This window comes from Ambystoma mexicanum, chromosome 3q (assembly GCF_040938575.1).
Source record: "Ambystoma mexicanum isolate Mex_15411 chromosome 3q, UKY_AmexF1_1, whole genome shotgun sequence".
Lineage (NCBI taxonomy): Eukaryota > Metazoa > Chordata > Amphibia > Caudata > Ambystomatidae > Ambystoma > Ambystoma mexicanum.
In genome coordinates, this window is record NC_090926.1 from 480,700,385 (window position 1) to 481,853,817 (window position 1,153,433).

Here is a 1,153,433-nt window from a genome sequence, read left to right on the forward strand (position 1 = left end):
GCATACAATATATTTAATTACAGCATTCCCCTTTTGATGTTCATCAGTGCATCTAGGTAGGTCAGGCCGAGTTCTATACAAATAGCCTGGCTGGATGTTGCATGCCATAGACCAAGAATTCTATGCCAAACCAGTTTTTCCAGTTGAACAGCCCGCCTCACAAAATGTCTGAATGAACACTCCAAGGCAAACCTCACCACAATCATATTTAAACCAAGATTACTATTTTTTTCAGGTTTTTGTTCTTTATCAGCAAAATAAGCGTAATACTGAAGTAAAGAATTGTATGCATCCTTCAGGGCACTACCCTCTCGCTGTGGCTCTTCAACATCTACCTTCCTCATCTAGCCCATTTGATCTTTGCCTTCTCTCCACACTTCCAGTGTTATGTGGACAACACACAGCTCTTCTTCAAGCTTCCCATCGCTGCCTCCTCTTCTTCCAGTCATTCCTGACTGTCTGACTGCTATTCAGACATGGTGTGCTGCTCACAATCTCTACCTTAATACCAGTAAGACTGAGATCCTGCTCATGGGGACCCCAGCCCCCTGCTTCAATCCTACTCTCTGGCTGCCATCCATGGACCCTCTCCCCTTACCCTCCTATGAGGTAAAACACCTTGGTGCCATCTCTGATTCCTCTCTTCCCCTCTCTCCTCACATCGCGGACCTTGCCAAGAAGGCCCACTTCCAGCTGTACCTCCTCAGAGGCATTCTCCCTTTACTCATCTTTTCCGCAGAAACTCAATGTCTCCAGAACTCTGTTCCTCTCTAGGCTGGGTTACTGCAGCAGCCTCTACCTCCACATTTGGCCATTAGTTGGTGTTCTCTATCCCTTCATTTATCGTTGACCCAGTTTGTGGTGTCATGCCCAGGGTAATTTCAACTAATTCTGAGGAGCTGACGGTATCCACGTATGCCTTCTTTACAGAGTCGCAGCAACCCCCCCCCCTCCCCATTTCACCTAACCAAGCCTTCTGGGGTAGTTAAGGAAACCGTTTACCTGCCGTGCCAGTGTGTGCTTTAAACACCAGCTGCACCACCTCAATGAGGCTCTCATTTAAGCACTCAGTGCGGGCTATAGAAAAGTGAACTCCATAACTTACGATGTTGTAGACTCATGGTTTACCGAGTCATGCACATGTTTATTGTGTTATGTTAAAAATGTATAAAGCAGAGCATACACCCTAGGCCATCTGGGCGCTAATTTATAAAGGAATAAAACAGTCGCCTCGATTCTTCTGGGGCCGTCTGCCGAGGCGTCCACGTATCGTTTCGTCCACTACAGCCGTAAGACGTAATGTTCTGCCAGCACCATGGACAGCTCTCCCTCTTACAATGCTGCAGGGGCTCGGCTTGGAGCAGCCATTTTTCAACGTTATGGAGTCTTTTGCATGCACCTGCCTTTGGGGGCTCCCTGGTACCTCCCAGCGCACTCATCTGTTGCACGTGGTGGTCAAATCCAGGGTCAACTCAAGCCTGCATCTTTGGCAAGTCCTGAGCACGCCTGCCAGACACTGAACGTAATTTAGCCCGGTCAAGGCTCAGGCCAGCAGCAACACAGGTGCGCCGCGTTAAGATGACCCCGGCCCACGTGCTTCTCATATCGCGGGCAGTGGATGCATTCCTGCGCAGGGGGCGCTTGGATCCACTTGCGTGACAGAGACATCCAACAGCGGCCCGGATACCGCCTTGATACACAAATAACACGTGCCTTGATTACGGGACGTGCGTTCCTGGATGGGAGCTACTCGCTGAACGATCTAGAACGGCTTCCTATCTTGAAATATGCATCCTGTGGAGCAATGGACAGAGTGTCACATGTGCCTGGCTCGTACCGTCTTTCACCTTCTAAATCTTAAAAGCTCGTCTGCCTCCCTAATAATTAGGTAATTAACATGGGGGTACCCCGCCGCCCCCTAACACAAGACTGGAGAAGACTCGAAAAGCCACCATTGTCTTCCCTTTGGTAATGGGCGCGTACGTGTACACCATGCATTCACGTGTTTAAACCCCGTGCAGAGCATCCGTACTCAGAGAAGCATTTAATATTTAATTAAAAGGGTGGATCATTGATGCTGATCAGTTGGGTTTGTAATAGCAAGCCAAGGAGGCCGTCCTCCCCCCCCCCCCCACCCTAACCTGGCCCGGTCCCCCCTCCCAGCTCGCCCCCACCCTCTTCCCCAGAAAAATGAGCCCGTCTTTGCATCAGGCTAGAAGTGCACCCTTCACGCACACGCACGCACAGGGCAGGATCGCCGATTGTGCAGCAAAAAAGAGGACCGGATTATGGGCAGAGCAGCGCAAATCGAATAATGTGATGCATGTTAAAAAAAAAAGAAAAATGGGCGGATTGGTCTGAGGATGTGAGCTGCCGCGGTGCCACCTTCCTTTCTAAAATAAAATGTCCCTGGCATGAAGTCACGGTGTATTCCGCATCCGGTTTACCCCGGGACGTACGGCTTGCTGCCTCGGTGAAGAGGGGGCTCTGTTGTAGGGGATACTAGGGGGGGATATTTTGGGAAGGGCAGTCTGGAGGGTGGGGGCGGGGTGCTGAGATCTCCAGGAGAGAGGGAGGGGGAGAGAGAGAGAGAGAGAGAGAGCGCGCGCGAGAGAGAGAGAGAGATCCATGGTGGCTCCCAGCAGCAGCGGCAGCAGCATTGAGAGACTGGTCCAAGGAGCCTGCTGCACCCGAGCCGGCTGAACGCCCTGCGTCTTCCAGTCTCCCCGGGCTCCTCGCCTCGCTGAGGCGATCTAGGTAAGACGCGCGCCTTGCCGTGCCGCACCGCCGTCTACACCCGGCTGCATGCACGAGAAGACGGCTAGCTGCTGGTGGCGGAAAAACCATGTTTGATTCTGCTTGGAAACCCGCAGCGATCGATGCGCCTACCTGTCTGGGCTGTGTTTTTTTGCATTCCCGACCCTTCCCTTTTAAACAGGACACGGGCACCCGCTCAAACCTAGCCCTTTCTCCTCCATTCATCAGAAAGGCTCTCAAAGTTTTTTTTTTTTAATGTTTCTTCCATGGTATCGGAAATCTGCCAATCGTTACAGGCAGTTCTCTGTGCAGCCTAACAACAGAGGCAGTGCCCCAGCCGGGGATGCCAGGAATGAGGGGGAGGGGATTTGTGCATCCGAGATGGCACACGTATGAGTACTGTGTATGGTAGCGTGCACGGTCACCATTCCGTGCAACCGCTTGTCTGTGAATCCTATCACGCAGGTTCTATCGGCAATTTAGGGCAACTCTTCGCAAAGGGGCCAGAAACGCACTGATGAGGTCTCGGAGGTAACTTGCCAATGCACGATCACCTTCGGGTTTAAGCAACGAACACAATGGTGCGCGCGTGAGAGCGGGCGGGCGGGCGTATGTGAGTGCGTGCGGCCGTGTGTGTGAGTGTCTGACATTCCTATCTCTGTTGCATTTCAAACGCCCCTATTGTATCGTCTCTTCCACAGCCCTGCGTCCTGCGCCCGTGGTAGAGTAAAGTATTGCCACCCACCGAGCGGGTGGCATCGCTTGCCGAGCAGTCGGATCCAGGCGCTATGTTGGTTTTGATTAAGACAGCCAGTTAGCAGCATTTTTCTGGCACACACTACCGGGCCCTAGCGTCCGTTCGCACACGTGTTATGATCGTGAGGTGTCTTTGGTGAGCTTCACCCTCCTGCTGTGGTGAGCATTGGCCATTGAGGGTGAGGGACATGCGACAGCTAGCTCTCATGCATAACGGCTACACGTAAAACAAAGCGTGCGAATCGCGCGTTATGGCAAAGCGTCGCACGTATTTAACAGAGAGTTGCATATATTAGAAAACAAAACAGCCCGTTGCGTTTAAACGACTTGTTACCCAGGCTTGGTTTGTGTCGGAGGAATTGGGCGTGGTCTGTGTAGCTGAAACATTTCTAAGTGGTCTGCTGATAATACTTTCACGTGTGGAGAGGTTTCATAGCACCAGCCCCAACTTTGAGGGAGTGGGCATGGGGATGACACTCGTATAGTGCTGGGCAGTCTCTGGGGGGGGGTTAGGGGGGTTCGGGTAGGCGCACCTTAGGCACGCCGTGCCAAAACAGGCCGGAATGCACGACAACTCGCCGGTAAACAGAATATTGCGCATGCCCGCTGCACACTGGCACGCTGCTTGGCGCGTTCTTTTCTGCCCACCAGTGTTTGCAGAAGGAAGAGTCGGGCTTGTCAGTAAGAGGAACTGAGAGAATGGCAGAAAAGCAAGTCATGTTGTCCTGCAGGGCAAGTTCATGAGCGGAAATGCAGGATGCTTGCTTGGAAAACAATGCAGAGCACGATTTCACTGTAACCACCTCTTATGCAGGGACGTGCAGGGGCATGACACAGTGACACCAGGCCGCCCTCTGGATGTGCTGTTGTGGGTATCCTGCTATGTTTGCCACACGCTAATACGCAGAGGGGCAGGGGGTCACTTCTGAGACTACTGACCTCACACTGGGCCCAGGTGCGAAAGACTCTCCGTGAAGTAAAAGCAGCCTCGGCCTGTGCTGGCCCTGCACGGCCCGGGGTGTCGTGATGTGTGCCCCAGTGTCTATCCCCACCCCCCTGATTGCATGTCCTTTCTCTTTGCAGCATTCCGAGCCCACCATGAAGAGTCGGAGGTCGGATGTTTTCCACTGCTGTCTGCGGGCCTGGGCGCTGCTCCTCGGCGCCCTGGCTGCCTTCAGGTGAGCGTCCTCGCAATCTTGCCCCTCTGTCCTAAACCCCGCCCTCCACTGCCCCTTCACTGCCCCGGGGAGGAGTCACCCAGCCGATCATATTATCCTTTTAAAGAACGTGTTCGTGAATGTGTTCAAGTGAACGTCTATTTAGAGACTGGGATGCGATGATGGGACGTGTGCTTCTGCGACTCTAGGGTGTCTGCCGCCCGCGAGGCTCCCTGCGTGTTTCTGACACGTGCTCGCAAGCGCGAAATACACCGACGCTGAACAAACGTACCCAGGAAAGCACTGCGCCTGCGCTCCCATTTAGTTTAGATAACGCGCCCGTTGACCGCTTACTTAATAACATATATTTTGCAGCTGAATAACAACCACACACATAGAACAACTTGCTTTTGAACCCATAGACCCCACCCCCCCAGACCCTCTTCACCCGCGAGGGGGAATATTTACAGAATTCACGAAGGCACTTGGGCCTGCCAATGGGCTCTCGCCGAAGGTAACTGACCCCGTTTCACAGGTAGATGCATTGCATGTTTTGAAGCGTGGTTTTTTTACGACTGCCCAGGGGAACACCGTTATTCCGTAGGATTGAAAGGTGGCCGGCGAATAGGCTTTATCCGCCAACGTGCGGTGCTCTCTCCACATTGACTCATTGACTTAATCTTGGAAGTATTGGCTTTCTGGCGCCGTATGTGCTGCTAAAACTACAAGCGTTACATGCAGTACATGCAGTTTTATTATTTATTTGGGAAAAAAAGCACCATGTCACTATGATAATGACCTGTAGATGGAGTTGGTGTACAGTATATATATATATATATATATTGCTATCCTGCGTGCGCGACATCCGTTAATGCTACGTGACAGAGGTGGTGTATCTTAAACATATGTGCAAGGTCACTATATTAGCGTACGTTTGGATAACGAGGAGCAAACAGCAAGCCATCACCCGGCAGAGCAGGAAATATCGCATGTCGTGCACTGCTCAGAGAGGGGAGGTGGGGGTTATGCCCCTCAGAGGCCGCGCGGACGCCTCTCGATGGTTAGAGCCCCTGCTTTGCTAAGCAGCGCCATTGCTTTAATATCGCACTGTCTATTGGGCGGGGGGCTTGGGGGAGGGGCATAGCCTATTATTTTTGAAGGCAAGGCACTATCATTAGGCGGCAGTGACGTGCTTTCTTAAAATATCCCGCTGCAGATAATGGCTTCCCAGTCCTGCGCATTTCAACACATTGGGCCTGATCTTCAAATGCGTTTTAACATGGGACGGGGCCATTGAAGAACACTGGTTCACAGCGTGTTTTCCAATGGAATTGCGCCCTTATACAACGCTTCCATGAATCAGCCCAGATCTTCGCGCAGATAGTAATGACGGGTACTATGGTCAGTCCACGGGAGTTACACAAAAAGTTGTGCATGCAACACAAGGGACACTTTCCAGAACACAATATCCGGTCTTCTATGCCATAAATACCTTTTGCGATTTTCTTAACACATTATTTCCAGGTAAACATTTTTCGTCTGGCATCAGTGTGGTCGTATTTCAGGAAGGCAGTCACTTGATGATGGCGGGTAATTTGGCTTTAACTCTCTATAAAAGGCTGCAGAGATGCACAGAAGATAAACTTCTGCGCTTGGCGCGCGAACCACAAATTCCATTAGGGGCCTGATTATTGCTTATCCATAAGCTTAGCTCATGTTGCTTCTCATTAATCAAGTCGGATCTCGGCGTCCAGGCGGCACCCACCTCTCTGCGCTTCCCTGGAGGGTGTCCAGCGAGCCAACGTCCAGGTCCAGCGTGCTGACCACCGTGCTGAAATTGCTGCAACCTCGGGAGGTGTCTACATGCCCACCAGCACCCAGAGCACGCACGGTGGCCTTCCACAGATTAGAACCAATCGCTCGTGGAAGACACTCCCACTAAAAGGCCATGCGCGGAGAGACCACACGCGAGCCAATGTTATTGCTGACTCAGTGCCAGACCAAATGCAGGTCCTTCTTTTCTTAGGGTACAGCTTGTATGTGGATGCCTTGGTGATTAACCACTCTTGCTTCCATTCTAAAGAGAGGCACGCGTGCATGAAACCTCCCCTGGACCCCCGGAGTGCTCACAAGGGAACCATCTTATGCACTGACTCAGTGATAGTTAAAGTGCAGCCACTGCTTGCTCTTTTAGTGCCCTGCAGATCGAATGCTTATGGTTCCACCCACAATCCCATGCTTCTAAAGAGATAAGCATGTACAGCGTACCTCTGCTGGATCCCTGCAGCGTTAAAAAGGGAACCATCTTATGCACTGACTCAGTGAAAGTTAAAATGCAGACACTGCTTGTGCTTTTAGTGACATGCGTGTTGGATCCTTATGGATCCACCCACAACCCTGTGCTTCTAAAGAGAGGAGCATGTACAGCGTACCTCTGCTGGATCCCTGCAGCGTTAAAAAGGGAACCATCTTATGCACTGACTCAGTGAAAGTTAAAATGCAGACACTGCTTGTGCTTTTAGTGACATGCGTGTTGGATCCTTATGGATCCACCCACAACCCTGTGCTTCTAAAGAGAGGAGCATGAGCAGTATACCTCTGCTGGATCCCTAGAATGTGAACAAGGAAACCAGCTTATGGTCTGACTAAGTGATAGTTAAAGTGCAGCCCCTTCTTGCACTTTTAGTGCCATGCATATCAGATCTTTATAGTTCCACCCACAATTCCATGCTTCTAAAGAGAGGAGAATGTGCAGTGCACCTCTGCTAGATCCTTGGAGTGCTCACAAGATACTCATCTTATGCGCTGACTCAGTGCTAGTTAAAGTGCTGCCACTGCTTGCGCTTTTAGTGCCATGCATATTGGATCCTTGTGGTTCCACCCACAACCCCGTGCTTCTAAAGAGAGGAGCATGTACAGTATACCTCTGCTGGATCCATGGAGCGTTCACAAGGGAACCATCTTATGCGCTGACTCAGTGAAAGTTGAAGTGCAGCCACTGCTTGTGCTTTTAGTGACATGCATATTAGATCCTTATGGTTCCACCCACAACCATGTGCTTCTAAAGAGAGGAGCATGAGCAGTATACCTCTGCTGGATCCCTAGAATGTGTACAAGTAAACCAGTTTATGGTCTGACTAAGTGATAGTTAAAGTGCAGCCCCTGCTTGCGCTTTTAGTGCCATGCATATCAGATCCTTATAGTTCCACCCACAATACCATGCTTCTAAAGAGAGGAGAATGTGCACTATATCTCTGCTAGATCCCTGGAGGGCTCACAAGATACCCATCTTATGCGCTGACTCAGTGAAAGTTAAAGTGCAGCCACTGCTTGTGCTTTTAATGTCATGCATATTTGATCCTTATGGTTCCACACACAATCCCCTGCTTCTAAAGAGAGGAGGATTTGAAGTATACCTCTCTGGATCCCTAGAATTTTTACAAGAAAACCAGCTTATGCTCTGGCTAAGTGATAGTCAAAGTGCAGCCACTGCTTGCACTTTTAGTGCCATGTATGTTGGAACCTTATGGTTCCACCCACAACCCTATGCTTCTAAAGAGAGGAGCATGTGCAATATACCTCTGCTGGAGCTCTGGAGTGCTCACAAAGGAACCATCGTATGCGCTGACTCCCTGATAGTTGAAGTGCATCCTCCGTTTGCGCTTTTAGTACAATGCATATTTGATGCTTCTGAAGCGAGGAGCATGTGCATTATACCTCTGCTGGATCCCTGAAATGTGTGCAAGGAAACCAGCGTTTTTGCTGACTCAGTGTTAGGTAAAGTGTTGTATTATCTTGAGCTCCAGTTTAATTATCTTACAGAGTCATAGCTAGCAGGTTGGGCCCTTCTGTTTCCACCAAAAAGAATGTTCTCCTAAAGAAAGGAACACATGTAGGACACCTTTCCTGGATCTTTGGACTATTGACAAAAGAACCCGCAAAAGTGCTCCTCAGCAATTAGTGAAGTGCAGTTTCAGCTTGTCCTCCATTTTTGTTCAGCTTGCGTCCTCTGGCTTCCACTCACAAGGCAGTGATTCTAAATAGAGGAGCTGGTGCAGGAAAGCTCTTCCGGGTCCCAGGAAGGCTCACTAGGGAGTCAGAAGATATGCTGACACATTGGTCCTTAAAGCCCAGACAATGCTTGCGGGCCGTTTTACTGAGCTTGAAGAGCCATTGCTTTACACCCCTTGGCTTCCACCCAGAAGGATGTGCTTCTATGGAGAGAAACACATGCAGGTGGTATCTCATGGATCCTTCTAATGATCAGAAGTCAAAACAAACAAAATGGAAGGCCAATCCCCTACCTGTTTTGGCAACACCATAGTAGTAAACACTACAGTTCTACTGAGTGATATCCATTAATCTAGACAAATGTTCACGGCAATAAATATAACAATTAAATTCCAACAACACATTATGTAGCTTGTCATTTTAATGCTTCGCGTTAAGTGCTTCTGAGGCAGAGTGTGTGGCTAATGCATTTCAGACTAGTGACCATAGTCATGGCCATCTCTATAAACAATAATTCAGAATGTTGCATCAGTACAAATGGTGCTCTCTCCGGACACATGTTTCATATTATTTTCAATGTTATACCTAAGTACATACCTGTGTGTAATTGACACAACATCTAGACACGTGTAACCTTTCAAAAGAAAATCACATACACAGATGTTACAAAACAAAGTAATGTTGAGAGGACTAAAAAGTAAAACTCATATTTTGAAATCATGTTTCTACACAACAATTCTAAAAATAGATTCCTCCCTAACATACCAAGGTACATACCTGTGTTCACTTCAAGCTAACTCTAGAAAAGGGAAATCTATTGAGAAACACATACATGATCAAAGGTCACAAGACCACACTGAAGGCTCGCAATGTTGTAATATAAATATAGATGCGAAAAAGGGAATGTCCCTACCCTGTCTTGCAAGAAGAGAAATGTACTTCAGGACAAGTTTCTTGAACTTGGTAATGGCAACTACAAATACTTGTAGTAAGAATAAGACCACAGTGTCCCAGCAACGCATGCGTTTACTGTGTGCATATCAAAGTTCCCCGCATGAAAAATAGTTACCAATCTCCCACAAAAAAGAACTCTAGGCAACTATACAAAATGTGTGGCCGTGATTATCCCAGCGATTAAGACATTTCATTGTGTATGTAAGAAGTGCCCAGATCGGAGGTACACAAATAACCAGCATTTCACACTCACCACAAAAATAGAGTATCCACTTGTCACATAAGGAATTAGCAACTATGGGAAAGTACACTTGGAGTGCGTATTTATTTAACCCAAAATTGCGGGTAAAATGCCAATGTGTCGTTATCATTGTGATATCATCATGTCCAAACGTTTGTCAATCATCATTATGCAAATGTTGCAGCTTTGAGGTATGAGTAAGAAGTTATACTCGTAAACAGCATTTTGAAACTTACATTTATGCCTGTATGTGTGTAAAAGAATGTGCGCATACCTACCCGTAAAAGGAGATTGACGTGTATATCTCTGGGCTAGGCATCCAAATCATTTACACCACTAAATAAATGGTAGAGATTATTGCCTGTGATTTAGCCCAGCAGATGAAATTCAACAATGTAGACACAGTACAGCACGTGTAGACAGTAGCCAACCTGGAGAACCCGGTACTTCACACCCTAGTGAGATGTCATCTGGTTCAGCAGCCTCTGCACAAGGAGGTGTTTTTTTTTTTTAGGAGGAAGAGGAAGAGATCACAGAGGGGTTGGAGGAAGCACCCGCACCCATAAAGCACAGCCTCTTTTTCAAATGCAAACTACCTACATATAACACTAGCTTTTATAGCACAAAGGCTGAACTGTATAAGCTCATATGTAAACTTAAGATGAAAGCCTTCTTTTTGCAAACACTGTGATAACAGGGAAAGTGACCGCGTGGATTCAGGTTATATAGATTTTAGGAATAAGAACACTTTCTTGCCACCACTTGCCTATTCAAGCACTGATATTTCCCATGAAGCAGTGCTGAAAGGCATCAGTAAAATCTCATACAGAAAACTGAAGTTTCAGATTCTTCGTAAAGGAGAGATGGGCGTGATCAGATCTCTACATGAGGATGAAGAGATTGTAATTCACCCTGCAGACGAACGGGGTGCCCATGTGATTATGAACAAATCTGACTTTGAGGAAGAATGTGAACAATTCAGTGACAGGCCCACATTCATAGTTCTAGAAAAAGATCCTATTGAGGAGATTGAACAGAATCTGAAGACTATTCTTTATTGGGCAGACGAGATGGATTGGATAAACAACAACACTAAAGCCTTTCTCAGTAAACGTATGCCAACACATCTAACTTTGCATCTTTTACTCAAGATTCATAAATCCCCCAAAAAAACACCAGGCAGATCAACAGTGGGAGCAACACAGGGTGTGCTTCAATCACTAGCAATATACACTGACCACATATTACAACCCCTCATTTAGAAACAGAATGCATACATAAAGGATACGACTCACTTCCTAAAGATTCTAGAATCTATCAACATTAAACAAGGAGATACCTTGGCCACTATTGATGTGAAGAGCTTGTACACATCAATACCACATATGATGGGTATTGAAGCTGTGGGATGGTTGTTTCTTCAAGAGGAACATGTGGGTTCAGCTAAAGAATTTATTATGATTCTCCTTGAATACATCTCCCAAAACCCCTATTTTGACGACTATAATAACAAGTTCTATCTTAAAATAGCTGGCACCTCCATGGGAGCTTCAATGGCCCCGCCATATGTTAACAGTTTTATGTTTACATTTGAACATACTATGTTACCAACCATCCAGTTTGGCACGCATGCATTGGCTACTGGGGTTTTTACGTTTACAACATATTAATTTTCTGACCCGGTTCAGTTTCCACGTTTAACAACTTCTTTTTACTATTTAAACACAACTGATGAAGAAATCCAGTTCATAAAAGAAATTGGTATTCCTGAAATACACTTCTTGGATGTATTAGTAAAACCGATACCTCCATACTTTCAAACCATAATCTATCATAAGGAACAATTTATTGCACCCTCTTAGATTTCACCCACCCGCTACTCTAAGATATGTTCCTTATAGCCAGTTATTAAGGGTGAAGAGAATGTATAATAATGATTTCTAATTGTTTAATTTTTTAAATTTTTTAAATTAATTTGTTTAGTTGAATATACAACTTTTCAAATTATTTTTTCCCCGTTCCTTCATACAAAAAAGAAAAAATAATGCACAAGATAACAATATACAACCTAACATCAATAGAAACATTGATACAACCTTACATCAAAAGAAACCAAAAGACACACGCTGACATGAAAATGCAAAGGAAATCAAAATAATACACAAAGAAGTTTTCTCAGCACGTAAATAAAACGATCGTCAATAACCTTGATGCGATCTGGTGCATTCATAAAAAATGTACACTTAAGTAAAATGAGTACATTGCACCCAACCTATGGATAGCGATGTAACACAATATATAACAGCATAAAAATGATAAACTATCAGGTGTTTTCTGAATGAGATGGCCAGTTCTTAATTGTTCTCGAAAGCATTCATTGGTAGCACAATGTCAAGAAATTGGACTATCGCTATTTGTATTGTGACTCGCGGATTTGCAAATAAAAGATGCCATAATTGATCTCCATCCACATGTCGCTGTACAATTAACTTTTTGTCAAAATATCTGCGTCTTACATCATTCAATGCAATGCTATGAATTAACAGATGCCGCAAGGTTTCTTTTTGATGGATGTATAAACAGTAACGACAGAAGTTTAACTTTGGAGAGATTAGCTTCCTTCTGCACAATATATCTCTGGTGTTCCACTGATTCAATCTAAACCTCAGAAATTTGCTCTGAAAATGCTGAGAGGGACATTTTGCTAGATGGTTCGCCAGGGTACCAGATTTTTTAGTACAAAATAAGTGAATGTTAAAATCTTTATGATCAGAGCATTTTACTAGAGTCTCGGACCAATCATGCTGAAATATCTTGACCTTCGCCCTATCTGGATTGATTATTAGAAGGTCTATTGTTACCGCAGCATCAGCTGCTGCATTCAAAACATGAGACCGACACCTCATTGTAAAGGTTTTGTGGGAAGTCATTAAGTCCTTTGCTAATGCTGCCAAGATGGTTGATTTCTTTAAGCCAAGCCCTCCAACATTTTACGAAGGAGAGCACATTGCTTCCATGTCACCTGTGAGTAAAGCGATAGTACACCCAGCTCATATGGTAGAATCGCTGATGGAGTGCTACAAGGTAAATGTAGAAGAGATTTCCAATATTTGGACTCAATGCGATCCCAAAACAAGCGCCTCTGAGGAAGTGAGGCTTCCACTCCATACAGGATGATTTTTGTGACTTTCATCTTGTAAAACCTAAGGTGTGCCTTAGTGAAAACTTTCCAAACCTTGCTTGTATTATTTTTGATTGGGATATTAAGGATTGTAATTTATTTTTAATTTCACAAGTGAATTGTTTATCTGTTTTCTTGTGCTGAATGGTTACGTCAAGGTACTTATATTGCTCCACACTTAAGAGTTCACATTGCTGTAGTTGCCATTTGTGTATGGTTTTCCTCACTGAATTCCCATTACAAACCATGATTTGTGTCTTTTGTGTGTTGATGACTAATTGTTGTCCAATGCATAGGAGCCTGCCTGTTCGAGCATGTTTTGGAGACCCCTAGGAGCTTTAGACAGCAATATCAGGTCATCCGCGTAGCGTAAATACGGTATTCTTAGTCCCCCGAATAGCGGCGGATCACCCACACAGTTCTTAATCGACATCCCAATATCGAAGATGAAGAAGTTAAATAGGAAAGAGGCTAAGGCACAACCCTGCTTCAGTCCTCTTTGGGTTGCTATTGTTGGGAAAATTTTCCATTAAGATCCGTTCTTACCCGCATAGTTGTATGAGTATGTAACAGTAGTATCAAAGCTAGTAAAGAGCCAGGGCAATGATGTCTACGCAATTTTGCAAATAACAACATCCTGTCTACCGAATCAAATGCAGCTTTAAAATCAATGAAGGCTAAATATAACGATTGGCCACACGCTGCTTGGTGTGCTTGCATCATGTTAAGAACAAGAATATTTGGAGTTGTACCCAATCCTTTTACAAAGCCCAATTGCAAGGGGTCTTTCAGGTGGTTTGCATCAGCCCATATATTGAGTTCACTCAAAATTAGCCTTGCACATTTATTTCCAGGGGCATCTAACAACGAGATGGGCCAGTAACTTACAGGCAATACACAGTCACCTTTTTTATAATTTGGGACCGTGATCGATCGTGTCCATGTTTTCGGCAATTTTTGTTTTTGATTAATAGCCGAGAATATGTTGACAAGTATGGTCGCCCAAATCTCTGGAAGAGACTTCATAACATAATTTGAAATGCCATCGAGGCCTACAGCCCGCTAATTACTGGCTGATTATATTAACCCCAAGATAGCACTTTGATCAATCTCAAGGTGAAACTCAATTGCTTTTGTTAAAGACTCATAGACCCTGGGCCCAGGTGGAGGTGAATATAAACATTCAAAGTATGAAACCCACTGGTGGGTTTCAACTTGAGTGATTTGTAGATCTAATTGATGTGCACCAAGGGCTTGATTTAGTACGGTCCACATTTTAGCGATGTTTTTTTCTGCTAGTGTCTTCAACATATTAGCACCATCACTCTGATAAAGCATGGCCCTGTGCCACGCATCCAGTTCTTATGTGTTGTTTGAATTTTCCAAGAGAAAATCACTCTGAGGGGAGGAGAAAACCTTGCAAGCTTTCTTAGCTCTGCACAATAGAATATTTTTCTGAGTTGGACTAATTTGTCAAAAGTGTGAAGATGGCTCACGTGATTGCCCGCCGCTGTATTCCGACGGCTAAAAGATTGAATTGTAGCACTATAAATTAGCCCCATCTCAATACCTTTGTTGTCATCTTTAGCATTTGATTGTGTTAATAACTGGTTGAAATGGATCAAGGCATCCTCTATCCATCAGAGCCGATTTCTACCCGAGTTTACTACCAAACAGCCCTGCACATGCGAATGCTTGACAAGTTGTTCCTCACCATTGACGCGCCATTCGGCACAGAGCATGTTGTGATCGCTGACCTCATTAGTACAAATATGAAATGTTTGCATTATTGACCGCAAAGCCGCATTAACATAAGTGTAATCAATTGTCGAGGAAGACTTGCCTTTGTGCCAAGTTGGAGCCGGAGGAATGTCAGATGAAAAGGCACCATTCAACACAAAGAGGCTCCTATGTTTTACACGACAATTCCAACATTTGAGTCTCTCGCTGGGTCGCTTCTCTTTTTCCATAAAGCAATTTAAATTCAAATCACCCCCCAAGATTACATACGTGATGCCCTGGTCTCATGATATCATGCCCAGCAAACAATTCAAATCTCTAAAAAAGCACTCATCAGAGATCCCAACTGTGTTCCAATACACATTGAGAATTGCATAGATAGCATTTGGGTGCTGCACTCTGATCAGCAACATGAACTTATTGGGTGCTGCCCAGAAGCTGGAGGACAACCCATTTTTGATTTTAACAGCTATCAAAAGGCCAGAGGAGGGTCTTCCCAAGGTAGCTTTTGATGCAGGGTTTAAATGAAACTCATGTACGACCCAAAAGGGCGGGAGTGTCAACCAAGTCTCCTGTAAGAGGATAATGTCATATTGATTCAGATTGTATTGATCATTATTCAGAAGATGTTTAAAGCCTCTTGTGTTCCAGCTCAAGAGGGCTATTGTATACTGCGGGGCAAAGGAGACTAGTCAACTCGACTTTCTGCTGCACTCACAAACGCACGTTTTGACTGATGGTTGACACTTCTTTGACCCTCTGACCTCATTGGATGCGTTTTTTAAAGTTTCAGCTTGAGCCTTCACACCAGGTAGTGAAGTGGTTCCACTATCATCAGTACTTAGCGTGAAGCCTAGATCGTGTAAATAACCCTTAGACTGCCATATTACATTTTGAACCACCCTCGATTGCATCCACAACCTTACAGCATTGAGATTTCTTTTATCGATAAACTCAACTAGTGTTAGGTCAGAGGACACTATGTCGTCTACTGATTGGATGTCAGAGAAAATCGCCATTACAGCTCTGCGATTCAGAACAAATTGGGTGCTCGGGCTGGGTCTACACTTTAAAATTAAGGAACATAGAACAGGCCTCTTCCTTGCAATCAGGCTATCCCATTTTGTTTCATCATTTGTTTTCCGGAATAACCACCTTCAAAGCCATTTCTTCATGAGATTCTGCAGATTTTAAATTAGGCAAAGCTTCTTCAATAAGAGCTAAGATAGCATCAGAAAGCTGGGAAGGGATAAAAGGGGCAGTAAAAGACTTTGGGACGCTACTCAAATTAGATTGAGGGTCCGCTGGGGGCATGGGGTTTGAAAGAGTACCCGGATGGGAGGCAGCTGCTTGTTTATGGTCAGGAAGGCTTACACCCTGAGGCTGGTTTGCTGAAGTTTGCGCCAGCATTGAAGGGGCACGTTTCGCAGGTGTATCTAAGTTAGGAGGAATATGACCAGCCATATATACATCAACAGTCTCCGTATTTCAATTCTGTGTCTCGCCACTTCACTCATCGTGATCCCCTTAGGACCCTTGTCAATGCTGGGGCTTTTTTTTTCTTTTTGTTGCTAGTCTGAGCACTAGTCAATGGAATAAACTCCACAGACGTCGGGTGTGAGATCTCTCCTACTAAATCATCAAGAGGTTGATATGAAGAGGCATGCACTGGATTGAATTCAGAAAGATTGCATTTCAATTTTGCCTGATTCATTAACATGTATTTCCTCTTGATGGTTTTGGATACTGCAATTTTATTTTTACTAGGCATGAAATCGCCTTGAAAAATTGTTTGGTTACAGCCTTCCCAGTATTTTTGAGCGCAGGTTGATTTTTAGGAAGTTTGGGTGCATCATTAAGGCCATTGTACGAGTCGCCACAAGGCTTTCTAGAAGCAAGTGGTGTATCATGAGCCTTAGGTACACCCTTGGATTGGGTGAAGATTGAGAAAAGCTCTTTTGGATGATTATGCAACGTAGCCGACAATGGCACCTGGGAGGAGGGAGCAGGGTGCAAAGAGGCACACAGAGGTTGAGGGTCACTCGAGTGTTCATAGATGGTTGCTTCAAAACAAGGAAGGACACCCACCGGTGTGATGTTGAGACTTGCAGAGGAGGGGCATGGAAGGGGTTGGATAGCACAAACCTTGTTTATTTGACAGGCAATAGAAGAAACAAATGTTTTTGGGGGAGTAGGGTGAAGAGATGACATAAGCAATTGCTTATTTCTATTAGCCTCATCCATTTGCAAAGACAATTTTTATTTTTAGAGTTTCCTCTTGCACGAATAACAAGAACATTGTATAAATTACCCAAAGCATGCAAAGCTGAATTCATCGCTGATAATGTAGCTTCGGTCTGAAAGTCAGACTTGCGCAGCTGTACAGATGTATTATTGCTATGTGAGTGGGTACAGGCAATATTGGGCTGAGAATGCATCAACATACTGACCGACTTGACAGATATACGTGAAAACTCAGAGAACATCATGGGCGAACATGAAAGATTGTCAGACAAACACCTGTCTGAGAATACAGAATCCTCAGGATCGAGATCAATAATGGCAACATCCTCAGACGGTTGAGCGGAGCCGGACATGAAAACTGAAGCTCTAGGAGCTATTTCTAAGTCAGCAAAATCGCTGATAGATTGAACAACACCAGGGGCAATAACAGGTGCTTTGGGAGCCAATTCTAAAGACTTTAAAATGGCAATGTCTGTTAGGGACCTGTCATTTGGATGTGATTGTGTAGACTGTGCCAAGTCCAAACAATCCGCCATGAAAGACACTGGCCACAGACATTTGGAAGGTTCAAGAGCGGGAAAGGGGATGGTCTGCTTGTTGTTCCCACTCAATGAGGTAGTAGAAGCATTATTCACTACCAGTATATTTCTGGCTCTATGGCCGATAGTGAAACTTTGCAAAACAGAAGAATGTCAGCATTAACAAGGGCGGAGCCATTACTTTTTCCTCCAACAGGTGTAAAATTTTCATGGTTAGAGGACCGGGAGAGTCCAGCATGACTCATACCTGCCGAAAGAGGAGCAGGTTTTAGAGGCATGCCGGTTTTGAGTGTCGGAGACATCATTTATAAAGAGCTACCAGCCAGTTAACGGAAAGCGTCAAACCTCCCCAGCAAAAAGACCCCAGGCCACTGCACGCCACGCACCGTGAACAGTCAACAGTACTTGGCAGTACTTCATGGTGCGCGCGTGGGTGCGCTGTCTTGTGGGTATTAGTAGATCAGGTGGGAGGTGAATGGGAGTGACGGAATTCAAAAGGCAGAACCACCAGTCAAATGGAAACCTTTAGGACACAAAGATAAAGAAAGGACTTAGGAACTAATTTTTCAAATACAAAAACACTCGAGCGTTTAGTCCAATGCAGTTCAGAAATTTCACCTTCGTTATTAAAGGGCCAGGAGCCCTTGGGTGTCACAGCAAAAACACTCCTCCAAGGCTGCTGCCGACCACGCTGCTCAGCACAACGTTGGAAATGTCCAAAGTCCACAGAAGCACAAAATGCAAAAAGTCAGCACCCGTGAAGTGCCACGCCACAGTCAACAGTACTTGGCAGCACTTCAAGGTGCGCGCGCGGGTGCGTTGTCTTGTGGGTATTAGTAGATCAGGTTGGAGGTGAATGGGAGTGTCGGAATTCAAAAGGTGGAGCCACCAGTCAAATGGAAACCTTCGTTGTTAAAGGGCCAGGAGCCCTTGGGTGTCACAGCAAAAACACTCCTCCAAGGCTGCTGCCAACCGCGCTGCTCAGCACAAAATGCAAGAAGTCAGCACCCGCGAAGCGTCACACCACAGTCAACAGTACTTGGCAGTACTTCACGGTGCGCTTCATAAATGATGATTTATTGAAGGATGAATTCCAAAGATATCCAAAGAGTTTATTGACAGGGGTTACACACAAGAAGAAGTTAAAAAGGCAGACTTTAAAGCACAAAAGGTAACTAAAAATTATTTGCTACACAACCAGAGGGAGACGTCACAGCCTCCCATAGCTTTTGTAAGCAAGTATAGTACAGAAAAACATAAAGTGAAGAAAAGCATTTTGAGAATTGGAACATCCTACTGTGTGATAACAGGTTAAACAACCTTTTTGAAGATATTCCGGTATTTGAATATGAAAGGAGCAATACCTTGCAAGATATTTTAGTAAAGACCAAAAGTAGTCAGAAAACAGTGAAGAAAACCACCAGGTCAGGTACATATCCCTGTTTAAGTTGCTGTAATTGCAATCATATCTTTAAAAGAAACATAGTGACACAACAGACGAGGGGAGATACAAAATATTCTGAGAGATTTTGCCACATGTGACTCCAAGAATGTTGTTTATGCCATTTAAGTTCCCTGTGGCATGTCTTATTTGTGGCAAAGTACTAGAATAGCAAAGCCATGCTCGAAAGAACACCATTTCAACATCAGATTGAATAATCAAACATCTACAGTTGCTAGACATTTTAGGGCACATGGGCGCCAGATCTCACAAAAGAGATTTCAGAACCTGGAGGAAGTTGATAAAAGACATCTGTCTATGTATATTAGTAAGAGATTGTAAACAAAGGAAAACATACTGGATCAACAGATTACAAAGTGTAATGACCAATGGGATGAATGAGGATATACATTTTGCTCATTACTTCTAAATTGTTGTCCACTTTTTCTGATTTACTGCGCTAACGTGATATTTCTATAATTATGGGTACATATAGTCTCTATTGTGGCCTCATGTATTTCAATATGGGAGATGTCTTCCATTCCTGGATTGTGTATATTGAGTTATTTCTTTTCAACTATTTTTATTATTGATTGTTCCAATGAATGACAATAACACCATGCATTTACTAAACATATATAGAACTGCATGGAGCTGATTGTGTTAGAAGTAATGTAAAGCCATTACATTGTAATTATTATTTGATCTAAATCAGTATCTCATAACTACATTATGGAACTGCATATTGTCATGGTGGGTTGAACAAATGAATTCATGTAATAGATATATACTTTTGAACAGCTGTCTGTACCTCAGTATCAGAGTAATCTGACTGCATTCTTCATGTTCAGAACATTGTATTCCACCACAGCTGGTGAAGATGACATGAGAATTTTAGATTTTAGAAATTGAATTACCAGTAATTCACTTTCAGTTTGCTTGAACATCACCAAATTGGTGCACAGGCGTGTCGGATATGGCTAGGACTATACCGTTTGCTTGTTCTATATTTCAAAAGTGTAAGATGACATTTAAAATACAAATGCTCGTTATTTTTGTTTTCAGCTACAGTTTTATGAGAACATGTTTTAAATAACACATTACACTGGCATCAGTGCCACAATCCTATCAATTGAACTTGTGGACAGGTCAATGTTTTACGTGCTTACATGGTGGTCAAGGTGGTTCCAGGTTGTTGCGTGATGACCTCATCTGTTGGGCTTCGCCACACGCACACGACTATACTATTTATTTAGTAGTTTAAATTATTTACAATGTTATACCATACACAGAGATAAACAAGTACAATCTCCTCTTATGGGGAGGCCCGTTCACACATTTTTACACACATACAGGCATACATGTAAGTTTGAAGGTGTTGTTTACAAGTATACACTCTTACTTTTATGTCACTGAAGTAATGTTTGAGCAGTGATGATTGACATAAGTTTGGACGTGATTACCTCATCACAATGAGGATGTCAAACAAGGCGTTTTCCCTGCGATTTCAGGTTAAATAAATGCACACACCGAGAGTACTTTACCATAGTTATTAGTCACCTATATGATAGTGAATTACTGGTTATTTTTGAACCTCCTATCTGGGCACTTTTTACATAGACAATGAAATGTCTTAATCGCTGGGATATCTCGGCCTCATTTTTTGTATAGTAGTGTAGAGTTATCATTTTTCTGGACAGTGGCAAAACATTTTTCATTCAAACCTCTCAGCAGGGTACTTTGATATACACATAATTAAGGCTTGCATTGCTCTGACACTATGTTCTTATTCTTACTATATCTATTTGTAGTTTCCATTTTCAAGTTCACAAATCTTGTCCTGAGGTATTTTTCTCTTCTTGGAAGGCAAGGTAGGGACATTAAGCTTTTCACATCTATATTTATATAAGAATATTACGAGCCTTCAGTGAGGTCTTGTGACCTTCGAATATATATATATATATATATATATATATATATATATATATATATATATATATATATATATATATATATATATATATATATATATATACACACACATATGTATGTTTCTCAATAGGTTTCACTGGTCTAGAGTTAGCTTGAAGCAAACACAGGTATCTATCTTGTTATGTTAAGCACAGTCTATTATTTGAATTGTTATGTAGAAACATGATTTTAAAATATGAGCGGTACCTTTGAGTCCTCTCAACATTACTTTGTTTTGTGACCACTGTATAGGTGATTTGTCTGAAGAGGTTACACTTTTTGTAGATTTTACTTCGATTACACATAGTTATGTACTTAGGTATATCATTGGAAACAATTGGAAACAATAAGATACATGTGTCAGGAGAGAGCACCATTTGTACTGATGCAACATTCTGAATTATTGTTTATAGAGACGGCCATGACTATGGACACTACGTCTGAAATACATTGGCCACACACTCTGCCTCAGAAGCACTTAACATGAAGCATACGTATAAAAGACAAGATATATATCTGTTGATGGGATTACATTGTTTTATTTTTTGTCATGAACATTTGTCTAGATTGATTTATATCACTCAGTAGAACTGTTGTGTTTACTACTACTGTGCAGTCAAAAAAGGTTGAGGATTACCCTATTTGTTGCACGCATTGCCTGGAAAGGTGCAATTCAGTCTCTTTTTGGCTCGCATGAAATGCACATATTGACTAATTGTAACTGAATATATGCGTTCGAATTCTTGTTATACTATTTGTTGATGCCCACATCCCAGACTTAATGTTCATATTTGAAACAGTATAAGTACTGACACATCAATAGAAGTAGTGGGGACAATTATTGGGCTCCAGCCTTCTCAGATTGACGTATCATGCCTGGCTGATTGTGCCCTTCTGCTCCCACCAACAAGGCTGTGCTACAAAAAAGAGGAACATATGCAGGAAACCTCTAAGGGTGCTTGGAAAGTTTACAGAGGAGACAGTTCAAATCCTGATTCAGTAGTAGATAAAGTGCAGTCACTGCTTGACTGTCACCCATTCTTAACATACTGGCTTGCCTTGATGATTACACACACAGCTGTGTTTCTAAAGAGAAGAACCCATGCAGGGAACCCACCCTGCATCCTTGGAATGTTCACTAGGTCACCATCATAAGTGCTGACTCAGCAAGAGGTACAGTTTAATCACTGCGTGGTTCAGCTTTCCCTGCTTGGAATGGCTTGCCTGGTAGATTGGGCCCTCTTGTTTACACCCATAAGGATTTGCTTTATGAGAGGGGAATTCCGATCCTGGATGCTTTGAATGTGCACAAGAGAACCAACATAATTGCTGCCTCAGAAATAATGTGCAGTTACTGCTTGTGCATCAGTTTTCTGAGCTTGGTGTGTCATGCCTACTGGGTCCTCTTATTTCCACCCACAAGACGGTGATGTTAAAGAGGGGACTTCGTGCTGGAAACCCTCCTTGATCATTGGACTGTTCACAATGGGGTCAGCAGAATTACTGACTCAGGAATAGTTCACATGTAGTCACTTGCTTGCCTGGCTGCTTTGGCCCCAGTGCTCCCACACAGAAGACTGTGCTTCTAAAGAGAAGGACACGTACAGGAAATCTCAGCTAGATTCTTGGAATATTTAGAAGGGCACTCACTTAAGTGCCAACTCAGCAATTCTTTAAATTCTGTCGCTGGTTGGCTTTCAGCTTTCACAGCTTAGAGTGAATTTTCTAGCTGATTGATCCCACTTGCCTTTACCCATAAGACTGTGCTTCTAAATGGATGGCCGCAAGCAAATAACATTTCCTGGATGCTTGTCATATTCACTATGAGAAGAACAGATCCATCCCTGTAATTGTAGTTGTACTTGTTTATTTTGCAAAGTGCTTATACACAAGGGAAGTGCTTCAAAGCGCTTCAAAGTGGGAAGGGAAGAAGGGATTACAGGTGTCAGTCAGAGGCCTTGAAGATGCCGAATGATCAAAAGAACAATAACTATCATACTAGACAGGAGGCATATATACTAGTGTAAGTGCGTGACAAAGAGTGAGGAGAGAAGGGGGGAGGGGAATGAACATACAGTACAATAAACTACAGTACTAGGCCTGGCTAGGGAGGGGAGACAGAGGGAGGTCCGGACAGACAGACTTGCTAGGCCTAGTCATTTAAGGTCATGCAAGTATGCAGAGACAGGAAGTGTGAGGGAGGGGCAGGGGGACAAGTGTGCCCAGCCCAGCATGGGTAAGTGCAGAGTGGTTGCCCATCTCATGGAGTATATTGCAGTAATGCCAAGCATAAGTGCAGGGGCACAGAGGCAAGTGCAGGACTGGTGGAGGAGCCTGGGACCTATAGGGATCTGGAGGTGACCCAGGCCTCCAGTCAGCGAGCTGAGCAGGCTGGGAAAGAGAAAGAAGGAGGAAAAGAAGCGAGAAGACAGGAGGTTAGCAGGGGAGAGGGACAGAGAACGAGGAAGGAAAAAAAGGAAGGGCTCGAGGAGTTGCCGGAACTTAAGGAGGTCAGGTTCAAGATGGAGAGAGGCAGGGGGGCTGTTCTAGAGGGAGGCACCTGCAGAGATTAAGGATCTAGCCCCATATCTCTGTTTGGGAAAACAGCTCACCTGCAGAGAGTTGGAGGAGGCTGAGCGTAGGGGTCTAGAAAGAGAGTGTTTTGGAAGACAGCATTGTAGATAGTAGGGCCCCCAGCCCCAGAAAGCCTTGTGAACTATGCAGAGGGACTTGAATTTGATCCTTGCAGCCATGGGCAGCAACTGTAGTGATTTTAGTGCCTGAGAGATTAGGTCCCTTCGCTTAAGGCCAAGGATAAGTCCTGCGGTTCTGTTCTGGATAAGTTGAACAGGTCACAGCAAAAAGGTAGGAAGATTGACAAAGAGACTGTTGAAGTAGTCCAATCTGGAGAGGACCAGGCCTCTGGAGATAGTGAGCCTCTGGGAGAAGGTGAGAAAACGTAGAATATCTCTGAAGAGGTGCAGCTGGTATTCATATTTTTTGGATATTTCCGAGATGTGAGAGGAGAAGGCAGGAGTAGAGTTGAAGATAACCCTCAGATTTGTTGCCTCACCGGTGGGTGGGAGCGCAGGACCAAGGGAGGCCGGCCAGAGTGAGAGTGGGAAAGTGGGAACATGTGTCCCAATGAGGATGATCTATGTCTTCCTGGCATTGAGGCAGAGAACATTAGCAGCACACCCGGACTGAATTGCTGACAGATAGTCTGGAATGAGCGAGGAGGAAGAAGAGGCCGAGGGTAGCCTGAAGGAGAGCTGTGTGTCATCCGCAAAGTTGGAGGTGAAGGCAGAGATCATGTGGGCCAAAGGGACCATGTAGACATTGAACAACTAGGGGTATAGATTAGATCCTTGGGGTACACCACAAGTAGAGAGAGTGATAGCAGAGAGAAAGGACCCAAGTTCCACCTCTGAAGGATAGTCAGAGAGAAAGGACGCAAGCCGTGCCAGGAAATGATCTGTGATGGCCGGGGTATCACAGAGACAGGAGATCAGGATGTTGTGGTTTACAGTATCAAAAACAGAAAAGAGGTCAAGGAGAATGAGGACAGAGGCAGAGTTAGAGTCAAGGTTTGCAAGCAGGTCTTCACGGGTGTTCAGAAGAGCAGTTTCCATGCCTCTGTATGCTCAAAAGCCAGACTGATGGTCATGGAAACAAACAAACGATTTGGTGTGTAGGGTAAGCTGAGAGATAGCCAACTTCTCCAAGAGTTTGCCCAGGAAAGGAGTGATGGAGATGGGACGATAGTTTGCCGGGATAGAAGGGTCGGCAGAGGATTTTGTGAGCAGCAGGTGCCCAAGAGAATGCTTGAGAGAAGCGGGGAAAACTACAGTGGTGAAGGAGAGGTTGCAGATGTTTGCCAAGGCTGTAGCTAGAGTGACAATGTTGTCCTTGGTGGTGTTAGAGGGGCAAGAGCCAGTCTGTTTAGAAGAGGCTTTCATTGACCAGACTTGTTTAGAAGCCTCCTCAGGTGTGACAGGGGAGAAGGAGGGGAGAAGAGGGGGCATGATGGGGGTGGCCGAAGGTAGCCCAGGAGATGATGGTGCATGAGTGGGTGCAAAAGAGAGAGAGGACAGGGTGTCGGATGTTTTGGCGGTGAAGTGTGCTGCCAGGGCCCAGCAAAGGGCCTGGCAGGTGCAGTAGAGGATGAGCCTGCATTAGGGGTGACCAGCTCCTTACAGACTTTGAAAAGTTCAGCCGTGTTGTTGGATGCCGCGGAGATGCTTGCTTGGATATAGACTCTATTTTTGATCCAGATGCAGAGTTTATATTGCCTTTGCAGAAGGCAGCAGGCCAGCTTATCAGAGGTGCACTTGAAGATCCCCATTTCTGTTCCTTTGCCCTGCACTTGCGTTTAAGGTTAGCTAGATCAGAGTCGTACCAAGTTGCACTTTTTGGGGGGCTTCAGTCCGACCCTCATGACAGGGGCAAAGATGTCGTGATTATTGGAGGTGGAAAGGTGAAAGATTGAGGGGGCTGTGTCAGGGTGGGAGTCAGCCGCAGGAGTAGGAAGAAGTGAGTAGGTGGAGGCTAAGGCAGCCACTGACACTTCTTTCATGGGTCGGAAGACCTTGTAGGTGTGAGGCAGTGCAGGGTGTGCCAGTGTTAAAGTAGAAGTAAGCTTTGAGTGAGAGAAGAGAGTGATCAGTCCATGAGAGTGAAGAAGTGAGAGGGATAGAGAGTGAGATTTGTCTGTAGAGATGAGAGCAACAAACGTGTGGCCACCCATATCGGTCAGATCAGAGGGTAGAATGGAGAGAGAGAGAGCAAGTCGCACAGGTTGAGGAGTCAGGAGAGTCAATATGGGTGTTGAGATCCCCCAGCAGGAGGAGTTGGGGGGAGGAGGAAAGGAGAGAAGATGCTCGGTCAGCCCATTCTGAGAGGAAGAGGGTGGACTGGACCGGTGGCTGATAGAAGGTGGCCATAGTACGATAGGAGATAGCCGAGAGAGAGAAATCCTAGAGATCAGGCATTCAAAAGTGGAATAGGCCTGAGTGGGAATGGTAGAAACAGAGACCCACTCGGGAAAAACTCCCACTCCTGGCATGTTAAGTCTGGGTTCAGAGAGGATCTTGTAGCCTTCAGGGAGAAGTGTTTTAAAAACTCGTGACAGATTTGTCCTTAAGGCAGGTCTCAGTGAGAGCAAGAACATCAGAAGAGTGCTTGACTGCACAGCGAGAGTTGTGTGTGGCAATGTGCAGCAGATTGCCATTTTTGAAGGACCTACGGGGGGGGTGCAGTTGCTGAGGTCCCACCCGTAAGCAGCGTGGGCACCAAAGAGATAGAGGAAAGAGAAGACAGAGTGGCCGAAGGGAGTGCAGGCAAGGGGGCTGTGACAGTATTAGATGGCAAGGGAACTAGCATGAGACAGGCTGACACGGATGTCAGTGCTCAGTACGTGGGCTAGGGAGCCAGGATGGTAGAAGACATAAACCAAGACATAGTAAGAGCAGTGGTGTAACCAGGTGGAGGCAAGGAGGTCAAGGTGTGCCTTGCAGGTAATGAGCCAGGGAGGCCGTAAGTGCAGTTAGCAAGGGTGCCAGTGAGGAGGAAGCTGGAAAGTTGATATGGTGAGGGAAGAGCCTATCAAAAAGAAAGAGACAGTACCATTACGATTGACATTCATGATGACCCTGTAGGTCGAGGAGGAGGCAAGAAGGACCTCCCAATAATGGGTGCCACCATTGATGTGTGAGGAAGAGTAGGGAGAGAGCAGAGCAACCATGTGAAGAGTCCATAGGTCGGTGGAATGAATGACGAAGAGGATGTCAGTGAGACTCTCTCTAGCGGAAGCACTGACCTAGGTGTCAGCGATAGGAAGGCCTGGGTTGGAGCCAAGTGTGTCCTTGTTAAGTTTCTCCCTGCCTGACATGCTAAGCAGTGAATGGTAGAAGATAGAGAAACAGTTGGAGAAGATAGGAGAGATAGAGAGCGCCATAATGAGGGGGCACAGAGTGTGCTACACTTAACCAGGCTGGGCAGCTGAGGCACATGGGAAGGAGTTAACCGGAGGGCTCACGCAAACAAGGAAACACAATAGGAATGGGAAGAAACACTGGGTGCTAAAGGTGGGAAGGGGTACAAGTAAGCAAGGAACAGAAACAAAAATAGAGTGAGGAAGTAAGTAGGATTTTAACTAGTAGAACTAGACAAATGCAGGATGGGAGCACACCTAAATTCGAATTTATAACTAACAGTCACAAATGAAGCAAGAAGAAAGCACACCTAAATTCAATTTTTAAACTAACAGTCACAATCAATGCATGAAGAAAGCACACCTAAATTCGATTTTTAAGCTAAAATTGACAAACAAAGCAAGACATAACCACACCTAAATTCGATTTCTAAGCAAACAGTCACAAAGCAAGAAGAAAGCACACCGAAATTTGATTTTTACACTAAAGTCACAAGCAACGCAAGAAAAAAGCACACCTAAATACAGCACAGCAGTACAGAAGTGAGGGCAGCGTGGTAGGAGCTCCAGAAGGATGGAGCCAATTTAATAAGTAGATCATCCCTATAAAGGAACATAAGACAACAGAGATAGGGCAATGAAATGCCTGGAGGGAGGAGTCCAGGAGAGATTAAGCAGGTGACTGACCAACTTTCAACACCCACGTGATGGCAGGAGGGTTGCCACAGTCCAGCAGCGCTAGGATGTAGTGCCCAGCATAATTCATGTCTTTGCCAGCAGTAAAAGGGAGTGGGGCCCATGCCCAGCAAGGCCCTGAGAGGCACAGACAGGAGCCTTAGTGTCGGTTCTTGGGAGGCGGGCTGGCTTCGCCTGTCGGCTCGCCTGATTGGGCCTTAGGCGGCACAAGGGGCCCAATCACAGCGCGGTGTAATAGAACAAAGGCAAGCCCTCCTGGGGCTGCAGAGTAGCGGTAGCCTTGATGGCATGGATGTCCCTCAAAGGAAACAGTGTAATCCGGAGGCAAAGTGGCATGTAAAACAGTGTTGGGGCGCTGATGCCGGCATTACATTGAAATATGCATCATTGTGAAAATTGTAGTTTTAAAAAAAAAATGGCCAAAAATGTGCCCCATGCCCATGCTGTGCGGCGTAGGTATAATATGCACAGAAGCCCCACAGGGCTTACCTCGAGTCTGCTGGGTGGGGGGGTATTCCCCGCTGTCTTGGTGGGGTGGAGGAGAGATCCCTCGTGCTGGCAGGGCAGCTGCTGCTGGAGAAGGAGACAGAGCGAGCACACAGACAAAGCCTTAGGTTCGGGCCTTGGGAGGCAGGCCAGCTTTGTCTGTCAGCTCACCTGATTGGGCCTTAGAAGGCACACGGGGCCCAATTACAGCGCAGAGAAATAGAACATTGGCAAGCCCTCCTGGGCCTGCAGGGTAGCGGCAGCCATGATGACATGGATGTCCCTCATCAGGAAACAGTGTCATCAGGAGGCAAAGTGGCACATAAAACAGTGTTGGAGCGCTGATGCTGGCCTTACATTGACATATGCATCATTGTGAAAATTGTAGTTTTTAAGAATGGCCAAACAATCGCCACATACACAGGTTGTGCAGTGCAGATATAATATGCACAGAAGCCCCATAGTGCTTACCTCGAGTCTGCTGGGGGGTGGGGGGTTAGTCCCCCTGTCTTGGTGGGGTGGAGGAGAGATTCATCCTGCTGGCAGAACAGCTGTGTGGCGTTGCCCCTTTAAGGGTACGCACGCGACGGAGTGACGTCAACTCCGTCGCGTGCCAGTTTAAATAAACGGGGCGGCTCCTGGTGACGTCAGTTCACCGGGGAGCCCACACCGACAACATCTCCGTCTCTGTGTCTCATTACCACAGGGGGTGGGGGGCTCACGGAGGCGGCCCATCGGAGACAGCCAACAGTGGCGACGAGACCGGGATCGCTTCCTGGGACACGCGGGGGAGTTCCGCCGCAGCGCAGATGATCGTATGTGAGCGCGCGACGAACTCCGACCGCAGAGAAGGAAGCGACGCACGCGGCCGGCGGCCATTTTGATGAACAGGCCTCGGAGACTCACGGCTTCATAACGAAACGTCAGTGAGCCATCCGGGCTTAATTTTTGGAAACTTCAGCGGCGGATGGTCGCTGAACACAGCACATGTCAATTTCGTGAGGAAATTTTGACAATTTTTACTATTATTGTCGAGCAGAGGCAGGGAGACTCCATGGCGAGCCTGCTGTTGCAATAGGAGTCTGTCTCTTCCTCTACTCAATTTTTGGACACATCAATGTCTGCATGCTGGCTGGAGTGACACCTTCACGAAGATCACGGCTGGTGGTGAGTTGCGGCCCCTTTCTTGCCAATCTTGTGGGGTGCCTGTGCGCTTTCCACCATGAACCAGGATGCTGCTGCTGCTGCTGCTCCTGCTGTTGTGGGTCCGGTACCGCCTGTGCTTCCACCTGCCCCTCCGCCGAAACCAGCGGGGTCCCTACAGCCAATGCCTGAGTTTGATATCTCGGGTGCTCCATCGGGCCTGGGACAGAGGTGGAAGATGTGGATGGATAGGCTGGAGATGTATTTCAGGGCCACAATGGAAACAACGGACGACGGCAAGCTGGCCACCCTCCTGTACTCGGCTGGTCCGGCGGTGCATGAGGTATTTATGTCCCTGCAGCCGGTGGACGGATCGTTTGCTGCGGCAAAGGAGGCACTCCATAATCATTTTCTGCCAATGGCCAATGCGGACTATGAACGTTTTCTTATGGGAACGGCTCGCCAAAAAGATGATGAGACTCTGGATGTATTCTTTGGGCGGCTGCTGCGTCTGGCAGCACCGTGTGCCTGGAATGACCCCGAGGTCATGATTAGGAACCAACTCATTCAGGGGTGCAGCTCTGGGAAACTGAGACGCCAGATCCTGCGAGAGCCGGGCATCACCCTCCCTCGCATCCTAGAACTGGGGAGGTGCCACAAGGTCTCTGAACTGCGGGCAACCAGGATGGAAGCGGGTATTCGCCCAGCCAAGGTGGAAGAGATCTGTGCGGTCGGAAGAGGCCGCGGGTTAAGGCGCCCCATGAACAATCTGAGCCAGCGCGCGCAGGGGTCGAATGTCTCCTGCCCGAAGTGTGGCTATGATCTCCCGCACCCCGCGGAGTGCCCGGCAACGGGAGTTAAGTGTGGCAGATGCGGAGGCCCTGACCATTTCGCCAGAATGTGTAAGTCTGCCGCCCCCAAAATTGTGCCGAGGGGACCAGTTCGAGCCGGCTTCTTCCGGCCCCAGAGGGCCTCCAACGTTGCCCAGGTGGACCAAGGTGACGAAGGAGCCCCTCAGGAGGAGGAGGAGGAGGACGAGGATGAGGAGAACGTGTTTTTCGTGTCCAGTGTGAGCGTGCTCAAGTCCCGCTCCAAAAGACAACCCAGGTGTAACGTGCTGGTTAATGGAGACTCTGTGCCGATGCTAGTGGACACTGGCGCATCTGTAAATGTAATGGGCCGCCAGCATTACAAGACCATGCTGGCCCCGCCTGCGCTGGCTGCGCCGAGGGCACGCATATTCACCTTCGGCGGGGACCGGCCTTTGCCTCTAGACGGTGTATTCGTGGCCGGTGTGCAGTATGGGGACTCACACATACGGGCTCGATTCTACGTTACACCGGTGAGCGACAACACCCTGCTCTGCTGTGCCGCGGCGGAGGCACTGGGTATTGTCACGTTCGCATACGCAGTATACTTAGAGGACATCCAGGTCCTCCTGGCCAAACATGGATCCCTGTTTGAGGGCATTGGACAGCTGGTGGGTGAGCCGGTCCGGCTCCATATCGATGAATCCATACAACCAGTGGCGCTGAAGCACCGACGGGTCCCTTTCCATCTCAGGGATCTGGTGGATCGTGAACTTGACAACCTCGTGGGGTTGGACATAATCGAAAAGGTTGAAGGACCCACCCCCTGGGTGTCCCCCATTGTCATCGCCCGCAAGCCCAAGCAACCCGATGCTGTGAGAATTTGTGTGGACATGCGGCTGCCTAATAAGGCCATAAAGAGGGAGCGACACCTCACCTCCACCATCGATGACATTATTGCGGAGCTGCAGGGTGCAAGGTTTTTCTCTAAGCTCGACCTGAGATCGGGCTATCATCAGGTGGTCTTGCACCCCGAGTCCAGGTACATTACTACCTTTACCACACATCGGGGTCTCTATCGATATAAAAGACTAAGCTTTGGGGTGTCCTTGGCAGCGGAGGTCTTTCAAAACATAATAAGAGGTGCACTGGCGGATCTGGAGGGCGTCCTTAATATCAGCGATGATATCCTAGTGTACGCCAAATCGGAAACGGAGCATCTGTCACGCCTGTCCAGGACTTTTGAACGGCTACGTCTGCTGGGCCTCACTTTACACAAGGACAAGTGCGAATTTCTGAAGACGGAGATCGAATTCTTTGGGTTCGTATTCAAGGCGGATGGGGTGTCACCAGATCCCCGCAAAGTGAGAGACATCAAGGAGGCGCGCCCGCCCGAAAATGTCGCGGAAGTGAGGAGTTTTCTGGGGATGGTCACTTACTGCGGCCGTTTCATCAGAAATCTCGCATCCCGCTCTGAGCCCCTGAGGTCGCTCACCAAGAAGGACACCACCTGGCAGTGGGGCCCTCTGGACCAGGCGGCATTTGACGATATTCGAGGGGCGTTAGCGGCGCATGACACCATGGCATTCTTTGACCCGAGCCTGCAGACGGAGATCGTGGTGGACGCCAGCCCATATGGGCTAGGGGCAGTGCTCACGCAAGTGGGAAAAGACCAGGAGGTCCGGCCAATAGCATACGCCAGCAAGGCCCTGTCTGACACTGAGCAACGTTACTCTCAAATCGAGAGGGAGGCCCTGGCGGTGCTGTGGGGCTGTCGGCACTCCCGCCTCTACATTCTGGGGCGTCCCGTGACCGTGGTCACTGACCACAAGCCGCTGTTGCCGATCATGGCGGGCTCGTCATCTCGCCCGCCAGTGAGGATTGAGCGTTGGATGCTCGCCCTGCTGGAGTATGGGGTGTCATTGACCTATCGTCCCGGTGCCAACAATGCGGCGGACTACCTATCTCGACACCCCAGGAACGACTCGCAGGTGTCGGCGTCGGCGGAGGAAGCCGACGAACACGTCTGCCTGGTCATAGAGACTGCGACACCCAACTCCATGCAGGTGGAGGAACTTGAGGCGGCTTCGAAAGGCGACGAGTGTTTCGCCATCCTGAAGGAGGCCATGCAGAAGGGTGCCTGGAAGACAGTGCTGGAGGCGGTGGAGCGAAGAACATGTGAGGCCAGGGTCACTCTCGAGCAGTTGTGGAGAGTGAGAGAGGAACTAACATTCTCCGAGTCGGGGCTACTGCTAAGAGGGGAAAGGATCGTAGTGCCCCAGGCCAAAGTGGCACAGGTCATCGCGCTGGCGCACCAAGGTCATCAAGGGGCCCCCAAAACCAAAGCTCGCCTCCGTCAGAAGGTGTGGTTTCCTGAGTTGGAGCGGAAGGTGGAGGCGTTCGTGGCCTCTTGTGTGTGGTGTCAGGCGGCGGCCCCGGCCCAGAAGGAACCGTCCATTGAAGCAATGCCCCGCGGGACTCGACCATGGGAAGTGGTGCACGCCGACTCTGGGTCTACATCCAGAGGCACGCATTTTCTAGTGGTGGTAGACGAGTGGTCGAGGTACCCGGAAGTTGAGTTTATAGACTCAGTGGCGTTTGAGAACGTGGTGGTGGCGCTGGAGAAGATCTTTGCCACTCATGGCCTCCCCTCTGTGCTGTGCTCGGACAACGGAGCCCCATTCCAGGGGGAGAGTTTCGCAGAGCTCATGAAAGAGTATGGAATTCAACACCGGCGGGTCACCCCGCTGTGGCCCCGCGCCAACGGGGAGGCCGAGCGAATGATGCGCACCCTCAACAAGGTGTTCCGCATTGCCCATGGAAAAGGGGAGTGTTTGCAGAGGGCTCTGTACGTATTCCTACGAGGGTACCGCACCACCCCTCATTCGTCTACGGGGGTGGCTCCGGCAGAAGCACTATTCCAGCGGTGCCCGAGAGATGTCATACCGGAGGTGGGGGACAGAGACCCCGCCGTCATCGACAATGAGCAGGTAGAAGAGGACAGACAGGTCAGGACACAGATGGAGAACATCCGGAGGGGGCTCCGACCCCCACACATCGCGCTGGGGGATGAGGTGCTGGTAAGAAATCGTCACCCTCATGGAAAACTGTCTCTCATGTATGAACCCGCCCCCCTGGACGTGGTAGCCGTCAAGGGGTCAATGGTGACTGCATCGGATGGAACTTCATCGGTAACCAGGAATGCGTCGTTCTTCAGGAAGATTGGTGACCCCAGAGTGGACAACCCGGACAACCGAGAAAGTGAAGGCGCTCTGGATGAAGGTGGGGGAGAACGCGCCGTAGTGGAATCGCCGGCTCGAGGCGGACCCAGTCCAGGAACACCAGCCAGGGACGGTGGCAGGAGGTACCCCCTGAGATCAGGGCGTGGGAAACCTGCCCGTCTCAGTGACTATGTTACGGACTGAGCTGGGACGCTGACCGGGGACTAATGGTCAGGCCATGACAGGTACACACGGGGGATCCGGGGTGGCTGTCAATAAATGGGGGTTTTTGTTGAAACTTATAGAGTGATATGTGTCATAGATGTGTGCTAGTTAAGTACTCCTATTTCCAATTTGTTGTTATGGAAAAGGAGGAGTGTGGCGTTGCCCCTTTAAGGGTACGCACGCGACGGAGTGACGTCAACTCCGTCGCGTGCCAGTTTAAATAAACGGGGCGGCTCCTGGTGACGTCAGTTCACCGGGGAGCCCACACCGACAACATCTCCGTCTCTGTGTCTCATTACCACAGGGGGTGGGGGGCTCACGGAGGCGGCCCATCGGAGACCGCCAACAAGCTGTTGCCGGAGAAGGTCACTGTACACTGTACACTGCCTTCTTTGCGTTGTGCACTAATATGTCATGTGTTTGAGTTACACATTTATCTAGAGTTGATTTGGATTTGGAAATACTTGAAAAGTGCTCTAGAGTTGATTATGAGGGAGTGATGAATGTATTACTTAGCCTAGCACGTGTCGAGAGAGTGTGTCCTGTGTGACTTGTGCCTTTCAATTCTGGGGTGCATACTCACATTGGACTTTCAGCCATAACCATGGGTCTATGGCAGGGGTACCGATGAGGTTTCAGGAACTTCACAAATACTGCTTGCTGACACTCAAAGATAGAGCAAAGCACTCTCAATGCATAGCCACGCACCCATGGCCCAAGGGGGTGAAGCCAGGAGCCGTAAGCAACACAGTTCACCAAAAGCAAGGCCAGAACTTCGGTCTCCCGACTACAAATCAAAAATCTTAATTTTAGGTGGCACCGAATTTCTGTCCTCTGCACCAACAATCCATTGAGTTTCCATAGCAATAATAGGATGTCTGGATTTCTTCTGTATCCGCACTAGGTGACGATACACAATGGACAACTAGAACAGTGAAGGAACTCGAGAGATGAGGGTAACTATACTCTCATCAACATGGAGGAAACTTTCTTCTTTCTAAGACATGAGAATGATTTCACTGTTGAAGCAAAGTGTTGTCTTCATGCCACGCCTATTCCTACACCGCCAGAGATTCAGCAGACGTAGTCCCGGCTGAACAATACTGATTGCAAGTTCCACATCCCACCATGTGTTTGACAATAAACACTGGGATCTGATGTCACTTCCTGATAATGCTCATATTCAGATGACAGCATCCTGGAACAGAGTCGGGCCACGCTATTTATATTGCCTGATTAAGGATTATAAAACAGTCTTGCCAGTGTCCTTCCCTGATTTCTATCTCATGAGTGAAAAAGGTTGACAACCCGCCCCCGCCCCAATTCTGAGCACTGCTTTCATATTTGCGATCAGATGTTAGCTCAGCAAGTTAAGGGATATTGTGCAGTTTGAACCTAAAGTCTAACTCAGCCTGTCCTATCAGTCTTTGGTGGATGAGAAATTCATTATCATTTAAGTGGTTAATAATAGCTCCTACTCTTAGCAGCGATAACAACCTTCTATGAGGCGCTATCTGAAAACACAATAATCTTACTTAATGGCCCTCATCACAACACCGGCGCTAAACCATGGCGCTATTAGCACCATGGTTGGTGCCGGTGTTGTAACGGGTCGGCCATGGTTCAATGGGGAATTACCACCCCATTCCAAGGTTGGTGGGGCGGTAATTCCCTATTGAACCATGGCCCTTCCCCATTCCAATTTTCGCCCTATAGGGCTCTATGGGAATGGGGAAGGCGCTAAGTATGGCACTGCAAATTGCGCTACCGTACTTAGCACCAAGGTCCCTTTGCTGGTCCCTACTTTAACGGCTGGTGTAGACCAGCCGTTAAGGTCGGGTCCCGCAAAGGGACCTCGTAGTAAGGCGCTAAGTGTTTAACGGCGCCGCAGCCTTTTACGGCGCTGTTAAACACTTAGCGCCAGGGTCGTAATGAGGCCCAATGTATTTTAAAGATAACTAATGCCTTTCAGTGCACTCCCCTCCAACAACACTCCCAAAGAATATGTTACTAACACTATGATATGTGCTCTGGGACGTTTACCCAAAGGTAACATGAGAATGTTTGCTCTTAATTAATGACCAAAATATGTTAATGAACCCCTTAATTAATACCCATATTACAAAGGACATTGCTCGTCCCCTCTACAAGCGCAGGGTGACCTATGGTTTGCTTTATGAGAAGGAATGAAACATAACATGTAGCATGTCGACCCACACCCTGCACCATATGTTAAAACCGATAGAGCATAAGAAGCACCTACATGGATGTGCGTGCACTCCACATAGTCTAAATAATGCAGGATTATTCTCTGGATGCGTTTCTCTTTATTTAGTGTGACCACCTTCCAGATTGCATGTATGGCGGAACAAGCTTTCACAATCAGCTGCTTGACCCAAATAAGGATTGCTCATTGGGACACCGGGATGGAAGGAGGGGAATATGTGACACCAATCTTTGGCGACACACATGGATTGCAGTAAAAACCAGTGATTGATCATTATGTTATGCTACTATTAAGTTCACACATTACATAATTGCATGGCAAATTGTGCCCTAGTGATTACCTAGAGATACCAGTTCAATGTATAAAGATTTGCTATTCAAAGTAAAACATAAAATGTTGAAAAAAAAATACAGCTTTATCTCTAACTTGCTCACAATGAAGGGATACGCGTCTATAGCAAAAGCCACACAAGGTAAAAAAGCAAGAAATTCAATAATCTTAAGGTCCGTTCAAGTTCAAAAGCTATTCAAATATTGTCTTGCAAACATATTTGAATAACTGTCAAGCCATAGCAGATGTGGGGCTTGTCTCAAAATAAGATAATTTTAAAAGAATCTGTTCAATTCAAAAAACAGTTGCTTGAGTAACATCTCAGCTGTGTTAGGTCTGCCTGATTCCTCTCTGCCTCGCACTTGTTCCTTTCCCTGATGTTGCGTACATGGCATGGGGTCAGCCATTGCCTGGATCCCCATTAATAAGAATGGCAAGATATTTGTATTGGGTGCCAAAAGTAAAGGAGTATTAGAACATGGACATCGTGTCTGACCTTCTCATAGCCAATTAGAAAGTATAGAGTGCACTCAATAACTACTGGTATTGACTGCATTGTGACCATTTCGTCTACAGACACAGACTCCATCAGTGGAGTGTGGTATCAACTGTCTTTCATAGAGGCTCAGCTGCTGTCATTTGAAAGGGAGAAACACAATAAAGCAAACCATTTAGTTTTGGCCAAGTGGTACCAAAGAGACACTTGAGGGATTATTGTTTCACCTAACTCCCCATTCCTGAAGGCAGGCCTCTACTTCCTGTGCATCCCCAGACATTGAGTGCTATGACTCTGATGATTGCTCACCATTGCCAATGCCGGCTTGGACTGATGGTACTATTAATGCAAACATCTGGAGAGCCAACGTTTGCAGGCAGAGTCCCCCAGGGCTGTCCTCCTTCACCACTTCCATTTAACATCTATATAAAACATCATGTACACGTCCATCCTTACAGAGGAAGTATAAGAATATCTATTAGCAAGGCACTAGAAACGAGATTCCATTTCTCCGATTTGTATGGAGCTTGTCTGCCTTTGAAGAGCAGATGGCCCACCATTTTGACAAAAGTGAAATCCTTTTACTCAGAAGGAATCATCTTCTAAAGAAACAAAATGCTCCCACTGCCACGGTTTAACTTCCGTGGCCCTATATTCCCCATGTCACCACCAGCCCAGTGTTTTGTGGGATGCTAGACCTAACATGTACCCACCAAATCAGGTTATGGTGAAGTCCTGTTCCTTCCCACTCAAGACACTCAATACAATCATTCCTTTCCCCCTTCAACAAGAGAATCATATTGCAGCATTAGCTGGTGCCCTAATCGACTCTTGTCTGGACTATGCCACACCTCTCGGTGCTCATGTAACAGCCTATCAAACCAAAAGGCTGCAAATGGTACAGTACATAGCCAGTCAACCCCAATGGCACATGGACAAGACTTTCAATTGTTTATTTTATGAGACATCTCCATTGGCACCTTCTAAAATAAATGCATAAATGAATCGATATGCCTGGCCTAAAAACACCAACGCCACATCGTCCCCATAGGGCTCAATGGGAATGGGAATGGAGGTAACAACGGGCACATTACAAGTGTCCCATTGTTACCTCCCTCTTCCCCTCGCAGGACCCGGAAAAGATGTCTGGTTTTACCAGACGTCTGATCCGGGTCCTGCAAAGGGAACCTCGTAATGGGCCCTTACGGAATGAAGGGGGCCGGTCCCGTACCAGCCCCGTTCATTCCGTCAGCGCCAGGGTCGTAATGAGGCCCTATATCTGGAAAAACACAAGACATATTACAGACAATGGTCAAGAAATGTAGACTTTGCAGGAAACAAAGGTCAAATAGGGAGTCAAGTTTGATAACACTGCAGTTAAAGCGGGTGCAGACAAATGGCAACATGAGAGCATACGTTGAAGATTGAAGGGTTATTGGTTGTACTGAATGTTACTGTGAGAAGAAAAGTTGGTATTTATGTGTAGCAGTAAGTGAGAGACAGGGGGGAATTCTCAGTAGACCCAAATGGAAGGATAGCAGATAGATATGAATTTATAGTTTAGCAACATTGAACACTGGCTGCAAACTGACATTATAAACGAAAGGGACATTATAGATAAAAAAGGCACCACTTAGAGTCAAATATTCGCTTTCTGAAATATGTAAAATATTGAATCGGGAAAGGTACGAGATGAACACAAACCTTTGCGAAATTCAGTTTGAAAGCATGAAAGAGAATACAAATAAATTGAATTACAAACTGGAAAATGGCCTCGTTGTAGACAGGAAAGAAGTACAGGGAGATGAACTCATGCAAAAGTGGTGAGATAATGTTAGGAGAAAAATAAAGCAGAAGGACATTGTCTATACAAGAAGTAAATGAGTCCCCAAGATCGATGAAATAGCCATCACAGTCTGAGACAATTAGGCAACTAGGAATATTGGGGTCAGGTAGTTAGACATTAAGGGCCAGATTCATGGAATTCTTTGAATAGTTCAAAGTGACTTTCCACTGCTGAGAAGTGACTTTTCACTGCCGACACAAACCCTGATCCATGGAAGTGTGCAAACTGTATTTGTGCAGTGCAATGACAGTGTAAATTCAGTGCAATGTCATTTTTGCAGTAAAAAATGACTTTGCACTGCAACAATACACGTAGCACCGTTGCTTGAAACAGGGTTTGTGTTGGCAGTGCAAAGTTACTTTTCAGCAGTGCAAAGTCACTTTGAACAGTGCAATACATTCCATGAATCGGTCCCTAAGTGAGATCAGTGAATAGTCAGTTTAGGAGCAGAAGGGGTGATATAACTTTAAGAGTTTGATTGCTTATCTGAAACATTGAATGTGACGGACCTAAAGCAACATGACAAGTTAAATAAGGACAGATGCTAATTTAAATCTTTTCAAACACATGGGGCCTCATTACGAATTTGGCGGAATGAGTTTACCGGCACTGGTAATGGTACCGATGCCGGTAAACCTATTCTACCCGATTACGAGGTTCCCTTGCGCGACCCGCAGAGAATGTCTGGTCAGACCAGACGTCCTTTGCGGGTCCCGAAGGGGAACAATGAGCTAATAACGGGCCCGTTATTAAAAGGCCTGTTATTTGCTCCATTCCCATTCCCATTGAGCCCTATGAGGGCTCGAATGGGAATGGGAAATGGTTTTTTTGAATGGGGACTTACCGGGTCCTCCAAGTTTGGAATGACCCGGTGAGTCCCCATTCAGGGAACCCAGACCCGGACACGAATTTGGAGGCAGCCATGGTGCTAATAGCACCATGGCTACCTCCAAACTCGTAATGAGGCCCATTGTGTGTGTTTGTATGCATGCATATATGTATGTATGTATGTATGTATGTATGTATGTATGTATGTATGTATGTATGTATGTATTTATGTTGGTTTGCAATGCACAAACCTAGCTGGGAAACCAAGGAACACTGTACAGCAGATGTGATGCAATGCAATGGAAGTTTGGGAAGAATCGTAGTAAATGATATGACATCGAATGTGATCCAGTGATCAACAGCTGACAAAAGGTACATTGAAGAGAGGAATCTGTTTTTCCTGCCTTAATTGCAGGAGGGTGTGTAAAGATGTAAAGTCCAAATGTGTGCTGTTTCTTTCCGTATTGTTTGTGCCTAGTAGCGTCTAATTTTATCATTTGTTTTGTTTTTGTTACGTTTTCTTGTTTTGCAAAATGACGTGTTTATGCGTCTTGTGGCATGATGGCCCCTGAAGATGTTGGGTTTTCTGAGCTTGGGCCTTTGTTATCAAGTCCTTACATGCGATACAGGCTATCTTGAACGTTGTACAGGCCTGCCAAAGAATACAGTGCAGTGCAGGATGCTGGAGGGCTTGTTTGGTTCCCATATGTATGCGCTAATGTCTGATTGCTCGCTAGAAAGCAACCCATCAAAGAATGATTTCACAAATGCCCATGTGTGAATCCAAGACATTGACGACTGCTTTGCACCAGCGCATCTCAAAGGCAGTGGTGAGCTCAAATTGCACCAGAAGCCATGAACTCTTTTAAGATAGTTGTCAGTGATATAGACGGCAGCAGTCCTGGTGGTGACCCTAGTGTGGAAGGCAGAGAGGTATTCCTGATTCAGGCTGTGTTCAGGGCTACTTCCACAGAGCTCAAGGCGGAGAGTTCTCCAGACAACCTTGATGATGAAATATGATTGAGCCCTGGTTACCTGGCGTAGAGGGGTCTTCATTCACAGTGATAGAATGGAGGTAGCATTCAAGGTGTCAGGGAAGATGCCTTGAGAAAGAGAGGGTTTGATAATGTGCTAGAATGCGCTCTGTATTCTTCCCTTCTGATGACCTTTCTCATGGATGCAGGGAGGATATACTCATTCTGTGTTGTTGCTGCAAAGACATCAAGGGTGTTTGCCAGCTCATCCCGTTTTATGGTTGTGAACATGATCCATCTTGAAACAATGGGTGGGTGTTCCAAGATGCGATAGGCACTATTAATGTGACAACGAATATTCTTAAGTTTTTCTGTGAAGACTTAAGGAGATAGTTTCAAGTTCAGCTAATGATAGATGTTATGCATGCTTATGAAACATCGTAGGCATAGAGTAAAAGGACAGCCATGTAGATTGTCCCAAGCACATATTATTACAGAGCGGCCTGATCCTTCACAGGATATGACCAATGGCTTTTTCTCATGAAGTTGTGCTGCTTATACCCCATTCCTGCAGAATTCCCAAACAAGGACATTTCAAGTCACTGGATTTAACGTAAAATGTGGCTGCCGATGCAATCCTCTTCAATCTGTCCAATTGACAATTCCAATACTCTTATTTCCATTTAAGTAAACCGGATAAATGAGACATGTGACAAGTAACTTTACATCAGAAAGGCAGCGAAATATAGCACTCCATGGGCTACCTAAACTGGGCCAGACACACCCTGCACATTTAGGTGCAGATCAAAGCAATGGAAAATGGAGATAAAAAAAATAAGGAACATGTCTCATGTATATTTTGAAGGCCACGGCTGAAATGAGTGGAAGAGAGCGAGAAAACTATGGACATTTAAGATCTGAGAAATGGAAGGTTGGTGGAAAAAGCAGGTTAAAAAATGTTGACATGAAAAAAAAAAACACCTTTTATATTGACATAATCTGATATGATAGTCTTGACAAAGTTAACATACAAAATGTCTTCATGCAAGGTTGGCCAATGGGCACAAAATGGAAATGGCAGGCCCAATAGCAACCTGAAATCCATGTGTGTATCTCAAATTTATAGTAAGAAGTCCCTTTAATAAATTACACAAACATATGATATCAAATAAAAGAGGAATAGAACTTTGTTATCAAAAAAGTACCTACCGCCACCCAAGAGAGCCCTGGGAGGACCTTAGAAATTAGACTTTTGGAATGGGTGACTATGAAAACATGGCCAAGCATAGTAACACAACAGGATTTCATGTTGTTCTCTAAAAATTGAAATTTACCATAAACACTTTGACTAAAAAGGGATTCAAAAGAAAAATATATGACCTTAGAACAATGGTATCCAAACAGTGGGGCTGGCACACCCATGGGGCCACTAGAAATGCCCAGAGGGGGCTTGTCGGTCTTTACAACGTGAATACAGAGACTGTTTTTAATAGAAAATATAAGAATTTAGAAGAACAAACAAGCAATTATAGGTTGCCACAGGCCCCTGAAACTATATGTTGTCTAACGTATAGGCTTTGTATAAAAAGGTTTGAAAAGCACTGTGTATAAAATAGTTTTAATAGCACTGTGTAAGGAACAATGAGGCTCTGAATATTACCCAGGTCAGAATTTCATCAAAATAAAAACGGATCCATTTGACAACAAAAGGTGTGAAACTCAGGCGGGAGACTCTGGGCTGAATCTGTAGGAGTCAGTATTGTGCGTGCAGAGAAACATACAAGATAAAGGGGGGGGGGCGTTATTTGGCATTACATAAACAATTTATATAAAAACTGATGTTATCATTTGCATCACACTATGATTCACTATAGACTCATTTGCAATGAAGCATAAGACTAAACATGATTAATCCCCAACCTCAACTACTAAAGCTGTAGTACCCTGCTCATATTTACACCTCAGTCCATAGCTCTTTGGTGCAAAATGTTGGTGCAGACTATGGCACAACCCGGCTTGTTTTAGGAAATTGTATCAACACAGGCTGTGCAATGTGCTTGGAAAACACACATGGAACATTGCAATCATATTTGCAGTGAAGACGTGACAGGATATGAGCTGAAGAATATGAAGTTCATTTTGCTCAAAGCAAGATTATTGTTTACAACTTCCAGAGCAGGAACCAGCAGAGAAATGTAACTCCTTTGCACCTGTTTGCTGCAACCCTGAATCACGGTCAAAGGTGCAGGCTGAATACATGCTCTCTGTAACTTTCTAGAGGGTTGGCTCTTTAGGGTGAGATTTGATTGGCACATGACATCAGAGTCCGGGGCAGGAAATGTCTTACATTTTCTTTAGGCAAACATACATTTTATAGGCAGATCTCAGAGGCTGGTTTAAAAGGGATGTGTAGTGAAATGAACAGGGTTGTTTTTCTTCCTGGGCTCTCCCAGTGTGTTTCATTTGTTCAAAGGGTAGGCAAGCTGGCTCGGAAGACTCCACTGAGTTCATCCATGCCGAAAGGGGAGAAAAGCAGATAATGAAATGTTTCACGTGGGCTGTCCAGGCAGACACGGAAGAGAGAATTCTTGCTTTGCAGTTCGAGGACACACAGAACTGAGTGTGTTTTTGGTGAGTTCACAAATCCAAATGACGTGTGCGATCTGTGGTTTGTGAGGGCATTTTACAGGCAGTCACAGGTTGAAGAATCTTGTGCTACATTTACAAACATGTGTAATTAGTTTTCATGTGCTCTTCACCATCCAAGCAGCAAGTTTCAGATATATCAGAAGGTTTATAAGCTGCCAATACTAGTGATAAGCTTCAAGGTAAGTGTAGCAGTATTCTGGTCGTCTATCACAAATAAAGCGTGTTTGAAGCCCAGTGGGAGAAACAGCTGTTTACTGTGGGGGACGTTTTACAAATGAAATGCATTTGGGGCTATTTTCATTTTCATTTTGATTCACAGGGAATGTCATGTGAAAACTCAGTACATTGTACATGTTTGTATTTTTCATATGGTTTATGAAGTTTATACAAAATAAGTCAGCCTGGGTCTATTTGTTATTTATCCTAGTTAATTGTGATAGCATACAGACAAGTGTGAAGCTGGTAAAGTATTTTTGTTTTACCGTATGTGGTATTTTCATTTTACTGCGCTTGTTAAAATGTATGGCAAGACAGGTCACTGTGAATAGGCTCATATCCTGAGGGGCTGGTTACATAGATGACAGTTTTCTGGTGATCTGGTAAGTTTATGCAGGTTTATTTACCACAAATAGTTTACCACCTAAACTGAAAATGGTGTCCTAGTGTACACCAAATCTGTTTTTTTAGCTTACAGCTTATGATCCTGATATAAGAGACATTTCAGGTAGTCCTATGCATTTGGGGCTCTCCAAACAAACACAAAATACCCAGACAGGCTCACCAAAATACCCCACCAACTGCTTTATGATAATGAGCTTGGTCGTGAAGACATCACTATACCGAATAAGAGCCAAAGATCCTCATTGCAATTTTGAAAATGCAGTAAGAACTTGGTGTTTATTCCAACCATGTACCATCGTTTCTGAGTGTTGAATATGTGACTTGAGCATTGTGGAAAGCAAGAACTCAGAAAAAGACCAAAAATTGCTAATTTACGTAGGATAACTCGCATTCAATGGGCACAGATAGTTTGATTCGAACGAAATCAGTTAATGTATTTTTATGAAAAATATCTGTTCTTCCTACAAATGAAATTAAAATCAATGGGGGAATGGCATACAACAGTTTTGCAATAGTGACTGTCATTGCTGATCTTTGTCGTGTGGGTGAGTTTGCCCTGAGTGGACCATGGGTTTCTGCACCCTTGTCTACATGCATATGATGAATCACCTGTGTGGAGAAGGATCAGAATTGGTACAGAGTCCAACCATGCGGTAACACAATTGGTCAGGCCTATTTGAGCAAAATCACAATATTCATAGAATTTGATATTAGCACTGATTTCATTGTTTCGCATCATTGTTGAAATCTATGAGTAGTGCCTCATCATGGGACATTCCAATTATGTAAATATTATATTGTTTGTCAAATAGTTTTGCCTATTGGACTTTTCAGTTGTGGCTATTCAGTAGTGCTAAATTACCACCTACAGGCCCCAATTATTGCTACAGCGAGCAGGTAGACGGCATATGAGGAGGGACGCAAAACCTGTAGGAATTTACCCACCAATTGACTGCCCGTAGCCATGCTTATCCTCATGGCACTTCTCACCCAATTCCTGCCCCTTCTAAACCCTGAACACATCCCTCTTGCATCTCTTTGAGCTAGCTTTTTCAAGCAGTAACTTCAAACGTCGTGCTGCAAGTGCCGGTGCAGGTTATTCCAAAGCAGTGCTCTGAGAAGGAATGGCTTAATTGGACCTGTAAATATGCTAATGGTATAATATAAAAGTCTTAAACAAGAGTGCTTCCAGCCACTTGAAATATAAGTATACACGTCCTTCATCCTATATATGTTAACAACAAGCATTCGAAAAGCCACCAGTTTGAGCTTGTGCATAGGTAGCAGGCAGGCACTTGGCAGGCACTGCTGTTATGTGCCCAGGTACTCGCACCACTTTGCATTAGCTATGATTAAAATTAGTACCATTGCGTAAGAGCAAGGTAAATGCCTTCCCCATGCATACACAAAAGCCCAAACTGTTGAACATGTCAATGCATATTCATTGTGTTGTTTTTTCACGTTCACCCTTGTATTTTTTCACATTTATCCTTTTGCTGCAACCGCTCACAAATACAGTTTTGCAAGTGAAGTTTTGTTTCAGTCTTCTGGTTGCTTATGTGTATTTCATTGTTATAGTGGATCCAGGGAATATGCAAGGGTGCTCTGCCATATGTGCTTTCCTTTGAACCAATTACCAGCCTTGGAGCGCACCAGTTGCCGGGACCCGGGTGGTGTTGGCTCTGCTGATTGTCACATTTGCAAAATATCGCAAAATACTGAAATACTGAGAGATTTGGTTACAATGTGTCCTGGCTTAATTGTTGTAAGGAAGAGTCATTTCAAGGAATGTGCTTCTAGAGCTATTGATTTTACAAATGATTTCTTTTGGACCCGAATATCGTGGAGAGACAATGGGCCTCATTACGACCCAGGCGCTAAGTGGTTAACGGCGCCGTAAAAGGCTGCGGCGCCATTAACCACGTAGCGCGTTACTACGAGGTCCCTTTGCGGGACCCGACCTGAGCGGCTGGTCTGGACCAGCCGTTATAGTAGGGAACCGCAAAGGGACCTCGCAGGCAATTACGGTACCGCAATTTGTGGTACCATAATTGCCGCCTTCCCCATTCCCATTGAGCCCTATGGGGCAAAAACGGGAATGGGGAAGGGCCATGGGGAAATGGGGAAATACCGCCCCGCCAACCTTGGAATGGGGCGGTATTTCCCCATTTCATCATGGCGGACTTGTTACAACACCGGCACCAACCATGGTGCTAATGGCGCCATGGTTTAGCGCCGGTGTTGTAATGAGGGCCAATGTGTCACTGTTGGTAGCTCTATGCCATTTTCTTTTGGAGCTATTGGTGTTACTTACGACCTCATGAGCTTTCTTTTTTTTCTTTGATATTTCTTTGTTTCAATCTTCATTTTCTTACTTTATAGATTGCATACATATGAATTGTATTTTAGGTATTGTATTGATAGATATTGTATTTCAATTTATTTGTATGTTATATTGTAACGGTTTTGACAAACCAAATACAATACAAGGAAAATACAAATGTTGCTTAATCTTTGTTTCATGATGCATAACATGTCTCATTCCAGTTCCAAGATGCCAGTCCAGTCCCAGTTATAACTTTGCATTGTGGGACCTATAGTTCTGGGTTTATAATAGAGAAATCCAGCACCACGATTCCCATAATGCACAGATAACTGTTGGAGTAGACTTGCCTCTCCTGACTGTAATGGGACATGTTGGCAAATATGGAACGGTACGACATCCTTTCATCGCGGGATGTCTTTTGCAGAGTTTTGCCATAAATTCAAATTTTTTAGGGGGGTAAGTAAATTATATATATGGGGGGTGGTTGTTTGGGAATAAATACAAATGAAAGAAAATTGAGGGATTGGGGTGGGGAACCCCCCAAAAATAATTAAAATAAAATATTTGATGGGTTTTTTCGTAAACAAATTGCAGTAAAAAACCCTGCAAAAACACATCCCACAATGAAATGAGATGGAACAATATGGAACATGCCCCTCACAAAGACACTTTCTTTGGTAAGCCTAGCGTATTTCAAAAACACAGAACATCAATCTAAAAAAAATGATATATTAACTAGACAATTCATTTTCTTGTTATTATTGCGAAAATTGTCTCGGCCACCCTTTACCATCCTTCTGTTTCTACTTCATTTCTGTAACTCAATGACTTTAGTCCATTCCAACATTTCTTCTTTTAATGTGACTGGGAGAAACAGTGAAGTCATCCTACCCACTATCGACGGTGGTATGTGTGATGGAATCCAATCATTGCAACGTTTGTTGTGACATCAATGATGCTGCTAATGACTTTTACAACACCATTCAGGTCACTGTTTTGATGTCATAAATTACATTTGAATGCAGATCCGGTCTTCTCCCACTATACTTGCAAAACCTCATCCGTAAAAAGGTTAATAGCAGATCCCTTCGGTCAAGATCTGCTGGTCATGCCTGGATGTAAAACGAACAAGGTTGAAAATTGAGCCTTCTTCGCTGCAGCCCTGAAGGCTTGGAACTTGCTCCCTTGCGAGCTATGCGGTCTTTCCTCCCTGAGTCTTTTCAGAAAAAATTGGAAACGTGGATGTTTTTGTAACTTGATTGGACATGTCCCCTCCCTCCCACCTGACTAGTTCTGTACTCTGACCTCGCCTACTTCTTATTCCCCCTCTGTGTTTCTTGTTGTCCATCTTGTTACGCGCACTAATACCTAAGGGTCCATGGCTGCACTATATAAATATAATGAAGAAAATGTAATTTCATCAACTGCCCCTATGTTTGGATTGCCTCTTTGCACCCGTATTTCACAAATCTGGTCTAGGCTTCAATGTCCTACAAATAACATATTTCATTTCTTTCTCATTAGCATATCCCATATATATTCACAAACTGCTATTTTTACATAACCATGGTTTACTATTAACATGGACAACTGCATAAGAGAAGCCACAGCCAAATAACAAGCCATCCGCATGCTGTTTACCCTCTGCATTGTAATAGTGATAAGGTCTGATTCACAAAATAAATAATCAATCACACAATCGTATCCTTCCTTTCCATGATAAAAAAAAAAAAAAAAAAAAAGTGCCTGATCGTTAAAGGACCTCCATATGGTGTAATTAACATTATGTAATGGCTTTTTGACAAGCAACTCATCTGGCAAAGATTTTCTATATCACTGCTTTAGTGTGTTTAGGTTGCCAGTGGGGTCAAGTGGTTTCCTTTGGTCGCAGTGTATCCAATAGCTTCTCTATTTCTTGGGTTGAATATTTTGTTTTCTTCCACAAGGGTTTCTGGGCTTTGTAGTCCTCTAATGAAAAAGAGAGAACACTGGCCAGAATAGGTATGGCAGGAAATGGGTGATTGAGAGTGTCAGCTTTCACTTGAAACAATGCATATTGGGGGTGAGGGTGTTTGGGGGGTTGACCTGGGCCCTTCTAACTCCCTCACCCCAAGTTTGGGGCAAGTCTGGAATGGAAAAAAAACCCTGATAGGCCTCTTGCTCCACAGTGAGAGGGTCCCTATCCCCCTTGACAAGGTCAAGCCCTTGACCCTGTCACAGATATAAACACCTTTATTATTGGTAGAAAGCGCACATTGCATTATTTGTTCAATTTTAGTTTAAAGTGCAAGTCAGGTAAAACAAATACAATGCTTGCATCTCATTAGAGCTCATTTTCCATGTCCCCATAAGAAAAGTAAATGCGCCAAACACCGGTGTTAATGTCTTACTCCTGTTTTCACACCTTTGCTTACGGATATTTGTGTTTTTGATGGAAGAACGGGAATTACATGTTTTGCTCCCTCCTACCCTCCACTTGCAAAAAGCACTTGGCTTGATATCAGCATGACATTTTCATGCTGCTATAAAACAAATGGATGCCTATGGAGTCCACCTGCTGAATTACACCAGAAGAAAAGCAGGCGGATTTCACCAGAGGAATCCATTGTACATTCTGCCTGTCGTCCATTAATGGCATGCAGTGTTACTCAATTTGCACTGTAAAGTGCAAAAGCAAAGGCATACAAGTGATTACGCCTATATTTTCTCTGTTGTTCTGCACTTGCAATGCAAAGGATGACAATTGCCCGGAGGTGACCTGTTTGCACATCCAAACGTTCCTCTCTGGGCAATTTACACCTGAGAGTAAAAAGACCTCCATCATGTTAATGTTGATTCATTCGTTTATGAGATTAACAGAGGGGAGACTATTAGATATGATAACATCTCGTTTATGTATTGCACGTCATGCACCAATCACGACTGTAAACATTGTTTGATCTGTGGCCAGCTGAATGGTAATTTAACCTCATAAGGCTAAGTCTAATGTGTGAAGACCAGGCTGGCACCCCATCTGATGCGTGCGCCTAACTCACTGAGTTACCTTTCCAGCTTGTTCAGCACTCTCTGTCAAACTGGTCGTGACTATAGCATGAAATCGAATATGATGCTGGAATAATGTGTTCACATTTATTCCATGGAAATTCAACCACTCGGCAAATTATCTCAGCGATAGGCATGTTTTTTGCTGAAACCTGCATGATCGAATGAGAATGCCAAACATTTGATGTTCTGTCAAATTCATTAAACAGCCGAAGGCGTGTATATGTGTGTGTTGGAGGATTTGTGCAGTGGGAAAGAGAACACATTCATTGTGCAGTCATTTCTTTCCTAATTAAATTAATTGTAGTAAACCCTGCACTTAAAATGTGTGTGTAGGAGTCTTCTGAGCCTGCTTTGTGTGGCATCCCACAACGGAAGGCGTCTGCACTCAGGGATGAGGTAAACACCGCCCATTAGTGTGAGCAAACTCAAAGCACTTATTAAGATGGTCAAGACACATTGCCGGCAGTCTGTGATTTTCAGCCGTGAATTGTTAATATGTTTGCCTTTATTTCAGATTATGTGGATGTTAAAATATATAGAGCCTCATTACACGGAATGCGGTAAGGGTTTACCGTTACCGGTAAGGGTACTGGTACCGGTAAACCCTTACCGCCTTACTACGAGGTCCCTTTGCGGGACCCGAACTCAACGGCTGGTTTTACCAGCCGTTAAGGAATGGGCCCGCAAAGGGACCTTGGAGGCAATTACGGTACCTCAATTTGCGGTACCGTAATTGCCGCCTTCCCCATTCCCATTGAGCCCTATGGGGGCTCAAATGGGAATGGGGAAGTGCCATGGTGAATGGGGAATTACCGCCCCCGCACACCTTGGAATGTGGCGGTAATTCCGCCATTCACCATGGCGGACTCGGTACAGTACCGGCGGCAACCATGGCGCTAATAGCGCCATGGTTACCGCCTACCGTGTAATGAGAGCCATAGTCTACCCTCCAGCCAGACCGGCTATCAAGCACTGCATTGACAATACATTCAATCTGAACTTCATGTGTTCAAGTTGTTGAAGCATCCATCTGCCCTACTTTATAAATTCTTTTGATATTGCATGCATATGTGTGACACGAGACGGGCACACCTTACTTTAGGCAGAGATTTGCAAACCCTCACAGTTTGTTGTAAGGATGTCTCTGTAGCCACCCAGCTCTTTTGGTTGTTGGCACCTTACTGCGAAATGCACACTTTTAAATCTGTGAGGTTATCATTAGTTCTTATGTCTCCCAGTACCTATGATGCAGAGGAGGGATTCGTGTCTGTATCCTGGTGTATGGAGGCAGTGCGTGCAAGTGTGGTTTATGTCAGAGGTCTGCAACCTTTGACTTTGCAGATGTTCGTTTTGAACTTCAACTCCCAGCAGCTCTTGGCAGTATAGGTCACGGTGAGTGACCATGGGAGTCATATTCCAAAACACCTGGAAAGTCAATGTTGGCAGACACCAGGTATATAGGCATCAGACTCAGAACACATGCTTTAGTACATATGTTGTATCAAGGGAACCACTGTGACTTCACTCTTTGCCCCTTTGTCCCCAAGCTCTGTTTTTCAATGACCTAGTCATAGAATTAGCGTGCCTGGATCCCTGTGTCTTCTAGATAGGTCTTCCTTTGCAGAGTTCTCTTCTTTCTTTGCTGAAGCTCCCCATCCACTATGAAAGCTAGCTTACCGAAGGGCGAGACACAGCTTTCCCATTTCCCAGACAAGGTGGCACAGTCTTGGAAGTCTGTCCCTCGGTTAATCTATGACACAAACAAGTAACCCATAGCCCTTTTCAAGACTCTGACATCACCTCAGAAGTGCAACTCCGTAGGGAAGATTGCATCATTCCATGAACCTATCTGGACCTTACATCTGTCCCCCACTGCCTTTAGCAAAATTGGGGGCACCTTTCACAGTACGATGCTGCAAATGTGGGAATTTTCAAGATCACCCACTCTCCTCTGGAAATCCCTTCAAGTCGAGAAAGGCGGATAGCAATCTGTGTGCCTGGACAAGACAAGAAATGCGCCCCTTCCTGCAAGTTCCTGCGATCATGTGCCTAGTAGCAAGCATCACATCAGTGTATTGGATCGCTAAGCACATCAGATATTTTAGACTATATCTCCCATCATCAACAGTTAGCATAATCAATAATGAGGAATCATGGAAGTCATAGTGCAACACATCTCCAGAGACACAGGTTTCAAAACCCTGTGTTACATAATAGCTTTGGGACCATCCCTGAATGTGTCACCTGAAAGCGGGGGTTATGCCACAGTTGTATGAACAAACTGTTGTGTGTCTATCAGCATCTTATGTTGGTCCAGATGTCTGTAAGGAAAAAGATTCAAGCAAGGCTGGCGGTAGGTGGTCCAAGTGTTCATTAGAATATATTTGTCTGACACTTGTATTGAATGACAGGGACCACACAGATCGCACATGTCTCACAGTTGACGTACATTTGGAAGATGCTAAGCGTTTGTGTTGTGTTTTTTCATGTTCTTGCCCCCTCCTATTTGTTGGGACCTTGGCACCCAATCAGAAAATAGTATATTTTTTTTTTGTTTTCTCCTTCAAAATGCATGCCACCAAAACATGTTGTTCCAAGAAGGGGAGAAGACGATTGATAGGTTTAATCTCCTGATCCTTGTGTCATGGTGCTAGGATCTCTCATGAGAAGCAGAAGTAGATACCATTTATGTCAACCCCCGACTTACATTCCGGAGATGCTAGTCCAGTCCTGGTATTAACCTTGCATTTTGGGATGTGTAGTCCTGGATTTCCCCATTATATACCCAGGACTGCACATCCCAGAATGCAAATTCAAAAGCAGGACCGGACCAGCATCTCCCGAATGGAATTCGGGATGTTGGCGTTTAACTATTAGTGACTAGTTTGGACTATTTTCGAGCAGTCTCTCCCAAATGAGAGAATTTAGGAGCTTGTTTTTGTGCAAGCAAAAACAGAACCGCAGAGGTGCCATGAGAGAAATATGAAATTCACACTTCCTATATTCCTCATTAAAATTTCAGAATTGTGAGCAAGAGAATTTGATTTTCGAATATGATCTTGGCAAGTGAGATCAACCCAATATGAGGGAGCACCACAGAGCAGAATCACATGAAACCATTTCTGAAGGATTCCGACATTCCTCGGCAGGAAGGGGGATCAGTGCCCTCCGCCTCTGACTGTTCCCAGGTACCATTTCATGGGAGAGGGAGCACTTTGCTAATGAGAGGACGTGCCGCTGGATTTGCTTAGCTGGGAAGTTGGATATTGGAGACAGAAATGAAGAACAGCGCTTCTCTCGGTAGCGCAGCATTTTCAAGAATGTGTGTTTCCATGACAACTGTGGCTTACATCTTGGTTGCAAAGGGAACGATTTCAGCAATAGCTCTTATTCTCCCTCCTCTGTGTTCAATTGTTGAAATGACAACAATGTGGCAAATAAATAAATAGGCGATTGCAGAGAGGTCAGTTAAGCAAGGTACTAGTGTTAATGGTTTCCACAAAGACAGGCGTCGTGAACAATGTATGCATGTCAGTCTGGGATGCATTCTCTAATTCTTGCCCGACCTTTCTGCCCAGTATTGTCAACAGAATGAAGGCTTTTTTATAATGCATCTAGGAATAGCATGGATCTCAAAACGCCAAACTGCCTGGTGAATATCACCTATTCGATGTCATCACAGGAAGGGACGTCACAAGATATGTGGTCAGGATGGCATCACGGGGAGAGATGTTGCCGATGCAAAATACAAAACACTATTTTAATTAGCAACCGTAGTCTAATTAGGGTGCTGCCTTTTTGCCATAGCTGGGTGAGGCATATGACCATTGTGCCCCCAGCAAAATCAACAAACGCCAGAGTTAGTGATGCCATATGCCATTACAGCCAATTAATGACACGCTATTGAAACTGTTAAGGCAGTGACATACCCCGAATGCCAGGTATAGTCATTGCAATCAAGATACAACCCACTCTCTGCGGTGCTGACATCATATTCTAAGTACGGCCGTCAATGCCTCAGCTCAAGTTAGTGCCTCAGGTGCATTTTATAATAATCACATATTTGCCACGGCATCCTTTATCTGGTTGCTGACATATCCAGTGCAGCCTCAACTTTGTAACTAATGTCTTTCCAAGGGCAAATGGTTCTTCATATTAAAGGAAGAGCCACCCATGCAAGATGCAGCTCCACATGTGCAGTTCTTGCCACGGTATGTCGAATACAGCCTCACCTTCCCAGGCTATTCAACCCAGTCATGCCTCATGTTCATGTTGTAGTCACCTATGTAATGTGTAGCCTTGCTGCACATACCATAGGCTGCCATCATATGCTAAATGCAGCCTCACATGCTCCAGTATTGCTATGCGATGCCATTTAATGTGTCATCTGCATATTGTACAGTTGTCTACATGCGTAAGTTACAGCCCCATATGTGCAACTACTGCCAACATATGCCAATCCCAATGTTATCCAATGCTAATTAATTCCAAATGTGCATGAAATGTCCCATTGTACTGTGCAGCTTCATGTTTAGGAGCTGCTTTCTTATAACAAGCACAGTCTCAAATGTTTCAGAAATGCAATTGAATAGCAATGAATTTCTCTGGTATCGCCCAACCCGACACCCGTTGGCCAGCCTACCCACGTCCACCCGCATTTATAGCTAAAGAATCACCATTGATAAGGGGATCCTTTAGCGATCGGGAACCATATGTCCTTTGACCACCTTTTTCCTTTTCTCTTCCTGCATTCACCAGGTGTACAGTGCCCCACTGTTGAGCTCAGGCACACAGTCCCTTATCCGCCACTAGTAAACTACCCAGTGGCTGGGGAAGGAACAAAGCTTGGGACTGTTTATATTTGGATCACTTGTATCTCCTTGCAACACAAGAACCAGTGGTCACAAGGGCTGCACCAGGGGGACCAAGGGTGTCACCAGAAGTAGGTGGTGGAGTGAAATTGTTTTAGTTGTCATTATGTTTCTTGGACATTATGTGGCATTTTGCATGGGCCAACCTTTAAGAAACCAATTCCTAAAGATTACACATGACAGTACAATTCGTGTACACTTCAACACTTTGCACCCCCTATACATTTCAAACATATAGGGCCTCATTACGACCCAGGCGGTAAGTTACTGCCTGGGCCGTGACTTTACCACCATGGCGTAAACTATGTTTACGCCATGGTGGTTGGCGGACTTACCGCCCCATTCCGACCTTGGCGGGGCGGTAAGTCCCCAATCACCATTTACCCTTCCCCATTCCCATTTTTGCCCCATAGGGCATAATGGGAGTGGGGAAGGCGTTAATTACGCCACCGTAAATTACGGTGGCGTAATTAACTCCATGGTCCCTTAGCGCCATGGATTTTAACACCTGCTAAAAGCAGGTGTTAAATCCGCCATGGCGCTAAGGGACCTCGTACTCAGGCGGTAAGGGTCAGCGCTGTTTACGCCAGCGTAAACCCCTTACCGCCTGAGTCGTAATGAGGCCCATAGACTTATTTTATATATAACCTATAAATGTTTCTTACACATAGTTACTGGTATTCAGTATGATAATGTTTCTCCTTTTTCTGCCAGCTTGATTGTAACGCTTTGGTTGCTGTTCAGAGGAATTAGAGCCTTCCTTTCTCTAGCTGTCAGCTTGTAGGAGTGTTTACTGGCTTGGTAGGGTATGGTGGAGGTCACTCTATGTCTGATACATTCAATATATCAGTCCATTTTGGGTTGCATACAATAGTCCAGTTGCAGTTTTGCTTTCTGCCACTGTTTTTGTCCCATTTGTTGGAAATTTCATTGCTGGCCTGGCTGTCGTCCAGAGTGTGATCACAGAATTCCTCCAATCAGAGTACTCTGAAGGAAGATTCGAGCTCGCTGCACAGTCTTAATTTGTTAAAAGGGGTTATAAGAGCAGAATGGGAGGGCCCTGGACAGCTCTGATCTGTCTGCCTCTTTTGGAATGTAATCTGAGATGTTGTCAACACAGTCCTGCTGTTGGGGAATGTCTCCTTTCCCTGTCCCCACAGGGTCATGTTGTGCTGCAGTGTTTCCCAATGTCCATCCCAATGCTTCACACCTCTGTGTCTTGTTGTTTGGAAGGGATTCATCCTGTCTGTTTGTTTTGGACTACGTGTAGGCATTGCCTGTGCATCAAGGATAGTTGTGATCCGCTGTTCCGACACCCTTTTGTGATTGTAGCAGAAGCCAAGGCGTTTGTTTTGCAGTATTTATGATGTCCCGATGCATATTTATTGTGAGAATATTTTATTGTAGGTTGAAGCCAGAGGGGTTTTGATTATATGGACTTTTAGTAGCGCTTTTACCTTGTACATTTGCTCAGAAGGAAGAGGTCACTCTCAATATGTGCTTGTTCCTTAGCTTCATGGTAGTGGGCTACATGTTGGATCCTTTAAGTTGCTTGCTTGTTCTGTGTCAGCCCAGGTTAAAATAAAAAATAACAAGTTGCGAACGTAAGGAGACTAACAGACATTTATTTGTGAGCTTTCCTGGTTCTCCACTATTCTCAGACCACCCCTATTTTCCACCACTTACTTCACTCCTGCATTCCAGTCCATGTACTCACCAGCCGTACACTCTGTAAGCATAAGAAACGTGTATGTATGCCGGTGGTATTGTGGACGTTTTGGTTAGGATTGGGACGTGTGAAAGAGAAAGACCATTAAAACAAGTAATGGTGAGTTCTCCATGTTAATCAAGGGGCAGCGCAGCATCCATGTCAAGGGCCTGAGGGAAAGCCATCAATATCCTGCTACACCACCCTCCCACAGAGCCTTAACACTAATATCATGTTGGGAGATGACTTTAGTACACACCCATCCTAATCGTACAGCAACACACCGTATGCGCACTCCAGTGTATGCTATGTCGTTGGCACTCAATGTAGTGACTTCCTCTTGTCGCTTTAGGTTTCTTATGAAAAACATTGGGCTGGGTTGGTAAGAAAGATAGCAGGAGTAGAGTGAAGTTTCTTTTGGCAAAATACTGATATGAAGCCCATTGGAGGATCCATGCTCTATTGAGGTAACCAATTAAGTGGGGCATTATGAATAACAGGAATTCTAGCACCAAATGATATGATAGGATATGATATGACATTTATAATGCACCTATACACAAGTGTTACAAGGCGCAAGATGTCTAAACCACTAGATTCAGGGTTGGAGTTAAATATCTCCAGCGGTATTCTGGAGGTAATACTAGGAATATTTTCACTTGAAAATCTACTGATTTCATCTCCATATCAGAGGTAAAGGTGAATATGCCCCCATATTAATTTTCTGGAATTTTCTGGAATGTTTTTATTCCATAACAGGAAAGCACAACTGCTTCCCCGCACAGCAGAAAACAAATGTTCGTATGGCAACACTGAAAAGGAGTAAGGAAGGGGACATCCCATGTTGGTCCCGCTCACCAATGCAGAACAAGTCAGAAGTTACATTTTCCGTTACCTGCCTCTTCTGTCCCTACTCTCCTTTAGGTGAGCCACCTCTTTCTACAACACTTCAACAGGCTATCGCACCCACTGAGCACCCTCATGACAGTCTTGGCCCTGATCCACCGCTGCCCACTCACCCTCTTGAGTGAAGAACATCTCCTCCTCTATTCCCCAAACCCAGTCAGAACCCAATCTGACCATCTCCTCTAGGGTACTTGTATTGCCCATAACTGTCTCCTTCATGACATCCAAGTCTTCCTGATACCTCACTGCAGCAGCTGGGACTCCCACATAAGGACCCCCCCCTCCCCTGCCTCTCTACTTGTCTCTGCCATAGTCTTTCTTCCCACTCCTGAAATGTCTCTCAATGTGTCCATCTCCCGTACTGACTCAAAGAATCAGCGGAGCTCTGTAGCCCAGGTCCAGCACCCACAAAGAGCACAGGCATACACCCTTCTCATTAATCATGAGTGAATGATCCTCCTCTGAGCACCACCAAAGCAACCCCAAGTAGCCAAACAAGTATATAAACGAGGGAACAAACAAGGGAACAAACAAAACATTCCTCCAGCTACAAACTACAACTAAAATCTAAAATCACAATGTACAACTACAAACAAAATCAACTACAAATCAATACAATACAATGCAATACAAAACAGTAGAATGCATTACAATACAATACAATAAAGTATAACAATACAAGACAAACACACAGAGGGGAGAGTGTTTTTTCTGTTATTTGGGATCAAATATGGGAACATGTTTATTTTTTATTTTTTATGGTACACAAATGAGGAAAGACAGCAGAGGAAAAGGCATACATGTTTATTTTTTTACAAAGGGAAATTAACACAAGACAATAAAACACAACGAACAAACCTTATGAAACAAGGGAACAGAAATATATTCAAAATACACTAAATTAAAAGATAAAACAAAAAGGATCAACAAGAAACACCACACAAATCTCCAAAACTCCCCAAAACTCCCCCAACCTCTCAAATCAGTCCCCAGATTTAAGTCTGTCCAGTGGTAGTCCTTCTCTAAAAGGCAGATATACCAGAAAAACATTATTTTAGGTGATTGATGACTCTAAATGGCTGAACAAACCCAACAAATCACTTGAGAGACACCTTATTGGCAAGATGAACCAGATGAATAAACCCATTATTCCTCATCAGATATGCCACTTCGAATTAGATGACACATCATCATGCAAGACCCGGAAGCCAGCTGCAAAATAGCTTGGGATTTGTTATTTTTATTATTATTTTTAGTATGCTTTTCTTAGTTTATTGCAAACTTAAAATTACATTTCTTAATCACTTCCAACACTCGATCCACCCTCAAGTCTGTGAGTAGCATTCCGCAAACCACTTTATATCTTCAAAATGGTATCGAGGTAATCTATAACTGCACATGTTAAAAGGACATTTTTACCTGACAGAATAGCCTACCACGATGTCTCTAAATCATCATTATTTGGAGAAAATTTCAACAGAAACCTGCTTCGCTTTACTCTCAATTCTGGGCATTGGACCAGATGTTTTGATGATTCAGCAGCTTCTCCAAAAAATCGTCATCGATTATATAAGATCTCGGGCGAATGTCTGACAAACAGAATCTCCCTCGTATGGTACAAATTTAAGCGCAGGCATAGGAATTGGTCTCTGTGATACCTACTTGGGAACTTCTCCAGGTGTCTTGCGGTCTTGCTCACTCCTCTTGCTTCTGAACCCATATTTAATGACAAACGTATGGGATGCTTTTTTATTTACAGTTGTGATCCAATCGCAGAGGGCCAGTTTTTCTTTGCAGCACAAGGATTGTTTAAAAGAGTTTCAATGTTGGTATTCGCATTGGTCAGCTTGACAAACATACTTGATGACCATTCTCTCAACAATCCATTGGGGGATCTCCCTGCAGGAGAAACAAATATTGTGTATGTAGGGCTTGGTGTTAAAAGTGACATTTTCTCCACATCGAGATGGATTTCCACAGCACCGTCGCCGACATGGACTGCAGCCTCAGTTTATAACGTATGGACTCGATAGGCACACATCTCGGTAGATGTAAAACTCTGTGCCAAAATTGTCCTTCTAGTGCATCTCAAACAAGACTGTCAATAATTTGACCCTGCTTCGCTCCCAAACGTTTTTGTAGCCAGGACTTTCTGATGGTAGAACATTAAGACCGTTTGATGGTAAATTTCCCAAAGACAGCGTTCAATTTCATGCCTTGGTGTGATAGATCATTCATTCTGTTTTTCAGATCGAGGATCCAATTTGCCTCTCAAATAGATTTATTAAACATGATGCCAATGTATCAGATAGACGTTATTTTATCTAGTTGCTCCTCTGCAGCAAACTGTCTAAATCGGTTCCCGCTTTTCCGAGGTTGGTCCCAAAGCACATCATTTTTGACTTTTGAGCATTTAGCTGCAAATCGTTGTTCCTCAGATACACAATTAGGTGATTCAAGAGACGTTGAAGACCTATCTGAGTGGTGTCCATCAGAACTAGGTCATCCGCATAGATTGCCCTTGTTAGCTGTTGACAGTTTACTTTCGGTGGGAAGGCGTTACAGTTTACAAATGCCATTGGGAGACCTGCCAGATAGAGCTGAAAGAGTAGTTTGGAAAATGCTCACCCTTGCTTGACCCCTCGTTCTGTTGGAATTGTATCAGTGAGGTCTCTCTCCGCATTTAGTCTGATTCTTATTGATGTCTTAGAAGGTAGCATTTGTATTGGTTGTAGAATCTCGCAGGACAATTCCAGTTTTCAAGCATCATCCATAGAATGTCTCTGTTAATGCTATCAAAAGCCTGGCGGAGATCTATAAATGCCAGGAATAGATTTTCTTTTCTTTGATAGCTTCTAGCTTAAGCAGATTTAGCATCACTAGATTCACTTCAACGCCTACCCCTTTCGTAAATCCGGTTTGTCTGCAATCTAAAATGCCTACGTCTTCAGCCCACTTTGACAGTCTTTGTTGCAAGAAGGAGGCAAACATCTTGCTGATGAGATCAAGGAGGGCAATTGGACGGTAGATGTTTGGGTCAGTGCAGAATCCTTTTTTAAAAATTGGCACAACTACCACTGATTGCTACCACAATGGAATTCTTGTTGTTGTAGAAATATGAGGAAATAGAAGACTTACAAAGGATGCCCATTGCTCTGGGTACATTTTCAGCATGAAGTTAATGAGGCCATCAGGTCCCGCAGCACAATATAATTACAAGCATTATATCTTCTATGCTCACCAGGAACTTCCCCGAAACCAATCTCTTGCCCTCGTCAACAATGACTTTTGTCAAACTTGCTTTGCAGACTGTTGAGTAGTGATTCACTCATGCGCCTGCACTTACATTAGTAGTAAGTATTGCTCTCTGTGATAGTGGGCCTTCATTTCTAATCATCCAGGTATCTCTACTGTGGTAGGCGAAAATGGATTTGAGCATTTCCTCTGCTCTTTCTTGGTCTCTAATTTGCTTGAACAAAATGAGCCAATTCCGATATTTTTGTCGGTGCTGTCTAATGGTCAACCTACTGTCGTACGTGAAATTCTTTTTTATGGCTCTAATATCCTTTTACATTTTCTTTTTTTCCACAGCTAACTTCAAACTGAATGAATATTTAATATCAAGATGCTCAAATTTAAAACTGCTTTGTTGTGATTGGTATTGAGGCAGCAAAGGAGCATAGTCGTGACCAATGTTTTTGGAATCACATTGCAAGGTGAATTGTTGTCGAACCTCTATAACTACATTTTTATTCAATTTTAGTTGTGTTCATCCTTGGTTCACCAGCAACTTGCAACCATATCTTCAAAGAGGTGAGGAAAGATCAAAATCAGAAAGCCATGTCACAAGCATAGCATCGTGGTCACTCTGTTGGGTCTTCTGGACCTCTAGATTTTTAATCAAGTATGATAAATTCACTGAGACCCAAATATGGTGAAGTGGTTTTTGACAGCCTTCACTGGACCACGTTGGTATGGCCAGAATGTCCCCAGAAACCAGTCCGTTTAGCATTTCACAGTTTTTTTGCGAGCAATGCATCTTCCCAACCTTAGCACTTGAGTGCAGAGGATTTTCCTGCATCACATCTGGGTCTATCTTTTGACAGTGATGTTTAAACCATGATGAGTCAGGTCTCCACACACTAGAATATGGATGTTATTGAACTACAGAATACATTCATCAATTATTAGCAGGACCAATTTGATGAACTTCATGCTTGAGATCTTGGCCAGATTCCAGTAGACATTTATATTTTGGTGAAGGTTTGAACGAAGCACATTGGCTTGAACAAATAAGTTTGGGTTTAACGATTGTTCAACAGCCCAGCTTCTGTTGTTTTTTTTTCATCGTCATCAGACCCGAGAATGGATGGCTGGACTTGTTTTTGCCGGCAGCATTCAACAAAATCATGTATCCATCACTTAGTGGAGGCTCACGCAACCAAGTCTCTTACAGACAAATGAATTAGTAACAATCTTTACTGAAACCACATTCACAAAATAAGTGTTTGAAGCCTTGTGTAATCCATGATAGTAGTGAGTCGTGGTAGTGGGGATCTGAATTTATTTCCTAATGGTCGCTCAATCGACCGTGCCTTAGCAGGGCTGGTTGACACCAAGGAGAAACATCTCAGATGTCTTGCTCATTGCTGTGACAGGCATTCCCTTCGATCTTATTCAAAAGTGCGGAGAGTCTGTTCTCATGGCGGATTTGAAATCCTACATTTGGTAGCATCGAGTATTGTGCAGCTTGGAATTTTCCAGAAATTTCTTCAGAATGCATTGATAACTCATAACCAAAAGACAGCAAATCGTTGCCAGCCGAGATCAAGGTATTCTCAGTCAAGGTTGAGTTAACATGTAGGAATACACAGTCAGATCTACGTTCAGAGACATATTCGACTATTGAGATGTCGTCTGATGTTATTGTTCTTAATGTTGGCACGCAATGCATCAATTTCATTACATTATATCTATTTAAATGTGTTGCATTTTTTTCCCTAGCGATGTTTCCCAGTCAAAGTTTACATAGCGGATTTCTTTGTCTCGATCATGTTCCTTGAACCTTACTACTGCTAAATCCTCGCCTTTCGGCTTGTGCCGCAGTAAGTTTCGGATTCAGGTTCAGAAGATTAGCATTTTTGTCAGAGTCTGCGCTATTCCATTTATCCATCCATTTTAGGATAGGGAGGGTCGGCACATTACTGTCTACACTAGCAACTGACCTCATTGCCACCGTTTCCATGGTGGATGAGGAATCTACGCCATTATCCCCAACTTTCCTTCGTTTTACAGGAGACCTCTGGCCATTAAATATTGTCTTCACTGTAGGAGCTGCCATTTGTGGCAGTCTAAAACAAACCCCTTGAGGCCCATCAAGTTGCGTCTGAGATATTGCTTCTTGAGTATTTTGTAGCACAACATCTTGTAAATGTAGAACTTCTGGGCTCGTCCATTCGTCCTCTTGAATTGAATAAGTTGAAAGATTTAATAATTCATCATCAATATTAGACGAGTGGGCGCTGGCAGTATCACTTTCCTCAATTCTCAATCGTTTATTTGGATTGCCCCTTTCAGGAACTTGAATCGGCTTTGATATTTCAATATTATCAGTCTGTTTTGTTTTTTCCTGAGACTTCTTTCGCTCGAACACAGGGATACTGGCGGAGGGGTTGTCAAATTCCTTATAAAATGCCTTGAGCAATTGGATTTACTTTTTACAGCAATTTTTTTTTCAAGCAATAACTTACCGCTAGCATTATTTGACTTGCAGATCTTTAGTGCCACATTTCTCACTACAGGCTTGGTCAATATGGTGAATATATTGAACATTAAGGTTCGGTTGGGCCCATTGGTACCATTTGACTTTGATAGTAAATCGTGCGATAGGTGAGTTTGGCCTGGCATGACTGTTTTAGTGATGTCTTCAGTTTCAATAATCATAACATCAGGATTATAAGGACCGTTAGATTGTGTTGTTACAATGTCATTCGAGCTGGCCAGTCTGTTCGAGACACATATTTGAGGCATGGCCAGTTGCAGCACAAGACTGCTAAGGATGAACAGCAGCTCATTCTTACATTCGGAGGCTGATTATGGTAACGTTGTTTGTTTCGTCGCTTCGAGACTCATTTCTAGGGAGCCCCGGATATACACTTGCAGTTGTCGTGGTATTTCTCGTTGTATTCCTTTGCTTGATATTCATATCAGAGTTGCCTGCTCTGTTGGGAGTCATATTACAGAAATTATGCCACATCCATTTGGTACATTCTAGCATGGCCCCCATCAAACCAGTATTCTCTGCAGTCTTGTGCCTTGCATGGTCACTGAACCTGTTGTTCCATTTCAACGAAGTTTCAGCTTCTTAATCCAATCATTTTTGGATTTGTTCAGTGAATAATTCTAATGCGTTGAGCTTCAGATTTAGTGTTGCCAATAGAGATCCCTGGTCTTGTAGGGAATCATTTATTGATTTGTACAGTTTTACAAACGGTATCATTGCGATTGCAATTGCAGCAAGAACATTGTTATGAATTTGCAAGCCAGCTGCTACTGAAAGCTGATCTCTATTATTGACTGCTTGCTCCTCCGATTTCGACGCAGGTGAATTAGTCAGTCCATGTGAGTGACTCGTGCTTACATGTGTTGCAGACTTATCAGCCCTTGAATGCAATGGCTCTTTTTGGCCCTTCTGCTTCTGGCTATTGCCATTCATCACTATGCCCATTGTCGAGCGTTCTTTTATTGTCATTGGAGTACTTGTCTGGGCTATTGAGAGCCTGTTTTGCACAAGTCGCTGTTTGCGTAGCTAAAGGGACTCTTCATGGTTCCTTTGTGATTGAACTTGTTGGTAGCTCGAGATGTTAGTATCGAGCAGACGAACTTCCCCAGTACCACTGCTGGCATTTAACCTGTCTCGCAAATTCAAAAAGTCGCCGCTATCTAGCTTATTGTGGTTCGACGTGGCACTATTAGATTCAGTCACAGGATTCAGCAGGAGCATGCATCCTGCTGTCTCCACTTCTCACTTTTAACCTTGTTCTAAGCTTGATGTCATAGCGTTGCTGATGGAATCATTAGAAGAACTTGAATTTATTTGAATAGGAAATTTGAAGTCAGAAGTCGCTGCTGGAGCCAATAATGACTCGATTAGACTGGTTGCAACTTTGTTTATAGGGTCCCATGGACCATCAGCGGACCCATTGATTTTACAGTTGGAAAAGATGGTAGAAGAGTCAGACTCCAACATTTCCAACATTTCAGCGCTCGTAATATCCGTCTTCTCGTTCAGACACACATTCGCCAAGACAGCAGCAATTTCTGGGTTTGAGTGTCTTTGATGAAGAAACCTTAATTGGTACACTCATTGGTGTTTGACAGTACGTGTTGTTGCAGGTGGCCACGGCCCGTGGATCAATAAGAACCGAGAGGGCTCTATCACCAGAAGGCACTGCCTGCTGCCTGCTGGGGCACAGACTTCGTCTCGCACTTTCTCGCCACCACCGGCAGCACAAACCTCGGTTCAATGGGCAACTGTACATTCGCCTGTGGGTGCGCTTCACATTTATTCATGCCTGTTTCGGGTGTTGTACCGGATTGAGTACAATCACATAGCTTCTGCCGTGTTAAAAGGCCATTGACCAGTAGCTCTTTCATAGTTTGAGTTTGTATGTATGTATCGTCACTGGGAATAAAGTAAGTAATGTCGGCAAAAACGCTTATGTAACAGTCACTTCAGGAGCGTACGCTTACCTTACTCAACCAGCCTATCAATGAAAGGGTACAGCCGTGTCTTCCTGATGCTGACTGAGGCAGACTGGACTCGGTGCCGGACACTGCGCACCGGCTCTCCGCACCACTTTCCCCTTATGTAGGCAGTCCTTAAAAATTAAAGGGGCAGGAGCACCAGCCACAATCACAATCCAGTAGAATCCACGGAGAAAAGCAAGAAGAGCAGAGTAAGCGGCAAGTACTGAGGCAGACTGGACTCGGTGCCGGACTCTGCTCAGGATCCATCAACACCCAACATTTCATTCTATTATCATGATAGGGATGAATATTTTTCAACAAATTTAACAAATACCATGGACCACATTTAGGAAAGTTAGCCCATGTCCAGTCAGAGGCACTCCTAACCTTCTGCTGGCTTTGGTTAACTGTGCCTAGCCCTAGGTCTGTCTATGCCCATATGATCACAGACAGGCTGTGCTGACTTAAGAAAACCTGAATGTGTCTTGCATATGATATGATATGATATAGCATTTATAACACGCCTGTACACAAGTGTTTCTAGGCATGACAAGACAAGGAGGGAGAAATAAAGGGAGGACAACAGAACAATCTTACTAGGACTTGTGTCATTCATATAGTGCAAGTGCGGGGAGGGGAGATGTGCCAGAGGGTGAGGGGGAATGCATGTAACTCAGTAAGTGCAGCCAGCGGGTGGCTCTTAAGTGCAGAGAAAAGGGACTGTAGGGTTGCAGGTACATACCCTTAAGTGCTGGGAAAGCCTGGAGGCAGTGCAAGGGCAACTAGGCATGGGAGCCTGGGCCCGAGTTCAGCAGGTAGTCAGGTGACCAGTGCACAGAGCAGTCAGGGGCATCAGCATAGCTTGTGTATGGTGGGGAAGACACCCCCAAATATCCCATGTCCAGAAGAAGGCTGGCTGTTGGGTTTATGGAGTCTGGCTGATGTGATGCTGGCTTTTATAATAGCTTGGATTCTTCCCCGAGCTCTGTTGGCAGTCTCTCTAGGAGCTCGCCATCTCCCTGCCTCTGAGACCTTGCTCTCTGGACCTCCAGGACACTATTATTTTACTTCTCCATGACTTGACTGGACCTCATACATAGGGGACCATTTTCTAGTCCTCCTTTTCCTTCTCTCCGTATCTGTGCTTCACCTGCTCCTCCTTGATCCTCCATCGCATACACGTTCCTTGACCCTCACAGGCTTACCTCAGGGAACTTAGGGTTTGCCTATACACTTCTTTCCTACCCCCTACTGACACATTTCATCCTCTTCATTTCTTAAAATGATGTTATTCTCAACATCCTACTCTCGCTTATGATCTTCATCTCAACCACTTTCTGACAATGTTCACCCTCCTGCTTACTTTCTCCTCCTGATCACTTCCCCCCTTTCCTCTGCCAATTGCTCCACTCTTTCTTCTGCTCTTCTCCAAACTCTGTCCAATCAGCCACACCTGCCTCATTATGAGTTGGGCAGTGTGGGTAAAATGTGGTGGTAATACTGCCATTGCCACATTACCAGACTGCCCGACTGTGGGTTTGGCAGAAGTTGGAGGATTCATTTTCATCTATGAGCTGGAGCTAAATCTGCCACCTTTATTCCAGATTTCATTGGAATTATCTCTGCCGGAATTACTGCTGCTTTAATTCTGCTGAAATCCACCATGGAGTTCTATGGACTCCATTTCAATGGGGAGTAACACTGCCACTTCCACCGGAAATCCAGCGGTAATACTGCCAGACCAAGTGGCAGTAACGGTATCACAGTTTGTTGGTATCCCCGCAGATTTACATCTGAGTGACCACCAAACTTGTAATGAGCCCACTGTTCTAAATCAACTACTGCCCTTTAGAGGGGCACTATTAGGTCAGTTAATATGGATAATAGTTTCGCATTTGTGAAAAAATATGGGTGCAGTTGGATTGGCTGAGTGGGACTGCCAGTTTGCTCTTTCCAGCTTTGATTAATTCCATTAAATTTGTCAACGACTTGTGGCCTGAGGGATTAAGACTGGGAGAATCAATCTTGAATTTACTGTCAAAGTGGCAGAGGTCCTGTGCAAATAAATCCCACAGAGTTGCACATTTTCCTAAATCCGCTCGACTGACTCCAGGTGCTAGGGAGGTGGCAGTGTGGTTAGGAGAACACTCTCACACATTGCTTTCCATTTTTATATAAATTATGACTAAACTGTTTAACCAATACTGTGAATGTTTGGTAGGAGGGGCTATTGATGATTTTTGCCAAATCTATTCCCAACAAGGGAAAATTATTATTTCACTTTAGCCTCACATTTGTGTCCATTAAAGAGACAGTAGTTTTCTGCGGCAAAATATGGCAGCCCCTGCCTCTTTAAGAGGGTATGACTACGTTGTCTATATAATCCTCCTCCTTCCACCTCAGGTCTCATCACCATGCTATATGCAATACCACTCAGCCTCCTTGTCAACCCCACCATCCACTCCCTTAGATCAGACAAGTTACTTTTTCACAGGACACACAGTGAGTGACAGAGCCCTGTGTAGACCACCAGATCTTTCACCCATCACTTGTTACCTCCCACATAAGAGATATCAGACATGGTCCAATTAGATGCTTTAAGCTAAAATGCAAGGTTGAGTTGGAATGAGGACAAAAACACAGTCTTATATCCCCCAAAGTATAGGCATGTTCATTCCGATCTCGTGTTTTTGATATTCTTTAAGAGACATTGGCTAACAGAGGTGTTGATGTAGAGGTGGGGAGCTGAGAAGGAGAGAGTGCAGACGTTTAAAGCAGAGTGGGTCAAAATGTAGTGAAGGTGAGGTAGTTGTGGAGTCATAAAGTGGATTGGTTGTGTTGGAAAAGTAGAACTAGACCTGTATGTGGGGGTTGAAAAGGATAGTGGGTGTCATGGGGGAGCAGGGCAGCCATAGTTGATAGAGTTCTACAGTTACAGGATGAGACAGGTAGAGATAAAAAGGTAGATGTGTGTAGTGAGTTGAGTAATACTGAGAGAGGAGAGATAAGAGGTGGGAGCAAAGAGTGAATCTAGAGATATTGATAGAGGAGTAGAGGAAGATTCTGTAAAGTGGAGTGGCAGAGGTTGTAGAGGTGGGGGAAATCATTGGAAGAGTAATGGAGGAGAGTGAATATGACTTTAGAGGTAGAGTTAGCAGAGGGCCAGATATTATAGAGATGGAATGTTTCATGTTAAGGGCTAGATTTGTAGTAATGGTGAGCAGAGACTGAGCTGCAGCTGAGTGGTGAGTTGGCATAGTAAGGTTGAGTGATACCATGAAATGGCAATGTAAGAGCTAAGGGGAACGGTGGAGGTGTAAAGAAGGAAGCATGTGCTGATATAGTAGAGTTAGAGGTGAGAAGTGAGTAGGAAGTGATAGAGTTTTGTAGGAAGCTAAAGTGGGTATTGCAGCGGGAGGTGCAGCATGTGTAGATAAAAGAGGTAAAAGAAATGGCGAGAAAGTGGAGAAGGATTTTGAGTATGCAAATATGTTAGTGTTGGAAATAAGTTTGTAAAAGATGAGGTGGTCAAGGGGGGCACATCGAAGAGGAAAGGGGTAAGAGATTGAAGAAGATAGGAAGCTCAGAGATAGAAGGAGCTCATAAAGTAGGCAGTTGAGAGGTAAATACATGGCATAAGAAAAGGAAGGGAGGGGAAGACGGTTGAGAAGGTGCATCACAGTTTGGAAAGAGAAGGAGACAAGGGCAGAGTAGTACTGAGGTTAGACACAATTTTATGCATACCGGAGGAGGTCACAGAATGGCAGCATGAAAGAGAAGCAGTGGATAAAGTAGCATTTTGGAGAATGAGTGGTTACAAGACTAGAGGTGCAGCATAGGGATTATGATTGGAGGGAACAGTGGGAGGATATTAGGGGGTAGTAAAGCAATGTGAGAAAAAGAGAAACAAGCAACATGTGAGAGGCGAGCGAGGGCCCTTTTGTAGTAGATATCCCTCTCTCAAAATAGGGCAGTTTTAGGTGGGAGGGTAGAAGATGCTGACAGCGTAGGCAGGCGGACAGAGATGAGCAGGGAGAGAAACAATGACAAACCCTCTAGACTGACTGCAGTCTGGGTGTTTTGCGGGTTTCCACCCTACCATTTATTATTGTCTTCGGAGTACAGATGACAAGCCTTTACAGAAGAGTGAGCCAGGTCTCTGAGTTTTTGAGGCTTTTGTCTGTTACCATTTGTTTAGGGTAGGAGATGTTAATGGTTATGGTGATGGCTCTCAAGGGGAGAGAGCATCACGTTGGGAGTTACATTAGAGTAGGACAGTAAGGGTCACTTCAATCAGGAGAGACAATGAGGAAAGTACCCTGTAACCCCCTTTCACGTAGGAGGTGGGGAAATAATGCATCAACTGTCATGTTGAGGCTGGCGTTGGATTTGTAGCTAAAACCTTAGAAGGAATGTGCCGGATTCAGTGATTCCAGAGAATTTGATGGCTATTGATGTGCTGGGCACACAGCTACAACCTGGAAGGGAACTGCTATCTCGATTGTCTAAGATGGATGGTGCAAGAATCAAGGTTTCCATGTGAACAATAATATCAGAATAAATATGGGTGTTTCCTGTATTTTGGTTATCGGAAAAACAAGCTAATACAAAGGTGAAGCAAGTAAGCCCAGTTGTCCTGGAAGTAGTGATATCTCTTGATTGAGAATACCCATACCGGGAAGCCTGCTGCATGTGGCTGAGCAGTAGAGCAGCTCTCAGGAAAATCTACCGAACAAAGCACGTGACTTCATCAGTGAATCCCACTTCCATGCAACAGAGAGCCTACCCAAAAAACACACAGACTAATAAGGGCTCATTATGAGTTCCTGGGATCCTGCCGATAATTCCAGTGGGATATCAGGAATCTGCAGTACCATCCTCGCTGCCCGATATCCCAGTATTACCAGGATAATATGGGCGATGGAGATGCTAGTAACTCCCCATTCCATGAAGTCACATAGGACTCCATGGGATGGGATGGGCTGAGTTACCGGCACCATTAGTACCAGTGCCAGTGATTAAGGCATTTATCTGCCAGTAGTGGTCTGATATACCACCTGGTCAGGCCTGCTGGTAGACCAGAAACCCAACCAGCAGACTTGGAGTAGGACGGTCTGGAAAGGTGCTGGCATACATTGTTACTGGCACTTAATTTCTAGACCGGCCAACTCTTCATGAGAATGAACAACTCCTGTCACATCCAATACCAAGCCAGTAGCTGCAATCCTTATTCCACCATTTACAGCCAAGAGCCCAGCCACCACAGCAAATAGTAAACCACCCTTCAGATCACCTGAGTGAAACTACTGCATCAACAGGCGGAACTGCGACAGTAGTAGGAGGTAGAGTCCTTTTTGCTTAAATTAGCAACAAGGATGTACACAAGTGTTTCAGCCTACAAGAAGTGCAAAACCAAACCCCCTTCACAATGAAATGAGTGGAAACATGCCAGGCCAATCACCTCTCCCACCCCTGAACCAATCATTTTGCATCTCTGGAGCCCAAAATAACGAGGCTTCTCTCACCTCCATTAGAACCCATTCTCACACACTCCTCCACCCATTCCTAAACTCTGTATCCTGATATTAAACCCTCCATTCAGTCCCATGTACAATCCTCATTGGACAGAGTGGAAGAGGACAGGCTCCCGCAGCTAAGCTGATCGGATCTCCATGGATGATGAAAGCCATTGGGATCATGCGTGATGACCCTCAAGCACCACAACATGAACAGCAGACAAAAGGAGATGCATCTAGAAACAACTAGAGACAGGAGGGTACGCAGATCATTACATTAGGGTTTATGCTGTGAGAAGGCAACTGATATGAAAAGGTGATTGGGGCTGGCCAGTGGTGATGGGAGGGAATCAAGAGGTGGAAGAAAAAGGAAAGATATGCAAACAGATAAGGGACACATCAGTGAAGGGAACGTGGTCTGGGATGAAGGTAGCAGTGACACTGGTAGTGTACTGATAGAATGAGGAACATCACTGGAAGAAGTAACACTGTTAGTGGATCATGCATGTCTGCAAAAGGACCCCCATACTGAAACAAACAGCCACAGGAACCGTGTGAACACTGGTCAGGCAATATCCTCCCCATGAAAAATCTGCACTGAGCTAGCACACAGAATTAGAAAGGAGGTGACTCCTATGTTGGGCCGACGACAGCTGAAGTGATGAAGCAGTCAGGGGACACAAGCATCACTGGGTTTATGGAGGCAATGCACATCAGAGCCAAAGGGCCACAGGGGTCTAAAAGGTGTTAGGCTGTGTGAGGGAAAAAAGGGGTGTTGAAAATAAGGAGGAGATAGGATGAAGAGAGTCAGAAAATATCATCTGGCAGGAGCCCCGGGCAATACACCTGATAAGCAGAATGAATAGACTGCATAGAAAGAAACTGGCAGGGACAGAGACCAAGGGAGATCAAGCACTCTATTAGAGAACTTTGTGGATGAGTAAGCCTAGCTTCAACAACTTGCCATACACCAGAGCAGTGGAGAGGCATGGGGAATTATAGACACAGAGTGCTCTAAACTGTGCATTATCTGGAAAAAGCTGCCAGCTTTTCAACTTCAAGAGCAAGTGGGGAAGAATGGCTTCCTTTATGTATGGAAGGGTGCCAGCACCTGCTCAGGCAGAATTGATTGATTGATTCATTGATTGATTTGTTATTTATTATGCGCCTATACACAGGTATTTCAAGGCACAACAAGGCAAGGCAGGGGGAACAAAGGGAGGACAAAACAAAAGATCTTACTAGGCCTAGTGTCATTTAGATTGTGCAAGTGTGCAACAAGAAGTGCAGGGGAGAGGGTACAGGGGGAAGTGCAACCAGAGCTGCAGGGTCCTGAGTTAAGTGGAAGGAAGCCTGGGAATACAGGGAGCAATCCCAGCCAGGTAGTGCAAGGTAAACCCAGGCGGCAGTGCATCTTGGGCCAGGCTGCAAGTGCACAGGGACTGGGCAGGGAGTGGGGCCTGGCGCCCTGTAAGTCTCAGAGGACACACAGCAGCCAGTTAGCAGATGGAGATGGAGCAGGGGTAGGTTAGGAAGGGAGAGGAAGCAAGAAAGAAGAAGAGAAAAGAAAGGGCTTGAGGAACGTCCAGAACTTAAGGAGATTCGGCTCAAGGCAGAGAGAGGCAGGGGGGCCATTCCAGAAGGAGGCACCTGCAGAGGAGAGGGATTTACCCGCCCATTCTGTGCTTAGAGAAGAAAGTGACCTGCAGAGAATTAGAAGTAGATGAGCGGAGGGCTCTAGAAGGAAGGTATTTAGGAAGAGAGAGTTCAAAATAGTGAGGGCCACAGGCCGAGAAAGCCTTGTGGATGATGCAGAGGGTCTTAAACTTGATCCTTGCAGCTAACAGGAGCCAGTGGAGTGATTTCAGAGCTGGAGAGGTGCCGTCTCTGGGCATGAGTCTTGCAGTCCTGTTCTGGATGTGTTGGAGAGGGCGAAGAGTAGAGTTAGGCAGATTGAGAAATAGGCTGTTGCAGAAGTCCAGCCTAGTGAGTACCGGAGTTCTGGAGACAGTGAAAGGTGAGAAATCGGAGAATACCTTTGAGGTGGAGCAACTCGAAATGAGCCGTCTTGGCAAGGTCCATGATGTGTGGAGAGAAGGAGAGAGTGAAGTTGAAGATGACCCCAAGGTTTTTTGCCTCACAAGAGGGTAAGGGCAGAGTGACCAAGGAAGTCAGCCAGAGTGACAGAGGAAAAGCTGGAGCAGGTGTGCCAATGCGAAGGATCTCAGTTTTACCGGTATAAGGCAGAGATGGTTAGAGGCGCACCATGCCTGAATAGCAGATAGAGAGTCAGGGATGAGCATGGATGAGAAGGAGTAGGCCGAGGGTAGCCTGAAAGAGAGCTGTGTTTCATCCACATAACACTGAAAGTTAGAGGAAACGGTAGAGATCAGGAGAGACAAAGGGGCCAGATAGACATTGATGAGCCAGATTGAGAGGGCAGAGCCCTGGTGATCACCACAGGTGGAGAGAGAGAGGTGGTGGAGAGAAAGGACCCGTTTGATCGTAGAAGGGTCGGTCCAAGAGGAAGGAGGTCAGCCACACTGGGGCCTGCTCCATGATGCCGAGGGTCTCATGGAGACAATTAATCAGGATGATCAGGTTGACCATGTGAAATGCAGAGGAAAGTTTGAGGAGATTGAGGACAGAGGGAGAGCAGATCTTCACGGTTGTTTAGGATGGTCATGGAAACAACCAACAGATTCAGTGTGGAGGTTTAGCTGGGAGATAGCCAACTTCTCCAGGAGTTTTATCAGGAAAGGAGTGATAGAGGTGAGGTGATAGTTTGCAGGAATGAGGGGTCAGCATAAGGCTTTTTTAGTAGGGGTGCACAAGGGAGTGCTTGAGAAGAGAGGGGAAAATCCAGAGGCAAAGGACTTACTACAGAAATCGGCCAAGGCTGGAGGGAGAGCAACAACGTTGTCCTTAATGTTCTGGCAGAGAAGGGGGTCACCTGTTTGAATGAGACTTTCATAGAACTGACTTGTCTAGAAACATCATCAGGTGTTACAGAAGAGAAGGAGGAGAGGAGGAGAGAAGGGGGTGGACAAGGAGGGCCTGAGAGAGGTAGAGGGAGAGAGAGGAGAATAAGAGGAACGTGCAGACAGTATGTCCTGGGTTTTAGTGGTGAAATGCAAAGCCAGAGCTGTGCAGAGGGCCTGGGTGGTGTAGAAGAGGAAGATACTGCAGTAGGATATTGGCCAGCTCATTGCAGTTTTAGAAAAGTTCAGCTGTATTGTTAGATGCCACAGAGATACAGACTTGAATATGGACCCTCTTCTTAGAGAAGATGGACAGTCTGTATTGCCTTTGCAGAAGGTGGCCGGTCAGTTTGTCAGAGGGTGCGCCCGAAGCCCCCCACTTCCACTCAGCTACTCTGTACTTGCGTTTCAGAGCAGCCAGATTGGAGACGTATCAAGAGTTGCACATGGGGGCATGCTTCAGGCGGATCCTCATTACAGTGGTAAGGACATCCAGAATGTGAGAGATAGAAAGGTGAAGGTTGGAAATGTTAATAAATATGTGTTAGGTCCACAATAATCCAGTAATGCACCTAACGCCAAACTATCAACGTTTTGCTACACAGCCACCTCATGCTATTACACGGTTATATATTATATATATTTATATATATAATATATTTGATTTTTCAGGTAATTGTGTCACTATTCTCAATGGTTTAGCAAAACAGTACTCCCAATCTTCAGAAACACTTTGTCAATGATTTTCAATGTTAAACAATTAGTAAAAGAACAGTATTCATAGTTTCTAGCTTGAGTCAGAGGAAATTAACATTACTCCGTGGATTTTGCATTCCCAAGCCGAGGCTTCCATAATCTGATTGATTGTCACTAGAGATTGGTAATGCCTACTGTCTATTGTCTGCCTAGCTAGTAATGATGGCCTGAAGGCGAGTGCCCCATCTATTAGCTCACTCCCTCTGAGGTCCCCTACGTGGATCCTATCCAGGGGCACCACAATAATATGAATGATTTACACAAGTGGAGTAGGTGCCTTCTAACTGCATAGGGTCCATTTAAAATCCCCTCTCAAGCCCTTGTACTCCTTGTCCTGATCTTAATTTGCTCTCTCCTACCATCTCCTACTCCCACTGTCTCTTCCTTCTCCCTCTCTTTCTGCCCCCTCTCTCTCTCTCTCTCTCTCGCTCTCTCAAACCTCCCCTCTCTTGCTCTCTCTCCACTCCGTATTACTCCTCTACTATCCTCCATTCTAACCTCTGCTCCTCACTCCTCTCTCCAATCTCCATACTCCCACTCCTGCTATTCTCCACTCCCACTACTCTACACTATTCACTCCTCCTGCTACTCCCTCCTCCCACTATTCCCTACTCCCTCTAATCTCAGCTCCCACTTCTCATTCCTCCCATTACTCTATACACATTACTCTCTGCTGCTCCCTCCACCTCTCACTCTCTCAGCCTACTAATCTCCACTTTTCTCTCCAGCTGTATAAATCAGCAGGGATTTAATCTGTGTATTAGGGTTGACTTCTATCCATGTGCATATCCCCCCATTAGGGGTCCCTGTCTTACTTGTCAGTTTGTGAGGAACCTTTGGATGTGTATGACCTCTGCTAAGTACAACTTAATCCATATGATACACATAGTGCCTTTTAATGACCAGGTATTTCAGTAGAAACTCTCTTTCCTTATTTAAACCTCTGATGTTCTTCTGAGTTTTAAAAATAAATCTGTGGCCATGAGTGGAGAGATCCCATACATTCCACAGTGCTTGTTCAGCCGGAAAACACACTCCACTGCAGTCTTGTATCATTATGTCCTGCTTCCCTAGAGTGACTCCCGAAGTGTGCTTTGTGATGCTTTGTCCTGTTAGAAATTCTATGTTCTATGATTCTTGTTTTCATCACTGATCGTCCTGCCAATATTTTGTGTTACCATTTGGGCAATATATGACATTAATGATGTTGCAGTTGGTAAAATTGTCTTGCCGCCATTGTCTGATGTACCCAGTCCACTTCAAAGCAAGTGTATTTCGGGAATGAAACCCATAAAACGACATACATCACATATTGATTCAGTACATCTTAAAACAAATCCAGGTTCAAAATGAATAAAACTGTTTGAAATATCAATTCGTACAAAGGTCTGGCCACACAGAATGATGCGCTTGAAAGCATAAATAAAAGCTGAGAGTAGGCTCACTAATTTGCTAGTGGCATGCAATATCATCTAGACCTGCAAAGCCAAGTAATGTGAAACTGCAAAACACTATGGGACTGCCACTCCTGTTCTGTGGAGCGATACACACTTTATATGATCCTGGCCAGCTGGCTGAAAAGTAAGACAGGGAACCCTAGTGTGGGTCTATGCACATGGATACAAGTCAACCCTAATGTACATATTAAATCTCTGCTGACTTATACAGTTGACCTCCAAGGACTGCAAATTGTTCTACCAGGGGCCAGATTATCGAATATTTGCACCAGTGCAAAAAAGTGGGAAAATGTTTTGATTATACAAAATGGAGTAAACCGGTTTTGTCACAATCTAATCATAGATATGGATCCCATTTGGGCTATGATATGCGGGTGCAGTTCAAAATGTTTCCTTGGTGCTGCCACCCGGTAATTGCTTACCGGGTAGTTCTAGGTTCGGTAAGAATAATACTACTTGCTATTCTCGGGCAGAGGGGGTGAAACTCACCCCAATAGCTATTGACTTTCCCCAGAACTGGCTATGTGAGCCTTCTGGGGTTGCTAAAATGCAATCTGAAGCCTGTAGTCGATCTGATAATAAGGTATCCTCAGACTGGCTGCTGTCAGGTCTCTTGATTAATGCACTGTCTGCTGGAGCACATCGACAGGAGAACTATGAGCTCTCAATAGACCATCAACCAGCACTGTTCTGTCTTTCATAAACATGGTTCTCAGTCACTTCGGGTCCTGACATTGCTAAGCTGTTACCCCCATCATATTTAATTATTGGTGCTGACTGGCCTTATCGTCGAAAATGGGTGGGCCTTGCTCTTATTCATTTGGCATCCCTAAAGTGCTCCATCATACCTCTGGTTTTTGATATTTCCTGCAAATTAATGCTTATTAGGCTACAGCCTGCAAGTAATGCTACTCTACATATATTATTGGTCTATCAACCACCCTCCAGTGTGACTTTTTTAAAATTAATTATTTCTATCAAATCGCCATGGATCAGGCCCTTGTTTACACTAATGTGATTCTGATGGGCGATTTTAACATTCAGGACAATGAGGCTTCTGACCTACAGGCATCTCATTTGATCCCGCATTTGGTAGATTGTCATCTCCATTTGCAATTTGACCTATCAACACATTATAAAGGGAATATTTTAGATCCAGTGTTTTCTAAGTCTTGACTTATGACCATCTTCCACCCTTTACCAGTGATCTTCTCTGATCACGTTTTGTTGCCCTTCCTGATTGCCCTGCCTGAGCGCAAACAGGCTCTAAGAGATAAAGCTTATTGTCTATGTCGCAATTGGGCTAAAGTTTCTGCTAACCAATTGATGGTTGCTTTGAAGCAAAATGTACTGTCAGCCCGCTCAGGGTGTCAAGAGGATTAGTGTTGAGTGCTGTCTCTAATGGCCAATGCAAAGGCCCCCCTTAAGTAGGGCAGTTGTTGTCTTAAACCGTCTGCCCTCCGGTTTTCGCTGGACCTGACAGCTCTCAAGCAGAAGTGTCAGAGAGCTGAACGTAAGTAGCTCACGGCCTATTAGGCACCAGGTAAAGCTGAATATAAAGAGGTCTCTAATCAATATTAATTGGCAGTCACATTTGCTAAATCCCAACATTATGCCAATCGCATTACTACTTTATCTTGCACATCCTGCGAATTGTTCAGAGTGACCAAAGAGATACTGGTCCTGCCTCGGCTTATCTGTTCTGTCACGCTCTCAAGCAACCTGTGATACGATTAGTCTTTTCTTTGCAGAGAAAATTGAAAAAATCAGAATACTGATTAGGCCGGCAGGACTCTGGTTTGCCCAGCTTTGCACTCAACCCACTTTTAGCAACGTAAGCTTCTCATGCTTTGACTCTGTCTCTGATGAGGTTCTACTGTCGGCTCTGTACAAAGTTAAATCGTCCTCGCCTTCTGACTCTATCCCGCTGAGCCTGCTACAATTACTGCCTGTAGATGCTGTTTCACTTTTCACTGTGGTGCTCCAACACTCCTTTGAGATTGGGCTTATCCCGGCTGCACTGAAACATGCCATAGTTCTCCCACTTTTGAGGAAGCCATCTTTAGATCCTCTGGCCCCTGCAAGCTATCATCCAATCTCTTTGCTCCTCGCAATGATGAAGCTGATGGAAGCTATTGTGACCCCCCAGCTCTCTAGAATAATGAGAGGCTTCACCATTTCCAGTCTGCTTTTAGGCCTTTTATGGGTACAGAATTGATACTGGTCTCAATGCTGCACTATTTGGCTCTGGCCCAGGACCACAGGGAGGTTGGAGGTTCGATTCTCCTTGACATCTCTGCGGTGTTCGATACTATTGACCATACCATTCTTCTCCAACACTTGAAAAGGAGGGATTGTCATGCTCAGTATTGGCCTGGTTTTCTTCTTTTCTGAATTATGGTATGCAGACTGTGTTTCGTTCAGGTTTCTCTGCACAGCCAACACAAATTCGGTGCGGTTTGCCTCTGGGCTCTTCCTTGTCACCTCTGCTTTTTAATCTTTATCTCTGATCTCTTGCTTATTTAATTGAGCTGTGTGGCGTACGTTTCTATACCTACACCGATGATACTCAATTAATGTTCAAACTGAATGCTTTGGATTCTGATCCACCAACTAAGTTTAAACCTTGCCTTCTTGAGATCGACTGTTGGATGGCTCAGAACAAAACAGAGATCATGGTAGTCTTCCCCTTGAGTCGCACACTCTATGACACTGTGATATCCGGCTGGACTCTTTGGGTCCCTGTCTCTCTCCTAGTCTCTCTGTAAAGAGGCTAGGGGTGAGGCTGCTGTCCTCAGGCTCTAGAGAAGGGCAGATTGCTGCAGTCTGCAGGTCAGGTTCCATAAACCTAGAGTTCTCTGAAAATGACTCCCTTTTGTGCCTCTGAAGTTTCAGGCTTCGGTAGTCACTTCCTCCATTATGGGTACTTTAGACTACTGCAATGGGATTTATCTGGGTCCACCTGACTTTCTGATCCATCGTCTCCATGTCCTCCAAAATGCTGCTGTGTGGTTGGTGCTTAATGCACCATTTCAGTCCTTGACCTCGCACCTGCTGGTCAAGCTTCACTGCCTTCCGGTGAGGAGCAGGATTCCATTTAAGACACTGTGTGTTGTTCATTGTATTTTTTCTCATGTAGGACCCTCTTTTCTTCACACTAAATTGTCTCCTTAATGCCCGGGGTGTATCCTTCAATCCTCCTCTGCAAATATGTTGTTAGTTCCCTGATTCTGGAAAGCCCGAGATGGAGGATACTCCTTTTGAGTGAACACCCCTGCTCTGTGGAACTCCCTGCCAGGACCCCTAGGGGAGATGCCAGACCAACTTCAATTGTGCAGAGCACTTATGACTCTCTTGTTCTAAGCTCAGTAGGGCCTGTTTCTTTCTCAAGTTTGTATCTTTCCTTTCTTACTGGTTTTGCCAGCACCCAGATGCCTCCCGGCCGCGTTTTTTGTGCTTTACAAATTGCATTACATTACATACATTACATATATAAAAGCCAAAATGTGTTTGTAGCTTTGTGGCTTAGCGAAGCGTTGTTCCTTATAAAATTCCCCACTATTTCACCAATCTGCACCAAATTTGCCTCTTTGGACACTCCAGACATTGCTGGCTACATGACAGCCATAAACCATGTTCACTGGGAAGGAAGTCAACAAATGTATGAGAAGCGAATTGTCCTGAGCGGCAAAGGTGAAGGCATGTAGCATTCCAGAAATTTCCAGATTGTTGCCGTTTCAGGTAAAATTACTTTTCCAGAGGATTTTTGCGAGATGGTACCTGACGATGACGCCATAAACCATGTCCACCCAGAAGGGAAATAAAAACCTCACGAGAGAATTTTTGTGAGATGGTACCTGCCGACAATGTTCACCAGGAAGGGAATCAAAATGTGATGTTTCTCAACTGGTTCCAATGAAGGAAAAAAACTCAAGGTCCCATATGTTTAAAGGCCCTAGGATAGACTATTTCTGAGATATTTGCACCACAAAGTACTGCAATGAGCTGCACCACACCAGGGTGAGGCGGAACAGAAACCTACAGGATCTTTAATTTTCAGCAATCAATGAGAGTGTTAGCATGTCTGTATAAAGTATCCTTTTGGAGAACAGGTACCTTTGCTAGTATTATCCCAAAAACATTTGCACAAGGCCAAAAATTAAGGTGATCAATACATTTCTTTTCATGTTATGCAGCAAACATAGTTAATAAAACAACCTTCCTTTAATCTTACCCTGGTGACATTCTGCTAATACCTATTGGAACTAAACCTCTTTGCTCCATTCTATATTATCTAAACAGAAAACTTGGTGCTAAATTTGTTTGCTCCACATTTTTGCATAAGTGCAAAGCTTTGGTAATCTTTACCCAAGAGGTGATGCTTACTTGATATGTAACATTTATATTAGACCATATGGGGCCAGATTATCGAACATTTGCACCAAATGCTTTGATAATACAAAATGGAGCAAACCGGTTTTGTTGCAATCCATATTATCTAAAAACCTTTACACTAGGGCAAAAATGAATCAGACACTTTTTTTGTACTATGTGTTTGGAGAACATAAAACGCATGCTGTTTCTTTTCCTGTTATTCAGCAACTGTATTAAATAAAGCAGCCTGCTTCAATTTTGCCCTAGTGAAATTATTTTTTGATAATATTGATTGTAGCTAAACCTGTTTGGTCCATTTGTTTGTTCTGCTTTTGATAATCGGGCCTAAAATGTCAATGGAATGAGCACCCTAAATAACGTAGATGGGTTTGTAGATGAGTGGGAATACCCAGCAGGAAGGCATCCAACTACAATAATAGAAGGGGGTATAAACCTTCAATATGAACTCCAGATTGATATCACAGAATTAATGGAAGAAGAGGACACAATATGGAATACCCCTAATTACACGACCAGCCAACATAAAAGAAATATTATAGGTACACCTCACAGGTAGCAGAATAGTTTTTTTTAGAATGGGGTACCTGCATGCAATGATCATCTAAAATCAGACATTCCACTCTATCCAACCTTTTATAACAGCAGAAAAAGTAGCCACATTTAAGTGTGATGGTAAATGCAAGGGACATTGATTGGTGTAATATTTCCACAATGAAAACACCCCAACTCTTTGGCAGCAATATTCTCTACCCAATGTAAATCTCCAATGTATGGGGAAATAACATGTATGAGCTTCTGCTAAAGACTCTTGATACATATTTAGGCCTGAAGGTAATTCATCATGGGATCTATTTTGTGGAACTTATTTGTTATTAGGTGATTAATAATCCCTCACCTTATTCTCTTTAACATAACAGTGTTGGTTTATGACAATATGTGACCTTGGATTATCAGCTTTCTCTGAGCTCCATGAGTTTTCTGATTGCTCATACTTTGGTGTATCATAGTTGGGCAGAACATTTATTTAGACTTGGTTGGTTCTTCTTCTAAACAAGACATCATATTCCTTCTTTGATCCTCTTCTTTACCAAAAGACCTACAGCTATCATCATTTACCAAACAGGCAGGAATATTTTTTTCCGATACTCTGTTAAGGTTATTGATTTCAGATCTGCCCTTGTTCCAAATTTCCCAAGCAACATCATATATCAATCTCTCCACTCTATCTCCTCTATGTATTTCAGGAGGATTTATTGAAAGGGTCAGAAGCATACATTGTATGTCTTTGCCACAAGAAAGTAAGGTTTATATTTTCAATCTAGTCCCCTGCTCAGGCATAATGTAGACAGATATGTAAAAAGAGAAATACACTCTAACAACAGATAAATCAAAAGCTTTTCTTTCCCTGGATTCACGTATTTCTGGGGAAAGAACAGATTATAAATGTTACCTTCCACAGGTGGTCTTACAGGACTGATGGCTTGCCCTGAGAGATTGTAAAACTGCAAGCCTACATTCATCTGCAGGGACCACTATCCTGTGGCTGAAAGCTAATGACCACTAAATGTAGTAAGCAATCAGGATTAGTTGTAAGGAGCTACTACTACCCCGTCATTCTGCCCTTTCCACACTGACATACATTCACCTTACCATTGCCTACACCTGTATATATTGCTGCTGTAAATATGTTTTATGTATCATTTAGTTATCTACTATTCTAGCATCTGCCTAGATGAATGCTCTATTTGTATATAATACCTGTATGTATTTAAGTAATTATTAACTCTATTGTAAATAAGCTTCGCATAATCATGTAACTGCTGTGCCCTGTTACCTTAGGGTATGCTGCACATTATAAATAATAAAACAAACAAACAAACAAACAAACAAAGATTATTTGGGTTCTATCTAACTCTTTTTGCTCGCCTAATGGAAATGGGATCTAAATTAATTTCCTCCCAAGGGGAGGAGGTTATAGAGGCAAGTTCTGGTGATGTTACATATGATCTAAAAAGGGAGGTAGTATGTCCATACCAATCTTCTTCTGATTCAATGTGTGGTGGTTAGTATCTGCTACATTCATGTTGGATCCCCAGTTTGTATCAACTGATTCTAATCCCACTCATGACACAATATGTGAAGTGTCAGAAATGCAAGGAACACAACTTGGTAAAGTTTTCTCAAAAGTAGCCACGTTATTAACTCATACAGGTGTGACAAACACTGTGCTATTCCTAACCTAAAAAGGATGTCCCTACCTATCAAATAAATACTAAAGGAAAACACTCTAATGAAAAGAATCTGTCCCTTATACGTATACATACATCAAACTCATAAAAGTAGGATATGGCAATTCAGGTTTAACAGCATTAGCAGTCATACTCAACATAAACTTTGTAACTGTATATTCTTTTAACCTGGGTCAGATCCCCTTCCCCAGAGTCAAAGCAGGATTTCTAAAGAAAGGTTCAAATTAGAAAGCTCCCTTTTGTAGCCAAGTTCTGATCATGAAGTTGTCCTCACTCCAAATGTCTTCCACTTGGCTTTTAACAAAGGTTCAACCTAACAAAACAAGTCTTTATCTCTTCATTTGTAGTCAATAGTTCAAAACAACTTCTTTGTGAGAAAATAAATACTTTTACAATTCTGTGTCAACATGAATGTTTTGTCAGGATGATTTCACCACAATTCATAAAACACTAGTTCTGTAACATACTCGTCACAACAACCTCCAACCACAATGCTGTACTTCAATGATTTCTTCCATGGTCCACTTACCTGGCAAAACTACCACTAACAATCCCTTTCCTGGTATACTCGCCTGCCAGGACAAAAACCTGAAACCCTACTAAAAGTACACTGTGGTGAGGTTTGCTTTGGGCCTCAGTACAAGTGAGCAGGTATGGAATTAAGGAGCCGGTAACAACATTACCGGCACCTTTTCTAGGCCGGCTCACTCCAAGTTTGCCAGTGGGGGTTACAAAAAACCAATATGCCTGACCTGCCGGTAGTTCAGGCCCCTAACGGCAGTAATATCACGGAAGCACCGGCACCAAAAGCAACAGTGCCGGTGCTTAGGTGTTCCCATTCCCATGGAGTCTTATGGAACTCAATGGGAATGTGAACTTCCAATTTCATCAGTGCCTGTAATATTCCGGTATTACTGGGAAATCAATGTGGAAACAGTAAGCCATGTTTGCCAGTAGGCCACTAGTAATACCAGCGGCCTACTGGCAACCTCGTCACAAGGGTCCTTCACTTTCAACAACATCGAAATTCACAACTTCTTCTGGGAAGACATGATACACATTGGCGCTCAATGCACCACTGTTTTGTTTGTCACATACAATACAGGTTCTGCTCCTCTCCTCTTTGATGCTTTCTACCAGGAGGACTTTTCTTTTGCCTCTCTTGACTTCTCAATTTTACATCAAGTAACTTCTGACAATTTCTCTTTATAACACTTGCCCCTCTTTGGCTTATGCAATGTGTGTTGATATCTTGCTTAACTATTGCCTGCTCCTCACTCTGGGAATAATTGCGTACAATCTTTCTGCAATAGTGTTCTCTGGTTACTTTGCCAATGCGGATTATTTGCTTTCTAAAATATCGCCCCCGCTTTACTTTAAAAATGGTGGTTCTTCAATATTGCCGCCTTTTAACTTTGGCAATGCACGTTCTGCGTTTCCTTCAATATTGCCCCCTCTTTGTCTGTGCAATAATCTTGGCTTTGGCAACAGTGATTATAATCTTTATTTTCTTGTCCTCTTTCAAAGTTCTTATTACACCAAAATGACTTTCTTGTATTAGTTAGTATTCAAAATAATCATCAGCAGCCAGCGGTCGACTACAGAGCTTTCTTGGGTTGCCCAAGAAAGGTAAACTCACCGGCTTCTTTATACGCATCCGCTCGATTCACTGCCACTGCTAGTTCTGCTTCTACTGCTCCTTTCTGCATGGCTTACAGATTTGGATGTTTTTCTTTACAGCACACAATAAGGAGAGCCTCTCTCTCCAAGGAGAAAGCCTGCTAAAACACTGGTTCATGCTGTGCAACCTCTGCACTTCAGATTATTAATCTTGAAGACCCTATATGCTTCAAAGACAGGGTGGCTCTGGCGGCTCCATTTCTCTGCTTGTGCTGCAGCAACTGTGGCTGGAAACTCCTGCTACTGCTCCACCTTCTGGTTCTAATGGCTCACACCTGAGGGGGGCTTAAATATTCAAAGGTCCCACTCAAGTGTGGGTCATAAGCACCACTAGCCTGCATACTGCAGTTGTGTGCCTATGAGTCCCTCTTTCTCATCCCAGTACTTAAGGCATTGTGGGACTTGAAGTTCCCAATGTTTTGGTTCCTTTTTTCTTCACAAATACACCCCTTCATCTTCATTTGATTTACTATGTTTCTTGAACATATGCCTAGGGAAGGGTTTTAGAGGGGTCAATGGTTGTTTCAGATTTAAGGGACATTTATAATCATCAGAAGCCAGGTTAGTAAGGTCCTGAATCCCATATATCTTGTTCCCCTCTTGATCTTAAAAGTGTTCACTACCACAACCAGGTTGGGTAGCTTTGGACAGGGAAAGCTTACTCTGACAACAGGTCATTTAACTATTCTGGCACCTTGGAAATCTCCCCCTCCGAAGAGGATATATACTTTGTCTCTTCTAACAGAGTCCTTCTGTTCCCTTGGGGGCCTTTTCCTCCCAGGTGATCCACCCGGCTAATGCTACTCCCAGGGTTAGGATCAGGTTGGGGCTGCCTTCTCCTGGCCACCAACGGAGGAGACTTTAGGTATGGATTCTCTGAGAACTCCACATAATTCATCTCACTGGTTAATCCTTACAGAGAGAGCACCAGTTATACTGAGGAATATTACTACATAGCAAAATGTGATGGCCACAGCAGAATCAGACACATCACAAATACATCCCTTAAATAAGAATTCTACTTTATAAGGGTGCAGAAGTAAGGCTTGGATGGAATGGTAGAATGCTTTTGAGTAAAGAAAATGCCTTTCTATTACTAAAGGTCAGAGGCGTTTCTCTACCTCAAAGGAAACTAGTGAAATTGTCAGGAAGTACGCAATAAAGATGTCTGTCACAGTCATGTCCCCAAAACCTTCTCCTGTCCCTAACACTAATAATCTAAGTTAACTGTGCAAGGATGATCTCTTCTCAAAGTAATAAGTGTTCACTGTGTTTTCAAACACCAGAAAAGGTCACAGTTTCACTGGCAGTAAAAAGTGCTGCAAAATAATATTCTAAAAATGCAAGTATCCAATTGCTAGGATTATGTTCCTTTCTCCTAGCATTCCTCTTATATCAGATCACCATATAGTTCAAGAGGAACTGTAAGTTTTGCTGTTTGTGTATCCTATAGGCCTGGCATGTCTGCTACCAAGTGTACACCTCCCCCTCTCCTCTCACAATCTTTTAAACTTCTTAAAGTAGGCACGTTTGTGAGTGTGATTCTCTGCCTCACAACTTGTGTGTCCATTTTAATTTACTCTCTTGTCAACAAAATCATTGTTGGTAAATTGTCTCTTTGTTTCACTCATGGTTCCAACCCCTTCAACGTACTTGGATGCGAGCCCCAAACTTGCCATGTTGTGTGGTATCCACTTGGGTCACTCTTTTATCAAGTGCACCACTGTTTCCCTCATTTGACTTTGGATGCAGGATCCAGACTCACACAGTTGTGTGGTATTCATTTGGGTTACTCTCCTGCCAAGTATGCAATTGTCTTTTATTCATTTCGGGATTCCAGACTCTCTCTTTAGCTAGGGTCCCCGGCACCCTTACATTTGGGTATGAGTCCAAGACTTGCACTTTTGTACTATTTCTGCTTGGTTCACTTTCCTACCAAGTATTCAACTGTTTCTGATGTAATTTAGGGTCACAGACCCGCTCTTTAATTAGGGTCCCATACTCTCTGGCTATTGGCTGCGAGTCCCGGGATTGGGGCTGGAAGCCTGTGGCTGAAATGTTTGAGGAAGAAAAGACTGAAAGTAATTTTTCCCAAAAATAACTTTGGTCTTCTCTCCCCTGAACATTTAAGACTTTGCCCCACCACCGCCCACATCCGCATCCCCACGCCCACCCCACTACTTACCTTGTGGCAGCACACTTCGCTGTGTGCCGCCAACTTGTGCGTCCCTGCGACACATGTTCCCTTTCACCTCTGTGATTGGGAACTGGCGCTGCAGGGTCCTTTCCTTTTTGAAAACATGTTTTTACGTGATCAGCTGCTCACTTGGTGTTTCCCTCTGACTTTCAAATGATTCCCTCTGACTTTCAAAGGTAAGGGTCCCAGACCCTATTGTTTTCAGTTGCTCAATTGTTTCTCTTTGACTTTCAAATTGTAAGGTCCAAGACCCTCTTGCTCTCAGTTTCTTGAGTTCACCCTGTTGCTTCCCCGACCCTCTCACAGCTTCCAGACTACCCACGTATCTGTCTGCATTCTCCTTGGTGGTACTGGCATTTCCTGCGCAGCTGTGGTTTTCAAGGAGGCTCCAGTAGTGCCTGGGCATCCAGTGGGGTTTATAGTGTCTCTGCAGTCTAAGGCCTCCCTTTCGGCTGCACGCTCCATCTTCTGTGGACGGTTCTCACTCTCTCATGTCTCCTCGTTGCCTGAGCTTGAACTGCCATGGATCTCCCGTGTTGGCTTGTTGTATTCGTGTATCCAGTCACTGGCTGCTGGGAACTAGACCGCTTGCTTGACTCCTCACAAGTGATCCCTTTCCTCCTGATCATCTTCTTTGTCACAGTTCCAGTCTTAAAGTTATAGGCACAACCCTATGTATCCTCTGCGTTTTCATCACTATTATGTAGTTTGGGTTGGCAACAATATATATTGGGCATCTTCTTTATCACAGTATCAGCTTTCAAGCTACATATAAAATGCTCAGTATTATTTGACTTCTCCATGTTATTATCTAAGTTAGGGTGACTAGCTTTGTAACAAAATTATAAAGGAGCTTGTCTGATTTGGGAAGAATACATATTAGCTCCATCTAATAAGGAAGCAGGAGGATTTGCCAAATGGGCTGGATATGGCAAAGCATGTTGGCTAACTTGGCAACAATATATATTTGCTCTTTCCAAGGAAGGATCAGGGTTTGGGGGGTTATCACTTTGGTAAATTGGATGTGCACTGTGTTCTCTGGTAATGATAGTCCTTAGTCTTATAGGGAAACTCCCTCTCAATGTAATTCTCCTTCAGTATACGACCCTCCAGGTGAATTACTGTACTGGGCAGGTACCGTCCCAGCCTCAACATGGTGGTCCCCCCTCCCTTGGCATGAAGGGACGACATCCACAGATTTGTTGCAACTGCTTAAACAGCATACCACACCAGCAGACATCCTAAACAAGACCCCCGGTGACAACACCCAACTGGGCAGGGCCAAATAATAACATGCATACCACATGTAAGCCATTGTAGGAGACTGTTAAAATTGGAGACTACTCAAACCATACAGTGCCAATGCCTGATCCTCTGTTGCTTCAGCAATACATGGCAGAGAGACATGCAACAACCCACCAATGGAAGCCATGTACTGGTGTATGCTTTCATTTGATGACACCATGTCCTGGTGCATGCATCCCCTCAATGCCATCATTTCCTGGTACTTGTCCTCCCTCAATGCATGCATCTCCTAGAGAAGATCAGCAATGCCTGCAACCACTGCATTGCCCAGCTTGGTCCTATTTGAGATAACTCCTGCAGGACCTTCCCTGGTCTACTGGTTACATGCAGCAACTCACCCAGCCACATAGATAGCCAGGTATGATGAAAATGATTTGCCTTGTCAGAATGACCCAACAATCTGTGGCTGACGATCTGTATCAGATGTACTGGGCCCACCAAACACTGTAGACTCCACTAGTGTGGCTGGCAATGGTACAGACTCAAATGCAGGCCCAGCAAGTGCAAACATGCCAGCGAAAGCCCACATTTGAATCTGGACTCACATGTGCCCCACTGCTCCTGGAACCATTAACAAATGACAGCTGTTGCGCTATGGTCACACCAGATGAGTGCAAAGTGGCGTGGGTCTCTTCCTCTGTCTCAACCTCTGACATGAACCAAAGGAACTCCTCCTGATCCTGACTTCTGAGTTTGGGCCCATGAATGAGATTTTCAAATATGTCATCCACATCTGTAGGCACATCTCCATCGGCAGAAAGAGTCATTCTCACTATTGCCTGCAAAGATTGCATATGTTAACCAGGCACTGTTTGCTGACCTGTGACGGTAGATGGGCCTGTCTGATCTTTCTCTAGCAATCATCACTGAAAAAGAACAGAAAACTATTATCAAACACTGCATGTAAGCACATACACTACAACAACCCGGCATAACATGGATTCTAATAGGTTCCTGGTCTCTGACATCAATCCCATATGTCTTACTAATAGAGCGCATCATATGCTGCAAAACCAAGCAAGCATTCTTTGTGTAATGCTCCCTCAATGTCAATATCTGTGGTTTGCCATTGGAAATGCCTGAAATGCACATTGCACTTTCATTGCATCTAACACATGTAATTCATGTTCAAATTCAAAACATTGTTTCACTGTGTACACTATGCAAGCCCCATGTCAAGTATCCAGACCTTAAACATTCAGTGGGCATGTGGTTTGTGCACAATTTCCTGCCATGATACATCTAAAACACACATGCCAAGGACACACCATAATACCACTGACACAACGTAATCCCTCATTTTCAATTTATCACTCCACGTGTTCACACTCATAATCCCATTACCTGGTCATGCCTTAGTAGAGACCCTGCTCCCCATTTCACAGTCCAATAATGTTGCCCCCTTACAAATCCCACACTGTGCTAATCAACACAACCAGAAATTAGAAGAGTCACTGGCCTTAACTGCCTTTAACCTGACACTTCCTGATTGGCCCTTTGGAAGGCAATACCATGGGAAGCAGTTTATGACGATTGCCATGTAAGTCCTTGTCCCTCCAAATTCACCCAGGCTTGCTCATTTGACAAGACACATGTACCCCACACACCCATGTAAGATGTACACCTACTCAGTAGTCATTCTGGACTATGCCGGAATGCCGGACTGAGGATTGGTGAACAGACACCACTGGTGGATCTTTACCCACTGTGATTAGGTGGACATCTACAATAGCAGGCAAGTAGTTAGGGCTGTGGATGCATGTATTGGCCATCATGTGATACACTTCCAAATGAATGGATCAACTACACACTCACACATTGAACAGTACCCTAGACATCCTTTTTCACCTACTCTAGAGGTGCTCAATCAAGTCACTTAGAAAATGTGCTATCACCATAGATACATATATTTGAATGTCATTTCTAATGAGGACCTCTGGCAGTATCAGACTTCACTGTTGTGCCATGTTTGCATATGATTACTACCAACATACTACATCTGATAATCAGCAGTCATGCCTTACAACCAAAACATGCATGCTAAGACATGTGGTACTCACATCCTCATCACCACCTTCTGCTTCATACAGAACATAACTGCACGTATGGCTTGCCCATGCTCCTACGCAGCTGTAACATGTCTGCTGTGCATTAAAGGAAGACATGGGTACAGTGGGCATCACTAGGCAGTCTATGCTTGCCACTCACATTCTCATCAGGGCATTATGACAAACATTCTAGCACTGCTACCTCATTCTTGTGGGTGAGCTCAGGCTGCAGAATGACACCCTAACTGCTTAGTGGCTGCAATGAACACGCAAAACATGACTCCTACCTGGACAGCAGTAAAAGTGTAACCCAGAAAAAGGCCACTGGAGTGTTGACACATGCAAATCACCTGACCTGATGCAGGGATTGTCTGCTGCCACATTTGTGTTGTATTCAAAGGGCACATTATCAGGTACTATTCATCTCTTGTGTGAACCATAGAGTCAAAAGTGAAAGGACAACTATGTTACACTGTTGATGGGACTATGTGTTTATCAGGCTTGCATTACCCCATACCATGGGACAGGAGGTGTTCACATGACATGAAGAATGAGAGGATGAAGGGAAGAACCCAGAACAATGTCCTATATACATATGCTCACATTGAATGTATAGCCAACAATAAAAAACCCAGTTCAGTGCCATGCGGATGACACTCAGCTTGTTTTCAGTTTCCCTTTTGCCACCTCTTCTCCTTCTCTCACCTCTGTCTATCTGCTATCCAGGAGTGCAGTACCACCAATCAAGCACTGAAATCTCTGCACTGGCTCCCAGTGCCTGTGATGATTAAGTTCAAGACCCTCTACATTATACACAAGGCCTTCTGGAGCCTCAATACCTCTAACTCTCTCTTTGTAAATATCTTCCTATTTGAGCTCTTGGCTTCTATGCCTCCAACTCCCTCAGGGTCAGTCTCATCTCCAATCAACGAGTTGATGGTAGATCTCTTTCTTCAGCTGGGGCCTCCCTATGGAACAGCCTTCCTGCCTCTCTGAATCTTGAGGAGATCCATCTACGGTTCCGGAAGCACCTCAAGACTTTCCCCTTTGCTTCTGCCTTCTCTCTTCCTCTCCCCTGCTGAATTTCTGGCTGAAACTGAAACTGCACTGGTCAACTGGCTACCCTCTCATCTCGGGCCCAGGTCCCCTCGCCTCCAGTTGCACACCGGCACTGCCCCCACCGCCCCGGCAACCCTTGCACGTGGGTCTGTATCTGTAACCCTACAGTTCCCCTACCTGCACTTTTGACACCTGCTGTCTGCACCTGCCCTTGCACTTGCCACCTGCACTTGCGCGATCTCAATGTCACCTGGACTAGTAAGATTGTTGTTTCTGTCTTCCCTTTGTTCCCCCTCCCTTTCTCGTCGCGCCTTGAAACACTTGTGTATAGGTGCATTATAAATGCCATATCATATCAAAGACATAATACACATATATCATGGTGTTGCTTTATATGTGCCCATGCCTGCAATGGCCATGCCCTGCTCACTTGCTGTGAGGTGTGGTGAACCAGAAGAAAGGCTCAGACGATTGGAGTTAATTCTCAAGAGGTTCTATTAAAAATAAAAGTATCAGAACAACTAACTAGCCCTATCAATATGAGGGAAGTTCCCTACTTAACAAAACAAAAGCTAATGGTGTAGTTTATAATCCAAAATAAAGTTCTCATGTCCGAATTATTTCCAACTAAAAGGACACCACACTACAAAAAACATCTAACTTAAACGAAAGTGGAGGCTTTTTATAATAGCATCAACAGGACCTCTGCCTGGTGCAGCTTATATTTGGGTTGTTCTCAGCTTTCAAAAGTTCCTTTTTCACCACAAGATATTTCAGTCTTTACATCAAGTTATGGTTTCACTTTCTCCTGTTAACAATGAAAACGGTCTCTTGTTTTCCATTCCAAACAAACCAACAAAAAAATCCTCTTTTGAGGTGTTGGGTTTCTCCCAAAGTCCTGTGTTCCTCATACATCTTATTGTCCTTTTTACACATAGTTTCAGTTAAGACGGCTGTCCACCACGTTCCGATCAGCTTTCCTATCCATTATTCACAATATTTGGGCTTTCATAGGACATTTTCACACTCTGGTTTCTCAGACTCCCATACTCTTGATAACTTTCTCAGCTGCCATTCACAATGTTCGTATTTTTATCAATGCCCCTTTCATAGGGTATTTGCACATTTAGGTTTTTCAGGCTCCCGTAACCTGAATAGCTTTCCGAGCTCTGATTCGCAATGTTCATATTTTTATCAATAGCCCTTTCATAGAGTATTTACATACTCATATTTCTCAGGCTTTGTAACCTTGGTAGGTTTCCAAGCTCTAATTCACAATACTTATACTTTTATCAATCCTGCTCTTGCAGGGTATTTGCACAATCAGTTTCTCAGACTCCGTAACCTTGATAATTTTCACAGCCTTTAATCACAATGGTTAGATTTTTATCAGTCCCTCTCTAATAGAGTATTTGCACGCTCAGGTGTCTCAGGCTCCAAAAACCTTGATAGGTTCTACTGCAACCACTCAAAATATTCATACCTTTTAATGGTATGCTCTCCTTTGGGTTTCTCAGGCCCCTGTAACCTTGCTAGCTTTTCCCACGGCTAGGGCTCTCTGTAGCTACGGTCCAACATGTGTGCAGCTAGGGACTCGGGCTCCCTCATTCGATATGGTCTCAGTGCTTCTTAGAGGCCTACTGGTCCACCACCTCTCGTTCATGTTTGTGACGGCAGATGAGACTCGGCTATTACTGTCTCTGCTCTCACTCCAACCTAGGTTCCTTGGTCAGGTAGAATGCAAACACTTAGGCGTTTGGTTCGCCACTTGTTCGCTCTCTTCGCTACCACTGGCTCCACAGCTCAGCATGGCTGTGGCCCTCCAGGACGTCAATAATGCAGACACTCACATCTGTTTAGCAGTTCCCTTTCCTCCATAGTGGGATTCCTCTCTTATGCACATCACAGACATCAACACTACAATGGTCATGGTGTTCAGGCTGTGTTCAGCATGGCTTGTAGCCAATACATGAAAAGAAGAATCTTTGCAGACTATAGGTATTGTTTTCTTTGCTCCACATCCATATATGCAGACAACATGGTTTTGGACTTGGAGTTCTACTCTGGAATGGGAGTCCTTGTCCCCAATAGGGGAGACATTCCCATTGAGGTCTGACTTGCCCAGCATTCTAGGAAGGGACTTGTGTGGCAGGCTCACCTCCCTAGCATCAAAGGGGGTGGCTCTCCTCTGAAGAGAAGGGAAACATTGTCTAGAGTTGTCACTGACAACCACTTCATTTTTGTCAGCTCATCAATGTGGGAGGTTTCTCCACTTGCTGCCTGGGCTGAACTTCCATTTACGCTCAAATTTTCTTTTTCTCTCCAAGTCAGATCTTCCATGAGCTTAGACACCTCCTTGGCAGTGCAATGGTCCATCATAGAGGCATTTATTTTATCTGTCATCTCCTGCCACTGTTGCTTACGTTCTTTATGTGATAGGGCATTGCCTGCCCAAGTATATAGGTCCCCCAAATGCTCATCCACAAAGTCTGTGAGGATGACCAGCTCCTTATCCGTGAATCTTGTTTCCCTTGCTAACCCACTTGCTTTAGCTGGCCGCTTCTTTGGTATTTGCCCTTTCTCTTTACATGTGCCCTTGTCTTTAGTTGGCCCCTTCTCATTTGTTTGCCCATTCTCCTTTCATGTCTCCTTCTCTTTCCATGGCTGTTTCCTCTGACTCATGGTGCTGTGCTTAGTCCTAGTTGTGCATGTCATGGAGTCATGCAGAAATAATATGTGTATTCACACCCTGTAATTGTACAATGGTACCCCTGTGATAGGACAACTGAGATGCTGTCTGCTCCACATACGCAACCCTTGTGATTGTGCCACAGAATAGCAACCTACCCAAGCAAACCCATTTTCCTATTATTACCGAATTACACTGTGCATGCATAGCTCTTATAACATGCCTTACTGAACGTATGCACGTTCCCTGAGGGCCTTTTCTCCAGTTTTCTCTGACTGCTGCCATGCAGTGTTCCTCAGGCAAACATACCTTGCTTGTCCACCTGCCTTGCCTGATCTGTTGCCTCTTCTTGCCTTATTTGCCTTCTCTGAATAACAAATGTTCCTTCCTGGTAGTCTGTTATTGGTTGTTGGTCACTTTGCCTCTTCTGGAAGGATTGTTTGACCACCACAGCATGCCACCTCATTCTGGCAATCTCAGGACCCATTCGCAACCCCTACCAGCATCAACTCTGCAATGATTGCTCCATCATTTGACATTGCCAAGGTGGTGAGGTTGAGGGATGTCAACCTTTTGGCCAAAGAAGGTCCATCCTGGTTGACCAGGTGCTGAGCCATTACATGTTTCTCTTTAAAGCTGACAAGGAATTTGACGGCTTTGCCATTGAAGGATCTGAGATTACATCATGGCTGCCATCATCAGATAAGTAGTCGTAGTCCATACTGTTTTTAATGTCAAGATGCACTGGGATGACCTGAGCATCCTTAGCCAGAAAACGGCAAGTCCCATCATTATGAAAAGGCACTTTGCTTCGCACTCTGGGACCCTGCAAGCAAAACAAAATATATGTATATGTAAAACCAATTCTGCAAATAAACAAATTGGTTTATGTGAAGAGTAAATTCGACCCAAAAGTAAAATTAATAATTTCCAGGGACGTTACACTGGCCTATCAAAAATGTATCCGGTTGGATATTGTACCGACACAATATTTGGCGTACCCCGAAGTTGTCCTGGGGACTCAGCATATCTGCAGCTATTCAAGGAATCATACACTTCAATAGGATATCATCTACGGTTTGATCACTGTCAATTTAGTTCACAACTTGTAACTTAGGTACCATAGAAAGTCACCATCTCTTCATGAATTTCTATACAAATTGTTTTGTTTTCTGTGACCGCATTGACATCGTGAAATTTCACTTTCTTTGTGTTTTCATTAGCACTGTTTACTTATTTATTTGTTTCATGTCTGTTTTGCTGATTTTGTATCTATGTTTGTGATATGTATCAATTGCACATTGCATAAGAATGTATTTCAAAATAATGAAAAACAATAAAAGATTTGATATCCATTATCATAGACTAGTATGAGATATTAGTTACCACTAGCCCAATATTCGACCATTATTAATTGCATGATTTATTTATTTATTTATTCATATTTTTAAAGCGCACAACAGTCCGTGGGCATCATGGTGCTTTTACAGATAAAGACATCAAGCTGGTTACAGAGGAAGGCAAAAATGGTTACATAAAATGGTTAAAAAGCAATTTGTATTACCGGAGCATATTTGGTTACATTTACTGGCATTACAGACTGAAATCGTTATGGTACAGTTGAGGGTCAGGAATAAAGAGGGCAAGGGTAGGGGTTCTGTGAATAGTGTGGTTTTAAGAGATTTGCGAAAGGAGTACAAAGAGGGTTCTACTCTGAGAGAGTTGGGGAGAGCATTCCAGAGTTTAGGTGCTATGTGTGGGAAGCCAGCTTTGGCTCTTCTTATAGTAGGAACTTGGAGTTGGGTAGCATGGTGGCTTCTTTTAGGACGGAGGGAAGAATTCCTGGTTATGGTTTCAGATAAGTAGGGAGGTGCAGTGTGATTGATGCATTTGTGCATGAGGGTGAGTATTTTAAAATGGATTCTTTCCTTGACTGAGAGCCAGTGTGCATTTCTTCGGGCCTGTGATGCATGGTAAAATTTGGGAATGTGCAATGCAGCGCGGAGAACATTGTTTTGCACTATTTGGAGCCTGTTTAAGTTTTTGGTTGACGTACCAACTAAAAGGGTATTGCAGTAGTCCAGTCTGGCTCCTATGGATGAGTTTGGTGGTCAGTGCGGATCCGGAGGAGATGGCGCTGACGTGTCTTGTCATGGGGAGTGTGGCATCTAGGTAGACTCCTAGGGTCTTCATGGCAGTGGAGACTGGTATGTTAGTGTTGTCAATGGTCATGTGTGAGTATTCGTGGCTGAGCTTAGTTAGTGTTTCGCTGGGGGCTAGAATGATGATCTTGGTTTTATCTCTGTTTAAACAAAGACCATTAGTAGCCATCCAGGTTTGGATAGTGGTGTTAATGTTAAGGAGAGCTTCTGTGTCTTGGTCTTAGTGAGGGGGAGGAGTACTTGTGTGTTGTTGGCATAGTTTGTGTAACCTATGCCGAGGGTGTCCAGTAAGTAAAAGAGGGTTTTAGTGAAGAGGTTATAGATGGTCGATTCACTGCATGACCCTTGTGGGACTCCACAGCTGATGGTGGTGGGGGAGTGTTGGTCTGGTCAGAGTACACTTTCTTGGCCCTGCCTTCTAGAAATGAGGTTATCCATGCGGTTGCTTTGTGAGAGAAGTGTGCTGCATTGAATAGGTGAGAGGTGAGGATGCCATAGTCGACTAGGTCAAATGCTGCAGAGAGATCGAGTAGTAGGAGAGCAGGTTTAAGATACACACTTCAGACTGCTCATGATACGTAATGATGGGTTTTATTAAGTACAACAGTATAAACAAGAATCTCCAGCTGAAAGGCTGTTTCCGTATGAATGCCCTCTCACCAACGAACACACACAGAATGTTTAGTACACGTAGCAAGTACATCACAATCCCTAAGAACGTTGTTTCTTCAGGCAGCATGTATAACTTCCCCATCTAACTAAGTTACTGTGCACTACATCTATGACGTAACCTACATCAATGCAATATAACGTGGTTTCCATAGATGTACAATCTTAAGTAATACAACTATATAACACATCTCCCTCCTTTCTTTTCCATTTACTGTTCAAACCATTTCCATCATAGTAACATTTGCTATGTATGTGTAACTCAAGTAAGTAATACAACTATATAACACATCTCCCTCCTTTATTTCCCATCTACTGTTCAAACCATTTTCACCATAGCAACCTTTACCATGGCCACACGGTTAAGATTCCATACCTGGCCTCCAGATACCCGAATAACACCTGGTAAAACAGCCACAACTTTCACCGGATCAGAATAGAGAGATTCTCCCTTCTTTTTTAAGACACCTTTCTTTATTCTGACTAGGTCTCCACACTTTATACTCAACGGTTTCTTTCCACTCTTTGCATTCACTCTTTCCACCCATTTCCCTTTCTTTTCCTTAATTTTTTTTTTACATCATCTGTAACATGGTCACACTCTCTACTTCTGCCTAGCCATGGTGGACTAACCACTGTATTGGGTTTTCGACCTCTCATTAGTTCGAAAGGTGATATGCCTGTAACAGAATGGGGTGCCATGCAAAGACCAAATATCCTATCCTGGATGCAACTTTCTTATCACATCCTGTCTCATTCGCTATTCTGATGCTTTCCATAATACACCTATTCATCCTCTCCACACAACCATTCGTCTCTGGATGATATAGAGATGTTTTCTTCTGGTTGATTCCACATTCTCTCAAATATCTCTTGAAACAACCACCCGTAAATTGCAGTCCATTATCCGTCAACACACTTTCTGGAATACCTTCCCTTGAGAATATTTTCTGCAAGATTTTCACCATAGCTTCCCCCGATGTATCTCTAACCACATCAAATTCGCACCACCGTGAAAATAGGTCTATAATTACCACCACAAATTTTCCACGTCCATATCCTAACTCAACCGGACCCAGGATGTCCATGGCAACCACCTTCTATACTCCATTAGGTACCTTAACTTCCACCATCGGCTGTTGCTTGGCAACCTCACCTTTTCCAACTTTCCTGCACATGGCACATTCCAATAGCCTCCTCTCAATGTCTTTATCAAAGACAGGCCACCAATAATCATTTCTTAAAACACCCTTCGTTTTGGTAATGCCTATGTGTCCCATGTGTGCCAAATCAACCACCCTGTTGCGCAAAGACTCTGGTACAACAGCCCGTTCCCATCTAAACACAATGTTCTCCACCACGCTTAGTTCATTTCTAACTTCCCAAAATGGTTCTAAACCATTTTTCAACTCCGTTTTTCTGGGCCACACACCTGACTGTACATATGCTTTTACCAATGCTAATTTCTCATCCTTACACAGCTCATCTAGCCATTCCTCTTTGGATATCATGCCATCCATGTTGACGAATACCATTTCCATTTCTTTATCTTCACACTTCTCTTCAAGTCCTTCCTCACTCCTCAATCTAGATAAACAATCTGCCAACACATTTTCTTTCCCAGGTATCACCTTCACAGTAAATTTGTGCCCCTGCATTCAAGTAATCCAATCCGCAACTCTTCTGGATACTTTGTCCAATCCTTTATTTTCTAGGATTTCCTTTAACGGTTTCCTATCTGTGCACAACACAAAATGTGTGCCCCAAATGAAATTCCCGAATATTTCTATGGCCCAATGGCAGGCTAACGCCTCCTTTTCCAGTACAGAATAATGGTATTCTGTCCCTCTCAATCCTCTTGATGCATGAGTTATGATGTGCTCTTTCCCACTATCATCCACTTGGGACAATACTGCCCCAATCCCCATATCAGACGCATCCACAGTAAGATTACTCTTGCAACACATATTAAAATGGCCTAATGGGTTGGCTAAGTTTATTTCCTTCTTCAGATTCTCGAATTCTCTCTCACATTCAGAATTCCACACAAAATTCCTCGCCTTCTTCAACAATTTTCTTAATTCAATCACCTTGTCTGAATAGTTTCGTACAAATATTTGGTAGAATTCGGTCATTCCCAAAAATGACCTTAATTGAGCTTTATTTTCTGGTCTTTTAATTTTCCTTATGGCATCCACCAAACTTTCCTTTGGCCTTACCCCCTCTGCCGTTATTTCATGTCCCAAGTATTCCACTTTCTCAACACCAAACTTACATTTCTCTTCCTTAAGTACAATTCCATTCTTTTCAAATGTTTTAAGTACTCTATCCAAAATGCAATCATGCTCCTCGACACTCTTGGCACACACTAACACATCATCCTGGAAACAGTACACACCGTTAATATGACCCAACATCTTATCCATAATCTTTTGAAAAACAGCTGATGCTGATACTAAACCAAACGGCATGCGCCTGAATTGGAAAACACCTTCATGTGAAACAAAAGCTGTCATTTTGCGACATCGTTCCTCCAATTCCACCTGGTAATAGGCAGATGCCATGTCTAACTTAGAGAAGATTCTTCCTTGACCAATCCTTGATAAAATTTCAGCCATGTTAGGTAACGGATGACGATCCACCATCACACATTTATGTAATTGTCTTAGATCCACACACAACCGTAGATCCCCAGAACTCTTTTTCACCACCACTAAAGGTGATACCCAATCTACACCCCCTCCTTTTCAATCACGCCATCGATAATAATTTGGACAGCTCCCCTTCAACCTCATATCTTACAGCTAGTGGTACCGGCCTTAACTTTGCCACTGTGGGTATACTTCCTTTTCTTAATACAATTTGATGTGGAACACCTCTAATCTTCCGAATCCCTTTCTTGAAAACTTTGGGGTATTTGCTTACAATGGAATCAACAACTTGCAGAACTTGCTCCCTCGCATTTGGGTCAAGCTTGATTTTGAGCTTCTTCTGTTCCCTCCATCCCAACAAAGTGAGACCCTTCTTAGCCACATATATTTTTCCTTCACACATGCGGTTTTTAAATTCAAACTTATTCATGCTATAACCTAACAACTCAATGGGATCTTGATTGTACCCTCCTGGTGTAATGTCAGGTTTACACAGATTCCGTACGTCACCCTTCATCTCATTTTTGTATACCTCTTTTGACATCAAAGTGATCTTTGACCCCGAATCAGCCATCATGCGCACTTGCCTCCCATCCACTCTGATATCAGCATATGGGCGTTCACACTCATCATCAACATTCCTTTCATCACCCACAACATTTGTTATAGTGTTAACAATAAAATTCACTAAAGGAAATTAATTTTCATCATCCCATGATCTTCTTGCTTCATCTTCATTCACATACAGTACATTCTTTTGACTACTCTCATAGTTTTTGCAACAGTTCGCAAAAAATTACCACATCTTTTGCATTTGTTACAAGTCGCTCTCCTTCCTGGACAAACCATTGATGCAGCAAAATGCGTGTTGCTGGCACATCGGTAGCATAAACATTCCTCCTTCTCTCCTCTCTCTTTTTCTTCACTTTTCTGTTTCGATGACTTATTAACACTGCTGTAACCACGACCCATCTTCTCCTTCTCTTTATTTTTCTTCTTGCTCTTTTGCTCATTAACGTTCACTATATCAGCCTTGGATTCGGTACTCTCTTTCTTAGCCAATTTGGCAATGCATGCCAGAGAATGTTCCACCCTACGTGCGATGACCAACACCTCATCCAAACTAGGCTCATTCTTTAGTCACAGTTCCTCGCGTATGCGATCGGCACTGCAGTGTGTCATAAATTGATCACGTAGGTGTTCGTCATGTGAGCCCTGAAATTTGCATGTAGATGCCAATTGTCGAAGCGCTGTGATATATTCTTCCACCGACTCGCCCTGTTCCTGTATTCTCATACGGAAATTCTATCTCTCGAGCACAGTACTGGTTTTTGGATTAAAATGCAGGTCTAATCTGGCCAAAGCACTCTCCAATTCAGACATCTCATCCCCTTCACCCCCATTAGCCAGCTGCGGAAGAGTTTCAAAAATCCTCTGTTCCTCATAGCCCAAGTGATGCATCAATACTGCAAGCTTCCTGTCAGCAGAGAAAGAATTTCCTCCGTCTGCCTTCAAATAATGTAGAAAGCCTTTTCCATTGTGCCCACTTAATTTTAGCCGGGCCTGGGACCGCCATAAACATTGGTGGCCCACTGAGGTTTGACATGGCCATGTTCTGCACTTGCACAGTCCAGATATGACTTTAAAGCTTGGGACTGTGTCTATTCCTATTCCTTGATACGGTAGATTCCTCTCCCTTCAGTTTCTCACTTGAAAGACACAACGCTGGTTTGATTTGGAATACAATCCTCTTTGGTTTCTTTACTTCCACCTCTGTGTTTCCTCTGTCTTTGAGCTATTGTCCATGCGCTCCTGCCTCTGAAAGCATTTCAGTCGTTGCTCTGCAAGTTCCACATCTGCTCTGGAACGCTTCCCTTGCAGCCGTAATAACCAATAAATAACTGCTTGTTCCGTAACTCTTCACCCCTTCTCCTGCGGTTGGGAACCTCACTGCCGGTGCCACATGCTATCGAAGCAGCTTTTGATGTGCGCGATTATTCGTATGCCCACTGTGACATTCACGCATGCAGTAGCCATTTTCGAGATGCGCTGATACCAGTGTGCCTACGGTGGTGTCCCAATTGCAACGAGGCAGGGTGCCGCTCCGTGCCCCTTCCAACGGTTCACCGTGCCCCTTCCAACGGTTCACTGGACGCTAACGCAGGGAGGAAGAGGGGACTACAGCCACGCGCGTTCGCCGGCCAAGACTGTCCAACGTAGCTTTATAAAACGGAACGAGGTACGACACAAGCACTTTGCTTTTATAAGAGTTGTAGCGGCCACCTCAGTCGATACTGGCTGCTGGAGGTTCTCGGTCCTAGGCTGCTGTAAATCCTCTTTGCCTATGTTAAGATACACACTTCAGACTGCTCAGGATACGTAACGATGGGTTTTATTAAGTACAACAGTATAAACAAGAACCTCCAGCTGAGAGGCTGTTTCCGTATGAATGCCCTCTCACCAACAAACACACACAGAATGTTTAGTACACGTAGCAAGTACATCACAATCCCTAAGAACGTTGTTTCTTCAGGCACCATGTATAACTTCCCCATCTAACTAAGTTACTGTGCACTACATCTATGACATACCTACATCAATGCAATATAACATGGTTTCCATATATGTACAATCTTAAGTAATACAAATATATAACAATTTGATATTTTAAATCTAGGAGGGCAGTTTCAGTCCCATGGCCTTTGCGGAATCCTGCTTGTCATCTGCCTAAGATGGCATAGGTTTCCAGGTAGTGTTGGATTTGGTTATGCGTCGCTTTATCTAGGATTTTGAGGAGGAAGGGGACGGTGGTGATGGGGCGATAGTTATTGGGGGAGGTGGGATCAAGGGAAGGTTTTTTTACGAGCGGGTGAACCCAGGATTCTTTTAGACATTGTGGTACGGTTCCTGAGGAAAACAAAGCATTGATGAATGCTGAGATGATGCAGGTGAGTGATTCCGAGCACTCTTTGATGATGGTAGGTTGGCAGATATCCCCTTTGCAAGTGGACGGTTTGATGTTTTTGAGAAAATCGGAGACTTCCAGCTCTGTGACTTCTCTGAAGGCGAAAAGCGGTGTTTGCTGGTGAGGATTGTGAGTGGGTGCTGTGGGAGGACTGGAATGGGTATTGAAGGCTTTACGTTGGGGTGCTATCTTATCTTGGAGCGTTTTAACTTTGTTGAGGGGGGCAGTCTGGATGCCTGTGCACCATGCTTCGTCCTTGAAGATTTCATCAGGTCTGGATGCATGTGTGGTGAGTTCTTTGAATATAGATAATATTTCTGTTGATTTGGAGCTGGCATCAGTAATTCTCTGGTTATAGGATTCGGAATTAGCTTGGAATATGGCTTTTTTGCAGGTCAGTGAGATCTTTTTGAATTTGTTGAGAGAAGATTGGTTAGGCGCTGATAGCCACCTAGATAAGGCTTTTCGTTTCTTCGTGCGCAGGGCAGATAGTTCTTCTGTGAACCAGGAGTTGGAGTGCATAGATTTATTTTTCTTTTTTTTTTCTTCTAGAGGGGCCATTGTCTCAATGGTTTGGGTGAGAGAATTGGTATACATGTTGGTGAGAGAGGTGGGTTCTTGGTTAAATGGATGTTTGAGTTCAGGGATATCGAGAAGAGGAGCGAGGTTGGTAGCAGTGAGTTTGTTGGAGCGTCTCTCTTTGGCGTAAGGGCATGAGTAAGGGTTTTGTGGGTAGGAGTAGTGGGAATGGAGAATTGAATGTAGTAGTTGTCCGACCATGGGAGGGCTGAGATGGAGGTGATGGCATATGAGCAGTTATGATCTGCAATCCAGTCAATGGTCCGGCCTTTGCAATGTGTTGGTGTAGAGATTTTGTGTTTGAGTCCCATCTGTGAGAGTTCTTTAGCTAGGTGTGTGGCAGCCTTGTCCTTAGGGTCAGTTAAGCCAAGGTTAAAGTCACCGAATAGGATGGTTTTAGTAGAGCTTTTAAAGATACTACATATGATCTGGAGGAGTTGCTTTTGGTAGTCTGGGGGTGACCCTGGTGGTCTGTATTTGATTATGATGTTAATGGTAAAGTTAGGGGAGAGAGCTAGTTTGGCAGTGAGAAGATCAGCGTTGTTGTCCCACTGATGGTTACACATTCTGATGGTGAGGGTGTTTTTGAAGATGAGGGCGATGCCACCACCTTTAGAAGTTTTGTGGTCCTGTATAAGGATGGTATAACCTAGAGGGAGGGCAAGGTGGATGGATGGGCCGGATGCTTCATGGAGCCAGGTTTCTGATATGACTAGTATGCCTAATTTGTGGGAGGTAATGAGGTAATTGCTCTTAATAGCATGGTCATGGATAGAGCGCACATTTATGAGTGCGCATTTTAAGTCTAGGTTGGCTGGTGATGGAGTATGAGAGCAGGTGTTGGGGGTAAGAGAGGTGGTAGGTGCATGTGTGGGAGGGAGAGGTTGGAGTGTAATGGGAGTGGAGTGTTAGGGGATGTGTGCATGGACAGAGGGATGTGTTTGTGTAAGAATGGTATGTGGGTGCGAGAGCTAAGCCTGAGGTTCCTACGGTAAGTGGAGGGTGGGGTGCTTTGGAGTGAGAAAGGGGGCTTGGTGCGCGTTCTTAGTCTATATAGCCTAAGGTGGTGTCCAGACAGATCAGAGGTGCAGTGGCTCAGTGCAGAATGTAGTGCTTTGGATGATGCAGAGTTCATTGGGTCTGGTGGTGGTGTGAGGTCTGGGAGTGTAGATAGCATGTTGCAGGTAGCCCAGAGTGAGAGAGTAATGGGAAAGATGGAGGAGGAAGCAAGGAGAGGTGCAGGCGCTGTAGAATGAGTACCAGAGGAATGCATTTGTAGGGACAGATCCTGTAGAGTGCTAGTGCAGAACTAGTTAGGCAGATTCAATAGCATAGTATGCAGTGCAGTTGTTGCGCTGAACTGTATAGGCTAAGAAGCTGGCAGTGGCAAAAACAATCAGTGGCCGCGAGGGGCTGGCAGTGGCAAAAAAATCAGTGGCAACTAGGGGCTGGCAGTGGCAAAAAAAATCAGTGGCCGCCACGGGCTGGCAGAGGTAAAAACAATCAATGAGCACTAGGGGCTGGCAGTTGCAAAAACAATCAATGGCCGCTAGGGGCTGGCAGTGGCAAATACAATCAATGGCTGCTAGGGGCTGGCAGTGGCAAAAACAATCAAAGGCTGCTAGCGGCTGGCAGAGGTAAAAACAATCAATGGCAACTAGGGGCTGGCAGTGGCAAAAACAATCAGTGGCCGCTAGGGGCTGGCAATGGCAAAAACAATCAATGGCCGCCAGGGGCTGGTAGTGCCAAGAACAAATAATGGCCACTAGGGGCTGGCAGTGGCAAATACAGTCAATGTCCGCTAGGGTAAAAAGAGGTCGAGCAGGTATTCATTCAGATGATTGTGGGTGAAGCGGGAGAATTGGAGTCAGACACCTACGCAGGTAGTGCAAATGGGACTAAAGTACTTGCAGCCAACTTATGTGAAGCTATGCAGGGACAGTAGAGAGACATGGACTCTAGGAACATTGCAGGAGGATTATTCCTGGGTGCATGGGACTCTATGTGAAGAGTCGGCATAGTGTGGACTCATCTATATCTCTAGGTGTGTAGATAGGTGTGCGGGCAGGATGGTGGTTCCTAGCATGTGTAAATTAATAACAAGCATGTGTAAATCGGTAAAACACTAGTACAACGTAGTGGGGCAAATATAGTCAGAACAGGCTAGTCAGAACGTAGGCTAGGCATGTAAGACAAAACAGGCTGGTTCATTATGACAGAGCATGAATAGGGCAAGACAGGCTAGTACGGTATAAGCAGGGTAAATATAGTTTGAAAGAGGCTAGTTTAGCGTGGGCAATGTAGACATAAATCAAAGTGGGTAGGTCTAGTCAGTACATTCTAGTTTTTCTGTATGGGAATTTCAGGAGAAGCTTGGTTGATACAGTACATGCTAATTTTGCTTAGACAATATGGGCACATTTTAACAGCACATACATTGTAGCAGGACAATACACATGATTAATTTAGGGCAGGTGTTATGGCAGGTCGATTGTAGTTGTAGTTAATGCTATATTTCTTTGAATTAGCACAATACTGTTAGCAGCATTAGGAATGGGCTCGATCGGTTTGCAAAATTATGCGCACAGTGACTATCAAAGCTGTGGGAGACAATGCTAATAACGATTAGTAGGACCGTGCCGCTACGGGGTAGCTGGGATCATTATACTGTCATTAAACCGTCCGGATGCTGCAGGGTAGGTCGGCGGAGATCTATACAGCAGTTAGGAAGGGCCGTTTGTATAGCTGTACCACAGGGGTACACCCAGGTATATTGCATATTTGTCAGAGGCAGTGAAGCAACATACCTTTTGCAAGCAGACCTGGAAGTGCTTGCAGCGCCACTCTCTCATGTGCATAACAGGCGCAAAACAGGGCCTTAATCCTTAGGGCCTTCACTGGAAGGGCTTGATCTGGCTTCCGCCTGCCGACGCATGATTTTTAACATATGCTGCGATCAACAACAACAAACAACTATACACTTCAGAAAAAAGTAATTTCCAATGGGGGCAGCCCTCTGTTTGACATATAGCCATTGAGGCTGGACACGGTGTGGAGGTCTTTTGTCGTGGCCACCATCTTGTAACACCATGGCAGGTTTATATCCTGGGGATGATGAACTAAGCACTTCATGCCAAGGTTCTAGACCTACAAGCCCAGATCTAAGCTGCTGTTAGGTACTGTGACAATTTAGTAGTTATTGTCACTTCTCCCCAGGGAAGCCCTTTCCCAAGGGACTAGGGAGTTGCAGCCGCTACCATAATAGTCTCTTAAGGGTGGTTTAACATGGGAGGGCCTCATGGGGAGGCACTCCCTCTTTGGGGAAAAGGACGATCACCAAGGGTACAGCCCGTTGAACAACATCACACCCCAGCATTGCCTAGCCCATCCCTCCATTCCAAACCACTTCCTTCAAAGTAGACCAATGTATTACTGTAGTAGATTGGATACAGCCAAAACAGAAATGACTAGGACGAAGAAGAGCACAGAAGACATTAAGATTAGTCAATGTACTGTTACCAAGTGACTCCAAGGAGGCATAAAGATCATGGTGTCAAAAGAAACAAAGTACTTTGACAATCCACAAGGGAGGGACTGGGAACAATGTATAAGAAGAGACAATGGACTAAAGAAGTTGTCAAGCCCAGCCAATGGATGCAACATGTAAAAATCATCTAGAGCGGGAGTTTCAAATCCTGTTAGAAGAATGGAGGAATAGGAGAGCAGAGGACACCAGTGAATCACTGAGGGAGTTATCCTGGGGTCCATCTGGAGCAGACCTGAGCTCAATCCAGGAAAACCGAACCAAGCAGTACAGCAGACTTCAGAGCCACTGCAGTACTAAGGAATCAGGGAAGAGAAGCCTGGATAGCTGGAGAGTCAATCCACAGGCCCTGGAAGCCCCATGGTGTACCAAGTTCCCAAATAAGGTAACGGGAGGTACGAGAGACCCAGAGGGGACACAGGGGTGGATGGGAGGCAATCTCAAGTGGCTCTCCCTTGGCCCAGCAGTAACAATCAAACTGTTGGTAAGAGTGGAGTGAGCATCCAAGGAGAGCCTCCGCATTATAGTGGCAGAAATAGGCCCACTGACCACCAGAGATGGGTCGGAACCCTACCAATGTCGAATAAAGCATCCAGAGAGAAGTTTCTCATTCCAATGGCAGCAATAAGCCCAACGACCACCAGGAATGGGTCAGGGTGCGAGTAATATCAAATCAAGCATCCTAGGAGAACATCCTCACACCACTGGCAGTGATTAGCCCATTGACCACATAGAAGCTGAAAAGTGCAACAGAGGAAGGTTTCCTCACTACAGTGGCAGGCATAAGACCACTGACCCAAGTTTGAAGACAACCACAGAGAAGTGTTTCCTCACCACAGTGGCAATCCTAAATCCACTTACGAATATTTCAACCAAGAATATAAAGCACACATCATATGAGTATCTCCTCTTTGCCGTGGTAGTCAAAAGACCACTTACCAAATCTCAAGGGAACTGTTCATAGGGAATACAATCCCTTACCAAGAAGGCAATGGGAGAGGAGCTGGACCAAGGAAGTCTTTGTGGACCTAGTGAAGAAAGCTTTGAGTCATGGAGACAGCTCTCTGAAAAGAAGAGAAAATCCCAGAGAAGGGAGCATTCTCCTGGACCTTCGAGACAATAGACACCAGGAGAAAGGAGACATTCTCCTGATGAGAGACCTTTTCTTTTGCGTTGAACTTTTGGGGTTTACCAGGAGAAGGGAGGCATGCTATTTAGAACTTCTTAGGTTTAAGTTTAAGTGATAGAAGCCAGGTTTTGGACAAGGATGGTTAATCATTTTTCAGACATTCTGACATTTCCTTATTTCCCTAGTTTGAGGCAGGGAAACCTGTCATAGAGACTAGGATAGTTAGGTTTTGTGGTTTTAAAATAAAAGTCTATAAACCAAACATGGCATCTCATTGTCAGTCTCCTTCTTCGGCACCCTTACAGTGCACAAATGTTATCAACACCGGCATTTCTACAATGTTATCGATGAGATGGCATGAAGAGTGTGAGACAGTATGTCTACCACTAACTGGTACTGGCAAACATGTTTGATGCATTATGGCTCATTGACACACTGCAAATATGGTGAGGGACACATAGGCCTAGTGAGCACATAACGGGGTTGGACACATTTGGTTAAGTAGTCTAAGTAAACTCTAGTTGCTGTCCAAGTCATGTACATGTCATTTTTAAACATACCTGTTTCCATGTGCTGCTTTTCAGTGATATTTATTTGAGGTGGTTTGAAACTCTAAGCAGTTTAGTCCTGAAGGACATGATCTCTCATCATGCACTCACACTTCACCCATCTTTTGCAGCATGATGCATGCAAGTGTGGGATGGAGGGCTGTGAGAGGTGAATTTGAAAGGAGCGTAGTCTGGGCCACAGGTGAAATCATTGCACAGGTGGTTATCTTCTGATTTACAATCCCATGTAAGGTGGATCTTTCATTTTACATTATTGTGGCCATACTTTTTCCAACAAGCAGAAGTAGCTAGAATCATTTGCAGGGTGTCAGAGAACATGGTAACCTTTAGTGTATGTGCCATGGAGGGTCCACAAGTCTGCCATCTCCCAATGACTCTTTCCAAATACACATATATTGCATAAGGTTCTCCACGACTGCCTGGGATGTTCATAGCAAGATGGACAGACAGTACACTGTGAATTGGAGGTCAAGTGGCCATATGGCCATGTGACTTTTACATTGTGCAACCATTTGGGAAATTAATCTGTGCCCAGAAAATATTAGACATGCTGGTCTAATGGGTGCATGGCCACATATCACTGCTGACTGTTGGCATGTGCAGGGCTAAAGATTGACACTTGCCACTAGACATTAGCCAATGCCAATTGACTCTTTCTGAGTAAGCAATGATGTGATGTGTGTATGTGTTGAATTGAAGTGTCAAGTTACTTTGTATGGCTGGCTAGAAGCTTGCAACTTAATATATGTACCCCTGTTCATGTGTATACACATTCATATGATGATGTGTCTCTCTTATTCGTCTTTTCCAGAATCTCAAGCATCTGGATAGGGAACCACATCTGGGAAGGAGCTTCATGCCAGGGACAGGGTCTCCAGAGGGCACCATAGACACCAGGCACTCTCCAAGTCATCTAGCTTCATGGATGTGTATGCGCCTGTGTGTGTGGCTGGGGGGGCGGGGTTGTGTCCTCCGATGGCACAACTGCTGAGAAAAATGGTCTAGATGATGTTATTCTGGTGGACAACCCGGGAGCGGAGGGACCAAGAAGCTTTCTTTCCGAGGAGAGAGGGGTACACAGAGCCTAGAGACCTCAGTTATGGTATAAAGGTTGGGTGTGGTGGGGGAGGAGGAGGACAATGAAAGCCAGGCCTTAGTGTTAAGTGAGGGATCTGAGGAGGATATCTAGAACTAGGCATGAGTCAGGAGGATGTGCATGATACTGTTGAGGTGTCAGCACATCCTCCTGTTTCAGGCTCATCAACTGCAGCACTGTGTACATTCTCTGACAGCTTGCCCACGACAATGGCTGGTTCTTCAGTTGACAAGGTCATCCATGCCTCAGTGTTGCCACTGCTGGAGGGGGATTTGAATCAGACCAATGCTCTCCATGATGCTACGCTTCCTACTCATCAGCAGGCTGCACTGCTTTGCAGAGAGGGTTCCTGTGCTTTATTACCAGACAGGGTGGCTTCTTCAAAAAGCCCACTTCAATGGCTCACTCCTCCACTTCCACATGTGTGCGCCAGACAACCTGAAGAAGGGCCTGACATCTGCTGGCTCCTTCGTTGCTCTGCCGCCATTAGCATCTTCAAATGTCCTTTTGTCCATCTTGGAAGTGGAGGCCCATAACGAGGCAGATGAGGTGGCATGCATGGTTGGAATACAGGAGAAGGTGCAGGACTCTGGGCTTGTAATGGCTGGGATGAATTGCCAAACAGTGGGAGTTGTTGCATCAGAGAAGGCATGCGTAACATTGCTGTCAATGTAACAAAAGATGACGTAAATGCACAAAACAATTTAGGGCATGGACTCAGTAGAAATCAAAGAAGAAAACAAATACACAAGTCCAAGCCACACATACAAAATGTATATAAGAGAGACACAATGGGCCTAATTATAAGCCTGGTGCTCCCGTAATGAAGGGGGCCTGTACGGGACCGGCCCCCTTCATTCCGGGAGTGCAGATTACGAGCTTCCCATCGCGGGACACGGATTGCACACCTGGTAAAACCAGCCGTGCTTTCTGGGTCCTGCGAGGGGAAGAGGGAGGCAATAACGGGCCAGATGTAATCTGCCCGTTATTACCTCCCTCCCCATTCCCATTGAGCCCTAAGGGGGCTCAAATTGGAATGGGGATGGATTCCTGCAAGGAGGAATTACCGGGTCCTCCAATGTCGAAGGAACCCGGTAAGTCCACATTGCAGGAACCCGGTAATGGAGCCCGGAACGGAGGCAGCCATGGAGCTAACAGCTCCATGGCTACCTCCAATCTCGTAATGAGGCCCAATTAATTAATTATGCATACATGTTAAAGAGGCAAACAAAAGGAAACCTGCCTACAACACATGCTCACCGGACACCTAACCAACCAGAACACAACCAAATCAACACGCATCCACCTGCAATCAAAACATAATTAATTTGACAATAACCGCACCCAATCACACCACCTAGAAATCGTACCCCCACACATTTGAATAGAAAGATGTGGAAAAACAAATTTAGCACTCTGCACCAGCTTCTCTACTACCTTATACCCCTTCTCTGTAACACATGGTACACAATATTCTAACAGCTATGTGAGATTAACTAACTTAAGCAGAAAATAATTTCAATTGTAATTCTATGGCATATTATGCAATAAACATTTGGCCACTCAGGTTTTGGCGGTTTGGGTCAAGTGTTGTTTTTGAAAGACCCAGCCTTCTTCAGGACACAAGACCATCTTTGTGGTCAGGTGTATCAATTCTCTTCATCCTCCAGTATAGCACACAACCTGGGAGGTTCCAATACTGTCGAGAAATATATCAAACCAACTTAAGCACAGCCCGTCCTCTATCGGACAACGTTGTCGCTAGTTAATGTTTTACTTTTACATTTATCGGTGCTTGAGATGCGCACAAGGAGGGAGAGACATCACCAGCACCCAAACCAGTTCCCCCCAAACACTCTGAATTGTACCACATCAAAAAGCAGTTAATGATAATGTCACCCTGCCACGACACCACCATGTGCAGCATGCAGTGCGACGGCACATTCAACAGACTCCACCTGAAACCTAACAGCTCCCACCGTTCAGCCTGACGGAGAAGATGGTGTTCCAAGTGGATTATTTGTCAGGGGTGACTAGGAAATCTCCCATGTTGTGAGAGTCCTCATGCTTCTGATGTCTAAGATGTATTTCTCTCTTACCTGATTATAGTTGTTTAAACCACACAGTCAGCTAATAACAAAACTGGCTTCACGTTGCAAAAAGGCAATGACATACCGTATCTGTGTCATATGCAAATACATATGGATGTATGTATCATTTTCCGCCCTATGCTGACTGAAGAACTGGAAACAGCACAATCCGTCACATAAGGGTATAGACTTAAAGCAATCATATGCACTCACCATTCGGAATGTGCTGCTCACAGACAGAAAATATCCATATGTCCGTGTATCTCATGTTTTGTATGAAATCTCGGATCGCCGCTGTAGACTAGCACGTGACAGGCACTCAATGTATAGATCAAAGTCTAAATTAGCAACCTACAATTGGAAACAGCTTAATCCGTCACATATGGGTATAGACCTAAATTAATCATATGCACTCACCATTCGGAATGTGCTGCTCACAGACAGAAAATATCCAGATGTCCGTGTATCTCATGTTTTGTATGAAATCTCGGATCGCCGCTGTAGACTAGCATGTGCAGGCACTCAATGTATAGATCAAAGTCTAAATTAGCAACCTACAATTGGAAACAGCGTAATCCGTCACATATGGGCATAGACCTAAATTAATCATATGCACTCAACATTCGGAATGTGCTGCTCAGACAGAAAATATCCATATGTCCGTGTATCTCATGTTTTGTATGAAATCTCGGATTGCCGCTGTAGACTAGCACGTGACAGGCACTCAATGTAGGTAACCTGTATAGACCAAAGTCTAAATTAGCAACCTACAATATACTTAGACTGTCTCATCTAGTGGGCGCAGATGTTGCGAGGTGTGAGCTTAGCTATTGAGCCTCCTCAGTGAATGTTCTGGTATCGCTCACTCCCGTTGTCTGGCCCGTAGCCCATGCATCCCGTATATGAATGTGCACGCGCATGCGCAATAACAAGTAGTAAAGGAAAAGGCATTTGGAAAGTGGTAGCCCATCCTGGGCTCTGCGCGATATCAAGGTCTATTAAGCTAGGCCTACTGGTGCATAACTACTGGCCATTCATATACATTAGACTATACAGACCCCGCTTGTCACCTCATGAAGGAGCACATAGCCCAGGAATAACTAGGGCTAGAGCACATTAAAAAATTAAAGATACAAAGGAATATAGGGGGGACATACCAGCCCACTGCTAGAGGGGTGATGGTCTTGAATCCATGGACAGAGAATCCCTACCAAACACCATATAGTCTGATCTGTAAAGAATGATAGACCTCCAGCACCAGAGTCAGAACCAACAAGGGGAGAGGGGTCACATAGGCACATAGGGGGAGGCAACAGGACCAGAACATCACCTGTGCAAGTCAAGAGGCCAGGCTAAGGATTTACTAACAGATGGCAGTTCTGCTGGAAACAATGAGGCAGCAGGAGGAGAAAAGATGGAAACCCTGGGCTGCAGCAGATGAGGTTGCCATTTGCCAGGGCAAGGACAGAAGGGGTGGAAACCATAGCTGGTGCTTGGACTTCAATCATGGAGGAGTCTCTGAGGGCTACACAAGATATTTAGGTGAGGATGAGGAAGGCTCTGGAGACCCTACACATTGACCAGAGAGCACGACTTTGGTAGGCCAGTATGAAAGCAGAGTTGCCTTGGACCAGGCATTGGCCGCGCTAGAGAAGGACATGGACCTTTCTTTTTCTATTTTTAGTTGTGTTGTTTATTAAGTGGGACATCCCTACCTGTCCCTCACATTAATTAGGTTTTGTTGAACATTGTTCGTATCATTTTTACATATGTTCTTATTTTTAAAACCTTGTGTGCTTTTTAAAAATACAATCCATACTTTTCTATACAAATCCTGGGTTTTTCATTGTTATTGTATAACGTGGCAGATGTGTATGTTTGCTGCCATAAGTGTGTTTGAGTGGTTTAGTGTACATGTCCCGATCTGTTTGGCACATCATGTCTACATTACAAGGTCTGTGATATGAGCGTCACAAATTGAAATACAATAATCTGTGGGTCATTCATTCTGGCAATTGCCATGTTTTAGTACTTTTGCCCATGCTTCATGGCATTATGTAGGTATGTATCAGTATATAATGGCCACTGTATGTAGATGGTCACTGAGTATTGTTAGCATGTGAAGTGTCCACAGTTTTACATTTTTAAGTATCTGACCAACACATATCTTGCTTGGCAGCGTCCTGTTTTTCGGTAGATATGCAGGCTGTTAATTATTGTAAGTCGTTAGGGTGAGGAGGTGATGTGGGAGGTAAGAAGCTTTTCACTTCTCTTCCTATTGATTTCATTTGAGCATTTTTCATGGTGGAGCTTGATTCAGGAAGGTGTGGTAGACTTACTTGGTCATATGGGATTGTGCACATGGATGGGAGCAGTTGTCAAAGGATCATTGCAAGGGTGTGCGGAAATAACGATGGATGAGTGCAGGCAAATATGCACAAGGAATGTGCCCGCTACAGGGTGATCTGGCAGTGGCTTCACAAGGTTCAATATCACCTTTGGTGGGTAGTAGAAGGTGCCAGCAGCGCATTTTTGTCAATTAGCCATTTCTTGGGAATGATAGTTTTGGCCTCATTCCTGAGAGGTATAAGTGTGGTGGTGAGTCAGATATTGATGCTGAGGGCATTGCAGTGTCTGTGGTCATGAACACAGAAGACCTGTGTTCCTTTACTTCCTTCCCAGCCCAGCAGCGTGGAAGTAAGCACATGTTCTTGCTTCACATAGATTTTAGGGCTGAAGGGATGCATATGTTATACGGAAGGTGGTTTGGAGACTTGAGGGAAACATGGTTGTAGTTGGTGAATGCTATTTTGAAGGTGGTCTTTCTTTGAGGTGTGAGCCAATGCTGTTTGATGAGGGTTGCTTAGCTACGTTTTATTTAGCTGTCCTTTTATGGACAATGGTGCACCATGTAAGACATCTTTCAGGTGTGCAAGGATGGTGTCCAACAGGGTTTTGAGGCGGGCATCAAGGCCAACAATTAGGGAGGGGACCAAGATTTGTTGGGAAGTGCAATTTATTTTGCTGGAATGAGGGGATTGTATTTCATTATGGGTGCTCATTGCTAGCAATGTCATTACTGGTTTATATTGCTATGTGAATCTTGAATGAATGGTGTCTGTTGTTGTAGGAGACAAGTGGCATGTGTGATTAATCTAGTGAGATCATCACTGGAAATCTGGTATGGACCTCCTTTCACGAGGCCAAGGGAATGCAGCAACTATATGATCTTGACCCTGGGGGCAGTTTTATGTGGGAGGATCACATGGGAAGGGATTTATATCAGGGGGAATGAATGACCTCTTGAATCCAAGATTCCCCTATCCTTCCTAAAATATTGATGACACACTGTAACATAGTGCCAACTAATGTAACTGCTATGGAATCCATTATGGACTTCAAGATCCACAATGGTCTTGGTACCGGGATGAGGAAGAGGGGCCCAGAGTTAGTAAGGGTCAACAATGCCATAACCAGAATGTGTGGTCTAGTTGTTGTAGGGCAAAACATCCAAGTTGGAAATTTAAACTCAGGAATGAGTTGTAGGTGACCGGAGATGCCACCCAAGAAGGAGAGCCGGATGGAGTAGCTTAGGCAGATGCCAATCAGTTTGCTGAGTTTTCTGCAGAAGCTGACGGGAGAACGCCAGCTAAGGCTGACACCATATGTGAATAACTGCCACATTGCAGAGTTTGTGCAGTGGGAAACAGTGTCAGGAAGAAGTTCATTTAAGTGTGAGAGGTGCTCCAAACCCAACGCGCAGCAATTTTGTGTCCAGGAGGCAGCAGAGGGTCCACAGAGCTGGCAGAGCGCTGGGAAGCAACTTTGCAGACCGCTGGAGACATGTGAGTGGTGGTGGGAGACAGGAGACCCACTGCAGCACAAGCAAAGGGAACTGAGATGCCAAAGGAGACCAGTGAGTGTGCTTGATGCTAAAAGTGACCCCGGGGCACTCCAAACAGCAAATTTTTCCATACACCCATAATTTGGAATACCAACAAAAAAATAATATATATTATGACGACAAATGTGCAACCCTTTTTCATTTAATAATTGACATACCTTGGGAAAATGTTATCTTTGTGTCTCGGATTTCCGACCCTTCAAACGTTACACAGGAGGGCAGCTAAAGGGAGTTGTAGGTGATGTGAACTCTACCCCATACACCTGGGTTGCCATCTCTCTGCGACACATCCAAAAAGACATACTGACATACTGCAGTGCAGTTCCTGTGCGGACCACTTTGGACCATAAGGTACCACAACCAGATGCCCTGCTTCTCACACATCAGGTGTGCGCCCCATAATGACTTACATGCCACTTTCTCTCCTTGCAGCTCAAATACATAATTGCCACACATTGTTGATGTTGCTGCTCACAGACAAAATCATGTACATGGCATAGCAGTTACTTCACATCTCACCATTTGGCAAACATGTAATACAACTGCCCCCATTACATGAAGAGTGATGATTCACTGCATGCACTCAATAAATACAAATGCAACTTGTACTCCTTCATGACTGAAACCTGTATGTCACCCACCTACACACACAGGTCAAACATTCTCACCCACATTGGCTATCGCTTTCTATGCACAGTTCCTCCATGGAAGATGGCGAGAGGTGTCCTCCCCTTTCCCTATGGTTCATGCACCTACACCTGCATGGACTTCTACACCACTGGCTTGTTTGTATTATTTGGCAGCTTCCTGCTTTCAACAGCATACACAGTCAGCATCTTGAACCTTGTTCACCAAAGCACAAATGTTTAGAGGCTTCATAGACTTTCGCACCACAATGCCTCTCATTCAACCCAACACCTTCTTCCTCACTGTCACCAATGTTGATAACAATCCAGTAACAGTTGTCTGAAGGAAGGCATCCAGCGCATTCTCAACCCTCTCGAATAGACACAGTACATTCTACAGACAACACATTCAATGTTCCATGCCCTTCCCTTCAAGTAGACAGTAAACAGCCTCTGTCATTGGTGTGCCTCAATATTGTACTTGTTGATTAATGTGACAATTAACTTGCACATGTATTACACCACCTCAGTCAACCACACCCATGGTTAAGGCAGCAAACAGGCATTGTGATCATTCAGTCACTTCCCAGTGTTGTCTGACGACGTAGTTAACATACTCATCTCATGGGGCTATGTTTGTGAAAATGCCATGACTTCAAGTTGCTAATCCAATCAATGTGCAATGGTGTTGCTGATAACATTGACCACCATGCACCTGTGTGCCAACACACACCCTAGTATGGCACTTCCACAGTCTGGCACACTAAAGGCCACAACCTCTACAAAGGAGGCATCAGTAGAGAAGGAGTGACTTATCCTGCTTCCTGCATGGCTTGCATCGAAGTCCTTCTCAGGTTAGTGTGCTCTACACACAGTAAGCCGATATACAGTGGAATGTGCAAATAATGGTTAATGCCCTAAAATCTCGAATACCAAAATAACAAGGCTGAAAATGCTGAGTTTTTTGTTGTTGAATTCTTCGAACTTTGTGCTTTTTTTTTGCAAATATATAGATAATAGCAAATGTGATAACGGAGTATATTAGGATAGGGCGAATATTGGGGGACCACGGGTGTACCCCACCACCCCTCTCATTTTCTTTTTTTAAAAAGAGTGCAAACAAGTCAAACAATTCAGATTAAAAAAACTCTCCTTTTCAGACTCAGTATTTTGTATTCGAGATGTTCATGTAGATCCCAAAAAATGTACCAGCACCATAGGAACAGAAAGAAACAAAGGGGATATGTCTCTTGGGGCTCCATTGAACAAAGTGTCTTCACAACACGCACATACATACATGTGGTTCACTGAGTAGTCAAACATCGTTGGACCATTGGGTGTATCATCATGTAGTGGCTGTTCTGTGCTCACATGCCCATGAGTCAGCAACAGCACAACTGACTGCTTATGTTCAGTGATGTGGACATTGTCCATGGTGACCATGTCCCTGCATCTGTACTCCTTTGCCCTTCCACCTGTAGCAGTCATCACTTAGCTGGCAATCATCCACAGCTCCCTCAGTCACAGCAACTTAACCTCATCATTGGGGAAGTACTTGCAATTGTCAAATAACCAAGTGTGTACCCAGAATGGCTCATCAAGTAATGCAGAGGGACGTCATTTGGGAGTCGGTAGGGGTCGCAACTGTGAACACTGGCAACCTCTGTCCACACCCTTGCACTGTCTTTCCTACCGCTGGTTATGGGGGAGGGCTCGGATTTCAAAATTAAATAATTTCTTTTTGAAGTCCCTCTGACTTCAAAAAGAAATTAGCTCAGTTTTGGTTTTCCGTAACAAAAATAATTTCTTTTTTTAAATCAGTCAGTGACTGAAATACAAACCCTTGATCCCCCATACCTCTAGGACATAGAGCCCTCCAAATCCTATGCTCTGCACATGGCAGAAACCTGGGCTAGTTCTTTGTGTGCATGCTGGAGCAGAGGAGGATTTGAGGAAGGCAAGGAAATGTATTTTTTAAGTGTAAATGTGTGTGTCTCTGTATATATTATATAATGTACCTGTGTGTATGTATCATGTAATGTGTGTGAAAGAGGGCATGATAAATTGGGTGTGCATATGTGAGCGACTCGTTAATGGGTGCATGTTTAAATGAGCAAGTGAATGTGTGTTCTTGTGTTAAATGCCTGGATTAATTACGGTAATCTTCATTACTCTTAGCCCCATTCTTCCTTGTCCCAGCATGTTCCTATGAAGCACCCTGCCTCATAGTTAGTATGCATAGTATAGATAAGTACTGGAACACTACTTATGTATGAGGCAAGAGTGAGAGGGACGTGGGCTAAGGGGCTAATTGTGGGCGTTGGAGGAGACCAAGGGAGCTGAGGAGCAAATATTGGGGGTTGGAGGAGGGGGATGGGTGGCAGCAGGGACGTGTGACAAAGGTGGGTCAGGAGAGGTGTGAACACATACATAATAGGCATCAATGATAAAGTAGGCATGATATGTATAAGTGGCTAGACTGTTGGTGCAGCAAGTCTAGTAATGTCTTACTAGGGCATGACATTTGTCCTGGACATCTATAATACAGTAAGCATGATAAGTGCCATTGGCTGTCTAGACTGGCATTTGGGGGTAGCCAGTATAACCATTTCTGACTGTGACATGGAATATCTTCTGGGCAAATGTAATGAAGTAATCATCGTAAGTATTGGTGCATGACTAAACGAGCATTTTGTGCATCACGTTTCAACATTTCTTACTGTAGCTAGACATTTTGTACGGGGCATCTCTGATAAAGCAATCATGATAAGTGTAATTACATGACTAATCTTGCCTTTGGGTGCAGACAGTCTAGTGTTCCCTTACTGTGGAATGGTATATTTATCTGTGTATCTATGATAAAGTAAGCGTGATAAGTGTTATTACGTGGCTAGATTGGCATGTTGGTGCAGCCGATCTAGATATGTCTTACTGTGGCATGACATTTTTACTCTGTATCATCAAGGCTACTGCAAACATGATAAGTGTTATTACGTGTCTGGCCTGCATTTTGCAGCCAGTTTTGACATGTTTTCTTATTGTTGCATTGCATTTTTAATAGCAACATGGTAAGATAGCTCAGTGGTTTGAGCACTCAATGCTGCAATCTATGTGTGGTCTGCAGGTTCGAATCCCAGCAAGTCCAACCAAGCCTGTCATTCTTCTGAGGTTGATAAATGAGTAACAACTTCGGTTGGGATGATAATTGTATGAAAATATGTGTAGTGCTTTGGTGAAAGCACTATATAAATAACAAATTATCATGAATCAAAGCATTATTGCTGATGTGCACTGTTGGTGACTTGCACCAATTGGTTGTTTTGATACTGTAAAATCAATAAATAATAAATATAAATAATTATACATAATTAAATAAATTATACATATAGCCTGCATATGACATATCTTAATTGATCTTACCTCTGCTACCCTGTATATAACTGTATATAATGCAGGTATTGACTTATTATTCTATATGTACCTGTGACTAGCTTTTGTATATAATCATTTCCCTATGTATGGTATATTGTTCTGCGGGCTGTTTGTAAACTGCATGCATTGCCTGATATTGTACTGTATTACCTCCTTATGTAACTAAGATGTAAATTATCTTATGCTCTGCGCCCTGAGACCGACGGGTCTGGCACACAATACAAATAATAAAACAACCACATAAACAAACAAACAAAACAGCAGCAACTGGCAATGTAAGGGCTCTCTTTACCAATACCTGACATGCAGCTATGTTTGGCATAATATGGAAGTACCTGGCCATGGCAGAAGTGCCATATCTATGGCAGGGCCACTGCCTATGTAGATTCTATTGGCTCTAACCCTATCATATCATGACCCCATCCATAGCATATGAAGGCAGCACCCTTGTTAAAATGTGGTTGGTATCTAAATTATTCCAGTCTGCTTTAGTACCTATTTGGTATTTTAAATATTGCACATAGCCACTTCCATTAATGTCCTCAGGTTTGAAGAGGAACTAATGCCATCCGCGTCAAAAATCATTTCCTTTGATGCCATTAAGTGTTTGATGTCACTTCTGCTGGCATTTTGGTGAATCAACGCCCCTAGTAATGTTCCATCATCAATTTGCCATTGGTGGTTTCCTCTTTGATGATCCTATGGCCACATGTGTCCTCTATCAGTTGTGGGCCAACTATATCCTTCATTGTAAGCAAGGTTGCTGCAGAGGCAGGTGTTGCATAGACATTAGCACTGTTGTTTGACCTGTTTGTGGTGTCATTGGATTTCACAACACGATGCTGTATGTTGGGGTGACTCCCACTTGCTAGGCCATCTATCTAGTGTACTTGATGTTTCTATGGTGGACACTAGCATGATAGGGGCACTCATAAACTCATAGAGCTAAGTTCTTGCCCACTGTGCTTTTTTCTGTAAATTAGTCCCATTACCTAAGTATGAGTGTGCTCAGCTGTCTTGTATGTTTTTATTTTAAATTGTTTTCAGGCACTTGTTAATTTTTCAAGTGTGATCAATTTATGTTTGTTCACACAGATTAGTCTTTCCGACTGAAGGTTCTCAGGTCTCCATTAACAGCCATAAATCTCTAGAGAAATTAGCATACTTTGGGCACAGCTCATTGAGGATGGGGCACAGGGTCTTCGGGGACTGCAGGGAGGGCGTCCGAAGGTGAGACATGGTATCTCCATTTTCCTTGCCCCAATCCATCCTATCCACTCGTTGCTCACGGGATATTGTCACCCAAGTCACATCCTACCCCTCAACCTTCCCTCATGAAAAGGGAAGACAAAATATCCTGGACAGCTAGGGAGAACAAACCCTTTCACAATGTGTGACCCTAAAAGTATCTTTCCATCCTCAAGGCCCATTATTCATGAACCCAGAGCAAGAAGGAAAAAAGTTGATTACCCAAGAGGGAGAGGAGCAAGTAACAAAAGATCAGAACAAAGATAACAAGATCTATTCATCCTCTCCAAATCATAGGGAATACCACCCAGACCCTATACACATAAGCCATCCACAGACATAAAGAAAGAGACAACTTTCTCCTTAGGGGAAGAACGAAGTAGGAGATTTTCCTGTACTCCCTGTGAACACCCTCATATTATGATCATAACTCAATCTAAACCTTATTACAGCTCTAATTTATTTCCCTCAAACTCAAGGGGTATTTTCAAACTCATACCAGCACCCCATCCCCATTTCCAACAAATACTAAGACGACTAGGCAACTAAGATCAGTAAAGATTACCCACAGGAATAACATGGCGAAAATAAGGGAAACCTACCCTAGAAAAAACTCAGGTTGTCCCACTAAGTGAATCAGGCAGGGTAAGGCTTTTAATAGTAACCATTCACACCTGACTCCACTTGACTGTTCTTTTCACTGTAAAAAGGGTGGTCTTGTGCAGACGGTGGACGAGCTGGGGAAGCATACTGACCAGAGAAGCCATGAAGCTGGGAGCTGCAGGAAAAAGGATTCAGAGGAGAGTGGTGGGTCGTGATGCTGGCTCGATGTTGGAGAGGGACTGCAGTGTGGCTGGGGATTTGTGTTTCCTGAGAGCCAGTGCTAGGACGCTGGGACTCTGCTAGTGGTGTCCGTGCAATTGTTTGGTCCCTTGTGTCGTGTGTCGGGCCCAAGAGTGTCTGAGGGGCAGGTGGCAAGATCCTGACCTCGACCAAAAGCATCCCGGAGAGACCATTCGCCTGCGCTACGCTACCCGGTGAGTTTCAAATGAGAGAGAGAGAAACTCAGGAGTGTGCAGGTGGCTGGAGCAGGAAAGGGAGGAAAAAGCAAGATTTGTAAAGTGGCACGATGCAGAAAACAAAAAGAACAGTTTTAAGAAAGAGAAAGTAAAAAAGAAGGAGAAAGCGTGCTAGTGGCACGTAAGAAAGAAAAGATAATTAGCAGCGCAGAAGTAAAAGTTCGGAGAAAGAGGAAAAGGGTGGTGCGAGTGACCAGAAAGAAAACAAGTACGGGTGTGCACAAAAAAGTGAAAGAAGTGTGCAAGAGGCACAATAAGAAAAATACAGTGTAAAAAGTGTGGGAGCGACTGGAAAGAAGGAAACAAGTGCAGGAATGAACAGAAGAGTGAAAGAAGCATGCAAGGGACACCACAGAGAGAAGGAGTAAAACACAGTGCAAGTGTGCTCGACAAAGGAAAAGGAATACATGAAAGTGGTGCAGGAAGCATCTTAAGATAAAAAGTGCGAAGGAAAGCAAGAGTAAGAAACAAAGAGATGGGCAAATTATCAGAATGTTTGCGCTGAGGAAAAACAAAGAGCTTGGCATTCTGGAAAGCCTCTGATTCTCCCCCATGAGAGGATTGTATGTAAGAAAGACTGTGGGCCTCATTACAAGTGAGGCGGTAAGGGGTTAATGGTGCTGGTAAAGTTCCACTTGCAGGACCCGCTCTGGACATCTGGTCAGACCAGACGTCCTTTGCGGGTCCCGCGAGGGGACCAGCATGCTAACAACAGGCCCCTTGTTAGCATGCTCCCCATTCCCATTGAGCCCTATTGAGACTCAATGGGCTCATTGGAAATGGGGATGGTCCGGGTTTGGGTTCCCTGAATGGGGAAATACCGGGTCCTCCAAAGTCAGATTGGCCCAGTATTTCCCCATTCAGGGACCACGTACCCGGACCCGAGTTTGGAGGCAGCCATGCCCTTGCTAAAGGCACGGCTGCCTCCAAACTTGTAATGAGGCCCTATATATAAAAGGAAAAGGCACATCCTGACAAGCTGAACTTTTGTTTGTAACTAGAGGGGCCTAAGCTTGGGGAAGGGTGCCCTGTGAAACCAAAAATAAACTGTGATATGTTTTGTTTTGTGTTGAAAGCTGGATGAGGCCTGAGCTTGGGGTGGGGAACCCTGAGAGGCCTAGCAAAGAAATTGAAGTGGAAACTGATAACACTGACTTTGTGTAAAGGAATCAAAGTGTCACACTTGATCAAACTGACTTTGTGTTTGAAAGCTGGAAGGGTCCTGAGCTTAGGGAAGGGATCCCTATGGAGCCCAACCAAGTTGGAGACTTATTGTTTTTTTTTTACTATAGTGTTGAAAGGATTGAAGCGTGGGGAAAGGAACCCCATAGGGCTTCAAGAAAACTTGAATAAGTTGAAGCTTGAGGAAGGGAACCACAAAGAATTCAAAGACACTGAAGATATTTGAAATCAACTTAAGGGCCTGTGGAGAAGGTCTTACAAGCAGTCCTTTTTATTGAAGTCATATTTGTGACATTGAACAAATTGCTTTCCATCACATTTTTTTATCACATGTTTAGTAAAGAGTGAGAGCATGCATAGGTTTAGGCAAAGACAGGCAATTTGATGACAGTCATTTGGAACATCATTTAAGAGAACTATCCCTTTAGAGTTAGGGCCAGTCAGGCATTACACCAACCCAGGAACCTTAGTAAGTACAGATTTTCAAACGAAAACCTTTGAGTCTAAGTCTCTCCTGATACTATGCCTGTTTCACACTTGGTAATAAACTGCAGCATCATCACTTCAGTTTGGCCAGTGCTCCCGGTCATGAAGCTTCAATGTCATTGAATACTTTAGGTGTGCAGAACATCCTCAGAGATATGCTGAGACCTGGGGTGTTCAGTGATGATACTATATCCTCAACTCCATCCATGACATGCTTTTCAAAGGAATTCATTGGCAATGCTACCTACCTATGCACCTGCTGTGTGTCAAGTAGTTGGTCCCCGATTCTTACTAGAGCATTTGACTTCTCTATGTCCTCTGGTTGTAATCCCTCTGCATTGAATTGATCTAGGTTCACCTCTTTTTAAGAATCCCTCTCTGGACCCTGCTGTGGAAGCCCATTTTGGGCCCAACTGCCTTCTGGTATTTATTATGAAAGTGTTTAAAGCAATTGCAACTCCTCATTTGAGAGATTTTCAAGAACAGTCTGCTATTCTTAATATCTTTCAGTCCAGTTTCCACCCTCCCATGGGAACAGAGTCAGTGTTAGTTTCTGTTATCAATGACCTGTCTCTTATCCTTGACCAGGATGTTGTAGGACTGCTCATACTGTTATATCTCTCAGCAGCATTAAACACAATTGACCACGCTATATTGTGTCAGCGTGTGCAGGAGATTGGTATCGGTGGGCCAGTCCTTTGCTGGTTTAGTTTCTTTCTTGTTGACCGTAAACAGATGCTTTCCCTTCCTCCATTCCTTTCTGGCTCCACCTCTCTTCCTTGTGGAGTTCCACATGATTCGGACATTTCACAGATATTGTTCAATATCTATGTTCTCCCTTTGGCTGAACTCATTCTTGCTCAGGGCTTTTATTTTTATGCTGATGGCGCACAGCTGATCCTTCAAATAGATCATGAACTTAATCTGGTGTCCTCTTGGCTGAGGAATACTCTATCCGACATAGGCAGTTTGGATGAATGCCAACTGGCTCAATTTAAATTCTGAAAAGACGGAAGTAATGATCTTAGGGAGATCACCAGATGTTCATTCTATGTGGATGAGGGAATTTTGGCTTGTCTCCTGGGGCCCTTTGCCCACCCTGGTTTCTACAGTGATCAATTTGGGGGTGAAGATTACTGCATCACTCTCTATGCAACCAAAGATTAGTGTAAGATGCAATTCTGGTTATTTTTAAACTTAGAACTTTGAGCAAAATTATGTATTTTCCCAACCAAAATTCTTGACTCAATGTCTGCAAGTTTTACAAATCTCAGCAGACCTTCTGGCTGTAGGCCTACCTAAATCTGCTCATATCTCTCAGGTGTTACGGGACATTCATTGGCTGCCTGTGGGGGCTAGAGTTACATTTTAATAACCTTGCCTTGTCCACAGGGCCTATTATGAGTCTGAAGCTGTTTATCTTTGAGAGACATTTATTAAATATGCCCCTTCTCGCAATTTTCTCTCCACTGACCTTCTGCTACTCCGTGTCTCCTCTGTGTCTAGGAGCACAATCTGGGGACTGGCTTTTTTCAGTGGCAGCCACAATTCTCTGGATCTCTCTTCCATTTTTCTTGCACGCTATCCCAGTCAATGTGCCCTGCAGGACAAAATTTAAGATCTTTCTATTTGTCTAGCTTTTCTTGAGAGGTTTTTTGTCCCTTCTTTCTCGTTCTGTGGTTGTCTTTCTGGTTGACTTTGGAGTCTTAGCACCAAGATACCCACAGGTCTTAGCTGCGCTTAACAAATACATCATATGCGGTTCACATGATTTGTTTTTCAGTGAGGATGAGTTGCATGAAGCAGTCGACAAATAGTACTTGTTTTATTTCGTACAAAATCTCCTTTGGCTTCTGAAAGACACCATGATGGGATTACTGATTCTAATGCTTTGTGTGTATATGGTTCATGGGTATCGGCATGTGAGCTTTTACACAACCATCAGAAGTCAAAATGTGGAGGTGTTCCAGATGCAAGCATAGATATCATTAATGATGCCCTTTCATTTCTAGTAACTGCTTCAAACTGCTGGAATTAGAACTTCAAGAAGCTTTAGAAGGCTATCTAATTAATTCAAACATCTAAAGCTCATGCTGTTGGGTCGGATTGATATATGTTTTTAAGGAGAATGCATGGATTTAAGCCTGCTTTAGCATTGATCTTTGAGGATAGTGTTGACAGAAATCATATAGTAGTTGATGGTGTGCACTGGATTAACTACCAGGATGAACGAGTAGTGGTTGGGATTAACCCTGAAGCCTGATAAAAGGAAATGCTCAAAATTCCTCAAATGTAGATCTTTGAGATTCTTTGTGTTGGTTACATATGATTCTCTCAAATCTAAACTTACTAAGCCTACTATCTGCAAGGTCGGTATTATTGATAGAGCAGTCATTTACCACTGTTATTAATTACTCCATAGTGGTAAGCAGCATGAAGTAAACACAGGGCTGAATGATTCCAAAATATATGGCAGATATCAGATCCTCCAAAAAGCCCATCACTGCTAAATTCACAGACTCTCTTAATTATATTATGGGTATTTAGTCAATCAATGATTGACATACTAAATACATGCTCCCTCTGGCACCCAATTAGATGGCCCTTTTTGCACAATTGCACTGGCACACTCATGCAACCTTAAGGTCAAAGTCAAGTGTGCAATGTGTGAGAGGGTCAGGAACAGGGTAAGACAATACTAATGAGAAATACAATGCTATCAATCTCAATGGATCCCAGTGTGACTAGGGTGAGAAAGTGACTTGGACATGAGTGTCGGGGAGGACTGTATCAATCAACATTCATAATTTCCACGAATAAGAGTGAGATGCAGTGTAGTACAAATTAGACCAGCTACCTTGTTCCCAACACACCCGGCTTTCTAGTCTTATCCAAATGCAATTTATTTTGACACTGAATCTAATATGTACTTATAAATTATGCATTCTGACTTGCTAATATGATGGGGAACGTGAGCCTGTGTTCAATGCACTTGTTTTTAGGTTGTGTTTCTTTCTTGCTCAGACATGTGGTAAGACAAACAAATTAGCTCGAGAATGATTATGATGTGATTAGCCATATTTCCATGTTGCTTCCTGGTTACAATAGCCTTGGGGGACAGCGCGATGTGAAAAAGAAGCAGTAGAATATTGATGTTGCAACAACACAAAACATCATTACATTCAATTAATTGGCCACAGATGATCTACCTTTAGAATGAATAATACCCAATGACACTAATTTCCGTCAAATCCAAGCCACTACCAAATAACAGTAAAAGCATCATACATTCTTAGTCAAAAGAGAATTACAAAACTTGAAACAATGGTAAAATATTAATAAATTGTAAGGCTATTTTGCAGAACTATAGTCCACTAAAGGGGACTGAGATTATCCACAACGTGTTACTCCCATCTGCATGCTTCCCTCCATTTGTTTCTAGCATTTATTTTTGGCTTTCCCCATCTTCTTATCTCCACTGATAGGCCTAGCTGCTTTGAAACTATTAGGGTGGTGATTTGGCACTATATTAACACCAATTACCTTAACATAACATCCATAAACAGAACAGTTTGCAGTAGGTAAGGGCTGCAAAAAACCTTAGCATGACAATGCCATGCAACTAGTATATGGTTATTAGATGCATTTTAAAAAAAATGAGAGGAAGTATTTGTGTGAATGAAATCCTAGCCCCTGTGTTTTTTTCTTAAGGTACACTCATTTCTTCTAAATAGTATAGAGGCAAAAAAAGGACTATGGTATTGTTGAACAATAAGAGGGAAGACATTTTCATTGGATTTTTAGTTATCGTAACCTTCCTTGGTGTTTGCTCAAAACATATCAATGCACATCTATATTTATTTGAAACACATCAAATAATGCCAAGCAAGGTTTCACAGAAGACAAGAGAGCATAGAAGGAAACAAATAACGGACTGCTAAAATGGTGATGAGTCTGCACCATGCAGCCGTAGGTGGAGCCCTGGCGTCACCAATATGTGCACGCTGCGTGCCGCGTTAATAGGGTTTATTAGTAGCAATACAGGGTTCGTAAACTAACATCCAGAAGGGAGGCAAGACTCACAAAACCGACACATTGCTCACACTTTTCAACGCCTTAGCCCTCTTTGTTGGTTCTACCGCTTTTTGTTCAAATATTGGAGGTTGCTGTTTCACAAATATCACCTCCTACAGGGAGTTGTTCAGTGGCTTTCTAACTGACTCTTCTCCTGTGCAGCTCATTGACATTTGTCACAGAAATACAGGCACGGCCGTATTGCCTACGAAGGGAAATGGATAACAAAGGTACTCCAACATGTGGTATCCAGGATTTCTGTTGGGCAGTGCCCATGACATAACCACATGACTAGTGTGTGTCTTGTCTGCATCGCTCACTGTTCAGAGCATGTGCATGGCGGTGTGACCCATGCAAACACGCTAAATCTGCTGCTCTATTGACACCGTTAACAAAATCAGGATCACATGAAGAATGGGACCATGGAGAGACTCTTCTTAAAAGACATGTTAACATGGGTGATGCATTTTCAGACTGAACTGCGCTCTTGATCCTCCAAAACCGTTGTGGTTGGGAACACAACACTCCCCTCTGCTGAAGGTGCCTTAAAGGCCAGCTGTTGGCAGGGCACATGTGGAGCAATACAGATCTTATCTCGCCCATTCATAAAGGACACATGACAAGAAAATGTGTCTTTTCCTAATTTCAGCAAGAACATGTTCTGCCTGGCAAAGAAATACAGCCATCCATCCATCCATCCATCCACCCACCCACCCACCCACCCACCCATCCATCCATCCATCCATCCATCCATCCATCCATCCATCCATCCATCCATCCATCCATCCATCCAAGTGGGTTATTCTGTTATATGGCCCACGATTTATGTCAGAGCTCCAGCACTCTCTAAAATGTATTAAGCAAATACAGTTCCAATCATATGTATGCTGGAAATATATCAATAACAGCTCAATTCAAAAATGAAATGATCAATTTGTTATTATGATTGCCTCCTTGTCAATCCACCGAAGGATTGCCGGTTGGCTACGCTCGGACCTGTAACTATGGCCCCGGGGGCATTACCTGGGACAGTATTGGTCAGCCGTCTCGTGGCTTATTGCCACAATATGGCAATGTCTGGACCGATGCGTTGGCCAAAGTGGATCAGTTTGAACGGTAACTGCTTATTGTTAACCAATGTTACAAACCAAATATGCTTGATAATAGACCATATGCAATAAATGTTACCAAACACATCCCCTCGGGTAGTATTCAAACAGTCTGTGCCAAACATTATTGAATGTCAATATGGAATTTTGGACTACTTTTCGAGGCAGCGCAGGGGTGATTTTGTGTGCCAGGACCCTGGTTTTATCACTCTTGTGTTGGCTCCTTTTCACTGGATCCCAAGTGTTCTTGCACAGATGTGATGTTACAGTTGTGGCCAGACTCCCAGATGATACTGTCAAAACACAACTTTGTTAATTGTATTTCTGTTCTGACCAGGACAGGTTGTCTTCCAGATTGCTTTACAAAGATGTGTGTTTGTAATCAATATCTAGGGACACAACTAATAGCAGTATAGGGACAGATATTACCAACACGTAATCATAACCAAGATATAAGTCGTTAGCTCTGGATGCAGTCAGTTTCTGAGATAGATTGTGTCTAAAGTCCGCTGCCTTCTTCTCGCACATATAAAAGAAACACTCACTTTAACATTGGGCTTCAGGCAGTGGTCGGAGTGGGTGGGTGCGGTGGGGTTTGTGGGGAGCAGGGGCAGGCCAGGAGGGAGCACACTTTGCCCAGTGGCTTCAGGACATCGTTGCAACCTCGAGTTGCTCTAATTCCACTTTGAGAGGAAGACATCGTAATTTCCTTAATTACACATCATTTCTACAGCAGGTTCTTTATATTTGTGTAGTGATACATTGATAGATATTTGTAACTTTTATTTTTTAATATTACATGATTTAGTTGCTGTACAATTTTTACAAGACTGTTACTTTGGGATGTATCTCCCAATATCCATTTCCAGTTCAAGATGAGAAAATATAGACTCACAAAGAAAGTCTCATTCTTTCTCTAGATCCTGCTCCAGACCAATATTCTGAAAAAAGAATGCTACGGCGATCACCCAAGATGTCTTGTCACCACTCATTAGACGTGACCACCATACTTCCTCCTCGCACATCTGGAAATCAGTGAACAGGCGCCTGTTCACTGGAAATCAGTGAACAGACGCCCTCAATAGGTGGTGGCTCTTGCTTCCTGGTTCCCTATACACGATAGCAACAGGTGTCTGATTGATTCCACTTTCTCTTCTTTTTCGCAATAGCCGCACTTTTTCGAACTTGATTTACCTCTCAACTAATTGATAGCTATAAAGGCGCGGGGATACATTACTCCATGAAGAAGCCTCTTCATTAAAGTTAAAACAAAGACATGGGGGGTCATTACCCTTAACGCCTGATTACGAGGTCCCTTTGCTGCTCCCGACCTTAACGGCTGGTCTGGACCAGCCGTTAAAGTAGGGACCCGCAAAGGGACTTCCGAGGTAATAACAGTACCGCAATTTGCGGTACCGTAATTACCACCTTCCCCAGTACCATTGAGCCCTACGGGGCAACAATGGGAATGGGGAAAGGCCAATGATAAATGGGGAATTACTGCCCCGCCAACCTTGGAATGGGGCGGTATTCCCCATTTACCATTGGCGGACTCATTACAATACCGGCAGCAACCATGGTGCTAAAAGAGCCATTGGTTACTGCCGGTGTTGTAATGAGGGCCATGAACTCAGTAACGTGCATTGTGCACTAAAGAAAGGGCCGCACAGACGGCTGTAGCCTTTCTGCAATAGTTTGGGGGAGGGGACCAAGAGAGAAAATGTTTCATACGTTACACCTAATTGAGTAATGTTGGCCAAGGGACAGTGCCAGGGAGGACTCTGGTCATTCACACATATTTATTTTTGGGGCCAGAGCCTGCGGCACCAATTGCAGAAGGAGTCTTGCATGGACCTACATTTAGGAATGCACCATGGAAGACAAATCCCGTGTTCTGCCTCATTGACGCATCCCCGTGTTCACATTATGAAGCATGGGAATTAAGGTATTCCAAGGATCGGTGTGCACGGCTGGTGATGCCATCCCCGTGGTAACACAGCCAATGATGGTATAGCATGGGAGACAGCAAGATAGACTTTCAGGCCCTAGAATTTGATCACTGTATTCACAGTGGATTTCTTCAAAGGGGACATACATTTTCGATGTGTGATAAATTAAATGGCAATGTATTAGGAATTATTTAGGAATGACGCATCTATATTGTTAATGAAGTTGCATGAGCAACCAGGAAGCAGGTCTCATTGGAAAATCTGGCTCTGCTGCATGCAGGACAGCGGTTTTGTGGGATGCATCTCAAAACAACTTTATTTAAATATCAATGAAATGATGAATACACAGAAAAGCATTGAAATGAATATGCACAATAAACAACATGGTAGCATATACCATGTCATTCATCAAATGGGCAAATGCAATCTAGAGATATACAAAAATAAACTGATGGTACACAATGACACACTAGATATATACGTATACATATGTATAGACACCATTGTAACATCTTACAGAAATGGGAGATTGAAGGCATTACCTTCAATGTCTCCAGTTTCTCCCAATGTAACTTTCGCATGGCACCAAAGATCTTCAAAAAATAAGAATCCAGCCACAAACAGAGTCACTTGTAACATGGATCAGTTTTGCCTTATTGTCACTTGAATTATTGGCATGTTTTCAAAAGGGACAATTGGGCTTCATTACGAGGTTGGCGGTAGCCATGGCGCTATTAGTGCCATGGCTGCCTCCAAACTCGTTCCGATTCGGCCCTGGTGAATGGATCAATTACCGGTCCATTCCAAGGTTGGCGGGACCGGTAATTCCCCATTCACCAGGGCCCTTCCCATTCCCATTTGAGCCCCCATAGGGCTCAATGAGAATGCGGAAGGCGCTAATAACGGTACCGCAAATTGCGGTACCGTTATTAGCTCCAGAGTCCCTTTGCGGGTCTCGTCCTTAACGCCTGGAAAAACCAGGCGTTAAGTGAGAACCCGCAAAGGGAACTCGTAGCAGGGCGGTAAGGGTTTACCGGCACCGGTGCCGTTAATCCCTTACCACCCACCTCGTAATGAGGCCCATTGTCCTATTAGTATTAGAACATTGGCACCAAACAGATGTTTTGTGCCGAGAAGTAGTCTTCAACTTGTTTTTATAATCTCAGGGGATGGAGAAGCAAATAATACAGCACCCCTGAAACAGAGAAGAGTGATATTCCTACTTTATCCTCCTTTCACCCAAACAGTTATCCGCAGAAATATGACCAATATGAGGATAACAACTCACATCAAGAGCCAGCCTGTATGCTAATTCCCCCTAATAGGGCGAACTGCACATATTCAAGGAAGGCGTTAGTTACAGAAACCTGATGAAGAGGTGGACACAATTAGAGTGTCAACCGATCAATGGTAAAAACGATTCATGGGCTGGTTAATGCCACAGGAAAGTAAAGCTGTGGGCAATGGAAGAACATAAGTATACCCCATCGACTTGTGAGCGATCATTCATGGAACCTGGTTCGACTTTGAGCACTAGACGGTCACGGCATGCCTGCTATAATGGTGTGTCTATGAATATTTATATATTTCTTTTTTTAAGTTAATCTTTATTTTTGTATTTTTGTTCATTGATGAATTGCTGACAATAAACATCATTTTTGACCACACAGATTGTTAATTGTGCATTTTTACTTTGTCAAGAGCGACGAATTACATTACCTTCACTATGGGGCCGGGGGGGGGGGGTTCACTGCGTAGAATGCCTGCGTTGCCTAATTGTAGCTTTCACATTGTTGGTTTGCACTTCGAATACAGATGTTGAAATATACAGACGTTTAATGGAAAAAGTTTTCTCTTTTTAATTCACTGTCGTAATACATGGAATAGACCGCAGTGTGACATTGGTGCAAGACGATGTTTTCTTCCCTATTAGAAGAATTGGAAGGTCCTAACTGTATCTATGTTGCACATTTGGTTTCTGACCTGGGGTTCAGCGAACTTTTCTTCTACTGTGTTGCGTATGAAATACTCAGACAGTAGATAAAAGAAAGCTAAAATCCTTAATTCACTAACCCCACAATGTGGTAGATATTTTGTGAAATTCGCAGGCTGCATCCCCATAGCAACATCGGTCGTGCGTCTGTTAAAATAACTTCCTGTATCATCACAGAGGGGCACACATATTGGTAACGAGGCACTTTTGACAGAAAAATACGTTTCACACCATTCAGATTTGCTTTGCGTAATCAAGAGCAAGACAGGCGTTTCCGTCTGTTTCTCTGACACCTGCATTGAAACCCTCAAATGTGAACGTTGACATTTGCTTACAAACCTGGCGGATTTAATGCAGTACCGTTCATTGCTTTGGCCACTGGTCTGCGCAACATGCAATCCCCATTCTGGCAAAGCCGCCCCGTGCACGTGCAGCTAGGCAGGCTGTAAGCCTCTACAGTGCTGCAGTTAAACACCATTGACAATCTGGCCCCTGAAATGGGTTAAACAGCTGGACAAAAAAAAAAAAACGGTAAACCAAGATTAAGAAGATTTGAGAATTACCGCTGGCAGGATTGCTTCTGGAATTCGTGTTTTATAATTGTATTTTTTTTCTTTCTAATGCGGATGTTGTTCTGTCATTTTAGCTCTGGTCAAATCCCAGTACAAGAAGAGCCGAAAGACAACACGACTGTTTTCACCAGAATTCTAGACCGGCTTCTCGATGGCTATGATAACCGCCTGAGACCCGGACTTGGAGGTGCGTGGATATTACAGTTTCATGAAATGTGCCAGTGGCAACGCATGCCCAATATTGTGCTCGTCGTGTATTCAAGCAGGAGATGTCCACATTGAAAGGATAGGCACGGCCCACCTGTTTCTGCGCGCTTTTTTCAATCGCTGCATATTCTGCTCTCATTGTCATGGTCTCTCTCACCACTGTGTCTCTTCCAAAACTCCCATCCCTCCTCCAATCCCTACCCCCCCCTCTCCCTCTCTCTCTTTCCCTTTCACCCCCGCCTCTCTCTCTCTCTCTTCCTCTCTCTCTCTCTCTCTCACACTCTTTCTTTCTCTCTCTTGCTCCTAAATCGGTCTCATTAGACCTATTTTTGGTATCCAGGTCACACAGCGCGAAGAGAACCACTCATGGGGCACTGTTTGCACAATGATTCTTCTTCCAGTTGGAAGATCAACTAATCAGACACAAGAATCGCTGCCTTGATCTCATTCCCTCTTCACTAAGACGGCACATCAGTCTGGGAAGGAGGGAGTGCATCTCAAACACCGGCTGGTTTTGACACCCGCCTGCCCCCTCCTTCCCGTGCTTTTGATATGCAAGCATGCATTTCCGGGCACATTGCTACAGCAGCACCAAATGCCAGAGTGACTGGGCCTAGTGTCACGGTTGTCCATAGTCAGCAGGCTTCAGGGTATAGCACCAGGGAAGGTAATCAATCCTGCTCCCTAAACGGCCAGGGGGATACTCTGACTTGACTAGTGGGATGCCGGCGCCCACAGTTATGGGAGTGCATTTGGGTAGGAAGTTAGTGTATGGTGCACATTCGTTTTCATCTTAGAAACAATATGGTGTTGTATATGCATTTTCTATATTTGACAAAGGCAGCTGCAACCCACACCTACTTAGGCTCATCTAGAAATGTGAACAATTGAAAAACAAACATACACATAGGTTTCACTCCATTTGACAGCAATTATATTGGCAGTTCCCGACACAAGACGTCGAAAGTGGTCTGGAATAGTTTGAACGGTAATTGATTTCACTAAGGAAACTGCAATGATACATTATGTGCAGGGTTTTCACTCAAACATTGTTTAATGCGATGTGTGACTTATATATATCACCGACATATGCCATCTTGGAGAATTAATGTTAAGAATAGCAACCATGGATGGAGGTAGCTTGCGGTGTACCAAGGGAAGGGTAGTATGGTCTTGGCACAGATGGCTTTTAGAAGGGCATGAGTGTCCATCTGTTTCATAGCACAGTTTTTGAATAATTCTAGGAGGACCAGGGCATTCCAATGTGTCTGGCAAGTCTGCAAAGTGTGCTCATAGCTCAATGAACAGCAAAGTTCTGAATGAGTGACACTGAGTGAGGAAACATTTAGCCTGACATTCCAGGGCCATTGTCGAGTGGGTGATTGATAGTGTGAGGCCTCATGGTCAGAGCAGTCAAGTGAGATAGGGTCTGTGCAAGTGCTAAGGGGGTGTGGGGGGTTATGTAAACATTAGGCCTAGGGTGTTCCCTTTGTTGTGCATGGGGAAGAGTACAATTTGCTTAAGATCCATGGATCCCACCAGTGCAAATAGCATGTTTCAAGTATGGTTGTCAGCATGAGGAAGACATTATTAATGTGTGCTAATTTGGCTCAAAAGAATACATTGGAGCTGTCAATAAAAGAGTCACTCCTGTAATTTGGTCTGCAGATGACAATGGAAAGTGATCAGATCCTTGTGAGATAAAGGGAACAGATAGGCAAGTGATTTGAACATGCTTGTTATCAGAGAGGGGAACATGAAGCATGGCTAATCGCTCCTGTGGATGAATGCAATTCTTCTTCCTGCCCTTCCTTGCCGGTCGACATGTTGGTTGCAGATGTCGGGGGTTAGGACGATGTTGAGAACATGAGTAGAGAATGAGGTAAACCACATTTCAGGGATGAAGAGGGCATCAAGGTTGTTGTATGAGATGAGGTCAGTGACATCTATGGCATGAGTGACAGCTGAGCGAGCATTGACCAGCATGAGGAAGCTGTGTGGTCCGTGGGTGTTGGATGAGGGAAAGGGCAATATGTATGTGGTTCTCTATGGTGTCTTACCAGTGCTTCTGTGGGCACTTGGCTGTTCAAACCCCCATGAGAGCGGGGATGGTCTCCAGAGGGAGTAGATGCATGGGGATGTAGTTTGATGAGTGCTTCTGTAACAACTACATTGTAGGTGAAATGCAGGATCACAGGGTTGTCCCTTGGCCCTATAAGGCCTGAACAATAAAAAACAGGAGACATCTTTTCTTAGTCCGTGTTGTGTCGAGGATGCCAGTGATGAGGTTGCCTAAGGAGGATTTGTGAAACATGTTGTGGGTGGACCAGCAGCTTCCTCAGTGTTGTCTACCTGTAACACACCTGGAGTCCCTGTGTAGCTGCCTGCAAAATGGGACAATGGTGGTGGGAGGAACATCTGAGTTGAAGGGCCCAGCATCCTCCTTAATGCTATATGCCTGGAGTCCCTATATAGCCACCTTAAAGGTGGGAAAATGGTGGTGGGCAGAGAAGATGATGGGCCTGGTTCAGTGAATAGCAGCCTTTTCAATGCTGTATGGTTGGAGCTGTCCTGGGGTTCCTGTGCTACCACCAACATCTATAACCCCAATGCCAGCCAGGATACGAACACTTTGGAAATCCTCAAAACTGGCCTCATCACCGTTATCAGCAAGGGGATGCCATAGAACACCAACAAAAGCAATGTAACATTAGCTATGCCATGGCCTTCAGAGCCATCAGACAAGCTCACATCTTACAAAAGGTGAACATTCACATAGGTTATGGTGCCCATAGAGCAATATTTGCAAATGTTTGGGTTTTTTGATGTGCCAGCTATATTGGGCCCTGCACCCTGAAGAATAAAGTCCTGTTTTGTCCGGTGTCACAGGTGTGTGAGAGAAAGTGAAAGAGCGACAGACCCCTACCTCTTGTTCTTCGTTCCATGCCCATAATGCAAACCTCCCCCGTTCACTTCCAGTGGCCTTCTGGAGATCATTCTTAATTCAGCCACTACAGACCTCCTTGACTAACAAACATAAGATGAGGAAAATATGCATTAAGTCTCATGACATGATAACTCTTCCCTAACTACAAGGGATGCCAGTTTGTACCAACAGGGAATGACTACAAGAGAACAACGCTGTTGAAGGGAATCATACCATTCCATCAAAATGCTGCAATTTCATACTTGTGGCTCGTGAACATACTTCGACAATATACCCCTGGCCTGATGCATGTGTAATAAAATAACTGAGGAATGTCCCCTAGTCTTTATAAGATCTCTGTACAGACTCATCTATTGTATGAAAATGAAGTGGCAAAATGAATTTCAATAGTTATCTCAACTATGTCCTCATGAAGTTGCATTAACTGGTGAACTGGACATAATTATAATTATTTAATGTTGATCTGTATTCAGTGCATGGATTGCACTAAACATATTAAGTTCTTCTCTGGTATTTCTTTTGAAAAGAAAAGTGTTCACTTGTGAACGATGCAAGCAAGAACTTGTAAACACCACAAACACCAATACACACACCTCTTCAAAAGATTGCATTCAGTGTGTATTGTCTGCCGAGATCATGTGCGGACTGTATTTTTTACAGATTATTAACTAGATGACCGCATGAGATCATAACTCCATGTGATACACTCAGGGACGTCATTTGGGGATCTCTAGGGGTCGCAGCTGTGACCCTGAGGTCTCCTTTGCTACCCCTAAGAAAAATGTTGATTATGTAAGGAACTGGGCTGTGGCCAGCGCCGTGCGGCTCTTTGTTTCTGGAGTGGCTGGCTTTCTCATTCAGGCCTCTTAAAACAACAGGGGTTCCGCAAGTGTAACACTTTGAGCGGTGACCCTATATAAGAAACAATAGGAATAACAAATAATGTGTCTTTCTGGAATTCTATAAAATAATTGCCAGACTGATTAAAGGTTTATTTCAGGCACACTTCCAGGGGTGAGTGACTGATTTAGTCTGATCTTAAAAACACCTCAACTCTGCCTTTCATCCTTCTGAGGTTGATAAATGAGTACCAACAAATGTTGGGTGATATTGTGTGTATATTTGTTGTATATAAAGCGCACACCTGTAAGTGCTATAAAATAACACATTGTTGTTAGTTGGCCTTGGATGTCGTCTTGCATTCACAGTAATTGGGCAATATTGGCCTATACACACTGATACTACCAATACATATGCTGATCCATTCTTGTATGAAATGCATATCACATTATAGTGATATCGTCGCCATATTTCGTTTTCGTTGTGTACCATGTGAGCCCACTTCTTGTTTTGTCACTGGGTAAAAAAGGCTGTGTGCCATCACTTGTTGTGATGTCACTTTGGAATGGGGGCCAATGATATCAAGTTCTGTGATGTAATCAGAGGTCAAGGGTCATGTGATGTCACTTCTGCTAGCCCTGACATTTTGATGAAATACCGCCCCTGGATGCACTGAAACTTTCTGCGAGATTACAGATCTAACACTCTACCAGTGATAATGCATGCAGAATTGGAGAAATGTTCCAAGTGATATTCCCAATAATTTGGATTTTCTTTTCTTTTATATTACATTTCGTAAAATTAATTTCTATCAGCGTTTGAAGGATCAAGTGGAGTGGGAGCAGTTGCTAAACATGTAAACATAACTTTAGAATACCTTGTCAAATGGTAAACAGAAAACAAACTACTGACCCTTCTTCCCACTATATTGCAACGTTTCAAAAGTAGAAGATGCCCACTTTTTTACGACTTTTCTGAACCCTAGCACCTTTTTGTTCCACTAGTCACCTGAAGGACATGTTTTTTGTTTAATGATTGCAGGCTTTTATATTTGTTATTGCAAATGTTTTGCTGGAGATAAAAATAGCAGTACATACCATGCCGAATTCAGATTTATAATCATGCAGTATTTACGGAACGCTCTTTTCACAAGAATATTGCATGCAAAAAATGTCAGAACATAAAAGAATATGCCATTTTTATTTTATACCTTGCTCCCAAACTCCTAATGCGTGTCATGGAATCTACTTAGGTGACATCAACCTGTCAAATGTGACACCTGTCTGGGAAGTTGAGAGCCTCATTGAAGGCATTCCTTTGTAAGTGCGCATATAGGACACGAGAACATACCTACCATCAAGCATTACTTAAGGGGTTCCCCAGAAGGCAACTGGCCACCAAGCCCACATCGGGCCTGATTTACAACACACATTTGAGTAGGTGGATCTAATGAAGAAACCCTTTGTGAATCAGTCCTCTTATCTAACGTGGCTACTAACAGAAAACACGACAAGTATATTTAGTTTAAATAGATAGATTTCTTATCAGGATTTTGTAGAGTCTTACTAAGATCGAAACAATAATGAGAAGGCTCGAATTGTAGAAAACACATCTTTAATGCAAATGCAAGATAACGGACGGGCGGGTCAGTCAGTCTTGTGAGATCGAAAAGATGAGAACTTGCCTGCCCACAACACACAGTAGTATCTCAAGGTGAAAACCACAACATCAGAATACATTTGTATATGTTCTAAACATTAAGTGTAACAACAATCTAACCATCCTATTGGTTCCTGCCCCTGCCTATACAAACCTTAAGTCGGTATAACTTGCCCTATTCTAATTGGTTAGTACAACAACATGTACCATTTTTGATGTGCATCCCATCACAGGTGATCTAATCTGTACACAGTTAGTAAGAAGAGCAGAATCTACCCCAATGGCAACAAACTAGATACAGTGCTTTTCTCTCCCATGCGACCATACTTCCTGCCACCCCCTGTTATTCCCAAGCAACAAACAATATGCAATAAGCTCCCTACCCAGCACCCAGACATTGATCATTCATGATTAATTTCAACCAAACAAGTTATAAAATCCATGCAATACAAAAATAAAATAACATCAAATACAACAAATACAAACAGTGTTCAAATAAGATACAGCAATGTGCAGTTTGTACAAATTGTGCAAAAAGTGCGTTTAAGATTATTATGAAAAATAGACAATCAATTCCAATAAAAACATTCCGGATCCTACTACCCGTTAGCAGCTTCCTTTTCAATTAAAACGCAAAATGTGCAGAAGCTACAGTTATACAAAAAGGGGATAGGTAATATTTCACATGTGTCGGCATACCTGGCAATAAATACCTGTCTACATCACTTTCAATGGTGAAGAATAACACCAGCAATCATGGTCATAACCAGCACAGGAACCTGTAACACTTATTGTTCCCCGACTTGCCAAGCAAATAATATCTCCAGAGTCGCATGGATATGGAATTCATCACGGTGAAGGGACATCAATATAAACACCTAGATCTCCTTCTCCATGCTTTAAGAAACTAATTCCCCATACAATCGGTTGCAAGGTTATCTTTGGCATCACTACATAAGACAATGGCTTCTCCCATATTTCTAATGAAGCAAGCATCAATAAGTGGTCTAAGAAAACCCCTTGTAATGGAAATGTAAAGGAAATTTTAAATAATGTTTTAGGGTCCTCTATAAAGATGGTAGAAAACACCCTGCAGGTCTGCAGAAAGTGCCACTCAAAGGCAGAGATGCAGAAACATGACAGTATCCCACCTTGAAGATCCAGTGCTTGAAAGAAAAAAGGGAGAGGCATTAGTTGTTTTAATGTGCAAAATGACAGAAACTACCAGACACATCTGCACATACCAGCAACCTCTATGTGTTGCTGAATGACAGTCCTGCCAGAGGCACAAAGAGATATTCTTTATATTCTAAGAAGGCGTGACTCTTTTCTTGACAAGCCATTTAGTAAATGATGACAGAGTTGTAGTCTTCAGGCTGGCAGTCATAGGGCCTCATTACGACTTCGGCGGTAGCCATGCCGCTATTGGCGGCATGGCTGCTGCCGAAATCGGGTACGGGTCCCCAGAATGGGGAATTACTGGGCCATTCCGAGTTCGGAGGGCCCGGTAATTCCTCCCTCCAGGAACCCGGGCCCGGACCTTCCCCATTCCCATCTGAGCCCCCATAGGGCTCAATGAGAATGGGAGAGGGTGGAAACAATGGGCCGATTACGAGCGGCCCATTGTTTGCTCCCTCTTCCCCTCGCGGGACCCGGTAAGGACGCCTGGTTTGACCAGGCGTTACTTACCGGGTCCCGCAAGGGGAGCTTGTAATGAGGTGGAATGGGTTTAACGGGTCCGCCTCGTTTAGAGGATCCCGTTAACCCGTTCTGCCTCAGTCGTAATAAGGCCCATAGACTTCATTTGAAGTCAGGTTTTAGTGTTTTTGCAGACCGGAGAGTTGATAACCAGTAATTGATGTGATTTTCCTTCAATGGCAAAAAATAGCATTTTGTCAGCAGCAGTCAACCCATAAAGTGTTGGAGATAGGGGCAAATGCTCTTTTGTTGTAACAATATAGTCACAAGTTGCACTCACAGTCTCACTAGAAAGGGGAGCTGTAACTTCAATAGCATACTCAGACGATTCCAGGTGATCAGAAGCAGGAATTGATGGTGTTTCTTAGTCAATAGATTTCAGCAGTGCACTGAACCTTTCATCATCAGTAAACATAGACCTCTCAGATGTTGAGCTTGCTGTAGTTTGGACTGAATTAGCAGCAGCACTGGAGCTTTGCAGTTGATTCTTGGCATCAGCATGATTATTTGAACAGTCAAAAACTGTCTTCTGTTGGATTAGAAATTCTTGGAGCATCACGCTAATCACAGTGCTTATCATCAGATCTTCAAAAACTGGTCTAGAGCTCAAGTTTTCCTTCATGTTTGGAGGGATACATTAGGGTAAGGAGTGGGTTGCAGTTTTTTGTGGCTGGGATATGGGAGAAACAGAAGGTACAACTGGACTGGTGAGTTTCATTTCAGGTTCGAGAATTGGCATATCAAGGACAAGTACATCATTCACCTCTGGGCTTAAGACTGGAGCCACAGGTGAATACAGAGGATGTTGAGTCCAGGCAGTAGAGCAGTGGTGGTTTCTGACTCAAGGGAGGGACTGGAATCTCAAGCATGTTCTGTAGCAGAGATTAGGATATCAGTAGCAGAGCAATCATCAGAGAAAGCGATGGGCCTGGAGTCAGGAATAAGTTACCTGATCAGTGCTCGGAAAATGTGAAAATAGACCCTCATTAGAGGTAGCAGAGACAGCTTGGAATTACTTTTGGTGAGAGGCATGGCATTTCTTAAGTTGTAGCTGGTAATCAATCATATGCTTTGTTCAGGGCCTGCAACTACTCTGAATGGGTTTGCATCAATCTATTTATCTATAGACCAGGTCTCATTTCACTAAGGGTGATAAACACAATGTCAGGTTCTGGACACTGTGAATCTTTACCAGCTGACAAGTACCCAAGGGAAGGATTGTGTAAATACAAATGAACATTTTCACCATAAAGATCTTCTGTGTATCTTTTCACCTGCCAGAGATGCTCTTGACCTGAAGCAGCACAACTGAAAGTCATCTGCCTCCTCCCTCTCTGGACCTGGGAAAATAAAAGCAGCACTGATCTCTAGGGCTTCTGGGGATTGTGGTTCCAAAACTGATGCATAGGAATAACAAGTGAATTAGAACTGTCACATGGTGCATTATGGGAATTAAAATCCATGTTTTCGGTTAAAAAGATTGGTGAAAGGAAATTTTAAATGATGATTTAGGGTATTACGCAGTTCTGCAGACAACGCCACCCAGAGAAAGAAACATGATATTAGCATCCATCCGCTTCTTGACACTTTAAGTACTGCAGGTGAATGGTACATCCCCCACCCCCTAGGTTCTATGTGTTTAGCTAAAATGAGAAAGGGCATTTTCTCTAAACTAGATCAAATGTGTAGGGATGGGACACAATAGAATGGATTATGCTTTTCCTTTGCAATATGGGTACTGTTTCCTGTGGTTCTATTCTCTAAATGGAGGCTAAAGGATATTGAATCCTGCTTGTGTCTTAACTCCAAACCACATTTCCAGGGAAATTGTGCCCAGCCACTTCTTGATAATTAACAATTTCAGGATTATAGCATTAAGCCACATTTTACCCCTCCCAAAAAAATCTCAGTTTTATAGTGCCCAGCACCCTCTTCTGATTATGAAAATGGCCATAGTGTTATAATGCTGAGCATGCTTCATGCTACACCAAATACTGGCTTTGGGGCCCAGCATGCTCTGAGGCATATAAGGACTGGCCGATTCTTATGGTTATACTGTCACATACTCGCCTGCAGGATAAAGGTCCATCTCACTCTGTTTTAGTTTACATTTACAGGACTCACTGATATCTCGTGTCTTGTCCAGAACATGACAGGCTTTTCCTCCCAGCTTTCCTGGCTTTCTCATCTCTCTCAGTTCTGTAAGAGTGTTCTTTTTTCTGGGACCTGTAAAGACACTCTGCATTCCCAATGCTCAAACCTCTTTCATTGTATTCAGCTATCTGAACTCTCTTGGTTCACTCGGGGTTCGTAGCATTCTCATCAATCTCAGATCTTTCAGAATCAGTCTCAGCTTTTTCAGCCCCCCTGCACCTCTTTAGCAGCTCTCCTGCTCCCTTGTTCATATGTTCTCCCTCTCTGCTGGATGCTCACAAGCACCACACTTGGTCTGATTTATTCACACTTTTTAAATGCTGCTGCGTGCCTATCGCTTTTAACAATACTTGATACTGTCACCATCTGCCTACTGTTCAGCTGCAACTTTTCATCACATGACTCAGGCACAGAATGTTGAGTCAGAGCGATAACACTGCATTGAGTCTTTTCCTGCAGTTGATCAGTTTGGGTTGCCTCTGTGAATTCATCCATGAAGCACAATCAACTATTACTCTTGACCTTTTCCCTCTGATAGTGTTTTGTTCACTCTTCTCTCCAGTCTTATTGCTCCAATTTGATTTCTCACATGGTTCTCTATTTCTCTGGGATGGTCTGAGCATAGCTTCATTATCTCTCCAAACAAAGATTATTGATGGTGAGGTAGAACTATTTTGTAATAAATTGGGGCCTCTCAGTACCAGGTAGCCTTCAGTGATGGCCAGACCACTGGGTTAGGCTGGCCTTCAGGTGCATACCTTTGACTCACTTGTGGGTTTGGATTTTTGGCATACATTTTTTGAGTTCTGTTAGGAATGGTTTTCTTTCTTAACTTCCACACATTTGACCCCCTCAGCACATCTTCTTTCTGTCTGCATTGTGGTGAACATTGGGGTGAGTGCCCCTTCTAGATCACTCTCCTGCTTTTCCCATTTCATTTGAAGTGTACTGGCCCTTTGGCTATCAGTGCAGGAAATTAATCTTATTTTTTTCACCTTTAATTTTGCAGTTTAGCACTTGCAACCATTCATGGGGTTCTGCAGGGGCACTTGCAGTCCCTTTTATTTTCTTTAAGTAACATCACAGTAACCTATGTGATGTTCGCTGAACTGGCTGGTGACAAAGAACCATGTTTCAGCGCTTCCTTGTCCATAGTCATACACATTTATTTTGTACCATGATAATGTCTTTTCAAGTACTATACACTCATAATGGCTGGTCTGCTTTAGTGGCCTTTTTCTATCCTTTTTCTGGTCGGCAATTCTAAAATAAAGATATGCATATCACTAGCATTCCAAGCCTGTACTCCCGGTCAGTGATGTGTGAGAAGGAAATGGCTGAAACTGGGATTTGGGACTATCTGGTCCCAGTCCACACCACAGACTGGGAACATTGTGTTCTTAGGGAACGTTTGAGTTGGTGGCCAGAATGAATGCTGACATTCCTTTCCATACGTGGGGTGGACAGCCCCAGCTCAAAATCTGGGGAAAAGAAGAGAACCTAAGTCCATTTATGATCATTACCAAATGATCCCAGTATCTGCATCCAAGGACAACCCGGTTCCCATCAGATGCCTGCTGCAGCAACCAGCATTGTCCAAGTGAACCACACCCATTTCAGACTTCTTCTTCAAATCTAATGTGAGGACATGAACCTGGTGCCTTCCACCTCTGCACTACTGGCACCAGGAAGACGTAAGCGTCACTCTGCACCAATCACTGTTTTAAGGTCAGAGTCATCGCTAGATTCTGCATTTGGTCTGCACCTTTGCACAGGCACTTTCATGCGTCATAACTAGAAACTTTGCTCACACCCTCAGAGCTGTGTTGCATCCTCACCAGCCTGCATGGCCCATCTCTCACCACAAAGAAGGGCCTGCTGGTCTCCATGTCTGGCTGTGCTTCTACAGATGTCATTCTAACCCTGCTGTGCGTCACACCAGTGTTTACGCCCATCTGATTCTCCTCAGATTGTTCCTGTCCTTCTGGAACCAAAGTCAGGCTGCCATCACTCTGTCCTGCTGTTTCTGCCTGAGCCTGACCTAATTGTTGCTGTTGCCTTCAGCCTTTGAGAATCCTGAAGCAAAGCCTATGGGGAGTCTATTGTCCCCACAATTTCCAATTTCCATGGAGTCCAAGATCAGTATAACATATCTTTTTAAAGCACTGCTATGGTCATTGACTTTCATAGGGCGTGACACCTGTAAGTTAAAAGTAGCTACCTTACCAAGCAGGAGATAGAGGAGCATTGGTCAGGGGCCCTCTCTTCAGTTATCTAGGACCTTCATTCCTGATGACTAACATCTATGTAGCTGAAGGATCTTTTTAAATATTTGGACAGTCACCTACTAGAAGAACTTACTTAAAATTACACCTGCTTGAAATAAATTGAACTTTCCCAAATTAAGAGATGGACTTCTAAAGTGTTCCTCTTTTGCTCAAGTATCTCTGACCTATCTAAGGATCTGTTCTTACATATGACATTGCATAGCCATCTAACTTGGTAGGTAACCCATTTTGGTGTTACCAAATTGTGTTACATATATACATGTTTGTTAGTGACTTTAGTTACCAGCAGGGAGTTGTTCTTTAAAACCAAATATGAAAATGAGGAAGTGGGCACCTCACAATATATGTGTTACATACTATACATTGTAAATGTGTATGTGATGTACAGCAATTAACCACAGTTCACTAAGTGGAATCATATCACACCCCCAATTAGTACCAGAGAGAATCCACCCAATACTGAATTTTCTAAGGTAATAAACATACCATGATTGGTACACTAGTACATGCATTATTGTCCAATAATGTAATAAAAGAGCCTTCAAAGAATGATCATACTCTTCTTTACTATTGCAGAATTCTCCAGGGCTCTGGTTCTCTCCAGGCTGGACTCCTGCAACAGCCTCTTTCTCAATCTGCCCAAATCTACTCTTCGCCCCCTGCAACGAATCCAGAACAGGACTGCAAGACTTATCCTTGGCCTCAAGCCTACGGACTGCATCTCCCCATCCCTGACATCTCCCCACTGGTTCCCAAGGGCTGCAAGGAACAAGTTCAAGACACTCTGAATCGTCCACAAGGCTTTTTGCAGTCAGAGTACTCAATACATCCAACTCTTTCTGCCTAAATACCTTCCTTCTAGAGCCCTTCGCTCTGCTACCTCTAACTCCATTAGGGACAGACGATTCTCCAAGCAGAGAGTCAAGGTAGATCTCTATCCTCTGCAGGTGCCTCCCTCTAGAACGGCCTCCCTGCTGAACTTGAGCAGGACCACCTGAAATTCTGGAAGCTGCTAGAGACCTTCCTTTCTCCTCTGCCTTCTCTCTTTCCTTCTTTGCTAACCTACCTGTCTGCTGCTTTGACTGGAAGCTTAGTACCCTCAGAGCCTCACTGGGTACCGGGCTCCTCGAGGACCAGTCATTCTTGTCTCCTGGCCTATTGCGCACTTAGGAGTTGTAACTGCAACTCATACAGTCCCCTTTCGCCTTGGCTTCACTTACTCAGAGCCATGTTGCCCTTTCCACACTTCCCCCTCCCCTTGCCCTGCACTTCCCACTCTCCCTTCCGCCAGTACTTCTCATTGTCACACTTTGACGATCCGAATGCCACAAGGCCTAGTAGGATCGTTTATTTTTCTTGCCCTCTCTCTGTCTCCCCTCCCTTGTCTTGTGGCGCCTAGAACCACTTGTGTACAGGAGCGTTATAAATACCAAATCAAATCCAATCCGGATCTTATACGTGTAAGAGACAGAACATGTTATCCAATGGATTTTGGACATAGTATATCCGTTGTCCGGTGATGTCTGCTGCAGTTTGCGTGTAAGCGTGAAATCCTGGTCTCAGACAGTAGAAAATGAAACAGTGCTTGTAACAGGAAACCACTATCCAGACTGAAAAATAGTGTCCCAAGAGCAGAAACAACTGCAGCAGCAAGGTCCTTTTCACGAGCTGTATGATTTAACAGATTGCCTGCGTCCTAATAAATAGCATAGTTTTGCCAGTAATCTTTTGGACCCATTCTCACACATTCCAACGAAGTGAAGGCACATATAGTGAAACTCTATGACACTTGTTTACTAAAGTAGAATCACTCACTCAGAAAGTACCATCAAATGGAGTAAACGGTATTCCCCCACTAAACATTTCAAAGTAGGACACATCCCCTAGGGAGTCCGAATTTGCATTCTCTGCTCATTAAATGACAAAGATGAAGATGAATTATTAGAATGGACCACTCACGTGACAAATGGCTCAAATTAAATATTACAGATGGTTTCAAAAGAAGCAACACAAGCTCATCAGGCATTGAAGGCAGAATTGTACCTATTTAAAAAAATGAAATAAGTAATGTGCAACTTGAGTAAATATTAGACATATTGTAGGCACGATTACAGCAAACCATACCTTTCATTTTAAAAGTAAATACAAATTAAATCATTGCAAATTTCCAAAAAGCTGAACCTGATTGAAATAAAGCCTAATTTAGTTAAACAATGTATGTGTACCCTTATGAAAAACAGTTATCATCCGTATCATTCTGGAAAACAAAACCACAGGTATATCTTCAAAATTCTCTTCTAAAACAAACATTAGACCGTAGACAACTCAGACAAATCCAATGATCCCTTTTTAAGAGGTTGAAAATGCAGTTTTTGGCAATTGCCCAATGTCAACAAACAAGTAACATTTCAAAAATCCGATATTGAGAAGAACACAATGAAAGGAGAGTGGATCATGCAGAGGCGAAGATGTGTGAAAAGGAAGCGACATGTAAACAATCAGAAAACCCTGACATGATAAGCACATTGATGGAGAGAAGCTACAGAGAGCGTTGAATGGTGTTGAACATGTTATCACTTGGCAAGGGAATGCAGAACACTATGAAGAAAACATTGCACTTCTAAACGGTACTACCAGAAGCTTTAAAATCCCTCTGCAAGACAACAATGACCAGATATATCGAGTGAACGTACAATTATACATGATATGATATATGATATGATATGGCATTTGTAACGCGCCTATACACAAGTGTTTCAAGGGTAAACACAATTTCAATATGTAGCAACAAATGGATTCCCACGCCATATCGTTAAATGGACTGGACACCCTAAAAGAACCGATCACGAATGTTGCTTTAGGGCCACGTGAAATAACTCTCTTACATGATTACCTAGAACAAGTCAAGGATGCCCTACAAAAACAAAATCACAGTGTACCTAGGAAGAGGGCACACTCACATTTGAACAATAGCAATAACTAAGTAAATTAACAATAGCTAAGTTCTGGGATCTTTAAAATCGTGCGCAAAATGTGTGCAGATTCAGTGATGCTGATTTAATTGAAAACATTGGTGCTGTGGCATCTGTCACCTACCTAATAACCCAGGCCCTGAAGAGCATACCGTGCCAAAGATTCCCAAGACGGTGTACACCTGAACAAACCAGTTGCATGCCAGGTCCCAGATATGGCTTCTATAGACGTGGCAAATGCAAAGCCTGGGAGTATCCAACAAACAACAGATATGTTTTTCATAACGAAAGTTACATGAAATATGCAATTATTAATTTCATTTTAAGTGCACATAACAGTATGACATTAGTACAATCTACGTGGGGAGCAGTTTCAAACTCTTAAAAGTGACATTCTTTGAGCTTGTTCAACCACGAAGACAGACTGAGGACACATCACCCTTAGGGGTCCTTTGGGCTACTAAACCTAGTACATCAAACTCATGAGACTAGTACAAATACATGTCTTACTTAGAAAGAGGAGGCAATCACACCATCAAACAAAAACAAGCATGGAACAACCACAAAGCTTTAGGCGTTTGTGCAGGCATGGCAAACACATTTCCCAGACACGGCCATAACAGTATTAACTGTCCATTAGATGGCAAGCACTGGGGAATGGTGTGGTTCTCTGGGTATGGTGTAGAAGTGCTTGGAAAATGTTTATCTAAAATACAATAGTCAAAGTGTTACTTTGTCAATATTTGTTTTTAAAAGGACATTAGCAAAATAAAAACAGATATAAATCAAGTGGCTGAAGTCACATTTGGTTATTACACCATTAGGACATTTACAACTGCAATTAGGTAATGACCATTATGCAGACTGCTTAGAAATAACAGTGGCAGGCAGACATTTGACGTCACTGCTTGACAACGCTAGCTCTAAGAAACTCCTGGACGATGTGTCCCGGGTGCGCAGGAGCGGCAGCGTGTGGGAATGACCATAGGGATCAGTATGTCTATGCACAGTCGATGGGTGCATGTAAATAACCACCAGCATTTTTTTCAGATGCTTCAGTGAAGACACTTCACTTTCGTCAACACAGAGATTAAATAGTGTTCCTCATCTGAAAGGTGTGCTTAGTCTAAATAGCTGTCACATTTTGAATAAACCATGTAAACATGAACAGCTAATAAAGGTAATTTATTTGGAAAGACCAATACCCCTAATAGGACAGGTGTATTAGGGAAAATGGAAATACTTTATAGCGCTATACATATATACATGCTTGCTTGAGAGGATACATACTTATTCAACGCACAGTTCGATTTGTAAGCAGCATTATTGGATATGATATACGTGCACACGTGCATCAGTGGTACCGTTTCAGTCCTCTCAAATGAGTTGATTGCGCTATCCATGGCAGATGACACTGCTGCTGGTTAACTGCATGCTTATGAAGACAGGAATACTAGGACTGTTATGCTGAGATAGATAAGACTCCCAGAGAGCATTGGGGGATTGTGAGGGAATGAGCTAATGATCTGTGCGGTGAGTACTAAGCCAATCATAGAGGAAATGTAAGACACGCCAGATCCATGTAGCAGCTTGTTAAATTTGCCCTAGAATCCTGGAGAGGATTGTGAATACAAGACGTGAATGCAAATGTGCATTTCCAACTTGTGACATCATGCTTAATGCTTAGATTGGTCTGTTTCAAGGACTAATCTTATGGGCAGGTCATTTAACGAATGTGGGTGGAAGAAGATCGATTTGCCCAGGATCACAACACGCTGTCATGAGGAAAGGCCGAGAATGAAGCTCAGGTTCTGTTCATCTACTGTCTGTAATGCAGCCATTGGAGAATATCTCCTCTGGCAGTAGGCATTCCAAAGTATTGTTGCTGTGGAAATAGTTGATGCATTTCTTGATGTGCATTGATCGTTGTTGAGTTTGAGCTTTGAAGGTACCACACATCACTGTTCAGCCACTAAGCAGTGCTCTATTGTGCATACAGTGATCAATGCACAACAATTGCAGACAGTTTGAGTCTCAGTGGATGCAAAGGTGATTCACTTCCTTACATTCTTATATTCCAGAGTTAGAGCTTGTGGGCCTCAATGAAAGATCTGGGTGAATAGCGTTTTTTTAAAATATAGTTATATTTTTAGACCTGGGTGATCAGCACGCCAATCAAATCTCATCCACTTTTTAATTTTTTTTTTTTGGAAGAATAATTGGAGGATTAGGTCTGAGGTGGCTGTACAAATTTGCATAGCTGGTCTGTATTGCGGCAGATTGCATTCATTACAAATATGTAAAGCTCCAGCAGATGTTGAGTATTTCATTGTTTATTTTGTATTTGTAGTTTGCTGCCTGTGAGCCACCACCTTCATCTCAAACCAGGGACAGCAGGGCCTTCCACACTAAGTCACCCCCATACAACTGAGAATTGTGAAGGTGCGCTCCTGTGAAGAACATTGTGTTCTGCTGCATCATGGTTCACAATGTTGCTGTATCTCGGGGCAAATTTAAGCATGGGGCAAGCGGTGTTGTGCATGAAAATCCTCTTTTGAAGTACATTGTCACCACCTCCATGTACAAACCTTATGTATTCACTATTGATTTCAAGGACTAGCTGTGCATCATCATAGTGCGCCATTGGATCCTTCCACTTCATGCTACAAGGGAGGTGCCCAGCAGTGGAGACTACATGCTCCATACCTAAGTATGGATACTTAATTCACAATGCCAGAGAGCACTTTATTTACCATTGTGTTTTGATGAGGTGTGCAGCCTATTTTCCCTTGTACGTGGCATGCAATTATTTTGTCCTCATACCAGGGTAATACTTGCACATGTGTATAATGGGAGTATCTCCCATGATAGTACGCCACAGCCTAACTTACCAATATTTACCACATTTTATTTCAATTCTCGCTCTCACTCTTTTATCCCTCTTTCACACCCTTCCCCAACAATACTTCTATTTCACTTAATACTAGTGTGTCTCTCTCTGAGACTATGCCTTCTGGGTCACCCAATGCTTCAGAGCGGCACCACAACAATGCCAGTCACGCTCTGAACAGCCCCATCTCACTTCTCCCGCACTGGACCACCCTCTTCGGCCCACACCACAACTTCATGTCCTCCCCAATATATACAAATATACACACAAATCCACTTTTTACAAAGCCTAAGCTATCTTACAACATAAGGCTGGCACCAGCAATTACTACACAAATAAATACACTGTGCCGGTCTTTTTCAACTCCTGGTAAGGTGTCTGTATCTTCTTCTTACTACCTCGTAATCAGGTTTAGCGTGTGATGTGTCCTGACCCTTCCAAGAACCTATCTCCATTATCATTTATGTCTTCATTTCATCACAATCCCCCAATATATAAACAATCCCCTCCCCCATTTTGCCAGGCCTATGTCATACTTATATCTGAGGATCTGCTGAAGGACTTCGGTGTTGAGTCTTCACTAACAGCGAGCTGCCTTCCGCCCTATGCAGTCTTCTGGTTAAGACTCAATGATAATCCGACCACTCCTAGCAAACCATCACATCTGTTACCATCTGTTAAGAGGGCCTGGGAAGTCCCAAATTACAGAGGTCTTGGAGCCAATTTAAACCAGATTCAATAACGAAAATAGATGAAGTGCAAGTCAAAATCTGGCTTTATCATCATCAAAATAAAGCAGGGACAGCATACAAGCATTGAATTCTTGGTGCTCTCGATATGCTTATAAAAAAACAATGGTTTATATATTCAACATTTGTCATAGCTGGCATCATTCTGTAATGTTACTTACCAAAACCCACAGGGTAGGGGTATTGGTTAATAGTGCTGACTATATAAACACTTTATAGGGGTTAGATTTCTAATTGGGTAACACTTGTCTGATGGCTTTTCCTGCGACCACCTCTAAATTGATAACGGTAAAAAGACATCAACTCTGCAATATGTAATTGGTGGGAACCATGCTTCACGGGCCTCGTAACATTAGAGATTTTCATTGGTTGTCTTCAATTAAAGAAGGTACCAACACTCATGTCTAGGCCATGAGCCAGGGTGATCTCTTTGCATTTGTCCTTGTGTGGGGAAACGCTTAAGGTGTCAGGCAGATATCGTATTTTCGTTCTTTGGTAATGAATAGACAGTATTCTTCAATTACGTTATTGTTTGGAATTATTTCACCCTTCATTTGTTGGGAATTTAACTAATATTGATGCAAGTATTACGTTTTCGCTTGCCCTTGGGGACACTCTTGAGTTACTCTTCATGGAGTCTGTTGCCTTATAGTTGTCTTGCAGTTAGCTTAAAAAGGTTGGTTGTGCTCTCATAAAGTTTAAATTAATCTGGGAGTATCCTTATTGCATCATTGGAACTGTTATCTCGTGCTTTCACTGCAACATTCTCACCCTCCCTTAATTCACAGTAAACTTGGCTGTAATTGTCAACTACTTCCTGAGCTGTGCATGGTTCTGTACTTTTGTGATTTCAGCATTATGAGGCTTGATGAAGCCTTGAGGCCTATCATTTAATCAGAAGAATGTTGTGGCTTCCATTTTGGAAAATATGGCTGCCCATTACTGTTATGTTTCTAGGTTAGTGAGCTATATTTGCATGTAATTCATGTTGCTTTCAGATTATACACTTATGTTAGTATTTTTCATGTCTTATGTATGCTATGTTAATATTCTTCATGTATAAGTGCCTATGTTAACAAGTGTCTGCGTTCTTCATGTTGAGTGCACATTTGCTTGGTGTCAAATACATGCACATCTACTGTCACAACATTAGTTTGATCACTCGTGACATCTTCAGCTTAGAACGTGTCCATCCCCTGCTATACCTGCCTGGGATAAGGGTGGTACAGTTTTCTTAGTGAGTATGATTTCTTACCTGTGCTGTATTGAGCTGGGGGTGGGGCAGATGCTATGGATGATGTATTAATCTGCCTCTCAACAACAACCTCCATGAATCCCAAAATTGATTGAGGACAATGACAGAGGAGGCTCTCCAATTTTTTCAATCTCGGATATCCAGGAAAGCAGCATGAACAACACCTTATCTAGCAAACTCCTTCAACTAGGCATATCTGCAGCATTCTACACAATCAGTCACAACATGCAATTAAAAAGAACAGAGGATTCTGGGATCGAGACAACAACCTATGCTGGTTTGCATTCTTTCTGACCGAGAGAACAGAACCTCACATCCTGGCAAGCATAGTATACCAAGGCTCCAACATCTGACTCCTTCTGCTGAACATGTACATGGATACACTGGTGGGACTGATTAACAACGCAAGTGTTCATTACATTGGCTATGCAGATGATTCTCAGTTTTTCAACACAATCTCTACAAACGATGAACGAACAAAAGACACAACAACTTCAATGCCTGCCTTCCACTAGTGGAATATTTCATGATAACCAACCAATCTCACCCCACCTTCTAAAACAGAACATATGATGAGTGGAACTACACCATCACATTTGTTGCAGGATTTCTGGGTCCTTATCCACAACCAACACCTACTGTTCACAATCTGGGAGTCACAAAACAAAGGCATCTCTCAATAAATCCAGAGATCAAAACTATCTTAAGACAACTCCTGGAAAAGCTGGCCATCTCCCAACTGATCCAACATACTGAATCTGTTGGCTGTCTCCACGGCCACCAGTCTGGCTTCCGAGCAGCCAGAGGCATGTACACTGTTATACTGCACACCTGTGAAGACTTGTTCTCAAATCTTGATTCCAACTTCCCATCCATTCTTATCATTCTAGATATTTCCTCTGCCTTCAACACAGTCAATCATGCCACCCTGACAAATCGGCTCCAGTACACCCTTGGCATCACAGGCTTGGCACTGGACTGCAGGACCTCATTCTTCTTTGAATGACCTTCCCAGGTTCAACTGGGCCCTTTTCTCTCCCCTATCACACTCTCCACCTGTGGCATCCCTCAAGTCTCTATCCTCTTGCCGTGGCTTTTCAACATCTATCCACTTGATCTCTTCCTTCTCTACTCACTTCCAGTGTTATGCAGATGACACAGAGCTCTCCTTCAAGCTTCCCTCTACTGCCTCCTCTTCCTCCACTCTCAACCGACTGCTATTCAGTCTTGGTTTGCTGCCAATGACCTCTGCCTTAATTCCAGTAAGACATAGATCCTTCTATTTGGGGACCCCAGCTCCCTCCTTCCCCCTACCCTCTGGTCGCCCTATATGGCCCTGCTCCCCTCACCCTCTTGTGAGGCAAAACAACTTGGTGTCATCTTTGACTCTTCTCTCTCCTTCTCTGCTCACATCGCATACCTTACCAAGAAGGCCCACTATCAGCTGAACTTCCTCAGAGGCATGCTCCCTTTCCTCAACTTCACCCAGAAACCAAATGTCTCCAGAGCGGTCCTCTCTAGGCTGGACTATTGCAACAACCTCTTCCTCAACCTTTCTTTATCTTTCCTTCACCCCCTTCAACTAAGGCAGAATAAACTGCAAGACTTCTCCTTGACCTAAAGCCTAGGGACCACATCTCTCCAGCCCTAAAATCACACCACTGGCTCTGGGTTGCTGCTAGGATCATGTTCAAGACCCTTTGCATCATCCAAAGGCTTTCTGAGGCCTGGAACTCCGCTACATCCAACTCTCTCTCCCTAAATACCTGTCATGATGCCTACCCCCGGGGACCGAGACCAAGTCCAGCAACCCCGGAAGCAGGCATCAAGTTATCCTAAGCAAGCCCAACAACCCCTGCTAGGGGCTATTTGGGTCCAGTCCTGTCGCCTATGGTGCCAGGCTCATATGGAAAGTCAGTCCTGGCGCCATAGGCACCAGGCTCATAGATTAAAACTTACCTGATGCAGACCATGCTGCAAACTTACCTGATGCAGACCATACTGCATGAGCTCCAAGCCAAAAGAGGCTTGGAAGGGACTACTTTACTTAGGGACTATTTTTTACTCGGGTGGGGCTGGGGAGGAATACTTACCTGGGACTACTTTGGAGGCTATTTAAACCCCGCCCGAAGAGCAGCACACGCTTTGCGTTATTCTGCATCCAGCAGCGTAACGCTCACCGTGCCTGCAAGTCTGCATCCAGCCTTCTGCCACGCCCGCCTCGAGTTTGGAGCTCCTAGAGAAAGGGAGAAAGAAGGAGAAAAGGTTAGAACAAGAGCAATACCTTTGATCCTTACCTGAATTCCCGATCCATCGTGCCTTCGAGCTGGAAGAAAGAAGCTATTTATGCGCGTCGCCTCGCCTGCTGCAGCACCGCGCTGAACTCACCGGCCTTCGCAGCATCTTCAAATTCCACTGCATCCTCCTGCATGTTCCCGCCGCACTCCGGCACCTAAGGAGAAGACAAGAACAGCAAAGTGAGCCAAGGGAATACACAGAGGAATATTAGTTACCCCCCATAGACTTACCTGATTTTACCACCGGGGGTACTATTCCTCTTCAAAGGTCGGCGCAGCTTCCACTGCATCTTCGCAGAACCCCGGCCCTTAAGGGGAAACAAAAGGACAGCAAGGTGAAACAAAGGGAATAACAAGGGGAACCCACCTCACCACAATAGACTTACCTGATTTTACCGCCGGAGGTATTATTCCCCGAGACTTCATACTTTCTCTCAGCGCCTGAATAAGGGAGAAAGCAACAGGTTACATATTGACATTATTTTATCGAACTGTGTTGGAAAATACAAATCCTTACCAGAATACTACCGGTTGCCACGAGGAACTCTTCATTAGGGTCAAGCTGCAACCTGCAAGGAATCGTACAAGAGTGAAAGTCAGGCATTTGAACTCTTACAAACTTTATACTTACGGCGTCTTGCCGGGAATCTCGAAGTCAATATTGTTCTGGAACTCACCAATTCCTTCGAGCCAGTGAAGTAACTGGTTATCAACGCGCCCCTGTGCTCAATGCAGGATGGAGAGCTCATCTTTTCAAACCATCAGGTGAGACTATAAGAGGGGCATCAAAGGTGATCTGTGGGGAGAACAGCGGGGGTGGGGGGATTTACGCTCAACTCCACGGGTGGTTAATTCCCTTTCTCCATTTACAGAAGAATATTCCTACGGGCCAAGCAAACGAAGCTAGGTGGGCCAGTCCAGTCCGTCATCTCGGCCCTATGCGTCACATTGGTGGAGACCGCAGCTGTCCAGTTCCGATCGACGCCTCTGTGGGAGCCAGGTGAGCGTAACAGAACACAAAGCCTACCCACAAATTCCCACCCGGGCGTTATGGATACCTCAGAGACTGACCACTTGGCCCAATTACTAGGGGAACTGAGGGCTGAAGTGCATTCCGCCCGTCAAGAAACCAATGCTCTTAGGAGAGAACTGATTTTGTCAAAGGAGCAAACTGATGATCTTGCTAGGCAACTATTGCAAAGCCAGGCTGGACAAGCACCCCTACCTGGTTCCGGGGGAAATCCAGCTCCTGTGTTATCGAGTAACCCTGTGCAAATAAACCTACCAGGAAATATTCCATTAGCTCCACCCGAACGCTTTGCCGGAGATCCCAAAAGGTTCACCGTGTTTATGAACCAATGCCACTTGCACTTTTTATGCAGATCTGGAGCCTTCCCAAACGATCAAGCCAAGGCAGCCTTTGTATTGTCACATCTCAGCGGCAGTGCAGCTGATTGGTCAATTCCACTAGTTACTCAGGATGACCCAATTCTTCGGGATTTTCAGGGCTTTCAAACGAGCATGGAAAGACTATTTGCCCAGCACTCCCAAGGACAGGCCCTGGATAACGAACTTTTGTCCTTACGACAGGGTAACCAGGACCTTCTATCCTACATCGCAACCTTTAATAGGTTGATAGTGGAAACTGGATGGCCTGAGGTAAAACGAATCACGTTATTTCATCGAGGGCTTCGAGGAGAACTCAAGGATGTCTTGGCACAAGTCGTGAACCCACCTCAAGACTGCGCTGAATATATAAACTTAATGGTCCAGTTAGATCACAGCCTTCAGAACAGAAAGGCTGATCGAGCCAAGTTTGAGAATCGGGTGTTGGTCAAAACCCACGCTAATCCCAAAGGAGCAGATGCTTCAGAACCCATGCAAATCGAAGGGGTTAAGGGATCCTTAACCCAGAAAGAAAGAGAAAGGAGACGGCAAATGCAATTGTGTCTATATTGTGGAAGTTCTGGGCATTTTCTATGGGATTGCCCTGTAAAACCACCCAAGTAGGTGGTAGGAGCTGCTGATAAAAGCCATATGGAGTCAGACTCGGGAAACGACCACGCCCGACAAGCGTAGAGGTCTGCTTGCCGAGCTTGAAGAAGGATACTCAAACCTCGCATTTCATCATACCAATGGTCCTCGTAGATCCAGGGCAGCCATCACGTATGCATGCAGTAAGGGCATACATTGATAGCGGGGCCATAGGAAACTATGTGGACTATGAATTGGCTTCCAGGATGAATCTATCTCTCTGCCGAAAAACCACCTCAGATGTCATCACCACAGTCGATGGAACTGAAATTGCCTCTGGGCCTGTAACTCATTCCACCGCAGAGATGACAACTATTGGGTCAGGATGGGCATCGAGAGACTATTGTGTTTGATCTAATCAAAGCCCCACAGTTCCAAATAATACTGGGGATACCTTGGTTGGAAACACATAATCCTTGTATTGATTGGCGAGAGAAGGGAATAACCTTCCCGGATTGTGCACAAACCTGTTACCCAAAGAAAAGTCAGAACGCAGGCCTGGCCACAGTAACCACAGCAGTCATGCAACTACCTCCAGAGTGCCAAGAATTCCAGGATGTCTTCCAAAAAGAATAGGCAAACACCTTACCTCCTCACAGATCGTACGATTGTCAAATCAATCTCATACCCGGTGCACAACCCCCTTGTAGCAGGATCTATGCCCTTACCGAACCTGAGAACCTTCACCTACGACAATACTTAGACCAGTACCTTGCCAATGGCTTTATTCGCCCATCCAAATCCCCTGCATCTTCAGCTTTGTTCTTCATGCCCAAAAAGGAAGGTGGCCTCAGAACATGCATAGACTACCGCACATTGAACCAGATAACTGTTAAGAACCGATACCCATTCCCTCTGATCCCTGAACTACTAGACCAAGTGAAGGACGCTTGTATATACACTAAATTAATTCTGCGGGGGGCATACCATCTGGTACGTGTAAAAGAAGGAGACGAATGGAAGACTGCTTTCCGCACTAAGTATGGGTTATTCGAATACCAGGTGATGCCTTTCAGGTTGTGCAATGCACCAGCAGCCTTCCAATACTTCATGAACGATGTCCTTCGTGAACTCATTGACGTTTGTGTTGTCGTATATATCGATGATATTCTAGTATACTCCTCTTCAGAATCTGACCATGTGAAGCACGTCCGAGCAGTCCTTGAGAAATTGCGCCAGCACAAACTATATGTAAAACTGGAAAAATGCGTTTTTCATGCCACAGAAGTTGAATTTCTTGGGTTTATCCTGACCCCAAAGGGAGTCCGAATGGACTCACGAAAGGTGGATGCAATACTTAAGTGGCCATCACCAAGTTCAGTTAAAGGAGTACAAAGCATGCTCGGCTTTGCCAATTTCTACCGCAGATTCATCCCAGATTTTTCACATGTTGTACATACCATCACAGCACTCTTGCGAAAAAATAAACGCTTTATGTGGACTGAAGAAGCTGAAAATGCCTTCCAAGAGCTGAAACCAAAATTAACATCTGCACCTGTATTAAAGCACCCGCGCCCTGAACTTCCATACATAGTGGAAACTGATGCATCCAGTCTAGCCATGGGAGCTGTCCTGTCTCAAAAGGACCCTGAAACTGGCCAGCTTCATCCAGTAGCATTTTGGTCCAGAAAGTTCTCGGCACCCGAGTTGAACTATGCGGTTTACCGACAAGGAGTTATTAATCATTAAATCCGCCTTCAAGGCTTGGCGGCATTATGTTCTGGGTGCCAGGCATACCATTACTGTGATCACCGATCACTGGAACTTACAGTATTTAAAGACAGCCAAGGCCCAATCGTCACGTCAACTCCGATGGGCATTGTTCTTTGCCGAGTTCGATTTTGTAATAACCTATCGACCAGGTTGTAAGAATGGTAAAGCAGACGCCTTATCCCGAATAGGGATTTGAGAGGCAGAAGTGAACTCAGAACCAGTACTTATAATTTCCGAACGAAGAATTCTTGGCATGACTACTCTACAGACACTAGAGGACATTCAGGTAAAGATTCAGCAACTCTTTGATCCTACAGCCCTGCAGGACTGGGTAAAAAAAAGGCCCGGACTACTCTGTCACCAATGATCTGACTTATTACCAAGGGCGACTATTTCAGCCACACAAGGAACTACAAGAGCTAGTAAATTCCCGTTATCATGATACCCTAATGGAGGGGCACCCAGGTATTGCAAAAACTGATGCTAAAATTAAAAGACAATTATGGTGGCCCACCTGGCGAAAGGATATTAAATCATTTGCGCCCAAAACAAAAGTCAAAAGAAAAAAAAAGCTGGACTCTTACAACCTTTAGACATCCCGCCTACGCCATGGCACACCTTATTGTTAGACTTTATTACTGATCTACCCCCATGCAATGGATTTAACACCATTCTAGTTATTGTGGATCTTTTTTCCAAAATGGCCCACTTTATTCCTTTAAAGGGATTACCTTCAGCTTCAATCCTGGCCAAGGAGTTCCTCGAAAACATTGTTCGCATACACGGATTTCCATCCATATTGGTCTCTGACCGGGGCAGTCAATTCATTTCACATTTTTGGAAAAAATGCTGTCAATTGGCGCAAATCGATGTGAGGTTATCGACCAGTCACCACCCCTAGACCGATGGTCAAACGGAGGGGACCAACCAGACTCTCGAACAATACCTGCGTTGTATGTTACATCAGACTGAGTGTAATTGGAAAGACATTCTTTGGATCGCCGAATATCCGAATATGCATTCAATAATTCAGTTCACTCTGGAACTGGACAAAGCCCCTTTTATACCTTATATGGGCACCATCTTCGAACCTCAGACCTTGACTCACCCCAACACTTAGAAATGCCCGCAGTGGACCATCTGCACGCTACGATTACACAAGAATTTAAGGAAGCAACTACACATTTAAATCAGGCGAAAGAAAAATACAAGAAAGATGCTGATCGGCATAGAAGTGATACCAAACAATACCAGATAGGGGATCAAGTATGTTTAGCCACAAAACATATACCTCTAAAGGGAACACGGACCTTTAACCCCAGATATTTGGGACCTTACTCTATTAAGGCCATTATCAACCCGGTGGCTGTCAAGTTGGATTTACCTGCTAATATGCGAATTCACCCCGTCTTTCATGTGTCACATTTGAAGCCAGTGCAACCAGGGACAAGACTAACCAAGCCACCAGACCCTATCCTTGTAGACGGAGAACCCGAATTTGCAGTTAAGAACATCCTGGACTCCAAGCTGATAAAGTCAAAACTCTTTTATTTAATCGACTGGAAAGGTTATGGACCACAGGAAAGGTCATGGGAACCTAGTGACCATGTTCATGCACCCCGATTGGTGAAAAAATTCCACCAAAAATTCCCAGACAAACCGAAACCACAGGGAAGAACGACTTTAGGAGGGGTCTTGGGGGGAGTGCTGTCCTGATGCCTACCCCCGGGGACCCAGACCAAGTCCAGCAACCCCGGAAGCAGGCATCAAGTTATCCTAAGCAAGCCCAACAACCCCTGCTAGGGGCTATTTGGGTCCAGTCCTGGCGCCTATGGCGCCAGACACATATGGAAAGTCAGTCCTGGTGCCATAGCCGCCAGGCTCATAGATTAAAACTTACCTGATGCAGACCATGCTGCAAACTTACCTGATGCAGACCATGCTGCAAGATCTCCAAGCCAAAAGAGGCTTGGAAGGGACTACTTTACTTAGGGACTATTTTTTACTCGGGCAGGGCTGGGGAGGAATACTTACCTGGGACTACTTTGGAGGCTATTTAAACCACGCCCGAAGTCTGCATCCAGCCTTCTGCCACGCCCACCTCGAGTTTGGAGCTCCTAGAGAAAGGGAGAAAGAAGGAGAAAAGGTTAGCCAAAAGCAATACCTTTGATCCTTACCTGAATTCCCGATCCATCGCGCCTTTGAGCTGGAAGAAAGAAGCTATTTATGCGCATCGCCTCGCCTGCTGCAGCGCCGCGCTGAACTCACCGGCCTTCGCAGCATCTTCACATTCCACCGCATCCTCCTGCATGTTCCCGCCGCACTCCGGCACCTAAGGAGAAGACAAGAACAGCAAGGTGATCCAAGGGAATACACAGAGGAATACTAGTTACCCCCCATAGACTTACCTGATTTTACCACCAGGGGTACTATTCCTCTTCATGGGTCGGCGCAGCTTCCACTGCATCTTCGCCAAACCCCGACCCCCAAGTGGAAACAAAAGGACAGCAAGGTGAAACAAAGGGACTAACAAGGGGAACCCTCCTCACCACAATAGACTTACCTGATTTTACCGCGGGAGGTATTATTCCCCGAGACTTCATACTTTCTCTCAGCGCCTGAATAAGGGAGAAAGCAACAGGTTACATATTGACATTATTTTATTGAACTGTGTTGGAAAATACAAATTCTTACCAGAATACTACCGGTTGCCACGAGGAACTCTTCATTAGGGTCAAGCTGCAACCTGCAAGGAATCGGACAAGAGTGAAAGTCAGGCATTTGAACTCTTACGAACTTTATACTTACGGCGTCTTGCCGGGAATCTCGGAGTCAATATTGTTCTGGAACTCACCAATTACTTCGAGCCAGTGAAGCAACTGGTTATCAACGCGCCCCTGCGCTCAATGCAGGATGGAGGGCTCATCTTTTCAAACCATCAGATGAGACTATAAGAGGGGACATCAAAGGTGATCTGTTGGGAGAACAGCGGGGGTGGGGGAAATTAGGCTCAACTCCACAGGTGGTTAATTCCCTTTCTCCATTTACAGAAGAATATTCCTACGGGCCAAGCAAACGAAGCTAGGTGGGCCAGTCCAGTCCGTCATCTCGGCCCTATGCGTCACATTGGTGGAGACCGCAGCTGTCCAGTTCCGATCGACGCCTCTGTGGGAGCCAGGTGAGCGTAACAGAACACAAAGCCTACCCACAAATTCCCACCCGGGCGTTATGGATACCTCAGAGACTGACCACTTGGCCCAATTACTAGGGGAACTGAGGGCTGAAGTGCATTCCGCCCGTCAAGAAACCAATGCTCTTAGGAGAGAACTGATTTTGTCAAAGGAGCAAACTGATGATCTTGCTAGGCAACTATTGCAAAGCCAGGCTGGACAAGCACCCCTACCTGGTTCCGGGGGAAATCCAGCTCCTGTGTTATCGAGTAACCCTGTGCAAATAAACCTACCAGGAAATATTCCATTAGCTCCACCCGAACGCTTTGCCGGAGATCCCAAAAGGTTCACCGTGTTTATGAACCAATGCCACTTGCACTTTTTATGCAGATCTGGAGCCTTCCCAAACGATCAAGCCAAGGCAGCCTTTGTATTGTCACATCTCAGCGGCAGTGCAGCTGATTGGTCAATTCCACTAGTTACTCAGGATGACCCAATTCTTCGGGATTTTCAGGGCTTTCAAACGAGCATGGAAAGACTATTTGCCCAGCACTCCCAAGGACAGGCCCTGGATAACGAACTTTTGTCCTTACGACAGGGTAACCAGGACCTTCTATCCTACATCGCAACCTTTAATAGGTTGATAGTGGAAACTGGATGGCCTGAGGTAAAACGAATCACGTTATTTCATCGAGGGCTTCGAGGAGAACTCAAGGATGTCTTGGCACAAGTCGTGAACCCACCTCAAGACTGCGCTGAATATATAAACTTAATGGTCCAGTTAGATCACAGCCTTCAGAACAGAAAGGCTGATCGAGCCAAGTTTGAGAATCGGGTGTTGGTCAAAACCCACGCTAATCCCAAAGGAGCAGATGCTTCAGAACCCATGCAAATCGAAGGGGTTAAGGGATCCTTAACCCAGAAAGAAAGAGAAAGGAGAGGGCAAATGCAATTGTGTCTATATTGTGGAAGTTCTGGGCATTTTCTATGGGATTGCCCTGTAAAACCACCCAAGTAGGTGGTAGGAGCTGCTGATAAAAGCCATATGGAGTCAGACTCGGGAAACGACCACGCCCGACAAGCGTAGAGGTCTGCTTGCCGAGCTTGAAGAAGGATACTCAAACCTCGCATTTCATCATACCAATGGTCCTCGTAGATCCAGGGCAGCCATCACGTATGCATGCAGTAAGGGCATACATTGATAGCGGGGCCATAGGAAACTATGTGGACTATGAATTGGCTTCCAGGATGAATCTATCTCTCTGCCGAAAAACCACCTCAGATGTCATCACCACAGTCGATGGAACTGAAATTGCCTCTGGGCCTGTAACTCATTCCACCGCAGAGATGACAACTATTGGGTCAGGATGGGCATCGAGAGACTATTGTGTTTGATCTAATCAAAGCCCCACAGTTCCAAATAATACTGGGGATACCTTGGTTGGAAACACATAATCCTTGTATTGATTGGCGAGAGAAGGGAATAACCTTCCCGGATTGTGCACAAACCTGTTACCCAAAGAAAAGTCAGAACGCAGGCCTGGCCACAGTAACCACAGCAGTCATGCAACTACCTCCAGAGTGCCAAGAATTCCAGGATGTCTTCCAAAAAGAATAGGCAAACACCTTACCTCCTCACAGATCGTACGATTGTCAAATCAATCTCATACCCGGTGCACAACCCCCTTGTAGCAGGATCTATGCCCTTACCGAACCTGAGAACCTTCACCTACGACAATACTTAGACCAGTACCTTGCCAATGGCTTTATTCGCCCATCCAAATCCCCTGCATCTTCAGCATTGTTCTTCATGCCCAAAAAGGAAGGTGGCCTCAGAACATGCATAGACTACCGCACATTGAACCAGATAACTGTTAAGAACCGATACCCATTCCCTCTGATCCCTGAACTACTAGACCAAGTGAAGGATGCTTGTATATACACTAAATTAATTCTGCGGGGGGCATACCATCTGGTACGTGTAAAAGAAGGAGACGAATGGAAGACTGCTTTCCGCACTAAGTATGGGTTATTCGAATACCAGGTGATGCCTTTCAGGTTGTGCAATGCACCAGCAGCCTTCCAATACTTCATGAACGATGTCCTTCGTGAACTCATTGACGTTTGTGTTGTCGTATATATCGATGATATTCTAGTATACTCCTCTTCAGAATCTGACCATGTGAAGCACGTCCGAGCAGTCCTTGAGAAATTGCGCCAGCACAAACTATATGTAAAACTGGAAAAATGCGTTTTTCATGCCACAGAAGTTGAATTTCTTGGGTTTATCCTGACCCCAAAGGGAGTCCAAATGGACTCACGAAAGGTGGATGCAATACTTAAGTGGCCATCACCAAGTTCAGTTAAAGGAGTACAAAGCATGCTCGGCTTTGCCAATTTCTACCGCAGATTCATCCCAGATTTTTCACATGTTGTACATACCATCACAGCACTCTTGCGAAAAAATAAACGCTTTATGTGGACTGAAGAAGCTGAAAATGCCTTCCAAGAGCTGAAACCAAAATTAACGTCTGCACCTGTATTAAAGCACCCGCGCCCTGAACTTCCATACATAGTGGAAACTGATGCATCCAGTCTAGCCATGGGAGCCGTCCTGTCTCAAAAGGACCCTGAAACTGGCCAGCTTCATCCAGTAGCATTTTGGTCCAGAAAGTTCTCGGCACCCGAGTTGAACTATGCGGTTTACCGACAAGGAGTTATTAACCATTAAATCCGCCTTCAAGGCTTGGCGGCATTATGTTCTGGGTGCCAGGCATACCATTACTGTGATCACCGATCACTGGAACTTACAGTATTTAAAGACAGCCAAGGCCCAATCGTCACGTCAACTCCGATGGGCATTGTTCTTTGCCGAGTTCGATTTTGTAATAACCTATCGACCAGGTTGTAAGAATGGTAAAGCAGACGCCTTATCCCGAATAGGGATTTGAGAGGCAGAAGTGAACTCAGAACCAGTACTTATAATTTCCGAACGAAGAATTCTTGGCATGACTACTCTACAGACACTAGAGGACATTCAGGTAAAGATCCAGCAACTCTTTGATCCTACAGCCCTGCAGGACTGGGTAAAAAAAAGGCCCGGACTACTCTGTCACCAATGATCTGCCTTATTACCAAGGGCGACTATTTCAGCCACACAAGGAACTACAAGAGCTAGTAAATTCCCGTTATCATGATACCCTAATGGAGGGGCACCCAGGTACTGCAAAAACTGATGCTAAAATTAAAAGACAATTATGGTGGCCCACCTGGCGAAAGGATATTAAATCATTTGCGCCCAAAACAAAAGTCAAAAGAAAAAAACAGCTGGACTCTTACAACCTTTAGACATCCCGCCTACGCCATGGCACACCTTATTGTTAGACTTTATTACTGATCTACCCCCATGCAATGGATTTAACACCATTCTAGTTATTGTGGATCTTTTTTCCAAAATGGCCCACTTTATTCCTTTAAAGGGATTACCTTCAGCTTCAATCCTGGCCAAGGAGTTCCTCGAAAACATTGTTCGCATACACGGATTTCCATCCATATTGGTCTCTGACCGGGGCAGTCAATTCATTTCACATTTTTGGAAAAAATGCTGTCAATTGGCGCAAATCGATGTGAGGTTATCGACCAGTCACCACCCCTAGACCGATGGTCAAACGGAGGGGACCAACCAGACTCTCGAACAATACCTGCGTTGTATGTTACATCAGACTGAGTGTAATTGGAAAGACATTCTTTGGATCGCCGAATATCCGAATATGCATTCAATAATTCAGTTCACTCTGGAACTGGACAAAGCCCCTTTTATACCTTATATGGGCACCATCTTCGAACCTCAGACCTTGACTCACCCCAACACCCAGAAATGCCCGCAGTGGACCATCTGCACGCTACGATTACACAAGAATTTAAGGAAGCAACTACACATTTAAATCAGGCGAAAGAAAAATACAAGAAAGATGCTGATCGGCATAGAAGTGATACCAAACAATACCAGATAGGGGATCAAGTATGTTTAGCCACAAAACATATACCTCTAAAGGGAACACGGACCTTTAACCCCAGATATTTGGGACCTTACTCTATTAAGGCCATTATCAACCCGGTGGCTGTCAAGTTGGATTTACCTGCTAATATGCGAATTCACCCCGTCTTTCATGTGTCACATTTGAAGCCAGTGCAACCAGGGACAAGACTAACCAAGCCACCAGACCCTATCCTTGTAGACGGAGAACCCGAATTTGCAGTTAAGAACATCCTGGACTCCAAGCTGATAAAGTCAAAACTCTTTTATTTAATCGACTGGAAAGGTTATGGACCACAGGAAAGGTCATGGGAACCTAGTGACCATGTTCATGCACCCCGATTGGTGAAAAAATTCCACCAAAAATTCCCAGACAAACCGAAACCACAGGGAAGAACGACTTTAGGAGGGGTCTTGGGGGGAGTGCTGTCCTGATGCCTACCCCCGGGGACCCAGACCAAGTCCAGCAACCCCGGAAGCAGGCATCAAGTTATCCTAAGCAAGCCCAAAAACCCCTGCTAGGGGCTATTTGGGTCCAGTCCTGGCGCCTATGGCGCCAGACACATATGGAAAGTCAGTCCTGGTGCCATAGCCGCCAGGCTCATAGATTAAAACTTACCTGATGCAGACCATGCTGCAAACTTACCTGATGCAGACCATGCTGCAAGATCTCCAAGCCAAAAGAGGCTTGGAAGGGACTACTTTACTTAGGGACTATTTTTTACTCGGGCAGGGCTGGGGAGGAATACTTACCTGGGACTACTTTGGAGGCTATTTAAACCACGCCCGAAGTCTGCATCCAGCCTTCTGCCACGCCCACCTCGAGTTTGGAGCTCCTAGAGAAAGGGAGAAAGAAGGAGAAAAGGTTAGCCAAAAGCAATACCTTTGATCCTTACCTGAATTCCCGATCCATCGCGCCTTTGAGCTGGAAGAAAGAAGCTATTTATGCGCATCGCCTCGCCTGCTGCAGCGCCGCGCTGAACTCACCGGCCTTCGCAGCATCTTCACATTCCACCGCATCCTCCTGCATGTTCCCGCCGCACTCCGGCACCTAAGGAGAAGACAAGAACAGCAAGGTGATCCAAGGGAATACACAGAGGAATACTAGTTACCCCCCATAGACTTACCTGATTTTACCACCAGGGGTACTATTCCTCTTCATGGGTCGGGGCAGCTTCCACTGCATCTTCGCCAAACCCCGACCCCCAAGTGGAAACAAAAGGACAGCAAGGTGAAACAAAGGGACTAACAAGGGGAACCCTCCTCACCACAATAGACTTACCTGATTTTACCGCTGGAGGTATTATTCCCCGAGACTTCATACTTTCTCTCAGCGCCTGAATAAGGGAGAAAGCAACAGGTTACATATTGACATTATTTTATTGAACTGTGTTGGAAAATACAAATTCTTACCAGAATACTACCGGTTGCCACGAGGAACTCTTCATTAGGGTCAAGCTGCAACCTGCAAGGAATCGGACAAGAGTGAAAGTCAGGCATTTGAACTCTTACGAACTTTATACTTACGGCGTCTTGCCGGGAATCTCGGAGTCAATATTGTTCTGGAACTCACCAATTACTTCGAGCCAGTGAAGCAACTGGTTATCAACGCGCCCCTGCGCTCAATGCAGGATGGAGGGCTCATCTTTTCAAACCATCAGATGAGACTATAAGAGGGGACATCAAAGGTGATCTGTTGGGAGAACAGCGCGGGGGTGGGGGAAATTAGGCTCAACTCCACAGGTGGTTAATTCCCTTTCTCCATTTACAGAAGAATATTCCTACGGGGCAAGCAAACGAAGCTAGGTGGGCCAGTCCAGTCCGTCATCTCGGACCTACGCGTCACATTGGTGGAGACCGCAACGGTCCAGTTCCGATCAACGCCTCTGTGGGAGCCAGGTGAGCATAACAATACCTCCCTGCTAATGGTATGATATGATATTATAGGTTATTAATAACGCGCTTAATACCCAGCGGTTTCTAAGCACTGACCTGGTGTTTGAACCTGTGGTGCTGCGTGTCGTCTTGCTTCCAAGTAGAGCACCTTGCCCCTGAGCTATCCTCCCGAGAGACTACAGCCCTTCAGTCTTCTAGCTCCAACTCTCTGCAAATCAGACACTTCTCAAAGCAGAGATTGGGGGGGGGTAGATCTCACTCCTCCACAGGAGCTTCCCTCTGGAATGATCTCCCTGCCCATTGCAGGTTTGATCCGGATCTCCTTAAGTTCCAGAAGCTTCTCAAAACCCTCTTTTTCTCTTCTTCCTTCCCTCTCCCCTGCTAACACACCCATCTGCCACAGTGACTAGCTTCCTGGTTTCCTCTGAGTTCTATAGGGCGCTGTAAGTGACTCCGATCAAGCAATCCCACTAAGTCAGTGCCTTGTCTGGGATGCCCAAGGGAAGCCCTTATTTATGTATTTTTATGGCAAGTTATAATCTGGATGATGAACCCTTGTATAACACCCCTCTCTTAGAATCCCCCTTGACCCCACTGAGCCAAGAAGTAGGCTTGTTTTGCAAATTTAAAATGTTTATTTGAAAAATTAAACAATATATATATATATTTATATATATATATATATATATATATATATATATATATATATATATATATATATATATATATATATATATATCACACTTCTATAATTAAATTGATAATGGATAGTACACTTGTGAATATGAGCAGTAATCAGCAAGAGGTAATCCTACAGTAGCACAGTTCTTGGTTACTTATGAATAGGAACAGAAGAATAAGGTGGGAAAGAATGCCTTTATGGCTCAAGGAAACGCAATGATGAATGAAAGGCAGTACAGAAAATAGCTGGACATGGCTTCAACAAAAGACAATGTAATCACTTTTCCTTGACAATTCACTCCGCACACAGTTCTCAGGAATGCAATCAAATACAATACAAAATTCAGTTCCCCCCCAGCAAGCTTAGAGGAAAACAGGTAGAAATTTGAAACACAGGCCCAAAATGCTTTGAATGTGATGACAATGAAGTGAGAAATGTACTAAAAATGCTTTTAATTCCCTCTAGAGGTTCAGGGTGGGTGATATCTAGTTTATATTAGTTCAGGCTCACTTTAGCAATGCTCTATGAGTAACTAGCAGGTTAAAACGAATTCTAGCAAAGGAAAGCAAGGAGCTGCTGATTTTTACACGTGGCTGAAATTATGCAAAATGTCAAATCGCGGCAAATTTAATCGCGTGCGTCGAGCGTGATTGCGGAGGCACTATAAGGAGTAGGAAGTCGGTTCTAGGCTCGTTGGAAAGCTCAGAATCTTAGCTTTAAGATGACAGTTACTCGCTCCTAGCACAAACGGTTCCGGAGATGCGGCTGATTTTGTGAAGGTAGTTTTTCGGATTTGAAATTTAAAAGTTCAAATTGACAGGTGACAGTTTTCAGCTTTGAAAAGGACAGAATGACACACACGATTCCTATGAGGTAGTTCTAAATAGGTTAAATAGTTTTAATTAGATTATTTTATACTAAGAGATTAGTCTGGCACAGTCCTAGAGTACTCACACTAACTTTTGGACAGGAATGACTTCGTCACTGATCGGGTCAGGATTGGCTGGACTTCTGCTAGCGGTTCTTCACAGCGGTCTGGTCTCTGGTTCTGCTCTCAGCACTGCACAGTTCTGGTCTCTCTGGATCTCTGGTCTCTCTGGATCTCTGGTCTCTCTGGATCTCTGGTCTCTGGAGGTTGATGGATTTGAAGTCTGGAGTCTCCCGGCAAAGCGTCCCGCAAGAAAGTGGAAAGTGAATGTCCCCACCTGTCCTGCACTGTCTGCTTTTATGTTTTGAGAAAGTGGGTGTGTGCGTGGCATAACTGAGCCTGCCCCTCTCTACTTGTCATTGGCCCAATTCTCCCCTCTCCCATGATTGGAGAAGGAAATGGATTGTCATCATGATGAGGTCTGTCTATGGGTCAGAGGATCCTCCCCTGGTCAATTTGCCCACTAATCTATATTTGATTCAAATACATATTTCCCGGATACACAAAGTGGTTGACATTACATGTACATATTACAGATGAATTAAGACAGGTCTCTGTTCAAGCCCCATGTTCCTGCGAGCTGGGATTCAGAAATGACAACATTTTGCACTTTTTGGTCGGTTTCCCAATATCGGACATTTACCAAAAATTACACAAATGTGCGCAAGGAGTATGGACATTAATTGATGAAGTGTCAGATTTTTAACATGCAGACATTTGGAGTAAGACCCTATTTTCTGCTAGCAACCCCCCAGAATACACCACAGGGTCCTAACACCTCTTAAAACGTGCACATAAAAATCACAAGAATAATGATATTACCTATATAATTTTGACCAGTCCGCACTAGGAGTTATCTATCTTTTTAAAATTATGCCCTGTTCAAAAAGGGGTGTGGCTTCCCACATCACATGGTGGAATATCTGGTTCATCCACTTCCCCCAAGCTCAGTTTGCTCTCACAGGCACTGCCCCTCCCAGTTTCTCCCAAGAGGAAGCCACTTTACGGCCCCCCCGATATAACATTTGCCTGAGTCCAGGACAGGGCTTTGTTCAACTTCCTGCAGTCCCCAGGTGCTCCTCCCCTAACCTAATCAGAGAGGTGTCATCTCCTTTTGGCAGGGGCAGCAGGATGCAGCTAGGCCTGGGAAGAGTGGCGGAGGAGGTTTCTCCTGTTGGGGGTAGTTGTCAGGCAGAATTCAATTTCTTTAAGTAAAAGCTTCAGCTAAATGTCCTGTTTGTTCCCAGTTGAAATCAAACTTACAATTTTTACGCATGCAGCTAGAATGCTGATTCTAAATTCAAAACCATGACATTTAACAGTTGCAAACTATGTGACACTCAAAAGTAGGTCACTCATTTAATTTAAACATTTTGATTTTAGTAGTTTTAAATCCAATTTCAATTAAGCTGCTGACATCCAGAGCTCAGCCAGTTTTGTTATAAACATTGTTTTGGGCTCTTCATCTTCCCAGATTTTGTATGCACACAACACCTCATTCTGCCAGATGTCTGCTGGTGTTCAGTAATATTTTTGAATATCCTGCAATGTTCAAAATAGGCACTTTGAGCTTGCATTCAGGAAAACAAAGGTGATTTTAAGGCGCTTTTGGTCTAACAACACTGTTATTTTTCCTTTGACACCACCTTTCACCCCTGGCGCTTCCGGTCCATCATGCTGGCATTAGTGGGTGGCAGGTTAGACAACCATTTTGGTGTGCGCACAACCGCGCGGTTTTCCTGGTTCTGGGATGGAATGATGGGCGGTGACAGCTCATCCCCACATCCACCCAGTCTATTGATTTAGTTTTGTTCTGGGATAGAATGATGGGCAGCGACAGCTCATCCCCACATAAAACCCGTCTAATAATTCAACATGGGTCAAAACCCTTGACAAACCCCCCCTGCACTTTGAATTTAAGTCGAGGGGGAGTCGGGTGCAAAGAATGTTTTGATCCACACGCTGGTATGTCCGCATCATCTTCTCCCAATTCTGTAGATGGCACAATTCTGCATCTTTTCCTCCATCCGGTTGGATCGATCGGGTCTCCTCGCCGGTCCTGATGGGAATATAGGGCGGTACCCCAGGCCCCTCGGATCTTTGCTCCCAGTCCCTGGGTCGTTCTCCTTGGTCAGTCTCGATGGTTTCATCTCTCCTAGGATGATAAAGCAAAGCGGCAATACACATTCCTAGACATTTTTCCACCACTATTAATGGTGTAGCGAACATATACATTTTATAAATCAGAAGATATGAACATTTACATTTTTTTTTAAATTAGGGGACAAGAACATATATATTCAAGAATCACAGAATTTTATTTGCTATATGTGGAATATTTTAGGGTTGGAACTGAATTACTCTGGAGCGGCCCACCCTGGGATTCCAGTGGATTCCTCCAGTTGTTGCAGAGTGTGCCTGGGATGGCAACATTTTAGCTGATTTATATGTACCCACTTGTCTTCGCCTTCCGCCAGACTACCTTTGGGGATGCGGATCTTATAGGCTACAGGGGAGATTTTGTATATAATTTCAAATGGTCCCTTCCACGTAGGCAAACATTTTCGCTGTTTGGCTTGGTTTCTTTGGAAATTGTATAGATAGACCCGGTCCCCAACCTCGTATACTTTCCTGGTGGTTTTCAGGTCGTAGTGGGTTTTCATGCTCTCAGCTGATCTTTCTAGATTCCGCTGAGCATAGGCAAAAGCATGTTGGAGGTGTTTCCTTAAATTCTCCACATACTCATGAGTTGTGGAGGCATTTATCAACGTTTGCTCTTGGGTTCTGTAGAGCAAATGCTAGGGAAGCACCATCTTGCGTCCAGTCATCAACTCAAATGGTGACATTTTAGTTGCAGATGAAGGGGTAGATCTGATGGCCATTAGGACCAGAGGTAGTCGGATATCCCAACTTGGCCCAGAATCTGCCACAAACTTTTTTAATATGCTCACAATGGTTTGGTTGTATCTCTCCACTGCTCCAGAAGAAGCTGGCCTGTAAGCAATATGTAGCTTCCTTTTGACCCCCAGTATCTCCCACATCTTTGTCATTACTTCAATGGTGAAGTGGCTACCCCTGTCTGACTCAATCCTTTGAGGTAGACCAAAACGGGAAAAGATGTGGTTAATCATCAGGGCAGCTGCTGTTTCTGCCTTGCAGTTTGGGGCCGGGAGAAATTCCACCCACTTGGTAAACAAGCATGTAACAGTCAACATGTACTTGTTTCCTCTAGACGAGCGAATTACAGGGCCTACAAAGTCGATTTGCAAATCTGACCATGGCAGTGTCATACCCCTCTTTTGGAGAGGTGCACGGTGCGTGAGGGATGATGGCTGAAATTGTGCATACACAAGACACCCCTTCACATATTGGTCGAGGTCCTGCCCCAAATGTGGCCAGTATGCAACCTCTCTTAAGATTTCAAGTGTTGTATGAAACCCCCTATGACCGGCGGTGGCCGCATCATGGGCGTGACTTAACATCAGGCTTCGGAATGAGGTAGAAACCACCCACTGATCATGGCCAGTTTGGGATTTCTGTAACCAACAAACCGTCTTGGATTCGGAACCTTTTTGGACATTTCATCAACACTCTTAGGTCCTCTTTCCCAATGTAATCGGTATCCATCAGGGGAAAGTTCTCAGGGTCCTGAATGTGTTGGTAAAACTTACCAATTATTGGATCCCCCTTCTGAGCTGTAATCAAATCAGCATCAGGGGTCTCCTTACTCCATTGTGCAGTTGAAAGATCATTGTGAGCATTTGTCTTGGACCTAGTGATAGCAGTGATCTGGATTTCCCCCATCAGGGACTCTATTTCTATTAGATCTCCTTGGATGGCGCCGGTTTTGGCCAGCTGATCAGCTAAGTCATTTCCAGTTTTGTCTGGTCCCTCTACTTTGGAATGACCCTTGATCTTTTTCCAGTAGATGGTCATCCCATTCGATGTGACCAGATCATCAATATTTTGGATTAGCTTCCCATGTTTCAGGGGTTTGTTATTAGCACATAACATGCCTCTGGTTTTCCAATTTACCAGGTGGAGTTGATGTTGGGCAGCAGTGAGGATGGCCTGATGCACAGCCATCAATTCTGCCACCTGACTACTTCGGGGACCAATTTTGTATCCAGCGGAGGGTTCTGGAAACTCCTTCACCCATGCATTCCCTACGCCGGCCACCAGTTCTTTCTCCCCGTTGTTGTCAACATGGTAAGAGCATCCATCCACATAGACAGTGGGCATTCCCTCACACTTGTCTTCTTCAAAGACTTTGTGTGGGGAATTAAGGTATGCCTCCATGTTGTCCTTGATTTTTAGACTTTCGCCCTCGAGACAGTTTTCTCTGGCACAATCATGCAAGTCAGCCAGACCTTGCGCGAGGGGACTCTTCTTGTTTTGGCCATATCTGACCTCCACAGGAAAGCCTTGCATTGACAGAATCCAGGAAGTAATTCGGGAATTACTCACATTTCCGGCCCAGATTCTGTCACTTTGGAGATATTGCAGAGGCTGGTGTGGAGTCTCCACTATGATGTGTTCCCCCTGGATAAACGGGCGGTAATTCTTCAATGCCCACACCGTTGCCAGGAGTGCCTTCTCACAATCGTTGAATTTTTCCTCCACAGAGGATAAAGTTTTGCTTGCATAGGAGATTACTTTATTGACCTTGTCATGCTTTTGGTATAATACTGCCGTCAAGCACGTATTAGAGAACCCTGTCTCCAGGAAGAACTCCTTCTTTCTGACAGGGTAAGCTAGGCAAGGCGCTTGTGAGAGGCTTCTCTTGAGTTGTCTTACTGCCTCTGATTGGACCCCATTCCCACTTGACCCTCCCCCTTCAAGAGATGAATCAGGGGTCTAGTGATCTCTGCGTAGCCTTCAATGAACTTTCTGCTGTAATTAGTCTGTCCAAGGAGGCTCCTTAGTTCCCGCAGAGTTGTGGGATCCTTCAGTTTCTGAAGTGCTTCCACTTTCTTTTCTTGGGGACAGAGACCCTGAGGAGTAATCTCATGCCCCAAGAAATTAACACGGGTTCTACACCACTGTGCTTTCTGAAAGGAAAGTTTTGCTCCGGCGGCCCTCATCTGTGTCAGAACATAACGGATCTCTGCTATGTTGTCTTCCACAGATGAACTTTTGATGAGGACATCATCTACATAAGCCAGGTTACCCCTCGCACCCAGGTCGGGCATGGCCTTATGTAGGAAAATGTTGAATTCATTGCCGGAGTTGAGGTATCCGAAGGGAGTCCAGGTCCATGTGTACTGATGGCCCCCAAAGGTAAAAGCCATTTTTTATTGGTCCGCCCTACTGACAGGCACGGTCCAGTATCCATTGGTCAGGTCTATTGCTGTGAATACCTGTGACCCCTGGATCTGGGCCAGCCCTTGGTCAATGTAGGGCAGAGGCCATCGGGAAGTATGGACCTGTTTGTTGAGCTCCCTAAGGTCGGCGCAGAGTCTCCACTGGCCGTTTGGCTTCAATATTCCCCGCACCGGATTATTGAAGGTGCTGTGTACTGGACGGATTATTCCCCGGGAATCAAGGTTCTTAATTATTTCAGTAAGGGACTCCATGGATGCGAGAGGCAAAGGATATTGCTTCACAAACACTGGAGTCATGCCATGGTCCGTGGGAATTGTTGTTGTGTGGATGTCGGTGCGACCACAGTCATATGAGTCTACCGCAAAGAGATCTTGGAAATCCAAGAAAACTTGTTTCAACTTTTGCTTCTGTTCCAGAGTCACACAGGCATCAGCTAGGTTGACTCTCTCTTCCACCATCTGCCTGAAGCCTGGAAAGACTTCTGGTTTTGCTATCTCAGCGGCCTCCTCCAGCTGGGTGGAGAAGTCCCTGGTCAGAGTGCTGATTTGGACCGGATGCTTCAGGTGGGAAAGGCAGCCCTCATGGACCTGGAAAATCACATCATCCCTCCTGAAGTCACAAGACACATCTTCCTTACCATAAGGGCAAGAAGTGTACACCAGTAAGTTCCCCCCATGCCGGGTGAAAATCCTGTTTGGTGTTGTATTGTCATCACTGTCACTGTCAAAACAGTCCTTGGGGATTGGTCCTAATAGTTCATTTCCTAAATCAATGGAGAAATGTCGGTCATCAACCGCCATTCCAATGATGGTGCCTGCGGCTAGAGTAATACTCTGTAAGCCGCTGTTATCCACCTCTATTGGAATGGTGTCATGTTCTATGTTGACTTATGGTGTTGGGTTTACCCCTAACCCTTGTTGTTGGAGAGAAGCATTTAGATGAATATAAGCATCAGGGTTTTTCAATTCTTGTCCTCTTTTAACATTCACTTCCAGGGAGAATTGTCGGGTCCTTTCCGGGATGGTGACTTCCTCTTTAATCTGAATTTCAACTGCATAAGGTAGCAATTGAGCTGACCTAAATGCTTTTTCTGGATCATCAAAGCCCATGGGATTATCCGCTAATCGGGACCAAGCTTTGAAGTTTATTAGGTCCAAACTAATGGCAAAGCGATTGAGAATGTCACTGCCTAAGTAAAAGGCGGCAGTGACGTCTCGCACGACTTAACAATTATGGACTATGCTCTTGTTGCCAATGGAGATTTTGAGCGTACACCTGCTTGGCAGGAGATGTTTGGAATTAGGTGCTTCCAGGTCCATTTCCCATTTGTCTATCAGTTTGAATGTGGGAATGGCTGGATCTTTTGGGAGTTGGCGGAACATGGCTTCGCTGATGAAGCTCTTACCGTTGTTCACACACACACGATCGAGAACAGAGTCCTTCCCATCATTTAACTGAACAGGGATGAACAACTGCTCTCCAATTTGCTGAATATCAGCCAGGCTCTGAGCTGAGTTCACATCTTTCTGGACTATAGGAGTGGGAGTGTCTGATTGTGGATTTGTAAAGAATTTCAGAGTGTTTCCTTCCAGTGTGGAATACCACCTTAAACTGGAAGGAAGGTTGATTTTCAGAAATAGAGAGGACCCCCCATCACCAGTCTGTTGTCCTACTGCTATTACTGTCACGTCTGGAATTTGGTTGTTCTAGAAGTGAAATTCTACTTGGTCAGATTTGTGTTCAACCATGTATCAGGTGCCATTTAAACTAACATGGTTGACACTCTGTTTTAATTTTATTGGTCGGCTAGTCTGGGTCCAGAGGACCTTGTTTACGCAATCTATTAGGGGTGACAACCTTCTCAGGAGGTCATTCCCTAGTAAACAAGGGGTGCCCTCTGGAGTCACTACTATGACCGAGTGTTTCACCTTGTGTCGCCCAATTTTGATGTCCGAATCTGCAGTCCCCTCGACAGGAATTTCCTTCCCGTCAAAGTTCTGCAGTTGTCCAGGAAGAGAGGTGAGAGGAATACGGTAATTCTCCCCCCTTCCTGCATTTACTTCATCAAAGACCCTATAGGACAGAAGGGTAGCTTGGGATCCAGTGTCCACCAGTGCCAAAATTGTACCCTGCCCCTGTACTTGTACCGGGGCATAGTATCTTCCCTCCTTCTCCTCAAGGGGGCAAAGATAATGCACATTTTTGGACAACTGGTGGGCTAATTTTCTGGTTTTGGACATTCCTAGCGAAGAGATTTGGGCAGAATTCTGTGGAGAGCCTGGGGAATCTGAAAGAAAAAGTTGGCAACTGGAAATGGTTTCGGGTTCTGGGCAGCCTCTCTGCTTTTTGGAGGCAGTCATCAGGATGGGTTTGAGCCATGGGATTTTGGTATTGTTGGTTCTGGGATAGAATGATGGGCGGCGACAGCTCAATCCCCACATCTACCCAGTCTGTTGATTCGGTTTTAGGTTCCCCTGGTTCCGGTTCTGGGCCGCCCCTGCCTTTTGGGAGGCAGTCACCAGGATGGGTTTGAACCAGGGGTTTTTGGTTTTGTTGGTTCATGGGATAGGATGATGGGCGGCGACAGCTCAATCCCCACATCTACCCAGTCTGGATTGGAATCTCTTGGGACCCATTTTTCCTTGGCAGGAGTTCCCCCATCTCTGAAGGAGAAGATCCTTTCCCCAGGATCCTCTGAGGATCCCTCTCCCTCAAATTGGAAGACCTGTACCTCCTCCACAAAGTGGGTCTGTTTGGGTCATTTGTTTCTCCTACCTCCTCTCTGCTCCTTGGGTGGCAAACTTTCAGGGGCAGGAGATTTTGTTTCCGGTTCCTGGTTTTCCAGGAGCTGTTTAAAAGTTGGGAAGGAAGCTTCCTCCAAGGCTTTACACCCCTCTTCCCCTTGTGCCTCCTCCCTTGGAACCGGTGGGTTATCGGGCTGCTGCCCCCATCATTGTTCTGGAGCACCAGGCCCAGAGTTTGGGGCATTCTGCGTTGGCCTGCCCATCTGAGGGATCTGTTGCGCCCTCAGCATGTGACCCAGATCCCGTGCCATGTTTTGGACCTGACGCTCAATTTGTGAAACCCGCTCAGGCTGATACGGGGTTCTGTTTTCCCCCTTGGGCTGATCCCGGGAAGGGTAGCTATCCCTTCTCTGGTAATACCCCGGGTTGGGAAGATTTGGGTACCTCTCCACCCTTGGCCTCCCCTCTCCCGGATTAGGTTGTCTGGGCTCAGGGAATTGGGGAAGGAAGGATGGATGATTTTGGGGCTGGAAGTTGGGTGGATACCTGGGGAAAAAATTCTGCCCAGGGTTTGGTGAATTTCTGCCCTCCTGGGGGAAGTTAGGAGGGAAGTTCCCTGGGTCAGGTGCTTGGCTGGATCCCCCCCCTTGGGCTGGAGGAGTCCACACATAACCCAGGATGGGTCGGTTTCCCTTGTAGCGGGGACTTACATAATCAGGGGAGCGGAGGACCCCATTTGTGGGACTACCTCCTCGACTCCCTGTCTGTGACTGGCCCGAGGGCCTTCTGGGCTGTGAATTATTTGGTGCAGCCAGGTTTTTAGGCCCCCCCATCTCCAAATCTAAAACGGGGGCAACCTTTACCTCCGCCACCTTGGCAGCAGCAGGGGTGCTGTTGGTTTTTGGGTTTTTCTGCGCATTACTTTTATTTTCTATGGGCTTCTGCACCTTATAGATCCGGGTAGCCTGTTCAATGACCGAGTCTAGTGACCTCTTCTCGTGAAAATCTCTCACTAGCTGGGTCATGATGTATTTGGGCAAGTCATGGAAAAAAGTATTGACAAATTCTCTGCTGTCCGTGCGCACCCTTTTGGTGGTCTGCGCAAAGGCACGCTTCAATTCTTGCACAAATTCTTGTGGGGCCTGATCCTCCCCACATTGCAAATTGTAGGCTGCCTTGCGAGCCTCTTGAGGATTTCCATGAACAGAAAAATGTTTCAAGATGGCCGCCCTATATGCGGACCATCTTGAATGGTTTTGGTCCTCCAGCCCTGCAAAGAAACTGGAGTATTCTTGGGAGAATGTCCATTTGACGTACTGGATGCAGCTACTGCTGTCCTTCAAAAGGAAACTCTCCATCATTTGCTCATAGAGCTCCAAGTGTTCCCAAACAGAATACTTGGCGTTCTTATGATAAGGCGTGATGACACTCCTTATTGACTTTATTTGTTTCAAGGGGTCCTTAAGCAAGGCCCTTTTTGCCTTATTGGCCTTTTTGGTTCGGGTCACGCTGGTCCATTCATCCTCTGACTCCGAAGCACTGCTCCCAGAGGTGCCCGTCTGATCTTCCAGGTTTTCCCGGATTCTGCAAGCCTGGGAATGGCTGGCAGAATGTGGGGACCTGGTCTCCTGTGTCCTGTAACGCTCAGAGGAGTCTTCAGATGTCTCCTTGCTGCCATGATTTGATGGGTACCCTCCCACTGACCTAACTGGGCAGAGGTTTTCAGGATGCCCTTAATGGCCCTACTCTCCTGGGGTTCCCCACTAAATTGCACTGTGCTTGCGTGCCCATACCCGGATGCCCGCCCCTTCATTCCTGGGTGGTACTGGCCTATGAGCCCCATACTTTTGGCTGGATAGTAATCTGCCATCCCTGTGGCCCTGTGCTCATGTGCGTCAGGGGACATGGGGGTGGCAGAGTCCAGGGACTGAGAGAGATGAAGGCCTCCGGTACTAGGGCTCCTGAAGTTATGCTCAGGCATTTCCCTTTCCCAGCGAACTTCATCTCTGTCAGCCCCTGCTCCCTGTTGCAATGCAAGAGCCTGCGCCTTCAGTTCCTCAGTTAAGACCTTACTAGACTCTATCAGTCTCTCCTGCATCGCTACCTGCTGCTGGAGCCTATCATTGTGCTGGCAGAGAGCCTCATTCTCTCTCTGTGCCTCCTGATTGGTCCTGGAGTACTGGGCCAGCCTTTGCTGCAGGAGGGTTACCTCCTGAGTCCCATCCCTACTGGCCTTCTCCTTTCTTGCCAGAGCCTCTTCCACCCTCCTGGTGTGCTCTAACAAGTTCTGATGCTCTTTTTGGAGGTCACCCAGCCCCTGGAGGGCCACGTGATTTTCTGCAGTTTTTCTTTTTAAATGGCAGACTTCCTGGCCTAAGGTGTCCCTTTCCTGACTAAGAGTCCGCATATGTGCCACCAGGTCGTCCCTTTCCTTTGGAAGGCACCAGCTTTCTGGCGCTCCTGATCAAACTCTGCCTGGGTATCCAGGTCTTTCAGAATCAATTTATTGCTTTCCTCTTTCTCTCTGTCTAATCGAATTTGCAGGGTGGCTACCTGCTCTGTGCATGCCCTGTTGAAGTCCAGTTGTTGCTCCGGCTTTTTCTGGCTCTGCAGTAGGGAGTCCAAACCTTCTTGGTACTCCTTCTGCAAGGCCAGAAATCTGGTATCCTGGTCAGCCTTTTCCTGTTGCAGCATATCCATATCCTCCTTTATTTTAGTGATGTACTGTCTGCTGTCATTTTCTGACTCCTGGCTCCTGAGCAGCCTCTGCTCAGAAGAGTCCAGATCAGATTGGGCCTTCTCTAACGCAATCTGTCGCCTATTTGCCAGATCTTGGCATTCAGCACATTTATACTGCATGGCTCCCATATAGAGATACACATATGCCGCTATCCTAACAATCTTATTGTGTTCATCTTTGGCTTTAGGGGCCATATATAATTCACTCAGGGACACATGTAATGGACCCTGATCTCTCCATATATCTGACCCTGTTTCAGTGACCTGTTGCGCGATTGCCTGCAACCAGACCGTTTGGTCCTGATGAGTCCACTCACCTCTCACAAATAGCTAATGTAAGAAGTGCTCTCTGGCTATTTTGATGTCTACCAGTGTCGTCATTCTGGAGATTTGAGTTCCTTCCTGACTTACCGAAGTTTGTATTTTATTTTGCAAAACAGACCTTCTCCTTAGAGTGTTCCTTTAAGGAGTGCTTTACAGCGTACCACAGCGTGGTGATCCGACCGGATGTATGTATCCCGTCAGTTAGCACACTGTATTAAGCTGCACAAGTGGTAAATCTAACCCAGAATTTCCCGGCACGAGCCCCCACTCTGTAAGTGACTCCGATCAAGCAATCCCACTAAATCAGTGCCTTGTCTGGGATGCCCAAGGGGAGCCCTTATTTATGTATTTTTATGGCAAGTTATAATCTGGATGATGAACCCTTGTATAACACCCCTCTCTTAGAATCCCTCTTGACCCCACTGAGCCAAGAAGTAGGCTTGTTTTGCAAATTTAAAAGGTTTATTTGAAAAATTAAACAATACATATATATATATCACACTTCTATAATTAAATTGATAATGGATAGTACACTTGTGAATATGAGCAGTAATCAGCATGAGGTAATCCTACAGTAGCACAGTTCTTGGTTACTTATGAATAGGAACAGAAGAATAAGGTGAGAAAGAATGCCTTTATGGCTCAAGGAAACGCAATGATGAATGAAAGGCAGTACAGAAAATAGCTGGATATGGCTTCAACAAAAGACAATGTAATCACTTTTCCTTGACAATTCACTCCGCACACAGTTCTCAGGAATACAATCAAATACAATACGAAATTCAGTTCCCCCCCAGCAAGCTTAGAGGAAAACAGGTAGAAATTTGAAACACAGGCCCAAAATGCTTTGAATGTGATGACAATGAAGTGAGAAATGTGCTAAAAATGCTTTTAATTCCCTCTAGAGGTTCAGGGTGGGTGATATCTAGTTTATATTAGTTCAGGCTCACTTTAGCAATGCTCTATGAGTAACTAGCAGGTTAAAACGAATTCTAGCAAAGGAAAGCAAGGAGCTGCTGATTTTTACACGTGGCTGAAATTGTGCAAAATGTCAAATCGCGGGAAATTTAATCGCGTGTGTCGAGTGTGATTGCAGAGGCACTATAAGGAGAAGGTTCTAGGCTCGTTGGAAAGCTTCGAATCTTAGCTTTAAGATGACAGTTACAACTCGCTCCTAGCACAAACGGTTCCGGAGATACGGCCGATTTTGTGAAGGTCGTTTTTTGGATTTGAAATGTAAAAGTTCAAAATGACAGGTGACAGTTTTCAGCTTTAAAAAGGACAGAATGACACACACGATTCCTATGAGGTAGTTCTAAATAGATTAAAATAGTTTTAATTAGATTATTTTACACTAAGAGATTAGTCTGGCACAGTCCTAGAGTACTCACACTATCTTTTGGACAGGAATGACTTTGTCACCGATCGAGTCAGGATTGGCTGGACTTCTGCCAGCGGTCCTTCAAAGCGGTCTGGTCTCTAATTCTGCTCTCAGTACTGCACAGTTCGGGTCTCTCTGGATCTCTGGTCTCTCTGGATCTCTGGTCTCTCTGGATCTCTGGTCTCTGGAGGTTGATGGATTTGAAGTCTGGAGTCTCCCGGCAAAGCGTCCCGCAAGAAAGTGGAAAGTGAATGTCCCCACCTGTCCTGCACTGTCTGCTTTTATGTGTTGAGAAATGGGTGTGTGTGTGGCATAACTGAGCATGCCCCTCTCTACTTGTCATTGGCCCAAATCTCCATCTCCCATGATTGGGGGAAGGAAATGGATTGTCATCCTGATGAGGTCTGTTTATGGGTCAGAGGATCCTCCCCATGTCAATTTGCCCACAAATCTATATTTGATTCAAATACATATTTCCCAGATACACAAGTGGTTGACATTACATGTACATATTACAGATGAATTAAGACAGGTCTCTCTGTTCAAGCCCCATGTTCCTGCGAGCTGGGATTCAGAAATGACAACATTTTGCACTTTTTGGTCGGTTTACCAAAAATTACACAAATGTGCGCAAGGAGTATTATATATATATTAATTGATGAAGTCTCAGATCTTTAACATGCAGACATTTTGAGTAAGACCCTATTTTCTGCTAGCAACCCCCCAGAATACACCACAGGGTCCTAACACCTCTTAAAACGTGCACAGAAAAATCACAAGAATAATGATATTACCTATATCATTTTGACCAGTCCGCACTATGAGTTATCTATCTTTTTAAAATTATGCCCTGGTCAAAAAGGGGTGTGGCTTCCCACATCACATGGTGGAATAACTGGTTTATCCACTTCCCCCAAGCTTAGTTTGCTCTCACAGGCACTGCCCCTCCCAGTTTCTCCCAAGAGGAAGCCACTTTACGGCCCCCCCCAATATAACATTTGCCTGAGTCCAGGACAGGGCTTTGTTCAACTTCCTGCAGTCCCCAGGTGCTCCTCCCCTAACCCAATCAGAGAGGTGTCATCTCCATTTGGCAGCGGCAGCAGGATGCAGCTAGGCCTGGGAAGAGTGGCTGAGCAGGTTTCTCCTGTCGGGGGTAGTTTTCAGGCAGAATTCAATTTCTTTAAGCCAAGCTTCAGCTAAATGTCCTGTCCCCAGTTTAAATCAAACTTACAGGTTTTACGCATGCAGCTAGAATGCTGATTCTAAGTTCAAAACCATGACTTTTAACAGTTGCAAACTATGTGACACTTAAAAGTAGGTCACTCATTTAATTTAAACATTTCGATTTTAGTGGTTTTAAATCCAATTTCAATTAAGCTTCTGACATCCACAGCTCAGCCACTTTTGTTATAAACATTGTTTTGGGCTCTTCATCTTCCCAGATTTTGTATGCACACAACACTTCATTCTGCCAGATGTCTGCTGGTATTCAGTAAGATTGATGAATATCCTGCAATGTTCGAAATAGGCACTTTGAGCTTGCATTCAGGAAAACAAAGGTGATTTTAAGGCGCTTTTGGTCTAACAACACTGTTATTTTTCCTTTGACACCACCTTTCACCCCTGGAGCTTCCGGTCCATCATGATGGCACTGGTGGGTGGCAGGTTAGACAACCATTTTGGTGTGCGCACAACTGCGTGGTTTTCCTGGTTCTGGGATGGAATGATGGGCAGCGACAGCTCATCCCCACATCCACCCAGTCTATTGATTTAGTTTTGTTCTGGGATAGAATGATGGGCGGCGACAGCTCATCCCCACATCTACCCCGTCTAATAATTCAACATGGGTCAAAACCCTTGACAGCGCCATACCACTGACCCAGTCCACCCCTCCTTGCATTTAGCATGTGAACTCTCAATCCCTGGGCCCCATGCAATCCCTGGGACTTGCGCTCCTGACCTCCCCTTTGGCTTGTCTATCCCCTGTAGCCCTCCCCCCACCCTTTTTTTCACTTACACTCTCTCCTCTTTACCCTGTACTTCCCTTCACACCCTAGCATGCACATTTTGCCCCATCGGCGCTCTTCCCCCCTAATTCACACTTCTTGTTACTGCACTTGCATGATCCTGATGTTTCAAGGCCCAGTAGGACCGTTATTGTTTCTTTCTACCTTGCCCCCCTCCCATGTTTTTATCTTGTGGCTCCTTGAAACCCCATTTGTTGTATAGGCACCTTACACATATCCAATATTTAAATTAATAAATGCAGTATCTGACCTTCACACACATGACCATGACATTTATTTCTCTGGTACTATCAAGACTTTGTTATGGCAACAACTTATACCTTGCACTATCAGATATCTTCTAAGCTGAAATAAAATGTGGGATCCAATGGATACTTAGCATGAGATGACGATAATATCACCCCAGAACTCACTGCACTGGCCCCGAGTAAAACAAAAGGGATACAATTCACAACCCTATGCATTTCACTGCTCTTACTATGGCGAGGGCCAATAACCCATCGAAGGAATTTCATCCAATGCGTACCTTTGAGAGCACTAAGACCTAGCAGCAGCGCTCTACTAAAGGTTACAACATGAAGGCAAAAATTGCATGGATGCTCCACTTTCTCCTTCTAAGCATCCACATTATGGAATTCCTTACCCAAAAATGTCCATAGAGAGGGAGATCACCTAACATTCAAAAAGCTGCAAAAACCCGTCTCTTCAACAAAGTTCCCGACAAAATTGCAGCCCCATGATATATAGGCATATTCACATTAACAAATTCCAGATGAATGCACTGTCACAACAATGGAAATGTCCGGGATCCTGTGTTCATCCCACTGACCAACCTACCAAAATGAACCCTACAATGGTTCAACTATGCACAACAAAAAATGAGAGCACAGTAACTACCACTGAAACATCTAATAAACTGCCTGCCCACTTCACCAGCAGGTTCATACTTCTTCAGATACTACTCTACTTTTATGTTTAAGCTGACCTTTCCCGTCCTAGTGCCCGTAATGTCGTATTTCAACCCCCAACGAACAAACCACCTTCTACAACCTCACTCTTCCATCTTACTCCATACACTAACTTCCCCTACTGATAGCAACTACAAGCCTATTCAAGAACGTAGTAATTCTAACAAGCTGTGACTTTTGCTTCTTTCTTCCACCGTATCACACTGCACAGCATTTGTGGCTAACATCTCCTAAAAATACTCTTTACGGTATCCAATCCTTGGGATTTCACCTAGGGATAAAAAAAACTCACAAACAATGATGGCAATCCCTCAGAAGGATACCGCTACACAGGAACCAGGAACTTCTGACCTCCAACCATCAACACCGAAGTGTGTGCATCTGTCTCTCACACAGTTTCACTAACACACAAATAGTAGACATGCACTATACAAGGCAACTCTGTTATTATTGTTAGTGTTATTATTATTATTGTTTTGAAAATGGCTGCTGATATTCTGCCTACAGTTTGTGGTTTTTACAAATAATATTGTTATGACCTATCACTGTTTGGTGCCTTTCCTGAAAGATTATTATTTCTCTGTTGTCGCCATATATTTAGAGCAGAATGCCCTATACTGTGAGGAGTGTGGCTACCAGCTGCACATACAAATGAAAGAACTATAGCTAAAATGCTTGTTGTCAACAGTTCTGAATGAATAATGCAATCTTTTTTTGGTCTTACCTTCCACTGCTGATGTGTGGCAGAGTGAATATAGGAGTATGGTATGATTCATTATATGATTGGAGTCAGAAGGCGATTAGCACGCCTTGGTAGTAACCTGGTGCTTGCACTAGTGGTTGTTTTATGTAATTGTAGAGCATCTGTTTCCCTTGTCAGTCTGTATCCACATTGGTTGAAATAGAAAAGTTCTTGAATTTGCTCCTTAATATCAGGGAAACCAGTGGTGTTGTTCCAGAGTCCCTTTCAGGGTGTCTCATTTTTACAATTATAGACAGTCTAATTATGTTGTTTTTCTTGATTGTTAGTAGTGTATTTGGTGTGACATATGTAGAATCATTAATAATGTTATTATGGTATTTATTGAGAATGGACCAAGTTTCAAGAAGCAGTGCAGCGCTTTGCAGAGGTATACAACAAAACAGATACACAACAGAGCACTTTACAGAGGTATAAAACAGTACACATGCAAACAGAGGTCTTTTCAGAGATAACCACAGAACAGATGCACAGCTGGGGTAGGATACAGAGGGGCAGAGGCATGGTGTACAGCTGTACAGGGTGGCAGAGTGGGGCATATGGTGTCTAGCAATTCATATGGCATTAGGGTAGATCTTATGGCCTAAGTGTTAAGTAGGAAAGGCTCCTAGAAGAGCTGGGTCTTGAGTTCTTTTCTGAATTGTAGGAGCATGGCAGTGGGTCTGATGCTGACAAGCAGGAGGCTCCATAATCTTGGGGCATAGGCAAAGAAGGAATTGTTTTCTGGACCTTTCCTTTTTGTAGTAGTGGATTTCATGTCTGCACATGTCCTGGCTTCCGGTGGTGTACTGTACAATAGAGATGCTGAGATTCTCTGTAATGTAGCTGAGTGACTTGAGGACGACTGCCTTATAGATGTTGCAGCAAGATTTGAAGAAGATTTTTGTGTGGAGTGGGAGCTAGTGAATGTCAATGAAGGGTTTGGTGATGTGGTTGTATCTGCACAGACCCTTGATAAGGCATGCAGCCACGTGTAAGCCTCTTCTCAGGAACACAAGGGAAGAGACCTGGAGGCCTTTGAGGAGAGCCTCCAGTCCTGGTGGCACAGAATCAGTGCTTGAACACTGGATCTAAAACTTTTCGGAAGGAGGAAGGGCTTGACTTTCCACAGGAGGGAGAGCAGATACCAAGCTGTCCGAGTTTTCTTAGCTATGTGTGTCTTGAAGGAGAGGTGTTTGGAGATGTAGAACCTGAAGGACTCAGTGCAGGAGGTGAGTTTGGGTGTGAAGCCCTCAGAGTTCATGGTTTGTAGCCAGTTCTGTATGTCTGGGTGTTTGGTGTTATCGGTGAGGATCAGCGAGATGCAGTTTTTGAGCCTGTGGATATTCATGATGGAGTTGATCATGAGGTAAAGCTCTGTGTCATTGGCATATTGGTGGATCTGGATGTTGTGTGTGGCTAACAGGGCTCACAGCAGCTCCATGTATAAATTGAAGATCACCCGGGAGAGGATGGAACTCTGCAGGACTCCACAAATGATGGGTAGCATTGGAGATCTAGAGGAGTTCATCTGATCAATAGGCCAGCAGTTGGTGAGGTAGGACTTGAACAAGTGTAGGACAAGGTCGCTGATCCCTATGCACCAATTCAGGTTGTCCTTTTGCACCTGGTGGTCTACTCTGTTGAAAGCGGATGAGAGGTCGAGTAAGACCAGGAGGCAGGCATGACCTCTGTCAAGAATGTTGAGGGTATCGTCAACCACCTGTATGGTTGCCGTCTCCATGCTGCATCTTGGGTCTGAATCCAGACTGGTAGGTTTGGAGGAGATTGTTGAGTTGATGTGTTACAGCAGTTGCGCAGCTACGGCTTTCTTAATGATCTTACCTAGGATGGGCCAACATGTCCTATGTTGTCAGGATCCAGAGTGGGGTTCTTTAGTAAAGGGAGGATTTGTCCCATCTTTAGAGTCAATGGGAAGGTGCCTTGAGTTTCAGAGGTGTTGATGATCTTCAGGTAGGGAAGGAGAGCTTCTGTGGGGAGGGTTTTGAGGCTGGATACTGTGAGGATTTTGTTTATATGTGATGTGGCTGTAGAGAGTGTCTTGAATGTGTCCAGGATTTGGAGATTTTGCAAGGAGGGACGTGAGGTGGGTCTGTACATGCAGACTTAGTGTCTATGTGTTTGTGAATCTTGCTGATTTTGTCGATGAAGGAGTTATTGATGGCAGTGGATTTTTCAATGAAGTGTGGTATGGCAGGGTTGGGAAGCAGGTTGATGCAGTGTATGGCCTCTTTGAAGAGGGCTCTTCTTTTATTGTCAGCTTCTGCTATGGTGTTCTGATACTTGGATGCCTAGACTGTGTTAATTAGTTGTCAGCGGGTTGCTCAGAGTTCTGTGAGGAGTGCCAGGTCAGATGCAGTCCTGGAGCAGCACCAGGTTTTATCTTGTTTCCTGATGACCCTTTTGCTGAGGTTGAGTTCTTGCATAAATCAGAGTGAGTGCAGATCATTTCAGATTGCAGTTGTGTTGTTTGAGAGGCAGGTTTCAGTTGATGGAGGCTGAGAGAGTGGCGTTGAGTGCTTCCAGTAGAGAGTCTGATGGGTTTCTGCTGGGACTGCTTGACTGGGGTGATGGGCAGGATGTTGAATGGTACGGCCAGGTGGTTAGACCAGTCAAACGGGAGAGGAGAGCTGTAGTGGAGGGAAGGAAGTGCAGTGATGATTAGTTCAAAGATGTTATCTTTCTCGTGCGTTGGATCTTTCATGTGCTGTGTTAGGCTGAGTATGTTGAGAAGGCAGAGGAGAGCTTCCTTCGCCTGTTTGTTAGACTTGTTGCCTGGGAGGTTGAAGTCACCTAGGAAGATTTTGCTGGCATGCGTGAGGGACATGGTGGTAACCAGGTCGGTGAAGTATCAGATGAAGTTGGTGTTGGGCTTGGGTGGTCTGTAGATGAGATGAATAGTGACTCGGTCTGTCAGGGAGAGTGGGAAGTGGCAGGATTGTACTTTGAAGTGTGGTGGAGGGCCATGAGATCATGTGGATGACTGTGAGGCCTCCACCTTTCTTGTTCGGCCTGTCTCTGTGTTGGATACTCTAGCAGGTTGGAGACAAGGACATCAAGAATGTGGGTGGAGGTGGGTGTCAGACAGGTCTCAGTGATTAAGATGGTGTTAAGGTCATGTGTAGTGATGATGTTGGCGATGTCTGCTGCATGGGTGATAGCTAAGCAGACATTGGTGAGCATCAACTTCTGTGCAGTGGATGGTGTGTGGGTGCTGATGGATTTGAGGCAGATGTGGCTGAGGTTGCTGCATAGTGGAGTCCATGCCTTAAAGGAGGGCCGATGTCATTGACATTGGTGTTACATGGGGGTCGAGGGGATGGCCTGTGGGGACGGAGGGAGAAAACACACGTCGGCACATGCTTACCTGTGCCTGTTGTCTGAACAGGTGTTCAGGCTCTGGGAACTCTCAGTCCAGACTGGTCCATACAGGAATTGCCCTTTTCTTTGTCTGCCCTTCACTTTCATGCCCTCTGTGCTAACTGGCCATCGTTCAAGCTGTGCACTTTCTCTCTTTTCATTATTTCCACATCTTGCACCTCTCCAATGGAAAAAAAACATCTTTATGATGTAAAAAACACAAACAGCCACTCAATAGGCCTCATTACAACCCTGGCGGTAGCCGAGCCTGTAAAACAGCAAGCCCGTAATGACCCGGTAATTGCCCATTTCTGGGCGCCAGGAAAAATTCTTGGGCTCAATGGGAATGGGCAATGGGGAAGCCGGATGCACAGGCACCGTTATGAATGGTGCCTGTGCATCCAAATGCAGTGCTCATGTGTGCCTTTCATTCCGCCAGGTCAGACCTGGCGGAATGAAAGGCACCCGCAAGCACAACTCAGAGTTTGCCAGTCTGGATACAACGGTAACGGGAAGCTTACTGGTACCGTTGTATCCGGACCAGCAAACTTGTAATGAGGCCCAATGAAATACTCACTCAAGCTCCAAATCCTGCCTTCTCCTATACCTTAAATGATTGCACAGCATAGCCCATGATGATTTGTCCAAGCACAAAACCACCAGAAACCACCATTCACAAAGCAAGGGAAAATATTAGTCACGCATTATCCCACTCAGACGTGACCTCAGAACACCTGACAACACCTGACAAATTATGTCAAATTACAAGAAAATGATACATTTGTATTCTCTCCAGTTACAAATTAGGATATGAAAGCCATTTTGAACACCATGCGACCTACCTCATGCGGCAAAAATATTCTTCCCCCTAGGATCATTCTGGAACATTGAAAACTGTTCATCCTGTTTTTGACCCATATGGTTAACACCTCCTTTAGAGACAGTTATATTCCTGAAGCCATCAAAGTTGTGATGGTCACTCCCCTGCTAAAAAAACGATGCTTGGATCCCAAAGACCGAAGTAACCTTAGACCGATGACTAACTGCCACTTCCTGTTGACAATTCTTAATAAGTGTGCTACAGGGCAACTCCAACACTTTGTCGGGACTAATAACATCCTACACAAACAACAATCAGGTTTCAGGCAAGCTCATAGCACGGAAACAGCACTCGATGATCTGAAGACCGACATGCTGAAGATAAATGATGATGGGAAACCTGGAGTGCTGGTGTTACTTGACCTGTCGGCTGCGTTCGACTTATTGGACCATGACAAACAACTGCGATCCCTCGAACAGGCAAGACATTGCTCAAAGGTGGTGGTCGATTGGATCCACTCCTTTCTTGCTAATCGAATGTCTAAAATTCATTGGGGCGAAGTATTCTCATCACTGGCTCCCATTAGCTACGAAGTACCTTAGGGTGCTAGCCTATCACCCGTGTTCTTTAACTAGTACCTGCGACCCTTATGTACCCAGCTGGAAGATACTGGCACTTTTTTTACTAACTACTCTGATGAAACTCAGCTGGTCGTAGAGCTGAGTGGCAACTATATTGAGGACTCAGTTAAAATCTCAGGGGCCTACAATACCATTGAGCCATAGATGACCACGAACTGGATGTGCCTAAATGTCAGTAAGACCAAGCTTTTCATCTTTGGCAACTGGCAGGCCCGAACCAAGTTGTGCGCCGACTTCATAACCTTTGAAATCAAGAAATTCCAGTTCTAGGCAAAGTAAAGACCTTGGCCATCACTTTGGAATCTTCCCTGAAAGCTGAAGCCCATGTAAATCAAATGCACAAGAACTGTCAGTACCATCTACATTTGCTTAGTCACACCAAGCCCCTTGTCACTGAAGAGAACTACGCTACCTTTGCCCAAGCTACCATACTTTTAAGGCTGGACTATGGCAATGCGTTATTAATAGGGGCAAACACCACTTGTGTGACAAAATGTCAGACAATTCAGAATTCAGAATAATGCTGTGCGCATCATACAAAACATAACCAAGAGGCGAGCACATCTCAGCCAGTAGAAGGGATCTACAATGGCTGAATGTGAAGGATCAGATCGCTTTTCAATCTAGCTCCCTGGTACACCATTCCCTTTATTGAACAGCTCCTCCCTATTTGAAATCATTGGTCTCGTTTTACGTCCCTGCGCTCGATAAATCAGGGTCAGAACAATAGTGTAACCCACAAATGGGCCAATGCTCTAGGTAGGTCTTTCCACTTTAAAGCTGCCAAGACCTGGAACACTCCCCCTACTGCATTAAGACTGGTACCTACAGTTCTGTTGGGCTCTGAAGACTGCCCTATTTAAGTAATCAATAGTACAGACCTGTCTTCTCCTCTTTCTGTGTCTTGTCTAACCTTCCTGTTTACTCTTTTTTGTGTCGGCGCCCTGATGCCTGCAGGCTGCCGCGCTGTATAAATATATAAATAAATAAATACATAAAATAAAATAAATCAGACCCCAAAGCTTGAGTAAAGGACTTACTGCATATGTGTCCATGTTCTATCTGCTACTCTAATACTCTATTCAATAATTGTTAGTCCTTTTGAAAGCCGCACAGCTACAAGACTGTCCAACTTAATATTTGACAGTAGACACTACGTGACTGCCTCTGTTCAAGACAAATCTCCTCTTCAATACATTTGGTGCAAAAAGCAAGGGCCTGATACACAGAATTGTTTCATAATGGTACAATCCAATTGGAAACTCTGTGAATCAGGGCCCAAGTGTTTAAATGGATCAGATTTCTATTTTTTTCATAATGGGAATATCTAAAAAGTGCTGCATTTGACGAACGTTTTGATTTAAATGGGCAAAAAAATCAGATGGTCATTGTAATCTTCTTTGTTTCCAGTTTGATACGTTTGAGAGTGACTCAGTGTACTCAAGCTACACAGCACGTTGTGTGGATATCAATGCTGGCTTTACTCAAGCTCATATAGATCTATTTGATCAAAACATTTGGTGATGTTTGCTGGAATCGGCCTCATTTATTGATGTATCTGGATTTGGATGTCATCTGTGAACATTTGGAAGTGCTCGAGATTTAATTCTGAAAATTTGCCAGTAGGCACATTTAGTAATCCTACAGTTGTGGGGAAAATGAACCGCCCTGTATCACACCTAGTTACAATAATGTGTAAACAATTTGATTGACCTAATTTATACTTTCTTATTTTGAGTGAGGACCTCGCTGAAAGTAGTTTTACGCATGATGTAGACCCATATTATACTAATCGACAGATGACAAATTGTGAGTATTTTTTTTACATAAATCAATCAATATAACATACTAGAAAAAAGGACCTCTACACCACAAAGGATCTGTAGACAGACATGATAACACTCTCATCAATTGTTGAAAAGCAATGATCCTGTTGGTCACTGTTCCGTGTCGCTTATCACTTGATGTACTTAGCACTCTGAAGTAAACTACACTGAGAATGGGCGTTTGTCGCTGGCTGATATACCCCAGAGAAGACATGGAGGGTAGGTTAGAGTTCTGCAGCATTTTGAGACATTCTGTGCGCTCTGCTCACCTATTGCATCGCCCTGGTGGGATGCAGAGCGTTGCCGAGCATATATCTCAGAAACGGCGTGTCTTAGGACCTTAAAACATACATTTCCATGGGGGACCTTTGAATTTTGTTCCTTGCGTTGAGACACTTAAAATTAGCTTTATCCGATCCTTCTACTACCACATTGATGTTTTGCTGAATTCAGGCAATGGTCTCATGTGTGAACAGGCTGAAATCCGGGGAAAGAGGTGGAATGGCCCAATGTCATGTAGCCACTAATGTCCACAGGGTCTGAACAGGTAACTATGGAAATATGATGCAGATTGGTGGAAATGTATAAGGAACAAACAAACAGATGTTGTGCTTTACATTTATATATTGTGATGGCAATTACTAAGAACTATGAGTAGTAGATTGCTGCAATCGTAGCATTTCTTTTTTCCACAGTTCCTTGTTTGGCATAGTTAAAGACATATCATGTGTTGCAGGGAAATGGGTTGAAACATTGTTAGCCTTTAAGGATATAACAACTGTGCGTCAGAAGTGCTCTTATTCCCACTCAAAAAGAATTGAAGGTTTTCAAAATACATGGATGAGCAAATTTGTCTTTATTTATTATAGTGTGTTAACTACAGGAAGAAAGAATATGGGTAGTAAGGTGTCTGGCAGCCCATTAAGGTAAAAAGAGATAGATTGATGATTAATAGAACATATATTGGACCACATTGTAGTAACATATGGCATATGTAAAGTCCAAACCGACATTTTAAACGTATTGCTTCACCAACTATGTTTTAATTACTTGTGAATCACCTGGCACTGCACAGAACACATTGTAGGAGAACACGGCACTTTAGGTCAGTGTTTGTCTCTGTTGACTTTATTGCTGTTGTGATTCTTGGCATGTGTGCCAAGTGAGAAGTTCAACGCAGTGTGGGATGGGTGGCAGCGGTATGGCAGAGCTGATGTCGGGCACAGGGATAGAGGATCAGAGCGGAACAGCACACATTGTGAGCAAGATTATAGTGGTTGGCAGTGAGTGGCTGGGGAGAGGCTGGGAAGGAGTGGATGTGGGAGGGGGCTCCTTAGAGGCAAACACTAGTGGAAGAGTAATCCATCAGAATCAGCTCCTGCTGCCTGAACAAAAGGCAGCATGCGCTAGCCATTCATTGTCAAATGTAACGATTTGGCCAAAGATGGCATATGATGAAAAGGCCATCATTCGGAAAATGGGGATGCAAGAAAAAACAGTTTCCAATGGTGACAACGACAACGAATCAGAATTGGACTGAACACATTATCAAATTCATAGTGTCAAACTAAACAAATCAAAAGAATCTCCGCTTTGGCACTATTGCTGATACATTAGAAAGCACGATAATGACACATGCTGTATTTGCCCACGGAGGACGACACTTCATGCCAAATTTTCTTGGCATCAGCATTCCCGTATAATCATCTTTCAAAGTAAGTGATTCAGATGTTGATGCACTTCCTGCTGCACATGCTAACGCGCCTGATGAGGTAGGAGGACTGTGTCGCGGAGGTGGTAGGAAGTGGAAGAGTTGGAGAAGGTCGACACTGAAGTAATGAGTCATCAAATTGCGGCCTTCGAGTCATGCATGCCGATGAGGACACAGCAGACCATCCAGCATATGATTAGTGATGTGGTGAGGCAGGTAATAATGACACTTTCTGGAAGCTGCGCTCTGACCTTAACAGAGGTTAGCCGCTGTAAGGCTGTTGGCATTGCTTCTGATGCATTGCACAACATATCTCCAAATTCATGCCATAATTCAGATTAAATACGTAAAGTACTCCCCTCATGACCCTTACAGGAAAGTTAGATATCACTTTACAAATACGAACATTATAAAAACGTACTTCGAAAAGGAACCTAGGATAAAGATTGGTGTATTAGGACTAGTTCTAATGACAATGGAGCAATTTCACACGTTATTCTTCTAGCCCCAAGTAAAAACGATGGTCTGGAAGGTTGCCAGAGCTGTGCCCATGGTTATGATTTATTCAAAACCTTCCAGCCATCATCTTTTCATTTTGCTAAAATCACCCCGAGTGGGACGGTATGCCCAGAGACTCAAGTTACTCCTCACTGATGACGCCCAACAAGGCTGAAACATGTCTGTAGATGCTTGTAGTCTCGTGCAGAAGGGATGTGACCTAGCAGTTTGGGCTGGACTGCCCCTTTTGGGGTAGGACTAAGCCTGATTTGTATATGGGTTTTTCCCTTCTGTAATGGCTTAGCAGGCTGAAAAACGATGGTCTGGAGGGTTGTCCAGAGCTGTGCCCATGGTTATGATTTATTCAAAACCTTCCAGCCATCACGTTTTCATTTCGCTAAAGTCACCCCGAGTGAGACGGGTATGCCCAGACCTGGGTCCCGAATCTGCCGGGCCTAGAGACCCATGCTACTCCTCACTGGTAAAGCCAAACAAGGCTGAAACATGTCTGGATATCCTTGTGGTCTCGTGCAGAAGGGATGTGACCTAGCAGTTTGTGCTGCACTGCCCCTTTTGGGGTAGGACTAAGCCTGATTTGAATATGGTTTTTTCCCCTTCTGTAATGGCTTGGCAGGCTGAAAAACGATGGTCTGGAGGGTTGTCCAGAGCTGTGCCCGTGGTTATGATTTATTCAAAACCTTCCAGCCGTCACTTTTTAATTTTGCTAAAGTCGCCATGAGTGGGGCGGTAGGCCCAGACGTGGGTCCCGAGTATGCCAGGCCTAGAGACCCAGGATACTCCTCACTGCTGATGCCCAACATGGCTGAAACTGTCTGGGGATCCTTGTGGTCTCTTGCAGAAGGGATGTGACCTAGCAGTTTGGGCTGGACTGCCCATTTTGGGGTAGGACTAAGCCTGATTTGCATATGGTTTTTCCCCTTCTATAATAGCTTGGCAGGCTAAAAACTATGGTCTGGAGGGTTGCCCAGAGCTGTGCCCATGGTTATGATGTATTCAAAACCTTCCAGCCATCACCTTTTCGTTTGGCCCAAGTAAAAATGTTACATAAGAAGGAAAGCAAAATGTCAATGACGAGTGCCCAACACACAAATCAAAAAAGTATCAACATGTGTAGGCATACATATGAGAACAAATAACAATGATCATAAACTTAAAAAATAAAGTGAATGTTCCAAAAACATGAATCACATGAAAACCTATAAATGACAACATATTTTGTGCACTCAATTAATCCATAAAAATACGTGTCAAAACTGTTCTAGAGGGGAACCAGTGGAATTTCATAGGATTTTGTGTGTGTTAAAGTACCTTTACCTAACACCTAATGTATGAAATTAGAAGTACTAGTTGTACTAATGAACTCACCAACTGGGTTGCCTAAAACACATTAGAGCATGCACCCGACATATATCTGTCAAAAAAGCCTCAATACCAGACATTCTTATTTATTTGGAATTATTATAACACCACGCCACATGCCCATAGACCTTAGGGCGCGCACACATAATCAACAGACAAAACACAATTTACAGAGATTCTCTGAACAGTGCGAAAACAGAAGCCAAAGCAGAGACTCAGAGATCAAGGTGGGAAAAACTCCTTAACAGACAGGGACCCTAGCCAAGCTACAGGTCAAAGAGAAATGTTTTGAGTTTACTGTTGAATTGTGCGGGCGTCTCGGGAGCTCTAAGGCCTAGAGGCATCAGTTTACAGGCAGTAGGGCATTTGACATTGAAACTGCGCCCACCAGCCTTCACCAATTTGGATCTAGTTTGAACCAGTTTGATGAGATGTTGAGATCTCAAGGAATGGCCAGGGCATTAGATTGAAGATGCACCTTAAGGTACTCAGGTGTGAGGTTCACGATGCACTTATGCGTCAGGGTGAGCACTGTATGTCTGATTCTATGTATGACCGACAACCAGTGTAGACCCTTCCTGGCAGCGGTAATGTGGGTGCATCTAGCCAGACCCATAACTGTCCGCACTGACCCATTCTGCAAAACCTGTAAAGCAAAGATGGTAGATTGCGAATAGCCGCTAAGCAGACAGTTGCAATAATAGAGGCAAATGTTGATGAGGACTGAGGCCAAGATAGCTAACTTCTCTTGGGTCAGGAAAGGTTGCATATTGCACAGAAGTTTATTAATCAGGCCACAGGAAGATCTAATATGGGCCACATGGTGGGTCATAGAAAGTTCAGCGTCTAGAACTATGCCAAGGGTCGTAACATTCCCAGCCACCGGGATCAGCGTGCCCAAGATGAAGAAGTTCTTTTACTCCACAGGAAGCAACTTCCATGTTGACCGGAGTCAACAATCAGGAGCTCTGTTTTGCTTGCATTCAAAGCAAGCAAATTGGAAGCCATCCAGAGATGAATAGACTCACAAATCGTGTTGAGAATCACTCCATCCACAAGATATGAGCCTGAGTGTTGTCGGTATAGTTTGTGACCTGAACCCCAAGGCTGGCAAGAAGTTGCAAATTCTGGATCATATAAACGTTAAACAATGTTGGGGAGATACAAGACCCATGAGGGACACCACAGGTAACAGAAATTGGATTTGAGGTGGCCTCACCTAGACTCACCCTTGAATTCCTAGGGCCCAGAAAAGAAGAGATCCAATTTGCAGCTTTGGGGGAACAGCCCACAACCGACTGGAGTTTCTCCACTAATAGGGTATGATCAACAAGATTGAATGCTGAGGATAGATCCAACAGCATCATTCTGTAACAAATGAGCCTTCAGGTCTAGCATAGGGGTTTTGCTTCCAAAACCCTCCCTAAAAGCAGACTGGTGGGGCAAGACAGTGTTATTGCTCTCTACAAAATTTTGGAATTGCAGATGTGCAACCTTATCCAACATTTTAACAGAAATGGCACGTTGTTAATTGAACGGTAATTATTGGGTACAAATGGATCAAAGACTCCTTTTTTAGGAGGGGTGTGACCCTGGCCTCCTTGAGAAACAGCAGCACACTACCCTCAACCAATGATAGATTAATACATTTGGTAATCCAAGGGGAGAGAACCTCCAAACATTTTATAAAAAGACTGGATGGCAGAGGCGGCGCTAGTGGGGGGCTTAGAAGGCTATAGCCCCCAGGTCTTTTGGTTGAAGCCCCGGATAGAAGCTCAGTTGCTGCAACCAAAATGCTGGCTAGCCCAGAGTCCCACCAGTCCTGACATTAGCTTAGCCCCTGATCTTTTCCAAACCTAGCAACACCCCTGCTGGATGGGCAAACATCACCCTGACATGAGGTCAATTTCATGAAGGCGAAAGAAAAAGCAGTGGACACAGATGATATGGGATAAACCTTTTTAGCAACTGCCTGCCTCAAAGGCAAAGAAGGACAGGTATCCCTTGCCCATTGGGTGTTAGTTTGATGTAGCAGAACTTTGTTGATGAATGAGTCATGGATAGACTGAAGCCACTCCTTATCTTTCACTAGTGCTGGCAAAGAAAGGGGTTTGCTCTTGAAGTCACACAAAATAGAAAATAGTTCCTTGGAGCTCGATTTAGCATTAAAAATCCTATTATTACATACAACAGATATGGCCATCATAATGGCCTCCTTATATTTATGTACCACATGTTTTATAGTTGGCTAACGCTATGTCAGAAGGATCTTTACACCAACAGCGTTCCGCTGTGCGTTTCCTCTGCCCGATAAGAATCATGTTGTCATTAAACCATGATTTCGAGGGGATTGGGTCCTCCGACGTATTCCATATCTATGACAGGTAATGTCCACAGCTGTGCTGCTTCGGAAAATCTTTGGTGTCTGCGTCCTGCGTCGATGACGTCGATGCGCCGTCCCCAAGGACCTCTTCCGACAGCCGACGTCACCCGATGTGATAAGTAGGACGCACGACGCCCATAGCCTCAGTTCCGTTTTTTCCGCGAACGTGTTCGCTTCGTGAATCTCGGTACGCCTCGACTCGATGGAGTTGCTGTTTTCTTTCTCGTTTCGTTGAACCTGTTCGGTTGGTGTGAAGACCTGTTCGTGGCAATGTCTTTCTCATCTTCAACCCCGCGTCCGGGCTTCAAGAACTGCAGGGACTGTGGGTCCAAGAAGTCGGTCACGGACTCGCACGACGCCTGCCTCTGGTGCCTCGGGGAGGCCCACGATATGGACGACTGTGTCGACTGCCAGTCACTCACTGCGAAGGCCTTGCGAGAACGCAAGAAGAAACTGTCGGTAGGTCGGGTGTCTAAGCCCCGGAAGTCGAGGTCTGCGGGGCTTTCGACCGATGACTCGAGGGGTGACTCTCCGCGTTGTCGTCGGAAGTCCGGTGGGTCTCCTTCCAGGAGTCGTCTCGCCACTCCTCTGCCTCTTCTAGGCATTCCAGGAAGCGCCGGCATAGGTCGCCTTCCCCGTCCTCTTCCGAGGACTCCGCCCATCGGCGGGTCGCTTATCCCTCCATGCAAGCAACACCGGAGGAATGGGCTTCCTTCAGGAAGCAGATGCTAGCGATTCAGGAATCGCAGGGCACCGGTCCGTCTGCGCCTCCGAGTGGGGTCGGTCGGCACTGGTCGAGAGACACCGCCCGTATGCCTTCGGGCTCGGGTGGTCGGCACGGCTCGCGGGAGAGGTCCCGCTCGGACAAGGGTAGCCGTTCTCGCCATGCCGTTCCAGGTCCCGGTCCTCGATGCGCTCGAGACCGCGTGATTCTGTGCCGTCTTCAAAGAAGACGTCGACGCCTGTGGCGCCGAGGTTGTTGACGATTTCTCTCGAGGTTCCGTCTTCGAGGGGGTCGTCGACGCCGTTGGCGCCCAGGTTGTCGAGAGACACGCTCGGAGCTCCGGCTTCGAGGACTGTGTCGACGCCGCAGATGCTTTAGGCGTTGCAGCTGATGTCGACGCCGGTTCGCTCGACGTCGACGCCTTTTCTGTCGACGCCGGCGCCGACTCGCTCGGCGCCCTCGACGCCTTTCGAGGCGGTGGTGTTGGAGGGGCCCCGTGGCATGGGGTTTGCCCCTAAAAAGGCTATGGCTAAGGTCCGGCACTGCTTTGGTCTGCAGAGGTCTTCCTCTTCCCGCCTGGAGTACATTTCAGAGGGTGATGAAGACTCTGATGGCAGCCTGGTTCCGGTTACGGTTCCGGATGACCTTATCTCGGGCCATAGTCAGTTTGATGACCTGACGCAGTCACTGCATGATGCCAGTGGACTGGACACCTCTCCGGAGGTGGAGTTTTGTCGGCTGGACCCTGGCACTCATGCCGATTCATCATATCGGCGCCTTATATCTCGGGTTACCGAGTACTTGGGTTGGTCAGCTCCCCAGGGGAGTTCGTTCAGGATGATCTCACGGACATCCTTGATCTCGGTCCACCCACTGACCCGGTTATGCCTTTTCATATGGCTTTGCAGAGAAGGGTGGCGGCGGCTTGGACTGCTCCGGAGAGTCTCCCGGCAGTGGGCAAGTCTTTGTCGTGAAAATAGCATCCAGCCAGTAGCGACCCCTGCTACTTGTCTAGGCACCCCACCCCGGAGAGTTTGGTGGTGCAGGCGGCTACGGCCCCGGCAAAGCAGGCGTCGTATCCTACCATCCCTCTGGATAGGGACGACAAACGTTTTGACGGCTGGGCGAAGAAAGTGTTTTCTTCTGGGCGTATGGCGCTTCAGGCGGCCAACTCCATATGTGCCTTGTCTCGTTTCACACACACTCTGTGGAACTGTGTTGCATTAGCGGCTGATCATATTCCCGAAGGGGACGAACGGGATGGTTTCCTTGCTATGTTTCAGGATGGCAAGGATGCCATGTGTGAGGCTGTTCAGTCGGGATTGGACTTGGCGGTTTGTGTCAGCCGGTCCATGGCGGCGAGCACCGTAATGCGCAGGTTTGCGTGGTTGAGGAAGTCTGGGTTCGCTCGTGATGTGCAGTCCCGGCTCCTCAACATGCCCTTTGATGGTGAACACCTTTTTGGCAGCAAGGCTGACGAGAGCCTTGAGAGGTTGCAGACCTCCAAAGCTGCAGCAAAGTCGTTGGGCGCTGCAGTTCGCCAACCTCGGCCTTTTCGTCCTAGGGGACAGCAATGGAGGGGAGGTTCCTTTCGCTATTACTCGTCCTTCAGTAAGGCGAGAGGAGCTAGCAGTCAAAGAGGCCATCGTAGAAGTGCCAGAGGTGGAAACAAAGGTACTCGAGGTGCCAAGGCCGCTCGGGCAGTTCCCTCTTTGCCCTCAGGCAACGCCGCAGCCGCTACCACTCAGTCATGAGGCCAGGTCCCTTGGTTCGTCGGTTGGGGGAAGGCTGGCGCAGCATCTTGTAGAGTGGAAAGCCATTACTTCGGATGTGTGGGTTCTGGAGATCATAACCCACGGCTACTGTCTTCCTTTTCAGCAGAGGCCTCACGACAATCCACCAGGGAACCTCTCTTTGAAGAGTCCGGATCCGCTCCTTGCTCAGGAAATTCAAGCCCTGCTGGAGAAAGGCACCATAGAACTGGTGCCTGTAGCGGAGAGGAACAAGGGATGGTATTCCCCTTATTTTTTGATTTCAAAGAAAGACGGGGGATTGAGACCCATCATGGACTTGCGCGGTTTGAACAAACTCCTCAGGAAGGACAAGTTCAAGATGGTGACTCTTTCTCAAGTCCTCCAGGCCCTTCAACTTCAGGACTGGTTGGTGTCTCTCGACCTCAAGGATGCTTACTTCCATGTGCCGATCCATCCCAAGCACAAGAAGTACCTGAGGTTCGCGGTTGGCGACTTGCACTTTCAGTTTCGGGTCCTGCCGTTTGGATTGACCTCCGCCCAGAGGGTTTTCACCAAGCTCATGGTGGTGGTGGCAGCGCATCTCAGGAAAGGGGGATTCACGTCTACCCCTACCTGGACGATTTGTTGATCAGGGGGAGCTCTCCCGAGCAAGTCCTGGATCATTTGTCCGTCACCTGCCACTCCCTTCACAGGCTGGGCTTCTCCCTCAATTTAAAGAAGTCCCATTTGACACCAACGCAGCGGCTCCAGTACATCGGAGCAGTGCTCGACACGTCCCTAGGGCAGCGTTTTCCTCCTCAGGTGAGGGCTCTTCACATTCAGCAGATGGTGCACAAGTTTCAGTTTGCCCAGACTCTCCCAGCGTCCGAGTTCTTGAGTCTGCTTGGCCTCATGGCATCCTGAATTCTTCTGGTGACAGAGGCTCGTCTGCGGATGAGATCTTTGCAGTGGGCACTCAAGCTCCAGTGGTCTCAGTCCTCCGGCAGGCTGTCAGACCCTGTTCAGGTGCCGCCCTCGGTAGCCCGGGACCTTCTGTGGTGGGCCGTCGAGGGCAATCTAATGAAGGGTGCCCGATTTTGGCTGCCCTGGCCGGAGGTGACGATCGTGACGGACGCACCCCTCACGGGATGGGGAGCTCATGCCAACGAGCTGACAGTCAGCGGTCGTTGGTCTCCGTCGGAGTCCAGACTCCATATCAATCTGATGGAGCTGACGGCCGTCAGGCTTGCCCTGAAGGCCTTTCTGCCGACTGTGCGCGGGAAGAGTGTCCTGATTCTGACAGACAACACAGTGGCCATGTACTACCTCAACAAAAAGGGGGGGGCAGGGTCACTTCCGCTGTGCAGGGAGGCGATGCAGCTCGAGTTCTGGGCCATCCAGCAGGAAGTTTCAATCTCGGCAGTTCATCTGGCCGGAGACGACAACGAGACGGCGGACGCTCTGAGCAGGCAGAGCACGATCTCTCACGAGTGGGAGCTGGCTCAGGAGATTCTCCTGGAGATCTTCGCCCTTTGGGGGACCCCTCAAGTGAATCTCTTCGCCTCCAGTGTCAACCGGAAGTGCGAAAGGTTTTGCTCGTGGGAATTTCCTCCAAAAGGAGCCTTAGGAGACGCATTCGTGGTGAAGTGGTAATTCCCACTGCTGTACGCGTTTCCTCCAGTCCCCGTCATCTCGCAAGTGTTGCGTAGGTTATGGAGGTTGGGTTCCTGGATGATCCTCATTGCTCCGGCGTGGGCCCGGAGGACGTGGTACCCGGACCTTCTAGACTTGTCCATCTGCCCTCCACGTCGTCTTCCCTACCGAGACGATCTGCTCTCACGGGAGGGGGGTCAGGTTTTCCATCCAGAGGTCAGATCCCTCAATCTTCACGCTTGGCTTCTGAAAGGTTGAGGTATAAGGATTGGGACCTCCCTGAAGACGTGATGGAGGTGTTGCTCTCGGCCAGGCGGCCGGCAACAAAGTCTCTGTACCGTTGCCATTGGAGAAAGTTCTGCGACTGGTGCAGAGTTCAGAATGTGGATCCTTTTGAATGCGACATTCCCATGGTTTTGTCTTTTTTGCTTTCTTTGGCCCACAGGGGCTTGCAAGTGGGGACCATTAAAGGTTACCTGGCGGCACTGTCCATATTTAAGCGCTTGTCTGAAGAGTGTTCCTATTTTAAGATTCCTTTAATTTCGCAGTTTTTGAAAGGGCTCACTAATGTGTTCCCTCCGTCACCTTTTTTGGTGCCAGGTTGGGATTTGAACCTTGTTCTTAAGTTTCTTATGGGTGCTCCGTTTGAGCCTTTACATTCTTGCCCTTTGAGGCTGTTAGCTCTGAAAACTGTGTTTTTAGTTGCGGTTACTTCCGCTCGCAGAGTGAGTGAGTTACAGGCACTTTCAGTTAAGCCACCCCTCACTGTGTTTTACAAAGACAGGGTTGTCCTTAGAGTTCGTCCTTCTTTTCTTCCGAAGGTGGTTTCAGAATTTCATTTGAGCCAGAAGGTTGTTCTTCCGGCGTTCTATCCTCCTCCACATCCTGGTAAGGAAGAGGAGAGGCTCCATAGGCTTGATCTTAGGAGAGCGTTGAGCTTTTATATCTCGCGCATGTCCCGGGTCAGAGTGGATGATCAACTTTTCATTGGTTACGCTGGAAAGCATTTGGGACAAGCTGTGACGAAACAGACTTTGTCTCATTGGATTATTTTAGCTATCTCCGAGTGTTACCTCTTGGAAGGTAAGGACCCTCCGGCTGGCTTGCGGGTCCATTCTACCAGAGGAGTGGCTGCGTCTACTGCCCTGCAGAGGGGAGTTCCTATTCGTCACATCTGTGATGCAGCCACCTGGGCTTCAGTACAAACTTTTGTACGTCACTATTCCCTCGATTCCATCAGAGGGCAAGATCTGGCCTTTGGCAAGGCAGTTCTCTATTCCGCAATTTGATTGGGCATGCTAAATTTGTATTCTAAATTCTTTCCCACCTCCTTGCTTGGTACTGCTTTGGGAGTCTGTCATAGATATGGAATACGTCGGAGGACCCAATCCACTCGAAGAACAAGTTACTTTCTTACCTGGTAACGTTCTTTCAATGGGATGGTCCGACGACATATTCCATATCGCTCCCTCCCTGCCTTCACCGCTGCAGAGTTTCTTTTGCGATTGCAGCTTGCGTTCCGCAAGGCCTTGTGTGTCTGACTGGCAGAAAACTAGTGGCACACGTTCTGGGAAAAAACTATAACTGAGGCTATGGGCGTCGTGCGTCCTACTTATCACATCGGGTGACGTCGGCCATCGGAGGAGGTCCTCGGGGACGGCGCATCGACGTCATCGACGCAGGATGCAGACGCCAAAGATTTTCCAAAGCAGCACAGCTGTGGACATTACCTGTCATAGATATGGAATACGTCGTCGGACCATCCCATCGAAAGAACGTTACCAGGTAAGAAAGTAACTTGTTCTTCTGGGTGGCTTCACATTTAATGTGACAAGTTTTTAAGGGGGGGGCAACTGGTTGGTAGCGTCGGCGAGCGACTTTGTGCTATGTAACGCCATATGTAATTCATCACGGGTAAAACATAAACCATTACAGTCCTCTTAATCCTAAAACAACAACTCCAGCAGGGGTACAGTTTGTTTGTTTGTTTATTTGATATAGCGCAAAACCAAACCCGGAGGTAGCCGGGCGCAAACATTACAAGGATACTTGATAACTTCGTTACAGTGACATAGAGATAGACAGTAGGACAATTCAACAGCGTTACAGTCTGAGTTAGCTTGTGCAATTCTACGGGTGTCGGCCGCCTGGAGCTAAGTCACAGTCAGCCTCTGTTTTATTTATGGTAGGATCTAGTGAAGTTCCTAGATGCCGAGCAGTGGTGGTCTGAGGTTCCTATGGGCGACTAAGGGGTTGGGTTAGCAGTGGGCATAGTCGGGAAGTGTCGCTCAGGGCGAGTAGTTCTAGTAGAAGAGGGTGAACACTAAATGTGATTAGATCGAATCCATGACATGTAAAATTGAACATGATCTTCAATGATGGTGGTTACATATATTGGGGCAGGACACACAAACGTGCAGTGTACTAGAACACAGAACTGCTTTGGATCGTCACATGGCTGAAAGTACAGAGGAACACCATCAAAGACACAACCATACCTGTGGTTGAATAACAATTGAGGTTGGTCAAACACACATCAAATAAGGAGACACATCCAAGGTGTCGAATACACTGGATCCAATTCAATCTTACAAACCATCCATCTATATAACCCACACAGTAGGACACCACAAGGTGCAAGACATAATGGTGAGGAGCACAATTGCAAACCCAAGAAGAGGCACACCAAGTGGGAAAAATCACCAGCATCAAGTGCCCAATCAAGCCAGATAAAACACCAGGAAGTTCAAATGTGAACCAAAAAAGACACAGTAAGAAAGGGCCATCACCGGGATGTTGCAGTAAGGCCAATCACATATTCCGCGCTGCATGAAAAAATAATGACCACAACCTACGTTCAAATATTTCCAAACTGAAGCAGCCCAAATGGAACAACACTCAATTAGGTGAACGCATCTGTGACAATTAAACATAATGGGAGAGCATATGAGGAGTGAACATCCTGTATTAATGGTAGTTAATCATGTACTACTATGTAGGGTTGGTACCCGATTTTCTCAAATTCCCAAGTAAAAAGAACATCAATTAAAAGGCTCAGAAAGATCATTGACTAATCATGCAAAATGAATCAAACAGTGTTATCACGTATGTCATGAACAGAGCTATTAAAACATGAAGAGTGATTGGAGGAAGGTTTTGAATAAATCCTAAGTCCTGACATTGTCTGGCAAAACTTCCCATCCATTGTTGGGCTACCATGCCATTATAGAAAGGGAAAGATCAGGAGAAAATCAGGCTTAGCCTGACCTAAGAGGGGAAGTCGAGCACTGAATTCCATCAAAATTGCATGTCACGTGCCATGTGGATGAGACCAAATGCAACCTGAGATATTGTTCGACCTCATTAGTCATCAAGAGTTGTAGCTGGGGTATGTAGGCACATAACGGTACTCATCCAGGTCTGTGCATACCTGTTCACGTGCTGGGACATCGAAAACTGAGGAGTGATGGATGGAAGGTTTTCAAGGAACCATATGAACTGGCATTGCTCTGGCAAACCCTGTAACCATTTGGTTTAAGCCAGCAATATCATTACTGGAGGGGAAAGTACATAATACAAATCAGGTTTGGTCCCACCAAATGGATACTCCTTCACTGTTTGAGGCTTCGGCCTGCAATATTTTTCAGAATCATTGGAGTTAGTGACACCTCTGGGATAGAAGTTACCAGCAAATATGCAAATGAGAATGCTCTTCAGGGACTTATATACCAAAGGAAGCATGAAAGGACTCAGTGGCAAACAGGTCGTCTGCAGTAAAAATGTCAGCTCACCAATTACCATGAAGTGCTATCTGAACCACAGCAACCTGGCAAAAATTGTACTTATTTCTGCCCTTGCAGATTTTACTGTGGGATATTTATTGTTTGTGAAATTAATAGAACAGTAAATTGCTTTTAGCTATTGTGTGCTATTTTGGTTGCTCATGTGGTTGTTAATGATTTATCCTCAATAGGGTTGAATGATGTCACAGTTTTTCAAACGTGTGTGAATGTGTTAGTGACGTGTGTGGCAAAACAATTGCCATCATAACAGTGAAATCTTTCTGTCAGCGAGAATTGCCTTGCCTTTATATTCCTTCTGCAGAGTGAAGTAGAGGCTTCTTTCGAATGTCCCAGTTAGTTGAGGGCCAGCTGTTGGTTGGCTCCTTTGAAGCATTTGGACACTGCATAACTGTGTAATGTTTAATTCCTTTTAAAACTGCATCAATTTAAGGGGGGAGGAATTACTCTTTACCAATGACCAGTTCGATCACAAACATCCATGTTGGCTTCCCACACTTTATTGAATTCATTCACGTCACTAACTCCACTTCTCCAGTGTTAAGCTTCTTCAAGTGCTCCAAGTGCCATGTCGTAAATTAATTGACATACGTTCTACTGCTGCCCATTTCCTACAAATACCCATGTTGACAACTGCACATTCCTCTTTGCCCTGTTTCCAAATGGGGAAAGCAGGCACCGGTAAACGAGTGCAGGCTCAGCAGCAGTTGAAAGTGCTACTCTTTGCAAAGCAGGGATGCACTTTCAAAAACAGCAGTTCAATGACTGACATGGACTCTATACGCATTCTACTGGTGAACTGCTTTGCAACAGTGAATCTGCTATCACATAGCAGTTTATGCACAGATTCACACTTTGAATCAGTGCATAAACACAATGCATTTATTCTCTCCACTTGCATGAAAACCAGTCCCTCACAGCTGCAGAAACTCTTTCATGAGTACGACGGTATTACATCATAAGGCTTTTTGGCTGAAAAACTCATAAACAAATATGTGGGGTGGGTGGGTAAGGGGATAGAAGGGATAGGGGGTGTGAGGAGTAGGAATTAGATGAAAGGGAAGGGTGCGTGTGGGAAACACCCCACACCACATTTACTTTTTTAATTCAATGAGTTTTTTACAGCCAAACATTTTCGGCAAAATACTACGAAAAAAAAAAACGCCTGATCTAAGAACCTGGAACCCTTTTGTGGCCCATCCCATACTGTTCTGTTGAAGTATTGAATGTTATGTTTCGAATCAACAGTCTCATATCTGGAGAAAAAAAGTCAAAACCTCCACCTCGTAAATCTTTTAGTGGCTGTAGGTGCTATTGTAGTTAAATATTAGTAAAATCAAGCACCTCCTTCCTTTCAACAGTGCCAAGCATCTCTTAACCACTCTTGTCTTCTCTAATCTGGACTACTGTGCTAACACACTCTTTGGTCTCCACAACTATTCTTTCTGTTCTCCCAACAAGATCATTAACTTCACTACCAGGACTCTCCTTGAATTCCCTCACTTCACACCCACTTCCTTGTACAGTCTGGATGATTGACAAGGCCAGATTTTAATTTCTTCTCTTGGTTCATAAACCTATCCACACTAAGGCACTACTGTATCTATTCTCCTCTTTCCAACTCTACAATCCTTCCTGTAATCTCTGCTCTGCCTCCTCGACTACCCTTGAGGCACCTTGTCCACCCTGTGCTTCCTCTTGCTTTTGCTCTGGCTCGCTTGATCCACTTGCATGGAATTCTCTTCCCCCAGACATGTGAAACACAGTCACACAGATTTGCCCAAACCCAACTAAAAGACTCCTTGCCTCCGAGTTTGCTTCTTAACCTACCTCTCATCTGCCTTCTAGCTAACATATTTCCTTGCCTCAGAACTGCTTCTGTCCCTCACCTTCTCTACCTCCACTCCAGCACTTCATCCATCCTCGTCCTATCCCTAAAACAGATTGCGATAATGGCTATCTGCACCTACAAAATGTCTTGATTGTCCTTAATCTTTATAAATCCACTCTTGTATCATCCCCAGTGACTTTTCCATGTATTCACCTCCACAACCTGGTCAGAATGTCATGCAAATTCACCCCATTGGCAGAGCCTCACAGCTTCCCATCAAATGTGATAATCTATCAATTGTACGTGTGTGATCAAAAGAACATTGTTTCTTCTTGTGTATAAATAAATAAAGAAATATGCATGTTATCAGAGCACCATTCACTGATTTGGGCATACTGTAACAAGAAAACTTAGCAAAAACTGAAATGTTCTTGCTCTTAGCCTCCCACCCTCAATGCCTTTCCTAAAATCGGACCTTCCCTCGCCTATGCTGATCAATAAAGCATGGAAGCTGGTAATACTTTTTAACTAGAATCTATCCTTCACTTCCAAAATCTTGTCAGTGAACAAAAGATAGCCATCTACAGCTACAGATGCTCAACACACAGCACATTACAGCTACACATTATATGCAGGCACAACAAAGAAAGAAACTGCCAAAACACACAACTGAGCTGACAGTAATAACATGAGTGAGCAAATTAGGAATGCTCTTCAAACCCTGCATAGATTACTAATCATGCTATGTATTCACTGTAAACTCATATGCATCACCTGTGAATCAATTTGTTTCAAAGATCATAAATACCTAACCAATTTGAAAGCAAGATTAGCCATTTCAGGAAACTTTGCCCAACCTCTATTTAAATTAAAGCATTCAAAAGAGAAAATATTGGTAGTGAAGGGTGTTATAGAGACCTGACCAACTAAAAAGAAACTGAAATCACTCCTGTTCCTTCTAGCTTTCAGAAGTTTAACATTCTAAGTTACCTGATACTGGTTTAGCTCGCCTGGGTCTACCATGCATCTAACCCTGGTACCCTCTCTCTATTCCACATAGTCTGATATGTGGACTCTGCAATGTTTTTATTTTTATACTATTATGATGGATTGAATACTGCTAATCCCAAATTGTTCTCACTGTTTAGGGCATTCACCTACCTTATGCTCTACTCCCCCTCTAATTTTCCCCACTCACTCCCTAAGACATATTGTGCTAGTCCTTTCACCCCCTAGACTCCTTAATTTTCGGCACTGCATAACATTATGGCGCATTACACGGACCAAATAAATAAATGCATTGCAGGTGAGTGGGACCGTATTAATTACCCAATTGAATAACTAAGCCACGTCCACACTTTCTTTACTCACTGCTCAGAACGGTATTGTATTCTGGTTAAAAGTGGTAAAGGCCATACACACTAGTAAACATTATTTTAAAAGTACAATTTGAAGCAGAACAATGCTTATGACATTATAGCAAAAGAAAAATGCTTGCAGAAAAACATACCAAATGCCTTGCAAAGTGCAGAAATAACCTCCCAAAACACAACTGCATTTGTCCGAACATGCAAGTAAGGTAGAATTAATCGACTGATTATTAGATAACCTTTTTGAAGGTCAATGAGCCACAATGGAAGATTACAAGTCACACACAGGAAATCTGTTACTCAAAAGGTATTAAATTGGAACATAGGATGTAGAGAAAATCCCTGAAAACACATATTAAAAAATAATATTTTTGAGATTGACATGGGCATAGCATTCTGCAGTCCTGTCTGCAATAATCATTCACTGCATGTGTCTTTGTAATCAGTTAATGCTGCTGTACTTTGACATGAAGAGTGCAAGTTCCAATATAAATTCAAATATAAAGCTCCTATAAAACACTACTTAATTAACATGGAAAACCGTCCTGTCAGAAGAGCGGTGAGCATTAACAATTTCCACCACACAAGACAAAGTTACAAAAAGCAAACCCACAAAAAGTGTTATACTTTTTCAAGTCGTGCATAGCTGGGAGAAGAATGTTTGAAAGTGTTCTGTTTGAGAATGCACATTTGTACGAGAATGCTGCTGCTTTGTCACAAATTCATATTTATGAGACCCTAAATGAAGGCCAGGCCTCCAACGATGCCTCAACATCAAAAAGGCTAAAACACATATAAACATCCACTTCATGTTGCCACTTCATGTTGATGTTGGCCTAATCATTCATTCGAAAATGGGCAGCAAATTCTTGGTGCATTTTATGCTTAGCTTTAGTTCTTCAATCAATTATATTGAAAGAAATTCTCTTTTTGAGTCATCTACAGCTAATAATGTTCTATAATACGTGGAAGATAATGCTGGAATATGTGTACCTCTGGGACTTGTGAAAGGAAGATATATACACTGTGCTGCAGATAATCTGGACTGCCTTTAGGTTGCATCTCATGGAAACAGAACCCACCATGCAATTGTTATGATCGGTTGTGAAGATTGTCATGACAAATATGAATCACAGTCCATAACATTGTACTATACAAGCATCCTGAATCACTTACGACACAAAAAACTACCCTGACAGGCTTCATCTACATTGGTCCTGAGCTCTTAAATCCAAAGACTAGTGTTTTTAAGGAGTTTTTTGATAATAGACAAGTTAAACATTTCTAATACTTTCAAGAAAGTGAAGTTGGCCTGGTTTCTATCCAAAACTGGAAGTATAGCAAATGGTACCACTTTGAGTGCTGAGGGAACCGATTCTGCAAGGACAGATGATGATGAAACAGTAAGTGACTCCCAAAATGATCCCTTGAAAACCGTTGTTTACCCTACGTGTGTTCCTCCTGGAACATTGTCAATGCAACTTTGCAAGAAGTGCTTGTTTGTTTATAATTTTTTTTTTGTTTGTTTGTTTTATTATTTATATTGCACACCGAACCCGGAGGTATTCGGGTGTGAAAGCATAAAGAGGGTTGTTAGGCTTAAGTTACATAGTGGACATAAGAAATACAGCTAAGGTTACAGTGCTGTATGCATGGAACAACAGGCAGGAGATATATATAATAAGTAACAAGATAAGTGTGAGGCACATAAATATAACAGAAGCAGTGAAGTCTCATATATACAATAGAACCTAGGAAGGATTCAGATCGGGTAGGTTCAGACGTCATGATCCTTTAGCCAGTGAATGAGACTAGTTCTTAATTGTAGGTAAGGTAGATCTTCCCTTAAAGCAGGGGGAAGGGTGTTCCAATATTGTGCTGCTTTAACAGGGAAACTGCTCCCATTGGATTTAGTGAGCTTAAACCTAGGTACTAGTAGGAGGTTAGAGTTGGCTTTTCTTAGGGGGTGAGAGGCTGTTTGTCTGATGAATCTATCAGTGAGGTATTTTGGGGCTGCGTGGTTAAGGCATTTATAAGGAGGATTTTATCTTTTGTGGAGAGCCAATTGAGGGATCTCCTAAGATTGGATATATGGGCATTTTTGGGGAGACTTAGGGCAGATCTCAGGGCATTGTTTTGAAGAGTCTGAATTTTGGATGTAATGTATTTGTTGCTGCCTATATGTAAAGCATTACAATAATCCAATTTGGATACGATTAGGGCTCTCGCTAAAGTGCTCTTATTAGCTTGCAAATGTAGGATGTGGCTGAGGACATAGCATTTACTTGTTTACCAAAGGTGAGCGTGGAGTCTATGTAGAAGCCAAGAGTTTTAACTACCTTGGCCACAGTAATTTTATTGTTGTCGATTATAAGGGAGGCGTAGTTAGGACCTAGTTTTTTAATGTTGGATGGAGTACCTAGAATGAGCATTTCTGTTTTGTCATCATTCAAGCATAGACCGTGAGAGGACATCCATGCCTGGATGATGAGGTAAATCCTGTTCACAAAGGTCAAATCCTTGTCATAATCTCCCGTCAACAGGATGAGGATCTGTGTATCATCGGCATAGATAGTGTAGGTGATACCTAGACCATCTAGATCATCGAAAAGGGGGTTGTGAAAATGTTGTACAGAGTGGGCGATAAGCAGGAGAAACAAATAACGTGGCTATGTGTTTTGACAACCATACCAGCTACCCAAACAGATTATTCAATTCAGTTGACTTTTGGCTTAACTGGAAAGTTTAACAAATCATAATTGTAGTACAGATGCAAAATGTGTTGTGACTATAGATTCATATCTCTACCATCCAATGCACAGTTAATACATCATCAACGTTGTATTTGTGACCGGTTTGTCTTATGGCCCAGCGTACTACACATATGTTTGGAATTTCGTTGTGTCATTGGCTCTTTATTAAAGAATCATGTATTCCCGAAATGCAGATGGCTGATAATATTGAGCACTGAACACAAACAAATCATGGCCAAACATATTTGACATGATAAGAAGCACACACACATTCACTTGCTGCCTGACTGCTACCTGGAATTTTTCTTTAAGAAGCCTCCATTTTTTTTTTTTTTTTTTTTTTTGACGCCTCCATGCACCGACATTCTGAATAAGGTAGAACAATTACACACCAAATTTATCGGAGCTGCACTATGCAGGACCTGCAAGCAACCATGGAAACATGTGGACATTCCTGAAAATATAAAGGCGTTTATCAAAGTGAAAGGACAATCTTTCCCTGTATTTAAACTGATGCAGGAATACATGCCAAAGGAAGCATCATTGTTGCAAGACTAAAAGGTCTGTTTTTTGTTCAGTTGAAATGCACAACATTAACATGTCAGGAGTGGAAGCAATCAGTAGGGATTATTGGGCATTACACGTGAGCAATTATGGGGTGAATGCATACTTTCTTGGAGAAAGAGGGGTTTGAAAATCAGATCGCATAGTTGGGAACCTTATATTCCTTTCTGTGTTCTTTGAGCAAATGGATCACTTCAACATCAAAAAGAGCTCTGATGTTTACTGGAGGTTTTGTATGCATCACACAAAAACCCATGGCACAAGGAAGCTATTTTGTAATACCACTAGTACTTAGTCAAATATCTGAACAGGCATTAAGCATGGCAGTGATCCCAGTGCAAGCAGCATCACTCACAAATCGCTATTTCTGTAAAGAAGCAAATATGTAGCATACTGCAATAAGCAAATTGCTTATTGCATTTTCAAACTCATTTTCATATACCCTGGACCTGAACTTTCAACTTAAAACCAAGCCTGGTTGCAGTGACAGTATTTCAAAATATGAGGTGCAGCCGCCTGCTCTGTGTATTAGATTTTATTATGAGTTTGAAACACATTGACTAATCTCTGAAACTAGCATCATTAGTTCATGGTATCCTGTCAAGAAGAATGCACTAAATCTGTGTCCCAGTGCCAAGTAAAAGATACAATTAACAGTAGCTGGTACTGTTACAGAGTTAACAACCAACAGATCGCAATTTGCCAAGTAATTGTTGTATGCAGATCACAGTTTAATTAGGGCTCTATGTATTCTCTTCTGTACCGAGATTATTGTTTATGGAAATGTGCCATCAAATAAGTAAGCTGATCGAAATCTTGAAGTTGGGTCCATCTCAAGGCAACCATCGCCACAAAGCAGCAACATACAACGACAATGGAAAACTCCAATAATAGCAATTGCTGATACTCCACTTGAAACAATCGCATTTGTCTGTTGCATTTGTTGATATCATGACAGCTGTAAGCTCTGGATAAGTCAAAAGACATTCTGACATGAAAAGATCTGGTGGAAGTAGTCACACAAACATCAATAAAAGACATGTAAAGAATGAATGGGATTATAATGACACACACATAGTGATTGACACAGATAGAGAACACATTAAAACGTATCATAAGGCAAAAGAGGTTCACAATAATTGTGCAAATCAACTACACAATAATGGACAATGTATCTAATGTTACTATGAAGAACACACGTTCACACATTAACAGCAAAGATTTAGTAAATGTGTGGCTAGCTCACAAAAAGTTCCAGCATGCACCAATCGGAAAATTAAAAGACATTCTGTTTGGTGGGCAGAAGTGGTCACCTCACCTTGTTATGCGGACTTACTAGTACATAAAGAGAGAAAGACTAGAACATCATTTCTCATGCCATCATTGCGACACAAAGATGAGCTACAGAAATCTTTGCACAACATGGATATTTTGCGTATTGATACAAAGACGCTATAAACAACTTGCCAGTCAGAACACACTATTTAAATTGCAGAAATATTGTCTTTGTATACAGTGATCTGTCACTCTTTGCGATTTAATTCTCACTTAATAAAGCATATGTAATTTGAGCATATCAGTGTAATCAACAGACAATGCATGTATGCTGTGGCTCTGACATTCTTTGCACACAATGTTAGATCTTTGTCATAAAGAAGAAATGGTCAATACACCAATGGATCTTTCCATAAACCTCTTCTGTTATATATGTTCTTAAAATAGTGCAATTTAAACATAAATAATAAAACCGTAAACAATGAAAAACGATTGCAATGGTGGCATACATAATCTAGGCCTCTCAGAGATATTCAAAGTATTAAACGATTAATGCAAATGCACATTATTATAGGAAACTAGACATTTAGTAGTGCTCCAAGTAATTGGCAGGATTTGTGAACATGTTGTCCTGTCTTTGTTCTTCCACATAATATTCTCCAGGATACTATTATTGATCACTAAATTGGCATCATCCTTATATGTTCCAATTAAAATAAAAGTAATATTAATAACGATACAAATAACAACAACATCATGAGGTACAACTCCTACAATCTAATTCCAATAATACACAACAATGTTTATACAAGGCATACAATAAGTGAATTGTATAACCACAGTCCAGTTCATGTCATATTGCCCTTAGAAATAACAATCTGACCAGCTAAAAAGGCATTGTTATGTCATATCATAGCTGTATCTAAATAAAAATGTAGGTGCCAACAAATAGGACAGATCTACACCATGCGCACCAGCTTTCTCTGTCGCGATGCTGTATGATAGACACACCATGCATTACCCAAGCCACAGGAGTAAGTTAGCCAGGTTTTTAACAGCATGTATTATGCAGGTATAATGTTGGAATTGTGTGAGAAGCAATCCTATTCTAGATTGGCATTTTGATGAAAAAGATGTTTTTCTAACTCAGACAGCGTTTGGGAAGTTGTCTATATGCACACTTTAATTGACATTAAACAGTTCGAAATATTGGAGAAAATGATGCGATACGAGAGGGTTGTTTTACTGTGCTTGACAAGTTCATGCACAAGAATGTAGGGTGAAGAAGGTCACTTGAAAGAGAGAACTTGCTACGTTATGTTTTTCAAAAACGTAACAAACACACACTGCATTAAAAACCTAACTCACACACATAGAGTATTGACAAAAACGAGTGTCATCTATATGCTATCACCATTGCATTCTCCATGTTTTCTCTTTCTATTAACCAAGCCATTTGAAATGTGCTGGTTACTTTTTTTAAATAGTCTTCATTTTGCAAATGGAAGTTTGATTTGTACATTTAATGACGTGTGCTGTGGTCTCTATGACGATAAGCTCATATCTTGAAACATTGATGCATTTTTACAATAGACGGAAGTGAGCTTCACATGTTTCCTTGACAACACATGTTCCGCAGAGGAAGAACACTTTACAATAGATGAGTACCACCTGAAACTTTATCACTTCAGCAGATATAAGGAACGGAATGAGCAATGTGTGCACTTGTGTGTGGGCACTGCACTCTCCTTGGTCTCATTTGTGTACTTTGTTCTCCAAAATGCAATAACAGTGTGTTAAACATCGTGGCTCCAAGTCAACATACATTTGTTGCACTTTGTATTGCAAAGAAGTGTAAACAGGGCTGATGTCGAGGGTACCCGCGGGGGGACTGAGTCCACCCACTTTTTTCAGAGGGTGGACTCAGTCCCCCCCAGCTAAAATTAGGAACAACGATGTCCTATTTGAATTAATGAATTAAAGCCGATGTCGGATATACAAAAGGCAATTGTCAGGTTTGCAGGCCGGACACTTCACCAATGCACTATGTAACCTGATGAAAACTAACAAACAACTAAAGGTGAAATGTCACATTTTGGTACTGCAAGTTCCAGGGAAAACATTTGTATTGGTTATTGGAGTTTAAAACATGCACACCTTTTAACGTTTTCAAATACACTATTAGTTCCAGGGAAAACATTTGTATTGGTTATTGGAGTTTAAAACATGCACACCTTTTAACGTTTTCAAATACACTATTAGAAGAAAATATCCTCTCTTGGTTTTGTGTGTGTGTTGATTTTATGAAAGGCAAATGTCATTCTTCCTGTGTAATTTGGGTGGTTATGAAAAGTCAATTTAATGAAATGTGCATATTTCAGATTGGTATGCTAAATTCTGGTGACGTCACATCCCATTGCATTTGTTGACGAGTGCCACCCTTTAATATTTTGGACTTGTCACCTAATTTAAAAGCCCCCGCACATAGGGATGGTGGGAGCCATTTTTATTAGATCACTATAAAATCAGCTGGCTGGTGTTAACAACAGGTGGGCTCAATTACATTACAATGGTTTTTCAGAAGTAGCAGTTTGAGAGGGAATGGCAAGCAGAAATGGTTGAACCCGTTCCATGGCATGACAGTCTTCAACAACAACAAAATTCCCTAAGAGCACAAAAAGACGTTTGAAACTTTCCCTATCACTTTTTATAGCCGATTATAAAAACGTTTATTTGTATTCCAGGGAATTAAAAAATGCATCATTGTGTATAGCTCGACCTTAAGTGCTATGCTTTGAAATAGTTTACCATAATTGAGCTCAGTACAGCAGTATGGTTTGGATGAGAGTTGGCCATCAAATACAATTTTATATCGAATTATACCATTTTCAGTTTATTTTTATATTGCAGTGATCTTGTCCTAGACGTGCTCGTCCTCCATAATAATGATTGTTGTGTCTGCTCAGTTTATAACTTGAATGCTCTATTATAACATTGAGAAAAAACTTGCTGTATCACTGAAAACATCTTATACTACATTTGTAATCTAAAACTATAATGACAATTGAAAAACAAAGCAACAAAAGACTTGTTTTGTTTTCTTTTAATCGGAAGTTCTTAGTATTAGTATTCTCGTGTTGCCTTGTATAATGTCCTTAGTCAAAACATGTCATACTGCATAACGTGCTCAAATTAGTGTCCTCATTGTAATCTTTGATCTTAGTCCCATTATGTAATCATCATTTTTATCCTGTTTGTCATCAGGAAATCGTTTGACTAAGGACATTATCCAAAGCAACAAAGAATACTAATACCAAGAACTGCAGATGAAAGGAAAAAAACAAGCATTTTTGTTTCGTTATTTCTTTTTCAGTTACAGCTATAGATTGAGATTAAGAACATACTATATGTTCTTTTCATTGGCCCAATGAGTTATTTCAATTTTCTGTGTAAGCATCTCAAAGCAGTTCGAGTATTATGTCACTGCAGATAAAAAGTAGACCATAGCTATGGCAAATGTGAGATTCTTTTCAGTGGGGTCAGGAGCTTCAGAACCAGTAAAGACTGAATTGTTGTGTGTATTTTACATCTCTACACATGAGTGATTGCGGGCTAACAATCGCCTTGCCAAGTAAATATAAAGTAGACAAATGAAGTAGAGGAATGAGGCAGGCGCGAGGCAATGATATATCACAAACTCAGTGGAGCTGTTCCATCTTATCATTATTATTGGGATTTTCCAGGGCGTTTTTCTGTCACAAACATGACTATGCACATTAATGAACACTATGGCAGACTATTCATTAAACATTTATATGAACATCAGGGAAATTCAGGGAAGCTGTCCCTATTTGACATTGGTACTGGCAATTTAACAAAGAGGTCTTGATGCTATTATAGCCCCTCCAGTTTCTGTGTCATGCTAGTGCTTTTGATGGAGAAACTTGGTTCCACAGTAACCATTTATATTACACAGTTTTAAAACCCCCTTGACACACTATACACTGTCAAATGAACATTAGACAATGTACTGAAATGCTCTGCTGAAAGACACTCACTTAAATATCAAACACACTTCTTGTTACCTACACAGAGACAAATTGAGCGGTCTAACTTTGCTGCACAATAAGCCCTCCCTCTGCAACTTTGCCCGACCTGTTAGACAGTGATTCCATCTTTTGTATTATCATACATGGTTTTCATAATTTATGGGGATTTTGTTCTCTGCCATTAAATATTGGATGGTTTTCCACTCTCTGATGTTAAGTTCTACCAAAACAGATGTTTCTTTCCCTGCCAATAGATCCCTCACCCCTCTTCCTCTGCATATCTAGTTCCTACCCGACCCTCTCCCCTACTCTTCTTCAGCTAGAAACCTCAGCATCATCTATGACCCATCTCACACATTCTCTACTTTCATCTGCAAAACTGGAAGAGCAGCTCACAGCAACCTCCTAAACATTAGGGAAATCAGTCACCTCCTTCCTTTCAACACTGCCAAGCAACTCTTTACCACTCTCATCTTCTCTAAACTAGACTACTGTGCCAGCATCCTCATTGGTCTCCCCAACTATTCTTCTTTTCTCTCAACAAAAACATTAACTTCACTACCAGGACTCCCTTTGAACTCCCTCACTTCACACCTACTTTCTCGTACCATCACCAAGCTGGATGGTTGATGATACAAAACAGAGCTAGATTGAAATGTATTCTCCTGGTTCACACATCTATCCACAAAAAGGCACTACTGTATCTATCCCCCTCTATCCAACTCTACAGGCTTTCATGTAATCCCCCCCCAACCTCCTCAACTACCCTTGTGACTCCTTATGCTCACTGTGCTTCCTCTTGCTTCTCCTATCGCTTCTCCTCTTTCTCTCTTCTTGCTCCACTTGTATGTAATTCTCTTCCGCGTGACATCCAAGAAAGAAAACACACAGATTTGTTCAAAAACAAACAAAAAGCCTACCTTCACACCTCCGAGTTACCTTTGTGAGGTTGTCATCATGGAAGGAGACACAAACAACAGATTCAATGGATAAAACATATTTTATTAAAGAAAATGTCAGGACGGAGCAAGGCCTAACTTGCCCTATCCAAAGGCGGGATGTCCCTACGTAAAGAAACTAAGTAACGTCTGTGTCCTTAGGTTCAACTGAAAAATGTGTCTATTTTCAAAACCTATGCTTGCCCTCACAAGTAAGACATAAAAAAATGTTTAGGAATGCCAACCATAAACTAAGCAGTATTCCAAAAGTGAATTTCAGAGCTATTTCCAGCTCAGACTTATTCTTCAGCCTCCTTTCCATAAATGTCAACCAGTCTTTCACAATGTTCAATTTACCTTCTTTTGGACTTGAAATAATAAAGTTCCACACTTTTGTAAATCAGGATGCCCTTCTCCAAGTTCAATATAATTCCAAGGTAGCACATCTCAGGCTTCCCTTCCTCAAGTTCAAAGTCAAGAGCACAGTTGTTAGACCACAAGATCCAACTATATCAGGCCACGCAACCAGGAACCTAGCATTCGCTTTCCACAGTTCGTTATTCAACATTTAGGAGTTCTCTGGCTTGGGCACAGTTTTGGATCACATGATCCACCCATCACAGGTCACACAACGAGGAACTTCAAGCTCTCTTTGAGTAGTTCGATATTCGGCTAAACCAGTGATTTCTTAAATGCAGCTCCACAACTTCACTGAAGAAGTGGTTTCTCAAATGCAATTCTACAACAAGCACTTGCTCAACCTTGACTTCAACTCTGCAGTTATAGACCTTCGTTCAGCTTAGTTTCGTATTTTGTTTCAGTTCATAGTTAGATCTTAAGACCTTTGATATTTTCATTCAGTTTGATATTCAATGTAATAGTCTTTGCCTTATTCAATATATACAACTTAGGTTGCTTCATTCAATTCAGTATTCAATAAATGTATCTTTACTTGTTTCATTCAATGTGGTGTTCAATAGGTGCAGTTCATTCAATGTGGTGTTGAATAGGTGCAGTGTTGCCTGTTTCACTCAATTCGGAGTTCAAAAAAGGTAACTTTGCTCATTGTCATGGACTGCTATTGTATCTGCAGTCCCTTGGAGTGTGCAGGTGGTTCCAGTGTCCTTGACACTTACAAGGACCCAGCAGCTCCTATGGATGGCTCCTCTCCAAGGAAAGTCTGTTTTCTGGGTGCTTTGTTCAGCACACGCTGGCTCTCGTGAGCAGCTCCACCTCTGCTCTACAGTATTGCCTGCTGTCTGTATTCCCTTTTAAGGGTTCTTCATCCTGCAAAGTCCCAATAGCAGGACTCCCATGAGCTTGGTCGGCATTTCAGTTTCTCGGGCTCCCACATTGCTCAATCTGCTGTGTAGATATGATATGATAGGTTATTTATAACATGGTTAATACCCGGAGGTTTCTAAGTGCGGACCCAGGGATCGAACCTGTGGTGCTCTGTGTCGTCTTGCTTCCAAGGCGAGCACAGTGCTCCTGAGCTATCCTCCCAAGACGTCTCACTCTTCCCCAGCTGTTGCTCTTTTGTGCTTCTGCAGTCCACCTCTAATACACCTGTGGTCGGTTAATGGGCTGCAGGTGTATTCCATTAATTAAGCCTGCCTGACTCTGATTATAAGGACATGGCAGACCTTCATGCATCTTCTTCGTCGAGTACCAAAGTGGTGAGAGTAATTAGTGTCAATTACTCTCAGTTGCTTCTTCCTCATCTCAGTACTGTTAAGTGCCCCAAGAGGGGCATAAAAGGGAGGTACTTTATCATGTCCAATAAAGGTTGGAGGAGGGTTAAGCTAGTTGTCACATGGATAGACAGCATACCATGTCTTGCCCAAAGGTACCTAACTCCCAACCCCCAAAGACCCTCCACCAAGGTGATTCTCCCTCACTTGTCCACCCCAAGGGACAGGATCCAATAGTGATTGCCTTTCCCAGGCAACCTGCATGGAGGATCCAAGGGGAGTAGGAGTGAGAATACCCTCAGGTTTCTCACTCTTAACGTACCTCTCCTCTGCCTGCCAGCTAACATTTTTCCCTTGCATCTAACCTGCCTCTGTCCCTCATGTCCTCTGCCTCCACTCTAGCACTTCAACAATCATGGTCATATACCGAGTACAGCTGGCCCGTACCACTTAGTTGCACTTAAAAATGTTTGTTAGAAAGCTTAATATGGTTTGTCCCGCAACTGTGATTAAGAGCAAGAGCACCCACTGGCTTTAGGCTTGTGCACCACTATGTGGGAACGGTTTTTTGTTTTATATATAGCCGTTTCCTCTTCTTTTATGCACCGTTGTATGTGCCAATGTAAAATACTGAATGAATGAAGCATCACTATTGTGTCTATCTGCAAAGTGTACGAGGGGATAATTTGCATCTTTGTTTAAGATAGCTCTATAGTTTCGTAAAATGGGAATCTTAAGTTGACCTTGTGAACCCAATAAACATCTGTTCACATGGCCATACAACTGCATATACTACACATCTGGTCAAAAAGATGATCTTGTGTGTAATGTTTCAATATTTATGTTGGTTAATTCCATACATTATTTTATCTTTGGTTTCCACATACCTGATATCAGATCTTTCAGAGATTTGGCTTTGTAAAAGGTTGTAATTGTATTATGAGCCATCACTTAGTTTAGGCCTGTATCAGCTTTTAAGATGGACCAGTGGTTTAGGAAAATCTTTCTTATTTCTGCTGTTTGCAGACTATAAGTCGTGATAAATCTTATCTTGTTCTCCTCTTTATTGGTATTCTTTATGTTTAACAATTCTTGTCTTTCACAGTGAGCTGTATTCATTAGGTATACTTTGTCTGGTATAGCCTGTTTCTAACAATGGTAAATCCCATATTACAGGATCATATCTGGAAATCTTCATTGATAAATAGCTCTAAGTCAAGAAAAACTAGTTGGAATGGACTACTCTCAAATGTCAGTTTCAAATTCAAATCATTTGTATTTAATATTTTGTCATAGTCTGACAAGGACAAGTGAGATCCTCTCCACACTAAAAGAAAGTCCTCAAAATATCTATACCACCATATAATTTGATTCAGATATGTATCATTCACCTCTGACCATGCCATCTAGTGTTCCCTCCACCCCATATATAGATTTGCATATGTGGGGCTATCCAGGATCCATGGCCATCCCACATTTTTGTCGGTATAGACAATCTACAAACAAGAAACATTTATTATCCAAACAAAATCTTAAAAGTGTTAACATGAATTAATTTTGTTGTTTGTAACTAATGGATCTCAAATCAAGAAAATATTGACATGCTTGAAGCCCATTAATATGTAGTATCAATGTATACAATGACATTATATCCAGAGAAACAAGCACACAATCTGATTCCCATTCCCATTCTATATTCCATATTTCTGTCAACAGATCTGTAGTGTCCCTTATGTATGAATTGAGATCAATCAGAAAATTATGTAAGAAAACATAAAGGTGCTTGGATACATTTTCCAACAATGAGCCTCTAGACGAGACAATTGGTCTGCCAGGAGGCATCTGTGCTTTTATGTATTTTAGGTATACAATACATTATTGGATTTATTGGAAAGTCCTTTTTCATATACAAAATTGTATCTCCTTCCTTCACATTTTTATATTTAAACTCCTGTAATATATTTCCACGTTCTAATTTGATCTCATAAATGTATTCAGCATCCTTCAATTCATAACAGTTGACATCCGTAAAGTGTTTCTCTGCCTCCATAATATATTTGGTCTTACCCAGACAACGACTCCTTCACCTTTATCTGCTTGTCTAGTGGCAATGGTGTTGTCATTTTTTAGAGTGTCAATGGCGATCCTATGTGTATGTGTAAGATTGGAATTTCTAAAAGTGGTTGAATCAGTCAGATTTCTCAAATCCTGTATAACACACTCTTTGAATATTTCAATATTATTCAATAGTGTTGCTGGATTGAAGAAAGATTGTGTCCATTGTCAACTGTGAGATTTGTAGATCTACCATATCATTCCTTAATCTGTTATGAATTGAAGACTGTACTGTCACCAGTGATGTCACTCATGATGTCAGAAGTGCGCTTAGGGGCCACACAATGTGAGAATCGTAGGAGATGGCAAAGCTTCAACACCTGCTGAATTTCTGGAGTTTTGTGGCATTAAATCAGCACTTTAATGTCACTACCACTAATTTATTTTCACCAACATTCACTGGTTTTGTTGCAACAGCTGTTTCACCTTAACATCACTTCATCTAAAGTTGTTTCACTTGATCAGCAGCCAGGGGGCTGTGAAATACTTAACACCACTCCTTTGTTTAGTTTTCTACCTGATAATTGAAAAAGGTGTCCATGGTGCTTCCTCAGTGTTTCCATGGTTCTTCTTTGTACCGTTCAACAGTAACATATCATATATATATACAACTAAAATTGCATTTAGTCTAACACTTAAGTTCTGATAAGAATTATGCACAAGAAGGGGATTCAGAACTCTTTTTGGGATTGCCTTGGTGTGGTTCAGTAGACATGTACTCATTTTTTCTTGGCCAAAAACAACAACTTCTGAGTATTAAATGTTTAAAGACATTCCTTAAATAATCTGGGGTGTGGTGAATGAAGAAAGCCTTATCATGAGCGATTGATACAGAGCTGTATGTGTATATTTTTTCAGCGTTATCAAACTTTAATTCGAGGGCATGGGGCAACATGTCATTGTGTCTGAAGTTCCTTGTTATATGATTGTATAACCTTATGTCAATACATTGCTCAGATATGATTGCTGAACAATGACTGTGAACTGTTTTGCAATTGACCTTTTTAATGTGATCTGATACATTATGGTGCGATAGCTTTTTGAGGATCGCAAGATCAGAAAACATGATAATGGCACCGTCTACATGTCATTTTGGTCTAGGTTTTACAAATGGGGTGATTTCTGATCTTTTATGTGCAGGTGTTTTAACTTTTATAATCTCGTTTGAGTTGTTTATGATTGTTTTTTAACAGCTATTTTCTTCTAATAACATGCATTGATTTGTTTTGAATTAACGTGTACACGTTGCCCGGAGGGTTGACCATTGTCACATAATACTTTTTCTGGGCACAGATTCTAATTAAAGTGAATTCCTATTTACTTATGTATCGAGGAGAACCTTTCTGACTAGAACATGTTTGGATGCTTTGTTGAATTTCGAAGAAGTTATTATTCTCTCTTACATATGTTAAATGTTCTGCTTTAGGCCTGACCACTGTTTATCACTTGACGTCTATGATATCAACCTCATGTGCTGTTTCCAATTGTGTGCTTAATCAGTGGAGTACTGTGTTTTAAAAAGTTACTGTCATCCCTTTCACACAAAACAAGTTATAAATGTGTCTTCTTGAAAACACCCTATTTGCTCTATGGCTACCTCTACAGTCCCATGAAATAAATAAAAATACATGCCCAATATTCGCTGACTTTGAAGGCATCTTTCTGGCCTGAGGACGAGTAATGTGGTGAGTGGTAAAAAATGGGGCAACTGTGCTATTGCAATTTCTTTAGCACATATGCCCATTTACACATTTGTTGTACTACGCCACTGGGTGTTATTGCAATGAATTTGTGAAGAGCAAACATACACATTAAGACATGTGGGTGCTGTGCATACAATGCCTTGAGCAGCAGGAAACTATTCACATAACCTGGGTTTTGAGAAGAGACATGAATTCAAGTTCTTTCTAAAGATAACACGTTTTTCCTAATTCCTCACAGATGTGGATTGTACATTTCAGAGGTTAGTGGAAAGAGCCGTGGCCTATATAGTTAGACATTACCAGTGAATTGGTGTGCTAAGACTGCAGTTATTTGGTGGGCCTGCTGAGTCAAATACCCGTATGACCACCTATTTTGCTGGTATCAGTAAAACTTATGACAGAAAATTGGTGCATCATATGCCATGGAAGTTACAGCGATTCATGAAATGGCATGTGCCCGAGGATTGTTCAGGGAGTGTATGTTTTGACACAAAATGTACCAAGTCACAGAACATGGCAGAACATCCACCAACATAAATGAAGTGCAACTGATTGGAAATGGGTGTGTTCTTGATATTGTGGGGTGGCCAATTGGAAATTTGAAAAAGTGTAACTTTCATGGTATTTCCTAAAATGAAAACCAGCTGCCAAACCTGTCTTTTTCAGAATAATGTATACCTAGCAGATCATGATGTAAATGCGGATTGAGCAGTGTGGAAGAGTAAACAAGTGCATTTAAATGAGGGGTTTGGCGGGAGTAAGTGGGAATGTTTATGCGGGAAATGTTTGTGTGAATAAAAGCACTTTTCATGTTAAACTCTTATTTACTCCAATACATTTAATGGAGGAATATCCAGTGGTGGATCCCCGCCACCCCCCTGCCCCCACACAGTTCAAGGGCGTAAGTCTATTTCTTTGTAAATCCAACTGATTTTTTCTACTATGTCTAAGCTCCATCTGTATTCACTCGGCACTTAATTGAACCTTAGTTTAACCCAATTTCCAGTCAAGTGTCAAAGCTTTTGACAAATATAAACTGGGTATAAATCACGCTGTGAATGGTTGCCTTGCTGAATAGGTCAAAGTCTGCTATTGATGAGGTTTGAGACTGACAATAACCCTCAGGGACTGAGACAAGCACTTGAAACGGACTCAGTTGACAACCAGGTGGCAATGCGTAGAAGGGGAGGATCCACAACTTGAAATTTATTTCTTTCTATTGAATAGAGCACCTCTTGCCAAAGGCACTGAACCATAAACAATATCAAAAGCAGTACAATGCATCATGCTAGAGTATCATCACAGATAGAAGTGGAAACAGAATAGAAGCCAGGTATCTAAGAGGCAAGAGAAGATATGAGATATTATTTTGAGAGTTGAATGAAACATAGAAATATATGAGGTGGAGCAAAGTGAAAGGAGAATGTAGTGCCAGTGTTTGGGAGCCATGACAGTAAACAAATGGAAACAAGAAGAAGCACAGAGAGGTTTAGGAACAGTTAGAAGAAATACATTCTGTAACCTGAAGGGGCATAAAGGTACATAAAACGAGAGTAAAACGGAAAGATAGAGGGTGCCCAGACCATGAGTGCATTTGAAAACAATCGAGAGAAAGTGGTAACGAAGATGAGATTCGAAAGGTAGTAATAAAATTGGAAGTAGGGAGGGTGTAATGGAAGAAAGAGGGGTAAAGAGAATAGGAGATTATAAATGGAATAAAAAGGAAGAAGCTGGGAAGTAGGAAGATCAAGCAATAAAGATTAACAATATTCAATACAGGAAAAGACAAGAGAGAAAAGAAGAAGTTTAGTAGAATGAAAAGAAATATAAGCACAAGCTTGATGTATGTTAAGTGCATAGCGACAAGAGTGAGCAATAGAGGGCATATGAAGAGAACAAGAAAGTGAAGGATAAAAAAGAATGCCTAAGTTTGCGCACAGATAGTGAGAAAGGAAGACAAGATGGGGCAAAAGAGAACAGGTGAGATAAATAGTGGAGACAGGAAACAACAGGACCTCAGTTTTAGAGGATAGAAAATGAGAGGACATCCAGTTTTGAATGACAGAAAGACAGTTTGAAACAGTAGACAAAATGTGCAATGGACAAACCAGTCATTTGTTTTGTGGATTCTAGAATCTTTGAAACCATGAAAGACATTTCTTGATGAGCCCTAGAGAAATGCTATTCCGGAGGCAACACTTTTTTTTCATCTTACTCTATCAGTCATCATCTCTTGGGAAACGGAAAGCAGAGGGGAAAGTCTCCTAAGGTTTTGCAAAAGGAAAACATTTAATATGGTTATCAAATTGAGAAAATAAGGACAGATACATATCTAACACAACCATGAGGTTCTGATCAGTGGACATTGGAGAGGACAAAGACTAAATCTATCAAGCCAAAACACACAGTTTCAAGATTGTTGGGGGATTTGGTAGCCAGTACATCAGAACGTTATCGGAAAATACCGTAGTAAATGACAAAACACAAACTTTACATATTATTAGGGTAAAAGGCTCATAACCAGAGAGTGTTTCAAAAATACACACTTCATCAAAATAGTTCAAAAAATGAAAGTCACTTCAGAGAATGCATTTGCCTAGGGGAGAAAATAAGGATTGAAATGATTGTGGGAGATCCATATGGGATCCTTTCAGGGCAGAGAGCTGGAGGAGCTGGAGGAGGAATCAATTGTAAAACCTCAACTGGTTTCCCCCTCATCTTTGAGTTCAGATGCAATCCATGCCAGGGCCCTGCCTCCAATTTCAAGAGATTTCAGACATCTCTGAAAGAGAGGGCACATATGCCTCTAGGTCAATTATTTTTTGAGGTGCAGCACTGATTCCTCCACGTCTTCTCTTACTTGGTCAAACATAGCTGTGTTACAAGCTCAGTATTTTTGCCAGGACTAAGGGGCTGATTCATGGAATAACTGTGCACCAAAATCAGTGGCGCAAGTGAGAAAAATCCAGCACATGCGTGCGAATCACACACAAGTGATTCATGGAAGTCTGTGCCCATGTTTTTCCAGGGAGCTGCGCAGAAACCCCACGTGGCGCACATGGGCGCACACGTCACTGCGACATCCCGAACACCATGTGCAACGCACACAGGGAAACCACATAACGTGTAGCGCACACACCAAAAAGGGGGCGTAACACGCGGAATGGGGAACAATGCGTGAAAATGAGAGAGTAACTGGGGAAGTACTTCTGGGAAATACATGAAACTCCTACGCGTGCGCAAACAACACGTATTCATGGAATCGAATAGGGGAAACCCATGCACACCAAAAGACACGCACAGGCGTAAACACATCCACCACACGAAGGCAGGCAGAAGCGTCCCTGCACAGTATAACAGTGCGCGCAAACAACAAACACGCATATACAGCTACGATGAATGTCCCATTTCTCGCAGCAGTGATTGTGGAACACTGCAGTAGGAGGAGAATAGCCAGGCCCCATAGTATTTTGCCCAGGACCAACCTTTTGGGATGCCTGATGACGAGGTCTATGGCAGATATATGTTTCCACCTCATATCTTCCTAGACCTGGTCCCAGAGTGGAAGGATGAGCTCACATCACCCACCTTGTGCTCCCAAGCAATGAGCGCCTTGGAAAAGGTGCTCAATGTCCTCAATTATTTGGCCACTGGGTCATTTTAGCAGACAACTGCCATAGTTGGGGGTGTCTCACAGCCCACGCAGTCACGCTACCTACACCAGGTATTGGCAATCATGACTGTGGGCCCCTCAGTCCGCAGGCACATATACATTCCCAGAACACCTGCAGAAAGGCAGGCCGTGGTCCAGGACTTTTACAGGGTGGCACACTTCCCCATAGTGCTTGGTGCCATTGATTGCACCAATGTGGCCCTACGTCCACCTAGGGCCACTGAGAACATCTACCACAACTGCAAGCACTGGCATTCCATCAAAGTACAGGTTGTGTACTATGTCCATGGAATCATCACTTCTGTCTATGCAAACTATTCTGGGTCTACCCATGACAGTTTCATATACAGAATGTCCAACCTGACCTGGGACCTGAAAGCTGGGAAGCATGGCGACACATGGCTCATTGGTCAGTACAAATGTCTGTGCACATGCATGCATGTCACACACAGACAAATAAACAAACCCAACAAATTACAACCATCAGCACCTCCCTAGGGGACAATGCCTACCCTCTGAGCACCCACATGATGATGCCAATACGGAACCCCACTACACCACCCCAGGTAGGATACAATGCAGCCCATATTGCAACCAGGGGCATAGTGGAGCGCACATTTGGAGTGCTCAAGTCACGCTTCTGCTCCCTTGACCGCTCTGGCGGGCAGCTACTATATGCACCCCCATTAGTGTGCAGGATCATTGTGGCAGTATGTGTCCTGCACAATTTTGCAACACGGCAGTACGTACCGGTGGAGGTGGTGGTGCCCCCACATCCCCAACCACAGGCACAAGTGCTGATCATGGGAGGGGTAAGGGCATGTGGCAAGGCAGCCCGGACCCAGCTTGTGCCCACATTTTTCCCCTAAACTCCCACCCCTGCGGAGTGCACACAGGCTTGGCACTTACCAGGTGACAATCAATGATGCCAAAGAGACAGTCAACTGTCTCAACCTTACCACCCTGAGAATGTTTCCACGGAAGTGCTACATTGTGTGCATCCCTAGCTACTTAAACATAACCAATCCGGTGTGACCATAAGGAACACATGCAAGGTGCTTATCACACCACTGCCCTGCAAAACAGGCCATGAAAATCACTGGTATGTCACCCAAACCCTCCCAACTCCCATCACTCTCGTCAGCCACACCATGACATGGCATGCAACAGCAAAAGAGCAAACCAAGAACACAACACATGACAAATTAGAAACTAAGTGCCACGTGATAAATGGAAAAAGGCCTGAGACAATCACACCTGACATGGAATCAGATGAAATGACTGACCAACAACCTCCCACACATACTAGGTCATACACAATGTCATGCCACCAGCGGTACCATCAACAAAAGACAGAATGCTTGTTTGAATGCTCATTGGCCAATCCAAATCTGCTAATGCCAAAACCGTGTGCTGTGTGTGTCCCCTGCAACACACCGCTCAGCACACAGCACAGTGAGCAGCCATTGTGTTAGGGATACACCTTGAGCATCATATAAAAAAGGACCAGCAACTAAAATTACCCAGTACACAATCCAAAAATGGTAAGTGATCATGTGCTGCAGGGACACGGCATGGCAGAGAAGGCAATCTGTGTGCATGTGTGGGCATGCATGGGTGGTTGTATGTGCAGTGGTGCATTGTGTAAGTGTGTCTGTCAGATGGGACATGCACTCAATACATGAAGGTGAGATGAAGTGACCCGCAGTGTCCTGTACACATCATAGGTGAACATTGCCCATGTGGACACCCCCGGGTGTCAAAACACACCAATCCCCTGACACCTGAAAAGTAAACCCAACACAGGAGCAGTCATTGACCTGCATAACACATCATGTACATAGTACACCAGATTGACAATGTCAGAGAGTGCCCAATCACTGTAGCCCAAGCGTACTGTGCAACAACAAAAGCTCCTCCCTCATTTCCTCATCACCTTCCCGTTCGTTTCCTTGATCTTCCTTTCGTGTAAATACAGTCTAGCCCCCTCAGAGGCCACCTTGACCAGTACAAATACCAAATCGCCGAGAACTCCAAGGAGCCAAACCCCCAAACCAGGGAAAAAGCCACTAGGCACCAAAAAACCCTGCAAGAGCCTCCAGTAGATCACTTGTAGTCATAGAATATGGCCAACTACATGTCCAAGCTGAATGGTAGAATGACTTCCAAGGTTGCACAGTTGTACAATGGTTCAACAGGATGGGTAGGAATTTCAGTACACAATAATCAAACGAGTATGCTACAACTGATGGGTAGAGCTGAAACTTGAGTAGAAAATAACCAAGGAGGCTGGCACAACTAGATGGGTGAGCTGAAACCCAATCAATCCTTGATAGCGTGAATGAAGAAAGGCAGAGACACCTGTGGGGCCCAAGGATCCGTGGTCCCCGTTGGATTGGCACCGCCCATGGCTGCGGGACTACATCCCTCCGTTGACATGCTGCCCCAGGCACATCAGCAACTGGTGTGGAGTGTGACTGTGCGTCCCAATCTACCACAGGCAGAGGTTCCAACACTGTCTGGCCCCTCACTGCAGGTGTTGCGGATACAAGATTGTGCACATCAGGATCACTCACCGACAAATGGACATGACGTGCATCCAACTCAACATTGTGCTCAGAGTGATCATCAGAGATTGACTGATTGGCAACCCTGGACAAGATGGTCTGGAGCACAAGTGCGTTTACGTGGTCTACCACCCACCGACCCCCACTTGTGCCCGGTTGCTGATGTAATAACAACCCTGTGTCTGGAATGGCATCACCATCCTCTGCCTCCATTGCATCATCACCTGTAACGTGAAAAAAACAAACATGAGTACACATATCAGAAGCACATAACCCACACACACATAGGCATCACATCGACAGCCAACACATGAAGCAGACATGTCCCAAACAACTGAAATTCCGGCGTGCATCCAGTGGCATTGATATGCAATGGCATCCTGAAAGCAGAGATGGATGTGTTTAAATTGCGAAGCCTTCACATGTACTGAATGTAGTATATCACCTCCATCACACACCACCTCTGTCAGGCACATATCACATGCAGAAATGACAGATGGCAACAAAGAGATGGCACGTACCATAAGCATGTCAGAACAGACAAACAGCCACAGCTGCAAGTGAATCAAAACACACCATGACACACGTAATATGCATGTACACATGCATCACTAAATCATCATCACCAATATAGCTTCATCCATCTGCAGCTCAGCCCGTACGGGGCTTCATGGGCCATGTAGACATAGTGAATGTCCAGAGCAAAGTGAAGGCCTGCAAGGAGGCATGAGGGACCATAACACCCAGTACGGTCTGAGCTGCCAGTCCATGAAGGCTCCATAACACCCTTCAGGGCCTGATTGAGCACATTGTGCATTGAATGTGCCCAAAAACATTATTCAGTGTGTCAAATCATCACGCCCAGGCTCCACCAGATTTGCTAAATGTGCCTAGGTGTACACATACTGCACGACAGTAAACCTTCAGGATTGTGCCAGTTGAACATAAGGGGCGCAATGCTGAAATCTCATCAGCATTTACGTTAAATAACAACATATTAGTCATTCAACAAAAAAGCTGCATAGAACACATGTGTAATAAACAGTTTCACACATACATAAGTAAGTAGGTGCAATGTTGCACTACACAGCGTTGAAGCTGCTTGCATATGTATATTCGAAAGTGTTCAAATACACCTGTGTTCATATACACCCGTATGGTGAATATGAACAGCATCCTATACAGCAAAGCAAGCAGCTACAACGCTGCTTGCTTTGATGTATGTGAAAGTGTACACATACACATGTGCAGGCAGCTCCACATTCATTACAACCCGATTGGCAGGCTATAATCAATCTGCGGCCTATACAAGTTAGTATAGGCCACAAATTGATCAATTATCTTTGCTAAACACCTGCTAGGTTGTTCCAATACAGAGTACATGTGTCACATGCAGGCAGCTCCACAGTCATTACAACCCGATTGGCAGGCTATAATCAATCTGAGGCCTATACCAGTTAGTATAGGCCACAGATTGGCCAATCATGTTTGCTAAACACCCGCTAGGGTGTTCCAATAAAGAGTAAATGTGTCACAGGATGCACCTGTGCCTGTGCGTTTCATAAGAGTGAAGGGATGACAATCACTTGATGCCAGATCACTTTGATATTGCAGCAGTGAGTAGGCATGTAGAATGGTGTAACAAGGCTCAGAAGTGGGTGGGTGCAGTGCAGAACATGTGTACGTTACCAACTATCTAGATCAACAAGTACGTTATGATGTCAATCAATAAACATGAAGGCAGTGTAAGGACAAGTTCAGAGATGATGTACAATGTGCATGCAATGGATTGCATGGCTACAGGCAACATCCCCACCCCCTTGGTGAAAATGCAGGGAGGCATTACATGGAATTGAAACGTTGACCAGAGAAATGTGTATTGGCAGACAGTGTTTACTAGCATCAATTGCATCATTTCAGTCAACTGACACCACAGCAGATGAGAATGGGACAGTAAGCAGGACACATGATGAAGCCTCAGTAGTACACCCATTTGTGCAGAAGGCAGTACACCAGTTGAACAGAGTCAGGGAGCCTTCAACAGGGGGAGGCCTGTGCCCACACAGACAATGACACCCTAAACATGTGAGTGATGCAGGACTGAGTCAGAGTGAGCAAGGAATGGATGACCAAATGCCATGATACGTATGTCATCCTGGACACATACTACAATGATCATCCTGCCAAGGACACATATGGGCATGCATGGAATGCACATGGAGAATGAATGGGCACTCATGTCCCCGGGGAGCATATGCCATCTGCACAGTCTGAGTGAGACATCCTGCATCTAGGACAAAGGATGTACCCCAAAGTATGTCAGGCAGGTTGGCAGGGGGAAGTGTGCATGTAAACAGGAGTGTGGAACAGGTTATTAAAGTAGTCCAACATGCTAACAACAGTGCCATGGTGAAATTGAGGTGCAGGGGGTAGAGGGGCAAGGAAGCATGCCTGCATGGAGTACCTGCATGCAGGCTGAACACACATGGATGTCAGTCATGTAATGACATAGTCCGAGTGCTGAATGGAAAGACCCCAGGCTACATGCAGAAGGATCAGTGAGCTGGAACATGGACCGGAGGAGCAGCCGGGTGACTAGCATGTGAGTAGGGTGCACGTGTGGTGTTGAGGACAGTCTCTGTCTGCTCGACATGTCCACCATACATCACAACAGGCACGCAATAGTGAAGCATTGCATGACTCGCACATGAGAACCATGTACACATAGCATGTAGTGGCAGTCACGCACAACACATCACACAAGCAAACCATACATGGGCTGGACAAACACGCAACAACACTCACCGGACGGGGCATCATAATCCAGCATCTCTCCCACTCCTTTGACCAATTGTGCAGGGATGAATTCTGCAGCAATCATCTTGTGCGAAGTGAGGTCTTCCTCCTCTGGTGGTGGCCCACTGCCAGTCACCAGAGTCATGTTATAATTAGAGGCACGCTTTAGCTTAGCAGAGCGTCGGAGGTCATCCCACCGCTTTTTGCACTCCTGGGCTGTGCGCACCTCATGCCCAATTGCACTGACACCCTCTGCAACATGCTTCAAGTGGGTCAAACGCTGGGCAGCCGTAGTTTGACAATTCGGGCCTACTAGCATATCATGGTCGTGTTCTGACACGTAGCCAACAAGGAAGTCCAGTTCCTGCTTGCAGAAAGGCTTCTTCCTCGACGTGCCGGAGGCCAGAGCCGTGTCTGGGGTCCCAGCCTCTGCTGCAGGAGCAACCTTCCTCCTCTTGGGCAGTGGTCTGGACCCTGACTGGCAAATACCACCCTAATCAGTAGGAGCAGTGGCGCTGGTGGACTGGACCAAGGGAGTGGCAGGGGGAACTAGGACGGAAGCCCTGACTTGTGTCAGTGGCTGCTGGGTGCTCTTGACTGGACCCGGCGCAGCATAAGCCGCTGTGCCAATGTCTGTGACTGAGACTGTCCTGACTGGCAGACTCACAGCCAGGGTGGTGTTGACTGCATCCGCCCATGCAGTTGCCAACATCTGGCTGCTCGGGGCAGCAGATGACAAAACTGCCCCAGGGACATGTACCTCGGTCAGAGCAGCCCTGTGCGCACTTTGCTTGTGCTTCCTGACCACCTGGAATTCTGCTGGGAATCCTCAGGTGCCAACGCATCATGTGCTGGCCGACCCTGAGCCTGAGTGGTGGTCGCCACAGCTGCACCTGCAGCTACCACTACAGATGGGCCCATGGCAGTAGATGAAACTGACTGCCGGGTCACATGGGCGCCATTGTCAGAAGCAAGAGTTGCATCTCCCAGAGTCGCAGTGGGTGGTGGCATGACTGCACCAACACATGGCAGAACATCCTGCCGAAGTGGCGCACCACTGCCTCTTCCCCCTCTGCAGCTACCCTGGGCACCCTGGACTCGTCCGTGACCAGGGCCACCACGTGGAGGACGCCCAGCTGAAGCGCCCCTCATCTTTCGTGTCCTCCCAACCATGGCACAGATGTAGGTGTACACAACAATTGTCCTGCGCAATTGGGCTGAAGGGGGTGGGGTACTAGATGTAAACAGCACCCCTGTGCACCTGCAAGACTGTATGTGAGCCTGGTTAGAAAATGACGGGTCACGCAATGCTCAGCACCCCAAATCAGCAATAAAACCGTGCACGCAACCCCGGTAGCCCACGTGTGTGGAATTAACCTCCCACAGTATGCAGTGGCACCCAGGGACACAAAAAATGCATACACGTGCGACACAAAGGCTACTATGACCTCGAAAATGGGTAAGCGATACACAGGGGACCCGCAGTGGGAAAAATAGCATGCGCAACTCACCATCTGACTGGCGTGGGAAAGAAAAACATTCATAGAGAAGACCCCCGCCAAAAGAAGAGGTATGTCCTTGATCCGCTGTGAAGTGATGGCGCGTGAAACAACAAGAAGTAGAAACACATGCATCAGTCTCCACGAGAAACACGTACAGCGGAATGCTGGGCCGCGCTCACCTTTAACCCGTGCCGAGGGAAATGCCTGCGCAGATCATGTCACTTACGTGCTTAGGCCCTTTCCTCGAATTACACGCATTCACATGCAGATGTGCTGTTTTTGCACGTGCGGATTCACTGTGCTCCGCATGCGTCATTTATGCGCTTATGCGGTAAGGCCCTTTCCTCGAATTACACGCTGACGTGCTGTTTTTTCACGTGCGGATTCACTCTGCATCAAGCTGGCCACATGACAACACACAGAAGACTACGCTCCTGCCCAGAAGGCCATTTTCCTGCCCCCCAGAGCCCCGAGCTGCCTCCCATGAGCCATTTGCTGCTGCCTGCCTGCTGGCCAAGTGCCCTGCTATTTGGTGCCTGCACATCAGCCATCTGCAGGGGTCCAGCAGGGGTGCTGTGACTACCCCTGCTGGAACAGAAGACTCCTGAGTGGTGTTCCATCACTCCACAGTCCAGCCCCAGGACCCAGTTGCCCACCCACACCTGCTTCCGGGGTTGCCATGTCGGGGCAAACACCATCTGAGACCACTGGTAACCCCTAGCCAGAGAGGCAGAGGGCTGTCAGCTTCTCCGCCATAGAAGTTGGCATCCTGGTGGAGCAAGTCGTGGGGCATTATGATACCCTCTTCAGACGAGCATGCGCCGACAAGGAAGGACAGAAGAGGACCTGGTTGGACATCGTGGTTGCCATCAACACAGAGGGGGTGGCAAGAACCCAACTTCAAACACGTCCAGAAGCACTGGGAGGACTTTAGATCCAGGGCCCTCACGAAGGCCCAGCGCCTCTTGCATTTAGCGGATTCAGGGTGGCGCCCGGTCCAACTTTCCATCGACCAGATGAGGGTCCTGGGACACATCGATCCAGTGCTTCACCACCAAGTCTTGGAGAGGCAGACCCGTCTGGAGTCGAGCGGTGAGTGTCTGGGCTATCCCATTCCACACAGTGCATGTTGAGGTGTGGCAGGAATGTGCAGCTTGGACATATCTCTGACATGACCCATGTATGGATGTGTGTGTGTGTGTGCAGGGACATGCCCGTGCTGCATGTGAGTGCAGTCATGTGTGATGCACATCAATGATGTATGTGTTCCAATGCATGATGCCCAACTGCATGTGGAGATGCACACATGTTAGCATTTCTTTGTATGTATTATGCCATGGTTGGGGTGTGACACATGGATGCTGGTTCCACCTTCATGTACATGTATGGCGTATATGTGTGTGTGTGTTTGACATGTGTGCGACTGTGATACGCCATGGATGCATGTGATCTGGACATGTGGGTTCCTGATTGGCAGATGTGACCTAGGTGCCGATGATTGCACTGTGACAGGTGGTGGAGATGTACAGATGCATGTCTGTCTGGTGGTGTGTGTGCATGTGATTGGCACTCCCCATGTTGCTTGTGACGCCATGCCACCCTTTGGTTGTTCATGCAGTAACGTGTGTATGGATGCTGATGCATGTTGCACGATACCAGGTTATTGGTGCCTGTGTGTGGGTTCAAATGAAATGAGTGTTGGGGAGTGTGATTCCATCTGTGAAGTTTGACACTGCCACTCATGTGCAACTGTCATGTGTGTATCAGACCATTGTACAGTGCCCTGATGCCTGTGTTCTATCTCTCCCTGTCTGCAGCGTTGACTGATGAAGAGGGCGGAGATGGTGCTGTGGAGCACAGCGGCAGGGATCCCACCGCCAGCCAGAGATGCAAGGCCCAGCTTCCCTCCCAGGTACTGATATCTTCCGGGAGTGAGGAGTCTGGTACAGTGTCCATGGCTGCAGCTGCTGAGTGAAGTTCCAAGAGGCAGCGGTTGGAGGTGGACTCCTCAGCAGCAGTAGGGGCAGCTGTGCCCCCACAGGGGCCTATGGAGGAAGACAGCACGGAGTCATCCAGGTTGGTGGGGGGTGTGGTTGAGGAGGAGGCCGTATCAGCTCCACGCATGGGGCCTGGAAGGGGTAGTTCCACGAGTGGTGCAGTCCAGGTGTAGGGGCAGAAGGCAGCGCAGGCCACCGCAGAGGTGCCTGTGTGTAATCCTGTCCCTGATCCTGCAGGGATGCCTCAGTCCAGGCCCGTTCGCAGGTATTGCATGCGTCTACATCAACTGGCCGTCCTCTCCCTGCAGACGTGGCAATCAGTGACCAAGTGCAGCCTGTCCTAGTGGGCCTGGGATTGTGCATGCGTGGTATCGGGATGACGTGCATGGTTCTAGACAGGACAGTGCACATCATTTTGAATACCTGCGTGCCCGCCTCGACTTGCTAGGACAGGTCACTGGCACAGGGTTCCTCCATGTGCTGGATGCTCTTGCGACCCCCTCCTCAACTGCGAGCCCTATGCACCAGTGGTCCTCCATGCCATCTTCCCACCCATGTATCACCTGGGCCCCCTGTGGAGCTGCCCCTGAGCCAGCAGCAGGCTAGTGGAGGATACATCCCTGCCAGAGTTGGGAGTCGGAGGTCCAGCAGGGGTGGCCACCCCACCAATTGGACCCCAGCAAATAGAGGATGTGCAGGCATCAACAAGCAGGGCACATGCACAGTGGCACCAGAGGATTCCATCAGCCTGGATGCCGTTGTGGTGCCAGAGGTAGTTGCATTGGAGGAAGCAGCAGGATCAGCGTGGGTGGCATCAAGGCTCGGGGCCATCAACTTCCCAGTGTCAGACATCGGCCGGCAGGCAGGAGGACCCAGGATTGGGAGTGTCTTCCGTGTGGCAGCGGTTGGGCCAGCAAACAGATACCGAGCGACGGCGGGCAGAGAGGGCATGGCTCACAATGATCAGGATGGAGAACTCCATGCACCGGGCTTTGAGGAGGGCTGAGTGCCTCGACGCAACTTGCAGGGAGTTGGAGGATGGCATGGCTGTATCCCTGCGAGACCTCGAGGCCAGGGAACAGGCCCGCCTCCGGAACATTGACGTGGAGTTCGATTGACCTGGCGCGAGCAGGGTATGCGTATTCTGAGGAGTGCGCAGGTAGTTTTACAAGTGATTGGCCTGGCGTGAGCAGGGTACGCATATTCTGAGGAGTGCATGGGGAGCTTTACACGTGATTGGCCTGGCGCGAGCGGGGTACGTGTATTCCGAGGGGTGCATGAGGAGTTTTAAACGCAATTGGGTTGTCGCGTGAGGGCTGAGTGCCGTTTCTAGCACAATTTCATTGTTGGGGGGCTGTATGCTGGCCCGCTGGCCTTTGCGCCATGTAGGTGATTTGTGTGGATGTTTTTGTCACACAGGGTGGATTTGCTGCACCACGGCTGGTTATGGATGTTTAAATCCATGAATACGCTCTGCATCAAAATGGATTTTGGCGTATGCGGCTGGCGCAAGCTGGCACACGCTCCCTCTGTGCACCAACCGCGTGCAACACTTCTGCGCTTGATTCCATGAATTAACCTGAAAATCTTCTGAGTAGGATCCAGATGACTGCTCTCTTTGACAAAGCACTACATTTAATTCATGCACATGCTTTCACATTGTTAAATTGAGAGTTTGACCTAATAATTTAATGATCTCATGAGTACAGTGAAAGCTTCTTTAGAATAGATCCTATGACAGCTAGCTTCAAGACATCTGATACCTTGCCTGAAAAAAGACAAGAATTATGCAGTTGATTATATTCCTCCTTAAATACCAGCAGGACTGTTTTAAAGTCTTTAGGTGATTGGAACCAACGACTAAGGAGAGCAATTAAAAGAATAGTACAGCCATTCAAGCTTTGTGGAAGGCAGCTGATGGGAAGTGCTGAATTAACGTATGGATATCACGTTTACCATAGGTGCACTGCCCAGCAACAGTAAGTCAGATATTATAGTGATGGTTAGCTCAGATCGACTTGTTATTATGTTGTTAGAAAAGTAGCTTCCCACATGTTTAGCCAATGGTTCAGCTTAAACAGTGTTAGAAGCAAAAGCCAGAGGGTTGCCAATGTGATAAGTATGGTGAACAGCCATTCATTCACTTTTGATGCACAGGCTAGTGTGCCTTGACATAGTTAGTTTTGGATTGAAGGATAAGAGATATATACATATATAATGGCTCAGCAGAGATTTAGCTTCAGGCTTGGAGGATAAACTCAATTTTCGAATTTAATTTTTGTTAGTTTTATGTAGAGCAATCAACTCTTCCATAAACAAGCTTCTACATAAGGTCCCAGTTGTTTGTTTAAGAAACGTAACTAGGAAAATGTCATCAAATGTGCTTGTGTTGAGGTGGTTGAAACTGTTTTAATCTGAAACGAGTATATTGTAATTAAAATTTGAAATTCTACATGCTCAATTTTACAGCTACTGGTGTAATACGCTTCCAAGATCTAGATTAAATAATGATTCGGGGTTGATTCTTAATCCCCAAAGAAGATATTATAGTAGAGATTTGGAACATCTTTCTGAAATAAACACTATGGGCCCTATTCATAGAGCGTTTTCCAATGGGGCTTTGCCATTATAAAACTCTTCTGTGAATTAGGCCCTGTATTTTGGGCAACCTGCACTGGATGGTAGGTTGTAAGTATACAGGTGCAGCTTCAAGGGTTGCAAAATACAAACATGTGATCACTTGAATTCCTGAAAAATATTACATAAAATGTGGCACTCGAGACTTGTTCAACTTTGCACCATAAATGTAGGTCACCCATGATACAGAATAGGGCCTCAATTTTCTGGAATACCGCCCAAACTAATTACTGTTACCGCCACTTGTTATAACAGAATTGCTGCCGGATTACAAGTGGCGGTGCCAGTGTAATTCCCCATTTGTTTTGAGTCCATTGGACTCAATGGGGTTTATTTGGTGGAATTACTGCGTTAGAATTTCCGTTGTGGTAATTTTGCTGGTTTTTCGGCAATGAGTTAGAGGATTTACCTCCAGGATTTTCCTGGAGGCAAATCCTCCACTACAGGCCTGAACTCGTAATTTGGTATAGTGGTAAAGTTGGCAGTTACAGAGATACCGCCAACTTTACCACTTACCGCCAAACTCAAAATGAGGCCATATTGAAAGCACATTTCAGAGAAGTAGCAAGGCTGCTTCATTGGTACGGGATCTGGAAACCATAAGTTTGAATCAATGTGTTCCGTAGATCAGAAGAACAGTATTATCACGATTACTCGAAGGAACACATTTGAACAGAGGAAATGATGAGGCTGATAGACTGTGGGTAACCATTTTGTTAAAACATAAAGGCTACAATACTGTATAATCTACTTGAGCAACAGTGGAGCAGCATATATTTTGGAAGGGGTTGATATGCAAGATAAGGAAGATATTCAATAAATGTGGAGTAGAATGCAGATACTCACCGGATTCCTTGCACTCACAAGAACTCATTTATGATACATGTTTTGCTCATTCATAGCAGAGGCAATTGGATTATCAAGATGAATGGGGCCAAGAGGATCGCTCAGGGGCACACATTTGCCTTGGAAGCAAAACAATGCATAGCAACACAGGTTTGAATCCTGGTCTCCTGCTAAGAAACTGGTATCTGGTATTATGGGTGTTATAAAAGAACAATTACATTTATGAATGGATAATGGGGCTTTAAAACAAACTTCTCTACATAATTCTTCTGTTTAGTGAACAATCTTAGATTGTACTAGAAATTTGCCCACTATCGGCTCTATCTGAAGTTGGGCGGTATCCGCTCGGTAATTTCTCCAGGATACCGCCCAATGCTATTAGCGTTACTGCAACTCAGTCCGGTGCAATTTGCACTGGATCCCAAGTTGCAGTGGGGAGGTAAATCCCCATTGGGGGTTTCTTGCTGCTATTAGGGCCGGCACAATTATCGCTGCACTAATATCGCCGAACACGGGCAGAAAGGGGAGGTTTATCTCTAGCAAAATGTTGATGGTAAAACATCCACTTTCTGCCCAACTCGAGGTTGGGCAGAGCAGTAAATGTGGTGGTAATAGCATTGCTACCGCATTTTACCGCTCCGCCCAACTCGTGATGACCCCCTATGTCCACTATGTCCAATAGCCTGTGATTTGTCTGGTACTGTTGAACGAGGGCAGCAATCTAAATCAAGAGGGATTTCCAGGATTACAAATCCAGGGTTCCTCGTCTTGGGCAACAGTCTGGTGTGAACGGCTGCTAGTGGGTTTAGCATCCGCAGTGCTCATCCCCAGAGTAGAAGCACTCATGGCTTAGCACGTATGTCTTCTTGGTACCATGTCACCCACGTTACATGCTTCCGTTTCCCAGCAGCTTCTCAGAGCCAGAATGGAGCAGGCAGATATGGAATGAAGTAAGAGGGAGCAGTTCACTAGGAGACGATGCACACTCCATTATTCAACATACGGCAGTGAATATCACTTGTGATGAATGCACTGGGTCCCAATGACATGCGGAAGATACTGATATTTCTCGCAAATTTAACTCGCACAGAAGATACATGTAGAACAGATGGAGTACCAGGGTTTTCTTACATTCTGTTCTATATCTTTGGAGACTTTGCCATGTAAAACACGAATTGTGTCTTGCTGTCATGCACGGTGCATCCATGTCATTTTACTCCGTGATAATCCGAGAACATATACCAACGATTTGACCTCTTCCGGGGTGCTGGACTCGTAATCATGACTCCGTAAAAGCAATTTTACCAGAATGCATAGGGGTTACTTTATTATTATTATTATTATTATTATTATTATTATTATTATTATTATTATTATTATTACAATCTCCTGACCTCAGTCTGCCCATTTTTATATACAAAAAAACAAACACTTAACACCAGAAAAAAATGCTTTGTATTGCAAACAGTCTGATGGCCCAGTCACATTCCGCCGTTTTCTGTTCAATGATGTCAGAGAAAATATCACCCTCTCATATTTGAAAGTCCACACAAACAAATGGTTGGAGAGAGCGCGCGATTCCCTATGTGCATCCAACATCATTTGTAAAGAAACTGCATGCACTTATTTTTTAAAGCACATGCTTTTGGAAGTGCACAGCTAAATGCCGTCTTGTCTTGCGTGCCCTGCCACCAGTTTGCCACCAGATGGAACACTGGTTTGATTTCTTTGCTTGTCAGTGCTAATCTTACAAAAAATAAACTGCAGCAAATACTCTTTTCTTTTCTTTTTTTAATCAGAGGCAATTAAATGTTCAGTCTGTCAGTATAGTTCCAAAATGAACTTCCATTCCTGATTCTAATGGGTTTCTAGGAGATCCTAATGCAGAGTTAGAATAGAATTAACTAGTGATACACCTTCATTTTCTAACACTTTTACATATCATATGTCATGATCTGTCTCGATTTTGTAACTAAACAAAATAAAACACCGTTCACTATTAAAATACAATCCTTGAAGTTCCATATACCATGCCATGGAGGATGAAATCTACAATTAGTCAATCATTTGTCAGCCAAAAAGTAAACGATACCGCCACCGCATTATGCTCCTCTGAAGATAATTTGAAATGATTTCCTCTCTATGTTTGACTTTTATTTAATTATTATTAAGAACATATTTTTAACATTCTTGGGAACCACTTTTATATTCCATATTGACTCACAGCGCTGCCTTAAACGATGGATGTGCCACACTACTGCAAATGATGATATATTCAGAGCCAGCCTGTTCCTCACCTGCTTCCTACACGAACTTTCATCCTGACTTGTTTAGCTAGTAATGCTGGGATTCATTGCATGGTCGGACAGCACAGGCCAGAGACATTACTATAACAGGATTAGCTTTAGAAAAGGGATCCAGTGCAGGGATATCATGGGAATACTGCAACAGAGCGTTGGTCTGATGTTTCCTGCAGAGGATTCTAATGCCCACCAGCTGTAATCAGCAAAGTGTTAGGGAGATCGATGGGCCTGATTCACAAAACGTTTTCAATGGGTTTGCGCCATTTTATTTATTTTTTATTTATTTATATATTTATAACGCGCCGAAGCTCGCAAGCTTCAGGGTGTGGACAAAAACACGTAGACTGGTTGGAACACAGGACAACGAAAAAGGAGGACATGTGATTCCGAAGAAAAGAGGAAGAGAGTCAAAAGCTCAAGAACTACTTAAAGAGGGCTGTTTGAAGTTGTTTACTGAAGTTTAGGAAGTTGCTTTCAAGTCTGTGGTGGCGAGGTAGCTCATTCCATATTGAGATGGCTTTGGAGGAGAACGCTCTGCCTAGGCCCATAGCCTTGAAAAAGGCTTTTGTAAATCAGGACCCATGGTGTTCAAAGTCCATCAGGAATTGGTGTATACATTCAGCAGTCTCTCCAGGCAAAGGAAACGTTTTGATTAGGACGACCTGCATAGACTTTCATTTGCATACTTAGGGCCGGATCACAAGTTTGCGGTAGCCCTTAAATGCGATGGTAACAATGTTACCATCGCATTTAGGGGTCCACCCTTCTCGAGTATGACATGTTTTTGCCAAGCCAAAAATTCCCCATTGAGTAACAGTTAGACCCCACCCCTTGATCTGGCGGTAATACCGCTGGACGGATGGGCGCTAATGTTAATAAAGTTGGGCGATATCCCAGCCAGGATACTGCCCATCTCATGATGAATCCCTTAGTATGCAACATTGCTTGGGCAACAACATATTTACCACCATAACAAAAGTGGAACAAAGGGAATTAGCATCTGTCAACAAAGCATGTCCACGTCAGTGCTGTAATTTGAAGTCCTAGAGATAACTCCGGGTCAGGTGGTACTCCGAGGTTTCTTAGGTTTCTGAGTTGAAGTCACGTAGAAGGATGATTGCCTACCAATGTAAGCTACGATTTGGGATACCACATTGGCCCATTATGCTGGATCAAGTAGGTCCTCTGTTCTTGATGGTTTCACCTTAACCATGATGTAGGATATTTTATGTTGCAGCCCCACATTTCATGCCATGACTCAAATGCGTTGTATTTCTCTTCTTTGCTGCTTTTAGGAAATTATAGCATATATGACAGCGTAAGAATACCACAAAGTTCAGCAAAACACCATGTACAGTGCTGGTGGTGTACAGAACAACCTGTGGAGACATTCAACAGCCAAAAACTGAAAGCACCAGTCCATAGAACATATATTGCACTTCAAATCCAGAAAGTTTAGTTTTACTATGTTGCCCTTTTAATGATGTACTTAATTATATTCATTTTCATTAACCATTTCTAATTTGGCATAGTGTGCATAACTCAGAAAAATAAGAGACACAGAAAGTTATCAGCAAGCTCATTCACAAAAACAACCTGAATACTTCCTCATCTCCTATCTCCCACATCCAACCACCCTGCCCATAAAGCAAAAACACACTGGTTAGTTGCATCCCATACCGCAGGATATGAATATTAACAGCTGTGCATTTTAGCACTTGGCATCATGCAATTGTAGCAGACTGTGCCAGAGGAGAAATTCCACTGAACATTCACGAGTAACTTATCTCAACAAGACCATAGATTGTATTATTAATAAGTAACTGTCATCTTTATTTCCACGTTAGGCACAAAACATGCGTACTAATTAATGTACATGATTTGTAATCTAAAGGTAAGAGGGCCACCCAATTTGGTTCCCACAAAGGTTTAATGCAAACAAAATATTCTCAGTCTTGCAGACATGAGAGTTCATTAAATCATGTAATAAGGTCTACTATTGGTTTTCACATTTTTAGAGAAGTGGTATAGGGAGCAGAGAGAAAAGGTAACTTTTTCTAGTGTCATTATTTCTCAAAGGTGGCGCATCCAATGACTATGCGCGGAGGGGACTCTTTTTCATCTGCAGTTCAGCCGATGTTTTCATGTTATGGAAGATCTTACTCTCTATGGTGAATTGATCTGATCGGCTAGCGTTTGAATGCCCTAAATAACAGACGTTTTGGGCAAAATGTCAGTGAGTGGTTTAAGATCGCAGGTTGTGTGCTCAGCACCTCCACCCAGAGGAATTGCTCTGTTGGGCTTTAGCCATAGCACCGAACAGAGAACAGATGCTGCAGGTTATTACACAGCCACGTTAGTGGCTGTGTAGTTAGGGTTAAGTTGCTGTTTCCATAGGAAGAGCCCTTTTTGGGTGGCTTATAACTTCGCTCTCCCTGGATGAATCCTCACCAAACTTTTTTAAAAAAAAGTATATGGGTCACTGGATTTTTTTGCAAAGTTTGGTGAGGTTTGGTCTAGGGGGGGGGCAAAGTTATAAGGGGGGTCCCAAAACGTTGCTCACATCTACAGCCCAAACCGCTGGACAGATTTTCACCAAATTTGGACCAGCAGCAGCGGCGTGGTCCCGAAAGCGTGCTTTTGCAAATTTGGTAAAAATCTGTCCAGTAGTTTTTTATAAAATGAGCAAAAAATGGGTTAAAAAAAATTAGTGATATCTATGTTCGGTCCGCAGACACACTTCCCTGTTCGCTCCGCGGACAGTGTCCTGATTGGCCAACCGGCTAGCATCATGTCCACGGACATGCTGCATGTTTGCTGATTGGACGGTGTGAGCATGAAGTGCGTCAGTTTTTCGGTAACGCCCGCCATCTTGTATTCGCGGACATCCGCGGACAGCGTGGTGAAACTTTGTTGAAAAATAATATTTAGTAGAGTGTGTTGGTGTGTGAAAGTGTTTGGAGAGGGTGGGGGAGTACGAGATGGGTTAAATGTTTTATTTATTTAGGTGGTAGACCCCCCTGTTGTGTTTGCTTTGTCCATGGACAACGCAGATGTTCTAAAATGTTCTAAATTAACGAAATGAGGACACTACGCCTTTCCGTATTGTTCGCAAGCAAGCTGAAAGTGTTCTAAGAAAACTGGCGGTGTCCTGAAATGTTCGAAAATAAACAAAATGGGTGTGTTCTGAGGACGGTAAGACTGTTTGTTTTGTTCGCAGGCAAGTTAAATCTTTTCTAAGAACACATCATGTGTCCTGAGATGTTCGTCAATAAATAAAATGGGGGTGTCCTGAGGACGGTATGCTTGTCCGTTCTGTTCGTAAGCAATTTCATATTGTTCTAAGAACACATGTTCGCGAGCACGTTCAAAGTGTTTTTGAACATATTATGTGTCCTGGGATGTTTGTAAATAAACAAAATGGGTGGGTTCTGAGGACGGTAAACCTGTTCGTTTTGTTCACAGGCAAGTTGAATCTGTTCTTTGAACACATCATGTGTCCTGGGATGTTCATCAATAAATAAAATGGGGGTGTCCTGAGGACGGTATGCCTGTCCTTTCTGTTCACAAGCAATTTCAAATTGTTCTAAGAAGACATGTTCGCAAGCATGTTCAAAGTGTTCTTAGAACACGTTATGTGTCCTGGGATGTTCGTAAATAAACAAAATGAGGGTGTCCTGAGGACGCTATGTCTGTCCGTACTATTCGTAGGCAAGTTGAAACTGTTCTAAGGACACTCATGATGTCCAGGGACATTAAAAGTGTCCATATGGCATAGTTAAAATGTTTGACTCTATGGGTGTGATATGCTGCGATGGTTGTGGCTAGGGTATAGGGTCTTGGGAGCATGGCCATATGGCCATGCACCCAAGACTCTATGCCCTGACCACAACCACCGCAGCATATCACACCCATAGTGGCTTATAACTTTTGGATCCAAGAACAAATTTATAAGCAATGAAGTTATAAGCTACTATGGGTGTGATATGTTGTGGAGGTTGTGGGCAGGGACTATAGTCTTGGGTGCATGGACAAGATCACATTTATAGGCAGCAAAATTATAAGTCACTATGGGTGTGATTTGCTGTGATGGTTGTACTTAATATAATATACTTACTGTTTGGTTTAGTAACTGGAGTACATGCATTTCTTGTTTATTTCTGTGATAAAAGAAAAGATCATTTTAGTATTCGTATTTTGTGACAACTTATAACATTGGATAATCAACATTTATTTTTTTGACCCTCATATTTAGTACATTACAAACCAGTGTACTGTGCAATTTGCTCAGTTTCTGTGTTTATTGCTAAAATCATTGGGTCTGTGGGAGAAAAAAAAAATCCATGTTGGATTAAAAAAAGAAAAACCTTTTTTTGTTATGCTACAGTCTATTTGTTTGTTTTCAGTGTTCACTTGTTTCTGTCAAATGCTGTATATATTGGTTTGTTGCAGATTTTTGGAGCAGTTAGATACCTGTTGACATATTATAACAGTCTATTTTTTGTTATAATGAAGTGGTATTGATTTATCTGTTCGGATATTGTAAAAATTTGGGGTAGTTAGATGCCATTTGGCGTATTCTAACTGTCTATTTTTTGTTATAATGTAGTGGTATTGATTTATCTGTTTAGTTATTGAACATCTTGGGGTAGTTAGATACCAGTTGGCATATTCTAACTGTTTATTGTTTGATATAATTTATTGGTATTCATTTATCTGTTTAGTTGTTATAGAATCTTGGGGCAGTTATATAGCTGTTGGCATATTGTAACAGTTTATAGTTTTCTAATAGAAGTTTAGTTAATGTTTAAGTACAGTTTAGTTAATATATTTTGGTTTTAAGAAATTATAATGAAGTGGTATTGATTTATCTGTTCGGATATTGTAACATTTTGGGATAGTTAGATACCATTTGGCGTATTCTAACTGTCTATTTTTTGTTATAATGTAGTGGTATTGATTTATCTGTTTGGTTTTTGAAAATGTTGGGGTAGTTAGATGCCAGTTGGCGTATTCTAACTGTTTATTTTTTGATATAATAAAGTGGTATTCATTTATCTGTTTAGTTGTTGTAGAATCTTGGGGCAGTTATTTAGCTGTTGGCATATTGTAACAGTTTATAGTTTTCTAATAAAAGTTTAGTTAATGTTTAAGTACAGTTTAGTTAATGAATTTTGGTTTTAAGAAGATTAAAAAAGTGTTTGTAAGATTTGCAGGTAATCTCTGCTTTAGAGTAATGGTACTATCATTACATTCAAACCATCCACAATTCTTTTTTATATATGCAGTATAGTGACCTGCATTGGTTGTGGCTCCTGTGTGGTAGATTATGCCTATTGTTGTGAAGGTTTTCTTACCAAGTGATACTTGACCATGTGTGAATCCAGTCAGTTTGCAGTTGTTTTTGTTACCATCTGCATTGTAACGTAAGTATTAGTATTACGTATGTACTATGTGTTTGTATTAGTAAGGTGGAGTGATTATCCGAATTGCAGGTAGTACATAATCTACCATGGTTTGCATTTTGTACAAGTTGCTGAAATGGAACGGATTCACAATTAGGTATTGATACATACACAAAGTGCTCATTGGGGATGTGTTCTTGTGTCACATTGTTGCACAGAGTGCATGTATGTTTCCACATGTATGAAATCTGGAAGATTTCATTTATAGGTATGTTTTTGTTTTCCAGTACTTGTAGTAAGTACATTAGAAATTCTTGTGGCTCTTCCTGTGAGTTTATAGTGAATTTCACCATTGCAGCACAGTAGTCCAATTGTTGTCTTATTCCATAAACACTATACGTGTTGTCAGGATTGTTTCTTGCATTTCTATAAAGTACTAACATTTGCAAACACAATTGGTCTGTACTGTGTAAGTAAATGTTGTCAACTATTGGTGGTAATTGAAATAGAATATTCATTGCTACATTTGCGTAGCAACTTACACCATTTACATTTGAAAGTTTAAATGGACCAGGTAGTTCTGTATCTGAGTGCTTTTTTTGGAGCTTGTCTTCCTTCTTTGAAGAAGTACCTGGTTTACTTTCCCTAATAGGTTCTTTCTTGATTGTGGTACTTGATGAAGTATTAGTTTATTTTAATCTCTTTGGAGGATTTGCAGTGACATCCTGTTGCATTTTTGTTTGATTTAGTTTTCTTTTAGAACATTTTACTTTTTGTGGATAGGATATGTTTTTAGATGAGGGGTGTATAGTGAATGAAGTCTATTGTATTCTGAAATGCAAGGAATATCAGCGTTTACTTTACTTGCATCAAAGTTGATTAGAAATAGACCGTCAAGTGTACATAAGCGTGATAGTGCTACGTAGCTCATGCCTTCTTTAAAGACTGTGTTACCAATGTCTATCAATGCTTTGTCTAGGCTAAGAACTTTTGATTTATGAATAGTAACTGTGTATGCAAGAGTTAGAGAACATTGTTCTCTTCGTACATACATGTCTTTGAAGAGAAGGAATCGAGCTGTTGAGCGTCCTATCCTTTTCACTTCTGAAAGTTTGTCAAAGAGAATATTGGCAAACTGAATGTTGTTGTCACGTGGGTATGTTTGAAAGCTAACAACTGTATCCAGTGCTCCATTAACTAGTCCTTGATCCACGTCAAGGTTCTGTTTAAGCATTACTCTGCAATTTAAGGATAATTCTAATATTTTTTCCAATCCAGCTGTGTTGGATATTGAATTTTCTAAACTATTTAGTCTCGTTGTGGCTTGTTCACACATGGGTAGTGTCATACCAGGTATGTCTAGTTTGTCTGTAACGCTAATTTCAATTATTGGTTGCATTTCTTTTTTTCACATTGTTTCATTGCATTTCAAACAGCTTGCAAGAGTTGGCATTAAGGCCATACAATTGACATTTTTGTGGGCTAATTGTTCCATAACATCCGTAGCACATGCATTATCACCATAAAGTGCATGAATGTGCCTGGTTTTCAATATTGCTTGTGCTTCTTGAGATAATATACCAACTCTAATACTTTTTAAGATGTTGGCATACGTGAGATCTGCAGATTGCCACATGTTTTCTGTTAATTCTATGTATTGGAAATGTTCCCAAAGGTTGACATTTCCAATGCTGCCAACAGTTTTACGGCAGAGTTTGTGTCCTAATGTCTTAAAAATAGGCTCACCTTTTACTGCTGTCAAATGAAGAAGATCTTCGAAAACAATAATGTGTTTTCCTGCAAATAGCTCTTCATAGTTTGTTTTGAGTACTTCTTGTAATCTGAGGTGAATCAAAGCCAACATTATGTTGGACACCATGCTCACTTCATCTATTAGTAGCATTTTCATTTGTTTCAATACTCTGCGTAGTTTCATTGCAGCTTCTGCAGAAAGTTTGTAATAATCTAATTTGTTTTGGTGTTGTATTGGCAGGAGTAGTAATCGGTGAAAAGTGACACCACCTATGTTATAGGCAGCTAAACCTGTGGGGGCAGTGACAACAGCTGACAGCTTGTTGTTTGTCAATTGTTGAAGGAACTTACTAATGATTTTGATTAGGAATGTTTTGCCAGAACCAGCTTCACCACTGACGTACAGTAGTATAGGTTTATAATTATGGCAGGAACATTCTTTATTTTCATGTTGTACACCATGTGCAATTTCTTTTGTTACTTCTTCAAAAATGCTACGTTGTTCATTGTTTAGTTTTGATTGTAGTATATTTAAGTCTTATTTATCTTCATACTGACACATGGTGTTTTCTACTTCTGTCATAGCTAATTCTGCCTCATTTGTTTTTAGTGGCTCTCCCATTGGTTCTTGGCTTCCTGTTACAGAAGGTTGACTACTGTCAGGAGTGTCCTTATCTAGTTGGGCCTGCAGTTCTACTTCATGTTGCTGTTCATTGTGCAACATTGTTTTGTACTGTGTAAAGTTTACATCAGTTATAGTGCTTTCATTTGCTTTGAAAGTGTCTCCATAGGAGTCATAGTTATCTACTATTTCTTCTTCTTTTCTCCATGGTTTAAAGAGTTGTAGCAGGGACATGTTATATAGTTCTTTATGTTGAGGAGTCTTTAATGACAATTTGATATGATTAATTAAATTTGGTTTGGTGAGTTTTACTAAGCTGCCTTCACAATTTGTCACTCTGTATCTACCTTTTTTTTTCATTAGGTTTTATATTATTTTTGAATGTGAAGTTTTTGGCTATGTGGTATAAACACATGGTTTCGAAAGTGGTACTTCTGTTTGGGTAGTATGTGTCCAGCAAATTGTTTTTTTTAAATGTCTTGGCTGTTGGGATCATGTTTGGATATTGTTTCTATATCTTCGTATGATTTTAGAACTCTTTTTCTAGATTTAGCAGGACCAAGACTTAGGGCCTCATTACACGTTGTGTGGAAACCATTGCGCTACCAGAATGGTGCACAATCTCTATTTTTAGACACAGAAATAGCATGAATTAACCTTACAGTGTGTTTGAATAATAGTACAAATAATATGGTGGTATTCAACTTACTTTTTTTCTGAAATGAGCAGATTTCTTCTTACTTGTTCTTTGCACTTCAAATTCAGCTGCTTCTTTTCAGGAGAATGGTCTTTACTGCAATTGTTAAGGAAACACATAATGAATTTTGTTTGTATATAGCATTGTTTTTAATTTGGACATGGATTTTTTTTTCACATAAGATGCGTTGCACCAGTTTAATACATATCATATGTTCTTAATGCATAAACTGTATTGTAATGACTAACTGTACCAACCAAAACATAATTTGTATGCTTTGTGGAAATCATAATGTACCACTGAATACCACTATTTCTGTAACTAAGCTCTTGTAAGTAACAGCGCCTCAATGCCATGGACTGCTTGTGCAGTATATAAATATAAGTAAATAAATGTAAATATTTTTGTACAAGTATTGTTGTTTGATTTTTGAACATACTGTGTGCATGCAATTTTGTTTGAGTATGTTAACTATTCATATTGTACTTTAAATATGTTAGTTCAACATGCTTTGAAAATGTGTGTGTAAAAAGAAATTATGGGGGTAATTCCTGGATTATTTGCGCTGAAAAAAAAAGGGATTTGTGCGCCATTCTGTCTGCAAATCCCCATTTGTTAAACAGGGATTTGCAGGCAGAATGACACACAAATCCCATTTCTTCCACGCAAATAATCCATGAATTACCCCCTAAATAGCAGATAGGTTTGGAAGTGACAGTTGATTTTAGGAGATGGAAAAAATGACAGTAAATTCATTTTATAGATTATACAAGCTAAAAGTCAGTTAATCTGTTTATATGAATCTATACAAATTGTACATGTACTATATAGAAAATATGCATACCTGTAGTTTATGTTCATGCATATGGATATGCATGCAGCTGCAAGTAGAATTCTTGGAGAATTGTACAGTATTTCTGATAGAAGGTGCTTTCCAATGATATGACACTTGTACTCAGAGAGATTAACAGTACATTTAAAGTGCTGATCTATGATGATGCAGTTAGATGTAGAGGTCTTGGATGTGATTGGTGGATGTTCATGTGACTTCTTAGCTATATCCAATGAGGGAATGGCACAGAAAGTGAAAAGGAAATGGTAGAAGGACTGTTCATGTTACGATATGTCCGCGGACATGGCGATAGTCCGCGGACATCGGGTGTTACATCCAGGGATTTTTGGGTTGGGGAGTCATGCAAATGAGAATGAGCAGAGAAAGGGATTGGTCAGGAAAGTTTAGTGGGTGTGTTGTGCCAGGAGAGAGTATCTCAGATACTCTTTTTGCTAAGAGAAGAACAGATAGCTATGGCTGTGTGTTTGAAAAAACAGATTGTTTGGATTTTGGGAGACTCGTGGATACATTCGTTGACGGTGCATGCAGAAATCTGTTTAGTAGCTGTAGATCTTGGATTCCCACATGTGGAAGTGCACTGGCATGGAGTACGTGGAATGAAGTGGTTGGACTTGCTACCTCTCTGTGCAACTTTGGAGACAGAGCAACATCCAGACATAATTGTAATTCATTGTGGAAGGAACAGTTTAGGACATGTGTCTGGAATTTCTTTGCAATTTGCAATGAAAGAATGACTTGGGAAGGTCATGGACATGTTTCAAATTCTCAAGTAATTTTTTCACGGATTGTGCAGAGACAAATGTGGCTTTGTTCTTCTTCAGTTGGTCCACACATGGAGAAAGCAAGGTGCAGTGTCAATAAGGCTGTTTGTGCCTTTCTAAGAGATTTTGGCATGTCCTCTTTTCACAATGAAAATATTATGTTTCATAGTACATACATTTTTCACAGGGTTGGAGTCCATCTTACTTATGCTGGCAATCAGATTTTTTTGAGAATTGTACAAAATGCATTGCAACATTTTTTAGAATTACAGCATCCATTTTATAGTAGGTGTTGAGCATTTCAAACTTTTCAAACACAAATAAACACCACCAAAAGGCTCTTTTCAGAGCCACCACTTCCTCCCAGATAAAACTGCAATGGTTATGATAGGGTAGCACCCCAATATTTTAGATGTCTGCGGACTGTCCGCGGACTTCTAAAAAATACACAGTTTCCTGCTTCATTTATTTTCACTTCTATTTTTTAAATGTAAGATGCAGCTCTGAAAAGAGCCTTTTTTGTTGTTTTTTAAATTTATTTTCTTTTTTTATACAAGACACACTAGGAGAGGAGGGGAAAGGAGGGTAAGGGGGGATAAGAAAGGGCGAGCTGAGAGAGGAAGATGTAGAGTGGGTTTCACTTGGGTAGTGAGCAGACCTTCTCATGCTCTGAAACGACAGCCTCAAAAGTCACAGTACATACACACAACTGTGACCCTCGAAAGGTAAGGGTCATCAGCATTGCGTATGGCCTATGAGGCAGCTTGAGGAATACGCTGTCCCACAGGAGTGTTCCTTGCGGTGACAGGATCGGAAACAGAGGATGAAGTAGAGGAAGTCAACCTGCTACGCTCCTCGCAAGGTACAACTTTGCGAACGGCCCCTGAGTGGAATGACTTTAGGTGTCGCTTCATGGTAGTTGTCCCAAAGCTGTATGAACCATGCCTCCCGCGACTGAGTACCATTTTGCACTCATTGCAGGTGACTTGGTTCACACGCGCCTTAGGACCATTACCACAAATGGTAAATAACTGCCACACCCAAGACTCACGCCGAGTGCTGGTAGTAGGGACTTCCACTACCTCATTCTCATCATCCTCTTCTTCCTCCTGTGCATCCTCACTCCTGTTCCCCTCTTCAGGCCCTTAGGGAGGTGGTGGTGGTGGAGGGGGTGGGAGGGTGCTGAGGTAGATGCAGCACCAGGTGGCAGTAGTGGAGCCACGGATGCCATCAAATTTGCGATGGAAATCTGCAAATTGGCAGTAAAATTCGCTGTGCTCTGTAGGATAGCCAGAAACACAATGAGAATGAGCTCTAGGGCATGGTCTTTTATAGGTGTGCTTGTGCGCGGTTTGCGGACATGCGCGCTGTCTGCCGACAGATCGAACAGAAAAAAAGGGTTCAAAAATTCACAAAAAGTAAACTGTGTGGGACTTGTTCTATGGTGAGTTTTTGTTGGAAAATATTGTAGATTACTTGAAAATGTAGTTTTAAATTGTTCGGGGACACAAACAGTGTTCGCAATCAGAACATATGCTGATCGTGGGCGCGGTCACATGATAGCTTCGCGAACATGTCCGCGAAGGGAGCGGGTGTCCGCAGGACACTAAATGCACTGAAACTATTTTGCCCATGTGCGTTGGTGTTCTACGGATACTGTTCAGGTCCTGGAGTGATTAAAAGTGTGTCACAAGTGAAATGACAGTTACGGACAGGTGTTTGTTCTTAGAACAGTTTCAACCTGAGTACGAACAGTACGGACAGGCATAGCGTCCTCAGGACACCCCCATTTTCTTTATTTACGAACATCCCAGGACACATAATATGTTCTAAGAACACTTTCATCTTGCCAGCTAACAATACGGTCAGCGTCCTCAGGACACCCACATTTTGTCCATTGACGAACATTTCAGGACATCGCATGTGTTCTTAGAACAGTTTCAACTTGCCTGCGAACAATACGGACAGGCAGAGCGTCCTCAGGACACTCCCATTTTGTTTCTTTACGAACATTTTAGGACACATCCTGTGTTCTTAGAACAATTTCAACTTGCCTGCGAACAATACGGACAGGCATAGCGTCCTCAGGACAACCCCATTTTGTTTATTTACGAACATCCGAGGACACATAATATGTTCTAAGAACACTTTCATCTTGCCAGAGAACAATACGGACAGCGTTGTCAGGACACCCACATTTCGTCCATTGATGAACATTTCTGGACAGCGCGTGTGTTCTCAGAACAGTTTCAACTTGCCTGCGAACATTACGGACAGGCATAGCGTCCTAAGGACACTCCCATTTTGTTTCTTTACGAACACTTTAGGACACAGCCTGTGTTCTTAGAAAAGATTCAACTTGCCTGTGAACAATATGGACAGGCATAGCGTCCTCAGGACACTCCCATTTTGTTTCTTTACAAACATTTTAGGACATAGCCTGTGTTCTTAGAACAGTTTCAACTTGCCTGCGAACAATACGGACAGGCATTGCGTCCTCAGGACACTCCCATTTTGTTTCTTTACGAACATTTTAGGACACAGCCTGTGTTCTTAGAACAGTTTCAAGTTGCCTGCAAACAATACAGACAGGCATAGCGTCCTCAGGATACACCCATTTTGTTTATTTATGAACATCCCAGGGCACATAATATGTTCTAAGAACACTTTCATCTTGCCAGCGAACAATACGGACAGCGTCCTCAGGACACCCACATTTCATCCATTGACAAACATTTCCGGACACCACGTGTGTTCTTAGAACAGTTTCAACTTGCTAGTGAACAGTACGGACAAGTATAGTGTTCTTAGGACACCTCCATTTTCATTTCTTTACGGACATTCTGGACACCCGCGCTGTCCATGGACACCTCAATTGCTTTTTTTAAAAAAAACAAGAAATGAATTAGGACACAATATATTAAGTTTACTTTATTTTACATGTATGTTAAATTTATGACAGAGAAGGTGAGGCAGAAACTGAAACAAAAACAGGAGAATTAATGGTTTCAATAGGATTTATATGAGGTGAAGAAGGGATGTAATTCTCATCAAAACGTTTTGGTTCATGGAGAGGGTTTGGGGATGATTGACTGGGATATGATGAGGGGGGACAGGTACATGCGGGACAATGGTATGTAGTTGTTTGTTTGAAGTGATCCTCTACAAAGTTTTTTAAATTATTAAAATTTGCCAAGAGTAGGTCCATTTTTTCTTCTATGTGCTGAAGAGTCTTATCCAATACAGCTTTTTGATTAGTATTTTCAATTTTTGTATGGTCTGTACAAAAAGAAATATATATGTTAAATGTATATAAAATAATATTAATTAATTGGTTTATATAGTAAAGTGTCTATCATTAGATTCACTATCTTCTGACATTTCTTCATGTGGGAAATGCTCCTCTAGCCACTCCAGAGTCCTAGACATTTCTGTGAGAAAAAAAACATAATATCATTATTTTTTGTATCTAATTCAGAAAGTTTACAAATATATGAGTAAAATGCAGTACACTTACTATTTCAGGTAAGGTGTGTTCTGAGTGGTCTGTAGATCTGCTGTTGCTCTTAGTTGTGGAGTTTCTGTGAGGTAATCATGTTGGAAGCCTATCTTTCTTCTTTTGGTATATTCCATTTTAGAAAATATTGTATTTAAATGAATGGTTAGTGTGTTATATATATGGGTTACACTTCTTATTTATTACTACATTTAATGTGTATGTGTGCTGGTTTGTGAATTTGTAAAATGTCCTATCTTATGATATAACAATTAAACATACCCCCCAGACCTTTTGGGTAGTGGTGCTGTTGTCCGAAGATGTCCGCGGACATTAAAAGAGTTTGCAGACATCAAATTCAGTAGAGGGGGTTCTACTAAAAACCTATGAAATTCTGTGAAAAAAACTTTGTTAAAGGGACATTATGGTTCCAAGTAAAACCAAAAAACCCCTGAAATTCGCCAGTTATGGTAAGCTAAGCAACCATAACTCGCGCCACCACTGTGCACTGCTAAGACTAACACCCACAACATCAAAGCTGACATCACAAATGTCATTGATGACATCACTGATGACATCACATGTCTGCCTCCCTCTTTTTTCCTTTACTGACATATGTAGGCCACATGATTTTCTTCAGTAACAGTCATGAGCTGAAAATTGTAAACATACTATATTTGTAGACTTATCCTTCAAGTATGTTCTTACAGTAATTCCCTCAGGGTCCAGTCATATCATATGAAACATATACATATGGGAAGACACAAGCTTGAAAAACAGCAATTCTTTCTATGCATGAATATAATCAGTAGAGTTATCAGCACTTTCTGATAGTTCTGTTGTTTTTTTTTTTTTTTTTATTACTGTATTTTCCCTGCATATGCTCATATTTGTATACATTGTACTCACACTACTTTCCTTAGGGTCCAGTCACATCATGTAATAGATGTACATAGGGTAAAACTAATCAGTTAAGTTGTGAATTGTTTCTGCTACTACTTCTGCTTTTTTGCTTACTTCACTTTTCCTGTATATATCCATATTTGTATGTGTTATTGTGTTTTTGTGTTTTGTCTGTAATAATGCAATTATATTATATGTGGGTTTTATTAGCTTCTTATTACGTATTTCACAGTACACAAAATTCTAACAAGAAAACAGTTATCATTTCATTATTCAACATATCAACATTATGAATATTATACCTTCATCATGTATGCTGCACAGAATACCTATGTTTCTGCATGAGTACCTTAGTATATTGGATAGAACTTCATAATATAATGCTATTTATATCAATGCATCGCTTAATGCACTAATTAGCTCTTGATATTTATTCCAATAATCTTTGACACTTTTTTCTCAACATTATAATAAGAATCCATTGTACAGACATTTCATGAAAAATAAATGCACATGTGATGTCATCAGTGATGTCATCAATGACATTTGTGATGTCATCTTTGATGTTGTGGGTGTTAGTATTAGCAGTGCACAGTGGTGGCACGAGTTATGGTTGCTTAGCTTACCATAACTGGCGAATTTCAGGGGTTTTTCGGTTTAACTTGGAACCATAACGTCCCTTTAACAAAGTTTTTTTTACTGAATATATATATATATATATATATATATATATATATATATATATATATATATATATATATATATATATATATTTATATGTTTTATAAAAAACACATCCTGTGGTAGTGGGCATGTAGTTATGCTTAAGTTGCTCAACTCATAGAAACATAGAAAGAGCATTTTTTGGGTGGCTTATAACAGAAATTTTGCTCATGCCTACAGCCCAAATTGCTGGATGGATTTTCACCAGATTTTGAGTAAATCCGTCCAGTAGTTATTTCTTTTTAAATGGCAAAAAGTAGGTACTATACAGTTAGTGGTATCTGGGTCTGTTCCACGGAAATACATCCCTATTTGGCATGTGGACACTCCCCTGCACCAATCAGGGTGTGGCGTGATGTCTGCGGACATTGTACGTGCCCGCTGATAGGATGCTGAAAAGCTGTGTCATATTGTTTGAAACAGTCGCCATGTTGGATCTGTGGACGGCCCTGGTGTCCGCAGATAACGCGGTGGGGAACACATCTGGAAAACACATTTGGGGTTATTTGGTGGTTGAAAGAGGGGCTGGAAAGGTTGGAGAAGTGGAATAAAGATGATATGAGCAGTTTTTCTAGGTGAAAAAAGTGGGTGCGGGTGCCGCCTGCTCTGCGAACACTGTGGTAGTCCACAAACAGCTCCATAAATGAACAGTTTTGGAAACAAAGTTGGGTTATTTCTTGGCTGAAAGAGGGTGTGTAAAGGGTACGGAAGTGGAATAAAGATGATATGGAGTTGTTTTCATAGGTGAAAAAAGGGTTTGCAGATACCGCCCAATCCACTGTCAATGTTGGTGTCCACAGACATTATTTCAATTGCAGCAGGGACAGGGCGAGTTTTGTTATTTGAAATTGTATTGAACATTCTTGTTATATGGTTTAATTCTGTTCTGGTGGTTGTGGCCAGTGGCCAGATTCTTGGGGCATGGCCCACCATGAATCTGCCTACTGGCCACAACCACCACAGTAGTAATATATGTATAGTAATTATAGGTAATGTAGTGGATGTATGAAGTGTTTGTAATATGGTGGAATGATATAATTGAACTGTGTATGGTATTTTCTGTGGACAAAAAACAGTATAATGTGTTAAGCAGGTTAGTTTAAGAGATTTAATTGCATACAATTTTACATATACATTTACTTTTTGACCCTCATGAACAGTACATTCTATGTAATAGTTTGATACAACAGTAATGTACAATACTAGGTTGTTGTATTGACATTAAATAATCATTGGGAAAAAAATCCATACAGGATAAAAAAAAGAAAAATACTATTACAACAATGTGAGTGTGTCATATTATGTTTGTTTGCAGTGTGTTGTCATTAAGGGAATGTTTAAAGTAGGTAGATACATATTAGCATATTATAACTACATTAGCCTTTAGAAGAAGTTTTGTAGTAACAAGAATTATGATGGCATATTTGAAGTGTATTGTAATGAAGGGAATTTCTGAAATAGTAAGATATCTGTTGGCGTATTCTAACTAGATTTACTTTTAAACACACGTTTGTAGTATTAAGGATGTAGTTAGATACATGTTGGTGTATTCTAACTCTTCCTTGTGGTACAGTTTAGAAGTTAAATTTAGGTTGAAGGAATTGTAAGTAGGTAGTTGTTAGATTTGCTGGTAACCTATGTTTTGGAGTAACTGAGGTTTTGGTTACATTCAAACCAAGCACCTCTTAATTTGACAAATGCAGTATAGTGTCCTGAAGTGGTTGTGGCACCAGTGTGGTATATTATGCCTACTGTTGTGAAGGTTTTCTTACCAAGGGATACTTGGCCATGTGTAAAGCTAGTGAGTTTGCAGTTATTTTTAATACCATCTGTATTGTACATTAGAAGCGTTACTATGACATATTGGCTGTACACGTCTATTTTTATGCTGGAACGATTGTCTGAATTTCAAAAAGGGCATAATATGCCAAGATTTGCATTTTGCAGGATCTGGTGAAATGAAATGGATTCACAATTTGGTATGGATACATGCACACATCGTTGATTAGGGTTATGCTCTTATGAAACATGGTTGCAGAGAGTGCATGCATGTGTCCACGTGTATGAAATCTGCAAGATTTCAGTTATAGAGATTGTTTTGGTGTCCAGTACTTGTACTAAGTACATTTGGAATTTGTGAGGATCTTTTTGTGTGTTTATGGTACATTTTACCATTCCTGAATGGTATTCAAATTCTTGCCTTATACGTGCAACATTGTAAGTGCTTTCTGGATTATGTGTGCCATTTCTATGAAGGACGCGCATTTGCAAACACAACTGGTCTGAGCTGTTTAAGTAAATGTTGTGAACAATTGGTGGCAATTGGAAGAGAAGATTGATTGTTATATTTGCATAGCAATTTACTCAAGTTGTGTTGCTGAATTTAAATGGACCAGAGAGTTGTGTCTTTGCATTGTTTAATGGTCCTGCAGATTGTTTTGGAGAAGAGATATGTTTTTCTTTGTCTTCTGATGGATGTGCAGTTGAGTTTGTAGTAGATCATTTTGTGGTTGTAAAGGTTCCGGAGCCGTTAAGCCCTTACTATTACGATTCCACTCGCGGGACACGCTCTGGACACCTGGTTTTACCAAACGTCCTTTGCGGGTCCCGCGAGTGGCCCAGCATGCTAAAAACAGGCCCGTCATTAATGGGCCCATTGTTAGCATGCTCTCCATTCCCATTGAGACCTATGGGGGCTCAAATGGGAATGGGGATGGTCCGGATCTGGGTTGCCTGAATGGGGAAATACTGGGCCCTCCAAGGTCGGAATGGGCTGGTATTTCCCCATTCAGGGAACCCGGACCTGAGTTTGGAGGCAGCCATGCCCTTATTAAGGGCATGGCTGCCTCCACACTCATACTGAGGCCCAATCTTTCTAAAACAGAATGCACTGATCTTAAGAACCTGAAAGAGAACTCAATATTTCTGATCAAGCCTGCAGACAAAGGCGTTGGAATTGTGTTATGGAACACTCTGATGTACCATGCAGAGGTTCAGAAACAGCTACATGATACCAAGTTCTATAAAATCATTGAAAACATTCTGACTTCCAGAATCACAGAGGAAATCGATAGTTTGATGTGTAATGCTTTCATGGAAGGCTGGATCAATGATGACAAAAAGTCATTTTTGATCAAACGCAACCCAGTCACTCTGTCATGTTACTGCCTCCCTAAGGAAAACAGCTGCAACCCCCCCCCCCCCTTGGAAGACCAATTGTTTCTGCGATTGGTTCTTCACTCGAGCCCCTCTCCATTTATGTGGATGTTTTCCTGAGACCATTTGTGGGGAAGATGTCGTCTTTTGTACAGGACTCCACATCTATGATTTAGACCCTAGAGGATCTAACTATTAACACAGAAGATCTTCTGGTGACATTGGACGTGGAGTCATTGTATACAAATATTCCACAAATGAGATGTGTGGAGATTATGCATATGTATCTCAAAAGAAGAACAGACAAAAGTGTATCATCCACTTTTATTGCAGAATGTATAAGATTGGCCCTTAAAAAGATTTTTATTTTTTTCTTTGAAGGAACATATTATGAACAACTCCATGGCACTAGTATGGGGGCACATTTTGCCCTGGATCTGGCTAATCTCTATATGGACAACTTCAAATCAGAATCCATATGTGCTAATGATAACCCCTTTTGTAGACATAAAATTGTGGCATTGTTATATCAATGATGCCTTTATGCTCTGGAGTGGAGGTTTTGAAAAACTACATACTTTTCTTACATGGCTGAATGCATGTGAGCCATCGATCAAGTATACCATGCTGGTCGAGACCGAACAAATTGCATTTCTTGATGTAGACATTTTTAGGTCCATGGATAACACACTTGGTACCAGATTATTTAATAAACCCACTGATAAGAATACTCTATTGGCATTCAAGAATTTCCACCCGCAAAGTCCATGAGAAAAACCTTCCTTACGGGCAGTTTATTTGGATTCAAAGAAATTACAGTAGGAAGGAAGACTTTGAAACTAACAGTACCGGCCCGGAATGCAGATAAACAAACCTGCCTCACAAAACAGAATAAGACAACCATTGAGAAAATCACATGTGTAACCTCATTTTCCCCGATTAGCATTGATTTGAGGAGAAACATCTTAAGAAACTGGAAGCTGGTACATACAGATGATTTTCAAATCACTCCACACCATTTTTCATTCAAAGGAATGCCTAACCTAAGGGCTAGATTAGTACATCAATATACCCCACAAAAAGAGAAAACACAGGTGCAAACCACACTATAGCTCTTACCTCCAGTCAAGGGCCACTTTAGATATGTCAAATGCTCAGTCTGCCATCCAACGTAAAATATCAAGGAGATTGATCTTAATGGTCGCACATAGCATTTGAAAACGTTCACAAATTGTGTCATCAGTTGGGCCATATATGGGATTAAATGCCCATGTGGACTGATATAAATTGGGAAGACAAAGAGGCCGGTGCACCAAAGGATATGCAAACACCGATCATGCACCAAAAATCAGGTTCCAGATAAGCCCCTAGCAGAACATTTCACCAGGGCCAAACATAACCACAAGGACATCTACTGGTTTGTTTTGCAAACAATAAACCAACACCCCATGTGGGGGTGACAGAGACCTGAAACTATGCAAATTAGAACACAAAAGGATATTCACTCTGGATTCAGTAAACAATTGTTTAAACATCTCAATTGAGTGGATTTTATTCATACATAAGTAGACCACACAGAACGATATCGCGTAAGAATCAAATGTCTTGATAACAATCTATGATGATGCAACGACATTGCTCAACTTTAAGTGTTACATCAAAATATTGGTATAGTGATTAATGAGATTGATATCCAGTAAATATATCTGAACATCTATGTGGTCAAACACAATACGCAATTATTGGATGAAGTGGTATATATTAAGAAAGGGCCATCATTACATGTGCCTCGATGAAAGGAATTTAATCTAAAACAAGAAAAGAGACATGAAATTCAATTATGGACTCCTTTGGCATAAGTATTCTGTACGAGACACAAAGGAGTAGAAAAAGTGACAAAATGCACCCAAATTACATCCATAATGGCACCTGAAATTATCAGGGAAATTAAAGAGAAGTAGTAGCCCAGTTGGTTGATTGAGGCAATGAAAATAGAAGATGGCATTACAGGTTTTGCATGTGAATATAAGATGCCTATTACCAAAAGAACTGTGTTGATGATATTGCACTCCATTATGGATTCTGGTGCCATAGTTCATTGTAAATAATACAGGGATAGAAAAGAACAACATATAGAAAAACAAAAACAGTGGAAAATAATCCACATAAGGTACCCTGACCACATCCAAAATGGCGGCCTAGGTTGCCACAGAAATAGAAAAAGATAGCGATCTAGATGGTTTAGACCAAGGCTTCATATCGCCTCCATGAAAAACAAAACACACAACTGCGAGAGAACGCAGCGGGCAGTATGTTGAACTGAGGTTCACTCCACATCGGAAAACAAGTAAGCTATATAAATATATATAAAAAGGGTAATAATGTAGCACAAGTTGTTTGAGTGACTAGTGAGGCTAAAACTTATCTTTTTGAGCACTGCAGATATAAAATATTACGGGGTGGATAGCAGTTAAAAAAACACCTGCGATATCAAGAAAAAAATCATTACACTGCATTAACAACACAGAACACCGCCTTTTTTGAATTTACCGGCACATGCAGGGAAAAAAGGTAAATCCGACACAAAAACAGTGTTAAAAGATAAAGAGGGAGAAAACCCCTATACCTGAAATGTAAAAGAATGTAGCACACTGACAATACTGAAATAAGTAATACACGCGTGATCTGAAATTGTAGGTACAGTGTCTGAACTCAATACAGCCACAAAAAGTTGTCTCCAAAGAGAAAGAATAAACAGGCAACAAAAAACACTGAGTGGCCGATTCATGGAAGTCCCTGCACGTGTACAAACCGGGATGTGCGCCAAACCCGTGCATGGCGCACAAGTCACTGCAACATCCCGAAAGGCGTGCGCGACACGCACAGTGAAAGCGCACAACCTCGGCGCATACACCAGAAAGTGGGCGGGACACGGGGCGTAACGCGCGGAATGGGGAACAACGCGCGAAAATAAGGGCGTAACTGGGGATGTACTGCAGGGAAGCAGACGGAACGCCCACACGCACTCGAACCACACGTATTCATGGAATCGAATAGGGCAAAGCCACGCACAGCCAAAGACACGCACAAGCCAAAACACGTCCGCCACACGAAGGCAGGCGGTAGCGTCCCTGCGCATTACAAAAGTGGCAACATACAGCAATTGGGCCTGTGCGAGCGGGCTACATGTATTTCAGGGGTTCGCGTGAACTTTTTCACGAGATCGGGCCTGTGCGAGCGGGCTACGTGTATTTCAGGGGTTCGCGTGAACTTTTTCACGAGATCGGGCCTGGGGGAGCGGGCTATGTGTATTTCAGGGGTTCGCATGAACTTTTTCACGTGATCGGGCCTGGGGGAGCGGGCTACGTGTATTTCAGGGGTTCGTGTGAAGTTTTTCACGCGATCGGGCCTGGGGGAGCGGGCTACGTGTATTCCAGGGGTTCGCGTGAAGTTTTTCACGCGATCGGGCCTGGGGGAGCGGGCTACGTGTATTTCAGGGGTTCGCGTGAAGTTTTTCACGCGATCGAGCCTGGGGGAGCGGGCTACGTGTATTGCGGGGGTGCGCGGGAAGCAACACACGCGATCGAGCGGGGTACGTGTATTTCGGGGGCGTGCGGGAAGTGACACACGCGATTGAGCGGGGTACGTGTATTTCGGGGGTGCGTGGGAAGTTACACACGCGATTGAGCGGGGTACGTGTATATCGGGGGTGCGTGGGAAGTTAAATACGCGATTGAGCGGGGTACGTGTATTTCGGAGGTGCGCGGGAAGTCACACACGCGATTGAGCGAGGTACGTGTATTTTGGGGGTGCGCGGGAAGTTACACACGTGATTGAGCGGGATACGTGTATTTCGGGGGTGCGCGGGAAGTTACACACGCCATTGAGTGGGGTACGTGTATTTTGGGGGTGCGTGGGTAGTTACACACGCAATCTCATCAGGGTACGTGTATTTCGGGGTGCGGGGGAAGTATCCCACGCAACATCAGCAGGGTACGTGTATTCCAGGGGTGCGGCGGGAAGTTCCACACGCAATTCCATCAGGGTACGTGTATTACAGGGGTGCGCGGGAAGTTCCACACGCGATATCATCAGGGTACGTGTATTACAGGGGTGCGTGGGGAGCAGCACACGTGAATTGCACGTGTGGTTCCTCCCAGGTGTTCCCTCTACACCCTCCACGGCCCCTGCAGGTGGCTCACACCACAGGGGCCTACCCAGCACATGTCATGCAGGCACCCCATCCATCATGGCCATGCACACCAGCCAACCCACATGTCAACTTGCACTACTGCCCACCAACGCATGTCCCCCTGCACCCCCAGCCACCAGGGGCACCCTCCACCAGGCCCCCACCCATGACTCCCACCACCCCCACCCCCCAGCAGTGCAGGGGCAGCCTCCACCAGGCCCCCACCCATGTCTCACACCACCCCCACTCCCCAGCAGTGCAGGGGCAGCCTCCACCAGGCCCCCACCCATGTCTCACACCACCCCCACCCCCAAGCAGTGCAGGGGCACCCACCACCAGGCCCCCACCCATGTCTCCCACCACCCCCACCCCCCAGCAGTGCAGGGGCAGCCTCCACCAGGCCCCCACCCATGTCTCCCACCACCCCCACCCCCCACCCACCAGGCGCAGCCTCCACCAGGCCCCCACCCATGTCTCCCACCACCCCCACCCCCCAGCAGTGCAGGGACAGCCTCCACCAGGCCCCCACCCATGTCTCCCACCACCCCCACCCCCCCAGTCACCAGGGGCAGCCTCCACCAGGCCCCCACCCATGTCTCCCACCACCCCCACCCCCCAGCAGTGCAGGGGCAGCCTCCACCAGGCCCCCACCCATGTCTACCACCACCCCATCCCCCAGCCACCAGGGGCAGCCTCCACTAGGCCCCCACCCATGTCTCCCACCACCCCCACCCCCCAGTCACCAGGGGCACCTGCCAGCAGGCCCCCACCCATGTCCAACTCATGTTCCCCACCACTCCCACCCCCCAGCACTGTGGGGCACCTGCCAGCAGGCCCCCACCCATGTCCAACTCATGTTCCCCACCACCCCCACCCCCCAGCCACCAGGGGCAGCCTCCACCAGGCCCCCACCCATGTCTCCCACCACCCCCACCCCACCAGCAGTTCAGGGGAAGCCACCACCAGGCCCCCACCCATGTCTCCCACCACCCCCACCCCCCCAGCAGTGCAGGGGCAGCCTCCACCAGTCCCCCACCCATGTCTACCACCACCCCCATCCCCCAGCCACCAGGGGCAGCCTCCACCAGGCCCCCACTCATGTCTCCCACCACCCCCACCCCCCAGTCACCAGGGGCACCTGCCAGCAGGCCCCCACCCATGTCCAACTCATGTTCCCCACCACCCCCACCCCCCAGCACTGTGGGGCACCTGCCAGCAGGCCCCCACCCATGTCTCCCACCACCCCCACCCCCCCAGCAGTGCAGGGGCAGCCACCACCAGGCCCCCACCCATGTCTCCCACCACCCCCACCCCCCAGCAGTGCAGGGGCAGCCTCCACCAGGCCCCCACCCATGTCTCCCACCACCCCCACCCCCCAGCACTGTGGGGCACCTGCCAGCAGGCCCCCACCCATGTGCAACTCATGTTCCCCAGCCAACATGTCATCACAATCTAGATCCCTGGTCCCTATGGTCAGCCTCGAAAATGCAAAACACCCACCCGACTATTGCATCCACCCACTCATAATTTGCAATTACATCACAGAACACCAATTGCAAGTTCCGAAACAAACACATTTCCCTCACATACACCCAATGGGTGTCAGTGAATCTCAAAAGACATATCATGAAATGCATGAAACCAATGAGATACCACACATTGAAGTTCACCAAAAATAATATGTATTAAAGGAAAAATCAATAGAATAAAAAATGAAGAAACAGAAACGTGAATGTACAAAAATGAAAAGAAGCATGTCCGTCAAAAAAAGCAAAACCAAAAATAAAAATCCAAAGTAATGTCCAAAGTCAATGTCCACAAAACAAAATCCAATGGGAAATAAAAAAGAAAGCCATTGCTCCATGGTTAAAAATAGAAAAAAAAATACAATCCAACTGTCAACTATGTACATGGGAACAATCCAGGGTCCATTATCCCAACAAAATAAAGGAAACCTATCTAACTACACTAACTAATAAAATAAACTATATACAAAAATGTGGCGCATTGTCCAATCGCAACCAAATAAAAAAAAAACAAAGGAAACCTAACACTAACTATATAACTATATACAAAGGCGGCGGGCAAGTCCAGGTGCTCACTCCGTGGTGTTCTGGGCCAGGGCATCATCGAACTCCTGTTCGATGTCCCGGAGGCGGTCCTGTTCCATTGTCCCGAGGGTCCGCAGGGATGACGCCGTCTCCTCCTCCAACCCCCTGCGGATTGCCTCGAGGCACTCGGCCCGCCTCAGGGCCCTCCGCATGGAGTTCTCCGCCCTGACCATTGTGAGCCGCGCCTCTTCCGCCCGCCGCCGCTCCGCACCTATCTGCTGGCCCAACCGCTGCCACACAGAAGACACACCCCGTCCTGGGTCCACCTGCCCTCCGGCCGATGCCTGCCCCTCCGATGTTGAAGGCCCTGAGCCTTCATGGCTCCCACCACGTTGCTGCTGCTGCTGTGCCTCTGCCCGTGCACTGCCTCCTGCTGCCTGCACATCCTCCGCCGGCTGGGGTGCAGTTGTTGATGTGGCCATCCCTGCTGGACGTCCGACTCCCGACTGTGGCAGGGATGCCTCCTCCACCAGCCTGGCCGCACCGTCAGAGGCAGCTCCACAGGGCACCCAGGTGACTGATGGGTGGGAAAATGGCACAGAGGACGACTGGCGCGTAGGGGGTCTAGTTCAGGAGGGGGTCGGAGCATGCCCCATCAGACGGAGGAATCCGGCCTGGGTGACCTGTCCCAGCAGGCTGACGTGGTCAACGAGCCATTCGAGATGACGTGCAGTCTCTCCATGAAAAGACTGCAGGTCACCTCGCATGGCCCGTTGACGCAACGCCACACCAGCCAGGACAGGCTCAACCCGGACCTGGATAGCCACATCCGCAGGCAGAGGAAGGCCAGTTGACGTGAGCTCATCCCCTGCCTGAAAACGGGTCTGGACGTAGGCATCCCTGCTGGTGCAAGATGATGCAGGGACAGGATCGGGGACAGGATTGCACACAGGCACCTCCGCGGCGGCCTGTGCTGCCTCCTGTCCCTGGTCCTGCACTGCACCACTAGCACCAGTGGGATCCCAACCTCCAGACCCCGTCTCTGGTGCTTGCACGGCCTCCTGCTCCACCAAACCCCCCACCAACCTGGATGACTCTGTGCCATCTTCCTCTGTTGGGCCCTGTGGGGTCCCAGCTGCCCCTTCTGCTGCCGAGGAGTCCAACTCCAACATCCGCCTCTTGGACCTCCCCCCGGCAGCTGCGGCCTGGGACGCGGCACTGGACTCCTCACTCCCCGACGAGATGACAACCTGGGACGGGAGCCGGGCCTTGCGTCTCCGGCTGGCGGTGGGATCCCCGCCGCTGTGCTCCACAGCACCTTCTCCGCCCTCTTCATCAGTTGACGCTGCAGACAGGGAGAAACAAAACACAGGTATCAGGGCACTGTACAATCGACACATACACACATGACAGTTGTACATGAGTGGCATTGGCAAACCTCAGACATGTCATCACAATCCCCAACACACATGTCATTACAACTCGCACACATTAGCCATACCACAGCCATATCGCAACTGCCACCACCATCCATACACATACAACAGCATGAGCAGCCAAAGGTGAGCCAGACATCACATGCAACACAGGAAGTGCACCACACATGTACACACACCACCACACTTGCATGCATGTGTACACCTCTGCCAAGTGTCGCACTGTTCAGACGGGCATCCATGTCACATCTGCCAATCAGGCTTCCACATACCGCTGTCACATGCATCCATGTTGCATCACTGTTGCACCCTTGTCAAATACACACACATGCACATGTACACAGTGCTGATACATGCAGCCAAAACAACATACATGCGTGACATCACGGACATGTCTACTTACATACACATTCATCCAAACATGTGTGCCCACACAACTGCATTTGGCATGCAAGCCTACACACACAAGCACCATCCATGTCTCACACATTACAGCCCTCGCATGTGTCAGCCCCACGGCCCTGTACACCCCCACCCATACTCGACCCCATACAAACAGATGTGCAACCTGCACACTACTGAATAATCACCACACACACTGCTCACAATCAGGATGCATGTACACTCACCGCTCGACTCCAGAAGGGTCTGCTTCTCAAGGACCTGGACGTGGAGCGCTGGGGATATGCGTTTCAGGACCCTCATCTGTTCTTCCGACAAGTGGCCCTGGCGCCCCTTGGCATCCGCTGCCTTCAAGAGGCGCCGGGCCTTGTTCAGGGTCCTGGACCTGAAGTCCTCCCAGCGCTTCCTGACATGTTGTACTTCGCGGACTGCCACCCCCTCAGCATTGATGGCAGTCACGATGTCAGTCCAGATCCGAGTCCGTCCTTCCTTGTCGGCGCGGGAACTTCCGAAGAGGGCATCATACTGCCCCAGGACTTGCTCCACCAGGACACCAACTTCGGTGGCACTGAAGCTGGTGCCCCTCTGCCTCTCTGGCCGGGGGTTGTCAGTGGTCACAGATGGTGTTTGGCCCGACATGACAACCCCAGAGGCAGGAGTGGGTGGGCAACTGGGTCCTGGGGCTGGGCTGTGGAGCGATGGAATCCCAGTCGGGAGTCTTCGGTTCCAGCAGGGGTGGTCACAGCAACAGCACCCCTGGCTGATGTGCAGGCACCAAATGGCAGTGCACGTGGGCAGCAGGCAGTCAGGCAGCAGCAGATGGCTGGTGGGAGCGTGCTCGGGGCTCTGGGGGGCAGTAGTTCGGCCTTCTGGGCAGGAGCGTGGTCTTCCGTGTGCTTACGCGTGGCCAGCTTGATACGGAGTGATTTGGCACATGAAAAATCTGCACGTCAGCGTGTAATTCGAGGAAATGCCCTTAGCGCGTAAGTGCGTCTGCACGCATACGCATTTTCATTGGACAGAAGGCCCCTCAAGCACAAGCGCCCCTGTGACGTGATGCGTACAGACGTGCATGGGCATTTCAGCGCGCGTGAAAAACTGCACGTCTGCGTGTAATACGAGGAAAGGGCCCATGCGCGTAAGCACGCGTGGAAAACTGCACATCCGCGTGTAATACGAGGAAAGGCCCTTAGCGTGTATGCACGGCAGCACGCATATGCGATTTCATTGGACCAAAGGCCCTTAGCGCGTGAGCGCGTCTGTGACGTGACCCGCGCAGGTGTTTCCCTCATTGCACGTGATGACAGAACACACATGGATTTCCACCAATCGCGTGTGAAAGTTCCCGGCACCCCGGAACACACGTACCCAGGCTAATCGCGTGTGGAACTTCCCGCGCACCCCTGGAATACACGTACCCTGCTGATTTTGCATGTGTAACTTCCCCTGCACCCTGAAATACACGTACCCTGCTGATATCGCGTGTGGAACTTCACGCGCACCCCTGAAAAACACGTACCCTGCGGAAGTCACGTGTGTAACTTCCCCTGCATCCTGAAATACACGTTCTCTGCTGATATCGCGTGTGGAACTTCACGCGCACCCCTGAAAAACACGTACCCTGCGGAAGTCACGTGTGTAACTTCCCCTGCACCCTGAAATACACGTACCCTGATGGAATCGCGTGTGGAACTTCCCGCGCACCCCTGGAATACACTTACCCTGCTGATTTCGCATGTGAAACTTCCCCCGCACCCCGAAATACACGTACCCTGATGGAATTGCGTGTGGAACTTCCCACGCACCCCTGAGATACACGTATCCTGCTGATATCGCGTGTGGAACTTCATGCGCACCCCGAAATACACGTACCCTGATGGAATCGCGTGTGGAACTTCCCGCGCACCCCTGAGATACGCGTACCCTGATGGAATCGCGTGTGGAACTTCCCGCGCACCCCTGGAATACACGTACCCTGCTGATTTCGCATGTGAAACTTCCCCCGCACCCCGAAATACATGTACCCTGCGGAAATCGCGTGTGTAACTTCCCCTGCACCCTGAAATACACGTACCCTGCTGATATCGCGTGTGGAACTTCATGCGCACCCCGAAATACACGTACCCTGATGGAATCGCGTGTGAAACTTCCCGCCAACCCCTGAGATACGCGTACCCTGCTCGCACGGGCCCAATCGCATGTGGAAATTCCCACGCACCCCTGAAATACACGTACCATGATGAAATCGCGTGTGGAACTTCCCGCGCACCCCTGAGATACGCGTACCCTGCTCGCACTGGCCCAATCGCGTGTGGAAATTCCCGCGCACCCCTGAAATACACGTACCCTGCTGAAATCGCGTGTGTAACTTCCCCTGCACCCTGAAATACACGTACCCTGATAAATCGCGTGTGGAACTTCCCGCGCACCCCTGGAATACACGTACCCTGCTGATTTTGCGTGTGAAACTTCCCCCGCACCCCGAAATACACGTACCCTGATGGAATCGCATGTGGAACTTCCCGCGCACCCCTGAGATACGCGTACCCTGCTCGCACGGGGCCAATCGCGTGAGGTACTTCCCACGCACCCCAGTGATACACGTAGCCCGCTTGCTGTGCTGGTACGGGGTTATCGCAGCCCTTTGCGCTGGATTGGGTATATTGATGGCTTTTCCCTGCGCAAGAGCCGTTCTCGGGGGCGTAACTGGCGCTGCTGCAGGGTCGCTGCGCCACTGTGCGCCACGGCTGGTTTTGGTGGCTGGAATCCATGAATACGCTGTGCGCGGAAATGGATTTTAGCGCACGCGGCTGGCGCAGTGATTCGCACGCGCACACTGTGCGCCAGCCGCGTGCGCCACTTGTGCGCTGAATTCTATGAATTACCCCCTAAGTTGCAAGGTAAACAAAAATGAAGGAATGTTGATGAATAAAAGACCGTATAGATATTGTACAGTTATATCTGCATGAAGTATAATGCATGGTAGCTGAGCATACGGAAAGGAGGGGTGTCAGAAAACAGCGACTCACAAGATAATTGAACCTGACTTTGGGATCCCATCCGGTTCATTCTGCAATGCAGTGGGGAAATTATGTATTGCAGGTGAACAGCGGTGCACATAAGAATGCAGATAGCTAACTAAGATCGTGTATAGAATATGCATAGACTGTTGAAAGGGTAGGCCATAAAAATGAGTCACCAACACAAAAAAGGGTATAAACATGCATGTGGCTCACTAATAGAAAAGTACAAGTAGATGTTGATAGCCAATATCTAGTATATGAAATAACCGTGTGTCACCCCATCGGGACATTAAAGTATATGTTATTCACACAAAAAGAAATTTAGGGTCAATGGAGAAAAAAAAAACACCTATGTCAACAAAAAATTCAAATGGTCACTTTTTAATAGATTACTTTGTCATGTTTTAGATTCTCCATACACACAAGCATGTGTAGGTGAAGAGGCATGACAGAAGTGCACTGCTAGAGCTTATAAATTGTCCTGAAGACAGCTCCGAAAGAGCCCTGAACAGATTCGGCCATACTGGTGCTTAGTTCGGAACCAGAAACACACACTAGGTGTAGACACGCAAAACATGAGGGCATATGCCCATACGGGGATTCAGCATTACTTTTTCACTGATGTTACTAACCTCACATAAATTGGCTTGAAAGAAATGTATGTGTTATATTATTTTGAAAAGAAAATGTCTCAAATAATATTCTGATATCACCTGTTCAAATAAGGAACCAGGGCTCACCCACATGGAAAGAGTAGAGGAAAATAATGTGCTTCTACACTTTTCTCCCATTTGCTCATTGGGGATCCTTTGTCTTGTTGTATTTGATATGTTTCTAATGCATCTTCAATGGTGTCTTTGCAGTGTAGTGGGTGAATGTTTACTGGTCTGATATGTTGGCTGCAGTACCAGGATCTATATGCTCAACGTGGTCAGTTGCTGGTGATTCTTGTATTAATTGTGTGGTTTCTCTTCATTTTTCCTCTATGTTTATATCTTTATAATATTCATCGTTTTCTTTCAGATATTGTAGGGCTTGCTTAACTTTGCTTAAGTTGACTTGTTGTTGCCAAATTCTTTTTTCTTTTGTTGATAAACTATTAACTAGTACAATCAATGGTTGGTCTATTGATTGTTGTACTCCTAGAGTTTCTACATTTTCTTTAAGATCTAATGTCAAATATACTACTTTGCAACGGATGCCTTTTAGTAACTCAGATGCAGGTAATTTGGCTGTTTTCAGTTAAAGGTGTATTATAGCTTTAAACGGGTGTACTCTTTGGATTATAATGCTCTCATGCAAGTTAAATTGTTGGAGAGCCTTCGGAAATGGGAATATTTCTAAGTTATTAGTCATATCACATGACAACATTTGGTTATTGTCAAGCTTTGTGTTGCAGTATGTGCAAAGTATTGAGGAGTCAGTTATGTTATGTAGGCCACATAGACTATTTGTGTGCTCTTTTTATCAAATGTTCTTGCGATAATAGACACATAATTGGTCTGGTATTTCAGCAGATGTGTTTTGAAGCTTAGCTATTTCTTTTTTGTATGTGTTCTTTAGGAGTTTGGTGTTTGTGAGGTTTTCCGTAATGTTTTGAGGGGAGAATGTAATTTAAATTGTGCAGTTCTAGAGCAGGACTTTTTGAGTAGTATAGTCTATGCACAGGATTCCGTATAGCAGAATGGCATGTTACTAACATTTTGATGTGGCGGAAGGTGGTTTTGCAAGCTATTCCTGAAATACAGGCTACCAAATGTCCTTGAAGTATAGTGCGGCTGCACACTAGACAAAAGTTCATGGTTTGTAAAGTTTTCATTTTACATGTGTCTGTTAGTTTCACATAGTGATTGAGAAATTGTCATAAAGATTTAAAGGATTGTTGGCATACGTTACACTTTGATCTGCATGTCCATTTGTACACTTGATGGTTTTTTGGGTAAAAGGTTGAAAGTTTGTTGGGGACGTTTTATCTATAAGGGGTCATTTTGCCATAATGGTGTCTTCTTCAATTGCATACACTCGCCCATCACTATCTATGGCAATTGTTTTTCTTTGTTCTAATTTATAAGTCTATTCATTGAAATATGATTCTGTGCAGCTTGTATGAGTCCATTCACCTTCACAGAAGTTTGAAAATGAATCTATATTGATATTGTGCGTGTTGAGAAGTACTTTTTCTAATGTATTGATTCATTTAGTTAGTGGTTTCAGTCTGTTTACTATCAATATAAACAATGGACCCTTTAGTAGAAATGGTCTGTAAATTAGAACTTTTTTATTTTTATTTTTTTCATTATTATTCTTTTGTCACAGTCATCTTTTTGACTTTTCACATAATACAAAACATTCACCTATCAAAGATTTATAAAACATAATTAAAACACACAGTGACAGCAAGAGACAAAATTACAATTCAACCAACCAGTCCCAGGGCATTTTATCATATAGTTTGAGCTTCTTAATTTCTTTCACAAGTTCCATAGAAAGGACGACTTTGTGCCCTGAGAACAAACAATACCCTCAATCTCTTGTTTCCAGTCATCGAGGATTATAAACAAATCAGGAAAATGACTGGATTAGTTGGTCTCTTGTTCCTCCACACCCCATCAAGGTGCGGAATAGGGATTGTCGTACTTCCAGTTTATATGTCGGACAAAAGTCTTTCAACAGTCCGATCCTTTGTCTATTCAAAATAATTTCTCTAGTAGGTAACGGGTTTAAGCAGAATCTTAACAAGTCATCTCTTCCTCTGCTATCTGGGAACTGCCTGAGATGTTGTGGCGGGGCTCACAGGCTTTTATCTTGAATAGACGTGCTTGTATGGAGTTTTAGCTCCCTCATTGTATCTACAGTGTTATCCAGTCCATTTCATTTAATGTTTGTCTACACCCCTTCACACTGATCTTTAGCTCACTCTTAGTTTTATGAAGGCACAGCAGGATAGACAACACTTTTGCCATCAGTTTTCCCATAAAGACATTTGTGCCTTTTCATTCTTCCTGGTAGAGATCTGTGTACAATGAATTTTGTTTGGCACATTTAACAAGCCTAGATAGCTGCAGCAATTTCCACGCTAGTGGCACCCCCAATGATTTCAATCCCAAATCATAATGGAGTGAGATTATCGGGAGGTAGAGCTGGAGTGTCAAAGCTTTTTACTGAAGCCTTCCCTCCAGGTGGTCTTAGTAAAACTCCCACACTTAGGAATCAATAACTGTACCATGCAAGAGAGTTGAAATAGCTGTACCCTTGTAAAATTTAATCAAGGGTGCCAAAGAAAATTTGCAGTAATTGTTTTAACATTCTTGATTTGCAAAGCTAGTTGGTCAACTTTGGCTCATAATTTATCCTTTATTAAGGCTAAATTTGCGTGTGCTGCCAATCTGAAGCACAAATATAGGGTTTCCAAAATGGGCCTAATAGCCCTTGACTCCAAGGTCCATCTTTAAGACTGCTCCTTCTTTACCTGTGTTCCCATCCTCACTATATTGGTCTTATCAGGATTTATTCCAGCTTGTTTGCTGATGAATACTCACTCATGACACTCAACAATTGCTGGTGTCCCAGAGGGGTGATGTCCATGAGCAAGATTTAATAGGCATTTGCTAGGCAACTCACCCTCTGTTTACCAATCCTAGGGCTGGCAATGGTGTGCTTATTCAGAGTGTTTTTTTTTTTTAATCGGCTAAGTACAAGTTAAAGAGGTAGGGAGCAAATATGTATCCCTGCCTCATTCCTCTTTCTGTGTTATGGACCTATTCAAACATCCCTGTCCATATATTCAGACTAAGATGTTTGTGTCTTTATTTAGACATATCGGGATGGCCAGCAGTCCGGCGGGTATACCCCATTCTTTCAACTTTCCCACAGCCGGGTTTGTGTCAATTACAGCTGCAAGGATTAGTCTCCTGCTGTAGTCTTTAAGCGTACATCATGACTTTTCAGCTTTTTTTTATGAGATTGTGAGGAACGCTATGGTGGAAATATTTTTGTAACATTAATTTTTGGGATTGATTTACAGTGGCTATGTTAACACTGGTAGATGTAGTGGTATGTTGATTAGTAGGTCTGCTTTTCTTTGGTACATCTTTTTTTACTTTTAGTTTTTGCAAGAGGGACATTACCTTTTTTAGTTGTGGCTGGTTTACTTTTGTTGAGTGAGGTTATTAGCTCTTTTGTTTTTAATGTTTTCTGTAGATTGTTTTAGAGATGGATGTCTATATGGCTTGTTTTTATTCTTATGTACTCTGTTTTTTCTTTCATTTTTAGGGAGTTGTTTTTTTAAGGCATTTAGCTGTGTCTTTTGGGAAAAGAGAGCATTTGGGTTTGAAAGTGGAATGTAAATGCATGTATTGTGCATGGGTGTGTGTGGTGTGATTGTAGAGATTAATACAGTGCTGTTTGATTGTGAAGTGGCATAATAGGTGTGGTTGGGAAGGTTGTGAAAGTTATTTTCTGAAGAGGTATGATGGTGCTGAGTTAGTCAGAAAGGGAGCAGTGGTGTGATTGAATCAGTAGGTACATTATGATGTTTTCAGGAAAACAGTGGGTGATATAATGGTGGTGTTTAGATGGGAATAGAAAGAGTGTGAATGGTGCAGTAGAATGAGTAAGAGTGAAATAACTGTTGATTGGAAAATAATACTGTAGGCTAAAATATAGTGGAAATATATTGTTACAATTAGATACACAAACATGGTACATTAATGTTCTTTGTTGGATGTGAGGGTTTTCTTTTTTGGGTAGCTGTCTTCGGCAATGTTCATCTTTCCTGTAATTGTGAAAGAAAGTTAGTGGGGATATGTGGTAATGGTGAAGTACTTTTACTAAGTGAGGTTGTTTATTTATGAATGTAGGGGGAGTTGTTGGGAATAACAGTTGTGTAATGGGTGGGGTACTAAAGTGTGTTAAGAATTGGAATATAAGTAGATCTATTTCACACATTATAAGGAACAGGACAAACACAAGTGTGAGAAAAAGGTGCATATCTAGATTATTGTTTGTGATGCTGACTTCAGAAAAGAAGTGCTCTGTTTTTGGTGTAATTGTAAAGACTGGAGGGGGTAACTGTACTCTTGCTCTCTTTATGGCAGAGTAGAGGCACAGAGCACCCCACCCAAGATTCTCTATTTGGTAAACGTGGATGAGCAATCAAGGTTTAAGCTCTCAGGAGGTGATGCAGGCTGGTTATTAAGTAAAGTGTAGTGCCCATGCACCCACAAAGGAATGGCCACACACTATGTTAATGAAAACACAGTTCTTTATATAAATAAGGCTTTGATTGTGTACACATACAATAACACACTTTGCGCTCAGGCAATTCTAAAATGATAAATATATACAGTCTCTATGTGGTACCACAATTACTTCTTAGATTTCATTAAAATGCATCAACGGTAGCCAGTTTTAAATGGCATACAAATCAGTTAAGAATGTGAACCAACAATAGACTTGTGGAGGAAAACAAGTTGGTTAAACAATTGCCAGAAGACTGGGCCCCTACTGTCAGGCACAATTCATTGTCAGGATCCCACCACCTTGCCAACCTGCAAATTAAGATATAAAACAAGCCCAGTCCATATATTGTTCAGTATAGTCTTGGTTCCCTCTAAAAAGGCTCTACTACCCCAATGTACCTGGTTTAGCAGATTTTGACGTCAGGTCGCTGATGGATCCTTCTTGAGGGACTCCTTTTAAGGCAGGAGCCACGAATCGTTGAGATCCCTCAAAGAAAAGGTGAACAAAGGCATTGAGGCAGCAGCTTCGGTCCTGGTGGTGCTCGTTGATGTTCAGTCGTGGATATCCTGCGAAGATGAGGCATGTGGTGCACCTCAACGATGATAGTTTATTGCCGCAAAGAGACAACAAAGAACTTTGGCCCAGCAAGGGCATCAGGTCATCGGCGTCTGGCATCGGCAAACAGCATTCTACCACACTGGCTTCCGGATCTTTGTTGGCATCTTTGCGGTCTTCAGGTGCTAGAAAACCCACCGGTGGATTCTCCTTGGTCATCGGCGACCTTGACTTTCTCCGGCAGGATGAAAGTGGTCAACGGTGATGAACAAGGAAGTCCTTGATTCAAAGTGTCTTAGGCAATGGAGCATTGCGGCTCCGGTCGACGAGGTCACAGCATTGCCTCTGAATCTTGGTCAACGGTATGGACTTCCACGTCCCGGTGCTTCGCTTCATGATTCCGCAGCGGTCTCCGTCTCTGGTCGACAGTCCTTCAAAGGCTGACTTCCAGGGCGCTTCGGCGAAGGTTAGCTGGTGCACGATGGTCCCTTGTAGCTCGGGAAGAGGTCTCCAAGCCAGGTCCTCTCTTGGAACAGGTTCTTGAAGGCACAGCAGCTTTCAGATTGCGTCAAAGGGAACAGCGGTTCACCTTCTTCTTCCGGCTCGGCTTTGAGAGAAAGTATTACGTTTTGACTTCAGCCTCTGAATGATTTCCATCAGTGAGAGGTCCCCGGATATACTGTTTGGTCTCTTATTCGCTCTACTGGGTCACACTCAGGCAACCAATCATCCAGAAGGGAATTCATGCAGGCAGGGAGCCAATCACGCTCACAATGCATTCAGGCCATCCTCCTCCCTCCAGACACTCACAACAAGGAATGTCGATTGGGACACACACTCTGCCATTCAGCACTCCACACTGCATTCATACCCGTTTCGGGCAGGGCTGTCTCAGTCTTTGTGTCACATACCAAAAATCAGACACCCATAAAATGCAGTGTATATTGGTCACACACTCCATTCACCCAGGTCCCACCCCAAGGGCATACTCACAACATATAGTCACTGGGAATGCTCCAGCCAGTCTGGCCTGGACATCCCCACAATACCATATATAGAACTTCCACCCAACAGCCAGTCAGGGGAAGGGACAGAGTCAGGGCTTCCCACAGATTTGGGAAAACAAGGTAACAGGCAATAGAAAGCAAGAGGCCACAGGGGCCATCTTGTCTCCTATCAGGAATCAACTGATTCCAATGCCAGGGACTGCATATCCCAAAATGGTGGATACTCAGAGCATCTGTCAAATTCAGCATGGAGCGGCCACCAGCCCATACACTGCTCTCTGGGCTACAAACACGTGTCCAAAAAAAATACACTAGGGGTACAGGGTTGTACCCCCACCCATGTGTGCCATAAGGGTATCCCAAGGGTCTGTACACCAAAGCAAAAGAGGACAAGCTGCACTGCTAGGAGTCCCTCATGGACTCCTGTGCAGAGAATAAAACAGAACACACATGATAAAAGGACTACAGGACGGGGACATGGAGGCCCTGTCCCTCCAATGCATTTCCAGCATCAAAGCAATGTATTTGTATTGTGTTGCGGTGTTTTTAACAAACTATGGCCTAGTGGAAATGTAATGGCGGTTTGTTTTTGCAGCAGTGTTTGGTCTCTTATAGTAGAGCTTGGGAAATAAGAGTACTTTTATATGAAAGGTGAATTGTTGTATACATCTACTTTGGCAGTATACAGATATGTGTGAGCAGGTGGAGAATGCTGTCAGTGTAAGGGATGTAATGAGTGAGGTTGGAAAGTGTGCCAATTACATTGAATAAAAAATGGAAAATGCTGACCGTTTAGACATGTTTGTTTTTTAGAGCATTTTCATGAAAGTTAAGGAATGCATACCTGCATTTAAAGGTGCTCTGTTCCCCATTGAACCTTGGATGCCTGAGCCTTTGGTACACGCCCAATGATGGTGTAAAACCACCACACCGAGGACTCACTTTTGGCGTTGGAGAGATACACTTCCTCTACCTCATCTTCTTCTTCCTACTCATCATCTTCTACATCCTTATGCCTGTTCCTCTTTCCAGGCCCTCCAGATGGTGATGTTGGTGGGGGTGGCTGGGGAGGAGGGACGGCCATGATCGATGTCATTGATTAAAAAACAAGATCTGCAAATAAGGTTTGCAAATCAGGGCTTGCTCCTGGACTGCCAGATTGAGAATGAGGAAAATTAATGGGTGGGTCCCTTCTGAGGAGCCGTCCACGGACCGCGCAACTGCACTCAGTGAACCAAGTCGAAAGTTACCAGATCACTTTAGACTGAGTCTGTCACCTCTGTAAGCATAAACTTTCAACTTGAAACCCTAAATTGACACAAAATGCAGTTTTAAACTGCCACGGAGTGTGGATATCGTTCACGGTCAGGCCATCACGCAGCACAGGCATGGTCTCATGATGGGTGCAGAAGGCTGTCTGCGGACAACTTTCGGGAGGTAGCCACAATGGTGCATGCACGTAGCTGTCCGCAGACTAGGCGCTCTATCTGTGGACTAATTAAAAGTGCGTCATGCAAAAACGGACATATCTAGACACTGCACGCTGTCCGGGGGCACCTCAATTTTGAGTGCGGACACCCCGGACAGTTGCAGTGTTCACAGACTATTAATTGGGGTTTAAAAAAACATATTTGACAGAACAATGTACAAGATATTTGTAGTATAAAACATTCATGTATTTAAGAAAGGGGGGTGTATAGGAATGGGAAACATACATGGGAGGATTAGGAATTTCTTTACAATATTGATAAGGGTTGGAAGGGAGTGAGTTTTCATCAAAGCATCTTTCCTTTAAATTTTGGGAATTTGATGAGGATGATAGCTGCTGGGGACAAGGGTGACAGGTGCAAGAAGGACATTGATAATTAATCTTTTGACATAATTTAACAGTTCCTTAAAGTCATTACTGATTTGATCCAATTTTTCAGACAACATCTTGATTTCATTATGTACATTTGGGGTTAGGCCTTCTATTTGTGATTCTTGAGATTCTGAATAATTACATTGGGGTGTGGTTTCTTGGTGAAAACTATGTACTATAAGAAAAACATACATTTTTATTTCAGTGAGGCCTGTACACATTACATTATTTATTTGTGTTTAAAGATGTATTGAATACGGTATCATCACTCATGTCTTCCTTTGGGAAGTTTTCTTCCACCACTGAATTGTGTTTGCCATTTCTGTGAAAATAAAAAATAGTGCTTTTTGCTTATAAGAAATGCTTATAAGAAATGTTTATATAATGAATGGTAATAGTAGAGAAATAAATACAGTGCACTTACTATTTAGTAAGAGCTTGTTTTTGAATAAGCACCTGGTGTTTGTGAGTCTGTATGCAGAGTTGTGCTGAGGTGATAATATGAGATGTACAGTTATGGTTTTGCTTGGTGCATTCCATTATGTTGTGTGCTAAATATAATAATAATCTGTCAATTTTCAAATGATGATTTTGTACAAAAAGGTATACTTGGGTGTAGTAAATGTACGTAATGTTGTTTTATGTATATGTGTTTGTTGGTTGAAACATAGAAATGTTTTTGTTGTGTGCTTCTGGGCTTTGTGAATTCTATCTGATTTTCACGGATATTGGTAATGTCTGTGGACTTTAGAGCTGCTACTACATCGAAGTTGTAGCAAATTAAAAACCTATGAGTTGCACAGAAAACACTTTGTTAAAGGGACATTATGGTTAAGTTGCACTCATAAAAACCTCTGAAATTCAGTGAAAACATTTGTTAAAGGTAGATTACGGTTAAGTTGCACTCATTAAAAACTATGAAATTCAGTGAAAACAACTTTGTTAAAGGGATATTATGCTTACAAGTAAAGTAGAAAAAAAAACAGAAATTGGCCAGTTATGGTAAGCTAAGCAACCAGAACTCACACCACCACCGTGCAGTGCTAAGACTAACACCCAAGACATCAATGATGACATCACAAATGTCATTGATGAAATCACTGATGACATCACATATGAAATTAATTTTGATGAAAAGTCCATACAAGGGAGTATGTTTATAATGTTGGTGACAAAATGTCAGGGGTGATTGGGAGACTTATCATGAACTAATTCATTTATTAAAGAATGTACTCATCTAACGGAAATGTTATACTGGAATGGTGTTGTTAGTACAGGAACATAATCATACATACACGCAATGGTTGCAGCATGCACCAGAAAAGTGAAATATTTTTTATCTGGTAATTTTGGATAATAAAATAATGAATGCTACATTATCAATTCTTGAGTAATGTTTAACTTGGAATAAATATCTAACAATTCAAGATTTACTATATAATTGTGTTAGTAAAAGCAGTACATATAAAGACTTGCAATACATACAAATCAGAGGCAGATACAGGGAAGCTAAAGTAAGGAAGAAAGAAACAACATATCAGCTCTTCTGGCTCATTTAACTTTCACCAATTTCATAGAATTCAGTTCAGTTCCAAGGAATTGTTTGGAGCTTCTCCCTGCATTTTTAGTAACACCCTTTTTATTTGAGAGCTTTTTAAGAAGGACTTGGGGAGCATTAAGCGTAAGCTTCTTTTCTTTAGGTTTCACTCACTTGCTTCTCAGTTTCTTTGGTTACCTTTGTGCATGGGAAGTTAACGATTGAAAAAGCCCCGGCTGGTTCATTTCTTTCCTCAGTCTGTAAAAAAAAAAAAATACTCAGTGATTCACCCTTACCTCCTGCCATCAGCTCTTCAGCAGCACACCTCAGCCTTTAAGAGGGAGGTTGCCTAAATCATTACTCCCTCTGAATTGTCAAAAAAGCTAGTTGCTGCCTCACCCAATGGATGTAAAATATAACGTCTGATTTTAGGGGCAAGCTCAGTTAAGTCTTCCTCCAGCATTAATAGTACAAGTAGAGGTATGGGTAAGGTCCCTTCAGGTGGTCCTTGAGTTATAGGGCCCCAGGTTCATGGAATCAACCCAGCAGAGGGTCCAAAGAAGGTCTTCAACCAGGGACATTTTGCCCATCAAAAGTGCCAACGTTTGAGTATTGTCCCTAGTGACGACCAACACCAATTCCTGCTGGTCATAGAGGGCCTTCAGGTCTTTTGAAGTGCCCAGACATTGCCTTTGCTCATTACCCTGGAGACTATCGGTTTTGTTTTCTGTGATTGCGCCATGGGATTCCACCCTGCAGAAACTGTTAGGTTGCAAGATTTCAGCTGTGAGTGGCTCACACGGTGCAAGAGCTGGTATAGAGCAGGCTTGTGCCAGCGCGAGTGATAGAGATGGTGGGTCATTATCATTGCAGTTAGAGCCGATGGCTCTCAGAAGCCTCATTATGTATGCATGGGAGCCCTTGATTTGCTGCTTTCCAGGGGTGACAAATCTATGGGGAGCTGAAGTTTACCCACTTTGTCACATGAGCCCAGTTCCATGTTGTTGATTTCCCTTAGGATTTCTATTTTTTCGTTCATAAGAGCTAGAAATAAATCATCTGTGATCCCTAATAGGGGATCACTAGGGGCCTGGTCCAGGCCTATAGTTGAACTTTTCTCTGAGGCAGGGCCCAATGTAGATATCCATGATAGGTCAAGCTCTGTTCCATGTACTCCTTGTCGGCACTACATCGAACCGGGCTGCTACCACTGTGGATGTAAAAGGAGGAGTCTTGAGACCTGCCAAAGTGGAAGAACAGGGGCGCTGCAGGGTCTGACAACATGTTGGGAGGTTGTCGACTTTGGCAGGCTTGTTTTGCCAGAAATGGAAGTTCCAAAGAACAATTTAGGAGCAGAGAAGTTTCCAAAAGCGTGGACATTAACTAGAGACAACAATGAGAATGGAGATTCAATCAGTATGCACTTGAGTGGTTTAGGTGTCAGGAGACCAGTTGGCTCTTTAAGGCAAGAGTCTTTCTCCAGGAGGCTGTCAGTGAGAGAAGTGGCATTTGACATCCAAAATCTTAGTTCTGGTACTGAGAGACCAGGCGGGGGGGAGGGGCAGAGAAGAGAAGGAAAAGTGTGAGGTTGATCAAACAATTTTGTGCCACAGTGGTTAGCAGGCATTCACCCAGAAGAGGCGCATATGCAGGCAGGAACTGAGCGTGTGTGAAGCTTATAACTGTACATACCATGGATGTTAGCAGGTGGGTATTCATGTGAGAGACGTCTCCCTCTCCCTTGAGGTGCACTTGTAGACAATTAGAAACAAGGAAAAAGGAACAGAAACTCAAGGGAACTCCTCCAGCCACCTCCTCCAACCCCACAGAAAGCTCAGGAACATGGGAACGCATGGTTCCACACCGCTGCGCTCCACGCCTTCATAGAGTTTTTAATTGCTTGTGCTGATGCTGCCTCCTCATTCAGGCAGCAAGTGAGAACAGACTTGTTTGAGGGAATTGGGTCCTCCGACGTATTCCATATCTATGACAGGTAATGTCCACAGCTGTGCTGTTTCAGAAAATTTTCAGCGTCTGCGTCCTGTGTCGATGACGTCGATGCGCCGTCCCCGAGGACCTCCTCCGATGGCCGACGTCACCAGATGTGATAAGTAGGATGCACGATGCCCGTAGCCTCAGTTCTGTTTTTTCCACGAATGTGTTCGCTTCGTGAATCTCGGTACGCCTCGACTCTTTGGAATTTGTTGTATTCTTCTCGGTTCTTTGAACCTGTTTGGTTTTTGTGAAAACCTGTTCATGACGATGTCTACCTCGTCTTCAACCCCGCGTCTGGGCTTCAAGAAATGCGGGGATTTTGGGTCCCAGATGTCAGTCACAGACTCGCACGACGCCTTCCTCTGGTGCCTCGGGGAGGCCCATGATACGGACGACTCTGTCGACTGCCAGGAAGTTGTGGGTAGGTTGGGTGTCTAAGCCCCAGAAGTCGAGATCTGCGGGGCTTTCGACGGATGACTCGAGAGGTGACTCTCCGCGTCATCGTCGGAAGTCCAGTAGGTCTCCTTCCAGGAGTCGGTCTCCCCATTCCTCTGCCTCTTTGAGGCATCCCCTGGTAGCGCCGGCATCGGTCGCCTTCCCCGTCCTCTTCCGAGGACTCTGCCCATCGGTGGTTCGCTTATCACACCATGCAAGCGACACCGGAGGAATGGGCTTCCTTCGGGAAACAGATGTTAGCGATTCTTGAATCGCAGGGCACCGGTCCTCCAAGTGGGGTCAGTCGGCACCAGTTGAGAGACACTGCTCGTACGCCTTCGGGCTCGGGTGGTCGGCACGGCTCGCGGGAGAGGTCCCGCTCGGACAAGGGTAGCCATTCTCACCATGCCCATTCCAGGTGCCGGTCCTCGATGCGCTCGAGACCGCATGATCCTGTGCCGTCTTCGAGAAAGACGTCGATGCCTGTGGCGCCAAAGTCGTCGACGATCTCTCTTGAAGCTCTGCCTCCGAGGGGGTCGTCGGCACCTAGGTCGTCGAGAGACACGCTCGGAGCTCCGGCTACGAGGCCTGTGTCGACACCGTCGATGCTGGTGGCACTGCAGCTGACTTCGACGCCGATTCGCTTGACGTCGACGCTGATTGCCTCGACGCCGGCGCTGACTCGTTCGGCGCCTCGACGCCTTTCGAGAGTGGTGTTGTTGGAGGGGCCCCGTGGCACGGGGTTAGCCCCTAGAAAGGCTCTGGCTAAGGTCAGGCATAGCTTTGGTCCCCAGGTGTCTTCCTCTCACCACCTGGAGTACATTTCAGAGGGTGATGAAGGCTCTGATGAAGGCTTGGTTCCGGTTACAGTGCCAGATGAGCTTCTCTCGGGCCATAGCCAATTTGGTGACCTGAGGCAGTCACTGCATGATGCCAGTGGACTGGACACCTCTCCAGAGGTGGACTTTTGTAGGCCGGAGCCTGGCACTCATGCCGATTCTTCATATCGGCGCCTCATGTCTCGGGTCACTGAGTACTTGGGATGGTCGGCTCCTCCAGGGGAGTTTGTTCAGGATGATCTCACGGACATCCTTGATCTTGGTCCCCCCAATGATCCTGTACTGCCATTTCATATGGCTCTGCAGAGAAGGGAGGCGGTGGCTTGGACTGCTCCGGAGAGTCTCCCTGGAATGTGGGCAAGTCTTTGTCGCGAAAATACCGTCCAGCCAGTAGCGACCCCTGCTACTTGTCCAGGCACCCCACTCTGGAGAGTTTGGTGGTGCAGGTGGCTACGGCCCCGGCAAAGCAGGCGTGGCATCCTACCATCCCTCCGGATAGGGAAGACAAATGTTTTAACGGCTGGGCAAAGAAAGTGTTTTCTTCAGTGGGTATGGCGCTTCAGGCGGCCAACTCTGTATGTGGCTTGTCTCATTTCACACACACTCTGTGGAACTGTGTTGCATTAGTGGCTGAACATATTCCCAAAGGTGACGAACGGGATGGTTTCCTTGCTATGGTTCAGGATGGCAAGGATGCCATGTGTGAGGCCGTTCAGTCGGGTTTGGACATGGCAGATTGTGTCAGCCGGTCCATGGCGGCGAGCACCGTAATACGCAGGTTTGAGTGGTTGCGGAAGTCTGGGTTCGCTCCTGATGTGCAGTCCCGGCTCCTCAACATGCCCTTTGACGGTGAACATCTTTTTGGCAGCAAGGCTGATGAGAGCCTTGAGAGGTTGCAGACCTCCAAAGCTGCAGTGAAGTCGTTGGGCGCTGCAGTTCGACAACCTCCGCCTTTTCGTCCTAGGGGACAACAATGGAGGGGAGGTTCCTTTCGTTATTACTCGTCCTTCAGTAAAGCAAGAGGAGCTGTCAGTCAAAGAGGCCACCGTAACAGTGCCAGAGGTGGAAAACAGAGTACTCCAGGTGCCAAGGCCGCTTGGGCAGTTGCCTCTTTGCCCTCAGGCAATGCCGCAGCCGCTACCCCTCAGTCATGAGGCCAGGTCCCATGGTTCGCCGGTTGGGGGAAGGCTGGCGCAGCATCTTGTAGAGTGGCGTGCCATTACTTCGGATGTGTGGGTTCTGGAGATCATAACCAAAGGCTACTGTCTTCCTTTTCGGCAGAGGCCTCACGACAATCCACCTGGGAACCTCTCTTTGAAGACTACGGATCCGCTCCTTGCGCAGGATATTCAAGCCCTGCTGGAGAAAGGCGCCATAGAACTGGTGCCTGTAGCGGAGAGGAACAAGGGATGGTATTCCCCTTATTTTTTTATTTCGAAGAAAGACGGGGGATTGAGACCCATCATGGACCTGCGCGGTTTGAACAAACTCCTCAGGAAGGACATGTTCAAGATGGTTACTCTCTCTCAAGTCCTCCAGGCCCTTCAACTTCAGGACTGGTTGGTGTCTCTTGACCTCAAGGACGCTTACTTCCATGTGCCGATCCATCCCAAGCACAAGAAGCACCTGAGGTTCGCGGTTGGCGACTCGCACTTTCAGTTTCGGGTCCTGCGTTCGGATTGACCTCTGCCCGAGGGTTTTCACCAAGCTCATGGTGGTGGTGGCAGCGCCTCTCAGGAAAGGGGGGATTCTCATCTACCCCTACCTGGACGATTGGTTGATCAGGGGGATCTCTCCCGAGCAAATCCTGGATCATCTGTCCGTCACTTGCCACTCCCTTCACAAGCTGGGCTTCTCCCTCAATTTAAAGAAGTCCCATTTGACGCCAACACAGTAGCTCCAGTACATCGGAGCAGTGCTCGACACATCCCTGGGGCTGTGTTTTCCTTCCCAGGTGAGGGCTCTTCACATTCAGCAGATGGTGCACAAGTTTCAACTTGCCCAGACTCTCCCAGCATCTGAGTTCTTGAGACTGCTTGGCCTCATGGCATCCTGCATTCTTCTGGTGCCAGAGGTCAGGTTGCTGATGAGATCTTTGCAATGGGCACTCAAGCTCCTGTGGTCTCAGTCCTCCAGCAGGATGTCGGACCCTGTTCAGGTGCCGCCCTCGGTCGCCCAGGACCTTCTGTAGTGGGCTGTCGAAGGCAATCTGATGAATGGGGCCCCATTTTGGCTGCCCTGGCCGGTGGTGACAATCGTACGGACGCATCCCTCACAGGATGGGGAGCTCATGCCAACGAGTTGACAGTCAGCAGTCGTTGGTCTCCGTCGGAGTCCAGACTCCATATCAATCTGTTGGAGCTGAGGGCCGTCAGGCTTGCCCTGAAGACTTTTCTGCCGACTGTGCGAGGAAAGAGTGTCCTGGTTCTAACGGACAACACGGTGGCCATGCACTACCTCAACAAAAAGGGGGGGCAGGGTCACTTCCTCTGTGCAGGGAGGCGATGCAGCTCGAGTTCTGGGCCATCCAGCAAGAAGTTTCAGTCTCGGCTGTTCATCTAGCCGGAGACGACAACGAGACAGCGGACGGTCTGAGCAGGCAGAGCACGATCTCTCACGAGTGGGAGCTGGCTCAGGAGATTCTCCTGGAGATCTTCACCCTTTCGGGGACCCCTCAAGTTGATCTCTTCGCCTCCAGTGTCAACCGAAAGTGCGAGAGGTTCTGCTTGCAGGAATTTCCTCCAAAAGGAGCCTTAGGAGACGCGTTCGTGGTGGAGTGGTATTTCCCACTGTTGTACGCATTTCCTCCAGTCCCCATCATCCTGCAAGTACTGCGGAGGTTACGGAGGTTCGGTTCCCGGATGATCCTCATTGCTCCGGTGTGGGCCAGGAGGACGGGGTACCCGGACCTTCTCGACTTGTCCATCTGCCCTCCACGTCGTCTTCCCTACCGAGACGATCTGCTCTCACGGGAGGGGGGTCAGGTTCTCCATCCAGATGTCAGATCCCTCAACCTTCCCGCTTGGCTTCTGAAAGGTTGAGGTATAAGGATTGGGACCTCCCTGACGACGTGATGGAGGTGTTGCTCTCAGCCAGGCGGCCGGCAACAAAGTCTCTGTACCGTTGCCGTTGGAGAAAGTTCTGCGACTGGTGCAGAGTTAAGACTGTGGATCCTTTTGAGTGTGACATTCCCATGGTTCTGTCTTTTTTGCTTTCCTTGGCCCACAGGGGCTTGCAAGTGGGGACCATTAAAGGTTACCAGGCGGCGCTGTCCATATTTAAGCGCTTGTCTGAAGAATGTTCCTATTTTAAGATTCCTTCAATTTCTCAGTTTTTGAAAGGGCTCACTAATGTGTTCCCTCCGTCACCTTTTCTGGTGCCCGGTTGGGATTTGAACCTTGTTCTTAAGTTTCTTTTGGGTGCTCCGTTTGAGCCTTTGCATTCTTGCCCTTTCAGACTGTTAACTCTGAAAACTGTGTTTTTGGTTGCGGTTATTTCCGCTCGCAGAGTGAGTGAGTTACAGGCACTTTCAGTTAAGCCACCCTTCACTGTGTTTCATAAGGACAGGGTTGTCCTTAGAGTTCGTCCTTCCTTTCTTCCGAAGGTGGTTTTGGAATTTCATTTGAGCCAGAAGGTTGTTCTTCCGGCGTTCTATCCTCCTCCACATCCTGTTAAGGAAGAGGAGAGGCTCCATAGGCTTGATCCTAGGAGAGCGTTGAGCTTTTATATTTCGCGCATGTCCCGGGTCAGAGTGGACAATCAACTTTTCATTTGTTACGCTGGAAAGCGTTTGGGACAAGCTGTGACGAAACAGACTTTGTCTCGTTGGATTATTTTAGCTATCTTCGAGTGTTACCGCTTGGCGGGTAAGGACCCTCCGGCTGGCTTGCGGGCCCATTCTACCAAGGGAGTGGCTGCGTCTACTGCCCTGCAGAGGGGTGTTCCTATTCGTCACATCTGTGATGCAGCCACCTGGGCTTCGGTACATACTTTTGTACGTCACTACTCCCTCGATTCCATCCGAGGGCAGGATCTGGCCTTTGGCAAGGCAGTACTTTATTACGCAATTTGATTGGGCATGCTAAATTTGTGTTCTAAATTCTTTTCCCACCTCCTTGCTTGTTACTGCTTTGGGAGTCTGTCATAGATATGGAATACGTCGGAGGACCCAATCCCCTTGAAGAACAAGTTACTCTCTTACCTGGTAACGTTTAATGATGGGATGGTCCGATGACGTATTCCATATCGCTCCCTCCCTACCTTCCCCGCTGCAGAATTTCTTATGCGATTGCAGCTTGCGTTCCGCAAGGCCTTGTGTGTCTGACTGGCAGAAAACTGGTGTCACACATTCTGGGGGAAAAAACTACAACTGAGGCTACGGGCGTTGTGCGTCCTACTTATCACATCGGGTGACGTCGGCCGTCGGAGGAGGTCCTCGGGGACGGCGCATCGACGTCATCAACGCAGGACGCAGACGCCGAAAATTTTCCGAAGCAGCACAGCTGTGGACATTACCTGTCATAGATATGGAATACGTCGTCAGACCATCCCATCGAAAGAACGTTACCAGGTAAGAGAGTAACATGTTCATCTTTATGATAAGTTGTGCTTTTAATGTATTCATGATGCTATTGTTCCTGGCGTTTTTAACTCATTGTATTTGTGTTGTATGTTTTATAGCCTTTCATAATAGCAAACCAAAAGAAAGTTCAAAAACGTGAAGGACAAAAAAGATTCATACCCATGAATCTTCTTCCAATACAAATGGAACATGGCATGTTGTAAGACATAGGTAGACTTACAATGCAGTCAATGGCCCTCCTTATGAATTTGCCGGTCTGGGAGACATGCTGGTAATATGTCCGGTAATACCAGATCTGCCATTTTTTCCAGACCGTTACAATCCTAGTTTGCTGGTAGGGGCAATGAACTACCGGCAGGCCTGACCTGCCAGGAGTTCAAGCCCCTACCGGCAAAGAATTGCCCCTATCACCTGCAACATTACTAACAGTGCCGGTAATAGGGCCAAGCCCACTCTAATGGGAACTTACTGCTCTTGCTGGCCCGTAAAATCCTAGTAACACTGGGTTCTCACAAACTCATGAGTAGGGCCAATGACTTGAAGCTTTAGGGCTAATTCACAAAGAGGAATTCTCCACTGGCCAGCTTCTGTGAAAATGCATGGATGTGAAACAATGCACCTGCAGAATGCAGGGAAGGTGTTTTCTAGGCGAGTTATTGTCACAGATGAAAGCACACCCTTGACAGACAGATGAATCTGCTTTCATCTTTATATCACGTATGCCACCTCTGCCTGTGGGCAACCTTTCAGACCACTGGCTGCATTTTCATGCTCCAAACCTTCATAGTTTTCATGAACATGTATTTGTATTTATTTCATTTACACCTTCTAAACAATGCACACGTAAAAAAAGGTCACTTCAGGTGACGAGAACCACCAAGATGGGGTCAGTAAGTAAATGTAAACTTAAGTGTTGTTAACGTCGCAGACATCTAGGTGACCATGGAGCGGCTATATGCGGGTACACTGCATCTGTAGCTAGTAGCACAATTGAAAGTCCCTACTTGAATCAAATGTAAGCGCAAGGTTGCCCTTTAATTATGTGCCAGAGTTCATTTGACAACGGCCACATTGCTTTTTTTAGTGCCACGTACAATTATATGTTCAGATCAAAGAAAAAACTTAAATTAAAAAGAAACTGTCAAAACATACATAGATACCAGCTGACAGAATTTTAGAGGATCATTTCCAGTCTTTTAGTGAACAAAAGTTAGGGGGTCATTTTAAAAGCGCACAGCGATGTAAACTACGTGCAAATAACAGGTGTAAACATGGGTATGCTTGTTAGAAGACCTTCTTTACCACTTCGGAGAATTAAGTTGTTCTGACAGGGAGAACATGGACTTGGAACAAGAATACCATCCCTGCCTGCTGTGATGGGTGCACCCTTGCCTCGGGCCGCCCCGTACTTACACACACGCATGCACACAATCACTGAGCCGAATACATGTACGTCTGTGCTTTCCAGGGTCCCGGCGGCAACTGCTGCACGGACCGTCTTTATTGATCACCGCACATGCGCGGCCCAAAACGAGGCTTGCGCATGCGCGCCTTTAACTTAAAGACGTCACATCCCTCCTTTTCTATAACAGAAGGCAACTAATACCAAACACTTAAACATGACAACTGTAAACTGACCCAACGTGGGTTGCTGACCTGATTGAGACGCCGGATTAGTCTCCTGAGTCCAGGACATAGTCCTTTAGACGAACAGGCAGTCTGCGATCACGTTGCGTGGGATAACGGCCGGCACTCCGTGGGGTTTGCGGCGGGCTATCAACCCGTGGCATCATGTCCACTGGCACGTCCCCTGCCGGGTCCTCTGCCACTGCTCTGGGCGGGGTAACATCTTCTGGTTCGTCATTCAGACGTGGGACACCGATCTTTTTGAAGAAAGATTGGTTGCGGGTGACAGTCCCTCTCTCATTGGCTGTTGTGACCATGGTCCCTTTTACATGAGTAACCGTCCACGATTGGGGCTCATACGGGAGTGACAGCTTCCCTTCGGGTTGCCGATTTCGCACAAGCACAGAGTCTCCCACGGCTACCTCCTTATCTTGTAAACCTCTCCTTGCTCTCTCTTTCTCGTTGTGCAGCACTCGCTCTTCGTGCACTTTGTCGTTATCGATGACCCCAGGCTCACGGCCCTCTAATTCTGGGATGAGGCCTCTCAGACAGCGTCCAAATAGAGCCTCGGCCGGGGCAACTCCAGTCGATCGGTGGGGTGTTGTTCGGTACTCCCGCAAAATCTCTACCAGTTTCTTCTTCAAGTCCACTCCTCCATTGGCCGATATTCAAAATACCTTTTTCAGTGTCCTCATGAGCCTTTCGGGTTCCCCATTTGATCGAGGCCAGAGGGGTGACACCTTCCGGTGCTGGATTCCTTTCGCATTCATGTACTGTGCGAACTGGCTCCCTGTGAATGGAGGTCCATTATCAGAGCACAGGATTTCGAGAAAACCATGAGTCGCGAACATCTTGTCCAAGGCTGTGATGGTGTGCTCGCTTGCTGTTGATTCCACCACTTCCACCTCCGGATATCTTGACCATTGGTCGACCACGGCCAAAAAGTACATGCCCCTCCCTGTCTACCCAAAGTCACCGTGGACGGTGCCCCACGGACTCTCACTGCTTTCCATGGAGGTGATGGGTGGTGCTCTCTTTATTGGGCACGCCGCTTGGCATGGCAGGCACCTCCTCACGTGTGATTCCACGAGGCCTTCTAGATCTGGAAACCATACTTTGGGTCTCAGCCGCGCCTTCGTTTTTGCGACCCCCTGATGTCCGGTGTGAGCCAGTTCTAGGACACGAGCCCTCAGTGTCTGCAGAATAACAATCTGCCTTCCGCGCAGCAGCAGTCCATCATCTGATATCGAGAGTTCATCTTTTACTCCCCAGAGGGCTTGGAGATCCCTCTGGGCCCTAACATCCCACCTGGTGTTGTTCTGTAGTACAAATTCTTCTACTGGGGTAGGACCCCACACACAAGGTATTGTTCCCTCCTACTAAGTGGGGATATAATATTCTTGAATCTCAAAAAAAGGAAGGGTATACATATAATAACAAAATTCTGATATATACCAACAGAAAACAGTGGGTATCTTGACAAAAACACCTCTGAAAAAAATCTAGGGTGTATGTCTGGAACTCTCCTTCATATCAAGTTTAATTATTATATATTCAAAGCAACAATTACATGACACAAATCTAAAAAACATAAAAAAGCATATGCACATGTTACAATACAATATACAAAACGCATAAAAATGTTTCACTTAATAACCCATACACAATTATTCGAACAGGAGGGATACAGAACAAAATAAATTGTTGTTGTTAAACATTGATCCCATCATAGCCCGACTTATTTAAGTGTCTGTCCTAGATGTTATAAGATAAATGGACATTCCTCAGGGGCAGTCATGTATCTTGTGCTTAAAACGTGGCGGTTCTTTTCCACTTCTGATTCTAATTCTTAGTTCTGGTTTCAAAAAGGTACTCCAATATCTGTAGGCACACAAACATAAAGATACATATCACTATGCAGGCGTCAACGATTTGAAAACTTCACCTCGCCATAACCCTCAATACCAAAAAAGGGTAAACCAAGTAGGAAAAACAAATAGTCTCTACCTGTATCGGATAGCCAAAGGGTATGAATCTCTTAAGCCATATTACGATTGTAATTCTTGGTTGAATGAACACTGGTCATCATATCACACATATTCCATTAGGTCTATCTGTAAACACATGTAAACACCTGCACAGTAGTGGTTCTTCTGTAACAGCTCCGCGTTCCGTGGCCATTGCGCCCGGCAGGTCAGACAGAGTTGGAGCGTGGCTGTTCGGAAAGGGTGCCACTAAGGTCCGACAGGCACACTTATTTCCAGACCGCCACACATGGGCCATAGTTGTGATGTACATATTATTATTGACAGAACGCCATCAACCACACAGCTACTATTCAGCATTCACTGAATGCGTACTGGTTAATGAACATATATACAAAACCTTCACATAAGAAAACAAATAAATCAAGTGGGAAATTGAACATTATGGAACATATTGAATAATATTTCTATAGTAGTTCATGGTATTATCAAGTTGGTTTATTGTGATTTGTGCACTTTCTGAGTATCGTCTTTAATACAGAGCATTCTCAAAAGCCACACAATTCTACCAACAAGACCTGAGAAAATATCAATTCCCCAAGTAACTGAGTGGCCTCAAATAGCTTCATCATTCAACTAAATTGTGTGATCGTGGAAAAATCCATTAATTCTGTACATTATCATGCCTAAATGTGATTACTGTTCTTAGGTGAACCCCTTGCCTACTTGATTACTGTTCTTAGGTGAACCCCTTGCCTACTTGCATCTACCTGCACATGTCATTTTTAGCCTAAATGTGATTACTGTTCATAGGTGAACCCCTTGCGTACTTGCATCTACTTGCACATGCCTAAATGTGATTACTGTTCTTAGGTGAACCCCTTGCCTACTTGCATCTACCTGCACATGTCATTTTCAGCCTAAATGTGATTACTGTTCTTAGGTGAACCCCTTGCCTACTTGCATCTACTTGCACATGCCATTTTTAGCCTAAATGTGATTACTGTTCTTAGGTGAACCCCTTGCCTACTTGCATCTACTTGCACATGCCTAAATGTGATTACTGTTCTTAGGTGAACCCCTTACCTACTTGCATCTACTTGCACATGCCATTCTTAGCCTGAGTTGTGAATTCAGGTAAACCCCCTGTCTATCTACATATGCCAAACCGCACAATGTACCTCAGCAAGAGCCAAACAGCCACCCTACTGTATCTCCTCATACATATATTACACCTTACCATCGTCATTGCCACCACAACCATGTACCCTGCAGATAATGCACCCTGTCCAACCCTAGAAAGAAACACTAGACTACGAGCCAGACTACCCCGTCCCTACGAGCCCATCTACCACAACAAGAGACCCACCCTGCAACACACCAAAATCCACCCGAGCCACATCACACCCTGCTACAACCCCACCCAACCCAAACTCATCCCTATAACAATCCAGGATACACCCAACACTACCACTATATCCGGAGCTTTGATCAACGCCAGATCGATAATGGCCCACGCCACAGAAATAGCAGACACCTTATCCTCAAACAACCTCGACCTCCTAGCTATCACTGAATCATGGCTGCACGAAGCAGCAGGCCCAGCACTCTCAATAGCCATTCCAGAAAATTACCAAATAATCAGAATGGACAGGCCCAACAACAGAGGAGGCGGCCTAGCCATCATAGCTAAAACAAACCTCGAGCTAAGACCACTGCCCCAAACACCTCTCAAATCCTGCGAACTCCTAGTAGCCAAACTACCCATTTCCAACTGTCGCACCTTAACCATCCTTCTAATATATAGGCCACCCGGCCCCATTGGCTCATTCGAAGCAGACCTATCCAGCCTCCTAGCCAACAACACAAAAGACACCACCCAAATATTACTACTAGGCGACTTGAATCTAGGACTAAACGACCCTGACGACAAATCAGCACAAGCCATAGCTAACATGCTAGATGAACACGGCCTAATCCAAAGAGTGCTCACCCCCACCCATAATAAAGGTAGGACCTTGGACTGGATCGCCACTCTAAACTGCGACACCATCATTACCAAAACCACTCCCCAGCACTGGACAGACCATTACCTCATTGACTTCACCTTATCTCTTAATAGAGAAGTCAACAAAGGAAAAATCATGGCACCACCACTACCCACTAGAGCAAAAAAAAACATAACCCCAGACAACCTCCTACCACTACTACTGCCAACCCTCAATGCTCTCCCCGACAATCTAAAACCAGAACTCCTAGTAGAAAACTATAACAATACCATAAAAAAAGGACTAGACATCATTGCCCCTCTAAAACTGCAAAAAACTGCAAAAAAGCAAACAACAAGCCCACCTGAACACCTGGTTCACCCCACATCTGAAAGAACTTAGACTGCACAAAAGGAAACTTGAAAGCCAATGGCACAACTCCCCTACTGAAGAGAACAAATCACAACTCACAACTCAAACTTTGTGCAAACAACTACAAAAAAGAAATTCTACTCACAAAAAAGAAACTATTCAATGAAAGAATCGAAAAATCGAGCTCCAACACCAGAGAACTATTTGCTATACTAAGGGAATTAGAATCCCCTATACCCCCACCAGACAATATAATTAAGGATAAAGCATGGTGCACCAGCGTCCAAAACGCCCTAACTAATAAAATCAAAAGTCTCCAAACCAAAATCGCTCTGAAAAAAGACTCTCTCACCACCAATGAAGCATCTCCCAGCAACCACGACAAAACAGCCAACCGTCCAGGCCATAATCTCTTCAGATTTACCAAAATATCTATCCCAGAAACAGAAAAAATTATAGCCTCACTTAAACCATCTAACTGCAAAGGCGACAACTGCCCTCCCCAAATAATCAAGGATGCTGCTAGGGATCTAGCCCCCTTCATAACCAAGCTGATCAACGCATCCTTCTCCTCCAACACCATACCAAGCAACCTCAAAGAATCTTGGGTCCTGCCTCTCCTCAAGAAGCAAACCCTAGACCCCGCCATTCCCACCAATTACAGGCCCATCACCACGGTGCCATTCCTGTTAAAGATAATAGATAGAGTAGCATACCTGCAGATTCAGCAATATCTTGAAACTCACAAACTACTAGGCACCCACCAATCAGGCTTCAGACCGAAGCACGGCACCGAGACAGCCTTAATCGATCTTAAAACCCAGATCAATGAGATTAACGACAAAGGGAACACTGCCATGTTACTACTCCTCGACCTGTCGGCAGCATTTGACCTGGTGGATCACGGAGTCCTGTGCGAACACCTGGCCTCAGCAGCCCACTTCTCGAAAGAGGCCATAGCCTGGATCCAATCATTCCTGGACAACCGAACTATGAGGGTCTTCTCCACCCTAGCCTCAGCAGACCCCATTAAAATAACCTGTGGGGTGCCCCAAGGCTCCTGCGTCTCTCCCACCCTCTACAACATCTTTACCAAGCCCCTATTTGACAAGTTGGACAGACTGGGTGTCTCATATACCAATTATGCAGATGACACCCAGATCCTCATACCCCTCTCAGGCAACTACGCTTCAGATACGGCCTTGGTAAACAAAATATATCTCATCATTCAGGCATGGATGGCCACACACGGTCTATGTCTAAATGATGAGAAAACCGAAATCCTGCTCCTCGGATCCAATACCAATCTCAAAAAACTCAGCTCCAACTATAAGGCCTTCAACATTGATGGCAATACCATCACAGTGGCCAAAACAGTGAAAACACTAGGCTTTCACCTTGATGCAACCATGTCACTAAAAAAACAAGTCAACTCACTAGCATCCTCCACCGCCTACACATGCAAGCTAATTAGGGCATGTAGAGCCTTCCTCACCCAAACTAGCTGCATCATCATAGCCAACGCCCTAATACTATCCAGACTGGACTATTGCAACGCCATGTACCTAGGAGCCAACAAATGCATAACCAACAAACTACAGACACTACAAAACAACGCTCTCAGAACAGCCCTCAACCTACCCTCTAAGGAACACATCTCCAACAAAAGAAGAGAACACAAATGGCTTAAAATCCATGACCGCATCTCCCTCAAAACGGCATCACTCACCCACAAATGCTTAAACAACGCAGCCCCCCCCTATCTCGCATCCAGAATAAAGAAAAAAACGTCCACCCGCCCCACCAGATCGATCAATTCCTACTGCCTGCAGGTACCCAATTTCAGACAAAAGAAAACCGGCGGCAGCAGCTTCCCTGTCCTGGCAGCCCAACACTGGAACGCCCTCCCACTCCACATTAGGACAGACCAATCCTACTATAGCTTCAGGCGAAACACCCTCACTTGGCTGCGGGCCAATGATCCTCACGACTAACCCTGCCATCTAATCTGATCATGCCAATGCTATAACCTGACTACCACGCACAGCCTTAAATTTGTAAATATGTAAATGCAACCGAACTGCTCCTACGCACAGTATTAATATGTAAATTTGTAAACCTTCGCTCAATTATATGTATATATGCACATCCCACACAATGTAACTGTAAATGCAATGCACTTTTTCTCATGCCTATCTTATTCTGTAACCAAGTTTTTAAGTAATCCTATCTTCCTGACCTCTGTTGCGCCCTGTTACCTCTGGGTTTTGCGCGCTATACTAAATAAATAAACAAACAAACAAACAAACATTATGCATGGCACTTGGACTGTGACCTGCATAAGCCCCGTTTGCCTGATGAAGTGAATTAAATATGCTGGTGCGAAATATCAATTGTTTTATTCATGATAGTTGGAAATGTTGGCATATGTGTGTGTGTCTGTGTGTGTGTTTATATTAATATTGCATGCAATTTTGTATACCCTGAGATAAGGCAATAGCAGAATTTGAAACACCTAGAAGCGGTGTTAGGCGCTCCCTGTGAACAGCAGAAATCTTACGTTTTTTTGATTTTCAACTATAGACAGGTCTGGATTGACAATCGCTGTGTCCAATTTTGCACCACCATATCAACTTTTCATCATTCCAAGATCAGCATATGTTTGATATATAATTTAGTGAAATGTCATTTTCTGCCTTACATAATTTGTTTGTATTTCATAATGCTCAATACTTTTAAAAGAAAAATAGAAATATAGGTAGGTTAAAAAAAATACTTCAAACTTGATTTATCTATCTCCTCTTGTTATTGTACTAAATCTATGAAAGAGTTGTGTCAAGGGGGTGGGACTTCCAAAAATGTCTGTTTACTTCTAGTGTGATGTTTGCTTCTTACGAAAGTGGCAAACCAATCAGCAGGACACGCAAGTTCGAAACTTTTTCATCACCCTATGTGAGCTTCACTGGTTACCAGAAAATCTAGGTTTTTGTTAACAAAAATTCCTGTGTCACCTACATGGCTACCTCAGCTGGTACACCACCTTACCTGGTAGCTAGGTTTAACACCTGGTGACTAGGTTTAGCACCTGTGGCAGACAGACCTCAGAGTATCTACAGATTCCCATTGCCAGACTCAAGAATATTCAGGCCTGCAAGAAGAACATTAGGAAGCATTATTTCTCTTGCTGTGCTCTCGTCCTGTGGCTTTCCAAGACCATACCACTAGAAAGAGCTGAAAACATTTCTATTTCAGTCCCACCTTGACATTACCTAGACTCTGAGGCTACTCATCAGTCATGGGATGACTATCTGCAACTCAACACAATGCTACTATGAGGACTATTTTGTGTACACATACAGTACTGTGTTACTGTCTGTCACTCAACTCTCTCACCTGTAATGTTACCCTAACGTTGCTGAACAGCACCTCTCTGCATCAGAGCAATATTTGCTCTGTATAGATAGAATAATGATAATAATAACAATAATCTCTCTATATTTAAAATGGACATTGAAATGTTCAGCATATTTCCCAACATGCCACAAACCTGAAATTTGGCATGTGGGTAAGTTCCATTGAGTAGACAATGTTAGAAGTACAAAATATGCGGTCCGCAATGCTTGCCCCTGCCATATGGTTCTACGTGCCATACCTCTGCCATAGTTCTGCGTTTATTGTTCTTAAACTTTAGCAGTTTGTGAAAACTTCAGCAATGCATTGTTCCTAAACTTTCCACACTATCAGCATTCTAGCTGACATTAGCGGCACTCACTTTTGAAGTAATCTGGGTGACACAATACAGTTCTTTTGTAGTGATGTGGGTGACAGGAAATGATGCATGTCTCTTGAATATTGTCTGCAATGATATTGTCCACCACATCATGGCAAATCGCTCATGATAATTACACAAACTTAATTTCCCACAGAAGTTGATGAATGTATGTCATCTCAACAGTACAACGCTTTCATGCTTCAGGGTTACACATATAGGTAGAGCACTTTACACTTTTCAGCCCTATACGTACAGCACTTATGGTGAGGTTGCTGCTGCCTCGTCTGTTGATCGGGACATCAATAATGTTGCTGCACAATCTTAATGCTGCAACTCAAAGTAGTTGGAACCGATTTACAGGATTCATGCTTTTCTCAAGGCCAGCTTTATTTGGCTTGCTCCAGAGTTGGAAACAAATGTGTTCACACTAGCTCCTACAGGAAAAACTAGCAATATTCTCTCCAAAGAAGCATTGGTTTAGTTAATTAAATGAACCTCAAACTAGGACTAATGTAGGAATTACCATATGTAGCATGGGTATACCTTCTAGTACATAATAAATAGTTGTTCATGATGACACTTAGATTTTTATTGTCTTTTCAGTTTGAGAACTTTTTGCAGGAAATGCACCATCACTCAATTCACTCTATTTTCTGGGTGTATATATTGTGGATTTTCCGTGGCTTGTAGACTATTTCATTTGGATTAGAAAAAACCTGAAGAAGGATGCTAACATGACCTATATAAATGTTTTGCCTCAATCCACCAAATGGCATTCATTCGCATTAACAAGCCTCACTGCCCAGATACATTATTATTAATTGGCCCTCATTTTGAGCTTGGTAGTAACTGGAATTACTGTCAGACTAATTATTACCCTTTCCATTTCTCAGTCGGCAGAATTGATGCCAGAATACAGGCACAGTAAAGGTGGTGTTCTTACCTATTTTTGGAGACCATAGAACTTCATGTAGGCTTTGTAGGATGTTTTACTAGCCATAATCCTGTAGGATGTTTTACTAGCCATAATCCTGATTCCTCAAATCCACCGATATTTGTATGTAAAGCTGAGGAGTTAACTTCATCAACGGGGTATAGGTAATCCGCCCAGTTCAACAACAAAGGCAGAATTTGGCAGTGTGGCAAAGCTTGTTGCAATTTCTTTAGCACCCAAAAAGTGGCAATAACAGAACTACTGCCAACATGTTACAATGCCACCTAAATCATAAAGTTGCCAATTGTTCTTCTATTCCAATCATTACTCTGCAGGCCGTTATAAGATATCAAATGGACATTAAATTAACTGTGATTGAATTAACTCTGATTGAATACTGAGAATGTGGATTTTTTTAAATAAAGTAGGATATATTAGAAACAAAAAAAAAACGAAATTCTGTATTACTATATGTTTATATGCAAATTGTACAGCATATAATATCATTCCACTACATGTCTTTTTTTTTTCTTTTCCATCATGGTGTCCCAGAGGATGATCTGTAAAATATCTTACCTCAGATTGCACTGCAAAGTCGTACATTTTCTATCGTCCTGCGTGCATGTCATTTGACCATTACTACTGAAATGCAATACATTTTGCTTTTGGGGGTGAGATTGTGGGGCGGCATTTAATGCACACTCTGACGGTGTCAATTTCTTGCTTCAACAGAGCGTGTGACCGAAGTGAAGACTGACATCTTTGTCACCAGCTTCGGGCCCGTGTCTGACCATGATATGGTAAGTGTGTGAGCATCCCTTGCATATTTTGAAAGAGTGCTGCCAGCCACAACACCATGATGCATGCATGTGGTGGTTATACATCTGCATGTTTAAATACTGTTTGACACTAATGTACTGAATGGTAAACCCCTCATAAAATAGTAGTGCTACCTGGATGGTGAACAATTGTCAGTTAAAATCATTTGCATTCATTTCTTCTTAGATGATAGTCTGGGACCTCGGTCAAGATTTTTCAAAGCCTTTGTTTTGACCTCTACAAACTATAAATTGTTGTACGAGGAAAGAAATAAAATAATACTTAGGAGCAAAAGCTGCCTGATTACAAGGGGCAGAATGGTGATGTTGATCCATAGTGCAAAGGGGATTTGGGATGAAAACGCGCTGTTGGCAATTACGCTCTGTTGCACTCTTCTATTTCTGGTGCTAATGTTGAGTAAGTACCACCAGTCAAGTGCTGGTGATGCAGTTATCTTCTTCACATTATAAACTCGTAGGGTGGTGGTGTGGTGAGAATTATAGAAAATCCATTGCTGCCAATTTCTTACTACACTGCCATGCTTGTAAACAGCCCTATTAAATGTAAGTCTTTGTTCAATACCTATTGAGCATTTTGGCATAAGAGGAACACTCATCACCACAACATTGCAGAACTGGACAAAGTGTCAGAAAGAGAGGACCAGCTTCCATGCCTGAACAAGGGGCTGTCTCTGCCTGCTTCTCATCAATCTAATGGGAGCCAGAGTGAGCACGATATTCCCTGCCTCTCATTGCATCATGCAGTCAATCCCTCTTGACCATAAATGATGGTTGGACAGATAAACATGTGGGTGGTCAGTGAAATCAATTCAACTCAATTGTGCCAGTTTTCTGCTGTTGTCAAAGAATCGATCCCTGTCCGCAAGCATCCAGCAATTCTGATCCCATGGATAGATTTCAGCTTCCCCAAATACAGAGTGTAACCCGACAAGGAAACTCTGGTTTGGAGTCTACTTTTGGGGATCTGCTTCAATGTGGGGATTCATTCAAGAGTGAGTGGATGCAGAGAAGTTCATGGAGTGCCTTTTTCAGTTTATGATCTCTGTGGCTGACTCATTGTAACAAAATTACTTCTGCTCTGTTGGATTACAAGGATGAGTAGCGGCTAAACCTACTCAGAGCTCACACATATACAAACCAAAGCTGATGTCAATCATGCATATAGATCAGGCACAGATCTAATATAACTTCCATGACCTTTGTGGTAATGGGAGCAGGGAGAAAGCTATACTTTTAGAAGTGGTGTGAATACGAGACAATAGCAACCTGATCCGAAACAGAACAAAAGTTCAAAATAAAAGAATATTCAGTCAAACTTCTATAATAATATATTAATTAATTAAATTAATTAATTAATTTAACTAAGTTAATTAAACAAATACATTATACAACTAACTATTTACAACAACGAAAAAACCCATCCATGTAAAAGACCACAATGTAGAACAAATATGTGAAGGCATTCTGGATAATTTAGCAAGAATTGCAGTAACATCACTCAAAAGGATATGTTCTTTAGGACAAAGTTGTATCAAGGGTTTTAACCAGTCTCTAGGACCCCAAAAATGGATCAAAGGTAAAAGGGATCTGGATAGTACCTGATCTCAGTTCTTATGTGGTTTTGCAGGGTCAAACCAGGCTTCAAAATGTGACGCTTGTTCGGTTTGAAGGTGGTGAGTCACATTGATCCCAGGTGGTGAGTCAGCATCACTTTGGGTTCGAGAGGTTCTCCATGTGGTTCAAAGGCAGCATCACGTGATGCAGGTTGATGGATCATCTGGTATGATTTGACAAACACGCATGGACTGAAATGAGTACTGCTGGTTCAGATTGCTGAGTGATATCATGATCCAGCAGTTTATGTCAAGCTTCACGCAATATCCTGTTGGTTCAACACTTGGTTTGATGACACAGTACCAAGTTGTCTGTATGGTTCACTGCTGCATAAGCAGGACAAGTGATAAGGCTTTGCTGGGACGATTCGATATTGGGCTGGTTTGATGATGCAGCAACAGTGGTTCAAAGTTCAAAGGGGAATGTCACATACAGCACTGTGCATACTGGTGGTTTGAAAGCAGGAACACCCTTTAAATGTGGGGTTTGAGAGATGAAAACAGGAGACCCTGCTGCTTTGGCATTCTTGAGGATGTGAGCCCAACTTAGAGGTGGGTGAGCCAAGAATATCAGAAGTAGAGCCGGGCAAGGGGCACCCAATGGGCCCTTGCTTGGCTCTAGGAACCAACTGCAAGCCATGCTGGCAAATGATGCATTCCTTGTTGTCTGCCTCGCTGCACTCAAATGCACATGTTAGCCCAAATCCTCAACCCCTAAAATTAAAACACTATACACCCACAACACAAAGTCATGACAGATGTCCAGCTTCCCTGCCTCAATACAGGTAAACTATAGCTGGCATCACATTTTTGGAAGGTACAGTACAGTGCAAATAAAAGATTTGTTGAGGATCACACACTTTCAGTAAGAGAGTTTTTTGATCTCAATCTGCACTTTAGAAACGTTACCACAGTTCTTATCACCTCGAGTTGATATAGCCAACTCAATACATTAATTGAACCATATGTTGAGCAAAAATAGTGATTAGCTTTACTTTCACCCTCCTGAATGAAATTCAAAACATACCAGAATACAAAGTAAAGTTGGCCTAAACAATCCCCTATGTTATGCCTACTGGGCTTATCACCCAGGGGAGCTATCCCCAGTCTTTCTGCAGGCACAAACGAAAGAAACAGACAACATCAACATGTCTCATATGGTGGGAGATTTAGGACAACAACTAAAGGGATGTGTGCAGGTGGAACGTCTCACGTCTGGGCAAGACCAGTGTGACCCCCCCACCACCTCATTCTCAGTAATACATGGAGACCCTTTGTCCACTGCCCATAGCATGGGAGAGAATCCAAAAAGAAATCCTGGCAGGCTCCTTATACAGTAAAGGAAATGCTCCAAGCAAAATCTCTTGCACACCAAACTGTGTAGTACATTATCTGTTTTGCTTTTTCATTAGAAGAGAAACGTGCTCCATAGAACCAAACTGACAAGGAGCTTGTCTTATCTCAAGCCTATATACCTTATATAGCAGCAAAAATGCAAATTACACAGGTGTATGTTTGGTGGATTCTTGATAAGAATCCACAAATCATACACCTGTGTAATTTGTACATTTAGGACCATCACGTTATGTGCACACTCTTGATCTAGACACAAACAAAGTACCTTGGCAAGGCCAACCCAGCTTTTGATGAGACAAAAGGCTTCCTCATTAAACCAGACACCATGGCGCACAAAAGCTGCACCCAGATATTGTACTAGATTTATTAGCATCATCTCAGCTTCTCCTGTCGGTAATCACAAGTTGTTCCTGGCACCCTCCCCCCCTTATCTCTTCACAAACCCAGGTGCCCAGGAATGATGTGACCGGGGCACCACTTTTTAGTCTGAGTTATGAGGATTTGTTTGCTTAAATTGTGTGTCTAAGTCAGGCCTCAAGTGGAGGGTACACATGGGTGGACAGAGTCTGCCCACTTTTTTTCAGACGGTGGACGCCACCCCCCTGAGTATTTCACAGGCTGAGCAGTTCACGACTGCATCAGATGAGCTCACCAAAGCTGAATTGTCACATTTCAGGACTGGATGTTCCAGGGAAAACATTGTTATTGATTCTTGAAGTTTACAACATACACACCTTTTAACGTCTTCAAAACACTATTAGAAGAAAAGATCCTCTCTGTTTTTTTGTTCTTTTTTGTTCGTGCAGATTTTATGAAAGGCAAATGTCATTCGTCATGTGTAATTTGTATGGCTATGCAGAGCCAATTGAATGACATTTGCATATTTCATATGGTTATGCTAATTGCTGGTGACGTCACATCAGATTGCTTAATGTGTTGATGATTCCCCCCACTTTTTTCATTAGGACTTGACCCCTGGTCTAAGTGTCATTGATATGGGGTGTCCGCCCCATGGTGAGGGCAGTAGTGTTATAAATCTTTGTCTGGCTCATAGGCATTACAAAGTGGTATGCCCTATTCTCATGAATATGTCCTTAAAGGGTGCATCCTAACCTGCTCTTCTGCCAACTAACATTCGATCCATTCACATTCAGGCCCCTCAGCTGGATACAAGTAGTGCTTATGAGTGTACCATGGGTGCCTCTGACCATGGCTTCTCATGGGGAACAGGAAAATTGATTTGTTTTTTGAGCTCAACTAACAGAGCTGCAACTCCACACCAAGACCTGCATTTTTGTCTGTTCATCGTGCATTTTCATCTGTTCATCAAATGTCAGGCCTTAACATCTAAAATGGTGTTCCTTCTGTTAACTTAACACACCAACCTCACTGGTCCAACGTTGCCGACTCCATCTTCAGCTTATTTCAGTCCGTCCCACACTACAATACATCAACTAAACACTAGACATATAGTGCTGCCCTGTCTACGACCTCCGCAACCTCAACATTAATACACGTGTTTTTTTTTTTCTATGTTGCTATCGTAAGTATCTAATAGATGTCAGACCAAACTAATATAATATATGTGCTGGTCGAGTCACAACCTTCAGTCTGCTCTCATGAGGTTGTTCTCTAATAGGTTTTTCTCAACCTGAACCTTTTTTCCTGACTGGGAGCTGTATGTGCATCCCAACAGTGATCCCAATTGTGCAACAAGATAAAATAATGACCCATTTAAAATGTTTTGTCTAGGATTGTGTAAATAGATCAAGTGTGGAAGATATTTTTCTTTTCTGGTTGCACAGTTTGCAATTCTGTAGGTTGTACACCAAACATGTGCCAACTGCATCTTTAGTTTTACACCAACATGCAATTGCCGAAAGGTTAGAGATTAACAAAGAGACAGCATCACTGTTATATATCTCTTTCATCAAGCATTGTAATTAATGCATTAAATTGGTAATATCATCTTTATATACATGTTTACCTTATAAGGCATTTGGCTTCTGTTTATTTACGATGCATCTTTAGACTTGTGATTAGAACACTGTAAATAATAATCTTGCTATGATGCCATTTCCCTGAATTGGCATAAACATCCTGGGAAATTATATCAAATAAACATGTTGTGGATCTTGTATAAACTGTATGAATAAACATGTTATGATCGCATGCCCTGTTTGAATGTGCATTTTGCTGTTGTTGCTATTGCCGTACCAAATAACAGCAGTTTGATTTTCTCCCAGGAGACATGAAATCTTCATAGGGTTCCACAGTACTGCCTATATGTAAGCAACTCCCCTGGTTGCCAGAATCATCTGCAGCAGTAGGGCCTCTATTGTATATGAACATAAATACTTACCAAGAAAACTTACATTGACTCCTGGAAGTCCCTTACTTCAGAATGGTGACAAGCTTAAACCCTGGAGGCCCGCCTGCTCTTCATATCTCTTTGTGTTGTTTCCCTTGATCTGCACTGCCGGATTCATATCCTGTCTACGGTGTGTATCCTGTGGACTGTGGTTTTCTCCATTTCTTGTGATACTTTGCTGTGACCAGTATGAAAGAAATGTGTTCTGCCTCCTTTTCCTTCTGCGGGAAGTCAGACCTCGTTCCTCACAAGGTGGTGCCATCCGTTTCAACTTAGCAATTATGTAGTCTTTCGCTCCTTCAATACTCCCCAATTCGTGCCCCAGCACTCCGCTAGTCATGAACCCAGAAGGAAGTGCCATTGGCTGATTGCAAAACCATGATGCTGGTTGTATCCTTTGGAGAAGAGGAGTGTTATATTATTTGAATGACCCTCCACATCCTGCCTCCCCTGCATTTCAAACAACTCGACTGTGCATTGCCAACTATTCAATGGTGATTTGCCAAACAACTGACACTTTGCTGCCAACCACTATACGGTTTGCCATCAATTATTCTGGCTCATCGTGCTCCTTCCAGCCTTTGGGTACATCCTTCCTGCGCTTTTCATCATGCCGTGCACACAGCACCATACCTTCAGTAAGTTGACTATACTGCCACACTACCTGACCTCACTGGTGGCATCCTGCATTGACGGCTCATCCACCGTAGGTGACTTTTCACTTCCTGTGCCTATGGGACTACCAAATCCAGTGCAAGCTCCTCTACTGTTTAAAAGACATCTGGTAAGACTTCTCCAGCACTGTGGATATCTTGCTACAACACCAATTAGTCTATAGAACTTTCCACATTCATTACTGAAGTAATCACTCTTTATTACCAAACCCATTCCTTTCCAGCTTCGGCCTACACTGGTGCACATATTGTGTTATTAACTCAAGTAACGTAAACAATGTAATTCCAGCATGTTTATGTGCCAATAAGTAACAACCATTTCATCTACTTTACTGAGGTGTTGTTCTGGCATGAACTACATTTGTGTCTACTTAGTGGTGATTTAGTCATGGTGTCATCTTCGGCATCCCTTGTGTATGTTATAGCCACATCTTGTTCATGGTTGAACTGTCCTAGGTATCCACCAGATATGTCCTATCACTACTCAACCCAGTGAAGTTATCACTGTTTACTGACTGTGTGTTAGGGCTATCTCCTGAGTAACTCCATCATACAACCACCAAGGACAAATCTACTCCCTCATTTTCTACAAAACACAGGTGAACCTACAATCCCATGGGAGACATGGAGAGATGACTTCTTAGATTATGTTACTGCCATTCATGGACCAAACTTCAACATGGAGATTTGTGGAGCCCTCCTCATACATAGTCTGCTTTATGAGAGCAGACGAATACTCAAAAGGCTCCCTGAGCTGCCTCCATCTACCCAGACTGACATTCCAATGGTGTTCTTTTACCAAGATGATAAACTGGTCATGGGGTTATCCACTAAAGATCATGATGTCAAGCTCAAGGTGGTATTAGGCAAATAAGTAATTCTGTTCTCACCCTTTAAACATATAAATGTTGTTTTAGAACAAAAGATATTGACTACCTTGGTCAGCAATTATCAGAAAACGGTGCATCCCCCAGAGAGGGTGTAGTGGCATCCATTCTACATGCACCTCCACTAAAAGAAAAACATGAGGTCATGTCAGTTATAGGCTTAGTAGAATATCATTAAAAGTTCATAAGAAACCTTTCCGACAAATGTTTTAATATTAGGAACATATGCAAGAAAGGACAACGTTTTGAATATAACTCTACATGTGAGAATGAATTCTCTGAGATGAAGAAGTCCATTGTCAATGCCCCCATTCATTTACCTTCTTACACCAGCAAGGGCACTTACATGACTGATGCCAGCAGTAGAGTTCTGGAAGCTTTAATCATGCAATCTGCAAAGCATGTGACAAAGTCATAGCTTTTGCCTCAAAGGCTCTCAAAGAAGTTGAGCAAAGGTACTCTTTTACTGAAAAAAAGGCTCCATCAGTGACATGGCTATATACAATTTCAAAACAATCATATGGGACAGAAAATGTTCCATCATCACAGACCATAAACCGCATGTTGCATTATTTATGTCAAATGGGTTGGATGGTGTATCAAGAAGAAGAATGAACTGGGTGACATCCATATAAGGCCATGATGTTGTCATTACACATGTTCCAACTAAGGAACATGTTATATTAGATTATCTTTCACAATGTTCAGTTAACATGTGTGATGAAGACAAAGAGGAACGTGTATAAGATGTGTTTTTGGTGTGTGGAGAATCCATAACTCATGATGAATGGGAACAGTGTTGTGATAATGACACTGATCTTCAAAAAGTAAAATAATGGGTACTTAATGATTCGTCCGGGTGGACACCCGACATGGGATTGGGGGCATTTCATTAAATAAATTATGAACTTTGCATAGAAGACTAAATGTGGTGAGAGCAGGGAGAATTATTCCTCCAAATAGTGTAAGGGAAAAGCTTATTCAATTAGCTCATGAAAGTCACATGGTTATTTCCAGAACGAAAGGGATGCTTTGTGCAAACTATTGATGGCCGGGCCTTGATACTGGGGTAGAATACATGATAAGAAATTGCCCCACATGCGTTTAGTCAGACAAAGTACTCAAAATATATGTACAGCCATTTAAACCGATTGAGCTACCTAACATTCCCTGAGAGTACATTACCTTAGCTATTGTGGGTCCTTTCTCATCCAGGGAAGGCAGAAAAAAAGTATGTGATAGTATTAGTTCCTCTGTATTCCAAATGGGTAGAGGTACGCTCTGTATTTGAAGCTGATTCAAAAGCAGTGATTAAATTCATGGATGACATTTTTCAAAGAGAGGGCATACCAAGGAAATCTCCAATGGATAATGGTATCCAGCTCACATCTAGACTTATGAAAAAGTTTGCAGACCGTGGGAATTGAACACCATAAATCATCAATATTCATTCCCTCCACCAATGGAATTTTGGAAACGTTCAACAGAACATGATATCAAAACATTTGCATGTCAATTCAGGGAGGAGGAAACTGGGAGAGTGACATTGAGAACATTGCTTTAACAAATAGGTTATCACCACATGCCAATCTGGGATTAGTTCAATTTCAAATATTAAGGAAAAGAAAAGCTGCCACTCATGTTTGTTCACCGTAGTTAGGAGAATGTGATGTATTGAAAGGAATGACTTGGAACTTAGAAAAAATGTCCAGAAGAATAATGAGGCAGCAAAAGAATGGTACAATAAATGTTCAACACAAGATTATTAAGAGTAGGTTATGGTGATCAAGTATGGTTTCGTAGACCAGAGAGTATATCTACAGGTGACAGCATATTTAGTGGTCCATTTAGGGTAGACCAAATGTTGGATGATGCAGTTGTATTAAGTGATGGTCGACATGGAACAAAAGCAGGATAGCCACTAGCGAGTTAAAATAATATTATTGCTTAGGTAGGGGAAAGGAGGTGTGTTATGTATCTCTTTCCTCAATTATTTTAATTAATGCATGCAATTGGTGAAATCATCATTACATACATTTCTACCTTATAAGAACATTGACATCTGTTTATTAAAGATGCATGTTTAGACAATTAGCAAACTGTGAATAATAAACTTGCTAAAATGCCATTTCCATTTATGGGCATAAACATCCTGGGTAACTATAACAAATAAACATGCTGTGGTTCTTGAATACACTGTATCTATAAACATGTTTGATTGTCTCCCGGGAGACATTGAATCTTCATAGGGTTCCACAGTACTGTATATATGTGTTCATCTGCAACAGGAGGGCCTCTATTTTCATATGAAAATAAATAACTACCAAGAAAACTTACCTTGACTTCTGGAAGTCCTTTACTTCTGTCACTTTAATTGAATCTATGAATGTAACATAGGCTCAGGCGATGCTTGATTTAGTGCCCGTTGGGTTCTTCTTTCACAAGGGCACTCAAGCCAAGCCAGCACCAGCCATTTTGTTCTCAGAAAACTCAAGCTGGCTCTGGCTCCTTCAACTCTAGTTCCACTGCATGGAGCTCTGGAACAAAGGTGTATAGAGGCAGATGTGCATGCCATCTATAGTGATCCCCCCCCACATCTCCGTCATATTGGAAGAACAAGAAGACAATGTGCGTGACACCAGGTATCATCCCAATACTGCATCGATGAAATTAGAGACTGTAGGCGCTCAGACAAATGTATGGAATGTATCCTCAAACTGACGGGATAGAAGGATGTCTGCAGACACCATTGAACATAGAAGAGTTATAAGTGAAATCTGACAAGTGTAAAGTGACTACATAATTAAAAGACACAAGGATGCACTGAAAAGATATAGGAATACTTAAAGAATGAAGAGATGACTGAAGTAACAAAGTGAACATTTATGTGAATACAGAGAAATCATATACTCTGAGAAGATAAGTGAGAAGAGATGCAGTAGATGTATATACAGAGAAATGCATGGTAGATATGATATATAGACGCTTGCTTCAGAATATAACACGGGTAAAGCACTAAATAGAAGGGCCGGATGGGCAAAAACATGGTCTCCTCACACGTAGTGGAAGACCAGGAAACAAGGCCGATTCATAAAGCTCCAGACTATGATAGAAATGTACCTTCACTCGCTTTATAGTTCTGAGGAAGAGAACAGTCAGCAAGGACAACTACAAAGAAGACGTCTTGGTTTAAGGCCCAAATCATGAGCGATGGTAGGCTAATTGGCCGAGTGGGTAGTTGTCTGATGTTGTTTCCTGCACCTGGGTTTAATTTTGCTTACGTGCTGCTAACAAGCCGAATGTCCAAATTAGGAAGAGAATGCCAACCAATCATCAAGGCCTATGTAACGATGGACTAAACATTGTTGCAGAAGCCAGTCTGCTGCTGTTATTCTGGTATTACTTGTATTAAACATAGTTAGCAGTAGTTCAAGGCATTTTGTAACAGATAAGGGGCAGGCAATGATGATACTAACACCTATAAAACTATAGGTTCCCTTAACCAATCCCTCCTTTCAACTACTTGCCATGTAGTATGATGTCAGAGCTGACGTACATTGTGTTATAGAGTTGTTTGTGTAATTGAAAGGTGTCGAGAGAGAATGAGCTACAATCTGTTTGTTTCACCAGGTTTACAAACTTTATTAAGCTGATAATAAAGTAATATTTTGTCATAGTCCTTGAGACTGTCCAGTTATGTGGGCCTGAGATTATTTATTGGTAATCCCATCTTGCACATGGAACAGATGGTGTATATGCAGACCCTCAGATTCTTGACGTCTTCACCATCAGACGGAAGACCACAGAGTTTACTCTGGAGAATTGGAGAAAAACAGAGATGGTCGGAAGGTGCCTCGCTGAAGAAATTCCTGTCCGTTCCCACAGGCGGCCGGCGGACAAAAGGCAAAGGGGTCAATTTGGGAAGAGCTGATATCGAAGGGCTCAAATTGAAAAACTTACATAAGTAGAAACATCAAAAGTGAGAAATAAACAAGGAGGGATTGTATTTCATGTATATATTTCTCTTTTTTGTCATATCTCCAGGATTTCTGAAGGGTGGAATCTTCAGAATCTGACACATGCCCTGCTTTGGAGTGCCTCACTGTAGGCTACTACCCCCTTTTCCCAACTGTGGGATTGTGTGTGAGCTTGTTCCTTGCAAACGTGATGACTAATGCTACCAGAAGTCCTTTCAGGAGAAACATCATTGATTGTCAACACCTGCACGTGCTGTGAGCTGCAAGTTAAGACTGCCTCCCTGCGATGTGAAGAGCACAGCAACCAGAAGGAAGAGAACACCAGTGGCTGAGAAGGTTTACTGTGCAGGGAACTGGAGTGGCCCATCTCCGCTTCTTTTTTGTCATATACATATATACCAGGGAAAAAAACAGGATTTGATTAAGAAGAGATAGCTTGTTTCATATTGTCAAGGAAGATAGAAGGGGCCGCATCAAACTCAAAAAGAGTATTTTTTTAAGGGAATCCTGCAGGAAGGCCAAGGAAAGATGCGCAACACATTCCAAAATGGAGTAAAACAAAGGTAGGATACTTTTACTGAAGACTGTAAATAAGGCAATTGTAGAAATTTTGAGCACATTTATTTGGGGTTGTAAAAGATATTAGTTTAAAAAGTTGACGTGTTTGTATTAAATTGTGCTAATATAGGTTGTAGGCTAAAACCATAGAACAGTAGTAAATAATTCAACTGCTTATCAGACCCTGAACACAATGAGTTGTGGCAATCATAAGAGAGTCGCATTTAAAAAAAAATTGAATAGAATACAATTTTTAGATTGTCAATAATAAAAACAGGATAGTACGAACCATGAATGATGAAATAAAAAATATTATTGTGTATGATATGATATATTATGATATGATAAGTCATTAATAACGCACCTGTACACAAGTATTTCTAGGTGCGACAAGACAAGGAAGTGGAGGACAAAGGTGAACAAAACAATTGATCTTACTAGGCCTTGTGTCATTCAGATCATTCAAGTGCAAGGGGAAGAGAGAGGAGAAGTGATAGGGGAGGGAAGGGGAGAGTGCAATAAGCAAAGCTCATGTAAGTACAACCGGGTGGCCAGCTCTAAGTAAGTGCGAAGAGGCAGGGGACTTTAGGAATGCAGATATAGTCTCTAGTGTTCGGTAGGCCCAAAGGCAGTGCACGGGGCTACTGGTCGCAAAGGAGTTTGGTCCCCATAACGTTCTGAGGGAGGCCAGCCAGATAACCAGTTAGTGCAGTACACACAAACATCATCAGGGGGGAGAGAGAGAGAGAGAAAGAGAGAGAGAGGGAGAGAGAGCAAGATAGAGAAAGAGAGAGAGAGAGAGAGAGCGAGAGAGAGAGAGAGAGAGAGAGAGAGAGGGAGAGAGAGAAAAGCAGAAGCAAAAAGGAAGGTTATGAGTTGCTTCCGGAACCTGAGGTGGTCCTGCTCAAGTTTGAGAGGGGCAGGGAGGCTTTTCCAGAGGAAGGCACTAGCTGAAGAGAGAGATCTACCCCCACTCTCTGCCTGGAATTGCGGCTGAACCTAAAAGAGTTGGAGGTGGATGAGTGGAGGGGTTGAGAAGGAAAGTGCTAAGGAAGAGAGAGTTGGATGTAATGTGGTCCCCTGCCCCAGAAAGCCTTGTGGGCAATGCAGATGGTCTTGAACTTGATCCTTGCAGCCACAGTGAGCCAGTGTATAGATTTCAGCGTTGAATGGATAAGATCCCTGGGCTTGAGGCCAAGGACAATTCCCGCAGACCTGCTCTGGATTAGTTGTAAAGGTGAAGAGTAGAGTTAGAAAGATTTGGAAAGAGGCTATTGCAGTAGTCAAGCCTAGAAAGAACCAGGGTTCTGGAGGGCGCTGAGCTTCTGGGGAAAGTGAGAAAAGGAAGAATACCTATAAGGAGTTGTGGCTGGTGGTGGGACTTCTAAGCGAGGTCTGTGCTGTGAGGAGAGAAGGAGAGGGTGGAGTCAAATATGACACCATGGTTTTTTGCCTCTCAGGAAGGTGCAGATAGCAGGCCCAAGGAGGAAGAGGCCAGATTGAATGAGGGAAAGCGGGAGGAGGGGTCCCAATGAGAATGATCTCAGTCTTGTTGGCATTAAGGCAGGGATCATTCGAAGCACACCATTCCTGAATCACAGATAGACAGTCAGGAATGAGCGAGAGAGAAGAGGAGGAAGAGGGGAGCCCGAAGGAGAGCTAAGTGTCATCCACATAACACTGAACGTTAAGAGAAAATGTATAGATGAGGTAGGCCAGAGGTGCCAAGTAAAGGTTGAAGAGCCAGTGTGTGAGGGTAAGGCCCTTGGGAACACCACATACAGAGAGAGAGGTGGTGGAGAGAAAGGACCCCAGTTGGACCTGAGAGGGTCGATCAGAGCGTAAGGAGGTCAACAAGGCTAGGGCCTGATACATGATGCCCAGGTTGTCACAGAGATGATCGATCAGGGTGGCGGGGTTGACCATGTCAAAAGCAGAGGAGAGTTCAAGGTGGATAAGGAGAGAATGAAGGCTAGAGTCGAGATTAGAGAGCAGGTCTTCAAGGGTGTTCAGGAGAGCAGTTTGCATATTGCTGGCGGCTCCAAAAAGGCACCACGCAAGCAGATGGCCATAGAAGCTGCCCACAAGAGCGGAATAGGCTTGGAAATTGTTTTGGAAGATATTTTGCACTAATGGGCTGCGATTCATGGTGCTGTCCTGAATTCATTGTTCTGGTATAATTAATTAAAGTAATAACAAATTAAAATGACTGGTTGATATTGACAGTTCAAAATGACTTGTCATTAGGGTGACACTCCCCTACTGCACTTGTGCAAAATATTACCAAGAGTGATAGGAAATACCATGCTGAATGGGTAAAAGGCACGGTTGACAAAATGTTCATGCTTTGGCCTCAAGAAGGTTCTCTTTCAAGAACAGTATTGCAACACATGACAACATACTTACATGCTGCATACAAAGGGAAGACGTTACAGAACAGGTAAGCCATTTTAGAACTGTACAGGTAAGCCATTTTAGAACAACTATGGAAAATGTATCAGAGCCAGAAAGAAGACCTGCCTGAAAAGTAGTAAATGCTTAGTCAGCATAAAGAAGAGCACCTAACGCCCTCAGCTTCTCTTTCCCCTCCTAAAAATTATACGCCAACTGAGAACAAACATGGATTTTATCCTCTAAATAAGTTAAAAGCAGCAGTGATGTATGTTAGTCCGATATACATGCCGCCCGCTTATGGTAGTGAGGACAATATAGAAGAAAGCAAGATTATAGAATGTATATATATTTCAGCACTCAATGAACATAAAGATCGTGAGTAAAGAAGGAACAGCCAGATATAGAGAGAAGAAGAAGCCCAGTGAAAAATGAAGGGAAGGACAAAGCCAATGAAGTGACAATAGTACAGAATGATTGGATGGGCAGATAGATAGCACTCAAATGAGATGGAAAGGGTATTAAAGATGTTAAAGAAAGTGAAGAAAGAGAATAATGGGAAAAGAAGGAACATGAATGAGAAAGGGCATACAACGAGTAGAAGGAAAAAGACAGGAAGCAAAAGGAAGAACAAAGTAGGTATGAAGAATAGAAGAAAGAGAGAATAGAGTAGAATAAACGTGAAGAAATAGAAATACTGAGATTGAAAGAAGGTAAGTTGCAAACAAGGTGAGTGGAAAAAGAGTAAAGGGAGATGAGAAAAAGGGAAGAAGAAATTAGAAGGAGTAGGGAACAAAGAGATGACAAAATAGATCACTTTGTCAATATATCTTTAATACCAATTGAATCACTTGAATGATGGGAAGCATATAGAGGGTCACAACAGCCCTGCAGAGAGCTAAAAGGGATACTGAGAATACAGACATGGGATGATGAACATGAGGCAGGAGGCATAGAGAAAAGGATTGGGGATTTATATAGGCAAATGAGGGAGATAAATGGTTAGAAAACCAAAGAGAGCATCGAAGGATCTCCACCAAAAGAAACAGGAGGAAGTTTGGATGACATCATGATGGATGAGCATAGAACCCATTCCCTAAGCAGACTGGATTGTGATGATGAGGAAAGGGACTACAGCCATACTATCTGGTGTATAATGATGTCAGATGAAGCAAGGAAAGAAAACAAATGAGCGTGTAGAGAAAGCACATGCAGTTTATCAATAGATGCAGTTGTGGAAAGAGGGGTAAAGTCATCAGATTTAGAAGACCCAAAAGAAGAAACACCAGAACCAACACCATATTCTGAACGACCACAAGCACGGTTGCATAGTGTAGGAGATATATCCACACCTTATGTAAGTAGATTAAGTTCATTGACAGGACGAAGACAAATGGGAAAAACTAACACCACCTGGAAGACAAGAAGTGTAGGTGGGTATGATTGAAGACCAGGATTTAAACAATTCCTGTTATTAGAGAAAGGAGAAGGATGACCACAATTTATACCATGGCCACAAATATGAAAGATAATTTGAAAAGTAAATTACCTAGTTTGACTGCAGGTGCAGGAAAATGGGTTTATACGTAGGAAAGAATGACAGTGGCAATGACGTTAGCAATGGGTGGCATAAAAGTCCTAATAGAATCTATTCTAGGGGAGAGACCTGGCGACATTTGGAGACAAGCAGGATATGCGAGTGTGACAGTGCAAAGCGTGATACATGGTGGAGCGCCATTTAATAATTGTAGAGCAGACACATGGAGGGTGTTTAGAGTACTATATCCTGACACATCATACTTGGGTGTGATTAAATCAAGGAAAATGGGTGAGGATGAAGATCCTGCTGCTTTTATTTAGGCGATACAAGAATGTTGATGTCTTGAGATGAGGGAATTGTGTGATAAAACAGCAGCATTATTCTTTCATATTTTATGTCAGAGACTGCCCGATTCAACGGCAGATGAAGAAACAGATCAGGATGGAAGTGAAGCCATGGCCAGAAATGCAGTTGACTATCAAACATCATTGTCGATTATTACAAGAAAAGCATAAGAAAAAAGCTGAGAATAAAAAGCTGGAGGAAACACAATTAGTTAAAAAACAAATGTCACAATCTGCCATAGAAGGAGCAGTAGTGATGAGTGGTGGAGGTGTGGCCACACAGGAGTTACAGGCAGCACAGTCAAGCAATGGAGGGTACCGTATACATCAAGGTGGGTAACATTTTTGGCCACGAGGTAGAGGGAATGGACCCTCAAGGGGAGGGGGATTTTTTGGAAGCAGCCGCAACAATGCTGGCATTGTTGGAGGACAGGACATATGGCCCGAAGTAGAGGGCCCATGCAGCAGAACTGATAAGCTCCAATAAGGGGATGGGCTATTCTCCACAATATAATACAGAACCACAGGTGTATGTGTCCAAGATCACATGCAGAATCAGACACATGCGTTGCAGATACAGCAAACACAACTAGTTTTGTTGCAATCACAGTTTCCACAAGGGAAACCACAGCAAGCACCTATGAAAACACAACAAGTACAGAATCAGCAAGCACAGACACAACAAGCAATGGTGCCACAATGAAAAGCAAATACAGGAACCCCACAAACAACCACACCCAGAATAGGGAGTCTGACAGTAGTGGAAGGGAACCCTTTTACAGGTACAGGGATGCATGTATATTCACAATAGGAAATTCCACAGAGCAACTCGATGTGCTCAGTACTATCAGTGACACCAGACCCCCGAGAGGTATCGAGGGTCAGGGTACTGATAGGAGGCAAGACATTATAATTTCTTGTGGCCACTGTAGTGACTCATTCATGTGTTTGAGAGGGAAAGTACCCAATGTCTGACATCGCCATGAATGTGCAGGGATTCTCTGGGGCTATGAGTTTAGTTCCTTTTCCTCATGAATTACCAATTTCTATAGGAGAACATGACGTGTCTATGCCGCTATTGTATTCTTGGCAGGCACCAGTTAACATTTAGGATGTGCCTTAATGATAATGTTAACATGACAATATCTTTCACTGACAATTGGATAGTGTGTCCCACTCCAGGGATACATTATATGCATGTAAGAGAGTTCATATTATTTTGTTGACATTGCTTCCTGGATTGATAGGTAAACAGTTGAGAATACCAGACAATGTTATATTTAGGCCAGAAATACATGTGGATGACGATGAAGGACAGATTGTACCCATAGAACTGGATAAAATGATAATGAGAGAGGAAATGATTATTATTCATTCATGGGACAGATGATGAGGAAGGAGCATGTAGAACAGTAACAGCCATTGATGAAGGATAAAGACAAACATACTTGACAGGTGAGGAGCTGTTTAGAGATAATAATTCAGACAATGAGTTAGTATTTTTCATATGTCTCACTTATTGGATTAAAATCGAGAATAGACAAATATCACAGATAATGGCATTGGTAAAAAAGAAACCACCATTTTTCCAGGAAGATTTAGAAAAGGTACCATACATCTTATGGACCAACAGTCCATACGACGTAGGTTTATTGAGTGGAGCAGGAGCAGCTAAAATGAAGCTCAAGCCAGGAGCAATTTTGCCACAAACAAAATAGTACCCCATGTCAATAGAAGCAGATGAAGGTATATGTGATGCCATCAGAATCCCCATGTAATATGGCTATGTACCTGGTGAAGAAATCAACAAGGGGGTTGCAGAGATTTATTCAGGATGTTCTCCCTCTAAACAATATTGTGCTAAATATGTTACAGTTATAGACTTAAAAGATGACTTTCAAGATTTGACCTCATTTTTTTTATATAGAAATCAGCACTGGAAACATACAAGATTACCTCTGGGGTACTGTGAGTCCCCATCAATCTTTAATAGGGTCCTTCAGATGACCTAGGTAACATACAACTTGAGAGCACAATAATTCACTACGAAGATGTTATATTAGTGTGCAGAAAAACAAAAGAAAAGTGCAGAAAAGATTCAGTTCAACTAATGCCATACTAGCAGAAAAAGGATATAAAGACGACAAAGAGAAATTAAAATATTGCCAGGAAAAGGTCCTGTACATAGGACAGCTAATCTCTCACGAAGGGAGAAAAGTGACATCTGAGAGCTGCTCTCTCAGGTGTCACTTATCTCCTTTTTTGAAGACTTCAAAACCTGAGACAGTGAGGGCAATGCAACAATGTTTAGGCCTATATAATGATTGTAGGGCCTGGGTTTTTTGTTACTGTACATATATTCAATCACTTTTAAAAGGACTCAAGGAAGCACAAATAAGTAAAGGTGAGATAATATGGGCAGATGAGGTGACTGAAGGATTTGAAGAACTAAAAATGGTGTTTTGTACAGCACCCGTGTTAGGGATTCCAGACTATGATGTGGAGTTTTACTTATACTCACATTCAAATGGAGATGTAATGACAGCAGTCCTCAGGCAGAAGACTATTTTAGGACATGGGCATAAACCATTAGCCTACGATAGTGGTATTTTAGACCCAATAATGAAAGTACATTATCCTTGCAAACAAGTGGTAACTGCTGCTGCCTTTGTGATTGAAAAAGTTGTACGTATTACAATGGGGTGCTCAATGACGTTATTTGTTGAGAATTGCTTATTCACCATTTTAAAGAAACTCAAAAGTACATTGACTATACAAATTGTATCAGGATATGATGTAATTATTTCAAAATCAGCAATCAAAGTTGTTAGATGTAGAGTAGTGAATACAGCAACATTCATATCAGAAAGCGTAGGGAAGGAGGACTATGTACATGGCTGGACAACGTATACTGAAATAAATGCTCTTCGAGGGGGACATTACATTCATTGACGGTTCTTAAAAAGTTGACCAAACGACAAGAGCGAGTCATACAGATCCGCAGTAGCGATGCTGAAGAAGAATGGTGAATTTGAAGTAGTGACAAGTGCGGGTCTGCCTTCACATTGTTCAACATAGGCTGCAGAATTAGTGGCACTTATTGCCGCACTCCAGAGGTCTGAGGAAGTGACAGTGCACTCTGAATCCACCTATGTGACGTCAACTGTACACGCAGGATTGTCTCGTTGGAAAAAGAGGGGTTTCCTCTGTGTAGACAGCACACCAGTGCACCATGCATCTCTGTTGGATAAACTCATTAAGGTACTAAGGTTCCCATTGGCTAACGCCATGGTGAAGTGCACAGCCCATACTAAGAGGGAAGACATGATTTTTTGCAGTAATGAATCTGCAAATGATAAAGCAAAAAATGGAGCACTTTTTAAAAAATAAGTAGAAAGTGTTAAGCAAATGTCAGAGCAAAATATGATAGTGAAGGAAGGTTTTAATATGTTATCCATTGTACAGTCAACTGTGCTACAAGGTCTACAAGGTCGAGCAGCTCAAGAAGAGCAGGATTTATGGAAGAGACATGGTGTGCTTTATCCCCAGCAGGGGCTATGTGGAGACAAGATAGTACTGGGAAGCCAATTATGTCTCTAGCATTATTGAAGATGGCCTTGAAGCAGCTTCACATAGCTAGAGAGAGGCTTGCTACCATGATCGCAGAAGACTGTTTCTTGCTGTTAGAACACTTGGCAGAGTTTATTGTGAACAGCATTGTCTGCCAGAAGTTCATAGGTGGGCACAACATGCAAACAGTGGAAGGAGCAATCCCTTGATCCAATGGTCAATTTCAACATCAACATATAGATTATGTGAAAATGTTGCAAGTGGTGGTATGTCCCATTTCCAGATGGATTGAGGCCGGTCGATGTACGCACCACAATGCCACATGTGCTGGCAAGATTCTCATATGTTAGGTGTTTCCTAGATGGGGTGTGTGTGAAGTCCTGCAGTCTGATAATGGGCCGCAAATTGTAAATGAGATGTTTGAACAAATCACTCTTGTATTGGTCATAAAGCACATGTCTTCATCTGCATATAAACCACTGATGAATGGTACTTATGAGAGGCTAAAGAGACTCCTTAAAGAAAGGATAGATAAGATAAAGATGACTTTGACAAAGGGATGGTTTCATTGCCCGCCCCTTGAATTATTCACCCTGAGAAAACAGCCTGGCTCAGATCACCACCTGACTCCTGATTAGTTGGTGACTAGATTCTGCATGAGAGCACCCCTTGCTCCTCCCACTTGAATAGAAACTGATGCCCATAGTGTAGCAAACACATTAGGGGATGAGATGCGTGATTATTTGACAAACATGACCAATAGTGTGTCTTTTATTTCTCAACAGATCAAGAATTGGAGGGAAGGGTAAAAGAAGATTGAAGAAGACAGCTATATAGTTGATACCACTGACTTGCTGAAGCAACATAGTATGTACCCTGGTGACCAGGTGGTTGGCAAGAGTATTGTCTGCACTTGGAATAAGCCCTATTTTGAAGGAACCTACCTAGTAGAGGGGTTCATTCCCACCACAGTGAAGATCGACCAAACAAGAGCTTGGTTACACCTGAATGATGTAAAGCTTTACAAAGGAGAGGCCCTTATCCCTCAGGCACCCGCTGACAGTGAAGCAAGAGAAGTAGTTCCACAAATACAGACATGATGGCTACCAAGTGCCAAAACAAAGAACAGATGAAGTAAAAACAATTTAAACTATTGACTGTTCCCAAAGTTTAAAGGGAAACACATGAACTATGGATGTATCCACTGAACAAATCTAGTTAGGCTAAAGAGACAATACTTTGAAGGTAAAACACAAAGAGCACACATGGCACTTTATGTTGCATATAATGTTGCACACATGTCTGCATGCTGTTTTTGTATACTGTGAGAAACCAGAAGGTGTCTCACCCATTACTCTCCAGTGATCTTTCATCCAGGTGTCCAGGACACAGCCATCATTTTTTGATCCAGTTCCTGGCTGTGGACCAGTGTGTGAGGAACACCTGGGTGAGGGTTCTTCACTGAGCAGGAGTGAGACACCAGATGGTGAGACACGGTATCCCCTTCCCTGTAACACCAATACCCCTGCCAGGTAGGATATTTAGGATCTTAACCCCACCCTTTTACAAAATGAACACTTCTTCACGGACAGCCCGCTATGAGAGAAAATGCACTAACACCCGAGCCGTATACGTGATCTGTCCCAATACAATGGCAAGACAAGGTCAGGCAATTGCTGATCATCACACACAATTGACTTCCATTAAGCTTCCTCACATGGATAAAAGGCGAAGCACGAGAGCCCACTCTGAGTGAGGCAAAGCACACAGGGAAACAGCAGTTCCAACATGGACGTTTAACAAGAGGAGAAAGAAGGCAGAACAGAGGGGGATTGCAGGGAGGGAAGTTACCTTGAACTTTTTGACAAAGAACTGTTGCTTTCAAGAGCCCTTGTGATTCGAAAGCATAAGACCAGGAAAACAGGCTTAAGAATCCAGCATTGTGTGTTTGAGGTACGCATGGATAATCAAGGTTCTGGAGAATTGCCAGCTGCCGTGGTACTGTCCTTGGTTCCAACAACAAAGCAGCATCAGTGATATCAGCACAGCCAGCGAGTTGGGAAGACAGTACACGATTAGTCTGTTTTTAAGCCAAAGTTGCAAGCAACAACATTTTATGGTGAGTGCTGGAACACACATTGTTTGAAATGTGTGTGATAATCAACACAAATAAAGTTGAACTGCAGAAGAGTGATTGAACATTGAAACCAAGATACAATACCTTTGACAGAGTGGTCAGGCACTGCATGTGTGCTCAATCGAAGATCTCTGTAAGGTATCCAGCTGAGAGTTGAGAAAAGTGAAAGAGTGGCAAAGGATTGTGAATCAGTAAAGAAAATGGATGGTAAAGTAGATAAAGTTGGTCAGAGCCTGGCAGAGGGAGACTGATTGATGATTTTGTGCCAAAGTGCATATGAGCCAAGCAGAGGGGGTTCCGGGGTGAACAGTGAATCACCCGAGAAATTTGATATGTGAAAATCCGGAGAACATTGTGTTAAAGTTGATCTGAGCCCAGTGGAGGGGGATCAGAGGTGATTAGTAAATCACCTAAAACAATTGTGTATATGTGAAATACAAAAAAGAAAGGAACTTTATTGTTTGTTTGTTGCAACTGGCCCTCTGAAATAAGACATTTTGAATGGCAAATAGACTTTGGCACAGAAGGCCATGATGTTGAAGTTTTGAACTGCACCCTCATGCTAGTGAAGCCGGAGACTGTGCTAAGCTTGAGGGTACCACCTGTTCCCATGCTGAAAACATGGGGTGGGGAAGCCTATGGATTGAATATCCTGACATTTGATTTCTTGAACACATATCATTTGCATAACATTGTTTCCTACACTATTTGTATTTACAGGTAAGGAATGGCATTAGGTTTATTAGTATAGGACCTTTTATTTTGACAAGACACCACTAGGACTGCATTATTATTATTTGATGGTCGTAGCTTGCTCCCATCTTTAGATCTAGAAAATATTTTTTCAAACCCAATTGAAGTTCAATAAACAACCTTGAACTGCGGCCTCTTGTGTCTGTCTTGCTGTTGATACCATGCCTTCCTTACAATAAATACTTCAATCTTATCCACCTTTAATGAGATGACAAGTTGATATTGTCACATTTTCTGGAAACCCTAAAAACTGTCTTTTCATTTGTAGGATCATCAGTGCAATAATATTGCAATTATTATTATATAAAAGTGTGGTTGTTATAAAGAAGAACAAGAATTACATGTTAATAACAGAGAATGGGAATTTTTGAATTTGTAAGAGACACACTGCCAGCAAGAAGATCGATTCATTCTTTGCAATACTACTTGTGCCTTCATTTTGTATAATGTGTTGTCTTTTCTTCCTTAATATTATAGCATTACTTCAAATAATGTTCTATAATACAGATGAAGTATTTAACAATGAGACATCTATTTTTATTGCTAACAAAAGCATGAGTGATATTTTCCATGATTTTTCCAAGCAAATTATCAAAGTTGAAAGGGATGCTGATGAAGATCATGAAGAAATAAATATATATGTTGAGAATTCAGGCCATTTAAAGACTAACATGTGATATCAGCACATGAAGGAGGTGGGGATAAGAATGTCAGATGAGAACTGTTATTTGATTATTCTCATCCCTTATGGCATGGGCTCAGCCAGAACATTTACACAAGAGAAAAACCGATACATGATGCAAAGTGTCTCAGCTATCTGGCAGCCTGCACAACAAGAGGACAATTTGAAGGACGATGCCAACCCTAGGATGGCGGTCAAAAAAGACGTTCCCATATGAAGATGTATTCATAGAAATGTAGAAAATGGAAAAGGACTCAGATTGGATAAGCAGAATGCTCCTATACTCTTTGAGTGGTATGTCTGGAGAACAGATAAGGACTGCTGAACAAAAGAGACTGGGTTTTGAAGACACATGGGAAATGCCAGGATTGCCATGATGCTGGGAGCGACCTCAGCTATTGATATATGGATGAGTAGCCACCAGCAGAGGATGGGAAGAAGAAATGTTACCATACAGTGCACATTTATTGATGAGAGCACCAGTACAGATAGTGAATGATGAATGCCTGAAAGAATGGGCAGAGTATTCAAAATGATGTACATGAATTGAACATGAAGCAGGACCTGTATCCATACTACCAATAAAGAATACAACACTGTGTTTCAGAAACAGAGGTGTGGTCAAAGACCAGGAATTGTGTTGCAAATGGACCACTACTGGGCTTGTGGATCCAAAGATTATATGCAGCTACCTACAAATTGGGGAAACATATGTTCTATAATGATAATGCGTGTTCCTGCATGGGTGATTCCCAAAGTGATCTCCATTTTGACAACTTTCTGAAAATGGAGGCACACCATAGAAAGAAGTGGTTGCTCTACCTCATCCGACAGAAGAGAGAGAACTATTTTTCATAAAAATCAATAGAAGCCTACCGCAAAATTCCCGATGAGCATACATTGTTCAATAGCATGGCAGTAATAATTACAGCCATATTCATGCCAGGAAACCAAACTGCAGTGAATGCCAAGTGGTTACAAATGGCAGGTGTAAGTTGAAACAAACAATGTATACAACAATAAAAGGATTACATGTGATTAGAGAATAATTAAGGGTCATCCGCTCATGACACTCTATAATGGTATATGTCCTGGATTTAATTACTTCAGACAAATATGTGTGTGCACCAAGACCATGTCTTCTTGCTGTACATACTTACCTACTCATGATGGAGAAAATGAAACCCTGACAGACGCAATAACTATGCTGTAAACTCTGCATACGAAAATGGTGGAAGAAGTAGATGATACTGAAGATCAGGACTGGTTTTCATCCCTGTTCTCATGGGTTCCAACCTGGCTGGCATATGTCTTTAAGATGCTTGGAGCAATGCTAGTGTTAGTGTTGCTGTGATTCTGTTTTATAAGAATAATCATAGGACAGTACAAGAAGACAGCAAAGAAAGCTATTGTGATGAAGATAATGATTGATGTAAATGGTATGACTGACAAGCACACACAGACTGAAAGCAGCACCCATGAGTACCTGAAAGGAAGTATTCAGGCACACCCAGGAATTAAGGTGTATTACCCCAAGGATCATTAAAACTATGTGGGATGTTGGGTGTTCTGTCACCCAACTGGGGAGTTTTGCAATATGAACTGTAGTGTTTATGAGCACATAAAGAATGCAGGTGACCTGAGGGGGGTGACAAAGATATGGATTCCGAAGAAACCTCAGTGTGAACAAAAGGCAAAGAAAATTGAGGAGGCGGTCGGGTAGTCAACCAGAGGGGGGAATGCAGAGAGGCAGATGAACACGTCAACTATAGTTCTCGCTCCCTCACCTCCGTCAAATTGAAAGAACAACAAGAAGACACAGTGCATGACACCAACCCAGTAGTGCATTGAAGATGTGAGAGATGGTATGCGCTCAGACAACCGTATCAAATTAATTCTTGAACTGACATGGTAGAGGGATATCGTCAGACACCATTGAACATAGAAGAGTTGTAATGAAATCTGACACGTGTAAAGTGGCGTCACAAACAACATGTCAGATTTTCGGTAGCGCCCGCCATCTTGGATTCACGGACGTCCACGGACAGCGCAGTGAAACTTGGTTGAAAAATTGTATGGTGTTGGTGTCTAAGAGTGTTTGGGGAGGGTGGAAGAGTATGAGATGGGTTAAATCTTGTATTTTTTTATGTGGTAGACCCTCTTGTTGTGTTTGATTTGTCTGCGAACAACAGGGTTGTTCTGAAATGTTCTAAATAAACTAAATGGTGATGTTCTGAGGATGCAATATGTGTCCGTGTTGTTCGCAAGCAAGGTGAAACTGTTCTAAGAACACTTGCGGTGTCCTTAAATGTCCTTAAGTAAAGAAGTTGGCGGTGTCCTGAGTACACTGTCCGTATTGTTCGCTGGTAAGTTGAAATTGTTCTGAGAACACTTGCGGTGTTCTGAAATGTTGTTAAATAAATAAAATGGGGGTGTCCTGAGAACGCGGTGTCCTGAAATGTTCGTAAATAAATAAAATGAGGGTGTCCTTGGAACGGTATGTCTGTCTGTTTTGTTCGTAGATAATTTGATAGTGTTCTAAGAACACTTGCGGTGTCCTGAAATGTTTGTAAATAAACAAAATGGGGGTCTCCTGAGGCCGCTGCCTGTATTGTTCGCTGGCAACTTGAAAGTGTTTTAAGACCACTCGCGGTGTCCTGAAATGTTCGTAAATAAACAAAATGGGGGTGTCCTGAGGACGCTGTCCGTATTGTTCGCTGGCAAGTTGAAAGTGGTCTAAGAACACTCGCGGTGCCCTGAAATGTTCGTAAATAAACAACATGGGGGTGTCCTGAGGCCGCTGTCCGTATTGTTCGCTGAGAACTTGAAAGTGTTCTAAGAACACTCGCGGTGTCCTGAAATGTTTGTGAATAAATAAAATGGCGGTATCCTGAGGATGCTGTCCGTATTGTTCGCTGGAAAGTTGCAAGTGTTCTAAGAACTATCGCGGTGTCCTGAAATGTTGGTAAATAAACAAAATGGGAGTGTCCTGAGGACGCTGTCCGTATTGTTCGCTGGCAAGTGGATAGTGTTCTAAGAACACTCGCGGTCTCCTGAAATGTTCGTAAAAAAACAAAAAGGGTGTGTCCTGAGGATGCTGTCCGTGTTGTTCGCAAGCAAGCTGAAACTGTTCTAAGAACACTGGCGGTGTTCTGAAATGTTCGTAAATAAACAAAATAGGGGTGTCCTGAGGACGCTGTCCGTATTGTTCGCTGGTATGTTGAAAGTGTTCTAAGAACACTCATTATGTCTGCGGACATTAAAAGTTCCCATAAGGCATTGTTAAAATGTTTGACTTTATGGTTGTGATATGCTGCGGTGGTTGTGGCCAGGGCATAGAGTCTTGGGAGCATGGCCATGGCCATGCTCCCAAGACTCTATGCCCTGGCCACAACCACCGCAGCATATCACACGCATAGTGGCTTATAACTTTGGGATCCAAAAACAAATTTATAAGGAACAAAGTTATAAGCCACTATGGGTGTGATATGCTGCGATGGTTGTACTTATTATAATATACTTACTGTTTGGTTTAGTAACTGGAGTACATGTATTTCTTGTTCATTTCTGTGATAAAAGAAAAGATCATGTTAGTATTGGTATTTTGTAACGACTTATAACATTGAATAATCAACATTTTCTTTTTACCCTCATATTTAGTACATTAGAAACCAGGGTACTGTGCAATTTTCTCAGTTTCTGTGTTTGTTGCTAAAATCATTGGGTCTGTGGTAGAAAAAAAAAATCCATGTTGGATTAAAAAAAACCTTTTTTTGTTATGCTACATTCTATTTGTTTGTTTTCAGTGTTCACTTGTTGTTTCTGGCTAATACTCTATATATTGGCTTGTTGCAGATTTTTGGAGCAGTTACATATCATTTATTTGTTTTGATATTGTAACATTTTGTAGCAGTTAGATACCAGTTGGCGTATTCTAACTGTCTATGTTTTTAGATATTGTAGTGGTATTGATGTATCTGTTTGGATATTGTAAACTTTTGGGGCAGTTAGAAACCAATTGGCGTATTCTAACTGTCTATTTTCTTTATATAATTTAATGGTATTGATTCATTAGTTTGGATATTGTAAAATTTTGGGTTAGTTAGATACCAGTTGGTGTATTCTAACTATCTATTTTCTGCTCTAATTTAGTGGTATTAATTTATCTGATTACTTGTTGTAGAATCTTTGGGCTGCTAGATACCTGTTGGAATATTCTAACAGTTTATATTTGTTTACTACAAGTTTAGTTAAGGTTTAAGTACAGTTTAGTTAATAAATTTTGGTTTTAAGAACATTAAAAAAGCGTTTGAAAGATTTGCTGGTAATCTATGCTTTAGAGTAACATACTATCATTACATTCAAACCATCCACATTTCTTTTTTATATATGCAGTGTAGTGACCTGAATTGGTTGTGGCTCCTGAGTGGTAGATTATACCTATTGTTGTGAAGGTTCTCTTACCAAGTGATACTTGACCATGTGTGAATCCAGTCAGCGTGCAGTTGTTTTTGGTACCATCTTCATTGTAACGTAGAAGCATTAGTATTACGTATTTACTATGTGTTTGTATTAATAAGGTGGAGCGATTATCCGAATTGCAGGTAGTACATAATCTACCATGGTTTGCATTTTGTACAAGTTACTGAAATGGAATGGATTCACAATTAGGTATTGATATATATACAAAGCGTTCATTGGGGATTTGTTATTGTGTCACACTGTTGCAGTGAGTGCATGTATGTCTCCACATGTATGAAATCTGGAAGATTTCATTTATAGGTATGTTTTTATTTTCCAGTACTTGTAGTAAGTACATTAGAAATTCTTGTGGATCCTCCTGTGAGTTTATAGTGAATTTAACCATTCCAGCACAGTAGTCCAATTGTTGTCTTATTCCATAAACACTATATGTGTTGTCAGGATTATTTGTTGCGTTTCTATGAAGTGCTAACATTTGCAGACACAATTGGTCTGTACCGTGTAAGTAAATGATGTCAACAATTGGTGGCAATTGAAATAGAATATTCATTGCTACATTTGCGTAGCAACTTACTCCAACTATATTTGAGAGTTTAAATGGACCAGGTAGTTCTGTATCTGATTGATTTTTTTTAGTTTGTCTTCCTTCTTTGACAAAGTACCTGATTTATTTTCCCTAATTGGTTCTTTTATGCTTGTCGTACTTGATGAAGTTTTAATTTCTTTTACTCTCTTTGGAGGATTTGCAGTGACATCCTGTTGCATTTCTGTTTGATTTAGTTTTCTTTTACAACGTTTTACTTTTTGTGGAACAGAATATGTGTTTAGATGGGGGTGTATAGTGAGCGAAGTCTATTCTATTCTAAAATGCAAGGAATATCAGCGTTTACTTTACTTGTATCAAAGTTGATTAGAAATAGACAGTCAAGTGTACGAAAGCGTGATAGTGCTAGGTAGCTCATGCCTTCTTTAAAGACTGTGTTCTCTGCGTACATACATGTCTTTGAAGAGAAGGAATGGAGCTGTTGAGCGTCCTATCGTTTTTACTTCTGAAAGTTTGTCAAATAGAATATTGACAAACTGAATTTTGTTGTCACGTGGGTATGTTTGAAAGCCAACAACTGTACCCAGTGCTCCATTAACTAGTCCTTGGTCCACGTCAAGGTTGTGTTTAAGCATTACTCTGCAATTTAAGGATAATTTTAATATCTTTTCCAACCCAGCTGTGTTGGAGATTGAATTTTCTAAACTATTTAGTCTTGTTGTGGCTTGCTCACACATGGGTAGTGTCATACCATGTAAATCTATTTTGTCTGTGACGCTAATTTCTATTATTGGTTGCATTTCTTTATTCAACATTATTTCATTGAATTTGAAACAGCTTGCAAGAGTAGGCATTAAGGCCATACAATTGACATTTGTATGGGCTAATTGTTCCATAACATTTGCAGCACATGCATTATCACCATAAAGTGCATGAATGTTCCGAGTTTTCAATATTGCTTGTGCTTCTTTAGATAGTATACCAACTCTAATACTTTTTAAGATGTTGGCTTAAGTGAGTTCAGCAGATTGCCGTATGTTTTCTGTTAATTCTCTTTATTGGAAATGTTGCCAAAGGTTGACATTTCTAATGCTGCCAACAGTTTTACGGCAGAGTTTGTGTAATAATGTTTTAAAAATAGGATCACCTTTTACTGGTGTCAATTGAAGAAGATCTCCGAAAACAATAATGTGTTTTCCTGCAAAGAGCTCTTCGTAGTTTGTTTTGAGTACTTCTTGTAATGTGAGGTGAATCAAAGCCAACATTAGGTTGGACACCATGCTCACTTCATCTATTAGTAGAATTTTCATTTGTTTTAATACTCTGCGTAGTTCCATTGCAGCTTCTGTAGAACGTTTGTAATAGTCTAATTTGTTTTGGTGTTCTACTGGCAGGAGTAGTAATCGGTGTAAAGTGACACGGCCTATGTTGTAGGCAGCTAAACCTGTGGGGGCAGTGACAACAGCTGACAGTTTGTTGTTTGTCGATTGTTGAAGGAAGTTACTGATGATTTTGATTAGGAATGTTTTGCCAGAAACAGCTTCACCACTGACGTACAGTAGTATAGGTTTGTAATTTTGGCAGGTGCATTCTTTGTTTTCATGTTGTACACCATGTGCAATTTCTTTTGTTACTTCCTGAAAAATGTTATGTTGCTCATTGTTTAGTTTTGATTGTAGTATAGTTAAGTCTTCTTTATCTTCATACTGACACATGATGTTTTCTACTTCTGTCATAGCTAATTCTGCCTCATTTGTTATTAGTGGTTCTCCCAGTGGTTCTTGGCTTCCTGTTACAGACGGTTGACTGCTGTCAGGAATGTCCTTATCTAGTTGGGCCTGCAGTTCTTCTTCGTGTTGCTGTTCATTGTGCAACATTGTTTTGTACTGTGTAAAGTTTACATCAGTTATAGTGCTTTCATTTGCTTTGAAAGCGTCTTCATATGAGTCATAGTTATCCAGTGTTTCTTCTTCTTTTCTCCATGGTTTAAAGAGTTGTAGCAGGGACATGTAATATAGTTCTTTATGTTGAAGAGTCTTTAATGACAATTTGATATGATTAATTAAATTTGGTTTGGTGAGTTTTACTAAGCTGCCTTCACAGTTTGTCACTCTGTATTTACCTTTTTTTTCATCAGGTTTAATATTATTTGTGTATGTGAAGTTTTGGGCTATGTGGTATAGACACATGGTTTCCAAATTATTACTTCTGCTTGGGTAGTATTTGTCCAATAAATTGTTTTTTTTTTTAAATGTCTTGGCTGTTGGGATCATGTTTGGCTGTTGTTTCTATATCTTCGTATGATTTTAGAACTCTTTTTCTAGATTTAGCAGGACCAAGACTTAGCCATGCTATATTTTCAGATTTACCATACAATGCAGTACCAGTTAAACAGTCTGCTGCTTCATAGGATGCACATTCTCTATGGGAGAGAATTTTTATGCCCAAGCTGTATAATTTCTGAGACACTGTTTTATCTGATGACAGGTCATTCCTGAGGTCTTGGAGCGCTGTTTTTTTCTGCTTTGGTTAAATATGCTGTAACATATCGTGCAACTGCAGTGGAATTGTATGCAATGTACTGCACATCTATGTTTGCATTCCATAAGTGGGCAATGACTGCATTGTAATAATTGATATATTTTTCTTCTTCTTTTCTTTTTATGTAATATGTATTTTTAGGTCACTTACCTTTAACACTATGTCTAACTGAAGAGGTTGTTCACTTCACCTGTATTTGTAACTGGTCTAGGGAAACCAAAGCAGCATTTGGTGTAGTATTTCCCTTTGTTTTTGTATTTGTAATGACAATATTTGCCACATTTGTGTCTTTAAAATTGTAAAATGTGTTCATGAAGATCACTATTTGTGGCTTCTGATGGAATCTCACAAGTGGCATATTTTTCAATAAACTGTAAAAAAGTGGCATCACTGTCTTGACCAAATTTAGGAGCATCTTTAATCCATAAAAGCATGTGGATATGTGGTGCTCGTCTGGCTTGGTATTCTTTTCTCCAAAAGAAGTGTTCCACTTCTCCAAGGGGAGGAACAGTTTTATTACAAATAAAGTGTAGCATAGCAATGAAGCGATGGTGAAAATATCTTGAAACATTAACTGGATCCAGAGAACAAAGTTCTCCAGGTGTTAGTATATCTATGTTTGTTTTGTTTTTGTTTGATATGCGTAGGAAATCATGTAAATCTTCCCATACATATTCTGCACAACTTAATGTAACAAGTGGGTGGGCCAAGGTTTGTGATCATACAACGTACATCTCCATGACATTGAAACCAGTACTCTTTAGTACCACGCATATTTGCTAATAGATTTGTAATATTTGATTGTAAAACCTCATCTTTTTGTTGCACTTTTTGTAATAATTGTGTAGCTGACATATTTTGAAAGTGGGATCCTGATTTTAATGTGTGTGCAACTCTGTGACATAAAGTTGCTAGTTCACTTTCAAAGATTAGGTGGAATATGTATTCCACATTTTGTCTAAATCTGGGATCTTCAGAATACATCCGTAATGAGCGGTATTCTGATGATGATATTTGAATAGGTCTATCATCGTACCTTCCTCCTTTGCAAGTAGGAAAGAGAAGAGGAAAAGCATGTGCTTCTATACTTTTTTCCCATATGCTGATTGGTGATCCTTTTGTTTGACGCATTTGGTATGTTTCTAGTGCATCTTCTATGGTGTCATTAGAGTGCAATGGATGAATTGTAAAATGCTCTAAAGTATTTGATATTGTAGCAGGATCTAGGAGCTCAATTGACCAGCTTCTTGTGTCTCTTGAATTATTTCAGTGTATCCTTCAATTTTTCTTCAATATTAATTTCTTTATAGTATTCATTATTTTCTTTAAGATATTGCAAGGCTTGTCTAACTTTATGTAAATCTACCAGCTGTTGCCATATTTATTGTCTTTTGTATGTACTCCGTTTATTAAGATAATTAAAGATTGCTGCATTGGAGGTTGCACTCCTAGAGTGTGCACATTGGGCCTCATTACGACCCTGGCGGTAAGGGGTTAACGCCAGCGTTAGCTGCGCCGACCCCTTACCGCCAATTACGAGGTCCCTTAGCGCCATGGCGCTTTTAACACCTGCTTTTAGCAGGTGTTAAAATCCATGGCGCTAAGGGACCATGGAGTTAATTACGCCACCGTAATTTACGGTGGCGTAATTAACGCCTTCCCCACTCCCATTATGCCCTATGGGGCAAAAATGGGAATGGGGAAGGGTAAATGGGGATTGGGGACTTACCGCCCCGCCGACCTCGGAATGGGGCGGTAAGTCCGCCAACCACCATGGCGTAAACGTAGTTTACGCCATGGTGGTAAAGTCACGGCCCAGGCGGTAACTTACCGCCTGGGTTGTAATGAGGCCCATTGTCTTTTAGATCTAATGGTAAATTCACTACTTTTCCACGAATACCTTTCACTAATTCAGAGGGAGGTAATTTTGCTGTTTTTGGTTGAAGGTGTATTATTGCTTGAAATGGGTGTACGGTTTGAATTATGATGCTCTCATATAAATTAAGTTGTTGTAGGGGTTTTGGTAGTGGATATAATTCCAAATTATTTGTGATAGCACGTGAAGGAGTTTGGTTGTTGTCAAGTTTTGTAGTGCAGTAACTGCAAAGTATTAAGGGGTCAGTTATTTCGTATTTGTTTTCTGCTATAAGGTAGAGAGCTAATTCAAACCATTTAGAATCTTCATTGTCTTCTATTTTGTATGATAGGTCTAAAGTTATTGTGTTACTTTTATAAAAAAGTTCTGCGGTAACATACACACACAGGATTTGGTACTTCAGCAGATGTACTTTCAAATTTTAGTATTTCTTTTTTGTATGTGTGTAGTAAAAGGTTGCCATGCGTAGAATTGTTGCTAATTTGGTTTAAAGCTATTTCATTTAGTAAGTGGCTTTCACTTCCAAAATATTTTTTCTGTAAATAGTCGATTTCTTCAAGTAGGTCTTTTTCTGTACCATGTAGAAAATGTTATTTAAATTGGCTAGTGCTAAAGCAGAACTTTTGACATAGTACAGTTTATAGACTACATTTCTTATAGTTGAATGATGTGTTGATATCCTTTTGATATCATGGAAGGTGGTTTTGCAAATAGGTCCTGTAATGCATGCCAATGAATGTCCTTGTAGACCTGTGTACTTGCGCACTGGACAGGTATCCATATTTTGCAGTAGTTTAATTTTGATTTTGTCTTTGTCTTTCACATATTGATTGAGGAATTGGCGTAAAGACTTGAAACATTTTATGGGAATGGTACACATTGACGTGCATGGCCATTTGTACACGAGACATTCTGATTCAGTTGAATGGAGAGGTAATTCTAAGTTTTCAGGGCATATTTTTGTAAGCCGTACGTCTTGTTCCATTATGGTATTATTAACTTTTTCATAACCTCGACCACTGCTATGTATGCTAATTGTATTTGTTTGCTTTTGTTTGTATGCTTCTTCATTAAAGTATGGTTCTGTGCTTGTAGTGTAACTCCATTCACCTTCGCAGATATTTAAAAAGTTCTTTCTGTTGACATTTCGTTTATTGAGAAGTCTTTTTTGTAATTTAGTCATTAGTTTTGTAAGTGGTTTCATTTGGTTTAACACTAAAAAAAAAACTTTCTTTTGAGAATAATTGCACTCTCTATCAAAGCTTCTAAGATTAATTTCCTACGATAGGTTTTAAGGGTTGAACCTGGTTTCTCTCCTGTTTTTATAAGATTTTGTAGGACTCTGTGACAGAACATTTTGGCTAAAATACTTTTCTTGGTCTGCTTACTTTGCACTATATCAAGATTTATAGAAGCAGTTTTATCTGTAATGATAGCTGATTTTTTGTTAATTGTTTTGTGGTTTGTTTTACATTTTGATAGAGGAGGCAAAGTTTCTGTACTTGAAACTTCTTTTGCTTCACTAAATGACTGTATTAGCTGTTTTGTTTCAACTTTTCGTACAAATTCTGCTAGAGATGGATGCTTATGTTGGACACTTTTATTTTCATTTGCTCTACTTTTGCGTTGCTTTCTACGGATTTGACTTTTGGTAGGCATCCTTTAGGGTCTGTTGAAAAAAATCAAGAAGATACGGGTTGGGGTGTTCTGGAATGTATGTGTGCTGTGTGCATGAGTGTTTGAGTAAGATGATAAAGATTTATGTAATGGTGTGTGATTGTGCATTGGGAACTACAACTAGTAGGGATAGGTATTCTTGAATGTATGTGTTACTAAACTGGGGTTCAGATGACAGAAAAAAGTAAGCTAGTGGTGTGGAAAAGTACAAATAGTAAATCTAATGTATACAATTAAAACAGTTGTTTGTTCTATAATATGAACATTGTAGCGGTTCAGTTGGGTAATTTGTGCGTCCAAAAATAAGAATTTGTGGGCCATTATGGCTGTAAATCGCTGTTTAAGACATGGAGATTTTTGGACAAAATGGTACATAATCTCTATTTTTAGGCACAGAAATAGCTTGTATTAACTTTTTGAATGTGATTGGTGCATGGTCATGTGATTTCTTAGCTACATCCAATGAGGGAATGGCAGAGAGAGTGAAGTGGAAATGGTAGAAGGGCTGTTCATGTTACGATATGTCCGCGGACATGGCGGTAGTTCGCGGACATCGGGAGTTACATCCAGGGATTTTTGGGTTCAGAAGTCATGCAAATAAGAATGAGTACTAAAAGGGATTGGTCAGGAAAGTTTAGTGGGTGTGTTGTGCCAGAAGAGAGTTTCTCATATACTGCTTTTGCTGAGAGAACAACAGATAGCTATGTCTGTGTATTTTAGGAAAAGGATTGTATGGATTTTGGGAGATTCATGGATATATTGGTGGAAGGTGCATGCAGAAAGCTGTGGAGTAGCTGTAGATCTTGGATTCCCACATGTGGAAGTACACTGGCCTGGAGTACGTGGAATGAAGTGGTTGGACTTGCTACCTCTCTGTGCTACTTTGGAGACAGAGCAACATCCAGACATAACTGTAATTCATTGTGGAGGGAACAGTTTACGACATGTGACTGGAATTTCTTTGCAATTTGCTATGAAAGAAGGACTTGGGAAGGTTATGGACATGTTTCCTAATTCTCAAGTGATATTTTCACGGATTGCGCAGAGACAAATGTGGCTTTGTTCTTCTTCATTTGGTCCACAAATGGAAAAAGCAAGGCGCAATGTTAATAAAGCTGTTTGTGCCTTTCTAAAAGATTTTGGCATGTCTTCTTTTCACAATGAAAATATTCTGTTTCGTAGTACAAACATTTTTCGCAAAGATGGAGTCCATCTTACTTATTGTGGCAATCAGATTTTTCTGAGAAATGTACAAAATGCATTGCAACCTTTTTTGGAATTACAACATCCATTTTGAAGCAGGTGTTAAGCATTTATAATTTTTGATTTACAAACACCTCCCAAAAGCTCTTTTCAGAGCCACCACTTCCTCCCAGAGAAAATTGCAATGTTTGTGATGGGGTAGCAACCCAATTTTTTAAATGTTCGCAAAGTGTCCGCAGACTTCTAAAAAATACAAAGGGCCCTGCTTCATTTATTTTCACTTCTATTTTTTAACTGTGAAAGGCGGCTCTGAAAAGAGCATTATTTTTTTTTTGATTATTGATATTTTGTATTTTTTTGGTTTTTTATACACGACACACTAGGAGAGGAGTGGAAAGGAAGGTACAGTGGGGGACACCATCCACAGGGATAAGAAAGGGCGAGCAGAGAGAGGAAGATGTAGAGTGGGTTTTATTTGGGTAGTGAGCAGATCTTCTCGTGTCTGAGACGATAGTCTCAAAAGCACTACGAAGTCGCTACCCCCTGCAGAGTACTATGTCACAGTACATTCATACAACTGTGACCCTCGAAAGGTAAGGGTCATCAGCATTCTGTATGGCCTGTGAGGCAGCTTGAGGAAGATGCTATCCCCCAGAGGTGGTCCTTGTGGTGACACGATCAGAAACAGAGGAGGAAGTAGAGGAAATCAACCTGCTATGTTCTTTGCAATGTACAACCCTGCGAATAGCCCCAGAGTGAAATGACCTCAGGTGTCGCTTCATAGTAGTGGTCCCAAAGCTGTACTTACATTGCTTCCCGCGACTGAGTATCATTTTGCACTCATTGCAGGTAACACGGTTGCACAAGCCTTAGGAACATACCCATGAATGGTAAATAACCGCCACACCCAAGACTCACGCCTAGTGCAGGTAGTAGGGTTTTCCTCTACCTCATTCTCATCATCCTCTTCTTCCTCCTCTGCATCCTCACTCCTGTTCCCCTCTTCAGGCCCTTGGGGAGGTGGTGGTGGTGGGGGTGGTGCTGAAGCAGGTGCAGCACCAGGTGGCAGTTCAGCAGCCAGGGATGCCATCAAAGATGTGATGGAAATCTGCAGTTGGCAGAAAAATTCGCTGTGCTCTGTAGAAAAGCCAGAAACACAATAAGAATAAGCTGTAGGGCGTGGTCTTTTATAGGGGTGCTTCCGCGTACAGATCGAACACAAAAAAAAGTTTGAAAAGTTTCAAAAGGTATGTAGAAACTCAGGATTACTATGTGGGACTTGTGCCATGGTAAGATTTTATTGAAAAATATTATGGATAAATTGAAAATGTACTTTTAATTTGTCCGCATTCAGAAAACGCAATCAGAGTGGGCGCGGTCATATGATCCGTTCGCGAAGGAAGCGCATGTGCGCAGGACACCAAATGCACAGAGATTGGCTAGCGCATGCGCGTTGATGTTCTGCAGACACTGTTCGGGTCCTGAACTAATTAAAATTGCGTCACACGTGAAACAAACATTTCAGGACAAAGCGTGTGTTCTTAGAACAGTGACATTTCAATGATTCAATGACATTTGTGATGTCATCTTTGATGTCCTGGGTGTTAGTCTTAGCAGTGCACGGTGGTGGCGCGAGTCATGGCTGCTTATCTTACCATAACTGGCGAATTTCAAGGGTTTTTCGGTTTTACTTGGAACCATAACGTCCCTTTAACAAAGTTTTTTCACTGAATATATATATATATATACGCAGAAATGCAAGGTGGATGACATATATAGAAGCTGCAGTAGAAAATATAACGTTTTATTTTCTACTGCAGCTTCTATATATCTGAGCCATGATGATAAAATGGACGTTGACTGTATAAATAGTAATCAAGAAGCTGGAAGGAAAGAAACCAAGGCTGCACACCTGACAGGCACTGGAACACAGCTCTGTGCAAGAACAAAGAATATTTGCTTGGCTTGGGATCAAGGATGCTGCAGCAAGAATAAGCAAGGCACACAAGGAGTCGAAGAGGATAAACTGTGTACGCACAACACATTTCTCTTAGATGAAGCAAAGTAGTGAACATTTGCAAGTGCCAAGTAATGAACAATCAAAGATGTAGAATCAAATAGCACTAAATAGAAGGGCTGGATGGAGGTGGTGCAAGACCAGAAAACAAAGCCTATTCATATAGTCCCAGACAAAGACAGCCATTTACCTTCACTCCCTAAAGTTCAGAGGAAGAGAGGAAGAGAACAGTCAGCAAGGTCAACTACAAGGAAGAAGCCTTAGCATAGGGCCTAACTGATGAGGGATTGGTAGGCTAATTGGCCAAGAGGGCAGTTGTCTGAAGTTGTGAGATGATGGGTGGATCAGTGTCCTTTCTGAGTCCTCAGCTGTCTCTATTTATGTGTTTGATAAAGGGATGAGTAAGCTGAATTATCCTAGGCGCACCACCTAGGTAGTCTATTGGCTAAAGACTGTTCTCTCCCTTGATTGGAGGAGAAAACAGAGTGTCATCATGATGATGTTGTTCATGAGGCAGAACATCTACCCCTTTGCCTTTTGCACATAAAATCTATTTTTGATATAATACATCTTTACATGTGTACAATCTTTATACCAATAACATACATAGATCAAATATCTTGTGGAGCTCACCCTCTTCCAAGCCTCATAGCTGTGAGATCTTGGATCTGGATTTGACAGATTTTCACACTTTTTGTCCGGGAAACGATATCTAATTTGTCCAAAATGTTGTACATATGTGCGCATGATATCTGGGCACAATCGCTTCAAAAACAGAATCTTCACTGCGCCTTTTCAGAACATCGCACTGAGTTCTGGGTCCTCTTAAAATGTGCACAAAAAAATCACATTAATAATGCTGTTAATTCTATAATTTTTACAAATTTGCACAGTCTTTTATCAGTCTTTTTCAAAAATATGCTTTCTGTGCTTTGTGAATCAACAAACTTGTCTGTCCCCGCCGCCATCTCCATCATGCAGCTCCAGAGCAATCTCTGCCCTATACCTTCTGGCAGAGGCCACTTGACACTTTACAATCTGCATATCCTTTCAGCCAAGGAAGGTCCATTGTCCACTTCTGCTGCAGCAGCCCAAGATCCCCTCCCCTGATTTAATCAACACAAAGGTGTAAGTTCCTGGCTTTGGTGGGAAGCAGGAGAGATGCCATTCGTTGGGGGAAGCTGGGGCAACTCTTATTGACATTGAGTTCAGCTTAAATTCACTGTCAATTTATAAAACTTTACTTGGTTTAAAATAAAACTTGCAATTTTTACACAGGCAACTAGAACACTGATTCCAGTCTCTAAACCATGGAGATTAAATAGGTGCAACCTATATTACTTATGATAACAGGTCACTCAATTCCTAGACATTTGATTCCAACTGCACCACTTTAAACTTCTGATGCAACGAATGACAGCTGTCATACAGGCGGCCGCTGGTACTGTGCCCATATTTTGACAGATTTTCACATGCAAGCACACTTTTTACTGTGGATATTTTGATGATAGATTCAGCTTTCCATGACATTGTATGTTCATATTGATTCTTTAAATGAAGTGACGGGTAACACCCAACAAAGATATTGGATGTTTTGTGGTGTTTTGGACCAGTATTTTTTATTTTCAGGCACCAAGAAAAAGGGATTTAAGAGTAATTTCTGGGTTTCTTTCAAGAAAGCACTGCCTTTTATGCAGTTTCCATTTTTCCTTGGTAGGCAGCCCAGTGACAGGTTTCAGCAGTGAGGTCTCCTTTCCACTACTGACAACAGGCAAAGTAGATTTGGCAGCCATCTTTTCCGGTTTCAAAGCGCAATTTTCATAGGTTTTGGCACGCATAGGGCTTTTGTAGCCGTTTTGATGATTCTTGCACCATCAGCACACAGGGATGTTGCGGGGCAGAGCCTAGTGGGTTAAAACATCCCAAAAGACCCCACTCATGACTTGACTTTTGAACGCCCATCAAGGGGAAGTTAGAAGATTGGGATGTCCAGTTTTTTCTGTTTTGGTCCAAGTGGAAAAAATGTGTCTGCTTCTTTCATCGGTACTGGATCGACAGCTTCTCCTCGCCGGTTCCAGATTAGAGTATGGAGGGATACCCCGGGCCCCTTGGATCTTTCCTTCCGGTCCCTGGGTGGTCCTCCTTGGTGCTTAGGGTCCATGGTTTCAAATTCTAGGATGACAAAACAAAGCATATTTGTAGACATTTCCCCACCACTATTCATGTAGTGGGGCAGACACATACTTTTGACATATAATGACAATCTTTTCTGTTTGCAATTATTACTAATTTTAACAGATGGAATAGTTTTATAGTTGGAATTTCTAGGGATCTGGAATATCCCCCTCTGGGTTTCCAGATGAATCCTCTTGTTTCTGCAGAGTGTGCCTAGGATGGCAACACTTTAGTTGTTTGATGGGTCCCACTTATCTTCCCCTTCTGCCAAACTGCCTTAGGGGATACAGATTTTGTAGGCAACTGGTGAGATTTTGTCTACAATTTCAAAAGGGCCCCGCCAGCTAGGAAGACATTTGCGCTGTTTGGCCTGGTTCCTTTGGAAATTGTAGACCCAGTCTTCTACTTGGTATTCTTTTCTAGTAGTCTTGAGGTCATAGTGGGTCTTCATACTGTCTGCAGATCTTTCTAGATTTCGCTGAGCGTAGGAAAAAGCATGTTGAAGGTGTTGTCTCAGATTTTCAACATACTCATGAGTTGTGGAGGCATTTATCAAAGTCTGCTCTTGGGTTCTGTAGAGCAGATGCTGAGGAAGCACCATCCTCTGTCCAGTCATCAGCCAAGTATCTCCCACATCTTTGTCATCACTTCGCTAGTGAAGTGGCTACCTCGGTCTGACTCAATCCTTTGGGGTAGTCCAAAACGCGAGAAGAAATGGTTGATCATCAGGGCAGTTGCTGTTGCTGCCCTGCAATTTGGGGCAGGGAGACATTCCACCCATTTAGTGAACAAGCATGTCACTGTCAACATGTACTTGTTCCCCCTAGAGGAGCGAATCACGGGCCTGATAAAATCAATTTGTAAATCTGACCAAGGCAGTGTCATCCCCCTCTTTTGGAGAGGCGCACTGTGTGTGAGGGATGCTGGCTGAAATTGTGCACACACAAGACAACCCTTCAAGTATTGGTCGAAGTCCTGTCCCATGTCTGGCCAGTATGCAACCTTTCTTAAGATTTCCAGTGTCATATGAAACCCCCGATGATCGGCTGTGGCCGCATCATGGGCATGATTTAGCATCAGGCTTTGGAATGAGGTGGGGACCACCCACTGAGCATGGCCAGCTAGGGATCTCCTCACCAACAAACCATATTAGATTCAGAACATTTTTGGACATTTCATCATCACTCTGAGGTCCTCTTTCCCTATGTAATCGGTATCCTTCAGGGGAAAGTTCTCAGGGTCCTCAATAAAACGTATCAATTATTGAATCCTCTTTTTGAGCCGTAATCAAATCAGCATCTGGGGTCTCCTTACTCCCTGTGCAGTTGAGAGTTCATTTTGAGCATTTTTCTGGGACCTGGTGATAGCAGCGACCTGGATTTCCCCAACAGGGACTCAATCTCAAGTAGCTCCCTTTGGATGGCTCCCGTTTTGGTCAGCTGATCCGCTATGTCATTTCCAGTTTTGTCTGGTCCCTCTACTTTAGAATGACCCTTGATCTTTTTCCAGTAGATTGTCATCCCATTCGAGGTGACCAGATCATCAATATTTTGAATTCATTTTCCATGTTTCAATGGTTTATTATTAGCACATAGCATGCCTCTGGTTTTCCAGTTAACCAGGTGCTCCACGAACCCGTTCCGTACATAATCCGAATCTATGATTATGACTAGTTTGTGAAGTTGATGTTAGACAGCAGTGAGGATGGCTTGATGCACAGCCATCAACTCTGCCACTTGACTACTTCGGGGACTGATTTTGTACCCAGCGGAGGGTTCTGGGCATCATTCACCCATGCAGTCCCTACGCCAGCCACAAGTTCTTTTTCCCCATTGTTGTCAACATGGTAGGAGCATCCATCCACATAGACAGTGGCCATTCCCTCACACTGGTCGTCTTCACAGACTTTATGTGGGGAATTAAGCTATGCCTCCATGTTGTCCTTGATTTTAAGACTTTCGTCCTCGAGAGTTTTATCTGGCACAATCATTCAAGTCAGCCAGACCTTGCGCAAGGGGACTCTTCTTGTTTTGGCCATATCTGACGTCCACAGGAAATTGACAGTCATTCTGTCACTTGGAGATATTGCAGAGGCTGGTGTGGAGTCTCCACTATGATGTGTTCCCCCTGGATAAACGGGCGGTAATTCTTCAATTCTCACACCGTTGCCAGGAGTGCCTTCTCACAACCGTTGAATTTTTACTCCAAAGAGGATAAAGTTTTACTCGCATAGGAGTTTACTTATTGACCTTGTCATGCTTTTGATATAATACTGCAGTCAAGCATGTATTTGAAAACACTGTCTCCAAGAAGAACTCCTTGTTTTTGACAGGGTAAGCTAGGCAAGGTACTTGTGAGAGGCTTCTTTTGAGTTGTCTTACTGCCTCAGCTTGTTCTGGACCCCACTCCCACTTGACCCCCCTTCAAAAGATGGATCAGGGGTCTTGTGATATCTGCGTAGCCCTCAATGAACTTTCTACTGTAATTAGTTAGTCCAAAGAGGCTCCTTAGTTCCCACAGAGTTGTGGGGTCTTTTAATTTCTGGAGTGCTTCCACTTTCTTTTCCTGGGGACAGAGACCCTGAGGAGTAATCTCATGCCCCAAGAAATTTACACGGGTTCTGCACCACTGTGCCTTTTGAAAGGAGAGTTTTGCTCTGGCAGCCCTCAACTGGGTCAGAACATATTGGATCTCCGCTATGTGTTCCTCCACAGTCGAGCTTTTGACTGAAACATCATCTACATAGGCCAGGTTACCCCTTTCACCAAGGTCGGGCATGGCCTTGTGTAGAAAAATGTTAAATTAATTGCCGGAGTTAATGTATCTGAAGGGAGTCCAGGTCCATGTGTACTGCTGCCCCCTGAAGGTGAAAGCAAGTTTATATTTGTCCTCCCTGCTGACAGGTACAGTCCAGTACCCATTAGTCAGGTCCATTGCAGTGAATACCTGTGACCCCTGGATATGGGCCAGCCCTTGGTCAATGTAGGGAAGAGGCCATCGGGAAGTATGGGCCCGTTTGTTGAGCTCCCTAAGGTCGGCACAGAGTCTCCACTGGCCGTTTGGCTTCAAAATCCCCAGCACTGGATTATTGAAGGTGCTGTGGACTGGTTGAATTATCGCACGGGACTCAAGGTTCTTAATTATTTCAGTAAGGAACGCCATTGATGCGAGAGGCAAGTGATTTTGCTTCACAAACACTGGAGTCATGCCAGGGTCTGTGGGAATTGTTGTTGTGTGGATGTCGATGCTACCAAAGTCATATGAGTCCACCACAAAGAGATCTTGAAAATCTAAGAAAACTTGTTTCAATTTTTGGCTTTGCTCCAGAGTCTCACAGCCATCAGCTAGGTTGACCCTCTCTTCAACCATCTGCCTGAAGCCTGGAAAGACTTCCGGTTTTGCTATCTCAGCGGCCTCCTCCAGCTGGATGGAGAAGTCCCTGGTCAAAGTGCTGACCTTTGGACTGGTGGCTTCAGATGGGGAAGGCAGCCCTCATGGACCTGGAAAATCACCTCATCCCTGCTGAAGTCACAGGTCACATCTTCCTTGCCATAAGGGCACGAAGTGTACACCAGGAAATTCCTCCCTTGCCAGATGAAGATCCTGTCTGGTGTTGCATCATCGTCGCTATCACTGTCAAAACAGTCCTTGGGGATTGATTCTATCAGTTCATTACCTAAATCTATGGAAAAATGTCGGTCATCAATGGCCATTCCAATAATGGTGCCTGTGGCTAGAATGATACTCTTTAAGTCGCTGTTATCCACCTCTATTGGAATAGTGTCATGTTCTATGTTGACTAGTGGTGTTGGGTTTACCCCCAACCCTTGATGTTGAAAATAAGCATTAAGATGAATATAGACATCAGGGTTTTTCAATTTCTGTCCTCTTTTAACTTTCTCTTCCAGTGAGAATTGTCGGGTCCGTTCTGGGATGGTGACTTCCTCTCCAATCTGAATTTCAACTGCATAAGGCAGAAGTTGAGCTGACCTATATGCTTTCTCTGGGTCATCAAAGTCCATGGGATTACCCGCTAATCGGGACCAGGCTTTGAAGTTTATTAGGTCCAAACTAATGGCAAAGCGATTGAGAATGTCACTGCCTAAGTAAAATGCAGCAGTGGCATCTCGCACGACCCAACAATTATGGACTATGCTCTCGTTGCCTATGGACATTCTGAGCATACACCTGCTAGGCAGGAGTTGTTTGGAATTGGGTGTTTCCAGTTCCATTTCCCATTTGTCTATCAGTTTAAATGTGGGAATGGCTGGATCTTTTGGGAGTTTGAGTAACATGGCTTTGCTGATGAAGGTCTTACCGTTGTTCACACACACTCGGGTGAGAACAGAGTCCTTCCCTTCATTTAACTGAATAGGGATGAACAGCTGCTCTCCAATTTTCTGAATATCACCCAAGCTTTGAGCTGGTTTCTCATCTTTCTGGACTATAGGAGTTGGATTTTCTGATTGTGAATTTGTAAAGAATTTCAGAGTGTTTCCTTCCAGTGTGGAATGCCACCTCAGACAGGAAGGTTGATTTTCAGAAATAGAGAGGACCCCCCATCACCAGTTTGTGGTCCTACTGCAATTACTGTCACGTCTGGGATTTGGTAGTTCTGGAAGTGAAATTCTATTTGTTCAGGTTTTTGTTCAACCATGTGGCAAGTGCTGTTTAAACTAACATGGTTGACACTCTGTTTCAATTTTGTTGGTCGGCAAGTCTGGGTCCAGAGGACCTTGTTTACACAATCTATGAGGGGGTGACAATCTATGCAGGATGTCATTCCCTAGTAAATAAGCAGTGCCCTCTGGAATCACAGCTATGACCGGGTGCTTCACCTTGTGTCGCCCAATTTTAATGTCCAAATCCGCAGTCCCCTCAATGGGAATTTCCTTCCCGTTGAAGTTCTGAAGTTGTCCAGGAAGAGGGGTGAGAGGAATTTGGTATTTCTCCCCCCTTCCTGAATTCAGTTGGTCAAAGGCCCTTTTTGACAGAAGGGTAGCTTGGGATCCTGTGTCAACCAGTGCCAAAATTGTATATTGCCCCTGTATTTGAACCGGGACATAAAATCTTCCCTCCATCTCCTCGAGGGGGCAAAGATAATGTGCATTTTTAGAAAGCTGGTGGGTTAGTTTCTTGGTTTTGGACATTGACAGGAAGGTGATTTGGGCAGGGTTCTGGTTGGAGTCTTGGGAATCTGAAAGAAAAAGGTGACAGCTAGATATGGGGGGAGTTTAGGTTCCCCTGGTTCTGGGCTGCCCCCCTTTTTGGAGGCAGGCATCTGGATGGGTTTGAACCAGGGGATTTTCATGCTGATGATTCTGGGGATTGATGATGGGCAGTGCTAACTCAGTCCCCACATCTACCCAGTCTGGATTTGGATCCCTCGGGACCCATTTTTCTTTGGGAGGAGTCCCCCATCTCTGACAGAGAAGATCCTTTCCCCAGGATCCTCTGAGAATCCCTCTCCTTTAAACTGTAAGACTTGTACCTCCTCCTCAAAATGGGTCTTTTTGGGCTCTTTATTGCTCCTACCCCCCTCTGCTCCTTGGGTTGCAGACTTCAGGGGCAGGCGATTTTGGTTCCAGTTCCTGGCTTTCCAATGGCTTTCTACAAGTGGGGAAGGACGCTTCCTCCAAGGCTTTACATCCCCCTCCCCTTGTGCCCCCTCTCTGGGAACCTGTGGGTTGTCGGAGTTCTTCCCCCACATTTCTCTGGAGCACCAGGTCCTGGATTTGAGACATTCTGCACCGCCATGCTCATCTGAGGGTTCTGTTGAGCCCTCAGCATGCGAACCAGATCCTGTGCCATGTTTTGGACCTGGCGCTCTAGTTGTGACACCCGCTCTGACTGGTACGGGGTCCTCATGTCTCCCCTGGGCTGATCGCGGGAAGGGTAGCTATCCCTTCTCCCAAAATACACCGGGTTAGGAAAATGTGGGTACCCCTCCACCCTTGGCCTCCCCTCTCCCGGCTTGGGCTGTCTGGGCTCAGGAAAGTGGGGGAAAGAAGGATGGATCATTTTGGGGGTTGAAATTTTGCGGGTACCTTGGGTGAAAATTCTGTCCAGTATTTGGGGGATTACTGCCCTCCTGGGGGATGTGAGGAGGGAAGTTCCCTGGGTTAGCTGCTGTCTGGTTGGATCCGCCCCTTTGGGCAGGAGGAGTCCACACATAACGCAGGATGGGTCTATTCCCCTTGTAGCGAGGGCTGATGTAGTCAGGGGAGTTAGGGGTCCCATTTGTGAGGTTGCCTCCCTGGTCCCTGTTTTTGATTGGCCCGAGGGCCTTCTGGGTTTGGGGTTGTTTTGATTCTGTGTGGGCAGGTTATTAGGCCCCCCTATCTCTAAATCTAAAATGGGGGCAACCTTCCCCTCTGCCACCTTAGCAGCAGCAGGTGTGCTAGTTGTTTTGGGGCTTTTGGGATTATTTTCTGTTTTCCACTGGCTTTTGCACCTCATAAATGCATGTGGCTTGTTCGATGACCTAGTCTAGTGATCTTTTCTCGTGAAAGTCCCTCACTAGTTGGGTCATGATGTACTTAGGGAGAGCGTGGAAGAAAGTATTTACAAACTCTTTGCTGTCTTTGCGCACCCTTCTAGTGGTCTGCGCAAAGGCACGCCTCAACTCTTGAACAAATTCTTGTGGGGCCTGATCTTCCCCACATTGCTAGTTATAGGCTGCCTTGCGAGCCTCCTGAGGATTCCTGTGCACTGAAAAATGTTTCAAGATGGCCGCCCTATAGGTGGACCATCTGGAATGATTCTGATCCTCCAGCCCCATAAAGAAGCTGGAGTACTCGGGAGAGAAGGTCCACTTTACATATAGAATACAGCTTTGGCTTTCCTTCAAATGGAAAGTTTCCATCAAATTGTTCAGAGAGCTCAAGGTGCTCCCAAACTGAAGATTTTGCATTCTTATGATAGGCCGTGATGACACTCCTAAAGGCCTTTAATTGTTTTAGGGGATCCTTGAGCAAGGCCCTCTTGACCTTGTTGGCTTTTTTAGTTCGGGTGACCCTGGTCCACTCATTCTCTGACTCAGAGGCACTGCTACAAGAGGTGCCTGTCTGGTCTTCTAGGCTCTCCCGGATTCTGCGAGCTTGGGAATGGCTGGCAGAATGTGGGGGCCTAGTTTCTTGAGTCCTGTGGCACTCAGAGGAGTCTTCTGATTTCTCCTTGCTCCCATGATTGGCTGAGTACCTCCCCACTGTCCTAGCTGGGCAGAGGTTTTCAGGGTGCCCTTAGTGGGCCTACTCTCATGGAGTTCCCCACTAAATTCTACCATCTGGTCTCTGGGTAAATGTTATTTTTGCGGATCCATTTCTCTGACCCTCCCCTCATTGGAGTCTCCCTGATCAGAGAATATGGCCCTAGCACTTGGGAACCCATACCCAGATGCCCGTGCATCCATTCCTGGGAGGTGCAGAGCTATGAGCTCCATATTCCTCATTGGATTGAAGTCTGCCATCCCTGTGGCCCTTGGCTAATGTTCCAGTGGACATGAGGGTGGCAGAGTCCATGGGGTTGAAGAGATGAAAGCCTCTGGTACTAGGGTTCCTGAGGTTATGCTCAGGTGTTTCCCTTTCTCAGCGGAACTCATCTCTCTCAGCCCTGCTCCCTGTTGCCATGCAAGAACCTGACCTTTTTGTTCCTCTATCAATGCCTTGCTAGTCTCTATTAGTTGTTCCTGCATAGCTACCTGTCTGTGGAGCCTGTCATTTATCTCACAGAGAGCCTCATTGTTTCTCTGTGATTCATGTGTAACTTTGGAATATTGGGCCAGTTGTTGCTGCAGGAGGGTTATCTCCTGAGTCCTGTTCTTACTGGCCTGACCCTTCTTTGCTAGAACATTTCCACCCTCCTGGCGTGCTCTAACAGTTTTCTGTGGTCTTTTTGGAGTTCACCCAGTCCCTGAAGGGATAGGTGATTTTCTTCCATTTTGGCTTTTAGATAACTGACCTACTGGCCTAAGGTGTCCCTTTGCTGAATGAGAGTACCCCTCTGTGCAGCCAGGTCGTCCCTTTGTCTTTGAAGTGCACCAGCTTTCTGGCGCTCTCCATCAAATTCTGTCTGGGTGTCAAGGTCTTTGAGAATTAATTCATTATTTTCTTCTTTTTCTTGGTCTAGGCGGTTTTGCAGGGTGACTATCTGCTCTGCCCATACTCTATTGTAGCTCACTTGCTGCTCCAGCATTTGTTGGCTCCGTAGTAGGGAGTCCAAACTTTCTTGGCACTCTTTCTGCAGCACCAGTACTTTTGTATCCTGCTCTACCTTCTCCTGCTGCAGGATATCCATATCTTCTTTTACTCTGTCAGGTACTGCCTGGTTTCATTTTCTGATTCATGGCTCTTTTTTAGCCTTTGCTCTGCAGAGTCCAGATGCGTTTGGGCTTTTTCTAATGATTGTAGTTGCTTGTTTGCCAGATCTAGGTTTTTGGCATATTTGTCCTGTATTGCTCCAATGTGGAGGTACAGATATGCCGCTATTTTGGCAATCTTACTGTGCTCTTCTTTCACCTTTGTGGCCATATACAGTTCACGCAGTGCCATATGTAATGGACCCTAATTTTGCCATATATTTAATCCTGTTGCAGTGGCCTGTTCTTTGATTTCCTGCAACCAAACATTCTGATCCTGCTCTGCTCTGTACATTCACCCCTGACAAATAATGTGTGCAGTAGGTGTTCCTTTGCCATATTTATTTATACCATGGTCGCCATTCCGGAAATATTAATTTCCTTTCTGACTAACAGAAGTTATTTTATTTTTGCAAACAGACCAGATTCCTTAGAGCCTTCCTATTGAAGGGTGCTTTTCACAATGTAGGCCAGTGTGGTATCCCAACAGGGTTTATGCACCCCGTCAGTTAGCACGCTGTATTAAGCTGTCACAAGTGGTATGTCTAATTCAGAAATCCCGGCACGAGCCCCCAATCTTGTAAGTGATTTCAATCCGGCACTTCACCTACGTCAATGCCTAGCATGGAATGCACAACTGAAACCCTTATTTATTCATTTGTGTCTATAAGTTCTTTTATTTCTGAATGATGTACCACTTATATCACGCCCCTCTCTTTGAATCCCCCCCGGTCGCACTGAACCAGAAAGCAGGCTGGTTTGCAAAGTTAAAATATTTGTTTATGATTTTTACAATATATATCACACTGATTTTAATGGGTATACAATAATCACCAAAGGGGTGATGTCACACTAAACAATCTCTTTAATCATAAGGAGTAATGATGATCAAAAACAATGCAGCATTGAAATAATATTTTTGTGGGTTTGTTCAAATCAATAGCAATGTGGTAATTATTTCCCACTGCACACGCCTCAATTCCCCAATATGCAATTTGAAGAAATAGAAGAAGAGATAACAGGTTTGGGAAATGCAGAATTCAATACAATATACCAATCCCAATTTCCCCCCAGCAAACACCAGAGAAAAACATAATTGATTGGCAAACTTGTCAAAAATGGTTATAAGGTTGGCTTTGAATGAATGGGGTAAAACACTGAAAATGGATTAAATCACTGTAATTATTTAAATACTAATGGGAGCCACTTAATCTGGTTTCAGACACACACTAGCAATGATTTGAGAGTAATAAGCAAGTTGAAAACTGAATGTTGACATCGGGTGCAATGAAAAAGCTATTTTACACGTTATAGATTTTGCCAAAACGAAAAATTTGCGGCAAACCTTTCTGTGCGTGGTAAGCGCAATTGCAGAAGAACTATAAGGAGTTGAGATGTGGTTTCTGGTTCTTTAGAAAGCTTAGGATATTAGCTACAAGTAGACACTTAAGTTTATAGCATAAAGTATGAAGAAATTATGAACGTTTTCGTGGAGGTCGTTTATTTTCAGAAAGAGGCAACATGTAAAACACGGATGAGCTTTTAAAATACAAACAAGGTTTCTTTACACTAGGGATGGTCTATGAAGAAACAAACTACACGGATGCTCAGCCACTTGATCAAGGCAACTGCCAGCCAAGATGCTTGCCTTCTTCAGATGCAATATATCACCGCAAAGATGATTTTAACAATATTATTACAGAAGGACTATAGGATAAGAGAGAGAGTTCAGGCAAGAAAAAGGGAATTCTAGCAATGCAGTTTCTAGATATAAGATAGATGTGATTTGGATAGGGAGGACTATGGATAGTACACAGGCTAGTGACAATCCTATACTATGGATACCCATTACCAATGTTTTGAATGGAACCGTTAGGGATCTGGTTCTGGTCAGAGATTCTTTCTGGGACAGACGGCTGGGCACACCAGACTGGTCTGGTTCAGCGATCAGCAAGGCGCTCTGGACACTGCACGGCAGGACTAGACAGCAAGGCGCTCTGGTCTACACTGCACAGCACGACTGGACTGGATCTGCAATGGCTCTCTGGTCTGCATAGCACAGCACAGCACCAGACGGGGTTTAATCTGCCCTTCTCGTTATGAAGATGATTATTTGGCAGGCAAGCAGTTACAGCACAGCCTGGCTGCTTCTTTGGTTTCCCCTTTTCCCCTTTAAGTTGAGTGATGGGTTCTGGAAGTTAGGACCAGCTGAAAGTGGTTCAGCTATGCTCTGAGCCTTTCTGCTTGCAAAGTTTCTGTGGACTGGAATAAGGAGTATGAATGGATCTCCTTCAGAGTGCTTTGCCAAATTCGAGATGGTGGGTGGATCAGTTGTCTCTATTTATGTGATTGATAAAGGGGTGGGTAAGATGAACTGTCCTAGGCGCACCCCCTAGGTAGTCTATTGGCTAATGTCTGCTCTCTCCCTTGATTGGAGGAGAAAACAGAGTGTCATCATGATGATGTGGTTTATGAGGAAAAACATCCTCCCTTATGCCTTTTGCACATAAAATCTATTTTTGATATAATACATCTTTACATGTGTACAATCTTTATACCAATAACATACATAGATCACATATCTTGTGGATCACACCCTCTTCCAAGCCTCGCAGCTGTGAGATCTTGGATCTGGATTTAAAATATGTTCGCACTTTTTGTCCGGGTCACGATATCTAATTTGTCCAACATTTTGTACATATGTACGCATGATATCTGGGCATAATCGTATGAAGTTACATGCTTCTGACATAAATAGAATCACTTCAAAACCAGAATCTTCACTGCGCCTTCTCAGAACATTTTGGGTCCTCCTAAAATGTGCACAAACACATCACATTAACAATGTTGTAAATTCTATAATTTTTACAAATGTGTACAGTCTTTAATCACTCTTTTTCAAAAAGGTGCTTTCTGTGCTTTGTGAATCAGCAACAGTGTCTGTCCCTGCCTCCATCTCCATCTTGCAGCTCCAGAGCAATCTCCGCCCTCTACCTCCTGGCAGAGGCCACTTGACACTTTAAAATCTGCATATCCTTTCAGCCAAGGAAGGTCCATTCTCCACTTCTGCTGCAGCAGCCCAAGATCCTCTCCCTTGATTTAATCCAACACAAAGGTGTAAGTTCCTGGCTTTGGTGAGAAGCAGGAGAGATGCCTTTTGTTGGGGGGAAGCTGGAGGGAACTGGTTTGGTGACTTTGAGTTCAGCTTAAATTCACTGTCAATGTATTACATTTTACTTGGTTTAAAATGCAACTTGCAATTTTTACACAGGCAACTAGAGCACTGATTCCAGTCTCTAAACCATGGAGATTAAATAGTTGCAACCTATATTACTTTTGATAAAAGGTCACTTAATTCCCAGACATTTGATTTCAACTGCACAAGTTTAAGCTTCTGATGCAAATAATGACAGATGTCATATACAGGCGGCCGCTGGTACTGCGCCCATATTTTGACAGATTTTCACAGGCAAGCACACTTTTTACTGTGGATATTTTGATGATAGATTCTGCTTTCCATGACATTGTATTTTCATATTGATTCCTTAAATGAAGTGACGGGTAACACCCAACAAAGATATTGGATGTGTTGTGGTGTTTTGGACCTGTATTTTGTATTTACAGGAACCAAGAAAAATGGATTTAAGAGTAATTTCTGGGTTTCTTTCAAGAAAACACTGCCTTTCATGCAGTTTCCATTTTTCCTTGGTAGGCAGCCCAGTGACAGGTTTCAGCAGTGAGGTCTCCTTTCCACTACTGACAACAGGCAAAGTAGATTTGGCAGCCATCCTTTCCTGTTTCAAAGCACAATTATCATAGGTTTTGGCACACATAGGGCTTTTGAGGCCATTTTGATGAATCTTGCACCATCAGCACACAGGGATGTTGCAGGGCAGAGCCAAGTGGGTTAAAACATCCCACAGTATATATGTCCCCTTAACCAATCGCTATGTTCAGTAGGTTTTTATTGTTTGCCACCTAGGAAGATCTTGGAGCTAATGTACATTGGGCTATAAAGTATTTTGTGTAATTGAAATGAAGTGAGATTGTGTGAGCTACAATGTGTTCATTAACCAGTTTTCCCTACTTTATTGAGCTGATAATAAAGTAGTATGTTGTCATATTCTTTGAGTCTGTCCGGTTATTTGGGACTAAGATGATTTATTGGTAATCCCATCTGGCACTTGGAATGCTCCAGGTTCTATTACACAAGGTGAGTACTTTTCAGTCTCCCATGCCAGGGAGGTTTGCTAGCAGAATGGTAGGTCTTGCTCTTCCGCAAACTGACCCCTAATGTGCCTTGGAAATGGGAAAGGAGCAGAACTTTTCTCCACTTTGGAACACCTGACTTCACCTCTGGCACAGGGCTTTGGAAATTACGTTTATCCGTATAGGGTCATAAGGAGCTGTATTTGATCCAAATGTGATTCAGAGAAGGAGTAGAGACCACCTCTTTAAAAAGTAAAGACCCACAGTGGAATGGTTGAAAGCAAGCATGTGTCAAGGGGTCCAATCCATGTCCTTGTGAAGGAGACCCTTACCTCCTGATGTCATACAGAGTTCCTTGTTCCATAAGTGGAGGGTACAGCGAGAACGTAAATGGCTGTAGTAAAACAAGATGGAGGAACCCCAAGGTACCAATGCTCATCGAACTCCCCCAGACCCCCTCAGGCACATCTGGCACTCTCCACCTGGACACGAATAATATACAGGAGACCAGAAGTAGAGAGAAATTGGCTGTAATGCAAATACACACCAGTGCGTGGGAGGGTTCTCACTACTCTGCCCCTCCCAGGCATGGCTTATCCGTATAAACAAATAGAGTGACTAAATCCATTCTCCACCCATGAAACGGCAACGGCATATATAATGCACGTATGATAATAAAAGGTGCATTTCAGAGAATCCTAATGTTGCAAAAGTCGTTCAGTGCCATCTCGGCGAGGCAGCCTCGGGCAGCCTTGGGATCTGAGCCAGCAGCGATGTCGCTGTGTTCATTCACAGCCAAAGCCTGAACTGGCCTTATCAGCCTGAGGGATCAAACATTTCACAGCTTTGCTCTGCTCTGTGATCTCACCTGGCATGGGTGTTTCAGCTGTTAGGCCAGTCTCTTAGGCAAGTCTGTAGGCCAGTGCCATTTCATCTGATGTATCTCAAAGAAATCAAAAGAAAGTGCAGTATCAGAGATGGTACTTGTGCTCACTGACTGGTCTAGCTTTGACCCTCTCTCAGTCTGCAGCTTCACATGCTCTCTGTGGTTCCACCCCCTGCCGTGAGGCAGACTATGACATGGAAGTCTAGGAAGCCAGGTTCTCAGAATATCTGCTGTTGTGAGCTAATGGGCCTTGCAGAGAGGAATTAACCATCATCCTAGAGTCAAAATAGGCAGGCATCCTGCATGTTGTCTTGTTCACTGGAATGCAGACAGCCAGCCTGCCTGTAATCCGCAATGTATTTCATAGCTGGTCTGAGCTCACAGGTTTCACACTGGTTTGCATCAAACCAGATGTGGCTATAATAATCATGAGGACACTTAGCCACCATACCAAAACCTAGGAATTACTTATATGTATAGGTTATCGTGCAACCAGGCAATAATGTAGCATCATTATGATGGAGTTAGAACAGAAGTGCAGAGTTCAATGCAACCTCTGAACTGCAGTGACTTTGCTGTCACAGCCACTGTCAAGGTGGCACTTGTGACCTGTTACCCTGCCCTGTGCCACTGTAGATCAGGGGCTGCAGATAAGGAGTCTGATGCAGCAAGGCACAAGTGTCACTTTGCTTTTAGCATGGCGCTTTCTAAAAGGCTGTCTGATTAGAAGAGCACCTTTTCTGGTATTATCCGCATCAATTTACTATTTGATACACATCAAAAGGTAAGGGCTTTAGCACTCTTACCAGATGGCAATTCCTCCCAGTCATGCAACATGAGGCAGAAGGGCTTCCATGAAAGAGCACCAGGACGGGTCATTAGACTTCCCTAGGTATGTTTCTCATAGAGTCTAGCTCTTGCTCTATTGTTTGCTGCCTTTAACTTTTATGTTGTCTTATGCTGTGAGTCATGTTCCTGAACATGCTATGTTTCATAATGAAAACACTTGATTTGTGTAGCCTTCAATCTGTAATCCAGAATGCCTCTTGGTTGTAAGGCATGCTTGAATTCCAGCCTTGAATGCTAACATGTTGCAAGATGTGAGTGATGTGAAGTGATACAACTTGCAAAGAGTGCATCAACATATCACAATACATGAATGCATTCATGACTAGAACAGGATCATCAGAATCTTTGAAACACATATTTGCATAAAACAACAATCCCGAGATGACTGATTCCAACGGAAACTCACCTTCTTTGGAAGTCTCCTTTCTTAATATGTAAAGAAATATAATACTTAAAGAGTTTTCACCTAGAGCACACAATACAGTGTTTCACATTTCTTTAAGGTGCAAATTGCATGTATGCCAACAACTATGTTACCACTTCAGTGTTCCTTTGTTACCTGCATGCAAATTAAACTTTTGAAAACTGGAGTGCAGAAATATTAAGTAAAAACATGTAAAATCTCACATACTCATTGCTTTTTCTTCTCCGTTTTGTTAAAAACTGTAAATGCTTACTTTAAATGTTGTCTTCCAGATAGCATTTACAATGCATTCCTACTTGACCCACCTGCTTTAGCAAGTGCTAAATGCAAGCAGATTCCATTGGAATGCATTCATTTAAAAAATAGCAAGAACATGCATGCTGGTTACAAACCATATGCATTATTTGGAGTCAGAGAAGCAATGTTCAGATGTTTCCACTTTGAGTCCCTTCTTCCCCTACAAATGGAACGAGAATAACCCGTAGCAGTAAAGCGGAGCATAACACCCATTATCCCTTTGTCATACACATCTATCGGAGGAGAATAAAATTACCCCCATTATTTTTCACATGAATGTCACTAAAGGAATAATTGCCTGGTTCAAAGTGAATTTGCACTGCTGAAAAGTGACTTTGCACTGCCGACACAAACGGAACCGTGCAAAGTGTATTTTTGCCGGGCAAAGTCAGCACATAGTCATTTTTGTAGTGCAAAAGGACTGTGCCCGGCAAAAAATCCACTTTGCATGCAGCAAATATTCCATGAATCGGGCCCATTGTCTCTAATGTGGCACATGCAAGTAACACTATACAAGTGGCCTACAGAAATATAAAACAACTTTCACAAAAAAAGATTCGAAAGAATAATACATGTTTCAAGTGAAATGAAGAACAACTCAGAGAGGAAAACAGCGGGTCATTTCATTTGTTGCCCGTTACTTTTCACAAAAGGAAGCACTCTGCACCCCGCATAGTACCTACATGTGTGTTGGAGGAGGGATTTGGCCTGACAGGAAAAGGACAGGGAGCACCGAATGCCTATTCAGAGGCAGAGGTCACGGAAACAGGGGTCAACACACATAGCCAGGGATGATGGACTGTAGGAAGACGGAGGGAGTCATGCATTGATTTGGTTGCAGAAAGCAGTTTTGAAAAGTTACGAAAAAAGAGATAATAGCAAAAACGTTGTTCCAGTTTTGGCAATAGAAGGGGTGAAGCAGAAATGAACAAACTCAAACCAACCCAGTTGGATTCAACCCAAATCTAATATACTCAACAGTTTCCAAAGGAAACCAAAAAAGAATACTATGTAAGATATGATAATGCAAAAAAATGCAACACATCACAAATGAGACAACCATGTAAATATGAAGATTGGAAACAAAAAATAAATAATTGGAAACAGCAGCACATAATATTGCATTAGCAGATTCCCCATATCGAGGTTGCAAAGCGTTTTTCCCTTAAGACTCAACATTACTCAACCATATTATTTAGGAACTAGCATTGATCGATGGGAGGAGTGGCAATCTGGGTAACTGAAAACATTGTAGAAACCAAATATGGATGTTTGCCCTTAGACAAGAGCAATGTGGTCGAAACTGGGCTGAAGCTCTGTTAGCTCGAATTTCAATTTCTGGGAGGGCCAGGTCTCCCACTCAAGGGCCCAATATCACACCAGCAGGCAAAGATCAGCTTCTTAGCTGTTTCTGTTTATAGGTTTCTTCCCCACTTCACAGTGGAAATGCAACTCTCTCCAATTAAAGAATACCATTAAAAATCATGAATACTCAGATGTAGGGTGCACTGGCAATCGAGTTATGGATTTTCGCATTAGAATGATCCTTACATCTTTTGAAATCAAGGAAAGCATATTAATATTAATTGATTTCCAAAAAGAAATACATGCCTTATCCCACTTCATGCAAATTAAGACTGGTTTGCCCATTTTTTCCATAGTTGAAATCAGTCACTCTTGAAAATAACAAATAAATCGAAATGTTGTGACATAAATTAAATACACAATCAAGAAAATAATGCATGGACAAATTAACTTACTGATACATACTGGTAAACAGATGTTGCATAATTGTGTAGGGGATGAGAGAAGCTTCATGCAGGGCTCTTTAATTTAGACTCTCATCTATCGATCTGTCAATTTCCCCATACTCTGAGAAATCCTCCTAAAGATAATATGTATTAACCTCCTGGATGGTGATCTTCTAATGTTCTCAACCAGTTCAGGGACAGTGGAGTTGTTTTATTAATTTCACTTGCCACCTCTGGTCTAGGATGATGATTGAAATAAAGAAGAGATGCTTTGGAAATTTGTCAGCGTGGTATAAGGCTGAGATAGTATCTTCATCCAGACCATGTCCTGCTTCCTTCTCCTCTAGTCTTCTGAGGGAGAGCAAACCTTCACCTTAGCTTCTGATGTGTAAATGGGAATGGGTGTGCAGCAGATTCTGACATCAAACATGGACCTTAAATCTCATGAGCAACCATAGTCGCCAGTGCCCAGCAGCAAGACTACCTAGTCCACTGGGCAGTTAAGTACGCCTTTTTGCTGGGATGTCAGGTATTGATGATCAATGAATCATTCCCAGAATCATTTGTCACCAGGGATATTAGAAGAGGGACAATGCTAACCTGTGTGCTCTACTCATCACCATCTCCACCTCATGAGACCTTGAAATAGGTAAACAAGGACATTTTGCTTCTGCTTGGTGACCATGTTAAAATAGGCCATGACAGGGGGCAAGGGAGTGTGGTGGGACAGGTAGTGGAACACGTGGCCATGGTTGCAGAGGAGTTTGCGGTGGGCTAACATGTCTGAAAAAGGGGTTTAGCAGGGCTCTTAGGACCCCTTGACAATAAAGAACAGGGAGCCCAGTGATCTGTGGGCAGCAGTGGGTCAAATGGTGGAGGGCAGACAGTAAAGTGGAATGGAGTTGGAACAGGCAATATTGGGGGGATCCAGAAAGGAAAATGATGATGAGACCTGTTTGTGAATGAGTCAAATGGAGGTTAAAAGGGGAAAGTGGCAGGTGTGTGGAAAGTAGGAGTTTCTGTTTTAGTCTAGAAGTTACACAGGTTGACAAACTGATCATAGAAAATGCAGGGGGTCATACACCTTGAGGGAGGATCACTGATGGTCAAACAGAAGACCTTGCAATCATTATGGGTCGGCCATAAAACATACATCCCAGAGTAGTACTTATGTGCATGAATGCCTTGCAAATGAGTTCCCTTTGTTATCTGTTCCTGTGGCATTCAATGTGTTTATAATGTCTACATTGTTTTAACCAGGCATGTTTCAAAATTATGCTATGACTGCTCATTTTCCATTCTTCTTACCCCTACACTTCACTCATACTCCACTATCCTCTGCTGACTGACGAAAATAACACTCGAAGGTACTATTCAACACAAACTTTGATGTTACTTCGTTATAAGTAACTGAATAGATATTTCTCAAATAATGACATAATGGACCTCGCCATAACATGGCACCAGAGGCAAAATGGTGCAAGTGCCCAATTATATGATGGCAATGCCTTAGAAATGCTTATATAATACATATACAACAGCAACAACTTTTGCCTTTGCTAGTATTGATTTTGAACAGGATTCATATGCAAAGCACAGACACAAGAGCACACACCTGCCTCATTCTAATTACATAAGGAACTCATTTGCATGCACTGTCTCCCCCAGGCTTCCAATGTTCCACCCTCCCTTGTTAGCCCCCCAGTCCATTTGTATCTCCTTCCCTCACTGTGTTCTTGCCCCAATGATGGTAAATTACTCAGTTGCTTCCGAGAACTAGGAATGTACTCAATACATGCCCTCATAATAATAATGATAATAATAATAATAATAATAATAATAATAATAATAATAATAATAATAATAATAATGATAATAATAATAATAATAATAATAAAAAATGAAGCTATTAAATCTCATGAGACATTGATGTTAAAAAAACATACAATGTACAAGTAGCTACAGATCAAGCACTGCCATAATGGACATAACATGGCAATAGCTGATAATTAGTGTACGTACGTGAATCTGATGACACCATCACTTCTTTCTCAGAGATAGTCTTCCCCCATGTTGTCAGGGGACAGCAGTCGCTATCTGATTCTGACCCGTGGGGAGGCTATATGAGGGAGGACCAATTGGGGCGAGGCCTACCATCGGGGAAATAGCATGGCATCGTTGGATGAAAACACATATGCCCCTTTTCCTTTTAGGGATATCCTCTCCATGTCTCATGCTTTTATGGCTTATTGTGCTAGCTCCCATTCGTCACCTATGAATATACTGATAATACCTGTCAAAGTAATATGCCCAGAACTGTTTTTCAATCTCATATATTTGGGGGAACTGGGACAAGGAAGAGGACCGGAGCAATGAAGATGACTAAGATCAAGAAGTCAATGCCACCGTCTAGTTTCTGCAAGGTGCTCCATCTTGCCGGGAAGTTTAAATTCACCCCAGCTGACGGAGGTGAACGAGAAGGAGAACAGGAATGGGAAGAAAATGTGCCAGAGCTGGGTGACACCACAAGCCGGAGATACGCCGGCCAGCACGCTGCAGCCCAGAATGCCGGAGAGAGCGTTTTTTGAGAAAATCCTTCTGACGTGATGGGAAAGTGAATGAAACGTGGCCCACCACCAGAAAGCTCATGGCAGCGGGAGCCGTATACCACAGAAAGAGGCACGATGAAGGGACAGCAACTGACAGACTGCACACAGGGCCAGTAAACCAAAAGGAGAGAGAGCAGAGAACAGTGAGAGACCACTAGAGCATCCGGTAAGCCCAGGGAAGGAGAATGGGTTACCGGGTTGCTTGAGATTAAATGTCACTCCAGACTGATAACCAAAGTGACGCCAAGTGAAGACTGTAAAGAGTTTACAGCAATTTTAAAACAGACCACAAACAGGGCGCTGGTCCCATATGTAAGAAAAGGAAAAAAGTCATTGAAAGTACAGAAAGCAAAGCAAACTGTGTTAAACCAGAGTTTTCAAATCAATATTGGTCAAATATTACTTTTTGGACAAGGAAAAAGAAAGCTGCATATAAGTCCTAGCAGGAGAGAATCCCAGGCAAAATCAAATATTTGAAAGAGAATGCATGTCAAAAGCTTGTGGAAATAGATACCGGAGCTGTCAGGGAAATATACCTGGCAAAGGCAAGTTCACAAGTGTGAGAATGAAGTATACTGGGAAAAGTCCTGGCAATAGAATATACCAGGCAAGGTAAACTTTATTAAAGTGAAAGTTAACAACATAAAGAAAACCCCAAGGAAGGCTCATGCCCTTGGGACCGTGAAGTAAATATTTAGGACCAAAGGAGCCTGGCAGGGGAGTATACCAGGCATCCTGCGGTTCAGGGACTCATCTTTGAGTTACATCACTCTTTTTGGAAATGGTAATCAGAGGGAAGCCACATGCACTTAAGATTCTAATTTATTTGAACTGTTTCTGTTGTTGTGGAAAGAAAGCTGGGAAAGGGAGTAATTCCCAGGATGTGAACTGTGTTGTGTTGTGAAAAGAAACCTGGGGAAAGGAATAATTCCCAGGAAATTAAATGTTTGTGCTGTGGATGAAAACCAAGGGGAAGAAAGTTATCTCCCACATCTGTGACGTTTGTTCATTTGGAACCTTTTTTTTTGGAGTTTGGCATTTCTTTTGAACTTAAATGTGTGCACTTACCAGACCACAGAAAATACCCTTAGCACCTTATAGTTAGTTTTGAAGTGTGAGGGCTGGGATAGGATTTCTGACACAGGGCATTTAGATTTGTATATCTTGACACAGGACATACCCTTCGTTTTGGTTGAGGTAGGGAAATAACTCCCAGTGCACGGACAGTCAGACACTTTTTTAACCCTTTTTATTATTTCAATAAATGACTACAGCAATCAGTTTGAGTCGTATATGTCCATGTCTCATTCCTGGTTCATCCCACCACCCAAGCATAGGATGTCATTTCCTCACAAGTGTGTGTGTATGTGTTTATATGCAGGCCAGGGTAAACTAAAGGAACTCTTACAGTAGCATGTTGCAATCCTAGAAACAGCCTTACAAAGTTGCCTAAGCATTTACACGTGGCTTATCTTATCCACACAAATGTCATTGTGCTCAATGTTCAGAGCTAAGTGCAACAAGGCCAACAGTAGTAGTAGATGTGTGCAGTGAAGACCACTTACATTACGTCCTCCATGTACCCCTCTCTGTACTTTCCAGGTGCTCTAAAGAATGTGGAATCTTATAAATATCTACAAATTAATTAAGCTAAGCTGCTTTGTATCAAACGCTGAAAACAGTGTCACATGGTTATAGTTGAATGCATATTACGTTCAACTGGTTTTATATCTTGTGCGACAGAGATAATAACTTGATATCATTATTAGCATTACTTTCATTTGACTGCTTTGTAGAAGGCTCAGTATAAGTACGTTATTTTCCTGAAATGTATGCAGCGAGCTCACTCTATTTCCATTAAACCAATAATACATTTTGCTGGGGAATAATTACAATACAATTGTCTCAGTAAAGCAATATGTCGTTTTGCTTCTTGGTGAATGTCAACATTTCCAATTAGCTTACACACCACTCTTAATATGAGCAACCCTGGTGAATACTTCAGCAGTCTAGTTTGAGTGCTCGTTCTTTCTCTCTCTCTCTCTCTCTCTCTCTCTCTCTCTCTCTCTCTCTCTCTCTCTCTCTCTCTCTCTCTCTCTCTCTCTCCCTCTCCCTCTCTCTATTTCTTTCTTTCTCTCTATCTCTCTCTCTCTCTCTCACTCATGAAATAAAAGCATAAAAGTAAGATGCAATGCTTTTACACCTTAATTGTATGTTCCAACCCTTCCTGCCTAGACAAGGATGAGAAGGGGCATGGAGCAGAGATAACATCTCCCCTGCACTTTCCTCCTGCGGCTTCTCTGTGTCCTTTGTTTTAAACATGCAGGAGATTTTCATGCAGGTGTAAAACAAATCGATTCCTGTGGAATCTGTCTTGCATTAAAACCTGCCAATGCTCAGGCAAAGTCCATGGGAATCCATTAGCAAACACCACCTACAAAGTGTAATTTACTGGCAACATCTCATTGTTTCCACAGTGGAGAATACAACTGAATAGTAGTCTATTTCACCTTCTTTTATTCTTTAATTTGCTATCATTATTGTAAACGTTGAACATTGAATGCAGGGGACTCTGCAGCACATAACTGCTCATGTTGGTAGTTCCCTTACATGCAAATTGATTTTTCTCAAAATGACTCTGTAAGTCCCTTTCTATTTCTATGCTGGTGGGAGATACACACTTTAGACATCATTACAAGTTTGGTGGTGGCGCAGTAGAAATGTGGCTGTAATTCCATTTTTCAACACGTTTGTATGCAACCTCTTTTGCTGTAATTGAATTACTGCTGAATATACCACACCACCGAAATCCAAGTATGCTACAGCGGATTTACTGCTTCCAGTAATTTCACCAAAGTCCCCTTAGAGTTCCCATTGACTACAAAAAGGGGGATTAACAGCATCGTGCCACCACTCGTATTCCATGGGATGGCACTAACGTTCATCGATTTTGGCAGTAATTTGGTCAATTTACCGCCAAATTACTGCCAACCTCATAATGAAGTACAAAGGTGAGGTGCATGTTTGCTAGAACCACCCCAGCCATTAACAACAGCAACAATATTTGGGGTGTGTGCTTTTTTTTGTCAAAAATGCAAATGAATATGCACAACAATATATTTGACTGACATTGTAAATTGTTTTTTTTTAAAGTTATACATGTTTATTTCTAATTATAAATACCAGTACATAGTGTAATAATAACAGGAATGTGGCTTTTTGTCTTACAGTGTTAACCACGTTATTAAATTCTAGGTTGAACATGTACCTCATTTTCTGATGAAAGAATTATCATTATAAAATGGGAAATCCAACACACACTTTTTGTACTCTTTCAAAATACCCTTATGCAAAAGTGGAAGGGACAAAGTGCACCAATTAAGGTATCAGTCTGTTTTCCATGAAACGGAAGAGCATTTAGCGAACATGTTTGTTATCAAAGGTATGCATTAATTAGTAGGTACATAATAACATATTGGGCTTGGTGATCATTTCATTTGTCACAACACTCATACTGACATTAAACTAACATTTGTAATTTGTAACATTGAAGCATAGATATCAATTTAGATAGCCTCAGGGTTTGGATGTGATGATAAAATGCCTATCCAAAGATAACGGGCCTCATTCTGAGTTTGATGGTATCTCAGTGGTCAATCCGCTGAGATACACACAAATGTATTACGGTTACCGCCACTTGGTCCGGCGGTATTACCGCCAGATTTCAAGTGGTGGTAGGCAGTGTTAGTCCCCATTAATTGGAATCCATAGAACTACATGTGGGATTTTTGTGGTATTACCTCAGGCAGTAATTCCACCAGTGGTAATATTGCTGAATTAGCAGATTTTGGGTAGTAAGGTGGCGGTTTTTCATCCAGATTACCTCAAAACTCAGAGTTGGATGATGCAGTAATGCTGTGGTAAACAGTATTACTGCCGTATTTTACTGCACTGCCCAACTTATACAAATGCCCAATGTTCCTATTCCCTGCAGAAGACTGTGCACATGCTCAGTTCCCAATGCACAGACTTCATACGAGAACTTCCTTCCCTTGGAAGAACACATTTGGTTAGTGGGGCCTAAAAGCTAAAGAGAAAGCCTCAATCCTGTAGCATGGACAGCGTGTACAATCATGTCCAAATGCATGTATTTCTATACTTATGGGATTTATGAAGTGCAAACCTACTTTGGAAGCAATGGAACACTCCACGTGAGTCCCGAGAGGTCACAGTCGATCTGCTTCGAATCGGGGTCCAAGAATTTAGAATTGGTATAGATGTCATTGTTTTTAAATCTATTTAGTTTTACTGCCAATCCATTATGATTGCACATTCAGGCTACCATCGAATATAACTCATATTTTAATTTGAAAATGGAAGGAAACCCTTAAGAGAATTCAGACAAGAGAGAGGTCTTGGTAGTGGGTCTCCCTTCTTCTGCTTCTCTATGGATTTCCCACTTTTGGTCCGCCTCTCTTGGCTCACTTCCTCCCCCTGTTCTAGTGGTGGGGGACATTGGAGCTTCACTATGTGCTGCTCTCTCCATGGATGGATATGTGGCAGCTGTTAGACAGGCCGGGGCACTTTAAATTAAAGATTCTGCAGAAAGTCCTTCCATAAATGCCTTCCCACCTTCATGCTCCTGTGATTGCTCACTTGTTCTGAGTGGAGCTGATTATTGTAACTCGCTCTGCTTATCTCAGCCGCTATAGATCTTATGACGGCTTCAAGTTTGACTAAATTCTTTGGTGTGAGTGCTGTCCCATGTCCCGTTTTCTTAACACATTTCACCTGTTCCTCTCCAGGTTCACTGGCTTACTAGTGAGAAGAGAGTTCAGTTTAAATCTCTGTGCTTAGTACCAGGGCAATCTATGGACTGGTTACCGAGCATCTGCAATAGACATTTCGTCTATATGTTCCCAGCCATGTGCTTCGCTCCCTGGATGACACAGTTATGTTGGTTCCTAGGATCTGGCTCTCTCGTATTTGTGGCCATGCCATTTCTGTAGAGCCTGAAAAGCACGGTAAATCACTACATCGTGTGCTGTGAGTGCTGGAGAATTATCTTGCTTTTTTGCCGAGCCCTAAAGACCCTCCTCTTTTAGTTGAGGTCAGCTGATATGCTGTGCTGCTGTGCTCTGCTGGCCCTATAGCGTCAAGGTGCCTTCTCGTGTACGTGCGCTAAACAAATATTAAAATCAAACCGAACAAGAGAATGTTCCCAAAAAGTTTAATTAGCTCTGTGAAATAGTAATAGTCTTATTTGAGGAATTTAGCTGAATCTTCTGGGAGAAATCACACATTTCTAATTTATGAATGAGAGAGTTGCGGTATTGCAATAATATTGAAAGTTGTTTTTTTTGTTTGTTTAGTGTGATAACCTTTCTATGGCCAAATAATATTGTAGTATTCCTTTGAAGGGTGTTAGTGCACCATACCTATGTGGGCATAAGGCAGGGCCCCAGCTCACTGAAGGTGATATGTTGAGCTTCTTATTCTTCATTCTCCAATTAAACAAGCAGACATGTGAGACTTGATATGCTATTGGATATGTTTAACTAGAGTTAAACTCAATTCAACCAAAGGCCCCTTCCATTGTGCCAAATATCATCTGCTTTTTCAACAGTTCTTTCAAAGAACACAAAATAAAAATGTGACAAAGACACAGGCTTGTAGACATTGGTTGGCAAAGGTTGTGAGCTTGTTTTGTGCAGCATGTGATGTCAAAAACATATTTAAAATGCCACAAAAAGCAAGCAGTCATTATTTTTATTTATATTTTATTTAAATGAGTTAGTATATTACAGCATTTTTCATTATTAGATATCTCTTACAAGGATTGTCAGTTTAACTCTAGTTGAAAAAAAAGATGAAACATTGAAAATACAGGGCAAAAGAACAATCACTAAAAGTCTTTTGACATAGAAATTTCAGTCCAGAAGTGTAGCACTGAAGAAATCACAAATGTTTTCTTCCCCAAGTATAAGTGTAGTCCATCTTTCCTCTAAAGTTAATGGGATAACAGTCCGTGGTAGCGGCTCACAGTATTTTCCTCTTCTGGCTGTTAACACTTCGTAAAGCATCACAATATGGTATGAGGATTCCTGTTGAAGAATGTTTATTGCAAAAGCGGCAGGTGTTTAGCAGATCCTTAACCTAAAGCGCAAGAACATATCGCAGAATTTTGGGCAGGTGAACAGGTGAAGGTTGGCTGGTAGTTGAGTTAACGTACATGCCTCAATCGGACAGTTACTGGGATTTTAGGTACTGGGTCTCGATCATGTCTTTCCTCTGAATCTTCTTCTTCATTGCAAGAGGGTTGCACATCAGGGTTTCAAATGAGGCATCTAAGGCCTCTATCCAGTCAGTGCAGTTTTTCTTCCATTTATTCAAGAGGAAGGAATACTCATCATTCAGCCTTGCTCTCAAGATGTCAATAGGTGGCACACTGTCGTCCACTAGCGTTTTGAGGAACAAGTCCAGCGATTTCCACAACAAAATGGAATGCATAGACTGTAGAGCAGTTTCATATCTTATTCCTAAAACTGGGAATGAGTGTGGCAATGAAAGGAAGTTCCACCAAAAAAGGCCTTCAAGCTGGTCCTAAATGTGCCATGAGATATTTAAGGTGGATTCAGCCCCATAGCATAGAATAGGTACCTCTTTTTGATGTTAGAAAGTCAAAAGTGGGCACAATGAAAATGTGCCATACCTTTTATGGAGGAAAAGGCATTGGTGCACTAGGGAGTCTCCCAATCCTGCTCAATAATGTTCGAGTTGAGCCATACACCTAGATATTTATATGAGCTGACCTAGGTGAGTTTAGTTGAGTGTAAAAAAAGGGAGAGGGCTTGTAATCTAGGGCCTTGCTTGGCCGAAAAAATCATAGTTTGGTATGAGGCTGTGTTTATCGCCAAGTTATTAATTTACACATGATCAGCTAATTTATTTACTCTTCTCTGGAGTCCTATCTGGGTTTTATCCAACAGGACAAGATCGTCCACATAGATTAGCAATAGCACTGCTGTGCCATTCAAAATAGGAGGGTAAGCTCTAATTCCTTCCTGAGCTGATTCCAAGTCTGAAATATAGAGATAAAACAATGTTGTCACAAGGGGACAGCCTTGTTTCAAGCCCCTCCAGGTATCAATTTACTTTGTTATCACTCCGCTGGCAGATAATCTCACTTGTATTGAAGTGTTGATATACAAGGCTTGTATGGCATCTAGCATATCGGAAGGACAGTTCCACGTCTCCAGTTTTTTTTTTTCTCCAGAGAATATCTTGATGTACAGAGTCAATAGCCTGCTTTAGGTCTATGAACACTACGTAAAGCTTGGTCTTGGCCCTGATTGCCTCCAGCTTGAGTATGTTCAATATGAGCAAATTAACATTTGTACCAACACCTTTGACGAAACCTGTCTGTCGTGGGTCCCTTCTATTTGTAATTTTCATCTAACTGGTAAGATGCCGGTGGAGCATAGTTGCAAATAGTTTCCCTAAACGATCCAAAAGAGCTATTGGTCTGTAGTTCGTGGGGTTCGATCGATCACCTTGCTTATGAATTGGAATCAGAATTGTGTTTTTCCACGTATCGGGAATCTGTTTGGTTTTTAATATCACTTCAAAAAGGGACTGGCATAGGTCGGCCCAAGCCTCCGGATTGTTTTCAGGCTCATGTTGGAGAGACCATTGGGACCTGGTGCACGTGAGGTATTTAGTTGTTTAATTTTCAGCAGAATCTCATCTCAATCCCACTTTAGATCCCATACAGAACATACTGGCTTACGAGCATGAACCACACACTCTATTTGGATGTTACCAGACAAATGCGGCCGTATATCCTGCTAAGGAGGCTTTGCAAAGAGTGTTGTAAAGTGGGTTGTCCACCTTAATGCTGAGACATCTTCAATACGATGTGCAGCCTTGTTGTTATAGCCACTCAGTGACCATAAGGTTTGGGTGTTATGATTTGTCAATGCTCGCAGCGTACATTTGGCATTCCATTGAGTATGTGAAGGCTCTTGACAACAACTGGTTCTTGTATATTTGTTTGATTTTTTTCTGTTGCATTATACGTTCTTCCAGAGGGAGGCACTTCAAATTGCTTAGATCTCAACGTTTCTGTTGTCTTTTTTCCACCAACTCGCAGTGGTACGCATGATTGTAATTAGAGTCAGTTGGTTGAGATCTTGCGGCCACTGATTTGATGGGAGTGAGAAGTCAATCATAGTCAAGGCACTCAGTTCCTATTCGAGAACGATTTAGGAATTTTGTAGTAAAGTTTTAGACATGCTCTGGGCTAATCCTCAATTGGTTGTTTCCATTATTCAAGAGAAAGGCCAGCATGATGGCAGAGGGTCTTCTCTCTTGAGGAGTATTCCTTCTCAAGGACAGCATCCTATGATCACTCTTAGTAGTGCACAGAATCTGCAAGCGGACTAAGTCAGGGATCAAGGATGCCGAAATAAAGATATTGGCCCTCATTCTGAGTTAAGGACATCGGTGCTGGTAATCCCTTTGCGCCCTATTCCGAGGTCCCTTAGCGGGTCCCTTCCTTAATGCCTGGTTTTACCAGGCATTATGGACAGGGTCTTTTAAGGGGCCTCAGAGCTAATAATGGTACCGCAATTTGCGGTACCGTTATAAGTGCCTTCCCCCTTCCCATTGAGCCCCATGGTGGCTGAAATGGGAATGGGGAATGGCTTTTTCAATGGGGACTAAACCGGTCCCGCAAAGGTCGGAATAGACCGGTAAGTCCCCATTGAACCAGGGCGGACTCAGTACCAGTATTGGAGGAAGTCATGGCGCAAATAGCGACATGATTACCTCCAAACTCGGAATGAGGGCCATAGTCCCAATATGCTTGTGATTTCCCCTTTTTCCAGGTGGGAACCAGGAGGGATGTCATCTTTCAACAGGCCATTGATCAGCAGAATCGAGTGTGCCTTTAGTTTTTGTGTACACAATTTGGCCTTCAGTGGTAAATTTCCCTCAGATATCAGGTCTGCGACATATTGGATAAATGAATATTCAGGTCACCACACAAGACAAAATAGAGGGAGGCGTAATGAGACTGTAGCTCATCAATGGCTCTGAGTAGGGTATCAATAAAGATGTTATCATTCACCCCCTTTGGGTTCCAATACAAATTGCAAATAGTAAGGGCTTTCGTCGGTACCTCTTGATCCAATAATGCCGAAATGATAGTAATCTGGGGGAATGGATTATGGGTTAAATTCTCTTAAATTTTAAAATTGGCACCAGACTTTATTAGCGTTAAGAGCCCAGAAGAGGGTCGACCTGTAGATCATGTGATCGCAGGGTTCAAGAACATGAGGTCGCCATCACATAGTGGTTGGCGGCATAGCCACGTCTCCTGCAGGCAAATGATGTCAAAGCTGCACAATTCTAAATTTCCTTGAGCAAATAAGTGAAGGAATCCTCTTGGGTTCCATGAGCAAAGCTTCCACGATGATACATCGACATAATGTGTTTGCTAAAGATTTAGGATCACTCTTGAGGGCATCATATGGCATACTCTGGAATGTTGGGGCTTTGAATCCTCCTTGGTTCATCACTTTTCTTCTTGCTTTTACATCATTAATCATCATACATTGGCCAACAACTGCCTGCACCAGTTCTCCATTCGATTGTGGAGGTAGACAACATTTGTTCAAAGTGTTTGGAACATGGGGACTAGCGTTGTTATATTCAGAGGATCCGCACTTCCCAAAAGCCCTAGAGATGGTTCTTACTAAATCGAATCCTAAAGGCTGAAAAGTGTGGCTTTGGGCTAATATCTCAGAATAGATTATCTTTGATGGTAAGTGAAGTATAACCCAGCCTGTTCTGGCTTCTCCTACAAATTGAACAATCTTGATGTCATTTGAGTCAATGGAATGTAGTGTCAGTACAGGCTATAGAAGCCTCTTCACATTAGCCTGATTGAGTATGAGCCCATCTGATGTTTCCACAAGTCTCTATCATTAGTTTATATGACACAGGTTGACGTCTCGGATAGTCAAACTTGGGCAGGGTGGGCTGCATCCTCGATCATAGGAAGTGCAGCTCTTTGCTTGAGGTCTCATTGCTTTTTATCTTTTGTGAGAGCACTCACTTCTGATTCACTGTCATGAATAGTGTTCCACGAGAAGCCAACAGAATATCAAGGAGTAGATTCTGTGTGTCTGCGCTTGTGTTCTCTTCACATGAGATATTACCGTTTTGGTCGACATCAACATTCTACACGGATTCATATTCTGTCATATAGACTGAAAGCTCCAATAGGGCGTTTCTGGTATTAAGCTCTTCAACAGTCAATGTCTCAGAACGGTGGGTCATAGGATCCGGCTGGTCAGTAATAGTCTCATAAATTCCACTACTTACTAGAGTTTTGGGGACAGTACGTTGCTCTCCGATGGCTGGGAGTTTGATCTAGATTTAACAGAGCTGGATAGATTTTTAGATTTCTTCTGTCTAAGAATTTTGGTAAGGGGACCTTTTTCACTATTGAGGCTTTCCATTTCTCAAAGATTGCAAAGGAGTCGTTCGCTGTCGGTATCAGATAGGGCAAGGGCACCCCAGGGGTCTCTCTGATTTCTACATTCATTTCAGGCAGTGAAGCATCTATGACATGGTGCACTGGAACAGAATTCACCGTAGTTACATCCGTATCGCCTTGCCCTATGGCGTCATTGTAGGGATCCACATACTTCAATATTATTTGCCTATTACTCTCTCTCTCTCTCTCTCATTATTTGTGGATGGAACATGCACCAAATGTGTAAGCCATCTCTCTATCTGCAACTATTTGGCCGTTTCGAGGAGAGCAGTCAGTAATGCAGGCTTGTCTACTTGTACACCTCTTGCCAAATCAAACAATCTTGCTTGCCACAGGGTGGACTGTTCTGTTTCTGTGTCCAATCTTGCTTGAAGTTTAGTTGTAAAAGTTTCTAAGTAGATCTGCTTGGTGTGAATCAGAGCCAAAAGAGTGGCTTGGTCTTTCATCGCCTCACTATAATATTTGTACAACTTTAAAAATGGCACAAGTGATATTGTCAATGAGGCCATTAGGATGTTTTGAAGTTCCATCATCGAAGATGGCAGGGACGGCAGATTCCCCTTTCCAGGAGAAATATCAGCATTTGAGTTTGGTGACAATACTTTCTTTTTCTCAAGTTGAGGGACGATCAGTGGAATATCAAATTAAATGTTGGTTGAGGGCAACACTGGATCATCATATGGTGAACTGGCACCATTAGGGGTTGAGGTAATAAGCCCAGGTAGGGTGCAGTCCCTGTCCTGTTCAACGGTATCTGAATGCGTCAATGGCTGAGACCCCTTGTGGTCGGCAATGGTAGAAAAAGAAAAGCAGATTGGTGCCACATTGAGGGGGGCACGGTGCATGCCACAGGGAGTTCTATCATGCGTCTGCATCTTTGTGGAGCTGTGAATAGTTGGCGTACCAAAAACAGTCTTACATTTCTCTGGGTTATGTAACAGATTGGTAATCTCAAAATGTCTAGGGAGAGCCGAGCTGCGCGTTTTGCGGTTGATTTCAAGCCTTGTGGTGACAGTATGCTTGGTAACAGCGTATCTGCTTGGCTTCCAGCAAGAGATTTGTGAAAGAGATGGTCTGTCAAAAACAGGAAGCCATAAACACTGGTCGCGTTGACCTTTTGTAAGAAGCGTAAGAGATTTATTTACGTTGTAGACGTCGAAACACATGTCATCAATATAGGGCAATAAATCTCTCAACAATTGATATCGTGTGGAAGCAAATATTATTTCAGAAATACTTAGATTACTGGGCGCATGAGTACACCCGAAGGGTAACTTTTCTTTTCCACAAACTGCCCCTTCCTAATGGTCATCCTAATTGGAACCAAGGACTCCATTGTTGCCCGGGTCAATGCAACCTCATATACCAAGTGCCTAAATCAAGACAAAGGGCGCAGAGTTCTGTTTCACAAGTACCTCAAATAGATTCCTCACCGTTCTACAGACTCTAGACCCATGAACGCCTGCATGTACGCCAGAGGGAGATGTGCGCAACTCTAAGGAAGGGGCACATGTAATGGGGTGGCGCCAGTGAGGGTAGTGGGGGTGTGTGAGGGTAATGGAAGTGGATATGGGGTGGGTGGTAGTAGAGAAGCAGCCCTGGGAGAAACAGAGAAAGATTGCTGTTGAAAGGAGCGCAGCCCAGTAGTCCAAAATAGCTCAATAAGGCAAATCACGCCACAGCTGGGAAATGGAAGATCTGATACCTTCGTCTTACAAAGCTGCTGATGGCATCTTGTTAGGGAGCTCTTTGTTGGGTAGTACAGTGTCAGAGTTTGGAAAAATACATTTTAATGAGTTGGCCATTGCATGCAGTTGCATTGCTGGTTGTTATACCAACCGGATATTCTCTGTTCAGAATCCTATATTTCTCTCTCTCTCTCTCTCTCTCTCTCTCTATCTCACTCTCTCTCTCTTTGTCTCTCTCTCTCTCCCTTTTTCTTCTTCTCTCTCTCCCTTTCTCTGTCTCATAACAACGGCTTTGGCAAATATGTGGCTTGCGCCATACAAACTTCCCAAAACAAAAAAAGCAGGACTCTATGTACCATAATGCAAAATGATGTGGGCCTAAAAGCCAGGACTCCTTCACCATGAACTTGCAAAACGTGAGGGCTCTAAAAACGACTCCAGAGGTTGCACTAGTGTTAGACTTAACTGGATTTCTGTTGAATTGAATACCACAAAAGGGGAAAAATAGCGACACCGATTACATTGTTTCAAAATAGGATTAATCGTGTATGAAACATATTTGTGTTTTGGTTTGAGTAGCAGGGCCATTAGCAGCGGTTCCCAGTGTGCTCCCATATAGAAGAGTGCTATGTGTGTGAAAGAGCTCTTGAGGTGCAGCTCTTCTTTGCACTTATAACATCCAACATCTTTCAGTCAGAAAACTGAAATACTGCCGAACAAGGAGTATGTTGAATCATGTGACAAGACTCTAGTTCTGTCCACAAAGGCAAATTATACATGCGACCGGTAAATCCTTTCTAAAAAGAAAATAAGCTGCAAGCAGAGGCTGGTGGGCTGTGGGATTTACTGCCTTGCTGTTCACTTTAAGATTGTGCTACTTCATGTTACATGTACTATTTTATTCGTAGACTGTGAGCAGTATTTCAGATGTGAGCAGCAACGGCCCTACACCTTACTCCTTTCACTAGAATACCACATGGCAGGTTGGTCCCTAAGGAAAAGAGATTGGGTCTTGCCCCTCAGGCCCCAAGCTGTCTATGTGATGCAACATTCGCCATTTGCCTCTGTAGGGAAGAATGTGTAAAACGCCCCTGTGTATTTTTTCTTTGCATTTGCCAGTTCTCCTTGTTGCAGTAACACATCAGCTAGATCTGTATTATGAGTGTTCACGATAATTTTGCTGACAGCAGAATGTTTGTTATTGGTAGAACCCCATCCCTGGTGCAATCTAATACACGCATCATTTGGAACTCATTGCCAGCCTCACGAATGGGTGTTATAGAGGGTTGGTGTGTGCAGATGCTAAAGGGCGCAGGTGCATGTGGAGTTAATGCACATGTGCCTGGCCCCGGATCATTCCTTGGCATCACTCCTTGGGACCACTGCATCGGGGTGGTGAGTCCTAGTACAAATAAACAGAGAGCAGATATGGAGCTGAACCCCACTGGAATAGCAGGACCTGCAGAGTGGAAATGATCACACTCTTCCCGGGGAAGGCTCCTTCAGACTGGCACAATTCATTTCCCAAAGCAGAAGGTTATCAGGGTTTGTGCTTTGAAATGAAATGGTTGCAAGTTGGTGCTGGCATATCTGGACTTAAGAATACCAATACTCCAGAAGGTGATTGAAGGGGTTTTATTTTCAGAACTCAAATAAAGCAGCTGTCCCTCTCTCATGTCCTGTGGGCCTCCCACCACACACCCCAAGAGTTCTCATCCCCCTGATTGGCAACTAGGGATTAGTAACCCCTACTGCAGAAAGCACAGACTCGAGTGATGACCTAAATGGCTCAGCCTTCTCCATCTTGCCAAGTTCAGGAGTCTTCTTCAGGAGTGTCTGGTTTGCACAGTGGAATGTAGTGCCACACAGTTAAATGCACTCACCCGCTTTCATGCCCTTGTGTTGGTGCTCTTGATGTTCTTTCATCCACCTCCCCTTCTTCTTTGCCTTTCTTTCTTTCTTTCTTTCTTTCTTTCTTTCTTTCTTTCTTTCTTTCTTTCTTTCTTTCTTTCTTTCTTTCTTTCTTTCTTTCTTTCTTTCTTTCTTCTCTCCCACTGACAATCATATTACACTAACTTACTCGGCCTCCAGTCTTTCTCTATCTCTCCCTTTGGTTGTTTATATCTATCAATCACCTTTCTACTCTTTCCTCTCCCCTCTCTGCTCCCTTCTGCTCTCCGTTACCCACTACTCTCCACTCCCCTTTGCTCTCCACTACTCTCAACTCTCATCTATCCTATTCTCTGCTACTCTCTGCTCTCATCCACTACTCTCTTCCCACTTGCATTCATCCTCCTTCAACCTCTCTTACACACTTCTCACCCTCACGTACCCTCGTGCTCCTGCAATAAACCTCACATACACCTCTTAGTCATCATACACGCTCTGGCACTCAAGAAACACTTTATTTCCCTTTATGAAAACTCTCAGTCGCTTCTATGCTCTGGTCCACCATCCTTCCCTCAGCTGGTCTCTTGGTGTACCTACTCTCCACCTGTCCCCAATAAAACAACCCACACTCAGCCCCCCATAATCTCCCTTTTATAGGAGTCCTTTTTGGGCCAATCTCTACATGGTTATTCCGCACGGACCAGATCACACCAGTGCAGCGTTACAAAGTGCTAATTTAGCACCCCCCTTTCATCAACCAGATCTGCTGGTGATCCGTGATGGCCAAATGACATATGAAACACTAATTTCAGAAAACTGGTCTGCCGCTCTATTGCTTGTGCACAGTACGCTGTTTATTTTTTTTACATATTCTGGATTACTTTCTATGTCTCTCACCTGTAGTTTGGGTAATGTATTGGTCACCACAGGGGTTTCTGGTGATTGGAGTTCTGAAAAGGAAAAGAGAGATCAATGGTCACTATGAAATAGGGCAGTCATTGGGTGATGGACAGTGGTACTCAACATTTTAGCAAAGCATATGAAATAGGGCAGTCATTGGGTAATGGACAGTGGTACTCAACATTTTAGCATAGCAATAAAGGGGAGGGGCAGAGACCCTCACACCACTTGGAGGGCAGGACTTTCTCTGGTAAATACCCTGGTAGGCTTCCTACCCTAGGTTGAGGGAGGTCCCTATAACTAGAGGTGGGCACAATGTCATCCCACTGAGTGAAAAGTGTGAATGGTGTATGGGCGCGATAGATATAAAATATCATATTGTATCCACGAAATTAGAATTGGAATTCCGCTGCCACTGAAATTCCACCCGGTTTTGTGTCGTTTCGCACAATACAAGGTGTTTCGTTCCCTTGTTGGTTTTGTGTAGCAAGACAAGAAACTTTGCACAGGTTTTGTTTCGATCTGTGCTAGTTTTCATGCAGTGACACAGGAAACTTTGTGCGGTTCTTTCCGAACTGTGCTAGTTTTGTGCAATGCAATGAGAAATGTTGCACCTTTTTTTTGTTAAAGATAAATTTGCGCAGAGAAACGAGAAAATCTGTTAGCTCTGTGCTAGTTTTGATGAGAACCTCATGCAGTTCTTTCCGAATCATGTGAGTTTCACACAGCGTCTTGAGAAACTTAGCATCGTTTTTTCCTATCCGTGCTAGATTGGCACAGCAACATTAGACATTTTGTAAGGTTCTTTCCAAACCGTTTTAGTTTCGTGCTGCGACACGAGAAACTGTGTTTTCTTTTCGATCTGTGATAGTTTACCTCAGCGACACAGGGAACCTGGCGCGCTTTTTTGATCTGTGCTAGTTTTACCAGCAACACAAAATTTGTTTGATTTGTGCTAGTGTCGTGCAGCAACATGAAGAAATTTGCATGCTTTTTTTCCATCTGTGCTGTTTTTAAACAGCGACACGAGAAACTTCACACAGGTTTTATGATTTGTGCAGCAACATGACAAACTTTTGCTGTCTCTTTTCGATTCATGCTAGGTTTGCACAGCGACATGAGAATTATTGTGCAACTCTTATGGATAGGCGGAAGTGGAGGAAAGGCACATTAGGGTCAAGCGGATCAAAATCTGACAGATTTCCCTTTCGTGGCTGGCGGAACCGAATCTATCAATTTTGCGTAGCCCTTCCTATAATCCGCTAACTGTTGAGTTTCAGGTCTTACCCCATCCCATCACATTGCAATAAGAACACAAATACAAATGTTTTAAAACATGATAAATCATGTAAATAAAAGGCAGATATTTTACAATGTAAAAATTGAAAAAAAATAAGTTTAGGTTTTTAATAAGTGATCGCGAAAGCAGGGAGATATGAACAATCATTAAAAAAGAGAGCTTTCAAGGACATTACTTTCATCACTTTCTCCCTTCAAAAGCAAAATCAATACCTGGTGTCCGAGGATAACTATTGCAGTTAGAACGTGGAGGACACAAGGCCATTTAAATTAACAGCCTGAATGGCTCCGATAATGGATGGGAGCATTCTTTATATTTGCGCCGCCGCGCTGTAAAGAAGACTCTAGCTACTTCATAATTCCTAAACAAATCGATAACTTTCACACAAAAAAAAAAAACAAGACTTGGTTGAATGCCATTTCAAAGTCGTATGGAAGATAGTTCTATTAGGAAGAGAACAACACAGTAAAATATAACAAAACAGGTGTATTTAGTAGCCATTGTGTACGATCCGTCACATCCTTATGAAGTACCAATTACCAAGTACCCAACTCTCATAAAAAATGGGATGCCATTGTAGCATGTTTGTCACTCACCAAACAGTAACATTTTTATTCAACCTGGGCAACTAACAATTTGAACCGAATCCCTTACTCAGGAGTTGGCAGACTGGCAAGACTCCCATGTGCCCCCAAAATGCGCCCCTTCCTCGTCACAACAACATGGCTTATGTGTTGCAAACTCAGTCACAGCCACTAAGAATTGTTTTAGGTGTAGACACAATCAAGCTCATGTTAGTTGTGGCGTATTGTGAATGGAAGGTGTAAAATCCTTGAGTAAGGCTTTAACGCTTTCCATTCATGCCATGGCACATTTTCATTCATTTCTTTGGCGAAGACGAGGGGCGGAACGCAACTTGCTTTTCCACGACCTCCTTCCTCTATGCCATACAAATGCTCTAGCATTTACGCCGGCATGGGCTTTCATGCCGGCACAAATGCTGGCGATCCCTATGAGGTGCACCTGCTTCATACACCAGCATAAAGCAAGCAGACCCCATAGGGATCCATTGTTAATGCTTTCTTCTATGCTTGCATGGCAGGGAACATTTACAAATAAACCCTCCCCGACATGCTTGCCCCATTGGGGCTCCTTTTTGAGTTCCCCTTAAATCTGGTGCAAGAACCTGTATGTATTCACTTTGGCCTGCACATGTACCTGCTGCCAACATTTTGTCATTCGCACATCAGAGTGCAAAATAGCATGGCAAAAGGTGGCTTGCACATTTGTATGCCACCTTTTGCCCTGCACTTTTGAACTCTGACATGCCCGCATGTCAGGCAGTACCATAAGTGGCACTACAAAATGAGCCGGGGCTCATCAAGGGGGCGTGGCCTAACGGCAGGGGTCCTGGTGGCCCGTTAGGCCACGCCCTTCTGACGAGCCCCGCTCAATGGGCTACTGGCACCCCGCCAGGTAGCCTTTTGTAGACATCAGCACCGTCTCCTCATGGGGTAGAGGGTGCTGATCTCTGCATTTTTTTCTAAAGGCTTGCCTGGCAGGGGACAGCACCTCGCCTATTTAGCCTTAATGGTGGTGCTGCCCCTCGCCAGCTAGTTAGGGGCAGTGTCACCATTAAGGCTGAAAGGGTGAGGCTGCTGGAAGCAGAGACCGTTTTCCTGAAGACTGAAACTCCTGCGAATCCGTGGGAGCTTCAGGATTTAGAAAATAAGGCCTCTGCTTCCGGCGGCCTCACGTTTTCTCCATAATGGTGGCGCCGCCCACAGGCATCTCCTGCTTAAAGGGATACCTTGCAGGTGCGGTGCCACCATTATGGCTGAAAGGCTCTCGCTCGTGAGTGAAAGCTTCAGGCTTCAGAAAAAAATACTTTTCATGTAGTGGCTGGGGCTGGCAGGGGAGATTGAGCCCTGCCTCAAAACGAAGTTTTGGAGCCTGCCGGGGGCGAGCCCCAGCAGGCCCCGGTCCACTTAAAGCCCTGATGTCAGGCATGTTTATTTTTAATTGCGAGAGCTGCTTGCCATGCTGGCATGGCAAGTGACGCTCTCAAATACAATTAGACCAGGCCCAACATCCTTCCCCACATTGTAAGCAGTGTTCATAGTTAAAGTTCAACCCTGACCAACATGCATGTTGGGCGGCTTTTATTGTAATTGTAAATGCTCCAGTACACCTGATGATTGGTAGACAATCTTGATTAGAGGCTCTAAGATCTCACTAACATTAGCTTTACTTGCATTTTTAAAGGAAACGTGTTGTCATGGATCCAGAGAAAAGACCCAGACGAGACTGCCTACCTAAGTCGAACAACACTGGACTGGAAAGATTATGCCTTGACGGACACGGGTATCATTTTCAATCGGCATCCTTGGACAATTCTTGGACTGGATGAAAGCGTGTTCTGTAGTCGAAAGACACTGGGTCTCAATACAACCCTGGTGCTCCCGTAAGGAAGGGTGCCGGTACAGGATCGGCAACGTTCATTACGGGATGTCTTATTACAGGGTCCCTTAGCGGGACCAGCACAGTCCTTAGCAGGTCCCACAAGAGGACCAGGGAGCTAACAAAGGGCCGTTATTAACAGGCCCATTATTAGCTCCATCCCTATTCCCATTGAGCCCTATGGGGGCTCAAATGGGAATGGGGATTGGTTTTGGGAATGAGGAATTACCGGGTCCTCCAAGGTTGGAATGACCCGGTAATTCCTAATTCACAGAACCCGGAGCTGGAACCCCAATGGGCCTCATTACGAGGTTGGCGGAATGTGTTTACCAGCACCGGTAATGGTGCCGGTGCCAGTAAACCCATTCCATCCTATTACGAGGTTCCCTTGCGGAACCCGCACAAAACATCTCGCCAGACCAGACGTCCTTTGCGGGTCCCGCAAGGTGACCAAGAGCTAATAACGGGTCCGTTATTAACGGGCCGGTTATTAGCTCCATCCCCATTGAGCCCTATGGGGGTTCGAATGGGAATGGGCAATGGGTTTGTGAATGAGGAATTACGGGGTCCTCTAAGGTTGGAATGACCCAGTAATTCCTCATTCACAGACCCCGGACCTGGACACGATTTTGGAGGCAGCCATGGTGCTAATAGCACCATGGCTGCCTCCAAACTCTTAATGAGGCCCACTATCACGTAATTGTGTGGTCCTCTCTACACTGTTCTCTGCTGGTCGGGAAACAGGAAATTTTAGGTTACTTTGCCTTCGTATTGTATTTACTTAAGAAGTAATATTCTTGTTTTTGTTCCTTGTTAATTAGCTAAAGGGGTTCACTTGTTAACTAAATGCTTAGTACAATTTAAAAAAAAAAAAAAACTTCTTCAGCTATTTTATTCTATCTCAACCTAAACCCTTTCAATATCTACTTGCACCAGCCAAGTCACGGTCAAGCGCCTGCCTCTGCCTGAAAGACCGATCGTGAACGTCAACAGAAAGTGCCTCTTATATATATTCTCAAGTCGAACTCACACCAACCCCTTTCTACACGAACACTGAAGGAAGTTTGAGAACGCTTGGTATGACCAAATAGGTTGAAAAAACGTGTGATTTGTCATTTATTCAAATTACTTCGCTAACTCTTTATATTATTTATAAATAAAACATTCATTGTGATCTTCATGTTCAATATACCCTGATATCACTCTCTTACTGATTGATTTATCAGCCATCCTTCTGTGCAACAGTTTGGCCCATACAATCATTGTGTGGGAGTTCCGCTCATGCACTCTATTTTATTTCAATCTCTATCTCTCCTACCCTTTCTCTGTCTGTCTGTCTCTCACTCTCTCTCTCTCTCTCTCTCTCTCTGTCTCTATCTCTCTCTCTCGCGCACACTCATGAATAGATGCTCTGCAATAGATAGTGTTTTAATCCAAAATGTGGCCCTTCTCCAAATCCAATTTCCAAGGCCTTTAATCTAGGAGTAATGTTTTACTATGAATGGACAAGTCAGTTCGATTGCAAAATATTATTTTGTCACATGAAGGCACTGAGCCATAATCTTAAACTCTAGCCTTTTCATCAACATTTTGCCTTATTGAATGTTTTAATTTTAGAACGCCTGGATTATTGCAACTCTTTATTTCACTGTCAAATCAGGTGTCTCTAACACCTTCAAAATTCAGCAATTAATCTCATCACTTCTTTACAGAAACAGAACATACGTAATGATTCAAAGGACTTGCAATGGCTGCCAGTTGCTAGCCAAATTAAATTAATTGTCCTCGGCATTGTTCACAGGTCCGTCCATCAAGTATGTCTGCTGTCCATCCAAAGGAAGATTTTTGGATATATCTTCTCTGGCAAAGTAGTACCCAGATTTAATCGGCAGCATAAGCATCACCTCTGGTTTTCATATTTTTCCTCTATATTCTGGAACTCACTGCCATTCGATCTTTGACTTCTTGATGATTCTGTAAAAAACATAAAACATGTCTATTTTCTTAGGAGCAAAATGGAATTCATGTGGAGTTCCCAATGTTCCTTCCACTTTAGCACAAACATCCCCATAGGGCTATGGCATGCCTACAAATGCTCTAAACAGAAAGGTGAACTAAACAATGAAGGTATAAGTGTCATTTCAGTCATGATAATGACAATTTCCCCTAAATTAAAAATCCCTTCCTGAACTGTCATGCTTATATTCCTGCATCTTAAATGTAGTTCTTTCTGCATAACTATGCATCCTCGCGACACCCCAACATTACTCTTTGACACCTCCCTCAATTAACATATGCATGCATGGGATTAATTCAGCATAATCCCTTCGTGGAAGAAATGGAGCACTCTCCATAGGCAGCGGGGGTGGGGAGAACCAATCTGATTTCAGGAATGGTGCTTGGGTAGAAGAGGTAGGTGGAGTGAGTAGGTGTAACAGGAGAGGAACCTTGTGAAACAACACTATTAACATGTGTCATTTTGTGAAGAACACTATGTCGAGTTAGAATGCCAGACATGTTGCAGAGATTTAAAGGAATTGTATTCTTTTTTAATGTTCTTTTTTTTTTTGTGAAGAGGTATTGCTGCAATCCCGATATCTAGGTGTGTATCCCAGACACTCACCTGTAAAATTTGGATAAATAACCCACAAAATGAGTGTATTCAAGTTTTGTTTTCTGCTAGATTTACAGCAACATGCTAACACTAAGAGTACTGACCCCAGACCTGCCAATACAATGAACATGTAAAACGTGTTTCTCTCAAAGAACCCTGCTTTTGTTCGGCCTGGATAGAGAGAACTGTAGTGGTCGGAACGCGCTAATGATGATACATATTAGAAGGGCTGGTGTCAATCAGATACATTGTTATGCAGAACAAGTACAGCAAGTCAACGCTAGGTTATCTTGACAGTGATATTGCAGAAGAGAGTAGAACTATGGCTGCTGGATGTTGCTTTTAGGAGATTGCTGTGTTTCTCGTGTTGTCATTTTTGTATTCATGGTTATTATGCCTGTCACTGTGTGCGTGGTAAATAATGCAGCCAGGATGGATGATTAGCCCTGAATATACTTTACACTGATCTCAATCCATCATGGCCAAGATTTTAACACGCATTTGCAATTCCAATAGGTCCATGCTTGCCAATGTGAGTGTTGGGATTTTGTTTTGTAAATCCTTTTAGGGAAGTGCAGTGACTGACACTATACATTTGCAATGCAAGACCTGCTGACAGGTTTTTACTTCATCCTGCACTGCTCATAGATGTGTCCCCCTCGTTATGAAATGTAAAGGACTATTATAATGAGACAGATCCTGGCCAGAATATTATATCCAAAATGAGAATGTCTGTCAAGTGTAGTCAACTACTTAAAGATCCTATACTGAACTACAATGTACAGTTCCTGTACACCATGGCAACATGGAACCCTGAGCTCATGACATTTGCCAGACGTAATTTCCTCAGAGGTAATTATCAAATAGGCACCAAAGCAAGGGTTATGCAAATTTGTATTGGTATTGCAGTAATCTTTAATTAGGAAATCTGAACCAATTCCATTGGTGATTCAGACTTATGTCAATCAGACACAATTCATCTACCACGTCAGTTGCCAGATTATGCTTTAAGCGATGCAATATGCTTTAGTTGCCCCCCAACCCCAAAGTAACGTCTTCTATCACTAAAACTAACCAATAGGTTTGTCCTGATCTCGCCTTATAATATGATGGGACTTCAATATCTTGCCACAGGACCCCAGCAATGCAAAGGCTAAACATGTCATTTCCTTCCAGTATATTGGATTTAGGACGAATTCCAAGAACAAACGAATCAACGTTGATATACGATTTTGTGGTAAAACTGTGAACTCCTATCTTGCAGAAGAACGCACACCACATGTTGAAGACCAATGGAGCAGTATTAGGATGCTCCACTAGGCTTAAGAAACGCTCCTTTTGGGTCATTTTTAAGATCTGAGTTGAAATGTGTATTGCTTTGAGAACGTATTGGGTAGCATTATGGAGGATGGTCCAATTAATAGTGTATTTTTTTTTTCTGAATCTTTGTCCTACATAATACATACACAGAGCTGTGGACCGTCTGGTATTTCAGCAATGATTCTATAGAATTGTAAATCCTAATCTGGACTAACCCACATGCTCTAAAATCAAAAGCTATTATTTTATTCTGGGTATTTGAGTTCATAAAGTTGTCAGTTCCCATGGTCACAGCTGGTGCTTGACTCCTAGACCCCACACGCCAGGAGCCACAGCTGCATCCAGTTCATTATCCAAACAGGCCCTATTTCTTGGGCAATTCTTTATTTTCCTAGAACCTCTGCTATACGCTGGGTGTCCTGCAACCATGTTCAACAGGGCATGCTGCAAGCATCTGAGGCTGTGTTCCTGCCGTGTGCAAATGGGCCCAGTGGATTCAAGAGGATATAGCACAGTTGCAAATTGGAGTATTCCAGTTCGATGCCTGTGCTCTGATAGGAACACACTCACAGCCATTAGTCTCAATAGGAATCTCTCTAAAATTGGGTCCCAGTCACTGCTTTTTTGATACTCAATGGTATGTTGGGCCCATCATTCAAATTTCCTCTTTTGTGCCTTGTTGTGAGTCTACGGAGAATCTCCTAGTTCTTCCAATTTAAGGTCCCTGGATCAGCAGTCTCTTCCTCCTTTTTCCCAAGTCATCTGTCTTATCTCTTCACAATACCTTGCTGCATCTCTCCTGCCTTTTACTTCTCCTCTTGTAAAATGCTGTGAAGTCAAAATAACACACACACTGGTGGTGTCTGGAACCAGAGGGATTCAGCCACATGTCTGGACCAGTACTTAATAGCTTCAAATGACAAGTTGGATGCATTGAAGATGATCAACAATAGGTTTTGAGTGCTGCTCAATATCCTGCAAACACAGAACCAAGAGACTTTGGGCAGCATGGTTTCGAAAGTACCTCTTCTAGCACTGGATACTTGTGGTGGGGAACAGCATAAATTCTGTCTCATTGTAAATCATTGCCGGATTCATTTGCTTTTTAGAGCTGCAACCTTTCCTATCAAACATGTAACTGCCACATATTTTTGGGGTATATGATAAGAGATGCCTCTGTGTGGGCTACAGTAGCAAACCTCACATTTGCAATGTTTCAGTGAGTACTTGAAGCTCACTTTCCAGGAATGGTAAGTGGGCCAGACCACCATATACAAAATACTCTAATTACAACGTTAATACCGGGTCTGATTAAAAAGTCAGATATCAGGCATGCTGCTGTTGATGCACTTGTCTGTAAAAATCTCAAAGAAGAACCTAATGAGCTGTTAGTCAAAGTCACTCTAACAAGCAACCGATCAGAATTAATTGACTTCATGGTATAGATTGAGATTGATTGACCAGTAGCTGCAAGAAAGACAGGACAAGTAACATGAAGAACACACACCCCATACGTCCAACCTCTACCCAGCTGCTCAACCCAAGCTTTTCAACGATAATTCCCTGCCAAGAACTATGCAATTAGGCGGCAGTTTAAGGACTCCTTTTTCTTAAACTGAGCAAAAGTAAAATTCGATAAAAATGGGTATGACTTTACTGTTGACAATTTCTTTTCATAAATGTCCATCTTGTCCCTCCTTTGGGAATATAGACTGTTCAGTCAACTAAGGGAGAAATTCTACATTCCCTTGAATTTGACAAATATTCTCTTCCTTTAAACGCTTTAATATTTACAAGTGTGCTTATCTTTCTTAAAGAAACACATACAGACCACAAGTATCATTGACTCTGGCACACTGGGATTGTCATGGATCTTAGTTTTGCCGAACAACATTAAATACCATTAGAAGACATAATAAGATTACAAGTCCAGTGTTCATGGCTACATTTTGTCATCTGGAAGGATAAACCAACACACTGTGCCTCTGGTTGTCTCACTTTCTGATCATCAGGCTTGCATTAGGTTCAATCTAAAGAAACAATCTGCTTTTCAACTTCTTCTGGGATTCCTTTGGTTGCAGAAACACAGTGCATATATCGACCATTCTATTTCTAATTAAACTTTTGTCCAGAAAGTCTGCTTAAAATCACATGTTCCCCCATCTCTGCCACTTGCAGTTTCTCTCACGAGCATGTTTCTGAGATGGTCGATACTGGCCAGAGTTGGCATTCTAAGAAGAAAGCAGTGCAGGTGAATGGGCACTAATCCCTTCGCTTGTCAGCGTGCCCCGTAGTTTCAATTGCATAAAGCGTGTAGCGCAAGCACATGCAACAGCATTCCTATTTGCCCCTAGGCTTCAAAATGCACCAACCTGTAGCCACTAGCCTCATGTGATTGAATGCTTTGACTTTGCCAAATCTAATGAATTATTAAAAGTATGCACTTGAATAGGCACCTACATTTTAAGATCTGTGGCAATGTGTTAGTGGGCACTTACGAGTGCTGTGATGAGAACATTGCTCGCTAAGGTACACGAGGTCTCCTTGCATTCCTATTCTATACACTGCCACAAAGGAGCCATAGAATACACCGTACCAATAAGCCCAGACAAGCTTTACAACACAAATACAGAATCATCTGTTTTTTTAGGTGATTCGACCACTGTAAACTTCTGTAGAACATTTTAAAATGTTTGTCCAAAGTTCAACCATCTGCTACATGTCAGTGTTAGGCATCTTTCACAGAGGCAGGAGGTTATTCCTAAGGGAAGGTTTAGGAAATTAATAATAATCTGCTGTGCATTTAGAGTAGTTAAGTGGCGGTAGGAGGAGATCATCAGTGAGTGACTGGGGACCCAGTCAGAGAGTTACATCTACGGTATAATGTGTAAATGTGATTGACATTTCTAGCGCACACCATAATAAACTGCATCAAGGCATGAGTAAGGATCCTAGCAAATAAATCCAGTGTTAAATAGAAATACCTTGTGATAAACCTGAAAGAAGCTAACATAATAGCCAAGTTTTAATTGGCTTTCGTAATAGCAGAAGGTTATCATTTTCCCATGTCTTTTGTGGGTGAACGGGACATAATTTAGCGGCTTCTATTGAAAATCTTTGATCTCTCTGAGAGGAAGTTGATTGAGGGAGGATAAGCAACATCTTATCTTGTTTGCACAATGCCCACATAGTAGTATATATCTGTGAATTATCGAGGCCTTTAAATGTCAAGCATCATGTTTTGAATTCAATTCTTCGTCCTGCCAGCAACCACTGAAGAAACCAACACCAGGTTTCTACACTGACAACGCCTTGACAGGTGGAAAATCTGTCAGCGACAGGCCTTACCTTTGTTGCTTTAGTTGGCTTGGGTTCGAAGAGGTAAAGCCTGTCCCCTCAAGTAGCCAATGCGCGGACTGAATGGATAAACAGGAGGGCAGAGAAGGCTCGCCTGTGTGGCATGTCCAATAATGTGGAAAAACGCAAAGTATGGGAAAAAGACTTGCAGTGGTTCTGATGGTTCACATATGGAAGTCCATCGATGATGGGCACAAAGTTGATCTTGGATGTATACAAGTAGGCAGGAACAAGACAAATCCCCTGAAGTGTTAGGGAGAGGTCACTCAGGATCTCAGAACACTCGGAGGAGAAGCAGGGTTTCAGTGGAATTCAAATGCACGGAAAAATAGATTACTCTGCAATACTAGGGCAGGGGGAGAAATAGAGGGTATGAGAGCAGGAGAGAGCTGCCAGTAGAGGAAAAATGCACTGGAGTCAAGGAAAGCAGAAGAATGACTAAAAGTGGAGAAGGATAGAGGCACCAAGGCTGGAGGTGAAAACAGCGTTGGTGCAATATGGATGGAACCGATATTGTGACGCTTGGCTTACCGGGTCTTTCCGGGTTGTCGTGACGTCCGAGATCAATGCGTTTTGGCAGTGCAATTACGGGTGCCATCTTGGGTGAGGCAGACTACCCTTCCAGCATTGCCATAGGTATGTACACACTTGCAATTTCCAATTACGAGCCCAGCGACAGCGGTTCCTTACAAAATCAGAAAGACGGTTGCATTTTTTACTTTTTGCAGCTCAGAAAGCCGATGAGATAAAATAACAGAGTACAAATCATTAAAATACTCAAATCTTGAAGTGATGAAAAACCAATCACACTCGGTAGATGCTGCATTCCAATAATAGCGATAATTTTTCAGAGCAGCATACCTTAAAGAAGTTCTTTTTACAACTTCATTTATTTTAGCAATCACAGCTAGATCGGGTTTCCACAGAAAGCAGCGATCTTTTACTTTCATGTTACAATTAATAGGGATATCAAACACGACTGGAGTAGAAAGCAGACCATGTAAAGTGCAGCATTTATTTTTTTGGTCCAAATAAAATAACCTCTGTCATTCTAGGATTGAGTGGACTGTGTGGCACATTGAGTGATTTGATCTGAGAAAATAATGCAAGTGCAATCAGGAGAGCATCTTGAGGCCGTTGACAATGTACTGTCCGTACTGTCCATATCTTGAAGACACATGCCATCAGGAGACACCTCGCATGGGGTGCAGGAGGTCCTGTCAATCCATGAAAGCAGCGTGTGGGAGAGGCATGCTGTTCTCATTTTGCTGGGAGGGAGTAGCAGAGATTTGGGGAGGAAGTTCCTCTTATCCATTGTATGAAACCTGACGGGGGAGCTTGAGGTTCCAGGAACACTTGAGGGGAGCTTGTGGGAGAGGCACACTCATCTGATTTTGCTGGGAGGGAGCAGTCACTGCATCAATATAGAACTGTGTTTGTCTGGAAGTGGTACATTCCTGCAATTAACTCTGCAAATTGACGTATCCTACTACCCAAGAAGATGCACTTTAACAACCTCAGAAGGTATGTTTGTGTGCCAATGCTGACTTTGCCACAGCCTCGCAGACATTTGTATATGCAGGCCTTTCATCAACTACCTCCATATTGCTTTTAACTGTGCCAATGGTACTAACTTAAGAGACAGAAGAAGTGTTCACTTGTTGATAGTGCAAGCTTGCATGTCACTGCCTGGTCCCCATAGTGAGAGGTTATTTTCGCAGTACACAGCCTCCATTTTAAAATAAATGAACGCATGTCCCTTACAAGGAATGAACGGATGAACAATGTGAGCTGAAGTAACCTCAAGCGTCAAATGGTGTTTTATACTCAAGTGGTCACTGATAACTAAAACGAAGGAGAATGTGTAATATTTAAAGTGACAGGTGTGTTTTGGTGGTGCATTATCGAGGCATACTCTTTAGCATGAAATCTGGTGTGGTGTAAAAAACAAAGCTGCTATTTTACAAAGTTATGAACTCTCAATCCCAGCCATTTCAATGACATGAATATCCTTTCCTGATAGAAATGCATTGGACGTTATTACTAATGTCTTTGCACCACACATGAGATCCCCGAGTGATAATTGTCATGTAACTGGTATTTACACGATCATGCTGTTGCATTGTCAATCTATGTCATGAAGACAGTCCGCGCTGAAGAAAGTGTTGTAGCCCAGTTATTACTGTAACACTTGGGAATAGGGATGAGTCAGATGTGTGTGCAAAACAGATTCTTGCAAATTCTGTCTTTTTGTAATTGCATGCGTGTGAGTTTTTCCATTGTATAAAGGAATCCCACCACGCCTTTGCAAAAGTACGGGTTTTTAGCAGCATGGATGTGCTTAGGAAAACACTTAGGCATGGAAACATGTTTGATTCAATGCCAAGGACTGGTCATGTTTCCATCCGTGGATGCTTCATTCACACGTTAGTGGCTAATATGTCTACATCAGCTTGTAACATATATGACCATCAGATGATGCTTCAGTAGGTGGTATGTGCTTTAATCAATGGTTTAATCAACTTCTCTGAAGGCTTTGCAATATTGTGCTGAGCCTCAACTATCTGGAACCAAGAATGTCCACATCAGTGCTCTTACTGTGAATTATCTCACTACCGTTATGTAGCGTACACTGTCTGCGTATGAAATGCACTTAATGTAGAACTATTGCTAGCTCCTTTTACTATCGAATTGAACCCAGGCGCTTATGTGCGTTACTTTGATAAAGAGACCCCGTCTGGTGTGGAGTGAAAATCTCTATTTAAGACCAGTTTAGAAGGACTGCTCCGAGGCCACTCAGAGCTGTCTTTCTAAATCGAACTGTCAGCCCCTTGCCGCACACGAATATGCGCAGGCGGCTGACAGGCGCGTCTTGGCTGGAAGACAGAAGCCGCGGGTGATGACGGTGAGTGTGTGTGTGTGTGTGTCTATGTGTGTATAGGTTGATGGTGTATGTTTCTAGTGTGGAGGGGAAGGGTCGGGGGAGAAGTTTAGTGTGTATTTCTGTGGGTGGAGGAGTGCTTGTTGTGTGTAAGGGAGGGAGCTGGTGGGTGAGTAAATGTGTGTTTCAGTTTGTTTGTGTGTCTGTGGGGTGAAGGGGGTTTGTCTGGGAATGTTGATGATAGTGAGGGGTCAGGGGAGAGCTTTGGGGGGATCAGGGGGTGAACACCCCGATTTAAAGGGTGAGAGTGGGTGATATTTGTGCATATTGAGGAATCACTAGCCTTTCCTTAATCCATCTTTGGTGATGGTATTTCCGCTGGATCACCTGCAACTCCTTCACAGTTGCCCACTGCTGTGCACCAATGGTCTCCTAATCAACCTTAGGAACCCCTGCTTTCATTGTAATCAACAACTCTGCCATGTTGAATCAATGGCACATCAAAGGTGGGTTCTGCTGCCTGTCAGTGCTGGCACAGGCGACACTAATATATCTGGTGACCCCAGATCCCTAACATCTCTTCTTCTGTCCACCATGCCAGATCCACAAAAAGGCATCTCTCACTACCAGTGATGACACAACATGCTTAATACTCTAGTGCTAATGATGGATGTTCTGGTATGGGAAACCTATCAGTTTTGCACTTATCTCTGCCAGTGTGTATGTGTTCATATCCATTATGTGGGGCTTGATGCAAACATTGCTCTTTTATGCTATACGAGGCAGTGCAGAAATGAGGCCAGATTTCCATGAAACAGACTCTGGCAAACATGGTCTTCCTGCATCCCGGTGCATGCCCTGACCACTAAACAGCACTGCACCCAGAGTGAGACATGATGAGGTGCATGCCGACAGGACCACTCGTCATTCGGGCTCATTTCTTGGGGAGGGGAACGTGGAGAACTGCACTGTGCGCAGAATCAGATGAGTTACTCAAAGTTCTCCATCCTCTGACACTCATTTCCAAGCTCACACTGGTAGAGTGACACTCTTATTTATAAGTGTTTTCATTTTTGCATTTCGAGCTCAAGGAAAGAAAGAGTGCAGCATACAGTCTCTAACTCGGGTTGGAGAGACATCATTTAACAATTTTTACTCAGCCATGAAAACTGTTAGCTATTAAAGCAAGATGGCGGCAGAAACAGACACAGACAAGAGTGGGTGCTAGGAAGCGATTAGTATATTTGGAATGTCCCTTTAGGACATGGTCATTTTGATTTGGCTGGAAATTATGTGTGAGCATACCTCGCTCCACACTGTCACACTATCACTATACCCAGAGATGGTCATCTCCCTTTTTATGGGAGAGGCAGGATGGTTGCTCATAGGAGCGAGCCCCAGAGGGAGGAAGGAGCAGCACTTTCTACCAGAGGAAATGTTTAGCCTCCAACTCTATTTTGAGACCCTGGCTCCTGACATCTGAAAGGGACTACATAAACCCAGCATTCCAGCAGCTGGAACATCATAGGACATGGGGGGAATTTCTAAAGGGAAGAGACAGGTACAAAATGGCACTGTTTCGGTTTTTCAGAGCGGAATAAAAACACGCACTCACTGAGCAAACCTGAAAAATCACTAGTAGCTATGCCAGAAGACAGCTGGTGACTCTGTAGAAACCCAGACAAACGCAACAGAAATGAAAAGATGTCTGAAAGGACTGCACATGACTTTAAAACCTCACAAACAAGTAAAGCGGGAAAGCAAGATAATATAAACCCTGTTAATCCAAATGACCCGATCTATCTAATAATTGTCTAAAGGGAAGGATTATTGATCCCCTAATCATTGGCTAATCAGAAAAACGGGAACAGAGCCAATCAGGAGTAGGCATGCAAAAAGCTCACAGCCTCATAGACATAACAGCGACTGCACGTGGTTATGTGTTGCCCTGTCCCGGAACAGGTAGATGTGTCTACGGCTGGTCGCTGCTTGGAAGGAAGACTGCTGCCTGACATAAAGAAGTCATGAAGGTTAGTGACCCTGGGAAGTGGAGGCATCTCCCTCTGCAGCCTTGACAGAAGAGGGTGACAGTGGCTGGGAGTAGGTGGCCATTTTACTAGAGCTGGTCAGCAGAGACAGTAGCTCCTAAAGGCTGTGCACTGAGGCTTTACGAGTGATGCATTCTGGGACTTTTAGTTTGGAGTGCACCCATGGGGTGTAAGGGGAAGAAACTGCTGTAAATGACGTCATGAGAGTCCTAACATCTGTCAAATACATTCCTGGTAAAAGGATGCCAGGGTAATCGAGAGATTTATGACACCTGCCAGAAAGGGTGTGAGTAGAATCCTAATGGTTCTGAAAGAAGAAACCAGGAGAAAATGATGCCAGAAGGATCCTGGGATGTGCAAGAGTAAAATATGTTGGCGGAACATTAATTTTGCATGGTGTAGTTAATTCCTGGAAGACCGACTAGCGAGACAGAATAAGTTTAGACACTTTCGAGTTATTAGCACATTTTAAATAAGGAACCCCTCTATCCCATCACTTTGCATTGGCCCTTTCATGACACATGTTTGTAGTCATTTCATAGGTTTTAGTCACTTCCCTAGATTCTATTTTTCCAAACCCCATCCTGAAGTTATCATTGAATAAATATGAATTGACAATATCTTGAGCTGCCTTGCATTTATATTCCCAGGTAACACCGAAATACCGCATGCACATGAAAGTTGGAGTAGACATGTAAAACGAGACAATTGAACCCTGCTTAACATGATGTATTCATTGTGTGTGTATAAGAAACAACTTGGGGTGGGAAGAGAGTGCACAGACAAACATACCACAACACCACAACACTACCCCAAAGATGCAAAGATTACATTTTCTTCATAATTGCTCAGCTGGAACGTTCTTGTTGGAAACTTCTCTCTCTCTCAATTTTTCAGCAGAAGCCACATGGGCCCAGGTTTAGAAAGAACGTAGATGGGAGCATGTGAGGGGACTTTGCACTTCCTAAAATTGCCCTGCCAATTCTATGCTCGAAAATCCCCGATTCACAACGAGGAGGAGCGATAGGAGGGGGTGCAATGGAAGAGCAGCCACACACCGTGAATAATCAAGGCCAGGTGCCCTGCAGACAAACACTTGAACTTGCACCAGAAAAGTGAACCCAAGCTGCTGGCAACCTGGTGACATCCCTTCATCCATCTGACTTCCGTGGGGCCATTTGCATTGATGGCCCATGTATGGCCTGCCCTGTAAATGCAGTTTTAATAACTCTTAATCTGGTCATGGTGTGGAAATGTAAAACTAAAACAAGGAAAGGCTCATGGCAAGTAAACACAATTCTACGTGGGGCGCTGAGAGGCAGACATGGGTCCCGCCATACATTATGCTTTTCTTTCACTTGCTTTACAGTGTGAGGCACTGTGAAAAGTGCTGCGGCTCAGGCACCATCAGAGCACGTCACTTTTTGAATCAGGGACGCACTATGAGTTCCATCAGCCCCCGCCCCACATGTGCCTAATCCCCTATCTTCATTCTGGAGACAGACTGCTCCTAAGAGTGACTATTCATTCCTAGTGGCATTGTGCACACAGATCCACTTCCAGGAACCTGCCTACATCCTGCCCCACGACACGTGGGCAAAGAGGAAACATGTGTTCCATGAATTGGCATGAGTGAATCAATTCACTGATTTAGGAATTAACACCACACTTATGTACGTGTGTTTAATAAACGTGTTCACACGACTAGGCATGTTTTTACCCGTTTTTATGGCCAAATGTTTCATTGGCCACCCATTTTCACCCCACCCATGAACAACATTATAATTTTTTTAAAGGATATATTGCAGGTGGATTATTGCTGCTGAGAAATGTATGTGGTGAATGAAACCTGTGGGTACCAGGCAGTGGCAGATTTAAGGCAAAGGGCCTCGTGGGCAGCACCTGACACAGGGCCCTAGGTGGGCGGGTCATGGAGGTGGAGCTTTGGGTGGGCGGAGTTAATTGTGGTCAGAGTGCACAATGGCAAACTTTAGGGACAAAAGCAATTTTTTATTAGGTTGTCTTCATTACAGTTACCTAGGGGTCTGACTAACTGGAAACAGCTGGGCCTCCTCAGCAGGCTTTGCTATTAATGCTAAATATTGTAAACCTAGAGAACATATGCGTCCTTGTAGCAGAAAAGTGATGTCATTCTATTTGTCCGGGTGTTGCTGCAGCCATGCATTGCAAAATGGCAGAATTGCATAGTGTTAAGCTTTTGCTGCACGGGTTGGAGAGTGATAACCTCGGATCAGTATAAGGGTGTACTAGAATGGAATTACAGAGCCCTTTACAATATTTTGTATCTGCGTGTACTTTAGATGCAAAACAGATCAATGTGGACGGTGTTAAAAAACAAACAAGAAGATCATTGATGTTTGTGACAACAGTGTGACGAGTTGTTTGTGACCGCTGCAGGACCAGATAGTGTATCTATTAGTTTATTAATTTGATTGTTTTCCCCAAAAGATGATAGAATGCTGTGACACCCCCCCAACGATACCACACCCCTATGTGCCTGATTTACAAAACGTTTCCAATGGGATTTTTCCATTGAAAAGTGCTTTTGTAAATCAGGCCATTTGGCGCTTTCTAGGGTAGGGCTGTGCTCCGTAAACTTCCTAAATAAAGGAAAAGTAAAACAAAACAAAAAAAGCAATACAGAACAATGTGCTGATGTGGATTTTCGTAATATTTAAAAAAAAACTTTGCATTGCAGCATTTATTTTGAAGGAGATACTGACATTTGTATATAACAAAGCCCTAACCCTGTGACAACTAACATGCAAAACACGCCACTAGAACTGTTTTTTTATTTTCAGCAGTGACCAAGCCCCTCTTCATTTCGCACCAACCTTGTTTGGCTTGGTTTATGGTGTGAAAGCTGTCACATAAAAGCCTGCCATGTTCCCTCAGGGCTGACAAACGGTGTTAAGATCCACAATGAGCCACACGGCGATGGCACGTGTGCTCTCTGGCAGCAGTCGGGGAAAGCGAGCAGAGAACTCGCCGCCGCAAAGCAGGCCCACCACAGCAGAAAGGGCCCTGTGCTGTGTGGAAGTGGGGGGGGGAGTGGGCCCTAGCACAGGGGCCCGCTTGCCATTTGTCTCGCTGACGACCGTTAGATCCGCCTCTGGTACCATGCACACAGGGATTCCGGTAGCATAGCAGGGGAGTGGCGGGGTAGGGAAGGGAGGACACACTGCTTGTGTTTTTGAGTGTTGAGGCATAGAAGAAGGTCACACCCCCAGCATACGCTTGAAGGTATTATTTCCACACACCTGGAGGTTTAACCTATTGTGGTATTACTTTCCTTCCCTAATTCAGTTTGATGTGACTTCAGATGCTGAGTAACACATTCTCATACTCAGGTCCCGGGAGGATAGCTCAGTGGCAACGAAGCAACACAGGTTCGATCCCCGGGTCCGCGCTTAGAAACCTCTGGATGTTTAAGCGTGTTATAAATATGCAACTAAGACAAAAAAGAAAAACAATTATGCAACAAAAAAAACCAAAAAAAAAACAATTCCTGTAACAGCGCCTCGATGCCCGTGGGCTGTGTGAGCGCTTTAAAAATGTAAATAAAATAAATAAATAAAGGTGCAAAATCGTTACTTACTACTGGTGGTGACGCTCATTTTATTTGAAGGTTCGGTAGTGCTGATACCTCTAAGCTTGGAACAAGTGTGTAGTCACGTGATTTAAAACGCAACGTCGACTAGTCTGTTTATCTTCTTCTTCTCAATTATCGGAGGCGTGGGCGGACCCACGCAGGCGCTTCCCCATCCTAAAGGATGATGTGCACCAGACCCACCAATCAATACTTAGCACACATAAACTCACAACTCCTCCCACCGCCCCGTCTGCCTCACAAAATCCAACATCACACTGCTCCTCCTCCTGCCTCTCACCCCGTCACCTCCCAGCAAAGCCCTGCATCCTAACTGTTTGAACACAACCCATCCGTGCCCCCTTGTGACTGTCTTTTTTTAATATAATGGTTTTGTAGATGTGGTCATCTCAGCCACACCCAGCGCAGTCAACCGAATCCTCATCAATTCTCTCTCTTCAACATGTCTCGCACACCTAAGCAAAAGATGTCCCACAGTCTCAGCCACCCCACACACCGCAGAGTCCCTCGACTCACGCTTCCCCACTCGAAACAGACAGTCATTCAGCCCCACAGGCCCTATCTTCGTGAACGCGAGGCTCCATTGGTAGTGTACGGCCAAATGGAACCCCTTGGCGTGCGTAAGACCTGCACGTGCAGCGGTGCCGTTTGAAAGCTGATTGGAATAACAGGGAAGGCTACTGAAGTGCAGAACACCCTCCACCATCCTCCATTACCGGGGCACACACAGGCCGGAGCAGTGATTGCAGGTGATTGCTTAAGTGTATGCGCGTACTCCGAGTGCCAATCAGGCTGCCAATGCCGTGACCATTATTAATATTTAGTGCACGAAAGCCAAGGGCTTGCTGTGAAACCGAGAGGCCAGAATCCACGGGGTTGGTCAAGTCTGGAGAGGCCTGCTCAAAAGAAGTCAGGCGGGATAATGGAGGGTTTGGGAACACAAAAGCAGAAACAAATTGTTCTAGATAATTTCACTGGCGGGCGACATGGAATGAAAATCACACACTTCACATAACACGTTTTCTCAAAGCAATGAGGTTTAAAATTTTATTTTTAAATATTTTTTCTCCCGGAAACAATTTTCTGCATTGATGAAAAATAAAAAAAAATAAAAAAGAAGGGACAAAAAAACACCTGGTAAACATAGACCCAGATATAGAAGTCTGTTCTTCAGAAGTAAAATCAGGAAGTAAAATATCCTGCAATCTTTATTAACACTGATTTCATTGATGCGGTTATTATTCCTATTATAAACATGTTATGTGTACTGTACATTCATTACATTCATTTAATACCACGAGGAACTAAAAATGAAGATTAACTAGAATCACGCGTCTAACAAACGCTTTTCGAGACAGTCCTACTGTACACAATATACAGTCTATTTGGTGAGCTTGGATACTCTCAAGAAGATTTCCCTGTGAAAAGCTGTTCATTGTTCCTTGGGCAGCACATTGGGAAAAACAGACCATTACTTTGAGCTCACAACAGGTTGCGCATCCTCCCTCTAACCTGATGTTGTGGGGTCACCAGGTTGTCAAACTCTCTTATGTCTACATACATTAAATTTAATGTATGTGGACATAATAATACATTATTATTATTAAAGTGCCAGGGAGGTTATACCACCTGTTGTAAGAGGGTTGTCAAACCTTCTTATGTCCACATACATTAAAGTTAATGTATGTGGACATAATAATACATTATTGTTATTAAAGTGCCAGGGAGGTTATACCACCTGTTCCTGCCCTGGCGTTAAAGATTCACTGGTTTCCTGTACCTGCTTCTGTTGTTGACTCTGGGTACATGCTTTCTGGTATCATATGCCCTGGTCTACACCAGTTCTCAAATGTCCTGAGCAGCCAGGATGTTGGTCATCGCTGGCAGGGAGAGCTAGAGAGGAGTGTCTTCAGCAGGCTAACCAATCTTGGGGGTCTTACCCTTCCCCTGTCTTGGCTGACGATACTCTCCCTGACCATAACTTGTTCCTCCTCCCATTGTCTGGGATTGCCCTAGGCTAGCCTATCCTGCCAGAGCCACTCTATCCTGGCCGAGTAGGCTCTTAACTTCATCACAATCATTCTTGATTTTAGGTTGCCCTCAATTCAGCATTGCCTCCTCTGTACTAGGCTCCGCTGATGTAACTACTAATCTATCTCACTCTTAGACTCTGGTGGTTTCCCTTTTTCTTTTCCTTACACTCCTGTCACCTCTGCTTAATTCTCACGTTTCCAAATTTAACTTCCAGTCCTACTCCACCTGAATTGCCATGCTTCCTTATGCTTACTCTTCTCTGATCTTGCACATCTGCAAAGGTTATTGCATCTGTGAACCCTGCAGATGGGTTCACAAACTTTATGGACTGCACATATAGTGAGTGTGTAGTACTTGGGGCATTTATGGTCCTGTAAGTTGTGTCCTCAAGATTTATGGGGCCTGGTGTAGTTGGTTCAAGCAAGCAGCAGGGGAAGGGCATGATGTCTTCACTGTGATGGACCCCTGCCAAGTGACTTGGACATATTATTATTATTATTATTATTATTATTATTATTATTATTATTATTATTATTATTATTATTATTATCATTTTCATGATCATTTTAGTAATTATATTTATTGTTTGTGGACCTAGCTTCAGGAAGCATCAGAGCACTCTACAATCTTAGGGATGAAGAACAGAGTGAGGGAAGCAGTGAAAAGGAGAGCGGGGAGCTAACAACAGACAAGGGGAGTTTAATTGGCAGCAAGGGATCTACAAGCAAATCAGGAGAGGAATCAGTGAGGAGCAGGTCTCGGAGTCTCAGGTAGGTAGGGGAGTGGAGGGTCTGTGGACCCAACTGTTAGGGAGGAGCCATTCCTTGAATAGGAAGGTCTTGACCTCTTTCCTAGAGTCAGGGGAAGGTTACAGAGTCTTTGCACATAGACACAGAAGACCTGTCTTCTGGTTCTTTCCGTCCTGCACCGCCAGAGGCCAAGTCTGCACATGTCCACACTTCTGATGGATCGCAGGCCTGTAGATATCCTGAGTTTCTCAGTGAGGTAGCTTAGCGACTTCATGGCGACAACATTATAGACGATGCAACAGGATTATAAGATGATAAGGGCTTGCAGCAGGAGTCAATACAGTTTGATGAGGGTCTGGGTTATGTGGTCAGGGGCTCCAGGGTAGTCACCGAAAGACCTTCCAAAAGGGTATTGTCACCATTCAGATGGGAGAGGACCAAGGCTTGAACAGTGGATCTGAATATTCTTTCTCGGATTAGGCGTTTGATATTCCTCAGCAGAAAAAAAATGGATACCAATCCATTTGTGGCTTTCTTGCTATGTGCTGTTTGAAGGTGAGGTGCCTTTCAATGCCAACCCCAAGGGATTTTGTGCAGTTGGCCATCTGGGGTGTGATGCCCTTGAGGTACAATCAGACAGCCAACTGTGGATGTCAGGTTGTCAGGTTGTTGGTGTTGTTGGCCAGCAGAAGGAATTCGTTTGGGGGTTGGGGGGTTCAGCTTCAGTTAAACACTGGATATCCTCGGCTGAATCAATGGGAGGCAGGCCTTGAGCCTGTGGATGTCTTTGATGGAGGATATCTTGAGGTAGAGCTGCAAGTCATCTTTGTATTGGTGGATGTCGATGGTGTGTGGCACGAGAAGAGTTCTGAGTGGTTCCATGTAAAGATTAAATATGACAGTGGACAGGGTGGATCTTTGCGGGACTCCACAGGTGATTGAATGGGGAGAAGACAGAGGTGCTGGTGTTTGGCACCGTTAATCCTTCTCTGTTCTGGATCCTGAAGTTCTGCCCGCTATTTTGGGCCCTTTTCCCACACCTGGCTTATCGGTCAAAGACCTAGGCATCAAGATTATGTGCCCCATTACAAGTGAGGCGGAACGGGTTAACGGGCTCTGCTAAAGGAGGCGGACCCATTAAACCCGTTCTGCCTCATTACAAGCTCCCCTCGTGGGACCCGGTAAGTAATGCCTGGTCAAACCCGGCATGCTTACCGGGTCCGGCCAGGGGAAGAGGGAGCAAACAACAAGCCGCTCGTAATCGGCCCGTTGTTTGCTCGCTCCGCCAATCCCATTCAGCCCTATGGGGGCTGGAATGGGAATAGGGAAGGTCCGGGCCCGGGTTCCTGGAGGAAGCAATTACTGGGCCCTCCGAACTTGGAATGGTCCAGTAATTCCCCATTCTGGGAACCCGGACCCGATTTCGGCGGCAGCCATGCCGCCAATAGCGGCATGGCTACCGCTAAAATCGTAATGAGGCCCAAAGTCTTCTTTATCCATGTTGGAGCAGGAGTCAGCCACTTGTCAAAAGGGTAATTTCAAGCTGCGGATACTATGCAAGGTTTTGCCTTTTATTCTTGTTAAATGTCAGGCCCCTGTAGTCTACTTTCTGTCATGACTCCCCCAATACCCCAAGTATAAATATCAAATGTTCCTTAAAAACTTGATTTCCCAGAGTATCAATTTTAAATGAACAACATATTTCAATAGGAGCATAAAATGTCCATCAAAGTAAACCTGCTTAATGGCTTGATATTAATTGTCTTTTGCCATCATTCTCTGTGCCCCCTTCCTGCCATCCCCCTCCCCTATTACTTTCCAAACATGCAATGCCCTACATTTGGGTGTAGTCATAAGACTTAAACAGAACATGCAGGGGCATTGCATCTTGATAAAAACATTAAATAAAAAAAAGACTAGCCGACCAAGACGGAATCGGGTGGAACTACACTTCATGTTGTTGAAAGATGAAAATAAGCTCTATAAACAACTAAAACAGAAACTCTCAGCAGACATTGCATCCTAAAGATTGCCATTATTCTAAGGTACTTTGGTTTTAAATCAATTCTGCGCCCACTAAGCAAAGACAATTTCCAAGAAGAAGGACCATTTTGCTACAATTGGGAATCATACTCCCTTTCTCATATTTTGTTCATACTCTTTCCCCTTTTCTCCTTTTCTTTCTCTACTGGCGCCCAGGCGAGATTGCTAGCTTTAAGTGTGGTGCATTGCAAATCAAATAAAGTAACAAATAGCTCCTCTCTCTCTATTTATTTCTTTTTTCCTCTTCACACCAGTTTCTTCTCAGTTCCTCAAGCCAAATCTAAAAAGTGAGATGTAGTGAAATGTGCCTGGGTTTGTAAAAGTGATTTAAACTATAAGCATAGGTTTTGATGAAACGCTGAGAATGGCAATTTGGTCACTTTGAGATTTAGCAACAGGCCCATGAACCCACAGAGTTACTTTGCAATCTCACAAAAGTGAAACTGGTTTCAAAGGAGAGGAGAATAGATACTGATATGTATGGTCGGACTGGGCCATATAATTGTCTCTGGCACCAATGAAAAAGTGGTCAACAGTTGCAAATGGCTATTCTTTCCTTTTGTGACACTGTTTGAATAGTAACCAAGGGGGCGTTTTTGATAAATTGTGATGCAAATTGTGCATTTTATAGAATATTTATTCAGCAACACTGGTCGAAACTAGTAGCCTCAGAGTTAATTATCTCATCAAACTGTCCGAAATTGGGCAAAAAAGTAGCCCACTTTGACCAAACAAAATGGGCCAGACAAGCATTTTGTGTTTTTGGTTTGGCTCTGGACCTATTCCACTATAGGACAGTCCGAGCCTGCTGATATGCACTCAAAGGAAGAATAAAAACAGAAAAGTAGCATGGCTTTCAAATAAGTAAAGGTTTTTCATGTTGCTGTGGCTTTAACACCAATAAATCAATTCATAACAACTACATGTTTTTAATGAGTGCTCGCTGAGATTGAGACTGGTTTATTTCTGATGTGTGCTTCCACATCCCCTCCAGTACTCTACAAGGTGATGTCTGTGGAGAAAGAGTTTTGAGTGTACAGACTTTGTTTCCAACAGCCATCTAAATTCTCTGCGATTGAGACGGTGATGGATTTTAATCTGATGAGGGTGTAAAAGCCCTCGTTTTTGATTTGTTTTAAATAATAAAATGATGTGGTAAATTCTGTTCCAGAAAGGGAAGTCTGATAATCCACCCCCCCCCCCCATAATGCCCCATGGCATAAGAATAGTGCATACAGGTGCCCTCACTGCTCTTTACTACTGACAACTGCAGCACTTGCTCTTAAGTGGCACGTGGCACAGGACAAATTCGGAGGTCACATTTCTGACATATTGACTTCTGAAGGTCTGATTCCAAATGTAAAACTTGTGGCCTTATCTCTCTGGTGTCAGGTTATTTTACAAGAGTAAACCATGTCTGGTAATATCACCCAATTATTAAATCCACACCAATCTGCTATCATACCAAAGGTCAGATCTATGAGCCCAGATCAGCTCTGTTAAGGCATTGTGCATTCCTGACAGTCTCTTGACCATGGTGCGGTTTTCCTTTGAACAGAAGGAAAGGTAACATCTTCGTCACCAGGAGATTTCATGGGAGCCCTGCTTTAAAGGGGCACTTACATGAGAAAGTCCAGCATCACAGCTGGATCCTGCACACCAAATGGCCTTGAAGTGGAAAGCATGGAAAGGGGGCAAATTGGACCGCTTAGACCAGGCTTGCTTCAGTTCAATCCCCTGTGATCTTTTACCTTAATAAGGAAGGAGTCTCCCTCTTGATTCTTTTTTTGACCATCAACCTTACATGTTTGTACTGTTAGGAGTGCAGTCTATTCCAAGGTTCTATGCCATGGTAGTAAATCCAGAAAGCATCACATTGCCAACGCTGGGGAACAGTGGGGATGACAGTTGTTGTGCCAAGGCTGCACTGGAATCAGGACGCCGTTCACTGGTCATGAAGGATCCCATGTAGGTTCCAGCCAACCGCTCTGGAGGGGGAGGGGGAGAGGAAGAGCATGCAAGGACTTTACTTGTCCCTGGACTGGGCTTCCCATCAACCTACCAACCCATAAATCGAGGAACAACACTGGGCCCTGATTCCCTTGTAGAACTGGTTGTGAGCTCCCCACCCAGGATATCACCTCCTTTTCCCAAGCGTATTCATCTCACATGTGAGTGCCATTTGCCTGCACTAGGTATTGGAGCCAGTTGACCAGCTCTGCAACCCAATGCTGAATCACCACCTCAGGAACTTCCCAGAAGCTTGTCTCAAACTATTTAACCCCCAAAGACAAGAATAAGGTTGTAAAAAGAGACCCTGTTCATCTGTTCTATTTTGGGCACAAAAGTGACTTTTAAGCCCCCATCTTTGCCTTTTTTCTTGAAAAATTATCCTTTGGCCAAAGACATTGCTGCACATGCTTGCCTGATCCCCACTGATCAAGCAACCATAGTGATACTCCATATCAGTTCCTAATTTTCTGTGTTCTCACTACAGGAGTGGATTTTTGTTTGTGTTTACATTAGTTGTTTGCATTTTTGATTGTTTAACGTCTGTGTACATGTGAGGAATTGCCATCTGGCAAGGCGGCAAAGCCCTGATTTTTTTGATTTTATTGAACTAAACTGATGTTGGTGATTGTTTCTCCGTAGGGGTAATCTACTAACCAGATCACCCTTGTTGCATCTTCATGCCAAAAGCCTAGATGACTTGTGCCCTACTGCATCAGTAGCCTGATCTACAGCACCCGTTCTGCTTGTGGGGCAGAGCATGTTGAAAGATCACAAGATGCCCACTCAACCACCATATTGACAGCAAAGTCACTGCAGCAAAGGGGCAACATTTAAGATTTCCCCCCTGGAGCCAAATTACGATGATCATTAGTACCCCATACTGGTGGCAGGGTAATCTATTAAAATAAGCTATGCCCGAGTTTAGGCATAATGCATGGCAATACATATGATTGTGGCTGCCACAAACCATTTGAAATTGCACATATGTCAGCACCAGTGAGTGTGCTCTGCTGAGGAAGGGAGTGTGTATTGGGGTCAGACTGGCCGATACAGCCATCCGGCAGGACAGAAACCCAGAGGACCCAGCCTCTCTTTGATTCTCCTATTGAGGGCTGGTAACCCTCTCCCAGAGAGACTGCAACACAGCAGACTGCAGGCCTGGGCCCACGTATCAAAGGAGCATGCAATTTCAGGAGTAGTAGACTCACACCAGGGTGCTGCATGTCTAAAGGTCTTTTGTTGTCAGTAGGAAGTAACAGGGGCATGCATAGGATAGGCAGGAGTGCTCTGGACTATGGGAGAAGACATCTACCATCTAGTTTCTTTCTGCCCCTTTTTCCCTTCCTGTCTCCTTCGCTTCCCCTGGAGCAAAGCACCTAGGGTGCAAGATCAAGAGGGCAACGTCGACTCCTGCCGAAGCAGGGATTTCTCCCTTAAAGCAGGCTATCTTTTTATCAATCACCTGAGGACTTTTGCCCTTAAAAGAAGGTATCACGCAACCTTTCAAATGAAAACTTTCAGTTCTTTGAGGGCCTTTTAAGGCTGACAAAGTGTTCTGGGGACTCTCACCTGCACTGCTTTTGGTACAGTTGCACTGTCCAAAGCACTCCACCGGAGTTGAAGAATGAGCTGTTCAAGACTGAAGGAAGATCTTTCCTCTAACCAATCCCAGGGATTATCAGGAGTGACCAATACTGTGAACCAGGACCAATCAATCTACCAATCAATCTGCAATAGATCTATGCCAGTAGAGCAGATCCTGCAGTGAAGTATCCTGTCCTGGAACTCTTTTGCAAAGGCCTCACAGTAACCCAGAAGGACAGGCCAGTCAAAGCTCCCAGTTCACCCGCACCAAACTAGTTGTTCCGTGTTCCCTGCATCCTGAACGAGAGGCAAGGAGCTAGGCTAGTATCGTCGCCCCTCCAAGAAGCCGAAACAATTGCACTGCATCAGCCCAACACGGAATCGTGTCTTATCAGAAGCCGCCAACTGCCAGGCCCAAAGTGTCTGCACTATGTGGAATCTGAAATTATTCTCTGAAGGGTGACTCGCTGATCATACCCGGAGGTTACCACACGGCTCAACCTAGCCAGCCCTAGAATTGCCATCTCATTGCTTGCATCTCAACACCCCTTTGATCACCACTTGATGACTGCTGCCCGGTAACTCAACTTGCTGCCGCATCGCTTGCCAACCTCTGCCAGTGGCTAATGGCTGACTCAGCTGGGCCAACGTTGAAGCGCTCTTGGGACCGCCCCGAACTGAAACACTTAAACCATCACAGTTTGACCGCACTGAGTGCCCGCATTCGACCCTGCTCTATACTCGCTTGCTACCAGGGCCCCCGCAATGCTATGTGCCCGAATGAGCCTAATCAGCTTACATCAATGTTCAACCTGGGTATGATGCATCAGCCCACCAAGAACCAAATTCAGGTACTGTGACACTTAACTACACCCCTGTTTCATTTGGGCCATACGGACGGGTTAGGTCATGATTGTGCCTGTCTTCACCAAGATATCCTTTTTGGTAGTACCTTACCTACCATCCCTGGAACTAAACCTGAAGTGCTAGATTCTCTGTCTGTCATGTCTTTCCCATCTTTCCTCTGAGCTGGGGTTTTGTACAGTAATCTCTATTTGTTCTACTTGCAGATGGTGTCTTGTATCAAAGTGTTTGAATTTGCATAGAACCTGAATTGAACATTCCCTTTAGTTTTACTGTGTTGTTTGGATCATAACTGGTTCACCTTCAAACACATCTTAAGTGCATAGCCTGCACTCAGCCTGTGTTACCACAAAACGCGAAGGAGCTATAACCGTAGTGCTGTCTCTATTTTACCGTAATATGTGACTGAGTAAAGGGTTTAGCCACTACACATCCCTGTACTCCTGCAGATCAGTAGTCATTTTGTCACAGAGACCAGCTCAGGTCGGAAAGCAAAATTCAAACTTAAGCAATTCATATTAAGTGCCAGGGTGCTAAAACATGTTCTCTCAACCTGGCACACATCATGCACTGATGCCGCCCGCGCTCAATGTAATAACCTGATGTGGAAGAAGTTAATAGGAATGAAAGTAATTCAACATGTGTGTTATTATTCATAAAGTGACGTTTAAACTTTATTTTGGGATGTGTGCATACGGTGAGTTCTGCATGGGTAATATTCTTCCTCTGTATTACAGGGGGCTCTAGCAGAGGCTCTGCAAGACCTCACCCACTACAGACGGACTTTCTAATTATTTACATTATTCAAGACCATTACCCAAGACGATCTGTATATTATGAAGTGATTGTTCAATAGAATTTGGTGGCTTGAAGTAAGGATGTTTGGTTAGATTATGGGTGAATATGTCAATCCCAGCCTTTATCAATGTTTAATGAACAGCATATATTTTTCTGACGTCAGCATCAGTGGGGCATTTGATCCCATCACTGCCTAACTTAATGCTGTCTGTGCATCTAGGAGTACACCATTGACGTGTTCTTTCGTCAGAGCTGGAAGGACGAAAGGCTAAAGTTCAAAGGTCCGATGACTGTCCTGCGTCTGAATAACCTGATGGCCAGCAAGATTTGGACTCCAGACACTTTTTTTCACAACGGCAAGAAATCTGTTGCCCACAACATGACCATGCCTAACAAACTACTGCGCATCACAGAGGACGGGACACTTCTCTACACCATGAGGTAAGACTCGCAAGAGGCATCTGTAATAATCAACAGCTGCATGCATCATTCACAAATGTTGGCTTGCTGTGAAATGAAATCAATTGCTTAAAGCTCCCATCGAATATCATCCGCGTTTTTTATGTAAGCTATAGTTCCAGCTTGTTAATTCATCCAAAGAGTGGTGACTCTGCGGTGTAACATCAGTTCATGGAAATCCTCTCCTATCAATCAAGAGTAGGACAAAACGGATCAGTGTTACTTAATGAATGAGTCTGTTCACCGGCAATGCAGGAGTATATTGGATGCAATGGTAATTGCAGGACTTTTTAACCTTACAACACCACCCCAATTACAATACCTTTCCGTTGCTCAACATGTATGAAAAGTAGACTTTTTCAAAACGTTATTTTGGGGATACAGTACAGTGCAGCGCTTGCACAATTTAAGAATGGGGAGATGAAATGGTTCAAACTGTACAATCAATTTCACAATTGTTCTTGAATGTTTGTAGACAGGCAGAAGGCTGTATCTGATTATGACATCAGTGGTTAGTGTTTGGCTATAGTCTTCACTTATAATTAGATAACCTCTCACATTCAGAGGCACATGTACCTTCCATAACTCACATGTGCGTGTGTTAATTCAATTGTTTATGTATTTTTGATGTGTACATATATACTTGTATTTGCATTTGGTATGGGGTCAAAGAGCACCCAAAAGAATGCCTGCATAGCAAACTTCTAAAGGTGGATTGGTTTGGTGTATTAGATTTAATGCACAGGATGCCCATATGCCTCAGTGTGCATCATAAAATCATACATACACAAGTTAACCATATATAAAAGAACACACAAATAACAAAAAAAGCATCAGACAGAAATCAAACACGGAAACAATTGAAATTTCAGGCAACAGCTAACATTTCCAACGGGTACACCAAATATGTCAGTTCAGGATAATTCTCAAGTTAGTATATGATGACATATTGTCCAGGTTCTTACATACAAAAACAAAGGTAAATAACTTTGGCTGCACCCTATAATAATACAGTATGTGTTTCTCTTGGTGCACCAATTATCTCAGAACACAGAAATCTCAGGTTCTGTGTTCTGATACAGTTTTGCCCCCCTCTCTGATGCAGCCAGGCTAAGATGTTTTTCCTGAGTACCTCTCTTGGCTCAGGACCACGCGTTTTTTCCACATTAGTCATTATACTATTTTGTGGGTCAGTAGAAAAGCCCCTTAAGTTCGTGTCTGTAACCTTTGGCATTAGAGATTTTCAAATATAATATCCCTAGGTGGTGTAAAACCCAGTATGGAATTTGAAGCAGCCACTGACCCAGCAAATTTCAAGAATGGTGGACTACCACCATTAAGATTTTTCACCAATGGACTAAAGACTGGGCATACAGGACCTGATTGAAATTCAGCAGTGTCCACAGATTTTATGTTCGAGGTTCCCAGAACAGGGATTTCCATTAAATGTGTCTGGCAATGTTGATTAGCCCTGCAAGGTTCTGTTTAGATAAGATCATCTGGCAATAATGATTAACCCTAGCAGGGTTCTGACCAGTTTGACATGACTTATCAATTCTTTCAATATGTAAGCATGTTAACCTCGTATCCAATAAATCAACCCAGGAGCAACATTCGATGACAATTGTGCATACATTAAGGTAACGAATAATAAGCTCCTTAATACAGGGCCATTTTTCAACATTGGCTGATTCAGCATCCATCACAGTCATGTTCAAAGAAGATTGAACCAAGGCTTCTGATAAAACTTCATTCATTCTTTTTGTTGGGGACTGCATTGGCACAGCCAACCAGGAGTGTTCTGCTGCCAATTCAATTCTCCAAAGGTGTTTCCCAAAAATCATCCAGTTAGACCTTCACTCCCGGTGTATGTGTAGGAGGTGATCGGTCCTTCCCTGATTCAGTACGATCAGTAAAAATATCCCCAAATGGTCCCAATTCAAAAGTGTGATCAGGGGATTAGTGCTTCTTATCATGAAGTTGTTGTCTCCTACAATCACTCTGTGCCAAGACTTCGGCCAATCGACTCTAATTCACACAAGACACTGGGGACTTAGATGCAATCCCAGGCTGCACAAAAACATGTCCTTCTTGATGGAACCCATTGCTAGTCCCCAATTTAGGAGGTTTAGGCTTAAGGGAAACCTCAGTTACAGGGTTAGACATCATTTTGGTGACATGAGATTAGGCATGAGCTCTGGTGACAGACACTTTAGAGATCACAGTAAATCAGGTCAAGTCAGTAGCACAGTATCCCACCCTTTCAACAAATTGCAGAGCCTGCCCAGAGACAAAAGTCAACAACAGCCCCTTAAACCTTAATGTTAAGAAAATAAGACGTTTTGGATTATAGCAGAGCAGGAGGTACAGGGCAATCAATTTAGAGAAAATCTAAGGCCTATCTTTCAGACCTGCTCCATGCCTGATCCAGAAAGTGCCCTGTACGTGCCACACCAAAGCACATCCCAGATGGACTCACCAGGGGGGCAGCGCGGCAGCAGCACACCAGCCCGCAGCACCAGGCACATTAACCATGGTGGAGTTGCACGGATCACCACATTTAGGCCCTCCACATCGAGAAGCACCAGATCCTCCAGCAGTGCGGCACTGAGGACAAGATGCAAACCTCTAGCAGCCGGCAATCCACAACGGAGATGAGCATGCGACTTGCACAAACCGCCCGATTCCGTCAGCCTAACAAATCAATGGTGTGCGGTAAGGAGCAGAAGTTAGAGAGAGAGAAGCACAGAAAAAAAGAGAGACAGGATGAATGTGTAGCCTAATGTAAGTCCACATTTCCTTTCCTAGCTACAGAACATAATAGAGTGATGGCGGAATTGTGATAGGTGGGACAGGAATGTGATGTTATGGAGGAAAAGAAACATGTACATAGCAGAATGCTCTAGGCATTAGTGTGTTTACAATGGATAATGAACTAGTTGATGTTCAGGGTGAGGTTGGACATTTAAAGGTGAGAATGCTTCAAAACAGAGGACATAGTAGGAGCATCTCTGTATATATTCAATCAAAGAGGTCTACATTTGCTGGGATAGCCACTTGTCCCTTTCAATGGGAAGCGAGTGGAGTTTGAAAGCAACTTGAATGCATGAGTGCTCATAGATAGCATCCGACATTTAAGTCCTATTAATGGACTCCAGATGAATCCATACTGCTGGTTCATCTATGGGGAAGGTTTCCAGGTTATGTTTCAATCTGTTAATGGTTCACGTGGCTTAGCTGGAATAAAATAGGCCAAAGAAAAGGTCTGCAGATTTTTACGAGAATTATAAGTGCTCTAGGTCTAGTGTGAAGTCAGGGTTAGCACAGTTTCATTTTATAGGCCCTCCACGAGCGGCGTGATACAGAATTTTTGAGAAAGAACAGCAGCTAAACACTTTAATTTATCGCAGCTGCACCACGAGAGTCATTCCGTTCTTATATATTTAACACACATGAGACTATAGGCCACGCGGCCACAAAATCAGTGCTTTAGCCCTGAAGACGGACATAATGCATTGGCAATTACATGCGATGGCACTGTATTGATGGATGTACTTCTTGCCTTCCAAATACATTTTGGAGCATGAAAAAAAAACTATAAGAGCTCCTGGCTTTCAATGTGTAATGGAACTTTAGACATGAACTAATGTTAATACAATAAACTGCAGCTCCAGCGGAGAGCCAAACGTGAGCACACCTAGAATTGGATTAGTTTCTAATTCTTTCTTTCTTCAATTATTGGTAACCTTGTGCCCAGGTCTCAAGGTGCACTCCGATATAGACCATTTTGAAAAACAAAACCGAATTGTGAGGTAACGACTAGCAGTGCTCACCCTCAATCACCCTGATAGGCCATGCTGTGGTCACTGCATTGCACTGGATCTCTTTAGGTGAAAGCAAGAAAGCAGAGTACAATTTTCAGATAGTTAGGGCTGATATAATAATGGGTCATTTAAAGAACATAATCCTTTCCAGAAATGTAAGACAAATTGCGTCCTTTGAATAAGGACTATTATTGTGTCTCAAGAGGCGACCAACTAACATTGTTGCAGGACACCTTTGGTCAAGGACATGTCAAACAGTTTTGCAATAATCCCGTACATAAGCCGCTAGGGCATACATTAGCTCCACCTTTTGGTAATAGCTCAACACGGCTAGACCTTTGCTGAGAACATGCAAAGGGTGATGGGTACACACTGTAACAGCAAGCATTTGAGAGATGAAATATAATACCTGCCGATTTCACTGCCTTCAAGGAAAACAATTTCAGAAATATAACATCTCAAATGAGCTCCAACACACCTCAAGACCAACTCTCACCTCTAAGTTCTGATGGAAAAATGTATGTAAAATAAACCAGGGGGAAAAGAATGCATCAGGAACGTTGAATAAAATATGCAGAAGTAAACATTGAACAGTAAGAGCAAAAGGGCTTAAACAGAGAGGGAGTCATTTAGAAAACAAAGAGAAGAACCGTAGGAGAGATTGTGTGAAAGGGACGGTAAGGGAGAGACGTTGTAAACGGAGGTGGATGCGGCTTCCGCTTCTTGATAAGGAAGGGTTGAAAATAATGTAAATGAACACGAGATGGCATGAGGTGAAATGAGCAAAACATGTATTGACGTAGCTTGCAAGGAGATGGCTGCATCTGATTGGGGGCCAGGTGAGGTTGGTTGCAATGAGATGCTATAGGCCTTAAATATGATCCAGTGATTCCTATCATCTTCTTCTTAGAGTACGTCCAGAGATGGTGTGCAGCTACCTATCATTCAAGGATTGTTGGGTTGTCCATTGAGGCTCATATAGACACATGTTATAACCAAGGAGAAACGGTGGAGCCTTGTGAGATTCCAAATTTAATTTCCCATCTTTTGGAGAGTACATTGTCTACTGTGTCTTGGGAAAGGAACCTGTTCATGTTGCTGCTTTTGAAATCTATTCATGAACAAAACTGCATTTAGTGGAATTGGTCATGATTTCTGTGGGTTGCCGAAAAGTCACATAGTAGCAAGGCTGCTCATCTGTACTCTGGCAGCACTTGTCACACCTGCTCCAATAAGGGTGGATGTGTTCCTATGCATGCTCAAAACTATGGTTGGAAGTCATGAAAGAGGGGCATTTGTTGCTTGTAAATTACACTGGTAAATTACCTGTTATTTCATGCATTTTTTCTCCCTCCGGGGGCCCATACAATATTGGCCACAAATTGATCAGGGCCTTTGAATTTTAGATTGTGGCTAATAGCTATCACTTTTGCCACGCAAAGTCGACCAAACCTATTGATTTGGATAGTGGCAAATGGTAAATTGATATGCATCTCCTTAGTGATTATTCCTTCCAATGTGATGTTTTTTGCATTGTGATTAGTTGGAAAGTGAGCATTCTGTGCGTGGCCTACTGCAATTGGTAACCTTTGTGATCAAGTTAATGGGGTGAGTCTCAGAAGTCTATGCCTTGGCAGCAAAGTGTGTGTTTTGATTAACTTTTTTGCTTCAGGTCTGAATCTGTTTATGGTGTTTCTTTATGGTGGTGTTGCCTTATGATTGTGTGAAATGTATTGCTGTACTTTATTAAATGGATGACACAGTAGGCTGCCCTTGACACAATACAGCCACAGGCATATGTAGCAATTATCTGAGTTATGTTTTCTTTCAAGGTGTCCAACTACTGATCGCTGATATACCAATGAAATAAGGATCTCTGTCAGGGTCAGATAGGGCGTGGCTATTGTATTAAGACATTTAAACCCTTAAGTGCCAAGAACGAGTATGCTCGTCCTTTTTGCATAGACTTGCATAATAGCCTGGGGAGTTTTGCAGTTAGAACGTGATCCAGAAGAAAACATACGATATGATTCACAATGAAAGTGGTATTTAACAGAAAAACATTCTAAAGGTAGTTCAAACATTGAATTTAGTTTGCAGTGAGTTTGCATAATAAAGGACAACAATCGCTTTTAATAATGGTGTGCATCCACAAAGGACATTTATCTACACGTTCCATATAACTAGATAATCTTTTGCATCTAATGGCATGCATAAATCATTGGCATTGAAACATTTAACGTTTGTGCTCATAAAATGTTGCCAAGTTAATAGATGTTTTTAGAACTCAGCGAATCTGAATACAATATAGGCCTCACTACATGTTTAACAGTACAGTAAAAAAAAAGTTGTATTTCTGTTACTGGCAATTTTTGGTGATAATTCTATTACTGCCATTTTAACGGCACCCACAAATTACGACGCTGATTTTGATATTGAGGTTTTACTCCTAGCATCATGATGGAGGTAAATCCTCATCTTTGGAGCTAAAAATAGGTGGAATTACCACTCACAGTCATTTTGCCAAAATCCATTTGAAGCACTACGGACTCAAAAAAATGGGGATTAACAATACACTTCCACATCTTTTAATGCCGTGATAAACTCAAGGAACCAAGTGGAGGTAACAGTAAACTAGTTTGCCAGTAATTTTGTGGATTTACAGCCAAATTACCCACAAACTCATAACAAGACCCTATGTGCCAGATATGATATATGTTTACCTGCAATCTCATATTCAAGTCTAATGAGATCCATTTGACTTTCATCGAAAAGCCTGATGCATGTTTAGTTGCAGGACAAAACACCTCCTCATAGAAACTCTTTGAGCTCTCTTTATTCAAGACTTACCATCAAACATAACACTCAAAGGGCCTGTGAGTATTGTCTTTCAAAGCAGTCTTCTAAAAGTTAATGACTTAATAGGAGTTGTACACGTGCTACTGGTGTAATACAAGTGTCTTAACCAAGTCTGCCTTCAGCCACTCTACAAGCACTATGAGTGTCCTTCACTGAGTTCTGTTCAAAACAAGCATTGGCAAAGCCAACATGTTAGGTGTGTATATAAGTATTAGGCATTTGCCAGTCACTACTATTAGATGCCCATGTGCTCACACCGTTTTGGACATGTTACCATCAATATCCAATTAATATCACTATGGCAGTGACTGGCAAGTGCATTTCCCAAGCCTACATACAAGCCTAAACTACTGGCATTGTCAATGGTTGTCATATCAACAGTTAACAATAACTGGGGGAGTTGTTCAGTATACATTTCCTTCCCTCCCACACACACACACACACAATATGCGCTTCATCCATCATGAAATTAGAAACTAGATAATGCCAGACTCTAGCTTTCTGGCAAGGAGAGGGATGCTGTTGGACTCAAAGGCATGTGGATACAATGTAGGGCACCAGAGGGCAGATGGCACAAGACCAGGATGAAAAGAAGTACAGTTATCATATTTTCTAGGCACCGGGTGATGCAGAAAAGTCATGGCTCGTGGACCCCAAAAACACATATTGGTGCAACATGTCCAGTGGCCATGACTGAAGGCCATGGCTTGTGAGCCCCAAATAAAACTATTGGTGCAATATGTACAGTGGGAATGGCCGAAGACCGGGGCCACTGCCAATGGCCGAAGACCAGGGCAAGTGACCCCTAAAGAAACATATTGTTGCAGTGTGTACAGTGACCATGGCTGAAGGCCATTTCTAGTGTTCCCCTAAGAAACACATTGGCGCAACATGTACAGTGGACACAGCTGTGGCCAATGTTCATGGCTGACGGCTTTGGCTAGGGACCTAATGGCTTTGGTGCATAATAAAGGACAACACTCACTCTCAATCTCTCTTATTAATGGTGTGCATCCACAGAGGACATTGATCTACACTTTCCAGATAACCAGAGAATTTTTTGCATCTAATGGCATGCATAAACCATTGGCATTGAAACATTTAACCTTTGTGCTCATAAAATCTTGCCAAGTTAATACACGTTTTTAGAACTCAGCGAATCTGAATACAATATAGGCCTCACTACATGTTTAACAGCACAGTAAAAAAAGTTGTATTTCTGTTACTGAACATTTTTGGTGATAATTCAATTACTGCCTTTTAAACGGCCCCTACAAAATACAACGCTGATGTTGATATTGAGGTTTTACTCCTAGCATCATGATGGAGGTAAATCCTCATCTTTAGAGTCAAAAATAGGTGGAATTACCACTCACAGTAATTCTGCCAAAATCCATTCGGAGCACTATGGACTCCAAAAAATGGGGATTAACAATACACTTCCACCGCATGTAATGCTGTGATAAACTCAAGGAACCAAGCGGAGGTAACAGTAAATTAGTTTTCCAGTAATTTTGTGGATTTACAGCCAAATTACCCACAAAATCATAACAAGGCCCTATGTTATGTTATGTTATATTACTTTGCATTTGTATAGCGCCTTATGTACCATTGGTATGATCTCAAGGCACTGGTAGGTGGAACGCCCTCGGGAACCGTAGTTCAAGTGGGTAGAGAGAGAGAGAGCCATAAGGTGCGTGTGTGCACGGGATATGTGTGGCACTCGTATGATAGCTGCTGCTTGGCGGTAGGTGTGGTGGTTGGGATATCAGTGGTATGTGTTTGTTCTGGCAGGGTGATACCAGGCTAATTCTGCTGGCTTAGGCCTGAGGAGAACGCCTAGGCTGGCAGGTGTGCAGCTGGCTGTGTTTAGTTAGGATGATGGGGAAATATGTGGCAGCAGTTGGTATGAGAACTGCTATACTGAATGTGTCATAGTATCGCTGTGTTCTAGTTGAGTGGTGGTGTATAGAAGAGAGTAAGCATGGTGATGTGATATGGTTGTTTTCAGTAGGTGCTTGAGATCGAGCGCCTTCATGCTCCATGCATTGCATGCACTCCAACCATTCTGTGCACTCAAACTGTCCCGTGCACTCCAACCGTTCAGCGCACTCCTATCCATTCTTGCGCACTGTCCATTCCATGCACGCTGTTCCATGTACTCCTATCCATTCTGGCACAATGTCCATTCCGTGCCCTCTATCTGTTCAATGCATTCCATCTTTAGCATGTACTCCCTCAGTTCTATGCACTGCATCTGTTCAGTCAATTCTATGCATTCGTTCCGCCCCACGCACTCCATCCGCCCCATGCATTCCATCTGCCCCACGCACTCCATCTGTCCCATGCACTTGATTCATCTATTCCAAGTGTTCCTTTCATTCCATGCACTCTCTCATTCCATGCCATCTAATCGTTCCATGCACTCTATATATTCTGTGTGCTCCATCCATATCATGTACTCATGCTTTCCATCCTCTCGTCCACTTCATTCCCCTCGTCCACTTCATTCCTTGCTTCCATTTCATTGATTTCATCCATTTCCTTAATGTCATCCACTTCACTGCTTTTATCCAGTTTATACTTTTCATCCACTTCACTACTTTCATCCGCTTCATTCGTTCTATTCATTTTAATATACATTGGTGGTTATTCGGTTTTGATTTCTCGCTCGGATCATGATGCGGGAATGTTATTTATGATAAGGAAGCTCTGGGCTAAGGTCATTGATTGCTGTTAACCAGTTTGAGTTAAGAGTCGATTTTAGGGGAAGAGCAATGTTTTCAGCAATTTGCGGAAAGACAAGAGGTCTTCGGTGAATCGGATGTGGGGTGGAAATGCGTTCCACAGAGTGGGGGCCAGGGCTGAGAATAATGATCCGCCTAACCTGACTGAGTTGGTTTTTAGTATGACTAGGAGGCCGGCGGAGCTTGATTTTAGAGTACCTGGAGGATGGTAGGGTTTTAGTTTGTCTTGAAGATATTTAGGTCCGGTTTTAAGCATTGCTCGGTGAGAGATGCATAAGGTTTTGAAGGTCACCCTTCGGCATCCGGAAGCTAGTGCAGAGTTTTGAGGGTTGGGGAGATGTGATCTCTTGGGCCAAGTGCTAGTAGCAGTTTGGCTGTGGCATTTTGTGCTCTTTGTATTTTAGTCAGTTGGTACGCGTGGACACCGAGGTAGAGGGGGTTAGCATGACCAGTCTTGACATAACAATTGATTGGACTGCAGAGAGTCTGTTGGGAAGGAGAGGTATGGAAAAATGTGCCTAAGAGTTTTAAGGCGGTAGTGGAAGGACTATGTTAAAGCTGCTCTTTTGGTGTGGGAATGTTCTATGTGAATTTTGTGAAAGATGATACATGTTTCTAAATGTTGCTAACTGTTGGGAGAAATATGAAAAAAAGAAAATATTGATTTGAGTAATACTGGTCAGAACATGGTAAGCCTTTCAGATCACATCACAGGGCCATGGAGGTTACCTTCTAAGAATTATTTTGGGATGTAATAGCAAATAGCACATTTAAAAGCACCTGGGACCTGTTAACATTGGCAAAAAAAGTGGTTAGGCATAATAACATTTAAATGAATCATACGGGTGTGTTGGTGTTAATTAGGTATTCGGATCAATTATTTGGCCTGCAAATTTAAACTAATCAGTAACTTAACTTATATATGGGTGACACTAAAAAAGGTATTCCTTCTAATGAATGCATTGTGGAATTAAACACAAACCTCACAAAAAACAGTGCATTTAAATCTAACAGGAAGTTGGGTAAGCATACCACCTATTTGTCCGTTATGCACCCAGTAGATGTACAAAGGAAATTGAGATGACCATTTTCCCCAGGACACAAACATGGGCACACTGTTTAGTTATTTTGCTCATCTATACTTGGGCAAAGTATTGAAGATAACACGTTTAACAATGACACTGCAATACTAAATTAGGACATTTTCTGGAAACTAATTTTCATGGTGGCAACAGACTCAAATCTTGCACCTAACAAAATCAACCAAACTGGAAATGCAGCAGGATCATTCGCCGACATTGCTGCACAACCAAGGACGATCTCCCAACAACTCTGCTACCAGGTTCTCTTCCTTTTAACACCTCCTTGCAATCCTCCACACCATGGCCCAGAACAACTGGTGAGCAACAGTTTTGGGTGCAGCAAGCAACATGTTGCACCCAAGCTACACATTGGTGCACCAACGCTTTATATCTATTTTGTCCATTCATGAAGCTAACCTTTTTCATTTTACAGACACACTCAGGGATCTACTTATCTACTCACATAGTCGCGCAGATTTATTAAAGAGTAAGTACCAATTGGTGGGGGTTGGGGATTTTGGAACTTTTAGGCAAATTCTTTGTTTGCAATAAATGTCAGATAAAAAGTTTGTGTTTCTGGGTGGCAGCAGTGTGCCAAGCAGAAAGTGGGTTTGTGTTGACATGCACCATTTTACAGAACACATCTGTGGTGTCATCCGGTGCCATGGGTAAAGTGCATTTCTTTTAGGTCGAGTAGGTGAAATAAGTTGCATGACCTGCAGGTATAGCGGAATTTTAACGTGCAAGGCACTCCTCTCACTAATGTTATACTTCAGTGGTACACAAAAATGCTGTATTGATGCTTATTTTTGGATTGGGTACAAATAACTTGTGGCATTAAAAAAATAAGTACAATAACATGAAAGGATATTTGTACTGTGCACCATCACCACCGGAGTGGTCCTCTGTCGGATCTGTAACAAAGGAGGTAGGTTAGGCATGTTAGTAGGACAACGTTTGGAAAAGAGCAAGGGAGCTGTCAAGTACTGTTGGCAGCTCATTGTTCACCGAGCAAATTGGTGTGTTATTCGGTTCAGAGTATATGAGCCAGATATCACATATGTTTACCTGCAATCTCATATTCAAGTCTAATGAGATCCATTTGACTTCCATCGAAAAGTCTGATGCATGTTTAGTTGCAGGACAAAACACCTCCTCACAGGAACTCTTTGAGCTGTCTTTATTCAAGACTTACCATCAAACATAACACTCAAAGGGCCTGTCAGTATTGTCTTTCAAAGCAGTCTTTGGAGAGTTAATGACTTAATTGGAGTTGTAAATGCACTACTGGTGTAATACAAATGTATTAACCAGGTCTGCCTTCAGCCAATCTACAAGCACTATGAGTGTCCTTCACTGAGTCCTGTTCAAAACAAGCACTGGCAAAGCCAACATGTTAGGTGTGTATATAGGTATTAGGCATTTGCCAGTCACTACTATTAGATGTCCATGTGCTCTGTAAGAGATTTTGTCTTATTGGGGTAAATTCGGGATTTGGTGGTATTTGTTTTACCATAAAATATTGGTGGTAAATTGGCGGTGCCCTGGCCTTATATTTAGGGAGGGTTTGGTGTAACGCTCACCTGATTCCCGCAGAGGCGCCGGTCTTGACTGGGTGAATGCCGTATCTTCAAAGGTGATGTGTAACACACGGTTGGCTCTTTGGGCTGGACCTCTGTGCACTGTATGTCTGACTCGAAGAGTAAGATGTCTGCAGATAGAAAATATGGGATTAATGAACTGGGGTTATTGGGTGCCTCTCTCCTCTTCCCTTTCTCTTCTCCTGTAGAACCCCAAAGGTTAACGCCCTCACCTTAGGTAAGTGAACGCCGAGCTCTCCATCTGCCTCGGGGCAGGGTGCCGTAACCAGTTTCTTCACTGGATAAGGGTGCAGGCCTCTTGACCTCAGAGGACTGCTGTCCGTCGTTAACTGCATGAACGGTAAGTTCTGGGCACTTCAAATGTCTTAAAAGTCTTTTGTAATGATATCTCTTGTTTTGCAGGGTTCCGGCGATGGCGGATGGCGGGCTGATGAGAGTTGAGGATCGAACCCGCGTGAGGAATAGAAGCGCCTGGAAGCACGTAAGTAAGCGCTTGTAGCCTGCTTCACGATGCGCACTAACTGTCCCTTTTATCTTGCAGGTACAAGTTCGGAGCTTTAGAGAAGCTGAAGGGTGCTGGAATACCCACTGGATTCGGCGTGGGAAGGAGTAATGGCACGTGAGTAATAAAGTTGCCCAATGTCTTTAAACGCACCTTCTTTTGTCTTTCAGATGCGGGATGCAGCGCCGAAGGCCTCCGGAGCGTGCGAAGAGCTGGTAAGCTTTTGTCTTTCAGATGCCGGAATGCAGTGCGAAGACCTCCGGAGCATGCGAAGAGTAGGTAAGCCTTTGTCTTTCAGATGCCGGAATGCAGCGCGAGGCGTTGGTGACAGCCGATGGACCAGGTAAGAGATGCGCTGCCACTGAAGACCGTAGTGCTAACCTGTTCTTTCTTTGTCCTTACAGGTGCTGCTGAAGACTGGATTCCAGGATGGTAAGCCTTTGTTCCCTTAGGCTCAGGATCAGAAGCAGAAGACACGATGAGCGTTCTGCTGCAGAGAATGCAGAATAACGCATAGCAAGATTCATCCATCGGGTGTGGTTTAAATAGCCTCCTGTAGTGCTTAGGTGTCTCCTTCCACAGCCTCGCCTAGGTAAGAAAAGAGTTCCTGCTTTCCAGAAGAGTTCCAGTGTTCTGAACCTAGGGAGTGGCTCCTGCCCCACCCAACAGGAAAAGTAGTCCCAAACAGAAGAGGATCAGGGGCTCAACTGGCAGGTAAGTAAACAGCATGGTCTGCTGCAGGTAAGTCCACCCAAGCATTATGAGCCCGGCGCTTCCAGCGCTGGGACTGGGCATCTTTATGAGCCTGGTGCCACTGGCGCCAGGACAGGGTCCAAAAGGTCCCAATTGGGACTGGCTGGCACTCGGAACTGGGGTTATGGGTCTGCTTCCAAGGGAGTCGGGCAAGTCCTGATCTTTTGGAAGCAGAGATCATGACATTTGGTATTAGTCTGTTTTGATGATTATATATTGTTAGCTTGTATTGGTGGTAATTTTAGTGGTATCTCATTTTGTGGTATTTTCAGAATTACCCCATTTATATGGTATAGTGGTGAGCATGTTTTTTTTTCTTTATACTACAACCCCATCACAAACAAACCTTTCATTTCTATTAGAATGTCTTCTAGTCACCTGTAGAGAGCCCCAGACTTCAGAGAACCCAATGAGTTTATTCAAGGCGCCACCTATAGTTTGTGGCTGGTATTACTGGCTTATGTACATCCAGTAATCTAAGTGCCAGATCAGGCACCCCTTCCCTTCAACATGCAAGGTAGGAATCACTCATTATATTTTACACACACACATCTTCCTACCTTGTAGATATTTACTACTGACTTTCTCTTGTTTGCTATTTCAACTTTAATTTTAAATTGGTAAATGCACTACTGCACTGATATAAATATCCCCTCTGTGCTTCACTTACATAAATAACTCACAGATGCATGAATAACAATAAAGTCTCAGTTGTTTTTATATACACTTTTTATTACATGCCATTTACAAGCCGTAAAATCTTACCACATGATATTTACAGCATCAATTGCACGATATAAAGAACAACAGAAACAATCATGTGTTTTGCAAACACACATTTATGTCCCCACAAAAACAAACATAGAAAGAGAAATAAACATGCAATTTTTTTTCTAACCTCCCTGAACTGCAATAAATCCTAGCAACGCAAGTACAGCATATTATCTTTTCCTCACTTGGCACTTATCATACCAAGGCCAGTAATCTGAAGTTGAAGCACAACCTCACTGTCTTCGCAGACCCAGATTCAGTGCCAAATTCCCTTGTATGTGGGGGGGCTGCCAGCTCTCTATCTCAAAGCAGCACTCAATCCACATGGAATTCGGCAGATAAGGCACTGTCCGTCTCTTGGTCCCAGCACGAACTGCCAACTCCCCTCACTTTATTTTTTAGGAAAACTCTGATTCAGCCCTCTGTTGACATGGCTTATCCATCTACAATTTCTACCAATCAGAGTAAAAAGAATGTGCGCTGTGCCAGCCTTTGTTTTCAATACAATGAAGACTTAATTTCCAGAGCAACTGTTTCATTTTCCTTGCTGCATTTTACATATTTCTGTTCTCCACAAGCTGAAGAAAACGCTAGTGTGCACTTCCTCATGGAAAAATTAATTTCAAACAGTGCACCTAAAACATGGATTATATTTCATTGTGCACAAAAGACTGCATGACAATGTTAGAGAAGTTGGAATTAGTACTTTAGTAATGTTAGTGTAAGGTTAATCAGTTATGTATTCTAATGCAGTTTCAATACATGAAACATCCAATATGAATTGTGCACCTCCTTATTTTAACTGGCAGCACACCATGCTAAAATGTTTTTTTTTTTACTAAGTATTCTGAAAACTTGCTTGCTGGCTGTTACTGTCTGATACTGAAGTAATGCCTGTAGTTTGAAAAAACTGGGCCTGGCTGTATTTCTCTGCTGTCTATGGTATGCTGGCAAAAATGCTGTATATTGTATGCTGTCAAAAATGCTATATATCATATGCTGGCAATACAATGATGTACATGACCTTACATATTCCCTCCTTTTTCTGACAATTTTGGCTAACAAACCCATAATTGGAGGAAACTTTTTAAAATGCACATCTCTCTTTTTCCATCATATGAATCACAATTGAAATAATAGCAACTTAATAAAATGAACATTAAAACATGTCATAACAAACCACTGCTTAATCATAATAAAAATAAAACAGGTGCCAAATGAGCCCATGAGTGCTCATACACATGTGCACGTGCATGTATAACAAAATATTGTACATGTTTCTTTCCAACCGAAGTGTCCACGTATGTTTGAATGTCTTTTCAATCAAGTCTTTATATGTGTGTGAAATCAACATTTCAGATATGACAACAAAATAATAAAATAAAAGAAATAAATAACTAACATAACTAACCAAAACAATTAAATAAAATAACGCATTTGTGAGTCTCCATCAACCTCACTTTCAGTCACATAGGATGATACTATGCTCCACCCACAACGCTGCAGAATTAAGTTCAACTCACTACTGTTCCATTGATGGCATTCACCATCTTCATGACCGTGCCTCTAAGATTTCCTGATCACCAACTTTTCATCATATTGTTCGTTCAGTGAAATTCTTTCATCCTGGCGCTCTTGGGTGTTTTTCCACAGAAATCATCTCTTTAGGCATCCCAGTCCCTTTGCCTTCACCTCCATACTTTGTTCCGGAGGCTTTATTTGGGCTTCATCCCGTGAACTCCAGGACTCCAGGACATCCTCTTCCGTCCTCCAGTTCTGCGACCTCTGACCCCAACCAATGTTAGTTATTTTTTCTAAATCAAACAGAAAAGGGCCAGATTAAGTACATTGCATAATACCAATTTCACCCTTCTACAAAATGTGGTGCAAAACATTCTGATTAACTCTTTTAAATATCAACAACTAAGCACATGTTAAAGAGAAAACAAATATATATACATTTCGCATTATTATACATCAAAACAATTTCAGCACATTGTATCATAGTAAATTAACCTAATTCAGCACCTTCTACCAATATATATTACCGCACTCTTCCAAAATGTGGTACTTTCATTTGCATTTTTCTTCCCACTAAACATTATATCTATTTTTTTATGGCGTGTGACAATATGAAAATAGTCACTGCATCTTTCTTTTCCATGTAATCAGGCACTTAACATGTCCCTACCTGCTCAAGCCTCCTGACTTCGTGTTTAGGGTGAAAGGGCTTAATTTGGTTAACATGAACACGTTGTTCTGTCAGCATTGTACCCTCTGTCTTTAATATCTCATAAACTACTGGGGACATCTCATCCACTATCTGAAATGGCCCTGCCATGCCGCAAGAAATTTAGAATTTTTGTGTTTACCTTTTCCAAAATGAAACTCATATACCCGATCACCTACAGTATACTCTTTCACAGATGTATTTTTTTCATAATATGACTTTGCACTATCAGCAGCTCATTCCAGATTTCGCTGCACAAATGCAAATGCATGTTGTAAAGGCTTCCTCAGTTCTTCCACATATTTGTGAACTGAAGATGCACTCACACGTGTCTGCGCATGTGTCCTGTATAATTAATGTTGTGGCAGTACAATTTTCCTTCCTGTTAACATCTCATGAGGACTGATATCTGTTGCTTTAGCATGAGTCGATCTAATTGCCACCAATACCAGAGGTAATCATGAATCCCAACTGGAACCTGCCTCCGGTACAAACTTCTTTCATATCTACAAGACAGATCTGTTGCAACGTTCAACATTTCCAGAAGAGGCGGGCCGATATGCGATATGCAGGTTCCTTTTACCATTAATATCTGCCACACCTTGCTCATTAAGGTGCTCATGAAATGACTTCCTCTGTCTGACTCTATTCTTTGTGGTAATCCAAATCTTGAAAATATATGATTTACCAGCAACGTAGCTACTGTCTGTGCACTACAATCTGGTGCACGAATACACTCTACCCATTTCGACATCAAACAAACCACAGTAAAAAGATAATGGTTTCCCCTACTCAATCTCTTTACAGGCCCTACATAGACAATTTGTAAATCTGACCATGGAAGAGTTAAACATCTTTTCATCAGTGGGGCTCTATGCATTGGTGAAGCAGGTTTAAATTGTGCACACACGAGACACCCCCTGGTATATAACTCCACATCATGGGACATGTGTGGCCAGTAAGCATAATCTGTCAGTATCTCTAAAGTAGTTTGTGACCCTCTGTGTCCTACAGGTTTTGCATCATGTGCATGGTGTAAAATTAGCCCTCTAAATGAAAGAGGTACCACCCACTGTATCTTTCCTGTTATGAATTCCCTGATCATCAGTCCATCCTGTAACTAAATCTGTTTTTTATTCTTTAATAACACTCTCAACTCTTCTTTTCCTGTACAATCATTTTCCGTTAAAGGATTTTGTTCGGGGTCCATTAAATAATTATAATAGATCCCCAATTTTGGATCATCTTTTCACACCCTAATCAGATCTTGATCTGGTGTTTCATGACTCCATTGCACTACATGTTGTTCAACTTCTTTTGGAGCATTAGAGCGTGTAACTGCATCTATTTGTATTTCACCAATTAAGTGTTCAATGGGCAACAACTCCCCTATAACAGCCCGAATCTTGGCTAACTGATCTGCTTTAGCATTTCCCTCCTTATCCTCTCCTGCTGTTTTCAAATGTCCACAAATGTTCCTCCAATATACTGTTAAGTCATTCTCTGACACTAATTTGTCTATAGCTTGTATCATTGTCCCATGTTTGAGGGGCGTTTTGTTATATGTGATCATGCCTCTTGCTTTCCAGGCAGGCAGATATTCTACAAAGCTATTTCATGCATAATCAGAGTGAGTCACTAGAACAATGTCAGTGAATTTGTTCTCAACTGCAGTAGTGATTGCGTTATAAATGGCTGCTAACTCTGCCAATCCTCATTCCTATACTAGGAATATCCTCACATCTCAACCAAACATTTCCTTTCCCTGACACCAATTGTTTATGACTGTCATTTTCACTGTGAAAAGCACATCCATCAACATATACAGTTGGCAATTCCTTGCATGTATTTTCATCAAAAGCTTTGTGTGGTGACTGTTCAAACTCTTGCAAACTGGACTCCACCTCTCCTTCATCTGATACACATGCAGCTGCACAGTCATGTAAATCGGCTAACCCTTGAGCAATAGTGATGTTTTTATTCTGGCCATATCTCACTTCTACAGGAAAGCCTTGCACTGCCAATGTCCATGAAGTAATTCTGGACTGTGCTAGATTGCCTGATCTAATCCTTTTACTCTGTAAAAACTGCAATGGTTGATGATTTGTCTCGAAGATGAATGTCTCCCCTTGAACAATAGGACGAAAATGTTGCAACGCCCACACAGTGATCAGAAGAGCCTTTTCACATTCACTGAATTTAATTTCCACCTGAGAAAATGCCTTACTCGCATAAGCAATAGTTTTATGGTTCAAATTATGTTTTTGAGATAGCACTGCTGACACGCAATGCTCAGTGAATCCTATTTCTATAAAGAAATCTCTGTTCTTTATGGGATATGTCAAGCACGGTGCCTTTATGAGGCATTCTTTCAATTTAGCAACTGCCTCAGATTGTTCCTTTTCCCATTTCCAGGGTGTATTCAGCTTCAATAGTTTAGTCAATGGTTGAGTGATTTCAGCATAATTTTCAATACATTTCCTGTTATATCCCGTCATTCCTAATAAATATTTTAGACCTATCACATTTCTAGGATCTTTCAATTTCTGTATGGCCTCAACCTTTTTCTTCTGTGGATTAAACCCATGTTCATTTACTTCATGGCCTAGGAAGTTCACCTTTTTCTTAGACCATTGGGCTTTCTGTAAAGATACTTTAGCACCCGCCTTTTTCAATTGATTAAGTACATGTCTAATTTCATCAAAGTGATTTTTAAGTTTTCATTTTTTATCAGAACATCATCTACATAAACTATAGTCCCTCTTTCCACTGCATCTGGCATAGCTTTTCTCAAAAATATGCCAAATTCGCTCCCACTGTTAACAGACCCAAATGGTGTTCTAGACCAAGCGTATTGCGTTTTATCAAATGAAAATGCATTTGAAAATGTTTATTGCAATCATTACAATTCTCCTGGTGAGACCACACTGTCTCATTGGAATCATAAGGGTACACAGATTGAATTTTGAAGATCCCTTTGGGTTGAGAATCAAGATACTCTGGCAACACACCCTGTGTATCTACATATTGCATTTTATCATATGACAATGCAAATAAATTCTGAATGTCCTCTGCCATTAGCACACTCCAGTACCAAATGTGAGATCTAATATAGTAAAAACCTTTGACCCATGCACCTGAGAAAGACCTTGATCAATAAATGGCAGCGGCCATCTAGACACTGGCACTCTTTTATTTAGTTCCCTCAGGTCTGCACACAGACACCATTGACCATTTGACTTTAATACACCCAAAATAGGAGTGTTGGGGGTACTATGAATGTGTCTGATAATTCCCCTAGACTCCAGTTTTTTTTGTAATTATCTCTGCCAATGATTCTAAGCATGCCAGTACCAATCGATATTGGCACACGAATACTGGGTTTCTACCACACGCCTCTGGTAATGGGGCAACATGTAAATTAGTTAGGCCGCAATCATAAGCATCTTCAGCAAAAACCTCTTTAAATTCCATAAATATTTTTCTCAATTCATTCTTATCCTCTTCGCTATCTCATGCATCTGCTAACATAATCTGCTCCTCTACCATTTTTGAAAATTCTGGGAAATCCTCCAGTGGAGGAACCTCTGTGCTTTCTTCCAACTGTGTGGCTGTATCTCTCTGTAAAGCTGCCACTTTCAAATATATTGGCATATCAGCTTCCATTTCAATGTGTTAATTTCCTTCTTCATTTTCATTTAAGTCAAATACTATACAATTCTCCTGGTGAGACCACACTGTCTCATTGGAATCATAAGGGTACACAGATTGAATTTTGAAGATCCATTTGGGTTGAGAATCAAGATACTCTGGCAACACACCCTGTGCATCTACATATCTCTCAGGGATATTTCCAATCACCATGTTATTGAAATCTGCAGTATAATGTGATTTTTGTATGGCCATTCCTAGTAAGGAATTCTCTTCTAAATACATATCTTGACATCCTTTATTCTGCACCATAATTTTGACCGACCCCTACCTAACATCTATCAATGGGTTATATTCATAATCCAGGCCTTGCTGTTTCATGGACTCATTCAAGCACACATCCTGTGCATGATATCATTGCCCCAATTAAAAACATGTTGTGTTCCACACACTATCCACACATTGTGGTAGATGGTTTTTTGTCCAACATTAATCTTAAGCATGCACCTTCCTGCAATTCGATTTTCAAAATCTGGATTGTGCAAACCAGAGACATATTGGTTTTTCATTCGAAATATTGGGATCTTCTCCCTTTAAATTATTCGTAGCAATAGTTTCTCATTAATAAAACTCCTTTCCTGTTCAAGTGCCAAAGTGGCTTTTATCATTTTAGAATGGCCATTTATACCAATGTGAATCCATGGCTGCTCATCTTCCATGTGTATTTCAGCAAGGGTGGTGATGTGTTTTTCTGTGTCTGCTTTAGGAATGGTGTTCTGTTTGCACTTCTCTTATAAATAGAAGGGCAGTGTGTGTTCATCTATTTCAGTTTGCCATTTCTTCCTATGGTCCAAATAAATCTGCAGAAATTGTTTTTCCCTTCATTATGTGTTTTGTCCTGACACATCAAAATAACAGTGACACTAGGCACACAGCTATTCTGTAAGTACACCTCCACTGCATCATTCGATTTGGCAATAGTATGGCATTCATTTACACTGCTGTTTTGTGACTTTATTTTCTTAGACATTAATGGTTTTTTGGTTAAAGACCACAGGACCCCATTTACCCCATCAATGAGAGGAGACAATCTTTTCAGGCAATCTGTTCCCATCAGGAATGGAATTTCACAAATAGATGTGATCAATACTTCCTATTTCATTCTATGTTTTCCTACCTTTAGGTCAACCTCGGTGACACCCTCGATAGGCACCTCCTCATCGTTAAAGTTATGTACTGGCCCTTCACTCTGCCTCACTTTGATCTGATTCAGTGGAGACCTCCCTTCATTGATACTTTTTACCAATTCTTTGGACATAATTGTGGCTTGTGCACCTGTGTCAATCATGGCAAATGTATTGCACTTCTCTTCCACAGTAATGGGAGCACAGTATCTGTCTTCAACTTCTTCTAATGCACACAAAAGTGTGAATTCTTTACTGATTTTAGGATTCAACTTTCTCAGACCTTTCTCACTCTTGGCTAAGCACATCGGTAAATGAAAGTACATCTTTCCCTCCTTTCTGTCCATTTCCATTTGAGAAACCTTACTCAGCTCCCCATATTAAGAGGTCCTTTTGAGTGTGGCCACTGTTCTTCCTTCCATCCGGGGATCATCAGAGTCCACACTGCAATCCTCCAACTGAATATGCATATAAACATCACCTGATAAGTTGTCATTTTCTAATTTTGGGAATTTGTGGGTATTTGGCATGATACCAATCTTTTTAATTTCCTCAAAAATCTTTAACTCAAAGAACTCTTTAGGTGATTCATCTGTACCCTCCTTTTTAGTACTTATTCGTCCTGCTTGTATTTTATTAGCATCTTGATTTTCTAGGGAGGGCGTTTTAACATCCACACTTACTCCCTGATAAATTATGTTATCCATGCATGAGTTGCCTTTCTTAAATCTGTCTCTTTGTTCTTTTGGAATTTCATGTTTTTTCTCATTTTCCTTTTTCATTTGTGCAAATTTACAACATTTGATTTAACTCCAGGTTAAACCAATCCTCTTTTTTAGATGTATTTGCAATTTCTGCCTCATGTTCATTTACCAGTATTTTCATTTTTAAATCATTAAGCAGCTCAGAGTCATTATGCAAAACCAGATTAGGGAAATCTGTCTTTTTATCATTGCAGGTGTCATGAATATTTAGTCATGCATTATCGGAAGCCACCAGGTCGCTTTGATGACTGTTTTTGAGCCGTACAGAGCTTTCCTATTTGTTCAGCCAACATTTTTACTTGGGCCTCGAGACACTGGAATCTTTCCATCTCTCTAGAATCTTCTCTTTGCGGCCTTTGCCGATATTGGTTGTTTTCCCCCTGGTTAAATCTAGTCTGGTATCTCTCAGGAGATTGATTACTATTTGAGTTGTTTCTGAACTCTTGATTCTTGTGTGGCGGGGAGCACGGTGTACCTATTCTTTGGTTGTAATCCCCTGGTGGCGGTGACTGATTGTATTGACGTGGATCATAATTCATATTCTGCCTTATGACCTGTCTCTCATTTTGTGAGTATTGTCCCCTATGCTGATTCCCATTTTCAGTAAATCGATCCACATACCCGGGTCTATCCTGGTTGCCAGATATCGTGGTGTTGGGGTACATCTGCTCTGCGTCCCCAATGTCTGGTAGGGACCATCACTTCTTTGATCCTGATTTTGTCTCTGATTATTGTTCATACCTGACATATCAGGCAGATATCCTGCCCAGGGCCTGTCTCCTAAATACCTAGGGCTAATGTAACTCTCCCTATTACTAGGATCATGTGACTGAAACATTGGTGTGGAGGGTGGCAACCTCTGTGGAGTACCCCTCTGTTCAGTTGTCCCATTATTTTTGCCGAGACTTTTGGGTGGACTCAAGTGACATTTTAGCTGACCTGATCTCCATTACAGTTGCCGAGGATTCTTTAGATTTTGATCTTGTTTCTTTCATTTTATCACTCTCTCTACCCTGACAATAGAGCACTTCATATAGTTTTGTACCTTAGTGCACAATCCATTCAAGGGACTTCTCACGATCAAATTCGCAGACTAACTGTGATATAATGTCTTTCTGCAAACCATAAAAATAAGCAGTTTTAAACTAATTGGAATTGGGATCAAAAGATACATCAAAACGAGAAAAAGCTATTTTTAAGTCTTACAAAAATTGGTGGGGGGACGTATTTGGCCCAGCTGTAATCGTGTATGCAACTTTTTCTGCCTCCTGTAATGACTGGAATGGAGAAAAATGATGTCTAATCTCTTTTTCAAATTCTGCCCATGTCATGTTCTGCTGTTCATTTAAAAACTCTGATGATGCTCGCTCTGGGAGCATCCAGAGTTAAGTGAAAGTATTGTCTGTATTGCTCCTTAGGTATATGGAGGGCTTTAAATATATTGTGCACTGCTTCTAAGTGGTCCTCTATACAACACTCCCCTCCTTTTTTGAATGGTTTGATCAGATCCTTGATTGATTTCATTATCTTGATCGGACTACTTGGCGCTATGTTTGGGATTGTACTACTTTGTGATCCAACTCTTGTATCAGGTCACACTGCTCTCATAAAATGAGTTCTCTTTAATGCATGTATGGTAGTGTTAGACACACCTGCCATGCCGAATAGATGCTCTACAGTCTATTTTCCCGGCGAACGCACCATATCTGTAAGAGATTTTGTCTTATTGGGGTAAATTCAGGATTTGGCAGTATTTTTCTTACCGTGCAATCTTGGTGGTAAATTGATGGTACACTGGCCTTATATTTAGAGAGGGTTTGGTACTAGTCTATTGTGATGATTGTATATTGTTAGCTTGTATTGGCGGTAATTTTATTTAGTGGTATCTCATTTTGTGGTATTTTCAGAATTACATAATTTTTATGGTATAGTTGTGAGCATGTTTTTTTTTTCTTTATACAACAAACCCATCATAAACAAACCTTTACTTTCTATTAGAATGCCTTCTAGTCACCTGTAGAGAGCCCCGGACTTAGAACACTTCAGAGAACCCAATGAGTTTATTCAAGGCGCCACCTATAGTGTGTGGCTGGTATTACTGGTTTATGTACATCCAGTAATCTAAGTGCCAGATTAGGCACACCTTCCCTTCAACATGCAAGGAAGGAATCACTCATTATATTTTACACACACACATCTTCCTACCGTGTAGATATTTACTACTGACTTTCTCTTGTTTGCTATTTCAACTACAGTGGTAAATTGGTAAATGCACAACTGCACTGATATAATCATCCCCTCTGTGCTTCACTTACATACATAACTCACAGATGCATGAATAACACTAAAGGCTCAGTTGTTTTTATATACACTTTGTATTACATGCCTTTCACAAGCAGCTAAATCTTACCACATGATATTTACAGCATCACCTGCAAGATATAAAGAACAACAGAAACAAGCATCTATTCCGCAAACACAAATTTTTGTTAGCGATGGAAATAAACATGCACATTTTTTTTTATAACCTCCCTGAACTGCAATAAATCCTAGCAACACACGCACAGCATATTATCTTTTCCTCACTTGGCACTTATCTTACCAAGGCCACTAATCTGAAGTTCCTGCACAAACTCACTGTCTTTCCAGATCCATATTCAGTGCCATATTCCCTTGCATGTGGGGCCTGCCAGCTCTCTATCTCATAGCCAGTGCTCAACCCTCATGGAATTTGGCAGATAAGGCACTGTGTGTCTCTTGGTCCCAGCACGAACTACCAACTCCCCTCACTTTATTTCTTAGGAAAACTCTGATTCAGCCCTCTGTTGATGTGACTTATCCATCTACAATTTTTACCAATCAGAGTTAAAAGAATGTGCCCTGTGCCAGCCTTTGTTTTCAATACAATGAAGACTTCATTTTCCAGAGCAACTGTTTCATTTTCCTTCCTGCCTTTGACATATTTCTGTTCTCCACAAACTGAAGAAAATGCTAGTGTGCACTTCCTCATGGAACAAATAATTTCAAACAGTGCACCCAAAACATGGATTGTATTTCACTGTGCACAGAACACTGCATTATAATGTTAGAGAAGTTGAAATTAGTACTTTAGTAATGTTAGTGCAAGGTTAATCAGTTATGTATTCTAATGCAGTTTCCATACATGAAACATCCAATATGAATTGTGCACCTCCTTATTTTAACTGGCAGCACACAATGCTAAAATGTTTTTATTTTTTTCTAAGTATTCTAAAAACGTGCTTGCTGGCTGCTACTAGCTGTTACTGAAGTAATGCCTGTAGTTTGAAAAAACTGGGCCTGGCTGTATTTCTCTGCCGTCTATTGTATGCTGGCAACAATTCTGTATATTATATGCTGGCAATAAAATGTTGTACATGTCCTTACAGCTCACACCATTTTGCACCTGTTACCATCAATATCCAATTAATATCACTATGTCAGTGACTGGCAAGTGCATTTCCTAGATAAAAGCTTAAACTACTGGCATTGTCAATGGTTGTCATATCAACAGTTAACAATAACTGGGGGAGTTGTTCAGTATACATTTCCTTTCCTCCCACACACACACACACACACACACACACACACTATGCGCTTTACTCATTGTGAAATTAGAAACTAGATACTGCCAGACTCTAGCTTTCTGGCAAGGAGAGAGATGCTGTTGGACTCAAAGGCATGTGGATACAATGTAGGGCACCAGAGGGCAGATGGCACAAGACCAGGATGAAAAGCAGTGCAGTGATCATATTTTCTAGGCAGAAGGGTGATGCCGAAAGGTCATGGCGCATGGACCCCAAAAACACGTATTGGTGCAACATGTACAGTGGCCATGACTGAAGGCCATGGCTTGTGAGCCCCAAATAAAAGTATTGGTGCATTATGTACAGTGGGAATGGCCGAAGACCGGGGCCACTGCCAATGGCCAAAGGCCAGGGCAAGTGGCCCCAAAAGAAACCTATTGTTGCAGTATGTACAGTGACCATGGCTGAAGGCCATTTCTAGTGTTCCCCTAAGAAACACATTGGTGCAACATGTACAGTGGACACAGCTGTGGCCAATGTTCATGGCTGACGGCTTTGGCTAGTGGGCCCCAAAAAAACATATTGGTGCAAAATGTAAAGAGCATAGCTAGTGTGCCACCAAGAAACCTATTGGTGCAACATTTGCATTGGCTTTGGCTAGTGGGCCCCAAATAAACATATTGTTGAAAGAAATACTGTGGTCAAGACCAAATGCCATGGCTAGTGGTCCCCAAACAAACTAATATATGAAATTCCATGAAAATACTTTAGTTCAGAGAGAGTTAACCTAATCAGATTTTATGTGAAACAAGCATAGCAGCAAATCCTTTGAAATATCAGTGAAACACCTTTGTGAAGACAGAGTTAAGGCAATCAGATTTAATGCAACAAAACCTTGAAATTCACCACTCGCATTTGAAGCAAGTCCACCTTAACTTTCTGCCCCCTCAGCGTATGTCCACAATGATGGCACCACAGATGACATCACTGATGGCATTACTGACAAAGGCATTGGCTAGTGGGCCCCAAAGAAAGCTACTGGTGCAACATGTATAGTGGGCACAGACGATAACATTGCTAGTGGGCCCCAAAGAAATGCATTGGTGCAACATTTCCAGTGGCCATGACCATGGAATTCGGTTGTGCTCACTGTGGGCCCCAAAGAAACATATTGATGAAACATAGACACTGGCCACAGCCAAAGGCCATGGCGAGTAGGCCAAAGAAACTATAGTATTAAAAAAGAACTTGAGATTCTGCGATGCCATCATTGTGGTCAAACGCTGCACGACAGGGGGTCGCAAAGTTAAGGTGGACTGCTTCAAGGTGGACTGCCCCATGATTCCATATCCAATTCACTTTCCAACATAGGCTGGCTTCCCTTCCACTCCCAACTTAAATTCAACATACTTTGTCTCATTTTTCAATCTCTTCATGACCTTGCCCCTCCTTATATCTCCTCTCTTCTCTCCCTCTATGGCCCCACTCACTCCCTACGCTCTGCTGATCCCTTTTTACTGTCTGTTCCCCCACCTCAGTGTACCTCTTCTTGTTTCCGCTCCTTCCAGCTCCTTGCCCTCCTTCCTTTCTCTATCTGCTTCATGTCCACCTATCCTTCCTTCCGTTCCTCCTTAAAATCACTCCTTCTTCACCCCCCTCCCTGACTTATCTCACCTTCCTCCTCTTCTTTCTCCTCCCCACTCCATCTTCCTATTCGTTTATCTCTCCCTGTCTCCCCTATGATCTCCACCCTCCCTTCTACTCTCTCTACACCCTTTTCACTTTCCTGTTTCTCCTTCCCATACCTCTCTGCTTTTCGTCCTTTCTAAATGCAAATTGTCCCACATGCTGTTTTTCTGGATTGATTCATGTATATTTTATTGCTTCTATGTTCCTTGTTTGATGTTTTCTGGTTGTTACGCTGTAAAGCGCTTTGGAGTAAAGCGCTGTATAAACAATAAAATACAAATACAAATGCGAGTGTTGAATGTAATGTATTTTGTTTTTGTTCCACATGATTTGAAGGTTAGAATAGCTGATTGTGATAAGGACCTAAGGGGCACCCATGATTATCTATTACAAAACTTGCCTTTGAATGGAAAGGCTGAGGTGAACTATTGCAAAAATCTGAATGATAAGGTGTAGCTGATAACAAAGGGTACATCCATGTATAGGAACGGTTGAAGGGGCTGTTAAAGTGAGATAACAGTGGGAAAAATAACATTGTTCCTAGCCCTATTATTTTTGGCTGTTAAACTATTTACCGCAGAATTTTCAATTCACGCTTACGTTGCCCTTGCCTATTAGGTTTCTGGTAACCTATCCCCTTATTTCTTTGTATCGTACCTGAGCTTCCCTGTGCTTGTTTGAGTGAGACATATCTTCAGTTTGCTCACTGTATCTTTTCAATATATTTGGAAACGTTTGCTCTGCCAAAGACGATGAATATATAGGTCTGATTCACTGAATATTTGCCCAGTACAAAGCGAATTTGCACTGCTGAAAAGTGACTTTGCACTGCTGACACAAACCTTGATTCATGGAACTGTGCAAAGTGTATTTTTGCCGAGCAAAGTCAACACATAGTCATTTTTGCAGTACAAAATTACTTTGCGTGGCAAAAATACACTTTGCACAGTTCCATGAATCAGGGTTTGTGTCGGCAGTGTCAAACCCCTTTTCAGCAGTGCAAAGTCACATTGAGCTGGGCAAATATTCCATGAATAGGGCCCATTATATCTGTATCCCATGGTGCTTCGTCCATTGATGGGCATCCCGAGAAGTGGTCTGATATCGGCCAGTCTTACTCACTGGGCCCACTTTATCTTGCAGTCATTCCAGCACTTGCATCTCATGTCGATGTTGGTTAATGTCCTTTTGTTTGCAATGTCCTTCTGATTTTCACTGTCTTTTCTGGCACTGACTCATGGATCAATACGGGGAACTCTATTTTAGTCTGGGTTGTCATGGTCTATCACACTTGCTCAGCAGAAGGATGGACTCTCTGCAGGCGCCCGTCTGGTCACCATAGCTGGAGAGGTTCCCAAATGACCCCAGTATTGATACAGCTGCTTTGGGACACTCTGTCACCTGGACCGAACAATTACACGCAGAGTAACCTGCATTACTTACTAGGCAGTTTCCAATTCCACCCCCTCGTGCTAAACAACAGAAGTGGAGATGTCAGGTGGCACTTAAGCTCTGGGAAGCCAGGACAGGTTATTTTAATAAGGAGCTGCATTCTCAAGTGCATTCTATACGTTCCTTCTCTGGTTCCTTTTTGAGCTGTTGGAATTCCATTCATCTGGTCCTGTTGCCATTTTCGGATTCAATTTCTCTTTGTACGTTCCTAATGATTTTGCAGTGCAACCCAGTCCCAGTGAACAATATATCAATTGATTTAACTGAAATATGTTACATGTATTCATTTCTGGGAACATTTGTTTTCTGGATGGAAGGAAATGTTTAGTTTCTTTAAACTGTCATTGTTGTTAAAGCTTATATTATGCTATCAGCTGTATATATATTTATTGTACAGCCCTTCAACTCATGTTCGTCTAAGTGATTATAAATCTAAGGCATTGAATAATTGTAACAAGGATGTTCTATGTATTGTCCTTCCGTTGCTCTATGCCTGCTGCTCTTATGCTCTGTACTGTGGAGACTCTTTAGAACTGTAAACATAGTGCCATTTAGAAACACTCACCTGTGTGGGTATGGAAGAGGAGCTGGCTTGTCCAGTCTGCTTATACTGCATCCAATGGTTCCTACCTGCCTTTATACCCTCCAGGTCTGCGCTAGATTCAGTTAGAATGGTCTCTGTCCCATTTTCATGTTTCCAGTGTCGGCTAAGAATATATTTGTTTTCAAATTGGTGTTCGCCTCAACAATATCTTATCTTTTATATTTGGGGCATCCGGGTTTCAAGGGATGTGCTCTGTTGCATGTCACCCCTTCTGGGGGACATGGTACATTCCAGTGTTGGTGCCCTGGTCACATGGGGTAACCATGTGACCAGGTAAATAAAAGGAACAAGCCGCTTCCGGCTCGTTCGTTGATCCAGAACTGACTCCGGTGTTGTTTATTCTCCGCACCATGCTGGTGCAACACCGCATGCTGAAGGCCGAACGCCAGGGCCTTGGACGAGGACCGTGCCCCTTCTGGGCAACACCATCCACCTTGAGTGCTCTAGCCATGTGAGCATGGCAGAAGGCGCAACCCCGGCCTGTGTGCCCCCATGGCTGGGGCTGCGGTGAGCTCAGTGTCCCCAGCCTACGTGGCATGCTCTGGTGAACCAGTGTCCAATTGGTGTGCGGCTCCGGTGCTCCGGAGCCCAGGACACCGCAGGGAGCCCCCTGCGGTCTGCCTCAAGTGATCTGTATCATCGGGTTGCTGGAGGGTGCTCCTTCTGGTCCGCCTGCTTCCTTGGGGCAGAGCGGGTGGAGGCCTGGTGACACAGGTCCCCCACAACAATGGCAACAAGGCTGCTCTGGGCCCTTGAGCTGGGACTTGCAGGATGCAGAGAGCCCATGGGAGCGATGGGGGCGTCGGCCGCGTGCGGGTAGCCCTGAGCCCCATGCTGCTTGTGGGCACGGGCTGCTTGGTGCCCGCGGAATGGACGTAGCATCAGCTGCTGAGGAGGAAGCTCTGGGGGTGGCCCAGGGCCCTGTGTACATTACCACGGGCCGCCTGGTGCCCCTAGGGAGGAGGCTGTGTTGGCCGTGTGTCCGGCAGGGATGGCCACCCATAAAAGATCTGGTGGAGCCTCTGGCGACCCTGCAGGGGGCGGATTGAGGGGAGTCTGGGTGTGCGCTGCCCCGGCCGTGGCTCTCATCATTGGGGGTGCTTGTGCAGCCGAGTCGGTGCGTGTGTCCACCCCCCAGCCCCATCGTGTGAGCTGCAGAATTCGAAATGGCTGCTGCGCAGGAGATGTGCACCGCGATGAAAGTGGGCGTGGCTGCAACACCAGGACGCTGGCACCGCAAGGTGAGCCTGCTCCGGAGCGGGCAATGGAGGAAGGTGGGCCGCCAAACAGTGGAGGTTAGCCCCATAGGAGGCAGGCTCAGCACCACCTGGGCCTGCGGCCTAAGAGAAAAAAAATCTGTTGGAAAAGGGTGGGCCGCCAAACAGCGGAGGTGGCCCCCATAGGAGGTGGGACCAGCACCACCTGGGCCTGTGACCTAATAGAGAAAAAAAAGAAATCCGTTGGATGATCGAGGACAAAGGAAGAGGGCGGAGCTATCTCTCCATTGAGATCCTGCATGCAGGGGACGGCCCCATCAAGACCCAGGCCATGCAATGAAGTGTAGCGGCAATCCCAGTTTGCCTGGGCTGGTGGTGCGCCCGGACGAGGGGGCGCGCCCTACACATGGACGCTCGCCCACCTCAAGGCAAAGGAAAGTGATGGCCTGTGGCACCCGGCCGGGGCAGTGATAGGGGAAAGACAACTGACCCCACACAGGCCTGCATAGAAATGACCAGCAACACTGGGCCACAAAGAGATACGTGGACAAGTGAAGGGAGGCCCCCCAAACAAATTTAAAAAAAGGTGGCGGCTTGCCCTAATATCACTAGGCCCACGGCGGGGATACATCAAGCAGGTGCCCGCAACCACAAAAGGCCCACGGCGGTGCGTGGACAAAGGAAGAATGTCCTTGCCCCAACAACATGGGTGGAACCCACAGACAACCCAGGCCTACCAGTGTGAAAAGATCATCAAGAGAAGAGCGAATGGATGGAGCCATAATCCCCAGGCCACCCAGCAGACATGGCAGGTACCCACCGTCCTCAAAAACAGAAAGGGCCAAGTGACCGGCGCTGCCCATCAGCCCCTGAGCTCATTAGCTCACTCTTCGCAGCATCTCCATAGTTCACCAGAGGTAATCACCTCGAGGGTTGCAGCTCTTACGAGCGCTTGTGTGCCCTCCCATGCCACGGAATCTCCTGAACGGGTGAGTGGAAGAGGATAAGTGGCCCACGCACCGTGTCACTGGTGCCTCCCTGTTAGCAGCCCCAGGGAAAGGGGGGATGTGAAAGGAGCAGTCTGTCATGTGGCCTCCAGTGCACCACAGCAGGGAGCCCACCTCACCGATGAATGTGACCAGTGGGGCCCTGGGTGTGTTAAGAAGTGGGCGTACACGCCACAAACTGGGTGCCTGAGTGTTGGTCAATTGCCACTAGCTAGGGAACAGGCCAATGTGGCCCCTGGCGCTCCCAGGTGTGGCTTTGCCGGCCCTGAACCTTCATCGGACCAGGTCGATGTTGCCCCTGGTGCTCCCAGGTTCGGCTTTGCCGGCCCTGAACTTTCATCTGGCCGCCAACATCCAGCCCTGAGGGTGCTCAACGGTATGGAGACGGTGCAGAGGTGGTCCTGGATAAAGCCAGGGGTGGCCTTACCCATCAATGCACCCCAAACTGTCCTGAAGATATGTCAATGGAGATTGGACTGGTGACTCACCAACCTGGACCAGTCCAATCTCCATTGACATCTCTTCAGGACAGTTTGGGGTTCATTGATGGGTAAGGCCACCCCTGGGGGTTATCCATGACCACCTCTGCACCGTCTTGGGTGTGATATTGTATTATTGTGTGTGGAGCACGGGGCAGTTGTAAGTGATGGGGTTGTGTCAGGGATGCAAGATCCCCCACCCAGGTTATTAAAGGGCATGCCTGGATGTCAAATGTTAACATGTCACCCCCACCCCAGAACGTCAACCTGTAGGCCCCCAAGAATGTGAAGACTAAGGGGAGTTAGAACCCTAGTATCATTGTGTGCAGTGTGTTGTTGTTTTGCATTTAAGTCTGTTGTTATGAAAAAGGAGGAGTGTTGCATGTCACCCCTTCTGGGGGACATGGTGCATTCCAGTGTTGGTGCCCTGGTCACACGACGTAACAATGTGACCAGGTAAATAAAAGGAACGAGCCAGAACTGACTCCGGTGTAGTTTATTCTTTGCACCATGCTGGTGCAACACTGTGTGCTAAAGGCCCAAGGACGGGGCCTGGCACGAGGATGGTTCCCCTGCTGGGCAACATTGTCCGCCTTCAGTGCTCTAGCCACGTGAGCATGTCTGAAGGCCCCCTGTGGTCCACCTCAATTGAATTGGTTATCCAGATGCTGGAGGGTGCGCCCTCTGCTCTGCCCGCTGCCTGGAGGCAGAGCGGGTGGAAGCCTGGTGACACAGGTCCCCCACAACATGCTCTTTTCTGGAGTTGTTTGCCTCAATTGAAACATTAGTGTAGCTGAGGATAGTTGAGATTGTAGCTGCACGTTCACAGCATTGTCTACTAATAGCATAAACCACAAGAAGTTCAGAAGAGCTTTAATTGATGGACTTATAGCACTTGTTGTGATTGTTTGTCTGGGCACTTCATAAGAGGACATTATGTTGTGCTAAACAGTAAACCATTGTACATAAACTTTCTGGCCCTACCCTCTTCTCTTTCTACATTTTGTCTCTTTTTCCTTCTTGCAGCACTAGAATAGACTAGAGGTAGAAATGACTGAATGGGTTGGTTAAACGTTTTGCGTAGGTTAGCACTAATCACTATGTATGGTTAATAGGTTTTAAGCGTCATTATCATACGAGTGTCATCCTTGATCTCATCCTGGCTAATTATAATGCGTCGTGCAATGCAGTCAATAACTGCTGGTATTGACTGTATTCAAGCATTCTCATATTAAAAGCAGAGAGGGCAACAGAAAGCAATTATTTGCATTAAACAATATCAATGCATTTTTTCAGTCAATATCAAAGTGATCTAAGAAAATAACGGATTGGGCAATGAACACAGAGAATATGTTCACTGAGTAATCCAATAAAGTTGTTGATGCTCGCATATGAACACGGTAGATAGCATCGCAAATGTTCCTTGCATTGTTCACTTACTTGTTAAGAAAATATTCAAGTCTTCCCAATAAGATAAAATAGCAGACCCGTCCCTGCTTTTCACACCTTGCGTTTCACAGTGCTAAACCACCAGCACTATGAGCATTGTGGGCCTTAACTCACAAGTGGGAAGTGAAATTCCTCAGTTATTTTCCATACTTCTCAGTAAACGCAGCTGCCTGCCCTGATCCCATTCCTGCCACAAGCTCGGCTGTGAAGAATCGCTCAGACCTTCATGTTAAGGCCACAGTACATCTGTCTCCTTGATTTGATGAGAGTCAGGCACAGTTGAGTTGTCAGTAAGGGATGCTCCTTCGACATAATTGTGATGGATGGCACTATCCCCAGGCTTCTTCAAAGCCTGTCCTTGCTGTGGGCGATTTCACTCCCCAAATGCAAGTTGATTAGTATCTAAAGGGAGCCATCAATTGGCATTGAAATAATTATATGTGTTGAAGGGGTGGTATTAGGAATTGCTAAGTGTGGCATAAAACGCATCCTTGTATAGGGCGGTTCCTAGGTATTCAAGAGTGCAGCCTGGATGGTGTCTGCCTAATGTATGCCCTAAAAAACAATGGAAAGCACACTGCTCTGTTTCAAAAATGATGTTGGAAACGCTGGGGTACATATTAATGATGTTATTTATTTAAACACATAGTTTCTCCCCTATATCCCTTGGCATTCATGTAGTATTTGCCACACACATCTGGAAATCATTTGAGTAAGCTGCATACATCGTTATGCATGACTGTTGCAGTAAGTGTATTAAGCAACAGTGGTACCCACTGTCTCCTTAAGTTCCATAATGTTGCTTCATTTGAGGTGAAGTGTATTATGGACATCACATCCTCAAAGGCAGGCTCATGTATGCACTCTGGAACCGATACGCGCCCTGATGTTGTACAACCTGAGCGTGATTTACGTTAAATTAATTCAATTTCAGAAGAAAGAAACAGTTGTTGTGTTCAAGAAGATTTGGCACATGACTGCGCACAAACTGCTGATGTCTGTTTGTGCCAATAATATAATGGTCTTATGAAAAGTGCCATGATTTAAATTGTGCACTTCAAACAACACGGGCACATTAGCTGCAGTAAGAAAGTTGCATCTACATGTTAAGAGTGACTGTGCCAAACCTGAAGGTCCTTATTATAAATGATTCTGGTAATATGAAATGGACGGTACATGTCAATGTTGCTGGTTTATACTCCCTGCCCAATACAGTTAAAAAATGTGTCAAAGAAAGTAAATGGTCAAATTATACCGAACCACTGCTGGTGGTATCCCCACAATTCCATGAGCCAGCCATTTTACTTGAAATTCTACTAGCGTTAAATAATCGTCTATTACTGCTACAGAACAGCCTGAAAATCACAAACAACCCTCCCAAAGTACCCCATTCCCAATAGAGATATTGAGAGTGGTCTGTTTTAATGTGCCACATAGAAAAATCAAGCACAGTGCTCACATGGATCCCGTGTCACACTTCTGCATTAGGCCAGCTGGATTTAAATCAACACCACCTGATCAGCATGCACCCTACACAACCACAGGGGCATCTGATATCCTATACATTAGTATGAAATGCCTTTAGTGTGTAGAAGCACACCACAGTTAACCATGCGGGGCCTAAATTGTGTTGAACCAAAATCTGTGCAAGATCATTTTGCAATTTGAGGGAGAAAGGCAACTGGAGTTACAACAGGTGAGGAAAAAGGCCCCCCAGTAGGCGAGGAGGAGGTGTAGGAGGAGGAGGCTGTGACAACCTGACAAAGTGACAAAAAATGATAAAGTTGCCTTTTGAATACCACTTGTTCTTGCATTGCCCTTCATCGGGGCTGAAAATGTCAATGTCTATTCATAAACATTCACATTCAAATTTTGCATTTTCTTCTTGTGTTGACATAAATATATTGAACATAGATGTTTGTAAAGACAGATTTATTATATGAAGCAGTGCTGGTGTGTGAGTTTATAATGACCAATGCATTTCGGACAGGGTCTGTCGTCAGTGCTCAACCCTTTTGCAAACAATCATGATTTCATACAGTATTTTTAAATAAAACATTTAAAAAATAAAACACCAACATATGTAATTGGGAGATAGAAACAAAAATAAAATAAACACAACATAAAAAACCAAGACTGAAACACATGGAGTGCATTACCTAACACGTTTTATAATAAACATAATTACATATTTTGGCATATCATTAAGTTCTACTACCTCGTTATGACTCTTTTCCAGAATCAGCTGCACTTGGAGTGGAAGAAAAAGAAAAAAAAGACAAAGAGCAATTGTCAAATCTTTATTCAAACCACTTAAGTTGTGGATAAAGATATGGTTATTTGCATATTCCTTTGTTTCACCTGTGTCCACTATTAATGGCATAAGCCATTAAATTCCAACAACATTCGCATTTGGAGCCTAAAGCTAGCTGTTTTAACTGGAGCATCCAATCAGCCCAGTCATAGGCTCATGTGTCCTCTTACCTCGCAGGCTTTGAATAGTCTTTTAAGATGCGCGGGTTTGGTAAGCAGCAAGAGCAGGAGCCATTACCACTCTTCCCCCACACGTCTGTTTATCTTCATTATGACTGCGGCCTCCAAAGTGCGCCTGCGTCACAGAACTGCGATGTCAGCCACTAGATGGCGCTGCGATCGGTTTTTGTGAATGCGGCTGATCACATCATGCAATCTGTTTGGAAATTGTGGCAGAGCGTTTCTCGCAGATCGCACTCATCATAAGCTACAACATTTTAATCTCAATGGGCAAAACCAGAACAAAAGTTACCTAACCCTTTTTACGAATGGTACAATTTGTAGATGTTAATATCATAGCTGCATTATGTTGAGTGTATTGAGCTTCACATTTTCTTTCAAGAAGCGTAATCTTGTTTATAATTCACAACATGTAAACGGTTTAAGGGGCTCGTTGTTCCTAGCATTTATCGTAGTCATGTGGTGCATGCTAAACAGACATATTGTTAATTCCCAGCTCATTAGTGTCTAGACACGGTATCATCCATAGGCTAGACATGTAGTGCACATTCAACATACATAGTGTTATTAGTATCCGAGCATGGTACAATCCAAGCGGTTTGTTATCCCAAGCTTTTACCAATTGATAACGCACATGTTCACATTTTCTGGTGCTGGTAACCGCTGTAGCTTACAGTGGTTTCCATATGTACAGCAGAATCACACTGATTTCTAGGATTACAACCTCTAGTTCACATTAAGGAATTAATGTCAAAGTGGGTATCAATCATACTGGTGAATTAAAATCACATTGATCTTTTCATATTCCACTTGAGAACGAATAACACAGATCTTTTCATATTTCACTTGTGAATGAAAGTACCAATCGTATCAATGGATAAGAATCACACTGGTCTTCTCATATAACACAAGAAGGTAATCTCTTCATTCATCCCATTCTGGGTCATGGAGTCCAACCGTTGAAACGAGAATGTCTTTCTTTGGACTAATCTGAGTGCCAAATCATCATGGGGTGCTTTCTTGTTCACCCCTCCACCGCCTGGAATCATACCTGGGATATGGTTCTAATGTACGATCTGCGTTCGTTCCATCTGATCTTACATTGTCTCTTCAATTGGCCCACGTAATATATCCTGCATGGACATCTAATTGTGTAAATCACAATACTTGTGTCACATGTAGCAAAACAGTTTATCTTTATTTTTTCCCCTGATCTCAGGTCTTGATCCCCATTGCCTTTGGTGATAAACCCACAATTTGAACAGTGTAGGCAAGGGAACGCCCCAGTTCCTTTGGTATGTAAGGGTTTCTTGTTGAATAACACTGATATACACTGGCTCCTTGGCTAATATCTACTATCCAGGAACCCCGTAGGAAATTAATATTGAATGTTTACCAGCAACATCCATCCCCTTTCTGGACAAGAAACACACAGGGTTGTGCACAGTTTCTATGTAATAATACAATTGAAATAATGTTATCAATCTAAACATACACAAATGATACATCTATGAAATTACAAAGTTAATAGTGACTTCAATGAAGAATAATCAATGCATGGGATGCATCACTCTTCTATGCTACTTTTACATGAATGTCGAATTTTGAAATACACACATCAGCGTATATACATTTTATTTACCCTGAGCGCACATGAACCATGGATTGAAAAATGCATGAGGGTCCAGGATTAGGCTTTCATTTGCTGAAAGATTATTTAAATTAGAACATCCCAGACTATCTAAATCTATTTACTCCCCCTTTTTTGAAAATAGATACACCCCTTTGCTCAATGTTTATGTCAGAATTGCAAACAATATTCTATAAATCTCAATTAAAATACCAGCTACTTGACATTCCTGCATATAAATCGCTAGTAAACTGTAAGGTGTATGTTCAACGTGTATGTTTGATGAATATCCTTCAGTGTTGTTTCTATTACATTCATGTGAACAAAATGTACCTATCTCATTTTCAATTTACAACCTACAGGCAGGGAAATGGGTAGAACTTAATAACACTTTCCCCTGACTCTTAAATGTTTCAGCACCAGTAACAGAACTCTGCTTGGGGATGTAACCAGTTAACTACTTCAGTGACATTATTTGTCTAGGTATGGACACAGTGGGATGTCCTTTTAGTTCCCAAAATAATACTTCTGTGCTTTTACAGCAAAGAAGTCAAGGAATCTCCCAGTATACATGCACCACAGAATATTTTTAATCAAATCTGTAATTCCAGAAGCACACACACACCTGAAATATTTACAATTTCCCCAGGATGGACACCCACCCCTCAATACTTACACATGGCAGGGGCTAAGGTTAAATAAGTATCACTCCACTATGAAATATGTCCCCTTAATATTATACTTACATTTGAATTTCCTTTGGCAGTCTAAAAGACAGAGAAGGGTGGGCATCCCCTTAAGGACTGGTTTTAATTCTTCCCCACAGGAACAGGTGGGTATCAGTCAGCAAGATGGTGTCTGTTTCCCTCCACAGCCTGCCCGCTGTCTCTTCCATTGAAGAAGGCATGATTCTTTAACTCTGGGTAGGCCTCTTTTACTGTATACTGCTGGTAATCCAAAAATAGGTCTAAAACAACAGCAATGTGTTCCATCTCCTTTCTGTTGTTATCAGTTCTCCCGACACTTCTTCTTCCTCTCCATCAGTCAATGTGTGAGAAAGTGCCTCTGATAATCTATGGGTCTGAAATGTTATAAAGCAGAAACCACACCCCTTAAAGGTGTGTATCATTTATGTAATCTGATCTGTCAATGTATGTGATTGGACAGTATTCCAAAAGTAACTTCATGTTAAACCAACCCCTCTGCAGTCATTGGGCATGCTACTGATGAATGCAGCATGATGGAGTAACTTCAAACGCAGTTTTCCTCCCATGTCATGTGATTTCTTTGTGGATATTTCTGCATTTCAACAATTGCAACCTTCTAAAATATCATATTCCATACATGTAATCATGTTACTAATTGCTTCATCAGATGTCTCTCGCCTAAGGGAATACAATAATTTGATATTCATGTCGACACAACTTGTGGTAGATGAGTTATACCATTTGTCTTTTTATTCACTAATAATGTTACACAAAACATATTTTGCCATCTCAAAGTAGCAGGCTTGCCTGCGTGGACACTAGGATATATGAATCACCGGCGAGCATAGTTTCTGTGTGAAACTATTAATATTTTCCACAATTGCATAATTAGCATGTACCAAAAAAGTGTGCTTTATATCCATCTGATATAGCCTTTCAAGCGGAACAATACAAACAAAAAAACTTTCTCCGACATTTTGTGCAAACGGTATATGCGATAAAGTGATTCCCAATGTTATTTCAATGGAGCTGTATTTGATATAATGAGATGAATCCCAATCTGAAATGGCATACTAGCTACTGACTGTTACAGCCAAATGGTGTAATTTTCTCTTAGAGCTGAGGACTGGGGAATTTGTGACTACAAGAGTGCTGTTGTTATGGTGCGGGTTAATTGAATTTAGGATTGCAAAGCCATTTACTACAAAGCAACTCCTTGAGTAATTTTGTAGCAGAAACTAGGGCTTTCCATGTGCGAAGAGTTTCCTTCAGAAGAGGGCTGGCTGATGGTGATATTAGATTCTTTGAGGGGGGAACACGTCTGGCCGCTCCTCAGAATTAATTCAGTGTATGTATAAGACATTTCCCTAGTCGCTTTTGCAGCTGTAAGCTGTAAGGAGAAGGCCTTTGTTGTTATTGCTCAGGGTCTAGCTTCCTGAGAACCAGTTCTGGGCACAGTCATAATGTTTAATGTTGAGATTTAAAGCCCATGTTCACACTTTTTATCCTGGAAAGACAAGGTGCCCCTCTTCCTGAATCTTGTTGTAGTATGAATGCATTTGGCAGGTTAGGCCCAAAGCAGATTTAATTCACAAAATGTAGCTTTTACATCCATTTTATTTTCCCCTTGCTTTTACAATTCAACACCACAGGGCAACATTATATATGTTTTTGGAATCAAAAATCTAGTAAAGTTCTGCATTTTCTAATTTGTAGGTTTTATAATGTTGATTCTTAATCTGATAAAGGAAATAGAAACAAACACCAACAGAAGAATGCAGGCCCACATTCACCTTTGAATATCTTATGATAAGGCATTTTATTCATGCCTGATTGAGCAATTTTTCCATTTAAATAAAAGTTGTTGGATAATATCTGGTAACTGAAAGACCTATGTTCTTGCCTTTGTCAGTCACTTTGCAGATATACCTTTATTATAGTTGAGCTGCAAACATTGCACGTTTCCTTGCACTTGTCATTTTTCAGATGCTGTGCTCAGGCAACAGCTCACATGTTTATTTTTTTTTTAAGGGGTGATTTTATTTTGTTTCTTTGCATTCTTTTCTTATGTACATGTTCTCTACAACATAATGCCTAATAATCAGGATGAGAAAAAGGATGATGGTGGCTAACACAGACCTGTCCAGCCTAATGGCTGTGATGGATATATTTCCCACAAGGAGTTGGACAATTAATTTGTATGGCTATCAGCAGGAAAACATAGCACATACTATCCCCTCATTTCACATCCATATGCTGCACTTGTAGATCAAAAATGAACACAATAATGATCACACACCAGAGTATATGTATGCTAGACGAATGCATTGCTCTACATACTTTGTAACCTCTTTGTAACTCACCATACCTCAACTATCTATTGGTTCCCTGGATAGACTGACATATTCTACTCACACCCTTTATCAAGTACACCTAACCCATACACCACATTTGAACCCTATGTATTCCTTGTTGTTTTGCCATGCCCAGTAGGAGGGGATTTGTGAGATTTGCAGTAACGAGAAACCTACACCATGGGCTATTTTGAGAGAATATTCCGGGCTGAGGACAAAGTTGATCCAATGGAACGATCCATACTTGCAGTAGTCCCAATGTCCCCTTATGCTACAAACCTTTAATGATACCTAACCAGACAGCCTATGCTTTCCTCATGGCCTCCATTGCCTCCTGCTTCTGCTGTTCTAGCAGCTTTCCTTCACTAGTAACTTCAGTCTGCAGGCAGTAAAGGAAGCTTAAGTGTCATCCTGTATTTTCACTAGTGTGAACTGGGGTTTACTGTAAGCAGCACAGAGCCACCACCTGTCTTGCCATCACCTATGCATGGCTGCTTTTGGCCAGATGCATGTCCTGAAGCCTAGACGTCACAAGTTGGTGAGTGGCAGTTGGGTTAGATCCATAAATCTAGACAGATACTCTGTAGCTGTAGGGAGTATTTGTGGATTGGGAAGAGGGTCTGTGGAACAGAAACTACACATCAAAACTGCTACTGGTACTGGCTGACAAATTGTCCTTGTGATTTTGGGGTCCATGAACATATAGCTACACGTCACCTGTCAGTGTAATGCAGTCCAATTCCACGGATGCGGGCCAACCTGAAGGGGCCCCTGAGGGACCCTCAGATGTGGAAACAAGGCACAGTCACCACACACGAATAGATATGCCAGACACGAGGTTCTGTTCCCAAAATCTAGGGTTTATTGCAATACAAAATAGTCCTAGTTGGCCAAGTGGTCCCACGCCCCGCGACGTGTGTCTAACAGACCTCGGGGGACGCAAGAGAGCGTGAAACGTACATCAGTTACATGTATACGAACGGAGCATCTTACAATCAGTAATGACACATTTGATGCCGCCCCAATTCATTTCCCTTTGAATTAGAGGCGATGATTGACCATCGTGACAAATATGACACCTTAGACCACCATATTTAGTAACAGTTTGCAATCTCCAATTTTACAGACACCATTCTTTGTTTGCGAGAACACAGCGTTTCTGTTTTTCATGGGCAAGCTGCGCGTAGGAGACTGGCACATACCAGGCCTCACTATCTCTAAGTTCCGATTCTCGCTCTAGAAGTCAGCCCGCTCTCTGGGGCCTCACTGGGCTCAGAAAGGGGGGCCATAAAGAAGATCATAATTCAACTCTTTAAATGCTAGTTTCGTACATTGCTATTCTTTCAGGAGACTCGCTGTCATTCGTATACTGATTAAATGCCTTGCTCCCTGTCTTCAAGGATACGTGATGGAGGGAATCGGGCATTCCTGTCTGGCTCTCCAGTGTAATGTTTCAACATGTTTCTTAGCCTTGGACCACTGAAGCGAAATAATATCTACAGCAAAGCAGTTTTACATGAGGCAAAGTGGCAACGTTAGAGAGCAGAGAGAGAAAACAAAATGGTGATTCTGGTGATCTTAAAATGGCTTCACTCTAGTTAAACTAATAGCTACGTAATAACTAATGACTAATGAATATATATTATGAGGCGGTTGGTCTTCGGCCAACCAATTATCATTCATTTCTGGACCCTCAAGGGGTGCTTAGTTTTTCTGGACTGACAAACCCTCCTCTTGGCCGTAAGCCAAACGTCTCATCCATACATTGCATCTTCCTCCGACCAAGTATTTGGATTAGATTCGGAATCTGATTCAAATTCGAATTCATGTACACCTGTTGTCTCCTCGTTATTATTATTAATATCAATTGCCATGAATTCTTTAATGGTTTCAGACTCGTTACTATGGTGAGTACTTGATTTAGTAATGTTCTTTTGTTTCATCATTTGTACACACTCTTCGCTGATTTCAGTACATATTATGGGGGCACAATGTATGCAACAACAACATGTCACAAATATTCATAGGATTGCTACTAGGATTGCAAATAGTTTCCATCCCCAGGATCGCAACACTTCCCAGAACCAGGAGCTTATGTTCAATTGCCAACCGCCTTCAGGGGCATGAAGATCGGAACTTAACACATGCAATTTTCTTATCGCCTCAAAAATCGTGGGGGAGGAGTCACTTACAAATACGCAGCACGCTGATCCCACGATTTTGCAAACACCGCCGCGATCAATTAAGATTATATCAAGGGCCATTCTATTTTGTAGTGTCATTAATCTAATTCCTTTTTCTTCAAGAGTCATATTATATACTATATCATTGGTTCCATTTATTGTTTCTTCTAATATCCTAGACAGTCGTCTTATGTTATAAGAGTTTATCGCCTGGCCCCAGAATGGTATGAATGATTTTTTTATGTCCTCTACAATCAACCCTTCTTCAATATTATGGCGAGGTTGTGACCTAGTCAATTTGGTTATGTCTGATGTTTTTAAAAGAAAAACCACAGGGAACAGAAATCCCAAGTAACACGTACCTCCCCAGTTCCTAGGTAAACAAGGATATGCTTTTTCTCCACATATGAAATACACAGGATCTCCCACATATATTGGTTCCACTTCTTTATCAAGGAATGCTACATTCCTGCATCTGGTAAATGTTCCTACCTGGAAAGAACCCTTTTTCTTTAGACAGAATGGGACAGAATGAGGGTTATAATTCACTGTATATGAAGGGGGTTTTGCATTCTTATTCCCAAGTGGGTTCATGTGGAACATGATCACAGAAGTTTTATAAGGTACAGACAATCTATCCTGTTGCATTGTTGCTGGTGTAATTAATCGTCTTTTTTGGAACACGGAGCAACCCACCGGTTTCATAATCAATTCCTCGAATTCATTCATATTTGTTTTATCTAGTTGACCAGTTTCACTTTCGTTCCATTTCCCATAATATTGGGCACTCAGAGAAGCATAACATGCAGAAGTAAAGGGCAGGGGCTGTACATACCATCCTATTCCCTGACCACCGGCTGCGGCAGGTGGGCACAAACCCAACAATTATTTTTTCTTAGGATTGAGTGTGTCATATTCATTATTAACAGCAATGTGTTGTTCCCATATCCTTCCCTATGTTTCTCTTCCATTGGGGACAAGGTATAGGAAATCACATGGACTGGACTTTCCGTTGTGGAAATGTTCATCATGGGCAAAAGTACTTCAAGAGAGTGCATTTCCTCTAGGTACCATAACACTGTTATGATCAACACTGGGGCTAATATATTCATTATGCACATTACTATGGTGAGACCCAGCATACAATTCTTTTTGCCATGTCCTTTTTTCACCTTATTATGTACTACGTTTAACTCGCTATCAGCATTGGTGCAAGAGGAGGCATTTGCTGGTTCCGACATTCTTCTCTCGTCCTTCTTCTTCCGCTGTACTCGTCGTGAATATTGTTTTCTCTTGTGCTTCTCCGGATGTTGAAATAGTTCAATCAAGGTCTACAATCTTTTTATGCCAGTTTTCTGTCTGCCTGGATTGCCTATTCATCTGGCAAGGCCTCCGTGTATTTTGCACATCGCTCTACAATTTCAGAGCAGCTTCCTTTGTACCACGTGTGCCCCGCTTGTTCACTCGGGTTCCTGACACATGGATTTAGCACTGAGGAGTGGCGTTTCGTGAGCTATCTAATTTGCACAACTCTTACGCCACCCTCCTCTAGGCCTCCGGTTCCCACTTCATCCGAAAATAGGAAACAGAGGCAAGAAATTCACCAAGAGATGAAAAATGTGATCACTCCTTCTTTCTGCTCTGCAGGTTGTACCGATTTGCTCCTGGTACCGTGTGATCAACAAATAGTGCAGGTGCACTTCCGGTCTCGAGCTTGGAGTCAGCCTGGGGCACAATGGCAGATGATGATGGGTGCCCAGGCGACAATGCAGGCTGTGGCGCAACAGAAGATGGTGGGCGCCACAGAGGTATGCGCTTGATGTCAGCCAGCAGAGATGCAGAATCTGCTGGACAACGTTGAAGCACTCTTTGCTCTTCCGTTTTTATGGCAATCTCATCAGGCTTTGTTTCAGGATCAGGCAGTTTCTGTGGCAAGGGACTGGCAATGGCATTTTTCGTTTCTGGAACCGCTGCTATCTCTTTCTGGTCTTTGTCCCGATCAGTTGACGTATCAAATGGCGATGGGACTTTCTTGGCGTGCGTGGCATGAATCCACACCTTGCGTCCATCCACACGTAATGCTGTCTGCGTGGTTAAAAGTACCTGGTAGGGCCCACACCACCTGGGTGCCAGCCATGTTTTCTGCTTGCTCATAGTTTCTGATGAGCACCCAGGTTCCTGGCTCCAATGCATGTCCTGGGCCAGTATACCGCACCGGTAATGCCTCCTGCACCTGCTGATGAATGAAACACAGTTTTTTTACTAACAAATTACAATAAATGCTGAGTACAGGGTATTCTACCTCGCACATTTTCTTAGGCTGAGGTGCGCACCACACATTCGCCGGTCTCCCCATTATAATCTCATAGGGGGAGAGCCCAGTTCTGGTCTGCACTGACGTTCGAATGCACAGTGACGCTATTGGTAATGCATCTACCTAGCTTAATTCGCTACCTGCACAGATCTTACTGATTTTGGATTTCAAAATTCCATTATGGCGTTCTATAAGACCGGCCAAACTCAGATGTCTCGAACAATGGAATCACTTATCGATCTGCAATCCTGCACAAATCTGCATTATCACTGCACCTACAAAGTGTGGACCATTGTCCGACCATATGACACGGGGCAGACCGAAGCGAGAGAAATACTCTTTTAGCATTACCTTTGCCGTGCTCATGGCTGTGCAATCTTTCAAGGGATATGCTTCTACCCATTTGCTGAATGCACATATGATCACCAGAACGTATTTCAGATTTTGGCATCTCTCCATCTCTATGAGGTCAAAGTGAATCACTTCGAATGGAGTCACTGTTCCTTTTCCAACATTATGCTGTAGGCATGTGATGCAGTTTTGCACCAGCCTCTCGGCATTCTTTTTTATGTGTGGATTTTCCCAGACTGTGGCTAAATGTTGGACTATTTTCTTCGCACAGATGTGTGTGGGACTATGAGCCATTGTAACCATTGCGTTTACATACGCATTTGGCAACATCCAATTCCCATTTTTTTTGTCCACCCAGCAACCGTCCAAATCCAGTTCTGCAGAGCCCTTGGCCCATCCCTGTATTCCGTCGGCGGTAGCTTCCGCCTGCATTTCTTTAACAGTCAGAATTCCATTTTCTATCATGCAGGGCACTTCCTCCGATTGTACTGTCAACATTTTTGTACTCAAATCAGTAGCAGTCTGTTTTGCAATCTTGTCTGCAAATGCGTTTCCTTCTCCCACTTTACATGTTATTTTTTTATGCGCCTTGCATTTCACTATTGCCAGGTGCTTTGGACACGTAAGTGCAGACAGTAATCACACAATCAGAGGGCCATGTTGAATTCTAGCCCCATGGGATTTCAAGAAACCTCTCTCGGCCCATAATCGGCCAAAATTATGAACTACGCCAAAGGCATACTGGCTATCAGTATAGATATTTACGCTCAAGTTCTCTGAGATTTCACAAGCTTTTGTTAAAGCAATTATCTCTGCTGCTTGGGCGGAGTTATAAGGAATTCTTTTACTCTCCACAACACTTTTTAATGTCGTAACAGCATATGCGGCAGTTGATGTGCCGTCAGGTAGTTTAAAACAGGAGCCGTCACAAAACAGTTCCCCATCTGGTTCTTTTAGTGGTGTGTCACTCAAATCAATTCTCCCTTTTGTTTCTTCCTCAGTAACCATTAGGCAATCATGGGGAGGCAATTCAGTCCCACCACTATTTTCCCCGAGCATTGACATTAATTCTGCTGGATTCAAAGCGCTACACCTCATAATTTGGATGTTGGGCGCCAACAATACAATTTCATATCTAGTCAATCTAGCAGAGGTGAAGTGTTGCGTCTTTGTTCTATTGAGTAGAACATCTATGGCATGTGGCACCATCAAAATTAAAGTGTGCCCCAAAACCATCCCTTCTGTTTTTTTCACTGACGCAGCAGCCGCTGCAACAGCTCGCAAACATCGTGGTAGTGCGCACGCTACAGGGTCCAGCGCAGAAGAAAAATAGCTGCACGGCCTATTTCTTCCACCTTGTTCCTGTGTTAAGACAGACAACGCACATCCTTCGTCCTCATGCACAAATAGCCTAAAAACCTTTTCATAATTCGGTGTGCCCAAAACTGGAGCAGAACTCAAAATGGTTTTTAGTGAATCAAATGCTTTTTGACATTCTTCATTCCACTGCAAAGGCATCACAGCATCCTTCTTTGTTAATTCCACCATTGGTTTTACAATTAAAGCAAAGTTCATAACCCATTGACGACAATAAGAAGCCATCCCTATTCTCTCTCTCACACCTTTCTGTGTTGTTGGAATAGGCATACCAGAAATACTTTTTATTCCCTCTGGTGTTAATCTTCTCCCTTCCTTTGAGAGTAGGTAACCCAAATAAGCTACTTCTTTCTGACAGTACTGGAATTTCTTTAGGCTTGCTTTATGGCCATGCGTGGCTAGATGAGTCAATAATAGAACAGTACCTTCTTTACATATCTCCTCCGGGTCAGCAGCGATTAGTAAATCGTCAATGTATTGTAACAATACACAGTCTGCTGGTAATTCTAACATGTCCAACTGCTCTTTCAACGCTCTACTGTATATGCTCGAACTTTCAGTATAGCCTTGTGGAATGCGTGTGAATGTGAATGATCGTCCTCCTAAAGTGAAGGCAAATAAATACCTGCTTTCTTTGTGTACTGGAATGCTGAAGAAAGCATTTTTCAAATCAATAACACTAAAGAATTCTGCCGAAGCAGGGATCATTGTCAAGATCGTAGTGACGTCCCGAATGGGAATTGGGGATCTACCACTGTGTTCAGTGCACGGAGATCAATTATGAAACTGTGCGGTACCTCGTTACCCCCTTTCTTGTACACGGGAAGAATGGGGCTGTTACATACACTACCTGTAATCTCTTCAATCACTCCCAATTTCACCAAATCAGAAACAATACTTTTCAATCCTTTTTCTCCTTCTGCTGAAATTTTATACTGCGGAATGCGCGGTAGCGTTATTCCTTCTTTCAATGTAATTTATACTGGCTCTATTTTCAAACATCCCACATCATTGTCATTCACAGCCCAAATGAAAGTTGGCACTGTACTAAATTCCCCTGTTAAGGGTTGCGCCATAAATTCAGAAGTCGGCATAGTCTGGGGAGAAATTGTCAAAAATACCCCATCTGGTGTACAATGGATAACTGTGCTTAGTTTTTTCAATAGATTCAATCCTAAAAGATTCTCCCCACAATGCTCTGTTAAAAGAAAGAACAATGTTGAGTAAAAGGCCCTATTGTCACTGCCACTGATTTGGACTCAGGGTTTATTACTGGGGTACCTGCGAACCCTACTGAGATATTTTGTCGCCCTGACAGAGGTATGTCTGGAACCAAGTGATGATCTATCAAGCACTTTTGTGCCCCCACATCTACGAGGAATCTATGCTCTTCATTCCTGATTTTCATCTCTACATAGGGTCCTTTCTGGTTCACGGGAATTGACACTGGTTCCGAGCACTGTCCTGGGCTGTCCTATTGGGGTAACAACACATCATCCGATGTTAGTCACCACTGTTATTATAGTATGCACCTGTCTGGTTATCAAAAATGTTCCCCCCTCTCCTTCTATTTCCCATTTGTGCACCTTGCTGATTTTGACTCTGAATAGTTTGATTCGGAGCCTGGCCTTGATTCTGTGCACCATTCTCTTGATCATTCTGATGCTGCTGCATATGATTTCTGTTGTGACCATTTGTTCCTATGTGCCATCTGTGAGGCCTTCTCTGACTATATCCGCCTCTATTTTGCAAATGCGGACATTGTGCCCGCCAGTGACATTCCTCTCTGCAGTATGCACTTTGATTTAATCCCAAAGGCCCTCCATGCCTATTCGAATTTCCCCTACTCTGTGCATTTCCCCTTCTCCTCTGGTGTCCCGCTATCTGCTGGAGTAACACCCCTACTATCGTCCGCAGAGCTTCTATTCATATTTGCAAAGGATACTCATTACATATCTCATTTATCTCCCCTACCGAAGTCCTAGAGCTTGACATCCATCTCATCGTTTCCCGCACACACACCTGCAACTTTGTCTATCACCTATCTGTCCGGGTGGCGGCAAGGATTTCTGCATATACAGTCTTGACGCTCTCTTCCTGCCCCTCTCAATATTCCTTCTCCTATTCCTCGGTGTGGCGAGTACTTCAGAATACTCTTCATCCAATTCATTCTTTATTTCAAACAGTCGCTTCACATGCTCTTCTATTTATTCATCTCTCCCTCTACAACGGGCTAATGCATTTAAATCCAACAATCGTTGCGGTGGTAACTTCCCAATTAACTTTTTCCATTGTCCCGACAAATTTTCCCCCATGCATTCCAACAATACCTGTCTTTTGTTGTTTCTTCTGAAGTCCTATAAGGACGCTAGCGTGGATACCTCATCATTATCGTCTATATACATTTCTGCCTGTTCTTGCAGCTCACGCTTTCTCTCCTTACTGATCGCGCTGCGAGTTACTCTCGTACATTCATTCTGCTCAATTCCACTCATGGGAGGGGCAGTCGGGACAGTGGCACCCTCTTGATCAGGAGGTGCAGAGGGGGCTGTGAGAGTGGGATCCGTCTGCTGGGGCTGTGGTAATTGCAAAACACTCGGGGCTGGCTGGCTAATGGGCAGTGCAGTCTCTGATGTAGCCTGTGGCTGTGCTGGTGTTGGGAGGGGTTGAGCAACGGGAGGGTGTTGAGCGGCGGCTACTGCCATAGTCTTTTTAGTTTCACTCCTCGGGCCCTGTTTTGTTTCAGTTAAGATTCTGTTTATTAATTTGTCCGATGAGTGTAGCTCTCTTTGTGGATATATTTTTTCTATGTTTAATTCATCGCGCCGTCTCGCCTTTCTCAAGCTATTACTCCACTCCTCCTCCCCCTTCTTCTCAGCTTTCTCCGTCTTTGAGTTATGCCTGCGCGCATGTTTCTCTCGACTTCTAAATCGGAGCATTACTTCCCTCCTCTAGTGTCTAAGGATATCAAGTGCTCCAGGACGTGCTCTTTTACTTATGAACACCTTTTCCAGGTTATCTATACGTTCCATCTCAAAACTCCCATCCCTCGGCCGCTGAAGATTTTCCTGTTTTCTGGTTTGCTGATGCCAAGTTTCACAAAACATTATCGCTCCCATGCCATACTTTATGTACATATCATAAGCCGGCGTTCCTCCCGGAGGTGCTTCCTGGCCAGTTTCCAAAGATTCTTCACCGCAGCGGAAAAATCCCACTAAGGTGGACAATACCCAGGAATGTTTTAACCTTCCCCTTGCCTAATCAAACTTACTCTGGGTGTTTGATTTTGCTAAATCAACTCTCAACCAATATCAGGATCACTTAAGAATCAGCGCACGACTCACCTGATTAGTCAATTTGTCTTTTCAATACACAATTCATCTGTATACTGACGCAACCAATGATGTTGTGTCTGCGTATCTCGGCTATGCCTCGTTTCGGGACCCTCGCCTCCTTGTTCACTGGCCAAGGACGTCGATCAGGGATCAGCTGTGTGCAGATCTGCAGCAAGGAATCTCATCACTTACACAGGGCGCCCCGAACACCTCTTGATCCCAGCTCGATCGCTCCCGTTCTCGCAACGTACAAGATGGAACAAGTGGGGGAGGGTCCCTGTTCGGGCGCCATCTTGAAGGGGCCCCTGAGGGACCCTCGGATGTGGAAACAAGGCACAGTCACCAAACACGCATAGATATGCCAGACACGAGGTTCTGTTCCCAAAATCTAGGGTTTATTGCAATACAAAATAGTCCAGTTGGCCAAGTGGTCCCACACCCTGCGACGTGTGTCTAACAGACCTCGGGGGACGCAAGAGAGCGTGAAACGTACATCAGTTACATATATACGAACGGAGCATCTTACAATCAGTAATGACACATTTGATGCCGCCCCCAATTCATTTCCCTTTGAATTAGAGGCGATGATTGACCATCGTGACAAATATGACACCTTAGACCACCATATTTAGTAACAGTTTGCAATCTCCAATTTTACAGACACCATTCTTTGTTTGCGAGAACACAGCGTTTCTGTTTTTCATGGACAAGCTGCGCGTAGGAGACTGGCACATAACAGGCCTCACTATCTCTAAGTTTCGATTCTCGCTCTAGAAGTCAGCCCGCTCTCCGGGGCCTCACTGGGCTCAGAAAGGGGGGCCGTAAAGAAGATCATAATTCAACTCTTTAAATGCTAGTTTCGTACATTGCTATTCTTTCAGGAGACTCGCTGTCATTCGTATACTGATTAAATGCCTTGCTCCCTGTCTTCAAGGATACGTGAGGGAGGGAATCGGGCATTCCTGTCTGGCTCTCCAGTGTAATGTTTCAACATGTTTCTTAGCCTTGGACCATTGAAGCGAAATAATATCTACAGCAAAGCAGTTTTACATGAGGCAAAGTGGCAACGTTAGAGAGAGCAGAGAGAGAAAACAAAATGGCGATTCTGGTCATCTTAAAATGGCTTCACTCTAGTTAAACTAATAGCTACGTAATAACTAATGACTAATGAATATATATTCTTACACTGTAAATGAGGCGGTTGGTCTTCGGCCAACCAATTATCATTCAATTCCGGACCCTCAAGGGTGCTTAGTTTTTCTGGACTGACAAACCAACCGACTCTGTGAAGCCTAGAACTGATGCAGTAGTTTACTCATAATTCCACCCAAAACTGATAGGGTGTGGTTTCAGCTGCTATTGGGCCAATGGGCCTGAAGTAAAAGTAGCTGCCTTGCTCAAAGTCTTACTCGCGAGCAGCTAGATGTATTTTCATTTCTTCCCTGCAATGCGCCATCATCAAAGGGGCAGGGAGATGCTAGGGTAGGGGTTATGGCTGTAGGTGTGGGGGCCAATGTTTTGAAGTCGTGATTGTAATAGTTGTAATGTCAGATGGAGCACTATGGCATCCTGAACCACTGGCCCATTATCCTCATTCTCTGAGGTAGTGTCTCCTGTTCAGGAAGCAGAAGTCTGTAACTAGCTGGACTAAGTTGTTTAAGAGCGTCCTTGCCCCTCATGCAATGTGATGCCATTCAGGTTGTCCTTTCAATGGTATATGAGGCATTGCAATTTGTATGTGATTCCCCTCTATCCTGTCATGGGGAAATGAAACTCAGGATAATTTCATTTGGAACCTGCACCATGTGCTCCCATATATTTTTCCTTTAAGTGGCAAATTATATCATATAGTGGCATCAGGATATATCTATGTTGTTATACTTTGCACATGGACATTTTGTAGAAGGAATAAGAGGAGGAGTTTAGCATTTCAGATCAGTGAAACAGAGAACATACAGTTCTAATGTGGGTACATCTATTGTAGAAAGAAAATGTGCGCTGTCCACACCCTCTGTTATTTGTACAGCCTTTGGAGTAATGTCATACAGTGCCTTTGTGGAATGACCACACCTTTTCGGTGCCTGTCCTGACTCTAAATTAAGTGTGCCTGCTTTGCAAGTGGCATTGTGGGATTCATGGTCTCACTTCAATACATCACTATGGGAACACCAGTTATCCACGGACATGTGTGATGAAACCTGAGGTATCCTTATTGCATGAGATGGGGATGCCCCTTACCATGAGACCAGATAGCTGAGGCAGCAATCGTATAGTCCTGCTGGTGGTGGTATTCAGTGGGAGGATCTCAAGGGGAGTAGTGATGATTCTGGTAAAATGTGGTACTCCTTTGGCCTGCCCACCTTCCCCCAAAAACCCTCCAATTCCACACTACCCAATGCCCCCAAGTATTTTTGCAGTATCTCCCAAGGAAAAACTACTGGGACAAGGAAGAGGCCAGGAGTAATGAAGATCATTAACAAAAACAAACATACACACTCTAGTCTTTTGAACAATCCTATTGGTCAGATGTCATTTAAAAGCAGAGAGTGAAGAGAACAATGGTGTCTTTGTTTTAGGCTCAGCATGGGGCGAGAGCTTGTTAAGCTATGCACAGACAAGCAGAGCAGGGAAGTAGATGGTGTTTGGGAGAGAAGCACACTCACAGTAAAGCAGAAGGAAGACCAGAGAAGAGCATAGATACCCACCGGTGACTGAGAGTGCTGGAGTGCAGAGAAACCACTGTGGAAATGCAAAAAAGATGCACAGAGAACCCGGGGAAAGCCCTGGTAAGCCAGAGAAACCGCTGAATACAAAACAACCAGGTGGTGCTGACTAAGACCCTGCAGGTACTGGGGGTGGCTAACCCCAGAGTTTGGGACACCCAGAGACACCCAGAGGGTGCATGTTGACCAAAGCAAAGCACAGAAGGAATCTTCACCGGGATAGAGTGATCAAGTGAAGGGGGTCAGGGACACATATTGGGAAAGCATATCCCTAATATTAATACCTTGGAATACAAACTTTGCATATATAAGTAGTACTCACAGGCCGTGGCAGGGGAATAAGCCAAGGCTGTGGGCTGAAATGAAATCAGATTAAGAGAACTTTGAGAGTAACCAAGTGAAGGGGTTCAGGCACCCACACTGGGGAAACGCATCCATGACAGTAATAAAGAGGAATACGAGGCTTGTGTGTACAAGTGACACTCAGAGACCTTGGCCGGAGAGTAAACTAAGGCTGTGGGTGAAAGTGAAGTCAGAGAGAGAACTGTGAGAATGACAACGCTGAGTATCCTACTTGGCAGGAGAATGGACCAAGTGGGGGTACTGAGAACAGTGTCTGGGACCTGCAGAAATTGAGGGAAGATCAGCACTTATTCTTCCTCATTGTAGTAGCTGGGAACCGTGTCTGCTCAGAAATGTTTGGGGACCCTCAGCATAGCTTGGTATAGAGAACCAGGCTATTCTTCTTTGTCGCAGTTCCTGGGATCCGGGTAAACTCACGAAGGGTCTGAAACCCTCTAGACGGCTTAGAAAAGCTGTGCAGCCTATTCTCCATTGTTGCAGGACTTGGGAGATAGGTTTGCCAAGTAAAATTAAGGACATATCTTGACAACTAAATACACAGAGACAATTTGAATACAGCCTGGAAAGACTCAGTGGAAGACAATTAACACCTTGAGTCTTGTGGAACTTTTATTTGCTCGTCTTCACTTTTTGGAGCTTTAATTTGGAAATAATTAGCATGTGAGGGATAGATTAGGATTTGGACACAGGACAACATACTTTACTTTTAACATAATGACACAGTTTCATTAGCTAGTTTTGTTGAGGCAGGGAAACCCCTCTTAGAGGTAGGGTTAGTTAGGATTTCCTCCAACTCCCACCATGTTTGTTATTAATAAAGGTATTTGCCAATCACCATGCCACCATTGTGTCTGAGTTGTACTTCTACACTTTCACACACAATTTGATTATGTTTTAGGTAATAGGTATTCTGAATCATGTATGACTTAGCTTGAATTCAGCATGAATGCATGAAGTCTCTGAACATGGAATGTGTCCAGAGACACAGCAGGTACTATGGTGTTTAATATGTTTGTTTGTTTGTTTGTTTGTTTGTTTATTTGATAAAGGGCAACCAAACCCTCAGGTAGCTGGGCACAAACTTTTACAGTAAATTAGAAGCTTAGTTACAGGGTAGGTAAATACATACATACAGTGAGGACATAATACATACAGTAATAAACATAGCTACTACTACAAGGTTTAAGTTTCAGTTTACAGTAGTACCAGTAATCTCAAATGGATCTCCCAGAGGAGTACATACAAGATGTACAGCACAACATACATAGTTTTAGGTGGTAGGGCCTAGCAGTCCTTCTGAAGATTATGCAGTCACAGGAGTAGGTAGAGTAAGGATCAGGTGGGGAGTGGAGAAGTCAGGAGGATTAGGTGTCCTTGGTCCGTAGCCAAGTGAGGAATTTTCGTCTGAACCTGGGGTAGGGTTGGTCTGTTCTGAGATCTAACGGGAGTTTATTTCAGGATTGAGCAGCTAAAACCGGGAAGCTAGATCCACCAGCCGTGGGCTGTTTATATCTAGGAACCTTTAAAGTATATGCGTTGACTAATCTCATGGGACGGTCAGAAGTTCTCTTGTTTATTTTCTTTACAATGTATGGTGGCGCTATGTTATTTAGACATTTGGCCATAAGTGAATGTGTTTTGAGGAGGATCCTGTCCTTAATTTTGAGCCAGTGGACATCTCTTCTAGATGCAAATATATGATCTCTATTTGGGATGTTGAGATCTGCTCTAAGTGCATTGTTTTGGAGTATTTGCAATTTGTCCGTAATGTACTTATTGGATCCCGCGTATAATGCGTTGCAGTAATCCAGTCTAGATAATATAAGTACATTGGCTAAGGTGATACTGCTAGTTTTAGAGAGAAATGGTCTGCAGGCTCGGATCAATTTGCAACTATATGCTGTAGATGATGCTAGTGAGTTTACTTGCTTCTTAAGGGTGAGTGCAGAGTCGAGATAGAAGCCGAGGGTTTTAACTGCAGGCATCATTTTAATGACATTGTTGTCAATGTTGAAGGATGCATAGCTGGGATTAAGTTTTGTAATGGCTGTCTCTGAGCCTAAGATCAGTAGCTCTGTTTTATCGTCGTTCAGGCATAGGCTGTGGGAGGCCATCCATGCCTGAAAGAGGGGGTATATCTTGTTTACTAAGACCGAGTCTTCCAAGAAGTTGCCCAAAAGGGGAGTGAGGATCTGGGGGTGATCAGCGTAGTAAGTGTAGGTGACACCCAATCTGTCCAACTTATCAAACAGGGGTTTAGTAAAGATGTTATACATAGTGGGATATACACAGGATCCCTGGGGTACACTGCAGGAGATTTGTATGGGGTCGGCAGCTGCTAATGGGCAGAAGACTCCCATTGTACGGTTTGCTAGGAAGGATTGAACCCAGGTTATGGCATCACTTGAGAAATGGGCAGCTGACCTGAGGTGGTTACATAAGTCTGCATGATCCACCAAGTCAAAGGCTGCCGATAGGTCAAGGAGAAGTAGCATAGATGATTTCCCATTGTCCTTAAACTCGTCAATTTGGGTCTTAAGGTCAATAAAGGCTGTTTCAGTGCCATGGAGGGGGCGGAATCCAGATTGACGTGTGTGGTATGTTATGGGCAATTAGTCAGTGATGGCCATTGGAGCCAACACTGCTCCTTTTGGTGGCCATGGTCTCCCTGTGATGCTTTGCACTGAGAGTCCTCAGCCACAAATTGTCATCCACCAGCTGGGTGTGGTAGGATAATCTGAAATTGGGCCTGCAATGCTTTTCCTTCTCTATTGTTTCTTCCCTTTATTGGTCTGATGGCACCACAGAGGTGAGCATCATTTTTAACTACCTAATCTATGAGTAGGGTGTTCATCTGTGAGAAGCGCGTGTTCCTGCTAACTTAAATGAGGTTTTCTAAAATACATCTCTGCCTGAACCTCCTACACCTCTTTGTTCAGGAATATTGTTTTATGGTAAGAGAAAGGGGGGGATTTTTTTTATGCATTGTGATGTAAAAAATGGGCGATGAAGCAGGATCAGTAAACCTGGTAGTATAAACAGTCTTTTTCAAAGGTCCACTGGTGTTAATAGTTTTTTATGAATTCCACTGGCTCTGAAGAACTGTGTTGCATTTATTTTTACAACGGACCACTGTTATGAAGTTATTGTTACTACCATCATGACAACGACGGTCAGGTTACTAAGATTAGCAGATGGGATAATGTTAAAAACAACTAGAGGTTCTAAAATTCTAAAAACCAAAGCAGCTGTAGTGAAGCCTGAATTGCTTTACCTAATGGTACTCAGAGCATAGTACTTAATCAGTGGATTTGTTATGTGTCCTTAGCCTGCCAAATGTTTGTACGGCATATAGCCAAGTGTCCTCCTGATGAGTCCAAACTAAACCTCGGCCAACACAGAATTCACTTACAACAAAGAGACTCCTCTCCTAAGTCAAACCAAAACATATACTGCTAGAACAGTTTCTGCATAAAAATGTTCCAACACTTTTAGAATTGCCTTACAAGGTTCTGAAATGTTTGAGGTACCACCCAGTCACTCACCGTCTCTGGGGGTCAATTTCTGCATTTTCTCCTGCTTGTTTCCTGTCCATGGTGAGGTACAACCACCTCCGGTTCTCCCCGTAGTTACTGTAAGCAGCAGTTCCTGTAAGCACCACTGTGCCTCTTCCACAAGTTAAAGATACAATTAGATAGTGTCCATAACTTTATAGAGATCCATCTGAGTTTGCCTCCCCAAGATTCCAAGGTGAGATTAGAATGGCCCTATCACCTCCTTCCCTTTTTGCCGTGAAGTCTCGTCTTCCCACCACTGCTCTACTCCTCCTCTGGTCCTGCTTCAATTTGTTGTCATACAAAGTGTGTGTTACTCTTTTCACCTTGGGTGTAAACCTTCAGGTCAGGTTCTCACCCCTTCTCCACTCTTGGGCCGAGTGTGCCCTCTCATTCCTCCCTGTTCTTGCTAGCTTGCACCTTGCTAGCATCATTAACTCTCCCATGACTCTTCATTCCCACCATCCTCTTAAACTTTCTGTCAAACCTCCTCAAGATGTCATACTTCAAATTCCACCTGTAGACTTTATCCTAAACTAAGCTAATTGTCATAATCTACATCAAACTTCTCCTGATGACTCCCAACCCCCTCCTTCTCATTATTCTCCTATCTCCCATGACTGTGCTTTCCCCCCAGCCTTTTTATATGCTGTTGGCGCTCTTTGTGCTAGCCAACAGCTGTTGGCATTGCACATCTGTATGTTAATGATTGGCCCACTGGCATTAGTCCGACTTGACTTCTGTGCTGACAATTTACATTTCAATGAACCATGGTGCTACTGGACCATGACTTCATAAAGCTTGCCTGCCATATTAAATGTCCTGTTCAGATATGTCTGTGCATGCACAACAGCATCCACTAACCACAGAACAGTCATGTCTACGGCAGGCCCACTGCTGAGTTTACCAAATACTTCATAGTTATCACAGCAATTTCAGTTTTTCTCCAAGCCTTCATTGGTGAGGGTGTACACTTTACGGGGCAAGGACATGGATCCCTTTGCAATGCCTTTAAAGGACTGGTGACATTGCTCTGCATCATGACATTGTCCCATACTTGCACCGGGGCTAAGTGTGGTGACCAAGTGATGCTCCAGGACCAGCTCCTATAACTATGATTCACTATTTCCAGTAGGTTCCTCGACCCCTGCTTACCCAAGTAGAGGTCCCAAGACCTCTGCCAAGACGGGGCTCTTTGTCACAGTACCCATTGCAGCTTATAAACCATCCTCGCACATCTGATTGGTTGGCACATTTGGCTAGCTAAAATGAGGCGCCATGTCTGCATTTTGGCTTTTCTGTCAGCTTGGAGATCAAGTAAGTAAGTGGCTAAGTTTATGAAAACAAATATTTCTGGTTTGTTTTAAAACCATGTACTGAGCATGTACCTAACACACTTATGCAACTGTTCTTAACGCTCTTATAGAAACACATTTCACTCCATGAGCTATGCTTCTGGCGGGTATTGTATCTTTTTATTGATGTAGCTTTTATGACCCAAGAGAAACCTTTTAAAGACACTCAGGAGAATGTCTTAAAACTATATTGTAATGTTTTCACCTGTACGTCATGAACAGCCTGATGGGAGTACCCTTACAGGTACAGAGATGACTTTAATAGGCTTGGGAAATGTGTTCTTTATGCTATCAAGAACATGCACTGTGCGCCCAGATGCAATGGGACGTCTCTTTATTGTGCTGAAACTGTGGGAATGCTGTAAAGATTACATTTTTTTTTTTAATACAGTCCTTCTAAAAAAGCATCCTGTTCGCTCCCCATAAAACAATTGTTATCACCATGAGAATCGTTGTACACATTTTAAAATGTCCTTAATAAGGACATGACATATTTGTAATTCTGTAATGAGAATTCCCTTGTGCGATTGTCCTAAACTCTATGGGTCTCATTACGAGGTTGCAGGTAACCATGGAGCTTTTAGCTCCATGGCTGCCTCCAAAACCCTACCGACTCCGCCCTGGTGAATGGAGCAATTGCCGGTCCATTCCAAGGTTGGCGGGACCGGTAATTCCCCATTCACGAGGCCCTTCCCCATTCCCAATTGGGCCCCCATAGGGATCAATGGGAATGGGGAAGGCGCTAATAACGGTACCGCAAATTGCGGTAGCGTTATAAGCTCCAGAGTCCCTTTGCGGGTCCCGTCCATAACACCTGGAAAAAACAGGCATTAAGGGAGGACCCGCGAATGGAACTCGTAGTAGGGTGGTAAGGGATTACCGCACCGGTACCCTTACCGGTGCCAGTAATCCCTTACCGCCCACCTCGTAATGAGGCCCTATGTAATTTCCTGAATTGAGGTTTGTGCTGAATGTTGTAATCCTGTCAAGCAGTGGAGAATGAGGATGGAGTGGAGGTCTGCAAGGCAATGGATGATGAGGAGGGAATGGATGTATGCCAAGCAATGGAGGGTGAGGGTGTGGCAGTCTACCAAGCAATGGGGGATGATGAGGGAGTTAGGTATGCCAAGCAATAGAGGGTGAGCGACAGAAGGTGTGCCAGCTAATGGGGGATAAGGAAGGTTTAGAGGTATATACAGTTTGGGCAACAGGCTGAATATGGATCAGGATAATCACCACAAAAGCATGGCAGGGGTTCCCAGACGTTGATAATCTTCCCGCTCTGTGACAGCAGACTGAGCACAATGCTTCCGCAGAAGGAATTACTATGGGTTACACATTCAGAGTATCACTGGAAGAAATTATTAGCTGCAGTAAAATACCCAAGAACGTATTGGCTGCATTAAGTTCAGATCCAAGTTAAGTTCACTAACGTTATGATGACAAAGAGTGAGGGAATAAAAAAAGATAGTTTGGAGAATGTAGCAATAAAACACAGTAACTTCAACCTCCAACATTTGCTACAAACATGGCTGTGCAGATCCTGCATAGATTGCCTTACTCTATTTGACACTCGTTCGAAAAAGGGCCGCCCTAAGGAATAGGTATTTCTTCAATACATTCTCATCAATTACTGGCCGTCAAATGGCCCATTTTGATATTGCATTTGAACCTGAGACTGAACCGGGAGACCATTTTGCTTGATAGCAGTCTAAATGTAGATACATTTTAAATACATCACGTAATTTCCTGTACAAGAGAACCACAAAATGCATTGGCCCTGAAATTTTACCAAAGGCTTTAAATTTGCTTGGAAAATCTGTCTTGCTTTTAAATAAGCCATTCCAAAACTCCCAATTGTGGCAGAGGTGTTTTATGTCGTAATATGCACAGTTATCAGCTGTTGCCAAAGAACAGATTGGAGTGCACAAGACTACCTAAACCGAATTTAAATAGCACAACTTCTTGCCACATGTATTTTTTTGTGTTGGCTACAGCAAATTCCTTTCTATTGTATCCAATATAAAATATTGTATCCACCTTACTTGTTTTACAAGCCCGGTCTCCCTCATATTGCTGGTGCATGGAGTCTTTCATTTATAATTAGCACAGTAGTATTCTGGGGACAATGTGTTGGCCATCTACCTCGTGACCACAAAATTAACTTAGGCAAAAACAAGCTTTTGTGTTCCAAAGTCGGTTATGGAGGCTTCCACAGCTATGATATATACACTTTAGCAATTTCTCCATCCATAGGCAGGGTTCTGTTTTGAATGAAGCAATGAATCAAGGTCCATCACAACTCTGGACAATCTCACACTAGGACTGGACAGAGTTCTAGTGGGAGATCATATCCTTGTTGATTGTTGATGTGTTGGATAAGCTTACCTTAATAGGACGTTAAGCCTTCTTAGGCCTCCTGCCTCTGATTCTTACAGGAATTCAATCATTTCTGGAGATCTGCTTGTCAACCATTGCTAATTCAATTACAGCCTATGTTTTTCGCCTCCACAGCTGTATTCTCTTAATGCTCTGAGCTGTACGTCTTCTTACCTTGTGATACTTGAGTGATGCTGCATACAATTCAGTTTTACATTTTATATTTTTACTAGTGCAGCTAAAATAATTGCCAAGCTCTCCAGACATCTTTCCAGGCTTAAATCAAAACTTAATAATACATAATTTTCACCACGCCAACAACAGACTGAAACACTATGCAATATTATGAGTGTTTGCGTTGGATTCCTGGACAAATGGCGCTCTACACATTACTTAGGTGCTCCCTTTGTTTAAAACGATGAATGATTTAGTCCATTTAAAAGTTTATTCATCACCATGGGTGCCAACACGTGTTTCGACCATTACAAGTTCTCTGTCAAGGCTAGAATAGGTGTTCTTTCTGTATTGAGTGTTCATATCAGGTAGTCAATCGTCATTGTTATCACTGCATTAATGTATCTGTCAGGCTCTTCTGAAGGAACGGCAGCCAGTCTAGCCGTTTCTTACTGAGGAATGATATTTTCCATTGGGCATCTTTGATAAATCATGCAGGATCAGTGGTATTATTCTTACTGCGGCATGACATTTTGTATTAGGCATCTTTGGTAAAACAAGCAGAAGTGTTATTATGTAGCTAGACTGAAATTGCAATGCAGCCAGTGTGGAATGACATTTTGAATTGAACATCTTTGATAAAGCAAGCATGATACATGTCATTATGAAGCAAGACTGGCATTGTTTATGCTACCAGTCTAGCCATTTCTTATGAGGCACACTATTTTGTATTGGGCATCTTTGATAAAGCAAGCAGGATCTGTGGTATTATTCTTACTGTTGCATGACATTTTGTATTAGGCGCCTTTGGTAAAACAAGCATAAGTGTTATTATGTAGCTAGACTGGCGTTTCAATTCAGCCAGTTCAGTCATTTTGTATCGTGGAATTGCATTTTGTATTGGGCGTCGTTGGTAAAGCAAGCATAATAAGTGTTATTATGAAGCAAGACCGTCACTCATATACACTTAGTCTAGCCATTTCTTATTGCGGTATGACATTTTGTATTGGGCATCTTTAATAAAGCAAGCATGATACATGTTATTCTATAGCTCGACTGGCATTTAAGTACAGTGGGTTTGGATATGTTGTCATACTTTGGCATGCATTTTTAATGGTAAAGCCAACTGGAGTATGTTCTTATGTGAAGATACTGCTGTATATTGTCAGAACAAACATGGACATGTTTTCTTATAGTATCATTGCTGGCATTATGCACAAAGCAAACATGAGTATGTTCTTATTTGGGAATAATAAGGTATAATGTTGCAGTCAGCATGGAAATGTATGGGCACAGCCAGTGTAAAAATGTTTCATATTGAGAAATACTGAAAATGTGTTGGAGAAGTGCTTCTGTGCACTGATGGTGACGTGCATCTATTTTCATGAGTTACTCTACAAAACCCAATAGCAAACAGTTTGACTTTTTACCCAATTTTTCATCCATTATTTAAAGATATTTCTCGGGGGAGAACCACCCCAGAACCCACCTTGTGTGGTGTGGGCTCACTCGCTACGCTCGCAGCTCAGCCATATCAGGGACAAATATTTACACCCCTCAAGTTAAAAAATTCACCAGCCGCCACTGTTTAAACTTGCCCTTCCGTCCACTGCACTGAACATTTCCTTAAACAGCAGGTGTGTTTGTTTGAGAGTTTGGATTGTGCGTGGGAGAGGATGTGGTGATGGGGTTTGTGAGGAGCGGGGCAGGCCAGCAGGGAATATAGTTCCACTTCTTCTTTTCATACACTTCGACCACGGTTTCGCCATCACCTATAAGCTATCACAGTAACTCTCGCATGCACTGCACAGGCAACCTCTCAGGGTACTTCTTGGAATTCATATCATCTTTTCATTATTTGTTGGGAAAGAAGAAAAAACAAACAGCGACCTGCAATATCTCATATTTTTATCAAGGTCCAGCTCATTCAATACAGTCAGTGCGGGAGAAACAATTGAGCCAGGTCAACACTGATCGTGTTTACTTTAAGGAGACTTCCAAATGCATCGCATGCTGAAATAGCAAAGTCAGGAATCTGCTAATTCGCTATACGAGGAACGCTTTGGCAGCATTCCTTAATAGGAATTACTAATGGACAAGTGGAGCCATGGAGTTGAGCACTAATGCATGAACCTTGTATTGATTGGTCTCTTATGGTCATCATTCATAGACTTGTTTTAAAATAGACACTCGCCCCCACTTAAGGGTGATACTGTGCAATTTCAAAAAAACACATAGGTACGAGGGAACCCTACAGTACTTGACACAAAATTGATTATCTCTCACACACACTCGCATACATATGCAGGCACGCATTGCAGGCCTTAACAGATATGAAATTGTGCCACATGCAATATCAAATACGCATTTTGTTATGACATTTCTATCCAATAATCTCTCTGTACATTTGAGAACATCATATTGTTTCTGTAGCCCTACTTTGTCAAAATGTTTGCCCTCCTCTATCTCAATATGTAGCAGAGAAATAAAGCATCACCCGCTTGTCTTGGGAGGATAGCTCAGTAGCAACTTGCTCGCCTTGGAAGCAAGACGATACAGAGCACCACAGGTTCGAGCCCCGGGTGCGTGCTTAGAAACCTCTGGGTATTAAGAGGTTTATGAATAACCTATCAAATCATACCTTCACCTGATCCAAGTGATTAAGAGTACAGGATTTGATACCGAAGTCTGAGCCAAAAGGATTGAATGGTTGATGTCAAAATCATGACTTTAGAACAGCTATACATACGGATATTTGTTTGGGGATTAATATAATACATTGCGTATGCACCCAAGCGCTAAGAACGGGAGCTTATGTTTGCTACTCAGCTCCCTTAGTTGAGCTAACTCAAAATTGCAAGACATTGTCATCCAATTCTCAAGTAAAGTGATTTAATGCAACAAAATATGGGACTGTTTGGCAATATTTTTTAAGAGGGGGAGAGCAATTCAATGTTGAGGAAGGGGTAATGCCTGAGGTGTGGGTGAGTCCATGCTGGGGGTACCCTGTGTGCAACTGTGTTTCTGTGTGGTTGTGGTGGTGGTGCTTGGGTGTTTGTGTTATCCAGAAAGGAACATCTAAGGTCTATGTGCTGCCAGAGCTGTGATTACAATTGGAGCTGTTGCTATGTGGTTGAGTGGGGTATGTTATAGGGCTACATGATATAATATGACAGGTTATTTATAACACGCTTAATATCCAGAGGTTTCTAAGCGATGCCCCGGGGATTGAACCTGTGGTGCTCAGCGTTTTCTTGCTTCTAAACAAACACTTTGCCCCTGATCTATCCTTCAGAGACATTTGCTGCAAGCTATGTAGTGAGCTGTCACTGGCTCCAGGATTAATGATTTGGGGGCTGCCCTGATCAATGCCACTGGTTATAACCCACAACCTTCAATCCATCACTCTTCATGTGCACAAAGGTCACCCTGAGTGTGTTAGATATGCTCAGTCCCGTTTCCCAAGTGTGCTGTGCCGAGAGTCCCAGGAATTGGGTGTATTGCTCAACCCTCACCAGGTCCAATTAAATCAGCTTGAACTGCGTTACCATTTTCTTTACCACCAACTGGTAGATGGTGGGTTGGATTCAGGCAATACTAGTGGGGCGGGGTGGTGTGATAGGCAGGGTCCTTAGGGAGTCTGCAGGGCACCTACCCTCAAATTCTATGGAACATTATTCAGTAAAAAACATTTAAGAAAAACAAATCGATCAGTTAAACCCGATCAATAGACCTACATCCAAGGGCCAAGGTAGATATCACTGCTGATGCCGAAGGAGGACCCTTGAGGTCTCGTACATAAGAGATGTGAATTAGCAGTTCAAGCTGGACTAACCGTTTTGTGAGGGGAGGAAGACAGATTTAGATGTAATGCTTTCCCCTTTTGTAATGGCAGTGCAGGCTGAAACATGGTCGTTTGGAGTGTTGCACCAGTGGATTTGATTAATTAAAAACCTTTCATGCTTCACTCTTCAGTTTAGAATGCACATTCATCTCGATTTTAGGGATTACCATGAATTGCCCTTTTGTTCACTGAGTCACCTAGGATTGCCATTAAATGTTCTAATAACCCATGCATCACCAGTGCCTTGCGACACATGCCTGGGATCTCACACGATGCCCAGGGACGTTCATTCAATTGGCACATACTCATCCTATTCCCAAATAATGCCATCAAGTGCCCATGTACCCACTGTAACATACTGTCACATATGACACAGATACCATACTCTTGTTTCAGGGATCTTTATTTTGATACATTTCAAGGTGGACAATGCCACTTTAATTTTACTTTTCAGAGTGATTTCGCTATCTGGTATCCTGGTTGTTTTCTGATGAAGGCTTGGTGCATTTTGTGTTGGGCAATCAGCCCAGTAAGGTATCGAGCCCCCATTCTGCGACTTACTCTTACTTTACTTGCAAATTTGTTATTCTCTTTCACCCTCGGTCCCCCATTCCTCAAGGTCCACTCAGGGTTCTTCTCTCATTCCAATCTCTACTTGCACATTTGTTATTTTCATCTCTTTCCCCTCGGCCCTCCATTCGGCAAGGTCCGCTCAGGGTCCTTCTCTCATTCCGATCTCTACTTGCACATTTGTTATTTTTATCTCTTTCCCCCTCGGTCCTCCATTACTCAAGGTCCACTCAGGGTTCTTTTCACATTCCCATCTCCGAAATCTCCTTCTACTGGTCGATTACCTGGATTTGACATGTTCCCATTCTCTATTTTTTTTAGCTTGCCACTCTTCAGGGACATCTTGTTGCCCCACTCTCGGGCATTCCTCTTCTCACTGAGGGTTCATCTCTCATTCCCATGTCTACTTTATTTATTTATTTTTATGCTTATAAAGCGCTGAAAGCCAGCAGGCATCAGGGCACATAACATAACTCATACAGGTAACATTTCAAGCGACAAGCACAACACAAGAAACAAAAAAACTGAATACCAAAACACAGATAATTTTAACAGAAAAGCAGTGAAAGGATTAGATATAATCGGGTGCTCCAAAACGGGGCTAGAATACAGCGAAAGTAGGGTAAGAGCACAAATGTTGTGAGAAACTACTACAATGCACTAATTAATTCAATACAATACTTAGTTTAGTAGAAGAACACACACGTTGTAGGAATTAGACTTCTGTTTAAGTACATAGGTAGACTGCTGGGCCCACAGCCCACGACAATACAGTCGGTATTGACAGTAGGGCACCACTTATCAATTTTAGTTCTCCGGAGTACTTTTAAGTCGTGCATTCTCACACTATTGGGTCTGAATATGGAGCTAAGCCAAGCCAATATCTTGTTTTTTAGGGCTTCTCTGGATTTGAATTGGCAGGTCCTGGCAACATTAGACATTATAAAATTCCTGGAATCCAATGTGAAGCTCCTAAGGCTAGGGTCCGCAATTTTAGCCATTTTGGATTTTCTTTGTCAGATATCGCTTCATGGTGGCTGGGCCACAATAGAGAGTAGCTTACTGGGTGGCACAATAACTTCTCGAGGAACATTAGCCCCCCTACCTGGAATGGATACGACACTCTTCCCCTGAGAGGGCACACCAATAACACAAGACTCCAAGTAGACTGATTAACAGTCACCTAGATGAACATTCTGTGGAGGGGAAGTTTGTGAGGAAGTATACGTTCTCCCAGTATCGGGAGGATTAAGCATCTTCACTGTGGGCAGGGATGAGGTGAGCGTGTTGGAACCTACCACTAATGCCCATCTCTGAAAGTCCCTAATATTCATCCAAGCCTCAAGGTCCCACAGAAACTGCTCTTGGAGAAGTCACCACTGCTCTGAGGTCTTGGAATCCATTGTTGCCTTATCCATGTTGGCCCCTGCATTAAGTCCCAACTGTTCCCCCTTTGACTTTTGCTGAAGTAGCACAGGTAGGGCTCCTTTCGATGTGTCTCCCACAGAATGGTCCACTTCTTTATTCTTGTCCTCCACCCCATTTAACCCTCCTTTATTAGCTTGGGGGTTAACTGTCGTTGTCTGCGGAAGTATGACAGTTCCTGTCAGAGGGTCTGCAGCATTCTCCTTACACCAGGAGGCATTCTGATACTCCTTACTAATGAGCAAGAGTTTGGAACAGGCAAGTTGTTCTTGCTGTAACTTTAGTCTTCGTTTAGCACTAAGCACCAAAACGTCAGACAGACGGTTACTGTTCGTAAGGGGTGTCAATAATGATAGAGGTGGAAGGGATTCCTCCCTGCTCGTGGCAGCGATCAGGTCTGTACCCATATTGGTCCTCGTCACTGACATGAGCTAAGAGAGAAGGTGACAAAACCACTAGCCTGTCTCATCGCTGAAAAACCAGCTACAGTTATATTCCATTAAACACCTAAAAGAAAACACAGTCCAGCATTAGACACTTACCCGCAAGTATGACACAGTGCCAAGTAAGCGTTTAAGCGGGTGACTGGACTGCATTCAAAGATGTTCGTAAGTCTTTGCTTTGAGCCCAGTGTCAGAAAAGCCTGCAGCAGGCCACCTATGAGCGGACGAACAGCGGCCAGAGAAACTACGAAGCTGGAGGGAAAAAACGTGCAATGGGCCGAGAACTTGCATATTTGTTATTTTGATATCTTTCCACCTCGGTTCTCCATTCCTCAAGGTCCACTCAGGGTTCTTTTCTCATTCCCATTTCTACTTGCGTATTTGTTATTTTGATCTCTTTCATCCTCGGTCCTCCATTCATCAAGGTCCACTGAGGGTTCTTCTCTCATTCCCAGCTCTACTTGCACATTTATTATTTTGATCTCTTTCCACCCCGATCCTCCATTCATCAAGGTCCACTGAGGGTCCTTCTCTCATTCCCATCTCCAAAGTCTCCTTCTACTGGTCAATTACTTGGATTTGACATGTTCCCATTCTCTATTTTTTTTAGCTTGCCACTTTTCAGGGACATCTTGTTGCCCCACTCTTGGGCATTCCTCTTCTCACCACTCACCAAGGACTTTCCCCATTTCAATTCACCTCTTTGTGTTTGCTTCTTCTTTACCGTGTCAAGGAACTTTCTTTTCATTTGGTTTGCTCTCCCTGGGTCTCCTGCTCAACTCCCCATGGTATATAATCTATGGAGTTGGAGCTTCCTTATTTACTTCGAATTTCTTAATTCTTTTTTCATGGATTTTCGTAACATCTCTAGGATGTTGGCCCCTTTGCATGTTTCTTTGCTTTGCGTTCTTCTTTTCTACTCTTGGCTACGACCTCTGGGAGTTTACCTGAGTGGCAGTTTCCATACTCTTCCCTCCATCTTAAAATTGCCCTTCTTTCTTATATCTATATAGTTTGCTCCTTCTCCTCTTTACCCTCCAGTTTTGATTCTCCATCAATGGAATATGATGTCCTAACAGATGATGTTTGCACCCCTGATCCTCTGCCTTTGGCTTCACTAATCTTGCTGCTTCTTGTTCTGGTTTGTTTTACTGGCTTCTCTCACCAGCAGTCCGGCTGAAAATCCTATTCACTGGATTGACCAATCTTCTCTTCTCAGACTGGCTCTTCCGATCTGCTGCTCCTTTTACCATCTTGTGGCAACTTTTTCCCAAGTGTCTCCACCTTCCTCTAAGGCCAGATTTCTTCGGCTTGGTTCCTATGCTGATCTATAATGGAATGGAAAACTTGACCACAGCTTTCTTTCCAGTTTTGTTGTTCTTTTCCTCTGCTGCTCCGAGATTGGCTCATCGTTGCTTGTCTTGGGGACTTCCCTTGTCAGATAACGGTGCTGGTTCAATGTATGAGCTTTCTGGGATTGCTCAGACTGTATGCAGGTGTGGTTTCCCCTTCTAATTCCCTGAGTTGCTCTGTACTGTCGGACCTACCTCTCCCAGGATCAGATAAGGAGGCGCACCACCTGACCTTCAGGTTCCATGAAAGCCTGCTCCTCACACATGTATATGGCTGGGTCTATTCTTGCAAGAGCCACATCCTTCTCGGGGGCCCATGCCAGTTTACCATCTTTATGGCAGAGGTACGGGCGGGAATGAGCTGTTTTGTCCGAATTACCCCTGTTTCCACTGTATCGCAATAGGAACCTCTGGGAAACGTAGCCCTTTTCCCCTGCTCCTACCCAATGGTGTGGGACCACTGGCTCTTGGTAGAGTTTTAAACATATTTCACCTTGTTTAAAGAACCTAAACTACCACTCCCAGGCCCAGGTGACGATGTCCTCGGGATAACCTTGCCACACCAACCACTTCCAAGAGCATAACTGAAGGCACCATCATATCATTCATAATGAAAAGAGAGGAAAGGCAAAGAATAGCCACCAATATTTTTCTTTATGTCCTTGAAAACATCACAGAAGCGTTCATGTGCTTGACGCTAATTTCTAAAGTTCCCATCCCAATGTGGACTTTCCTTTGAGTTTTAATTAAAGAAGAATATGCGGGTGCATTAGGTCTCCTTTCCTATCGCCGCCCGTACCGCACCTGAGGAACAGGGGGTACGGCACACGACCCGGGCAGAGAGACGAGGAGCAGGAACGTGAGGACCAAAGTTAGAGCCCGCACACCCAAAACAACAGCCTGCTACGCCCCAACGGTTTCCGACGAGGCAGCCCCGGGAAGTGCGCCCCCCAGCCTGAGCCCACTACTGACAGGAGTGCCACGGGGATGCAGGGCTCTGGGAGAGGCCCAACGGAACCCCTGCCCATCGCAGCTGAGGAGTACAGTACCGGCAACAACCAGAGTGGAACCCGGGCACGGGAGGTGGGAGAACAGTCAGCACCCAACCCGCCCAACTCCGACAAGATCTATGCCGCCCCGACCCCGACCCCCACACAGTGGCCCACAGAGTCCCTCACAGCACCAGCAGACTCTGTAAGCGCCACGTGGGGGCAAACACCACGGGAGGCTAGGGGCACCCGGACCAACCTGCAAGACTGTTGAAGGAGTTGGAAGAGCCCTCAGACGCAGACACTGGAAAACAAAGTAAGCATGAGGGGAGAGGGACAGAGTAGCCTGCTGCGGATCGGGAGTCACCCCTGCACGGATCACACATGGGGCGGCAGCATACGGGGTGGTCGAGGGAGCTAAGACTGATCCACTGAACCCACTCTGGGAACTAGAGACCCAGAGGCGGGGAGGCGTAAACGGAGCCAACACCTAACAGGCTCTGACCTGTGTGCAATAGCCCCAGCACACACAGGCACAGTTAAGCGCACAAGCTTTGGGAACCTACTGAAAATGCGACGACCCCGTCACATCCATTTTAAAGTCCAACGGGAGCGTGCAGAGACCTAGAAAGAGAAAACGCACTGCTTAGGACACCATCCTGCAAATGACTTTGCTACCAGCACCACCTCAGGAGGTAGCACTCCGAACATTCTAAACGACCCACAAGCAACTCCCCACAGTCGATACACTGGGTGCAGCGCAGCCTTGGGGTGAAAGCTAAAGGAGCCAACACCTAACAGGCACTGACCTGTGTGCCATAGCCACAGCACACACAAACGCTGTTAAGCACACAGTCCCTGAGAACCTACTGAAAATGCAGGGACCCCGTCATATCCATTTTAAAGACCAACAGGAGCGTGCAGAGACCCAGAAAGAGCCAACCCGCTGCTTAGGACACCATCCCACGAATGACTTTGCCATTCAGCACTACCTTATGAGGCAACACCCCAAACATTCTAAACGACCCACGAGCTGCCACCCATAGTGTGATACACTGGGAGCACTGCAGCAGTTGGGTGGAAGCAAACGAAGCCCAGTGAACAGCCTGGGAAACAGGCAAAGCTAGCCTGCTTGATCACGAACAAGGCCCCGAAGTCCAAGAGACAGGCGCAACAACCAAGGAGAGGAGAAGGACACAGGGCCGTCTGAAGGGGCCACGAGGCAGAGGACAGAGAGAGGAAAAACGGAAAGGCAAAGCGCAGAAATAAGCCCAGCCTGCAACGGCAGATGAGAAATAAGCAATCAGTGTTGACCCGCAGAACGAACGAAGCAGCATCTCGCCCAGGTATTAGAGCTGTGCACCGCCAGCACCCCTCATACCCACCCCACCTCCTCTGTGGCCCATCCACCTCTGCCACACTGCTAAACCTCCTGGAAGAGCTCCACTGTGCCCCTCAGCACCGCCAACTTCCCCGTCCAAACACGAGGAGCCTCCAAAATAGTGGACATTTTTTCTGTTTATGCCAGTTGCTTAGCAGCAGTCAGGCCCTCCCAGTGATTGGCCCCCCGCTCCTGCAACCAGCACAGAGGTGTGCTGGAAGGCCCTTCCTGTGAAAGCACACGGTAAAGGCACAGGCCTGTCTGTGCGTGGCCATTGCCATTCATACCCCACCACCTTCGCCTCCCCCATCAGCTTGGATCATCTCTACCTACGCTCCAGCCGAGCAGCCCACAGGACAAGAAAGTAAGACAATGCACCACGTTGCTATGAACTACTGCATATTTTGTTAAATCCACACGACCGGCTAATGCAGATGCTCCCCGTTTCTAATACCTATTCCTGTCATATCTACTTATAAGCCGCCATACCCATACCATAGTACTACCCCATGCTCACACGCCTGGTCATGATTCACCTACTCATTGATTGCCCACGCCCTGTGTTCTGGCCCACCCCCACCACATTAGGCCTATTGCCTGATCACCCTACACCTGCCCACACCAGGCACCTCCCCAACATGGACCCAAACTTGTCCAATGGTATACTCATCCCACCAAGCTCACAAAGCATTCCTCCGACGTCATTCCTCCCTGCATTCATTATCGGACAGCCATACCATGACCCCACTAAGATCTCCCCAGCCCAGCCCCCTAACACAGCTGCACCGCTGTCTACACAAACAGCCCAGGCCCACTCTATCCCTCCTGCTGTTGACCTAAGGAACCAAAGACTCGGATCCCGCTCCCACAAGACCTCCACTGTAACGGAAAAATGCCTGCATGCTACTCCGCCAGGGTTCCCCCACACCACCTCCTCCACACCCAGCACTCCTAAACCTACCACTATACCTGTCACTATTACAACCAAACCCAAATCTAGCCACATTCCAACCCCACAACTTCAATTCGCTCTCATCAACGCTAGATCTATGCAAGCCCACGCCACAGAAATTCATGACCTCATCACTGACGTAGAGCTTGATGCCTTAGCCATCACAAAAACTTGGCTACATGAAGACTCCGGACCCACCATCTGCCAATCCCTACAACTGGGATACACCATCCTCTGCCAGGATAGACCTACTAACAAAGAAGGGGGGTAGCCCTTATTGTTAAATAATCACTCAAAGCTAGACAAATCAAGTCCGCCACCTCAGACCACGTTGATGCACTCTCTGTAAAAATCTCCCTCTCCCCAAACGACACCATCACATTACACCAGTCTACCGTCCTCCTGGCCCTCTGTTGGACTTCCAAGCTATTCTCCTACAACTGATTGGTAGCAACCTCAAAACCAGCTCCAGGTCCATCCTCATAGGAGATTTCAACCTTGGCTTCCAGGATCCCAAAGATAAAATAGGCAAAGCCTTTGCCAAATCTCTCCTTGACCTGGGCTTCATCCAAAAAGTTGACAGCCCAACCCACATCAAAGGTCACATACTAGACTGGCTAGCGGATCACAACTGTGGTGCGGACATCAGCTCCAACACCCCTCGCCCCTGGACTGACCAGCACCTTCTACACTTCCCCCTACCGGCCAAAATACCTATGCAACAAAACCCAATGCCTGCCACCTTAGCTAGATCCAAAAAAATGCTCACCAAAGATAGAATCCTCCCCCTTCTTGAAGCATCAGCCCTTGCATGACCTCTACCCAATAATCCCACAGAACTGGTTAATCTCTACAACTCAGCCATCAAAGAGGTAGTCGACATCATCGCCCCTCTAGAAAGTAAAAGAGCCAAAAATACCGAACACTCCAACTGTTGGTACAATCAAGACCTACTTGACTTAAATGCTCTAAAAAGACAAGCCTGGAAGAGCTGGCAATCCAGCCCCTCCACTCTCACAAGAGAGTCATATCTATCAATTGCTAAACAGTATAAAAATGCCATTGCCACAGCTAAAGCCACTGCCTACAACTCCAGAATTAACAATGCAAAATCACAATCCAAGGAATGATTCACCATTTTCATTGAACTAATTATTCCCCCCACGTCTACACATCAGACCGTAAAGGATGAAAAATGGTGTAACAACATCCAACATGCTATGTTAGACAAGATCAACCTACTCCAAGAGAAAATTAAAACCAACCTCAACAGCCTACCCAAAGCCCCACCCCCAACACAGACTGGCACCAAGCCTCAAACCCCCGCTACAGACTCAAATCATCCCACACCCTTTACCTTCAGAGAAGTAACCATCCCTGAAGTCATACGAATAGTAAAGAACCCTAAACCCTCGCTATGCAAAGGCGATATTTGCCCTGCTAACATCATCAAGGACTGTGCTGCATCCTTAGCACCTTTCTCTACAGCCATTATTAATGCTTCACTTACCTCAGGCACCGTACCCTCTTCCCTTAAGGAAGCATGGGTTCGTCCACTGCTAAAAAAGCCCACACTTGGCCCAGACTCCCCCAACAATTACAGACCGATCACCGCTGTGCCATTCCTTCTGAAAATTTGTGATAGAGTGGCTTACCTAAAGATACAAGCCTATCTGGAATCTCACAACATCCTGGGCAAGAGGCAATCTGGGTTTCGCCCATGGCACGGCACAGAATCAGCCTTGCTAGATTTAAAAAATCAGCTCCTAGAAAACATGGACAATGGTAAAGCTGCACTTCTCCTGCTCCTAGACCTATCAGCAGCGTTCGACTTGGTTGACCACAAAACGCTAGAAAACCGCCTCATTAACTCTGCCCACTTCTCCAACAAAGCCACCACATGGATGATTTCCTTCCTAGAGGGCCGTGCCATGAAGGCCTTCTCAGACCAGGCATCAGCGGCTCCCTCTCCCATCAGCTGTGGAGTGCCTCAAGGATCATGCACCTTGCCAACCCTCTACAAACTCTTCACCCTACCATTTGTATTTTTATTTGTTTATTTGTAACGCGCAAACCATCAGGCCCGGAGGCATCAGGGTGCAATTTATGCAAAGGTTACATACCGAGCATATAGACATACATAAAGATTACGCAGTTGTGCAGAGGTTACATACAGAGCATATATACATATATAAAAAAATAATACATAGGATAATGAACAAGCAATCCTATATACATAAATTACAATGCGGGTATGACATGACAAGTGTCTATATATATAATGGAGTGTGGAAGGCAGGTGTGTAGAACGTGTCTTAGTGCTGGTTGAAGAGCCAGGATTTGGTTTTGGACTTGAATGTGTTGAAAGAGTCTTCAGATCTTATTGTAACAGGGAGGGTGTTCCATAGCTTGAAAGCTAAGACAGGGAATCTTGTACCCCCGCTTTTTGGAGTTTGAACCTCGGGATCGATAGACAGTGGGTCTGGGCGGTTGTTAGAGGTCGGGATGTCGAGTGGTGGGACAGCCGACTGCAGAGGTAGTGGGGGGGGCTTAATGGCCAAGCATTTGTTTGTGAGGGCAAGTGTTTTCAGTGAGATTCTCTGTTTGACAGGTAGCCACTTTAGATTGGTTCTGGATTCCGAGATGTGATGGCTTCGAGGGATGTTTAGGGCAGCTCTAATAGTGTTGTTTTGGGTTGTTTGAAGTTTATTCAGGTTCTCTTGGCTGGTTCCTAAGTAGAGGGCACTGCAATAGTCAATTTTGGCCATAATGAGGGTTCTGGCTAGTGTGACACTGTTGGGAGTGATGAGAAACAGTCTGCAGGCTGCAATGAGTGTGCAGGTGTATGCAGAGGCTGATCTGACTGCATTTATTTGTCGAGATAAGGATAAGGTGGTGTCAAGGTAGAAACCTAAAGTTTTGGTGTCTTTCAAGACTTCAATGGTATTGCCGTCAATGGCAAATGACTTGTAGGCAGGCTCTAGTTTGATAAGGCGTTGCGAAGTGCCCAGGATGAGAAGCTCAGTTTTGTCGTCATTTAGGCATAACTGGTGTTGGGCCATCCAGGCTTGGATGACCAGGTAGACGTCGTTAAGGGCCTTGGAGTTAGCTAGATAGTCACCTGTAATGAGAATGAGTATCTGTGTGTCGTCTGCATAGTTTGTGTAGGAGACACCCAGATAGTCAAGCACATCGAAGAGTGGTTTTGTGAAAATGTTATAGAGTGTAGGTGACATGCAGGATCCCTGACGAATGCCGCAGCGAATAGGAGATGGATCCACGGATGCGGACGGAGCAAAGACCCTCATGGATCCGTTACTCAGAAAGGATTTGATTCAGGCCGTGGCTGAGGTGGAGATGTGGGCAGCAGAGTGGAGGTGCCTGCATAGGATCTGGTGGTTGACCAGATCGAATGTCGCAGAAAGGTCTAGAAGAAGTAGCAATGCTAATTTACCCTTGTCCTTCAATACCTCAATTTGGGTTTTTAAGTCTATCAAAGCCGTTTCGGTCCCATGTCTGGGCCCAAATCCAGATTGTTGTAGACCTAGTAGATTGTTAGATTCCACGTAGTCTTGGATCTGTAGGTATGCTGCGTGGTCTAAGATCTTGAGCAGAAACGGAACGGTAGTTATGGGTCTGAAGTTGGTGGGTATGTTGGGGTCTAGGGATGGTTTTTTAAGCAATGGGATCACCCATGTGTCCTTGAGGTTGTCAGGGACAATACCTGATTTAAAGGAAGAGTTTATGAAGGCCATGATGAATGGGGCTAGATCGTATGCAGAGTCCTTGATGATAGGAGCTGGGCAAGGGTCACCTTGGCAGTTAGATGGTTTCATTCTCAGGATGATGTTTTCTACCTCAGTGATAGTGAGTGGTGAGAATTCAAATGGTTTAATGTTAGCCGAGTTTAGAGGGGGGGGCCCTTGCAGGGGAAGGTGGTTGATTGTCAAGTTTCAGACTGTCTTGCTTGTCTTTAAATTTGGATTGTAGCATAGGGATTTTACTCAATAAGGCTGCCTGTATTTTGGCACACCGTTTACTATCTTTAGTGCAGGTGTCAGGGGGGTGGCTGGAGTTTCTAGCTCTTTTATGATCTTAACGAGTTCCTTTGTGTTCGAGTCAGCTTGCAGGATATGGTTATTAAGGGACTCTTTTTTTGCAGTGATAATGGCATCTTTGTAGGTGAGTGAGGCAAGGAAGAAGCCATCTTTATGCTCATCAGAGGGGTGGATTTTCCAGCGATTTTCAGCAGAGCGTTTAGCTTTGCGGGGCACTCTTAACTGTGGGTTGAACCAGGAGTTGAGATGTGCTCGTGGTTTAGACTTCCTAAGTTTGATGGGTGCGTTGGAATTTAATTATTTAATGACTTGGAATGTCTCGGCATAACGTTCACCAATTATGCCGATGACACACAAATCCTTTACCCTCTATCTGGTGACTACGAGAAAGACCTAAGAACACTACAACAGACCTATGCAATCATCCACGCTTGGATGGCAGCAAACGGCCTATGCCTTAACAGGGATAAAACGGAACTCCCGATTGTAGGCCCCAAGGAAACCTTAAAAAAACTTCTTCAGCATCAAAAACACTGTCATGCCAGTCTCGACTGCAGTAAAAACACTTGGTGGCTTTCTTGACTCCACCCTCTCCATGAATAGACAAGTTAGCTACATCTTCTCATCAGCAGCTCACACCTCTAATATCATCAATGCGGTAAAACCCTACCGCCAAGAACTGTCTCAACATTGCCAGAGCCACTATAGGAGCCAAACTGGACTACTGCAATGTCCTCCTGCTAGGTACGTCTGCCAAGAACATAAACAGGTTACGAATTGTGCAAAATAACGCTCTCCGTGCTGCTCTCAGTATCCCCAGGAGAGAGCATATCTCCCAGGCCAGACAAGATGCCCACTGGCTCCCTATCAAAGAACGCATACTGTTCAAGGAGCTCACAATCACACATAGATGTCTCTCCCAATCGGCGCCCCGGTACCTAGCGGATCAAATACACCCTGCACAATCACTCAAACCCAAGCGAGAACTCTACTCTGACCAACTAGCGGTCCCTGTCTTTAACAGAGCCAAAGCCGGCGGTACCAGCTTTGAAGTATTGGCACCAAAATCTTGGAACTTACTACCTCCCAAACTCAGGAACGAAACATCACTCCCAGCCTTTAGAAAGGCTCTGAAAACCGTACTATTCAAATAACTGTTTGTTCCACTGTAACCAAGGAACTTGACTATTGACTAATCTGTATGACCCTGTACTGAGAACTGTACACTGTTTTTGCCTGCACCCAAGTGAATATACTGTAACAGCGCCACGATGCCCTAGGGCAGCTGCGCGCTTTATAAATGGAAATAAATAAAATAAATCGAAATGCACTGAGTGCATTTTAAAGATGTCCAATGCTAAAAAAAAGATTTAAATTAAGAAAAAGCAAAGAGCAATATAAATAAAGTCTTCTCTGAGCAATTGTCTGGTGAAACTAACGCATTCTCCAAAGCATTATTGTCCCGGGAGGATAGCTCAGCGGCAGCGTGCGCGTCTTGACGACACGAAACAACAACAGAAACAACAACAGGTTCGATCCCCAGGTCCGCGCTTAGAAACCTCTGGGTGTTTAAGGTTTAAGCGCGTTATAAATACGTAACTAAGACAAAAAAAAACACAATTACGCAACTAAGAAAAACAAACAATTCCTGTAACAGCGCCTCGATGCCTGCGGGCTCTGTGAGCGCTTTGTAAATGTTAAATTAATTATTAACATTGTGCATTTGCATTCAAGAAGATGTTTCTTTAGCAGCCCTGGCTTCTATCATACAATTTGCCCACATGCTGTGCTCAATGAATCCAGGAGTCCGCTTGGAAGACCTAAGCGAGAGGTCTTTACCCTCAGGGATAAATGCATAGTATGGAATAAATGCGCGTGGGTTAGCATCCACCAAACAGATTTAGAGGGACAAGGCATATATGGGCAGCGATAGCAGGCATACAAGCACAACCTCACAGAACCTACTGGCAGCCCAACATTATGCCTGTACACCAACAATGGATTTGGCATTTGAGTTCTGCATTGTGCTTGTTTTGTGAAGTTCCTTACATTGTAACTCCTCCTTTAAAAAGCCAGCTCTTTGTGAGGCCTTTTGGTTGATTGTTTTTAACTCGTACCCTCACATTTCACCCTAAACACTCTTTGTGAAAATCATTTGTCAAGCGCTTTGTGGTTATTTATGTTTTAATGCGTTTCCTTTAACTTGGAGAGGGGGTGAGGTGGACAGAAAGAGTTGCAAATCAAGGGTGCGGATCCAGCACCTTGTGCTTCTGGAAATCCTGGGTTCAGTAGTGCTTCCTTCTGTCGGCTGAGAAGGTACACGCGGAGGATTTTGTAGTCGTGTGCAAAATCTGCAATAAGGACATGCACCAGGGTGATAAGAAAGACTATGTTGCAAGGTGTAACTGAAACGCATAAACACGTTGGTTGGTGGCATCACACAATGTTTTAAAAATGTGTGCCTGCCACTGCCCCCACCACCATGCTAACCTCCTGCAGTGTTACAGAAGGTGCGTCTACCAGCACATCTCTTAATACAGGTCATTACCCACCATAACATAAAGCATGGGGTGCGAGAAAGAGTACCAACCCTAGCTGGTGCCACCTGCCACTTTTATCAGACCTACGTTGCCTCCGATGGCCCCCCTCCTCTATGCAGGTGCCTAAATATCGCTGCAACATGCATGATCGCCTGATTAGGCATTCTAAACTGCGGTGCCTGCATTGCAGGTTGCTGGTCAGACAGACGGATTTGGAAGAAACTGCTACTGAGATGGGAAAATGTTCAGACAGATCTGCAAGTTTCTCGTCGGGCTCTAATAGTGTTGCGCTAGGTCATGATTTGGCACTGCCTATAGGCTCTCCATCCATTTAAAAGCAAGAGAAAGGAAAGGCCGAAATGTCATGCCTGCTTACTTCAAACACAATTCAAAAGAAAGAACAAATAAAGTACACGCCATTTTTTTAATTGAAATGCGTATGTAACAAAAACGATTCATGATTGCATGCATGTGCACTTTCAATGCACTATATGTCATTGTACCATAACAATGGTGCAGTGTGGGTATGGCCTAGCAACTGAATACACTAGTCTGTCATTTACTTTGAAGTAGATCACAATGCCACCTAACTAAATTGATATGATATTCATATCTCCGTGTAGAACAGGATACATCGAGTATATGTTGCAGGGTCCATGTAGTCCCAAGTAGCGATATGAAGAGGAACAGCACAATGGCCACATGGGCTAGCACCAGCAATCTGTTGAGAAGTTTTCCTGGATCAAATTCGGGCATTGTGCAGTGAGAAGTAATAGAATCTTTAGTTGCTTGCTGGTTCATTCCGGGAGCGTGGCAATCCAGACTTTTCAAAATCACACACAAAGATTGTGCATTGGTTATTGAGTTAGGGATGATTGCTAAATCCACACGTAGTTCCCGATCCCTTGGAAGCTGTGCATCACATTCTGGTGTTGGTTACGGACGTGAGGCATCTGTCTTGATGTCCTCAACCTTGGATCAGCCGAAAGCACCTTCAGGTGGAGCTTAATGCAACACCCGCATCTCGGGCATTAAATTGCATTTCTTGTGCAACAAATAGTACAAGACCTGTTGGAGGACACCCACAACTTGGTGAAGCAACCCTACTGTGTCAGAAGCACAGATCAGTAGGTCATCACCACCATTCCTCACAACCCCCATCAATGCCTGTCCAGATGCTTTACTTAGAATATTGATGCATTTGCAAAGTGGACGAAACACCAATGCAAGGATACATATATGTAGGTCATATATCCCGAACATATCCCGAATCAGGATACAGCAACAGTTAATGATATCCAACACTCAAACACGATTTGGAAAATCCACAGAATGGTTTGCTGCATCTGGAAGCAATGTGTGAATTCTTGTAAACGGGTTGACTCCATCAACCAGTATGTTCCAACGTGTTCTTTTATGAAGAGGATCAGGTTGGTGGTGCCAAGCTGGGTAATAGATGCCATAGGTTAAACAGCCTTTGCAGCTAAACCGAAGGCTTCAGCACTGAGTCCTTATGTATGTAAGCAGACTGGGGAGCAATAGCATGTTGTACATATTAGGGCAATAAAACATAGCTGCTGATGGAAAAGGTGAACATTTTTTAGGGGAACATCTACATGGGACAGTGCAAACAAAATGCTCTCCTTAGAGTCTACATGTCCTTCCTGAAACTCTGGGGAGCAGGGGAGACAATCATGTGGTCGGCTTTCTGTTAAAAACGTTTGGTGCACACCATGAACACGCTGGCTTTCTTGCCTACATGTCTGCTTTAGCACACTAGTACGATCCATACTCCCTGTGGTCAGTGCCTTAAGTGGCACTACAAATCGAGCCGGGGCCCATCGAGGGGGCGTGGCCTAACAACGGGGTCTTGCTGGGCCGTTAGGCCACGCCCCCTTGACGAGCCCCAGCTCAATGGGCTACTGGCACGCCTGCCAGGCAGCCTTTTGTAGAGATTAGCACCCTCTCCCCTATGGGGGAGAGGGTGCTGATCTCTGCATTTATTTTGTATAGGCTTGCCTGGCAGGGGACAGCGCCTCGCCTATTCAGCCTTAATGGTGGTGCTGCCCCTCGCCAGCTGGGGAGGGGCAGCGTCACCATTAAGGCTGAAAGGGTGAGGCCACTGGAAGCAGAGGCCTTTTTCCTAAAGACTGAAACTCCCGCGAATCCGTGGGAGCTTCAGTATTTAGAAAGCAAGGCCTCTGCTTCCAGCGGCCTCACGTTTCTCCATAATGGTGGCGCCGGCCCACGTGCATCCCTTGATTAAAGGGATGCCTCGCAGGTGCGGCGCCACCATTATAGCTGAAAGGAATTTTTTTCTGAAGCCTGAAGCTCTCGCACACGAGCGAGAGCTTCAGGCTGTAGAAAAAAATGCCCTTTCGTGTAGTGGCCGGGGCTGCCCGGGGAGATTAGTGGGCCCCGGCAGGGCCCTGCCTCAAAACGAAATTTTGGAGCCTGCCGGGGCCCAGCCCCGGCAGGCCCCGGCCCACTTAAAGCCCTGCCTGTGGTACTCTGGTGTGCACAAAATGAAAGCTGGGTGCGAGGGGTTTTAGATTCACCATCTTATATGTACGGCAGGCTATCCTGAGCATGGTACAAGCCTGCAGGCCGGCTCTACCGCTCTTCAGGAATGGATGCGCTGTGATACATTTTCTTTCTGCTCCTGGTGAGCTAGGCTGTGGCAGGCTGTATTGCTTTCAGATGCAGTAAGATGTTGGCTGAGTCATCTGCAAGGAGAAACGTACCACCATTCATTTGGGAGAAACTAAGGGATTGTAGATCATCTCTGAAGACAAATGATGAGATGGATGAAGCGAACTATCATGCGCAGAAGAAGGAGCTGGAACCACATGGTTTGAGTTTTCTTGGAGATTCGAGACTTATATGAGAAGTTTGCATCGATGGTCTATGCTTTGTTGCTGGAGCCGAGCTGGGGTGTGAATCCATCAAGCTTAATTTCCTTTAGCCAATTTCAATTTTGAGGTGCTTTGAAAAACGTCTGTGCAGGAGGAATATTGTCTCTGTGGGGTTCAGCTTCAGGGATGGGCTTGAACTGTAGATTTTGATGAGGTGGAAACAGGCGTTCAAGTGGTGGATAGTGTTGACCCTTGTGCAGCACTTGAGCATATTGCTGTACCTTAATGTTGCATTTCCGACAAAGTCTCCCTTTAGATATCAAAGCAGACTGGGGAGAAAGTAATTACCTGAGGGGATCTGCAGGGTGATGCCAGAGGAATATGTAGTTTGCCCTCTGGTTGAGATGGTTTTTACTTGAACAGATGAGATGCAAACCGTCATGGGATGGCTTTAGCAAAGCCCATGCAGTGCACAGAGTTGTCAGTTGTTGAGTGGTGCTTTGCGGTTGAGAGTATTGAAGGCAGGGGAATATGTCAATATTGTCTAACTGCCAGTGTATCCTGTGCCAAGGCTGTATGTTGGTCATAAATGGCCTCGATGGGGTGAGTCTCTTTGTTCTATATGGGTCAAAATATTGTTGTGAAGTTTGATGGAATTTTCGAGCTATTAATGTCTCGCCGGATCGTACTTATGTTAGATGTAAACCATATGACTTGTACCACTCTTTGGATTGTGGAATTATTGGTTCTGGTGGGGGATTGAAGCAACATTTGCAGAGGACTAACCTTTTGATGTTCTTACATTAGATCAGGTGGACAGATGAGCTGGAGGCTGAGGAGAGTTTGGGGTGGGTGGGTCTGGGTGTGTGTGTCTATTTGTAGGTGAGTGGGGTTCTCGGAGTGTGCACTTCCATTTCTTACTGTGGATCACCGATAAGCCTCCATAGACACTTTGACTCCAACCCAGGTGTCAAGGTGTGCAGTATAAATTAAGATATCTGAGATGCGGCTACTCAAAAACTGCAAAAGAACCCTAAAGGCAATGAGAGAGTTTGTAGATTTTCTGGGGAAAGCAAGGGATTTGACGTAGGGGGTTCTAGAATGGACACATACAATGAATAGGGGTTTGTGGCAGCCTGCACGAGACTTACAATCAGCTCATGTATCCTCCATTGATTTTTCAGAAATACCATAAAAGATTTACCACATGAAACTAAAGCAGAATATTTGGATGCAATAATGGTATATAAAATCGTTTCTTACCAACATGGCACTAGAACAGGCATGCAACGTCTGTGGGTAGATATAAAGGTGTTGGTGGCATCAAACCAGGTAACCAACAAGGGGAACACAGCATGGTGAACCCCAGGTCAAGGCCCTATCAAACAGAAATTCAATGCAAAACTGAGACTTGAAGTTTTAGCCCATACTGCTTCATCCTTCTGGAGGCCAATCAGGTAATGCCCTCCTTCATCCCTGGAGATGCCACATGATGCTTCCTGTTGATAACCAAACACGTTCTTTATTTTATTTATTTATTGAATATTTGTAATGGGCTTATACATCAAGTAAATTGTGTTTTGAAGCGCTCACAGGGCAACAGGGAGGGAACATGGGAAAAAACACATATATAAACAATGAAAGATAAACAAAAGACCTACTTAAGCAATAGACCCCAGGGTCCCATACTTCAGGTAATGCCCGAGTGGTCTTAGTTATAGGCCCGAGCAACGCCTGTAAGAGCGGAGTACTAATAGCATTTTCTTTCTGTTACGAAATGTTCTGGTTATTGAAAATGAATGTCAAAGAGTAAACAAACATAATGGCCACCATGGAAAGGGAGAAGGGACTACAAGTAGTCCTTCTCCCTTTCCATGTTGACAATGAAAAAAATAGAGAAAAATGTAAACAAAAAAATGGCTGCCATGGAAAGGAGAGAAGTCCCTTCTTCCTTTCCATGATGGCCTGTCACGGATCGGAAGCGGACACGCTGGGAACAGAGGTGTTCCCAGCGCGTCTGCTCCCGAAATGGACAGAAAAGAAGGTAAGTGGGGATGGGACGACGGGGATGGAATTCTTTGAATTGGGGGGAGGAGGGCTGGGGAAGGGGAACAACACTTACCTCTATCCCTGCCAGGGACAGAAAGGAAGGAACATTGTGGGGAGAGGGATTCCCGGTCAGGTATTGCCCCGGCAAAGGCCAATGAGATTGCATGTTACAATCTCATTGTCCCTTGCCGGGTACTAATAGGCCTTGTGAGCATTCACTACCTGCCAGTGCATGCAGAGAGAGAGAGAAGGGATGAGGGAGTGTGGGGTAAGTGCTAGGTGCACCAATGAGGAAAGTGCTAGGAAGTAAGCAGCTGTTAAGTGACTTGGTGAAAGTGGTCAGCTGCCAATAAATAAGTGCAGGCATGTGGAAGCATAGGCCAGTGGGTGCAAAGGCAATTGCTGCGAGTGGCCTAAGGCTGAAGGTGATTGGGTGTGACAGGTAACCAATCTCACCCACGTTCCCCTCAAATGTCAACATCCCACATTTATCAGTACAAAGAGAAACTACAGGTGGATTGGACAGATTATCAAGTTGCCATCATGGATTTTGTCATTTGTAACTCAACAACTCTACCTTTGTGTCCTTCTTCTCCAGCCATCAGCCCGTCAGGTCCCAACACCTCCAGCACTCCTCTACATAGGCCATTCTGATGCCTGAGAGTCACCTCAGCGCGTCCCATTTCCATCGAGATAAGTGAACTGGCATAGCTACAAGAATCTTTAATCAACATGGAAAATTGATCATTTTAGCACGTCTCATTATGTCTCGTAAACAGTTAATGCGCCAGTAAGAGCACGTCTGAGCAATTCTTCTATGTTTTTTTTAATGAAACTATATCAGTGCACCTTTCTTATTAGATTGCATCCTGTCTATTGATGTGCATTCTATTAGCAAGTGACACCAGACATGCTGTACTTTTAAAGGTGCAGTATGAGAGCTTCTTATTAAAGTTGCTATAATGTTACATCATTGTTACTGGCCCTCCACCACTACCATTAATCAATAGCTGTTTTGTAAACAGTGACACAGTGTTGTTCCAGGATTTACTTAATGGTGATAGAAAGTCATGGACATGTACGTTTTTTTTAATTTTTTTGGCACTACCCATATCCACAGATGCCGTCCCTAGCTAGAAAAGGCTGAGAGGTCCAGGCCATCTCAGTGCAGTGCTATTAGAAGCTGGTGCCGCTATGCATGGGGGTCTATTGGGGTCCCGATTCCCTTCAGCATGCCCTTAATGTTCAGTGCAAACCTGGCCTATAAGAGGTTGGGTGCAAATATGCCTTGCAAGGGACGTGGGCAGATGGCTGGAAAGTCTTCCTTTATTAAAGGGTGGGGATAGGAGTGTGAGGAGGATAGTAGTGTGGGGGAGGCGGTGAGTGATTGACACTTTTGCAGATGGTGCTACTGCCTACCATAACTGCCTATCACTGCCTTAATCAAGCAAGTCTTCCCTTCCAATGGCATGTGTCTCACAGTGTACTACAAGACTGACAATTGCAATTTTCCCAGAGGTCCTGTCGACCTGTTACTATCCCATTGTTCAGTTGTCTCTCTTCTGTAAAGAAAGTGGTCCGTACAACTGTAAAATGCATGATAAATGGAAGCCATTTCAGGATTACCTTTGAATCAAAGCAAGGGTTGCAAGTGATGGAAATGTAGAGAAGAGGCAAACCTCATCAACAACTCAACCAGCTTCAAACTGTCCAATGAGTCAAGTACGTGTTTTCCGGAGACGCAGCTTCCTCTAAAAAGCTTGTCGTGCCTGTGTGCAGATGATCATGTCACGTTTAAAGCTCACCTGACGTGTGAATGACTCTCTTTTAAGCTTGCAGGCATTCCTTTATAAGCACTAAGTGGTTGAAAAGTCTCATGCCTTTCCTGATGCCCAAGCCCTTCATGAGTTCCCACTGGAGGACATGTATGTGCTGTAGTAGGTTCTCTAGAATATGTATGCATTGCTTTTGGTGGCGTCTGCCCTGCATCTTTCATATGCAACACTTGCAGCAGAAATGTATTGCAGCAGAGATACGGCCCATCTGACGATGCTGGCAATCAAGCGTGACACCAGGCATTTCTGACACAAGAGCTCCCCAATCTCAGCAACCATGCAGTGACACAACTTCACACACCAGCACCAAGCAACAGATTGCTACACAGGCTTGCAATAGTCCGCCAAAATATGTCTCACCTCATGCCAATTCTCTTGCAATAACACACCTAGAGCAGGGCTGCTTACACACGTATTTTTTTTTCTATGCCAAACACTCTCTCCCAAAAATATTGGGAAGTCAAGCTAAATAATGAAATATGCATAATGTTAGTCCATGACGGTCCCCAATACTCGTGTGACTGCTTTACTGTTCACCAGCAGGTGTTTGAGAACAAAACACATACATATTTTGTATGTGCAATTTTGCATATGGATGTATTGCACATTATATGAAGGGCTCCTTAACGAGGTACATATGCATAATTGATACAATATTGTTTTAGAAATTTGTATTTGTATTTATTTTTATTTATATGGCACCTTACTCCAAGGCGCTTTACAGTTTAACAAAACATAGAACAGTAGAAGCAAACAATATACATGAATTAGACCAAAAAACAGTATGTAGAACAATTTACATGTGAGAAGGGGAGGGGGGTGGGGAAGGAAGGGTGAGCGAGAGAGATTAGGGAGTAAATTACATAGTAGGAAGAGAGATCATAGGGAGGCAGGGGCAGAGTGGATAGAGCTGAGATGGGGTAATAGAGGGAGAGAAAGAAAGAAAGAAAGAAAGAAAGAAAGAAAGAAAGAAAGAAAGAAAGAAAGAAAGGAAGAAAGAAAGAAAGAAAGAAAGAAAGAAAGAAAGAAAGAAAGAAAGAAAGAAAGAAAGAAAGAAAAAGTGAGAGAGAATAGGGTGTCAGGGGGGTGAAGAAGGAGTGATTTCAAGGAGGAACGGAATGAAGAATAGGTGGGGATGGAGCGGATGGAAAGAGGCAGGGAGTTCCAGTGTAAGGGGGCAAGGAGCTGAAAGGAGCGGAAAACAGAAGAAACACAAGGGGGAGGGGAAACAGAAAGTAAGAAGAGATCAGCAGAGCGAAGGGAGCGAGAGGGCATGTGGAATGAGAGGAGAGAGGGGAGATATGGAGGGGCAAGGCCATGGAGAGATTTAAAGACAAGACAAAGGAAGTGAAATTTAAGTTGGGAGTGGAAAGGAAGCCAGCCTAGGTTGGAAAGTGAGTAAGAGATAGAGTCAAAGAGAGAGAGAAGGTAAAGGGTGCGGATAGCAGAATGGTAGATGGATTTGAGGGGGGCAAGGTGGGAGGCAGGGAGACCAAGGAAGAGGGACAAACAATAGAAGAGGCGAGAGAAGGTGAGGGAAATCACTATTAAGTGCAAGATTAAACACATTGTGTTGTGATCTGTTCAAAGGATGTTCATTTTGAGCAGTCATAGGGTTCTGTGGATTATGTTTGACCATCATTCGCTAAAAAGGGGTACACCCTGCACCAAACCCACTCCACTGTAAATCTTGGCAACACTGATTCTACTCTTGAGCTTTTGGAACCAGTCACAGTATAACGAGGCACTGGTGCAGAGGCAACACAAGAAGAGTATGACTATGTAGAGCAGTTTTGGTTGTGCGCTATATACACAAGTAATACCACATACATAGTATCTCAGGACCTTTGTATAGCAGCAAGACACAGCTCAATTGCTTATTAACTTGTGTTCCTTATTAATGTCTTGCAGATTGACGGTGAGAGCAGAATGCCCCATGCATCTAGAAGACTTCCCCATGGATGCACATGCCTGCCCCTTGAAATTCGGAAGCTGTAAGTTCATAACCTGCCTCTTATTTTCTTTTGAATTTGTATTTATTTAGTTTTAATATAGCGCTTTACACCAAAGCACTATACATAAGAATGGTACATTTAAAATTGAGATACAAATAGAAAACGCTGCAGAGTTCTGTGTTTACATTAACCTTCTTAACCAGTGGAAAGAAGATAAGAGCTTACAGAGACCCTGGAAAGTAGGATAGAGAGAAATGGACCGAAGAGAGAATGGGAGAGCATTCCAGTGTAAAGGCACAAGAAGAGAAAAATAATGAGAACGAGACTGAACACAGGGAAGGCGAGGAACGATAAGAAGGGAATCGGAAGAAAAGTGGAGTGAGCGAGAAGAAGTATACAATGAGATAATAGAGGAGAGATATGGAGGTGCAAGGCCATGGAGCGATTTCAAAACTAAACACAGAAAATTCCATTTTATATGGTGATGAAAAGAAAGCCATTCCAGGCCAACCAGAGAGGACGCAATAGAGTCACGAGGAGCAAGGAAACAGGATAAGTCGAATCAACAGGAACGAGCAGAAAGAGAGATGTGATGACTAAAGGAGAAATCTAAGTCTAAATAAAGACCCAGATTGCAGGCCGTAGAAGAAATTGGGTAACTGCACTGGGTTAAAATGTATGAATGGTGGGGAAGTGGAGGTGTAATGGAGGTGGAAGGAAATAAAATAACCTCAATTTTAACAGCATTGAGTGTCAAGAAGTTGTCCGTCATCCAAGATTTAATAGCAAGGAGACAGGTGCTCAGCTTAAGTTGAATATCATCAGTGAAGTGCGAGAAAGATAGAAAGAGTTGAGTGTCATCAGCATAGAAATGGTGAGATAGCCCAAAAGAAGAAATAACACCAGCAAGTGAGGAGGTATAGAGAGAAAAGAGGAAAGGACCAAGGAATGAGCTTTGAGAAACACCATAGATAAGCAGAAACGTTTTGGAAGACGTCCGGGCCCAAGAGACTGAGAAAGTCCTCTGGGACAGCTATCACTTGAACCAAGATAGACTAGAGCCAGAAAAACCAAACAAAGACAGTGCAGGCAATAGAAGAGTGTGGTCAACAGTGTTGAAAGCTGCAGAACAATTCAGAAGAATGAGAAGAGAGGAGGGTTTAGAGTAACGTGCAGAGTGTAGGGAATCCAGAACAGAAAGGAGAGCAGTCTCTGTTCAATATCCAGGACGGAAACCAGACTGAAAATAAGGAAGAATGGAATTAAAAGAGACAAAAGTGGGAACCTGTGAATAGACGATGCATTGAAGAATATTAGAGCGATATGGTAGAAACAAAATGGGGCAGAAATTAGAAGCAGAGGATACATCGGCAGATGGTTTCTTCAGAATCAGAATGATAGTGGCCTGCTTAAATGAGGATGGAATGATATAGGAGGATAGACAGGATTTGAACAGAATTGAAAGCTAAGGGACGAGTAAACAGTAGACTTTTGAGATGAGTGTGGATGCAATAGAGTCAAATGGGGAGGAGGTGGTGTGAGCTCGAGCAAGGAGGAGAGAGGTCTCATTATTAGTAATAGGGGCAAACTCAGCAAAGATTTCCCTGTGAGGTATCAAAGAAGTAAAAGCAGCCAAAGGAGCCAATTGCATGATAGAAGATTCAATAGCGAAACAAAGAGTCCTTAGAGGTGAAATAAAAGGCAAGGTCAGAAGCAGAAAGGGTGGAGTTGATTGAGTGATCATAGGAAGGGGGAGAAAGGAGATGCAAAAGGGTTTGAAACAGCGGTCTAGGATTATAAGACTGTGAGTGTAAAAGGTCCAAAAAATAAGTTTGTTTGGGAGAATGGAAACAGTTGAGCATGGAAAGATGCATAGGAACTGTAGTTTCCTACATATTTTACCTTCAAAGAGCATCTTTCTAGTCACCCGAAACAGGTTGCATTGCATAGAGATGGGGAGAAAGCCATGGTTGAGTTTTTTTTTGTGTGGGACAAAAAGCTGAGGAGAGGTAGAGTGGGTCGAGAGACGAAGAGAGCAAGTAAGAAAGAACAGATGCAGCCTCATCAGCCCTCAGAATGGAAAAGGATGCATAGGAAACCAGATTAAGGGTGCAGGTAGGAATAAAGAGTGCACTATTGAAGTTGTGCACATAACGCCGAGAGTAAGAAGAAAAGAAAAAGTTGGGGGAGAAAAAGTGCGAGAAGGAGACGTTGGAGTGATAGAAACTGAAAGAAGATGGTGGTCTGACAAATAGACTGGGATAGAAGATACAGCAGATGTAACAAAAGAAGAAGTAAATATAAGATCTAAAGTATACAAACTTGGGGAGCTTTTTTGGCCACACTCTTAAACCTCCGCGACCTTACATTAAAATAACAGCTTGTCGTGTCGCAATGATGTGTGCAGGAAACGAATACCCAGAGTTCGCCTACTTCGTATGTCAAAAATGAAAAAAGGGGGTCCACACACATCTGTTTCTGCGCCACAGGAAGTATCACTCAAAACTTGTTTTTTGCATTTTCTTGCATTAAAGTGCATGCTTTTTTTATTTTTGGTTAAAGCCCATGTTGATAACACGTGTTTCGGCACTCTTAGTGTGCCTTTTTCAAATCTGGGCAAAAGATTCTCTACAGGTTGCTATTACAAGCCGAACAACAACACATACATGTAATTTGCGTGATTATTTACAGTGCGAAAGAAAGCATATTTATCAAACAATAATTTCCATCAGTTATCACAGTGCAAATTAAAGCATGTTTAACATCATAAATTTCCATCATGAAAATAAAAATTACCACATACCATCATGATGACCAGTTGTAGGGTTGATACATACGTAATGGTAAGTATTCCGAGGGAGATGGGAAAGGCAGAGAGAAAAAGGATAAGGCGTGGAGGGACATTGTGGTAGAAATGTATAAGGAAATAGAAGGAAAGAAACACAACAACATATAAGAAAAGAGTTAGCGCTACTTAGCTTTGAAAGTTCCATTTTGTCTAGTAATGTGATTAAATACAAATGTTCTCCAAATAGGGCTTACCTATCTCTTGGCGTTCAAAGTGTCTGTAGAGAATCTATTGCCCAGATTTGAAAAAGGCACACTAAGAGTGCCGAAACACGCATTATCAACATGGGCTTTAACCAAAAATAAAAAAGCATGCAAATTAATGCAAGAAAATGCAAAAAAACAAGTTTTGAGTGATACTTCCTGTGGCGCAGAAACAGATGTTTGTGGACCTCCTTTTTTTTCAAATATAATATCTAAGCAAGCACTAGAGATATGAGAAGGGGGATGGAAAGAAAGAAAAGAGGAAAGAGGAAAGGGGAAGTGAGAATCAAGAATAGAGAGAAATGTAAGAGCAGAGCGTGTCGTTAAGAGATGGAGGTTAAAATCACCAAGAACTATGAGAGGAATAATAGTAGTAAAAAAAACAGGGCATCAATGTCCTCAAACATGAGGCTACAGGTCCAGGTGGGTGGTAGTTCAGTAAAAATTACTGGAACTAGAAGATTGAGTGGTGAACATAGAGTATGGGAATTCAAAGAAAGAAAAGTAGGGTAAATTCAATGTGTGTGGAGTGAAAGTAAATGAAGAGTGATATAAAATGCCAGTGCCGCCCCCATGGGAAGAGACATACTTTGTATGGCAAAAAAGATGTAGAAGAGGTAGAGAATGATGCATGTGTAGTAGTATTAATAGTAGGGATCCAAGTTGCAGTAATACAAAGGAATTGGAGATTTAAACGTAGAAACATATCAAGTACAGCAGAAGATTTGTTACAAAGTGATCTAGCATTCCACATTCTAAGATTAAGTGGTTTAGCTTTAGAAGTACAAAGGGGATATGTAAGGTTAGCAAGGTTCCGGGTTGACGTGGGATGCCTGATATCTGCGGAGCATGGTGGCATTGTGTGCACTAGAATCAGGGTGCCCAACAATACTGCAAAGATGGATAATGAAGAAGCAAACACAGATATGGTGCCAAAGTAAACAAGAGATGAATGAGCAAAGTGTGTCAGCAATGTGGAGTCAAGCAAAATAGTCGGTACCTGTGGCGCAACAGATGAGCAGGCATATCGGGATGACGATGCACCCGGCATTGATATGATATGATATGGCATTTATAACGCGCCTATACACAAGTGTTTCAAGGCGTGACGAGGCAAGGGAGGGGAACAAGGGGAACATACAACAATCCTACTAGGCCAGGTGTCATTCAGATCATGCAAGTGCGTGGGAAGGGAGGAAGGAAAGTGCAGTACATGGGAATAGATAATAACAATAAGTATAATAGCGGCCAGCATGTGGCAAGTGCATGAGTAAGTGCGGACATCAGCTATCGAGGTCTGACGGGGGACTGTAAGGATACCTCTGCGGACAGCTGTAGACAGCGAGGTCTCGACTTGTCCTGACTTTGCCTGGGCTTCGTCCAGGGCGGAAGTGATGTAGTTCCTAGGTTGTGTAAATTGACTGAGGAAGAAGGTGGGTGTGAACCTACGTGTTGCTTGGCAACAGAGATTGTTGTTGCAGCGCTGGAGGAGTGAGCAGGCCAAGTGACACAGACACCGCGTACAAGCCTGCAGATGTCAGTATGCAAGCAGCACACGCCCTCACAACCAGACGGAATGTAGATGGACAGCAGACCAGACCAGTCCAACAGCTGAAGATGATGACCGCGGACCCCGCAGATAGCGAGGTCTCGACTTGCCCTGACTTTTCCTGGGCTTCGTCCAGGGTGGTAGTGATGTAGTTCCCAGGTCGCGTAGATTGGCTCAGGCAGAAGGTGGGCATTAACCCAGGTATTTAAAGCACTGTTTTACTAAACATTCAAGTGATTAAATATACCTGAATAACAAAGCATTTTTCAATTGGAATGTCGTGTATATATATATATATATATATATCAGTTTGATTTATTTCAAGGACAGCAGTAACTAGCGTTGGAAAGGTTTGATGCAATAGTGACAGAATGGTGTTTCAATTGGATAAAGACACATACATGGGTGTAATAAGTTTCAGAACACAATCACCAACTACAACATAACTCAGGCAAATACTTTCAGCAAAATTCAAAACTAGTAGAGCCTCACAGCCACATGACCACCAATGATGAAACATGTAATGTTTCTTTTGTTTATACTGCATATAACAACAATTATAAACCACTTTTCGGTGTTCTGATTTTGAAGCTAGGGAAAATAGCAAAGGAACATGTAATGATATGCCCAGGATCACACAATTTGGTCAACGTGGAAGAAAAGTCACTTTCCCATTAACGGGATGGCCATTGTATTCAAGTGATCAGTTCTTTCTAAACACTTTGGTTATGGTTTTGGAAAATAAGCTCACAAAATAAGAACTGAATTTGAAAATGACAAACATTTGCTGCTCAAGAGCAGAAGTTCAGAATAGATTTAGGCCTTGTTATTATATGAGGGATCCTATGCATGCAGCTATGTGCCTTCATTCCTAATATCTAGGAATGTGTTTGCCTTGTCGAGTGAATGGCACACTCTGGTTCCCATTTTATATCACCGACATGGTTTTGTTCTCCTCTTAATGTTTTCATGTCACTTTTACTCTTAAGGAAGGCAGTCTGGGTTTTAAATGCTTACCAACCTTGTATGCATGGAATGCTAGTCACTGTAGTCTTTATCAGGGACCCAGGAACCAACTATCCACCACATTTATTTAGTACAATCCCCTCAGCTGGGGTAGGGGTTGGCACCCTGAGTAGGGGGCTCCACAGTGGGGGGGGGGGGGTGGTGTCACCCAGTTGCAGTCCTGCTGTAGTCAGGAGTTGAAAAGTGTTCTGTTTGCCATAGGAGGGAAGTATCCCCTCTGGTTTACAATTCAACAAATCTAATTACATGTCCAGGATTTTCATCCACCTAACTCTTTTGTGCCTCTTGGAGAGAGACCAGGTTTAAAAGCACCCTTGCAGCATGGAATGCTGGTCACTGTAGTCTTCAATGGGGAACCTGGAACATGCCCCCTTCGCCACGCAAACAAACACATACAATCCAGATTGTTGTCATTGTTGATATCCTGCATGTTAGTCTTAGCAGTGAATGGCGGTCGCATTAGTTATGGTTCACTAACCTCCAAATCAACCCTCTCTGTTGATCTGAACATACCAGGACAATCCTACAGGTAAGGGGTGAGGGTGACCTACTGTTACCCTACCTCCCTATCAAAGAGCAATGATCAAGAATTACATGGACACTCAAAATCCACCTCAATAAATACATAGAAATTGGTGAGAGCCCACAATTTTCTGACCTCTTTGCCATTCTGGGGATACCTACCTCACCTGGCCCAGGTCATTGTATTCCATCACGTAGGAGTTGCAAAGAGCCTACAGGTACTTGCCCCCACTAATGGCAGTCATAACGGAATTACTCTGATGTAAATACACAAACTAATCAAGTCTTTACCTGCAGAAGATTCATAACAGCTACGCTTTCATAACACCACCCACGCTGCATCTACCTACTTTAAGAACCTAAACAAAGCTCTCTTTGAGAAAGGATCCCTCTGTTGTGCAGTACTGAACAGAAATCACAAAAAATGGATATAAACGCAACAAACCTGGAAAGGATGGAGCCAGTCCAGGATGAAGCCAGGGAGTAATTATAGGTACTCAATGCCCCTACCAAGTATGTTCACCTCACCGATCTTACAGAATTAATTCACTACATTATATGAGGGGGACACCTGTTTGAAGACCTTTCAAAATATGCCATTTTATTTTTAAAGGAAATATATCAAAATTCCTCACTTTCCCAACTCTGTTGAGGAATTCCCTGGCTATTCCAGAAGGTAAGGGAACACACTCTAACACTGGATAACTGGCCCTCACACTAAACAGAAAACACATAAATAAAAGGCATAGCAATTCAAAATGACATGAAAAATATGCAATTTCCTCAATGACCTTCTAATGTCCTGGGGGATTTCCCTTCCCCAGGATTTGAAGTCACTTCATGAAAAATGTTCAACCACAGAAAGAAAATGCCTTAACTAAGTTCTTGATGATTTTAAATCCAAAATTATAAGTTAATCAACAAAAGGTTACAATGGTAAAACATCTCCTCTTTGGGTAAAAGAGTAGTTCAAAGAGAATGTGATATCCACACTGTTAATGTTACAGAGTTCTTGGTTAACATTTAGGACTTCTTGTATTATAGATGTGACACTCAAAAGCGTATGTTTGTCAGGACTCATTCTTAATACTGCTACTTCTACTTCTATTTCAAAAATAATTCAACAGCTTCAATGAATTTTAGACAGGCTTCAACAAGATAGATTTTCTAATTCTTTCAAGCCCCTAAGGTAGTCAAGGCACTCTTCCTCTCAATACCTTTTTTAAAAGGACAGTCTCTTTGCCTCTCTTGTCTAACTGCCACAACAACAATTTGGGTTCGCTTGCAAGACTCACTTGTCTTTTGCTCTGACCGTCCTGGGCATTACAGGTTAAGTCCGCCTCAGGATAGTCTTTACAAGCCACCAAATCCCTTTTCCCAACTTCACCTTTGTGTTTCTCGCCGCTGTCAGAGCATACAATTACCCAGAAGCCTTGGTGCCACTCTCATAGTTTCAGGTAATACTTGTGCACTTGTATGGTAGGCCTTTTGATTGTTAGTAACTTCACAATGCACCAGGATTGCTCCAAACTTTGAGAAAGGGTCAGCTTCGCACTTAGCATAGTGTACTTCTTGGCTTAGGCAATGATTGTTCTCTTCTTCAGCCATGTATTCTCTTGTAAATGAGAGGTATGTCACTTTTATACAAGGTATAATGTTCTGTCTTTCCGGAGAAACCACACATGATCACTTGTTGATGTAATTTTCAAGCTTTAAAGGTGGGTGTATAATTGTATTCCTTTAGAAGCAAAGGATAGAGTTCAGGCCTCCTTGGGCAATCACAATAAGCCATATGCGACCATTCGTTAATGTACTTTTCCCAAAGTAAAGATTGTAACTTTGATATTTTCAGAGTTAGGTGTTATTCAGTGTTCTTCGCAGCATTCCCTTTCCTTAACTAGGGACATGCGACCACTCTCTGAACAATAATAGTCTTCGGTTAATGGAACAATGGGTTTTAACAGCGCTAGCTTCCTACACGAGCCAGAAGCCTTTTACTTGATACGCATGTGTTAAAATCCCATTGCTCAAAGGATTCTTAATACAGCAGTCCACTTGCACTCACTGAAAATCTTAGGCGAGTGGCGAAAGAGCTGGTTACTGTTACCGCCAAGGCTTGCACAATGCTTTAGCATGCCACATTTCACTCAACAGCTTCTGAAGCATTTGCTCTGTGGGCCACACTGCTTTCCCTACTTCTACTACAACTTCTACTGCTTTTGGCTCTATAGGGACCCACACCTTTCTCCTGACCGGGTGTCTCCAGTCTGGCAACATGTCACAGCAGTCTCCTCTACTCCCGAGACCCTCATATTGATAATTGCTTCATACTTCAGTGTTCAGCACACAAGCAGCTCAACAACCACAGCAATCAGTGGCACATGGGGAAAACTGTTTCTCCATTACATCCTCCACTGAGCAGCCTCTGCACTTTAGAGTTTGGGGGGACAGGACTCTCTCAGAACACGCAGGTGAAATCTGCAGTCGCAACGTTCCAACATCCCTCTTGTTCTCCCACTTCAGCTTGGTTTGCCACCCTCATGCCTTCTTTCTGCTTCTACTACTGCAGCTTACACTCCAGCCAATGTTCCAGCTCCTTCCTCCTTTCTCTCCCTGACAGGGACTATTATGCCTCCCAGGTTCAGTAATGGTCTTCAGGTGTTTGCTATTGGCCTCAATTGCCTTACTACTGCAATGGCTACTAGGTTTAATTGCCTGACTTTGACAACTGCATGCCTCTTCAGCCCTCTTCCTCATCTCAGTCCCTCTAGGATTCTGGGACTTGTAGTTTATTTCAACAACATTAGTTGTTAGCATATTTGAGTTACTTTTAAGGGTAGGTTTAATTCCCTTCAAGTTATTAGGAGATGACTATGAAGATTAGTCTTTACAGAGAAAGCTAGTTTACTGAAGACAACATTGCCATATTCCTTTATATTGCACCCTTGGGATTGAGGAAGGTGGTTAGCTTGGGTTGCCAAAAAGGATCTTTGTTTTCGTAAAGTTTGCTTAGCTTTTACAACATTAAGATCCACAATTGTAGATCTAACATGAGGGTTAGGGACATTAAAATGACAATAAGCCATTACCTCTTTAGGTACCCAGAGTAGATTTTTCCTTTCAGAGGACAGATACTGCGTCTCATCCCACAGAATTATCTCACCAGACAGGGCCCTGTCTTCTCCCAGGTGATCATCCCGCAGTACACCACCCCCAGGGTTGGGATCAAGAAGTGCCTGCCTTCCCTTGGACACCGGGGAGGAGACTTCAGGCAGGGTTTCAGTGAGGGATCTGCAGGACTCACAATTAATACAGGTAGGAAGGGGGAGGATTTGTTGGCACCCATTCCCTTGCTTTGCAGCAATGAGTAAGAAACACATGTTTATTCACCAGCTCTCCAAACCTTAACAACTAGGAAATTTGGAAGGTCTATACGTACCCCATTTCCTATCATGAGAGCAGGCGAGTACCTAACCAACACACAAGTGCTATACAAAAAAATGATGTCATGAGCAATCAATCAAAACATAACATATGTTACTATTATACATAGATTAAAATGGCGGTGTACTCCGTTTAATGTGCATATAAGTGCATATAAGTGAAATAATGGCATGCCTATACAACACCTGAAATTAATTAATTCAGCACGCCATTAGTGTGACATTTCATTATAAATGATGCTGCATTAAATGAGAGCATGTTTGGGGTGTGATTGACACATCTTGGACTGTGCTTATTTGGGAACATGGCAGAATGTTGTTTTTGCATTTAAAGATCAACCCTGCACTTGTATTCTGGTCATGTTGATATGCTTTTCATGATTCATAATTAGCTCATCGTCTTAAAAACAAGTATATGCATTGACTGGGTTGGGCGCCATCAAGTTACTGAAGTTCGAAATAATTAATTTAAAATTCAGCGTGTCGCCTTGAGGGGGAAACAATTGAAACACTGCCCTCGAAAATGCCACGGATTCCTTATATATAAGCAGAAAACGTGCATTTCCTCATTATAACGACCATGGAAAACTAACAAATGTGTTTCTGTTGATCTGGTTACTTCGATGGAATGCCATCACTATTTATATGACTGTCTATTAATGCTTAAAGAACCGGGAGGATGTTGTTCATCAGTAACTGGTTCAATGTTTGTGGTTTCATACATTGTGTTACACTGTTCCTTCTTCCTGCCGGTTCCTATGTGTGGTTAGTTAGATTGTATGCTTTTTGGCTGTTGCTGTGATTCAATGAACGTGATCCAACGTGTGATCGAGTGGGATGTTGATTTCAAAGCGTTTCTTCGTCCATCTTAGTCATGTTCATTCTGAAAGTGCTGTTGCAGCGTTTTTTATCAGCTCTCAACCAACAGTAACATCATCTCGTGGTCATTCACCTGATTGGCTTACAAAAGTGGCGGAGATAGAAAGTGATCAAACCCAGTAAACAAAAATGGAATTGCCAACAGCACAATCGTGCATGTCCAATTTTCTTACTATTATCTGCTTTGAGAACTGACCATGTGCATAGCCATTCATCCAGCCTAGACCTGGCTAAAACTCAACTGGGTTAATGGAAACATTACCATGTTTAGACATATTGTAAAAAATTAAACAAACACGTTTGAGATATAATTCTAATTATAATAGGTCATTTATAATGCGCTTAATACCTAGAGGTTTCTAAGCACGGACCCGGGGATCGAACCTGTGTTGCTCTGCAGCAAACGTGTTGCGCCTGAGCTATCCTTCCGAAACACCAACCATTTGTGCATTCGACATGCAACCCATTTGTTACTGACATGTTTTTCAATGTTAAAGATTTGTGGTCGTTCTTTTGTTTCCAAATCGTCCTTTGATTGTATGCATAGCAAGCTGGAACCCTCACTAGTGATTTGTGTCACCTTCCCATTTCTAATTGAGAAATTTTGAAAGAGCACATTGGAGTGAACCAGAATTTCCGTCATGGAATGGTAACCTTCTATAAGAAAATAATTTGTATGCTTTTTCTAGGTTTTGATTATGTGCTTTGGTGAGTAAGACAAGTCATATGGTCCTATAATACGATCACTAGAAATAAACATAATAACATTTTAAATAGAACACATTTTCAGTGTTGGAACAATAACATTATTTTGCTTTGGAAAGATCTGCTATTGCAAAACACAGCCACCCTCGCATCAAGATATCTGTATTTTTTTGTTTTTCCTCTTGTCACCGAACTGTCAAAAATGTCTGAAATGGCTGAGGCAAATGTGTAGCTGGCCGACAGCTCTCATATATATCCAGCCATGATTCCACTTTCCCCCATTTTTCAATATTAGCCCTCAGTCGGGAGAGGGGGGATTTACTATCAATATGGCACTCCAAAATCAGGGATGCATAGCCCTGGTGCAGCCCCTCTTTAGCCCCAGTCTCTAGTTAGATATATAAACAAAAAGGCAGGGTGGCAGGGGCGCTACTCTGGGTGCCAGCTGCAGTAAGCCCAAACAGTCCAAAGGTGTTCTCCTCCCAGTGCGCTTTCATGTATCAGAAATCTTCAGGGAGGCTGATTGGATTCAGGTGTCCAGGGTTGACTCCCTCTGGTAAATACCAGGATGTGGCAACAGGGAATTCTGGTAACTGTAGTGTAGAGCCAGCTAGGATCCAATTCTCCCCCATTTTTCAAACACATCCCCTTGTAGGGACTTTTCATCAACATTCATTTCATGTCATGTCATCTTTGATGTTCTGGCCATTATTCTTAACATTGCACGGTGGAGGTGCAAGTTATGGTTGCTTAGCTTACCATAAGTGGTGAATTTCTGGGTTTTTTGGCTTTACTTGTAACCATAACATCCCTTTAACAAAGTTGTTCACTGAATTTCATAGGTTTTGTTAGTGTAACTTAACCATAACATCCCTTTAACAAGATTTTTTCTGTGAATTTTCTATATTTTTATGAGTGAAAATATTTCATGTTGTTACTTCACCGTATATAAGTTATTAATAATTCCTCTTTTATTATCTATGAAAGAACTGTAAACTTCCTTTAACACACATATTTTTTGCCACGCATACTGATGTGTGTCGTCATATGCATTACATGCTGGGGATGCAAGTTATGGTTGAATTGCCTGGGGCATTAGGCTCAACCATAACCCCAGCCCTAACCAACCACCCCTGTTATCCACTGCACTTACCCTGCATCATAGTTCAGTGTCCACTATACCCTCATAATGTGACCAATGGCCAGTGATCATGGCTTACAGCCATTGTCAGTCTCCACAATCCATGGCACATGGGCTTCAGCCATGCCACATTCCCCAATAGGGAAATCAGAGTAGATATTTGTCCTTGCCAATGTCCAGTCCCACTACCCGGCAGCAAAGTGATATCCCTATTTTTTGTATTTATTTTTTGACACTTTGAAAAAAGTAAAACACAGCACAGAATTGCAAAATCATGCTTTCAGGTCCTTGCTGATGCTCATCGCAGGTTTGCAGCAATCCGTCCATCACTTCGGGCTCCAGCCACAAGCAGAATTTATTTTCCCATTTAAACCTAGGGCTTCGGGTGTCCCCCCGCAACCCATTAAATGGTATAATGGGTCCGTGGGTCGCAGGGGTGTCCCCAGCATCCATTACATGGATTGCATCATCAACACCACTGCCTTTTTGCCGCAATTATTGTACAAGTTTTTTCTGTGATTTTAACACACAGAACCGGGTTTAGGCCATGTGGCATGCCCCAATAAGTAAATCAGAGTAGGCATTTGTCCTTGCCGAGGGCCAGTCCCACTGTCCATGCACCAAAGTTGTATCTTTTTTTTTTGTTCTTACATTTTGATACTTGGAAAAAATAAAACACAAGACATATTTTCATAAACATGCTTTGAGGTCCTGCTGATGCTCCTCGCAAATGTTTGCTGCAATTCTGTCCAGCACTTCAGGCTGTAGCAACAAGAAGAAATCTTATTCCAATTCAAACCTATCTAGATTTCGAAAATCTTTACCATATAGTCGGCCCCTGGTGGCCATGCTGGTCCCTTGTCGTCATGGCCAGTAGCCAGATTGTCTGGGTATAATCTGGCCACTGCCCATGGCCACAGCCTATACGTCAGACACCAAAGGTATGTCACTATTTTTATACCTACATTATGACACTTTTCAGAAAATAAAACAAGGTCACATTTCCAAAACCATGCTTTCAGGTCCTTGCCAATGCTCCTTGCATGAGTTTGCTGGGAATCCGTCCAGGTTTTCTATTTTGAAAAGTGTCAATACGTACAAACAAAAAATAGTCATGAGATCACCAGGGGTTGCGGATGAAGATGGACATGTGAGGATATCCACTGCCAATGATAAGCTTCAGAGGGGTTCTTCCCATGCTTCCAAGGAGCACCCCGGTGGGAACAGTGCTCAGAGGTGGAGCAGAGAGGGGAGTTCCAGCTGTCCCCCTGCACCACCCCGCGGGGCAACTAGAGTCCCATTGTGTGCCCAGTCCCAGGCAACGAGGAGGAGCCGGCATACCCGAGATCCTGCAGAGGCCACAGAGCTTGAGAATCTGTGAAGCTGCAGAGGAAATATAGTGAGGCCACCCAGTGACTGACTGATGCCAGTGGGATATTGAGTTTGGCAGCCGCAGTGGGGGAAGTGTTAAAGAGTGATTAACACAGCCCTCCAGTCGCTGAGCTGGAAGATCCAGGATTAGGCCCCTGTGGCGGCAATAATAGGGCTGCCTCAGGAACACCTCCAGCCAACGGAGATCAGCGATAATTGAAATCAAAGGCTGAAGCCGTGAGAAGGAGCCACGTTCTTCTTGGACCTGATTGAGGGACAAACTTATATGGGGCGGGAGACCCTTGTTGCATTTGGTGCCCTGAGACCTCGAGGAGCAGCAGGTTGCAAGCATTGAAGGCGGTAAGGTCTGGGGTGGTCCCGGGGGCAGGCCCAACTGTCGCAGTGAGTGCAGGGGCCCCAGAGGCTTGACACAGCCCAGCAGGTCACCCACAAGGGCCAGGGAGAAGCAGGGATTCTGAGAAGGGAGGGTCCCACCTGGAGGCCTACATCAAACACCTGCAGAACAGTGGAGTCAGCCAAATAGACTTGGGACCATGGAGCCTGTATCACAGCCCCCTGGATATCAGGTGGGCCCTGGCTAGACCAAGTGATGGAGTAACAAGGCATCTTTGGGAGACACTGGTGAGTCCCCCCAAAACGTGCTTTGTGGAGTGGCTCTCCCAGGGCTCTAAGACATCCTACCACATTAGAACAATCTGGATGATGAACAGTTAATGGAGTGCAAAGCTGGAGGGGAGTGGTGAGCTGGCAGCAGGGCCACTGGGGTAGGGTTCAAGGAGGCCTAACACAATGACACACAGAGGGGGTAAAGACCTGGAAAGGGGACAGAGTGGGGATCAAGACATGGCTTTGGTCCCGGGCCAATGTGGAGAAGCGAGAGACCACAGGAATCTAATCCCTGCAGTGCTACCAGAGAGTCTCAGCGACAGACTGTGAAGGGGCACAGAGCGTGAAAGACACCATGTTGGAGGGGACAGCCACCTCATCTCTCACTAGGGATGATCTCAAGAAGATCTTTCAAGAAATGAAGGGCATCCAGAACTACATCCAGGCGTCGATCTCTGATCTGAGAAGTAAGGTTGACAAGCTTGAGGACAAAATGGCGGGGATGGAGAACAACCACTTGCAGGTAAACTTACGGGACATGAAATATGAAGCGCGATTCACGGATTCAGAGACCCGGGAGGGCTGGGGGTTGTTGGGGGAAACTTGGTTTCCAATTGAGTTTCTTTGCCTATTTTGCAATATAGGAGTCGGGCCATTGGTTGTGTTTTCTAAATGGTACACATTGACATAGGGGGCCGGGCTAATGCACTCAAAGTAGTGACCTTAAATGTCAAGGGCCTGAATTCACCCACCAAGAGGTCCCTGATGGGTAGAGAATTTCGCAATGGTTGTTCGGGAGATGAGGCTAGTATGAGGGGAGGAAAGTGCATCCCGGAGGGCCAAATTAGGTAGGTCTTCTAGGCTTCAGGGCCTACAGGAATGGTGGAGTGGGAATCCAACTTAATCAGAGAATACACCTAGGTGAAACACAGGTGTGGCGGAAGGCGGATGGTAAGGCCCTATTAGTTTCCGGCACCCTGGAAGAAGTACAGGTTACCCTGGCCACAGTATACTGCCCTGGGTCAGTTCCAATGTCTATGCAAAGTTATGGGGGAGATACTCCATCGAACAACAGGCCTACTTTTTCTAGGGGGGACTTCAATATGTGGGAAAACCGACACATGGACCACAGTGGGGGAGACAGTCAACTAAGAGGCAGGGAACCACAGGAGGGGGAAAGGAGGTTCTTCGGTTACATGACTGAGCAGGGCCTGGTGGATGTATGGAGGGAATGCCACTCGGCAGACAGGGGCTTTACCTTTTTCTCCCCAGCCCATGGGTCCAAAAATCGAATGGTTCACACAACAGCAACATGTGCAGAGGACCAGTGAACTTATCCCCATTAGTTGATCAGACAATGACATGGTGGACATGGGTATCTTGATGGCGGGCCTTAGAACGAAGAATTTACTATGGTGCTGTAATGACATACTACTTAAGGATGTGGTGTCACTGGGGAGATGAGAGTGGCGATAGAAGAGTACTTTAGCCTCAATGATACCGGGGAGGTGGAACTCATAACGGTCTGGAAGGCTCCCAAAGCCACATGGAGGGGCCTCCTAATAAGAGGATTAGGACCTAGGAAGAGGGTCAGGACCCTCCGGATATAGAGGCTGAGGAGCGATATAGGGGACTGTAGGCTGGGGCGATGGATCGAGGGGAAATGGATGGGTATAAACTGCGGCTCGCAAGGGACAAACAGCGGGAGCTGGAGGAATTGGAAGTATGGAAGGGGGTGCCTGGTCTATAGCTCCTCAGACAGTGATACTACAAGAAGGGGGACAAAGCGGACACCTTGCTGTCAACTAGGCTGTGAGGCCAGAGAGCAGACCATTGGGTAACTACAGTGGAGGAATCGGGGGCTCTTTATGTTCCACCATGGGGGAAGTCCTTCAGGAATTTGCCACGTTCTATGAGCAGTTATATGGGGAAGAAAGGGTTGTCGAGGAGGGAGTATTGGAGCAATACCTTAATGGGGCGCCCCTGCCTACCTTGCACGAGAGCGAGAGAGAAGACCTATAGATGCTGATCACTCAGTAGGAGGTATTGGTGGCAATTCGGAGTTTGAAGTTGGGGAAGGCCCCTGGGGATGATGGTTATACAGCAGGGTCTTACAAAACATTTTCGGGCTGTTTGGCCCAGCACATGGCAAAGCTTTTGAATTACATCTTAGCCAATGGGAAGCCACCTCTGTCATTTGGTGGAACACTAATAACGGTCATTCCTAAAGCAAGGATAGACCATTAGAGCTGTAAGTCATATCGCCCGATATCCCTCTTAAATGTGGATGCCAGGATCTTCACCAGGGTGCTTGCATCGAGAATGGAAAGGGTTATGCCAAGACTAGTGCACTCAGACCAGGTGATTTTTATCTGAAGCAGGCAGGGGGCTGACACACTGTATAAAACGCTACATCTGATGGAGGCCACATCAAAAAGGGAGGGCAACCCAGTGCTGGTCACTCTTGATGCTGAAATAGCATATGACTGGGTAGATTGGAGTTTTCTCTATGGGGTCCTGCACATATACGGGTCTGGGGAATGGGCCATGAAGGTGATACAGGCACTGTAGGCATCCCCGGTGGCAGCTAATGGGATACTGTAGTGGTCCTTCAGCCTGAGGAGGGGTTTGAGGCAAGGCTGCCCGTTATCAACAAAGTTATTCACACTATCGGTGGAGCCTCTAGCCGAGCAACCCAGAAGGGCGCCCCAGGTCATGGGCATTAAGGTTGGGGAGAGGGAATTTAAAGTGAGGCTAAACGCTGAATGACGTCCTACTGAATTTGATAGATCCACAGAGTTCTATTCCAGCAGCCCTGGAAATCATTGAAGAATACGGGACCTACTCAGGTTTCAAGGTGAATAAGGGAAAGTTGGTCATATTTCCATTTGCAAGGTATGGACAGAGGGATGTGGAGACTCTTCGGCCCCTGGGACTGGAAATCCATTTAGAAAGCATACAGTATCTGGGAGTCACCATTGTTAGACCTGTTAGACTTGAGTGGGGCCAACCATCCATCCTTGTTCACCAAAGTGAATAGTGATATGGCTGGCTGGGGTAAGGGTCACATCTCATGGATGGGGAGGCAGAATGCCCTAAAAATGAATTTCCACCAGAGGGTGCTGTATATGTTCCAGATGCTATCCATAAAGGCCCCAGAGAACCTCCTGCAGGAGGCCAAGGCCCAAGTGGTATGGTTCCAGCAACCAGAAACCAGCAACCGAGGGTGGGATATGATACTCTGACACTGCCCAAAGTCCGGGGGGAGTGGGGCTCCCAGACTTGATGTTATATTACAAGGCCAGGATAATACAATTAGAGTCAAGGGGCTATCACCTCCTGTCTGTACCCTCATATCTGTAACACAATCTAGACAGAAGAATATTTGTTAAAAAAGTTATTCCTAAATTTCTTATAGATAACTATTTCGCTGTGTGTTCCTTCTACCTTCTACATTGTCTAACGTTCCCTGGTGTTCGCTGGTGTGACGCCTACAAACGAGGTGTAGAGGTCCTCGCCCTTTCCTCTCTAACTACTTTCCTACACCTAAAAGATCAAGTGCACACTTATTGATGGTTGGTTATCGTCTTTAAAATCACCGCCCTCAATATGTGTGTCTTATCAATACTGGCTATCCGACCTATTGGACAGATAGTGGTTAAAATAAGTATCCTTCAAACAGTCAGTCCGTGTGTCTATTAGGTTGGATCACAATGATGCTTTCTTAGTCAAGCCCTTTCATCAAAGTATGGAGGGTATCAGAGTTTGCGTCATCAGCCCAAAACCACTCCAATAACAGTCAACCAGTTTCAGCGGTTCTAATCATTGGCCGCTTTCTTCAGGACAAGTAATGCTAATTCTGCATTCTGCATAAGATATGTGATTTCTTTTCAGGTCTTCCATTTTATGGGCACTTGGAGGATATCTTCGAGTTTCCAACAGGCATAATGGGTTGCTTCCCGGGCCCTATGGGGTAAAAAAATAGACAGATGGGGCATCATCAGTCTTTGAGTGCTTTCTATAAGTTTGCAAACAATACAGGCATAGATGGGGGATAGGAGTGTATTGACCTGTCATGGGTTTCTTGTGGATGTTGGATACTGATCTTGTGTATCCTCTATGCTTATTGCAGTTGAATCATTTTCTTTTAACAGGTATCTAGGGATAGATCAATTGTACATTACTCTCATACCTCTACACCTCGTTTGTAGGCGTCACACCAGCAAACACCAGGGCTGGTTAGACAATGTAGAAGGTAGAAGGAACACAGGGAGAAATAGTTATCTATAAGGACTTAGATTTAGGAATAACTTTTTTAACAGATATTACAAGGCCACACAGTTGAGAGCAATGGTAACACACCTGCGGGAGGACCCTGATAAGCAGTGGGTCTACTTGGAAAATGATCACAAGCCCCTGGCGACGGTTGGGGAATGGCTCTGGATCCCAAGGGGGCAGCTCCCTAGGAGAATTAGAGAACAGCTGTAGCTGGGGGTTTACTTGGACGTGTAGAAAAAGGGAGCCGGAATGCTGGGGAGTCACTATATGCCCCTCGCCAATGAGTCACATTTTTAGACCCCCAACCCCTGTGCGGGACAAGACACCTGAGCCAATGAGATATCAGAAATGGTTTGAGGCGGGGCTCTCCAGAATTGGCCAACTGTTAGTGCAAGGGAGATTTATAGGGACACATGAGCTGGAGGCCAGCCTGGACATAGGAAGATTGCCCGTACTTCTCTACCACATGTTGAAAGTTGTCTTCACCACAGAGAAATAGAGTGATATGATCCAAAGGGACCTCACCCCCATAGAGAAGGTGCTTGACAGACCCTAGAAAATAAAGGCTCTCCTCTTGTTGCTCTATGGGGCACTGCTAGAAACATCTGGGGGCACGGTCGAGGGACTCCGGCAAAGGTGGGAAAGGGACCTGGGTCTGGACTTGAATGAGCACCTCTGATAGCAAATGTGTCAGAGGGCCCTTGAAACATCGATAGCCTGTCAATACAAACTCCATGGCCTGACGTTGCTGCACCTGTGGCAATATGACCTGATGCGTCTCTCCAAGATGTGTTGTAGATGCCCTAAGGTTCAGATATATTGGGCTGAGTTTCTTGTGTGGATCAAAGATGTGGAAGGGAGGGAACATGTGTTGGAACCGATGTTGCTATAGTTCGGTTTGGACAATCAAGAGGGGCAAAGTCACACCATGCCTCATATGACTCACTTCTTGTTGTTGGCCTTGAGGGCATGCTTAGCGAGACACTGGAACAGAAGGGAACTCCCGAGCCTAAAAGAGTGGTCTAACACAACAAGGAACATTTGTCTAATGGAAAAGATAACAGCAGCAATACATGGAGGGAGTTCAGGGATAAAGGGGGAATGGCAGCAGTTCTGCACTAGATTCAGGTAGGGAAGGGGTGGGTTTAATTACTCATTATGGTCCCGATCGGTCCCCGCTGAAGCATGTCTAGGCTGAAGGTGTGCATTATATTTCAGTTATGTGTATTAGACCTCTCTATGCTGAAGTTGTTTAATGTGGGTCGGAAACCTCATATATACGGGATATGTTTGAAAGGTGTTGTGGGGAGGGTACACAGGGGGGAACAAGAACAGACAAAGAATCTTGTGTTTGAGACATGTGCCGGGGGTAACTACCATCCAGCTGGTCTCTACTTTTCCTTGTTATCATAAAATCAATAAAACTTAACTTACAAAAGAAATAGTCATATAACTTAGCCCCCACTTGACAAAATCCTTTCAGACTTTGCACACACCACATTGAATGTTGGGTCTATATCTTTCTGAAAACATTGCTCAGATTTTTCAAACAGCAACAAAGCTATAAGCCTTTCAAATATTTTGCGACCCCCCTCTAATTTTTCCCCCTTTACAGAAGCATTCAGAGCCGGGTCCAAAATGATATTGCAAAAATGTATGCTGTTTCTTTGAGTGGCTCCAAAGTTACAAGTCATCCAAAAACTGCTTTTCAACGACCCTGTAATGCAAAAATATGCATGGATGTCCTCAAAAATCTGAGATGTTCGCGGACATCACAGGACTGTTCCCGAACATCTGAGATGTTTGCGGATTTTGTAGAAGGAAACACACCTGATTTTTTGCTTTTTATGGCCATATTCCATCCCATCCTCATCACTCCCCCCCCAGAGATAGTTTAATTAGTTAGACAAGTGCAATGTTGTGTTTTTTAACATGTTTTACAGCAATGTCCATAGACTATGGGTGCTGTTTATGAATCCAACATGGAGTCTGTTTAAAAGGTTTTGGCTTATCTCATGTTTTTAATTACCGAATCAGCTGTGTTTGTCATTTTTTGAATGAACAATAACTGTGACACCAGCAAAAATAATTATGCTTGCACTTTTTAAATAAATATGTGATATTCATTATCAGTTGAATGTGATAATAACCTTTTTGATTGCCCTAATTAACACATTCATGTGAATATGATTTGCTAAGAAACTATTGTTTGAACCACTCCCAATGGGAACATCTTTTTATAGTATAGACAGCCTATTCCACAGTTCCCACATGAGTAGGGGGCTTTTCTTTTGTAACATACATTTTCGCAGCCAGACAGAATATTTTTACAGAGAAAAGAAAGTCTTCAATAATATAGCAAGCAGTAAGCTTGGGTGCCTCTCCTGAAATCCATCCTAAAATACCACTTGGCTCAACAGCTAGATTCAGGCACCGGAGTGTTTTGGCAAATCATTGCTTAATGGGAGCATACAGATATTCACATGGAATTTAGGCAATTTTATAGATGAAAATTTAGTTTAGATTCCAAAAAAGAAACTGCAAATTCCTGTTTCTTTAAAATGTTTCTGTGATAACATATTTTGTTCGAATCTCAGATATCCATGTATTTTCCTGTTGTGTAAAATCTGCTATTATTATAGAAAAAAAGGTTACTTTTTTCTTATTTCGAGAAGCCATTTTGTTTGTTTTAAAGCTGTTTGTGTTGGGATGGAAATCTGTTTTGGGAAGATCTCCCAAATCAAATCCTTACTTACACAATTTGATCTATGTATTTCAAACATCTAGAATCTGTTCCATAGAAACACACTTATTGCTGTTTCATCTCTTTAAAGTATTTTGGTAACATTAATTTATGAAAATACTGAACAGTCTTGTAAGTATTTTCAGTTGCATTGACCATACCTTCTACTGAGGAAGGCGTTTAAACTTAATATATGTGCTGAAACTGTATTTGTATATAAGCTCATTGTTCCAGCAGTTGACTCGCAATGCAGCATGTTGATAAAAACTGCTTTAGGATCTATGACATAATGTTTACTTCAGGAGCTGATAAATAACACACCACATATAAAGCCAACCCGAATTTCCATTGCTTCAAACAAGCAGGACGGCGCAAACGGACAGATGACTTGATTCAGATCCTTGTTTTACCCAAATTTGGGTTGGCTGTATTGGAACAGTCATATATATAACTGAACCACCACAAGCAAGAAAAAACACAACCTAACGTGAGAACAGTAAATACCACAATATATGGAGATCAGTTGTGAGCAGACCACGATAGTAGTGGGAAAATACATTGTGCGCATTAAATGACAAGCACCAAGAGGAACACTATACACCTTGAGGAAGACCTTCTTGAAAGGTCGAAACATGTGTCAGCTGTTAGCAGTTTATGTGAATACAAATATTGTGAAAAAAGGAGTGACATCTCTTCAAATCACTTAAGTTCAGTAAAATATTGTCTGCACTTCGAGTGAAGGAGATTGTTAAACAGCTTCTTAGGGAAGAAAGGGAATAGCACACAATAATAATTGTTCCTCTTCCTCCCTCTCATCATAACTTCTGCCATATTCTCTGATATTCTGTCTCTTCAGTTTATTATTTAACTGAATTAGATTATTCACATAAAGAACAAGAGGGAAATGACTTGCCCAGGGAAATGATGGCTGGGGTCATGGTATCGGTGTGGGTTGTATTAGTTTCAAGGCCATTAACGTCACAGGGCATTCTGAGGACACAAGAATACCTCAGTTTAAGCACGCATCCAAAACAGGTTAACCAAAAATCTCAGATATAGAAAGAAAGATCTTAAGGAATTTGGGAGATCCACAGAAGACTACCAAATGAAAAAATAAAAAACTGAATTGAAGTGACATTCTGAAGAAATTACTTTTAAGTTAATTACTTTAAAGTAATTACTGTCGTGGAAATGACATGGAACCCAAAATATCATAGTATTAAGTAGTTTAAATCTTAGAATCTTCCATCTTTTTGTAGGAACAGATTACAGAGGTCTGGTAATAAAACAAGACAACCACTTTCTAAGACTGTCCCCAGCAGAGAATCAGGGACCTGACAATTAGAGCAGTCCTGATTTAGACAGAGGAGGGGAATGGCATTAGTTCAATAGGTCTTCATGCTCCTCCTGAAGTGGACCCATAAGATTTAGTTTCTAAGTTTCCCAGCATCACTCCTCTGCCCAAGAAGGTAAAGAAGAGAAGAGCTATGAATCTGGGCAGAATGGAACCATTACAGAAGAAAGTCTCCATGCCAGTTCCAAAAGAAGAGCAGGGTGCATGATTCAACTCTATTGTTTTCTCGGTTCCTAAGCTCTTGGGAAAATGCAAGATATGATACTGGTTTTAAAATCCCTCAACAGGTTTGTAGAGAATGTAAGTGATTTCAATCCGGCATACACCCAAGTCACGCCCAGTGTGTAGTGCGCAATTGAAACACTTATTTATTTGTATCTATAAGTTCAATATTATGAACGATATACCACTCGTATCACACACTTCTCCTGGAACCCTCCCCCCCAGTCACACGGAACCAGGAATCAGGCTAGTTTGCAAAGGTAAATATTTATTTATGTATTTAAAATGTAATCACAATATATTTTAATATGTAAACAACAATCACCAATGGGGTGACAGAACACTGAATAGTATCTTTAAAACACTAGAAATCAAGAAATACACACATAAACAAATGCAGAACAGAACAGAATACTTTTGTGTTGGCTTGTACAGATGGCACTATGGTTAGAGGTTCCCCCTGCAACACCCCTCAACCCCCCAATAGACAATATAAACCGATGGGAGGAGAGAGCAGATATTCGGGAATAGCACAAATCAAACAGAATATCAGACCCACCTTCCCCCTTCAAACACAAGAGAAAAACGGAATTGACTTTTCAGCTATCAGGATGGCTTTGAAATTGTCTTTGGAAATGACTGAGCAAAACACCAAATGTGGTCAAAAATACTTACATTGTCATAAATTATTATGGGAGCCGCTTTGAACAGTTGCAAACAAGCACAATCATTGATTCAGTCAGAAGAAAACATTTGAATTTGTTGGGATTAAATAGAAGCTATTTCACAGGTGTAAAATTTCTCAGAATGTAAAATTGCGGCAAACTTTTCCTTATGCGATATTCGCTATAACAGGAGAATCACACTGTGGGTTTTATGGATAGCTAAGGATGTTAGGTACAAGTAGAAGTTGAAATTTTGTTTCTATCATAAAACCTGAAGGAGTTATAGAGGTTTTAGTAAAGGTCGTTTTTTGTAACATAAGCGCGAGAATGGAAAACAAAAATGCAATGCACTTTTGAAAATGACAGGTGGGTTGATTACAATAATTTATGACTATAAGAAAGCGAATGCCACAGATGGATTTTACAGTCACCTGATCAGCGTAACCCACCTGTTGTGGATACTCTACTTCTTCAGATGAGAAACAAGTCAGCGCAAAGATAGTTCTAGCAACACTATGGTTCTGAATTAAAAATGGGATGGGTTTGAGATTGGGATAAGACAATGCAAATATACTATGGGTCACAGTTCTTCCTATTAATACTCAGAGGATACGTTATTATATTGGACCGTCAGTTCTGGTCATGGATTGGATCTGGTCTAGGAAGAACAGCATATCAGGCACGGGATCGGGTCAGCTAGGCCGGTCACCGGATTTGCACAGGATCAGCCCTCTGAGTCTGTGGGTATTTCAATTGGCTGGATAGCGAGTTCCTCAGGCAAGCCTAGTGGTAGCAAGCTAGAGGATTTCAGGATACTGGTTCAAAGGCCTTCTCACACCACAGCGCTTCAATGGGTTGAATAGGTTTGAAGATTTAGGCCTTGTAGAAAGTCTCTACTGCTTGCAAGAGTCTTGGCATCTGGATCTGGTTGGATGTTAAAGCTGGATGTATAATGCTGGATCAGAGTGCTTCGCCGGAATCAGGAAAGTGAGTGGATCTGTGAGTCCCATGTGTTGTCCGTTGTCTCTATTTATCCTTTAAAATGACATCACAAAATGGGTGTATGGGCTGGCTTAGCTAAGCTTGCCCCTGTGAGCTGGGATTTGTAAAGACCGGAGGAGGGATCTGCACTTCCGCTCTCTATATGGTAGAGGGAAGGCACATAGACCCCTGCCAAGATTACGGTAGCAATGGACAAACAATCAAGGCCTAGCTTCTCGGGAGGTGATGCGAGCTGGTTCTTAAGTACAGTGTAGTCCCCAAGAACCCATGAAGGAATGTCCACACACTGTATCGGTTAAAACACAGTCTTTATATTTTACACGATCACGATAACTCACTTTGTACTCTGCAAATCAACAATGGTTATTATGTACAATTCTAAAGTGGTACCACTAACGTTATTAGATCTTATTAAAGTGCATACGGTCAAAATGACACACAGATCAAAATAAAGAGGAAACCAGCAGTAGAGAGAGGAAGGAAAGCAAGATGGTTGAACAATAGACAGAGTACTGGCCCCGTTACCTAGACACAGTTCTGTGTGGAGATCCCCCCACCTGGGCAACCTGTAGAAGAAAGATACAAGCCCAGTCCATATATTGTTCACCCTTAGACTTCCCAATAGTTCTGCACCCCAAAGTACCTTGGTGTTGTAGCGTTCCGCATGGGGGAAATCGACAGCCCTTCTTGAGTGTCCTCCCTTTCAGTCAGGAGTCATGGGTCGTCAAATGTCAGACGGAGAACAAGTCGAGCTACGATGGTGAAGTGGCCGCGTCGTTCCTAGCGGTGCGCATTGACGGGGAAGCATAAACGTCCTGCAAGGAAGAGGCGTGCGGAGCACCTCGGTGTCGATAGTTCTGGACCGCAAAGAGTTGAAGAACTGTGGCCCAGCAAGGGCGTGGAGTCGTCAGCATCTCTGTGGTCTTTGGGTGGCGGGAAACCCACCGGTGGATGCTCCTTGGCGCGTCCATGGTCAGGCCTTCTCCGGCAGGATCCAGCGGCGACGATGCGGACGAGAGCGTCCTTGGATCAATGAGGTTCTTAGGCAACGGGAGCACGGTGGCTCCAGTCGGCGACAGCAGTCGTCGACAGTGGCGGACAACAGTCCGGGTGCTATTCCTTGGAGTTCCGCAGCAGTCCCTGTATCGGGTCGGCAGCCTGTCTAAGGTCTGTATACCAGGGAGCTTAGGCAAAGATCCGCTGTGCACGATGGTCCCTCGTAGCTCAGGAAGAGGGCGCCTTACCAGGTCCTCTCTGGGTCAGTTCTTGAAGCACAGCAGCTTTCAGATTGCAACAGCAATGCTTCTCGTCTAGCAGGGCTCAAGGTTAAGCTTCACTCCAGTTACTCGTCGTAGTGGACGTCAGCTTCTGAACACGGTTCCTAGCAGTGAGAGGTCCCCAGATATACTGTTGATCTCCCATTCATTCCATTGGGTCACATTCAAGCATCCAATCATGACTACGGGCATTTATGCAGGCAGGCAGCCAATCAGGCACACGAGGTATTCAGGCCATTCACTTCTCTCCAGACACTCACAACAAGTTATGTGTATTGGGACAAGTACCGATCCATTCAACACTCCAAGCTGCATTCATACCGGTTTCGGGCATGGCTGTCTCAACCATTGTGTCAACCACCAGATACTAGACAGTCACATCATAGAATGTATATTCGTCACACACTCCATTCACCCAGGTCCCACCCACAGGCGTACCCACAACATACGGTCGTTGAGAAGGCTCCAGCCAGTCTGGTTGGCACTTCTCCACACTACCATATATGGAACTTCCACCCAACAGCCAGTCAGGGAGAATGGACAGAGGCAGGGCGTCCCGGGACTTCGGGAAGATCAAGGTAACAGGTGATGGAAGGCAAGAGGCCATGGGGGCCATTGTGTCTCCATCAGGAATCTACTGATTCCAATGACAGGACCTGGGCATCCCAAAATGGTGGACGCTCAGGGCACCAGTCATTTCAGCACGGAGCTGCCACCAGCCCGTAACCTGCTCTGTGGGTCACACACAGGTGCCCGAAAACATACACTAAGGGCACAGGGTTGTACCCCTACCCATGGGTGCCGTAAGGGTATCCCACGGGTCTGTTCACCAAACCAAAAGAGAGAGAGCTGCACTGCCAGGAGTCCCACATGAACTCCTGCGCGGAAAACGTCACAGAACACATGATAAAAAGCAGTAAAGGACAAGGATACAGAGGCCCTGTCCCTCTGATGCATTTCCAGCATCACAGGATTGGATCAAAAATTCATCTCCGCCTTGCATTTGAGGGATTGGATCAAGGCCGGATGATGTCACATTTTGTGGTCTGCTTTACAGTTCTCAGACACCTCCCTCTAGCTACTGGTTTTAAAATCAGATTTTATACTAAATACACATTTCTACATTGGTCACTTATACACAAATCACATGCAAAGATGACATATTTTATGTAGTAGCTGTTCATCAAAATCTCGCAGCTGTAGGATTTTGTTTCAACTTTCTACAGAATTGTGTCCTTTTTGCTATGAACACAATTTCCAAACTTTATGCAAATTTCCACAATTGTGTGTGTTTAACATAGGGATGTGCGTGTAACTTTTTACAATTCTAGGACTCATACATTTCACATAAAACCACATATATTGCCATTCCTGTCCAGAACATGTTACACGGTTCTGCCGCCTCTTAAATCGTGCAGCCAAAAATTAGACTAACAGATATGCCCTTGGTATATTTGTCAACATTTTGAATCACAAGTTATGAGTCTTTAAAAAATGTTCTTTGTTCATGCTTAACAGCAGATGGTCCACCCCTTTTTCTCTCCCTTTAGTCCAGGAGCATCCCCCTCCTGGTTTATTCCTTCTAGGAGCCATTTACAACCCTTGCACACCTCTGTTTCCTGGGTTGGAGGGCCTGCTATTGTTCATTCTCTTTCTGTAGACAAGAGTCTGGGTTAACCCACAATTAGCACCTCCCCGTGAGTTTCAGCTGAGAGGATATCCCTCCCCCTGGGAGAAACCCGTTTGTCCACTTCCAAAGGGTTGCTTCTCAGCCAAACTAATTTATTCTTAATTAAAAATTCAGGAAAAACCAAACTTGTTGCCTCGTTGCCAGGATACGAGCGCATTTGATCAGGCCTCATCTGCCGGCAGGTGGAAACGCCGGCGGCCGCCATACGAAGGCTCTTATAAAGGCCCCTGTTTGCCCCCTGTTTGTGCGCTGGAGCGCGCTACTCTGCCCGTGTTCATACTTGAAGTATGTTCTCTGTGCCAACGTCTCAACTGAAGTCCAGAGGAGCAGGAGATCCCGCCATCCACTGCAGGAGTAGCAGGCTTTAGGATCGATGGCTACGAGCCCTGCCAGATGCAAGGTAGGCTATATGCCTCCCCTAGTTGTACTCCAGATTTCGGCCGCATGCCTGTTTCTTCTCACTTCTATAGTGCTTGGGCACCCACATGGGCCCTCACTAGCATACGGCATCTAGCCTGTCTATTACTGCCACATGTAGAAACAGTAAATGTACCCCAACTTGCCAGCTCGTGCCCTACAGACTCGCTCTCTGACACACTACTACTGGTCTCACACATATCACCCTAGATCTATAGCTTTAGCATGACTCAGAACCCTTGAACGCTACCCCAGTACATTATGAACTCAAGTGTCCTACCCGAACCCAGGCATCCCAATTCCATCTCAGCTCATGTCTACTCTGAACCAGATGTTGCCTCACTGCACCTTGAATTGCACCTTAGGGTACTAATAGACTCCATTGATGTGCATTGTGTCCTATGGTCGCTAATAGACCACACCTGATTTGCATTGTGCCCTATGGTCGCTAATATACCACATTTGATTTGTATTGTGCCCTATGGTCGCTAATAGACCACATCGATTTGTATTGTGCCCTATGGTCCATAATAGACCACATTTGATTTGTATTGTGCCCTATGGTCGCTAATAGACCACACCTGATTTGTATGGTGCCCTATGGTCGCTAATAGACTACATCGATTTGTATTGTGCCCTATGGTCAAAATAGACCACACCTGATTTGTATTGTGCCCTATGGTCGCTAATAGACCACATCGATTTGTATTGTGCCCTATGGTCGCTAAGATACCACACTTGATCTGTATTGTGCCCTATGGTCGCTAAGATACCACATTGATTTGTGTTGTGCCCTATGGTCGCAACACATAGACCTAATAGACCACTCTGATTTGTGTTATGCCCTATGGTCACTAATAGACTACATGGATGGTGTTGTCACTCGCTCGCCTTTACTGTGACGTTTGCACATGCCAACTTTTAGCCTGAGTGTGATTTATGATTTTAAGTGAACCACTTGTCTAACTGCATCTGTTCGCACATACCACTTTTAGCCTGAGCGTGATTTCTAATTTAGGTGAACCCTTTCCACTGAGAACTCTCCAAGGTCTTAAGCCTCTGATACAAAACACTGCCGGCATTATACCAATTGTTGGGTCTTACCTGATATTGCCTTATACTAGCTTGCACCTAACTACTATTGCTGCTGCCATAATTTGTCCTGCATCTTTAGCCCTAGTGTGAATTCGGTATCTAGGTGTACCCGGTTGCATCTGCATATGCATTTTGCATTTTTGCCACTAACTAGCATGCCTCCCGTGTTCAGTAATTGCCTTGCCTGCCCCCTGCTCCTCTTAATCACCATAATACTATCCAACATGCCGCCTCAACATCCAACTACCATGTGTGCGACCTTACCTAACTCCAACTCATCCAACAGCTCACCGCTAATGACAACTGAGGCACCTCCAGTGCTACCGATTAGCCTCCCTTGCCCCACTATAGATAGGAATACAAGACTCAGAGCTAGATTAGCCAAAATCCATGAGCCACTCGCCCGTTCCATGCCCACCACTAAGAAATCCAGCTCCACTCTCACCAGCCCTAACAACTACAAACCTAAATTATCTCTGAACCACCATATTAAATATCGAACTCATCCCAACAACCAGAGAAGTACTAAACCCTCACAGAAATCGTCGGCCTCTATGACCACTGCACCCATAGTGAGCCACCAAATCAAGGGAGCTCTAATCAACGCTAGATCACTTGTAGCTCACGCAACTGAAATTGCAGATCTAATTATCAATGAAGACCTGGACCTCCTTGCTATCACAGAGACCTGGCTCCACCCGGCAGCAGGCCCTATGCTTATGCTAGCAGTCCCATGTAATTACACCATCCTGAGACAAGACCGACCTAACTCTAGAGGAGGCGGTGTTGCCATCATTCATAAATGTAGCCTTCCCATAAGAGCAGCTACCTCCATCAGTGTCCCTTCTTGCGAACTACTCTCAGCCAAAGTCCCTATTACTAATACCCAAACCCTCAACATCCATGTGATCTATCGCCCTCCAGGCCCATTAGGCCACACAGGTGCTCACCCTTGGAGACTTCAACATGGGCTTCAACGACCCCGAAGACCAAGCTGCCATCACCACGTTGATCACCCTCACCGAATTAGGATTTACTCAAAGAAGCCTAAAACCTACCCATGACAAGGGCAGAATACTTGACTGGGTAGCTGACTACAACTGCCAAGCTAACATTACTGACATCTCACCACTAGCCTGGACTGACCACCATCTGGTATCGTTCCTGCTGTCCACCACTAGACCTCCTCCTATGCAGCCTAGTAGGGCCCCACCCACTCTTATAAGAAACAAAAAGAGCTTCACGATGGAGAGACTTATCCCCAACCTACTCCCCACACTCAACTCACTCCCTGACAACTTGGACCCTGAGAGCCTGGTTGAGGAATACAATAAAATGATGTCCACTTCCCTGGACTTAATTGCCCCTCTCAAACTCAGGCCAAGCAAGCCCAAAACACACCTGAACAATTGGTACACACCTTTCCTCAAAAATTTAAGACAACAAAAAAGAAATTGTGAAACCATGTGGAAAGAGACCCATCAGTAGCCAATAAAATTAAATTCACCAAACTAGCGTCCCTGTACAAAAAAGAAATCCTCCTAGCAAAACGTACCTTCTTTGACTCCTGTATCTCCCAAGCCAGTTCAAACATGAAGGAACTATTTTCTATTCTAAAAGAGGTAGAAACCCCCATAGCTCCACCAGACACCTGCATTAAAGATAAGAATTGGTGCACCGACATCCAAAATGCCTTAGCCAACAAAATCGCTAGGTTACAAAATAAAATATCCTGTAAAAAAGCATCCTTGAACAACCCTGCCTTGTCCAAGCCACCCAAGAAGCAGACTACAAGTGAATATACACGATTCAACTTTACCATACTCGAAGTTGAAAAAATCATCTTGTCATTAAAGCTCTCTAACTGCCAGGGAGACCTATGTCCAGCACAGCTTATAAAAGACGCTGCCCGCGACCTCTCCCCATTTATCACAAAGCTAATCAATGCCTCCTTCTCCACTGGGTCCATCCCAACCAACCTAAAACAATCCTGGGTACTACCTCTACTAAAAAAACCTACTCTTGACCCAGCCACACCTACTAATTACAGACCCATAACAACGGTACCATTCCTCCTGAAAATCCTGGACAAGGTCGCCTATGTTCAAATACAGAAGCACTTGGAAGAACACCACTTGTTAGGAGCCAGACAATCAGGCTTCCGACCCCAACATGGGACTGAGACAGCTCTCATCGACCTTAATACACAGATCGATCTGCTCAAAGACAGTGGCCAAGCAGCATTACTCCTCCTCCTCGACCTCTCTGCAGCATTCGACCTGGTCGACCACTCGGTCCTTTGCACTCACCTACACATGGCTGCCCACTTCTCCCACGAGGCCATTACATGGATTAGATCTTTCCTCGATGGCAGAACCATGAGGTTTTTCTCGCCTACTGATGCTGCAGACCCCATACCCATCACTTGTGGCGTACCTCAGGGCTCCTGTGTCTCCCCTACACTGTATAACATATTTACCAAGCCCCTTTTCGATGATCTGGATCATCTCGGTATCACCTACACTAACTATGCAGATGAAACCCAGATCCTCCTTCCGCTTTCTGGAGATTATGGAAAGGATTTGGCGTTGTTGAATAGGGTTTACATCATCATCCAGGCATGGATGGCCACTCACGGTCTATGCCTGAATGATGATAAAACTGAACTCATCACCTTGGGCACCACTGCCAGCCTAAAGAAATTAAGCCCAGCCTACTCATCCTTCATAATTTATGGCAATACTATCAGAGTGGGACACAAAGTCAAAACATTGGGCTTCTACCTGGATTCCAATTTCACCTTTAACAGACAGGTGAACTCACTAGCCTCCTCCACGGCTTACACGTGTAAATTGATCTGTGCAGCCAGACCTTTTCTATCCGACACCAGCTGCCTGACCCCGGCCAGAGCCCTCATACTATCCTGCTTAGACTACGGCAACGCCCTTTAACTTGGGTCCTCCAAAGCCACTACTAGCAAGTTACAAACTCTCCAGAACAACGCACTCAGAGCGGCCTTGGACATCTCAAGAAGAGACCACATTACAGCACATAGTCAGCAGAACAATTGGACCCCCATTATAGACAAAATCTCCCTAAAAACTGCCTCACTTACCCACAAGTCCCTCAATAACGCGGCCCCCATTTACCTGATCAACAGATTTCACAGGCTGACATCCTTGAGACCGACAAGGACAGCATACAGAGACTGCCTCTCTATCCCTAACTACAAACGCTCTACCATAGGAGGTAATAGCTTCCCAGTGAAAGCGGCTAAACTGTGGAACTCCCTACCACCCACTCTTAGAATGGATTTACCCTACCAAAACTTCCGTTCCAAGATGATGTCTTGGCTGAAGACAGCCATTGTCTAAACATACTGTGCCAGGTTTCCACATCTCCCACTTGTCACTTGGACACACTGGATACACAACTGTTAACTGTATATATGTATATATTCCTGCTTACTCTCATTATTATTGTGTTCATGCCTTGTATATACTTTATTGTCTGTAACTAAGTTTCGCAAATTCCTGTATCTGCTGCGCCCTGTTACCCTAGGATATTTCGGCGCATTACAAATAATAAACAAACAAACAAACAAATACATTACTTTCTTAGCTTTAACTCTCTGGGATAAAAAGCAACTGAGATCTGTATTCCTTTTAGACACAATCCTTCATATGTTTGCTGATCTGGCAGACATTTTAGTTTAGATCACTTTAAAGTTTCATCAGTAACTCAACTGGCAGCTGTCATTCAGGTAGCTCAGGTTACTGCACCCAGATTCTGACAGGGGCTGTCAGTTTACAGACAATCCAGTTTTTCTGAAGAAATGTTTTGCTCTTCACATTGGGACTTTGTATGTTCGCAGTGCTTCCTTAGATTACATGAATTTTAGCGGCAAGCAAGGTTTTGGATGTTGAGAAGTGTTCTGTTATAGGCATTTTGGAGTTTTTAGCACCAAAGCAAATGTCATTTATAGTCACCTTTTGAAGTTTCATTTGCAAAGTGCTGCTTCTTTCTCTGCACTCTGTTTGCTGGTCATGGAGCCCACTGGCACATTTTCTGCAGGGTGTACTCTATTCCACCACACATGTACCCTGGGTGGTTGGTTGTGCATCCCTCTCTTTGTGTGCTGAAGCACACGGTTTTTGTAGGTTTCTGGTGGTTTTTGGCGCGCACAAGAGTTTTAAGGCCATTGTTGCAGTTTCTTGCACCATAAGTATTAGAGTGATACCGCATAGCACAGCAAAGTGGGTCAATACATCCCACAAGATCAAACATTTCAAGATAGACCACCTACAGGCTATTATCCCCAACATCTTGGGACAGGCATGGGAGGGGATTTTCTGGCATCACTACACATCCAAGATAACTACATTTACATATTGATTCATGCACACATGTTTGTGATTTGCAGTATAGAAATCCCATTACCAGTTTCGGGCACTTCCCTTCGGACAAAAAAAAAATCTTTGCTGTTTAATAAAGATTATGGCTCTGGGATATACACATTTGGAAATTAACTGATCAGTTCCTGAAGGAAGTTCATGGTCATACGTCAGATGGAGCAGCCATGCAATACGTCAACTCACCTAGAGTGGTTGATAAAGTGGAAAATGTCACAATTAGCGCCAACAGAAATGTTTCAGTACATCTGGGCTATTTTCAAGACAGACCTCGACATGGTCATGCTTGTTCCAGAAAGATCAAACTGACTGATATAATTACTGAGGGAGACTGTCAATTTCCAGCAAACATCTGCAAGGCATCTTTTTCAGTTGCAAAGGGACATGGCGGCTTGTGTACATACAATACCATAGGGCAGTATCCATGTACAGCAATTGTTGAATCAACTTCACAAACACGAGCTCATAGCTTCACAAGGTTTCAAAGCAGTCCTGCCAGTGGATGACAGGCTCAGGGAGAGTTTATATTGGTGGCAACACAGAAACAACCTAAGTAAGGAGCTTCAGCTAACATATCATTTCACTCCCACTTACTGCAGCAGCCAGCTCAGTAAGTTGGGAAGCTGCCATGGACTCCCACAGATATCAGAACATGGAAACAAAAGGTGAAACACCATTCCTTGAACTGGAAAGTGTGACAAATGTGTACAGAGCTCTTCATTGGGTGAGATGGTCCAATGTTCACATACATTACAAGGCTGTAATGGTCAGGGCACAGAATGCAACTACAATTGCTTACATTAACAGGAAAGCAGGCTCATATCCAGTCCACTGATACCTCTGGCTCACAAGATAGAATGATGCGAGGAAAGATTCTTGGCCATGATGAGAGTAGTACATATCAGGGAAGTAGATCTCTTGAGCAAGCATTTGCTGGACTCTCGGTAATAGACATTAAATCCTTGGGTGATAAAAAATGTGCTCAAAATATGGGAATGTCTAGATGGATCTATTCGCTGAACCAGGGAATGCCGTTCTCTTATCTTTTTGATCCATATTCCAAAGTAACCAGGCCTGCGGGTGGAAGCTGTGTCCCGGTCAAGGCCGGACAGACTGCTATATGCTTTACCCAGATCCCCCAATTCCCAAGGTGGTGCAAATATTCAGGGCGTGGAACCTTGATAATTTTGCTGTTCTCCTTATTCTGAGGAGACCTTGTTTACCTGTCTTCCACGAGACAGCAGTGGCACCCATGTGGCAGACTCCTCTTTCCTTCAACTAGTGTCAGGTGCAGATCTCTCACAGCAGGTGATGTTTGGGTGTGCGAGTTGAAAGTCATAACTTCCAAAAATGAGGCTTTTCAACACAGATAGTAGTTTCATTTAAAATATCCTGATGATTGGAAACCCTTATGTCATAAAAGAAGCATCAGGGGGAACATCTGCCTGGATTGATAGGAATGGAGTTACTCCTCTATCTTTTGGGATACTATTACCAAGCCATTTCTACAAGACTACTGCACAGGTGTTCTGTCAGTGTATACCTTACAAACAAATGAGAAGCTATCAACGTCTTCACAGAACTTTGAGATGAGGTATCACAAGGGGATGATTTTGTTAACCGGTTATTAATGTGTTTTCTATTGTACAGGCCTAAGGTTCCTGGTGGGGCTCCTGCTTGGAAATTTCCCTTTGTGTATATGGCCCTTCAATTGCACCTCTTTTGAAATAACAGAGAGCATTGAGAAAAACCTCCTTATATTTAGAACTGTGTTTTTATTGCCAATGAAAGCTGCTAGAAGGTTGGTGTAAATTGCGGCATTATTGATCACCACTCATTTTGTCAATTATCCCAGAGGTTATTGTCTTAAAGTGTGATCCTCTTTATCTACAGAAGATGAATTTTAAAATGTTAAAGGTCATAGAATTATTTTTTTTTCTCAAAGCCAACCTCAAGCATTTAAACAAACTTACATGCATGACTGTAGCCCCGCCTTCCTGAGCCCCACCCAGCGCATTGCCCTTCAGTCCTTTTCTATCGCCAAATATGAAGGTCAAATTAGCAAACAGAGGGAACTTTTTGTATTACATCACAGATAGTAAGTACATTTATCTAGGGGGAAACCTCTTTAATTGCTATTTTATTGAATGGGGGAATATAGTGCAATGCATATATGTTTTGTGATTTATATTGCAAATTTAAACACAAGATAGCATTCCTACAACAAGACTTTCCTCCAGCAATTCGACATCTAAAACTGAAATATAGAATGTGATGTCAATAATGAATAAAGTAATCAACAGTTATCCTTAATAAGCACATTGACCATGGGTGCCCTTGAGAATAGTGACAGATTGACCCTGCTGTCACAGCATTCCAAAGAAATTTAATTACAGGGAAAGTCAAGTCGTTACACTTATTTATAACCAAACCAACAGTGCATAGTACTGATGTCAAAGCTAGCAAACAATAGAGTCCAACATTTCAGACTGAAATCAGTTCAAGACTGGATGAACTGCATCAAGGCAACATACTTTTCGCATGTCAATACCTACTTGTCAGCACTAGTAGGATTCAACCCTCCTTCCTGATCCAGCCCTTCCACCCACTCCTCACCTGGTATCTCAGAGTCCGTGGGTTGTTGGAGTCTTTTCTTCCACAGGGCCTTTTTCTTCTGAGGCGGATAGGGTCTGCCTCGGTAGGAAGCCACCCTGACCTAAATTAAAAGAGGTCAAGGGGGGCCCCTCTACCGGAACAAACTATCGGGGGAAAAAGCCTTCCGGCATAAAAAAACCCCTCTGAGTGAAGTGCGTGGGAGCCTTGGTAATGCAGCCTGGAGGTGGGCCTGGAGATGCCGCCAGGAGGAGAGCCTGGAGATGCCGCCTGGAGGAGAGCCTTGAGATGCCGTCTGGAGGAGAGCCTTGCGACGTGGTAAGCACAGAGGGGAAGCCACAAATACAGGTAAGAAGCCCAGGGAAAGAGCCGGAAAGCTGGCAAGCCGAGGGGGAGAAGAGCGAGCGAGACAGGTAAGCAGAATAATAGCCGGCAGGGCCAGGGGAGAGAGAAGAAGAGAAGCTCGAGGGAAAAAACAGAACAGAGGAAAAAACTGAGGAGCGTTTCACCCGAAAGCCTAGCGCGAGGGGTTGCAACGCGCAGGCTTCCGGGTGGAAGCGAAGAAAAAAGGCGATTGGTGGCGGGGCAGCCAAGACTAGAGCGCTGCATAGCAGTGAAACGAAAAACGTGGCGGGGCGATTCAATGGCCGCTTAAGCGCCATTGAACCCACTTACGCCACGGACTTCGGAGTGTGACACTACTAATGATTTCAGAGTAAACCATTAAATTGTTTTCTTTCTAACTTTATTATGATAACTGATACACCTTCTAATATCAAAAGGAAGGTGGGCTGGACACTAATATAATTCCATACTGTTGATTGATAGTCTCATAAACATGTATTCAAACACTGTCAGGTGTTGTCTCAACATTGTGAAGTACTTGTGTTTATTGTCTATCATAGTCAATCATATGTATTTTTCTATGTTTGGATCTTTCTGTGAATTTGAATGAAAACATTGATCGGATAGCAGGAAGGTTGTGTTTTCCTTTCTGTAGACAAGCAGCCTCTATTCATTTGAAGTATTGTGGATGATAACTCCAGTGTTATCAATTAGGGCACCACAATTAATTCTATGATTATTTTAAATAAAATGAAAAATTCTGATGAAAACAGCCCGTTTCCTATCCCAGATTGTGGGATGTGATTCTTTCATGTGAGGTGGAATGGGGACACATTTAATTAGTTGCATCCCTCTTTTAATTGAGCCACTAAAAGAGTCAATAAATAAATGTATTCCATAGAAAGACCTCATTACAGGGCAGAGCCTCATACTATCAAAAGTAAAATATAGATCAATCTAGAGGAACACAAATCCATCTTGTGAGTTTGATGATGGGGTTCTGATTGTGTGCACCTGAAGAGAAATATCGGTTCTCGGGACTCATTTACACACAAATAATAGTGCTAGAGGTGTACAGCAAGTTCTGAGGTCTGTATGATTCTTTATAGACCCTCCAATTAGCAGACTTTGGTATTCCTCAAACGTAAGAACTAGAATGAAGAAGAGGAATGTGGAGAAAATGCTCTGATTACACACAGTTAATGTTCATTACACCAAGTGCTATATGTCTTCATCATGGTAAATGTGACCTGCCTCTCCCACCAGTGGTGGAATAGAAGCCTAGGAAACCTACCATATAAATAACTAAGGATTATGGGATTGTGGAAAGTATTTATACTGTTTGTAGGGTTTGGGCTACAGAAGAAAGAGCAGGAATTGGCTCCTGTTTTAAAAGGTAAACAGCAAAATTAGGTACTGTGACGAGGAAGAGTAAGACTAGGGCTACATAGGTTAACTGGTAATCAGCAATCAGAGCATCTGCATTCCAGCAACACATGTATCTACTTGCTCGATCTAGCAGTTAATCCAGCACTTCCAGCAGGTGCACAGATGCTCATGTTTTTTTTTGTTGTTGTTCTTCTATTAGGGAAGCCTTACACTGCTCCACTGTTGCAAGGCGCCAAGAGGTAGTCTCGATTGCAGTGTGTTTTACAAATAAAAATAAACAAACGTACATATTTTCACATATTCGCCATTTGGAAATAGATTTTCCTTTCTTTATATGAATCGGAATCCAATTGGAGTGAAAGCAAAAGGTAGACGCTGAGGGTGAATTTCCAAAAAGACATTATAATACATCATGTCAAATTCAGATTTTCCACACATTCGTTGCAGAAAGTCATAATTCTATTAAAGACACGGATGCAAAGGATTATGCTTACTCTACAACTTTACTGTTCAGCAGCAAAGAAAACAGTACCAAAGAATACGAATACAAATCTAATAAAAAACTACAATAACCATGTTTTTCTGAGAATTTGTAGTTCATTTCGATTGGTCCTCAACTGACCATGTGATAGTTCCATAAACCAATAAACAAGACATCAATGGAACAAAACTCCTGTCCTCTTTCCCTTCCTCCTCTTTCTTTGTCCTTGCGAGGATGAGTTCTGTACGTCTTTGATATCCTCTTCCATTCTCAAATTCCTGCTTGTTTGCTGTCTGTCGTCGTCCCTAAAGAAACATAAATTAGAAAGGTGACTATAAACCGACACAGGTGTAAATTCCACATCTAGTACTAACCTGTATACTCATTGATCATTAACAACATCTTCATAGTTATTATACATCCTGTATGATTCATTACATAAATAACAACAGAAACATGACATGTAAACATCTCATTCTTACGATTGATCGGGTGGGATAATCCTACGCCTCCGTGTCTTTAATAGAATTATGACTTTCTGTAACGAATGTGTGGAAAATCTGAATTCTATGTCAAGACCGGAGGCTCGGATTATGCTTGTTCAAAGCTTACTTACCACTAACGATGTTGCACTTTCCATGGGTTTAAAATAGAAAGTTTAAAAGTCGATTCATTCGACCAATCCGCAGACCTCATAATGTCTTCCACTCTAGCACCTATGTTATAAGCTTTGGTAGCCATCACTCCTCTAGCTGAGTGAGCGCCATACCTCTCAATATCTATGCCTGCTTCTGCCATCACCCACCTAAGCCATCTGGCTATGGTAGCCGGTCTAACCGCTTTAAAAGGTTTACAAATTGCTATCAATAATTGAGTTATCCCTTGAGGCCTTACTTCCCTCGTCATATCTTCGTATGCCTCTAGGCATCTGACTGGACATAATTTTGGTTGGTTTGGAAAAGATTCATATGAAATAGATCTCAATCCTGTTTTGGTTCTCTTTGAAATTAGAAAAGTCACTCTGTTAGGGGAAATACTTTTCCTGTTAACTTCCAGAGCTCTAACATCAGAAGATCTCTTACATGTAAAAAACACATAAGAGCATGGCTAACTTTCCTGAAATTGCTTTACGAGTCAACTCCTGATTATCTGGCCATGTCAAAAATAATCTCAAGACCTTGTCTACATCCCATAATTGACTATATTTTTCGCTAGGAGGTTTAATCATCTTTACTCCTCTTAGTAGTCTACAAATGTTCCCCAATCGCTAAGCCATCAACTCTAGGATGCCCAGCCGATATCGCAGACCTGGCCTTGTTAATGGCCCTATATGCCTTTTCTTGCGCTGCCATCTGCGCAAAACAATTTGCTACATGAACTACATCCGTTCTATCGGGATGTATGTTCCTCTCCAAACACCAGCTACTCCATCTAATCCATGCTGATCTATAAGCCTTATGTGTCCCTGGGGCCCAGGATTCATTAATGATGTTCTCAGCTTCATCCGATAGTCCTGGCCTAATCCAAGATACCCTGAAATCGCCCACGCTAAGAGATTGAGTCCTCCTGACTTCACCAAAGGGTGACTGAGGCCTCTGGGATCTCGAATGATTAATTCCCTGCTGGGTAAAGCCAGTGGGTTCTGGTAAGTCAATTCCAGTAGACTGGGAAACCACACCTGACCTCTCCAATCCGGTGTGACTAGGATTAGGGATGCACTCTGACGTCTCACCTGAGCAAGCGTCCTCATTATCATGGAGAACGGAGGAAACGCATAGTTCCTCTGATGGCCCCAGGATTGCAGAAAAGCATCCGTCGCTTCTGCTTCCGGGTCCGGTCTCCAGCTGAAGAACCGGGGTGATTGCCTGTTCAATCTCGATGCAAATAGGTCGATCTGGCATGGACCCCACCGAGGCATTAGTTCCTGGAACACCCCTATGTCCAGCTTCCAATCGCTGGCGTCTCTGAGGTATCTGGAGTTCCAGTCGGCCACTTCGTTCTGTTGGCCCGGCAGGTACTCTGCCCTCACTGAAACTCTCCTTTCCAGACAAAGATCCCAGAATTCCTTTGCCAGTTCTGCAAGAATTCTGGATCTTGTCCCTCCCAGTCTGTTGATATATCTGACTGCCGAGACATTGTCCATTTTCAGCAGAACGCAACATTGAACCTTCTCCTGGGTCCAGCATTTCACTGCAAAAGACTCTGCTAGTAATTCCAGGCAGTTGATGTGGAGACTCGTCTCTTGATCCGACCACCTGCCCCCTGTCGACAGGTTTCCACAACGGGCTCCCCAGCCCCATCTGCTGGCGTCGGATTCGATGATCAGGTCCGGGGATGAACCAAATATGGCTCTCCCGTTCCATGCATCCATATGAATGAGCCACCATTTCAACTCTTCCCTCACTTCTTGGGAAATATTCACCTTTGATTCGTATGATGCGCCCTTCCTGAGGTGATAAATCTTCAACCTCTGGAGTGCTCTGTAATGAAGCGGCCCTGGAAAAATCGCTTGTATTGATGCTGCTAGGCGCCCTACTAATCTCGCAATATCCCTTAGCGAGATTTCTCCCTTCGCTAGTGTGTGTCTCAGCTGTTTCTTGATCTTGTTCACCTTGTGAATGGGTAGGCTGAGGGTTCCCTGATTTGAGTCCACTATGAAGCCTAGGAATTCCATTGCCTGAATTGGTACTAAGCTGGATGTCTCCCAATTTATAATAAAGCCCAGGCTTTCTAATAAGTCTATAGTTAACTGTACTTGTTCTACCAATGTCTCCTTCTCTTGGCACATCAGACATATATCGTCTAGATATATTATGAGTCTTATCCCTTGAGCCCTGAGGTGTGATACAACTGGCATCATCATCTTGGTGAAACACCATGGTGCCAATGCTAGGCCGAAGGGTAGGCATCGAAACTCCCATGTCGCTTCCCCCCAGATGAATCTCAGAAATCTGCAGTGTTCCTCTGCTATGGGGATAGTCAGGTATGCATCTTTCAAATCTATCCTGGCTAGCCAGTCTCCTTGAATTAGAATATCTCTTAGTAGGTGTATCCCTTCCATTTTGAAGTGTCTGTACACTACGTAATCGTTTAGACCTCTTAGATTGATTATTGGTCTTGTCTTGTGTTTCCCTTTTACTAGGAACATATTGCTTATGTAACCTCCTGACTGATCTGATGCGGGGCGTATAGCTCTTTTGCTTTCCAGACCTCTCAACTCTCTTTCCAGTAAGATCTTGTCTTCCCTGTTCAATACTATCCCTCTTGGTGGTTTCTCCTGCTGAGGTGTATCTAGAAAATCTATATAGAAGCCTTGAGCGGTCTGAATCACCCAGGAATCCCCCAATATGTTTAACCAATTCTTTAAAAACTGAGCATTTCTCCCACCTACTTCTATGATATTTGGATGTGGGATTGGTATTCTCACCTGGGTTGTTTTGCTGACGTTCCCCTCGCCAGTTTCTTCCTCTTCCTCTACCTCTCGATGGGAAGAAAGGTGTTTGTTTGCGCTCCTCATAATCGCTCCATTGCGCTCTGTCTTGGTAGGATCGATTGTATTGGAACCGGCCAGCCGAACAACCCCTTCCTCTGCTGGCCCGTCCAAAAATCTGCCTTCCGAAAACTCTCTTAAGAGAGGCTTGAGCCTTATCCAAAGCTGCATAGGAATTTACAAATTTGGTGAGCTCCTTGATAAAGGAGTCCCCAAACAGCTTTCCCTTCGCCGATGTGGCGGATTCTGAGGAGGCTAACTCGCTCAATTTTGGGTCGATCTTTACTAGTAAATATCTCCTCCTTTCTGTGGTTATAGCATGATTAGCGTTCCCTAACCTGCATATCGCCCTTTGGGTCCATCCGATAAGGATTGCCGGGTCTATCGGCTCCCCTTTTACCTTCGCTTCTTCTCCCATCTGGAGAATCTTTGTGAGGGGTCCCATCATATCAAGCATCTTGTCCTGACACGATCGCCAGGATCTATCAAGGCCCTTCCTCATATCTTCAGTAAACTTGCTCATAAAAGTTATCATTTTATCATCTATTACCGGAGTGTCTGCCACCCCTTCAGGGAGGAGTGGTCTGGGGCATTCCGGCCTCATCTTGCTTCTAGCCTCTTTGGCTAATGGCGCCCTCAGGCGTTTCTTTAAGTATGCCGAAATTCTTCTGGGGGGTTCCCATTCTGATGATCTGGGATGGATCAGTGCTTCCGGATCAAAATCCCCCTCATCGGCAACATCCTCCTACTCCTTCTTCCTTTTCTTTAACGCTTCATGGCTCTCATCCCCTGATGAGGATATTGATAACACTTCCTCTTCCTCGGGGTATTCCTCCTCCCAATCATTCTCACCCTCATCCGAGGAATCGGAGGATGACTCTCGTCCCCTGCTAGGCACCGTCTTACCCTTTCTCTTCCTTTTACCACCTTTCTTCTTCGGTGGGGAGCCTGGGGTGTGTGGGCTTCTTCCGCCCTACGGGCTGATTTACTGCCCCCTTTTGATTTCATGCGTGCCTTAAGGCACTTGACCTCCTCCATGCCCTGAGAGAATCAGAGCCAGTCCTCCATCAGCGCTATCTGCTGAGGATTATGTCCCAGTGAAGCCCCCATGGCTTTCTGGAAGACATCAGTCATATCCGATTGGTTCCTCTTTTGGCTGACCCCAGCCTTCCCCTCATCACTGGAGGAACTCATGATTCTCAGGCCCTGGGGAGTGGTATATTTGGTATGAATATTATATATATAATATGTATATATATACACCAGGGTCCTCTCAGTACAGAGGGTCAGATTGTGTATTAAATTGCAAGATTATATATCTTCCCTGGTTCTGTTTATATCTTAGATATAAGATAATATTAAACTCACAGGTTTTACCTGAGTCTGTGCCCGTATCAGGTGCGGTATCAAGTGCTTGCCTGCAGGGGCGCTGTTGAGCCTGTAAAACTGGACGCTACGCTTGTGCGATGCGTGCTGTTGATAGCTCATATCGAGAAATAAACGTTCTTTCTTTCCGAGGCTTTTCACCCGTGACTCTCACAAACGCAATATTCTGAAATATAGAAACGAAGGAGAGAGCGCCGGAACTACGCAGTCCCGACGCGCTCTCCCTTCCGTTCTGTAGTGCCCTCTTTGACGGATCGGAGGAGCTGCGGCCGCCGGTGCACCAGCCCCGTCGCGGCCGCAACTAGAGCCACCTACACGTTGCGGAATGTTCCGCCTCCGACACCATAACACGCTTGTCACACTTTAAGTGAAAGTAATATCAATCTGTGCACACCAACACTCACAACATTATAATGAGGAAAAAAGTACTTAACTCGCTGCCGAGCAGCAAAGAAAGAGGAGGAAGGGAAAGAGGACAGCAGTTTTGTTCCATTGAGGTCTTGTTTAATGGTTTATGGAACTATCACATGGTCAGTTGAGGACCAATCGAAATGAACTACAAATTCTCAGAAAAAAATGGTTATTGTAGTTTTTTATTAGATTTGTATTCATATTCTTTGGTACTGTTTTCTTTGCTGCTGAACAGTAAAGTTGTAGAGTAAGCATAATCCGAGCCTCCGGTCTTGACATAGAATTGCATATTAAGCTTATCCGAGCAACTTTGTTGTTTATTGCACTGTATGTAAAGTTTGGCTACTTTTTTAATAGTCTTTTTGTTCAGTTGTGAGACACCGTCAGTGTTTCGTAACTGAAAAAAAAGAAAAAAAGAATGGCTGCAATGGAACGGAGAGAAGGGAGTACATGTAGACCCTTCTCCCTTTCCATCGAAAAATCGAAACAAAGAAAATGATGCCCGCCATGGAAAAGAGAGAAGGCGATACACGTAGTCCCTTTTCCATGTCCATGGCAGCCACTTGCAAAAGGAACCCCCAGGGCCACGGCTGTGAGCGGAGGAAGCCTTGTCAGCCGAGTAATACCCCGGCGAGGGCCAATGAGCTTGGTTGTTGCAAGCTCATTGACCCTCGCCGGGTACTAATAATCATTAATCACACGCCAAGGGCAGCCCCCACACAAAGATTTTTTTTTTTCAATTTGCTACGTAAACATACATGGCTTCTATTACAGAAACAATTAATCTGTATAGCATGGACAAAATGTGTTTTAATCCAAAAAAACACTTTTTTTTTTTTGCACACGGGCACATTTCACAAAAGTGCAAGGACTATGTGGCCGTCGCGTTAATAGTACGTGCGTCTGTAATGCAGCCCTAATGTCAATGCATGCCGCTAGCAGAAACAATGGTCCCTTGGATTCTCAAGGAAGGGGGCGCTTCACTGCAAAGTGGTACCTTGTCAAGAAGGCAACCACAGCGGAGCGTGCCATTTGCTTTTGTTTTTGAGAGCAAATGGCGAGGATGTTTATTTTCTAGCTTTAATGGCATATACATGTTTCGGGTCATGCCAGGTGTCTCCCCCCTATCACATTTGTAAACCAATATTTTCCTCTGTGCCCGTAAAGACTTCCTCAGACGCTTCTAATGTTGCTGCTGAATTCAAAATACCATCATATGTTATGATCTAAAAGTGGAACCTTTTTCTTTCACACCAATATCACAGCACACGAATGGCATTCTTTCGAACAGCCAGCAGGTGGCAGTCGGGAGTCTGCAACTGCTCATTAAAAAATCCTTTGTGCAAACCCTACCACTGAATATTATGTTTATGTCTCTTTCATGGAGACGCCATCTCCTACCCCACACCCTTTACCTGCAGTACCTGCTTACACCTGATGTTTGAACAGTCACCTCAAATGACAGACACGCCAGACTTTACTCCACGCCTATTCTATGAAGATAAGTATAAACGGCAATGTTCTAGATTAGACAACTGCAAGGAGACCCTAAACGATCTGGTATACAAACCGGTCTTGTTTTCCTTTACACTCAATGCAGCATGCTCTAACGTGCAAAAGCAATTTGCTTAAGAGCACTCGCCACAACCTGAAGCGTGCCAGCTATGACACAAATCTCGATGTTTCTTTGCATTCCACACTAATGTAAGAGACCACCATAATACGAGAAAAAAACAGTTGTATTCTATCCCGCAGAATTGTGTATGCTAACATACAAACGCCCTTGAAGTTCCAGAACGAGCAGCCCCTTTTGTCAAAAATAAAATAAACTGAAGGAAATGGCGTCTGCCAGTAGCTATGATTCTGGTTATAGCATTTCTTTATTTCCGAGTGTACAAAAAACAGTGCACGTAAACGAATGTACATTTCATATTGGGGCAATCTGTTATTGAGGCTGGTTGGAAACGTGCTTGACAGATAACTACATTCATGTCAGGCAGAATACCGTTTCCGTTCATGTGATGTATGTACCTGTGCATTCTTATAGCTGTAAGCTTTCTTCGCCCCAGGTAGATCCAATCGCGGTGACGCCCCTGAAAACAACCACCTTTACATGAAGGCATAGCTCTCAACCATTTGTGTCACAAAGGCGGGTGAAAACACCCGATTTTAATTTTGGCGGGTGAGAGGCCCATTGAAACGAATGGGCGTGCTGGAGGCTTGGCGGGTGAGTCAGCTGTTTACAAAGTGGGTGACACCCGCCAAAAGCATGTGAGTTGAGAGCTATGCATGAAGGACCAGGAGTGGAACTCTGATGGCACTCATTTTGACACCTAAATCCAAAGTCATTAGGAAAGGCAACTTTCATCTAAATTGTTGTGCCGGGTTGCTGTACTATCGCCCGTGGGCCGGTTATGACGGTTATCATGTTTTTTTTTTTTTAAATGAATAATGTTTGGAAAGACCGACACTTGATTGCTCTTAAAAAATGTTTTCAAAAGTGGCCGAAAATTGAAGGTGATCAAAATAAAACAAAAAGTCGCACCACGTTGGATACCGAAACGTTATTTATTCAGCTAAAAAAATTACTTTGCTAGATCAATGGCATTCTTTGAACGCATTAGGAAATCAAAATGAATGTTATTTTATCCCAAATGACATTAGTGCCCAGATTACTTACGGGTAATCTTCGTTACTCCTAGTCCAACTCTTCCTTGTCACAGTACTCATCTATGAGGTCCCGCCTCCTAAACAGGAACTTTTTTTCTTCTGCGGTATAAACCTCCTACTTATGCACAATACTCCAGTTCATAGCAAGCCTGGACAGATCCCGGGTCCTTCCACACCGCGGGAGGGTGTGGAGCATCGGCATTACTGTGACGAGGAAGAGTACGACTAGAAGTCATGTAATCTGAGCGTTACCTCTACGTCCCTTTTCCTAGTCCCAGTACTGAACTATGAAGCATACCCAAGCCAAAACAAGTGGAAGGGCCAAAAAGGAAGCAGGAATGCAAGAGGACACACAAGAATCCATGCAAAAACACCTAGTTTATTGTGCAATTGAGCAATAAAACATTGTAGCTGAGCCACGGACAGCACCCCAACTCCAAAAGAACCATCTGTAAAATTGCCCACAATTAGCCTGTAATGTGTAATAAAGGTATTGGGGTCTGACCAGATAGCGACGCTTCAAATCACATGCAATGGAACACCTTGAGCATCCGCACAGGAAGCAGGCACGCCCCTGGTTGAACACCACAGCACAACCAAAGGGACAGAAAGACCACAGGCTAAATATGCCTTAGAAATCACTGGGCCTCATCACAAGTCCGGCGGTAACCGTGCCATTAAAACTGGCAGGTTGCTGCCGGACATGCAACTTTTGCCTGCACCTGGCTTGCCGGAAACACAGAGGCATTACAGCCTTGGTTGTCCAGGAAGTCAGGCGCCGGTAATTGTAAATCCCCATTCCCATTTGATGGGAATGGGGACCACGGAAGCACTGGCACCGTTAATAATGGTGCCACTGCTTCCATGAAATTCTGCGGGCGGGTGCCGTTCCGCCCACCAGGTCTGACCCTGGCAGGCAGGATGGCACCCGCCCGCAGAATCATACTGTGCCGGTGTTATCAGACCAGCATACTCAGAATGAGGCCCACTGTCTTAATCCAGCGACTAGTGGAAACAACCAACGCCTTTCTCCCAGCCACCAGCCACACCAAAAGTCACCAGAAGACTATTGGGAACGCCAAACAGGTTCTGTCCTATCCAGATACTCCAGGTACCGCACGACGCACATCAAGAGAGTTCTGTGCCTCCTCCTCCTGAGACAAAGGGTCAGGAAAAAGGCAGGGAGGACCACTTCCTGTGACAAATGAAACATAGAGGCTACCTTAGGCAAGAAAAGGGGATCACACCGCAACATCACAGAGTCAGGTAAAATACAAAGAAAGGGAGGACGGCAAAGGAGAGGCCCAATATCCACTAGATGCCATCCAGAGGTGATGTCAACCAAGAAAGCCGCCTTGAGCTTAAGCTGCTTAACATCAACAAATTCAATCAGCTCAAACGGAGCTGATTAAAGAACTGCAAAATGGGGGAACCCGAACACATAGGCAGCCTAGAAGAAGCCAGTCTCCAAAGGAACCGGCCCACCAGACCTAAGTCCAACAGGGGAATTCTATGACCCTCCAACAGGGTCTTCAATGCAGCCCACTGAGCCCGCAAGGTGGCCATTGCCAACCCCTTATCGAAACCATTCTGCAAAAACTGTAACAACCCTGGGACACCACAACCCTGGGGGGAAAACCCAGCCCTCTCACACCAGCTGAAACAATTGGCCCATTGAATATCATAGGCCTTCAAGGTAGTAGTTTGCCTGCAATGGAGAATGGTTTCCATCCCCGGAGCTGAGAAACCCAAAGTCAACAACCTTGCCCTCTCAAGAGCCAAGCTGACCAGCGGATTACAGTCAACCCTGCCACTGGAACTCCCCAAAGAGGGCAAGGCTAGCTGGGAATTCTCCAGACTTCCCTTACCTGGAGATCCATGAGTGACAGAAATCACCCCCTGTGAGGCCAAAAGGGAACCAGTGAAGAACTTCGTCAGATTTTCGGTACCACCCGGGAAATGAAAAAAAGAGGAGGGAAGGCATACAAGAGACCCAAGGCCACTCGACATTCAAGGCGTCCACCCCCCACACCCTACTAAAGGGAACCATGAGAAAAACCTGGGAACACTGGCCGAGAAAGGGGAAGCAAACAGATCCAACACTGGTGTCCTGAACCGGTGACAAACCCCCACAAACCCCTGGTCAGACAACACCAACTCCGGACAGACTGGGAACACCTGACTTAGATGATCCACAACCACATTCCTCACCCCTCAAATGTGTACCTCCACCAGGGAAAGCAAATGCAGCTCAGCCCAAACCCTGATGCACCCTGCTTGAAAATTCAGGGCCATGGACCCCGAACCCCCTGTTTACATAGGCCAAATGCAGAGGAATTGTTGGTCCAAACCAATACAGCCCAGCCCTGCTAGAGGGGAGCAAACCACAGGAGAGCCTGATGAATAGCTGCCAACTCCCTCACATTTGAAGATCGACGGAGGCCCTGTATGTCCCACTGCTCCCGAGTAGACATAGACCCCAGGAAGCTTCCCCCCACCTGAAGCCACTGGCGTTGGTGGTCAGAACCACACAAGAGGTAGAATACAATGCCACCCCCCTAGATAGGAAGGAATTTATCAACCACCTACCCAGAGAAACCCACAGATCACTCGAAATCAGGACCCACTGCCTGAGAGACTGGGATGGAGAGGGACCAGTGAAGCAGAAGATATAACATCAGAGGTCAAAGATGGCAGAGGGCCCAGGGGACCAGAAAAATACAAGAAGCCATGTGCTCATGTACCACCAGGAGCTCCCGTGTTGATGCACAGGGAAGTCGAAGGATTTTGGAAAGTAGGGACTGGAGCCGGAGAGCACTTGCCCGGGGCAGAAGACCCTTTCCACTTCTGGTGCAGAACCGAGCCACTATGTACACCAGGTCCGAGGAAGGGGCCATACAAGACTTTTCCCAGTTGACAATGAAAAGGTGAGATTGAACAGTGCACCGGAGATCCACTTTGACCAACCTTTCGTCCAGGTATGGGAACAGCTGGATCCCCTGCAGATGAGAATGTGCCACCAATGGAGCTACCACCTTCGTAAAGACCCTCAAAGCTGATTTCAATCCAAAGGAAAGGACCCAGAACTGTTAATGGGCACCCCCAGCAAAGAACCTGAGGAGCTGTAGATGCAACGGATGAATGGGCACATGACAATAGGCATCCTGTAGATCCAAGGAGACCATCCAGTTCCCCACCTGACCAGAGGAATGATCTTCTGCAATGACTCCATCTCAAAACGAACACCCCTGACAAAATGATGCGTTGTTTTAAGTCCAAGACCAGACGGATCCTCCCCGGAGGCTTTTGGACCAAGAAGACTTGAGGGTAGATACCCAGTCCCCACTCGACCCTGGGCACAGGGACAATGGCGTCTCGGCAATGGCTGAGGACATGGCCTTTTCTTGGCAGGGTCCCTGGGCAGAGTAGTCATGATCCATGACAGTTGAAGAGGAGGAGACAGAATTTCTATCCAGTAACCTTCCCAGACAATCTAACTGGGCAGAAGCATCAGAGGTACACCACTCCCACTTGGGAAAAAACAGCTGGAGATGGCCCTCCATAGGCCCACAGTAATTGTCAGGGCTTCCGATGTCCCACCGTTGTCTTCGGACCCCAGGGCCTGGGACTGAAGACCCTGGAGTGATGAAATGTTGATACGGGTATGGGGTCTTGCCTGGATTTGACCTGGGTATCAGATTCTTTGGTCTCTAAGTTTGTGTTGAAATTGAGAATGGATGGGGAATGATCATGGGTCTATATCTGTAGATTTAGATGTCAGGCTGGTGAAGTTGACGAGTCCTGCCCCGATGGGTTGTAACTTCCGTAATTTGGAATGGGTGAAGTTTGGGGAGCATCCCCGCCCAGGGGGTGGGGATGCTGACTACTGTGGATTAGTTGGATTTGGCTCTGGTAGGCATAGTTCAGAGTGTTGTGGCGTACATGGGCCTTGCACAAGGTAAGCTGCTCCAGAAACCGGAGGTCTCATGGTGGTCATTGGACTGTACAGTGGCTGTTCAGGATAGTAAGAGGAAGCGGTGGAAGACAATATAGCATATAGAAATGCTAGGGCACTGGTGCAGAGGGTGATTCGATATCATAAGCGGGTGTATTGGAGGAATTTATGTGGTTTCTCTCTGGTAACACTTGTTTGTCAAGGGTGTTGTTGAGGTTTCGAAATATGTCCAGGCAGGTGAGGGGTGGATCTCATATTCCAGTGATTACTGTTATGGGGTGTGATGTGGTGGTTGATGGTGGTAAAGCGGAGGCACTGGGTGAGTATTTTGCTGGTATGCACAGCACAGAAAACTATTCTCTGGTGTCCTGATGGATGATGTCTGAGTTTGTGGGTGTTAATCAGGGTGTGTTGAATGCTTCAGACATTTGGCCGCCCTGCATGGATATGTTCTTCATTTAGAGTGAGTTTCTGGGTGCGCTGAGTGTGCAACAGGCTTCTAGTCCAGGTGAGGATGGGGTGCGTTATGATTATTTGCAGCATTTGCTGGATGTTTGTTTGCTGGAGGTGTTGCAGCTGTTTAATGTAGTGTGGGGGTAGCAGTACATTGCCTAGTGGGTGGAAGAGGGCTGTCATCCTGCCGATTCTGAAACTGTGAAAGCTGGCTGTCTTGTGTGGGTCCTATTGGCCTATTGCTTTGACTTCTGTTTTGTGTTAGGTGATGGAAAAAATGGTGTGTGGCCGATTGATGCACTTTTGGAGTCAGAGCAGCGATCGAGAGTGTTTCAGCTTGGGTTCCATAATTTAGATCAGTGATGGATGCTGTAGTTGTGTCCCTGTTGGGAGATGGTGGGTGCGATCTTTGTATTTGTGCTGCGAGAGAAAGGTGCTAAGTGGAAAATATATTCTTGGATTAAGGATTGTCTGGGGAATAGGGTGTTTCAGGTGCGCGTTGAGGATGTGTTGTCCCAGGAGTTTCTTATGGAAAATGGGACACTGCAGGATAGTGTTGTCAGCTCTATTTTGTTTATTGTGGTGGTGGATGGCCTTATAGAAAAGGTTTGCGAGTGTGGTTGTCAGGTGGGATTTTATGTAGATGATGGTGTGATTTGGGTTAGGGGTAAGATGGATGGAGTGATTCAAGGAAGGTTGCAGGAGGCTTTACGAAGTAATGGAAACTTGGTGTCAGAATTGGCGGTTTATGGTGTCCTACAAAACGGTGTGCAAGTGCTGTTTTAACAGGCGACGTAGTGAAACTTAGGTAAAGAGGGTCTGTGTTGGTACCGGTGTTGGAATTCTGGTATCCTGGTGTGCTCTTGGATTAACACCGGTCTTGGAAGTTACAAGTGGAGAGGACGGTGGTGAAGTGTAAAAGGTGAATTCATTTGTTGAAGGCGTTGTCGGGTAAGGAGTGGGGTGGAGGGCAGAGGAGTATGAGGATGTTGTATGTGGGGCTGGCCAGGAGTGTGCTGGAGCTTGGAGTTCAGCTGCAGAGTGGTTATAGTCAGGCTCAACTGGGTGTGTTGAATGGTGCTGAGGCAAGTGCGCAGAGGATTGTGACTGGGATGGTTTGCTCGTCCCCAACGGAGGCTGTGCATGTGTTGACAGCGATGTTGCCATTGTATTTGAGAAGGGAGGAGCTTAGTGCTAGATTTTGGTTGAGATGTATGTCCCTTAGTGTGTGGCATCCTGTGAAGAAGTGCCTGGTGGTTTATTGGCTGCATGCCTATAAGAGTGAAAGCTGGGAGAGGAAAGGGGGGTGGGGGGTTTGGGTTCCATGTGGAAAGGTTGGTGAAACATGAGAGGGTGGAGGAGTTGTGTCTGATGAAGATGTGGATAGGTTGGTGATGCCTTTTCGGAAGCTGCATGATCCAATTATCAGTTTGACTTGGCGAAGGTGGTGGTCAAGAAGAGTGGTGATCAGGGGGTGATTAAGAGTCTGGTGGTGCAATATGTGGGGAAGGGAGTTGATGCCCACGTGTATACGTATGGTTCCAGAGATCTGGAGAGGAACAGGGTTGGTATGGTCTGCTATTTCTGGGCAGAAAAGGAGTGTTGGATGGCTAGGTTGTCAGATGATGTATTTGTCTGCACTGCAGATTTGATGGCTGTTAATATGGCAGTGCTTTGGATTGTGGGGATGCAGTTGGCTGGGGTCGTGGTCTTTGTGGATTTGATGAGTGCGCTGTTGGCTATCAAGGAGGGGAATGGTGATAGGGTGAATTTTGTTATGCTCATTAGACAGCGGTGAGAGGAGTGTGTTGTGGGGGGTACTGTGGTGGGGTTGGATTGGGTCACCAGTTATTGTGGGGTTTGGGGTAACACATTGGTGTACAGGACTTCGTATGGGGCCACAATGAGGGGGGGGGTGGATGTAGAAGTCACCTTGAGTGTGGCCGAGGTACAGGTGTGGTACATTGCAGGATTAAGGCTATGTGGCAAGATCGGTGGGATTTGAGTTCAAAGGGGCAGAAGTTGTATGCAGTGTGCAGGGAGGTGCAGGTATGTGAGTTTGGGGGGGTGTAGATTTGGCACAAAGGGAGGAAACAATCTTGAATTGCCTTTGGGTGGGTCATGCAGGGTTGGCACTGTGAAAGTGTATGATGGGTGGAGTTGCCTCAGCCGTGTGTGAGGGTTGCAGTTGCCCAGAGACAGTGATTCACTATATGTTGGATTGTGTGAGGTTTCTTGTGCAGAGGGAATTGCTCACAGTTCGGATGGGTGGCATTGGGGTGGTTGTGCGTGGGTTAACTGATTTTTTTTGTTGGAAAAGAGGGGGGAGGATAAACAGAGTAGGTTGCATCTTCAGTTTGTGCAGGAGACTGGGAAGTGGGAAGAGATTTAGTGGTGATGGTTGGCTGATTGGTGCATATTTTGGTGAGCATCATCTAGTTAGATGAAAATCGCTGCCTCCGGGTTTCTGGAGTTACCCGAACAAGGAGAAGTATCATGTTGGCAACAATGTGTTGAAAACTCAGCAGGGCCTTGCTTCACACATGGGGAATGCTGTCAAGGCTCCTGTGGGGCATGGAGCCGGGGCGATGTACATCGTAGATGTGGGAGCAGGCTCCTCGATGCTACGAGAGCCAGTGAGCAAAACAGCACAGGACATAAAATTGTTACTTCTGGACAAATCAGGTAAGGAGAAGCAGGCTAGAAGGACAGAGTCCCTCGGTGGCCATTCTGGCTTGGCAAAACAATGTCCCAAGTACGTCATGCCTCTGCTGACAGGGGCTAAGTAAAACGTGCTGGGAATACAGAAATAATGTTGCATTCCCACCTCGCAACTCCTGGAAGCTATACTGGCTCCACTCACATTTTCAGCTAAACTATACACAATGGCCCTCATCACGATACCGGTGCTAAACCATGCAGCTATTAGCACCATGGTTGGTGCCGGTATCGTAACGTGCCCGCCCTGGTGAAATGGGGAAATACCGCCCCATTCCAAGGTTGGGGGGGCAGTATTTCCCCATTTCCCCATGGCCCTTCCCCATTCCCATTTTTGCCCCATAGGGCATAATGGGAATGGCGAAGGCGCTAAGTACGGTACCGCAAATTGCGGTACCATACTTACCGCGAAGTTCCCTTTGCGGGTCCCTTCTTTAACGGCTGGTCTAGACCAGCCGTTAAGGTCGGGCCCCAAAAAGGGACCTCGTAATTAGGCGCTAATGGGTTAACGGCGCAGCAGCCATTTACGGCGCCGTTAACCCATTAGCGCCAGAGTCATGAGGCACAATGAGTGCTAAAGGAAATGAGACGAGGCACGTGGAAACAGAGGTTTCCTTGTCTAGTTCTACTTCTCCTGAACAGAGAAGGCAGACAAAAGGAAAACATAAAGAGGTCATCTCAGAAAAGAAGCTGACACACATGTTTAAGAAAGCATATGAGAAGAAGGGGTGAAGAAAATGAGATAAAAAATTACTCTTTTCCCTCTTCAACATCCTCTTCCCCTTCTTTCTCATCAAACGACACAGATCCTGAAAAAGAAGACACCAAAGGAAAATACTTGCACTTAGAGGTAATGGCCAGGATGCATTTACAAGTATTCGAATATATGGGTTCCAGGAGAATTAATAGGTGGAACATGGGGAACAGCAAGGAACACCACACCTGCTACAGTTTAAGAATACCACTAAGACTGGTCTGCCTCTTCTTGAAGAGGTAAAATAAGAAGTGCTACATGAATGGAAAAACACAGAACGAGCATGTGTTCCAATTGTTATCCTCTGAGAGGGGAACAGCAGACTTTGCCTCCGTCAGTTCTAACCAATACCATTCTTCTATGACTCGCATCAGAGGAGGTAGTGTAATACATTGTATACAAGTAGGTGGATTAAAGCCCAAAGAAGGTTAACTCTAGTTCACTTTTGGCATACAGAGCAGTAACGTATGCCTCACGCACTGCAGAAATGACACTGGGGGTCAGTTGAGCTATTTTCACAGGCATTGCAGAATGGTGCAGATTATGCACCAAGGTTTCAGGATCTAAAGTGCTAGATAAAACCCCTGTCGGATCTGGTTTATGATGAAGTCGAAGTGTTGGCCATTTCCATGGGGGCAGCCATTGCTGGTCGATGGCAGATCATGGGGGGAGATTGGCACATATATTAAAACCAAAAGGTCACAGCTATGAAGATACACTTTGAAGGAACTTTCTCGTTGCAGAAGACCTGAAGGACAAAGTATATAGTGTGTTTAGGGTAGACAAATAATCAGGGAAATATTGAAAGAAGCAGCACCCTAAAATTCTAATCCAAGACCCCATTCAAATGTAACAGAAAGGTACCACAAATTTCAGCCGGTAACCAGAGGTGTCCAAAGAAGCTGGGGAAAAAGACCATCAAGGTAGCAGACACCAAGAAAAGGAAAAGCTCCTTCCCGTTGCAGTCAGACGTCCAAATGCCAAACTGGTGGGGCAAGGCTTTGATACTTCACAAAGTTTTGGGAAACCATATCCTCTCAAGCAGGGGTGAACTAAACAGTGGAAAAGGGATTCACGATTGAGTTTTCTATTGTCTAAGAGATCTGGTCTATTGTCACCCCACTGACCTGTAACAAGTACAAGTGGAAGGGTATGAAAATTACCACCCATGCTCTCATGAAGAAGAGGGTAATTGTGTGAGTTTCAAGAGAACATGTGGGAACCGGATTCGATTCCATTGTGTTTCTTGAGCCAAAGCCATCAGAGAATTTCAGGAAAATACTTGACATTAAACAATTCAACATACATATCTGCAATGTGGAGCTGAAAATGGAGAGTCTCCAGAAGGTGAAACCTATTATTGGGGGTGGATTGATTAGCCTTCCTCGACTTACATCGAGAACCACAATGATCAGTTTCGGGCCCTGCTATTTGCATCAAAATTGGCTCGGATTCTGGGGCAAGTGGTGGCATTCCTTTCATGTTATGGTTCAAACGACATAAAGAGTAAAAAAAAAGTGTCTATTTTTCACTTTTCCATTCATTTTCATAAAGGGAAAATGTCAATTTTTATGCCCAAGTGCTCAACCCAAACCGCTGCGCAGATATGTGCCAAATAAGAAACAAGTCGGGCACAAAGAAGTTGCAGGACATCCTCTGCTGCATTGGCGTAAAGCTGTCCAGTATTTTTTTTATTTTTATTTGGCATAGAGCGGATGCCCCTGTACTAAAAAATGTTGTTATATCTCCCATGATGCAAATCAATTTTCGAAAAGTGCCCTAAAATGATATAAGGGTGTAAGTAGGGCAGTTCTGAGGCCAGCAAGCATGTGGTCAGGCTAAGAAAGGTTGATTTGTGAAGGTTTAAAGATTGGGAATGGAGGTTTTTTCCAAGTTGGAGAATCGGCATGAATGGCAAATAAAGAGTAAATACTTCAAAACAACTATATATTGAGTTGTGCCAATCACTGTGATTGCTAGGTAGGGTAAGAGGAGTCATTTAAATACATTTAGGAAGCATGTTCCTATATAAAAAAGATTTAACGAGGGATTGCTTCCTAAATTAACCTAAAATGTGAGGCAGAGGTTCGGGGGCTGTTAGCATTTTTGGGGTGCTAAATGTGCTAAATGTGTTAATTAAGCTTATATTTGATTAATGGCCTCAAACAAGTTTGCCCACTGGCACCAATCCTGTTTAATCTTTGCATGTCGGATTTGGGTTCCAGCCAAAAGGAGGTGAGAGCACATCCACCGATTTTGAATGCGGTACCCATTCCATGGACGATCTACGCAGATGATCTTGTCTTCCTAGACAGAACCCCAATTTGTCTGCAAAGAAGATTGAATACTCTCAAAGCCTACCTTTTGGAAAATGGGCTCAAAATAAACGCTTCAAAAGTTATGCCTTTCTGCCAAAAACAAGGAAGAAAAAAATGGAAGTTCTCAATTTTCTTGGAGCCAAAAAATTGGAGCAAGTTCACACCATAAAATATCCAGGAGTATGGTTTAACTCTGGTATTAGAGAACACAATTGGGAAGCTGCTCTAAGAATCAAAATTCAGAGTTTGGCACAGCAAGCCTTCATTTTACACAAGAAATATGGGAAATTATCCATACAACTGGTATTCACCTTCTGTCTTCAGAAAGTGACGCCAATCATCACTTATGGAGCAGAAACTGCGCTCGACTTAATGTGGACGACCTGGGATTTCATAGAAGCCTCCTTTCGGAGGAAAGTCCTCTGCCTACCACCTTCCTTTCCATTAGCGCTCATTAGGTACAGACTGGCTCTCCAGTCCCTTCATTCAAAAGTGTTGTGGAAAATCCTGGATCAATATCATAAAACAATTCTAGACAAGGATCTCCTACCAGTGGACATTTTGAGACCAAATCACCTAGCTCTTCAAAATGGGCTGCTTAATTTATGGAAAAATAAATGCAGGGGATGGATCCAGTCTCTTGGTTCTTCACCCAAGATCTTGAAGACAAATCCTGTATGGATAATTAAAAGAATTCAGTGGAATGACGGGATAGAGAGCCCGGTACAAATTGTCCATCTATTGTCCTGTAGAAAGACGATTGATAAATCGACTACCTCAATATCTGATGATATTCCCCTGTCCGACAATTAGAGACATCTTCTTGGGATTGATACTCAATCTCCTGCTAACAAGGGAAGTTTTGGGCCAACATACACAGTTGAAGGGACAGCCGGTGATCTGTCGTGTCTGTGAAGATCCTGTGCAAATTGAAACCTTGTGACATCTTTTCACTGAATGTAGCAGCTTAAGTACCCAAAGAAATAAATAATGGGCAACTCTGACAGACGGTCCATCAACTTTAAATGCTGAAGAAATGTGGAATTTGTAACTTTTGGGAGAACATAAAAGGTACATTTTCAAAGTACTGCTGTTCAGGAAGGAAATTATTCCCAACCCAAACACCAGCATATAAATGAGGGGCATTCTGCTGTAGTCACTGGATCATCTTTGGGAAATGGGACAAGCGGGACCGTATCATTTGGACTACTTCTGGACATCCTGATTTGGTAAATGATTCAGTGATCAAAAGTGGAATTCGTGAATGTTTTGAGTTCATTTTAACTCTATTCTACTCTGGATTGTAATAAAAAGCGAAATGGTTTGCAATAAACCAAAACCACTAATAAAATAATTAAAACAAATAACAATATTTACTTAATTAGTTGAAAATGCTTGCTTACTTTAGCCTTTACTTTGATTGGACATCCTTTCATGTGACTTTACAGTGAAGGTCTACATTCACTGCTTACATTAGCAGGGAAGATGTATATGTTTTTGTACTTCCCTCTTCTCCATCACAGTAACAAATGAGTAATTCTACATGAACGCCTACATCCCTATGCCTCATCCCAGTACTGAATAGTAATAGTATCTATATTTCCCCACCTCTCGCTTCCTCATCACAGTCACCCATGAACGCAACCTCAATCTCCTTTGTCACAGTACCCAACTACCAGTGCACCACTTTTCTCATCGCAGTAACCCACTACTGCATCCCACTCTTTCTCATTAGATACCCACTACCACCATGTCAATCTTCCTCCTCACAGTACCCCATACCATCTACACGCTCTTACTCAGCACAGTACCACACTACCACCACCTCAATCTTCCTCATCACAGCCTTGCACTAGTCCCACCTCACTTTTCCTCATCACAATCCTGCACTAACACAACCTCACTCTTATGCATTACAGTACCCCACTAGCACCACATCACTCTTCCTTGACACAGTTCCACACTACCACAATGTCACTCTTTCTCATCACAGTACTGTCGGGGGGAAATTCTGCCGGGGTCGGCCGGGCCGTCCGCGGACCTCCAGGCAGGGAGGCCCCAACTCCTCCCGTATATCCCAGTTGAGACAGAGTATGAGACACACACAAGGAGCAAGGTGACTCTGCTGTTTATTAGACAAAAACGGCAGGGATGGGTCAAGGAGCGTACGCGTCCATCCTGACACACACACAATCGTGGGGCTCGCAGGCCCTTTTTACTGCATTATGACGCGCTATTTGCGTCATTTCAGAAAGTTAACAAAAAACCTATCGCCACTCTTAATTGGTTGCTCGAGTGGTAGGGTTAGTATAGCACACATATAGAGGACAATGTTAGTGGACAAAGGGTAGTCAGGTGATATATCTGGGTTGTCCCTACAATTAGATACATGAAAATTGTTACATGAAGACTCCTGAGGATTGGTTAATATTACTGATGTCTGAGATAAGAGCCCCATGTTCTGATTGGTGCACCCGTGAGCTTCCCAGCCTGGGACCACCGTTGTTCCCAGCTCTCGGTGTACCTGCGATTGCAACAATGTTTCAATATGGGTACGTGCAGACAATGTGAGGATTTATTCATATTTGGAAGGCTGACCGCTCCCACTGTCGCAGATGTCCATTGAGCCTTTCAAGTGTATCTGCCTGTGTCTCGTAGCGAGGGATCCAGACGCCTTTTCTCTCCTGGGTTTGGCATCTCGTCAGGTTCGGCTTGGTCACGTGGGGAGGGACCGTGTTTGAGGCAGAATTCTGCACAGTTAATATTGCTTTTCCACTGTGTGTCTGGTTTAATTTGCAGGTGTGACCTTAACGTTGGTGCGCGGAGTGCGAGGTTGCAACATCGTGCCTTTGATGCTTTGTTCTTGGAATGTGGGTTTGCAACATCGCGACCTTGGCTGGTTGTTTCACCGGGCCCCTTCTGCAGGATCAGCAACCAGACTCTTGCTTTGTTAATGTCCACGGGAGCTCTTGTTTGAGGCCTACTTGGGCCTGGTGCATAAGTGGTCCGGTTGGTGCATGGGTGCTTTAAGTTATAGTAGCATATAGTTCCATGACCAGTATCGTGTCTTCATTATAGTTCTTATGGTGGTAACTGGTTTCAAGAGAAGCGTGAGCAAGCTTTGTAGATGAGTTCATGACGCGTCTTGCGTTTCTGCATTCTGAAAGCCTATGTAAAAATAATAAAGATGCACGTCCGTGAATATGCCTGTCGCCTACGTCATAGCACTGAGTATATTCTTCGTGTAGATCGGTGTGGGAATGTCCAATGTGTATATTTGTACAGATGTGCTTCCCGTTGTCTAGGTCGTCATGGCATCTCTAACGACGTGTAGATTTTAGTCTAGTTGGTCCGTGCCGCAGGTGTCGGCATGGCCAGTGCGGGCTGTTGGGCAGGCAGATGGACACATCCGTATGTTCCTATACCAGGGTATTTGGTCATCTGGTAAATGGACAAACTCTTCTCGTGGTGGGTGTCTGGGTCGTGACCCTCTAGGCCAAGCGCGAGAGGTGAAGGACAGGAGCCTGGTCTTCCATTCTCCCACTTCAGTCCCCCCTCTGGTCGACTTGTCGACCACAAACATATCCTTCTCGTTGTCTCCTCTTACTCGCCATATCTTAGTTATTCCTCCCAGATGTCCATAATGGTTCACATGATCTTCAAATGACCAATACATATATTCACAGGTTCCTGCAGGAGTACAGTATACCCATTTCCCTATGTAACTCCTGGGGTTTCTTGGGTTCTCGATCTTCACTGATGGTGGGTCTAGATGGTTGGTGATGATTTGTGTGCGCAGCTTCTCCCTCTCCTGTATTATCACACCTGCATGTTGGCCGTCATCTGCTGGCATCAGGGGGTGCATTCCCACCATTTCGAGCAACTCGTCAGTGGTGCGTGCCTTCCGGGCCTTCCAAAATCTAATTATGATCAGCGTAGCTCCAGCCAAAATAGTACAACCCACTATTATTTTCAGTCCATCTGACAGCCAGGATGGCATCCATGACCATAATATTGAGAACCAGCTCTTATCCTTGTTTACACCGTTACTTTCATCCATCATTTTGGAGTGCATCTGGGCCAATTGTGAAACTGCTTCAGTCAGTGTACCATTATCAGCATCGTTGGCAGGTGTGAACGTGCAGCATGATTGTCCTATCTTTGCACAAACTCCTCCTTCCACTGCTGTGAGAAGGTCCAATACATATCTGTTCTGGAGTGCTACCATTCTTATAGCTCGCAGCTCCTCTTTTATTGCGTTAAACCCATTTACTGTAGAATTGATGGTCATCATTAGTTCCCATCTAGTTATTTGGAGCCATTTCGCATTTGCGTAAGCCTGCAGTCCCGGGTGTATTATTGAGGAGAAGAACATTGCTGCTCTGCTGAACAGTCTGTGTTCTGGCGGTATGGAGGTTAGTTCAGTTTCCGACCTTCCCCACAGGTAATTTCCTGTCAGTGGCTCTCCTTGTCTTTTCCTTCTATTTAGGACAGTATCATTGTTGTTGGTCCTGTTCCCTTGCTCCTCCTGAAGTGGTGCAGATCTCTTTTTTCTCTTGTCCCCTTCATCCATTTTGGGAAAGTTCGCCACATAAACATGCTTCTTAGGTACCACTATTGATGGTACATTGACGTGCACCATTGTGCACACACCATTCCACAGGGGGGGCAGTGTATGGTATGCCTTTTCTCCACAGGCCCAATAATGGTCCATTATTACTGCTGTTCCTGCTCCCCCCTCAGGTAACTCCGTCACACTTGCACAATTGGTGTTATATCCTACGTCCACCTCTCCTTTATGCTGGTAGCATACCTTGGGCGCAGTCAGCGGTAGTATTGTTATTGGGTCTTCATCTGTTTCTACCCACGTGAGCATTGGTACATACTTGATCCACGTCGTCCAACATCGGTGATTGTGGGCCTCGATAGTTGAGATAGTTTCTTTTGTTACCATGTTGCTGCCAATCACTCCTATCTCCCAGCTGTTGTCCAGATACACCTTTCCTGTTATCGTCACCAGCGGCCTCTCCCAACATCCTTGTTTACCCGGAACTTCGGTGGCGTACCAATCACATGGTAGATACTGCAGTGTTACTTTCTTTGTTTCTCCTTTTGCAGGGCCACTTGTTATGTATCTGAATGCTTCTGCATGTAAACTGGTCTTTTGGTAACTCAAATAGGTCTTGAGGAAGTTGTTTTCATATGGATATGAGTCTCGTGTTTTCCATGTCATGTGCACTACCGTCCCTTGAAATCTTCCTTTCGTTTGGAACAGTGCCAAGTATATTATGCATTGTGCTATCTTTTCATCAATTTCTGTGGCAACAAATGTTCGTGAAGCACTCATGGCGTATGGTATTAATGAGCAAACGTAGCAGCTGTCCTCAGTTGTCTGTTTACCAATGCGGGTCATGTGTTGGTACCATATGTTGTTTGTGACGTGTGCTGAATCTTGTATAAAATTAATCAATACCTTTATTGTCTGAGTATGTGCTGCGTTTAACTCTATTTTGCTTGGGTGCAAAGTTACTACTATCACCTGACGTAACACCTGTTGCAGCAGGGGACGGGGGTATATTAGGTTTAGGTGCAGCAATAAAATGAATAGCATAGCTGTACTGCCATACAGAAGCAGCCAAGAACCCGGTGATCATCAAAATCCCTATTACCTTTATTACATATGCTAGTCTCACCAGCATTTTGCTCTTACCTTGCTGCAGTCCTGGCAGCGTATTCTTGCGACGTTAAAGTTGCCCGCCTGAAAATTCTCAAAATGCTTGTTATTAAATGTTAGTGTTTTGTTTCCTTTAAGCTCTCCCTATCAAATAGTCATTCAGTGCCCAGGCGAAGAGCTGTTCCCACGCTACTCTAAGTGATCTGTCTCTTAGGATCGGCAAGTATGGGCGGAGGTGGGGCATGGAATATTCTATGCCAAGAGGAATGCTGTGTAGTAGACACGCACCCTTCTCCTTTTTAGGTACGTTGGCCTTTTTATTTCGTATACAAATTGGTGTGACAATTCTTCTGGGTAGTTATTGTCTGGGAGTACCATCTACACCTGGGCAGTGAACTTGTTAGTAAGCTATTTTCTTAACAATACAATACGCAGTTCCTGTATGTGCGAGAGAAAAAGAGAAGATTCACGTGTTTACAGGTGTATTTGTGAGGCGATGTCTTTCAGGTCAGTTATAACTATACTTGGGGGTCAATGGGCGGGGGGTTTGGGCTCAGGTGGCGGAAGTATTTTTACTCCTTGAGCGTGTGACCATGGGGTGGGCAGTATGGGGATCACCCCTTTCTTCGTCAGTTATTGTCTCCGGGGAAGTTGGGTAGTGACACGGTAAGGGAACAATTGGGTCATTGTCTGTGGTAGAACTTCCTTCCTCTGTCGGGGATGTTGTTGCTGCTCTTCCACTGGACCTGTCGTTGGCGCTGGGGCGGGTCTGCAGTTTGTAGATCTTTACATCATGTAAGTGGTTCCAGGCACGCTTGTCTTTTAGTTTTACTGCTCTTGTTGATACGTCCTCTACCAGATGGGGGCCAGTGAACCTCTTATCGTTCCACTTTCTATTGAAATTGCAAAGTAGCACGTGGTCACCTTTGGCAAGTTTGCACAAGTTCTCCTTTTCCAATTCGGTACTGGCGCCTTCTTCTTGATTGCTGGTAGACCCGCCCCGTGTGCGCTCGAGCTGTTGAGACACAAACACAACACTAGTAATCAAAGAAGACACATATTGATACATTTCATCACCTAACACACTTGCTGAACTTTCGTGGTCAGTGAATGCCCTTGACGTTGGCGTTAGGGGAAGGCGCATTTGACGTCCAGTAACCACCTCGTGAGGGGTGAGGTGGTGGTCGGACCCTGGCCTATTCCTCAATTCAAATAGGGCTAATGGAAGGCAATACAACCAGCTTTTCTTTGTTGTTTGTTGTATTTTTGCAATTGCCTCCTTCAGTAGGCCATTCAGGCGTTCACATACACCGTTAGCCTGTGGGTGGTATGCACATGCAAATTTATGTTTTATGCTCAGCAAGGATGTAATATGTTGGAACATTTCGTTTGCGAAATGTAGGCCGTTGTCTGACCTCAACACCTCGCACACTCCCCACCTGGGGAAGACCTCCCTTACTAGGAATTTGGCTGCTCTAAATGCATCTGGGTGTGAACAGGGCCCTGCTTCAATCCATCTAGAGAATGGACACACTACTACAATCATATACCTATTACCTTGACATATGTTGATCATATCAACATAGTCAATGTGAAGGTGCCGAAAAGGTCCCTCTGGCCGGGGTATGGTACCTCTTATCACCTTTAGGGTATGACCGGCCGTAAACTGCTGACATGTAAGACAATTGCTGATAAAATTTGACACATGAGAATTTAATTCAGGACAGAACCAATCTTCTCTAATTCGTGCTGCAATTATTTCCTTGCCTGTATGGGCTGGGTGATGTAATTGGCTCAGGGCAGTGTTTAAAAGTGCCAACGGTATTACAACTTTCCCAGTGCCACTCTGGCGCCATAATGCGTCGGTTGGTGACATTGTACATCCTCTTTTTACCCATATTTCTTTTTCGGCCATTGGTGCAGCCGCTTGTAGCTCCATAATCTGTGTGGCTGGAAGATGGGTGTACCCTTCTCTTATCAACATCTCCCTAGCCATTCCCCTCCCTCTCCCTCTCTGTGAGTCTGTGGGGTTCCATATCTCACCAAAGTATGCAGCATATTTCGCATGTGCGTCTGCTGCTGGATTCCCTTTTGAGACGTGATCTTCTCCATTGGTGTGTGCGGTGCACTTTACTAGGGCTAGTTCTTGGGGGTCGTTTATTACTTCAATTAATTCAGCCAATAAGAGGGCATGTTGCACTGGAGTGCCATCAGCTCTCCTAAACCCTCTTCTTCTCCATTTTGATAGCCCTGAGTGGACAGTGGATGTAACATATGCACTGTCGGAATATATGGTTACTCGTTTGTCAAAACTTTCCTTCAATGCCAATATTAGTGCAACCAGTTCCGCTGCTTGAGCAGAATAATGCTGTGGTAATTGTACACATTTCATAGCCACACACACCGGCGCCTCCATCATTTTAACCACTGCTGCCCCAGTCCTCCTTATCCCATCTCCTTGATCAATAGTTGATGACCCATCAATAAACAAAAGCTCACCTCCCTCTAGTGCGTTTTCTTCAACTTTTCTAGTACCCGAGTACATTTCAGTTATTTGGGTGCAGTCATGGGCATAATCTCCCTCCTCAATTACTTCTGCTAGGAACCTTGCAGGGTTAACCGTGCTACATCTAACAATTGCTAGTTCAGCTCTAGACAAGATGATCTCATAACCTGATGCCCTTTGCGTTGTTAGTGTGGACTTAGGTTTATTCAATATTGCAAATAGTGCATGTTCCACAAACAGTGTAGTCGGACACCCCATGGTTATTGCTGATGCTTTTTCCACTGCAAAAGTAGCTGCAGCGAGACCTTGTTCGCAAGGGAAGTGGCCTAACATCACAGGGTCTAAGTGACCGCTGTAAAATGCTACTGGTTTATAGCCCATGCTCGTTTTTTGGGCCAATACTGCCTTCATCACTGCTGAGTCGCAATGTGAAAATATAAAGAATCGTCGCTCATAGTCTGGGGATGCCAGTACCGGAGCAGTTGAAATTGCGTCTTTCAATTCATCAAAGGCCTCCCTCATTTCCATAGTCCACCTCAACTTTTTCTCCCCTTTATTTGCTTCTCTCAAACCCTCAAGCAGGGGTCCTATGTATGAACTGTAATCAAATACCCATGCTCTACAGTAGTTGCACAGCCCCAGAAATTGCTGCAGTTCACTCACAGTCTGTGGCATTGGAGTGCTTGAAATGGCCTGTGCTCTTTGTGGTGCAATCTTTCTTCCATGTTGGGATATCAGTTGGCCAATGTAAAGTACCTGTTCCTGACAGTATTGTATCTTATTCAGGTCTACCTTGTACCCTTTTTCAGCCAATATCGTAAAAATTTTTAAGGAGTCCTCTCTACATTTACTTTCGTTTGTACTGCAAATTATTATGTCATCCACATACTGTAACACTGTGCTTTCCATTTCAACGTTACTCAAATCCATCTGTATTACTCTATTGAAAATTGAGGGTGATTCACAATACCCCTGTGGCAATCTGGTATGTTTCCACTTTGTATTTCGGTAAGTGAAGCTTGTCAAATCTTGTGAGTCTGGGTGTAATGGTATTGAGAAAAAAGCGTTTTTAAGGTCAATCACTGTAAACCGTGATGCTTCTGCTGGAATGCCACACAATATTGTGGCCGGGTTTGCTGTTACTGGATACTCTGCTTCTACTATGTTATTCAAGGGCCTGAGGTCCTGTATGAAGCGCCAAGACCCCCCTTTAGCCTTGCGCACTGGGTACACAGCCGTGTTACAGGGCGACTCTGAGGGGACCAATATGCCATTGTTTATAAGGGCCGTTATAGTTTCATATATGCCCTCATCTGCCTCTTTTGACAGTGGGTACTGTTTCACTCTTGGTAGTATTGCACCTTTTTTCAATTTTATCCTTACACCCCCTATGCTTTTTATGCATCCCACGTCATAAGGGCTAGTAGTCCATAACGATTTGGGCACCTTTGACATATCCTCCTCAAAGAAGGGGACTGGGGTGCATGCGGGTGCCTCAAGTGCCATTGCAATTTTCTGTGCTACTTGTTTGTGAGCCACTCTTAGCCATATTCCTACACTCATCATGAACACCATTTCACCTTCCTCCTTTTCTTCTGAGAACAGCTCCTCATCTGACACCTGGGTCAGCCTACATCCTTCTGCTAGTGCTATCACTGCCCTCCATGCTCTCCCTTCTTTGTCCTGGGCATGTACAGCAATATAATCAGCTGTTGCAATAATGCTCTCAATGTCCATTACAAACACCTTTCCTTCTGGTTCATTAACAAGTGTTTCTGGTCGGAACAGATAGGCTGCTGGCCTCCTCCATATCTTCCCTTCTATCCCTGGCATCCATGCAAACGCCATGTCTGTTCCATACTGGAATAGCTCGCCATCTACTGGCTCCGCCCTAATCGCTGTCTGTCCACAGTATGCTTGCATAATCTGTCGTGCTGCAAGCATGTTAATCCCTGGAGTAGAGCAAATTATGCCATCCTCTGTAAAGGAGATCGTCATATTCAACCTGTTCATTATGTCTCTCCCCAGTATATTCACTGGTGAGGCACTATAATATAAAAGTGGAACTGACAGATCATAATCTCCAATAGATAAGGGAACGTTATCAGTAAAGGGAACCAACCCTTTAGCCCCAGAAAATCCTTGGGTGTTCATGGCTTCGCCTGACATCTTAAATTTACCTTCCCTTATGCAAGACCGGGTTGCCCCGGTGTCAACAAGGAATGATAATTTTTTGTCACCTATCGTTACCTCTATGCGTGGCTCCTCCGCACTATTAGGTGTTACTGACAGGATGGGACACACCAAGGCCGTCTGTGGGCTGTCCTATTGTGGGTACAATGATTGGCCATTCCCTGTGTAAGGGTTGTGTCCCAGGACCGTCACCCTACCCAATTGCGTTTGTTGAGTTTGGGGTTGCTGTGTTAACGTTACTTGTTGTTGTGGCAGTGGCGGTTGTTGTGGTATTTGTTGTTGTTGTGGGTCACTTCCCTGTTGTAACGTCTGCTGTTGTTGTATGCCCTGCTGTTCTTGTGAGGTCCTAGGTTGTGCTTGTTCATTCCATGCTGGTGTTCCTGGCCTGACCCTACACGTACGTGACATGTGTCCTAATAACCCACAACTCCAACACACGGGTGGTTCCCTGCTTTGCCATGGGAAGCTCCCTGTGTTGTCCTGGTATACTGGTTGCCCTGTGGGGTAGGAATTTCTAAGTCCTCCCACCTGCTGTTGGGCATTATATCCGTATCCTCTCCCTCTCATGAATCCTCCTCTCCCCCTATTATAACTATAATACCCAGCTCCTTGCATTGGGTACCCTCCTCCCATGTTTGGTGCGTGTAATTGCAGTGGCGGGACTGGGACTTGTTGTGTTATAGTCTGTGGAGGTGCTATTTGAGCAGGATCTTGTGCAGCCACTACTTGTATGGGGCTTTGGGCCATTGGTGTGGGCGTAGTTATTAGTGCCCCTTCCATTGTGTATTTAGTAAGTTTTTTCTGTACTAGTTTAGCCTCTTCTGTTTTCCTGTCCTCTTCTTTTTGTTTCATTTTTCCTTGCCATGTCCTGCAGTGATGTACTATAGTCAGTTGTATTTCTGGCCATGGTTTTGCTTCCATTCCCACTACTTTCTTTAGTTGTTTCTGAACTCCTTCTGGGAGCCCTTGTACTAGTATATGATAAAATATGGCTGGTGTTTTGTCCCATTGTTCCCTAGTTTCCATGCGCCACTTCTCTTGGATATCCTGGATATAATCAACAGGATCCTCATTCTCACGCATCTTACGGGAATTAATTGCTCCTATGTCTGATGTGTCTGGGTACTGTACTCTCAGTGCCTGCCATAGCGCATGTCTGCAGTTTGCAAATGGTGCCCCATCATGCGATGTGTTTGTTATTGTTACCCCATGGAATCCCGCTCTCTTCCAAATGTCATCCGCTCTATCCCCTAATATTGATATTAACAGGCCCTTTACATCTCCTACTGCTAGTTCCTGTCCTGCGGTGTGTTTTTCCATTTCATATATCCACTTACCCGCACCTCCACTTAGTGATGGGAGCCTACATTTTATATTTTCCTTATCCGTATGCTTCCAAGGGACGTACTGTGGTCTAACCCCTCCTCTCTCCAACAGTGGCATTAAGTTGTGTCTTGTGTCACCCTTTATGTTCCACAATATCGAGTCTTCACACCCCTCCTCTTCTTCCGGTTCCTTTACCTCTTCAATTCCGTCCTTATTACCCAGCTCCTAACTCCTTCTCCATCCTTTCCCCTTTCGTCATTTCCTGTAGTTAATGTGGGCGTGTTTATTTGTCTGTCTTGCCTGCGACTAGGGAGGTCTCTAAGCCGACATGCATAGGGTGTCAGTTCGTCCATGAAGGGCGCGAGCTTTATTCTGCGCAGCGAGCGTGCGGTGGTTGAGCATGTAGGGTGCGATGGGGGAGGGCGTGATGGAGATGGGGATGGTGTGTTTTCATGGGTTTGTCTTTCCACTAGTCCTTTCACTCCCTCCTCACTTCTCTCCAAGTCCTCCCTTCTCCTACTGATCCATGGCGAGTCTATGTTTGTTCGAGTGAGGTATAGCTTATCTAAGCTTTCCCTTTCACTCTTTCTTCCTTCTCTCTCCACTCCTTCTTCCTCCTCACTGCAAAAATCATTCATAAATGGCACCCCCCACTCTGCCTTTTTCCCTTTTATTGTTACTGTCTCTAAGTCTATTAGATCTATTTCTCCTTTTCCTTTGTTATCAACCGCTCCCCCTAGTGCTGATGTTGTTGCTACTTCTCTACTTTTATATACATCCCCCCATCTTTCACTCTCCCTACTCCTCCCTTCTCTTTCTCCTTCACTTTTCTCCTCCATCTCCCTACTATTTTCCTCCCTCTTCCTTTTCAATTCCTCCATCACTTCGTTGCTCATCTGTTCCAATATTCTTTCATCCTCTTTCTTCCTTTCCCATTTCACTCTTTCTCTCTCCACTATACTTTCTATTATTTTCCCCTCTTCATATTTCTTAGCTGTCTCTGATAGTACCCCCCTCTTCCATATTGCCATTTCCTTTTCTCTTTCTTCTTCTTCCTTCTTCTTCTCTCTCAACACTACTCTTGATACCCTGTCTGCTGCTGCTTTTACCCTTTCAGCTTCTCTCCTTTGCTCCTCATTTTGTTCCCTTAATTTTTCCAATTCGTTCTTACCTTCTTTTCTTTTCCTCACTCTCTCTTTTTCCTCCCTCTCAAGCTGTTTGATCAGTTCATTCTGCTCATCCCTTAGCTTTGCTAATCTTTCCTCTAAAATCTCTTCCTTTTGCCGTAATAGCTCCTCCCCCCTCATTTCACTCTCTCTTGCACTATCCTCGTCTGTTCTCTTTACTACCTCCCTCTCTTCTCCAGTTAGTGAACCTCGTAATTTTAATAATATCTGTGCAGCTACCCACTCATCATGTCATATCTCTACAGTCTGCTCTTCTCCAATCTTCCCCTCCCCCACTGCCATTTTCCTATGAGCCACATATGGTGGAGGGCTGTATGCCGGGTTCGAGTATCCTTCAGCCGCCCTTAACTGTCCTTCTATTTCTCCTAATTCTCTTAAAGGGTACAACCCTCCTCCCTCCGTTTTCATTCCCGGTGTTATGGGTATCTCGTTGTTCGGTTCCTTTTTTATGTCGTCTGATTTAACAATCTTTTCTCCTCCTTCTCCTCCTTTCCCCGTATTCTTTGTGCTTTCACGCCCCTGTTTCCCATCCTCTCCTTCTTTCTTAATCTCCTTTTCTTCCGGTGTTTCCCCCATAGTGAACATTCCATTTGGTCCCGGTCGGGACCCCTGGAACATCCTCCATAAGTTAAACACCTCCACATGGTTTGCCAACTTCTTCCCCTTGTATGTATTGTGCAGATGGTTTAGCAGTGAATGTTGGGCATATGGATCGAAACTCCCATTAGGCGGCCATGGTGTTAACATTTTGTTATCCGTCCCCTGGGTCCACTCTATACTGTACTTAATTAATTTCTCCCTATGGGGTGGCAGTGTGGTGCATATGTGTTGTAATGGTGTAGTGAGGGTGTTCCCCCACCCTCCCGACCCTGTCCCCTATGACATAGTGACGCTCCACTTGTTATCCTTCCCTTCACTAGTAGTTTACAATATACAACCTTATATTGTTTACCTGGCCCCGTAAGTATGGGGACTTACGACAATCCGTTATGTATGGTTTTACATTTGTCGATTCCCTTCTGTTACTACACCCTTACGGCCCCCTGCGGCCGAAGCGCACACAGCCCCCTGCGGCTGCGTACACTTTACGACGCTCTTATACAGTCGTCCTGTTTCCCCGTTCTCCTCCCCCTGTTACACTTGCGGTGGCCGGCGTTCTCCGTGCGCAGCCACGCCCCTTTCCCCTTCTCCTTTTCCCGATCCACTCGTTTATCGTTTATCTCCGCGCCCGCTCCCTTATCACATTTCTCTTCCCCACCACTCCCAAAACCAAACTTCCTTGTGTTCGCGCTATCCTATTAAATCCCTACTGGTGACGTCACCGATCTCTTCGAGCTACTGGTACATTATTATTATGTTCTTTTAAGTTCAAAATACACTTGCAACCTACCCCCGCTAACCCTACAGCTGTCTTCCTGTCACTCCTGGAACAAGGTAATCAAATCAATAATATAATCGGACTGCGCACAGTGCGTCGCCTCGCGTGTGATACGCCCCTCAACAGGAGGGCTTAACCAGCCAATTATCTTCCGTATTGGGCAACTTAGTTAACTAGCCACCGCCTACAGGGAATCATCATCTACCTATCGAGTTTCTTGCTCGAACAATAGGGATCCTCGTCTACTCATTGATCAATAAATGCCAAATCGTAGGAAACCACACACACCCCCACCCTTACACGTAGTCACGACTTAGGCCAATCAGTGCCTTACGAGCGGCCGCACGTGATGTTTTCGTGCTCCGCCCTCCCTCTTCCGCGTAACGTAGCCGACTGCTCTCGCACTCGTTTCGCTACCATTCATTCCATTGGCAACACTAAGTTGTTAGACCTTCGCCGCGCATCTGTACAACACCTCCCTCATTTACTTCCTCCCCCCTCCCTCACAATTTCGCATTGCTTGTTGTGCGTGTCATGCTCACCAAGTTCTCTCGATGCAGGGCCGCTCGACTGCGTGCACCCCTCCAAGCGGCTCGCCACCTCCCCTCGTCTGGACCACGTCTGGACACTCGCCAACCGCGGGCGGGATACTTCTCAACCGGCTCCCGAGGGCCAGTATCCGGATTGCGCTGTCCGGTCTTCTCGCAGCTCCGCGATGGTCCTGTAGTCCTCAGAAGGGGGCAACGGCAGAGGGGGCCGCGCCGCCGGTCCTCCTCGCAACGGGAGTGCCTGGAAAAATTAAAAATAGAAGGTCAAAGTAAAAAATAAAAAGTCGATCTTAAACAGATCTCAGCAGTGCCTCCAACTTGTCGGGGGGAAATTCTGCCGGGGTCGGCCGGGCCGTCCGCGGACCTCCAGGCAGGGAGGCCCCAACTCCTCCCGTATATCCCAGTTGAGACAGAGTATGAGACACACACAAGGAGCAAGGTGACTCTGCTGTTTATTAGACAAAAACGGCAGGGATGGGTCAAGGAGCGTACGCGTCCGTCCTGACACACACACAATCGTGGGGCTCGCAGGCCCTTTTTACTGCATTATGACGCGCTATTTGCGTCACTTCAGAAAGTTAACAAAAAACCTATCGCCACTCTTAATTGGTTGCTCGAGTGGTAGGGTTAGTATAGCACACATATAGAGGACAATGTTAGTGGACAAAGGGTAGTCAGGTGATATATCTGGTTTGTCCCTACAATTAGATACATGAAAATTGTTACATGAAGACTCCTGAGGATTGGTTAATATTACTGACGTCTGAGATAAGAGCCCCATGTTCTGATTGGTGCACCCGTGAGCTTCCCAGCCTGGGACCACCGTTGTTCCCAGCTCTCGGTGTACCTGCGATTGCAACAATGTTTCAATATGGGTACGTGCAGACAATGTGAGGATTTATTCATAGTTGGAAGGCTGACCGCTCCCACTGTCGCAGATGTCCATTGAGCCTTTCAAGTGTATCTGCCTGTGTCTCGTAGCGAGGGATCCAGACGCCTTTTCTCTCCTGGGTTTGGCATCTCGTCAGGTTCGGCTTGGTCACGTGGGGAGGGACCGTGTTTGAGGCAGAATTCTGCACAATTAATATTGCTTTTCCACTGTGTGTCTGGTTTAATTTGCAGGTGTGACCTTAACGTTGGTGCTCGGAGTGCGAGGTTGCAACATCGTGCCTTTGATGCTTTGTTCTTGGAATGTGGGTTTGCAACATCGCGACCTTGGCTGGTTGTTTCACCGGGCCCCTTCTGCAGGATCAGCAACCAGACTCTTGCTTTGTTAATGTCCACGGGAGCTCTTGTTTGAGGCCTACTTGGGCCTGGTGCATAAGTGGTCCGGTTGGTGCATGGGTGCTTTAAGTTATAGTAGCATATAGTTCCATGACCAGTATCGTGTCTTCATTATAGTTCTTATGGTGGTAACTGGTTTCAAGAGAAGCGTGAGCAAGCTTTGTAGATGAGTTCATGACGCGTCTTGCGTTTCTGCATTCTGAAAGCCTATGTAAAAATAATAAAGATGCACGTCCGTGAATATGCCTGTCGCCTACGTCATAGCACTGAGTATATTCTTCGTGTAGATCGGTGTGGGAATGTCCAATGTGTATATTTGTACAGATGTGCTTCCCGTTGTCTAGGTCGTCATGGCATCTCTAACGACGTGTAGATTTTAGTCTAGTTGGTCCGTGCCGCAGGTGTCGGCATGGCCAGTGCGGGCTGTTGGGCAGGCAGATGGACACATCCGTATGTTCCTATACCAGGGTATTTGGTCATCTGGTAAATGGACAAACTCTTCTCGTGGCGGGTGTCTGGGTCGTGACCCTCTAGGCCAAGCGCGAGAGGTGAAGGACGGGAGCCTGGTCTTCCATTCTCCCACTTCAGTACCACACTTTCACCAACGTGTTCTTCCTCTTCACAACCCTGATCTACCACCACATCATTATTGCTCATCAGGGTGCCCAACTTCCACCACCTCACTTTTCCTCATCACAGTCCCCCACTATGACCAACACACTCTTTCTCGTCAAAGTCTAGCACTGCTACCACCTCAGTCTTTCTCATCACAGTACCCCTCTGCTACACACTCACTCTTCCTTGTCACAGCCCCCCACTGCCACAATCTCATTCTTCCTTGTCACAGTCCCAATTGTCACCACATCACTCTTTCTCATTGCAGTACCCCACTGCCTCACCTCACTCTTCCGTGTTACAGTCCCTAACTACCCAACTTCAGTCTTCCTCATCCCAGTATTAACAACCACTAATTCACTCTTCCTTGTCACAATACCCGACTAGGACCCCCTCAATTTTCCTCATCACAGTACCCCACTAGCACCACATAACTCTTCCTTGTCAAAGTCCCCCACAACCTCACCTCACTCATCCCAAATCTATTTTTCCTTGTCAGAGTACCCCATTATCACCAAGTCACTCTTCCTCGTCACAGTACTGCACTACCACCAACTCACTCTTCCTCATTGCATCCCCCACTACCACCAAGACACTTTTCCTCACCACAGTCACCCACTACCCCACCTGACTCTTAAACGTCACAGTCCTCCAAAACCACCACCTCATTCTTGCTTGTCACATATAGCCAATTCCACTAACTACCAATTCCTCTTCGCAGTCCCCCTCTATGACAAAGTCACTCTTCCTCGTCACAATACTGCCACTACCATTACCCCCCTTTTCTTCACCACAGTCCCCCAATACCACCATCTCACTCTTCAATGTCACAGTCCCTCAATACCACCAACTCACTCCTCTTCATCACAGTCCCACACTTCACTCTTCCTCGTCAAGTTCCTCCACTACCCCAGTTCATTATTCCTTGTCACAGTACCCAACTACCACCAACTAACAATTTCTCTTCAGAGCACCCTACTCCCCAAACTCACTCTTCCTTGTCAAAGTCTTCCACTACCCCGCATCACTCTTCCTCTTGACAGTCCCCATTTACCCCACTTCTCTCCTCCTTATCACAGTACTGTACTACCACAAACTCAATATTCCTCTTCACAGCCTCCCAATACCACCACGTCTCTCTTCCTTAACACAGTACCCTAATACCAGCAAATCAATTTTCCTCAGTACCGTGCCCCATTACCACCACCTCACTCTTTCTGGCCATAGTACCCCACTACCACCAACTCACTATTCCTTGTCACAGTCCCCCACTACCACCACGTCACTCTTACTCATCACAGTGCCCCACTAGCACCACTTCTATCTTCCCCTTCACATCATCCCAATTTCACCAAATCACTCTTCCTCTTCACAGTGCCCCATTACCACCACATCACTCTTATGCATTAAAGTTCACCACTAGTCCTACCTCACTCTTCCTCATCAGACTACCCCACTACCAACCAACCCAGTCTCCTCTTCACAAACTCCAATTACCATGTCCCTCTTCCTCATCATAGTACCCTAATTCCACCATGGTACGCTTCTTCAGCACAATTTCCACAACCACCACCTCACTCTTCCTTGTCACAGTCCCCCATTTCTAGCACCTCACCCTTCTGCAACATAGTCCATAACTACCCCACCTCACTCTTCCTCATCACAGTACACCACTACCACCAACTCACCTTTCCTTGTCAAAGTCCCCCACTCTGCCACCTCACTCTTTCTTGTCACAGTCCTCAAAACCCCCACTTCAGTCTTCCTCATCACAGTCCTAAACTAACCCCATCTCACCCTTCCTCATCACAATACACCACCAGTAATCCATTCTTGGAGTGGACACAAAACAAGTGAAATACTTGATAAACCCAATTTTTCGTAGCTGAAAACAGATATAGATAACACATGAAATGACATCAGTTATGTTGTTAAAAAAAGGCAGAATTACAGGTGGTGGGAGGTATAGCATAACAGAACCCTTCACATTCCATGAAAACAATTTTAGTTAAGGAACATTTAAGCTGAATAATTTCAGTGCAACACAGCCCTTGGTTTTCAGTGAAACAACTTTAGTTGAAGCACCATTAAGATGAAACAATCTGATACAATGAAAACCTTGAAACTCAGTGAACACATCTTTACTAGAAATGATTTTAAGGTTCCGATTTAATGCCACTAAACCTCTGAAATTCGATAGGAGTTGGACGCTATGCCACATTAACTATGAGTGTCCCATTCCACAGCCCCTAAGCACACAGGTAGGCTTTGACACTGTCAAATGGTAAAGGTTTGGGCAGGCTTCATGTAAGGGTAAAAAAAAGACAAGGGGGGCACCAGGTGTATAATATCCCGGTCACACCTGGTCTATTAAATAAACATAACAAAACAGAGACCAGGTATAGAGTGCATCTACGTATGGTACCTAAGGGGGCCAAAATGACCACCAATTTTATAATATATGGACAGGAAAGGATTCAATTCCCATCCATTCAATGCTATTCTCAAATCTTATATGATTTTTAATATAACATCCATGTGTAAAGCAATTGCAATAAAAATGTGTAAAGCATCATGCAAAATATATTAATACATCAGTTCAATTTAAGAATGATAAACCAGAATATCTAATAATTGAACAACAGAAAAACTCAAAAAATGATAATTAGTAAGTGATAAATACACCAGACAAAATTACCCTCAACATAAAAAACAACACTATTAATATGTGTTGACACGTCCTACTGTGATGAGTAAACAATACAATAGCTAACCAACTAACCACACAGAGATGTGAAATAAACAAATAAATAAAACAAATCCAAATTTAAATAATGCAACAAAATATAACATCTAACAAAAAATATCTAACTGATATATAACCTGGTCATAATTAATAAGACCCATAAGGTCCAAACATGTTTCTTTCCATTAAACCAGAGTTTATTATTCATGGGAAATTCTTCAGGCATATAATTATGTTTGTAATCTTGCTGGTGTGTCTTTAATAAGGAGCATTCAGAGGTTGATTCATGCTCGTTAACTTCACCCGATTCATATTAAAATGATCAATCAAAGGTTTTGGAAGGAATTTCAATTTCCTCATCTAGATGGGGACCATGCACATCAAAGTTCGGTGAATGTCCATAGGATTGGGTCTCGTGAAAAAAAAGCAGGCTAGAGGCAATGTCTTCCTCTATAGTCACCAACCATTTGCGCTGTGTATCATAATTAATCCAAACTTTGACTTTTATTTTCTGGTGTTAATCCATGTTTGCAGAATCCACATCAATGGGTATGTGTGAGGTATCCTTATCCACACTTCTCGCACTGACATTTGCTGTTTAAGAGCTAACTAATTCCGTTCGTGAAGGAACCCTCAGCGTCTCCATTCGCCAAAGCCTCTAAGGGTCAACAATGTTAAAAAACAATTCCATGTTGTGAGGACACATGGTTGTCAGGACTAGAGTAGCTAATGTACTGGACAGACACAGGTTGTAATGGTTTTAGTGCTGGGGTTTAAAGCCAGAATTCAGCTACATGTTTTTGTCTATGACACCCATGATCCCTCACTATTGCCTATGCTTGGTAGGGCTCGGGGAAGTTATAATGTAAAACCTCTGCAGATCTGAAGGTTGCAGACTCTCACTGTATTGAATCTGAAATATATTGCTGCGTGCAAGACCAACTTTCTGTAGTTCCCCAAATTTTATTTCCAATGCTTGACACATGTTTTTGTACCTTCACAAAAGACAGAGGGCCTCATTCCGAGTATCGCGGTAGGGGGTTAATGGCACTGGTAAGGAAACCCCCCCGGTAACGTAACCCCCTAACACCACATTCCGAGGTCCCTTAGCAGGTCCCACCAGGAATGGCTGGTCTGACCAGCCGTTCTTAGCGGGACACGTTAAGGGACCAGGGAGCAAATAACGGGTCCGCTATTAGCAGGCCCGTTATTTGCTCCTTCCCCATTCCCATTGAGCCCTATGGGGGCTCGAATGGGAATGGGAATGGTTTTCTGAATGGGGACTTACCGGGTCCTCCAAGGTTGGAATGTTTTTGTACCTTCATAAAAGACAGAGGGCCTCATTCCGGGTATGGCGGTAGGGGGTTAATGGCACTGGTAAGGAAACCCCCCCGTAAGGTAACCTCCTACCACCACATTCCGAGGTCCCTTAGCAGGTCCCACCAGGAATGGCTGGTCTGACCAGCCGTTCTTAGCGGGACACGTTAAGAAACCAGGGAGCAAATAACGGGTCCGCTATTAGCAGGCCCGTTATTTGCTCCTTCCCCATTCCCATTGAGCCCTATGGGGGCTCGAAAGGGAATGGGAATGGTTTTCTGAATGGGGACTTACCGGGTCCTCCAAGGTTGGAATGATCCGGTAAGTCCCCAATTAGAGAACCCAGACCTGGGTTTCGAGGCAGCCATGGTGCTAATAGCCCCATGGCTACCTCTTAACTCGGAATGACCCCCCCCGAGTATATTGCATCTCTGCTATATTTTTAAATACAGTCTAAAATGTTTCCCAATGGCTGGTCTTACCAGTAAGGTCATTGAAGAGGTCATAGGTGGTGGCCTACCCAATTTTTCGTATCACGTCTTTGCTGATGGCATCTGACATGTCCTAAGTGATGTCATACGTGATGTCATTTTTTTCAATTTGTTTTATTCTTTAGCTTGACCTGGACATAGCATATTTCAGTATGACTCAATTTTTAAAGAATGTGAAAATGTCCTGGGACGCTTATTTGTCTCTTATTTACTGCACAAAGTGTTTCTCTTCTCTGCTGCAGGTGTCCCATACAGTTCAATATCCTCTTTCTCACAATTTAGCTGATTAGGGTCCTATATAATATATAATATAGATTTTTTCAATCTTTATTAAAGCGTTATGGATTTATTTTTCAAATGCCTTATTGAGTTTTCACTTCCATAGCTATATTATCATACAGCCCAACTAGAGATTCTAGAACGAGATTTAGTGCAGAAAATGGCCACATATATAACACATGGGGGTGGGGGGATCATGCATTGAACTCAGTTTGCCAGATCTTGGTGTTATATTAGAAGTCTTAGCCATGGGTCGGTCCTGCAGTCTGGACACAGGTGAATTAATGTTTGTATTAGATATAGCAAAAGAAGAGTAGAAGCTTCTCAAATCAGGAAACTGCTCTAGTGATGATAATTCATCACCTTCAGAGCTTTCTTCTCATATCTATTACATGGGTGCAAGATGGAAAGCTCTGTATCTGGTAAATTGTCCATTAGCGTTGACATCTGCTCTGCCAAAGGCTGGGAAACATGGCCACAAGGAATAGATAGTAAACTTAAAGTATGCGAGCCATGCACTGCATTTTCTTCATTTACTATTGCAGAAAAATAGTTCAATTTTAACATCTGTCTCTACTCCACAATCCCTGCACTCATGACTTCTTTCCAAGCCACTACTTGACAAAATCATTTAGCTATCCAGTTAACCTTGACCACTATATATGTTATAGCGAGAGGCCTTGATTATGACTCATAACCAACTCTAAATTTAAAAATGCACCATAATCAGGCTACTTCAAATCACTGAGCAGACGGAGACTGCTTGCCACCTCCACAATGGTGATTGGACCCATGCAAACTTTGAAAATGTAATACTCAAGTGCTATGTGCTCCAGGACGCCTTATCAGGTGATGCTGGCTCCAGTACCAGCCGGGCAGCATCCGTTCCTCTAGTGGAAACTGAACACTTGAGCACTTTTCTCATTCACTGTACTATATTTTGAGCTGTCAAATATAAAACATATATGAATAAAAAGGACATAATATCCTTCAACAAGAAATATGCACATACAATTAAGATAAATGTAAGGCATTGGAAATCTTACCAGAAAAATGGGGTCATTCAAGTTGAAGCCTGATTTTCTTCTGCGAATTCTGCGACTTGTAGTATTGTGAAGGGAAAACAATACTACAAGTGTCATCACACAGAACAAAATCCAGAACTGAATGACCTACTCACATGTGGGCAACTTGAGACCTCTTGTCAAGCAGCTCAAAATGTGAAAAACAGAACTTGGAATTGAACCTATAAAATGCACATAGATCATATACATGTGCCAAAATGACTTCTGATTTGCAGAAGTATAAAGGTGAGAATCGATTAAACCACCTACTCAACACTCACACCTCTATAAACCAACAGTGATCCCAATCAAAAAGCAAACATAGGTAAGAGATAGACCTTCTTCACCTTTTGTGTTAGTATGGACCAAGAGAAAGCTATACTCTCAAGAGGAATGTGAATGCGATTCAGTAGCAACCCAAACAGCAAGGTATAACTGTCCAAAATAAAGGTAATGTCCAATAAATGTTCTAGAACAACAGCTATACTTAAAACTGACAGGCTATTATGCAAGTCTATGCAAAAAGGACAAGCATACTCATCCTTGGCACTTAAGGGGTTAAACCCACCATCTGCAAAAAAACTAAATAGAAAAACTGGACACAACACACTGCTGTGAAAAGACCAGAGCACATGCAACAGACTGAAGGTGTGCATGTGGAAGCAGGGATGGAAAAGGCAATTAATAACCACAATGATGGTACAAAGGAAATGTTTTTGGTGAAAAGGGATGAATGGTGACCTAGCCAGTCTCTATTGCCTAAACAGGGCCAGGTACCAGTCAATTGTAGCTTTTTGTTTGTCTTACTGGTTCAGTAGTGCTGAACCAGGCTTCTCAGTTCAAAGTGGCTCAAATGCAGCGGTCTTATTGTTTGACACAAGGAGCGGTGTCAACCAGAGGTTCATCAAGAGCTCATTACGATTCAAAGGTGATGGTTGGAGAAGGGAGGATCATGAAGTCCACCAATGTCAGTTCAACTGCCAATTCAACTATGAAGATCGTGGTTACTGGATGTGCTGTTCTATGTGGTCGGTTCGATGAAACACTCGGAGGGGCTGGGCATTGTGAGGCCACCAGTGTTGATTTGATGGTTTAGTAGACAGTGAAAATGGTCGAGACTGGATGTGCAGTTCAGTTTGAACAGTTCGATGCAGCATCTGATGGTCAGGGCTTGATGATCCACCAAGGTCGGTTCAACTGGTGTTGAAGATTTGCAGCAAAGATGCTGGTGGCGCAAGAAGCTATTCAAAGGTGGCAGATCCTAAAAAGAGTGCGTAGTTTGAGCTGTGGCAAAGGCATGCTCAACTAGCGGAGTGCACCATTAAACATGTTAAAACATGCATTTTGAGTTTGAAGAACTTGGTGAGTGCCAAGGACAACTCTGGCAGGACTTGATAGTTTGATGCATTTGAACTGGCTCAAATCGAGGTTTTTTGTAGTTTGATGGTGGGAAATGTAGGAATCCTTGCTGTCTTGGTGCTCACGGGCTGTGAGTGCCTCTCATCGGTATCAGGGTCAAGTGTAGTTCTTGTTCCCGGGCTCCCATAGCAAGGTAGGCTGGTTCATATTTTCATGGGTCCTACACCACAATGCATTACTGGGCAGCAGTGTGACTGTCAGATATGCAGGTTGTATTCCTGCAGGATATTCCCACCCAATGCATGCTGGGAATGTGTAGGAAACATACCTCACCTCTGGCTTGGACACCCAGTCCTCATCTCGCTAGTGAAGGGCTTTGGAAAGTTAACTCTTCTAACAAAGGTATAAATAAATATTCCCTTATGTGATTGTGCAAAAGTTTATTTAAAGAAGGTGTGTGAGACCCCTTCTTTAAAAGTCACAAGTCTTCAGGTGATTGGTCAAAAGCAGGCCTGCTTTAAGGGTCCAATCCAGTCCAGGGAACAGGTGGACATTGCCTCCTGGCATCACATTCAAAATTGCTTTGTACAACAGGAGATGGGGGTGGGGCAGGAAGGAGACGTAGAGGCAGAGGAAAACAATATGGGGGCACATTCCCCCAGATTTAAGGAGCTCCCTATTTCTAGACTAACCATGCCAATTCCCAATAGAATCAACGTCCCTTTTGGTATGCAACACTGTGGTGTGAAGGTACTCATTTTGTGAATGGGTGTGCCCTTTGATTCCTGTTCTGAGGACAGATTATTGTGAGAGGCTATATCTGGGAAGAGTTTTACCTGCCCACACAAGGAGCACAAGGAGTCAACTGTCAGGGGTCAGAAATGAGAGGTGGACACAGAGAGGTATCATTCTCAACATTAGCAATTTTATTAGCAGAAAGGGACATAGAAAAAGGTTTAATTTTCCCTATTCTAACGTCAATGTCCCTTCCTATGAAACTAAAACTAAAGCAAGATGACCTTGTGTCCTAACTCATTCTGACCCTCACACTAATAAGTACAAGCAAAATGTGCAAAGCAAATGTTTCAAAATTCAACTCAACAGAAAAGTGCAATGACTCAAACATATAACTTCACCAAAAACATTTCTGGTATCCAAAGGTTAGCTCCCTTCCCCTGGGTTATTTTAGGTATGCTCTTCACACTGTTCTATGTCAAAACCACTCTGATAAAGGCTTTGCACATGTCTGTTAGCTAATACTTTCCGCAGGAATACAAAACACATTTTCCTTCCACAAGATTAATTGGAAAATTGAAAGTCTCTCCTAGTCTCTCAGATTGGCAACACAAAAATGCCTTTTCCACAGTGCTGGTTGGAACGAGGCAAAGGAAAGTCTTTTCAAGGTTTCTGGTTGACTAAATGTTCAAAGGAAGCAAGAACTTAATATAACCAAGTCTCTTTTCAACACACCAATTCAAGGTGAGCTTCCCAGTACACTTTGATGCCTGGAAACCCCTAAATTGAAAATTATTGATATCCTAGCTTACTCTCCTGCCAGGAATATCCCCTTCTTGGATCACTTAGATCTCCTTGTGTACTTTCCTACCAGGTATCTCTTTCCAAAAAGGTTTTTACCACCTGATACACGTATCAGGATTCTCCTCAACATTTACTTTCTCCTTAGGTATCACACAATCATGCTTTATCACTAGCACACTTTTGTTGACTTCAGTTGTTACATGTGACATTTTACCCCAACCTGACATCCCATATCTGAGGGCTTGTTAAAACTATGTCTGTCAACCTTCATTTCAATCTCATTTGACTCTTGGCAATGCTTGTTACAGGTTTCCTCCAAATTACATCTCATGCCAGGAGTAATGTACACATTGTTTCTCATTATTGCTCTCACAATCTCTTTTGGCTGTTGACAATGTTGGTTCCAGGTTTCTCCCTGTTGGCCTCTTATGTCAAGAGAATTGCACCATATTTGCCCCTGTTTTTCTTCTGGCAATGTCTTTTGGCTTAGGCAATGCTGGTCCCAGGTTTCCCGCAACTGACATCTCAAGTCATAAGAATTGCAGCACATTTGCCATTTCCTTTCAATTCTATTATGTCACTATTCAAAATTACTTTCACAATGCTTTTTAGCATAATCTTATGTCCTGAGGTCCCCTACGCAAATTAGGCCAACCCACCAGTTCACTGTGCGACTGCTGAAGAGTGCTTGCATGGGGCCAGCTTCCCCTTCTAGGCATAGCCTCATTGTGTCTCTTGCGTTGGCTCTTTGTCCTTCATCGCCAAGCCCCACGCACCTCTGCAGGACCGCGTCTACTTACTCAGCCACGCTGTGCAACGTCCGCTTTCTCTCTTCTTCTGAATCTCCTCCAGTCACGAACACTGCCAAACCGCTTCTGACAAGAGTCTCTCACCACCCCTCCTTGTGGGATAACCTCTGCCACCTGTAAGAGATTTTGTCTTATTGGGGTAAATTCGGGATTTGGCGAAATGTTTCTTACCGTAAAAATGTTGGTGGTAAATTGACAGTAAACTGATCTGGTGTATCATAACTCCATTGCACTACTGGTTGTTCTACTTCTTTTGGAGCATTAGAGCATGTAACTGCATCTATTTGTATTTCACCAATCAAGTGTTCAATGGGCAACAATTCTCCTGTAAACAGCCCCAATCTTGGCCAATTGATATGCTTTCCCTCCTTATCTTCTCCTGGAGTTTTCAAATGTCCACGAATGTTCTTCCAGCATACTGTTAAATAATTCCCTGACACTAATTTGTCTATAGCTTGTATCATTTTCCCATGCTTGAGGGGATTTTTGTTATATGTGAGCATGCCTCTTGCTTCCAGCCAGGCAAATATTCCACAAATCTATTTTGTGCATAATCAGTATCAATCACCAGGACAATTTCCCTGAATTTGTTATCAATTGAAGAAGTGATTGCTTTATAAATGGCTGCCAACTCTGCTACCTGCCTACTCCTAGCACCAATTCTCATCCCTATACTAGGAATGTCCTCACATCTCAACCAGACATTTCCTTTCCCTGACACCAACTGTTTATTGCTGTCATTTTCAATGTGAAAAGCACATCCATCGACATATACAATTGGCAATTCCTTGCATGTATTTTCATCAAAAGCTTTGTGTGGCGATTATTCAAACTCCTGCAAACTGCACTCCATCTTTACTTCATCTGATACACATTCAGCTGCTCAGTCATGTAAATCTGCTAACTCTTGAGCAATTGGGCTCTTTTTATTTTGGCCATATCTTACTTCCACAGGAAAGCCCTGCAATGCCAATGTCCATGAATTAATTCTGGACTGTGCTAGATTGCCTGATCTAATCATTTTACTGCAATGGTTGACGATTTGCCTCAATGATTACTTTCTCGCCTTGAACAATGGGGCGAAAATGTTGCAACACCCACACAGTGGTCAGATGAGCCTTTTCACATTCACTGAATTTTATTTCAAACAGAGAAAATGCCTTACTTGCATAAGCAATAGTTTTATGGTTCAAATCATGTTTTTGAGATAACACTGCTGACATACAATGCTGAGTGAATCTTATTTCTATAAAGAAATCTCTGTGCTTTATGGGATACGCCAAGCATGGTGCCTTTCTGAGGCATTCTTTCAATTTAGCAACTGCCTCAGATTGCTTCTTTTCCCATTTCCCAGGTGTATTCAGCTTCAATAGTTTAGTCAATGGTTGAGTGATTCCAGCATCATGTTCAATACATTTCCTGTTATATTCCCTCATTCCTTTTTAAACCTTTGATATTACTAGGACCTTTCAATTTCTATATGGCCTCGACCTTTTTCTTTTGTGGATTTAACCCATATTCAGTTATTTCATGGCCTAGGAAATTCACCTTTTTCTTACACCATTGGGCTTTCTGTAAAGATACTTTGGCACCTGCCTTTTGCAATTGGTTAAGTACATGTCTAATTTCATCAAAGTGAATTTTTAAGTTTTCATTTTTTATCAGGACATCATCTACATAAACTATAGTCCCTCTTTCCACTGCATCTGGCATAGCCAAAAAAATATGCCAAATTCGCTCCCACTATTGACATACCCAAATGGTGTTCTAGAACAAGCGTATTGCGTTTTATCGAATAAAAATGTAAATAAATTCTGAATGTCCTCTGCCAATGGCACACACCAGTCCCCAGATGTGACATATAATGTGGTAAATACCTTTGACCCATGCACTTGAGCAAGGCCTTGATCAGTGAATGGCAGTGGCCATCTAGACACTGGCACTCTTTTATTTAATTCCCTCAGGTCTGTACACAGACACCATTGACCATTTGGCTTTAGTACACCCAAAATAGGAGTGTCTGAGGTACTATGAATGGGTCTGATAATTCCCCTATACTCTCTCTGCCAATGACTCTAAACATGCCAGTGGCAATCGATACTGGCGCACAAATAGAGGGTTTCTACAACACCCCTCTGGTAATGTGGCAACATGTAAATCAGTTAGCCCGCAATCATATGAGTCTTTGGCAAAAACGTCCTTAAATTCCATACATATTTTTCTCAATTAATTCTTATCTTCTTCGCTATCACAGGCATCTGCTAACAGAATCTGCGCCTCTACCATTTTTGAAAATTCCGGGAAATCCTTCAATGGAGGAACCTCTGTGCTTTCTTCCAACTGTGTGGCTGTATCTCTCTGCAAAGCTCTCACTTTTATATATTTTGGCATATCAGCCTCCATTTCAATGTGCTGATTTCCTGTTTCATTTTCATTTAAGTCGAATACTATACAATTCTCCTGGTGACAACACGCTGCCTCATTGGAATCATAAGGGTATACAGATTGAATCTTGAACATCCATTTGGGTTGAGAAAACAAGTACTCTGGTAACACACCCTGTCCATCTACATATCTCTCAGGGATATTTCCAATCACCATATTGTTGAAAAAAGCAGTATAATGTTATTTTTGTAGTGCCATTCCTATCACAGAATCCTCTTCTAAATGAACATCTGATATCCTTTATTATACACCATAATTTTGATGGACCCTCCCAAAATTTACCAATGGGGTATATTCATAATCCAGCCCTTGCTGTTTCATGGATTCATTCAAGCACACCAATGCATCAGAATCCTTCATTTGCTATCCATTCATACACTTTAGTGTTATAGCAAACTGCTTGGTGAATGCAGGAATAGTAATATCCTTCTTCACCTGTAGTTCAATTGCATATGGCACTAATTGTGCCCAATGATAAGTCTTTCTTTTGTCTTCAAATTCAGGCGCAGGCCTGCCTAGCCGGGACAATTTTTTTTGGTTAAGGAAATCTAACACCATGCACATTCTGTGCATGATATCATTGCCCTAATAAAAATCACGTTGTATTCCTCTCACTATCCGACACATTGTGGTACATGGTTTTTTGTCCATTATTAATCTTTAGCATGCACCTTCCTGCAATTTGATTTTCAAAATCTGGACTGTCCAAACCAGCGATATATTGGTTTTTAATTCTAAATTTCGGGGTCTCCTCCCTTTCCATTATTCTCTGCAGTAGTTTCGTATTAATAAAACGTGTTTAGCAAGAGTGGTTGCTGAGTGGGCTGTCTTGCTGTCTCCCACGCTGTTCCTGTGTCCTGTGTCCTGTGCAAAGATCGATTTTGGATTGGACTTTGTTTGCTTCTGTGGAACTGGAACTTTGTACATTGCTTAACCAGTCCATGTCATTGACGATTTTTGGGTCATTTCTCGACTTCCTGCCTGCCCCTTTCCCAGCAACCTCTTCAAAACCATCAACGCTGCGCGTTTAGCGCGCGCGTTTAGCAAGAGTGGTTGCTGAGTGGGCTGTCTTGCTGTCTCCCACGCAGTTCCTGTGTCCTGTGCAAAGATCGATTTTGGATTGGACTTTGTTTGCTTCTGTGGAACTGGAACTTTGGTACAAATTGTTTTTAAAAGGGTCTACTAAGGAATTGATTGACTTTATTCAGTGAATAGTGGCTCATTTTTCTTATTTTCTCTGTTTTTTCATAGTACATTGCGTAACCAGTCCATGTCATTGACGATTTTTGGGTCATTTCTCGACTTCCTGCCTGCCCCTTTCCCAGCAACCTCTTCAAAACCATCAACGCTGCGCGTTTAGCGAGAGTGGTTGCTGAGTGGGCTGTCTTGCTGTCTCCCACGCTGTTCCTGTGTCCTGTGTCCTGTGCAAAGATCGATTTTGGATTGGACTTTGTTTGCTTCTGTGGAACTGGAACTTTGGTACAAATTGTTTTTAAAAGGGTCTACTAAGGAATTGATTGACTTTATTCAGTGAATAGTGGCTCATTTTTCTTATTTTCTCTGTTTTTTCATAGTACATTGCGTAACCAGTCCATGTCATTGACGATTTTTGGGTCATTTCTCGACTTCCTGCCTGCCCCTTTCCCAGCAATCTCTTCAAAACCATCAACGCTGCGCGTTTAGCGCGCGCGTTTAGCAAGAGTGGTTGCTGACTGGGCTGTCTTGCTGTCTCCCACGCTGTTCCTGTGTCCTGTGTCCTGTGCAAAGATCGATTTTGGATTGGACTTTGTTTGCTTCTGTGGAACTGGAACTTTGGTGCAAATTGTTTTTAAAAGGGTCTACTAAGGAATTGATTGACTTTATTCAGTGAATAGTGGCTCATTTTTCTTATTTTCTCTGTTTTTTCATAGTACATTGCGTAACCAGTCCATGTCATTGACGATTTTTGGGTCATTTCTCGACTTCCTGCCTGCCCCTTTCCCAGCAACCTCTTCAAAACCATCAACGCTGCGCGTTTAGCGCGCGCGTTTAGCAAGAGTGGTTGCTGAGTGGGCTGTCTTGCTGTCTCCCACGCTGTTCCTGTGTCCTGTGTCCTGTGCAAAGATCGATTTTGGATTGGACTTTGTTTGCTTCTGTGGAACTGGAACTTTGGTACAAATTGTTTTTAAAATGGTCTACTAAGGAATTGATTGACTTTATTCAGTGAATAGTGGCTCATTTTTCTTATTTTCTCTGTTTTTTCATAGTACATTGCGTAACCAGTCCATGTCATTGACGATTTTTGGGTAATTTCTCGACTTCCTGCCTGCCCCTTTCCCAGCAACCTCTTCAAAACCATCAACGCTGCGCGTTTAGCGCGCGCGTTTAGCAAGAGTGGTTGCTGAGTGGGCTGTCTTGCTGTCTCCCACGCTGTTCCTGTGTCCTGTGTCCTGTGCAAAGATCGATTTTGGATTGGACTTTGTTTGCTTCTGTGGAACTGGAACTTTGGTACAAATTGTTTTTAAAAGGGTCTACTAAGGAATTGATTGACTTTATTCAGTGAATAGTGGCTCATTTTTCTTATTTTCTCTGTTTTTTCATAGTACATTGCGTAACCAGTCCATGTCATTGACGATTTTTGGGTAATTTCTCGACTTCCTGCCTGCCCCTTTCCCAGCAACCTCTTCAAAACCATCAACGCTGCGCGTTTAGCGCGCGCGTTTAGCAAGAGTGGTTGCTGAGTGGGCTGTCTTGCTGTCTCGCGTGCAAGCGTGCTGCGGCTGTTCTCTCGCTCTGCCTAATTAGCTGATCACCAACATAATATGTCAACTACGGTCAGTAAAAAATTCAAATTAACATCAGGCATGCCTGCAATTAATCCTGGCCAATTATTTAACCTAGAAATGGCAGCGAACAAAATTACTACTAGACTAAACCGCAAAAAGCATAATCTCCAGCGCTCAATGTCACTCTCATCTGACATTCATTTGTATTATTCCCAAGACACCCTGTCCAGCCTAGAGAGTGGGTCTAATGTGTGTTTGTTTACCAGTCCTCCGACACCTTTGACCCCAATACAATCACTATGTTCGGAGACTGGGTTAGAGAGCGTGTTGGCTGAGGCCAGTGTGAGTGATAGTTCCGGACCTTTGCCCATTACTAACACACATGTAAAACCCATTGGTGTTGTTGAAGTCGAAAATATGAATGAAATCCCTAGTACATTGATTGTCGCTGATGTGCATGTAACTCCCAATCTCTCAAGCGAAGTGACAGATTTGACTCTTGTGACAGCCTGTACTCTGGATGATCCTCAGGGTGGTGGAGAGTCCCGGCCCCAGGTTGATGTGTGCACGCAGCCAATGTTGGAGCCCATTTGTTGTTCAGTGGCAGCCCAACATCGTTTGCGTGCTGCTCATGAGGAGCTTGTTCGAGCAGGGGAAATTGATGAGGAAGTCATGGAATTTGTGAACAGTTCGGGAGGACCGAGCTCTCCCTTAGCTGATGTTATGTATATTTGTTCAAATACTGGGGATTTAATTCAATTACAGCCAGATAATACAATGGGGCTAGAAAACCAGGTAAGAAACTCTGGAGGAGGGGTGAAGCCTACTGAAAATTGTCACCAAACCCCCCCAGACAATAATCAAATGTCTAACTCCAATTGTATTGATGAATCGCCCTCTTTCATTGCTCCGACTCCTCGAAGGACAAGGTTTGAGGAACCCCATCGAGAGTCTGACTTTTTCATTAATAAGAACTGCTCCAAGCGGTTTTCTTTTCCGGAAGCCCCGGCGCTTAATAATACTCTTAGCGCCATGAATACTGCATTGCTTGCATTAGCGAAACTTTACGAAGTACTAGATGGTAAGTTCAATCATCAAACCATCCTACTAGAGCAATGCAGTAACGGTATAGCGGTGCTTTCACAAAAACCGCCTGTCGAGCAAGTGACCTTGCGGTCCAATGTTGAGACTGTTCAAGGCTATCGGCCTGATTCATGTAGCATAATGAATGCTGATTGTATACAAGTGTGTGTGCTGTCTGAAACAGAAAATAACCAAAGTCTGTGTGAGGTAGATCCCAATGGTTGTAATCGACCAGCCTTGCAAATGGTTGCTGATCCATCTATATCCAATAGAGATACAGTACAAAACAATCCCAGCAAATGTATTGATAGCATAGTTACCCATGACCCTGATGGTCTGATCAAGGAGAAAGAGACCTTACCTACCAAAGTATTGTCAAACAATACATTCTTTTTATCTAAACCTATTATGATGAATCTAATTAAAACATCGGCGGTAGTTACTGACCCGCTGCCTACTGCCTCCAGAAAACTATTTACGAAAGGCAGAGGTGCCAGTTCCCAGATTGCAGGCCGTAAGTTCATCAAAGCCCTCTCTAGACGTGAAAAAACTGCAAAACTTGCAAAAGTCAATTTGGTAAAATCAGGCCCCAAAGAAGCTATTCAAACCTTTATGCCTTACCGGCCCCTGGACAATTTGGTCACTATTTCAGCTGGTATGGGTGCCCAAAACTCGGCACGGTGCATTAATTCTCCAAAAACATTAAATAATACTGACTCCAGTGATAATAACTCCGATGGTGTAGGATCATGTAATGTGGGACAAGTTGACACACAGACCAGGCCACCCACGGGTGGGAGTGATGGGCTTCTGAGTCAAGTGAATCTAGCGGCACTCAGAGAGGAAATTAGAACATCCATCAAATCATACATGTCAGACATACCCGGGGTTTCTACCGAACCTTTGAACAGTGTAAGTTCCATGTTAACCAAGGGTCTTAATGTGGAGAAGGTATCTGCTTTAGTGGAAAATCCAAAAACAGTAATAATTAGTCAAACCCACCCACAAAATGGTGTGAATACAAAATTAGGCCCTTTTCTCCCATTGCAAGTCGACTCTTCTGGCCGAACCGAGCGTTCAGCCCTGCCCCGTCAATCAGTAGATGTCTCGGGTGTTTCCTTGCCCCAACAACATGGCATCTCGCAAATACATGAACAGATGTCGTGGCCTGAAGCTGCCATTCAGACCCAGGACATTCGAGATATCATAAAATCTTCGATTGCAGCTTATATCGGCGAAGCCAGCCAAAGTTGCCAAGGGGCTGGAGGTACGCAATTATTGTGTTATCCTGATGTGAGCCAGTTATTAAAGGGTCCGGCACAGTTGGGCAATCGAGTAGCGCAAGGAAATGATATGCCATCAAGCCTTTGTTTCCAGACAAATGCTCAAGCCCACAATATGAATTTCAAGGATGGTAATAAATTACAAGTCAAGTCCAAGTCTAATTGCCTAGTGATTAGATGTCGCGAAGTCCCTTATCCCAAATATGTACTAAATCGGGCTAGCATTTTGAACATATGCAGTGAAATCCCGTCCCTGTCTGATATATCATCAACAGATATAACCTTGGTTGAATTTATTAATACAAATGACCCTTCTGAAGCAAGAATCCATCTTCAATCGACAATTGTAATGAATATATTGTGGCAATCTAGAACAGTCCTACATGAATTGGGTTTTAGTTTGTTTCAAGACCCTTATATAACAAATAATGTGATGGACAAAGCTCAAATCAGGACATACCAGTCTATGAAGAATAGAGAATCGAATCAGATTGTAAACTCTGCTCCACGAATGGTGGCATCCCAGGACTTCTTTGCTAGATCATAATATAATGCAGGTACAGGTAGCCTACTCTCGTGGAATACGAGAGGCCATAAGCATTTATTTGACCTTGCAAGTAGAGATTTGGCAACTTATGATCTGGTAGCCTTACAGGAAACCTGGCTTGTTGACTGCCCCATCTGGACGTCCTATGATGTAATTATAACTCCGGCCATACAACATCATAGAGGTCGACCCAGTGGTGGTCTATTGCTTGCAGTCAAGAAAGCCACAGGCTTTGCAAGTGAAAAATTAGTCTCTCCATCCTCATATTTCCAAATTGTTAGACTCCAGAGAGGTGGTGAGCTCTTGGTTATTGTCAACATTTATTGGAGCAGAGGTAATATGACCGCAGAATCTTTTTTTGGGTCACTAGATTCGATTCTCGATCGCCTGACTTTTGAAGGTAACATTTGTCAAACCATCATAGTAGGGGATTTAAATCTCCATTTGTTATCACAAACTTATACTGAACATACTGATGATGAATTAACGTGGACAAATATGATGCACGAGAGAGGATTTGTGATGCTGAATGGTGCCATCGTAGGGGATATCCCTGCTGAGTATACATGGAGTAGAGGGTCACAACGGGCAATACTTGACTATGTTTTTGTCCACAAGACATTTTTAAACTATGTACAATCTATGCAAGTGGTTGCAACCGACCATAGTGATCATAACAAGCTAACTATGCGATATTCAAGGTCATCATCTGTAATATCGCCTATGGTTGAGACTTATCCCTATCCAAATTTTGTAAATAACAGCGGTACGCGAGTGAGATGGAATAGAAATCGACTAAAACAGTTTCATGCGGCCCTGCTTGTGTCTTCTGGGTCAACGGACTGCTATGTTACAGTAATGCATTTGTTTAAGCAGGTAAAACTGCCAGACCTGAGTGTTCGTCATAAACATTGTCATCCCTTTGACCCAATAGTACAGTCTAAGAAAGCTGAATTGCGAAGAGATCTACGTAATTTAAAATTTGTCCCTATAACCTATTGTTTGCTTTTTAAAACAAAATTAAAAGCATCCTATAGAACATGGCTAAAGGGTCAGAGAGCTGTGCGCTATCAGCAAAATGGGGAAACCATGATGTCCCAGATTATTAGGAAATCCACTAGTGGTATATGGGCTTGCCTAAATGAGGCCACGCATAGAACACAGGACGCTGTTCAAATAAATGCTAATCCAAATGCAATTTGGAAAACTTACTGTGAAAAGCTTTATGCATCGTCCTTTTCGAACTTGATTCCAAAGACATACTCCCTAGGCTGGTCCCATTTTTTTACCATCACCATCAATGATATACTGATATGTATTAAAAACTTGAGTCACTCGAGGGCAATAGGCCTGGATGGTCTCCATAATAGCACACTTAAAGATCACCCACAAGAATGGGCAATGATCCTCCATCAGATCTTTAGCAAAGTCATCTCGACAGGGGTCATTCCTAAATCTTGGCAGAAGTCCATCATTCTGCCCATATTTAAGAAAGGGGAGCGTGATGACCCAGCTGCCTACCGCCCCATAGCACTCTTGGATTGTCCTGGGAAAATTTTCGCCCGACTAATCCTGAATAGATTTAACATTTGGTTGGAAGAAAATAACTATCGAGACATCTTCCAAACAGGATTTTTGCCTGGAAATGGGACGACTATAAATGTTATTACCCTTACAAGTATTATTCAGAAGGCTTCCCATCAACACCAGCCACTCTATACAGCTTTTATAGATTTTAAAATGGCGTTTGACGCTGTTCCTCGTGAACTCCTTTTCAAAAAACTTATGGATAAAAAATGTCCCTGGTCAATTGTCAAGTGGATAATTGACTTACATACAGATACCTCGATACAAATCAAACTTTCTAGTGAGGGACTACTGTCTGACCCAATTAAGACTGCATGTGGGTTGAAACAAGGTTGTTTGCTAGCTTCTGCTTTATTTACTTTTTTTTATCTCAGACATTGGTGTAGACCTTAGTCAAACTGTGGCAGATCCACCCAAAATTAATGGGGTTAATGTTACATACCTACTCTATGCTGATGACATGGTGTTATTCTCAAAGACTCCCAAAGGATTACGGGCACTTTTGTGTGCGTTGGATACCTATACTAAAAAGAACTGTATTGCCTTTAATTTAAGTAAAACAAAGGTTATGCAGTTTGGCACAAGCATGCAAAGGAAAGCCACCTACAGATGGCCTTTACAAAATGTCAACCTGTCTTCAGTTTCCTCTTACATCTATTTGGGGGTCTTTATAAGTAACTCACCAGATAAGAATGCGAATCATCAACATCTAAAACAGCGTCTAACGACGGCTATATCACAAAGTAGACTAATAAGGAGTAAATATTGCAAGTTTTCAATAGTACCATTATTGGTTTATTATAGACAAAAGTTTATTCCGGTAATTCTTTATGGTTCAGAGGCTGTCTTGGGAAAATCATATCAATACTGGGCCATTATGGAAGGATGCTATTGGAAGCGTGCTCTCAACCTCCCATTGTCAGAACCCATTTGCATCCTGCGACACGAGCTAGGACTCCTGTCTTTATATGCCATCTATAAGTGGAGGCTATGCTCGTTGTATCGCAAATGCATATTAAGTGTTAATCATCCTGGGTTGTTAGGAATGATTGCTATTTACCTTTTAAGATCTGATGATCCATTTGCAGTGTCTTGGAGAAATCACGCAGAAAAAATCATTATTAATATTGGATTTTCAATGGCACTATTGCTAGGCAATCCCACTAAGGCAAAAAAACGGATATGGGAGGATGACTGGATAAAAACAAGATCTGCATGTCTCCTATACAAAAAGTTTAAGACCAATCCATTTGCCTTAAAACGCTATGGGGAAACAGAAAGTTACTTAATGATGTTCCCACATTCCCGTCAGCGGGATGATTATTTAAGTTTTTGATTAAATATCTGGCCCATAAAAGAAATTCTGTGCCATCGCAGAATTACCGGAAAAGACGATGCTTTGTGTCGGTTTTGTCAATTAGCCATTGAAACAATGCAACACTTATGTGTTGAATGCCAAAGTTTGCAAGCAAAAAGAATTGTGCATTTTGAACATTTATTTACTGGGTACATGACCATGTCTCAAACACGTTGCTGGTCTCTCCTATTTAATAGTCAATTGAAAGTTGTTAGATATGCAATATTGAGTTTTTTGTATAGTCTGGGACTTAAAGGCAAAGTTAGTGTGCAAAGTCGCACTTAAGGAGTTCACTAATGAAGTTTTAGATACATGATTTATCTTATTACTTGTTTTTCGAATGATATTATTTTGTTTAAAGTGATTAGGTATAAATATGTATTTAATTAGTTTGTTGTCATTGACTATGCAAATCTGTACATGGACGTAATTCTTGTTAATATCAATTTCATTTTTCATAATATGTTCTCTTTTAATTTTAAATACGTTATGTAAATTTTGTATGTTGAAAAATCAAGATTTACTTGATTAAAACAACTTTTAAATAAAAAAAAAAATAATAATAATAATAAAACTCCTTTCCTATTCAAGTGCCAAAGTGGCTTTTATCATTTTAGAATGGCCATTTATACCAATGTGAATCCATGGCTGCTCATCTTCCATATGTATTTCAGCAAGAGTGGTGATGTGTTTTTCTGTGTCTGCTTTAGGGGTGGTGTTCTGTTTGCACTACTTCTCTTTTAAATAAAGCAATGTATGTTCATCTATCTCAGTTTTCCATTTCTTCCTAGGATCCAAATAAATCTGCACAAATTGTTTTTCTTTTTCACTTTGCATTTTGTACTGACACATCAGAATAACGGTGACACTAGGTACACAGCTATTCTGGAGGTACACCTCCACTGCATCATTCAATTTGGCAACAGTATGGCATTCCTTTATGCTGCTGTTTTGTGACTTTATTTTCTTAGACCGTAATGTTTTTTTGGTTAAAGACCACAGAACCCCATTCACCCCATCAATGAGAGGAGACAATCTTTTCAAGCAATCTGTTCCCATCAAGAATGGAAGTTCACAAATAGATGTGATCAATACTTCCTGTTTCATTCTGTGTTTTCCTATTTTTATGTCAACTTCAGTGATACCCTCGATAGGCACCTCTTCACTGTTAAAGTTATGTACTTGGCCTCCACTCTGTCTCACTTTGACCTGGTTCTGTGGTGATCTCCCTTCATTGATACTTTTTACCAATTCTTTGGACATACTTGTGGCCTGTGCGCCTGTGTCAATCACATTAAATGTATTGTACTTCTCTTCCACAGTAATGGGAGCATAATATCTGTCTTCAACTTCCTCTAATACACACAAAAAAGTGCAAATTCTTAATGATTTCAGGATTCACTTTTCTCATACCCTTCTCACTCTTGGTTAAGCACATCGGTAAATAAAAGGACATTTCTCCCTCCTTTCTGTCCATTTCCATTTGAGCCTTACCATCTCCCCATATTCAGAGGTCATTTGGAGTGTGGCCAGTGTTTGCCCTTCCATCCGGAGATCACCAGAGTTCACACTGCAATTCTACAACTGAATATGCATATAAACATGACCTGAAAAGTTGTCATTTTCTAATTCTGGGCATTTGTGGGTATTTGGCATGATACCAGTCTTTTTAATTTCTTCAAAAATCTGTGGCTCAAAGAACTCTTCAGGTGACTGATCTGTACCTCGCTTTTGAGTACTTACTCTTCCTGCCTGTATTTTATTAGCCTCTTGATTGTCTAGAGAGGGTGTTCTAACATCCACATCTACTCCCTTAACAATTATTTTATGGATGCATGAGTTGTCTTTCTTAAGTCTGTCTGTTTGTTCTTTTGGAATTTCATGTTCTCCTTGTTTTCCTTTTTCATTTGTACAAATTTCCAACGTTTGATTCAACTCCAGGTTAAAGAAAACCTCTTTTTTAGATGTATTTGCAATTTCTGCCTCATGTTCAAATTGCAGGTATTTTATTTTTTAATTCATTAAACAGCTCAGAGTCATTATGCAAAACCGGATCAGGGGAATCTGTCTTTTTATCATTGCACATGTCATGAATATTTAGTCACTTATTATCAGAAGCCACAAGGTCACTTCTATAACCTTCTGCCCCTTCATTTGATGACTGTTTTTGAGCTGTACAGAGTTTTCCTATTTGTTCAGCCAACATTTTTACTTGGGCCTAGAGACACTGGAATCTTTCCATCTCTCTAGAATCTTCTCTTTGTGGCCTATGCCGATATTGGTTATTTTCCCCATGGTTAAAACTATTCTGGTATCTCTCAGGAGAGTGATTCCTATCGGAATTGTTTCTGAACTCTTGACTCATGTGGGGCGGGGAGCGGGGTGTACCTATTCTTTGGATGTAATCCCCTGGTGGCGGTGATTGATTGTATTGACGTGGAGCATAATTCATATTCTGCCACATGTCCTGTCTCTCATTTTGTGAGTTTTGTCCCCTATGCTGATTCCAATTTTCAGTAAATCGATCCACATACCAGGGTCTGTCCTGGTTACCATATATCATGGTGTTGGGGTCAAATCTGCTCTGCATACCCAATGTCTGGTAGGGACTATTACTTCATTGGTCTTGATTTTGTCTCTGATTATTGTTCATGCCTGACATGTCAGATCGATATCCTGCCCGGGGCCTGTATCCTAAGTACATAGGGCTAATGCAGCTCTCTCTATTACTAGGATCCTGTGACTGAAACATTGGTGCAGAGGGCGGCAACCTCTGTGGAGTAGCCCTCTGTTCGGGTGTCACATTATTTTTACCTAGACTTTGAGCTGACTCAAGGGACATTTTAGCTGACCTGATCTCCTTTACTGTTGCCGAGGATTCTTTAGACTTTGAGCTGGTATCTTTCATTTTATCACTCTCTCTACCCTGACAGTAGAGCACTTCATATTGTTTTGTACTTTGGTGCACGATCCATTCAAGGGACTTCTCACGATCAAATTTGCGGACTAACTGTGATTTGCAGGCCGATTCATGGAATAAATGTGCGCCGAAAATCCCGGCGCAGAGGGGCCAATACGTGCGCTGCGCCTAAAATCAGCGCAAAGCGCAGGGAAACCAGCGCACGTCGATTCATGGAAGTCCCTGCGCAAGAAAAGCAGAGGACGTGCGCGGAAAAAACGCGCGGCGCAGGCCGGCGCACAGGTCAACCAACGTCGTGCGCCACGGCCACTGCGCCATCACTCCGAGCGCAGCGCACAGCTCTAAAGTAGGCGGGACACAGGGCGGGACACTCGGAATGGGGAATAAAATGGGGCACAACACTCGGAATGGGGAAGAATGTGGGCGGCACGGGGAAAGTTTAGGAGGCAAGTGCGCGGAACGCCCACACGCTCGCATACAACACGTATTCATGGAATAGAATAGGGCAAAAAAGCGCACGCTCAAAGCAGCGCACAGGCACAAACAGGCACAAACACGACCGCCACAAGAAAGCAGGCGGTAGCGTCTCTGCGCCTGCAAGAAATGTGCGCTAAAAGGTGCGCCAACAAATAGCACCTATATACAGACATGATCAATGTCCAATACTGTGGCCCTCCAGGACAAATGACGTACAAAGGGGTACCCACAAACACAGACACGCGCAGAGAGAAAAAATAAACGTGTGCGTGCATACCGGGGTGCGCGGTAAGTTGCACACGCGATATGGCCGGGTACGTGGATTTCAGGGGTGCGCGGGAAGTTCCACACGCGATATGGCAGGGTACGTGGATTACAGGGGTGCGCGGGAAGTTCCACACGCGATATGGCCGGCTACGTGGATCCCAGGGGTGCGCGGGAAGTTCCACACGCGATATGGCCCGGTACGTGGATTGCAGGGGTGCGCGGGAAGTTCCACACGCGATATGGCAGGGTACGTGGATTGCAGGGGTGCGCGGGAAGTTCCACACGCGAAATGGCAGGGAACGTGGATTTCAGGGGTGCGCGGGAAGTTCCACACGCGATATGGCCGGCTACGTGGATTGCAGGGGTGCGCGGGAAGTTCCACACGCGATATGGCAGGGTACGTGGATTCCAGGGGTGCGCGGGAAGTTCCACACGCGAAATGGCCGGCTACGTGGATTTCAGGGGTGCGCGGGAAGTCCCACACGCGATATGGCCCGGTACGTGGATTGCAGGGGTGCGCGGGAAGTACCACACGCGATATGGCCGGGTACGTGGATTGCAGGAGTGCGCGGGAAGTTCCACACGCGAATTGGCTGTGTGCTCCCAGGCATTACCTGTACACCCTCCACGGCCCCTGCAGGCAGCACACACAACAGGGAACTACCCTGCACACCTGCTCATGTCTCCCACCACCCCCACCCCCCATCCACCAGGGACACCCTCCACCAGGCCCCCACCCATGTCTCCCACCACCCCCACCCCCAGCACAGTGGGGAACCTGCCAGCAGGTCCCCACCCATGTCCAACCCATGTCTCCCACCACCCCCAACCCCCCATCCACCAGGGGCACCCTCCACCAGGCCCCCACCCATGTCTCCCACCACCCCCACCCCCAGCACTGTGGGGAACCTGCCAGCAGGACCCCACCCATGTCCAACCCATGTCTCCCACCACCCCCACCCCCCATCCACCAGGGACACCCTCCACCAGGCCCCCACCCATGTCTCCCACCACCCCCAACCCCCCATCCACCAGGGACACCCTCCACCAGGCCCCCACCCATGTCTCCCACCACCCCCACCCCCAGCACTGTGGGGAACCTGCCAGCAGGCCCCCACCCATGTCCAACCCATGTCTCCCACCACCCCCACCCCCCATCCACCAGGGACACCCTCCACCAGGCCCCCACCCATGTCTCCCACCACCCCCAACCCCCCATCCACCAGGGACACCCTCCACCAGGCCCCCACCCATGTCTCCCACCACCCCCACCACTGTGGGGAACCTGTCAGCAGGCCCCCACCCATGTCCAACCCATGTCTCCCACCACCCCCAACCCCCATCCACCAGGGACACCCTCCACCAGGCCCCCACCCATGTCCAACCCATGTCTCCCACCACCCCCAACCCCCATCCACCAGGGACACCCTCCACCAGGCCCCCACCCATGTCTCCCACCACCCCCAACCCCCCATCCACCAGGGACACCCTCCACCAGGCCCCCACCCATGTCTCCCACCACCCCCACCCCCAGCACTGTGGGGAACCTGCCAGCAGGCCCCCACCCATGTCCAACCCATGTCTCCCACCACCCCCAACCCCCCATCCACCAGGGGCACCCTCCACCAGGCCCCCACCCATGTCTCCCACCACCCCCACCCCCAGCACTGTGGGGAACCTGCCAGCAGGCCCCCACCCATGTCCAACCCATGTCTCCCACCACCCCCAACCCCCCATCCACCAGGGACACCCTCCACCAGGCCCCCACCCATGTCCCCCTGGCCCCTGGTCCTGACGATACACAATAATGGCAGTAATGGCCAGCATACCCAGCACAAACACCCAGGCAAGGATTGCATGCACCCACATAGTGAATGCAATCACATGACACAACCCCAAAGGCAAGTATGCAAAAGAACACATGTCCGCCACACACACATACACAATGGGTGCAAGTGAATGTCAAAACCCATATCATGACATGTAAGAAACCAAAGAAAAAATGACACAAGTGTAAGATAATATAAAAATGTATTAAATAAAAAAATAAGTAAACTAATACAACTATCTGGCAAAGCAAATAAAAGGTCCATGTCCGGGAACAAAAATGAGAAACCAAAAAACAAAGGATAGAAAAATCAATAGATTTTGTCCAAAGCAAACACATGTAGCATGAAATCAAAGAAAAACCATTACGACATGGTGTAAACAATATGAAATTAAAAAAATGTATCTCCCAAAAAATAACAATATATACAGGAATGTTCAAGGGTCCATGAGCCCAACACCACTAATGAAACCTAATACTAACTAAGTTAAAAAATATGTACAAAAAAGTGGCCATTGTCCAAGCGGTCCAAAATAATAAAAAGAAATAAAGGAAACCTAGCACTAACTAACTAAAAAACTATATACAAAGGCAGCGGGCTAGTCCTGCGGCTCACTTGGTGATGCTGGCCAGGGCATCCTCGAACTCCATGTCAATGTCCTGGAGGCGGGACTCAGTCCTGGCCCCGAGGTCTCGCAGGGACAACCCCATGTGCTCACCAAATTCCCTGCGAGCCTCCTCGAGGCACTCAGCCCGCCTCAATGCCTGATGCATGGAGATCTCCGCCCTGGCCATGGCGAGCCGCTCCTCTTCCGCCCGCTGCCGCTCCGCACCTATCCGCTGGCCAAACTCCTCCCACACGGAACACACCGCCATGCCAGGGTTGCCCTGCCCTCCGGCCGATGCCTGCCCCTCTGATCTTGATGGCCCTGAGCCATGATGCCTCCCACGTCGAGCCCGCTGCTGCCTCCGACGCCACTGCCTCTGCCAGCACGACGGCATCCAGGCTGATGGTAACCACCGACGCCGTCGTGCACGTGCCCTGCCCGATGATGCCGGCACATCTTCCATCTGCTGGGGTCCACTTGCTGTGTCGTCCACCCCTGCTGGACCTCCGACTCCCAACTGCGGCAGGGATGGGATCCCCACCGAGCTTGCTGCATTGGTCGGGGCAGGTCCACAGGGGGCCATGGTGGCATCTGGGCCGGAAGACGGCAAGGAGAACGACCGGTGGATAGCCTGCACAGAGGAGGAGAGGGCCGTCAGATTGGCCAACACATGCAGGAACCCCCCGAACATGGCCGATCCCAATTGGGCCACGTCGGCACGGTGCACTTCGTGATGACGTGGGTGCTCCTCCCGGGAAGCACGCACGGCATCACGAATCACAGCCGTGCGCATCGCGACCCCAATCAGGACCTGCTCCACGCGGCCAGGGGTTCCCACGGCCGCAGGTGGAGGGGAGTCAGTTGACATGGACATCCCCTCTACCTGCGGACGGGCCTGGGACGGGGCATCCCTGCTGGTGCATGGTGGTGCACTCACAGGGTCAGGGACAGCGACATGCACAGGCACCTCCACGGTGACCTGTGCTGCCTCCTGCCCCTGGCCCTGGACTGCACCACTTGCACCAGCAGGGATGCTCCCACCAGGCCCCATGTGTGCACCAGTGTCGGCCTCCTCCTCCTCTGTGCAAACCACCAACCTGGATGGCTCCTCACCGTCTCCCGCCGTAGCAGGCCCCTGTGGGGGCTCACCCACCCCTTCCGCTGCAGCCGTGGGGGCATCCCCGCCGCCTTGCTCCACAGCGCCGTCTCCGCCCTCTTCTTCACTAGCCGCTGCGTAGAGGGAGACAAAGGACACAAGCATCAGGCTACTGTACAATGGTCCCCTAGACAGGAAGCAATAGCAGATAAGCACCCCTGTCAAAGTACACTTCCATCATGTCCCTCCACAACACATGGGTCAGTCCAGGCAAAACACACACAGTAACAGGCATGGTGCATGCCATGCACATTTCCATGCATGTCCAATTGACTCTTGAAACATTCAATGATATGTAACTCACATGCATCATGGCTCATGCATATCACATGCACACACTTCACCTCAGTCACATCCATCTGGCCCCAATCACACCGAACACAGGCAAAACAAGGGGAAGTTGGGTGCGTCACTGAATCTGTGCATTGTCACACACAAGTGTCATGCATCCATGGCATGCACAAGTCACAGACATGCAGGTCAGGCACACAGACATGACTACCATATATGTACCTGGCATCAGCACCCATCCTTCACCCCCATCCATGTCCAGGTACAGAGACTGGCATGCTCTCATGTCCCAAATCTGCATAGTGCTCCCCATGCCGCATTTCAACACATGCAACAACCATGTGGGTCACACATCACTGGTCGCACATGCATTACCATGATGTCCCAGCACACATACATGCATACATGGCCCATGGCACACATACAGGCAAGTATCATAGAACCAGCACACCGCAACATGCACTGTCTCACACAGTGATGCTTGGACACTTACCGCTCAACTCCAGACGGGTCTCCCTCTCAAGGATCTGGGCGTGGAGCGCTGGGCGTACGCGTTCCAGGACCCTCTTCTGGATGGAACTCATGTGGCCCCGGCCCCCCTCCACGAGGCGCCGGGCCTTCACAAGGGTCCTGGACCTCAAGTCCTCCCAGCGCTTCTTGATCTTCAAGACGTTGCGGGTTGCCACCCCCTCCGCGTTGATGGCAACCACACAGTCGGCCCAGATCCTCTCCCGTCCTTCCTTGCTGGCGCGGGACGATCCAAAGAGGGCATCATACTGCCCCAGGACATGCTCCACCAGGACACCAACTTCGGTGGCAGTGAAGCTGGTGCCCCTCTGCCCCTCTGGCCTGGGGTTGCCACTGGTGCCAGATGTAGAAGTGCCCGACATGGCAACCCCAGAGGCAGGTGTGGGTGGGCAACTGGGTCCTGGGGCTGGGCTGTGGAGCGATGTAATCCCAGTTGGGAGTCTTCAGTTCCAGCAGGGGTGGACACAGCAACTGGACCCCTGCAGATGGCTGATGTGCAGGCACCAAATGGCAGGGCACGGTGGCAGCAGGCAGGCAGGCAGGCAGGCAGCAGCAGATAGCACGTGGGAGGCTGCTCAGGGCACTGGGGGGGCAGTAACTCGGCCTTCGGGGCAGGAGCGTGGTGTTCCGTGTGTTTTCGGGTGGCCAGCTTGATACGGAGTGATTTGGCACGTGAAATTCCTGCACATCAGCGTGAAATCCGAGGAAAGGCCCTTAGCGCGTAAGTGCGTCAGCACGCATACGCGATTCTATTGGACCAGAGTCCCTCATCGCGTAAGCGCGTCTGACGTGATCCGCACGGGCGTTCCCCACTCAGCACGTGAAGACGGAGCACACGCGGAAATACTGCACGTCAGAGTGTCATCGCGTGTAATTGGCCAAAAGTGCGCGTACACGCCATTGGCCTATGTACGTGTATTTCATCGCGTGTAATTGGCCAAAAGTGCGCGTACACGCCATTGGCCTATGTACGTGTATTTCATCGCGTGTAATTGGGCAAAAGTGCGCGTACACGCCATTGGCCTATGTACGTGTATTTCAGGGGTGCGCGGCCACTTACACAAGCAAGTACGTCAGCGCACCTGTATGCCTGCTGCGTGGGAATTTCCACACGCGATTGGAGTGGGAACTCGATTCCAGGGGTGCGAGGCTCACACGCTCGCCTACAACACGCGCAAGGCATTAATTTGCGCACTTTTCAATAAACAAGCCAGATGCCAGGATGAACATACCGTTCCTAGCAGCAGTGGCAGTGGGCTACCAAAGGAGGAGGAGGAGGAGAGTCAGGGCCAGAATATTCACACCCAGAACCAGCCTATTCGGGATGCCTGATGACCAGGTGTATGGGAGGTACAGGTTTCCAGCACACATCATACTAGACCTGGTCAGTGAGTGGGAGGATGACCTCACATCACCCACCCTGTGCTCCCAAGCACTCAGCCCCCTGCAGAAGGTCCTGAATGTACTGCACTTCTTGGCCACTGGATCCTTTCAGCGGACAAGTGCCATAGTGGGTGGTGTGTCACAGGCCACGCAGTCACGCTGCCTACACCAGGTCTTGAACATCATCACTGCACGGCCATCAGTCCGCAGGCACATATATCTCCCCAGGACTCATGCAGAAAGGCGGACGTGCATCCAGGAATTCTATGGTGTGGCTCAATTCCCCAAAGTGCTTGGTGCAATTGACTGCACACATGTGGCTCTACGTCCACCCAGGGCAACAGAGCACATCTATAGAAACCGCAAGCACTGGCATTCCATCAACGTGCAAGTTGTATGCAATGCCAAGGGAATAATCACATCAGTATATGCCAACTATCCAGGGTCCACCCACGACAGCTTCATCTACAGAATGTCTACCCTATGCCGGGACCTAGAGGCTGGACAGCATGGAGATACATGGCTGCTTGGTGAGCATGAATGCCACTGCACATGCATGCATGTCAGATACTGGGTCATGACACAACACCACTAATGATACCCATCACCACCTCCACAGGGGACAGTGCCTACCCTATCAGCCCCCACATGATGACCCCAATCCGGAACCCCACCACGCCACCCCAGGTAAGGTACAACACAGCCCACATTGCAACACGGGGCATAGTGGAGCGCACATTCGGAGTGCTCAAGTCACGCTTTCGCTCCCTTGACCGTTCTGGCGGGCAGCTGTTATATGCTCCCCGAATAGTGTGCAGGATCATAGTGGCAGCATGTGTCCTGCACAACGTTGCAACACGCCGGGGCCTGCCCGTGGACATGGTGGTGCCCCCACATCCACAACCACATGCACGCCCGCTGCGCATGGGAGGGGAAAGGGCACGGGGGGAGGCAGCCCGTACGCAACTGGTGGCCAACTTCTTCACCTAGGAATCACAGTGCTGGCTAGTGCACACTGCTCTGGCACATACCATCTGACAATCAATGATGACACTACCTGACAATGTCTGAAATTTACTTGACAATAAACTGTCAGATACACATCAGCCTGAGATTGTTAACATGGAAGTGTCAATATGTGTGCACCCCTAGCTACACATACACCAGCAATGCATCACAACGCAAAGACACAACTCCATCAATCTAATATGCATTGCCACAGGCGATTCACTACATGACAACATTGCCATGTCACCCATTCCCTTCACAGTCCCGCCACTGAGGACACCATGTCATGGTATGTGACAGCAAACAAACTGGCCATCACAACATGACACCAGTGTCACAAATAGCAGTGCCCCAAATGGAACATAGCCGCACTTGAGCAGCTAACGGACCTGGAGCCACTACTACACACCTGTGTAAGAGTAATTTCAATCAAATTACACACCAACCCACCCTGAAGCCCACCCAAACAAGACACAATGCATGTAATCAATGGTAGTCTCATTACCTGATTCTGCTGGTATGTCCTCACCGTCCAGATGTACAGTGATGGCGCCATGCAAAAGTGTCAGTGCACATCTACCGACATGTAGTCTGACTCCAGAGAGTATGCCCTTGTGAAGATCTGTGTGAAATACCTGCAAAACATGAGCAACATATGTAAGTAGAGGCACATATCAAACCATCATGCATAGTTAGGTGCAACAACAATGAACACTATGAATGTCTACACAGTATTGACTATGGACTGGCCAACAGCTCATGGGAGTCCAATGTCACCGTGTAATTTGATGTCACTTGGGCACACCCTTTGCAAGCCCATGGAAACGGAAGCAGGAGGGGTGTGGATGTCTGCTACCCAAGCATCGAAACCAAACTCAGGACAAGCCTGCATGTGCCCAGCCACAATACAGTGTATGCCCAGGTACCCACACAAGGCAACACTCTTGCAAAATAAAAATAAAATAGAGAAAAAATGGCCATGAAAGGGCCGGCGGGGGGGGGGGGGGACCTATGAGGTCCGAGGACAGGATGCACGCCACAATCCACCTGTGTGGATCATGGGAAACGAAAACACCCCATAGGCTCGTGGCCCACACGGCTACTCTGTTGTGGGAGATGAGTCGCTATGGCTCTGGCCAGACCCTGCAGCTGACTCTGGAGGTGGGGGAGCTGCCTCAGAAGATGGTGTGACAATGGGAGGCAGCCCACGCAAAGCACGAGTTTGCTCCTCCATGGCTGCAAGCAGGCGGGTCTGGTAGTTCTGGTTCTGGGTTATAATCATGCGGAGGTCCCCATGCAGTAACTCCCGGGATGACCTGACCTCCGCACAAGTTGCCTGCATCTCGGCCGAGAGCGTCCGTGTCAGACGCTCCAGCTGCTCCTCTGTCCTTCTATGGGATGAAGCCTCAAGCTCTAACAGGGTCGACCTGAGGTGACGGAGTTCTTCCCTCAGAACTTCCCTGTGGCGCTGGGACTCCATGGAAAGTGATTCCCGCAGAGTCGCCAGTGCCGCCCGCCTGTCCATGTTGGACGCCAACATATCCTCCCTGTGTGCCTGACAGATGGACTCTGTAGCCTGCTCCAGTCGCTCCATCAGCCTTTCTGGGGGGACAATGGAAGTGGCCACCCTATCCATGGCCTGTGCAATCATCTCGGATGATGCTGCCTGTTGGGTGGCCATACCGTAGATGGATTGCTCCCAAACGGTATTGCCAGGTGGCATACGGCCACCACGTTGACGGGCACCACACCTGCCTGGGGCAAGGCGGACTGCGCCTTGCTGTGCCGGCAAGGCCTCAGGCTGCAGGACTGCATTCCCTCTCTGATCTGCAGCCCCAGGAACAGGATCAGAGATTGGGTGGTGTGGCCCTGCATCCGTAACCACCGGAGGCTGATCTGCCGACACTGACATCCCCATTGAGGGCAATGGCCCGGCTGCAGGTGGGTCGGACAGAGGAGATTCTCTCCCAAGAACACTCACCTGCGACTGCACATAGGTGTCATCCTCCGAGTCTACACCTGAATACTGCTCGGGGGAGGAACCCCCAGAGACACCCCTCGACAGCACGACCTGCAGCACTTGTGGGTTTTCACCCACAAACACACCACGTCCCTCACTTGTGGTAGGTCGGCCCGGGTTGCCCTCCTGGGACGGCTCAACCACCACATCCCCAGCATCAACAAGTGCTTCGTCCCCTGCAAAGACATGAAAGAGAAAAATGGAAACAGGCATTAGCACCATGGCATGCAACAAGGGCTGATGAACAACAGAGGCTGTAGTTCTACGACACATGTCCCACATGACTGGGAGACCTCCTATGCATTCACCATCACTGGGTCTGTAGGGGAGGCTCAGGGCATACAATGTACAGATTGGAGAGCAACGCCTGCTCACCATGCTGCCTAGCACTGCCATCACACATTGGCCAGTGATTGCCATGTCAAAGGCACATGCCATCACACACATGGCATGTGACATAGCCACCAAGTGAAGAGGGAGAGGAGTGCGAGTTTTTTGGATTTCAACCACTCTGGTCCTGACATTGCATCGTCACTTCAATAAGTATACATGTTGTACATGGATCTGCTAGTCCAAATAGGCCACGATGCACAGTGCCTTGTCTACATCAACAAAATGCAGTAAACAATGTGATTCCACCTCCCCATCACCTGTAAAGGATTCATATTGCATTCGTGAAGCACCGGTCCAGAAATGTATGAAGGTACAGCGGAGCACTGAGGGGTGGTGGGGCAGAAGGGGATGCCAGTCAACAATCCTACTGGTGCTGGTGTCATTCATGTCACGCAAGTGCAGGGGTGGGTGGCACAATGAAGTGCAAGGGGAAGTGGCGGCTGGAAGTGCTGTACAAGGTAAGTAGGACTTGACGTCAAGGGCAGATGGTGTTAGGCGCAGACAAGTGCTGGGGGGGTGGCCTATAGGGGTACAGAGTCAATCATGCAGTGCTGTGGGCTCGGAGGGGACAGGGGAGGTACACACTGCATCTGGCTCGGCAAGGTCCTTGCAGATTTCTATGTGTCCTGCAGAGTTGTCACATGCCGCAGATATGTGCCCTTGGATTGGGGATCTCATCTGGGTGAAAAGGGTGAGGCGCTATTGCCTTTGGAGCATGTGGCAGGCCAGTTTGCCAGAGGATGGCCATGATGCAGGACATTCCCTCTCTGCCACCCGGCACCTGTGGTTTGGGTTCACAAGATCCGAGTCATGCCAGGACTCTGCATTGGCATGGGGCTTCAGACAGGTGGTCATGACCGTGGCAAAGACATCCAGTGTACCTGACATGGAGTGGAGCATGGAGTGGGCCCTGTCAGGATGGGAGTGAGCCTAAGGGGGAGCTGGATGGGGGGGAGATTTTGGCAGCATGAGCCTCGACTGACACACACTTCATGGGTCGGAATACCAAGAAGGTGTGTGACAGTGGTGAGGGTGGCTTTGCCTGTGGGGTGGTGAGGGTGAGCTGGGAGGAGAGGAGAATGTGATCACTCCAGGAGAGAGGAGTGCAGAGATGGACGGAGAGGGGAAAGTCAGATGAGATCAGAGCATCAAGAGTGTGCCCTGCAGAATGAGTAGGGACAGACGGGAGTCTAGAGGGTGAGAGGGAGTTGCTGAGGTCACAGAAAGGTCACGTGGGGGCGTCAACAAGCATGCAGGTGGATGCGTACAGCACCAAGGATGAGGATTTCTGTGTCTGGGGACATGAGTGAGGAGGAGAGGTGAGGACACTCAGAAAGGAAGTAGTACATTTGACCAGTTTTCCCAGACACAGTACGCACTGTTTGAGAATGTCAAGGTGTGGTGGAGAGAGACGTCACACAAGCCATTCCAGAGTGGAGTAGGTCTAAGTAGGAGTGACAGTGGCAGGAATACCCTCAGGGAAGCCAAGGGCACACCCCCCCTGCACAGTAGTGGCGGGCCAAGGAGAGGGTCTCCTGAACATCAGGTAGGAGTGTGTGAAGGATGCAGACAGAGCTGGCCGTCAGACATGTTTCCATGAGACCAAGGATGTCAAGGTGCATAACCTCATGTAAGTGACAGATATCGGAGGAATGCCTGATGCAGCCACAGTGAAAGGAGTGTAATTGTGGAGGAGGTTGACAGCCTTGTAGGACTTACGGGGAGTGCTAGAGATCAGGGGTGCAGCATGTGTAGGAGTTGGAGTGGGAGGCGGAGAAGGTTCATGGGAGGGTGCAGGGAGGCAGTGCAGGATTGATGAGGAGAGAGGAGGGGGGACAGCAGGAGAGGTAAGGAAGTTGATGAGATGTGGGTAGCATTTCTCAAGGAGATTGAGGTTGGCCTAAGGGCCTTGGACTGGGACGCTCCCATTACCATGCACATCAATAGTGGCCTCTGAGGATTGGAAGGAGGCCAGGAGTACACCCCAACGGGTCCCACCATTGATGGTGGAAGAGGAGCAAGGAGAGAGGACAGGGACCATGTGAAGGGTCTATGGGACAGGCAAAGGCATGTATGAGCAGATGTCAGTGAGAGTTAGCTTTGAGTAGGCTCAGATGCACTGGTCAGCAATAGGGTGGGTCGCATTGGAGGGCAGGGTGCCCTCATTTGACTTTTGGCAAGCAGGTGTCGTGAGTAGGGCACGATGGTCTGAACTGTAGAAGTCATGGAAGATAGACCATGAAGAGCAGCATGGAGTGTGAGGGAATGGGGCTCGAAACCAGACGGTACCAAAGCCCACAGGTAGGAGGTGGATGTCAAGGCAACATCCACAGTATGACAGCATGTTGGTTGGCATTTATATACAGAGGACGCATTAGCATGTGGTATCATTGCATGTCAGGCATGTGAAGATGAAACTTGAATGGCTGGGGGAAAGTATAGGAATGGTATGTAAGACATCAGATGAATAGACAGGGGAGTATGAGCAACAATGTAGTGACAAAATGACAATTCAAGGGCAACTTCCATGGTGTCGGGCCATATGTGCACTGTTGCCAGTAGGGATAGTGCTGTGGGCAGATGGTGTTGCACTGAACATACTGGATGGGGCACATGGGTGCCACTATCAACTCTGCCACACACCCCCTTGACAGGCACCCAACATGAATGCTTCACACACACACCATGCACATGGATAATACACACATGCATGTGCACTCACCGGATGATGCCTCGTAATCAGGGAGGTCTCCCACACCTTGGAGTTGTCCCTCGGTGACGTAGGATCCAGCTACGGACTCGTGTGGTGTGAGTTCTATTTCCTGTGCTGGGGACCCACCTCCAGTCACCAAGGTTGCGGCATGACTTGAGGCCAGCTTATCCTTTGCCCTGCGCTTAAGGTCATTCCAGCGCTTCTGGCAATCACTAGCTGTGCGCCTCACTACTCCAAGGGCACTTATTCTGTCAGCAATGGTCTGCCAGTGTGCCTGGCATCTGGCATGTGTGGTCTTGGACCCTGCAACGATGACCATTTCCCAATCATGATCTGACACATACTGAACAAGTGCATTCAGTTCGGCGTCTGTGAAGCTTGGCTTCCTTGATGGGCCGGACTGTGCAGCCGTGCCTGGTGCATCAGCCTGTGCCGGACGTGCACTCTTCCTCTTGCGCTTGGAAGGGGGTGGGGATCCAGAGTGTCCTACGCCGCTGTGGACACTAGGGGCAGGAGCCGTGGTGGACTCAGTACTGGGTGTGTGGGATTGCCCACTCAGCATGGGAGTAGGTGCAGGCATTGGGGGTAGTGGGATGGGGTCAGGCCTGATCTGAGGTGCATGAACTAGGACCGACACAGTCTTGGCAGGGTGTATGAGAGGTGGGGTGGATGGAGCCACACCCTGGCTACGGGGGCCAGCAGATGACCTATCTGGCATAGATGCGCGTGCCCTGATGACACCAATGTGCACCGGTGCACGTGCAGTGGACCTGCTGACCTGGATGTCAGCGATGGGATCACCCTCGGACAGGTCTGGTGCCACAATGGCCTGGTCCGACAAGGGCTGATCAGGGTTGGTATCAGCCACATGACTCTCAACTGGGGGGGGGGGGGCATGGGTGTCCCTGACTGGTCCTCCAGACTGGGGGGGACAGGGGCACCCTGCAAGTCACAACCACGTCCCCTGTTGGATCCTCCACGGCCACCACGTGTGGCTCGGCCACCTTTGCCACCCTTACGGCTTGCACGCCTCCCAACCATGGCACTGATGGTATTGTGCGTATGGGAGTCGGTGTGCACAATTGTCCTGGGCAATTGGGTGTCAAAGGGGTTGGGTACCAGATGGTATTCGTACCCTAGTGCAGTGGCAAGGCTATATGACACCCCTGGGGAAAGATGACGGGTCACGCAACGCACAGGCACCCCAAAAAAGTTAAGGAACGTGCACAATACCCCTCCTAGACCACGTGTGCTGATGGAAAACCCTGCACTACGCTGTGGCATCCAGTAACACAATGAACGTATGCGTGTCACACGCAGCCTAGAATGACCTCTGAAGGGGTAGGCTACACACGGGGCAAGCACAGAAGTTAGATACGTGCGTGACTCACCGTCTGCCAGGTAAAAGAGCGTGAAAAATGAGCGCGTTTGGTTGGCAACACCCCCGCCAAAAGAAGATGTGTACGCTGTCTGAGGAGACAGGACAACAGTAGAAGGGGACACTGTTTGAGGGAACAGGCCCAGGTAAACCAGTACTAGAGGAAAAAGAGAAAAAGCTGTCAGAGGTAACAGGGAGTACGAACTGGAAACGCCGTGAAGTCAATCGCGTGTGAAACGACAAGAAGTACAGAATTCACCCACTCGCTCTCCACGAAAAGCACGTACAAGGAAATGGTGTTCAACACTACCTTTTATACAGGCCCACACGTACAGCGTCACTTACGGCGTGTACGTGCTTGGCCCATGTTCACCAATCACACGCTTTGTCACTTCTGCGTGTGGATCCTTTTTCACCAAACACACGCTTTGACACTCCTGCGTGTAGCTCACTTTTCACCAATCACACGCTTTGTCACTCCTGCGTGTGGATCCTTTTTCACCAATCACACGCTTTGACACTCCTGCGTGTAGCTCACTTTTCACCAATCACACGCTTTGTCACTCCTGCGTGTAGATCCTTTTTCACCAATCACACGCTTTGACACTGCACGTGCAGGTAACTATTGACGCACATATGCTGGGGACGGCTTTTCGCGCGATTCGCTGAGTGTGGGGTTTTCACGTGCAAAATCACTCCCTATCAGGCTGTCCACGCGTTCAAACACGAAAGACCACGCTCCTGGCCAGGAGGCCAAATTAAAGTCCCCCAGAGCCCTGAGCACGCTCCCACCTGCCATCTGCTGCTGCCTGACTGCCTGCTGGCCACGTGCCCCACAGTGCTGGTGGGTGGGGGTGGTGGGAGACATGGGTGGGGGCCTGGTGAAGGGTGCCCCTGGTGGATGGGGGGTGGGGGTGGTGGGAGACATGGGTGGGGGCCTGATGGCAGGTGCCCCTGCACTGCTGGGGGGTGGGGGTGGTGGGAGACATGGGTGGGGGCCTGGTGGAGGGTGCCCCTGGTGGATGGGGGTGCAGGGGGACATGATCAGGTGTGCAGGGTAGTCCACTGTTTTGTGGGCTGCCTGCAGGGGCCGTGGAGGGTGTACAGGGTACACCTGTGAGGGCCCACCCAGCCTATTCGCGTGTGATAATTCCCGCGTACCCCTGTGATACACGTTCCCTGGCCTATCGCGTGTTCTACTTCACGCGTCCCCCTGTAATACACGTTCCCTGGCCAATCGCGTGTTGAACTTCCCGCTACCCCTGTAATACACGCACCCTGGCTGTTCGCGTGTGATAATTCCCGCGTACCCCTGTCATACACGTTCCCTGGCCTATCGCGTGTTCTACTTCACGCGTACCCCTGTAATACACGTACCCTGGCCAATCGCGTGTTGGACTTCCCGCTACCCCTGTGATACACGCACCCTGGCTGTTCGCGTGTGATAATTCCCGCGTACCCCTGTAATACACGTTCCCTGGCCTATCGCGTGTTCTACTTCACGCGTACCCCTGTAATACACGTACCCTGGCCAATCGCGTGTTGGACTTCCCGCTACCCCTGTAATACACGCACCCTGGCTGTTCGCGTGTGATGATTCCCGCGTACCCCTGTAATACACGTTCCCTGGCCTATCGCGTGTTCTACTTCACGCGTACCCCTGTAATACACGTACCCTGGCTGTTCGCGTGTGGTGATTCCCGCGTACCCCTGTAATACACGTTCCCTGGCCTATCGCATGTTCTACTTCACGCGTACCCCTGTAATACACGCACCCTGGCTGTTCGCGTGTGGTGATTCCCGCGTACCCCTGTAATTCACGTTCCCTGCCTAGTCGCGTGTAGTACTTCCCGCGTACTCATGATTTGAAGATTGCCCGCTTTGCTTTCCTTGTTTGCCTGCCCTGTGAAGTGGTCCAGGGTTAGCGCAGCCCTTAGCGATGATTTAGCGATTTTGATGGCTTTTCCTTGCGCGAGGGCGTTCTTGGGGGCGTTACTGGCGCTGCTGCAGGCTCGCTGCGATTCTCTGCGCCACGGCTGGTTTGGGAGCTTGAAATCAATGAATACGCTGTGCGCGGAAATCTGTTTTAGCGCACGTGCCTGGCGCAGACTATCGCAGGCGCACGCTGTGCGCCAGCCGCGTGCGCTACTTGTGCGCTGGATTCTATGAATTAGCCTGTTAATGTCTTTCTGCAAACCACCAAAATAGGCAGTTTTAAACTCATTGGAATTGGGATCAAAAGATACATCAAAATGGAAAAAGCTCTTTTAAGTCTTGAAGAAATTGGTGAGGTGACGTATTTGGCCCAGCTATAATCGTGTATGCAACTATTTTTGCCTCCTGTAATGACTGGAATGGAGAAAAATGATGCCTAATCTCTTTGTCAAATTCTGCCCATGACATGTTCTGCTGTTCATTTAAACCCCTGATGATGCTCGCTGTGGGAGCATCTAGAGGTAAGTGAAAGTATTGTCTGTATTGTTCCTTAGGTATGTTTAGGGCTTTACGTATATTGTGCACTGCTTCTAAGAGGTCCTCTATACAGCACTCCCCTCCTTTTTTGAACAGTTTGATCAGGCCTTGAATGATTTCATTATCGTGATAGGGCTACTTGGCGCTATATTTGGGATTGCACTACTCTGTGGTTCAACCCTTGTCTCAGGTGTATGGGATTGGCGGCAACCCCCAATGGGTGTGTCACACCCCCCAAAGGTGCTGAAACCAAGCTCAGACACCCGCACAGTCACTGTGGCACTATATTTCCGTGTAGAGATGGAATCCACCTCAATCCCATTGAATGTGGTGCCCTTTCGTTTGTCTTTGTCTCGCTTGTCCCTTTCTTGAAACATTTTAGCTATCTCTTGTTCAACAGTCTGAAGCTCACCTTCTTTCTCTAAATTCTGTTTTTGTAAAACTTGTATTTCCGAAATGGCCTCATCTCTATCTTGTCTAATGTGACCTACCAATGCTTTCAAGTGTTTTAATTCTTGCTCACTGTCCTCAAATAATTGTTTTCCTTTGAGACAATTGAGTGTCAAATCCTTTACACAATTCTTTACACTTGGACTGCATTTCCTTTTGACATACCTCCAGTTCTGCTCTTAACTTTTTCTCCTGTTCACTAGCTCCATCTTATTCAACTTTTAGTCTGCTAATTAACTTGGCATCATTTTCTTTCATTTTGCAGGGACCTATATAAAATGAACCATGTTTTGGCATATAGCCGTATCAGACAATCTTTCTCTGCAGGTTTATCAGTGGTATTTACTAATCTCAGAAGACAGACCTGAATTATGCTACCTTCTTCAAAAATATCATACAATGGTTCTTTCTGAACTTCCCCATTGATACGGTCATGACACTCTGTGGCATTATTTGATGACTATGTTACATGTGCATATCATTTTGCCTCCAGATATTGCACCAACTCTGGGAATGTGGCATTCATTTGAGACATTCTGATATTCACTTTCAGTGTCACACTGCTCTCACAAAATGATTTCCTTTTAATGCACGTATGGTAGTGTTAGACACACCTGGCACACCCAGTAGATGCTCTACAGTCTATTTTCCCAGCCAACGCACCATTTCTGTAAGAGATTTGTCTTATTGGTGTAAATTCGGGATTTGGCTGTATTTTTGTTACCGTAAAAATGTTGGTGGTAAATTGACGGTAAACCGGCCGTACATTTAGAGTGAGTTTGGTATCACTCTATTTTAGTGACTATATATTGTTAGCTTGTATTGGTTGTAATTTTAGTGGTATCTTACTTTGTGGTATTTTCAGAATTATGTTATTCTTGTGGTATAGTGGTGAGCATGTTATTTTTTTATACTACAACCCCATCATAAACAAACCTTTCCTTCCTATTTGAATGTCTCCTAGTCGCCTGTAGAGAGGACCCAGACTTATGACACTTCAGAGAACCCAATGAGTTTATTCAAGACGCCACCTATGGTTTGTGGCTGGTGTTACTGGCTTATGTACATCCAGTAATCTATGTGCCTAATCTGGCACTCCTTCCCCTCCGCATTCAAGGAAGGAATCATTCATTACACTTACACACACACCTTCCTACCTTGTAAATATTTAATTACTTGCTCTTGTTTGCTATTTTAACTAAAGTGGTAAATTGGTAAATGCAATACTGCACTGATATACACATCACCTCTGCGCTTCACATATTTAAATTATTCACAGATGCATGAATGACACCAAAGTCTCTGTTTTTTTCTGCACTATGTATTACATGACAGTTACAAACCGCAAAACATCATACCACATGATATTTACAGCATCAGTTGCAAGATATACAATAACAACAGAAACTAGCAGGTATTTTACAAACACAAATTTATGTTCTCACACCTTGAACATAGAGAGAAAAATAAACATATATTTTTTAACCTCCCTGCACTGCCAATAAATTCAAGCAACACATGTACATCATTCTATTTTTTCCTCACTTGATACTAACTCACCAAGGTCGGTGAAATCTAAAATCCACGCACGACCTTGCTGTCTTGACAGACGCAGACCTAGTTCCAAACTTCCTCATATGTATGTGGAGCTGCCAGTTGATTAGATTCATAGCCAGCGCTCAACACACTTGGAGTTCAACAGATATGGCACTGTCCGTCTCCTGGTCCCAGCACAAATTGCCACCTCCCTTCTCTTCATTCCTCAAGAAAACTCTAATTCAGCCCTCTGTTGACGTGGTTTATCCACCTACAATTCCTACCAATCAGAACAACAAGAATGTGCCTTGTGCCAGCCTTCGATTTTCAAGACAATGAAGACTTCATTTGCAAAGCAACTGTTTCTTCTCATTTCCTGCATTTTACATGTTTCTGTTCTCCACAAGATGAAAAAAATGCTAGTGGGCACTTCCTCATGGAAAAATGAATTTCAAACAGTGCACCCAAAACATGGACTGTATTTCATTGTGCACAGAAGAATGCATTATAATGTTAGAGAAGTTGAAATTAGTACTTTAGTAAGGCAGTTAGTACAGAGTTAATCATTTATGTATTCTAATGCAGTTTTCACACATGCAAGGCATAAATTAGTTTTCAAAAATGGATTAGCAGAGTTTGCTAATTAAAATGTTCTTGATTAGCAAACCCTTCCATTTGATTAGCAATGTTGTACTAATATTTGTTATGTCACCAGAAGTTATTTGCATCCAAAACATCAAATTAGGTTAATCCTGCATGTTTGTGTGAAGTAGGATATTAGTGAGGCGAATCAGGCCTGACAAATTCTTTAAAATTCCACTAGACCTGCAGGTTAGGTAATTTAGTTTGCCTACTCGACCTGAAAAAAATGCATTCTACCCATAGCAACGGGTGACAAAAAATGTAAATGCACTTTCTGTAAAATGGTGCATGTCACCACAAACCCACTTTGTTTGGTTTACTGCTGCCAGCTATGCATGGTGAAACGTATTTGACATTAACTGAAAACAAAGTAAATGTTACTTACATAGAAGTTTCACACATCCCCTACAAATGGTACTCGCCCTTCATAAAATCTACTTGAGTGGGCGAGCGAAGTTTGCAGTTTCTGGATGAGTGTCTGTAAAATGTACAGGGTTAGCTGCATGAATGGGTAAAAATAAATATATAAATATGATCAAAAGGCAGATGCTAATATATAATGCAATCATAATATCACAGAGCAAAGTGAGCTCGGGAGGCTAACTACAGTGTGTGGTATTGCAGTAGATTTATCAATCTACAGTCTGGATGGTGCTATTGATAATTCTTTCGCATAAACATCTAGTTAGCTTTGTGTATTCCTTATGTAAGAGGAAAGAAAGTGTAAGACTAAGCAGAGTAGATGGCAAAGCAGGCAGAGAACCAGTCAAGCTAGGTGGAATACTGTAGTTTGCTGCGATCTCACCCTCACGGTCATGTGTTAAACACTAGTTGCACAGATAAATGCAACCAGCATGTCACAACTAGATTTGACATTAAAAGCAGTAGGCCATGTGATCAGGGTCATTTTCAAAATGGTTCACTCATGAATGTGATGCATCTTCCACAACAACAACAAACGTGTAGTTGACACTGAGATTTAGAAACAATAACCTAAACATTACTGTAAACCATGGAGATAATGTAGTGCTTTACAGAAGCAATACTGTAGTTATGCATTATGCAACAACTTCAAATTGTTAGGTATGGAATTGCATGACTGTTTATTTATTTTTGTAGGCAGAGGTTCACAAGGAACATACCTCAGGGCAACAAACAATTAAATCAAGCATAGCATAACACATCGTAGTGGTTACAGAATATAGTTCGAAAAGTGGTTATAGAGCATCGACGGATACAGACGTACACAGCAGAGATCACGGTGCATGGATGGAGACTGGAGACAAGCCAGATCCGGGCGTGTTCTCACTTTGGTTGTTGAGATACGTATTAAATTCGCTCCAGATGTTCCTGTGTCGAGATTGGGCAGGTAGCATTGTCAGGTATTCCTCCTCACAGTTCCGCGACCATCTGAGCATACCCAGCCATTTCTGAGAGGCCGGTGGGGAGGAGCGCTTCCAGTTCTGAAGTATACATTTTTTGGCAATCCTGCAACTTATATTCAAAAACTTTTTCAAGCGCTTAGTTTTGTCAGACCTCCAGACCCCAAACAGAAATGCCAAAGGATTGGGATCAATTACCGTTTCAGTTACTGCACTTAGTGTATGAAGGACACTGTCCCAGTAATCGGACAATTTGTTACAGGTCCAGAACATATGTAAGTGATCAGTATCCACTGCCCTGCAGCGTGGGCAGAGGTGCACCTCAGAGCGAGCAAACCCCGATTTCCTGCGTGGTGTATAGTAAAGCCTATTGAGAAGCTTATATTGCATGGCACGAAAACGGAAATTGAGGGACACTTTTTGTGTGTGGCAGCACATGTCCTCCCACAATTCATCAGGTATTTCTAGACCCAGTTCAGCCGACTATCCATCGCGCGCCCCAAGAGCTGGAGTGGGGATGATGTCTTGTAGGATTTGATACAGTGAAGAGATGATGCCCCGTGCACCGCCCGAGTTGGCGATGTAGGCTATCGCCGGGTTATCTGGGGGCTCATCCGGAAAGGAGGGCCACATGGTGTGGAACGCGGCGCGAAGCCTGTAGTATTGAAAAGTCTCTAGGGGGATCTGGTGTGCCCCGGTCTCCAAGTTTGGGGACCTATGAATTTGCCTTCGGGATAGAAGTCGGACAGCGCCCGATACCCCAGTGCACCCCAGTGTCGGGCCAAAGCTGTATCAAGCGTGGGCTCCAGGCCAGGAAAGGCCCACACGGGAAGCCATTTGTAATATGGGGAGGGCCCACTTGTCGGGTGTAGCAGACGTGACCAGGCATACAGAGTCGCAGCAATGAGGTCGACGGAATCAGATGTGTAGCGTCGATGTAGTATCAAGGACATCAAGTTAATACCAAGGGAAGCAAGCCGATCCAGTTTGACATGTGGGCGCACTGGGGAACCCGGGTACCAATGAGTAGCATGCTGGGCCTGGGCCGCAATCAAGTATAGTTCTAGGTCCGGAGCAGCAATACCACCCCGTTTGTATGAAAGTGCCATGTCAGTCCACTTCTTGCGCACCGCACCGAAGTGCCAGAGAAATTGTGCACAAAGCATATGCAATTTAGTGAAGTAAGCCCTCCCAGGCCATATAGGAATGTTGCAAAAGGTGTATAAGAGCCTGGGGAGCAAGATCATTTTAATAAGGGATAGACGACCAGCGACGGACAACGGAAGAGTGCGCCATCGTGAAATTTTGGTCTCAACTGTTCGTTCTACAGCTGAGTAATTATCTGCAAGCAAGGTGGGCTTAGTGAGAGACATCTGCACCGCAAGGTATCTATCACCCACCTTAGGGGCCCAATGCAGGGGATACTCGGTGGTGGGCTGCAGGGTAGCTTTAGTGAGCTGGAAAATCTCCGATTTGGAATAGTTAATCGTAAATCCGGAGTGGGTGCCGATCCGGGTGATGTCTCTCAGTATGGGATCTAGATGGGTTGTGGGATCTCTGACGTATAGTAGGACATCGTCAGCATATAGAGATATTATTTCAGGATCGTCAACCAGTCGTACTCCTTTACGCAAGTGACATGCACGGATAAAGTCTGCCATCGGTTCTATCACCAGAAAAGGATCGGGGAGAAGGGACAACCGTGTCTGGTGCCTCTGAATAGCGTGAACATCTCGGATGTTAGTGAGTTGACTCGTACCTGCGCAACGGGGGAAGTGTATAATAGTTTAATGAACCCTATCATGTTAGGGCCAATGCCCATTGTTTCGAGGACCAGCCACATGTATTTCCAAGAGACCATATCGAAGGCCTTCTGAGCGTCCAGTGTAACCGCTACGGCCTGGACGTCTTGATCTCGATGGGACATGACATTGAATAATCTCCTGATGTTATGGGAGGTGGACCTGCCGGGGACAAAGCTTGCTTGGTCCTCTTGTACCAAGTGCGTCATAATGGGCAGAAAGCGGTTAGCAATGATCTTAGCAAAGATCTTTGTGTCTAGGTTCATGAGGGAGAGAGGTCTATAGGACCCGCACTCGTCCTCAGGTTTACCGGTTTGAGAAGTACTGTGATGGCCACTTCCCGCATGGAAGGGGGAAGGATAGCGGCTCGGAGTGCCTCATTCCAGACCTCCAACAGCCGGGGGGCCAGAATAGCTAAGTGCTCTCGGTAGAAGTCCACAGTGAGGCCGTCAGGTCTCGGGGCCTTGCCTTTAGGTAAGTCTGAGATAGCCGATACTATCTCGTCTAGCGTAAACGGGGCATCCAACTGGTCCCGGGTCTGTGGGGAAATTTCCGTGGTGGGGATCTGGTTGAGGAGTTCTCGCATATGTTGTTCAGTATGCTCTACGGGCTGGGAGTAAAGGGATCTATAGAACTCGGTAAATATATCCAGTATTCGATGGTCCGCCCATTGAACGTCACCATTCCGATCTTTGATGGAAGTGATCTGCGTACGGCCCAATTCCCCCCTCACAAGTGTCGCAAGCATTTTACCGGGCCTGTCCCCCTCCCCATATTTCCTAGCGGCCTGCGGGCGGCTGAAATAATGAACTTCGCTGGTAGCTAAAGTGTTAAACACCTGGAGCTCGTCAGAGATTTGGGCCAGAGTGGTGGGGTCAGTCCCGGAGGAGCAACATTGCTCCAACCTTTTCAGTTTGGCCTCAGATCGCCCAAGGGTGGCTCTAATAGCTTTCAACACCCCCGCCTCCCGGGAGATAGACATACCCCTAATGTAAGCCTTAAAGGCCTCCCATCTGACCGCAGCAGACGTGTCCTGAAGAGAGTTAAGCTCAAAGAAGGACTCAATGTCAGCTAGTATCTCCGATTTAAACACAATGTCTTTTAGAGCTTCAGACTTAAAGCGCCAGTGCAGAGTGTTGGGATGGGAATTCCCAGTCCTAAGGACAATGTGATTGGAGCGTGATCCGAGAATGTGCGGGGCAAAATGCGTGTATCTTCCACCCTACCCATGACCTCTCTGGAGACCAAAACAGATCTATCCTGGACGAACTATCGTGTACAGAAGAGTAATAGGTGTAATCCCGCTGCTGGGGGTGAAGTGTTCTCCAGGTGTCACAAATGTTGAGTGACTGCATGTGGCCATGCAGCCTGCGTGCTGCACCAGACAGAACTCTGGGTGCCGTGGCAGTTCTGTCCAGGGCAGTGTCCAGTATAAGGTTCAGATCCCCCCCCCATATGATCTGCACCCCCACGAAGCCCAGCAGTATGGTAGTTACAGTGTCAAAGAATTCCGGAGAATCTACGTTGGGACAGTAAGTGTTAACCAGCAAGTACTCTTTATTGACCAGTGTACAGTGTAATATAACATAACGACCCTCAGGATCGACATAGCTTTTATGCAGCACAAACTTCATTGATTTGTGGATCATTGTGAGAACGCCCCTAGATTGTGTGGAGTAAGAGGTAAAGAACCTGGCAGAACCCCATGATGGGGCAACAGCCCTCGGAATGAGTCCATCGGAGTGTGTCTCTTGTAGAAGCAATATCTTGCAATTGTATCTGTTGGCATATGCAACGATCTTACGGGCCTTAGTGTGGTTGCTCAGTAGCCATTTCAGAGGTAGGTATCTACAGATACAGTGCCCACAAATCAGTGAACATCCCAGCTTCCATGATGGTATGAGCTCCCAAAGTTGGAACAGCAAGTGGGCATGTGGCCCTTCAGCATGCGCACCGCGAAACCTTGTGTGCCTTTTTGTAAAACAACCCCTTTCCCACCCCCCACCCTCACCACTAACCATAGATCAGCAGTGTGAACATCACCCACCCTTAACAGCGCGCAGTTGGGCCGTCCCCGACCTGGCCCAATCTGCCCCGAGGCCCAACTGGGGCTAACACATACAAACAGAGCAGCCTTACCAGTACCACAGTGCAGATTAAGTAAACAAGTTCAATAAATGTCCACAGTCCGTGCCATTCACAATTGATTAGCGTTCACACAGCCGTCTCCAGAGCCCTGAAGCGGTATTTGCATCTCGATGAATTACACCGCCTCATCAGGGATGGTGAAAAAGTACCGTTTGCCCTAATGAGTGAGTTTAAGACGAGCCGGGAATAAGATGGCATGTGGTACATTTCGTTCCCTGAGCATTTTCTTGACGCCAAGGAATTGACGTCTCTCCTGCTGCACCGCCACCGAAAAGGCTGGGAAGATTCTGATGGTGTGAGACTCCAGTCGCAGCTCCCCTTTCTCCCGTGACAAGCGAAGCATGAGGTCCCTGTCACGATAATTAAGAATCTTGGCTATAATGGGTCTAGGGCTGTCGCCAGGTCTGGGTCGCGGGGCAAGGGCCCGGTGAGCGCGCTCCACCGTGAAATACAGGGAGAGGTCTGGATCCCCCAGCAAGTCCTTGATTAGTTGTTCGACTGCATCTTCCATGTGCCCCTTCAGGGCAGTTTCAGGGACCCCAATGATGCGAAGGTCGTTTCTGCGGGAGCGGGACTCCAAGTCATCGCATTTTGCTTTAACACTCTTCATGTCGCGCGATAAGGTGGCCACAGTGTCCTGAAGTACATGTATCACATCTTCATTAGTGGAGATCCGGTTTTCAGCCTTAGTAATTCTAGATCCAGCCTGCTCTACACGGGTCTTGAGCGAGGCGACATTCACATTGATATCGTCAAGCTTCTCATGAAAGGAGGCAAAGTTTTTAGCCATTGAATCCATCATGGCAGTGAGGTCCGGCGCCGCCACCCCCGGATTAGGGTCGTTGTCAAGTTCTTCCTGCGGAGGCGTCATATGGCCCACCTCCGATCGAGGGACCGTCTTAGTGAATTTGTCCATGGCACCCCCTTTAGCAGATCCTTTGGAGCAACTCGACATGGCCGGAAGGAGGAGGAGGTAGCAGGATGAAGGGAGTGGGCTCCGGCAGCGTAACGGGCTGCCGCAGGCACAGTAAAAGCTTGGTCAGTCCAGCCAGTGAGTCAGGTATTGAAGAGATCCCGTGAGTGCGCGACAGCCGTCCCCGCCGGCTCGCGCCAGGCAGCCCAGCCCAGGCCCCCCGCGGCTGAAGACGGGCCGCTGACGCACCTTGGTCGTCAGCGGCCTAGGCCCCCAGCGGAAAGGATTGTCTGGTGGGGCCGGGGCAGGAGCGAGCCGGCCCACGAGTGTAGTGTGTGCCCCAGGGTGCCAGGGGTAGAGCAGCCAGCAGCGAGTCCGACGGGAGGCACTCGGTCAGGCCACGATGAGAACAGGGCCCAGCGAAGGCCCAATGGCGGCGAGACACGGCGGGACAGAGATCTCCAGTTCCGAGGGTCCGATTTCTCCCAAAACTCGACGTGGGGATAGAGCTTGTTGGCCGCAGTGCAGGGAATGTAGCAGGGACACAGGATCTAAAGCAGAACCGCAGATATCAACGGGTAAAACGCGGCTAGGCATGGAGCTCTTGCACTAGGCAGCCATCTTGCAGGCTGCTCAACAGCGCCCCCCTTGCATGACTGTTTTAAATAAAGTTACAAATACTTTGCAAAGAGGATATAGTTAGCTTAATAAAAGTATCATCCAGATTACTTCTGGTTATCAATTGTTACAAAAAGAAAGGAAATATTGCCTAGGAATCCCGCACAGACCTTTGGCACTTAAGAGTGAAGGAGATGATTACTATTACACTGGCTTTCCATTGGCCCCTTTGAACTTGGGAGTGAACAGAGAAGAGTATGGCGAGAGCCTTGATAGCCAGAGGAATTCAGGGTGAGCAGTGCTTTTATTGAATGAGGCAACTTAAATAGCTAACTGCGCTACGCAAGTGTCAATTTAATTAGCAAGCCTACAGAATTGCATAGCAAATTGCTGTGCGACACTGCCTATTTTATGCCTTGCACATGAAATATCCAATATAAATTGTGCACCTCTTTCTTTTAACTGGCAGCCCACTGGCCCTCATTACAACCCAGGCGTTAAGGGGTTAACAGTGCCGTAAAAGGTGTCGGCGCCGTTAAACCTTTAACGCCTGATTACGAGGTCACTTTGCTGGTGGCACTTTAACGCCTGCTTTTAGCAGGCGTTAAAAAACCAACCCGCAAAGGGACCTATGAACTAATTACGGCACCATAATTTACGGTGCCGTAATTAGCGCCTTCCCAAGTCCCATTGAGCCCTATGGGGCAAAAATGGGAATGGGGAAGGGCCATGGCGGCATAGGGATTTACCGCCCAGCCAACCTTGGAATGGGGCGGTATTTCCCCATTCCACCATGGCGGACTCGTTACAACACCGGCACCAACCATGGTGCTAATAGCGCCATGGTTTAGCGCCGGGGTTGTAATGAGGGCCACTGTGTTTTTTATGTGTTCTGACAACTTTGCCTGCTGGTTGTTACTGAAATAATGCCTGCAATTTTAAAAACTGGGCCTGGCTGTTTTTCTCTGCTGTATGTTGTATGCTGGCAATAAAACCCCACATGTCCTTGCATATGGCTGCACCTCCATGCTGCATGTTGCATGGCAATAAAACCCCATATATATCCTTACACACCCATCACACTTCCCACTCTGTGCACTCTACAGCCTTCCTTCTCTCCCCTTCTGCATTCTTCTAGATATGTTTGCTGTGGGTGATTTGGAAATTTAAATGTGGCAACTATATTGCATAGTATTCTTGTGGTCACATGTTGTCCACATGAACAACTTGCTCCTCTTCCTCATCACAGTACTTGAGGATTTCTGAACCTTGGAGTCCAAGGAAGTTTCAAATGATTTTTGATCACATGGTTGAACAGTTGCAATACAATTACAATCACTATAAACATCATATGTTTCACATGTTCTAGGTATACATAAAGAAGGAATAGGGTTATGTTGAATTAGAGTGTTTCTCAGAGTTTTAAAATGGTATGGTTTTAAAAGCGAGCAGCAAACCCTCAGCAACTCTGGAATTAAAGGATCTTCTTCACAATAAAAAGAAGTACACTGCTTCGCTCCTTGTGGAGTCACCACTCTCCCCTGACAGTCATCTCCTCCCATGTGATCCAGCTTAGAATACCACCCCCATGGTCAGGATCAGGTAGTGGCTGCCTACCCTTGGCCACATGGAAGGAAACTTTAGGCTGGAGATCAGTGATGACTCTGCAGGATTGATCCCCCAACCCTCAAGGATACAGTCTTGCTAGCAGCAGCAAGGGCTTTCTGGCTGGTGGGAATACACATAGCACTTGCACAACTGAAGTGGGTTTACAGGGCTGACACATGTGTGATATTGATTGGTGTGGCTGTGATAATTATGAGAAATGCTATTCACAGACCGTCACTCATGTTTGCTTTTATTTAAATTCAAAAAGAGGGCAGGGAACCCCTCTGCAAGAACGAACATGGCATGATAACCTGTTCTGTGGGAATGTACCGACTCAGAGTTCACAGGCACATGTTTTAGCTCAATTTACCTTTCACAAAGGAGGAATATCTATTTTCATACCAGTCTTTTATCCCGCCCACGTGAGCAGTCCAGCACCAAAATACTAGGCAATCCTCTTTTGAACAAGAGTACCAACAGCAACCCCAGAGACGTGTTTCTGCCTAGTCGGGCCTCATCAGTGAGGTGGAGCTTTGCCTCTCTGAGCACAATGATCAAGGGGTCCACATCTGGATAACCCTAGGTAACCTAGGGTGACCAACTTTAAGTTTGTTTTTACATTCAAAAAGAAGTCAGGGCTCCCCTCTGCAAAAAACAACACAGCTTGATAACCTGTTGTGTGGGAATGTACCCACTCAGTGTCTGCAGCCACATGTTTTAACTCTCTGTACTTTTCACAAAGGAGGAATATCCATTTGCATATCAATGTTTGTCCAGCACCTAAATGCTAGGCAATCCGCTTTTGCACATGACTACCAACAGCCACCCCAGACACGTGTTTCGGCCTAGTCTGCTTAAATTTATATTTAAAGTTTCACGTGTCACAGGACAGTAACCACATAACTATGGGGTTTTGGAATAGACGTGCATATCTTAAATGCAGCCTATGTGCTGCAGTGAGTTGGGCTGTCACTGCAGCTGTCAAGAGGGTACCTATGCCTTCATCCTTCTCTGTGTCATGGGAGATCAAGGGCTGCAGATCAGGATACTGGTTCAGATGTGCCTGATATGGTTTTGGGCATGGAGTTTGTGGAGAGGGGGATCTGGTCAGCAAACCACCCTCTCTGAAAGAAAATTACCCACACCCTCTCATATTTAAATGAATTTAAACAGCCAGGGCTTCTCCATCCTTGCCAGATGGCAATCCTTCACAAGAGAACAGCAGAAAAAGCAGTGCAATATTTTCTTTCACATTCACAGAACAAGTATAGCATGCCCAGCCACTGTACAGGCACAAGGACAAAAAGGTAGCATGCACTGACACAGCAGTCCACACTCCACACCAAACCAGTGAATATTCATTCAACCAGCATCAGGGACACAACGAGACCAAAGCGTCAGTGGGCAGGGGAGGCTAACACATCAAATGGTAAGGGAGTGACTACCTTTAGAGACTGGTGCCACATTCCCATTGCCCTAAGGAATGTGTTTGGGAACCAGTGTCAAATTACTATCCAATAGTGCAATTGTATGCATATTGGGACAATGACATTTCCAAAAACATGACATTTTTAAATAAAAACATCACATTTTGATGGTACCCTTGAGCATGGTAATGAGTGGTTGTGGTATGTGAGTGGTTGGGTTTGTTAGTTGGTAGTTTGTGGTTGATAACCAGCTGCATATTACCATAATCCCTTTTACGATTTAGCAGTGCTATAGTTGCAGTTCCTTTGAAGTGTAAGTGGGTAGTTAGAATGGAGGCCCCAGGAAACTGATTCGATACTATGGGCCCATAATTTGTGCCATGGCACATTGTCACTCGACATATCCTACCCTAGCCCAAAACACATCATAACACAAAACTCGTTTGGCATACATTTCCCTAAACATCACACTAATCCACACAGATACACCAAAACAATTCCTCACGCCCCTTAAACACCACTATAAAAGACACCGGAGACAACCACACACACACAATTTAATTAGCAACTGTGGACTCGTTTTTAGAAACGTTGCACTTGTGCAAATGCACTCTTGCACTGTATTAGAACTAGCAGAAAAACCTTGGGCAAAAACCTATTCTTTCAATGCACATTTGCACCTGGGCAAAATTCTCTTTATTGTGTTACTCACTGTAATTGCCTTGGAGGCAGACGCAAGTTTGCTAGTAAATTGGAGATGTATGGGCATCTTTCAGTTAGAAGTGCCACATTGCAGTGTCCGTTGTAAAGCGATTCACGCATAAGAAAGGCATTGCTGATACCCAAAGACCCAGACTCACTTCCTTCATCATCTGCATTTTATCCTGCTCACTGCACATCTCAAGTATTGCAGGTTCCTTCCGAAATGGACCAGAATTTTGTAGAGGTAGGCCTTTAGCCCTTTTAGCCCAATGGTGCTGAGCCCCTGATCAGAATAACTGTGGCATCAGTGTGTGACAGGTACAAGAGCTCAGTTTGCCAAAAAGCAACACAGTGAGTGTCTGAAAACCATCAGTCTTAAGCGGTTACCCTCTCTGCACGAACACTAACACGCCAATTGAAATTGCATATATAATTTGCCTCCAAACAAGGACAACCACCACTAAGGCTATTTCTGATTGGATGCTTTCTTGGCTTTTCTATGGTAGTCATGTGCTGCTACTTATCTTTCAACAGCTTGAGCAACGCTTCTTGGTAGATGTAGTTGCTTGGTGCAAAATGCCAATTCTGATAGCAGGTATTCCCGTAGGTCAGCATGAAGTTATTTCGGAGATGTAATTGCTACACAGAATTAGGAATTATGAAAGTGCTGATTGCAGTATAACACAGTTTAGTGGCACTACACTATTCATTGAAAAATATGTTTGATGTTTTCTTGTGCATTTCAAATGACACTGGTTACAGATAGTGGCATGTGAGAAGCATTTGTCCCAGCTGCACATTTTTGAGAAGACACGCTGGTCACAGCGCTGGATGCCGATACATGGCTAATGAATATCAATGAGGAAGACCTGTTTTTTGCAGAGAAAATAGAGATGTGAACTGCTGCCAACAGCTGCATCCGGCTACCTCATTGAAAGGTTGCAGAACCATGCACTGCTGTTTCGAGTAGGCGGGTCACTGGGAATTTTTGATGTCTGGAAACAATATTAAGGATTCAGGGAGATTGTATTTGTTAACAACGATTACCCAGTACAAAACATTCAGTGATCTGAGTGGCCACTACCAGAGGTTACTTCTGTAAATAGGTGGAGGTGAGTTCATGGTTGCATTTCACAGATTTCCACCAAAAGGAATCATACAAGTTCAATGTTCTAGTTTAGAGACATCTAGCAACAGGATGTTAGAATATTGATAATGTCATTTTAGGTTTTCCCAGTGGTCGCCACAGTGCCATTTAGGAGGTACACCTACTGGCTGCTTGGTGTCCACCATTTGAATATCTGGAAGTTCCAAAACTCCAGGTTCTGGTTCCAGGTGTTTCAGTAACTTGGCAAGGTGTATTTTGGAGATGCAGTTTCTGATTGCACAGTATCAAGGCTTACATCACCAGGTAGACTGAAAAGTGGCAAGCCCTCATGGAGCAGCTCAGTAGATTGTGTAGCTCAGAAAATGTTATCTTGTTAGACGTGTTCTCTGGACTCATGGCATTTGGAGTGATTGTACCAGGAATGTTGGACATTGCATATGCTAATATCTTCTAGCAGAAGAGAACTGTGTATCTTGGTAGATGTAGTGTCTGACATATTGTTATATGGCATCACTGCACAAGGAAATATGAAAATACAGATTCTGGTTCCTGTTATCCCACTAGTTATCACAATGCATTCTGGGAAACATAGTGTTTTTATTTTGTGCAGCCTAAATGGAACTGACTACTGATACATAGAGCTACTCCCAATATAACTATACATGGCACACTGAACCTGTTGCAGGCGAAAGCATTTTGAAGCACAACCATTATATTCGGTTTGCCAACCCTCCACACTATTTTATTTTATTTTAAGCCTTTTAGTTTGGTCCCATTGTGACAATTAAATTCTGCCCCTGCAGGGGTACAGGCTAAAGTACCCACTCAGCCCCACACATCGACAAACCAAGAGCCAGCACAATCATAGAAGTAAAACAGGCAAAGTTAAGAGATACACCTCTTTCACCCTTTGTGGTACATGGGCCGAGGGAAGGCTATACTTTCAAGACAGGTATGGTTGTGGCTCACATCTCTGCTGTTCCTGGCAAAAGTCAATCTGATCTAGGACCCCTGGCTGAGGACAAGTCACTGAGTCCTGAAATACCCATCAGGATAGAAACAACCCTGCCCATGATCTTGGGTTATGTTTCTATGCCAACAGGAACCCTGAGATCACTGAACCTGGTGCTAACACAATAGTCACCTCAATGGACACTGGGCCCCCTCTCTCAAGAGTGGGCACCTCAAGGGACTTTTGGTTGTATGGGGAGCTACCATGAACACCCATTCCTTGTGCTCTATGATGGAGGATGAACCAGGGACACCACCCTCAAGCACTCCCTCCTTTCCTGCTCTTAGAGCTTCCACTCCTGTAACTGCTGTGACTATCTCTGGGACAGTGAGGCTATTACCCAAAAGACACCAAACTGGAATGTAGTTCATGACTGCAACACAGTGCAGGGAGGTTTCACTCCCCCAAATAAGCCCTACTGTTTATCATGGGACAATACTTCAAGCTAACAAGTTTACCTGCAGTTTTGTCCCTTGGGTGCACTGCTCTGCTTTCACTAGTCGCCCGATAGCTGTTACACTAGCAACAGTGCCACTGAAGTTGGGAGACTTTTCCCCATTTCCCGAGACATGGTCCAGAAATATCTGAGTCTTGGCAGTAACGAGGGCCCCCTGAAAGGACCTGGTACTGTTTCCATTCAGAGAAGGGAGCATTTGGCCACTCATTGGCCTAGTGGGACTTCATATAATAAGATGCCCACATTGACTGTTGTCTCCTCATCAAGGGGACAAACAATCACAATGAGCTGCTTGTGCTTCCCCTTGCAGGCTGGATTACCCTTCCTAGGTGTCGAATCACCATGCCATAACAAAACCTGGTTGTAGAGTTTGTGGGTGCCTCTGTTCTACAAGTGCTCACACTATGCTTTCCCGTGAGATGTGATGTACCGCAAGTCTGGGATCTGCCTTTGGGATTTTGGGGACCTTTCATGGATGAAGGGTCAGAACCTCTGTCCTTTCCCCCCTATGTGTATCATAATTAGTTGCCTCTGACTTCAGTGCATACATCTTAACCTTTTTGTGGACTTGAGTATTCATGAACCTGCCTGCAGCATTCTCAGGCTCCACAGTCTTGATGTCAGTCAAGTCCCCTAAGCGCTGACGTGTCTCCATCTCACAGCTTTCCAGGGTATTCTCACATGCATCCCAATTACCACTGCAAGAAGGGAATTGCATTGGTTACCGGTTGCATCCAGGATCCTTTTCAAGGTCATTACTGTAACACACAAATGTTTATTTGGATCAGCCCCATCATATCCTAAGGAAATTATAGTCTTTCAATCACACAGGAGAGATACTAGATCAAGTGACACTTTTTGGCTGATATGCCCAAAGGTCAAGAGAACAAGAGGGAGTGGTCGTTCCTTTCCTGTCCAAGCTGCAATGTCCTGCAATGGACTACCAGTGGACATACAAAGAGATAGTAATCCCCTTACGTTGCACAAACAATTGAAGACACTATTATTTAATTGAGATGGCCTCACCTGTGATTAGAATTCCAAACTAGAAATGTCTGTCTTTTTTGCTTGTGTCCTCAGTGTGCGCCCTGATGCCTGCAGGCCGCGGCGCGTAAGAAACAGATAAAAAAAATAAATTACATATGCCCTTAAATTTGTCGGTTCTATTACCTGTAGCCCATCCACCCTTTAGCTCATGTGTAAATGCCAGAAATGATTTACTTCCCACCCCAGATGGTTGGATTCCATTGTTGGGGATGTGGTGCCTAGGCTGTCTGTGGGTGCCAGCACCTTAGATACTTACTTCCACATTTGATGTTTTGTGGGTCTCCCATTGATTCAAAATCCCCTCATCACTGAGTAAGGTTTTGAGGTTTCTTGGTAGTGCTGTCTTCCTAACGTTACTGTCATGTGGGAGACCCAATCTGTGAGTTGGTGTACGCAACCAGTTTCCATGTTGTTCACTCTACTCCTTGTGAGCCACACTGTAGCAATTAAAAAATACCTTTGCAGTGAAACTAGCGTTAAATGCACACTTTTATTTTTGGCTGACTATGGTGCAGATACAGTCTGTTCCAAATACCAACCACTGCACACCAGTATGACATATTGATTTCTGCCCTGCAGCAGTACACAGATGAGTAAGGCTAAAACACACACTCAGCCCTCACACTTCCACAAACAAAGAGCCAACACAATCATAAAGGTAATGCTGACACAACTAAGAGATATACATCCTTCATCATTTATGGTAACATGGGCTGAGAGAAGGCTATACGTTCATGAGGAATGTGAATGTAGTAGCAGTTCAAACTGCGAAGTATAATAGTACAAAATAAAGGAATGTCCAATCAAGTTCCTCCAAAATATATATTTTAATTAAACACACCATGTACAATAACTAGCCTGAAAACACTAAAATCCACCCTTTTAGAAACGACAGAATATGCAAGACAGCAAGATGCAGCACACTAGGTAATGAGACGTGGAGACAAAAGAATAAAAGAAAACACAATATTTAAAGAATATGTTGCAAAAAAGGATTAATGTAGCCTACCCAGTCTCTAAGGCCCAAGGATGGACCAAGAGGGCAGTTAACTGTCAATATTACCTTACTTGGATTTTGGTGGTCTGGTAGATCAGAATCAGACTTCTTGGTGTTGTGCACACCATTTGAAGATCGAGAGAGAGCAAAAGGCAGCACCAGGGGGTCCTAGTGATTCAAATGTGGCAATTGGTTCTTGAAGCATGGCTCCTCCAAGTGAATCTAAGTTATTTGCCCGCGGCTGAAACTACCGCGGGCAACACGTTTGCATGAGAAATGTGCGAACTACCAAAAGTTTGCACCTTTCTCATGCGAACACATACATACTCATACCCACACACACAACACACCCATAACACCCCCCACCCACACCCTCAGCACACCCCCACCCACACCCCTAACATAAACAAACCCCACTTACCTTCATCTTCACACTGGGTTCCTGCAGCGCCAGTTCCCTTTCACTTCACCTCTGTGATCGAGAACCGGCACAACAGGGTCATTTTCTTTTCTTTTCTTTTTTTTTAAACGTAAGGCTGCAGGGGTGTTCCCCGCAACCCCCGCTCACTATACCATGAAGTGTAGTGCGCGGGGCGATGCGGAGGACACCCTCGCAGCCCCCGTTTTTTTTTTTTTTTTTACAATGCTACCACCAAAGGTTCAAATCTTTGGTTTTTGAACCTTTGGTGGTAGCATTTTTAGAACTTTTGGTCATTACAACCATTTGTTTTTGATAAAGTCGTCCTATACCCCTCCAAGCAGTTCAATGGCACAAATACTAGTATCCGAGGTGTCTTGGGACAAAATTAGTCCTTATTATCAGACTTCGAAACACAGGGGCAGTTGACACACACATTCCTGGTGTCCTTCAACATGATGTGGCTGAGCAGCAGTGTGGCTGCTAAAATTGCAGGCCTTGTTCCAGCAGTAGAGTTGCCCCCATGCTTTCTGTGGATGGTTAGGGAACAAAGCTTGCCTCTGCCATTAAACACCTGTCTTCATTTCACACCTGGAGGACTTTGGAAAGGAATGCTCTCCCAACAGGGTCCAACCAAATCTTCTTCACGGGTTGAAGTGCAAAAGATGATTCAACAAAGTGGTGGGAATCCCCTTTCTTTTAAAAACCATGAGGGGATTGGATTAAAGATAACCTGCTTTCAGGGCCCCTGCTCTTGAAACAAGTGGGCTTTACCATCTGACATCACACCCAAAGTGGTTTGTTCTACAGGCAGTGAAGGGGACAAGATGGAAAGATAGAGGCAGAGAGAAACAAGGTGGTGGACCTTCCTCCTTCTGTTAAGAGCTCCCTCTGTCTACACTAACGCTGGCTCCTTCCCTTCTCAATAGAATGAAAGGCCTTTAGATATGCAGGCCCCGAGCTTGAAGGTTGATGTCTCTCTAAGGATGGGTTGCCTGCCCTCACAAACGAACAAAGAGAGACAGTCCCTGAAGGCAGGTTCCAGACTGCCTGCGAGAATGCACACAATCCCTTCACAAGCTGTCACATGTGTGATATCACATTTATGTGGTTGTAATAAACATGAACATTCAATCCACCATACCACATCTCAGGTATGGCTTATATTTCAACATGTTTCTGCCATCAGCACATAATTACAGGGTTTTGGTACAAGGGTGTATGCTTTAAATGCAGTCCCTGTGCTGCAGAGACTCACCGTCACTGCAACTGACAAATGGGCACTTGTGACCTCTGAACCAGCTCTGTGCCACTGCTAGAGCAGGCACTACAGATCAGGATAATGATTCAGCAGGGCACAGGCATAACATATTCTCTTGGCATGGAGATTTGTGAAAGGGGAATCTGCCGATTTCCCTTTCAGAGATGGAAGTACGTCATCATTTTCATAATTGCTAAAAAATAAAAAAGCCAGAGCTTCGACATCCTAGCCAGATGGCAATTTCTCATGCCTGTGCAATGCTTTTTTTTTTTTTTTTGATTTGCAGAATTGCAGACATCTACCGTACCTGTGGATGACCTCTGTCACTTTACTACGTTTTCATGTTCTGTATTTCTCTATATTCCCCCATGCAATGCTGTTTCGTTCAAAAATTGAAATGCAGCCTTCCACTGTCACTTTACTTCGTTTTAATTTTCTGTCTCTATATACCCCCATCCAATGCTCTTTCGTTCAAGAATTGAAATGCAGCCTTCAGGCTTATCTGTAAAAGCTAAGCATGAAGCTCTTTCCCTCTGCCATGTACTCTGAACTCATGTTGTGATTGCAATGTCATGCGTTGCAAAACTCTAAATAAATGAGTACAACTCATTCAATACTTGCCCACTTGTATTTGGAATTTTAGGCAAGATGTTGATTTAAGATATTCTAGCCCTTGAATGTATCAGATTGGTTGAAGAGTTAAAGAGTTGCTTCAAAGCTCTAACCAAGTAGTCTCTAGAAAATTTGGTAAACGATATTAGAATAACGATAGTGTGTTTTCCCATTGAATTCCCTCCCTAAGTCAGAGATTCATAATTCTCTAACTGTGATAAATAAGTTCGTCCTTTTATATCCCTTTTTTGGATTTGCAAGATTAAACAATGGCTGCTTCTAATGTTGAAGTTTCGTCGATTGCACGTGTTTTTAATTATGTTCATGCTCTGGAACAAATAATATATTTCTTACAATTGATAATCGAACACTAGGCTGTGTGTTAGATATTCCATATTGTTGATTGTTAACTTGCTTAACACTGGGAAGCAATCTCTAAAAACAGAACCAGGATTCAAACTTGTGTTGTTCTGCTTTTTCTTGCTTACAAGACAAATGCATTGCCCCTGAGCTATCCTCCCAAGCTACTTAAGAAAAATGCTCTGTTAATATTGTATTTTAATGTTTTAGGTTTTGTTTTCAATGTTTGTTGCCTGCTCAGGTAAAACGATCTGGGGGGATATATTCACTTAAAAAACCTTAGTTAAGGTGCAGCTAAGTTGCACACTTTTAACACAACAAAACTCTTGAAATTCAGCGGATGTGGTAAGTCTTGACCAGTTTAGCTGAGCTTGCTCCCGTTGATGTCCCCCAAAGTTCTATGTTGCTCATAGTTCCATTTGGTATGTCATTGTGAAACCCTTCTCTTATAATATGTATGTGCTCATGGGCTTTACAACGCCCACTGTATATTTTAAAGCACTACTGGGCTGTGTCCACTGTACATGTTTTTTGACCCACTAGCCAGTTCTCTTGGGCACACTCGCCAGTGCTTTGAGCCCTGGCAAGTAAGCATGGATGAAGGCTGTGCCCACTGTATATTTGAAAACACTACCAAGCCACTAGCCATGGCCTTCGCCCATGGCCAGTGGCCACAGCCTATGGGACATGTCCACTGTGCATGTTCCCCCAATATATGTCTTTTGGACCCATTAGATGGGCACTGCTTTTGGCTGTGGTCAATGTACATGTCTTTCGGACCCACTAGCCAGGGCCAAAGGTGCTGCCAGTGAGCCAGTGAGCACAGCCTTCATTCTCACTGGCCAGAGCCATATTGCACCTCTTGACATGTCACCCCAATAGGTTTCCCCACACCTCAGTGTAGCTGTCAAATTCCACTTTAGTAGTATTCATCTAATTTCTTAACATTTGCTTTAAAAATAAATAAACTTTTCTCCCATACCCACGGTTATTTTAGCAGTGGACTACAAATAACCCTGAATATTTCCAAAATATTTGCGGCATATTATTATTGCTGCCATATCTGCAAATATGCAAAAATAACCCAGAATATGAAAAAAATAACCCAGAATATGCACAAATATTAGAGCTCTGAACTTGGTCAACAGAACCCCCATCCCCAAACTCCCCAATTTCCCATGGTGTCCTATTTGTCCCTCCCAACCTCTAGCCTGATGACATTTCATCCTTTTTCATCCTTCAAAAGGCATTTTTTCAAATGTTTGTTTTTAGATAACCGCGCATATAGCCCAGAATATTTGTGAATATCTCTTGCATAAAACAAGTTCAGTGGGCTAGTGGTCACAATGCCAAAGGCTTGGTCTTAAGCCTTGCCCCAGGCCCTGCAAGGACACACAAAATATCCTCTGAATGGGGACACAGTTATATTACATTTATGTTAGCAAGAACTACATATATACCTAAAAAATATGTTTGTCGTATGTCTTGAAAAAGAGCAAGAACATGTTTTAATCTGATAGGTTCCTGTGATATCCTTTGTGATGTTATCTGTAATGCCATCTTTGATTCATGGATTGCCCAAACTGGGGGCTCAGAGTTAAGTTGTCATGGCCCCCAACACTTGCAGAGTTTCAATAGTTTTGTTATGTTAAATGACTGTCACTTGAACATCACTACAACAAGACGTTTTCAATGAATTGCAATGTTTTCTATGCTATATCTTGTGACATCTGTAGTATTAAAGTAATTTTTTCATATCACCACGAATGTGTTATTCCATATTACCAGTATGTTTCTAAGCAATTCTCCACTTGGTTTTCCCTTCTTATTAGTGAGTGTCCCAGTGGCCATGTCATTGCCCACGTTGTGATAATTAGGGACCCTGATGAGAATGCACACTAAATCTGATTTGTTTTTAGAAGTATTTCTAATGTATTGCGCTTTGTTTACCTATCAGATCATATAATGAATTTGGCAGAGGAGCTGCAATCTTTGCATAGAGGGGTAGTATCCTCCATTGCACACATGCCCAAAGTGAAACAAAACCTAGTTCAAACCTAATGGCTGCTAAAGGAACAGCCTTAGGAATGCCAAGGATCACTCTCCAAATCCTGTCTGCTATTTTATTCAATGTATTTCCTATTGCACTAGGACACAATTCTAAACCATATATTAATTTAGGTACGATTTTTCCCTCAGAAAACATCAGTGCTGGTTTGAGCGAAAACCTACCAAATTTTTGGGCTATTTTTTGGATCTGAGATTCCAGGGCCTTTGCTTTGTACAATAGGTTAACCAGGAGAGTTTTATTTCCACCTTTAGCACCCATATGAAAGCCCAGGTATGTAAGACTGGTGGAGGTACTCACAGGAGCTCCTTCAATATACCACCAGGGATGTAGGCTCTTGTGTGCTCTTTTAGTAAATGAGGCAATTTTTGTTTTATTTGGGTTAATAATCAGCACATTTTCTTTGGCATATATAACAGAGATGTCTAGACTTCGCTGCTGGCCTACTCTTGTGCAATCAAATAATAAAAAATCATCTGCATACGCCAGCCATATGATTTTAGTTTGGCCCACTCTTAGCGCTAATAACCCTTCATTCCTCAAGCAAATAGCTACATCAGACAGATATTGGTTAAAAATCCAGGGCGCGAGGCACAGCCCTGTCTAACCCCTCGGTAGCATTGGATTCTTTCAGACATATCCCCTTGCTGACTAAGTCGCACCTGGATTCCACTGTTCCTGTACACTCCCTCAATAAGATTCAGGAGGCCCAAAGACAGACCCCAACTCGCCAATGTGGTCAATAGTTTATTGCGATTAACACATCTAAGTTAGACATCTAAGGGTATGCCCATTGATATTAGTTGAATGGCCTCTGCAAAAACCTGTCTGGAATGCACTGCGCAGATGGTATTGCCTTCCCCATTCTACTAGATGTGTGAATAGAAATGCCCAGGAGATTTTACAGTCAGCATCTATCAGGGAAATAGGCCTATAGTTATTTTGGGTCTAACCTGCTCCCACACTTATACATTGGTATAACATGTTCTGTACTCCATGTTAATGTTTTTCTTCTGTTTTAAGAATGTCCCTAAACTCGTAGAGCAGGAGGTTAGCCCAGAGATTAGGATCAGACTTAAGAGCATTATTTGTAAGGCCATTAGGACCGGCCGCATGTGACCTTTTATTTTATGAATGAGACCCACTACAATATCAATATCAAGTGGAGACTACCATCTAACACATTCAGGTTTATTCCAATAAGTTTCCTCCTCCTACACATCTATACTTATTTCATGCCCAAATCTATTTTTGAAAAAATCCAGCTAATCTTGCTCCGAGATGGAGTTCAATTGTGAGACCGCATGGCCAGGGCCCTGACCATTAACCAGGGTCCACAAAGAACTAACTTGGGCCCTGATTAAGGTCCCCAACATAGATTCAGCATCCTGTTGTAACAGCTGGTTGTTTATTGCATTGCAGAAATTTCTGTATTTTTTGTTTAACTAGCCAAATATTCATTTTTGGGAGGGCTCATCGAGCTCAGCTCTTCTAATACTTTTGACATCTCTCCTCAAAGTGGCTTTTGCCAGGGCTACTTCTTGATTGAAGCAATGAGTCAGTTGGGTACTAGGACCGCTTTTCTTTGATGTGAAACCCACATCGAGTATCGCAGACCCAACCAGATTCTGGATTTTGTGGTTATTGAAGTTACTCAACTTCCATTTCAGGGAAGTTTTATTTAAAGATACCCTGACATTGTGGTTTAATGCTTCAATATTTTGTATCATCTATCTCAATGCGTTACCCGACGTTGTTGCTACCATCTTAATTTGAGGTCTATATTCCCTAGTAATTACAACCATGTCAAAAGACGCAGTCAATATTGAATGATCACTCCAATCATTTGGTGTGACCATGAAAGATGTACATTTATTCCTCAGGTAATTATCTAGGAAGATATAATCAAGCATCAATGAGCTCCTCCCTCGTTGCCACGTATGCCAGGAAGTTACCTCAGTAGTTACATTCTGAGTCCCCACCAGTGGCACATACCAAATTGTACTAATGTTTCTTTTAAGTGACATTCCTCTTTGGTTCATATCCTCATCACAGATTTCCCATCCTTTCTCAAATCTGTATTAAGGTTGCTTACAGTACAAATCCAACCTTGTTCATGAGTCAACATCCATTCATTTCTCACACTACACACCTTTGCAACAAAAACCTCTGCAGGAGATATTCCATTATTCCAAAAGATATTTACCACCAACAACCTAATAGTTCCGTCCCTAGAACTAAGATCTACTCCTAGAGACCCAAAGAGAAAACCCTTTTTGATTAAACTACTGAGGCCTAACTTATTTTTTATAGCAACAATGAGGCCCCAGAGGGTCTCCGACCGATATTGATTTCTAACATATTGGTCATATATCCTATAACCATCCAATGTTGGTGAGGATGTTAACCACTTCTCCTGTAAACAAATAATGCTAGCCTCTCTTAGATTAACCGGGCAACTAGGGTTGCCAAATAGATGCTTTTGGTCTCTGGTATTCCATGGCTTCAGACATATTTTGATATTATTTTTACTCCCAAAGTCAGATTGAGTCTTTTTATGGGATCAGTTTCTTCCACAGGGTTGAAATTATTGTGGCCCAGTCAATCTCTTAATCCAGTCCCTTCCCAAACTTGGAGCTATCTTCAATCTTCCCCTTATCCATTTGGTTTCCCCTACTTGCCTCCTTATGTGTCTGTTCTCTTTGTAGGTCAAGATAATCCCTCTGCATCGTTAACCTTTTTTCAATTTTGAAACCCATGTTCCATGATGTCTCTTGTTGGGTAAGGATGAGTTCTTTGACCAGAGGGGAATCAAAAGTCATAAATCTTAAATCTAAGTGATTTCGATCCGACAAGGCCACTCTTCCAATGTCTTTAGATTTCACTAGTGCCAATGATGGAATTTCGGAAAATATAGTCAAAATGTTTGACCTATTTAGGCAAATAATTTCACCGGGGCCCAATAGACTTCTTATTCTTACCAAATTAGTCACGACCCCTGACCCATTCTTGCTCATCTTCGGGATGTTAATACCTTTCAATTTGGTTCCTCCCAACCATTCTTCTCTTCCCTGTTTCTCAATATCAGTGTCCGCACCACCTACCTTATTAGAGGGTCTGTGTAGCCTATTTAAAAGAGCTTGTATACCATAAGCAATTCCAGGGTAGAGGCTTACAGGGGGTAAAGTATGCAGCCTGGTTTTGCCTTGGCCATGGATCTTTTTGGGCATTTCTTTCACCACTTCAGAGAAAAGCGGTTGTCGAGCTAAGGTAGTAGCCCCCTCTATCGGGCCCCAAATGGATTAAGGGACAGCTGTATTCTGAAATCCCCAGTTAGATAACAGAACAGCTATTTTACTTATGTCCCCAGAGATCACAGAGGGAACTCGTTTATCTGCACCACATAAGGTTGCCAACACAGTTGGTCCCATATGGTTAAAGCATAAGTTTTATTTAATTGCGGCTTCTCTATCCATCACATCAAGGTTCTTAGATTTTCCTGACCCACATACCCAGCCCAATTTAAATTGGGGATTTCCAACTATCCCCTCTTCTTGTAGGGTGGATTGGATCTTCTGGAGTGGGCATCCTGGGACAATCATCTTTAATACCCCACCCCCACCAAGGGCCTGAAAATATCCACAGTGTTATCAGTGTTAATCATATCTGTTTGCACTGTCAAATCCACATACAAAGGTTTCATGACTATGGACCCCTCCCCTTTGGAGGTTTCCCCAGATGGTATTTGTTTGATTCTAAATAGCGTAGTATGGGCAGTGTTTACAGATGGAACACGCTGCCTTTTAGCCATTGTCCTACACCTAGTTTGTCTCCCTTTTATATGAGGGATGGGATTGGTGCACAAAGGCACATCACCATTAGCTCCTTGCACCCTTGCTGTCTCTGCAGGTGGGGGTTCAACAGCAGTATCACTTACCGTTTAATCACAGCTTGCGTTATCATGTGTTAATACATAGCCAATTGTTGGAAGCGGCCTAAGATTTACCACCTTCACATTAGGTAAAGCATGTTTATTCATAGCTACCAGTATTTCAGTATCAACAACATCAGAAATCTTGATTATCTCTCAACAGTTCACAACCATAATAGGATTTACTTGGTTGCCTACCCCCACCTCGCTGGCCATATATGGGGGTCTGTTCAAAAACCTGGATCTCAGTGCAGAGCCAATATAATCTAATTTACCATTGACTTCACGAATCAAAACTGAACCAATAAAATCAGCTTTAGTATTAATCTCAACTATCGCCATCTGCGTTGATTGTAGTCCTGGCCATATATTGTCATAAAGCTCTACAAATGAGTTCAGTACCGCATTTAGTGCAGACACAGTCAGATGAGATAATTGTATCCTTTCATCCACTTTTTGCAGCATATGATGCATTTTTGACGGATCACAAGTTGCCCTTGAATCTCCCAGAGTATCATTTCATACCATCCCCTCATCCTTCGAATTATTTTCCTTATCATTTTCCATTTCTTCCAAAATATTCGTGAGGGCAGTAGGTGTATAATGAGCATATGCATCACATGTCTGCTGCATCAAACCACCCTCAGTCTTATCATTGTCCAACACTTTATCAGCACATTCTATAATGCTGATATCCCTAATATCATTCTGCCCCCCAAAATAAATTGTGTGTAGTCATGACAGAATGGTCCAGCATAGCATTTCCTCTGATTACTTGTGGGACTTTGAGCTCTGTACTGGTTGTTGCCGACTTTACTATGTAATGGTCCATGAATCTTTATTCTGATATTGGTCTCAAGACCGTAGGTCCTCTTGGTGTTATAGGCATGTGTTTAGATAGGGTCGGAATGTCATTGGTTGGTACTAGGTTCTGTGGAGCGTGAACCATAACTTTACAAAGTAGTGCTAGGTTAAATTGGTCATCTAATTTAAGAGTTAATTTGGGGCACTTGTTGATTTTGATTGCCTAGTTCCCCCTGCCCCCTGTTCAGTGGATTAGGAGGAGTGGTAATTGTAGGAGATAATTTACATAGTGTGGTCAATACAGCTGGCTGGATACTCTGTTTTATAGCAGCCTTTACCAACCCCAGCTCTTCAGAATTCAACACCTCCTGGGTAGGAGTATTTCCTGGTTGAGCATTCATAGTCATTTGGCTTCATAATCCAGATCTCATAACTGTTATTGCGTCACAGGTATTCAATAGAGAGTATTTAGTATAGAATATTGATATTACTGTGGGTATTAGTGATATCCCACAATGGGTTGCGAGTTTAGCTCACCACAACTCAGATCAAAGGAATCGCCACCTACTGGTTATCCTGCAGTTTCTGAGTCATCAAAAGATAGAAAATAACTATACTAAGGTCTTTGTAGGTTTAATTAGGGGACACAAATCAGATCAAAGGATACGCCACCTGGAGGCTATCCCACAGTCTCTGAGTTGTCAGATAGTAAGGAGTAAGTAGGTGGGAGTCACAATGATATCCAGGGTAGTAGAATATCAGAAAGCAAGTGGCAATCAGGGAGGCACTGGGAGGGTACCAAACAATAAGTACCTTACATATGATTCGTGGTTATACTGAGGTCCAGCGGAGATCAATAATCGCGTGTACCTCAATCACCCAGTAGCACACTGCGCAGATCGCAAATCTGGGGGTGTATGTATCCCTCCTACAGATCGGGGTGTGCATAGTAGAGAGAGAAAAAGGGGAAGAAAAAAAAAAGATATAAAAATAGAAAGACTTGTTTTTTCTTGTTCCACTTGCAGCGTGCTCAGGTTCCAATAAAGCAAATCCAAGCAGCAGATGGTAACGTATTAGTGAGAAAAAGTCCCTGCTGGCTCAATACCTCGGCAGCTACTAGTCCTCTCGGTATTCAACGGGATCAAAGAGGATATCCCCCCCCCCCCGCAGTCTCCCGATTGCTCTATTCAGACAACTAATGTGTTTTCAGCTTACCCCTGTGACTTTATACGCCAGTCCTCCGTTATCACAGCAAAGGGCACAGGCTGTTGCTCATTGGATGTGACGGCTCCACCACTCCTGTCCCCGAGTGACCACGAAGGACCACTTATCCACCACTTCTCACCGTGGTCGCTCTGCACTGTAATGGTGATTTTGTACAGTTACTGGCAAACTCTGGATGCAGACTCCTCTGTAGCAAAAACAGTAGACAGACTCCAATCTCTAGACCACGAAGGACCATTTATCCACCACTTCTTACCGTGCGAGCTCCGCGCTGTAATGGTGATTTTATACAGTCACTGGCAAACTCTGCATGCAGGCTCCTCCTCTGTAGCAAAGACAGTAGACAGACTCCAGTCTCCAGACCACGAAGGACCAATTATTCACCACTTCTCACCACATTTATATTCCTGTGACACACTTCAAAAACTAAATAAAACTTAGCTAAGGTTTTGAAATTTCACAGGAAAATAGAAAAACAAATGGAAATAAATAATATCTCTAGCTCACTGCAAACTGTAAAACTTCTGAATTGCTACAGTTTTACAATCCACAAATCAACCCTGAAGGCAAACATTCCCTTCACCCCCTCATAATATCAGGCATATTTAGAGTCCCTGTTCTTTTTAGCATACCGGCAAGAACGCATCTTGTAGGCAAAACAAATTGCAACGTTTTATTTCTGAGAAGCCTCAAATTCAATATTGCAACATGGGGGATATTTAAATGGCCCCTTACTGACGACCATATTTTAAAAAACATACTGGATGGATTTCCATCAACCCAACAAACCAATACTTTGTGTCACTCCTGAAACGAATGTCCATTGGTTTAGGCTGTGTTCCTGTTCAATCTCTGCACATGTTCCCTACGAGAAAAAATCAAACCAAAAAGTAAAAAACACCCCTATTTATAATGATTTATAACTTTTAACAAATGTGCACCTAGTTTTACATTTTCTTGGCTCCCGGGCCCAGACCCATCTTTTGAAAAGGTTTTACAGTTATGTTAAAGGACCCAAATGTTTTTAGCAACAGAAGTTTCAGGAAGTGAGTAGATCATAGGTTTCACGTTAACTATAGGGTTCAGTCCCCTACAGAAAACACTGTGGCATCACTGTTCTGTTCAACTTTCTGAAATCTTTTAGAATGGAGGTGCTGTTGATGGTGAACATCCCTATAGAGAATTAGCAACTCCAGTGAGCCTCAACAGAAAAGTATACATGAACTTCTAAATGCAACCTTGACAAAATGTTCTCTTTTAATGCATTGTACTAAAAAAGTAATGTGCCTGCTTTGTTATTGTTCTAAATTAGATGCATACACCCGGGCTGAGGTAATTTATGAATGGACAAGAGATCCTGCACAGTCGGTGGTGGTGGCAGAGGATGGCTCACGCCTGAACCAATATGACCTCATGGGGCAGACAGTCGCATCCGGGATCGTCCAATCCAGTACAGGTCTGTAAAAAGCGATATGTGTTTTCTGAAGGCAAGTGTTATGATATGATGAATCAAGGACGGACAATGTGGTTTTTATGTTCAGTCAATGTGTGAATTAATAGAAGCTTGTGATCGTGTTTTGTATTGTGCATATAGTTTATACATGTTTACACAACTTGATTAAGCATCACAATACAATCAGTTCAAATGTAAAATTAATTTTTAAAATCCGGTTTAAAAATCCCTAAATTACTCACAGTTCATCATAAGCAATACAATCAGCTAAGAAAGAAAAAAAATATAATAATAGACCAGTCAGAAGAGAAAAAAACACAAGATAATTACATCGGAGAAAGTCCAGAATAGACAGGTCCAATGTACATTAACTTAAGCCTATAAACGCTGTAATTAAGAGGGAACTAAGAGGGATTACAAAGTATATACATTCCCTGACAAAGAAGAATGAATAATAAATAAGCAATGCATCAGTGCTATAGTCATGGGAGTTTGGTCATGTTGCTCAGAGAGTTTCACTAGAGATGGCATCCTTAGAATAGAGCAACCTCCTGAACACATTCACTGGCACTTTGGGTAATACAATTGCTCAGGGCATGTTCAACTGTTCCGCTGCCCACACGTCTTTGTATAGCCCAGACAACCCCTTTACAGGCGTGATGTTTCTAATGGGACCCCACCTCCCTAATGATCCTAACAAGTTGAACCCGAGTCTCATGAAAATCTTTCCAAAGAGAGGGTTTGGAAAAACATGTTCACATAACGAGGAAGGGAGTTGCAGGGTTTATGTAGCGTGCTGTTTTCAGAATGCAACTTGATTCGTGATTACACCAATCAAATAGTTTAACTTTGTTTTCAAGTACACCACGATCGGTAGGTAACATATATCGATCTATGTACCTAACAACGACAAATAGCCTGATAAGGGCAGGTAAGGTAATCTCTTCCAGAATGTTCCTTCGATAGTGCAAAGTTTATACCAATCTAAAACCTTCAGTTGTAGTCCATAAAGTATAGTTGGCAATACTTTTCTACTATAACGTATGTTGTTAATGGAATTAATGAGTATTTACAATATTTGAAATAAATCTTCTGCATCAGCGTGAACAGTGTGGCCAATTTAATTCCAATTCCGGAACCAATACTGGACCGTGATTCTTTCTGCAATAGAATAACTAAGATTGCTATTATTCCTGACTAATTTCAATTGAACTCCTCCTGTGGACCAGTGGGGTTTTTGTTTGATCTTAGTATTTGACGTTATAAAAACAGTGTACTTAAAAGTTTTAGATGCTAATTGTTTTCTGTAAAGTACCGGTTTAGACAGTTTAAAGTTTGTGATAGACCAAATTCAGCTTTATCTAGGAGAATAATGTCATCTGCAAAAAGAGATGTAAGGGACAAAAAAATGTCATTTTGTTAGTTGCAAGGCAGTTTGCTTAAAACAAGAACTTTGTTGCCACGTTTGCGTTACCCATGGACCCAAAGAGAGCAGAACATAAACATAAACCCGACGCTTGCACGGAGTGCAGCGCAGAAGTGGTGAGAAAGTGTCAGTATATCAGTTGCAGGGCAGTTTGCTTGAAGCAAATTACATGTTTTCATGTTCCTGTTGCATGTGGACCCGAGCAGAGCAGCACAACTACATAAACCCAGAGCCTGCATGCAGCGTGGCATGGACATGGTGAGAAAGTGTACATTTGTCCGTTCAGTGGTTCAGTGGCAGGGTGGAGTCCTTCTTGTTTGTGGTGAGTCGTACACCTTACCCCACTGTCTACTCTCAATTTTCTATAAATGCCAGCACCTACTTCACCTGGATACAATCTTTGGAGTTGTAAAGTTATTTATGTTGCATTTGGGCCTCTCATCTGACTCCACAATGATCTTGTCTGATAACACAGGGCAAATGGTAATCTTGAGTAAATTGCCTTTGGGGAAAATAACCAGTCATTTTCCAGTCAGGCCTATGAATGACATTCAAATGCCGACTGCTGACAAGGACAGTTTTTTTACTTTCATCCTCTATTTCTGGAACGTATTTGTTGAAGGCTGGCATTAAGCCTCCTGTTACTGTGCAGGACTGATCTTTGGAGAGCGTTGAAAATTATTTTGCTCACGTATATCAGAGTTTAGAAAACAAAGCATTGACATTAATTCCTGGTGTTAAACTTGACTCTATCTCAGTAATTCTCTGCTGGTTGACACCTCATTTGCCTGCTCTAATTCATCAGCAAATATCAATGCAAAAAAGAAGAGATCCAAAGAAGGATGGACGATCAGACCTATGCTGGAGATCTCTCCCTATCATCATGGCAAAACACTTCCCACTTCAATCCTCTAGACTCTGATTTATTTGAGCTTCCCTCCAATATATCCATCTTCATTAGCCTGTCATCACTGGTGAGGTTAAACGACTCCATGAACAAAGAACTAAAGGCAAATTCCTGACTACTAGCAATGATTTGTAAGACACTTGAGGAAAATAAAAGGGAGGCATTAAAGAAATCAGGTGGAGATATACACTTGACCTCAATGTTCCTACTGGTGGTTCATCCTTCAAACCTATCAATTAGTGCCCCCTCCTCGATCCAACTCTTTTGCACGTGGTCTTTGTCGCCAACTTCTTCTATTGTAAGAGAAATGTTCTTCTTGTGAATCTCAAAGTGAACATCACTAAAACTCAAACTTGTTGATGTATTAACACCCACAGGAGATATATTCCCTGTGCCCTTGCACCAAAAAGACTAGGGAAAAAGTCTAAAAAAAAGCAATTTCTACCCGTGTACATAATAGGAGACACTCAAGGAAGTTTCTGAAAGCTCTACATTTGGAGAATTTGGATATTATAATTCTTCCGGGAGATCCTGTCTCCCCTTCTTCATCTGTATCTTTGGTTAATACCTTGAAAAAGTCAAAAATCTAAGCAGTCCAAGACCTCTAAAGGGGGTCCAGCTCTGACTCCTGATGTTGGCTCAATGAGTATTTTTCCCTATTTACAGGCCGATTCATGGAATAATTAGCGCAGCGCAAGTGGGCAAAAATGTGCGGATCGCAGTGGAATAGCGAAAATCGCAGTGCAAGTGCGAAAATCGCACGAAAAGCAGCGCACATCGATTCATGGAAGGCCGTGCGCGAGAAAACCAGCGGATGTGCGATAAAAAAGTGCGCGGCGCACGTTGGCGCACAGGCCATCTAACTGCGTGCGCCAGGTCACAGCGAAAATCGCACAGGCCACAGCGAAAATCGCACATAGCGCGGCGCACGCAACAAAAGTAGGCGGAACACGGGCGTAACACTCGGAATGGGGAACAACTTGCCAAAACGTGGGCGTCACGGGGGAAGTACAGGGCAAAAGTGCGCGGAACGCCCACACGCTCGCCTACAACACGTATTCATGGAATAGAATAGGGCAAAAAAGCGCACGCTCAAACCAGCGCACAGGCACAAACACGACCGCCACAAGAAAGCAGGCGGTAGCGTCTCTGCGGCTGTAAGAAATGTGCGCCAAAAGGTGCGCCAACAAATAGCACCTATATACTGCCATGATGAATGTCCTATACTGTGGCCCTCCAGGACAAATGACGTGCAAAGGGGTACCCACAAACACGGACACCCGCTGACAAAAAATACGTGTGCGTGTATACCGGGGTGCGCGGGAAGTCTCAGACGCGATTTGGCCGGGTACGTGGATTTCAGGGGTGCGCGGGAAGTTCCACACGCGATTTCATCAGGGTACGTGTATTTCAGGGGTGCGCGGGAAGTTCTACACGCGATTTCAGCAAGGTATGTGTATTTCATGGTTGCGCGGGAACTTCCACACGCGATTTCATCAGGGTACGTGTATTGCAGGGGTGCCCGGGAAGTTCCACACGTGATTGGCCCAGTGCGAGCAGGGTACGTGTATTTCAGGGGTGCGCGGGAAGTTCCACACACGATTTCAGCAGGGTATGTGTATTTCAGGGGTTCTGGGGAGTACCACACGTGAATTGGCCGTGTGGGTCCTCCCAGGTGTACGCTCCACAACCTCCACGGCCCCTGCAGGCAGCCCACACCACGGGGGACTACCCTGCACCCCTGCTCATGTCCCGCAGGCAGCCCATCCACCATGGGCATGCCCCCCAGCCAACCCACATGTCACCTTGCACTACTGATCAACAATGCATGTCTCCCACCACCCCCACCACCCTGCCACCATGGGCAGCCCCCACCAGGCCCCCACCCATGTCTCCCACCACCCCCACCCCCCAGCCGTGCAGGGGCACCCTCCACCAGGCCCCCACTCATGTCTCCCACCACCCCCACCCCCAGCAGTGCAGGGGGGTGGGGGTGGTGGGAAACATGAGTTGGACATGAGTGGGGGCCTGCTGGCAGGTGCCCCACAGTGCTGGGGGGTGGGGGTGGTGGGAGACATGCATTGTTGATCAGTAGTGCAAGGTGACATGTGGGTTGGCTGGGGTACCTGAGATCAAAGCTATGGTTGCTATTTCAGCTAACAAAGACCCTACATCACATTCAGGTCCCTTGGAAGGGGTGAGGTGCACAAGTGCAATTACCCTGCCTTCATTTGAAGAGGTGGTGGTAACCCCAGAGGGGTTTGCTCCTTCCCCTCGGTAGGAAGGCTGCTGCATTAGATGGGGCTGAGCAGTATGATTGCTTCAACTTCACATAAGGGAGGCACTTGTCCCTGGATGTCCATCAGAAGTCCTTCTCATCAAAGCCTGTCCCTCTTACATTGAAAAAATCAACACACTCATTAACAAATTCTTCATCAATAGTTATGGAATTGATATTTAAAGACAGTGACCCTCATTATGGGTCCGGCAGTAACTGTGCTGGGAAAACCTTTAAACAGTTACCAAAGGCTGACTTACCGGTAACACTGGGGTATTAAAACACTGGTGACCGGTAAGTCAGGCGGCAGTAACATCTTGTTCCCCATTCCCATTTAAGTCCAACAGGACTCAATGGGAATGGGTAACACAGAAGTCTGTGTGCAGGTGTCGGTCCAGCACCATTGTTTCCGGACTGGCAACATTGTAATGAGGGCCAATGTCCCTACTATTCTTAAAAGATGTCCTGTCTTATCCATACTAAGTTCTGTTCCAACGCTAATTCTAGTTAGTTGATTAGCCTTTATTCAACAGGTGGAGATTCTTGAGGACAACAGATTGTACTTAGTGGTGCTACATTTAAAGTCCACAATTAATCTCAAACCTAATTTTAAGTGGAGGAGAAACATTACTAAGTATGATCTTTGATTTACACCCTTTCTCTAAATGGACAGCTAAGCATCACACAACCCTATACACTACCCTCCAGCTGCCCAACTCTAGCTGTGAACTTAAGTGAAAAATATCAGATGGTGATTTGAGTATGGTGTCTTAATCCTCTACAGTCACCACACAACTCTCACCTTCGCTCGTTAATAAGACAAGCTCAAAGCCCTCTATTAATCTTTCGCTCTATAGTGTGCAATTTAGCATCATGGAATACCAAAGGATACTCTAGTTTTCTAAATCTAAACCCAAATTAACGTGTACAAAAAAATATTTTTAGATTTGTAACAGTGCCTACCCTTGGAATGATAAGTATGCAGAGATCTATTGAGGTCTCTAAAGAGATTGTTTTTAAACAAAGTTTTGCATTGCAATGTAGGATGATGGTTAAACATTCAAATTGATGTCAAAAAAAGTTCTTAAGAATGTGCAACTGAATATTGAATGCCGTTTTTGTATTGAAATAGTTGAGCCTACACATGTTGCAAGCTATGTTCTTCTTTAGGCCTCTTATACAGTGATTTTAATCCTATTCGCTAATGAGCTGCATATTGTTATACACATGAATGTGACATGAAATCAAATCAACCAATGCATTAATTGAAAAATAAAGTCCAACATTCCTGTTAATGTAGTGTAAAATAAACAATAATAAACAGAATAATTGGATAAGGCCATCCATTGTAAGAAGAATTTGAAACACATTGCCCAATGTCAATGGCAAACAAACTAATGAAAGCAAAGGGATAATGAGAAAAGTGAACACAAAACACGAGGCAGACAGTGAAAACAAAAACAGAAAGAATAATTAGTAAATGAACAATTGTATATTCCATGATTATATGATACGTCTAATAGAGTTTGTAATACTATAAACCGTTAAATTAATGCAAAGAATTACAGGTGTTCGTATCCTTTTACAGATTTTTGGCTTAGTGTCCAGTGACCACTGCACCACTGCACCAAGCACCACTGAAAAAGCATCGCTCAGCACTCGCGAAAATTATATCACATGAAAATTGGGTTTACAATTTAGTGCCAAAATATTGAGTTGACCAGTTGGATGTGTTTTGTGGGGGGAAACACTGGTTCATGATATGTATCCTCTTATGCTTCATGTGCTTGTGATCTAGGACATAAAGCATGTGATGTGTTCTTAATTGTTACTTCTGTAGTTGTATTCGATGTGTTCCTTTGTTAGATTCAGAAAGATATGAATATCTAAAATAGACAATGGTATCTTAGTGGCATTTTAAGCATTTGAATGATGGACTCTAGGTATATGTGTCGAAATCATGAGGTGCACCATTTTTTAAGCTACTGGCCTTGTCATGTGTGAATCACCATCTTCAGTGATTTTTGTGACGTTGTGGCTGCAACTTTAGTTAAAGCGAGCAGATGAAACATATTAAGTTACTTCTTCACCATGCAGGATAAACAGATCATTGAAAGTTTCCTCTACAAAGTAAAAGACAATTCTGAATCAATATCTGTTATCACATTGGGGGTATATTGTTTTTATTCTGAGGCTAAAATATTTTAATATTATCGAAGATTCCCTTTCCTTATCTTAAATTGGCCCTTGGAGCCTATGCGACCACAAAAGAACAGCTGCTTTCCTCCAGCTCTCCTTGTTGGGGCGTACTTTGGGTGAGTGTTCACCATCCATTTCTGCAGGCCTTTAATATACATTTTTTTGTGTGTTATCTGCGCTCTCTACACTTCCCTTCCCTTACGTTATTTTCCCGGCCCATTTCCCCACTCCCGACCACCCCTTCCCTGATTGGGCCTTCATACTAGGAAGCACTACTGCCCGAGCACCACTCATGAGGCACTTCCTTTTAGCCTGTCTGCCCACGAGAGAACAGCTGCTTTCCTCCAGCTCTCCTGGTTGGGGTGTACTTTGGGTGAGTGTTTGCTATCCATTTCACAAACCATCCATTCTTTGTGTGCCATCCACAATCTCTACACGTCCCTTCTCTTCTGTTCTTTCCCCGGTCCATCTCCCTGCCCCACTCCCACCCACCCCTTCCCGGATTGGTCTCTCGTACTAGGAAGCAGCCATAGCGGTGAGTTCCATGGCAGCTCAGCCTTGCCCGGGCAGTCAGCTAAGGGCCAAACGCAAAGGGTGCCTCACTAGGGCATCTCCATTGCCTGTTTGCCTGTTCACTCTGAGTGTGCCTGCTAGGCCTCTAAAACTATGTTCAACAACTTCCAGATACAAGACGACAATTTGGTTGCCCAGCCAGTTATGTATTTGTCACAGGTTTTAACTATTGCTGCACTTTGAAGTTTGCCAATGTGCTTACATTTAGCCGGGCTTTGAACATTCAGTGCCTTTTTAAACTTAGCTACATTTTGAGTATAGCCACTGGTTGAATTTGGCTGCACTTTCAATTGACTCCAATTAATCTAGCTGCATTTTGAGTATAGCCACTGTATTGACTTTTAGCTGCATTTTGAATATAGCCACTGTGTTCAATTTGGCTGGGCTTGAATTTGCCCCTAATTTAAATCTTGTTGCATATTGCCACTGTGTTGAATTTAGCTGCACTTGAATTTGCCCCCATTTAAATCTAGCTGCATTTGACTATAGCCACTGTGTTGAATTTAGCTGTGCTAGAAATCAGCACATTTTAAATCTAGCTACATTTTGCATATAGCCACAGTGCTGATTTTAGCTGTGCTTTGACTTTCCCCCTATTTAAAGCTAGCTGCATTTCGAGTGTAGCCACTTTGATGATTTAGAAGGTTTCTTTGTATATTCAGTGTTAAACTTAGCTGCTTTCTGAGTACAACCATTGTGTTGAATTTACCTGCGCTTTGAATTCACCCCATTTAAACCAAGCTGCATTGTGAGTATAGGCACTGTGTTGAATTTAGCTTCATTTTAAATTGTCACCGCTTTAAACCGTGTTGCATTTCAAGTATAGTCACTGTGTTGAATTTAACTGCATTTTAAATTTGCCACCGCTTTAACCCTTGTTGCATTTCAAGTATAGCCATTGTGTTGAATTTAGCTGCATTTTGAATGTTGCCGCTGTTAAACTTAACTACATGTTGAGTTTCACCTCTGTGTTGAACTCATCTACGAATCAAGAAACCAGCCAGAACACTTGGGTATGTATCACACTCCATGCTAATGAAGATATTCAAAGGCATGGCCACCCACCTGCATGCATCTGATATAATACATTATTTTAAGACCCATCACACAGCACCTCTGCCATAATAATGCAGCTATCGCCACAACACAAATTCAGTCTGAGTCTCCTGCACTCGCATACTCTCCAGACTACATTGCAGCACCCATCCACATGCCAGCCCGACATGGATAGCTAACGGGGACTTAGCTACCCCTACCTACCTTTGTATTGGCTAAAAGGTACACACACACATTCTAAACTCCTCTGATGAATTTCCCATACTTTGGACTTGGGTGCCCAAGGCTGTTCAACCAACAGCGCTTAATGCCTTACCAATGGGAAAAGGTGCTATACAAATGACAATTACATTACATTATTTAACATTACATTAAATTGTGAGGAAACCATCCTTGTTGTGGACCACTGCTTGTTGTCAGCGTACTGAGTTACGAGTGCCTTCTTATGCTACTATATAGACCTGTGGTATGTAATTGGGGCACCGACATAATCAACAGACTCTCTCTCCATGCATACCATATAAGTGCTGGTGAACGTGGACACCATTTTTAAACTGCATCAGAACCAAATACGTCACTAGATGCATGTCAGTATATATTTAATAAATATATCCATGGATTTTCAATTTACATTAAATATGTACATACCCATATTTGGTCCATTTTGCTAATGGTATGTGTGTTGATCAGAATTCACATTTTGTACATGCATATAATTTGTGTATATATATAAATATAATTTTTAATACGCTAGTGTAGATTTCAGAATCAGATTTCAGAATCTAGATTTCAGAATGTAGATTTCAGAATCAGAATCTCAGACGTCTCTAAGACGTCACACTACCAGCTGCACCTCCTTAGAGTCATTCTTCCTTTCCTCATCTTCCCCCAGAAGCTCACTGTCTCCACAACTCTCCAGTTCTCTCCAGGCTGGACTATTGCAACAGACTCTTTCAAAATCTGCCTGCTTCTACTCTCCGCCCTCTGCAACTCATCCAGAACAGGACTGCAAGACTTGTCCTTGGCCTCAAGCCCAGTGATCGTATCTCTCCAGGACTGAAATCTCTGCACTGGCTCCCACTGGCTGCGAGGATTAGGTTCAAAACCCTCTGCATTGTCCTCAAGGCCTTATGGGACCTGGGTTCTCAATACCTTCAACTCTCTCGTCCTAAATATATTCCTTCTCGAGCTCTTCGCTCATCCGCCTCCAACTCGCCCAGGGTCAGTCGCTTCTGCAAGCACCAAGTTGGTGGTAGATCTCTTTCTTCGGCTGGGGTCTCCCTTTGGAACAGCCTCCCTGCCTCCCTGAAGATTGAGGAGAATCACCTCCGGTTCCGGAAGCACCTCAAAACCTTTCTCTTTGCTTCTGCTTTTTCTTTTCCTCTCCCCAGCTGACTTCCTGGCTGATACTGAAACTGCACTGGTTACCTGGTTACCTGGCCACCCTCTGATCTCGGGTCAAGGTCATCCTCCCCCACCAGTCACACACCTGCACTGCCTTCCTGGCAACCCCCGCACTTGCGGACTGTTTTCTGTATCCCTACAGTCCCACTACCAGCACTTGACACCTGTTGTCTGCCCTTACCCTTGCCACCTGCTGTCCGTACTTTTACTTATTGTTATTTATTCTTTTATCCCATGTACTGCACTTTCCTCTCCCCCTTCCCGTGCACTTGCGTGATCTGAATGACACCTGGCCAAGAAGGATCGTTGTCGGTCTTCCCTATGTTCCCCCTCCCTTGCCTCGGTGCGCCTTTTGTGTATAGGCGCGTTATAAATGCCATATCATATCATAGTTGGATGTGGAGGATAGTGATAGTTCCCATAAAGATGGATACCTCATAGTCCTTTGTGGATTTTAAAGTTGGATAGGATCCATAATACTTTATATAGCTCTTTGAATATTTTACAACCAGGGTCACGAGCTGGGCTAATCACTGGTGTGTAATTCAAAGTGATGCCTTCAGAAATGCAGATGCAGTGAACATGGCTCAATGCATTTCGATTGTCCCTTATTAGTACATTCAGATATAATCTAAATAGGTTCACCAGCATGAGGCGATACAATTTGAATATGAGTTTTGATTTCTTGTCTTCTCATTTCGGTTTCCCTGTTTGTCTATATTTGGTTCTCGAATAACTTTATTGATCCCCAAAAATCTGATCTGTTTGGTGTCCTCCTTTTGAATGTTCCAAAAACCAATGACGCGCCAATGGGTACTGCACATTTCCCCTTCGAATTGCATAGAGGTGTTCTCAAATACTCATTCGTAATGTTCTTTGTGTGCTCCCAATAGAAAGCGTATTGCATTCACTATTGATGAAATAAATCACATATGTTTATTTACAGTTGATAAACCCTTGTGATTTAATCTATTAGTATTAATTGTATATTGTGTGAGCTTGTTAAGTGCATAAGTACACATGCTGCAGGTGCCATGTTTGTAAAGTCCTTTAGGTCTATCTAACCCATGTTCTTGTGGTTGGGTAGCTGGAAGAGACAAGACACTGGGGCTAATTATTTGTCCAATTTATATTGCTTTTGTCATAACCACATCTGGGTTGTTTCTGATGTTTTTCTTTAGATCCTCATCTAAGAGTAGGATGTTCCCATGTGTTTGTAAGATTGTGTATACCCTATTGTTTCGCTAAGTATGTGGTGATTAACCTGTTTAAGCATCCTCTTATATTGCAATGCAAATCTTTGTTTATAAACGCTCTCTTTAGAGACTGCAATAGATGTGTGCATACTTATCATTTCCAGGGTTGGCACTATTAGAAACCTAAACAGCCTTTCTTGTACGTTATCAATGGTTGTGAGGCGTCGGGGAAGCATCTGCCATGTTTGGTTGCGCTGTGGCACCACAATCAGTAACACCAGCTGCTAGCGCATTGAGTGAGATCCTAGCCCCTACCCAGATTCATGTGATGTTACGCAACCTGATGTTTTTGCTCTTCAAGAAGTTGGGTTAAGGGGTATTCCTGTTCTTGATCGGTATTCAGTATTTTTGGGAACAAAAGGCCCACAAAGGTCCAGTAGGTCGTCCATCTGGTGGCCTATTCATAGGTGTCAAAACCTTCTTTTGTCCGATAATAACCCAATGGTGTCTAGATTCCGAAAGTGTTTTGGCAGCCAAATGATCATGTTGCTGCTACATGTTCCATGCATTGCTAGTTAACATACACTGGAACCCCAAAAGAACTGAGTTGATACACATCATTTCCACTTCAGAAGCTCTCCTTCATAATTGGCATTGCATATATGATCTGGCACCAATAATCTTGATGGGAGATTTGAACTGGCGTGCCATGCTAATGCACTTGCGCGTTCTCAATGTCATTGGGCCTAGTAAGATCGTTGTTTTTGTTCTCCCTTGTTCCCCTTCCTTGCCTTGTCACTCTCTGAAACACTTCTGTACCTGTACGAGCGCGATAAATATCAATGCTGGCTGATGATAGTAAGAACTGGCAAACCTCATTTGTGAAAGCTGGGTGTTAATCACAGAATGTGTGTACCCAACTGAAACACAGAAAGATTGTTTGCAGAATATAGAAGAAACTAAAATGTCTTAGGCAAAACAATGTCTGTTTCTAAAAGCTAAGATATGGAGCACATTGTCACATCTGTATCCTTCGTTCTTTAACAGTCCTCAATTGGTTTTCTCTTATAATATACAATTGAAGATTATTGTGAATCATTACCTATAAGTGACAGGTTAAAGCCACAAATTCAATGTATACTCGTTTTTGTAAACTGGCTTAAAAGACCGGGAGACAACTTCCTGATTTATTGTATCTTTTTCTTTTATGCAATTGTTACAAGTGTTATTATTAACTCACTTTAGTTATTTTTGTGTCGCATTGACTTCTCATACATACTCATTATCAAAGATGGCCCTGTGGTATGTCTATAGACCATGGTTCAGAAATGTTTGTATACAGTACACCAACTCGAGATATATATCAAATATCACATATTCTTACACAAGACCATTCAGTGAGAGCTGGATCCTGCAGGCCCACTACAGGACAAAGGTATGTATATACATTTGCAAAACAAAGGTAGTGTTGACTGGAATGTTTATAATTAATCATAACTTCAGGCATTGCTCTGAGGAACCCTCCAGACAATAGTTATTTGCCTGCCAAGCCATTACAGAAACAGGGAAGACCATATGCAAATTTCGCTTGTTCTCACACTAAAAGGGGCAGTCCAGCTAGAATTGCTTGGTGACATCCCTTCTGCACAAAACCACAAACCACCCCATACATGTTTCAGCCTCATTGGACATCACATACCTTCACCCCATCTCCTAAGTGCCCCTATGCTTCCTTCTTACTTTTTAATCACGGGTGAAGACTCTGGTGGTGGGGGGATCTGGTATCATCAATCTGGAGAGTCTTGAGATATCGGTTGAACAATGCTCAGTCTGTTCCCATAAGTACGTCCTCGGGCAGTGAGGACATGACTAACAGTGGACAATCAAGGTTTTTTCCCAGAAAACTGATCCTTAGTTTGGCCTTGGGGTGGAGGCACAAATCCCCATGTTTGCACACAATCTGCAAGAGGGGTCCAGGACCAAGCACATCCTGTGACACTAAGTCTATTTGGATTATGCCTGCCTGCTCTAGAGTACAATAAGGATTTTGCTGGCCTCACTTGGATTCCTACTGGTAAACAACACTTCCTATCTGTTTCTCACCATGTAGTATGTGGCCCATGAAGAGGGTTTGGGGCCTTCTTGCTTTTCTGAAAAGAGCTTGGGGAGACATTGCATGTCCCCATTCAGGTTCCGATGCTGTTTCCTGGGGATAATCTTACGGGAGCCTTTTGCTAGAACTCTCTTTTTCCTGTTCATAAAAGAACTGTGCTACATTTCCAGATTTTCATGGGTTTCACCTCATTGGGTTTCTTTGCTCTGACATGTGGTTCTTGAGAAAACATTGTTCTCTAGTGAGCAATTTCAATTTGGGCTGCTTCTTCAAGAGAGAGCTCATGATGTTGACACACAACTTTCTGGAGATAGGGAGGTAATGAATCATCAAATTGTTCTAGAATCAACTACTGCCTTGCCTCCTCATAGGTTTTCAGTTACAACCACTTAGAGCCTCATTACGATGTCAGTGGTAACATGCCGCTGACCCCGAAACACTGTTTTCGGTGCCTGACTTCCCGGTGCCACCGGAACATTACAAGTCCTGTTGGCATGGTCAGTCCGGTGTCACATTTGGCAAATCCCCATTCCTGTAGAGTCTCACAGGACTCCACTGGAATCGGCTAATGGTGCCGGGGCTTCCGTTCCGCTTTGGCGCCAGGCAGGTTCAGTACTGCCATGCGTGGCAGCCCTTGCAGGCCGCCTTGTAGTTTGGCGGCCTGGAAATAGGAGTGCCGGTAAGCTTACCGGCACCCTTATTTTCAGGCCGCCACACTCGTAATGAGGCCCGTATTCATGAGATGCCTCACTCAATTTGATAAATGTCTCAGGGTTTCACCATGTCGCAATTCAAGTTTTCACAATCTGAACCGGTAGTGTTATTGATCAAGTTGCATACTTTCAAGGATCTCTTATTTTGTCTCATCATGGGTTGTTCCATCTTTGTTTAATGCTTGGAACGCTTGGTAGTCCTCCACAGTATGTAAGGATCTTATGTAGTGGGCTTATCAATCTCATGCGCTCCCACTCCCTTTTGTCTCTACCATTCTTTCAAAATTGACAAAGAAGGCTGCAGGGTCTTCACCATTAATCAGTTTTTGTAAGAGAGCAGGTGGTATGGTCAGTTGCTCTTGCCTTTCCAAAATCACTCCCTGTGGCAAATTCATGGTTTCTTGTTTTGCCAATTCATGGCTATCTACCCCTCTGCAATGGCTCTCAATATGTCCATGCCCACATTTGTAGACTCAGAGGCTCTGAAGTGGGGTTCTTGCTCTCAATTTTCTCAATGTTTTGGTAGCGCTTTTCCTCCACACCACTTGATTGGGATCTTATCATCACCATTCACTCTCTACCACCTGGCCTTTTGGGCGGTTACCAGACATTTGGTCGAAAAAAATTGGTCGACCAGACAAATGATCAAACCAATTCGGTCGAAAACCAAATGGTCGAATTTTTTTTATTTTTTATTTTCACCCCTTTTTTTTTCTGGGGGGGTTCCCCCCCAACCCCCTTTTTTTAAAAATTAAAACCCAAAAAATAAATATGTAATTTAAAAAAAAATTCGACCATTTGGTTTTCGAACAAATTGCGTCAACCAAATGTCATTCGACCAGTTTTCAGTCGACCAAATGACTGGACACCCTTTTGGGCCACCTACTCCTTGGCCTGACCTGAATACCTTTCCTCTTCCTTTTGTCTGGCTGGACTTTTATAACCCAGCATGGCCTTGTTAAGTTCCTACCCAGGATCCCACTGGTTGCTGCAGTCAACTATCCCTGGGGGTCAAACTAATCCTTCCTTTTCCCCAGGGAATTGGATTTTCACAGTATTGGTTTGACTTTTCTTTTGAAGCCCCACCCTCATTCCTTGTTTCTTTCCCGACCATATACATTTCACAACGTTCTCTTTCCTTTGGCCTTTGGTGTGATACTGGACGGAAGCCTCTGTGTGCCTCGTTGATGATTGTAATTAGTGAGCGCTGTACTTAGATCTGTTTTCACAATGGTCTCCAGACCAAAATCTCTCTGCAGCAGCCCATGATCTTCTGGGACGAGGGCTTCTGAAAGGAACAGTGAAGAGGCCTTCGCCAGAAAGGAGATTGCAAGGCATTGTGGTATATTTGCTGTTACACCACAACATACTCCCAGGGGAGTCAGAGCCTGCCACCCTCAACTCCCTAACTCCACCAGTGTGGTTGGATTGGCTCTGGCAACTGACCTGGTAGGCAGCCTACCCGATGTTATGAGTGGTTCCTGCTCCCTCTTGACAGGGTCATGACCCTCACCATGTCACACCTGATAGACTGGCTGTTTAAGCCAACTGTATTAATTTGTAAACTAAATATGTGATGTAAGGATGACAGCAATAACACAAGCAGGAACATTTTCAACGTGCAATGTAAATACCTGAATTCGCTTAATGGGAAAACCAAACGTCCTCGTCATCTGCACAGAACCATTCGCTTGTATTCAACCCCGTACAACAGCAATGCAAACTACTTCATTGTGCTGCAGAAATACAGATGCCAGAGTTGAAATGAGGCACAGCGTCTAGACATTCGCTGCGTATGCATTTGGCATGTCAAACAGCATCTTCCCCTCATTCTGTAGTCTAGCAGAACACTTCATTCTAACGTCCTCTCCTAACAAACATCACGGAGGAGCAGTCACAAGCGCACAACGTGAGAGCACTCCCCAGCTGATTTGACAAGGTTGTCTTTCTCTGGCTTAAAGGTCATTCGTCTGTAAATCTGCAATGGAAATAGAAGTAATGTGACAATACAAAATGCCAAAGACCCAGAAACGGACATTTTGAAGAGACACTTCATGCCACGGCAAACACATTCCCTACGGTGTGCTGACAGGGACACCTCGCTTTGCACATGCTAAAACAAAGGCCTCATATAAACTCAAGAACACACATGGTGTTGCCACTGCGATGGTGCTAGTCTACGCTCCTTTATAGCGCCTAAAGAAATGCAATCGGCACATGGAAATTTAGTAGCAGATAATATTATTTCTGATTTCAGAGGTACCATGAAGGAGATGGACCTTTCAGATTAAATCCACAGTCATGACGATAGCCATGCATATCACTGCATTTGGTGCTAAACCCACTGATCTATCTTGGAATTTAAACATTTCAATATGGGGCATTACTCAACCCACTCTGTCAGGTAATGGTGTGCCGCGGAAAAGCAGGGGGTTAACGTGTCTATCACATCTACGCAGTCCTGTAGGCTGCATCACCATGCACAGACATGGGCAGAAGTCAGAAGCTCTGAGGAGCATCCCTCCCCCCCCATGCTCCCACCAGTCTACAGAAATTACCAGTGGCGGTGTTTGGGAGTGCGACGCACATTTCTATTCCCTCTGTCACTATGGCACATAGCTGTGATCCCAATAGTGTCAGTGCAAATTTATAGACGTATTATTTTAGCTCGGCCAAACAAGTAAACATTCCCATGACAGAAAGTGGCTGCTGGATGCTAACCTGTTCATCATATTGGCAATGCATCTCTTGCCCTACTCCTTTGTTGAACACCATTCATTCTTGTGCCTCACAGAAGAGTGCTGGTCAACACTGGGTGATGTGTTTGTTTTCTCTCTTGCAATGTAGTACCACAATTGCATAATAAGGTTATGCTTAAAGTAAGTTCGACACTAGAGGTCAATCATGCAAAAAGTCGACTTGACCATGGACTAAGGGTCAGATTATTGACTAAATGACTGTTGCAGCACACTGCGTGGCATTCACTTCCTCTATTAGAGTAAATAAAGGGGCCAGCAGGTGCAGTTTAACACCAGTCAAGGTTTTCAGTGTAGACGCCACAGGGAAGTTTACATCTGAATGATTGAGGGAGGGGAGCAGTGAGTGGCTAAGGCCAAGTGAATTTCACTTTGGCTTTGTTGCAGCAGGCAAGGGATCACATGTACCGGTTCTCTTAGGGCATGATGGGTCACATTCTCGAGCCTGTGAAAGAAATGGTCCCTTTTGGCCGAGAGGTCAGCTCCAATTTCAACTGGAATTACCATGCCAGCAATACACTATGCCATCTGCAGGTGTTTCACAATTTGCCCATACATAACTTGAAGACTTCCATGGCTGCCTGTGTAACTCTACTTCGCACATTTTGAGCAGACTATGCCATCACAGTTAACTGCAAAATTCAAATAAGAGCTCCAAATAGGGCCCTTTTAACACCTTGAAATTGTCACATGCAGGGTAATGGCTTCTCCATGCTACAACCTTTTAAGGGGACCACCAAGCGGGGTAACCCTCTGGTTTACCTACCTGTGCTCAATCGGACCAACATGGTGAGGATCTATACCTTGGTAAGCGATTAAGATGTGGCACAGCTGGTGAGGGACCATATGTGGTGATACATGTGTACTTGGAATTAATATTGATTCCTTCCTGGCTTTCATGGTTGGCCTGGGTTTCAAAGTAAAAATTGTGACTTTTCACACTCATGTCTTGGAGGATGAGGACACGTAGCGCGCATCACAAGGAGGAGACACTTTGTAAACATCCACAGGTGCATTGCTTCGGTGATACATGTTGAAAGATTTGCGAGCAGTGTGGGTGCAGCTTAAAATGAGAATACTCTGTGGGACACCCTCCTCTGTGACTCAGACATCTTGAATACAGAGATTAGTAATAATCAGGGAAAGGCAGCAGTTCATCAGCCACATAGACAGATACCTGATGCCTATCTACTGAATGTTTCACCCATGGAAGGGAATGATGACTCATTACCGTGTTGCTACAACAAGCAGTCCATCTAGCTAGCAGCACTTCTGTGAGTGCCGTAGAACTGTTAAGCTGCCCTTTACAAATGTGCAGGCCAAGATCGTTTTTAGTGTGGCTCTGGCTATTGTATACAACTTAAGGAGAAGCATGGCAAGGTCACATTTTGAGCAAGTTACATTTATAAAAATGAACAGTCACTTTTGTAATTCAAATTAAGCAATACTCCCGAGCTAGGGGAGCATTACCGAGTCAGGTAATGCCCCACTGCCCATAGTTACAGGCCCGAGCGAAGTGAGGGCCTTAACAAAGGCCCCGGGGCATTATCTGACTCGGTAATGCACCCGCCCCTGGCTCGGGGTGTTAGGGAGAATTCTCATTTCTGTGCTAATTCCCTTCAACCTTAGAGACCCCCAGCTCTGTGCTGGACTTTAGGACTTTTTAATTTTAACCCACTCTCTCATGTGTTTTGAGCTGATTTGGGTTATATGTTTTCTCTGTTTTTGGAGTCTGACAAACTCCATAGGTACTTTTTGTATGGTGACACAGAGCACCTTAAGTGCAGTGTCACCGAGAAATCCTTTAGATTTCTCAAAAGGTTTAAATACCTTTTCTTGTGAGAACTACTGTTCCTAAGAATAGTAAAGTGAAATTGACTTTACTTAACTTTTCCAGTTGTAGGTCCAGCACACACCATCTCATGTGGAGTGCTGGGGGGTTACCTAGTAGCCCCTTATCCTACATTCTCATGTAACATTTGTTATGTAACCCTCACGAAATTAAATGGCTGGTGGCAGTGTTTTTTACTTTTTCTACCACTGTGCATTTTTACCACAGGCTGAATCCTCAGTTGCAGTATAGCACCCATGGGTGACCATTTTGTCATAAGAGCCAGCTCTTCTTTTTTTTACCATTTTCTGATTGTTAGGTCTTTCTTCGGTTTTACTCAGTGCATTGAGCCAGGTTTGAGCCCCTTGTTCATTTTGTCTTTGGCAGGCTTCCGCCCTGAAGCCTGCCAATGGCTCCAGTGTGTCTGGAAAGGCAGGATGTGAGGGAGGTTCCCGAAACACCCCTATCCTTTGTCTCTAGGAATGCCTGAATGCATTATGTCCTGATTGGCTGGCTGGTTATCCTTGAAGGACAGCCACCCTGCTATGTGATTGACAGCCTAGGCTGTGTATGAATGAGAGAAACCTGCTTAAAAGGTGAGGGTTTTAGGACTAGAGGCAGAGTCGACCACTGGGAGAAACACCTGATGAGGAAACCATGAACAAAGCTTGCTGCATCCTCCTGGACCTTTGAATCACCGATGAAGCCCTGCTGCTGTGCTGAAACTCCTTTTTCAATTCGACAGAGAAGCTCCTCAAGGGATGACTTGTTCCCTTGGGTAAGTGGGACCAACTAATCCCAAGGCGAACTCCACTGGACCATCTTCCCAAACAGGCTGTACTTCTGTGCTGCAGCAGAAATTGCGTGCCAGGGGTCGAGAAATCCATAGTTGAATGCAACATCTGAAATATGGCCCAAAGTTGCAGGAGTCTCCTAAGGGCCCTCCAGAAGCAGGATGACCAGAGCTTGAGTCCCCTTACCAGAGTGCAGGACCCAAGGAGTGAAGTAAGCCCAACCGGTGTCTGAGATCCACAACAGTGCTGTTTATCGAGCGCAGAAACTGTGAAGTGCCGCTGAACTGAAAAGAGCCTGTAGCTGCTGACGATCTCCAAACTGCTAACGCAGGAGCCCTCCAGACGTCCTTCCTCTTGTCCCCACGACTGTGGCTCAAGAATCCAGGGTCTGCCTTGCTGCAACAGGACAGAATCCAGCTGGACCCCTCTTATTCAAACCAGAGGTACTGTTTAGACTTGGGGTACTTACCTCAGTGTTTGTTGAGCTGTCTTTTTCTTAGTTGAGACTTGCAGTGGCTTACCTTTAGAGTTGATTCCAACTCTGCTTTTCACAGGCTTAACAGCTTGTGATCCTACAAATGTTTCTACAAACTTTGTGCAAGACATTTTATCTAAGAAGTGCCTCAGCTACATAGACTGTGCTCCAATTGACTTTGAATTTGACTGTCCTGACCTGGCTCCCTGCAGACTCGTCTATCCCATTGACTTTGATATTCTTTGTCCCTAATAGGTGGTAACTTGTTTTAGACTACTATTGCTGGGAAAGGCTTGTCTAGATTTCAATGGCAGATTTAGTTGTCCTCACATATACTGAGAACCTTTTTAAAGGTGGGTTAACTTATACCAAGTAAATAAGTGTTGTGTAGTCTCACACTGTGTTACTAAATCAATTATTACCTAACACAGGAATGATTGCTTTTAGTACCCCCGCCTGTTGGACCGGTCTACTAAAAGTAATTATCTTGGCTGCGCATTTCGCAACAATGAAAGAAGAATGGCTGACAAGGACTGGGGAACATAGTCTGTTCTCCCTTTCCCTGGCGGCCATTGGAAATAGTTAAAAAAATAAACAAACAAAATGGATGCCATGTAAATGGAGAAGGTACTACACACAGTCCCTTCTCACTTTCAATGGAGGCCAGTCAAAAAATAGCAAACATTTTCTAAAAAAGGCCCACCATGGAAATGAAAAGGGACAACGTGTCCTTTGCATGGCGGCGTGTCGCGGTTCGGGATTGAATGGGCTGGAAACAATATTGTTTCCATTGTGTATGCTCCCAAGGGGCAGCCATAAAAATGGTAAGTGGAGGAATAGGGGTGGAGGGAAAGGGAAATCTGTGGAGGGGGAGGAGGGAAGGGGAGTGGGGAGCAGAACACTTATCTGATTCCCCGGTGAGGGGAGATGGGGGCCGCTAGCCCTAAGGAGGCTCAGGGCAGAGGGATTACCGTCGGGTAACACCTACGTTCTGAGCCTCCCCATTGACTGGGAGGCCGCCACCCCTCATCCCCTTGCCGGGTATTAATATGAAATAACATTTTCCTATAGGCAACATAGCTGAGATGATGGTGATGATGTAATGTTATGTTATGTTAATGTAATTTGTAGAGTGCAACATTCACCCAAAAGTACTTGGCGCTAGAGAAGAGAAGACTGCCGTTTTTGCCAGAAGAAAGGAAAACCTAAAACAGGCATGTTTTGAGTGCTCTCCTGAACTGCAAGTGATTTGACGGGTCCTTTACTGTCCCATGTAGGTTGTTCCACATTTCAGCGGCGACAAACGAAAAGGCAGGTCCTCCATTACGTGACCTGCGAAACGTCAGGACCAACAGAAGGCCGGCAGAGGCTAAGCGAAGCTGGCGGGTGGGGAGGTACCGAGTACATTTAGAATGGACGTTCTCTGCCACCTGCCCATGCAGCGCCCTATGTACAATACACAGCATCTTGAACATAATCTGCTGCATGACAGGAAGCCAATGGAGAGTATGTAGCACAGGGGAAATATGGGCCCCATTCGGAGAACCTGTGGCCACTTGGGCAGATACATTCTGTAGACGTTGTAGCCATTGGATTGTGCCCTTGGGCTGAGCCAGGTAAAGAGAATTACAATAATCAAGTCTATTCAACACCAAGGCAGCAACCACCGTCGGATGAAGAGTAGCTGGTAACAGAGGGAGAACCATTTTTAACATTTTTAGGTGCAAATGACAGGCTTTGCAAACCGTGGACACTTGGTCTTTCATTGAACGAGAGGATGAGAGAATAACTCCCAAATTCCTCACCTTAAACACAGGGACAGGGAGAATACCAAGTGAAGCGGGCCAGAAGGAAGACACCCAAACAGTGGGTTCAAGAGGGGCATCTACCACCATCACCTCTGTCTTGTCCCCATTCTATTTCAACAAGTTACAACTCATCCACTCACCAACAGCAGTCAGGTATTTATGAAGGCACAACACCTCAGTCCGATCAAGATCTATCCATATCAGGATCTGGGTGTCATCGGCATAGGAATAGCACCTCATGCCAATGGAGCGGATGAGACAGATGAAAGGCCTCATGCAAAGAAGCCCGGCAGAACACTGCAGGAGAGGTGGCAAGAGCCTGAGGGAAAAGAAGCAAGAGATAACACCTGAGTGTGATCATCCAAAAAATAAGAGAACCAGAACAATACCTGGCCAATATGCCAATTTGAGACAGGCGAGTAAGCAGGGTGGGGTGGTCTACGGTGTCAAACATCGCAGACAGATCCAAAAGAATCAGGGCACCCACCCACCTGCATCAACCAGTCTAGCCATGTCATCAAAAACTGAAACCAATACACTTTGGTGCCCCGACCAGGCCTAAAACCAGATTGGGCAGAATCAAGAAGTTTGGAAGATTCCAAGAAAGAAGACAGAAGAGGAGAAACCAAAGATTCCAACAGCTTCATAGAAAACAGAAGCAAAGAGATAGGGTGGAAATTAGCGAGAAGTGATGGATCCAAGGAGGGTTTTTTCAGGGGCAGAATGACAGTGGTGGTGCACATGATGGTTTGTTACCTGGTCCATGTACACCAAAGAAAATTGGACCATGTTTGCTTTGTGGTGTGTGGTTGGGAAACTGATAGTTTCAGTAACTGTGAATGAGATGCCTTGACCGGGTGCTATTTTACACATGCCATGGGTTCTACAACAGTTCAGAGCCACCTGCTAAGGATTATTGGGCACGTTCACAGAACACAGCCACCCTTTAAGGTACTTGGGCTCCCATACAGGGCACACACACCTGGCAAGTGTCATGAGCACTTTCACGTGGAAGACCCAACTACAAAAATGTTCACGATCTTTCACAGGGCACAGCCACCCGATTCTTGAGCCAGCAGTACCCCGTGCCCATCGTGACTAGGGCATTGCCCTAGACCCTTCTCCACTACCACTACTTTGCCTGTTTCCTACAGCCATTCCCCAAGCAGAAGACCTCACTGTTGGTATTTTCTGGTGGCATGCTAAAATAGTCCTGCACCAAGTAATACTATATGGTCTGAGTGGGGGGGTTGAGGTTGCCACTCTCTTGGTGTAATCCTGAGGTTGGCTTGCTACTTTCCCCACAGCAGGAGAAGGAATAAGCACTTTGTACTCCAAGTCCTCCTCTCTATGTGGCTACTGCTCCCCTTCAGGTAATTGCACTGCCTGCTGTACTACCTCCATAGCCTGGTTCTCCCTTATATGCTCTCCAAATGGATTTCTCACACAACAGCAGAATCCTTGCCTTGCTAGGTGGAGACCACTTCTACTGCCCATATGGACAGAAGCAATCCAAATGCCATCACCAGCTATTTATTATGGTTGGCCACTTCTCCCATATGAAGAACATGCCCTTGTACTCCTCCAATGGCCCTGCCTCTGTGAGTAAATACACAAGAGGCCGTGCTTTGATTTCCTCTGTGCCGGCATCCCTCTGGGCCACTGCATCTGTGCAACTTATCAATGCTGGGGTCTCCTCTGAGGCAATGTCTCCTTTCAGCCTCCAGAGGCTTCTCTCAATGCCTCACCCACCTCTGCTAAATTAGAGGAATGGTGATGTTGTGTTGCCTGGTCTTGCCCACTGGCCCACACAAGGAGCATGATGTTTCCCCCCTCCTCATCCATCATTTGAGAATCATCATACTCTTGCAAGCATATATACAGATTATCTTTCACTCCCACCTATCCCTCTTCCTCTTACAGAATCACAAGCACACTGTGCAAGTGCCACAAATAACAATAATGAGAACTGTGTGCACAACCTGAGAGATCCAAAGTGTGTATTAAAAGCAGCCATGAGAGTACAAATGAGAACTAGAGAACAAACCCAAATGAACCTACTACTCAAACTACTACTAAAATGCTTCTCTTCTACAAAACTAAAGTATGTCACCTGGCTGAGGTAACACACAACTATTGACACCAGAATAAGCTGAAAGGAGTTTATTTAACAGTAAAGAGTAAGAGTAAATCATAGGAATATTGTATGGAAATTGGTACAGCATGGTCTAAAATAAAGCTTCTTAGGAAGTGTTGTCTTTGAACTCAGGATTACAAATGTAGGACAGAAAAAAAAGGATGTCAGAAGGTTCCAGACAGAAAGATCTCCTGTTTAGGTCTCTCTAGCATTCAGTCGTATCCACTTCTGCTGGGAACCACAATGTCTCTCTGCCTCTTTTGGGATTTAAGTCTTCCTCCCTTTCTCAAGTATCCTAAATTCCTAAATGAATCCCCTTCACTGGGGCTCCCCTTATATCTATTATCTTTACCCTATTACAGGGCAAAGAGACCATCTGTTATTTTATTCAGGGAAATTGTGTCCTGATCAAGCTTCCACACCCAGCGATATAGTGCCCTGCTCAGTAATCTAGACCCAAGTGATATAGTGCTCAGCTCACACTCCCAGGGATATAATGTCCTGCTCACTATTCCAAACCCAGTGATGTAGTGCATCTCTCACTCTCCCACTGGTATAGTATTCTGTTTACTAATCCACACCCAACAATATAGTGCCCTGTTCAGTCCCCCAGGGATATAGAGCCCTGCTCACTTCGCACGCTCCCAGGGATACAGTGACCTGCTCACTATGTTTATCTCTCTCTCTTTCACTCTCTCTCACCTCTCTTTCTCTCCCTTATCCCCTCCCTATTGTTACCCCTCTCCCTCTGTCCCACACATCCTCACTTCTGGCACTCACTCTCTCTTACAATTTCTCATCCCTACCTTCTCTTGGCTAATGGGTATCTTTATTCTGGCTTCAAGGGGCTCCCCTCCACCTTACAGGAGTCCACCCCTCTTCTGGGGTCCTAGGTTCTCACCTCTTTCTTACAGGAGCAGACCCCTCTTATGGGGTTCAGGGGCTCTTCTCGACCTGACTGGAGCACACCTCTCTTCTGGTGTTCTGAATGGTTATTCTCCCCCTCCCTGGTGAGTACTCTGCAAATTGTCCCCTTAATTGAGCACACCCACATTCTTGGGATCATGGGGAATCTTCTGCCCCACACTCAAACATACTCCTCTTCTGCGTTCAGGGGGCATTTCTACCCATCAATGCATCAGAGCCCTCTTCTGCCCTCCAGGGGAATTGTCTCACCTCAATGAGGCAGACCCCATTTTTAGAAATCTGGGGGGCCCCCCTCCTCACTGCAGCAGACCCGTCTTCTGGAGTTTATGGGCTCTTCTTTTCCTCACTGGAGCAGACCCCTCTTCTATGTTTCAGGACCTCCTCTCTCCCTCGCAGGAGCACACCCCTCTTCTGGGGATCATGAGCCTCTTCTATTCCTCACTAGATCCCTAGCTTCCTAGCTTCCTCAGCAGATCCCTCTGCTCATTTCCTAGCCCCACACTGTCTGTGATTCATAGGGTCAGTTTTAAAGCCTTCAACGTCCGCCCAGTGGCTGAGGCAATTTTCTGAACTGATTTATTCATTGCCTTCTTATTACAAGTCTTATTACAAGCCAGGGGAAGGATGTCTCTAAAATGTCTGTCACCATCTTGGATTTCTTTCAGTTAGTTCCTAAGTGCAAGAGCTGGTGTTTGTCAAATGTTATGTACCTGCCTTCCAGCCTTTCCTCCTGGCTGTCCTCCTGCACAGCAATTTGTTGTGTGGGTTGCTGGCACTCAAAAAGCCATCCCATGGAACAGTCCAACGTCGAGTAAGTTCTCACCTGTGCAAAATTGTTTTCCATTTGCGAAAAGGAATACACACTTTTCTCTTCTTAACTGCTGCAGCTGCAGGGGAGGGAGTAAATCATTCTCCTTCATAGATGCTTTTGCAAGATGGGGGGTGGTATAAGTTAGGTTTTCCCTTCAAGGATCCATACCTGTTGACTAAGGTCTCTCTCTGAATGTGCTAGTGTTTCCCCATAGCATATCCTTGCCTGAATCCCTGAACGACTTTCAGGAATCCACTCCAGGTTATGGATATCTAAATCTGATGCATCTTGGGAGATGCAATCCAGAAGGACTGCTCCCTTTGCGACCTAGTCTTTTCTAACTATGTTTGGGATTTTCTTTTAGGTACTCTCTCTGGAGGTTTGGAAATCATTCAGGGCTGGTCCTTTCAATCCTATTCTCAGGTGAACAATGGACTGGATACAATGTTGCACTGTGACTTTGTCACATGACCCCATTTCTCTCTGAATACCCCTATCTATTACTACCTACAGGATTGAAACTGCATCATGTTAGTCAGGGATTTCTCCTTTTCCATGGCTTCTGCTGGTATGCATAACCAACTCACCAGTTACATTCAAGGAAGTAAGTTTCCCTGAGCAGACCTTCTTGTGACCCTGGGATTACTCTAGCCTCCATCTTCCATAATAATGTACCCTTCTCCACTAATACCTTGGACATATAATAATATTACCTACACACATCCATGAATGCAAATGGTTGTTACTTAGGTTTCCTCAGCCTAGTTTACAAAGTTAGTATTTCTGGGTGAACAGCCCACTCCTGGCTTCTGAGTCTAACCTGGTGATTATGTTCTGTCTCTTTAAGTTAACTGGTACATGGAATCTATTCCGGGTGCTGTCAGAGGGTCCATATATATCTACCTGGAAGTTTTCTTCTTAAAGCCCTTGTTTTTCTTATGAGTTTTCCTGGGAATGGTTTAGTTTTGTCAGGGTTATGGCTTCCACTTTGCTGACATCTTTGGTGGCTTTGACAGATTCCCAACTGTTCTATGGGTGGCATGCTTTCATAACTTCCCCCAGCTCTTTTTAGAGTTCATATCTATCGAATCTTCTATGCCTGAATCTCTTTAATAATCTGAATCAGTTTCCTCATTGATAGACCATCTTTTTGCATGTTCTTTAGAACTGTGGCTGGTTTGAATCTACATCTTAAGAAAAGGAAATTCATTGGGTAGGAGCTTCGAGCCATAAACTGATGTTATATATCCATCTCATCTCCAGCTTCGAGTAGCTTTCTGTCCAGCATCTCTCCAAGAGGCTGATCCTCTAAACTGGTAACTATAAAACGTCTTTCAGATGTTTTTTGTGCTGTTGGCCTGATAGTTAGGTGTTTTCTCTTCCTTATCATTCTTTATAAAAAGTAATCTGATCTGGGAAATCTAGTTGAGGTGCTGCTTCCACCAAGTGCAGGGACATTCTGAACATCTCTGGGATGTCTCACTAGCTAGAGAACTTCCTCTTATTGTGCAGGGATATTTTAGATGTTTGGGATTTTCTAGGATGTCTTCTCTAGTAATTTGCCTGAAAACGTCCCTTTTCTTTTCCATCAGTTAGGCATGGACAGCTCACTGGATCTCTTCTGATTTTAGATCTTCTGATGGGATGTGTCCTTTCTCTCAGTTCTTCTCTTGTCTACTCTTCCGTTGCTTCTTGGGAAAGTTTGGTATTCCTGATTCTGTCATAGTGGAATTGGGTGATATTATCTCCCTTCATCATCTTCTGTTGGGTGGAGGAATAATGTACAGCAGGAACACATAGGTTGCTCTAATGGTTTGTAGGCAAAGATATGGTTGATACCTTACAACTTCTAAGAAGTGGGGTGGCATTTGAAGGGATCGGGTACACACAGCAGTTGAGGGCACAATTCTACATTTAGTCAAGTTTCTAGTACAACTGTCTCTCTCCCTGGTATCAAGTATTCATAAACACTGGGTATGTCATCAAAGGTCACCCAGGGTGAGCTACAGTTTAGGATGTGGGCTTGCAGGTTCAGTAGGTGAAAGATGAATCCATGTACGCCAAGTTTCTTTCCAAATCCAGTAGTGTCAAGGTCTATGAAGAGTTGGGCCTGAATAAACTGTCAGAACTAGTACAATACTAACGCAATTCCATCCAAATCAGTTTATGACAAACAAAAAGGGGTGACATTGGGATAATGTAAACTTTGTTTGTGTTTTATGTGCCTTTTTTGGGAATACAAATTTGTGTAGGAAACTATTTTGGGGCTTTATTTGATTTCATAATGCAGCACAAAAGGTGAAATACATAAGAGGAAAAATCCTTTTCATATGGGGAAACTAACAAAACACACTATTTCAAAAAGAGTAAGAAAAAGGGACACATACATTGCTACAAAAACACATTAAACACAATTAAACTACACAAAAGACTGTAACCAAACAGATAACACTCTTACAAACTCCTCACAAGTTAGCTCGAAATCTTCAAAATCCCTCCTAACACACTGCATGTGTGAGCCAGCTCTGTGTACACCCATGCTCACAAAGAAAATCACAAAGGATAAACACTTGAGGTGGCCATTGTCTAGGAGCATACATTACTTTTAGGACATCTGTGAGCTCTGATTGTTTGAGCAAACTAAATGCATCACTCAAGATGGCTCTTATTGGATAGATAAGCAACAAAAGGAGAAGGCCTAAAGTATTAAATTCATGTTTCAAAGGAAAAGTCTCCAGTCAAACCATGGTTACCAGTGTTCACCATCCTTAATGTGTGTTAGAAAAATATTAAATCAGAAGAAAGATTTAAAATATCACAATCAATGTACAATTTTGAAAAAGTAAGTTAAACAATGATCTTAGAGAGACATGTGAATATGTGCAATTAAACATAGTTATTGAAAATTGCACAGTAATTATAAAAGAAACCATTGAGTCACAACGAATTTGAAGCTTGATAATAAAGTGCAAGAAAAATAAATGTTCTGAAAAAGTATACACAAATATACATTGACACTGGTACACAATAAAAATGATACATTAAACACAAGGACCTATTAGGCCAGGGCATGCATTTGCTGGATACAACACAGATATAACAAACATGGGTACACTCTGTGCTATTCCAAAAAATTGAAATTGGGCAGACAATCCTACTTTACCATAGTAGAATGATTTCCTCAAATCTTTGGATACAAAACAGATGTATACATGTCTGCACTAACCCCTACATGTTTCTGTCTTAACTTCTTTCAATGCTGGACATTCCTGGCATGACCCTTGCCCATGGCCCTCTCTGTCAAGTCAGCCTTCCAGTTAGGTCCAGGTCAAAGGCCTTAAAACCTCATCCAAGACTCTCTTGGAGTCAGTCCTGGCGCCTTTGGCGCCAGGCTCTTAACCATCATGAAGAGTAACATTAGAATGGGACTATTTGCTTGTGACTATTTAACTTGGGGGGTTCAGCTAACATGGAGGCACACACATAGCTCAGTTACAAGTAACTGAGCTATGCAGTCCAGTCTTTTGGGTGTGGCAGGCCTGGGACTAATTTACATGGACTACTTTGTGTGTGGTTGGCCCGGGACTATTTTACCTGGACTACTTTACCTGAGACTATTTAAACCGCAGCAGAACATGCTTTGCGTTATTCTGCTGGGGGCAGCGTGACTCTCACCGTGGCCAGTTCTTTGATGCCAGCTTACCTGAAACCAAGGACCTGCAGAGAGAGAAAGAACACTACCAAACTTATCTGGAACAGTATCCTGTCTTCATCCATCGCTGACTTCAGTTCCATTCACCTGAAGGTATGAACTCCATCATCCGGCACCGCATGCATCCTGGAATACCATAACCTGGAAAGAGGAGAAAGAAAGACAGCATTAGTAAGCGCTTACTCACGTTTCCTCCCGAATGAAGAAAGCCACACAATTCTTACCAGGGTAGTCATCTCCTGGTCAGTATCATTGCTGGAACATTACGGCGCTCGGCGAGGAACATTGCAACCTGCAAGGAGAGAAACGACACAGGTTAGCAATATAAATGCGAAACAGTGCCTTGCATCGTGCATTACTCACCGGACAGCATCACGCACACTGCGCTTTCGCCTACCGGCCCATGCTCATCTTAAAACTGCATGACAACACCAAAATACCTTTCCATACCTAAAAGGAAAGGAGCAAGACATTATTATTCGAACTAAGAGGAACAAAAGAACTGAATATAAAGACTGTAAAGCAGCAAACCTATGAAGTCGAAGCAGGCCTGGATTTCCACAGAGAGGCTTGCACCAGTGAAGTAACTTGGTCGCTGCTCTCCCCCACATCTACGTGCCCATGCCATGAGGAGCAGGACGGAGAATCCACCTTTTACAATATTAAGGTGAGGAGAAGGCCAAAGGGGGAGGAAGGAGTTGAGGCCAAGGGAGGTGGGAAAACATAAAGACAATCCGGTATTGAATCCAGCTCTCCTATATTGCAGACCCATCTTTAACCAGAGGCATTACCTAGGGACCGGGAGAGGGTTTGACAGTGCAAATCATCCAACTAGGCCTGGGTGGCGTCCCCGCGGATACCAGGTGAGCATAACAGAACGAAAAAGCCTCAATAATATTATCCACCTGGGCATCATGGAGACTTCAGAGACTGACCAGTTAGTTCAGTTGTTGGGACAATTACGCGCTGATGTACAGCGAGGCAAGAAACCAACGCTCTTAGGGGGGTTTTGATTGTTACTAAGGATCGTACCGACGAAATAAGTAGACAGTTGCTCCAATCACAGGCAGGAAAGACCCCCATTGCCTGGTAACATTCCGCCAGCACCTGTACCAACTTCTTCCACCAATCCAGTACAAATACCCCTTCCTGGTGCAGTTCCTCTAGCTCCACCAGAACGATTTACAGGGGACTCAAAGAAGTACAGAACGTTCATGAACCAGTGTCATCTTCATTTCCTTTGCAGACCTGGGGCTTTTCCTAACAACCAAGCGTGGGTTGCTTTTGTTTTGTCATATCTGAGTGGCAGTGCTGCGGATTGGTCGGTACCATTGGTAAGTCAGGATAACTTGTTGTTGCATGACTTTGGGGGTTTCCAGATGGAAATGGAAAAACTCTTTGCTCATCATGCCCAAGGCCAAGCATTAGACAACAAACTTTTGTCACTCCGTCAAGGAAGTCAAGACTTGCTTACATATACAGCAACATTTAACAGACTAGTCGTTGAAGCTGGGTGGCCTGAGGAAAAAAGGACCACACTATTTCATCAGGGTCTATGAGGGGAACTAAAGGATGTCCTTGCTCAAGTGTTAACCCACCTAAAGACTGTGGAGAATTCATCAACCTTGTGGTGCAATTAGATCACAGATTACAAGACCGAAAAATAGACCGGATAAGGTTAGACACTCGAGCTGTCTATGGCCGATCAAAGGATAATGTTCCACATACATTGGAAAACACAGTAGAACCCATGCAAATCAGAGGTGTATGGCCCCCTTTAATTAAAACTGAAAGAGACAAGACAAGGCAACAGCAATTATGCTTATATTGCGGATAATCAGGCCACTTCCTCAAAGAATGTCCAGTGAAACCACCAAGGAGAACTGTTGGAGCCATGGAGAAGGAAGATAATAACAAGGAGTCCGAAAACTACAAAGCGCGGCAAGCATAGAGGTCCGCTTGTTGAGCGAGAAGGATGAGCCACAGACCTCACACTTTGCATTACCAGTAATTTTAATCAATCACCAACAACCGTCTCGGATGCATGCTGTCGAAGCATACATAGACAGCGGAGCAGTTGGGAATTATGTAGACCAAGATCTGGCAGCAGAGATGGGGCTTCCCTTATGCTCTAAGTCAACTACTGAAAAAGTTACTACTGTTGATGGGACAGAAATAGCTTCCGGACCAGTAACCCAATGTACAGCAGCACTAACCCTATTGTGCCAGGATGGACACCGAGAATCTATTGCATTCGATCTCATCAGAGCTCCTCAGTGTCGACTAATCTTAGGGATGCCATGGTTTGTAGCTCACAACCATCTAATAGATTGGTGTGCCAAGAAGTTGGTTTTTCCAAAGATTGTGCTCGCACCTGTTATTACCAAGAAAAGGGGAAACAGACTTATGTACATCTGCTACTCCCAGTATGGCGGCGATTGTACTAGGTGTGACTAGTACTCTACCAAATGAATACCAAGATTTTCAAGATGTGTTCCAGAAAGAACAAGCCAATACTCTACCACCGCACAGGCCGTACGATTGTCAGATCGACCTGGTGCGCAAATTCCTTGTGGTCGTATCTATGCACTTACTGAACCAGAAAACCTCCATTTGAAATCTTATCTTGATCAGTACCTGGCAAATGGATTTATCCGCCCATCTAAATCACCAGCAGCCAGTCCCTTATTCTTCGTACCAAAGAAGGAAGGAGATTGGAGGACTTGCATCAACTATCGCGCATTAAACCAGATCACAATAAAAAACTGTTTCTACTACCCCTTATTCCCGAATTATTGACGCCCAAATGTATACCAAACTGGACCTTGGACCTGGTTCCATCTTGTTCGAGTGAAGAAAGGAGACGAATGGAAAACCGCCTTTAATACCAAACACGGCTTGTATGAATAACAGGTAATGCCTTTTGGACTTTGCAACGCTCCTGCTGCATTCCAGTACTTTATGAATGATGTTTTGCGGGTGTTAATCGACGTTTGTGCCCTGGTTTACATTGATGACATCTTAGTGTATTCTGCTACAAAAGAAGACCATGTCAGGCATGTCCGCTCCGTCCTTACTAAACTCCGCCAACATAAACTGTATGCTAAACTCGAAAAATGCTCTTTTCATGTCACCGAAGTGGAGTTCCTCAGTTTTATCCTCACACCAAAAGGTATCAGAATGGAAAGGCACAAGGTAATTGCCATTCTTAACTGGCCGTCACCAACTTCATTTAAAGGAATCCATAGTATGTTGGGCTTTGCAAACTTTTACCGCCGATTCATCCCAGATTTTTCCCAAATAGTGCATCCAATTACATCACTATTGAGAAAAAACAATAACAAGTTTCATTGGACCGAAGAAGCAGAGAAGGCCTTTCAAGTACTTAAGAAAAAAATCACTTCTGCTCCAGTTCTACGGCATCCTCGCCGAGACCTCCCTTATATAGTTGACACAGATGCTTTTAGCATGGCTCTGGTAGCTGTTCTCTCACAAAGGGACCCATGAACTGGTCAGTTACACCATGTGGCCTTCTGGTCACGACAATTCTCACCTCCCAAACACAACTATGCTATCACAGACAAAGAACTCTTGGCTATAAAATCAGCTTTCAAGGCATGGCAACACTATCTCCTTGGTGCTAGACATACTGTCACGGTCATAACTGATCATCTAAACCTGCAATACCTAAAAACAGCAAAGGCTCAATCATCCCGTCAACTGCGATAGGCTCTTTTCTTCGCTGAATATGACTATGTGATCACCTACCGGCCAGGAGTCCGAAACGGAAAGGCTGATGCCTTGTCCCGTATGTGTGTTGATGAAAAGGTATGCATAACTCCAGATCCAATAGCCATCATTCCAGACAACAAACTCCTGGTTCTTACCACAACATTGACACAGGGTGAACTCCAAAACAAGATCCAACTCTTAATGGATCCCACTTTCTCACAAGAGTGGTGTACTCAAGTAGAACATACACCATTAAAGGCCAGTTACCATATTTTAGGAACCGTCTATACTTGCCAAGTAAAGATTTACAAGAGCAGGTTATTTCAGTTATCACGACACCCTGTTTGAAGGTCATCCTGGAATTGACAAAACTCTAGCTAAAGTAAAACGAAACTATTGGTGGCCCACATGGCTTAAAGACATCATACAATTTATTCAATCTTGCGGTGTGTGTGCACAAAACAAGTCCTAAAAGCAGAAACCAGCTGGTCTACTACAACCATTGGAAATTCCTCCTGTACCATGGCACACACTGTCCCTTGATTTCATTATAGATCTACTTCCCAGTCAAGGATTCAACACCATCTTAGTAGTTGTAGACTTGTTCTCAAAACTGGCACACTTTATTCCTTTTGAGGGTCGAGGTAGTCAGTTTGTATCCAACTTCTGGAGGAAATGTTGTTCAATGGCCAAAATTGACATTTGACTATCCACAAGTCACCAATCCTAAAACAGATGGCCAAACAGAAAGAACAAACCAAACCCTCGAGCAATACTTACGTTGCATGTTACATCACGTGGAAAGAAATTGGATGGACTTGTTATGGATAGCTGAATATGCCTATAATAATTCATTACACACCAGCACGCACTGGACAAACCCCTTTACAAACTATATATGGTAGACATCCACATACTTCAGAATTGGATCTCCCAACCCCTTTGGAAATGCCAGCTGTTAAAACCCTACATACGACTATTTCCCAGGGCTTCAAAGAAGCAGCAGAACATTTACTCCAAGCCAAGAACAGAAAAAAGAAATGTGCTGACCAACATCGTAGTAAAGCCTCCGACTATCTAATTCGAGACAAGGTCTGATTTGCATCAAAATATGTGCCCATAAAAGGGACTCAGACCTTTCAGCCCCGATATCTGGGACCTTATTCTATTGAATCCATAATAAATCCAGTGGCAGTTAAATTATCCCTACCACCCACTATGCAGATTCATCCTGTGTTTCATCTATCACTCCTGAAACCAGTACAGCCCGGTACTCAGGTTACAACACCACCAAAACCAGTATTAGTTGACAGAGAACCAGAGTTTGAAGTAAAGGATATCCTAGACTGAAAATACACCAGATCCAAACTATACTACTTAGTTGATTGGAAGGGATACAGCCCTCAAGACAGATCATGGGAACCTAGTGAATACATCCCTGCACCTCGCCTAATTAAATATTTCCATCAGAATTACCCAGCCAAACCAGGACCAGGCAGAAGTGCCACCATGAGAGGGGCCTTGGGGGGGGGGAGTGCTGTCATGACCCTTGCCCCTGGCCCTCTCTGGCAAGTCAGCCTTCCAGTTAGGGCCAGGTCAAAGGCATTAAAACCTCATCCAAGACTCTCTTGGTGACAGGCTCATAACCATCTGTAGACCAACATTAGAATGGTACTATTTGCTTGGGGGGGTTCAGCCAACATGGAGGCACACACATAGCTCAGTTACAACGAACTGAGCTATGCAGTATAGTCTTTTGGGTGTGGCAGACCTGGGACTAATTTACCTGGACTACCTTGGATGTGGTTGGCCTGGGACTATTTTACCTGGACTACTTTACCTGAGACTAATTAAACCGCAACCAAACAGCAGAGCATGCTTTGCGTTATTCTGCTGTGGGCAGAATATTCCCAGGTATAAAAAGGTGGTGTACACCATTTCGCATTCTAACTGGTTTTGTGACTACGAAGAGCAATACAATTATACATCCATTATGAGAAAACAGAGAGCACTATTTTGACAGATGAAGGGATCATCAACCATTCCTGGGGAGGTGAGGCCATTGCTCAATAGTACCCCTGGGGGTGGTAATCAGCTAATGGTTCACAAGTGGAGGGAAGCCCTCAATTGAACCATTGACAATGACCTTTGGAGAATGCTGTATCCCCCCTATCCTTTACCATCCCCATTGTCCTCGTACCCCACTCAGTCCCCTCTGGTCCCTCACACATCTATGTGCTTTGGTAGAGTAGAGGACTTCTTTGGCTATAGTGGGACGAGGAAAAGTGAGGCTTAACAAGGCCAAATACAAAACATCACTGACATGAAGAAGATGATCCAAGGTGGCAAAAGCCTACCGCTGAAGTTTTCACAGGCAGCCTCAATGATAAAAGCAAGAAAGGACTGCATCAATTTTCAAGCCATCCCAGGAGGAGCAAGGAACCAGATGCTGGTTCTGTGGTGAGGGACCCGAAGGAAAGAGGCAGAGATGCTGCCAAGAATGGACGACTCTCTCCAGGATGTCCATGAAAGAGGATCCTTGCTGGTGGCGGTGAAACAGGAAATCCGACCAGCAAAACCAGAGCGAGAAGGGGAAGGCATGCAGCCGACAGCAAGAGAGGGAAACAAACACTGCGTAGACACCAGAGAGAGAATGCTGAACTTCACAAGTGCAAGTGTGCAGAAGGCAGCAGAAGTGAGAACCAAATGCTGTGGATCCACCGATGAGGGAACGCTGAACACGCTAACTGCAAGGAAGCCCCGCTCTGTTTCCAGGATAGACCAGTGTCCACAGCCACACTTTCCAAAAGTAGGTAAAGCACTGGGTCTGCTACTGGGATAATGAGGGCGCTGCGTAGACTGAAACTAGACACATTAGCATCCCAAGAGACGAAAAGGGATCACAAAGGAATTATTCAGACAACATTGGCAGTTACTCTATGTGGGACAATACCTGGCAGGGAAGTCCACCAGGATTGTTCAGTTGGACAGTGTGTGAAATAGTTCTCAAAGAAAGACAATATCAGGGTCTGGGACCCATTTGAAGACGTGGAAGCCACACCACTGCATATTTATTTATTTATTTAGTCTGTTTGTTTATTTGTAACATGCTGGAACAACGCCTGTGGGCAAGGAAGCACAAGGACAAAACAGACACCATTAAACAAGAACAGGGAGTTAGTCAGGACAGAGAATCATGTGGTTTCTTTACAGAAGTTCCTCAAATAGAAGGGTCCTGAGCTTACTCTTAAAGATTGATAATGCCCTGCATAGTCTTAGATCAGGGGGAAGGGAATTCTACAAACGAGGGGCTGCTACGGACAAGCAGCCATCTTATACATGGGATACCTTGGCTGCAGATACATCCAAAAGCCCTGTGTTCTTGGTTCATAGCGTACACCTGACTGGCAGCCACCTTAACTGTTTAGTCAAATATGCCGGGCTTTTCCTGTAAAGACATGCCTGCACAATGGATAGCATCCTAAAAAGGATACTCTTTTATACGGGCAGCCAATGGAGTGACCTTCGTACTGCAGACACATGCTCCATTCTACGAAGACCAGTGACTGCCCTGATTGCATTATTTTGAACTACCTGTAGCCGATTAAGCTCTGTCTTTCCAATACGCCAAAGAAGGCTGGCACATCAGTTCAGCCGAGATCCGATAATTGCACAAGCTATTGTGGCACTATCTGCTGTATCAAGCAATGGTCCAACCTGCACCAGCAGCTTAACATTATAGGAGGCAGGAGACACAAGACTGTGACATGTTCTTTCATTGTGAGCGCTGAGTCCAGCACCATACCCAGTGTATTAACTTCTGTAAGCGTTGTCAAATGACAATCAGCAATCTGGCATAGGCAGGATCCATTTTTCACAACTTGGAGGGCGGTCCTAGCAACATTAATTTCTGTTTTTCCATTGTTAAGTACCAACCCATTCAGAGTCATCCATTGATGAATTTGATTGTAGGTGTTATTAATAGTATGTGAGTCTAGCTCATAGTTACCGGTAAGAGGAAAGAGGCACTGGGTATCTCATCTGCAAAGTTTGCATACCTAATGCCTTTGGCATCAAGACAGTTGAAGAGAGGAAGAGTGAATACATTAAAAAGCTTCGGGGACACACAGGAGCCCTAGGGTACCCCACAATCCAATTCATAGCCCTCTGACATATGATCTTCATGAAAGACACTCAGAGTTCAATTTGAGAGAAAGGACAGAACCCTAGTGAACCAGACCTGATACTACATATTTTAGACGCTGTTTATTTGTGAAAGGAAACTATACAGTCAGGTCTGGAAGAATCGTGAACCAGACCTGATACCACTCTGCGTACCGTATTTAAGATAGAGCATGTAAGTTTATGATTCACTCGGATCTGCATGATTTTACCATTGCAGAATGGTCCGTGGTGGAAATGTGTGAATGGGAAATGTACGCAACACAGAAATGTTCGTACATTTCCCATGCGGACATCCATTAAAATCACAAAGATTCGAACTCACACCCACACACTCACACCCCCAACACACCCCACCACACCCCCACAACCCCAAAACATCCCCACCCCCCTGCTTCCCTTCCCTTCAGACACACTGTGCCCCTGCAGTACCGGTTCCCTTTCACTTCCGTGACCCGGCGGAACCGGCGCCACAGGGTCCTTTTTTGTTTTTTTCTTTTTCGTTTTCCCCAGCAACCCCAGCCCACTATACATACTGTATAGTATAGTGAGCGGGTTGTTGTGGTGGACACCCAAGCAGCCCTCAGCTTTTTTTTAAAAAAGTACACCCTCCAGGGCCCATACCGACCCCACCAAAACACCTAAACACATACCAAGAAAAGTTTGAACTTTTGGTAGTTAGAACTTTTCGTGGTGTGTGTTTTAGGTCTTTTGGTGGGGTCGGTGATTTTTATTCTGACTTTTTGCCCAAAACGGATTCACTCATATTAAGAATTGAACACTTTCGGGCTGTATCCAGAATGAGAGGGACCTCTTTCAGGGTCAAGAAGACACACAGTTTATCTGTAGTTAGTTTAGAATGTAAGGGACAGAAATAGGTTTGGACACAAGACTGTGGACACTTTACTTTACGGACATCCTGACAGAGTCCTTAGTATATTTGTTGAGGAACGGCAACCCCTCATAGTAATAGGGCAAGATATGGTTTTCCTTTTCTTTTACTGTTAAAAATAAAAGTATTTGTCAACAAACAAGCCGCCACTGTGTCAGAATTGTACTTCTGCACCGTTACAGAATGAACATTGTGACTATAGGCTGTGAAAGCTATCAAGGTTAAGGGAGCCCAAGAAACCTGAGTGTGCAAACAATCTCTGAAAGGGGCATTTAGAGGGATATGAACATTGTGAATAATGGCTTGTAAAGCTATCAAGGTTACTGGAGCCCGAGAAAGCTGAAGGAGCTGTTGTGGGCCACACAAGTTACAAATGTTACAAATGTCTGACAAACCAGGATGGACAGCCACCCTATGTGAAATTACTTGGGTGAAGGAAAAACAATCTGTCTGAGGATTACAGGACTTTGGGAGAGTTCCAACGCCTCGAAAGAAGGAAGTGTTTTTATTTCCAAGCAATCCTGGAGGAATGGAAATGTTCACACCAAGGGACAATTTTCTTTGTTGAAAGGAGAGAGTGAAACCCATAACTTGAAACAAAGACTGGGAAGAATATCCTGCTGTGAAAAAGGATCTTTGAAGACTGAGATCAAGTCAAATATAAGTTGAGTTAGGCAGAAGTCCTGCTGAGGCTATTGTACAAAGCCTTCCCTTTTCCTTTTTAGTTAGATGTTATTCTAAAGTAGTATGGGCCAGTTATTTGGATTGGATTAGGACCGAGGAACTTTATTTTGAACTTTGATGTGTTAATCATCTGAGTCCTTCTTTTCGTTCACCACATAGAGTTTTTGGGATTTCATGGTCAACTGTTAAACAAGGAAATAAATGTAGTTAACAATATAAAAGACAACACAATGCTGATTTTAAATCAAAGGCTACCTGGGGCTTTACAGTAAGTTTATTGTCCATAACCAAAGTTTTAAACCTGTTCATTTGCGAGTGGGCATTAGCCCAGAAACTATGGACAGATTTCTTGTGGCCAGTGAATATTTAGAACTCCAGGCATAATCTTGGTTGTTGTAGCATTAGGTTGTAATTCATTCCAATTGTTTATCTCCACCATAATGTGTTTAAAAGACTAAACTGAGTGTCATCAGAAATGGTAAATACTTAATTCTATAAGATTCCAACAGATTAATGTATGCATTCAACAACAAAAGCCAAACAGCCAATCCGTGTGCTACTCCACATGTACTCTTGTTTTAAGCTTCAACAGAATGGGTAAATGGACACATCCTGTACTCATTCTTACAGAAAAGAGGTTATCCATCTTCAGACAGAAACCTTTTCTCTGGTATTGTAGAATCTGCCCAAGAGGATAACATAAATCATAGTATTGAAATATGCAGAGATATCCAAAAGAATGACATGATCGTACCACCAGAGTATTCCACGTTCCTTAAATTGTCAGACTTGCATAACACCACTAGCTTAGTGCTATGTAAACATATAATATATTACAGTGCTGGAACAGACATTGAGTAAGAACTACGCTTACAATGAATTAGCCATATAGGCTATATTGGTGTTAGATCTAAAATTTGACAGTGTATCTGGATAGGTGAGAGGGGGTAGGGTTGATTGAAGGAGAACAAAAGGGTTGCCATTAGGAGGATGGTGGTTGGAAGGATACTTAGCGCTGGATACCTGTTGTAATCATGTCCCTCTTAAAAACTGGATATGATATAGGTGTGTCCTTGAAAACCCAAATCTTAATACATCTAGGAATTTGGTTCATGAAACTATTCACTAAAACAAGTTGATTTCAACCAAACAATAACAATGAATATGTATCAGAATACGTTTTTTGCATCAGTCCTGTTCACTTCAAGTCGTTAATGTTGCTAGTCCATTTCTTGATTAAGAGCTGTTCTTCTATACCTGCAATAATTGCCATTCTGAAGTTTGTTAACTTAATGTATCTGAAAAGAAAAAAAAAACACTTTGCAAAATAACTGTCATTTCTCAAATTTGAAAAGAGATGATTATTCCGTGACATTTTCCAGAATCCTTGCATATATACATATTTGCATTTGGAAATGATAGACACAACACAGACAAAAGGTTTGTGACAATCCATACGATATCATATTCTTACCAAGTGATATGGGTCAGCAGGATGGAAAGCATCAATTTGAACGATCAGAACAGTTGCAATAGGTCATTTATAACAGGCTTAATACCCAGAGGCTTCTAAGCGTGGTCCCGGGTATCGAATGTGTTGCTGTGCATCAACTTGCTTCCAAGTCGAGCACGTTGCCCAGAGCTATCCGCCCGAGTTGTGGGGAATGCACAGAATTGATAGAGCGGGACATTTAGTTCCTGATTCAGAGAAGGGTTTTAGAATGGTGCATTCCCATAGGAAAATGCTCATTGAATCAGGCCCTTAATTTTCAATTACTGAGGTTGTATTTCTTCTTAAACAAAAAATCATATCACTTATCTTAACTGACCACCAACTGAACATATAATACCTATATACTACAATCTTTAGGCCATTGAACTGGCAACCCTGTGACAGATCTATTAAAAAACAAAGTGTTAGTTTGAATAAAAACCTGACAACCGACTTCACACAATTAATTGACCCAGGAAATTTGGTGGATGCTACAAATAGCAGTTTCATGGTCCTCAGGACAGGGCAATTTCCCAGATTACTACAAATAGATTTGTATTGGTATGGAGTACAGTGTTTATAATGCAACGTGGTTGTTTATGCCTCCCTAATCAAATGTAAATAAACCATGAAATACAGAAAACACATCACTTATTCAAACACACTTACATCCATAAACTATGACACGTGAATGGGTATTCTGAACATTAGATTTCTTACATTGCTCACCCTTTAGTTAAAACTTTAATATTATGAATGCATTATATGAAATGTCATATTGTGAAACTTGAGTAGAACAATAATTTCACTTTAAAAAATCACGGCCATTACAAAGATAAAGACATTCAAATTATAAAATGCAGGCACATCAATGAGTTTTGGTTAAAAGAATATCTCTTTCTATACTGTACCTACTTTTTTTATAATGATTCAACATGCGAACACTTTAAAATTGGGCTAGAAGTTGTATGTGAGAAAACCTTTTCTAATCCGGCAATGAAAGCTTGTACTCAAAACCCTGATTGTATCTGTATTTGGACAATTAAAGGAACATTGTAAATTATGTATGTTTACTGACTGAAGGGGAAGTGAGAAGGGGAATCCATTTGAACCAATGGCCATTTGGATCCTGTTTCATTGTCAAAGACCACCCACCAATTTCTGGAACACTAGAACAGACAGTGTAATTTTCCTTTGTCAAATCTGTACCTTGTCAAAGCATAAAGAGGTTGCAATTTCTCAATGAATGGGATTTAGTATCTTTTAATGGGAGGACCCTCAGAGATAGCCCAGGTAAGCCAAAATGGTACCTAGGGACTAAACAGGTCTCCTTGGATTACCTATGTGGCAATGATGCACTGTTTGAAAGCGTGAAAGATCTAAAAGTCAGCCTGACTCCATTTAGTGATCAAGCTTTACTCTGTCTTCAGCTTCACCTGTCGATATTGAAGTCCAGGGAAAAGGGGCCAAGTACTTTCCATTCAAGCAGGCAACCATCTGTCTTGGCCCGAGGGTAACATACTTAAAGATTGCCGTACATTGTGGTTCAAGTTAGAAGATGTCCCTAAAACCTTGATTGGTTTAACAGCTAAAGAAATTGAGTCCTGGCTAGAGAATATTGCATACAGTACCGGAAAAGCTCGGGTTAAACCAGTAGAGACCTCAGACAATAGGGATACCAGCTCTGTTGATGTAGACATCCAAATTTGCCAAACGGTCACTCTGTAAAGATTTGAGGAAAATAAAATCAAATGCGGACTTTACCCTAATGAGACAGAAGGAGTCCAGAAGGGTAGAAAATCATTATCGAAACTGGCTGAAAAGGAGGTGACTTTTGGGTCTTAATGCTAATTGGCAATGCATGTTCTGGGCCCTAAATAGCAGGAATCTCAGTTCTGTGTGGCTGGTACTATGATTGGCCAGGTGACACACAGAAACTGGGGTTCTAAATCCCATTGCCGGACAGATTTGGACATCCTATAGGGAATCTAGAATGTTTGAGCATAAAATCAGCAGGCAGAGCAAAGGAATGGTGCCTTGAATTCAGTTTGGACAGTTTGACAGTTTGAGCCAAATTGAAGAATTCAAGGGGTGCCAGGGATAAATGGTCTTTCAGCAGCTGTGTTAAAGGGGCATTTTGGGTTATGTGCCAGAATATACATGCACTGTTGGGCAATTTTTCCGCAGCGTGTAAATTCCTGCAGTCTTGGAAAAGGACCATCTAGTTCCCCTTTTTTAAGTCCAGTGACTGCTTACTTCCCGAAAAAATTGCCAATTACCGTCCCTCCTTTATATCTTCGGGAAAGCATGTGTATTGAAACACTTACAGACTTGAGTCAGTAATAATAATATCCTGAACCCATTTCAGACAGGTTTCCGCCCAAGGTCTATCACGATCCACAATTTTCATTTACTTGACACCTTGATTACACAGGCAAATCAAATCACAGCCCCTCGTTAGACATTGCATTTGTGGATTTTGGTGCGGATTTGACCAGGTGAACCTCAACATATGGATGAAACTGAGGGGGATGGGATGTCCAAATTGGTTGCTGCATATCATTATGGGGTGCACTCCGATTCCTCTGCTCAGATCGATTCGGTAATGATGGATTGTTATCAAATACCATGAGAATACATAAATAAAGGGGTCAAGCAGGGTCAACCTATGTTGCATACTTTGCCCTTTACTTTTCAATTTGTATATTGAAGATTTGTTGGCACAATTGTCATGACTGGCACGAAGTGCAAACTGCCCCATTAAAATTGGTTCTTGTTCTATCCCCGTCATGCTTTACACTGATGACTTAGTCATGCCTGATCAGCTCCTGCATGTCTGAAATTGATGCTGGAGGAGCTGAGTCGTTACACGTGTGAACACGGGTTAACTGTGAACTTAAAAAAGACAAAAGGCATGCTAGTTTCTGCAAAGAAGTTAAAGAGACAAGTGATGAACACCACTATGGGGATTATTGATTATGCAGACACTTACAAGTACCTGGGTTTAGAGATTCGAATTGTACAGGCTACAGCAATATATTTGAGATCAAGTCTAGGAAAGCTAAACAAAAGATTGGACGCATTGGCACAAAGGGACTTGAAATGTCTGAGCACTCTTCAGGGTTTCTTGAATTGGGACTAGTTTCCCTTAAAGCCATGTTACTGAAGCGAAGAGGTGAACTTGTTCTTAAGGCTAACACTTCTCTTTTGTGTCCCTTACTAGCTAAACTTGGGGCCTGTTATAATTTGGTACTAAGTGCATTTGTGTGTGATACTGAACAACGATCTCTGTGCTGCGATAAATTGGTTCCCTGATTTTAAATGATGCTCATGTTGTTTCACGTTAAGGGGAGCGCTTAAAAGAAGGCTTACCAAATGGGATTGGATTAACAAATATGCACATTTAATGAAGTTACATGGTTACTCACAGGTAGCACAGGTTGTGCAGAACTATAAAACACTACAATTCTACCTGTTGAGATGTCCAGACTCTGCTGTCCATAAGCTTTGTCTCTAAATGCGCATAAATCAGCTCCCAGTATGGGCTATTTGAGGTGCACAATGGAACTTACCTCAGGAAGCAAGATTTTTCAGAATCTGTAAAAGCCAGACAAATACAGAGACCATTAAACATTTGTTTACTGAATGTCCCAAACTGGCTCCCTTTACATGACTACTCTGGGTAAATTGACACATACTTATGACTCAATTAGATCATCAGAGTTTTGGGCCTATTCTCTCACACAGAGTATGGTGCGACACACATAGCACTTTACAATGTATGGAAAACAGTACTGAAGCATATACATGGTAAATCTTAACATGTTTAATAATGTGTGCCTTGAAGTTTACTACGATCTTGATTTGTTCAATGTTTTAGACGGTGTGTGTATTTATGAATTTGTTTTTACCAGTTTGTTGGAATGATAGATGAACGAATTCTAGTATTTGTAATGACATTTTTATTGTTTTATGAGATAAAAAATAAAAATATAAATTGTAAAAGTTCTTGATAAAACTAAATACAATAAATAAATAAAAGAAGTAATAATAAAGAGGCTGCACATTGAAAGAAACCCTTACTTTTCAAACAGAACGGGGCATTCAATTATCTATTTAACTGGAGAATTCCACTCCTCCCTAATATTACATTCCCTAAAAATTGCAACATTTAATCACAAAAAAGAGGTGCTGGTTCACTTCCATTCTCTGTTGTTCAATAGAAACTTTTGAGCAAGAATCACCAGCAGGCATGCATCTCTCTGGACAGTCAAGATAGGGCATCAAGTTTTGTCTTAAATGGAGCAGCAGATCGCTTTAAAACAGGTGATCTGATCCCCGTTCTCTGCCCTTAGAATTAGGTAACAAGGTATCAAAAACTCTGTTTTCTGTGTTACTTTGTCGATAAATGGCTATGTGCTCAAAACCACATCAGTTCCCTGTATTTAAATTTGGCATGCATTCCATTTGTCAAAAAATCTTTCTTATTAGCTTTCAAAAATGCAATGATCAAAACTTTGCCCATAGGATTATGCCAGCAGATGCCTACTTTAATTCTCCCACATACGATTTACTCTGACACAGCCATCTTCTATTGCGTGAACACTCCAATTGGCTTACTGTCAATAATGCAAACCCACACATTTCATCTCTGAAATCCCATTGGTCTAAATGGATTGGTGTGTCATTCACTTAGGTGTGTCTAACTTCTATTTCACCCCACCCTGGAGAGTGGGTGGATGTTTCTATTAAAATATGTATTTCTTGAATAATTTCATGTTGTTCATCTATGATTCTGCTAAACAACATTCATATGTTTTGAACCATGTTCTTTTTCCAACACAATTCTGCTGACACCCATAATCTACAGTGCACTGATATTATAAATATGTGCTTAGCATATGGAGAAATATACATTGGCCCTCATTACGACCCTGGCGGAAAGTGACTGACCGGACCGCCACAGCGTAAATAGCGTTTCCGCCATTGCACGATGGAGCAAAGTGCGGCCCATTCCGACCCATCGGGCACGAGCACCACGCCATGGCGGAAGTGCAAAGTCCGCGATGGCGGAAATGACCCCAAAACGGCCCACACCGCCGCCGTACGGCGCCCTAGGTGCAATACCGCCACCCATCATAGCGGACACCGCAGTGAGCGCCAACCGTAAAGTACGGCGACCGTAAATATACGGAAACGGAAGTAAAAACATGGGCCCGGAACGGGAAACAACACCCCGTACACCTATAAAACCACAAAATACACACAACCACTAAAAACACCACCCTGAGACACATCCCAACCCGTCATCCACCCTAGTGAAACCAAGAAAAATGGGAAAAGTAGCGAAGAAAGCGTGCGACCGCAAGCGGCAGGTCCACTTCTCCCGTGAGGAACTCGCCGTGCTAACAGAGACCCTCCAGGAGAATGCCGCCGCCGTCTTCTCCACGCAAATGACCAGGACGGCACTTGCGAACAAGAAGGCCATATGGGCCCTGGTGGCACAGCGGGTAAGTGCGGTGGGGACCGCACCCCGCAACCCACAGCAATGCAGGAAGCGGTGGGACGACCTGCGGATACGCGTCCGTAGCATACTTTCTGCCAACCGCAACATTGCCACAGCCACCGGGGGAGGGTCGGAATCACCCATCAAGCTGACCCCCTGGGAAGAAATCTGTGCCTCCACCATTGGAATGGAGAGCATAGAGGGAGTCGGAGGGATGGAGAAAGGAGTGCAGACATCCGGAGAATCAGGTAGGTGGCCCAAATAAAACAATGCCAAAACCACAATGTACAATCATGTGAAGTACCACGTGCCCACATAGTGCAACAGAAACACATGGCCAGGAGAACGTCCACACACATTGGCCTGATAGCGCACTTTAAAACTACAATAAATACATAAATAATTAAAAACCCCAGTAACACCCACTACACGTGCAGCAGGCACACCCTAACTGCAGGCTGCCAAACAACTGCACCCTCACTCCACACACAAATGAAAGCACCTCCAAGGCCCCGACCCAAATAACCCTCAGGTACCACCCCAATGCATGTGATACATTGCCATTCCAATTCCCACAGACCCATTAATAACGCTCGCCCTCCTTTACTCCACCACAGGGTCCGATCCAAACGACGAGCTCCAGGACACCCCTACCAGCACACCTGCAAAGAGGGCCAAGACCGACGGCCAAAGACCCTCCACCTCAGCTGCACGCATCAAGACACGGCAGCAGCACCTATCAAGTGGCAGCACACAGGAAGGAACATCAACAGGCACCCCAGCAGCCAGCATGCCCACAACAGCACCACCACAGGTCCCCCCAATGGATGCCACAGAAGGTACTGCCTCTGGTGGCAGCAGCACCATAGGTGACACCCCATTAATGGCAGCATGCTCCGACACAGAAGACGGGGATGTCGAAGTCAGATCCATCCATGACCTGTCCCAATCCCCCTGTCTGTTCCATCCCGTACACCATGAGGATACCACGCAGGGGCACCCACAAGACGACGACTGGCCATCCCCCACAAGCCCTGTGGCAGGGCAACATGAGGCGAACAGCCCCTCTGTGACACCACCGCAAATGGCCATGGCCCAGCAGAGGCAACAGTCCCTCGACCAGTTAATCGTGCAACAGCAGCAACTGGCCACGCTCCTCAAGGACCATGCCGATGGATGTGGGGGCACTAAGGCAGACATAGAAACATCAACTGAGACACTTAGGGCACAAATCGAGAGTAGCACCGAGAGCCTGAGAGTCCAAATGGAGAGTAGCACCGAGAGCCTGAGAGTCCAAATGGAGAGAAGCACCGAGAGCCTCAGGGGGGAACTGCATGCGACGTCCAAAGACGTATGTGCCGAACTTGCCGCAGTGCGCCGTGTGCTCACTGAGCTCTCACAAACCCTTAGGGACATGCATGGACGTGAGCAGGCAGAGACATCATCCGTTGCAAGTTCCGTCCAGGGCAGCCCCCAACGTAGATCTGGGAGGAACCTGCGCTCCACAGGCAGGGGTGCCCCTGATACCCGCAGAGGGGGCTTGCAATAGCGACTGCCCACTGACAATGAGCATCTTTGGACACTGGTGTTCGGGGGGGAGGTAGGAGGGTGGAGGGGGTGTGTTGGGCTCACTTGGGTGGCGGGTCGATAGGGTGTTCAACATGATATCACATATGCCATAAACAATGCACGATCAAACAATGAGATGTGTGGACAATGATCTTTGTGTGCTAGGCCATCATAGGCGTACAGTCCATATTGTGCATGTACCAGACACACACAGTGCCACGAGTCCCGTGTCCATGTATCAGCCACCAGGCGTGAGTGCTAGAAGCATGCATCTATGAGATGCTGACGAATTTCACGGCCCTCCTGTGCCTCGCAGACTCCTTGAGGTGCTGCCACATCCCCACCCTCATCATGACCATCTTCAGGTGCTTGCAGTTCTGCGTCAGGGGGCATGGGCACATTTCTACGTACGCACATGTTGTGGAGCATGACACATGCCATCACCATCTTTGCAACCTTCTCATGGCGGTACAGGAGTGCCCCGCCAGACCTGCTGAGGCACCGGAAACGGGTCTTCAGTAGGCCGAATGCCTGTTCAATGACTACATGGGTACGTGAGTGGGCATAGTTGTAGTCCTCCTCATGCTGGTCCCGTGGGTTCCGGACTGGTGTGAGGAGCCATCTCTTCAGTGGATATCCGGCATCACCTGTATGTGGACGATAAACGAATTATGTGGAATGCCATTGCTACGTACGCACCCCCCCCCCTTCCTACCAGGTCATTGCCGCATCACATACCCCACATCATCATGCATGAAATGAGACTCACCGAGTAGCCAGGATCTGTTCCCTGCGTGTCGCTCCATGTAGCGTGGTATTGTAGAGTTCCTCAAGACCATAGAATCATGGGTTGATCCAGGGAATCGGGCACAACAATGTGTAATGATCCTGTTGGAGTCACACACCATTTGTACATTCAGTGAATGAAATTGTTTTCGGTTGCGGTACTGGGCCTCCATGGCATGTGGGACGACCAATTCCACATGGGTGCAGTCGATGGCACCAATGCAACCCGGTATGCCGGCAAGTGCATGGAATCCCACTTTTGTGTTGGTAATTTCCTGCTCCGAGCGTGGTAGAGAGATGTAGTCGTCTGCGTGCTGCAGGAGGGCATCGAGCACTTGCAATAGTGTCCGTGAGAACAGTTGCTGAGAAATGCCATGCAACTGTCCGACTGTGTGTTGGTAGGTGCCTGTGGCCAGGAAGTGGAGTACAGACACCACCTTCAGTAGGGGTGGGATGGCGGTTGGGCTATATATCATGCTGACAAGGTCAGCCTGTGTCATGTCCACAATGGCGGCTATGGTGTCCCGGTCCAAACGGTAGAGGGTGTGGATCTGCTCATCAGTGAGGTTGAACGGATGTGCTCGGAGACGTGGGATTGCGGGCTGCCTGCGTGGTGGTAGTGGCTGTGCTGGCGGCCCTTGCTGGCCATGCCTTGCCCTCCTCCTCCTCCTGCGTCTCCTCCGTGCGGCCGGTTGTAGTTGGTGTTCGTCTTCTTCTTGGAGTTGGAGTACTTGCAGTGCTATCAGGTCCCCCAGGGCCAACATCGCGAGTCCGGCCGGTAGCATTTCGGAGTGGTTGTGGGAGGAGACTGGGCGTGCAATTTATGTGTTTTCAGGCTGTATGGCCTCCACCTGTGGTGATTCATTCCACCTGTGCAAGCTGCTCTCCCCTTTGGGCGAGCACGTCCCGCACACAACGCTGCAATTCGAGGAATGGCATCTTGCTATTACAATCATGTATTAGTACCCGATGGCCGTGTAACATTGGTTGATATGCTCATTCGGCTATGGTCCCATTGTTTCACATGCATTCTTTGCAGTCGCGAACAGACTTGTGAAGGGTCAGTGGAACGTAGTACTCGAGTAACGGTGGGCCCCCATGCATCACTGTACCGAGTTGCACCGACGGGTGGGGCGTCCCATTTGTGGGTGAAGGCAGTTGCCATTTTCACACACAGCCGCACTAGATGGATTAATTTGTGATTTCAAGCGGCCACAGATGCCTTTTCGACGTGATGTTGCAAATGAGGAATTCGAAGGGCGGCGCTTTCGGTCTTCAGCTAGCGGCGGGGAGATGCCCACAGGTCTGACTGCAAATATAACGTTCTATTGTTCAGTGTCCTTGGGACAGGGGCCATGGCGAGGATGCAATGATTGATATGAATAGTTTGGGATGCGCAATAGCGAAGTGGATGATGAGGCCGGACGTTCCCAAATACATGTTACTTCACAACACTGGAATTACGGGCTGGGGCACAGTGGATTTTGCAGGCTGCATAACGCACAGACTCAATGGAATTCTCACATGTTATGTGAGTATGGAAACAGGCGTTATCATTACGGGATGAGGGAATGATGAATGGATGCATGGGCAGATGATTTGATACGGTGTTTGCCATGTACAGGGCTTCTTGGAATCTGTCCGCCTCCCCTGCGCTATGTGATGCAGGGCTGCCATAGTGGGACCATCGTCTATCTGGCCTTGTTGAGCCCTCCCTGTCTCGACGCGCCTTCAGACACTTGTGTCCATGCACGTTACCAATCCCATCTGATGGATTCTGTTTTCACAGACGCATGCACAGGTACACTCGTTTGTGATGGTGTTTTCACCTCGATATGGATAGTTATGAGTCGCAAGTGGTTTTGGGGTGGTGATGATCCTTTGGAGTGGGCTAGCATGCATATGGCTGTGGATCTAGTGTGATCATTGAAGTGAGTTGTTCGAATGTAGTTCTGATGGCCATTCTATTCTTTTTCTTTTCTTTTGGTTGACAGGTATCTCCTCCCCTTTTGCCACTGCCATCTGTATGCCACTCCTGCAGATGGGTTTTACTCCCGACACCTGCTGCTTCGTGTTAATCAGTGGAGCAGCATTACGATCTTATGGGACGATCGCCAATGGGCCACATGCCCTTACGCAGTACTAGTGGCTCGGAGCAACATTTCGGCCTTTCAGCTGGACTAGTGCCTCCCTATTGGGACGGCCCTGCGGTTCTAGGCGCTTCCATGTTGACTTTTCGTACGGAATGTAGCCCCTGTGTACCATGAGGGAACAGGGCGTCACACAGGAAGTAGCTGGTCATTTCTTGCGGATGCAGCCCACAATGGTGAAATGTGTTTTGGAGTTCATGGCCTAATGGCTGTATGGGCTTGGTGAATCTGTTGTGCATTAAATTTCTATTCTGATATGGGCCGTGTAGCGTTCTTCTTTGCAAGTGATGTGGCATATTCCTATTTGGGGAGCGATGTATTGTGAGGAGATCTGCATTGGGTTCCAGCTTCGGAGTATAGTTGCGTGGTACTGTGCTGGGCGCGTTTGCCTACGAAGCCCAGTGAGGTCAGGGGTGAGGGCTGCCAATATGACTGTTTGGATGATGTCATGCTCAGGGGCGGGGGGTAGGTTTTGTGTAACAGATGCCGGTCAGCCAGGTGGATTGGTGGAATGATGTGATTATCGGAATTATGCTGCCTGTGTTTGCGTGCGTTTCTTGGTGGGAGACTGGGGTCATGTCCATTGGTATAGCTTCTGTATTCGTGCCATCTGTGCCCTGCAGCTCCCATTGGCCCCTCTTGTGATTCTTTTGTTCGTTGGCATGCATGGGTGACTTGTACATTTCACTGGTTGCATTGTGACTTCGTTGCACCTACGGGGAGTTGTACTATGTGGCCAGGGAGCGGTGTACAGGCACTCAGTGGGGCCGTTTATGGTTGATTCGCGATGCCGTACTTCTCACCATGGCGGAATGGTACTTTCCGCCGTGCTTGATGGCGTTAGGTACATGTCCGCTAGGGTCGGAATTCGCGTACCCTTGCGCCATGGTGCTAATTACGGTTTGGCATGGCGCGCGCGCGCGTACTTGGTGCAGTTAGCGTTGGCGTTCACTACGGTGTCGCTAATGGCATCGTACTTTACGGTGACGGGTCATAGTCGCACCGAGCGCTATTCGATGGCGGTATTGCATTTCCGCCATCGTTTTTCGCTTTCCGCCAGGGTCGTAATGAGGGCCATTGTATTAGTTTTAGGAAAAATTTCATATTGTAGGTAATTTTCCTTCCATGTGGCAACCCCCAAACATTTTGCTGTTGATTTACACCCTGATCTAGACATTCCCAGACAAGCGCAGCCTTCCACCGCACTCCTCTGGGCTTTCGCTCCATTCTTACGGAGAAACTGACATGCCCTTAAGACAGTCAGTACCAGGAAACGTTGTTTTCCGTAGTTCTTTTCTCATGTTGCAGCTTTCACGCAACATGGCACAAGAGGGCACTGTAAGCTAAGTTACTGCACTCTTGGGTCTCTAGTTATTCTACAGGCCCTATTAACTCTCAATGGATTTATAACGAACTGTGGAAGTATGTCACGGGCGGGACTGGTGGCAGCGAACGTTTCTTTGTGTTTTTGTGTTTTGAACTCCCTTTTGCCCTGTTAACCGCGCTTCTCGCGTTTGGCAAAAATGGGTGGCCTGGCTTCCAAAATGGCCAGACCACGAGGTTCTTTGTCCTGTCCGCTGACTGTCTTGCCCCTTCACCTTCCCCAGGTCGATCCGACCCGGGGCCATCCTTATTTGGGCATGTACTTTCCTGCGAAACACAGATGCTTTCGCGGGCTTCTACAGGCCTGTTATGAGCCTCCAGGATGTGGGCTGGGATGTCTAGTCCCAATACACATCCTGGGTGCCAGAGAGTCTAGTGTGTCTTGAATGCCGGGGACCACCATGGTCCGTGATAGGTCCACGTATGGTGTGAGTGTTTTGTGAGCAGATCTCCCACTGGGCCCTCTCCATTTTGGCGTGAAGGGAACCCTGGATAAGAGGAGGCTGGAAACACCACTACCAGGTCGATCTCCTTAGTTCTCACGAACAAAGGATAAAGGAGCCAAGTATCCTGCAACTAAGAAGCTGAGTCGAGGAATCGCTAGTGACCCGCTGAAGGTTTGACACCCTGCACTGCTGTCATCCTGTGAGACCCCTCTGCCTCTGATCGAACGAGAAGGCCTGTACTGGCGCTTCGACCCTTTAGAATAGTGGGAACAACTATTCTCGGCATCTTCACCAACTCCTGTACGTAAGCCTTCGGAAGCGTCCCTGGGCCATCCAGCGGACTGACCAGCCTACACAGGAACCTTACTCTGTTACCGCCGTCTGGTTGCTGCTGAAATCCGAGCCCTCCACACTCTCACACCCCTCATAAACTTGGCATTCCCAGGTCTGAAGTGAGAAGTGTACATTGGGCCTGGAATACAAGCGGTTGCCGAGTTGCCCTGCTGAGGTAACCATCTGTGCGTGTTCGCTGTGTTTGGGACATCCTCGGCCCTGACTTCTGCTGCTGCGGAATCTACACGGCGCTGAGACGGCCCTCTGATCGCACCTGAACCTGCCAGCGAAAAAACTTACTCGGAGAAGCCTGGGTCTGCCTGCATCGGGGACCGGTGAGTAGTCAATACCCTGAACCGGTCTCCCTCCTGCAGAAGCCTGTGGCTTTCCCCGCCGTTGAAAAGCAGCACCCCTTTCTCTGTACTCGCGCCCTGCTTCTGCCCACAAGTGGAGGCTGCGCTTGAGTAGCAGAGGTCTGTTCTCCATCGTTTGTTCACCTCTCTGAACTGCCTGATTTCCCCGAAGAGACCCTCCTTGGCCCGTTGGCACCCGCGTTTGCAGGTACTTTTGAGCACAAGGCTCCACTCTTCGTAGGGCTCGGACTTCCTTTTAGTTAGGTGGTCTCTGATGTCGAACTGGTCCTAACGATTACTTGACTGCCTGTTTTCCTCCCCATCTAGGTGGTCTGCATATTTCGTGCTCCTAACTCGTTAGACCCCTCGGTCTTGTATATATATTGTATTGATTGTGATGTGTTGGTTTACTTGAGTTCTATCGTGATTCTTTACTGTGGTCGATGTTACAAAGGCCTTGTAATAAATGTGTCTATATTTTTAATATAGCACCTGCCTGGAGTAATTTGTAAGCGTCCTTGCTTTGTGTGCTCATTGCGGGCTTTCAGTCACCCTCACCCCTCTTGAGACCTAGTCTTGACCGCCGCCATCGCTACCCTGATTGGTCTGGCTTGTCCAGAGGTTACCCTGTTCCAAGAAACTAGGCTGGCCTTCTGAACCTCTGCCCCTCCAGGACAGAGTTCAGAAATCCATCTTAACAAATTGGTGTACAGTGGTGGGATACCACTGAAGGTATCCAGTGTTGCGTACGAGCGAAGGCATTTCAAGTTATTCCTACCAGGACACGTAGTGAATTGTCGTAGTATAACTCGTTAAAGGCCATCGTCCTATCAAACAGTATGGAACCAGGTACCTTGTTAACTTTAAATGCTTCTAAATCCGAAACATTGAAAAAGATGTGTGCTGAAAGAGGTGTCTCCTCACAAGGCACAACAATGGAAATGATCCAAAGAATCATGGCATGGCAAGAAGCTCAGCTTGAAGCTATAGCTTCCGAGGACAGTGCAGAAGGAGGTGAGGCTGCTCTCACTGGTAGAACTGACAGTTCTGCCGCTGCACTATTCCACCGCAACCATGAGGACAGGGAGGATGCGATGTCCAATGTTTCCTCTGCCAGTGCTGATGGGGAAGCCTTGCTTGAATTCAAGAAACAAGAGCTGCTATTTAGCCAGAAGGAGCTTGAGTTCAATATGGACAAACTCCAGGAAGAGCTTGAGTTCAATAGGGTCAAGCTAAAAATCAAACAGGCAGAAAAACAGGGATCACCAGTTGGAACTGGCCAAGCTTCAAGTTGCCTATGGATCCAAGGGTCCTGGACATGGGTCTGGGGCCTCCTCTCATCCAAAGGTTTCCAACAGATCTGCTCAGTGTGTATGAGGAAAAGAATGACATTATGCACTGGCTGAATACATTTGAGTATGCATGTGAAGTTCAACAACTTGACAATACTGATAAAATTGCCTGGTTACTCAGCAGACTGCCCCATTCTGGTTGCAGTGCCATTATGGAAATGTCGAAGGCTGAGCAAGCAGATTTTGCAATGTTGAAGCAAACTCTCAATTTAATGTTTGGAAAGACTCCTGCCCAATATTTAAAATGATTCCGAGAGTATAAGAAAGAAGAAGGTGGTACTTGGGTATCTTATGTAACCGAATCCTTAAAAAACTTGACTGGCTGGGTCGAAGGTTATAAGGTTTCTACCTTTGAAGGTATGATAAGTCTTGTCATGCTGGAACATATTTTTGCTTCTTCTTCCCCTGAGCTTAAGTAGCATTTGGCAGATTCAAAGGAGATAGATCCTAAGAAGCTTGCCATTGCAGCAGATTTATGGGTGTCACATCGAGTGTCCCATAAGGACAAAACTCATCCTGGTAAGCAGGAGGAAGGGAAAAAGTCCAAAGATAAGGAGGGTGGGGAATCTGATAAAGCTTCTTCTCAAAAGGGCCACAAAAAGAAAAATATGGGTAAGACACAAGAGAACTCACATGGTAGTGGAGGTCAGCCTCCGAAACAGAACTCTGCTTATAGTAAGCCTCCCTATGTAAACAGACCCAATGGATCTTGTTTTGCTTGTGGAGCAACTGACCACATGAAGGGGGATCCCCGGTGTAAGGTTAAAGCTTTGGGGGTCCACTCCGCTAATCTGGCCTTCTCCTCCTACGAGGAAGAAGAGATTACAGGAGCATCCTTCTCCTCAGACTCCTTCCCCAGTGGGATAGAAGCCGAGGTAGTTTTAGTTTCTCTGGGTTCCTGGGAGCCTAAAGTCGCAGAGGTTTATGCTATGATTCCAGATAACACCAAGCACTACTTTAAAGACAGTGTGCTGATCAATGGAGTCGATACTCCAGCTCTTAGGGATAGTGGTTGCAGTCGAACTGTAGTAGATTGTACCTTGGGAGACTCAGAGGAAGTTGCCAGAGCTACTCTGATGCCCACTAAGTTGGCTGACGGCCCACCTCGCATGTTTCCAGTAATACCTGTAAATCTAACTCTCAATGGTACAGCAGTCAGGATTCCAGTGAGTATTCAGAGGAACGTCCCAGGAAAGGTTTTGTTGGGCAACGATCTCAGAGCTTTAGGGCTCGTGGGAGACACTGCTGACAGACCCTGCACACGGTCTCAAACACGGGCAGCATTGGCCAAGACCAATGCACTGCCCCAGCCAAAGGGTAAACCCAAGGCTAAAGGAGTAAGAAAACCAAAACGAGGGAAAGTAAATATTCCCCCGAACTCACCTACCACTGCGGTGGAGGAAGTTGGTCAATCGCCCGGACCTGGCGAGGAGGCAGTGATACCTGAAGTATTTGACCCCAATGACCATCCTGAACTAAAAGACTTGCTAGTAGAAGGTGGTCCTGACAGGGAAGAGTTCAGTAAAGGCCAACGTGAGTGCCCATCTCTGGAAGGCCTTAGGAGACAGGCCTGCTCCCAGCCTGAGGGTGAACCTCCTGGGAAGCATCGGACTTATTGAAAAGGTGGACTCCTGTACAGTGAGCCCACAGAGTCTACAGAAGGAGACCATAGGAGGTTGGTGGTTCCCCTTGCTGTAAGACCCTTCCTCCTGCAGCTGGCGCATGAAGTGCCCCTTGCTGGTCACCTTGGTATTAAGAGGACCAAGCAAAGGTTATCCATGCACTTCTACTGGCCCAAGATGGGGGTACAAGTAGAAAGTCACTGCAGGAGTTGTGCCTCCTGCCAGTTATCTGGTAAGAGTGGCTCAACAATCCAAGCTCCATTGGTACCACTCCCAGTTGTGGGAATACCATTCAAAAGGGTAGGGATCGACATTGTTGGTCCCCTTGACCCGCAAACATCCTCAGGCAATAGGTTTATCATGGTGCTGGTCGACTATGCTACCAGATATCCTGACGCCATCCCATTGAAAACTGTAACTGCCAAGTCAGTTGCAAAAGTGTTACTTGGCATCTTTACTAGGGTTGGCTTCCCTAAAGAAGTTGTGTCTGACAGAGGCAGCAATTTTATGTCAAAGTATATGCAGGCTATGTGGAAGGAATGTGGGGTCACCTACAAGTTCTCTTCTGCATACCACCCCCAGACCAATGGTCTGGTGGAACGGTTCAACAGAACATTAGAGTATGATTGGGGCTCTGGAAGAACCTCAAAGAAAAAAATGGGATCTTCTTTTACCATGCTTACTGTTTGCCTACCGAGAGGTACCACAGGAGGGTGTTGGCTTCAGCCCCTTCGAACTTCTGTTTGGTTACCCTACGCGGGGACCCTTAGCCATAGTCAAAGAGGGATGAGAGATGCCCACTCCCCCTATTACTACCAACATAGTAGACTATGTGTTAGGGCTCAGAAAGCGGATGGTACTTCGGATGGGTCTGGCTAGTGACAAGTTGAAGGCAGGACAAGCACTGGTGAAACATTGGTACGACCAGAAAGCTTCCCTCATCAACTTTACACCTGGTCAGCAAGTCCTGATCATGAATCCCATAAGGCCTAGAGCTTTACAGGACAATGCTAAGGCCCTTACACAGTGGTGGAGCCCCTGGGTGAGGTCAACTATTTAGTGGACCTTGGAAGGCCTGAACAGGCTCCAAACGTGTTCCACGTAAATAGGCTGAAGGCTTTCGTCCCAAGAGTCGAAATCGCAGCACTGCTACTGGCTTCAGATGTTGAGGAAGAGGAGTCTGAACCTATCCCCGACCTGTTCCAAAGCAGTCCTTCAGATAGCTCCTTTGAGGGTGTCCAAGTGGCCCCTCACCTGACTTCTGATCAGCAGGTTGAGGTGAAAAGTTTGCTTAGGCAATTTTCCCCCTGTTTTTGCAGTCCCCTGGTTTGACACCTTGGTGCAAACACAACATAGACACAGGAGACACGTTCTTACCAAAGGTAGAGGATACAGGATGTCAGACAAAGTACGGTCTTACATTAAGACAAAGGTCAACAAAATGTTAGGTCTTGGGGTGATTGAACCCTCTAGTAGTCCTTGGTCCAGCCCTGTGGTTTTGGTTCCAAAAGCAGGCACTTCTGATTTGAGGTTCTGCGTGGATTAAAGGGCTCTGAATGCTGTCACCAAGACAGATGCACACCCCTTGCCCCGAATAGATGAGCTGGTGGATACCTTGGGTGCCTCCAAGTACCTCAGCACGTTTGACCTCACTGCGGGCTATTGGCAAATAGCCTTAGCAGAACATGCCAAGGAGAAGACAGCGTTTTCCACTCCAGACGGTCTTTACCAATTCAGGGTATTGCCATTCGGGTTGAAGTATGCACCTGCCACTTTCCAGAGGCTTGTGAATCATGTGTTGAATGGGTTGGATGAATTCTGTCTTGCATATCTAGATGATATAGCAGTTTTCAGCGCCACCTGGGAAGACCATGTGAAACACCTCGGGATTGTGCTAGGGGCTCTTCAGAAAGCACACTTGAACATAAAGGCTAGTAAAGGCCAGATTGGAGAAGGCTCAGTGGTTTACCTTGGACATGAAGTAGGTGGAGGGAGGATACAGCCTCTTCCCAGTAAAGTACAAGCAGTACAAGACTGGCCTACTCCCACTACACAGACCCAAGTGAGAGCCTTCCTAGGACTCACCGGGTATTACCGCAACTTCATGGCAGACTATGGCACCATAGCTGCCCCTCTGACTGCCCTCACCGCTCCGAAGAAACCCAAGAAGGTAACTTGGACCGACAAGTATGAGAAGGCCTTCAACGGCTTAAAAGACTCCTTGTGCCAGGCCCCTGCCCTTAGGGCCCCTGATTATAAAAGACCTTTTATTGTGCAGACAGACGCCTCTGACACTGGGATAGGAGCTGTACTATTGCAAGTAGATGAGAAGGGTAAGGATCACCCTATTGGTTTCATTAGTCGGCAGCTTAAGGACAGAGAGCTCAGATGGTCCACAGTAGAGAAAGAATGCTTATCTGTTGTGTGGGCCCTACGGAAGCTGAGGCCCTACCTCTATGGGACCCACTTCACTGTGCAAACTGACCATAAACCCTTAAAGTGGCTGATGAACATGAAGGGAGAGAATCCAAAGTTGCTTAGGTGGTCCATATGTCTACTAGGCTTTGACTTCACTATTGAGCATAGGCCAGGTGTCCAACATAGCAATGCTGATGGGTTGTCCAGAATGTTTAACAGACCTGAACAAGAGACTCATCCAGGGGTGGATTAGTTCCCCCTGTCCTTAGTCTGGGAGAGGCGAGTGTTAGGAAAGATTTCATATTGTAGGTAATTTTCCTTCCATGTAGCAACCCCCAAACTTTTTGCTGTTGTATTACACCCTGATCTAGACTTTGCCAGAGAAGCACAGCCTTCTGCCGCACTCCTCTGGGCTTTCGCTCCATTCTTACGGGGAAACTGACATGCCCTTAAGACAGTCAGTACCGGGAAACGTTGTTTTCCATAGTTCTTTTCTCATGTTGCAGCTTTCGCGCAACATGGCACAAGAGAGCACTGTAAGCTAAGTTACTGCACCCTTTGGTCTCTAGTCATTCTACAGGCCCTAGTAACTCTCGATGGATTTATAACTGTTATGTCACGGACGGGACTGGTGGCAGCGATCGTTTCTTTGTGTTTTGAACTCCCTTTTGCCCTGTTAACCGCGCTTCTTGCGTTTGGCCAAAATGGTTGGCCTGGCTTCCAAAATGGCCAGACCACGAGGTTCTTTGTCCTGTCCGCTGACTGTCTTGCCCCTTCACATTCCCCAGGTCGAGCCGACCCGGGGCCATCCTTATTTGGGCATGTACTCTCCCCGCGAAACACAGATGCTTTCGCAGGCTTCTACAGGCCTGTTGTGAGCCTCTAGGATGTGGGCTGGGATGTCTGGTCCCAATACACATCCTGGGTGCCAGAGAGTCTAGTGTGTCTTGAATGCCGGGGACCACCGTGGTCCGTGATAGGTCCACATATGGTGTGAGTGTTTTGTGAGCAGATCTCCCATTGGGCCCTCTTCGTTTTGGCACAAAGGGAACCCTGGATAAGAGGAGGCTGGAAACACCACTACCAGGTCGATCTCCTGAGTTCTCACGAACAAAGGATAAAGGAGCCAAGTATACTGCAACTAAGAAGCTGAGTCAAGGAATCGCTGGTGACCCGCTGAAGGTTTGGCACCATGCACTGCTGTCGTCCTGTGAGACCCCTCTGCCTCTGATCGAACGAGAAGGCCTGTACTGGCGCTTCGACCCTTTAGAATAGTGGGAACAACTATTCTCGGCATCTTCACCAACTCCTGTACGTAAGCCTTCGGAAGCGTATCTGGGCCATCCAGCGGACTGACCAGCCTACACAGGAGCCTTGCTCTGTTACCGCCGTCTGGCTGCTGCTGAAATCCGAGCCCTCGACACTCTCACACGCTTCGTACACTTGCCGTTCCCAGGTCTGAAGTGAGAAGTGTACATTGGGCCTGGAATACAAGCGGTTGCCGAGTTGCCCTGCTGAGGTAACCATCTGTGCATGTTCGCTGCATTTGGGACACCCTCGACCCTGACTTCTGCTGCCGCAGAATCTACACGGCGCCGAGACGACCCTCTGATCGCATCTGAACCTGCCAGCGAAGAAACTAAATCGGAGAAGCCTCGGTCTGCCTGCATCGGGGACCGGTGAGTAGTCAATACCCTGAACCAGTCTCCCTCCTGCAGAAGCCTGTGGCTTTGCCCCGCTGTTGAAAAGCAGCACTCCTTTCTCCATACTTGCGCCATGCTTCAGCCCACAAGTGGAGGCTGCGCTTGAGTAGCGGAGGTCTGTTCGCCATCGTTTGTTCACCTCTCTGAACTGCCTGATTTCCCTGAAGAGACACTCCTTGGCCTGTTGGCACTCGCGTGTGCAGCTACTTTTGAGCACAAGGCTCCACTCTTCGTAGAGCTCGAATTTCCTTCTAGTTAGGTGGTCACTGACGTCAACTGGGCCTAACGATTACTTGCACTGCCTGTTTTCCTCCCCATCTAGGTGGTCTGCATATTTCGCGCTCCTAACTCGTTAGACCCCTCGGTCTTGTATATATATTGTATTGATTGTGATGTGTTGGTTTACTTGAGTTTTATTCTGATTCTTTACTATGGCCGATGTTACAAAGGCCTTGTAATAAATGTGTCTATATTTTTAATATAACAGCTGCCTGGAGTAATTTTTAAGCGTCCTTGCTTTGTGTGCTCATTGCAGGCTTTCAGTCACCCTCACCCCTCTTGAGACCTAGTCTTGACCGCCGCCATCGCTACCCTGATTGGTCTGGCTTTTCCAGAGGTTACCCTGTTTCAAGAAACTAGGCTGGCCTTCTGAACCTCTGCCCCTCCAGGGCAGAGTTCAGAAATCCATCTTAACAATTAGCATGCATGTATAATGGGTTGATAATGGCTTTCTCATTCACCTTATGAGGATTCACAAAATGTATCTCATATTTCCCTATTGTATCAGATAATTAACATGTAAATGTTCAGTTAAAGGTCATGAACCAGATTGCTTAGAAAAACAATTAATTATCTTTTTCTTTTGGATAACCTTATGTGGATGGATTTCCATTTGGAATGACAACTAAATTAATTAGCTTAATTAATCCCAGGTGTGACAATTTGTTTACCATTGTTTTAGCATTAAAAATAAAAAAAAAAACTCCATTAACTTTGACTAATGGTTTCCAACCAAAATGTCAATGTGCACAATTGTGCCATCATTTTGCAAAATACCATTACTTTAAAAACAGCCTGTAAACCCCGAATTTCAAATGCAATCACCATATCAAAATCAATGGTTAACGTCACATTGTGATGGTTAGTTCCACTATATTCTGTATTGTTTTAGAAAAAACATACATTTCTGCTTCTTCAATAAATACAGATGTACTATACATCATTTTGTTCATAAAAGTCAAGGTGACATAGTCAATCATTATTTTTTGGAGTGCATTAACTTTTATAAAGGTCAAAAGAAAAATATTGGTCTCAACTTAAAATATGAGTATTACTCTTCATAACAGAATGCAGAATAATATTGTCAGCTATTCTTTGTATTTTCAAATGAAGACATAAACGTCCTATAACTGATTTTAATGACATAAGCAAACAAATGTTTAACATATGTGCTTTGATCTGACTATTTCTCTTCTTGATTCTCAATTTCAGACCAGTGGCATGGGATTATAAATATTCCTCCCCTACATGTGTGTTCTCCATAAAATCTATCTGTATAAAACTCTTAGGTATTTTTCTGCACTCAGCTGATGCAATTGGTCAGTGTTATGTTGCCATCTGCTTTCCAAATGGCAAACTGAACCTCTGTGTGCCCTTCCACTTAAACAACAGTTATCATTTTAACAAACAGAATGAGCACAGTTCAACATGGTCACCTTCACCTACCACTATCGCGAACATACAGAATAATTTCAAGATACTTGTTTCCAACCACACTTCTCTTCAGACAGGGCACAGCGGTTCCAGTGTCAATTAACAGTTAATTGCCAGGTCAAAGTTTCAATCTCTTAAGAGATAAATGATGTAGGACAAATGCCTCCTCATAAGCTAAAACTGAAAGTAGCTGCTGTAATTATGCGCTGTAAATGTGGTACTATGCAATATTATGCCATCACTGACACTCTGCAATGCAGCAAAGTTGACAATTATGCATCTACAAAAACACATCATAGGGGCCTGTGTAATCGATGGTTTGAACTTAGATAGTGTTCTTATACCACACATACCTCTCATTTCATTAGATACAAATATGACTTTCAAATTCAGAGGAAGAAAGTTTTCTATCGTTCAGCCATTTCAATGACCATTAATAAGTCACAGGGACCTCTGCCCCCTTCCTGCAAGCGATCAGTAGTAATTCTAATATTTAAGAAGGGGACAGAAGTGACCCTATGAATTAATGACCAATATTGACCTTTACGATATGCTAGAATGGCATATATCATGCCAGGAGTGGCTTGACTAATGACAAAACATATGCATTCTTTATCAAATAAAAGTGAACATAATAAAAGACCAGATGGAGAAAGGAAGAGGAGGGGAAAGCTGGAAAGAAAATGAATTGAAATGTGTGATCAAAATTTTACACATATGGAAGTTTAGAAAAGTTTTTGAGTGCATTAGGTGCATTGACATGTACAGAGGTCAACTGAAATACATTGGTCTTAAAATAAGAAAGGGTGTCTTTTTTCTTTATAACATATAAAAACAAAATAATACAGTCAGATTGTTTTTGACAATAAACCACATAAACATCCTATAATGATTAAATGGCAAAAGCACAATAATCATACGCTGCTATAATAATTAATGTATGTGCTCTGATCTGACAGACTATTTTTCTTATTTATTCTTACTTTCAGGCCAGTTGCGTGGGATTCAAAATGCTAGTGCCCTTAATTGGTGTGCTTTACAATACAAAATGATAAAACATTCCACTCTATATTTAATAAAAATCCAACATGATAAAAGATCAGAAAGCTAAACTGAGAGAGGAAAGGAAATTAACCGCTATTGTGTCAACAGCAATGTACAGATGTGGAAGTTTGGGAAAGTATTTGATTTGCTAAATGCCTGCATTCTATGTTAGTGAAATAATGGTATTTTGTCAACATGTCTCCTTGTTAGAACAATATTTGCAATGGTTTCAAATGCGATTTACCAAAGGGAAGGACAACATATTTAGTTGTCATAGAAATCTGGTCAATGACATGAATATGGATTGGAAGCACTGGATGGACACGTTCAGATCATGAGGGTTAATTTGTTATCACTATTGACCTTCAAAACTATGTTCCCCAGGATATTACTGAAAATATATCAACATCCAATGTGCCTCCTCAACACAGACTCAACATTCAAATTGATTTGTAGTATTATAGGGTGGAGGTTGCAGCCCCATATTTAAGGTGATACCCATGAGTCATAGGAAATCTGAAAAATTCTGTTGATAATAACTTTTAACTTGCAAAATGGATATGGCAGATTTTTTCAAAAAACGAAATGAATGTAACTGCCCCTCGATAATCTAAATTCTGGGAAAGATGTTTTAAGAAATGTATAAAATGATTAGGAAAGCAAAGAAATGTTCTTTTCAGGCTACTCCCATTCACTACCTAATATAGAAAAGCTCACATGTTGGTAAAGCCGAAGTGCAAAAAACAGTGTGCAGATTTGCTCCAAATAAGAAACAACTTGGGCACAAAGCATTGATTCAATATCAGGGACAGGTTTGGGATAAATCTGTCAAGAAGTTTTCAAAATATTCAACGATGAAGGGGCTGCACCCAAACAAATAGCTTTATTATAACAAATGGTTCTTTGCAGAAGAAAGGAATTTACAGAAGTGAAAATCCCACATTTTTTGTTCTTGCTGGATTCAAGCAATTACAGGGAAATGCCGGGCAATGCGGAAATGAAAAGTGCTCAAAAAACTATATGGAGGAGGAGAAAGGATGCAATTGCATCAGGCTAGAGGTGGGAGGGGGAAAAAGGTTATCATGTGAAGTTGGAAAGTTGGAGGTGGACAGGGGAGCCAGTTAGAGTTGAAATTGATTTGGATTATCAGGGGGATACCGGGGTAGTCTCGTGAGATTCCCGCATCAAAATGCAAGACAGGCTTGGAAAAGAAAATGCTTCTAATGAACCAAAAAATAGAAGGGGGTAATGTGAGAGGTCCAAGGAGGGAAAGAACAGTTGTGGCAGTGGGGGTACCATGGCAAGTAGAGGGGGTACTTGGTGAGTGCCTATGAAGACTACAAAGAGTTTTTTTGATTTTCAAGCATTTTTCAGGGATTACCAGGGGCAGACCAAGGCATAAGCAGTTCATTGCTGCTGTATGTCATAGCCATTATCAGGGGAATATTTCAGGAATCCTGTGGAAATTGGAAGAGAGTGAAAAAAGGCAGTTTACACCTACAGTGATCACATCTACTAGGCAGGGCATAATGGTTCTCTGTGCCACTGGTCATGGCTGAAACAAAATAATTGATGCACTGACAGATAGTTTGCATTTCCTCTACATATTTTAGAAAACCACCATGTAGTACTTAGAAGCAATTAGTTATCATTTCAGAAGAACGGCAATGGGACCACATACATGTGATGATGTGTATGTTCCTCTGCTTTTATACTCTGCCAAATCACTGTTGTAGTAGTTTCAGAGGACCTGATCCTTGTTTGTGGTGTATGGCGACCCTGCCCAGGGTGCTCCAGAGTTTAGTCCGCTACAGGAATAGTGAGCACTAATTAGGAATGCAAGAGGGGATAGTTGGAAGAGAAGCAGGAAATGGGGAAATTGGGCACAGGGGAGTGTTTTATTTAAAGATAGATGTGTGTCACTCCATTTTATATGGGTTGTTTTCTGGAGAAACTTAAATAATTGATATATGTGTTGAGCTATCATAGGTAATTTGGCTACAAGGCACTTTTAGAGAGCTATGAATTAAATATTGATTAGAGTTGGGTGTGTGGGGGGCTTAAGAACATGCTTGGGCAATTTTGTTAGAGGTATTGGCTTAATATATGCACTGCATCCATTTGATCTAATACACATATGTCCCTGATGTTACATCTGGTACTGCCTAGACAATCTTAATTGAGAAGGCTAGTACAAGATTGGCCAGTCATGAGGTGCAAGTTGTTTTTGTGGAGGAGGAGAAAGTGAGTGAAGGCAAGGAATGTTAAAAGAAAATAGTCTGACATTTTCTGGACATAATCTGAAGGTTCCTATGTTTGTTTCCTTTCCCTCTAGGCCTGGTTTGACAATGCAGATTAAATCAAGCACCAGGACTCTGCTCTCACACCATTAATCAAGGCCCATGATTGCTCCCTGTCTATGAAATCCTTATAATTGTTCTCCCATAAATGAACACTGGAAAGCACAGCTCTAATGTAAATAGATATATGAAACATGATATCCTGTCATTTACTAAGCAGGTGCCACATTTAATGTCAATCAATCAATAGTTTATTCAGAAATATTTTTTCCATAAAACATTACAAATACAAATATATCAAAAACATTAAAGATATTAAAAAAGGTTGACATAATTTAAATTTAAATGTTCATATAATCAGCCCCAACGGTTTAGAATGATACACATAAGTACATCCATGCAATTATTTAACATAATAATTAATTCATGTAAACTGTTCAAGAATAAAGTGCTTATCAGCTAAACTCTTTAAAATCTGCAACAAACTGGCCAATCCTGCCGCAGTCTCTACCTCGCCTGTCCCTTCCTAGGCCCTCTGCATGGCACTGGCTTCTCACTTCATCTCTAAAACTCAGGACATCCTGTCCTCACTCTCCTCATCTCCCCTCTTTCCATCTACACCCTGCTCGTCCTACGGCCCTTCTGCAGCCTCCTCTCCTCCCCCCTTCTCTGCCTTTCCCCTGTTCTCTGCCAATGAGGTTTCTAGACAAGTCTGATCTATGAAAGTCTCATCTAAAGAGATTCACCCTTGTTCCTCCAAAACCATCAAGGACCACATCGACTCCCTAGCTCCTGTCCTGGCCAACCTCTGCAACCAATTCTTCACCACAGGAGTCTTCCCAACCCCCCTGAAGCACTCCCTTGTGCACCTTCTTCTTAAGAAACCCTCTGCCAACCTCTCCTGCCCGGCTAACTATCACCCAATCTCCATCACTCCTTTCCTGGGCAAACTCCTAGAAACGCTGGCCATCTCCCAGCTTAATCTCCACACTGAATCTGTTGGTTGTCTTCATGACCATCAGTCTGGCTTCAGCGCTGCCAGAAGCACAGAAACGGCTCTCCTGAACATCTGTGAAGACCTGCTCTCCAACCTTCATTCTAACACCCCCTGTGTCCTCATCTTGCTTGATCTCTCCTCTGCCTTTGACACGGTCAACCATGCCATCCTGCTCAAATGTCTCTGTAATACCGTGGGTATCACAGGTCAGGCCCTGGCTTCGCTGACCTCTTTCCTCTCTGACTGACCCTCCCAGGTCCAACTTCGGTCCTTCCTCTCTGATACCTTTTTATCTACCTGTGGTGTCCCCCAGGGATCTAACCTCTCTCCCTGGCTGTTCAACCAATACCTGGTACTTCTTGCCCACCGTATTGCCGCTCTCTGCCCTTATTTTCAGTGCTATGCGGATGACACTGAGCTCATTTTCAGGCTTTCTTCAGCCACCTCTTCTCCATCTCTCATCACTGACTGTCCGTCTACTGTCCAGGATGGGTGTGCTGCCAATGACCTCTGCCTTAATGCCAGTAAGACTGAGAGTCTCCTCATTGGCACACCCGCTCCCTCCTTTTCTGCCACTCTCTGGCCGGCCTCTCTGGGCCCTCCTTCTGCTCCCACCTCTGAGGCTAAAAACCTCCAGGTCATCTTCGACTCCACACTTTCCTTCTCTCTGCACATCTCTGACGTCTCTAAGAAGTCACACTACCAGCTTCACCACCTCAGAGGTATTGTTCCTTTCCTCTCCTTCCCCCAGAAGCTCACTGTCTCCAGAGCTCTTGTTCTCTCTAAGCTGGACTATTGCAACAGCATCTTTCTAAATCTGCCAGTCTCTACTCTCCGCCCTCTGCAACTCATCCAAAACAGGACTGCAAGACTTGTCCTTGGCCTCAAGCCCAGGGATCGTATCTCTCCAGTACTGAAATACCTGCACTGGCTCCCAGTGGCTGATAGGATTAAGATAAAAACCCTTTGCATTGTCCACTTGGCCTTCTGGGGCCTCAATACCTGCAACTCTCTCTTCCTAAATATCTTCCTTCTCGAGCTCTTTGCTTATCCCCTCCAAATCCCTCATGGTCAGTTGCTTCTCCAAGCAACGGGTTGGGGGTAGTTCTCTTTCGCCGACTAGGCCCTCCCTCTTGAACAGCCTCCCTGCCTCTCTGAAACTTGAGGAGAACCATCTCCGGTTCCGGAAACACCTCAAAACCTTTCTCTTTGCTTCTGCTGACCTCCTGGTTGAAACTGAAACTGCACTGGTTACCTGGCCACCCCCTAATCACGGGCCCAGGTACCTCCCCTGCCAGTCACACACACCCGCACTGCCTGTCTGGCAACCTACGCACTTGGAGACTGTTTCTGTATCCCTACAGTCCCATTATCAGCACTTGACACCTGATGTCTGCACTTACCTTGCACTTGCCACCTGCTGGCCGTTACTTGTACTTATTGTTATTATTCTATTGCCATGTACTGCACTGTCCCTTCCCCTCCCCCCGCACTTTTCCCCTTCCACCTTCCCATGCACTTGCACGATCTGAATGACACCTGGCCTAGTTGGATCGTTGTCTGTCCTCACTTTGTTCCCCCTCCCTTACCTTGTCGCTCCTTGATACACCTATGTATAGGCATGTTATAAACGCCATATCATATCATATATCATATCATGGATGGAACAAAATCTGGTCCCTTGGAATTATTTTGCAAGTTGACATGTCAGTACTCTAAGCCTCCCTGCTTGAGACAGTAAAGTCCATGCTATTAGAGGGGTTTTGGCCTTTAATGAAAAAGGAAATTTCTGGACGAAATTGTATGACACCTTTACATCTTAGAATCAGAACTAAAATTTTAGATCTCACTTGAGTATATGCTGGAGAAAAGAAGAGAAAGTGTGCTGTGCCAGATCTTCCTTCTGTGCATTGCATTAATTACAATTCTTTAATTCGGAATTTCTTCAGGCTAGCACAGATCCCATGGGTAGGCAGTTAAAATGGGCTCTTGTGATCGGCATTCTCTGTGCTGCACGGCCAGACCATAACAAGTAGTCCAGTGTATTATTAACTGAATACATTATGTGTTTGATTGATTAACTAATGCATTGTGAATTCCAAATGTTCTCTATTTTCACCAACCAAGTATTTCAGACGGGATATTAGTTAATATTTTAATATATTAGTTAAATATCTAGGGAGGATAGCTCAACGGCAACATGCTCACCATGGAAGCAAGACGACACGGAGCAATACAGGTTCGATCCTGGGTCTGTGCTTAGAAACCTCTGGGTATGAAGTGCGTTATTCTTATCAAATCATACCGTGTTTGTTGCATTATCTGTGCCGAAGTTGTGTAAAGGTGGCCAGCATTAATGATATGGAACAATGATTTCACATGTTTTAGCCAAGGAATTTCACTTGCCGAGCTCTTCTATATCATATAATAAATCAGATGTTGTGAAAGGACTGCCTGTGGGTTGGCCCAGATATGTAATCAATGAAGCCCTGGTTCCAAGGAAATGTCGTCTTAGATTAAGTTCTTTCCCATTTCTATTTGCTCTGCAAAATTGGGTGCTGATGATCTTAGCTCCAATAATCTTTTCAGAAAATGGTTCTCAGCTATTTGTATGTCACGCACCTTTGTGAAGGCCAAAAGGAGGGTCCGTATTTCACTGAAGCTTTAGTTTATATGATATAGATCCTTTTTATTATAGTGGCGTGTGTTTTTTTTAAAATGTTGTGAAGTGGTAGATTCATACTATGGCTTACTTTATCCTTATGAGTTGCTTTTCCCAGTGTGTCTTTGGCTCTTGGCTACTTGAACGTCAAAATAACAGATCTTTGGTATGGGGTGATATTTGCTCATTGTGACCTGTCTGAGCCTCTTGGTCCTGCCTCTAGAGCAGACGAGAATTGCTGATTTGGTGGTGTTCCCCTGCATATCCAGGGCATTTACAAAAGCTGTATACTCATTTATTAATACCTGTAGTGCTCTTGGGTTCTCGTTCGCTAATAGCATGGTATCATCTTCATATCTAAGTGAGGGGAATGAGATACCACCTATCTGGGTACATCAATATTTCAGTCTATTAAAATATCATACATATTTTTTATGTAAATCGAAAACAGCAAAGGAGTTAGTACGACCCACCCCCTGCCTCACATCTGATTTTATGGGGAACCATGAGGTACAATGGCCATTATCCCCACTCTTTACACAGACTTCGCTATTTTTATGAAGAGCTAATAGTGTTTCCAACAATTATTTTGGGCCTTTTAGGAACTTGAGCACCTGCCAGAGATGATCTTTATTTACCTTATCAAAGGAAGTGCTTAAGTCAAACATCTTAAAATCGGTGTTCAAAAGATAAACAGGTCTATATAATGTCGACAGAGATCTGTCACCTTTTTTGAAAATCGGAACAATGGTAGTCCTTCTCTAAGTAAAAGGTGTAGTTTAGGTAGTAATAACTGCATTAAATAGAATACTTAATATTCAATGACAAAACTTTGTTAAAGGGATTTTTTGGTTAAGTTGCACTAATAAAAACCCATGAAATTCAATAAAAACCTTTGTTAAAGGGACGGTATGGTTATAAGTAAAACCAAAAAACCTCAGAAATTTGCCAGCTATGGTAAACTAAGCAACCATAACTTACGCCACCACTGTGCACTGCTAAGACTAACACCCAGTACATAAAAGATGACATCACAAATGTCATTGATGACATCACTGATGACATGACATGTCCGGCTCCCTCTTTTTTAGTCACTGACATATCTAGGGCAGGTGGTTTTCTTCACTGACAGTCAGGAAGTAAACATTCAAAAGGTACTATGTCTGTAGACCTTACCCTTCTCACATGTTCCTACACTACTTTCCTAAGGGGTCAGTCACAGCATATGATACATAAGGGAAGAAGCAGGCCTGAAACACAGAAATCATTTGTGGGCATGAAGATAACCAGTTAGGTTATGAACACTTTCTGCTATTACTGCAGCTGTTTTGCCTACTTCACTTTCCCTGTATATGGGCTTATTTGTGTTTGTTGTGGTCTCTTCATGTTTTGTGTGTAATAGTACAAGTATGTAGTAAGTGAGGCGTTATTAGCTACTTATTACAAGTTTCATAGTACGCAAAACTCTGACACTGAAGCATTTATCATTTTACTATACAACATGATGTGGACAGACAGATGTGGACAGACAGATTCCTCCCAGGAGGAGGGATATCCTCTCAGCTGAAACTTACAGGGAGGTTCTAATTGTGGGTTAGCCCAGACTCTTGTCTACAGAAAGAGAATGAACAATAGCAGGCCCTTCAGCCCAGGAAACGGGACGGAGGTGTGAGAGGGTCATAAATGGCTCCTGGAAGGAACAAACAAGGAGGAGGATGCTCCTGGTCTAAAGGGAGAGAAAAAGGGGCATACCATTTGCTGTTAAGCATGAACAAAGAGGAATTTGTAAAAGACTCATAACTTGTGATTCAAAATGGTGAAAAATATACCAAGGACATATTTGTTAGTCTAATTTTTGGCTGTACATTTTATGAGGTGGCAGAACTGTGTATCAGGCTCTGCACAGGAATGGCAATATATGTGGTTTATGTGAAATGTATGAATACTAGAATTGTGACAGTTTATACACACATTCCTAGGTTAAACACACACATTTGTGGAAATTTGCATAAAGTTTGGAAATCGTGTTCATAGCAAAAAGGACAAAGCTCTGTAGAAAGTTGAAACAAGATCCTACAGCTGCGAGATTTTGATGAACAGCTACTACATAAAATATGGCATCTTGGTGTGTGATTTGTGTAAAAACGACCAATGTAGAAATGTGTATGTAGTATAAAATCCGATTTTGAGACCAGTAGATAAAAGGGAGGTCTCTGAGAACTGTAAAGCAAACCATGAAATGTGACATAATCCGGCCTTGGTCCAATCACTCAAATACAAGGCTGAGATTCATTTTTTGATCCAATCCCAGCTCACAGGAGCAAGCTTAGCTAAACCAGCCCATGCACCCATTTTATGATGTCATTTGAAAGGGTAAATAGAGACAGCGGACTCACAGATACACTCACTTTCCTGATTCTGGCAAAGCACTCTGATCCAGCATTCTACATCCAGCTTTAACATCCTACCAGATCCAGATGCCAAGACTCTTGCAAGCAGTAGAGAACTATTGATCTTCTGCAGGGCCTAAATCTTCAAACTTATTCTTGCAACCCAGTGAAGCGCTATGGTGTGAGGAGGCCTTTTGAACTTGTATCCTGAAATCCTCTGGCTTGCTACCACTAGGCTTGCCTGAGGAACTCACTATCCAGCTGATTGAAATATCCACAGACTAGGAGGGCTAATCCTGCGCAAATCCAGTGACCGGCCTAGCTGACCCGATCCTGTGCCTGATGGGCTGCTCTTCCTAGAAAAGATCCAATCCATGACCAGAACTGACGGTCCAATTTAATAACGTATCCTGTGAGTATTAAGAGGAAGAACTGTGACCTGTAGTATGTTTGCATTGTCTTATCCCTATCTCAAACCCATCCCATTTTAAATTCAGAACCATAGTATTGCTAGAACAGCGTACAAAGCGCTCACAGTACTAAATCAGCAGCCACCGGCTGATTACACGCCTCTGCTGGCAGCCTTTAGCATCCCACGTGGAAGAAAAAGGGAAAACCAATCGCAGCGGAGACACACATTCGATAAACTTATACAGGAGAAAAAGAGAGAACTAAGGAGAGCAAAAAGACTCGCCTTGACCTTAAACCAACCTGCGGCAGCGTTAATAGCCGAAAAATCCTACAAAAATTGGCTAAGAAGTTATCGCCATAACCTGTTGCAGCAAGATGCGGAAAATATCCTTAGGGCAATTAATGGCAATTATGCCAGAGACTTCTGGACCCTTATCCACTCGGCTACGCCAGGCGCTCTCCCCGACCAACTAAATGGAATTACGGCGGCAGTATGGGAGGCCCACTTTGCAAATTTATTCAAGGAGTTAACACCTAGGGAGAACAAAACATCTGACATCACCTCACCATGGATCAATATCACCGACGAAGACGAGATCCTGTCACAGATAAAGAAATTAAAACCATCCCGCGCCCCTGGCCCGGACGGGATAACAAATGTTGATCTTAAAACTCACCCTGAAGCGTGGTCACACCTCTTGAGTATAATCTTTTCGCGCTGGGCAACTTCTAGATCAATACCGCCATCGTGGACCCGTGCGAACATAGTCCCGATTTATAAAAAGGGAAATAGAGCTGACCCATCGAATTTTCGCCCAATAGCACTTTTGGATTCGATAGGGAAATTATTTGGATCTCTCCTCCTGCAACATTTTCTCAGATGGGCAACCAATGCCCCCTGTCAAGACAACTTTCAAACAGGATTCAAGAAGAACCTGGGTACGAACGCGAACATCATGATACTGAACATTCTGAAAAGCAAGATATTCGAAGGTAAACCAGACTTATACATCACGTTTATTGACTTAACACAGGCCTTCGATAAAGTGAACCGTACCAGATTATGGCAGAAATTAACCAACTGGAAATGCCCTCCAGAGATCCTGAACCCGATCAAAGCCTTATACTCAGATACATCAATGAGAGTAAGGTTAAACCAACAAGGGTTCTTGTCGGAGGAGATAAAAACATCGAGAGGCGTAAAACAAGGATGTCCCTTCGCCCCCGCACTTTTCTGGACTTACCTAGGGGACTTTCAAACTTCCGAAACACTAATCCGTTCCTTTCCACCGAAATTGGGAGGAACTTTGATTAGCCGCCTACTCTACGCCGACGATTTGATCCTATTAGATCAGACACCTATAGGTCTCCAACGGCAGTTAAACAACTTGCAAAGGTATATGGAAGAAAACAATTTGGAAATCAACGCGTCTAAAACTAAAACGATGAGACTCCAAAAAACTCCAAAAAAAGCAGAAAAGTCCAACTTCTGCCTCGGCTCCATCCGAATCGAAAAGGTGTATAGCTTTAAGTATCTAGGAGTCACATTAGACAGCTCGGCGAATGACAAATCAATGCAAGAAACCCTCATCGACAAAGTTAAGAACCTATCGAACCAGGGAAAGGCAATTGACCTCAAATTCGGTCGTTACTCCATAATTCCAGTAAGGGACTTCTACAAAAAGAAGGTCATCCCTACTGTAACCTATGGTACAGATGCCATGCCTAATCTACCGGCAGAACTGTGGCCCAAATTGGAGGCGCTATTCTGGAGGAAAATACTGGGTCTCCCGAAATCGACACCGATAGCGCCGCTCAGGAGAGAACTTGGCTTGCTATCCTTGAGTACCGCGGTGGCGTTGAACAGCGTCCTACTATACAGGAAATGCATCATGCCAGGGAGCCCATACGTTTATCGCCTGATAAATCAGGAATTGGAAATGAAATCATGTAACTCATTGCTGAGATGGGAATCCACCATGCAGGCCCTCCTACATTCAGCCGACAGTTGTAAGGAAGAGTTGATAACCAACCCAGTCAAAACCTCCAAAAAAATCAAAGAGTGGGACTGGATTCAAACTATAGAATCAGCTAATAAATACAAACTTACCAGCCATCTTCCACCGTTCTTTAAAAAACAGGACACACTGCAAACATACCTTAAACTTTTTCCTAGTAGAGCAGCTCGGCTCTACTTTTTGAGAATCCGTTTAAATCTCCTGGAGACAAATGAGATCTTGGCAATAAGAGGCAGATCAAACACAAGTCAATGCCGTTACTGTAAATCCCCAACAGAAAAAGAAACGATTTGTCACCTCCTGTTGAATTGCCCTAAGACTCGAGAGATTCGGGGTATCTATTTGAAGAACTGCTTCTCCGATTTCACAGCAACCGACGAGGAGACCTGTTGGAACAAGTTGATTGCAGGCGACAAACAGGGCTGGGCCTTGGCTACTGTAAACATCATGCAATACATCATTAACTCAAAATGTTCCGTAGAAGCCTAGCCTTTAGCTGCCCGCCTATAGATCGCCCAAATATAGACCAGTCACAAGTCAGAGCTCCCTCCATGCAGGTTTTCACCGGCCCGCCAAGACATCAGACGAATCATTAACAGCTGTTCGCCTCGCCCCTCCTTGAGACCTGAGACCTTCCGGAAATCAGATACTAAACATTGGAAACATTGGAGGGGAATTTCAGCTATTTATTCTTCGTTTTGTAAAAAAATCCGAAGGGATTAAACACAAAAAAAAAAAAAAAAAAGTATTGCTAGAACTATCTTTGTGCTGACTCTTTTCTCATCTGAAGAAGTAGAGTATCCACAGCAGGCGGGTTACGCTGATCACGTGACTGTAACATCCATTTGTGGCATTCACTTTTTCATGGTCATAATCTATTGTACTCAATCCATCTTTCATTTTCAAGTTGCATTTCTGTTTTTCATTCTCGCGCCTATTTTACAAAAACGACCTTTACTAAAACCTCTATAACTCCCTCATTTTTTATGATACTTGTACCCACTATCCTTAGCTATCAATTGAACCCAAAACTGCATTGCAAAACCGTGCGATTCTCCCGTTAAATAGTGAAATAGTTTTAATGTATTTCCCACTTGGACTTTGAGATTTCAAAAGTTTTCATCTGACAAAGTCATTGCTAGTGATTGTTTGTAACTGTTCAAAGCGGCTCCCATAGGAATTGATAATAATTTACGTTTTTTTGACCACATTTGGTGTTTTTGCTCAGTCAATTCCAAAGACAATTTCAAAGCCATGCTGACAGCTGAAAAGTCAATTCCATTTTTCTCTTGTGTTTGAAGGGGGAAGTTGGGAGTGATATTCTGTTTGATTTGTGCTATTCCTGAATACCTGCTCTCTCCTCATATCTATTAATTGCCTATTGGAGGGTTGAGGGGTGTTGCGAGGGGACCTCTAACGTGGGATCCATCTATACCAAACCAACACAAAAGTATTATTTTCTGTGCTGCATTTGTTTTATACTCATTTCTTGATTCCCAGTCTATTAAAAATACTATTGAGTGTTCTATCACCCCATTGGTGTTTTTTTTTTACCTATTAGTACCCAGCGAGAGACAATCTGAATGCAACAAGCATTGTGATTGTCTCTTGCCAGATCCATATCCGGTTGGGAATCCCTTCGTCGGGATTCCACAGCCTTTGTCCCCGGCGGGGGGCGTGGCAACCCCTCAGCCAATGAGGAGGCTCAAAGCGGGGCCATCCCCGCTCCGAGCATTCCCGCGGCTGAGAGGCTTCATTCGCCCCCCACCGGGGACTCAGGTCTTTTTTTTTTTTTTAATTCCCTTCCCTCCCTCCCACCCTTCTCCCCAACTTACCCTCTTGGTCCTGCGTCCCTGGCGGGAGACGAGGGAAGTCTCCAGCCGTGTGGAGACTCAGAACGGGGCCATCCCCTCTCTGCGCCTCCACATGGCTGGGGGCTTCCCTCGTCCCCCGCCGGGAACGCAGGTATGTTTTTTTTAACCTTTTTTTAATCCTTTTCCAGGAGCAGACGCGCTGGCACTCCGTTTTCCCTTTCCATGGCGGCAGCCATTTTCTTGGTTGTTTTTTTCTGTCCCGAAACGCTGCAGGGTTTCGGGACAAAAAAAAAATGCTTTTAGTGCCCCGGTCACGCAAATAATGCGGGCCGGGGTACTAATAGCAATAGAACCCTCATGGCGGGGGTATTGCCGACTCTGGTAATGCCCCGGGGCCTTCGGTAAGGCCCTTGCTTGACTCGGGGCCTTACCTATGGGCCCCGGGGCATTACCTGAGTCGGTAATGCCCCCGCCGTGAGGGTTCTATTGCTTAAGTGGTACCAATCACCAAACGCAAATAACATAGACAAACAGCACCATGGGTAAAAATTGGCAGGGAAAATAGAGTAGATTTGCACATTGTGCACTAATTAAGCAAACAGGACAAAAGAATAGGGAGTACACCATAAAGGAATGCATCAACAATAGAAGGGACGTCTGCCTTCACCAATCTTTCTGCACTGCTACTTTAAAGGGGAAGAAAGAACAAACTGCCTGAGTAACTACTGGAAAATGCAAAGATCTCAACTTCAGTACAATGTAGTAAGGACACTAAACTTTGTAAAGTAATTGCGCCGGTGCTGCAGTAATCGATAACGTGTCTTGGTGTAATGCAGCAATGACAAGCACCTTACAGTGGCAGGAAGAACACTTCCCTCATGACGCAAGTACTTTCCATAGTAACCCCATTGGTATGGACAGTGCTGTGAACCGTAAAATATTTAATATATATTGCTGCATGTACATCAAACACATTTTCTTTTTGGTAAGACAACATACTGGAAAGGAAAGCAAGGCAGTACAAGCAGCAATCCTTCTACAACAGCATACAGGCATAGGAAAGGAAATAAACTCTGTGCCTAGAGAAATGGACAGCATGGAAGTCAAAGTGGAGAGAATGTGGCGTACAAGAATATCATTTGGACAAAATAACACAGCACCGGCACAACTACATGTGTGCTCCTTCCCCATGTCGGAGACCCCCATTCCCTCAAAAACTGTTTCATGGGAGACGTTACGTTAATACATCAATCTCTTCCTCCCCTCACAACCAAATTGTGCAAATCCCCATTTCCCCACAATAAGTACTTCTGATACCCCTTCCTTTCCAAATGGACAAGGAAACGATAATAATGAGAATATTATGACTGTTTCAGTGGTATTTATTTTTGTATCTAAAACGGGATTCTGACTCAGCAGCACATAGTCCTATTTGCATTGACCACAAGTAAAAAGAAAAGTAGGTGTCCTATGTACACTGCAGCTTTCCCGCCTATCCGCAATGACAATGGAGGTATCTGTACACTGCCAGCATGCTCTGCACGTCCGCATGTTGTCCACCACCAATCAATGCATGTACGCCGGGACGTTTATGCGTAGTGCAAGTACATGCATCTGTGTCTGTTCCTCTGTGTCCTGCAGACATCGCCACAGTGCAGCATATGCGAAGGAACGTTAATTAGGTTGGGGTGTCCACCCTTACAGGTAGCTATGCAGATAAACATCCCATGTGCTGTACCTTATAAATACCCAGCAACTCCCTAAATTGTTGGCTCGCATGTGGTGCAGTTGTAGTCAGTAGAGAAAAGGTAACGGTGTGCATAGGACACCCACGCACGTGCACACAACGTATTTCACCCAAAATGCATGCAAAGGAGAACAGTGGCGACGTCACCATGCGACCGCACCCACTATGGGCGTGAGCCCTTATTTTAGGGACAGGAGTCAGACGCTCGAACAGTGGGAAAGTCCAGGGTTGAGCAAACTACGGAGTGTTTTTCAGAAAGTACACGCTTACAGACACACCACAATGTGCCCTTGCACATGTATGTATGGTTTGGAACAATGTAGGCCTGCTTCCGGGTGAAAGTTGTCCACAGCAACCCTCCAAAAGGACACACCCCAGAGATGCTGAGCAATCAGTTTGCAGCTTTGCTGAACAAAGTAGCAGGCCACATAGGTTTGCCCTGTACGTAATGCTGCACCAAATCTGATGTGCTACAGTGCGTCCGCAACTAATAGCAACCATGTTAGTCCAGCTGAGTACGCACTGTAATGGGCAAATTATGAACAGAACTTGCTGTGCCACAAGAAACCACAGCTGCGATATTCCCCATTGTCCCAATCTCATGGGTAGCTAGCGGCAAAGGGACCAAGGATGGCGAGGGCCATGTCCCAATGAAGCAGAAACATTCCTTGTTCCCTTTCCAGTTTCTTTTTTGCTGCATGCCACCATTGTGTACTGTTAAAAAATTCCAAACGCTTCCAACAATGACATTGAAGAGCTCTCCATGTAACAGTATCAGTTCTGTAAAACACTCCTCTGTGTACATGCCCCGCCCAGAAACGTTATTGTGCAATACCTGTGGCTCCATAGTCCCATTTCCATCACCGCCATCCTGAAAATCTCAGGATGTGGCTTTCGTGCTGCGTGCGAGTGTGGGGGCACAACGTGCAACCATGGTAGGGGAAGTTTGTTATAAGGGGTGGCTTTTAAAAGAGCTTTTTTTTGCAGATGCTTCAAGAGGAACACCTTTTTTCATATTTTATTTGATTTTGTGTTTTCTTTTGTGGACATTGTTACAGTAAACTTCACTGCATCTTGTAGACGGGCAAAGAAAACACCATTACCAATGGACGACACATAAATGCCATCTGGTTGGAAAAATTCTGCATTTCCACAACTAATGAAGTCATCGTTGCAGAAGATCATCCCAGCATTGGACAAAAAAGTATTCATGCTTGTGTTGATGAGACACCTTCCTGCGTCCAGCTCGGAACAACATCCATGAGCAGTGGCCCACGCTCTTCATGTTGTTATCGATAAGAACAGCACCTTGGCAGTGGGAAAAAGCCTCTTTTCTAGGTTTAGCAACCTCTTTAGTTGATGTAACACGACTAAACAAGACATGTAGCCCATATACATACTGCCATAGTAGATGACGATAACGTCGCCTCTACCGAAAGTGGCCAGGTCTATGCAAAGTGCATCCATGTCAGTGAAATTGCGCTCGTAGACACCGTTCCACAATACGACCACTCCTTCCAACCCAAAATTGCCATCAAAATTTCTTTCCTGGGCATTCTTTTGCAGATCGAGTAGAAAGGCATCACCTATAGGCAACACAATGGGTTTTGCCCTGTCAGCCAGCCTCACTATGCAGTGTATAATGTACAGCAGTTTGAACGCCCCTTCCTGTGAACCACACCCACAGTACCTACCTGATTGGATAATCCCAAAAGTCCCATGTGCATTGTACAGCAATGTAATAAGCGCTGATTGTGGCACGTGCGGTGCCCGAAGTACCGTGAGCGATGCACCCCACTAAAGTAGGAGCAGTCCTTCTTCCCTGTCCACTACCTTTTGACCAGCACCACCTCATTGGGTATGGGTAAATAGGCACACACGATTCCACCAATGCCATCCAAGACGTTACCATCTAACACTGTCTGTGCTGCACAACACTTCATAGGTACTGTTAGAAAATCAGCCTCCTAGTGTACTGTCACTTGCCAGCACATCCACTACAAATTTCAGTAATAGATTGCAAAATGTGTGCATACACATTCATCCACTTCTGCACCTACTACCACAAATGTAAAGTACCAAAACTCTTTCTGCACTATGCGTATTACTGTGTTATAAGTGCCTCTGCGCACGGTATCTACCACTGAGCGGCCATTACATTCTTTAAAAGCATACTGTTTTTTCCCATCCACTACCATGAAGTGGCACGTTAGTGATATGTGTTTGTAATGTTCTCATTGCCCCATATTATACAGTGTAATATTGAAACAGGAACTCCCTGCTTTCCTTCTGAAAATGCTACAAAATGTTTTCCCCACTAACCCACCTCCTACATAAATCGTAAAAAAATGGCATCAATAGCAGCATTGAATGTATCCTACCAAGGGAAATTAACTTTCCAAAAGATCATTGTCTGCACAGCTGTACTTTGTATAGGCTGCACTATTACAGAAGGCTCTTTTTTAATCTGCCCCCTTCTACTCTCTGCCCTCTGCAACGCATCCACAAGAGGAGTGTGTGACTTGGGATGGTATCTCTCCTGCACTGAAATGTCGCCAATAGCTCCCAGTGGATGCGAGGAATAAAGTGAGAAAACTATATCTGCAGGCGTGATCTCTTCCCTCATCTGTCTCCAACTCCCTCAGGATCACGCGCTTCTGCAAAAAGACCACTGTTGGTAAAGGTGCTTTTTTTAGCCTGGGCCCTCCCTCCACAACAGGCTCCCCGCCTCCCTGACACTTGAGGGAATCATCACCAGTTCCTGAAGCACCTCAACGTCTTTCTCTTCTTGTCTGCTGTTTCTGCTCATCTCCCTGGCTAACTGCATGAGGTAAACTTAATCTGAACTTCTTACCTGACGACTCTGTGATGTTGGACCCATATCACCTCCCCCTGACAGGTGAACCCCTACACTGGCTTCACAGCAAACCCCACACTTGAGGACTTTTTCCTGTATGCCTAACAGTGCATCCACCACCTCGTGTGTACACTTATCTGTGCACTTGACACAATTGTCCCGTATTTTTACTTATTGTCATATGTTCTTCTTCCCATGTACTGTACCTTCCCCTCCCTCCACCCATGCACTTGGGCGATCTAAGTCACAACTGTCCTACTAGGTTCTTTGTCTCTGCCCCCCCCCTCTGTTTGCCCTCCTTTGCCTCGTTGTGCTTTGCTAGACATCTGTGTCATTACGGATGCTGTAGAATACAATCGCACATCATATGATATCATACACACAATGCATGCACAACAGTAGGATGCCTGCCACTTACTGTGTACACTCCAAAGTTGTTTTTTGTTTTCACACTACTGCACACTTTTCAACAAATATTTTGCACGTGCAGCAAACCTTTCATGTTACTAACTGCAAAGAAATACATACAGTTGATGCATACACCCATGGTGTCTGATCCTTACATTGCACATTTCCACCATAGCCTTCTGCACTTCTTTGTGCAAATAGACCTTCTGCCACACTGTTTGGGTACACACCTGACCCACCAACATTAGAAACAGTGTCTTTCGCTACACAGTTTCCTTTCCATGGCTCCCATCCAGAAAATGGCTGGATGTGGAACGTGGAAGTGTGAAATTACAGTGTAAACCACTGAGTTTTTGTAGTAGGGAGGGAGGGAGGTGGGGAGTGGGTTGGGGGGGTAAATGTAAAACAGGATATGGAGTTGGATCTGTAGTACTGTCTCAGAAAATACATGTTTTTGGTGGGTTTTCTTTTGCCCTGTTTTTGTTATGTACATACTTGCTTACACATTTTGTTTGTTTTTTATGTCTTTCGATGAGTTTCTGTTCCCTTCTGCTCCTTACATTTGTACGGACTGAATGTCAACTCTTTTTTTTCAGTTCTACAGGATTGTATTCAATGCTGCGTGCAGAGTGGCAAACAAAACACCATTTCCAATGGAGTTCAAACAAATTCCATTTCCTTGGAACCACTGCAAATCTTGCTCCTTAATGCTGTGATAGTCGGTGCTGAACATCCCAGCACTGCACATAAAGGCACACATGCCTCTGTTTATAAAACACCTCCTGACCTCTGGCTGTGGATATATTACACCCTAATGTGCAACACATGCAATTACCTACACCATGTGCCCGTGAACGCATAGCACCTCACTTTCGTTGTTCCATCAAGTGTATAATGCTCTCTGCACCCATTATTCAAAGGTCACGATCCTGGGTGAGAAAAAGAGGCAACTCTACATGGCTGCAGTATGGTCTGCTGGCTGTCATCAAGGGATAGGCTCTTGGGTGCATAACCAACGGACTACGACCTTTGGCCATGCACCCAATACTGTAGGCCTTACCTACACCCAGCACAACATAATAACCTCATGAAAGGGAACATTTCCCACATACCACAATCCACAAACGTAACATATGATGGGTGGTGCAAAGGGCAACTTATGTCAATGCAAATAGCACCATGTGGCTCCCTAATGTTCAAGGTGGTGGCATAATGGGTAGCATATGGTACCATACGCATATCATGTCACTTGTGCTGTTAAACCACGTCTACAAGGTCCTGCACAACCATTTTTTCAATGGCACCAATCGGAGACATGCATACTTAAAAGTGCATGTCTGCGTTATGGTGGCATGCTATGGAGCAGGCCTAGCCTATTCGGTGACTGGCCTATGGGCTGCAGGTGTTTGCCATACACCCAACAGTGTAGCCCTTGGCCACACCCAGCTCAACATAACAGAGTTATGCAGGTGAACAAGTGGCCAGGTACATGCAGGCCACAACTAACCACTTCTAAGCATCATCTACTTCACCACTTCTCCCACAGGACATACTGGAGAAGTTGTCGCTCCATCAGGTCCAGACATACACTACACAGTGTAAGAATTGCAACCAATCCCCACAACCACTAAAGCAACATTTTAGCACATGCAACACACCATACTGCAGTGTACATTGCAAGTTTCATGTGTTCTCCATTGTTCTCCCCTTCTGCCATTGCTCTACCATCAGTGACCGCTGGGCCTCAGCACACACTGCACACCCAGGCACAACCTATGTTTTACTTCTCATGTTATATGTAATGCAGACCCCATCTACAAATGTACCTGCCAACTTTCACCCTGGCGACATCTTTGCATACAAGCCTCAACAACCTTGTGTTGCATGTGCTGAACGGTATATGAGTGGTTGTGTACATTGTCCATATTGCAACTTTCTGATGCTGATCACTTCCTTTCATGGTGCAATGTGGTAAAACACTTCCTCCAGCAAGGGCCTTATAAGGGCCAAACCATAGCAAACACACATGGTGACATGTGGCTCCTAAATGTGCAACAGGGGCAATAATGTGCACCATATGGTAATGAGCGCATAGGAGGTCACTTCTGCTGTTCCACCAAGGGCACAAGGTCCTCCGCAACCATTGTGTGCTACTCACCAACTCCAAATGAATGCACAGTAACAACTGCATCACTGCATTATTTTGTGGAGGCTATTATGAAGGCCTAGGCTGTTGGGTGCATGGCCTACGGCCTTCGGCCATGCACCCAACAGTCTAGGCCTAGTCCACACTCACCACAACATAACAGAGCATTCAGGCGACCAGGTGCGCATGTGCCATGAATCACAAAAGCAACATACGCACCAGCACTTCCACCCAATCGCCACACCATAACGCAGGGATAAAAGAACACATGTTCCACTTAGCGTAATGCACAAACATCTTGCTGTGTTTGGCACTGCTACCCACTTCCAATCACAAAGCAATAGAAGCATGCCAACCAAACAAGACAATCTTCACAACATTGAGCCTGCTCCCATCACTCTAGTACATGCATAGAACCAATGTTGCATACTGCACTGCAACACTTACTAATCTGCACAATGGACACTACGCAAGCACATATTTTATTTTTATTTTTATCATTGTTGTGCCAAGACCTCTTCCATATGTACACTATTCCATTAATACACCCAATGGACACACTGCACGACTGGTCACTGCACCATCTCCACCCTTACACCGGCAACTGTAGGTTGTTTTACCAATCACCACATACATGCAACCACCGTTGTGTGCACTGCAGCCAAATCATACACAATAAGCAACAATGTGGCACCTACTTTCAACCAGTGGACATACCTTTCCAACCAGTGCACATAATTATCTGTGCTAGGGCTGCAGCCATGCATCCAAGGGGCTACGGGCTTACCGCACACAAAACACCATAGTACATGCTATGTTTAAATCCTCATGTTTCGTGGAATGCACTCCCCGTCTGCAAATATGCCTGCCACCACTCATGACAGAAAAACATTGCTGCTGTAGCTTGCATGCCATACCGCAGGCTGCCCACAACGACCGCACAAGATAGTTTCCTGTTGAGGTGTCTGCTCATTGGCGGAGCATGCACGGATAGCGCTGGCAGACCTCTGTCTTCTTGTATAATTATATATATCACGTGAAGCTCTTCTCACTCCTGCACCCTTTCCATCCCTTCTTCCCACCACCAGATGCCATACACTATGTTTTTCAGATCCTTTTGCCGCTGCATTGTCCTCCGATACAACATACTGCCGTCATGGAACACTTTTCACACATCCCGTCAGCGGACACTGCAGTTAATCAAAGTTTTGACCGCACTGTGAACAGGGAAATGGGACACCGGAGTGGAGCCAGATATGACACGTTTTAGGATGCACAATTGTACGTACAAGAGGCCCAGCCATGCACACAATAGTTTAGAGCCTTGCCACACACACTGAAACACTAGTCTCCGATACACCATGGCAGCGTTTCCCAAAACCTTTGACGACAGCACGCTTCCCTCCAGCCAACCACCGGCCACGTCCACTGTTCGCCGATAGCACAGCGTACCGCAGGCTAATGAGACTTTGGTCTGTGGAGTGAACAGGGAAATGGGTCCACAGAGTGGACCCAGATATCACTAAATTTTTGGGATGTACATTTCAGTATTTTGCAAAAGAATGACTGGTTGGATTATGACCAAAAACACAAAAGCACACTTTCTGATCCAAGCCCCCGCTCCTACCGCAAATTTGGTGAAATATTCAGAGCCAGCCATATACTTTTTTTGCAAAGATTGGTGAGGATTCGTCCAGGGGGAGCGAAGTTATAAGCAGCTGAAAAAGTGTTCTTCCTATGAGGGCCGTGTAATATACATACATGTATATATTAGGGTGGCAATAGTCACCCTATAGTTAATGTGAGTCGGAGACACATAGGAACCCCTCAAACTTCTATTGTTAATCATTTTTGATTCGAGTAATGGATTTGACCAATATTCCAAAAGTGATTAAAAGTCTGCAGGCCCTCTTAGACTGCAAAGTTATGTAAAGATTTGGTAAAAAATTAAAAAGTTATTACGCGTCAAAATATTTTTTCCAAAAGTGCGGACTACTTCCCATTCAATTTCCCATAGTCTTAAAATGTCAATTATTGCCAAAGCGCACAGCCTAAACCGCTGGGCGGATTTGGACCAGGTCCAAAACAACTTGGGCATAAAGTGTTGAGTCATGATCTATTCATAGTTTGGGGTTATTCTGTGTCGTGGTTACTTTAAAATTTGACAGAGAAGGGGGTGCCTCCTTCCCCAATAATTATAGTTGTTTCTCCTATGATACATTGCAGGATCAAGGTTTTCAGAAATAAAATGACCGCCATCTTGTTTTTCTTTCAATGCGAGAGATATTTGAGCTATATCCAAGGTTATGGGGAAATAAAACGCAGTAAAAAGCTATTTGCAGGTCAAAAAACATACAAATTCCATCAGAGTAGTGGGATGGCTAGAAAGCACTGAGTGAAATTTGGGAGCTGGAGGGGGTTCAGGGAACAAGTTATGAACAGAAAGCTGTGTCACAGAAGCAGAGTGTGCTCTGGGGTGAACGGGAGAGGGCGAGGTTGTCAGAGGAGTGGGGGGGCTGGCACAGATGAGGGTGGCATTTTTTTCCTGTTGTTTGCTTCTCCAAGGTTACAAAGGGGCTGGATAATTGTGACTTAATTACCTTCGTGGTCTCCCATTCATGCAATAACTAGGACAGACTCTGCTTAGCTTCAAAGTGAGCTAGGCGCCAACCTCGTCAGGCCATGTTGTGTAATAAATGAGCCAAACTTACAAGGCCTTTTAGAGGAAGGGACTAACCCTTTCTTGCTTTGAAGCTAAGCTTGGTCAGTCCTGCTTTGAAGCTAAGCAGGGTCAGTCCTGGTTACTGCATGGATCGGCGACTGAACGGACATCTGAATTATTTACTTTTTTTAAACTGTGCTACTGTCAGTCCTTGATGGTTTTGCACTCAGAGACAATGTTTTGCCTTTTTGCTGAATTGCATTCTGGTATTTGTAGTCTCCCAGTGAATAATACAAAATAAAAAAAATAACATGTATTTTACAGCTACAGTGGCTTTCCCTTCTCTGTATTAACTGGGACAAATGCTGCTTAGCTTCAAAGGGAGGAAGGGGTCAGCCCACTAAGCCCATGTTGCCTAATATATGTTCACCACCTTCCCCTTTAGAAGAACATTTAGAGAACTATGGCCTAAGGCAGCTGGATCCTTCCTCGCTTTAAAACTAAGCTGGGTCAGTCCCGGTTACTGCATGGATGGCAGACAGTCCACAGTCCTGAATGCTGTGTGTTTTCTTAGTTGTACATATCTCAGAAAACACGGCATCCACATTGTTATAAAACAGAAACAATGAAATCTTAAAAAAACACATTTATGCTGAACACTGCTATCAGATAACCCTTGCCTTAAGGAGTTCGAGACACAGCACATAACCATTATGCTACAATGATGTTAGTGTTTGGATTTTCACAAGTTTCATACCTAGCCTTTTATCATTGAACATATTAAATTATAGGCTAAGTATGAAATATATGCCCCATGCAACAGCAAGCCATTTTGGCCTATTTGTTTAATGCTGGGCACTTAACTCTGGCAGACTACGTTTCAAGGCTGTATGTTTTTTTTTGTTTAATTTAATTTAATTAAATGAAAAGCAACGCAAGTGGGATGTGGGGAGGTTTGTTGCAGTACAGTACTGAGAACTTATTTAGTATGAGGGCATTTATACATGGCTGCAATGTCAGCCACGTCCAAACATCCCTTGTGCCAAAATGACGGTGCTGTAATGGCTTTCACGCTGAAAAAGGCATGCCAAAATTGGGGCTATGGCAGAATGTGAGTGGCTTATCGGCCCCGGGCCAGAATGGTGGTGCCGAAAAGTGGTATACCACTTGAAGAATGCTGGTTAACCTAAGTGTGTGCTCCATGGCAAATAATTGAATCTCACTGCTCATTGCCTAAAAATATTGTGAGTTCTCAAAGCCTGCAATCCGAAGGCCATAGCTAGTGGTCTGGAAGTATTTTAAAATGGACAGTGGACACTTCCAAAGGGGCCATGCCCACTGACCATGGCCGAAGACCATACTAGCGGTCTGGAAGCATTCTAAATTCTATGGAATAAAAAAAAACTTGAAATTCAAGGAAAACACTTTTGTTGCAGGGTCGTTAAGGTGAGCAATAATTTGTAAGAAAACCTTTGGAATTCAAGGAAAAAAACCTTTAGTTGTAGGGATGTTAAGCTGAGAACCTAATGCAACAAAACCCCTGAAATTCAGCTAAAGCCACCTTAACTTCACACACCCTCTTGCGCAGACTATGACCACAATGATGAAATCAAAGATCACATCACTGATGACATCACTAATTACATTACAACAGTAACTGGCCTTAAGCATGGCATTAAGCAATGGTCAGTGTGCAAGGCCAAATATATGTTTAGCACCTGAATGGGTACTAAGCATAGCCTTCAGTTATGGACAGTGGTCACAACTTTCATCCATGTGCACTGAATATTTTAAAACACTAACAAGCTACCAACCATAGATGTTGGCCTTTAGCAGTGGATGCAGCTTTCAACAGTGTCCACTGTATATTATTTACACTGAACAGGTACTAGCCATGGACCTTATCACAATACTGGCAATCTTTGACTGTGCCCACTATATATTCTAACATGTAAATGGGCCACTGACCAAGGCCTTTGACCTCGATCAGTGTGTACATCTTTTGGCCATTCCTACTGTGTATTACACAACACTAACCAGCCACTAGCTATGGCCTTCGACCGTGCCCACTGTAATATTATATACACTAACCAGGCGCTAGCCATGGTTTTCAACACAATACTAGCTAGAGGACACAACCTTTGGTGTGCCGACTGTATATTCTGACATATTAATGGGCATTAGCTATGGGCTTTAGCCATGCACATTGGTATTTTTTTAACACTAACCAACAACAAGCTATGGCTGTTGGTGCTGGTCAGTGAACCCAACCTTTGTCATAGCCAAGCCCATGGCCTAAATTGTTATTAAAGTGATCAACGTTTTTATGAGCTAATTTATAAATGATGTTATGTCTAATTCCACTATTGATGTAATCAGTTATATACAATGCAATTTATGTTGTCACCAGTGATGTGATTTGTAATGGCATCAGTGTTCCCATACAACATGTAATTAGTGATGTCATCAGTGATGTGATCTGTGATGTCATCATTGTGGTCATAGTCTGTGCAACACGGTGCACAAAGTTAAGTGGCTTTAGCTGAATTTCAGGGTTTTTGTTGCATTAAGTTCTCACCTTAACATCCCTGCAACTAAAAATGTGTCCTTGAATTTCAAAGGTTTTGTTACAATGTATTGCTTGACTTAATGTCCCTGAATATATATATATATATATATATATATATATATATATATATATATATATATATATATATATATATATATATATATATATATATATATATATATATATATATATATATATCGAGAAAAGAAAAACAAAAAAGAAAAAGCTAATCCAAGCTTTTCAGGCGGCACTCTTCTCCCACAATAGAAATGCACCAGACGCAAAAGAGGATCTCCGTCATACGTCCTTTATTTTGCTTTAGAAACACGGTGGACAGGCAGTTTCGGGAGAGAATATATGAATTACTTATATCAGAATACTTAATGCCAGATGTTTCCTGCATTGTCTATTATTTCTCAGTTTTCATCTCTTAGAGTATTTATGCATCCGCTGCTCTCTTCAGATTCAAGTGAAATATTATATTGATCCTCTAATTTGTGTAGTTGAAATCCAATCTTATGTTTACATGATCATTGGGAAATTAGTTACAACTATACTTTGTTTTGTGTTACATTGTAACTCCTAGGCAGGAATAGAATTCATGATCCGAGTTGAGATATTCTGTTTTGCATTATAACTCAAAGGAAATAATGTAGTTCATGATCTGAGTTGAGCCCAACCATTGTGCTGTGAAAGTAGAACATTAGTTTGATCTGTTGTCATGAGATGTTTTAGTGATCACCTCCTCTCTTAATGTGTTCAATTCTACTGATGTTCACGCTGTGCTTTCATAGAAAGCTGCTATTAAAGTTCACATTAGTTCAACTCTAGTACTTCAATTATTGAATCAAGAATTTTTAGAATGTTTAGATATTATCTGTTTTTTCACCCTATATAGGTGGTGCACATCTTCTCACCTGATCCAGGTGCATAAACCGTTATAGTGAATATATCAAACACAGATATAGGGGTATGCCTAATTTCGCACAATTAAACTACATGGCCTTCTAGTCAGCTGAAGACGGAATAGATCCGAAATGCAATGGCATACAATAACAGTGACACTCGATATATGGATGCACTTTTGCCTTTTCATGCAAAAAAAAAATGATAATATCTGAAAATTCTAAAAAATCTTGATTCGATAACTGATGTACTAGAGTCAAACTAATGTGAACTTCAATATCATCTTTCTATGAAAGTACGGTGTGAGCATGCCTTGGACTAGATTACCTTCTAGCTCCATTTCTTCTATGAATGTATGCAACCTTGTGCAAAGGCCCTAAGGTATGCTTCGATTACTTTAACTACATATGAGAATAACCTACCTGATATATAGTGGTGCCTATCCTAATCCTCCTCAATTCAATTCTAATGATCCCACAAAATCGTAATGTTTCCATGTTGTCTTCCTTGTGTTTTGAAACCTAATGCACAGCCAGTGGTTGTCTTACATTTTTGATTCATATTGATCTTAAATGCTCATAGATGTGCGTCTTCAATTGTCTAATCATACTTCCAATGTACACCTTATTGCAGATAAAAAGTAATTCAATTTACCAAAAATGTACTCTTAAAATTCATTGATAGTTCAATTTGTATACTTCCATTTTGTCTGTTCTGGAATATTAGCCTATTGTTAACAAATGTGCAAAAGTTGCACATGCCACACTTAAACATCTAGGTGGTTGTGGTAACCATGATCCTTGTTCCTCACGGTATTGTTTCATTGTACAATGTTGGCTTTGTGCTAACATTTTCACAATAGTTTGGGCTGTAGTAAATACAAGAGATGGTTTTGCATCAATTAATTGATGGAGCTCATTGTCCAATAAAAGAGTCTTCCAGTGTTTATTCAAAATGTTATAAATTTGCCACTTTACTAATTGTATCTTTTAATAAAAATACTTATGTCTGTCATACTTTGATCTCTTTTCAAGGTGTTAATACATACGTTCTCATAATTTTTAGTATGTTTCTTTCTGCATTGTTATTGTCTCTTTCTATGCAACCGCTCGCAATAAGGATGTGTCTCAATGCTGTACATCGTTCTTTGAATACGTTTTGCACACTACAATTTTGTCTATGTATAAAAGACATACTGGGCCAAAATATAGACATTTCTCAGTCGACTTGTATACATGGCTCAGAGAGATGTGAAATGGAGAATATGGACGTGTGTGAAGAGCATGAATATATTGCCTGCATGTTCAGATTATCTAGAATGGTAGGGGAAAGGCATGAAGGGGCAAGAAAGTTAGGTACTGGGGTGATAACATGTCAATCGTTTGAACTGATGTGTTTCAATATTGAAATGTAACACATTTTTAATTTTATTAAAGATATGTTGACATGTGTAGCAGGCCAATATTGTACTATCCATATTTTGACATCGAGCTCTTTCGATATACATCAAAAGACACACATGTTGTGTCAACTTGTGTAGCTTCATTATCTGTTACTGTCTGGCTATTGGCATGTGGATTTTTTGATGTAACCAAAACACATTCAACATATGTGCATATTGAATGGGATTGAAATGGATTCCATTTGCTTTGTATTGCAGATAGCAAGGGGTAGAGTAAGGTAATTTGTTATTCCTATCCATGCCCCATTCTGTCTTGAAAAATATTCAAAATGACACGTTTCATTAACAACATAGTAAAGGATTTTAACATGGTTGTACCTGCTTTGCATGCATGTTTTAAAGAATCTGGACTTTTTAAATTAACTCTGTTATATGTTTCAATTTAATTTCCCTGGTCAAATGATCTGCTTCCCTGTGTGGTTTGCTTTGCATTGAAGCATACACACAACATATACACAGGAGGGATAGATGAACTGCCATTGGAATAGACCTAATATTTTGCTCCAACATTGACTGCTAGAAGACTTAATTTTCTCTCTTCCTCATTTTTCCATAGGTGAATATGTGGTAATGATGACCCACTTCCATTTGAAACGCAAGATTGGCTACTTTGTCATTCAGACCTACCTTCCGTGCATCATGACAGTGATTTTGTCCCAAGTCTCCTTCTGGCTCAACAGAGAATCTGTTCCAGCAAGAACTGTATTCGGTAAGCATGATATAGTGCATTAAATTCGCACATGTATTGCTGATTTCCATAAGTAGTGCATAGTATCTATCTCCATCAGTGAATAAAACCACATATGGTTCTTAGTACATGGAATAATGCGTGCTCTTGATCACCAACTTCATTTAACAAGCTAAGAGCAGCATTCATATTTTAGTTCTGCATCCAGCCTGTAGCCACTAGACCACTGCTCCATCATGGATGAGTTAATACACTGTTTCACTATTGTTTTAATGATTGAAATGTTTTCAAAAAAGAATATTTTAAATATATACACACCTATGGCTTATTTCGGGGCACTGAAATCATAGGTGGGCTTTGAATACCACCACCATGGAGCTTTATAGATGGTGGTGTAGGTCATCAAAATGAATCAATAGACATTAACACAACAGATAAAACTGTGACTTTCTTATCAGAAAATGCACCTATGAATGGAAGCCCAGTGCCTGAGCCCAGTTTTGACAATGAAATCCTTGTTCCCTCCCCTGCCTTCCTCCCCCCAAGGCCTATCATGTATTCAGCAGGGTACACCCCGACCACCCCTGGACTTCCCACCGTCCCTCAGGATCCCAACTCTAAAACATTCACCTACACACACGAGCACCCCACACACATACATGCACACGTCCACAAACACGTGCATACACCCTTCACCAAACCCCCTCCTTACCTCTCTGGCTGCCACCTCCTGATCCATCACTGTATGTGTAGTAACTGCGCAAGCAGTGTTCTCTGCCAGGCTGCCATTCGTGGAAGGCGTCCTGTCAGAGAAATGTAGACAGTGAAAATGGGCTCATCGTAAATAAACAGGAGCTCAGATTGCTTGGAAGTGATGGAGGAATTGTTTCTGTTAATAGATGAGCGACATGGTTTTTAAAGATTGTATGTCATAAACTAGATGTATTAAAATACCCATATGCATTGTGGTGCAAGGACAGGAACCTGTGTTAGGTGCAAGAAAGAATATTACGTCATTGTCAAAGTGAGTGACTAAATAAGTGAACACATTTGCATGGGTCACTTTAGCCAGAACCCGCCTATAAACAAACAGTCATGGACATACCGATGCATTGACCTATTTGCACATTCTCAGGGCAGGGCCAGACAATAGAAACATTATACATAAACATGTGGCCTTAGTGTCAGCCACTGCAGTCATTGCTGGGAAATGTAGTTTCAAAAATGCATAAAGCCCCTATGAACATGGAAGTGCTCGCTTGCAAGATCAGTGTATAATTTTATCTCATCTAATGTGAATGTTCAAAAATATTTTGCGACTCAACAGATGAGGGGACTCTACTGCGCATAGCATTAGGTAAGCTATTAGATTATCAACTGTACCCACAAGGTCATCTTTCTGCCAAGGTGCTCTGCTCTGGACAAAAGCCACGGGAATAGACGATCTCTTCATCTTTCGGCTGATATAAGAACCACAGCACTGCTTTACAAAGACTGGAGCTGTGCTTACTTTTAAATATGTCTGCTATTGCAATTGTAATGCCTAGTTTTAGGTTGGAATCGCAGCAATACTCTTAACTAGCCATCATTCATGTTCCACTGTCAGATCCACTTACCTTTCTTTTATGCTGGCTATGATATGGTCTGAAGCTTTTCTTGGTTTGTAATTTATTGCGTTTGTTGCTGTTTTTGTGTGTGTGTTGTTTGTTTAAATAATTTGTACTGCGCCTTGATACTGCTCAGCCTTTGATACGCTGTGCGTTATACATGCATGTTACTACTAATACCTCTAAATCTATTCAAGTTATGCTCTGTGCCTGTTTTAAATTAGTACAGTTCATAAATATGCACAGCCTCCCCAAAATAGTTACAAGATATCTGTGTAGAAAAGATGTAAGCGTGCAAGTGCTTTCTCCATGTCCATTCACATAACTGTTGAACGTGTTTGTTCCAATACATACGTGTGCATTTGAACGTTTAAAATGGAGCTTTCAACTCTTTTGCCTACTCATTGGCCTGTGATTTCCAACCACAGGTGCTCAAAATGAAGGTTCTGTGTGCCTGGGTAACATGGCCGTTACGTAGCTACATAATGGGCGTCATCGATATCGGTGCTATCAAGCAATGTTCCCTCTAATTATTTTTCTCTTTGTGCGTAACCGGTTGGCTGTTGTGCGCACATTATTTTCCATGTGCGCAACTGACTAATGAGGTAATCCAGTTGGTGAGCTACCGTCGCAGAAGAGTGTTTGCAAAGGAATTTCTTTAGGAAATTCTTTAAAAATCTTACAATACTTTTTCCAAACACATGGGCTAAAATAAAATGCATCATATGTGATTATACAGAAAACTATACAGAAAACTCATCAACCAGTCCAAGACTTCAGTATCTGCCACAGTACCTTGCAAATGAACTTTTGCTGAGAGAAAAATGTTGGCCTCATTACGAGTTTGGCAGTAAGTGGTAAAGTTGCTGGTAACTCCATTGTCGCCAACTTTACCACTATGCCAAATTACAATTTTGGGCCTGGAGTGGAAGATTTGCCTCCAGGAAAATCCTGGAGGTAAATCCTCCAACTCAATGCTGAAATCGTAAGAATTTCCGCTGCAGTAATCCCGGCAAAAAGCCACATTTATTCCAATGGATTCAATATGGACTCAATATGAATGGGGAATTACACCACCACCACCAGGTGTAATCTGGTGGAAATTCCTCTGGATCAAGTGGTAGTGACAGTAATTAGTTTGGGCGGTATTCTGGCGGATTTACACCGGGATCCTGCTCCAATACTTAATGAGGCCGTGTATGTTTTATCCCACTGGAAAATCACTAATTTGTATTACAATACACAAATATCTCTTAGTTGTGTTCCCAGATATCACGCACAAACAATATTTATTCTTGAAGAAAAGTTTCTTTGTATTCTGATTTTTCAAAAAAAGGGAATTTTATTCTTGATGCGATAATCTCGTGGTCAACCGACCCGTGTTTTGACCCAAGGGGTCTTTATCAAGGCTGGTGCGTTATTGTTCCTTGACCGTTAGGTAGGTTGGCTATTGGTGGTGGCTTGGGTAGATGGGTTCCACTCCTTGAATAGGCTGGCTTGTCAGCCTGTTACTGCTGCGAACAACGACTCTGGTGGTGGCCCTCAAATATCTCTTGTCATAACTCGTGTGGCTGTCAAGAAACTCACCGAGAATACATTTGCCAATGGATTAATGGCAATGAAAAGCAATGTGTCAAAAACATGCTAAAGGAGTTCAGGTGCCACTTTAATGAAGTAATTCAAGGGCCAGGAGAACATGCTTCTAATAATTTGTGTACGGATGATAATTGCATCAGAATAACTGCACCTTAGAATATGATGATCCAAAATTCCTCTGCCTCTGCTTACTATCCACATTACGTTCTCCTGTGGGTAGTGATAACACCAGCCTTAGAAATAAGAGACATATGCACCATGCATTGTTACTCCCTAATAAAGGAGAATATTCCTAACAAAAACGAGAAACAATGAACATATCATTGCTTCAACCCACAAAGCTCTACTGATATTTTTCCCGATGCCCAAACTCAAAGGGAATTCTATGGGGAAAGAACATCTTTTAATAAGCAGAAAGTATCCCTATTGGCAAAGTTAATTACTTTTTTACTCCCTGAAAAATCATTTGACTCCAAGTAGGGAGCAAAATCTGATTATAGCCCTGCTTGTCCCCCTGACATAGGGAGTGAAATGACAGGGCACATAATAAAGTGTATAGTTTTACCCACCCTTGCACACCACAGCCTAGATTAAATTAAACAAGAGCTTTTGCGAGGTTTATAATGGAGCCCTGTTGAAGAAAATCCCACATATATGCCATTTTCTTTTCAAATTTAATTTGTTTGATTTAATGCAAAAAGAACAGATACAACATTCTTGGAATTAGTATTGAGTTACAACCATTTAGCAAAAGAAAAAAGAGGATTATGTCTATGTAACATAAAACTACACCCTTTAAGTTAATTGCATCAATACATCTGAGATACAAATGATTTAGTGCCTTCTTCTACAACTATGGATCCTTCCTCTGTAATTCTTTGTGATCAGTTAAATAAGATGCAGGGAGATGCTGAGACTGCACACACAGAACACATGGTTATACTGAAAAGCCCTCAGCGGTGTAGCATACAAAGAAAAAGAAGCTGCTGTTGTCCAGATTGGTACTAGAATTTCCTATCCTTTAGCAAACAGGCAACATATTTCCTTCAGTGTACTGCTGAAAGGTCTGACTTGGTCTTTGAAATGTGCTGCTTTGTTCATCACCTGCAAGGAGTGATGCTTCCACCCATACCCTTCCCCGGCCCCCTGTACTTGCCTCCAATACTAGTTGATAGAGCACTGTAAAAAGTGAGGGATTGCACAGTAAAAACTCACTGGGATATTTGCAGACCCACAATACTTTGCAAGCAAGGTATATTTAAATGCCTCAACATATGATGTACATTTTAGGAATGTCATGACTCTGCATGTACACAATTCGTTTACAGTGCATACAAGATTTTTTGCAACATACCCCACCCTTATATCATTGTGTAGGATTACAAAAGTGCTCAGTGAAACTCTTTTTCTATAGAAGCGAATTACCATATAATGTGTGAAGGTCCATACCCAAAGGAACTCTGAACACTTGGAAATGATGCAGATTGTGTGAAAAGCATTCTCCTGTCTGAATATCCAAGTGCCCTTGTACTACAGACAAGTAATCCCAGGCATAGTCCATACCCATTATCCCTTGTAGGCTAAATAAATGATATTGCAATGTTGCTCTCTACTTATAGGGTAATGTTAATAATGCTAAAGTAGGAGACGCTGAACATCACATTTGTCTTTTCAAATTCTTTAGAGGGAAATTAATATTTGAGTTACATAATGCGGTAACTTACAATTGGGCCGCTTCAAAGCACTTGCGTGACATATGTACAAAGAAGAGGAAGTACAGGGTTTGGTTAGACAACCAAGTATCTTGCTTATTTACAGTCAGTATCCGATATTTGAGCTGGTAGTTAGATTATATAGTGTGGGTGACGCTTTTGGTAAGGAAAAATGACTGGCGCATGAACGTTATTCATGTTACAACAAACATAAAACAAGTGCATGTAGGTACACGTCTGGAAACCTTTCATAGAGCCAAGAGAGTAAGAGTCAAGGTTGTCTGGTAGTATCATAATGTATTCTCTGGCATAAGTTAGAGTCATAATGTGAAAATGTGGTAGAGTCAAGTTTAGGAGTCATGGGTGGGAGGGAACATTTTTGGTTAATGTGTGCAGGCATATCTTGGTTAGATTCTTCTGTTCATGGAGCCAGTTTTTCATATAAGTTTTAACTTCTTGTGTTGTATTTTACTGTTAGGGATTTGAGGTATATAGTAGTGTAATGCATATTTGCAGAATATCAAGAATAGTTGCTTATTCTAAGAGAAAGAACATTTTAGTTAATTGCTGTGTCTTGTGTCTTATTGCATCTTCTTGAATAGTTGAGAATTTTCTGTGTGCACTGCTAAAAATCTTCTGAGCGGCACCCAGAAGGAAGCTGGGCAAGCGTACATGCGCACAGCTTAGAGGGAACATTGCTATCAAGTCGTCCTGCTAGTGCATAGACGATGTCTGATATTTACTCTTGGCGCTCAAACAGCAGGCAGAGGCAATGGGATGAAAAGAACATGTGATGTCTGTGTTGCCATTGATGATGTAGGCGTGTCTGTGTGGACGAGAACACGAATGGCATATTCATGTTGATTAATTGGTCTCATCAGAAAGCTGTGCTCCGGGTTGATCAGGAAGGTGCAAGGTTGAGGCTGCACATTATTTTCTTTGAACACGTTACAATGTTTTTGATTTGTGGAGGATTGTGCGTGGCTAATCTCTACTAACACGTGTTTATTCTCTACTAACGCGTGTTTCCATTCATCCCACGTGTTCCATCCTTGCCAATCAATTTTAATGCACATATACTCTTCTGTTCACTAGAAAAGCATTTTTCATGTCGCTCTGTTCTCTACAGAGGGGAAGTCATTAGTGAAAACAAGAAAAACACATCCTTTCCCCTCAATAACTGTTTGCAGACGGGACCATTTTATCTATTAAACATTCCGTATGAAAACATATTTCGTTTTCTTTCTTTAACTCGTAAAATGTTACAGATGTCTAGACCAAAGTTGAAGTTTCTGTCTTCACTAAGTTCTCAATTCGAATCCAGAAGAGTGTTGTAGATAGAACGTGACAGACTGATTTAGTGTCGACTTCCTAAAACAGCACGGGAAGCATTGTCAGTATGGCGTCCAATTTTCTGTGGCTCCAAACATTCTGCAGGAGAACGTGCTGGGTAGCACGACTCAAATGCCCCTGTGGTACCGGCCCTGGGAAGCCTGCACCACCCGGCCCTGTTTCTACAATTGTTTCTACTTTTTGTTAGACGGCCCCAGAGGTGTTGCTAGGTCTGGAAAAGATCAGAGGCTAAGCTGATGTAGGGACTGTCGGGACTCGGTCGGAGCTAGCTAGCATTTTTGTAGTAGTCAATGAGCTTCTATCCGGGGCTACAACTAAAAGACCCAGGCATATACCCGCCCCCCCCCCACCCGGGCCCTCCAGCAATGCCTCTGGACTCCCCACAACCCACTGTGATTCACTGCCGGTTCGACGCTGTGTTCTCAATGGTTCCATAATGCTCTTGCCAGCATGAGGCTCTCCTCATACCATCAAAAGCGATCATTCTTTGTGAAAGGTAATGCATGACACATTGGCAGCACTGGCTCTTCTTCCAATCTGTTGGACTGACCCAGTTTTCTGCACTTGCTGTTCTTCAATATATGCACAGCTGCCTGTGGACTCCATGCACTTTTGTTTACATCTTGCTGACGGAGGTAATGATATGATAGGTTATTTATAAGGAGCTTAATACCCCGAGGTTTCTACGCGTGGACCCTGTCGAACATGTGGTGTTCCGTGTCATCTTCCTTCCAAGGCGAGCATGTTGCCCCTCTACTATCCTCCCAGGACGAGGTTGCACGAGGCAAAACAAGTGTATGGGTTCCATGGGATGTGAATTGCAGGACTTGATGTCTGTTGAACTGGATTTTGAGTTAGTGTTCTGTGTGATTATAACTTTTGAGAGGCAGGAGCAGCAGCTATAAGAAATACAGACACAGGCGTGTGCTAGGAGGAGGGCAGGTGAAGGAAATGAAGGCGCACAATGTATGGCGTGGTTTCACTTGAACATTATGGACATATGCTGTAACGTGGGTAAACAGAGTAGGATTTTGTCGGTAAGAGCTGACAAAATCCAGTGTAACCTTTGTATCTTTGGTGGAATGAGTGAGAGGTGTGTTACTAGTCAAGCGGTGTTCAGGGGAGATTTTAGCAAGATCTTGATGTGCTGGGAGAACAAAGAGGAAGCAAGAAGCTGGGATACTGTGAGAAGCATTGAGTACATTGTTGCAGCTGAATGGGGAAGACATGATGGATGGATACCATTGCGACAGTGCAACATGTAGCCTGTGCCTGGATACCACCAGTGATAAGATGCAGGGGCCCAGTGACTGAATGCCTCATTTGAGGTTAGGAATTTCCTAAATGCATTTTGATACACTATCATTCATGATGTTCACCTTAGATCAGGTCACTCATCATTTCTCCTTCTCAATATAGGATCTGCTCCTGCATCAGTAACTTTCTTCAAAGAATTAATTTCTTTCCCTCAGGACCACATGCCCTGGCAGCTCTCCCATTTCAAATCCCAAATCGCTTCTACTAATCCGCGCAGAATTAGGGCCTCCACCAAACCGGTTCCATGACGGCCATCCCCTTCACAACCAAAACACCAACTGCTTATCTCCGACTACCTACCTCTGATCTCCCCTAATATATGGTTGCACAAGACCAATAACTTAAAATTCAAACAATGAAATACAGCAGTTCTGCATTCAAATGAAAGAACGACAAGACTGTGTATCTATTGTGTTTTGCTTATATTCCTTAGTAACACACCTGTGTGCCAATTTTTCTGTGTGATTTATTATTTCGTATAAGAACATGTTGGGATATAAATTCGGCAATGAAAAAAATTCTAAAGCTGTGGTCCTTAAATTTCCGTGGACGATCCCGAGATGTACACAGTTCGTTTGCACAAGGGATGCTTTGTTTAACCGCCCGATTATAATATTCGACTGCAACAACACAAGAGTACAATTAAAATAGAAACATATGTTTGTCTTTTTTTTCTGTTTGAAGATGTAATGGAAGTGATTATCGGTGGGTACATTTCTTCACTGATCGAAACGTGCATCGTTGCGTTCCCCGCCCCAGTAATAAGGAAATACACCGTTTTAAGCGCCACTTCGGAAATACACCGTTTTAAGCGCCACTTCGGCGTTGACCACTTTATATTCAGGACGGAACCTATGCACTCGCGCACGTGGCTCTGCAGATATCCCAGAGAGCTCATTTGCAGGTACTGGAGAAGCATCTAGAATGCACCCTCCGAGCCCTTCTGCGCAGAAGACCCGAATTGTGCCGCGGGGTTTACTGATCAGCGGCGAGAAAGTAATTTGTCATAACTTGATGCCCGGTGGAGAGTCTGCCCCTTGGGAGCACGGAGCGTGTCCCCAGGCAGCAGCCGCATTTCTGATATCTTAATATATTCCTCATTATCTGACGGTTCAGGACACTGCGCATTTCCACCAACATTCCGCACCGTGGAAACACTGCAGTGGATTTAATACCTACAGTTGCCACGGTAACCATCCAACATGTGACGTGCCGAACATTCCCAAACTGCAAGTGACGATCTGTAAACAATGAACTGAATATAGCAGAAGAGGGGCAGAATCCAAACCTGGCTGACCGCCATGGTTTTGCCTGGAGGTATATAGAAAATCGGGGGAAAAATAGACGGTTCTTGAATTAACTTATTTTTTTTATGAGCCTGCCAAGCATTTACATCAAAATTCAAACATCAGTGAGATAAAAACATACATTTAAGCGATGCGTATTGAAGATCACTTTATCGCCGCCGTCCATCCTTCCTTCCTTCCTTCCTTCCTTCCTTCCTTCCTTCCTTCCTTCCTTCCTTCCTTCCTTCCTTCCTTCCTTCCTTCCTTCCTTCCTTCCTTCCTTCCTTCCTTCCTTCCTTCCTTCCTTCCTTCCTTCCTTCCTTCCTTCCTTCCTTCCTTCCTTCCTTCCTTCCTTCCTTCCTTCCTTCCTTCCTTCCTTCCTTCCTTCCCGCCTTCCCTCCTTTTCCTTTTCCCTCCCTCCAGGCCTCTCTCCCTCCCTCCCTCTCCCCTTCCTCCATCCCATCCGTCCTTCCTTTTCTCTTAACCCCCTTCCTCCTTTCCTATCCTTTCTACACTTTCTAACCTTCTTAACTTCCCTTCCATGTTTAGCTATGCGTTCTCGCTTTTGTAGCCTTCTTTCCTGTTCATTCTAACCTTCCTATCCTTCCTTCTTTCCAATCCGTCATAGCCCTCAGTTCTCCCTTTCTTCATATCCTCAAAGACGTCAACTCTTCATTCCTTCCTACCCTTCAGTCCTTGAGCACTTGAATCCCTCTCCCCTCGTCCCCTTCCTCCATCTTTCCTGCCGTTCTCTGTCTTCTATCTGCATAACTTGTCTCACTCTGCTCATTACAAACTTCTTCTTCCTCAATAGTTTACCCCCGCATATGACTTCATTTTACACTGCCATATGTTTACTGCATTGCTAGTTTTTTGTTTCCCTAGCTTCTTTAGTTCCTTCTATCTTGCTACCCAAAATCCCAAACTCAATATATTCACCATATCAATATATACATCCATATCCTTTCTCCCTTACGGCAGCCCCTTTCCCTCTACATATGTCTTCTTTCCCACATTCAGAACCTCGCTCTCATTCACTCCGTCCTATATCTTATGAACCATTCCAAATCATTTTCTCCTTTACCCGCTTTCATTGTTTTATTTTTCTTCACAATCTGACCTTTTGACAACTTTCACCTTCATCTGTTTCGATTGGTTCTTGTAGTCCTCTAATTGCAGTGTTACTGAGGGATACCTACGATAACTTAAAAAGAAATGCAGAATCCCTCTGGAAAAGCCTCCCTTCAGCAGCCAACAAGGATAACTTTGTACTAACTTCTCTCAACTACAAAACAGCTATTGTCCAAGCCAAAAAATATAATTGCAATGAGCCTCATTACAAGTTTGCCGGTCCGGTAACAACGGTACCAGTAAGCTTGCCGGTACCGTTGTCACTGGACCAGCAAACTATGAGTTCTGCTTGCGGGTGCCTTCCCGCCAGGTCTGACCTGGTGGGGGTACTGGCACCCACGTTCAGACACTGCCACTAGCACTGGCACCATTCTGAATAGTGCCAGTGATACAGGCCTCCCCATTCCCATTGAGCCCGATGGGGAGTAAAAGTTTCCGGCCCCTGGCAATGGGGAAATACAGGGTCCGCCAGCGTTGTAAAGGCCCTGTATTTCCCGATTGCCAGGGGCCAGAAAAATGTGCAAGTTTGGTGGCACCCTGCTGGCTTTACCGGCAAGGCTACCGCCAAACTTGTAATGCGGCCCAATGACCGCATCACCAAAGCAAAATCTAGCACCAAGGAACTCTTCAAAATACTCAAAGAGCTAGAATCTCCTGCCCCACCACCCGACACTTGCACCAAAGATATCTCTTGGTGCTCTAATAACCAGAAGGCACTGCAAGATAAAATCCCAATGATCCAAAGTAAAACAGAATAAAAAAAACTCAACATTACCAATACAGCATCCACTTCTACTCCGCCCACACCAGGTGCAGATACCTGGAGCCAATTCAATTTCTCCCCCTCTCCATTAAAGAGGGTGAGGACATTATTTTAAAATGAAAACCCTCCAAATGCCAGGGATACATTTGTCCTCCCCCTATCATTAAAGAGGCAGTCAAGGAATGTGCTCCCTTCATCACATCCTTTATTAACGCATCATTCAATTCCAGCATGGTACCCAAGAACCTAAAGGATGCCTAGGTACTCCCACTACAAAAATAACCAACCCTAGGCCCAAATAACCACTCAATTACAGACACATTACCACAATACCCTTTCTTTTAAAAATATTGGATCGAGCAGCATATTTGCAGATTCAACAACATATAGAATCTAACAACCTTCTTGGTCTCAGACAATCAGGGTTCAGACCCAGACACAGGACTGAAACAGCTCTGATCGACCTTAAGACTCAAATCCAAGCCCTTAAAGATAAAGGCAAACTTGCTCTTCTCCTCCTTCTAGATCTGTCGGCCGCGTTCGACTTAGTAAACCACAAAACCCTCTGCAACCATCTAACGTCCGCTGCACACTTCTCGGACAAAGCCAACTCCTGGATCCAGTCCTTTCTAAACAACAGATCTATGAGGGTCTTTGCACCATCATCCTATGCAGAACCATCACCTGTCATCTGTAGAATCCCCCAAGGATCTTATGTGTCCACTACACTATATAATGTGTTCACAAAGCCTCTATTTGATGACCTTGACTATTTGGGTGTCACTTATACCACTTACGCTGATGACACCCAAATACTCATCCCCATCACTGGAGACTATGCTACGGATAGCAAACACTAAACAACATCTACATTATCATACAAGCCTGAATGGCTAAGCATGGACTCTTTCTCAATGATGACGAGACAGAGCTGCTCATCCTAGGAACCCCAGCAAACCTCAACAAATTAGATGAACAATTTTCCTCATTCATTATTGACGGAAATACAATCAAAATCTCTAAGGATGTAAAAACCCTAGATATCTACACCGACAGAGCCCTCATTTCAACTTGACAAATCAATGCAATTGCCTACTCGTTAGCCTATACCTGCAGACCGTTCATCACTAATGCAAACTGCATCACATTAGCCAGAGCCCTAGTCATGTAAAAACTCGACTGTTGTAAAGCACTATATTTTGGAACCAATCGACGGAACCTGAACAAGATGCAAATCATACAAAATAATGCCATCAGGTCAGCACTAAACTTTCCAAGATCACAACACATCTCTGAAATCAGATGTAACCTTAACTGGCTATCTGTCAAGCAAAGAATCACACTGAAAACATCGTCACTTACACCCAAGTGACTCGTGAATCTGGCACCCAAATATCCAACTAATAGTCTTTTACGTACATACCAATTCACCACACTAGAACTGCTCAGACTCATTGCCTCAAAATCCCCAAGTTCAAACTACAAAGAGCAAGAGGGATTAGCTTCCCGGTTTTAGCAGCCGAAAGCTGCAACACTATGCCTGTATCGTTAAGATCTGCACCTTCTTACCTGCTATTTAGGAAAAATGTAAAGCAGTTTCTTCATGTGCAAGAAAGTAATAGCTCTTTGTGACATTACCCACCTTCGACCACCTCACAATTGTATTTTATCTATTGTACTCTCAGCTCAGCATTTAACTGGACCCATTGTAAATATGCATGCAAGTTACCCCTTGCTTGCCGTTGTATGTGACTAAACTGTTCTGTACAACTCTGTAAATCTTAATATAATTGTATTCATCTGTGAAACATGTAAGACAAGTGCCCAGATGCCTCCGGGCTTTGTGCGCTCTACAAATAAACAAACAATTTTAAACTAATATCACATGGAAATACTAGCATTTGAGGGTGTCCGAAAACAAGATCCCAAAGTTTCATCATGGGAAGTTCAATGTTTGTGTAAGAATCTCAGCAGCCAGTGCTTTCCATAGACTGAAACTACAACTTCCATGGTGGTACTTTCATGAGGGCAATTACTGTGAGGGTGGTCAAAGGTATGATGCCTGGGAAGGTAAGGTTGCTTCTGCCATACCTAGAACATAATGATAGGCTCATACAATAATCTGAATTTTATTTAAGTTGGAAAGTAGCTTGGCTATGTTAATCACTTAATCCTTTTTCATATGTATTTTCAAGTTGGGTCTCAACAGAATACTCAATATACAAGAAACAAAGTTCAGCACCTTGTATGCTATAGAAGGGTTGGATGAATGCCTATGGGGTGTACGGGTGAAAGCACGCTCATGATAGATATTGTTGGCTAATGTTATCAGGATGGGGGTGTAACAAAACAAGGATGAGGGCCTAATATAAGAGTGCCCCGTGCCCAAGTCCAATCCCTATTCCCAATTCTATCAAAAAAAGTTACAGGGATAACGCCGACCATCTCCCTCCTGGAAGCCCTGCCCCCCGGCTGCCCTGATTGGCTGCTTCTGCCTCCTAATGTGGGTACCAGTGCAAGCCGGCAGGGGAAACCAGCAGCCCGCATGCAAGGCCTACACATAAGAACTTTGCCTGTCTGGGCTGACTCGACCTCAGCACTCCCTTCAAGAGAGGAGCTGCTTCCCCTCCATGTCCCCATCACGACCGGCCAGACCATTGTGTTTTGTCACCCACTCTACACTCAGGAGCCTCAGCTCCATTCAAAGATGTCCACTGACACTGACCTCCACCACGCCAACCATCAACTGTCCACCTTTCTCTGGGATGCCCTGCCCCTCTACTGACCTTGTCGGCCACTTCTGCCGCCTATTGTGGTTACCAGTATGATCATGCAGGTAAAGCCGGCGGCTCCCACACAAGGCCTACCCTAAGGCCATTGCCTGTCTGGGCCTGTCCAGGCGCGGACAGCATGGATGCCTCATCACCCTGCCTACTCCCATCCCACAGGTAAGTGATCACCAACTCCCTACTACCACCTATCACATCTTTTCTGCCCAGACTCCTACCTCTGTGTTCTTCCATACCACCCACCAAATTCCTCCCCCCACCACTACACCCCCTTGTGCAACACTGTAATGTACACCACCCTGCATCCACACATGCACACTCCCCACTTCCCACAGCCACCAGACCTAGCAGCCTTCATCTTATCCAGTTCCCATGCCTCAGCCTTACCAGACTCCACTGTCTTGCCAAACACACTCGCTTCCCCTAACCACCTCCCTCCCTTCCTTTCCCTCCTCAGTCAGAAAGATACACCTATGCAGGTCTACTTCCCCCAACTTCACTACTAGACCACCTATCCCCACCCCATCCACCACCAATGGTATAGTCCAAACCCTTCACCACTCCTCCTCCTGCCCCTCTACTCCACCTAACTGTGCTTAATAATGCTATATCTCTTATAGCACATGCCACTGACATCCACAGCCTCATCACTACTGACAATTTAGAGCTCCTTGCCATTACAGAAACCTGGCTTCATGCAGCCGCTGGTGCTTCCCTCCCCATCAGATCCACCCTGGATACTCAATCCTCCGCAGCAACTGACTAACCGACAAAGGAGAGGAGTAGCACTCATCTAGAAAGAGTCAATTCCAGTAGAACAATCACATCCATTGCTCCTCCCCAGTGTGGCCTTAACCCTGTGAAACTCTCACTTTCCCCTACAAGCACCATCAGCCTCAACATTATTTACCACCCTGCAAGGCCTACCCTCTCTTTCAAAGAGGATATCTTGCAGCTACTCACCACCAACCTGAAGCCTGGTTCCGAACTTCAATGACTCCTCTGACAGAGACACTTTATCCTTCACTGACACAAATGCCGCTGTTGGCTGCACACAGAGTATCCTTGTGCCTACCCACACACTTGGCTGCACACTTGACTGGCTCGTAGACGTCAACTGCAACACCTCTATCACTCGACCACACCCTGCCCTTGGTCAGACCACCAAATCATCTCCTTTTCCATCCCCACCACTAAACTCAGTACCAACACTTCCACTATACAACCCCACATACTATCATGCAGCACACGCAATCTCATCAAACACCACCGCCTCCCCAGGCTAACCGTTGACCCCATAACCATCTACCTGCATATGACCGACCCAGCAATGCTTGTGGATCTCTACAACACTGTCTCCCAAGCAATAAACTTGCCCCTTTAAAACAGCTGAAAGTTAAGCCTCATGCGCACAATAACTCTTGGGTCACTCCCCACTGCCAATATGTCTGCTCCAAAAAACACACCATTGCGGATGAATGCCACAAAACCCCAACTCAAATTAAAAAGGCACATTTCACCGCCATCTCCAAAGAATTCTAGCAAGGCATATTTAATACTCCAAAACTGCCATCTACAACAACAGAATATCTAAGGACAATTCTGATTTTTGTGAGCTCTTCGCCATCCTGTGTGAGCTTGAAACACCTTCCTTTCCTCCCCCTGAATGCGTCATATATGACGTGTGGTGTGACAAGATCCAAGGCACCCTCCTGGGTAAGATTATCATGCTCAAAAATAAAATCCCCAAAAAACAAGCCATCATTCGCTCCAAAACACAACTTTTGTTGCCCTACCCTCCCCCTCTACTACCACCTTCCTTCACCCTTCAACTTCAACCCTATTACCGAATCTGACACTGCTAAGCTCATCAATGGCCTTAAACTGTTGTGCTTCAAAGGAGACCTCTGCTCCACTCATCAAAGACTGGGTAGATGCCCTTTTCCCCATAATTGCTGCCATTAAAACCTTTCCTTCAGTTCCTGTTATGTTCCCACAAGCCTCAAAAAAGCCTGAATCTAAAAAAAAAAAAAACTTTGCCCACCCAATCCCCCTAAATACTGCCCCATTACCAATGTCATGTTCCTACTCAAATTCTTAGACGATGCAGCCGATCTCCAGATACAACACCATCTAGAACAAAACAACATCCTCAGCCCCCGTCAGTCATGATTCTGCCCCGGCTACAGAACTGAATTTGCCCTGATTGACCTCAAGAATCAACTTGATGACATAAGAGACATAGGCAAAACTGCTCTCCTTCTCCTACTTGAACACTATGCTACATTTGATCTTGTAAACCACCAAACCCTCTCACTATCTTACTTATGCTGCTAACTTCTCTCCCGAAGCCACTCATTGGAATGCCTCATTTCTTGCTGACAGATCTGCCTGAGTTGCACAGTCACTACAATCTCATGTGGCATTCCCTCAAGGTTCTTGCGTCTCTCCCACTCTCGACAACATATACACCCGACTTCTCTTTGATCACCTTCACCCCCTAGGCATCTCCACACTAATTATGCAGATAACACACAAATCCTCCACCCAAACACTGGCAACTATCCTCAGGACTATGGAATTGAAAAATGGGATGGGTAGATTGCGCTCAGATGAATTGATCCAAGAATGATGTACAATATAAAAAGTAACACATTTCTGTTATGCAGTAGAGTGGTTTAATTCACATATTAATAGAATGGTACAGCCAGAATGCTACAACCAACACATGTTTTTACCTTTAAATGGTTGTTTTCAAGGCTGTGTATAGTATAAATGTGATAATACCAAAATACAAAAACATTATTATACATAAATGTTGTTATGATGAAAGAAATTGTCAATTGGTCTATATAATGACATTGTGACCAGCGGATAATATACATAAACAATAAACAAATGAAAGTAAATATTGAAAGAAATATCACAAATACCACATTTCAGGATGCGATGGAAGTGGATTGACGTTCCAATAATATGGTCCAAAAGAAATAAATAAAATCCAAATGATGTATTTAAATTATGAACATCTTCCTGTAGTGTCAAAACAAATGAAAACACACCTATTGAGTTGTAAGTCATATCATTGAGATGTGGAACCCATAGAACCATCAGCGGTTAATATATCTTTTGATACAGATCAAAAGTAGTGTTACAGATAGAGCAAAAGATAAGAAAAGAGGGAAAAGAAAGAAAAAGTATGCTTGGTGCGATACTCACTGATGTGATTGAAATATATACAGTATGTGCCAAGTGATAAAGATAAGGTGTCATCGGTTAAATGTACACCTTGTATATAAACTCACCATATTCTGAGAGTTCCAGTCATGAAATCTGCAAGATAGATGTAACAACACATGAAATTGACATCCTAGATTCTAGTTTTATGTATGATAACTACAGATTAATAAGGATGCCAGTAAATACTGAAAGTCAAACCTTGTTAAGTATTGTAGAAATGTTATATGAAAGGATAATACGTAGTCCACAGTGGTGATTCTTTGCCTGCAATATTTACAAATCTGCCATAAGAATGGAACGAAAGAATGTATGTTTTGTATTGCACTTGATAATAATGTATTTTGGTAAAAATGGGTCCTACCTTAAGATCGAAAGCATCAATTAATTTGACAACTACAGCGACTAATGCAGGTAAGCTAGTGTTGTCGTACCCCCTTCAGATTTCAACATCATGAATGAGATGATCAATTGAATTCCGTCTGTAATTCAAACATAGACATGGGACAAGCCTTAGTAATGGGGTCCATGGATGCATCATCAGACCAAGCATACTAGTCCTCCTCACATTATAATCCTCCGATAAATTGCCCTGATAGAGAACACCGATGCACTAGATCATATTACTTATAGGGATTGTATAATCCTGAGCTATTCCTACGATCACTCATAATTAGCAACCCTAATGGTTAGACATAGCATACGTCGAGATAATCCTTATCCCAATGATTAGTGTACGTGAATATACACTTCATTGGTTGCTTCCCTTTTGTCGAATGGTAGTGAAACCATGGTCCGTGAAAAGTGATGCATTGAAAATAGTTAAATGTAATGGTGATCAGATCTCTTACCTATGAAGTCACTTGAACGAGCAGAGTCTCGGGTTTGAATCCCCTCCATATTATTGTTGAATGCACCCGCTGCTAGAACGCCAAAGATATGGGACAGCGGGAAACCGCTGCATCATGTCAAATGACATGCAACCTGATGACATCACACGTGCCTCAACCCATGACGTCAAATGTAAACAATGAAGAGCGGATGGACGTCATGGGCATGTTGCCCTTCGTTCGTCAAGAAGATTGTGATATCCCAGTGCATTAATTAGCAAATAAGTGTTAAAATGTTCTATTTCAGTGTTACTTAATTTCCATGAACATTTCGGAAACAGTGTGACATGCATGACAATTGCAAAAGTGTGAATACAAATGAAAATGCTCACGACAAATACGGATACTCAAAAAGTCAAAACACCCTAGTTATAAGCCTAAATGAAGTCCTATTCCATGTATCTAATATCTGTTGTAGATAGCAAAGAGAGAAATTACCCAATTAATGATGATACCAAACTGACTTCTTAACAATGCCTTTCTGCACTCTTAGTGGAAGCAATCAATGGGTCATAATGAATTTAAGGTGCAACCTCAAACGAATAGTAATATTAGTGTAGATGGCCAAAATGGCATCCTGTAAATGGATCTATGAATGAGAATTCTGGAAAGAGGCAGTCTTCATTACACACATTTCCATAGCATGACAAACCTGACTCAATCGCATCATAATAACAAAATGTTATCTGCATTCACACTATCAACAGATGTTTAATTCACAAAAACACATTCATTTCATGGTCACTGTTAAGACCCTTGGTAGTGCTTCTTAGAAAACAAATAACTTTACATTCAGCCTGTCTAAGTTTAATACCAATGCCCCCCCTTTTGTCCCCCTTTATACTCCAATAAATCTTAAATCATCTTTGTTGGCTAACTGATGTTGCTCTTGCCAATGAATGGCAAGAGCTGTTTTGGTATTGGGATGTTTAAGGCTCGCCAAGTGCTCCCTATATCTTACTCTCAATTCCCTGATTGTGCTGGCCACATACAGCATACCACACACACAGATTATGGCATAGACAACCATACAAGTCTTGCAATTGATGAAATCCAATATTTGAACAGTTAAACCATGCATGTCTGTGTAACGCTTACCTCATAAACTCTGCAGGAGCACTTCTCTGTAAAATCTGTTTGTAATATTCTTAGTGAGCGTCATTAATCTATGTAGTCTGGTTATCCTTAATATGCTAATCTAACACACCCATTCAGGAATTAGCTCGCTAACACTTCAGGGGGCGTTACCTGTAGTTATTTGTTGGTGAGCTCTCCATCCTGCTTCTATGCAGGGGCGCTTGTTCTGAAGAATGGAGGTGAAATGTAATTTTCTGAGGGAAGGAAGGATCGCTAGAGTGCGTGATATACGAGGGAGAGGTAATAGGGATAGAGAAGGATTTAGAAACTATCCCTGGCAAGAATAGCACAATTAAGCTGTTCCATTAACAATTGACGTGCATGAACACCTAGTCATACCAAACCCAACAAATGAGGAACAACTATATGTGCGTGTGAACAAATGGCCAGAACAATGTTAACTGCTGAGAAATTGTATTGTCCTTTTTTACATAAAACTCTAGCTTTGTGCATATTGTGGTGTATGCTAACTAATGGAGAAGACTTCCAACCGCTAACATGTGACCCTAGTTAGTTTTGCTGACTGGAAGAAATTGTAACACCCAAGATATGACAACTCAAAACTTTGTCACCGAATTGCAGTACTACATAGCGTGTGTAAAAAGACTAACTGACTGGGGAACAACTTATTACTGCTGCCATAAAAAACAATGTAACACAGCTGACTGGAAATGCACGCTAAAACAAGGGCGCAACAACATTAACAGCCAATACTTGCGATAAATGCTGGTTGACGAGACAACAGGCTTCAAACTGCTGAGGGAGATTCACAAAAATGTTCCGCTGACGGGAATGAGTGTGGCAACAGTGCTGAGACAAACGTGAAGGCAACTTCCGAGAATGCTGACTAAAACCAGACACCATGGAATGCTGTGGAAATGATGGGAATGTACACGGCTAACTTCAGAGGAAAACTATGGAACCACGGTCAGGAGATTACAAGAATGGGCTGAGGAAAACTGTGACTGGGACTGGCGCCGCGTTAAGCGTACACTGCGAAGCAGACGACGCGAAGCGCGGAGCAGGTGAGGGGAGGGGCTTATATATGCTGCGAGTGTGAAGCACTAGACCATAACTATCACTTCCCATAGAACCACTAGGCCGCCATCTTGGGTAATGATGAAATGTCTTTTGCCATACAGCCTAAACATGGTTCTTTCCTTGTTACAGACCAAGCATGATAAGCCGTGGTCCACAAATTCTTAGAAGCTAATCTGGGGGCATGTCCCAAGCTCATGACAGTATTCCCCCCCAAAACCCCTCCTAAGCCATAATCCCCCTTTGTAGGCTTGCACAGGTTATTTCTATGAAAGGCTCTCAGCAATCTAGGCGCATGAATGTTCTCTTGGGGTTCCCATGTTCTATCCTGAGGACCATACCCCTTCCAATCCACCAAATAGAACAACTTCTTGCGCACCACCTTGGAGTCCAGAATAGCCTTGACTTCATACTCTGGCTGATCAGTCTCAACTTCCATTGGGGCTGGTACTTCTTGAATTCTGGTATTTGGGCTGACTGGCTTCAACAAGGAAACGTGAAACACTGGATGGATTTTGAGGTTCTTGGGAAGTGTCAATTTCAAGGCCACTGGATTAATCACTTTTTCGATTGTAAATGGTCCCAGAAATCTTGGAAGGTATTTTCGTGACCCCTTCAATGTTAAGTTTTTGGTAGACAGCCACACTAAATCTCCAACCTTGTAATCGGGAGTGTTTTTTCTTTTTAGATCAGCAAATTTCTTCTGGGCCTCTTTGGCAACAAACAAATGCTCTCGTGCCTTGACCAGGGCGGTGGCAATTTTTTCGTGCAGAGTTTTCACAGCTGGCATTTCTAGGGATTCGGGAGGATCATAGGCAGACGTCCGAGGGTGCTGGCCATGTAAGGTAAAAAATGGACTCAAACCTGTGGAGGCGTGTACAGAGTTATTGTAAGCGTATTCAGCTACCCACAAGACATCAAACCAAGTGTCTTCAGACTGATGCAACATACATCGGAGGTACTGTTCCAAGGTTTGATTAGTTCTCTCGGTTTGTCCGTCCGTTTGTGGATGATGACTGGTGGACAAGCGAACCTCCACCTTGGCTAGTTCGCAGCATTTTTTCCAGAATTTAGAAACAAACTGGCTTCCTCGATCAGAAACTACTATTGACGGAAAACCATGGAGTCTTACTACATTCTCCAAAAAGGTTTTAGCCAGAGACGAGGCTGTAGGTAAACCCTTCAATGCTACAAAGTGCGCCATCTTCGAAAAAAGATCCACCACAATGGTATCATACCCATTGCACTTGGGTAGATCTGTGATGAAGTCCATAGAGAGAGTATGCCAGGGAGCAGGTGGCACATTCAGCGGTTGAAGAAGGGCAGCAGGTTTACTCTTTTGATTCTTGTTTTGAGCACAATTTCCGCAAGTGTTCAAGAATTGAACTACATCTCTTTGCCTAGTGGGTCACCAATAAGATCTTTTCACCTTCTCCATGGTTTTGGTAATTCCAGGATGACCCTCCAGCAAGGCTCCATGATAGTCGGAAATTACTTGAACTTGCAGCCTGGGTGTGGGAAGATACAGGCGATTCCGATAGAATGGCAACCCATCCAGAACCCTGAAGTTTTCACCCCTTGCCTTCCATTTCTGCAGTTCGTCGGTGTTCATGCTGATTTTGACTTCCTCTCTCAGTTTCTCCCAAGACGAATCTGTTGTATCCACAACTCCAAGCACCTTTTCCCCAGAAATAATTTTCACAGGAATGGGAGGCACATAAGCTTCTTCACCTTTTCCAATACGAGATAGGGCATCTGCCTTTCCATTTCGCACCCCCGGCCTGAATGTGATGACGAAGTCATATTCGGCAAAAAAGAGGGCCCAACGTAGTTGATGGGAGGATTGTGCCTTAGCCGAGTGGAGATACTGCAGGTTGCGGTGATCCGTAAAAATGGTAACGGTATGTCTTGCCCCAAGTAGGTGATGTCTCCATTCCTTAAGGGCACACTTGATGGCCAACAATTCCGTATCAGTAATTGTATAGTTGAGCTCTGTAGAGGAGAATTTTTTAGACCAAAAGGCCACAGGATGCAATTCGTGGGAGTCCAGATTGCGCTGTGATAACACTGCTCCCATGGCCACATTTGAAGCGTCTGTTTCCACTACAAACAGAAGATCCGGCCGGGGATGCTGGAGGACAGGGGCTGTGGTAAATCTTTCCTTTAATTTTTTAAAAGCCTCATCTGCCTCTGTAGTCCAATCAAATGTTTTGTTCTTCTTGAGTAAGGACGTAATGGGATGAACTAATCGCAACAAATCAGACACAAACTGTCGATACAAATTTGCAAACCCTAGACAACTTTGAATTCCTTTAACAGACGTGGGTGCAGGCCAGGTGAGAATTGCATCAACTTTTCGGTTGTCCATCTTGACTCCTTGTGCCGACAAAACGAACCCCAAGAACTCAACTTCTGGAACGTGGAAGTGACATTTTTCCAGTTTAACATACAGAGAGTTTTCCTTGAGTCGTTGGAGAACAGCAGTCACATGCTTGACATGTTCCAAAGGGTCATCAGAAAAGATTAGAATGTCGTCCACATAAACCACCACACAAATATCCAACATATCTCTGAAAATGTCATTCATAAAGGATTGAAAGGCCGCTGGAGCATTGCACAGCCCGAAAGGCATCACCATGTATTCAAAAAGCCTGTATCTGGTTCGAGATACAGTTTTCCACTCATCTCCCTCTTTTATGCAAATTAGATGATATGCACCTCTGAGGTCTAATTTAGTGAAAATTTGCGCCTGTTTTACTTGGTCCAACAATGTAGAAATGAGTGGAAGAGGGTAGCAATTCTTTTCAGTGATTTGATTTAGAGCTCGGTAGTCTATACACGTTCTCAATTCTCCTTCTTTTTTGGGGACAAACAATAGGGGTGATGCTGCTGGGGATTTAGATGGTCTGATAAATCCATTAGCCAGATATTGATCCACATAAGTTTTCAAATGGACATTTTCCTTTTCTGTCAAAGCATAAATTCGACTGCACGGAAGCTGGGATCCAGGAATTAAATCAATTTGGCAATCGTAAGGTCTGTGAGGGGGCAATACTTCGGCTTGTTTTTCCTCTTGGAATACATGTTGGAATTTCTGGTATTCATGGGGCAAGGAGCCTATAAAACCTAAAGTGGTTTCCGTAGACCCCTCCTGTTGCATTATCTCCACTGAACCTTCCATAGAATTGCAGAAGTTTTGGCAGTCAGGAGCAAAGGCCAAAGTTCTAGTTCGCCAATTTATCAATGGGTTATGCTTTTCCAACCACGGTATTCCCAAGATAATCTGGAACTGGGGAGCTTGAATCAGGTCAAAAGAGATCCTCTCTCTGTGTCCATTCTGGCAGAGCATAATAAGGTTTTTAATGCATTGTGTAACCGGACTTGACACTAATGGAGTGCCATCGACCTCCAATACATTTTCTGCCTTTAACTTATCCATTAAGGGAAATCCCAATTTGCTAGCCAGGTGAAGATCCATATAATTTCCAATAGCCCCACAATCAATATAAGCAGTCAACTCATGTCTTATTGTGGGAAACTCATGACTAAATAGGATGATTGGAAACACAAAGTGGGAGGTCATTGAAACCTTATCCACGCTCGACAAGCTGACCTCTAAACTTGCTGGGCACTGGAGTTTTCCGAATTCTGGTCCTTCTGATCTTGACCCACTCCTCCCAAAGGTTTTTGTGCCGGTTTTACTGGACAGTCCTTTAAAAAGTGACCCGCCTTACCACAATATAGACATAACTTTTGTTGATGTCTTCTCTCTCTCTCCTTCTGAGAAATCGGGCCTCGAATTCCCCCCAACTGCATGGGTTCAGAATGAGTTTCTGGGCCTCATCTTGCAATTGATTCTCTTGGGCGAACAACATACGTTCGATTGTCTAGGCGAGCGCGATCGGTTCTACGATCGTGACCTGTGGTCTAACTGAATAGTCAAATCAATGAAGTCATTGATATCCTCCGGTGGGTTCACCACTTGTGCCAAAACGTCCTTTAATTCACTGTGCAGACCTCGATAAAATAAAGTTGTTCTTTTTTCCGTAGGCCAATTGGTTTCTGCCACTAACCTATTAAAGGTGGCCACATAGGCCAGCAATTCTTGATTGCCTTGCTTCAATGACAACAACTCGCCATCCAATGCATGCCCTTGAGTGTGTCGAGCAAAAAGTCTTTCCAATTCTTTCTGAAAATCCTGGAAGTTTTGCAACACCAGATCATCCCTATTTACAAGGGGTATGGACCAATCTGCCGCATAGCCGCCCACATAAGATAACACGAAAGCCACCTTTGATTGGTCTGTGGGGAACACTCCAGGACTGCACAAAAAATGTAATCTGCATTGATTTAAGAACACAGCAAATTTCTTTGGATCTCCTGTGAAGCGCTCAGGAGGAGCTAACGGAACGTTTCCAACAAATGAGGAACAACTATATGTGCGTGTGAACAAATGGCCAGAACAATGTTAACTGCTGAGAAATTGTATTGTCCTTTTTTACATAAAACTCTAGCTTTGTGCGTATTGTAGTGTATGCTAACTAATGGAGAAGACTTGCAATCGCTAACAATATGAACCTAGTTAGTTTTGCTGACTGGAAGAAATTGTAACACCCAAGATATGACAACTCAAAACTTTGTCACCGAATTGCAGTACTACATAGCGTGTGTAAAAAGGCTGACTGACTGGGGAACAACTTATTACTGCTGCCACAAAAAACAATGTAACACAGCTGACTGGAAATGCACGCTAAAACAAGGGCGCAACAACATTAACAGCCAATACTTGCGATAAATGCTGGTTGATGAGACAACAGGCTTCAAACTGCTGAGGGAGATTCACAAAAATGTTCCACTGACAGGAATGAGCGCGGCAACAGTGCTGAGGCAAATGTGAAGGCAACTTCCGAGAATGCTGACTAAAACCAGACACCATGGAATGCTGTGGAAATGACGGGAATATATACGGCTAACTTCCGAGGAAAACTATGGAACCACGGTCAGGAGATTACAAGAATGGGCTGAGGAAAACTGTGACTGGAACTGGCGCCGCGTTAAGCGTACACTGCGAAGCAGACGACACGAAGCGCGGAGCAGGTGAGGGGAGGGGCTTATATATGCTGCGAGTGTGAAGCACTAGACCATAACTATCACTTCCCATAGAACCACTAGGCCGCCATCTTAGGTAATGAGGAAGTGTCTTTTGCCATGTAGCCTAAACATGGTTCTTTCCTTGTTACAGACCAAGCATGATAAGCGTGGTCCACAAATTCTTAGAGGCTAATCTGTGGGCATGACCCAAGCTCATGACAGTCTGTAAATGCTTGAAAATTGTCATATGCAAACCTGCAAAAGTTAGAATTGCCACATTTGAAAATGCCTCTAGGGCTGCTGAGCCAACAGGTTGCATTTGATCCAGTGACCAGCGGATAATCTCAATTGAACACAGACCACATCTCAATTGAACTGTGTGAGTGAAGCAAGTTGGATAGTCCAATTTACAGCCCTCTTCAGCGGCTCAGCTGAGGTTGTGTCAGATGATGTCCTTGAGAGCAATGCTCTATGGTGTGATCTTTCGAACAAAGAGTATATTAAATCAATCATCCGCAAACTAAAAGCCTCATGGGCCCCGGGGGCAGATGGAGTGACCAACATCTACCTCAAAACCTTTCCTGAAGAGTGGGCACCGTTTATTAGCAAAGTCTTTGAATAAATGCACCACTGTAAGAGCACTCCAAAGATCATGGCCCTCGTCCGTGGTGGTTCCAATCTTCAAAAAGGGCGACAGGGCAGACCCGCTCAACTATCGGCCAATCGCTCTCCTCGACTGCATTGGAAAAGTGTTTGTATGCGGTTACTGTGGGAATTCCAAGTATGGGCCAAGTCGGCCCCCCTTGACGACCCTTTTCAAGCCGGCTTTCAGAAAAACTCAGGGACTACCATCAACATCATGATCCTGAGCTTTCTGAAAAGTAAAGCACATGAGGGGACTACAAAGATACACCTAGCGTTTATAGACCTCACCCAGGCTTTTGACAAGGTAGAAAGACCATTGTTATGGCCCAAACTCTCGGCAGGAAACTGCTCAAAAAAGATCTTGGAGCCCATGAAAGCCCTTTATTCAAGAACCTCTATGCGGGTAAAGCTGAATAGAAACGGCACTCTATCGGACGAAATCCCCATAAAAAGAGGGGTAAAGCAGGGCTGCCCTCTGGCTCCGGCCCTGTTCACAGCTTTCATAGGAGACTACAAAGACTCAACTGAAGCTGTGAAAGCATTTCCACCAAAAACAGGAGGAACCTCAGTCCCGAGAATTCTCTATGCGGACGACATCACTTTGATGGACCAGACACCGATCGGTCTCAAACGCCAGCTAGCAAATCTATCAGATTACATCAACAACAACAAGTTGAAAATCAACAAAAAAAAAAACTAAGATAATGACCATGGAGAGAAAGAAGAAACACGCTTTCTCCACATCTTGGAATCTAGAAATCACGATGATTGAAACAGTGTCCAAATTGAAATACCTGGGGGTCATGTTGGACAACAGTCGATTAGAAATGAGCATGCAAAGATTAATTTGTACCAAAGCTTGTTCAATGACAACACAAGCCTGCATGCTGGACAATAAATTTGGACATTTTTCGCGGATGCCCGTACTGATGTACTACAAAGCAAAAGTCGTCCCGTGCTTGATTTATGGTGCTGAGGCAATGCCAATGATACCGGAGATAATCTGGCAAAAGATCGAAGCTTTATTCTGGAGATATGTGCTGTCTGTTCCCAAATCAACTTCATTACCAGCAATCAGGAGAGAGCTGGGTCTCATCTCCCTAAAAGCAACAGTGGAAAACAACAGCATGTCACTGTACAGAAAAATGCTGCTACCAGAGTCTTCATCCCTGTACAAATTGATAAGCCTAGAAATCAAGGCAGGTGGATCCAAAATGACAACATCATGGGCTGCCAAAAAAAGTGAACAACTGGAGTCATTTGCTTGATCACAGGACAATTTACTCCAAAGCCCTCTTAGAATAAAAAGAAAAAAACTAGAGGAATTGGACTGGATAAGCACTCTAGAGAAGGCAGAGAAGAACAAACTCCTAAGTCACCTGCCAATACTCCCAAGGAAATTTAACGACCTAGCAGAAATATATAAAAAAGTTCCTAGCAGACCACTTAGAAAGATATTCCTAAAAGCAAGACTGAATCTATTACCGACAAACAAAAGCCTACACATCAGAGGCATTGCTAATACAAACATCTGCAGGTTGTGTAAAGAGGGAGAGGCAGTAGAATCAGTCCATCACTTATTAACGTTGTGTCAGACAAACCTATTTGTCAAATCTCTTAGAGTGCTTTTCAGTCCGTGAGGAGGAGACATGCTGGCCACGCCTGATAAGTGGGCAAAAAAACGTCATGGGCAATCGCTACAGCAACAATTCTACAAATTGCCTTAGCGCAAATAGCTCAATCGGAAACAGAAGGACTGCAGGAAACTGAAAATTGAAAACCAAACCTTGAACTGACGATGACAAAGAGCGCAAAGTTGGAAGGCGTCTTTGTAAAACCAAATAGTTTTGGTAAAAACAAAAAAACAAAATTAAAATTGTATTATTTATTACAATGATGCAGGTTATCCTATCCACTACTAATTAGAATGCCCATTTTATAAGCTCCATGACAAAAGTGTTTTTGTGCCTTGCTACATCTGTATCCTGATCTGCAGCACCTGCTCGTTGCAGCACCTGCTCGTCAAGGGCACAGAGCTGGTTCAAGGTCACAAGTGCCCAATTGACATAGGCAGTTACTGCCTCTTTGCCAACCACAGCAGTATCCAGGACCTCACCATGTTGAAGGACCCCTGCAGTTGTGTGTCAGCCTCCCTAATGTTTGGGAGCCCGAGAACAAGGACCCATCCTGTCCCAAAGTCCCTGAAGTGGGGTTCAAAGCAACCTGAAAAGTGACCTGCTGCTGTAGCAAGACCTGCCTTTCTGCCAGCCACAGTTGGACCCAGGATCTCAATGTGTTCAAGGACCCTGCAGTTGTGTGCCAGCCTGCCCTACGTTGAGAGCATGTGAAAAGGACTATTATTGTCCCTGAGCCCCTGAATCGATAGTCACAGTACCCTGAGTTCTAAGGCAGTCAGCCTTGGGCCTAGTGTTTTTTGCTGGTGAACTGATTGGAGCCATGTTTCAAGAACTGCTCAACACATTTGGTCAACAATAACACTCTGGTGCTGCCTTTTGCACTCTTGTAATCTTAAAATTCCTTGTAGAGCTCGAAGAAGTCTGATTGAGTGCTGCCATTTGGTGAAATTTTGTACATGGGGGCAGAGTTATAGGGGTGTCCCACAATCTGTTGTTTATCCCATAAATGCAAAGGTAAAAAAAATGTGCTTACGCCTACAGCCCAAACGGCTGGACGGAGTTTCACCAAATGTATGACAGGAGCGGCAACTTGGTCCCAAAAGTGTGCATTTGTAAATTCCTCCCAGTATTTTCTTTTTTAAACAACCAAAAAGTGGGTAACTAGAAAGTCTGCAAACACATTTAGGGTTATTTGGTGATAGAAAGAGGGGCTTGGAAGGGTGAGCGAGTGGAAAAAAGATGATATGGGACTATTTTAGTAGCTTGAAAAAGGTTGGGTAGGTGTTGCAGCTGTCCGCGGACACCTCAGTAGTTTGTGGACAGTGCTGTGAATCGATGGCTTAGAAACAACATTTGGGGTTATTTGATGGCTGAAAGAGGGCATGTAAATGGTAGGGAATGGGATGAACATAATGTGGAGCTGTTCATATAGGTGAAAAAAGGGTTTGGAAATGCTGCAGACTCTGCGGTCAATTTCATGACTGCTGACATCATTTCGATTTCAGGGGGTCAGGGTGAGTTGTATTAGTTGACGCTGTATGGTACATAATTGTTATATAGTTAATTAGATTGTGGTGGTTGAGGCCAGTTGGAAATGGCCCCAAGAATATGTCCACTGGCCATAACCACGACAGTATTAATATATATGTGCATAACAATTATAGGTAATGTAGTAGGAGTTTGGTCAGAATCACATTAAATAATCATTGGGTCATTGGAAAAAAAAATCCATGCTGGATTATAACAACCTGACTACAGTTATGTGAGTGGAAGGGTGATGTGAGAAACTCAAAGCTGTCTCACCTGCTAGTCCCCGGAGATCTGTTATCCAGGTGGCCAAGACATGGCCATCGCTATTGGTTCCAGTTCCAGGAGGTGGACAAGTAGGCGAGGGGTCTTTGGGTAGTGAAAGTGGGACACCTAGGGTTGAGACGCAGTATCCCCTTTCCCGTAACAGCTTTTCCCCATCCTACCGTGTAGGATATTTAGAAGCTCTACACCTGCCCCTTTTCCCGCATGAACACTTTCTTACATGGTAACAGATAACATACTAACACAAGAGCCGTTTACCTGACATGTCTCAATGCACGGGTCAGGCAGAATCAGCCAATCGACAATGACCATGCACACCTGATGGCCCTTTACCTTCCCTACAGGGATAAAAGGCATGCACAAAAGCGTAGTTCGAGTAAGACCGAACTCACAAGGAGACAGCTACACCAAATCAGCAGTTCAAATGGAGGAGAAAGGTTCTGAGACCTGGAAGGTCAATGAAGGAGGAATTGCCCTTACCCTTTTCAAATCAGACCCGTAAAGCTTCCAAAAGGAAAATCATAAGACTGGAAGTTACAGCAGGCATGCAACCAGCAGATGTCAATGGTACACTGAGCCCTCCCGCATTGATAACACAGGCAGACAGGGCAGCTGGCTACTGTGGTACTATCCTTGACTACAAAGAACAGAGAAGCCAATGGGTTCAGCACAGCCAGAGAGTCGGAGGAAGCTGACATCAAACACAACATGTGTGTGTTTGTTTGAACTTCAAGGAAAGCCAAGTTGAGGTTGAGGTACAGAGGAGGCTGTTGCCATGTGGACACTCATTCAAAAGACTCGGACCGGAACCTGTTTTGGGCAATGTCGTACAGACACTTTTTTTCCAAAGCAGTACTTCTGTTGTGTAACATGTGTTAATTACAATGTGTTTTTAAATGACCAGGCTGTTGGGATCATTGGTAGCTATGTTTTCTATCTCTTGGTAGGATTTTATTACTCTTTTTTGGGATGAAGCCTGTCCAAGGTTCAGCCGGACAATGTGTTCCGATTTGCCATATAAGGCTGTACCTGTTAAATGGTCTGCAGCTTCATAGCACCTGAATTCTCTATGGGAGGGCATTTGTATACCAAAGCTGTACATTTTTTGTGATAGTATTTTGTCAGATGTTATGTCATACCGGAGCTATTTTAGCTCTATTTTCTCAGCTTTGGTGAGATAGGCTGTGACATGTCTTGCAGCTGCAATGAAATTGTCTGCAATGTATTGTATGTCTATGTTTGTATTCCACAAAAGGGCAACAATTGCATTGTAGAAAAGTTTGCAAAAAAGGACAAGTAAATAGCTTGATGTATTCTGTTAGACACAGCGTAAAAGGTAAATCACCTAAAATGACATACAACATTAAAAGGGACAAAGCATCCAAGTACATCAATGATTACAAAGCATCCAAGTACATCAATTATTACATTGATGTACTTGGATGCTTTGTCCCTTTTAATATTGTATGTCATTTTAGGTGATTTACCTTTTACGCTGTGTCTAACAGAATACATCAAGCTATTTACTTGTCCTTTTTTGCAAACTTTTCTAAGGCAGCTAAAGCAAAATTTGGTGTAGTATTTGCCTCTGTTTCATATCCACGTCAGCAGTATTTGCCACATTTATGTTTTTGGATGCATAAGACTTGCATACGCAAGTTGGTCACTATATGTGGTTTCTGAAGGGATGTCACAGATAATCTATTTTCCAATAAACTGTAAAATAGCAGTGTCACTATCATGGCTTGATTTAGGAGCATTTTCTATCCACAAAAGCATGTGCATGTGTGGTGCTCTTCTGGCTTGATATTCCTTTCTCCAAAAGAAGTCTTGCACTCCTCCAAGCGCAGGGATAGCTTTATTGCAGATAAAAAGCAGCATGACAATGAAGCGATGGTGAAAGTACCTTGATACCTGGACAGGGTCAAGACAACAGAGTTCTCCTGATGTAGCCAAGGTTGGTCATCTATTCTCGAAAGCAATAAACATTGGAAGATTGAATCATCCCTTATCGAGGGGCAAAGAATTAACACCAAGAGTGGCATGTTTTATTAAATTAAGACATTTACATGCTTCCGAGTAGACCAGAATCATGGTCTCTTGTCACGTGAGCTGAGGATGGAAATAGAGTTGAGCTTGGAGTCCTAGAACAACAATAATGAAAGCCTGTACTCCCATATATTCCCGTAGCCAAGGATACTTTGCAAGGCCAAGTTCAAAGACAATCTGCATGGCAGAAGGCATGGGTGATGATACATTGCCTCCATTAGGGTCCCAAATGTGTCATCATAAAAAGTTATGAATGTGCAACTTGAAGGCCCAAATTTGGTGCAAACTCCTCCTTCCATCACTGTGATTATGTCAAAGACATATCTGTTCTGCAGGGTCATCAGTTGTATGGCCCTCAGTTCTTTTTTGATAGCACTGAATCCCTTTATGGTGGTATTGATCGTCTGCAAGAGCTCCCATCTTGTGGTCTGCAAAGAATTGTCGTGCCATCATTTGGATCCCAGGCATGAAGATAGTCATGAAGATTGAAGCAGTCTTGCTGAACAACATGTGTTCATAAGGAATGACATCAAATGCTTCTATTGATGTGGCTGATAAGTACGTTTCTCTCTTGGTTCGATTGAGAAATCCAAGCAATCTTCTTTTTCTCAAATGACCATCTACTTTTGGAAATGCTCCAATGTTCAGGTCACTCTGAGGAATCTCTAATACTGGAACATGGATAAGCACCAAGGAGCACATTCCTCCCAATCCTTGCGGATCTTAATGTAGGCCCAAGTCCCAGAAGCCCAATAATGATCCATCAGTACGGCTGTCTCTGCTCCCATCCTAGAAATGACAACTGTAGTTTGCAGCCTTTGTTATCTCCCACATTCTTCTTTCCATATCTTCGGAAGCACAATGTTGCATTAGCCAATGGGATCACAATCATGGGAGCTGATTCATCTTCTACCCATGTCAGTAGTTTTGCATGTTTAGCCCATGACTTCAAACATCCATTGTTCACTCTCTGCACCTCTTGTATATATTCCGACTTCAGTAGATGAGCTGCACAGGTCATCAGTCCTCCTTCCCATCCCTTCATGGAATTCACTTGTCCATAGACTAAGACTTGAGTTTGTTCCCAACATCCAGGTGATCCAGCTGTTTCTGTTACATCGGGGCAATCCATTCTCTTCATGTCTTCAATGACTACCTCTTCCTGCACTGCTGCAGGATACATAAGTATCTAGCTCTCCGATCCACATTCCCTTTCCATCTGTGTAGTTTTGACATAATTACCCTGGAAAGGAAACAACCATTTTGATCACAATTGCAAAGTGGCCAAACTGCCTTGAAATTGTCCATTGGTCATACATGTTGCAAGATGGCTGAGGTACCTAGCATTGTTATCTGGAATTTCTCTGGCAATGCAAGTTTACACTGTATTCATTGCATAGGAGATGAGAGCGCCGGCTTAGCAACTCTCCTTAGATGTTTTTCCCTTACTTCCCTCATGTGCTGGTACCACATGTTATTACTGAAGTGTGCTGAATTATCAAGATAGGTGTTTATCCTCTCATTATCTTCCTCTGCATTTCTCCTGTGTCTTTTAGAAGCCTTGACCATTCATTAAGTATATCAAAGGAAATGTCCATAGTAGGAAGAACCATAGGGACCTCTACCTCAGTGGAAGTACTAACATGATAGAGACTGGGGAGAATGAGGAACAAAGAGAGTAATCATACAGGCATATATTATTCACACACACATAGGAATCCATTTCTCGCACCTTCCTGGTATTTGTTGCACTTGCTCATTCTCTAGAAACATACCTGCTTCTACATTTCTCATCTTTAATACAATCATCACATTTCTTTATACTTGCAACTGTAAAATCTGCTTAATAATGGCAATAATAACCTCCTTATCACTGGGCCATTTTTAGGAGAGCAGGATACGCTTGAAGTATAAATACAAAGACAGCAAGCAAAAAGTTGATGAACGTCACTATCGGTAAGCACCATATGATGAACTGCTTAGAACAGGTATTCTCCACTAAATGAATCTGGATACTCATCTCGTTTCCAATTTCTATTCAAAAACTGATTTTTAGGCATGACACTGACACTTCAATTTGTATTCCTAAAGTTCATTTTCTGACTACTGAAATCCGCTCTAACTCTTATCACTCACTACTAAAATATCTATAAACAGTGTTCTTTTTAATTTCAGTCCAAGATAAATCTGTATTATCCACTGGTATTTGCTTTATGGTCCTTCTTTGTCCTTGATCGATGCTGCACATGCTGACATTCTTCTTCTTGTCTTGCTTCTGGATCATCAGTTTCTCACCTTTGTAGGCCTTTACATCCACTAAGTGAAGCCAAGCTCATCTTCCTTGAACTTTCACAGTTGAAGGAGTTATATTCTCAATGCAAAAGGGACCATTAAAATGTGTCTCATGCCGCCTTCTAGTAAAACTTTTGATTAGGACTAGGTCTCCAATATATCACTCAGGTGCCGATAATATTTGACTTGGGTTGGTTGTTGAATTTTTCTCCTCTGTGTTCTGAGACCAACCCCCCTTGTGCTTGACTTGATCTAAAATGAAAGAGATTCTAGAGGTCATACATGTCAAATAATCATGCATTTCATCAACTAAAGATTTAGCTACTCTCTGGGCATCTCTTCTGCTCCTAGATGGCGGTGTAAGGGGTGTTCTCATACTCTGCCCTTTCACCAGATCATGAGGGGTGAGGTGATGGTCTGAGTCTGGCTGATTCCGAAGAGCATACAGTGCTAAAGTTAGGCAATATAGCCATCCCTTCTTCAAAGTCATTTTAATTGTGGCAATCCTTTCTTTAAGGAGGGTCGTTAAACCCCTCACATATCCTGTTTGCTTGTGGCTGATAAGCAGAAGAAAATGTATGTTTAATGCTCAATATAAGCCAGATCTCTTCAAATAGCTCATTAAAAAAATGTGGCCCATTGTCAGATCTTAGCACTTCATGCACATCCCATCTCGGGAAGACTTTGCGCACTAAAAACTTTGCTGCGCAAGTGGCATCAGTCTGTGTATATGGACCTACCTCGATCCACCTGGAAAAATGACACACCATCACTAATAAATACCTATATCCATTACACAGCTGCAGCATATCAACATAATTGATATGTAAATGCTGAAAAGGCCCATTCGGACAAGGTATCACCCCTCTATTCATCCTCAGTGTATGCCTAGCAGTAAACGTTTGACACACGATGCAGTTCACCAGAAATAATTCAACATGTTGCAACACATTTGGATTGAACCAGTCATCCGCTATCGCAGCAGCAAGACTTTCCCTAGTTACTTGAGCAGGGCAATGCAGCTGTTCAAGCACAACCTACTGGCATCAACGGTTTTCCGATGCTATCTTATTGCCATAATGCTTCTGTGGGTGATAACGAACCCCGCCTTCACTTCCATAATTCCTGCTCTTCTTGCGGTGCACTTCCTTGAATCTCCACTAGTTTGGTTATCGATAATTTAATCAACCCACTAATATGGTTGTAACTACTGTTTCTTTAACATTCTCAGTATCAAAACTCAAAATATCTGGGGAATTTGCAACCCTCTTGGCTTCTTCATCTGTGGCTTTGTTCCTGCAAGAGATAACATCTTTTCGCTTAGTGTGCACTGCGCATTTAACAACCACTATGACTACTGGAAGTTGTCGTACCTTGATAAACCTATCCAATAAGGATGCATTCTGCCCCGAAGTGCCGTCTGCATGGAGGTAACCCCTCTTTTTCCAATGTGCTAACCCTGCGTGTATGGTTGACGTCACGTAGGCGGAGTCACTGTACACTGTCACTTCCTGTACTTTGTGTTTCTTGTGCATAACAATGAGTGATATTAATTCTGACACTTGCACTGAAAAGTCAGATGGTAGCCTTGCACTTGCTACAACTTCAAATTCTCAGTTTTGTCTATGACTAACTACTGCTGCGCCTGAATGCCTTTTCCCACTAGTCTAATAAATTTTCTAAGAACCGTCATGAAGAAAATCTCCCCTTGTGCTAAAGCATTCTACTTCACACTGGGTATATCATCATAAAATCCAACATAATGAGCACAGTCATGCACATGATTGCCTTCTTCTATTGGTTCAGTTATAAACATAGCAGTATTCACTATTTTATATCTTACAATTTTAATTATTGGGTTTGAAATCATTACCTCTTATGCTGAAGCTCCTTGGGATGTCAATGTACCCTTGGGTTTCTCTAAAATGGCAAACAGAGCATGATCCATGAAAAGAGTCATAGAACAGCCCATCACAATACCTGTGGACTTCTCAATTGTGAATGTGGCAGCTTTCAATGACTGTTTGCAAGGGAAGTGTCCTTTGATAACTGGGTGTAAAATCCCACTGTAATATGCTAAAGGTTTGTACCCCAATTTAGTTCTCTGTGTAAGCAATGCTGTGATGACTGTCCCATGTGTGCGTGTGAAAACAAATAAAATTCCTCAGCATAATTGGGAATTTCCAAAACAGGGGCTGTACATATTGCTTTTTTCAGTTCCTCAAACTCTTCCGCCATTTCTTCAGTCCATTCTATTTTTACTTTTTGCACCTGTTGTTTCTTTAAAGATTTCAGAATTGGTCTTGTATACATACTATAATCAAACACCCACCCTCTGACATAGTTACATAACTCCAAGAACCTTTGCATCTGCTTCACTGTGTTTGGTTTTGGAATTTTAAAATCGCCTCAACTCTTTCGGGTGTCACTTTCTTTCCTTCATGAAAAATCAATTGACTGATGTCTAACACCTCTTGTTGAAAATATTGTTTCTCCTTGTGTACTTTATATCCCTTGTCTGCTAGAATGGTCATCAACTGAACAGAATCTTGTCTAAAGTCATCTTCTGTGGTTCTACAAATTAATAATATTGTCTACGTTTTGCATCACTGTACTCTTAAGATCAATATTGCTTAAATTCATCTGTAGGACTCTATTAAAGATTATTGGGGGCTCACAATACCCTTAGGGGCCAACAATAAAGTTTCATTCTAGTTTGGCGGAATGTAAATTACATCAAGTCTTATGAGTCCTTGTGCAACGGGATCGAGAAAAACACATTTTTCAAATCAATCACCATGAAATATTGAGCTTCCACCGGGATACTAGACTGTATTGTCGCTGGATTAGGAACTAAACACAACTCTGCATCTACAATCTGGTTAATCAGTCTCATATCTTGTATAAATCTCCACGACCCTCCTTTAGATTTCTTAATCAGATACAGCATGGTATTACACAATGATTCTGATGGCAGCAGAATTGCTTGGTTCATCAGTGCTGAGATAGTCTGGAATATACCCTCATCAGCTTCTCGAGACACAGGTTACTGCTTTTCTCGAGGTAAAATTGCTCCTGGCTTAAGCTTTATTTACCCTCTCCATTTTTCCTTCAAGAGAGCTACATCATAAGGGCCTGTGGTCCAAAGGAGACACTGCACCTTCAAGAACTCTCCCTGAAATAATGGTGGACGTTGCTGCATTATCGCCATTCAGTGTGAAACTTCCCTTTTCCCTATTCTTATCCAGAACGTAATGCTCATAAAGAACAACACTTCATCGTGTGTTTGGTCTTCTCTGAACATGTCATCATCAGTTATGTCAGTCAATCTATACCCTTCCCCAAGAGCTATTACTGTCTTCCATGGTCTGCCATCATTGTCTACTCCTTCAAGCATTGCCATTTCCTTTCATACTATGGCTGCTTCCAATTCTATTGGGATAGTCTGTGTCCCTTTTTGTCCATAGGTATTTGCGGTCTAAACAGGAACTCGTCAGGTATCCTCAAATTTTTTCCCACTAAGCCAGGTAGCCATGTCAATAGAATGCTCACTCCATACATACAAATCTCTGGATCTACTGTAGATGCCTTGCAGAGTCCCTTGCCCTGTAAACGCCAGTATACACTCTCCCATGTTTAAATAGTGTATTCCTGGAGTGGAGCACACTATCCCTTGATCAGTGAATGAAATTGTCATGTTAAGTTTTGTGATTAAATCTTTTCCCAAAATGTTAACTGGTGTCTGTCATGAGTAAAACAAAGGAAAAGACATGTCATACTCTCCTGTAGAGACTGGTAATTCATTCGTAAATGGAACTCGAATCGTAGCCCCAGAGAACCCTTGAGCATTCATGGCAATTCCTCACACTGGATATTTTCCATCTCGTATACATCAACGAGTGGCACCAGTGTCTACTAGAAAAGAAAAAGATGTGCCTCCTATCGTCACATCGACCCTTGGTTCCTCTTGGGTGTCTGGTGTCACAGATAGTACTGTACACATAAAGTCACCCTGTGAGCTGTCCTATTGTGGGTACAGGCTCATTCCCCATCCCTATGAAAGGATTCCTCCCTACCACAGTGACACCTCCTATTCTGGGTATCAATACTTGTCCTGCGTTTGCATACTGATGTGTCTGCATGGGGACTTGTTGCGACTGCCCTTGCGGTAGATTAATTTGCACTTTTTCTTGCTATTGCACTGCTGCACTCGTGCTGCTTGTGTCTGATGCAAAGTCTGATGTTGATCGTACCCGTCTCTAGTCTGGGTACTTTATGGTGGAGGATAAGCTGTCCCCCCTCTTAAAAATTGGCCATTCTGTGCTTTCCCTTGGCTCCCACATATGCGTGCAATGTGCCCCGTCACCCTAAAAGTCCAACATACTGGGGGTGCCCTTCTGACAAGCCCTCCTTGAGTACACTGGTTCTCATTCTGTGTACCTTGAAACCCACTTTGAAATCCTCCTCTTCATCTATAGACTATATATCTGCCTCGTGGCACAATCCCATGTCCACCTTGATCTATCGGGTGCAAGTTATACACCTGTGATGTGCCCAGTGCTTCCTGCATTCCCAATCCTTCACTGCTTGTCAATACCCGCCCTTCTATGGCAAAATTTGGCAATATTTTCTGAACTAATTTAGCTTCCTCAATTTTCCTATTCTCCTCTTTCTTATTATTTTTCTCTTATAATAACAGGCACTGGTGTACTATTGTCAACTGTATCTCAGCCCAATGTGTTGCTTCCTTCCCCACTTATTTCTTCATCTGTCTCTGTACTGGCTCAGGCAACCCCCTGACATTTAATGTGGTAAAATAATGCCACTGTCTTTTCACATGGCTTGAGATTTTCAAGTTTCCATTCCTCCAGTAAGCAATAGGGCGTTCATCTTCCTTCATCTTGCATGCCATAATTGCACCCATATCTGATGTGTCAGGATACTGTACCCTGAGAGCTCTCCAAACATCTGATCTACAATTATTAAACAGCACCCCATCATGCACTGTATTCTCTGCAGTCACACTTGAATACCCCACCCACCTCCATATGTAATCAGTTCTCTCCCCAAGAATAGAAGCCAGTAGACCTTTTATGTCCTCTATGGACACCGTATTTCCTCCTGTCATTTGATCTAATTCGTATATCCATTTCTCAGTGCCCGAAGTCAAACTCGGGAGCTTACACGTTAAATTATCCTTGTCCGTCTGCGGCAATGGAATATATTGTGTCTTGCTCCCCCTTTTTCCAATAAGGGAAACTGTGTAATAAGGGAAACTGTGTAAACCCCGCCCCAAAGTTGGAACCTAGTTTTAGTCTATCCCTGGCAGGGATGATCGTCCCTGTCTTTCTCCTTGTAGGTAACAACCTTAACCTGCTCATATACAGTGGTGACTCTCCGTTCCCGCTGTACAATCATCCTCGGGGACACTCAGAATATGCTATGGGATCTGGTGTGCTATCCTTAGGTTGTTCCAGTTCAGACCATCTCACTTCTATGTCCATTCACAAGCTTTCTTCAGGGGTACACGCCTCCTACCTCAAGGGTAGACTCAGCTGACATGTCTTGTCCCCAACTAGTGCGACTATCATCCCCTTCACCCTTATCCAAATTCAATTTAGTTGAAGATAATGCTCAATGTTCATCACTGAACAAGCTTCCCTGCTCTATTTGTGATCGAGGATCGATCATCGTTCTCTTCGAGTTTCATACTTGCTATTTCATCTCAACTGTTGATAGACCTTGTGGATCCCTTCTCCGATGCTTTCTGCATCAAAACTTTCTTCATCTAACACAACTCTAGATGCCCCTGACATTGCTTCCTTTATTGTAAGTAACTCTTCTATTCTATACCATTGTATTTCTGGGATTAGCCCTACTGGTTCTTTATGAGTGAGACTGGTATAAAGACATCATTGCCTCCTCTTTCGTTCCATTTCTTCTTCTATTTTTCTTTGCTTTCATACATCCCTTCTAATTCTTTCTTCCTCTTGCCTTCATTCTTCCCCTCTCTTTATTCCTTCTCTTCTTTCCTCTTCTTCCCTTCGTCTCTGTTACCTTTTATCTCCCCTTAGTCTTTGTGCTTCCTCCTTCTTTCTTCCATTTCTGTCTATCTCTTTCTTTTATCACTCTCTGTCTACTGTCATACCTTCTTTGTTCTTGTGCCTGTTCTTCTTTTCTCCCTTGCTCCTCCTGGTGTATCTGTTCTCATTGCTCTCTGTTCTTCCTTTTTTTCTCATCTTCTCTCAATCTCTTCTCTCATTCTTTATCCTTTCTTTCTTGTTCGTTTTTGTCTTCTCCTTGCCTAACTTCCTCAATACTCTTCCCATCTATTTAAAGTAAGATCTGTCCTCCCATCCATTCATTCTGCAAGAGTGCTTTCTCGTCAACTTTATTCTTCTCTACTATCCATCTCTTAATTTCCCTGTCTATTTCTGTCGACAATTTCAACTGCTCACTCCTTTCTTCTTTGTCCTGTATGATCTCATAGATCTCTTCTTTTCTTGCATTTTCCTCTAGACTATCATCACTATTGTAAGCTGGGGGTTTGTATATCAGATTACTATACCCCGTCGCCGCTTTCAACTCCTTTAAAGGGTACAACCCATTTTTTCCATGCTAGCACCTTTTACTTCAGGCGAGGTAAGGAGAGCTAAAGGCTCAACAACTTCCTCCTTTTGCTGACTAAGCATCCACTCCTCAGGTGGAGGGCCTTCCCTTTCTTCTTGGTACATTTTTCAGAGCTCTACACTCACTAATCTTTTCTCTAAATTCTTCCCTGTATACGCAGCATGCATGTATGTGCTCATGTTTCGCAATATCGCTTTTAACAATGATTCCCCCTTGTGGCCATGACATGAAAATGTTATCCACCATGCCTTTCACCCATTCCGCAGTATACTGTTTGAGCTTGGGCATATGCTTTGGTATTGTTTTACATAAGTGCATCAGAGGAGTATCTCCCATAATGACAAGTCTCAATTGACTGTCAATACTTACCAAACTTATGAAATAGCCTTTGAACATTTTCTTAAATCACCACTTTTTCAAAGCTTTTAAAATAACAAATATGAGTACACACCATCAATCACTGCTCAATCCTCTATTTTTTTGATTAGCTATCTCTATCTTTTGGTTTGTACCAATCACTTAACTATGCTTCATCACTATTTCTCCTCCACTTTTTCAATGACTTCACAACTTCTATCCCTCTTCGATATTTTTACTCATAAAACAACATACAGAGTAGTCAACATTGCACATTAATAAACACTGTGATCATCTTTTTCTCTCTAGCCTTTACTTTTATACCCCATACGGTAAACCTGTTAACTCGTTATATGTTTCTGCTCTACCCCCTTTGGGATTTGAAATGTCTCCTTCTGAAACTCTCTTGAGCCAGGACTTCTAGGTGCTACCTTTTCCTCACACAATATTTGTCCTTACTTAAAAAATGATCACAATCCCATCCCCTTCATTTGCCATTCCCCTTAGTCTACTCACCATTTGTTCGTTAATCGACACAAGGACCTCGGTATCGACTACTCCTCCACTCTGACCACTTCGCTCTCCATCCACAGAGCGCCTTTGAAAACCGGGTAGATATTTTGTCAATGTGGCACCTGCCCACCATATTGGTTCTTCTTGCAAGTTTATTTCTATCAGCCGCTCTGCACAGGAAACCCTGCGATCTTCCGGTTAATGGATAAGCGATCATTTGAAAGACTGGGGACAAAATGGTTTGGATCTTTTCCAACCATCCACACTGCTGCCATGTGAATTTACAGCTCTTTAGTATTGTGCATGCAATGGATGGGGTTCACAGAATAACTCTGAGTCCAAATAATCAAACCAATTGAAGAAGATGGCAAAGGTTGCTGTTTTATTAACAATTATCTGAAGCAGGAAGGTTACAACGGACATCAACAGACGTTTGTTCAGTTCTCGACAAATTTCAAATCCTTACATGCAAAAACAACATCAGCAGTGATGTCATACTACTTGGCAAATAAGAAAAACCTGTGAGGAATTGTGATACGTACAGAGGAGCATATAAGTATATTTTCTATAAGGGCTGTGACTGTGATTGGCAATCTACTGTCAGGTGGATAACTTATGCCTACCTCTAAAACATGTCATCTTCCACACTGATAAGTACACAGTAATTTGTTGGCTCTCAAACTATTAGGCCCTTCATTATACGGCCATCTAAAATTAGTTGGCCTGCTCATGCCATGTCTGGAACATTTGGTTAATTTCGCAGCACGTAAGCTCATATGCAGTTGCCAGGACGTGGACTTGACTTTAGCTGCCCATCCAATTAGCCCAGCATCTTTCATCAACCATGCCTTCTGCCATGCAGATTGTCTTTGAACTAGGTCTTGCAAAATAACTTTGTCTGTGGGAATATATGGGAGTATAGGCTTTCACTACCATTGTTCTAGTACTCTAAGCTCAACTCTATTTCCATACTCAGTTCACGTGATAAGAGACAATGATTCTGGTCTATTCAGCAGCATTTAAATTTCTTAATTGAATAAAACTTAGCACCCTTGGTGTTTTTTCTTCGCCCCTCGATAAGGGATGATTCAACCTTCTAACGTGTATTGCTTTTGAGAATAGATAACCAACCTTGGCAACTTCTGTTTTGATGCCAGGACAGGCAGCCCATTCCAGGCTCTTCCAAATTTCAGCTTATTTGTGCTCTGACACAATTCTCAGACTTTCTTCTTCATGGGTTTCAGTTTACTAAAATTCATTTTCTTTTATTTTTTATTTATTTATTTTACATTTATAAAGCGCTCACACAGCCCGCAGGCATCGAGGCGTTGTTACAGAAATTGTTTGTTTTTCTTAGTTGCGTAGTTGTGTTTTTTTTTGTCTTAGTTACGTATTTATAACGTGCTTAAACACCCGGAGGTTTCTAAGCGCGGACCCGGGGATCGAACCTGTTGTTGCTTCGTGTCGTCTTGCTTCCAAGACGCACACGCTGCCGCTGAGCTATCCTCCCGGGACATGACACCGATGTTCAGCTTCTATACAATGGCGGCTTTGCCTGCAGTTTGTTTACTATGTATAGCTTCTATGATCACTAAGTCTACTTGAATTTCAGTGTCAGTAAAATCAATGAACGGTAGCATTTCTGCAGCACTTCGCATGAGTGCAATCTTTTTTACTGCACATTAAAGTTTACTCAATTCTTAATTTCGTCACCAGTTTCTGCAAGATTCATACTTCTCTTCAGCTAGTATTCTGAGTGTGTCACACCCATCTCTTGTGAAGTCACTGGCTTCTCTTTCACTCATTTTCATATTCCTTCAGGGAGTTTTATCCCTCAGATTGTCGTCTCTTCGGGGATACATTTGATTGGGTTTTCTCAGAGGATACCTTTTCTCAAACACTCACTGCAGAATTGGCACAACTGCTGGCAGTAAGGGGGTATCGCCCTGCTGGAGGCAGGGGGTGGTATTTCCTGCAGAGGCATGCAGCTCCTCCTCTACAGTAACAAACCAGGTGGGACGGCCTAGGTTCCTTAGCATGACGTTGAAACCAGTATTCTTTTGTACCAAACAATGTTTGTCAAGAGATTTGTAATAGTTGACTGCAAAACCTCATTTTTGATGTTTATATTTTTTTAAGCAGTTGGGTAGCGGATATGTTTAATAAGCTAGAGCCTGTTTTTCATGTGTGTGAAACTCCTTAACAAAGAGTTGCTAGTTCACTTTCAAAGAGGAGGTGGGAAATGTATTGAACATTTTGTTTGAATCTGGGGTCCTCAGAATACATTCTTAAAGAGCAATATTCTGATGCACTAATTTGGGTGGACCTTTAATCATATCTTCCTCCTTTTCCTGTAGGAAAGAGTAGAGGAAAATAACGTGCTTCTACACTTTTTTCCCATATGATCATTGGGGTTCATTTGGCTTGTTGCATTTGATATGTTTCTAATACATTGTTAGTGGTGTCTTTGGAGTGTAGTGGGTGAATTGTATACTGGTCTAAAATGTTAGCTGCAGTAACAAGTTCTACACGTTCAAATTGGCCTGTTGCTGGTGAGTGTTGAATAATGTGGGTGTCTTCTCTTAAGTCTGCCTCTATGTTTATTTCTTTTTAGTAGTCATTGTTTTTTTTAGATATTGTAGTGCTTGTCTAACTTTGTTTAATTCGGATAGCTGCCAAATGTTTTTGTCTTTTATTGACACACCATTATCTAGTAAAATCAAATATTGATCTATTGGTCACTGTACTCTTAGAGTGTGTACATTTTCTTTTAGATCTAATGACAAATATACTATTTTGCCACAGAAGCCCTTTAGTAACTCGGATGGAGGTAATTTGGCTGATTTCGGCTGAAGGTGTATTATAGTTTGAAATGGGTGCATGTTTATATTTTAATGATCTCGTACAAGTTAAGTTGTTGGAGAGCTTTTGGAAGTAGGAATTATTAGTGACACTGCATGATGGCATTTGGTTATTGTCAAGCTTTGTGTTGCAGTACATAAAAATGTTGAGGGGTCTGTTATTTTGTATTTAGTTTCTGCTGTTAGATATACCGTTAATTGAAGCCATTGGGATTCTTCATTGTTTTCTATTTTGTATTGTAGATCTACTATATTTGTCCACTTTTATAAAATGTTCTGCGACAACACACACATATTTGGTCTGGTCTGGTATTTCAGCAGATGTGTTTTGAAACCTAGCTATTTTTCTGTATGTCTTTATTAGGACATTGGTGTTTATGAGGATTTTGGTAATGTTTTCTGAAGGTACATAATTTTCTTCGTCAACTTCAGTTCCAAGGTATTTACGTTGGATGTGTTCTATTTCATGAAGCAGTTATTTGGCTGTTCCATGCAGGAGAATGATATTTCAATTTTGCAATTCTAGAGCGGAACTTTTGGCATAATATAGCCGATGCACAAGATTCTGTATAGTAGAATGGTGTGTTGCTAATATGTTCATGTGGTGGGAAGTGCGTTTGCAAGCAGTTCCTAAAATACAGGCTAATGAATGTCCTCACAGACCAATGTGGCTACACACTGGACATGTGTCTATGGTTTGCAAAGTTTTCATTTTACTTGTGTCTTTTATTTTCACATAGTTGTCATATACATATTTAAAGGATTGTTGGGTAGCATTACACATTTGTACAATGGATGGTTTGTTTGGGTGAAAGTAGCATTTGGTTCAAAGTTTGTTGGGGACGTTTTCCCTATAAGAGTTTCTTTAACCATAATTGTGTGTTCCACCATTTCATACCTTCGACAATTTTTGTGTACGGCATTTGTTTTTTGTTGTTATTGTTTATAAGCTTCTTCATTTAAATATGGTTCTGTGCTGCTTGTGTGAATCCATTAACAATTACAGAAGTTTGAAAAGGTTTGTATAGTGACACTGCACATGTTTAAAAGTAGGTTTTGTCATGTATTGATTAATTTAGTTAGTGGGTTCATTCTGTTTAAAATCAAGGCCAACAATTGTATATTTAGTAGAAACGCACTGTCAATTAGAGTTTGCAGGATTTGTTTTTAAGGGTAGACTGTGCATTTTCATCTGTTTTTATAAGATTGTGAAGAACTCTGTGGTGGAACATTTTCTGGAACAGACATTTATTGGATTGCTTTACTGTGCATACGTTAACGCTGGTAGATAGAGGGTTAGGTTTGTTAGTAGGTCAGGTTTTGTTTGTACATATATTTTTACTTTCAGATTTTGCTAGTGAGGCCTTACACTTTATAATCGTGGCTGGTTTAGTTTTGTTGCGTGAGGTTATTAGCTCTTTTGTTTTCATGTTTTTTGTACATTGTTTTCGTGGTGGATGACTATATGATGTAGTTGTATTCTAATATGCTCTATTTTCTCTTTCTGGTTTATGGAGTTGCTTTTTTAGTAGGTATGTTGTTATGTCTGTTAGGAAAAGAGAACGTTTGTGTTGGAAAGTGGTGCAATGTATATGCATGTATGGGGCATGGCTTTGTGGGTGTGATTGTAGAGATGAATAGAGTTGTGTTTGATTGTGAGGTGGTAAATTAGGTGTGGTTGGGAAGATTGTGAGAGTAGGAGTCTGCAGAGGTATGATGACATTGGTTTAGTGACTGTGAGAGAAGTGGTGTGATGGAATCTCTAGGGTCATTGCATTGTGTTGATCAACAGAGTGGGTGTTGCAATGGTGTGTGTAGATGGGAATAGTGAGACTCTAATGGTGTATTTTAATGGGCTACAGTGAAATAAATGTTGGTTTGAAAAGAGTAGTCTGGGGTAATACATAGAGGAACTGTGTGTGGGAATGGTGAAGTACTTTTAGTAATCAATGTTGATATTTATGAAGGAAGGAGGAGTGTTGGGGAAAACAGTTACTAAAATTGGGGGATGGCTAAACACGGTTGCTTTTAGGAACATTTTCATGAAAGTTAAGAAATGTGAATTTGTAGAAGCTCTGTAATGTTTTGTAAAAGAGTAGAATGTTGATGGAATTGATTTGTAGTACACTTTTAAATGGCAGTTGGTGTGTGGAAGTTTAATATGTTAGGAGTATGTGCATACTTGTCAACATGATGCATTCAAATCTGTTGATGTTTATTTAGTCCTAGATTTTTTGTTTGCGTTCTGGTTCTTGTAGATCCACCTTTCCCATTGTGAAAATTGGATTACAAGTCATAGAATGTAGATACAAATATACAACTGAATAAGCAGCTGCAGATTGGAATGAGTAATGTTAGGATGTATACATGTACTGTCAATATATTAAACTGGCACACACTAGTTGCCAATTACAAATGCTGTACAAATCTTTTGTATCAGCTTTCCCTTTCGTTTTTGAAAAAGTGACACAGTGCTACTGTAAATGAAGATATCCATTTTTATACTTTCTTCAAAATGCTTCCAAAATAATATTTTGAAAAGCACAGCATTGTATATATTTATTTGATATACATGTCACAGTTTTGAATCTTGAAGTTAAGTTGTGTTTTACTCTTTGCATTCTGGGGCTTGTAGGTTGTGTTTTAAAATGGGTAAAATTAATTGGAATTGACAGAATGCAAAGGAAAAAAGAAAGATTTAATAAGCAGCTATAGATTTGAATGGGTGATGTTGAGATGTTGTTCTGCCAACATATTAAACTGGCAGAAACTAAGTGCAATTTATAAAGGGTCTAAAGATCTATTTTATCTGCTTTTCCTTTATTTTATGAAACAGTGACACAGTGCTGCTATATTTGCACATAGGTATTTTTTAACTTTCATCACAATTGTACATAGGACCATTTTGAAGTGCAGAGCATTGTAATTGTTTGCTGCTTCAAGTGAGCAGGCGATGAATGCTGAAGTGCATGGCATTTGCTAGAGTGGTTAAAAAAGAGAACATGCATATTGAGACGCTTCTTAAAATATATATATATATATACATATATATATATATATATATATATATACATATATATATATATATATATATATATATATATATATATATATATATTTGTGGAAGAGTTGAAGAAAACACATTGTTTTAAATATAGGCATGCCTGTACTATGTTTTGTTAGATGCAGATCTTGTTAAATCTGGAAATGGAAATCTTGGACAGTTCATAGTAGTTTTTGATACAGATGCCTTTCATTAACAGGAAATATGCTCCCTGGGAGTTCAAATGTATGTTAGAAAGAATGTTCATTTTAGTGCTAAATTCCTCCCACCGTGGAGACCCCCAGCTCTTTTGCTGGATTTAGGATTTTTTTTAATTTTAACCCCTGAGTGAGTGAGACCCTCTCACATGTGTTTTAACTGATTTGGATTTTGTGTTTTCACTGTTTTTGGAGTATGACAAACTCCATATACATCTGCTTTTTGTATGGTGATACATAGCACCTTCAGTGCAGTGTCAATGAGAAATCCTTTGGAGTTCTCATAAGGTGAATGGACCCTTTCTTGTGTGAACTAGAGTTCCCAAGAATAGTAAAGTGAAATTGACTCTACTTACTTTTTTTCTCTGTAGGTCCAGCACATACCATCTTATGTGGAGTGCTGGGGGGGTTACCTAGTAGCCCTGTATCCTACTTTCTCATGTAACATGTTTATGTTACCCTCCCTACTTTAAATGTCTGGTGGCAGTGGTTTAATATTTCCTATCATTGCACTTTTCTACCGGAGGCTAAACCCTCAGCTGCAGTACAGCATCCATGGGTAACCATTTTGTCAAAATGGCCCCTCCCTTCATTTTTTTCCACTTTCTGTTTGTGAGGTCTTTCTTGGCTTTGTCTCTGTGTGTTGAGTTTACTGCAGCCTCCTGTACCTTTGAATTGCCCGGTGAAGCCCTGCTGCTGTGCTGACCTCTTTTTTCACCTGGACAGAGAAGCTCAGGATAGAACAATTTCTCCACTTGGGTCATTGGGACCGACTAACCCCGGGACAAACTCCACTGGACCATCATCCCCCACTTGTTGTGCCTCTCCATTGCTGCAAAAGCCCAATGCCAAAGGTTGAGTTTCCATATTCGAATTCAACATCTGTCACAGAACCAATCTGGCTAGAAACTCCAGGAGCCTTCTAAGGACCCACCAGCAGCAGGACCTGCAGATCCAGAGTCCCCTCATCAGAGTGCTGCACCGTGGGAGTGAAGGAAGTCCAATCGTGTCAGAGATCTGCATCAATGCTATTTGCTAAGCAACGAAACAGCGAAGTGCTGCTGAACTGAAAACAGCCTGTAGCTGCCTGATAACTTCCTGAGTACGGCCGCAGGAGCCCTCCAGACATCCTCCCTCTTGTCCCCACAACTGAGGCTCAGGAGCCAGGGTCTGCATTGCTGTAGCAAGACAGGACCCACCTGGACCACTCTTCTTCTAAGCAGAGGTACTGTTTAGCCATGGCGCACTTCCCTTATTGCCTTTAGCCATGTTTTTCTTAATGGGGAATTGCATTGGCTACCTTTTCTGAGTTGACTGCAACTCCCTTCTCACAAGTTTAACAGCTTGTGACCATACAAGTGATTTTTTCTGAACTCTCTAACTTCGTGCAAGACTTTTATCCAAGAAGTGCATCAGATCCTTAGACTGTGTTTCAATGACTTTGGCTGTCCTGGCAGCCTAAGGCACTCTTCTAAATCGATTGACTTTTATATTGTTTGTCCCTCATAGGTTGTGACTTGTTAAACACTGTTACTAATGGGAAAGGCCTATCTAGCCTTCATTAGATGATTCAGTTGTCCTCACATATTTTGAGAACCTGTTCTAACCTTGTTGCTTGCCTTAACCTTTCCTTTCTACAACTCTGAATCTGCAAAGTATGCTAGAGTAGTATATAAATGCAAACACTATCCTTGTGATTGAAGTCACCTCTGGGTGTAGGAGAAGTGTATGAAGCATATCCAAAGATTATTCACTGGCTTTTTTGATTCTGAAAAGTAATTTCAAAGTTTATTCGTATTGTTACAACCTTTTACCTTTTTAAAGAATGCTTATTTAAAACTGACATTGAATAAATAAATAACTAGTTATAACTGAAACCTTTAGTCTAAGGGCCTCATTCTGAGGTGGGCGGTAAGGGATACTGGGCACCGGTAAGGTGACCGGTGCCGGTAATCCCTTACTGCCCAATTCCGAGGTCCCTTAGCGGGAACCGTTAAGGACGTGTGGTCTGACCACATAATCTTCACAGGTCCAGCTAAGGGACCAGAGCGCTAATAACAGGCCTGCTATTCGCGGGCCCGTTATTAGCGCCTTTGCTATTCCCATTGAGCCCTATGGGTGCTCAAATGGGAATGAGGAATGGTTTGGTGAATGGGGACTTACCGGGTCCTCCAGGGTTGGAATGACCCGGTAAGTCCCCATTCAACCAGACCTGTGCCGGACTCGGTATTGGAGGCAGCCATGGTGCAAATAGCGCTATGGCTACCTCCAATCTCTGAATGAGGCCCTAAGTGTTACTTGGCTACTCGTATTTACGGATTTCATTTGCACAGCTCTACAGCTCACATTTACCCCACTTAAGGTAGGCCTGGCTGCTCAGTCACACTTCCAACGTCCAACTTGTGTGGTACAGACACATACCAAAATGTGGGTTACCTTATACCAAGCAGATACGTCTTGTGTAGTCTCCCACAGTGTGACTACCCCAATTCCTACCTAACAGTGTACATCTGATGTTTTTAAGTTAGATGACAGGGTTAGGTGTAGAGGTTTTAGATGTGATTGGTGGAAGTATGTGTGACTCTTCGAAAACAGCCAATGAGGGAGTGTTGAAAACAAAAAAGTGGAAAGGGTCTAAGAGCTGCCCCTGTGCTACGGGGTCTGAGAACAAAGCAGTATTCCACAGGCAGCACATTCCACATCTGGGTCTTTTGTGGCTGCCTGGCATGGAAAGGTTACTGTGGGGATTAGCCAATCAGGTTTGGTGGGTGTGGTGTACAGGAAGAGAGGGTAACAGATTTTTTTTTGCAGGAGTTGTGAATGCACTGACAATGGCAATGGCTATGTGTTTGAGAAGGCAGACTGTGTAGATGCTGGGGGACTCTTCTATTCAGTCATTTAAGGCATATGCTGAAAATCAAAGCATCCTTAGAAATATTGGCTTGGCAGAAGTGGAAGTTTTGTGAAATGCAGTTTGTGGCTTAAACTAGGCAAGCTTGTTTTCATTCTGTGAGAGTATGGCTCACTTTAGATGTCCATACATTGTGATTGTGCATTGAGGAGGGGACAGTTTGGGGTTTTTGAATCCAGTGTCTTTTTTGTCCTGAAGGATTTCTTTAAAAGCCCAATTCAACGGTTTCCTGCTGCTTAGATTTCTTTTTTCTGAAAGGTAAACATAGAGTTGTCCAACAAGCCTTTTCAGTCCATAAATTGAAGAATCAAGACAGATTGTCAATAAAGCTGTATCTGCTTTTTGATATTCTGCAGGAATGTCATCTTTTGAGAATGACAATATCATTTCTTATGGTGTAAATTTGTTTTGTCAAGATGGAGTTCACTTCACAGATGTCTCAAATGCAATTTTCCTTTACAATGTTATGAATGCACTGCAAAATTGTAAAGGAAGATGTAGATTATACAGTACTACTGTATATATAAAAGCAAAAAATAAAGGAACATAGGTATTTGTTAACAAACCCAAAAAAGGGTTCTTTTGACAGCCACCACTAAAGACTAAATAACTTAAACTGTGTTTAATTTTGCCACCCACTGTGATGCTGGAAATGCATTGGAGGGACAGGGCCTCCCTGTCAGTGTCCTGTAGTCCTTTTTCATTTGTGTTCTGTATTGTTTTCTGCCCAGGAGTCCATGTGGGATTCCTGGCAGTGCAGTTCTTCCTGTTTTTGGTTTGGTGTACAAACCCATGGGATACCCTTATGGTACCCATGGGTGGGGGTGCAACCCTGTACCCATAGTGAAGGTTTTTGGACACCTTGGTGTGGCCCACAGAGCAGGGTATGGGCTGGTGACAGCTCCATGCTGAATTTGACAGGTGCTCTGGGTATCCTCCATTTTGGGATACCCAGGACCTGCCATTTGAATCAGTTGATTCCTGATAGGAAACAAGATGGCCCCTGTGGCCTCTTGCTTTCTATTGCCTGTTACCTTGTTTACCAAAGTCCTGGGAAGCCCTGGATCTGTCCCTTCCCTCTGACTGCCTGTTGGGTGGAAGTTCCATATATGGTGTTGTTGGGAAGACCAGGCCAGACTGGCTGGAGCCTTCCCAGTGACTGTATGTTGTGGGTACACCCTGTGAGTGGGACCTGGGTGAATGGAGTTTGTGACCACTGTGCACTTCTTGTTGTGGGTGTCTGGTTTCTGGTATGAGAGACAAAGATGAGACAGCCCTGCCCAAAACTGGTATGAATGCAGTGTGTAGTGTTGGGTACTTTTCCCAATACACATTAATTGTTGTGAATGTCTGAGAGGGAGGAGTATGGCCTGGATGCATTGTATGTCTGATTGGCTGCCTGACTGCCTGAATGCCCTTCAGTATGATTGGCTGCTGAGTGTGACCCAGCAGTGTGGATGAGAGGCAGAATAGTATATCTGGTGACCGCTCACCACTGGAAATTGTTCAGAAGCTGAGTGAACATTTGAAGAGTAACTGGAACTGCTTATCCTCGATGCCCAGCTGGAAAAAGAAGAACTGCTGCTGCATTTGCTTCAACCCGATCCAAAAGCTGTGGAGTTCGTCGAGGACTGATCCGAGAGAGGGCCTGGCTAGGTGCCCTCTTCCCATGCTCCGAGGGACCATCGAGCACTGCTAACCTTTGCCGAAGCTCCCTGGAAGTCACACCCTTGAAAGGCTGCCGACCGGAGATGGGGACCACCGAGGAGAACGAAGTGAAGCACCTGGACATTGACGCCTTTGAAGTCCATTGCCGTCGACCAGGGTTCGGAGTATCACCATAACCGCTGGAGGCCCGTCAAAGCTGTGTTGCCCAGAAGAGGGGACCGCTTGATGCTGTGCCACCGACAACCAGAGCCACCCGCTCCTTTGCCTAAGACTGTCTAATCGAATGACTCCCTTGTCTGCACCGTCGACTGCTTTATTCCACCGGAGAAAGTTGAGGACGCCGCCGCGCCGAGGAGAATCCACCAGTGGGTTTCCCGCCACCCAAAGGCCACAAAGACTTTGATGATTTGACGCCCTTGTCGGGCCACAGTTCTTCAGAAACTCTTTGCGGTCCTGGACTATCCAACGCCGAGGTGCCCCGCATACCTCATCCTCGCAGGACGTCGTTGACGAGCACCACCTGGATCAACACCGTGGTCTTGGCACCCTCAAACTTTTCATCGATGCCAAGTTCACCTTCTTTGACGCCTCTCGGCGATCCGTGGCTCCTGCTTTAAAGGTAGTCACTCAAAAAGGATCCTTCGACGCCTCTTCGAAGATTTCTGCCCTACCAGGTACATTGGGGGGGTAGAAACATTATAGAAGGAAATAAGACTTGTAGAACAATATATGAACTTAGCTTGTTATATCTCTTTATTTACAGGTTGCCCAGGTGGGGGGATCTCCACACAGAACTGTGTCTAGTGGTAGGAGCCAGTATTCTGCCAATTGTTCTAATCAACTCCTTTCCTCCTATGTCTATTGCTGGTTGCCTTTATTAAGTGAGATGTGTGACATTTGACCAAGGGTATAGTTGATACACTTTAATGAGATCTGATAATAATTGTGGTACCACTTTAGAACTGTATATATTTACCATTGCTGATTTTCTGAGCACAACGTGAGTTATTGTGATAGTGTACATAAACTTGAATATTAATTATATACAGACTGTGTTTTAACTAATACAGTGTGTGGACATTCCTTTGTGGGGGCTTGGGGACTACATTGCTCTTAGGAACCAGCTTGCATAACCTCCTGAGAAGCTAGGCCTTGATTGCTCGTCCATTGCTGCAGTAATAGAGAATCTTGGATGGGGTCCTCTGTGCCTCTCCTCTGCCATATAGAGAGCAGAAGTACAGATCCCCCCTTCAGTCTTTACACCCATCCATTCCAGTAACCGTGACAACTGCAGACACCACAGTAGTCCGCAGATGGCACATGCCACATCCAGGTTTTATAAAGTTGTCTGGCATGGAAAGGGGACTGTGAGACCGTGGATAGTCATAGTGTCCAAGGACATCGGGGGATCAGCCAATCAGGTTTCCTGGTGTGGTGTACAGGAAAAATGGGTAGCAGGAGTTGTGTTAGTACGGGTTGTGAGAGCATTGAAAATGTGCATGGCAATGTCTTTCAGCAGGCATAGTGTGTGTATTTTGGGGGACTTGGGGGTTCATTGGTTGAAGGAGTATGCTGATCATTGTGAAATAGTCAAATGAATTATAAGTGTTCTGGTATGGAGTGCAAGACATGAAGTGGGTAGACTTGCTCTCATTTTGTGCAAATATGGTTGAATTGAAACATCCGGACATTATTATTGTTGATTGTGGATGAACAGTTAGGGGAACGTGACTGGAATTTCATTCAGTTTGAATGAAATGTTCTCTAATTTGAAAATAATTTTTTCACACTTTGCCCTGAGACAGATGTGGATGCATCAAGTTCAGTTGGACAACAAATGGAAAAAGCAAGGTCCAACATCAATAAAACTGTGTGTGCTTTTGTTTGCGATTTTGGCATGACATTGTTTCATGATGAGAACATTAAATTTGATAGGGCCAAGATTTTTCGGCGAGATGAAGTACATGTAACTGATGTGGGTAATCAGATGTTTGTGGAAAACATTCACAATGCTTTGAAGCCGTTTTGGTGAAGGTGAGAAGAAATTAATACATTCAGTGAAATGTTTTCTTAGTTCAGTTTGTAAATCTAAACATTAAAAAAATATATAAAAGCCAAAAACACCAAAAAGGTTCTTTTAAGAGCCACCCGTTTTGAACGCAAAACTATTCAAATTATTTTTATTGTCCCACCTCATGCCTGGAATTCTTTAAAAGTCCTCAAACTACTGCACTGTCCATGGACTATGCAGGCTGCACAGGGGCCAGTTAATTTTTTTCTCATTTCTATTTTTTAACTCTGAAAGTTGGCTCCTAAAGGAAACTTTTTTGTGTTTTTTTGGATTTTATTTTGTTGTTGTTTTTTTTTGTTCAGAAGAGGCATGGTAGGGGAGGGAAGGAGCACCATCCACAGGGTCGAAGAGGCAGGTACAGAGACGAAGATTTTGGGCAGGCCTTTATCAGGTAGGAGGCAAGTGTTTCTCATGCTCCTTGATAGTAGCCTCAAAAGCACTCTGAAACTGCTCCCCCTTACAGCTTAGTGGTTCACAGTACATACATAGCACTGTAACCGTCAAAAGCTAAGGGTCAACAGCGTTCTGTATGATCTGTGAAACTGCTGCTGCGATCCTCTGCCCCATAGGAATATGCTTTTTGGTGACAGGAGCAGATGAAGATGATGGGGTGGAAGAAGTCAACCTGCTCTTACCTAAGAAAGGTATCGCCTTTTTCAGAGCAGTCAGGTGGGTTGATTTGGTGTGGCGCTTCATGGAAGTAGTACCATAGGAATACAAGGCAGGTTTCCCACGACTAAGTACAACTTTGCACTCAGTGCATAGAACCGTGCTTTCACAAGCCTTTGGGACATTTCCAACAGTTGTGAAAAACCAGGTCTCCCTCAGGGTACTGGTGACAGGGACTTTCACCACTTCATCCACTTCTTCCTCTTGATCCTTCTCTTCTCTATCACTGTGCCTGTTCCCCTCTCCAGGCCCTCCAGATGATGATGATGCTGGGGGTGGTTGGGAAAAAGCAATGGCCATAAGAGATGCCATAGTCTCCAAGTATAACTTCTTCAAAAGACAGGAGAAAAGGCAACATAAATGTGTACAGCAGTGAAGTATGTTCTCTCTCCTGAATAGCCAGATGGAGAATGAGGAGAAGTAATGGGTGGGTCCCTTTAGAGGTACCGTCCACGGAGAGTCGTACTGTCTGTGGACTACTGAGTCAGAAATAGGCCTTGTAAAGTTGAAAAACGTTGCAAGATGAATGCAGAATGGGTCTGGGAGCAGTGCAAGGGTGATGCTTATGCTTGAAACACCCTAAATTGTTTAGAAAAGCACTTTTAAACTGTCCACAATCATGGAACCATGGACACCCCGTCACTACTGCAGGGGCGTTGTCCCATGATGGCATCCATGGCTGCCACGGTCCCGGCGCCGTCAACGGACACTCGTTGGGTGGGAATCGCAGGGTGAATTTGCTGGGTGTCCGTAGATCAGGCAGGTGTCCGCAGACTAATTAAAAGTGCACCATTTTGAGTGCAGACACCCCGGACAGTCATAGTGCTCACCAAATCATAATGGGAGTTTTATGAAAAAGTTGGAAACATCGCACAGCAATAAATAAAATATTTATAGTACAAGAGATATATTTATTTAAGAAAGGGATAGGGTATCAGAATGGGAAACATAAATGGGAGAATTAGGAATTTGTGTACAATAATTATGAGGGGAGGAAGGGAGTGAGGTTTCATCAAGTTCAGAATTTGATGGGGATGATTGCTGGGGACAAGAGGGACAGGTGCAAGAAGGACAGTGATAGGGAACAATTTTAATGACATGATTTTTGACATCGTCTAAACATTTGCTAAAATCATTACCCAGTTCATCCAATTCTTATTGACAAGTTCATGATTTGATATGATATGGCATTTGTAACCCGTGTGTACACACGTGTTTCTAGGCGTGACAAGACATGGAGGGGGAAACAAAGGAAGGACAAATCAACGATCTTACTGAGCCTTCTGTCATTCAGATCACACAAGCGCGTGACAAGACAAGGAGGGGGAAACAAAGGAAGGACAAATCAATGATCTTACTGAGCCTTCGTTCATTCAGATCACACAAGCGCAGGGAGGAGGTCTGGAGAAGTGCAGTTAACAGAGAGCAGCCAGTGGTGGCTAAGTGCTGGTAATCAGAGGGTGCAGCCAGCGGGTGAGAGGGTACTGTAGGGTTACAGACACAGATCACAAGTGCTGGGGTAGCAAAGAGGCAGTGTTAGGTGCAACTGGACACACAGGGGCCGGGACCCAAATTCAGAGGGTGGCCAGGTGACCAGTGCGTGGAACAGATGGGTGATCAGCAGGGGAGAGGAAGAGAGAAAGCGGAAGCGAAGAGGAAGGTCTTGACTTGCTTACAGAACCAAACATGATTCTGCTTAAGTTTGAGAGAGACACAGAGGCTGTTCCAGAGGGAGGCAATAGCCAAAGAAAGAGATCTGCTCCCAACTCTCTTATTGGAAAAGCGACTGACCCTCAGAGAGTTGGAGGCGGATGAAGGTAGAGCTTGATAAGGGAGACATTCATAAAGAGATAGTTGGGGGTGGTGCAGATGCAAGTCTTGAACTTGATCCTGGCTGGCACTGGGAGCCAGTGAAGAGATTTCAGAGCTGGATAGATACAATCCCTGGGCATGAGGCCAAGGATAAGTCTTTCAGTCCTATTCTGGATAAGTTGTAGAGGATGGAGAGTAGAGGCAGGAAGATTTAGAAAGAGGCTGTTGCAGTAATCCAGTCTGGAGAGGACCAGAACTCTGGATAAAGTGAGCTTCTGAGGGAAAGTGAGGAAAGGAAGTATACATCTGAGGAGGTGCAGCTCATAGTTTGCCTACTTAGAGACGTTAGAAATGTGAGGAGAGAAGGAGAGGGTGGAGTCGAAGAGGACCCCAAGGTTCTTTGCCTCACATATGGGAGAAGGGAGAGGCCCATAGTGGGCGGCCAGAGAGAGAGAGGAAAGCAGGGAGCTGGTGTTCCGATGAGGAGGGTCTCTATTTTAGTGGCATTGAGACAGAGATCAATAGCGGAACACCACTCTTGAATTGCAGACAGTCATGAATGAGAAAAGGAGTAGAGGCGGCCAAGGGGAGCCTGAAATATTACACTGAAGGTTTGAGCAGAGAGCAACTATGCTGTGGGCAAGTGGAGCCACGTATTGGTTGAACAGCCAGGGAAAGAGGTTAGACCCCTGGTAGAGAGAGGGATAGAAGAGAGGAAGTACCAAATTTGGACCTGAGAGGGTTGTTCAGTGCGAAAGAAGGCCAGTCAAGCCAGAGCTGATCAGTGTTACCCAGTTATCACAGAGACACTTGAGCAGGATGGCATGGTTGACCATGTTGAAAGCAGAAGAAATATCAAGGAGAATGAGGACACAAGGAAGGTTAGAGTCAAGGTTGGAAAGCAGGTCTTCACCGATGTTCAGGAGAGCAGTTTCCATGCTTCTGGACACTCTGAAGCAAGACTGATGTTCATGGAGTCAACCAATAGATTCAGTGTGAAAGTTCAGTTTTTCCAAGAGTTGGCCCAAGAAAGGAGTGATAGAGATCGGGTAATAGTTAGTCGGAGCGGAACGATCAGCAGAGTGCTTCTTAAGAGGGGGCTGCACAAGAGAGTGCTTCAGGGGTGAGGGGACATTTCCAGTAGCAAAAGAGTGATTGCATAAATCAGCCAGGGCTGGAGAAAGTGTGTCAATGTGGTGCTTGATGGTTTTGGAAGAACAGGGAAGAACCTGTTTTGACAAGACTTTCAAAGATCAGACATGTCTAGAAACATTGTCTGGAGTGAACAAGGGAAAGGAAGAGAAGGTAGGGGGAGAACAGGCCACAGGCAGGCCAGGCATGGATGATTAGGAGGAGGAAGAGAGGGTGTACAGGATGTCCTGAGTTTTAGTGATAAAATGAGAGGCCAAAGCCGTGCAGAGGGCCTGGGATTGAGCAGAAGTGGTAGAGACTGCAGCAGGGTTGGCCAGCTCCTTGTTGATTTTGAAGAGTTCGGCTGAGTTGTTAGATGCCACAGAGATGCAGGCTTGGATGAGTGCTCTCATCTTGTCAAGTATAGAGAGTCTGTACTACCTTTGGAGCAGGGGGCAGGCCAGTTTGTCAGAGGGTGCACCTTTAGCCTTCCACTTCCTATCATGCACCCTTCAATTGTGTTTCAGGGTGACGAGGCCTGATTTGTTTATTTATAGTTCCGGATAGGATTTATGTTTGTGATTCTTGGGATTGTGTGTAATTAAACAGGGACATGGTTTCTTCATGAAAACTATGTACTGTAAGAGAAACAGAAATTATTATTATTTTAGTAAGGTGTGTACACAATACATTATTTGTTAACATTTAGATATGCATTGTATCCCATTGGAGAGTTTTTTTTGTGCTCATTTCTTCTTTTGGGAAGTTCTCCTCTAACTACTAAAGTGTGCATGTGAGAAAGAAAAAGTGCTTCTGTCTTATAACACATTATTATATAATGAAAGCAAATGATAGAGAAATAAATAAATGTGCTTACTGTTTAGTAAGAATTTTTTGTTCAATAATGTGAGAAACCATAAGGTGTCTCACCCACTAGTGCCCGGGACCTGTCATACAGTTGGCGAGGACACAGCCATTGCAGTTCCTTGGGCTGGACCAGTGTGGGAGGATCACCTGGGTGAGGGACATTCGAGGAGTGGGTGTGAGACACCGGATGGTGAGACACGGTATCCCCTTCATTAAAACACCTTAACCCCATCCTACCAAGTAGGATATTTAGGAACTCCAACAACCCCCCACCCCTTTACAGCACAAACACTTTTTCATGGACAGCCCGCTATTAGAGAAAGTAGACTAAATCCTGAGCTATATACCTGACGTGTCCCAATTTGATGGTCAGGCCAGGTCAGGCCAGGTCAGGCAATTACTGGCCATCACACACACCTGACTTCCATTAAGCTTCCCCACACAGATAAAAGGCAAGCACAAGAGCACACTCGGAGCGAGGCAAAGCACACAAGGAAACAGCAGTTCTGAGATGGCTGTTTAACAAGAGGAGAAAGACGGTGAAACAGAAGGGGATTGCAAGGAGGGAAGTACCCTTGACCATTTCGACAAGGAACCGTTGCTTTCATGAGCCCTTGAGATTGTAAAAAGTGTAAGAACAGGAAAACAGGCTGAAGAATCCTGCGTTGTGTGTCAAAGAAACCTGGGGCCCTCCTGCATCAAGAATCAAGGTGTAGAGAATTACTAGGATCTGTAGTACTGTCCTTGGCTCCGAGAACAAAGCAGCATCAGTAGAATTAACACAGCTGGTGAGTTGGGGAGATGGATACAAGACTGGTCTTTGATGAAGTCAAAGTTTCAATCAACTGGCAACATTGTATGGCGAGTGCTAGAATGAACATTTTTTAAAATATGCGTGATAAAATACACAAGTAAAGTTGAATTGCTGATGAGTGATTGAACTTTGAAACTAAGATACAATACCTTTGACAGAGTGGTCCTGCACCATGTGGGTGTTCAATCGAAAGTCTCTGTAAGGTACCCAGCTGAAAAGAGAAAGGGTTGTTGAGAATTGTGAATTGAAGTAATACTGAGATAGGTCAAGCAAAACCCTGTGCAAAATTGAAAGTCATCAATGTTGATGCAGTAAAGAACATTTATGGCAGAGTTGATGAAGTTGGTCCAAGCCCAGCAGAGGGAGATCAGTTAAAAGATTTGTGTTAAAGTCGGTCTGAGACCCATGGAGGGGGATAAGCAGGTGAAGCAAAAATCACCCCAACAGGTTTTGTGTTGAAGTGAGTCTGAGCCCAGCAAAGGGGGGACCGGGGTGAACAGAAATCCACCCGAGAATTTGTACATGTGTAATCCTAAGAAGGTGGTCTGAGCCCAGTGGAGGGGAACCCGGGGTGAACAGAAAATCACCCGAGAATTTGTACGTGTGAAACCCTAAGGAGAAAGGCACTTTGTTCTTTGTTGTATTGTGTCAGGTCCTCTGAAAAAGAGACTTTGAATGGCAAATAGACTTTGGCACAGAAGGCCATGCCGTTGAAGTTTTGAGCTGCACCCATGTGCTACAGAATTCAGAGACTGTGCTAAGCTCCAGTGTGACACTAAGTCCCCTGAAAACATGGGGAAGGGAAGCCAACTATTTAAAAAATTGTTTCTTCATAACACAACTAATACCGGACCTGAGTTTGGTTTCTAAGCGCAGATCTGGGATTCAAAAAACTGTTGTTCTGCGTGGTCTTGCTTCCAAGACCAGTGCATTGCCCCTGTGCTATCCTCCGTTCAACGGCTTGAATATCCTGACATATCATTTAATTAACACTTTTCTTTTGCATGACATTGTTTCACACACTATTTGTGTTTAGACATAAGGTTTTGTAATGGGTTTATTAGTATAGGTCCTTTTATTTTGACAAGCCACCACTAGGACTGCGTTATTATTATTTGATGGTCGTAGCTTGCTCTTATCTTTAGATATAGGATTATATAGGTGTATGTCAAACCCGATTGAAGTTTATGTTTATGTTTATGTTATGTTTATTGAGTTTATATAGTGTCAATAAACAACCTTGAACTGTCATCACGTGTTTCTGTCTTACTGTTGATACCATGCCTTCCTGACAATAAGCACCTGGTGGTTCTCAATCTGTATGCAGAGTTGTAGTGAGGAGATTACATGAAGTGTACAGTTATGGTTTGTGATTTGTGCATTCCATTGTAATGTGGTTTTTTTACATGTTTGTACAAAAATGTATATTTGCATGTTGTAAACATGAGTTGTGATGTTATGTACATCTGTTTGTTAGTTGATGGGTTCATAAGCAACCATAACTCGTGCAACCTCTGTGCACTGCTAAGACTAACACCCAGGACATCAAAGATAACTTCACAAATGTTAATACATAAAGGCTGCACCACTAGTGCTTGAGCATCCAAGCTTTATTCTGAAATATCTACACACTGACTTATTGATTGAAGTTGGGTTATAGCACTTGATCAATATATTCCTCAAAGATGTGTGAAAATGCTATAAAAATTGGGTGTGGTGAATGGACACACTTTATTATCAACAGTGAACATAGAACGCATTACATGATTATTTGATCAGATATGGCTTTACTTGGGAACATGTACAGCAGCATAATCAAAGGTTGAGTGTAAACGATAAACGATTTTAACTTAAAACACCTACTATGAGGGACAACAATGCCAGAGTCAGGAGGACATTATTTCCATGCAATATTATGTGGTAATATGTCAGATGCCATTCTGTTTCAATGCTATTTCTCCCCAATGACATTGAAATAAACATGTATATTGAATATGAAACTTCAATTTCTAATAAATTAGCCTGGCAAGGTTAACTCTCTTTATTTTTGTGAAGGATAATCCACCACACAACTCAACACTGCCTTGTGTTCCCCATGCATGTGTGCCTGCCCCTACCAACATTTCCGCTGTAAGCCAAGATTGGCAACCTTGTCTGCGCTGCCATCCGATCAATAATAAAGACCATCTTTTAGGTTGCTGTATCAGGAACATGCCATGGAATACCTCTAAGTCTAAAAGTTCATGAACCCCTTCATATCTCTATTAATTCCCTTATTTTAGATGATCTTCTTCCATCTCTCCTCTTCCTCGCCCAAATGCTGCTGCGTGCAACCATGGTACTGGCTGTTTTCAACTGACACCTATGTGCTGGCTGTGTGGTGCAGGAAGTGATTGCAACTTTTTCAAAATTCCACTCCCAGTAACAATATGTACAAACCTGCCTAAAATGGCCAGTCCATGGCCTGCAAGAAACTCTATTGGGCACCTACCAGGCCCCATGTCCACTTGATCATGCCACTGCCAGAATGGCAAAACACACTAACTCATTTAACCAGGCACTGAGCATGGTGAAATACTCTACCTCTGTACAACACTACAAGCTCTGCATCATCAGTGCCAGGCGCCTTTGCCGCAGACCCACTAGCCTAAGCAGAAGACTACCACCAAACCTATTTGTCATCAAACATTCTTTTTGTAACAACTGAAATTAAAACTAATCCCATGCACCGTTGCCAAAGTACACATTAGTGTTCAGAATATGTCAAACTAGTCTAAAACGGTCCAGTGACTGGCCGGCGTCGCAACCTAATGCGCACTTGGAGGCCCTGTGTCCACTTGACCCTGCAACTACCAGAATCAATAAAACACTGCCTCTTTACAATACTACAATCAATGCATTATCAGTGGCAGGGATAAAAGGCACTCGAGGACCTTGACACCGAGTTTTCTCTTTTTGTAACTCAAAAATATCTGCTGACAAGAAAATCATGTTCAAAATATAATGTGGCATTAAATTTAAAAAAAAAACGGTAATTTTGCCCCTTTTAAAGAAATATTCTAACCGTATCTGAAAACACCCTTACCGTCTCTGATTGATTTTTCTACATAAAAACAGACAGAACTACATGTTTTCCTATCGGAGCAATGAACGCCATGTAATTCTATTGTCTGGTATGTATATAACATGCATTTCAAATATAATTTGACATAGCTCATATTTTGTAATTGACCAAACAGTGAATTTCTCTTTTGTGTACATCAGAAAATGCCTCCCTTATTGGTCCAGTGGTTCCCGTGGACACTTTATCAGGAAGTGAGTGTGCCATTCAAGTTGAGATATCACTGTTTATTAACATATTTTTGCCAATGTTTTAAAACCACTGCTGAATGGATTAACAACACATTTGTCAAAGTGCTCTTTAATGACCAGGTTGTTACGCCTCACACGAATTTGGCAAACATTTGTCCAGATGTTTGGGCTGTAGGAGTCACAGACAAAGGTTGGGAGCCCCATCTTTGATCTCCATTAGAAAAACCACACACAACTTTCCCAAACATCCAATGTTGGTTCTATAATTTATTTGGGAAGGTTTTTTGTGTATTCATCAAATGGTGCGAAAGTTGTAAGCCTCCAAAACTGTGATCTTCCTATGTGGCATAACCACATGTTCACTTTCACTGACAATTTGCAATGCTTGTGAATGTGTTTAGACTGACATGCTTTGCACAGACCACTTTTTATGGTTTCTCTGGAGTATTAGAAGTTGTTTACTTCTAAAATAAAAGGGCATCATCAGAGGCATTTCTGTCACACTACCCCTATCCTTTGCGTACAGCTTCCCCTAATGTTTCACACATCAAGTACTGAGATTGTTTTCTTCTCACAGTTGGCTGGTTGATCACGTAAGAAACAGCAGAGATAGGATTTGTATTCCGTATACTCCTTGATGCTGACAAGCCCTGACCTTCAATACTGTGAGACTATTAAACAAATGTTAGCTGCAATTACTATAGGCATATCCAAAATAAAGAAACATTTGATCAAATAGTTGCATCTGCGGTAGTCGCAGCTGCCACAAAGCATTACAATAGTGAGAGTGCAGCATGGTCCTTAATTTACATGAACACTGAGAATGCATTCTCAACCCTTTATAGTTGTATTTTTATGCTGCCTTGGTTGCTTCACTCCAATTGGTGGAGACACTGTGTTTACATTTTATCCTGGTTGTTACTCTAAGTTCCCTTGGATGCACACGCACAAGGTGTGTAATTAGTATCTTCCAATAGACCACACCAAGGAAAAGGGTTTGGCATGCAGAAGATGTAAAAACAAAAGCCTATATAACTATATGGTAACATGCTATGTGACTTATGCCATGTAGGCCAAGACCACTAAACACACAACACATTCTACCTCAGAGGTTATCAAAAGAGAACTCCAAGGGAAGTGGACACTCCAACCCTGAGCATCCATAACAAGTGGGTACCTCAGGGAAAGCCTGTCAGTCTGCCTCATCTTCAAAGGGCTGACTCATAGCCAACATAAGGGTAACCCCTCTGGTGCCCATTAGACTGCTACCAAAGATAAAATTAAGCATAAAACACCATACAAGCACCTAAAGGCCAAGACAATGGGCTTCATTAGGAGCTTGGAGGTAGTCATGCCATTTTTTAGCGGCATGGCTACCCCCAAACCAGGTACCAACTTTTGCGGGCCCGGTAATTCCCATTCTTGGCAACCGGACCCGGTACATTCCCATTGAACTCCCATAGGGCTCAATGGGAATGGGGAGGATGCTAACAACAGGCCCGTTAATGACGGGCCCGTTGTTAGCATCCTGGACTGCTAGCCGGTACCGCTCTGCACATCTGGTCTGGCCAGGTGTCTAGAGCAGGACCCGCTGCATACCTTGTAATGTGGCGGCCCGGAATGTACAGTGCTGGTCCCTTCCTGGCACCGTTCATTCTGCGGCCGCCTATGTTGTAATGTGGCCCAATGACTCACAAGGCAAGGTTCAAGATTTTGGGGGGTTGGTGCCAAAGCAAATGGCAATCATTTGGTCAAAGTCTCTGTCAAAGCATGATGTTGAATTGTCTTTGGAAACACATTCAAAAACCCAACGAGTGCTTGATACATATTCCACATACTGCAAAGGCCCGCCACACGACCAGGTGCACTAATGTGGACCATCCATCATCGAAACCTACTCTACTCTATCTAAGAAAAGTGCTGGCACCAGTTACAACATATATTTTGCACACTGTACAGATGGCATCAAGTCTCTCTGGTTATCTCCATTTTACTCCTCCGCTCCTTGGTTCTCTACTTTAGCTCTCCCCTCTCCACTGTGCTACTTAATCCATTCCGCTAAAACTGCTCTCCCCGCTCCACTAAGTTACCTTCTCAGCTGCAAACCCACCCTCTCTACTACTACACTCCACTACTGCTCTACACTACACTTCCCCACACATAATTCCTCTATCACCTCAACTCATTCTATTAGCATTACTCACACACCTTTTACACACACCTTTTACACACACCAACGCCAAAGTACCACTTTCTACCAACAAACAATACCTCACCAATTCAGCAATCCTTCACCATTCTCTTCCGCACTGTCCTTCCTATGCTTTTTTTTTTGTCCTCCTTCTCCCTTGTCCTCACCTGAAAAATCCACACCTTTCTGTTTCCTGTGCATGCCATTATCGCCCCTTCCCCTTCCATCTGTTCTATCTCTCCCAGCTGGATCCTGGGGCAATTTATTGCCTTTCTTTTCTCCAGGACAGGTGTTACTGGTAAGCAAACACATTGAGGGGAATGTAAACTGTGTACCATTCTCTTCCTTGGGCCAGCCTGCTTTTGGAAATAGTGGGCCGCTACAATTACAATCAGTCATCCATTTCGTTTTGGAGCTGGCCAGAGCATACCATATGCTGGTTTGACATTGGACTGCTCTGTGGCCCACTGCAGGTAAAAGAACTGTCTCTATGTGTATCGTGAAGAAATATGGAATTGCTGGTTTGTTGTGTGGACCACTCCGTGCTCTTTATTAATGTAAGATTAATAATTATTCAAATGTCTGTGCCCTGTAGAGTGCTTGAACAGCTTGCTTTCGCTGTGTGTGTTGCTCCATGGTCACACAGTTCCTCACTGGCTCTTCGCTGGTGGCTTGATTTCTTCTCTACTGCCAGGCCTTCCCAGATTCGTAGAGCTAGGGTAAAAACAGAAAGTGGCAGGCCTGCATCATGCCTAACAGTTATGGGTTAAGGAAAGGTGTTACTTGTTTCATGACTTCCACTCTGAGAAAAAGGTCTGGAAAAAAGCATGTGTTCACATTGATGAATAGGACAATTATGGTGATAACCACTTTGTGATCCAATTAATTACAGCATGGATCCCTTGGATGATCTAGGGCCTCTGATAATCAATACACCAACAGAAGATCATTGTAGGTACACACCCACTGTGAAGAGCTGCACCTAGGTTTACTCAATAAGCAGAAGAGGAGATACAATTCAAAGAGGACACCTTATATGAGCATAAACCAATTGGATATTGCTTCCTAATTCTTTCAAAGAAAATCCATACTTCACTACTAAAGCCAGCTCCTTCAACAAAGCCAGTCAATATGCAGATAGATAAAAGAATACAATGGCTCCAAAGGTTTAATGATATATTCAGGGCCACCCAACACAAGCCTCTCTGGTAGAGACAACTGCAGGGAAGAATGGCCTTGAATTCACTGGAAACTGCACCATATCTAGTAGTAGGGGTCACAGTCAAGAGACCTGCATGGCTAAGCGGTAGTAGCTTCTGCCAAGAGATGCAAGCTACCCTATTAGGTAGTTCCTTCTCATATTATTTACTTTTTGGTAAAGCTGCAAATGATACACTTAAACAAAGCAAAGATGGAGTATGATACATAAAAAAAATGGGTCCACATTTCTGGGATACTGTACCAACACCTAGGAGAAGATTTAGATTGCTGTACTTTTCATTAAAAACAGGTTTACAAATATGGCTCCACACAATACTCCCATCCATTTTATGTGCAACACAGGGAGTCTGTCAGTATCCTACTCCTATCCGTACCTATAACAACACTGCAGAAGAGGCAAAAGAAGAGGTACCTCTTCAACTAAACAGAGTCTCTTGGATTCTGATCACGTACCATGTTTCTTCTGTAAAAGGAAGGATACAATCAAATGGGTGCTAAGTATAAAGGTTACTGCCTTAAACTATGAACAATAATAAACAATCTACCATAAAAACATCACAAGTTAAAGAAGGCTCAAGCATACATGGACGCACTATTGCTGAAAAGGACCATCAATAAGATACCCATGAACAAGAAACATACAGGCATTTACTCAGCATAAATCCTAATTTCAATAAAGACCTAATAATGAGATATATACCAGTCCTGCAGCTGGCCTATATGTTTGTCACGATAAAACACATTGGGCCTCATTACGACCTCAGCGGTAGCCATGCCGCTATTGGTGGCACGGTTGCCGTCGAACCGCGTCCGGGTCTGGGTTCCCAGAATGGGGAATTACCGGGCCTTTCTGAGTTTGGAGGGCCCGGTAATTCCCCCCTCCAGGAACCCGGGCCCGGACCTTCTCCATTCCCATTTCAGCCCACATAGAGCTGAATGGGAATGGGAGAGGGAGCAAACAACGGGCCGATTACGAGTGGCCCGTTGTTTGCTCCCTCTTCCCCTCGCGGGACCCAGTAACAATGCCTGGTTTTACCAGGCGTCCTTACTGGGTCACGCAAGGGGACCTCGTAATGTGGCGGAACGGGTTAAACGGGTCCGCCTCCTTTTGCAGAGCCCGTTAACCCATTCCACCAGGGTTGTAATGAGGCCCATTATGATAATCACACTACTGGAGGTGGTCCCTCTCTTTGAAGAAGATGATTACTTGGAGACCCTTGACATAATAGGGGCATACGTTGGATTTCCATGTCCCCAGGTCATCACCGGTACATCATATTCAAGGTGGACAAATGTCATTTCAGTTCAAGGTCCTCCCTTTGGGCATTTCACTGTCACCTCATATATTTACATTGGTAGTAGCTAATGGCACTCAAAAACTTCAAAGACAACTACTTCATCTACTGTGGTTCTCAATAAACATACAATTGCCAAGTCTAACCAGAAACATCTTCAGAGCTTATCTAGAAACACCTACCCTTTGCATGAAAGCACAGAGACACTTCTGGTGCAGATCGTTTTATATAAGAAAAAAAGTGCATAATATTATGCACAGTAATTAGACTTCTAAAAATAATGGTGTAATGTGCCCAGATGCCAGAGGGTTAGATGTGCTACATAAATGTACAAATAAATAAATAAATAAATACATATATACATGTGTTTACCTCATTTATTTTGCAACTCTGCACATTGTCCTAGCTGCTCACATACGAACATTACCCCATGAACACCTCATCATTCTAATAATACGTAGCTATATCCCATGACAAACCGGCCTAGCTGTACACATAAATGTCCTACACAGGCCTAACACAGCCAGAACCCAATTTTGGAGTCCACCATCCAGACTGCGCACATCCAACTGATATCAAGTCCACCACACCTAATGTTAGTATGCAACTACCTTCTGACAACTGCATCAGTTGCACGCATAACTGCTGCACCCAAACACCGTATGACACCTTACTCTCTTAACTGACCTGGACTGCGCTCCCCGAGGGCGTTCAGCCTACCAGCACTTTGAGGTCATACCAATAATACATAGAGCGCTATATGAATGCCAAATAACATAACATAACATAAAAAAACATAATAATATGCACAGTAATTACACTTCTAAAAATCATAGTGTTGTGTGCCCAGATGCCTGAGGGTTAGGTGCACTACATAAATGTACAAATAAATAAATAGATACATGTGTTTACCTCATTCATTTTGCAAGTCTGCACATGTGCCCTCTTCAAGTGCAGCTCTCAAGTGAATGATTTGTTCAGTCATTCACATGACTGGGATCTAGTGGTTGTTTCTCAAATATTGGTAAACACGCCGAAGATTAGTCTCTCTCAACTATACTCATAGGAAGATAATTTGTGAACACTGTAGTGCAAGTGACAATAACAACAGATGCATCAATGTTGGGTTTGTGTTGGCCTTATTGCCTGTCACTTATAGCACAGGGCAGTTGGACAACTCAACAATCAGCCCTCAAAATAAATGTACTAGAGCTGCAGTTGATCAATCAAGCTCTAAACAGTTTCCAAACATGTCGCTACCACAAAGCATTCTAGTCATAACACACAACACAACAGCCACGTTTTGTATAAACAAAATGAATGGAACACACTCTTCAAAACTATTCTCACTCACCCAGCAGACATAGTTTTGGTGTATATATTTATTAAAGCACAACACATTCCATGATTCCACAAATGTGTAGCAAATAGTCTATGCAGATAACATGTGTTAAGTAGATAACAAGTTCAAATCGCACGAATGGGAACTCTACACAAATACACTCCAACAATCCTTCATAAAATGGGACCTTCCAGACATATTTGCAACAAGTACAAGAAAAAAGCCAAGTCTGCATGTCCTGAAACCTGCAACTATGGTCATTCGGTGACTCTCTGTGGTTGAAATGATCAGGGCTATTTTCTCAAATGTTTAACCACATTCACTACAAAACCTAATTCACAAATTGCTCTAGGAGAGACAAATAGTAATCCTTATTGTTGCAACTTAAGTGTAACGAGTGTGGTACCCTCAATTCCAACAAATGTGTTCTGCAACCACCAATAGAATTGCACCCAGAACACAATCTGTTAACGCAGCAATATGAACAGATGTGTATCAAGTGACATGATAATAAGTTAGCAGTCTGGCTCCTTAGGTCATATAGTTGTGTCACTTACACCTGCCTCAGTCGTGCATGAATAGATTTCAGGAAGCCAGGAAATAAAATAGAAGACACCATGCTGTCAGCCCATGGATGTGTTATCTGGTGCAAAAACAAACAAGTCAATCCTACTGTATTCTCACCTGCAAACATTGTCAAATATTCCCTGTACCATTTGAGCTCAGTATTGGTATAGCATAGTCTCAGGGTATGTGTAACTGCTCGAGCAGCCAGGCTTGCCAGAATGAGATATCCATCTATTTTCTAAATGGAGCCACTAGCCCAAAAGTCAGATATTAACATCTGAAAATCAGGTACACACAAAGACAAATCAAATAAATATTTTACAGTGAGAGAACATCACTGATTGTATGCAGTGTGTTCTCCCGAGCCATCCAGACACAGAGGCGAGGGAATCATGATGCACACACATCATGACCCATTCCATTTTGGAGATACTAATATCATGTTGAGGGTTTATATTGGGGAAACGCAGGACTATATGTCCCAGGATGCAAAGTTAAATCCTGGGCTGGTCTATCATCTCCCGAATGCAATGGGGCATGTTCACATATAGGCAAGAGAGCTCCAACTCAGAAGCACTTATTATGTGATGCCCTCACCTCCATGCCTGGAAAGATTGGCAGAACATGCTGCATGCAATCTGTGATGTTTTCTTGCTGTGAAAAAAAGATTTCACAGTGAGTGAACACTACTGATGGCATGCAGTGTGTTCTGCTGCAGTCCTCGGGTATACTCAAATCCCTGGTGCACAGCAAGGCTAGGGGCTGGGAAGACTACATATCTTCCTGTCAAATCAAGTAATATGGGACTGAGGGAGTTCCAGTGCTACAATATTGCATTTCTCGATGATGGCATTGGTGGTCACTAACCGAGGACCATTTGAGTATGCCATGATGTCCCTAAAATAATGAAATCTGTCCAATTGTTATGGTGTCTTTATTCCTATAGTGTGAACGTAATCACTTACAAAGGTGTGTGGGTAATCAGAGTGAGGCTGTGTTTTCTGCACAGGATCAAACACGTCGGCTAAATAGTGAAGCTGAGATTTGAACCCACTTTGTAATGTAAGCACTTGACCACCCATTTTCAAACCTTTACATGGTACAAATATTGATGTTTTGGATTTCATGGCCTACAATAATACTATCTTAACACAATTAATTCCAAAATGCACAAATCACAGCTTCCCGAAAAACATGTAAAACCTTATAAACATGTTACCATAACAAAATATGACTGTAGATATGTTTTTCACATCCTGAAAAGTGAGCTATAAAAGTCTCAGAATGACTGAAACATTTCCTTAACACCACTGTACTTTCATCACTTTCAGACACACACTGAAAACTGTGCAATAAATGAGGTTAGGAATGGATATTATTTCTCACAAACCTCCATCTTATTGTTATGCATGATGTTAAGAATATTTGACTACCTACTTTCAGCCACCCTTTTTTCAAGTCAAGCTAGTAGACATCATGTGTAGTAATGAACCTTTAAAAGGGTGTTTTATTGTGTTACTTGCTTCAATTGATTTTGAATTGTCCACAGTTTTGCTATGCAACTGATGTTGCTTTGGGTCTTTCCCATTGCAGACACCTATGTCAGTACGTCCTCTAAAGAGGTTGTCACTGATATCTTTTTCTCTGTCCCCCCTCCTGCTCACTGAACTCCCCATCTCATCTCCACTCTCTCTACCTCCTCACACTATTCTATTAACAGTGGAACCAAGTGGGAAGTCCTACTGGCGGGCTTAGCATCCTCTCATTGTTTCGTTAATGTCTATCACACTGGCACCATCCTGGTTCAGGGCTCACAAACCAACCTCCTTCTCCTGACTGCATCCTGCCTTTTCTCATTAACTTCCTTCACTCACCTGCATCTCCACCTTTTATCTCCTTTGAATGGTGTACCGTGCCCCAGTACCCCACCTAAGAGAACCTTCAAAAGCATTGACCATCTCCACCTGGCGCCTCGTAATACCCGCTCAGCTAACAAACACTCCTCTGGCATCTGTCTCCCTCATGAAGATATTGCCTTCGACATTCTCACGCTTACTGAGACTTGGTTCAATGCCAGCTCAGTCACTGCCTTTGACTCCCTCATACCTCTTGGATTAAAGATCATCTCCAATCCTCAACCTCACTGCACTGGCGGGTGGGTTGCCTTAATTGTCCCTCAGTGGGTGCCTCCCTCCATCTTACCTACCCAGACCTATTCCAATTTTGAAAGCCTGGTCTGCAAGTTGGTCAACTCTCACACCTCCACCCTGACCATTGCTACCATCTATTTTCCTCCAGGTGCTGTCTCCCTATTCCTATCTAAATGGGGCTGACTTCTGCTCTTCTCTACTTGCTTCCACTTCTAACCTTCTCCTCCTGGGTGACTTCAACATTCAATTGGACTCTGCTGGCTCCTCGACCACTCTATTCACTGATCTCTGCTTCCCACTCTCCCTCTCCATTCTCCCTTCTTGGCCAATCCACACAGCTGGACATACTCTGGATGCCCTCATACACTCTGACCTCTCTCTCTCCCCCCCCATTAGTCACCCCTCTATCCTGGTCTGACCACTCTCTCCTCTCACTTGGGTCCGATTGGCCCCCTTAACGCCCCCCAAAAAGTCACACCAACCTCGTTCACCGACACCCACCTGATGAAACAAGTTACTGTGGCTGTCTTCACCCCCACCCACCTACCCCCTCACCCTCCCACCTCTGACTCTGCCCTCAGCAACCTATACTTGTCCATCACCAACATCCTTGAAATTCTTGCCTCAGTCATGAGGATTTGTCTGAAACCTGCATCAAAGCATAACTCTTGGTATGACTCTGAACTTGCAGCCCTGAAAGGAAATTGCAGGGCAGCAGAACGGAAGTGGCCAACCTCAGGCTCATCCTCTGACAAAATGGCCTGCTGTCTGCTCCAAATGCAATACAGACTTGCCATTCATGCAAAGAAAAGAGCCCACATTCAGGCACGCGTCTCTGCCTCATCCAATAACTCAGCGGAACTTTTCACAATCTGCAGGGAACTAGCCAACCCCTCCGCAGTTTCCTCCTCTCCTTCTCCTTCACAGGCCCTCTGCAATGCATTGGCCTCAAACTTTGCCACCAAAACACAGGCCATTCTGACCTCCCTTTCTACACTCCCCCATATACCATCCCACCCTCTCCACACACTTCACAAACACCCCTCCTTCCTCTTTTCCTTCTTTCTCACCTATCACTCTCAAGGAAGTTACTACAGTTGTCTGCTCTGTGAAGGTCTATTCTAAACAGGTCTCCCCTTGCTCCTCCTGGACCATCAAGGATAACATTGGCTCTCTTGCCCCTGCACTCGCAGAGGTCTACATTCACTCTTTTAAAACATGATCTTTCCCCACTCCCCTAAAACACTCCCTTGTGCGCCAGCTCCTGAAAAAACCTTCATCTGTCCCTACATACTCTTTCAGCTATCGCCCTATTTCCATTACCACCTTATTTGGGAACTTTCTTGAAAAGATGACCTTTCCCCTACTTAACTCTCACACTGAACTTGTTGGTGGCCTCCATGACCATCAATCTGGATTCCGAGCATCCACAGGCTTGGAAACTGCTCTTCTGAGCCCCCGTGAAGAACTGCTCACCACTCTTGACTCCAACTCCCCAGAGGTCCTTATCGTTCTTGATCTATCCTCTGCATTTGACACAGTTTACCATTCCATCCTCATACAAAGGCTGCACAATCCACTTGTTATCTCGGAGCGGGCAATGTAATGGCTGTCCTCTTTCCTCACTAACTGTTCTTCCCAAGTTATCCTGGGCCCATTCTCCTCAACTACTTCCATCTCCACCTCTCACGTCCTCCAGGGTTCTATTCACTCCACCTGGCTCTTTAACATCTACCTTTCTCTCCTTGCATGCCTCATTTCCTCCTCCTCTTCCAACTCCCAGTGTTACGCAGATGAGACAGAGCTCTTCTTCAGACTCCCTCCTGACCCTCTTGCACCTTCCATCATCCTGACTGCCTTTCTGCAATCCAGTCCTGGTGCACCTCCAATGATCTCTGCCTCAACGTCTGTATAATTGAGACCCTTCCCTTTGGGACCCCTGCTCCCTCTTCTCTTTCCTTCACTCTGGCCTTCTTCCTTCATCTGTAGACAGAAACCTTGGAGTCATCTTGAACTCCTCTCTTTTTCCTTCCTCCCTCACACTCAGAAAATTGCCAATACGTTCAACTACCAGCTCTTCCTTCTCAAAGGAATTATACGTTTTCTCACTTTCCCGCAGAGGCTCAATGTGACTCAAGACCTAGTTCTCTCTAGACTTTACTACTGTAAAAGCCTTCTCCGGAATCTCCCTTCCTCCACTGCACAACCCCTTGAGCTTATCCAGAATAGAGCAGCAGCACTTATCCTTGGTTTTAAGCACAGAGATGGCATCTCTCCTGCTCTAAACAGTCTTCAATGGCTCTCGGTTGCTGCACGGATTGAATTGAAATCCCTGTGCATCATCCACAAGGTTATCTGGGCCCATGGACCACACTATCTTCAACTCTATCTCACTAAATACTCTCCCACTAGACCTCTTCCCTCCTTTGGCACCAACTCTTTGTGTGGAAAGCGTTTTGCTAAAAAGAGGGCAGGGGGTCGCTCAATTTCCTCTGCAGGCTCCTTCCTTTGGAATAGCTTCCCCCTGCCCTTGTGCCTTGAATAGGACCTTCTCAAATTCCGGAAGCTCCATAAGACTTTCCTCTTTTCCTCCTCCTTCCCACCTTATCTTCTCTGCTAGTCCCACAGTTGCTGAATCAGTGTCTTTGCCCTGTATGCATCTTCGGGGCCTTGACCCCCTCACCAATTACTCCCAGCTTCTGTCTATCCACAGCAATTTGCATCTGCACACACACTCTCTGGAAACTCACACTTACACCTCCCGTGCCTCTGGCCATGTAGCACTCAACATTCCTAGCACTTCCTCCATGGCTCTCCCACGAGCTCGACTCCCCAGTACTTAAACCCTCTTCCAACTTCCTTTCTGCACTTGCACATTCTGAATACTCACAAGGCATAGTAGGTTTGTCCCTCTTCCTCTTCCCCTCAGCTCTTAATATTGTGTTGTAATGTATCCTCCCTCCCTCCCTGCCCTGTGGGTGCTTTGAAACACTGTATTCTTATCGTATGGGCACAAGCAAACAATAAATAAAATAAATAAATATCACACATGAGAAAGGCTTTGCTGAAAATTAACAAAATGTGTTTGCAAGGTGGTTGAGGTGTTGGCTGCAGAACCATGGACGCTCTGTGTACATCTCAGTCAGGCCCTGACTTGGGAAATGGGTAGTGCTTGCTTGTCCAAGCCCAGTTAATTCTAAATGTGGCACCCCAGGACTCCTTTCATGAGCCTTTGACCTATAGCTACACACTTTACAATAGAAATGAGCTAGTGGCACGCAATACCAATGATTTGTATTGCATTTCCAACTCTGGATATATGAACATTTTATTTCCAATGACTGCTATGCCAAGTAACCCGATAGAGTCCAAAAACGCTTAACCTGCACACTCCCATAATTTCCAGCACAAATGTATCTTAGTTGCCCCAATTTACAGAAAAAAGCCCAATCTGGCAGACCTTCTAACAACATAAACCAACTTGCAATACAACGTATCTTGGTAGAAAATACCAGTGGTCAAAACCTTCATGGAAGGAGTAAAACACATATTTCCTCCTGTGATGCATCCTTAAAAAACCTGTGATTTTTAAACAGTGCTATATAGTCGTATACTGTCACCTTTTGAGCCAGTACAAAATACATTGCTTAGAGAACTCACCTTTGAAGTCGTTCTCCTCACAACAAATCTTTATACATAAAGCTGAATGTATGTATGTGTGTATGTTTGTCAGGCTATACAAATGCACACTGTTGAACCCACATTTTCCAAATATTGCATGGACTCCTCTTTTGTCTGGGGCAAGATCGTAGTCTATGTTTGGATGAACACATCTTATGTGCAAACATTTTATTAGAAAGAAAAACAAAAAAACACATTACTTTTTGCTTAACCGCACCCCTCCAAATATGGTAAATGGCAAGGTTACAGTTTACGTAAGTTCATTCACAAGAAGAGAGCACAGCCAATCACTCTTTCTTGGACATTTTCCCAAATGTGCTGAAGCCATTGAGTGACTGAAACATGCCGCACAAAAAATGAACATCACTTGGTAAAGTTCCATCTGATGCAAAGTGAAAATCAATATCAAAAGCTCCTGAAACATAACAACAAACAGCAGCATCACTTGCCGACCAGAGAACAAGAGCAACTTTCTCCAGGGCAAATGAGATGCCAGAGCAAACTGAAACAAGACTTGGTGACATGAGGACAAGAGCAACATACTCCAGAACACTGAGACAACACTTGATCAGGACAGGTGCAATGCCGGGTACCCCAGCTAGTAACCTCTAAAAGAAGAAAAACTTTGGTTGCAATAAACAAAAATAAGGTTGTACTTAAAACATCCCCAGTTCTCTCCAAAATTAATTTCAGAATTTCATGATAATCAGGACGTAGTGTTTCCTGCCTTCTTCTAGGACCCTCAGACTTGAGGGAAGCAAGAAATGCACACACTTGATGTATCCTGGGAAGTCACTCCACAAAAAGTGTAATTTCTTTATTTATTTTGAAACATTACCTGAGGGATGTGCATTCATTATTTGTACCATTGCAAGGTGGATTGTATTCTGTACACAACCATGCTTTACACTAGTACACCAAACATGTTCCTTTCACAGATAAAACCTCATTCACATAGAGGAACAGGGGCAACTATAGCTGTCATTGTAAATGTTCCATTCGATTACATTTGCAAAGCAGTTACTTAAAGTTCAGTACCTATATCCACACTGCATTGTTTGTGTAGATTCCCAATCACAATCAGAGTCACAGATGGGACAGCCTTTACTTAAACATGTATTTTCAACTGGTCCTTCATCTCACCCACTTCAGCTTAGGTAGTTATTGCTAGTCTATGCAAATCTTGTGAGTCTAAACAGATCCACTATACTCAGAAGGACACTTATTTACCTCGAAATAGTCTTCCGGTGGCTTTTGTCTGTTTATATTCAGATGCTCCCATTCTCCCTCCCAACATGGGAGCTGAAGCATCCGTGCACACTGATTTAACACATAAAGCATCATTGGTACCTGTACACATAGAATAGTTATAGAATGAAATGCACATTTCAATGTCAGTTTACTTGTGAAATAAACAATGTGTTATACTCTGGGCAAACCACCAGATTGCAGCCTATGCAAAACATGTCGCTCTTAACAGATACAAGCCTCAGAAACTATATTAAAGGGTACGAAATCTCTGCCATATATATATATATATATATATATATATATATATATATATATATATATATATATATATATATATATATATATATATATGTTAAGGATGAGTAGTGGCTAAACCTCACTTAGTCCTCACACTTCTACACACCAACAACAGGCTATACTCTTAAGAGGTGTGTGAATGTTATAACAATATCAACCAAAACAGCAATAGTAGATCAGTCTAAATTGAAAGAATGTGCAATCACGATTATATACATATATACATACATATAATTAGAGGCAGTGGTGCCTTAATGTATGAAGGTAGTTTATTGCCTTTCATACCTGCTATAATACCGAGAATGCATGCTCCATCTACACACCTTATATTCTGTGTTCTTTCCAAAGCGGTGTGATTTTATTAGGGGTTTTAGAGACAGTTATTGTGTCTAGACACACACTTATGCAATGATTACTGTCTATAAAATCACTAACAAAACCCCGCCCCTGTTGAAATAACCTCAGAGAGCGCAGGTTTTGGCACAACAGAAGGTCACCCCCAATGTTGCCCTGGGATGGATAGTAAGCAGAGCTTTACTCTGATTTGGAATGCTTGTCTTAACCTCTGGCAGAAGACTTTGTAAAGAACTGCTATCCCAACAGGGTCCAGATGTTTTTGAGGCACCTTCCCTGTAAAGAGAAGAGGCAACCAGGGATTGGGTAAAAACAATCCTGCTTTAAGAGATCAAATGCCTGTCAAGGTAACACGTGGCCTTTACCTTCTTGCCTCATACCCAACAAGCTTTGCTCTGCAGGAATATGAGGAAACAGGAGAAACAGAGAAGCCTACAGAAAACCAAGAGGGTGTTGGCAGCTTCAAAGTTCCTTTGGTATGGAATACCCTGGTGTGATGCTGGCCCTTTTATTGTGGCTGTACCTCTTTAGGTAGGGTTCCCTTCAGTTCCTCTGCTATGGATTCCCTGGGCTAGAGAGGTGTCACCCATCCTACCAAGAGATCAAATATAGCCAGAGCCTTTCTGCCTATTGCCCTGCTGGTTGAACTGGGACAGGCAGTTTGATTGGAATCCGCATTGTCTTTCTATAGCTGGCCGGAGCTCAAAGGGTTGACATGTATATGATATACATCAGATTTGGCTTTAATAATTGTACACACTATCAGTCACCATACAATGACCCTGGGTATTATTTGAGATTATATTGCCAAACAACTAATAGGTCTTCAAAACTATTAGGGGTTTGCGTCAGAGTTGGGTAGAGCTGTTTAGTAGACTACACATTTTGAGATGGATTATCTGTATCATTTTCCTACTATTTATTTTTTAAAAAGCCAGTGCTTCTACCCCGTCATGAGATGACACCCCTTCACAGTATGTTAACGGGCAATGTAAATTAAAACCTACCATCAATGGAAAATGCACAAATTAAATGTTTTATAACTTTTGAACCGTAAGCAGATCAACATGCACTTTTCCAAACACATGGCATGTCATGGGTCCCCCAATACTAGAAACTCTGGTGTGCTAGGCCTCAAAAGATGTAAAGGGTAACACGAGTTGGTGTTTTTTAATGTTACATTGTTTTTCCCATACGGAAAATGTGAAATTCCTGATGACACCTACAGCGCAAACCACTGCACCCATTTTCACCAAATAATAAACAAGTTGGGGACAAAGTGCTCAAAGAAATTGTTTGTTGGTTTGGTGTAAACCTGCCCAGTATTTTTTTTTCCATTCTTAATTTGGTGGATAATTGGGTATCCTAGGACCTAAACAATGTAAACATATCTCTCATGATGCTGAAAGATGATATTAGCATTTATTTTGCAGTTGCCTTAAATTCAATAAGGGGACAGTAGATTACTTTTGATGGCGGTGAAGTTGGGGGGCAGTATATATATATATATATATATATATATATATATGCACACATATATTTTAGTATTTCCCTGCGATAGCGATTGATGATCATTTTACTCCTCGAGCAGCAAAAGAAAAGATTCAATTATTATATAATACAAATATAAAATATTAGGATGTGGCAAGGAGAGAAGAGGAAGAACATATGTTAAGTGAATTTAGGAAAAATAAACTGTTTTCTTTAATTTATAAGTTCAATTAAAATGTTTCAGGGAATGGTATTACAGGGGTTTTGGTGCTTTGGGGGTGTGGGATTGGGGAGAATAGTTTAATTGGATCATTCAGGGGAAAAATGCATGCCACAGAAACACAAGTGGTGCCAATGTCCTTTGAATTAACCATTGTTTTGATTGGACGACCGTTTCACATGATTTAACAATGAGTAATCTGATGTTCATTGGACATCAGCAGTGAAGATTGTGATCATCATTTATCATCATCATGTATTTCACCCATGTATTTCGGTACATATATAAAACAGCAATTTAAGATCTATTGGCTCAAAGGAGGATGTAAGAAGCATTAAAAAGAAGAAGGGATCAAGTACATTTGGAAGCTTGATCCTTATGTTTTAACTACATATATTGTTCATATACTAAATCACAATTTAAAATGTGTGGTTTATAAGGGAACATGAAAGAAGTAAGTAGAGAGGTGTGAGCTATATTCTTTGAAGATATTGGTCCCATAGTTACGTAGAAAAAATGCAATCATGATGCCTATCATGGAGGCATGAGAGGCAACTGAAGATCAAGATTCTTACCGAAGATCTATATTCCTATAATGGAAGTCTATATATTAAATCAATATATTAAAGTACATATGTAACATTTTAGACTATATGTAATATATCTTTTTAGAAAATATCAATTTGAATTTTGTACATTCAATGGTAACATGTAAAGAGGTTGAAATAGGAATAGTTATATCAGCTACATTTTCATTACAACTGGTATGCTTATAACTGTGTAGCTTAACGAAGGTATTATTAATGATATTCTTTTAATTACATTTATTATTTATACTATTGATAATATCATGAATGCCATCCCCTATTCCACATCTGGAGTTATTTAGTGGATTTAAATGATCACTTTATATGTTTTCCAAAGTAGTACTTCTTTTTGGGTGGTATCTGTCAATTACATTGTTTTTAAAAATGTACTGACTGTTGGGATTATTTGTGGCTATTGCTTCTATCTCTTGGTATGACTTTAGTACTCTTTTCGGGATGAAGCTGGACCAAAGCATAGCCAGACAATGTGTTTAGATTCGTCATATAAAGCTGCACCAGTTAAATGGTCTGCAGCTTTGTAGCATCCACATTCTCTATGGGACAGCATTTTTATACCAAAGCTGTACAATTTTTGTGAGCGTGTTTTGTCAGATCATGTGTCATCTCAGAGGTCTTTTAGCTCTGTTTTCTTAGCTTTGGTGAGATAAGCTGTGACATATATTTCTACTGCAGTGGAACTGTCTGCAATGGATTGTATGTCTATGTTTGCATTCCACAAAAGGGCAATGAATGCATTGTAATCATTGATGTACTTTGTGAAGAACTCATGGTGACAACAGCATAGACAGACACAAGTAATCACAGTTCAAGGGTGTTTATTGAACAATGAATGCAGGGTGGAAAAACACATAATCCAAACCAGAATCTAAGATGGGAACAGGTGTCAACCATCAAATGAAAAATAAGGCAGGTCTAGTGGTGTTGTGTCAGATAATAAGGGCCTATACTAAGAAACATATCGCCAAACCTCACAACAAATACAAAAATGGTGTGGGATAGTTTTCAGGAAAAGAAAGAAGCGTTCATAAATAATATGTCAGGATGTGGTAGCTTGGGTCTCCCTTCCCCACATTTTGCATACAGGGTAAGATGGGAGCTTGGAGCACAGCACACACTCAAGCTTTCCAGCCCAAGTTAACAGTTCCAATAGCAGCAACCAGGACCATTAATGGCCAAGTCTTGATCCTCTTGAAAGTCTCTTGCCTTCGAGGGCCTGATATACTCACAAACAAATGAACACAAAGTTCTCCTTCACAGTTCATGCTGAGTGACAACTTCACCACTGGGTCCCCCTCTTCTGGGCCCCAACCCTTTCAAATGGTTCCTATCAATATGAGGGCCTTTGGGGACATGGCTTCCTGACCCTGAGGGCATGATAGCTTTGCTGCGAAATTTAACAAACAAACATAAAAGTTCTGCTTTATTTATTTTCAGGATGTTATCCTTCCATCCCTGGATCTCACTCTACCTGGCTCGGACCCTCTATGACAAGAGTGACAGTGTACTTCTCCTGTCCTATGGTGTTTCTTGGTTTCTCTCTCGGTCAGGCTCAGATTCTAAAGAAACAGCGGTACAGTCTACTTCTCCTGTGTCCTCCTTAACGGGATTCACTCCCCTTAACTTCTCAAAGGCCTTAGAATCAGTTTACTGTGAACCTCTCGTTCTTGGGTTCAATTGATCAGGGCGATAATGGCTTACTCCCCGGTGCCTCCTCTTTTGGGTGCAGACCCTTCTGAATTTGAATGTCCTTTTAAAAAGTTCCGTTGGACATCCCTTGGCCACGTTGCCCTTGTCAACACTCCGTTTCTCGGGGCCTTTAGACTTTGCCACTAGCTCATTAGCATCACTATTCTGGGTTCATTCTTGCCAGTTTCACATTCACCTTCTCTCAATGTTCTCCGGATTCACTTCCCATTTACTTTCACCATGCGGTATTCACTTCCTTTACTTTCACCATGCATTTGTAGATTAAAGTCTTTCTATTGTATGAGAATGTTGCTAGACCTTCAGTATGACCACTTTGACTTCTTCTTGCGGCTCTCCATGGGTCTTCTGGTTTCTGTAGTTTTACTCAATCGGGGGTCGACCACAGTCTTTAGAACAATCACATGGTGCCTGGTCCCTCTGCAGATGGTCTCCCCTCAGCACTTTTACAGGTCCTTGAACTTAAGTCAACTTGCCACTTTGCGACTTTTATTCAACACAGCCCAGCTCTTATTGGCTCTCCCCTTGACTCACCAGCCTTGATGAACCGCCTGGCTTTCTTTGTGACTGGAGTCAAGGCTAGAACCATGGTAGCACTAGTCTCCTTTGCTCCCACTTATCAGCTATGACATGTTCTGTGTACCGTCGACATCTGCTGCAAGACACGTGTGCTATTGTCCGCGGTCTTAGGCTCTCTTCCAAGAAGTTTCAGCGGGCATGGGATGAAAAGGGTGAGGTTGCTGTTCTCCTTGCCACCCTCTCGCTTTCCGCCACCTTTCTCCTTCTGTTGAACTGCAGTGCCTGCTTAGCCATCTTGTCGTGCTGTCTGTCATGCTCGTAGTCCTCTCTCTGGGTCTGCCTTTTATCCCTGTTCGGAAAGTAAAGTGCCTTCAGGTGTGCATGGTTATCATCAGTAATTATCTTGACTATACCTGACCCTTGGGTTGGGACATTTCAGGTAAACAGTTTCATCATTAGTCCATTTTCTATCAGAGTAAAAAGAGGGTGTCCTACGTGGTAGTGTCCTACGTGGTAGGTTGAGGAAAAGGTGTCACAAGAAAGAAAATGGTTAGGTAATTCAGAAACGACAGGTTTTTAGGAGTTGTGTAACAAACTGGAAGGACCTGTATTCTTACCGGAAACTAAACAAGGGGAATTGCGGGAACGATAGTGTTTGGTCTGAGTATGTTGGGAGTGTGGGGAATAATAATCAGAGGAACGTGTAAATGAAGGATGACTGGGAGTATTATTGTGATCTAGACAGGGTTTTTTTTGGGAATGATAGCGGGTTTTCCCAGCAGGTTGTGAGCTCAAACAATAATAATCAGCGGAACTGGAGAAGAATGATGGGGAATGCCCTGGTAGGCAACGGAAAAACAGAGATTCTTGGAGTTGTGGGTTTTCATTGAAACAAGATATGGTCTTCTAGGGGATTTGCCAGATTTGTAGGGTTTGTTGGTTTTAGAGAGGAGAGATTTTATGGGGGGGGCATGACAGAGATATTATAGCCGATAAAGGCCTCAGAGATGTATTCCGCCTCTTCCTCTACCTCGGCATAGTACCACATCTCACCTGAGGCAATTCCCCCAACCATAACCCTGGGTTCCCCTACCCAGGTGATCCTCCCCCACTGGTCGCCCCCAGGAAGTGGATGCAACAGCGGCGGCCTTGTCCTGGCCACCTGAATAAGGGATTCTTGGGCCCTACTCAGGAGAACACCTTCAGGTTTCTCACAACTTTGATACTTCATCCCCTTTAATGTTGTATGTGTTTTTAGGGTATTTGCCTTTTACATTGTTTCTAACAGACGACATCAAGTTATTTACTTGTCTTTTTTTGTAAACTGGTCTAGGGAAGCCAAAGCGACATTTGGTATAGTATTTACCTTTGTGTTTCTATCTATGTCAGCAGTATTTGCCATACGTATGTTGTTGGAAGCGTACAATTTGTGTACATAGGTCATTCATTATGTGTGGTTTCTGAAGGAATGTCACAGGTAATGTATTTTTCAATAAACTTTAAAACCGTGACATCACTGTCATAGCCAAATTTGGGACCATATTTTATCCCCAAAGCATGTGGATGTGTGTTGCTCCTATGGATTGATATTCTTTTCTCAAAAAGAAGTGTTGCACTTCTTCAAGCTGATGGGTATTTTTATTGCAGATGAAGTGCAGCATGGCAATGAAGCGATGGTGAACGGACCTTGGTACATTGACAGGGTCAAGTGAACATAGTTCTCCTGGAGTTTTTATATCTATTGCATCTTTATTTTGGTTTGCAGTACGTTGGAAGTCATTTAAGTCACCCCATTAATGACATTAAGTCATTAAAATAGCTAGTTTATTTCCAAACAGGAAGTGAAAAATGTATTCTACAGTTTTTCTGAATCTGGGGTCTTCTGAATTCATTCCTAAAGAATTATATTCTGATGCTCTAATTTGTGTAGACCTGTCATCATATCTTCCTCCTTTTTACTCTAGGGTAGAGTAGAGGAAAATAATGTGCTTCTACACTTTTTCCCATTTGCTCATTGGGGATCCTTTGGCTTGACACATTTGATATGTTTCTAATGCGTATTCAATGGTTTCTTTGGAGTGTAGTGGGTGAATTGTATACTGGTCCAAAATGTTGGCTGCAGTAACAGGATCTAGACATTCAAATTGTCCAGTTGCTGGTGAATTGTGAATTATTTTGGTTGTTTCTTTTCTGTTTTCTTCTATGTTTATATCTTTGTTTATACTTTTCGTGCTTTTTTTGTGCTTTTTTTAATTAAAAGTTCTGCGACAACCTACACATACTTGGTCTGGTATTTCAGCAGATGTGTTTCAAAATGTAGCTTATTTCTTTTTGGTGTGTGTTTGTTAGGAGGTTTTTGCTATTGTTTTCTAAAATTACTGTGGCAATAAGACCCGAGGTAGCGGGCCAATACCGCCCCAGGTAATGCCCGAGGCCGTAGTTATAGGCCCCGGGCATTATAGTTATAGTTAATGAAGCCCCAGGCATTACCTGCGGTGGTATTGGCCCGCCGCCAAGGGTCTTATTGCCATTAGCAGCCCGGCCCATTGGATCGGGGTGCTAATAGCATTTTTTTTCTGTTTCGGCGCGTTTCGAAACAGAAAAAAAAAAAAAAGTGAAAAAAAAATGGCCACCGGGAAAGGGAAAACAGAGTCCGTTTTCCCTTTCCATGGCGGCCATCGGGCCCAGCGCGTCCGTTCCCGAGAAAAAAAAAGAAGTAGAATATAAGTATGGTTGGGAAGGTAGAAGGGAGGGAGGGGAAGAAAAAAAAACGTACCTGCGTCCCGCTGTGGGACGATGGAAGCCTCCAGCCGTGTGGAGGCGCGGAGTGGGAATGGCCCGCTCCGAGTCGCCACACTGCTGGAGCTTGCTTATCGTTGAAAAGCGGGGACGCAGGAGCAAGAAAAAAAGTGGGGTAGGCAGGAGGGAGGGTAAGAAAAAATAAGGTTTACACGAGTCCCCGGCGGGGGGCAAGGGCAGCTTCTCAGTCGTGGGGAGGCTCGGAGCGGGGATGGCCCCGCTTTGAGCCTCCTCATTGGCTGAGGGGATGCCACGCCCCCGCCGAGGACAAGGCGGCTGGAATCCCAGCCGAGAATTGAAGGATTCTCAGCCGGGTAATGACCCGGCGAGAGCCAATCAGAATGCTTGTTGATTGTCTCTCGCCGGGTACTAATGAATTTTCTAAGTCAACTTCAATTCCACCGTATTTACTTTGGATGTGCTCTATTTCTCGAAGGAGTTCTTTGGCTGTTGCATGTAGGAGAATGTTATTTCAATTTTGCAGTTCTAGAGCAGGACATTATGCATAGCATAGTCTATGCACAGGATTCTGTATAACAGAATGGTGTGTGGCTAACATTTCGGGGGAAGGTGCTTTTGCAAGCAGTCCCTGAATTTCAGGCTAATGAATTTCCTCTAAGTCCAGTGTGGCTGCGCACTGTACAAGAGTACATGGTTTGTAACGTTTTCCTTTTAGTTTTACCTTTTAGTTTCACTTAGGATTGAGGAATTGTCATAAAGCTTTAAAGGATTGTTGGTGTACATTACGCATTGAGATGCATGTCCATTTATACACTGGACAGTTTGTTTGGGCGCAAGGATAATTTGAAAGTTTGTTGGGGATGTTTTTTTCTGTAAGGGTTTCTTTTGCATCAATGGTGTTTCCTACCATTTCATACACTCGGTCATTACTGTCTTAGGTAATTGGGTTGTTTTGGTCTTGTTTATAAGCCTCTACATTAAAATATGGTACTGTGCTGCTTGTGTGAATCTGTTTGCCTTCACAGAAGTTTGAACATGCTTCTATATTGACATTCCACATGTTTAGAAGTACTTTATGTGATGTATTGATTCCTTTTGTTATCAATGTTTCTTTAGTTGAAAAGTGCTGCCAGTTAAAGCTTTGAGGATTAGTCTTCTGCAGTCGTTTTTAATGGAACATGGTGACTTTTCAGCTGCCTTTATAAGATTGTGAAAAACTCTATGGTGGGCATTTATTTGTTAAACTATTTTTTTGGAATGCTTTACACTTGGTTATGCTAACATTGGTAGATAGAGTGTAATGTTCATTAGCAGGTCTGCCTATGTTTGTAAATCATTGTGTTTACTTTTAGTTTTTGGAAAAGGGGCCATACTTTTTTAGTGGTGACTGGTTTAGTTCTGTTGAGTGAGGTTACTAGCTGTTTTGTTTGAATGTTTTCTATACATTGTTTTAGAGGTGGATGATTATATGGCTTTTTTTATTCTTATCTGCGCTATTTATTCTTTGTTTTCTATGGAGGTGCTTTTTTAATAGGCATTCTGTTCTGTCTGTTGTGAAAAAAGAAAGTTTGGTTTGGAAGTTGTAGAATGCTTCACATGTATTGTGGATGGGTGTGTGGGTGTGAGTGTAGAGATGAAGAGAGTCCTGTGTGATTGTGTAATGGGATGATAGGTGCATTTGGCAAGGATGTAAGAGTAAGAGTGTCTGCAGGTGTAATGGGCATTGGTTAGTGAGTAATGGAGTGGTGGTGTGATTGAATATGTAGGACATTATGATGTGTTGAGGAAACAGTGGTTGTTGTAATGGTGGTGTTTAGATGGGAAAATAAATAGTCTGAATGTTGCAATATAATGAGAAAGAGTGAAGTAAATATTGATTTGAAAAGAATACTCTAAACTAATATGTAGTGACACTGCATTGTTACAATAGTAGAGATGGGTACTCTAGGCTTATATATAGTGAAAGTACATTGTTACAATTAGATAAAAAAATATACATGTTATATTGATGTACTTTGTAGGATGTGAAGAATGTTCTTTTATCAGTAGCTATCTTTGGCAATCTTCTTCTTGTAATTGTAAAAGACCTTTATTTGGTATATGTGGTAATGGTGAAGTACTTTTAGTAATGAAAGTGAGAGTCCCCCAAAAGTACAATGATAACTCCCCTAGTGAGTCAGTAATGGACACACCACAGGAGGAAATGAGACCAAGGCCAAGTGCGGGTGAAGATAAAAAGTAAAGTTGATTCAAAACCAAATAGGGCAAGCGGAGAACTCTGCAAACTCCGAGAGTGCTCTGCCCAAACATCTGAAAATACACATTATATTACAAAATCATGTCATCTATGACGTGTGCTATAGGGGATATATTAAAATGAAGTCATTGGATGAAGGGGACAGGAGTGTATACATGCTGTAGGGGCGGTGCTCCCGGATTGGCTGGCATAGAACTGGTTACTTCGTGGAGCACATGGGTCAGTTGGGCTCATCTGGATGGGGTGCAGGGTCAGGTGATGTCTGAATCGTGAAGATATGAGCTTCTTAACATTTGCCCTTGTGGCCACACATACCTTGAACATCATGTATACATGTTGACATATAAGAGTTATATTACTAGACGTATTACCTGGACGATAAAAGTGAGATTACATGGGTCCAGGTGCCTAAGCTATTCACAATATTTCATTGACACATTTATCGAACATTCTCTTAGATACCATGAGAGGATGGTTTATTATTTCCTAGTCTGAAGAGAATATATTGCCACACATGGGATTAGTAGTTTGGGGTGAGCTGGGGAGGCACACAGATGGGGGAGCATACAACCGTTAAATCAAAAGACTTTGGGGCGAGGGGCTTGTTATCCATATTTCTTTAACCAGAGTCTGGGGGTGTGAGGTGGGTTTATCGAGAAATTGTGTGTCAGGGGGCAGGGGAGAGGATGGAAGGGTGAGAGGTTACATTTGTAGCATCAGGGCATCAGTGTGACAAGAGCTTTCAGCCATCAGCCCAGGCTGAGGGGGAAATGGTGGGGGCTGAGTGCGCGGTGCTGCAAGAGAGGGGAGAGAACGGCTAGAAGCCTGTTTAGCTTGGTCCTGTTTGATTTGTGGGATTGTATGTGAATAATTAGGGTGAGGTAGAACCAGGTTATTTGCACTGCATGTACAACGAATAATAAGCGAGTTCTGATTACTTTATAGGCTATGCCTTTGCATTTACCATGATCATCATGCTGCAAAATGGCTCTGTTCACAATAGCCTTGTGGCCTTGCCATTTATATTGTACACATGAGACTCTTATACCAATTGAACATTTTTGTGAATATACATAGGATTAAAAAACCAGTGAGCATATGGATCATATATTGTACATCATATTGAGCGAGCTACTTGGCATATCATACATTAGCGTAGGTCTTTGATAGGGAACAATGTGTAACCAATAATATAGGACCCAGACATATAGATCATAACTTTGTGCTCAGTGCAATTGATTTAGATGTGTTAATAAAAGATCGTTTTGTTGCATCTTATAGAATTAGCCTCTTAGTATTACATATATAAAAGTTATAAACTGTGTGTGGGTTTGTGGCTTGGAGTGAAGCATTGTTCCTTAGATAATTCCACACTGTTTTACCAACCTGCACCAAATTGTGCATAGATGCCTGTTAGGATCCTCCAGCCACAGAAGGGGATGTATAGCCTCTACAGAGGGGATTAGCATTGTGGGTGAAACAGAGTGGCACGCAGCCAAGGGGTATGTATCTATTACTTCAAACGAGGAGTGAGGTGGGGGGTTATCCACAGCATATATCTTAAATGTAGTGTCTGCAAGTGATAGGACATGTTTGTGGAGATTAATTGTTTCTCCCAGATCCAAACTCTTGCCCAGTCATCCACAGGTCAGTGGTGGATGGAGGAAGGCGGAAGATACATTGTTTGTCTTGTAGCTTGTTTGTGCCTAGTCTCCCGTGGGAAAAGGACTGCTGCAGGGACACAGAGGGGAGGAGGGTGGAGGAGATGCTGGCTCACTGTGTGCGATCTTGAAGGGAGAGCTGCAGCCCTGCAGGCTAGTTCTACTATAAGACATGCTTTGTCATGTACAAAATGGAGTCAGGGTTTGGTACAACATGGAGTCAGTAATCGGCCTCCTGGTTGAGCTTTGCATCCATATGGTCGTCCCACGGCTATCCGGCACCTCTGGCCACAGGCGCATGGGTAGCTGCTGGATGAACATCATGTGCAAGCAGGTCAGAATGGAGGGGAGGTGGCTCTAAACGACCTTTCCTCCCATACAGTAAGCAAGGTTGTTATTTATGAAGGTAGGAGGAATTGGGGTAAAACGAGTTAATAAAGTTTTGTTATGGGTGGTGCTTGCAAGTGTGTTGTTAAAACAATTGGAGTATGAGTAGTGCTGTTTGGCAAAAATGGGTATGAGAAAAAAGGTGCATATCTAGGTTATTTTTGTGCTGCTCTTTTAATAGAAAAAGTGTTGTGTTTGTGGGATAATGTATTTATAATATGTTGCAGTGCTTATAGAGAATATGAAACTGTAGCCTAGTGGTAATGCAATGGCGGTTTGTTGTTGCAGCAGTGTTTGGTGTCTTATAGTAGAGGTTCAGAAAGAAGAGTACTTTTTATGAAAGGTCAAGTTTTGTATTCAGATACTTTGGTGGTAATCACATGCGTGTGAGCAGGTGGAGAATGGTGGAGAATGGTGGTAGGCGAAGGGATGAAATGATTAAGGTTGGAAAGTGTGAGATTTATATGGAATGAAATATGCAAAATGCTGACCATTTAAAAAACAATCTTTTTAGGATCATTTTCATGAAATTTAAACAATACAGATGTACATTTATAGCAGCAATGTATGTAACTTGTTTGTAAAAGCAATGAAAGGCAGATGGAACATTTGTAAGAGGTAGTTGGTGTGTGAAAGTTTAATGTCAACATGATCCATTGCAACATGTATTCTTTAGAAGTTGAAATAAACAAAAAGGAAAAAGAGAACAAAATAGAAGCACTATTTGTGAAAGTTAAAAGAAATAATGAAGTTATGTAGAGTATTTGTTAGTTTGGTACATAACACGAAATAATCCAAAAAATATATAAAAGAAAAAAGAGAACATAAATCTATTAAGAGACACCTTTTTTAATGAAAAATAATTTCAATGATTGTTATCCCCCACCCCACAACTGGAATGTTCCTGATATCCACTGACTGCCGTGCTGTACGTGGACTATATAGGCTGCAAAGGGGCCTGTGATTATTTTTTTTCAGTTCTATTTTTTAACTAAAGGCACCATTTTGTTTTTGTATTTTGTGTTTTTGTATTTCTTTTGTGCCTTTTTTTATGTTTTTTTTCAGGTGAGTCAAGGTACGGTGGGGGATGGAAGGGGCAACAACCACAGAAACAGAGGGGCAGGTGGACAAAGTAAAATATTGGGGGGGGGCCTTAAATTTAAGTTAGGTGGCAGTGTGTCTCATGCTCCTTGTTTGTGGCCTCAAGAGCACTTCAAAATATCTCCGCCTGCAGATTTGAACATAGTACTGTAAACTTTGAAAGGTGCATGTCAACACTGTTCCGAATGGCCTGTGAGGCTGCCGTCGGGATCCTCTGCCCCAGAGGAGTATTTTGTGTGGTGGCAGGAGCGGTTGAGGAAGATTGCTAGAGGTTGTCAACCTGTTTCTCCCTGAGAAAGGAACAGCCTTTCTCGGACCACCCAAGTGGCTGGATCTGTTGTGGCGGTGCATGGCATGGCAGTGGTCTTGTAGGAGTACAGCCCAGATTTTCTGTGACTGCGTATGTCCCCACATTTAGCTGCCTGTGCCTTTGGTACACGCCCAATGGTGGTAAAAAACCACCACACCCAGGACTCACAGTTCCTCTGGGTTGTTGTGTTTGTGGTGGACCCTGGGGAGGAAGGATAGCCATGAAAGATGCCATTCAATTGAGTTGTCAAATTTCTGCAAAACAGGTCTTCTCCTGGTCTTCTCCTGGTGCTCTCTCCTGGATAGCCAGATGGAGCATGACTTGTGTGTCCCTTCAGAGGACCCGTCCACAGATGGTGCGGCTGTCTGTGGACTACTGAGTTAAAAATAGGCCTTGGAAAGTTGTTAAAAGTTGCCAGATCAACTTGGGTCTAGGAGCAAAGGAAGGGTAAACTTTCAACTTGAAGCTTTAAATTGTCCTCGAAGCACAGTCACCATTCACGGGCAGGCCGTCATGCTGCACAGCAGCAGTCACATGATGGCATCTGCCTGGAAATTCAAGGGTACATGTGCATGGGTGTACACAAACGGGTGCGGTGTCCGCAGACTAATTAAAAGTGTGTCATGCAAGAATGGACATGTCCAGACTCGCCATGCTGTTTGAGGAAAGCCTATTTGAGGAACTCCTATTGCGTAAACTGGACACCCCAGTTTGTGGACTGTTAATTGGGGTTTAAGAAAAAATGAAGACAGAATAATGTACAAGATATTTATAGTATAAACAATGAATTTATTTATGAAAGGAATGGGGTATCGGAACGTGAAACATAAATGGCATAATTTGGAACTTCTATAAAATGATCATCAGGAGAGGGAGGGACTGAAGTTTCATCCCAGTGTCTTTAATTTACATTTTTGGAAATTTGATGGTAGTTGATTGATGGGGACAACGGCACAGGTGCAAGATGTGCAGTGATAATCATCATTTCTAATAACATGATTTTTAACATAATTTAAAAAATCCTTAAAGTCATCACTTAGGTCATCCAATTTTGTAAACAAGATCATGATTTTATTATGTACAGTTGGGGATAGAGATTGGCTTTGAGATTCTAGGGATTCTCCATAATTAAACATGTTGTTTCTTCATGTAAAGTATGTACTATAAGAAAATACATTATTATTTCACTGAGGTCTGTATAAGTTTCATTGTTTGTTTATAATGAAAGATGTATTTTTTACCATTGGAGATCTCATCATCACTCATTTCTTCTTTTGGAAAGTTTTCTTCCAACTGCTCAAGTGTGTTTGCCATTTCTGTTCAACTAAAAACATAGTGATATTTGCGTATAAGAAATGTTTACATAATGAACATAATAATAGAAAATAAATATAATGTACGTACTATTTGGTGAGAGATTGTTTTGGAATGTGAGTCTGTATGAAGAGTTGTATTGCAGTGATAATATGAGGTGTACAGTTATGGTTTATGCTTGGTGCATTCCATCATATTGTGTGATAAATTTAAAAATAATGTGTACATTTTGAAATGGTGAATCGTACAAAAAGGTATATGTTGGTGCAGTAAATATAAGTAATGTTTTATGTATATGTGTTTGTTGGGTGGTGGGTAGAACATTTTCTGTACTCCCCAGTGCTTCTGGGCTTTGTGAATGCTACATTCTGTCCGCGGACTATTGCACTGTCCATGGACTCAACAGGAACTACATTCGGGGTGAGTATAATATAAGGAACCTGGAGCAAATTAAGGGTGCACTGTTAAATACCTATGAAGTTTAGTAACTTTGTTAAAGGGACATTATGCTTAAGTTGCACTAATAAAAAAGTATGAAATTCAGTGAAAAAAACTTTGTTAAAGGGAAGTTATGGTTAAGTTGCACTAATAAAAACCTATGAAATTCAGTGAAAAAACTGTGTTAAAGGGAAGTTATGGTTAAGTTGCACTAATAAAAACCTATGAAATTCAGTGAAAAAACTGTGTTAAAGGGATGCTATGGTTACAAGTAAACCCGGAAACCCCCAGAAATGTGTCATTTATGGTAAGCTAAGCAAACACAACTCACGCCACCAACACACACTGCTAAATCTAACACCCAGGACATCAAAGAAGACATTTCAAATGTCATGGTTGCAATCACTGATGACATCATATAAGAAATTCATTTTTGATAAACTGCCCCAACAAGGGGTTGTTTTTATAATATTGCTTACAATATGTCAGGGTTGATCGTGAGAGCTATCATAAACTACTTAATGTATTAAAAAATGTATTCATCTAAACAAATATTATATTGGAGTGTTGTTATTAATAGGGGAACCTAATGGAACATAAATATAGGACATGGCTGCGCCATAGAAGTACAATATTTTTGATTTGGTAATTTTGGATAGTAAAATAATAAATGTTTACTTTTTTTGAATAATATTTTTGGTTTTACTTGCAACCATAAAATCCCTTTAATAATGTTTTTCACTGAATTTCGTAGGTTTTTATTAGATCACCTTAATCATAATGTCTCTTTAACAAAGTTGCTTCCAATGAATAGGTATGTGTGTGTGTAACAGTATTTACCTTAGAACATTTGCTTTGTAAATATTCTATGCCATACAGTATTTAATATGCCATTTATTTTCAATTTTGTCATTTGTGTAGGTGGTGCATGATTCCCTCACTGGGAATATAAAAAAAAAATGACTGCTGATGCAGATTACATTTTGTATTAAAACCTATGTAGCTCCACAATGCTAGTCTGTTTGCTTTGTTTTCTACTTGCAGGTGTGACAACCGTCCTTACAATGACCACATTGAGCATCAGCGCTAGGAATTCACTCCCAAAAGTAGCCTATGCCACCGCTATGGACTGGTTCATAGCAGTGTGTTATGCCTTTGTGTTTTCGGCACTGATTGAATTTGCCACAGTGAACTACTTCACAAAGAGAGGCTATGCCTGGGATGGCAAAAGTGTTGTTCCAGAGAAGGTAAATAAAAACTCCTACAATCTCAAATAATGAAATTACCCTTTAGGATGGGGATATCATATTCATGTTATGTTTGTTTACTCTCATTATTACAATACTCCTCTAACCCACCTCAACCCCTCAAAGTCCTCTAGTAAATGTTATGTTAATAAAGTGCCTTGTTGAAGACTACTCATTCCAATCAACCACTGTTTACCAGTATACTTCTTATCCACATTAAATATTGCTTCCCTGCATCCTATATGCATTAAAGAGGACCTCTAGCTGCTCTTGAAAGGCCTTTTACCAGAGAGTTGCGTTAAGTTATGCATTTAGAATAGAAAGAAAAACTTAATCCTGGTAGTAATATGAAATTACTGGCATTATTTAATAATATTCCTTTAATATCCATAAGTATGCAAGATATTTTCAAAAACAGTGAGGCATCACCTGGAAAACCACCAGAATCCCCTGATATTGCACTGAGACAACTTGCTTAAATACTTCAGTTAACTATTCAATCCTCAATCAGCTGATATTGTGATAGTTCTTGATATCTCAGCAGATTATGAAAAATGACCTTAATACCAAAGCACATAGACACTGACTAATTATCACAGAATGCTAGTTAATTCCTCAGATACGATGTATTGGGCATCAGTTATATGTTCTCTAATTTGTTTTACTGAATACAAATGAAGTTCACTCCCATGAAGAATGTATACTCTATAAAATGGCAAAGAAGCTGTACTGCACATAGAAACATGTATTCATATATTAAATTACATACAGTTTTCAAGAAAAAAATACAGTCCAAAATAACTTAATGACTTGCATTATATTTAAACATATTTTTTTTAAATATTGAAATCATCTTATTTATTTATTTATGTATTTATTTATTTATTTATATTTATAAAGTTCACAAAGCGGCCCTTAGGCATTGTGGCGCTGTTACAGTAGTGCTTACTTAGTTACGCTAGGAATTGACATGGTGGCATTGGCCAGCTGGTTCATTGGTTACAGGTGAACCTGTTCCTGGCTCTTAATACAGTAAGGATAGCTTAATTGCAAGGGGTGAAAACAGGGAACAGTAAGGATAGGCAAAGACACTTGAGTTACGGGAAAAAAGCAAGATGTTTTGAAAAATGGTTCCATGGTTACAGGGGAACATCAACCGATGAGCAGAGGCAATTACTGGACACAAGCTATACAATGGTTGAGATCAAGCAGGGGGAGTGCAGATATAGCTAGTAGTGACCAGTAAAGATATTGAATTACAGGGACACTAACAAGATGTATGGCCCAATGGTACCATGGTTACAGCAGTAATTATGCAGCGAAAGCCAAACTTGCCAAGTTGTCTTTCATAATAAAGGGGTCGCAGACCTAACGCCAAATAAGTGGGAACAGTAGGGGAATTTCGGGTAAAAATAACAATTGTTTTAGAAAACGTATTTCTACAGAATCCTGAACTGCAAATAGCTGGCTCTATAGAGCTTGGACACAAATAGGGCCACACGTGCACCTTGTAAATATCTAGAATAATGACTTAGCTCTAGATTTAGAACTGACATCAACTTATGATAGTGCACCTAATATTTGTGTAAAAACACTTTGCAGCATTCTGCATGTGGTTACCTACTTACTTTTGATTTTATACTGATTCCCAAATAATAATAAAAAAATAACCTGACCGATAACTTGGTTGTTAAATTGAAAACACATTTCATGTTTCTAGATTTGTGAAAGTTGATTGCAACTTTTTTGCACTATTAAGCCTAAGGTATCAATCCTTACAGAGTTTCCCATGTGTTTCCAGTTACTTCTTACGACCCATTGGGGTCTTCGAAATAAACACAACATCAACTGCGTAATGCAAGACCCCTCTCATCCTACCGCCATTCTGTTGAGCGCATTGCAGATTTGTTCAGTCAGGTTATTGATGTAGAGAAGGAAGGTAAATGGTGCAAGTACACAGGCTTTGCCTGATTTCAGAGCTCCCTTAAAACTTTTCATTACATTCACCACCCTGCCCAAACCTAACCTTGGCAAATGCATTGATTTTCATGATATCAAAGCCTTGAACAGACCAGTTGGGCCCCACAAATCCAGTAGCACTGGCCCGTAGCCTAGTCACACTATAGAAAGCAGTATTAAAATTGGTGATCACAAATTAAAGTGGCATTCTCCTCGTAAACACACATTTTTATTTTTATTTTTGTAACAGAGCTGTAATGATAAATATGTGTTCATTAAACATCACTATTGTCACAACCTAGGTTGGTCTGGTGGTTTACATTATTTTGTTCACATATAGAATTGTATAAGTGTTGTCTCAAATGTAGATATTGTTATAACAATAATGGAAATATAATAACACTCTTTGTTTGTTTTGTTGTACCAGCCAAAGAAAGTGAAGGACCCGCTTATGAAAAGAAACAACACATATGCAGCAGCAACTCAGAGCTACACACCTAATATTGCCAGAGACCAGGGGTTGGCGACCATTGCTAAAAGTGCCGCCATTGAACCGGCCCTAGAACCCAAACCAAAGCCAGCAGAGCCGAAGAAAACCTTCAACAGCGTCAGCAAAATTGATCGACTGTCCAGGATAGCGTTTCCGTTACTTTTTGGCACATTCAACCTGGTCTACTGGGCAACATATTTGAATAGAGATCCAGCCCTCAAAGGCTTCCGCCCAGCTCAATAATGTGCCGGACTCCAACATTTGCTTTCTGTTCTGTCTTTAGCGATAGGAATCGCTTTCAATTCCTGACCGAATAATCCCCACATTGCAGCATTGAATCTGTCTTAAAGAAATTGATGGTTTCCTGTTCCAAACAAAATTTGGGGAACAGCAAAGAATCCTTGTCTGCTATTGCAGTCACTACAGTGTTATCAATCACTGACCAACTGGGAACCCTGATTCTTAGACAGAAAATGACAGTGCTTGTACAATAGAAACTATGGTACTTAGAAAGCTTACTTGCAGCCACCGAGCCACCGAAATGCCCACCAGAAATAAAAAAAAATGTGAGTCAAAATATATGCGCCACAGAGCTGGCGTGGAACGAAGAATCACCATTGCTCTTTATCATGTTTAAAGCAGAGTTTTCTTTGCAAGGGTGTGTGCTTGTTCCGTTCAGTTGCAGAAAGCACTGTGTGCAATACACCCACTTCCCTTCTGACATATTCCCTTAAATGAGGGTGCCACAACCGACAAATACAAAGGCTACTCATTACATTATTTTTTTAACAGTGTAGATAGTTGAAGGAGTAACACAAATTGTAGATTACAAACTAGCCTGGAGCTTCAGGTAGAGTGTGTGAAGAACTATTTTCTAATTGAGGAGCAGAAAAAAGAAACATCTAAATTGCATTACGTAGTCGTGCGAGAATTCAGCACAATGAAGGATATGTGCACTCATAATGCAGAATAGGTACTATCCCAAAAAAAATGGAGCACCCTGCAAGACTGGGGAAGTGTATGGGATTTGCATTTTCTGCAGAAAATATGAATTACCCTATACTTTCCTCTAAAAGGTATCTGAATTAACACAACGTTGCAAAAATGCACCTGACCCTTGAATTTTCATATCGAAATGAGAAATAATGCATTTATTTTTTGCAGAAAACACTTAGCACTTTCATCTCTTGCAGACATTCTGCTACATTAAATCACCAAACCATGCCAATATCATTGAATCCAATTGCAGATGCGTTTCGCAAAGGCACATGATGGGTAAGGGATGGTTTTGCAAAGTTCCTACGATTCCCACTGTACCTGTATTCCTAGGGGTGAAATAAAGCAAATCATTTCCACGAGAATACACAAGCATATATTTGGCAGAAGTTCTGAACTTGAAATTATTATTTTTGTAACATTTATTTTCATGCAAAATTGTTAAATTATTTTGAAACTTATAGAAAGACTTGTGTGCATGCATTTTGTCTCTCTAGATTCACATTATAGAGTTTAGTGAAAGTATAAACGTGTGGATTTAGGAGAAAAAGCAAACACACATGTATCTTGTGTGCAGGGACTGAGATGTTTGGATGAAATGTTTTCATTTTGTTTATGTTTTTTTATTTTTTATTTCCAGAAACAGAGCCAATCACTTTTATGGGGTAAATGTCGGATTCAGATGTGGTATAGTAGTTCATCTTTGGCAACTGGTTTGAAGACTTTCAACAGATTAGTATGGCATCACAGTCATTTGTCTCCTTTAACCACAACCAAAGAGCAACCCTAAAACTGACATGTAACCCTAAAACTGACATGATCTGGCACAATAATTGGCAGTCAAGGATTAAATAAGCATGTACCATATATTACACACTCAATTTCTAAAGCAGGGTGAGTGCACACCGGTGGGGTAGAATATAGAAGCATGCCCTTTTGTTTGCGTATATCCAAGTGGACAGAAGAGGGTCATCAAAAAACAATATTTCACTTGTGAGAACCTGCATTTCTGGAGCAAGATTACATTGACACTGTTCCCTGAACCCAATTCACAAACAACTTCCCCAAGGTGTGTAGATTTTGTTTTCCTGTTTGAGCAACTCTACAGAAACATTTTTAAGGGAAGTCCTTTCAGAAGGGCAACATTTCATGGAAAGTCAGATGTTCCAAATCAAAAAGCACTCAAAGGTGACAGAATGTGCTGTGGAATGCTGTGTTGTGGTGTTGAAAAATGCACACCCAGAGTGCAGCTTTCACTGAGGTCAATGATCCCTTTGGAAAAGCAGCAATAGTGGTGAAATTGTGATAAACAAATGCGTAACATGTCACCCGAATGCTCGAATATCTTAGTTTTATGAGTTTCAGTAAAATAATAAAGTTAGAAAAAATATTTTTGTTTACTCGTGTCGGGAAGAGTAGTAGGAGAATGTATGTCAATGGAGGAAAACCTGTTGGTTCAACAGTTCTGCTGGTGTGAGGTACACCATAAACATAGTGACCTTGACATGAATAATTTTCAAATTAGTAAGATAACATTACCTATCTTGTCTTTCACCTTTAAGCTACTGGTGCAAAAAGAACACTGGGTTACGAGGTTGCCTTTCATTGCAGAAAACACTTCCCATGTGTCCTGAAGATTCAGCACACATTTATTGTCTGAACACAGTCATGCAGAACATTTGCAAACCCCACTTAATCACCTTCCCTGCTTAACCAGTACATACACATTTTATTAATAGTCCTTCATTGCCACTGAAACTAAAGCATCCTTGTTAAGATCATGGATTAGAAGCCCCAGCAGTTTCGTCATTACCATTGCGTAGGAACTTTTATTGAGACACCTTAGTTTTGTATATTGACTGCAAAGTTGTAGTGCTATTTTCAGAAGCTACTCATTTTGGCCTTTAATATCTTAATCAGTCACAATGAATTCTGGGCCGTATGCCTGACCACTGGGCAAGCCATACTTCTCATTATCTTATGACAGTGGACGTAGGAAAAAGCTTGCATGTTGATGCTTCCGCTTGAAACCACTGGTGTAAATGCTACTAATGGAGCCCTACCACTGCTATTCTGAAATGTTATTAGGGAGACAACAGTGACAGACTGAAAACAGGTCACTTTTATACCAGCACTGTGCTGATATACAAGTGTGTTGCTTTACTGGAGGATACTTGCTGGTCCTATTCAGGACTTTGCCATATAGGGTCTAGAATCTCTGGCGAAATGCACCCTCTAAACACCTGGGAACTTTTCTCTGGATCGCTATGATGGAATAGTTGGACTAGCAAAATGAGAGATTTTAGGTGTTCCCTGGCCTCATGGCAGAGTGGGATTACCCTTGTAATCCAAGTGCAACCCTAGAGCCGGATAACACAATAACTGTCCGCTTAGATGGATGGACATTTTTAATCAGCAGGACATTTATACCATCAATATGGTTGATCATTATGGTGGATATCCATGTGCCCAGCTGCGGTTCTTATTAAGTATCAATGTTCAGTGATACTCCTTACAAGTGACATTTCATTCCTATCCCAATCATCCAGTGTTGTCCCCTGTTATAGTATCTCTTTGTGATTGCAGTGATAACAGTTGCTATAGTTTAGATGTATGCTACCCAAGAATTAGATCTGTCTAGGGATTTTAAAGTAGAGGGTTACTTGTCCATGTTTGATAAGTTGGACTTGAAAGATTGGGATCAAGATTCTTAAAACCGTAATCCTGGATGCAGGCATTGAATAAAGAAGAACTATTTATCTCTGCAGTAATATGTTGGGTTGCCACTTGGTAGAGCATTACAGACAAGGGCATGATTATAAAATATATTCACCAATATTTGTGAAGGAAAAATAGCTACAATGAATAGTTATTAATAGTCATTGTGCTCAGATGATTGCTTATTAAGTTACTTGATTGTTTCTGATACTTTTGTGCAACTTTTACTCGCTGTTTCAAATCCCTGTGGGCTGGCTCTTCCTGTCATCCTTCCAAGGTGAATACATTAAGTGCCAGTGATATGGCAACCCAGATCATTGTGTGCCAATTAATCCGGCTGGTATTTACTGACATTCTGTAATATATGGTGAAGTAGTCCATAGTGATTTGTTCATGAATATCTCCTTATATCCTAAAAAGTCTATACATATTCACTACAGCATAGCGAGTTATACATTGTGATCTCTCTTTTGAGTCCTGTTTTATGGAGATCAAGAATTTTTATTCTGTATTTTGCCTTACCATGACCAAATATTGACTGCATGTGTTGCACCTATTTTCTGTTTCTTGATTAACAACGCCAACATTCTAAATGTGCTCAATTTTTCAATTGTGAAAAATGGGAGTATATTTGCGAAAAGCTTGTTTTGTGTTGCTGCTTGTTACATATCAAGCAAAACAAGTCCATCTATGTATCTAGGTTTTGTGAATGTATTTTAATTGCATCATATCAGAACAAGTACTAATAATTCCCAAACACTTAAAATTGCTCAATGACATACAAAATCCAGCTGTCACTTCTCCAGAACTCACTAAACTTTAATGAAAATGTTTTACAGGAAATTTTTCTATGGGTCCAAACTATTTACTCTCCAAACTCAGTTCCTCTACTACGCATATACTCTGCATGAAATGAATACTCATTCTCTTTCAAGTATAGCATAGAACATGATATTGCATTTGGATGTATTGTTCCCATAATTCTCACCATGAACCTCAGACCCTGACTACCTTCAGGCTCATTCTCTTGCTGGATTAGAGTCCCTGGACAATAGTCTCACTGCTATCACACCTGATGGTCTTCATTTCCCGGAGGAGTCTCTTCTGTATACAATCTTCAGATATGCATAACAGATCTTCAACACATGCATTTTGTGATCCTCTGGAAGGATTGCTGCATGCGTTCATGGGATCTCTGTATTTTTCCAACATGAGAAATTACTGCAGCATGTGAAAATGAGGAGAAACAATGTCTAATGAAATTAATATCCCTCAGCCCAAAAGTTTGAATTAATATACATTACTTATGCTATCACCAACACACCTCCTGAATTTAAATAGACTTTCAGAATTTAGAATTTCATAAACATAACGATCAAGGTGCCCTTTTCTGTATAGATCACCATCTTAAAAATCACTCCAATAATTAGAGTAAACAAATAATTACTGGTTGAGTTTTTTTTACAGCTGTCTCAGATGAGGAGCACAACTAGTGACGCTGGTTAAACATTATTTGTAAGTGATGGTTCAATATACCTGAGCAACTAACAGCCACATTGGCCCTCTTACACATTTCAAAAAGTACCTTTTGTTAGGGGATACATGCTCAGTATTTCTTTTCTTTTCCTGATATTAAAATGGAATGTATTTGTAATCAGAAACATTATCAAAGTCTACTTATTAAATAAAAATGTTGACATATTCGTGTTGGCCTTTAGTATATTAATGATTCATAAGTTATACATTGAATATTTCATTCCAGTAAAGATTACCCCAACCTTTGTCACCATATTGTGTCTAACTGCAAAGTAAACAAGTGGTGCATCTAACTGCATAGTTTACCTATTAGATGGAAGAAATGGAGAACACACATAACATGCTCAAAGCTTACATTCCTTTTAATTTTCACAATTAATTACTTTCAAAGTAGAACTCAATTGGTGAGGAAAACGCGATAACAAGATAAAGTAGAGCAAGGAATTACTGTAGATGGATAACTAAGGGAGGAGACCTAATGCATAATAGTCATGATAATGTTGTAGTTCAGGGACTCTAGTCAACAGTTTTGCCCATCTGGGCAGGAATTGCAAAACATGAATACCCTTCCTTCGGGCTAATGAGAACATTGTCACTTCTAGATGATCCTTCCTTTTCATTCCTTTTGTCAGTAACTTCACCCAGAAGATGGTATTAAATGAATTCAAAAGTGGTTGGAAGGAAGCTTCCTTAAATTATATGGGTGAAGAACATTTCACCTATTCACTAATTCTCCAGATCGAGGAATTCACTTATAGTACATTGCAGTCCGGTATCCTTGTGGTTGTACTACATTGTCCACAGCAAAAAAGTGCAGGGGTCCCAAGAATACTCAACCATGACTATTAAATCCTAAGCAGCCACATTCTAATGTAACTTTTCACCAACTGCTGACAAATGCTACTTCAAAAACCAAAAACAAAGGAAAAGATTTTAGGAATAATCAAAATACACAGAAATAATCCATATGTCTCTTTGTCAATTTCGTACCATTGAATGGCACTAGAATATGGTTATCACATTCACTGGCTCACAGTGCATGTACCGTCCGGCCATTCATACCTCTGTTGTATTTGCAGAGATGTCTCTGTACACATTGTAATATCAGCCAGTATTGGTCAGCCTCACTCACAGGCAGTCCAATTCGTAGGGGCACCTCTATATTAACTTCCAACATAAATAAATACTCTAAATTACGAGACATTTCCATGCATTCAATCTAATTGCTTTCATATTATCTTAGAAATATTCTAATGCTCTTATGGGAGTAGACACCATTTTCCAGACCTTTTAGTATATGCGTTTACACCTAACATGGATTATCATAGTGCCACTCCCATCATGTTTACCGAATTTCTTCAGAAGCAAACGATATTACATTTTTGAAATCTGCACCAGAATGCATCTCTTCTTGTCATAATGGTACATTTTATCCAAAAAGGATCTGAGATATGCAAGATGTAACCAGAGCAAACACTGTTGGTAATGAGAAAATTAAAATAGTGGGAGACCAATAAACTGAATTCAGTAAGTGAAATTGAAATTATGGAGATCAGAACAACTTTGGCAAACTATGTTACAGAATAAGGCATGACAAATCGTCATTTGTTAGCAGAAATATAAACCGTTCAGACCAATTAGAAGGCAGGCTTAATTACAAATATGCAATGTTAATTAACTACCATTCTAGAGTGTGTGTTTAGGTTCCGAAAGAGGTATTGTGTTAATAAGGAAAATTAAAGAAGGACAGCTGTTAAGAGGACAGTGATGATAAGTGACTGATATTCAACTTGGTAAATCAGAGGGTTTGAGCTTTTCCTGATCCAAACAATTTGCATTCTTTTTTAATTGGTGCAGTTAACATAGATCAACGTACTGCAATTTTCTAAAAGCCTTACTCCCAAGCACCTTATCACTAAGACCTTGGCAGATGCTTTCCCATTCTTAACATCGCAGGGTCAAACCTTGCCTGAACCACTCCCCTCTAAAAAGTGTCCCATAAAGTGGCATAAGACACAAAGCAAAAAATGCTATTTCCAGTTCATGTTTGAGGGACACTTTTGGGGTTGTGAACTACCCATAGACCTGCTTATAGCACCCTGTGATTCTCAATGGCTCCCACTGCTCCCTATGAGCTCCTCCCCCTCCACAGCACCGAGGGAATTAAATATGATTTATTTATTTTCAATGTTCAGCTCGTGAGTGCTGGAAACAGAAAACATTGCATCGTGCCACAATGCCAGGCAGGGGTCTGCCAAGTACCATTGGGGCAGTGGGGCCTGTTTTCTGACCCTTTGGGAGATGGCAGTAGCCTTCCCTCCCTCTCAGGGACCTGATATATATTAATCTCTGTTGAACCTGCAGCTTTCTTGACCAATCCCGGGCAATGTTTGAAAGGTTTGTGGGAATCAAACCACCTGAAATTAGTGTGGCTTGACTTTTACGAAAACTAGAATTTCCATTCCTACCAGGCCTTAACACTCCTTATGTTCAAGCCAGAAACATTCTACTTCTGTTTTTGTGTATTCTATCTTGCACCAAAACCTCCAAAAAATGTGTAGCTGGAGTATCACTAATACAATGCATCCACCGTGAGATATGTTTGGGTAAACGTAAAAAATGAAAAGAAAAGAAAAAAGAAAAGAAAATACCTGATTGTTGCAGGTGAAAATTAAGGGACCTAAAGTTGCTTAGTGGGAACGTATGTGAATGAAGGGGCACATTTCCAATATTATAAATGTTATACTTAACTACAATGATTGACCCTTCAATTAAAAGGCATAATTTCATAGACGTTATTGCGGTTCTAGTTGCTAATGGACTGAAACTTGCAAATGTGGGTGCAGGAACTACATTTTGTGCAACAATGAACATTGATTCTCAGTTAATTAGTGCCAAATGTACGCAATACAAGTTCCTCTTTGAACCTCACAAACTGCAGCTATGACCTTTGTGATTTGACTTTCTTATTCCTATTCATTATCACATGTTTAGTTTTTATGAAAGGAAGTTCTTTAAAAAGAGGGTGGACTGTAAGAGATGCAACTAGTACCTGCCACAGACCAATATAGGTTTTTTCACCTAGACAATTATTCAGATTTTACATATTTGGTCTGCCTGGTCATGCTCATGCAGCTGTGGTGAAAACGCAAAAAAAAATATAGTTTGTGACACTTTTTGCAAATTAATACTTGCAGCTTCTGTAGCCATCTGTCGGTCTCTGACAAGTTAACCTTCAGACTTGTCCACACTAAAGACGTTATTTAGTTGGCTAGCAGCATGTTCAATTTTTGCTCTATGTATAAAATGTGCAATCATATGAATGCACCCATTGCACTTTGAATTGCACCCTGGTAAACTAAAACAAAAATCCCATGTTATCAGAAATGCTTATTTTTCTTCTAAAAATCAAGCAGCCCCGTTATGGCAGGTTTGGTTTGTGAATCATCACTTTCTTTTAGATCAACTATGTTTGCTCAATTAATATTTGTAATACAAACATCAAGTAAAAAAATCAATATGTGCACAAAAAGATTGAAGCATGAGCTTGTCAAAAGGCTAACATCTTCGTCTAAACATTCAAATTCGTTCAGGGCAAAACCAGGGACGTCATTTAGGGGTTGCAAACATTTTTTTGTAATGCATGCTCCTGGGCCGTGGCCAGCACCATGTGGCTATTTACTTTTGGAGTGGCTGGCTTTCTTGTTCAGGCCCCTTAAAAATAAAGAAGAAAAATAAAAACTGGCGTGCCACAAGTCTAACACTTTCGGCACTGACCATAAATAAGAAAGAATAGGAATACCAAATAATGTTTCTTTCTGGAATTATATACAATAATTGCTAGACTCATTAAAGGTTTATTTCAGGCACACTTCAGGGGATTAGTCACTGATTTAGTCTGTTCTTAAACATCTCAACTCAGCCTTTCATCCTTCTGAGGTCGATAAATGAGTACCAACACAGGTTTGGTGATATTGGGTGTATATTTGTTCTATTAAAAGCCCTTAAGCGCATGTGCTATATAGTAATAATAATAATAATAATAATTATTAATAATTAATAAAGTAAAACATCATTATCATTTGGTCATGGACGTCTGCTTGCATTCACAGTAATTTGGTAATATGGGCCTATACAGACTGATCTTAACGATACATATGACAATCCATTCTTGTATGAAATGTACATCACATTATAGTGATATCGTAACCATATTTTTCATAGTGTACTATGCTATGTGATGCCACTTCCTGTTTTGTCAACGGATGAAAGGTCGTGTTCCATTGCTTCCCGTGATATCACTTTGGGTGGGGTCAAATGACATCACTTCCTCTGATGTCATCAGGGGGTCAAGGGTCGTGTGATGTCACTTCCGTTACCCCAGGCATTTTGGTGAAATGACGTCCCTGGGCAAAAGGATTACCTTGCAACATAATTGAATTAAATTCACAATTTGGTTGGCATAGTCTGTTAATAGCACTGTTCATAATTTTGTAAATGTGTGGATTCCCCCTGTTTTATGTTTGATTTCCTGATTGCTGCTTACATTAATCACATAGTTGATACATTGCTAATGCATTGCAATAACCATTGTGGCAAACTAATCCTCTGACAACAGGTAGAGATCAAACTGATAAACTGTTATTACGTTTCCCTATTCCAAAACGAGTTCAAATAACCGAGAGCCTGGTTAACAAAAGTGCATGCCTTTCAATGGGAAAGTCCCATTGAAAATGTATTTTTTATATACCTGTGAATTCAGTGTAAAAAAAGAAAAACAAGGCAAAAGTAACAGTCTTCTTTTTCTTCTTCTGCTTCTTCTTCTTCTTATTCCCTCTTACCTCCTTCATCCTTTCCCCTTCCCTTCCTCCTTCTTTCTCCATTCTCTTCTTTTTGAACCCATCAATACCTTGTTTGCATATTCTAGTATATGTGTCTCACATAATTTCATGTACGGACCATACTAAACCAGCTGAGCTTAAAAAAAAAAAAAAAAAACCTTATTAGTGAGGCATTCTCCATCTCTTATACACATTTATCAGAATACATTTAGAAAATATACAATTGCAAAATGAACTTAAGGGTTTTTCATGACCCTCTTTTTAGCAATATGAATTTCACAACCATGTCATGCGTAAGTCACTGATGTCATGAAATTTGAGAAGGTGAATCAATGTTAACATAACGGACCCCACACTGATCATCTACAACTTGCTCACACTTTGTAAGAGGATGACAAATACATGTATAAATGATACAGCTGAACGAGTAAAAAAAAAATAATGTCATTCCACCCCTCCTTTTATGCTATGGGAATCTTACACAAGAATCTCACACGTGTCCATCATGCATTTTATGAAAGTTCAAAAGGTGAATATTTAGGCAATAAGCCCCATGCCTGCGGCCGGGGGCATTACCTTATGCAGTAATGGCCTGCAGGTGAGGTGTTTATTGCCATTAGTGCCCCGGTGCGCTAGATTGGTGTACTAATGGTGTTATCTTTCAGCCGCTACATGCATTGCCTTTCACAGCTGAAAAAAAAAAGTTAAAAAAAAAATGCCTGCCTTGGAAAGGGAAACACTGTCCATTTTCTCTTTCCCTGGTGACCATAATAAACAAATAAAATGGCCACCATGGAAGGAAAGAAGGAACTGCACATATTCCCTTCTCCATTTTCATGGTTGCCATTCAAGTAAATGGAAAAAAGTAAACAAACAAAATGCCCGCCATGGAACAGGTAGAAGGGATTATCTGTAGTGTCTTCTCCCTTTCAATGGTGGCCTGAAAGAAAAAAGAAAAAAAACACTGAAGACCGCTGCAAAGGACGTGCAGACTTGCCGTGAGTTAAGGCACACAAACACACCAATCAGTGCATTTGTTTTGTACACATAACCCCCTCCAGGTACTAATGCTATTTTAAACACATATCTCTGTGAGATGGCATGATTTGCATTTTCATTAGATTGCAAGTGTTTGTATGAAGAAGGTGGTGGAAGTTGCTTATTCAGGCTTCGTATCTTCATCGGAACCCACCTCATATGATCAAAACTAATGATAGTATGAAGATGATATCTTAGGATCATGGAATATTTATTGAATGTTTACATTTATAGAGTGCTCTAAACACACGGGTATCAAGGCGCTGGTTGCAATATTATGCAACAGAAGTTAGGTCCTTAGTTTCAGGTGAATAGTTCAACCCAGGGAGGGGCACTGGGAGAAGAGCAGTGCCTTGTGGTGTTTGCAAAATGTCCATTAAGATTGTTCCAATCTTATTGCTAAGGGTGAGTTCCAGTTCTCTGTGGTGATGACAGGGAAGCTCGATTCACTGGCTCTCGTTAGTCTGAATCTTGGTGTGATAATATGGTGAGTGTGAGAAGAGCGGGTGGGTCTTGAGGATTGTGCTTTTTACATATATTAGAGAGGTAAGTGGGGGCAGAGTTAGATAGGCATTTGTGGCTGCTTCTGGCAGCCGATGTGTGCTCTCTCCTTGGGTTGTTTAGAGCGGCCGAAGTTGTTCTGAATGATCTGGAATTTGTTGATGTTGCATGTGGAGATGACGGCAAATAGCATTGCAGTAGTCACTTCTAGATCCAATAAGCATATGGGTGTGTGTGGCTGAATATGCAATAGCATTGACCTGCCGTGTTAGAGACAGGGTGGCATCTAAGTGAATGCCCACCGTCTTCACGGTGCTGGAGACTGGATAGTGATGCCATCAATGGTGAAGGTAGGCTGGTCTAGCATGTTGAGTAGGGCTTGAGAGACGACCAGGAGAATTTCAGTTGTGTCATCATTGAGGCAAAGGAGATGGGAGGCCATCCAGGCCTGAAAAGTTCGGAACACTGTTTGCAGCGTGTCAGAGTTGGTGGAATAGTTTCCAGTTAGAGGATGAGGATCTGTGTGTCATCTGCGTAGTTGGTGTAGGAGATGCCCATGTCTTCCAGGTAGTCAAATAAAGGTTTAGTGAAAAAGTTGTAAATGGAAGGGCAAATGCATGAGCCTTCAGGCATGCTGCAGCTGATTGGTGATTGGGTGTCGAGACATTGTCTTGAAGACTCTTATGGATCTGTCGGCTAAAAGGAGGTGATCCAGGTGATAGCTTCAGGTGAGAAGTTAGCCGCTGAAGCAATGTTGATTCAGAAGTTGGTGGTTCACAAGTTCAAAGGCTGTGGAAAGTATAGCAGAAGAAAGTGTGCTAACTGGCCTGCATCCTTGATCTCGTTAAATAGTATTTTCAGATCCAGCACGCAGATTCCGTGCTATTGCCAGGTTGGAGATCAGAATGACACAATCTTAGGATACTGTTAGATTCAAGATAAAGCTGCAACTGTAGATAAGCTGCACAATCCTAGATCTTTAGGAGGAAGGGGACGGTGGTAATTGGGTGGTAGTTGGTGGGAAAGAAGGGTCTAAGGTGTTTTTTTTTCACAAGTTGGAGAATCCAGGCTTCCTTCAGGCTAGATGGCACTGAGCTGGCAGAGAAAGAGGCGTTGATGAGAGTAGTGATGAAAGGAGAGAGGACTTCTGTGCAGTCGTTGATGACAGAGGCAAGGCACATATCCGCTTGGCAACAGTAGGTTTTGAGGCCTTCCATGATCATGGTCACTGCGGCATCCAAGACTGGTTTGAAGTGAAATTGAGGTCGGTCCAGCACAGTGTCTAAGTGTGAGGTGTTGAGGGGACATAGCATGTTACCGCTGAGGATGTTTTTTTCAGTAAGATTTATTTTCAGTAGGATCTTTTTCTGGATAGTGTTGATTTTATCGAGGAGAGCATTTTGGAAGTTTGTGCACCAGATAACATCCTTCATGCTATGATGGGTGGAGGAAGGAGACTTTCCAGCTCACGCAAAATTGACATTGGCTATTCTTGGGTTATAGGTCGTGCTTTTTGTTTGTAATATGGCTTCTTTATTTTCACTCGCGATAGGAGCAAAGCAGGCTTGTTTGGATTCGGATGGGGTTTTAATTGTACAATGTGATTAAACAATAATTAAAAATGTTAAGGCCCTTGACTTGTGGGCATATAACTTTAGCCCAGGCAGTACATTGATATAATATCTGTATAACACTGACTAAACCTACTGTTAGTAACATCATAAATCTCAGTGGTCACCTATAATTTAGCTATAATGATATCATTTATGAAGCTGTTGCCTTAACGTCCTGCAAAATGGAATTCCAAATTGGGCTTTTGATGTCTCAATTCCATGAGGCGTTCTCAAGGGGCAAATGCATCCTTTATTTATCCAAACAGAAGAATTCATACAATGTTACATTTGATATCAAACCCTTCCCACAAAAAATACATGTATTATATGAAACACACATTATTTAATTCTAGTGAAATCATTGTAACACATATGTATAGGTCTTACCTGCCTACTTCCTGTTTCCGTTTTGAAAATTCTATGATATACTTTTGACTTGGCATTAAAAGCACTTAATCTCAAAGTGCCTCTGTCAAAGGAAGCTCCTTCAAAATAAAATAAAAATAAAATATTCTGAACAATGTTGTACATGTTGTACAGCATGAGAAACATTCTGCGCAGTCGCTTAGTTGGTTTGATGACAAGTCCAAAAAAACATTATTTTGCATGACCACAAAACAAGCAAAATGATTTCTTGCAGAAATAAGCTATGTTCTCAACAGTAAGCTGAAAATGTTGTTTGAATCCAATGCATGTTTCTGTGTGAATTCCCTTGTTTTAGCATGTGGGCACAAATTATGTGCTTAATTCAAATATGGTTTTGTCTTTCCTAGTGAGAGTGCACGCACACAAATCACAAATATCACAGACAGGTCATAGATGACATATTAGGCCTGATTTACAAACACGTTTTCAATGGGACTTTCCCATGTTAAAGTGACATTTTGCAATCATTGGCAATTGTTAACAGTGTCACCTGTAGTAGAAATACTTGGTATTCGTTAAACCTCGAAGTATATTGACTTCTGTTCTCTTCGATTCTTTTCCTCCAAGGTTTACGTGGGCCACCAAAGAAGTTTACATTAAGTGACAGGTTATTTATTGTACAGAGATCAATAGATACGTCTAGATAGAATAATTGAAACTCACTTGTTTACAGAGTAATCTTTACTTTAGTATAACCTCTTGACACATGCATTCATAACAAATATATATTTTATGACTGCTGTGTACAAGATTAGAGTACTATCCAGAATAACATTCTAATATATTTCACTTCAGTCTTTCTCTAACAGTGGTGTTTCATTTCATTCATTGCTTTAAATCACAACATACAAAATGTCCCCTTGTCTCTTTGTGGCAAGCTTTATATCTGACACATGCTGCGCTTGCTTAAGTTTAATTATGTTGGATGGACAATGATTGTGGTTGCTGGTTTGTTGGCAGCAGCATTTCAAGTTCAGTCAAGTTTGCAAAATACGTAGAGTGCCTCTCCCTCCCCACTCTACCCTACCTACATACATCTGCACATACATCTGCAATACAAGGAAGTATTTGAAAGTGATGGGCTGGTTCCAGTTTGTTATAAAACCAGCTTCTATTTCCATTTCCTATCCTGTGACTGCCAATTAGAGGGTGCAAAATGCCAATTGCGATGGTGGTTGTGGTAAAATGGACTCTTACCCAATTAGAAACCAGATCAAGAAGACCAATTAATTTCACACCGACAATCATTCACTGGTGATAACGAACCAGTTGTGTGCATTGTTATTGATCCTAGAGATGTAAAACATTGTAACGTTGTGCTAAAATATGAATAGCTACCGTATACTATACATGATATAGCTTGTAAAGCATATGATCTTCCTGGAGATTAATAAACATGTATCAACGTTTAAAAACATGGGTGCTTACACCCCTCCATGTACACATTTGCAGTGCTCAGAAATAATGTCTACCGCCACACCAGTAAAAGTACAAGAGTTCCAGAACTGCACGTCTCCTTTAGAACTATTCAAGAGATGAAGGTCCCCTCACTTTGCACTCATCCAATCTCAAACAAATCTAGAATCCCTTTTGCTCTAAATTCTACAATATGGCTAGAAGGGACGTTTGTTGTGTTTTCCCACGATTCCTTTTAAGTGTATAAAAGGTAAACGATACTACATATGATTTGTGAGGCGGTGGGAAATTAGAATCGGCTGAACTCAAATCGAAGGAGATAGTGTATTTCACAGGCTCCATCTGCTTAGGTCCTTAACATACACTGCAGGACAGGTTGCATTTTGGTTGGCTGAGCAGGGTTAACATATAAATATAGGTGTACAAAAGCCTGTATATTAATACTCGTTATCTTTGCTGATACATAACAGTGTTATGATATGTGATGTAATATATGTAGCATTAAATAGGTATCTCAAAAACAAATGAATGTACAGGATTCTAGGTTTATTGAGTAAACTTAACGCATAACATTTTTACTGTAGCAATATATTTGTAGGAACAATATGTAAGGGCTTTAAAAACAAGATGTCCAATTTGGCAGGTTTGGCATCCCCTTTATAGTTAGTTTCAGGTTGACGATGGCTCCAATGCACACATATAAAGGCTTTGGCCTTCCTCCTTTCTGGTACATTCTTTCTTTGAACCACTGTCACACTTTCCTGCCCCTTCCTTTCCTCATCCCTCTCTTTGCCCTCCTCTTACTGTCTTTCCGTGATTGTCTGGAATTGAAATGCGACCATGGAGTGAGTCTCACCCATTGTGAACCAATTTCCATTGTTTCCACCATGTTCACAAAGGTTTGTGCAGACAGTTGTGACCTCCCCACAGTTTTGGCAATGCAGCGGGATCATTGATGCCAATGTTGGCTAAGGCAGGGAATCCAGGTTTGTCACACACACACTCTGACGTTGCCTGGCAATAGAATGTTTCCGCTTTGGGATACAAGGCATCGGTGTGGGAGGTATACAGTTATGCACCCATGGAGCGTATACAAATGGAAGGTAAGTATAAAGTCACTGCAGGGAACTCCTACTTGTTAGCTAGTCATGAGTGGACACTGCGGACAATGGGATCCAACAGGGACCTACTCTAAAGGTTAGACTTTGGTTTCCTGAAAGGCTTGAATCCAAGAGGATCCTGGGACCATGATGTGGCTAGATGCTGCAGGCAGAAGAAAAACGAGTGCGAGGTTGTGCAACACTCTGTGTGTAGCAAGCTGTGTTTGTGTAGCTGTGCAAAGGATCAAATACAGTATTGATACAGGATTGGGGTGAGGGCATGCACATTGTAAAACCTGGCACGGCCAAAGATATACAATTGTTATGTCCCTACCGCATCTGTATAAAGCATATGTGTACGTGTTACGAAAAGCAAGGATTTGTGAAGGCCTTGTGTTGCTCTTTTGCATATCAGTGAAAAGAAACACTTCCGTTTGACCCGGAAATGCACGTCTGAAAACTCCTTTACAAGGGGATGCTACTCCTTCTAGTATCATGTATAGATATGTGTATAGAAAAATAATAAAATAACATATGGCTCTTTAACTCTCGTGTACTTGTTTATCTGGTTAATTTGGCTTAGACGTAGTATGTTCATTTTTTGGGCATTCTGTCTTCCTGGGTATGATTCATCTGCTGGTTTTGGGGTCTGCATTTTGCACATTAGATGTGAATACTTTAAAATAGTCTGCTTTTTGCTATGCAACGACTGCATCATATCATCTATTAGTTTATTAGTACATGTGAATAATATGAAAATGTATAAAATGGATTGCACAGTTTATCAAAGGAAAGGGTATACTCTGTAGCTTTTATACAGCGTTTTGCTAAACCATGTAATACTAGTAAGTCTTCCTTGAAAATATAGTTAGACTCCTAAGGAGGGGCGGCTCCTTCCCACCCCGGGGTAATCTTAAAAATGACACTGAATGTTTCTCGCACCTCAGTGCAGTGATGTGGCAATAAACCTAAAACAAATTGAGGTTGTTTTTTGGTAGACGCATGTATTGCTTTACAGAGTTTAGCAAAAGCTCTCTATTTTATGTCAGATTGTACTTCGATTAAAGAATAAAGCTGAAAAGTGTTCAATACCCTCGTGATTCATTTCATTTATCAGCACTCACAAACACTTGTCATTTCCGTTGTCCGACAGTGTCGCTTGGTTAAACTGTAAGGACGTGAACATCGACAAGAGAAGTACAACCAGAAAAGATCTATTGATCACATTCTTCAGTGGCCAGTCACATGCCTCAAACTAGAAATCAGAAGGAAAACTGTTACATCGCCTGCTCAATGACTCCGTCCAAAAATAAAGAGATGTGTGGAGGTTTACTCAAAATGCAGCATAAATAAATGGTTACATTATGAACTATGCATATGCATAATCACCATTGCTTGCTGATTCCAGAATGCTTCCCTTGATTCCTATAAAGATCGACATGTTTCTCAAGTCATCAGTGATACAATGGGAGCCATTTTAAGGAAAGCAGAAATCGTCTGGAGACAGCAGTGGCAGACAGGGTTGTTGCTAGATCTGGAAAATATCCTGGGCTACGCTAATGTCGGGACTTGAGGCTAGCTAGCCTTTTGGTTGTAGCCCCTGAGCTTCTATCTAGAGCTACAAACAAAAGACCTGGGGCTATATCCCTGTCTCAGCCCCCGCCCCCTTAGCAATGCCTTTGGTGGCAGAGAAAACTCCTTCTCAATTTTGGTTGCTATTGGTAAGGGATTTAACAGTCCTTGGTGTCTGCATCCTTTTAAAACCATTTTGAAAGACAATGCATAATTCTGCCCACTGTTCACGTGCATGAAGGGCGGGATTAATTTAAATCTATGTGTATGTTGCCTGTTTTTTCTAGGTGTGTACAATAGATTGCATCCAAAGTGATGGCTGCATTTCTACCAGAAATGAAAATTCTGTGAAGGTGGAAATGGTGCTGGGTAAACCAATTGGATGAAAACCAGAACCGGTTTAAAGTATCTTTAACCTTTGAATGGTTTTAGTGATTTGGCGGAAAACGTTTGAGACTCAAAAAATAAATGTCCTGTGAAGGAAATCAGTCTGTCATTCATAAAACAACCTTACAAATGCCATAGCGAGCATCCGATATGTAGGATGACTCAGCTGGTCCATGGATTTTTTTTTAGTTTTAATCTAAGCTTTTACAATTTCAACTTCAGTAGGACTTCTTGTTCTAGAAATATAAACACTTGTTTTTCTTGTTTCTAATGCTAATGTAGGCATTCCCACTAAGCCTGCAAATAGAGCAGTATTTCCTCTACTTTCAACAGTAGATGGCTTTGAGGAGGAGGTCGTTTGAAGATACATACACCACCTGATGTACCTGTGAAAATGAGTGCTCTCCACATTTTTAAAGGAATATCCCAAAAAAAAGTGGGTCACTTAGAAGACAGTTATGCGTGGTCTACATCTATGAAGGGATGATGACCAGATTTCAGAGTTCGATCCAGACATCAACCTTTGTTTTTCCAAACAGGCACAGTTACATGAAATACATGGATAACCGAGGAAATAGATGTAGGCTTGAAAACGGCTTCCTTTGATTCATACATTTGGGCTATTTCAACCTAGAGAGTTTAAAACACAAACCATTAGAACAGCCACCATGAGCATTCAATAGATGCATATCTGTCAAATGAGTCATTCTAAATGAATGCAGCACAAAACACATGGTCCTTGCGTAATATTTGAGCATTTCTTAAGGGTCAGAATCACACATGATATAGCTGTTGGGTATCGTTATGAAATTTGAAAGTAAATGTAACAATGTATGTGGAAAAATACAACAGGCTGTACTATATAAGTGAATTGTAAGACACTGATTGGTTCAGTACCAAAGATTTCAACTCTCTGCCCAGTTTATCTTTAGTAATGCCTTGTGTAATCAGAGGACTGTAAATATTTCTTCATCAACTTAGTTCACTTGACAGAATCTTAAAGACTTGACCCTTCAGTAAAGTGCGTAGCTGCTAGTTGCTCTTATATTCCAGGCTGTGATTTCAACACCATGTTAGATCTGGCAGCAGATATTAAGATATCAGATCCAACTGTAATGAATAATTACTGATGGTCCTGATATCATGTTCTTATTGTAGGAATTTATTCGGTAAATAGTTTGTAACAAGGAAACAACATCCAGTGTTCCCTACAGGTATTGGCCTACCAGTGCATATATTGCAAATACGTTCTATTATACATATGTAAATGGGTCAACATATAGTCCAGCCGCATAAAGAACATATGTCCCTTCAGACATGTGTAGCATTTTAAATGTTGTTTTGAGTCTGGCTCCTCATATTCCTGACTCTCCCCACAGAAGGTAAGCGTGAGAAAATGCACAAATAAAGTGTAGGGTGTCAAAATGCCTGTCTCATCTTTGATGGATGGCAAAGGAATTACAAGTTCCCACATCCGGTGCCTTATTTCTCTGTAAGAAAGTCTACATTTCTGTATACAACAAACACTTTACCTAAACCAGACACACATGATCTTAAAGATATAATCTATCCAATGCGAAGAAACATCTATTTAGAATTGCACAATAGTGTTGTTTGATTACTATTAATATGGGACAGAGGTGCTGCTGGGCTTAGTGGTAGTTTAAATATGTCCCTGATGGACTTCATTCCATTTTTTCATGAGTCATTATACAACTCCACTGCATGGGAAACATAGACCCCTTTCTCCCTGCATCCGCTCCAACACCTGTTGTTGGAGTTGGGCAAACATGTAGAAAGATTAGTTGGTGTGAAATGCAATGTGCATACACATTTAAAAGCACATTCTTAATAGTGTATCTCTATGGTATCTAAGAATTTTTAAGATATAGCGTGCTAAAGATGAATGATGTGCTGCTCAATATTCCATTCATGAAATCGTCAGTGGAGTGGCATTTATCATTAAATTTCAAGAATATGCAGACACAAAATCACTCTCCAAAAAACATGCTGCATTATACCACAAACAACTGGTTAAAGGGCCCAGACCCACAGCTGTAAATACCCTCAATGGCATGAACTGTCACAAGTATTTCTCCACCGTCTCCTCCCTGGTCTGCTTGTCCGGGAAGATCACCTCTACGCCTCATTAACCATTTTCACGAAAGCTCCACTGCTTTCAAAATCAACCAAAACACCCCCACTTTTAACCAGTCCAAGGAAAGATATTCAATTGGTCAAACTACTTGAAAAACGTGAGGAGTTCAAACCCTACACATAATTGAAACAGATGAAAACAGTGGATGGCCAAAGTATTGCCAACTACAACAGGATAACCACTAGCCTCAAAAGCAAAGCTCAAAAATGATCTGTAAACGACCATATAAGAAACATGTCACAAAATGGTTTATTCAGAAAAGAAAAGAAAATTGAGGTTTTAGAACATCTGGAGTATACATTTCTGGCAGCTTTGATTGAACAGAGTTGACATTATCAAAGCAAAATTAAAATGTAACTCAGATGCAATGGAATCTGCAGAGCAGAGCAGGGTGGAAGTGAAATATTGACAGCAGCTCTGAGAACTTGCATTGTTGTGGGATCACACCTGTCTCAGTGCATATTAAAATGACATCACAAGAAAGGGGAATAGACCTCCAAGGAGTTTGAAAGAGCTCCCCAGTTCCTCTGTCTTCATCTAGAGCCATACATCTTTTCACATTGTAAATCAATGAGTGTATCTCCTCTACTTTGAGTACTGGAACACAAATGATGTCTTCCCCAGAGGAAACCAGATGTAGGTAAAGACAAGTGACACATGCCTTGCTTCTGATCTACCATATAGTGCACTATAATGACTTTTGTAAAGTCTGGGTTCTGCCAATGATAACTATGACATCTCCTGGTTTACTAGTTGCTTATTTATTAAAGTTCTTGTACATCATATCAAGTACATCAAGTCAGGTACACTTAAGCTCAGGGCAACATGCACCGGCACCCTCTCTAGGGGTCTACATCTCTCCAACTGACATACTCAGAATACCACTCATACATCAACATTCTCACAGGCTGCAATCTCTGTCACTCACTCCGACATTCCAAGCATTCAACTCAGGGTTCAGGGGAAGCTTTCCTATCTGAAACTCGTTACCTTTCTACATACATCCCAGATGTGTTCTATGTTTCCCCACATTTCAAAAGTCCAGAAAGAGTTTTCATCCTAATTCTACAATGTAGAAACCTGTCTTTTAGTGAATGAATAGATAAATACATGTTTGGGGAGAGACAATGAGTGAGGGGGGTGTAAACCCTATATGAACAACAGGAACATCTGCCAAGCCCAATGATATTATGTCACCTATATGCTCTAGTTTTCTTTTTCTAGTGCATTTTATTAGGATTCCCTCTGCATATAGACTGAAGACAGTGTTTGCAGACCTACATGGTAGCACTGGCTCCGTTAATAACAGTGCCGGTGCTACCATCCTCCTCATTCCCATTGAGTCCTATATTACTCAGGGGGGAATGCGTCCGGCGGAACTGGAATGCCCTTGTACATCCACATTGCCGGTTGCCGGTAAAAAAATTGCTCTGATGGCAGCCATGCCGGTTTTTACCGGCACGGCTACCACCAACCTAATAATTACCCCATGTGTGTTAAAAACCTATGGGCATGCCTCACTGGGACAAACACGTGTGAAGCAAATGGGGCTTGGAAGAGGCATAATCCAAAGCCTGAGGATGCAAAAGTGAGGTATACACAGATGTTCTTGTAGGCAGGCCACAAATAGGTCATGTGCACATCTGAGGTGGACAAGCAAGTGTGAGGAGCTTAGAGGAAACTCCTGCTCCACCCCATGGTTCTCCCTGGAAACATACCATACAGGTGCACCATGAAGGTGCTGACATAGGTAAGGGCCGGCGCAGACATGAAAAGGACTCTGTGTACCAGCAGGTTATATGTGCACCTTGAGTGTACATGGGAGTAGAGCACATGAGTTAGGGCCAAAGGCATGAGTCATGGGGCTGTGAAAAAAGTGGCGGGAGTGGAGTTTAAGTGAAGAAATGTTTATGGATATGGTGCAAAATAAAATACTGTCATTCCATTGGTGTCAGAGGGATAACCTCCTTCTTGTTTCATTTATTTTCCCTAAACTGGGAAAGTCACCGAATTTAGAGGGGATACCTGGTCTGAGGCAAGGATGTCTTCACACAGATGTCACTAAATAATTATATACATAGGAATGTTGTTTTTTTAATTTATTTTTTACAAGGAGCCAATCAATGGTTCATAGCATGCCAACTAAAATGGAGGTGCTACCGTTCTAGAATTGAGTTCACTGTCCTGGACGCTCAGACCCATTACCTAATATATAACTGTACATTCATTCACACTTGATCTTTCCTTGATTTTGATACACGGCATTGCACCCTTTTCTTTTGTCAGATATTGGTAATTTTGTATAACATATGCATGCTCTTCAGACTCATAATTATGCAGTTTCTGACATTTGTATTTCTTTTTCATCAAATTATTTCCAACACTTTACTACAGTTAAGGAACTTTACTTTGGTTCAACTCAAGCGTATATTTGGGTGAGGCTTAGTCTGGTACATGAAGCAAACATTTGGAGGGGATATTCGCTGTACCTGAACTGATGCCCTTGCTCTCAGTAAAATCTCATCATTTGAATGATGCTTTACAGATGTTGTTGAATGATATCTCTTTTGCAATCTTTAAACGTCCGATTTGGTGTGCATCCATTAACGTTGGCACGTTTATAATGCATAATAGCCGAGCACTTAAGGGGTTAAAATCTCGCTTTCTCTCTCTGACTATCTCCGAGAATTTGCATTTGAATAGCTCATTGTGAACAGAACACTATAAATAGAAGACGTCAATTTTCACACCCTGAAAAGAGCCCTTCACAAATAGACCCCTACTTATAAAACATAACATGGAGAGTGTTTAATCAAGTATTAAACTCACTTCTGCCAAAGTAATGTTGGCCATCAGGGCACCACTAACCTTTTATGGTCCGCCAATAATGTTGGCCAGCATTTCATTTTGGTACAAGGAAGGCTAACTTTATGGCACACACTGCACGCTGTAATGGCAAGGAGATATAACATTTCACAGCAGAAAAGTGTTGGATTTTGTGTGAATTTTCCATGCAAATTAAACACTACTAAAATATGTAATTATTATAATGGCAATGTGAGCTGTGAAACGTGTATAGTATTCATCATTCGTTGCAATCTAAGGGATTTGCCAGCAACAATACAAACTGCAGTTTGGGATATAATTACGAAAGGAAACAGTTATGCCAACCATGCAGTGTTGAGACAAATAGCACTATGGGAAGTAACAATCTTAAATAATTGCTCCAATCATTGTTTGTTGTAATTTTGTGGAAATCCTCATTTACTTTCTGTTTTTCCAAACACTTGGTAATAACTCTTTGATCACCAAGTTACATTCACGACAATTGGCCTCTAATATTTTGTGATGTGGGGGGACACGTCCTATGTCACACGCTTCAAATTTTCAGAACTCGGAACCTGGTTAAGCCTAATTGCGCATACGCATGACGTCATACGCTACATATAATGTTGCACGCTTTGTTTATCCTTCATATAGGGTTTAAAAATGGCGTGAGGTTAGGCCAAAAGTCTAGAACGCGGGATTTAGCCCTCACATAACACTCTCATAGGTAAGCAGCCCTTTTACGTGATATTATGAATCCAGCTAATTCACGTTACTGAATCATATTATTCCGTAGGTGACACGTTTATTTTAAAACCCCAAACACTGTTTTGTGTTCTAGGTATTAGGACCTGCTACATTGTGAACTTAATTTTCATCAGACAAGTTATCTTTTATAGAATTTGTTTCAAGTCTTTACATTGAGGTAAGACTATAGTTTTGATCATTATCAGTACTCTTACTTAATATTGCAGCTACCTTTTATACTTCCCACTTCTCCCATGAGTTCCTGCTCATGCAATACATTAGTATTTGATTTGTTAGGATGATTGATCTGCTGATCGCCAACAGATTCACCTGAAGATGGACCCTCGTTCCTAGAGGTCTCTTCTCATTACTTCTAGCAAACAGGTTGCTCTTTAGCAACGTCAGGGTAAGGAGGTTTCCTTATTGTTGTTTCATACATTTTTTAGACTTTCACTATTTTATCTCAGTGGATGCTCTGTGTCATTAAACAGACTGCTCCCCATTTTTTCCTTTTCTCTCTCCCTTTGAATCCAACAGAACTTTCCTTCTGACAAATTCAGTGAGTTATCTAATCGCTCTTAGGCGTGCAATCACCATGGGGTTATTTGCATGATGAACTCTTTCTTGGCATCCTTGCTCTTATCCATTTCATGTCTCCAATTTCATGTTTCCACTTTCTAATATATTATCCACACTCTCTTTAGGGATGCACAAACGTATGCTCAAGGTTAATCGGTTAGGTAATTTCTATGGACTATTTAGACCTGTTGGGAATGAAAACTGGCACCTCTTTCATGATATTCGTGACTCTCGATAGGTGACTTGTATATCCATGTGAACAGCTAATGTTACTCTCACACTGGGCAATCCGAACAGATCTGTATTAGGTTACTTTTAATCCCATTAGATGTTACATCTTCATATTTGGTGATGAATTGGGGGATCTAGTATTTGACAATGAATTGAACATAACAACATATGTTTCCCATCCCATCCCTCTGCCTCTGCCCACCATGCCTGTTATCGATACTTATTTGGATATGTACACATTTATTTTTGTTTTTTCATATAATTTGTGATCTTGTACACACTTTTTTATTTTGTTAATTGCTCAGTTCTGTATATGATTTTGCATATCATGTATGTCAATTAATATATGAAATCAATGTTCAATGATGTAATTTTTAATGATGACTACAGCCTTGAAGACGACTGATTGGTCGAAACACATGTCGGTTGTAACAACAATTAAACACCAATTCATTATTTGGATCACGATTGGACTTTCAATAGACTCTTCAATTTGGATTATTTTATAAATTTGAACTTTTGACCTAGGAGTCTCCTGCGCTGTTTTGCAACATACACTTTTGTTCTTTAACATGCACTGTTGAGGGCAGGACTTTGGCCTGGTTCATGTATTTTTATCAGCATCCTGCAAATATGCAAACCCCCTCTCTCATTCTGGGAATTAGGATAGCAGCTTTCTTTACTGCTGTTTTGAGATTTTACAAAGGATTTTTGTTTTTGTTCTGCAAAACAGAAATGTGTTTGCATTTCACAACATTAGGTGAAATAGACATTGGCATTTGCTTTGACCCTCTCCCCCACTCTGGCTTGTACTTGCAAATCTCAGCAATTTGGCCTGCCCTCAGTCAATATGTTCTAATGGATCAAAAAGCAGAAGAGTACAACTGGCCGACATGGAACGCATGTCTCAGAGGAGACAGACATGTATGATCCCCACAGCGACCCCTTGATTCTCATGGTTGCATCACTAGGAAGGGATGCAGCAAAATCACTACTAAGTTTAAAGCAACTGGTAGCATCAGCCTCACCGGATTCGCTGGAAGATAAGATAAAAACAACAATTAGTCCCATCAGCTGTAGGTTCTTGCCATGGCATGACTTGTTACTACTGTCAGCAACCATTTCTTTGCTGTGGTTAACTCCCTCGGAAACGGTGTGTTCCAAGGCTTAAAGTCTAAAGAATGTAACACTATAAATTGTGATTTAAAAACATATTAGAATAGATTCTCCTAGTATATGAGAAAATTAAGGTATTGGATCAAAGGCACCACCAGGTGTAATATACAGTCCTTCCTCGCACCTGAGGATTTCATATGCATGTTCTAAGGATAGCAATGTGACACCTTGATGGAGCGATCGCCCATCTCACTGGTGTCACGGCCACACACCTGAACCCTTTTGGGATGTCCAACATGCTGATACATTCTGTTCGAGCCAGGACAGTCTTCAAACCTGTCTGAATCCAATGTTAACATCAGACATAATTAAACGGGTCAATTAAACAAAACCCTTTAGCACATGAGAAAACAAATTACACAAATCAATTCTGATTATACACCTCAATAAATATCTGCTAGGAGACACAACACAGAAACCCATTTGTTGCATTTGTAGAGCAATGTGAATTACAATGGGTATGTGGCCAAGGTACATTGCTTGGGGTGAAGTACATATCCTACTGTCAAGGTAAAACAATACAGGGGTAATGACAAATGAACAGGTACAACATAGAGTGCAAGTTGACACAATCATGAGAAAAGCCTGTGAGTATTTTACAGCACTGAGACTAAAAAGTCAAAGTCTACACAATATGTTTCGGCTCTCCGGGGCTAGAATATGATCCTTTCTTATGTGGGCCTTTGTCAGGACAGGAAGACTGGGGTGTCTGGGTGTTCTGCGTGTGCATGTCTGCAAGGAGCTGGAACACGGGAAGAAGAGGGGTGAGATCCTGAATCAATCGGGTTTCACAGTATGATCATCACTGGTTAGAAGACACAGGTCCAATCTGTCTGGTGGCAGCAAGACGTGTGTCACAACTTTAGACAGTAAAGCTTGTTTGAAACCAGGGCGTCTATTAATCTGGATCCAAGGAGGGCCTGAGAGAGGTAGAGGGAGAGAGATGAGAAGAGGAGAAGAGTGCAGACAGGATGTCCTGTGTTTTAGTGTTGAATTTAGAAGCCAGAGCCATGCAGAGGGTAGGTGTAGATGAGGTAGACAGTGCAGTAGGATTGGCCAGTTCCTTTCAGATTTTGAAAAGTTTGGCCATGTTGTTAGAGGCCGCAGAGATGCAGGCTTGAATGTGGACCCTCTTCTTAGAGAAGATAGGGACTCTGTATTGTCTTTGGAGCAGACAGCAGGCCAGTTTGTTAGAGGGTGCACCCGAAGCTCCCCATTTCCATTCAGCTACTCTGCACTTGCATTTCAAAGTGGCCATATCGGAAGTCAGACCAAGAGTGCACTTGGTGGCAGGCGTCAGGTGGATCCTCATGACCAGGCAAGGATGTTCAGAGTGTTAGAGGTGAACAGGTGAAGGTTGGAAAGAGCTATGTCAGGATGGGAGCCAGCCACAGGAGTGGGTGGGGGAGAGACAGTGGAGGCAAAGGCAGCCACTGACACTCGCTTCATAGGTCGATTGACTGCGAAGGAAGGTATCAGTGCTGGATGGTCCTTTGCCAAGGGGACAGGAAGCTTCAAGTGAGAAGAAAGAAGATAGTGGTCAGTCTCGGAGAGAGGAGTAGTGAGAGGATTATAGAGGGGTCTGTCTGAAAAGATGAGAACATCCAAGGTGTCTCCGGCAGAGTGAGTCAGACCAGAAGGTAGAATGGAGATGGAAAGAGAGTTGCATATGTTCAGAGGAGTCTGGGAATTCCGGGTCGATGTTGAGATCCCCACGGAGGAGAAGCTTTGAGGTAGAGGAAAGGAGGGAGGAAGTGAGATCAACCCATTCAGAGAGTAAGAGGGTGAACTGGCCAGGCGCCCTGTATATGGTGGCCAAGGTCAGAGACAGGCCAGCAAAAATAGAGATGCTGCAGTCCAGGCATTGAAAAGAGAAATAGGTCTGAGTGGGGATGATGGAAGCAGGGATCCACTCAAGAAATATCAGGGCCACTCTGCATCTTGGCCTTTTGGGCCTGGCCTCGGAGAGGATTTTGTAGCACTCAGGGAGGAGTGTGTCAAAACTTGTAACAGATCCGGCCTTGAACCATGTCTCGGTAAGAGGAGGTGGTAGATGTCAGAGTAGTGTTTGACCGAAGAGCGAGAGTTGAGAGTAGCCATGTGTAGCAGGTTGTGACTTTTGAAAGACTTTCAGGTAGGGGTAAAGGGGAGAGTACTAGCCATCGGAATTGGCTGAGGAGCCAGGGATGTGGGAGGATGAAACAGCAGAGAAGCCAGCAAGGTAATGGATGGCAAGGGAGCCAATAAGGTGGAGGATGGAGGTGTCTGAGGAGCCAGAGAGGAAGTAAATGGCATGGGCACCAGAGCAGTAGAAGAAAGAGGTGGCAGAGGAGCCAGAGAAGTTGTAGAGGGAATCACAGGAGAAGGAAGGAAGTTGATGAGGCGAGGGAAGCACCTATTAAATAGTAGGAGATTGGGCTGAGGGCCATGGACCATGACGGTACCATTTAAATACACTTTAATGATGACACTGGAGGACTGGAAGTAGGACAAGAGGACCTCCCACTGGGTGCCACCATTAGTGGGAGAAGAGGAGGAAGGAGAGAGAAGCTCAACCATATGATGGATCCAAAGGTTGGGAGAAAGAATGACAATAGAGGATGTCGTTGAGAGTCTGTCTGGAGGAAGCACTGACATGGGTGTCAGCAGTCAGGAAGGCCTGGATTGGAAACCAGTGTGTCCTTCTTGAGCTTCTTATTTACAGTCTTAGTGAGAAGAGTAGCATAGGAAACAGAAACGCAGTAAGAGAAGATGGGGGAAATTGAAGAGCACCATAATTTGAGTGATAGACGAAAAAGAAAGGGCAGGCATGAGGAGCAGAAGAGAAGGAAAGACTGCACAGAGCTATGCCACACTAGTTGCACAAGGAGGGGATATGGGAAAAGAGTCTTCAAATTAGTCACTCCTTGACATATGTATAGAAGTGACCCCCGTGGCAAGCTCTAGAACTCTTCAGATGAAAGTAAGGAGATTCAGCAAAATCTTGAATTCATAGGAAAGGATCAGTGGGTGGTTATTGTAGGAGAGTTACATAATATGAACTATATCTTTATCTTGTGGGCTGAAAGTCTAAGAAGATTTCCCAGAGCATATAGTACAACAATGCTGGCAAGATTGGTGAAAATTACATTGAAAAAAAAAGATTTGTGATATGGAAAAGTGCAACATCAAAAGGAAGATAGGTTAAATTCCAGATCTGGTTATTATTATTATTATTATTATTATTATTATTATTATTATTATTATTATTATTTTTTTTTTTCTTTTCTATTTTCTTTTTTCATTTTGTATTTATGTTCGGTACTGGCCCTCGCTAGTGGGTCTGTGAGCACCTTACATCGTCCAAAGGTGAAAAAGATGGGCAGTGAAACAGAAGTTGCAAAATTTGTTCAGGATATGATCAGAAAGATCAGTATAGACAAGAGGTAGTAGGGGGGATGGAGGGACCCAATTATGTGTGTTGAAACAGGTATGTTGTGTGGTCCTATATAAAAGTGGTGATGCATGTTGCAGTGTGGAAGTGAAAAGGTTGGGTGTTCAATGCCCTAGGTGCCCAGCGGTTAAATGTTTGATTGTTTGTACATTTTGGTTTGCACATCGAAATGTGTAGGATATTCTGGCTTGCTTGCCTGGTGTTTGTGTTGATGATGGGTTTGAGTTTGTCATGAACGTAAGACAGGGTTTTTTGGTGGATGGCTTTGAAAACAATGCAAAGGCTTTTGAAGGCAATTCTTTGGGGGCCGGAAGCCAGTGGAGCTCGCCAAGAGCTAGGTTTTATGTGTTAATGTTTTTTTTTTTTTTTTTTTATGTGGAGGATGAGTTTGGCTGGTGCTTTTTTATGGCTTGCAGGGGGCAAGTGTGCTACTGGGGAGTCCTGTGAGAAAGGCATTGCTATAGTCCAGTTTGGATTTGTGTCGGTGGTGAGGAGGCGATGAGGAGGTGTTCTGTTTCGAAAGGGTTGAGTTTGAAGATGTGGGAAGCAATCCATGTGGTGATGGTGGAGCAGGATCTATCTTTTTAGGCTGTGGAGTTGGCAGAGGGGTGATATTTGGAAGTTTATTTGTGTGACATCTGTGAATTGGTGGAAATGGATGTGTTTGCTAAGCGTCTCTCCAAGGGATTCAACATATAGGTTGAGGAGGAGTAGAGACAGGGAAGAGACTTGCAGCACCTGTACCTGACTGTGGTAGGGTCAGATCAAAAAGGGGATATGAAGACACATTGTGTTGTTTATGTAAGAAAGGTATTAACCTAATCGAGGACAGGGCCAGTTTGTTTCATTCTGTGGGATAGGATGTTGTGTAGAATGGTGTGGTTGTTGTCAAAGGCTGCACATGTTGAGGAGTGAGAGTAGTGCTGTATGCCCTTTGTCAGTGATGTAGTCAAGGTCATTGAGAATGTGAAGTGTAGCTGTCTAAGTGCTGTGTCCAGGTCACAAGCCTGATTGGGAGGGGTTGAGTAGATTGTTTGTGTTGATGTATTGTTGCAGTTGGGTAGTGTTGAAGCATTCCATGATACTTTCAAGGTATGGCAAGATAGTGATGGGGAGGTAATTTTCGGGGAGTGTGGGGTCAAGAGATTGTTTTGAGGAGGGGCAACATTTATGCACTTTTGAGAGCAGAGGGTATCATAAAGCCTTCTTTCCAGGATGTATTAACCACACCAAATAATGCTCAGAACCCCAAGACATCTTTAGGCAAAGATATTCAATTGACATCCGCCCCAATTTTGGAATTGTCGAAAAATAGTACATTGACCATTCTTCAGAAGTCTTCTTAACACTGCTAATAGGTATAATCAAACACATTCCATATTCACTCCATAGAAAATACACATCCAGCTAATTTAATAAAGATTGAATAGAATGTAGACATAACCAATAATGTCCATCATTTTGCGTTGACATGCTCCCACATGGCCATTTTCGTAGCTCTAGTTTGGTCCTTGTATTAATACGAACTCAACACACCAAGGCTCATTGCCATGCAGTCTAATCAATTGGTAGCAGGCCAATATTGCAATGCATAGGCATAGCTGCTGCAAAAGCTAGTAAACCAATTTGTTTTTTTTTCAGAAAAAATGTCACCTCTTTGAATTTCTTGCATGGGTTCAAAACCAAAATGTTCTGCACCATATAGGGCAGTGGACCATCCCATCATTTTATACACCTATATTGTTTCAAGTAAAATTCTCCCTCATACTTTTCTGGAACAAGCTAGAGTTGTTCCTACCCAATATGGTGAGTGCAGTCACGCCAGCACATTGCTCCTCCTAAATCACATTCACTCTGATGCTTAGATAATTAAAGTTATCAACTTGCAACATTGTTTACCATTTAAACGTTATTTATGACAAACCATTACTACAGTTTCAGCCAAGATTACTTCCGACATACACTCGCTGCAGAGTGATTGCAAACAGTATGATTGTGTGTTCATCCCCATAGGTGATTGGGAAATTAATAATATATGATCCGCATATAGTAATTGAACAATGCTCACTTTGCTCAATTTGGCTGTGTCCTAGTCATGTGACTGTATTTTATCGGCAAAGGAATTAATATATAAGGAAAATAAAATAGGTGATAAAACATAGCCCTAATGTACACCAATATTATCCTTACAATATTCTGTACACTCAGGCAATGAGTTGTGTGAGGTCATGAGTCTGAGTAGAGTGAGAATACTCTTTAGTATGGGGTTGCTGTCTGGATTCAAACAACCTGGGCTGAGGTCACCAACGTGATATTGATGCAGGGGTAGTTGTGGTTGTTATTTGTAAAATCGGATAAGTCAGGGTAGAAGTTGGGATTATGTGTGTCATGGTGAGGAGGAGAAAGGTGGGGTGTGGGTGTGATGCATGGGAGCAAGTGTGAGAATGTGCTTCAAAGGATATGTGTAGGGCTGTATGTTTTCTATTGTGAGTGATTTTTTATATATGATGGCAATCCCACCACCTTGTTTGTGTAGGAAATCTCTGTTGATGATAGTGTGGGGCAGCATGTCAGGGATAAAAGATGTGTGATGGGATTTGAACCATGTATGTCTGTGAAAGGGTATACATGGTAGTGCACGCTGTTGAACTCATTGATTTCATGTGTGTAAGCAGGAACAGAGTGGCAGCTGAGAAGAATGCAGTGTATGCAATTAGTTGTCTTAGTGGAGTGTTGTGCTGGCATTTAATTTGAATGTTGTTTGCATGCTTTGCATTGTTGAATAGACCCCATGCCCTAGGACTAACACATCTTCAAAAGAGAGGATGCACATACATTTGATGATCAATGAGGATATAGCAATCGTTAATGCATAGCTTGACCTGTTGAGCACATTTGGAAAATGGGCACTGCCAACCTTCTGGGTGCATTTCATCTCAAATGTGAGAACTGTACAATTGCCCTAAATGATTGAGTTAAGGAAAACTCAACATCATTATCTTTATCAGAGGTCCAGTAGCAATATAAGATATAATGTATTTCAAAGTAAAATTGCTCTTTCTCTTATCCAGGTATTAGTTGCCACAAATGAATGACATGTGTATTAGCAGGATTAGAGAGTCATCTATCTAGGAGAAACTCTCCTAAGTATTTGGAAACTTTGCTGCAGGTCCTGAGAATTAATAATACAGCAATCCAAATAAGAGAGATAACCAGTGAAGTGGGATGGGGGATGGGGTTTGACCGACTCGTTGTCTTTTTCAGACCCCATCACTCGCCATTTATCAAACTGGTACTTTATGCTGCCTTATGAGGAGCCATTGGCCTTGTCTAGCTCAAAGTGCATTTGATATTGAAAAGATACAGGCCATTCCAGAATGGCAGGCACCATCAGCCTGGAATAAAGTCACAACTTTCCTGGACATGATCACATTGTTCAAAGGATTTGCAGAGAGGTAATGCATCATTGAAAAAATACACTCCCATGTGACCTATATAAAGAAACATAAGATAATAACCCAGGGTTGGTTTCACAAATGCCAACAGTGGTGTGTATGATGCAACAATATCCATGATTAAAAGAGAAAAAATTTGTTTTCGGTTTGGTTCTGGGAGAATATTTTGGAAAATGGTTTGCAGTTGCCTCACAAATCCTTCTCTGTAACTGTGACTTTTAAGTCTTTGTGAACCATTCAGACTTCTTGAGAGTCTTGAGAGGTTGCAGAAATACCAAACAAGTTGCATGGCTCGAATTTTCAGGGTTAAGTGGAAGCACGATATTTGGGGCTTTGATTTATTACAAATATTTCAATTAGAGATCAACGGGAAGGGTAAGTTCGAGTATGGACATCAGGATACAGAATGAATGAGAAAAATCAAATGAGACCAATCAGAAATCATAGAACATTGAAACGCACCCTGGTACCCTTGCGTTTATTGAAAGTAACCAATACGATTGCTGCCTTTTCTGGGGAAATACAACTGGACCTAGTGGATTGGTTACTGTGGCACTAGAGCCGGCCCTCTCTCTTCGGTCTACCCGGGCCTTTTCCCTGCTTCACCAACCCAGGCATCCCTAGTAGGGATGTAAGTAGCACTGGGATCAGTAACCCCTATCTGTCTCACATCCTGGGCTCCACGTGTTTTGCCTAAATTGTTGGCTACCTGACTCCCTAGGGATCTTCTAACTTTCCTTCTCCTACCCCGTTTCGTAGTCTCAGGGCATTAGGGGTGGTGCTTTCTTCCACCCACTTTCACGCTGACTTCTTTCACACCCACTTGTACCTGACCCTTCACTATACTGGTCCCTCAAGATGTTCTCCTCCTACCAGGTCACTATCTCTCCAATCTGACACTCTGCCTTTTCACCTCCACCCTTCAATCTTACTCCTTTTCTTACTAGTGGACATACCTCAAACTACCACTCTACTTCTATTACCTCCTTTTCCCCTCATGCTTCACACTCTGCTTCATCGCCTCTTGCTATTCTTCTGGTTATAATCTCTATTTCACTGTAAACCTATAGCTACTCTTAGCTCTCCCACTCACTGTCGCTCTCCCCATTCTCTGTCTATTATGGTCCTATGTTCCTACTTCATTGCTCACACTTTACACTTACTACCTTCACCACTGACTACTACTAGCTGTCTAGAGACTTCTCTACTCACTAGTGCACGTTACTACCCTTTACTACCCACTACAACTCTATTAACTATTCTCTCACTCGCTACTTCACTACTCCCGTGGCCTATCTTCACTCAAAACTACCACTGCCTTCGCCGCTATTACTGCTACCACTCACCTACTTCTACTCTACCTCTACTACTCGCACTCTCTGTTCTCAGACACAAACACTGCACAGAACCCCTCCATAACAATACCGTTTGCACTCCAATCGCTCTAGCCTCCTCTGATCTCTCAGACATCCTCCACTGCCAGCTTTCCTCATCCAACTAACACACACTGCACAACTCTCTGCATGCAATTCCTTAAATACCCCATGCTCTCCAAGAATTGAATTTTCATCCTGTCCAATCACTTAGCTGACTCAAGAGGGTGTGACAGGGGAAAGCCATAGTAGGGTTTAAAGGTTATGACAAGACCTGCCCCTTTCTCCAGCAGTATTTCTAAAATGGAATCTGCACTTGCTCCCACTGACCTGTTATCCTTTAAGGTCTCTAAATATTCCTGGCGGTGTTGTGGGGACCCCTTCTGAATTCCCCTCTCTCATTACCAAAATCCTCCCTGGTTTGTTAGTGGATTTTGCTACCCCCCCCCCCCACCCACCCCATGGAGGCCTTCCTTTAAATAATATAGTTTTCTCTGTTGGGTTAATTGATTTTCCCTAATTGGGTGGACTCCTGCTGGAGTCTGCAGGTGTTGTGGTTAACACTCACTGCTTGGTGCCACGTCCTGCATTGCCACATCCTGAGGCCGGTGTTGCCACACTCTGAGGCACCCCTTTCAGAGATGCTGGCCACTGCTGTGCAGACTCCAGAGTCTTTCTGCTCTGCCCTGCTGCTTCCTCCATGGTCTGTAGTCTGCAATCACTGCAGGTAGGGAGGGCTGGGTGGGGGCCTGCCTGCATTTAGGCACCCGGTTTGGGTTGGACACCCCCTCTCTGAGAGGGTCATACTAATGGCACTGGCACAGCACTCACCGCTAGCCAGACAGACTTTACATAATAGGGGTTACAGAACTCTAGTGAACACCATGGGGTTTTGGGATGCCTGTGCTAGGGAGGGAAAAGCCCAATGGAGATGAGAAAGAAAGGAATGGCCAATATCCTACTGAAGCATTTTAATAAAAACCATTGAAACATCTTCAAGAGTTGGTGTGTACGTCTGGCTATCTGGGACAAAATTCATATCAATACAAGTCCTTATCTGCTCACAGCAGATGTCTTTTGAACACGAACGGATAGCTAGTTTGCTTGACTACTCATATTATTTTAATATTTTATATTTGATGTCAGTGATATTGGTGTCTATGTTCCACTGGAAGTTGCCGGTCCCTCTAGTAGCATATTATTAAGCAAAACATTGAGGTTCCAGGTAATTTCTTTAACCTTATTGTGTACCATATTAGTGTGTGTACAATGCTCAAAGTAACTACTGATTGTTGTGCTTTTTCTACGAGAAAATCACTTGGATGAACCAGGGCCCAATTTCTATTTGGATGTTTGCATCCATTCTTTCAAACTCCCTTCCATGTGTTTGTCTCCTGACACTAAATGTGAGATGCGGCATGGAGTAAACCAAGATAAAAACAGAGATCATGCTTGTTCATCCATAAATCTTCAATTAAACATTATACTTAGTACATCCAATTTCCAACTGATTATTCTAAAGCAAGAGTTTCTTGCCTCCACCATGGCTCAAAGTTACATGAAGGAGATTGTATCATGGTGACCTGTTGCTTCCCATCAATGACTAGAATAATCCGTCATCTAGCCTAAAAATGGGCAACACAGAGAGCAAAAAAATGTTTCTCTCACTTGGTTATTTCTATCACCCAGAATTAAATGATAATGTAATATGTGATAACAAGTTAGAATCCTCCATTATCAGCATTGAGTGAAGACCATTCATGAATTGTATTCCTTCAAGAGGAAGAATATAAATGACATTACGTAAGGCCATGAGTCTAAAACGAATCATATTTCATACTCACTGTCTACCTCTAATAGATTTGAATCTCTAGAGGATTAAGATTGACAGTATCTCTTGGAGGATTAATTCATTTGTCAGAATAGATGTTTGAATACTATATCGCAAGCAATAAGTATGAAGGGTAGGTTTACTCCCATCATACTGTGTGTCAAGTTAGTGAGTGTTCTAAATGAAGCAACGGGAGGTCAGGGAGATCTTGCAACCTAATAATGATAAATAACTTACATTCAATAAGGCCTTCACTGGATTTGATGCACATGTACCTGTAAATGGCAAACAATATAACTGAAAGTTAAACATTTTGAGCTGCAATGTTGATGGACTAATTGATACAATGGAAAGGGAGCGATGGCTGTTGTACATTTCAAAGTTTGATATGTTTTCTATTACAAGAAATGTGGCTTATTTCTGAGATATGTTTACAAAGTTTCAGACCTTTATGTAAAAACTGGTAAAGGACCAAAGAGACATCCTAGTGGTGGTCTGGTGTCTTACCTCATGCTTTCAAACAAACTCAATTCATCAAGTTGCAAAAATGTGTTTAGCAACATCCAAGATATCAGATTTAATGCACGAGGTGAACAAATAGTTAAAATTGTATATATCTATATAATGCCAACTTGGGGAAATAACCTAATCACCAATTGAAAATATTTCAAAATGATGCAGTTTCCCTGGAACATCTGTCTAATCGAATAGCAATATTTGCAGGGAATTTTGCTATAATACTTGGAGATGGATGTGATATTGAGGGGGCTTCAGTGGGGAATTTACATTGTTCAGAACAAATGGACATTTATTTTGCCACTTTCTTTTAGATGTGAGTTATAGGCTGGCAAATGTCTGCTTCCCAGGGTATTCCCCGGGCAATTCACCTTTGATAATGGACACACAGGGAGTATAATTGGTTATTTTATATTTCCATTTACTGACTAGGGAATGGTTACACATTGTAGAGAAAATAAGAAGTATGATAGTGATTGTAATTCACTGATAAAAACGATATGCTTAAAAAATAATTCTCCCACGAGCATGTTAACAATGTCATCCACTGCAATGGTTTCTTATAATAGTAGATATATTATATGGCCATTAAAAAAGCAGGAGAACATATGTGATAGAATCCTGGATATGAAGTGGGAGAACATTGATACATTCTTGAATCATTATGTGCATTTTCAAGCACTAATATTTGATAGTGGATCCACATTTTGGAAGAGAGATAAAAAATCAGGAACTCAAGATTGTTTTTCATGGCTTGATGGAAATTGCAAGCAATTAAAGCTCAACTCATTTCAACATTTGAAGAGTAGCTGCTGGGCGTGGCCAACCAGGGAAGCAATGCAGAAACCTCTCACTGGAGATCCTGATGCCTCCCGGGGACTTGTCTGCCACTGTATGAGATGCTAGATGCCAGCGGTGATCTAGCGATGCCCTAGAAGAAATTTGAGGAGGTAGATCCCCTTGATGCAGGAGCTATGACTGAGTGAAGTGTGGCAAGGCAACGTTCCAAAATGGTGCATTGAAGATGGAGTGCCCTGCAATAGAAGATCGCAGTGCTGGAGTAGAGCCGACGCCAGTTACAGCGGCCTGCAGAGTGTGATGGCAAAGCTGCCAGGCCCAGCAGGGAACCCCTGGCGGAGGACCTGGAGCTGGCGGCAGCCACGGGGCAGGAGCTGTGATCATGGAATGCGACAACAGGGCCGAGATCAGGGCTCCTCTCCTCTAGCGTTTCATGGCACAGACAAGAAAAGCCAGAGCGGGCCTCACATCCTGCTTCCCGTGGAGGGTCTGGGTCAGCTTTTACTGCTTCTCCTCCCCTGAAAGCTCATGGTGATTCAGCGAAGAATTTCCGAGCTTGAGCAGCAGGGCTAATGGGTGGAAGCTGAATGGCGGTGCTGCCTTACCCTTCCATGAATTGCTACAACGGAGCCTGGTACCACCAGATTCCCAGCGCTGAGTGCAGTAGTGTCTGCCTGACAGGCTGAAAGACAGATCATTGGCCTGCCCCATGAGCTGTAGTACAGCGGTCTATTGACTAATCAATTTGGAGAACAATGCCAGCTTGCCCCCCAAAAGGCCAAAAGGGGACAGAGGGAGTCAATATGCTAATTAGTGTAATGGTGAAAGCACTCACCAAGCATAAGGGGCCACAATCTGGGGATATTAAAATCCTAATTCAGGCACAGGACACCTCCATGAAAGATTAGCAGCAGTTTGTGTTGCACGTTCACTCCCCACTAAGCCAATCGGACACGGAAGATGTACCAGCTACAAACATGGACTGGCAGTTCATGCGTGTGGAGCTTAAGAAAGACATAAAGGAGAGTTCTACATGCCTGGCAAATCAATTTATGAGCTGAACATCCATTTGTGCGTTGCATAAAGAAGGTTGGGGGAGGTTGAAACCATGCTGTGTTATCAAGCACATGAACAGGCAAAGGTGGCTGAAAGGCTGAATGGTCTGGAACAGCAGATAAAATGTTTCGTTACAAAGCAGGATCCTTAGACAAATTGCTGATGGGGACTGAGAGACTTGTGTGAAATCCTTATTCCACCATATTCTAGGCAGTTTGGAAAATCCTGACATAATGTTGGATCAGACCTACCGATTTCTTTCGAGACATCAACAACAGAATCACTTGATCCCAGATGTCTTGACAAGGGTCCACTTCTATGTAATGTGTAAAGCCAGGAAGTCTTCTGTAATTCACTTCAGGGAGGTGCGCATGTTGATATATCAAGACCTAGCACAGGCCACATTGCAGAAGAGGAAAGGTTTGTGTCTGGTCATCAGTTGGCTTAGAGAGAAGAATGTCAAATACAGATGTGTTCACCCATGCAGACTGGTGTTCTAATACGAGGGGATAGCGTTCAATGTCACTAAGGAGGGGTAGGAAGTTGAATATGATGGATTTAGCAACTTCACAACAGAGAAGCAATCCATCTCCAATCAGATAGCTAGAGGCTCACCAGCAGAGGCTACCTGGCGGAGGAGGTGGGAAGGGTGTCGACCAGCCCTGCAGGGTGCAGGAAGAGATGAGCCAAATTTGGATGTGTTTTTGGTGTGGCATTACATATTAAATACTTCCTTGTAGGGGTAACAATTAAGGAACACATGCCAAATGCAAAATGGGCTTGTGCACAGGGTTTGTCCATGTTAAACTTGCGTTTTTGCACTGGAAAAAAGGGAGGATGGTGACTTAGCAGAACTCTGCTGTTGAAGTTTTCATTTGACTATGTTATTGCACTATGCAGGCATGTAGAGTGCCCGACAAAGGGGTGGGGGGACAGTTTTGGAGAAACAGCCCTTTGGGATAATGGGATGTTAGGAAGCGATGGGATGGGAGTTGTTTATATTTTGTTTTAATTTTGTTTGAATAAAGGGGCTAAATTATGTTGACACAAATGTGTGGGAAAGGAATAGAAAGCGTCTTGCCTAGGATCTAGTGTGAGATGCTGCAGCACTATGGTGTACCCTAAGGTCAACGACTGACCAGGGATTCCTGACCCTGAATATTTGGGGTCTGACTGCCCCCAGAAAATGCAAATAATATTAAGGAGACTAAAGGAAAGGAGGGCTAGTGTGGCTTGTATACAGAAAACATTTCTGTTGGTCCAGGATGAAGTGAAATTGAAATACAGGGAGTACCTGTTGTAATATCTAGTGGGAAAAAGAAGTGTGCAGGGGTGATTTTGATAGGTTGAAGGGTAAGGTTGACTAAACAGTACATGTATTGAAACTGGGGGAAGATATATACCTAATTGTTAAAGAAGTTCTGGGAGGGCAACTCTGTCTTGTCGCATGCTTCAAATGAGCATCAAGATCATTACTTGATGACACTATTGGGTAGATTGGGAGATTTGTGCGAAGGATATGTGGTGATTGTAGGGGATTTCAACGTTGTCATGGACCCAGAGATTGATACAACTCTTCCCCCATGCCACTGGACCTATGCAACAGACAGGCTCTAACTTGCCTGTTTTGGGAACTTGGGGTGAATGAAACCTGGTGATTATTTTGCCAGGAAGATAGAGAATACACACATGTTTATGTGGTTCATAGGATTGATATGACCCTACCATCCATCTTCCATGTTAGTCCCTTAGGTTGAATCTGTGCAAATTGGTCTTAGGTATTTCCCAGATCATGCTCCGGTCATGGATATGAAACTATCTGAATATAACTGGACACAAACAGAAGGGTTCTGCTAAAGTATTCAAAATCTTAACAAAGGCACATAGTCAATTAAAAGGGTTCCATGTCATTTCATCGCCTGCATGTTCATCCCCAGGCTTTTTAACGTGCACATTCCATTGAATGTGCTCATGGGTTTTTTTTTTTTTTTTTTTGGGGGGGTACCCCCCTAACACCCCTCTCCCACACATATTTTTTGCTATTGCCCACACACCAAAACCCTTATCTACCCTTTCCCACCCCCCTAAAAAATTAGATGAGCACATTCGATGGAATGTGCACGTTAAAAAGCCTGGGGATGAAAAGGCAGACGATGAAAGGACGTCGGACCATTAAAAGCACACTTCCAGATTGACTCAAATGATTTTGCAGACTAAACAATCATATTACACAAAGGGAAACAAAACCAATCGTTTTTGCAGCAAAGTTGCACACACAAAAAATCGGGCAAATATATTACAGAAATTAAGGATGTCCAGCGGGTCCTACTTAGAGGTGAGATGGAGAAACAAGGGATTGCCAAGGGCTACTATAAGGAAGTCTTGGTGGGGGAACACCTAGATCTGGATACACAATGGTTTGTATTGGATGCAGCTAATGTGCCGAAAATGACAATAGCAGATAGGGAGATATTAGAGAGCCTCAAAACTCAGGAAGAGGTGCCGGAGTCTATAGACTCTGAGCCCAAAACTAAAACCCCTGGTCTGGCTGTATTTTGTAACACCTATTATAACTCGTTTAAATGATTCTTGGTCAGCCCACTCACAAAATTACTCAATACCATTGTGGAAAAGGGTGAGGTTTCACAAGACATGATGCTGTCAATAAATATCCTGGTGCTTAAACTGGAAAAGACACAAAGGACTGTGCAAGTTATCAATCAATATCACTCCTCAATGGAGATGCAAAGATATATGTCAAGATATTGGCTAAGTCATACACACTAACCAAACATGTTTTATTAAGGCTAGATCGACCAATGATAATACACTGCAGGTGATTTTTCTCATTCACCATGGGAGAAGATTGGGGCATAAATTCTCTGTGTTGAAGCTGGATGCCCAAATGATGATCGGCAGTTCGGACTGTATCTATCTAACATATACTCTGAAGGAATTTGGAGTGGGGCCTTGATTCATTGATATGATTTTTAGCAGATTTTCAATCCCCGTCGATGAGGGTTAATGTCAATGGAGAATTTACTACACTGATTGCAATTTGGAGGGGCACTCTTCAGGGTTATCTGTTGTCTCCTCTGGTAATTGCAATGCTATTGGAACATCTGGCCTGTCTGATACAATGGGATGAGAGGATGTTGGCGATACCAAATCTGGGTCTGCAACATAGGATAGCTTTATATGCAGATGATGTCCTCTTTCGTGCAGAATACTGGAAGGACATTACCTGGGTCTATCAACATACTACAGCAATTTGGGACGTTGTTAGGTTTCACAATTAACTAGAAGACGTCTAAAGGGCTCAACATTATGGATGATCTGGAAGAGCTGAGTGGGTGGGAAAGTGAATTCTTGATTAAATGAGGAAAAGATGGAGTAGATTATTTGGGGGTACAAATTGACAGCAACATATAACAATTTATAAAGAGACTGCGTCAGACGCTGTACTGCTACAAAAGGGATCTAACCCGTTTATTGTGGAGGATTTTTGCCAAATGTAATAGGGGCGCTAGAGGAATTGAAGCCCTGATTTGAAAAAGGTCTCATGGGAGACCGAAACACATCTTATCACTTAAGGGCACTTTGAAAAAGAATAAAACAACCTTTTTGATCTTTGGGCACAATCTCTTCACAGGTTATTTTTACTTTATTCCTATGCTCAAGGGGGTTTTCTCTTGGCGAAACCCAAAATCCGGTGAGAAGCGACTAGTTGCATCTAATGAAGCTCTTTGAAACATACTTGTCTCAACAAGGATAATGTCGCCATGTTAGACCAAACCCCTGCAGCGAAGAGTTTATGATATAACAATTTATATGCTGCTAACATTCTGGACCTCTGGGATATGGTTATTTAAGCTCTCAGGAGGTGGGACTTCCAGAATCTCTCATAGTTCTCCAGGATAGAGGTAGTAAAATGTACCCTGCTGCCCAGGTTGTTTTATGTGTTTTTTGCACTTCCGTTACTGGCCTCAGCAGCAATGATTAAACGACTAGACATGGAAGTATTTGCTTTTATATGGAACAGGAAATGAACCAAGATAGCAAGAGCAATATTGACTAGATGCCAGTTGTCGGAGGGACATAGTGCCCCAGACGTCCAAAGATACTTACTAGCAGCACACATTACCCCTATAGTCGAATGCCCAAGTGGCCAAGTTGATTATAGATGGAAGGATGCACACCAGGGGGTCACCTCTATCCCGTTAAGTAAACTCTCCTTCCTTGATTGGGTGGGGGGACAAGCTTCAGGTCTACTAGTGCCCTCATCTGATTGTTTGATACAATACGGGTGCAGAGCTGTGAAAATGGGAAGAGTGACTCCAAGACCTGGGCCCTTATCTCCAATTGCTCACAATCCAGACATTTCTCTGGTTATGAGTAAGGGCTACTTGGACAACTGGGAAAGAACTGGGATGATGTCTGTAAAGATAGAAGCCCCTTAACATTTGAAGAATATAAGACTATCTTCAATATTGGACAGCAGGAAAGATATTGATAAATTCAAATTAGGCATTAGATTATAAACGCAATGGTAAGGTGGGCAGGAAATTGGGTGCCTAGAGGTTTTTAGTTATCCCTGAAGGAGGGTATTATCCAGGTCAGGATATCAAAATAATATATATTATTGGGTGGGGATGTCATGGATGACAAACTTCCTAATGTAATATGTTGGGAGCAGGAGATGGAGGTGAACATTACTCAGGAGGATTGGGCACATCTGGGAGAGAGCGCATAGAGTGTCTTAATGCACTAACTTTAAAGAGACAATCTGCAAGATAAGTTAGAGATGGCATTTCACACCCCAGAGAATAAATAGGATCATGGGTGACTCCTCAACACTATGTTGGAGGGGCTGTGGCCAAATAGGTAACTTAGGACATATGTGGTGGACGTGTCGGAAGTCACAGATATTCTGGAAAGAAATCCAAGCTCATATTAAAAATGTAATGGGCAGCCAGTTGCCTCTGGATCAGCTGCTGTTGGTGCTGGGAAATATGATGGAAGGGGTCGATGTGATGAGGGGGCCCAGTTCTGGATAAAGGAAGGGGGCCTGATAGAGGCACAATGGTGGTTGAGGACATGGAGGGTTCTGGCAATGGAAACATGTTCTGCACTAGCTAATGGAAGCTTTCAGAAGTGTGTTCAAATCTGGCTCCCACTCCAGGAACACGTGCACGAGAGAAACAATACCATTATAAGCATGGACATATGCAACATTTCTTCATATGGTGACTAACGGATGAAAAGAAAAGGTTCAAATAGCTTTAGAGAAGGGGAGGGTGGGGTGGATACGTAAAGCATATTTTTCATTGGAACCCATGAGTGGACTGGTGTGGTTGTTTTAGTTAACGTTGTCTGCCATGAGACATGTTAGCCTAATACATAATAAGCTGTCTGGGCTATGAACCAGGGGAAATAGTACAAAATATATGGAAGAGTATGTTATGTACTACAAGAAGAATGAACATGAAAATATGCTAAGTATGCAAAAATACAATATCTGTGAACCTGGAAAAATGTATGATGTACAGGAAACTATTTAAAAAATCTATTTGTTTTGATGATCAAATACAACTTTATTCGGCAGTTGGAGCCATAAAAGCATAAAACAATACATTTCATAATAGTACTTCAACAATCACAATTCAATTTCCCAAAAATTCATCATAATCCATGAAGGTTAAGCAGTTTTAAAATCCCACATGTATAAATACACTACATACTACAACATGATGGGCCTCATTACGAGGTTGGAAGCAGCATGGTGCTTTTAGCACCATGGCTGCCTCCAAACCTGTGTCCGAGTCCGGGTAGTCAGAATGGGGACTTACCGGATCATTCCAATCTTGGAGGACCCAGTAAGTCCCCATTCTGAAAACCATTCCCCATTCCCATTCAAGCCCCCATAGGGCTCAATGGGAATAGGGAAGGGGCTAATAACGGGCCCGCAAATAGCGGGCCCGTTATTAGCTCCCTGGTGCCTTAGCGGGTCCCGCTAAGGGCAGCTGGTAAAACCAGCCGGCCCTAGGACCCGCTAAGGAACCTCGGAATGGGGTGGTAGGGAGTTAACAGCACCAGCATTCTTACTCGTAATGAGGCCCAATGTATCTATTTAGCTCTGGCCAACTCTGCAACCACTCCTTCACTGCTGGTGTCTTCCCTTCCCCCCTGACACACTTCCTTGTGCACCCTCGTCTTAATAAACCCTCGGCCGACCCATCCTGCCCAGCTAACTATCCCAATCTCAGTCACTCCTTTCCTGGGCAAACTCCTGGAAAAGCTGGCCATCTCCCAGCTCAATCTTCAAACTGAATCTGTTGGTTGTCTGCATGATCATCAGTCTGGCTTCAGTGATGCTAGAAGCACAGAAACTGCTCTCCTGAAAATCCATGAAGACCTGCTCTCCAACCTTGATTCCAACACCCCCTGTGTCCTCATCTTACTTGACCTCTCTCTGCCTTCATGATAACCTGGGTATCACCAGTCAGGCCCTGGCGTGGCTGACTTCATTCCTCTCTGATCAACCCTCTCAGGTTCAACTTGGGTCCTTCCTCTCCTCTATCTCTATCTCTATCTCTTCCTGTGTTGTTCCCCAAGGGTCTAACCTCTTTCCCTGGCTGTTCAACCAATACCTGGCACTTCTTGCCCACCACATTGCTGCGCTCTGCCCCACCTTCCAGTGCTATGCGGATACCACTCATCTAATTTTCAGGCTACCTTCAGCCACCTCTTTTCCCTTTCTCATCTCTGACGGTCTGTCCGCCATCCAGGAGTCGTGTGCGACCAATGATCTCTGCCTTAATGCCAGTAAAACTGAGATTCTCCTCATCGACACACCTGCTCCCTCCTTTCCTGTCACTCTCTGGCCGGCCTCTCTTGGCCATCTTCCTACTCCCACGTGTGAGGATAAAAATCTCGGGATCATCTTTGACTCCACACTCTCCTTCACTCCTCACATCTCTGACGTCTCTAAGAAGTCACACTACCAGATGCACCTCCTCAGAGGTATTCTTCATTTCCTCTCTTTCCCCCAGAAGCTCACTGTCTCCAGAGACCTGGTTCTCTCTAGGCTAGACTATTGCAACAGGCTCTTTCTAAATCTGCATGCTTCTACCCTCCGCCCTCTGCAACTCATCCAGAACAGGACTGCGAGACTTGTCCATGGCCTCAAGCCCAGGGATCGTATCCCTCCAGAACTGCAATCTCTGCACTGGCTCCCAGTGGCTGTGAGGATTAAGTTCAAAACCCTCTGCATTGTCCACAAGGCCTTCTGGACCATGGGGCCACAATACCTTCAACTCTTTCCTCCTAAATATATTCCATCTCAAGCTCTTTGCTCATCCGCCTCCAACTCCCTCAGGGTCAGTCGCTTCTCCAAGCAACGAGTTGGTGGTAGATCTCTTTCTTCGGCTGCAGCCTCACTTTGGAACAGCCTCCCTGCCTCCCTGCCTCCCTGAAACTTGAGGAGAATCATCTCTGGTTCCAGAAACACCTCAAAACCTTTCTCTTTGCTTCTGCTTTCTCTCCTCCTCTTCCCAGCTGACTTTCCTGGCAGAAACTGAAATTACACTGGTTCTTGGCCACACTCCTATATCGGGCCCAGGTCCCTTCCTCCACCAGTCAGACACCTGCAATGCCTTCCTGGCAATCCCCGCACTTGGGGGACTGTTTTCTGTATCCCTACAGTCCCACTTCCAGCACTAGATGTCTGCACTTACCCTCGCATTGCCACCAGCTGACTGTACTTTTACTTATTGTTATTTATTCTATTATCCCATATACTGCACTGCCCTCCTCCCTGCCCTTGAACTTGCGCGATCTAAATGGCACCTGGCCTAGTAGGATCGTTCTCCCTGTCTTCCCTTTGTTCCCACGTCCCTTGCCTCGTCGCGCTTTGAAACACTTGTGTATAGACGCGTTAAAAATGCCATACCATATCATATCATATCATATCATATCATATCTAGCAATCTTAAAGTCGAGATCAAACCATCTTTCGGACTTCAGGGCCTCCTACCGCACCTTTTCTGCTGGCTTGGTAACAAAGGGATAAATAAAATGTACCATGCTTCCATATGTGTCTATGATACTCTCAGCAGTACTTTCATATCTACAGAGTTCTCTAAGGGAAGGTACAATAGCTGCAAATAGGCCAGGCTTAATCCTCTCAAGATGCAATGGAGCCCACTTAATCATAAGCCTAACTTGGCTGTCAACAGTTAGTAGAGGACTCTCTTTCTCTGTCCGACCCCCTTCCTCTCCTGGAAACAGAAAGTTTAACAGGATACGTATGACTAACTTGAAGAAGCTGCACTGCATCATGACTCTGGGTGGTGACCCAAAGAATGAATCAAAATTCTAGAAGACCAGTCTTTCTAACTCATATTATGCCACAACTTTCTCACTATATCGCATGTTATCATGCTGAACTGCCCCTAAGTGACAATTTTTAAGAGGGCCTTTTGTTAAAATCATAGACTTTGGGAAAATCCAAGTTCTCATAAAAGAAGTTGAGTGGGCATTACATTTGCAGACGTCTGTTAAATCACACAAGTCCTGCTATAGATCCAAATGATCTGTACATATGTATGCCTTCTTTATGGCTTTCTAGATAAAAATGTTTTAAATTGTCTTTTGTAAAATCAAAGTATACCTATAGAGTAGAGTGCAAGTACAATTGCACCAATATACAAGAAAGGGAGTACATCCCTTCCTTCTTCCTGTAGGCCAATATGCTTGCTTAGTGGGACAGGTAACATTTTGGTTAGAAGAACAGGTTGAGGAAAGCAATATTTAAAGCGATACACAATACGGTTAAAGAGCAAAATTAGAAACATAGCTGCAATGCTTAAATTTGCCTCCGGGAGCGGGCTGTTTCACCTGAAGTGAGGGGACTAGGAGGAGTGTCTTGAAGCGTGTCCCTGCACCATGCACCCTGCTATAATTCCCCCAGTGGAGCGGCTGTAGGATTGAGCTGTATTTCCCTCTGTGTTGACATCAGATGAGGGGAGGAGCAGGAAGAGTGTCCTGCAGCATTTTACCACACCACACATCATGCTATAAGCCACCAATAGGACAGAGTGGCTACGGTCTGTTTCCTGCTGTTCCCCCCACGGCATCACAGGGTAGTAGCCCGCCTGTCTGTGCCAGCTTCTCCACCATCAGTTACTGGGCTTATTTCATTTTGCCGAGGGGGCTATCCTCATCCCCATCTCATGTACACCTGTGGACCTGTGGTAGCAGTACTCTGAGGGGCAAGCCGCTGCCTTATTGACTTTTTGGCTTTCCAGGTCTCCCAACTTGCTGACTCTCACAGACTTGGATATTACCAGCTGTCTTTGGGTGCCTTTGGATTTCAATGGATTTTACTGGGTAGCACCTAGCACCGACTGAGAAGGAGGGCTGTAGATTGCACACAGCTGGAGCAGGAAATGATTTGGCATAACTTTGCACAATCTGGTAACACTTTGGTACGGTCTGGCTTCATTCAGGAAACACTGCCCTCAGAAACTAAGTCCCCACGAAAAAGGCCTTGTTCAAAAATTGCTTCATTTTCAAACAGGAGAGCCACTATAAACTGTACAATATTTGGTATGGTATGATTGGGTTGTAGGTCATATGGTCGAAAACAAAAGGATCGAATGCCTTTTGATCGACAGTCAAATGATCGAAAAAAAGGGTCGATTTTTAAAAAATGTATTTTATTTTTTTATGGGGGGGTTCCCCCAACCCCCTTTTTCTTTATTAAAAACATTTTTTTACCATCCAAAACTAAAACTAAAATATAAATAAATAAATAAAGAAAATCAACCTTTTTTTTCCGACCATTTGACTGTCGATCAAATGGTCATTCGATCCTTTTTTTTCGACCATTTGACTGGACACTGTATGATTGTCTTGCTCCAATTCTTTTTATGTTTTGTTCACTGTTTGCACTTTTAGTTGGCACAAATGCAATTTTCTGCCAAATATCCTGACTAAAGACAGTGTTTGAGCCATCGCTGAACTTGTGATACTTGAGTTTTTGAATCATATTGAACCCTATTAAATGAACACGATTCAAAGTTAACTCCTGCCTAAAGTATTGCCTATTGACTCTACTGGAAGGTGGCTGTGGGTATTTATACCTTTGAACCTTTCAAATATTTAGTTGATCCTGTGGCCCTCTACTTAATCTGTAATAATGAACTGATATAATCCTATTTGGTCATTTCAAGCAGTTAGCTTTTGAGCCGAACGCCTTGCAGCAAGCAAGTAAGAAAGGGGATTACTAAGCACAAGGACCAAACAGAGTCTGTTCTGGATTCTTATCTGAAAGAAATCAGGGGAGAACTGTAGGAATAAATAGTCATGGCAGAAAAAGCCCTGGAAGCAACCACGTTAGAATGTATTCCACCTTTATCTGAACCATCAGAAAATCTCAAGCTGCTGATGCAACAAACCAACATCCTTAACTTTGGGTGAACCAAAACAACGTTGGCACACAGGTTTAGTGTCGTCTTTGTCCTCTGCACCTTTGCCTGAACAATGCTCTAAATCAAATGAGAAGCTTACTTCATCTGTGAACTTCAAACAACAACCAGTGACATTAACAACTGGCTCTTTGGACTTGGCAGTAGTCATACATATAACTTGTGCACAAACAAGTCTAGAAAACACTCACAATCTAGGTTGCTGCCAATGTACTTCTGATTTTCCATCCGTTGTCGAAAGAGTAAATCACTTATTTATAGAAGTCCAATCAATGTCTGATGAAATAAAGGGAATATTCAAATAATATTTGATTGTATGGGTAACTTTAAGAACTCTAGCGTTGGTTCTTTGTTGATCATGGACGACATGTTAAGAGACATTAACATGGGTATGTCAACAAATATATTTGGCTGCAGAACCAGCTGAGGCCCCCAATTTGAACACCCCAGTCACCTAATCACATTGAGAAAACATCATGATGGTATTATTATTTTTTTTTATTTTGATATGGCTCAACAAACAACCTTTCAAAAATAAAGACAATAAAGTATGCTTACATTTCCAATAACATCAACAGATACAAAAATAGGTAAAAATATGAAGTATGACAAATGAAGAGAGTACGAGCAAGACAAAAAGAAAATAAAACAAAACCTACAAATCTAAAATTATTTACAGAGAAGTATGACAATTCGAATTTCGTTTCATAATTTACTTGCACTTTGTCCAATATAATAACATCCCTCACTACTCAGATTTAAAATTTGTTCAATTTACATTTGTTAAATTGAGTAGAGAAATAAAAGGAAAAACATATTATGAAAGCATATTATATCACATTTGATATCACAGTCTCCTCTGTACCCCAACTTCATGCAAATTTACAGACGTCAAAAACTTTACTTCTGCTATATTCATAGATGTTTTATGCAAATTGATGATTCTTTTCCATATCGTCTCAGATGTCATGTATTCCGAATTAGGGAAAAAAATATGCGAGAAATAAGCAGTTCTAGATTCAGCTAATGCTGGGCATTCCGATATTACATGCTTAATTGTCTCTAATGATGTCGTGTTTACACAGAAACAACAATTATTTTCTTCAATTGGTATTTTTTTCATCTTATAAAGAACTTCTCTTGTGATCCATATATTTAATACGAATCTCATGTATTGCATTCTCATTGAAGAATCTAGAAATGTGATTATGTACGGTTCTGGTACGCTCATTCTCTTATGCATAAAATCATGATTTATAAACAGAGTTAGATTTGTGCATTCTTCTCTTGTTCTGATCCAGTCACGTATGTGTAATTTTTTCTTGACAGCATTTGGTTTAGTGATCAAAAGAGATTCCAATATGCCTTCTAAGTCTACACACTCTTGAATTTTTGTTCTCCATTTTTGAGCTTTCTCATGAGATGTTTTGCAAACATAGGCGGTTATTATATTCAATCGTAGGTTTCTCTTAGAGGGCACAATATACTTTCTATAAAGGGAGCAAGCCCTTCACATGTACCATTGCGTTAAGGGAAGTCAATCCTAATTCATGACCAATCGTACAAATTGAGGATTTAGATAAGGTTAGAACCGTTTTCCAAACTTTTCCCTCAATGCGTGTCCATAAGGTTTCAGGCACCAAGCTCCTGTCTCAGCATTATACAATACAACTGGCGCTACTTTTTGATGGAAAAATGTTATGGTAGGTTTTAGAGAGAATTTGTCAAATTTATGCTGCAATATAGTGCAAGATATTTCGTTTTCTCTCAATTTCTACATGGTAGATTTTGTCAAGTGGATGATTACTCATCATTATCTCTAGATATTTAAATGCATTGATCTCTGCCAGTGGCTCTTCTTGTCAGAACCACCTATGTGTTTTTTTTTCCCCATGAAAGTTATGGAAATGTATTACCTTGCACTTCGATTCATTGACTTTTAATCGATTTTTGGTAACATATTCAGCAAGCTGATACAACAGAGCCTAAAGTCCCCTGGGTGTCTTTGCCGTCAGGACTAGATCATCAGCATAGAACACCCAGCGGACAGACGCACCATTCAACTTAGGGGATCAGATGTCCCAGCCGCGAAGGCATACTGGATATCTCCAATGAAAAAATTAAAAAGTGTGGAGGCCAGGACACAGCCTTGTTTGAGTTCCTTAAGGGTGGCAATAGAATCATATAAATTGCCATCCAAAGAAAGTCTAATTTGGATACTTGTGTTTGTATGTAGGTGCTTTATCCAACAGATAATATTGTTGGGGCAAGCGTCTCTTATCAATTTTTCAAATAGTATCTCTCTTGACACGGAGTCGTACGCAGCCTGGAAGTCAATGAAAGCTATGTATAGCAGTTGTTTTTTCTGTCGTTCTTGAGATTTTATGAGTTCTAGAGCATGCAGATTTATTGCTGTTCCAAGTCCCTGTATGAAGCCTGTTTGATTTGGGTCTTGTAAATCTGTTGATTCAATCCAAGTAGTAAATTATTTAAGTATAAGCCTGGCAAATATTTTCCCAGGGATATCGAGCAGAGTGATGGGCCTATAGTTTTTCAAGTCAAAGCAATCTCCTTTTTTTTATAAATAGGACTTACGATCAATGTTCTCTACGATAACGGGATCATATGTGAGTTGATAGTTGGTGAAAAAAAGGTTGGCAGGATTTTCGCCCAAGAGTGAGGATGTGCTTTAATGGTGTGATTAGAGAGGCCATCCGGGCCAGCAGCTCTTGAAGAGGTTAGTTTCATTATATAGTATAGCACATAATCAATATCAAAAGGCAATGAATATTTGGCATCATGTGTTTGTATATTATTGAAGGTGAACAGGGGGCAGGCTGCATATAGTGTCTTATAGTAAGCAGTCCATACGTCCTCTGATATTGCATTAATCTGCATGTTCATCTGTGTTGAACTCATGGAAGCGTTGAGAAGTGTCCAAATCAGTACTGAATTTTTTTGTCTCCAGAGCGCTTAACATGTGTTCTCGATCTTGCTGATATAGTGCAGCCCTTCTTGCTTTTATCCAATTTTTGTATTGCCATTTTAGCCAGCACCGTTTTGCTGTTATGTTATTAGGGCACTTTGCTATCAATTTTCTTCTTTCAGCATGATAAGTAGATTTTTTTTTAGCTAGCTCTTGGTCAAATATATGAAGTCTATGTATGCTAGACCAGGAACCTTTTTTCATGAGACATGCACATATTTGCATAGCTGTTATGTATGAGTTCTGGTCATGCTTGTTATCGTGTTGTTTGTTGATCTTGTTTGTATTCAAGATTGAATTAAACCGATTAAGGGCACGCATATCCCATTTGAGTCTAATCCATCCATTGGACACCATGAGATTATGAGCATTAGATGGATTTGTCTGTTTTTCAGTTATCATCCAGGACCACTGTATTGCTAATAAATTGTGATCGCTACAGACTTGTTTTTATTTTTTTATTTTAAAGTGTTATGTGTGAGAACAGTTGCCTATTCACATAAATATAATGTATGAGGGCAGACTGTTTTCCTCTATGCCACGTGTCAACAGATGTAATGTCATCTGCTATCGAGCCTTTGACCATATACATCTGTCGATCTTCCATAATGGATATCCACCGCTGTGCTAGTGCCGATATCGTTTTTTGTTTTCTAGGGAAACAGGTTATATTTAGATCGCCTACTACTATGATGTAATCTATCAAGGCATCTAGAGCCATCATTTCTTGTAGGGTTATAAGATCTTTTTAAAAGATTTCATATTATATTCCTGCATGGTTCAAGTACACATTTATCAGTGTGAGAGTTTTTTCTCTCTTGATTTTATTCTTACTAGTTGCAAGAACGTGTTGCGGGATGCCCAAGGTTCCACTATTAAATTTGATGTGGTTTTGACAGCTACTAATAAGTCTGCCATTGGTCGACCTCTCACCGGCAGCTTTGTGGCGATCAGAGACAATGGCCCTCATTACGAGTCGGGCGGTACAGGGTTAACAGCAACGGTAAAGGTGCCGGTGCCGTCAACCCTATACCGCCCGATTCCAAGTTACCCTCGCGGGACCCGCTCTGCACGTCTGGTCTCAACAGACATGCAGAGCGGGTCCCTCAAGGGGAAGAGGGAACAAACAATGGGCCAACTCGTAATGGACCGTTGTTTTCTCCCTCTCCCATTCCCATTCAGCCCTATGGGGGCTGAAATGGGAATGGGGAAGAACCGGGTCCTCGGAGGGAGGAATTACCGAGCATTTCGACCTTGGAATGGAACGGTAAATCCTCATTCCGAGGACCCGGACCCCAACGCGATTTCGGCGGCAGCCATGGCACCAATAGTGGCATGGTTAGCGCCGAACTCGTAATGAGGGCCAATGTGTACTTTTCCCATATGGGGATCGAGGTGAGCCACACCTCTTGTAATGCTATCTTGTAGTCTTTTAATGGGCTCAAGTTCTCATCCGTAAGGTGCTTATGCCCTCTAGTGTTCCACGACGATAGGGAGCCTGTAGCGAAAACGTTGGATTGTTAGTATGCATTCTGAATTGTTCTTTTGATCAGAGTTAAATCAGAATATGATTGGCCTTTTTCCACGTGATTATTGTATGAGCACTTTTTCGCTTCCTCTTGCTCCTTAAAGATGGATTTATGTTTTTGGCTAAATGTATGCTACTCCTTATATGCTGAATTGATCAGTATAAAACCTAAGGTGTATATTTCCAATTTGGCTTGTCATAACATATATCTTATCATTCCTGATCCTAACCAAATATTGGCAACAGTATGATCTTGGTCATTAATGAACTCAATCTGGTGAATATCGACTGATTGTAAGTCCTGTAAGGACGGAATATTGCTTAAGATATTTAAAATACAAGCTCTGTTTAATTCATATTGTGGAAATGGGTAATTTCTATACTGCAATATTAAGCTTTGCAGGGTAATTCATAGAATTTCGCAGAAAAGTGTTGTAAGCGGCTGGCGCAGAGTGTCCGCGTGTGATTGTCTGCACCAGGCGTGTGCGCCAAAACCGATTTCCGCGCACAACGTATTCATGGATTTTAGGCTCCCAAACCAGCCGTGGCGCAGAGTATCGCAGCGACCCTGCAGCAGCGCCAGTAACGCCCCCAAGAACGCCCTCGCGCAAGGAAAAGCCATCAAAATCGCTAAATCATCGCAAAGGGCTGCGCTAACCCTGGACCAGTTAACAGGGTTGCCAAACAAGGAACGCAAAGCGGGTAACGTACATATCAGGGGTAAGCGGGAAGTTTAACACGCGATTAGCCAGGGTACGTGTATTACAGGGGTACGTGGGATTTTTCACAAGCGATTTGGCTGGGTACGTGTATGACAGGGGTACGCGTGAAGTTTTACACGCGATTAGCTAGGGTACGTGTATTACAGGGGTGCACGGGAATAATCACACGCGATTTGGCTGGGTACGTGTATTACAAGGGTGCGCAGGAATTATCACACGCGATTTGGCTGGGTACGTGTATTACAGGGGTGCGCGGGAATAATCACACGCGATTAGGCTGGGTGGCTCCTCACAGGTTTTACCTGTACACCCTCCACGGCCCCTGCAGGCAGCCCACAAAACAGGGGACTACCCTGCACACCTGCTCATGTCTCCCACCCCCCACCCCCCCAGCAGTGTGGGGCACCCTCCACCAGGCCCCCACCCATGTCTCCCACCACCCCCACCTCCCAGCCACCATGGGCAGCCCCCACCAGGCCCCCACTCATGTACCCTATCACCCCAAACCCCCAGCAGTGCAGGGGCAGCCTCCACCAGGACCCCACTCATGTCTCCCACCCACCCCCACCCCCCAGCCACCATGGGCATCCTCCACCAGGCCCCCACTCATGTCTCTCACCACCCCCAGGCCCCAGCCACCATGGGCAGCCTACACCAGGCCCCCACTCATGTCTCCCACCCACCCCCACCCCCAGCCACCATGGACAGCCTCCACTAGGCCCCCACTCATGTCTCCCACCACCCCCACCCCCCAGCCACCATGGGCAGCCTCCACTAGACCCCCATTCATGTTTCCCACCACCCCCACCCCCCAGCCACCATGGGCAGCCTCCACCAGGCCCCCACTCATGTCTCCCACCACCCCCACACCCCAGCCACCATGGGCAGCCCCCACCAGGCCCCCACTCATGTCTCCCACCCACCCCCACCCCCCAGCCACCATGGGCAGCCTCCACCAGGCCCCCACTCATGTCTCCCACCCACCCCCACCCCCCAGCCACCATGGGCAGCCTCCACCAGGCCCCCACTCATGTCTCCCACCACCCACACCCCCCAGCAGTGCAGGGGCAGCCTCCACCAGGCCCCCACTCATGTCTCCCACCACCCCCACCCCCAGCCACCATGGGCAGCCTCCACCAGGCCCCCACTCATGTCTCCCACCGACCCCCACCCCCCAGCCACCATGGGCAGCCTCCACCAGGCCCCCACTCATGTCTCCCACCACCCCCACCCACCAGCAACCGTGGGCAGCCACCACAGCCCAATGATACAAAGATACAACCAAGTATTACATGCGCCCATGATACTACTCCAGTGGAAACAATGTAAATCAACACATGTGTCACACACACAATAGTTGCAAGAGAACCTGAACACCCATATCATGACATGCATGAAAACAATGAGATGAAACCACACATCGAATATTAATAAATCCAAATAATGTATTAATAACAACAGTAATGGCAAACACAATTAAACAAAATACACAAGTAAAAAAAAACAAAATTAAGCTGGCTGTCCCTTTTCAAATTAAAATCAATAAATGATAATCCAAAAAAATTTCTTCCAAAGTTCAACGCCATAAAAAGGAAATGAAGGGAAAAAAAAAATAGAAAACCATTGCTCCATGGGAAAAAATATTCATAGTAAAAAAAAATTCCAAATCCAATGTCCAACTATGTACAAAGTATTCAGGGTCCATCATCCCAACAGAAGAAATGAAACCTACCAAAAAACCTATCTAAAATGGGACTATATACAAAAGGTGGAGCAGTGTCCGTCGACTGCGAATAAAAATAAACTATAAAGGAAACCTATCACTAAATAACTATATACAATGGCGGTGGGCCAGTCCAGCGGCTCACTTAGTGGTGTTCCGGGCCAGAGCATCATCGAACTCCTCGTCTATGTCCCGGAGGCAGTCCTGTTCCATGGCCCCGAGGGTCCGCAAGGACGCCGACATGTTCACCTCCAACTCCCTGCGGATAGCCTCGAGGCACTCGGCCCGCCTCAGGGCGCTCCGCATGGAGTTCTCTGCCCTGACCATCATGAGCCGCGCCTCTTCCGCCCGCCGCCGCTCCACATCTATGGCGTGGCCCAACCGCTGCCACACGGAACACACTTCCCGTCCAGGGTCCTCCTGCCCTCCGGCCAATGCCTGCCCCTCCGATGTTGAAGGACCCGAGCTATCGTGGCTCCCACCTACAGCCTCCTGCTGCTGCAGCTGCTGCTGTCCATGTGCCCTGTGCGATGGTGTCTGCACATCCTCCTCCAGCTGGGGTGCAGTCGTTGATGTGGCCACCCCTGCTGGACGTCCGACTCCCGACTGTGACAGGGATCTGTTGTCCACCAGCCTGGCCGCACGGTCGGAGGCAGCTCCACAGGGCACCCAGGTGACACATGGGTGGGAAGATGGCATGGAGGATGACTGGGGCATGGGGGGTTCCGTGGAGGAGGGGGTCGGAACAAGGTCCAGGAAACGGAGGAATCCAGCCCTGGTGAGCTGTCCCAGTGGGTCAACGCAGTCAACGAGCCATGCAAGAAGACGTGCAGACTCATCATGAAAAGACTGCAGGTCAGCTCACATGGCCCGTTGACGCAACGCCACCCCACCCTGGACAGGCTGAACCTGGTGCAGGATAGCCACATCCGCAGGGAGAGGAAGGCCAGGTGTTGTAAGCCAATCCCCTCCCTGAGAACGGGTCTGGAGGTAGGCATCCCCACTGGTGCAAGATGATGCAGTGACAGGAGCAGGGACAGGATTGCACACAGGCACCTCCGTGGCGGCCTGTGCTGCCTCTTGTCCCAAATCCTGCACTGCACCATGAGCACCAGTGGAATCCCCACCTCCAGACCCCGCCTCTGTCGCTTGCACGGCCTCCTCCTACTCCAAACCCCCCACCAACCTGGATGACTCCGTGCCATCTTCCTCCGTTGGGCCCTGTGGGGTCCCAGCTGCCCCTTCTGCTGCCGAGGAGTCCAACTCCAACCTCCGCCTCTTGGACCTCCCCTCGGCAGCTGCGGCCTGGGACATGGCACCGGACTCCTCACTCCCCGACGAGATCAGAACCTGGGAGGGGATCTGGGCCTTGAGTCTCCGGCTGGTGGTGCGACCCCTGCCGCTGTGCTCCACAGCACCTTCTCCGCCCTCTTCATCAGTTGACGCTGCAGATAGGGAGAAAGAAAACAAAGAGCATCAGTGAAACTGTCTAATGGACTCGTACACACCTGACAGTCATACATGAGTGGCATTGGTAAACCTCAGACATGGCATCACAATCCCCAACACACATGTCATTTCAACTTGCACACATGAGCCATACCACAGCCATATTGCAACAGCCAGCACCATCCATTCACATACAACAGCATGAGCAGCCAAAGGTCATCCACACATCACATGCAACATAGGGAGTACACTACACATGCACACACACCACCAAACTTGCATGCATGTGTACACCTTCGCCAACTGTTGCAGTGTTCCAATCGACATCCATGTCACACCTGACAATCATTCCTCCACATCCTGTGCCATGCAAGCCCACACACACAAGCACCATCCATGTGTCGCACATGAGACCCCTCGCATGTGTCACCCTCATGGCCCTGTACAACCCCCCCTACTTGCCCACATAAAAATACATGTTCAACCTGCACACTCCTGGCACACCACACGCACAGCTTACAATCAGTATGCATGTACACTTACCGCTCGAATCCAGACGGGTCTGCCTCTCAAGGACCTGGACGTTGAGCGCTGGGGATATGCGTTCAAGGGCCCTCATCTGATCTTCCGACAAGTGGCCCCGGCGCCCCTTAGCATCCGCTGCCTTCAGTTGGCGCCGGGGCTTGTTGAGGGACCTGGACCTGAAGTCCTCCCAGCGCTTCCTGACACGTTCGTAGTCGCGGACTGCCACCTCCTCCGCGTTGATGGCAGTCACGATGTCCATCTAGATCCGAGTCCGTCCTTCCTTGTCGGCGCGCAACCTTCTGAAAAGGGCATCATACTGCGCCAGGGCATGCTCCACCAGGACACCAATTTCGGTGGCAGTAAAGCTGGTGCCCCTCTGCCTCCTTGGGCGGGGGTTGCCACTGGTGCCAGATGTTGCAGTGCCCGACATGGCAACCCCAGAGGCAGGAGTGGGTGGGCAACTGGGTCCTGGGGCTGGGCTGTGGGGCGATGGAAAAGCAGTCGGGAGTCTTCGGTTCCAGCAGGGATGGTCACAGCAACAGCACCCCTGGCTGATGTGCAGGCAGCAAATGGCAGGGCACGTGGGCAGCAGGCAGTCAGGCAGCAGCAGATGGCAGGTGGGAGCATGCTCAGGGCTCTGGGGGGCAGTAATTCGGCCTTCTGGGCAGGAGCGTGGTCTTCCGTGTGTGAACGCGTGGCCAGCTTGATACGGAGTGATTTTACACGTGAAAATCCAGCACGTCTGCGTGTAAATCGAGGAAAGACCCTTAGCGCGTAAGCGCGTCAGTACATGTCTGTACATTCATTGGCCCAAAGGCCACCAGCGTATGCGCATCTATGAAGTCACGTGCACGTTGAATATGGCACACGTTTGAAATGTTGCGTGTAAAAAAAATGAAAGACACGTCCGAGTGTCAAAGCGTGTAATTGGTGGAAATGGCCTTAGCGCGTACACGCGGAAGTAACAAAGCGTGTAATTGGTGGAAATGGCCCTAGCGCGTACACGCGGAAGTGACAAAGCGTGTAATTGGTGGAAATGGCCCCAGCGCGTACACGCGGAAGTGACGCTGGACGTGTGGGCCTGCATAAAAGGTACGTGTAGAACACCATTTCCTTGTACGTGCTTTTCGTGGAGAGCGAGTGGGTGAAATCCGTACTTCTTGTCGTTTCACACGCGATTTACTTCACAGAGTTTTCTCTTTCTTCTCTTTTTCTGGTTTTCCTGGGCCTGTTCCCTCAAAGAGTGTTCCCTTCTACTGTTGTCCTTTCTCCTCAGACAGAGTACAATTCTTCTTTTGGCGGGGGTGTTGCCAACACGCACATGCGCTTCTTTTTCACGCTCTTTTTCCTGGCAGACGGTGAGTCACGCACGTATCTAACATCTGTGCTTGCCCCGTGTGTAGCCTACCCCTTCAGAGGTCAATATAGGCTGCGTGTGACACGCATATGTTCATTCTTGTGTTACTGGGTGCCACAGCATAGTGCAGGGTTTTTTTTCCGCATACGTGGTCTAGGATGGGTTCCGTGCACGTCATCTCCCTTTTTTGGGCTTCCTGTGCGTTGCGTGACCCGTCATCTTTCCCCAGGGGTCACATTCAGCCTTGCTAGAGCACTAGGGTACAATTACCATCTGGTACCCAACCCCTTTGACCCCCAAATGCCCAGGACAATAGTTTACAGCCACTCCCATACGCACATTAACATCAGTGCCATGGTTGGGAGGCGAGGAATCTGTAAGGGTGGCAAAGGTGGACGAGCCACAAGTGGTGGCCGTGGTGGATCCGGTAGGGGACGTGGTCGTTACTTGCAGGGTGACCCTGTCCCCCCATGTGTGGAGGACCAGTCAAGGGCACCCATAATCCCCCCCCGCCCTGGTTGAGGCTGATGTGGCTGACACCATCCATGCTCAGCCCTTGTTGGACCAGCCCATTATGGCACCAGACCTGGCTGACTCCATGGCTGACTTCCAGGTCAGCAGGCCTATGACACGTGCGCTGGTGCACGTTGATGTCATCAGGCCACATGGATCAGGGGCAGCAAGGTCATCTGCTGCCCCAAGTAGGCAGGGTGGAGAAGCTGCAGGAGCAGCTGCGGCTCCATCCACCCCAGCTCTCACACACCCAGCCAGGACAGTCTCGGTCCTAGTCCATCCTGCTGACATTCCCCCTGACACCATTACACTTGAGCCAATGCCTGCACCAACTCCCATGCTGAGTGTGCAATCCCACACTCCTGATACAGAGTCCACCAGGGCTCCTGCCCCTAGTGTCCAGAGCGGCGTAGGACACTCAGGATCACCACCACCTTCCAAGTGGAAGAGGAAGAGTGCTCGTCCGGCACAGGCTGATGCCCCAGACACGGCTACACGGCCCGTCGAGGAAGCCCAGCTTCACGGATGTCGAACTGAATGCACTTGTCGAGTATGTGTCCGCACATGATAACAAAATGGTCATTGTTGCAGGATCCAAGATCACACCTGCACAACGCCAGCCACACTGGCAGACCTTTGCAGACATCGTAAGTGCCCTTGGAATCGTGAGGCGCACAGCCAATGATTGCTATAAGCGCTGGAATGACCTAAAGCGCCGGGCAAAGAATAAGCTGGCCTCAAGTCATGCCGCAACTCTAGTGACTGGAGGTGGGTCTCCAGTAGTAGACATGGAACTCACTCCACATGAGTCAGGCGGGCGGCACTGGCGACTCTGCAGGAAGCCATCTCCATAGAGTCCCAGGGCCACAGGGAAGCCCTAAGGCTGGAACTCCTTCACCTCAGGATGACTCTTGTTGAGCTTGAGGCTTCAACAAACCGAAGGACAGAACAGCAGCTGGAGCGTCTCACCCGTACGTACGCTCTCAGCTGAGATGCAGGCAACTAGGGCGGAGGTCGGGCATCCCGTGAGTTGTTGCATGGGGACCTCCGCACACTCATCCTTCAGAACGAGACCTACCACACCCGCATACTTGCAGCCATGGAGGAACAGACTAGGGCCTTGCGTGGGCTGCCTCCCATAGTGCCACCACCTCCGGATGCAGCTGCACAGGGTGATAATAGCGACAGCAGTGATACTCCCACAATAGGGTAGACGTGTGGGCCATGAGCCCATGGAGGTGTTTTTTTTTTGCAAGATCCACACAGGTGGGTTTTGGTGTGCACCCTCCCCAACCCCCCCGGGCCCATTAATGGCCATTTTTTATTTTTTTTTATTTTTTATTTTTTATTTTTTTTATTTTTTTGGGACAGTGTGTTGCCTTGTGTGGCTCCCATGGGCATACGCTGCATTGTGGCTGGGCACATGCAGGCTTGTCATGTATTTGGTTCAGATGCTTGGGTTTTTGTCACACACACCCCTCCTGCTTCCCGTTTCCATAGGCTTGCAAAGGGTGTGCCCAAGTGACATTGACGTACATGGTGACATTGGACTCTCACTACATGTGTGGGTAGTCTAGTCAATACTGTGTATACATTCCTAGTGCATATTGCTGTTGTGTTGTACACTGCATGTTGCATTGATGTGTAACTCATCATCCATGTCTACCTCCTAATTTGCAGGTCCTTTCCTCATGTCTACACAAGGCCCTCTACTTTGGAGATGGGGTCCATGTTGGCAGCAGTGCACCGACAACTCTACATGGCGGCAACACTGTACAGTTGGAAGTGGTGGGAGTGCAGGCATTTCCAGGTGGTGAGACTACTGATTCCTTACATTCGTAATGTCATGTTAATGGTAGTTTTGAGGGTCAGTAGCTGATAAGAGTTATTGCTAAATACCTGCTCAAGTGTGTTGTTGGTCCTGCATTACTGTGAGCATTTCAGGTGTAGCGAGTTTCAATTAGGGACACTGTACTTTGTGACACTTGTGTCATGTTGTGGGGATTACTTAGTTTACCTGCACATAGCATGACATGGCACGGTGTGTCATGTGGCGGTGCTGGGGATGGGTTGGGTGACATGGCACTGTCCTCATGTTTCATTTTGCAAGTGGGTATTCATTTTAGCTGCATGAATGTGTTTTTTCACGAAACTGCATCGGTGGTGTCTGTGTAGGTAGGGATGCACACATTGTAACACTTCCAGGTGAACAATCTCAGGCTGATATGGTTTTGACGGTTGATTCTCCAGACATTCAGGATCAGTGTCAGGTTGAGTCATCATTGATTGTCAGATGGTATGTGCCAGGGCAGTGTGCACTCCACAGGGGTGTGATTTCTATGTGAAGTAATTAGCCACTAGCTGTGTACGGGCTGCCTCCCCCCGTGCCCTTTCCCCTCCCAGGCGCAAGCGGGCGTGCATGTGGTTGGGGATGTGGGGGGCACCACCATGTCCACGGCCAGGCCCCGGCGTGTTGCAACGTTGTGCAGGACACATGCTGCCACTATGATGCTGCACACTACTGGGGGAGCGTATAACAGCTGCCCGCCAGAACGTTCAAGGGAGCGAAAGCGTAACTTAAGCACTCCGAATGTGCGCTCCTCTATGCCCAGGGTTGCAATTTGGGCTGTGTTATATCTTACCTCGGGTGGCGTGGTGGGGTTCCGAATTGGCGTCATCATGTGGGGGCTGAGAGGGTAGGCACTGTCCCCTGTGGAGGTGGTGATGGGTATCATTGGTGGAGTTGTGACCTTGCTCAGTATCTGACATGCATGCATGTGCAGTGGCATTCATACTCACAGAGCAGCCATGTATCGCCATGCCGCCCAGCTTCTAGGTCCCGGCTTAGGGTGGACATTCGGTAAATGAAGCTGTAGTGGGTGGACCCAGGATAGTTGGCATATACTGAGGTGATGATTCCCTTGGCATTACATACTACCTGCACGTTGATGGAATGCCAGTGCTTGCGGTTCCTATAGATGTGCTCAGATGCCCTGGGGGGACGTAGAGCCACATGGGTGCAGTCGATGGCACCTAGCACTTTGGGGAATCGTGCCACTCCGTAAAAATCCAGGGCGGCAGCATGCCTTTCTGCAGGTGTTGTGGGCAGGTATATGTGCCTGCGGACTGATGGGCGTGCAGTGATGATGTTCAAGACCTGGTGTAGGCAGCGTGACTGCGTGGCCTGTGACACCCCACCCACTATGGCACTTGTCTGCTGAAATGATCCAGTGGCTAAGAAGTGCAGTACATTGAGGACCTTCTCCAGGAGGCTGAGTGCTTGGGAGCACAGGGTGGATGATGTGAGGTCATCCTCCCACTCACTCACCAGGTCCAGTATTATGTGTGGTGGAAACCTGTACCTCCCATACACCTGGTCATCAGGCATCCCGAAAAGGCTAGTTCTGGGTGTGAAAATTCTGGCCCTGACTATCCTCTTCCTCCACCTTTGGTAGCCCACGGCCACTGCTGGTAATGGTATATTCATCCTGGCGTCTGAGCTTGTTAGTTTTTTGCGCGCAAATTTATGCGTTGTGGGTCGACGTAGGCCTGCTTCCTACTGGCATACGTGTTTCTTTGCGCGTGTTGTAGGCGAGCGTGTGAAACTTCCCGCGCACCCCTGAAATCCAGTACCCAGGCCAATAGCGTGTGGAAATTTCTGTGCACCCCGGAATACACGTGCGCTGATGTACTCGCGTGTGTAAGTGCCTGCGCACCCCTGAAATACACGTACATAGGCCAATCGCGTGTACGTGCACTTTTGTCCAATTACACGTGATGACACTCTGACGTGCAGTCTTTCCACGTGTGGTCCAGGATCACGTGCTATGAGGGAAACACCCGTGCGGGTCACGTCACAGACGCGCTTACGCGCTGAGGGCCTTTGGTCCAATAGAATCGCGTATGCGTGCTGACGCGCTTACGCACTGAGGGCCTTTCCTCGAATTTCACGCTGACGTGCAGTATTTTCACGTGCCAAATCACTCCGTATCAAGCTGGCCACGCGAAAACACACGAAGACCACGCTCCTGCCCAGAAGGCCGAATTACTGCCCCCCAGTGCCCCGAGCAGCCTCCCACGTGCCATCTGCTGCTGCCTGCCTGCCTGCCTGCTGCCACCGTGCCCTGCCATTTGGTGCCTGCACATCAGCCATCTGCAGGGGTCCAGTTGCTGTGTCCACCCCTGCTGGAACAGAAGACTCCCGACTGGGATAACATCGCTCCACAGCCCAGCCCCAGGACCCAGTTGCCCACCCACTCCTGCCTCTGGGGTTGCCATGTCGGGCACTTCAACATCTGGCACTAGTGGCAACCCCAGGCCAGAGGGGCAGAGGGGCACCAGCTTCACTGCCCCCGAAGTTGGTGTCCTGGTGGAGCATGTCCTGGGGCAGTATGATGCCCTCTTTGGATCGTCCCGCGCCAGCAAGGAAGGACGGGAGAGGATCTGGGCCGACTGTGTGGTTGCCATCAACGCAGAGGGGGTGGCAGCCCGCGACGTCCAGAAGATCAAGAAGCGCTTGGAGGACTTGAGGTCCAGGACCCTCATGAAGGCCCGGCGCCTCGTGGAGGGGGGCCAGGGCCGCATGAGTTCCATCCAGATGAGGGTCCTGGAACGCGTACGCCCAGCGCTCCACGCCCAGATCCTTCAGAGGGAGACCTGTCTGGAGTTGAGTGGTAAGTGGCCAAGCATTGCTGGGTGAGACAGGGCATGTTGCGGTGTGCTGGTTGTCTGATACTTGCCTGTATGTGTGACATAGGCCATGTATGCATGTATGTGTGCAGGGACATCATGGTAATGCATGTGTGATCAGTGATGTGTGAACCACATGGTTGTTGTATGTGTTTAAATGCGACATGGGGAGCCCTATGCAGATTTTACACATGAGAGCATGCCAGTCTCTGTTCCTGGACATGGGTGGGGGTGAGGGATGGGTGCTGATGCCAGGTACATATATGGTAGCCATGTCTGTGTGCCTGACCTGCGTGTCTGTGACTTGTGAATGCCATGGATTCATGCCACATGTGTGTGACAATGCACAGATTCACTGATGCAGCCTAGTTATCCTTGTATCCGCTGTGTTTGGGGTGTATGAGGCCAGATGGATGTGACTGAGATGAAGTGTGTGCATGTGATAGGCATCACCCATGATGCATGTGAGTTCCATATCATTGTATGTTTCAAGAGTCCATTGGACATGTATGGAAATGTCCATGGCATGCACCATGCCTGTTTCTCTGTGTGTTTTGCCTGGAATGACCCATGTGTTGTGGAGGGACATGATGGAAGTGTACTTTGACAGTGGTACTCATCTGCTATTGCTTCCTGTCTAGGGGACCATTGTGCAGTACCCTGATGCTTGTGTTCTATGTCTCCCTCTACTCAGCGGCTAGTGAAGAAGAGGGCGGAGACGGCGCTGTGGAGCAAGGCGGCGGGGATGCCCCCACGGCTGCAGCGGAAGAGGTGGGTGAGCCCCCACAGGCAGAAGACGGTGAGGAGCCATCCAGGTTGGTGGTTTCCACAGAGGAGGAGGAGGCCCCCACTGAGGCACAAATGGGGCCTGGTGGGGGCATCCCTGCTAGTGCAAGTGGTGCAGTCCAGGGGCAGGGGCAGGAGGCAGCACAGGTCACCGTGTAGGGGCTGTGCATGTCGCTGTCCCTGACCCTGTGAGTGCACCACCATGCGCCAGCAGGGATGCCCCGTCCCATGCCCGTCCGCAGGTAGAGGGGATGTCCATGTCACCTGACTCCCTGCCACCTGTGGATGAGGGGACCCGTGACCGTATGGAGAAGGTCCTGATTGTGGTTGCGATGCGCGCGGGTGCAATTTGTGATGGCGTGCGTGCTTCCCGGGAGGAGCACGCACGTCATCACGAAGAGCACCGTGCCGACATGGCCCAATTGGGATCTTCCATGTTCGGGGGTTTCCTGCATGTGTCGGCCAATCTGGCGGCCCTCTCCTCCTCTGTGGAGGCTATAAGTCGGTCGTTCTCCTTGCTGTCTTCCGGCCCAGATGCCACCAGGGCCCCCTGTGGACCTGCCCTGACCAATGCACCCAACTTGGTGGGGATCCCATCCCTGCCACCGTCGGGAGTCGGAGGTCCAGCAGGGGTGGACACCACAGCAACTGTACCCCAGCAGATGGAGGATGTGCCGGCATCATCAGGCAGGGCACGTGCACGACGGCGTCGGTGGATTCCATCAGCCTGGATGCCGTCGTGCTGGCAGAGGCAGTTGCGTCGGAGGCAGCAGCAGAGTCAACGTGGGAGGCATCATGGCTCGGGGCCATCAACATCGGAGGGGCAGGCATCGGCCGGAGGGCAGGAGGACCCAGGACAGGAAGTGTCTTCCGTGTGGCTGCGGTTGGGCCAGCAGATAGGTGCGGAGCAGCGGCGGGCGGAAGAGGCGCGGCTCACGATAGTCAGGGCGGAGAACTCCATGCGGAGGGCCCTGAGGCGGGCCGAGTGCCTCGAGGCAATCCGCAGGGGGTTGGAGGAGCAAATGGTGTTGTCCCTGCGGACCCTCAGGGCCATGGAACAGGACCGCCTCCGGGACATAGACGAGGAGTTTGATGATGCCCTGGCCAGGAACACCACAGAGTGAGCCGCTGGACTTGCCCGCCGCCTTTGTATATAGTTCTTTAGTTTTAGGTTTCCTTTGTTTCTCTTATGATTTGGAGTCGACGGACATTGCTCCACTTTTTGTATATAGTTGCATTTTAGTTAGGGTTTTTTGTAGGTTTCCTTTGTTCAGTTGGGCTCATGGACCCTTGGATGTTTTGTACATAGTTCTTCATTGGATTGTTGTTTTTTTTTTATTTTATTTATTCACCATGGAGCAATGGTCTTTGCATTTATTTTTCTCTATCGGATTGATTTTATTTTTAATGTGACTTTGGACAACATTTTTTTGGATTTGAATTTGTAGTTTTGATTTTTTTGGACGGACATGCAGCTTATCTTTTTTTCATTGCCATTGTAGTTTGTTTCATTTCATTTGCATTCAATTTTTTTAATACAATTTTGTTTTCATACTTCACTGTGTGGTATCATCTCATTGGTTTCATGCATGTCATGTTGGGTGTTTTCCCATTCAATTGCAACCATTGTGTGTGACGGACATGGGTTCATTTGCTTTATGAACATTGGTGGTGTAACATGTAATTTCCATTTCCATGTGGGTGAATGGGTTACTTGGTAGGGCCTTTTGGCTGTGGAGGCTGACCATAACGCACATGATTGGGGATTGTGAGGACCTGGGTGCAGGGGGGCATGAGTGGGGGCCTGGTGGAGGGTGCCCTGCACTGCTGGGGGGTGGGGGTGGTGGGAGACATGAGTGGGGGCCTGGTGGAGGGTGCCCCTGGATGCTGGGGGGTGGGGGTGCAGGGGGACATGAGTGGGGGCCTGGTGAAGGGTGCCCATGCACTGCTGAGGGGTGGGGGTGGTGGGAGACATGAGTTGGACATGAGTGGGGGCCTGGTGGGGGCTGCCCATGGTGGCTGGGGGGTGGGGGTGATAGGGGACATGAGCGGGGGCCTGGTGGGGGCTTCCCATGGTGGCTGGGGGGTGGGGGTGGGTGGGAGACATGAGTGGGGGCCTGGTGGGGGCTGCCCATGGTGGCTGGGGGGTGGGGGTGGTGGGAGACATGGGTGGGGGCCTGGTGGAGGGTTCCCCACACTGCTGGGGGGTGGGGGTGGTGGGAGACATGAGTGGGGGCCTGGTGGAGGCTGCCCATGGTGGCTGGCGGGTGGGGTGGGTGGGAGACATGAGTGGGGACCTGGTGGGGGCTGCCCATGGTGGCTGGGGGGTGGGGGTGGGTGGTAGACATGAGTGGGGGCCTGGTGGGGGCTGCCCATGGTGGCTGGGGGGTGGGGGTGGGTGGTAGACATGAGTGGGGGCCTGGTGGGGGCTGCCCATGGTGGCTGGGGGGTGGGGGTGATAGGGGACATGAGTGGGGGCCTGGTGGAGCTGCCCATGGTGGCTGGGTGGTGGGGGTGATTGGGGACATGAGTGGGGGCCTGATGGAGGCTGCCCATGGTGGCTGGGGGGTGGGGGTGGTGGGAGACATGGGTGGGGGCCTGGTGGAGGGTGCCCCACACTGCTGGGGGGTGGGGGTGGTGGGAGACATGAGTGGGGGCCTGGTGGAGGCTGCCCATGGTGGCTGGCGGGTGGGGTGGGTGGGAGACATGAGTGGGGGCCTGGTGGGGGCTGCCCATGGTGGCTGGGGGGTGGGGGTGATAGGGGACATGAGTGGGGGCCTGGTGGAGTCTGCCCATGGTGGCTGGGGGGTGGGGGTGGTGGGAGACATGAGTGGGGGCCTGGTGGAGGCTGCCCCTGCACTGCTGGGGGGTGGGGTGATAGGGGACATGGGTGGGGGCCTGGTGGAGGCTGCCCATGGTGGCTGGGGGGTGGGGGCGGGTGGAAGACATGAGTGGGGGCCTGGTGGGGGCTGCCCATGGTGGCTGGGGGGTGGGGGTGATAGGGGACATGAGTGGGGGACTGGTGGAGCTGCCCATGGTGGCTGGGGGGTGGGGGTGATTGGGCACATGAGTGGGGGCCTGGTGGAGGCTGCCCATGGTGGCTGGGGTGTGGGGGTGGTGGGAGACATGAGTGGGGGCCTGGTGGACGCTGCCCCTGCACTGCTGGGGGGTGGGGATGATAGGGGACATGGGTGGGAGCCTGGTGGGGGCTGCCCATGGTGGCTGGGGGGGTTGGGTGGGAGACATGAGTGGGGGCCTGGTGGGGGCTGGCCAATGTTGGCTGGGGGGTGCGGATGAGAGGGGACATGAGTGGGGGCCTGGTGGCGGGTGCCCCACACTGCTGGGGGTGTGGGGTGGTGGGAGACATGAGTGGGGGCCTGGTGGGGGCTGCCCATGGTGGCTGGGGGGTGGGGGTGGGTGGGAGACATGAGTGGGGGCCTGCTGGAGGGTGCCCTGCACTGCTGGGGGGTGGAGGTTGTGGGAGACATGAGTGGGGGCCTGGTGGAGTGTGCCCCTGGATGCTGGGGGGTGGGGGTGCAGGGGGACATGAGTGGGGGCCTGGTGAAGGAGAAGGTCCTGATTGTGGTTGCGATGCGCGCGGGTGCAATTTGTGATGACGTGCGTGCTTCCCGGGAGGAGCACGCACGTCATCACGAAGAGCACCGTGCCGACATGGCCCAATTGGGATCTTCCACCCCCACCCCACTGCTGAGGGGTGGGGGTGGTGGGAGACATGAGTTGGACATGAGTGGGGGCCTGGTGGGGGCTGCCCATGGTGGCTGGGGGGTGGGGGTGATAGGGGACATGAGTGGGGGCCTGGTGGGGGCTGCCCATGGTGGCTGGGGGGTGGGGGTGGTGGGAGACATGGGTGGGGGCCTGGTGGAGGGTGCCCCACACTGCTGGGGGGTGGGGGTGATGGGAGACATGAGTGGGGGCCTGGTGGAGGCTGCCCATGGTGGCTGGCGGGTGGGGTGGGTGGGAGACATGAGTGGGGGCCTGGTGGGGGCTGACCATGGTGGCTGGGGGGTGGGGGTGGTGGGAGACATGAGTGGGGGCCTGGTGGAGGCTGCCCCTGCACTGCTGGGGGGTGGGGGTGATAGGGGACATGGGCGGGGGCCTGGTGGAGGCTGCCCCTGGTGGCTGGGGGGTGGGGGTGGGTGGTAGACATGAGTGGGGGCCTGGTGGGGGCTGCCCATGGTGGCTGGGGGTTGGGGGTGATAGGGGACATGAGTAGGGGCCTGGTGGAGCTGCCCATGGTGGCTGGGTTGTGGGGGTGATTGGGGACATGAGTGGGGGCGTGGTGGAGGCTGCCCATGGTGGCTGGGGTGTGGGGGTGGTGGGAGACATGAGTGGGGGCCTGGTGGATGCTGCCCCTGCACTTCTGGGTGGTGGTGGTTATGGGGGACATGGGTGGGAGCCTGGTGGCGGCTGCCCATGGTGGCTGGGGAGGGAGGGTGGGTGGGAGACATGGGTGGGGGCCTGGTTGGGGCTGGCCAATGTTGGCTGGGGGTGCGGATGTTAGGGGACATGAGTGGGGGCCTGGTGGCGGGTGCCCCACACTGCTGGGGGTGTGGGGGTGGTGGGAGACATGAGTGGGGGCCTGGTGGGGGCTGCCCATGGTGGCTGGGGGTGGTGGTGGGTGGGAGACATGAGTGGGGGCCTGGTGGGGGCTGCCCATGGTGGCTGGTGGCTGGGGGGTGGGGGTGGTGGGAGACATGGGTGGGGGCTTGGTGGAGGGTGCCCCACACTGCTGGGGGGTTGGGGGTGGTGGGAGACATGAGTGGGGGCCTGGTGGAGGCTGCACATGGTGGCTGGGGGGTGGGGGTGGGTGGGAGACATGAGTGGGGGCCTGGTGGGGGCTGCCCATGGTGGCTGGGGGGTGGGGGTGATAGGGGACATGAGTGGGGGCCTGGTGGCGGGTGCCCCACACTGCTGGGGGTGTGGGGGTGGTGGGAGACATGAGTGGGGGCCTGGTGGGGGCTGCCCATGGTGGCTGGGGGGTGGGGGTGGGTGGGAGACATGAGTGGGGGCCTGCTGGGGGCTGCCCATGGTGGCTGGGGGGTGGGGGTGGTGGGAGACATGAGTGGGGTCCTCGTGGAGGCTGCCCATGGTGGCTGGGGGGTGGGGGTGATAGGGGACATGAGTGGGGGCCTGGTGGGGGCTGCCCATGGTGGCTGGGGGGGTGGGAGACATGAGTGGGGGCCTGGTGGAGGCTGCCCATTGTGGCTGGGGGGTGGGGGTGATAGGGGACATGAGTGGGGGCCTGGTGGGGGCTGCCCATGGTGGCTGGGGGGGGTGGGAGACAAGAGTGGGGGCTGCCCATGGTGGCTGGGGGGTGCGGATGATATGGGACATGAGTGGGGGCCTGGTGGCGGGTGCCCCACACTGCTGGGGGTGTGGGGGTGGTGGGAGACATGATTGGGGGCCATGGTGGGGGCTGCCCATGGTGGCTGGGGGGTGGGGGTGGGTGGGAGACATGAGTGGGGGCCTGGTGGGGGCTGCCCATGGTGGCTGGTGGGTGGGGGTGGTGGGAGACATGGGTGGGGGCCTGGTGGGTGGTGCCCCACACTGCTGAGGGGGTGGGGGTGGTGGGAGACATGAGTGGGGGCGTGGTGGAGGCTGCCCATGGTGGCTGGGGGGTGAGGGTGATAGGGGACATGAGTGGGGGCCTGGTGGGGGCTGCCCATGGTGGCTGGGGGGAGTGGGAGACATGAGTGGGGGCCTGCCCATGATGGCTGGTCGGTGGGGGTGGTGGTACGACATGAGTGGGGGCCTGGTGGCTGGGGGGTGGGGTGGGTGGGAGACATGGGTGGGGGCCTGGTGGAGGGTGCCCCACACTGCTGGGGGGGTGGGGGTGGTGGGAGACATGAGTGGGGGCCTGGTGGAGGCTGCCCATGGTGGCTGGGGGGTGGGGGTGGGTGGGAGACATGAGTGGGGGCCTGGTGGAGGCTGCCCATGGTGGCTGGGGGGTGGGGGTGGTGGGAGACATGAGTGGGGGCCTGGTGGAGGCTGCCCCTGCACTGCTGGGGGGTGGGGTTGATAGGGGACATGGGTGGGGGCCTGGTGGAGGCTGCCCATGGTGGCTGGGGGGTGGGGGTGAGTGGGAGACATGAGTGGGGGCCTGGTGGAGGCTGCCCATGGTGGCTGGGGGGTGGGGGTGCAGGGGAACATGAGTGGGGGCCTGGCGGAGGCTGCCCCTGCACTGCTGGGGGGGTGAGGGTGGTGGGAGACATGAGCTGGACATGAGTGGGGGCCTGGTAGAGGGTGCCCTGCACTGCTGGGGGGTGGGGGTGCAGGGGGCCATGAGTGGGGGCCTGGTGGAGGGTGCCCCTGGATGCTGGGGGGTGGGGGTGATAGGGGACTTGAGTGGGGGCCTGGTGGAGGGTGCCCCACACTGCTGGGGGTGGGGGTGCTGGGTGACATGAGCAGGTGTGCAGGGTAGTCCTCTGTGGTGTAGGCTGCCTGCAGGGGCCGTGGAGGGTGTACAGGGAATACCTGGGAGCACACAGCCAAATCGCGTGTAGAATTTCCCGCGTACCCCTGAAATACACGTACCCAGCCAAATCGCGTGTGGAAATTCCCACGCACTTACCCGGCCAAATCGCGTGTGGGACTTGCCGCGCACCCCTGAGATCCACGTACCCAGCCAAGTCGCGTGTGGAAATTCCCGCGCACGTACCCGGCCAAATCGCGTGTGGAACTTCCTGCGCACCCCTGAAATCCACGTACCCTTCCAAATCGCGTGTGAGACTTCCCGCGCACCCCTGAGATCCACGTACCCAGACAAATCGCGTGTGGAAATTCCTGCGCACGTACCCGGCCAAATCGTTTGTGCAACTTCCCGCGCACCCCTGAAATCCATGTACCCTGCCAAATCGCGTGTGGGACTTCCCGCGCACCCCTGAGATCCACGTACCCAGCCAAATCGCGTGTGGAAATTCCCGCGCACGTACCTGGCCAAATCGCATGTGCAACTTCCTGCGCACCCCTGAAATCCACGTACACTGCCAAATCGCATGTGGGACTTCCCACGCACCCCTGAGATCCACGTACCCAGCCAAATCGCGTGTGGAAATTCCCGCGCATGTACCCGGCCAAATCGTGTGTGGAACTTCCCGCGCACCCCTGAAATCCACGTACCCTGCCAAATCGCATGTGAGACTTCCCGTGCACCCCTGAGATCCACGTACCCAGCCAAGTCACATGTGGAAATTCCCACGCACGTACACGGCCAAATCGCGTGTGGAACTTCCCACGCACCCCTGAAATCCACGTACCCTGGCAAATCGCATGTGAGACTTCCCGCACACCCCTAAGATCCACGTACCCAGCCATGTCGTGTGTGGAAATTCCCGCGCACGTACACGGCCAAATCGCGGGTGGAACTTCCCGCGCACCCCTGAAATACACATACCCTGCCAAATCGCATGTGAGACTTCCCGCGCACCCCTGAGATCCACGTACCCAGCCAAGTCGCGTGTGGAAATTCCCACGCACGTACCCGGCCAAATTGCGTGTGGAACTTCCCGCGCACCCCTGAAATCCGCGCACCCCTGAAATCCACGTACCCTGCCAAATCGCGTGTGAAAGTTCCCACGCACCCCGCAATAACGCACACGTTATTTTTCAGTCAGCGGGTGTCCGTGTTTGTGGGTACCCCTTTGCACGTCATTTGTCCTGGAGGGCCACAGTATAGGACATTAACCATAGCTGTATATAGGTGCTATTTGTTGGCGCACCTTTTGGCGCACATTTATTACAGGCGCAGAGACGCTACCGCCTGCTTTCTTGTGGCGGTCGTGTTTGTGCCAGTGCGCTGGTTTGACCGTGCGCTTTTTTGCCCTATTCGATTCCATGAATACGTGTTGCAGGCGAGCGTGTGGGCGTTCCGCGCACTTGCACCCTGTACTTCCCCCGTGACGCCCACATTTTGGCAAGTTGTTCCCCATTTCGAGTGTTACGCCCCGTGTTCCGCCTACTTTTGTTATGTGCGATTTTCCCTGTGGCCTGTGCGATTTTCGCTGTGACCTGGCGCACGCCGTTAGGTGGCCTGTGCGCCAACGTGCGCCGCGCACTTTTTTAGCGCACATCCGATGGTTTTCTCGCGCACGCCCTTCCATCAATCGATGTGCGCTGCTTTTCGTGTGATTTTCGCACTTGCACTGCGATTTTCGCTATTCCACTGCGAATCGCACGTTTTTGGCCACTTGCGCTAATTATTCCATGAATCGGCCTGTTGGTATTTTTGATTAGCATTGAAAGAAGGTTTTTTTCCAGAAGTGTTCTTGTTTACAGCTAAAGATTTCTCACTATATTGGATTTGTTTATTTTGTTTTTTCTTTAATTGTTCATGTCCATGTGCATTAGGCATATTCGAATCTGGTGTCTCTGGGTTTCTTGCTGATTCTAATTTCAGTTGAGAAAAATTAGAGTGAACTGATTTAGATATTTTGTTTCTTCTCTCCTTAAGTGTCAGCAGCATTGGCTTTTGCAATAGGCTCTGATGGTTTGTACCTATATTATCTTGCTCTTCATTGTTGATTTTTTTAGGATAGAGGAGGTACTCCCTACAGATCTCATGTCAGATGCTACAGCTCTAGTTGTAGCCATTGTCGTCAATTTATTTTCATTTTGTTCAGACATTGTCACTAAAGCATTCAGAGGTTCATAACCTAGGACTTCTTCTGATGTTTTTTTTTTTTATTTTATTCTGTAATATAGTATTATCCCGCCCACGTTTTGCGTGTTTTTTTGCAATGGCTCTTCTCCTTGTCATCAGATTGGAGTTAGGCACCATTAGCATATGGAAAAACTGGTGCAAATTTTAGTTTTTAGATGCGGGTGGTATTTTCATATTTTTATTTTTCGGTTCTATTGCTTATTTGTCTTAGTTACTTCAAATAGATCATAGTTAGTTTTCGATGTCTCAAGAGTTTTGTTTGAGGATTGGCTTTTCTGAGAGTCAATTAATATTATTCCTCTTTCTGTATTTGTTTGGCCTCCTCAAGCATATGTTGCATTTTCTTTATTTTCTTTTTAAGATATGGTTTCCCTACTTCACATATTTCATTCGAAGAATTACTTTGGAGAGTAGATTTAGTTTTGGTTGTTTCACTATTCTTAACTGCATCTAATGCAGATGTTGTTTGATTAATCTCCGAATCCTTTTGATGTTCATATGTGTATGTATGTAATTGTTCAACGTCTTTGACATTATTTGCTAGTGAACTAATAAGCTGATGTAAAAGTTTGTTTTGTATATTTATTGTATCATCCAGAGTTTCATATAATTTCACAATGGAGAATAGAGCCATATTTATCGTCTGTAATGTTGTTTTAAGTTTAACATTTTGATTTTTACAATCCAAGTGCAATATTTGATCCGGTGTCATTGTTTTTCGTCTGGGAGTAGGCTCGGCAAACGAAATTGATAGTATAGATGAGTTCCTAGCAGTTGGAGAGGCTGGCGATTGTGACAGATCACTGGTCGGTAGTTTCCTTGGGGGCGTGTTTGTTATGTGAGCGGTTGGTCCACTTCGCCCATCAATCTCCTCATTTGCATATGCTTTATTTGTATCACTATCTGATAATTTAATATTGTCATTTACTGGTATGTTTAGAGGAACACCTCGACAGCTAGATTCCGGCGTTAATTTAGTCAGGTAGGATGAATTGCTTGTAATTGTCAAAGATGGCATCTCAGCTTTATCGGATTGCTGCTGCAATCTCGGCTGCTAGAAAGGTGAAATCAATAGGACACCTGCCTGCACCAACGATTCGGTGGGAGTGTCCGTTATCATAATAACAGGAGACTTTATTGTTCTTGTGTCCAGCGTAGCAGAGGGCATGTTTGCAATTTCATGCAGCGATACAGATAAGGCAGATCATTTGCTTTCAAGTGCACAATAGATTGTGTCTTTGGTTTTCGAGTTTCTATTGTTAATTAAGTTAATTGACTGCGAGGTCGATTTAGGAGTTATCTGTAACTCGGAAATTCATTTCCGCATTTCTTTAGCTGGTGGCATGTTAGACACTAGCGTATATGGTTTCCGCATTTATCGAATTCAGAGGCCAATGATTTGCGCAGGAATTGTTGACAATTTACGGGTATGCAACTTACGAAAGACGAAAGATAAAGGTTGCTATGCATATTGAGATAAGTGTATCCTCGCGCTCCAGCACCCCGCCACCAGCAAAAAAGCTAGACAACACTTGACCACTGCATTTCCACAAACAGCGCGTGCACCTACAGCATGTGCCTGCTGTTTTTGTAGAATTCTGGGTATGGGGCGGGGCCAACAGAGGTACATACTGTATAAAGGGAAAACAGAATATGTCACAGTAACCATTGATGTTTCTTACTATACAATGACTATTTGATAGGGTTGTGTCAAGCCTACACCCACTTTAAAGTAAAATTAAGATTGTGGTCCAGCAGGAGATGGAGTCAGGGACAGCTAGACAGCACTTCACCACAGCACTTCCGCCAACAGTGCGCGCCTGCTGTTTTTGTAGAATTCTGGGTAAGGGACAGGGCCAACAGAGGTATATACCAATTTGAAGTCCTTAAAGTAAAATTGAGAGCAGGGTCCAGCAGGAGCTTGGAGTCAGGAGACAGCTAGATAGCACTTAACCACAGCACTTCCGCAAACAGCGTGCACATCATGATGCTATTCTTGCTTACTTGCATCAAGTTCTAATCAATCTTCCTAATCGTAACTACCCCTTTGGATAAGCAGAATTTCATCCCAGTAAAGTAAAAGGAGATGTGAATAGTAGCTCCATCCAACGACCACATTTACAGCTTTCTCCCTCGTGAGATACACATGTAAACAGTAACCTAAGACAGATAAACCATGAGAAAATGCACTTACCACCTCAACCACTGCCCTTGGTGGATGTTATTGTTGGGCAACCTTTGCTCACCAAGGGAGCCAGTGAACCTTTGACATCCCTAATAAATAAAGTGAAGCACTGGATTATCACTGGAACAATTGACCCCCATGTTAACCCACAGGATGCACTGATGGCAGGAAGGGTTAGTTGGGTTGGTAACACTCCTAATACATCTTGAGGGTGATTGTCCAGTTATAATATTTTCAAATCCCAAACCGGCAGATTTTGTAATCAATTCCAATTAGGGAGCTTGTTTGCTTAAGAACAAAACAAGGAAAGTGTCCTTATTGTTCTTTGATCCACTACTTCCTGCTCTCAATGGGGGCCCTACTAAGTGTACCCAACCCCCTAAAACAGTGAATTAAAGGAAAATAATGATCTGCTCAATCCTAATACTAACAAAGGGACTTTGAACTCAGAAATTATTAAACATGATGAATTTGGGAGAGTTGTCGTCCAATCCACACAGACATGAATCTACTGCCAGCATGTATTGTTTGTAGTAATAGATTTGAAACTCGGTCTACTCTTGAGGAGATTGATTGACTAAATGAAACTGCTTATCAGGAAATTGACACCCCATCAAATTAACTATTACATATTTTTCAAAACCCACAACATACTCTTCTAACTACATCTACCTTTAAACATTTTGTCTTGGAATATTGCAGGCATAGAGTCTAAGCTCAGTACATTTGATTGAAGTTCCTATCGGAATGAGTATGACAACATTCTAATTCAAGACATCTGGACAAGAGAAGAACTCATCTTGGATGGATTTAGATATTATCAAACTCTGGTTAAAAAAAATCTGAAGAGAGATCTTATGGAAACCTAGCATTCATTACAAAGTCCTCATTAGATTGTAAAGCACAGCTGACGAAGTCTGGACTAAATGTTGTACAATTTCTAGTCTTAATTTTGTGAAGGGGTGATACAATGGGTATCTGTCATTTGTATAACTCTCTGCAGAAACACTATGGTATTTCTTCCTTATTATGTTTCATGTCATGTATGGAAAAAAATGTATTGATGGAATGCCAGGCAAGATAAGTGATAATCCTGGGGGGAATTTAAATCTAAAATTAGGAAATGGCCCAGGCCAAGATGTATTTGATGAGGAAGAAAATCTGAAAATGGGTTTGTTAGATCCTCTCAGATGTTTGAATGGTCTAATATTTCAAATGTAGTAGAGTGGGGGATTTGGTCCAACAATGGTCGGTAGTGTAAGTGATTTCAATCCGGCACACACCCGAGTCAAGCCCAGCATGTAGTGCACAATTGAAACCCCTATTTATTTCTATCTATAAATTCAATATTCTGAACGATATACCACTCGTATCACACCCTTCTCTTGGAACCCCGGGTCATACTGAACCAGCAATCAGGCTAGTTTGCAAAGGTAAATATTTATTTATGTATTTAAAATGTAACCACAATATATTTTAATAGGTAAATAACAATCACCAATGGGGTGACAGAACACTGAATGATTTCTATAATACACTATGAATCAAGTAATGAGCACAAAAACAAATGCAGCACAGAAAAAGATACTTTTGAATTGGTGTATAACAGCTGGCACTATGGTTAGGAGTTCCCCCTGCAACACCCCTCAACCCCCCAATAGACAATGTAAAGAGATGGGAGGAGAGAGCAGGCATTCAGGAATAGCACAAATCAAACAGAATATCAGTCCCACTTTCACCCTTCATACACAAGAGAAAAACGGAATTGACTTTTCAGCTGTTAGATGGCTTTTAAATTGTCTTTGGAATTGACTGAGCAAAAACCTCAAATGTGATCAAAAATTCTTAAATTGTTATACATTCCTATGGGAGCCACTTTGAACAGTTGCAAACAATCACAAGCAATGATTTAGTCAGAAGAAAACTTTCGAAATATCAAAGTCCAAGTGGGAAATACATTAAAACTCTTTCACACGTATAAAATGTCTCAGAATGTAAAATCGAGGCAAACTTTTCCTTACGCGATATTCGCTATAACAGGAGAATCACACTGTATAAGGTACAAGTAGGAGTTGAAATTTTGTTTTTATCATAAAAACTGAGGGAGTTATAGAGGTTTTAGTAAAGGTTGTTATTGTGGCAATAAGACCCGAAGCGGCGGGCCAATACCGCCCCAGGTAATGCGCCTGGGGCCATAGTTACAGGTCCGAGCGTAGCGAAGGCCTTAACGAAGCCCCGGGGGTATTACCGTGGAAGGTATTGGCCCGCCGCCGATGGTCTTATTGCCATTAGCACCCGGCCCGTTAGACCGGGCTGCTAATGGCATTTTTTTTTTTCAGTTTTGCGTGTTTCGAAGCAGAAAAAAAAAATGGAAAAAAATGGCCGCCGGGAAAGGGAAAACGTAGTCCGTTTTCCCTTTCCATGGCGGCCATCGGGAGCGGACGCGTTTGCTCCCAAGACCAGAAGAAAAAAGAAGGTAAGTGGGGTTCGGAGGGCGGAAGGGAGGGGGACGGGGAAAAAAATAATATAAATACTGCGGTCTCCGGCGGGGGATGATGGAAACCTCCAACTGTATGGAGGCTTGGAGCGGGGATGGCCCCGCTCCGAGTCACCACACGGCTGGAGGTTTCCATCGTCCCCCGCCAAAGATCGCAGGATAGAAGGTAAGTCGGTGGAGTGGGAGGAGGGAGAAAAAAAAATTCTTACCTGAGTCCCCGGAGGGGGACGAAGGAAGCCCCCAGCCAAGGGGAGGATCGGAGCGGGGATTGCCCCGTTTTGAGCCTCCTCATTGGCTGAGGGGCCGGCACGCATGACGTAAAAGGGAATACCATGTGGTAAGGCTCACAAATGAGCCAATCAACACATAGTATTCCCATTGCGTCGCACGTGCCAGGTGCTAATGTAAAATAGGCATGAGAATGAAAAAAAAATGCACTTTGAAAATGACGGATGGGTTAATACAATAGATTATGACTATGAAAAACCAAATGCCACAGATGGATTTTACAGTCACGTGATCAGAGTAACCTGCCTGTTGTGGATACTCTACTTCTTCAGATGAGAAAGAGTCAGCGCAAAGATAGTTCTAGCAACACTATGGTTCTGAATGAAAGATAGGATGGGTTGGGGATTGGGATAAGACAATGCAAATATACTATGGGTCACAGTTATTCCTATTAATACTCACAGGATAAGTTATTAAATTGGACCGTCAGTTCTGGTCATGGACTGGATCTGGTCTACGAAGAACAGCAGATCAGGCACCGGATCAGATCAGCTACGCCGGTCACCGGATTTGCACAGAATCTGCCCTCCTTGTTTGTGGATATTTCAATCAGCTGGATAGCGAGTTCCTCAGGAAAGCCTAGTGGCAGCAAGCCAGAGGATTTCAGGATACTAGTTCAAAAGGTCTTCTCACACCACAGCGCTTCACTGGGTTCCAAGAATAATTTGGAGGATTAGGCCTTGCAGAAAGTCAATAGTTCTCTACTGCTTGCAAGAGTCTTGCCATCTGGATCTGGAAGATGTTAAAGCTGGATGTAGAATGCTGGATCAGAGTGCTTCACCGGAATCAGGAAAGTGAGTGAATCAGTCAGTCCCTATGTGTTGTCATCTGTCTCTATTTATCCTTTAAAATGACATCACAAAATGGGTGTATGGGCCGGCTTAGCTAAGCCTGGCCCTGTGAGCTGAGATTAAGTCAAAACTTCATCTCTGCCTTGCATTTGAGTGATTGGATCAAGGCTGGATGATGTCACATTTTATGGTTTGCCTTACAGTTCTTAGAATCCTCCCTTTAGATACTGTTCTCAAAATCGGATTTTATACTAAATACACATTTCTTAATTGGTCACATTTACGCAAATCACACTTAAAGATGTCATATCTTATGTAGCATCTGTTCCTCAAAATCCTGCAGCTGTGAGGTCTTGTTTCAACTTTTTACAGAATGTTGTCCTTTTTGCTATGAACACACTTTCAAAACATTATGCAAATTTCCACAAAGGTGTGTGTTTAAAATAGGAATGTGTGTGTACATTTTTACAATTCTGGGATTCATACATTTCACATAAAACCACATGTATTGCCATTCCTGTCCTGAACATGTGACATGGTCTGCCACCTCTTAAAACGTGCAACCAAAAATTAGACTAAGAGATATGTCCTTGATATATGTTTCACCATTTTGAATCATAAGTTATGAGTCTTTAAAAATGGTTCTTTGTTCATGCTTAACAGCAAATGGACACCCCTTTTTCTCTCCCTGGAGTCTAGGAACATCCACCTCCTTGTTTGTTCCTTCCAGGAGCCATTTACGACCCTCTCACACCTCTGTTTCCAGGGCTGAAGGGCCTGCTATTGTTCATTCTCTTTCTATAGACAAGAGTCTGGGTTAACCCACAATCAGAATCTCCCCATGAGTTTCTGCCTAGAAGAAGGCCCTCCTCTTGGTAGAAACCTATTTCTCCACTTCCAAAGGGTTGCAGCTCAGCCAAGCTAATTTATTCTTGATTAAACCAGCAAAACCACATTTTTTGCGTCAAACATAAATACATTATTTTCTCAGCTTTAACTCTGTGGGATAAAAAGCAACTGAGATCTGTATACTTTTTCACCACAATCCCTTTTATGTTTGTTGATCCAGCAGACTTTTTAGTTTAGATCACTTTAAAGTTTCACCAGTAACTCATCGGACAGCTGTCATTCAGGTAGCCCAGGGTACTGCACCCAGATTCTGACAGAGCTGTCAGTTTACATACAGTTCAGTTTTTCGGAAGAATGTTTTGATCTTCATGTTAGGACTTTGTATGTTTGCAATGCTTCATTAGATTACATGAACTTTAGCGCCAGTCAAGATTTTGGATGTTAAGAAGTGTTATCTTATAGGCATTTTGGAGTTTTTAGCATGTCATTTGCAGGCACATTTTGGAGTTTTATTTATAAAGCGCTGCTTCTCTCTCTGCACTCTGTTTGCTGGTCATGGAGCCCACTGGCACATATTCTGCAGTGTGTGCTTTATTCCACCACACATGCCCCATGGGGGCAGGTTGTGCATCCATCTTTTTGTGTGATTGAGAACGCAGTTTTTTAAGTTTTTTGTAGGTTTTAGGTGCGCACAACAGTGTTGCCGCCATTGTTGCAGTTCCTTGCACCATGACTGTTAGAGTGATACTGCATAGCACAGCAAAGTGGATAAATACATCCCAAATAGCCCCCCTCCCACTTGGTTTTGACCAACATCAAGGGTAAGTCGGGAGATTGGGATGTTCTTTTTCTGTCCGTGTGGAGAATTTAAGTCGCTTCTCCCGTCAGTGCTGGAGCGACACGCTCTCCTTGCCGGTTCTGGTCGGGAGTATTGCTGGTTCTGGTTGGGAGTATGTAGCGGTACTTCCGGCTCCTTGGGTCTTTCCTCCCGGTCCCCAAGTGGTCCCCCTGGGTAATTCTTGGGATGATTCTTAGTCCAGATGCTAGAAGATAGAACATACCATGGTTATCAAAATATGTCCACGCGTCATCTGGGGATGTCAGCAGTGGGTAAGACACTTGCATAGATTACAATTGGTGATATTCCCCATCCATGTTTACTAATGGTCTTAAGACTCTTCTCGCACATACACAGTGAACATTTAGTAATTCTTTTATGTCTCTGGATTTTCCCCCTCTGAGTTTCGGTTGGCTCCTCTATTTGCCGAAAAGTATGCCTGGGATGGCAACTCATCAGCTGATTTATGTAGACCCACTTGTCTTCCCCTTCTGTCAAGCTGTCCTTGGGGATACGGATTCTGTAGGCGACTGGTGAGATTCTGTCCACAATTTCAAAAGGACCCCGCCAACTTGGGAGAAATTTGCGCTCATTGGCTTGGTTCCTTTGGAAATTGGACAAGTAGACCCAGTCTCCTACTTGATATTCTTTTTTAGTTGTCTTAAGATCATAGTGGGTCTTCATACTGTCTGCAGATCTTTCTAGATTCTGCTGAGCATAGGCAAAGCATGCTGAAAGTGTTTTCTCAGATTCTCAAAATACTCATGAGTTGTGTAGGCATTTATCAAGGTCTGCTCTTGAGTTCTGTTGAGCAGATGCTGGGGAAGCACCATCCTTCATCCAGTCATCGGCTCAAATGGAGACATTTTTGTCGCAGAAGAAGGGGTAGATCTGATGTCCATCAGGACAAGGGGTAATCGAATGTCCCAACTTGGCCCAAAATCTGCCACAAACCTTTTTAATATGCTCACAATAGTTTTATTGTACCTCTCAACTCCACCACTAGAGGATGGTTGGTAGGCAATGTGTAGTTTCCTTTTGACCCCAAGTATCTCCCACATGTTTGTCATCACTTCACTGCTAAAGCGGCTACCTCAGTCTCACTAAATCCTTTGGGGTAGTCCAAAACGCGAGAAGATGTGATTGATCATCATGGCAGCTGCTGTTCCTGCCTTGCAATTTGGGGCCGGGAGACATTTCACCCATTTAGTGAACAAGCATGTTACGGTCAACATGTACTTGTTCGCCACAAAGCGAATCACAGGCCCACTAAAATCGACTAGCAAATCTGACCAAGGCAGTGTCATCCCCTTCTTTTGGAGGGGAGCACGGTGTGTGAACGATGTTTGCTGAAATTGTGCACACACAAGACACCCCTTCAAGTATTGGTCGAGGTCCTGCCCCATGTTTGGCCAGTATGCAACTTCTCATAAGATTTCTAATGTCGTATGAAACCCCCAATGACCGGCTGTGGCCACATCATGGGCGTGACTTAGCATCAGGCTTCGGAATGAGGTAGGGCCCACCCACTGGTCATGGCCAGATATGGATCTCCTCACCAGCAAACCGTCTTGGATACAGAACATTTTTGGACATTTCATCAACACTCTGAGGTCCTCTTTCCCAATGTAATCGGTATCCATCAGGGGAAAGTTCTTAGGGTCCTCAATGTGTTGATAAAACTTACCAATTATTGGATCCCTTTTCTGAGCCATAATCAAATCAGCATCTGGGGTCTCCTTACTCCATTGTGCAGTTGAGAGTTCATTGAGAGCCTTTGTCTGGGACCTAGTGATAGCAGTGACATGGATTTCCCCCAACAGGGACTCCATCTCAAGTAGATCCCCTTGGATGGCTCTAGTTTTGGCCAGCTGATCAGCTAGGTCATTTCTAGTTTTGTCTGGTCCCTCTACTTTAGAATGACCCTTAATCTTTTTCCAGTAGATGGTCATCCCATTTTGAGGAGACCAGCTCATCAATATTTTGTATTACTTTTCTGTGTTTTAAAGGTTTATTATTAGCACATAGCATGCCTCTGGTTTTCCAATTAACCAAGTACTCCACAAACCTGTTCCGTACATAATCTGAATCAGTGATTACGACCAGTTTGTGGAGTTGGTGTTGGACAGCAGTGAGGATGGCTTGATGCGCAGCCATCAGTTCTGTCACTTGACTACTTTGGGGGCCGATTTTGTACCCAGCGGAGGGTTCTGAGGCATCATTCACCCATGCATTCCCTACGCTGGCCACAAGTTCCTTTTCCCTGCTGTTGTCACCATGGTAGGAGCGCCCATCCACATAGACAGTGGGCTTTCTCTCACACTTGCCTTCTTCATAGACTTTGTGTGGGGAATTAAGGTATGCCTCCTTGTTGTCCTTGATTTTAAGACTTTTGTCCTCGAGACAGTTTTCTCTGCGACAACCATGCAAGTCAGCCAGACCTTGTACAAGGGGACTCTTCTTGTTTTGGCCATATCTTACCTACACAGGAAAGCTTTGCATTGACATAATCCAGGAAGTAATTTGGGAGTTACTCACATTTCCGACCTAGATTTTGTCACTTTGAAGATATTGCAAAGGTTGGTGTGGAGTCTCCACTATGATGTGTTCCTCCTGGATACACGGGGGGTAATTCTTCAATGTCCATACCGTTGCCAGGAGTGCCTTCTCACAATCATTGATTTTTTTTCCAGAGAGGATAAAGTCTTACTCGCATAGGAGATTACTTTATTGAACGTGTCATGCCTTTGGTATAATACTGCAGTCAAGCATGTTTTTGTGAACACTGTCTCCAAGAAGAACTCCTTGTTTTAAACAGGGTAAGCTAGGCAAGGCACTTGTGAGAGGCTTCTTTTTAGTTGTCTTACTGCCTCAGCTTGTTCTAGACCCGACTCCCACTTGACCCCCCCCCCTTCAACAGATGGATCAGGGGACTCGTGATCTCTTCGTAATCCTCAATGAACTTTCTGATGTAATTAGTTAGTCCAGGGAGGCTCCTTACTTCCCACAGAGCTGTGAGGTCTTTTATTTTCTGGAGTGTTTCTACTTCCTTTTACTGGGGACAGAGACCATCAGGAGTTATCTCATGCCCCAATAAATTGACATGGGTCCTGCACCACTGTGCCTTTTGGAAAGAGAGTTTTGCTCCGGCTGCCCTCAACTGTGTCAGAACATAATGGATCTCTGCTATGTGTTCCTCCACAGTTGAGCTTTAGATTATAACATCATCTACATAGGCCAGGTTACTCCTTTCACCCAAGTCGGGCATGGCCTTATGCAGAAACATGTTAAATTAATTGCACTCTGATCCAGCATTCAAATTTAATTTGATGTATACGAAGGGAGTCTAGGTCCAAGTGTACTGCTGCCCCCGAAAGTAAAGGCCAGCGTGTATTGGTCCTCTCTATTGACAGGTACAGTCCAGTACCCGTTGGTCAGGTCAATGGCAGTGTATACATTTGACCCCTGGATCTGGGCCAGCCCTTGATCAATGTATGGAAGAGGCCATCAGGAAGTATGGACCCGTTTGTTGAGCTCCCTTAGGTCAGCACAGAGTCTCCACTGGCTGTTTGTTTTCAAAATCCCCAGCACCGGATTATTGAAGGTGCTGTGGACTGGAAGATTTATCCCACTGGACTCAAGGTTCTTAAATATTTCAACAAGGGACTCCATTGATTCGAGAGGCAAGCAATATTGCTTCACAAACACTGGAGTCATGCCAGGGACTGTGGGAATTGTTGTTGTGTGGATGTCTGTGCGACCACAGGCATATGAGTCCACCGCAAAGAGATCTTGAAAATCTAAGAAAACTTGTTTCAATGTTTGCTTTTGCTCCAGAGTCTACCAGGCATCAGCTAGTTGACTCTCTCTTCAACTATCTGCCTGAAGCGTGGAAAGACTTCTGGTATGGCTGTCTCAGTGGCCTCCTCCAGCTGGGTGGAGAAGTCCCTGGCCATAGTACTGACTTGGACTGATGGCTTCAGGTGGGGAAGGCAGTCCTGGTGGACTTGAAAGATCACCTCATCCCTCCTGAAGTCACAGGTAACATCTTCCTTACCATAAGGGCAGGGAGAGTACAAGGAACTTACTCCCATGCCAGGTGAATATCTTGTCTGGTATTGTGTCATTGTCACTATCACAGTAAAAACAGTTATTGGGGATCGGTCCTATCAGTTTGTTACCTAAATCTGTGGAAAAATGTTTGTCATCAACCGCCATTCCAATAATGGAGCCTGTGCCCAGAGTGATACTCTTTAGGTCGCTGTTATCTACCTCTCTTGGAGTGGTGTTGTGTTCTGTATTGACTGCTGGGGTTGCGTTTAACCCCAACCCTTGCAATTGAAAATTGGAAGTGAGGTGAACATAGGCATCAGGATTTCATTTTTACTTCAAGTGGGAATAGTTGGATCCGTTTTGGGATGGTGACTTCCTTTCCAATCTGAATTTCAACTGCACAGCAGTTGAGATGACTGAAATGCTTTCTCTGGATCATTAAAGCCCATGGGATTACCTGCTAATTGGGACCAGGCTTTGAAGTCTATTAGGTCCAAACTAATGGCAAAGCGATTGAGAATGTCACTGCCTAAATAAAATGCAGGAGGGACACCTCGCACCACCCAACAATTATGGACTATGCTCTTGTTGCCTATGGACATTTTGATCATACACCTGCAAGGCAGGAGATGTTTGGAATTGGGTGTTTCCAGGTCCATTTCCCATTTGTCTAACAGTTTAAATGTGGGAATGGCTGGATCTTTTGGGAGTTTTTGGAACATGGCTTCGCTGATGAAACTCTTACCGTTGTTCACACACACTTGGACGAGAACAGAGTCCTCCCCTCATTTAACTGAATAGGGATGAACAGCTGCTCTCCAATTTTCTGAATGTCAGCCAAGCTTTGAGCTGATTTCTGATCATTTAGGACTATAGAAGGGGGATTTTCGGATTGTGAATTTGTATAGAATTTCAGAGTGTTCCATTCCAGTATGGAATGCCACTTGAGACTGGAAGGAAGGTTGATTTTCAGAAATAGAGAGGGCTTCCCATCACCAGTTTGTTGTCCTACTGCAATTACTGTCACGTCAGGGATTTGGTTATTTTAGAAATGGAATTCAATTTTGTCAGGTTTTTGTTAAACCATGTGGCATGTGCCATTTAAATTAACATGGTTGACATTATGTTTTAATTTTATTGGTTGGTTAGTCTGGGTCCAGGGGACCTTGTTTACACAATTCATGTGGGGAGACAATTTACGCAGGATGTCATTCCCTAGTAAACATGGTGTGCCCTCTGGAGTCACAACTATGACCGGGTGCTTCACCTTGTGTCACCCGATTTTAATGTCTAAATCCATAGTTATTCCCATCGAAGTTCTGAAGTTGTCCAGGAAGAGGGGTGAGAGGGATTTAGTATTTCTCCCCCTTTCCTGAATTCAGCTGATCAATGGCCCTTTTTGATAGAAGGGTGGCTCGTGATCCAGTCTCCACCAGTGCCAAAAATGTACATTGCCCCTGTATTTGGAGTGGGGCATAAAATCTTCCCTCCTTCACCTCAAAGGGGTAAATATAATGCACATTTTTGACCATTTCTGGCCAATTGGTGGGTTCATTTATTTGCTTTGGATTCTGACAGAGGGGTGGTTTGGGCAGGATTTTGTTTGGGATCTTGGGATCCTGTAAGAAAAAAGTGACAGTTGGAGATAGCGGGAGTTTTGGGCTCCCCTGGTTCTGATTCTGGGCTGCCCCCCCTTTTTGGAGGCAGTCACCAGAATTGGTTTGAACAAGGTGACTTTCTTGCTGGTCATTCTGGGTTTCAATGTTGGGTGGTTTAAACTCAGTCCCCACATCTACCCAGTCTTGATCAGGATTTCTTGGGATCCATTTTCCATTGGGAGGAGTTCCCCCATCCCTGAAGGAGAAGATCCTTTTCCCAGAATCCTCTGAGGACCCCTATCCTTCAAATTGTAAGATTCTGACCTCCTCTACAAAATGGGTCTTTTTATGTTCTTTATTTCTCTTACCCGCCCTCTGTTCCCTAGGTTGCAGATTTTCGGAAGCAGGAGATTCTGGTTCTGGTTCCTGGGTTTCCAGGGGCTTTTCACTAGTGGGGTAGGAAGCTTCCTCTAAGGCTTTACACCCCCCTTCCCTTGTGCCTCCTCCCTGGGAACCGGTGGGTTGTCGGGGGTCTCTCCCCGTCATTGCTCTGGAGCACCAGACCCTTGATTTGAGGAGTTCTGAGTCGCCATGCTCATCTGAGGGTTCTGCTGAGTCCTCAGCATGTGACCCAGATCCTGTGCCAAGTTCTGGACCTTGCGCTCCAGTTGGGACACCCGCTCTGGCTGGTACGTGATCCTCTGGTCTACCCTTGGTTGATCATGGGAAGGGTAACTATCCCTTCTCCCATAATACCCTGGGTTGGGATCGTTTTGGTACCCCTCCACCCTTGGCCTCATCTCTCCCAGATTGGTCTGTCTGGGCTCAGGAAAGTGGGGAAAGAAATAAGGGTTGTTCTGGGGGTTGGTGTTTGGCGGGTACCGGGGAAAGAAATTCAACCCGCCATTTGGGGGAATATTGCCTTCCTGGGGAAAGTGAGGAGGGAAGTTTCCTGGGCTGGCGGCTGCCTCGTTGGATTCCCCCCCCTTGGGCTGGGGGAGTCCTCACATAGTCCAGGATGGGTCTGTTGCCTTTGTAACGGGGGCTTATGTAGTCAGGGGAGTTAGTGGTCCCATTTGTGGGGTTACCTCCCTGACTACCTGTTTGGGATTGGCCCGAGGTCCTTGATTGGTAGGATTTTGTGCAGGAATGTGTTTAAGCCGCCCCCATTTCCAGATCTAAAATGGGGGTAGGGGTTTTGGTTGGTGTTGGGCTTTTATTGGCTCTTTTATATTCTACTGGCTTTTGCACTTCGTAGATGCGAGTTGCTTGTTCAATGTCCCGGTCTAGTGATCTTTTCTCATGAAAGTCCCTCACCAGCTGGGTCATAACGTATTTAGGGAGGGTGTGAAAGAAGGTATTGATACATTTTTTACCGTCTGTGCGCACCCTCCCGGTGGTCTGTGCAAAGGCTCGTTTCAGCTCTTGGACAAATTCTTGTGGGGCCTGGTCTTCCCCACATTACATATTATAGGCCGCCTTGTGGGCCTCTTGAGCGTTTCTGTGTATTGAGAAGTGCTTTAAGATGGCCGCCCTATAGGTGGACCATCTTGAATGGTTCTGATCCTCCAGCCCCGCAAAGAAGATGGAGTATTCAGGTGAAAATGTCAACTTGACATACTGAATACAGCTTTGGCTGTCCTTCAAGTGGAAAGTCTCCATCATTTGCTCAAATATTTCAAGGTGCTCAAAAACTGAATATTTGTCATTTTTGTGGTAGGGCGTTATGACGCTCCTAATAGCCTTGATTTGCTTCAGAGGATCTTTCAGTGGGGCACTTTTGATTTTGTTGGCCTTTTTAGTTCTGGTCACCCTGGTCCACTCATCCTCTGACTCAGAGGCACTGCTACCAGAGGTGACTGTCTGATCTTCTAGGCTCTCCCTGATTCTGTGGGCTTGGGAATGGCAGGTAGAATGTGGGTGCCTAGTCTCTTGAAACCTGTGGTGCTCAGGAGAGTCTTCTGCCTCTCCCTTGCTCCCAGGATTGGCTAAATACCCACCACTGTCCGAGCTGGGAAGATGCTTTTAAAATGCTCTGTGTGGGCATAGTCTCATGGAATTCCCCACCAAAAATGACCGACTGATCTCTTGGTAGGTGATATTTTTTAGGATCCAGTTCTCTGATTCTCCCCTCACTGGAGTCTCCCTGATCAGAGAGGCTGGCCCTAATATTTGGGTTATCAGAGTTTGTGTTACATTGGAGCCTTTGCTCTGCAGAGTCCAGATTGCTCTGAATTTTCTGCAGTGCTTCCCCTTGCCTCTTTGTGAAATCTACATGGTCTGCATACTTTTCCTGTATGACTCCTATGTGGAGGTACAGGTAGGCCGCTATTTTGGCAATTGAATGGAATAGCACAAATCAAACAGAATATCAGTCCCACATTTCCCCTTCAAACACAAGAGAAAAACGGAATTGACTTTTCAGCTGTTAGCCTGGCTTTTGAATTGTCTTTGGAATTGACTGAGCAAAAACACCAAATGTGGTCAAAAATACTTACATTGTTGTAAATTCCTATGGGAACCACTTTGAACAGTTGCAAACAATAAAAAGCAATGATTTAGTCAGAAGAAAACTTTTGAAATCTCGAAGTCCAAGTGGGAAATACATTAAAACTCTTTCACATGTGTAAAATGTCTCAGAATGTAAAACTGCGACAAACTTTTCCTTACGCGATATTCGCTATAACGGAACTTGGGTTCTATGGATAGCCAATGGTCTTAGGTACAAGTAGGAGTTGACATTTTGTTTCTATCATAAAAACTAAGGGAGTTATAGAGGTTTTAGTAAAGGTTGTTTTTGTAAAATAGGCGTGAGAATGGAAAACAGAAATGCACTTTGAAAATGACAGGTGGCTTGATACAGTAGATTATGACTATGAAAAAGCGAATGCCACAGATGGATTTTACAGTCACGTGATCAGCATAACCTGCCTGTTGTGGATACTCTACTTCTTCATATGAGAAAAGAGTCAGTGCAAAGATGGTTCTAGCAACAGTATGGTTCTGAATGAAAGATAGGATGGGATAACATTGGGTCACAGTTCTTCCTAGTAATACTCACAAGATAAGTTAGTAAATTGGATCGTCAGTTCTGGTCAGGGATTGGATCTGGTCTAGGAAGAACAGCACATCAGGCACAGGATTGGATCAGCTAGGCCGGTCACTGGATGTGCACAGAATCTGCCATCCTTGTTTGTGGATATTTCAATCAGCTGGATAGCGAGTTCCTCAGGCAAGCCTAGTGAAAGCAAGCCAGAGGATTTCAGGATACTAGTTCAAAAGGCCTTCTCACACCACAGCTCTTCACTGGGTTGCAAGAATAATTTTGAGGATTAGGCCTTGCAGAAAGTCAATAGTTCTCTACTGCTTGCAAGAGACTTGGCATCTGGATCTGGAAAGATGTTAAAGCTGGATGCAGAATGCTGGATCAGGGTACTTTGCCGGAATCAGGAAAGTGAGTGAATCGGTCAGTCCCTAAGTGTTGTCAGCTGTCTCTATTTATCCTTTAAAATGACATCACAAAATGGGTGTATGGGCTGGCTTAGCTAAGCTTGCCCCTGTGAGCTTGGATTGGGTGAAAACCTCATCTCTGCCTTGCATTTGAGTGATTGGATCAAGGTCGGATGATGTCACATTGTATGGTTTGCTTTACAGTTCTTAGAATCCTCCCTTTAGATACTGGTCTCAAAATCAGATTTTATACCAAATACACATTTCTTAATTGGTCACTTTTACACAAATCACACACAAAGATGTCATATCTTATGTAGCATCTGTTCCTCAAAATCCTGCAGCTGTGAGGTCTTGTTTCAACTTTCTACAGAATGTTGTCCTTTTCGCTATGAACACACTTTCCAAACTTTATGTTTAAAATAGGAATGTGTGTATACATTATCACAATTCTGGGATTCATACATTTCACAAAAAACCACATATATTGCCATTCCTGTTCTGAACATGTTACACAGTTCTGCCACCTCTTAAAACGTGCAGCCAAAAATTAGACTAACAGATATGTCCTTGGTATATTTTTCACCATTTTGAATCATAGGTTATGAGTCTTTAAAAAATGTTCTTTGTTTATGCTTAACAGCAAATGGTGCGCCCCTTTTTCTCTCCCTGGAGTCTAGGAACATCCCCCTCCTTGTTTGTTCCTTCTAGGAGCCATTTACGGCCCTCTCACACCTCTGTTTCCTGGGCTAAAGGGCCTTCTACTGTTCATTCTCTTTTTGTCGACAAGAGTCTAGGTTAACCCACAATTAGCACCTCCCCGGAAGTTTCTGCTGAGAGGAAGGCCCTCATCTTGGGAGAAACCTCGTTGTCCACTTCCAAAGGGTTGCAGCTCAGCTGAGCTAATTTATTCTTAATTAAAACCAGGAAAAAACACATTTGTTGCATCAAACATGAATACATTATTTTCTCAGCTTTAACTCGGTGGGATAAAAAGCAACTGAGTGTATTCCTTTTAGCCACAATCCTTTTTATGTTTGCTGATCCGGCAGACTTTTTAGTTAAGATCACTTTAAAGTTTCATCAGTAACTCATCTGACCGCTGTCATTCAGGTAGCCCTGGGCACTGTACCCATCTTCTGACACGGGCTGACAGTTTACATACAATCCAGTTTTTCTGAAGACTTTGTATGCTTGCAATGCTTCATTAGATTGCATGGACTTTAGCGCCAGGCAAGATTGTGGATGTTAAGAAGTGTTGTATTGTAGGCATTTTGGAGTTTTCAGCACCAAAGCAAATGTCATTTGTAGGCACATTTTGGAGTTTTATTTACAAAGTGTTGCTTCTCTCTCTGTACTCTGTTTGGGGGCAGGTTGTGCATCTATCTTTTTGTGTGCTTGAGAACGCGGTTTTTGTAGGTTTTTTGTATGTTTTAGGCGTGCACAAGAGTTTTGCAGACCATTGTTGCAGTTCCTTGCACCATAAGTATTAGAGTGATACCGCATAGCACAGCAAAGTGGGTCAATACATCCCACAGTAGCCAGGTATTGACCCTGGGAAATTAATATTTTGTGGACACCATGGAAAGTCCACAATTGACTATTTCAGTATCTCTTTATCTGAATGGCCCCTCATGGAACACTTTGTTGTTGATCATAAATGGTGCAGTGATCACTTTCCCAAAGTGCTAAGTATCAATTGGCAACTTTGATCAGCCCCAAATAACACAATACCAGACCTTATTAGTGCAGAATTAAATTCAACAACAAACAGCAGAATTAAATGGGCAAAAATAGATGAATCAAACATTGATCATGCTATAATAGCGCCCAATAGCTGCTCCTTTTTTGCTGTGCTGAATTTGGACACAGATCATTCTACAATATTATTTACCTATGACCTAATAATGAGGAATATTTCAAAACGCTGATGAGATTCTGGTTTAATAATGACTGGGGGGAGGCCAAGGACAATCTTCTGGGTGTCTTGGAAACCCCACATACAACTATTAAAGCTGTGGTGGTCAGTGCTAGAGCAACCTATATGAAAACATTGGCCTTTCAGAAATCAGAGCTTCAATAAGACACATGGTTTGTTTTGCTTGAGGCTTGTGCTGATAAAAATACCAAAATATTCTGTGAGATTGTAATTGGTTATTTATAATGTGCTTAACACCCAGAGGTTTCTAAGCGTGGACCCAGGGACCACCAAACTGTTGCTCTGTGTCATTTTGCTTCAAAGGCAAGCGTGTCACGCCTGAGGTATCCTCTCAAGACTAAACAAAACTAACATTTTGGGTACCACGACAAATGTAGAGGATCATTCCTGGTTATAACATTTCTCAGGATCATACAGTACTAACAACATAACATCTATTTCAATGATTTCAACATTTACTTAGAAAACCCAAGTGTATCCCAGCAGGCAAATGCAGATCCTTTATCAATTATTCTAGAATATATAAGTGCAGCCAGCCCTACAGTAAGGGTTGTATCAGACACTTCAATTCCATAAAATAGGAAAATACTTCCCAAAAATAAAAATAAGGAGCAAAAATACAACCCACAAAAAATAGGAAGCAAACACGTTGGACCTTGTGCCCCTGCTTTTTATTACTGTCTGATCGGAAGAAGTAAACATGTAGTAAAAATGTCTCAAACAAGTGTGCTTTCAGTCTCTTTTTCTAGAAATCTTCCACGCACTGCAATCCTGTTAAAAACAAGCTAATACAAAACCAAAAGTGTTGGCTTGAGGTTTTAGGTAAGCATGTGCTAGGTGTTGACATCATATGCCAAAGTAATCACTACATTTTCCAGAAGTTGCCATACTGACTGCCAAGCCCAAATAGTTGGCTTTGCCAGTCCTTGTTTTTATTATGACATGCATTTGTGCATCACATGTTGTTTAAACATGAACATCAGAATGCATGTGTACTGTAGGTTTTCTGAACTGCATACAATATTTATGATTTGCACTGACAGGTTATTTTTCTTCCTGTGACGAGTATGTTATATTCAATGCTCTATTTTTTTTTTTAAATTGTATATGGTTTACATATGAAACCTTTACAATTACATTTAATAAGAACAATCCATAAAAAGGTACATATCAAAATTGTGTGGAAGAATGTATAAAATCAGTGCAAGAATATAAAATTCCACAGTATCAAAAATCAGTATGAATTCCAAAATCATGCATAGCAAAACATTATAACCACCCATATTCTACAGAAGCAGCTTAAATGATAAGACCGGTTATCTAGGTATAGAATACAGATGAAATAGAAACAATGCTCTATACTTCACCCTCACACTGTGCAGTTCTTGGATATATTCAGTCCCATATATTAACTAGATAGGTATATGGTCAGAAGGATGGACAGGCAGATATAGATAGATAGATAGATAGATAGATAGATAGATAGATAGATAGATAGATAGATAGATAGGACAGACAGACAGACAGACAGACAGACAGACAGACAGATAGATAGATAGATAGATAGATAGATAGATAGATAGATAGATAGATAGATAGATAGATAGATAGATAGACAGACAGATAGATGAACAACAAATCTTTTTTTTCATATCAAACCAGATAAACCTGTAGCTTTTTGTTCCCATTGGGAAGCAGCCAAAAACATGGTTTTCTTGAAAACAGTATACTTACTGGAAAAAAAAGAAATAATGCATGCTCATTCCTTGGGATCGAGCACACAAGCCTCCCGAATAGATAGGACCCACGCCAGTAAAGCTTATAAACACATCCCATAAAACGCCTCCCGGGCATTGTGAGACGTTTTATAAGGATCTGCAGGGGCGGCACAGCTGTCTTCCACGCACACATGTCAATTCAGAACTTGAGTAATTTATCTGAAAAGCATACGCAAGACAGATAAAGGGCACTGGTTTCTCAATGGACCAGCAAGATAAGACGTGCTCACTGAACTTTGGGTTTTTCACAGTCAAAGAGGATTTGACCCTCATCGGAGCAAACAGATATGGTGCTTTTCCTGCCGGGTGCCCACGTATGTCAAGCATGCTTGATAATTAGCCAGAGGATGCGCAGGTTTTGCTGTGCAAGCACCAAGAAGTCAGCTGTTGCTGGAGGGTATGTTGCTTATTTTATTGCGCTCTCATGCAGGGAGACTTTTAGGATGGACCGAATTCCTGTGTCAATTCCAGCCTCATCTAATGTCCATATGGGAGGGAAATAGTGGGCATCAGTTGCAAAGATATGGGCTCAGTAAGACACGGAAGACATTTGATGGTTTGCAACGATATTTTATATAGACCGATCAGCGGCAGAAAAAAAGGACATTCAGAACTGGGTGTCTTATAAGGGCCTCTAGTCAGGGCTTGACTGGCCTATGGGACACTGTGGAGATTTCACAGTAGCCCTCTGAACCCTGGGCCACTTTTATGTGGCGACCTGTTTTATTTTCACATTTTCCCATAGGAAAAGAGTCGTGCTTGCCGAAAATGTGCAATATGGGATCACTTTGAAAATGATTTCCAGAGCCTCTTTTGGTCCCCAGTCCACACCTGCCTCTAGTCAAGTCAATTGCTTTCGTTATCCTATCATTTTAATACCACACTGACTCTACATGGATAAGAGCACCACCAATGAGCGGGCTGTTTTTTGCCATTTTAGCTGAATTAGCATTAAATACCAAATGTCAGCCAATAAGAATGCTTAAAATATGGTAAATAAATTGAGGTATCGACCACGTTGTCTGGCAATGCAAACATTGCTTACAGGAGAAAAGAATTAAAAGATTGCGCTAAAAATGGCAACGAGATATAAAGCCTATTAGCACATTGTGTACACAGTGATAATGCTGCTTGTTTTTGTGCGGTAAAAAGGGTATGAAGGCTGCTGTGTCCACCATGAAAATCAAGGGACTAGATAGTTTCTGGGCAGTTCTGTTCACAGATAAAGCTCCAATATCTCTTTAAAACATTTTGAAACTTAAATGCTCAAATGTATAGCCTTGGCGAGGCATACAACAGTGGTGCGTCTGCTGCAGTAGCAAGCATTGGCAATGCCAACAGTTTGGGCTCTTGCGTAAGCATGGGAAAGGAATTTGGCAGGCACTGCCGCAGTGGTATTAACTGGCCATTGATGGTAGCAGGTGCAAAATGGCGTGGGAACCTGAGAATCTAACAGCAGTGACTGGCAAATGCCTAATACTTACTCATAAACCAATGTTAATGCTTTTTTTTTAACATGACTTCACTGAAGAGCACACATAGTGCTTATAAATCAAGTGTCTGAATGCAGATGTGGTTAAGACATTGTTATTACACCAGTAGCATGTTTACAACTCCATTTAAGCAATTAACTCTCAGAAGCCTGCTTCGAAAAAACACTGGCAACCACTAAACATGGGCTGGACAGGGAAATCCCTCATGTCTGCAGTGCCTCCGGGTCCGCCTGGAACCCCCATACAAGCCCAGCTGCCTTCGAAGGAATCTGTTGCAGCGGACAAAGGCGAGCCTGAGCAAAAAGGAAACACAGCTGGGAGCTGCGGCCCGGCGCCATGAGCACAATGAGCCACTCAAGATATGCTGTATAGGTGTAGGGCTCCTTGTATGACTTGGCTATCGTGACACACCCAAACAGACAAGGCATGGTTTCCTGCCCGTGCAAGATGCTGCCTAATCAAGGACTGTGAGAGTGTTATGTTACAACACTTGTAAATAGGTCTCGTGAGTGTGCTGTGTTACTTAATTTGTAGTGGGTCTCTTGCTGCACGTAGTACCTCTCTCCTCTCCCCAACCTTCTTTCCTTTCGCTCTTCCCACAGACGTCTCATTCCTTGACTTATGCCACTCTCCCCTGACCCCAATGCCCCTCACACCATGCTCTCAGCCCTCCTCATAAACTAAGCTTTACCCCAAAGTCCCTTTTTCACTAAGAGTATGTTCTGATTAGATTGGGCAACCACCACCTACAAGCTCAAACGTTTATATTAGAGCACAGATAGGGAGAAATGGCATATGAGGATGCACACAAAGCTTATAGATGTTGTCTAGTTATTTGCCCAACCATTGACTGCCCATGGCCATGCTAATCCCTATGGCCATTTCCACTCAGTTCCTCCCCTTTCCGCCCAAAACACCTCCTCATGGGAACTTTTTGATCTCACTTTATTCAAGCCTTACCATCAAACCTTGCACTCGAAGTGCCTGCCAGTGTTTTTTCAAAGCAGGCTACTGAGAGAGTAAATTAATGTATTGGAGCTGTAAACATGACACTGGTGTAATAAAAATGTCTTAACCAGATCTGCATTAAGCCACTGTGAATTAGGCCCTATGTGTGTCCTTCACTGAAGTGCTGTTAAAAACAACCTTTGGCAAAACCAACAGTTTTGGCTTGTGTATAGTTATTAGGCATAAACCAGGCACTGTGGTTAGATGCCCAGGTACTCGCACTATTTTGAACCTGCTACCATCAATGGCAAGTTAATACCACTGCAGCAGTGCCTGACAAGTGCCTTTCCCATGCCTATGCAAATGCACAAACAGTTGGCATTGCCAATGCTTGTTTAACTTGAGGGAATAACAATGCAAAATATGAAAAAAATGTGTTTTGAGATTTTATTCTTAAATTCTATTTTAAACAAAATATTTTCAACATTTTTAAAAACAAATATTTGACTTTTTAGTCCAGTATTAACATTACATATCATCCAAATGTGTAAACCTTTTATTTAATTCATTGAAAATATTAAACAATATGGTACAATACTTTAGCTTTTAAAGTCCCATAGACTTCTGAAGGTGAGAGGCCCCCAGGCCTGATGGTGAATTGCACAACAGAGTCAAATAAAAGTACATCCCAGGAGGGAATAAGACCAAGACCAAGTGAGAGTGTGGTTAAAGGCTTTTGACCAAAGTTAGGGCAAACAGAATCTACTCTGCTCACGGCGAGAGCACTCTGCCGAAAACATGTTACAATTTTGTTATACACAAGAAAATCGTCATCAGCTGTGGGAAGGCCTAGGGGGCACATGAATAATTGGATTGGTTGCTAAGAGCGGGCACCTATGGGTGCTATATGGTCTGTGATGGCTGATTAGTCCACGGGTGCGTGGTAAATTGACGTCATGCTGTGGTATGTGGGGTTGAAAGTTCAGCTGGGCTCATCTGTCCGAAATCCGATGGGTTGATACATCAATATCCTGTTTCTGTCACATTTGCCCTTGTGGCCACACATTCTCATCCATTCATACGTTTGATTATTTCGTCTGGCAGCAAGGCAAGTACAAGACATGAATCTCCATTAATGAACATCAATTATATGTTTCTATCAAGGATATCATTTTCATGTCCAAACATATTTGAATACTGGGTTGGGGGTATTCTTTCAATATCGACAAGGGGAGGCTGGGGTATATGGTTGCTGTGACTAGATTTACAAGAAATATATTTCATCTTAGACGTGTCCTTCCTTGGAGGGGTTTCAAACAACATAACTCAATATTAGGCCAGGGTGTTCAGGGATGGGTTTAGGCCCCCCTTTCATGGCTTTTGGTCTCGCACCACATAATGGCTGGAGTCTTTTGTATTTACACGTAACGGGTTACCGCCTCATATGCATTTTGGCTGGTTCATTGTTTGAGAGAAATACACTTATGGCATTGTTCAATCTTCATACAATTTGAGCAATGTCATAACACTAAAACAAGGGGTGGTGAGTGAGGAATAGCTGACACATAATCACACAGCATGAATAGCTAAGTATGACTGATGGTTCATATGAAATTGTCGAACGATATGCATGCAATTACATTCTGCATTATCAACAGTGAGGTAGCATTGTGTAAGCTTGCATAGACCTATGGTCTGTTTACTCGTTATGGGAGTACAATTAATCTTGTGCATATTTCAATGTTATACGTCAGCGTACACTCTACCTTCAATATAACAGGTTAGCATAGGAACTTATAATAACACACATATATGTATTTACACTGCTTTACCCATTAGTTCGCTTAAGTAGTCGAGTTTATATGAATTCCACACACAATGAGAGGGCATCCTTTTGCCCATATAAGTCAGAAGGGAAAATACATTAGCAGATTTAAGGGTCTCTTTCGTTGTTGACTCTGCTCTGGGGTACACAGAGATTAGGTTTCTATGTCCCAGGTCTAAGGGGTGCAGGGCAGGTTTACAGAGACAGATAGCCCCGGACTTTGCCTTCTCCCCCTGAGCTGCCTCTAAATGAATAGAGGGAGTTTGTCGGCAAGTGATACAGTGTGGATTTGGTTGCATTTCAGCTGTCAGCCTTCTCATGGGAACCATGCAGTTATGTGGGAGGTAGAGAGGAGGTGGCAGGGGGGGTTACGCTGGCTGTGCGCTTAGCAGAGACGGCTGCGGGATGGGGTGAAACCTGAATGGTCTCTCGCTTATTTGCAAGATGGAGTCTGTATGTTACAAAATGGAGTCCAACTATACAAGGGTATGCTTGAGAATATGGCAGCAGCCATGGATATATTTGCACGAAAGGGGTAGTGGTTTCCTGAGGTGTTCCTGGCTGAGTGCCTCAAGTACGAGGCCCTGTACTCGAAGCAGCCATGACTGGGCCCACCTGGGAAGCATAGGAATAAGGTGGGGCGTCTTGAATGTCCCCTGCTCCCACTCACTTCATAGCATGGTAGTCACAGTGAATGAGCAACAAAAACCACAGTGAACATTTCTTTTCTCACATGAAAAAAATAACATATTTTCATTTTAAACATTGCTGGATTCAGCCAGAGTATGCATGGAATGCAGACCTGGATGGCCATCTTATCTATAGAGAAATACATCTTGCAACAAGGTAGACACTATCACACAATGAAGCCGGGCTACGCTACTAGCAGTGCTGGAGATTAGTGTGTAAGAAGGTACTCATTATCATTAAAAACTGTCGGAAGTGGGTGAAAGTGGTAAGTGGTGTTTGAGACCTACGCTGACCCTTCTCTTCGAGGAAAGAAATTGCATTTTGGGCTTGCTTTACCTGCCGTCTTTCCGGAATGTGCTATCCCTTAAAGGATTCAGCTTCCCTACCAACATGACTTTTCGGAAGGAGTTCCTGTCTGTATTACAAAACCCCACTTCCAGCGTGGACCACGCACAGAAGTGGGTGCAAGTGGTCAGTGGTTGGTGGGACCGAGGCCTGACTAAAAGCTGGTAAATAGATTTTAATTCCTGCTGATGGTTTCACGCTTGTCTTGCTAATGAGGTGTGGCATCCTGAACAAGGTGTGTAAGATCTAACCGTTAGTTGTGGAAGGTTGTAGCTCTCTGTGGTCAGACAAGTTGGGATGTGCACATTGGTTTGGCTGTTGGGGGGGTTCAGCTTGCCATTTGGGGCCAGCCCAACCAACTGGCATCATACTACTCACTGCGCACTAATTGCCATCACATTATTTACTGTGCACCTGTAAGATTCATCTTTCTGTAACTGGGAAACTGTAGGGAAATCAGTCCTGAACATACTACAGGGTCCGTGATGCAGGCAAGAGCGAAACGGGCACAACGCCCACTTATGAACACATCTGAACTGAGAGCTGTTCCTCGTAAGAAGAAAGTATCAGCCTTAATTATCCCCTCTCTTCCTTTTCCCACTCACTCAAGAATACAATCATGTTTTTAAGCCGGTAGTGTCTTCTATTGCTGACTTCTTGGATCATTCGAACCTGCCACTAATGCACAAGTCTTGGAGGATGCTGACTCAGACTTTGCTACGTCCATTGATAATAATGGCTCCCTTATGAAACGTTGCCATGGTGTTAGAAGGAACTCCATGGTCCCTGCAGACTTCGATCAGTGCAATCTAATGTCACATAATCGTTCTCGATCTCTGGATCTGAAAAACTCAATGACGTCCTCTGAGTCAGCTCCGGGAGAAAATGATGTTGTAGAATCGCCAGAGGTGGGCAATGAGGTATTCATTGAAGTTAGTACCACTAGGGCCTCGGCAGGAAAGGGGTCCATGGAGGCTTTGGTTTCAAAAATTGTTACTATGCACAAATATGGCCGAGGAACAGCGACACCTAAAGGATGAAGTGCTTGCTTTGTCCACCATTTTAAGGAGAACAAGGAGTTCGCTTAGGCAGGAAACTGAGCAGGGGAGCCCCCCCCACAGTTTTGCCAGGGACACCTCATCACCCAGAGAGGTGCCCAACCAGGAGAACAGGGTTTATGTGGTTTATGTGGTGGCGGACTCAGACAGTGGGGCCTTAGAGGCCATTTGTGCAGAACTATCACTTTTAAACGACCCTAACGCTCCCCCTCGCAAATTATAAATAATTTTTAAAAAGCCACAGTCTAAACGGTCTGAGCCCCACGCCATCCAGAAAGGTAAGCCCGTTAAGATTGCCCTTGTTGGCTAAGGGCTTGCCAAGTGCAGAGGGTTGAATAAGTTGGACCTCCTGGTTTCTAACCCTCTCAAGGATGGGGAATTAAGGCAGGCAAGCCTTAAAGGACTGATTGATGCATGTGTGGTGGGGTCATTTTCTAGGGTAGCCGCCCCTCAGTCGGCATCAGTGGGATCTGCTCCTTTTCTGCTGCCCTGAAATTGTGCGACCAGTCTGTTCCATCTCGCCCCATGGCTGACAAGTCTGGTACCATTAATCCTCAGGTATGTGATGGTGTTCCAAAAAGAACTGAACGTTTCCGAACTCACTCACATAATTCGAACAGTGCTACGAAAACCGCTCTCCCAGGCCATATTTTCCCAGCGGTATCTACTAACACTACTTCCATAAGGAATATATCCCAACAAAATCTCCCACCCGTGAGGGTGGTTAAGCAGGTGTCGTGGCTAGACGGGGAAGATCAATTGAGGCCTAAGCTGGCAAGTGAGGAGATGGAGAACTGTGAGTTAACATGGTGTGCAGACTTGATACATGTCAAGTTTATTGAAATAAACCCTACAGCGCAGAGCCCTTCCCTTTATCGTTAATTGCTCCTTGATTTATTACACATGATTCCAGATCTGGGCTTAATTTCCACCAACAACTTGGGCAAGTTCGAGCTTCCCAAAACTAAATAGTATGGATAATTGGGTAGTGGCAACATTTATTTCACCGTTAGTGGTGAAGGGTATAAGTAAAATGTTGGTCTTTCTTCCGTCCTTACCTGAATTTCCTCATAATCGGGAGATGTATTGGCCAGGAACCCAGAAAGGCTGTTGGGGAAATGGTAAATCCATGGTGGGCCAACAACAGAGTGGGTGTTGGTCAAGGATCCCTCCGGCCTGGCAGTGACAAAACCCTCTAATAGAAGTTGAAATGTCCACATTGCTCTTGAGGAATTCGAGGGGCCATGGCTCCCTTTTGGATAATCCCCAAATTCTGGAAACTCTGAGGACTATGATCAAGTGACCTCGTTGTGTGCTAGTTTTGTACTTGATGGCTATTCCCTAATCTTCCAACTTTCCGGAAAACCTATTTGTTGTCAGCCAAAAGGAGGCCTGTGTATTGGTGACAAAGTTTTGCTTAACCTACGTGAGTACTGAGTTGGTGAGCCCCACCCCAATTTCCTGGCTGCCTAGGTAACAAATTTGCGTTCAAGAACTGTCCCAATGTTGTTGGCAACCCTTTATGACCCCCCTGGGGGAGCAAATATGCTGGAAATAATGGAGGTGGTGGTAGAGACAATTAGAGCCTGGCTGCTACATTCTGATGGGGGATTTTTATGTTGATTGTATTAATGTGTCTGGGGGGGATGTGGGAATGAAAGAGGTCTGAGTCTAAGGGCAAGGGAGTGGCTGGCAGCAATGTCTGAGTTTGACCTGGCTCTGCTTAGCATGCAAGGAGGCATGGATAAAATGACTTGGTCTAATGGCACGTTTAGGAGCAGAATGTTAGCAGGGACAGTGTCCTGAACCAGGACAGGAAACTTTGTTGTCTTATCTCCAATCATGAGTGTGACTAAGGAAACAGGCAATAATTTGGGAGGCCCACCAGCTAAACTGGCGGTTCTCAGAGGAGCACCTACATAGTCCTCTGGCTTGAGCAGGGTCCTGTCCACCACTGTCATGCTTGCCCCAGTGTCTCTCAAACCAGTAGAAGTACTGGTCCCAGGCTCGAAGGGACACTAGGGAAATCTCTACAGGAGCACTGAATGTGATCCCGGTAGAGAAGGGGAGGATGGTGGCCTCCAACTCAGGCATGGGGTAAGCGTAGCTCAGGCTGACAGCCTGGACTCCAAGTGCCTTATCTTTACACTTGGAATCCCCCTTCTTGTGATCCAGAGCCCCACAGTCCTAACAAGGCCCAGGAATGTGGGCTACGGTACTGGAACCACTGGGAGCCTGCTTTGCAGCAGGTGGACCACTACTCGTATTCCCACCCACAGATGACTTATCCCCGCTAGACTTTTTGGTCTTAGGAGAGGAAGGTTTGGTTTACCCGACTGTGATTGCTTTTGGGACTCCTCAGCTTTCTGAGAGGTCCCCTTTTCTTTGTCTTTGTCCTTCCCACTGCAGTCCTTAGTGGGAGACCCACTTGTCAGCCAGCCTGTGACCACAAAAGTGATGGGTGGAAGGTTTTGAATAAATCTGTACCACTGGCATTGCTCTGGGCAACCTTCCACACCACTGTTTTTTAGCCCATCTGCGCCATTTCAAAAGCGGTCCAGCCATATGCAAATCAGTCTGGTACTGCCACCAACGGTAGCAGCCCAGCCCGAACTCCCAGGCCAGGTCCCCATTGCACAGAAACACAAGCAACCCCAGACATGTTTCGGCCTTGATGGGCTTCCTCAGTGAGGTACAGCTTGGTTCCCTATGGCGCAGCGAGCAAGGGACCCACGTCTGGGCATACCCTCTCTCACATAGTGAGAAAAACTGTGACCACAAAAGGAAGTGATGGGTGGAAGGTTTTGAATAAATCTGTACCACTGGCATTGCTCTGGGCAACCTTCCACACCACCGTTTTTTAGCCCGTCTGTGCAATTGCAAAAGGGGTCCAGCCATATGCAAATCAGTCTGGTACTGCCACCAATGGTAGCAGCCGAGCCCGAACTGCCAGGCCAGGTCCCACTGCACGGAAACACAAGCAACCCCAGACAGGCTTCGGCCTTGTTGGGCCTCCTCAGTGAGGTGCAGCTTGTTTCCCTATGGCGCAGCGAGCAAGGGACCCACGTCTGGCATACTCTCTCTCACATAGTGAGACAAACTGTGACCACAAAAGTGATGGGTGGAAGGTTTTGAAAACATCTGTACCACTGGCATTGCTCTGGGCAACCTTCCACACCACCATTTTTTAGCCCATCTGTGCCATTGCAAAAGGGGTCCAGCCATATGCAAATCATATGGCCAGCTTAAAGGGATCCAAAATGTTCTGGTCAGCAACATACTGACGCAGCTCTGGTGAACAGGCTTCAGAAAAATGCTCTAAAAACAAAAAGTGGGACAATTCAACAAAGATTTTCACCTTGTATCCATCAATCCACCCCATCATGTTCATATCGGCAGCACTCACCCAGTCAACCCAAGGCACATTCTTTCTTTTCTTAAAATCCCTGAACCTTTTAATGTATTGTCTAGGTGTTTTTCCAAACGTGGCAATCAAAGCAGACTTCATGCACTCATACTGACCCCTTTATTCCACACTCAGTTTCAGAATACAGTCATATCCAGTCTGGGGCACTCAGCTTAAAAAACACTTAGCCCAAACTCTATTATCCACATCATGAATTGCACAAGCCATTTGAAACGCTTCAATCCACTGGAGGATATCAGAACCCTCCACATACACACCCACCAAATCTTTCATAAACTTGGTGGCTGGGGACCTGACACTCTCAACTGGTTTAGCTGAAGTCTCCACTCTAGCTTTCTCTAGCTGGATTTTCTGACATTCAGTGTCCTTGTTCTTAAGCTCCAGGTCTTATCTTTGAGTTCAAGATCACGATTCTTGAGCTCCACTTGTTGTGCCAACTCCTCTTTCTTAAGCTCAGCTTCTATTTCCAACTTGCGGTATTCAAAGGCAAATGTCATCCTTAATAATTCAAGTTCCAAGGCATTCCCTGCAGCAGCATTGCTGGAGGTCAAAACAGAGGCAGTAGGAATGGTGGCATTCACAGAAACAGATTCAGCAACAACTCCGGGGGCAGAGTCCTCATTGTTTGCATCCCCCATTCAAGAAATTCACAATCAATCTGATATTCCGCCAGGGCAGCATTCAGCTCAGCCCTAGACTTATCCACAAAGTCTAACTCCCTGGCTTCACAAGCACTCTGGAGAGCCTCTGAGCCCCGTCTAGTCAATTTACCATTTGCAATAGATTCCATTGCTTTTAATGCAGTTATCTAGCACACAACTAAACCTCAATTTAATAAGGTGCAGGTAAGTGGCCCAGTTCTATACTGATTCTTAAAACCATAAGCATCCCACCGCTGCCACCAGTGTAAAGACTGGAGGGGGGTGTCTGTACTCCTGTTCTCTATATGGCAAAGGAGAGGCATAGAGGACCCCAGCCACGATTCTCTATTAATGGTAACGTAGTCGAGCAATCAAGGCCTATCTTGTCAGGAGGTGATACAGGCTGGTTCTTAAGTACAGTGTAGTCCCCAAGCACCCACAAAGGAATGTCCACACACTGTATTAGTTAAAACACAGTCTTTATATAATTAAAGTTCAAGGTTATGTACACAATCACAATAACTCACTTTGTGCTTAGTTAATCTGCAATGGAAAATATATACAGGTCTATGTGGTACCACAATTATTACTAGATTTAATTAAAGTGCATCAACTGTACTCTGGTTAAATGTCACACAAATCACTTAATAAAGGTAACCAACAATAGAAATAGGAGGAAAGCAGTTGGTTAGAACAATTGGCAGAATACTGGCCCCTACCACTAGACACAGTTCTGTGTGGAGATCCCCCCATCTGGGCAACCTGTAAAATAAACATATACTACAAGCCCAGTCCGTATATGGTTCAATTAGTCTTATTTCCTTCTACAATATTTTCTACCATCCCAATGTACCTGGAATAGCAGAGTCGATGACGGTTCATTGACAGATCCTTCTTGAGTGGCTCCCTTTAAAGCAGGTGCCACAGATTGTTGAGATCCCTCGAAGAAATTGAACTCGGCATCGAGGCGGCAGCTTCGGTACCGGCGGTGCTTGTCGACAATGGATCGAAGACGTCCTGCAAGGAAGAAGTGTGCGGGGCACCTCAATGTCGATAGTTTAGGACTACAAAGAGTTTTTGAAGAACTGTGGCCCAGCAAGGTTGTTGAGTCGTTCAGCATCTCTATGGTCTTTGGGTGACGAGAAACCCACCGGTGGATGCTCCTCGGCGCGTCGATAGCCTGCCCTTCTCCAGCGGGATAAGGCAGTCGGTGGTGCGGACGAGTGCGTCCGGGAATCAAAATGTCCTAATAAATGGATTGTTGCGGCTCTGGTCGTTGATGGCACGGCGTCAGGCGTTCCCCGCTACTGGGCAACACGGCTTCGATGGGCCTCCAGCGATTATAGCAAACCTGCAAACCCTGGTTGACAACGGTGGATGGAATGTCCGGTGCTTCTCTTTGTTCTCCTCAGCGGTCCCCGTCGCTGGTCGGCAGCCTGTCGAGGGTCTGACTTCCAGGGAGCTTCAGTGAAGGTTAGCAGTGCTCAATGCTCCCTCGGAGCATGGAAAGAGGGTGCCTAACCAGGTCCTCTCTTGGATCAGTCTCGACGTAACAACGGCTTTCAGATTGCAGTGAAGGTAACAGCAGTCAACCTTCTTCTTCGGGCTCGGCTTCAAGATTCAGCTTCAGTTTCAATGTCATTTTCAACTGTAGCTTCTGAACGATTTCTAGCAGTGAGAGGCCCCCAGATATACTAGTTGATCTCCCATTCATTCTGCTGGGTTACACTCCGGCAACTAATCATTCAGAAGGGCATTCAGCAGTCAGTCAGCCAATCAGGCATACAGTGCATTCAGGCCATTCTCCTCCCTCTCAGACACTCACAACAAGGAATGTGTATTGGCACAAGTACCCAGCCATTCAACACTCACACTGCCTTCATACCAGCTTCAGGCAGGGCTGTCTCATTCATTGTGTTTCATACTAGAGACCAGACATCCACAACAAGAAGTGCATATTGGTCACACACTCCATTCACCCATGTCCCAATCACAGGGTTTGTTTGTTTATTTTATTTATATCACGCACCTGACCCGGAGGTAATTGGGCACTAGAGGATGGTTATGGTTACATGGCATAGTATAGCATTCACAAAAAAAAATTACAATGGTACATATATACATAATAGACATTGTGCATATTATACATAGGTCATGGCAGTAGTATAAAATGGATGACACATGCTAGTTGTACAAATCATCTCACGGTTAGTGGTATCAGGAACTGTAGTTTTATGTTTTGTTGAGTATCCATGTGATGACATGGCTTCTGAATTTGTTAAAGGTTTGAATAGCCTGAATATTCTGGGGAAGAGTGTTCCAGAGCTGGGCGGCTAATACCGGAAAGCTGGAGCCTCCGGCTCTTTTTAGATTATATCTGGGCACTGCCAGACATGGTATGTTGGCTGATGTAGTGATTCTTTTGGATACCTTCCAAGTGAACTTGTCTGTGAGATAGGGGGGGGGGCTTGGTAGTTAAGCACTTTGTGAGCTAGGCAGATAGTTTTTAGGACAATTTTGTCATGTATGGAGAGCCACTTGTAGTGTTTTCTGGTTTCTGATATGTGCTCTCTTTTGGGAATATTTAGCGCTGCTCTGAGCGTGTTATTTTGCATAATCTGGAGTTTATTTAGGATGGTTTTGTTCGCTCCTAGATAAAGGCTGTTGCAATAATCAAGTTTAGATTGTATAAGTGCTCTCGCCAGCGTAAGGCAGCTGGTGGGGGATAGAAAAGGTCTACAGGCTCTGATCAGCTTACCTGTGTAGGCTGTGGCCGATGAGGTCATGTTAATCTGCTTAGTTAGGTTGGACTGGGCATCGAAGTAGAAACCTAAATTTTTACATGTTTGGCAATGGGTATACTGTTCCCATCGATGAGGATATTTGTGTAATGATGACTTAGTTTGTGAAGGTTGTTGGATGATCCGACTAGGAGTAATTCTGTCTTATCATCATTGAGGCATAGGCCATGTGTGGCCATCCAAGCCTGAATGATGATGAAGACTTTGTTAATCCGTGCACCGTCTATGTCATAGGTTCCTGAGAGGGGTAGGAGTATCTAGGTGTCATCCGCATAGTTTGTGTAGGTGACACCCAGATGGTCCAGTTTGTCAAATAGTGGCTTTGTAAAGATGTTATACAAAGTGGGCGAGACGCAGGATCCTTGAGGGACTCCGCAGGTGATGGGGATGGGGTCAGCAGCTGCTGAGGGTGAGAACATGCACATAGTTCTGTTAGCGAGGAAAGATTGGATCCAGGCGACTGCAGAACTGGAGAAATGGGCCGCTGAGGATAGGTGGTTGCAAAGTATGGAATGATCCACCAGATCGAAAGCCGCCGAGAGGTTGAGTAGAAGTAGGATGGCCATCTTTCCTTTGTCTTTTAATTCATCAATCTGGCTTTTAAGGTCGACAAGTGTGGTTTCTGTTCCGTGCTGGGGTCTGAAGCCAGATTGACAGGTGCTGAGTAATTTGTGGGCTTCAAGGTAATATTGTATTTGCAAGTAGGCTATTCTGTCCAGAATTTTCAATCGAAAGGGGACTGTTGTAATTGGTCGGTAGTTAGTGGGTATGGCCGGATCAAGGGTCTGTTTTTTTAATAGTGGTAGAACCCAGGACTGTTTAACGTTACTAGGGACGGATTTGTTAGTGAAGGAGGAGTTTACAAGTTTAGTAATGAATGGGGCAAGGTCTCTAGCTGCATCTGGGCTGGGCAGCTATCGCCCTTACAGTTAGATGGTTTAAGATACGCAATGATTTTGTGGACTTCGGGAATGGTGACTTTTTTTAATGTGAAACTTGAGTTAACGTGAGGGGTAGGGGTAGGTTCTGGGGTGATGACTGTTAGTTGGGATCTTTTGTCAGCTATTTTAGTCTGTAGTCCTATAATTTTATTGGAGAGGGCATTTTGAATGCTCGTGCTCCAGGCTTTATCCTTAGTGCATGTCTCTGGTGGTGGGTTGAGGTTCTCTAGTTCTCTTAGAATGTTGAATAATTCTTTAGTGCTGGAGCTGGGTTGGGCTATTCTGTTATTGTAGGTTTCCTGTTATTGTAGGTTTCTTTTTTAGCCTGGATTATCTTAAATTTGTAGGTGGCAGTGGAGATGGCAAGATTGGTTTTGTTTTCAGGTGTAGGGGATGATTTCCAACGTGATTCACATTATTTTGTTTTCAGTGCGAAGTGCTTTTAGCTCTGGAGTGAACCACGAGTTGGTTGGTTTGTTTTTTTTAATTTTTTTTTATATATAGCGCTACAAACCCTCAGGTATCGGAGCACTGCTTATTATTAACCACGGTGTGTGGTGCTCATTTATCGACCTTGGAAGGATGAAAGGCTGAGTTTGGCCCCGCCGGGATTCGAACCTGCGTTAGCAAGCTCTGCACAAGTGTCAAAGCGAGCGTTCTACTCGCTGTGCCACTTGCCCGACTGAGTTGAGTTAAGATGGGCTTTGGGTTTGCTTTTTCGTATTTTGAGCGGGGCAATAGCATCAATGGCTTTAGTCATGGTCTCATTGTAGATGTTAATTAGCATGTTGGGATCATTAGTGTCCGGTAGGGCATTGAGTAAGGGGGCTACCAGGGGAACTAGCACGTCTGCTGTAATGTTTCCTTTATTCCTTGTGAGGCAGGCAGGAGCAATAATGGGCTTTTTCTTTTCCAAGTTGTTGATGTGCACTTCGAAAGTGATAAGGTGGTGGTCTGACCATACTACTGGAGTTGGATCTGGTAGGGTAGTGGTGCAATTGAGAACCGCAACCCAGTCAAGTATCCTTCCTTTTTCGTGGGTAGGTTTGGTGCTAATTTGAGTATAGCCTTGTTCTAGTAATGCGGAGGCTAGAGAGATGGCGTGAGGGTCGCTAGTGTCCTTGTAACCAAGGTTGAAATCTCATAAAATGATATTTTGCATAGTGGGTTTGGTGGTGTCGGCTGCTAAGGCTATGATATCTTCTTCAAAGGACCCAGGGGGTCCTGGGGGCCTGTAAATGATGTGTAGTGTAATGGGGCTGTTAGGTGAGGTTTGGAACTTAACTGAGAGGAGTTCACATGATGCCAGCGACATAGGGGTGGCTGGTCTTATATTGAGAATGGTTTTAAAGATAATGGCTATTCCTCCTCCTCGAGTCGTGGGTCTGTCTACGCGGAGAATGGAATCATTATCTGGGACGGCTAGGGCAATAGAAGGGCCTGCTGCCTCATGCAGCCAGGTTTCTATCATTACGAGGATGTCAAGGTTATTGTTCACAATAATGTCGGCAATCTCAGTAGCGTGTGCTACCAGTGACCTGAGATTCAGTAAAGCTCCTTTAGTGGGCTGTATTTGTGTGGACTTGGCTGGTCGACTAGGGCTAGTGTCCCCTGGGTTGTTCAGAGGGGCTGTACACCTTTTCTTTTTGTGTCTGCGATTATTGTCAGTGCATTCAGGGTGATCTGAACGTATGGTCTTATGGGTATATTCTGCTAATGAGTGCCTGCTAGGCGGTAGTCTGCTGGTTAGTCTCTCGTTACGCTTAGAAATGTCAGGAGAGGAGTTGGTTGAGGCTATAGGCACAAGGGGCAGCTTATCATGTGTATTGCATATAGTGGAAGCTGGATGTAGTTTGGTTGTGATTGATGTAGGGAGGGGGGTTGTATGGGAAGGAATGGTGTGGGGCAGGGGATATGGTGGTGACAAGGACATCTCAGTCTTCCTAACCCTTCATCAAACTTAATGTAATGACCTCTAGTGCAGGGGGTGGCAGATGGTATAATGCAGAATGGGAACATGGTTAATGTTAGCAATGCCTGCATTCTGTTATGATACTGGGCGACTATGGAGTGAGCTTACTGATACAGGGTAATTTACGAGGCACCAGTGTACTGCAGCCTATATTCAAGATTTAGCAGATAGGGCATAAGCAACATACAGTAAGCTGTTACCATTGATAACAGTTAGGCGCTAGGCACAAGGTGTACCCACAACATGCAGTCACTGGGAAGGCTCCTGCCAGTCTGGCCTGGACTTCACTACAATACCATATATGGAATTTCCACCCAACATCCAGTCAGGGGGAAGGGACAGAGTCAGGGCTTCCCAGGACTTTGGGAAAACAAGGTAACAGGCAATAGAAAGCAAGAGGCCACGGGGGCCATCTTGTTTCCTCTCAGAAATCAACTGATTCCAATGGCAGGGCCTGGGTATCCCAAAATGGAGGATAATAAGATCACCTGTCAAATTCAGCATGGAGCTGCCATCAGCCCATACCCTGCTCTGTGAGCCACACACAGGTGCCCAAAAACATACACTAGGAGCATAGGGTTGTAACCCCACCCATAGGTGCATAAGGGTATCCCATGGGTCTGCACACCAAACCAAAAAACAGGAAGAGCTGTACTGCCAGGAGTGCCACATGCACTCTGCAGAAAATTCGACCAGTACGGGGACGGTGTCCAGGCGGCTTACGAGTTGGTTGTTCCCACCAAACTCAAGGGAACAAGTTAACCTTAAAGGGCTTCTCTGTTGATGGAATTTCAGGCAATTTGGACCTGCAACAGGGCTTCACCGGTGGACCAGGAGTTGCAGCAGTCGTCTTCCTTCAGCTCGTCTTTGGTTCTTTCGTTCCAGTGGTCGACTCTGTTTTCCAAGTCCCAGAAGCCTGCTTTTAAACAGTTTTCCCCCATTCATTCCAGCCTGGCTGTCGCTCACACAGCAGGGTGGCTGTCCTTGCCAGACAGCCAGCCGGCCAATCACGCTGGATTGCATTCAGATCCTGTCCACCCCAGACACTCATGCACCAGAGGAGGGCTTCAGCACTGAAGCCTGCCAAAGGCCAACAAACAAAGGGACCAAACCTGGACTGGTGCACAGAGATGGACACTAGAAGGCCCTGAAAGAAACGGCAAAAAAAGATGACCAGAGTCTGTTTTTACAGATAGGTCTTTGGCGCCATATTGGAAAACATGGCTGACCTGATTTTTAGCGACTGGTGTTCGCGGTCTGAAAAAATCATGGTAGTTTGTTTAACACCACTGCCACCAGCCAGTTAAAGTAGGAAATGGTAACATCTGACTGTTAGATGAGTGTTCACACTCAGGGGATGCTAGGCAACCTCTCCAGCACTCTATAGTAAGATATTTTGTGCTTGGTCTGTAAATTTAAAGAGACTAGTAAAGTCAATTTAACTTTACATGCTCTGGGAGACAGTAGCCAGTCCCAGAAAAGGTATTTAAACCTTGGGGAGTTTAAAATACACCACTGTGCCACTGCACTGAAGGTGCTGTGTGACACATAAGAAAACGATTATGCCTATGGAGTTGTCTAAAAAACCCATAACCAAAGAACACAAAAGTAAAACACACTTCAAAATACATGGAAGAGTGGGAAAAAAGGCTCACACTCTTCCCAGGTAAAAAATCAAATCCTAGAAATCCAGCAAAGTTGCTGGGGGTCTCAAAAGGTAAGGGCAATTAGCACATTTTGAGGATTGTCCCTAACAGGAGATACAATACCTGACCTCAAGACAAAAGGACCATTACCACAGTCCAGTTCTGTATAAGTTGCAGAGGGAAGAGAGTAGAAGCACATCATTCTTAGCAGAGGCCGTTGCAGTAGCCCACCATAGGAATGACCAGTCTTCTGGAGACAGTGAGCTGCTGCAGGATGGAGAGGAAAGGAAGAATACCTCTGCGGAGGTGCAGCTGGCAGGATGACCTCTCAGAGATGTCAGAGATGTGAGGTGAGAAGGTTAGTGTGGAGTGGAAGATTATCACAGGCTATCCGCCATCACAGGTTGTAGCAGGAAGAGGGCCAAGAGAGGCTGGACAGAGAGTGACATGGAAGGAGTGAGCAGGTGTGGTGATGAGGGCTGTCACGGTGTGCAGCACATTGTTTGTATTCAGTCTGCAGGACAACAAGAATGTGTCAGTCCAACATGACATGGTTCACCCATGGCAGTCATGTAAATGCAAGCAGAACTGCCAGACAATCATTACACTTCATGCAAGCAACATACACATGTCCTGGACATACATGCATCACCACTCACCAGACATTTCCTCATAAATTGGAAGCTCTCCCATGCCTTGGATCTGCTCCAAATCAATCATATCACTAATCATCTCTTCATGTGGAGTGAGTTTATTGTCCTCTCGTGGTGCTCCATCTCCACTCACCAGTGTAGAGGCGTAGGTGGCACCAAGTTTATCGTTGGTTCGGTGCCGGAGGTCATGCCAACAGTTCACTGCCTCAGCAGCTATGCACCTCTCATTGCCCAAGGCGTGATTCAATCAGTGACGCGCTGCCCGCACAAGCATGTCACATTCATGTTCCCAAATGTAGTCGACAAGGATCTGGAGTTCCTCATCACTGAAGCTCCTCTTCCTCGACGTATGGGTCTCCTGTGCCGTACCTTGGGTCTGAGCCTGTTTGTCTACTGCACGCTTTGCCCTCTTGCAAGGTAGTGCAGACCCTGAGTGGCAGGGACCACTTGGGTAGTAGGGGCTGGAGCATTGGTGGACTGGGCTTTGGCATCACCCACTGATGCTGGGACAGTAGGTTGCCTTGCAGGCATCCGTACCTGGGTGCTGGTGCCAAGAACTTTCTCTGCACGTCTCTTGCCCTTAGAGACAATGACATTTGCTCCTGGGTCTAAGTGGGCCTGGGCCGGGAACACTAAAGGCCTGGCTGGGGGACCCTGAGCCTGGGTGGTGGTTTCTGCAGCTGCCCCAGCAACTTCCTGACCCTGCCTGTTGTGGACAGCAGATGGCAATTCTGTTCCAGGACCCTGGGTGCTGGGGACGTCATTATCAGCTGCATCTCCCTGACCCTGTTGGGTGGGGGAATAGCTCTCTCTGCATGGCCTCGGGCACCTCGGCCACCTCGGCCACCCTTGCCACTTGTTGCCCGCCCACTCATGGCACTGTTGGAATGGTGCAATAGGGGGCGCAGCTATCAATTGTTCCAGGCAATTCAGTGAGGGGCAAGGTGTACATGATGTTAATCGTACCAGTATGCTCAATGTAACCCCTGGGGGAAAAAACAGGCCGTGTAATGCACAGGCACCCCAAAAATGAAAAATACGTGTACCCGATCCCTCGGTAGCCCACGTGAAAAGAACAAATATTATGCAGTATGCTGTGGCACCCAGCAACACAACAAATATGTACGCGAATGACACGTGAGCTACTGTGACATTAAGAAAGGTGGTACGTAACTCACAGGGGCACCCACAATGCAAAATGCGTATGCAACTCACTGTCAGCCTCAAAATTAAACGTGCGTGTGCGCTGAAGCAAATCCCCCACCAAAATAAAAACCTTGCACGGTCGCAGTAGTGAAGAGATCGCATGCAAACGAAGTCCACAAGTCCGTCCGCTATAACTCGCACAAGCGTGTTAGGGTCTCCTATGCACTACTTTATCCTGATCCTGAACGCCATGCCCAAGGTTCAGCGTGTCATGTAACTTACGCGCTTAGGCCCTTTCCTCTGATTTCGAGCTAACGTGCGCTTTCCGCACGTGCAGAGTCACTCTGTTTCTGGCTGCCCAAGCAAGTAACACGGAAGACCCATGCTCCTGCATAACAGCCATTTTACCTGCCTCCAAGTGCCCTTAGCTGCCTCCTACTGCTGCCTGCCTACTGTGTTTTCCTGCTGCCTATGTGCCCTGCAATGTTGGTGCCTGCTGTACAGCCATTGCCAGTGCTCCTGTCGTTGGACCTGTGAGCACCTCTGTTGATCCAGAAGACTCCCAACGTGCCAGACCACTGCTCCACAGCCCAGCCCCAGGACCACCTTGTCCTCCCACACCTGCCTCGGGGGTTGCCATGTCTGGACCACCATCATCGGAGCCAAGTGGCAACCCGCCCAGCAGCGAGGCAGAGGGTTGTCAGCTTCAGTGGAAGAGAAGTTGACATCCTGGTTGAGCAAGTCCTGGAGCATTATGATGTCCTCTTCCATGGACCAACGCAAGTTGGCAACGATGGACGGAAGATGATCTGGGCCGACATCGTTGGTGCCATCGAAGCATAGGGGGTGGCACCTGACGACTAATACCATGTCCACAAGCGCTGGGAGGACTTCAAAGCCAGGACCCACCACAAGGCCCAGCGCTTCCTCCAGGCTGATGTGAACCAAGGGGGGTGCTGGGTCTGGTTGAGCACCGACAACATGCGGGTCCTTGAGCGGTTCTACCCAGCACTGCACGCCCAGGTCATTGATTTGCAGCTCCGTCTTGAGTCGACTGGTAAGGGTCCATGTGTTTGTGTCCTCCACAGTACATGTGCATGTTGATGTGTGGTTGGAGTGTGCACCTTGACCTTATGGCAGGTATGCCTCTTGTACAGATGTCTGTGTGCATGTCCCGGACAGTGCTGCATGTGTGTCCATTCAAGCATGTGTAACATCAATGGTGTTTCTGTTGCAATGTGTGATGCCCTGCAGCATGTAACGATGTGCACATGGTTGCATACATGTGTGGGAACGTGGCCGTGTGAGAGGTGTGACACATGGGTGCTGTCGGCAACATCATGGACATGCATGTTGTACATGTGCATGTGTCTGAGAAGTGAGCGTGTGACTGGCCAACACTCCTGGATGGATGTTACTGTAGCATTTGAATGTGTGCTTGACTCTTGCTGCCAAATTGACATTGAGTGGACTCTGATGAGGTAGCTCCGTGGTCTGCTTCAAGACTATCAGGTAATGTGTGTGAATGAAATGTGTATGTCAATGATGCATGTGAGAGGCATGCACAATTTTGAGGTGCTGACAGTGCCTTGTCCAAGGATGTGATTGTCTGTCGTGAAGGACAGACATGATTGTGCATGTGTGTTAATTGAAAGTACCTGTGTGTTGTGGAGGGTGATGATGGTCGTGACCTTTGCCAGTGCAACTCATGTACATTTGCTTGTGCCAAACAGACATATGTTCAGTACCATGATGTTTGTGTTCTAGGTCTCCCTATCCACACCGACGTTGGAAGCAGAGAGCGGAGAAGGTGCTGTGGAGCAAGGCAGTGAGGATGCCTCCACCAGGCCCAGACGCAAGGCCGAGTCACGCTCCCAGGTAATTCCATCTTCGGTGAGCAAGTAGACTGGTGCTGCGTCAGAGACATCGGCAGCTGGTGGTCGTGGACCTCTCGGCAGCGGGAGGGACAGGTGAGCTCACACAGGGGCAATCCAGTGCAGAAGATGCTGAGGAGGCATCCAGGTTGGTGGGGGGGGAGGAGGTGGGGGCTGCATCAGCCCAGTACATGAGGCCCGGCAGTGGTGATGACGTGGGTGTGACTGGTGCAATCCAGACTCAGGGGCAGGAGGCAGTGCAGGTCGTCGTAGAGCTGCCTGTGCCTAATCCTGCCCCTGGGACTGCACCTGCACCAGTGTGCTCCTGTTGCCATGCCCCAGGCCGGACCCATCCACAGGTGGCAGATGTTTCCACAAAAACAGAAACACCAATACCTGTGTATGTCGCCATTCGAGATAGGATAGATCCGGTGCTAGCCGGTATTGCAAGGCATACAGGCACTATTCGTGATGATGTGCAGGCTTACGGTTGTGGGCTTGCACATCATCACAATAAGGTCTAGCGTCTCCTCAACTGGCTAGCTATGCTCCTGGTCTCGAATTGTGTGCGTGGGCTGGCCACTTCTGCGACCCCCTCCTCATCTTCCTCCTTTGTGCGCCAGTCATCCTCCATGGCGCCTTCTGGCCCAGATACCACCAGGGCCCCCTGTGTACCTTTACCATCCCTGGCGGCCCGTCTGGTTGTGATCACATCCCTGCCAGAGTCAGGAGACGAAGTTGGATCATCTGAGGTGGTCACCACGCAGATCCAGTAGTCGACAGGAGCTGTGGAAATTGAGGGAGAGCAGGCACCAAGCAACAAGGCATGTGCACAACAACCCTGGGGGTTGTCATCATCCCGGATGCTGTCCTTAAGGAGCAGGCACCAGGCTATTTGGCAGCAGCAGGTTCGGAGTAGGAGGTGACAGTACTCGGGGCATGACATCTCAGGGATGCAGGTATCGGCCATTAGGCAGGAGGCAAACGTGGAACTTACCCAAAGGATGTCTTTGATGTTGGAGCATTTGGGGCAGCAGATCGGGGCAGAGCAGCAGCAGGCATGGGAGGCAAGACTCACCATGGCCAGGTTGGAGATTTCACTGCATCGGGCAGAGAAGTGGGCTGAGGTCCTTGAGGAGAGACGCAGGGAGTGGGAGACATGTATGTTGGAGTCCCTGCAAGCCCTCAAGGTGAGAACGTCGGCCCGCCTAGGGGAATTGAGGAATTGGACGCAGTGTTCCATGATGCCCTGGCCGAGACATTTAGGGAGCATGGTGAGGGAAAAGACGAGCCCGCTGTTAATAGTTCTTTGGTAACAAGTTTCCTTTATTCTTTTTTTATAATTTGGAGTTTTTGGACTCCACTCCACTTTTTGTACATAGTTGATTGTGTGTGATTTACCTTTTTTTATGATTTGGAATGTATTTGGACTTTGCTCCATGTTTATTTGTACATAGTTTACTGTTGTTTTATTTTTTTACATGATCACATTGCCGGAAGATATTTTTTTTCTCATTTCGATCATTATTTTTGTAAGACATTTAAGGACATTAGCCTATTTTGAAACATTACTTTTTAATGTACATGATTGGATTTTTACTTTGGGCATTTGAACATTTTCTTAATTTTCCAATGTACATATTTTAATCTTTGTTTTGCAGTTTTTATGACATGAATACAGCTGGTTAATATATTGTGATTTGATTATCCACAGTAAGGCCTTCTCTGACTTTTCCCCCCAAAATGTACTGATTTGTTTATTTTTTTTAGTGTCCCAGGTAAGGACCATTGTTGGTCATGTCATGTGTGTGCTTACTTGCATGCATGTGTCATGTTTTCTATCCATTTGGGTGTTGCAGTTACACATCTGCATGACCAGTGGATGTGTATGAAGGGGGAGTTTCAGTATGCACGGTGAAGTCTCATTTGCTATGACATGTGCACAATCACTGTGTATTGGTCCTCACTGTGTTGGGTGCGGGTTTCGGTGGGGGGGACTTATTGGAGTGTGAAATATGGCCAATATATTAACAGGAATTGCTTCATGCAGTGTAACACAAATGGCGTGCTTTGACCTTCACCAGCATGTGTTTGTGCTGTTTTCATTGACTGTGCTGTTGGTGGGAATCTTGCACTGGCAGTCACTTTTGCCATTTCTCTGTTTTTCCATTTTGGCAGAACAATGCAGCAGTCTGTGTGGGTACTGCCCTTTCTGATTGCCATGTAGTCATTCAGAACTTGACTCACTCCTCTTTGCTTGTGCTTTTGGTACTCCTCCGACCTGCTGAATTCCTGTCTGAAACTGCAATGGTCACGTGGCAGACCTCCCAACTTGGGCAAAGGTCTCCTTGCATGCCACTTGCACACTTACTGTTAGGAAGAATTCTCAAAATGTGCTAATTTCCCTTACCTTTTGAGACCCCCAGCAACTTTGCTGGATTCCTACGATTTGATTTTTTACATGGGAAGAGTGTGAGCCTTTTTTTTCCCACTCGTCCATGTATTTTGACGTGTGTTTTACTTTTGTGTCTCTGGTTATGGGGTTTTTAAACAAACTCATAGGGATCATCTTTTTCTTATCTGCCACACAGCACCTTCAGTGCAGTGGCACAGGGGTGTCTTGTAAACTCTGCAAGCTTTAAGTACCTTCTCTGGGACTGACTACTGTCCCCCAGAGCATGTAAAGTTAAATTGACTTTACTAGTCTCTTTAAATGTACAGACCCACCACACACTTTGTTGTGCTAGCAATTATGCTAGCCATCCCAGATGACTACACTTTGCTAAGATTAGATCGTACCACCTCACGAGGTGGAGGCCTCGCCATAATAGCTAAAACCAACCTTACACTGAGACTCTCTCCACCCCACAACATTGACTCTTGCGAATTTCTAACCACCAAGTTAGCCATATCCAACACGCAGTCAGTATCCATCCACCTTATATACCAACCTCCAGGCCCTCTCGGATCCTTCGAAGAGGACCTAACCAATATCTTGTCCAACAACCTTAAAAATTCCTCTCAAAGCATCATACTAGGAGATTTTAACCTTGGCTTCAGTGACCCCCTAGACCCCGATGCAACCTTAATCAACAACTCCTTAGAAGAACTAGGTTTTACCCAAAAGATCACAGCGCCCACCCACACTAAAGGCAGAACCCTTGAATGGATTGCTGAGCACAGCTGCCCAATCACGGTCACATCCATAATGCCCCAGTCTTGGTCCGACCATCATCTGATTATGTTTTCACTAGAGCCATCAGCTCCACTGCCTATCGACAGTATAGCACCAGCAGTCCCCACTAGAAACAAAAGAAATATCACTCCAGAAAACTTCTTCCCTTTGATATTACCCACTCTCAACTCTATCACAGACCACACTGATCCCTTCACTATGGTAGATATGTAGAACAAAGTGAAGTTATCATCCCTTGATGGCATCGCACCATTAAAAATGAGAAAGAGCAAACCTCGCAAACACGTGAATGGTTCACTCCACACCTAAAAGCAATTAGACAAGAGAAACGTTGTTGCGAAAAAATATGGAGACTAGATCCATCTGAGACTAACAAGAATAACTTGAGCAAACAAGCTACCCTCTATAAAAAAAGAAATTATCCTTGCCAAACAAACCTCCTACAACCTCCGCATATCCAAAGCCAAGTCCAATACCAAAGAGCTTTTTGCTATTCTGAAAGAGGTAGAATCCCCCATCCGAACTCCAGACTCCTGCCTCAAGGACAAAAACTGGTGCACGGGCATACAACATGCTCTGGCCAATAAAATTACAACCTTACAAACTAAGATTAATAACAAAAAAGACACTCTTCTTACCACCTTGAAACCCAGCAACACTAATACTACAGCACCGTTACCAACCTTGACTCCACCCTATACAGCCATCCCCCATTTTAACTTTCGCAAAGTATCCACCATAGAGGTCGAAAACGTCATCCTTACTCTTAAACCTTCAAACTGCCATGGAGACTTATTCCCAGCGCAACTTATAAAAGATACAGCTTGTGAACTCTCCCCGTTCATTACCAAACTTATAAATGCATCCTTCACCTCAGGTATCATACCTAATAACCTGAAACAATCCTGGGTCCTTCCACTTCTCAAGAAACAAAATTTCGATCCCTCCATCCCCACCAACTACCGTCCAATCACCAGAGTGCCATTCCTACTTAAAATCCTTGATAAAATAGCATATCTACAGATCCAACACTACCTTGAATACAACAACCTCCTAGAAGTCTGTCAGTCTGGCTTCAGACCCCAACATGGAACTGAGACCGCGCTGGTAGACCTTAAGGCACAAATTGATGAGTTGAGAGACGAGGGCAAGACGGCACTACTGCTGCTCCTTGATCTCTCAGCAGCATTCGATTTGGTCGACCATGAGATCCTCTGCATGCACCTTGAGACGGCAGTCCATTTCTCCCAAGAGGCAATCGATTGGATTCAATCCTTTCTCAATAATAGAACGATGCAAGTCTTCTCCCCGTTAGCAGCTGCAGACCCAATACCTATAACTTGCAGTGTGCCATAGGGCTCCTGCATCTCGTCCACTCTGTACAAAATTTTTACAAAGCCCCTTTTCGATGATCTTGACGGTCTGGGTATCACCTACATGAACTATGCCGATGATACCCAGACCCTCATCCCGTTGATGGGCGATTATGACAAGGATTTGGCCTTTGTAAACAGAGTGTACCTCATCATCCAGGCATGAATGGCCTCCCATGGTCTATGCCTGAATGATGATAAAACGTAACTCCTCATGTTGGGCACAACAGCTAACCTCAACAAACTTGGCCAGAACTACTCTTCGAAATTGACAATAATACTATTGCCATGGCTAAGGAGGTAAAACCCTTGGCTTCCATTTAGACTCCACACTAACATTAAAAAAACAAGTAAACGCTATGACTTCCGGCACATCCTATACTAGCAAACTCATCAGAGCAGCCAAACCTTTCCTATCCTCCAATAACTGCATTACCCTTGATAGAGCTTTGATCCTGTCCAAGTTGGACTATTGTAATGCCCTATATGTAGGCAGTAACAAATATATCACAAACAAGATTCAAATCTTGCAAAATAATGCCTTAAGAGCAGCCCTCAGTCTCCCAAAGAAAGCCCACATTTCAGATATTAGAAGATCTGTCAACTGGCTCTCCACGACAGACAAGATCTTCCTTAAATCTGTCTCCTTGATCCACAAATGTCTCCACCATTTTTCCCCTCTCTACCTGACAAAGAGATTTACCAGACAAGCTTCCTGCCGCCCCTCCAGAAAGGTCAGCTGAAACCTCCTTTTGGTGCCGAGATTCAAATACACTATGACTGGGGGGAGTAGCTTTCCCGTCAAAGCTGCACAACATTAAAATTCTCTACCGCTACCCCTAAGAGAAGACCTTCATTACATAAAATTTAGATGCAATCTTATCCACTGGATCAAGGAACACGGCAACTAACGTACTTGCTTTTCTCACCTACTTCCCTATATGCTTAGCTATAACTTGTACATTTTGTATATTATACTCTCTGTAATATGTTTTATTGTATCTGTTCTCAATGTTGCGGATGTGTCCAGCACTGTAACCATATCTGGACTCCATCCATTTTGCCATGTGTAACCTAAGCTATACATTCCTCTTGTTGCTCTTGCGCCCTGCTACCCTTGGGTTAGGTGCACATTACAAATAATAAAACAAACAAACAAACAAACACTATCTTACTATAGACTGCTGGAGGGATTGCCTATCATCCCTTGAGTCTTAGAACTCATGTAACAGTCAGATGTTACCCTTTCCTACTTTAAATGGCTGGTGGCAGTGGTTTTAAACAAACTACCATGATTATTTGCAACCGCGAACACTGGCGCTAAAAATCGGATCAGCCATGTTTTCCAATATGGCACCCCAGACCCATGTGTGAAGACAGACTCTGGTCATCTTTTTTGCCGTTTAGGAAAGGCCCTTCTTGTGTCCAACTCTGTGTGGCAAACCAGATTTGGTCCCTTTGTTTGTTGGCCTTTGACAGGCTTCAGTGCTGAAGCCCTCCTCTGGCGCATGAGTGTCTGGGGTGGACAGCATGTGAGGGAGGTGCCCGAAACTCCCTGTGCTTAGTCCCCTACGAGATCTAAATGCAATTTGGCGTGATTGGCCGGCTGGCTGTCCGGTAAGGACCGCCACCCTGCTGTGTGAGTGACAGCCAGGCTGGAATGAATGGGGGAAAACTGTTTAAAAGCAGGCTTTTGGGACTTGGAAAACAGAGTCGACCACTGGAACGAAAAAACCAAAGATGAGCTGCAGGTTCAAATTGCCTGAAACTCTATCGACAGAGAAGCCCTTCAAGGTTAACTTCTTCCCTTGCGTTTGGTGGCAACAACCAACTCATAAGCTGCCTGGACATCGTCCCCATACTGATCAAATTCTCTGCGGAGTGCTGTGGAAAACCGGATAGCCAGTGGTAAGGATACCAGTTTGTAATCTTTAAGGCACTCACAACTTAAACCAATGTTTTGCCAAGTTTGTGGCCTCTTCCCTGGGCAGTGCAGGAACCTTCTGACATCCTCCTTCTTGTCCCCACGACTGAAGCTCAGGAACAGCGAGATCTGCAGGAATTGCCAGGAACACCTGCCTCAGCTACAGCTCTTCTTCACTTTAAAGGTACTGTGCAAATGCGGTCAGGAAATCTTTTCGGCCGTGGTAAAAGTTTGTGAAACTTTACTGACTTTGAAGGCTTGACCTTCCCTAAACCAACATCTAACTTTTTGTCTGACCAAATTCTTCTAAGATTCGTGACAAAGACTTAACCATTTACTACCAGAACTGTGCTATCCTATACAAGACTCTGAACCATTTACTTTGGCCCAGGCCTATTGAATTGAATCGCTGGTTGTAGTGAACTGAAACCCTTTGCCCTGCCTATAAAAATATTTGTGCCTTGATTTCTTTTAATAGTTCAACTCTTTTAACTAAGCAAGTCTGTCATAAACAATAGTTCAAAGAAGAAAAAAAGATCAAGGGCATTGCGCCCAATAAGATGAGAAAACGTGTTTATTGTTATATTGACCCATAGGTGATAACACGTGTTTCGGCCTTCATTGAATCAGCCAACGCGATGACCGAGGAAAATCTATGTAAATGGGATTAAACCCAATATAACCGAAAACAGTAGGATGAATTTATGACTCCCGGCGAGGGAATATATTAGCCCGGATTTGAAAAAGGCCAGAGGGCCGAAACACATGTTATCACCTAAGGGCCAATCTAACAATAAACACGTTTTCTCATCTTATTGGGCGCAATGACCTGGATCTTTTTTTCTTCTTTGAACTATTGTTTATGACAGACTTGCTTAGTTAAAAGAGTTGAATTACGAGTCGCCGATTAGACCAGCTGTACCCATAAGCCTGGCTTACATTTGAATTCCTTGATTTCTTTCAACATTGTCTTTTTACCCCTTTTGAAAGTAATTGTAGTGCAATTTTGCTCCCACTTCAGGGGAGCTGAACTTCTTCAATAACTTATTGGTTGTGTATTTCTCATATATTTGCATATGATATTGAGCTGCGTGTGCTAGTGTACTGTTTTCCAAACCACTGCGTAAATAGATGTGTATTATTTTACCAAGAAACCTAGAGTACATTGTTATTTGAATCACTGTGATTGTTGGCCCTTTGTGTAACCCCTTGTACTGCTCACTTTACTCTTGAGATAAGTCTATCTGCTCAGCCACTGCTACCACAATACTGTGTAGCACAGGCTTGTACCAAAGGTGAAATTGTACTGACACTTGTAGTCTTAATTGCATGTAGTCGTCCCAAAGGGTACTGCATGTCATTCTGCCTAACACTGGTATACAGTGGTGAGGATACAAGTGTAGTTGTTACATTTAGAGTGCTACTCTTAACTTTGTTCAAATAATCTTCGCAAGGCTAAACAACACTAGACAAGCAATTGTTTTATCATACCTGATATGGAAAGCTACAGACAGGAGACCCTAGTAACTTTAACAGTAAATCAATTGAGAGAAATGTGTAACGCTATGAATCTCACTGTAAAAGGCAAAAAGGTTGGATTGATAGAAAAGTTGTTGGAATACCAAAGTCTGAGGAGTGGGTCTGAAACCCCTACCACTGCAGAAAATGTGGAAAATGATGATGAGGATTATAACGTGTCTGAGCCAAGCTCTAATGTTATGGATGAGCTAGATAAGGCAGAAGTGTCTCACAATGTAGGCACTGTCTTACCTCTACTTGCTTATAGTCCTCAACCTTTGACCACAGGGACCCCATCAGGTCCAACACTAAGTCCTACATTTGTCTCAATGGAAAGAATGAGACTTGAATTGGAATTTAAAAGAATCCAAGCCCAAACTGAAAGCAAACATCAAGAACTTAAGCTCAGAGAAATGGTATTGAATCATGAACTTGAAATGAAAAAGTTGTCTCTTGAGAATGGTTCTCTCCCAGAGTCTTCTTGGTCTTCCAGTCCTCAGAGGCCTTGCATGCCTAAAGCAGCAGTAGGTATGTATGAGGTTAAGCTTGATATTGTGGATTGGCTGGCTACTTTTGAATATAACCATGGGATTCAGAACATTTCAGGGAATCGGCTGATTCCATGGCTCTTTTCCAGGCTCCCCCCTGTTGCATCTGCTGTTGTAATGAAATTGGGAGAAGTGGAGAGAATGGAGTATGAAAGTGTGCAACTAGCTTTAATAGCTAGGTTTGGGAAGACCCCTTCCCAGTATCTTAAGAGGTTTAGAACCCTCAAAAAGCATAAGGGTACCCGTTGGGCTACCTGGGTGTGTGACTTTTTGAAGAACGTAGATGGTTGGGTTACAAAGTTGACACTTATGAAGGTATGAGAAATCTGTTTATGTTAGAAACTATTTATGATGCCTGCTCTCCTGAGCTGAGACAGAACTTGGCTGACTCTAAGGAATTAGATCCAAATAAGTTAGCAAGGGCTCCTGACTTGTGGGTTGCCAACAGGGCTACTTCCAAGGATTTTGGGGTAACTCAGAAGAAGTATGAGGGAAAGCAGCACAAGAAAGATGACGAGGAGAATTATAATACCTCCAATCCAAAAGAGTGCCCCAAACAACATAAGGGTAATCCACAAGCGACACCGAATCAGGCTAGTGTACCTCCTGGTGCCAAACCAGAAGGCGGTCAGAAAAAAACAGCATTCATAAAGACATCTGGAAAATGTTATGCTTGTGGATCAACTGACCATGTGGATCCCAGATGTAAGGGTAAACCTTCAGGGGCCCACACTGTCTCCTTAGCCTTCTCCCCATAGGATGAAGTACCAATGGCAAGTGGAATCTTTCACTTTCTGGCTTAGGAACCCATGAAAGACTCAGCCAGTGTTCCTTTAGTATCCCTGGGTCTGTGGGAACAGCAAAACTTAGATATCTATAATTCTATTCCAGACAATACTGAAGAGTATTACAAAGACAGTGTTCTTGTGAATGGTCAGCAGACCCCTGCCATCAGAGGCACTGGGGCAAGCATTACTGTAGTTGATGAATCTTTTTTTCAAGGTAGAAGATGTTGCTAAGGATCCAAAATACCTTACTAAGCTTGCTGGAGGCCCTGTCCAAATGCTTCCACAGTTACCAGCTCTCATCCATTGCAATGGCATGACTGTCAAGATACCTGTAAATGTGCGGAGTGAATTACCTGGGAGAGTCCTGTTGGGGAATGACTTAAAAACTCTTGGAGTTGTATCAAGTCCCCATATGCCTCCCAGCAAAAGGAAACAGGAGCAGACTAGGAAGGCCAGAGAAAATACCTTAAAGGGCGTTCAAGATGAGATTATAGAGGAAACTATAACTCCCAGTCCACAGGATTTACTGACTGCAATCTAAAAGAGTAAGGAGGAAAAGGGGTAACCTAAAACCTCCAGAAAGAAACCAGCCAGCACTCCTGTGCTACCAACCAGGACATCCCCTAAGGGACTGTCCAAAATCAAACCTGTGACTTCTCCACAAGCTGAGGCTGACTGTGGGGAACATTCTAGTGTGGTTGAATCAGCTGCTGAGGAATCAGAGCTGGAAGAGGACATTGCTCCTGTTGGAGATCTGGATCCTGCACACCATCCTGAGCTGCAATCTTTACTGGCAGAAAGTGGACCCTGTAGGGCAGACTTCAGCAGAGGTCAAAGAGAGTGTCCTACTCTTGAAGGTCTTCGCCAACAGCAGCTTCCCAGCTGGATGGGCAAGAGCCAGGGAAGCATAGGTTGTATTGGGAAGATGGCCTCTTCTACAGTGAACTGACCTAGTCTATCCCAGGGGACTACAGAAGACTTGTAATGCCTCTAGAAAACAGACTCCAGTTCCTCCAGTTAGCCCATGAATACCTTTGGCTGGTCACTTGAGTTTCAAGAAGACCAAGGAAAGGCTCTCCTTATATTTCTACTGGCCTAAGTTGGGGTGTGATGTAGATAAGTTCTGTCAGAGATGTCACACTTGCCAAACCTCTGGCAAAAGTGGAGCCAAGAATGTGGCACCCTTGGTGCCTCTCCCAGTGGTGGGAATCCCTTTTGAGAGGGTAGGGATCAACATTGTTGGTCCCTTACACCCTCCAACATCTTCAGGAAACAGGTTTATCCTGGTTGTAGAAGACCATGCAACTAGGTATCCTGAAGCAATACCTATGAGAACTGTTGCAGCTCAGGCCGATGCTAAGGCCCTACTTTGTATTTATACCTGGGTAGGTTTTCTAAGGAAGTTATCTCTGACAGGGGATCCAATTTTATGTCCCACTAAATACAGGCCATGTGGAAAAACTGTGGAGTAACTTACAAGTTCTCAATTGCCTACCATCCTCAGTCAAATGGATTGGTAGAGAGGTTTAATTGTACACTTAAGAACATGATTGGTGCTTTAGAAGAACCCCTTAGGAGAAAGTGGGACCTTCTACTGCCATGCCTTCTCTTTGCTTATAGAGAAGTCCCTCAGCAGGGAGTTGGATTTAGTCCCTTCAAACTTCTTCATGTCCATCTAGTTAGATGCTCCTTGGCCCTAATAAAGGAGGGAGTGCTCCTTCCCCCAAGCCAGTGAGAGTCACTGACTATGTGATAGGTCACCTGAGGAGAATGTCACACATGATGGTAGAAGCATCAGATAACTTGAAAGCAGGTCAGGCTCTGGTGAAACATTGGCATGACCAGAAAGCCAACATGGTTGAGTTTACTCTAGACCGGGTAGTTCTAGTTATGGTACCTACAAGGCAGAGGGCCTTACAGGACAGATGGATACGACCTTTCAAGGTTGTGGCTAAACTTGGTGAGGTCAACTATCTGGTGGACTTAGGCAATCCTCAGGAGGCTCCCAGAGTCTTTCACACCAACCTTCTAAAAGCTTATGCCTCAAGACCAGAAGTAGGAGCTTTGCTTCTAGATTGATCGCAAGAGGAGGAGGAGAGTGAAACTCTACCTGACCTACTCAGAGGACAGCCTTTAGATGAGAAAATAGAAGGAGTTAATCTCTATTCTAATTTGACACCTGAACAACAGGAGTAGTGCATGTTTCTGTTAAATCAGTTTGCCTCCCTGTTTTCACTATCACCAGGCTTGACCCCTTGGGGCCAGCATGATATTCTCACTGGTGACTGTTTACCTGTTAAAAGCAGAGGTTACAGGATGTCAGATCATGTAAGTTCCCATATAAAGGAACAGGTCAACAAGATGCTTTATCTCGGGGTAACAGAGCCTTCTACGAGTCCATGGTGTAGTCCAGTTGTACTAGTGCCAAAGGCAGGATCCAAGGAATTGAGATTCTGTGTCACTATAGAGCTCTTAATGCAGTCACCAAGACTGATGGCCACCCTTTACCCAGGACAGAACAACTGGTGGACACACTTGGTTCAGCCAATTTGATCTCACTTCAGGCTATTGACAAATAGCACTGACATACTATGCCAACGAGAAAACTGCATTCTCAACCCCAGCAGGCCTCTACCAGTTTAAGGTAATACCTTTTGGACTAAAAAATGCACTTGCAACCTTCCAAAGGATGGTTAATCAGGTTCTGAATGGGATGCAGGACGTCTGCATGGAATACTTGGATGACAATGCAGTTTATAGCCCTACTTGGAAATAACATGATGACCACTTAGGATATGTTTTGCACGCTCTTGAGCAGGCCCATCTGACCATAAAGGCGAGTACGTGTCAAATTGGTCAGAGTAAAGTGGTCTACCTTGGACATGAGGTAGGAGAAGGTGAAATCAGGCCTTTGCCTAGCAAGGTACAAGCTGTACAAAACTGGGCCACCCCTACTACTGAAACAAAGGTGAGAGCCTTCCTAGGCCTCACTGGTTACTATAGGAACTTCATAGAGAACTATGGGGCCATAGCTTCTCCCTTGAATGTAGTCTCCTCACCCAAATTTCGTAAGAAGGTCAAGTGAAATGAGGAGTGCACGCAAGCATTTTAAGGCATGTTGTCAAGCTCCAGTCCTAAGAGCTCCTGACTACAACCAAACCTTCATTGTGCAAACAGATGCTTCAAATACAGGTATAGGTGCAGTTAGTCAGCTGGATGAGAAAGGTGGGGAGCACCCCATTTGCTTCATCAGAAGGAATCCGAAGGAACCAGAAACAAGGTGAGCAACCATTGAGTGTGAGTACTTTGCTATTGTGTGGTCACTGAAGACGTTTAGACCATATTTGTATGGATCTACTTTTGTGATTCAGACTGACCACCAACCCTTGAGATGGTTGATGCAAATGAAAGGGGAAAACCCTACACTACTAAAATGGTCAATCAGCCTGCAAGAGTTTGATTTTATAATTGAACACAGGTCTAGGTGTCACCACCAAAATGGTGATGGTCTCTCCAGGATGTTTGACTGACTGGAGTAACGAGATTCATCCAAGAGTGGATTCAATCCTCTTGTCCCCTAGTCTGGGGGGGACGAGTGTTAGGGAGAGTTCTAAAAATGTGCTAATTTCACTTACCTTTTGAGACCTCCAGCAACTTTGCTGGATTTCTAGGATTTGATTTTTTACCAGGGAAGAGTGTGAGCCTTTTTTCCCACTCTTCCATGTATTTTGATGTGTGTTTTACTTTTGTGTTGTCTGGTTATGGGGTTTTTAAACAAACTCCATAGGCATCATCTTTTTCTTAAGTGTCACACAGCACCTTCAGTGCAGTGGCACAGGGGTGTCTTTTAAACTCCCCAAGGTTTAAATACCTTCTCTGGGACTGACTACTGTCTCCCAGAACATGTAAAGTTAAATTGACTTTAGTAGTCTCTTTAAATTTACCGACCCAGCAGACACTATCTTACTATAGCGTGCTGGAGGGATTGCCTAGCATCCCCTGAGTCTGAACACTCATGTAACAGTCATATGTTACCCATTCATACTTTAAATGGCTGGTGGCAGTAGTTTTAAACAAACTACCATGATTTTTTCCAACCGTGAACACTGGTAGCTAAAAATCGGGTCAGCCATGTTTTCCAATATGGCGCCAAAGACCTATCTCTAAAAACAGACCTTGGTCATCTTTTTTTGACGTTGCTTTTATGTAAGGTCCTTCTAGTGTCCATCTCTGTGTGCCAAACCAGGTTTGGTCCCTTTGTGTGTTGGTCTTTGGCTGGCTTCAGTGCTGAAGCCCTCCACTGGCGCCTGAGTGTCTGGGGTAGACAGGATGTGAGGGAGGTGCCCGAAACTCCCTGTGCTCAGTCTCCTAGGAGACCTGAATGCATTCTGGCGTGATTGGCAGGCTGGCTGTCCGGCAAGGAGAGCCACCCTGCTGTCTGAGTGACAGCCAGGCTGGAATGAACGGGGTAAAACTGCTTAAAAGCCGGCATCTCGGACATGAAAAGCAGAGTCGACCAATGGAACGAAAGAACCGAAGACGAGCTGAAGGAGGCCGACTGCTGCAACTCCCGGTCCACTGTTAAAGCCCTGCTGGAGGTCCGAATTGCCTGAAACTCCATCGACCGAGAAGCCCTGCAAGGTTAACTTCTTCCCTTGAGTTTGGTGGCAACAACCAACTCTTAAGCGACCTGGACACCGTCTTCAACCTGGTCGAATTTTCTTCCGAGTGCTGTTGAAAACTGGATAGCCAGGGGGAAGGAAACCTGCTCGTGAACTTTGAGGCACTCACACCTTAAAATTACATTTTGCCAAGCTTGTGGCCTCTTCCCTGGGCAGTGCAGGAAACTCCCGATGTCCTTCTTCTTGTCCCCACGACTGAAGCTCAGGAATAGCGAGATCTGCAAGAACTGGCAGGAACAACTGCCTCAGCTACAGATTTTCTTCAATTACAAGGTACTGTGAAAGTGTGGGGCAGAACTCATTTCGTCCGAGGCAAAAGTTTGTGAAACTTTCCTGACTTTGAAGGCTTGTCCTTCCCTAAACCAACATCTAACTTTTCATCTGACCAAATTCTTCTAAGATCCGTGGCAAAGACTTAACCCTTTACTACCTGAACTATGCTTTACTATACAAGACTCTGACCGATTGACTTCGGCCCAGGCCTCTTGAATTGAATTGCTGGTTGTAGTGAACTGAAACCCTTTGCCCTGCCTATGAAAGTATTTGTGCTGTTGATTCTTATAACCTTGTCTTTTTACCCCTTTTTAAAGTATCTGAAGTGCCATTTTGCTCCCACTTCAGAGGAGCTGAAATTGTTCAGAATCTGATTGGTTGTGTATTGTAGTATATTAGATTGTGACATTGAGCTGCTCTTACTAGTAGGACGTTTTCCAAATGACTGTGTATTTAAATGTATATTCTTTTACCAAGAAACCTTGAGTAAGTGTTTGTTTGAATAACTGTATTTGTTGGTCCTTTGTGTAACCTGTTCTACTGCTCACTTTACACTTGAGATAAGTCTGACTGCTTAGCCACTGCTACCACATTACTGTATAGTACAGGCTTGTACCAAAGGTGAAATTGTACTGAAATTTGTAGTCTTAATTTTGTGTAGTCTTCCCAAAGGGTACTGCATATGATTCTGCCTAACAGGGGCGATAGGGGCTTGGGGGTCCCATGTGGTGGGGGCTGCATGCGGGCTCGGGTGATGTGGGTGGGGTGTCACAGGTGTTGTGGGCTGCCTGCAGGCTAAAGTGATGGGGGCTGGGTGGCCCAGGTGTTGTGGGCTGCCTGCTGGCTGGAGTGATGGGGGTTGGGGGGACCCTTGTAGTGGGGGTTGCTGCGGGCTTGGGTGATGGGGGCTGGGGGGTCAAATGTAGTGTGGGATGCCTGCGGGCTTGGGTGATGGGCCTGGGGGGGTCCCATGTAGTGGAGGCTGCCTGCGGGCTGGGGTGATGGGTGGGGGCTCAGGGGTCCCATGTACTGGGGGCTGCAAGTGGGCTCCGGTGGTGAGGGCTGTGATTTTCCAGGTGTTGTGGGCTGCCTGCAGGCTGGGGTGATTGAGGGCTGGGGTGTGACAGGTGTTGTGGGCTGCCTGCAGGCTGAGGGGTGTCACGGGTGTTTTGGGCTGCCTGCAGGCTGGGGTGATTGGTGCTGGGGTGTCCCAAGTGTTGTGGGCTGCCTGCAGGCGGGTATGATGGGTCTGAAGGGTTCCATGTAGTGGGGGCTGCCTGCAGGCTCGGGTGATGGGGGCTGGGGTGTCACAGGTGTTGTGGGCTGCCTGCGGGCTGGGTAATGGGGGCTGGAGTTTCCCATCGGTTGTGGGCTGCCTGCAGGCTGAGGTGATGGGGCTGGGGTGTACTTTGTAGTTGGGGCTGCTTGCGGCCTCGGGTGATGGGGGCTGGGGGTACATGTAGTGGGGGCTGCCTGTGGGCTGGGGTGATCGGGGCTGGATGGTACCCTGCAGTGGGGACTGCCTGTGGGCTCGGGTGATGGGGGTTGGGGTGTCCCAGGTGTTGTGGGCTGCCTGCAGGCTGAGGTGATTAGGGCTGGGTGTCCCAGGTGTTGTGGGCTACCTGCAGGCTGGGGTGATAGGGGCTGGGGGTCCCTTGTAGTGGGAGTTGCCTGTGGGCTCAGGTGATGGGGGCCGGGGGGTCCCATGTAGTGGGGGATGCCTTCAGGCTCGGGTGATGGGGCTGGTGGGTCCCATGTAGTGAGGGCTGCCTGTGGGCTGGGGTGATGGGTGGGGCCTGGGGGATCCCATGTACTGGGGGCTGCCAGCAGGCTCAGGTGATGGGGGCTGTGGTGAACCAGGTGTTGTGGGCTGTCTGCAGGCTGGGGGGTGTCACAGGTGTTGTGGGCTGCCTGCAGCCTCGGGTGATGGGGGCTGGGGCGTCCCATGTATTGGAGGATGCCTGTGGGCTGGGTGATGGGGGTAGGGGGGTGCCATGTAATGGGGGCTGCCTGAGGCCTCGGTGATGGGGGCTGGTGTGTCCTAGTCGTCATGGGCTGCCGCCAGGCTGGGTGATGGGGGCTGTGGTGTCAGAGGTGTTGTGGGCTTCCTGTAGGCTGGGGTGATGGGGGCTGTGGTGTCACAGGTGTTGTGGGTTGCCTGCAATCTAGGGTGATGGGGGCTGGGGTGTCCCAGGTGGTGTGGGCTGCCTGCGGGCTCGGGTGATGGGAGCTGGGGGATCCCATGTAGTGGGGACTGCCTGCGGGCTCGGGTGATGGGGGCTGGAGGGTCCCATGTAGTGGTGGCTGCCAGCAGGTTCGGGTGATGGGGGCTGTGGTGTCCCAGGTGTTGTGGGCTGTCTGCAGGCTGGGGGTGTCACTGGTGTTGTGGGCTGCCTGCGGGCTCGGGTGATGGGGGCTAGAGGTTCCCATGTATTGTGGGCTGCCTCTGGGCTGGGGTGACAGGGGCTGGGGGTGCCATGTAGTGGGGGCTGCCTGAGGGCTCGGGTGATGGGGGCTGGGGGCTGGGGTATCCCAGGTGTTGTGGGCTGCCGCCAGCCTGGGGTGATGGGGGCTGGGGTGTCACAGGTGTTGTGGGCTGCCTGCGGAGTCGGGTGATGGGGGCTAGGGCGTCCCATGTAGTGGGGGCTGCCTGCAGGCTGGGGTGATCGGGTCTGGGGGGTCCCATGTAGTGGGGGCAGCCTGCGGTCTCGGGTGATGGGGGTTGGAGGGTCGCATGTAGTGGTGGCTGCCTGCGGGCTTGGTTGATGGGGGCTGGGGAGCCACAGTTGTGGGCTGCTTGCAGGCTGGGGTGATGAGGGCTGCGGTGTCCCAGGTGTTGTGGGCTGCCTGCAGGCTGGGCTGATGGGGGCTGGGGAGTCCCATTTAGTGGGGGCTGCGTGGGGCTCGGGTGATGGGGGCTGAGGGGTCCCATGTAGTGGGGCTGCCTGCAGGCTCGGTGGATGGGGGCTGGGTGGTGCCATGTAGTGGGGGATGCCTGCGGGCTGGGGTGATGGGGCGGGGGGTTCCATGTAGTGGGGGCTGCCTGCGGGCTCGGGTGATGGGGGCTGGGTGGTACCATGTAGTGGGGGCTGCTTGCGGGCTGAGATGATGGAGGCTGGGGTGTCACAGGTTTTGTGGGCTGCCTGCAGGCTGGGGTGATGGGGGCTTGGGTGTGGGTGTCCCAGCAGGAGGGGTCTGCTTCCTGTGGATTTGTGCAGGTATTGCGTGTTGTTTTGGAGCAAATAGGGTGCGGACGGGGTCTGCGCTGAGTTTCCATGTGAATTGTCTGGGGTGTCGACGGGGTACGCACTGAGTTTCCACACGATTATTCTGGGGTGCGGAAGTGCTACTCACCGAGTTTCCGGGCGATTTGTATGAGGTGCGGACGGGGTACGAGCTGAGTTTTCACGTCATTTGTCTGGAGTGCGGACGGGTACGTGCTGTGAAATGATTGACCTTGTTGGTCTGTTTGATGAAGAACACACAGATCAGGCAAATTTGATTGCCAATACTAATACGATGTCTATAGCCTGTGACACTAATGAGGCCGGGACTGTGCCCGTTCTTGCCATGGAAGAAAACATGAACATGCAGGGTAGTATAGTCTCCAGAGCTGTACAAACGAATTACGTGTGTGGTCATTTTGATGAAATATCAATGAAGAATGGTACAGCCAAGGGAAAACTGCATATCAAGAAAGGGAAGCGTTGAACATAATTGAGGATCACATGGAAACAAGTGATCACAATGTATTGGTGACATAGTGTAATAGCGAGCCCACATTCCTTGCCACTCAGCCAAGTGTTTTGGGTTAGGCACCCATATATATAGCAAAAAAACACAACTGTAACACAGGTGTAAATCAATCACAGCTCAAAGAGTTATGAGATGGGCTGGAATGGGTGGGATTAGCCGTGGCTAGGGGCAGGAAATGGGAAGAATTCAATAACCTAGAAACGGTGTAACCCTCCTCAACTGTCATCGCCATTGGAAACGCATTAAAGACTCTCAATGAAAGCCCATATTTGAAGCTCTTATGTTAAAGCTCTTATTTTATTGAAAATAGTTTTGACTTACAGATAGTGCTTTCATCACCACCTAATAGCCCAAACTAATAATGGGCGCTGGTATGGCATGGCTGTCCAAGGTCTTCCATTAATATCGCTTGTGAAGGTTGTGGTGAACCATGTCTTGAATTGAATAGGTTAAAATATCATGAATGTTACTTATATTTCAGTATTAGCATAAAAGGTTAGTTGCAGGACATTACCTATTTTTTTTAACAAAAACCTTAGCATTTGGGGGCATGGCTGGGAAGTCCAAAGGATGGCCAGTGCAATTTAGAGCTCGTAGCCCACTTCAACGCCTAAATAAAATAAATGTGGATTGGGGTACTTACCAAAGCTGGTCCAGTAGAATCAGAGACACAATGATTTTGTGTCACCTGCATCACAGGTGAAATCCCAGCAGGAAAGGGTAAGTCAGCAGGAGGTTGCCATAGTGTTGGTGGCCATCTGGGTGCCTAGTCTCAGAGGCTGCTCCAGTTGGTGCAATCACTTGGTAGGACAAGGATGGACTTTGAGTAATGGAGGAGCTGGGATATCACTTGGTCAACAGGGATGAAGAGGCTAACTTGTCTCCTCAGGCTCTCTAACAGGTAACCCTGTTGAAAACAGCAGATAAACTCCAGAGGAGAGGCAAGCATACTAGTAAGTGGTGCTAGCTAGCTAGCAGGTACTATCTGTCACAGATGTTTTCTCCCTTGATGGCTACAGCAGCAGCATATTGGAAGGGTTATATATATTGCTCCACAGGTGTATTGCAGGTCTGATCTGCAATATTCTCCTTCTTCAAAAGGCATATTCCAAATCTAGACAAGCACTGTCAGAACAGTCTGGCTCCTGAGTATTTCAAATATGTCATCCAGGAATGCACTCAAGTCCTATGAGAGGAAGGGCACTGAAACACATCCACCTGCTGCCCATGCAATCTCTCCTTAATTCCCTGTGGCATCACAGATGGTTGTCAGCCTAATATTGAACGAGCTCTCAGCAATTCAGAAAACTGTGTCCTTAATTGACAGTCACACCCAAGAGGTACAGGATGAGCTAAAATTATTGCAGCGAGGTATGAATGCATTTAAGTGGCGAATTGAGCATGCTGAGGAGAAAATCTCAAAAATGGAAGATAAGATGGAAACTATGGGGCACTGCAGGGAAGGATTGCAGAAGTAGAAGCTGACATCACCCAGCTGGAAGACAGGAGCAGGAGATAAAACATGATAATTTTTGTTTTTCTGGAGGGGGGTGAATGGGGAGATAACATTAGGTGTTTGGAAAAACAACTGCCTGCTGCACTACAGCTAACTCCCCTCCCATGAAATATAAAGGGGTGTACAGAGTACGTTTCGGAATGGGGTAATTAGGAGGTGAACCCCAGACCTGTGATAGTGTGACCACTACATCACACGCAAGTGATCCAAATGTTGGGAGCTGTGAAGAAAAAATCTAAACAAGTTTGATTTAAAGGATGCACTATGTACTTATCCCAGGATTTTTCACAAGGCACCATGACTAAATAGGAGTTTTTCTTGTTTCAAACTGAAGTGTTATGCACAGACATGAGAACCTGGAAGATCTCTGGACATTTCTCGAGATCTAATTGGAGAAGGCCATGGAAATAGGTCCCCCTGAATCGCTAGAGCAAGAAGCTGATACAGAGACAGTGCAGCTCAGAGGTAGACCAGGGGGGCCGGGGGCATCCTGATATGGAAAAAGCCTTCACCTTTTCAAGTTTCAAATATCTGCCATGTGCAGACCATAGTCCGGGTCACTGAATGCAGCAATTGTGCCCTGTTACACCCTTGAGTCTAGGGACAAATCCATATCCCTACTTAAGGCCAAATATATGCCAAATCTGCAATCGCCTTCATTTAGTGACCTGACAGCAGTACATTTTGGCAAAATCCACTAATTCAGACATTTCAATGTGAAAGGGGGACCAGGATGGTCCCTTTCATGTCTTCCCCCCTTGGATCTTCCCCTCACCAAGCCCAATACTGGTTGCAGGGAATGGAGGATAACTTTTTCAGATTGGAAAAGCACCCTGACACTAGTAGCTACATCTCTGATAGAGTCACAAAGTTCATGGGTAATTAGGAATTTCGGCTTTGTAATCACTTTTCCATCTTTATGTGGTATATTTCTCTTGCTTTCTCTTCTGTTGTCGCTTACTTGCTGCCAGCTTAGCACGCTCACAGGCCATTCTTGTAGTGGGAAAATACTCGACTGCTGTATCATGGACCCACTTGGAAGCACACCTGGTCCAACTCCGGTACCAATGCAAAACGTACCCTAAACTCACTTCCACATGCACAACAGGAGTGCTTCTCATACTAACCTATTCACCTGATCTGGAGCCATTATTAATATAATATCTGGGAATCTAAATGGCTTAGGGGCCCATATCAAAAGGCAGCGTGTCCTCACACACTTGAGGACATTGGAGCAATACATAACCTTAATCTAAGAAACTCACCTCCCTTAGAATGAATTCTATAGAGTTTAGACTGTTACTTTCTGCTAACTGCATTTTAGAATGCAGTTTATCGTGGTTAGACCCGCGACGAACTGATACAATCTCCTTGAGCAAACTTAGCAATCCGTGTATGGCGACGCGTCTCCATGGAAACCTAACAAATAGTCCCAAGATGGCGCCCGCCTCCTTAGTACGAATCCCATGTGTATGACTGCAGGTTTTGAAAGCAAGTGTTTCTTTACATTTTTGCGCAATGCGCTTCATTTTATTTCAGTCACATACCGCATTGGAAGTTATACTAATCAAGTCGGGTTAGACTACTATTTTAACAATTAGAAACAACGGACGTGTGAGATTGGACATGCTATATGCAATGTTGCACTTAATTTAGTCGACTTGTAGTTTTCTGTTTAGCATTTATACAAAAAGAATGAGGTATGCTACTAATGCCTCTATAGGGCATGATTCAGATTAATGTGCGAATTTCGTATCTATCTTGGTACTAGATTACATACAGATGGGATTTGACCCACAACAAATAATTTAAATGAGAGGAAGCAATGACCCCCTGCATGGGTAAGTCATGATGTACAATAATTATGTTCCATAAAATACGCTTAGGACTGGCATCACGGTGACTAATGTGATATCCATTTTTTGTCTCTGTATGTTTGTTTGTCCATTCCCTTCTCTCTCTCACCCTCCCCTAAAATTTGAATTGTATGATATGTCTAATTATTATATGTCCAAATACTTTCCTGGTGTTTAATATACTATTTTGTATCGATGCCAAATCTTCTTTGTTGTTTTGTTCATATCTCTTGATTCCATATGTATATGGTGGACTTTATTATTATTTTTATTTTTTATTTTGCACACCTGTATGATGTAATATTGGGTGGTTTCATTGGTTCTGTTGATTTGGCATTGGATATATGGACAGTTTTACTATTCTGTATTATCATTTATCACTATTATCTTAATTTTTATACTAGATTAGTATGAGTTTACGAACTTGAAGACTTAATAAGAATAATAAAACAATTACAGGGTAAATGGGTGCAATGTCTTGGATTTCTTTGCATGCTATGGCCTACGTGTATTACAGTTTATGACGGGTTTTTCTTGGCTTACCGTCAAATCCAGTGACCTGCGACGAGACAATAAATTTGTTTGGACATGTGGAACTAAGGGGTTTTTCCTGTCCCCATTCCACATGTGTTCAATTTGTAACAATTAGTGGAACCTTTTGAGACTCATTTGTGATCAACGAGTCACCCAACAGAACAGCTATAACAATAAGCCCAGCTTTCTTTCTTCAATCAAAATGTAATGGGTACGCAGGTGTACGGATCTGAGGGAAAAAGACATAAGGAGGGAGTTGCCATTTTAATCCATAAAAAGCTGGGTTTACATATCGATACAATTCTGAATGGTGATTGTGGTAGGTGGGTCATGATGCAAGGTAAAATGAACAATACCCCGATAGTGATTTTGAGCGTATAGGGCCCCAATCAGGTGGGCCCTAGTTTTTGGAATAATCTAAGATAACTAATCCAACAGACATACTCTCCCTCCTTCATCATGTTGGTAAAGGGGGATTGCAACCATGGACCTTGTTTGCGACAGGAAATCGCTGTGTGTATTTATCCCATCAAAAATGCATAAGGGATTGTTAGGGAGAATTCTCATACATGTGCTAATTCCCTTCACCTCAGAGACCCCCAGCAACTTTGATGGATTTTGAGGACTTGATTTTTTTTTTACCTGGAGAGAGTGTGACTCTTTTTCCCACTCTCTCATGTGTTTTGAAATGTGTTTCGCTCTTGTGTTTTCTTTGGTTATGGAGTCTAACCAACTCCATAGGCATCATTTTTTCATTTGTGTCACACAGCACCCTCAGTGTAGTGGCACAGGGAAACCTTTTCAGGCTTTCCCAAGGTTTAAATACCTTCTCTGAGATAAACTACTGTGTCCCAGAGTAAGTAAAGTGAAATTGACTTTACTAGTCTTTTTACATTCCTAAACCCAGCACACCCTATCTTACAATAGAGTGCTGGAGGGGTTACTTAGTATCCCCTGTGTATGGTTACTCATGTAGCAGTCAAATGCTACCCTTTCCTCTCAGAATGGCTGGTGTCAGTGGTTTTACAACAAACTACCATGATTTTTCCTGACCGCGAACACCGGTAGCAATAAATCGCGGGAACCATGTTTTTCAAGATGGCGTCTGAGCCTTCTTTGTTTAAACAGGTCCCGGTCTTCTTTTTTCACCATTTCTTTTTGGAAAGGTCCTTCTAGAGTTTGTTTCTGCGTGCCAAACTAGGTTTGGTCCCTTTGTTCATTCACCTTTGGCGGGCTTCAGGAGCGTAGACCACCTCTGGCGCCCGAGTGTCTGGGGTGGGCAGGAAGTGAGGGAGGTGCCCAAAACTCCTTGTGCTTAGTCTCCTAAGAGACCCACATGCACTCTGTGGTGATTGGGTGGATGACTGTCCGGCAAGGACATCCACCCTGCTGGGTGAGTGACAGCTAGGCTAGAATGAATGGGAGAGAACTGAATAAAAGGTGAGTCTCTTGGCTTGGAAGGCAGAGTCAACCAATGGAATGAAGGAACCAAAGACGAGCTTGAAGAGGACGGCTACTGCAACTCCTGGACTGTTGGTTTTCCCAATGAAGCCCTGCTGCAGGTCTGAATCGCCAAGTTCATCTCAACAGAGAAGCCCTGCAAGGACCACTTCTCCCTTTGAGTTGGTGGGACTAATCAAGTCGACACTAAGCCACCGGGATACTAATCTCTGAGCTGGTTGTATTTTCCTCAGAGTGCTGCAGGAAACCAAATAACCAGGGAGAGGGACACCAGCTTGTGTGCTTGACTACAGCTGCCGGAATTGAAGGTTTGCCAGTTGCCAGCTTTTTGACCAGTCTCAGTGCAGTGCAGAAGTTCCCCGATGTCCTTCTTCTTGTCCCCACGACTGAGGCCCAGGAACAGCAAGATCTGCAGGAACTGCCAGGAACAGAGGTCATCAGCTGCATATTTTTCTTCATTTGTAAAGGCACTGTAAAATCAGACTGAGAGGACCTAACTTTCGTGGTGAAAGTGCTTGAAATGTTCCCAACTCGCAGGCCTTATCAGCTTGTGACTCAACATATGATTCTTCTTGCTAAAAACTATTCCTAAGAACGTTTGCAGAGACTTATCCGTTTATCTACCAGAACTACATTATCCTATACAAGACTTTAGCCCATTGACTTTGGTCTAGCCTATTGAATTGAATTGACTCTTCTGGTTAACTCTAAATATTTGCACTGTCTAAGAATAACTGTAACCTTTCATGTTCTAATAATATTTGACTTGTACTCCTCTTGAAAAGTATTTCTGAAATAGTGCTGAAGTGTATTTGTGTGTGATATATAATTGCCTCCTTCTTATGTATATTTTATAACTGACAGATAAATAAATGAATACGTATTTATGAAACAAACCTTGAGTGTAAGAGTTTATTTGAAAACCTTTGATTGTAGACCTCTGTGTAACATCATTACAGCTCACATTCCCTCTTGAGATAAGCCTGGCTGCTCTGATCCGCTACCAAAACTGTGTAGTGCAGACTTATACCAAAGGTTGGTTTTGATTTCACCTGTAATCGTAGTTGTGCGTAGTGGTCCGAAAGGGTACTGCATATAAACTTTGCCTAACAGGCATTTGAAAAATGTATATTGAATTGCAATTTAGAAGATGCTTGGAGAATGTGTAACCCTAATGAACGAAAATACACTTTCTACTCCCTAGTACATGCCCTTTGTTGAGGATAGACTACTTATTTGTATACAAGGGGTTAAAGAGATTAGTATATCAGCAGATATCTTTCCTCCAGTAGAGTTGATCATGCCCCAGTTCAGGTATCACTGGATTGGGTAGATCAGAGATTAAACACAGTCCTTTTACAAACAACAGAATTCATGGAATCAATACCACACTTCATAGGAGATTTCTTTCAGTGAAATGAGGCGACTGATATTCCAGCATCACTGCTGAGGAATGCTAATAATGCAGCATTCAGAGGGCACATTATAAGTTATGTAACAGGGGAAAAATAGAAAGCAAGCCAGAATGTCTTGCAAAGTCTAACAGAAATTAAGCTCCTGTAGAGGGATTTTAATGTTCCATGCCATCAGAGGGTAAATTAAAAATGGTATGCATGCAAAATGTGAATACAACAGAGTGAGCATGAACAATGCCTCTGGGGTACTGTTGGCGTCTCATTTGAGGTACTCCAGGGTCCTGATAAAGCTGGATTGCTGCTGGCATTCTACCTCAAGAACAGAGGTCAGCATAGCAAAATTGCAGCTCTGAAAGTAAGGGGTAGAACAGTCCTTAACGGTCAAGTTATTTTAAATGAGTGTACGACATTGAATAAATCCCTGTATACACCTGTGTCAACTGCGTCCAATGACCTGATTATGTTTTAACTAGAGGATATTCCCAATCCCACCAGACAATTTATCCCAGAAACGCATCGCAATACACTGTAACAAGATATATCAATAGATCTATCAATGTATTATTATTATTATTATTTTTTGTAGTGTTTGTTTCGATCAAAATGTTATCTTTCAATGTTATCAACAACGATATGCATACAAATCAAATACATATAACATTTCATATAAAATACCAAGGTTAAGAGACTTTCACAATATGAACAAATGTTATATGAAAGTTCATCAAAAATAGAAAATAAACACATACTCTAGTTAAAGTGCTTTACGAAACCCAGTACATCCAACAGTCTTAAAATCTCTGTAGTTAAAAATAGATCCCTGCTGGCATTCATCTTGCTCCAGATATTATCCGGGAAGACAGTAGACTGTTATTGAAAAAAACGACCTAGACATTGTGTGTGGAAATAAATCAAAGCTAGGAATTCTACTAGTATATGCCTCAGGGTCTGTACTATTTCGGGGCTTTTACAGAAACCACATACACCTATCGAGGAGTGCACTTAGGGAGAGCAACATATCATAACTTCCCCTTTCAGTTGAAATCAAAGAAAATGCCCCCGATGGAATGGGCAGTGATAGAACTCCAGATATTTAGGTAATACACCCAAGGCTTTGTCTTCATTTGAGAAAGTGGAATGGAGAGGATAATCTCTTATTTTATCTAAGTCCATTTCTCGAAAACGCTTTTTCACCCTTACTGGATTGAAATTAAGGTCAGACATATTTCTATCGCATTTTACCAAAAAAGATTCTGTAGTTGAATTCATCTGTCTCAGCAATTTCAATGAGTTACCCGTTAGAGCACATCACAAGTCCTCATGCAATGTTTGTCAATACCATTATAGTATGCAAGGATAAGACTCACCAGTGGAACCGAGTTTTGAGGGACAGAAGACCCAATTCATATCTCAATGATGGCATTGGTACAGCTAAAGCTAGATTTAAAGTTTCCTTCCAAATTTTGCACTCCATTCTTTCCCATGATATCTCATAACAAGCTGGTTCCTCTTCCGAGCCATACAAGACTATTGGAACAACCTTTCCTATATAGAATGTTATTAGCAGCTTTATTGAGAATTTGCAATATTTACTGAGGATCTTTTTCATTTGATATACCAACAAATCAATCTTGCCCTCCAGCTTGGCAATAATTTTCAGAGCTGCAGTGTTAGCCAATATTGGAAAGCCCAGATAGATACCCTTGCCTTCGGTTGGGATCTGGATTCCATCCATGAACCAATTGTGACCACCACCATTTTTAGGACACATTGAGAGGTGCAGGACACTTGACTTTTTTTGATTGATGACTAACTCGTTCATGTTGCTGTATTCCCCCAAAATAGTTACATTCTTTGAAAACCAATATGGGTCCTATCTAGCAGGACAAAGTCACCTGCATATGCCAGTCGATATATGATTTATTTACCTAATTTGGGGCTGACAAATGCATCCCTTTTTAATGTCTTATCAAGGTCAGCCAGTTATAAATTTAAAAGACAGACTGCCAATATATATCCCTTTCTAAGGTCTCTTGTTACCTTTATTTTGTCAATCAAGTGCTCCTCCTCATCAAGTCGAATTTGCAATCGAGTGTCCTTATGGATATATTCCGGGATGGTAAATAGCACTGGTGGAATACTCAAAGCCTCTGTGTCAAATGCCTTGGAGAAGTCCACCAGGCCTGTATAAAGGGAAAAGACTTTTGTGGCCCACAAGTTGTCCCTTAATTCGGTCAGAATGTTCCCATTTACGTTTGTAACAATGCCACTCTGGAAAGCAGTGTTTTCTTTTTTATTTGGTTCTCCTCTATTTACGCTTCCAGTCTCTCTAGTATCAATGCAGCAAAGATCTTACTGTAGGCATCAAGAAGTTATTGAAAGTAGGGATAATGACAGAGAGTTTCCATGATTCGGGCATGGTATGAGTAATACAAATATTTCAAAAAAGCAGAAAGAAAGCAAAATAGACCACATTTCCCTGTTCGATTTTAAGATCAGATTAGTGAGACCTTTGCGGCCAGCTGTCACCAAATAAGAGGCCTTTATAATTAAGCACTCAACATCTGCTATTTCAAAGGAGATATCCCACGGGACCAGAGAAATGGGGGCCACTCTATCAACAGTATTACCATTCATTTTATCCCAATGAGCTCGCCATGAGTACTCACTAACTGCATTACATTTGAGTATTCTCTGAGGGCAACTGGACTTGTTAACAATGAGCATTCCAGCTAGGAGCAGGAGCCAGCTCACCAGCCACAGCTAACTTCCATGGCCTTCCAGGTAAGCCTGTGGGCTTATAATTTTGCATTTCCTGAAATTGCTGTGCCACGAGTTCGACGTTGGCACCCCCACCCTTAATTCAGCATAATTTTGCTATTTATCATATTTTGTCTGCCGAGCGACCCATTTGCCAATATTAGGAAATGTGCAACCATCTCCGATCTACAAACCGCGAGGGTGCACACTTGTAAATGGCCGCCGGCCACTGATGCTGACTGTCCCTGCAGCCAGAGATCTTTGTGGTCCCCCATTGGCCAGCCTCTGCATGAAAGCATATCACGGGGCACCGGCAGGTGTAAGCTGGCCCTCCGACAAGTCACACTAATAAGGCACCTGACCTGTGCCTGTCCAGGGACTTCCAGTCACCAGTGCCATGACTCCCTGCCCGTAAATCCACTCCCGAACTTTGGGGTCTAGACCACATCAGATGTCCGAACATTTTCACATGGTAAGGCCTGCACTGCCCGATTGACATATACCTTTGCATACAAACTACGAGAGCCTGCTTCACTATTTAGATCTTTGCTCTGGGTACCCGGTCTCTGGTTTGCTACTAGCAAGCATTACCCTTCCCTTATACTCGAACTGTGACCTACAAATGCCGCTAAACAGATTGAAAGACCAGCTTCCACATTGCTCGATTTATCTAACGTTCCATACGTGTATTGCAGTTGCAGTGTTTGCTCACTGAACTTTCACAACACTATACTTGTCCTCACTCTATGCTTTGTGACGTTAATAGTCATAACGCTTCATTGCACGCATGACTTCTACACCTTGTTATTAACTTGTTATTATATGTTATTATCTGCTGGTTTTGCAAATTTTCTGAGCTATGCCTACTCTTGTGCTCACAGACATTTGCTTTGCCTTTGGTACCTTCCCTCCCAGCATTGCAAGTAACCGTGCATCACAGATTTCACTGTATTACCAACGATGCCTATGCAACCAAAGGTCACCCATAACCATGCATGTGACTTGCTTCATCGAATTTCGCAGCTTTTAACACAGTCGCAGTTGCACCTAAATGTTGCACATTAGCGCCATTGATCACACCTATTTCTGAACTATAGCTAATCTGCTGTGCCTAAATCGCTAAAATAGTCTCACTAATGCCTAGCAATATGCTACGTTTAAGTACCTAGAAACTATTCTACTTGTACTGTCATTTCTATACCTATCTTGGCATGCACACGAGGATGTATGGTACTATTACAACCTAATTAGTATTTAGTCTTCAATTACCACTGTTTCATTATGCCTGGTTGCTTGCATGTATGCTGCCATTATTATACTTACTTCTGCATCTAATATGTGGGACATCACTAGCACCTCATGTACCCATCTGGTCCATCTGCACTTCTAGCTAGCCCCACTACTTGTTTCTCCATATCTCTGTCAATCTGATCTAGCCTTTCTCTATGTGTTAATTTGAGTTATAGCGTCCTGGGTAACTTCGAAGCAGACCAGTTGAACACACTTGAATTAGCATACGTTGTGTAAAAACTTGATCCTTCTGTATGCATTATAACCACTTTAGTCTTAGTTAACCTGCCTTAGGCTATTTTGCCTATTAAGTATTTGAACTAGCCTATGCTGCTCATACTTGAACTAGCCTATTTTCATGCAAAACTAGTTTACGTTGCTTGAACTGGAATAAGTCTATTTTGAATTATTCTGCAGTAGCCTCCTTTGCATAATCTCGCACCATGTTTCTGCTTAACCAGAAACTAACCTGGGTAGCCTATTCCTAGCATGCCCTTGGATTATATTCTTACAATTCTGACACCTAAAAAATATAGTTCAATGCATCTCTTGTTATCCCTTACTACATTAGTAGGTACTGCTTGTATATTGACTACCTCTCCAGATCCCCAATACCATACCATCCCCCTTAGTATAATGGCCCTGTCACCTAACTTTACAAATAACTTGTTTTGCACACAGCCGTCAGTTAAACTCATCATGCCCTCTCAGCTACTGGCCACGTATGATTCCTGACCTTGTAACATTAGTGCGAGAAAAGGAAGACTCCGTTCGAGACTATCTAAACTTTATGAACCTTTAGCTAGAACCATTGCTATCCCTAACAAAAGATCCAACCTACATCGTGAAACCTCTAATCTCAAAGGAAAATGTGACCATAGTTCCAGACTAGCCTATGTTGCCTCTAATCAAACTACCCACAAGACCCAAAGCATAGTACGCTCAACAGCCCCAGTCTCGGCCAATCCCAACATTAAAGGCACTCTTATAAATGCCAGATCCTTGGTGGCACATGCAACAGAGATATATGACTTCATTCAGTCAGAACACCCTGACTTCCTAGCTATCACAGAATCATGGACCAGCCCTCTCTCTGGCTATCCCGCATGGTTACACTATTTTAAGATCGGACAGAACTGAATCTCGAGGAGGAGGCATTGCCTTTATTGTCAAAGATAATCTACCAATCAGACTGGCGCCACCCCTTGACATCAAATCATGTGAGTATCTCATAGCCAATCTTAATATAAACAACTCCCAGACGCTTACAATCCATTTGATATACAGACCTCCAGAACCCATCGATGACTTTGAGGAAGATATATCCAACATCCTGTCTAATAACAAAAAAATTCTTCTCAAGTCCTACTATTAAGAGATCTGAACTTAGGCTTTAACTACCCTAAAGATTCACATGTGTCTAATGTGGCCAATACTTTAACGGAACTAGGTTTCACCCAGAGAGTGCTTCACCCTTCTCACAACAAAGGAAGAACACTCAACTGGGTAGCAGACTACAATTGCAATGCTTCAATTTCATCCATATCCACTCAGATCTGGACAGACCACCACCTTTTAACATTCTCCCTAGCAACTGAAAAACCTACTTCGATGCCAACATCGATAGCTCCACCTATTCCCACAAGGAATAAAAAGAATATAACCTGTGACAATCTACTCCCTCTCATCCTCCCTACACTTAATGCGCTCCCTGAAGACATGGGGCCTAACGCGTTGGTTAAGGAATATAAATAAGTTATGTCTACCTCACTAGATTCTATAGCACCATTACAAATGAGACAAAGTAAACCTAAACCACACCTCAACTCCTGGTATACACCACACCTGAAAACATTACGAACAACAAAAAGACAATGCGAGGTAGCCTGGAGAGTACTACCATCTGAGGAAAATAAGACTAACCACAGTACTATATCAGCCCTCTATAAAAGTGAAATACTCCTAGCTAAACGTAAAACATATAACACCAGAATATCACAGGACAAATATAGCATGAAAGAGCTTTTTGTCATCTTGATAGAGCTAAAAGCCCCTATCCCAGTGCCGGATAATTGTATAAAAGATAAACCATGGTGCTCTAATATACAGCAAGCACTAGTCACTAAAGACACGACCCTGCAATCAAAAATTGCCAAGAAAAAAGCTTCACTAACGAGTACTACTCCATCCATAATAACCTCAAAACCACCTAATTCCGGGATGGTAAATAGCACTGGTGGAATACTCAAAGCCTCTGTGTCAAATGCCTTGGAGAAGTCCACCAGGCCTGTATAAAGGGAAAAGACCTTTGTGGCCCACAAGTTGTCCCTTAATTCGGTCAGAATGTTCCCATTTACGTTTGTAACAATGCCACTCTGGAAAGCAGTTTTTTCTTTTTTATTTGGTTCTCCTCTATTTACGCTTCCAGTCTCTCTAGTATCAATGCAGCAAAGATCTTACTGTAGGCATCAAGAAGTTATTGAAAGTAGGGATAATGACAGAGAGTTTCCATGATTCGGGCATGGTATGAGTAATACAAATATTTCAAAAAAGCAGAAAGAAAGCAAAATAGACCACATTTCCCTGTTCGATTTTAAGATCAGATTAGTGAGACCTTTGCGGCCAGCCGTCACCAAATAAGAGGCCTTTATAATTAAGCACTCAACATCTGCTATTTCAAAGGAGATATCCCACGGGACCAGAGAAATGGGGGCCACTCTATCAACAGTATTACCATTCATTTTATCCCAATGAGCTCGCCATGAGTACTCACTAACTGCATTACATTTGAGTATTCTCTGAGGGCAACTGGACTCGTTAACAACGAGCATTCCAGCTAGGAGCAGGAGCCAGCTCACCAGCCACAGCTAACTTCCATGGCCTTCCAGGTAAGCCTGTGGGCTTATAATTTTGCATTTCCTGAAATTGCTGTGCCACGAGTTCGACGTTGGCACCCCCACCCTTAATTCAGCATAATTTTGCTATTTATCATATTTTGTCTGCCGAGCGACCCATTTGCCAATATTAGGAAATGTGCAACCATCTCCGATCTACAAACCGCGAGGGTGCACACTTGTAAATGGCCGCCGGCCACTGATGCTGACTGTCCCTGCAGCCAGAGATCTTTGTGGTCCCCCATTGGCCAGCCTCTACATGAAAGCATATCACGGGGCACTGGCAGGTGTAAGCTGGCCCTCCGACAAATCACACTAATAAGGCACCTGTCCTGTGCCTGTCCAGGGACTTCCAGTACCAGTGCCATGACTCCCTGCCCGTAAATCCACTCCCGAACTTTGGGGTCTTGACCACATCAGATGTCCGAACATTTTCACATGGTAAGGCCTGCACTGCCCGATTGACATATACCTTTGCATACAAACTACGAGCGCCTGTGTTAAGTTTTGGGGTTAAGTGATCAGCACAGATACACAGGAGCCTCAGGTAACATAGACTGCTTTACTGGGTTCGTGGTTACAGGGAACACAACAGGAACATACATCAGGTAATCAGGACAAGTACTTAACCAGAGAGACATCCACCGGTCCCCCTGCTCTTAGGTTTCAGTTCCTACTGATCTCTTATGGAATGAAAGCAGTTTCACCCAATAACATTCCACAGCCAACACTCCATACTGAACACTCTAACTCAAACACACATAACAGGGAAAGACCAGAGTAAGTAAAACCCAACACATCTCCCCCCTTACATAACAATGAAATGATGGGAAGGCAGGGGGATGGTGAACTATGCAATTTGGAGTTAAACACTTAGAGAAAAACAATCCACAAACATCCTCCTAAAATGTGCCCATCCAAACAATCAAGCTATTACCTTACAGAGACCTTTGCAGTAGCTACATAAAGCCACACCACTCCTGAACTATCACCAGTACCATAACAGGCCTATTATGGAACTAACAATCGGGGACCAGCCCTCCTTCTAACGCAATTCTTACTCCAATTATACATCACTACTGTACCCTACTTCATCATCCACCAACAACTGGTTGTGCCAACACACAAACAAACAGGGTTCTACCCCACTGACCGCCTAAAGCAACACTTACAAATCACTTTATGGCACCAAACGATAACATCGGCACCACATACCACTGCGTATGGCACCAACCAAAAGTCGGTACAATACTGGAGCAACCATATGCTCTATCGGGTAATAAAACCCACATCACAATAGTACTAACACTGAGCAACATATGCTCATTCAGGTATTCAAACCCACACCACAATAGGTGCCACAACTGAGCAACCATATGCTCATTCAGGTATTCAAACCTACACCACCATAGGTGCCAAAACTGAGCAACCATCTGCTCACTCAGGTATTCAAACCTACACCACAATAGGTGCCACAACTGAGCAACCATATGCTCATTCAGGTATTCAAACCTACACCACAATAGGTGCCACAACTGAGCAACCATATGCTCATTCAGGTATTCAAACCTACACCACAATAGGTGCCACAACTGAGCAACCATATGCTCATTCAGGTATTCAAACCTACACCACCATAGGTGCCAAAATGTTAGTTACAAACACCACAAACACTTCCTCATCACACGTCTCTTACAACACAAGCAAAGATAAATTGAGAGTACAAGAATGGTAAGCGAGAGTTCAACACTACTATCGAGTCCATAATCTTTACCCTACAAAGTCCTTTGTGTTAGATGAACCTGTGAATGAAAAATGTGGTTAGCCAAATTAACATACATTACATTTGTGTGTACCTGTGAAAAAAAATTAAACATCACCATGCATATAGGAATATGAGCATTTGTTTGAAATACATCGGATAACTCCATCGCACACGACACTTTTGGCTACTCCATTCCTCCAAATTTGGCACCACACATTTCATTAACTGACATTTCCCGCAGAACTCGGCACCAGCAACATTGGCACCAAACGAAACATAGCATAGGATGGCACAAACATTCCTAAATACCCTTTCCAACTATTTGGCAATCACGATGCCTACTCTGTTGGCACCCACCAACAATTATACTGGATGTCATAATGAACACTAACACTCATAAACACTATGGAGCCACACACATGCCCATTACCTCAGCACAACCAACAAGAAATCCCCATATCATAAACGTATCATTGGGTGCATTCAAGAAAATAATCCCAACAACTCACAACAATTTCAGAAAGCATGACATTTTTCTTTTTTCGATGGCCTTTCAATTACTGATGGAAATTTCATTAGCTCGTGACATGTTGCTTTTAAGCAAAAAAAATACCAGGCCATATACAATAGTGATGTCAATGACACTAGATGCAAATAACAATAAAGCCGTATTCTGCATAATAACATTAGCACAGAACCTTATGTCTCCGATGGCCTAAAATGCATTAAGTGCAGAGAAAAAAAAAAAAACTCGTTAGCTGCTGGCCATCCGAACCTGCAATAGAAGTGTTAAAACAGTACCTCATGTTTCCGATGGTTCGGTGTGCAATACATGCCGAAAAAAACAAATTCGTCCCCTCTGGCAGCTAACACAGTTATTCCACTTGTGAACATTGCACACTTTCCCTCTTTTTTTTTTTTTTCTTCGACTGCCACGAGACGAGCGCTTCGATCTAAGCGTTGTTTCTTTTCCGCAAAACATCTCCACTTTAGTTGCAGTCCTTTTCCTAGATTAATCATCCATGGCACGCAGATGACAGGTGCCGCAGACCCGGAAGAACAACACGTCATGAGCACGTTGAAAGGTGCACTTTTCGAAACTCCCATGAGTTTCTTATAATGAAATGCTCTACACTGCAGAGACTCTGAACGTTGGACTTCACATTCTGTGTTCGCAAAGGTCACCAATCCCTTCAGCCACTCACTGACGTCACCAGAACAAAGATGAGTGGAGCCACGAACGGAGCTCTCCAGGCCAACCGTCGCACACGGGACTGATGCTGAACTTGAAGGGTCACAGCCTTAAAATGCCAGCGCTGCTGCTCCACAACTAACTATCATGACGGTAATCATTTCAAGGCACAGTTCATATCTTTGATCTCTGCAGGAGCGCTAATCCGAGGTGCAAATAAATCTTCCTTATCTTTATTACCCAGCCCCTTTAGCACGCTTTGAATGATCATTAACTACAATTCCAAAACCATCCAGCCGCGCAGCGCAGCCCCTGGCAGAACTGATGAGCCTGCCTCTTTTCAATCAGGCAACTGGGCGCGCTTACCTTAGGGGCCGGGGGGGGGGGCCGGTGGATGCCTCAGAATTCTTCTGCTTTTCCTGGTGGCTATTTCCTTTCCACCGTTGTCCTTTAGTTCCAGCTTGCTTAATACTTTAGTCCTGCTCCTTTCCTGTGCATTGTTTTCTCTACCTTCTTCCAGATCCTCGTCGCCAATGTTAAGTTTTGGGGTTAAGTGATCAGCACAGATACAAGGAGCCTCAGGTAACATAGACTGCTTTACTGGGTTCGTGGTTACAGGGAACACAACAGGAACATACATCAGGTAATCAGGACAAGTACTTAACCAGAGAGACATCCACCGGTCCCCCTGCTCTTAGGTTTCAGTTCCTACTGATCTCTTATGGAATGAAAGCAGTTTCACCCAATAACATTCCACAGCCAACACTCCATACTGAACACTCTAACTCAAACACACATAACAGGGAAAGACCAGAGTAAGTAAAACCCAACAGCCTGCTTCACTATTTAGATCTTTGCTCTAGGTACCCGGTCTCTGGTTTGCTACTAGCAAGCATTACCCTTCCCTTATACTCGAACTGTGACCTACAAATGCCGCTAAACAGATTGAAAGACCAGCTTCCACATTGCTCGATTTATCTAACGTTCCATACGTGTATTGCAGTTGCAGTGTTTGCTCACTGAACTTTCACAACACTATACTTGTCCTCACTCTATGCTTTGTGACGTTAATAGTCATAACGCTTCATTGCACGCATGACTTCTACACCTTGTTATTAACTTGTTATTATATGTTATTATCTGCTGGTTTTGCTAATTTTCTGAGCTATGCCTACTCTTGTGCTCACAGACATTTGCTTTGCCTTTGGTACCTTCCCTCCCAGCATTGCAAGTAACCGTGCATCACAGATTTCACCGTATTACCAACGATGCCTATGCAACCAAAGGTCACCCATAACCATGCATGTGACTTGCTTCATCGAATTTCGCAGCTTTTAACACAGTCGCAGTTGCACCTAAATGTTGCACATTAGCGCCATTGATCACACCTATTTCTGAACTATAGCTAATCTGCTGTGCCTAAATCGCTAAAATAGTCTCACTAATGCTTAGCATTATGCTACGTTTAAGTACCTAGAAACTATTCTACTTGTACTGTCATTTCTATACCTATCTTGGCATGCACACGAGGATGTACTGTACTATTACAACCTAATTAGTATTTAGTCTTCAATTACCACTGTTTCATTATGCCTGGTTGCTTGCATGTATGCTGCCATTATTATACTTACTTCTGCATCTAATATGTGGGACATCACTAGCACCTCATGTACCCATCTGGTCCATCTGCACTTCTAGCTAGCCCCACTACTTGTTTCTCCATATCTCTGTCAATCTGATCTAGCCTTTCTCTATGTGTTAATTTGAGTTATAGCGTCCTGGGTAACTTCGAAGCAGACCAGTTGAACACACTTGAATTAGCATACGTTGTGTAAAAACTTGATCCTTCTGTATGCATTATAACCACTTTAGTCTTAGTTAACCTGCCTTAGGCTATTTTGCCTATTAAGTATTTGAACTAGCCTATGCTGCTCATACTTGAACTAGCCTATTTTCATGCAAAACTAGTTTACGTTGCTTGAACTGGAATAAGTCTATTTTGAATTATTCTGCAGTAGCCTCCTTTGCATAATCTCGCACCATGTTTCTGCTTAACCAGAAACTAACCTGGGTAGCCTATTCCTAGCATGCCCTTGGATTATATTCTTACAATTCTGACACCTAAAAAATATAGATCAATGCATCTCTTGTTATCCCTTACTACATTAGTAGGTACTGCTTGTATATTGACTACCTCTCCAGATCCCCAATACCATACCATCCCCCTTAGTATAATGGCCCTGTCACCTAACTTTACAAATAAATTGTTTTGCACACAGCCGTCAGTTAAACTCATCATGCCCTCTCAGCTACTGGCCACGTATGATTCCTGACCTTGTAACATTAGTGCGAGAAAAGGAAGACTCCGTTCGAGACTATCTAAACTTTATGAACCTTTAGCTAGAACCATTGCTATCCCTAACAAAAGATCTAACCTACATCGTGAAACCTCTAATCTCAAAGGAAAATGTGACCATAGTTCCAGACTAGCCTATGTTGCCTCTAATCAAACTACCCACAAGACCCAAAGCATAGTACGCTCAACAGCCCCAGTCTCGGCCAATCCCAACATTAAAGGCACTCTTATAAATGCCAGATCCTTGGTGGCACATGCAACAGAGATATATGACTTCATTCAGTCAGAACACCCTGACTTCCTAGCTATCACAGAATCATGGTTACATGCTGCTGCAGGACCAGCCCTCTCTCTGGCTATCCCGCATGGTTACACTATTTTAAGATCGGACAGAACTGAATCTCGAGGAGGAGGCATTGCCTTTATTGTCAAAGATAATCTACCAATCAGACTGGCGCCACCACTTGACATCAAATCATGTGAGTATCTCATAGCCAATCTTAATATAAACAACTCCCAGACGCTTACAATCCATTTGATATACAGACCTCCAGAACCCATCGATGACTTTGAGGAAGATATATCCAACATCCTGTCTAATAACTAAAAAAATTCTTCTCAAGTCCTACTATTAAGAGATCTGAACTTAGGCTTTAACGACCCTAAAGATTCACATGTGTCTAATGTGGCCAATACTTTAACGGAACTAGGTTTCACCCAGAGAGTGCTTCACCCTTCTCACAACAAAGGAAGAACACTGAACTGGGTAGCAGACTACAATTGCAATGCTTCAATTTCATCCATATCCACTCAGATCTGGACAGACCACCACCTTGTAACATTCTCCCTAGCAACTAAAAAACCTACTTCGATGCCCACATCGATAGCTCCACCTATTCCCACAAGGAATAAAAAGAATATAACCTGTGACAATCTACTCCCTCTCATCCTCCCTACACTTAATGCGCTCCCTGAAGACATGGGGCCTAACGCGTTGGTTAAGGAATATAAATAAGTTATGTCTACCTCACTAGATTCTATAGCACCATTACAAATGAGACAAAGTAAACCTAAACCACACCTCAACTCCTGGTATACACCACACCTGAAAACATTACGAACAACAAAAAGACAATGCGAGGTAGCCTGGAGATTACTACCATCTGAGGAAAATAAGACTAACCACAGTACTATATCAGCCCTCTATAAAAGTGAAATACTCCTAGCTAAACGTAAAACTTATAACACCAGAATATCACAGGACAAATATAGCATGAAAGAGCTTTTTGTCATCTTGAAAGAGCTAAAAGCCCCTATCCCAGTGCCGGATAATTGTATAAAAGATAAACCATGGTGCTCTAATATACAGCAAGCACTAGTCACTAAAGACACGACCCTGCAATCAAAAATTGCCAAGAAAAAAGCTTCACTAACGAGTACTACTCCATCCATAATAACCTCAAAACCACCTAATATCAGTGCTGATTCACTCCGCTTTAAATTTTCCAAAGTCATTATAATTGAAACTGAAAAAAATCATATTATCCCTGAAGCCTTCTTATTGCCAGGGCAACCAATGTCCCGTACAACTCATAAAAGACGCTGCCAAAGACCTGCCCCCTTTATCACAAAACTCATTAATGCCTCATTTTCTTCAGGCATTATCCCACCAAATCTTAATGAATCATGGGTGCACCCTCTACTGAAATAACAGACCCTGAACCCACTGATACCCACTAATTACCAACCGATTACCACAGTGCCTTTCCTCCTGAAAATCGTAGATTAAATGGCCTACTCACAAATTCAAAAATATCTTGAATCCAACCTTCTGCTAGGAGCCCAGCAATCTGGTTTCCGGCCACAGCATGGGACTGAAACAGCTCTAATAGACCTGAAGGCCCAGATTGATGAATTTAGGCATAAAGGGAAATCATAACCTTCTCATTCTCCTGGACCTAGATTCAAGCTATCCATAGGGGGAGGGGCAGTTTCTCAGTTAAGGCTGCCAAACTGTGGAACTCCCTTCCCACCCCAATGAGGGCAGACCAATCCTACCAAAATTTCCCGCCAGAGTATAATTAGATGGTTCAAGGATTCCGACAAATATGCCTTGTCCGATCAGCCATGACCAACCCTGTTTTACTCTTCATATGAAAAGTATCCTTCTCAGCTATTATTTATATTATTGACTGTCGTCTATACATCTTCTGTATCTGTGTTTTGTATCTGCCCTCTTTTAGGACCTTGTCATGTTCTTTAATCCCTTTTGATGTCTTTCTATTATCTTTGCCCTGTATATTTTATATGTACTGTATTTGCTGTGTAATTAAGCCGTAAATTATTGTATGCTATGCACCCTGATACCCTTGGGTCTGGTGTGCAATACCAATAATAAAACAAACAGACAAATAAACAAACAAGGACCCACACATTTCATGAATTCTTTGAAATCAATCATTCTAGAATTTTTTCACAATCAATTTGAATTAGAACTCCTTTGAAGTCGCGCAGCCCGTTCACTCTCTTCAATTGTTTTTTGTTGAGATCATAAATCTCTCCATCCAAAATGTTCAACCTAAAACAGAGCAACTGCTGTCCGTAGGTATTTTTTCTGACCCAAACAGCTCTATCAAATTGATGGATATGAGGTGCGTTATTAACCGGAGGAAATACTGGTACCTCTCTTTTCCACAGGAAACTCTTAAAACCGCGATTAGAGCAAGGCTGCTGGAGGACATTGATAGTTCTCTCCCGAACAAAATCTTGCACTCCTCGTGTAAGTGAAGAGCCCCCTTTCCTGAAATTCCTAATCCAATTACCAGCATTGGTAACATGAAGACGGGTGTGTTCTCTTGAGAGATTTCCTTCAATCCCCATATTCATCTTTGCAGTCAATTTATTATGATCGCTCATTTGGGAATCTTGAATTTCTAAAAAGACACAGGCACTATACATGGATCTGGATAGATTTATATAATCAATTGTGGTTGATTTCATGCGAATCTTCCACATTGCCTTAGTGTTTAAGTCACCTACCATGTTACCTTTGCCCATAATAGTTCCCAGTCCAAGGCGCAAGCTCCCGATTTCTGGCCATTACTATTGCTAATTTTGTTTTTTGAATGGCTGTCTTGGATGCAATGGGAATTAAAATGCCTTTCAATAATCATATTTGATTCATGATCAATCAGCCAACCACCCATAACTCCCAAGTGTTTTCCAATGAAATCATCTTTTGAGCATATTGCTGAATTCCAGTATAGGTTTATGATTAGGAGGGTCAAATCTCTTTTTCGAGTACCAATCACCAATTCTACAGCCAAAATTCCCGGGATACTATTTGAGATAACAGTCAGACTTCTAATTTTGGAGTTATTAGTGGCAACCAATAGACCTCCAGAGGGCCTGCCTCGAGTCTTCCCTTTTGCCCTCTGCTGCAATATTGAGAAATTGTAGCCCCAGATCTGACAAGTGAGACCGATTTCTTTAAAGAGAGCAATGTCATTGTCCCTGAATATCTATTTGAATTCATCATTCTGTAAAAAGCTATTATAGCCTATTGCGTTCCAAGCTAGAATCTGGGTGACAATTTGCATCAGAGGAATGAGGAAGGTTCCATGATTTTAACAACTACCCATTTCAGGTGATCCAGCAACCAGGCCCAGTCCTCACGGACGGCATTATCTTGTCCCCCAACACTTTGGGAATTACTGTCCACATTATGATTAGGTTTTTCTAATTCCTCCCTCATTACTTGCCAAACTGAAATTCCAAATGTACTAATCTCTTCTTTTGCTGCAAAAATGATTTTAGAAATAAACCTTGAGCAGAAGACCACTTTGACTGTGTTAGTACGAGCTTCTACCAAGAAACATATGTAATCAATGTCATAAGAACAAATACTCTCTGCACCAGGGACTCCCTGCAACAATTTCAAAATATTTGATCGATTTAACAGGACCTCAGAATTCAAATCAAAATTTGATTCGAGGAGGGCACACTGTTTGACAATACCAACTGCTTTTTTTCGAATTGACGTATCAGACAAAAACGGTAAAATGACTGAGAAACCTACATCTCTTTAGAACCCTGCCTTGTCAGATGAATGTATGTGTATATTTCATGGGCTTGGCTCAACTTTTTTTTGCAATTTGTGTTTGCTTGTTGCCAGGGAATCATGGGTCCTAGAGGGCATGCACTACTTCTAACACTGTTACACCTTTGTTACAATTACTTGTGTTTTTTTTTTTTTGCTATATTAAATATGGGTGCCTAACCTGAAACACTTGGCTGAGTGGCAAGGCATGTGGGCTCGCTATTACATGATGTCACCAATACATTGTGATCACTTGTTACCATGTGATCCTCAATTATGTTCAACACTTCCCTTTCTTGATATGCAGTTTTTCCCTTGGCTGTACCATTCTTCATTGATATTTCATCAACATTACCACACAATGAATTTGTTTGTACAGCTCTGAAGACAATACTACCCTGCATGTTCATGTTCTCTTCTATAGCAAGAACGGGCACAGTCCTCGCCTCATTAGTGTCACAGGTTATAGACATTGTATTAGTATTGGTAATCAAATTTGCCTGATCTGTGTGCTCTTCATCAAATAGACTCACAAAGTCAATAATTGCATTAAAAGACTCAACTCCTTAGAGGGAGGAGGAGCTACTGAATCCATGATATTCCCAACAATTTGAGGCAATATTACTGTAATTGCCTCGCCACCAGCTTCCCCTGGGTTATCATGTGGTAAGCCGGTGCTTTGTAGCTCTTCCAGTTAAAAGAGAACATTTCTTAATACATTTACTGGAGCCATGTTTACTAGCGTTTTATCAGCTTTGTTTGGTGCTGACTGCTGGTTTTGTAATGTTTCTACCTTGGTTGTCTTCACTTTCATTCGTGGCCTGGCCCTCATTCAAAATGCCACTACTTTCACCATTGGCAACGATTTTTACTAGAAAGTTGTGGCAATCGGTCCCTACACACTAATTCACAAATTAGGGCCTGGCACCCATAGACCAAATGGAGCAATTACTTAAAATGTCAATTTCTACATTAAGTTCACTTAGGATGAGTGTTTGGGCTTTCACTTCATCCCGATTGTTATCATATAGTGCGACTGATATGCTAAAAAGTTGGTTCAAAACGGAACCAAAACTGAATCAGCCAACCACCAACATGACAGCTTCATTTGTTTGTCAGCTTCTTTTAATGTATGATGAAGAGGATAGGATTTGAATACCCCTGCATCATATTCAGAGTTATTAAATTGACATGAGTTCAAATAACTGTGAAGGAGAACCATGACTGCCCATGTAAGAATCACACTCTATTGCAGACCTCCAGGGCTGGAACGCCCAGTTGACTGGCCACATTTTGATCTTCATTGAAATCACTTGTCTCCAAGGATTCTGCCTCGATAGCAAAGCATCCTGTGTTCCCAGTGCATTACAGGATACTACAATCTGTCAGAATCTCGTTGCCCTCACGCAATCTTGCCAGTAGTAATTACAGGCATCTAATTTATGTACTAGTATGGTCCCGAGGAAGAAAGTCTGTATTCATTGTCTATTAGTGTTCTGTTTAGGGCCGATGGTTGTTTTTCTGTCAAGTATGGACTTTTTTTTTAGATGCAATTGCTTGATTTACAGACAACAAGGTGTGTGTTTGTTTTGGCAGTAAGGGGAATCCTCATAATTCCAAGGTCAGCCCATATGATCTTTACCAAACCATGCTCACCGTGATGAAGAGAGGCTGAATTATCCCCCTGAATACTTTCCTGTGCACCCATTGATATTGCAATTTCTGTGCCGATATCTGCAGTATTGTCCTTAGCTGATTTTGCAGCATTAGTTCTCAATAAGCCACGGCCTCTTGACTAACCCCAGTAATGTCAGGAGCTGATTGCTAAGTTGAGCTTGGGACAGAATAGCTTTGCAGCATTCCACGTAGGCAACTCAAGACATGTTCAGACAGTTTTACTGCACAATAACACTTTAAGTGTCTAGAATAGCAAGGCCCAGATAAACAATAACGATAGTCACATGGACTGTTGCCATTGCCAAGAAAGCTCAATCAGCAAAGGATTGGGCCACCACGATCACCTTGTCTGCCAAGAACCACTGCAGACCACTCTCTGCTTCCGAGCTTTTCACTCTGTGCGACTAAACAGTTCATGAAAGCTTCTTTGGGAGTCTCCATGTAACCCTGCCTCCAATGTTAGAGATATAGAGAAACCAGTCTCTGCTTCAGCTCTCCGTGCCACACTCTGCACGGCTAAACAGTTTATGAAGGCTTCTTTGGGAGTCTGCCAAGAAGGCTTCTTTGGGAGTCTGCGCGTAGCACTGCCTCCAATGTTAGAGATAGAGAAAAGACTCTATAGCAAAGTCACTTGACCACAGCAAACCACTCTCTGCTTCCGCTCTCCATGGAAATCAAATAAATGAAATCAAATTGGCTATTAGCAAATTAAAAAAAAAGGTGCTGGGCATGGAGATTTACCTATCAAGTTCTACAAGTACCTTATTAAAATCATAGCCCTTAAATGGCAAGTATTTTTTGTTGCCTATAAAGAGCACATGTTATGAGGCCATGATACATGTAATTCCCAAACCAGGGAAAGACCTGCGAGATAGGCAAGACCATGGACCCATCTCATTGATTAATATGGAAGCTAAAATCTTTGGAAAGCTTTTGGCCCCAAGGCTAGAATCTCTTCTCCCTAAATTGCTTCATAAATATCAAACTGGGGGGAGGGGGATGTTGAGCAGCCCAGGAAATGGCTGCTTAGCCTGTGTGCTCTGTTCCTGCCCACCAGAATCCATCTGAAATCGACACTCATCCTTAATATTCCTTAAAAACTTTGCCACAATTTGTCTACTGACACTCTCGTCTGTGTGTGGCTGAGGTTTTGAGAAGAATCAGTGCCTGGAAGCCACCTGATTCCACAGCGGATTGCGGCCTCCCTTCCGGCCCTTGCCATTGCCGTCGCACGGCTGCCTGCTGCGCTCCCTGCCTGTTGGCACCGCGTTGCCGGATACACGGAGCCGTCTGCCATAAATATCCTGAGGTGCTCTGTGATTGTGGGAATCTGGTTCCCTGCTGGTGGCTACCGGAGCGGGCACCCCTGGCTGTTCGCCACCCCAGCATCGGCCGGATCTGAACTGGAGGCACACGAGCTCCGCATCCATAAACGCGGCCCCTGTGACTGGAGGGGCGGGTGCTGGCTCATGTGGCGCCACTGAGCTGCACTACATATGGCCTGCTGATAGAAAAAGAGCTGCTGACAACATACGAGCAGGGTTGCTCTCCCTTCCCAGCACCTCAAGTGCATGGGCAGCGGCGTCGACGACCTGCATCGGCCCAGAGGCGCGGGCGTTGCCCCCCCGCGTCTCTCTGCATGCACCGACCTACGGCCTACCTGGGATCTTCCAGCGCAGCCCCCCGGCGGCGCTCTTCACCTGGGGAGGTGCATGGCCGCCGGCGCGGACATCTGCTGTGGGGCCCGAGGCACTGCCCTGCCTCCAGCATCCCATCTGCCCATGGTCTGGGCCCGACCTCAGTGGGGGGGGGCACTGCCTTCCTGGTGGACTATCCTAAATCAGAGGACACACGGTCCAGCCACCCTAAAGGCTACAAGGTGGGTGCTGAAGGCCTCATTATACCTTCCTGCTTCATCCCGCTGGGGCCCCCTCACCTACCCAGCTCCTCGCACTTCGCCCAGTGAGCCCTGGTACAACTAAAGTGAGATTGCCTACACGGGGGCCCACCTTGCTCCCACCAGCTTTCCTACCCACTGTGCCTGGGGCAGCAGTAGCCCATCTGCCGGGGCCTGCCATTGCACAACCCCCTTGGCCCTTCTCTGGATCTCCCAGCCAATGCGCTGCCTGCCCGCTCCCGAGCTCCGCTGATTAGGAGCTTATCAAGCCAACAGTGTGTGCAACTGTGACAGCGGGCTGAGCTGCCACCTTCACTGCCCCAATTAACATCTCCCACGGCCACCCTCGCTTCGAGGGGCTCCCCATATCCAGGAGCTGTGAATCTCCCAATGCTGAACTGACACTGGAGGGGTGCCACCGAGGGGGGAAGCGCCTCATTCTATCAATATACATAGCCGTAAAAAATGCCATCTCTTCGCCCTGGTGTGCCCCCCCAACCCAACCTACTAACAGCTCAAGCCCAGTGCGCCCAAACATACCTTTAAGCAGCACTGCTGCACAGGAGCTTGCCTGACTCCCCCAGCTCTCTCAACCCATTGTGTTTGCGACTGCAACAGTGAGCCTGCAGAGTCCATCGCCATATAGCCCGCAGGCTGCTCCTTGCCCACAGCCGCTCTGCTATCACTGCCCAACCACAGACTGATCACCTCCAACCTTCTGGGCAAATACCAGTACCACCAAACTTAAGCTATCTACACATCGCATCTTCTTACCTGTTACCACCCCCTGTACGGGACGCCTGGCTCACGGCCGCCACCAACCCATCAAGCTAGGTGCTGCTCCCCACCACAGCAATGTCCAACAGATCGCGGGGGGCTAGCAAGGTAGGCACCATGGACAAGCTCACCAAGGCGGCGCCCAAGGCGGACCAGGCATCCCCCTCCGCAACACAAGAAGATGGCGATGTTATGCGGGACCCCCCACACCTGGACTTGACCGCGATGATGGAGTCCATGGCCAAAACCTTTGCAGCTTTCCATGAAAAGCTGGATGATATCAATGCGAATCTAGCCTCCTTAAGAGCTAAACTCGACCAACATGGGTCCAGGATTGCTGAGGCGGAGCAAAGAATAGGAACCAATGAGGACAATGTTCATACCCTACAAAACACAGTCACTGAGCTTGTCCGTGACATGAAACAGGTCAAAGTTAAGTGCGATGACCTTGAATCAAGGTCGCCCAGAAATAACATTCGCATAGTGGGGGTCCCTGAATCTGCGCTAAACGGTTGTATGGAATTAGCGGTCGAACAACTTCTCAAAGACCTCCTGGACAACCCCGAGCTCTCACTGTTCTTCACAATTGAAAGAGCACATCGCTCACTGGCACCCCGGCCTAAACCAGGTGACTTCCCCAGACCAATAATTGCTAAACTGCTGAGTTATAAAGACCGAGATCACATACTCTGTCTGGCCAGAGAGAAAGGGGAGTTAAGGCTGGACTCACAAATCATTAGGATTTTCCCTGACTTTTCGGTAGGGGTGCAGATGGAGCGACGCCAATTCAGAGGTGTGAAAAAAATGCTAAGAGACAGGAAAATTGATTAGGCTATGCTATTTCCGGCTCGCCTAAAATTTACCCACCGCAACAAACTGTACTTTTGCATGGTCCCAGAAGAGGCGGTCAAATTTATTGAGGCACACATCCCACTGGTGGATCTCTCAGAGGAACCTATGGACGGCGACTAATACCAGGACTCCCGACCCCCTCAGCGGCTGTGGCCAACCTATCGTCTCCCTCCCCGGTAGGTCGATGACCCCCCCTTCTCCGTCCTTGTTTGGGCCTAACATTGCCCATACATCAGCATATCAAGGACACAACTTTTGTGAGGGGATACATCCTCAATTCCCCAGACTATAACATTGCACGCTGGGCCCGAACTTCGAAAAACCAAGCCTCACTGCAATACGCCAGCCTATGGCAATATCTGCTTAGTTCTCTCTACCTAAGAACATAATTGTTCATCTTTGTAACGTAAGTTTCATCAGCCGTTCAAAAGATTACTGATGTTTCATCATAATATGTCTCAACGAATGTGGGTCAGACAGCAGCGGGAGCCCCCACTGCAGCTGCAATGCCTTTTAAGGTGGAGTGTTTACGTTTAAGCCCCTGTTCGGCTATGGTTCAAGCATCGCCAAGTTGGGGATGGCACGCAGTTGGTTGCTCCAGGGTGGGTATTATCACACTGCTAGTTTGCACCGGGCGGTGAGGGTGGGGGGTGATCAGGTTGGGGAATGTTGCACAAAAAGTGGCAGGAGGGTAATGAGGGGTTTTAAGGAGAGGCGTTTCTCGCCATTGAAGCACAGATGGCGCTAGACAGACAGAAATCCTGGGATGTTCCATAAATGTTCAGCATGGCTATTAAAATGATGACTTGGAACGTTCGGGGATTGTCGAATTTCACAAAGTCCCGTAGGAATTTATTTATTTATGTATTTATTTATTTATATTTATATAGCACGCAAGCAGCCCAAGGGCATTGAGGCACTGTTACTTGCAAGAACTTAGTTACACAGGTACAGGCATAGTAGCGATCGTTGATACATTATGGATATTACAGAGCATAATGCTGTTGTTACAGACATTGCACTTGGTCATTGTGTTACAGCTTATGCATTGGATCACGGCATATGCACAAAGGCATGGGATAAAGGTACTCCTATTGCAGGAGACACACACTCTGAAACTCCTATCATCAAACCTAGCTCAGAACTGGGGCCCCAACAGGTTCTATACCCACTCAAGCCAGGGGAGTCCTCACTCTTATCCATAAGTCGATAAAATTCAAACTCCTCACATCTCACATTGACACAGAAGGTAGACATGTGATTCTCCACTGAACTCTGGCTAACAAAGAATGCTTGCTCGTTAACACATATGCACCCAACACCGATTCCCCTGAATTAATTGACGCTGTGACCGCTATCCTCATGAGATATGTGGAAGTCCCCATCATATAGGGGGGAGACATGAACCTTATACTTGACAACGTCCTGGACAGAACAACCACTACCCACAGGGTCACAATTCGAGCTGCCAAGGGACTCCATACACACATGAGCTCCCTAAATCTACATGATGTGTGGAGAACGCTTCATCTCCAAGTAAGAGACTATACTTTCTACTCGACAGTGCATGATAGCTCCTCAAGAATAGATATGTTCCTCCTATCGGGCTGCCGGGTGGGCAGGGTTTCCGAGGCCAAGATCCTCGCACGCACACTCTCTGACTACTCACCTGTGCTGATAAAGATCCAACTGGGTAATACACTGACGGTTCGACCCGCCTGGTGCTTTAAATCTGAAGATCTATCTGACATTGTCTTTAAGACTGAGATCCTGGTGGACATAAACTCGTTCTTTGAGAATAACAAAACGTCTGACACACCCGAAGGGACCCGATGGGAGGCATTTACATCAGAGGGATGTGCATCTCGAGGTAGGCGGGGGTCCTCAAAGCCATCAGGCAGGCCCTAAGCAACTCCGAAACCAAGCTGAAAACCCTAGAACAGGAGTACGCTTCCACACCGGCTCCGGCAACCGTAGCAAAGATCAGAACAGAACTCTAGCTATTTGAGTCCCATGCCCTGAGCGAGGTGCGATATTATGCCCGTCCCATGGCTGCCCATAGGTATGGTGAGGGGGATAGACCTGGTAGAACCTGGCTAAATTGGTGCGCGTGGAGGGAGGCAGGACCCGAATAGATGGCATTGTAGATGGGCAGGGCATAAAACACTGGTCGGACCAAGCTATCATTGACACCTTCGCTAGCTTTTATGCCAATCTTTATGGCCCCCAGCCTCAACACAGAGCCCATGACCTGGACAACCTGCTAGAACACATTCCTATGACCCTCATCTCCCAGAACTCGATGGCCCGTTCACCTTAGATTACATAGTCCAGGTAATTTCAGACCTTTCAAAGAACAAGGCCCCGGGGCCGGATCGGCTCACATCTGAGTTCTACCAGGAACATGGTGCCATTTTAGCACCGATATTGTATGGGATCTGGATTGAATCACTTTGGTTAACCACCCGCCCTCCCTCCTTAAGGGAAGCCCTTATGACCGTCCTCCCCAAACCAGGGAAACCCCCAGACGAATGTGGGTCCCACAGGCCCCTATCGCTCATCAACACAGACATGAAAATCTTTGCTAAGATAATCACTAACAGGTTCCTCCCATTCATGCCCCATCTGGTCCACGCTGACCAAAGTGGATTGGTCCCCGGTCGTTCTACTACACTTAATATCCGCTGTCTATTCAATGTGATGTCCTGAATAGATCCAAAGGCTGACGCAGTGGCGGTCACACTAGACGCCCAGAAAGCATTAGACATGGTCTCTTGGCAATACTTATGGGCCATGCTGGAGAAGATGGGATTAGGACCAAATATGATCTCCTATATAAAACTACTGTATAAAAATACTGTATACAGGAGCAACGGCCAGGGTGCTGGTCAACATTGAACCCATGGCAGACCACATCCGGGATCATCACACCTGCAAAGGTACCCATTTACAAGACACACCAGAAATCATCTCACTGTATGCTGAAGATGTACTCCTATATGTCAGAAACCCCTCTACATTCCTAGACCTGATTATTCGTGACATAACCAAAATAGGTACATACTCTGGTTTCACCATTAATTATTCTAAATCAGAAATATTCCCTCTCACTACAGCAACCCAGCAACCGTCGTGCGAATTCCCCCTGCACTGGTCCCGGGTGGAATCAGGTACCTCGGGGTGCAAGTGTCACTAACCAAAGCTTCATTGCTGGCAGACAACTACGAGACAACGGCACGGCTCATTGAATCCAAGATGCTCAAATGGCAATCCTTGACCATTAGGGACTTAATGATAAAGTGACATACAGATGCTTGCATGTTTGCCCAAAGCCTGATCCAAAACATCATAGGGGCCAAAGCCCACTGGTCCTCCCAAAATTCCACTCCTAGTTCTCTATGAAGAGAGATACAAGGAGTTACTCCAGGAAGTCCGAATAGCCTTCTCAAAAATGAATTCTCTTTCACCTGAATCTCAGTGGCTGTCTGGAAGTCCCAGAGTGGTGCTCCATACAAGGTTACTGCTTTCGTGTGGGCGGAGTACATTTTTAGGACAACATCCAAGGGTTGTGCTTTACAGCGGGACAAAAATCGAGAAATCCCTCCCAATTGTTTGCTAAACTTGGCAGATTGTCGCTTAAAATGTGCCATACCCGTGGTTGACTCTGAGAATTTGACCCCCAGATAGTCAAATTCCTCCACTCTGGGAATAATATCTCTGTTACAATTAATTGGGAGCATCTTCGCCGGCCTCCTTCACCCTGTACATCCCACTAACATGGATTTTTTTGTGTTAATTTTAAGCCCTAGATCTTCCATAAAGGCTGCATAAGCGGAGATCAGCACCTGAAGGGCCCTTGGGGTTCTGGCAATTAGCAAAGTGTCATCTGCATATGCCAGAACAGGAAAAGTCCTAGCCCCCAGGTATGTAAAATCTGCACTCGTGTCCAACAAAGCTTTTAAAAGGCCATTTATATAGAGGGTAAAAAGGATCAGAGTTAGGACACACCCTTGGCGGACACCACAACTAACCGAGAAACATGTGGTGCATTGGTCCTCCACTCCACTACGCACAAACGCCTCATTGTCACTGTACAGTTCCTGCAATACCACCAAGATATTCTCCGGACAGCCCATGGAGCCGAGCATAGCCCACAATCTTGATCTATCCACTTTGTCAAAGGCCGTGCTCAAGATCCATGAAGGCAAGATACACTCCCTCGCTCCTGCAGAACACTGAATTAAAAACAAGCAAGTAGCTATTGACGCTCTTTTCCATGGTACGCACACATGGGAGAAATCCAAACTGGATGTCCACCAAAACCGACCTCTCCCTCAGCCTGGACTCAATATGCCCCAACAATGCCCTTCCAAAGATTTTAAACAAGGTATCCAATAGTGAGATCGGTCTGTAGGACATGGGGCTAGATGGATCCCCCTTCCTAAAGATGGGAAAAATGATGGCTTCCTTCCATGACATTGGATATAGGCCTGTATCCATGCAGGCATTAAATAACCTAGTCAACAAAGGAGCCCAAAAACCTGGATGATCCTGAAAGATATCTGATCGGATGGAATCAAGGTCAGGTGCTCGATTGTGGGCCTGTTACATAATGGCCAGAGACACCTCCTCTTACCCAAACTGTAATGGAGGGTCACTACTCCCTTGACTTTCTGCTTGAGACCCACCACCAAACAGGTCACCAAAGTACCCCACCCATACCGCGTCTTCCACAAACATTCCACTAGGCCTCTCCCCTTTGGAGTTGGGTGGGCCCCCCTTCCCAAACTCCCAAAATGCCTTCTGGTCATTCCTTCTCGCGGCATCCAGGAAACCCTCCCATAGCTCCCCCTCAATTTCTCTCTTCCTTCTTTTTAACTCCCCACGATAATGTTCCCTGGCCCGGGCGATCTCCTTACTTAAACCCATTGGTGCTTTCAAGGCCCTTAAAAGAGTTATTTTGGGAACAATGCAAGCTTCATCAAACCACCCTCTGTTACAGAGCTTAACCTTCTTCGTGTAGTTAAACATGAATCCCTTGGCCAAAGCCACCTGTAACTTTGTGAATTGTTCTACACTACATGTGCAGTGCTGACTAAAATGTCAATAACAATAGCTAAGTTCTCAGACAAAATGTGTAAATGGAGATTTGTTCCCCGTATGCTTTCTCATTTAATTGTCATGGACATAACTGGGTGCAATGTTACCAAGTATGCTGGGAACTCTTGGTGGCCGACTCCCCATTATACCCTTCAATTTTAGGTATATAGGTTGATGGTCACTATTAACTTCCATCAGCACCCAAAAACTCACAAAACTATTGCACAATTCAAGGGAAATACAAAAATAATCAATTATAGAAGAGCCCTGGTGCTTATTAAATGTGCCAAAAATACATTTGAAGACGATTAACACACACCCAATCATCTTTCATCTTAGGCGAGGGGATATTCAATGTCAAATTCTCCAACAGGTCCAGTATATAATGTGGCACTCCTGGGCCCATTTAAGGTTAAAATCACCTCCCCAGATACAATAATCTTTACCATTCCTTCCATTAATAAGAAGCTCATACAAAAATGGCTTAGCCCTGGATAATTTGTCTACCTCAGCCTTATGAGGGCTACTATAGAAGTTCAAAATGATTATTGTATCCCCCTTTGGGGGTGTGATGCAAAGAACCTGCAGGCTATTCAACTTAGACTCCACCGCCCGAAACCTGCAGGCCAATGATACTTTAATCAAAATAGCCATCCCTCATGGCATCTGCCCATCAGATTCTTTCCCGCTGGCATCCCAGGTGAGGTATATCCCTCCAACCTTGGTGTCTCCAGGTGTCTCCAGGACTCAAGTCTCTTGCAAGAGAATAACATTCTCCACAGTATTCACCTCCTCAAATTTCCCCCTTGCCCCAGCTATATTGCAAGATAACAAACTTGCCACCAGAAGTGGTGTGATCAATGGCATTGGTTCCCCCAAACTCTCCAAACCTATGGGCCTCCCCCACCCCACACAGCCCTTCTGATCAGTAGTGCTGCACCTCTTAACCGTACATGAGTCCAAATCCTCACAAGAGGTTAGGGCCTCGTACCGGTTGGCCAACTCTACCCCACTGGTAATATGCACCTCTCCCCTCTGAAAATGTAACCTCTCTATATTGGGATTATGCCTCCACCCTGACGAGGTTCTTTGTACAAATGGGTGGTACTGGGGCCCCCCTTCATAGGCCTCCCTCAGTATTGCCCCACTCCCAGTTGATACTCCTGGTCCGTGCCCCCATTACCCCCCCACTCTATGGGCAAGAATAGAAAAAGTCCATGGAGAGCAACTTACTATGGAGACTATGGGCATGTAGTCTAAAGTCACTGGACAGGTTGGAATTGACCAAGTGACTAATCGTCATAGGTTCTGAAAAAGAAACCACAATGCAGTCCCCTTCCACACTTTTAGGTTTGTGGTCAACCCATCCCATCCCATCCTTTTTGCCATTAATATGAGGTTTGGATCAGTGCTTGTCCCAATGCTTGTCCCAATGAAATTAGAGTTGATCTAATGTGAAGCTTTGTTCATTAATGAGATAGCAGATGGAAAGCCTCCCTTTGGGGTCCCTGGGGCGCCCATAATAATCCCCACAAAGGGGACTGCTGCAGGTGGTAAATGGAGGCTGCTTTTATCCTACACTCCTGAGCATGTGTCAGTCCCTTTGTCCATTATCAGATGGCCAGTCCTTGAATCAGACCACCCCGACCCCATGTTGTTAGAATCAAAGGTTACTGAGCCTAATGCTGGTGTTGCCTCTTTAGCCTTTACCAGGGTTGTTGGGCTTTTCTGCCCACCCCCGCCCCAGATGCCTGGACCAGGATTCACCCCCACTCTGGAAATCATCTGCCACTGTCGCTTCCCCAACCCGCTCTGTGCCATTTCTGACTCTTTTTCTGTTAGGACTCTAATGGAGTCATCTAAAATCGCCTAAGTGTGCATCACCACAGACTTAAAGGCCTGCAATGACTCCAGTTCTGTCTGGAGAGGCTTGAGCTTGGAATCCAGAAGGCATTCCAACAAAAGCTTGCTCTCATCCCCCCCATGGGTGGAATCTGGGTCCTCGATCGGTGCCCTCTCGGGGCGCCTACCCCTCTAACCACACACCGAGGGATCCACTACTGTCTATGCCACCCTATCCACCATCTCCAACACCTCTTCCATCATCTAGCCCCTCCCCTTCCCTTTGCCCTTCCACTTGGGTTTCCACTTCAACTTCTACTTCTACTTCATGGTCAATTACCATACCCGGGTGGTGAATGTCCTGTGTTTTGGTATACACTCCTGTGCCTGTGGTATCTACCCTTATGGCTTTATCGGCAACCGAGATGCGGTCCGCTATTTTACCAGCCATATCTTTAAGGTACGAATCTAGTGAGCATTCCAGAAGATGAGGCGTACCTTAGGAAGCTCCCGGGCCGCTTTCAGTGATTTGTTTTTTTTTTGCGCCATTTCCCACCACTCCAGGTCTCCCATCCTCCTGTGCCTTCCTTTTTGCCATACTGCTAATATATGTACTATGTGATGGGCAGCAACATGTACTGCACACACGCTACCTTATATACACGGGGCAAAGCATTTTAGTAAAACAGATAATGCAAATAAAATCTGCACCTTTAAAACAATGAAACGACAAAAGAAGAAAATGAGCAGATTATAAAATATTGAAAATGCCAAAGTTCAAAAGATCCTGTAAAATCTTATTCCTAATCTACAGTCCTTAATCTTTAGTCCACAATACGGCTCAAAGAAGTCTGGTTACACACTATGAGCATAAAACAGAACAGGTTTCCGATGATCTTTGCACTAAACGTTGTTTCATTTGGGACAGATTCAAACCCTATGCAGCCTGATTGCTTGCAAAGCTCCTGAAATTGGAACCCAGCGACCAAAGCCCAAAGTCCAAAGTCCAAGAGGCGGGGGCAGGGAACCCCTGGAGGCTCAAGGAGCAGACAAAGCCCATCCCCCTCTATCCCTCTTCCTGTCCCTCACAACAAGTGGGCCCATAAAAGATCAAAGGACTGGCCACCAAAGATATAGAACAGGGTGATAAGGCACCAATCAACACCAGGTGTACAGTCAATCGGTCAACAAAGGATGCCACGCAGCACACAAAGTTTCCAGAGGTTACCTAGAGACCAGAATGTCACGGCTCGGGTATATCCTCTCCCCAGTAAGGTGCTCCTGCGGCTCCAAGGAACACTCCACAACACCCCCGCGATGCTCCCACATCCGGGGTGTAGATTTTAAAGTGGATACCCCTCCTTAGGAGTAGAAAGGAAGAACAGACTGTAGGGCCTCCCAGCCACAAGAAATACTCTGCAACACTCCTGTGATTCTCCCACACCCAGGCTGTAGATTTTAAAGTGGATATGCCTCCTTAGGAGTAGAAAGGAAGAACATACTGTAGGGCCTCCCAGCCACAACGCACGCTCCTGATAGGCTGGAATGGTCTTTTTTGGAAGAGGTCTTACGATGGCATGGTATGGGCTATAGGATAATATCATTGATCATGACATTATATCAATAACCCAGAGCCATGGCATATGTCAATGGTATGTTCTCCTGATATTTCTCCCTGGCTAGAAGAACTAAACAAGGATGCCCCTCTCCCCACTCCTGTTTGCCTTGTCCTTAGAGCCCCTCCTGCCACAGGTGTATACCAATGACTCCATTCTTGGGGTGGCAACCCAGGCGGTCAGTGTCAAGGTTTTGGCATATGCAGATAATATAATATCTTATTTGGAGAGCACAGCCACATGTTTGCTGTACTACATGAGTGAAATAGTGCCATATGCAAAAGTGTTGAGACACCTATTTCACCAGGATTAATAAGGTATTTCTAGAATTCTTGTGGAAGGCAAACGTCCCAAAATACTTGCCTTTTTCCAGATATATGTACTCTTTTGACATCAACCAAGGTGTGGGGTGCTTCTCTTAAGCAGACTCTTATTGCTCCCAGTGTGCTCCGATATGGAAGAGAATCTGGCAGGTTATTCCATGCATATTGGCCAAACATACACTGCAAAAAGTAGGCCAAGTTCCATGTATCTGTAAAGTGCTATGACATTGAGAGACGGCCAAGGGCTATCCAACTAGGGGCTAGCATGAGATTCCACTGTGATTTAATAATAAGATGTAATGTTATTTATATGATTGGTTAAAAACATTTTGAAATTCTTAATAATAACGTATACATGTTTACAAAAGTCACACTGTGCATATGCTTACTGTGTTGTTGATGTAAACTTATGTGGCTCTTTTGGATATGCAGATAGTATGTGTTAGTAAATATTTACAGCTTTATTTGCAGTGGAAGCTCTGAGAGAGTGCATTTGTTGTGTTATTTAGAGCTTGCTTTTTGATAAAAGTATGTTTTACCCTCTTGCAGATTTCTATTTGCAGATTTAAGAACATCTCTATTATTAACTATTTTTTTTAAGCGTATTAATTGTCAATAAAAAAGAAAAACAGGTAAAGAAATTAATGTACACACGGGTTTGGGCAATTACTGTCTTTTCAGTCGAATTGTGTAATATATTGCACATTTGTGTTGCAGAAAATTATTATTTAACGATAAGCTCTGAGCCGGGTGGCATTATGGTGTTAGCTAATGCCCTGGGGCCCATAGTTACACGGCCAACCGAGAGGTTCAGAGAGGAGGCTTTATTAATGGTGGAATTGAGCTTCATCACGAGCCTGGCGGTAACCCTGCCGGTGCTACCGGCGGGCTTCCCGCCGGACTTGTAATGATTTAAAGTGGCATTGAAGTCACATGCTGTTAAAAAACTGTAAGTCCCCATTTCCATAGAGTGCAATAGCACTCTATGGGAGTGGGGACATTAAAGCCATTGCTAACGGTGCCAGTGCTTCTTTCACCAGACCTTTTGGGCACAGCAGCCACGGCAGGCAGACTCGTAGTTTTCCGGTCCGGACCGGCAAAATTCAAATGAGGCCTATTGTCTTTTTAGAGTTGTCATTGTTGTTATTTTATATTTTGTAAATCAGTTGGAAATTTGAATGTCTAACCATGAGAATAGCAGCAGCAGTGATGCTTTTTTTACAGTAGATGCCTTTGGGCAGATTATAGGTCATGGGTTTGTACATTTTGATGAAAACTAGCCTTGGTATAGGTTTTCTCTATATTGATGTAATGGTACTGGATGAGGTGATTAATCAAATTATTGGTTGAAAATTTCAGGAAGGTGTATTGGATGCAACCATTTGCAATAGCTTTCAATTGGAAACATACATCACGTTTTTTAATGTCTTTCTTTCTCCAATTCTGCCAGCTGTTAGTGAAGGTTTTGTGGGCACACTTATTCTTTCTTGGAATTAAGGCTAATATTTAGCATACCCATGGACATCTCCATACCTTTCTTTAATTTATTTTTCCTCTTTGTGCTCAGCAGTTTTCCTGTAAGGTTTGAGCAAGTGATTTGCAAATTCCCTACGAAAGTAGAAATGTCCAATGGAATTTAAAGATAGCCCTGGTGTTTATTTTATTGATATCACTGGTGAAGGACGAAGTATATGGTTGGTGGCATGTTATTGTTTTAAAATATACAGTGCACATGTTTGAAGTGATTGCATTGCAAACTGTTCATCCATTCCAAGTAATTGTTCGATTGCAAACAAAGATGTGAAACCTGCTGAAAAAAATCATTAGTGTAAGTTGTGAGAGGCAAAGTTGTTTACCTCACTATTTGGAAGAAAATCTCAACACTCTAGGAGTGAAGTATGACACTGCAGATTCTTTGTTTGTTTTAATAAATAGTGTTGCCACTAAAGATAAGAACATTTTGCAACAGCGTATAGATATTGGAAAGATGAACAGCACATTGGTGTTTCTATTGAAGTACAATGATTTGTACAAAGGCAGTTTTACTGTGCCATTCTGTGTATTCTTGATGTTGAGCTCACACACAAAAGCTATTTTTGTTGGTGTTTTCCATTCTGATGACCAGGGATGAATGAGAGTGTCTGGGTCCGATGTTATCTTTGTAATTAGTTCCAGCACATCCGGTAGCAATGTACTGGTACCCTTTCCAGACCAACAAACTAAGAGTTTGCTGGTAAGGGCACAGACCTCTCAGCATGCCTGATCTGCATGATCTGGGGTGTTGTGGGTGGCTTCAGATTTGACCAATACGGAAGAAGCAATATGCACAAAAAAATGTTTTGACAGTCGGCAATATGTCCATGTAACGGACCAACACAGCAAAATAGAGATTGAGGAGGTTATGTGCAATTTGTGTTGAAAGGGTTTGCTCAATGGACCTTCACAGAAGCCGTTGCGAGCTTGGAAACATCCACATTAATTCAACAACTTGTCCGCGTTCATTGGAATGAAGTGGATGATTTATATAGGAAGGCTCATGTGACACATAACATCAAAGCACATCGAGCAACATCAGCACAGCAGTATGGATCATCTGTGCCACAGATTTCCAACACAATTACTAGCTATATTTCACCAACTAACAGCCAACCTCAGTCCATTGTTTGTGCACCTGATCCTTCTAACTTTATTGACCTGTTACACCTTGATTGAGGTGGGAAGTTGTACCTTAGACCGTTTGGGCAAGGCTCTTTCAGATCATACAGCTTATTGACAATGCTAGGTCTATTTTAAGTGTCAATTGTATTTTACCTTATTCTTTAGACAAAAAAACACAAACACATATATTAACAGTGGTTGAAGTGAGCGGGAGCAGTTGAAAGCGGTGCTCCCCTACTTTTTTAAACGAAGTTTTACCGTTCCTATACTTTTATTTTAAAAATAAACCATTTCAGAATGGTTTCGTTTTAAAATAAAAGTGTAGGAAGAAGATGAAACTTGCACTTTCAGTGCAACACAATGAACGTTTCCTTAAACAGCAGATGCATGTTTTTGGGGGTTTGTATTGTGCGTGGGAGGGGGCGCAGTGATGGGGTTTGTGGGGAGTGGGTGCAGGCCAGCAGCGAACATATTTCCACTACTTCGTTTTGTACACTTTGACCACTGTGTATTAAATATAAAAATATGTGTTTATTTGTATGAATCCGAATGTGTTTCCCTTTTCCAGCTCCTACCAATTTTTTCCTTATCTACTAAAACGGTCCTTTTTAGGGCCAACTTTACAATTATAAAAATAGATAATAAAAACACATACTGCATATATGGATCAAAGACCTTTAATTGATCCTTCAATACAGTGTTTGTTTAAAAAACGACATTTCCTTATGTATTTCATTATACCCACTTTTATCCCCTGTGAAAGCCATGGGTAAAACTGCACAGTCGTCGCCCAATTTAGACACACATGCATCGTTGGCAGATGCGGCTATAAAACTGTTTAAAAAAAAAAAAAAACATATGTACAAGTATATCTGTGGGCAGTCAGTAGTTTAGTAGTATACATTCTGTGCAGTCTTTGTGCACAGTTACTGTAACACTTTAATAACTTTATTCATCAACAGTACATATGTATGTAAACACTTTAAACATGTAAGTAAATATGCAAACAAAGTTTTTTAAGAACAGGTTTATTTGGGGGTATGTGGTTGCACAATTTCTTTTTTATTTTACCTTCTACACATGAAACATTGGGGGTCATTACGAGTCAGGCGGTAAGGGATGCCGGGCACCGGTAAGGAGACTGGTGCCGGTAATCCCTTACCGCTCGATTCCGAGTTCCCATGGAGGGAACCGTAAGGAATGTGTTGTCTGACCATACATCCCTTACGGGTCCTGCTAAGGGACCAGGGCACTAATAACGGGCTTGCCATTTGTGAGCCCATTATTAGCACCCTCCCCATTCCCAATGAGCCCTATGGGGGCTCAAATTGGAATGGGGAATGGTTTGTTCAATGGGGACTTACCGGTCCCGCCAGGGTCGGAATGCACCCTTAAATCCCCATTGAACAAGACCGGACTCGGACACGGTATGGGAGGCAGCCCATCTCGTAATGAGGCCTATTGTTTTCTTTAGCCCAGTGGTCTGTATTATTAATGTCAACTGTGAATGGCATAAAAAAACATTGAAATTCAAGAAAAGAACTTTAGTTGTAGGGACGCTAAGGCGAATAATACATTGTAATGCTTAATGCCAGTTACTGTTGTAATGTAATTATTGATGTCATCATTGATGTGATATGTGATGACATCATTGGGGTCACAGGCTATGCAACAGGGGGCATGTTAAGGTGGCTTTAGTTGAATTTCAGGGATTCTGTAGCATTATGTTCTCATCTTAATGTCCCTGCAACTAAAGTGTATATATATAGTGAAAAAACTTTGTTGAAAGAACATTATGATTAAGTTGCACTAACAAAAATCCATGAAATTCAGTGAAAAGGCTTGGTTAAAGGGACACAGAGTGGTGTGTTGCAGTATATACAGAGTGCTGTTGTCTTCGAAAAATATGGATCAACAGTCTCTTTTATCACTTGCACAGTAGCTGATGGGATGTTGTGTCGCACAGAAGTAGGCTGTGTGGTAATAGTACCGATTGAGGAAGATGAGGTGGAGGAAGAAGACAGCCTACTACTTGCTAAGAAAGAAACAGACTTTCTGAGAACATTGCAGTGGTTGGATTTGGCATGGCGGCACATGGAGTTGGTCCGGTAGTCCACGACTGAGTACAGTGCATTTCACTTTGGTAGCTTTATCATTTGGTACTTTCCCAACAAGTGGTAAAGAACTGCCACACGCATGATTCCCTCTTGGTGCTAGAGGTAGGCAATTCCTCTACCTCATCTTCTTGGTCCGTTTCATTGTCTTTGGAAGTACTGTGCTTTATTTGTTGTATAGGTCCTGCAGCGGGTGGTGGCTTTTAGGGGGGAGGGGTGGCACCATTTTTAAGTTAAATAGCAGTTTTGCTAATATTCCTCCAAGTATGTGTTTTGTACTAGATTGATAATGGATAATGACTAAGACTAGGTTTAGGAACTGTGCAAGGGTACATTTTGAGCTTTAAAGTTCCTAGCTCAGTAGAAAGTGTAGTCCATCACCGTTTGCAAAGCACGGAACCAATCATGGAGTGCGGACGCCTTCTCAGACACGTCTTCATGCCATGACCATGCATGCAGTCACATGACACTGTCCGGAAGACTCGCGATGACATCAGATGTTTGAGAACATCGACAGACACAAAAAATAGTGAAGAAGTTGCAAAAAGTGAATGGAAGTGTTAAAAAATGATGCTTGAAAAGTGGGACATGGCAGAGATTTAAGGGTAAACTTTGTAAATTGGACAAATATGTTGGTATAGTGGGGTAAGTATGACTGTAGGAAATTAGCATTTACTGGTAAAACCCCATGACATTCACTAAAATCTGTTAAAGGGACGTTATGGTTAAGTTGCACTAATAAAAACCGATGCAATTCAATTAAAACACTGTTAAAGGAACGTTATGGTTACAAGTAAAACCAAAAAACCCTTTTAATTCACCAGTTATGGTACGCTAAGCAACTTCTCATTCTCAATCTGGCTATCCAGGAGAGAGTAGATCTGTTTTGCAGAATGTATTGGAGACCATCATGCATCTGTTATGGCCATCGCTCCTTACCATCCAGCCCCACTACCTCCACCACCTCAATAACTTGGAGGACCTGGCTAGGGGAACAGGCAGGGTGATGCAGATGAGGAGGATGAAGAAGTAGAAGAGGAAGAAGTTGAGGAGGTACCTGTCACCAGTACTCGAAGTGAGTCCTTGGTGTGGCAATTTTTCACGATCATTCAAAATGTCCCAAAGGCTTGTGCAAGTAAGGTTCAATGCACTTAGTGCAATGCTGTACTCAGTCATGGGAAACCAGGCTTGTATTCCTACTGGACTATTTTCATGAGCCACCACACCAAATCGGCCCACCAGAGTGCTCTGAGGAAGAAAACAACTTTCTCAAGTAAGAGCATGGTGACTTCCTCCACTCCATCATCTTCATCTGCTCCTATCACCACAAAGGATACTCCTTTGGGGCAGAAAATCCTTGCACGGCTTCACATGCCATACAGCATTCTGTTGACACTTACCTTTCGAGGGTCACAGTGCTATGCATGTACTGTGAAGCACCTGTCTGTAGAGGGGAGCAGTTTTGAGTGCTTTCAAGGCTGCAGTCAAGAAGCATGAGAAACACTGCCAGCTACCTGATTAAGGCCTGCCCAACATATTCCTATCTCCACCTGCCCGTAAATCCCTGTGGTTTTTGCCCCTTCACTCTCCTGAGAAAAAAATCCCAAAAAATGCTAATTGAAAAATACAAAAAAAGGTTCCTTTAGCAGCCACCTTTCACGGTTAAAAAATAGAAGTACGAAAAAAGGTTGCAAGCCCCTGTGCACCTTGCATAGTCTGAGGACAGCGAGGTAATGTGGGGACATCTAAACATTTCAACCCTGGGACAATTGCAATTGTTGTAATTGTTTTTGTGTTAAAAAAGGGTGGCTCTTAAAAGAACTGTTGTTTTGGGGTTTTTGGCTTTTATATTTTTTTTGCAATTTTTGAGTTTATAAACTGAACCAAGAAAGCATTTCACCGATTTTCATTATTTCTTCTCACTTTCCCAAAAACTGCTTCAAATCATTTTGAAGGTTTTTACGAAAATCTGGCTACCCATATCAGTTAGATGGAATCCATCCAAATGCTGGCCCTATCAAATTTAATGTTCTCATTATGTAACATGTCAACATCAAAAACAAAAGACAGCTTTATTGATGTTGCGCCTCACTTTTTCCAATCATGGAGGAAATGAACTGGAACGCATCCACATCTGTCCCTGTGTAATGCGTGAAAAAATGATTTGGGAATTAACAAACATTTCCTTCAACTTTCCCACTGTCTCTGTCATTGCAAACTGCAAAGACATTCCAGTCATGTTCCCTTAACTGTTCCCACCGCTATGAATGATAATAATGCCCTGCTGCTTCAATTAAAACATATTTGCACAAAATGGCTGCAAATCCACCAACTTCATACCAGGCACGCCATACTAGAACACTTCCAATTCAGAGAATCTAAGATTTGTGGCTATTCCACAATTTTCAGCATATACCTTCACCCAGTGGACCCAAGAGTCCCCCAACATCGAAACACTCTGCCTGCTGAAAGACATTGGCATGGCCATTTTTAATCCTCTCAGAACTCTTACTAACACATCTCCTGCTTTCCTCCCTTCCTGTACATCACACCCAGAAAGCCTGATTGGCTGTTCCTCTGATGTCTGCGGACACCCACGATTGTCCTTGGTCTCCGTAGTCCCCTTTCCATGCCACGCTTCCACAATAGACTGGATGTGGCACGTGCCGTCTGCGGACTACTGCGGAATCCGTGGACCGATCATCAGATTAGAGGGAGTGGGGAGGTTCACACTATTTTAAACACTGTTTCAATGTATCATACACTGGCGACTCTTAAAAGAGCCTTGGTTTGTTTTAATCAGTTTTTCTTTTTTTTTTGCTTTTCTGATTTGTATTTCCTAAAACTACGTACACATGTTTTCATGTGCACTGTACATCTTTTGCACATAATCATTCTCAGTGCATTTGTACTATTTACAAGGAACATCTGATTCCCATAATCAGTAAAATTCACTCCATCACTCAGAAAATGGTTTGCAGCATCCACCTTGATGTTTTGATTTTCAAAAGATGTCATGCCCATACCATTCAAAAAATCACATACACCTTTATTTACAAGGTGCCTACTTTGTTCTCATAGTGCACAACAGACAGTTGGGTATCTCACACTTCCCTTGCATGTATTACTGAAAGAATAACCTTTGCTAATGGAAACATTTTCAATAAGTCTCGGAACATATCTTTTAATGCAATCCGCACATACAGTGGAGTAACATGCCCCAAACTATTTCTTTCACAATGAAGAACCATAATATGATGGAATTGAAGGTGAGCCATAGTCTTACAAAATGATAGTAGACACACCCAGTTTAACCCAGATACTGTATACCAGCAAACCTCCACTCCCTCCAAAACAATACCATATATGCCACACAACTCAGTGTACCTTTCTCAAATTATTCACCCAACAATCTCCCACCATGCACACAGTGAGCTTTTCTTGAGCACTAGCCACATCCATCTTCCCTACACACAACAATCAAAACACCTACTACACTCTCTTCCTGTAAACCACAAGTAAAATACTCATTGGCTAATCTCCACAGTCCCCTTTCCATGCCAGGCAACCTTAAAACTCCAGGATATGGCATGTGCCATTCGCGGACTAACGCAGTGTCTGCGGACACCCTGGCCAATCAAAAGGAAGGGGGTGAAATTAAACACAATTTAAGTTATTTAATCCTTAGTGGTGGCTCTGAAAAGAACCCTTTTGGGGTAGGGCTTAACAAGCCCCTTTTTTTCCTAGTTTTTGCTTTTATGTACAATAGTACTGTGCACTCCAATTAACTGTTGTTAACTTTTTAATGGTGGTATCACACTTAATCCAAGTAGCAATAGAATAAGTTGGTCATCTGCCAAGTTAAACCATTTGAAAATGTACCTCTCTGATTGTATTGTTCTTACTTCTCTCACTAAGTTTGAGTATACAGACACTCTCATGTTAATTGTAGAAAATTCTAGTTATCACAATCGCTCAACTTTTAAATATCGGCATCTTTTTGATCCAGACATTCATCTGTTAAAATCTAAACTCTGTAAAGACCTAAGGAAGTGCTGAACTTTTGATCATAAAAAAGCAAGATCAAACATTTGTACCCAGTACAAAAATGCAATTCGTCAAATAAAATCCTATCAAAGGCAGAACAATGGTGAAAGAATGCTGACTGCGATAGCAAGTAAATCTACAGCCAACATTTGGGGCATTCTGAAAGAGGAGCCTACTTCTGCATCATCAACCTTATTGCTGAACTCGTTGAGTGAGCAAGCATGTGTCACTCACTTCTCACTGTTGTTTGCCAGAGGGCCAATTCAAGCCCCACCAATAGTTATACTGAATTTGGATCCCATAACTATTTTTTTTACCACTTAGATATCATGTTACTGTAGAGATATAAATGCAACTATGCCGTCTGATTATATGTTGGCCTAAGCCACTCGTATCACTTTTCGCCTCATGAAACAATGTTGCACCATGTGAACCTGAAAATCATTGCTTGAGAAGCCATTTTGTGTAAGGAGGCCATTTTGAGTTTTTGTTCTGCTCGCTGCTCATTGCATATATATATATATATATATATATATATATATATATTGAACCTTGAGTTGCTTACATAGTTAAGAATGCCAGGCTGCCACATGATGTGTTTTGTCTTATAATGAGAGAACCTTGAAGCTGTACATAAACATAAATAATCTACAAAACCAGATTCCGTTCTGTCTAGTTAGGCCTTTATAGCAGGCAGCTAGTAAGAATTATACATGGCTGTATGTGCTCCCCCGCAGGAGTTGTTATTCATTTATGCTTGAGGACTGTCTGACCTTAGCACAGAGAGATAACATTGGATGGCAAGACAAGGAATGCCACCACATTATAGGGAACATTATATGTTTTCCTCCATCCAGATGCACCTGGCTCTCAGATGGTAAATTGTCTTGGCACTTGTAGTAAGAGTGAAGAATATTTTGGTAAAATGAATTATGCAGTAACCCCTTGACACCTAGCCTGATGATGTCTGGACAAAGGGGGCTGGGCATTTCCTTCTAATGCTGCGAAGTTTGCTATAGCCGGTCAAGTGGCACAGCGAGTAGAGCGATCGCTTTGACATCAGTGCAGAGCCGGCGAACGCAGGTTTGAATCCCGGCAGCGCCAAACTCAGCGTTTCATCCTTCCAAGGTCGATAAATGAGCACCACACACCGTGGGTAATAATAAGCAGCGCTCAGATACCTGAGGGTTTGTAGCGCTATATAAATGCCAAATTATTATTATTTTATTATTATTATTATATATGTTTTGTTGTACTTGTGCGCTCTCTCTCTCTCTCTCCTCACTGTGTCCTTTACATGGTGGGGCACTGAGATCCATTTGATCAAATGCTAATGTTAAATAAATATATTTGACTTTGGATCCTCGTGACTGGCGTGTCATTAGTATATGGTTGGATGACTTAATTCCGGCTTTTTGATCTGTCATTAACTATTAATAAACTTAGCATTTCTTAGCATTTCTCAAGCTTCAGGCCCATATGGCCTGTCGAATGCAATTCTTACAAAATGCCTCAATTTTAGAAATAATTTTTAACTATGTACTTAAAACGGGCGTCATTCCAAGATCTTGGAAGGAGTCTATTGTAATTCTAATTTTCAAGAAAGGCAACCGCAATGAACCAGCTAACTATCGACCCATACCACTCCTGGACATTCCAGGTAAGATCTTTGCAAGACTAATTTTAAAAGATCTACTGGAATGGATGAGAATGGCTGACCTAATTTATCACCACCAGTCTAGATTTGTTAAAGGAATAGAAACATCCTTAAATCTACTCCACTTATCAACAATCAAAAAACAAGCCATTCCCACAAGACAACCCATTTTTTTACCCTTCACAGATTTCAAACAAGCTTTCGACATGGTCTCCCATGAGCAGTGGTCAAAGTGAGCAGGAGCGGTCTGGAGCGGTGCTCCTCTACTTTTTTAATTTACCTTTTACAGCTCCTATACTTTTATTTTAAGAATAAACCTTTTCGGAATGGTTTCGTTTTTTATAATAAAAGTGTAGGAAGAAAATGAAACTTGCTCTTTCAGTGCACTGCACTGAACGTTCCCTTAAACATCAGGTGCAAGTGTTGGGGGTGTGTATGGTGTGTGGGAGGGAATGTCGTGATGGGGTTTGTGGGTAGCGGGGGAAAGCCAGCAGGAAACATAGTTCCACTACTTCTTTTCGTACACTTCTACCACTGCCCATGTGCTACTATGGTCTAAACTAATGAAGGCAGGTTGTCCTCCTTACATTTTAAATTTGATAAACCATTTTTACGCTGACACGTTTAGCTCACGAAGAATGGATTATTATCAGCAGCAATCCCAACTCATTCTGCACTTAAACAAGGCTGCATTTTAGCTTCCATCCTTTTGTACTTTTATATTGACGATATTAAACTTGTTTAGATCAGACACATTCCTTCCACCCTAAAATTGGCAATAGACAAGGATCTTGGTTCCTATACACTGACGACTTGGTTTTAATCGATCAAACACCTATGGGACTCCAATGAAAAAGGAATGCTTGTGTTAGTTATGCACAAACTAATGGTCTAACTAGCAACACCCAGAAATCTAATACCTTGATATTGCATTCCACCCCTAACAAATCCAATTGCAAATTCCGATGGTCACTTGCCAACACTCCTCTTTGTCTCGTAACCGAATATAGGTACTTGGGCCAGAGCATTAGTTATAGCATTGCAGATCTTCCATACAAAATGAAATAAAATCAAAAAAGCAAACATTCACAGCACAAGGTAGAATCATTCAGAAGAATTTGGTAGGTTTTCTCATGTCCCCGTATTTAGTTTTCATAAACAGAAAGTCGTCCCAGTAATTACATATGGAGCCCAAGAAGCAACCAGAAAACCATCCAAACGAGGACCTTATAGAAAGCATATATTGGAAAAAATATGTTGTCTTTACCAAAGTGTCTGCCAATTGCTATCCTACTCTATGAGCTGGGACTATTATATGTGTCTACTATGTTCGCCTGCCAAGCTTTGACTCTTTACAGGAAATATATAAGTAGCCCTACTAAGGTTATGACCTTGCTCCCGTTACTAGCCGCTGCCCCCAATGGCCAGCCAGGCAGCCCCTTCGTTACATGCTTGGGAAACTTACTGTAAACAGATTTTAATAAAAGCTGATACAGATCATATGGTTGTGTCAAATTTTCAGAACATTTATTTATTTTGGTTTTGTCTCAATCTGGTACTCATGTAATCAAGATAGCAAAACGTTGGACTCTAGCAAGAGACATTTTACATGTTATTCCACATAATGTGAATATGGTTTCATCTTTTAATGACAAAGCTTTTATATAGTTTTAGGAGTTTTATTATGATGACCCTTTTGCACATAAAGGTACAGCATAATTTGTACATTTGCTATGTTGCACTTAAGTTATTTGATTGATTGATTGATTGATTGATTGTTTATTTCTATAGCGCCAATGTGTTTTAAACCGCTTGAAGACAGGGAGGGAGCATGAGAAAATGCAGTGACTTTCTTGATACATTCAGAATGTGAAAAAGAACTATCATAATCAGCCTGATGACATTTCAGATAGTACTGGAGGGGGAGAGGGAGGAGAAAACAAATGGGGGATGGAGGGGAGAGACACAAAGCTGCTATCAAATAGGTCAGGAGACATAAGTGATAGAGTAAGAGCTATTGACAGTGATAGGGAGGGAAGGAGGTGTGGGCAGGAGAATGAGACAGACAAGCGGCTACATTACTATGCGTGACGACAATTGAGGTAGTGTCGGAATTTAACAAGAGGAAGGGGGATTAGAGTAAGGGAGAGGAGAAGAGCAAATCAAGTGGCTATCATACTAGGCCTGATGACATTTCTGATAGTGCTGGATGGAGCCAGTTAGGAGAAAAAATGGGGGGACAAACAAGGAGCTAACAAACAGGTCAGACAACATATCTGGATAGCATAAGTGCTAAGGATACAATGAGGGGGTGGGGAGGAGAAGGGAGAGGGTGGGACAGCAAGAAGAGGAAATTTGAGTTAGCAGACATCTCACGCCGATGAGGGACAAAGGGGTGGTGGGAGGGGGTCACAAGGACATCACAGGGGACAAGAGGGGGTGTGTGGAGAGAGGAGGAGAAACAAGAGGGGAGAGTGAATACAGTTGTAGTATTCCAAATTAACACATACTGTTGCAGGAGAACAATCAAATGCAACCAGGATTCAAGATGTGGAAGGTCACAGCAAGATTCAGGGCCACCATGAGTACGAGATGGAGCGGAAGTCCAGCATGAAAGTTGAAAGAGGGTGAAGCACCATGAATCCATGAGTCCATAAAAAGTCAGAAATCCCAGTATTGGCCACAAGACGGTGGTGGTGAACAAAATATATCAAGACAGCTCCTGCAGTAGGGGGGGCAAAGAGGAACAGCATGGGGGCCGGGGGGAGGGGGCACTGAGAGACCAAACATGGGGCCAGAGGGGGCTGGGGGAACTGAGAGAGCAAACAGGGGCCTGAAGGGGTGGGGGCACTGATAGACTAAACAGGGGGTTGGGGGGGCTGGGGGCACTGAGAGACCAAATAGGGGGCCAGAGGGGGTGGGGTTCACTGAGGGACCAAACAGGGGGCATGAGGGGCACTGAGAGACAACACTGGGGGCCGGAGGGGGTTGGGGGCACTGAGAAACCAGATAGGGGGCCAAAGGGGGGCAGAGGGGTGTGGGGACACTGAGAGACCAAACAGGGGGCTAGAGGGGCACTGAGCAACCAAACGGAGGGCCAGAGGGGGTCACTGAGAGACCAGAGTGGGGCCCAGAGGGGGGTGGGCTGCATTGAGAGACCAAACAGGGGCCAGAGGGTGATTGGGGGTACTGAGAGCTAAAATGGGGGACCAGAGGGGTCCGGGGGGCACTGAGACACCAAACAGGGGGCCGAGGGGGGAACTGAGAGACCAAACAGGGGACCATAGGGTGTGGGGGGCAGAGGAGGGGCACTGAGAGACCAAACAGGGAGACAGAGGGGGTGGGAAGGGTACCTGAGGCAGACAGGGAGCTGACAGCGGCCTTTGATGTGAGCCTTCGTATACGGGCCGGGCTCCCAACTGAGAGAAATTTGCACACTATAAAATGTCTCAGGGACCCATTGGCTGAACTGTAATTCTCACATTCTATGGGAGTTATGCTTTGAAGCTTGAAAATTGAAAATTGAAATTGTAAATGATGTGCTGTTTAGATGTTTGTAAAGGTTTGTGCATCTGTCTATAAACCAAATACAAATAAAAACATAAATAAAGATAAAAGCTGATATTTCCCTGCAAGTCCTAGTAGATCAACCAGACAAAGCAAAATCCAAACTATAGAGCTGGGACTGGTGAGTGACATGGGAAGGTCTCCACACAACTGGGCATGGAGCCTGACAACTTTTTTTGATTCTCAGAAAGAGAGTGAAGTGCATTGAGTCTCACCCAAGCTTAATGTGCTTTTAAGAAAACAAAATGATATAAACAGAATCATTGATGTATTACAGTGTTAAACCTGGTAAGCCATCTTGATGGGCTTCCCTTTGTCACCATCCCTTTGACGCATATGGCAAATTAGCCTTAGGCAATGAATACTGAAAACAGGGCACTCTGTACTTTTGTCAGATAATGACAAATCCAAGACATAGGTAATCCAGAAAATGCATTTCTTTTTCCAAATATGTCTAATGAAGTTCAGCAGAAAAGAAACACCTAAAAAGGAGTCTTCTGTTGGTAAACGTCTCATGAGTTAATGCATGAGATTCTCTGGCAGTAGCTCAATGTAATACAGATTGTTTCTAAAAATAGTTGTGTGTTCCTACTGTTTATTAGTAATCTGTGGGACATCTGTGGATATGTCTGTGTGTCTATTTCAAAATGTTCAGCATACTTCCCAACATGTTACAAACCTCAAATTTGGTGTGGTGTAGAAAATGTAAAATGTATAAAATATACATTTGTCTATTTTATATTTTTGTAAGCATTTTTTTCTTAAGTGGTGGTACACATGCTAGTATATATATATATATATATATATATATATATTAGGGCTGAGACGTGTAAACTTGAAGTGCCGAACCCGCACGTAGCTGAAGCATTCATCAACTTCCATGAGAAATGAAGCTCCTGTAATTAACATGAGAGATTTGCCACGTTGTGATGGACAAGGTCATTGTGGAGACTAATGTAGAGACATGCACCATTGACTGTCACCTGCATTACTGCAAAAGCAGTGTTTTATGTTATCCGCATGACTTCAAAAGTGAGTGCTGCTAATGTCATTTAGAATGCTGATAGTGTGGCAAGTTTAGGGACAATGAACTGGTGAGGTTTTCATGAACTGCTGAACTTTAGGAACAATGCACTTAGAAGTACAGCAGAACTGTGGCGCAAAGAGCCATATGGCAGGGGTAAGCATTGCAGACGGCTTAAAACAAACTGTAGAAAAAAGTACATTTTATACTTTTTACATTGTCTAAAAACCATAGAACCTACCGACATGCCAAATTTCATGTTTGTAGCATGTTGGGAAGTATGCAGAACATTTTGAACAGACAAACACATATCCACACATTCCCCTTTTATATGTAGATAAATCGATAGATGGATTGCTAAGTAGATAGATAGATAGATAGATAGATAGATAGATAGATAGATAGATAGATAGATAGATAGATAGATAGATAGATTTCCACATATTCTGTCCACTTTATAGATGGGTGCACTTCTTTGACTAACCAATAATCGATTGGTGAACTTCCGCTGTAAATTGCCATCTTAATGAGGGAAGAACATGCACCTGTTTGTGGTTTTGACAACCGATCAGATGGAAGAAATGCCAGTGCGTCAGCTTTAGCTCCAGAAAGGAAACAGACGAGAACTTGCAAATGTGATGAACTGTGATGCAACATAGTTTATTTGGCAAAGCAGCAGGCTTGAGATATAGGCAGGCCATCGCCTTTCTGGCAGCAGCCGGCTTTATTTACAGCTAAATACAGTGTACTTAACAACACGCCACTGCAGACAACAGGCTGTTTTACTACTGCCTCTTAATCGAAATTACGGATGGAACGAGTCTCCCGAGGCAGGAGCCAGTGATAAAGGTAAATATTGGCTTAAAAGAGTGTCACACAAGCCATTATACCTAAAGATCCCAAACAAGCCATGAAGTTTATTAGCCATTATCGTTTTACAGCCTATTATGTTGTTGTCCGCAAAGATCGAGTTATTTATGTTGCCACAATCCGCTGCTGTCAGGACAAATTAGCCGTCGGTGGTCTTGGCCCAATCAATTATGAAACTCGCAGATATATCTTTTCGACATCCGCAGAGGCAGAAGGGAATCAGAGATCCCGAGAGTCGCCCCCTCCTCTCCTCTTCCGCATTGACTACTGAGCTTTAGGACAGGCGTGATTACATCGAGTTTAGGGCATGTGTCCGCCTGATACAAGTGCATAACTCACAGAATGCTACCAGATGATTGAATGACTGGGTTGGTGTGTGTGATGGTCTAATACAGCACGTTTTACCCTTTCTGTAGCTGTCCTCCTGGAATGGGAGTTGCATCGATAGTACTCGTGCATTAAGGCATCCACTGCACAGCACAAAATGTTACAGTACTAATGACCCACCACGCTATCCAAACAACTGCCCTACTACCAAGAAGTGGCATTCACGTTTTACACAGTTCTCTAGCATGTTTTAAGTTTCATACCTATAATGCTGTAGAACATCAATCATTTCTTACAAGTGTGTAAAAAGGGTCGCGTGATATAAAGTCCAAATATCATTTTTACATCCCTTGGCATGTAAGAGCCATTGTGCTTTAACCCTTCGATGGAAGATACGAAGGTTGCCAGACTTTGTACCAAGTTGTGTATAAACCAAATAACCACGAGCAACACTTTCGTCTAGATTCCGAATAAAACCGAATATTGGGTGTTTTGATAGAATAGGGACTTCGCTAACTTAATGCGCGTGGGAGCAGGGAATGTGGTTGAGCAGGGTGTTTGGCTGGTTCGCCCTAAAATGCTATAAGTAGGGCACATGTTCTTTAATTTTTAGAACAATCTTGTGTAGGCAAAGACAGGAGTTTGCTGAGAGGGAGAAGCATGATTTGATTCTGGACAACCACTGGTCATCATATCCATCCAGCAACACGCTTTTTGGCGCCAAAGTATGTGGACTCGGAAAAGACAGTCCTAGCCCCACCATCTGGCTCACACACACAGAGCCCCATTGCACGCGAAAGCCACAGTTTTCTTGGGAAGGGCATTTGGGTATAAGGCATTTTCTGACCTGAGAAGGCAAGAAGAAGACAAATGAATTATTTGGCCAAAGAACAACTGAACAATCTCACGGCACGGCCATCTAAGGGTGCTAGCAACGTCTAGTAGCCATTTGTGGTAAATGCAAAAGTGCATGAGTAAAATATTCCAAAAATGGTAAGGATTGCACAGCTGCCGTAGCTTGTCTTAGGCGCAATGTGAAAGTAGCAACAGGGACATTATAATGAAAGTTAGCCTAACTACACTTCACAGGGATGTATGTAATTGTAAAAATACACACGTTCATGAAAAGTGACATAGGCCCTGATTTACGAAGTATTTTTTAATGGGTTTTCCCATAGGAAATCACTTTTGAAATCAGGCCAAAATTGTCTCATTACTGACCGCCTTGTCGGCTAGTCAGTTTCCCCACCAGAATGATTAAAACAAGCAAGCAAATTAAATCAGAAGTCTTTACTGACATTCAGAAAGTCAGGACAGGGTTAAAAAACAAGCAAAAAGAATGGTGTTAAATAGAAATAGGTGTCAGATCCGTGGAAGTTGTCGGAAGTGGCTGATCTCGGACTTGCTTGTCTCGTGAGATTCAGTGCGGCTTGACGACTCTCCCAGTCTTTCCTGCTTGCTGCTCGCGCTCAATGCATCGTGTGCTTGTGCCGAGGGACGCTGAGAGATGCTGAGGGACGCTGAGAGATCGGAGCTGTGCGGTTCCTTTTTCAAACTCCGGAGGACCGTGCCAGAGGCAGTGAAACAGTGTGGCGGAACCTGGGAGTGGCAGAGAAGCTCCAAAAAACGGGAGGCAGCTGATGCGGGATCGTGGTGATTGTGAATCCGTATTGGGCTCGGCTTGGGCTTAGCGTCTTTCTTTGGGCGCACTGGGGCATTTGTGACTCAACTGTGCCCTTGACCCTTGCCCCCTTTAAGTACGGGAAGCCCTGTTGAAAGTGCTGAATGTGTACGGGTGGGTCACTGTTCAATGAGTTACGGTCTGTCACAGTGAGCTACGGCTTCCGCGTTTTGTGCAGTGCGTATTAATCACTGTTAACTATAAGTGTCTATATATGTGAGTTTAGGTGCCTACCTGATAATATTTAAAATCGGACCTTCCTTTAGGAATTAACCAGAGCTGGATAATCCAAGATTTTCAATTGCTCCCAAAGCCACTTAAATTGGGAGCATTATGGCCAGTAGGTATTCTTTAATGCAGAGACTGCGGGGCATGAGCCCTTGGATCTGTAAGCTTCAGTAACACTATTCTATAGTGTGGTAGCGGTTTACCAAACTTGTGGGCAGTAACGACTGTGGATTTACAAACCTCCACAACAATCCTATGTCGGGGGTTTTCCCGCGGGTTCGGCTGGCCTTCCGCGGACCTCCGGGCTGGGAGGCCCCAACTCCTCCCGCGTATCCCAAAAATGAGTATGAGACACACACAAGAAGCAAGGTGTTTCTGCTGTTTATTGAATAACGGCAGGGATGGGTCTAGGATCATACGTGTCCGTCCAGACTCTCGAAATTCGTGGGGCTCGCAGGCCCCTTTTTGCCTCAGTATGACGCGCTACTTGCGTCACCTGGGAAAGGTAGCAAAAAACCTATCGCCACTCTGTATTGGTTCCTAGAGTGGTAGGGTTAGTATAGCATAAGTATAGAGAACGCTGTTAGTGGTTAAGGGTCAGTCAGGTGGTATACTTGGGTTGTCCCTTCTATTAGATACTTGAAAATTGTTACACAAAGACCCCTAATGATTGGTTAATGTTAGTGGCGTCAGTGATGAGTGCCCCATGTCCTGATTGGTCGACTCGCGAGCCCCCCAGCCTGGGTCCATCGTTGTTCCCAGCTCGCGGTGTAACTGTCATTTGCAACAATATGTAATTATGTGTTCGTGCAGACAATGCGTGGATTTGCTCATATGCCTGAGAGCAGACCATTCCCATTGCTGTAGGTGTCCATTGGGTAATTTCATTGTTGCCGCCTGTGTCTCAAACGTGGGACCCAGGCGGCTTCTCCCTTCTGGGTCTGGCACCCTGTCAGGTTTGGCTTGGTCACGTGAGGAGGGACCGTGGTTGAGGCAGAATTCTGCACATTTAAAGTTGTATTTTCCACTGTGTATCTGGCTTAGCTTGCAGGTGTGACCTTGGCGTCGGCTGGTGGTATGCGAGTTGCAACACCGCTACCTTGGCTGTCAGTTCTCGCTGGGCGCATTCTGCAGGGTTAGCAATTGTACTCTTGCTCGTCCAATGTTCGTGGAGGCTCTTGCTTGCGGCCTACTTGGGCCTGGTGCATTGGTGGGGATGTTTAATGCACGGCACTTTAAGTTGCGGTATCACATTGCTTCATAGGCGGGATCATGTCTTCGTGGTATTTTCATCACAATGCAAGGGTTAGGAGAAGCGTCTGCAAGCATTTAGATGAATGCTTTGTGCGTCTTGCGTTTCTGCATTTCGAAAAACCTATGTGAAAAATAATAAAGATGCGCGTCAGTGGGTGAGTCCGTCACCTACGTTATAGCACTGAGTATGTTCTTCATGTGGATTGGTGTGGGGGTCTACAGTGTGCATGGTTGCACGGGTGTTCTGACAGTTGGCTAGGTCGTCATGGCATCTCTAACGATGTGTTTATTTACTGTTGAAGGGTTTAGTCGAGTTCATCCATGCCGCAGGTGTCGGCTTGAGCAGGGCAGGCTGGTGGGAAGGCTGATGGGCACATCTGTATGTTCCTGTACCAGGGTATTTGGTCGTCTGGTAGATAGGCAAATTCATCTCGTGGTGGGTGTCTAGGTCACGATCCTCTAGGCCAGGGGCGCGAGGAGATTGGGGGGAGTCTTTTCTCCCATTCTCCCACTTCAGTCCCCCCTCTGGTCGACTTGTCGACCACAAACATATCCTTTTCCTTATCTCCTCTTACTCTCCATATTTTAGTTACTCCTCCCAGGTGTCCATAGTGGTTGACATGGTCCTCAAACGACCAATACATATACACACAACTTCCTCCCGTTGTGCAGTATACCCATTTCCCGATGTAGCTCCTCGGGTTTCTTGGGTTTTCGAGCTTCACTGATGGCGTGTCCAGGTGGTTGGTGATGATCTGCTTGCGCAGTTTTTCTCTTTCCTTTATTATTGTGTCTGTGTGCTGGTCATCATCAGTTGGCATCAAGGGGTGCATACCAACCATTTCAATCATTTCGTCTGTAGTGCGTGCTTTCCGGGCTTTCCAGAAACTTATTATAATCAATGCAGCCCCAGCCAGTATTATACATCCAACTATAATCTTCAGCCCGTCTGCCAGCCATGATGGCATCCATGACCATAGCAATGAAAACCAGCTGTCATCCTTCTTCACTCCTTTACTTTCTTCCATCATTTTGGAGTGCATCTGGGCCAGTTGTGATACTGCTTCGGTGAGCGTACCGTTGTCGGCATCGTTAGCAGGATTAAATGTGCAGCATGATTGTCCTATCTTTGCGCAAACTCCTCCCTCCATTGCTGTAAGGAGATCCAATACATATCTGTTCTGTAGGGCTACCATCCTCACCACTCGTAGTTCCTCTTTTATTGCGTTGAATACGTTTACTGTTGAATTAATTGTCATCATCAGCTCCCATCGGGTTATCTGGAGCCATTTAGCGTTTGCATAAGCTTGCAGTCCAGGGTGTATTATTGACAAGAAAAACATTGCTGCTCTACTGAATAGTCTGTGTTCTGGTGGGATTGAAGTGAGTGCTGTTTCCGACCTTTCCCATAGGTAATTTCCTGTCAGAGGTTCTCCATGTCTCTTTTTCCTGTTCAGGACATTATTGTTGTTGTTCTCATTGTGTGGCCCCCTCTGAGATTGTACCGATCTCTTCTTCCTCTTGTTTCCTTCATCCATTTTGGGGAAATTCGCCATGTTCACATGTTTTTGGGGCACCACTAGTGATGGTACATTAATGTGTACCATTGTGCATATACCATTCCACAGCGGGGGCAGGTGGTGATATGCCTTATTTCCGCAAGCCCAGTAGTGGTCCATTAACACTGCTGTTCCTGCTCCCCCCTCTGGTAACTCTAACACGCTTGCACAGTTGGTGTTGTATCCTACGTCCACATCTCCTCTGTATTGGTAGCATAACTTAGGTGCAGTCAGCGGCAGTATGCTCATTGGGTCTTCATCCTTCTCCATCCATGTCAGTATGGGTACGTGCTTGCCCCATATTGTCCAACATCTGTTATTGTGTTCATCTCTGGTGGTAATATTTTCTCTCGTCACCATGTTGCTGCCAACCACTCCTATGTCCCATTTATTGTCCATGTATACCTTCCCGGTTATTGCTACCAGTGGTCTTTCCCAACAGCCTTGGGTACCAGGAACTTCAGTGGCATACCAATCACATGGTAGGTATTGTAGTGTTACTTTCTTCGTTTCTCCCTTTTCAGGACCACTTGTCATGTATCTGAACGCTTCAGCATGCAAACTGCTCTTGTGGTAACTCAAATATGACTTGAGGAAGTTGTTTTCGTATGGATATGTGTCTCGCGTTTTCCACACCAGTCTCACCACCGTTCCTTGAAATCGCCCTCTCGTTTGGAATAGTGCCAGATATATTATACATCGTGCCGTCTTCTCTTCTATTTCTGTGGCTACGAATGTTCGAGAAGCGATCATAGCGTATGGGATCAATGAGCAGACATAGCAGCTGTCTTCTGTTGTCTGCTTACCTATTTGCGTCATGTGCTGGTACCACATGTTGTTGAGACGTGTGCTGAATCTGTTATGTAATTATCAATACCTTTATTATCTGAGTATGTACTGCGTTTAACTCTACTTCCCTTATGTGGAGGGTTGCTAGTACCACCTGACGTAACACCTGTTGCAGCCGTGGGTGGGGGTACGTTAGGTTGGGGTGCAGCCATAATATTGATAGCATAACTTTTCTGCCATACAGAGGCAGCCAGAAAACCGTGATGACCAAAACCCCTATCATTTTTATTACAAAAGCTAGTCTCACCGCCATTTGTTCTTACCTTGCTGCAGTCCGGCAGCTTATTCTTGCGACGTTAAAGTTGCCCGCCTGAAAATTCTCAATATGCTTGTTATTATGGTTAGTTGTCGTTATCAAGCCCTCCCTATCAGATAGTCGTTCAGTGCCCAGGCGAAGAGCTGCTCCCACGCCAATCTAAGTGATCTATCTCTTAGAGCAGGTAAGTGCTGGTGAAGATGGGGCATTGATTGTTCTATGGCCAAGATAAATGCGGTGTAGTAAACACGTACCCTCCTTCTTTTTAGGTACTTTGGCCTTTTTATGTGATATGCAAATTGGTGTGATAGGGCTTCAGGGTAGTTTTTGTCTGTGGGTAACATCTACTCCTGGGCAATGTACGCTGTTAGTTACCTACTTTCGTAACAATACAATTACACACGGTACCTGCATGTGCGAGAAAGAATGTGTTTACATGTGTATGTGTGCAAAACAGTGTCCTTCAATTGGGTGGTGGATGTGGTGGGCAGCGGGTTTGGGGCTCAAATGGCGGAAGTCCTTTACTCTTTGATCTTGTGACCATGGGATGGGTGGTGTGCAAATGACCAGTGTTTATTTCAGTACTTGTCTCTGGGGACTCTGGGGGGTGATAGGGTATAGTGACACTAAGGTCGTCAGCTGTGGTAGACGTCTCCTTCTCCGTAGGTGATGCTGTCGCTGTTCTTCCAATGGCCTTGTCGGTAACGCTAGGGCGGGTCTGGAGTTTGCAGATCTTCACATCGTGTAGGTGATTCCAAGCACGCTTATCCTGCAACTTCACCGCTCTTGTAGATACCTCCTCTACCAAGTGGGGACCAGTGAAGCGTGGGCTGTTCCACCTTCTATTGAAGTTGCGGAGTAGCACGTGGTCACCTTTAGCAATTTTGCACAGTCTTTCCTTTTCCAATTCTTTGTCGGCGTCTTCTTGTTGGTAACTCTTAGACCCGCCCCGCGTGCGCTCGAGCTGTTGAGACACAAACGCTACACTAGTAATCAAAGAAGACACATACTGGTACATTTCATCACCAAGAACAGTTGCAGTATTTTCATAGTCTGTGAAGGCTCTTGATGTTGGCGTTAGGGGAAGGCGCATCTGACGTCCGGTCACCACCTCGTGAGGAGTGAGGTGGTGGTCGGACCCTGGCCTATTTCTTAGCTCAAATAGAGCTAGCGGAAGACAATACAGCCAAATCTTCTTTGTTGTTTGCTGTATCTTTGCGATTGCCTCCTTCAATAGACCATTCAGGCGTTCACATAGACCGTTGGCCTGCGGGTGATATGCACACGCAAATTTATGCTTGATGTTCAGTAAGGACGTGATGTGCTGAAACATTTCATTAGCGAAGTTCAGGGTGTTATCTGACTGCAGTACTTCGCACACTCCCCACCTGGGGAAAACCTCCCTCACTAGAAATTTAGCTGCTCTGAAAGCATCCGCATGTGAGCAGGGTCCTGCCTCAATCCACCTGAAGAATGGGCATACCACCACAATCATATACATATTTCCTTGACATACATTGATCATATCAACGTAATCAATATGAATGTGCAGGAAGGGTCCCTCTGGCCGGGGTATAGTACCTTTTATCACTTGCAGCGTGTGACTGGCCGTAAACTGTTGACATGTAAGGCAATTGCTGATAAAATTTGTTACATGAGCATTTAACTCGGGGCAGAACCAGTCTTCCCTAATTCGTGCTGCAATAACTTCCTTCCCTGTGTGAGCTGGGTGATGGAGCTGGCTCAGGGCAGTGTTCAATAGTGCCAACGGCATGACCATTTTTCCAGTGTTACCCTGACGCCATAGTGCATCAGTTGGTGACATTGTACATCCTCTTTTTACCCATATCTCCTTTTCGGCCATTGGTGCGGTCGCTTGTAATTCCATTATCTGTGTGGCTGGGAGATGGGTGTATCCTTCTTTCATCAACATCTCTTTAGCTATCCCCCTCCCTCTCCCTCTCTCTGACTCTGTGGGGTTCCATATTTCACCAAAATACGCAGCATACTTGGCATGTGCGTCTGCTGCTTCATTCCCTTTTGAGATATGATCTTCTCCATTAGTGTGTGCGGGACATTTAACCAAATCTAGTTCCTGGGGATTATTTATTACTTCAATTAATTCCGCTAACAAGAGAGCATGTTGCACTGGGGTGCCGTCAGCTCTCCTAAACCCCCTTTTCCGCCATTTTGTCAATCCCGAGTGAACAGTTGACGTGACATATGCGCTATCAGAATATATAGTAACTCTTTTGTCAAAGCTTTCCTTCAACACCAAGATCAGTGCAACCAATTCTGCTGCTTGAGCAGAATAATGCTGTGGTAACTGTACACATTTCACCGCCATGCACACCAATTCCTCTGTCATTTTTACAACTGCTGCCCCAGTCCTCCTTATCCCATCACTCTGGTCAATTGTCGATGACCCATCAATGAACAAGAGCTCTCCTCCATCTAGCGCATCCTCCTCTACTTTTCTAGTACATGAGTACATTTCAGTAGTCTGGGTACAATCATGAGCATAGTCACCTTCCTCAATAACTTCCGCTATAAACCTTGCAGGGTTAACTGTACTGCATCTAACAATAGATAGTTCTGGTCTAGATAAGATAATCTCATAACCTGACGCTCTCTGTGTGGTTAGTGTTGACTTAGGCTTGTTCAATATTGCAAATAGTGCATGCTCCACAAATAGTGTGGTTGGGCACCCCATTGTAATAGATGATGATTTCTCTACCGCAAAGGCAGCTGCGGCAAGGCCTTGTTCACAAGGGAAGTGACCTAACATAACAGGGTCCAAGTGACTGCTGTAAAATGCTATTGGCTTGTATCCCATGCTTGTTTTCTGAGCCAATACTGCTTTCATTACTGCTGAGTCGCAATGTGAAAAGATAAAGAACTGTCGTTCATAATCTGGGTTGGCCAGTACCGGAGCAGTTGATATTGCGTGTTTCAATTCGTCAAATGCTTCCTTCATTTCCATTGTCCACCCCAATTTTTTCTCCCCTTTGTTTGCTTCTCTCAATGCTTCAAGTAAGGGTCCTATGTATGAGCTGTAATCAAAAACCCATGCTCTGCAGTAATTGCACAATCCTAGGAAAAGCTGCAGCTCCCTCACTGTTTGTGGCAATGGCGTGTTTGATATAGCCTGTGCTCTTTGTGGTGCAATCTTTCTTCCGTGTTGGGATATCAGTTGACCAATGTATAATACCTGTAACTGACAGTACTGTAACTTTTCTTTGTCTACCTTATACCCCTTTTCAGCCAATATTGTCAGCATTTTCAATGAGTCCTCCCTGCACCTTTCTTTGCTTGTGCTGCAAATTATTATGTCATCAACATACTGCAGCACTGTACTTTCCAATTCAATGTTTCCTAAATCCATCTGTATTACTCTGTTGAAAATTGAGGGTGACTCACAGTACCCTTGTGGTAACCTGGTGTGCTTCCATTTTGTGTTTCTGTACGTGAATCTTGTCAGGTCTTGTGAATCTGCATGCAGGGGTATTGAGAAAAAGGCATTTTTGAGGTCAATTACTGTAAATCGTGAGGCCTCTGCTGGAATTCCACATAATATGGTGGCTGGGTTTGCTGCTATGGGGTATTCTGCTTCTACAATGTTGTTCAAGGGCCTGAGGTCCTGGATGAAACGCCAAGACCCTCCTTTAACTTTGCGCACTGGATACACGGCCGTGTTACATGGTGACTCTGATGGTACCAGTATGCCGTTATTTATAAGGGCCGTTATTGTTTCATATATGCCCTCATCTGCCTCTTTTGATAGTGGGTATTGCTTCACTCTAGGGAGTATTGCACCCTTTTTCAGTTTTATTCTTACTCCCCCGATACTTGTTATGCAACCCACGTCATAGGGACTAGTGGTCCACAATGATGTTGGAACTTTTGCCATATCCTCCTCGTAAAAGGGAACTGGGGTAGATGCGGGTGCTTCAAGTGTCATTGCAATTTTCTGTGCCACTTGCTTGTATGTCACTCTTAGCCATATATCTACACTCATCCGTTCCTCCCCTTTCCTCTTTACCAATTGCTCCCCTTTGTGCTGATGTTGTTGCTACTTCTGTGTTCCTGCGTACATATCTCCTTATTTCACTCTCCCCTCTCCTATCTTCTCGTTCCCCTTCTTTTTTCTCTACTATCTCTCCACCCATTTCCTCTCTTTTCTTTTTTAATTCCTCCATTACTTCACTACTCATCTTTTCCAATACCCTTTCATCCTCTCTCCTCCTTTCCCATCTCTCTCTTTCCTGTTCTAATATCCTTTCTATCATCCTCCCTTCTTCGTATTTCTTTGTCGTTTCTGATAGTATTCTCCTCTTCCATATTTCCATTTCCTTTTCCTTCTCTTCTTCCTCCATTTTTTTGTCGCGCTGTGCTGCTCGAGATACCCTTTCTGCTGCCCTTTCTGCTGCTGCCTTCACCCTTTCAGCTTCCCTCTTTCGTTCTTCAGTTCGTTCCCTCATTTTTTCCAACACATTCTTACTTTCTTTCCTTTCTCGTCTTCTCTCTCTTTCCTCCCTCTCAAGCTGTTTGATCAGGGCATTTTGCTCAATCCTTAACTCCGCTAATCGTTCCTCCAAAATCTTTTCTTCTTCTCGTATCACCTCTTCCGCCTTTCTTTTCCCCCCTTCCCCTTTCATCTCGCTCTTGCTTTCATTGTCCTCCTTCATTTTCCTTACTACCTCTGTCTCTTCTACTCTTAATTAACCTCGCAATTTTAATAACACCTGCGCAGCTACCCATTCGTCGTGTCCTATGGCTGCAATTTGTTCTTCGCTAGTCTTCCCTTCCCCAACGGACATCTTCATATAAGTTGACCCTACCGTACTTGTCGCCTCTCCTCCCGTGTAGCCACCTGCAGCTGTATATTGTGGTGGGCTGTATGCTGGGTTCGAATACCCCTCAGCCGCTCTTAATTGTTCTCTCACTATTTCTCGTAGTTCCGTTATAGGATATAAGCCCCCTTCCTCCTTTTTCACTACTTTCGCTAGGGGCATGTTGTCGCCCTGTTCCTTTTTTATTTCTGTTTCATCTGCGTTGCTACTCTTTTCTCCTGCCTCTTGTCCTTTCCCCGCGCACTGTGTGCTTTCACTCTCTTTTTCCCCATTCTGTTCTTCCTCCTTAACCTTCTTCTCCTCCTTTGTTTCCCCCACAGTGAACATTCCGTTCGGTCCTGGTCGGGACCCCTGGAACATCCTTCATAAGTTAAACACCTCCACATGGTGTGACAACTTCTTCCCCTTGTATGTGTTATGTAGATGGGTCAATAGTGAGTGTTGGACATATGGGTCGAAACTGCCATTAGGCGGCCAGGGTGTCGTCATTTTGTTGTCCGTCCCCTGTGTCCATTCTATGCTGTATTTAATAAGTTTCTCCCTATGGGGTAACAGTGTTTTACATATATGCTGTAGCGGGGTAGTGAGGGTGTTCCCCCACCCTCCCGATCCTGTCCCGTATGACATGGTAGCACGGTGTTGTTATCCTCCCTCGATATGGTAGCGGTTATCTTGCTAATAATGAACACTATACAATTTCAGATATTTTACCTAGCCCCGTAATTTTGGGGACTTGCGATCATCCGCTAAAAGAAAATAATAAAATATAGCATTTGCAATCATATATTCTTTTCTGTCTTTTCTCTTTTTTGTTTGTTTTTTTTTTCACCTAACTCCGTTATGGCCCTTGTACGGCCGAGGCGCACGTAGCCCCCTGCGGCTGCGTGCCCTGTGTGACGTGCTTATACAGCCGTCCCACTTTATTTCACCCCTCCTCCTCTTCTCCTCACTCATTGTGGCCAGCGTTCTCCGTGCACGGTCACGTCTCTCTTTCCACAATCGTTACCTTTTATCTCCGTCTCTACTCCCTTACCACTATTCTCTTCCCCACCACCTTCAACAATGCTTTGTGCTTGGGTATCCTATGAAAGCCCTACCGGTGACGTCACCAACCTCTTCCAAAACTACCGGTAAGTTCTTTTCATGTTTCAAAAGTTCAAAATAAGTTTGCTATCTATCCCTGTTAACCCCACAGCTGTCTTCTTGTCACGCCTGGAACATGGTAATCAACAATATAATCAGACTGCGCACACTGCGTCGCCTCGCGTGTGATACGCCCCTCAACAGGAGGGCTTAACCAGCCAATTATCTTCCGTATTAGGCAACCAGCTAGCTACCGCCTACAGGAAAACGTCATCTATCTATCGAGTTTCTCTGCTCGATCAATACGGATCCTCATCTACTCAATGATTAATAATTGCCAATTCGTAGGAAACGCACACACACACACCCTTACAGGTGGTCGCGACCTAGGCCAATCAGTGTCTGCGAGCGGCCGCACGTGATGTTTTCGTGCTCCGCCCACCCTTCTTCGTAGCGTAGCGGACTGCTCTCGCACTTGTCCAACTACCATTCACTTTACCGTCAACAATAATTATCAAATCTTCGCCTCACACCTTGTTAACACCTCCCACCTCCCGTATTCTATTCCTCCCCCCTCCCTCACAATTTCACATTGCTTGTTGGGTGTGGCATACTCACCAAGTTCTCTTGATGCGGTGCCGCTCGACTGCGTGCACCCCTCCAAGCGGCTCGCCACCTCCCCTCCTCCGGACCACGTCTGGACACTCTCGAACCGCGGGCGGGATACTTCTCAACCGGCTCCCGAGGGCCAATATCCAGATTGCGCTGTCCGGTCTTCTCGCAGTTCCGCGATGGTCCTGTAGTCCTCAAAAAGGGGGCAGCGGCAGAGGCGGCCGCGCCACCGGGCCTCCTCGCAACGATAGCACTCGGAAAAATAAAAGGCAGATCTTAAACAGATCTCAGCCGCTACCTTGGCTGTCAGTTCTCGCTGGGCGCATTCTGCAGGGTTAGCAATTGTACTCTTGCTCGTCCAATGTTCGTGGAGGCTCTTGCTTGCGGCCTACTTGGGCCTGGTGCATAGGTGGGGATGTTTAATGCACGGCACTTTAAGTTGCGGTATCACATTGCTTCATAGGTGGGATCATGTCTTCGTGGTATTTTCATCACAATGCAAGGGTTAGGAGAAGCGTCTGCAAGCATTTAGATGAGTACTTTGTGCGTCTTGCATTTCTGCATTTCGAAAAACCTATGTGAAAATAATAAAGATGCGTGTCAGTGGGTGAGTCCGTCACCTACGTCATAGCACTGAGTATGTTCTTCGTGTGGATTGGTGTGGGGGTGTACAGTGTGCATGGTTGCACGGGTGTTCTGACAGTTGGCTGGGTCGTCATGGCATCTCTAACAATGTGTTTATTTACTGTTGAAGGGTTTAGTCGAGTTCATCCATGCCGCAGGTGTCGGCTTGAGCAGGGCAGGCTGGTGGGCAGGCTGATGGGCACATCCGTATGTTCCTGTACCAGGGTATTTGGTCGTCTAGTAGATAGGCAAATTCATCTTGTGGCGGGTGTATGGGTCGCAATCCTCTAGGCCAGGGGCGCGAGGAGATTGGGGGGAGTCTTTTCTCCCATTCTCCCACTTCACCTAATCCGCAAATTGGCTGATAAGAGGAAGCTTGAAATTGGAAAAATGCCTACCTGTAAGAAGAGCGTGGCGTCAAACTACAATTTACGAAGAAAGAATGGCAAAGAATGTGTGACAAATACAGTTAAAAAGGTTGAGGAGAAAAAACTGAGAAATCCATTCTGGTAAATACTGGCTCTATCACTTCTTTCTTTTGCCCAAATCTGGGAACCTTGGGCAAGGAAAAATCTCATCCCCTTGGAGGTGGGAGATGTAATCAGCAACCATGCCAGTGATCGACTGGAGAAATTGAATGAAGAAGCCATTGATAATAGCTCATTGCTAGACTTATGTTTGTCTATGCAAAGATCAATGGCTCCCCCTTTGACCACGGAAGGGGTTTCAATTGATTTGCCGGCTATGGATAAGCGAGTTACAATAGCTCAGGTAGAGCGGCTGTCTGTATCACCAAACTTGGTGGCCTTGGCTGATCACACTAATATTGAAGCAACTGATGAATCCTCCTCGTGCCCCAATGCACTGATGGAATTACAATCATCGGTGGCCTCACTTCAATTTGCCCTAAAAACTTTATTAAAGGTTTGTGGCCTAATATTGGAGAATTCTATTAAACTCTCCCCCACAAAAAATACGAACCAAAGCTTGGTTGATGAGGCAGAGAGCAACTTATCTGAGCCTTTAAGGCTGGCTGCTGAACCGGCTGAACCTGATATTATTCAGCTGCCTGATTACAATGAATATAACAACTGTAATATATTTCTCTCGTAAACACCTAAGGCTAGCCAAAAGAGCTGCGATGAAAAAAAGGCCCTGCACGAACGCCTCTCCTTTGCCGCCCTCGCCGCCAATGGAAATGCAGACGAAGAAAATGGAGAAAAGAGCGGCAAGGGCAAAAAAACACAGCCAGAAGGGAGAAGGCCATCTCACGAGCTGGTTAATACCTGAAAGGGATAAGGTACCAGTGATAGTTGAAGAAATTGAGGATTTTTCTCAGTCTTTACTGGAAGAAGAACATGACAAGATCTTCTCAACACCACTCAGCACATGGCAAATTGAGGCAGCTAGAGACAATATAATTCCTTCCGGAGCAGACAAAGGGGCAGAGGTAGAAGGGTTTAAGAATAATACCCTCCTTGTTAAGAATTTATCTCAAAATAATGATCTTGACTGGCTTACCCGAACCATCTTTATGACCAGATTACATTCAATCCCACAATTGAGAGTATTGCTATTAGCTGATTCTGAATTTGTTGATCCTCTAAATAGTAGGAACACTAATGTATCAGCTATTCACTGTAAATTCCAGTCGACAGCACAACTGATTCAGCTACATAAAGATAATCTGCTGGACATGGATGTGGAAGTGGATGCTGATCCTGATAAAGATTACTTGATCTGCCCAAAGGAGATAAAGACTCTAATTGAGAATAAACCTACTATTCCCCTGATCAACAAGGGGAAATCAGTACAAGTCAAAGACATTCAAAATGTCCTTAAGTGGCTAGCCGAATCTCTTCCTATGGCTTTGAATAAAGAATGAGATTATTCGATATTATCGCTGAACTGTAGAGGGTTTAGTCACTTATTTGCGCCTGATGGCTCTCTCTTTTATATTACCAAGTTCTCATTGATTTGCCTTCAAGAGACATGGCTGACCACTCAAATTGTACTGAATGGATATACTTTATATCAGTCCTGTGCCAAAAAGGGTCTTTGAGGCAGACCATATGGAGGTCTAATTATTGGAATACCACATTGGGTCATCTCTCGTCATATATTTACTAATCTGGACTATTTGATTGTAGCTGTTGAACTAGAAATGTTAATTGAAGGTTTAATCGAGAATGTTTTATTATTGAATGTGTACTGTCCACGGGGTGCCTCCCAGAATGAAGCAATGCAGGAAACATTGCATGGGGTCATGATCAATTGGTCACTAATGAAGGAAAATAAATGTATTATTACCCTAGGGGATTTTAATTGTCATATGACGGGTGGATACTGGCCCACTATAAATCCTAATTTAAGACCAAAATGCAAAATGTCACATGCAAAGTATGATTATGTGGGCCTCCAATGGATGAGTTTCTTCAAGCAGTGGGGCATGGAAATGATTAATGGACATACGTTAAGTGATTACCCAGGTGAATCAACATGGGTAAGTGGAAAAGCTAAAAGCACCTTAGATTATATTTTTCTTACTCCTGAAATTGCTATATATGTTAGGGATCTTGAGATTAATAGCAACAGTTGGAGTGACCATGCATCACTCTCACTATTACTCAAGATACAATAATTGATAACTAATCAGAGACAGATGGGAAACATGAAGATCAACCAAGCTGCTACACGTATTTGTTGGTCTAAGAAAAATATAACAAAAGCGGCCAATGCAATAACAGCTGAGCAACACCCTGATATATCTCTTTTTCAAGATATGTCGGCAGACGAAATATAAAAATGGATCTCCTTGTTCTCTCGGGTGTACGCCACTGTGGGAACAGGGATGGTGGTTGGTGGACCAATTAAGGTTAACAGTTACGACCGAGAGGTCAGAGATGCTAAAAGAATACTGAAAGCTGCACTCCGCAGGGCTAAAAAGTCGAGTCTTACATATACTTCTTACTGTTCCACTGCTAAGATGCTCAAGAATAAATATAGAGCATGGATAAAGCAAAGAAGATACTCATGGACTTTAGGTCAATGGCAGGACACGGTACGAAAAATCTGCACTAAAAATACTCGTAATATCTGGTCCTTATTGGGTGAAGCTAGAGGGAATGGGCAACCCCTATGATCAACCCTATTGGAGCACATATATGGGAAAGTTTTTTGATGGAGTGGCACATCTCTGCAGATGAACTTGATAGGAGCAGAGTATATGCCTGCCCGCCGAGCCCTCCATTCAAAATAACTGTAGACCAACTTCTTCTTAAAATAAAAAAAATGAAAATGATCTTGTGCCCCTGGCCCCAAACGGGCTAGCAAATATAGTTATGAAAACTAATCCTACATTTTCGGCAGAGGTTATGAAGATTTTATTTGACAGGGTTTTGGCTGAAGGGAAGATTCCGAGTTCCTGGCAGAAGTCAATTCCTATTCCAATCCACAAAAAAGGTGATAAGCGAGATCCAGATAACTATAGATTGTTATCTATGCTGGACTGCTCTGGCAAACTGTTTGTAGGTTTACAGTTAAAAGAACTCCAGGCCTGGGCAGACAATATAGGGGTTCTTAACCACTTTCAGAGCAGATTTAGGAATGGCTACTCGACTACTTATAACTTATTGATCCTGGATACTTTATTTACTAATGCCATGAAGAAGGGTAATCCTCCCCTTTGTGCCCTTTTCATAGACTTTAAAGCAGCCTTTGATTTAGTTTGCAGAGAGCTGCTGTGGTCGAAATTAGAATATTTGCCATGTCCTCACGGCTTATTATATTACTTAAAACTCCTCCACGTAAATACCACTATCCGGCTAAAGTTAGATTCTCAAACCAATATGACGGCAGAAGTGGAACAGAACTGAGGAGTCAAACAAGGTTGTGTTACGGCTCCCACATTATATAATATGTTTGTCTATGGTCTACCAGATGCAATATGCGTGGCCCAAAATTATCCTCCACTTATAGGCCAAGAAAAGTGCCCAGTACTTGCCTATGCTGATGAGTTGGTCATTCTGGACCATACCACCAACGGGCTACGAAGATCGGCAGAGGCGCTGTGGCAATACGCTAAAATTAATGATCTTTCCATTAATATGGATAAGACCCAAGTAATGATATTTACTACCAAAAGAATTGCCTGGACTAGGGTAAAGATACAAGAACTGGAGATCTAATACACACCCAGCTATAAGTATCTCAGTATTGATGTTGAAAAGGGCAATGGGTACCAACTATATATACAGGTTAGAAGGGTCAGAGCCGCTCAAATTACGGCCCTTGCATACCAATTTACTAAAACACATGGTGATTTTACAATCTGGGCGGCCAGATTATTATATCTACAAGTACTTGCGCCAATGATGTTCTATGGCCTAGAAGCCCTTCAGACAAGTGATTTTAATTGGCTGCACGTAGTAGATGGCAAGTATTGGAGAAAGATCATGGGCCTCCCTGCTTGCATACCTACGGCGGTTCTTAGACTAGAATTAGGACTTTCCTCATTGAAATCTATCATTTTAAAAAGAAGAGCTGAACTATATTTAAAAATAAGGTCTAAATCTAGCAATCAAGTGTTACTATCCATGAGACAACAACTCAGTAAGGAGTCCAAGAAGTCCCCCTTTTAGGCAAACATCGAGAAGTATCTAGATGAAATTAACTGGATTATGAGAGCAGAGGATTATTCGCCGGCAGTTAAATCTGCCATAGCTAAGACAGTTGAATTGGGTGACTGGATAGAAAATTTTGACCGATTAGAAGGCCTAAAAAAATATCAATTTATAAAATGTGTATTGTATACCTATAAAAAAACACAGCCACATTTGGATTTATGTCCTGCGCCAAGACTAAGACTATTTATACTCTTAGTCAGGATTAACCAGCTTCCTGTACTGGCCATTACTGGCGTAATTGATAAGATCCCTAGGGTGGCTCGCTACTGTTGTCTGTGCAAAGATCACAAAAATGTTGAAACCGGGAAACACTTAACGACTAGTTGCCCAAAGATGCTGAATGTGTATAAAAAACATTATGATAAATATGTGTATGACATCAAACACATTGGTGAAAGCATCTTTTGGTGGCAAATTATCAACACCCCTAACTTGAAGAAATGTATTGCAATGTATAATGTCTGGCTTAAACTTGAGAATTTGCTTAAGATATCAATTTAAGTTGTGATGAGGGGTATTTTCTCCTACACACAAATTGCATTCCACGAGTAGGTAAATAATTGATTAGTTAAAATATAATTGATTTTAGTGCATGTTTTAGATGTATATTTTAATTCTTGTTTCTAAAGTAAAATTAGTTTATAATTTTAGTAGGAATGATGAACTAAGATGTTTTTAGATATTTTCTATGTGAATTTATATTTGTATTTGTATTTGATGATACGTATGGATTATAAACGTATTTTATTATGATTATAATATATATATTACGTGAAAAGTTTATTTATAAACTAGTACACATTAATAAATAATATAAATCTATGTAGGGAAAGGTGTACAAGTTAAATGTTTCCTAACAGCCATCATTTTGTGACTACTGAGTACTTATGGGAGAAGAGAACCCCAGTGACGAGCAAGCATGGCATAAACACGTGTGGCTTTTCTTTTCAGAGTGGGAGAAGAACTTCTCCAAATGTTTGGCGGCAAGCAGATTACATTCAGTGATTGTGCTTCTAGTGAAGAAAACATCTAAGAATTGTTTAGATGCAGGATAGTGCATTCAGTAGTGTTAATAAATATGTAATTTTCTATTGAAAAGATAAAGTTCTAGTTACAGAGAAAATGTCTTAGAATTCTTTGGAGGCAGGAGGATATATTTAGTGACTGTAACTCGGTGCACCATCTTTGTAAGGCATTCAAGAGAAAATACTAAAGGCACAACCACAATATTAGAATGTGTTGAGGTAGTTGATCTTTATTGATTACATCTCGGTATTCCCTCTATTTGCAATAAGACAACATAGTAGTTGCAAATGATGAGATGGCAGGAGAGTACATTCTCTGGCTGTCTCAGAGCAAAAAAACATGCCATATTTTTGTGGCTACAGAGAAGTACCCATTTTGAGTGCCAACATGTCTGGTGCAATAAGGTATGTCAGCACAAAGGCAGGGATAGAAGCTATTGTGTGCATCGTGGATGCCAGAAGCAATATTTCTATTTTGTCAAATGTATTTTGTCTCATGGTGCAGCTCCCTAACCCTCGCCCACTGAATCTCATTTACTAATCCTAACTTCAAACTGCCCTGTAGCAGATTAGAATCTCCTGAATCCTCCTTTCAAAATCCAATGCCAACCCCAACTCTACCTCACACTCGTGTACTCACATGCACTGACGCACCTTAATCTGTATCCCATGCAGTGAAAGACAGGAAAGTTTGACCTGCACATTACTCTCTTCATGGTTTCACTCTAGACAGGAATGAAATCCTGGTCTTGGCCCCCATTTCTGGAATCACGGATTATTCATATACACACCATGGCATCAGGCACTTAGTTATTCAAGTACTTTTTCATTCCCACTTCTGAATTCGTAATAGTTATTTGTTGAATGGGGAACTGCTAAAAGGAGGAAAAGACATTAGAAGTGTGCCTGGAAAAATGACAGCATCACTTTGGTATTTAGCCCCTTCACCTTGAACCACACATCACCCTGGTCTGTAATAAGAACGTAGAACATGCTCAGGTATGGCTGCTCTGCCTACTGACTCTGGAAGAGAAAGGGGTGTTGATTTGCCGATTGCATCTTATGATGACACTGGAGAAACAACACAGGGTTTCGAGGTGCATGATGTGTCCAGACTCTGGACTCCCACTCAGTAACCATGCACATACACCTTTGAAACTTACAAAAATGAGGAAGACAATGGTGACTAATCAGATTCTATTCAATAGTACATGATTTACTTACCCAGTGATACAAAGGAGGAGAGCAATGCCACAGTTACAGAGACAGGATGGAAACACTTTATATAGAGTCTTCCACCAACAGCTTGAGATGTGAAATATGTTAAAAACATCAGGGTGTGGTAGCCAAACCACCAATGGCACCAACTTCTTGGCAAGGTGATTGTAAGAGGACATGTATTTTATGCCCCGTAAGCTTAAAAAGAAACATCTGCATCTCATCACCTGCTGCATCTCACCACCTGCACGTTTTGCAAGAAAACTATGTATTGGGGAAAGGCCATTCCAAAGTTTATTACAGGATCATTGTAGTGCCATCTTATCTTTGATGATGGGTGGGAGGGTAGCAATGATGTTTACGATGTCCAGAGTTTTGATGATGAAGTGTGTGGCCAGTGCGTTGCAGAGGAAGAGGGGAGGAGGAGACTGCAGACGGGTTGGCTAGCTCCCTGCAGATTTTAAAGCATTCAGCAGTATCTTGGATGCACCAGATACCCGTGCCTGGATGTGGGCCCTTTTCTTGGCACAGATGGAGAGTCTATATTGCCTTTGGATCAGGTGGCAGGCCATTTCGTCTTGTCAGATTGTGAGCCTAAAGTTTACCACTTCTGGTCCACAGCTTTGCACTTGCATTTCTGGGCTGCATGTTCAGAGTCGTACCAGGTGTTACGATTGGAGGCAGGTTTCAGGTAAATCCTCATGAGTGGGGCAAACATGTCAACGGTGTTGGTAACGGCAAAATGGAAGTTGATGAGGGCAGAGTCGGCGGTAGAGTGTGGGGAGTGGAGAGCGGGAGATGAAGGTGGATGTGACGGCAGCAGCTGACACTCATTTTATCGGGCGGATGTTTGTGAACAAGGTTGGCAGGGCTTTTGGAGATGCAGTCAGAGGGCCAAGGGGATCCACATGCAGGAAGAGGAGAGAATGGTCTGACCAAGAGAGTGGAGTGACAGGGGGAGAATGGGAGTTAGAATGGATGAGGGCATCCAGAGCGTGGCCAGCTGATTAGGTTGGGCCAGAGAAAACTCCTCTTCTTAAGTCAAACGTTGCCCTCGTGCTAATACCATGCAAACTTTGCACTTGCACCACAGCAAAGCTTCGGTAATCTGGTCCCTGCTAATGCTCCTCTGTGCAACTGATAATTTCAGAAAAGTATTGTAATTTTGACACAACAGTCCCCATCGCACTTTCTAAAAATGCTAATCTAGGGTTTTGACACCATGACACACGAAATAGAGCACCACATGTTCTCAAGCGGTGCAGCTGCTTTCAATTCCAGAAAAGAAGTAACATTCTATGCCACTATTTCCGACCAGTCTTGGTGCCCTGAAGCCAGATTACAGAACATTTGTACTTGCACCAGAGCAAAGCTTCTGTAATCTGGCCCCATATATTCACACACAAGGCCATTGTAGATCCAAGGGCTTCTGAGCAGACCTTTGATGGCAGACACATTCATCACTGTATGAACGGGCTAAATGGTCTGTGATGCACACCTGGGGCCAGATTACACAAACCTTGCACCAGTGCAAGTACACAATTGCAAGATATTACCACTAGGGCAACATTTCCCCTATTTGTATAAACACTGCGACATGTAAGACAACTATTTCACCATGAAAAATGCAGTTTGACATGGTATAAGCACCAGGGAAGAAATTCCCATTGTACAAAAAAGATACATTTTCATGCGTTTTTTCACCAGGGCCATTCCGTATTAGCACTACGGCAAATGTTGCCCTGGTGAAATAATACAGTGAACATATATCTTGTTTGCCCTAGGGCAATTTTTGCCCAGGGGCGTATTTCATGCCAAACTGCACTGACATGGTGTAATAATTTTCTAATATGTCCAAATATTTTAAAAAATTGGGCACACTTTTTCCCTAGTGCTACTACCATGCAACTTTGCACTTGCACTAGTGCAAGGTTTCTGTAATCTGGCCCCTGCTCTTTACACTTGCTTATGCACACAACCAAATTTCCACACATGAATCAATGATCTTAAAAAACAGTTGTCTGTCTGCATTATCGAGGCACTAATACAGTGCTGAACATGGCTGCTCGATATGTGTGTAGTAAAACATTGTTACAGAAAAAAATGTGACCATAATTGATTGCATATCTGAATCCCTCCTTAAACACATCTTTGTCAGTTGACTATAGAGATAATGGGACGTAACCTATGCTACACATTTATTGAAGCTAATCACAGAGTACAACATAGCAACTTTGATTTGAAACATGAAGGTGCATGAATACTGATTTTGAAATGGCCATGCCAGTAGTCTGCCAAGAAAATTGTCACAACAAAGCTGTTATTTAATGGGAAGCTCTGTCCTATCTCACATATAACTTACATTAGCTGCTTTTCACTCCAAAAACGTGTCTGTTCTCCAAAATCATGATCAGTGGGCTGAAAATGCAGAAATTGAAATGCCATCTTACAAATTGAGCAGATCACTTTCTGTGTACCCAAAACATCAATCACGTATGAGGTAATACCCTCCTTCTCAGCGTGTGACACGAAGGCAGCAGCAATTCAACATAGCAAATCATCACTCAGAAGGTTTTGGAGTTAGTTTGTGTGTTGCTGAAGAAGTTTTCAAAAGCCTGCATAGGACAGATGTAGCTTTACGGTACACAACTGGGCGGCTTCTGTTGATTTCTTCAATTTGCTCTAAGCTCCGTAATATTACGCTATGTCCAGGCCAGAGTAGTAGCTGCAATTAATGTCCCTGGTGTTCCCCCAGATGGGCATTGGGCTCATGAACCAAACTGGCACAGTGTAGATGGGGTGATGCAAAGAGACAAGACACTCATATTTTTTCAATGATTCAAGATTGCAAATAATATGTATTTTGGCAGAAACATAACTCTACACCCTCCTCATCCTCAACTAACCAATATACTCAAAGAAAATTAGACTCCAATACATGGCTTAAAAAATGAAACTTCAAGCTTGTCTGGGAATGCTAGTCATCATATAGTTAAGATAAAACCTACCATCAAAAGGAAATGTAAACAGTCTCAGTCTAATAACGTTTGAACCATAGGGCAGATCACCACCTTTTTCCAAATTAGATAACTTGTCCAGTACCCCACAAACTCGAAAATTCCATTAAGCTATAAAAGGCCACCATTTGCATTTGCGTTTCCATTGGGTACATGTCAATTTATTGTGCAAGTGCACAGCACAGTCAACTGGACTTTTTTTGTCAAACATGATATATGTTGGGCACAATGCACTAAAAGGATATCCTTTGTTAATTTGAAGTGAAACCCCAGCACAAAAAACGTTATTTAAATTTCTCCTGAGACCTTGCCGGCCCAAGGCTTTCAAATTTATTAAATCTGCCATCTTGCAATTTGAGATTTGCCAGAGGAAAAGAGTCCACATTATTTTTTTTTAAAACATCCCTAGAGTGATATAAGGCGAGTGTGTAGGATAGTGTTGAGACTGGGAAGCATGTGGGCAGGGTGAGAGAAGGATTTTGAAGTTTTGGAATCTGTAGACAGTGTACATAGGTTTGTGTTTATTATTTTGTTTTCTGAGTGTTTCCCGAGATCTAAATTTAAGGACTCGATTCTTGTCATACGGCAAAAGAAAAGAGTAAATCATTCACAAAAATATAACATTCTGATGTGTCAAGCCAATAAATGTTATTAGGGAAAGAGGAGTATTTTAAGTGAATTTGGGAAGTAATACCTGTTTTTATTATTAAAATGAAAATCTGGGGATTGCTTCCAAAAACTGGATTACAATAGGCACGAGGGTGCTATTAAGGGTATGTTATAGGTATGGGCTATTTGATTAGATTTGAAAGCTTTAATTTCTTCCTCGAAAATGTAAAAAATATGCGCCAGACATGCATCGGTGGTTGCAATGCATTTTTTAATTAGCCTTTGTTGTGATTTCAACATTTCATGTGATTTAATAATGAACATCTCGATCTTCATACAGGACAATGCATAGATAATACAGTACTTTGTGATTTAATGAAGGAAGCAAACACTCTCAAGGAGAATCTCTTTATTTGTTTTGAGATTCCATCTGAATCTAAGAAATCCACTCCTTATCTAATGGCTGGGATAAATAGAAATAAACTGTTCTAGAACTCCAAACTTCTTATGAGGTTCTGTCATATATGACAAGGAGGAATAACTATGAATGTCTTCAACTGGTTTAATCCATTTGGATCGTTCCCAGGCTTCTTTTTGTACTATCTTGTTGATGCATGAACTCCTCTCGGCTGGACCCAACATCACTTAACATTGTTGAAGGGTTTCATGAAACAAGCTATACCTCCAATCTGTGAACTGCTCATCATTTCATTTAAATCTCTATAAAGAGTATCTGAAACAGCATTCAGGATGTTCCCACATTAGTAATTCCTGATCCTCCTACTTTTTAAGGACTGCATGCCCAATTCATATTGAATTGCCGCAACCAGCAAAGATTTTGGCAATTTTAACGCTTGTCTCCGGATTAGAACCTCGAGCCAAGACAACAAATTCAGAGCTGAGAGATTGTTTAACTGAATGCCATAGAATCATTTTGGCACAATCTTACCTTCATAAAATTTCAAGGCGCGAAGGATGGACAATTTACAAAATTTTCCATCCACCTTACTAATCTGGTTTAATGTTCCTGCAGTCTTTTTTAACAGATATTCCTTAATATCGACTTTATTCGATCTGCTAAATATGGGAAACCCCAGTTAAATGAAATGATTCACAGATTCCGGTTTTTATTTTCCACTCCACCACGCAAATAGCTTGACTTTTCTTTTTGTAGTACACTGAAAAACCTTTGTTTTCCTTGTATTGATTGATAGACTATATATATATACATATATGTATATATATATATATACCGACAAAATCAATGCATTTCTGTTTACCTAATGGTGTCATATCATGCACCAAAAAGATTATCCACGTAGGAGAGCCATGTTAGCCTTTGATTGTTACATTTTGGAGATTCAAATACCGATTTGGCTAATGACGGTTCCACATCCAAAATATACAAATGAAACAGACAGGGGCCAGGAATACACTGCTGACTAACTGCGTGCATGTTGGGATTTTTTGGGGTCAGGGTTCCCCGATGAGTCATTCTAATTTTGATGTTCGACTCAGAGTGCAGAAACTGCAGATAGATTGATGGTTGCCACATAAATTGCAATAACAGTACCACTCCAAGCAAGCTTCTGGACATATTTAAGTATAAAACCATTTAAGTTTGTACTGTGTTTTTTTGTAAACCTAGTCTGCCACTTGTGTAATCTTCTTGTCTCGCAAGACAATGCCGCGGGATGTTGTAACAGCAAGGCCACAGAAACCTTCCTGTCAGCATCTAGGATCAAAATCAGCTTATCATTGTTTGGGTCATTGTGGTTACCTTTTTTAAATACTGCTATCTCACAGGCAGTATGCCAGGATTTAGGATAAAGGAATGATCTGGGTATCTTGCATACGATTTCCAACATATTTTCAGCATCATTTTTGGTGCAGTTGAGCACAATGTAATCAACACCAATTTTGATAGACTTGTCTTACTTTTTTTTACTTCTTTTATTCTCATAATCTTATCCTCCCCATACTGATTATTAATAACCTTTATTTTTCCTCTCAATTACCACTTTTCCCACTTCATCTTCTCATCGAACTGATGTCGATGTTTGACAGGCTGTTAATTACACTTTAACGGAACCACCATCAGATTGTCATCTAGGAAGTGCTCAAAGCTGTTTACTTTGAATGGATTCAGCTTCCATTCCATTGCGATAGATGTCAAGACATCCATGGATCTGTCATTAAAATGAGCCACTTTACAATGGTTCCAAACAACATGGTTACTTCCCTGACTTATTGATAGCGTAGCCTCAACCTTGGCTGTCTTTGTTCATAGCGGAAGATCAAATTCCATGCTGATCATCTTATGATCACTCCATTGATTGATTGATATTTTATTTCTATCGCGCTCGTACACAAGTGTTTCAGAGCGCGACAAGGCAAAGGAGAGGAACAGGGGAGAACAAAACAGCGATCTTACTAGGCCCAGTGACATTGAGAACCCGCAAGTGCATGGGAGGGGGGGGAAGTGCATGGAAGGGTGGAAAGTGCGAAGCAGAGGAGAAACAGATAAATAACAATACATAAATAATAAAGGCAACAAACAGTGGTAATGCAGCCAGCAATTTGCAAGTGCTAGGTTTAAGGCAGCAGACAGGGTAGGTCCGATAAGTGCAGGAAGAAAAAGGGGGGGCTGTATGGGTACAGATACAGACCACAGTGCAAAGGGTGGCCCGGAGGCAGTGCGGGAGGGTGGCAGGATGAGCAGGTACCTGGGCCCAAAAGACAGAGGGTGGCCAGGTGCACGGTGCCAAGAGAGAACAGATCAGCAGGGGAGAGGGGTAGCGAAGGCAGAAGAAAAGAGGAAAGTCTTGAGGTGCTTCCGGAACAGGAAATGGTTCTCCTCAAGTTTTAGAGTGGCAGGGAGGCTGTTCCAGAGGGAGGCCCCAGCCGAAGACAGAGATCTACCCCCACCTTGTTTCTTAGAAAAACGACTGAGCCTGAGTGAGTTGGAGGTAGAGGAGTGAAGAGCTCGAGAGGGGAGGTATTTGCGGAGGGATAGCTGAAGGTATTTTGGACCCAGACAAAGATCATTGATGGCACACCAATCTTGAATGGCAGTTAGGCAATCAGAGATGAGAGAGGGAGAGGAGGTGGCAGAGGGCAGCCTGAAAATGATTTGAGTGTCGTCAGCGTAGCAATGGAAATTTGAGCAGAAAATGGCAATGCAGTGGGCGAGAGTTGCCAGGTATTGGTTGAAAAGCCAAGGCGAGGGGTTAGACCCCTGGGGAACAACACAGGTAGAGAAGAAGATAGATGAAAGGAAGGGCCCAAGTTGGACCTGGGAGGCTAATACCTTAAACTGTCTAATACCTTAAACTGTTTGCAGCTGTAGTACAAGTCATCATTTGACAACATATAGTCCAGGGTAGATTACCTATGTCCAGTACACCATGTTGGTTGACTCAGACTCTCACCAGTAGTTGTTTGATTCAATCACTGTAGTCCTACGGCAGCAAGGCTTTTTTGAAACCTAGTTAAAATGTTATGCTATTATTCCTAAATCTGTACAGGTAGTGTTTAGGTTGCCGCTTAACAGGATTATACCTCCCTCTGTATCTGAAATCCATTCCAAGACAAACGTTGTCACCATTTTTAAAGTGTTTTCAATACTACAGAGTCATTTATGCCAATACAAATTTAATAATAGCATCTTCATACTTACTCCCGTGAGCTTATTGACATCTGGACAGCTAAACTGCCCTTACCCACCTGAAATTGATGATCAATATCCATTTCCAAAAGTGGTATGAATAAGAGTAAGCAGACCTCCCGAGGGCCATCCCTGATTGCCCTTTTCAACGACTGAAATATCTTGACATAGCCGTCAAATACAGGAACATCGGTGAGCCGTGATTATGGGGCAGCCTTTCAAAATGTTCCCCAGTGTCCGGTTTGTAAAGAAAATGCAAGTTCCCACAACTATTCCAGAACACTACCCTCAGGATAGTTACACCACTAAAGATCGGGAGGTAAATGTGGCCTGTGGCCCGTTTAGAGAACAGGATAAGCAAGTCCAATCCTCTCATTCCTGTTGCTGTCTCCCTTCTTCTCCTGCTCACTGGACTTTATGTTACTTCTTCAGATCTCGACTTACGGAAACCATTAACCTGTTTTTTATGTTACTCCTTCCCGGGTTTCATACTCATAACTAGGTCCTGGAATATCTCACTGATCAACTGTGTATAAATCATATGCATGTCGCCCTAGTGGAGCATATTCTTTTAAAATTAAGTCAAACACACTTTTGGAGAAAATATTCATAATTGCCACATCTATTCTATAAAGAGAGAACGAATCTACTCTCTCCAAGTCTTTAGTACAAATGGCTCTTAATGTGGGAATTTCACCTAAATAGGAGAGAATAATGCCCTGTTCATAACTTTACAGCTATTCTCTGGGAGTATGCATTCCATTGTGCGCTTCCAACAATTCACTTTATTTTTAGTCTTACTTTTACTCTTCTTAGGAACACCTTCCAATCGTTTGACCAGTAATGATTTCCCCCACTAATCACCACCCTTCATTGCCCAGAGATACGGGCCCCTGGCACGCCTCAACAGGCAAAGAGCACCTGTTCTACTGAACCGGCCTGTTTCACCAATACATTCTCTTTCTTACAACATTCTTTTCCCACAATGGGCAGTGGTTGAGAATGTTACCCTGTCTTGTTCACCTTGCAATATTCTTTCACATGATACTTTTTCATTTTTGGCTATCACACTCTCAATTAAATTAGGATTAATACCATGAATTTGCCGTCCCCCTTGACTCTAGTTTTGCTCATGTTATGTCCCCAGTGCACAGATTGTACAACTCCAGATCCCTCACTGCCATACTTCCCCTTCCCATCTGTCCCACAACAGGCCTGCTTGGCTGTTCAGGCAGCTCAAATGCAGACAGCCAGATAAATTGCATTGTGCCTGTTTATTCCAAAAGTATTCCGTTTGTGTCACAGAGTCTACTTGCATTCAGATTCAACTGTCTTGGATAATTCCTCCGGCCCCTCATTGACTTGGTTTTCGTTGCCCAGTCCTTCCACTTCTTTAAGATCTGTAAGGGCAGTGCCAGTCAAATTCTTGTTGACCTATTCTTCCCTCAGAGGGAGGGTCAGGGATGTAAATAAAAAATTGTACTCCCATTAGTTATTTTCTACATGCTTCATGTGTTTTGTCTTTTTTTGCTGCTTCCCCTTTGTTTTTCCATGTTACTTTTTAGAATTGAGAGGCCGCTCTTAACTCTGTATTTTGGGCCCTTTAATTTCACCCAAAATTTGAGCTTCTATATCTTTTCCATTCAATTGAACTGTCTGAGCCATTATGGCAGCTTCAGGCACAGTATGGGTTGTTAGTACCCGGCATGCTCTGTCCACGGGAAATACTACACATGGATTGGCTCTTTTCTGAGCCATACCACACTGTATTCCTGTGGACGTACGTGGCAGCTCCTTAGCCAATGTGGAGGCTCGAAACGGGGCAATCCAGGCTCCGAGCCTCCCCAAAGCTGAAGGCTGCCTTCACCCCCCGCCGGGAACTCAGGTATGTTCTTTTTCCCCTCAACCCCCTTCCTGCAAACTATCCCCTCACCGCCCTCCCAACCCCACTTACCTTCTTTATTCTTTTTCTCAGGAGCAAACACGCTGGGAACATTTCTGTTCCCAGCGCGTCCGCTCCCGATGGCTGCCATGGAAATGGAAAACGGAACACTGTTTTCGCTTTCCCGGCGGCCATTTTATTTGACTTTTTTTTCCTGTTTCGAAATGCGGCAGCATTTTGGAACAGAAAAAAATGCCATTAGTACCCCAGTCTAACGGGCTGGGGAACTAATGGCTATAAGACCCTCTGCAGCGGGGCAATACCTCCCACGGTAATGTCCTCGGGGCCTCGTTAAGGCCCTTGCTAGCTCAGGCCTGTAACTAGGGGCCCAGGGGCGCAAGGGCCTTAACGAGGCCCCAGGGGCATTATCTGGTCAGGTATTGGCCCGCCGCTTTGGGTATTATTGCCACACTACAGCCCTAGCAGAATTTCCACATTGGCTGGTACGCATGTCGTTTAAGCCAATAACCAGTCTAAAGGTTCTGAATGGATTTTTGCATCCTGTTTGTTGGGTATTTTGTAGATATTTGGGGCTTTGCTGTATTTTCTTACCGCCAAAATACCTTTAGCAATAATCACTCTCTGTATTCATATTGGGTCACACATGACAATAATACATTGCATTATTTCAGAATTCAGACCTATTTAGATGGTATGCGCGGTAGTTCGCGTGGTTGGTTGGTATAGTGGTTGGTTTATTTGTGGCCCCAATATCCAACATCCCTTGTTTTTTATCTAGATTGTTCTTGATCACCAGAGAGACCTCAGGCCTACATTTTAGGTATACCACATTTTCAGTGTTAGTGTTGTGTGCCACCATGGGCTATTGTGGTATTTTTGTGGTAATTTCCACTACATTATATACGGTAGGGAACTATGTCCAGAGAGTCTCTCTTCCCGTTGACTCATATACCTCCAACAGGCTATGCTACAAACAGTCACTCACAACTGTCCATACTGAATAGAATCATGCACACATCTGTTTTAAAATGACAATTGCACTGTTTAAAAATCTACCCACGTTTAAACCTTTTCCCATGCAAAATGAAAGAGAGAAATAATACACACTAGCTATCTGTTTTCAAATATTTTTGTATTATAGAAATTCTTTTAAACACAGTTTAACTTTTTTTACAGAAATAAATGAAATGGTACAACATTATTTGTGATAAAATGAACAGAGAGCTGCGAGAATATATTCAATTGGTAACATTAAATATGCTGATAAGAAACTGAGACTCCCTCGAATAAACTGACTGAACAGTTTCGCACACTTTCGCACAGCTCCCACTCACTTCTGTAATTACCTTATATGTTCAGCATGAGTTTTCTCCGGCTGTTCTCTTTCTGAATTTGGCTCCCTTGAAGATTAACCCCAGTGAAAACAAGCGTCTGCCGTTCTCAAACCGGGGTTATTGCCTGGAACTCTCAGCTTTTGCAGCAGGAATCCCCAGCCAGGAAACAGATCCTTCTCCCAGCTCTGCAAGATCTCGATTGTTCTCCCCCTCCCCTCAAGCTTCTCCAGCAAAGTTCTAATCACAGCCTCTAGCATGATACTTGCTATGACGCTGCTCCTATCAGAATCAATCATGTCATCTCCTCCCTCACTACACAATGGCTCATTTCTACAGTGGCAATTGTAACAAACTGATTTCCTGTTCCTTTGAGCTCTTTGCTTCCTGTAGTTATGTGGACAGAGAACAAAATGAATGTGCGTTTAAAAGTTCACTTTCAGAGTAGGCCTAATTCTGCAGCGGAGACACATTTTTATTAGTGGGTTATGTTAAATGAAGTTGTATTAGTCAGGTTAGTTATTAATAAGTTTAGTTATTAATTTTCAAATGTGTCTCTTGCAACATAGGCATTTCAGGTGAAAAATAGTGTGCATTTTGAATGTGCAGATGTGTGCTTTTAACTGTAAAAATGGATTTGCATCTTATATGTAAAAATCGTTTTTGACTGAATAGCCTGTCTTTACTTATATGTCCATGTTACTCTGGCAACACATATAGCAATGCACCACACCCATGTGGTGGTGCTGCATCAAAAAAAAAAATGCTACCTGTGCAGTAGTGCTGTACTCTGTGCTGTAACACGCCAAATATCCTTACATGTTACAGATTTTCATATAAGAACAACAGGGCACTAAGAATTTGGTTAAGTTCCTCGAGTACTGGCTCATGTGAGCAAACTACCATCTGATCGATGTGTCTTATGGTCGAGTACAGTCTTTTATAGTGAGGCGGAGCAGGGGTAGATGAGTAGGAGTTAATCAATGAATCAGTCTGTATCAATCGCTTCTGAAAATATGGGAGGGTTATTTAACTAAAAATCATCAGCTCTCAACACCTCCTTCAGAACTTCAGACACTGCTAATAGTTCCCGTTCTGACGGAAGTGTGCTATTCTTTGCCATTAATGTCCCAGGACGATAGCTCAGTGGCAACGTGCTTGCCTTGGAAACTACAACACAGGTTCAAACCCGGTCCGCGCTTAGAAACCTATGAGTATTAAGTGCGTTTTAAATAACCTTTCATATCATATTTACTGCCTGACCCTCGAGGGGCCTACTTGATGTGAATCATTCATAGCTGTTTTCTGTCCCATGGTAAAATAAGCTACTATTTATTTTTCCCCAGCACTTTTTTCCAATTCAAAATTCTAATTTTTGCATGACTTTGATGTGGAGTCGGTGTTGACTTGATCTGCGGCCACTTCCGTGGTATTTTTCCCCACTTCATGTGAAGACAAGGGAAGAGGCATTTCTATTGCCAAACTCATTGCCACTGATGCATATACTAAGTAGTCCCCCCACGTTTTGCCCCACTACGCAAGTCGTAATTGTTTTATTTTAGATGCATGTCCTTTCTCTTCCATTTTGATTAGTTCCTTTCACAAATTCACGACTGCAATGAAACACACTCAGCTCTCCACGCCTCACTTTGTACCCGTTGTTCAGCCTAATGGGGCTTTGCAGTCAAGGTATGAGCCCTCGGGGGAGAGAAGTAATTCCTCACCTAGCACCAGGGACTGCCGCTGCACCGTTTACCTCTGATTGAAAACTGCTTCCACTTGGCAGATCTCTCTCTTCGGCTGGGGCCTCTAAAAAAAAAATGGCGGAGAACAGAACACAATTTGCAACATTAACGTGTGATTAAGGCACCGGAATCTCCTTTCCTACTCTGACTGAACATTCTCGTACACACTCAGCTCCCACACTGATGTAATTACCTTATCTGTTCAGAGTTTTCTTCAGCTGTTCTCTTTCTGAATGTGGCTCCCTTGAAGATTAACCCCAGTGAAAAGGAGCGCCTTTCCTTCTCAAACCGGGGTCATAGCCTGGAATTCTCAGCTTTTGCAGATAGGAATGCTCCAACCAGGAAAAAGGTCCTTCTCCCAGCTCTGCCAAAAATTGACTGCCTTTCTCTCTCCTCAAACTCCCCCCAGCAAAACTCTGATCACTCCTCTAGCATGATACTTGCTATGACGCTGCTCCAATCAGAATCAATCATGCCATCTCCTCCTTCTCTACACAATGGCTCATTTTTATAGTAATACTTTGTAACCAACTGATTTCCTGTTCTTTCGAGCTCTTTTGCTTCCTGTAATTATGTGGACAGGGCAGCAGAGAAAAAAAAAATGGATGTGCGTTTAAAAGTTCACTTTCAGAATAGGCCTAATTCTGCAGTGGAGACACATTTTTATTAGTGGATTATGTTAACTTTAGTTTCATTAGTCAGATTAGTTATGAGTAATGTTAGTTATTATTTTCAAATGTGTCTCTCGCACCATAGGCATTTCAGGTGAAAAATAGTGTGCATTTTTGAATGTGCACGTGTGCTTTTAACTGTAAAAATAGATTTGCATTTTATATGTTAAAATCGTTTTTGACTGAATAGCCTGTCTTTCCTTGTTAATCTGGTAACACATATAGCAATGCACCGCACCCTTGTGGTGGTGCTGCAAAAAAAAAATTGCTACCTGTGCAGTAGTGCTGTACTCTGTGCTGTTTGCTACCTGTGTAGTAGTGCTGTACTCTGTGCTGTTTGCTACCTGTGCAGTAGTGCTGTACTCTGTGCTGTTTGCTACCTGTGCAGTAGTGCTGTACTCTGTGCTGTAACACGCCAAATATCCTTACATACCCTCCTTTTGTTTTTAGAATCTGGCTACGATCCAATCCAATTCCTAAAAACAATTTGTTCTCTTTCTTCTTTTCACAATATATCAATCCAATAAAATGAATATTCATGTGCATCAATGAAAAAGTTGCAATCAATACAGTATTCATCTGAGTTCATTATTTCACAAAATGTTCTACATTTGCCTTCTCAGTGGAAGTGGCATTACTCTAAGTTTAGATTTTTCAAGTCAATTAAAAACAATGAAATAAAACAACTAACCAAAACAAATAATTAATATAACAAATTAAAATAAATAATTAAAATAATAAATACGTGGAACTCCATATGTCAGCACTCTTGTCTGCCTCTGATATGTCCCGACCAGCGATGTTATTTGGTTCATTCGAGTACACTTTCATCTTGGCAATCTTAGATCCATAGGAGTCATCCTTTTTAGCATTCTGGTTATCTCGTCTTCACCTCCACCTTAAGGCAGGCATCTTTTGGTCTTCATCCAGGGGACTCCAGGACTCCATCGTCTCCCATGGCCTCTGATCCCGGAACCTCTGACCAAATAATGTTAATTTTCTAAATCAAATAGAAAATAAACAAATTAAGTACATAGCACAATACTAACCTCACCCTTTTGCCAAAAATAAAACATGCTTGGTAAAAATATATATATATATTTTTTTTTTTAAATTAAACACAAGTTAAAAGAAAACAAACACACATAAACAGCATTCAATATTTAATACATTTTCTCTCTTCACACCAACCATGAGCTTCCATTATATATTTATTTATTTATTTGTTTATTTTATATTATATATTTTTACATATATTACAGTGTTTATGTGCCATTATAACAATCAACTTTTTAACTTCTTTGTCACTGCCTCCTGATTACACCCATTTATTTTCTCTTTTTGTGTTCAAGGGACTTTATCTGTTTCTACATGCTCAAGCTGCCTGATCTCATGTCTGGGATGGCATGGTTTGATTTGATTTACATGGACAAACTGCTCTATTGCTGTTTCACCTTCATTTTTCAAAATTTTATACACTACAGGAGAGACCTTATCTATAATTCGAAATGGCCCCTGCCAGGCTGCTAGAAATTTAGAATTTTTCTGTTTACTTTTTCCAAAATGAAACTTGTACACCTGATCCCCTACACTGTATTCCTTTACTGATGTCTTTTTATCATAATACGATTTTGCACTGTCAGCAGCTCTTTCCAGATTTCTCTGCACAAAAGCAAATGCGTGTTGCAAATGCCTCCTCAGTTCATCAATATATTCATGAACTGTGGATGCACTCACAAGGGTTTGCTCATGTGTTCTGTATAGTAGGTGTTGTGGTAACACCATTTTCCTACCTGTTAAGATCTCATGGGGGCTAACACCTGTTGCTTTGGCAGGAGTCGACCTGATTGCCATCAAAACCAACGGTAAACGTAAATCCCAGCTGGAACCTGCTTCTGCCACAAATTTCTTTAAAATATCCACAACAGACCTATTGCTTATTTCAACTGTACCTGAAGACGCCGCCCGATATGCGATATGTAGTTTCCTTTTCACACCTAGTATTTGCCATACCTTACTCATTAGAGTACTTGTGAAATGACTTCCTCTGTCTGACTCAATTCTTTGTGGCAACCCAAACCTTGAGAACACATGGTTCACCAGCAATGTGGCTGCTGTTTGCGCACTACAATCTGGTGCATGAATGCATTCAATCCACTTCGACATCAAACATACCACACTCAAAATATAACGGTGTCCTCTGCTCGACCTTTTTAAAGGACCTACATAGTCTATTTGCAAATCTGACCATGGGAGAGTTAGGCCTCTTTTCATCAATGGTGCTCTATGCATTGGTGAAGCAGGTTTAAATTGGGCGCATACTAGACATACTCTTGTATATAATTCCACATCTTGGGACATATGTGGCCAGTAAGCATAATCTTTTAGTATTTCTAATGTTTTTTGTGAACCTCTATGGCCTGCAGTTATGGCATCATGTGCATGGTGTAGCATTAGTCCTCTGAATAAAAGGGGTACTACCCACTGTATTTGTCCTGTTATGGACTCTCTAATCATGAGTCCATCCTGTAATCTAATTCGTGTTTTGTTCTTTAATAACACCCTCAACTCTTCTTTTCCCATACAATCATTTTCTGTTAAAGGATTTTGTTCGGGGTCTATCAAATGATTATAATAGATTCCCAAAATTTGATCATTCTTTTGTGCCTCAAGCAAATCTTGGTCTGGCGTGTCATGACTCCACTGCACCACCGGTTGATCTACCTCCTTTGGTGCTTTAGAACGTGTGACTGCATCAATTTGTATTTCACCCATTAAATAATCAATAGGTAGCAATTCTCCCATCACAGCCCCAATCTTAGCCAGGTGGTCTGCCTTATCATTTCCCTCCTTATCCTCTCCTGGTGTTTTTAAATGCCCCCGAATTTTTCTCCAGTATATTGTTAACTTATTCTCTGACACCAATTTGTCTATGGCTTGTATCATTTTTCCATGCTTAAGTGGCTTTTTGTTATATGTAACCATGCCTCTTGCTTTCCAACCAGGCAAATACTCCACAAAGCTATTCCGTGCATAGTCAGAATCAGTCACCAGGACAATTTCACTGAACTTTTTATCAACTGCAGTAGCAATTGCTTTGTAAATGGCTGCCAATTCCGCCACCTGACTGCTCCTATCTCCAATCCTCATCCCTATACTGGGGACACCTTCACATTTCAACCAGACATTTCCTATTCCTGCCACTAACTGTTTATTACTGTCATTTTCAATGTGAAAAGCACAACCATCCACATATACAGTTGGCAAATCCTTGCATGTTTTTTCATCAAAAGCTTTGTGTGGTGATTGTTCAAATTCCTGCAAACTAGTTTCTACTTCCATTTCATTTGGTATTTGTTCAGCTGCACAGTCATGTAAGTCAGCTAACCCTTGAGCAATTGGGTTCTTTTTATTTTGTCCATATCTCACTTCTACGGGAAAACCTTGTAATGCCAGCGTCCATGAAGTGATTCTGGATTGCGCTAGATTACCTGATCTAATTCTTTTACTCTCTAAAAATTGCAAAGGTTGATGATTTGTTTCAATAATTACCTTTTCTCCGTGAACAATGGGGCGGAAATGTTGTAGCGCCCACACAGTGGTTAATAGGGCCTTTTCACATTCATTAAATTTCATTTCAACTTGGGAAAATGCCTTACTTGCATATGCAATGGTTTTGTGATTCAAATCGTGTTTTTGTGATAACACTGCTGACATACAATGTTCAGAAAAACCTATTTCTATAAAGAAATCCCTGTCCTTTATGGGGTATGCTAAACATGGTGCCTTTACAAGACATTCCTTTAATTTAGCCACTGCATCAGACTGCCCTTTTTCCCATTTCCAGGGAGTATTAAGCAGTTTAGTCAATTGTTGAGTGATTTCTGCATAATTTTCAATGAACTTTCTGTTATAGCCTGTCATCCCTAATAAACTTTTTACTCCTTTCACATTTTTAGGATCTTTTAATCTTTGTATGGCCTCTATTTTCTTCTTTTGTGGATTTAGCCCATGTTCAGTCACTTCATGCCCTAGAAAGTTCACTTTTTTCTTGCACCATTGTGCTTTCTGCAAAGATACTTTGGCGCCTGCTTTCTGCAATTGGCCAAGTACATGTCTTATTTCATCAAAATGGCTTTTCAGGCTTTCATTTTTTATCAGGACATCGTCCACATAAACTATTGTTCCTCTTTCCGCTGCATCCGGCATGGCCTTTCTCAAAAATATGCCAAATTCACTCCCACTATTGATGTACCCGAACGGAGCTCTAAGCCAGGCATATTGAGTACTGTCAAATGTAAAGGAAAATAAATGTTGTATCTCCTCTGCCAATGGCACGCACCAATATCCAGAGGTGAGATCTAATGTGGTAAATACATTTGAACCATGTACCTGAGCTAGGCCCTGATCAATGAATGGCAGTGGCCATCTAGATATTGGTACTCTTTTATTTAACTCTCTCAAGTCTGCACACAGCCGCCATTGACCATTTGGCTTCAATACACCTAAAATAGGTGTATTGGATGTGCTATGAATGGGCCTGATGATTCCCCGTGATTCCAAATTTTTAATAATCTCTGCCAATGATTCTAAACATGCCAGCGGTAGTCTATACTGGCGTACAAACACTGGGTTTCTGCTACACACTTCTGGTAGTGTGGCCACATGTAAATCAGTTAAACCACAATCATAAGCATCTTTTGCAAATACATCCTTAAACTCCATAAATATCTCCCTCAGATTGTCCCTCTCTTCATTGCTTTCACATGCATCCGCTAAGGAGATCTGCTCTTCTACCATTTTGGAAAATTCTGGAAAATCTTCTGGTAAGGGAATCTCGGCGCTTTCTTCTAACTGTGTGGCTGTGTCTTTTTGTAAAGCTGCCACTTTTAAATATTTTGGCATATCAGCTTCCACTTCAATGGGCTGATTTTCTGTTTCATTTTCATTTAAATTAAATATTATGCAATCCTCTTGATGGCAGCACACTGTCTCATTTGAATCATAAGGATGCACAGAATGAATTTTAAATATTCCTTTGGGCTGAGAGTCCAGGTGTTCTGGCAACTCGCCCTTGGCATCTACATATTTTTCAGGAATATTCCCAATCACCATGTTATTTAAATCTGCCGTATAATGTGATTTTTGTATGGCCATTCCTAATGGGGAGTTTTCCTCTAAATGAATATCCTGACAACCTTTATTATTTACCATGATTTTTACAGATCCCTCACCAATGTCTACCAATGGAATGTATTCATAATCCAGGCCTTGCTGTTTTATGGATTCATTCAGGCATACAAATGCATCAGAGCCTTTCATCTGCTGTCCATTTTTGCATTTCAGTGTTATTGCAAACTGTTTTGTAAATGCAGGAATAATAGTATTTTTCCTCATTTGTAATTCGATTGCATAAGGAACCAGTTGTGCACAATGATAAGCCTTTCTTTTGTCTTCAAATTCAGGTGCCGGACCACCTAGGCGTGACCATATTTTTTGATTAAGGAAATCTAACACCATACACATTCTGTGCATGATGTCATTGCCCATGTAAAATTCATTTTGTGCTCCACTCACTATCCATACATTATGGTAAATTGTTTTCTGCCCAATGCTAATTTTAAGCATGCATCTGCCTGCAATTCGGTTTTCAAAGTCTGGACTGTCCAAGCCAGAAACATATTGGTTTTTAATCCTAAATCTCGGGATTTCTTCCCTTTCCATTATTTTTTGCAACAATTTCTCATTAATGAAACTCCTTTCATGTTCAAGCGCTAAAGTGGCTTTTATTGTTTTAAAATAGTCATTTATACCAACATGAACCCATGGTTGCTCATCTTCCATGTGTATTTCTGCCAGAGTGGTAATGTGTTTTTCTGAATCTGTTTTAGGAGCAATATTCTGTTTGCACGTTTTCTCTTTTAGATAAAAACATAATGTGTGCTCATCTATGGCAGTCTGCCAATTTTTCCTTGGGTCCAAGTATATTTGTACAGGTAGTTTTTCATTGTCGCTCTGCATTTTATCTTGACACATTAATATGACAGTGACACTAGGTATGCAGCTATTCTGGAGATATACCTCCACAGCATCATTTGTTTTGGCAACAGTGTGACATTCATTTATATTGCTTTTTTGTGATTTTAGTTTCTTAGACCTCAATGGTTTTTTGGTTAAGGACCACAGCACTCCATTCACCCCATCTATGAGAGGAGACAATCTTTTCAGGCAATCTGTCCCCATCAGAAATGGAATTTCACAAATAGATGTGATCAATACCTCTTGTTTCATTCTGTGCTTTCCTATTTTTATGTCAACCTCAGTTACACCTATGATGGGCACCTCCTCCCCATTAAAGTTATGCACTGGGCCTTGATTTTCCTTCACTGTGATCTGACTCTGTGGAGGCCTCCCTTCATTGATACTCTTTACCACCTCCTTGGACATAATTGTGGCCTGTGCGCCAGTGTCAATCATAGCAAAGGTGTGGCATTTTTCTTCTACAGTGATGGGTGCATAATATCTGTCCTCAACTTCCTCTAATACACATAAGAAATGTGAATTCTTACTGATTTCAGGGCTCACCTTTCTCAGGTCTTTTTCACTTTTGGCTAAGCACATTGGTAAATGGAAAGACATTTTTCCCTCCTTTTTACCCATTTCTGCGCGAGGTTTTTTAGTCATTTCTCCATGATCAGAGGTTTTTTGGAGTGTGGCCACTGTTCGCCCATCCATCTGGGTAACATCAGAGACCAAATTACAATCCTCCAACTGAACATGTGTAACAACATCATTCAGCAATTTGTCATTTTTTAATTCTGTGCATTTGTGATCAATTAGTGTGATACCAGCCCTTTCAGCCTCTTCAAAAATATGTGGCTCAAAGAATTCTTCAGGTGATTGACTTGTACCCTCCTTGTGAGTATTTCCTTTTTCTGTCTGTGTTTGGTCATTGTTTTGCTTGCCCAGGGAAGGAGCTATAGCATCCCCACTTACTCCCTGTTTACTGGTATTCCCCATGAATGAGTCATTTTTCTTAAATCTGTTCCTTTGTTCTTTTGGAATTCCTAATGTTTCTTTTTCATTTGTGCAAATCTTTACTGTTTTATTTAGCTCTAAGTTAAACCGTACCTCTTTTTTAGAAGTATTTGCACTTTCTGTCACAATTTCATTTACTGGTACTTTCATTTTTAATCCATTAGGCATCTCAGAGTCGTTATGCAAAATTATATCAGAGCAATCTGTCATTTTGGCACTGTAGTTATCATGAGTACCTGTTTTTGCGCTGTATAGAGCTTTCCTATTTGCTCAGCTAACATTTTCACTTGGGCCTCAAGGCACTGGAACCTTTCCATCTCTCTAGGATCCTCTTTCTGTGGCCTAGGTCGATATTGGTTGTTTTCCCCCTGATTGGATCTATTCTGATACCTCTCAGGTGATTGATGTCGGTTGGGATGGTTTCTGAACTCTTGATTCATTTGTGGAGGGGAGCGGGTTGCACCCATCCTTTGATTATAGTCCCCTGGTGGGGAATCATTGTACTGGCGTGGACTGTAGTTCACGTTTTGCCTCATGTCCTGTCTCTCAGATTGTGGGTACTGGCCCCTATGTTGATTTCCATTATCAGTAAATCGATCCACATATCGTGATTACCATATATCATGGTGCTGGGATCAAATCTGCTCTGTGTCCCCAATGACTGGTAGGGACCATCATTTCTTTGATCTTGATTTTGTCTCTGGTTATTGTTCATACCTGCCATATCAGGCCGGTATCCTACCCGGGGTCTGTCCCCTAAATACCTAGGGCTGATGTAGCTCTCTCTATTACTAGGATCATGTGATTGGAACATTGGTACAGGAAATGGCAATCTTTGTTGATTACCCCTTTGTTCAGGTGTGACATTATTTTTACCTTGGCTTTGAGCAGACTCAAGGGACATTTTGGCTGACCTGATTTCCATTACTGTGGCTGAGGGTTCTTTAGATTTAGGTCTAGTATCTTTCATTTTATCACTTTCTCTACCCTGACAATAGAGTACCTCATATAGTTTTGTGCTTTGATGTACAATCCATTCAAGGGACTTGTCACGGTCAAATTCACGGACCAATTGGGATATGATGTCTTTCTGTAGCCCATAGAAGTATGCAGTTTTAAACTCATTGGAATTTGAGTCAAAAGATACATCAAAGCGAGAAAATGCTCTTTTTAAGTCTTGTAAAAATTGGCGAGGGGATATATTAGGTCCAGCAGTAATTGTGTACGCGACTTTCTTTGCCTCCTGCAATGACTGAAAAGGAGAAAAATGACGCCTAATTTCTTTTTCAAACTCCAGCCATGTCATATTCTGCTGTTCATTTAATCCCCTTATGATGCTGGCTGTCGGGGCATCTAAAGTTAAATGAAAATATTGTCTGTACTGTTCCTTAGGTATCTGGAGTGCTTTAAAAATGTCATGCACCGCTTCTAAGTGATCCTCAATGCAGCATTCACCTCCCTTTGTAAATGGTTTGATCAGGGCTTTAATGGATTTCATTATTTTTATGGGGCTACTTGTTGCAATGCATGGAATTGCATTATTTTGTGATTCAATCCTGTTTTCAGGTGTATGAGATTGGTGGCTGCCCCCAATGGGAGTATCAAATCCCCCAAGGGCGCTGCAACCAAGTTCAGTCACCGGCCCAGTCACTGGAGCACTAGCTCTTTGGGCAGAGCTAGAATTCACCTCCACTCCATTGAATGTGGTACCCTGCCGCCTCTCCTGGGACCTGGGAATGCACATTTGCTGTTCTAAGTCCTTACACTTTTTAAGGAGTCTGTTGGCTTCATCTTGCAAATAGTTGTTTTCACCATTCATTTTATTAATCACCTCCTGCATGTCGCACATTTGCATTTGGCATTCATTGAACTCTTTATTTCTCTTGTCTCTTTCTTGAATCATTTTAATCATTTCTTGTTCTGCACTCTGGAGATCACCTTCTTTTTCACAATGTTCTTTTTGTAAAATCTGCATTTCTGAAACAACCTCATCTTTATCCTGCCTAATGTGATCCACTAAAGCTTTTAAGTGTGCCAGTTCTTGCTCACTATCTTCAAATTGTTTCTTGCTTTTGGATAACTGAGTATCAAAGTCTCTGCATTTTAATTGCATGTCTTTTTGGCATACATCCAATTCTGCTCTCAACATTTCCTGATTTTTACTTGCCCCCTCTAATTCAGTCTTTAACCTGTTAATTAGCTGAGTATCATTCTCTTGCATTCGCAGGGACTTGTTTAAAATAAACCATATTTTGCCGCATAGCCGTATTAAACAGTCTTTCTCTGCACTTTTATCGGCTGCATTCAATAATCTTGTAAGGCAGACCTGAATTATGCTGCCTTCTGCAAAAATATTGTCTAGTTTTTCTTTCTGCACCTCACCCTGAATGCGGTTACTCCATTCTAACGTGCTATTTGACGACCAATTCCCATGTGCAAACAACTTTGCCTCTAAATATTGCACTAGATCTGAGAATGTGGTTTCCCTTTGTGACATTCTGAAATTCGTTTTTAGTGGCACACTGTTATTATAAAATGGGTTCCCTTTAATGTGCAAATGGCAGTGTGAGACACGCTTGCCACGCCCAGTAGGTACTCTATGATCACTTTCCCGGCCTGTAACGCACCATAAATATGTAGGGTATTTTGTGGAGATTTGGGGCCTGACGGTATTTTATTACCGCCGAAAAATAACTTAGCAATAATCACTCCTTGTATTCAGATTTGGCCATGTGCAACAATAATACAGTGGACATGCATTATTTCAGCATCCCAGACATGCATATTTGGTATGCGTGGTTGGTATGCGTGGTTGGTGGTATTTTGGTGAGCATAATTGCCTTGTTTTATTTGTGACCCCAATGTCCAGAATCCCTTATCTTTGCTTAGATTTTTCGTGTAATCACTAGAGAGACCTCAGACCTACATTTTAGGAATACCACATTTTCAGTGTTAGTGTTAGTGTGCCACCATGGGCGATCTCACTGACTTATTTACGACAGAGAGCTATATGTGGTAATTTTGTGGTAATTTCCACTACCTTATATACGGTAGGGAACTGTGTTCAGAGAGTCCCTCTTCCCGTTGGCTCATGTACCTCCAACGAGCTATGCTACAAACAATCACTCTCAACTGTCCATACTGAATATGATCATACACACATCTGTCTTAAAATGACAATTGCATTGTTTAAAAATCTCCCCTCATCATCAGCACTGTATTGGTAAATATAAGACACCACCCGTCTGCTTTCAAATATTTTTCTGTATTATAAAAGTTGCATTTAAACACGATCTCACTCTTTACAGAAATAAATAAAATAGCACAGTAACAGCATTGTCTGTGATACACTAAAAAAAAAAATGGCGGAGAACAGAACACAATTTGCAACATTAACGTGTGATTAAGGCACCGGAATCTCCTTTCCTACTCTGACTGAACATTCTCGTACACTCAGCTCCCACACTTATGTAATTACCTTATCTGTTCAGAGTTTTCTTCAGCTGTTCTCTTTCTGAATGTGGCTCCCTTGAAGATTAACCCCAGTGAAAAGGAGCGCCTTTCCTTCTCAAACCGGGGTCATAGCCTGGAATTCTCAGCTTTTGCAGATAGGAATGCTCCAACCAGGAAAACGGTCCTTCTCCCAGCTCTGCCAAAAATTGACTGCCTTTCTCTCTCCTCAAACTCCCCCCAGCAAAACTCTGATCACTCCCTCTAGCATGATACTTGCTATGACGCTGCTCCAATCAGAATCAATCATGCCATCTCCTCCTTCTCTACACAATGGCTCATTTTTATAGTAATACTTTGTAACCAACTGATTTCCTGTTCTTTCGAGCTCTTTTGCTTCCTGTAATTATGTGGACAGGGCAGCAGAGAAAAAAAAAATGGATGTGCGTTTAAAAGTTCACTTTCAGAATAGGCCTAATTCTGCAGTGGAGACACATTTTTATTAGTGGATTATGTTAACTTTAGTTTCATTAGTCAGATTAGTTATGAGTAATGTTAGTTATTATTTTCAAATGTGTCTCTCGCACCATAGGCATTTCAGGTGAAAAATAGTGTGCATTTTTGAATGTGCACGTGTGCTTTTAACTGTAAAAATAGATTTGCATCTTATATGTTAAAATCGTTTTTGACTGAATAGCCTGTCTTTCCTTGTTAATCTGGTAACACATATAGCAATGCACCGCACCCTTGTGGTGGTGCTGCAAAAAAAAAATTGCTACCTGTGCAGTAGTGCTGTACTCTGTGCTGTTTGCTACCTGTGTAGTAGTGCTGTACTCTGTGCTGTTTGCTACCTGTGCAGTAGTGCTGTACTCTGTGCTGTTTGCTACCTGTGCAGTAGTGCTGTACTCTGTGCTGTAACACGCCAAATATCCTTACATACCCTCCTTTTGTTTTTAGAATCTGGCTACGATCCAATCCAATTCCTAAAAACAATTTGTTCTCTTTCTTCTTTTCACAATATATCAATCCAATAAAATGAATATTCATGTGCATCAATGAAAAAGTTGCAATCAATACAGTATTCATCTGAGTTCATTATTTCACAAAATGTTCTACATTTGCCTTCTCAGTGGAAGTGGCATTACTCTAAGTTTAGATTTTTCAAGTCAATTAAAAACAATGAAATAAAACAACTAACCAAAACAAATAATTAATATAACAAATTAAAATAAATAATTAAAATAATAAATACGTGGAACTCCATATGTCAGCACTCTTGTCTGCCTCTGATATGTCCCGACCAGCGATGTTATTTGGTTCATTCGAGTACACTTTCATCTTGGCAATCTTAGATCCATAGGAGTCATCCTTTTTAGCATTCTGGTTATCTCGTCTTCACCTCCACCTGGAGGCAGGCATCTTTTGGTCTTCATCCAGGGGACTCCAGGACTCCATCGTCTCCCGTGGCCTCTGATCCCGGAACCTCCGACCAAATAATGTTAATTTTCTAAATCAAATAGAAAATAAACAAATTAAGTACATAGCACAATACTAACCTCACCCTTTTGCCAAAAATAAAACATGCTTGGTAAAATTTTTTTTTTTTTTTTTTTTTTAAATTAAACACAAGTTAAAAGAAAACAAACACACATAAACAGCATTCAATATTTAATACATTTTCTCTCTGCACACCAACCATGAGCTTCCATTATATATTTATTTATTTATTTGTTCATTTTATATTATATATTTTTACATATATTACAGTGTTTATGTGCCATTATAACAATCAACTTTTTAACTTCTTTGTCACTGCCTCCTGATTACACCCATTTATTTTCTCTTTTTGTGTTCAAGGGACTTTATCTGTTTCTACATGCTCAAGCTGCCTGATCTCATGTCTGGGATGGCATGGTTTGATTTGATTTACATGGACAAACTGCTCTATTGCTGTTTCACCTTCATTTTTCAAAATTTTATACACTACAGGAGAGACCTTATCTATAATTCGAAATGGCCCCTGCCAGGCTGCTAGAAATTTAGAATTTTTCTGTTTACTTTTTCCAAAATGAAACTTGTACACCTGATCCCCTACACTGTATTCCTTTACTGATGTCTTTTTATCATAATACGATTTTGCACTGTCAGCAGCTCTTTCCAGATTTCTCTGCACAAAAGCAAATGCGTGTTGCAAATGCCTCCTCAGTTCATCAATATATTCATGAACTGTGGATGCACTCACAAGGGTTTGCTCATGTGTTCTGTATAGTAGGTGTTGTGGTAACACCATGTTCCTACCTGTTAAGATCTCATGGGGGCTAACACCTGTTGCTTTGGCAGGAGTCGACCTGATTGCCATCAAAACCAACGGTAAACGTAAATCCCAGCTGGAACCTGCTTCTGCCACAAATTTCTTTAAAATATCCACAACAGACCTATTGCTTCTTTCAACTGTACCTGAAGACGCCGCCCGATATGCGATATGTAGTTTCCTTTTCACACCTAGTATTTGCCATACCTTACTCATTAGAGTACTTGTGAAATGACTTCCTCTGTCTGACTCAATTCTTTGTGGCAACCCAAACCTTGAGAACACATGGTTCACCAGCAATGTGGCTGCTGTTTGCGCACTACAATCTGGTGCATGAATGCATTCAATCCACTTCGACATCAAACATACCACACTCAAAATATAACGGTGTCCTCTGCTCGACCTTTTTAAAGGACCTACATAGTCTATTTGCAAATCTGACCATGGGAGAGTTAGGCCTCTTTTCATCAATGGTGCTCTATGCATTGGTGAAGCAGGTTTAAATTGGGCGCATACTAGACATACTCTTGTATATAATTCCACATCTTGGGACATATGTGGCCAGTAAGCATAATCTTTTAGTATTTCTAATGTTTTTTGTGAACCTCTATGGCCTGCAGTTATGGCATCATGTGCATGGTGTAGCATTAGTCCTCTGAATAAAAGGGGTACTACCCACTGTATTTGTCCTGTTATGGACTCTCTAATCATGAGTCCATCCTGTAATCTAATTCGTATTTTGTTCTTTAATAACACCCTCAACTCTTCTTTTCCCATACAATCATTTTCTGTTAAAGGATTTTGTTCGGGGTCTATCAAATGATTATAATAGATTCCCAAAATTTGATCATTCTTTTGTGCCTCAATCAAATCTTGGTCTGGCGTGTCATGACTCCACTGCACCACCGGTTGATCTACCTCCTTTGGTGCTTTAGAACGTGTGACTGCATCAATTTGTATTTCACCCATTAAATAATCAATAGGTAGCAATTCTCCCATCACAGCCCCAATCTTAGCCAGGTGGTCTGCCTTATCATTTCCCTCCTTATCCTCTCCTGGTGTTTTTAAATGCCCCCTAATTTTTCTCCAGTATATTGTTAACTTATTCTCTGACACCAATTTGTCTATGGCTTGTATCATTTTTCCATGCTTAAGTGGCTTTTTGTTATATGTAACCATGCCTCTTGCTTTCCAACCAGGCAAATACTCCACAAAGCTATTCCGTGCATAGTCAGAATCAGTCACCAGGACAATTTCACTGAACTTTTTATCAACTGCAGTAGCAATTGCTTTGTAAATGGCTGCCAATTCCGCCACCTGACTGCTCCTATCTCCAATCCTCATCCCTATACTGGGGACACCTTCACATTTCAACCAGACATTTCCTATTCCTGCCACTAACTGTTTATTACTGTCATTTTCAATGTGAAAAGCACAACCATCCACATATACAGTTGGCAAATCCTTGCATGTTTTTTCATCAAAAGCTTTGTGTGGTGATTGTTCAAATTCCTGCAAACTAGTTTCTACTTCCATTTCATTTGGTATTTGTTCAGCTGCACAGTCATGTAAGTCAGCTAACCCTTGAGCAATTGGGTTCTTTTTATTTTGTCCATATCTCACTTCTACGGGAAAACCTTGTAATGCCAGCGTCCATGAAGTGATTCTGGATTGCGCTAGATTACCTGATCTAATTCTTTTACTCTCTAAAAATTGCAAAGGTTGATGATTTGTTTCAATAATTACCTTTTCTCCCTGAACAATGGGGCGGAAATGTTGTAGCGCCCACACAGTGGTTAATAGGGCCTTTTCACATTCATTAAATTTCATTTCAACTTGGGAAAATGCCTTACTTGCATATGCAATGGTTTTGTGATTCAAATCGTGTTTTTGTGATAACACTGCTGACATACAATGTTCAGAAAAACCTATTTCTATAAAGAAATCCCTGTCCGTTATGGGGTATGCTAAACATGGTGCCTTTACAAGACATTCCTTTAATTTAGCCACTGCATCAGACTGCCCTTTTTCCCATTTCCAGGGAGTATTAAGCAGTTTAGTCAATTGTTGAGTGATTTCTGCATAATTTTCAATGAACTTTCTGTTATAGCCTGTCATCCCTAATAAACTTTTTACTCCTTTCACATTTTTAGGATCTTTTAATCTTTGTATGGCCTCTATTTTCTTCTTTTGTGGATTTAGCCCATGTTCAGTCACTTCATGCCCTAGAAAGTTCACTTTTTTCTTGCACCATTGTGCTTTCTGCAAAGATACTTTGGCGCCTGCTTTCTGCAATTGGCCAAGTACATGTCTTATTTCATCAAAATGGCTTTTCAGGCTTTCATTTTTTATCAGGACATCGTCCACATAAACTATTGTTCCTCTTTCCGCTGCATCCGGCATGGCCTTTCTCAAAAATATGCCAAATTCACTCCCACTATTGATGTACCCGAACGGAGCTCTAAGCCAGGCATATTGAGTACTGTCAAATGTAAAGGAAAATAAATGTTGTATCTCCTCTGCCAATGGCACGCACCAATATCCAGAGGTGAGATCTAATGTGGTAAATACATTTGAACCATGTACCTGAGCTAGGCCCTGATCAATGAATGGCAGTGGCCATCTAGATATTGGTACTCTTTTATTTAACTCTCTCAAGTCTGCACACAGCCGCCATTGACCATTTGGCTTCAATACACCTAAAATAGGTGTATTGGATGTGCTATGAATGGGCCTAATGATTCCCCGTGATTCCAAATTTTTAATAATCTCTGCCAATGATTCTAAACATGCCAGCGGTAGTCTATACTGGCGTACAAACACTGGGTTTCTGCTACACACTTCTGGTAGTGTGGCCACATGTAAATCAGTTAAACCACAATCATAAGCATCTTTTGCAAATACATCCTTAAACTCCATAAATATCTCCCTCAGATTGTCCCTCTCTTCATTGCTTTCACATGCATCCGCTAAGGAGATCTGCTCTTCTACCATTTTGGAAAATTCTGGAAAATCTTCTGGTAAGGGAATCTCGGCGCTTTCTTCTAACTGTGTGGCTGTGTCTTTTTGTAAAGCTGCCACTTTTAAATATTTTGGCATATCAGCTTCCACTTCAATGGGCTGATTTTCTGTTTCATTTTCATTTAAATTAAATATTATGCAATCCTCTTGATGGCAGCACACTGTCTCATTTGAATCATAAGGATGCACAGAATGAATTTTAAATATTCCTTTGGGCTGAGAGTCCAGGTGTTCTGGCAACTCGCCCTTGGCATCTACATATTTTTCAGGAATATTCCCAATCACCATGTTATTTAAATCTGCCGTATAATGTGATTTTTGTATGGCCATTCCTAATGGGGAGTTTTCCTCTAAATGAATATCCTGACAACCTTTATTATTTACCATGATTTTTACAGATCCCTCACCAATGTCTACCAATGGAATGTATTCATAATCCAGGCCTTGCTGTTTTATGGATTCATTCAGGCATACAAATGCATCAGAGCCTTTCATCTGCTGTCCATTTTTGCATTTCAGTGTTATTGCAAACTGTTTTGTAAATGCAGGAATAATAGTATTTTTCCTCATTTGTAATTCGATTGCATAAGGAACCAGTTGTGCACAATGATAAGCCTTTCTTTTGTCTTCAAATTCAGGTGCCGGACCACCTAGGCGTGACCATATTTTTTGATTAAGGAAATCTAACACCATACACATTCTGTGCATGATGTCATTGCCCATGTAAAATTCATTTTGTGCTCCACTCACTATCCATACATTATGGTAAATTGTTTTCTGCCCAATGCTAATTTTAAGCATGCATCTGCCTGCAATTCGGTTTTCAAAGTCTGGACTGTCCAAGCCAGAAACATATTGGTTTTTAATCCTAAATCTCGGGATTTCTTCCCTTTCCATTATTTTTTGCAACAATTTCTCATTAATGAAACTCCTTTCATGTTCAAGCGCTAAAGTGGCTTTTATTGTTTTAAAATAGTCATTTATACCAACATGAACCCATGGTTGCTCATCTTCCATGTGTATTTCTGCCAGAGTGGTAATGTGTTTTTCTGAATCTGTTTTAGGAGCAATATTCTGTTTGCACGTTTTCTCTTTTAGATAAAAACATAATGTGTGCTCATCTATGGCAGTCTGCCAATTTTTCCTTGGGTCCAAGTATATTTGTACAGGTAGTTTTTCATTGTCGCTCTGCATTTTATCTTGACACATTAATATGACAGTGACACTAGGTATGCAGCTATTCTGGAGATATACCTCCACAGCATCATTTGTTTTGGCAACAGTGTGACATTCATTTATATTGCTTTTTTGTGATTTTAGTTTCTTAGACCTCAATGGTTTTTTGGTTAAGGACCACAGCACTCCATTCACCCCATCTATGAGAGGAGACAATCTTTTCAGGCAATCTGTCCCCATCAGAAATGGAATTTCACAAATAGATGTGATCAATACCTCTTGTTTCATTCTGTGCTTTCCTATTTTTATGTCAACCTCAGTTACACCTATGATGGGCACCTCCTCCCCATTAAAGTTATGCACTGGGCCTTGATTTTCCTTCACTGTGATCTGACTCTGTGGAGGCCTCCCTTCATTGATACTCTTTACCACCTCCTTGGACATAATTGTGGCCTGTGCGCCAGTGTCAATCATAGCAAAGGTGTGGCATTTTTCTTCTACAGTGATGGGTGCATAATATCTGTCCTCAACTTCCTCTAATACACATAAGAAATGTGAATTCTTACTGATTTCAGGGCTCACCTTTCTCAGGTCTTTTTCACTTTTGGCTAAGCACATTGGTAAATGGAAAGACATTTTTCCCTCCTTTTTACCCATTTCTGCGCGAGGTTTTTTAGTCATTTCTCCATGATCAGAAGTTTTTTGGAGTGTGGCCACTGTTCGCCCATCCATCTGGGTAACATCAGAGACCACATTACAATCCTCCAACTGAACATGTGTAACAACATCATTCAGCAATTTGTCATTTTTTAATTCTGTGCATTTGTGATCATTTAGTGTGATACCAGCCCTTTCAGCCTCTTCAAAAATATGTGGCTCAAAGAATTCTTCAGGTGATTGACTTGTACCCTCCTTGTGAGTATTTCCTTTTTCTGTCTGTGTTTGGTCATTGTTTTGCTTGCCCAGGGAAGGAGCTATAGCATCCCCACTTACTCCCTGTTTACTGGTATTCCCCATGCATGAGTCATTTTTCTTAAATCTGTTCCTTTGTTCTTTTGGAATTCCTAATGTTTCTTTTTCATTTGTGCAAATCTTTACTGTTTTATTTAGCTCTAAGTTAAACCGTACCTCTTTTTTAGAAGTATTTGCACTTTCTGTCACAATTTCATTTACTGGTACTTTCATTTTTAATCCATTAGGCATCTCAGAGTCGTTATGCAAAATTATATCAGAGCAATCTGTCATTTTGGCACTGTAGTTATCATGAGTACCTGTTTTTGCGCTGTATAGAGCTTTCCTATTTGCTCAGCTAACATTTTCACTTGGGCCTCAAGGCACTGGAACCTTTCCATCTCTCTAGGATCCTCTTTCTGTGGCCTAGGTCGATATTGGTTGTTTTCCCCCTGATTGGATCTATTCTGATACCTCTCAGGTGATTGATGTCGGTTGGGATGGTTTCTGAACTCTTGATTCATTTGTGGAGGGGAGCGGGTTGCACCCATCCTTTGATTATAGTCCCCTGGTGGGGAATCATTGTACTGGCGTGGACTGTAGTTCACGTTTTGCCTCATGTCCTGTCTCTCAGATTGTGGGTACTGGCCCCTATGTTGATTTCCATTATCAGTAAATCGATCCACATATCGTGATTACCATATATCATGGTGCTGGGATCAAATCTGCTCTGTGTCCCCAATGACTGGTAGGGACCATCATTTCTTTGATCTTGATTTTGTCTCTGGTTATTGTTCATACCTGCCATATCAGGCCGGTATCCTACCCGGGGTCTGTCCCCTAAATACCTAGGGCTGATGTAGCTCTCTCTATTACTAGGATCATGTGATTGGTACATTGGTACAGGAAATGGCAATCTTTGTTGATTACCCCTTTGTTCAGGTGTGACATTATTTTTACCTTGGCTTTGAGCAGACTCAAGGGACATTTTGGCTGACCTGATTTCCATTACTGTGGCTGAGGGTTCTTTAGATTTAGGTCTAGTATCTTTCATTTTATCACTTTCTCTACCCTGACAATAGAGTACCTCATATAGTTTTGTGCTTTGATGTACAATCCATTCAAGGGACTTGTCACGGTCAAATTCACGGACCAATTGGGATATGATGTCTTTCTGTAGCCCATAGAAGTATGCAGTTTTAAACTCATTGGAATTTGAGTCAAAAGATACATCAAAGCGAGAAAATGCTCTTTTTAAGTCTTGTAAAAATTGGCGAGGGGATATATTAGGTCCAGCAGTAATTGTGTATGCGACTTTCTTTGCCTCCTGCAATGACTGAAAAGGAGACAAATGACGCCTAATTTCTTTTTCAAACTCCAGCCATGTCATATTCTGCTGTTCATTTAATCCCCTTATGATGCTGGCTGTCGGGGCATCTAAAGTTAAATGAAAATATTGTCTGTACTGTTCCTTAGGTATCTGGAGTGCTTTAAAAATGTCATGCACCGCTTCTAAGTGATCCTCAATGCAGCATTCACCTCCCTTTTTAAATGGTTTGATCAGGGCTTTAATGGATTTCATTATTTTTATGGGGCTACTTGTTGCAATGCATGGAATTGCATTATTTTGTGATTCAATCCTGTTTTCAGGTGTATGAGATTGGTGGCTGCCCCCAATGGGAGTATCAAATCCCCCAAGGGCGCTGCAACCAAGTTCAGTCACCGGCCCAGTCACTGGAGCACTAGCTCTTTGGGCAGAGCTAGAATTCACCTCCACTCCATTGAATGTGGTACCCTGCCGCCTCTCCTGGGACCTGGGAATGCACATTTGCTGTTCTAAGTCCTTACACTTTTTAAGGAGTCTGTTGGCTTCATCTTGCAAATAGTTGTTTTCACCATTCATTTTATTAATCACCTCCTGCATGTCGCACATTTGCATTTGGCATTCATTGAACTCTTTATTTCTCTTGTCTCTTTCTTGAATCATTTTAATCATTTCTTGTTCTGCACTCTGGAGATCACCTTCTTTTTCACAATGTTCTTTTTGTAAAATCTGCATTTCTGAAACAACCTCATCTTTATCCTGCCTAATGTGATCCACTAAAGCTTTTAAGTGTGCCAGTTCTTGCTCACTATCTTCAAATTGTTTTTTGCTTTTGGATAACTGAGTATCAAAGTCTCTGCATTTTAATTGCATGTCTTTTTGGCATACATCCAATTCTGCTCTCAACATTTCCTGATTTTTACTTGCCCCCTCTAATTCAGTCTTTAACCTGTTAATTAGCTGAGTATCATTCTCTTGCATTCGCAGGGACTTGTTTAAAATAAACCATATTTTGCCGCATAGCCGTATTAAACAGTCTTTCTCTGCACTTTTATCGGCTGCATTCAATAATCTTGTAAGGCAGACCTGAATTATGCTGCCTTCTGCAAAAATATTGTCTAGTTTTTCTTTCTGCACCTCACCCTGAATGCGGTTACTCCATTCTAACGTGCTATTTGACGACCAATTCCCATGTGCAAACAACTTTGCCTCTAAATATTGCACTAGATCTGAGAATGTGGTTTCCCTTTGTGACATTCTGAAATTCGTTTTTAGTGGCACACTGTTATTATAAAATGGGTTCCCTTTAATGTGCAAATGGCAGTGTGAGACACGCTTGCCACGCCCAGTAGGTACTCTATGATCACTTTCCCGGCCTGTAACGCACCATAAATATGTAGGGTATTTTGTGGAGATTTGGGGCCTGACGGTATTTTATTACCGCCGAAAAATAACTTAGCAATAATCACTCCTTGTATTCAGATTTGGCCATGTGCAACAATAATACAGTGGACATGCATTATTTCAGCATCCCAGACATGCATATTTGGTATGCGTGGTTGGTATGCGTGGTTGGTGGTATTTTGGTGAGCATAATTGCCTTGTTTTATTTGTGACCCCAATGTCCAGAATCCCTTATCTTTGCTTAGATTTTTCGTGTAATCACTAGAGAGACCTCAGACCTACATTTTAGGAATACCACATTTTCAGTGTTAGTGTTAGTGTGCCACCATGGGCGATCTCACTGACTTATTTACGACAGAGAGCTATATGTGGTAATTTTGTGGTAATTTCCACTACCTTATATACGGTAGGGAACTGTGTTCAGAGAGTCCCTCTTCCCGTTGGCTCATGTACCTCCAACGAGCTATGCTACAAACAATCACTCTCAACTGTCCATACTGAATATGATCATACACACATCTGTCTTAAAATGACAATTGCATTGTTTAAAAATCTCCCCTCATCATCAGCACTGTATTGGTAAATATAAGACACCACCCGTCTGCTTTCAAATATTTTTCTGTATTATAAAAGTTGCATTTAAACACGATCTCACTCTTTACAGAAATAAATAAAATAGCACAGTAACAGCATTGTCTGTGATACACTAAAAAAAAAAATGGCGGAGAACAGAACACAATTTGCAACATTAACGTGTGATTAAGGCACCGGAATCTCCTTTCCTACTCTGACTGAACATTCTCGTACACTCAGCTCCCACACTTATGTAATTACCTTATCTGTTCAGAGTTTTCTTCAGCTGTTCTCTTTCTGAATGTGGCTCCCTTGAAGATTAACCCCAGTGAAAAGGAGCGCCTTTCCTTCTCAAACGGGGTCATAGCCTGGAATTCTCAGCTTTTGCAGATAGGAATGCTCCAACCAGGAAAAAGGTCCTTCTCCCAGCTCTGCCAAAAATTGACTGCCTTTCTCTCTCCTCAAACTCCCCCCAGCAAAACTCTGATCACTCCCTCTAGCATGATACTTGCTATGACGCTGCTCCAATCAGAATCAATCATGCCATCTCCTCCTTCTCTACACAATGGCTCATTTTTATAGTAATACTTTGTAACCAACTGATTTCCTGTTCTTTCGAGCTCTTTTGCTTCCTGTAATTATGTGGACAGGGCAGCAGAGAAAAAAAAAATGGATGTGCGTTTAAAAGTTCACTTTCAGAATAGGCCTAATTCTGCAGTGGAGACACATTTTTATTAGTGGATTATGTTAACTTTAGTTTCATTAGTCAGATTAGTTATGAGTAATGTTAGTTATTATTTTCAAATGTGTCTCTCGCACCATAGGCATTTCAGGTGAAAAATAGTGTGCATTTTTGAATGTGCACGTGTGCTTTTAACTGTAAAAATAGATTTGCATCTTATATGTTAAAATCGTTTTTGACTGAATAGCCTGTCTTTCCTTGTTAATCTGGTAACACATATAGCAATGCACCGCACCCTTGTGGTGGTGCTGCAAAAAAAAAATTGCTACCTGTGCAGTAGTGCTGTACTCTGTGCTGTTTGCTACCTGTGTAGTAGTGCTGTACTCTGTGCTGTTTGCTACCTGTGCAGTAGTGCTGTACTCTGTGCTGTTTGCTACCTGTGCAGTAGTGCTGTACTCTGTGCTGTAACACGCCAAATATCCTTACACCACCCATCTTATCTTGGGCCCTAGCCTTGCCAGTTGCACGCCTGCACTGCGACCCTGGCAACCCTTGCACCTGTGGACTATTTTCTGTATCCCGACAGTTCCCCCACTAGCAGTTATTTTCTGCACTCACCCTGCACTTGCCACCTGCTGGCCGTTTATTTATCTTGTTGTTCTATTATCCCATGCACTGCACTATCCCCCCGCCCCCTTCCTTTGCACTTGCGCGATCTGAATGACACTTGGCCTAGTAAGATCGTTGTCTGTCTTCCCTCTGTTCCCCCTCCCTTGCCTGGTCGCGCTTTGAAACACTTGTGTATAGGCGCATTATAAATGCCACATCATATCATATCATATCATAACTTAGACCCCACTTCATGTCTGCTTTGCGGACTTGGGGCGCTTTTGTACGTTGGGAGGTGGAGACTCCAGGAACACTTGCCAATACAGCGAGCAGTCCACTGCGCCAAACACCAACATTGTTTTATTATTATTTTAGATTTTTCCACTGAAGTGTTTCTAAGTTAATTAGAAAAGTTATTTTCAGAAACTTTAAATACAATTCTGTCTTAACCTTAACTATGCCATGTTCTAGTGTGATTGCATACATATATAAAGGGGGTGATTAATTCTGCAAAATGACAAATTATGGAGGCCACAGTTCAAATAAAAAAGAAGGGAGAAGGGATAACATTCCAAGCAAAAAGACAATGCAGTCTAATGTGGGGAGCACAGATCTAAGAGAATAGGCATGTGGAAAGTAGGAAGTGCGTACATTTCCCCAAACATTGTATAATGAAGGATAAAGAAAAAAAGACATCCCATGGAGCTTTCCAAAGTGACAAAGAGAATTACAATGTTTTGAGTGCCCAGAATTCCATAGAAATGAAAAAGTAATTCTATATTCCAGAAAATAGTCATATGGGTTGATTGAAAGTTTCAGAATATAATCCAATGGAGGTTAAATCAATGTTAAAAGACAGAATGCAATGGGCCTTTGCCCCATACGAAAAGCAGCACAACATATGACGTGAGACTCAAGTAGTTTTTAACCTCCATATCCACATAAACGGGCCAACTCACTGTAAAGGACACACCCTTGCTGCCATCTTCAGCTCCCATGACCAGATACATCTAAACACCCCCACCCCGATTGTCTGGTCCGATCACTTCATTGTCCCTTTCAACATTCGCTCACCCGCCCCCCTCCCCATACCCGAACAAGAACCTCCAAATCTATGTGAATGCAGGAAGAAACTAAAAATCCTTCCCGACGTAGCTGATGCGCTCTTTCAGTCTCCTCCCCCTACCTCCACATGCAATGTACACCTAGCCGCCGACGCCTTTTACGCATGGCTCAATACCTCGTTAATCCCGCTCACGCCCACTTGCCAATCATCCGCTCGCCATGGCCCTTCTCCAAGATGGTTTACACCAGAACTGAAGACTGCAAAACAACAATACAAATCCCTCGAACGCAAATGGAAAGATAAAACCACCCTGAGCAGATCCACCATAGCCCAGCACCATCGCCTCTACAAAGCCGAAATCCGAAAAGCAAAAAACGCCCATTACAAACCTCAAATCCTCAACTGTGAAAACCCAGCAAAGAACTTATAAAATCATATCTGAATTCAACAAACTATCATGTACCACCACCCAATCAACCCCTTCTCAATCACTCTGCGATTCACTTTCTCTCCACTTCTACAGCACTGCTCTCGAAAGAACAAACTCCCTAATCAACAAACTGGCCCTCTATGCCGACGACACCCAACTAATCCTAAAACTCCTTAACTCAAAACCCAACTGCCAGCCCGACCTCGCTGCCTGCCTACTTGACATTGATCACTGGATGACTACAAGCCCCTACTTTTAAACCCCACAAAAACTGAAGTCATGGTGTGTGGCAACACCGAACTTCTTCGGCACTCACTACCCAAGCCATCATCCATAGGCAACCCCCCGACAACCTCAACTTCAGTAGAAAACCATGGATGCACTCTCAACGCTGACCTAACCCTCTCACACCAAGTCAACAACATCCTGCCACTACCACCTCAAAATTCTTAGGCAAATGTTTCCATACCTCTTCTTTCCCAACAGACTTGCCGCCATCCAATCAATTGTAATGTCAAGACTGGACTATGCTAACTCCCTCTACCTCGGAATCCAAGCATACCACCTGACTAAACTACAAAGAGCAAAAAATACTGCAGCCAAACTACTACTCGCACTTGGCCCAAGAGATCACACCTCCCCAGCTCGCAAAACTCTCCACTGGCTCCTGGGTGGACGAAGAGTGACCTTCAAAACCGTATGCATCGCCCACTGAGCAATGCATAAAACCAGTCCTCAATACCTTCAGAAAAAGCTAAAACCCTACCATCCACTGTGCACTCTAAGATCAAGCTCTGCCCGCCCCCTAGTGATACGAAACGCCAACTCAGTCAGGTTTGGTGGATCATCATTCTCAGCCTTGGCCCCCACTCTGTGAAACTCACGTCCACCCCACATTCAACTCACCGAAGACCTCATGTCTTTCCACAAATTACTGAAAACGTGGGTCTTCCCTTAATAATCAACTTTTAGCACAAACAGAATAAACAACCACAATAAACATTAAACCAAAGTTGTTGAATCAAAGATAAAAATCCAGCATAGAAACCTGATCAAACAAGCAGAAAACTAAAATGGACAATGTAAATAAAACCGATCAACTTAGTAGAACGGATGAAGTGGATGGAACGGATGAAACGGATGAAATGGATGAAGTCGATAGAACGGATGAAGTGGATGGAACGGATGAAGAGGATGGAATGGATGAAATGGATGAAGTGGATGAAACGGATGTAGTGGATGGAACGGATGAAGTGGATGGGAACGGATGAAGTGGATGGGAACAGATAAAGTGGATGGGTACAGATGAAGTGGATGGGAATGGATGAAATGCATTGGAATAAATGAAGTGGATAGGAACAGACAAAGCGGATAGGAGTGGATGAAGTGGATTGGAACAGATGAAGTGGATAGGAGAGGACAAAGCGGATAGTAGCGGATGAAGTGGATTGGAAAGGATGGAAAGGATGGAATGTATGGAATGGATGGCATGGATGGAACGGATGGAGTAGACAAAATGAAAAGTAGATCAAACGTGTGGAAAGGATGGAACGGATCGATAAAGTGGATAAAAGCAACAAAAGCAAACAAAACAGATGGAACAGAGTGAACATACTGGTTGGAATGAAGAGGCCGGATGGTATAGATGGAACAACAAGAATAGATGGGACGAATGGAAGTTGGAATCAGATTGAGCAAATGGGAATGGAAGAAATGGATGAAGTGGATAGAACGGATTAAGTGAATAGAATGGATGAAATGGATGGAATGGATGCAGTGGATGGAACGGATGCATTAAAGAAAAAAAACTGACAGAATGGTTGAAACATGTTAGTGGATGGAACAGATGGAACAGATGGAACAGATGGAACGGATGGAAATAATGGAATGGATGGAACGGATGGAACAGATGGAACAAATGGAACGGATGCAGTGGCTAGAACGGGTAGAGAGAATGGAACGGGTGGAGTGAATGGAACGGGTGGAGTGGATGGAATGGATGGAGTGGAAGTAAAGGATGGAGTTGATGGAACAGGTAGAACTGAAGGAGTGGATGGAACAGATGGAGTGGATGGAACGGAAGGAGTGAATGGAATGGAAGGAGTGAATGGAACGGAAGGAGTGGATAGAACAGGAGGTGTGGATGGGAACAGGAGGAGTAGATGGAACCGAAAGAGTGGATGGAACAGAAAAAGTGGATGGAACAGGAGGAGTGGATGGAACGGGAGGAGTGAATGGGAACGGAAGGAGTGGATGGGAATGGAAGGAGTGGATGGGAATGGAAGGAATGGATGCGAACGGAAGCAGCGGATGGAAAAAAACAGAGTGGAAAAAACAGACAGAGTAGATGGTAGGGAGGGAACAAATAGAACAGATAACTAGATTGAACAGATGTGTCAAACGAGCAGATTGAACAAATGAAAAGGATGAGTAGTTTTAACTAATGGAACAGATGCAATGAATCGAGTGGATGGAACAGATGCAGTGGATGAAACAGACACAGTAGACTGAAGTGATGGAGTGCATGAAACAAATGGAGTGGATGGAACAGATGGAATGGATGGAACAGGTAGAGTGGATCGAACAGGTCGAGTGGATGGAACAGATGGAGTGGATGGAACAGATGGAGTAGATGGAACAGATGGAGTGGATGGAACTGATGGAGTAGATGGAACACACGGAGCTGATCGAATGAATAGGAAGGATGAAACGTATAGAACACACTAAACAGATGGTAAGGATGAAAAGGGTCTACGGAATGGATGGAGTAGACTATGTGGACAATGGGTTGAGTGGATGGAATGATGGAAGAACTAATAGATTAAACAGATGAAACAGACAAAATGGATGAACAGACGAAGTGGAATGAACAGACAGAGTAAATAAAACCGATAGAACGATGGTACTGATGGAGTGCTTGATCTCAATTGCCTTACTGATAACCATCATATCACACTACCACAGTTAGGCTCTCTTGTACACCAACACTCAACTAGAACACAGTGATAATATGACACATTCGGTATAGCTGTCTCATACTAACATCCGCCACACACTCCTCTAATCCTATTTAAACACAGCTAGCTGAGCAGACACCGCTAGCTTAAGGGTCTCCTCAGGCCTAACATAGCCACAAATCAGTCTTGGTGTCATCCCGCCAGAATGAACACATATACCTGACCTCCCAACCACCACATCTAATGCTTAGCAGCAGCTACCATACAACTGCCACACAGGCTGCACACATATCCGGTGCTCCCACGCACCTTATGACTCTTTCTCTCTCTACTGACTTGAACTACGGTTCCCGAGGGCGTTCACCCTACCAGCATGTTCAGATCATACCAATCATACATAAGGCACTATATAAATGCCAAGTAACATAACATAACATAACATAACATAACATAACACGTAGTTTTCAACAAAAAAAGTGTTTCAGTTCAAAACACAGATTTTGGGGCTAGGAAGGAGATAATGCAAAACAATAATGGTTTCTCTGTATTATAGTGCGGGTTTAAGAAGACATGAGATGTACCTGACACATGTTGAACTAGCATGATCTCCCTCCCTGTCTCTGTCTCTCTCTCCCTACCACTCACTCACTCTTCGTATCTATTTCTCTCCCTCTATCGGTGATCCCTTCTTTACCGCCCTGGAAGCATCCCAGAGAGCATGGGAGACCACATTTTCAAAATTAAAAGCTCCACCAAAATAAAAGTAGGACTCCATTTTGACAATAGCTTCCAATAGTGAAGCAAAACTACTCTTCAGTAGTGTATGGGGGAATACAGTGTTTTCCCTTTCAAATGTCTGTGATTTCATATCCTGGAAGGCTAAAAGAGGTCAAAATAGAGCAGTAATCCAAAGTGGCAGTTCATATTACTGCTTCATGTGTGGAATGAGTGGTTTCTTGAGACCCCATCCATCTTGTCCTCTGTATCTCTGATTCCTGCCCTGACACATTTCTTGTCCCCCATTTGTTAGTGCCAAGTCCACCATTGCTGATAGCAGTAGAAGAGAAAAAAAAATAACATCTACAATAAATGAGGGAGTACTCTGTTTTAGTATGATTATATGTAGAGTGTCAGGCTTTTCTGTGGTTGGGGCATGCCTGGTATTTCAAAACAAAGTGATTGTGTGTGTCCACCAGGAATTCTGCCATCACAGCATCACAGTAAGTGTACATTTTACAAACAGGGGGATGTGAGGAGAACATGGGTAGGCTTTGCAGAGAGTGCTGGCATTCTGATAGACAATGCAAAGGAATGCAGCACCACACTGCAGGGTGTACAGCCCATTTGTAATGTTCTGTTTATGTATTAATTATTAGTGATTTGTTCATAGTGTATAAAATGTGCGGTTTCAGCAGCACTACCAACAAACCAGTGGAACAAACACAACATTAAATATGCCTTGTTAATCAGATCATTGGTTTTGACCTTAGTATGCCACTTTCCAAGAAGGAAGTTCATTTTGAGCAACAACATATTGTTTATTGTCAGCAGAAAAAGCTTTTAAAAAGGTAAACACTTATTCTAACGTATTCAAGTTTCTCTTTTGAAAATGTTTACCATTTTCAAAGTGTTTATTTCTAATGATCACCTCCACTAAATATTGCAGTTATTATAAGCATGTGACACTTGTCTTATTGAGCAAAGCAAATTAATATGATCTACAATACACATATATATTATTTCCTAATGCCATTTTTTTAAATATGAGAAAAGGGAAATGGTTAAATAGTACCGATGAACATTTCTAGCTGCTTTACATGAAATCAAAACACATTTTGTGTACAGAAACATTACTACTGATTATTATCTGTGACACATATCCCTGTTATAAAAGGTTTGCCTGTTTAAATCACTAAGTGGATAATGTAGACTGAGCTTTATGCTCATTAATATTTTTAAAACACTCACCCTGATAATAATGTGTTTGTAAGAATGAACCATCTCCCCTAAACTGTGAGAGTCACTGAATTTTAGAAGAAGAGGGGCTGAAGGGATATTTGCATGAATAGTCCACATTGCAGAGACATCCTTACAGAATTATGTTTAGATGAATAGCTGAGAAATGTTCAAAGAAAAAGTAGGAATCAAATGCAGTACTGCAGTCCAAGTGCCCCAGTTCATATAAATACATGATCAGGGAGATGTTTCCTTAAAGGAATTGTAAAATTTCACTCATAGATTCATGGTTATGTCCATCTTTATCAAAGTTGCTGTTGAACGTTGGCCCTTTTGGGCTTTTGTCACTTCACCACCTGGTCACAATTTATTTCTTTCATCTTCAGTACCAATATGTTTGCAGGCTGAAAACATTTTTCAAAGCTTCCATAAATGTGTGCTCTGTCAGGTTGACACCTGATGATTGTTTGTGTCTTCCAAGTGCTTCATACGGCTCTGATGTCCCAAGAGCCTACCACATTCTTCTTCCTGACTCATGTTTGAAATACTTCTTCTAGGCTTGGGACCTGTAGTAATATATAGCGCCTTGGAGTGTGTAGCACCTCACTGAATGTGATGGAATTGTGTTGCCAGCAATAGTGTGGCATACACATATAGCCAGTCCTATGTTGCCACTTTAACATGTGAGTATGTGGCTGGAGACATGCAAGGTACAGGAATAATAATACAGCAAAAAGCTCAATGTGATGCTGAAAGTTTAAAAGTGCACCAGAATGTTTTTTCTCTTCTTTGGAATACCTCATGCATAGGAGACTACATTATTCATATAACTAACTGACTTATTAACAATTACTAATTACTAGAGCTAACTCATTAACATTATATTGTAATCTATGTGTGAAAAATGAAGTGAAAATGCATATTCTGAAATTTGTTTTTCAAACGTGCATTGGAGTTTTTTTTTTTCCTTCATTCTATTCCTATGTTTGCAGCAAGCAGAGAGCCTGCATACCCAGAAATGAGATTAGATACAGTTGCTCACTGTGTAACTGGCCTATTGTTCTAAAGGAAGGGTTATGCTGCCTTTCAATTTGATTGGAGCAATGTATCTGCAGATTTACTACATAGGCAAAATGGGAAGGTGCAGAGCTTTTCTGGGGGAACAAGGCCAGAGGGAGTGGTTAGTTCAGGGATGACTGGGCTCTCAGACAAACGTGCCTAGTCTCACTTAACGCTCGCTTGAGAACTCTATGTTTTCGATGCGCACTTCAAACATACAAGATTACAGAGGCAATCCATGCTGACCGGGACTGCTTTTCTGAGGCGAGGGAAAGAAGGTCATCTGGGGGAGAGAACTACAAATCTTTGGTAAGCATCCAAAGTTGAAGTGAGGTCATTGTGTCCTGTTGTTTAACGAGGGTCTGATCTGAAAATACCAGGCCGTCAGAGTAGCAAAGAAAATATACTCCCCTGCAATTTCATTCGTCTTGTTGCCTATTTTTAAAAAGAAGTTTATTTGCACTGTATTTTTCTCTTCTTATTATGTTACAGGTGATGCTGAAATGTACATGGTAAGAGTTGTGTCATGAATTGTAATTGTCTGCAATATAACACATTTTTTATTGTTGTGGAAATTGCATATGAGGAGTTGGGGAAGATCTGTGTTCTTTGGTAATACATTTGCCAATTTGCTCATGCAGATAGAATAACAGACAGAGTAAGCAGTGATAAATAGGTGTATGCATGTGTTCCCCACTGCATGTTGTTTGGGGAAATCGAATACAACATATAGATTACTGGGGGTCTATGAACCAGTAATGAGGCCTATGGGCGCATAGATCATTGCTGTAAATAAATCAGTGATACCAGCCACGGTCTGTAGGTGGCACTATACGTAAAATTGTTGGTCCTCTTGTGCATTGGTCCAAGGCTTCTATATATCACTAGGAGGTATTCTAATAGAAGGTAAGGTTTTATGTATGATGGGGTTATAATGTAGGGAAGGGAAATCATGCTCACCACTAAGTAATTTACTACCACAAAATACCACCAATAATACATATTACTAAATTCTCCAATATAGTGTAACAAAATATGGTCACTAGAATGATGTGAAGCCAAACCCAATCTAAATGCAAGGATAAGCTGTTATCAAACTACCACTATATTTTTGGTGGTAAGAAAATACCACCAGACCCCAAAATTACACAAAATATCCAACATATATGGTGCACAGGGAAAGTGATTATAGAGCATTTACTGGGCGTGGCAAGTGTGTCTCACACTACCATATGTGCATTAAAGGGAACCCATTTCATGATAGCAGTGTGACACTAAAAGTGAATTTCAGAATGTCTCAAATGGAAGCCACATTCCCAGAGCTAGTGCAGTATCTGGAGGCAAAGTTATATGCACATGGGACATGGTCATCAAATAATGCCACAGAATGGCATGACCGCATTTACGGTGAAGCACAGAAAGAACCATTAGACAGCATTTTTGCAGAAGGCAGCATAATTCAGGTCTGCCTTTTGAGACTATTAAATGCAGCTGATAAACATGCAGAGAAAGATTGTCTGATACGGCTATGTGCCAAGACATGGTTTATCCTAAATAGATCCCTGCGAATGCAAGAAAATGATACCAAGCCGATTAGCAGGTTAAAAGCGGATCTGGATGGGGCAAGTGAAAAAGAGGAAATATTAAGAGCAGAATTGGAGATATGTCAAAAAGACATGCAGTCAAAATAAAGGGATCTTGATACTCAATTGTCTAAAAGCAAGAAACAATTTGAGGATAGTGAACAAGAATTGATCCATTTGAAAGCGTTGGTAGACCATATTAGACAAGACAAAGATGAGGTTGTTTTGGAAATGCAGATTTTGCAAAAAGAACATTGTGAAAAAGCAAGTGATCTCCAAAATGCTGAACAGAAAATGGTTAAAATGTTTCAAGAAAGAGACAAGAGAAACAAAAAATGCAATGAATGCCAAATGCAAAGGGACATATGCAGGAGGTAATTAATAAATTGAGTGAGGAAAACAACTATTTGCAAGAGGAGGCAGATAGGCTCCTTAGAAAGTGCAAGGAGTTGGAACAGCAAATATGCATTTCCAGGTCCCAGGATAGACGGCAGGGCACCACATTCAATGGAGTTGAGGTGAATTCTCTTTCTACACAGAGAGCTAGTGCCCCAGTGACTGGGCCAGTGAATGAAATTTGTTGCAGTGCCCTTGGGGGATTTGACACACCTATTGGGGGCCCCCACCAATCCCATACATCTGAAACCAGGATTGAATCACAAAGTAGTGCAATTCCGTGCATAGCAACAAGTAGCCCCATAAAGATAACGAAATCCATTAAAGCTCTGATCAAACCATTTATAAAAGGAGGGGAGTGCTGCATAGAGGACCACTTAGAAGCAGTGCATGGTACATTTAAAGCTCTCCAGATACCTAAGGAACAATACAGGCAATATTTTCACTTAACTTTAGATGCTCCCACAGCCAGTATCATAAGAGTATTAAATGAACAGCAGAATACGACATGTGCAGAGTTTGAAAAAGAACTTAGACATCATGTTTCTCCATTCCAATCATTGCAAGAGGCGAAAAAGGTTTCTTACACAATTACTGCTTGGCCTAACACGTCACCTTGCCAATTTTTGCAAGACTTAAAAAGAGCTTTTTCTCGCTTTGATGTATCTTTTGAACCCAAATCCAATGAGTTTAAAACCACATACTTCTTTGGGCTACAGAAAGACATCATATCATAGTTAGTCCGTGAATTTGACCGTGACAAGTCCCTTGAATGGATTCTACACCAAAGTACAAAACTATATGAAGAACTCTATTGTCAGGACAGAGAAAATGATAAAATGAAAGACACTAGACCAAACTCTAAAGAACCTTCAGCAACATTGATGGAGATCAGATCAGCCAAAATGTCTCTTGAGTCCGCTCAAAGTCTATGTAAAAATAATTTAACACCTGAACAAAGGGGTAATCAACAGAAATCGTCACTCTCTGCACCAATGTTTCATTCGCATGATCCTAGTAATAGGGAGAACTATATTAGCCCTAGGTAGTTAGGAGACAGGCCCCGGGCAGGATATTGGCCTGATATATCAGGTATGAACAATAATCAGAGAAAAAATCAGGATCAAAGAAATAATGGTCCCTACCAGACATTGGGGACAAAGAGCAGATTTGACCCTAAAACCATGATATATGGTAATCAGGATAGACTCGAATTTTGTGGATCGATTTACTGATAATGGGAATCAACATAGGGGTCAGTACCCACAAAATGAGAGACCGGACATGAGGCAGAACATGAAGTATGCTCCATGTCAATACAAGGAATCACCACCACCAGGGGACTACAACAAGAGGATGGGTGCATCCCACACCCCTCCACATATGAATCAAAAGTTCAGGAACAATCCCAATAGAAATCATTCTCCTGAGATAGATTTCTATTGGGATTGTTCCTGAATAGATTCAGTCAGGGGGAAAACAACCAATATCGATCTAGGCCACAGAGAGAGGATTCTAGAGAAATAGAAAGATTCTAGTGTCTCGAGGCCCAAGTGAACATTTTGGCTGAGCAAATAGGAAAGCTCTGTACAGCACAAAAATAATCATCAAAGGATGGGGCAGAAGGCCATAACACTGACCAGGCAGTTTCTGATAAGTGAATAAGTATTTATGATACCTGCAGTGCTAAAAAAACAGATTGCTCTGATGTGATTTTCAGTAATGAATCTGAGATGCCTAATGATTTAAAAATGAACGCACCAGTAAGTGAACATGTAACAGAATGTGCAAATGCTTCTAAAGAAGTAGTAAGTTTGGTTTAACCTAGGGCTAAATCAAACATTGGAGATTTGTCCAAATGAGAATGGAAAACCTGACATTCCAAAAGAACAAAGAGACAGATTTGAAATAAGTACAAATGCACAGACTTAGAAAAGGACAAATTGCCAAGTGAAGTTTTTACACATGTTCAGTTGGAGGATTGTAGTATGACCTCTGATGATCCCTGGATAGATGGGCGAACGGTGGCCACTCTCGATAAAACCTCTAAACATGGGGAATTAAATAGAGTCTCTCACACAGAAATGGACAGAAAGGAGGGAAAAGTGTCTTTCCATTTACCAATGTGCCTAGCCAAAAGTGAAAAAGGCCTGAGAAAGGTGAGTCCGGAAATCAGTAAGAGTTCATACTTTTTATGTGTATTAGAGGAAGTTGAAGCCAGCTATTATGCTCCCATCAGTGTAGAAGAGAAATGTAATACATTTGCGATGATTGACACCGGCGCACAGGCCACAATTAAGTCCAAAGAAGTGGTAAAAAGTATCAATGAAGGGAGATCTCCGCAGAATCAGATCTCAGTGAGGCAAAATGAAGGTCCCGTGCATAATATTAATGGGGAGGAGTTGCCTATTATTGGTGTTACCGAAGTTGACATAAAGATAGGAAAACACAAAATGAAACAGGAGGTATTGATCGCATCTAGTTGTGAAATTCCATTTCTGCTGGGGACAGATTGCCTGAATAGATTGTCTCCTTTCATAGATGGGGTGAATGGAGTACTGTGGTCTTAACAAAAAAACATTGAGACCTAAGCAAATAAAATCACAAAACAGCAATATAAATGAATGCCACACTGTTGCCAAAATGAATGATGCAGTGGAATTATACCTCCAGAATAGCTGTATACCTAGCGTTACTGTTATCTTGATGTGTCAGGATAAAGTGCAAAGTGGAAATGAGAAACAATCTGTACATATGTTTTGGACCCTAGGAAAACATGGCAAACTGATATAGATGAGCACATATTACGCTTCTATTTAAAAGAGAAGACATACAAACAGAATACTACTCCTAAAACAAACACAATAAAATGCATTACTACTCTTGCTGAAATACACATGGAAGATGAGTAACCATGGGTTCATATTGGTATAAATGACCATTCTAAAGTAATAAAAGCCACTTTAGCGCTTAGACAGGAAAGAAGCTTTATAAATGAGAAATTACTGCCGAAAATAATGGAGAGGGAGGAGATCCCAACATTTAGAATTAAAAAACAATATGTCTTTGGGTTGGACAGTCCAGACTTTGAAAACCAAATTGCAGGCAGATGCATGCTAAAGATTAATATTGGGCAGAAAACAATGTATCATAATATATGGATAGAGAATGGAACACAAAATGACTTTTACATGGGACAATGATATCATGCACAGAATGTGTATAGTGTTAGATTTCCTTAATCAAAAAATATGGTCACGTCTAGGTGAGCCTACACCTGAATTTGAAGACAAAAGAAGGGCTTATCATTGCGCACAACTGGTCGCATATGCAATTGAATTACAACTGAGGTAGGATACTATTATTCCTGCATTCACCAAGCAGGTTGCAATAACGCTAAAGTGCAAAAATGGACAGCAGATGAACGATTCTGATGCATTTGTGTGCTTGAATGAATCCATGAAACAGCAAGACCTGGATTATGAATACATTCCATTGATAGATGTTGGTGAAGGGTATGTTAAAATTATGGTGAATAACAAAGGGTGTCAGGATATTCATTTGGAGGAAAATTCTTCATTAGGAATGGCCATACAAAAATCACATTATACTGCAGATCTTAATAACATGGTAAATGGAAATATCCATGAAAGGTATATACATGCAGGGGGTGTGTTGCCAAATACCTGGATTCTCAGCCCAAAGGGATCTTTAAAATTCATTCTGTGTACCCTTATAATTGAAATGAGACTGTATGCTGTCATCAAGAGGATTATATAGTATTTAATTTAAATGAAACTGAAACAGAAATTCAGCAAATTGAAGTAGAAGCTGAAATGCCAAAATATTTAAAAGAGGCAGCTTTACAGAGAAACACAGCCACACCGTTGGAAGAAAGCACAGAGATTCCTTCACTGGAAGATTTCCCAGAATTCTCAAAATGGTAGAGGAACAGATTTTGTCAGCAGATGCATGCGATAGCGATGACGATAAAAATGAATTGAGAAAAATATTTATGGAGTTTAAAGATGTCTCTGATAAAGATGCATATGATTGTGGACTAACTAATTTACCACATTACCGGAAGGGTGTAGTAGAAATCCAGTATTTGTGCGCGAGTATAGATTACCACTGGCATGTTTAGAATCGCTGGCAGAAATAATTAAGAATTTGGAGTCTCCGGGAATTATCAGGCCTAGTCATAGCACATCCAACACACCTATTTTGGGTGTGTTAAATCCAAATGTCAATGGCGTCTGTGTGCAGATTTGAGAGAATTAAATGAAAGAGTACCATTGTCTAGATGGCCCCTGCCATTCATTGATCAAGGCTTAGCTCAGGTACATGGCTCAAAGGTGTTTACTACATTAGATCTCACATCTGGATATTGGTGTGTGCCATTGGCAGAGGCGATTCAGAATTTATTTTCATTTTCATTTGATAAAACCCAATACACATGGGTTAGGACTCCATTCGGGTATGTCAATAGTGGGAGTGAATTTGCCATATTTTTATGAAAGGCTGTGCCTGATGCAGCGGAAAGAGGGACCATAGCTTACGTGGATGATGTCCTGATAAAAAAATAAAAGCTTAAAAAGCCATTTTGATGAAATTAGACATGTTCTTGGACAATTGCAAAAGGCAGGTGCCAAAGTATCTTTACAAAAAGCACAATGGTGCAAGAAAAAGGTCAATTTTCTAGGCCATGAAGTGACTGAAGATGGACTAAAACCACAAAAGAAGAAGGTTGAGGCCATACAAAAACTAAAAGACCCTAGAAGTGTCAAAGGCTTGAAAAATTTATTAGGAATGATGGGATATAACATAAAGTTTATTGAAAATTATGCTGAAATTACTCAACCATTGACTAAACTACTGAAGCTAAATACACCCTCGAAATGGGAAAAAGAGCAATCTGAGGCAGTGGCCAAATTACAGGAATGTCTTATAAAGGCACCATGTTTAGCATACCCCATGTAGAATAGGCATTTCTTTATAGCAATAGGTTTCTCTGAACATTGTATGTCAGCAGTGTTAACACAAAAACATGATTTGAATCACAATACCACTGCTTATGAAAGTAAGGCATTTTCCCATGTTGAAATAAAATTCATTGAATGTGAAAAGGCCTCTTTGACCACTGTGTGGGCGTTACAGCATTTCTGCCCCATTGTGGTGGGAGAAAAGGTAATCATTGAGATAAATCATCAACCATTGCAGTTTTTAGAGAATAAACAAATTAGGTCAGACAATCTAGCACAGTCCAGAATTACTTCAAGGCTTTCCTGTAGAAGTGAGGTATGGCCAAAATAAAAATAGCCCAGTTGCTCAAGTTTTGGCATATCTACATGACTGTGCAGCTAAACATGGATCACATGAAGTAGAAGTGGAATCTAGTTTACAGGAGTTTGGACAATCACCACATAAAGCTTTTGATGAAAAGACATGCAAGGATTTGCCAACTTTATATGTTGACGGTTGTGCTTTTCACATTGAAAATAACAGTAATAAATAATTGGTGTCAGCAATAGGAAATGTCTGGTTTATATGTGAAAACATTCCCAGCATAGGGATGAGAACTGGGGCTAGGAGCAGTCAAGTAGTGGAATTGACAGCCATAAAGCAATTAGTACTGCAGTTGATTATAAATTTAGTGAAATTGTCCTGGTGACTGATTCTGATTATGCACAAAATAGCTTTATGGAATATTTGCCTGGCTGGAAAGCAAGAGGTATGATTACATACAATAAAAAGCCTCTCAAACATGGAAAGATGATACAAGCTATAGACAAATTGGTGTCAGAGAATGAGTTGGCAATATACTGGAGGAACATTTGTGGACATTTAAAAACCCCAGGAGAAGATAAGGAGGGAAATGATAAAGCAGATCATTTAGCTAAAATTGCGGCTGTGATGGGAGAGTTGCTACCTATTGAACATTTACTTGGTGAAATACAGATTGATGCAATTACACGCTCTACAGCTCCAAAAGAGGTAGAACAACCAGTAGTGCAATGGAGTTATGATACACCAGATGAAGACCTGATTAAGGCACAAAAACAAGATCCAATTTTGGGAATCTATTATAATAATTTGATAGACCCTGAACAAAATCCTTTAACAGAACATGATTGTGTGGGAAAAGAAGAGTTGAATGTGCTATTAAAGGATAAAAAACAAATCAGACTACAGGATGGACTCATGATTAGGGAATCCATAACAGGACAAATACAGTGGGTGGTACCCCTTTCATTCAGAGGGCTAATGCTACACCATGCACATGATGCAATAACTGCAGGACACAGAGGTTCACAAAAACACTAGAGATACTGAAAGATTATGCCTACTGGCCACATATGTCCCAAGATGTGGAATTATATACTAGGGGATGTCTAGTATGTGCCCAATTTAAACCTGCTTCACCAATGCATAGAACCCCATTGATGAAAAGTGGCCTAACACTTCCATGGTCAGATTTGCAATTAGACTATGCAGGGCCTGTAAAAAGGTTGAGCAGGGGGAACCGTTATATTTTGAGTGTGGTTTGTTTGATGTCAAAATGGATACAGTATATTCCTGCACCAGAATGTAGTGTGCAAACAGCAGCTCCATTACTGGTAAACCATATATTTTCAAGATTTGGGTTACCACAAAGAATAGAATCAGACAGAGGAAGTCATTTCACAAGCGCTTTAATGAGTATGGTGTGGCAGATAATGGGGGTGAAAAGAAAGCTGCATATTACATACAGACCTGCCTCTTCTGGAGGTGTTGGCCGTTGCAACAGGTCTATTGTGGATATATTAAAGAAGTTTGTAGCAGAGGCAGGTTCCAGCTGGGATTTACGTTTACCTCTGGTTTTGATGGCAATCAGATCAACTCCTGCCAAAGCAACAGGTATCAACCCCCATGAAGTATTGACAGGTAGGAAAATGGTGTTGCCACAACACCTGCTATACAGGACACATGAGCAGACACTTGTAAGCACATCTACAGTTCATGAATACATGGAAGAACTGAGGAAGCATTTACAACATGCATTTGCTTTTGTGCAGCGGAATTTTGGAAAGAGCCGCAGACAGTGCAAAATCATATTATGATAAAAAGACATCTATGAAAGAGTATGGTGTAGGGGATCAGGTGTATACATTTCATTTTAGAAAGGGTAAACAGAAAAATTCATAATTTCTGGCTGCCTGGCAGGGGCCATTTCAAATCATAGATAAGTGTCTCCAGTGGTCTATAAAATATTAGGAACAGAGGGCAAAAGAGTAACAGAGCAATTTGTGCATGTTAACCAAATTAAGCCCTGGCATCCCAAACATGAAGTTAGGACACTTGAGCGAGTAGAAACAGATCAAGTGCCCTAAATGCATGAAAGAAAACACATGAGTCTATTTATAGTTCCCAATACCAGAGAAATAAAAATACATGCAATTGTTGTAATGGGATAGATGTAAATAAAAATACTAAATGTGATTAAAAAAAAGGGGGTTGAAGCAAATGATGTTATTTTATTGCAAGGTTGAGATACGTTTAATGTTTAATAATGTTATGTTTGTTTTCTCTCTAACACGTGCTTACTTTCAGAGACCAAAGAAAAAGGGCAAAATGTTTTGAATTAAATATTTTTTTTGGGGTAAAAGGGTAAAATTGGTATTGTGCCATATACTGAACCTGTCTCTTTTCTATTCGATTTAGAATCGTTAACATGTGTTTTGAGGTCGGAGGTCACAGGACCTGAGGACACGTGAGATGATGGAGTCCTGGAGTCTGCGAGGAGGAATTCTGAAAAAGCCCTGGGCGGGGGCGAAGACCAAACCTATAAAACGGGTATCATTGATGATGGCGCCAGTGACATGGTTGGCAATAATGATGATTGTAGGAAATCTCAAAACTTTGAAAGCACAGGTTGTCATTGAGCCCTGACCAGCGCCTGGCATTGCGGTGGAAGAAGTGCCTGGTTTTATAATGAGCAATAGAAGGATGATTTTTCAAAATAATTATATACCTTTGAATCCTGATAGTTTGATGGAGAAACATTTTAACAACACTGGAATTAGAGTTCAGCAGACTAAAGAGTGGCTAGAATTGAGAAAAGAGAACGCCAAGCAGTCAATAAGAGATATGTTGATGCAATTAGAACAAACATTTGTGAATTCTTCAGAGGACATAAAGAAAAGGAGAGGAAAAACAGGAGCAGTAATGCTTGCGGCCTCATTGGTAATGTCTATTATTGGAGCTATAATAGGTACTACAATGTCAACAGCCAATGCCATTTCAGTAGGGACACTAAGTACTAAAGCACAACAGTTGAGTTTTGATTTGGAAATGATCCAAAAGACTTTGGATGGAATTAGAGGTGGATTGGATGAACAAGTGAAGTTTATCAATGAAACTGCAATTATACTGAATGAGCAAGCAGAGGTTGAACAGCGTACTACTAAATTAATAATTAAGCATGACTGGATATTGGGCAATGCAATGCACTTATATGTGAATTTGGAAAGGATGGACATTGGGTTTTTATTATGCATCCCATATATAGCTCCTGAACTTATTTATCAAACTAAGTGGGTACGTAACGTGGGATTTTGGCAAGAAGATACATTTATAAAAATTAAGACTCCAGAAGTGGTGGCATTTCAGTCATGGGAGCCTGAGGTTTACTTGATCCCATACTTAGAAACCTGTATAAAATTTAAAGAACAAAATTACATGTGCCCAGGTAAACCATTTGTTCCTGATGCTACAGATGCTATTTGTGGTTTGAAATCTGATCCGGGTATATCAGGAGGATGTGAAGTAGTCATTAGCAATATGGGTGGTGAGGAATTGGCACTATCTAAAATGGTCAAAGATAAATGGTTGGTCAGCACCTGTATGAATAATTTAACAATTGTGCATTTAAATCATGGAACATTTGTTGTTAAGCGATTAAAATGTAATGTGTTTTACTTACAAGTTCCAAAAGATACAGTTGTTTTGATTGGGGGTTTAACGTTGTTCCATATTACAAATGATATTTGGGAAAGCCAAGTAGAAAATATTGAGTTTTTTCAAAGGGATGCATTCCCAATAGACCCGGATGTGGAGTTTCTATTGAATCATAAAGAAAAACAAACTGCCAAAATGAGTTTGAGAAAGAACAATATTACAGTTAGTATCCTGGGTATAATGGAAGTGGAAATGTTTAATTGGGGAACCTGGGTGGAACACACTATGGTGGGTTTAGCTGTTGTGGTACTAGTGATGGGAGGATGTTTAATCATATTGTCCATAAAGGTGCAGCTGTTGCTTATGATATTAGCAACAACAGGGAATAAAAGATATCCCAATACACATACATTTTAAAAGGGAGGAAGAGCGCAAGTTGGATTTCTTCCAGTTGTGGCTTGGAACATTGCCAAATTGTCAGAAAAGGAGGGATAATGTAGTAATATACAGCGCCTTAGAGTGTATAGCACCTCACTGAATGTGATGGCATGTTGTTGCCAGCAATAATGTGGCATACACATATAGCCAGTCCTATATTGCCAGTATAGCATGTGAGTATGTGGCTGCAGATATGCAAGGTACAGGATTTATAATACAGCAAAAAGCTCAAAGTGCACCAGAATTTTTTTTTTCTCTTATTTGGAATACCTCATGCATAGGGAACTACATTATTCATATAACTAACTGACTTAATTAACAATTACTAATTACTAGAGCTAACTCATTAACATTATAGTGTAATCTCTGTGTGAAATATGAGGTGAAAATGCATATTCTGAAATTCGTTTTTCAAACGTGCACTGGGGTTATTTTTTCTTCATTCTATTCCTGTGTTTGCAGCAAGCAGAGAGCCTGCATACCCGGAAATGAGGTTAGATACAGTTTCTCACTGTGCAACTGGCCTATTGTACTAAAGGAATGGTGATGCTGCCTTTCAATTTGATTGGAACAGTGTAGCTGCAGCTTTATTACGTAGGCAAAATGGGAAGGTGCAGAGCTTTGCTGGGGGAACACGGTCAGAGGGAGAGGTTAATTCAGGATGACTGGGCTCTCAGACAGACTTGCCTGGTCTCACTTAACGCTGGCTTGAGAAATCTATGTTTTCGCTGCACACTTCAAACATCCAATATTACATAGGCAATCCATGCTGACCGAGCCTGCTTTTCTGAGGTGAGGGAAAGAAGGTCATCTGGGTGAGAGAACTACACATCTTTGGTAAGCATCCAAAGTTGAAGTGAGGTCATTGTGTCATGTTGTTTAACGAGGGTCTGATCTGAAAATACCAGGCAGTCAGAGTAGCAAAGAAAAGAAACTCCCCTGCAATTTCAGTCGTCTTGTTGCCTATTTTTTAAAAAAAGTTTATTTGCACTGTATTTTTTTGTCTCTCTTCTTATTATGTTACAGTTGATGCTGAAATGTACATGGTAAGAGTTGTGTCATGAATTGTAATTGTCTGCAATATAACTCATTTATAAAATAGTTTTATTGTTGTGGGAATTGCATATGAGGAGTTGGGGAAGATTTGTGTTCTTTGGTAATACATTTGCCAATTTGCTCATGCAGATAGAATAACAGACAGACTAAGTGGTGATAAATATGTGCATGCGTCTGTTCCCCAGTGCATGTTGTTTGGGGAAATCTAATACAACATATAGATTACTGGGGGTCTATGAACCACCAATGAGGCCTATGGGCGCATAGATCATTGGTGTAAATAAATCAGTGATACCAGCCGACAGGCTGTAGGTGGCACTATACGTAAAATTGATGGTCCTCTTGTGCATAGGTCCAAGGCCTCTATATATCAATAGAAGGTATTCTTATAGAAAGGAAGGTTTTGTGTATGATGCAGTTATAATGTAGGGAAGGGAAATCATGCTCACCATTAAGTTATTTACAACCACAAAATACCGCCAATAATACATATTACTAAATTCTCCAATATAGTGTAACAAAATATGGTCACTAGAATGATGTGAGGCCAATCCCACTCTAAATGCAAAGATAAGCTGTTACCAAACTACCACTATATTTTTGGCAGTAAGAAAATACCGCCAGACCCCAAAATTACACAAAATATCCAACAGACTTCAGTGTTTCAGCTTTCCAATGAGGCCATCTTTCTTGGGTTCTTCTGGAGATATACAGTCTTGTATTCTCAGTGAACACTACAGCCTCTAACTCACATTGTGTCCATATTTCTATGATTTACAAGAAGTTCCCATAGCTACAGTTCTCCATCAGCAAATCTCATTTGTCTTCCTAATTGGGGTTTACCACTGTCACCAGGATACCTTTTATGGCTCCTGGCTATCCAAACATGTTTTTCACTCACTCACCCTTGGTTTCTTTCTATTAATTCTTTTACGTGTTGTTTTTTGGACTTGACAGTTCCACTAGAAACTGTACTAAGGTTCTTGCATTCTCGGTTTCTTTCTCTCAAATTTATGTGGGTGGTATTTTCAGATTATGTCCCTACCATACACTGATTTACAAGGGTTCCATTTCGCCAGCCCTTGTATTCTGACTGCAATCCAGCTCCTTCTCACCTCCTCCCACCATCTGTCTCTCACCACCCTTCCAAGGCCATGTCATATTTCCTTGTCTAATGCTTGCTTTCTGCTCGAGAACTCCCCACCTGCATTCACCTAAATCCTGATATGCTTTGAATCTGACCTTTATCTGCTTCTGATCACCAACTCCTTCCTCTCTCCTGCAACCTACCTTTTCACATCCTCTGTTCCTCTTTCAAAACCTTTCTCTCGCTTGGATTTCTGCCTTCCTCCTCCGCTCTCAGCCTGCCCTCCTTCAACTAAAGTCTTTCTCTGATCTATCTTCCTTCCTTCTTCTTCCTGGTCTTGCCTCTCTCCAACTTCATCCTTTCCCTTGTTCTGTACTTCTCTTTTCTGGTCCTGCCTCCTCTATCTTTGTCCATTGCCCGTTCCTTCCTTCTTTTCCCTCATCTCTGCATTATTAAGATTTTACAGTGGAATTGCCATGCCTCACTTTACATTTAAACTTTAACCAGAATTGGAAACATGTAGGTCAGGTCCGTAGCTCCTACGCCCTGTTGTTGAATTCAATCTAGGATTAGATGGTGCTATTAGTCTCTCTACAATCCCATCTGTGTTTACTGACATTTATATTTGTAGTTGACATCTCATGGCTCAGCAGGCCAAGACTGTATATGGGGACCTGCAATCCTGGAATTAGGAGTCCCTGTAATTACCAATGTCTCGTTCCACCATGATTTCCTTAGGCCTGCTGTGCATTGCTCACTCTCCATCAATTCTGGCTTTGTATATAAGCAGCTTCTCCTGTGCCCATGGAGCTTATCTGATAAGATCATGATACTATCTGTGGTTTAAACCATTGACGATTAATTCTTTCTCTGATGAACTGGATTACATTCTTATTTAGTCATAGATGGGTGTCACTGCCTGTGACTGTAAGCCTCTCAGTCCCTCTTTCTATTAACCTCTGGGAAAATAAAGGCAGCCCACGTGATTAAATTGGGAATGAGGGGGAGACTGTTGATTGCTAAGTTCTCGGCCTTTGGGGTGGCAGTGCAGAGCAGTCAGCTTTCCAAAGGCCAGGATCCCTTTCGCTCCAGGTCCTGGTTCCATTTATATTCCGTTGGCACAGAGGTAAACGCTTAAAACCAAAGTATTCTGGTGAGAGAGTACTAATAACATGGAAAATAATGTTTCTCAAATTATGGCAGCACGAGGGTTGACTCAAAAACAAGTTTCCTTTGTTCAAGGGCCAAGGTGTATATTGCCACAGTGGCTGAACTGCTTCTCAGGGTGGTCTCCCCGAAACGGGTGTAGTGATGGTACCAAATAAAGGATGTGACCACAGGTGGAGGAACAACTCACATTTGACAAACAAGTGCATTGGGGAAAGTGTCTGCAAGGTGTTTAACAAATAAGTCAGCTTTGACACACCTTCAAATATCTGAGGAACGTAAATTAGGTTGCTAGAATGGAGGGCTACTCTGTGGCCCCCTTCTGTATTTTCCAGCATAATAATAATCTATTCTCATGTATGTCATGTGGCTTACGTTTAGAGCAAGAGCCGGTGCTAACCAGCCCTATGACACAGAGACTAAAATGCGGGTACTGATTGTTTGAGGTAAGTCCTCATGAGAACATGCCTGCCTAGGTTATGTGACTAGTAAAACAAGGTGGTTCACTTTGAACAGTTGAGTAATGAGGATTGGGTTTCTGTTTTTTTATTCAGAATAGCGAGTTGGTGTGCTTAAGGTTTGCACCAGTAATATACCTGGGAGCAAGGTCAACATTTAAAGCTGAAGGTGGCTATAAAGAGAGCTCTTAGACCCAGTGGTAAGATATGGAGTGCTACATTTCTGTGTCATGTTTCTAAGGGAATATTGATAGAGTTATAAGAAAGTAATTTGGAGACTTAGTAACTAAATGAAATAGCTTCATATATTTCAATGGACAATGCTAAGATTGGGACAAACTGAACAAATGGATCACAACATACGTACAAAATTGTCAGCCCCTGAAGAATGTCCAGCGTAAAAAATATGGAAGCACAAAAACTTGGTCAAGTTTGGCTTGTGAAGGAGCGAGAAATTGCACATTACGTGTATTTGGCTTTTAAGACTTGAGAAAAAGAGGGATAAAACATGCCTATTGACACATTTGTCTGGTTTTAAAACGTGTGTGATATGAAATAATTGTCTATTGCATGTTTTCGACTGTATATTTTGTATACATGTTTTATGATCAAGTGCATACATGTTTCAATAAATCTATTTTATAATGAAGACATGATTTGATAATACAATGATAAAGTTTATAATATAATAATTACATAGAGTGCCCTTGAGATGAGCTAATTGTGAAGCTTTCCTTTTTGTTGAGACTGTTAAATGATTTACTGCATTCCTGGGATCTGGAAAGCATCATGCATTCCCTCCTTTTGAGATGATACTGACGGTCCTGAGGAGGGAGTAGGAATTGTGTCTGCTGGTGACTTTGCTGATATTGTGAAATATATAAGCATAGTAGTTAGACTTGCTGGAACTTTCCTTCAGTTTTCCACTCTACTTCCCAGACTTCCCAGCATCTCACTTCTCCAGCAGGGGACGTTCATCCATTTGTTTTTGACATCTCATTGACTCATTGATTGTACTCTGGGTTTCTTGGCATTCTGTTGCATTGATTGTCTATATGAGTCCATTTGTTGGCCTTATCTAGTACATGAACACAGTGTTGTGACTGTTCAAAGCATGGACGAAGAACTGCTATATCTCAAAGCACCCTCAGGCAGGTGACTATCTTATGTTTGGTTTCTTGCAGACAAGTGTCAGAATTCAAGGTATTGGATGTTTCACAGAGGGTTATCACCCCTGTTGAGCTATATTTGTTTTTTTTTTGGTTTTTTTTGTAAACTTTATTTTTGGTTGCATGTCACAGTACACTCGCTGCGATTTTCATTTGCATGGTACAGATATATATTGCACATTGATAACCCATATTCCTTTTCAGTTTTTTTTTTTACATCAGGTGCAAGCGTTTATGAAACTATATAGTGTAAAGAAAAAAAAAGAGAAGAAGAAAAGGAAAGGAAAAAATATTGCATTTGGGTGACAGCTTAGCATGATATATCATTTACACTATCACTATCAGAGTTTTCTGTGTCTAAAGAAGTTTCGTCCAGATATGTCCTAAATGGAGCCCAAATGTCTTTTGGTTTGCATGGAGAGGGTACCATTCCCACATAGTTTTCTTCACATTCATTTATATAGGTCAATGCTGAAAGGAACTGAATGCTCTTCCATTTCTGAAGGATACATTTCTTTGCAACTGCGCAGGTGACATTAAACAGCCTCCTGATTTTTTCCGGGACCTTTCCAATGTCACCAAACAGGTTTTTCGGAGGGTTGAGGTTTGCAGGGATTTGTGTTATATCCTCTAGAATATTAGCCACTGTGCACCAGAATCCTGCTACCTGGGGGCATGCCCAGTACATATGAAAAGAGTCTTCACCTGGGGCATGGCATTTTGGGCAGTTATCTGATAAAGTGTTATAGAATTTTGCCATTTTTACCGGGTTAAGTGTAGCTTGTTCAGGATTTTGAACTGTCTTAGCCTTAGGCTGCATTCAGTGAGATCTTCTTAGATAGGAGACAGTATCTGGTCCATTTCCCTGTCTCGATTGTAGTGCCCGTGTCCTTTTCCCACGATGCCTTGATGGTGTTTAGTGTTTCCGTGTGTGTCTGCACTATATTGTATAGTTTGGACACCCCCGTGCCCGCCTGGGAATACAATGACTGGTAAATGCATGTTCCGGAGGTTCATCTGGAAATGTAGGCCACTGTTTTTTGAACGCCGCTTTCATGCAGTGAAATTAAAGAGTGATCAGTTGGTTTCTACCAATCGAGTCTGCAAAGTCTTCAGGGGTTAGGAATTTACCATTTGGAAACATGGTTTTCATTATGAGCTCGTATTCTGGGAGCCAACTTTTGTGGATGCCGACGTTGTACGTTGGTGTGATGCCTGGGAAGTTCCAGAGCGGGGCCTGGGAGTCATAGGGGGTATCTATGTGGAGTTGTTTGCTAATTGCGGCCCATGCTGCGACTGTACAGGAAGCAGGATCAAACTTACAATTGTCTTTATATGATTTTGTGAATATAATGGATCGAAAGTCTGTTGGACGGACTGAATGTCGCTCGATAGGTATATGTGGTGTACTGTCCAAGGGGTCCTGCCAAAACTTTGCGTAGTGTGCCTGTGCCACACACACACAGTATAGCTTGAAGTCGGGGGCAGCAAAGCCTCCCTTTTCATAGGGTTCAACCAACTTGTCCCACCTCATTCTGCTTGCCCCCCCGTTCCACACGAAAGTGGTGACCATGGATGGAAGGTTGTCAAAAAATGGTCTGCCCGGCCATATAGGGACGTTGTAGAAGATATAAAGGAGCTTAGGGAGTACTGTCATCTTAAGTACCACTATACGGCCAGCAAGGGATATGGGGAGTTTAGCCCAGATTTGAAGTTTTGAATATATGGTTTGTAAAGTGGATTCATATTTGTCTATATAAAGGGAGTTGCTATCATGAGAGACCAGGATTCCCAAGTATCTGATGTAGTCGGGAGCCCATGAGAGGCCATGTGTGTTCGTGGGGCAATTAGTAGCACGTGTTAATGGGAAGATTTCGGACTTGGCAATATTGATCTTGTAGCCTGAATCTGAGGTGAATTTGCCTATCACGTCCAGTATGGGGACAGGTTCTTTTCTGGTTCTCGAACATATAGCAGTGCGTCGTCTGCATATAATGAGATGGCTTGGTACACCCCGGCCATATATATGCCCCTCAGATCTTGCTCAGCCCTAATTGCGGCCGCCACCAGTTCTATTGTAAGAGTGAAAAGGATAGGGAAAAAGGGGCACACCTGCCTGGTTCCTCTGTGTAAAGTGAATTGGCTGGATAGGGTTCGATTGGTTAGTACCTTGGCTTCGGGTGAAGAATACAGAAGCCTGATGCATCCTGTCAGGTAAGGGCCAAAAGCGAATTTGTGGAGGACCTCGAAAATATATAGCCACGAAACCGAGTCAAACGCTTTTTCTGCGTCTAGTGATATGGCTGCGGCTTGTGCCCCTGGCTTGATTTGTGCCAGGATGCTGAATAGTCTGCGCAAGTTTGGGCCGTGGATCTCGTGGGGATGAATCCACACTGGTCAGGGTGTATTAGGGTGGTCATTTTAGGAAGCAATCTGGTGGCCAGTACTTTTGCATAGATTTTGGCATCAGTATTAATCAAGGACAGGGGGCGTATGAGGAGCGTTCATGGGACAGACACCTGGGTTTCAATAGCACCGTAATGACCGCGTCTGACATTGATTCTGGGAGTGAACCAGCGTTTATGGCCTCCTCCAATACGAGGGTTAGTATCGGGGCGAGTATCGAGGAGCATGACTTGTATAGGTCGGTATTCAGACCGTCCGGTCCTGCGGTTTTACTCGCTGCCAACGATTTAATCGCCTCAGCAATCTCATCGCTCGTTATGGGTTGCTCGAGGGTCCAGTTGTCCTCTAAGGTCAGCGTAGGGAGTGCAATCTTACTCAGGTATGTCTGTATATCGTTTTGCATACATCTATCATGATTGGCATATAGATTAGTATAATAATGTGAAAATTTGAGGTCTATTTCATTCTCCCCGTTGACGACTATTCCTTCTTCTGTTAGGATGCTCATGATGGGGGTATGGTCATATTCATTATGGAGTATGCTGGCCAAATGGTGACCTGCTCTATTGCCCTCCCCGTATCTGCGTGCCCTGGCTGGGGTGGCCATGTATTGTTGTTCTTTGGTTGCCAGATCATTGAAAGTTTGGAGATGTAAACTAATATCAGCCAAGATGCGCTTGTCATGGGACATACTGTACTCAGTTTCGAGTGCTTGCAGGAGTGATTCTGTGTTATCCAAATCAGTTCTAACGGCTTTAAGAAGGCCAGTCATTTTGGACATCAAATTACCCCATACCCATACCTTGAATGTCTCCCATATGGTCGCCCAGCTATCCACGGAGCCTTTGTTCAGCTTATGTAATATTGTTTCATCCTCATTGCATATGTTGGCCTATGCCCAGTCGCTTTGAGAGGAAATCCGTATTGCAAGGTCGTGACCTTAAGTGAATCAAGCCTCCATTTTAGGTTAAAGCCGATATTTTAGTTTATCGTGCAAAGTCACACTGTGGCCTAAAATGGCCGACCTGTGTTCTCTTGTTCTTACTTTAACCTCTTCAACCTCTGTAGGAGAGTTAATGTCCAACCTGCCTGCAGGCTACATGTTAGGGTCATGTAGACCTTGTCCTTTGTTGACCTCGGGATCAGGGGATTACTTGAATCGGCGTGGTTAACCTGCAAGTATACAAGAACAATAACGCTATTTGAACATGACATGCAAAACATCTGTTTGACCTGTATTAAAACAAATGTGTAAAGAGTGTAAAGTTAAACCCAGAGAATAATAGTGTTTGTTAGTAAATGTATTAAGAAGTAAACTGCATGCACGAGATATGTAAATTAGGAACGAACCTGGCGCGAACCCGAGCCCAGTACATGATTAACTTGTAGGAGGCTGGACATCGTTATGAAGAAACTGTATAAATACGCTGATGTCCAGCTAGCAATTCCTGTTCACTGCTCACATTGAACCTGCTGGTGGTCTCTGTGATGTGTTGACGGCCAAATAGCTATTTGTGTACTTTGTTTTGTAAACTGTACAGTATTGCAATACAATAAAGATTCTGGGAATCTTTACAAGCCCGTGTTGGTGTAAAAGCCTTAATATTGTATTTTCTGATTCCACACTTCCATATCGGTATCAAGAGCTTCTACGACATGTGGGTCAAAATGTTGGGGGGCATCTTCCATCCCTTTACTGAGCGGTTGATGTTGGGGAACAGTATGTCGAGGGTAACCGGGGAATTATCTGAGAGTGTGCGAGGGAGGATTTCGCAAACACTCGATGTAGTTGATCAGAGGGGACGAGATGAGCCAGTAATCTATTCTGGATTCAGTATCATGAACTGAAGAGTAGAACGTGTATTTTCTATCGGTAGGGTGGGTCCCTCTCCAGGCATCGGAGAGAGTGAGTTCCTCTTGGCCGTGGCGTATAATGTTGGCCGCTTTAGTGAGAGTTCTAGGTTTGCTGGAGGACCTATCCAGCGTGGTGTACAGAATAGTGTTGAGGTCCCCTCCCCACAAGATCCAGACATTCATCGTCAGGCCTATTTCTGCAAGGAGCTGTATGTAGAACTCTGGGTCATCTAGGTTTGGACCGTATGTATTGACCAATATAAGGTTTTCGCCAGCCACCGTGCCCCAAACCACAACGTATCTACTTTGTGCGTCTATCTTGCGTTTTTCAGTGGGGAACCCCAGTGAGGGGTGTATCAGTGTGATGACACCTCTGTTTTGAAAGAAATATTCCGTATAATGTCTATTGTTACCCCATTGCCGCAACATACTCTCGTGGGTGGATTTTAATGCATGGGTCTCTTGGAGCATAGCGATGTGTGGGTGGTGCCTGTTGATGTATGCTCCCACTTTGCTGGCTTTCGCCCAGTTGTTTAACCCCCGAATGTTCCAGGTAAGCATTTTCAATTGTAGCCCCATGGATGCTCTAGTTTTTTGTGCCATTTCCGTGTATCATGATAAGAGAGTGGGTTTTCTCACAAAGAGAACAGCGAGTGAAGCAGTGAGTGCAATTTTAACAATAGAAAAACAAAAAAACTTTGTGCCTTATGCCCAACCGGGGCCTTCTGAGGCGTTAACATTGTTCTCCAAAAGTAGAACCGTCCCGTGTTACCCGTACCCACCCCCTCTCACACTATCGTGCCCAACTTGATGGTGATCCCTTTTTACTAACTTGTGGATATTCCAAAAGAAGGGGTTGAGTACAGCAACTCCGCTTCGTGGTCGAGGGCACCTCATCCGGCGGCATTCAAGGATAGGAAGCAGAGGTGCCTCTCTGCCTCTCCTTGCTTCAAACATTTCCGATGGCCCAGAGAGGCCATTTGTGGCTACGACTGATCCCTTGGAATGATGATTCAGGCTACACTGGCTGCTGTAGGTCATTTTGGTTGAGTTCCTGTCTCCCAGGTGGAAGGGGTATCGAGGCTTCCATGTAAGTCAAAGCTGCTGCATGGGATTCAAAGAAGTGTGCTCTTCCGCCGTGCTGTATACGAAGTTTGGCCGGATAAAGAAGGGCGTAGGGGATCTGTCGCAGTCGTAGCTGGCGCTTGATGGTTTCATAAGATCGTCTTTGAGTTTGGACTCCTGCTGAGAAATACGGATAGATGTGGATGTGGTCATTGCCGACCCTCAAGGGTCCTTTCTCTCTTGCCAGCTTGAGGACAGCATCTCTATCTCTGTAATTCAGCAATTTGGCTATAACCGTGTGGGGAGGAGCCCTGGGTCTGGGCGGTGGAGGGAGGGAACGATGTGCCCGCTCAACTAGGAACTGAGGCGAAAATGCATCTTCCCCGAGGAGGGATTTCAGAAGCTCTTTTGCTCTGTCTCCAAAATGCCGACCATTCGGATGTTGTTCCATCTGGAGCGAGATTCCAAATCGTCACACTTGTCACAGAGTTTATTCATTTCCCCCCTTCGGAGAGATATGTCTTGGGTGTTTTGCCGAGTCAAATCCTCATTCGCGCCAATTCTGTCTTCAGCCTCTGTGATTCTGGCACTTTCTTTGTCCAGTCGGGTTTTTAATGATCCAATTGTGGAGACAATGTCATCAAGTTTAACGTTGATAGCCAGGAACCCACTCTGTACCGTGGTAAGTAGGTGGTCAAATTTTGAGTCTTCCGAGGCCAAGGAGGAAGCAGGCGGTTGTAGGGCTGGGCTTTCGGGAGGCAATTGTGAGCTCGTAAATGAGTCCATGGGACCTGTCTTTCTGCTCTTGCCCACGTTCTTACCAGGCATTGTTGAAGTGGTGAAGTGGCCTGCGTCAGCTAATATGGTAAAGCCGTACACTAAGGTGCCTCAGCAGACGGCTCAAGTAGGGTATGAAGTCTGTAAGGGTCCCGACATATCCGCTACATCACCTGTGCCACAATGATATGTTACGTGGGCTATACGGAATAATATTCTTCAGAGCTGGGGTGCATAGGTGTGCACAGTGTGGTAGGGTGGCGACAGGCTCAAAACCTGCCGGATAAGAGCCTGGAGTGGCTTAGTGGGCGCCAACCGTGTCCACCAAGGTCCGTATCAGAGTACGCCTGGCCTGTACCGATGGTGTTGGGACGATTGGATTGTGTCCTCCCGCGTTGATACGGGCAATAACTATGCATTGTTCCTGAAAGGAGTGTGCCACTTGTGCGTGCTGCCTAAGAGTACTATATTGGTATCCAAGTGGAGGACAGTCTTGAGTTTGGGGCGAAGACCCCAGAGCCTTGGGTAAGGTTAAGTAATCAAACTCCCCACTGGGGGGATTGCCGGGGTTCTGTGGTGGCCTCCCGTGCATCCGAGGGCTTCCACCCGCCACCACTGTGTGTACCTGTTGTCGAGTGGGGGATGGTTCGACCCCTCCAGTTCCCAGTGTTCAGGTCTGATGCAGCGTAAGAAGCACCAGGGCCTTGCAGCGTGCCCCATTGTTCTACCGCACATCAGGCCGTTGTGACTCTCCGCTTCTCCGTGCCCTCCTCTTCGTGGCCGAGAATTGCCGACGGGGGTGTCCGGCCCAGGCTGCCGGGCTGTTAGGAAGGATAAGCACTGGTCCGCAGTGGGTGCACAGACAAAGTGTCGCGTCTGGCTGTAAAGTTGGTTACGCCAGCCGCCGGCTCGATTGAGCGGGAGAGCGATGCAGTGCTTCCCGATACCCCCGAGTTCCACGGCGGTGCCGGCAACCTCCGCTATGAGCTGTGAGGCTCCGACTCTGGAAAGCAGTGGGGGAGGACGGGCAAGACAGGGTCTCACGCCCGATGCAGGTCGTAAAGCAGGATGTTACGGGGCATAAGCGCAGCGGTGCTCCGTGTCCGTAGTCCTCCAGCCCGCTCCGCCCACTGCAAGGCCTGGGTGTGTCAGGGAGCAGTGGCTCTCTCGTGGATTCCCGTGGAGCCGTAAGGCGGCCCGGGTCTGCAGCCTCAGGGCCCGCCCCCGCCTACAGGCTTGGAGTGTCCGATTTCGGTCGGGACTTCGCCTGTAAGCTCAGGATTATCACAGGGAGCAGCGTAGGTGTTTCAGAGGCTCGATGCACACTGGAAACGGGATAAAATTCAATAAGGATTCATGCCGGAGAGGAGCTCCTCACTCAAGCAGCCATCTTGTTGCGCAACAGCGCCCCCTTCTTGGTTGAGCTATATTTAAAATCTCACCTCATACAAAGACTCGTTTGTGTGGTCCTTTACCTTAAGGCATACCATTTGTTGATTGCACCTCACAAAGCTAGTAATGCTAAGCAACTAGTTATTGCACTTTGGTATCCTGGTGGATGCAGGTACCTTGGCAAAAAGGGTGAGATTGGTAATGCAACAGGCTGGAGAAGATGTGTATTGTGTTGGGGCTCACTCTGTCTGGAAGGTGCAAGGATTTAGGGTGGGCACTAGACTCGAGCATATCTTCGAGCAGTGGATTCATGACAAAATTACACTGTTGAGATTTTTATTTCTTCAATGGAATGCATGTCATGAGTTCATAGCAGGTGAGCTATAAGCAAGCATGATATTTGGCTTTGCGTCTTTCCATGGAATACAAGTGGTCAACACAAATCAGTACAGGACATAACTGATGCTATTAAACTCAGTGAGGCAATAATTAACCTACTCATTATTGCTAAACTGTATTGTACTTGATGTGAAAAAGGTTTTAGCCTTTCCAATGGCTATTTAGTTAAGCTTGTATGATGATGGGTTTCATTTCAGGTACCATTCTAAGTGGACGTGAATTGGGATTGCTTTGATGCACTCAATGGGGGTCATTCCGAGGTTGGAGGTAAGGGAAAAACAATGCCAGTAAAGGGTTACCGGCATCGCTTACCGCTACGGGCCATTGGGACCTACCAGACTGCTAACTACGGCATCGTACTTTACGATGCCGTAACTAGCGGTCCAGGCATGCGTGCGGCACACCATGCCGGCATTATCAGCATGCCGTAAACCGGAGCTGATCCCAAGCCATGCAGACATGCAAATAACGGCCTTCTGAAGCTCAAAAAATACCTTACTGGCATGGAGTAAATACCGGCATCTCCGAGAAGGTGTTAAGAACCCTGAGCAGTGTTTCCAAGAGCCACAGGTGCACACAATCAGCACAGGTGGAGGCAATGGAGTCTGGCACAGCACAAAAGAAGCACACCCACATACCACACCCCCTCCAACACCAAGATGATACCAATTATAGTAGCATTACTGGAGCTGGAGGCCCTGCTTGCAAGGCAACAACAACAACAACAACAACAACAATTACAGCCCCCACCACAGAGGAGACACAGGAGGATAAGGAGGGTGAGACAGGCCCAGCATGCCCCACCAGTGCAGCCACCGTTACCATGCCGGCAGCCCCCAATCCCTTGCATCAGAGCCACCCCCTTCAACCTAACACCAGAGAAGATCCACACCCTGTACCGGCTTGACCGTGACACCATCACCACCATAGCGGACCTGATACACGACAACATAGTGTGCTCCACACCGCCATCCCTCCTCTACTGAAGGTAGTGTCTGTGCTCCACTTCCTTTTCACAGGCACCTACCAGCACACAGTGGTGCACATGCATGGCATATCACAACCGTTATTTTCCCGGATACTGAACCAAGTGCCGGATGCCCGCCTCAAGCACACAAGGGACTACATATCCCTACCACGGACTCCCCAGGAGATATTCGATACAAATGTTGCCTTCCATCCACTGGCAGGCATGCCAAATTGTGTAGGTGCCCTCGACTGCACCCACGTGGAGTTGGTGGTCCCGCATGCCATGGAGGTGGTGTATCGCAACCGCAAGCAATACCACTCCATCAACATGCAGATGGTATGCAATGCCAGCAAGATCATCACACATTGCTGTGCCGATATCCAGGATCCACTCATGACTCTTTGGTCCTGCAGAACTCCACACTACCGCGCTAAATGGAGCGACATGCTGGATGACGTGCCTGGCTGCTTGGTGAGTTGCCTGACTGGGCCATGGCAGTGCATCGGGGTTGTGAGGTGGGTGCCTGCATACTCCACCTGTGTGGGAAGGGGGGGAGATGCATACTCCACCTGGGTGGGAAGGGGAGGAGATGCATACTCCACCTGGGTGGGAAGGGGGGGAGATGCATACTCCACCTGGGTGGAAATGTTGACGCCAGTGCACAATGTGCACATCACCGAACACTGTGCTCCAAAGCAAGTGAAACGGCACATGACTACCAAATCCCACAGTGATGAAGGAAGGCCGACACCTAACACTACATGACTAACAGGTAATCAGGCCACATCCCACAACACATGCACCACTCATCGGCGGCCCTCACACATCATAAGGGCATCCTGCACTATGCTCTGCACATGCACTATGTCGCTGCCTCCAGCATATCACCACACAGGACAGTCATCCCTGGGAGTACATTGAAGTGAGCCCAACAGGGGTACCACAGCGTGTCACTGGTTCCGCACACCCATAGGAGTGCTGCAAGTCACCATGGTACTGATCAGTGCATAATGACAAATATGCTACTGACTACAGCCAACACTCCCTACTACCAAATCTCAAAGAACACAACACATCAATCATTTTACTCCAACACTGCTCCATGCATATACGATGCACGTGCAACAAGATGTGAGTGCACACCATAACCCGTCTTGAGGATGCTACCCCCTCCATCATGCCATTGCACAGGACACATAGCTGGGCCAGCAATGGGGTCAATGCATCCAGGGACATGTGCGTATGGGCAGAAATTACCTGCTACCATGTAAGACTAGTACAGTTGTCCGCCATGAATGTGTGAACACTTACGTTCAGTCCCCTCTCATGCAGGTGATGGTGGCTATCCCTTGAAGCTGTGGCTCATGACCCCTGTCCGAAACCCACAGAACAGGCATGAGGAGGACTACAATCGTTCTCATACCCGTACACGTGCAGTGACTGAGCAGACCTTTGGCCTGTTGAAAGCATTTCGGGTGGGGCACTCATCTACAGCCATGAGAAGGTGTCCAAGATCACCATGGCATGTGTAATGCTGCACAATATGTGCATCCGTCGGAGCATGCCCCTGCCCCCTGACATGGAACTGCTACCACCTGATGATGATGAAGGGGAGGAGGAGGAAGAAGTGGCAGGACAGCATCACGGTGCCGATGCACAGGAGGGACGTGCCGTGCAGCAATCATTGATTGGACAATACTTCTGACACACAAGTCAGCAGAGGGTGTGAGGATGTCAGGACATTGGGCACTGGGTTTGGAGATACATGTACACTATGCACTGTGCAATATTAAATGACACATGAGCAATGATGAATGTCCACTCTGTTTTTTTTAGATGAACAACCAGTGTATTTAAAGTGAAAATTTCAACGTGAAAAACAAACCCCGCAAACCACAGCTCCCCAACACACCCTGAGCACCCTCCCTCTCCCTCAACAACTGCCCAACACACCTTCATCCCCCTCCCCCTCCCACCACGACTCCTCAACACACCCTCACCCCCTCCCCCTCCCACCACAACAACCCCACACTAGTCCCATACGGTCCACATAGCCCACATGTGGATGGCAGTAATGTCACCGTGCGCTCCTGGAGCCAGGGGGAGGCATGTCCTGGCAGCGCAGCGTACGGAGTGAACAACGGAGTGGCCTGGTCTGGGTGGAGGAGCATGCTGAAGGTGTGTCCTCATGCTGGGGCTGTTGGGCAGAATGAGCAGCCTCCAGAGCATTGGCTATGCGGCCGAGCACCTGACAGAGCCGGTTGGTGCTGTCCGTTATTACCTGGCCCAGTGTCCTCAATTCACCATGCCACTCCGCCCTGGCCTGCCGATTGTCTTGCACGAAATCTGTGATCAGGGCTGTGAGCTGCTCAGACCGCTGTGCATCTGCAGATGATGTAGTGGCCCTGCTGGGGATCAGGCTGACATGTCCTGCCGGCGCTTCCTCAAGGGAACTGGGCACAGGACTGGCATGTCACTGTGTTGGTCCTTGGTCAGATTGATCAAGTGTGTCGATCTCACCCGAGTCACTAAAGGAGACCTGGGGGTTGGAGTAGGCTTCTGGGGTGTGCATGACAGCAACTGTGTCATCCTCTGTCGCTCCACAGATGGAATTGAGTCTGTCTGAAACTTCAAGGGGGGCCGTGGCTGCCACCTCCCCAGCCACACTCGACTCCTCAGACAGTGGCGTTGGGCATGTGTCTGCAGCCAGTGCAGGGAGGGGTGGGGGTGGTGCACCCTCCACGGGCCTTGCTGGAGCTGGTGGTGTGCGTCCAGGTGTTGTCTTCCTCGCTGGGAGACGCCGGGTGCCTTGGCCCCTGGAGGTGCTGGGACGGTTGCTCTTCTGCTCAACACTGTCATGCTCACTGCCTGTGGGGGTGGAAGAGAGGGACGGCATGAGTGATGATTTGAGAACAAACATTTATACATGGCTACAATTGCACATTCAGATATTTGTGGGTTATCAGCATTTGGGTAGGGAACGGCACATCATTCAATATTTGGGTGGTAAATGCATGCATATGTCGGTATCACTCATGTTGGCCGGGTACTGTGCTGTCTGACATGCACACTCTTTACATCAACTGCCCTGTGTGCCTCATGGAACGGGCCACTTTGTGCGGTATGTGTCATATACGTTACGGCCTTGCACCTGGCACTAGCTTGGGTCTCACTTGCTACAGCATGATTTACAGGGGGGGGTGTGGCCAACCATGCCGTGACTCCTTGGCCAGACCTTAACAGTGACATTCATAACATTGGTGTTGGCAGTGTTGACTTTGGAAACTCACCTCCATCAGCGGATGACGTTGCACCACACTCCATTTCGCCGGCCCCTTTGATGGATTCAGAGCCTATCATGGCCGCACATGTCTCCTCCCACGGCATGAGTTTCATAGGCGAACTTGGGCCTCCTCCAGTCTCCAAGGCCCGGTTTCTATTTGCAGAGAGGATGCTCCGCACCCTCAGCCGCAGGTCGTCCCACCTTTTGCGGCCGTCCTTCGTGGTGCGGGGGTGTTGCCCACATCGCTCACATTCTGGGCCACTAGTGCCCAGATGTCTTTTTTTTTTAAGCACCGCCACCCTCTGCATTTCGTTGCTGAAGACACTCTCAGCATGCTCGTGGAGGGTATCCATTAGCATTTGCAGATTGTCTGGGCTGAACCGCTCCTTTCAGAGGTGGGTAGCTCCCTTCTTTGGCGCTTTGGGCATTCTTCGGTAGTGGTGATTACTTTCCGGTATGTCAACAGTGTGCCAGGGGTCCTGTCTGGTGAGGATGAGGATGGTAATGGATTGTGTTTTTAAAGATGGCCGCCGTGCTCCTTCCAGTTCCTGTGCGATTACGCTATTTCCGGTTCCACATTTTAACCGTGACTGTAATTAACGGTGACCGCTACTTACAGTCAGCGCTAATGCCGCATTGCTCTATGGCGGTAGTGTTCGTTATGGTGCGGTTCATGCCGGTAGGGGGTTTTTCAGGCATTTTTGCGGCATGCCGCTATGGTCATTACCGGCATGGCGCAAAGCTTGTGCCCGCGAATTCGTGATTGTGCGCTTTTAGCAATCTATTGCCAGCTCGGACACGCTATTTGCGCCATGCCGGTAATGGACGGTACTTACCTCCAAACTCGGAATGAGGGCCAATATGTTGGTGTTGGACCCATTTCTAGTGTTTTGCTGGAAGCCTGCTTCCAGGAGCTCTCTCATGATGTGCCTGTGGGCAGTGTTCATGCAGACATTAGAGGTCAGGAATTTTGGGACCCTCTTGTTGGACCTCACCTGTGAATTTTCACATCAAAGAAAGATGAGATTCTAAGGACAGGAAATGGGGTCACAGGGAAGACACACCATCACCAATTTGGACTAGTTATATCAGATGACTACACAAGATAAGGAAAGGCTACCAAACGTTGCTTCTCTTCTGTGAAATGTGATTTATTTGTAAAATGCTCACTTGCTGGAGAACGTGCTTAGAATAGGAGCTAAGGTATAAACCTTTCTTCTGCTATAATCAATATTAAGTTGTACTGTTTGCCATGGAGAATTGGCATTCTTAAATGAGAAGGTATCAATCCTGGCTAAGTAATACAAGTTGACGTATCTTGCTGCAAAACATCAGTGTTAAACAACTGTTTTGTGTTTTTCCGTTATCCATTAGTAGCTATTATATCTTCACAATAACCTTTGCATGTACAATATTTTTATGTATATGTGGGGAGGATGTCATAGGGAATTTAGCTCTCAATTATGCATGTGTTGTTCACAGACACTCTGAAATTCCTTTGCTTTGACAACATTCCATCACGAATCCCCACAAAGCAGGTGGTTGCTTGCTTCTCCCATAAATAGAATTAAGTGAATCCCAGCTTAGATGTTGCTCTGCTCTGATTGATAAAACATTCACGAGGCTGGGAATAGGAGACACCACAGGATGTGTTGTACATCACGGCGGCTGCCCTTTCTCTGGCGAAGCTTTTCTCAAAGACGGAATTCGTGTAAACACATTCCTAGATGGAGGCTTGCCAGGCCAATCATTTGCTGCGTTGGCATGTTTAGCAAATAGGCTTTTACACGAGCGCGACTAATTAAGTGGACCTCCCCTTGATGTGTAATCTGGCACAATTTTCCAATCCCAATGTTCTTCAATTTTAGCCACAGCACTATTTTCCCCAGGACACTTGGATGTGATGGCCATGTGTGTGCTGTAAATGATTTCTTATGTTCATCGTATTGTTGTAAAGTGTTATTTTGCTCGTTCTGGGACTTCACAAGGTGGGTACATTTAAAATAATAATTATTATTTGAATCAATTTTGAACAATCTAACTTTTTCTAATGAACTTTAATTGCTATGTCTTTGTAATTGTCATCATGTTTAACCTATTGCACACTTAATTTATTTTCTCTATCATTTACAATTATTGATCAGGGTGAACTCGAAGGCTTTCTCTGCCAAATGATGTTCCCTCTCTTCTCACAGTCCCACTGTTTGTGTCACCTTCTGCAATCAGTTCTTTAAAATGTGTTTTCATTATTTTCTCTTGAAGATCAGCTATGCTAATCTGAGTCGTGTTCACCTTGTAATCAGCAGGATAGCTTATGGGCAACGTGCTTGCCTTGAAAGCAAGACAACATGGAGCACCACAGGTTCGATCCCCGGTCCGCGCTTAAAAACTTCTGGATATTAACCACGTTATAAATAACTCATCATATCATCTCACCTAAGTATATGCCAACAATGCAGTCACAAAAAGTAACTAACTGTAGCGTATACCGGCAAATATATAGGAGTCAAATCACAATGAATTAAAAACGACAATATATCTATGTGCTTAGACTTGCAATATTCATCTTAATTATTCATTCAAATAGGTTACCTCTAATGGCTCTATTTTGTCTGGTCCGTGATCCTTTTTTGTAACCCAGAAGGGCCCATGTACTTCCAGATTTGCAGGACAATTCAAAATTAATTAACACAGATAGACACTGAATTAAACTTAAGCTTCTAAATAAAGCTATTAGAAATGTTTTCCTTAAATCATTATTTAATGGACAAAAAAAAAGAACACAGAAAAAAACGTTCCCGAATATTAGAGCACAAAGCACAACATGTATGTATGGGTGTCTTGGTTAGTCATGATGAAATGGTCCCATTTATTTTTATATGATTGTCATTGCATCTACATTTTTCATCGACAAATGCGTGTACTGTTACAGCTACTCAGTCCTGTGGCCTTACCATGGGATTAAAAGTGGTGGTAGGGTGGTGTACATCTCCATTTTTGGAGTATGTAGGACTCCGTGGGGTTTTTGGGTGGATGTTCCATGAGTGGTAATTCTGTGTGACAAGTCCACCAATGTATTACTTATAGAGTATGGTATATGGTTAAGGGAAAACTTGAAATTTAAAACTTGAAATCTGAAACAGATGGACAGGCTAACCTCCCGGTAAATAACAGTAGGAAATGAGTTGTCATACGAAGTTATGTGAAAACCTAAAGGTGCTTGTGACCCATGAAATTTGTAACAATGAAATGCAAGTGAATATTTTTTTTTTTTTTTTAAATATATTTCTTTTTTAGTTCCACAATATAATTGGTTATTCTATTCTAAGTTGTTGTTTTACATTATCGTAATAAGAATTTTTTTTTTTGATTTATGTGTAAAGTTTTTGTTTAAAAAACTGTATCACATTAAAATAAAATAAATAAATGTATTACTTTAAAGTTGAGGATTTACCTTGAGCATCATGCTGGAGGTAAATCATCTACTTCAAGGTTAAACTCGGAATGTGAGGGTGCAGTACAAATGGCAGTAATTAAATAACCACAAACGATTGTTGGGGTAATGGAAATGCCACTTTTTTGCCACACCTCTGAACTCATAATGATAACCAATGTCTTTAAACTCTGTCAAACTCTTTGTTCTCGAGGAATGGATCAGGGTACGGAAGAAGGTATTAGGAAGTGTAAGTGTAAGGTATATGCCTAAAGCAACGCAAAAAGAGTCATGTGCTCCTTTGAAGATATGAACATAATGACAATTACCTCATTGCAGTACACCTACCAGCAAGCCCCACAAATATAAAACGTAGCACAATTCCCCTTCGCTGAAATCTATGCATGGTCAATAGCAGTGCAGCATGATCATTTCTGACAGCATGTGGACTACACTGCAAATTGAAATACAAGCCAACAGATGCAGCCTGTAAGTGCATAATAAGAAAAACTTGTCCAGTACAACCATATCCCCCACCAGAGTTCACCACATACAAGGAATTAGCTGACAAAGAAAGTCTCAGATGCACATAGGCGCTCATTCTATGCACTACCTATATGCAAGTGTACACAAAGCACAGATCTGCTCACTGCTAGGTTCCAATGTCATTGCTTAAAATTACCAATTGAAGGCCACAAGTACATACCAAATATACAAACACAGGGTGCACAATTTTATGTCCAATGCACAAGTGTGATGAAAAACGTGTACACTGTAAGACCACATTCATCCATCCCACAATCACATAAGATAAATGTAGAAAAACTGTAGCCATGTTGCCACTTCAATGAGAGCAAGACATATTCCAAAAAGCTATCCCGTGCTGAGGAGAGCCAAGCCATCCTATTTGGTCACACATAGTATCCCAGCCAATCGATGGGAACTGATTCAAAAGATTAAGGGGGTAATTCATAGAATTTAGTGCAGAAGCAGCGCATGCAGGCAGCGCAGAGAGGGAGCATGCGCCACAAATTTCGGCGCACATTTATTACATGAATTACTGCCAAAATCTTGCCAATCAATATCTTCCAACAATATGGTGGTCCTGCAATACTGGAGCTAGGGATTCCCACAAGAGGTAGATGCCATGCACACAAAATCGATGCCATTCTCTGCTCCAAATGAAGTGGCTGCTGGACAATACTTTCATTATCTTCTGAGGTGGGGAAAGGAAGATTATAATGCAAGCAAATGTGTTGGAATGCCTAAAGAAAGAGGAGAAGAGTGTGCAAAAGCAACAGGTAGGGTGACAGAGTTGGCCCCAGGAGGAGTCTCAGGAGAAGGTAAACATATCATTCAAATGGACAAAGCAGGCACAGGAGTCCCTGTCATATTTCTGGCATGACAGTGGTAATCACAATCATGGGTACAGATAATGTCCACCACATCATGGGCCTGATTCCACTTAAACATGCCTAAGGGGAAGACTGTAAGGGTACATGAAGAAACTGATATATGTAACGTATGTAAACACCAGCATAGTGCAGAAACCAAAAGAAAATGGGTTGTTCCTTCATGGCATTGACAATGCACAAGAACATTACATTAAACTTGGTTTTACTCAGTGTGTTAATGTCTGCACCCATTGACTCCTCTTTCAGAGTATATACCTGTGGTGAGAGTGGCAATGAGGCGGTTTGCTAACAGAAGGTCACACCTGCCCATCGCCAGTCTCAAACACACTGACATCATCCCTAAGCTTCTCGTCCTTTTCAGCCTGCCCAAGCACAATTGACCCCCCTGCATACTGTGCAAATGGCATGATCTACCAGGAGACCATAGTCCCAAGTGTGAGCAACACAACTACCATTATAGCTTGCTGTTAGTGGTGGAGCTAGCCCAGTTTATGTGCTTTTACTTGGACAGATCTTCAGATGTTCTTCAGTTAGGGGGAGCCGAAACACAAGGCTTTTGAGGAAGCCATTTAAGGCAATGCTCAGGCACTGCCTTGCTCTCCTTTTAGTAATTATTTGGCCTTTAGCCAAAATTGCAGGACATGTGAACATGTTTTGAATGACCCTGGACTCAAGGACCAAAGCATAATCCCCAATAATTGTGGAAAATACTCTCTAATCGTCACACAACGGACGCAATGGACATAATGGCAACAAGGTCATACTGTGTTTCAGAAGCCAATTAGTTACAACAACGTTTGCAGAGTTGAAATGTACGTGAAATGCATTGAGAAAGAAGTTACATATTTAATTGGAACAGACAAGTGCATTCTGATGTATCCAGTGTAGTCATCACAAATTTCCCAGTGGTGACCCTCTCCCATGTGGCATGGGGATGGCATCCACTACCTGATCCTCACCCTGTGGGTGGAACTAGCAGGTATGATCACATGGGAGAGGACAACTACAGGGGAGACGTTTGGACTCCATTGGAGAATATGCAGCATTCCCCCTTCCCCATGAAGAAGATCAACAGACATCAAAGACCTGAATGGTCTATTGTCAGCTAACAGTTTCCCCCTGTAGTGGAAGTGAGGAAAACTCTTCTCTAAACTTCCACCTTTGACCCAAACACCCACAACCCACATATAGCACCTATTGTTTAAATTATACCCTTATGTAAAATCCCTTAGAAAAAACACTTAAGAATCAACACGTACCTACCATCTTTTTCTCATTTGCCTTTGTGTGAGAACCCTAAGAAAAATTATTTACGAGTTAACACATGCACAACACCTTTTTCTGACATACCCTTGTGTGAAAATCCGATAAAAAAACAGACACAAGTTGAGAATCCAATGCCATCCATAGACTTCAACTCCCATAACCACTCAGGTAGTGAGACAAGGAAGAGGAGTAAGGAGTTTGTTCAAATTGACAGGAACTTGAAGTATCACATGAAGACAAATTGTATTACCATACCTTCAGTGCACAGGACATTTAAAGATGGAAAACATGCCATGGAAGTGAGCAGTGCAGGAGAGGGCATTAGGGCCCCTTTCGAGACTCGTGAACACAGAGAAGGGTGCTGGAAATGAGGAAGAGAAGGCGTTTGCGATCGAAGAGGGACATGGCGATGAGAGCAGCCACACCGGAGCTGCTTGAGGTCAGACCGCTCGCTGAAACATGTGTGTACAGGCATGTTATGAATGCCATATCAAAACACTCTTCACTGCATAATGAAAAGGGAAGCTGGCGAGTCACTGTAGTGCCATGTAAGATGCTGGGAGAATGTCTGCATACTTCCCAATGGCAACCAGATGAAGGAGCCATCCCACAGAGACTCTAAGAGTATCGGAAACACTACAATAGACCAGTGAGTCTGCGCAAAGCTGCTGGGGACTGTGGGGTGTTCCGACAAGAGCAAGAACACAGACAGTTTGAATGGCACACAATTATTAATGTGGGCAAAGCCCAAAGTTTACAAAATGAATATCCAATATGAAGAATGTTTGAATGCAGACAAGACAAAGTAAGAAGATTGTTTGAATACAGACAAGCTACAGTAAGAAGAATGTTTGAATGTTGTCAAGACAATGTCCACAGCCAAACCCTAACCCAATACAGGTTGAACAACTATTGCCAAAGATAGACCAAACACCTCACATTATATGCTATACTAAAGAACTGAGAAACACATAAGAAGTCCTGGTAGGTGAGTATACCAGGCAATTGAAGTTGTGTACAGTTTCCCGGCAGGAGAGTATACCAAGTACTCTGTAAGCATACAAAACAAACCCTGGCAGGTGAGTATACGAGTCAATTGAAATTGAACGAAGATTTTTGGTAGGGGAATATACCAGGCAAACTACAAAGCTACAATACATTTCTTCTCAAAGACTCATACAGAGATTTATTGCTTGAACATGAACTTTGTGAGTCATAAGCAGGTCTAAAGGAACTGTTACTTGAATGAAAATGTTTGCACTCCTTTTTGATGAATCTAACAGAAGAGAAACATCCTCTGGGTCCGAGGGTCTTACACATTGGAGAAAATGTTAGTTGGCTTTGAACATGTTTTGCCATCATCAAGTCAAAGACGTTTCCTTGCACTTTTTGTTGTTTTGTTTATTGTGTGATTGCCAAGATAGGATGTTTTGGACACAAGGAGAGATAATTAGTTACAGACTTCCTGACACAGAAAGATACTTAGTTTTGCTTTGTAGGTAGAACATTCCTCTTTGGAATAGAGCTGGGAAGGCATTTCCCCAAACCTATTTTCCTTTAATAAATGTCTTTGTTTAAAAACTTGCACACATTGTGTCCGCCTCTCATCGCTGAATCTTCACATAATACAGACCAAAAATAAAAAGAGCAAAAGTTGGCTAATGATAAGACCTGAGAACTAAAAACTTGCAGCACTGTGATTAAATCCTTAGATAATACAAATCAATTAAATACATTCAATTTATCTTTACATACATTTTTACAATTGTCATCTGCAGAAAGCCAACTATTTAGAACTAGGAATGGGACCCTTTGTCTTGTTCAATCTTCTGTTATGGATACAAGATACTCAATACTTACTTATATCCACCGCCAAACAGATGATGATACTAATGCAGGCAAACATTAGACCAGTAGAACAATTATACAGATACGCAAAAGATAAAGAAGGGTATAAGAACAGATAGGTAGATACTCTTCAACCAAACCCCCCTGAAAGGTCTAATTGAAGATCATGTTCCTCAAATGTTTCTTTGTGGTATTGGTCTTTGTAAGGGATGTGGGGGGTTTAATATGAGCGGTAGGGCACAATTGATTTCTTCTGTTCAAAGTGTTCAGTAGATTTATTTTCCCTGACATTCTGTCCAATGTCCTGTAACAAAGGGAGAAACATCAGCAGGTGGAGGGGAGGATACCGTACTGTGGCTTTGGGGGCCATTAAGGGAGAAATGGGATCTTTGGGGGGGTTGGTAAGTAGGTTTAGCTGACTTCCAAGAAGAACTGTAAGAAGGGATTCCATACTTCAAGAAATATACTTTCTTGGTGATAAAGCCTACAAGTCAATTTTTCAAAACTCGCTACTGTTGCCATGTTGTACATTCAAAATGAGAACAAAGTGATATCATTCTTATTGCACATTTGCATGATACCCAATATGGTGGTCATAATTGCTGACATAAACCATCTTGTCTCATGACTATCTAAGGTATGTGTGGTGGAGAACTGGTGCAAGATTGCTTCCAGTGCAGATTTGGAAATGTGTGTCTCTATGCAGGTTCTTTATGCGGTTCCAGATTTTGGACCAGTATATATTCAGCTTTCCCAAATATTATGAGTGAGATTTACTCCACTTGCATCACATCTACAGCACCTTTCATCGGTTGGCAGGCCTTGATCTCTCAGTCTCCTTGACATCCAGCAGCTGTGTTGGAAGATTTTGAATTATTTGAGCTTTAGCATGGCTTCTCTGATTTTCTGGGTTATGAGATGAGAGCGCGTTTTCCCACTCCTTTACTGGTGCCTATAGATGTAAGTGTGTTCCTCAATGTGCTTCAAGTTTGTTTCTTGTTGTTTCAGATGTTATGACCTCCAGCAGAACAGAGTATACGGAGGCTGTAGTGGCTTCTTTCCTTGTATTTTTTGTTATCAGTGGGGAATAGAATGGTGAGACAATGCTGCTGTTTTCTTGGTTTAGGGATGAAACTATGCAATGGTGCGGTTGTAATTATCTCCAATATTTCTATTGCAGGATCAATTATCTCTATTGAAGTGTATGAGATGTGAGCATGCTGCCTGATGTATCTGTTATATTTTGTTTTCTGGATATGCCTTGCTCATATCATGTACTACAGTAAAGCTGTTTGTTATTAAACCTGATTGCAGTATTATACCAAAATGACTTATACAAAGTCATTAGAATTAATAGTAAGAATAAACAGTGGTGCACACTGCTTCTTAAGTCTATTAAAGCCGCCATCAGAGCCTTAGAGCGGGACTGGAGGAAGGATCCTCCACCAGCCAATAATCTGGCTCTAAAAATAAAGTGAGAGTATAAAACAGCTATTTTTGTGGTGGAACACAAATTATATGGCGAGCAAATTGATAGTGCTGCCAATTCACCTAAGAAACCAGTTGAAACTATTTCAAATAGTAAAACAACTATGCTACTCATTAGGTGTGTGTCAGTTGAAGCTTTCACTGCTACTTTCTGTCCTCCTTCTGCATCTTTGACTGAACACATCCTGACAGAGCACTATCTACCCTTCATCTTTCTATCTCTGACACTCTTAATGTACTTGCCCCTGTCATGAGAATCCACTCAAAGCCCAAATCCAAGTGCAACTCTTGGTATGACTCTGACCTCATAACCCACACACACAAGTGCAATGTGGATGAGAGGAAGTGGAGGGTAACAGGTCCACCCTCTGACAAACTGGCCTGCCATCTTCTCCAAAGGCAGTAAAGACTCTCTGTCCTCGCCAAGAAGAGAGCACACATCCAAGCCTGTGTCTCGCAGCATCTAACAACTTGCCCAAACTCTTCAAAATCTGCAATAAACTGGCCAATCCTGTTGCAGTCTATACCTCGACTGTTCCCTCTCAGGCCCTCTGTATGGCCTTGGCTACCCACTTCATCACTAAAACTCAGGACATCCTGTCCACCCTCTCTTCCCTTTCCTCTGGCTCCTCCACTCCTGGCCTGCCTCTGGCCACCTTTCCTCCTCCTCCCTTATCTTCCTTTCCTTTGTTCACCCTTGATGACATTTATAGACCAGTCTGATCTATGAAAGACTCCTCAAAACAGGTTCTTCCCTGTTCATCCGGAACCATCAAGGACCCCATCGACACCCTTGCTCCAGCCTTGGCCGATATCTGCAATCACTTTTGCACTGGAACCTTGCACTCCCCAATAAGCACTCCCTTGTGTACCCCCTCCTAAAGAAGACCTCTGCTGATCCTTCTTCTCCAGCTAACTGTCGTCCAATTTCCATCACTCCTTTCCTGGGCAAACTCTTGGAAAAGCTGGCCATCTCTCAGCTTAATCTTCACACTGAATCTGTTGGTTGCCTCCGTGACCACCAGTCTGGATTCAGAGTGGTCAGAAGCACGGAAACTGCTCTCCAGTACATCCGTGAAGACTTACTCTCTAACCTTGATTCTAAACTACCTTCTTTCCTCATTCTGCTTGATATTTGTTCTGCTTTTGATACTTCAAACCATGCCATCCTGCCCAATCACCTCTGTGATAACCTGGGGATCACTGATCAGGCCCTGGCTTGGCAGACTTCCTTTTCACTGATCGACCCTCTCAGGTCTTGCTAGGGAACTTCATCTCTTCTATCTCTCTCTCTATCTGTGGTATTCCCCAGTGGTCTAACTGTTCTCCCGGGTTGTTCAACCAATACCTGGGACCTCTTGCCTACTGCATCGCTGCCCTCTGTGAAACTTTCAGTGTTATATGGATAAAACCAAGCTCTCTTTCAGGCTCCCCTCGGCCACCTCTACTCCTTCTCTCATTCCAGACTGTCTGTCCTCAATTCCGGAGTGGTGTGCAGCCAATGATCTCTGCCTTGATCGGCCCTCTTCCTGCTCCTAACTGTGAGGCTAGGAATCTTGGGGTCATCTTTGACTCCACCCTCTCCTTCTTTCCTCACATCTCTGACATCTCTAAGAAGTCAAACTATCAGCTGCACCTCATCAGAGGTATTCTTCCTTTCCTCTCTTCCCCCAGAAGCTCACTGTCTCCAGAGCTCTGGTCCTCTCTAGGATGGACTACTACAACAGCCTCTTTCAAAATCTTCCTGCTTCTACTCTCCGTCCTCTAGAACGTATCCAGAACATGACTGCGAGACTTGTCCTTGGCCTCAAGCCAAGGAATCATATCTCTCCAGCCCTGAGATGTCTTCATTGGCTCGCAGTGGAAGCAATGATCAAGTTCAAGACCCTCTGCATCGGCCACTAGGCTTTCTGGGGCGTGGTACTGCACTACCTGCAAATCTATCTTCCTAAAAATCTCCCTTCTCGCGCTGTCCGCTCATCCACCTCTAACGCTCTAAAGGTCAGTCTCTTTTTCAAGCAGGGAGTTGGTGCAGATCTCTTTCTTCAGCTGGGGACTCCCTCTGGAACAGCCTCCCTTTCTCTCTCAAACTTGAGCAGAACCACCTCCGGTTCCGGAAGCAACTCAAGACCTTCCTTTTTGCTTTTACTTTCTCTCTTCCTCTTCCCTGCTGATGACCCGTCTGCTCCACACACTGGTCACTATGCCAGCCTCTGAATTTGGGCCCAGGTCCCTGCATGTCCAGTTGCACCTTGCACTGCCTCTTGGCTCCCCAAGCACTTGTGGTCTGTATCCGTAACCCTAAAGTCCCTTCTATCTGCACTTATGAGCTACCGGTTGGATGTACTTTCTGATCACCTGCACAGAGCCACCCACCAGCTGCACTTTTTGATTACATGCACTGCTTCATCCCGCCTGCCCCTTGGCACTTCTCTCCTTTCACTTCCCTGCACTTGCATGATTTGAATGTCACAAGGCCTAGTAAGATTGTTTTTTTTTCCTCCCTCTGTTTCCCCCTCCTTGTCTTGTTGCACCTAGAAACACTTGTATACAGACATGTTATAAATGCCATATCATATCATTTCATATCATACTCTACGGTCGGTGTAAGTAGCATTAGAGTTCAAAAATAAAACAAGAAACATTTGTAAAACCATTACTAAAATGCTCACTAAACCCCCTCCAAATGCAGTCCTTCATTTTCATCTCAAATGCAAAGACTGGGACACCCTTCCGATTTTTACCTTTAAAACCTCTGAGCGGGTGTCTGCATATTTTTCTGCCAAGAATTCCACAACCTATACAGGTGACCTGTGTTCTTCTAACATTCTCAAACTGTGTAGTCCTGTTGTTACTCTGTTTTGGATGCATATTATCAATATGTCTTTTATCTAAGGTGTTATTCCCAAAGGGCTGAACAATATGTGGATTACAACTCTCCTTAAGAAGAAATCCTTGTATCCATTAGAGACCAGCAATTACAGACCAATACCCAATAACCAATCCTCATCAAATAATACTTGATGAGATAGTTCCAATCCAATGACAGCAGGATCTGGAAATAACCCCCTATTCAATGATTTTTCAATCTGGCGTTGGACTTAGCCATGGCCCCGAAACTGTGTTGCTGTGTGAAAAGGACCAGCTCCTGGATGTTATGGAGCAATCAAGAGGTCCCTGGTTCATTCATTACTTTGGTGAGGGGGGATAGCTCAGGGGCAACACATTTGTCATGGAAGAAAGACAATACAGCACAACACAGGTTTGAATCCTGATCCCGTTCTTAGAAACCAATCTTTGGTATTAAGCACATTATAAAAGAACAACTATAATTATAATGCTCCTTTGCTTTTCTTATCTTAGTCAACCATTCAGCAGCATTTGATACACTGGACCATACCATATTACTGACAAGACCATAAGAACTCACTAATATGTCCAAGAATGCGTTGCAATGATTTGCCTCATTTTTTAACCAATCACACAACGTATATCAGAATTAACCAATTCGAGTCCAGCATCTATCATTAAACTGTGGTGTTGCACAAGGGGCATGCCATTCCCCAATCCTTTTTAATATTGATCTCAAACCTCTATTGTTATGGCTTCAGGATAATAGCATCACATTTCAGAAATATGATTCTCGTTACATTTGTGCATGCCACCTCATGTGTATGGATTTAAATTGGCCCAGTCTCAAAACAGATACAACTGAATTGCTTAACACCTATCTATCCATTAAACAAAGCTGTCTGATGAGCAATTACATCTTGAGAAGGCCAATATCGATCTCTCTCCCCCGTTTTGAAAAATCTAGGATTCCACCTAGACCAATATCTTTCAATGGTTTGTCATGCGAATAAACTAGTTAGAGTAACTAACTACGATTTTATCATTTTAAGACACATCCAGCAGTTTATATTAGAAGATTAACTGGCCAGCATAGCTATGGCAGTCATGTGCCCTTGGTTCGACTATGGCAATGCTTTATTGATTGCTACCCCTAAATACATTGTAAATAACATTGAAATGATCCAAAACATAGTGGCCCATGCAGTAGCAGGCCTCCCACTCCATATGAATGTTCCCCTATTCTGAAAAAGCTCATCTGGGTGCTATTAGGAGGAAGTATTTGGCGTAAGTCCTTACCTTTACTATTTAAGGCCCTGCAGAAGATGTCCCGACGTTATGTTTTGAGTAAATTCCATTGTTATTCTCCCTCTGGTAACCTATGATCATCACACCCATCTGCCTTGACTGAATAAGTGGTCCTGGGGTATGGAGAGATTTTTTCAGGCTCTTGCAGCTAAACTCTGGAACGCAATACTCCCAGACCTTTGAGTACCAGCAACCTCCTGACATTCAGAAGGAAACTGAAAGCCTTCCTGTTCAGCTAAACTTTCTCACGTGATTACACTTTCTTTCATTTCTGGTGCAGCTATATGATGCATCAGCCACCAGAGCTATATCAATACTTATAGTATCATACGTGTTGTATGTATATAGAAAGTGCACCATCCCCACTAAATACAAACCAAAAATATACGATTTTGAAGAGAATGTGTGGCAAAGTTAAACAGCAGATAGATAGGCCTGTATAATGGTGAGAAATTGTCATCAGGCAAGGGCTTAGAAGCCCTTTCTCTTTGATTTGTATTCAATCATACCATGGTGTGAGTTATTCCATCTCAGAAAGGGTGATCTGCCAACCAGTTCTCCCTTTTCCTAATGTCCTTGCCTAAATGAGTACCAACTTCGGTTGGCTGATATTGTATGTAAATGTGTGCTCTGTAAAGCGCTTTGGAAAAAAGCGCTATATAAATAACATATCATTATCATTATCATTAAAGCATAGTGTGCACTTCAGTGTCCTTCAGTAGCACAGAGTAGGTTTATGGCTCACAGGCATCATTTGTTGGGAGACTTGACTTTCCAAAGCCCTGTGCCATAGGTGAAGACTGAGTATTCAAGGCAGAGGCATGCTCTGCTCCTTCTTAACCATCCTCAGGGCACATTGTGGGTGGCTTCCTGCTGGAGAATAATATGCCTCTCTGTCAGCCAAAATGGTAACCAGGACTTCACTGCACTGAAGGACTAATGCATGTTTGTGCTACCCATCCCCCCTATTTCTTTAGCCCAAGAGCAAGAACTAATCTTGTCCTTGAATTGAATTCACAGCTTCCCTGAGAATCAAGACAGCCATGATCCCTGTCTTTTCACCACCAAATGAGTGCAAGCTGTGGTTCAAACCCGTACAACCACGTGAAACCAAAAGGACCTTCCGGAACTGACTTTGGCACCTAAATGATCTTCAAGATGTTGTACTGCTCTCTAGAACCTGCTTTCCATCGCAACCCGCCAGCTGAGCTCTTTGTTGACTCAGCTCCAACCTGAAGCTCATTGTTGCACCATCCCCATTCAAACTGCTTTTTTCAACCACCAGCATCTTCTTCACCGACCTTCATTGACAGTCTAACCAACCCTAATGGACTCATAAAACCATAGATTTTGAACTCTGCACCGACCATCCGTCTCAAATTTTGCATCCAATCACCTACATCTCTGATGTTGGACTGACTCTAGAAATGACCCTGGCCATCATTGTGATCCACACTTTGTTAAACACCTTTTTGAAGCACAAACATCTTCATAACTCACATTCATCGCAAGGCAAACCGACCCTAGTGGCCTCATCAAACCTTAATTCTCAAACACTGCATCAAACTGCCCACATCAAACTGTGCATCCAGTCAGCAGGATGTTCCCCATTGAATTGACTGTCAAACCAACCCTGGTGGCCCTCTCTATCCACATTTATTGAACTGCAACAAACTTCTGCTCGACTCAGTTCGATACCTGCTCCTCACCTGGAAGAACACAACCACTGCATTTTAACATGCACCAAATCGCATGACCACTACCAAAGAGCCTGGTTTGATGCTGTTGAACCACGTAGAACAGTAAAATGCATTATTGACTGATAACTGCCCCTTTGGTCCATCATTGGGCTCTAGAGACTGGGTAGGCCACTTGTAATCCATTTTGCACACAAAAACACAACCTTTTTAAAGAATATTGTGTTTTTTAACTGTCTTTCACCTCAGTGTCAAAACCCAGAATGCGGCATCATTCTACCTTTGATTATTCTGTGTTTGTTCCTCAGGGGTGGGTTTTGTGCAAGAATTTGGTCATTATTGCAGATGGTATGTTTTATAGACCCTTCATTGGACATTCCCTTTATTTTGGACGGTTATACTTCCATGTTTGTTCTGCTACTGGATCACCTTTACCACCCTCTGGAGAGTTATGATTGTGATCACTCTTGTTGTGTAGCAGTGTGATTAATGAGTATGAGCTTCAGTCACTACTCACCCTTGTACCACTGCTGGCCAGAAGTCATTTTGTCACAGAGTCTGCTTGAAAATCGACTTTGGTTAGTTCTGAGAATTTGTCATCTTGCTTATGTGTGTTGATTATGTTATTTATTTATATAGTGTTCCAAACCCGAAGGTATCTGGGTAGAATAGTTGGGGTCTGATAGTGTGTTTTCTAAAACAACTGTTTAGATGTTTTCAGTTTTGGAAAAGCACAAGAAAACAGTTAATGCCTAGAACAATACAATTTTCCACTGAAAATAATTGCTATTGAACCTTGTGTATTTTGTTGTGTCATAATCTTATGTAGCCACAAATGCAAATTACTGCAGCATTTGTTGCTCAGGAGGAAGTGATATAAATAACACGACTGCATCTTTATGTCTTGATGGTAGATACCGTTGTGTGGTTATAAAATACCAGGAACAGGATTCAATATCAGAAGTAGACACATGTTAATGCTATCTATGAATATGTCTCCGCCAATAAAATGAATGACTAGTGCTATTTCACAAAAGCAACACCATTTTCTGGATGACAGTATACGCTAGGGTTGGGTTTGTAAATGGCTCCTAATGAGCTGGCTCTGGTAGAGCTTTTCTTTGTTCATGCCATTCCTGTGCATTTTGTTTCATCATATGTGAGCACAAAGATGTGGTACACAACTTGGTACATGACTATCACTGCCATAGATTTTTATTGCACAGAGCACAAGCAGCAAGACTCTGCCCTTCTTTACCTTTAGAAAAAATAACTAAATTATGTTAGAGTAACTGTGTTATGATATGATATCAAATGGCATTTATAACGTGCCTATACAAAAGTGTTTCAAGGCGCGATGAGGCAAGGGGGGGAACAGAGGGAAGACAGACAATGATCCTACTAGGCCAGGTGTCATCCAAATTGTGCAAGTGCATGGGAAGGGGGGAGTGGGGAAGTGCAGGGCAAGGGGGAAGGACAGTGCAGTACATGAGATAATAGAATAAATAAAAATACTTAAAGTACGGCCAGCAGGTGGCAAGTGCCAGGGTAAATGCATACATCAGGTGTCAAGTGCTGTAGGGATACAGAAACAGTCCCCAAGTGCGTGGATTGCCAGGGAGGGCAGTGCAGGTGTGCGACAAGCGGGGGAGGAGACCTGGGCCTGAGAGCAGAGGGTGGTCAGGTAGCCAGTGCAGAATCATTTACAGCCAGGAGTCATCAGAGGAGAGGAAGAGAAAACGCAGAAGCAAAGAGAAAGGTTTTGAGGTCATACCGGAACCGGAGATGGTTCTACTCAAGTTTCAGGGAGGCAGGGAAACTATTCCAGAGGGAGGCCCCAGCTGAAGAAAGAGATCTACCACCAACTTGTTTGGAGAAGCGACTGACCCTGAGAGAGTTGGAGGCGGATGAACGAAGCGCTCGAGAAGGAAGAGGAAGAGAGAGCTGAAGGTATTGAGGCCCCAGCTCCCAGAAGGCTTTGTGGACAATGCAGAGTGTTTTGAACTTAATCCTTGCAGCCACTGGGAGCAAATGGAGAGATTTCAGACCTGGAGAGATTTGATCCCTGGGCTTGAGGCCAAGGACAATTCTAGCAGTCCTGTTCTGGATAAGTTGCAGAGGGTGGAGAGTAGAAGCAGGCAGCTTTAGAAAGAGGTTATTGCAATAGTCCAGCCTAAAGAGAACCAGAGCCCTGGAGACAGTGAGCTTCTGGGGGAAGGAGAGGAAAGGAAGAATACCACTGAGGAGGTGCAGCTGGTAGTGTGACTTCTTAAAGACGTCAGAGATGTGAGGAGAGAAGGAGAGTGTGGAATTGAAGATGACCCTGAGGTTTTTAGCCTCACAGGTGGTTGCAGGAGGGGGGCCAAGAGAAGCAGGCCAGAGAATGGCGGAAAAGGAGGGAGCCGGTGTGCCTATGAGGAGGTGATGTTGCGTGATTTTAATAAAGCACTTTATTCTAGTGTCCATTGCCCTCATTTTCTATTGTTGATTGTTTTATCTCTATGATGATTATAATTTTTTTATTATATAAAAAAATGCACATACTTGTGAGACTTCACTGACATAAAGACAATGGGCTTCATTTGGAATGTCGCGGTAAGGCAACAACGGTGCCGGTAGTGCTACCGGCGTCGTTGCTACCTCGCCGCAACATTCCAAGTATGCTTGCGGGTGCCGCTCTGGAACGCCTGGTCAGACCAGGCGTGCAGAGCTGCATCTGTGATCATTACGGGATAGCAGCAATGGCCCTGTTATCAACGGGGCCGTTGTTGCCATCCTCCCCATTCCCATTGAGCTCTATGGGGGCTCAAATGGGAATGGAACGTACCGGGTCCGGATCCCACGAAATGCCCGGTAAGTCCGCTTTTGCGGGACCCGGGTTTGGGGGTAGCCATGCCGTTATCAAGGGCAGGGTGTGGCTACCTCAAAACTCATAATGAGGCCCACTGTATTTGAGTATGAAGAACCTCCACAATTTGGAATTTCTTGCATGAGAACAAAGGCATGCCCTTCTGCTGTCTTCTGGCTGCACAGATGATGGTGTCAGAGTTGCTAGTGTCCCTGTCACATACTGATCTTTTACCCTTTCACATATGACACTATATTTTTTAGAATACTCTGTTCAAAGGATGAAGAGTATCTTTCTCCTTGCCTTTTATTTCTGTAACTGTTGTGCCATCTTCCACCTTCTCCTCTCAGTCAGTGGTTTCCAAAAACATGTCAAATCGTCAAAGAGGAGTCATTACTTCTTAGATTTGTTGTGTGGAACTTTGCATGAAATAGTTATTTTACCTGGCCCTGATTTACAGCCACATAATGTAATATCCTCTTTTCCTCCACATACCTCTCTGGCATTCTTCTTAATACACTGACAAGCAATGGCACACCTGTTTATGTCATGCAAGTTAGTCAGTCATTGGGATATTCTAGTTCTAAAAGGCAGCAGTAACTAACAGACACTGAGGGCCTAATTCATAAAAGTGTTTTGTAATGGAAAAAACCCCACTGGAAAACGATGTTAGTCAGGGCCAGAATCCTCTCTGTAGGTCGGACTTGTTCTGGCTGCTAAAGGGTTGTGCAATCACTTTCAGCCACTTAATATAATCTCCTTCTGCCTATTAAGAATAAAAGGACATTTTCTCCATTGGTTATTTCAGCAGGCCACAAAAAGATGGCATTCTCACTTAGAGCAATTTACTGTACTCGCCAGCTCATAAAGGAATTATGAGAAGTCTCATTTGCAATGTCACATGCCGAAAGGACAGGGTTTGGCCACTAAATGATGACATGTAATCTCCTCCCCGACTCCAAATGATTCAGTTATGTACTCTTCTTCACACTAAAAAGAAACGTTACATGCATTAATGTCATGCTTGGCTGCCACTAAAATATGGCTGAATCATGAATAGTGACGACATTGTGGCCTGATCTATTTCAGTTTCCTATCACTGCCCTAGTTAAATCCCATTGGTATGTACTATATGTCCCCCAAATAAAGCCAGTTTCAATTTTCTAATTCTTCCTCAATTAAATCTGTTGAACTCCCTTCTGTGACTAAAGACTATTTCCTTGATGCTTTAGCATCATTGTGACTATCCATCAGCCTATTTATATTATTTTATCCAGAACCATGAAAAGCACGTTATTGGCACCATTGATAATATCAGAAAAAAAAAAAAATAATTGCACACACACATCCAAACACATTCTCGCAAGCATAACATGCAGACAGGATTTGGTATTTTGATCTATCAGGAGGGCTCACCTCTTGTAATTTATTGTACAACATGTGTCTTGATACCAGAATGAACTCAGATATTCCAGAATTACGCCATAATCCAGGGTAGCCTTGGGAGTTGGAGATTAACTGTTGGCAAGAAATGTACCTAATACAAAATAAAATTGCACTTGTACGTTTAAAGAAAGCACTTAAACATTTTGAAGTTAGTCATAGGTCAAATAAGGAAGCAACTTAGAGTGGACGAGAGAAACAAACAATCCTGGCAAAAAGATTGTAAAAATACGTGACAAAAATAGTGTTCCAAGTTGGGGACTCTCCCGTCTCCTGCACTCTATCAATTGCTAAAGCCGCCAAAAGGTTAAATCAAGAGTACTGTTATTTTCCTGAGGTTATTATATATGCACTGTCATAGAGTGAAATATAGTAATGTCCAGTCTTAAATGGCTTCATCCAGAAGATGTATTCTTAAAAGAGTAGGATCCAGATCAGCGCATTTCAGGACTTAGTCGTCTCTTCTTCAGGGGCAAGTTTCAACGTATATCTGTAAAGTGAACAAAACAATGAAATACCATCAGTGATACATTGTCAAGAGTGTTTAAAAAAGGCAGTAAGGATTCGGCAAGGGTAATTGTCCCTGCTATTCCTATACGACACAAGTGGTTTCACGCTAAGGACAAGTCCTCCAAATTTTAGTCTAAAAGTTACAAAATTAATCAAGTTGAAAAAAAAAGAATGATCAAGTTTAGTTCTTAATTACTAATCAATTAGAACAGATAAGAGAAACCTTCTAACTTCCAGATTAGCTAATGCTGCTCAATTAAGAAAGATCAATTTTCAATGGCTTAATGGTGCTCTAAATGTTCACCAAATTCAAGTCCAACAGCAAAATCTTATCAGGAAATGTTAAAAGGTCCATCGTCATATTCAGCATTATTTTGTCATTCGTATAGCACCTTTCACCACGGGTATGGTCACAACACACTGCAGGTTGAATGCCCTCGGGGAGGGGGGCACAGTCCAAGTATGGGAAATTTGAGGAGGTGCTGATATGAGTGTATGCATTAAAGCCATTATGATGTTATGAGTGTTTGTGAGGGGTGGCCAAGTCCCAGCTAGTCACCCATGTCGAATAGGCATTTGGCTAGGTGGAGAGAGGTAGTCAAGAGAGGTAGTCTGGAGTGGGTATGCGACAGGATAGCCATTATGTGTGTAGCTCTGGTCTAAATGTCTTGTCATGGAAGGTAGGTGCATATTTGTGGGAGAAATGTTGTGCAAAGTGTCATTCCATTTGTGTGGGAATGCAAATGCGTACAGGATAGCGACCATGCCTTCAGCTAAATACCATAAGCATGGAGTGCGAAAGGTTTTAATACATTTGGCTAGACTCTAACAAGTGTCTCCGTTCCATACATTTGTCATATTATAAATCATCTAGAGTTAATTTAGAATTAGTGGACAAATTCTACATGCCGCTAACTATAATGCAGTGGCTACACTCCCAAAGCCCCTATATTGAACATAAAATGGCTACATCATGCACACATCTACATTGCATGAAATGGCCATGTTCACAATCTCCTATATTATATTCAAACAGTCTTGAGACGTTATCACTGATTCTTTAAGCAGAGACACGGTCAATAAACAAGTGTACAACAATCAGGGAGTATATTCAAACAAAGGTAAATAAACATGTTTAGGACAGGGCTAACTGAAGGAATGCAACATTGACCCATACTATGATGTCTACGATTGTGTTGATGTAGAGTAGATGTATGCATTTAATTCCTATATTAGTGTGAACAATGGGAGAGTGATTGCTAGGCAGCTGCAAGGAAAGTGTCCTACTTCCCAAAATCCTCTGTCTCCTGTTCAAGTGTTCTATGGCTGCAGGGGTAGGAACTCCACATGGGTGCAATCAATGGCAATTCAAACACATTGCATCCAGCTATGTCATCCAATGCCCCAACTAATCCTGCCCTGGTACATGTAAAATGAGGCATGCCTATATATCATATGGCAGATGCAAGGATCATGTCTAAGGCATGTGACAGTGATGATTATGATGACACTGCCCTGATGCCACTGGCGAAGTGGAAGGAGCCTTTTGACAAGAAACACAAGGCTGCCATTGGTGTGGTAAGGGACCCCTTCTTTGAGCTCTGGGTCACCACTTCATCTGCCAGTTTAAATAGTGTGATCCTTCCATATATTTGCCTCCTCATCAGTCAGTGCTGCAGCATGATTCCTCCTGTATTTGCTATTTTGGAAATGTGTACCTGTCTCACTGTGCTGTGTCTTTATGCTGAGTTGTTGGTTGTGATTGGGGTGCATTGGGTGCTTCTTGATGAGATAGGTCACTTGCACTCTTTCCTGGGTCACTTGCTCCATTGCTGAATGAAGAAAACGTTGAAAGGTATTTTATGGATCAAATTGTGTGGTCTGGTTTTGTGAATCAGTATTTTGCTGCATCGTTGCTCACTGTGCATGTCTACCTCCCACTTTATGCATCTTTGAATGTGGTGCCTTTTACTATGGCACATTTGTGGCACATATTACAGATTTGCCACATTTGTTGTTGAGAATCTGGCCCAATGTGTCTGATATCAGCTGCATTCTTGAGCCCATGTGCAAGCACATCTAAACATGGTTTTGGCATTTTTTAGAGCCTACTGTCTAACTGCAATATACAAGGGTTGTTATTCAATTTCTTGAAATATACCTTCAACTCAAGATCAGAGATAATTTTGATGCTTGATATTGAAGTGCTATATACCATTATCCTGCAAGAGGAATCTATCCAGTGGACCTCACTCTCCTTCACTACCGTTCACATTGAATTTGTAATATGTACATTGACAACAGACTTAACAAATTCCTTAAATGTAAAGAAAGCATTTACCTTCCTTTCTAATGGACTGCAACATGGGCGTTATTCATCTCCGCCTGACCACCATATACATGGTTGAATTGAAATAACACAAGTATGTTTATTTAATGATATTGTTATGATCCTGTCAAGTGACATGTAAAACATTATTGATTTGCCTGATTGAGCCAGAGTAGAATTCACATTCACAATGTGTCGCAGCAAAGTATCGACCAGTCCCCTTGACCTTGATATTACAAGCAATATTTCCTGTTTCATTTAATCACCAACAGAATCATATTCTGCCATTACTCTTTTTTATCACCGTTCTCCCGATATGCCAACCCATCAGTATAGCTGAATGTGCAGTAAAACTGCAGACTAATTGCACCCTGCATCTGCTACTTAAAAGAGGCTACAATACCAAGGTAACCCTAAAATCATGGTGGAAAGAGCCTTAACAGAGAATGTTCTACCCCACGTGAGGAATTACCAACTATCAACTGGAAATGATAAAGTAACTTTTAAAAATAAACACATGAAATAAAGAAGACCATTATGAAAGACTGGACACTGGTATCTCAAACAACATTCAATGTCTATTAATCACCCTGAGGTGAGGGTAAAACTTAATGGATCTCTTGTACAATCCAGTTACCTTAAGGCAGGTTCCAGTGTGAAGTTTCCCACCAACTAAAGATCACCATCAATAGTGCACTGTGTCTGCTGCATCGCTAAAAATGTTATTTGTTCAATGGTGGCAATAGCACCTGAAACCGCCCATTAGCTACCAACTATACATGTAAGGGATTGGTCTGTGTATAATTGCCTGTGTGAGAAGAAGTATGCTGCAACAACACACAGCACTGTAAAATATTGTTGTTGAACTTTGACAGCAGATAGGGTTGTCCCAAATGACATTTCCAGCTCAACTTGCCTCACATTATGCTGATGCATGACATTTAATGTAAGGTATGCTCTGGTAGGTTGCCTGCAATAATTAAATGCCACACATGGAGCTGTAAAACTGAATCTAAACTTGATATGCATGACCAAAGTGGAAATAGGCATGAAAGTTGAAGTGGGAGAATTCGAGAAAAAGCTCCCCCCAATCTCCTCGCGACCATGGTCCAGAGGATCGCGGCCTAGACACCCTCCACGAGATGAATTTGCCTACCTACTAGACGACTGAATACCCTGGTTCAGGAACATATGGATGTGCCCACCAACCTGCCCACCAGCCTGCCCTACTCAAGCCGACACCTGCGGCATGGATGAACTAGACTAAGACCTCAACAATAAGCACCCACATCGTTAGAGATGCCATGACGACCTAGCAAACTGCCAAGAACACATGTGCCACCATGCACACTGGACACTCACGCACCAACCCACACAAAGAACATATTCAGTGCTATGACGTAGGTGACAGATACACCCACTGACGCGCATCTTTATTATTTTTCACATAGGTTTTCCGTAATGCAGAAACGCAACACGCACGAAGCACTCGCATACACGCTTGCTGACGCTTTTCCCAACCCTCGCATAGTGATGAAAATATAACAAATACATGATACTGCCCATGAAGCCATGTCGCACCGCAACATAGGTGCCGTACATTACACATCCCTACCTATGAACAAGGCCCAAGTAGGCCGCAAACAAGAGCCGCCATGAACACTGAACGAGTAAGAGAACAAGTGATGATCATGCAGAACGAGCCCAGCGAGAGCTGACAGCCAATGAGCAATGTTGCAACTCGTATGCTACCAGCCGACGTCAAGGTCACACCTGCAAGCAAAGCCAAGCACACAGAAGCAAAATACAACTTTAAATGAGCAGAATTCTGCCCCAGCCACGTCTCTCCTCATGTGACCAAGCCAACCTGACAAGGTGCCAGACCCATGAGGGAGAAGTTGCCTGGGTCCCACGTCTGGGACACAGGCTGCAACAATGAAATGACCTAATGGACACCTACAGCGATGGGAATGGTCTGCTCTCAGGCCTATGAGCAAATCTGCGCATTGTCTGCACAAACACATAGTTACATATTGTTGCTAGTGACAGGTACACCGCGAGCTGGGAACAACGATGGTCCCAGGCTGGGAGGCTCGCGGGTGAACCAATCAGAACATGGGGGCACTCATCACTGACGCCACTAAAATTAGCCAATCATTAGGGGTCTTTGTATAACAATTTTCAGGTATCTAATAGAAGGGACAACCCAAGTATACCACCTGAATCACCCTCAACCACTAATAATGTTCTCTATATGTATGCTATACTAACCCTACCACTCGAGGAACCAATCCAGAGTGGCGATAGGTTTTTCACTAACTTTCCCAGGTGACGCAAGTAGCGCGTCATACTGAGGCAAAAAGGGCCTGCGAGCCCCACGAACTTTGATAGGGTCTGGACGGATGCGTTCGTTCCTAGACCCATCCCTGCCGTTGTTCAATAAACAGCAGATTCACCTTGCTTCTTGCGTGTGTCTCATACTCATTTTTGGGTGAACACGGGAGGAGTTGGGGCCTTCCAGCACGGAGGTCCGCGGACGGCCCAGCCGACCCGGGAGAATCACCCCGACAAGTTGGAGGCACTGCTGAGATCTGTTTACGATCTACCTTTTTATCTTTTATTTGTATTTTTTGCCGAATCCTCTCATTGAGAGGAGGCCCGGCGGCGCAGCCCCCTCTGCCGCTGCCCCCTTTTTGAGGACTACAGTACCATCGCGGAACTGCGAGAAGACCGGACAGCGCAATCCGGATATTGGCCCTCGGGAGCCGGTTGAGAAGTATCCCGCCCGCGGTTGGCGAGTGTCCAGACGTGGTCCAGACGAGGGGAGGTGGCGAGCCGCTTGGAGGGGTGCACGCAGTCGAGCAGCCCTGCATCAAGAGAACTTGGTGAGCATGTCACACCCAACAAGCAATGTGAGATTGTGAGGGAGGGGGGAGGAGTGTAATAAGGGCGGTGGGAGGTGTTACTGAGGTGTGCGGCGAATATTTGATCAATTAGTGTTGACGGTGAAGTGAATGATAGCAGGACAGGCTCAAGAGCCGTCCGCTACGTCACGGAGAAGGGTGGGCGGAGCAAGAAAACATCACGTGCGTTTACTCGTAGACACTGATTGGCCTAGGTCGTGGCCACCTGTAAGGGGGGTGTGTGCGTGGTTTCCTATGAATTGACGGTTATTGATCAATGAGTAGATGAGGATCCCTATTGATCGAGCGGTGAAACTCGATAGATAGATGACGTTTTCCTGTAGGTGGTAGCTAATTGGTTGCCTAGTACGGAAGATAATTGGCTGGTTAAGCCCTCCTGTTGAGGGGCGTATCACACGCGAGGAGACGCAGCATGCGCTGTCCGATTATATTGTTGGTTACCTTGTTCCAGGCGTAACAAGAGGACAGCTGTGGGGTTAACGGGGACAAACAGTGAAACTTATTTCGAGCATTCTGAAGTGTAAAGATCTTACCGATAGTTCTGGAAGAGGTTGGTGATGTCACCCGTAGGGCTTTCATAGGATACCTCGACCACACAGCATTGTTGAAGGGTGGTGGAAGAGTGAATAGTGGACAGGGGGTGAGCACAGAGGTTGTCGGCCACCCCAAACATGGGACAGGTGGAGAGGGGGAAGTGACCGTGCACGGAGAACGCCGGCCACACCGAGTGAGGTAGGAGGAGGAGAGGAGGAGAAAAGTGGGATGGCTGTACAAGCACGTCACACAGGGCATGAAGCCGCAGGGGGCTCCGTGCGCCGTGGCCGCAGAGGGCCGTAACGGTATTAAGGAAGAAAAACAAATACAGGAAAAGACAGGATATTTGCAAGCGTTATATTTGACTGTTTTTCCTTTTAGCGGACGATCGCAAGTCCCCTAACTACGGGGCCAGGTAATGACAACTATACTGAAAGGAGCTAACAACACAGCGTAACCATGTCATACGGGTTAGGATCGGGAGGGTGGGGGAATACCCTCACAACCCCATCACAGCATATATGTAAAACACTATCACCCCATAGGGAAAAACTGATTAAATACAGCATAGAATGGACACAAGGGACGGACAACAAAATGATGACACCCTGGCCGCCTAATGGCAGTTTTGACCCATACGTCCAACACTCGCTATTGACACATATACATAACACATACGAGGGGAAGAAGTTGACGCACCGCGTGGAGGTCTTTAACTTATGGAGGATGTTCCAGTGGTCCCGACTAGGACCAACCGGAATGTTTACAATGGAGGAAACGACGGAGGAGAAGAAGATTAAGGAGGAAGAGGGAAATGGGGAAAAGGAGGTTGACAGCGCACAATGCGTGGGAAGACAGCGAGAGGGGGAGGAAAAGCTTAGCATTGCAAATTAAATCGAAATAAAAAAGGAAAGGACAGATGACATGCCCCTAGCGCAGGTAGTGAAGAAGGAAGAAGGGGGGTTATATCCTATAACGGAACTACGAGAAGCGGTAAGGCAACAACTAACGGCACCTGAAGGGTATTCGAACCCCGCGTACAGCCCGCCACCATATACCGCTACATGTGGCTACACAGGGGGGGAGGTAACAAGTGCGGTAGGCCCACCTTATATGAAGACGCACGCAAGGGAAGGGAAGGTGAGTGAAGGACCAATCCCAACCATAGGACACGACGAGTGGGTAGCTGCGCAGGTGCTGCTAAAATTGAGAGGGTCACTAACGGGAGAAGAGAAGGGGTTAGTAAGGAAAATGAACGAGGATGATGAGAGTAGCAGTGAAATAAAAGGGGAAGAAGGTAAAAAGAAAGAAGGGGAGTTGTGAAGAGCAGAGGAGGAGATGTTGGAGGAACGATTGGCGGAATTAAGGAATTAGCAAAACGCCCTGATCAAACAGCTTGAGAGGGAGGAACGAGAGAGAAGGAGGGAAAGGAAGGAAAGTAAGGATGAGTTAGAAAAAATGCAGGAACGAACTGAAGCAAGAGGGAAGCAGAAAGGATGAAGGCAATAGCAGAAAGGGTATCTCGAGCAGCACAGCGTGACAGGAAAAGAGAAGAAGAAGAGAAAGAAAAGGAAATGGAAATATGGAAGCAGAAAATACTATCAGAAACCACCAAGAAGTATGAGGAAGGGGAAGTAATAGAAAGCATATTAGAAAGGGAGAGAGAGAGATGGGAAAGGAGGAGAGAGAAAGAAAGGATATTAGAGAGGGTGAGTAGTGAGGTGATGGAGGAATTAAAAAAGAAAAGAGATGAAATAGGTGGTGAAATAGTAGAGAAAAGGGAAGGGGAAAGAAGAGATAGGGAAGGAGAGAGTGGGGTAAGGAAATATGTATGCAGGGACGCAGAAGTAGCAACAACATCAGCACAAAGGGGAGCAATTGGTAAAGAAGAAGTGGGAGGAATGGATTTAATAGATTTAAAAACAGTGACGATTAGGGGGAAAAAGACAGATTGGGGGTTGTCGCTTCTGGACGATTTTTGCAGCGAAGAAGAAGAAGGAATGGAAGGGGAAGGAAGAAGTGGCAATGGGGAAAGCTTAGACAAATTGTACATCACCCGCACCAATAGGGAATCCCCATGGGCATGCAGAAGGAAGGAAGAGCTGGAGAAAGAACAAGGAATGGCGGGAAGGCAAACACGTGCAGCAACACCTGCATCATCCCGCCCAACATGTCCGCCCACACACGCTCCTGAACACACCCCCTACGCCGGCAGGCTTAGAGATCTCCCTGGACGCAGAGGAACGGACACACACACACACATCAAATAAGGGAAATAATAAAAGAGGGGGAATAGATGAAGGGGAAACTGCAATGAGCGGGGGAAATATGGACATAACAGATGACGTAGACGACACAGAAGAAGAGGAGGGGTATGCGGACTCCACACCGTGACAACTAGGGGGACAGAAGGGACACAATCTAATGCTGCTATTGGAGAGAGGGGGGTTAGGCCACAATACTTCCCTTGGAAGCATGCAGATAAGAAAAATATAAAGTGTTTACTCCCATCACTAAGTGGAGGAGCGGGAAAATGGATATATGAGATGGAAAAACACACTGCAGGACAGAAACTAGCAGTAGGAGACGTGAAGGGCCTATTAATATCAATATTAGGGGATGCGGCAGATGACATCTGGAAGAGAGCGGGGTTCCCCGGGGTAACAATAACGAACACATCACATGACGGGGCGCCATTTGCGAATTGCAGGCATGCACTGTGGCAAGCGCTGAGGGTACAATACCCAGACACCTCAGACATAGGAGCAATTACGTCACGCAAGATGCGTGAAAACGAAGATCCTGTTGATTATATCCAGGAGATTCAGGAGAAGTGGCGTATGGGAACTAGATAGCAATGGGACAAGACACCGGCAATATTTTACCACATACTAATACAAGGGCTCCCGGAGGCAGTACAATAACAATTAAAGAAAGTAGTGGGGATGGAAGCAAAGGCTTGGCCGGAAATACAATTGACTATATTACACCATTATAGGACGTGGCAAGAAAAGATAAAACAAAAGGAAGAAGATAGAAAAGCGGAAGAGGCTAAATTAGTGCAGATTAAACTTACTAAGTACACGATGGAAGGTGCACTAATAACTACACCCACAACAATGACACCAAACCCCATGCAGGTAGTGGCCGCACAGGATCCCTCACAACTACAAACACCACCACTACCACAATCACCAGGAATTATAACACAACAGCTGCCACCACCCCCACCATACACAGCTAACATGGGAGGAGGATACATGGCATCAGGATCTGGATATTATAATAACATAAGGGGAAGGGGAGGAATGATGAGGTGGAGGGGGTATGGCCATTCTGCACAACAGCAAGGGGGGATTCCGAAGCTTCTACCCCACTGGGCAACCAGTGTACCAGAATAATTCAGGGAGCTTCCCATGGCAGACAAGGGAACCACATGTATGTTGGGTTTGTGGAATGTTAGGACACATGTCACGTACATGTAGAATGAGACCCTCCACACCAGCATGGGGGGAACAGGGACTATAGGGCCTACAAGGGAGCAGCAGGGTTAACAACAACTGCAGGGGCTGCCACAGAGCAGCACACAGCAACAATTAGTAACACAACAACAGCCACAGACATATTCACTACCACAACAACAGGTAACAATAACACAACAACACCAAGTGCAGCCGGTGCAGCAGCCCACTCAAATACAGGAGAATAAGGTAACCTCTACCGATACACAGCTACAGCAAACACAATTGGGAAGGGTGACTGTGCTGGGACACAACCCTTACACACGAAGTGGTCAATCATTATACCCACAATAGTACAGACCACAGACGTCCTTGGTGTGTCCCATCCTGTCGGTAACACCTAATAGTGCAGAGGAACCACGCATTGAGGTAACGATAGGTGACAAAAAAATATCATTCCTTGTTGACACTGGGGCAACCCGGTCTTGCATAAGGGAGGGTATATTTAAGATGTCAGGTGAGGCCAAGAACACCCAAGGATTCTCTGGGGCTAGGGGGTTGGTTCCCTTTACTGATAACATCCCCTTATCTATTGGAAATGATGACATGTCTGTCCCACTCTTGTATTCGAGGGAATCACCAGTGAACATACTTGGGAGGGACATAATGAGCAGGCTAAATATGACAATATCCTTCACGGAGGATGGCATAATTTGTTCCACCCCAGGAATAAACATGCTTAATGCACGACAAATACTGCAAGCATATTGTGGACAGACAGTAACTCGAGCTGAGCCAGTGGATGGCGAACTGTTCCAGTACGGAACGGACATGGCATTCGCCTGGATGCCAGGAATAGAAGGAAAGATCTTTAGGAGGCCAGCAGCATATTTGTTCAGGCCCGAGACACCAGCCAATGAACCAGAAGGAAGGTGATTTCAGTGAGCATTGAGAGTATTATAGCAACTGCTGTTTATATCGCAGTACATGCCCAAGACCGGGAAGGGAGAGCATGGAGGGCAGTGATAGCCCTGGCTGAGGATACAGGCTCACTCAGGTGTCCAATGAAGAGCTCTTTTCAGAAGAGAAGGAAGAAGGTGAAATGGTATTTATGATGAGTGTAGATATATGGCTAAGAGTGACATATAAGCAAGTGGCACAGAAAATGGCCATGGCACTTGAAGCACCAGCATCTACCTCAGTTCCCTTCTACGAGGAAGACATGGCAAAAGTTCCAACCTCACTGTAGACCACCAGTCCCTATGATGTGGGATGCATAAAGAGTATCGGGGGAGTAAGAATAAAGCTGAAGAAAGGTGCAATACTACCTAGAGTGAAACAATACCCATTATCAAAAGAGGCAGATGAGGGCATATATGAAACAATAATGCCCTAATAAATAATGGCATATTGGTACCATCAGAATCACCATGCAACACGGCTGTGTACCCAGTGTGCAAGGCTAAAGGAGGGTCTTGGCGTTTCATCCAGGACCTCAGACCCTTGAACAACATTGTAGAAGCAGAGTACCCCGTAGCAGCAAACCCGGCCCCAATATTATGTGGAATTCCGGCAGAGGCCTCACGTTTCACAGTAATTTACCTCAAAAATGCCTTTTTCTCAATACCCCTGCACCCAGATTCACAAGACTTGACAAGCTTCACATACAGAAACACAAAATGGAAACACACCAGGATACCACAAGGATACTGCGAGTCACCCTCAATTTTCAACAGGGTAATACAGATGGACTTGGGAAACATTGAATTGGAAAGTACGGTGCTGCAATATGTTGATGATATAATAATTTGCAGCACGAGCGAGGAAAGGTGCAGGGAGGAGTCATTGAAAACGCTGACAGTGTTGGTTGAAAAAGGTTACAAGGTAGACAAAAAAAAGTTACAGTACTGTCAGGAACAGGTACTATACATTGGTCAACTAATATCCCAACACGGAAGAAAGATTGTACCACAAAGAGCACAAGCTATATCAAACACGCCACTACCACAAATGGTGAGGGAGCTGCAGCAGTTCCTGGGATTATGCAACCACTGTAGAACATGGGTTTTTGATTACAGCTCATACATAGGACCCCTACTTGAAGCATTGAGAGAAGCACATAAAGGGGACAAAACATTGGGGTGGACAAGGAAAATGAAGGAGGCATTTGACGAGTTGAAGCACGCCATATCAACTGCACCAGATTATGAACGGCAGTTCTTTATCTTTTCACATTGCGACTCAGCAGTAATGAAAGCAGTATTGACTCAGAAACCCAGCATGGGACATAAGCCAATAGAGTTCTACAGCGGTCACTTGGATCCTGTTATGTTAGGTCATTTCCCTTGCGAACAGAGTCTCGCCGCAGCTGCATTTGCGGTAGAGAAATCATCATCGATTACAATGGGGAGCCCAACCACACTATTCGTGGAGCATGCGCTGTTTGCAATATTGAATAAGCCTAAGTCCACACTAACCACGCAGAGGGCGTCAGGTTATGAGATCATTTTGTCTAGACCTGAACTGTCAATTGTAAGATGTAGTACAGTTAACCCAGCAAGGTTTCTAGCTGAAGTTATTGAGGAAGGTGATTATGCACACGATTGTACACAGACTATCGAAAGGTATTCATGCACTAGAAAAGTTGAAGAGGATGCACTCAAAGGTGGAGAGATTTTGTTTATTGATGGGTCATCAACAATAGACTTAAGTGATGGGATAAGGAGAACTGGGGCAGCAGTTGTAAAAATGACAGAAGATTTAATGTATGTCCCGGTGAAATGTGTGCAGTTACCACAGCATTATTCGGCTCAAGCAGCAGAATTGGTTGCACTGATCTTGGCGTTGAAGGAAAGCGTTGACAAAAGATATATTCTGATAGCGCATATGTCACCTCAACTGTCCACTCGGGGTTGATAAAATGGCAGAGAAGGGGGTTTAGGAGAGCTGATGGCACCCCAGTGCGACATGCTCTCTTGTTAGCAGAACTAATTGAGGTAATTAATGATCCCCTAGAAATAGCTCTTGTTAAATGCCCGGCACACACTAATGGAGACGACCATATCTCAAAAGGGAATGAAACAGCGGACGCACATGCCAAGCATGCGGCATACTTTGGTGAGATATGGAACCCCCCAGAGTCAGAGAGAGGGAGAGGGAAGGGGATGGCCAAACAGATGTTGATGAAAGAAGGGTACACCCATCTCCCAGCCACACAGATAATGGAATTACAGGCAGCCGCACCAATGGCAGAAAAGGAACTATGGGTATAAAGAGGATGTATGTCCCCAACTGATGCACTGTGGCGTCAAAATAACACCGGAAAGTTAGTCATGCTGTTGGCACTGTTGAACACCGACCTGGCCCAGCTCCATCACCCAGCTCATACAGGAAAGGAAGTAATTGCAGCACGAAATAGAGAAGACTGGTTCTGCCCCGAGTTAAATTCTAATGTAACAAATTTTATCAGCAATTGCCTCACATGCCAACAGTTTACGGCCGGTCACATGCTGCAAGTGATAAAAGGTACTATACCCTGGCCAGAGTGACCATTCCTGCACCTTCATATTGACTACGTTGATATGATCAATGTATGTCAAGGAAATAGGTATATGATTGTAGTGGTGTGCCCGTTCTCCAGGTGGATCGAGGCTGGACCCTGCTCACATGCAGATGCGTTCAGAGCAGCTAAATTTCTAGTGAGAGAGGTTTTCCCCAGGTGGGGTGTGTGTGAAGTGTTGCGGTCAGATAACGGCCCACACTTTGCTAATGAAATGTTTCAGCACATCACGTCCTGCTGGGTATTAAGCATAAATTTACGTGTGCATATCACCCGCAGGCCAACAGTATGAACGCCTGAATGGCCTATTGAAAGAAGAAATAGCAAAAATACAGCAAACAACCAAGAAGAGCTGGTTATACTGTCTCCCGCTAGCTCTATTTGAGCTAAGGAATAGGCCAGGGTCTGATCACCACCTCACTCTTCAAGAGGTGGTGACAGGAAGTCAAATGCGGCTTCCTCTAACGCCTACATCAAGAGCATTCACAGACCATGAAAACACTGCAACTGTTCTTGGTGACGAAATGTATCAATATGTGTCTTCTTTGATTACTAGTATAGCGTTTGTATCTCAACAGATCGAGCGCACGCGGGGCGTGTCGAAGAGTTCTCAACAAGAAGAGACCGACAAGGAATTGGAAAAGGAAGGACTAAGAAAAATTGCTAAAGGTGACCATGTGCTACTCCGCAATTTCAACAGAAAGTGGAACGGCCCACGCTTCACTGGTCCTCATTTGGTAGAGGAGGTAGCTACCAGAGCGGTAAAATTGCAGGATAAGCGTGCCTGGAAACACCTACACGACGTGAAGATCTACAAACTCCAGACCCGCCCTAGCGTTAACGACAGGGCCATTGGAAGCGCAACGACAGCAACAGAATTGGCTACGGAGAAGGAAACGTCGGCCACAGCTGACAACAGTAGTGCCACCACACGAGATCACACCCCAGACTCCCAAGAGGCAACTACTGAAATAGACACTGGACACTTGCCCACAGCCCATCCCATGGTCACGAGATTGAAAAGTAAAGAAACTTTCGCCAGTTGAGCCCCAAATCTCATCCCCTATAAGGTCACCCCCAATTGAAGGACATTGTTTGCGCACACACACACACAACCGTAAAACACTTGTATGTTTTCTCTTCTCCTTCTCTCGCACATGCAGGTACCGTGTATAATTGTTTTGTTAAGAAAATAAGTAACTAACAGTGTACTGTGCCCAAGAGTAGATGCTGCCCACGGATGAGAGCACCCCTGAAGAGTTGTCACACCAATTTGTATATCACATAAAAAGTACCTGAAAAGAAGGAGGATACACATATATTACACTGCATTTATTTTGGCCATAGAACAATCATTTCCCCATCTTCACCAGCACTTACCTGCACTAAGGGATAGATCCCTAAGGTTAGCGTGGGAATAGCTCTTCGCCTGGGCACTGAACGATTACTTAATAGGGAGAGCTTAATAACAACCACTAACAATAATAACAAGCGTATTGAGGATTTTCAGGTGGGCACCTTTAACGTTGCAAGAATAAGCTGCCGGACTGCAGCAAGGTAAGAGCAAATGCCTCAAAAAAGGTAGCAGGCGCTCCTCTCTAGAAAGAACATGGCATTATAACCTGTTCTGAGATGAGAGTTTGCAGCACACGCTTTTAGCTCACTGTACCTTTCACAGATGGGAAATATCCATTTGCATATCAGTCTTTGTCCCGCCCACATGGGCAGTCCAGCACCGAAATGCTATGGCAATTCCTCTCTGAACAAGAGTACCAAAAGCAACCCCATACACGTGTTTCAGCCTTGTTGGGCCTCATCAGTGAGGTGAAGCTTTGCCTCTCTGAGCACAGTGAGCAGGGAGTTCACGTCTGGTTGCCCCCAGGTAACTCAGGGTGACCAACCCCAAGTTCCTTGCAAATATTTCAAAAAAGGTAGCAGGCACTCCTCTCTAGAAAGAACATGGCATGATAACCTGTTCTGAGATGAGAGTTTGCAGCACACGCTTTTTGCTCACTGTACCTTTCACAGATGGGAAATACCCATTTGCATATCAGTCTTTGTCCCGCCTACATGGGCAGTCCAGCACCGAAATGCTATGGCAATTCCTCTCTGAACAAGAGTACCAAAAGCAACCCATACACGTGTTTCAGCCTTGTTGGGCCTCATCAGTGAGGTGAACCTTTGCCTCTCTGAGCACAGTGAGCAGGGAGTCCACGTCTGGTTGCCCCCAGGTAACTCAGGGTGACCAACCCCAAGTTCCTTGCAAATATTTCAAAAAAGGTAGCAGGCGCTCCTCTCTAGAAAGAACATGGCATAATAACCTGTTCTGAGATGAGAGTTTGCAGCACACACTTTTTGCTCACTGTACCTTTCACAGATGGGAAATATCCATTTGCATATCAGTCTTTGTCCCGCCCACATGGGCAGTCCAGCACCGAAATGCTATGGCAATTCCTCTCTGAACAAGAGTACCAAAAGCAACCCCATACACGTGTTTCAGCCTTGTTGGGCCTCATCAGTGAGGTGAAGCTTTGCCTCTCTGAGCAAATGCCGGTGAGATTAGCTTTTGTAATAAAGATGATAGGAGTATTGGTCATCACTGGTCTATTGGCTGCCTCTTTATGGTAGAAAAGTTATGTTATCAATATTATGGCTGCACCCAAACCTAACATACCCCATCCCACGGCTGCAACAGGTGTGACATCAGGTGGTACTAGCAACCCTCCGCATAAGGGAAGTAGAGTTAAACGCAGCACATATACAGATAACAAGGGTATTGATAATTACATAACAGATTCAGCACACGTCTCAAACAACATGTGGTACCAGCACATGACCCAAATAGGTAAGCAGACAACAGAAGATAGCTGTTATGTTTGCTCATTGATCCCATACGCCATGAGCGCTCCTCAAACATTCGTCGCCACAGATATACAAGAAAAGATGGCGCAATGTATAATATATCTGGCACTATTCCAAGCGAGAGGGCGATTTCAAGGAACAGTGATGAGAATGGATTCAGATACATGACAAGTGGCCCTGTAAAGGGAGAAACGAAGAAAGTAACCCTACAATACCTACCATGTGATTGGTACGCCACTGAAGTTCCTGGTATACAAGGATGTTGTAAAAGGCCACTGGTAACAATAACAGGGAAGGTATACATGAATAATGAATGGGAAATAGGAGTGGTCGGTAGCAACATGGTAACAAGAGAAAATATTACCACCATAAAGGAACACAATGACAGATGTTGGACGACATGGGGCAAATACGTACCCATGCTGACATGGATGGAGAAGGATGAAGACCCAATAAGCATACTACTACTGTCCGCGCCCAAGTTATGCTACCAACACAGAGGAGAAGTGGAGGTGGGATACAACACCAACTCTGGAAGTGTGTTAGAATTACCAGAGGGGGGTGCTGGAACGGGAGTGATAATGGATCATTATTGGGCCTGCGGAAATAAGGCATATCACACCCTGCCCCCGTTGTGGAATGGTATATGCACAATGGTACACATCAACGTACCCTCGCTAGTGGTGGCCCAAAAACATGTGAACATGGCCAACTTCCCCAAAATGGATGAAGGGAACAAGAGGAAGAAGAGATCTGTACAATCACAGGAGAGAGAACAACAACAACAACAATAATGTCCTAAACAGGAAGAAGAGACAAGGAGAACCCCTGACAGGAAACTACCTGTGGGGAAGGTCAGAAACAGCTCTTACTTCTATCCCACCAGAACACAGGTTATTTAGCAGAGCTGCCATGTTCTTCTCATCAATAATACACCCTGGACTACAAGCTTATGCAAACGCTAAATGGCTCCAGATAACCCAATGGGAACTAATGATGACAATTAATTCAACAGTAAACGGATTCAATGCAATAAAAGAGGAACTACGAGCGGTAAGAATGGTAGCATTACATAACAGATATGTATTGGATCTCCTCACAGCGATGGAGGGAGGCGTTTGCGCAAAGATAGGACAATCATGCTGCACATTTATTCCTGCTAACAATGCCGACAATGGTACACTTACCGAAGCAGTAGCACAACTGGCCCAGATGCACTCCAAGATGATGGAAGAAAGTAAAGGGGTAAAAAAGGATGATAGCTGGTTTTCATTGTGATGGTCATGGATGCCATCATGGCTGTCGGACGGCTGAAGATAATAGTTGGATGCATAATATTGGCTGCAGCTGTACTGATTGTAATAAGGTTTTGGAAGGCCAGGAAGGCACGTACTACAGATGAAATGATCGAAATGATCGGCATGCACCCCTTGATGCCAACTGACGACGACCAGCACACAGAAGTGATAATAAAGGAAAGAGAGAAACTGCGCAGACAGATTATCGCCAATCACTTAGACCCACCATCCGTAAAGCTTGAGAACCCAAGAAACCCGAGGAGCTATATCGGAAGATGGGTATATTGCAAACCGGGAGGGAGCTGTGTATACATGTACTGGTCATTTGGAGACCATGTCAACCACTATGGACACCTGGGAGGGGTGACCAAAATATGGAGAGTAAGAGGAGATAAAGAAAAAGATATGTTTGTGGTCGACAAGCCGACCAGAGGGGGGACTGAAGTGGGAGAATGGGAGAAAAGCTCCCCCCAATCTCCTCGCGACCATGGCCCAGAGGATTGCGGCCTAGACACCCTCCACGAGAAGAAATTGCCTACCTACCAGACGACTGAATACTCTGGTTCAGGAACATACGGATATGCCCACCAACCTGCCCACCAGCCTGCCCTACTCAAGCCGACACCTGCGGCATGGATGAACTTGACTAAGACCTCAACAATAAGCACCCACATCGTAAGAGATGCCATGACGACCTAGCCAACTGCCAAGAACACACGTGCCACCATGCACACTCGACACTCACGCACCAACCCACACGAAGAACATATTCAGTGCTATGAAGTAGGTGACAGATACACCCACTGACGCGCATCTTTATTATTTTTCACATAGGTTTTCCGTAATGCAGAAACGCAAGACGCACGAAGCACTCGCATACACGCTTGCTGACGCTTTTCCCAACCCTCGCAGAGTGATGAAAATATAATAAATACATGATACTGCCCATGAAGCCATGTCGCACCGCAACATAGGTGCCGTGCATTACACATCCCTACCTATGAACAAGGCCCAAGTAGGCCGCAAACAAGAGCCGCCATGAACACTAAACGAGTAAGAGAACAAGTGATGATTATGCAGAACGAGCCCAGTGAGAGCTGACAGCCAATGAGCAATGTTGCAACTCGCATGCTACCAGCCGACGTGAAGGTCACACCTCTAAGCAAAGCCATGCACACAGAAGCAAAATACAACTTTAAATGAGCAGAATTCTGCCCCAGCCACGGTCTCTCCTCACGTGACCAAGCCAACCTGACAAGGTGCCAGACCCACGAGGGAGAAGTCGCCTGGGTCCCACGTCTGGGACACAGGCTGCAACAATGAAATGACCTAATGGACACCTACAGCGATGGGAATGGTCTCTCCTCAGGCCTATGAGCAAATCCGCGCATTGTCTGCACGAACACATAGTTACATATTGTTGCTAGTGATCGGTACACCACGAGCTGGGAACAACGATAGTCCCAGGCTGGGAGGCTCGCGGGTCAACCAATCAGAACATGGGGGCACTCATCACTGACGCCACTAACATTAGCCAATCGTTAGGGGTCTTGTTTGTATGTGTATGCATGAGTGAGTGTCAGTGAGCCACTGAATGTGTGTGCATGTTTGTGCGCATCAGTATGCACTAGTGTAATGCATGGATCAGTTTTTTGGTGGCTGCATCATGAAAGTTGTTTACAGTTGTAATTAAAGTATTCATTGTATACATAACATCAAATCGATTTTGACAATTGCTGGCAATGCAGGTATAATTTATGGGTGCAAAACCATCATCATGATAATAACAATGATGGTAGTATATTCTGGATTCACCATCAGGTACATGACATACAGTGGCAACACTGGCATATATTGTGAGCACAGCTTCACAGAGTGTTTTACTGTGGCAATGATGGCCTATATTTTGAAAGTGATATCCAGTTGCACAATTGGCATATATTGTCATTGCTTCTTTATGTATAGATGTGATACTTACATATATTGTGGGCAAACATTCATGAAAGTGATTTACAGTGACAATAATGGCTTATAGTGTGGGCTCAGCGTCATGAAATTGAATAACACAGTAAATAATATACATGGTGTGGGTGCAGTAGCATAAAGATGATATAAAGTGCCAATGCTGGTGTACAGTGTGGGTGCCAATTTCATGAACGTTATTTACAGTGGCAATAAAGTTGTATATTTAGTGGGCAAAGCTTTCAAGAACATGAGTTACAGTGCCAATGCTGTCATATATTGTGGACACATATTTATGAAAGTGATATACACTGTCAATAATGGCATACATTGTGGGTGCAGCTTTGTGAAAATGATTAATGATGTGAACACTATATATTGCATTTGCAGTATAAACTTGGTTTAGAGTGGCAATAGTTGTGTACAGTGTGGGTGTAGCCTCATTAAAGTGATTTACAGTGACAATACTTGCATAGATACTGGGCACACATTTCCGGAATGTGATTTACAGTGTCAAGTGTCAAGCATATATGTATATAGTTTATGTTTAGATGGATAATTTGTGTTACTTAATGCCTTTTTGGAACTTGTTTCCAAACTAGAGTACTATATTTATATCGCGGGCACAACATCTATAACATGAGATATTGTGGGACTACAAATGCCAATTTTGAAATGTATATATATATTGTGGACAGAGTCATTACCATGATATGTAATGATATGTAATGACAATGGCAATACTAGCATATATTCTGGGTACAGCATCAGGAAAGTTAAATACAGTGGTAAGGCTGGCATACATTGATGACACAACTTATTAAACTGATTCAGTGTCATAATGCAGGCATACATTGTGAGCATGGCATCATTAATGCCATATTTAATGGAAATGCTGCCATCTGTACTGTGTGCAGTGACATACAGCATATCTACAGTACAATGATAGCATACATTAGGGCATAGCATCATTAGCTTAAAACACAGTAATGTCAGCAGTACTGGCATATATTCTTGGTGTAGTATCATGAGCATGACTTGCAGTGGCAATGCTAGCAAACATTGATGGTGAATCGTCATGAGAGATATATACAGTGTCAATACTGTCAGATATTTTGGGCAGAGGTTCATGGTATACATGTAGAATGGATATATTGGTATACATCATATCAGCAGTGTCCTGAACATGATTTACTTTAGCATACTGGCATATTTGTTGGTTGTGGCTTCATGCAAGTAATTTACTCTGGTAATGCTTCAATCAATTTTCTGTGGACAAAGGCATGATACACATGTTTTTAAATGCTCCTGCATATTGTTTTGTCCTGGCATTTATTTTATTTTTTAAGTGTCACCCTAGATAAACAATTGCACATGTCATGACTGTTTTCCCAATAGGTCTGAAAAAGGGTGCTAATAAATGAACCTTTCCAACCCATTACTGTAATTATGGTATCTGGGTCCTACACCCCTAATCTCTTCACATTACATATAGTTCCCACACTATACCTGGCCTCTCATAATAATTTCTGAGAGCAATAATGTCCAATCACTGCAGATATTACCCAGCCATAATTGTTTTTCAATTGTTCACAGTGTCAGTGCCCCCTAAGTAGGCAATAGACTTAATGCTGCCTTAACAACATCCCCAAGCCTTCCATTACTGGGTAGTGATGCTTCATCCTCACCCCTAACAGCCACTGCCAGTCTTTTGCCACGTTATTTCTTTCCCTTGCCCCTTTCCCTCCCTTTTTAAAGCTTGGATCCAAGGGCATCTCTTGCCCAGGCAGCTGTAGCGAAGTGTGGATGAAGAAAATGGCAATTCATGTTTGTTGGTGCTAGGGCATGGGATGGAAATCACCCCCTGTTCAATGCATCTAGAATGCTCGTGCCACCTCAGTCACCACATCCCGTCCCTCCCTTCACCCATACACCCAAGCACCCATTCCACACTGTGCTCCAATGCACTTTAAACCAATACAAGACCAGACATGAGTTCCTCAGGAGCACACAAAACCTACATCCATAAGAGTCCGCACTTGGCAATTCCATGTCACCCACACTTAGGAATCTACCTTCCTCTTGATCTACCGACTACCCCATCCAACAAAGCCTTTCTAAATAACATCATTAAGCTCATCAGAACAACAACCATCAACTTGAAATGTAATGTCTTCCTTGGAGACCACAACCTACTCACAAGGAAACCAGAAAGACACTAATTGCCATTCTGGACTTTCTATTATTAGTATCCCTTTTATTGGAAAATTCATTGATAATGCATTTGTCAACCAACTACTCACTCAAATTTACCAACTCAGCCTACTTTGGGATTATAAATCCCACTTCCACCCCAAATGCACCAGAGGCACACCCACCATCCAGGTGTATGAACCTGCCTTACAAATTATCAGTACAGTTGAAACATACCTATTGGTACATTGACCATGTCGAAGGCAGAAGAGAGATAAAGTAGGATGAGGACAGAGTGGATGTTAGAGTCAAGGTTGGAGAGCAGATCTTCACGGATGTTCAGGAGAGCATTTTCCGTGCTTCTGCCTGCTCTAAGGCCAGATTGATGGTCATGGAGACAACCAACAGAATCAGAGGTTATGCTGCGAGATGGCCATCTTTTCCAGGAGTTTGCCCAGAAAGGGAGAGATGGGCAATATTTAACCAGGCAAGAAGGGTCGGCAGTGTGTTTTTTGAGAAGAGGGTGCACAAAAGAGTGGTTCAGAGCGGAGGGGAAGGTTCCTGAGATGAAGGAGGGGTTGCAGAAATCAGCCAGGGCAGGAGCGAGGATGTCAATGTGGTCCTTGATGGTTTTGGTAGAACAGGTAGGAACCTGTTTTGACGAGACTGTCATAGATCGAACTTGTCTAGAGACCTTGTCAATGGAGAAAAGAGGAAAGGAGGAGAAAGAAGGTGGGCGGTAGCTGTAGGAGGACCATAGTTTGCAGAAGGAGGGGGAGGTCAGGGGACAGGGGCAAGAGGTTGGACAAGATATCCTGAGTTTTAGAGATGAGGTGAGAGGCAAGGGCTGTGCAAAGGGCCTGGGAAGCGACAGTAGAGGTAGAGACTGCAGCAAGGTTGGCCAGCTCCTTGACGATTTTAAAGAGTTTAGCTCAGTTGTCAGATGGTGCAGAGACACAGGCTTGGATGTGGGCTCCCTTCGTAGTGTCGACAGAGATTCGGTATTGCCTTTGGAGCAGGCGACAGGCCAGTTTGTCAGAGGATGAACAAGAAGACCGCCATTTCCTCTTAGCTGCCCTACACTTACGTTCAAGTGTAGCTAGGTCAGAATCATACCAAAAATTGCATTTGGCTTTTGGCTTAAAACTGATCCTCATGACAGGGGCAAGAGCATCGAGAGCATCAGAGATAGAGGAGTAGAGCATAGACAGGGCTGTGTCTGGGTGTGAGTCAGCCAGAGGTGGAGGGGAGGGAGAAAAGGTGGTGGTGAAAGTCTTAACTGACACATACTTTCTGGGCCAGATGTCCGAGAAGGCAGTTGGCAGTGTTGGGGTAGTCTTGGCCTGGGGGGAAGAGACAGAGAGATGAGAGGAGAGGAGGGAGTGATTGCTACAGGAGAGAGGAGTGGTCAGAGGGATGGCGAGGGGGAGGTCAGAGGAGATAAAGACATCACATGTGTGCCCTGCAGAGTGTGTTAGGCCAGAGGGGAGGATAGAGAGGGAGAAGGAATTACAGAGGTCCCAGAAGAGTACATAGGAGGAACAAGGAGAGTCTAGATGGATATTGAGGTCACCAAGAAGGAGGAGTTGAGTGGTTGAGGCCAGGAGGGAAGAGGAAAGCTCCGACCACTCAGAGAGAAATGAGGTGATCTGACCAGGAGGCCAGTATATAGTAGACACGATGAGAGAGTGGATAGTAGAGAGAAAAAACCTGCAGACAAGGCATTCCAAAGAGGAGTATGTCTGCTTGGGAATGATAGAGGCGGGAATCCACTCAGGGAAGATCAGGGCTACACCCCCTCCAGACCGGGTGGATATGGGTGCATAGAGGATCTTGTAACCATTAGGTAGGAGAGTGTCAAAGCTTGTGACAAAGCTGTCCCTGAACCATGCCTCCATAAGACCGAGGACATCGAGGTCAAGTTCTTCCAGGAGGTGGCAAATGTCAGAGGACTGTTTCACAGCAGAGTGAGAGTTGAGAGTGGTAAAATGAAGAAGGTTGCCAACCTTTAAAGCCTTCCAGGAAGGGATACAAATCAGAGGTACGCCCTGTGGGGGTGAAGAAGGAACCCAAGGTGGGGTACAGGAGGGGGAAGAAGGGGCAAGGTAGCCAAGTGAGGCAAGGGACAGCAGGAGATGAAAGGAAATTGATAAGGCAAGGGAAACGCCTATCAAAGAGGGGGAGATTAGCCTGAGGTCCTTGGCCTGAGGTCCCAGGATGTATGAAAGTGCAGGCTCTAGTAATCTCTCTCATTTATAAAGAAAAAGAAACTACTTGCATGACTCCCGCCCACACAGCTATGCTCCATTAAGGCGGCACACCATGTAGTAGCATGCTTCATCCCCTAGGTATGCAAGTTCTACAACAACTACTGTACCCTGCAGGAGCTGCACCGTTTACCCTCACAATCTAGGATCCTGTGAACAAATGTTTGTATCACTGAAAAGGCTACATGTGTCGGCACAACTCCTTACATGACCTCTAAGTGAAACATATCCAGATGTGTAGTGGAAACAGTAGAAACAGTAGCAGTAGAAACATGAACAAACTGAAGATTAATCAGGTTCAAAAGGACAAACTAGCAAACAGTTGTTCTCCTGCTATTTGATGGAATTTCATTCCAATTGCAATTCGGACCTCTCCCTCCCTCCTCCTGTCCCCAAAAAAGCTGAAAACCCACTATTTCAGTCACACATTATCCAGACTCTGTGGCTACTTACAAGCCTTTGGGTAGCTATCTGCTGCTCAGCTCAACGCTACCACGTTCATTGTTTGCTGTACACACAGCACTGTGTTACAGTATGCTCATCAACACTCGTGCCTGTTTGTGTTACCCTAATCCTGCTGTACAGCAATCTTCTGCACGCAAGCTAGGTTTGTGCTAAAAAATATAATATATCTAGACAATATACCTGACGTTGTCAGGGATAAAATCTAATCCACTGGTGAGCAAAGAGACTAACTAGTTCTGTCTTTGTCACAGAAAACCTCAGAATACACGTTACATGTCTTTCCAATAGTTGCATTAGCAAAACTATGACCTAAACATGTCTGATGTTGATCTAGTGGCTCTTGCTGTCCTTTTTAAGCATGCCTGGTTGCATCAATCTGGTTGTCTGGTTTGTCTTTGTTGTGGTGTCTCTTGATATATTTGTTCTGTTTGGTTGCATCAGCCTGTTGTCTGCTTTGTCTCTGTTCTGGTGTCTCCAAAGGTAGATCATCTCTTGCGTGGAATGCTGAATGAATTGCAGTTTTTGTGTCACTTGGTATGTGTACGTCTTGAGTGTCAAGAATATTAATTTCTCTTTACTCAATTTACTCAGACTGTGCTTTGGAGCATTTTCAGATGTTATTATGGTTGCTTATTGAGCGCAATTTTAGCTTTTATTATGGTTGTATGTCAAGCAAAATAGCTATGGTTATTTGCTCAGCATAACATGCTTTATTTCTAAGTTCAGTCACAAGGGGCACAAGTTCAGCAACTTCAAATTAAACAAATTGTACATTATTTGTACCGCACTGCAGTTTCATTCCTTTTCCTATTGATGCACTGGAAGGAAACCTCATCTCCTTGTTTTCCATGTTTGAACCCTTGGACAATGCCAATGGCCAGCTCAGCACATTCAACCACACTCTAACAGAGACCACTAACACCCATGCACCACTGCCACTTTAAATGATTTAGCATGCACCTTTCACACCAGACAGGAACTCATCATCAGCAAGCGTGCCATACACAGAAACAAATTTTACTAGGGAACTCCACCCCCCAATAGAAGAAACCAACACTCTGAGAGCCCACTGCGCATCACACAGACAGTGTATTAATCTTTATCATGAGTCAATGCAACAGCGTCATTGAAGGATTCAATGTTCACATGGAGGTGGGGATAACAGTGGTTTAATTCCAAATAATGGATTCAGTATTCTACATCTGTTTACTTATAAGGAACAAGTCATATCATGATCATAACTTAATGCTTATAACAAAAAAATTAGAGGAACAAATATCATCAGAGAAAGAGCAATCAGTCTCAAAGAATAACATTTGGTTAAAATATCAGAGGCTATATTGCATGTTTTACCAGTGTATGCTTTACAACGCCTTTATCAGGACATTACATTATTAAAATAGAAAAAAGGTCAAAAGAGAAAACAAACATGTGTTGGAATTGTATTACAGATGTAAACGCTATAGCATAACATAACATAAAATAGTATTTCAAATCTATGTAATTGCAAAGACGTCAAAGAGTGTATACGTAGTTAAATGAATGTGGTTTCAGCCAGGTCCGTATTAGATTTACCGAAGCGTTGGTCTATGAGAAACAAAGTTGCCTCGTGCCCGGTGGTCAGCAGATGCAGACTGGCGATAAAAATGAATAGGCACCATTTAAGTACCACCATTCAATGAACTGAGTCAAAAAGAGTCATTTTAAAATAATGATGTTACGTGAAACCTCTGCAGGGCAAGACATGTATCCAATTAAAAGCAGAAACTGTGCAGACAATTGTCAGGGATGTAGTCATCTGAATAGATGGGGTACATCCTCAAATTAAGTTGGGGTGGGGTATTTCAATATGTCGTGGCACACAAATATGTGTGGCATGCCAGGTCACTGTGATTCTGCAGTGGATTTTTTACTGCAATACCCCTGTTATGAGCATGTCAGTGCTAAAATAGAACTATAGAAGTTTTCATAATAATAAGGTGAACATTTACTTATTAATCCAAGTCTGTGACAGCTGTGTAGGGAGGTATAGTGTCGGTGGTGCTGAGTGGGATATGGATGGGTTGCTGTGGGTTTGTGTAGCACTGGGTGGGAAGGGTTTGGTGTGTTTCCATGTGTGGGTCGGGGTGCGTCTTAACAGTCAAAGGAAACACCTGACCGAAGTTCTAAATCATGAATCTTTTTCTTAATTCGAGCAAGTCATCCTGTTGCCCTTTTTTGGTTGGGGAGCAGCCCCTAGTAGGGAATAAACGCCAAAGGTGTTTGGCGCTGCCATATGTGAGGTGAGCACTACGCGGGAACTTTGACTTAGTTGACGATTCTTGGATGCATTGTTCGGTGTTGAATTCTGGTGAGACATTTCTCTAAGTGCTTTCCCATTCAATGGCTTACTTCAGTTAAAGCAGTATTAGTTTCATGAGCAGTTACCTAGCACTACTATCATGAAGTAAGATATATGAAGTAAGAAACATCTACTGCTTGCCATTTTTATTTGCTGCTTCTCACACTCTGAATTTGTATCTCAAAGTGTTTGAAGGCAGGGAGCAAGGGGGGTGGGGGTAGACTCTGGCAGTCAGACGTGCCTTGATCCTGCTGTTTTCTGCATGTTGCAGTTGGAAGAATGGTTTGTTGGCCATCCCTCATTTATTATATGACATTTAAGGTATGTTCTATATTATATATATGTGTCTGTCGTGTTCAGCCCATTGCATTTGTATTAGTATAAATAAAAGAAATACTCTAACTTCCATTTCACCTAAAGATAGGCAGAGCAAATTGTATAAAATGTTCCAGCCAATCAAGGATGTTAACGCCCTAATATCTGAGATAAAAGGGATGATGCATGATATTGATTGTACAGAGCGAAACAAAAGGCTTATTGTGCCTAAGATTGACAACAATGATTCTGTTAAGTGTGCAGGGTCTAATTGTGCGATCGAGGAATGGTGTATTGAGCATATCAGGGACTGTCAAAAAAGCCTAACCCAGCCCGTAGCTATAAATCTAGGCAGCCTGTACATCGGTGCCAGATAAGGACCCACTTTTGGTGTTTGAGACAAAGAAAAAGCCTGTTCAAAAGAAGGGGGAAAATTGTTCTTTGGCACTTAACGCTTTGGGAACAAATACATCCACTGGTTATGACATGTAGTAATATATAGCGCCTTGGAGTGTGTAGCACCTCACTGAATGTGATGGCATTTTGTTGCCAGAAATAATGTGGCACACACATATAGCCAGTCCTATGTTGCCAGTATAACATGTGAGTATGTGGCTGGAGACATGCAAGGTACAGGATTTATAATACAGCAAAAAGCTCAATGTGAAGCTGCAAGTTTAAAAGTGCACCAGAATTTTATTTTTCTTCTCTTATTTGTAATACCGCATGCATAGGAGACTACATTATTCATATAATTAACTGACTTAATTAACAATTACTAATTACTAGAGCTAACTCATTAACATTATAATGTAATCTCGGAGTGAAAAATGAGGTGAAAATGCATATTCTGAAATTCTTCTTTCAAACGTGCACTGGTTTTTTTTTTCTTCATTCTATTCCTATGTTTGCAGCAAGCAGAGAGCCTGCTTACCAGGAAATGAGATTAGATACAGTTGCTCACTGTGTAAATGTCCTATTGTACAGAAGGAAGGGTGATGGTGCCTTTCAACATGATTGGAGCAGTGTATCTGCAGATTTATTACGTAGGCAAAATGGGAAGGTGCAGAGCTTTGCTGGGGGAATAAGGTCAGAGGGTGAGGTTAGGTCGGGTGGACTGAGCTCTGAGACAGACGTGCAAGGTCTCACTCAGCGCTGGGTAGAGAACTTTCTGTTCTTGCCGCGCACTTCAAACATCCAAGATTACAGAGATAATTCATGCTGACTGGGCCAGCTTTTCTGAGGCGAGTGAAAGAAGGTCGTCTGGGGGAGAGAACTACAAAGGTTTGGTAAGAATCCAAAGTTGAAGTGAGGTTATCGTGTCCTGTTGTTTGATGAGTGTCTGATCTAAAAATATCAGGCAGTCAGAGTAGCAAAGAAAAATAAAATCCCATGCATTTTCATTCGTCTTGTTGCCTATTTTTAAAAAGTTTATTTGCACTGTATCTGTTGTTTTTTTTTCTCTTCTTATTATATTACAGGCAATGCTGAAATGTACATGGTAAGAGTTGTATCATGAATTGTAATTGTCTGCAATATAACTAATTTATATAAAAAACAGATGGTTCAGAGTTTTATTGTTGTGGGAGCTGCAAATGCGGAGTTGGGGAAGATTTGTGTTCTTTGGTAATACATTTGCCAATTTTCTCATGCAGATAGAATAACAGACAGACTAAGCTGTGATATATAGGTGTATGCGTATGTTCCCCATTGCATTTTCTTTGGGGAAATCTAATATAACACATAGATTACTGGGGGTCTATGAACCATGCCTATGGGCGCATAGATCAATGGTGTAAATAAATCAGTGATACCGGCCACAGGCTGTAGGTGGCACTATACATAAAATTGTTGGTTCCGTTGTGCATAGGTCCAAGGCCCTCTATAGATCACTAGGAAGTATTCTAATAGAAAGGAAGGTTTTGTGTATGATGGGGTTATAATGTAGGGAAGGGAAATTATGCTCACCACTAAGTAATTTACTACCACAAAATACTGCCAATAGTACATATTACTAAATTCTCCAATATAATGTAATAAAGTTGGGTCACTAGAATGATGTGAGGCCAAACCCAATCTAAACACGAGGATAGGTATTACCAAGGTCCTGTTCATCTTTTGGTGGTAAGAAAATACTGCCAAACCTCAAACTTACACAAAACATCCAACACATATGGTGCGTCGGCCGGGCAAGTGGCTATAGAGTACCTACTGGGCGTGGCAAGTGTGTCACACACTACCATACGTGCATTAGAGGGAAGCCTTTTATTAGAGCAGTGTGACACTAGAAGTGAATTTCAGAATGTCTCCAATGGAGGCCACATTTCCAGAGCTGGTGCAATATCTGGAGGCAAGGTTATATGCACATGGGACATGGTCATCAAATAATGCCACAGAATGGCATAAACACATTTATGGTGAAGTACAGAAAGAGCCATTAGACAGCATTTTTGCAGAAGGCAGCATAATTCAGGTCTGCCTTTTGAGACTATTAAATGCAGCTCATAAACATGCAGAGAAAGATTGTCTGATACGGCCATGTGCCAAGACATGGTTTATCCTAAATAGATCCCTGTGAATGCAAGAAAATGATACCAGGCTGATTGGCAGGTTAAAAGCTGATCTTGATGGGGCAAGTGAAAAAGAGGAAATTTAAGAGCAGAATTGGAGTGATGTCAAAAAGACATGCAGTCAAAATATAGGGATCTTGATACTCAATTGTCTAAAAGCAAGAAAGAGTTTGAGGATAGCGAACAAGAATTGGTACACTTGAAGGCGTTGGTAGACAATATTAGACAAGACAAAGGTGAGATTGTTTTGGAAATGCAGATTTTGCAAAAGGAACTTTGTGAAAAAGAAAGTGATCTCCAAAATGCTGAACAGGAAATGGTTAAAATGTTTCAAGAAAGGGACAAGAGAAACAAAGAATTCAATGAATTCCAAATGCAAATGGGTGATGAAAGTGCAAGGAGTTGGAACAGCAAATATGCATTTCCAGGTCCCAGGATAGATGGCAGGGCACCACATTCAATGGAGTTGAGGTGAATTCTGTTTCTACACAGACAGCTAGTTCCCCAGTGACTGGGCCAGTGAATGAACTTTGTTGCAGTGCCCTTGGGGGATTTGAGACACCTATTGGGGGCCGCCACCAATCCCATACACCTGAAACCAGGATTGAATCACAAAGTAGTGCAATTCTGTGCATAGCAAAGAGTAGCCCCATAAAGATAATGAAATCCATCAAAGCTCTGATCAAACCCTTTAAAAAATGAGGGAAGTGCTGCATAGAGGACCACTTAGAAGCGGTGCATTATATATTTAAAGCTCCCCAGATACCTAAGGAGCAATACAGGCAATATGTTCATTTAACTCTAGATGCTCCCACAGCCAGCATCATTAGGGGTTTAAATGAACAACAGAACATGACATGGGCAGAGTTTGAAAAAGAGATTAGACGTAATTTATCTCCTTTCCAATCATTGCAAGAGGCGAAAAAGGTTGCTTACACAATTACTGCTGGGCCTAATACGTCACCTCACCAATTTTTGCAAGACTTGAAAAGAGCTTTTTCTTGTTTTGATGTATCTTTTGAGCCCAATTCCAATGAGTTTAAAACTGCCTACTTTTATGGGCTACAGAAAGACATCATATCACAGTTGGTCCGTGAATTTGACTGTGAAAAATCTCTTGAATGGATTGTACACTAGAGCACAAAACTATATGAGGTACTCTATTGTCAGGGTAGAGAACATGATGAAATGAAAGACACTAGACCAAAATCTAAAGAACCCTCAGCAACAGTGATGGAGATCAGATCAGCCAAAATGTCCCTTGAGTCTGCTCAAAGTCCAGGTAAAAATAATATGACACCTGAACAAAGGGGTGATCAACAGAGATCATCACTCCCTGCACCAATGTTTCAATCACATGACCCTAGTAATAGAGAGAATTACATTAGCCCTAGGTACTTAGGAGACAGACCCCGGGCAGGATATCCGCCTGATATTTCAGGTATGAACAATAACCAGAGGCAAAGTCAGGATCAAAGAAATAATGGTGCCTACCAGACATTGGGGACACAGAGCAGATTTGACCCTAACACCATGATATATGGTAATCAGGATAGACCCCGATATGTGGATCGATTTACTGATAATGGCAATCAACATAGGGGTCAGTACCCACAAAAGGAGAGACAGGACATGAGGCAGAATATGAATTATGCTCCATGTTAATACAATGATTCACCACCACCAGGGGACTATAACGAAAGGATGGGTGCACCCCGCTCCCCTCCACCTATGAATCAAGAGTTCAGGAACAATCCCAATAGAAATCATTCTCCTGATAGGTATCAGAACAGATTCAGTCAGGGGGAAAACAACCAATATCGATCTAGGCCACAGAGAGAGGATTCTAGAGAAATTGAAAGATTCCATTGACTCGAGGCCCAAATGAAAATGTTGGCTGAGCAAATAGGAAAACTCTGTACAGCACAAAAACAGTCATCAAAGGAGAGGGCAGAAGGCCATAGCACTGACCGGGCGGTTTCTGATAAGTGACTAAGTATTAATGATACCCACAATGCTAGGAAAACAGATTGCCCTGATTTGATTTTCCATAATGATTCTGAGATGCCTAATGATTTAAAAATGAAAGTACCAGCAAGTGAACATGTGACAGAAGGTGCAAATACACCCAAAAAAGAAGTTTGGTTTAATTTAGAGCTAAATCAAACATTGGAGATTTGTACAAATGAAAAAGGAGAACCTGAAATTTCAAAAGAGCAAAGAGACAAATTTAAGAAAAATGACTCATGCAAGGGGAATACCAGTGAACAGAGAGTAAGTGGGGATGCTAGAACTCTTTCCCAGGGCAATCAAAACACTAACCAAACTCAGGCAGAAAAAATAAATACTCATAAGGAGGGTAAAGATCAATCACCCGAAGAGTTCTTTGAGCCACAGATTTTTGAAGAAGTTAAAAGGACTGGTACCATACCAGATAACCACAAATGCATAGAATTAGAAAATGTCAAATTACCAAATAAGGTTTTTACACATGTTCAGTTGGAGAATTGTAGTGTTACCTCTGATGATCCCTGGATGGATGGGCGAACAGTGGCCACACTCCAAAAAACCTCTGAACATGGGGAAATGAATAGAGCCTCTTACACAGAAATGGACAAAAAGGAGGGAAAAATGTCTTTACATTTACCAATGTGTTTAGCCAAAAGTGAAAAAGGCCTGAGAAAAGAGAGTCCTGAAATCAGTATGAATTCACACTTTGTATGTATATTAGAGGAAGCTGAAGACAAATATTATGCTCCCATCACTGTAGAAGAGAAATTCAATACATTTTCGATGATTGACAATGGCGCACAGGCCACAATTATGTCCAAAGAATTGGTAAAAAGTATCAATAAAGGGAGATCCCCACAGAGTCAGATCACAGTGAGGCAAAATGAAGGTCCAGTGCATAATTTTAACAGGGAGGAGGTGCCTATTATAGGTGTTACCGAAGTTGACATAAAAATAGGAAAACACAGAATGAAACAGGAGGTATTGATCACATCGATTTGTGAAATTCCCTTGCAGATGGGGACAGATTGCCTGAAAAGGTTGTGTCCTCTCATAGATGGGGTGAATGGAGTACTCGGGTCCTTAACCAAAAACCATTGAGACCTAAGAAAATAAAATCACAAAACAACAATATAAATGAATGCCACACAGTTGCCAAAACACATGATGCACTGGAGGTATAACTCCAGAATAGCTAGCTAGCTTTACTGTTATCTTGATGTTTCAAGATAAAATGCAAACTGAAAATGAGAAACAATCTGTACAGATTTATTTAGACCCTAGGAAAAAATGGCAAACTGAAATAGATGAGCACACATTACGCTTCTATTTAAAAGAGAAGAAATGCAAACAGAATACTTCTCCTAAAACAGACACAGAAAAACATGTTACTACTCTTGCTGAAATACACATGGAAGATGAGCAACCATGGGTTCACATTGGTATAAATGACCATTCTAAAGTAATAAAAGCCACCTTAGCGCTTGAACAAGAAAGAAGCTTTATTGATGAGAAATTACTGCAGAAAATAATGGAGAGGGAGGAGATCCCAATATTTAGAATTAAAAACCAATACGTCTCTGGTTTGGACAGTCCGGACTTTGAAAACCAAATTGCAGGCAGATGCATGCTTAAGATTAATATTGGGCAGAAAACAATTTATCATAATGTATGGATAGTGAATGGACCACAAAATGACTTGTACATGGGCAATGCAGGGGGTGTGTTGCCAGAATACCTGGATTCTCAGCCCAAAGGGATCTTTAAAATTCATTCTGTGTACCCTTATGATTCAAATGAGACAATGTGCTGTCATCAAGAGGATTATATAGTATTTGATTTAAATGAAAGTGAAACAGAAAATCAGCACTTTGAAGTGGAAGCTGATATGCCAACATATTTAAAAATGGCAGCTTTACAGAGAGACACAGCCACACAGTTGTAAGAAAGCACAGAGATTCCTCCACAGGAAGATTTCCCAGAATTCTCAAAAATGGTAGAGGAACAGATTTTGTCAGCAGATGCATGCGATAGCGATGAAGATAAAACTGAATTGAGAAAGATATTTATGGAGTTTAAAGATGTATTTGCTAAAGATGCATATGATTGCGGACTAACTAATTTACATTTTGCTACATTACCGGAAGGGTGTAGTAGAAATCCAGTATTTGTGTGCCAGTATAGATTACCACTGGCATGTTTAGAATCACCGGCAGAAATAATTAAGAACTTGGAGTCTCAGGGAATTATCAGGCCTGTTCATAGCACATCCAACACACCTATTTTGAGTTTGTTAAAGGCAAATGGTCAATGGCGTCTGTGTGCAGAGTTGAGAGAATTAAATAAAAGAGTGCCAGTGTCTAGATGGCCACTACCATTCATTGATCAAGGCTTAGCTCTGGTGCAAGGCTCAAAGGTGTTTACTACATTAGATCTCACATCTGGATATTGGTGTGTGCCATTGGCAAAGGAGATTCAGAATTTATTTTCATTTTCATTTGATAAGACCCAATACGCATGGGTTAGAAATCCATTCGGGTATGTCAATAGTGGGAGTGAATTTGGCATATTTTTAAGAAAGGCTATGCCTGATGCAGCGGAAAGAGGAACCATAGTTTACATGGATGATGTCCTGATAAAAAATGAAAGCTTTAAAAGCCATTTTGATGAAATTAGACATGTTCTTGGCCAATTGCAAAAGACAGGTGCCAAAGTATCTTTACAAAAAGCACAATGGTGCAAGAAAAAGCTGAATTTTCTAGGCCATGAAGTGACTGAACATGGACTAAACCCACAAAAGAAGGTAGAGGCCATACAAAAACTAAAAGACCCTAGAAGTGTGAAAGGTTTGAAAATTTTATTAGGAATGACGGGATATAACAAAAAGTTTATTGAAAATTATGCTGAAATTACTCAACCATTGACTAAACTCCTGAAGCTGAATACACCCTGGAAATGGGAAAAAGAGCAATCTGAGGCAGTGGCTAAATTAAAGCAATGTCTTATAAAGGCTCCATGTTTTAGCATACCCCATAAAGAATAGGGATATATTTATAGAAATAGGTTTCTCTGAACATTGTATGTCAGCAGTGTTATCACAAAAATATGACTTGAATCACAAAACCATTGCTTATGCAAGTAAGGTATTTTCCCAAGTTGAAATTAAATTCAGTGAATGTGAAAAGGCCCTTTTGACCACTGTGTGGGCTTATTTCTGCCCTATTGTTCAGGGAGAAAAGGTAATCATTGAGACAAATCATCAACCATTGCAGTTTTTAGAGAGTAGAAGAATTAGGTCAGGCAATTTAGCACAGTCTGAATTACTTCATGGATACTGGCATTGCAAGGCTTTCCTGTAGAAGTGAGGTATGGCCAAAATAAAAAAAAAGCCCAGTTGCTCAAGGGTTAGCAGATCTACATTACTGTGCAGCTGAACATGTTTCAAATAAAGTGTAAGTGGAATCTAGTTTATAAGAGTTTGGACAATCACCACACAAAGCTTTTGATGAAAAGACACACACAGATTTGTCAACTGCATATGTTGATGGTTATGCTTTTCACATTGAAAATGACAGTAATAAACAATTGGTGTCAGGAATAGGAAATGTCTGGTTGAAATGTGAAGATATTCCCAGTAAAGGGATGAGAATTGGGGCTAGGAGCAGTCAAGTAGCGGAATTGGCAGCCATTTATAAAGGATTACTACTGCAGTTGATAATAAATTTAGTGAAATTGTCCTGGTGACTGATTCTGATTAT

The 1,153,433-nt window shown here is 43.9% G+C and overlaps 1 protein-coding gene across 3 annotated transcripts; it reads left to right on the plus strand.

The window, feature by feature from the left end:
- The first annotated feature begins 2,571 nt into the window (after window positions 1–2,571).
- Window positions 2,572–837,398, plus strand: GABRA1 (gamma-aminobutyric acid type A receptor subunit alpha1). Of its 3 annotated transcripts, none has more exons than XM_069654274.1 (10): window positions 2,572–2,757; window positions 4,597–4,691; window positions 131,595–131,707; window positions 300,279–300,346; window positions 404,093–404,313; window positions 491,238–491,320; window positions 634,397–634,540; window positions 724,919–725,071; window positions 817,473–817,675; window positions 820,062–837,398. In XM_069654274.1, the coding sequence occupies exons 2-10, from the start codon at window positions 4,612–4,614 to the stop codon at window positions 820,365–820,367; spliced, it is 1,371 nt and encodes a 456-aa protein (XP_069510375.1). In that variant the 5' UTR covers window positions 2,572–2,757; window positions 4,597–4,611; the 3' UTR covers window positions 820,368–837,398. The 3 variants fall into 3 exon arrangements, with proteins under 3 accessions (XP_069510375.1, XP_069510376.1, XP_069510377.1); XM_069654275.1 differs by lacking the exon at window positions 2,572–2,757 and adding an exon at window positions 3,179–3,288; XM_069654276.1 differs by lacking the exon at window positions 2,572–2,757 and adding an exon at window positions 4,449–4,468.
- The last annotated feature ends 316,035 nt before the right edge of the window (window positions 837,399–1,153,433 follow it).

Bases quoted from the DNA above. Each gene is read 5' to 3' on its own strand.
- GABRA1 (XM_069654274.1), top strand. From the start codon at position 4,612: ATGAAGAGTCGGAGGTCGGATGTTTTCCACTGCTGTCTGCGGGCCTGG. The intron at 404,314-491,237 runs GTAAGACTCGCA...AATGTCTTGCAG, and splicing joins ACACTTCTCTACACCATGAG to ATTGACGGTGAGAGCAGAAT. The intron at 634,541-724,918 runs GTCTGTAAAAAG...ATTTTTCCATAG, and splicing joins GATCGTCCAATCCAGTACAG to GTGAATATGTGGTAATGATG.